General features: G+C 36.8%; 2 protein-coding genes and 2 long non-coding RNA genes across 11 annotated transcripts; 2 read left to right on the top strand and 2 right to left on the bottom strand.

Annotated features, from left to right (window-relative positions):
• The first annotated feature begins 13,446 nt into the window (after window positions 1-13,446).
• Window positions 13,447-16,466, top strand: LOC148816861 (uncharacterized). Its single transcript, XR_016094671.1, has 3 exons — window positions 13,447-13,711; window positions 14,320-14,403; window positions 16,378-16,466. It is a non-coding gene; the product is annotated as an uncharacterized LOC148816861 (long non-coding RNA).
• Window positions 16,467-17,450: 984 nt separating this feature from the next.
• LOC148816862 (uncharacterized) lies at window positions 17,451-21,831 on the bottom strand. Its single transcript, XR_016094699.1, has 6 exons — window positions 21,580-21,831; window positions 21,322-21,393; window positions 19,455-20,992; window positions 19,291-19,351; window positions 18,368-18,475; window positions 17,451-17,587 (listed from the first exon to the last, which is right to left on the bottom strand). It is a non-coding gene; the product is annotated as an uncharacterized LOC148816862 (long non-coding RNA).
• Window positions 21,832-113,580: 91,749 nt separating this feature from the next.
• Window positions 113,581-702,169, top strand: opcml (opioid binding protein/cell adhesion molecule-like). 2 transcript variants are annotated; one of them, XM_088939313.1, is made up of 8 exons: window positions 113,581-113,801; window positions 464,467-464,551; window positions 593,835-594,067; window positions 622,811-622,936; window positions 691,732-691,866; window positions 693,559-693,679; window positions 695,402-695,553; window positions 697,634-702,169. In XM_088939313.1, exons 1-8 carry the CDS (start codon window positions 113,741-113,743, stop codon window positions 697,732-697,734), a joined length of 1,014 nt encoding a protein of 337 aa, XP_088795439.1. In that variant the 5' UTR covers window positions 113,581-113,740; the 3' UTR covers window positions 697,735-702,169. The 2 variants fall into 2 exon arrangements, with proteins under 2 accessions (XP_088795439.1, XP_088795437.1); XM_088939311.1 differs by lacking the exon at window positions 113,581-113,801 and having other exon boundaries at window positions 463,706-464,551.
• A 22,389-nt stretch (window positions 702,170-724,558) lies between these two features.
• ntm (neurotrimin) lies at window positions 724,559-1,080,641 on the bottom strand. Of its 7 annotated transcripts, XM_088939315.1 has the most exons (10): window positions 1,080,589-1,080,641; window positions 870,688-870,775; window positions 798,044-798,276; window positions 771,243-771,368; window positions 741,244-741,375; window positions 740,448-740,568; window positions 738,217-738,368; window positions 735,074-735,109; window positions 728,093-728,120; window positions 724,559-727,654 (listed from the first exon to the last, which is right to left on the bottom strand). In XM_088939315.1, the coding sequence occupies exons 1-10, from the start codon at window positions 1,080,611-1,080,613 to the stop codon at window positions 727,474-727,476; spliced, it is 1,122 nt and encodes a 373-aa protein (XP_088795441.1). In that variant the 5' UTR covers window positions 1,080,614-1,080,641; the 3' UTR covers window positions 724,559-727,473. The 7 variants fall into 7 exon arrangements, with proteins under 7 accessions (XP_088795441.1, XP_088795440.1, XP_088795442.1 ...); XM_088939314.1 differs by lacking the exon at window positions 1,080,589-1,080,641 and having other exon boundaries at window positions 870,688-871,592; XM_088939316.1 differs by lacking the exon at window positions 1,080,589-1,080,641 and having other exon boundaries at window positions 728,093-728,125; window positions 870,688-871,592.
• Between the last annotated feature and the right edge of the window lie 36,746 nt (window positions 1,080,642-1,117,387).

Consider the following 1,117,387-nt stretch of genomic DNA (forward strand, 5'->3'; position numbering starts at 1 on the left):
ATCATGGAAGGATAGATGTCATTTTCAAACACACATTTTTTCTCAAACATTGTCTGCTAGATGTTAAAATTAATTTTGGAGTCAAGGAAATTTTAAAAATGGATCTCCTAAAATACATATGAGAGTATACCATTGGCTATGAGAAGTATTCACTTCCTCTTTGATGTTTTCACATTTTATTGTGTCACAGTATGGAATCATAATGCAGTTAATCGGGATGTCTTAATGTATTTCCCAAGTTCATGTGAGTTTTCTCTGGGTGCTCCAGTCTCCTTCCACAGTCCCACAAAAACGCATACTGGTAGGTTAATCGGCTTTTGGAAACAATGGACCCGTTGTGAGTGTTTGTGTGTGTGCCCTGTCTTGGACTGGCATCCCATCCAGGGTGTAACCTGCCTTGTGCCCTTTGCTTGCCAGGATAGGCTCTGGCTCCCCTGTGACCCTGAATTGGATGAAGTGGTTAGAAAAATGAATGGATGGATGAACTCAGGAAATGGCCTGATTTTATATTCATCACTCTAGTCAAAATCTCACATCCCTGCCAGAAGCACTGTGGACCTGTGATAACCTGTACAAGGTTAGCAAAATAACATTTTTGTCTAAAGCACAAATTCCACCTAACATATAATGACAATGGAAGACATCAGTGTTAGCAACAATAAAGATGATGTATGTAAAAGTCAAAATAGCAGTGAAATCATAGTCATAATAAGAGCAGGCTTAAATTGTCATTATCAGTACAGTTATGAAGTGATATGTACCATTATATGATGAATCAGTCAATTACCAAATAAAATGGCCTTTTTTCCTCTGGTAGATGGTTGGAAGAATTGTAATGCAGCACATTTTTTCTCTAACTACAGTAATTCTCCGTCACTTTAAAGCAAGACTGTCTAAACTAATTATCTCCACCATCCTTTCATTACCTCATAAAGCTCTATTTTTGCATATTTGTATTGAGTGACTAACTGGAAACCACAAAACTACCACATCCAAATACATTTCTTAGGACTGCTACATCTTAGAATTACTGTATTTGGTGTGAATACAGTAGGTTTGCTTCTGAAAAAGAATAGCTTTTAGGAGTTTTTTGCTTTAGGTATTTCTGATGGCCTGAAATTGCCTTTCACAAAATACTTTGCGGCACAATTTTGTTTTAGGCTTTTCAACTCTTCCCTCCAGCTCAGGTTCAAAAGCTACCTGGTGGAGCACTTCTTTAGGCCTTGGCAACACAGTCTCAGAAGTGGCCCAAATGTTTAGCTGAGTGACCCTCCTCTCACTCAGCAGCTCAGAGAAATGGGAAAGCTACATCAGAACAAGTCTGGAAAGGTCTTTCAAATTGTTCCATTCAACCTCCTCATTTCTGTTTTTCAGTTCTCATATTGTGTTTGTCATACAGGGATCATTCAGCTCCCATTTCTTATAACCATGCAAGATCCAGACTTCCTGACAATACACACAAGACAGAAGACATGGGCAGTACCAGGGCACTGTATAAAGTACAGAAAGGAAGACATTAAACACATATGCAAATAACGTAGCCAACACCAATCAGCACCAAGATTCAATTAAAAAGAAAGGCTATGAAGAAAATGGTTTCTCGTTTGGATTAATCACTTTTTGTCATTAAGAAATCCCTGAATAGATTAACATCTCCTTTTAAATCAGATGCCACAACGTTAGGTCAAACTGAAGTCTCTTGAATATAACTGCAATAGGATGTGTTATCTTAAGAGAAAATTAGATTAAATACAATGACAGATACTGTCTCTACTGTTTTTTACATTATTCCCATCACAAAGTACAAGCTCAATTTTTCCCTTTCTGAACCATTGACTTGCTATTGCTATACAATTAAAGACAGTCTTGCAAAGTGGGCAGACCAATTTTAGTGATTAGCTGCACTTCTTATCGGGAAAACTGCACAAAAGGTCAAAATGGGTTAAAAAATAGTTAGAAGCCTCTTTTGTCAAACCTTCAAATTTGCAGTGCACTAGTGAAATTGATCTGCACCTCAACATGTAGTATAAATGGCCCTGAAACCTGCCTTCTGCATTACAAATTAAGTAGAAAGCTGCATTGTTATTTTATGGCTTGTCGATTGTGAGTATTACAGCTATTGTAAAGAATATCCAACATCTGGAATGGGCAAACAGTAATTTGGTTCTGTTCCCAGAAAGACACAGACATCCAAGTATTATGGAATAGTTTCACACTTTTAATATTTTTCTTTTGTCCTCTAAAAAGCCAATGTCACTCAGGTTAGCTATACCCTATTTGACTGTGAACAAGTGAAGCAGAGCAAATTTGCTTCCAGCATTGCTGTTTAACTTGGGTATCTGTCTTCATTTAACAACCCTGAAACACAGAACATGTGCAATGATATTGATTTGTTTTGAAGGGTGATTCTGTACAGAACTCTCTCTTTGCAATATGTGATATCGTTTCCTCTTTATAACCTTATGAGTGTATTTACTGCAGTACTGCAGTGCATGACCATGGTCTGCAGAATTCAGTGCCCTCTCTTTTTCTGGGTTGGCTAACGATTACAGTTATCACTTGGGAGTGGAATCAACAATGGCCCTGCTATTTAATTGTTGCTCAGTATGAAGGCTGCATCTGTCGCTGTGTATTTTATTACTGCTGCCTTCCACACTGAAAAACTAAGCATTCATCTTAATTGTATATTAGAATCCTTCTTGCCCTCTCACTGAGTGTTTACAACAGGAGCAGGGAAAGCATATAGGAACAGTTTTGAGCTTATTTTTTCAACAAAAATAATAAGGAAACATTGCTCTTAGATGTTAGTATTTTGGTTTTGAACTTACAATCGTAGAAACAAAACATTTCTGTCTTGAGCTAAAGACTTAGTGGTGCATGAAAATTCCTCTGCATTATTTTCCTCCACACAGAAACATAGAAACCTCAAATACTATATTCTATATCATTTTAACATGATACAAAAATGTGATTCTTGCTATTTATACATAATTACACTATCCTCCTTGGAATAGTCGATACAACAATATAGAATGGTCTCATTTAGACTGCAAGGACAAGATAGGAAGAAGGAGTGTAGTCAAATTTTGTACTTCAGGGGTTTATAGTTTCTTAAAAAGTAGCTTTCATTCTTCCATTTCAACTCTGTAGTATAGATTAAAGTAAGATTCTCCTTTAATGCTTCAACAAGTTTAAAACCAGAAAGTAAAGTGATTTGCTGTTTTAAGCCTTTCTTTACTGTTAAAAGTGGTTAAACTATGCCTCCCGCTGGACTGTTATGGTGGTGGAGCTGTGCACATAAACATTTACAGGTGCTAAAGCATTTCCTTGAAAGAAGACAGAATACAGCATGATCCACACAGCATTAGGAACAGCACATGAAGAGAATTAAGGTTAAAGAAAAGAATATACTTTTGTGCATTAAAAAAAAGAAGTTTGAATCTTTTTTCCATAAAGTAATGGTTATTCTGCCAGTGCTGTATTGGAGCTGTGGCTCTGTGGCTAAGGATCTACAGTATGCCTGTGACTGGAAGGTTGCTGGTTCAAATCCAGCAGCTGGCAGAGGAATCCTACTGTGTTGGCCCCCTGAGCAAGGCTCTTAACCCCAGCTATGCTAGGGGTGCTGTATAATCTCTGACCCCAAGCTTCTTTCCCTGTGTCTGTGTCTCATGGAGAGCAAGCTGGGGTATATGAAAAGATGAATTCCTAATGTGAGAAATTGTATAGGGCTAATAAAGCAACATTATTATTATTATTTATATTAGCATTTACACTATTGCTATCACGATTTACTTATTAGCACTTTCAAAGTGATAGGATTTCCCCAACATTGATTTTGTGCATGTGCTTGAAAAGATCATAAATACCATTACCAAGGGGTTCATATGCTGAATCGACTCAAAGCAGCTTTTATTGGCCAGGGGTGTTCACAGAGCTGAGTTAGAACCAGAAATGTATAAAATTGAAATCTAACTCCAGAACTTAGGAGTTAGAACTCCTTGCTGCCATGTGATTAGTAGCTTTGAGGTGAGATCCTACTTAATCATTTCAAACAGAACAAAACACAAACTGTAGAAAACTAAATCACATCTAAATACTAAACTAACTGGTAATAGTGGGCACCATATACACTATGAGCAGACAGCCCAAGACTCCCAAGTGCCTCTCATACCTGTGGTGTATGTTCACATCTGAATTCATGTGTACATACAGTATGTCCACGAAACAATGCACCTGAAGCAGTATATACAGTATTGAACAACAAAAGGAAAACAAATGAAATGTATCACTCCATTCATGTTTATATGACTTTTAGAAACATAAAATACAGATTTTGGATACTGATTACGTGATTTAAGAGCATGAATGTGATGGATGTGGTACACTTGAGTGTTGTATAAGCAGTAAATTAACTCTAAATTAAAAACTATACTCCTCATTAGTAAAATAGTTGACAGGGCCTTGGTGATGAGTTGATTTAACCCGTTAAAAGTCAGCCTGGTGAAAGCTGAGAATGAAAATCATTGAAAGGAACCAATATGCCCTACTTATCAAAATACTATATGGGCCTCTTCTGTATCAGCAGAAGTACAATCCTCTGAACTTTCTCTTGTTATTTTTACGTGTCTCTGTAGCAAGTGTGGTTCCCGAAGAGGTGAATTTACAAGGGCATTTTCTGCCATCGGTGCACTGCAAATTCACAAGCAGTGATTTGATTGAGTTAGAAAGACCGGGTTTCTTCATTAGTATTTCTTCCTCCTGTTTGCAGGAAGTAAAGGATTTATTTTCAGTGAGATAAAAGCTCTGGGAATGATTTTGAAAGTTCTGGATTCCTGGGACACACCCCAAACAACTCCTGTTACATTTCCCACCAACGCTCAGGGGCAGGAGTGGACATTAATATTCTTCATATGACATTCTGGGTTTGGGGATCACCTTCTATTACCCTCTGTATTGCCATCTGCCATTAAGGGGCCTCCTTTAGTGCTTGCTAGGAGGCTAGGGGTGACCTACTGTACATCCTCTATCACCAACAATTTCAGCGCACCTGAACGTTTGGTGGTTTAGTGGTGACTAAGGTCCTGGAAGTATACTGGGTGCAGGGATAATGCAATCTGTAGAGCTTAATTTGCTAGTGGTTTTAAAAATCATAGAATCTCGTTTTTGTACTATAGCGAATTACCAGCACTTCCACTGCCTGATGTTTCTTTTCTCTTTCAGTTTTCAGCCTTCATGCATACACCTTTTGAAGAGGAAAACAATACACTTGTGCAAGTGTCATTACTTTCACTTGAAGAATGAGAAGTGAGGGCCCTGTGCTAATAACAGACCTAGAATTATTTTTTTTCACCAGTTGATCTGGGGCAAGTAGTTTGGCGGTGAGCAGGATTTTTTTAAACAAAGTGTTCTGAGGAATAAAGACAATCCATAGTTCCCTCATGTGTCTTCTTGGTTCATGTTTCAACGTTTAATCTGAAGACGTCCATTAGCTAATGGCCTGTAGTTCTCAAGGACCACAACTGGCCATGCCTGACTTTAATGAACCGCTAAACCTTAATGAAAAGCGACACGTGTTCAAAGCACTTTCAGTAACCACTTCACTCAATACAGGGTTACAGTCAAGCAGAGCCTATCCCAGCAGATAACGGGTCCAGGACTTCACACTGGATGGGACACCAGTCCATCTCAGGGCAAATTTAATAAATGTCAGTCAGCCTAGTCTGCATGTAGTGGGGAAGATGACTCTCAGGACATGGGAATATGGACAGTCATCATCTGTATTCTCTGCAGCTCTTGTAGAGGCACTTTAACTCTCTTCCACAACCACCCCAGGCTTCACTTGGAGTGATCGTATCCAGCAAACTGCCTCCAGACTGGAAAGATACATCATGCAAGTTTTCAGCAGCTTATATACATTTCCTGTTTACCAGCAATCCTCCCGAAGCTGCATGACCTAAGGTGGGTAAGGGGATGAGGTCATCTATCAATGTAGTGGGTCTTCTTCCAGGTTCTCCGACCTGACCTCTGACAGTGTCTGTCCAGTGCTTTGACAATGTTGTCTGTCTGGGTCTCTCAGTCCTCCTCTGTCCTGTCTCGGGCCTGTCACCAATTTAATGAAGTCCTGTGCCTGCTCACAGTGTCTCTCAGCCAGGGTGCCTGCAACAAACTCACCTGACTCCAGTGGAGCCACAAGAGGGAAACATGCAGACTTCACACAGAAAGACATCTCCAGGACAGAATTGAACCCTGTACCAGGGAGCAGCAAAGCAGCAGCCCTAACTGCCCCAAGAAAGGTGACACTCTTCACAAACTATTAACACGATTTTAAAGGCCTGCTGGATTATAGCTCTCCAGCTGAAAGGTCTGCTGTCTGTTTCTTATTGAAAAAAGGTACCAAGATTATGAAGCTGTGCATTTGCTCTTTCAAATCTAGGTTTTATAATTGTGTAAAACATTGTTTAATTGGAAGCAATCCAACTGGCATTATGAGTGGAAATATTTTGATAAAAGACTAAGAATATAGCGTGCAACTTTATGAACGCAGCAGTTACCCCTGAATATGTCTGCATATAGCATCATGCTGAAAGAGTGCGATTTACTTTTTACTATATGAGAACATGATGAAACTTAAAATGTTTTTAAACGTTTTGATTTTTTCCTCAGAATTACAACATTTCTTCGTGCTTTGGGGTGTGCTTAAAGCCATCCAGTTTCATAAGGCATTAAGATTAACAGCGATTCAAATGTTTCATTTTAGAAATATGATTCTAAATTTTTTCAAAAAAAATAAATGTCCGACGATAATTCAAATAAGATAAAAATGAGGTCGTGTGCACCGGCCAGGTGGCGTAGCGGGCAAAGTCAGTGTCACAGCTATTGAGAACCAGGCTCTAAGCCCTGTGGCTTAGAGTAGCCTAGAGCCCCCCCGGTACGTCTTCGCTCCGAGCGGGTTCGAATCCAACCCGGGTACGGTCCGATCACGCTCCACCGGCGAAGTGCGTTTTCCAGCTGCCGGGTCTGCACCGGGCCGGTATTTTAGAATAGGGAAAATTGCACGGGATTAAAGTACTAAAAGGGGTTTACAAAAACGGGACGAATGACGTAATTGCAGAAATTAGGGGCGTTTTACGTCACTGCCACCTGGCGTGAATTCCCCACGAGTGTGGCCCTCTTCCCCCTGCACGCGTGGGTCAGATTCAAGATGGCGGCGCCGGCAGTTTGCGAGGTAATGTTTCTCTTTTTAAACAGTTTAAAATATTATTTTTCTACCCCAAACTGGCTAGAATTCAGTGTTTTTGTTTTTGAGGTTTCATTCAGGTACGAGACTTTTCAGAAAGATGTCCTTTTATTGAATGAACAGTGCATTTCTGCGCTGTTTGAACGGGGGTGAAGTTTTCCTCGGCAAGGAAAGGAGTTGAAACCATTTTCTTAGCCAAACCTTGTTGAATACTAATGCATTTTTATTGGTGTTGTTTTGCAGAACTTCTGTCTCCCATCCAGTTGCTGCAACCGAGACCTGAAGCTGTTGGGACCAGTTAATGATTATTTCTTTGGCGTTGTTGGACATTGTTCGGAATTGCCGGCGTGGTGCGATTTTCAAATATAAAATGGTAAGAAAACCTCCGTTTTAGAATCCGCTAAATAAGCTTTATTTTAGCTAACCATTGTGGAATAAAAGGGTGAATATGTTTTATCTAGGGACTTGTCTACCTAGAGATTTTGCAACTCTGTGCTCTTTTCTTGTGCCCCACTTGTTAACTATTCTTATTGTTTCTCGTGTAGATCGAGTGTAGATCAAGTTGTGGGCTTTTTCATTGGATCTGTAGACGTGGTAAGTTATGGTTTTTGATAAACCCCGAATTGCAAGCGTTAGCACTACATAGGAGGAAACACTAGATTATATTTACCACATTGCACCAAAAAGCTTAATTGTAAATAGTACCGAGCATGAAAATGAATAGTGCATAACTGCCGTTTTGCTGCAGGTAGTTGTCGGGAAAATGGCGATTTGTGTAGCTGGTGCGCTGATATTTATTTTATTATAGGTCAATTCTGATTAGTGCTTACTGATGAATGTTTCTCATCAACAGGGGGTCTCCTGTTTTATTTAAGCCATAAGATATCCTACCTCCAAAGGAGGTGAACTGTGCAAATGTAATGAAAGCAGTGGATATAATTATCAGCACATTAGAACATTTTCTGCCAGTCTATACTGCCTTAATTATTGACTTTTACTCTTCTTTATGAGATGTTTAAAGGTCCATTTACAGAGAGGTTTTGCAGAGTCCGCAATTCTCAGTGCACTGACTTGCCTTATTATTCAGCAGACAGTAACCTTAAAGAGCTTCCTACACAATAACCCTTTGATTTCTGTTCCTTTCCCATGTTCCTTCAGCTGCTCTGCAGATAGCTCATGTCCATATAATGAGAATAGAAATGATTGGTGGTAGAAGTGTTGTCTGCCAGGCACACTATCCAAGGCAACGTGCAGTTTAACAAGAATACAAGCTCAGTCACATGACAGGTAGTACAGCTGCTTCCCACCTGCCGGGTCCTAATCTGGATTCCAGCCTGGGGTGCCTTCTGTGTGGAGTTTGCACGTTGTGCCTGCGGTTGCCTGGGTCCTCTCCAAGCCCTCCGGGTTCCTCCCACAGTCCAGACAGGTCAATAGGCATGTCTGAAGTGTCACCAGTATGTAAGCGCGAGGAAATGATGTGGTATGTCCTGTGTTGCACTGGGTTTCAGGGCGTGTTCAAATTTCAGGCACAATGACAATAGTGTGGGGAGTTTGGGGGACCCATCCACTCAGCTAGACCGTAATTCCCTTAGGTAGTCACGCCAGATACTCTGTATATCTATACATATACAGTATACACCAATACTGAAGAAATGGGTAACTACATAAGACTGTTTGCACTTAATGTTACAAAACATATGTAATTGACAAGAATAATTACAAATAATGAGCCGCACGCCTTAGCACTGCAAGGGGCTCTGACTGAGTTCTGGCCCAGGGCTGCTGTCTGCAGCGTGACAGAATGCTCTGTCCCCCTGCTCTCTGAAGCACTCCCACACACAACTACATGCACTTCACAGCTAGGCCACCACTTAAATCCACACACATTTACCTCACTGACTCTTTTCCTGCTTTGTACCTAGTGATTTGTTTCATGGGTGCACTTCTGATTAATGTAATTGATCTATACTAGATACAGTACCCACTATGTGAAAACTAATCCTGCACACATTATGCAGTACATACCCTGATGTGACAAATAAACAGCACCATTTTACATCCCCTACTAGGACAATGGCTTAAGAATTGTGATACATCTTCTGCTTTGTGCTGCACTGATTTTAAATATCACTGAGATGGTGTTTTTGGGTGTTTGTAAGTCCTTTTTGTTTTTAAAATTGCTTTTAAATAAATCATATAAAAATGCTGTCATTGAATACTGCTATTTAACCAGCATTTTCCCCAAAACACATAATAGAGACCCAGTGGCCAGTATTTAAGATTCTGTGCTGCAAGGTCATTTGTGAGGCTTTGAAGAAATTCTCACATCAAGAATTCTTCAGATACTGTAACTGATTGGGGTGCTGATCACTACAGCCAGAGTCTGTCTGGCTTGTCTTCTAGAACATGAAAGAGTTTCTTTGTTTTAACTGTTTCTAGACTTTTATTGCCACCAAGACTTCTCAAAAACCTACAGCGTGTGACAGCAAAAGCTCTTGTAGGAACAGGGCAGATATACAGAAACCCACTTTTCTGCAATCCTGACTAAACTGCAAAAAGTCACTACACCCTACCTGGGGTGCTCACTGTGTGGAGTTTGAATGTTCACCCTAAGGTCACGCGAGTTTCCTCTGGGTGCTCCAGTTTCCTCCTACAGTCCAAAATAAAACACATTCTGGTAGGTTTATAGGCTTTTGGGAAAAGTGGCCCTAGTGCGAGTGTGGGAGTGTTTATGTCTGTGTGGCCCTGTGATGGACTCAACTGTAACCACTTGATTAGTGCAGTTCAACTCCACGCAGGGGAGAAAGGAATATTCAAAGTCAATGCAGAATATTTTTCTTTAAAATACAAAATTCCCTGAATACGTCTATTACTTTAAAATGTGGTTGGATAGTACAAGTATTAGCCATAGAAAACATAATATCTCTCTACGTCGGTGTCTATAGTGTAGGGCTCTGATGTGATAAGGAATTTCTACCAACAAAGCATCAGTGTTCACACTCTTTCTGAATCTTAAGGAGGGAAGTAGTTCCTGGGTCCACCCTTGTGTGCATGCTTACCTGCTGTAATGTGACACTGGTACTGGTAAAAGCTTGATTGTTTACAAATGCAAGGATTTTGTTTTCAAAACTAGAGCAGTTGTGTAAAGAATACATGAGATGTTTTGGAGATTACAACAAATGTTGACAAATTCAGTATGGCTGTTTCCACAATTAATCATTCCATACAAATTCACAGCATTTGTTTTAAAAACTTTAGCAGTCATAAATAAATTCAGTGTTTTTGGGATTACAAACATGGATAAATTCAGGATGTTATGACACTTATTACATACAACAAAGGCATGTTTTTCATGAATTTAAGAAAAGAAAACTAGATTTACAGATTGTGTTTTGGACATATCTTTAAAACATAGCAAGACAAGCAGAATAATGACTTCAAGGGTTGGAGTAATTACATTACAACGTGAAGTAAGTAGAGGGAGTTATTGAACTCAAGCAAAAACAAACCATAATTAATACTTAATTTGCAAGAAAACATTTCGCAGTGAGAGGCATGTCACACACCTGTGTAATACTACCAATGAATGGAGGATTTCACAATGCAACACTATACATCCATGGTACAGCTCACAGAAGTTAAAACTAGATTATACAACATGATTGGATCACTTATACAGTAGAAAATAAGTCAGTTTAATTTAATGCCACTGTTAACGAGGTGGATAAATTGGGAAGCAAGGAATTGTTTTAGCACTTCAAGAAAGCCTTGCAGGTTTTACAGTTCACAATCATTCACACACTTTGTGCAAAACCACCACCAATTATCCAAGTCTCAAAACAAAATGAAACATACTATTCAAAATGGTGCTACCACCTAAATGAAACTGCTCAAAAGACAGCCTCCCCCCTCCACTAAGGACCCAACAGTACATACTGAAACATGGCTGAGATGACTGAAAAACAAATGAAATTACCTTTGCAAGCCTTGCACTTGTCACACTGTTACTGTGAAAGTTGTAACATGGAAACTTGGATAGATGATGGTTCAAATTCCAACATGACCACTAAACAAAAACCAGTAGTAGCACAAGTAGACCCAGGTACCATACAGTACAGAAAAACACTTGCATGGAAGTCTTTCCTGTAAGAAATATACAGTGATAACTTGGGCTTTATTCTGCCTCTGCATCCCGCCTGGGAGTAGGATTAGGCCAGTGGTTTTCATCACAGGCTGGGTCTTGCCTTGTCAGGCAGCAGGGGGAGAGACCCTGGTACTGTATCGGGCTCAAACATTTCCTAAAAGGATAGAGGTATCACATTTAACATTGTTGGATTTGAAGTAGAGCAAAACACCAGTTAATGCTGAAAATCACACTAATAGTACACAGCAGTTTGTCGGGAAACTTACTTGCACATACTGTACTGGCATCACAGTTCTGTCATCTTGAGCGTTTCCTTCAAATGGTACACAAAGGCATCTCATCCACCATCTCTTCATTGGGAGAATTGGCTCAGGGACAGACACTGTCCTGAATGATTGGACCTTGTGCTCAAAGCCACATGGAATCCTTTGCCAGAACCATGATGTTTCTTGCTCTGCAGTAAATAGTTGTGCTCTACCATTAGCTGCTGGTCTCCCAGGTCTACCAAAAAAAAGTTGGGGGGAGATTACCGCAGGCCATGGTAGTTTTACAGTACTAATGTATTCAAGGAACAGTGTCCTGTAACACATTGGTATGGTCCCTCTTGCTCTGCTGTAATGAGCAGTATTCCACAGTATGCAGCAAACAGGAGATAACAGGAGGCTGTAGAACACTGTACTGGTTGTACAATCCCAGTACTGCAGGTTGGACAATTACAGCACAGCATTCAAATGTTCCCAAGATGTAACTTACCCATGTTCATTTCTGGATGTCTGAATACCTGAGGCCACAGTGAAGCAGCTCAAATTTGGCTGGACTGCTGAGCTTTCCTCATAGAAAAATCATGGGCCTCCCTCTCCCTCTCCCTCTCCCTCTCCCTCTCCCTCTCCCTCTCCCTCTCCCAGCATTCCATGCAGCCACTGTTGCAAAAGGCAGGAAAGAGCACCAGCCACCCTTTTATAGTAAAGGTAGGTTTCTGATTGGTGATTATGCAATTAAGGATTCAGTGTTTGCACCTGGAGGAGTGAGTGTTGTTCATCGATGACTGGAGCTCGTTATTGTGAATGTCAGTGCTTTCCACATGTGATTTCACTGATGACAGTGCCTCATGAGAGGACGTGTGTAGTGTTTTGCAAAAAGTTGATCTATAATATTATTTGTGTGGTAAACACGTGAATTGTGCTTATAATTTAGCTGGCATAGTCTTTATTTTGGGACATGTACAGTACGTTCAGTTTTGTAAAATGTGTTTATACAACCAGTATCAGAGTATACATGGAAAAACTGTAAGCTCTAGCTTTTTCAAAAGTTTTATCTTGCTTTGACTCAGATTTTCAAACGACTACATGCTGCTTGAATAAAACCCATATGTTTGAGTCGGACTGCTGGATAGATAACATTAAAGACCTTGAAACGATCAATGCACAGTAAAATTTGGTTTTTCATGCAGGAATAATCATTAGTTTCCTTGCAGGCAAAGTATATACAAGCACGACCCCCAAGAAATGAATCTAAAGGTTTTTTACAGAATTTATATAGAACACTTTATCATCTAAGTAAATAGCAGCTTTCATAAAAAAAAAGTAACATATGGTAGATCACCGTGCAAAGGAATGGGAGTAAATCAGGCTCATTATTCGTAAAAATGCGATTATTTTTTTCAATTATTTGTGCACTAAAGCAAACTATGCATCTGATGGTCTGAAGCACTGTAACGTTTTCTAAACTTTTGCTGCTCACTACTGGAGTTTGCAGTTTGTGACAAGCAAATCACACTGCTTTCTTATTCTTACGCACCCTAATAAACTTTCTGTCTGGATTAAAGCCTTTCATTCATGACATGTCTAATTTGCATGGCATAGAGTAACTTTTCTTATCTTACAGTTTGTTTTTCTCATAACTGCTATGTATATTTCGGGGTTTTAACGACATTTCGGCTCACTATGCAATTAAAATTCAAAGTTACGCACTGCATATGGCATTGCACGGTACAATGTCTCCAAATTGGTTTCGGGCTACTGCACGCAGGAGTGTGGAATTGGTTTTTAGCCGCAGTTCTCGCCATTTACTCGTGGCGGCGCGAGCGCTCATTCCAGCCGGCCGGTGGAGCGCAAGATGGCGGCTGTTCCAAATTCGTAAGGTTGGAGTAGGCCCGAGTTTCTGCAAATCAAACGTTTTTCATTTATGCGTTTTATTCTTATTGCTGTCAAATGGAATTTCCTTATGGGGTTCTGCTGGGTTTTTAAAATCTAAATCAGGCATAGCTTTGTTTTCGGTGGCGTTTTCAGCATTGGATATTATGGAGAAAAGACCCGTTTTTTGTCTTCGGGGTGAGTCGTTTTTTATTGTTACATGCATTAGTTTATTCAAAATGACTTGATGACTCGGTGAATCTATTTTTGAACTGCCTGTTTTGTTAAGATCTTATTTCGTTATCAAATCTTGGGACAATTCTGTTGTTTTCGTCAGCACATTTCATTGAGCAAAATGATTGGTTTTGCAACTGGTTTAGCGCGGTACGCGTTCATGGAGTGCTGTGTTATTTTAAATCAAATGTGTAAGTAAGCATTAACTAATGTAGATCGTATTTTTCTTGGAGGTCCTATATCATAATTGTTTCAACATGTTACCAACACGTGCAAGGCATACGTCTTGTGGATTTGTTAGTAGAAATAACAGTAGCCCTAAAACCTATTTAAAATGATTGATGCATTGTTTATGGGAAATAGAAGGAAAGAAACAGACGCGGAAAGTGATTTTGTAGCCACGTGTTTATTACTTTCACTGTAATGTTTTTAGGTTTTCATTTGTTTACGAAGAAACAATGTTTCCTTGGGTGAGGGCATGAGGACTTGAGCATTAATTCAGCTTGGGAACAAGCAGGTATGACATGGAGGTCATTGGCTAAATTTCACCCTGTTTACTTTTGCCTCTCAAGGTGCCGAAAGTGTTGAGCAGCCCACCCCTGAAGCTTGATTCACCACGAGGAGAAGCAAAGTGTTTCCAGGACCTTCTAAGCCAGGTAAGACATGGGTTTTTGCTGTAACTGTGTGGAATAATGTCGGTATAGTCTTCCTGGGCTGGAAGTTCTCGGTTTGGTTCTGTAGAGAGGCCTCTGTGACAGCTGTCACCCCGCTGTATCGTTCACACGTGTCTGAGGGATTTCCGTGTTGAACCTGGTCAGATTTGCTGGATCTAAGAGGTGCTTTGTTGATCCATATGCAGTGTCTCCAACAGCAACTCACGTAGTCTCTGTGAAACATTTTTTTTTCTTGTGTGAATACGATTGCTGCACAAAAGTATACAGTACATTATTTAACTCATACCTAAGAGCATTCAGATTCTCCTATTGCTTTATGTCACCATAAAATGCCTTATAATCCCAATGTTTTCTTTAGTATGCCCTGTGTTTCTATAGTGCTTGATGCCAAGGTTTTCTTTTTAAAATCTTTCTGCTGGCTGTTACCACTCTCATCACTTTCCAAGACCAAAAAAAAATGAACTCATCTGACGAATTGATGTTCGAGAAAATCTGGCTCCCAGGGATATTTTTTGCTACACACTAGCAACCCAGCCCTGCTTTGTCAACCCTATCCTGATTTATACTGAGATTTTGAAAACCAAATTCTTCAATTACTGTTTCAGTTCTTCAAAATTGAATCACAGGCCCAATGCAGCCAGACTTTGTAGTGCTGACAGTACTACAGTTTGTATTTGAATACCTTACACTTAACATTGCAGTGTAAATTGTTAAAGGGTTATGCAAGATAATTTTTCCAGTCTGATTAAAATCAGCTGTGCAGTGCTTGTGACGTGTGGTTTCTGGATTCTACCACACAGATGTGCAGGAATGTATTGTGCACCTATGTGCACATTGTGAGCTCAGCATACAGTATCTAAAGCACTGGCTGAAATGGCCCAGTGCCTTGAATGTATTGAGCTTAATAGAACGATACAGGAGAAAAAAACTGTGTTCAAAGTTGCTTCCGTGAATACTGAATAAGAGTAAGCAAATGAACAGTCATTCACAAGACTACAAGAAAGTAAGCAATTCAGGAGCTTGCTGATATGGATCAAGGAAGGTCAGAAGCTGTGGACTGTCAGGGTTGTTAGTAGAGGTGGCCCCAGAGGTGGGGTTGTGGGTATTTTGCTTTGTGGGGTTGGTGAGCAATAGACTGTGCAGTGATGGATTCTTATCCAAAGTGAGAGTGCGTTTTTGTTCAAATAGGCCGTCCTAGTCACTTCTGGCTAGCAGAATCTGCACGGATGTGCCCCAGTTCTGTTGTTTCTCATGTCATATGTGTTGTATGCAAATAGGGAGTTTTCGTATAGAAGTGTGGTGCTGTTTTTTTTGCACTGAGCTTATTATTGTATTGATTGTGCAGTTTAGACTCCTGATGGCTGGGAATTACCTGAACATTTAGGTGAGGTCAGTGTTTGACTACACAAAACTTAAAAAACAAAAACTGCCTTTGAGCTGCCACATTGTTTTAACACAGGATGGTTCCCAGCCTTCCTGACTTCATGACGAAGTGCTCTTGGTTGTGGTGGCACTAGTTTTTATGTGCGTTTCCAAACAGCCTGCTTGTTAACAGTTGAGGACTACAGACTCATTTTAAGTGTTTAAGGAAAAGAGCTTTGTGCTTGCCCAGAGTTTTACCTGTGAGGCGAAATGTATTTTGTTGGAAATGAACTGTGCAGTCTTGTTTGGAAATACATATCCAAGATGTGTTATTTAGTCATCTTCTAGCTTGCTAAAGTTTTAAATTGTGCCAGTAATGAATGGGGCTTTTTGAAAAGTGTTGAGTTGCCTGGCGTAGCCATCTGTGCTGGTGAAAAAGCCATTTTTTGACAAGTAAGCAAAATAATTTGACTAGCCGGTTTAAGATTATTAGTCTTCTCCCCTCTTTTGTCAAATGTGTAGTCAACAGGCGTTTTTCACACTTTGTCTTTATGAGGTGTCACTAATGTTAGTCTTTTTCCTGTCTCATTTCAGACGGTGCCAAAGACTCGAGGAGCCTTGTTGCCAGGGGAACACGCCCGAGTCCATCTTTGGTGTTTTAATAAAGAAAAGTGTTTGGCTTCCCTTTGGTGTTACGGATTCCTTATTTCGGTGGCCGCCTCTGGTTGGTGCTCTGGGTCTCGGGGTGAGGCTAGGAATAGACCTGCCAGCCACGTCCACTGTGTTGAGGGAGATAGGTTTTGGAGAAATTTTTTTCCAGCAGGGGAGGGGCTGGGGCTAGGAATAGACCTGCCTGCCACGTCCACTGTGTTGAGGGAGATAGGTTTTGGGGAAATTTTTTTCCAGCAGGGGAGGGGCTGGGGCTAGGAATAGACCTGCCTGCCACGTCCACTGTGTTGAGGGAGATAGGTTTTGGGGAAATTTTTTTCCAGCAGGGGAGGGGCTGGGGCTAGGAATAGACCTACCTGCCACGTCCACTGTGTTGAGGGAGATAGGTTTTGGGGAAATTTTTTTCAGCAGGGAAGCCCCCTCCTCTCCTCTCTCCCCTTATCCCTCTTTTCCCCTCCCCCCCCTCCTCTCCTCTCTCCCCTTATCCCTCTTTTCCACTCCCCCCCCTCCTCTCCTCTCTCCCCTTATCCCTCTTTTCCCCTCCCCCTCCCTCCCCTTATCCCCCTTTTCCACTCCCCCCCCTCCTCTCCTCTCTCCCCTTATCCCTCTTTTCCACTCCCCCCCCTCCTCTCCTCTCTCCCCTTATCCCTCTTTTCCCCTCCCCCTCTCCCCCCTTATCCCCCTTTTCCACTCCGCCGGAAACCAGCTCAAATTTTGTCTATCTCCCTGTTTGGGGAGGAGCCATCCCTCCCCCAGCCCCCGCCCCCTGGAAACCAGCTCAAATTTTGTCTATCTCCCTGTTTGGGGAGGAGCCATACTTTCCCCCCTCAAAACCCTGCCCGCCTTCCCCCAGAAACCAGCTCAAATTTCAAGATTTTCTCCAAAATTATGGTCGTGTTGAGAGGAGCTGTGCCTAAGCCCCACCCCACTTTTCCTGCCTTGGTTCCTTCTCTGCACAAAGAGCAGCAAAGCTTGCAAACAATGAAGAGGCAACAAATGGAGCAAAATGCAGTTTTAGTTTATTGAGCACAGTGCAAAAGGAAAATACAAAGCAACAGGAGCAGAACCATCACTGGGACTTCTGTGGAACGAGGTTTCGGCAGCAGAGCCAGACTTCACAGCAGCCATCGGTGTCCTAGACGAGAAAGAATAAGCGTGTTAACATTGCTCCAGTCAATGCAAAGTTTAAAACACAATTGTGCTCAAAATGTAAAATGTCACTGCAAATAAACTACACTCGGCTAACACCAGTGAATTTTAAGGCAAATACAATCAATACATGCAAAGAGAACGTGGTTTGCATGGCACCAGACAGCAGGTAGTCAGTCAAGCAGCATCTCGTAAAGTATAATGGTTTCAAGAGAAAGGAGTGCACAGCTAGCTCTGCCACTGGTCTGAAAGCAGAAGGAAAAGAAAAGGAGATGCAGATTTCAGTTTGGTGCTGTTCTGCTCAAGCAGCAAGGTTAGCAACCTAAATCACAAACTCGAATCTGAGGCATCCAGACCATGTGGCAAAGCTCCACTGAACACACTGGAGGTGGGAGCAATGGGGTTACTGCCACAGCTTGACATACGACTGGTGATACACACAATAAAATCAAAAGATAAAAATGCAACACCTACATTTCAAGAAGCTAATCTACCGGTAGTGGACAAAACAATGGAAACAACAGGGTAAATGAGGGACGCCAAAAACTCAGGCACGAGTTGATACGACTCTGAAGGAAAAAGGTTTCACATCCCCTCTGTAAAATTGTACATGCTGTCGACTCTATGCCACACTGCATACCGTCCATACGGACTGCACACTTGGGTTTAAAGATTTCTTAAGTAACCTTTTATGTGAGTGTTTCCATTTTTTTGTCCCCTACCTATACAATTTACAGCAAGACAAGAGCACAGTGACAACACTTACCGGCTGTGGAAACAGTGAATCCCGCTGGAGTGAGGCTTCAGCAACAGGCAGGTCGTGGCAAAACCGGACTCGCAGCAGTCGTGTTCACCAAGTACCGGCTCTCTTTGTCTAAGGGAGAAGACAACACATGCCCTTTAGAATGCAAGTCTTTGACAAAACGTTTCAAGAGCTGTTGTCCCCAGTTCATGTGTACTGCTGCAGTCAATAAACATGATGCTTTTCTTCAGTTCTTCCTTCAGAATGTGTCAATGAAGAGCTGCTTCTGAAAATACCAACATGATTTCACATGGACATGAAGCAGTGTCACAAAGTGATGCATTTGGCAGGTAAGAAGAGAAGCAATGGTGCACAGGCAAGTCACCGATTCATGGCAAGATGAGTCCAGACCAATTCAGGTGGCTACAGCCAAGCGTAATATTGAGGATTTTTGCTCATTACTGCCTATGCACACCCGGACCTGGGGTGCTATCTGCATGGAGTTCCTCCCACAGTCCAAAAGCATGCTGGTAGGGTAACTGGCTTCTAGGGAAATATGCCCTACATGTGGCTGTGAGTGCGAATGTGCCCTGCGATGGACTGGAGTCCTGTCCAGGGAGTACCCTGCCTTGAGCCCATTTCTTGCCGATACAGGCTCCAGCAGCTCTACCTCGACCCTGAATTGGATGAAGCGGTAATAACGTGGATGGGGCCTAAACACATCTGTACTCCACTTTGCACTACTGTGGCTGGCCTGAAGTCCCTTTACACCTGGTGTGCCACTCAGTCAAGAATGAAGTTCACAATCTTCACATCAGTGTTCATTATATTTTGTCCAAAAAAGAAACACTATCCATGCTTGATAATGACTAACCATACTGAATAAATTATTTAATATAACCTGATCATTCATGCCTAGAGTGACTGTTGCATGAGCCCTAACTCACCTGTTCAAGAAGAGTACTGGTCAGGTCATGAGGTGGCGATATGGTCTGCTGAATATCAAGCCTAGTGAAGATAAAGGAAAAAAAAGCACAAATGAACCCATATGTCCTCTATATTAAATTAATAACGCTGAGATGAGAAAGTGACAGTCAAAGGCCCTACTCACCAGACTTAGGACGCACTGAACATGTAGGTTTCCGTGAGTAGCGAACAGGCACATGCTGGCCCAGGACCCAGGAGAGAGAAAAGAAACCGTAAGAAGTCCTATAAGACGGCGACTGCAACCTTGAGTTCGGCAGGCATGTCCGATGTGCAGCTCGTACTGTGTTACCACACATGACACTAGCACGCGCCATTCACAGGAGACCCCCTGCTGATGAGAAATATTAATCAGCAAACCAAATTGACATACATGACATTTGTTAAATAAAATGTCAGTGCACCTGCTGCACAGATTGTCATTTTCCTGATAGCTACCTGCAGCAAAGTGACTGACGTTTCTTTCCATACTCAGTCAAGTTACAATTCTCTTTTTTTTGCCATGCTGTAAATATAATGTAGTTTCTCATAAATCATGCTAGAGTAGCATATTCGGGGATTACTGAAAAACAAAACATCCACAGATGCGATGAAAAAGACCACTCCTCCATCAATGCTGGATTCAGATTGGAAAAAATAAGAATAATTAAACAAGTGTGGCACAAAAAATGTGCACCGACTTTCAAAACCACTGATACCCTAGGGAGTATTATTTATTATTTACAAGTGGTGCTGGAGTAGACAATTTGGGGTTTACTGAAAACCAAAACCTAGATCGAACCAAAAAGACCACAGCTCGATCTACACTGGATTCGGACCAGAAACAATAAGAATAAACATGTGGCAAAAAAGAGGATCTCCCCAGGAAGCAAAACCTTTATTTGTATAACTTCTGTGTGGAGTGGACACATTCATACGAACAATGTTTAACAAGTTAAAAAAAATCATCATTATTTCGTTCCAACTTCTTGAGGTCACAGTTCCAGCCACTGTATGGGAGACAGAAGTTCTGCAAAATAATGCCAATAAAAAAGGACATTAATATTCAACATGGTTAACCTATAGAAGATGGTTTCAAATCCTTTCCTTGACGAGGAAAACTGGAAAACAAAAATTACAACAATTTCAATGTTCACATCAAAAGAACACTTCTGTGTGTATCCTTGGCAGGATACTGTTGCTCATTGTCTTGTGCTCTTCAGAAATTTCTAATCTGCCAATACATTACAGGCAAATGAAGTCCACGTGTGACAGCAGCTGCTATCAAACTCCTCTTGTAGTGCTTGATGGCAGCCTGGCTGCACGGTGCTACACTGCCCATGTCCTGGGTCCTCACCACCTGCCCTTCATGCAGACTCATCCTGAAGTGACAACATGCCAGCAGGACAGTGCGTGTTCTCCTGCTGCTCTTGTAAACCCAGCTGACGTGCAGGATGAGAACCAGACAGTCAAAGCCATGAAGGTCCTACTCACCAGACAAAAGCTCCACTGAACATGTACATTTCAGTGACCAGCGAACAGGCACATGCTTATCCGGGATCTGGGGAGAGAACCGAATCCCTCTAGACAGTGACCACACCACGCTGCAAGACAGGCACTGCACATGTGCAGCTTGGAATGTGTGTCCACACACGACACTAGCATGCGCCGTTCAAAGGAGACCCCCTGTTGATGAGAAACATTGAAGAGCAAAATCAATCAACTTTTTTTTCTGGTCCCTTTAATAAAATTTTAGGTCATCTGCTACACAGATCGTCGTTTTCCTAATAACTATCTGCAGCAAAATAACAATTAAGTAATGTTTCTATTGAGGCTCAATATATTTACAATTCTATTTATGAAAGACTAGCAAAATCAGGGTTTATAGAAAACCAGAGTTCATGTCCAGAAAAAAAAACACCATGTCTCGATTTGCACAGGATTCAGAGCCGAAAAAACCAAAAAGTTAAATAAGGGTGGCACATAAAAAGCACACACTTTCGGAAATTACTTACTCTTGGTCTTCTTATGCAGCGAAGCCGTTTTGTTTGTATTATTCGTACAGGGAGTGGAAACAACAATAAAACCTGGAAAAGAAAACATTAAACAGCTTCAAACTATTTGCAACATAAAAGACATTCGCCTTTATTTTCATCCACAACCGTTAAAGTATATTTGATAGCGTTTAATACGGAGATTATCTAAACCATTTTATTTCATTTTCCTTAAAATCGTACCACCACCAAACACACGCCGGGAATTCACTCACACACCTGCAGTAACTCCGTCCCAGACTCCAGGCGTTCACCCCCGTTCAAACAGCGCAGAAATGCACTGTTCGTTCAATAAAAGGACATCTTTCTGAAAAGTCTCGTACCTGAATGAAACCTCAAAAACAAAAACATTACATTGTAGCCCGTTCTGGGTAGAAAAATAACATTTTAAACTGTGTAAAAAGAGAAACGCTGCCCCGCAAACCGCAGGCGCCGCCATCTTGAATCTGACCCACGCGTGGAGGGGGGGGGAGAGAGCCGCACTCGTGGGGAATTTATGTCAGGTGGCAGTGACGTAAAACGCCCCTAAGTTCTGCAATTACGTCATTCGTCCCCTTTTTGTAAACCCCTTTTAGTACTTTAATCTCGTGCAATTTTCCCCATTCTTAGGGGTGTGACCTAGAATGGCCACCCCCCTAAAAATACCGGCCCGGTGCAGACCCGGCAGCTGGAAAACGCACTTCGCCGGTGGAGCGTGATCGGACCGTACCCGGGTTGGATTCGAACCCGCTCGGAGCGAAGACGTACCGGGGGGGCTCTAGGCTACTCTAAGCCACAGGGCTTAGAGCCTGGTTCTCAATAGCTGTGACACTGACTTTGCCCGCTACGCCACCTGGCCGGTGCGCACGACCTCATTTTTATCTTATTTGAATTATAGTCGCACATTTATTTAAAAAAAAAAATTAGAATCATATTTCTAAAATGAAACATTTGAATCGCTGTTAATCTTAATGCCTTATGAAACTGGATGGCTTTAAGCACACCCCAAAGCACGAAGAAATGTTGTAATTATGAGGAAAAAATCAAAACGTTTAAAAACATTTTAAGTTTCATCATGTTCTCATATAGTAAAAAGTAAATCGCACTCTTTCAGCGTGATGCTATATGCAGACATATTCAGGGGTAACTGCTGCGTTCATAAAGTTGCACGCTATATTCTTAGTCTTTTATCAAAATATTTCCACTGATAATGCCAGTTGGATTGCTTCCAATTAAACAATGTTTTACACAATTATAAAACCTAGATTTGAAAGGGCCAATGCACAGCTTCATAATCTTGGTACCTTTTTTCAAATCGTGTTTATAGTTTGTGAAGAGTGTCACCTTTCTTGGGGCAGTTAGCGCTGCTGCTTTGCTGCTCCCTGGTACAGGGTTCAATTCTGTCCTGGAGATGTCTTTCTGTGTGAAGTCTGCATGTTTCCCTCTTGTGGCTCCACTGGAGTCAGGTGAGTTTGTTGCAGGCACCCTGGCTGAGAGACACTGTGAGCAGGCACAGGACTTCATTAAATTGGTGACAGGCCCGAGACAGGACAGAGGAGGACTGAGAGACCCAGACAGACAACATTGTCAAAGCACTGGACAGACACTGTCAGAGGTCAGGTCGGAGAACCTGGAAGAAGACCCACTACATTGATAGATGACCTCATCCCCTTACCCACCTTAGGTCATGCAGCTTCGGGAGGATTGCTGGTAAACAGGAAATGTATATAAGCTGCTGAAAACTTGCATGATGTATCTTTCCAGTCTGGAGGCAGTTTGCTGGATACGATCACTCCAAGTGAAGCCTGGGGTGGTTGTGGAAGAGAGTTAAAGTGCCTCTACAAGAGCTGCAGAGAATACAGATGATGACTGTCCATATTCCCATGTCCTGAGAGTCATCTTCCCCACTACATGCAGACTAGGCTGACTGACATTTATTAAATGTGCCCTGAGATGGACTGGTGTCCCATCCAGTGTGAATCCTGTCCTGGACCCGTTATCTGCTGGGATAGGCTCTGCTTGACTGTAACCCTGTATTAAGTGAAGCGGTTATTGAAAGTGCTTTGAACACGTGTCGCTTTTCATTAAGGTTTAGCGGTTCATTAAAGTCAGGCATGGCCAGTTGTGGTCCTTGAGAACTACAGGCCATTAGCTAATGGACGTCTTCAGATTAAACGTTGAAACATGAACCAAGAAGACACATGAGGGAACTATGGATTGTCTTTATTCCTCAGAACACTTTGTTTAAAAAAATCCTGCTCACCGCCAAACTACTTGCCCCAGATCAACTGGTGAAAAAAAATAATTCTAGGTCTGTTATTAGCACAGGGCCCTCACTTCTCATTCTTCAAGTGAAGGTAATGACACTTGCACAAGTGTATTGTTTTCCTCTTCAAAAGGTGTATGCATGAAGGCTGAAAACTGAAAGAGAAAAGAAACATCAGGCAGTGGAAGTGCTGGTAATTCGCTATAGTACAAAAACGAGATTCTATGATTTTGAAAACCACTAGCAAATTAAGCTCTACAGATTGCATTATCCCTGCACCCAGTATACTTCCAGGACCTTAGTCACCACTAAACCACCAAACGTTCAGGTGCGCTGAAATTGTTGGTGACAGAGGATGTACAGTAGGTCACCCCTAGCCTCCTAGCAAGCACTAAAGGAGGCCCCTAAATGGCAGATGGCAATACAGAGGGTAATAGAAGGTGATCCCCAAACCCAGAATGTCATATGAAGAATATTAATGTCCACTCCTGCCCCTGAGCGTTGGTGGGAAATGTAACAGGAGTTGTTTGGGGTGTGTCCCAGGGATCCAGAACTTTCAAAATCATTCCCAGAGCTTTTATCTCACTGAAAATAAATCCTTTATTTCCTGCAAACAGGAGGAAGAAATACTAATGAAGAAACCCTGTCTTTCTAACTCAATCAAATCACTGCTTGTGAATTTGCAGTGCACCGATGGCAGAAAATGCCCTTGTAAATTCACCTCTTCGGGAACCACACTTGCTACAGAGACACGTAAAAATAACAAGAGAAAGTTCAGAGGATTGTACTTCTGCTGATACAGAAGAGGCTCATATAGTATTTTGATAAGTAGGGCATATTGGTTCCTTTCAATGATTTTCATTCTCAGCTTTCACCAGGCTGACTTTTAACGGGTTAAATCAACTCATCACCAAGGCCCTGTCAACTATTTTACTAATGAGGAGTTTGGTTTTTAGAGTTAATTTACTGCTTATACAACACTCAAGTGTACCACATCCTTTACATTCATCCTATCACTTTGAAAGTGCTAATAATTAAATCGTGATAGCAATACTGTAAGTGCTAATAATAATAATGTTGCTTTATTAGCCCTATAAAATTTCTCACATTAGGAATTCATCTTTTCACATACCCCAGCTTGCTCTCCATGAGACACAGACACAGAAGCTTGGGGTCAGAGATTGTACAGCACCCCTGGAGTACTTGGGGTTAAGAGCCTTGCTCAGGGGGCCAACATAGTAGGATTCCTCTACCAGCTGCTGGATTTGAACCAGCAACCTTCCCGTCCCAGGCATAGATCCTTAGCCACAGAGCCACAGCTCCAATACAGCACTGGCAGAATAACCATTACTTTATGGAAAAAAGATTCGAACTTTTTTTTTTAAATGCACAAAAGTATATTCTTTTCTTTAACCTTAATTCTCTTCATGTGCTGTTCCTAATGCTGTGTGGATCATGCTGTATTCTGTCTTCTTTCAAGGAAATGCTTTAGCACCTGTAAATGTTTATGTGCACAGCTCCACCACCATAACAGTCCAGCGGGAGGCATAGTTTAACCACTTTTAACAGTAAAGAAAGGCTTAAAACAGCAAATCACTTTACTTTCTGGTTTTAAACTTGTTGAAAGGAGAATCTTATTTTAATCTATACTACAGAGTTGAAATGGAAGAATGAAAGCTACTTTTTAATAAACTATAAACTTTGAGTACACTCCTTCTTCCTATCTTGTCCTTTCAGTCTAAATGAGACCATTCTATATTGTTGTATCGACTATTCCAAGGAGGATAGTGTAATTATGTATAAATAGCAAGAATCACATTTTTGTATCATGTTAAAATGATATAGAATATACTATTTGAGGTTTCTATGTTTCTGTGTGGAGGAAAATAATGCAGAAGAATTTTCATGCACCACTAAGTCTTTAGCTCAAGACAGAAATGTTTTGTTTCTACGATTGTAAGTTCAAAACCAAAATACTAACATCTAAGAGCAATGTTTCCTTATTATTTTTGTTGAAAAAATAAGCTCAAAACTGTTCCTATGTGCTTTCCCTGCTCCTGTTGTAAACACTCAGTGAGAGGGCAAGAAGGATTCTAATATACAATTAAGATGAATGCTTAGTTTTTCAGTGTGGAAGGCAGCAGTAATAAAATACACAGCGACAGATGCAGCCTTCATACTGAGCAACAATTAAATAGCAGGGCCATTGTTGATTCCACTCCCAAGTGATAACTGTAATCGTTAGCCAACCCAGAAAAAGAGAGGGCACTGAATTCTGCAGACCATGGTCATGCACTGCAGTACTGCAGTAAATACACTCATAAGGTTATAAAGAGGAAACGATATCACATATTGCAAAGAGAGAGTTCTGTACAGAATCACCCTTCAAAACAAATCAATATCATTGCACATGTTCTGTGTTTCAGGGTTGTTAAATGAAGACAGATACCCAAGTTAAACAGCAATGCTGGAAGCAAATTTGCTCTGCTTCACTTGTTCACAGTCAAATAGGGTATAGCTAACCTGAGTGACATTGGCTTTTTAGAGGACAAAAGAAAAATATTAAAAGTGTGAAACTATTCCATAATACTTGGATGTCTGTGTCTTTCTGGGAACAGAACCAAATTACTGTTTGCCCATTCTAGATGTTGGATATTCTTTACAATAGCTGTAATACTCACAATCGACAAGCCATAAAATAACAATGCAGCTTTCTACTTAATTTGTAATGCAGAAGGCAGGTTTCAGGGCCATTTAAACTACATGTTGGAGGTGCAGATCAATTTCACTAGTGCACTGCAAATTTGAAGGTTTGACAAAAGAGGCTTCTAACTATTTTTTAACCCATTTTGACCTTTTGTGTAGTTTTCCCAATAGAAAGTGCAGCTAATCACTAAAATTGGTCTGCCCACTTTGCAAGATTGTCTTTAATTGCATAGCAATAGCAAGTCAATGGTTCAGAAAGGGAAAAATTGAGCTTGTACTTTGTGATGGGAATAATGTAAAAAACAGTAGAGACAGTATCTGTCATTGTATTTAATCTAATTTTCTCTTAAGATAACACATCCTATTGCAGTTATATTCAAGAGACTTCAGTTTGACCTAACGTTGTGGCATCTGATTTAAAAGGAGATGTTAATCTATTCAGGGATTTCTTAATGACAAAAAGTGATTAATCCAAACGAGAAACCATTTTCTTCATAGCCTTTCTTTTTAATTGAATCTTGGTGCTGATTGGTGTTGGCTACGTTATTTGCATATGTGTTTAATGTCTTCCTTTCTGTACTTTATACAGTGCCCTGGTACTGCCCATGTCTTCTGTCTTGTGTGTATTGTCAGGAAGTCTGGATCTTGCATGGTTATAAGAAATGGGAGCTGAATGATCCCTGTATGACAAACACAATATGAGAACTGAAAAACAGAAATGAGGTTGAATGGAACAATTTGAAAGACCTTTCCAGACTTGTTCTGATGTAGCTTTCCCATTTCTCTGAGCTGCTGAGTGAGAGGAGGGTCACTCAGCTAAACATTTGGGCCACTTCTGAGACTGTGTTGCCAAGGCCTAAAGAAGTGCTCCACCAGGTAGCTTTTGAACCTGAGCTGGAGGGAAGAGTTGAAAAGCCTAAAACAAAATTGTGCCACAAAGTATTTTGTGAAAGGCAATTTCAGGCCATCAGAAATACCTAAAGCAAAAAACTCCTAAAAGCTATTCTTTTTCAGAAGCAAACCTACTGTATTCACACCAAATACAGTAATTCTAAGATGTAGCAGTCATACGAAATGTATTTGGATGTGGTAGTTTTGTGGTTTCCAGTTAGTCACTCAATACAAATATGCAAAAATAGAGCTTTATGAGGTAATGAAAGGATGGTGGAGAGAATTAGTTTAGACGGTCTTGCTTTAAAGTGACGGAGAATTACTGTAGTTAGAGAAAAAATGTGCTGCATTACAATTCTTCCAACCATCTACCAGAGGAAAAAAGGCCATTTTATTTGGTAATTGACTGATTCATCATATAATGGTACATATCACTTCATAACTGTACTGATAATGACAATTTAAGCCTGCTCTTATTATGACTTTTATGACTATGATTTCACTGCTATTTTGACTTTTACATACATCATCTTTATTGTTGCTAACACTGATGTCTTCCATTGTCATTATATGTTAGGTGGAATTTGCGCTTTTAGACAAAAATGTTATTTTGTTAACCTTGCACAGGTTATCACAGGTCCACAGTGCTTCTGGCAGGGATGTGAGATTTTGACTAGAGTGATGAATATAATATCAAGCCATTTCCTGAGTTCATCCATCCATTCATTTTTCTAACCACTTCATCCAATTCAGGGTCACAGGGGAGCCAGAGCCTATCCTGGTTACACCCTGAATGGGATGCCAGTCCATCACAGGGCACACACACAAACACTCACAACGGGTCCATTTTTGCCAGAAGCTGATTAAACTCGGCTTCACGACATTTCACAGCAGATACAGTTGTAATCAAAATGCCACAGGAGAAAAAAAAATAGGCAGCATGGCTCTTCAATACGACAGTCCGCAAGATTGCTGGAATGTAATACGATCTTATAAAAAATAACACAAAGTCTTTCAAAACAACGAACCCTAACCCTAAAACTCAAACACACTAATGTAAATAATTTTACAATTGGTGCTGTATCTCTCCCACATGTGAACCTTTGTACAGTAGAGGGTTTTGCAGCTGTCAGTTTGGTGGACTCTAGTGGCCATTCCCTCAAGAGGGCAGCCTGTCACACTAGGTACTGTATATACTGTACACCTCAGAGTTCTGCAGTTTTTAGTTTCTATTGGAACTATTCTTTTCAACTAATATGCAACAGGAAAATACATTAAAGGCAAAAAAGAGGAATGTCTTGATTTGATAGATATGCTGGTAGTGTTATAATCATGCATAAACGGTGTTCTTTAAAGGACCTGTCGGCGCTTGTTTGATTTGTCTACTAGCAGACCAACAGTGACAGGCATATCTTTTATGTGGCATACCTTGGGGCTTTGAAGGGAGCTGTCATGAGGTCGGTGTGCCCTGAATTCTGAGCAGAGTCTGAATTGAAATCACCTGGAGCAAACCATCCAGCGTTGATTAAGAATGCCCAGGAAACAAACAGTTGTCATTTGTTGTTTTTTTTTTACCTTTGACAGCGTTGATTCCTAGAAATGTTTTCCTATTTATGAGAACAGGCAGATTTGGACAGGTCATATATCAGAAAAAGCAAAGGAACTTTCAAAATGTGAATATAATATATAAGGCCTTTAACACACAAAAAAGCTGTAACATAAACCCGAGGGTTGTGAAAGAAATGCCCTTGGAAAGGACACATTCACTTGAATTTTAATAAGATGCACAAAACTCCATTAACTAAAACTGAGCTAGCGATTTCATCTCTGTTTAGAGACATTTGGTCCTGTTGCAATTTTTCATCTTAGTGATGTATTATTGTTACTCCTGAGGTTCTTTTCAGAGGTAGCTATCATCTTGCTATTAAAATCAAGGCATTTTTCTTGTTTTTTTTCCCCCGTATAGAGACAGGTCTATGCTTCACATACACTGGTAGATAAACTGCCTTCCTTCATCCTGTTTAACAAAGGCCTAGTATTAGCAGGCCTAAATGAAAACTGTCCCAAGCTTGTTCAATTTAATTGATTAATTACATTAGGTGGCAATAGGACAACAAAAACTTTAAATATACACTGTACAATATAGGAAAAAATAATCAAGGTACAAAGTAAAAGATCATTACAGATGTTGTATAACAACATGTAAAAGCAATACAAATTCTATGACTCAGTCTGTAGCCAGTTTTATGTGGGCCTGGATTGTAATGAACGAAATTCCCGCTGTTCTGAAATCAGCAAAGGTAGGTCAATGCAAGTCAAACAGCCAGGTGAGTGACATATTATAAAGATTGTAAGTAACAGAAAGCAGTTTGCACAATTCTGCTTTTTGCAAGTTTATGTGCTCAAACAGAAAGGTGCTCCTACAACTTTGTAGTGCAGTTTGTCCTTTTACAAGTGGGGTCTCTTTTCCTTCAAGCAGTATCACCTTTAAGTAGGTCACCTTACAGATTTAGAATACAGAAGTTAATTACAAATACTAATAATTTGCTCAGCTCCGGCAACTGTGGTCTTTGAGAGCTGAAGGTTATTTTGATTTTTGTTTGAAATTATCTTTAAATTACTTCACTGAACACGTCACCTTCTTAGTCGATCAGAAACCATCCTAAAATCTTCAGAAGTCACTGATTTAATTGACAAATGTGATAAAACTTTCTGGGCATCTCCAGGGCAACTGTTGAAGAGCCTTACCCTAGAAGGATGGTATCAGTGTAACTTGGTACAGCAACATATACTTTTTATTATACAGTACCTTTTAATTTAAAAGGGCTAAATTGTATCTCCAAATATGCATTTACATAGTAATGTATAACATTTAAAGAGTAAATGTGTAACTGCTAAATAATAAGTTGTTGTTAATTCTAAAATGGAATTCTGGTACCCTTGCACACTAAGTGTCGTTATTTGAAATTATTTACATATGAAGAAATCCATTACTGTATATCCTACAGAGCTCACATGAAATATACATGCTCATGACATACAGTATTCATGAGTTCACATTCATCATGAAGGCTTAAAGAACAGCCTCTAATTGTAAAGTGTTACCTGCATTCTACTTTCAAGTTTATTTTTGGTGCACACCAGATGTCACAATATTTATATAACTTGGTATAAGGGTTTAATTGTGTCAGTAGCTGACAAAAATATTGAGCTACATGTATGCATTACATGTAGTTATCATCCAAAGGTTTATCTCCCCTATTATTATTATTATTATAACAGTACAGTTACAATAAAGACACAATTCTGTTTGCAAAGAAAGGGCAAAAAACACAACAATAGCAATAAAAAAACACATCCCTTGTTGTTCATATTGCTGTGCTGTGATGTGTGTCCCGGTCACAATTAAATCCTCTTTGATTGATGGGACGGTATTATCTGTAAGGTTTGCGAGATTTCACCACTATTTTGAAAAACATGAGATAGCCTGGCAGTTCGTTTGGGGCGGATGTCTTGAAACTTATTCCTTTCCATCAGGATGTTAGTGATTATTAAGTAACTTCAAGCCAGCTTTACTTCTAGATATCTGCAGAGTTTCATAAATATAAATTGGACTTGTCGGCCAGAGTTTTAATCCCTGCCTTGTTAAAAATGAGCTAGGTCAAATCACACGATCCCATGACTTGCTGATAAAGTTAGTCTGTTCCCAGTGCATCGTTTCTTTAGCTTTCAAAATTTAAGGTTCCTATTCAGACCTCAAACTTGTCAGAATATAATACTAACAGAACCAACTTCACCGTTGTAGATATGTCTACAATATACAGTAGGTATGGAAAATATTAGACATGATACTAGTACTAAAACAAAACCAGTCTATAGTAGCTTGAATCTACGTGTATTTTTAATCATTTTAATACTAATGATGATGATGAATCACTAACTCACTTCTGTTAGTTCTGCAACACACTTACAGTAACTGCTTCTTAAATGCTACTTTGAAGTACATTTTCAAATAATAGTGTCTGCATCATAAAGTGTTTTATGTGACATTTGATAGTATAATTAGTTGTCACTAAAGTTTTAAAACAATAAATCAAATCCTACTTATTATAAAAATACACTTTTTCTGTCATAGAAGGTGCACGCAATCAAGCTCGCTTTCTGATTAAAATTTGATGCTTCAACAAGATTTGTCTGATACTACTAGTCCTACTTCACTGGTAGGAAAGTCTTAGTTCTGAATGTTAAGCTCTTACTTTTTTTGGTCTTTTCTTTTTTGCAGTAATGTGTGGTGTGGTTTCTGTGTGGTTTTTACTGGTGATGTGTGAGTACAACAAAAAGGAAAAAAACTGCAAGATAAAACAGTAGTTTGAAGGCAATTTCTGCAGTTCACCACCATGGGGTAGTGTTACATCAGTCAAGAATCCTGCAGCACCCATGCAGCATGTACTGACACAGTGAAGGAAGCATACAGAGCAAAGCAGTCTTTTTATGCATGGATATACAGCAACAAAGGGAGGTTAAGGAGGCCATTTTTAGAGGTAATTTTCTTTTTCATGTTTGTATCATCTTCAAAATGTATTCTTGACTTCATTTTTCTTGAATTTACCTTAGCAGCTAAACTAGAACAGTAATGCAAGACTGCAAGGGAATTTCCCCAATTCCCTTATGCTTACAAAAACTATTTACTGTGTGTGCTTCTCTGATACTCCCCAGTAATTACTGATTAATTGCTGCACAGTGGCCAACTGACTCTTTGGGAATTAATAATGCATTAGTAGATATTTAGATGCATATTTTACAGAAATTGATTCCTGTTTATGACTGCAGGGGCATTTGCAGATAGAGTGAAAAGCAATTTATTGGTAGTTTTCAGATAATTTAAATTAAACTTATAAAATCTTTGAATGATTATCAGCACCTGCTGTTAACTTTGTCATGTGCAGATGGCTCTAAGATAGGACTTGTTGTGCAGTTAGTTTTCAGACTCTGAGTCTGCCTGCAGTGACCTGGGCAAAATTATAGCATTGCTCATTATTCTGGCAGATTTAGCGTGGGCTGCTGCCGGCTCATGGTTACTGGTAAAGACAAAAGTAGTTGCCCCGCTGCATAAGCAACTCTTGACAAGGAAAATCCAACAATATGAAGAAAAATATATCAACAGAACAACTTAACAATAAAAGACATAGAACCTAAAATCTTTTTGCAATCTCTAGATTGCACACAAACATATTCACATGATTACATGGCTGACCTCTAAATACAATAATTAAATAAGGTGGAGAAAATTACTGATGTGCATCATCATTTCCTTCTGATGCTACTACTGCCTAGCAGAAACCCAACCCACAGAACAGCAACACTGAAAATCATCAAACCTACACATGTCTTGGATAAGGTGTGAATTTTAAGATGTTTTAGCAAAGGCAGGCAAGATACACATGAAGGCAGATTAGACCACATTAGAGTGACATACAGAATGTCTTCTTTACAATTACACTTCATTGCAGGGTTATTAGAAGTGCATGGAACACCGAATTCCATGCAACATGTTGTTATAGCAATGAACTTGAACTGGACCCAGGGAAGTGAACCCAGGGTGTCAGAGCTGCGAGGCAGCAATGCTAACCATGGTGCTGCCCTCTACACATATACTTCCTATATATAGATTTTAGTACCTATAAACACACTCTTCTTTCTATGTGTTTCAATATCTATTTATAGTATATGCAAACTCCTCCATACACACAGTGTGTGTGAATATATAATGTGTAAAGTTGTTACCACTGTCCTGAAAGTGCCAAGCAAAAGCAATTTTCACAGACTCCTCAATGCAGTACAACAGTGGAACAGATGGGAAGATTGTGTTGGAGAGACTTCTAGTTCTCCATTTTCCTACATTCCTACATGAAAAAATGGAAGTATGCCAGCATATATGGTCTGTACATAATCAGGCAGTGTGCATCTCTCCATGAAGCACAAAAGGGTGGGAGTGTGTTTATGAGCTGGAGGCAGAGAAATCACAGTGCACAGTTTGGGCTTGGCAACTAATAGCGAGACCTATGATTCCTCTCATAACGTACAGCTCATATGTGGATGTCAAAGGCACCGCTTTTCTTGAAAAGAGAAAAAGAGAACAATGTGGACAAATCACTTATCTGGCCTGTTAATTAACCGCTACAAAATTCCTGTTCCACTCTTTACAACATTGTGAAGAAAAAGTATTCATGCTTCTTTTTTCCTTTATCTAAAAATGTACCTAAAAATAGCAAGCTGGCTTTAACTTCCAAAGCTACACTTTTAAATAAGAGCTTGTAAATTCAGAGAAAGGAATCCTTATGGACTGACTTCTGGCACAGAGGAACACAAGTGTGATCAGCAGGAACAAACAGAAGATTGAAAACAGAAGATGAACATTCATGCAAAGGAAGAAATATGTTTTAAATGGTTCTGTACCCAGCAAAGTGGAGAAGTCTGTAATTTAACAATTTGAATTAAACCTTCAAAAAGGCATACAGTAGAAGCAATTCATAACCACATGCTTACCAAGGGATACTTTTGCACATTCGAAGCTAATGCACAGTGTCTCAGTAGAAAAAGAAATGAGCCCCAAAATAACTGTAAAGACTTGAGTGCTTTGCAGAGTTTCCATGCTTTTGAAGAATGAATTATGAAATGGCTGTTGAGATTTTTACAAAAGAAAGGTAGTCAAATACACAGGTCATAAATTCTCCTATCCAAAGTAATGGAAAGCATAAATGGCCCTTAACATATCTTTAACCATTAACACTTCTTTTTGTAGGTTGTCATTTTTTATTACTGTCCTTAATAGGTGGTATTATATTTTTAAGAAACCTCAATTTTCTGATTTGAATAGTTTTAAGTATTTATGCACTATAATGAAAGAGGTTACCATCAGAGGTCTCTGTAGGGGAAAAACATTTTGCTGATTTCCAGTATCAAATACATTAGACATTGCTAAAAGGGAGACTTTTCAATCTGTAGTAAGGCTCCCTTTTAAATCTATGCCGACCTTTAGGTAAAAAAACCCACACAGTTTTGATGTTAAATATAACCTTAAAGAGATCTGGCACCTTTTGGACTCCTAACTTTTTTCATGAGACATCTGTTTTCTCAACTTGGGTAACATATTCTGAGAAGGTGAAGTCATAATCCGAGAACATGAAACAGATGTTAGAATACTGGATAAAATCACTCATTTTGCCGAACTGGAGGTAAGCAGTAATCCTTGAAGTATTTTGAATTATTGCTGAAATATTGACCATTGGTTTTATGTAATAAATGATGGATAGATTGTAGATGGTAGTGAATTTGTACGGCCTTGATTTTGATTTTGATTAAGTACTGCTCTCACACCGCTAAACTATTCCAAGTAACCTAAGCTCTAAGTCTTTTTAAACTCCTACAAAACAGGGACCGGCTGTGTAAGGCTAGAATTCCCACGTGAATCATTCACATACTAGACTGCACACGCGGAAAATTTGGTAGCGCACACCTAATAGTGGCCTCTAGTAGCATAAGGTGGAAGTAACCAGCCACCTAGTCACATTCAAATATTGGAAGGGCGTAGCTGTCTAGATTTACTTAAGAGATGTGCCATCTCAAGCATTATGACATCAGTCTATGATTGTGAGTTCTGAGTGACCACTTGGAAAGAGAGAAAAAAGAAGTGTTGATCCGTTTTTTTAAGACAGTCTCCTTTTCCACTGCCATGATTACTTTTTCACTCCTTGGTGCTCTATTGATGTAAGCTGATTAGACATGATTCCTCCCTCACAGTGTTCGTCGTAGCTGAATTGTGAACATCATATTATCTGTCTCATAAATTCTGTTCATCATCCCTTTGAGCAAAAAAAGGGAAAGTGATTGGCAAACGATAGCAGCTTTTCTTTGCTTATTCTCATTATTCATTTCCCATTCATCTACGGTTTATTTGTGTCTGCACTGAGAAAAAATCTTCAGCTGTCAGCAGGAGCTCCACAGTGGATATACTGTACACCTTCACGTTCTTATTTCACCTTTGGTACTGTACCAACTCCCACATGTAACTCTTAACTGGAAAGAAGTTCTTAGTGTCCACAATCACTCATTTTCTAAGTTCAGTCTACTTTCTATGTCCTATGGAGAAGGCCTTCCCATTTACCTGCTAGTTCACTCATTCCTCTTTTTCCAGGCGGCACTGCAGTAAACGGACAGTAAAAGGAAACACATTTTCAGTGAACCACTAGATTCTATAATTCATGTGACGTCCAGAAATGTCTGCAGTCAAATAGAGTAGAGAGGGAGGTGAGAATTATTGAAACACTTTTTTCTGACTTCTTGTTGTTTATTGACGAATATTATTTTATTTGTTCAGCTATTCTTGACTAAAGGTAAGCCTTTTGATAAGTTATAGATAAATGCCATCGGAAAGGATATCTGATTTTGAAATGTTATAGTATATTCTCCAGCTAAAATAGCTTTAGTAGTAGAGTTTTAATTTATTGTTGGTCAAGAGTCTACACATGCAACACTAAAAAAACACATAGTGACGGGAAGCATATAGAGATTAGGCTGAATTTTCCAGCTGTATCCCCTGTTATTATTTCTTCAAAGGGCAAGTGCTAAAGATGTTGCCATGCTCTGTTGTAGCTGTAATTTTTTTCTGGCTGTTTTGTATCCAAACAATTACAGAAGTGCAGCTTTGCCAGAATTTTTACTACAAATCTCTACCTGAGATGTTACTATAGAAGTTTCTCTTTTAAAATAGGAAACATCCTAAAGCCATTTGCAGTACATGCCTTAGAGACGAGGACTAGTCAGTGTGTCTTTGGCTGAAAAGAGCAAGTTCTGTAGTCTGGTGTGCAACCGTGAAAGTTGTGCATAGCTTTGTGTTTTGCAGTTTGCTTATTTATTCACGTGGACAGATATTCAATTCAGATAATTTGGGTTGTACAGGAATTCATTTTAACAGTGTAAGGAATTGCAATCAAATATTTTTTTCCTTTAAAAGACAGAGTGCAATTGATTTTCATTGAAGTTTCTAATGAAACTCACCTTAATGCAATTAAGCCTGTAATTTCCCTGGGTAGCATCAACATTTAACAATTTATTAGAAAAAAATGTAATAAATAAATAGTTTTTATGAGTTTTTTGTCCTAGAAGAAAAAGGGAGTTCGAGTTCGAAGACTTTTTCATGTGCACATTTAAATGCTAAAGTATAAAGACTAAAGTATACTAATTTGATTAAACATCACTTGAAAAAAGTGGAATCAACTTCAGTTTTTGAATATATGCAAAACTACAGCTTATCTTTGAATTATCGTGACTAGCCTAAATGGGATTTTTGTAAAAGGAAATATACACTGCCATCCTTTAGTAAAACTCTTATTGTACTTTCAGATTCATTCTTGCCATGTTACACCTTTATTAAACCTTTATTTTATTTCTCTATTGTTGTACAACCACTGTTAAAATTAAACCTGAATTAACTTGTTGCCAGTGTTTCTTGATTTAGATAAGAAAGCAAATCCAAATGTGTGTCTATGGTTGTCTTATTTTTATACTTCTTTAGGGTACAGAGCTGTGGGACATTACTTCTTCTCCATATACTTCTTGCCTTTATGAATGTTACACACAAGCATTAGTGTACTGAGTATGAATGAGTAAATAAATGCTGGGATGAAGAACATTCACAAAATAAAATCTTAGAAGCTCAGTAACAAAAATATATCAAGCTGCTATTGATGGTTAAAGCAGCCATACCTAACATTCTCATGTTATTATTATGCTCATAAAGTTTAAAGTAGCGGTTTGGGTCACATTGTGTCATGTCAGTTTAGCAGTTTAGTCAGATGGATCTTCTCTGTGCAGGTCAGGTTAAAATGCATTCTTTCTACACAAACAGTTCTTTAAATTGGTGTGTTGAGATAATATCTTATCAAAAAATTGTAATACTTCATCAAATTCTAAATTACTGCATCTTTTACCACAGAGGCACTCTTCTGGCCAGCTTTGGTGTCTGTAGTGCAGTGGAGATGCAATGCTGTCTAGAATAGATGGGAGTCTCTCTACGTTACAGTACATCTCTCAGCCACTTGACCACAAGCTAAACATTTCTGAGTCACCGTCCAATGGTGAAATGTAACTAAGACAGTCAGGACAACTTAATACAAGACATTGATGTACAATTGCCTTCATGTGCATCCCAAAACTATCCAAACAGAAAACAGAGCAGTCCAGTGGGTTTACTTAATCCTTCTCTGAAAGGAATCCTGTCAAGGAATAGGAAGGTAGGATCTCCAATGCAAATTCTGGTGGACCTTGAGGCTTCTGGTTTTTGTTCAGATTGAGTAGTTAATATGAACTTTTTCCCTTATTTTCTCAGTTAATGGTTACTCAAACCTTTCACTTTATACAAAGGCACATTAATCTATAAAATGACTCAAGGCCTGGTTTGAAATATTGAGATTATGCAGTTAATTAAATAATTAGGTCATGTATGGAGCTGAGAGCGGTAAGCCTTCCAGGAATTGAGTTTGAGACCCCGATCTAACATGTACAGTACTGGCTTATGTGGAGCTGGATTCCAGGACAGGCTGATTTGCTATGCTTGGAAACAGAATAATATGTCTGCATTCTCAAACTGATCAAAAAGTCAGTCACCATCTCTGGGAATCTCACTCTCCAGCCCAGCTGCCTTCACCTGGCACTTGGCCTGCCCTACTTCTCTTTCCTTTGTAAACCTGTACTAGTTGTAGTTATTTTTTAGCTTCATTTATTGCAAACTGCAGGTGAAAGAAACATTCCTGTTGTATTAGCGAACCCTAACAAACAACTAAGTCAGAATATTTTTTTTACAAAGTTTTACAAAGAACCTTTACATAGTTAGTTAGAACATATTGTAAATGACAGGTAATGTGGTTTGTCAGTCAATCTATCCATTCTGAATAAGTGCTTAGTCCAATATGAGGTCAGAGCAAGGAAGAGCCTAACCTAAGAGCCTAAGAGCAGACAATGTGTACAGGACAGCGTACAGTACATGTACGTATGGTTGATAATTTAGAGACGTCGATTAACCTTCTCTTTGTGTTGTTGGAGGAAAATTTAACCTGATGAAACTCCTATACAGATGTAGAGAGAACTTGAAAACTAAACTTAGCAAACTGTCCTGCCCATTATTTGGAAGTCTCATTCAAATTGTATACGTACCCAAGAGAAAACAGTTCAAAAGCCAAAACTTACAAAACAAGTTACTAAATGTGACAGACGCTGCTCCGCAACAGTATTACTATTAAATAATATCATTACTATTATTATTTACTATTATCATTTACATTATTTACATTGTGCATAATACACTATTCCTTGATGTCTGTGTCATCCTTTAGAGTCAATGATGAGGCCCTGACTGGATCACTAACGAGGACTTGTCTTAGATGGAGGGGTTGAGATGCAGGGCAGATTAGGTACACAAGTGTATTAATGATAGAGCTCGAAGGATTTTTATTCTCTTTCTCTCATTACCAACATTTCTCTTTGCCCGAGTACTGCTGATACCACATTGCAAGTCTGCATAGTCAGTATGAGGCTTAATGCCAGACTTTCTGTCTAAATAAAAAATTAAAGTGAACCACTGAGTTTAATACTGGTCTGGTGTTTGGTCTACATTACATAATCTGTTGTCACTGACAATTAAATCTCTCCTTGGCTGCAAATTCTGTACAGTGCAAATCCTCATCTACTTAAATTCTTGATGGCTTGATTGAACATTTTTTCCTTTCAAAGAGACCCACAAAACCTACAGGCCTGCAACCCTCCAGCATCTGGCATAATATATGCTATATATACTATCACCAGCTGAGCTGTTTAAATGTACTGTAATTTATGTAACAAGAGAAGCATTTGTTTGGAAATTCTATGTTTAAAATATACATAGCCTCTCACAAAATATTCTGTTTGCTTCTCAACCTTTACATACATGTATGGTAAGTTTAAAAAGCAAAATGCAAATCAGAAGATTTAACTCTTTTTTGGGTATGCCAAGTCTACCAAGATTTTATCTGATATTGATGTTTTTGGTGTCACCCAGAAACCATCTTCTGTAAAACATGGATATCCATTAATTTACAATGTAAACTGCATGCTTTAAATAGCAGAGCTTTTAAATAAAAATAAAAATAAATAAATTAAAAAACCCAAGTCAAGTCTGAGTCAGCTTTATGTACAATTTACATCTGTAAAACAACAACATATTGTGATACAAAAGTTTCTCTGATGAAACTTTATTACATATTACAATTGCATATATGTATAACTTACAAGAGGAAACAATGATACTCCCTGTAAGCAAAGGCTAGACACAATGATAGATTGTCTTAGAAAGAAGATAATATCACCTACCCCAGAAACTGCAGCACTATAAGATCAAAAAGTTTAGATCTACTTCCCAGCTGGTTCATTGTCACGTTTTTTCAACAGAAGTCAAAATGTGTCTCATACCCCCCTTTCTAAGGTCCTTTTGAAGCAAATGAAATCATATTTAGAAAAGTAATACTTTTACTTTATGTGGAGCAAAAGAATGAAACTTTAAAAATATGTATTTTAAAAAACACTTTATGTTTGTATAATCTTCCCAATGCTTCTATTTATTCCAATAACACTTCCATTAAATATTATTGTATTCCTCCTCCCCAAAAAATACATATAAAAATATAATGTTGTCTGAGAAAGATACTTATCACACATCATCAAACACACCATTTTAACACACAGAAGGGAAGAAGGCAGGCATTCCTCTGCAGTAATACAACAAGCAACTAACACAGGCAGTAGGGCCATTGGTAAAAACAAAGATTTTCTGCCTTTTATTAAGGTACCAGTTTGGGGAGATATATGACTGTGCTCTAACCACTCTACCCTCTCCATTGAAGAACAGCTACAATACCTCAGCTGTATAAATCTACCACACATAGTGCTGTTGATTAGGGCCAAAGGGTAGGCTGTTCATTTTAGCCTTGACATTTGACTCAGTCTCAGTGATCTCTTTTAGGACCTTAGGAATTCTAACAACATGATAAAGACTCCAAGAACCTAACAAGTAAGGCAGTGCCTTCAGATGGCTTTTCATGGATACTAGAAGGAGTAAGCTCCTTAAGATGCATTTAGAGTTCATACTGTAAGTAAGTACTTAAAGCGGTGAATCCAAAATCTAAAGGCAGCAAGAAACGGTAACAAAGAGAGTTCTCCATATCTGACCAGAACCGAACACTAGGAATATGTATTTGCATTACAATAAAGACAGAAAGTAGATCTTATGAAGTACACAGAACGCAACTAAAGAAAGTCTAAAAAGGCAAATGTAAAATGTTCCTATTTGAAATAAATTGAAATGATTTGAAAACAGCAGCCAAAATCATTGTAATAAGTCACTTATGCTGATTTCTTCTTACCTGAAGTAAGAAGGAACATGGATGTATGCACAACATTGAGAAAGCAGGTAAGGCTGTTAAGCCAACACTGAAACACAAGGAGTGGAGTAGCTAAACAGAAATTGCCACACATTAATTGCTTCCACCTCCACTGTACTGCACTCAACTTATTAATTTTGAAGTAATGTTTTCCTGATTTCACAAAAAGTAAAAGCCTTGAATGATACAACAATTTAAGTCTTTGCTTATCCATTCAGACTAAAATAAGAACATGCTTTCTAATTTCAGCTGATTAACCACTTTCTGAATTATCTCTTGATGAATTCTGTTTTTTAAAATCAAAGTCCATCCCTTTCGCTTGGTCTCATTCAATGGCCACAGGTAATACCTAAATGAATCTTCTCTGGTGTACTGTTGATCACAGTTCAGATTTAATCCTTGCCAGCCCTGAAAATGTACATTTCCCCTCACAATTAGGCAAAGACAGGGTAAGGAAATACTGTATTTTAGTGCAGCAAATCATTTTGTGTGTGGAGAATGAATATAGAAATGTGGGGTGCCTTGCATCAGAAATTGCAGGAGCTGTGCGAGTGATTTCTCAGGCTCCTCTTTGACAAAGAAAAGGAACATGATAAATTCATAGCACAGTTGTAATGCATGTAATTTGGGTAAGTCACAGACAGTAGGGTTACCTATTTCTGAATGTCCCTGAGGTCTGATTATTTTTTTAACAGTACCCCAGATTAATTGTTCTGTTGCCTATAAGCCTGTACTCAGTGATCAAGGCAAGATACAAGACTGTAGGTCAATTATCAAACTGAATGTCTCTACTCTAAATTTCTGGCTTCCCACAAGTGGGAATCTCAATTTCTTTTGAGCCATCAGCAAACACTTTGTGGTTTCTCTTGTGATGCACTTCAGGTTAATATTTTTTAAAATCACCACTTATGTTTGTGGCAGACCTCTCAAACTGCTCTCTAAGCGAAGCCACAAGAGATTGCAATGATTCCATTAGTTGACCTACTGTCTTTAAGTCAGTGACATCTTTCTGTAAAACTGTAAAGCTATTTTGAATCTCTGCAAGACAGTTTCCCAGAGCTAAGCCATGCATAAAAGGTTTTCCATTTTATCATGTAGTAAGGAAGCCTCTGTTTCAAGTGATTGATTTGCATCTTCAGGTACATTCTTCATAACCTCTCTGGTTATGAAATTCTGGCAAAGGGCTCTTGTTAAGTAAGCGTGGCAGCTTCACTGTCCAGACTCTTTTTTAAGAGTCAAGAGTGACTGGCCAACAATCTGTAGAAAACCTTTCAACCGATAATTTGATGCAGAACAAAAACTGTTTCTCAATCGGTTCCAATCCTATGACATGTTCAAATACTTTTTCATTAGACTTTGCAAATCTGAAGATGACAGTCAACTGATCAACATGCAAAAAGAGGGAGAAGTCTTTTGCATGTTTCATTTCAGTGGCAATGGAGCATTTACCACCCATCAATTCAATAAATTCTTCACATCATTGAAAGAAAAATAAACCAGAAACAGATCAAACTGGGTGTGACAAGTGCAGCTCACAAATAGCAGGAAAAATGGTTCATCTTGTTTTTCCACTTAATTCTCTGGCAGAGGTAGGGTGCTTCTGGCTTTGGTTTTTGAAAACAAACAACTCCCAAAATGTTCATCAACCATAACCCACAGTCTAGGATCATTGATATGTGGTAAGTAATTGTCGAACTCTCCATCCTCAACAGCTGTTTCATTGTTCCTGTCATTTTCTATTGCAGACTACCATTAACTTTCCTGCTGATCACTGTTCTTGTCTGTCACTTCATCTCTCTCTCCATCTGCCATCAGACTTACTGTCTTATTTGAATAACTGGCGATCACAGGGATATTTTAAAAATGCAGGATTTTTTTGGCCTCCCTCTCCTGCTTAAGTTTACCCCTTAGATACCAATTCAAGCCTCACTGCATGCTTTTGGTAAAAAGGTACTGTAGATGTATTCGTTAGCAACCACAGATTCACTTAAAACACAAGTGAAAATATATTGGTTTTCCAGACAAAGTGATAAGATTCCATACCATCACAGGAAAAGCTGGAACTACAAATATTGGGTAATTGTCTCACACAATTAATGGTGAGTGAAAATGTACATTATTCATCTTGCTACATACAGTATGGTTTATGACACTTTGGTAGTATCATGGATGGTAAAAGGTAGGGCATAGACCCATATGTTAATCCGCCCCTGTGGGTGAAGCATGATGGCCATTATGCACCTGCAGCACCACTACACAGTGTGGGTCTACACAGTAAATCACAGCATTGCCGGTCACCATACTGCAGCATTGCTTTGTAAATTCTGATCTGGGAGAAAGGTGCCATGTATTCATTCATCAGCACCACTTGCAGAAGAAATCTTCCCAAATATGACAAGACTACAAAGGGGATAACACTGCTACCGTGTGTTCCGCATTGCTGCTTGCAGGCTTCAACACTAATGCATTGATTTTTTTACAACCCAAATTTACATTGCAAAACGAAAGAGGGAGCAAGTTTGCCAGTCGCTTCTTTTAGTTCATGTTTTGCAAAGAACTGAAGTTCCAGGCGTGAACAACTTACAAGCATAATTACTATCATATCTGCCAGTTTCCTCTCACTCAAATCTCATTTAACTAATTTACACAGGTGTGTCTCATTCACACTCAGAAAGATGGCTTTCAAACAAAGCCACCTCTTTCATCAACACAAGGTACTTCAGGCATTTGAAGGAATTTTATTACAGCAACTAAAAAAACAGGATTCTGAGTACACATTAGGGTATGATGTCACTCATTTCAAAAGAATAAGGTTTAATTAACAGATAGCAATTCTTTAAGTGGTTTGGCACTAAATTATATGTAATTCAAATGTCACTGGCTTAGCAGATGTTGATATTTCCCCCCAGACCCTAATGTCCTGATTAAAACATAATAATTTAGTCTAACATTTGCTACACCCAGTGTATTCAGTGATTGGCCTGACTTTAGAAGTGTGAAGTGCAGCAATTTTTCAGACCTGTTATAAGTTTGTTTTGGATTATATGCATTATTCAATGAAAGTTTTTACAAAACAATGTGTGCCCTGAGTGGATTTTCACCACTGCACCGGTTAATAAATTACTGCCCTCGAAACCTGTGATAAATATTATGAAGTCATTAATTCTAGCCAGGGGAAAGGAGTTTTATAGATTTTTCAGATGATCAATTACCCCAAGTAATAGGTTATTGTTTAATGGTTCAGTACAAAAAAGCTGGAGCATTAATCTTAATCAATAGCCCATCAGCATGACCTACAGAAATTACCACTGCTTTTGTAACTGAGTAAGTTAATTTCTTTACTTTTCAAGAACCACAGCCCAGGGAGGGTAAAGGTGTGACTGCTCCGATTATATTGATTTATGAGATTTTAATTAATATCCTGCATGCCAAATGCATGATTAATCTTTTTTGTTTACAAACATATTTACTCATTAAAATAATTAAGACAAAAAAAATCACAAACTTTATAGAAGTTACACTCAACTTCAGTCTTAGCAACTATGCTATGTCGATGCAACTGTTAAAGCAACGTGACTCCTTTGCTTGTGGTTTATGTTGACAGACCCATTTTTCAAACTATGACAAAGGTCCTCAATGAAGAAACTGTTCGAACACACTAAAGCAGTGCAAAACGTCACTCCTTGAGGGCTGTAGTGTCTTCGGAATTCATTACACCTCTGACCTTAATGACCTTATCGAAATAATCATTAGCTTAACTGGACAAATTGAACACTTGTCAAAGGTCTACTGTTGTTGATTGACAGATTTAAAAAATCCACTGGATTCTAGCTCCTGAGAAATTTAGCACCCACGCAGTAAGATTTCCACATGAATTTTAAATCACATCAGTACTTTTTCTACATGGATAAATGGACGTGTACTATTAGAGTTGTCATCTTTAAGATGCTTTATTATATTGTGATACATGCCATGAAAAAAATTAACAAATGAAAGTCTTTTATCCTCCATTCTTTCTCATTGCTTAATCTCACTGGCCACCTACTGTTAGATTAGCATTACTCCACTCTGAGTACTGCGTAATCCCATTCTACATTATATAAACCACTAAAGCATGTACCAATCCTCATTTTCAAGTGACAAGCTCTTTATGTTACCTTCATTCTTCATGGTGAAGATAAAAAATATAGGTGTGATTTAGCAGATTTGGCAGTTAAAGTAACTTTTTGAAAAGCAGAAACACTTCCCAAAGTACCGAAGTAGAGCATTAAATGTGTACATTTGACAAGGTGATGGTTTAGTATTTATGGCCATAAATACTAAACAATCACCTTGTCAAATGTACACATTTAATCTCTATATGCACATCCTGACTCTAAATGCCTAAAATACAACTTTTCTGTTTCATTGTTCTAAGAATTTTTCACAATTACTGGTGCTGCATGAAATTATACCACACCTGTAAGACTTACAGAGCCTGCATCTTGCACAGATCCAGAATACTCTGACGATTTAAAGAAAAGAGGTAGCCCTATAACAGTATGAGGTCTGTTGGAAACATTTCCATAAAGTACAATGTATTTTTCATTTCCCAATGTAATTATGAAAGTATATACGTATTTAAAGAAAGGTATGTGAGGCAAAATTTGTATCTTCTTCAAAGCACCTATAAATGTTTGATAATGCATTTCAAGAATCCATAATTTTCCTTTGTAAATATTTCATGAAGCACAGAGAATTGAGTTAGTTCTTTCCCCTTTAATATCCTGTAAAAGCCTTAAGGGTCAAACAAAGCGTAGCAGCATATCTTAGGGGGATTTTTCGACATTACAGTCTAGACCAGGAACCAAGAATCCACATTTAAATCCACCGATGCTTGATATGTAATAGTAGGAATGTGATTTTCTTCTAAACATGTGAGGTGTGTGGGTGAGGGGAATCCTACAATTTAAAAAAAATGTACAGTTACAAACAAGTTCTCATTATAATGGCAGTATTATTCCTTTACTACCTAATCTTTGTGAACCAAACAGCTCCTTGCTCAGGGCTACTGCTGTCCTGAGGACTGATAGGTAAGGGACACTGACAGGCAGAATAAGAAGAGGGGAAGACATTGGACTGGTCCATGGAAAGACATTATCCAGTATATGGCAAAGAATATAGCTCATTCAAAGATTTTGTATCAGAGATATAATAAACTATTGCAAAAAATGCCAAAATGTAAATTTAGCAAATGCTACGAAATGTCTTCATATGTATCTCACAAAGAAATTGGTCTCAATTACATTGCACATTGATATATCATGGACAAATCTGTACTATAAAAGATTACTAAAAAAATACCAAATTGTCAGGTTCAAGTATGTGCATCATCTAGCTCAAAGAAATCATCCACAAACCCCAGCCCACACAAGTTCACACTCCACCTGCAATTTGAATAATTCAATAAAATCCCACATGGTAGAATTTAAGAAAGATTTAAATTGAAATGCACGCACAATATATCCTTAAACCCACATTTCAATAGCTTTCTTAACGTAATTCGGAGTATTTGAGCAGCATATAAAATATATGAGATCATATAAAATATATTGACTAACGTTCTGAAGCATTTTTTCTCCACATTTTTTTCCACAGGTCCTGCAGTTATCCTATAAGTTTCTTTCGGAAGCTTTCTATAATTCTCTCTCTTCCTCTTTCCTTGGCTCTTAGTTAAAAGCACTACATTTCTAGCAGCCAAGTACAATATGTCTGGATATATACGTGCAACGTTTATTTTTACACAATGTGTTCATGCATTTTTAATACAGCTGTTAGCTCTTGAGCTGTAGTTTATTGAAAAATTGTGATCTACTGTAAATGGCTAATTAGTTATTGCTATACTTGGTTTTGCTATCTACATGTCTTTTTTGTCTTTAAAAAATGTTTCTTTTTATTAGTTTCTTACATTTCTACCATCTGGAATGAGCTAGAAAGACATTTTTTTCCAGATTAATAGGCAATGCTTATTGTTAAAGTACTGCATAGTCTACAAATGACAACTTTTAGTTATTTGAGCCATCTGGCTCAGAGGCTTCTTTGAGAACTTTTCTGTGACAAAACCAAAGAATCAAGAAAGGTTGTGATGTCGAAAAAGGCTATTGAGTGTATTAGAACATATCTACTCTTAAAAGAACTGCGCTATTTATAGGGCACATTTCATTCATGCCAGTGAGATGGATAATAAAAATAAGCATGCATGCATTTGATTTAATTTGTTTAGTCAAGATATTATTTATATGTGTGACATTATAGAAAAAGACTCTTTTTTAGCAGAAGGGAGTCAGATATCATTAGTGTCCAGTCCACCAAAGGTTTGGGAAATATTGCTGCAATAGCATCAATCTAATTCTTAACAGGCAACAACCTGTTTTTTCAGCTACTCAATACTGTTAATTTATTATGTATTGAAGTTGTCTTTCAACATCATTGGCAAGAAAAAATGAATGTTCTAATGTATCTGAGTATGTCCTTTTAAACATGAGTATTGACTATGTAACAGCCTGCTTCATTCCATTATTTCTTGTGCAGACTTCATAACTCTCCCTCTCAAATCAACTGTACTATCACACATTTCCTTTGCTAGGTGTTCACTGCATGCCAGCTGAAAAGGTATAAAAATGGCACTTACCAAACAAGCAACATGTACTTATATCTTGATTTGAAAGTCCTCAAAACATATAGAATTCATGCGTTCTAAATTTTGCCTGTGTGCGTTATGTCTGAGGCTCCATTAACCTGTTTTCAGTAGTGAGGAAAGTCTGAAGAATCATACACTGCCCATGCATTAAGAAGCGGATGTCAAGCTACTGTACACAGAAGGCTGCCAAGCTAGGGAGAGGAGTTCCTGTATGCCTGAGCTGTTCCATAGAGAATCGATGCTTGACTACTGTAGCAACAAACTGACCAGGGGTAGATCGAGTGGTGGGAATTCTCCCCAGTGTCCAGGATGACTCTGAAAAACAGACCACAGTGAGAGTGGAATTAAACTGAATACCCTCAGTGATGGAAACGTTTATTTAGATACGAAATTATTGGACACCTGGACTGAATCAGAGCTTTTTATTTGTGGAGAATGTTACTTTATAGAGCCTAGCTTCAACAGTAAGGGTGAAGAGATCAAATACCGTGCTGCAGAGAACTTCATTTTGCCCCAAGCAACTTGCTAAACAACACTCAACAACGGCTTATGAATTTTGAAAGTGTTGATATCCAAGAGAGATATGTCAACTATCAGTGGCCTTTTCATATCTATTCAAAACTATACACTTTTCGCAGTCTACTTTATCACAGGTGTTCTGTTATGGGATACAATAAAGATGTTTGCAAGCAGAAACCTAGAAACAGTGTATGTTGTAAGAGACTGAAAACTGAGACTTCACTTTGCCTGTTATGTGCCCGGTAATTAATATTATTAGGAAAAACAAACAGGATGCAGTGAATTGTAATATATAATATGCTAGGATTAAAGGATTAAATAATCACAATAACAAATAGAAAATGGCCTGAAGATGCATTGCACGGATTAACAAGCCTTTCATTTCCTTACATATTAATCACATCCCATTGCAGACAGGGTAGCATGGTGCTGATTAAATACACGGAAAAGAGTGGCATTCCTGCGGTTAGCTGAAACGCTCTCTTTTAATGATATTTTTTTTAGCAACAAATTAAATTTGTTTGTTCCCAAGCGGCAATATGGCGATGTGACTGCAGAGATAGTCAGTTATGGTACATTAGGCCTTGCACTGCGGGAAATTTCAACAGTTTTCCGGAACACACTGTGAAAAATCTATTAGCAATGCTGATTTATAAAGAGGAACCCCAGCATGAACAAATAAAATGCTTCCTCTTTAATTTTCCATCTTCTATTGTAAATGCAGTTCAGGAGTACTTTTTCAAGCAATTCTAAAAACTATATATATTGTTGTTGTTATTATATCTAATGAGAAAAAGGGAATTCAGATTATTCTTATTAGAAATTCATAATAGCACTCAGTGTAAGATCCATGATTTGATCATGTCACAGAGCGTGGCAAAATAATAGTTCAAGTCATTTTCTGTTTGATTTGTTTCAAAAATTAATAAACATTTGTTAAAGTTCAAGTGATGTCTCTTCACTTTAAGATGCAGTTGCATTCAGTTCATCCTTATTATATTGTTCATTAAAATGTAAATGATTGCGTTAATTGTGCAGTTGGGTTGGTAATTACTGCTATCTTTCAGAGTTGTGTTGGTCTTCACAGACCAGAGCGTTATAACATCTGCTGTTTGCCACAGCCAGCAGAAAACAAGTCTCCCAAGTGACACATATTTGATGGTTTGTGAAGAGAGATCTCTCTTTAAAAAGTTAACTAAACTGAATTCCCTGCCGTGGATTTAGACTATAAGAAAAAAAACATACTGTAGGCAAAAAAGACAAGTTGTACAAGGAGTGTACAACATGTATTGAGGACTAGCTAATCTTGATTTAAATCTAGGAGATGTACTGTGTCTTTACAATTTTATGGATTTGACAACTAGAGATGTAATTGCAACATATTTTTGTGCATAGCAAAGAGTGAAATCTTAATCATTCATTATGTTTTTAAGTTGGCTTTTTACATTACCTGTAGAAAAATCTTCTGTTTTGTTTACAAATAAATAATTTATTTTTTTACAAGCTAAACTGTAACTGCATAAAAATGTGATGATGGCAGGTACAGGCACCTATAAAATCAGAGTGAGATAGACCAGGGATGTTCAGCACTGTTGTGGAGAAAGACTTGCATGCACAGAGGATAATTAAATATTGTAAGCAGTGGTGCAATTTAACATGTTAACTATTTAGGAATTATGCAGGGGTAGGTAGGATATATTTGTCCAACACAACCAATTGTCTTCATTCAGAGTAATCCTACACTAAAGCAAACTATCATTAGTTGATTGCAATCTGAATGATTATAATGGGCTTTCAAGATGCAGTAAGAAACAAAATAGGCAGAAAAATATGCCTCCCAGATCTGACCTGCAATCTTCAGCTGTTTGCAGATTTTGTCAACAGCATTCATGTTGATTTGTTCAAGAGCTATATTGCATAATAGGCTACATTCCAAAGTCAATCAGATCTGCTGTTTGCTAGTTTCTGTGTGGGTGTGAACTCAGGCATGTGCTCAGTGCAACTGGGAAAACATTCAGGGAACACAAATTACAAAACCTTCACAACAGTTACAGCTGCTAGAACAGCCTTACTTTGGAAACTCTTATTACCTTTTGAATGGGACAGACTAACAGGCCAGGACCAAATGAATCAATCAAGAAATGTTCTTGTACCTTTTCAAGGCTTCAGATGAAGTTGTAATGCACAGTAGCAAAATATAGGATTAAAAACCGCATCAGATGATGTCATGGATTCACCAGTTAAGAAGAAAAAAGCTCTGTGGGGTGTGTTACGAAACAAGCTGGAGTGAATCAGTTATCTAAATTTGATATGTGCTGAGCCTGTGTGCTCAAAGGGAGGATTGTATTTGTCTCTTCATTACAGAAAAAGTGTGTGGGGGGATGCAGCACTTTAAAAGACCATATCATGTACCAGTTAGCTTTGTTAACTACAGTCTAGCATTTGCCACTTTCTGGCATCATAATTCACCTTTGACGAGGTGATTCCCAAATTAAAACCACACAAAAATACAGATGCTAAAAGGGGGTTTGTTATGCAGCACCTACAAGTCAGAAATATAAAAGAGGACTGGTTGCAAATGCTAGATAATAACGAGAGAGGGAGGGTGAGAGGGTAGGGAGTGTGGTTCATTGGTAATTTCCTTTTTTCTTAGAGTGGTGAAAAAATCTGTATTCATGAGACTTAAAGAAGCCTAGACTGAGTTTCAGAAATTCCACACAACAGCACGTACCTTTTCTGTTCCCAGAAGAGCACGGGTACAATTTCTAAAAAAAATCTTTCTTCTACTTGTACAGTATAGCAAAAAAAATCTATTCATTGTACACCATGGAGGACATGAATGGAAAAGGGTATACAATTAGAAGGACACAACAGCTGCCACAACTGGGCTCGAGCCATACTTTGGAACCCAATTCACCCTGGCCACGACTTGTTTTCACCCCTGGGTTCTGGTAGGAGGTATCGCAGTATCAGAATACTGACCAAAAGATTCAAAAACAGCTCAAATTAGCACCTGCACTATAAGGTACTGCACTGATTGCACTATGTCCTGTTGGCTGTATTCTAACGTCTACTGTCCATGTCTGTTTGTCATTTGTGCCTATTTTTTCTCTAATGTTACTGGGTACAGCTGATCGAGTAAGCATTCCAATACACTTGTTGTATATGGCAAATAAAGAAATCTTAAATCTTGAATCTTGAACTTTTATGTTACTGTGAGGGCCCACCTGATCGGATAATTATGAATAAAAAGCAGTCTGAGAGAGTCTGAATTCAAGTGCTTCCTAATTTACATTGTCAAGGTGCCCCTCACTACAAAGTGCTGCTTCTCTTTAGAAATCGCAGCCTGTGTGCATTATTCTTGTCCCTGAATACCCCACTTCCAGACCATGCTATTTTACATTATTTTTTAATGTTTGTTACTCTTTTTCTTGGCATTCTGCCTAGGGCCTTTTTGTGCAGTTCTGTCCCGGCAACATTTACCAGCCTCAGATCCATAAAAGTTTCATAAAGGTGTTTCACATGACATTTTATCATAATTACCTTTTACATTAAGATATTCTTGGCAGCAATCTAAATCTTTAAGATTCACAGAGAAAAACAGACTGAAAATGGATAGATGGATGGAAAGATTAATTTTTTTTAAAGCTTCTAACCCATTTAATTCTGTTATACACTAAATCAGGACATACTTATGATGTTATTTGAAATGTCTATGGAAGATGTGTTAATAGCAATGGTTCTTATATAAAAAAAAACTGTCTGGCATATCATAAACAAAACTAGGTCATACATCAACTCAGTCTTAAAATACCATCACAAGTTATACAAAAACATCATTTATAGATGAATACTTCATCATGTTAGCCATGATGCAAAAGTAAAAACATGGCTTAAAGTAATATGGATATTTGCTATTTGTTTTAAATCAGAAAAGGTGAAAGCAGTTCACATGTTCACATGTACAGAGAACAAAATACAGATTTTAAAACACAATCGTTAGCACAATGGTTATACACATGAAAAAATGCACAGACTATATACAGTATCACAGAAAAATCTAATGTGCCTGCTCTTATACAAAACTGCCATTATTAAAAAAAAAGTTAAGTTAGCAGCTGTTATTTCCTCTCTTCAAAGAAAACAATAAGGAAATGAATATTTCAGATTATTAAATCTGGAGGTTATTAAAAATTATGGATGTTTATGCCTTGTACAAAGACTAGATTAGACTACTGTACTATTGTTGTTTACTACTGAAGCACCCCACAGTGAGCTCTCAGTGTCGGGCTCTCTAATCTAGCTCACTTTTTCCTGTTTTCCAATTGCACACAAACACTCATACACTCACCCACTCGCCCACACACAACTTATACAGTATGAATCCACTTTAGAACTGAATGACACAATGAAAAGATTTAACAAAGTACTAATTCCATATTTTCCTCACCATTAGTATTCTCAATGCTTTTGAGATCAATTAGAGTTTATAATGCGATGTCCAGGCTTTGTGACAAGGATTGATGAGTACTAATTTTAGTCAGAAACATTGTGTGACAACAGCAATTTGAGCACATGTAGGCTGTGTAGGCTGCAAAGACTGGAAAAAAACACAAGTTTCTTTAATCCTTCAGTATACATATTTAGTGCGTACTTTTCCTTTTTATTCTTTATAGCGAATTGATGTCAAAAGCCATTTGCAGATATTTTTTTAAAAAAAGCATTTCATACGCATGTAATTGCACTTGTATATCAGCCCAGAATTGCCTACTTAAAAATTTGTCCCCTTCCCCCTAAAGGGAAATAAAGGCATTTCTATTTGCTATACTATAGCAGGTGTTGGCAATTTGAAACTGCATGCCACAGACCATGGAGAAAGGAACTTTAAATGCAAAATGTCCTGTAGAGGGAGGCATTTAAAATGCAATAACCCTCTAACAATATGCTTTACTTTAGTTAATGAGAAGAAATTTGTCTCTTAGAAGAGCAATTATAGTATAACAAGAAAGAAACATAGTACAATCTCAAAATTCAATTAATTAGATAGACAAGGCATAATGTGTCAGCAATCTGATGTGTAAGAAATGTGATCTCAAGACTGGAAAACATGGATCAAGTAACGGAGGTGAGTGACTGGACTTGATGACTGTCCAGAAAAGAATATAAAGTCAATGGCATGAAGAATAGCTTCGGAAATTGAAGTACTGAGTCCAGCCATGGACTAAATTCTTCTCAGTTGTTATTATACGATATAATTGAAACAACCAGAGTTCTCACAATGGGTTGCTACATAAAAAGCCACCTCAACTGCAAACAAACATTCCACTCAAACAACCAATGTCCTAATGCAGTGGTTCCCAATCCAGGTCCTGGTGAGCCACACACCTGTTTTTGTTCCAGCCTAGACTGACTTTATTACTCTATCAATAATTATTAATTATTATTAACAATTTTAATATTAATAATTTTATTATTATTATTATTGACTTAATAATAATGAGATAAATTTGAACTGTTTGCTCTCAGTTCTTATACATCTTGAAGCTTTAACCACTGTATTTTGTACGTGAAATACAATCCCAAAACTGTGACAAGAAACAGAATGCAAATATTGAATTGAAGCAACTTCTTAGATCAAGTGATGCTTCAATTATGGAATTAAGGTCGATGGAATAAAACCCAGCAGATGTGAGAGTCACCAGGACCAGGATTGGGAACTACTGCTTCCCTAATGCTTCCAAGCTTTTAGAATAATGAATCATCTTTATTTAACTAAAAAAAAACTGCACACTTCTTCATGCATGCATGGAAAAAGATTTTTTAGCAGGAAAGAAATTGCCAACAAATCATGCTTTTTGGCTGCTTAGGCTTCAGTATACAATTCAAAATCCCGAACTGTGTTTCTATAACTTCTTGTCGGGGTGCTCACCAAAGCAGATTTGGAGATTTTTAATGGCTGACTTTCTTATTATATTTTCATCCCACTCAATGCAGATGTTGGCTTAAGTCAATTAAACTAGAACTGTTTTTGAAATCAAGGCGCTGAGCCCACTCTGTAGAAAAAGACCCCCCCAGTGACTCGGTCAGTAAAGGTGTTCTTTGAAGTTTAGGTTGTGGACCTGTAATTCCCCAAAGATGTGTTTGAATCTGGGCATGTGCAGCTAACCAGGCTGTCCTTGACCTGCCAGAAGCCTGTAAGCTGTCATGGTTATCAGTGAGAGCTACCTTAGCTCTGCCGTGGCCCGAGGATGTGGCCCTCATCTCTCCTGTGCAAGGAGAACATCAGTATCGCCCAGCCTAGTTTGTTAAAAATAGCAAACATTCCAAACTGTTTTCTTTTCCGAAAAGCAAAACTACAGTACCTACCAAATCCAAAATTAAAGACGGAAATTAAATGTACTCAGCCTAACCAAGGATAAAACAAAAAAGTTGCAGCTTGTCACAGATGGCATCTTTTTTCACCCACATAAGAAACCCAAATGACAAAGCACATTCACGGGAAAGATAAAAACATTTTTACAACCAAATGTGTAAGGCCAAATGTATTTTAGGAGACACTGTAAGAGTGGGGCCAATGTTTAAAAAATAGTCTGTTTTTTTTACTTGGATTGTAAATCCACATTTTTCTCCAAAGTTAAGCACTGCATAGTCTTGTATACAGGCCAATATAAAGCTAACACAGGGATAGAACTGAAATAATTAAATTCCATGGCATTTTGCTTGCAATGTATCTTCAACAACAAAGCCATTTTTTTCTGCAGTGAGAAACGAACACATCAAGCACAATTCTCATGAAAGTAACAAAAAGATGCTCCACTCAACACTTTCCCAGTTTGTGATTACAGTCCTGTTTGTGTGCCAACTAGAACACAGCCTACCAATTGCAATGTTACAAACCAGCACTTTCATTCCTGCTTTGCAGAATAACAGCGCTTAAATTCACAGTGGAATGAGCAAAAGAGCTGCAGCCCCTCCTATACATTCACTGCTTGTGCTTCTTGCTTTTCATTACATTCTCCTTAGCAGCAAAAAAGTAATTTGCAAATACAGCAATATTCCTACGGCACACTTACTTCACCATTGCACCTTCATAAACCCCACTGTGACTGATGCAATTACTATTGAGTGTGTGTGGGAGAGGAGCACAGTTACATTAGGGATCCATTCAACACAGTAACAGGCACTGCACAGCTTATACACTGTCAGGCCCGAAACTGTGTTATATACTGTGCAGTGCCTGCCACAAGAAATATGAAAAATCAAAGACATTTTAAAAGGGAATGCATATCACAATATAATAGGCCCAGAATACATGAAAACATTAATTTATATGTATGTTTTATACTAGAAATATTGTGAAGGCCAGCTTGAAGTGACAGTTCTTTTATGTGTTGCACATCAAGATGACTGATTAATGTCCTCTTCATATGAACATTTATCATGCAAGATAAAATATGGATTTTATTGAAATCAAATGCAACTCAAGCAGAATAGAGGAATATTTTATTTGTATTTGACTTGAAATGAATGCATACAGTAAGGTCATCTATTTTATGGAACTGTTCTAAATGTATCATAGATTAATTTAAATTTGAGTGAGAAAGAACTTATTCTAAGTAATGGTTATGTGACTGATATTTTGTTTTCTCATATCAGAATTTATACCAAAGAATCTTTTACAAGATTACCTAGATTATCCTTACCTACTAAGGCTGGCTTCTACATGAACATGAAAAAGCAAAATGGGCTTTAATAGCTCAGTTTACAAATAATGTTTTCTTTATGACTCACATCAAAACAGAGACAAAACAGACATCAAATAATGAAGACAACATCAATAGACTGCAGCTCTGAAGAGAATATTGCTGATAAGTTCTTATTGCTACTTTAAAAGGGGCTATTAAAAAAACAACATGGAGTTATATGCCATGTATTTCTGTATGGTTCAAGAAAATGGTCTCTGTCAAAATAAAATACGGTCAGTGGCATCTGTGTGGCTTGATTCATTCTTATGTGCAGAGTTTATATTAATGTTTGTTCTTTGCTGAAGGTCATACAGCCCTATAGTGACTATATTAAAGAATTTCATATCACTGGAGGCCATACAGCTGTTTTATTAGAAGAAAGAACCTTAACAAGTCCTGGAATTTGGGAAAGAGCAGGTGTATCTACTTTAAGTGGAAGCCTTTAGATTCCACAGAAGGCATCTTTGTGTAGAAGGAGGAATTTGGATGATCCAGACACCAACTTGGCAAAGTGTATTTCAAAGATTGTGTATCAAATAGAGGTGCACAAAATGCAGAAAATGACAGTGTCTGTGAATCAAACTGTATTGACAATTCACAATTTGCTTAAAAGCCATGACCTTTAATGCACCACCTAGACTGTATTTAATGCATAAAAATACCATCTTAGGAGGTTCACAAGACTTTCTGCTCAATTACACCACATAATTCCACTTTTTCTGCCATCCAGCACCAATGAACACCTGCAGGTCAGATGAAGGTGGAAATCTGACTTTTTACATTTACCATACAATTTGATAATAAGAAAGGAAAGGAATAGGTACTGAAAGACCTATACTGAGTTGCTGTGTTTTAAACAATGTAAATTGATAGATCCTATAAGACACTTTCCATAATATTAACATATAGATGCTTCATTACAGTATAATTTTTTAGTGCCATTTAGACCAGTTAAATTATCCTGTGGTGGAGAAAATGTTACATCACATTGCATGGCACAACAATGATGACGTCCCACAAGAAAATGTGCTATCATGATCCACAGAGCTTCACCTGAGTGATTCTTCTTAGCAATAAAAAACCCTATCTAATACTGTTGTACAACATGGCTTTGTTTAAGTCATTTTTATCTTCATATTTTGCACAAGCATTTTTCCAAATAGCACCAATGTCAAAACTCCAGTGATCTTTCAATCTCATTGTTTTAATTTTAACTTGAATATAATTTGAGCAGCAGTCCCCCCTCTGAAGGTGGCATGCTCTGGAATTGCCTGATTTTAAAATATAATTAAATCATTTTAATTTTAACAGCATTTAACAATTTTAAGAAACTCCCTCAGATTTTCTAGCCTGCTTTATCTGAAGTTCTCAGTACTGCTACTTACAGTGTTTATTTTCCTTCATTGGACCTCAGCATTGAGTTTGTCCACATTAGAACCATACTGTCTCATTAACCATCTCCTGGCAGTTGAAACATTCAGGGTAACATTAAATTGTTTAGCTTCATTTTTAGACTCAAGTCTGGAGTAATTACATTTCCAAAGAAAGCACCATTTATCTTTTAGGTAATAGCTGTTGGTTTAATTATAGACCTGGCTATGCAATGATTTGTATATCACTCTTGCAGAAAGGTTGAGACATCCATCCAGCTCATTTCATAAGACAGGGCAAAATCACTTCATACCTCTATTACCTGAAGCTGTTTGCTTTAAGGCCAAGATGCAGAGCCCAGTATTTCTTTTAAACAAGATCTTCAAAAGGACCCGCCATTTCACAAATATTTTATACACTGTATAAGGTTTCATTTCTATCTGACCTTTCTTTCACAGAGTAAAATGGCATTTCATGGACGTTGATGCCTTTTTCCCTAGTTCCCTAATTTACTTTCTTCTGAAACAAGTTAAAAGGAAGAAGAAGAAACTGTTAACTGTGAATTTAGCCTGCCCACAAGAGAGCAGTAGTTTTAGTTTCTTCTAATATTAAAAACCCTGGCACACAGTTCCATGCACTTTACATTTGCAGCCTAAATTTGTTTTGATGTGTTCCTGATTGGATACAAAATCAATTTTTTCAGAAAGTTATTACTGAGAAGTCACTTCAGGCATTGCAAGGGTTCTATGGGACTGAGCATGATACGAGATATTTAATTTACAGACAGAAACGTGATAAACACCTGCTTTCATTACAACACCATTCCTCAACTCCCTGTGAATAAGCCAAGACACTTTTCACATTTACAGTATATGTTAAAGACAGTGTCTCTATCATTGTCACTAACATAGGGCCGATAAGTAAAATTACAAAAGACATTTGCCAATGATATATCATTAGCATTCTCAGAAGTTTACTAATGTTTCAATAAATGCATTTTAATTTAATTGCTATTTTTTCATTATCTTACCACATGTTTTACAACACAAATAAAAATCTACGTTATCTGTCTGAAAAAGCAAATACTCATATACTCAAATCGACGTTGTGTTCTCCTGTTCTTATCCTTTAGCAAATACAGTATGTTCGTACAAAGGGTTTAGAAATTTCCAGGTCCAAGACATTTTTACTAAATCTATTAATAAAACCAGCAGCTGAATTGATCACTTAAATGTGAAATTGAACAAATCTATATTTCAACTTTCAGCTCACTTTCCAGACTATTATCTGAAGCCTACACAAAATGGATTCTATATTTTAAAATATTATTTTGCATCAAAATATTTGTATTGTAACAGAGCCATGAAATATCCTATAAGATAAATGTTAAAATGTTGTAAGACTTCCTGCATGTTTTGTGGCATGATCGGTCAATTACTTGAAATAGAGACATAATTAGCAGAGCATAGGATTTAACAAAAAATCCCAGTAGAGATATGACACAATGGTAATAACTTACACATACTGTACATTTTTTAAATCTCAGCAGCAATGCTAATACAATGAAGTTGACAGGCACAGTAAAACAAAGAAGGAAACGTTGGACTTGAAACCTTCAATGCAGGAAAAGTCTTTTTATGCTTTTTGCCCATCTAGCTTGATTCCCCCCTGCAGAGACATTTTTTGACACACTGCTAGCTCTGCAGCACCTTATTCAAGAGGTAGCACTGATTGTAGTTGTGGCTTCTCTCCCACTACAAACCTGCAGGTATCTGGCAAGTGATAGGAGTCCCTGCTTGCCGTAAAGCCAAGACGCACTGGCTGAGTAATCCCAATCATACACCAATGGTTCCCTGCAAATTGCACATTGGTGCTTGGGGAATCCAGCTCACAGTTGGCTAGTGACATGACCTGGGCTAGAGCTAGTGACATCTTGATCACAGAGCTCTCCCAGGGCTAAAGGAAGAAAGTTTGCAAATTGCGTCTCTTGCATCAGATTGCTGGACGCCTCTTACTGCATACTGCTTGAATCCTCTCTCTCTTTCACTCACAGGACACACTTCAGAATTGTAAAGGCATGCTTAAGTCGGGTCTGGACATGACAATAGAAAGATCAGCAAAAACTCCTGGGGATGATATCTCAGCAATTCGAGAGCTGCATTCTCATCTAGGTCATATAAAACTGATAAAACTGCTCTTTCTGGTTTGTGTTCTATAGGGAAATCCCAGATATTTTCCTTTTCCATAATTTTATATGTCTGAGAAATGACATACTGTACTCATTGATTACATTAGTCATATCCCTTTCATTGGCTAGTAATTTTCCATTATTGTCCTGAACATATTGTATTTTATGGAATCCTTAATGGTTCTTTTAGTATTGTAGTACTGAAATGAGTTTTTATAATTTATTTTAGCCTCATTTGGAATATTCCTTTCAATTTCTCTCTTGGTCATTCTAACATCTTTTGTAGCTTTGCTTGCAATTCATTGTACTTCTTTTTGCTGACTGAATCCTGTCATTTAACCTTTTTATGAAGAGTTAACATGTATCTTATATTTTTCCTAATAATGGCTATCCATTTCCCACTGATTTCATATATATTTTATCCCATTTCACTTCTATTGAAATTAAAGATTTCTTCCCTTTAAAGTAAAGTTGTCTTCCTCACTCTCAATTGTCTCAAGAGGCAAGAGCTATAGAAGCATTTCCTCATGTACTGTAGGTGCTTCATCATACTGCCTAAGAAAGCAGTCATTACCCATATCTTACCATTTTAGTTTCTGCTGCTGACATTAATATAGGTTTTTCAAAAAAATATGTGTAGAAAGTTGAAGTCCCCCATAAAAATGACTTCTTTTGCAAAAAGATACTTTATTTCATTATACAGAAATATAATTATATTTAACATCTGGATTTATTGGCATATAACAAACTCCTAACACCATAACTGCGGAATGTTTTTTACTGGTCTGACCCATAGAGATTCAGAGACTCTTGATTCCTTTAGCTGTAGTTCCTAATCCTCATTACTCTTTTTGATATATAGCAGTACACCTCCACCTCTTCAGTCTTTTCTGTCTCTCCAGAACATTGCTTTTCCACCAATGTTACATTCATCTCCATTGTTTGCTGTTATCCATGTTTCCAATAACATCACAATTGCCTGCTAATGTGGTAGTTTCTATCTCATGTCATTTGTTTTTTATACTCGTAGCATTCAGGTACTATATAAGCAGTTAATTACTTGGTCCTTTGTTTTGATTTTCCCTTCAGTTTCTTCCCCTGTCTTGGCTCCCAATGTACAGTAACCGCCTGTTAGATCTTTTTGGGTCCCTCCCCTCATCCATTCTACTGGAAATGCTTCTTTCTGGATTTTTGTGCCAAGACTTTTGGAGCATATCTTATTTAGCAGTTGTAATCCATCACATCTGTATAGTTGACCTTTGCCATGGAAAGGTTTCCAGTGGCTGGAAAGCCGAAGCCTTCTTCTGCACACTGTTTCATTATCCATGTTTTGTGTTGATGGATTTAGATTTGTAGTTGTTCTCCTTTATCCAGTTCTGGTATGATTCCAGAGAAAACCACAGACTTAGTCCTGTTCTTCAGTTTGATGCCAAGTTGCCTGAATTTGTTACAGAATGGACAGTGCGCTGTTTACACCAATATTGTATGTGCCTACTTAAATAACAACAGCTAGGTTACTGGCTACCTTAGCTAGATGTCAGTAGTCTGTCGACTGCACGGAAGATATCTCCCATGTGAGCTCCAGAAATATGGCTAAGTGCTGTCCCTAGAGTGCTACTGCTCTCATCGTCACTGGAGAATATTTGATTCCAAGAACTGGAGAAGTGAAAAGAAGTGAAAATTAATTTAGTGAAGTCATGTTGGGAGGTCTTTTTGGGATGGCTTCCTGAAATATGTTTCATTTTACTACTTCTCTCGGCTTATCTGTGTTGTTTTTCTGTGTTTTAAATACCTCCTAGGTTATGGTTAGATGCAGATGACCATTTTAACAACATTTCTTAAGTTTTAAAGTGCTGAATATATATGTGTGGAATACCTTGTGAGAAAAAAAGTGTTTTAATTTGGAGACAAAAAAACAACAAAGGTATTGCCAAATTCATAATCTGCAGAGGCCTTATGTGTGTAATAAGATTCATTCACTAATCACCATGTTAGATGCATCCTGATAAATGTCATTCTGGAGGTGCACTCTGGAGAGAGATCTTATACAATCTGAATCAACCTTGTCTGTGACCCTTCCAAGTAAATGGAGCAATAATATCAGCTTTCTGGATGCAATCTAGGGAATGCAGTCATGGGCACATTCATCCCTGTCGTTTTCCATGTGGGAGAAAAACAGAGCTGCTGATGTGAGTGGGGTAATTCTTGCCATGGCAGGCAAAGTCACTGGTTTTGGAAGCTTTACAGTGTGATCTTCATTTGTCACCATTTCAAGAGATGCTAATGGCACCCAAAAGCAATTTCACTGCCCGTGCCATCTGGATTAAGTCCTGAAGCCGGATAGTTTATCTCCCTGTCCAACTGAGTGTCAGTGTGGCATCCCGAGACAAAGCATGCACCCTTGTAAAAAAATTACACAAACATTCCAGTGCTACTAGTGAGTCATCACTGTTGAATGACCTTGAAACAGCCTGAAATAATTGTGTATTATGGTTCTTTCAATGCATTAAAAAACAGATTCAGATTCTGAGAAGCTAGTTAATTAAATATCATTATTCAAAAATTTTCGTATATTTATACTCATTAACAATATATGCAAAGGGTTGATATAATTCAAATACAACTTAACTCACTAATCGTTAGGTCTGTCCTCTACCAGTGAGTTCCGTTGATGTCAAATGTTACTTTTTAAATTCCTTATCACATTTTATACAATAAATAATTTTACTTAATAATTTATATTGCGGCCATGAGTTTATGACACAAAACAATGTTTTGATTCTGTATAGAAATTTAATGCCTCAGGTCATTATTTGAAAAGTGATATTATATACTATATATGAATTATTAAATAAAGTGTTTGAATATTATTATATTTTTTTTACAGTTATCACTATATTTATTTGGAGAGATATACAAAATGTGGATCCTTAGTGCTGTAAAATACAGTATATTAAAATTGTACATAACAGAGAGGTTATGAAAAACCACAATACTAGCTCTTTGAATAAAATACACACATTACTTACTACAAATATTGCTAAGGTTAAATACAGAAGCTGGTGTAAATGTTAGGCACTCTGTTATTTGTTGGGTCATAAAGAACAGTCCTAATACTCAAGCTAAAATTTTGTTTTTATAGGATCCAAAGAGATCCCTAAAATGGAAATTGACGTGTTATTGATCATTAATTAGCTAGTTACTATGAGAGAAGCTCATGGTTCCTCTAAGCAACCTTTTATTTAGTCATGCCCTCAACATTTCTTCTTATAAAAGAGGGGCTCACAGTAACGGAACTTAGTTTCACAGCTCTGACACTACAATGGTCACTGCTGTCACCTTCAGCAAAGAAGGTGTTTCTTTTGCCATTTTCTATCCACAAATTAATGACTTTGTTTAGAAAAAAAGGAAAAAAAATCAAATTACACTTACAGCAAGTGTAAAAAATGGCCCCCAATTACCGTACTAAAGTTCATGAAGGTTGTTTCCAAAAAGAAACACATCATGTTCAGTGTGGAGCAAGACTTGTACTCATGAAAAATCATCCCGGTATTCCTCACTTTCTGAGGGTGTGCAAAGAACTTCTTGTTCAGTTCTTTTTCTAACATGAATCTTATTTAGAACCACATGAGAGTCCCTGGAATGTGTGAAATAGAAGTAAGAATATAGTCTTTCAAACATTTATCTCTTCAGCAAAATGTACAGCACATAAATCACTCTTTTCCCAACAGAAAAGCATTTTTTCTACTCCTGATGCTCTGTACTGCTAAAATAGATATATACTGTACACATTCTTCTGTGTGGAGTCAGACTCAATCTATGACCTATAAACAATTACTGTAGGTGATGCACTTGCAATTTTTCTGCATCATATCACAAATAAATCACTCTTTTCCCAGTAGATTATCTAGATTTTATTTACGAATCTAGACTGGTTACTAACAGCTACCTTTTTCAAAGAGATTTGCCCCAAATTTGGTCACTACTGACAACTGGAAAGTGCTGTTCTTATAATGACCTTTTGGCCATACTTTTTCAAAGAGTAGATAATTACACTTTTGCATTAATGTATAACACTTGCTGGCGCAGAAGGCCCATTGGTTTCACTCTCTCTAAAAACTCTAGCCAGCTGTTTTCAAAAATCAAAAATGTTCAACTGTTCGTAGCTTACGCTCTACAGGATACTTTATAAAAAGAGCAATTGCATTTATTAAACACCCCGCAAAGTCTCAGTTTTAGTGGTAGGTGAAATGCATTTTTGTTTTCAGACACCTGTAATATCAAAAACACTTTTAGCTACTGCTTTGTGAGTGTAAGCATGAAGCCCTAAAAAGAGCTTCAAAGCCAGTTTTACTTTTTTACATAATTTATTAGAAGGGGTCTAAAAAGTAATAAAAATGCAAAACATCATATAGGCTAATTAATGTGACAAACCCATCTATGATTGATGGAAACTGCTGCCACAAGTCACATTTTTCATATGGCTGCACTCCATATGCTATGAAATGTGAAGCCTTAAATACACAGGGAATGTGTGTATTAAAAAAACCCTGTATATTCATGAAAAGGGCATTTACTGGAAAAGAAAAACAGATCGAATATAACAAATTAATAATGTTGACTCACAGATCAGAAAAAGGCTGAAGTTCTTTTTGTAGCAGAGAGATCAAAAACATTGAGGAGCCACTGTAGGTTTTTGTTAGTATTAAATAACTAAAGTGGAACAGGAATAAGAAATATGCTGAAATGTATTATTATGTCTTGTGTAATTCACACTTACAGTAGTCTATCACTCAAAAGTTACTTTTCTGAAGTAGCTCTCAAATATCATAGGCTTTATGGTTTTATACCTTTAAAGCATATCTTACTGCTACACATATTACTGCTATCAATAATAATTTAGAGCACTCTCATATGAACTGTAGATATACTATTATTTTAAAAGGTTGACCACAGTACTGTTTTCCTCTCCTGTGAAAGGCTTGGTCAGTAACAATTTAAACCTTTCACTTGTTGAGAGCTGTATCCAGTAATAAATCACTGCAGGGCTAGGCTTTAGAAGGCTACCCTGTGGAAGAGTTTGTAAGGTGTAGCCTGTTTCCCTTGTGTTGTTGCTCATGTTGAGTAGCTGGGTCATGATGTGCATGGCTGGCTGTATTAAACACTACTCTTCAGCCGAATGTCTGCCTGGATTATTAATGATCTTGTTTCAGGTTTACGCTCTGGAAGCTAATACACTGCCTGAAGGTGCCTTTTAAACTAAAACCTTTCATCAATCTAAAACTGATTTATGTGGACGTTCCTTGTTTCTATTTGTTTCTGTTTGTGCTGCATGAGATTATGTGTCCACTGGAAAAATAAAACACTAGCCAGATTTTTTTTTGCTGGTTATTCTTGTAGATACCTCAAGTACTCAGTTTCTCAACTAATGATGTTGGTTATCATAATACTGTTATGCTGTATGCTACTTTTAAAAAGTAACTCTGAAGTGCTTAAATAATCTCTCTGAAATCAACATCTGCAAATATAATATGAGCAAAAAAGTATGAAGTGTAAATTTAAAACCAAAGTCATAGGATCCGTATGCTTTCTCTTTTCATTTGGGACAGAGATCAAAAGAATTTCAGTTACGTGTGGCTGTGAGACATCAATAAACTCTCAATCATTTGTTCCCTTCCTTCAAGTGATGTCCTCACAAGACAAGAAGAAAGAACACACTGCAATCTTTTCATTCTTTATAAAAAAAGAAATTTGAATACCCCACATTTAAAGTCAGCAAAAGCTTAAAATCATGATATACTATAATTAGAGCTGTAGCCTAGTGAATGAATGGGATGTGAAATACTGAATTTGGTACTTGTTTGTCAAACATACAATTAATGCAATAATAAAAAACAGATTGGAAGCCAAAGTGTATTAGGTTTATATGTGATGAAACCTGCAGAGGGTAGATAATAGATCTTATTGTCCTTTAGAAGACAGAAGTGATTGAAATAGTGTTGCTGTTCTTCAAAAGGTAAGAAAGCACATTGAAAGAGTATAGAAAATGCAAAAGAAAATGTGATTATGATCATTTACTATGTTAAAAATGAGTACCCGAGAAATGAATGAGAAAACTGAATAACTGTAATGAATTTGGTGAGACTGAGCTCTTTAAGTGTATTTCAAAGAATATAATTTATGGGGCTAACACACAATGAGCTCTCTTTCTGAATGGGTAGTAAACATAACATTCTACTGGAAATGCACAATTATTGTAACTACCATTTTCTACTAAAGTATTCTGATTCTCTTAGCATATTCAAGCTCAATATTCAATTGTTTTATCAAGCTAAATTACTAGATTTCCATATTTCATAAAACATCTGACCCTTTATATACTGTACATACAGTGTACCTAATTAAGTTCATCTAGTGCATATGAATACAGTGCATATGAATACAGTTTATTTTAATACTAAGCTGCAATGCAATTTATTTTGATGTTAAATAAAAAAGACTTGTTATAAAAGTGTATAAAGGAAAGGGTTACATTTCTAATCGTATTAACTGTGAATAAATTCTTAGATATAGTTAATAAGGATTTCATTAAGATGCTCTAGTGAAATGATCTAGCAGACTGTTCATCTTATTTACAGCATAACAATATTCTACGCAAAACCTTTGGTGGCATGTTATATATATATATAAACATATAAACATGTTTATATATATAAAGCCTTGAACCCCTGTTTCTGGAGTAAGTAGAAAATGAACCTGTTATTTAATTATGATTTAGTAAGGAGACTCAATTTGTCTGTGCACTTTTTTTCAGCTGTCATGCAAGCCGGAGCTGTAAGACTGTCTGTGATCGGTTTTACTGCTAAACATCATCTAAAATTAATGCCCTGAGCAAGTGTGAGAATGGAGTCATTACCATCTTGAATGTGTACACTTACAAGGAAGAAAAACAATTATGAATGCAAGTGTTCATGGGAATTTACATGGCGGCATGCTACATTACCGAAGCAGCGTGAGGAAGAATAGTTTGGTAATTGAAATTTGCACACTAAAAAAACTCAGCTGTTTATGATAAGTTGCTTTGTCGTCAAAGGTAATAACATTGAAAATTGGCAAACATAATTGCAAATGCAAGTCATACAAAACTGAAGTACTGTATGTCACATTCAATTATGTTCATGTTTTCTATTTTCAGTGGCTATGTTTAATGAACTGAATGTATATTTTTTTAGAGTTGCAAGGTAGTTTTCTCTCTCCTTTATAAAACCTGGAAACATTACTGTAGGATATGTAAAAACTATGCATGAGGCCATTTTCATATGTAAATACAGTCATGCAAAAGTTTAAGATAATTTATGTTTTTCTACTTCGATGAAATTATTCCAGTAAAACATTTATACTCAATATCCCTTAAAACTAATGGCGAGCATGTCCTTTCATTCAAAACCAATGGAATATTTTTAACAAATTTCATTAGAAAGTCTTGTGGAATGCTGTTCTAACCCTCTTCTAAGATGATGGAATTCTTTTTTATATTTGCTTTGTCAAATAATCCTATACACCTTCAATGTATAGGATTATCTTGCTATAACTAGGGCCAGTTTTCTGAGAAGCCAATTAACCTACCAGTATGTAGGTTACTACGGGAGGAAACCAGAGCACCCAGAAAAAACCCACCTCAACACAGAGAGAATATACCAACTCCATGTACAGTAGATGACAAATGACATTAGACAAACACTCTAGGTCTGCAATTGAACCCAGGGCTGCAGTCCTGTCTGGCAGCATAGCTAACCACTGCTCCAACATGCTGCTCATTTATAAACTATAAAGACTTAAACTGCAATGGTGGATTACAATTTCAACCTTGCTACATTCAAAATGCCATCATTTTCCAGAAGATTTCCAACACCACCCAAGGATATGTACCCCAAAACCTTAATCTAACCTCTTCCACGCTTAAATGTTGGCTTCAAGCAAGGCTCTTTATACTGTAAGTTTCAGTTGCTAGTTGTCTCAGAAACAGAAACTTTGATTTGTGTGTCCAAAGCACCATGTTGTTTCACAGTTCCATTTCTGCATTTCTGGGCATATGTCAGCCTTGTTCTCCTTCCTTAACAGAGGTTAGGTGGCATCATCATGCTCCCATAGTCAAACACAGAAGGAAACACAGCAGTAATGTGCAATAGTAATAGAAGCACTATCAATTTAAGTAAATGACAATGATAACACCCCCCCCCCCCAACCCAGGTTTAATTATTTGACACTTCTGATGTCTGCATGGAAAAAATTAGTAACATGTAATTATGCTCATTTCCACCTTAATTCAATATTAGATTTCTTTATGCTTCGGAATAAGAATCCTGACTTCTTGAAGTCAGTTTGTCAGAGCAGAATACCCAAGGTAGAACACTTTCATTACTTCTGTAATGTGTTTTTCTTCCTCTTGAGATTTGAAAATATTCTTTTTTTGTTTTGATTGAGAAGGTCAGAGGACAGTGTTTGGGATTTTATAGACTTGGGAGACTGGGGGACAGCCCAAAACTATCTTCAATCAGTAGCTTTTGAATGATTGCTTTCCTCCTTTCCTGCTTTCCTTGAACACTGATATAAGCAGTGAAAAGGGTGACTAATATGGGAAATGCCTGTAATTCCTGAAGCTCTTAGTATCCTCAAAACAAGGTTAGAGAAAGGCAAAGGCCATCTACTTGAAATAATGAAGATGGACAGCTGGCAGTAGCAGTATCTGTCCAGACCCCTAGAGACTCCTCTTGCCTGAAAAACCCTTGTCATTCACCGACTACAAACAGCAGACTCTATCAATCGACACATTTGTGACAGAGGTCACAGAAGATGAGTTTCTGTCCAGTTGTGGACAACAACCAAATAAACCAGGAAGTGTCCACAAGGCTGAAGACAGACTGGTTAGTCCCTTATTAAAACTGAGAATCAAAGAATGAAAGATATGGTAAGATATACAGTGTAGTAAAATAGATCTAACGATGGAAACTTTATTTTTGATTAGTGAATGGAATTCTTAACTGCAATTCGGAAGAAAGACCTCTAGCTCCAGCTCATTTGAGGTACAAATATGGAATTTCAGACTTCCCACCATTCTTTGCTTAGACTCCCTTAAACAGCTCCATCAATAACAGAAGTGAAATAAATATTTTCATTTATTTTCAAACATTTTCTACTAAGCATGTTGCTGTTTATTACATTAAAATGCCGTAATAAAAGTTTGCAGATTTAAAAATACATGGAAAATGGAAAAGCTCCACATAGTGTTCAGGTCATGGTAGTTTTAAGAAAGACAACAGAATTTAGTGAACTACTAATGAGATACATGATTTTGGCGGAGAAACAAGTTCATTAACACATACTGCACTGCTAATATACAGGTACTTCTTGCACAGCAGGAAAAAAGTTACAATCTATAGTTGTATCTGCAGAAAATAACACAACATAACCATTCATTTTATATCCCATGTTTCCAAGGGAGTGATAACAAATGAAAAAAAAATTATGTCTTTCCTTCCTAAAAAGGTGTTAAAAATCAGTTTCAAGTAAGCTAAAAAGTGAAAAAGGGTAAAGTATTATGAGTTGGTGAAAGTTAAGTACTTGATTAAGCTACACTGTTCTAACACATGGAAAATGTGTGTGCCTTATGTTTGGGATTGTGCTAAAGCTTAAGATAAAGGTCTGTAGATTATATTTCTGCCAGTGCTGTAAATTTTGTGGAGGTCACACAAGCTGCACTAGTAATTTTAAAAACAGAATATAATTGGATTTTTGTCTTTCACTTACACTTTGTAATATGTTACACCTGAGTTCAGTTTTTATAACTTTTCAAGCAAGCTTGTTCTTCACAAATAGTATGTTTCTGTGTTACAGAGAAACCTTCAGAAATAAGTTCTTGATGCAATACATTACTAACTCTGTAAAAGAATAGTAAAATAGCACTGGAGCTAGTTCCCCCAAGGAGAGGGCTGTACATTTAAGGTGATAAATTCAGGTTAAGGTTTATGAGCAATATACAGAGAATTCAATCACACACCTTTCAGCACGCACGTTTGACAATCCATTGAACAATAGTCTTGATACATTTGAGAACTCATTTTTTCTTCTATCTCGATAAAATGAAAACAAACTGCAAATTTCACTTTTTATAATTACATTTTTGATTCTTCTTTGTCTGGTTGTCCATTTTGACATTAACAGTTCTACTTCACATGAAATACAGTACTGTAACAAGCAATCATCTTTTTAAAGTTGATTGTTTTAAGACACCTTTGACACTTGCTCATTCCTTTAAGGGGCTTACCAAAGGTTTGGAGGGTTGCTCTGTTAACAATCATAACTGTAAATCAAGAATTTATTTCTGTGTATTAATCCTAAAATGAAAGCAGGATAGAATCCGTAAAAGTTGCTTCTGAAGTTTGGGAGGGGTTCAGGAAAAAAAAGACAATTACATCCAGCCGTTATAAATCATAATCATTACCAACATAAGCTATATATTACATCTATACATTATATATTGTCTCATGTATACTTTGTCCACTCCATCTCCACGTTTTCAGCTTAGTTAACTCCTCTCTCTGAATGGAGGTCTGAGCCTCCTCATCCTATGGTCAAGGGGCTGGCCCTTATCCAAGATGGTTAAGCACGTATTATACAATAAACATTCATAGAGCATCTGATTCTTGGATTCATTGCGGTTGTGTCATCATTAAAAGACCAAGAACATTGGTAACTCATATGTTTTTGTTAAAGAGGTCAAACTACTCAAATCAACACAAAGATTTTGGATCGAAAGTGTGTTGTTTTATTTTGGCATGAACTGAATGCAATGATATAGTTTTAGAGAATATACTTGTAGGTTTCTTTCATCTCAATACAAAAGTAATGGTAGACACAAATTGCCACATAGACCTACGTATAGTATGTCGAGGCCAGTTTTTCAAGATGAAATGGAGCTAACATTTATTTTCTCAAATGATGCCATAGACCATACAAATATTTCTTTGCTACCAAACCAGAAAAATAGGTTAAATGACCACTTCTTGTCCATAGCCTTGATTGTGTTATGTTTTTTCTTCGACATATTTTTCATTAGAGACATGACACGTGACCTGCAGCTTTGCAAAAATGTTTGGAAGTGCAAGTGTATGGGTACATTCATATCAGTTTGACTAGCATGGGGACAGAGAAGACCTGCCTGCAATAACACAAATTCTTCTTGCCTTGGTTACATAGCGTTGCCCTAAGAGAGTCTCAGAACCCTGGGCCTCTAGTCTAATGCAGATCAGAGCCCTGCAGTGAAATTACTTATTTTGCTCAGAGGTTAGGGGCTTTCAAGGCTGAGGCAAAGATGGAGCCACTTAAAAGGAAACACAAATCCCTGCTTCGAGCTGATCCCAATCTCTGATCTCTTTCTGCTAATAAATCTCACTTGAGCAAATAAAAGATTTGGTGAGCAGAGCAGTGAGACCATTTGTATCACATGGGATGACCAAGGGCAACTGGCATTAAGTTAAAATATTCTAATAAAACCTGCAGATGCTATGCTAAAGTATTCGGTGACCCCAATACTGTAAATTTGTTTGCTATTTTCATGCCAATATTAAATGTAATCATAAAGAGCTTAAAAGGAATAAACAGAAAAGTGAAAAATTAACTGAATGCAATTACATAGTTTCAGAGAATATACTGTAGGTTTCTTTCAGCTCTACCAAGTTGATAGAGTTACAAAAGAAATGGTAGACACAAATAGCCACGTTGCACTCAGAGTATGACCTAAGTATGTTGAAACCAGTCTTTTGAGATTATTGAAGGCCCAGAAAAATCCTTCTAGTTTTTGTGAAATGTGAAGAAGAATATAATGTATGTCTTATTGTACTTCATTAAAGCAAAAGATGCCTGAGAATACTAAACAGGTTTCACAAGAACAAAGTAGTAAAATATTAACCTATTAACATACCATATTACATAACATGTACACAGAGAGCAAGGATGATACTGCACAGGATTAGGGATTACTGCCACTATCTTAAATTGCAATGAAGATAATCTGACAGAGAGAAGTGAACCTTCTGACCCTGAACAAAAATAGAACAAGGAAAACAAAACAGAATCAGTCTGAAAGACTTTAAGTAACTAAACCCAGTTTCTAATCTCTGCTAAGCAGATGCTGAGTTGATTTTATATGTTCTGAATTACTCAGGGGAGAGATCACCCAAAAACTTTGAGCATTTTCAAATTGCTAGTGGATAAGAATAAATGTCATTTTTTTTAAATACAAGGCAAGTGAGGATAAATATTTTTTTTTCATTAATTGTACTGCATGTAAACCATAACCACTGTAATCTGCATGTGTAAGTATCATATGAATATTTCAGGTTCTGCAGAAATTCATTCCTACAACACGGCCAGGCTGCATAAACGCCAATTAAGCTACAGTGTTTTTGAAGGAGGCCCAGCTTCAGTGAAGTGAAAGCTTGAGTTTTGATAAGAGATCAGAAGGCTGCAGTCACAGAGAGTGTGGGAGTCCATTAGAGAGGCAGCCTAGAGAGTGGACTGAATAAGTCATACCCTCCTGGGAGGACCGAGCCACTACCGTCAAGCAAGAACCCAGAAATGTGTAGGGCTTGGATGTAATGTTTTGATAAATGTTTAAGAATGCTGAAGAAACGACTGGCTGAGATTCAGAGTCTAGACTGCTGCTCTTGGGTAAACTAATTTACAAAGCTTAATGAAAGAATGGTTAACTGTCCTATTTTCAGCCAGAATTGTTACATCTCTTCTCTTGAGTTGCTTGATATCTTTAGAGACAAAAGCATGAAGTCACATTTTCTTATTAATAATCAATTTTTTTCCCTCTCACTTCATATTATTAAACATTTTACATCAGGGTGTGTCTCCCCAATTAGAAAGGCACATCATTTTTACTGGATATTAATCATATATTTCATAGCACTACATTGGTTAAAAATAAAGACGAGCAGGAAAAAGAGATGAGAAATGCTGATCATATTTTAACCCTTTCACATTGATCTAAATGTGGAATATATTGGTGCCTTCAGAGAGCAAGATTCTGCAACTTCTGAATATGTTTGACATTAAAAATAAAAGGAAGACAAAAATGGTTTATCACATTAATTCTGAACCTTAGACTATGGTTTCAGACTAGTGGTCTGTACATCCACATTACCCAGTTTCTGAGAAAAAGCTGCTCTTGTGCTTTCTTTTAGTCCATCCATTGCAATTCACAGCTTAACCACTCTTGAATAGCAGCAATTCAGATTGATTGCATGCGTTTAAGATAAATGAGTCATATCCTTGCTGTCTTTGTGAATGGCTGTTGCATAAGGACCGAATTACTGTACATGTGGAAGCAGACACAATAACAATGGTATAAGGCATAATATTGAGGTAACCAGGAAATAGTTCCATTTCAGGGTTTTGTGACTCCAGAAACCATGCCAGCCATGGCTCAAGTGGTTTATGAAATACCACAGAACTCTAAAATGGAATTGGTTATCTGTGATTATACAAGCTATAACTAATAGGCATAGGCTGTGTTGGGTTCTGTGCATACATTTACTCAGCTGTTTTGTTAAACACAAAGCACAATGGGAACTTGGATAGCTACACAGAATGTGATCTGTAGACTGACTGCTACATAATCTCTCTAAAACAATTTTGTTCATTAATAAAGTTTCCATCAATGAGCCACTGTATTCATTAGAGAAGTTTTCGCTAATGACAGTGTGCCATGTGCAGTCAGATCCCAGATTCATCATGTCCAAGACCTATCTCAAAGGCTCCTGCCATCATTGAAAGCCCTTATAAACGATAGATATATTCAGTACACCAAAAAAGTGGGTCAACTGGAGATCTCTACAGAGCCCAGGGCTGAAGTCACCATATTCTGCATCTTACCACAAGACCGGTTACACTACTGTCACCTGGTGGATGAAAATGATCAAACAATCTGTGTCAAAGTGAGGTGTATTAAGGGGATGTAGTGAATGATTGTATTTACACTGTACGAAGGTCAGGTATTTACAAAGATCAAGTATTAACTGATTAAGACATTTAATCATAGAAATGAATGTTTTCACAATAGTATGACTACGGAACAGATGTTAATTACCGAAAAGTAAAAGGCATAATATTTTAGCTGTGGAGACGTCAGGAGTGTGGGGAATGGGGCGAGGTAAGAAGGATGAAGATGTGAATGATGATGTATTCCAGGACAATTCTGTAAACGATTTAGAGAGAGAGAGAGATTTAAAAAAAATAGTTGATCAAAGAATACCAAATCAAGTTAAAAGAAAATTTCTACTTCTGATGTGTTTCTAGCATAGAAGGCTTTGAACTCCTGTAAAAAAAAACAGATGGGAAGTCAGGATGCGGCTGGGAGAATCACATGGCGAACTGTTGCTGTGGGGAAGGCCTCTGATGCTTTGACACACTCCTGTAACATTGTAATATGCGAGAGCACTTTCTCCGAGTCATGCAAGAAATACAACTGTTGGGAAAACATGGTGCACTTCTGAAAAGGCCTGAGGCACCTGTATGTGTGTGCTGCTGGATTTGGGTTTGCAGGTGATAGAGATCTTTGCTCATAACAGAAGATCTATGCTTCATAATATCTCATTTACAATATTCACTATTTAAGTATGACAAATGTTGGTCACGCATTGACCTGTAAGATCAATGGGTGACCACAGCAAGATCATCGTGCCAAATTCCTTTTGGTCATTTTGTGAGAAAGAACATAAGCCTTACAGTTCATTTAGAGACCAATGCCTAACATTTAACAATTTTTGATTAACATCTCCATCTCAAATAAATATTTAGTGCATAATTAGGGTGCAATTACACATTTTCTGCTAAATATTAATTAAATGTTAAATAATGCTTGCTGACAAAGAATGTATTTAGCTGTCAATAATTAATGTAGCTCGTGTGGTACTTAGTATTCATCACATTTCCGATTAGATTACATCATTAAACTCAATTGCTTGCTGTAAACAGACAAATCCTTAATTACATTTCTAATAAACATTTCCTGTTGAGTCATCTTACAAGCAAAACTAATGGATGCAGCAAAAATCATACAGTTTGTCTTTATTTTGTCACAACATTCCTTTCTAACTTTAATTTTGACTGCCAATTTTAGGACTTCAGGAGTGCTTTTGTGCAGAAAATTTGCTTATTTGGATGGAGACAAAGGACAAAACAGAAAATTGGCTTGTGTTTTGAAATGACCCCATCCCTTCAAAACAATCCAAGCATAAAGTCACTGGTCACAGCAAAGACCTGGTCATCATACAGTGTGTGTTGTTTGTCCTCACCAGTTGGGCATTAATGAATGTAATTACTTTCTCCAGTTTTCACTCAGGTCATTTCTGTAGACATACTGTATTTCTTAGCTCTTTTAAGTCCAAGACAATGCAGTTTTAAAGTTTGTTTTTGCGTGAAACATAAGTAGATTAATGTTGAAAGCTTCTGTTTTGTATTCAATTCATTTTTTGAATGCTTAGTTGGCTTCTTTCTTATCTTTTAATTCAAAAGGTATTGCTTTAGTTCAGGCACACAGTGCCAGTGTTTAAAATAAACTACTTGAGATGCCACTCTATCTAAAATACATTTAAATCCATTATTACTTGGTATTAATACATGACTATTAAACATACTGCAGATACAAAAAGGTTATGATGAAGTTTCAAGAATATACTATATTTTTATATAATTTGAACTGCATAATTGTGAGGAAAAACTTTGAAATTTAAATTAAAGCTACAAGATACTCTTCAGTATATCAACTTTACATATAATTTTAAGTTAATGGCAATTCATAGTATTGGTTATAAGTACTGTTTATAAGTCTCTACAGTATTGTATAGCTAGCCTCTCACAGCACTCAACAATGACAGATTACCCTGCATTGGAGCTCCTCACCAACATCACACTCTCTTTTAACAGCTGTTAATAACAGCATTAAAACACACCTGCTTCCATATTTTATCCTTATACAAATGTCATGCATAAAACCTTCTGATTTTCTAAGAAAAGTGACAAGGATGTTGAAAACGCAAAATCCACGGATACGCTGGAAAATTAAATAAATGTGCCTTGTCACAATATTATCAGGACCATTTATCAAACAATGAAATCTAAGATGACTAACTGCTGACATAAAGACATTCTGTGTTTCCTGAAGGAAATAAAAACACATTTGAAAGTCTAAAATTAACCAAGAAGCAACAGAGAACACACAAAGACTAGACAAAACTGGATTATGAATGCAAGAATTGGATTTTGATTACCTCTGGGAATGTAACATTTTAATTCCTTTAACATTCTCCTGCTATTGCCACAGCACTGCATTAAGAATTGCATGTTCTGCCACTTGGGCTTTTGCTAAATCAATTACTAGTGGTCTTGTTGGTCTTTATGTGCCTTCCATCATTTTAAAAATGGACGGCACTTTCACAACACACCACCATACTGGTAAAATGAAAATCTGCTCCGGCTATTCTGCTTTATTTGCAAGACATTTTATCTAAAAATGCATAAATATGAAAGAGACCATTTTCACTTATACTTAAGACCTCCTACTGTACAAATAATGCAAAATCTAACAAGCTTGAGCTTCATAGATCATAACAAATAATGAACAAATAATGGGAGAGCACTGGTAATGTGAAGTTTCCTTAGCATAATTACTCACTGTAGTCTCCATTTTTACATCTGTCTTAAATCATAATGAGACACAGGCCAGTATAGAGAAGGGCTTTAAAGCATTCCAAAGTCATAATGAAAACAGTGAAAGTACAGGATGCTGCATTACAAGAGACAAATTGAGTCACAAGAGATGAGCCAAAGACCCTAGAGAAACAAATGCTGTGTTTAATTAGTGGGGTCAACAACAGTCCAATGAGGAGCTTGAAAGATGCTGCTGTATGGTTTTTGAAATATTTTTATCATGTTTTTCATTTTATACCCAAACGATTTTGAAATGCCATTTGTTTCTTTGTGCCTGGGCTGGCAGCAGTGGCTCTGGTACGGAGTGTGGAGAATGAAGAGAGCAGACACAGACATGCTGCGCTGCCCCATCTGCTCATGAGAGCCAATCATGGTTTTTGACCCCAGTGCCTGACAGGAGAATTAGCTGTGTGTCACTCTTTGACATTACTGCAAGCTAGCAAGCACCTAAAGCTGAGCCAAATGAGCACTGCCTTTAGTGTGCCACTGGCTGGGGATCATGGCTACTGTTGGCTAGTGACATGACCCAGGCTTGATACGATAGGGAAATTTACAACGTTTGGACAGGATAACAGCCATTGAGTTCTATTGGCCTTAGCTGTATTCAATCATAATCATTCCTGATGTTCTTTCCTCAATCCATCCATTTTCTAACCGCTTTATCCAATACAGAGTGGCAAGGGAGCCGAAGTCTGTCCCGGCAAGAAAAGGGTGCAGGGCAGGGTACACCCTGGACAGGACACCAATCCATTGCAGAGCACACACAGACACAAACACACCCACATTAGGGCCAATTTTCCAAGAAGCCAATTAACCTTCCAGTATGTCTTAGGACTGTGGTAAGAAAACGGGGCACCCAGAGGAAACCCAAGTGAAGAACAGGAAGAACATACAACTCCACACAGATAGCACCCGAGCACGCAGGGCTCCTGGTCAAAACAATAAAATAAATGTAACTCCTCTTCTCCCCTTCACATTCATCCTTTGCTTCCCTCCTCCAACTGATCTCCACCTTTGCAGCGTCCACCTGGTCACCCCTCACTGTGCACGGGGGTCCTAACTTCCTCATCCAATGGCCAGAAGGGTGACTCTCTGCCAACTGGGTTAAGTCAGATTTACTGTGACTAAATACAATTCCAATACAATTCTTGTGTATTATTATTCATTGAAATACAACTGAGATACAGTATGCAGATTGGTGCTGTATTATAGCTTTGATGCTCAGATCTGATGAGCTCAGTGATGAGTGTGGCACACTCTTGTCTGGCATACTCAAACGTCATCCATAATTCTCACATGTAAGGAGGTATTTACTCTTGGTTGGGAAAAATACTTCCAAACTCCATTGTCTACACACTCATACCACTGATAAAATGGAAAACGGCAGTTTTTTTTGTATGATAATGCTGAAGTCACAGATCTCCCTAATTTCATAGATTTTTACTGATCAGAGCACACTGAGTTGGCTGAACTTCAAATGAAGATAGAGTCTTTTATGCTTCACAGCAAGTAATAAGAGTGAAAGGAAAAAAGTACTGGATTTTTGTAAATGAGTTCTGAAACCATGGCAGTTGTTTTCCATAGGGTGGTCATGAAGGTCTCACAGTTTTATATGAAGATATGAATATTTGTTGCTCATAACTAATTTATTGAAGAATTGGATAAAGAATACCTTATCCTGATCAATAATTAGTGAGGTATTTTCTTCCTAGCATTCGTTTGTTCTGAGCATGTATACTACAAAAATATTGAATCGTCCTTTCTAGTGTATTGATTGGACTTTTTATATTGTCCCAGGGGACAGTGTTATTTCTTTATGAACAAAGTATTAAAACTGTTTGAAGACTGGGATGCTCCAATAAGCTGTAGCAAGTTATTTCTTGTAAAGGTTATCCATTTTATCAGTTCTATGTCTGGTTAGTGTGTTGGTTTCTGTAGCAATAGAATTTCATTAAATGCCATGTGTGCTTCCTGCACACATTACCAAGACAGATCTGAAGGGTTTTAATCAAAACGTAGGGGGGATCATTCTTTAGTACCCTTATCTTAACGAGTATTTAATGAGTCACACATAAAAGACAAATAAAAGCAGGATTAAAATAAATCAGCTTGCTCTTTTTTTAGCATCAACTACATTCCATGTTATTTCATTATTTAGCAATTCAATCGGTGGCATTGTCAAATGAATTAGTTGGCTGGGTATAATAGCCAAAATAAATTGCCCATCATGTCGATTTTAAATTAAAATTGCACAGTCACACAATCTTCACATTAAATGCGAGTTCGAGAGAGAAACCACTTGGGACATTGAATGACATCTCCCTTAATTAATTATGACTTAACACCAAAATAATCAGAATTTCCTGAGTGTGTTAATTAGCACCTGTTTGCTGTTCTCCATCGCTTTGTTCTGTCCTTTGATCCCATGGCGAATCATGAAGACAATTTTGTTTTGAATCAGTAGGATACCTGGATATCCCAGTATCCAATTTGTAACAATTACATTTACTATATAAAAATTGACCTAGATTTGTAAGATTTACTTCCAAACATACGGTACATTACAATATAAAAAGATTAAATTAAATTCTTTATTACTACAAAAATGGACACTTTTTAAAAACATGCTGAGCAGCTTTAGTAATGCACTGTATACTTCCTGTACTGTAGTGTTCAACAATACTTTACGTTAAACGTAACGTGAGTGTAATTGCAGTTAAGTATTACTCACAAAATCTTCTAATAGTCTTATGTTGGCAGCGTGATTCTCTTCCTGTCCAGCACTCCAGCCTCTTGTAGGCCTTTCTCATTCTTCTTCTGTCAACCCAGGTATCTTGTGATCACCTGAAAAAAATAAAATATTTGCATACAAACCCTTGTAATGGTCTGAACATGTCCATAGCAGTAACTTTTAGATAGATAGAAGAGTTTATTTAGTATATTAACAGTACAACAGACATTACATTACAAAACAGTAAATAATAAATAGTAACAGTACGTACAGACAATAAATAAACAGAACAATAAATACGTGGTCGCCAAGTAAAAAATGCAGAGTGCAGAGGTCTGTTAAGTTCAACGATTTTTTAAACAAGCCCATAACCAGTCATGTTTCCTGTAAGAACCAAAATGCCAAAGAACAACAACTGGGTACAAAACCGCAAGAAAGTTAACTGAACAGAGAATGTCATGCTGGCTAGTCAAACTGAATGCTGTTTTGCCTGAACTGATGATTGTTTATTAATAAATATGCCTTAAAAGTACCAAAAAAATAAATAAGTAGTTAACCTTGAATGAAATTCAATTCAATTTTCAAATTCAAGTGTATTTAAGTGTATCAGAGATATATACGAGGTATAGTATAAGCATACAGTATAGAGGCATAAACAGTTATTCATATATAGTATCTCTGATGAATTAACTTAAAAAGACCAAATTCTGAGGCTAAAGCAATGGAGTTAATGGGTTACAAACACTTACAAAGTAAAACTAAAAAAAATAAATTTAGGACAAGGACAGCACTATTATATATCAGTTCTTTGCTTTCAGCTTCAAGAGCTTTATGCTCTTGTCCATGATATGGTCCAAACAAGTGTAGTCAATCTTAATCAGTGTTTACTCATCCTGTTGTCTCTTCCCATTTAAGCTACCACTTTTATTTCAATCTGGATAAACAATATAAGCTCCTCTGAAAAAGAATGCTTTAGAATCTCAGGGGATAAGAACATGTACCTAATATACTAGCAGAATCACCCTCTCGCTGTTCAGTACACTGTGGATATTTGATTTATAAATCATTCAGTTCAGGGTACATTTGTCAATCTGACATGTGCCTTTTAAAGTGGAGCTTCGACTCAATTTGTCACAAATATTTGGGGATTAAAGGTGGCACACCAGGCAACAATCTTTCACTGTCAGACTTCCCAATTAGGTGATGACACTGTAACAGTACTCATTGTGACTGGCCGGTGCTTGTGAACTTCATCAGAACTTCAAAGGAGCAGAAGCAAGTCTTAAACTGGTTTGATGTGCAGGGATGTGATAGGGATATAAAGATAGGGAAGTAGACTTAAATACTAGAACCAGCAGGAGAACAGCATGTCTATATGTACACTGCTGTGTATGCGATTTACAGTATGGATTGACAAGACATCTGTAAGACATTTGCACAGAAAAAAGGCTTATGAAAGGGAATCTTTTGGTGTCCTAATTTAGTTTTCTGCCTCATGTTTGAGCAACTAATAGCTCAAAGCACTGCAGCTCTCTTTACTTGTCTTTCAATTCCCATATCATACTATTCTGCATCTCCCTCTGCAACCCAGCATCAGATTGAAGTGTCTGCCACCATCTGGACAGATGCAGATGAGCAAAGTTAGTAAAGAGATCGGAAAGTTTAGAGACCGCAGCGTAGCCCTATCTCTGTTGCACTGGGTTTCAGTGGGTGCGTTTCGGAAAAAAAAGTAGCACAACATTCTGTGCTAAGATTATTATAATTCTATCTAAATACAAGAGAATTACTATCGTTACACTAACAGTATTCATACTATACTTCTTGTTTTATGCATTTATACATTTCATCAAAGGCCTTACTTCCTGTAAATCCAATATTTTCCATTACATCAAAGGCACTGCGTTGTGAAAAAGAAGCACAATGCTGTATGCCCAGTGACACTAACGACAGGTCACCATTGGTTGAACTGCAGCTCCAAAGGAAGTCACCACCAGAAGAGCTCGGGGGCCAAGAGCACAAACAGGTGCTGTCCTCCTAGGTCACTGGCAGTAAACCCGGAGTGGCAGTGCAAGTTAACAGACTCAAAGGACTGACGCTCAGAATCAGGCCAACATCTCCCCTGAGGAGAAAACATCAGACAAGCAATGCAGTGCGCAGCAACTCTGGGAAGATTTGTGAGCCCATCATATCTACTGTGCTGCAGGGATAACTGCCAAATTGGAAAGAAAACTGTTGGTGGGAGGTGATGAGACAAGCCTGCATCATACGAATAAGCTTTAGTGTAAGGGTAATTTACTGTTATTTTTATTTATCTACCTTGCTTAATGGCTTACAATGGATTCTTGTTCTTTTCACATCTTTTGTTCTTTTTTTAGTCCTTTTTATGTCGCTATACAATGCAATAATGTGGGATCTGTTTTTTCATTAAGTTAATGCAAAGGTAAATATGAGCCTGCGTTAATTGTTTATTCATTGCAACTTTGTTAATGATGTGCAGAAACAAAGCAGCAGGTGAGAACAAAGGAGTAAGAGAGAAAGAGGTCTGAGGAGATAAACTGAACTGTTATTTTTATACTGTTTTTAGTCATTAGCGTTTGATCTAGGTGAGCTAATTTTTTTTCCATGTTGTCTTTCTTATCTAAATACATAAAACATAATTCATTTTCCCCTTTGATTAAAGCATATACATAAAACAGTGAAGCAACTCTTGAGTCATGGGTTTGATTTTGGCCAAGGGCACCTTCTGTAGGGAGTTTTCATGTTCTCCCCATGTCTACCTGGGTTTTCTTGGTTCACCTCCTTGTGGGTGCACAGCAGCTCCACCTTGCATCCTGATCCCATAAAGGACCCAAGCAGTTAAATGGATAGATGACTAAAACACAAAATTTAACTATTTTGGTTATTCACTGTGCCACACCAAAAGGGAAATTGAGAATTCCTCTAAAGGCCTAGCATGATTCCATATTGCTGTAGAAAGTGGGACAGACTGTCGGTCTTCAATGGAGAAGCAGTCAATTAAAGCCTTAGCATGTCTCTGCTGCTTGGGTGAGCAGACAGACAAAGGATTAACGAAGGAGTGCTCACCCTTGAGCCTCAGAGGGGCGCTTACCAATGTGGGCAACGTACAAAGCGTCTCAGCAAAGCGTCTTTTATTGGAAACAAAGTACATGGTTTAATGGAAGAGGAGACAGATGCTCTGGGTTTTGTAAATATTTTCTGCAGAAATTCAATATGTCTTCAAATCATTTTACTTTTTAACTCTCATTATTTCTGATCAAGGCTTTCATTCCAAGAAACAATAAGGGTGGTAATGGGCTGTAACATTTCATTAGAAGCTCATGAACATTTCACTGGACATCTGTTCTTGTGCTTGAGGAGACTTGCTACACCGCAGTGGTGAAACCTTATTTTCACATTAGCCAAATGGATGTGTGTACAGCAGTAATGGGGGTCATTTTCAAGACATGATGCTCTGACACACTGTAATATCTCTTCCAAATCATTACTAGTATTCATTCTCACCACTTGTAACAGAATCACCTGTCACTGTCTTACAAATAACCCTGCCTTCCGTGAGAAGGTGATCTAACACAACAGGAGGTAATGCATTAATACCCACGGTTATCGTTATGGTCCAGAAAAGATGCTTTCAAAGCAAATATACTGTAGCTCTGGGGGCATTAGATAAATACTATGCTTTCACTTACCACTTATCTAGCTGTATTGTCAGATATGTATCTATATAATCTAGAAGCAGAATAGCTTCTCAAGGTTGAAGTTCACGAGAGGCTGGTTTGCTAACTGTTCCATCAGCTAGTTTTGTAAATTTGACACTTTGATGGTACTGTACTGTACAGTATATCCTGCAAAACTTTCCATTTGTGATATTTGTAATAATTTTTATTTTGTAAAAAAACTATATAAGTCAAATGTCAATTGAGTGCACTGAATAAAGAAAAAAACAGCATGTATTATAGAATCAAACATTTTTTAATCTGCACATTGAATCTTTTTCGTGGACTCATTCTGGGTGTTCTAGTTTCATTCCACCACACACAGACTAGGCAATTTAACGATCATTGTTCCTGTGTGCATGTGTGTACAGTATGTGTGTGCACCCTGTGATGGACTGGTATCCTATTCAGTTCACAAAAGTCCCAGCTTTTTTTTCCCAGTGCTTCCAGGATAGACCTGTTAGAAGAAGCTGCTTTCTTAGAATGAACAGATGGATAGTCCAAGACAATGAAGAATTATTTTACAAAAAGAATTGAAAGTATGTCCTTTAATTTATGGTAACACTGAACTATCTGTGGTCTGTGGTAAGGTCTTTTGCTTTCTAAATTTCAATGACCATTTCCATAAATGTATGATACTATTAAACAGATTCTGATATACAATAGGCTAGGGATATACAATAAGTCAACCAAGAGTACTTCACAATGTTATGGACTGCCACATAGGGATTCTCAACAATACACTGATGTTTATTATTGTCACTAATATTGACTGCTAAAGAGTCCAGTCTGGTTTCAGTGAAATGTAGTGAAATGTACTGTATATTAAACTATTTTAAGTACAGTGGATAAATAGATTAAACCGGATAGTCACCTGTAACTTAATTTTAACGAGCAGGGGTAACACGAAAGCTATGAAAGAAATAAAGACTGCTTGAATGTTTGAACCAAGAAATGCCATAAATCTGTGATAGGTTATTCTGGGTTCTGGAGAAATTAATGCTTAACCTGTGAGTGTGTATTTTTTAAATGTACTGTATGTGAGAATTTACAGTGGCTATAGAAAGTCTAAACACTCTTTCCAAGTTGTAACACAGTATAATGGCCTGAAATCAAGAATTTATTTAACAGTACCTTCCTTCTATTAAGAGTAATGGGCCAACATTTCCACATCTAGGTGTTTTACATTAGTACAGAACTATCCAAAAAGAGTTATGGCTGACCTCAAGCAACAGTTGCTTCCATTAAGCACTAACACAGGGGTGTGTACACTTGTCCAACTCATTTTTCTAGGTTTTCGTGTGTAATTATTTTTCAGAATGTTTGAGCATTTGTATTAAAGTGTGTAGATAAAGGTAAAATAAACTCTGATTTGATGTGTTCTAATTGCAGGCTGTTATGCTACAAGATAAAATAATTACCAAATTTGGTAAGTCTAACATTCCTTTGATATGTAAATACAAACACATACAGTACACATAGACACAGGATTCACTGTAGTTGTTAATCTGAAGATTCTAATAATCTTTCTATGGTCGTGGATGGACGATACTGGCACAGTTTAGCACCTCTGCATTAAGACTTAGGGATCTGTCTGAATGGGCCCCTTTTGGTCCACTGATGGAGTGTCAAACACTTAGTAGCTCCAATTATGGACACTGCACCTCATGATGTCACAGCCAATCACCAACTGTGATCAATGGGCTTAACAGGTATTGTATGACAATGGAGACTTGCTCATGCCCTCTTAGTTGAAACTTGACAACCTAACTGAATAATTAACCACACAAGTGGGGACCACACTGCAATCTGAGTTACAGGAAATTGAACTTTAATCTAATATACCAGGCTGAGAGAGAGTCCATACATACAGTAAACAGTAAATTCTGACTAGGCCTTTCTCTGCACCTAGAGAATCCTTGCAACTTGTGAACCAATTGTAAATGAATACAATACAACTTTTCAGTAAGTCTGAATTTAAAGTATATTCAGATATAGCAGCTACAGCCAGTGTGGAGCGAACTGAATTTCTCTCCAATTTTCAGAATCCCCTGGCCAGATCTGCATCAGACCTTGTAAAAACAATGATAGTTGAATAACCTTATGTTTTTCCTCCTTTGAGGAGCTGTCTTCAGCATCAAGCTAAGCATCTCTCTCTTTCTCTTTTCGTGCGATGAGCCCCTATCAGCACCGTTTCACCGCAGGACTTTCAAACTCTCTTGGCCAGCATGTTGCCAGATATGTATAAAGTCAATATTTGCATTATAAATCTTGAGAATTAAAACATTACTCCAACAAGTTTAATAAATTAAAGTTCATGACAGTAACTCAATATTCACTTGTTTTTGAGAATTTGATTAATGATATGAGACTGATAATAATTGATGAAGTTGACAACAACGAGTGTTGTAATCAATGAATTTTCACATTGATATTATTAAAATCATTGTAATCCTGGCATGAATAATCAGCCATTTGTCTCATGGCAGACTGATTCACATGTATTATTAACTCCTGTTAATTTGTTATGCAAGTTTCGTTGGTGTATTGCATATGTTGAATCAGCTTGCTGGTATTGCTTTTAATTTTGTCCATTCATTTCTAGTAGACGTACTGTAAAAGAGCTCTTTGAATGTACAGTACTTTTCCAATATCTAAATGTTCCAGGTACTTCTAACTCTCACATCATTACATCACACATGTATTATATGCAGCCTACACTTGATGAACTACAGTATATCTAATTATACACTATAATTTATACTATATACTGTATAAAGTTGATTTAACATGAAAATACATAAGTAAATCTTATGAGTTTTGATATTGTCCTATATACAGTATGTATTGTAAATAACAAAATCATCAAACATAGTTACATGTACTGTATTTCTAAATGCCTGATGTTTAAACATATTCATGCCCCAGAGATCAGCATTCAGTCAACCATGCTTTGGCTTTCATGAACGGAGTGCTTCCTGTAACTTTTTAATACATTCTTAAAGTTTTAGTAAAGAATAGTGAGCACACAGTACATGCAGAAGCTCTCCAGCTCCTCCAGATTGCACAGAATGCATTTTGTGATCTTTAACTCATATCATAGGTGTTCTACTAGAGATTGTGATAACCAATCAAGGATGATGTTATACACTTTTTTAACCATAAAGTCTTTTTGCCCTCGCTTCTAACCAGAACCAAATAAGAGGATAATGCAATACAAGTCTAAAGCAGAAGAGGCTCATTTCTTTTCTGCGCAGGAGGAATGCTATTCTTTTTCAACATGTGCTTCACATGTACTTTATGTATTAATCATACTGCTGGTGAGACTGATCAAAATCTCATTTTATCTTTCATCCAGTCACAGCATCTGGCCCCATCTGGGAGTCAAATATCTATTTGGCAAATACAGTATGTTCTGTATTTACTTTTTTGTCATTCTTGGAGGCATTGTTTCCTAATGATTGCAGAGTCTTCTTAGAAGATTCCCATGTGATGCCTGTGGGTGTGAGATAATCATATTTTGGATGACACATTTGGGTTAGACTTCCTGACGTTATCTTCTTGTTGGGGTATTGACCATCCCATTAGCCTCTTACTTCTTGATGATGGATGACACACAATTAAATGGAGTGTTTTGTGAATTTAACTAGCTGCTCATAGAATGATGAGAAACGAGAATCTTCTGCTTTAGGTCTTTGCATGATTCTCTTACTTTCCACATGATAATGTGATCCTGATAGTTTTGTTTCTAAGGTCAGCCTATCTTTAATATCCACTGGCAATTAAGGTGTCTTCCATAAACATTTATAAACTCTTTCTGCTATTTATAAAGGCTTTGTGCAATTAACAATGACTAAAAAGAACGTTTTCAACATACTGTAGGGTGTGAATACATTTTCACAGTATTTAGAAATCCATTAAATCCATATGATTATTTTTCCTGTCATTAATACTCCATTCATACATTTTTACCTATTTTTAATGCATGATTTAGGAAAATGATGATATTCATATGCATTGCCTTTTCTAAATAGACTTTTAGCTCCAGTTCCAGTTAGGTATGAATTTTTGTGACCTTGGTTCTGAAAAGAGCACTACTACCAACCAGCACTGTGACTTCTATCGAGCAAAACAGCTGATTTCTGGTGGAGGCTGGATCAAATTAAAGTCGTCACAAGATAAGCAGAATTAAGACTTCTTATTTTTAGCCAGATTTAAGGCCAAACTTCCTGACCTAAAATGTATGTTAAATTATACAACTTTTGCTATTGAAGATCATGTTATGTTGAAGTCATGTTATCTATTAAAATAATTGATTAATGTTAGCATTCATTAACTTAAGCAAGGTAAGGTCTGTGTGAGTCCTAAAACCCCAGTATAGTGATGGAGACACTATACTGTAAAAAGACCCCGTCCTTCAGATGAGACGTAAAACCGAGTTCCTGACTCTGTGGTCATTAAAAATCCCAGGGTGTTTCTCGAAAAGAGAAGGAGTGTTACCCTGATGTCCTGGCCAAATTTCCCCCTGGCCCTTACCAATCATGGCCTCCTAATAACCCCCATCTCTGAACTGGCTCCATCACTCTGCTCTCCTCCCCACTGAGAGCTGGTGTGTGGGGAGCGGACTGGTGCTGTCACATCATCTAGGTGGATTCTGCACATTGGTGCTGGTACTGGGATTCCCCATTACCTGTAAAGCACTTTGAGTGGAGTGTCCAGAAAAGCGCTATATAAGTATAAGGAATTGTCTTTGTCTTCTTCTATTTATTATTCTTATTCTTATTCTTATTTTCCCCAAGAAAAGTAGTTTACTAGGTTAGAAAGGGCAGGTGAAAGAAAGCAGGCCTCCTTTCAGGCTACAATTAAGGAAGTGGGTTAATATCCATCATATATAGCCTACAAAGGGAAAGAAAAACTTGTACAGTGAACATTATATTAACATTCATGTCAAGCCAGTTCATCTGTGTCTTTTCTGACAAATAGATAATGTGTTTATTAATGATGACAAATGACAGCAATTTCTCCAAAACATTTTGCTGTATTATGATTTGTTTGGGAAACGCACCTTTAACCTGCACCAAAGAGCTGGGCTGAGAAGAAAAATAATAAAAAAGAGGAGTATTTTTATCATGTTGTCAACACATACCACCGAGGTAATGATGTGGTTGACATGATCTCTTCTCATTGTTTCACCTTAGCAAAACAGCAAGAATCACCCACTATTAATGTGGTTAATAACAAAAATGTTGTATATTGTAACTTACAATAACACTAAAACATTATTTACAGAATATTATCACTACAGTAAGATGGCCTGATTGACACTGGCTCTAGAAATCAGCATTTCTGCAATACAAATAAACAAAACCGTGTGGATGTTCAAGGCTTTCTTTTGCAGCTTAACAAGATAATGTGTTGTTGTAATTGATTGTTTTGTAATGTCCAGTGCTTGATGCCAGTCAAGCATAATCTTAAACACAGATTTAATGGTTGTTCTTTATACTTTACATGCGTTTCCACCGTTTCATTGTTTACTGACCTAACAATCCATTTCATGTGTCAAGCAGAACGTTTGTGGATAAAGCTTATATTTAAAACCGAGAACAGTACACACTTTTTTACACAGAGGGTTGTGGGAGACTAGAATAAGCTATACAGCCATGATGTTGAAATGAAATCCATTGCTTTTTAAAAAAAAACAAGGGTACGAATTAAAAGCTAAACAAGCCAGATCTAATTCTTCTCTCATTCTCTCAAGTAATTGTCATATGAACCACGTGAGGAAAATTGGCTTCAGAGAACATTGCAAGCAAGTGTGTTGGGAAAGTGAATTAACAACACAGTATACTTTGAAACCAACTAGTGAAGAGTAACACATGAAATCCTCTGGAACAGTGGCAGTTTTCTGGAATTATTATTTCAAGGGAACATAGATACTGTAATAAACACAGTAACAAATAAGACACCAGGCTGAAAGAAATGTAACAGAAATACACAGATTTAATATGATCCACCCCTACAAAGAGAGGGAACTCCCACACCCCTCACTGAGCCCCTGCCAGTGTGTTGCAACACAAAATACTCTGACAAAAGCACAGGGGCCAGGCGTGCTCTTCAGGGCTCCTGTCTGAACCATGGGACAGTCTGTGAATTAATGATGAACAGCCTGACCTCTGGATGTACGTTAAACAGAACAAAGTAGAGAGATGTAAACTCCTTCTTCACAACTGTCATTACAATATGCCTACAGCCATTACGAAAGCAGCAGTTCCATTTATAATCTATTCCCCAGAGAACTAACAGCACTATAGAAATCATATCAACCTCCACTGGCGAGAAAGATAACAGTGCGTAGTAAGACAGGCTGAATCAACTCCAAGGTTAATAAGAAGGTCAGCTGCAGTCAGTGGCAGCATTCACATTGGTCTGTTGTGTATTAAAAGGACTCAAGGTTCTCACTGGGATCCTAAAAGGCTGCATCTATTGTGCCATTTGAAAGCCTGCAGATTTAACTACATTTTCTACCTCTTATCTTACACTGTCTCCTCTTGACTAGTTTTAAATGATTAATCTTTCTGTACGGCACGGCAACACTTTATTCGATTTTTATTCTATTCTGTTAAAGTTTTGTTCAAATTAGCAGCTGCATGGACAGCATAAAGTCCAAATGAAACATTTGACATCAATCTCCAAAGCATGGCAAGTGAAGCATTAGTCAAGATCCACTGTCTATCCTTGTGCTTCCACTTGTCCACCCTGATCATCCACAACTAACAGCTTAAAGCTGCGCCACACAATCGACACAATATTTTATTAAGTGTTATTCAATATGAAAGATGTATTTGGATAAAGGGATCCTTTAAACGTTAACCACAATTAATACTAATTTTACTCTCTTTGGAATGAAAACATATGAATATTTTAGAATATTAACCATTACTGTAGACATAAAAGTATGTACTCCTAAATATTTTTTTAAATGTTACATTTCTATGATTTACATTCACTGTAAAGGTACGGACAGTAAGGATTATAAATGGACAAACTAGATTACCATTTTACACAACAGAAGAAATATTTCTCAGGGGAAAAAATAAAAGGCACTACAGTGGACTTTTACAGTTAAGAGTGCTGCACAGTCTTGAGAAAGTTATCTAGGCAGTACAGCGATTATATTAAATGTTAATAGCAGAGGAGATGTTTTTTTTCAATGTTAAAAGTTGTACAATCTACTGCTTTTGAAAGGTAGAGTGCTTGGAGAGACATTTTTTACTTTTATTTCTGTATGTCATATACAGTACATACCTACTACTATGAGGGATTAATGACACTTTCATTTCACCACGCGAGCCATCTTCGCAGTATTTGACACACCAACCCGACCCTCAAACAGGTGGAACATGAGATTCTTTTAACAGAGTGAGACTGTATCTAACACCTCTTCATCTTTACTGCCTTTGAAAAGAAACAAAAAACAGGGAATGCCTTCTTCGTTCACAGTATGGAGCCTGGTGATAAAGCACAATTAACGGCGTTCTAAAATACAATATGTCAGCACAGTGGCTGGCACTCAGATAGCCTTTAATGTCTTTAGATGATAAATTTATACTAGTGTTGGATCTATTCTTAGTATAGCGTCTGTAAACATCAGTGATTCAGAGAACAAGTTTTAAAAGATAATTGAAGGGCTTCTGGAACTGCTTGTTAAACCAAATGTTGTAAACAACAGCCTGATAAGCATAACATCTACCACTGCACTTGTGTAATTGTCACCGGTCATACTGTGCTTCTACCCAATTAGTTGGATAATAAGCAGTCTTGCCTCCTTAAGGAATCCATTGTTGGATAAGGGTAAAGCTGAAAGCAGAGCCAGATCTTAAGCATTTTCCTTTGTATAGAGAAAGACAATTAAAATAATTTTCAAAACAAAGGTTTGCACTGCACCTTTTTAAAATAATATTTCTGATAAAGCAGAACAGAAGACAACATATTAAAAAATTCAAACAGGACTGCAAATCCTGTCTCTAATAAGGACAAAGAATAATGCAGAAGCATTTGTTTCAATGACAGAATGATGCTAGGTCTTTAATGACCACTAATTAACCAGGAGATTGGGGTCATGAGTCTTTGGAGATGTTTGTGTTAAAAACTATGCCATTTGCTTGTCCGTGTCTCTTTATACTCTGTTAAAATAAAAGACCTGGCTTGATGGTGCTCTGAAAGCACAAGCAGACTCAAAATCAGTTTAATTCATTAAGTAATAAAGTAACTTATTGCTATTCTCAAATACTTCAACAATTACTGTGAACATGCTTTTAACAGCAAAAACGTCATGCTTGGACTGTTGTTTTAAGACCGTTACTGAAAGTGTTATAGATTTGGAAGATTGCCCATGTCTGTTATTCTTAATATTACACACTTAGCCAAAGGCCAACACTTGGCTTTGTTTGAAAGATAAATGATGTAACAATTTATAAATGTTTATTTTTAACATAATCTGCTTCAGAACAAAAATCTGTATTGTGTTTAGGTGCAATTCCTCACGTACAGACTGTTAAGAACAGATGTCTAGTTTACATACTACACATTGAAAATGTCTGAGGTAACTGTGAGAATTGATGTCAGGCTCCACAGTCAAAACGCTGCATCTCTTTTCTCTTCATTAAGGATATTTGACTACAATCATGTCAAAAATAAAAAACTTCTGAAATGATAAATGACAACTTTTAGTCAAGAATTTAGAAAAGTCCTTTGTAGTTGTACAGTATTTCAACATTAAATAGCACACTAGAATGGTCTTTGTACCTTATCTTACCTTAGCACCTCAACAACACACTAAAAGTAAGATGAAGATATGAAAAAAGTGTTAAATCAATAATGTGTGTCATGCATTGAACACTGAAAACTTTGCAAAAAGGCTTTTTTATGTGTAAAAGGCAGCTGAGTGTCATATTGATGTTCTGCTTACAGTTTCATTGATTTTTTAATAAACACCCAGGGAATCAGGACACCTCGACTTTCACTTTTGTGTCAATCACTGCATGTTTTCCAGGGGATTTATTTTTGTTAGGCATGGAAACTGAAATTTCTCTTTAAAAAAAAAGTTATAGATGACAGAAACCTACATTTTACCCGAACAAATGCATACTGTACATCCGATGTTACACTTGCAGTTTACTACTGAAAAGTAGAATATTGGGGATTGCCCAGAAAAGAACATATAGTAGCTAAATTGGATGTCTACCTTACAGACTCATCCCTTTTTATATAAGACATTCATTGATCTATAATCATTGAATGTGCAAATAAGTTGCAGCCCTACTGTATGTTTCTATATCTGTTCTTTAATTGCTTGTAGTGTCTTTCTCTTTCACAATGCTAAAGGAAGAGGGAACTCTACATACAAAAGACAGAATTTGATGTCTGGTGCTCCTGCCAGCCTCAGCACAGACGAATGACAAGAGATAAATACATTAATTCCCACGAAATCCTGTATGTATAGAGTACGACCAGTCTTAAATAAGGGATAGCAGACTGGAAAGACTATGCATAATATATTGTGAAGAGAGGGCAACTGGTCCATTACTATTAAAATGATCATTTTTAGTATTGCTATTACTACTACCACTACTAATAATATTAAAATATTAAATCAAAAGGTTGTTACAGTATGTCACACATGTACAATGTATTAGTAAAATCTCATTTAGAATATTGCATTATGGTCAGCATTTTACAAAATGCTTCTGGGCTTACAGGTATGTCTTACAGAACTTAAAACTGCTGATTTTAAATTACAAGCTTAAAGAAAGTTACAAAGGCAACCCAAAGGACTTCTTTGGGATCAATAATGTAACACGAACCAGAGAACACAAGTTGAAAAGATGTTGAAGCCACACCAAGCCCCCAAGAAACAGCTGGAGGAGATAATCGGTTATTTATTAATAATCAAGCAAACAAATGAGTGAAATATCCTTACTGCACCCCCCGGAGCACAACAACAGGAAGTGGAAAAGAAGAAGAGATATCAACAGCCCTGCAGTTTTAAAAGAAAATACGAGTGCTTGGCTCCAGATACTGTAAGTCAAGGCTGGCCTGGGGTGCAATGATGGGGGCCTGTGAAGTGTATTCTGATTAAGGGAAGGCTATCCAAATATACTGTCCACTTTTTTAAGGAGAAACAGGACCTGGAACCACTGGTCTTCAGTAGTACCATTCCTATCTTTTCTACACATGGCTGCAGGGAAGTGTGGAAATCTAATCAATACCTGTACTTGAAAAAGTATTTGTTTTTCCTAAGTAGTTATTTTGGCAGCAGTGAAATCATACTTAACTAAATGACGCATTCTTATTTTACACTAGAGCAGTTGGTATTAAAGAGCTGTGCCACAAAGTATTGCAAAGATACAATGTACTGTATGTAGAATAATTTAAAAATTCAAATAGGTGATAAAAAAATACATTAATTAAAAGTTTTGATCTCATAATATGTATTAAATAGGACTGCGTTAAAGTTATCTTTGATGTGAAACTCTGCAGCATTTTTTCCTCAGAAGGGAATTTAAGGTAAGAATAAGATTATTCTATTTCTTTGGTACCAATTTTTACATAAAAAGCTTACAAAGTGGGAATTTAGTAAAGTAACCAGTAATGTGACATCTTTTTTAGAATTAAGGTCAGATGCTACTAACAAAAAGTCACAGGCAAAAAAAATTATAATTTAAAAAAGGGAAACACAAACAAAAATTGAATTTCTAACATGAGTTTTTCTCTTATGTGCATCTGACCTACAGTAGCTGTCTTAATGTAATGTTACAAATGTAACCATGAGAACAATTCCAATAATGTCACATGTGAGTCAAATGTCAGTGCCACATAATATATGCCACTATGCCAATAGCCTTTTCATGTGTTAAGGAGAAAAAGCAACAGAATAAAAATGACTACTATATTTTAATTGATCACCGAAGAACTGTATTTCACTCATGCCCTGCCTCACAGTATATATCACAGTCTATGATCTTTCATGCTGTCCTGGAGAAACTCACTGCATACAAATTGAACACTCATGTCAACATTTCATGGCAGAGCTGTGTAAAAGCAAGGCAGCTTCAGAAATTGCCTTGACCTTAAAAGACCAGATTACACAAATTGTCTCATCATGACCTTATCTCAAAATATGATCCACCACTGAAGACACTCTGCAACCCCTGGGTGGCATGCCATAAACTGGTTTAGCCTCCTGAATCGTATAGCATCATGTGTATAAATAAAACCGCAAGTGAGAGAGGTGACAGACTAAAAATAAACTGCAAGGGGGGTGTCATGATATTTGATGCCGGTTTAGCATGAATTTATTTGATTAACTTTTTTTACCCATGTTCCAGAAATGACCCTTGCAAACCTGCAGTACATTGTAAGTCATACATTAAGTGAATGAGACCTCAAGGTGCTTTAGTACAGTATTCTCTATTTCTATCCAGAGACACACAGGAAGAAGTTCATATTCTTGGCTTCTGTATATAAGAATGTAATATAATTACTGTACACTACTGCTTTGCTGTACCAGGTAGTCACAAAGCTTCAGTAAATTGAACATGAAAGACTTATTTATCTTAAGAATTAAACATACTGTATCAGAAGGATAGGACCATTGAAGAAACAGTGTTGCTACACAATCTCTCAGCAACTATACAGTATGCAAGTATATACTTTAATTGTTCCATTCACAGACGTTCTGCTTTAGGAGACTGACTAAATATACTGATATACAAAAGAAATGCAAATCATGGGTCAGAGACAAATTTAATTTTAAGCAAAAACAGATGTTGTGAACAAAGAAACAATTAAAAAAACTTAATAGAGTGCCTTGAAAACATATTCACCACTTTCCAATAATTTTGTTGAATTACAAATGAGTATGAATATTTCTTTAAAGTGAATATGTTTAACAAAACTAGCATGATAAAATTGGCTTTTCACTTTAATGGGAGAAAGAAGATAAATGTCAACAAAAACTCACACTGCAAAAAGCTGCTCAAACTGAAATGCAGTATTTTGTGTGGCAAATTATCCCATCAAAGGAATGTTATTTCCATGGGTCTGCCTGAGAGGCACCCTGAAATGGTCTGAAAAAGTAATTAGTACATTTGTCATTAAAGTCACTAACTATATTATTGAATAATTGACTTTAAATTTAGAGTGTGCACATTCTCACAAGGGTTGAATTAATTTATTTTGCATAAAAGGGTGTGTTAGGGAGCACTGTGGACTTAGTCTAGTGTTTGTTTTGCAGCAGGAGCAGGAGCAGGAGCAGGAGCAGGAGCAGGAGCAGGAGCAGGAGCAGGAGCAGGAGCAGGAGCAGGAGCAGGAGCAGGAGCAGGAGCAGGAGCAGGAGCAGGAGCAGGAGCAGCTTACTCCTCTCTTGGCCATGGATTATGGTAACTATATAAAAAAAAAACTTTGGAAAGTTGTTAATTATTTTGAATTTTAAATAAAGGCCAGGATATATTCTGGACTTGTAGTCAGCTGTTTTTTGTTTTATGTACAGTATGAAGGTCCACTGAGCTGTGCTACCGGAAGCTGGAAATCTTCCACAGTTGGTTGCATAAGTATTCATCCCCTGTGAGTCAATACTTGGAGGAAGCACTTCACATCTGTGAGACTTTCTGGATAAGTCTTGGCCATCTTTGCAATCTTGTATGTATTTTTTCTTTTAGAGCTTGAGCAGAGTAAGTTTTGGGGCAGCTGAACACTTTCCAGACAGTCCCTACTGCCAATGTAGTGATACAAATGTTATACTGAGTATTATACTACTATGTTTTTGGGGAGGAAATGCATACTGTATTTGTACATCTTGGCTGGAGACTTCAACCATCTTTACAGATGTTACTCTTTAAACACTTACACAATTTTGAGGCAATCCATAAATGAGTAATACTTGTATATGTGGATGAGAATAATGCTTTCAATTAAAATGACATTTCAATGTTTCTAAAAGTACACTTTTAATGCATAACTATTAAGCAATACAGTATCTAAAATGGTTTTAAGGTATTTGCATAAGGATGTCTACCTTGCATAAAATTGATCAAGTGGAAAAAATAGAATTTAATTTGCATACATAGCAGGGATACTCGTGCACATTACAAATCCACTGTGGATTTAATAGCATAGTTATTAAAGTGGAACGTGAGTGAGACTTCATCGTGGCAGAAGAACATGGAACTAAAGCCCACACAATCGCTAAGGCAAACTACAGTAAAGCCAATATGAACAGTTGTTGCTTCTGTGTAGTTTCATTGTAATTAAATTAAAAATCTTAGCAAGCAATAGTTTCCATCTTTCCTACATGAACGATCCTCCAATGTTATGGATTGAGCCCTGTTTTTTCTTTTGAACTTCATTTGAAACTTTCCCAGTTGATAACCATTTTTTTTATGACAAGAGTAACAATTACTTTTGAAACATAACCAGAGTGTTTTGTAACTTTTTAGCAGTTGGTTTTTGTGGGACACACAAAAACCTATTTCTGTGTCAAAGCTTTTTTTTTTTATTACTGAAAAGTGTTTGGGCATACTTCCTTCTCAGTCTTAATGTTTCTGCTTGCACTACTACATCCCACACAACCTGATTTATGTACTGTAATAAGTGTTAGACATGCAATATGCATATAGAAGGATTTTACAGGCTTGTTTGTGAAACGGTAGAAATGTAAGATTTAACAATGCAAAACTCTCCTTTTCTCACAGCTCCCTTTTAAGCTTTTATTGAAACATAAAATGCAGCAGCGTAATGTACAGTAGATATAAAACAATTAGTAATTAAAATAACGTGGCATTGGGAGATTAAAACAGGTTTAATAAGGTGGAGAACCACAGTGCCTAGGAAATGATACCAACTATGTACACTTTTAGTTTCATAAATGCTTGGCAGTAAGGGGTTCCTTGGGACACAATAGAAACAATCTGAGAATAATTGTTATACAGTAAGTCATGATAAAACCTGAGAATCATTTTGATGTGAACTTGTAAATGGTCTGAAATGGTACATTTACTAAGTTTTCTTCAATTCTTTCTTCCCATTCAATATTTATACTTTGTTTCTGCAACAAGTACTGAACACTCTACACTTGATATTTCATATCTGCCAGATGTTTGCCTTGTTTTGAATTCTAACTAAATATTTCCTTTGCATATTTTCCATTTTCCACAGTGTTTGCTAGTTTTTTCAAATTTGCACACCTAAGTACTGTTAAACATTACCATTTGTGATATTTATAAACACTATTGCTCAATGGGGGGGAAAAAAAGTTGCTGAACTCCACTTAGAATAATTAAACACCAAATGTAGCATGCAGTAAATTGTAAATTAAACATGGGAGAATTACATTTGAATGAATTTATAACTATTGTACTGTACGGTTGATAGCCCCCACACTATACTGTTCAATAATTTACATAAACTACAACACACAGTACATAAACATAAAAAAATCACTTGGGTGATTCCTTGACACAACTACACTGCGGGTTACTCACAATTCACAGCGAACTTTACACACAGCTTATAAAGCCTGTACCTCCTTGTTGAGTGTTTCTCTAAGCCCTCTTTGCACATTCAGTACACACCCTGTAAAGCAAGAGTGGTCTCCTGACACTGTGATAAAGTGGATCAATTCCACTCTGCTGTTTCTGGTGTCTGTGTGGCCTGACCTAAACCCCTGTGCCTTCAGAGTCTTATTTAACCCTGGAGAGGGTTTTTAATTATTTTTTTGTATTTTTATCAAATTTTTAAGTTGCCTTGAGGAACCATCTACAGCAGTTAAGCTTCAGTTATTGCTTCTATAACTTGTAAAGTTATAGAAATAAGGCCTATTTAAACTAAAAGGTTCAGTTTTGTAAACCTTTTTGTGGATGGGTGCTACATCAGCAATTTTTAATTCAACAGGTACAGCCTATGATCTGAGTGACTTCTGAAAATGTATTGCTAATAGCCTATGAGTAACATCTCCTGTTTTCTTAGGTACAATTGGTAGAGTACACCGGGCCCTGCTGCTCTTAAGTGCTTCTAGTACTTGTAATATTTGCATTTCTTCTATAGTACTATAACATAAAACTGCCCTTGCCAGGATAGCACCAGCTCCCCCTGACCCCATGGTTTTAACTGGATAAAGCGGTTCAAGTATAGATGGATCGAACTTTGCCCTTCCTCAGCATGAAGCAGATTTCTTCCTTGGTAAACGCCAGAGCGGAATATTTCTTTATTGTAGTCATTTCTCTTTCATCTAATATTTTCCCTCTGTTATCTATTAGACACATTAGTTTATTATTTAGTGTTCTTTTGTCACTAATACTAAAAAAAAATTATTAAAGCCTTATTTATAATATGCAATTTTTTTATTTCTTATTTTCTTTTGGTCTAATATTTTTTACCTCTGCAGTTTATTAAATTATTTCCTTACATCCTGTTTCTTAAAAATAAATAAAATATTTATATTTTTCTTTATCCTTACTTCTTTTGTAATTGATTTATCATAACACACTCATAAAATATAATGTTTGTTCTCTTCATTTTGATTTGTTGATCTTCAAATACGTCTGGATAAGCAGGATATCTTATTAAGATAAAATCTTCTTTTGTAATTTTAATATCTATCAAGAGACAACTTACAGGCAAAAAAAAAAACATGCCCTCCAAAAATGCTAATGAGCACACAAGATTGGGAGTCACCATGTTTAGTGTTCTGTGTTCCTTGATCAGTTTAATTAGTAACATATTTTCAGCATATTAAATAACAGAAAATCTCTTTTAGGTTGAGTACTATGCAATTAAAAGGAATATTCTCAGAAAAAGCACTTTGTTAGTCCCTAATAAAATACTATACTAGTACTATTGAGTGCAAATCCATAGGGAACCAATGGGCTCAGTCAGACTTCCACTGCAGATACAATAAAAGTGAATCCCTGCCATACAACCAAAGATCGGAGTGGTATTTCAGGCTGTGAAGTATTACGTGAAGGTGTGTACTGTACAATGCTTTAAGAATGTGTGTGAGAAGACGGCACTTTCATGGAAATGAAGAATAATACTAACAATTAATGTAATAAATTAATACTGACAATTTGTTCTAGCATCAGGTTAATGGAGTATTTTGAGTGTCTGAAGCAAAATGTGGGAACAAATAGAATACAAATAAAGCAAAATGGCTTTGTAAATTAAGGTACTGAAACTAGATTATTTCACTAATTTATTTGTCTTCCTTAAATAACAGCTGAGGGTGTTATTAATAAATCTCAGTGTCAATTATAATGCTACTTAAAGGTATTAATATGAATATGTAATCCACATGTATTCATAATTTAATAATATAACAGGAACAAACATCCTATAGCAGAATGAATTCAATAAATTCACTAAAAACTTGAAAAATGTAATTCTGTAATAATAACATAACTGCACAGAGCATTTATTTATCATAAATAAGTAATGGAATTCCAGAAGGGGGTCATATTACTTCATACCTCTAAGTATTTTTTAAAATAACATTTGAACAAAAACAGATCTACAATAACATTCTCCTCTTTGGAAGTGCAATAGAAGCCACAAAAAACTGCATATATTACTTTACAATGTACTGTTAAGAAATTTGGTACAATGGTGACCCTGCTAGGAATACTGTACAGGTGGGATGCAGAAGTGTCTTCTCACCACGGACTGTGAGACAAGTGCATTGGGAAATTAGGTAGAGATCTCCTGTACACACTGGCATCTTCAGGACAGAAAAGAACAATTCTTTTCTTGAGAATTCTCAACAATTCAAGAACAAAAGAAGTCACTTGCATGAATGTGGCATTCACAGCTGGGTTACAAGGAAGAAGCCCTAACCCACAGAAAGATGTGACTCAAACCTGCCAAACATCAAATGAATGACTGAAGCAATGTCTTAAAATTACAGTAGATTAAATGGAAAACGTGAATGCCCACTATAAAATATTGTGGAGGGTGAATTATAGTATATATACATTTTTTTTTTTACATCTATTCATTCCGGAGCCCTTGTCAAGATATTGGAAATCGTGAACTCCAACATTATGCCCGGACATTTTGGACAGACACCTGGTTCTTTTAGCCAAGAAGCTCAAGCCTGGACAAAAATGGGCATTCCAGCATGACAATGATCCAGAGCATAGATCCAAAGTGCTAAAGAATTGCTTAATAGCACACAAAGTAAGTTCTTGACTGGCCATTTCAATCTCCAATTGAACATTGGTGATTCTAACTCAAGATGGCAGTTCACTAATGGAAACCAAGGGTCTGAAAGATTTGGCAGCCATTATACTGTACATAGAGGAATGGTCATACATTTCCTCTCTGAAGAGCCAAAGTGCTCAGTATAATACCCATTAGAGAAGGATTTACAATATACTAACTAATAGGGTTTGAATACAGTAATTGTGAGATTCCTGTTTTCTGGACACAAATTATTACAAAATTGGCTTTGCTCTGCATAGTGCTATTACCTTTGATGTATACTGTATCATTTTAGAGTGTTGTGTCATTTTTAGAATTTCAGCAAGAAACCTGTTATTTGATTTTTATTATTCTTATTTCATTAGGGGTATGAATACATTTGTATTGCTATTGCATTCTTGCTGGATTTTGTTTTTTATGTTACTATTACGTCAGATTAAATAGTCAGTTTTGTACCTCTTGATTGTGATTGGATCTTTTCTGAAACTAGATTAAAATTGAAATGCATCACAAGAAACAGCTCAATTTTTTCCCAGTGTATTTATTTTCAATGCAGTCGTCACTTCAGAATTCTTAACTTGTGAAATCACCCATCCAAAAAGAAAGTTTACAATAAAGCATTTACATATCCCCTTTAAAATCAATCATATCAAAGCATTTTGAATTGCGGTTTATAAATCCTAAGATTACTGTGCTAAAAAGAAATGTAGTCAGTCAGGTGTGCGCTTTCTTTTTTCAAGATCAAACCATTTCATCACCTAAAATATATCATGCCATATACTGCAAGTCAGAGAATTACATCAGGCAGTGATAAACTGCATGTTGCGGAAAGGCAAGAAAAAAGTAAGCAGCAAGCTTTTTAATTAATAATATGCAGAGAAGGGTAAATAAATTGATGCTACAGTTTGTGATGTACTAAATGCAAAATAAAAGGTTTTACCAACAGAGGATTTTTTGTTAGTTTTTCCTGTTTGACTACCAGTAAGCAGGTAGTAGTAGCATACTGTAGATACTCTGCTAAAGGAAACTGAGGACAGACTCTAAAGAGGTTTCCTTAGGCTGAAACTCTTTGAAACTGCCCTTACACGTGGTCGCGGGTAGTTTTGTTTCAGGATTATTATACATTAAAAAAAATAAAAACAGGGTGGTGCCCTGGTTAGCACTGCAGTCTCACAGCTCTTGGGGCCTGCGTTCAATTCAAACTTGGGGTACCTTGTGTGCATTGCATGTTCCCTTCCGCATGCATGGGCTTTCACTGGGTGCTCAGGTTTCTCCCAGAGATGGGCTGGTTAGTCTAATTGGTACAGCATGTCTGTCTCTCTGTATTTGCTTGCTCCGTGTTGAACTGGTATCTCGTCCGGCATGCTGTACTGCATATTCCCAGCTTGTGCTTCTCTAGACTCTGGGATGCCATGACCCTTATTGGGATCACATAGCTTTTCTGATGATGGCTGAGCAATTTACAGTGATGTGGACTCTAATGTCAAACTACTTCTAAAGAGAAGGGTGTCTGCATGTGTGTGCCCTGCGACAGACTGTCATCCCATCCAGGGTATAGTCCCTGCTTGTACCCCAAGATTCCAGGATAGGCTCAGGGGTGCTGTAATCCTTAATTATAAGAGTTTTCTTATTAGAGATTGATGCATGAAAAACATACAGAAGAAAAAAATTTAATATGTTTTTTTATGGGTTTGCAGATTCCCCAGTGAATTATGTGCTCAACTTAAGATGGAACACAGTCAAATTTCTGTCCTACTCTCTTCTACTGTATACATGTATACACAAGCATGCACACTAGATATTAGAAAAGTCAACCTTGTCATACAAAATCAAGCTCCAAGCTGCAATTCGGGCTGTTAACCACTCTGTGAAGGTGTATATTAAGGAAGTGTACAAGCACGTCTATGAGATCAATGCGTATCTATTGTATAGGTTATCAAATGAATGAGAGCTACATACTGCAAAAGAACTTTACGTGGGAACAATGAAATACAAAAATTCAGCCCAAGTAAGGAATATGTCCTCAATGTGCCAATTTTGACAGAGAATGAAGAATATCCCAAAAATTCAATTAATCCTAAATGTTCGTTTCTGTCAGCCTGAACACTGCCATTTATGATGGGGAAAAAACAGCCTTGCTGCTGATAGTTTAGAAATCTCCCAGCTCCAGTCCTCCTCACAATACAATGGCAGCACTCACCAAAGATTTAGCCAGTGTTGTAGCTATCTCAGACTGGTTCCTTATTTAAACTCCAAACCCCCTGATAAAAATAATCCCCAGGTAATTCATCTCTATTGTGCTGGCAATAACCCAAGTCATTATTTTATGCGGCAACTGTCATCATTTACATAATGCTAATCATAATTATTATCACGGACTGCATATTTAAGTTTTGCTAGTTGCTGGGATAATGTTTATTGGCAAAGATCTTGTGCTGTGTACAATACATCAGGCTCCATCAAGTGTTTTGCTTTAATTTGTTTAATCATATGGGAAGGATTTGCAGCTGCAAGAGTTAGTTAATTAGTTGCTATTTGTATTGACACAGCTACTGTGCCATCTGAGATAGGCCCCTCTGCAATCAGAACCTCCCCTACTTGTCCAAGTGCAGACTTTTCTAGCAGTGCTGGGAATAAAATATCCTCCTTTTGCTTTCATAGTTGTTTCTCTGTGGGTGGCTTCAGGGCTACATTGTCCCCAAGTCATTTTTTGTCATCCTGCTAGCAAATCAATTTTTGCTTCTTCTTTTCTATTGAACACTCTTGATTTGGAAGGCTGAATGAAAGTCTTAAAGTGAATACACAAGAAAGCAAACACCTTGGCACCACTACCAAAACAAAAACCTAACAACAAAAATTGCACTTGAATATTCATCTGCTTCAGAAAAAGATCCTGCTCTAATTTTGCTTTTATTAGTACTGTTGATTCTGAATTCAGGCAACTAAAACTATATATAATTCCAAATGTAATTATGCAACCTAATTATAATATATAATCGCATGACTCATGCAAAGCATACACGGATATATCTCAAATTATAGTTTCATTATTTCATTATGATGAAAGTCGACAAACAAATCATTATAATAATTTGAAGTACATTGACTAAAAATTCCCGTTTTAAATAACTCCTTATTTGCAAAAAAATATATAATTTGTGTTGACAACTATTGTTTAAAAAGGCTGCATCTTTTTGGATTTTCTCCATGAGTATCTGTGGATGTTAGGCAATTCCCCTCATCTCTCAGAAAGCAGCACATCACTGACAAGATTGGGTCACTACCGTCTTATACACGACAAACTCAAAACGCTTACGGATACTGACAAATCAGTCTTCAGTTTGAGCTGAAAACAAGCTACACCGCTGTGTTTCTTCTTATGTCTCTTTACTTTTCAGCATTCCTTTTTCTTGTATATGAATATGTAAGTGGCAGAACAACAGTTTGAAGAGTAAAAGTGTAACTAAAAGAAAACTTGATCTTACAAATTTTACAAAATTAAAAGAAGGTTTTTTTTTAATGTATCTTATACAACAAGAACGGTGAGAGATGAAGTATGAATTCAAAAGACCTGATAAATATACAGTACACTACTGGAAAAACTAAAAGATGTGAACTAAAATAATTAAATGCTGCAATTTTTCTATATATTTCTTGTCTGTTCAGTATTGCTGAAAAACCCTCAAGGGTTTTAAAATAAGTATTTTGTAAAACATTGATAAAGCCTTTTCTGTCAGCATTCTCCTGTAAAAAGCAAATATCGTACACAATGTTTTTCATACACAAATGGCACAATAGATATTGATCTTGTTTTGCTTGCAGACTGTAGCAGCCTATGGTCTGTTAGGAGAGGTCAAATTTATTCATCTCCATGATTTGGATATTTGGGGTAGGTAAACAGTTCTGGAATGAGAAAAAAATAAGGAAAATTGTATTTTGATGACTGAATGGACATAATTCATCTCTACTTCAATCTATTCAGTCTATGAATTTGGAACTCAGAAAGCAGGTTTGAATTCTTCTTTCTGAAAATGATAATGTTAAGTCTGTGTACAGTAATCATGAATGCAAAACATTTGGAAAATTACAAAATCATTGGTGAACTCTGTAGGGAACCTAAAGATTTATGTTGATACCCATATTTCAAGTTTAATCTGTTTACAACTTGAAGATACAAACTCCCACACTTATTTATCTGGATCAAAATATAATTGAAACACAAAGTAATTATGAGATTTGGTAATTGCCCCTTGAGAACATCTTTTCCCTGAGAGAAAATACTTCTACACAATACATCACTTTGGTGTGAAATGAACATGAGTCAATATCACAAGCAGTAAACAAAATAGTCTTTGATTTCTCACATCATTGTTGATTAATTGAAAGTTCTTGTTTGTGCCTTAAAAAGTTCAATAGGTGCGTGTGTTTTGAAGTCACATCTTTAAATGCTCAGAGTTCCCAAATATCTATAAAAATAAACTAGAGCAGGTATTCCTGAAAGAAGAATTTATACTTTACTAGACAAAACAAGACACTTTAGTCAGGCAGAAGGATGAACACACCACTGACCTTTGCCATCCGTTCATGCTGGAGCTGACAAGAACAGCAGATAAGCAGCTGTGGAGCATTGCCCATTAAATAGTCATAAAGCAGAGCTGACAAGTGTTGTGGAAGCTTCTGTCAGAGCTCCTTGTACATTTAGAGAGTGTTCTGAGACTATTCCTTTGGTCACCTGTAGTCCAACCATGTTTATTCTTTGGGAGCAAAGCCAGCATTGCCATAGTGGGCAAACACTATAGACACATCTCCATAATCAAATTCAGGGAAAAAGAGACAGGGGCTGTTTGGCTTTTCAATTAACAAAAGTGAAGCTGAGGAATTTTCATTGCTGCATTAAAAGAAAGAAAACAGTAGGGGCTCAATCTGTGAAAGCATCAAAGCCACTGCATAAAAAGCAATAAAGCACAACAATTTAATTTTGATGGATTTTAAACTCTGCTATAGTGGAATCCAGTGTTATAACTGTTCTGATCAGATTCCAAAGATTTTTCTCAACAGCTTTATGTCATTTGCCATTTCACTGCAAATATCACATGGCATTACAACATTGATCACCAAAGCAACATGCTTAAACACAGTTTAATAATTTAGTTTTTTTTTTCTGAGATTTGTGATGGATATCATAACCAACTTTCAGAAAGAAGCAGACCAACAGCTTGGTTTGAGCCTAAAACCGGTATACAGTACTTGTTTTATGTGATTGTTTTAAAATTCATAGCTGCAGTTTCATCTCTGGCCTTTCAAAATAACCTATTTGTATAACAAAGATCTACAGTAATTGTGGAATAATTCATTTACTGTTATAAATACATTTGTATTCACAACAAAGAATTCCCTCTGAACCTCTTGGACAGCAAAAAAACAAAAAACAGATGCAACATCTTGAATGTTAATAACAGTACACTGCAACTATTGTCATACATGTAGTCAAAATGCAAAGTGTTTTTTAGTGCCTAAAACATGATCTGGGGCTGGAACTTGACTACGAATGCAAGTAATACTCACAGCAAAGAAAACATACATGTGACAGTCCATTGCAGGCAGACACACAGACACAAACACAGACACACTCTCACTAGCGACAGTTTTCCCAAAAACCAGTTAACAGTCTTCGGACCCATAAGAACATGGGAAGAACATATAAAATCCACTCAGATAGCACCCAAGGTCAAGAATTTATCTCAGGGACAGCAAGGGATTTTTTTATACAGAAATGTTGAAGAAAAATGCTTTTTTTCCATTGCTGTTATGCACAAGGAACAATTCCTTTTGTATTTTTATACTGCCATTGTTTAATGGACTTTTTAGCTTACTGGTTAAAAGTTCAAAGTTTAAGGATCAGAATGCAAGACAATTAATGCAGGTTTTTTTTTGCTAAGCCCTTAATGAATGTTCATGAGTTGCCTTAAATTATTTTCATGACATAACCCTGTATCTCCCTAAAGCTATTTTTTGCTTCATTTTATAAAAGCAGCCGTGGAAATACCGATAATGCAAAGAATAATAATGAGAATGCAGGAGAAAAGGCCACTGAGAGTGTCCAAAATATTTTCATAAATGAATAGCAGTTTGTACATCTACAGTATGAAATACTTGATAATGTCAGTATTGTTCCACTGTTAGCCAATCAGGATTTAATTGTTGGGTCACCTACAGTATGTCAGAATAGATCGGTGGCCACAGATTTCTCTTTATACATTTTGTTGTTGGCAGATTTCTCTTTATACATTTTGTTGTTGGCATTCTCATTCTGCTGAGAATGCGTAAGGCAGTGGTAAGGCAGTGGTAAAAATGATACAAGACTAATATTCAAAAAAAGTTAAAAGATTTTTCAACACTGCAATGTACAATGTGTTTTTGAAAACCTATATAAAATACAAAGGCCATTTGGCAGTAGCAGAGACCTTTCCATGAACATGAATTCATGAAGTTTCATCATATTGACAAGTTTCATGTTTCATTCTTGAATATTTACCAATGTTAACTTCAATGTCATACCTGCTGCCCTGGTGGAGATGACCCCTGCATTCCCATTTCCTCAAGAGCATTTTGAAATATAAATGGTTTTAGGTCTATGTTAAGGTAACCTTTCATCTTATTGGTTAGACACAGATTATGTCTGGTAGATTAGTCCTTCAGACTGCACAACCACTTGCAGCAGTGCAGTATTTAAAATAGATGCTTCTCCATCTCTCTGAGAGGTAAGAAAGGCAAAACTGAAGGCAAAGTTTTGCCTTCACATAGGCTTAGAAGTCTCACACAGCCTGCCTTGTCACTAGCCTTTTCCCCTCTATCAAAACAATTTAAAGATTTTTGCTTTTTTATTAAAACAAAAATTATTTTTAAAGATCAATTTTTGTATACTTGAAATTTCATAATCGCTGAATTTGACAGGTTGAAATTGAAATGCATACAGAAGAAGTAAATGTGTTTGAACTACAATTTGCATTTATATAGCACCTCACATTGCAATGAGCCCTACACATGTTACCAAGACAGAAAACATAAAGAAAAGGGAAAATAAAAATATTAATATTCATGAAGGTAATGAAACAAAAAGTCCTCATCTGCACTACAAACAAACCCCCTAGTGGGACTGCTTGGTAATATTTTTAGCGTATTATAGTCTTTACAAAGAATGATAAGGATGTGGCAGTTGCTTTCCCAAAAGAATATGTTCTAAGGAGATCAAACTGGTTCAAGATCTAAGTGCAATTCTACCTGGAATAGTCTTTAAATTGTAAGATTTTAATTAGATTAGGTTGGCTTAGTTAGGATGTTATTGGTCTTATCTTCTTCTGTATTAAAGTCTTTCTAAAAGATCTCATCAATGTTGAATCAGTCACAAAAGTGAAAACAAAGAGATTTAACTGACAGTGCATAAAGTCACAAAGAAAAGCATTTTAAATATTTCTCTTTTGCTTTAATGAACATTTGAGGCATTCAGAGAAAGGACACTGTGACCTGCCGATAAGGATTTTGCATATGAGAATGAGGGAACAGGGGCTCTGTGAACTAATTCATTTGCCTTCAAAGAATGTACACACAGGCTCAAAAATAAGTTAAAAAAATCTGTTTGGTCCAGATGACATACTGTAATATACATAAGGTACTGTAGCTGCAAATTGATAACTTTTTAATGGCAAAGGCTATCTGTACAGATGAAATTAATTACACTTAAAAGATATGGGCACCAGCTGTATGTGCACAAGGATTAAAAAATATTATATATATATATTATAAATATATAGAAATATTTAAACTTAAGAGTATCTTATGTATTTGTCTTATACATCTGTTCAGGTTATCTTCTTTATTAAGACTTTCATGAAGATCTATTTATATTTTTGGTTTAAAATATATGAGACAGCAGACCAACCTTGGGGCTTCACAAGGTTTTTCTTGGCACTATATTTCAGAAAAGTATGCAGGCTTAGGAAATAAAGCTAGATGAATAGAGAGTCTCTGAATCTTAAAGGATAGGATTTGGCTTTTTTTTCTAAAGGTGTATTGTTGATAGTATGCTGTAAACCACTGATATTAGTTATAATTGATACTGTATTACACAAAATTTGACTGATTATAATTCGACACTATATGGTAAATTAAGATTGTAAAAGAATGATGAATCATTTTAAAGTTTTTTAGCTTTGAGAAAAACCTATAGGAATGTCAGCATCAGAAACTGACATGGTAGATGTGGTAGTCATTAAATGTTTAATGACTTCTTTCTTACCAGTTGACTACATGAGGTAATGCTTATATTGGATCCATTGCTAACATTGTTCATTATTTTCTTTGCTTTTGTATTCATACCTTTTTAACTTTTAGAGGTTTCTTCTGTGCAATAACTTTGGGCCTAAGGGAATTTAATTCTATAGGGTTTTACAGTTTTGTGATTCCTTTTCGAGACTGAATGAAAATCAGATGCATTATGACTTAAACCTGCCTATGATTTATTTAAAAGTATCAATTAAGGGTTCTTACACACCTGGGGACTGGGCTGCCATAGCAAGCAATCTTTTAAATAGGTGAGTCTACATAGACAAATTGCAACCACAAGGAGCAAAACAGTGCTTTTCATTTACAGTGCAAAGAAAATCATTAAAACCACCACAAACACAAACAGAAACCTAAGTTCCTCTTCGAGCTAGCAGCCAGATTTCTTCAGTTTTCTCACTACACAGCTAAGCAGCTTACCAACTTCCAAACACTTCAGCCTCTCTCTGAGACTCCTAATGGAAACTCACATGTCCAATAGTGAAAGCTTCCAATATCCACCTGTCACATGGTTGGTCGGCCACTTCCCTCTCCCTTGTCCCCTCTGTTGACATTGAGAAACAGAGGATCTGCCCTCTGTCTAATAACAGCAGATCAGACTAACCTAGAGGCCTCAGCTTCCTGGATTTTTAAATTGCTACTTGACCAACTGTCTACCAGTTAGTCAGGTGACTGAGGGTGGCAGCTCATCATCAACAGCAATTTGGGGAATGTGTTTCAGCCATGGATCTTCATTTTGTGTGAAACTACAACCTTTTTACAGGATTTATTATAAAACCAGTCAGTGTATTCATTATAAAATAATCATAGACGTTACCCTGAAGTGCTAATAAACATTTTCGCTGACCTGTTTATACTGATTGCCTTCCAATAAAATAAACCTTTAATTTGTAAAATCCTCTTCTGTAATGTACCGTATATATTGTGAATGCTTACCCACGAACCACAAAATGCAGCTTAAAGTTAGGGTGTCACCTTAATACATTTCCATGTGAAATGTCTCTCACTCTGATGGATGTGTAATCCCCTTTGGAGAAGCCTGCAGAGTCCCCTGTTCAGTTGCTCTTCCTTCAGGGCTTTTAAGTGCAGTAGCACAGTCTCTCTAATTCCTCTTCTACTGTCCAGATCAATTGTTCCTTCCTCAGTCGATCTCTGGAAGGCCGGAACAGGTGAATTCATCTCAACCACTCCATTTCTCTCCCTTACATGAAACACAAACGTGTCCCTTTTCTACTCAGAGACACCCTGGTGCACTTAACCTGGCTTAACCCTTTACACGTAGTCATACAGCTATACTTTAATCAGTACTAATCACCTTCCCTAATGAGACACTGGAGCTTTATAAACTAAACACTGGAATAGTTTACTCAAGTGAATGAGCTACAGATCACTCTGGATCTTTCTTTCAATAATCATCACAAATCCTTAATCTCAATCCTTCCAAATTCTTCACTCACACTCTCACTCCAATTGTTCCTCTATGACAGAGAATGCAAGCCTGTCTGCTGGTGGTAAAGGACAGGAGCCACCTGTGCTACATGGATCTGGACTCATTAATTTTTAAGCTCTCACCTCTTCCATTCCTACAGGAGCCTAGACGCTGACTTCTAGCTCTTGCACTCCTGACTGTTAATCTGCATCAGATTTTTAACCCATAAGAGTGTCCAGTTACTCACAGAGCCAATCATACTGTCAATTTTCATACCCACTGAATGTCAAATAATCAATTACGCTAGGAGTGTCTAATTTTCACTCCAATAGGTGGCTTTAAACCACCAACTTTAATCAGAACAACCCCTCAATAACTACGCTGTATTTTGAATTAAGTGATTGGTATTACCCTATTCTATCTCAATTTGATCATGGCCATTCATTCCATTCAAAGGCATGGAACACTTACCCCCAGACAGAGGTGATTTTCCCAGCTCCAAATGACTACAGAAGGTCTCCTGTCATGTCCCCAGTTTCCAAGGGAGTGGTGTCATTTTCTGTAACAGGCTTTTTGCCAGAGAATTCTGTTACACCTGCATGGTAGTAAAGGTAACTGATGATTTAAGCCAATTTCAGAGTATCTCTGCAGGTGAATTGCCCCCAGCATTGTTATATTGTTTGTATGAGGTTTTTAAAAATTCTAGACCTGTCTTCCTGAAGTCAGTCTATCAGAAAGATATATTATCTGTCTGTTATAATTCTACTTGTTATACAACAGTAAACAGTACATAAACAACACAATTGGTAAGCACTACTAAAGTGGTACTGATTTTATAGGTACAGTATATGTAACAAGAAATCACCCTTCCATTTCTGACCAATGGTCAGAAACTTCCTATATAACCTAGAGTGCGTTTTAATTGGGAGAGGGTCTGTTCAGTTTCTCAAGTTAGATATGTGACCTACTTTGGTAAGAGATTGTTTGGATAATGAAGGTTGTATTCTCAGAAGCATTTCCCCAAGTTTGTTGAAAGTTTGCGTTAGGATCTGCAGTAATAAGGTATTCCAAACACTGTGAAATTACCATAGTGACCTACTTTCTTTAGGGAACAGACAGACCAATGAAACAGTCACATTTTCTTTTACAGCTTTCATTGTGTTTTTGGATGTGACAAAGATGAGGCCAGTGATGAGCCTACTACACACATATTTTATTTCTTTTTAAGGTGTAAACCACAGCATAAAAAAGACTGTCTCTGAAGAATACAGTTGTATTACATGGTAGATAAAAATGAAAACTACTAACGTATATTATTTTGGAAAGGAAAAACATGTAAATGTTAAAAATGTTTCTTATTCTGTATTAATTATAATTTAGTATTTGGACTTAGTGTATCTCTAAATTGAGTCTCTTACAAGACTTTGAGACTTGATAGCACAAAAGAAATCTCTCTTGTTTGTATTCTTACGCATAATGAAAACACAATCAGAATCTTGCATCTTTAGCTTATTGGCCATATTTTATGTACTCTTAATTTTCAATTCTCTTGAAAACCTTGAATGTAAAACACCAGATTATCAGTGTTTGGTATTTAAATTTAGTGAAAACTGAAAACAATGAGTTGATCTGTATAAACAGAGAATTAAATCTTTATCTTTTACAAGCAGCAGACTAAAAAAGTCAGCTCTCTGGTGGGCAGGCCACAAACTGGAAGCAGAGGGTCAAACAGTCCAAGTCCATCACATCTGTCAGATCTAAGAAATTGTTTTCAGACCACAGTAACTAAAGCATGAGAAGTTCCAAAAAGAAACAATCCATAAATCAGCAGAAAGCCTGTAGCCCACCATCTACATGAAAATGATCTGCAAGCTTGGAGGTCATTCAGGTGTAACATGTTGACAGGTGAGTGATGAAATCTCCATCTTTTGTGCACCACAGACCATCTAAAGTGGTGGCAGTGAGAGTGATAAAGTGTTTTATTCACTGATGAATGTTGTTTTGCCCTTGACAGATTTAATGGAAGACAATGAATATGGAAGACATTGTGTTGAGCATTATGCTGACTGTTGCTTTGTTCAAACCAATGTGTGTGGTAGTGGAAGAGTGATGATGTAGGAAAGAATCTCCTATAACACAAGCACCTTTGTTGCAGACTGAGGTCAGACTTACTGCTCAGAAGATTTCTGAATGGTTTTTCTATTGCAGAAAGCCAATTTAGATTTTCTAGCAAAATAATACCACAATAATAAGACCACATAATTGTGGGGTTACAGTACAATGTTGACAAGAAAAACAATGTTGACATCTTAAAAGCCTTTTTATCCCCACAGGACTTTTCCTAGACTAACTGGTCAATGCCATCAACAATGGAAACAGCAAACCTTCTGTCCTGATGCTGATCAGATCGAACAGCCAGGATTGTGTTTGTGTTTATGCTCAGGGAAATCATATCTCATACTGACTCTGTAAAGTCTACATTTTTACTGTGCAACATATTTTATACCAAGAACTTGTCATGATTCTTTGAACTGTTATTTTGCTTATATTGTTTACGATTTCTTTCATATATACCATATGCTGTGTTGCACTTGTTGGGCATCAGTCTATTGTAGCATGACATTATTTTTTAAAGACTCAAACAAACCGGTGTACAAAGAATCAACTTTAGTGCAGTTAACTACATGGGGGCTAAGACCAAATGAACTGAGAACCGAAGTGCAGGCTGACCTTTTTAGAGTCTAGATTAATTCTGGCATGAATGCTTCTCCGCTCCCAGCTCAAGATCTGCCAGAGGGGGTATACCACGAGGTTGCTGAGGACACAAGCAGTTGCACCACTGTTTCCCTCATCTCCCCTCTGGAACTCACCACTGCAGCCCAGGGTTTCTCACTGCCACACGTCCGGTCGGGAGAGCTGACCACTACACTATGTTAATCAGGTATTGCACCCCATCATATTTTGATGATGACATTATCTCAATATGACTATGACCAGCAAAACAGAGTTAGTCCAACACAGAATATAGACTGTAGCCCACCTTATTTTATATTGTAGATCCAATTTATATGCATTCGTCTAGTCTGATTAGCTCTTTTATTACCTTTCATCACAAGGTAATAATATAACAGCAATATTTTAAATTGCTAGCTGAATTTATAAGCACTCAGTACACCAGATTCTTTTCATCTGGATAAGGTGCACCCTATGCCTTCTTACCTTTCATAATCAGACCTGTGTCTTTATTTTATTTTAATTGCCTCATACAAAAGTGTTTATTTTAGTTATGCAAATAAATATTTTGCATTCAAAATGCTGGGCACATAGACCACAGCTCTTATGTGTTAGATTACATACACCATAGACCTCCCAAGGTTTGGACAGTCCTTGTGTGTGTGTGTTGTCTGAGTCTAGTGTTGTTTATTACAAGTGTTGTAGATGCACTGAAGTAGAAATTAGATGTTCAATCCCTGATAAGAAGCATAGAGAGTTTCTTTATACCACAGGTTACCATCGTATTGCATGCATGCATTTACTGTATATTACTTTTATGGATTTGTAAAGAAAGCAAAAACAAAAATATGCTTATACTGTATACAAGGTATAACTCTCACAGTGAATACATATGGTTTGATTTCTATATGCTAAAATTCATTTCATGATAGCATATTTTAGGATTCAACACCAGATTTCACCAGAGTCCATGTTGACATAGTCAGCTTGTCTTTAATATCCTTAGAGACTGTGTGTACACTGCTGAAATTGCTAGTTCCCTTTACTAGCAGCAAATAAGATGTTTAACTTCCAGGCAGATGAAATCTAATGAAGGTTTGTTTAATACAAAACATACAGACAACTAACATTCCAGAAAGGATATTCTCTTTTGCATCCTTAACATGAAAACAAATCACCACTTATCCTGTTTTTTTCCCCTTTATTACAATTGTTTCCCTTCAACCAGTATAATCTCATCGAAGGCTGCCAAAGTGGCACAGCTAGTCTGAACAGCAGAGTGCCTGTTTCCAGCTGACAGCCAGAGCTCTCAGCCAATCACAGGGCAGCAAAGGAGGGCCAGTCTCCCTCCTCTGGATTGCTGAGTGTTCCAGTGTCAGTATGAGAATAATCAATGAGAACTCAGTCTCTCTTCTGCCTCAACTTGCATTGGATTTAAATCACCTTCACACACAATAACACCAGGAGGAAAAACAAGATATTCACAGAGAAAAAAAACAAAAAAATAAAACACCAAGAGAAAAAGAAGAGGAAAAGGGTAACAAAACCCACACAACTGAACATTTTCAAGAATGTATAATTCTGTCTGCTTTCTCATCATCTCCTGGGTATTTGCTCTGCTCCTGTTTCCAGGTAATGTAAATGCTACTTCTTTCTTTGTTAAAACAAATCATAATAAACAAAACTTGTTTCTAAGTGATGGACAGAAATGCTTGGAGTTTGTATTCTATGAAGGCAGGGAATTATTTTGCAACATCCAAATGGGAGATGCTGTACACTGTACTGCACTTATTGCAAGTAATCTGAAAGAATTGTAAGCATCAGTTTTAAAATGTTCACTTGGGTCTTCGCAGAACTGATTTTTGATACAGTAAGATTGAATAAAGGAGAGAAGGATAAACAGACACAGATACATACCTACTGTATGTTATATGTTAATGAAGTCTCAGTCCTGAAGTGGACACCTGAACTACACACTGCTAACATCTCAGAAAGCCTCAGTGCGATGCTGGCTTTTGAAGGTGAAACCCTCCGTGTGTTTCCCTTGGGAATGCTCTTGCGAAGTTCAGCTGGGATTGTGGGATACAATTGAAATTGAAAGGAAAGATATGCAGTGATAGAAAAGGGGAACGAAAGATTTTATTCTGTAGATGTGTGTGTCCCTTGTCTTGTTGAAAGTTTGTATTGTGATATTGAGCATGTGAAGGGGCGATACAGCTGGGTACTGAAGTCAGTGGGCCGTAACGGATGCACTGCTGGAATGAGATAATTAGGCTCATTCTGTTTGAGATCAGCAGGTGAGTGCCAGTATAGCCTGGGAATTGCAAAGAAAAGACTATGAAGATGTTTTTTAATAAGAAATCTTGTTGCCAGGGGGCTGTCATGTGGCATATTAACTCACTATAATGAATATTGATTCTTTGCTTTTCTTGGTGTCTCACATGACACACAGTGTAATCATTAAATCAAGGGTGAATGGGACCATTTTTTATTGATTTCATTTTCAGGTGGTGATATTAGGAGCTGGAGATGCTTGAACTTTTATATTTTGGAAGAGTCTTTCACTTTGTTGTAAAAAGGAAGCACAAAATATTTAATATATAATGTAGTTTACATGGAATAAAGACTGAGTTTTGATACCGTATTATTCTTTTGGTACTATTAGTGCTTGATTCTAAATTCAGAATAAAGATAATGTTTTCTACTGTTTTTTGCAAAATGTCACATACTGTAGCATATTTTAAAATAAAAATACACAAGATTTTTTTTGCTTCAAGCAACATGTGTTTTTGGGAAGTATAAAATACCTTATGTTCCTAGTTCTAGTTCCTAAGTCTTCATAAATGAATAGATAAAGATTACAGTTTTGGGGGTGAAGGTCTTTTTAAATATAGTATGTAGTCTTATCTTAAGGGAAATTCTTTGTTCCCTGGTGTTAATAATATTGGAAGGTCTGCATCATATGTAATAACCAAAGAGGGTCAGAAATAATTTCCCATTAAAAAATCTCTCTATATATAGTTAATTCAGTCCTAGTCATATCATTGCATTCAAGTGGCATTACTATTTTCTGTGATGAGATTCTTATAATTTTTCTATAGTAGAGTTTGTGAAACTACAATACAAGTCAAGGATACGAGACTCTTTCTGTTATGCTGGTATGCATTTTGTCTCAAAAGCTTTCATCCGCACTGATTAAAACTGTGTGAGTTCTTTATGAGGGAGACACATCTCCATCATTTAACTTCATTTCTGCACACCTACAGTATATTAGTTGCCACTCAAAAACAAGGTCAAAAACACTGGCAGTAAAAAAATAAACAACAATTTATGTAAGTCTTACAATCTCTCCTTTAAATTCTTTTTTACCTCCCTTGACTGAACAGCTGCTTAAGTAGAATACAATATTTTTAAAGGGCTAGCCATGTGTTACAAAATCATGTAAGTGTAATTAAATTAGCTGTCTTAAATAAACCCATTTTACACCATTAGGTTTAAATCTATTTTAATTTTGCCACTGCATACTAATGGTCGCCAAAGGGGGAAGAAAGAATTTAAAAAATATTTTTTTTTCTGCTGCATGTGAAGCAACATTCATCTGTAAGGTTCAGATAATTTTCAGATAACCTTCTGAATTGTGGTTCTCTGTTTCACTCACAATTCCATTTCATTGCTCTTCTAATATTACTACTAAAAGTACCCACTGATTATCCAACTAATTAATCTAGTTAACACTGTATAGTATATTAATTTATAAAAATAATAATCTTCTAACAGTAATGTCAGATGTGGACTCAATGAAAAGGATCATTGTGTGTATGCTGACAAGTCTAGGTCATGGGCCTCTAGTCCTGAAAAAACAAAAGGTCTTAAAGTTTTCATTTTAAGAGTGCACATGTATTTATTTTTTTATATGGGGTCCCAGACTGAAAATATCTATAAAACATAAAGGACCAGGTTTCTCCATGATGAAGTGTGGAGACACTTTGCTGTTGACTGGTCAAAGTGGGAAGGCCAACAGACTGAACTATAACACTCCAGTAACACTCATGCACTGGTAGTTTAATCTTCTTCCAACCTCACATATACTGTACATATATGTACATGTTTTTCTGCAATTAGCTTCCCTGTGGATGTTTGGCCATTATGCCTCCCGGCATGCAGGGTAGCAACATCCTGTTGCCGTTACTGTAACATGTTTTTTTACAGGACGGGCTGTTAGCCTTGTGCCCAACCTCCAACATGGAGGACATGGTGTCCGACGTGGGACACGAACTCACTGCCCTGAGATTATGGGTCTCATGCTCTACTAACAGAGCTAGCCGGACACTTAGCTTCCCTGTAGTCCCGGTTAATTGCTGTAGATTCAACTGCTGGCTGCCCCAACAGAGTAGCTACATGCTGTTAAGATACGAGCATGGAGGTTCACATAGTAAAGTACATGTGCACATGGCAGAACATTCTACTAACATGTGGAACATGCATGTCAGTTACCAGTATCACTTAGTTTTCTACCTAATGACATAAGATACCTTTGCAAAGTGAGATGTTAATTATTGGTGGGATAATGCACCAGAATGAATAAAGCAAAACATAATATTTAAATGGTAATTGAAAATTAATTAAGGGAAAGGGTAAAGCACACTTTGCTCTTGCTCTGCATCTATCTTTATAGTTTCACTTAATTTAATTTCCATATAATGTATTTGAGAAAAACAGACTTGTGTCATTTCTCTTTATAAACCTGCTCCCATTTCATGAAAAAATGAATGTGGCTTTCAGCTTTGGATGTAATTGAACTTGTTTGGTAAACTGAAAAGCGACGTCGCTCTGTCCAAGAATGTGATGGTGGAGAACATTCCATGACCTGATTGTAGCACAGATGTCTGACATTGTGTGAAGATGTCCTCAGGCTTAGATAACTTAGATTGACTATGACTTTAAAAAAGAAGCCATTTTTCAGTCAGATCTTGAATACTACCTTGCAGGATGGAGAAAAAGGAAAATTGATGACTGATTATGGTAATCGGTTTAGTGCAACAACAATTTATGCAGACTTTATCCATTCTTATGATAACTTGGGTAAACCTTCCACAGAAAATTTGGGAATTTGCTTTTGACACGCACAACCATTTCCAAACACAAACTTTTTACTGCTTTCATAAACAGGTGCCACGTGAATTTTGACAAGTACAGCGGGACGCTTCTGGAGTAACCCAAACATTGATCTATATTAATGTTATGACAACTGGCAAGCTTCTTCAACTGATGTACATGTTTCCCATGCTTTATATTAGTTACCTGAATGGATATCTATGTAGCAGCTACTGATTAGTGGAAAAACAAAAATAATTCACAAAACATTAGTATAATGATAGAAGTATTTGCACCAGCATCCCAACTATGCTGATGTACTGTATACTGTAAGACTGATAAACTCTACACATAGAGTTTAACACATAGAGCCTTTAGAATATTTGTATTATTTTACATGGTTTTACCTTATACATATAAAAAACCACCAGTGTAATTTTACAATCCAACAGGACAACTAAAATGAGTTACCTCCTAAAGAAGGGTTCAGTGTTTCTCCCAGCATTGTCAACAATGAATAGTTGTTTTCAAAGGCTGGCACTAATCTGCATAACTCACATTCACCCTCCTATACAGCAGCCTGTCATCCTGTTAAACTGACCATGGTCGCACAGGGGTTGGAGCAGTTTAAGCAAGCAACCTACTGTATATCTCAGAATGATATTTTGATAAATATTAAAAATGTTCATAGCATTTCATGTCAGAGAATTAAAGTTATTCTAGAGTTATTCAATACAATGCTTATACAGATAAGCAAGTTCATTTTTTGTTTTAGATTTGCATGTATGAGAACAGCACAGACATTCAATTTAGTGTTTGTGGTGGGATTAAATTTTAATTAAGATGTATTTATCAAAAAAGCCGGCCACAAACGTCAAATAAACATAAATAAACATGAAGGTAATGGAGATATTTTGGACATTTAGAAATGAATGTAAAATACTTCTGCATTAATCTTTATCATATTTTTCTTTCTCATTTGCATAAGAAATACATTGTTGTAATTAAAATTTAATCCTGGTATAGGTTTGAAACCATCTGAAGCTATACAATGAAATGAGTATGATTTGTAGTCAGCAGTCTAGTCACTGGGCACAGCAAATAAAATGCATATAGAAACTGCCTGCTCAGTCTCTCCTGAATCTTTCCAAGTCTGAAGAGGAAACATGCCATTAGGACTTAAAAAAGTGAAGATAGATTTTCAAGGAAAATAAGAATATCTCCCACGCTATATATTTTATGAAATTAGCTGTCAAGTATTTTATTTCTTTCTCCGTACCCTATTATCTTTTAACTCAGTCTGACCCTCTGAAGTTTTACAGATACTTTCAGAAAATCAAATTACTCTCTGGATGCAAAAAGTATTGAAAGCCATGCTGTAAACCTCTGGTTTATTTCTAAAACCTACCTGCTGACTGATTACAGTTTGTTGAACAAAGACACTCGCTCCCCCTGGAAACTTTCCATTAATTTGCGAGATCATCAGTAGAGCCAATGTAATTTGTCTTCTGTGGCACTGCAAACATATTTTGAAATAAAGACCAGGCAGGAGTTAAAGGTGTTAGAGGCAATACCCCAAAACTCAGCAAGAATATGCATGGTACCCCTCACAAAGGGTCAACCCTGTCACTTCCCATAAGAGGGCACTCTATGCACATTCCCTATCTTGCCAGACTTTTCAAAGCACAAAATTGGATATTATAGAGTTTAATTTGGAAGGGAAAGATTCAATTAATACAAAAATACTCTGCTCAAAATACAGTATATTGCACAGTACAGTTAACAAGTACTGAGGACGTTCACTCCAATTTATTCTATTCAATGCTCTTGAGAAGCCAAAGGTAATAGTGAAAAATGCAATTTAAACCTGCGTAGTGTTTGAATTCTTGGCATGATGTATAAATCCCTTAATAGTAATAGTAATCTCTCAGACACAACACGAACTGCTTTTAATGGGAATGCTTTAATCTACGAGCAAACTATACAAGCATGTAGTTGTCTTGCACAGAGCTTGCCAGCTATTCAGAAAGTGCTTATTATATGCAAATAATGTGGGTTGTGAAATAAAGAAATTGCTATTGATTGGCTAAATCCTGTCTGCAGTGAGCAATTGCTGTTTTTTTTTTAGTTTATAAGATGGTAAATTGATAGATTTGAAAGTGGAGAGTACATGTAAAATTGACATCTGAAGCTTTAAGCTCGCATGACTCTTGGTAAGGCACACTGCTTAGATAGTACCATCTAGAAGTGCTCCTGAGAAAAGCCGAAGTGTATTTTTGCATTGGGCTCTTCTCAGAGGTTTTCAGGAGGTAGCAGCTTTATTTGAGTTGTGTACAGTAATTGAATTATTGGTTATTAATGTATGGTTCTTTGGCATTTATTTTCTATAGGGAGTGCACTAAGAAAACAATCTAATAATTAGAGACACAAATACATACAAACAGCTTTGTACAGTATGTTTTGTGTAATTTTGAAACAGATGTTACACAATAGGATGAATGCAGCAATTTCTGTTACCTTTGGAATCTTAGAATTATATATTTTCTGCTGCTGTTATGTAAGTGCTTGAGGGAAAAAGAAAAAAGAAAATAAGATAATTGACTCTCCTTTGCTGTTACCCATTAGTAATAGTGAATAAAAAATGTTCTGTAGATAATACTATGGTTTGCAATATCACTTTAATGCATCCAATTTATGTGAAGTGTTTTTTTCGATACTCAGAGAACAGTAGTGTGGGTGCTATTATTGGTATAATTGCAATCCCCTGTTACATGTAGTGGATTTCATTTCATAAAGAGTCAAGGTATGAGTTCGAATTAGATCTAGTTCTAGTTTCTTCAAACTAGAAACTAGTGTCTCCTAGCTTGTTAATGATTCTAAAATTAGAATCTAAAAAAGTCACATGTTCACAATATATTGAGAGCTTCCTCCACAATTCAGTTATCATAATTGTAGAATTATACTGATGTCTGGAATATCAGAAAGAATTATTCTGAAAAAAAAAACATTCCTCAAAAGTCAAATGTCACTGTTCAGAGTCAGTAGGTGATTACGCGTGATTAACGTTTGAACACTGATTTGACACCAAAGTCAGTGAAGTACTTGTTTTTCTACAGACTACACAACACCATCTTCTTTACAAAACAAAATCACTCCAGTTACAGTCAAACACAAATTCAGCATTCTTTTGGGCTTTGCAGGACTGGCAGAAGTTTGATGTTTTTTTACAGTACAATTTTTATATTACAATATAATTTTTAAAGAAATGTTTAATCTCTTTTTTAACCTCCAAAATTGTTGCAAGAAGGATAAAGAAAACCGTGTGTTACTGTATGTTAAAGTTGCCTGTTAAACTTATTTTGATGAGATAAAAGGCACTCGTTCATACTGTTGTAGAATCTTGACAACTGAAGTGATTTTCATGGCCCTGCTGTATCCTTGTACATTAAGAATTTCTACATTGTTGATAGGATTATTGAGGACTGTTTTACTGTAAAAAGAATAGGTAGGTTAAGTATTATCTTAAAATAAAATTTAATTACAATACAATATTGATATTCCACAGTCTACAGAGATGGTTCAGTTCTTGTTTAGATGAGTAGTAAGGTATTTCGTATTATTTATGATTCAGTGTTTAAAAGTAGTTTACTAATCTACAAACAGGATATTTACATTTACAAATTTACTTGTTTAAAAATCTATAGATACTGTATATATTTCCCTTTGCAGTTAATTATGGATGTCCTACTGTACAAACTGTATTAATACATTGGAGCTGTTAATTTATTAGACTATTGCTTAAAAGTATTAATGAAAAGGCATTACAAAACACACACTCCTACCATTTTAGATATATTTTCATTTCAATGAATTTAGAGACTGTGACCCTGATCTAGACAAGCTGACTGATGAAACAGACAAATAAATTGTAAATGGATGAATGAATTTGGAGTGGACAAACTAGTTGTGGAAGGCATTCATGTTTATCAAGTTCTTCAGTATTTGTTCTGCAATTTTTCATTTTTTATATTTATATGTTGTTCGGTTTATTGGTATATAAAAAGCTATCTAAATAAAACCATGCAAAACACGTCCTTTATACCATTCACATTTCAAGAACTTTTCAAATATACAGTGGTTACGGAAAACTGTCAGTTCATGGCAATTTTTTGGACATAACCATGAAATGATTGCAGAGAGACGCATATAGTTCACTGTTCAATTTGTTTTAAAAATAAAAATGTGTGATCTCATCATTTTCAGTTTGCATGGACACAAAAAATGTAGATGTAGATTCTACAATAACAGCTGCTGGGAGTAATGGTGATTTGTAATTTAAGGTGCACATTCATATTCTGGTGTACAGTACAGTATATGGGAAATCATGTTTTTTTGCTCCGATTGTTGTACAAAACATTAGCATTTATACAGAGTTCTGTTAAGTAAGATCATCTTTTTTCAGTATTAGAATGCTACCATTTCTTGACTTGTAGTATTGTCTGTACAAGAAATAGATTAATGTCATCCCCTGTTATTAAAAAACAGTTTTTCAGAATAACAAAGCATCATGGGCAAAAGACATTCATATCATTTTTGCCATGTGAAAATAACATTACGTGACCATGTTATTTGTGCAAATGTTTTTTCCAGTACGGTCTCTCATCACCTGAGCGTTTATTATTGTTGTGCAAATAAACCAAAAGAGCTCAGCATAAAATGTTAAAATTAAGGGGTGCATAGTAATTGTCAAACTTGAAGAATGCTTAATGATGGCTGAGAACTAACCTGATCTATACAGTTCGCTGATGTCTACTTCACACTGGTCAGTTACCAAAATATTAATTATTCAGCTCAAAAGCTCATTAATTTAGCAACTGTTGCAAAGCTGTTTTGACTAAAAGCTCTGCATAAAATTCTTTGTATGTAGATCACAGAATATTTGATTAACTTAAAAACAACCTATTCAGCTATAAAGAAGAAATGTCTAAACACTTTTAAACACTGATGTCTTAAGTAAAATCTGAGCAAACACTTGAAAGCCACTGCATATTTTATAGTAAACAGGCATTAATGTGTTTGGAAATAATCATCCTCCTTTTAAAAACATGACTAAACAGCTTGTCTATTATGACCAAGGAAAGAGTGTACAGTATTTTAAAAAAACATTTTAAGAAACCATTAAGATTTCAATCATGTATTTTATTATCTTCTTAATAAAAGTTGTGCAAATAGGTTGCAAATGTTAGGAACCAGAATCACCTTAGCATGAGAATGTCCTTCATTAGGAATTTACATGTCTTTACACCTGTGCTAACATTATTTGTGGGTAATTACGTTGTGCACGAATCGTATCAATTTTGAAAAACTGTTCCAAAAACATAATTATAATAGCTGTGACATCAGATACAATGTCTGGGATGATATGAAGGGGTTACTCTGCTTATCTCAGTTATTCTAAATAAATGTCCACAGCACAGCAACAAAGAAAATGATTGTGAGTGATTCTAATAAACATACACACTGCCCTTTAGACTAGATTCTTTCTGTTACCTTCAGATGAGTTGAAGAAGTCTTCTTGACAGAAATTACAAGTGGATAGTTTATTGAATCAATAAAGCTTTGCAAAAATTGCTCTTCTAAAGCCTAAATTAGCTGACAAGAATACTAAGGCCAAAACAGGAGTACACAGCAAAAGAGAAAAAAACAGGCAGCAGAAGAAAAAATGGACCAATGGATTATATGCCTGGGATGCCATAATTCTAAAACGATATTTCAGCACTGTCTCCTTCTAAAAAGCCATGTCAAAAAAAGATTCTTGACATAATTGTTGTAGGCTAGAATTATACATTTTTAAAATACATTCTCTTTCGTGTCCTATACAAGTATATTGATATTCTTCTAATATATACAGTATATGTATTCATAAAGTACTGTATATATTCATCTATTGATTTAAGTGATACAGAAACTACTGTCTTCTACATGAGATAAATGTATGTACAAAGGGGGAGGCACATTGGTGCATTATTTAGAATTCCTGAGGCCCACCGTTTAATTCCCAAAATATTATGGGCGTTGAGTTTGTGCTCTGGACACTCCGATTCTCCTCCAACTGTCCAAATCCATGCTGATAAATTAACTGGCTTCTATGACAATTGGCCCTGGTGTGAGTGTGTGCACGTGTGTGTACAGTATGTGTGTGTCCCATCCAGAATATGTCTTGCCATGTGCCTGCTGCTTGCCAAAGCGCGACCCTTTACTGGATAACATGGTTAGAAATAGATGGATGAATGAACAATACGATGTTCTTCTACTTCTTTATGTTTTAATTTACAAAGTCATATTTGATTGGATTTGAATTTACTTGAAAGACATACAGTACTAATTTTGGGAAAGAGTTATGTTTAAAAACACTGAAGCCTTTCAGCAAAAAAACAAACAGATCAATATACTATCGACAGGCACATGAGAAAAAATGTAATCATGTTTATACCTGTAATAGTGTAGTAAATATCATGATCTGTGGTTACAGAAGTATAATAAAGTCATAAATCGCCCTACTTTCTTGTATTCTAAATGGATGTGCTATGTTATTTGCCTGGGACCAAGATGACAAAGACTACCACAATAATAAAATTGTTAGGAGTGAAAAACGGTGACTTTCAAAATACATTCTTTAGTTTTCTAATATCAGTATCAGTACTTTTATTGACAGTCCTCGGTTTCATTGATTTTATCTTGTTTGTCTTGATTCTAAACCTGCTAGTTTATACTTCTTTGATATATCTATGGAGTGGATATACAACTTCTGCTGCAGTCAGGTTTTCTTCCATTTTAAGCTTGAAGTGTAACATTTGGTTATCTGAGGTTGTTCAAAACATCAGTGGATGTGTTGTTGAAATGGACAGAAATTATTTCAACATGTGTTTTGGCAAGTTCACACATTGCAGCACAAACTCTGTAGTTAGCATGGGGTCAAATCTGTTTACTTTTTTGTGGGGGTGGTGTTTTGCAAAAGGGCCTTCCATAGACTTAAGATGAAAGCAGTGGCATGGCCATTACAGGAGATTTGACCATCATTACTAAAGAAATGGTTGAACAGATTAAAGTTGAAAGAATTTCTGGCACTTGTGTGGATGCATTATGTTTTGCTTTAAATAACAGGATCAGTATCTTTCGACAACATTTTATTAATTCAAAATACTTGAAAGCCTAGCATCAACAATGGACAGAGCATCATTATGTACTTTGAAATCTAAACCATGTTTTCATGTCAGTAATGGACTCCAAGATGTAAAGCTAGTTAATAAATCTTACATACAGTAGGCTTAAGATTTGCATTATGTTTGTTATGTTGTTGGTTAATAATATTGAAGGCCACACTGAAAGAGCCTGAAAGAATTATGAATAATCTTTGTTTTTAGATTACAGATTAGGATCTGTTTTCTGAGACCTTACCTGAACATTAATGTTGACCTTGATCAAAAGAACCGTTAACAAACAAAGCCCTTCAACAATTCAGGAGCTCAAATATATACCCAGTAGACCTGAATATAAAATTGCTTTTGTTTTCTTAAAAGGCAGACTCAGAGTGTGATGTTCAGAGAACATCACTTACTGTACATCTTCCTCACAAATAAGAATTCCAAAGCTACAAACAGTACATTACATCAATATGTAACACCGATGAACACTCTAGTTGAAATTATTAACTGATATTTTATCAAGAACTAATTTCAATAAGACAAGTTTTAAGATCTTTCCTTCCAAACACTTTTATACTGAAAAATAGAATTTCTACATATCCATAGTGGTATGAAGAGCAGAAGCTCAACTCTAATTGTATTTTAAATGTTATAAATTCTGGGTGTGAGTGTGCACCCCACTGATTTATTCAGACCTCTCCATGATTGCACATCACTTTATTGTACACTTAAACTTCTGTAGCTTTAGGTTTAGAGATCCTCTTTGCTGTTCATTACCTTGACATAGAGCAACTCAATATATAGGAGAGACTTTGAAGAGCTTTTGTACAGCACAGCAATTTTTTCAACCCAGGATTTTTATTTCCAGCTACGTTTGTAAACCAATTTCACTTTTTATATGCAGTCACATTTAATGAATCATGTGTTATTCACTAGAAACACAGATCGTTTCTATTACATGATTTTTATTTACACTTCTGGAGATTACACAAAGAGAAAAAGTAAAAGACAGATATAAGATCTAAAAATGCACAGCAACTCAGCTGTGCATTTAATGGGTAAAATTTATATATATTCCAAATAGTTTTGGTTGTAGTCTTTAAAGAGTACTCATAGTCATACCAAATCCCAGAGGCAGTTCTGCATGACCTTGCAATGAGCACAGTTTAAAGTGTTTGACCTAGATGTTAACTACACATGCTGCACTTATCCATATACCGATTTATATGCCTTAAATCACGAACCCCTTGCTGGCCCTATCTATACAGTGAAGGTATATCCTTTAATCATCTGTTCTCTCTGGTAAATTTCAGGTCATGACAACTGGAAATTATTTAACAGTGCAATACGATTTCATTCCAGCCCTGTTTTTACACAGGAAGCTACTGCACAGTTATAGATCTTTGTGGTCTGGTATTAATCCCACATTTAAAACCAATAAACAGCTTTATATCTTTAAAGCAGGCTTACTTCATTTTCAATTGTGTAGACTCATAGTAATTTATAATCAGTGCCAGTTGGAATAAATCATTCAGCCTTCCCACCAATGTGTTGCATAATGTCTTGATATTGTTCAGCCCAACATGCTTTTGGTTTTACTCCTGGATAAAGATTTGACCTATAAATGCAAGACTATTGTTTTCACTCTTTGCATACAGTATTTCAGAGTACCATCTCTTCATTGGCAGTCTTCAAACAGGTGATATACCAAAGGATACTTATTACTTGATTGAGTTCTGCATGACCAACAGTACTGTTATTATTTATTTTCCAGAATGTACAAGGAGACTCATTAAAGTCACTCAAATTAATATTAGTTTCTGACATCACCTAGCACATTTTTATCATTTTTGATATAGATATGCTGACACTGCTGCTAAATAAAATTATTTCCTGGCTTTTTACCAGCATGTCCCTATGCATCTACTGTATAGCACAAACACAGGCATGAGTTAGAACATCATAACCATGACTTCCTATACTTGATAAGTGCTCCAAAGAATAAGCTGAGGTCTCAGTGACAAATAAACAAAATATTTATATTTTAATATTAATCTAAAATATTTATACAAAACTAAATATTTGAACAATTGATAAATAATCAATTTTCATATATTAGTACATATGCCTGTTGCAAAAGTGCAGTTTTTGTACAGTATATTGGGTCACTTGACACCAATCACATTTACAGTTATTGAAATATCATAGCACCTTATTCTACAAGACTTTTAAATATTTAGATAGACATTTAGATATTTAAGCAATACCATACTGTATAACAGATGTTTTTGAGTGCAAGCCTCTGACTCCACAATTGTTTTTAAAAACACGGAATATCAGGGATATTTTTCAATGGTTCTAGCCTCATCTTCTCTGTTGTCATGAGGTTTTAAAACCTCCTTAAAACTTTGTCTGCACAGCTAATAAAAATCCACTTAGAGTATTTAAGTACTTATTAGGCACTAGTGTTAGGGTGTACTATATGTTTTTAAGAATGACTGAACTCTATAATACTTGGGAAAACAAAACAAAATGTTTTATACTGTTTCTGGCTATTATTTTCAGAATATAAATATACTGTACAGTTACAGTACGTGGCACTGATAAATCTTCTTAAATACATGCATATGGTTTGAAAAAAATGTTCATAGTGCTGCAGTGAAAAGGTTCTTTGGAAAAAATCTGTATTCATGTTTTGTTTTATATAAAATAATATACAGTCTGTAGGCTTCCTTGAGGACTACATTTGCTTTACTACTTTCTTAAGTACATGATGTAGTGTTTAAATACAAACATGCTGCTTAAGATAAATAATGCACTCCAAAAAAAGAGAGAATAGTAGAAATAAAAATATTAATATTTTGTTTGTGGCCTATCCAGCTGCTTGTGAAGAAGCCATTTGAAAGGTAATAATGTACAGTACATACTGTGCAGACTGAATGTTTTAATACTTAAAAGATACATAAAGTAACTCGATAGAAAAAAAAATCACTCACATCACTGGAATGAAATTTGTTCCTGCAAACTTTGTATATTAAGGTTTACTAATACTTCCTCAAACATAAACAAACATGATCTACTGTACATGTTTTACTTCAAACAGAAAATTCTTCCAGGCATATACTATTGTACAGTATACTGTCAATTCCTTATAGCCTTTTCTTGAGTCACCTTATTAATTTAAGTGTTTTTTTGTAATTTAAGGATGACAAACAGACTTCCAAATTAATTCATATTGGAAAAACAGCAACTGCCATCATACTCTTCTGAGAAACGACGTTAGGTTCTCTCTATAATCTGAGAAACCTGTTCCAGAAGCAGGTGCCCCTAATACATCAGTAGACATGTATTGTCTGATACAATCATGTTGGAGCATAAATGTCTTCAACACAAACAAGAAGGGTGTCTCTTTATGTGATGTGAGCAAGCATCACCATGACTGATAGCTGAATATGCTAATTGGAGAAAAACAATGGTGAAGGGAACATTTACATTTCTACAAAAACAGAGATGTGTTCAGAATGCTTAATAGTTTCAGGCTCTGGCTGCAGTGTTTTTCTATGTTTCGTTCTTTCTGTTGACCTTGTGAAGGTTGCTGCGAGGTGATTCTGTCAATTTATTGCCTTCCACTGTGATGGCTCTTGATAGTGGAGGACTGGGAAGATGGACAGCTTTCTTTGTTGTGCAGTTAAAAGTAAAGCCTTATAAATTTTGCCATGCATTTGCCTGGAGCCCAAATCATTTGTTTTAAGCAGCAGTACTACAAATCTGAAAGTTAAAAAAAGCAGTGAGTGAAAAGCAAAATAACCCTGCAGATGTGCCCCATATTCATATGAGTTCAAATTTAACATATAGATTAAACATGAATAGTGAAACAGATTCAGAAAGCTTTCTCAAACATGTGTATCTACATACTGTGTTTCCAGTACGGACTAAAGTGCATCTGACAATCCATGTTTACTCCATTATTCTAAAGCAAAATTGACTAACTTAATTTTTGTGATACGAAGTTTGATCCAGTTAAAAAATCTATGTTAAAAAAGTCAGGAAAAGGAAAATTGCAATACTTCTTGTCATTAAAATTAAAAACAGTAAGACAATTTGTTTTGGTTGCTTACCTTCCAGTAGAGAGTATCTGTGAGCAAACAAGTACAGCAAAATCATTTTTTAACTAAAGATTAAGAAACAGCATCAGACTTGCTTTTTTACTCGATGGAAACAACTAAATAGGCTATAAATTGGGTGCCATAATGAGTACCACTCTCATATTCGAGTATCACAACTGAATACCAAACTGAGTTTCCATATTTACAGGCATATTTCACAGTAAGCTGGTCATTTTCTGCCTCCACTGAGGTGGTACAGTATGACAGTGTTATTTTTAAGTGTTCTGTTCCCAAATCCTAATATCTAGCCTGGTAGATTAGTCTGTGTGGCTTCTGCATTTTGCCCAACTAACCTTCCTTCTGTCCTTCATGTACAGAGTTCTCTTATGCAGTTCACTGTTTTCTATAATACTGTATATGTAGTATACTGTATAACAGTATATACCTGTATACAGTAGCTTTCTATACTGCCAATCTAGTCATTTGCCTCCATTCTCGCATGGTGCCCATGCATGACATAGTTACTTCACTACATATAGTTATAGTACTTCACTGATGGAGATTTTATTAGACTATTCAATTCCCATTAATCTGTGTACGTACAGTAGCTGTTTTTTAGGCAGTTAAGCTTTCTGGTATAGTAACAACAAAGGGGATAGGTCTCTAAAAAGTAAAAGAGACAAAAGGACAAAAAGTAGCGCACCAGCTCTCTAAATGTGACATTTTCTGGATACGTTTTTGACCCTCTGTCTTGTTGATAACCTTTTCTATATTGATCAAAAGCTGAGGCAGCAGACCTTAAACATGCTAAAAGTTATTGTCAATGCCAGTGTCATAAGTAACCGTGCTTCCTAGGCAGCAGAATGAATTTAAGATATTTAATTGGTTGCCATTCAGTTTTATTACTGGCGGTGGCAGAGATGGTGGATTTCTGCCAGCAGGTTTCTGGTACAGGACTTCAGTTATCTTTTCATTAAGATAGAGATCAAAATGGGTGCATGGGCAAAGGAATTCAATAAATGCTGTGAGTCATTCTCAGAAAGTGCAATGAATGAGGTATCTTTAGCATAATGTAGGTCCTTTCAGTGTGCTATTGCTTTAAGCTTTAATCCAGCAGAGGTTTAGAAGTTTGTTATCAGATTGTGTTGTAAGGACGACACCTGTAGGGGTAGTAGGTACTGTACAGCACATTGTAGCTTTCCATCCAAGAAGAGAGCAATGCAATGGCAAGAGTACAGCCCTGTTTAACTCTGTAGTGGGCTACAGTGAGTTAGCACTAATACACAGACTTGCATGTCATCATGGAACAACATATTAGATTGATTAGTCTGGCTGGGCAGAAGCCCCTTTGTTGCATAGTGTTGAGTGTTCCACAGAGCTGAACATCTTACTGAAACACTCGAATGCAATGGGCAGGGACACAGAGTAAATATCACTTTGGCAGTGCTGTGTGATAAAGTAAAAATCCCTCTGGGATTCAGAAAGTACTTCATCTGTAATAACCTGGTGCCTTTCCACCAGTTTAACAAATGTCTTACAAATGTAATGGTGAGGAGCAAAATGCCACAATAACAGCTGCAGTCTGTCCTTGCACTCTAAGACTGCCAAAACCTCGTTTTCCAATAAAAAAGCAAACATGGTCAAAACGTGTAGGACTACCATATTTAAACTGCTAATGATTAGAAAACTGCTACCTTTAGATTTTTCATTTTGGTAAACTCATATTCTCCGTGACACTCCTGCCCCTCATTTTATGAAAAATTATTCCCTTTTGTAACTTGTTTGTGATTCGTAAGTGTATTGTTTTTTACAATTGACAACACTAAACGTACATTGCAGCACATGACTACCTAATGATGTTATATTTTTATGAATAAACAGTGACAGTTTATTATTATACAGGTATTCACGACACTGCTATTTTTTCATTCAGTTACACACATTCTCCTGCTGAAAGAATGTGGTACTTTAGTTGAAACACAATGAAAATAAAAAAAGCTTTTTGTTGCTATGCAACTGAACTTTAAAGGTCCTTGTGACAGACTTGAACATACTATTTTTTAATTCCATCATTAAAAGCTCAACATTGTTTCTTTAGAGATGCTTAAATAGAAATAATTATTGAAGTGATTTATATCTAGAATCCTTTCTAGTCAATTAATTATAATTGTCAATAAAGATGAATATACAGATGTAATATGGATGAAAATACTTTAATCTGATGAGTCTAAACATTTTGACCTTTTTGATCTAGTCACTTTAGTGAACCATAAAGAAACATAACAATCCTGGAATGAAGTAAGGATTCTTCATCTCTGTAGGTAAAGCACACAGACTTCTACTACATAAAAGGTAAGAGTCAGTCATTGCACGTCAAAGACAGGTTGGTTACCGTTAAAGGGTGAGAGATGCAGGTATAATTGCCATCTTGCTCATTAAAACATGCTGAATTCCCAGTGGAAATAACATCATGCATCAGAAGTGTGCCATCTTGGTCAGGGGTGGCAGCAATCACTGCAGTCCTTTGCCATCCAAACTTGAGAGCATCATTAAAGTTGCTTTGTCCCTCTTTAAACCTCTTAATTCCATTCATACAGAGTGAACAGGACCATACACTCAACCCACATAAACATTTTTCATCCTTTTGTGAATATTCACTGCCTACTCAGCCTCCATTTTTAGGAACTGAATCACTGCTCTTCACTTGAGCACATTTCCATGCATAACACATGTTTCAACAGGGAAACCGATGCCCTCTTATGAGTAATCCACAACATCACCCATTTTCCTTAAACAATGTTAACCATACTGAAGGAGAACACATAATCTGGGTTGTCTAGATATTCACATTGTAATGATAAAAATCAATGTTCTCGTATTTATGATGTTTTGCATTGGAAGCAGTGAAATAATCACCCAGCCCATATCAGGCCATGTGGATCAGTCTAGACTTTCAAATCTTTTATAAGGTAGCCAATTTTTATAGTCTTTATACTGTATGTGTTCACCAGTTGTTTGATTGTATAGTACTTGGATGGTGTACCATTTAAGATGCCATAAAATAAAGCTTATTATTATTATTGCTAAACTGCTAAACTCACATAAACAAAACTGAAAGCAATGGAATCCCTTCATAGCTACTACACAAGACATAATAATCACTACATTTTGCTTTACGGGGACACGTGCAAATGACATAACTTGCATAAGAGGTCATGACATTTGTTTTAGTATTGCACTGAACCAAGCGCTATGAAAAATAAGTCACATATTCAAGAACCAAAGGATCTTCTGCAGCTTATGTCCACCTCAACACAACCTATCGGAACTCATTGTTTTCTGATTTAAACAAATTTAACTCCCCTTTCACAGGCTTGAAGAATATGACCTACTGTAGGTCTGGACTCATGCAAAACTTTTAATCATGTTCAAACCATAAATTCTCAAATAACATATAATAATGATGGTAGATTCATGTTTGACAATGGCTTGCTGCATCTACACAATGGAAATCAAGTCTTTGGGTTTGAAAATATATTATTAAGGAATATCCAGATTTTTCTTAACTTTGCTCCCATAAACATTTGACTGTGGCCTTTGAAAACCCAAAAAATCCTACTGTAGGACACTGTTCTCAAATTGAGAGGTCTCACGGAGACAATGCTCAATATTCCCAAACCACTGTATCATCAGCCAAAGATCTTATGCCACATAACTGTGGGCTTATTATTATGCCAAAAAAGACACCTTTTTACTATGGAATATAAAGGAAATTAAGTAACCTTTGCATTCAGAACAGCATCTCACAATCCTTAAAAATCATTGCAATTACAACAAATTGCTTGTCACAAGTAGTTAGCAATTAAAATCAGTTTCTTCCAGTGGTTCGTTAATAAAAATGTATATTGTTTAAATCTGAGTAATGTTTAATTTTCTTTCAGCCTTATACTTATTTATTTGTGGTTCAATTAAATGTGTCTGAGCTGATTAGTGCAGAAACTAAATAAGAATGAAGAAATTAATTTATAAAATGTTCATGTTATGTGTTGATTGGAAATGATACACTTCCTGGACAGCACATCATGTACACCTAATGAGATAATAAGGTTGAGATGTAATTGCAGAGTCCATTACAATATAATCTCAGGCTGTAGTTATTAAAGTAATCAGGACAGTAGTGAAGGCGGAAGAAGAAAAGGAAAAAAAATCAGACCATAAAAAGGTGTAATAAGTTTTCATGTAAAAAGACTTTCAGTAAAGATTTATAAGGTTCATTTTTATTCACATAAAAACATATCCAGAGATACAGGCAGCTAGTTGATGTTACTGAAATAAATATAGTACGTGCAACGTCTAGTAGTGTGTCTGCAGCATACGAATCTCATGGCATGCCTGAAAATGTGCAAGAGCAAACCAAGCTTTCTGAATCCAATGTGACTGAGAAAACTAGGCCCTTTATGCAAACCTGGCTATATATCTTTTTGATTGAGCCATCTTTATCATTTTCTTGGCAAAGTCATCTTGTACACAGTAAAGAATCTTTCACATTCTAACTCATTTCTGAAATAAAGAAAGGTCTGTTTGAGGAAATAATTAAACATGCACCAATCTGCCAGTACACTCCATTGTACTGGACAATCTGGCACAATAGATACATTTATCTGACCACAGAATAAATGAGTATAAGTAGAATATACAGTATACAGTACATCTGCATTTTTTTCAAATGGTGTTACGGTGTTTAAACAGACACAAACTATATCTTTTCATATGTCAAAATGACAGAAAAAATCAATTTTAAACTTCTTTTTGTAATACATTTGATACACATTTTAAATTAGAAACAACACAAAGTGCTGTGTTGAAGAAGAATAAAATAATTTTTTATCATTCCGGAAAAAAAAGATAACCAGCTTTCTTTCTTGCACATGGTTCTTGAGTCATGTTTTTATTTTGCCACATTATCTTATTTGCTACACTTTGAGTTTCTTGAAGGATTATATCTTTGCAAACAATATGCAAAGCCTTATGTAAATTGAATTATAACTGTTCATCCTAATCCTGAGATGAAATAAGTCTTTCTTGAGCTATCTGTGTTGTCTAACTTGCAGTAAGTAGGATCGCTATACCTACAAATGGCTGTGGGTGATAATGAACAGTGTGATTTCCGCCCCATGGAGCAAAAGCCAGTATGCCTTGATTTTGGAATGTTCCCAAATGGCAGTGTGCAGCAGATGGCCACAGGAAATTCAAGTCACACAGTCCTTGTAAAATTGTACAGTAATGCTCCTGTGAGGCGTTTCGTCCACGAGATGTCAACTCACTTTCTCAGCTTGAAATAACAGAACCATTAGTCAGGAAGGAACAAGTAATAGGTTTATTCCATGCTGAAAAAAAAAGAAAGAAAACACAACGTTTCGGCCGTAGAGCCTTCTTCACCTGAAAAAGGCTCCACGGCCAAAACGTTGTGTTTTCTTTCTTCTTTATTTCAGCATGGAATAAACCTATTACTTGTTCCTTTGCAGCCTACGCATGCTGATGCAGCTCCCCACCTGAACTACATTAGTCAAGAAGACTTAAGTAAGGCAACGCAGTCAAATATATTCTTCTCAAATAGTTTATCTGATTTTTAATAAAAAAGGGAACTATGGCTCAAAACTTTACAATGTTCTTTAACTGTAAAATGCACATATTTTACTTGCATAGTCAGACTAGCATTATACAGAATGTAGCTGAGGATAACAATCATCAGCATTAACAAGCTTAGGTGTTATGTCTTTGACTTCTATTCCCATTTCATGAAATGCTCTTTTGTGAAACAATAAAGAAAAATATTATACTGTATATGCCAATGAGACCTACTTCATGCTTATTTCACAATTAAAGCTGCTAACTATGTATCTCTGTCTGCTTTTTTTACTGCTTGAGCTGTAATGACACCTAGTTCTGGAAGTGAAAAACATTAGGAGCCAAAAGCAATTTACTATAAAGTAGACCAACAACAAGAACATTTCACAGCTTATCTACTGCTCTGTGCAGTTGTTAAATAAACACACGATATTGACAAGCTTTCCAATAGTTTACCTAGCATGGAAGAGCAATGGCAAACTTCTGAAAGTCAATTATCTGAGGTGGCTTTGTCAACACACAGCATGGGATAAACACACACAAAGTATGATGCTTACTGTAACATTGTTTTGCACGGAATTTCATTTTCATCTTTATTTTGCATTTTGCTCTGCTCTGTGGGAAATGATGCGACCCCAAAAATACATCACTTACAGCTTAAATGAATTACATGGTTGAAATGCTTTGAGACACACTTTTGTTTTCTGTAGGTGATGCTCAGTAGGATCTCTGATGCTCCAGCCTTGTTTGTTATAAAAAGTAGCAAAAAACAATGAACTAAAGAAGAATATAATTGCACTAGTCACAAGGCTTCCAAAATGAAAGAAAAATCTATGTCCTGTAAAACAGAAAGCACTGCAGATTTTTTGCAACTGGAAAAGTATCTTGATCATACTGTTCATTCCATTCACCACTGGACAGCATATAAGACTGATGGCTTGTCTTAAAACTTTATGGTTACTGCCAACATTTAGAAGAGAAGCAGAAAACCTCAGAATAAATGGCAGACACAAGATGAACTGAAGGTCTTTGAATTAATGAGTCTGAGATTAAGTACCCTGCTTAATGTCTGTTTAAGGTTTTACTTACTTCAGGAATAAAAATATTTTTCTTGTTCTGGACGGTATGAGAGGATAAATACTCTTATTTGGGCCCAAGCTTGTTCTACTCATTGGACTAGGTTTTTAAATTCACCAGTAAGCAAGGCAAGAGACAAAGCAACAGTGGGAAATTATGACATGCTGTACAGCTACAGGATACGCATTAGGAAAGTTTAACAAAAAATCACGGTATCTTGCCTCAAACAGAGGTTACGAGTTGTCGAGCTGCTGTAAAGTAAGATACAGTAAGTTTATAATTAATCACAAAAGGCAAGGTTGTTTAAAACAGCTCCATCGTAATGTTTTCCCTTCCCTCTAGTTATGCAAATCTAGCATCTTCTGTATGAAAATGATTGTCAGCCTCAGTTTTGATTTCGAAACAGTTTTGAAGAACTTCAAGCTAAGGCACTGAAATCTCCTAGATCAAATAATATCATTTCCCGTCGATGTACTTTCACACATTGAACAAGACCATTACTACATCACAAGTATGAAGATTGCAAAATGAAACACTCCACCCAAGCCTTCGGAGACATTTGAAGCTTTAGATTCGCTTGCTCCTTTATTAAAGTACATATTTCTTTGCCTATTGAAAGATATTGCATTATTAAATAAGTGCAGTGCAGTTCACTTCATTTTTATATCTTTAAGATATACAATACATTTCGCAAAGTACGATTAGAGTGCACAACTGTTTACAAATCACATGCATTTTTACGTCATAAAAGGTTTTTATTGTCACTTTATGGTGCTGACTTAGACCAAGATCAAGACTGCTATCCTGTCCATCAGTCTTCTCTCCCCCTGGACAGGAAGGAGCAGGAAGAAATGCTGTGCAGTGTTTCATAAACCAATGCATCATGAAAAATGGATCTAAAACACACAGCTCGCTGCAGGACTAGATTTTTCAACAGCTGTTTACAAACTGTGAATGGGTGTTCATAAAATTATAGAAGGTGCCGCTGCAGTCCAAAGTACTTCATCAGACCTCAATTAGCCTAATTACTAGCGGGGCCAGCAATTAACCAGATTTACCTTTTTGGCTTCAAGTTCATGCTGAAGATTAATTTAGGCATTGTGTATTATACTTATATATTCCTTGTGTTTTTTCATTCAGGTTCTTATTAACATTAACAGAAACTAGAATTCTCAAGGGTTCAAGCAATCAAGGAGAGGAAAACACTTTGAATCAGTCTTGCTGTATTTTTAAATTAGCCTCTCCCCCCTCCTCAGCCTCCCCCCTTACCCTTTTGACTTGCAAGACGGGGATAGGGCAGCACAGTGTTTCCCGTCCCACGTCTTAGTACCAAGCCTGGAAGCTATGCATCAACACATTTCTTGAAGGCTGAGGCGATGTATACAATATCAATAACAAAGCGTTAGATGTTCTGACAAACATATATATTATTTATATTGGTTTTCCTGAAAATATAGCACAAGCAGGTGAAAAAGCTATAGAGTAAGCATGTGTAGCAAGGCTCACCTTGCACATGGTCTATGCACATAGTGACATTAGCCCCTTGGAACCTGGATAGCATGGGATTTCCCATGATGAGAGGCATAACATATGTGCATCTGTGATCAAATTCCAACAGAGGCAGAGCTGCACTTGTTACGCTGGCACTATGAACTGGATCACAGGTGATTAATGTCTGTATAGACAGCAACACAATGTTTTGCACTCCTTTCTATATTAAAATATAAACACAGCTGCCATTCACAGTTGCCTTTGTAAGTGTTTCAGATTTTGACAGCACAACAACGAAAAACAGTTTTCCTGAATGCAGCATGTAATCGGAGTGAAGGTTATTGCCTTTAGAGACATAATGCTCCTTGCACAAGGCCCCACTGATTTCTCCAAGGGTGTGCACAACATCTTGGAGTTAAAAACATAATAAAAACTGCACATTAATCTCATTTTTCAATCCAAAATGTCAGACACCATCAAGTTTGCAAAGACGAATTTGTGAAAGTAAAAGTGTGTGTCTGTTGCTGATCATTTATTTTGCACCATCAGAGTTGCTGCCTTCAGAGCAGCTAGAATTATGACAATGCATTTATGGAACTAAAGCATCTCTCTCAATAAATCTAAAAGCTATTGGTAAAACATGGAGATACAGTACCTATGAAAAGTCAATTAACAGGGCATTGCGCAAGCACATGCTGCCAGTGTGTGTCACGGGTGACTGCTTGAATCTGTAATTTTTGCAGGAGGGATGTGGCACCATGTTTCCATGAGAAAGTCAATCAACTCATGCCTGGAAAACGCTGTCTCAAGCTTCTCTCCAAAATATCCCATTAATAGTGACAGACAAGGCCGTGAAATAAGGATAACATAGTCCATGTCCATAGTCAGTTGGCATTGATTATTTTATTAAGCATCATAGACCTTGACTAATGGAATGAGCACATTTAAACCATGCCAGGGAAATGCACCGCACAACATTATGAAACTACCAGAAATTTTCACTGTTGGAACCAGGCACTCAAGGTTGTAGAAAACTTTAGGATGCCACGCATACATTCATCCATTTGTCGAGAACACAGAGAAAGATATTTCATTTGACACATTTACAGTATCTCTCCAGTGCTCAGAAGTCATTACCTACTTATGCTCTTTGCACCACTGGACTCTGCTCTGCCAAATGAGATGAGTAGTTTGTATACTGCAAATTGATTTTGGTCTCCTGCTCTTTGGAGTTCACAGAGGACTTACAATGAAAAGTCCTTCAATGAAGTTTGCAGCTAACTGATTTGCAGTTGATGATTTAATTAATGCATGAGTCACACCTATTTTCAATATATCTGGTTTCCTTTTTTATCCATGTATTTCTATTTTTGTCCACTATATATATGTTAGTAATATGTATGAATACAGTATGTGTATATTCATACATGTGTACTGTAGTTTGGTTGGTATGAATTCTTTTTAGACTTCATTATTTCCTCTAGTGCAAGTTTTCCATGTACAATGAATACGTTTGCCCTTCAAATTATCTTCACAAAACTCTTTTTAATAACTTTCTAAATTCTGTGCCTTGTCTAGGAATCTTAATGCTTTATTTTCTGCACTAAGTTTCTAGATGAGAAAGCGCAGTGCTATTAATATTAATACATCAAGTTTTGATAGGTATCCTTTTGCCCGTTTGATTGTAGAATAATATTCCTAGTGAGGTTTTTCTATCTCTTTGTTATGACTTTAAGGGTCAATTCATAATGTCAACTATTTATCTGAATCAAGAGAGCAATACATTGGAATGGCAATGAAAGGTCTTCTTGTTAAAATTAAAGTATGACCTTCACAGTCACTGGGTATATTCCCGCTAACAAGGGATGGTTCAAACACAGACAATCAACAGCAATGATTACGATTATGAAATACATGACAGGAATGAACTATTGAAAGGTTAACAACTTGTCTGAGTAAGCCTATGAAAAAGGGTGCAAGAATAAATCCAGTTTTATAAGAGACTACACCCTGAGATAAGTACTAAATGCCCACAAAATCTTCAACTCAACTAAAATACAAGGCAATTGGGGTTAAAAAGGTAATCCTAACTTAGTATTTTGTGGGCAGAATACTACATACTGTACTATGCAGTGTTGAAAAATAAATTTCAGTGGCTCAACAGACAACTTTGTTACCTGGGTAAGGGGTAAGACAAAGTTGCTTTTTTTGTATTTATCCTCTGTTTATCAAATTAAAACAGTAGCATTTATTTGAGATTCCAACAAATAAATAAGTTTAATTAGACAAAGAACCCAATGTGTTCAGTAAGTGATTTATTTGTTTATGTGATAAGTGGATATGCTGTTGTGCCTTTATGTCCAGACTTTCCTTTATTGGGCTGCTTTATGATGTGATCATAAAATGAATCATAAAATGGAATGGGACACAAGGTTAATTAGAAATGCTGGATTGCTATGGTTTGCTGTGGCTGGAAAAGCAGTCTAAAAATCCTTACTATATTTCAACAGCTTTTCATATGGCAATATATCACTGGATTGTGTGCTGTGCCACTTCAGAACACTCTCATCCCACGAGGGGCATGTGGACCTGGTGGAACATAGTTCCACACAAACTGATTCAGGAAATTCATTATTAATCACTTCTTTAATTAGTTTGCTTTAGTTAAATGATGAAATATGTTAATCCAACTGATAGAATTGACTTAAAAACCATTTTAATTCATTTTAATGTCATCATTTAATTATGATGACACTACTGTTTATACATACAGCTGTTTGCTCCAAGTTTAAGACTTTCAAGCCAAACCGTTATTATTATGATGTAATTTTCACACCAGTACTTTGGTGAGGGTAACACAGGCCAAAAAGGCAACAGGATAAAGTAAATATCAATTCTAACAAAGGCAAGCATGCAGCGGCACTACAGTGCAAAAACATTTATTTTAGTTCAATAAATAGCAAAAGAAAAACAAAAGACAATTCACATTACAACTTTCTAGAGAGAGTTCAAATACTCGCTCTTCTCTCATCAGGAAAACCCTCTTTAATGGCTCTAGCTCCTCCCCTAACAGCTCAGCATTGAGGTTGGTGCCTCTTTCAATAACTATAAAAATGGCCATTTTGCAGTTGCCTGACTTTTTTACAAAATACCTCAAACATATCGGATTTTTAACATTGTACACATCTTAGCCTACCACTTTAAACATTTATACAAATGCATCATTAACTTTACTATGGATTAGTTGGTCTCTCCGAGCACTGTTTAACTTAAACATCATGATCTTTTAGTTATAACAGATTTCTAAGCTTAAAGCCATACAGTATAATACATATACTGTGCCACTTTACAATATTACTTACTATTAGTATTAGTTGAACTGTTTAATATTTTATAAGGAAATATTTTATCCATTTATATTTGCTATATTTGATTATTTATAAGGAAATAATTATCACTTCTTTAATAGTTACTACCCAATAGATTGGAAGATCTCATTTAGATTTTATCTACCCAAGCTTCATTCTAGAAATCAGCTTGGGCTACAGAAACACTCATTCAGATACATAAATATCAAAAGAAGCAAACTTTACTTTAAATTGCATATTTGATATAGAGGAATCATTAACAATAATTACATTAACAATAATGATGAATGAGGTAACATCTTTTAGCCGTCACTTTTGCCTGGGGTTAGCCAGTAATATCCAAATGCTCTGTGTGAGTTGTTGAGGGATATTTTCAGGACTTCTGGTGACAAAGTGCAGGTACAGTATGTGATTTTAGTCGCAAATGCCTAGTCAAACAATAAAACTGAAAAGAAAAGATGTTTTTTTTTTTACATGTACTGTATGGGCCTTCAACAGCCAAACACCTACAGTATGTGATGACAAAGGTTTTGGAATGTAAACTTTAACGTTAAGTGTAAACTTTAAAATGGACTGCACTGCTTATTAGGAGAACCGTCTTCTTTGTGAGTAGAGCAATGCCACTGGGAATTAGTATGGTGCAGTTTAATATTAGTAGGCCATTTAGGTAACTTGTAGATTATGTGAATGTGTTGAGGTATTTTTCAAGTGTTACTCCTGATAGTGTCTGGAATGAAGGAGGTGAGAACAAGGGTTCCACACACCAATATGTATCTGTTGACAGTTAATCAGCTGAGAGGTCCTGGAATATGCAAAGTACCTTAGTGAATTCAGTCACACTTTACTTCAGGCTGCAAAGTAACACTTTGGATAATAAGTCAGTTGTTAATATGTTTATAAATTATGATAGAAAAAGCTACTGTACCTTATGCAATTGACCCAAGGGGTAGACTTCAGGCTGTGGTCAGAATCAGTCTTTGTTGATAACATGCAGCACTTCTACAGTAGAGTTTTAGTTAATATGGCATTTATACCACTCTATATATTCCACACATAAAATATTTAAAATGGCATTTTCAATCCCTAAATGTGTTACTATAAATTATGAGTACTATGTCTACACACTCTGTATTATCCAGTAAAAGGTAAAAATAAATAGTGCAAAGTTTTCTCAGTCCAATGTTTTATTTTTAAAAACCAAAGAAAAACACTGAAGGTTTTCAGCTAATTTAACATCCCAATAAACTTCTATTCAGTCTGATAAAAACTACCTTTTGTTCTGTATATTTTGTTCTTAAAAAATTCTTGGCACTCTGGTGCAATTGTAGAAAGAAAAGCCTACAATCAAAATGTTTATCAGTCAAAAGTCTGCTTTAAATTATAATAATTTCCAAAGGGGCTGGTGTAGCATAGAGGGTAGAGTAAGTCTCTGGATTGTAAGTTAAAATCCTTGCAGCAGAAGCAGTTATTGTACTATTGAGTAAATTACTTTACCCTAGTAATTCCAGTATATATACTGTATATAACTTGGGTCTGGCGCTGCTGGGAGTAATCTCTGTGATCGACCTGTTTAAGGGACGTACAGTATTCATTTCCAAAGGGTCACTGTTTAAACAGTGACCTACTGAGCCAAATGTGGGTGAATTGAGAAGAACTGTTAGAAAACTAGATCAAACAAAATAACAAAAACCAAATAGCAAAAACCAAATAGTTATTATATCTCTCTGTGCAGAAGTCATATAACAGCGAATAGTTCAGACTGATTGAAAATGAGCAATCGCATTAGTTGAATGCTCAGCACAAACCACCATTTTTGGGCAATTTGAATTTAGACGTGCACTTGTGCTTCAATAAAAAGGTGTAACAAACATGATTGACCTTGCTTTTTGTGCATTTCGGTGGAAAAGCTTAGTAGATATACTACTTCAGGCACTAAAGGTTTATCAGCTTGGGCAAAAATAAATCTAGGTTGTGTATTTAAAAAATGAATACATATATTGAGCAGCAACTTTCATTTTCTGTTTTGAGTCAACCTGTTGATGTTTTGTTTGTGAAAAAATGCTGTACAAAGAGTCTCAACAGAAGCAACAAATGGCATTTTTATAAAGAGAAACTCAAGCTGTCAGAGATATTTACCTAGCAGCCAGTCTGTCCATCTCAGGATGTGGGAGAGAATTAAATGACAAAATTACATTTAAAAGCATGTGGCATACAGTATCTGTAGGAATAAATTACGCAGAGTGATGGCTCAAACAATCAAAAAACACTATATCTACGTATGTGTATGGTGTCAAAAACTTGGAATTTGAAAATTCTAAGCCTTACTTATGAATCCTTTTATAGAACAAAGTTATTGACTTTTACATACTTGAGTTGCAGCTTTCCTGTAAAGTGACATTCATACTTTCCTATGCACATGCAGTCGGTAGAAAAATACATACTGAATTGCATATTTCCCTTATGGAAAACTGTGGGTAAATGGAGTTCCTAATTCATTTATTATGGAGTGAGGTGCTTGCCCGAAGGGAAAACGAGAACCATCTTCAGCTACAGTCCTTGGTTACATAAAGAAAAAGTAATAATGGAAAGTGAACTGTCTTGTGGGAAGCACATGAAATTGGTAAGTGAGCCTGTTTTTTTAGGTATTCAAAAAGGAGATACACTTAATCAATTTTTAGTACAGAGGTATTCATAAATGTATTGGCCTGTGTAATGTCCTCCTATGTAAGCTTGGAGCAGTCCCATCTGTATGTGATTTTACTACACTAATTACCCAGTTTCTTTCATTTAATGACATACTGGCCCCAAACCCAGTTAAGGAAGTTAGGAAACCTCTGGGAGAATGTAAAAGTGCCACACAGGTAGCAGCTTCAGGATACAGCATATTGAAGCACAGTGTTTTGGTAAACATACTTATGAAAAGATTAAGTAACATGTTAACATGCAGGTGAACACTTTATAATTACATACACTTGCTTCTAACTACCAGTTGACTCTAATGTGTCTTTGGTTATCTATTATACTATCTCCAAGTGACATGGACTACATTATTTACCTTAATAAATATTGATTATTGTACATGCTTATGCAGATGTAAGCCAACAGAGAACAGGCTAATTGGCTCAATGCTGTTGTGGTTAAAGACAATGTTAGTTTGTTTATATCTAAAATGTTACAAAGACAGCTCTTTGAGACTGGGATATTTAATAAATCTTTAACAAAAAGCTGATTCTGTATGTTAAAAATAATAGTGTTTGACCACTCCTTTTAATCGAGTGTGAAATTGTTTACACTCAATTATGGAAAAATATATATTTTTTAATATTTCAATTTTAGAAAATGTTGAACAGGATTCATAAAGTGTTCAGATGTCTAATGCTGCCTAATGTGATGCTAAATTGGATAAGTGATATTGGAAGTGTTGTGATGAGGTACCATACTAGCATTGATTCTATATCAGTCCAGCAATTACAAATTACATAGATTTTTTGAGCATGTGATGAACAAGTGCATCTGTTATCCTCAGTAAGATTTAGGACTTTTTATCACTATGTACCATGGTTCTAGGCAAGCACAATATGTGAACTAATTTTGCTATTCTGACCTTGCCTTGGGTGGAAAACTGCCCACATCAAAACATCATTGCACAATTCTGAACATGGTTTGGCACAGCTGTTCAAAATTACTTAGCAAAGCCCAGGACAGATTACTAAGGTATCATTCAGGTCAAAGTAAATAAACACTGCAGAGCAACTGTATGCAAAATACTAATAAAAATACAGGTATTTGCATTTTTCAACTAACTCAAATCACTGAAAAGAAAGACATGCATGCACCATCTCAGATATTTCAAAACGAGGTTCTTTTACCTTATAGAAGATACCAAGAGGACAGCCTACAATACTAAACCAAGGTGTCTCTTTTCAGTTAGCAAAAATGACTTAATCTTTCTGAATTATAATAATAATAATAATAATAATAATAATAATAATAATAATAATAATTACTTACACTTATATAGCACTTTTCTGGACACTCCACTCAAAGCGCTTTACAGGTAGTGGGGACTCCCCTCCACCACCACCAATGTGCAGCATCCACCTATATTATACCTACTCTACTGTAAATACTATTACTGTATATTACAAAACAGAAGCAAAGCACATCCAAATTGACCAAAAAGACTAAAACTAAATTTTACATGACCAGTTTTTGTGAAAATGTAGCTATTTTGTTGATATTCTGTCTCTACAGAAAATAGACAGAAAACTTCAGCACAGGATCTGTATCTGTAGGGTCTTAACTGAGCAATGTTATGCTGGTGGGAAAAAAAATTACAGTATCTCAGTGATAATACTAATAGAATATATTTAATATAAAACAACTTTAAAAAATGTAAAAAAAACAGTAGTATGGAAACGAGAGAAAAAATGCAAACGTAAGAATATGACAGTTAATCAAAATACAATATGCACCTTTAAATCTATTTATCCATTTAGGAAAACTGTTGAATAGTTGAATGTTGAAATGATTCTTGCCAGAAAATAAATTGTAAGCATATAAGTACAGTACAGTTGTATCTGGCTTAGCGTCAGATTCCTTAAAGCCAAAAACCTGTGTCTCCAGTGTCTGTAGCACATGTTCAGAAGGTAAAAATGTAAGTTATATTATCTGCCCTATCAAGAAACATCCCGTTACTGAACTGACCCCCTTAGGGCAGCATCATTTTTCATGAAGAACACCAGTCGTGCTGCATCTTAACTGCAATCACCTCAGCTAGTAGAGAGTTTCTAGACATTTATTATTCTCTAGGTTGGAAGGACCTTCTGTGTTTTCTTTTGTTCAACTTGCATTTATCTCCTCAAGTGTTAGTCACAGGTCTGAGTGTGGAATAGCAGCTCACGTTGACCTAGACTACTTATGATTTTACCAACAGCCCCTTTGTGCCTTTTTGCAAGATGAAAGAATCAGGTTTATTTTTTGTATTCCCTGAACTAATGTGGCTTTTATTCACTGTTCAATAGCTTTTATGGGCTTCATCTGCAATAGGACATGCAGGGCAAAACTGACTCGTTTCAATGTTTGTAGCAGAAAACCTGAGCACAGATAAAAATGATGCTAACTCCTGGACTGCAACTTGTTCCATTGAGTCACATTCTCAGTCAATGAGAGACAGAAACAGTACTGGGCACAAGTTTTATATGTTGAAAATTGTTGCATTTTGAACAATATGTTTAGGCATAATTTAATTTGTGGATCTCAAATTTGAATCTTGAATATTGTCATTTGCTTTTCTCATTGTATGAACAATACTCACATTATTTTATTATTTCTAAAAAAAATCTGAAAAATAAAGGGGATCATGAATACGCTTCTTGTTTCATAAATTTGGAACTGCCATATGTGCCCACCCAATTTGGCACTGCCAGTTACACTGTATAAGGAGTTGGTGGTGGCACACAGCCAGCTCCTGAACTCCTCATGTAGAGAATGAGGACCTCCTCTGACATGGCCAACAGTCAGCGCCATTCATCTTTGATGCACTAGAAGCTCCACTTTACCTTAGAGGAGAGTTTGTACCAGTTGCCCACCCTTCACTGGCATCAGTATGAGATTGCAGGCATGCAAAAAGTCAGAAGAGTCACCATTTGATAGAAAACTGAGACTGTCCTGAGAAGGGCATACTCTACCCTGGGCTTTGGGATAAAAAAACATTTGGAGAAAACTTTTGAAGAGCAGCTTTGCTTTCATCAGTTAATGTAACTTTTTAGCTACATGTCGACTCAATGCGGCCTTTTGTAATGAAAAAAAACTGTTTTTAAAAAGGTCAATGTATAATTATTAAATGCTTTTAAAAAATGAATCAAGCTGTTCTGCTTGGCCTGTATAGGAGGAAAGAAACTTTTCAGTGAGAAAGTGAAGGGTCTTTTGTGTGATACAGGCGAGGCATCATTTTAAACATTTCTCTGCTCAACAGGGTTTTAAAATCAGTCACAGTATAACTGCTGTTTCTCTCCTCGCATCACTGTCGGTTTTCAGCTACTTTGGCAGTGCCACTTCATTGTCATCTTAAGGCTGTGAAGAATGTCCTTGCACATTTTTATATATAAAATGAAAGTTCATGCAGCCCCCGAAAACCAAAACTTAAATTCAAGAACATCAGACATACAGAATAAAAATGTATTTTCTTTTATTAGCATAGTGTCAGCCAGACTAGTGGGAATAATATTTCCCACTTTTTTTCAGAGGGATGAAATGATATGGCTCCTTATGAATTACACTTTGGGGAAAAAAAAATCTTCATGCACGAGAGAAGAGCTGACAGAGCTCAGATGTTTGACGTGAATCAGTAGCGACAGATCAGCCTTAAGTGACTCAGCCTCCCTGTTCTAATTTGAAGTTCAGATCCCTTCAGAGTAGGACTTTTACAGCTTCCAGAGAGGGAAGGTCTATTATCATATATAACCTATATACTGTATATATAATCAAAACCTTCATTTCATATTGTTACTATATTTCTGTTCTATTATTAGCATACAGTAGGTAGCTTTTCCCCAAAGCTAATGATTTGTTTTTGCTGTTAAAAGCAGTGATGGTACTGTACATGGAACCAGATTTACTTCTTTTAACTGATAGCACTAAATGTAAATTAACTCAACCCATGATGATGTAACAATTTGGGCTAGTATTTTAGACCCCTGAAAACCTGACAGCATAGGTTTCTCTTTTGGTGTCAATCAGAGCTAATGAGTTTCTGGGGTTTATGAAGTGCTGGAGATAAATATAGATCTGAATCAGCCTGCCAGCATCTTACAATACAAAGAAGTGACATTTCACGCCCATCTCCAAGGTTATTATGATAAAGGACTTGTGAGCACTGGACTTCAGAGCACAACTAACCCTCCCATTGAAGTGTTGAGCTAATATTCTATTTATGACATACAAAGAAACAAAAATGATTCTCCTTTCACACAAATTGGCCAGGGAAGAATTTTTTGCAAATGAAGGAATATTTAGCTAATACATTCACATACATCAACAAGCCCACTTTCATCTTCAGAATGTCATGTTGACTCTTTAAAAGATTTACATTGATTCAGGCTTTTAAGATTGAATTTGTTTAGTGCAAAATACTCCAGAACAATTTGAGAAAGCACAAGCATCATTAGAGAAAATGTCCTGTTATAGAAAGGATGAAACTGGAATTCTGGAATTCTGTATTCAAATAAAGTAGATATTTTTTGTCTTGCATGAATTTATTCTGGGTTTGGGTTGAGTGAAAAGCATCATGATAGATAAACATTGTTCCAATCGCATAAACCCTTGCTGTTCTTTAAAAAAACCCAAACTTGATTTATAAATACTAAAACCCTTTCAAGGTCTTGGCACACAAACACTTTGAACTTTCAGTACAAAAATCAAGATAAATAAATAAAAACACTCAATGCCTCTGTATCCTCAAAGAAGGTCAAAATGACCTAGAAACACCTGCTTCTTTTCCCTAGTTAGATCCAGAACTGCAGATCTAACAGGTCATTTCCAAGTACAAGCTTTTAGCATCAAGTTGAATATAAAATATTAATCAAATACCATTCTTATTTCCTCAACTACAATGCATTCAATAATCATATTTACTACTGAGTGATGGGAGACTCCTCTTTGCAATGACATGGGAATAACACATTTTTAGCACAAGGATTGTCATTGCTAGAAATGCTTTTTAAGTCCAATCTTATCAAAGCTTTTCTTTGTAAGAGTAAATACAATCGTAGTCACACTGTCAGTTTAGAAGTGGATATTTACCCTAAATAGAAAAATACTTTTTTTCTGTTGTAATACATACTGTAATGTCTTCAAAATTAAAAAAAAAAAAAAACAGGGCATGGTTTGAAAATTATGTATTATATTTAAAACATTTCATTCACATCATCAATAATTTGCTACCATTTCATCACACTTATTAGCCCTGTCTTTAGAGTAAATATAAATTAGCATACTGTACATTTGCTGCAGGAGGCAAAGTACAATTAAATGATAAATCTTCTTAAAAAAAGCTTGTTAGGATACTTCATTACAACCCCCCTCTGGCAATGCCATCTCTTCAAGATGTATCCTGATCCTTTATTTTTTAAAGAGTGTAATTGATATTAAAGCCAGTGTATTCATGAACAGCCCTGCTGTAAAAACCTTCCCACCCTGACTTGGTCCTGCTTCCCTGGATATCCCTTCACACCTCAAGTGAATCTATGGGAATGGATGGAAGCACTTCCAGTGAACCCAGCTTTCTCCTCTTCATCATGGGAGAGCACAACTGCATATCCCTTTTAACCCTGAGGGAAGTATAAACCAGCTTTTCCCTGGTCTAACCAAAGCCCTGAAACAAGTCTGGCTTCACAGCTATCCAATTAGACCGATTTATAGAGAAATAATGGACCACAGCCACAGCAGATTCTACTCTCACTACCTCTTGTGAAAGCTTGCACTTCTTCAACCATACATTTTCTTACCCTTTCATTGAATCCCTGAATAACGGCAGGGGAGCAGGAGCCTGGTGGGATACATGAGGTGGGATACACCCTGGATAGGACACACACAAACACAGACAAGCACACACTCACATCAGGGCCAATTTGCCCAGAAGCCCGTTAAACTAGCAGTATGTCTTTGGGTGGGGGGCGGAAAGTGGAGCGTCCAGAGGAAACCCTTGTGAACACAGGGAGACCAGTGTGGCGAGGCAGCAATGCTAACCACTGCACCACCATGCTGCTCGCTGGCACTTCTGTTTTCTGGAAGTGGTCTCTGTGCCACACAGTCACACCGCAGACTAACTGAGATGGTTCAGAGAAACAGATGTTCTGTTACAGGGCACTGCATCTCAAGGTAACTTATTAAAGTAAATTCTCACTTGGTTTATTTTTCCATGCTAGTCAATTAGTTATTATTAATGAAACAAAATTACAGTCCATCCAGGGTGCATCCTGGGTGTAATTTGAAAATATTTAAAGAGAAAGTGGTTGGGTTCACAAAACATATTTATTAATAATACATGCTGCAGCTTTTGAGGCTTAAACTGCCAAGTGCAATAGTTTTTGGATTTCTGTATGTAACCTCTTTCTTTAACTAGCCTTAAATACAGACTAGCTAAAGAAGGTTATCCATCTTAGCTCTAGACACACATTTTAGCATAGAACTATATATATTAATAACATTTATTAAATTAAACGTAAAACTTATGGCAGCAATATCTTGGAACTACAGTGAACTTAACAGTATATACTGTATTGCACCAGTATCAGTCATTAACATGAAATGAAGAAAAGACAGCACTCTAATGTGACATCAATTCGTAAAATGAATAGCAGTCTATCAGATCTTTTCTTGGAATCAATACATTTGTATGCAAATTAATTTTATTTCCTAATGGGCTTGTAAATGTTATTTGCTGTGTGTGACAGTCACATCAGTTTTCCATTTAATTTGCAATTATGTACTTTAAGGAGATGAAAGGAAAATGCATTTTCATGAGATTGAGATAATCAGATAATCCTAATTTATTGAAGCGAAAAGGAAAGTGAAAGTATTAAGAACACAGGAAAACGAAGAAGATCTCGCACAATATGTTAATAGCAAAAATAAAAAATAAAATGCGTATTGATGGAGGGTAACAGTAAATTTTACAGGATGCATATTCTTGACTGCTGTTTATTGAAGATGTTGAAATTTTGATACAATACTGTACAGTATAGTACACTACCATGGCTTTTGTATGATGAAGGCTTCTGTACACTGGAATGCTGACAACTTCTAAAAAAACAGAAGTACTGTATGTGTCCAGCTCATCTTATTACTTTTATTGAGTTTTGCTGTACAGCACCCTAAAACTTTGGGGGTTTTCTTTTTCTTTAAAATGCCATGGCTCCTGACACTTCAATATACTAATCTAGACAACGCATTAAAGAAGTACTAAAAACAAAACATAGTAAATATAAATGTTAACCTAAAATGCTAACATTCCTGTATCATTAGCAGAAATTTCCTTTGACGTTATTTTACGCTTATTTGAAAGTTGCTAAAAGGATAGAGACACCACAATTAAAAATATAATCAACACTCAGTGAGATGGAAACTAAATGGCCACATTTTTATTCAGAATTGTTTTTTTCTATCCTAACTAAAATTAGTGTGTCAGTCTACAACAATAACAAGCTTATGATTTACAGTATAATATTACAATGAAGCCACAAAAGCTTCTCTAATAGTAACTAAAGCATGATAATAGATTTAAAACAGAACACCATATAAAATGGATCTGTTGTTCCAGAAGAGAAAAAATGTTGTTATTATACTGAATTGCATTTTAATTCTAAACCATTCCTTTTCTTTGTCCAATTGGGACTTCATATACTGTACTTGAATGAACAGTGGTGTTGAAATCCATGGAGCCATGGAGTTTGGAGCACACATTTAATCATAATCTGGCTGTGAGTTCATGATATGTCTCAACATTTCACATTTTAGCAACTAATTAAATTGTTTTTGGAAGCTCCTTGCTGAGCGACATGGTGGCAGAGTAGTTGGCTTCGCTGTTCAATTCCGGACCTGGTGTGCTATCTGCATGGAGTTTGTATGTTCTTCTTGTGTTTGTGTGGGTTTCCTCTGGGTGCTCTGATTTTCTACCACAGTACAAATACATCCTGTTTGTCTGGGTGTGCCCTGTGATGGACTGGTGTCCATCCAGGGTGTATCCTGCCTTGCGCCTCTTGCCGGCCAGGACAGGCTCCAGCTCCTGTATTGGATACAGTAGTTTGAAGATGGATTGATGGGAGTTCCTTTCTTTTGTTTTTATTCAAAAATCTGTATATGCATGCATCTTATACTGTACATATCTCTCTAGACTAACAAAAGACAAAGGATTGTGTATTGAACACAAAGTTCAAATAATTTAAAAAAGAATTTGATAAAGGGTGTTTTGTAACGAGCTGAAGAAGTACTTTTGTCCAAAGCATCCTGTTTTTAATATTTCCTGAACAGTGTCACATTTCAGTTGATCAATGTAATCAATAATCTTATTGTATGTTTAGAAACAAATCAAATCAAATCTCACATGAAGTTAATTACTTTATTGACTGTTGAAACACCATAGTTCAAGGATTCAAATTAAATTTACACAGCCACTAAAATTTGCTTTCTACAGCAGAAAGCGTGGCATTTTTTAAACTAAATAAAAATTTCCCTTGCACGTTTCATGCTTGTGTAAAACAAAAGAGTAGTTTTTTACCTCCTAGAAGAAAATTATTTTATTTGACATCATATTGAAATCTCATGAATAATAAATACATTATAAGGAGTTCATAATAAAGTCTGGGAGCATGTCGTATAGCCTCTGACTCATCTAATCTCCCCATCTGTCCACTATTCCATATAGATTAGGCATGAAGCCATCATTTGCTGCTCAGTAACCCCCCACCACTTCAACCACAAGGTTTGTAGACTTTTATTATTGAACAATTTTTACTTTTTGTTTGTAACCCTTGATATCCAATATACTGTAGTTGAGGAATCTTTGGATCAATAGAAAAAAAGAATAACATGCTTTTGGATTTCTGAATTCAATTTTTGGCAAAATACATATATTTTGTACTGGGGCAGAAAAAAAACCATGGATCCCATAATACATATCTGAGGCAACTTAAGAGGAATAAATAGGCCTTCATTCCTTCAGAAGCAATGGACTTTTAATGAAGCTTAGCCAGGTATGATGTGGATTGATTTTTGTTTCACTTCAGAGGAGATTTCAATCTGTTGGTCCTGAGAATGTCTTGTTTGCAAGCTATTAGATTTTAATTGGATGGCCGGTTTATGTTTTGAAGTTGTTTTAAGTTATAATAAAATGTAAGTAACGTAAGTTTCTGGACAGCAGTTTATAAATCAAACAATGTGCCGGTTTCATACAGTATGTATGACATGGCACAAATATTCAGTGGTAAGTCTTAATAATTATACTCCATACATATGTTCTTTCAGTCCATCCATGACCTTTGACCTACAGACTGATTCATCTGAATTCTTTACTGGATTAAATTGCTCAACTACAGAGCATTTTACTTTCAAAATTTACTATTTTCCATGAAACGTAATATTTAAAGTGCTCTTGAATTCTAGGAGTTGCTCAATGGATTATGATAGGTCATTCGAAAGAAAGACCTGTGCTATAAATCATTTGTTTCTTCTGCAATGTGTCTCCACATTGACAAATGGAACAGTAGAAAGCACATAACAAAAAAAATAATGAAAACACAACCACTTCAGACTCATTAATGCATCCACTGACACAGCACAGTGATGAATCTGCATTGTTTAAAACATACTGTATGTTACGACTGAATAAATATCAATTAATTGGCTAGGATTGTGGCCATGTAAACACTATTATTGGATTTAATGGATTGTGTGAAATTAATACAATGCACTGTTACATGTTTAAAATGGAATCCTTCCAATACACTAAGAAATCTATGTAGTGGAAAAATAGTAGTTTGTACAGTATATTCTACTATGTTTGTGGGGTGTAGTTTTTTTGTTCTCCAATAAAGGATGATAAGTAAAAATAAGCAGTTTGAAAAGGACAAAAGGACATTGCAGACACCAGATTTATGTAATTGAATTGCTTTAACAAGAAGATCAGAGGTCTAATGCCCTACCACTGACAGCGTTTCAAGTGACGCTAATAAGAAGTCGGACCTCATGAGCAAATCCCGTGGCGAAAAATGTCATTATTTTAAGTAGAGGAATCAGCATTTTGTTCAAACAGAAAACTTGTCATCTGCTGCTTAATGAATTATACAAGGACAACGAAATTGCACTATATTGCAAGAATAGACTTAGAAAAACATGTTTCAGGACACCTACTTACACTATTAGTTTACTTTATGCTTTTTCCAAAAGAATTATGTATTTTGTATTTGTATATACTGTATAGATGAATTTGTACAAAAAATATTTGCAAACAATGTACAGCTCATCTTACAAGTATGTACAGTAAGTAATTTATTATAATACATTTATTAATTTACATTAAAGCCTTATTCCATACTGCAGTAAATATAAAAAATATACTGTAAATGGCCCTCTGCAACACAGTTTGCTTTTAGTTTGATTTCCTATAGATTCAATCTTACCCTCAAATAGACAACCGTTTTAGTGACTCTTACACATGGCAAACCATCAGCTTCAGAAACTTTGCCGTTTTTTGCAAAACTGTTTAGTTATCAATGACATTACACTGTAACAGTTTGTATGCTCTTCACTGTGCACAATCAATAATTATAAAAGTTCAAATAAAACTGCTGTCCATTAACTACTGTGTTTAGTTAAAATGGAAACCATCTACCTACCAAAGAACCTTAATAAATTAAAACTGATAAATTATAGTATTTGCTCAAGCCTAGTTTCTAGACATTGCAAAGTTTAGGAGCATGCAAATTGCTTCTGTAATGCATGCTCTTTAACATGTTCTCTTCAGAACTAGACATATAGCAGATTGTTCAGCCTATTAATGTACGAAAGCTTAAGCTGTGTTTGGACATGAGCATTAAATGTTTGAGCTACATTAAAGAACTTTTGAGGTATTTTAGCTGTTGTGATGCTTGTTCATAATTAGCCACTCATTAGCTTAATCTCCCCTTAAAGATAACCTCAAACATTCTCTGAAATTAAAATGAACTTTGATAAAACAGCACTACTGCTGTGTTGCAATCTTGCCTGGAACAGGAAAATGCAATTTCTCTAAAGAATGCTCTGGTGAATGTCAATTCCTTTGCAGTAAGGAGTACAAAACAAGCAGACGTCAGAGAAATACCACCAAGGAGACTTATCGTATGTTAAGAGAGATATCTCAGAGATATACCAACATCAAACACAGTAATTAAAGGCTGTCACTTTAATGAACATATCACACTGCAGCAGAGGTGGTTGCTAAAATTAGTCAGCTAAAGGACTGGCTATTGTACTTAATAGGTGGAAAAATTTATCCTTTACAGAATTATTTTCTGATTCCTGTAACTTCATTTTTTGTTCATATTTGGGTAGCATTTGTATTGCATTTCCAATATTATTGTGCCAGTCTAGTTTTAATGTTTTTAATTTAATTTTAATGTACTTACATATAACCATATCTATTGTTCCTGTATACTTACACTTTATGTAAACTGCATTAGCTTAGTATGTACTGTAAATATAATAACTTTCAAACAACTGCCTTTAAAGTAACTATACAGTATGTGTTTTTCTTCTTTACTGACAGTGATAACCAAAGTCAACAGCACTGTATTCCCATATTGGGGAAGTAAATAACATGTGTACATGTCTTGTCTCTAACATAATATAAGCTTATTTGCTCAGCAATTTAATCAATAGCCTAAAAAAAATACTATACAGTATATTCCTGTTCTTAAGAGGAAGAGGTTCAGTATTCTTTTAATGATTCAAATACTTTATAAAATGTACATACTGTATGTTTACTACTCCCTGGCCAGGTTTCATACAAGATTATACAGTACTTCCTTACTTGCTACTCATGGCACTTACTGCAGGAGAAAAGCACTCTGCAACTCTGACTAAGCACTTAGTTGGTGTTTTCAAATCACTCTGAAATACTCTTTTTCTTTCACTGTTGTTTAATATATACCCTAGGGTTTCACCATCTGGGAATTTACCATTTGTGAATTTGCTTATTTGTGATTTGGTTCAGGTGGGTAGCTGCGTCAGCATGTGTAGGCTGCAAAGGAACAAGTAATAGGTTTATTCCATGGTGAAAAGAGAAAAAAAAAACACAATGTTTCGGCCGTGGAGCCTTCTTCAGGTGTGAATTTGGTCTGATTTGTGATTTGGTGTGGTCGAGGGGGTCTTGGATGGTAGAATAACAGAGTAGGATGAAACCAAGCTCAAGGCTGTTATGCACAACTTTCAATTTAACTTGCCCTGCCCAAGTAACTTAACTTTCACGGCTAAGCAGATGACACACAGCTGTATAAAAACATCAAACCTGACATGTCCGCTGCTATGGGAAATTTAAACAGCTACAGTATATAGAGGAGATCAGAATATGGAAGAGCCACAATTTTCTCATGGTTAATACTACCAAAACAGAGGCCATGCTGATAGGAATATCTAAGAACATTGACACCACTAGTAACTACAGTCCTATCATTGATGTAAATGTTATTCCCCTGTCCTTAGTGGTCAGCGCTTTGGATGTGAAGTTTTGCAGATATTGAAACTTTAATTCATGCCTTTAATGTATTCTCACCTGCACTATTGTGACGTTCACCTTGGTGATCTGGCCTCAAGCACATTAACTAAATTACAACTTCTCCAGAAAGGCACTGTCAGGGTTCTCACCAGAGCAAGGAAGTCAGGCCGTATGACCCCTATCTAGCAAAGCTCCATTGGTTCCCCATCCACCAGAGAGGGTTTTAAAGTAGAGCTTCTGGTTTTTAAGGCTCTAAAAGGCAAAGGTCCCGCCCAATTTACTGACCGTCTTCTTAAAACCCCAGTCTATAAGATCAGGTCAATTTAATCAGCTGCAGGTCCCCAGAACCAAACTGTCACCCGTACTTCTCCATCTGCTCCTTGCTTGTGGAATGGCCTCCCTCTTTATCTCAGACAAGCAGCTTCAATTGAGACTATTAAAAGAGATCATAAAACCCTTCTCTACCAGCAAGCCTATCAACTTTAAACTGTCTGATTTCCTATCTTTTTTTTTCTTAGTAATTTTTAAATTCCTTGACATCTCTTTTAGCATTTTTATGTGAACCTCGTTGAGATTCACTGTAATAGAATGTGCTATGCTGTGTAAATGTTTTATTAACTGTATTAGGACCTCTTTTTATGACACACAACACATCAATACGCGCACTACAATAGGCACAACCTGAGAGGTCTACATGTTCTCTAAAGTAGATCCCACATACTGTACACTACATTTGTGATTACTGTTTTTTCTTGGAGTTGATCAGTGATGCTTTCATTAACATAAAGCCAATGCATTAATACTTTAATAATCATGTAAGGGAGGATTGCTTATGTCTTTTAACTTTACACACTATATACTGTATATAGCAGTATAGGGGTGGACTTGGTTATATATAAATTTGGTTATTCTTGATGGTTCTCTGCACTGAACCATTGCAAATGTCGAGACCCAACTCCATATTTAGTTTACTATGCTGTACAGCCGACATTTCGCTTCTCAATGCAATAATGCAGAGGAGGAAGTTTTACTGGTCCAGTTTTAGTGATAGCTGCAGGAAATGGCATTTTGACTGGCTGCTTTTTTTATAGTGTATGCCGAAGGAAATTCAATTTTTCTCTTTTATTTTGCCCTCCAATAAGTAAACATCCTGAACCCTCAGCCCTAAGGGATGCAGCTGGGTTAGTCTGGAACAGTTTGTTGGGGTCAGTGCTGTAACTCTTGCATAATGCCTGGGTTCATCAAAGCTTTTTTCAGCACAAGGAATAAGTGCCTGAATCATCTGTGACTCTTTCACCAGAGGGCAGCTTGTACTTTTACCACTGGAAAAAAAGAAGCATTGTGATGTCTATATGCACATACACACCTGGTAGTAATAAATAAGCAATTGTAAAATACTGATAAACACTGATTGTTTTTTTTAATTTATGTACAGTAAATGAATGTTACATTAAATATATACATTATTGTGCTGGTATTTAGCTACACTACCAAGTTCATCACAAAAGCCCGGATGTGATTTGGCACAGTGTCTGAAAAACATCCATGTTTGGTCATATATAAAGAAGTGAGATATTAATTTTTTCTGAACTGCTGAATTGAACTACTCTTAACTCACTGCCTAGATACTGTACTCCCATGTGTGTCCATACTGGGACTCTGTGGGCTCCATAGCAGACATTTAATGCACTTTTTCTCTTATAAATTTTGATGTTCTTGGCTGTGAGGCAAGTAGGCTTTCCACTCAAACCTTCTGAAACAAATCTTCCTGAGACTACAATTCAGGTGAAGGTCTACTAAAATGTATTTCTGTGGAATAGAGATGTAACTGGCAACGTTTACACCTGCTGGAGCTGAATTTGTGAAGCTGGAAGTTGCTGGCAAAAATTACAGTCCTTCAGAACTCCACAGGACAATGATGCATTTCAGTTGCCAAATACGCTGCCGTGCTCATGCTGTAGTAAACACAGCTGTGGAATAATTGTACCCCTAATCTTCACCATCGTCCTTAATTGATCCACTGCTGGATAAAGGCCTCCTTAAGCTTGTCTTCACCCATCCTCATCCATCTTGCTCGTACAAACCTGATGCCTTTAGGAAATTCCACAAGAGGTCTTTTTCTTGTTTTTTTATTTTTCCTGTGACCCTGTTCATTATTTACTTGGTCCAGAGATAATCTATTCTTCTTGCTATTTTCCATTCATGTTGGTCCCTTGAGTTTTATAATGATATCACATACTCTTTTTTTCTTTTTCAGCCTATGCTTGTTATTCTGAGCATGCTTCTTCCTAAGCTTCTATGGGTCAGCTTTCGTTTTTTCTTTTTTTTTATTTATGGTGCACATGACACATCCGTACAGTATGTTACCTGAGCAGCAAATATTTGTTGAAAATATTCCTTTAATGGAAATAAAAGACAATTGTTCTCTTTGAAATAATTTCCTTACACAAGCACCCTGGAACATTTTCTTGTTTTTATTTCAGATACAGTACATGGTTCTTGGTTAATGATATTAGAAGTGTAGTTATCGTTGACCCCTGCTTTATGGCATTCACTCCAAATTCTTTAGGAAGATTATATTTTTAAGCATCATTGTAGTTTTCTTTAAATCTATTTACATGACTTGTTTTACATTTACTTGTTTCCTATTTACATGACAAACATAACCTTTTGTGTTTTTTATTTTTACTACAATACCTGTATAATATTCAGCATATGAAAATTAACTGAAGGCTATAATCACTGAAGGCACATAAAACAGAAACAGACTAGCTTTATTAGCTTACTATGTATTGGCTTAGAGACAGCTGAAGGTTAATTTGATTCTTTTCACATTCAGTGAACCCTAAAAGGGTTCTTACACATAGTGTACAATTTTTCTCAAGGAATGATTTCCCAATAACTTAACAACTTAACACTTAACCCTAAATATGTTTTATACTGTATTGATTTGTGCTTCCAGATTTTTAAACTCTTTGCCATCCTAAAAAAGAAACATTGGAAGTTAAAGAAATTGTGATCTACAGAAAGTAGATCTGTGTAAAAGATATCCTGAAGATTGCATGATTAACACTGCAGTTTGTTACAGTTTATTACATATGCAGTAGTTGCTGCCTGGGGATTACTGGAATATTCCAATACATCTGTCATTAAAATTTAAATAAGATTTAAATAACTATTTTTATATAACCTAGTTTGTAATGTCAAAATGCGATAACCCTGTTCCTAAAACTGAAAACTTAGTAAAGAAAGATTACATTTAGGATTAATGCGCCATAGTGCAGGAACAAGTTTACAGATAAAGTTTATCAAAACACAAGACTTTTCTAACCTCTTCTTCCAATTCAGGGAGTTTGGCAAGCAACAGGCACAAAGTGAGATGTGATACCAAACACAAACACAAACACACTCACCTAGGCCCAGTTTTCCCAGAAGCCACTTAATCTACCAGTGTGTTTCTGGACTGTGGGAAGAAACCAGAGCACCTGCTGGAAACCCACACGAACATGGGGGGAACATACAGACTCCGTGCAGACAGCACCCCAGGCCTGGAATCGGACTGAGGTCCTTGCTGCTGCAAGGCTACAATACTAACCACTGCACTTCCCTGACGCTTTTCTTAAATTCGTGACTCATGTTAATGTGCCACATGTCATTTTCTTTCTTATTAGCTTTACAGCTGAATGAAACTATTTTAAGACATTTGTTACAAAATACAACTGTATACATTTGGGGATATGTCTCTGTAGTATCCCTACATATTGTGCTTCTGGAAGACACTGGCAGGGAATTTGCATTTGACATGCAAGTAGTTTGTGAAATATTGGCAACATATTTCTGTGGGCTAATCTGTAAACAAAGGATTATGGCTAAAATAATAATAAGAAGAATGAAAGATGGCTATTAATGCAAAACATAATTCCTATAAAAATCCAATATTTGCAAAGCCAGAATGCAAGCAATTTAATATAGATATTTCATATATTGACTCCTTAAACTCCTTAAATCCTACTTTGCTAATTCAGGAATCATGAGAGACAGTTTATAAATGCCAGTTTTATATCACAATATTGTCCCCAGAATGTGGTAGATAATATCATCCGCTGTTTTATCCTTAAGTTTAGCTTGCTGTTTGTTTTTCAAGAGTAAGTCCAGGATTATATTGATTTTATGATGGCTGCCAAGCTGCTGGTAGAGTTAGCAGAAGGCTATGACAAACTACATATATGAAATGCTAATCTAGTCTCCAGCAGCCTGAGCTTGTGAAGTTTCTATAAAGTTTTTTTTCTCATCTATGAAAAGTGATCAGGGGGATAAAATCCTACAGGACTGTTGGCATTAACAGGGCTTTGGCATCACCACATGTAAACGGATTTAATAGCACGACAGGGTACTTTTCCTCATCTTTCATCTTTTTCATAACATTTGGGTTTCTGTTTGTGCATTAAGAAATATTGTGGTCTATTCAGATTCCAAAAAATGGACGGACAGTATTGCAAAATTTGCATGTAGTCATAATGGCAATTATACCATTCATTATTGCCAGATGGCACAACTCTCACTTCCTGCTTGTTGTTCAGAATTTCTATTGTTTCATATATTTCACATATTATTTCAGAAAATATAATTTCAAGTATCCTTAACAGATTTACTGTGTTAGCAGATGAGGAAATATTGTATATTGTAAGAGGAATTACATGGAGGTATTAAGAAATACTGAAAATAGCTTACTTTAACATCTTTAATTAAACTTAATCAAACTTTATAATTCAAAAATCGATCAATCATTTTACCCTAAATGCTCCATGACCACCTTTTTATAAAGAAAAATTAAGCATTGATGATTAAAACCTGACACCAAATTATGTGTAAAAGAGTAATACAATCATGTCTTTGGCACTATTTTTGGGAATGTTTTAAACACATTGGTGGCTTTTTAAAACTGTAGTTAAGTTTGAACTAACCATAGTCTGTCAAGCACTCATGCATACAATTGCTCAGGCTTGCATAAAACACACTTAAGCTACAATGCTGGCACAACCTGAAGCAGCTTCAATATGCCTTGGAAAAGTTAATTTTGAATGCAATAAATGCTATCCTAACAGTTGGTTTCATTCACTTATCCATCACACAATATGGGCAGAAATAAATAAGATTTAGATATTAAATAGATAAGGTCAGCTTTTTCCTATTTTCTAGCTCTATATTTATTTGCTGTTGCCTCTTTGAAATTATTGTATCGCAGATACTGAGGCTGTATAACAGGATGGTGTGCAATGTTGTGAGGTCTTCTTCATTGATTTAAAATCAACACATTGCAGTTTTCTCTCTCTTAGCAAGAGTCACTTCCAGCATCTGCACACAGTTCTCCTGACCATATCTTACAGCTATTATCATGGACCATTATCTCCAGTCAGTCCACCCCTTTCACTACAACCACGCCAAATTGGGAATTTGCATTGAAATAACACACACTAGGACAGCCTACAAGGACTGTCATCACATGGATTCACTTATCAGGATGCAGGTATAAACTGATCTTTCACCCCCCAATACACATCACATAGCAAGCAGTCACGCTCCCACACTGCTGTTAACTAGACCAAGATTACGACAATTAATTTACAACAATTTGCTGTTACATGCCAAACAGGATCTTTTACACTTTTCTGTTTCTAAAGTCTTTTAACAACAATACCACATCCAAGAAAAACATGACAACCAAGATTCTTCTCCAAAGAGCATACAGAATATAGAATCTTTATGTAATAGGAGCTGCATTTGAAGTTAAAAAATACTAGAGAGAGAGTTCAAAAGAAAAATTAATTAGATGGATTAAAATAATGAGACAAATCAGAAATATAATGTTTAAAGTTGGACAGAATGTGTGATGACTACTGTCTGATCAGATTCCATGCAAATACCTTAGACAGCATTTATGCAAAATGGTAATGAATTCTTGATTCTAACAGTGCTGTGGGTTTCTCATTTTTACGGGAGAGCCAGGCCAATTCCAAATGGGTAAACTATAAACAAAGATGCTGAAAGCTTTTACAGACTGAAAAGAACATACCGGATCTTGCTGGGGTGAAATTCAAGCAGATCATCACTAATTGTGATCATCTGGGTTCACCTTATTCCCTGTGATGATCATATATGAGTGTGAATAATAGTTGACATCTATTTTCAAGGAATCTCTTAACATCTAGCTTTCCTCATACACAAGTATTACATATTAAATCATTGCACAAACACCTATAGCAATATTGTAGAAAATCTAAGAAAATAGTTTTGTAGTTCTACTTTTTATTATTCACATAAACTGATAATTGTACTTATATTATTCTCCTTACATGTCATTCTTCAGCATTATTACAAACTAAAAGCATTCTATCAATAATATGGCTGTTGGGAAACTGTGCTGTGTTGATGAAAATGCTAAATCAATTTAACTATCTGCAATTTGTTGTCTAAGGGAGGAGGAAATAGACAATCAGTTGTCTTCCTCCTTTGCCAATAAAGGCTATTACCTTATCAGCCACAGCTCATTTTCAGCATGTTATCTGTACAGAAAAACATAATATTAGAATTTTAATAAAATATTACTTTTGAACTGCTCAGCTTGCACAGCTGCTGTTATAGGGACTGACAGAATGTCTAGGTCTGGTATTCATGTTTCCCACTTAAACGTTTAATTTAGTGAAGTTGCACATCTTGATTTGTGTTCAAACTAAAACATGGTTAAGCATTACTGAGTAGAAACAAATCACTTTTCTGCTTTTTGTTTCTGTACATTAATAATGGAAACTCTGTTCCGTTTGTACAGTACTGTACCTCCTTAGAATTTCATAAATCAGATGGGATCTGCACTGCTGATTTATTTTTTCCCCTCAATGGCTTGCAGCACAGCAGGCCATCAGCATATACTGTTTTTTTTTTGCCTTACCTCAAAACCCATTAAAATTTAGTTATTTCAGTAAAACAAACGTCCTTTGGAGCTGTAACCTTTTAAAACCAATTGGATTGTTTATTTTTTATTGAGGATGTGGCTTTTATTTGCAGTATTTGTCAAGTCCAATCTCTTTAAATTAGCTAAGAGATACTGGAACAAGTGCTCACCAGGAACGCTGGCGATTCGCAAGCTAACGGCTTTGTGGGTTCAATCAGGACTTTCTTACCAGAACAGTATTGTTATTTCACTTTCTGTCATTATTAAGGTGGGATTAAAGGAGGCAGGTGGCCGCGTATCTGAATAAAACAAAGTCAAGTTGCACTTCCAAAAATCTTTAACATGTGCTCAATACCAACTTGTTCATAAATATTTTACATAGATCTTAAATCTTCCACTCGTATTTCTTGAAGTCCTGATTAAAAACTGTAAATGTACAATTTCATACCCTGATCTTGACAGATATGGAGGTTACTCTGATGGGGATGAAAGGAATGAAACTCTTTGAACAATTGTAATGAGCTTTTAGAAGTAGACAGTAAAACCACAGACAGGCTAAAAACTGTAATTGTGAAAAAACATTAAACATATTATGATACTGTATACTGTACAAAATCATTTCCTTTAAACCAAAAAAGTAATCAGAAAAACTTGAGAACCAGCTTTAATATTAGTTATTAACTTAAAAATAAAAAAATTAAGACCAAAACATTACAACACAACAACATAACTTGATGCCGGCACTGACAGTTTCCAAATATAATGGACTGTTGATATGATTAAAAAAAAACGCAGGATGTAACCAGTTTGATAATGAAGAGTCTCCCCTTCCAGTAAAGTTGTTTATCTACTTTTTATGATAGAATTTATATTAAGTGCCTGGAGAATGCCTTGCATTCTAGGTGTTATACAGTATAGGAATAAAATAGATTGTTTGCCTGATTGACTGCTTGATTGATTAGTAAGAATAAGACAGCTATAACAGAAGCACTACTGTATGTATTAACAATTTGACCAAGGCAGCTGCAGTACTTAAAACCTTGTCTGGTTTCCAGAGCACCATAGATCTGAGCAGTTTAAAATTCCATATAAACGATATCTGGAAAGGACCAATGTTTGCGATCCAAAAATATCAGAGACAACTCCCAGAAAAAAACAAATGTCTGTGGTTAGATCAGCCAAACAATCCATTATTCTGCTGTGAAAGGCAGATTTATCATTTGGCAACCATACATATCCTGTATATGAGGGTGTTTTAATAAGAAACACGTTCAACAGAGGAAAGCAGGTTTTTTCTTCTTTGTCTGACATTCTAAACAGGGACATTTCTTGCTCACCCTCTTTTAGTTTTTAGTTTTCTTCAAGTGTTGAAAAAGCCAATGTAGCAATATATCTCCAAGCAGAAGAAATTGTCTGCGACAAAGAAAAGTTGTAGAAATAATCAGATGAATGTCTTATTAAAACATCCTCATTTAAAGGTCTGTAAAAGGATGAAATGAAACAATAGGAAGCTGGGATGATTAAAAAATGCTTCGGTTGTGCACTGTGTCAGGTCCTGAAGGAATAGGGCACAATCATTTTCATCTGTAGGAGAGTGCTTTTCAATTGATCTGCAGGTCATCTTAAAATAACTTTTTACTTTCTAAAGGTCTTCGAAGCTCCACTGTGAGCTTTCAGATAGAACAACATAAAACAGTGTATCAAAATTAGGTTTGGATGAAAAAATACAAATAAAATGTCACCATTTTTCAAAAAGGTAACACAGGAGATTAAGAAATATATTTCAGGTGACACTTGACCGTTATTTAACTTTTATTGTAATTCTCAAATCTGATTTCTATTAATCATAGATACACAGTAATTAAGTTCACCAATGCATAAATTGTATAAAATAAGTGGTCCAAATGTGATTAATGCAAACTATCCTGTAAAGCATACAGTCCTTGTTAGGACGTGACTGCTCTTAGTGGTGACGCTGTCCCTGAAAGATAGTGCGGAGACTGTCACCCAAAATGATGCACGAGTACCCCACAGAAGAAGTCATTTCCCACAATTAAATGAGTTCAAAAGTGGAACTAAAAATAAAAATAAATTAGCATCCTTTATCGTATACAGACGTGTTTGATGTTAAACACAAAAATATCCCAATTTTTAATTATATCCCAATAATTAAAAATACAAAACTAGTCAAAGCTGAAGATTTGAATGAAAAATAGTTTGCAATTTTTCTTATCCCTACTCAGCAGAAATACTGAAAATAATCAAAGAAATAGAACTTTAGCATAAAAAAAATACTGGCTTAAAGTGTAACATAAACTTTTCTGTCGACGGAGACAATATACTATATCCCATATTGAAACCCTCACCATGAATAAACAAAAGCTTGAACCTCTTGACTCTTAAAAATAAGACATCAAGATCCTTATAGTTTTAATTTACAAAATGTAACGATTTTTTATATATTATCTTTTATTTGACATAAAGTTATATCTCGGAGGCTATTGTGAAAAAATATTTCTGGAATGATTCATGCTGTGTTTTAGACAAGAATACATTTCATAGAAACACAAATGACTCCAGTATAATTAATATTGTAATGAAGCAGTTCAGGGTTTTTCGAGAGTCAACTTGAGAGTATTAGGGTCAGCCTAAAAATATTCATGCTCCAAAAACCAGCCTGTATAGATCTATTTTTATTGGGGCTATGCAACTTGATGTGGGATTTCCTTTGTGATGAAAGCCAGATATGAAAACACCTGCCACCTAGGACTGAGCCTTTATGTCGCCTGTAGCATCGTGAACATGTTCCAAACCCATACAGCTAGACATGTCTTCGTGTCACAAGCATGTTGATCTGGGGACACAGCTATTATAATTTGATAGAAAGAAACAACAAGTAAAAGTAAAACGTAAAAATTCAAACTAAAATCCGCATTACATTTTAAATTCTTCTTTTCTAATCTGCTTCACACTGGGAAATGAATCTAAAGGGAGATTATTTCTGTCTCTCCATCTGTTTTCCCAGTTAGGATAACACCACACTGCTCGTTAGCTGGTTGCTATTTGAAGCTTGCTTCTTAAAGATTATTAGAGAGCAATCCACTGCTTCAGGTAAAGTAAGGTTAGTCTGGTTAAAAATGTATTTTCTGAGATATCTGACATGATTTGGCCCCAACAGGAGCCATGTGTCATATGAGGTAGACAAGATATCGGCCTCTCTGCCCTCAAAAGCTGGGTTTTAGTCACAGGGGGAGGCTAATTTATTCAGCTGACAGGATCCAAAGTCCACAGACCTCTACAAAATATTTAACGTCTAATGGAAGAACAGCATGTTGCTCACCAAGGGACCTTCAGGCTCCTGGGTTCCCAGCATTCCCCAGCATCCACTTACTGCATGCGTACCACTGCTTGGGGAATCTTACTCACAAATGGACAATGACATTACTCCGACAAGTTCGCAAGTTCGCAATGTCCGGGTAACTGGGCTCAGTCTGGGCTCTTCAGTGACACAGCCACTTGGGACATATTTTAACCCTAAACTTTTCCAATAAGTGGTAATACAATGAACACTTGATTTGGCCCCAGCAGGAGCCATTTGTCATGTGACTCATGAAAATGACTGCCAGTTTTTCCCTTGTAAGTCCTAACAGAGCTTCAAAATCAATTCAATTCTTTTGTGTGTTTATTGCATTTTCCAACCTTCTTTTTTGTTCTGTAACCTGTAATAGAAAATTGTGTTGGCAGTCAAGTATTTCCCAAAGGCATCTTTAACTGGTTTACAACCCACTACCCCACACCACCAATCATGGATGGTTTTTACTGCTAATATCCCTGCTCTGTAGAGACAGGAAACGCAAAATTCTGTGTCTGCAATGCTGGAATAAAAAAGATTAATGGTTAAATATGTTGCAATCAGGGTGCTTTCAAAAGCACTTATTGTTCAATGCTAATATCTTAAGAGGTTCTCATGGAAGTAAACGCACATTAAAAGACAGTCATGGAAAAGAACAGCAGTTTGCCAAGGTTACTATAAATGTGAATAATGAGAAGAATTCTACACCACCCCAAAGTCTGGCAGAGTTCTGAACACTTAAACTACAATTCAGAGTGAATGTAAAGAAGACTTGGGTGTAATGTGCAGCAATAAGATTTAAAAAAGAAACATACTGTATTCCCCAGCAGCAAAGCATCATTAATTTGATATATAAGCATACAATTTCTTAATTTCTTTTAAAGGTTATACACAACATCTCTCATAACTGAATGTGCTATAAAAATGGTCCATATTCCAAGTATCTTTTAATATAACATTTAATATAATGTCTTATTATACTGTACATTTTAATATAAAGTCTTAATATAATGTTTAGAGGCAGCACAGGGGCGCTGTGGTTGGCATTGCTTCTTTGGAGTGCTGGGGCTCAATTACGAACCTGGGGTGCTCTATGCGTGGCGTTTCTATGTTCCCCCTGTGTTTGCGCAGGTTTCCTCTAGGTGATCTGCATTTCTCCCACAGTCCAAAGACATGCTGGTAGGTTAACTGGCTTCTGACAATTGGCTTGTTTGCGTTAGTGTGTGCCCTGTGATCAATGACTGTTCAGCACAATAGTCAACAATGCAGCATGTATATGCAAATAATTTTCTTTGGGAGGTGCACATATCAGTGTTGCAACGTGACAAATCCACAAAAATAATTTCCACAGACTTAAGCCACTTTTTGAAAATTCATGTTAATGTTTACAGTATGTCAACCTCACCCTCATTCTATGTCCATATCTACAGTAGCTATGAAAAGTATTCACCCTCCTTGGACTTCTTCACATTTTATTGTGTTACAATAAGGAATCATAATGTATTTAAGTGGGATTTTTGCCATTGATACAATCAAGTCCCACAGTTGATTAGTACAGTTTCCAACAAAGACTGCATCACAAAGACAGAAGATTCAATGCAAATATATGTATGTATACAGTATGTACTGTATGCATATGTACTCTATATACTGTATATGCAGTACTTAATTGCATTCAATATTAATAGAGATGTTTAGAAAAAAGAATAAACCTTCTTTTGTACTAAAAGTATAAAGATATGTATCTATACATAGATTCCTTGTTATGGTGCATTTTTCAAATAATCTCAGCCTACTTATCTCAGCACGCATATGCATAATGTATGTTGCTTTCTTTCTTAGCAGAACTTGGATTCTAGAAAGATGAGCACCCATTGTGAAGAAAATAACACTTATTGACTTCTTGACGCACAATATATTACTGTGTTGCAGTATTATACAATACTGTACTTTCAGAAAGTTTACTTGCATTTCCACAGATAGTGAACATTTTAAAAATCGCATAGTCTAGGCTACGAAGACCTTAATAAAACATTGCATATTTTATGTTATTACATGCTGGAGTTCATCTTGATAAAACAAATTACCTCCTATACCTCCTTACAGTCAATGCTGTGCATTCATTTTTAGCATTTCATATTATTAAGAGACTGGAAAATTGGGCATTTATCAATGTTTACGCTCAATTAACATGTTTTGCAATTGCTTTGTGATGTATTCAGGAAGTACATGTATATATTATAATTCTAAATGTTCACCGGAATTGATCTTTCTTTTTAAAAGCATTTGCTGTTAAAGACTAAATTATCCACACACATTCATTTTGGGGGGAATAAAAAGGTGTTTTTTTTCATTTTGATATATACTTTTGAGAGGTTTTTCCTCATAAGCAATGTATATGGCAAAAACACCTGTATTTTATTTAGACAAAATGTTCTTTGCACACTCTTAATTAATTTATGTATAATTGCAGTAACTAGTACAGTAATTAATATGCAACCTTTGCTTCTGGTTTTTGGTAAATTTTGTGGAGTCTGACTCAAAGGAACAGATTTACTTGCTGAAGGCTAAATGATTTTAAACTGGAAGAAAAAAGACTATAATTCCCATGAAAATTAAGCTACCAGAGGTACAAATATGGGTCTTTAATTGAAATATTTCCCAACATTCATTGCTCTAACACCAATGTGCCAATTTGCCATTGCTGCACAATCAGCTCTTTTCAAAGATATTTGATCAGCTTGTCTTAAAAAATTGGGCAACTGCACTACAAGCTCTTGTTCAGCCACGCTTTGCCTTTCTAGCACTTCCTCATTCCTATCTTTGGACTGCCAAATCCTGGACATGCCACGACCTTCTCGCTACTGCTGTTCGACTGCTAGATTCCATATCCAGCCACTTGGCCTCAGAAAGCAATCAGAAAACTTTGGGTTTCAAGCAGCAGCTACATCTGCTCAAGCAGCACTCCCAAAGCTGTCATCTTTTTAAAAGCCTCACCTCTGCAGTGCATTTAATAAGCAGCGGCACAGCTTTTGAACTCTTTTGGGGGAAACCATTGCCCTGCCAAAGCCCCAGTGCACTGGATCTGCTACTTCAGTGAACATGTCCTTCCCATCCCTGCTTGGGATCTGCTGTCAACACTCAGTTTTTCAAAAGCAGAATCCAGAACTGCAAACTCCCTCAGCACTTCATTTCACCAAAGCTCCAGGATTCCTTTAACCTCTAAACCAGCTTACCAAATTGCTGTTGACTGAATGATTTCTCATTTCTGAAGGCTTTAAAAAGATGGCTTCACATTTTCAGATATGAATTATAATGCAGCTTCATTTAATAAAATATAGAAAATATGTATAAAGGATGATGTTATCATGGGAGATTTTGAATCAAGAGGGATATTACCAGCTGAAACCAAAATAGCAGACATGGTTAATAACAGATTTCTTACTCAGTTTATCAGAACACCTGCTGGAGGGAATGCTTTTATTGATCTAGTCTTTTCAAACTATGAAGACAGAATAAGGAAAACCATTAGGGAACTGTGATCATCATACAGCATGCTTTGAACTATATTATGAAACCGTACAGGTCGTTCAAAACAAATGTTTATAATTTCAGGGAAGCAGATTACAAAAGAATCAGACTGATCTTACCAAAAGTAAAATAGGACAGAATGCATAAGAAATCAATATAGAAAGAACGGCGACATTTAAAGTCTTTGAAGCATAGAAGAGATTTATCCCCTGAAGGAGTTCATCTGCATTCCTCAGATTTACTACTTATGAAAATAATATGCTTTATTATTTTTATCAAAATTATTTAAACTAGTACAGTATGTTTAAAAATGCCATACAAATAGTAAAACCACCTCATCCATATTTGCATGAATGGAAATCAAAACAAAAAACAGAAATGTTGAGCTGGCATGCTTGAAAGATAACTGCCATATGGAAGGCTTTGGTGAATCCTATGATGACAAGAGCAAAAGAAAATATATTTTTTTTGCAAAACATCCGCTGCATTATAGAAACAGAACAACTGACATGACTTGTGGGTTGCTCAAATCTCTGGCTCTGCTGCTTTTTTAAAGATCTTTTCCAACTCCTCAATATTTAAGATGTGCCTACAGTACATTCATTTCTGTATTGTACTGACCCCATCTATTTTGTATCAACAGCAAACTGAGCAACTTTTATTGGACAAAATATTTTTTTGTATCTTCTAGTTTGTGATGTTAAATATACAGTACTGTAGCAGTTTACCGTACACTATGTCTGAAGGGCAGCATGGTGGCACAGTGGTTTGTCTGTTTTCTCTTGTTCGAGTGGGTTTCCTCCAGGCGCTCCGGTTTCCTCCCCCATCCTAAAACATGCCGACAGTCCTATTGACTTCTGGGAAAACTGGCCCTGGTGTGAGTGTTTGTGTTTCTGCGTCTGTGTTTACCAGAGTGTATCCTAGGCAGTGGATGAAGCAGATAGAAGATGGAAGGATGGCTTAAATACATCATGCTGTTAACTTGTCATCGTCTTTATTAGCAAGGCTTGTGAAAAAAGGGAGCCTCTGAGCTTCTTGCTTGATTCTATTTCATAAAGTTCTCTCCAAGGAGATGCTGCAATTGCCAGATACAAAAACAGCAAGACTGATGCAATTAAAATGATAAGTTAAAGTATTTGATTTTTTATGCATACTGTACATAAGTATGTGGATACGTACTGTACAGTGCCTTGTAAATATATTCATCACCTAAAAATGATGTCTCATTTTGCTGATTGATGCACACCTGTTTTTTAAAGAGAATATATTTAAATTAAACCTTGAATGCACAAACTGGATATTGGGTGTTCGCATACAGTTGGTGAAATAAGTCAGAAAAAAATGTAAAGATAAATACAAAACTAAAACATGATGATTGCATAAGTTTTTGGCCCCTTTTATGACAAACCTAAATCGATTACAGTATGTCTACAAGTTACACAATTAGTTAAATGATGTCTGCCTGTGTGCAGCTGCTTGTATATTTCTCATTGCTTCTGTTGAGATCTACCATAAACCTCTTATTTGCTCACCTGGTGTCCCTATCGTCCTGGAAAATAAAAAAAAACCCTGAATCTATGGCTTTCCTCCCGCAGTCCTTCTGCCTTCTGGGAAAATTGGTATTGGCTGTTTGTACGTGTCTTAGCTGTTGTGGATCCACAGTCTACTACTTTTCTGTTTGTTCCACCAAGTCAAGTCAGGGTTACAGAGCCTGGCTCACCCCTGGTTTAAATGGAGGCTTTCCTGCTGATAAAATGAACTGGGGATAGAGTTTAGAGTGTTTAAACTGCACTAATGGTGCAGCAAGTTAGTATTTTCTGAGTATACTATAGTACTCTACTTTAAAGCTTGGAGCTTATTAGCTTGTTTGGAATTACTAGTAGTAATTTCCCTGGAAAACTTCAGATTTCACCCCTGTACTTACCATCAAGTTTTTTTTCCCACAGTGCAATATACAGTATTTGTTAGAAACACTATGAAATAATACCTCAGTCAGGTGGTGAATTTCTAGCAAAGTTGCAACCATGAAACCCAAGGAGCTTTCAGAACAACTCAGTGATAATGCTGTAGAAAGAAACTGATCATGAGAAATGTATAAAAACTTCAAAGACACTGAATATCCCTTTGAGCACTGGATGGGGTAAAAGCAGACATATATTAACCTAATGTGTTCTAAAGATCTAAAACTGAGATGAAAGTTCACCTTTCAGCAGGTGAATGTCTCAAAACTGAAGGCCAGAACTACGCAACAGTGGCTTAATAAGAAAAAAAAATTGAATGTCTTCGAATGGCTCACTCAAGGTCTGACTTGAATCTGGTAGATAAACTATGACAAGACCTGAAATTTACAGTCCTTCAATGATCACCAACCAGCTTGACAGAACTTGAGCAAGTATGCTGGCAGACATTTATTCAAAAAGACCCACAACTGTTGCTGATGAAGGTGCTTGGTTACCAAGTATTCATTCAGAAAAGTGAATACTTACTGTATGCAATCACCACATTCTGGATTTTTATTTTTCTTAGCATTATTTGCTGACCTTTAACTTATTTAACCCAGTTCAGTTTAAGCATTCAACTTCTGAGTAAATCTATTCACTTAAAAACATATGTACTGTATAAAGTACCTCATTTGTGATTCAATAGCATCACTCATGAGCTTCAGTAAGGGGGTGAATACTTTTGTAAGTCACTGTACTTTGGGTCAGATTGGCCTGTGTCTTTATGATCTGTGATTCATATAAAAAAATATATATAGCAGATAACACAATATTGTTTTTATCCTTTTGCCTTAAGGAAAATTCAAATCTAGCTTGCCCTGCAGTGGCAAAAAAAACACTTCAAAAGAAAAAATCTAGGTCCTTAAGCAAATAGAAAATATGTAGTGGAGTATTCAGATATTAAAGCAAATGACTGAGAAAACCTTCATTTTTTGACAGGAGAAGTCATAGGGGACCTCATGTCAGTTGTCATTCTAATGATGTAAAATATGAAGCAAGGACAATTTTTTAAAACATTTAAACAAAAGCTGCATGTTGCTTCCAGCTGAATAACTTCTTCGTATATTGTATGCTAACTATATCCCTGATTTATTTAGAATCCTCCAGCATTTGGACAACAGACAAACAGGAAAGGCTTTGACATTTTGAAAGCAATATGTTGCACACCGATGATTGTTCAAAGTGAGTGAGCTCTGACATTTCATCTGCCAGGAGGAAAAAGCCTCTGATGTACCATTGATTGGTTTTTGGATCATGATTATCCCTTTTAGGTGAAGATTACAAAATTACCTATAGTAGGTGATGGCAAAAATATTGACTGAGACACTGGTCACTTATCCTTTTTTGATATAAAGCCAATAAGTACAACTGACAGGTACCCAATAAAAGCCAACTCATACTACTAAGAATCAAACACAAATTATTTTGAATTTGATTGTTCTGTTCCCTGTTTAAAGATATAAAGCTTTCAGTTGAGGTGGGGCGGCAGGCCTATTAAGATTTTGAGTATTTTTCTTATCAACAAAGAGGCAGGTGTTGTCATGTCTCTTTCTGTTGGTCCCGCTGTCCTGACTCCAGCAAGACATAATTTCATGAAAGTCAGTCTGCATGTTTAATTTGTCTGAGATCAGTTTATACTTTTTTTAACCTTCACAGATATCTTGTTTTTTATAGCTCTTGTCACGGTAAACCTGGCATATACTGTACCCTCAAATGTTTCAAAATACTGTAGTTCCAGAAAAAAGCCCAAATCTACAACTAAATAGATTCATCTGCTCTCTTCTCAGATATCTAGTGCTCAGTGTATGGGTGGATGTTATGGCCCGTTATGCCTGTTTTTTTACAGGACAGGGCTGTTAGCTTTGTGCCCAACCTCCGACATGGAGGAAACAAACCCACTACCCTGAGAGTTTGAGTCTCATGCTCTACCAACAGAGCTAGTCGGGGCCCCTGTCTAGTGTATGTACAGTACAGTACAGCTTTCATCTTATCTTCCCCTGTATAGATTCAACAGCCTGTCGTTAGTTTATTAGGTTAACAACAGCTCCACTTCTCTGCAATTGTTTTTATTTCCTATTTAAACACCGTAGTATATTTCCCTTCAAGGCTACTCAAATACTCAGTATAGGTAGTTCCACAATAAACTGTAATTGTGTACAGCAGTGTCAGAAGCTGCAAAGATGTGATCTCAACAGTTCATCTTTTATTTATGGGCTGTTTTAACTTGCATATTGAAGAAGGGCGTTCTGCTTCATGGCTGCAATGTTAGATAAAGATCAAACACAGAACTCAGTGGTTTATGAAGTTATCTGAAACTCCAAGTAGAAGAATTGTAAAATGCTTAACCACTGATATTTTTATATATGAATCTGATCTATTTTTTAGACCCATTTCTCTTATCGTCAGAAATTCAAATTTCAGGGAGATTGGTACAGTATGTGGTTTATAGTATACAGTATATATATTTATGTAATGAACTGCGTTCTTATTGTCATTAAAAATTACATTTGTCATTTTTGTACCCCTCTATCTGAATTTGACAATTGTTAATTAACAGTGTAAATTGTAATTAAAATTGTAAATTGTAAATTAACAGTGCAAACCTAAGTAATCCTTCCTCTGAAACGTTCACTGTTAGAGCCATTTGGTAATTCCCACACTGCCTACAGATGAGATGAATCGATTAGATCAATGGAAGGCAGATGGTGCTCTCATTGTCAGCCATACAATTGCAAAACAGCTTAGAAGTCAGAGTGGAAGCTTTTGCAGGGCATGCCAACCATACCCTGGTGGGCTCAGATCCACTCATTTCACAACAGCACTTGGAGAATTCTAGTCACAGCTGACTGATGAAGTCAGACGTACCAATGTCTGGGCAATAGGGCTCAACAAGTAGATACTGCAGAACCAGTTCAAATCCCTATTACATGTATTTAATTTTTGTTTCCTGCTGTATTTGTAGTTACCTATCTATGTAGAAACACAAATGCTCATGAATTCACACTGATTTCAACTATATTAAGTTTCTATTCTTTAGTTTATGAAATACATATACTGTATAATAATTTAAAAAGGGTAAATAATATTCAAAAATTAAAATAAAATTTAAAAAAGCTCTTGATATATGACCAATTAAAATCAAGGTTGTGGATTGAAACATTCTTTTAATATTGCTTACTTTCCCTCAAAATAACGTTTATTTATGACATTTGTTTCTTAAAAAGGCATTTGTGGTATTGTACCTAAAGGCACTTTTTGAATATACTCTTTCGGTGATACACTGCTTCTGCATTTTTGTTTATTAGTTGCTCCCATTTGTCTAAAAAACCATTAGCACTATCAAACTGCTTTCTTAATTAAAATGAGAAATGTTTTCATTGTGCAATTTAATGTTGACTAGTTTACATGCAAAGTAATTAAATCATCACTGTTCTTCTGCATTTCATTCACCTTTTCAAGGCTGCCAAAGGAAAGTGCAAACAAAAAAGAGAAATTGCAAATCCTTGATTCTTTTTGAAATGATTAACAAATGTGTACTACAGACATCTAAGTGCTGCGATCCCCACTGAATTGAAAATGACAAAGTAGTCATCGAAAGGAATATTTTTTGCTCCCATCACACTTTTCAGACCTTAATACTCTGTAATCTCACCTATACCTCAGACTGTTTGTGATACTGCTGTACTCCAGAGGTTGTGGAGAGCTACTGTACAGTATGTGAGTATACAAGCTGTAACAGCATAATATACTGTAGGTTAAGAAGGAACAAGTAATGGTTTATTTATTTTATGCTGAAAAGAGAAGAAAAGAAACACAACGTTTCGGCTGTGGAACTTTTTTCGGGTGTGAGAAGAAGAGGTTAAAAAGAAATGTTTTATTTTTATTTTTACAGGCTTAATACTGTATACAGTGTGTGTTATGTAGCATCAAGCCTAATGTTAAATCAATTGTGGATCATTCTGGCTTCAGAGGGAATAATTTCACAATCAAAAAGGAGCTGAATTGTGTAGAAACTCCCCACTGCCAAAAAGTATCCATAACTCCAAATAACTAACATGTTAATAAACTGGACTGTGTTAAATATGCTAAAAAATAATTCTTTAAGTCCTGAACAGATGAAATTGGGAAGGGACATGATACAAGCCTTGATGGTAACAAAATCATTCAAGCACTGACAATATTAATCCAATTGAACGCTTAAAGACAAAAACACATACTGTAGGCAGGGTTTCAAACAAGAAGCTGGCATTCTGTCACGATAGAAGTAGGAGTATCAGTTTTGAAAAAATGGTGGGAAAGAATGTTTCAGACTCCCACAAGCCCTTTGTGTAAAGACGTGCATGCTTTCTCAGGTTTCTCCCTGAAGTTGTCTCCTTGCAGTTGAAGTTTGTGTCATCTAATTAATGGTTCTCTCTTGATTTTGGAGCCCAGTGGGCTGACTTTGGCAGTGCCTTTATCTGAATACTTTAACTGGGTTCATTTATAGTCTTCTCAGTTGAAGATGAAAAGAATTTTAGTCACCAGTATATGGTATTTCTTTTAGCATATCTGGTTACTCTGCTCTGAACCGATTCTTTTGTAATGTGTTTACAAAAAACACATGTGAAAAAGGAACCCAGGAACAAATTAAGAGAATGAGCAATCTGAATTTAAAATGGACGGAATAAAGTCACAGATGTCTGGAACAAACTATTAGAAATTCTTTTAAAAACATTTCCTTGCCCTCCTTCAGAATACAGTTGTAAGAAAATTACACTGTAATAATCCAGTTTTAATCTTTCTTTTGTTCCCAAATTTAGACAGGACATGGTTTATATTGAAATAAAATTAATTCCATATTACTTGAATCTGGCACGTCTAGATCTAATTTTACTTTTATAATACTTGGCTCATGGTATAGTATGTTGTAGTGAATCCAAGTTGTTAATGACTGAAGTGTAATTCTCGTTCCTGGAGATACCCAGCTTGCAGCCTTTCTAACATATGCAACTGCTGTACTGCTGGCTCCTGGGATCAACCAAAGTCTGGGCCTTTGGCACTTCAGCAATCTGGAGTAAACTGAAATATCCTTAGCTGTTTAGATCCAGAGCATCCAAAAAATCTCCTTGTTCTTTTGAGTAGCACAATGACCAACGATGTGCTGCTGACTGTCTGGTGCACTGTGCATACCACCTTGATGGTCATCCACAGAGTGAAACAAAAAAGCTCCTTTCCTTCCAGCCAGACTCTGAAACTGCAGCCGTCATTGTGCATCAGTCAAAGCTATCTGATGCGCGGAACCGCATGAGCCTCCGAGACAAATTTATCACTTGGATCTACAAGGACATGAGTTGTCAATGATACAAGATGAATGCCTGGATCCCCCTCTGGGAAGAGCTGTGCCTCACAGAAAAGTCCAAAGCTTTGAAACCAAGAGAAGCACGCGAGCCAGTGAAGATAAAAATTATTCATAACCTGTTCTATGGAAAAACTCCGCTTGCGTATTTTAAAACCCAAGAGACAGGGATTAGATGTGTGTATATGCATGTACAGTATAGTCAGAAAAAAGAGTTTTATCCTATCTGCAAACCCAGTGCTTTCATCCCATTGCTTGCTGTTTCATTCAGCTCATTGTAAGGTACAGTATCTCATGAATAGTTTGCCAGTGGGCACTGCACTCACTCATATTAAACTAATATAGGGAACAGTGGCAAAATAAACTTTTATTTAAAAAAGAATGAAATATTTTATTACTTTTAAATGAAAGCTGCCCAACTCATAATGGGAAACAAAAATGATGTCAAGTACTGAAAAAATGAAACAGACTAAATTTAATTTAAATTACAAAGAAAACTCCCACTTAATAGTAATGTAACCTATTTCAGGTTTTATTAGCTATACGCTGCTTTATAGTAAAGAACATTATTTTAAAGTAATATTAAATATATTTGCCTAAAGCTCGTCTGTATTATTTGTATTATAACCTCAGGGTTGTGAAACCTAAATGAGCCAAAAGTGTTTGCAACTGAGGTTTTATTTGCTTTCCTGTTGCACAATGTGCTAACATTTTAGAGCTTAACTCAGGTATTCTTAAAATAAAAGGATGAAAAAGACACTCCTGAAATAAATGGATTTTTGAATCCCTCTGTGTCACAGCAGACTTGCTTGTAAGATTTCACATGGCTTAGCGACTTCAATAAAATAAGAGCCTGTTTTAATCCACCAGCTGTTTTAATAGACAGACAAAGAAAGCGTGGTTTTCACAGAAGTAGTCTTAGAGCCAATACAAAAAACATAATTATCCAGTTTCGCTTTCCTCTTATTCTGTGTCAATGGATGTCCTTGAAATCAACAAGTAAAACACACTCAAGAAAAGTCTTCCTACTGTATTTCCCTGTCTCCTGAACATGCACACTGTCACCGAACAGTGACACAGGAGAAAACAAACTTAGGGGCCTCTCATACTGCATGTAAGGTTGCTTTTTGATCACAGATCCTTTCTTATTATAAGCAATGCACTCCAATTACACCCTACTTTAGGTGTTTAACCATTCTCACTGCTTTCATGCCTGTCCTAAGGCCTACAGTATGTTAGCTTTCAATAGGTGGTTTGTGTTAACCTGAAAATCTCAGGATTAAATTTCAATATCAGGATTTTGAACAACTTGGTTCAAATGGAAAAGAAAAAGTCAAATGAAATATGGTTATGCTTCAAAACAACAGCTCAAACAAGTTTATTCCTAAAACTGTGAAGTCTTATTCCACGAAAACATGACCTAAAATGTTTAATGGAGACTGTGTAAAATGGTTCATGATTCAGAAATAAAAAGTATATACAGTAGAGCTACAGGTGCATCTGAAAATGGAATTAGAGTTGTCAAGATGGAAACTGAAAACAATTTTGCCAAAGGGTCAAAAAAGAATGTAAAACATAATGACAGAAAGAAAGTTAGGGAAACCGATTTAGGACAAAATGTCTGGAACAAGATTCCCTGGATGGAATAACATTTCAGATTACCTAAGGTACTAACCTACCAAACAATTAAGATGGGCCGAATACCCCTCTCTTTTAGTCAGATCTTTATAAGAAAATGAAGGCAAAGTGACAATTACCAATTCTAGGATAAAATAAACTTTTGATCTGAACAGTTTAATTCTAATTTAAATGGTATTCATTATATTTTTGTTCAGAGTAGTAGTGATTGAAATAGTAACAGTATGAAGGAAATTACACAAGCAAGCTAGTTGTTAATTATTACAGAAATATAATTTATTTCTAAACAATATTAATTCCTGTCTTGTGCAACCTACTGTACGTTTTCAAGCTCTCTTCAATCATATGAATGTGAAGTTACAAATTTAACAAACCAGAAACTTAAAAATATGTAATTGAAAATTCACACATCAAGCACACAAGCAAAGGACATCTGGAACTCGCTATTCTCCTCCACTATTTTCCAAAACATGCTTGCAATTCAAAATGAAACAGACTTTCAAAATATACAGTAAACCCCAGCAATTACTTAAATATTATTGCTAATCGATGCTACATTGACCAGGCCTATGCTGCATTACAAAAATCTTACAACTTCATCAGTTATGATGCTAAGAAGATTATATCAGCAATTTCTTTCATGTCAGCTTGAAAACAGAATACAATAAAAACAGCAATCCAAGCACCTTTTATTTTTTGTCATAAATTTGACTTATGCAAAATCTGACAATCTTTTAATGAAGTGTAAGCTACTTTTTTGCAATGTGTATCTGAATGCATTAAAGGCTGCAAGCAATAGGAGGCTGTTAAGCACATCTTGATACAGTAGTTTGGTAGCTTAGTAGCTAAGTGAATCTAAAATTTCATCCAGCCAGAGTGTGGGTCTCAACCACCTGGCTAGGAAGCTTGTTCATTAGTTCTCGTTAGGTACTCACAACCCTTTTGGTTTATAACTGTGACCCTATCTATACCACTTGGGGTTTTACTTATTATATTGGATCAAATATGCTCTCAGTCTTCTTTGTTCCAGATGGAAGAGCATCAGTTCCTGTATTCTGTCTGTACATGACAATCACCTGAGAATAAAAAAATCTCATTTTGTAGTACAATTTCCTTTGTTTTGCCTTTAACATTACATTTTTGAAAAATTAACCTTCCTTCTTCTACTGACTGAATCCATCCGCTCCTAGTTTGCCTTATGTAAACTCTGCTTCATTCCTTAATAATCTACTAATAATAGAATTGTAAACCATAATTTTGGAGTTAAAAGTTTGAAATGACAAGTGTATTTGACAAATTACTGTGTATAGATGACAAATTACTGTGGTCATAATCTCCCGTAATTCTATCACATGTATTCACTTAATTTTATTCTAGTTGCTTAAATATAGCATCTGGATAAAGTGGGTTATAAAGCAATCATTAACCATTTCAATTTCAGCTTGTATATTTCTCTTCATGATGTCCTAATTTATGTGCAAAAAAATGACTACCCCGCTATTATAAAATCACCTTTTTGTACACTGAGTGTACTGTATAATATACAATATGAGCCCCTGGAATTTCTTTGGTTCCATGTCTTGCAGGCTATTTTGTAAGCAGTTATTTTTGGACTGTATTCTGATGCACATGTAAACAAAAATTATTTTCAAAATAATAGAGCAAGAAGAGATGCATGCTTACTGTACTGTATGTAAGTATGCATTTTTGTCTTTGAAAACATGTTCTTTTGTATAATTTACTTCAAAATCAAAGGACAAACCTAATTTTAATCTGTGTTACACAGTGATGTGTCCCTTGGAATTGCAACTATGTTTATTCTTCTTATCAGACCCCCGAAAACTATGACATAGCATGGCATTCATGTTTTATGTTTTAAGACTCTTTATTTTATTTTTATTCATAACTTCATAACAGAAAAAAATTCAGCCTCAAGGGATTTTTCCTGCTATTTTAAGAGACAGCAGAGACAGGAAATAAATGGCTGTTTATACTGCACATTTTTTACATTTTCAGAACTCAGCACAAATCTATTAAATTGCTTTTTTAATTCTTCAACTTACATTTCTTCCATAATACATATTGCTTCCTGAACAATAGTGTAATTTGTTAATATCTCACTCATATATTCAATATAATAGTACTGTTAATCTACTGGAATAGTTAATTTTGTGAAACGATAAGTGAGTTTTAAGAAAAGGTTCTTTAATTTGTTGTTTTATCCATTTTTTAAATGATCAAAGATGGCAGAAACTTTTGTTTATATTATTTTGAGTCAGTCAAAACTCTATTTTTGTGAACATTCTCTGACATTGGATAGTGAAGCATGCAAGATTGTTTTTGTTGTATTAACATTTATCTACTATAACGAAAAGGTACACAATGATCTTATACATTCTCAAGAATGATCAAGTTGAGAATGTATAACAATATACCTTATAAACCAAAAGAAAGCCTGAACAATTCGCTGTCTCCTAACTTCTCTAGTAACAGAAAACCTTCAGGTAGTCAGGATACAATTCATTAAGACAACATCAACTGCACCTGCATTCCTTTGTACAGTAAATAACTAGGTCCACTTTTTTCTGATTGATTAAGTGGGGTAAAATTCTACCTTACCATCTGCAGTTCTGATTAAGGTTCATAAGCAAAGGGAAAGGCTCCTCCAGTCAATCATCTGAAGTACACCATATGCACAGTGAAAGTCAGCTAAGACCTAGATTAAATTGAAATGACAGGCAGCAATTCACTACAGGCATGTGGTTCAACCTAGGCATATATACACTGCTGTACCAAAAGTCATCAAACACTGGAGGTTTTATTAAAAGCTTACAAGAAAGAAAATGATGGGCAAATTTCATATCTTACTGGTCTTCAATTTGCAGTACCTGCAGCCTGAATTCCAGCGTTTATTTGGTGTCATTTATTGGACGTGCCTGGTGAATTCTAATCAATTGCTTTTTAGATATGGATTTTCAGTCCTGATGTAAAATGCCGAAAACAGTGCAGAAAAAATACCAAAATCACATTATATTTCATGAGTTATCTATTGCCTTCAACTGAAAATTACCAGACCACTTTCAAAAAAGAAAACAAAATATCAAACCATAACATACTTTGACAACCTTTAGGACTGTAAAAGAGACATACATTGAATGTTTTCTTTAGATTATTTTGGCTTTATCCAGAAACAGCCATCTGCTGAAATCCACAAATCTGCCATCTTAAATGAATTTAATCACTTCAAAATCAGCACCTTAATGTGAAAATAGGTGTTAGAACTGCACATGACTGTTTTGCTTCTGAAACAAGATGCAGTAACACTGTGAGGTCTGTTTCATGAACGCCAGGTTATTAATTTGTTAAGCATACACAAAATTATATTTCATTTTTGCTGCAATCTAAATACAGTAATTATAACAAATGCTTTTTGCATGAATCATCCAGCCTAAATGGTTTCAATAACAACTACTGTATATGTGATTTAAAATGGGAAATGTTGTACAGAAAGAATACCAGATGGTGCTCCTCCACAGGGGGTCCTTAATACCAATTTCACAGAAGTGTAAAACGTGACAGAAGAAAGGTCAAATAATTTCCTAAGATGATTTATGACTTGCATTTAGGCATTCACTGATAAAATTATTTCTGAACTTAGATTACAGTGCAATATTTCAGGGAATGAAACTGCAGAGAAGATGGTAAGGGAATTCACTCAAAAAGGGAAGCATTGTGAACTTCTCAACTGTATAGACACATGACGCTAATGCAAATTTAATCAAGAAAAGGTCAACACTGACACCTGTACTGCTTTTAAGATACAGAAAAAGGGATAGCTGTTTTTTCCATTTTCATGAAATTGCTAAGCACCCTTAAGTGAGCATACTGTACCACCATTAATAATAAGCTTAAAAAGGCAAAAGAAAGCCAAGTATTGTATGCTATGCCTCTACATGTCAGACCACACCAAGAGAGACAGATTTATCTTCAATGCCAAGTGGCTTTTACACATCACTACAGATGGTGCACTACTGATACTGTTAAAAAGGCTGGTAGAGAAAATTGCAACACTCAAACCACAGCTCAGTGGGTTTGCTTCCAACTATTAGAACGAAGAGTGTTGCAGTATTTTACAAGACAAGAGTGACTCTTTTATTCCACAAATTGCCATATCTGCAGTTAAAACCCATCTCTCAGAACACCTTTCCCTGTGACTATTTATTGGAAAAAATTCTGCCAGATGTTATTGTTGGGGGAACCAACTTAAAGCTATGCTATATAGTTTTTAGTAACATTTCTTTTTTGTACTCACTGAAGTTAAAAAATCTCCTTGACTCAACATATGAAGTTAGTTACATTTAAGAATCTCAAACATATATGAGTACCTTTACCTAAAAATACTTTCTCATCTCACATGAAAACAAAAATATATTTGTTTCAACAATCCTGTCACTATCTCAACATGAAGAAAGCATCGTCTACCCATACAGTTCATAGATGCTGCATATCTGGACATAAAATCTGGTTATTCCCCAGAGATTATCCAAGAAAGCAGCTGGAGTCCTCCTTTTCCATCTGCATTGGAAAAAAAACCTATTTTGAAAACTAGATTATTACTAACACTGCCAGACTACAAGTATAGTTATTGCAGCCTACTGCATGAAACTCTGTTGAAATTTGTCAGTGCACAAATTTAGCATGTGATAAATGATGTAGTGATCCTGGGGAGGTAAAAACAAAATCTGAGCTAACCATAACGCATTTTGTTTATTTTAAGTGGAGCATCACATGTTCTGTTTGTTTTTTACTGAAATTCTTAAGGTTTATGGGAAGGGCAAATTCCAATAACTGCCAATCACAAATTTCCTCAAGTATAAACATGGACTTTTAGACCAATCTTTCATTACAGTCATTGCGCTAACACTGATGCAGCAATGACTTACCTCTATTACTCTTGCCTTTCACTTTCAAAAATCTCCATTGATCTTACCTTCTCTATTAGTGTTGCCCTGCTGCCTAAGCCTGTCACTGGTTCCTTAGAGCTGACTTTGGACTGCTAGATCCTGAACTTGCCATCTCCTCCCATCGCTGCTGTTCAACTGCTCAATCTGGATACAGACACGTGCTCTCTGTAATCAATCAAACCATGTACTGTATTGTGTATATTCAGTCTTCTTTACAACCACACTGTTGAATTCATCAGTAAATACTGAATATCATTCCTCTCTAATACAAATATGCTTTAATGTTAATGCTTTTATGTGATTCAATTTATTCAAGGTTAGGGAGTTTGCTTGGTTTGCTGCTTTCATCAAGGAAGTAGCCTTTGATGATGACCTAGAGCTCCCATATAATTTTTAAAAAGTTCTAAGGTAGATTTGATGTACAGGATTGTCTTAATATACCTCTAGAACCCTCTTCTCCCTTTATCATCAATGAACATCTGCTCCCCAAATAAAATGGAAGGAAAGCCCGGAGCCCAGATCATGTTTAATGTGAAATTGTATGCAGATTAGCAGGCACCCATCCTCACTAATGTGTCACTACAACAGTCTAGGTTTTCTGTTGTTTTAAGTGCTGTTATTATCCCAGTGCCAAATAGATGAAATGTAAAATGTTTAAATGATTACAGGCCAGTAGCTCTCACATAGGCTTTTTGAAAATGTTCGAGAAGCTAGTGTGTAAATATCTGTCCAATATCCAGCTAGACCTGCACCAATTTGCGTTTAGAGCTAACAGGACTTTTGGGGACGCAGTTTGTAGATTACAGCTTGGCCTTTAATACAATTGAATACAACTGTTCCCCAGAGGTTTTCCAATTGACATGGGTGTAAATCCATCAATTTGTTTCTGGATTTTAGATTTTTTATCAGTAGGCAGGTTGCCAAAGTCCATCAGTAGCTCTCACAGCCACCATTTTTACAGTACTGTATATACAGTTGCCCCACAAGGCTGCTGTCTGTCACCATGTCTGTACTATTTATACACTAATGACTGTGCATCTACTACTGAATCTGATAAAATTAATCATGTTTGCAGATGATACTACCCAGGCAGGGCTAATAACAAAAAATACATCTCTGTACCGGAAGAAGGCCACTGCTTTGTTGAGCTGGTGGAGTCAAAACAACCTCCAGCTCAATATAAGTTTATCAAACGAGGTACCTTTGATTTCAGATACGAAAGGAATGAAATACAGTACAATCTTTTGTGATTGATGGTCAGATAGTGGAGAAGATTCACCACCAAAAATTCCTAACAACCTGAAGTGCACAGTAGGTTTGGTAATACTGTTGACTTTGAGGGTTTAAAGGCCTCATCCCTATTGCTATCCTGTTGTCCCCCAACCCAATCTGAGAGATCAATAAATGCTCTTTCTTTATTGCAATCTTGTTATTATATGTATCTTATGAAATACAAAATTACAGTGATTGAATTTGGTGCTTTTTGACTCATCAGTGATGATTCGGGAGAAGCTGTAGCTGCTATTTCTCTAGAAATACTGGGGAACTGTTCTAGTCAGGGTGACCATAAAAACAAAACCAGGAAAAAAAAGTGAATGTTGCAATAATGACTTATTATTTGCAAAAATGTCTATACCAAATGCAATATTTGTAGGCACAAAGTGGGAAAAGATTTGTGGAATTCTTGGTAAAAGAAACAGTGTGTTTTTTGGAAAGGTTTGAAAACTATCTTGTGTTCCAATCAAGAGTGCATTGTTGCCTATTCAAAATCTCAAAAACCTAAGAGAAAGCAATATATTGTTTTACTGTTCTTACCATTGTCCTGAATGCAAAGTAGATATTTAATATGAGAAACAAAACACATGCATTCCTTTCAATTGTGCTTTCAAACATGAAACATTCAGCACATTACTCAGAGATCAGCAAATTATACAGCATGTTGGCATTGGTTGTGATGTTATTGTTGCTGAATTTCATGAACCAAAAGCCAAGACAGAAATACAACCTGTAAAATAAACATCAGAGCAGCTTAAAATGATAGTGTACTAAGAAATCACAAGTTACAGTGCAATTATTAATAAAAATGTCAGAGCAAAAAAAAAAAAAGAAAGAAAACACAAAAAACGATAACCAAGATATAAAAATATATGACCACTTTTTAGCCAATAAGTTATAATGGCTTAGAAATGAATGAAGAAGGATATATGAAGTAAAGAGACACCATCTACCTTGTGTAATTACCTAATCACTAAAAACACACTGAGACAGTATAGAGTACTGAACTTCCAGCTAAGATAAACACAGAAAATACAACATACTGCATTTAGACAGTACAATTTAGATTAGTATTCATAAAGGCACAATGGAGCAAGAGAATTTAATCTTATTTATTTTATTATATTGCAAGGAAGTAGTTACACTAAACATCCTGGCTCGTTGCTTGATTGGAAGCTACAGTTCAATGTTACAACCTACAGTAAATGAAGCAAGTGAGTTTATCTGACAGCAGAAAAAATAGTTCACACTTTTCCAGCCAATGAACAAAAACATATGTAACGTTATGCTTATATGTATGTATGTTATATTTATAGTACTTTACTTTACTGCATAACAAGATACAGTACCCTATGATGCTGGATGCCAGTTGGACATAATAAAAACATAGTCCTCCCTGTCAAGAATAATTGACTGAATACAACAAATACTGACTGACCCTCACTTAGATACCACACAAAGTCCTAGACAATGACCTTGGGTATTCTCCACATGTGTCTGTTGTGAGCCTTCAAAGAAGGAGACCTGAAGTTCAAGGCTACAGAACAAAGACACCCGACCAGCATGATGCAGAGGGCTTTGACAATAATGATTTTAGGAAACTAGAACACTTAATCACTTGTAAAGGTTATCAAAATGGATGTCCTTTATCTTTTTATTTGCTATTCTATGTTTTTTTTAAAAATAGAGACAACTACAAGTGCAATTTGGATTTCTCTGATTTACTCATTTATAATAATGGAAGTTAAGCTTATTATTGCAGAATTTCTGAGTGATCCTACTGTATTTTTTGCAATATCCACAAACAGAATCAAAATAAAACCTATGATCTCACTTTTTATGCCTTTTTCTTTGGGAGTTCTGTATCTCTTGAAGAAATGTATAAAGAGGTCAATAAAATTTCAGGATAACATGTTTGAGGGTTTCCTATTTCTGACTGAATTAAGGAAGCATTATGTTCTTTAACTGTGATGTCAAAAAGAAGAAATGGTTTCGAACATTAATGTAATCATAACAATGCTGTTCTATTGAATTTTTAAAGTTTTATAGCTAACTTGCCTCCACTGAAAAAAATATTCTGCACAAAAAATGGTGCAGTACCAATATGTTATGATGTTCTTGACTTGTAAAATAAACTTTCTCAAGTACATTTTTCACTCACTGCTTGTTCAGATAAATGAATTTCCCCAGTGTGGTATAAATGTCAGTCCTTTATAGTGCATGCTTATCTTACTAGCAAAGGGAAATGTCTTTATACATCTTAAAGGTTCATAAGGTTATTGCTACGATAGTTTAAACACCTTATGCACAACAATATTGGGGAACAGACAAGCAGCATATAAATAAAACCCTACGTATCGCCATATAACAAAAAATATAATTCTATATGTTCAAACATTATATCTCTAGGAAGAAATATCAGAATTTAAGCATGCTGTAATGACATAATTTTATTAATAATATAAATTATATTTTTTTAACAATCAAAACACATGAATCCAAGTATTTTTTACCTAAATATGGAGTTTTTAACTGGGGTTTGGGAGGGATATATACAGTGTATACTGTATACTGTATTATACGTAAACTCCTCTCTGCACATTTTGTCTCATGCATTCGTCTTCCCCCTGCCTCAAACCTCTTTACCCAACTGGGTAAAACCTCACTCTGCACAGTCTTCCAGCCAAGCAGGTTAAGCAAAATCTCAAAATGCCTAAATATTTGATAAACAGCTTCAAATGCATCTAATTGGGTGCCACTGTTCTTCATTAAATAAGCCCATCAAGAAAGTTCATGACCCAGAATTGCTCATAAAATAGAAACTGTGTTATACTGTCCAACCAAACTTAAGATGTTAATGGCAATTCTAAAGTTTACTTGTTTAGTAATATTAAAATGGAATATTTTTTATTGTTATAATCCTTGATATGTACAGTAGTACAGTACATATAAATGTTTTCAGCATCATACTTAAAAGCAATTTCGTGAAAGTTTCCAAATGGATTATCACAGTTTCAATAAACAAAGCATTAGTTATAAATTCACTGTCAATGCAAATTCTGGGATATTTTGCATTTCTTTTAGTGTTATTTTTTAGAGGAACCTGACAGCGATTTGCATAGTAGCCACAGTGGAGGACTTATTTTCCCATCCATATTTAAGTATACTATTGGTGACTCACTGAGGCTTATATATTATAGTAGCATACTCATGCACCTTGATGTTGCATTATGACTGAATAACATGGCACAGAATCATAAGCATTGTTCTGTTAAGCTGCATTAATAAACACACTGTTTCAGTACACTCTCAGAGAAATAAAACAGGTCATTTATTTTTTCTTTCACTGTCAGTTTGCATTTCATATAGTTTGCTCCTGAGTTGTGCTGTTTTAGCAAAGAAGAACAGTATGACTTGTGGAGAAGAGATGTTACAGTGCAATCTGCGATGATGATGTCATTTCTGAATAGCCACATCCTCCATAAGTCAATGTCACTGTCAAAGATACATGCCTAAGCAAGAGCTTTATTTACAGAGCTCCATACCTCATCATAGGGTACATATAAAACCTGTATATTATAACACCAAAATGAATCAATTTGGTCAGGCATTACCAAAGTACTACTGTATATCATTATTAATACTTACCTTAATAACTTGTTAACAGATGATTTATACAGTAAGTCTATCTTTGTACTATATATGGCATTTATCTTAATTTACTAAGTAAAGCAAGGATTATTTTTTCTGATATCACAAGGAATCATTATCCCCAACTACATGGACCAAACATTTTACAAAAGCACCATAAAAATGTGTTGAATTGAGGTGCATTATTTATTTGCACACCTTGGGAGAGTGTCCCAATAACACATTCAGTGACATGACAAAATATATTATGCAAGAAAATCTACTGTACTGTATATGTACTGTACTGCACTTGTTTAGATTACTGCAATCTCAGGTTTAGATTTAGGTTTAGAAGACTTTAGATAAAAGATTTTTATAAACATCTGTACAGTACAGGTATGTAAATGGTACAGCTTGAATGTCAGTGTCTTACCTCTTTAAACAAGCAAAGTTATTGACACAGGACACATATACTGTAATAGCATCAAATAAGTGGATATTATTATTGTATTTTACAGAACATTCATTTAAAAAAAAATCTTACATAATATAATAAAATTATGAAACCAACCAGCCCCATTAAGGTATAAACAGACCAAAAAACCAAAGCATTTTCTGCCTTAATTTGCTTTAAACTAATGTACATATGATGCACAAAGTTTTAAAAAGAAAAAATGTTTATACAAAATAAATACTGTATGTTTCTCCTCTACATTGCATTAATCAGGACGAACTACAGGAATATATATTTTGGCAGACATCTATGAAAAAATACAAACAGCAACAGTATATTTATTTATAAATAAAATACTTATTTATGCTTTAAAAACTTCAATGTTTTTGCACAAGTTGAGATCCTTATTTAAAATTTGATTTTCTTCCTATAAAGTGATTTGACATCTTGTGCATAAAACTGCTAAAATGTTTCTAGTTTTGCAAGTCATTTGATTAAGGGCTAAATCAGAATTTCATTTGGTTTCTGATTGTGAATGTGAATGTGTAATTACTGTATACAACTGTCAGATTGCCATCAATAATAAAACAATACCTCTGAGCTCAGAAAATGAAAGGAACTCAAAATAATCATTATTTTTTATTTCTGCTTTGTACATTGCATCTGTGGAGCTCACAGGATTATTTTGCATGAAGTGCCCTTTATTGAAAACAAAAGGAGCATTGCTTGAGTCACCGTTTTACCTCAACTCAGTACAAAATGCATATAATACCATAAGAAACAATTATGCAAAGCCTAAACTACAGTGTGACCTACAGTATGATGCTTGGAATGCTAACTTCATACAATAGCTCAGATCAGACCTACATTTTTTGTCTTCTGTCAATTAAAATAATCCCTAATCAAGCAAGGAACCTCAGAAGACTTTTCCTTTAGTACAGAAAGTAAAACTGATGTTGCTGCGATCATACGAAAATAAATCTTATCACTGAAGCTTAACTTTGAAATAAGTTTACTGCTTTAAAATAACCTAATGTGGAGGATTCAGTGTGGACTGGAAATATTGGTGTCGACACAACTGAGAAGATGGAAATACATTGAACACATTTCCTTTGATTATTATTTCCTTTGTCTTTCTATAAGAAGTGTTCTGAAAGACTCAAGTAAAAATGACTTATTATTTGACACTGCAATAAGACACAGTGTGTAAGAAACTGTAAGTCATAGAATGTAGGTGCTATGGCCCAAATATTGTGCATACTGTACCCTATCCACTGTGGAAACAAGGTAAACAGCACAGAGTGTGAAGAAATACTTCCCAGAAAGCTTTGGGGGAGTGTTCACTGAGCCAGCATTAGAAGACAGATGTTTTGACTTTATTCATGGTCTTCAGGTGAATGAAAAGAGTAGGGGTAGCCTTATGTTAAAACAGAGAAAGGAAAAATACATATTTGTCAGATGTTTATTGTTGGCGCAAGGAAAGTGAATGATATGAATAACAATGGCAAAGGGAAAAAAAGAGAATGTTTACTGGAAAATAAATTCCAGAAGTTGTACCAGAGTGGTAAGGGTTTTCTTCATTTTCAAAATAGTGTATAACATCAAGCAATCTACTGTACTGTATATAACTAAAAATATATACAGTAAAACAGCCATAAACTTGTTCTGAAATTTTTTCTGAAAAAATGTCTGACTCCATCACATACTGTATGTTATAACACTGTGATCCTAAAGTATGACAAAGGTGAAAGTATATTGTTATCCTGACAATGCAAAGAAATGGACATGGAAATACATGAAGTAGGTATATTTTGCCATTCAAACCAATTTCTTAAAAAAACTGAAAGCAAATGTTCACAATTTTTTAGCTGCAAAACCTTTAACATGTAGTACTTAAGTGCCTCAAATATTGTGAGACAGCAGTTCATTTCAACACTGGGTTTTTGAAGAATGCCAAAATAATGTGGTCTGATTTAGATTTTAGAAAACAATAAATATCAATAGCATCATCAGCCTTCTTTGAAGTCTACTTTTTTCAGTTTTCCCATGTGGTACAATGTTATCACAGCAAACAAACATGAATTATATTAATTTCTGCATTTTATATACTTGCAATTTTATAATGCCCAGCCAATAACTACTATAGTAAAGCAGGAGTCATAATGCCAAGTGTTGATTTAATGGCCTTTAGAGCATGCTCTGGAGATTCTCAGGGATAGAGGCAAAGCCCACACTCATCCATAAAGACTGATTCCTCTGAGCTGTGATTCCCTTTATTTGGATCAGACATAGAGAGAAAAGAATTTCATTCCCAATATGGGAATTGGCATTGTTAATGTCAATATCATGTTTTAAGTGGGTAGAATTATACATCCATACAGTATACTGTAGCATAAATACACTACCTACTTTTTGCTTCAGAAGCATCCTTTCCTACTTGGTATCCAGATGTTGTGCTGTATAAAAGTTAAAACATAAAGAAAAAACCGATAAGGTCAAAATCTGTTCATGCAGCAAATACATCTTGTAGCCACACATTGTTCCATCTCAATATCCATGCAGACCCCTATGTGGTTCAATAATTCGTTTTTTAAGTAATACAATTATTTAACTAATAAAGCAATAAATCTACAACGTTTTTGTTGTCACCCGTTATAAACATTTGGAGATAAGGAGATTTCAAGACGTGTGTGTGAAAGAGTAAAATTTTATTCTGAATGTGAGAAACACTGTAAATCTTTAAATGCAAAAAAGTGAGAATTATTGAGCAAGAAAAATACTGACCAAAATTTGCAGTCAGACATACAGGTACAAGGTTTACAATATGTTTCACTGCAAATTTTGTTTTAGACAAAAAGAGAGATAGACTCTTTATGTAAGGTACTGAATGTTCCATCTTTACATTCCCTTCAATACATTTTTGTTTCAATTCCTAAAATTGGTGTTTGGTGATGAATATGAAGATTATTATGCAAAATTTGCATGAAATATCTAACCATAAACAGAAAAGGCAAGATATAAAAGGAATGGTGAATGTTTTAAAACTTCTCTTTAAAATCTTACGTTTTTATGAAGGTAGAACTAACTATAATATCAAAGTCGTCTTGATAAAAACATGTAAACAGAACAGTTTCAGGGAAAAGGCAGTTTAAGATACATAATAATGAACTCTAGTGTGTACTGATCAGTTATCTCTCTCTGCAAGGGCTAGAGATAATGAGATGGTTGATTATTTCAGTCACATTTTGTTGTTGTGGTTTTTCTACCCTTTTCTCCTACAAGTACATTCAATATGCATACTGTAGCTTCAAACTGCATCTTGCAATCTGAGTTGAGCTGTGGTCCCATGGCAGCTTCAAGTGAAGCCTTAATTGAAGTCTGATGTTTTGTATGTCTATCCCCAACCATTCCCCAGAGGCACATTCATCTGAAATATTTTTTTAATTATTTTTGTATTCACAACTTACTAGATCAGCAAACAAATCTAGGAACCCATGCCTCCAAACACTGTAGAAGACACTGCATTCCAAAATAATATATGAATGGGAGAAACATTATTGGAGCACATTCATTCATTAGGTCTTTGTTGCTGCCCTCTGGATAGTCTACATATCACATGGCTAATTCAGATGCCCTTAGACTTCAGGTTAGAAAAGTGACCATGTTCATACTAAAACAGACACCAGCTGAAGGTGAAAACAAAGTAATACATTGTGATGCATATCATGCAGGCTGACAAAATCCATTAAATATTGTTACTTCTATGAATAGGTCATGCATTGGTGATTCCTCTACTAACAATATGGGTTAGCCAATCATCATTCAATCTGGCACATCACTAATGGCAACGGAACTGCACATACTGTACTGTACATTCTCAAATTCTTTTTATATTGATGGCATTAAATACAGTAGGGCATTTGTGTTCAAAGGATGCCAGCCATACTGTAGTTCTCACTGATAGCAGCATAGATTAGCATGTCTGACCAGCAACAGGGACTATTTGTGCATGGTAAATCAAAAATCCAAAGCTCTACTCCTACTCAGCTTCAGTACTGTATGGCCAACTGTGCACAACCCTCACACATGCTGTGTATCTGACCACAGTCAGCAACTGAAAAAACCTGGGAGTAAACTGGCAGTTTTCAGGCTACAGGGCCTGTTCTGCACTCTGAGTTGAGTACAAAGTCATCTTATACAAAGGAACAAGGCACACAGTGTTTTCAGTAGGAGGGTTTCTTAATTGTGAGAAATGAAGCATCAAAATCAGCTCAACGCTAGAATACCATGAGTTTTCTTTTTGTATTACAGCATGAACTGCACATATCTATTTCTGTTTTATCGATTTAGTTAGCTTTTTTGAATATCAGAGAATAGAATATTTAGCACTGGTGCAGTACCTTGGCACAAACTATCATGGAAAAGGAAGACAGATTACAATCAAAGGATGCCTTTGGGCCCATTTTAATTGATCCAGTGGTGAGCAGATTATTGTACATGTTCATGGCATGAGAAACCAGCACATGCATTTTTTATTGCATCTACTGGAGTGGCTATGAGATGACAATTACAGAGGTTTAGAGCAGTGCATGGCTTCAAATGAATCAAGATCTTCCTTGTACAGGATACAAAACAACTCAATCAAGTGTGATAGCCTACTACTGTACATATCACAAACAATGAGCACATCATACACAGAATCAGCCATCTGAAGACTGGAATCTACTGTCCTCTTTTGCACTCTATGCCCACATAATTCACATTCAGTCTCAGCTAAAAAATAACCACTTGTCCTGCTTAAAAATAGGCATACTGAGATCACAAACTAAGAAACTAAGATGAGTATTAAGAGTACTGGATGATATTAATTTAGATACAATGGTTTACAGAAAAAGTATATTTAAATTAGAACTATTGTAATATGGAGGTTGAGTTAATGTGCAAAGCAGAAAAGTAAAATGAGAACTTTACAAATTTATATTGGAGCTTGCCATCTTGTTTTTTTATGATTTTATGATAAATCACAGAAATAATAAAAAATGTCTACATGGCCTCTTTTAGTGATTAATTTTACATTATCAACATTTCCTTTTCATGGTTTGTGGTCTAATGAATGTTTACAAAGGAAACAAAGGATTCTAAGAGTGGACAACATCCCCCAACCTTGTCTGGTTATCAGTCTGACTTATAACCTTTTCAAGACTCATTTTTCATCCCTCCTCTTCGTCCATATTCTCACTCACCAAAGCTCCTCGGTTCACCTTATACAGCTTTGGAGTTTCAATTACCTTGTTCTCAGGGCCAGCCTATTATTCCCTCAGCCAAGCATCGGTCATTGGTCAATTACTCAAAACTACAGTTTTTTTTTGCGCAGCAGGTTAGTATGGAATGAATCATCTTGTTTTAAAACAATGCACCTATGCCGATTTGGTTCCTCTACTTGTTTAATACAGAATACAGATTCAATTCCATCTACAAAAAGATAGCTGGGCTTATATGGGGTGTTTTTTTTTTAATTCGGCATGAGAAAGAAATCTAAACAATGAAAGCTGAATATTTAAGAGAAAAAAATGCCTTGCTTGGAGGACAGTAAGAGATTGAACCTTGAACGCTGGGGTCTTCACACGGAGGGTCATAGATGGTGGAAAAGGACGAAGGTCTAGAGGCTTGGGACAGCATTAAAACAATCCAAACGAAAAGGAAGATGCAATGTTTTTTTTTTCATTAAATAGAGGTAAGCATCTCCAAAACATATCAACCGAAAAAAACAAAAGGTAAAGACAGAAGCGGACATTTAATTTTCTCTTTTTCATTTTCCACTGACATCATTGAATAAAGCTGGTCCTTAAATAACTGTTTCTTTGAGATTTTTCTGTGAGTGCTCTAAAATCCTCTGTGCCAACATGAAAGATGGTTTTCGGCATTTTCAGACACATTCTAGACATTTTTAATTAACATGATTTAAGATTGTCCTTATATATAATAAATTGAATATGGCAGCACCCTCCTGAAAACACACCTTCTGGGAGAAAAAAATACAAAACATGCAGAATTACTGCAAGTTACTCTTATTTATTGATTGTTTTACAGATGAGAATAATGCAAAAATAGCTTTAATTTAAAAATCTTTATGAAATCAGTTATCTACCTTGCACATTTCATTTTTTGCTCTAGAAGTAGTTTGTATTCTGCATTAGTAGACTATTAGCATGTAGAGTGGAGACTCTCCCCTTGAATTTAATATTAGCAGTAGAATGGCATTAGCACATAGTTTGGGTTCTCAGCATGAATTACGCAAAACTGGGCTCAGAAACTAAATAGCTCCATCCACCAGTCCAAGACACAATAAGAGCTGACTTCATTTCTTTTCCAATTTTGAAGTATTAGGCCAACACATCACAACAGCAGAGAACTGGAATGTTTCTCTTGCCAAGTCTGAATGTTAATGATCCTTATTTTACCTCATTTTGAAAGAAAGAAAAGAAATCGCAAGAAATAAATCCAGTATGAAATTGCCTATGTTGATTTAAGTCATAAGTTGGAATGAGCGAAACCACTCCATCACACAAAAGACATCCACTATTGGTTTGGCTAAAATTCAAATTGAGATGGAACAAAACCCCAGATATCCAGCAAAGGCAATATAAGGTAGCAAAATAAAAACAAGAAACAAATGTTCTAAACATAAAGATACTTAAAAGAAAATCAAAACATAAATCTCAACAAATCAACTGATACAACGCTGTTTGTAATATATCAGACAAAAATAAAGAAGATCAAATAAGGTGAGCTGAATTCATCTTTTAAAACTCATGAATACTGATTTGGTGAAATTACTCAGAGCCTTTCCTTCTACTGCCAGAGGACATTCCACATCTCTGGTTAAATTTATAGAGAAAACGTTATTGCATTGTGTGTGTTAGGGCAATATGTTTAAAATACATTTCATGTTTGTTTATAGGACCTGATAGGACTCGCCAAGTTAAAAGATTGTTAGAACTACTAAAAGATATCTAAAAGGCAGGGATAAATCCAGAAGACTATCTAATTTGATTTACACCTGACTTGTGCTTTGTTAAACTAGTGCTTAATTTAGGGCAAGTTCTTAACAGCTAGAGCACTTTAAAAAGCAGCCACTTTTCACACAACTAAGGCAACTTTGTGTTTAGAAGGTTTTGATGTTTATTATTTTCCAGATGATAAAGTTCTACTCAATTAAACAATGTAATTAAAGTCACAAGAGAAAAGCTGCATCCTACTTTGTGTAGAGGCTTATAAAACCAAGCGGAGGTAATCACTTTCACAGACATTCAAAAAGAATGTATTTGTTGAGCAGCATCAAGAATGATTTTTTCTTATTTTTGAGCCCTTTTCACTCTTTTGGCTCTAACAAATGGCCCAAAACACAATTCCTTGTTTAGAAGCAAAATACATTTAAGTCAAAAGCAGCCATTAAAGTGACAAGACATGAAGGAAGCACACAGCAAAAGCCTTCTTCTCCTTGAAGCAAGACAAGATGTTCTTACAGCCAAAACAGCAATATGCCAAAACCACACTGGGGGTAATGAGCTTATCATTCTATTAGGTTATCTGTACATACTGTACTGTTATTTAATAGAAAATAATTATTGAAAGAAATGATGGAAACAAACAAATAGATAGGATAGAAACTGTAAATTAATTATCTAAAATGTTTAGCTGTTGTGTACAGTATAATAGTGTTGTACAGTATATCAACATGTTGTCCAATACAATATTATATTGACATCGTAAAATGCCACTGGATGTAAGGTAATGTATTCGAAAGTCCCATGGCAGCAGAAGGCCTAAATCTGTATAGGCCGTGATATATATATATAGTTTTAAAATGATATGACATGACCATAGAAATCAAATTTTTATAGATTGCAATCCAACTTTGCATTTTGACCAGTATAAGCAACTGGCACTGTTTAAACTGGCAACATCTTCGATAAAATAATTCAAGGAAGAAATGGTGAAGAAACTGATGTGAAGGCCCTCTTTGTAAATTTTCCAGTGGAGATAGTTTTATGATCGAGCAGAGATCTTGAGAATAGTTTTGCTGGGAATACAGGGTTTCTTCAAGAACAGTAAAATACACATCAGCATAGAATGTTCTCTGTAAGCGTGTAGATAATCACACCCCTTTGCTGAGGAAAGGAAAGAAAAACCAAAAGAAAGAATCAATGGTTTCTAAGTAGCTACACTTCCACTGAGACCATTTTGAGACATTTTCTTAGTGTTCTTGAAAACATTTTTTGTACTTAAAAATATATATTTTCAAAGGCCTCAATAGGTTCAAACCTGTGTATGCAAAGATTTTATGTTGACATTCATTTAGGTGATTCTGTTTTCTTTCTCAACCTCTTTGATTATCATCAATACAAGTTTCCCAACCCTTCCCCCCCTCAGAGTTTTACATACAGGACTAAGTGGAAGGTGAATCAGGGTTGTAAATTGTCAATAGGGTTAGCATTTGTGAGACAGTGGTACAGTAGGTTCAGACATGATTGAGACTCGAGACTGATGACACAATGTTATAGTTTTTCTTCAAAAAATTATTTCTGAGATACCTGAAACTTATTTATGGTAGAAAGATGTTGTTAGAAGTTCAAATCACATTACTACAGAACAAGTCCAGATGGCAGTGGATTCAGTGTTTGACTGGGGAACCAACTGTACAAAAGAAAATATTGTAAAACAACATGACTGCACCTGACAGAGACAAGACTTCCATGGTTATGGTAACACATGACAGACCCTCAAGCTCACTTATAGTTTTCAGAAGTGCATTACCATAATGAATATACAGTAACCTCTAAATAAAACACAATCATGATTCTTTTCCATACAGCTGCACTGTTAAGAGCACTTTCTTTTTCACATGAATATAAAAAAAACCTGAAATAATCTTTACCACATAACTGAACAAGTCTCAGTTTTTGAGAGCAGTTGATTGGAATTTGTGAGGTACTTAACAATATTTAAACAATTGTGAATGATGACACAGACATTATTCCAAAAGGTCCAAAGCTGTTGTTAGCAAAGGCAGACAGATTAAATATCAGGAGTTTCAGACACCGCTTTTGTTTGCTGTTTTATTCATATGCACAAAGTTGAAAAAAAAGACTTGAATTTTTATTTTATTAGCTCTCTGCTGTTATAACTTAAACCCTTCCCTAGCATTCCACCTTAGAGCATAAATACAAGTGAATAATTTACTTATAATCTCCGGGTGATTTATGACCCAGTGTTATGTTTAACAAAATAACCAATTAATCACAGCAGATGCTGAAGAATATTTTGCAGTGATGCACATAAACTGGAGACAGTGACGGAAAACAAATCATCAGATGTGAGTGTTGCCCAATACAAAGAGTTACATTGGGATTTTCATTATTTTAACTCCGAAACTATGTCTTATTAATATCTTTAAACATTTACAATGTATTTAATGGATCCCTTAATGATTCTTGCCTTTAAAGGGAAATTATCATCTTAAATATAATCATAGATGATATTTAAGTCATCTTAAATATCAAAAACCCTAAAGAGTAATCAATATTACAGTACATAAAATGAATATCAATTCCTTGATGATCTCCAATAATGCAAGCAGTTTTGGCCAGCAATTAATATGTGATATTCAATTAAAATTTCTGGTTTTTTTAGCACTTAATATGTGAAAAATGGTATGTGGGGCTGTCAATTGTACTGATTTTGATCTTATTATGTAAAGAATTACTGAAGTTTAAATTATTGTATAAGTTTAAGTTAATGTACAAGTGCCCTATAGAAGTGTTTTTGTTGCTGTAATGAAAGCATCCCAGTATAGATATTATTTTATACTTTTATAATTTTGCATTTTACAATTGCATTTACTTTTTTCGACTCCCCTTCACCACCACCACCAATGTGCAGAACCACCTGGATGATGTTCTGGCAGCCACAGTGCGCCAGTATGCTCACCACACACATTCAGAGATGGGGATTATTAGGAGGCCCTGATTGGTAAAGGCCAATGGGAAATTTAGCCAGGACACTAGGATAACACCCCTATTCTTTTCTAAATAGGCCCTGGGATTTTTAATGACCACAGAGAATCAGGACCTCATTCAAAGGACGGCGCCTTTTTATAGTATAGTGTCCCCTATACTGGGGCTTTAGGACCCACACAGACTGCAGGGTGAGCGCCCCCTACTGGCCTCACTAAAACCTCTTCCAGCATCAACCTTAGCTTTCCCAGGTCTCCCATCCAGGTACTGACCAGGATCACACCATGTCAGTCTCAATCAAGAACTGTTTTTGATTTTACTTATAATAAATGTAAATGTTACTAATGATTTGATTTGATGGAGAAAAGTAGTTTTGTTGTAGACTGTTAACAAAACTGTGTGATCTATGCAGTAAAACATGGAGTAAAAAACAATTTAATGATTTTCCTTTGACTCATTAAATAATTTAACAATGTACTGTACTGTACTGTAGAAATTTCAGCACAAAAGGCATTGAGAAACCAATGGCACATAACACATCTTACTGCAATGATATAAGAGTGCATTATGGAAAAATGCACAAAAAATCAAATTATAACGTTAACCTTACAGCAAATACATAGGATCCAAGGACTTGTATGGTAAAAATAGTAAGCTGCAAAAAAGAATTCAAAAGGTAGAAGAACAGCTAGTGGATTATAACAAGCGGTCAAAGCATTTTTACTGAAATCAATACCCGATGAAGACATTACTTTTCAGATATCTGAATGAAGATAGATTGAATATGCTGAAAACAAAAATGATAAAAAAATGCCAATGTGTGATACTTAAGATACAGTACACGAGAGAAGATGGTGCCATACTGTACGTAAGAATGATTAATAAGGTCCTGAAAAGTATAGGGTTACATTCTCCAAGGAATTCCATCTATAGTACGGCTGTTTAAATAATACACCTTATATTACTTGTACAAGTTAAGAATGCTCAAAACATTTTTCACAGGGAAAAGTAAACAGTCCATCTTCAGTTTATCTCTACCTCTGCCTTTGGTATGTCAAGCATATAGTATCACACTTCTCTGTTCTTTAGTGTCTTTTTTACCTCCTGCAGAACACATACAGTATTAAAAGGCCTTGTACTCATGTTTTAAATCTTCAGGATGATTATTTCCCTGTTTTCTACTTCCTCACTTTTCACTACTGTTTCTTATCTGCTGATTTACAGTCAAAAAGATTCATTTCCATACAATAGAAAGCCTGAAAAAACTGCAGTAATTAGTAACCATACCAGTTGAAACAGCGCTATAGCAGAGAACATTAATAATGTCTAAGGCTTGAGTTGAAACTCCTTAAACTACTGCAATAATGCTGTTGACAAAGACAATATATTTCGGTCACAGAAAAAGAAGACAAAGTAATGCACAGTAGGAAGAACTTCTCAGAAAGCACAGCAAGCAATCAATAAAATTTATTTTGTTTATTTTTAAGAAACAAAGTTAAGCTCCTGTAAGTTGAAAAAAACAGCATGCAGCTCTTTAAATGTTTTATTCATTCATTTGCATTAACCCTAATTAAATGAATTTTTTCACAGAGAAACTATCCTCTTTAGAGATTTAGCTGAAGCCTCAGCCTTTGGTTTTCATTTTGTACTTAAAGCAACTGTAATTATCCATTGCCTCATGAAAAAAAAATGAAAAAAAGCAAATTGTAAGAGTTCGTCAGTTCAGCTAGAGCTCTCACCATGGAGATCTTTTGATTCCACTGTGAAGTATAAACAAGCTACATATCAAACCACTTGAGACCTCCAGAAAACAGGTTGGTAAGGCCTGCGTATCAGATGAAATGATGACAATGCATGCAAACACAAACTGCTTAATATGCTTCAATGTGTGCTTATAGCAAATTATTGAAATTAGTATTTTAAAAAATGTAGTGAACTGTGAACTTTTCTGAAGCACTGGTGATGTTGATAGAGCTAATTAGGACTATGATGGCTTTGTTGCCTTTGCTTTTTAATGCACTTTTTTGTGCTTGTCACATTTTTTCTTGCAGTATTCAATTGAATGGACTCTGCTGTTAAGATGTATTCAGTGGCGCTAATAAGTTAATACAGTTCATATTCCCAAATTTTTATGTCTTACAAACAAGCAAAAGAATGCAATAAGAGAACTATATTTTACCTTTTTTCAGTATTCACAGCTGAGCTTTGTATTCGACTAGCTGATGCATACTGTATATTGTCTTTATATAAATGACAAACTCCTTCTACCCTAGAAGTGGTTCTGTTTCTATTTACAGCTGTTGTTTCGTTGTTGGTTTCTGATTAACTGTTTAACTGATTAACTGATCTTTAGTTGTGATGAAAGATTCTGTATCAGAGTATGCTTACCATTTGTTCTTGTGGTTTTAAGTATGAGAGTCTCATGGAACCTACAATATAGTCCTAACATTCCCTAAAACACAAGCATTTACCAAATGCACTTTCAAAACTAAGTTGTACAACCCCCATTTCTAAATACAGTATATTATATTAACTGCAGTTAAATTACATACAGTACATTCAACATCTTGCTATCATACTCAATAAAATGTCCTGATTTATTGGCTCAAACACAAACCTCATTGAAAGTTATGGAAAGTGTCAGACACAGGAAAAATAGCATAAAGCCAGCTAATATTAAAAGCTATTAGAACTGTATGTACTGCATCACAGATAGTTAAAGCTTTAAGTATCAGTGCTATTATACCTTGTAAATCACAGTTGCCCAGGATTCTGTCCTCTGGCATTTTAAAATGTTATTATATCTTAAAGACATGTCTTGGAAACACATTATATAAAAAAGTAAAACAAAGAAAGGATGTATGCACTTTATTAATTTATAAAAATACTGTATATGATCTTTATTTCCAGAGAAAGAGGTATGCAATTAAGGCCTGAGGTATATTTTCTGCCTTTACATCTAAAAACAATTTTGAAATGTTTGCCTACAGTATATCCAAGTACTGTACATGTGGATACAGGATAATTAATGTATTGAAATGCTGGATTTTCAGTGGAGAGTTTAAATTGTTATTGCTGGTTTAAACAAACAAAACCAAGAAGAGTCTTAAATGTAATAACTTACTGTAAGTAAGAGTACGTATACAAGTGAACACAATATCTCAAATACAGACTGAAAAGGGGGTCTGAATCAGGTATTCCCAATCCTAAAAGTCATTAACAAAGTCACCCCAATGGACTTCTTCAGGATTATCAGATAAACACAAAGCAGGGGACATACAGTAAATGGAACCTAAGGGGAAGTGTTTTTAAAATGGAAATCAAGAAGCTCTTTTTGCACAAAGGGTTGTGGGAGTCTGGAACAAGATGCACATCCATGCTGTTGCAGCTTATACACTGACTTCCCTCAGGAAGCAGCTGGATGAGCTCCAGTCAGTGAGCAGCTACTGTAAATGGGCCGAATGACTTCCTCTTGTTTGTAACCTTTCTTCTGTTTCTTATTAAGGCAGAAATAAAAAAAGCTGTGAATGCAGTCTTACTTAGTTCACTTCCTTAGCTGATGGAAATAAAAGTACTGATCTGCAAGCACAGGAAAATAACATTATAGAAAGTGGGCTACCGTATAATTTATATTCCAGCACCAATAGCTTTTTAAATAGCCAGCACTATTGAAATTTTCCTTGGCTTGTTAACTTTTGCTTTTCACACCTCATGCCCATTTAACACATCCCAATGAGACATCTATAAAACCAATGAAGTGAAAGTTTGCTATTGAGTGCTGTTTTCTCTTTCAATATGGAGTCCAAGTCAAGCTCGCCCACATCAGAGCAAGGCACACTGCCACAAAAGCATGACTTTCCTCACTGTGCTATGATCGAAAACACGCTGTACTCCGGGGAATTAAATGTAGGCATTCGCAGAAAAAAAAGTTTTTCAAAAAGTAAAAGGAAGGAAGGAGCAAAGGTACTGTATCAACAACTTGCTATTCACTTCTGGAACATGTGAGATTTATAGTGCAGTTGTGCAGAAGGAGCACCTAAAGTATACCTGCTAGGAATCAGAATCTCCATCTGCAATTACCTACAGTATACGTCACTCAAATTCGCTCTTAAATATTACACTACTAGGAGCATTTTTAGTTTCTTATTTTAAAGACACATTCAAAACATTTTTTCATTTAAAAATATTGTCAACAAAAGAGGAAGCGATAGGCACCTTGCATACCTTTCTCACTGGTATTTCTACAATTTAATTTTTTTTTAATTTTGAATTAAATTGAATTAAAAGGTTTTAAATGATGTGTGGTTTATTTTGTGCTTTTACTGATGAAGAAATAAATGTAGAATTACTATTTCTCTGGTAGGTAATCAAAAAGCCTGACAGCCACAAAAATTAACGTTTTCTAAAGAAAACTGCCAAAATTGTCTATGTTTGCAAATGCTGATCACAGCCAAATGACATGGAGACCTACCTACAGTAGATAGATAGGTTTCTATATTCTAGTCAATAAGTTCTGCGCCCTACTGCCAAATACATACAAACCGAATCACATTGCTAGTCACCGAACACAAGTTTATAATAAATTTGGCTCTCAAGAGCTATGGTAGTTCCATAATTTTTATTCTTGGGAGGTACTTTATAATAGAGTGCTTTCTCTCTTGAGCTGTTGACTGGTGAGGTGAAGAGACAGTTTTGTTTCTAATTCTAATCTCCAATGAGGATATTGGTGATTGGAGCTCATTTGATTGTGTTGTTGGAAATATGAGTCACTGCATTTCAAAAACATGTATCTAAGTTACACACATGCCACACATGGTTAAACACGTAGAGCACCGTAAAATGTATTTTATATTCCATATTAATAATACAGTACATTGCTGCTGTTAATAAAATACTGAAAATCAAAAAATGAAGTTTTTCTATTGAAGATCTGTTATAGAACTGACTTTGTTCTCATCATCTGTTGAGGTATTAATTTCCCCAAAATAAAGTGAATGTGTAATGTATGTACAGTATGCTTATAAAATTAATGTTGGAGTGTTTTGCTTAGGAAGACTTGTTTTTTTCTGTATAACACACTATAATAGAACTTTTATTCTCTGACTGACTTGAGGTTTAATGACCAATATACAGTAATTTGTGAAACAGTATTTGGATGAACTTCTTTTGGATTGGAACCCATCTTCTGAAAAAGAATGAGATAAGATTCTGGAGCCTCATGTGCCATATAGGGTCTCAACTAGAAATCTGCTGCATGGCACTCACTGTCCTGGCCCTGAAATGGAACCATGCTGGGAAATGCTGTTTTCAGCCTCTTCAAAATGATGACAAATAGTGCAGTGTTCGTGAATTTCCAACACTGGATTGTGAACCCTATAGCAATTACAGAAGCAAGCTGAAAAAAGCCAACAGCATTGCTAAAAAATCCCCATATCATCCGGTATTGCAGATGTTCGCCTCCCTTATTTTCTTGGTCAGAAATGACTTTCTTCAAAGCCTGTGTCCTTAAAGCCTGTGTCCCAAGGTGCTCAGAGTTACCTCAGTAGAATTTCAAGCTTCAGTTCAGTAGATGCAGTAAATGGGATATTTCCGTATCGAAGGCATTTCATTATCCCATATTGTTTTTTTACTTTACTTTTCTGTTTCTGTTGCTAGTTTCTGTGTTACAAAACACGGCTACTGTATTTTCCAGAGCCTGTCAAAGAATCCAGACACAGGAGAATGGATGGATTTCACTTTTGATGTGGACTGGTCATTTGAAGCAACAGTTTTGTTAACAATGACAACACAATGTCCAGAAAACATAATCATCTAAAGCCACGGGATGTCAACCAATTCTCTATAGTCTCCGGCTTTCAGAAATCTCCAAAAGTACTGTATTTCTGAAGCAGTACATCAGCCTACACAGAAAGAAAAGTTACAAATTTCATATCAGCACCATGGTTATTATCTGTATTGCATCCGAAAAAAGCAATTCAGGAAAACACCAAGATGTTTAACAAAGAAAATCTGGAGCCAAATATATATTGCTTTGATTGAACGTAGGTCTCAATTCTCTCAATTAAAAAAATGAAATTTTGTCCAAAATTGAAAAAAAAGAATATATGTATTAACAAACAGCCAAAAATAAAAATCAATATGCAAAAGCCCAGTAGTAGTAGACGATGATGATGATAATGATAATATTAACAACAACAACAATACTGATAATAATGATAATAATAATAATAATAATAATAATAATAATAATAATAATAATTTACCATGGGTGTAAACAGAACTTCTAAGATCTGTTATTTTTCTCACGGGCTCACAACATATGCTTTAATTGTAATACATTTAATATGCGATGCAGGAACTAATTTCTTACAAAATTCATTATGTATCTTATGTTGTCAGCATCTTGTTTGGAATAATAACTGGAACACCATGGGCTATTTATACTAGTGTATAACCCAAGGTTTTAAGATTATTTTTCGATTCTCTAATGAGAAACCTAGGTCAAAGTACTTGGAAAAACAACCCATTCGCAATTGCATTATTTTGTGCATTTTAACATTCCATTATTTTTCTTAATTTAAATAACTCATGGGGGAATTCATTGAAAATTGTTTTGCCTGTAGATGTCAGAACAGCACTTTTTCACGATGCAGTTTCTTTCTCTAATTGTAATGCTTTTCTTCTCTTTCTTGTCACTGTTATTTAAGAAATGTCTTGTTCTTGTGTCTTCTGCAAGCAATGACCTACCTAAAAATGTATTTACCTCATGATTAATGTGGTATTTATTTTAAAGTGTTTGGTTTGCCTTCCCTTGTGTATATTTTACATTTACAGAAACGTTAGTCTGTAACTTAAAATACATTAATAATACAATGCAATGCATTAATAATATGAAAAAATTGAGGATGGCAGCCAGACCATTTCACTTTTGTTATCTCACTATTAATTAAAATATATTGAGCTTTTCAGCAGTACTTATTTTTACTGGACAAATGTGTTTTTTTAAATATATATTAAAGCAATTTTGTAAGATGTAGGACCCTTTACAGTCTGTTGAGAAGTACACTGGTTTCACAATTCTTTGACACAAAAAAGTGCCAAACTAGTACAAACTTAAATCTTTATAAGCCAGCTGGTTCTATACTCTCTTTGGCATTTAGCATATACACTGATTCATTAGTCTTTACACAGCCAGAATTAACATAGTCAGAGGTCAAAGACAGAACAGAATGGGCCATGCATATTAATTAGTGAAAACTCCAACTTCAGCTTCACAGCAAGGAGGCCCTGGTTGGGGTTTCAGCTGCACTAATAAAGGTTAGGTTTTCTCATTACCTTCTATGCGCAGCTCAGCTTGGAGTTATTTTTATTTTTCGTGGTTAAGAAATAACATCCTTAATTTTATGGGGATAATCTATATTTTCCACTCTGTGATGTGTGCCTATTAGCCCTGCAAGCATTATGGTGTTTTTGCACAGTGAATATTTAGTCTGAGAGGAATGTGCATGGAATTTTTCCCAGGGATGTTTTCTCTGAAAAGCTGACGTGCAGACAAGTTCTTGTATCACAGACTATGGTTTTGACAACAGGCCCCAAAACATGTAATGCAATCAGGGACTTAAGACATTCACTGCTAATAATGGGAGCACAGCTAAGCTTAACACTTCTGCACAGCTGTAACTTTTTTGTCACCATTTCCTTGTGTAGAACATGCATTACTAAGTCTATACAGTATATCTTTGTCTTCAGCAATAATTGGAGGAACATTTTATACACAGGAAGGAACAACCATATCTTCAAATAATCTGTCAAACAAGCTATATTTCCATGGGAGGTTTCTTTCAGGAGACTGTAAGAGATTTATTTCAGACAATAATTAGAAGAGCTATCCTGAAAAATGCATCTTAATCTAGACAACAGTGATTCAAGAATAATTTTCTTTGATTGTTAATGGAAACATTTATATTTTTAAACTAAATATAAGTCATATGATAAATAAACGTATTTTGTGTAGAATTGTATAGTTATAAAAAATATCATCAGGTAAAGTTTTTTTCACTTGTCCATTTCATTGTCTTGAGATATCTGAAATTGGTGCGCAATAGCAAAGTAAACATTTATATTGTTTTATTAGAGGTTGAAACTATGGATACTTCAACCGACAGAAATGTATGTATTATCGTCTTAAAGCAATTCTCAAGATGTTTTTCTTGAGAAATCAGGTAAGATCAGCAGATGGTGAGAAGGCGGGACAAAGATTGCTGGAATATTTTTAAAGGGCTCTTTGACATTAAGTACAGGAAATAGGAGAGGGTGTTCTTTGTGTAAATGAAAGACTCCGTCTTGTGTTTTATGCAGGAAGATTTTGAGTCAAGAAACTTAACTCTTAATTAGAACAAAACAGTACATTGGTTGGAAGCAGGCAATAATAGAATATTTACACTGCTCAGTGTCAAAACCACTCTGTATACAATTCAAAATAACTGTTGGTTTAATTATTTTTGTAATTCTATTCTCTGAACTAGCTTTTCTATTATTTTTATATTTATTACTATACGGTGTATTTAAATGCAGTATATGGGGCAAAAGGTATGTCCTTATTTTACTTACATGGTCAAACTACTAATATCTATAATTATAGACCCAGACTAGACCAGAATCAATTGGTTTGCATCCCACCTGGCTGGTCTTGGCAGTATTTGGAACTGCTGCAACTAACAAATCACCCAGTGTTATCTTGTCTGAGCAGGTACCTTTATTTTCTTCATCAGGTGTGCGCATGACTATTGCCGATTGGTTCCTGAACTTTCACAAAAAGTGTATTCTGAGTGTCTCCCTGCCTCTGACATGGAGAAAACTGTGACTGGATCAGTCAGGAGATGTCTTTGTTCATGCCAAGGAAAATCAGCTAGAGACTCTTTGTGAGAGAAAGCATTACATCTTTTCAAAAGCATTACCTTGCGATTCAATTTATTTCATTATTTTATTAACCTTGTAAGTATGTCACATTAACTGTAAATTTAAAATCACTGTCACCGTCAAGATTGCTGACAGTAGCCTATTTTCTTGCTTATTCCAACTGATTTTCACTAGCAGTATTACTTTAAATTTTTCTAGGTTGTGCCTATTCAAAGCAGTTCCTGAAATAAAAGTTTAAGAATTACAATAAAAAGAATGTATACTGATATTTATTCTGGTTTTTGAATAACTTACATAAAACTGAGCTGATATTCAGATTCAATGCTGTCTATTTTTTTCAGTTACTGCTCATTCCTAAAATACTGGTTATTTTAACATTTACAACTACAGTAGATACAGCGCAAAGGAACAAGTAATAGGTTTATTCCATGCTGAAAAAAAGAAGAAAGAGAACACAACGTTTCGGCCGTGGAGCCTTCTTCAGGTGTGAGACCTGAAGAAGGCTCCACGGCCGAAACGTTGTGTTCTCTTTCTTCTTTTTTTCAGCATGGAATAAACCTATTACTTGTTCCTTTGCAGCCTACGCATGCTGACGCAGCTACCCACCTGAACTACAGTAGATACAGTACCTGTATACATTCTCATCATTATTATTCATACTAAATTTTTAAGTTTTAAAAACCAACCAAAATTATTTTCTAATTAATTAAATCGCAATAGGTTATTGTAGCAAAGGTAATGCAGTTTCTTTCACCGTTTATTGTCCTTTGTATGCACTTGACAAATGGCAAATTTAAAATCACAGTCAAGAGAAGGGTTCTTACCACTGTGATTTTGAATTTAGTCCTGACAGTCACCACAGACTAATTCCACTATACTGGGTCTGTAATGAAATAATTTTCTAAAACTGTTGAGCATAAAATCAATCACTGGTAATACTGGCAACTAAACTCGATCTCAGTGCTCCACCATCAATCAATCTTTTTTTAACTGACTACTCTCTTATTTTTCTCTTTTTGTTTTTTTCACATAATGTGGATTATCACCATTGGCAAAAACAAAAAGTTACAATTCACCCAGGAGAAACCAAAAGAAAAAAAATGTCTAGGAAAGACTGCCAAACCCTAGGACTTGGATGGCATGGCATTTTTCTGGGTCAAGCCGGTGCTTATTAACTGAAAGGAGGCTGTCTAGAACCTGTCAGAAACAGGATTGGTTTCTTTGTTTAGTATTTTGTTCAATGGGAAAATACCCTCTCTGCAATACAGTACATAAAGAAAAAAATCCCCTTATTTGTTGAACAGTGTACAGATACAGACAGAGCTTGAAGTTGCTAAGGGATATGAGGAGTTCAGAGGAATGTAAAGTAATGCCCTGTAAAGATTAACCTTTCCTTTTTACAGAAGTGAAAGGTTGTTAAGAATATTCCTTGCCAGCTCTGCTCTGAAGTTGCTAGTACTTTAGCCCCGAGACTTTCCTTCTGTTGAACACAGCTCTCCAGAGATTTCTGAATCCCACAAGTCAGAATGAACAGACCATTTGTAAAATAATCAAACAATTCTGTCCATGTTAAGTGTCATTACACAGTCTGTTAACTCCTATACAGATCTCCACATTTGTGTTCTTGGAATATTGTCTCTTCAACAGTGAAATGACAGTATAACTGCTAGTAATGTGGGTCAAATATAAGCAGGTGACCCAGGGATTTGTGGATATACCTGTATGCTTTGAATATGCCCTCACAGAACCTTCATCCAGAAAACGAAGCAATCTAAATGACATGCTTTTTAACTAAACCATAAAGTCTGTCATCTTAGGGAGAAGATCACGATGAGAAATTATAACATATAATTATATACTATAGCTAAATCTGTAATGAACAATTTATATTACAAAGAAAAACACAATTATCATATATTAAGTATGACTGACCCTACAACTGAATTCTCCCTACAGTGTTTAAAAGAAATATGTTTTTAAATACACGTACCTCAATGTCATCAGTTTTATATGGGCACTTATCTCTTGTTTTCTAAAATTGCAAGTGAATTAAAAAAACAAGTCAAAATCGTTGTTCTAAGTACATTAATCCCATTAAAGGATTAACTCCTTGATGTCTATTGCAGTGCAAATGAAATATATACAGTACATTTTACTTTATAACACAAAACATGGTAATGTGCCTATTCTTTTAATTATTAAAAATAGTTCTTTAACATTCTATTGTTTTTAATGTGGTCAGAAAAAGATATATTTCTACAATTATTTAATGCCAGAAGCTAAACTCTCTGAAATTAAATTCTATATTTCATATTCTACATATCAGAAGTTCAGTAATGCATCTGTCTTTCAGTCATGATCACCCTGTGAGCTTCGTGAATTATTTAGTGGTTTCATGCCTTAAGCATTGACCAGTTCATGCAATAGAGGAGCTTTCATTTTAAGAAGGACTGTGTGGTTAGATTTGTGACTACAAAACATGGTTTATTGTAAGTTTTTATCTCTACAAAATAATAAAATATCCCAATAAGATACACCGGTTTATTTATTATTTTCCATATTTAGAGATTAAGAAACACAAAGCCCATTCATTCTGGGTATCTTTGAAGCTCTTTTTCTGAAGACATCCAACTGAAGTTTGATTTTTTTATACGCATAAGTATTTTAATCTGTTAACCTTTAACAGTTTTTAAATAATATAATGGATAAAAAAATGAAAACTGACTTCTGTGATACCTATCACTTTTTAAAATTACATTATATTTATCATAAAACAGATTTCCAAGCATTACATGAACTTCAAGCTCATACTTTTTTTCAAACCAAGAACGGCAATGTTCCTGACTTGAAGTAAAGCAGAAGGTTTAAGTTTAAACTTATTCACACTTTGTACATTACAATAGTGTTTCAGAGACAGTTGACAGTAATTGACTTTTCCTTTGACACGTTTTGTACAGTACATTCTGAGCTATCTTTTTGACTTTTTTTAACTTTTAAAATTAATTGTTAATATATTAAATGAAACAACATTGTTTTTTTTAATTCATTGTGACTATCTCTATAATGATGTTTAAGAGTAGTGTAATCAAGTTGTTAATTATGTGGTCAAGTGTAGACTTAGCTTCCCTATTCTGTGAGCATCCAATAAAAAAGGACATACTGTACTGTACAAGGGAGTTATAGCTCCCTTTTCTTCCAAGCAGTAGTATAAGGAGACTAAATAAAATTCAAATCTTAATTACAAGCTGCCATGATATGATTGTTTTTATACATATTGCATAAGAAAAGAAACTTGTGTGCTATAATTAAATAAAAGATCTTATGTTGGGAGCAGAGACAAAGTACAGTAGAATTGAAAATCAGCACTTGGAAGGCTTAAACAAGAACATTAATTGTTTTAAACGCCATGAATCGTATCAATATGATTATAAAATATGTTAAAAAGAACAGGAATAAAACTTAGTGTATTTCACATCATTTGGTATTTAATCAGTTCTAATGAGATTGAATGTTTGCAAAAATGTTATTCACATAATCATGTTTCTATCTTAGAAAACCAAGTTTCTGAGCCAAGCCAAACAACCGGTGAATAGTATAATGACATTGAGCAGCAAAAATTAACTTTATATTTTGATTAAAACCAACAGGGTAAATGAACTGCTACAGTATATATCATTATTCTGGATACACAGCCTCACTCACGTTGTTGATTCAATGTGTCTGTCTAGCTGGACATGGTCAAGAGAGATGCATTTTGTAAACCATGTACAAATGAAAAGCCCTTGTACTGTAGATATTCTCATGGTTCACCATGAATGACAATGTTTTCAATAATTAATACACCATATATTTTGAAACAGAGTTGCATGAGTAATTTTAATTAGCAAACTGAAATTACTTTTTAGTTATTTTTGTATTGCAGGATAATTATTGTTATTTTGAGGGGGAGTGTGAATGAATAGCTCACTGGAGTTTTTTTCTGGTGAACAAACCCAAGACACCATTTTTAAAAAATATAACTGTTTTCTATTAATATTGATGAAAGGGACAGTTAAATTAGCATTTTTTTCTTTTTTGTCCTCTACTCCTCTTCTAAAAAGCTGTACTCTCCTCCATGAACTTGTTATTGAGCTGTAGTCAAGTAATCTACAAAGCTTTTTTTTCCTGTTACTTTCTTCTCCTGTGTCTAACAGATGAAAGATGGATCTCTCCTCACCATCTCCTCCCCCCTTTTAACTTCATCCTTCATAAATAATAAAGAAGGTGCAGATTTTGTGTCGCTCAGTGTGCTCTATTTCTAATTGTCCACAGACTCAGTTTCACAGAGGGAAATCAGCAGTGTTTGATTGTTCTGATCTGGTTATCTTTGTAGAAGTGTTCAAAAGTTTATATGTAACTTTTACATTCATTGTTGTCTGCAGAAAGAAAAAACTCAAAAACATACAAAGCAGTCTAATATATACTTTCCCCCAAAGTTTCACACGGTCTTTCTCCTCTCAATATTGAACTGATCTATATATAGAGATGTGCCAACTGCAACTTTTCAAGATTCTTTTGAGTTTTTTTTCTTTATATTCTAAGTTCGAAGGAAGTTGTATTCTAAAATATGTTACTGCAAGGCAACCTTCCCATTGTATAAATACACTAAACATACAGAACAACTGTTCTTGTACTTTTGAGCCACTTTGTTAGGTGATAATTTTGTTCCTGCTGTTACAGTACAAGTAAGAGAGATGCACACTAGATGATACACAATTGCAGAAAAGCATGGTAAAGAATTAGGAATTCAATGTCACGATGATAAACATACAGTACTAATATTGATTGGTTATAATTTTGTTCCAAAAAATCAAGCAAACAATCAATAAGCAGACAAGCGTGCTCAGATCTGTGCAGAATGCCAGGATTCCTCTGTACAGTATGTACTTCACCACAAATATACACCATCACCGAAAGCTCATTGAATTCTGAAAAACCACACCTTTCTTTTTTTTTGAGAATCATCAACCATTTTCATACTCCCCTAATCATTAATGCACTTCGCTTGAGTACCTGTCGGACACCATCACAGGAGGGGGGAGCACTAAGGCAGACCGATGTAGATCTCACTGACAACACCGGAAGCTTAGAAAACCTGGCAACTTCAAGCTGTCACTGCTGCACAACAAACTATCAGCACTCTGGCCAACGCAAACCCATCCTATGCTGCTAATGCCTGGTGAATCAAATGCAGCCACTTAAACACCGGTAGACTCCATAGGCCAAAACTAGCAATGCCTGGATCTCAGGCAGGTTGGAACAAGTGCCATAACTTGTTGTTCCACTTGCAAAGCCAAGCAGAATGGCGGTCAAGTTGGTTTGCATTGCTGCCTCACAGCACTGGGGCCTTGGTTTCCATACCAGGGGTACTGTCTGCATCGTCCTTGTAAAGTTTGTACAGTTTGTTCTCCCTGTGCTTGGATGGTTTTCCACAAGGTGCTCCAGTTTACTCCCACAGTGCAAATACTGTACATACTGGTAGGTTAATCTGTTTCTTGGAAAACTGGCTTTAGTGTGAGTGTCTGTGTTTTTCTGTACAGTATCTCTGTAACCTGTGATTGGTGTCCCGTCCTGGGTGTGCTCTGCCTTGTGCCCGTTGCTTGCCTAGACAGTCACTATTAATGCCACCATTAATCACACCTTGAAAGAAGTAAAGATCTATATCCAGGGCTCCCCAGTAGAAAAATTAGCTGCTCTGGTACAAACAAGTTGCAGCTTTAGCTATGGTATTTAAAGACACAAGACCCAGAACTGAACAGATAATTCCAATATGATTTACATAGACTTGTTACATGATATTTCAAAAACAGCTAAAGGTGAGACAAAAATCAGATATTGAGAGCATAGAAGAAGAATGAGGTACTAAAGATTTAAGTATGACAGAAAGAGCAATGCATACGACAGTTTTATTTTGTAAAGAATCAATGGAGTAAGATTTGTTGCCTGAGGGAGAGAGGAATGGGAGTCAGACTAAACAGTAAGTGAAAGGAGCCAGGAGAGGAATAGCCGTGAAGAATGAGAAATCCTTGGCAAGAGGGGGAAGCTGACAAAGAAGGATCAAAGAAAGAGATCTGGGAAATTGCTGGCAGTGTCAAGGAGATTGGGGCAGAGAGTCGTGAACTAAAGCTTGATGTTGGCAGGAGGAATATGGAAATATAGGAGAAATATGAACGTGAAAGAGGAACTATGTAGAACACCAGGGACAGGAGAGAAGGAAGATATGGCAGAATGCCTACTGACTGAGCCAGAGGGAGGTGCCAGATATACTGTACATGGGGCCGGGAAAGTGGCATCAGGGACAGAAGGCCCAGAGGCACAGAACTGAACTGGATAAGATGCCAGCGGCAAATGCAGAAGGATAGCTGGAAGAGACATCAAAATTTAGAATAGAAATGGAGACAAGGCTTTGGGCCAAAGACTCAGGGGGTTGGGGATTTGGTAGACTTGAGGATTTGGGCAGTAAAGGAGATTTACAGGTGTTGGGATAGATGGAGGGGGCAACTGAGTCATGCTGGACAACAGAGGGCAAAGAAGAGGTAGTGGATCCTAGGACATACTGTATGCAGGCTGAGCTGAGGGTAGGGCACTAGACAGACCCGGAGCTGAGGAGGCAGTATCAGGAGCAGCAGGGGCAGACAAGGAAGAAATCAGGGACAAAACCACCAAAACAGATGATTTCTGTCCATGTAGGATGTTGACAACAGGTAAAAGAAAACACAGAAATAAAATCGAGTACCATGGAGGAACGGGATAAACCTAGGGCACGAGACTAAGGTTATGGAAAGGGGGGATACATAAGAGAAGGAAAAAGTGAAGACAGGCCTGTACATGAGAAGAAGACAGGGATCAGCTGGAGGCTCAGAGGCCCTGGTACAGTAGCAGGGTGACAGTGAACTTGGCTACTGTCATCCTTCCCCAACTTTCACCCTGTCTTCCATTTTCTTGATTGTTCCTTTTTTATACCGATTTCTTTTCTGTGCAACAGTTCTGTAAACCTCTTTAAGAAAAATTCTTATTTTGGTGATAATATTATTTCTGTTGCCATGAGAAAAAAAAAACATTAAGAAAGCCTTTCAAAATTTTAGAATATACTAAGACTAAAGTATGGCAAAAATTCCCATCATTAATTGATTAATTATTCAAATTAATTATTACAAATTAATATTATTTGGTCATAGCCAGCTTGTGCTCTGTTAAAGGCATTTTATTTTCCATAACAATTTTATTTTTTGTTGATGTTGACAAAAACAGAGGAATATTTCTGCAATAATCTGATATATTGTGAACCTCCCTGAGCTGAGGTTTTTCCACATTCATTGTTCCACTATCTCAAAAGCACATTGATTTCTCATATTTCAATGTCTAGTTATTGTATTAAGAAAAGAATAGCTCCTATAGTTTGAGCACTGCATAAAAAGTATGATATAAAGTCAATATAAACTAAAGTATTATGTAAGGAGTAAACAGAGCTGCTGCTTTATAGCAGCAGGAAAGTAATCTTCCACACAAATATAAGCAGTACAAGAACACTGGCTGTTTATATCTAACATCCTAAGTCATGTATTGATTTTACTTTTTCTTAACTGTGCTTTTATTCTAGAAGGAAAAGTTCCAATTTGTGCATGGCTAATATATTTTATGTGCCCATTATGTCTTCTACTCTTAATAGTTTTCTACACATGCTAAGAGTTAGACTTCACATTTAGGATTCTTCACAAAATCAGTGGGTAATATACAGTAAGGTAACTTTTACATTAGTGTAAAGTAGCACTTGTCACTAAGTGGTTTGTGTTATTTTAAATATTTGTGGAACAGCTTTTAGGTTAAAGTCAGAAATACATTTATTTCATGTATTTAATGGGAAATAGGTGTGGGTATTTGTAATCAGGTTAAGCATATTTGCAAGCAAGTGCAACAGAACGTTTTGCTGCAACTGCTTCTGGTTAGGTTTTGTTTCAAATGGGAAAAGAACACAAGAGGAATCTCCCAGTTAGAACAGTTTTTTTTGTGAATCTCTAGGTTAAACAAGTCTTGGGGTAGATCATGGTTAGATTATTTTTCGGTTAGGACCGCTTGTTTAGATAGTGAGAGTCGACTTCAATGGGAGTGGAGAATATGTACTCAACTGTCAGTGTTTAGCTCAGTCTCTTGAAGCAGGTTATTATGGAAGGGAAAACAAACTAATGCATTCCAAAGCAAAGGGTCCTATTCATAAGAAATACATATGATTTACTGGAGTCTTGTTACAGTATCTTTTAGCCTTTTTTATTTTTAATTTTTTTTACATTTAGTATGCCTGAATGTGAAACCCATCTCTCACAACAAAAAGGAATACATTTAAGTAAATGGCACTAAATGATGTACTGTATCCACTAGTACATTTTTATGAAAAATAAATGTGATTTTTAAAGACACAGAGGTGGCTCAGGAGAATGGAACTCCAAGGTCCTGGGTTCAATAACAGACTGTGTATGTGACGTTTTCATGTTCTCCTAAGGAGCTCCAAGCTCTCAAAGAGATACGGGCTATGTTTAATTAGGTGTAATAAACTGTCCTTTTCACTGCAGCCCTGAGATGGAGTGGGGGGAGTGCAGTCATGCGCTGCCTTGCACTCTGTAGCTTCTAGGATGGGCTGGGGTATGCTGTGACCCTCATCAGGATAAGTTTCTTACTGCTGGTTGATGGATGAATAGATTAAAGATACATAATAGCGATATTTAAAAGAAGTGAAACTGAGGTCAAACTATAATCTCACACTTCTGCTGTCCTACTGTATATGTAAATACTCGCTGGCTCCCCACAACCCAATTTATTCCTCAAAAGTAAGGGTGTTTGCTAACCTTCAGTCTGCGCTGTCATTTCCTCACCTGGGCATATTAATGGCAAAATATTAAGTGTGTTATTCCTTTATAGCGTCTCGTTTTGTCATTATTAGAATTTGATGACTACTGAATTAAACAATAACCCTTTTCAGCTATTTTGTCCAGCATTTTCCAAAATAAAAAATAACATTGCATAAATACATGATGTTCAGAACAACATTGTTGCCTATTGAAACAGCAGTATCTTACAGTTCTGATGTTTTATTTTTAAAACAGAAGTGTTAAAGTTAAATTAGATCTGACCCATAATCAAAAATTGCCTGATTGAAAGCATGTGCCTAGTGAATACCAGTTTATTTCATGTTTCATGTAAGAAGCAGCTCTATGTAAAAAAAACAATGCAATAGTGATGTACTGGGCAGTTGAAATTGTAGATTTACAACTGGATTAACCTTGTTCTTTTTCTTTCACATGTTTCAGATGAGAGAGGTCACTTGGGTTAGTGATGGAAGTCAGGTGTACACAAAGAACAGTGATTAAGGGAAAGACAGAGACTCAGCTAACACCATTCAGTGGTAGAGAATACCAAACTCAGGCTGGACTGACAAACAAACATCTTTCACAAACTGGAAAGAAATCTCATATATCTCAAGCACTCCCTCTAATGAACACAAAAATATTATTGCTAAAATAAACACCTTTAATAATACATGACGAAATATAAGTCATTCGCGACTGCCTGTAGTATATACCACAGAACATGTATTTTCTGATAGAACAGTGACTCCAGAAAAGTGATAAGGACTAACATCTAAATTTAAAATCTAAAAATATGCTTTAAAGATCCATTTTACTACGGAGCAAGGCAGCTGTTATTAATACACTGTGTATCCTAACAATGGACCAGAAAAGGATGTCTAGTGTCAAAGCAGACTGCCAAGTGTGTTGAGCTCCTGGCTGGGATTTTGACATATATAGTTCTGAACAAGAGATTAGGCATTAAGTGAACTCATGTCTAAATTCCAACCCAGGTCACACAAGTTTGAAAAATTGAAGCTGACAGTTCTGCAGTTTTAAAAATGCTACAGCAGCGTCAACAACAAGGCAATCATCTCTTGTTAATCTCACACAGGATCATGATGTTGGCACATGAAACAACTTTTACACCTTTTACACAGTCTAGTCTTAGAGATTACAGTCCCTGCCAATCTGTTGCAGGAAAACTTTTGATTTGAATGACAGCTACAAAAAGAGAAGAAGAGATAGCTGTGAATTTGTCATGTAACACAGAAGGTGCATTAAGGTATTAGTAATAACACTTAACTTTGTAGTAACTTTTTTTGTTATTTGTCTTTGCAGGTAAGTTTGTTTTATCTTGCTGAGCCCTTTACTTTTGTGGATGTGATGCATGGCACCGGTCTGACAACAAAGAGAAAACCACAACATTTCCAGTACAGTAAGTTTGAAAGTTTAAATTAAGCATCTGGGAAAGGAAGAAAAAAGATTGTTTAAGCTGAAACTAACAGCTTGGAAAAATAGTCTTCAACATGTGTTTTCAGTTTAGAAAATGGGTTTCTCTCACACTGTGATCTCTAAAAGAAAACCTGAATTGCATGGGACAGCTCATATTGTGCTCAAGTTATTATCTGTTTGAATGATGGGGCCTCATCTTTATCGTAAATAATTAATGGATTGGTGACACGGTTATTGCAATATCACTGCTAGAGGTTGGTGAAAATGAATGAAAAAGGAAAAAAGTCATTATGTTTAAACAATAATGAAAGGGTTTGACATTTCTTAATGTGATCCTTGCAATTTTACATATCTCTGAATGCAACATTTTAATACTGTACCTGGAAATCCGACTATGCAATAATGTAAACAGAAAATGATTTGATTAAAAAAATTAAAACACTGCCATATACAGTTTATAAGCACATTCATTTTTAAAATTAACACTTCATTGTGGAAATAAATATTGCCAATTAATTACTTGAATTTCTATGCTTTTGCATTTAGTGTTCAGTGTGAAATTAGAAAACAGCAGAAGAAAAATAAATTGATTGTATAAAGGAATTCAAACTCATCAAAGTAGTCATTAGATAGCTATTAGAAAACATCTTTGTGCTTCAGGCTCTGCAATAAATGCTTAAACAGAGAAGAGAAATTGTTTTTGACAATATGATCCCCCATGTCAATGTGTTGATAAATAAGATAACTTATTATCAACACGGACGATAACACGGACGGCTAGTTTTGAGATCAGTGAAGTAAATCTAAGAAATCAGAAATCAGAAATCTAAGATCACAAAATCGAAGAAGAGAAATACTTATCCTGAGAAGCAAGGCACAAGGTAGTCTTTGTCAGGGTGAAAGTATACTTGGATAACAACAATCTCATGGATAACAGCTACAGTACAGTATGTGCTCTAAACACCAACATGAGGTTTGAGGCATTTCCAGACTTCAGAATATTTCTCTAAATGCTACTTTCGCTGATCTCTCATACCCATCTTAATGTAGCCTAGAAATATGAAATGTTATGCAAACTATTAACTCAAAATAAATTTAAAAAGACAATTAATTAAAATATTACCAGGAATTATCTTAACATGTAAGTACAATATTTTCAATCCAAGTTTCCTTAGATCAAAACACTGAAGCTTTAACTTCAAAAGATGTGTTTTCCTAGAAGAAAGAGAAACATTCATTTTTAAGAAAACGTTTGTGAATTAGTGATCATTGTGAAGTTGCATTAGATCAATTTAGGGAATAGTAGAATCAGGTGATTAAGCAATTAGGTTGATCTTGAGGGCTGAGGTTGGAAGACCCCACACTATATAAAGATCAAAAACATTCTGAGCTTGGTCTTCCATACAGGTATATGGAAACAAGTCATGCCATGATCTTGATCTGATAGGAAGTCTCTGAGCATCTCAGAAAAAGTGTTATTGATGTTCATCAGTCTGGAAAGGGTTATAAAACCTTTTCTAAGGATTTGGGGGCACCACTCATCCATTGTCCCACAGAGAGTCTACAAAAGGAGAAAGTTAAAGACTACAGTTGCTCTACCTAGGAGTGGTCATCCTACCATAATTTTTCCAAGAACAAACTGGAAAACCATCAAGGAATTTACAAAGTAACATCCAAAGAATTACAGATCATTCTCAATTTGGCTAATGTGACTGTTCATGATTCAACAATCAGAAAATGACAGTATGAGAATGGTGCACATCAAGCACATTGCTGTCCATCTGAAGTTCACCAAGGAGCACATATATTATCTACAGGGCTTCTGGAACAATGTTCGCTGCACAGATGAGTCAAAGGTAAAACTCTTTGGGCTCAATGAGAAATTGTGTTTGGAGAAAACCAAACACTGCTTTTGAACAGAAGAACCTCATCCCAGCTGTCAGGCACAGTGGTGGGAGTGTGATTATTTAGGGCAGCTGTGCAGCCTCAGGACCTGGAAGCTTGCCATCACAGACACAATTATGAATTCTGCATTGTCTCAGAAAATTCTACAGAAAATGCAGATCATCAATCCGTGACCGAAAGCTTAACCAAGATAGGGTCTTGAAGCAAAACAATAATCCTAAACATAAGCAAATCAATGAAACAATAGCTGCAGAAGAAGAAATTCTGCATTTTACAATGGCCTAGTCAGGACCTAAACCCCACTGAATCAGGATTACTTTATGAGAGTAACTACTTTAAGATCTAATAAAGTTTTTGATTTCAAATATTAGAAATGGTTGAAAATCCTAAGGGATTCACAAACTTTATCTTGGCTCTATAATGACATTGCACAGTCAAGGTTTAATTCATACTTTTTCCCATAATTACAGTACTTGTATAGCTTTAAACTCCTTCTCTTTACCCTGTATAAATAATCAATTTAGATTAGTGTAATACATGTAGTTGTAAGATCAGACTGTGATTCTGTGAAAATAAATATCATTTATTGACAGAGCATTTATTGACAGAGCATTTAATGCAACCAGAGTAGTAGTCAAATTCATTACTAAATATAATTCACAATTACACATTACTATGCCTTTATTTAAATACATTTTTTGAAAAAGTAATTTAGTTTAATGATCAAGATAATATATTAATTTTTAGTGCTGGATAACACCTTAAGGATGGTCAATGATTTATAGACATAAAAATGTTTCACATACATTATGGATTTCCTGCTTATACTAGTGTGGCTTTGGGGACCTTTTCACATAAACCTCTCAATAGTATGAACACAAAGTCTGAAAGCAGTGCTTGGCTTAATTGTACAACTACAAACAAATAATGCAAAAGATTAATTTATTTTAATTTTCTTGCATTTGGAAAGTGATTTTAATCCCAAAGACTGCCAATGGGCTTAATACTAGATAGAATGGCACCACATAATTCACCATTAAAGCAGCCATTATATTCCAACAGTTCCACTACACAGCAGATAAGTGACAATGTTCTGCATCACTTATAAATTGCCTACTACCAGCTCTGGTCTGTCAGCATTATTCTAGCCTTGCTACTGAACACTACTGAAAACATGGTAGAATACAAATATTTTGTGGCAGCACAGCAGTAATTAGGGTAGGAGTTTCAGGTTGACCTTCCACTAGAGGTTATTAATGTCTCTATTGTTTATACATAGATCTGATTCACCTGTGGTGCATCAACTGTGCAGGGGATGAAAGTCACATTCTTAAACGAGTTTAACTGAGAATACCTTCGGAATATAAAGGGACTGGTGGGTTATTTAGAATAGGCTTGTTTGTGTACTGTATATTGCATAGCTTCATTAGAATACAATCTCCTGACACAGTATTTTGCTTTCCAACATGTGTCTTCCATGTGCTCAGAACTCAAAAGCCACTTGGTGAGAGGTAGGCCTGTCACACTTTTCCTATATATCGATAAAACCACATGTGCAAACCTCAGCATTTCATACAATTATAATTTAGCTTTACAATTAGATATTTATAAGAAACATTAAGAGGAGAATCCATTGTCATTAAAGTCCCTTTCTCTTTAGCTCCACAACGGCAATTCCTCAATATTTAATCCACTGCATTTACTGTATGGTTTATAATACAAAAAGAATATTGTACTGTATACTGTATTTACATAAAAATGTCTACTGTGCAACTACATAGGATACTTCTGATCTCGCAACGTGAGAGATGGAAGCACCAAAAACTGAAATGGAACCCTTTATGCTTTCCTGAATAAAGAGAACTAAATATAACCTTGCCTTGTGGATTACATTGTGTTGAGCAAGCAATTCTAAGTGCACTGAAAGCAAATTCTCAAGGAGAAGTGAACAAGTTATTAGACTGCAGTTAATCTTAACTCAAACCAGCTCATGGAGTAAATTGTTTGTGCTTAGTTCAGTCAAGGAGCGCAAAGATGCAAGGAGTTTGGAATAATTTCTGACAAGTTAGAAGTTAACTGTCTTTGCTTTTGTTCCAGTGGGTGCTGCATGGGACCTCCTTTCTAATGTTAATTCACTACGGGATAACAGCAGGTTTACAAAAATTAATTACTAAATCTTTTTTTCACATTTAATACCAATTTTAAGAAATTTGCTTCCATCAAATACAGAAGTACAAACTGTATATAATAATATATATCATTGCTTATACGTTAAATTCTCTTGAAAGAACTGTTTCATGATATATATATATAAGTTTTCATGAAAGTACAAAATTATAGTATTTCTAGATTAATAATATTATTTACCGTTTATGTACTTTATATATAAAAGATTATACAGGAAAAAAAGAACACTATCATAATGAAATGACATGCGATCAAATCTACCTACAATATACTATAAAAGAGAGGAAGATACAGTCAATACAGGTGATGATATGATACTAATCTACAGTATATACTGTGTACTGTACATATTCTGAATTCTGTTTGTCAATATATAGTTGATAACCATATAGTATTTCTATGAGCTGATTGATGATGCAGCAAAACAACTATTCCCAGGATACAAATTAGTAAAAGGGTCATGCTGTGAGAACTGAGTAATTGATTATTAACACTGAAGTTCCCTGGAGGAGTTAATGATATCGATTTGTGTGATTTAAACATTTAGATGCCAATAAAGCTATTCAGATGGCTCCGACTGCCCTTTATTAAAACAAAAAAGTGTCTCTCCTATTAGAAGATGTCTCGAGTTTCACCAAATAAATCCTGAACTATTTTTTGGGGTCTTAATTAAAGGACAAGCATGTTTTAATTAAAATAGTGCAAAGTTTCAGATGGTTAAACAGCTGAAATAAGATTAGTAGCACTTTAATTAAAATACCTCAACTTACTTTGCAGAGTACTTAGAGGATCTGCTAGTACATAAGAGCGTCTGCATGGGGAAATAATAAAAAGTTAAGCTATAGTTTTATAGATATGGCACTGAAGTCTTAAGTCCTAAAGGCATTAATTAATTCCACCATGGAGGCATACTAGAATAATCACTTTTTGGACCTCAGAACAATGGAAATAGTTACAATTTATAAACACTGCTTCTGAGGTGCATCTGATTGCTGATGCTACAATTAAACACACTTCTATAGTCATGTTTGCTATTAATACAACATCATTTCCAGGATATATTTACATGTACATAATGATAAATGTGATGTTGCAGGAATTGTAACATTTAAAGGATACTTTCAATGCACAGGAAGACATGACATTAAGGTAAAATAAATACTGAAGTTTCATTAAGGGAATAAAATACAAAATCAAAAGTTACCCCTATTAGTAAATATTAGAAAGGTTTTGCAGTTCCCTAACAACCAAGCTGCTTAACTCAACTACAATTCAGAAACGTTCAAAATTAACTGAACTCTGTCCTCCTCAGCTCCACATACTTTAGAACTGAACTGAATTCTTTATCTTAATATTATTGATATATTAATATTAAAGAAGGTGGGCTACACAGACCATCCTTTGTCTTAGTTTTGTTATAAACAGCTTTTTCCACACTCTTGGAGTTTATTTACCCAGAGACAAAAACACACAAAAATTATATTAGGGTTATTTATAATAACACAAAACAAAATAAACCTCCCTTCCCCATGCCTCTCAGATGTACTCACCTCCAGGTTTGTAACTAAGGACCCCTAAACTTTGGTCAAATAGCTACAGTGGAGCATCCATGCAACAAGGTTATATTGTGTCATGGAAATACTATCTTGTTCGGACAGGACTCGGTGATGCCAGGAGAGCGACTGCAATGGTACCCACTGCAGCACCAGCAAAGCTTTAGCTACAGTTAGACTACAGTTAGACCAACCTGCTAAATCTGCTTCTGCTGCTGTGAGAGGCCCTGATTAGTTTCTTCATCTAGCAAGAGTATTAAATGTGAACAGGGAATATTTTTGTATGAAGAATAATGAACAAACAGGAAGATACCATTTTAGAATTTGAAGTGTCAACATGTGTACGCTCACAAAATGTGACAAAAGACCCACAGGACACTTCTAAGAAAGCATATCTATGCAACTAAGAACTATCTTCACAAGATATTGTCTTCAAGTGTCAAATACTCTCTGTGAAAGAACTTTAAGTGGATCATTCAAAAGTTAGGATTTTTGGAGGCAGGCTGTATTGTCCCAAAATTTGTCCTAATCTGCAACATTCAAATTCCTGTTCTATGTAGTAACTTCTTTTCAGGATTTATATAAATCCTATGATAAAAAGTCACAAAGAGAAGAAGCATAGGTGTATAGACAACCTTTCCCACAGGGGATGCTGTAGGAATGAGGAATGCATTGAGAAACAGAGACTAAGTAGAAAGTGTGGTTGTAATCCCTAGAAACAGTGAATGGCACCTACATTAAAAATATCTGTATAAGAATGTTTTTCATTTTGAAAACTGAGTTGTTTGTAAGGAACCTAAGATTATGAAGATTATGAAGGTGAACATGTCCTGTCTTCTGTATGACTTTATACTGTAGGTCTTTCCACTGAAGATCAAGTTAGTCACAAAAACAGTTCCTTTTGCTATATACAGTATACAGTACTAACATTATAAAATAAACAGTTTTTTCAATGACAATTGATTGCAGATTCAAGGCAGGGAGACCAGCAACACGATTCTCACATCCAGCAAATTTGCGTACCCTGTGGTAGTTTTTGCTTCTCGTGTCTACTTGACATAAAGCAAGAATCATGTAGTGATTGTTATTGTTGTAGCGGCGAGGCTTAATAATAAGGCAGAATTAAGTGTTTCTGAGCTTCCCAAATGAGGCCCCATTTCTCTGTTCATCTCTGTGGTGCAGCCACAGAGAAACTATTCATGCAAGATGATTTAAGGTTTCCTAGGACAGCTCCCAAAGGGGGATGCACTTAGCTAAGTCTGGCTATCATGATCAATGGTCATCCACTGGCGCCTATCAGTCTAGGGAGTGCCGGATGGACATCTGGACTGCATTACTAAGTGTCAGGACTAAGTGACTCATATCTCACCTTGATCAACCAATCAGGGACTGGTAGGGCTGAGTAACCCACGTGGGACTCTGATGCCCATGGAACTTTCAGCCAATCAACGAGCTGAAGTTCCTCCAGGTAAAAACAGGCAACACAGAGAGCCTGAGAGATTCAACAAGAGATTCAACAAGATTCAGATTCGGGAGATTCAGTAAGATTCTGGAGAGGATTCTGTGGACTGTTCTAAAGGGAATTCAAAGGAGAATTCCAGGGCAGGACGGCCCAGGAGCAGAAGGCTCCCAAGGGCAGGACATTCTCGCAGCGCGCCTCCTGACCATCCCGAGACTCAGCCCGGACAACCACGGAACGGCCAGTGTGTCCGAGTGCCAGAACTTTCCTTTGTTCTAAGAGTCTAGAGTGGAGGTTGCCAGAGAGTAACCAGCAGCAGGCCTCGTGGACAGGTCAGAACTGTGGACAGCTGAATCACTATTCAGAACTAGCTCTTCATCAGGAACGAACCGGTCCTCTTCCTGACTTGCTGGGATCCACAGTCATCTTTTCTCCTGTGCACAAACTTTGCTAGTTAAAGCCAACACTAACTAGCCGGTCAGTGAGCATCAGCAGCGCACCGTCGCAAGCCGCACAGCACAGCCTGGCACGGAGCCAGAGAGCGCGGATTGGACAGCAACAAGCCTGCAGCTGATTGTTTGTGCCTGCAGGAGATCTGAATCCCCAGAAATTGGATGAGTATTCAACTTCAATGCATTACAGCTCGAGAATTCAATTGCTATCCCAACCAGTTGATATCAATTTAATTCCTAAGAGTTATGTACTTGTTTTGAGTATCTAATGTAGAAGTTGTAACCAAGTTCACTTTACGAAACGGTCTTAATGAATGATATACTGAACGTATGTCCTCTTGATGTGTAACACTTCGTAACTGATTGAATATATACCTTTTGTATTCTGATAACCCTCTCGATAAGATCTGTTAGGTTTATATGCATATTCTATGTATTAATAAATTTATCCTCGTGTATTAGTACCTGTGTGTGCGCGTTGTTTGAGTTATGTCGCGTGGTTGGATTCTAAAGCCATCAAAAGAATCAACTTTGTGATTTACTGCTACAATTGATAATTGTCTCAGTAAATGCCCAAACCCTACAGAACTGGTGCCTTCAGAGAGCCACTATGATTACATATTTGGCGTCCCTGAACGGCTATGAAACACTACATTGTTATCGTGTTATTTTCAAGAATATTATATCATAAACTGTTCTAAGATTTTTCAAACATTTGTTTGTTCCAATTAGGAAATGATATGATGAGGTTCTGTGATGTACTGTATATGGCAGTAAATGCAAGCATTTTCATTTAGCATTTACATTACTAAAAAACTCAAAATGCTTCATTCAATGCAGTACCATTAGACATCAAAGCCATCCAACGTTTCTTACAAATTTTCAAAAAGGTTTTCAACAGCTGCATGTAAACATCAAGCTACAGTAGATACACGTGATAGAATATATACTGTATATATATTTATATTAGCACTTCATCTGCTTGCTGTGTCAGTGTGATTAGAAGTTTCATGTAATCCCTCAGGCTTCCAATATCCAGGCCCTTAGGGAAGGGCTTCTAGATCTGTACTTCTAATAAACACAGAGATTACAAGGAATATAATTTTGCATAAGCGTATAACAAAGATCAGAAATATACATATCTTGTAATTCACCATTAATAAAAAAAAAAGGTTTAACTTTAAATAGCCATTACAACAGACTGAAAGCTGGCATGCAATAATGAACTGAAGCCTGATATTAAATCTGACACAGCTGTGTTCCCAATTCTACAGCTGTTGCATTCTTGTGTGTTTGCATGTGAATGCAGGGGTGACATTCAGTTTCAAAACAGAATGCTACATGCCACCTCAGTTGGTTTTAATGTCGCAGTATTGATTCACCATGCAAGTTCTCAAAGTGTCAGAGTGAGCTGCTGTGACATGGAGGATGTAATTGATCTGCCCCCCTAAGCAGCGAAAGTTTGCGCAGTTTCCTGCACCTTTTGCTGCAGCTCCATTCTTCTAGATACATTGGTAAAGACATTTTTCCAGATGTGGAAAGCTAGGGCTTATTCTACTGTAGGTTCCAGGGTTGACAAAAGGGATTAATGTGGCATAATAGCAAAGCTTTGTCAAGCATGTATCGGTTAAAATCTGTAGTGACGTACAGAGCCCAGTGCTTTTGTTCAGCCCCCTGCAGATATGTAATTTTCCTGGTTCACAGGTGTTTAAGAGTTTTGTATTTTTCACCATGGAAAAGATTATTACACCTAAAGCCTATTATACCTTGAGCTCCCTATTGGGTTTAACAATCTTACTGAATATAGTAGCAGAGCAGGTTGTTCAACCTTGAGATTTGTCCATGACAGCACACTGGATAGGTGCTTAGTCCCAATTTCCAATTAGCATCTCGCACTGAGTTAATTAAACAAGTCCAGGGAAAAAAGCCACTGTTCATTTAATTGGCATATCAATGGTAGGTCAGGCATTTAGGGATGAAATCACTGCACTCCATTTTCACATCCTCAGCGATTAAAAGAACTGTTTTACTCCTCTCAAAATCTCAACACACACAGTCACAGAAGTTTCAACACTGGGTGTAGGCCAACCCTCACAGAAGTACAATAAAAATACATTAAACTGTGATTTACCTCACATTACCATTATGAAAGACTACTTTTTTATTTTAGTACTGTTCAGAACGATAAAGTGGACTTGAGTCAATCAAAAAGCAGTGAAAGCGTATGAACATAAGGTGGAATGATTAGTAATTTTATACAGTCAAATAATTCAAACTAATTTAGAGGAATAGTTTGACTAATCAGCAAGTAGCAAATACTGTACATTATAAGAGGATATCTCCTAAATGCCAGTCTCTTTTCATCCAAAGGTGTGTGGGTACTGACATTTGTTATTTTGAACAGATCAAGATTATTTGAAGAAATGTTCAAAATTCATCAAAGACGACTTTTTTTCTTTCTGACAATTCAATACTGCCAAAAGCAACTGTGCTTTACAATCCAAAAATACACAAAAAATGTGGAAATCACAGAATATATCTCAATAAAAATAATTATTCCTCCAAAATGGTATGATTAATAAAAATGAAATTATGTAATTTTAAGATCATTAGCAATTTGTAAGACATTACTAATGACAGAATAGTTACAGTAGATTATTTTATTTAGGAATCTATGGTAAATATTTTACAGAAAGGCAAACATTGATTGTTACGTTAACCATATGTTAATTATATACAGTATAAAGAAGTTAGTTGCTTTACAAAAAAATTACTCAAACTCATGTTAGACTTTCACTCACAAAGGTATGTACTATACTGTAGGATATGCAAATTTAAGGCTCTTTTTAAAGAAAAAATATTTAAACTAAACTCTGAAAAGTGCACAAATGTAGTCCACTAATATTAAAACAAGGGCACAGTAAAACATAGGCCCAGTTTAAATCCCCCCAGTGTGTTGTGTATGTTGCATTATGTATTTACCTTGTAATTTGCACTATCTGCACTTTGCACTGTGTGTATCCTGTCTACAATGTCTATGTCAGTGTCCTGTCTGTCCTGCCTGTATTTGCACCGTGGACGAGGAGGAGTGATATTTCGTTCCACTGTATACTTGTATATAGCTTGAATGACAAGTAAACTTGAACTTGAAACTTGAACTTAAATTGTGTATAAAAAAAAACTAAATTTCAGCCATATTTTATCAATTTATACCATGTCTTCTCTATAAGATATTTCAAAAATACAAATTTAATAAGATATACATTTTAAATCACCATGTGGCATTTATATTTTCTTGTGAAAAGCAATGCTACAGTAACTTGATTACTAGGGACTGATGTTCTTGCCAGTGGTGTGCAACATGGAAATTATTTTACAAGGTGTCAAAATCAAAGCTTCATAAGCCATTCACAAGAACTATTTGTAATTCAGATATTCAAGTAAAGCAGCAAATATCTGTCACTAAGAAATGTAGCATTTTAATGAATAAAGACCTCAACACTCTGTAGCAAACAGTATTGATCATAACATATTTACACAGAAGCATCCGATTCACCATTCCTTGTGTACCTTTCAGTTGGCATTAGAGTTTACATTAAAGAAAAGAAGTAAATCTGATCTGAGTGGATATGATCTGAATCTACAGTATATACTGCACAGTAGTTCTAGGAAAAAATATTTGAGGATACAGAGATATCATCCTAGTTAAAAATGCTAGACAGGGATTTGCTGTTTGTTATAGTCACATTCCAGACAGCACCAGTTGAATAAAATAAAAATAAGCACAGTATTGCTGAGATTTCTTTGAAGGTACCAGTTGTCTTGGACAGAGTGAACTGGAGATAAGACATTCTTGGAAAACTGTAAAATTAAAAATAGAAACACAATTGAATGTATTTATCTTATTAAACAAATTAGTAAATAAGGTTAATCTGATCATTTCCTGGATATCTGTCAGTCTTTGAAGTGGATGTTTCAAGGATAGATGAGGTGAACAGGATTTTGAAACAAAATCACTGATCAGTTCATATACAGTACTTAGTTTAAAATCAGTGAATAAAATGAAAACCTTTACAATGTTTTCCTTTAAAAATGTTCAGTGTTCATTTTTTTTATTATAATACATGCGTACTATTTATAATAACATTATTACATGAATACATTTATTTTTTAAACATCAGGGAAATTAAATGACTGCATCTTTCCTAAAACCTGCAGAAGCAATTGCTGATATACAGTAGCTGTTTTAATTTTTTTTCTGCATATTTAAAGGTGTCTAAAAAAGCATCTGTGATCTGACCCTGAAGTATTTTGCAATCTATATTTTTTCAGGCAATGCAAAATCATGATTTAAGCAAGCTGCATAGATGCACTGCCCTGCTAGATTATTAAGTTGACCACAAAGCATATTTTAATTATAGTATTTAAGTGTTAAGAGTACAGTTTGTCAAACATTAAAAAGGGTAAGACCTTGAGAGGATAAACATGCAATGGTAACCACAGCCTCACCTTAAATCTTTTTAGCAGCCCTTCAAGGGAAATTTCATAATTCAGCCTTAACTATGTTTTTAAATTGGAACGCGCAGAACAATTCCAAGAGAGAAGGTCAGCCCATCCTACTGCATGCTGTAAGCAAGGCCTCCAGGGTTAACCAAGATTAGCTCCTGAGATGTGATGGCAGGGCACAGAGTATGCAAATAGCCCGTACCGATGCATAGACACTAATGTGATGTAACTCACACCAAGCAGACTGTTTCCTCCATGCATTTCTGTCCATTTTAAATTAAATAATGTGTTGTGTCAGTCTTTATCCTCGCTGCAGGTTCATGGTTGTTTTTCTCTGGTTCAGGACACAATTTCTGTCCCTTGCCCTGTTGTGCTCATCTCTGCTCAATTCTCACTTACAAGCACTGCAGGCAAAATAAAAATAGCATTTTTTGGTTAAGCATGTTGATTTTCTTGCCTGCATTTACACATTTATTGGCAATGAGGTGGCAGTAACTATACTGACAGCACAACCTGGAAGAAACATCTAACATTGCAGATGTATGCCCCATAACTCATTTTTAACATTTTACAATAAAAAGATGCAAATGAGAGTCATTTTCTATAGGGTGATGTAGCGGCGAGGCTTAATAATAAGGCAGAATTAAGTGTTTCTGAGCTTCCCAAATGAGGCCCCATTTCTCTGTTCATCTCTGTGGTGCAGCCACAGAGAAACTATTCATGCAAGATGATTTAAGGTTTCCTAGGACAGCTCCCAAAGGGGGATGCACTTAGCTAAGTCTGGCTATCATGATCAATGGTCATCCACTGGCGCCTATCAGTCTAGGGAGTGCCGGATGGACATCTGGACTGCATTACTAAGTGTCAGGACTAAGTGACTCATATCTCACCTTGATCAACCAATCAGGGACTGGTAGGGCTGAGTAACCCACGTGGGACTCTGATGCCCATGGAACTTTCAGCCAATCAACGAGCTGAAGTTCCTCCAGGTAAAAACAGGCAACACAGAGAGCCTGGGAGATTCAACAAGATTCAGATTCAACAAGATTCAGATTCAACAAGATTCAGATTCGGGAGATTCAGTAAGATTCTGGAGAGGATTCTGTGGACTGTTCTAAAGGGAATTCAAAGGAGAATTCCAGGGCAGGACGGCCCAGGAGCAGAAGGCTCCCAAGGGCAGGACATTCTCGCAGCGCGCCTCCTGACCATCCCGAGACTCAGCCCGGACAACCACGGAACGGCCAGTGTGTCCGAGTGCCAGAACTTTCCTTTGTTCTAAGAGTCTAGAGTGGAGGTTGCCAGAGAGTAACCAGCAGCAGGCCTCGTGGACAGGTCAGAACTGTGGACAGCTGAATCACTATTCAGAACTAGCTCTTCATCAGGAACGAACCGGTCCTCTTCCTGACTTGCTGGGATCCACAGTCATCTTTTCTCCTGTGCACAAACTTTGCTAGTTAAAGCCAACACTAACTAGCCGGTCAGTGAGCATCTGCAGCGCACCGTCGCAAGCCGCACAGCACAGCCTGGCACCGAGCCAGACAGCGCGGATTGGACAGCAACAGCCTGCAACTGTTGCTTTGTGCCCGCAGGAGATCTGAATCCCCAGAAATTGGATGAGTATTCAACTTCAATGCATTACAGCTCGAGAATTCAATTGTTATCCCAACCAGTTGATATCAATTTAATTCCTAAGAGTTATGTACTTGTTTTGAGTATCTAATGTAGAAGTTGTAACCAAGTTCACTTTACGAAACGGTCTTAATGAATGATATACTGAACGTATGTCCTCTTGATATGTGTAACACTTCGTAACTGATTGAATATATATCTTTTGTATTCTGATAACCCTCTCGATAAGATCTGTTAGGTTTAAGGCATACTCTATGTATTAATAAATGTATCCTCGTGTATTAGTACCTGTGTGTGTGCGTTGTTTGAGTTATATCGCATGGTTGGATTCTAAAGCCATCAAAAGAATCAACTTTGTGATTTACTGCTACAATTGAAAATTGTCTCAGTAAATACCCAAACCCTACAGAACTGGTGCCTTCAGAGAGCCACTATGATTACATATTTGGCGTCCCTGAACGGCTATGAAACACTACATTTATTTGGCGTCCCTGGGTGGGCGTGGCAAGACTGAAATGAATCAACCAAGCGGAATAATTCATATAAAACGCCGCGGGTTTCATACACGATAATACAGTGTGTGCTGAAAGCCGAAAGGAAAAAAAAAGTTCCCCTTGCTCTTTAAGCAGTGCTTGAGTGTTTTGTGATCTTTTGCAATCTACCAGGTTGATTGCATACCTGATCTTGTGGTTTTCTGTGGTAAAATTGTGATTTCGTACTTAAAAGTAATACTCTTTAAGTTTAACGATGGTTGCTAAAAGGTCTGAATTCGAGTCCAGTTAAGCACTCTCTCTAGCAGCGACAAGTCTGACCACGATCTCTTCCATATCTCCGTCAGCGGAGAAGCTAGAAGGATAAATCTCCATTCTCTGAGAGAGCTAGCGAAGGACATAGAGAGATTTGACCCCGCAGTGTCAGAGAATAATATCGAGAGTTATATTCAGGACCTCAGGTATACCCTGCAGTACCTGCCAAACGCCACAGAACAGGAGAAAGTGTTTCTGGTCAGGAAAACTACCAGCAGAGCTGTACATGAGTGGATGGCTAGGCAGATGAAAGAAGTCTGTAATGATTTTGAGCAGCTATGTCATGCACTTATCGAAGAATACAGTGCGTTTATTGACCCGACTGCTGCGATAGCCGCCGCTCTTAACATTAAGCACGAGAGAGCAGAGTCCCCTCGCGAATATTACGAGAGACTTAGACGAACTTATTTTGCAGGGCGAAATTATGAGGGTTGCGAAGAGAACACACATTTCAAGGGTTTATTCATTGCGAATCTCCACCCGTCAGTCAGAAAGATGATCTTAATGCATACAGATGCACAGACCATGAAAATGACTGATATTAAGAGATTCGCGCAGAAAGCCTGGGAGTATGATGTCCAAAGTCGCTCTGAGCAAAAAGCTGCTAAAGCGACTGTGTTCGCCGTCAGAGCCAGCAGGGTTAATTCCCCCCTGCTCGAAGGAGCACAGGCTCCTGAGCTGGCTAAGCCCCGTTCCAAAGCACTCACACAGGACCGCACCCAGCGTCCTAAGTGCCATGAGAACACCGGGGAAGGGAAAGGGCTAGAAAAGGCTGAACAAAAGGATTCAGTAGCCACCCGCCTGGCCAGGCTTGAACAAGCTTTATTAGGACAGGGACAACCGCTCCCCAAGGCTGCCGGAAGCGTGAATGAGCTGATACTCTCCACTGGAGGAGGCGGAGACCCGCCCCCTCTCACTCCCTCAGTCTATCTGATTGAGCGGAAGGGTTCCTGCCAGGATGAGGTCAGCCACTCCCAAGCGAGTGCTGACTCCACCCCTGAAGTCACAGAGCAGGCAGTAAAACCGGAGGAAAAGCAGGAAGCTTTTACCTCAAGGCTGCCATGGGAGATGTCTTACCCAGTGAGACACTGATTGACACTGAGGTTGAAAGGTGTTTGATGTCACACGGCAAGCTCAAACGGGTTGAAAAAGAAAAGGGCATGCGACTCAGAGAGGAACCTTTGGTGGATCACCAGAAAGGCAAAGTGTGGAAACAGGTCAAGGCTCCTAAGCCTTCTGTACAGAAGGAAAGGGGGGCCAAGAGGCAGACTGTGCTTACACAGTGCCCACCGAACACAGAAGCCTATGCGGAGATTCCTTCTGTTCCCTCTGGACAAGAAATAAAAATATTTTCTTGTTCCCCGGATATACAGGGAAGTCGTGCCCTGGCCAAGGTCCCAACAGCCTCCATGCCACAGGAGCGGTGCTCCGAGCAGCCGCCTGATCCACCAGGTAAAGCACACACCTTTTACATCCCTAAAGAGGAGCAGATCTCCCCACCTGACGATGAAAAGGAGCTTTCCCTGTGCACCCTGGCACCCAAGAGGGGTCAGGACCACCACCCTGCAGTGGTGGAAGGGATCCAGATGGCAGGAGAGCAGGTTGGTGATGTAGCCCTCGCCCTTAGCCCTGAGAGGTCCTCTATTAGTGAGGATCTGCTTGAGCAGCTGTCACAGGGCCACCGCCAGGTGCCCCTGGTGCAACATTCACAGGTTAGACAGGAGGTCCAGCTGGACGCTGAGACTACTGCGCTGTGGACACACCTGATCCCAGATGCCGATTCCCTCTGCTGTGACCCAGGGAACCTGCAGTCAGGTAACATTATTTCTCACAACTACCAGGTAGTGAGTGAGACTGACCTGATTGTTCCTGCCTCGACAGCAGGGTTGCCAACACACCCAGTCCCCCAGAAGGGACAGGGAATGAAAGCCGAGCCGGTTTTCTTACAGCCACCAGCTCAGTCTGTCAGTCTGAGTCTGACCAACAGTGGTTCACCCAGACTGGAGCTGGATGGTCAAGTCACCCGCCTGCCAGTGCAGGACATCGCAAAGAGGGGTGTCAGAATCCCCGCCTGCACTGACATGGGCCTGGTGGGTGATAGTAAGTTCAAAGACAATGAACTAGCTATCCCAGTGCTGGGGCAGCTCCCTGAACCCCTAGCGAGGGAAGGGGGGAGCGAGCAGGTGTCCTACACCTACCCCCAGCGAACGATTGTAAACATGCCGATAGAGGGATTCCTCAATCAGGAAGGGTGCAGGGTGGACCTGAACAGTGAGAATGGGGTAACAATCCCAGATCACTCAGAGGCTCCAGATGACCACTCAGCCGAGGGTCAGGCATGGTCCACCGCTGCACCGCCCCCTGCAGGGTTCCTAGAGCACAGGCATGAACAAATCGAAAAAGCAGATGCCCTGGAAAAGGAGGAGCAGCATCAGCAGCTGCGTCAGATCTCCTCAGATTTCCAGGATGTTGGTGCCCAAGATGCCACATGGCATACTGAGAAAGACACCATGTACACGCTGCGCCAGCTTAGAAAGGCGACAGTCACTCAGAAGGAGATGACTGGGATCAGCCACCCGAAAAGACTTTTGGGAGGACTGATCGCTGCCGCCACTGTTGCACGTTTGCTTTTTCTGGTAGGTTTGTGTGCTGCTGGCACTCTCATCCTGACTGCCCCAAGAAGGCAGGTGTCAGAGATGCCAGAGGGTAGTGACAGACTGTATCGACAGCAGCAAAAGTTGGAAAGCTTAGGGAAAACCCTACAGGAAACTTCCTATGCAACAGGGTTAAACCTTATTCCCCAACCAGTGGACATGATTGTTGGTGTTATACAGTGGGTTTATGCTTGTGTGCAACAGGCCAGAATGTTGACACAAGACCTGTTAAGGGAGTTTAGTGCCACTGTAGCCAGTCTAACCACGGCACAAATCCCAACCCACTCGATTCCACTCTTCTCAGTAGAGGAGTATGTGACATTAACCCCATCGCTCATAGCTCACCCAGAAGGCAATCCAAGATTGAATTCGGTTCCAAATCTTGAGATGGGTATGGCTACCAAAGCTATCCATTGGCTGTGTCTAAACGATTCACCAATGAAGGGTGTAAAGCTACTAACGAGCAGAGGAAGGTTAATGAACCCCATGAAGAGCAGGTGGGAAGTAAATGGCTGGTCAGCACACCACGTTTAACTGACACTGTGACTTGTGACAGGCATGATGCAGCTACCTAATAAAACAGTTCCTTTAAGTTCCTGAGGAGGCCATAGTACAGCATGGTAACTTAACACTGTACGGTCTAGAACCAGACAACATAAGACCAAACTTGAGGTCATGGATGCCTTCAGGTGCCACACTAAGGAATTGGATAGAAATCCAAGAAACAGTAAGCCCTGAAGAGGTACAGGTAGTTAGTTTGCTTTAATGGAACAAACCTCCAAACCACCCTAGCAGATACCCAACACAGGTGTTGTGGTTTATCGGGGGGCTGGGAACAGGAACTGGTGTTATTGTAACACTGCTGCCGGGTAGCTGGATCATGACTGACAGTGTACTCTGAATGATGTACTCTGTAGCATGAATGAGTCAAAGGTAGCATGCCAAAAGAAAGGAAGTGACTTCTCCCCAAATATCTACCACAGAGGTATCAGATATTGACAGTGAACTTCCTGATGTGTAATTCCTAGACTTAGATAATGTCTCCTACCGTGTTTATACATACTCCAGATGTTATTCATCCTGTTTGTATCCAATGCTGGTTCCGGTATGAATTCTCGAGGAGTAATGTAGACATTTAAGATTAATGTTCTAATGGCAAGGGACATCACTTAACTCTGTTTTGTTTTGAAGGCAACAACGCCTCAGGACCTCGTGACCTTCAAAAAGGGGGGGTATGTAGCGGCGAGGCTTAATAATAAGGCAGAATTAAGTGTTTCTGAGCTTCCCAAATGAGGCCCCATTTCTCTGTTCATCTCTGTGGTGCAGCCACAGAGAAACTATTCATGCAAGATGATTTAAGGTTTCCTAGGACAGCTCCCAAAGGGGGATGCACTTAGCTAAGTCTGGCTATCATGATCAATGGTCATCCACTGGCGCCTATCAGTCTAGGGAGTGCCGGATGGACATCTGGACTGCATTACTAAGTGTCAGGACTAAGTGACTCATATCTCACCTTGATCAACCAATCAGGGACTGGTAGGGCTGAGTAACCCACGTGGGACTCTGATGCCCATGGAACTTTCAGCCAATCAACGAGCTGAAGTTCCTCCAGGTAAAAACAGGCAACACAGAGAGCCTGGGAGATTCAACAAGATTCAGATTCAACAAGATTCAGATTCAACAAGATTCAGATTCGGGAGATTCAGTAAGATTCTGGAGAGGATTCTGTGGACTGTTCTAAAGGGAATTCAAAGGAGAATTCCAGGGCAGGACGGCCCAGGAGCAGAAGGCTCCCAAGGGCAGGACATTCTCGCAGCGCGCCTCCTGACCATCCCGAGACTCAGCCCGGACAACCACGGAACGGCCAGTGTGTCCGAGTGCCAGAACTTTCCTTTGTTCTAAGAGTCTAGAGTGGAGGTTGCCAGAGAGTAACCAGCAGCAGGCCTCGTGGACAGGTCAGAACTGTGGACAGCTGAATCACTATTCAGAACTAGCTCTTCATCAGGAACGAACCGGTCCTCTTCCTGACTTGCTGGGATCCACAGTCATCTTTTCTCCTGTGCACAAACTTTGCTAGTTAAAGCCAACACTAACTAGCCGGTCAGTGAGCATCTGCAGCGCACCGTCGCAAGCCGCACAGCACAGCCTGGCACCGAGCCAGACAGCGCGGATTGGACAGCAACAGCCTGCAACTGTTGCTTTGTGCCCGCAGGAGATCTGAATCCCCAGAAATTGGATGAGTATTCAACTTCAATGCATTACAGCTCGAGAATTCAATTGTTATCCCAACCAGTTGATATCAATTTAATTCCTAAGAGTTATGTACTTGTTTTGAGTATCTAATGTAGAAGTTGTAACCAAGTTCACTTTACGAAACGGTCTTAATGAATGATATACTGAACGTATGTCCTCTTGATATGTGTAACACTTCGTAACTGATTGAATATATATCTTTTGTATTCTGATAACCCTCTCGATAAGATCTGTTAGGTTTAAGGCATACTCTATGTATTAATAAATGTATCCTCGTGTATTAGTACCTGTGTGTGTGCGTTGTTTGAGTTATATCGCATGGTTGGATTCTAAAGCCATCAAAAGAATCAACTTTGTGATTTACTGCTACAATTGAAAATTGTCTCAGTAAATGCCCAAACCCTACAGAACTGGTGCCTTCAGAGAGCCACTATGATTACATATTTGGCGTCCCTGAACGGCTATGAAACACTACAGTGATGTATTACCCTATACTAAGTATTCAAATCCTGTGTGGAGAGGAATGTAAAGACAACAGTTTCATACTGAATCAAACTTTTGTGCTGAAGAACAGCTGTTATGTCTTTATGCTGCAAGTCTCCAAAGATATTTTATTTCACAGGGGAATCAAGTCCAATATTTGATGTTCAGTAAGAATATTCAGCCTCTTCCAGGTTATTTTCTCAAAGACGTTATTGATTAGATCAACTCTTGAAAGAAGAAAGAGAACAGATTTTTCTTTGGCAAACAGTGCATTTGTTTATATGTGATAATCATCTGAGACTTTTTAAAACAACAACAAGACAATTGTAGTATCTCAAGATGTATACAGAAAAAATCTAAGTCTCATTTGTGTGTGTATGTTTACTTCAGTAAGCAAATGTCATGTTTAAAGACTGGAACAAGAAAGTGCATTTGGTTTTTACTAGAAGTTTACTTGCAGTTGGGGAAGTTATTTTCACATTTTAAAAGGCTTTTGTCCTTTCTTTAGATTCCTGCATTCATTGCTAGCCAAACCCACTGAAAACAGTAAATGACTATTTTTGTGAGACACAACTGTGATCATGTTGCTCTCTATTGAAAAAGTATGTGCATGTTTTGTATCAGTTCTTAATTCCAATTTTCTCCTTTCACTGTGTTTCAAGATATTCCAATTATTAAATGTTTCTGAGAATTACCATAACACTCTTTACATACTGTATCTCTATCTGCAGGTACCTCCTGTGGTCTTAAATGAACATGATTTAGGTACAAATCAGATGGGAAGTCATCCACACTGCAATAATTAAAACTTTAAGCTGTTCTGCTCTTTGGCAGCTCTGGTCTTTCATTCTGTGTACCCTGTAACTACAAAGAATTTCAATTAGATTTTAGGTCAGGGCACCACAGTGCAGCACTGTATACCCATATGATTTTAACAGACCAAGCACTGAACAATATTCAAGAATTGTATTACATGTCTTTACTTTCATAACAAATAAAAAAGCTGAAAAGGAGAAAATTCAACCCTAAAAGCATTTTTTTCAATTTAATTTTTTTTAAATGTTGAATTAAAAAATGTATGCTTTACATCATGCGAGACCCTTTTATCACAACAGTAATACCAAACTTTTATTTTTAAAAGAATGTTATTCTTTTAAGGCTTTAAGCATTACAACCTCAAGTCAAGAAACTTATAAACAGGATGAAAGGTCATTATTCTACATATTAACAAGAAGTCCTTAAACTTTATGCAAAGCAAGGACAAGTACTGTAAAAAAAAACACAACATAGAAATCTCTTGTAAAAGCAAAGGACCTGATGTCATTCCAAGTCTATCTGCTATAATATCAGTCAGATGTTGTGTGCAATCAGTATGATCGTACGACACTGTATTAGGGTCCTGTGTCCTGTAATAACAGCATACTGTGTCACACTGCAGACATTGCTAAAGTGTCAAGAGGTGTGAGATATTGTGCCAGTGGGATATCCCCCATTCTATTCCCATTTGAGTCCACAGAATCCTACTGAAATATCAGCAATACAAACCAATCTCATACCATACCTGTGTTATTATCTTTTGCATTAATAATATAAGAGATAATGGATGGGACACCAGCCCATCACAGGGCACAACAAGAAAACCCATATTGTACACTGACATTAGGGGCTAATTTTTCCTAGATCCCAATTATCCTACCCACTTGTCTTTGGACTTTGGGAAGAAACTTGAGGAGCTGGCGGATTCGAACATACAAACTCCATGCAGATAGCACCCCAGCAGGGCCCAGCACTGCAAGGTACCAATGCTAACCACTGCATAACAATGCCAAGCGTACACATGACAGAATGAAAATCATAGTGTTTTGAGGGTTAAACTCAAAATTAATGAAACACCTGTACATTTTCTAAGTACAACATAAATGACATTATTCTGAGTCAGTGAGTTTTCTTTCCCTTCAGTGCACAGCACCTGTAAAAGCATACCCTTTGCTTCATGTTTTCATCAAGGATTTTTATTCTTGATGCTGCACTGGGAATTTGAAATTGCAGTTATTGATCTTGCAAAGGTTGAATGACAGCAGAGACACAGCAGGCTAACAAAAGGGTGACATCCATTCACAAGTAACATCTGCCCTGAATTAAATTATTTTTTGTCTCACTTTTCGTTTTAAAAGTCAAACATTTTTTCAAAGTAGTTTAAAGTTTTGCTACGACTTAAGCAAAACCCACACTATATGATAGAAGCGTGCTTGATAATAAAACCTGCTTCTCAAATCTCGTTTAAAAATCTGGACAAATTACAGTTACTATTATGAAAGGTGTTTAGGTAATATAACAGCAAAAAGACTCCCTGCAGTAATCTTTCAGTGATGGAAAATAAAGCTTTTGTAATATTCATTACCTGAAAAATTGCTAATGTAGCGCCAATCCATAAAATGGTGACAAAACCAAACCAGGGAATTATAGGCCAGTAAATGTTACTTTTGCATGCTTAAGGTTAGGAAAATGATAATTAGAATTAAACTAGAGGATCATTTGCATGGCAATAGGACATTAGAGATAGACAGCATGGATATAGGAAAAAAGTAGGTCTTGCTTATCTAATTTGTTGGAGCTCTATGAGTAAGCAAACAGATGTAATGGATACAGACAAAACATTTAACATGCTATATTTAGAGTTTTAGAAAACCTTTGATAATTCTTAAGTTATAGGTGGGAGGCATGTGTGTATTTGGACTGAGAAGTGCACAATGGATGCAAAGCGGGTAAGTGACGAATATGGGGGTTAGTGATTTTTTTACTACAAGATTCTGTATTAGAACCATTCTTCTTCGTATTTTATGTCAGCAATCTACTAGCTACCTAGTAAACTAGTTTGCCAGTCTGCAGAGTGTTCCAAATTTGTACATGATAACAAAAAAGAGTTATTAGCAAAAAGTGTAGGAGATGCAAAAGGAAATTCAGATTTAGTCAGAATCCAAGACTGGGCAGGCATCTGTCAGATGACATCGCATGTAGAGAACAGTCAAGTGTCCCATATAGGTATGGAAATCAAATTTGAAATATTAGAAAGGAAACACTGAACATGAAGATGCTTAAGAAAAAAAATAGGTGTCTATGTTGACACATCATTTTCATCTTCTAGGAAATGTGCGAGAGCACTGAAATGCTCAAAAAACAGTTTGTTAGGATGCATGAAGCATGGAATTGATACATTTTTAATAGGAAATGTCCAATGAGGCTAAAAGTACTAAATCATTTTAGTCTCAAACAGAGAAGACAAGGAGGGTTGATGAAAATGTCTTCAAAATCCTCAAAGGTGCTAACAAATTCAAGACTACAGACTTCTTAAAGTAAAAAATAAAGAAGTGGAGAGAAATCTGGAGTGAGAGGAAAAGTACAAAGAACAGGAGCACTTCTTTACACAAAGGGTTGTAGGGGTTTGAAATAAGCTACTAGGCTACACTGTTAAATCTAATTACCTGGCTTTTCAAATCATTTAGTTATAATGAACTGAATTTGAGAAGAACTGGCTATCTCTCGCTTATAATGTTTCTTCAATTTTTGGGCAATTATGCAGTAAAATAACTGTTGGGTGGTGTATAATTGATTATTTCTCATGTACAGGTTTATCAATGTAGCAGCACATATTTACAACTGTCTGCTGTGACATACAGTATATATAATTTTTTAAGTACACACTAAAAGTATGTTATCTGGAGCGTTAAAATGTTTCTGACTGAGATTCAGGTTCTGAAATTGAACCATGGTAATTCGTACTAGAACAACTGTAAACAAAATTGTCATGTACAATCTCTGCTTCTGATGAAAGACAATGCAGAAAGGTGCAATGTTGTTGTTGCTACATGTTATGCTAGGCTTAATGTTGTTTTAAATGGGAAAAAGCAAACAATAATAACTTATGTTTATATGGCACTTTCCATCCCAAAGGATCTTCATCCACCTTTGAAATGCGTCACCTAAAGTTTCTGGTTGATGGGCACAAACCCCACTACACAACAGATCAGGAAAGGAAGTGAGAAATGGTTTAAACAATTAAATTAAGGAGAACGTTTAGGAAAGCCAGCCTGTACAAGCCCAGAGTGAAATCTGGCCAAGACACTGGGGTTAACTCCTACTAATTTCACCCCGCAGGTGTTACGGTTGTCTTGTTAGCTAGAAAAATAGCATTGCTTTTTTAACAGATACAAATCATTAATAAACAATTTAATGAGCAAGGCAAAAGTGCACTGAAGAATAGAGTATGGTGCCTGGAAACTAATTAAACAGTTGTTAATTGTACTAAAATAACCATGTTTCTCTTTAATAGTGACAGTGTTATTATGTTATTCATTACTTCACAGTTGTTTATTGGTTGTGTTGGTTTTTCTAACAATACGCTATAAACAAAATCCATATGGTCTCCCAAATAATAGAAAAAGCTCTGGGTACTTAAACAAACAGCTTTAATGTTAATATTAATGAAATGAAATAAGTCATAATAATCCCCACAGATGGACTTGAAGATTACAGTGCAGTTATGTTTAATGAACTTCAGAGTACTGTTAAGAATTACTCTAGACTCAGCTAACTTAATTGTAACAGAACACTGCATGATTAATTTTAAATTCAAAAGATAAAAGGTAATAATGATAAATTATTGCTTGCATTTGTTAAACGCTTTTCATCAGAAAGCATTTCACATTTACGCTGAGACCCACATTTACCACTCTAGCTCAGCACCCACTTGGGCAACACGCACTATTTGGTATACTGTAGGTCTGGCATTGCTTCCCTTGCCTGAGGGAACCAGCTCAAGGTGGAATGAGCTGCTTCAAGCGTGGTGATAGGGAGGCTGAAGGCTAATTGCTGGAGAGTGTGAGCCTGTTACATGTACAGTATCTACAGTATATTTATTCATGTGTGATTCAGGGGGTTGCTCTTGCTCCCGAAACATTCCTTTATAGATGTTGATTAAATAAAATATCAGATGTTTTTGCAAAATACATTAAAATGCAGTAATGATAATGAGATGTATGAAATATACATGTAAACAAAATAATTCATTCATCCATTTTCGAACTGCATATTACAATTCAGGTTCAGTCCATCACATTACAGACACACAGACACAAACACAGACGTGCACACTGTCACCCCAGGGTGAATTTCCACTGAAGCCTATAAAGCGACCAGTACAGGAAAGCGAACCATGAGGAGGAAACCAACGCGACATGGGGAGAACATGTAAACTCCTGATTGCATGTTCCTCAAGGAGTTGAGCCCAGGGCTCTACAAGGCAGGAATGCTAGCCACCTCACTGCTCAGATCTATTCAAATATACAGTACAGTATATTTAGTTATAATCATTCCTATTTTTAAGTGCTCTACACAAAGACAGACATGTTCTGTCAGAGGAAATGTCAGTATTGCCCCTGTGATCAGTAGTATTCTGATGTGTATCCCATTGCTGTGCAAGTATGTACATATTGTTAATCATCATTTGGTTCTGAATGACAGGGTTCTGCATCATGAGAGCTAGGCTTATATTTCTGAAACTAAACCACATTCTGTGATAGAAGAGACATATTTAATACAACTAAAGATAACCTGCTGCAATCAGATTGACAGAATGTTATTAGAAACAGGATGGAACTAGAATAAGTATCTACATATTTTTAATACAGTATGTTTTTTCTTATAAAACTGAAAGAGCATGCTGTGAAACTTCGGAGTCACAAGAAAGCAAACAATAATAAGAAGCCCCACTGCATTTTTCTCCATGGGAGTGTAAGTTCAACACTCTGTGCCTTCTGCTCCATTTTCATTTCAAATTTGTTATATGAATTTATTTAAATATTTACAGTATTTTCTTCCCAACTTGAAAATCTCACTTGAGATGAAATACCCAACCACCCAGTGACGTGAACAACAAACGTGAGCCAGGAACTAAAATGTATTCTCACTAAAACAAAGTGTGAACAGAGAAATTGGCTGATAGGTTGCCATGGGAGCCCGCTGGCCTTCTTCTGCTGCTGACTGCTTGAAGCTGTGAAATGGCTGGTGGTGGTCTATGCTGGGTGTGTAAGAGGATAACTGATGTGACACAATTGCCATGACAACAGTGCACAGCAGCCAAAATAAGTTTGAAAAGCAGTAATTTCTAATGATAACAAAGTTCTCTCTGAAAGCTGAGTGTAAAGAAATGTGAATGAATAACAGCATGAAACTTCCGAGAAGTGATAAAAGTAAATGTTGGAAATTTGAAATGAAAAAGGGCCAAAGAAATGTGAGCCTGGGTTCAAAGCTGTTTTTTAACTTTAAATACAAAAAATAACAGAAAATCCAAGATTTTCCACTTTAAGTTTCAATTATATTATTATATTTTAATAAACCATTGTTGAATTTTGTGAATTTAAGGGCCCCCCATGTTAAAACTCTCTCTCAGCACTTTAAATCCTCTCAGAAAGTAATAGATTTAGGAGATTTTGATTATAAAACCTTTGATTTTTTCAGCTTTGATATCAAACTTATATTGATATTGGTCATAACAAAGATTTTGTTGCAAGAAGAAACTTTGAAGGAGAGGAATTATTTTGAACCTTAGAATTACAGGTTATACAGTAGGTACTTCTCTTTTAAAAAAAGTTACTTATTTTAAATAACAACAAGTTATGTTAAATTGTTAGACAACCACATAGTTAAGAACACACTAATGTTGTGCTTTCTCTCAGATGGCTGTCGTTTTAGATACAGCTGTTGGAGATTTGCACCTCTCATTTGTACAGATGGGCAGTATCCAATTAAAACTACAACTCATTTGAAATATAACTGACATTGTAAAACAGTGGGTTATTTATCTCCATTCTGTTTCACTTTTGTTTTGCTGTAAACAAGAAGTAAAACATTTTAAATGTGTTCTGATAAATGATAGATGTGCAATAAAATACTATTACATCAACGACAACAACCCAAGCAGAAAAAATAGCACTGAAACATTCAGCAGATATGACTTCCATTCAAGCAAATGAAAACAACAAAAACAAAAGTCAATAAATCAGTCAAAACTATGGAGCTTGTTGCGCGGATGTTATCATGTTGCTGAAGTGATTCAATTTCACTGTGTTTATGTTATGTTGGACTTTGGAAGCAATTTCAAACCTTATATTTCAAATTTTAGACGGGGTTGCTGGCCTTTCTATGATTTCATCTTACAATACATGGGTTCAAATTTGTTTCCAGTTATAAGTTCAGTAGCCAGAGGCCTTTAGATCAGAAAACAAAATATTTACGCATTTTGGATTATATGGTATAGCTGAAGACTTATGATACAGTTTCAAAAAATAAGGCTAAAGTCTAGCAAGGGCTCTTACCCCTTAAGGGAAAGTTCAGACCAGGAAGGCAGATTCAGGAATTGTTCCTTAAGGAAAAATTCAGTCCGTGGGAAGGCAGTGGGAGGAAGCTTGGTGCCACAGACAGACGAGGACGTCAGTTAAAAAGCCCTCAGTGATCACTCAGAAATGAACAGCTTAACTGAATTCTGTGTACTTCCATATATATACCATATTCTGGCATCTAGCTGTCCCTTGAAGAACACCGGCATCATCACTGACAACAATCATGAACACACAAAAACAATGTGCTGTATCGCTATAGTGTTGTCATTAAGGAATATTGAAAATTCCAAACTACAGCACTGTATTCAAGGAACTGGAGGGCAGGGGTTTTATGTGAACACAAATGTTGAATTTATGGAAGGAGCAGGTAAAACTTTGTCATTCCTTTGTCACAGGAACATTCCTTAGGCACATAACACATGAAGATAAAGTCTGAAATACTGTACCTGAAGTTTTTTATGCCTGTATTAGGAGCATATGATATGTTTACATATAATACATAACATATATTTTAAGGAAAGGCATGAGTGACAGAGGAGGAGGAGGAATGGCATTGTATATTTAAGAAAACCTACTTACTATAGGTGAGCTCCTAAAGCTTACTTACTTTTACTTTACTTTCCCAGATGGGAACTTTGCCTTGCAGGCAGGTAAAAGACATTACAAACTACTTAATATTTTTAACACAACAGAACCCCATGAACAAATACAAGACATACAGTATATGTACTGTATGATATGAAAGAAAATAAATATATATATTTAAATAATTTAAAATATACAGTCAATTGTCCAAATTAAGCATGTTAATAACTGTGGGAATAAAAGATTACCTGTTGTCTTGAATCTAGGCAGTCTAAACCGATGCCCAGATGGAAAGAGGTCAAATTCACTGTGCAAGCGGTGGTCATGACAGCTTGAAAGCCTAGTGAAGGCATACAGCTATATGGGTCAAACCGATGGGAAAAAAGGTCTGAACACAGAAGTGTGATCACCAGAATCACACAATAAATTTAACAGTCATCGCAATGAAAACTGAAATGTTCATAATGAAGGGGATGCTTCGGTAATGCAAGATTTCAGTTGTACTTCCATCCATGTAAAGTTGACAAGCTCAACCAGGCTTGGAAATGAAGAACAAAACTTATTGAATACAACAACATATTATGTTTCAACATTTTATTAAGTAAATTAATATCTTGTCTTAGTTTCCTGTAATACTCAGGATACACAGTAATCCACAATACTGGTCACTGGAGCCAATTGATCTAAATATGGTCATACTGTATCTGAGTCATCAGAACATGGACTGAACACAGATATAGGCAAATTGGAGAGTAATTATTACATTATTAACAACTATCAAGAAGTCTGAACCTCAGTTTAATGTCTTATCCAAAGGACAACAACTCCTACTGCATGGAGTCTCCAGTCTCTATTCTGTGGGATTAGTGTCATGTTGTCTCCAGCTCATGCATTTCAGGGCAATCTAGTATTTAGACGGTGCTTCTGCGTTTACCCTGCTCAAACCTCTCCTGTTCTGCGTTACAAGTAATTAGTCAACATACATAGGCTGCAAAGGAAGACGTAAAGGTTTATTCCATGCTGGAAAGAGAAGAAAGGAAAACAATGCTTTCTAAACTTTACTTGTCCTACATTACGTCCTGGACTGTGTTTGCCTGTATTCACCTTCGCTGCGCCAGTCTGTCTCCACTGCCAGCTGCAAGAACCCCACTGCCAGATCGTGCTGCTGCTTGCCTGTTTACTGATATTTCTCTGACTGCTCTTTAACGAAAAACAGACCACTGCTAATACTATCTACTGTAGATACATTATAATTATTTATTGGACTACAGAGAATAGTGCCACCTACTGAGACATCAACATACATATTACTGTCCCCAAAAAATAAAGCCAAACCAATAAAGAAAAATAATGTCTCTTAAGGCAAAGTTGACCAGTGTGACAAAGCCAGGGCAATGTTATATGTTATCAAGTAAGGTAGGACAGAAAAGGCTACATTTTCCAGAAGGCTGTTTTATGGAAAATGTCAAATTTACCTGTAACTGTTGTTTGTGAGGTACTGTACAGATGTTTTTAGGTATTTCGTTGCATTTGTTAAACGGTAGGTAAATGGTTAAATCACCAAGCCTTCGAGAATTTCAGAATTTAAAATAAACTTGCAATATAATGCATTACTGTTAAAAGTCCTTCAATAGAAATACGACATCTAAAAAAATATTTTCTTTTCCTCTGCTTTTAAACTAAAGAACAAAGTTAAAAGTATCCTGTCAGCTGTGACCTTGCACTTCAAAGTATCACACTAGGTAGTAAGTAATGTAAAACAAATACATCTCACCATCTAATCTTCTGGACTGATCCTGAGGATAAGTCCTACATGCCTGAAGTACTTCCTACTTATGGTTAGTATGCAGTTTGCTAGTTTGCTGTTCTGAAAGGATATAATTGTAATCCAAGGTGATAGAGTAAATAACCGCAATTTTCAAATTGTACTGTAGGTACAGTAGTTCCTTGCTGAAAAACTCAAATGCTAATTGACGCACTTTATTTTTTTGTTTTATTTCATTTGCCTTTGGAAGTCACTGAAACATCTAACTTAGCTATTTCCTTTTTCACAGCAAAAACATTTTAATTTGCATCTCTTACTTAGCAGTCTCTCAAGTATTCAATTTTTGTTTTATGTGCAAGCTGCCAAGCAAAAACTCCAAATGTAGAATATGAAAAAAACTCCTACTTTGCTCTTGACTCGTAAATAAAAACCTGTGTTTCCAAAAAGTATTGCTGATGAGTACAGCACATGGCTTGTTAAAAAAAACAACACACTAACTGTGAAATAAACAAAACTTCAATTTCTGTTAAGTTTAATATCACCAATTGTCTCTAAACGTGATAAGATTTCTACAATAAGGAAAATGAACAGCTGATTTACAAAGCGACAATGACAAAGTTAAGGATGCCAGGATGCCATCTACTGTATATACAGTAACAAGCTCACTGACCGAAATTAAATTAATTACCTTTTGTAGATAGCTTTCCCCATATTGACATGATTGTGCATGCAGTCAGCAAACAGCATATTCTGCATTGTTATTGCATTTCTAGGGATGGTAAGCCTATGTGCATCAATTGTTAAATACAAATACACTTTTTTTTTAAAAATGTACTTTATTAAAACTTAATGTAACCAGGTCAAATATACAATGTCTTAAAAAAACAGCTGTTTTGTAAGATAGTCAGCAAATTGAATTGGAGAACTATGCAATGGCAATCTTCTTCATAAGGCATAAGAGTATTTGTAAGCTCCTCTGCCTATAAGTTACTACCTGTCCATTACTGTCTCTCAGAGAAAATAAAATAGTTATGTGCAATTTAGTGTTCACTACAGATGCTATTACAGCACTGCCTTCCTTAAAATAATAAATGAATGAAAACACATTAATGTTGTTCTCAAAATTATTTCAATCTCTGATTTTTTTTATAAATCTAAGTGCAAATTCATAATGGATACAAGAAACTGCAGCATATTTTATATCTATTATAAAGCTACAGTTATTCAGATAAACCCAAGATGAAAACAGAAAGTCTAAGAATCCATTTCATAGTAATTTTAATTTAATTCCACTAAAGCAGTCAAAGGAAATCTAACTGTACTGTATGTTATTCATATTTTAAATTCAAATTAATGTAAATAAAAACAGTACACAGATTTTGGATCGTGATTAAATGTTTTGTCAATTCATTGATCACACATGACTGACAGTGATAAACTCAAGTGATTGTTGCTTAAATGCCGAACACTGTGAAAGACAAAGACCAACGTGCATCACTTATCAAGAGAACAATGGATTTGTGCCAGTGGTTTGCCGGCGGCTGGATGCAGTGACCTCAGCAGTGTCAGCAGTGGAGCCAAGTCCTCCTTAGCCAAGAATGGAGGTTCTGTGTAGGCCACATCAGCAAGTGTGTGATGCAGCTGTGGAGGACAATATAAAGTACTAACTGTTGTGCACAGTAGACCAATCGAGGGAAGGTTCAAGAGTTGTGGTCTGGACAGGAGTGTCTAGAAACAGAATTACAGCTGTAGTGACTGATAGCGACCTGATTCCATAGTACAACACTGAATCTTGGGGCCTCATTTGTGGGCCTGTCCTTTCATGACAACATGCAGTAACAGCAGTACAATGTAGCAATGGCTTGCCATGCTTCTAGTATGTACACATTAGTACAGCAACCTTTGACGCGCACAGTAGACCCCCACTGATCAATCTCGTTAATGAAAAATCTTAGTCATCATAATGAATTTCTTATGTCATGTCTGTTCAAGGCTAGACAATAAAAGATTCTCATTTTCATGATAATTATTTTTTTGTGGTTATGAGAGAGGTTTCCCCCAGTGCTCTGCATAATTTCATCAATGGTGTTTGTTTTTGATCCTTAAAAAAGAAAAGAAAACTGAAAGCACCAGCTGTGGGGGTGATGTTACTTTGTTTCCCTTAATAGTTTGTACAGTATATTCAAAACAATCCACAAGAATAAAGAAAAAAGCCCAGAGAGTACTGAAGGTACTCCCGAGGAAACTGCTAGGTTTTATTTTAAATTGTGAATAATTAAGCTAATGGCTTTTTTAGTGTATGCAAAGAATTATGATCTATATGCCATTAGTAATTAATACATTTTTAGGTGACAGCTCTTTTCATAATAACTTAACTTTAAAAAAAAACAACCATTCTTTTCAGAATCTGTTTCATATAAACGTGAGCACAGAAAACACAAAAGGATATATGACACAGTAGGAAGATTGAATATGAAAACTATTAGAGTAGACTGGAATTAGAGACTTCATAATAATGTTAATAACTACCACACAGTAGTAATTAGATTGGACGGTATGAAGTGGGAATGATAAATAAATTGTCAGGCTTGATCTGCTTGTGAGTGATAAATTAAGAGAAACGTTTTGCTGTCAGAATGTACAACACATGCCAGGGACGCATATACAGTACAATATGAAACTCAAGATAAACAGTTAGTCTTTTGGATTTCCATAGGGTTACTTTTTAATTAACTTAAATTGATAAAGATGTTCTTTCCAATGACAGCAGTCTTATCATTCTGGGATGAAGTAAAGCTTCAGAATACCGTGTGATGAAATGTTAGTGAATAATGAAACGTATACTAAGCTGGAGCATTGGTTTTACTGAGGAGGCATTTCTCTCTCTCTTTTGTTTCGGTAAAGTTTTGTTCTCCAAATTTCCTATTCAAAATGCCATGTCAAGACATGATTAGCCTTATGTTTTGACATTACATTTTACAATTAACCATACGATCTTGTAATTAAGATCAACAGAGAAATATGCTAATGATAAATATTTTTAAATCAATAAGATGTCAGAAATCAAAATATATTCTATCATACTTTAAAAACTCCACACCATGTTTAATATTATCTCTTTGACTGTAGCAAACACACTACTCAATGTTTAGGGACCTTAATCACAGATATTACAGACAGGATTATAAGTGTCTCTCTCTCTATACAGGTAAGTATTAGTATGCAAATACAGATAAAAAATCATAAATGGGCATTATTTCAAATGTAATAGAAATCAGATTAAATCCTAGACACTTAAGTGCTATCATTATAAGTAACACCAAATTTTGATTTTAGTATTAAATGCTGTATTAAAATGCTATTAATATGAAAACAAAGTCCCGTGAGATAAGCTCTGGGTGTTAGTACATTCTCTACAAGTGTTAAAAAGGACATTGCTGCCCTGGAATCAATCTAGACCCATTCCTAGGCTTAAAGGAATATCCTACTCTGACGGGCTGAAAGAATTGAATCATTCTGGTCTTTAACATAGAAGACTGGGAATGAAGCTGATTCCAGTATTCAAACTCCTCAAAAGCTTTAAAAATCCATGCATTGGACTTCTTCAGTACCAACAATGAAACATGGATGAGAGGACATAACTGGAAACTAAATGAGGACTGAATGATAACAGAGAATTGGAGGCTTTTTTTGGTTGATATGGTTCTGGAACAAGTTGACAAGCTGTGTTGTTAAAGATGTTATCCAGATTTCCTTAAAGAACCACTTGTAGATTGAGCCCACAGGACCCCTCCATCATATAACCCTTCCTTAAATTACGTGGGTATTAATCCAGTAACATCCCTAACTAGCTCACTTCCCTGATTCCATTTTGAAGCCTTGTTTTGATTTATTGCTGCCTCTTGACAGCTTGGTGAGCAGAAGAACAAGATTCCCCTCCCCATACATCCAAAGGTGCAAATTAACATGTAGCTGCTAACTTCACACATCAACACAAGGAAATAAACAGAACAGCATTAAAACTAAACTTTAAAAAAAAATCTGTGCTATAGTCCTTTACAGGAGCACTATAATAGGGTTCATGTGACAGGTGACCATTTGAGGACTCACATTTTAGTGATAATAATTAATTATAATACTAAATCAATGAATATCTTACATACAAAGAATATAATCAGCCTCCTAAACACTAGACACAAAGTAGTGCGCATTTGGGATTTTTTTGTGACACCTCATGGCAGCTTTTTGAACACAAAATGTACAAGTACATATAAGTTGTGAAACAAAAAGGTACTGTATATAAAAGAAAATTTCATCTATAAAATGTCTTTTATGTTATGTTCTTTTGTGTGTCATGTTAAGAGAAAGGAACTATCTTTGAAGCTTTTGTCTGTTACTGTACAAGACATTTTGAGATACTACGGATATACTTGCCATGGAATATCTAATACAATACTGTATCTTAGGGTAACTCACAAACAGGAGACAAATGATTATAGAAAGGAATGATTTGGAAAGTGCTGTCAGTGTCATACTGTGTGACATATTGTCCTGAATTCCCCTGAACAAAGCTTTAACTGTACAGTACTTCAAAAGGTTTAACTCAAAATACTTAACAATTTGCACAGAACTTTGGCTTAGGAAATGTCATTTTATTCTGCATAATTGAAAAGCACATTTACAGCTACATCCACAGGCTCCTAATTCCCAGATATTGCTCAGCAGCCTTTAAAATACCAAGAGCTCTTATGAGAATTAAGGTAACTCAGCTACTTTGAAATTAAAAGAAAATATGATAAGAAGATACAATATGTTACAAGTTCCTTCTCTCCAAAATGTGGATGTATATGTTTCTGAGAATGCCATTATCCATGGTTTTATCAATAAAGCATCTAAGTGCTTTCAGATGAGAATAGCAACACAATACCTGTGGCACCAGCTGTTTCTGTTGAAACAACTTTTTTTCTATTCAATAAGAGTTGTTTGCATCTCTGATGCATGACAGTAAAACTGCAGAATATATTTGCTCAGCTTGTATAAAAGTTCAAATACATTTCTTGTTTTTTCCTTGTTTTATGTGAAAGATGAATGGTAATTTATAAAGAAATTGAGAAAGGAAACGAACAGGTATGAATAAATGGCTTATTTACCACCCCCATCCCATAGGCTCTGGTAAATATAATTTGCTTTTCATGTACTGTACCAAGATCAGAGTGTGTAAAAGTGTCTTACATTGTATTTCTATATAACAGTCTGTGCTATATGATTTGTTTACATGTGTTCTACTAAATTTACTACATGAGCATATGCAGTACAGTACAGTACTTGGGGATATTACAATTTTTTGTGCTTTTACAGCAACTAATTCAACTGAAACTACTCAAAAAATGCAAAAGCAAACCACCCTATCTCAATCGTACAGTTTCTATATATTCTTCTTTTATACTTTCTTTATAAGAGAGGAATCCGATGTACAAGAATCAAGACCACCACTGGTTTTAAATAAACTATTTTTTTTGTTCAGTGACACAATGTTTTTGTAAAGAAAAGAGTAAAAAGGCAGAGTATAATCAGGTCTGCTTTTTACCCATTATTTTTATTTGATCAATTTCTATTTTATTACCCTGAACCTAAAATGTATCTTTTACCCTGTTGAATATTTACAAAGCCACACATTACAGGGAAGTAACAGCACTGTATATTTCCAGATACTTTCTAATGTAATTTTAAATAGCAAATTAGATGCATTTTCTAAAATGTAAGGGGCATCTGCAACCATGTGCAATGATTGCAAGAACCAACCTGTGCAACAAAACTGTAAAAAACAGGTATAGTAAAATTCCATCAAGCAATCTCAATGCAAAAATTCAAAGCAAAAGAGAACCTGGTTAATTCCGTTGTCTGAACATACAGTACTTGATTATTGGTCAACATGAGGTGAATTTATCCCTGAATGTTGCACCATTCGACTAAATACGCCTAACAAATGAATGTTGATAGATGACTTTGCAATGGCACTGACTGTTAAGGAGTCAAGGCTTATGATAAAAATGCCAAAATGAAATAATATGCCTGTAACCTGTTAAAAAAAATAAAAACCATTGACAAGATTAAAAGTAGAGCTAAACAAGTGAAAATTGCTCTTGATTTCAAAGTTAGCTAGTTGTCACTGCTGTTATCACTAAGCCAGGGTGTAAATTACTTTTAACATATACCTTGTAATATACAGTGAATGCCTATTTGCACTGTACTGTATATATCTATAGCATTAAAGAGATTTAAATGCCTCTTGCAGTTGCACCTATTGAACTTTTTCTATGTACTTTTCTACATCATTAAGATATAACGGGTTCATATTGCACACTGACACTAATGAAATTCAAGAGTTGTTGTATTTGCTAACCTAGTCTTTATTTAGTCTTTATTCTATGGCCCTAACTCTGTTCTGGTCCTTCAAACTGTATATAGAGATTTACTGTATATAGGATATAAATGACATTGGCTATACAGTATAATGAGTGGTTGTCATGTACCTTCTGAAACTGAAGATGTCATCTAAATTCCACTGGGTTTGAGAGTAATACACTGACTTTGAGTTAGTACTTAAAAACAGCACAGTACTTTACATGAGCAATCACTTTGATTAAAGGTTTGGTACATCTGACATCTGCTGAGTCAAAGCTGACTAATCTCTTGATATGATGCAATAATTTGATAGTTTACACACTTCAGGCCTTCCTGTGATAAGTCCACACTTGACCCCATGCCCTTATAAGCCTTTGTCGATATTTTCCAGCACAATCACATTATCAATCACTTGTCCTTTCCACCCACACAAAGAGCCTTCAGGCATGTAATATTAGAAAAAAAACGCAAAATGCGAAGAGTTATTTTCAAATATACTGTTGGACTCCATTAGGGTACCCATATTTGTGGAACAAAAGCTGATACTGTGTAATAAATGTGTGTTTCTCCATGGAAGTAGATTAAATAAAACTAACTAGATATTAGTAAATAGTATGTTCTCAATGAATGGACAGATAAATAAATACATATTGTCTGACCACAACTCCATGTAGCTCCCCTCCCTTAACCCCAACTGAACCCTTGCAGACTTCTCCCTGCTTCATTCCACTTTAGTGCGCTGATCTTTGGCCACACTTGTCATTTCCTCAGCCAAGTGCTGTAAGTTAACACTAAAGTATTAAGTAAACTGTCCCTCATTGGCATGTTTCATCAGTCTTAGAATTTGACCAAAAAACTGTACTTAATTAGAACGGGCGGCACAGTGATGTACAGTAGCGGTTAGCCTTGAGTGGGTTTCCTCTGGGTGCTCCAGTTTCCTCCCACAGTCCAATAACATACTGGTAGGTTAAATGGCGTTAGGAAAAATGACCCTAGGTGTGAGTAAGTGCCCTGTGGTGAACTGGCATCCCACCCAGGATGTACTGTACCCTGCCTTGCACCCACTGCTTGCCAGGTTAGGCACTGGCTCCCCCATGACCCTGAAATGGAAGAAGCCATTTAAAAATGGATGGATAGAATAAATAAGTAGTAGTAGAAATAACTGAAACACAGGAGATATTTTTGCAGACAAAATAAAAACTGACCTTATTAGCCATTCCATTGACTCTACATCAAATATACTATTGAGTATTAAGCAATAGTTCATAGCCCAAGTTAAACAAACAAAACTGAGAAATGAATGCACTTACTGGAGACAGTTCCCTGCCACATAAATATGCAGAAGAAAAATCTATCTTAAAGAAACAACTAGAATGTTCTCAACTGTTTCACCAAATGCAGTTACTGTAGAATTAAAAAAAAAGAAAAACTCCCCATGAACAAATAAAAACAGAATAACAAGTACCAGAAAGAACTGATACTATTCTATGCTGGAACAATAAAAAAACATTTTTTATTCAAAACAGATCATCCTAATTTAATATCATGCAGTCTCCAATTCATAAACAAAAAAATAAACTAAAAGGAATGCTGAAGTTTGACTGCCAGCTTTCAAATTGCATGTCTGCTTCTACACCTCATCCAGACTGGAGGAGAAGCTGAGTTTATGACAGCTCCTGAAGGCAGCCTTCACTAGCTGGAAATTGCTTTTAACAAGATTTGTAGATTTGTATTTTCCTGTGATTTTACAGTTCATCACTACGAACTGTGTATATACACTTCTGTGGCTTTTTAGCCTATGTAATAAACCACAGACCTTCCCAATCAATAGAATCTAAATGCAGATTGTTTGCTTGATATTATTTTTGTTTCTGAAGCTGTCTTGAAATGCATTTCTGATTCTGTTGGAAACACCTGACATCATGGATTTATTATGATTTGAGGGAATAAAACAAAGTAATGGTCACTTAAAAACAAGGCTTCAGAACATTTAATCTTGTGAGTTCTAAAATAATGTATTAAAATCTTTAATATATGGTCTAAAAGTAACATACTTCCATTACAATTATGTGGATTTCTTAAAAGTCCCAAAAGATTACTGCACATTACACTGATGTTTACATTTAAAAAAATTATACAAAATAATTTATTCTGAATTTGTCAGACAATCATTACAGCGGTAAATAATAAACGTGGGTAAAAAAGTTCCTTGTTCATTAGATCTTTGTGACAAATCAAGACCTTGTTTTTAAAGTGGGGAAGATAACGTATTGAACATTCTGGTATCATTCACAGTGTGTAGAAATTATATGATTTATTAAGTCAGATGGATGCTGTTGTGCCACATTTTTCATGACCACGGGTTATTTCATCATCTTTAGACAAGACAGTTTTCATTCATCGATCTCTTCCATTCCCACAGAAAATAGTTATACTTTAAATGGGGAATACAGGTGCCACGTTGAAAGAAATGGGGTGCACAAAGCATGAATATCATCTATATTCACTGCACTACAGTGCCAAAACCACACTACCAGTGCACTGCACTACCAGTTTAAATGCATTCTGTAAACTCAACTAAAACACTTGAGTTAATGCTCATGCTAGGAGAAAATAACAGTAATTGATATATCTAGATGTACATTAGATGTACATTCAACAATAATTCACATGTTTACAGGCTGATAAAACAGTGCATACACTCTCCTTTCAATATTTTCCTATTTACAGCCCACATAATATACCAGCCTTGCAGCGCTTGGGCCTGGGTTCAATTCCTGGGGTGCAATCTCTGTGGAGTTTGTATGTTCTCCCTGTGTTCGCATGTTTCCCCATGGGTTTCCGCCCACAGTCTAAAGACATGCTGGTACAGTACGTTCACTGGATCGTGTAAAAGTGGCCCGGAGGTGAGAATGTGTATCTGGGTGTGACCCGCTTCTGTCCTGCCTTGCACCCGCTGCTTGCTGGGTTAGGCTCCAGTTCCCCCTCAACCTGAAGGGGGTAAAGCTGTTAGAAAATGGATAGACAGACAATACATGCCAATCGGGCAGGTCAGGTTCAGACTCATTTTTATTTTCTGATATTTTTGGCTCAACAAAGCTCTCTCATCAGGTTCTTTAAGCAGCTAAGAAATAATTAGGGTATGAAGATGAAGAGATTGGAGAATTCATACTGTACATTTGGTCTTTTTTACTCAATGTGTTTGTGTTTTTGTTGGAGTAGCAGAAAGAAATAATGAAGGAAAAAATACAAGAAATAAAAGTTTCCAGAAGATAACTTCACATTTTCAAGCAAGGTTCAAGCTATAAAGCCAAAAAGTAATTAGCAGTCTAATTTCATTTAATTGCTTTAATCTCTAGAAGGTTCAGTGAAGTGGTAATTTATATTGGCAATAATGAAAAGTTATCCAGCTGTTTTTCCATTCTTATTTTCACATCAATTATCCAAAAATGTTCTTAATTAGAACCCATCAGGTCCCTAATAATAATAGGCTTTGCAGATAAAAATCTAGATGTGTACTTTGGTAAAGACACCAGCAGTAGCCTGATTCCCTAATAAAAGCCTGTCTAAGATTTACAGTTACTGAGCACAATTGCATTGTCATGCCGCATATTCAGGACTTCAGAAGAAACAACAATAATGTTCAGCTTTTTATCTGAGACAGAACAGAGCTAAGGTTACGAGATGGGATTCAGTTTTGCAAAAATAAATAACAACCTCACTTTATATACTGTATTGGCTTGTGTGGTGAAATTCTTGTGTTTTTTATATGGTATGTTTGCATTACGATATGCCAAATCAAAACTTGGCATTGAAATACAAATCACATCGTCTTACATATACATTGAAATGTTCTGATATATACATATGATGCAAAATGAAAATATTACAGAACATGACAGAGGAAACTCAATAAAATATATTTTTCAGTATCCCATTGTTAAATAACATTTTAACTTACACTGGACTGAATAGTTCTCATATTAAGTGCAAGTATTGATAAATTCTGTTAAACTTTATAAGAGAGTTTTCCATTGTGTTTTTTAAGATTTCATTGTTTTTATGCATGGGCAGTCTAGAGTAATAATCTGAAATGTTCCTTGAATGTCTATCCTTGTATGTGAAGTGTTTTTATTTCACCAAGTAAATTTACTATAAAGAAGCATGATAAACACAAAATCTACATTATTATGTTATGAAAATATATCCTTTTTACTACCTACTGAGTTTTATTTTAGTTGTTGCTATTATTAATTTATTTGGCAGAAGCTTTTTGAAAAAGTGACTTTCAAGGGTAAAACATCAGTGCTCCATCCAGAACGTACTGTATAGAAGACCCACAAGCTTCCTGTTATACAGCCAGAGCCCTGACCATTACTCAACACTGGTGCCTACTGTTGCCAGTTACAGTCCAGGACCAAAATATAGTGTAAATGAATATAGGTGGTAAGTATACATATGTGGGTTTTTTTCTTAGAGCTACATTTTTTAAAGCGTCATTACAGATATACCATAGATAATATTCCAGACTTTGCTTTTCAAAAACGTAAATGTTAAAGACAGTGCTGTAGATTCATGGATGTTTGCTGTAGCCCTTATACACCAAATCACAAGACATCTGTTTTCATCAATAAAAGCTGAGCAGTAATGGCAGAAATAATTGGTTTTAGCATCTATAAATCATATGAAATGGCAGCTCATAGTAACATCATTGTTTCTTAACCTTCACTGAGTATCTGTGAGAAAAAGATGTAATTAATATGTAGTGACTGAGCTGGAAGCTCCACAAAATATTACAATGCAAAGCAATAAACACATTTCAGGAAAGAAAGCTGATTCTTTCACTTCAGAGTAAAGTTAACCTTCCTGTCAGGCCTGAACCACATTACTTAACCTAGAAGTGACTTTTCCATTTGAGATGCCACTTCCCTTGACCCCTCGTCTGTATTGCTTAAGTCTTATATTGAGGACAGCAGGATTCATAATCTTATCTGATTTATCAACCAAGAATAAGACTGGACACAGGATTCACACTTATTACTGTTATCTCAAATGTAATCATGAATAAATTAATAATTATTAGAATATTAATTTCAGATTATGTTCATATTTTGTATCACTGATAACACTGTATAAACAGTTGGAAAATTATATTTTTAAAATAAATAGCAAACAATGGATAAAACCTCACTGTGTGTTCCTTCAAAATATTAATAAAAGGTGAGCTATTGTAAGAAACTGGTTTCACAGGGCTCTGAATTTGGCCAGAAATCTAACGTTTACCCTAATGCAAATGAGATGGACTTGCGTAACGTATGGTTGTTCACTGAAGGACAATGAACTACAAAGTGTATCTCTGACTGGGACAGCTTCTGTAATCAACTTTCCCAGAAATAAGACACTTAATAAAAACTGTAGGGTTCTAAATCCGTCTTAACCTACATCAAATATGTCACCCTTTCGTAGTCACCTGTTGTAATGCCACAGCATGCAATACACGTAGTTCAGCATGTATCACAACAGTGTGCATACAGTTCCGTTGTTGCTTGCTGTGATAAAATATGCAATCGACTCTGGTGCAGTCTGATGATTAAATTCACATGAGTAAACCCCACTTTTCACCTTGGTCTCTGACAGAATGAAGCTTGAAAAGACTCTTCCCTCTTGCATCTTCAATTTGAATTACAGGAGATTTCTTGCACAGTTCAATTAATTTGTTCCCCTCCAGCAATAGGTTGCCTAAAACAATTTTGTAACAAACCTGGAACTTTTAACTTCAAAGGAAAACAGTCAGTCAAGGTTAATGATGTCTTGACTATGGACTTATCTGCCTAATGGTTTCATAGACTTCGATTTTTGCCAGAGGCAATTCTAGTGCTGTGCAGTATAATTTATAGCTATAATAATTTGAGACTGACATTTTAAGACAGAGCTGTTATGAGAAAAATTTCACATGTTTCCTGACAACCCATGAATGTACCTTCCAGCACATTAATCAGGAGCGTAGATATAGATTTAATAAATGGTTCTCCTAAGTGATACTTTATCCTTACATCAGCTTTTTCTTAAAATGGTTTGGATGAACTTTGAACTCTACAGTAAAGGTAGCTTGAGTATCATCTTCTTTCACTTTATTGTGAATATGTATTATTTTCCATCACAATAGGTTTATTATATACATTCAGTATACAGTATACAGCATAAAGATAAAGGTATACATTACTTTCATGATTTACAACCACACTCCCCATAATTTTCAGAAGTGAAATTTCTATAATATCTTCTGCCAGGCTGTTATACAAAATTACTGGAGAAACAAAACTATTAAACAAAATGACTGGGAAAAAATAATTATCAAAATCCAAATTATCATCAAAATGTCTTTCTTCTGTCAATGGCTTGTGAGCCAGGCAATATATTCTTCCACTGAATTTGTAAATACCTGAGAATCCAAACAGAAAACCGCCCAATTCTTTTTATATCTGACAAAACCCTGAATCTTTAGTTCCTATGGAATATCCACCTTGCCCTTGATCATTAGTACTGTGTGGGCTTCTAGAATAATGAGATATTTGGGAATCAGGAATTACACACAGCAAATTAAAAGCAGACTTGATTGAAATGGTAACATGATTGCTACTGTACCTGGTCACAATACTTGTTACTAGGGTTATTTTGTTATTAATAATTTTAATTAATATTGCTGCATAATAATTACAATACCAGTACTAATTAAGCTTGGTGATGACTCTTTACTGTTCTCTTGCATGAAACTTATATTGTGATTAGTTTAAAAATAATTTAATCATTTAATAATGTTTTTCACCTGAATAGAGATTTCTGTAATAATATATCTCAGGTCATAAGTCTAACCTCAGTAGCTTACACTAATTTACTGCAGTATTTAGAAAGACTAATAACTTTGGCTAGGAACTAGCATGTATAATGTGCATGTGCATGTTTGTAAAGTACAATTTTAGTGCTATTTTTAAAACTTCTAAAATAAGTAAAAATATACATTCTAATTAAGAATTTGAATCTGTAAGGGCTTGTTCATTTGAAAGTCATTTCAAATACATACTGTATTAGACAGATGCGAGGTATTTAAAACACACACCTGCACTTTCTACTTTTGTTTAGAGGCAGCAGGAAAATTTTGTCAGGAAAGAAGAGTCAGGAAAATGTGGGTAGCTGAGGGCCTTGGCTCTTTCTGTTATGTTGAAGATGCTTTGTGTTTCCAATTTATTTAATTTGATTGTGCAGATTAAAGAGAGCTCCAGAACCACAGAAACAGAACAGATCTCTGATTTATTTTGTACACAATTCTTCCTTGCTACAGTACCTCCTTTGCTGCTTTTTTGTGACACAGAACAAACTCATGGATTTTGTTTGTGGCAACAATAATGTACATTTAAGAAACAAGGGATACCTGGGCAAACATTAATCAAATACTTTTGCAATCTCTTAACAGTTGTAAAATTGAACCTATTTACTTCTAAAACATTATGTATAGGGCCTACAAAAGTATTCAATCCTTTTATTGCTTTCAAGTTTGCAGTCATGGCACTTTGAAGTTGCAATTAATATTTTTGACTGTACATACACAACCTACCCCACTAGTTTGAAGTAAAACCCATAAATAAGTTTATTAATATGAAAGACAATTACTATGAAAGACAAATGGAAATGACAAATGGAATGACTGCAATACTATTCAAATACTTTACAGTACCTCAACCTGTATTTATGTGCACAAAAATAGCTTATTTGAAAGCTAAACAAGCCTGTTATTTTATACACACAAAATTAAATCTGAACACTCTGTTTGCTGATGCAGGTCAAATGTTCTAGATTACACCTCCATTTTGCCCTTAAACTTTTTTAATTCATACAAAAATAATGAATGTTCATGACCTCTTTGTACATCATATGACTTTTGTACATCATGTACTTTTACAATGTGTATTTGGTATCTTTTGATTTTTTATAACAAAAATACTTTTTGTTACAGTGTCAGTTTTATATGTGGGAGAAATTATTTCCACACTTTGTCATTTTGAAAGCTGTCAGACAATGACTCCCTTTCCAATAGATGCTCCTAGAAATGGCTCTACAGTATTTTGCCTTCATTCAGTGATCACAGTCAGTCAGCAAAAAAGGCTGGTGGCAATGTTGCAGCAGTTTTGAAATACAGCTCATGCATGAGAAGATTTGTGTCAGGGATCTGCGGCAGTCCTCAGCTGTAGTGCTACAGATGACATTTCTAATGCTGTCAATTCCCCCTGGCTGCTTTTTATAACAAGAATGCTGAGGATGTCCATTTACATTTTAAATTCACATCTTATTTCTCATTCCTCAGTATCAAGATAGGCAACTTAAGTCAAGTGTACTGTAAGCTATTGACAAAAACAGAACCCCATGAGGGTGGGGTGAGAAAACAGGTACAAAATTAACACTTTTGAGCTTTGGTGATATCCTACCCTGTGGTATACTGACAAGTGGTGTAAGTACTGTAGAAGCTACTGAGGTGTATTGATTCACTTATATTGCAAATTTTCAATAGGGTCCTGCATTAAAACATTTTTTGACTCATTGAACTTCTAAAATTATACTCAGGAACAAACTAGTTTTTAATCTAGTTTTATTTTTTATTTTGGTACTTTACTTAACAATAGCCTTTTCTCTATCTTGTTGATAAAGTACACAAAGGGAGCATATATTACTTTAAAAAGCTTACTGTTGTCTTATACAATGTTATTCATTTCATGAGTTCAATTACATCGATTCCTTTATTTTCATTTTAATAAGCTTCCCTACAGCTGAGCTTCATGCAGACATGCCAGTCTCTTGGCTAATGGAGCACTTTCAGCTACACAGGACGTAATTCTCCCTTGTCACCAGATAATGCTAAATAGATTCACACTCTGTATAATGTAAAGGTAATGATGCAGAGTACCTTACCAGTGACTTCACAAAGACATCTCCACATAGACTGTTGTCTTGAAATAGGCAACATCCACTGTTTATCAAAAATAATACATTTAACTTGTACTGTAGATAGACCATATTGCAAAAGCACTCATAATGAAGAAACATCTGTGTTTTAATTAAGATACTGAGATGGCTTAACAGATGTCAACTGTAGCTATAAGGCAGGCACACTGGACGGGGAATTATTAGAGTATACTGGAGCATTGGGTAGTTAACTACACTCTATGTCCTAAATTCCATATGTCAATAAATACATCTGTTTAGCAGAAATTACATGTTTTAAAGAGCACATCTGATAACTAATTTGTGTATACTGTAGCTACATACTATAATTTGTAATTGAATACAAATGCATTAATTTAATAAGATATAGTAATTAACATTATTACTTCAGTACTCTTATGATAACTCTGCTAATTTCTGGTTACCGCAAAGGAACCTAAGGCTAAATAATTAAAAATGCAAATGCAAAGTTTGTATTTTGAAACATAAATTACACAGCGATATACTCCAGTAGTGCTTTTTTCTTTAAAAATATAGACACACACACAGTACATACAGTAACTAATTGGATTATTTTAATCTATAGATGTAAAAATATATCACAGTTCCAAACACACTTTTTATTTAGTTTTTTAAAAGATATCTACAAAAATAAAACGAAATATTTAAAATTTGTTTCTTCTGGGTCAACTATAAAACAGGACTTTTGAAGATAGAACCCAAACTCTAATACGAACTAATACGAATTTGTAAAATATTTTTGTATGTTGCTGGAAGACTATTGCAGGGTTGTTTTAGACAAAACTGAACTGTTTAAATTCACTGTGTACAAACTACTTGGGTATGCTTTATGCACATTCGATGAGATGTCACAATATTACAAAATCCCAAACTGAAAAATGATTGTTACAATGGCATTGTGTTAGCATTACATCCTTTAATTAAGCAAAATAATCCAGCCTGGCAAACTGCTAGGGCCTCTAAGGATCCCACTGATCGGCTTTCCTTCAGACAAATTAGAAGTAAATGCTCAGGCCATTAGAAACTACAAAGTGAGCCATTACAGCCATCAATTCCCTAAGCTTTTAAACAATCCTAAGAATATTTGGAAATCAGTTGAATTTATGGAGAACAAACCATTTACCACTTTCAGTTACAAAAATACTGTTACAGATAAAAAAACCTGAAAGTTTAATTTTATGAAATGCATGTTTGATGTTGGTAGATTTTCAATAATATGTTGCTGAAGCTTTTTCAGCAAAAACTGGCACTATAAGACCACTGGTCATGATGGTATCAGACCAATTAAGAAACATCCTGCTCACTCAATAATCACACTGCTGATTTAGTTATTCAATCTCTTTCAAAACAGTTTTATAAAAGTTTTTAAAAGAGACCAGACTGCCCTTATTGGCCCAATCTTCAAAGGGTTCACAAGTCAGATCCTAACTGTTATTGGCTTACAATATATTGTACCTGTTTTTACTTTTCTAACATCATAGAAAGAATTATTAACAAGCAGCAAAAGCAGCTGTTTTTTTATGGAAATTATATTATTTTCTGATATTCAGTCTTTTCTTTCTGAGTGAGGATGTATTATACAAGCTTACAAGCTTTAATTATTTTCAGTCATACAGTATAACAAGTACTCCAGCAAATAGCATTTGTTGTATTTTTAATGCCTTTCAGTATATTACTGTATAATGGCTCTTGAGAAAATGACACAAATGAAGCTTAATAGGCTGTAAATATTTACTTAAGGATTTTGATATTGTGGATCACTTATTTTTAAGGATTGAATTCTATGGAGAAGGTTCTGTAGTGTTCATTACTGATAGAAACTCATGCATGTTTCTTGGATTTTAGAATTATTTAAAAGCAGTGTACGTCTCTTGGCCTGACAGTTATGATAAATTACATGTGTGCTCTATACATTTTATGTTATAACAGACTTATCTAGTTAAATAAAAGATAACATAAAAGTAAAAAAAATACTCTACACAAAATTAACTTGGTTCAGACAATGTTTTGGCAATGAGCACTGGAGTTTACAAAATTACTGTACATGAAGGCAATATGTTTTATATTTTCACACTAATGTGTGACTTTTTCTTAATAAAGTTCCCCCAAATTATTTAAAACAAAATTGCTTTAACAGAAACATATGTCTCTCATGTGGGAGAAACATAACTGATATGCCTGCCTAGAGTGTTCTTACAGTACAGTATGTGAGACCAAGAAATGTAATTGTAATGATTGTAATACTACAAATACCTGTTGCAAAGCTACAATGACTGAAATGTGAGCTGGAAGATCATTTGTCTTTAAGACATGTCAGTCACAAGCAGAGCTTTTAATGAAAAAATGAATGTTAGCAGTTTGTTATCCTGTTACAGAAGGAATTGTACTGCACTTACAGAATAAATAACACCTGGAAGAGTTTATGACAAGGCTCAGGGTAAACAACATCCTTGTTCGATAACACAATCTTTCACTTCTATTCAGCATTTCTTTATTTTTTCAGTATCTCATTCTACATTACAGCACATCCCTACTGTTTCACAAGATACACAAAAACAAGAGACACAATATACAGACGATATACTGTACAGTTGATCTCTGCCAACAACAACAACACACTGTATCAAAATACAGGGCACCATCTATCTACAATCACCAAGTGAGCCTCTGCTAGGGAGGTTCCTTTTCAAACATCATGAGAACAAATCCACGAGGTCCAGGATACAAAATCATTATAGATTATAATGGCTGGTTTGAGTAAGATCTTGCAAATCTTACTACAGGATGTTTTAATTATAAAACAGTGGGGATATTCAGTGTTTCAAGAGTTGCCTCATAATCATATACAGTATATATTGAACATCAAAGGAAACATCATGCATTAATAATGTTATTGATTGAACAATATGTATATGAATTTTGGATATTGATTAAATGTTATTGAAATCATTCTGAATAACTGACCATGACTGATGCATTTCAGTGACTGTGACTGTTGAAGAAGCATTAAATCACATCTTCAGTGAGAATCAAGAAGTAAAAACACACAAAGAAACCAATACAGTACATCTCACTTCATGGTCTTTCTCCAATCAGTATGTTGGAGGCTTAACCAAGACAGCACACTGTCACTTGGCATTTGGTATTTCCACAGTCCACAATCTTTAACCTGGCATTAAATTATAGTCACATACAGTCCATCAATGTCAGGCCATGATCTGAGAGACTATGTGTCAAGACATTTTTCCAAGATCAATGAGGTCCAAGTGTAATGGTCACAGATCTCCACTAAACATGATTGGAGGCATCCTGGCCTTATGGGGCTCTACCAATCAAGTCCTGAAATCTCACTTGTTGCCCCTCATGTTAGATCTTCCTGAAGTGACAACATTCCAGCAAGACAATACTTGTTCTCACATTGCACATATAACAACAGCTGTCTTGCAAAATGAGGATGGGACAGGTAGGCAATGCATGTCCTACTCACCAGATTTGAACCCCGTCATCACTTGTGGGCTAAACTGGGATGATGTGTCACATTGTTCTGAAAATGCTGTGAATTTGTTGTAGTTATAAGCGATACATTTCCTTTGATGCTCAGTATACTTAAGTAGATGCATGTGAAATTTAACCTGTTTCATGTCTTTTATGTAATACAGTAGGTAACTGAAGACATAAAATGAAAGAACATTCAAAACTACAAGGCAAACTGAATGTGAAACACTTTATTCAGGTCTCCAAGGTCTGACAGCTGTGTGAAGAACAGGACAGGTCCCTCTTGCCATTCAGGCTATTTACAGTATGATTAAATTATTCTGACATTATGGTGCTCCAATATTCAATGTAAAGGAAACTGAAATAACTAGAATGGAAAAGCAATGGATCCATATGGGATGAAGTTCATTTCATCTTAGTATTTTAGTACAAGTGCTGCACCAAAAGATACACTGCATTAAAGGGATTACAGAGTGCTGAAAAAAGAAACAACAACAAAATATCCAAAAATAATTTGCTTGCCATTAACACCACCCTGAATAATGTCCCATTAGCATCTACTGAAAGTAGGGCATTGTAGGATTCAAAAATCAAAGCTATCATAATGGAAAAAAACAGCTGTGGAGCCTCATAAAATGTGGCATCTAACAAGTAAGATAATACTGCATATGATATATCATGTTAAGAGACGCATTAAGATTGAAAAATGGAGTCCTGCTATATACAGTAGCATACAACATTGCTTAAGGAAAATGACAATACTGTAGCTACAAAATGACTCACTATTTTCAGTATGGCCAAGCATGTATCTCTTTTCTACATTTTGAATTAAAATCAAATTTTTATCATTTAATCCCTTTTTTAAAACATTTAAAACATTTAGAACCTTTAGAAGGTTTTCACTTAAGTGGCAACCTAGTTGGTATCTAGAAAAAACTAAGCACAACCCATATGTTAAAAGCATTCTCATGTCTCAGAATGATCCTACGGCCAAAAGGTATTGAAATTGTTCTTTAAATGTTACATTTTATAAGCTGTTTTTTTCTGCAAAGTTAATAACCAAGGGTTATTATTGTACTGTACTAAGTGTAGCTGAAGAACTGAACTGAAGAATTTCAGTTTTACAAAGTGGCAGCAGATCCATAAGATCATCATCATCATCATCATCATGCTTTGAGCAAACCAGTCCCTTCTATCTTTAAAAAATCTTCAGTCACATACTTTATTACAGAGGCACTCTAGTCATACACCCTACAATACTGGTAGGTTTATGTGTTGTGTATATTGTTCAACTTACAGTATAATGAAAATATATGAAAAAGGGAAAGACACAGCAACAACTCAAAGCATAAATTCAAAGAGGGCTACTGATATTACTAATACTGATCTATACTGATACTGTATATTCTTTGGGTTCAATGTTTAGAAGAGAAATTAGAATAGCAAAGGGTTTTCTATAACTTTATTTATGGGAGTTACTGTTGTGTCAGAAAAGTGAAAATACATAGATCTATTATCTCTCTCATTATGTATTTGTTCGGATTTAAATTTTATTAGTTTTACCTTCTGAATTTGTCTGCAGGTCAGCAAACACGCTGCACCTTAGTGACCCTGTGAAATAGTAGTACTATATATTTGTCATATACTGTACAGTGAGCAGTGCAGAAAACCTGATTAGGATAAAATTCTTTCATATTTTACAAACCTCTCTTCAGCACATTTTAAACACCCTCTGAACTTGCCCTTTAAATTCCTTCCCAGGATTAAGCCCCTGTTGATTAAAAGCCTTTTTCTCACAATTCCTGTGACAGAATTTGTATACATTTATTTATTATACATTTTTCAATCGGCAAATCACATGCAAGAAATGGAAGTGTGCAAATTCGGAAAAAAGGGAAAAAGAGGACTCATTAAAAAGGTCATGAATATAAGCAAGGTTGCCTGACAACGCTGTCACAGTTTTCAGCAGTGAAATGTAACCTAGCTGTGCATAATAATAGGAGTAATAATTCATTTGATACAGAATCTTTCATGTCAAGACATCTCAAAGCATTTGACAATTAAAAGTAGAACAGGCTAACTTTTAAAAATAGACCAGGTGTGTCATGCAGCCTCATTGAAACCTTTGCACAATAAATAGTGCATAAATTATGAAAGTCCTATTGTCCGATGTTTGAAGTCTATACAGTACAACACAATACAGAATCCAATAAGTGAAGCTGTCACAGTGATGTGTAATATGTCACTATGCCAATGAAATAGCAAAGATCCAGATTATGTAGAGCTTTATAAATGAGGAGAAGAATTATGAATTCTAACCTAAAATATACAGAGTCAATGCAGGTAGGCTAAAACATGCTTAGAGAATTTTACTACGGTGAACAGTATAATAACAAAGACACGAACCAGATAATCTGCATTGAACTGGGATAAGACAGGTAGGAAATGGGTAAAAATAAAGAGGTGAAAAAGAGACTCTTGAAATATCACCAACATGAGTTTCAAATGCTAAATTGGAATCGTTAAGAACACTAAGATGTTACAGTACATCTGGGTAGCTGCCTTTATTTCTAAAGCCATCATGGACTTCAAGTTCTGCAATTGTTCTGGACCCTCAACAGCATGCTTTCTGTCTTGTTACTGTTTATTGCATCTATGTTTTAAGTATAGAGACTCCCAAACCAGAACTATAGCCTGCAAGCACAAGGAAAGAAAACAGCACAGCAGCAATTAACTCTATCATGGTGGATGATCTGGCCAAGTGGCAGCATGTAGATGCTTAAGAAAACAAGTGTTCAACATCAGGAGTAACCAAAGCAAAAATATTGGAGGCCCCATGTCATAGTGTCACAAATTGCTTTTAGGTAAAGATAGGAGCGAAACCAAATGAGAGTAGTAATAGTAGTAAAGTAGCAAATTTGGCATGAGTCAGTGATATACATTGTATTTACTGTACATATATTACATAGACTGTGATAATAAGTGTAATATTGTACTACCGAGAGGTAATGAACATTTTAGTTGACATTTAACAGATGGTCTGAAATGCCTAAATCAAGAACTTCAGGATTAAAACTGACAGGCCACCAGTTATACGATTTATGCTTGTGGCAATGAATCTGAAATGAGAAAATTACCTGTGAAAGTATCCGAAAGGGAATTGACACATATGCTCAAACGGAAAAACACACTGCCTTTAGTTCTGTACATGTCACCCCACCTTGTTTTGTAACTCACCCAGTTATGTATTCCAAAGGCAGGAATCTTTGGTTTTCCTGTTCAAATTACAACAGGAAAAATCATTAATAATGTAAGTCTTAAAGGTCTTAAAGCACTTAACCTAGGAAATGTATATACCATAATGAAAAACACCAGTCCACTCCAGCACCCCGAAGGATTCTTCTCAAAAGCACATATAAGCGTAAGAAACCTAGTTTAACAACAAATAAAAATAACAAATAATTTACAGACTTGATGACAATGGACCTGATGCCCATGCCAATCAAAAATCTATCATCAGGCACCAGGTGGGCAATTTACAATTTCTGGGTGGGTCAAAGTTTTGATTTAATCTGGAATATTGTTGACAAAATTGAAATGGTTCAATACAGCAGGGAAATACTAAATTCTGGCCAATCAGTTCCATTTGTTGACTGTGAAACACAATCAATGAGATCAGGATAAAATAATTATGTCCTTTAGTTCTGGCTTGATAACATGACTGTTTTCTAATGCATGTGATTCCATAGTATTACTAAGCTCAAAATGATACCATAGCAGGACACACTTTTTAAGAGCTATTACTGGATTCCTAAAATAAACTACAGATTACATCAATATTTTCACCTGAACAAGTAAAAACATCAACATAGAGGAGTAACAATACCTTAATTCCTGCAGAATTTCTATAATCCTTGCTGTTCCATTCAGCATACAGTGGTGCTATTATATACATAATTGTACAGTAAATCGTAAATCAGCTATGAATGTAAACTGAGATAAATGTGTATTATACTGTATATAGGAACAATACTCGAATACAATATTTAACAACATTGAAAATATACAAAACAAAGTAATAATTATGAAAGGTAAAATATACTTCATTTACTTCTATAGTTATCATATTAAAAATGAGTCAGTTTTCTAGATAAACTGACATAGTCTAACTGTCACAAAATGTCTTGTAGCAAGAGTGCTAACATGGAATGTTTCATCTGCAGTTGTCTGTTTCATTAAGGTAACCTCACCAAAATCATTACTGTAAATTCCATTGCCTACAACTATGCTTAATATTACAATAATAAGGTTAATTGGCCTACTTAAGTCAAGGAAACTTAAAAACTTGTACAGAACACTTGTAAAGAGATAATTTCTGTCAACCTTAACATGCCTTTTGATGTGATGGATTTACAGTAACATACTGTACCAAGGAACAGTGAATACTTTCTTTTACTCATACACTAGAAAGCATTTATTTCTGCATACCAACACTCAATCCTATTTAATGACAAAAAAGATGCTCTTTATTTTTTTTAGTGGAAAGCATCACATTTTCATACATTTTCTCTCTCTCCAAATACAAGTAAAACATATTTTAAATATGTTGTGCTATATGACCCTCCAGTAAGTAATTAAGACACGTAATAATATACAGTACAGATTTAGATAAGCAACAGTAAATCAACTGAACAAATATTGTTAATCTTTCACGCAACATTGTGGAAGTCCAACCCTTTAAGGGCTTAGCTTTGTGATATGCAACTGGATGACTGAAACTCATTGCAGAATTATAATCTGTATTAGGCATCTAATGGCAGTGCAGGGCGTTGACTCTGTGGCTAAGGATCTGCGCTTGTGGCTGGAAGGTTGCTGGTTGTATCCTATGGCCGGCAGAGGAATCCTAGTCCATTGGGCCCCTAAGCATGGCCCTTAACCCCAACTGTGCCATATAAATGGCTGATCCTGTGCTCTGAGCCCAAGCTTCTCTCTCTGTCTGTGTCTCGTGGAGAGCAAGTTGGGGTATGTGAAAAAAGACAAATTCCTAATACAAGAAATTGTATATGGCCAATAAAGAGACTTTATCTTATCTATTTATTTAATCATACACTGTATGCTTTGCCAGATTTTCCTAGGTTCAAGCAGAACCAGTGACCTAATGACTCCGGATGGTAGCCTGTTCTGGGAATACCTGCATAGATTATGTCACAGTGCAGCCCTATCTGTTCTTTCATATACAGTAAGTAGCATGTCTCAAGGGGCAAAGACTCCATTGATGATAACAGATTTTAACCTCAATACTACATCACCCTTTGAGAGCTCTAAATACATTTATTTCCAAAGCAGAAAAAATTGCTAGGTATCACAAAACACACTACAGTTATCCACATACAGTATATTACTATCCAGTCCCTGGAAAGCATCTTGCTTCTAGTGATGTCTTAATTTCACCATAGAGCTTCTGCCCATCATTTCTTAGTTTATATTTCTGTATTATTTTCTAGAAGGTGTGTAGAACTTCACGCTTCAGTTCAATTCCACTTAAGCATAGATCAAAGATCACTTAATAATTGTGAACGAACCCCTGCAATGCAATGGATGCACTAAGAAGGACTACTCTTGCAATATACAGTAGATCTGAGGTGGAACTACAGATCTGTTGAATATAAAGTATTTATCTATTAAAGACAAAGTGCAGTATATTGGCATGTTGAAGAATCCACAATGCTCCAAATATTTGAAGTCTGTTCTTTCAATGAAAAAATGCTAAGCTTAGTTTGTACAGCACTATTTGCTAAATATTCTGAAATGTGAAGATTTTACTGGACACTTGTGTGTTATACTGCACTTTTATGTAATAAGTCTATTAAAAATTATATAGATTTGGGATTTCAAAGCATGCAAGATAAAGATTCATTTTGACTTACTGTATCATGATACTACTGTCTTGCTAGCAAGATGAAGTTTACTGTTATTACTCAAAGGGAATGCATCTGTTTGAACTCTAAAGAGCTGCAGGACAGTGTCTACCTCCCTGATTTTTCCATTTCCTTCACTTTCGAGGATGAGAGAGGAATTTACTTCATAAACTGCAGGCTTTTTTCCAAATATGTTCACCAATCCTAACCCCGGCTGTGATTTGACAACTCTCCTTGCTATTTGAAAATGAATAAGGTCTGCTATGTGGTCTCTGGTCTACTGTTTGTTGCTCTTTTTTTGGTATGAAGTAATCCAGCTGGTGCTGATTGCAGTCTTGAAGCTTTTCTCAAAAAATACCATATATGTTCCTTCCCCTACACAACTGCAGATTGCATTACAATTGAGTCCAATCAAAAATGTGTAGGACGAAAAAATAAGTAATCACTTGAAATAAATTATGCTTAAAGCAACGATCAAACAAATATTTGTGCCTTTTTACACTGATTTGTCTTGGAACATCCTGTAGCTGTATTGCTGTGTCTGTCCGCTTTCATTGATTAGCAAGTACGCTAATAGAAAAGTAAATATTGATTGGGTTTGTGGTGCAACATGAAAGAAAATGTTCATGCTGACAGTGTGAATGCTGCAGTGCTGTGGAATGTGAAGGTCAAAGTCAGGCCTTTTTTGGTGCAGAAACATCCTTGATAAGGTTCCACAATTCTTCACCTTGGTTGCACAATATACAGTAGGTCGATATAGAATATGTGTATATTACAATTAATTGGATTTACAAATGCTATTTTATAGTCAAACAGAAACAGACCTTTTCCACTTTCAGACAAAATAAGGTGACATTTATATTTATAAAATAAATAAATTAATAAAAATGTTCTCCATTTCCTGTCCCCACATTTTGCCCATCCAAAAGCACGTAAAATATAAATACATAAATATAAAGTATTATGAGGAAATACACTACACACAAAAATTGTCACTTTTAGGTTTAAGAGAATATATCACTTTGTTTAAATCAACATACCAGCCCTACACAGTAGACATACAGTAGATAAGAGATACAAAATGTTCACATACTGTAAAGAAACAAAATCACCATTTTGTGATGATTTCTGAGATCATGATGTAGGTAAAATAAACATTTATTCTTTTGAGTCTGAATATTCTCGAGGTTTGCTAAGACAACACAAAATACATTTCATGCTATATTTCCTTTGTTAAATCTCCCTTAATTTATATGACCTCTAATAAATCATAGTCTTTACTTAAACTGGGTTGGTAACTAATGACAGTAGACGATTTGACCAGAAATGGTTAGGAAAAGCCATAGAGCAGAAATGGCCATTTAACTAACTGCTGAGTTGTTCTTGCACACAGATGATTGCGGAGTAACAACCCTTAACAGATGTGACATTAACTACTTACAAATTATTTTCACCACAAAAACATTTTTTTCCAGTCCTGTGGCTTATAGACTGTTACAGGTTTACAGTGCAAGTAAATTACATTATACATATAACAATGGAACATAAAAATAATGTTGCTACTGGTCTTTCCACTGCCAGTACTACTAATGATCACCATCACCAGACAGTCAAGACAATTTACCTCTTTGTCTTGAAATATTTTAATTTCTTATTTAACCAGACAAGCCACTGCCGAACAAATTCTCATTTACACTGAGGATCTGGAGAGTAACAATTTATACAGCAGGGTAAGTCTGAAATAAAACTTTTCGTCAGTAAGATCAGCTCACAAGCACACTTTGGTGAACCCTTTATTGTGTTGTTCTGGGCCGGACTCTGAGGCCCATGACGACGCTCATTCTAATTTTATCTCATTTAACTGTTCAAATGCATTGTATCATAGATTTTGAAATACAGAGATGCATACAGTGTCTTAAATGTTACTGTTGTATTACTGTGTGCAATATTCCCTTAAACACTCTGTTGAACAAATGTTATCAACTTGTATAATTGCATTCATCAAATACACTGCTAAACAAATTACTACTATTTCTATTACTGTTAGTTTTCTTATAGTAGGTTATTAGTAGTTATGTTTTTATATATATAAACATGAATGCGGTGTTGCCTCAGCCTTAAAGATGATGGAATTATATATTTTTGCTTATTTCAACCTCCATTTCTGTGCTTTCTATTTCCACGCTGTTACCTGACCTTCTAAGGCAATGCTGCCTTCTATGAACCAAACTAATAGATTTGCCAATATAGGAAGGATAACCAAGAGCATTTTCTTATTGACTGATAAGTGCTTTCATGCTTTTATTTGTGGGCAACCTTTTTGTTGTCATAGCAACATGAAATTTACCATGCTGTATGAAAGAAAAAAAAACAAAAAATGTAAAAACTCAACAGCATTCACATGGTAAAAAGATGGTTTGACTGCACTTAATAATTCAACTAGTATTGTAGGAAAACCTTCAAAAATAATAATCATAATAATGATGATCATAGTGTCATACACAAACCGTTATAGACAATAGTACTGGCATGTTTCTTTTGTAACAATTTTATGCACCATATCTTTTCAGTCTAATAAGAACAGTTCATTATGAATATGGCATATTACTGAAGTGGGACAGTGGGAAAGCTGTTAGTGTTGCTGCTTCCAGCTCCTCATTCCTGGTTCCAGTTTCAACGTAGTGGACGTTTTATGTGGAGTCTGCGTGTTCTCCTTGGTCTGTGTGGGCTTTAGCCAGATGGTCCACATTCCCCATATAGTCTACAGACATTGTTACTATGTTAAATGGCATCTCTAGGGTATATAGCCCTGTGTGTGTGCTGTGCACTGAATTGGCATCCCCTCCAGGGTACAGTATATCCTGCCTCACAACTGCTGCATGCCCTGTTGGTCTCAGGCTCACCCTTACCCTATACTGCACAATTGTAATTGTACTGGAGTTTACTGAACAGGAATTCTGTTTTTGTGGACACTGCTGGTACCAGGGACTCCAGGGCCAATTAAAGGCAATACATATACTGTATCTGTAAATCTTCATGTAGACTTAAGATGGAAGCTTACTACGTTTAACTGTAGTGCTCAATTTTATTTATTACAAAAACTAACAATTAGAACAAATGTATTTTCCTTAACAAACAGGAAGATCCAATTCTATCGAATAAAGTAAGGGACTCATTTAATTTTAAGGTCTTCAAATATTGCAAAATAGCATGTTTAGTTTAATGTGCTTTTTTCTGCTCAGCATTGGCTGAAATATTGAAAATGCACTGGATATTTCAGATGGTGGCTGTATAATATAGAGAAAAAACACATAGGCATGACCTTATTTACATTTACAAAATGAAAATGCACAACTGTACTTATATCACAAAGATATTCTAATTATTTAACGCAACTCTATCATAATAAGCCTTTCTGGTAATGCAACATTTTTTTAATGTTATTAATGAAAACAGAAGACTGTAAAGGGGAAATGTTGTAATTATAGGACCACTTTGTGCTACTGTTCTTACAATAGGAGAGGCAGCAGTGAGTAAAAGGCCCTGATCTGCATTGTACTAAGCAAATGTCATACAGTAATGAGGTTGTCATTTCTCCATTGCACTGTTTTTTTATACCTCTGGAGTATGCTCGTCACTACCTAGCTTCGAATGTAGGATGCAATTATGATAACGACTAAATTAGAGCTTATCTGGCCTTGCAGAGAATGGAGGCCAAAAGGAATTAGGCTTCATCATACCTGTGAGGTTTCATTGTCTGTGATGAAACTGATTTTGGCATTACACTTGTGCCACTGCATACAGCAACTGTACTTCGTATTCCCAGGAGTCTAAAACTGCAGGAAATTCATTAACAGTTAACTCTGCTGCTCCACACACATTACTATAATCTCTTTTCAAAAGACATAGCCCCAATTGCAGTGTTATCAGACACAAGTCAGTTTATTTGTCACACGAAATATCTCAATATAGTATGAAAGAAATTACTGTATATATCTTGTGCTAAGCTTCTTATTCTGCCTTGTATCGTGACTTATCTTGTTTATTTTCCATTTACTTACAACAGTGCTTCTTGTGAGAATGGAGAGTGTGATTTATAATATTTTAAATGAAGGAAAAGCTTACAATAAATTATATCATAAGTATGTTACATTTTAAGAAAGGTTAAAAAATGGCCCATCTAGCCCATTTAGCTGCTAGTGGATAAATGATCCAAGGCCCTTATCCAGCCATGTCTTGAAAGACACTAGGGTAGATGCCCCACAAACCTTTGTTCCCTGTTGATTCCTAAGAACTCCAGTTGTTTGAATTTGCTACTGCCTTTCACGATTTTGAGGTTTAGTTATTTTACCCTTTTAGTATAGGGCATTCTTTTAGATCTGGGGATCTTTTTTTTTTACAAGAAGGTGATCGACATTGTACATAATGTTCTAGATTAGATCTTATTAGCATATCATACAAGTTTAACATAACATCCACTAATTTAAACCCCTTGCATTTAACCACTGTATAGTATATGTTCATTGCTTCTCCACATCTAAAAGATGGAAATATCAACCTACTGTAAATACTGTAAAGATTTTTTTATAAATAACTTCTTTTAGCTAATTTTTCACATTTTGTATCTTTATTTCAGGTTTCTACTCCCTGCATGAATAGTAATACTCTGTACTTACAGACAATCCACGTTATTGCTCTATGTGTGTTCATTACTGTTATTGCTGGTGGGAAATCCTGTACTGGCCAGCTCAGTATCCAGAACACCCCATGAAGATATACAAACAATACTGATTTTTACACTCTGTACACAATATTCTCGGTCTCTTAATATCATTCATACTGTACACTATGTATCTCGTGATCACAAATACAAACTGACTGACTGTAAAATCAAGAAAAAATAACACTTTTGACCTTGCTTTTAGAGGGTACGTTTTATTCTGCATGAGACATTAAGGTTACAATTTGTGTGTTTTTATATTCCTCTATATACTGTACATTATTTGATAAGTTGTAATAGCATTGTTAAGCAATGAATTAAAGAGCTAGAATTAAATACAGCTGGCATTTTGCCTTGCCAGTAACAATGCTGAATCACCCTCCCCTTATCTTTTGGATTAACTCTTCTCCTGTTGAGAAGATGTTTTAATCTGTTATGTGTTTAAAAAATACTAATTAAGGTAGAATATATCCACAGAGGGATTTGGAAAATAAAGTGTTCCAGTTTCTATCAGATCAGGGGCAGAATTATTTTATCTGATAAAAAAGTCTTCATTATATATAAAATAATCTGTGTAAATTTTACTTATGCAAGTATGTTTTGAGGCTGATGCACTACACTTTCATATCTCAGCCCAAGGGCTTACCGTACTCAGGTTTGCTACAATGCCAGGGAGAGAGCTATTTTTTACTGTGAGAGCAGAATTCTAATGGATTGATTTAATAACTTTTTAAAGCCAAACAAAAATGTTTTCAAGTGTGACAGGCTTTTTTTTCTTCTTTTTTCTGTTAAAATATCCTTTATATAAAGCTTTTAACTTGTCCAAGCTGTAATGGGCAGGACAAACAAAACCCAGGCTGATTCAAAACATGAAGCTGCTTGCTCTTTAGAAATGATCTCATTTTTCTCAAAAGCTAATGACAGGAAAAAATGCAACCAACTAGTTGTGTAGTGCTATGTGAATGCTGTGTAGCCCAGATAAAAAGGTACTTTTGGCCCAGCTCAAAAAACAACTATGTGCATAAGAGGTCTTCCTTTCAAATGCATTTTCTAATTAAAGAATAAACAAAACTATGAATCAATTAATAGAATAACAAATTCAACCCTGTATGATTTTTTTATCTTTGTAAATTTACACTTTTTTAAATAAAAACTGCGCCCACTGTGTTGCTTTGTGACTATCCTGAATTGCCTGCCAGCTTTTATTAAGAAAGGTGTTTGGGGCTGGTTTTCCATAGCCCTCAAAAAAGCATCTGGATATTCTTTAACTCCACAACAGATGGTTTGGCTTTGACAGAGGTTACAGGATGTGGTTGTTTGTACCTAGCTATATTTTGTAGTTAAATCAACATCTGCTGTTTCGCACCACCTCTCATGGCTCCACCAGATGTATTGTTTTAACAACAGCTTTTAAAAGAATCCTCCACTTTGCACTCCCAAAGGGTGTCACATTTTGTACGGAAGACTTAAAACACCTACTTACTGTCAAAAACTTTAAATCATGGGTCCACAAGGACAGTGACCTTATTGAAGCTGAACCTTAAACTAAAGATGCGTATATTTGTAACCAAATGTGGGAATAAACTGAGAGCTAGCACAAACTGCTTGTGATCTAAGAACCATACTTGTTCCAAGGTGCAGCCATTTTAGGTTTGTAGTTAATAAAACTTATTGTAGCTCATTCCAATTTCTCATGTTATAGCCAACAATTAGCCTTAATTAAAGCCAATTACGGACAATGGCAAAACATGTTACACGTTCTGTGGATGCATTGCCTTGTGTTTTTCTTGTGCTTTTGTATTATTTTGATCTGGAGTTATTGTGGTAAAGTATTGCACTTGAGAAAATTACAGAGCACTTTGGAAGGGAACAGCATACACAATGTTACCTTGTTGTACACATCCTGCTGACAGATGTATACAACATTTCAGCACCCTTAGCTCAGTAGTGGGTCAAATAAGTACAGTACACTGGCCTCCTTTCCTACACCTGTTAATTAGACTCCAACACTGGTGTTTAACAGACTAATTGTTATGGTAAACCACTCTTATCTATTTGAATATACTGTAAGCCCTTCCATCATAACACACAGGATGCTATAAATTTTTCTGCTCTCTATTTTTCCCCATGGTACAGACAAGCTGGATCTTTACTGACAATTTCCCCCAATCTCTGCTTATTCACTGTGATGAGGAGTTTATTTAAGTGATCTACAGTCAAAGACTTCTGCTAAACAACTTTTTAAATTAAAAGGAAAACAATCCTGCAAAGAAAAAATATGACTTGGGTAAATTCATTACATAAAACAAATTCTTTAAATATAATATAAACAAAATGCTGTAATTTGCCAGAAGGAAAACTACTAGCTTTGCCTCTACAGGGGGAAAGAACTAAAAGTACTATCAAATGCTCATTAAGGTCTAGCAACTGTTTCTTATTTAAAGACTATTTGTTTCCAAACCAGATCTTTTTTTAGACTGATAACTGTCTAGTTTTATCAAAAAAGAAAAGTCACAGAACAGGAACATACTGTAACAAGGATTTCCTTTTTATTTCCATCACTAGTGCCTGCCTGCTGTCAACAGACTGTAAAGAGGACATTAATGTTTCCCCTGTTGACTAGACGTCACAATGTGACCATCTGTTCTGCCATCCTAGTTATTAAAAATGAAAAAAATCCCCCCTTGTTTGTTCTTACCGATTCCTCAAGATTAATTTAGTGCAGTCTAGTGTGTTTATCAGTTTATTCAGTTGAGACTCTTCTCCTGTTTGCAGGTTACTCAGTCTCTGTCTCTTGGGTGTCTGGGTTATTTCCATTTAGCCTGGAAAACTAAAATGAGCTGATCCACAAATTCATTTATAAGAGCATAATTATAATCTAAAAGCAAGCCCATTAACCAGGAAAGACCAGGGTCCTAAAAGTAAACTGTGCTCCTTCACATCTTTCATTGCTATTTTAGAGAGAGGCTATTTTAATTATACCCATCACATAATTGTCTCCTAAGGGTGCTCATGAGTAAAAGGTAGCTATGTGAAGAAATGCTTGAAGATTTTTTTTGCATTCAAGTGTGAACTTCCTCTCACATCAATCATTACAACAGAAGAAAATGCACCCTCTACCCAATTTCTTAGAACTGCATGGCCTAGTACACATTTGTATTGAGAAACATCTAAATATTACAATCCAGATGTGTGGAATCAGTAACTATAGTAATGCCTTGTACAATGAAAAGAAAGATTAAGGTTTCTTTATTGTTAATTCTAGATGATGATGATGTTTATAGCCAGCAGCTATATCACCCTGCAGCTCTCAATTGGTTACCCACTGAAGCTAAGCAGGGCTGAGCCTGGTCAGTACCTGGCTGGAGACCTGGGAAAAGCTATGGTTGCTGCTGGAAGTGAAAGAGGTGTCAGTGGGACCAGTGGGGGGCGCCCACCCTGCAGTCTGTGTGGGTCCTAATGCCCCAGTATAGTGGCGGGGAGTGCAGAGTGTACCCTGCCTTGCGCTCATTGCTTGCTGGGTAGGCTCTGGCTTCACCGCGTCCCTCACCAGGAAAAGCGGAAGTGAAAATGGATGGATGATGATTATTTTGTATTTTAGCAGATAATATGTTCTCTGTACTGGAAAAGTGCATACTGTACATATACTGTACTATAGTATACAGTAAACGCAAATCACTTACAGCATTGAACAGGTTGATGATTGTTTAAATTGACAAATGATAACGAAAACATGAGCTCCCTGATAATTTTGTTTCTGAATAAAAAAATATTTAATTTGGAGCAAAAATGTTTTTGTCACATTCCCAAAAAAGTTTGGCATCAAAAAATATTAAAATCTAAACGTTCAGCTTCCTACAGATGGTTTGGGAAGCGTGTACACCTACTATACTGAACTGATTACCTAAAATTTCATTATTCTGTACCTTTGCAGAGAAGAAAATTGAAGTTTCTCTCCTGTACTTTTCTTTCTATTTTTTCCCCATTTCCTGAGTTCAGAAATAAGACACAAAGAAGACAACATGGTCATGGGAGGATGTTTTAATAAGATGCCACATGACATCTGTCACAGGTAAAAGAAAACATGGAAAAAGTAATCTCCACAGTTCCATTTGGAAATTCAATTCCAAGACTCCACTCCAGTCTCTTTTATTGCAGACATACAACCAAGAACACTCAGTGTAACTTTCTAACGGATGATTAAAATCACAGCACTCACAAAATAATAGAAGGATGTCTCTCAACAGCAATAAGAGTTGAGAATGTGCAGGGAGAAGGAATTTGCAGTGAGCTTATATTATTACTTTGATGAAAAGCCCGTCTGACATTTTTGGAAGCTGTAAGATCTAGTCCAGAGAGTCCACTTTGATTAATCAAAACTATATTTTCAGTTGGATTTGCTTCTTGCTTTCATTTAAAAATGTTTCAATATGGTGCTCGTTTACCCTTTAGAACTTGGTGTAGACTGTTAAGAGGTGTACAAAATCATCAGGGCTCACCTTGATCATTTGTAATGAAATCTGTCAGAATTCCATTAATCACATTCTGTCAGTTTTATTAATGATATGAAAAAACAGCCTGTGATAACTTTTCTCACCTTCCTCCTCTTTTCATTGAAACAATTTTACATAAATTATATGCTTTTGAATCAAAGGCATTACTTTACTTTTACAAGAGAGGAAACGTACCTGTTAGTACTACAGACACAAGCTATTACAGTTAAAGATGACTTTAAGCGAACATTCATTTCTGTTTTTTTCAGAGCATCTCTTAATTTAAAGACCATTATTCTGGAATGGAATTAGTTCACTACCACACATCTTTTCTTTATTTTGGAGGCTTTAAAGCTGTTGTCCTTTTTTTTTCCTCTGAAGCCTGTATATTCATAAAACATACTGTTTGCTTTACCATAGCAGTAAAGGCCATTTCAATCACATAACACTTTTTGTTCCAATACAGAAACAGGGCTTACTGGAAAGGTAGTTGCATTTCTGATTAATTTTGATGATAGTAAATGGCTTTTATCGGCAGGGAAATACCACATACCCATCTGGTGGTGGTTTCAGTATAGGCTTGTGAATGGGAAACATTTCTGAACATGCCAGTAGATAAGAGCTTCAGCTCAAAAGACAAAAATGTTTTCAATCATTGGACAAAGAAAGCTGGACAGAGAAACTAAGCAAAACCTGAGGAAATTGTTCTTCTCAAATACTCTTGACACTGAATCATTAAAGAAATCTACAGTACCAGTCACAGACCCCTGTCACCGGCAGCAACATAGCACAGTCACCAGTCATCATCAGTAGCAGAGTCACAAGTATCAGTCATCACTAATAATGGATCACAGACACCGATAATTAGTAGTAACAGACCACAGACACCAGTCATCTGCAGTAACAGACCACAGACACCAGTCATCTGCAGTAACAGACCACAGACACCAGTCATCAGCAGTAACAGACCATAGACCCCAGTCATCAGCAGTAACAGACCACAGACCCCAGTCATCAACTTGTAACAGACCACAGACAACAACAAGAATGTTCATATATTTTATACAAAACCCCCAAAAATTGAATCTATAGTTAAAAATACACCAGACAACATTTCTCAGGACATTGACACAATAGTGTAACTGAAAAGATCTTCTGCCTATATTGTATACTGTATTATGAAACAATCACAATCAAGGTTCACCACTCCTTATTGTATTAAGCTTATACTGTAAGTATTTTGGATTTGTTTGAACACAATTTTTTTAATTCTATGTCATAAACAAAATGTGATGATTACTGTAATTTTCTGTTTGTCCCTACTGTGAACAAGAATAATTATAGAATCTTGATACTAAAACCATTTCTCTTACATTTTTCAAATCATGTGAGAACGGTCATTTGTGACCATCTCAGCAATGATTGTGCAAAATGTGTTTTCTCTATTTTACAGACACTTTAGATAATTTATCTGTCTCTTCCACTAGCTCCTCTCAGAATAATTGCTGTTCTGTCATATTAATTGGAATTTCACAAGTCATTACCCAAGTATACTTTACTGTCTGTTCTATCCCCATTCTTAGATATTTACTGTATTTGTCTACTGACTTTTATTAGTTGATTGAATCTTACCTGCACTATCAAGCCAGTATGACATGACCGTTATGATATTATCCTGACAGTGGATTTATGAATGAGATCAAAAAAGCTGCCGAGTGTTTTAACAAGTTGAGATAGACATGCCATTTTCTATGAATAAGCCCTACAAATGTTTAGTGCAGACTGATTTCTGTGGTATGCATACAATCACTCATAGCCTCATTAAAAAGAATGTCGTAATCAGGCACAGAAAGAACAAGAAGTAATCTTGTTAGCAAACAACAAAACTGATGAAACTCCCAGGTGAAGAGTCAAAAACAAAGCTGGTTCTTATTTTCCCTCCGGGAAACCATGGGCAAATTGCCCACTCCACAGTGAATGAATTACAGGGACATCTGGAAACAGATTAATCAAATACTGCAATATTTCTCAGCTTTTTTTTTTACTATTACAAAGTCAGAATAGATGGCGCTAAATGGCATTTGTATTGTACCTACAGTATGTTATATTGGAATCCTGCAATGACAGGCAATTGAAAATGTTAGAATATTTTACTGAAATATTAGTTCCTACTAATTATTTTGCACGATTAATATTTCAAAGTGGAAAAAGAAACATAGTTTAAGATTATGGATTATAACTCCCCCCCAAAATATTTTTAAATAGAATTTCAGATGATTAAACCTGCACAACAAGTGATAGGAAAATAACTGTATAGAGCTGATGTTTTATATTTCTACCATATTACAGTCAGAAAACAGAATGAATATACAGTACAGTAGCCATACAGTACCCGAAGTTTAAAAAGTTCATTTCAGTTCAAGTTTATCTTTGTGAGAACATATTTTCAAATGCTATGACAACAGAAATGTCCTTCCAAAAATCTGAACCCTGAACTCTCCAGTCTGCAGTCCAGAGGCATTACCACTATTCAATACTGCCCATAATTTGTTGAAACAGAACTTGTAAAAACGTTAGGACTGTAAACAAGTTATACTTTTCACAAAATTAGTTGAGGGTGTCTGGAACAAAATGCCTAGTTATGTTGTTTAAATAGGTTCCTCAAGAAATGACTGGATGAGATTATCAGTGCAATAAGATACTCATAACCAAACAAGTAAGATCTGTAAGTTGCAATGGAACAAGTAAAGGTTTATTCCATTCTGAAAAGAGAAGAAAAGAAACACAATGTTTCAGCTGTGGAGCCTTCTTGACACCCGAAGAAGGCTCCACAGTTGAAACATTGTGTTTCTTTTCTTCTGTTTTCAGCTGGAATAAACCTGTACTTGTTCCTTTTCCAGCCTACGCATGCTGATACAGCTCCCTACTTGAACTACAGTACATCTGTAAGTTGTCTTAATAATTTTAATTACAAAGAGGTTTAAAGGAGCATTGACATAAGTAGCTTAGATGGATGCAGTTTAAAAGCAGAAAAAGAACATTTCATTTAATTGTAATAAAAAATAAAATAAAACTGCACTTCTCAAAAGCTGTCAAAATACACACCAGGGTTTATCTGGTGGGTGGCTACCTGTTTGTGCCCCTTAGGAGGTGAGTAGTTTAGTGGAAAATTTGTGGGTGGCATTGTAGAGGTACTGGAGGTACTGGGGATTCTCTGTGAATTAAAGGAACTGTCTAAAGGCCACAGCACTAAGATAAATAAATCATATACTCAATAATACACGCAAGAGCCTTTAGTTCCACACAGATAAGAATGCTTTTCAATTTTTTGTTAAACCATTAATGTTTTGCTTTTAATCACTTTTTGTTAGAAAAAGCACTCACAAAAAAGCAAACAGGATGCATTTGTGAAATGCAATTGAAATTGGAATTATTGTTTAAACAAGAAAATGTTTAAATAATTTCACATTCTTTGGAGGCACAGGTCTCCTGTCTGATATGAATGGGATGATTTAAGATGCCTGTCATAGCTGACTGAATAGAGACCAAAAAGCTAATATTTTAAGCTGCTTTGTTAGAATTTTTTTCAGAAAAACATATACTGTACACTGAAGCTTTCACCCTTGTAACCTGAATGGTCACTCAACCATGATTCTGACATTTTAAGTTTATTATACAGCATTTTAAAAGCAAAAGACAGTAATGGACTGAATTCTACTTATTGCATGTACAAATTAAAATTCAATCCAATATATATTCTTTATGTTTGCTTATACAGTAGTTACTGTACATGGAGCTTTCATATTGTAAGTAAAAATGTTACTGATCTGATCCCATATTAATTAGTAGTATAGAAACTTGAGGGAAAAGCGGTGACTTCTTTTGTGAGCTACACATGAAGGATTTAGGTTAAAAAGCATAATATTGAAATCCCACTGTTTATCTGAGGTCTCTTTAATGGCATGTACAAAGCACTCTCGTGCACCTTTCTAGTCTTTTTAAAAAAGAACCTCTGTACACTCCAGTAATTGTAATTGTCATTTTCCTGCAAGGGTTTTTGGAAAATCAAATGATTTGCAAACAAGAGGGGGGAAAGAAGAAACAGCTACAGCTACCATATTAAAATCAACACAGTGAATTCAGAGGTCACCATGCCCTTCCCCTTCATCTTGTTTGCTACATATAAAGAACACAACCATAGTTTTCTCAGAAGGAGTTCTGCTCTGATGATGAAGACCTGTGTGTACACGAGTAGCTTTCAGAGTCAGACATGCTAAAAATAATTCAGGGTGTGAATTGCCTAATTAGTCTGTCACGCGTTGTGAATTGGAGACTGCTGCCATATAGGGAACCTCAACCCAGCTGCACAATAATGTTGATTCGAACTACTGTATGCTACTGTATGTATAATAATGTTTGCACCCTTTTGTCAGTCTCAGGGTTTGCATTTAGTGTTTACGAATAAATTCTTTTAAGACCCCAAAGAACTGTCAAATGGTTCTGCTGCAATTACTTTATCTCACATAAAAAACATTTAAGCATAATGCCAGGGTGAAATGTTGTTGATGAGATCATGTTTACAGCTAGACAAATACAAATTGTTGAACTACTGTATATGAATGCCAAATAACACAGGTTCCTAGCTGCATGAAGAACACCAATTCTCCTAGGAATTTGACAGTCTGCCTTGCAGTTCATTTTTTCTGGCAATTTTTAAGCACATTTGAGATGCTGGGATTGAATTAGGATGTTAATGTTTCCTGTCTGCACAAATAAGGAGTAATAATGTGAATAAGGTAAAAATAATCAGCAAGTTAGATGTAGAAGGAATGTCTGCCATTGCCTACTTCATGTCAATCTCTCCTTTCAATTATTTGTATTGATAGGGTACAGTACAGTACTGAAGAGTTATACCTGAAGGAAATACACCATCGCTGCTTTCAAGAAAATGGAAAGTAAGGATGTTTTTTAGGAAAAAAAGGAAACAATGTATATGCATTATAGTATTTTTTTCTGTTTTATGGTGAAGTATATTTATCTGTTTGTGTTACAGTTTCGGCCTATCTTAAAAGTTATAAATGACCTTTTTTATGAATGTGGGGAGTAGGTTGTGTATATACAGTAATAAAAACGGTTTTATCTTTCTACCTTTCAGTGTGGAATTAGCCTATACAGTCAATACATGATGACGCTGCTCCTCACTAAAATCTCTATTGACTGCTTCAAAGTGTCACTGTATGTCTGCATGCTTTAAACCAACAAAAAATGTGAAACATGTGCAAAGATCTAAATACAACTCAAAGAAGGCAATGTTGAAGGAACTTCACCTGCAGAACATGAAGATAAATATTTTTGCAGAGGTAACCATACCTCACATGCCATTTTATTTTTACTACTAGAGGAACAAGTAATAACTCTCAGACCATTACATCTTCAAAAGTCTCATGTATAAGATACAGGAATATACACTGATTAAGCTTCTAACATTACTGTACTAAATAGTGCAGTGAATATTAAGGTGAGTCTTAAGGTGACCAAGGGAAGATATTGACTGTAAAGACACAAGTCTTCCTCCAACAGTACAAAGTACAGAAACCAATTGTCAATGGAATATGTACATACTGAACAAATTATAGTACATCTAATAAATTTTAGTTTTATTTCCCTGTGATTATTTGTAGCATGAGATCTTGAGTGATATCACTTTTTACATGTCAAAATGTTTTGTGAAATACTTTTATAGCCATTTTTAAAAGAATACAGTATGATTCACTTTTGATCACGTGTAGTTTTCACTACACCCCGATACTCTATATTCTAGTATTTATAGGACCCAGGATAATTTTAAATCCTTTTGTACACTGTAAGTATAGCTTACTAAATAGCTTTTCTTTCCTTATGCACATACACAAGCACTATATGAAATATTATAAACAAACATTTTTATTATTTTTGTCTTATTTGTAAATTTGTATTTAACTCCATGGATGTTTCCCATGTATTATATACATGATACCCATCTTTGCAGCTCTATTTTAATATGGAAGAAACAAGAAACAAAACAGCACCCAGAATATAAGAGCAACAGACACATTATAAATTTAGCACCGCTCAGGATGTTTTGTTTGCATGTTACACATCTCCTTGGAAGGTGATTGGTGATGTAATTTGTATGCATGAGGAACACATGCACTGTTCACTATATGTAAATGACTCACACAATAAACCAGGTGGTAGCTGTTCAGCTTGTCAGGGGTGCAGTGTTGCTCTTAGCGAATGTGCGATGTGTACTCAACATGTAGTAAGAGTGCTTGCCACATGCACAACATGTTGCTGATGTTTAGTTAACGAGGCCCAATGTATTATTCATTCTGTGTTGCTATAACCCTGAACTTGCTGTGGTTCTGTGAATACACCACAGTAAATTATATCTCGAATTCTGACAAGGTTACACCATACTACACAGATGACAAACGCTAAAGGAGGTCAGGTGGCAGAGGATTTTACATTTGTTAGCCTGATTGTTAGACCATCTGTGTTGCTCAATGCGACATTTAACTAGCACTGAGGTTCAACAGGCCTGAACAAGCAAAAAGATGCTGCTGGGAGTTTACATAACAATAACTTAAGTCGTTTTGGATTTTAATACTCATCCCTAATGAAAAGTTGCATTTACATGAGTGTTGTACTGTAGAATATAAGTTTGAGAATTTCCCAGAGAAAATAGTTTAACAAATGGTGAATTGTCAAAAAATCACACAAATGTCCAATAAGGTATTTGATAAGCAAGAAAGTAAATTCTGATGATATGAACAATTTTTTTATCCTTAATATGATTTATAAAGAACAATATAAGTGCAATACATGCTTAGAAAAATGGGATGACCTACAGTACTATTACAGTATACATACTGTACAGTAAGTTTTACTGTATACTTTAAATAAACACTTGGCAGTACTGTATAGTACTCCCTTTTGCTGAAGGTTGTCAAAAAGGAGTTTAATTTGTTTAGTTATTATCATCCATCATGCATTTTATTTTCTTGCCTCCATAAATGATTTTCAATTAATATTTTTATGCAAGGACAGATTTCTGTTACCCAACGAACTGTTCAGTGGTTAAGAGTACATATTTAGCTCTACAGTATATTTGGTATAAACTGCTTGAAGAATAGTGGTGAATATTAAAAGAAGGATTAAAGAGGAATTGTTCTGACTGCCTGGATAGGTTTGGAAATATACAACAGATTACTTCTTTCTTCAAAAGGTTTTTTCTTTGACTGTGACAAAGTAAGTAAAAGCATCCAGAGTTAGATACGGAATGCTTTGCATAAAACAGGCTGTGTCCCAAACAGATTAGATATGCAGAATATCATATCACTTTTACATGTGAAGGTAAAAGCAAAAGTCTAATTTCTTGCATGTCACCTTTTAAACCAAAACTAGTATGACCACTAATATCATAAATATATATGTCTTACATGTTTATAAACTATAGATGGAACACTTCCACTTTTTTGAAGAATAGTGAGACAAAACACTTTATACGTTTTGAAAAAATGACTCTTTTAATGAACAAATATGTACTGTGTGTAATAAATATAGGGTTTATAGATTTCATTTATATTCAGTTTATTCAACAAATATTATTTAGCTACTGAAGCATATACAGTACATATTTTTTATTATGCTCTACATGCAGGAGAAGATGCAACAATCCAGCAAAAAAAGGAAGGAAGACCAACTAACGTATATGTTCTTATTATATTAATCCTTTCAAAAACAAAGTACAGCCCTGCAAAGAGTAGATTTGTAGGAAGATGTTACTCAAATTATGCCATCAGCGATGGAGTAATTTAGCTCAGCTGTTTTTTTTCCTCCCTGATGTGTTGCTTGTTTCTTGTGAGTAAATGAAAATACAGTACCTACTGTACACCTTATTGGTTTTTGGTCCCTGCCACTTGCAGGTGCGCTAATTAAGATAGTGTCTCTCTCTTGCTACTGGGGTTAATTTGACAGTGATCAAAATGTTTTCTTCATCACAAATAGGTATCCAAAGGTGACTTCTGATGTAATATTTACCACTGACAACACAATAAATAAATGAAGTAACCAGAAAAGCTTGTATAAGATTGAAAATTAAAGACAGCACTGTGTTGTGCAATAAATATGTAGTTATCTGAGTATGGTTGGTAGAAGAAAAAAATCAAGGAGTGACTTAAACACATCATTGAGCATTTAAAGTGAGGCCATTGTCCTTTGGGGGACAAAGAACTTTCTAAAAAACAACACAGCATTTTAGAGAAGAACTGATAGTAGTGTTGAACAAGAGGGAATTTTGTGTTTCGGGTTAAAAAAATTAATCTTGTTCTATAATTTGTGCATAAAAGACAAAGAGCGGATCCTAAGGATAAGACACTTTGATTGGAAGATTTGTTGGTCTTCTTTGCACAATCCCTCTACATACTGAGCCTGCAGCATGGATTACCTTTCTAGAAAAAAAAAAACTTTAGCTCCATCTTTCATGCTAAAGGTTCAGTTGAGACATTTTTAAAGGGCTGGTGTTTAAAGATGGCTACAGGCTGGCTTCCCACCAGATTGCATTTGTATTAAGTACACTACTGGTATAACCCACAACTGTGCTAATGACCACATTTTTTAACCTCCAAGTTAACATATTATGTAATTGGAGGAAAAACACTCACAGGCATATCAAATCAGACTCTCTTTCTGGATTCACTTTTTCAGTATGAACAGTTCTTTACAGGTGATCACTTTTTGATGAATAGACTCAGGTAGGAATGACAAAGGTACACCTACTGTAATTACCATTCAGCTAACACTGCTGGAAAGGGACATTTTTCACTTTGTCACTTCTTGTAGTAGTCATTATAAATTCAGTATGTTTACATCACATAGTTATATTTCAGAAAAGAAGTTGAAAATATTTTTTGTCAAAAACATGAACACACTTGGTTTCCTTAAATCTGGAACATGCATGGGGAGGCAAAATCAGATGAATCTGAGGGGGCCAGGAATAAGTGTGCAAGGGGTCTATAAGTAACGCATAAAATATATAACACTAAAATAACTTTAAGATTAGGTTTAAACTTTTACATTTAAGACCTAATGACATACAGTATGAATTCTTCAGAATTCTATAAAATGTTTTATAGAATCTTAGCCCCAGACCCTAACCTTAACCCTAACCCCACTCTCCTCTACATAAATATATGTCCTCTATTTTCTTAAATAACCCTAAATCTAATTTTCACTTGCATCTCTAAGTCCTCGTGATATTGGTGATATTGAAGATGTCCTTAACTGCTGTATAGCACTACGTGCCTCATCTCATGTATGTATGCAAAAGACTCCTAGAATGTTTCATAACAAAGCTGGATGACACTCAGGAGAATATTCTCACCTACTTTCCAGAACTTTCTCCTGCATGCCTTACTGAACTGGTATCGCAGATTAAACCAAAATTTTAAGATTTTCAAACTAAGGCAAATGCTTCAAATAATCCCACTGGGAAAATGAGAAATGCCAAAATGACTGCCAAAATGACAAAAAGTGTAAGACCTCCATTATGTAGATTAAGAAAGGAGAGACCCATTTTTTTTTCCTGATCACAATACCAAGAATATAAATATGGTTGTCTAGACCACTAGTAACAAGTATTCATCATGTTAACACCTACCTTCCTCGTTCACATAGCCAGGTAGTCTTTACTCAAACAAAGTGGGTTAAACACAAGATATCAATAGACTCTTTCCACAATCACAACTGAAGATCTGAAACTATTTATAAATATTGTTAAATTAAATAATTAAACCAGGAGAAGGACTGTGAGACTGTTCTGAAGAAATACATATTTATTTATTAAGTATACCCAAGAGTCCGTAACAATATCCCATTAAAATTCACAATACTCTACAGCATTCAAGTAGCTTTGCATGGTGATTTCATTACTTTATGTCTTTATGTCTTCTTTATGTGAAGAAATGTGGAGGCTGGCTTCTTTCAGGGTTATTTCACCATTGCTCAGAGATTTTACTCATGGTGGTAACTCACTAACACTAGTTTACAGAAACTATACACATTCAATAGTAATAGTGCTCCTCTAGGGTATGGTACTATATATAGAGAACAACTCATTTGGAAGGAAGCCTTAGTTATTTCTCAATTACAGTTATTTCTCAATTATACTTATACTTATATATGCAAAACATAAAAAGTATGTGCAATATTTGTTGCTTACTGTAGAAGGAAGCAGCAGCTGTGAGATGTGAGGTAAACCTATGTGCTGGACGAGAGGCAGGTGAGACAGGGAAGCTGAACAACAGCACAAAGACTGGGAGAGTAATCAGGGTCCAGCAAAGTGAGGGTCACATCCAGGAAGCACAGAAGCAAATCACCAGGAAGAATACGAAGGCAATGTCACAGTAAACAAAGTAGCATCCCGTGATGACCTGCCTACTGCAGAGGTAGGACTAGCGGCAGATCTATGAGGTGTAGAGTGAACCCAAGTTCTGGGTGAGATGTCAGCTGAGACAGGGAAACCCACAGGCAGCATGCAGAAAGGGGACTGCATAGGCAGCACACACACTGGGAACTGCACAGGTATATACACATGCAGGAAACTGCACATGCTGTGCTCACATGGAGACTGGGCTGAGTGTGCAGTGGGAACTGTGCAGGCAGCTGTGCTAAGCACACAGGCGGCATGGAGCTTTAGTCAGCTGGAAACTCAGGGAAGTGCTGAAGTGCATAAAGACAGACGGCGTGCTGTGGCTGAATAGGATATCAGAAACACAGTCCAAGATCTTGGTCAAGCAGCCAGGGGTCAAAGTCTATGAAAATGAATCTAAGCACAGTCCAAAGGGAAATCCAGGAGGTGTGGTTAAAGCAAAGCATGTTAGCTCGCCCAGCAGAGTACCTGCAGGGATGAGCATGACAGTACAGTATGTGAAAAAGGAAAGGCAATACCATGTAAACACAAAGATCACATCTGAACTCAGGTGAACCCACTGCAGTATGTCACAGTTCAGTGTACCCAGGGGAAATTAATTTGAATTGTCATGGCCTGTGCTCTTCAAGAAAACCAGCCTGAAAATGTAGCATATACACAGAACATCATAAGACATTCTTTTAAAAAATCAATACACTTGACATCATTTAATAACATATAAATAAGAAAGTATCTTTCATCTTATACAGAAGTAATTGCAAGTTCTCTTTTTGAAAATGGGCAATAGCTCCTTATTTGATGTTTCTTATTTACTGTGATTTGTAGCTCAAACCCACTGCAGCATGGGAAACCACGGACAATGCCCTAATGGCACTGTGAAAAGAATTTTGCACTCTGAGAATCAAATGAGAATCAGAAGAAAACTTACTTATAATAGCTTCATATACTTCACAACATCTATATATACAATACTGTAAATATACAAAATAATCTAGAAAGCAAGGATTACATAAAGAAGAGTTTGTTGCAGTCGCTACATTCATTGGATTAAACACATTTTATCTATGAAAATCTTTATTCAAGTGAAGAAGCAAGAAGAAAGAAACCAATTCCTTAATAACTCACAAAAATTACCAGATAGTATTTTTCCTGTTTTTCTGCATCAATATTAAGCAATAATTTTGTGATCTTTGCATACATGCATTTCTACACTTTGCCTTGTGAACTTAGTATAGACAGGAATTGTAAAAGAAAGGACATTGACAACGGCACTTCCACCAAAAGGACAGTCCTGTTGTCTCTGAACATTCACTGTTTATAAACAGTTGTAATGTATCTGTACTCTGTTACACTTCGATGACCAAGCCAGCAAAATGCCAATACCTCACTCTTACGTGTAGTAGGTTTCAACTTCTCAGATTTGCTGCAAATGCAGAAAGCTAAATCACACTTTACCCTTGTCTGTAAATATTAGCAAGATGTACTGCCTTCACAAGCACTGTATTTCATCCTGCCAGCGGGCTTGTAAACTAGTGACCATGATGAGGCAGTGCATCTTGCCACAACCCAGGAAGGAGGTTAATGCTACATATTCTTTAATAACATAAGTGACTATGCCGTGTGTTGCTCATGCAGCTGCATTAATGCAACCCCTGGGGGATTCTAATCTAAAGTGGTTTACAAGGACAGAGTCACGCATCTCCTTCAAGGTGTTTTAATGCACTGATACTGCAGAAAAACAGCATCCACAAATAAGTGACTGCTTGCTGCTCATCTTCTCATATTAATGGTGCTTATGAAACATGAACGTTTTATGGTTCACAGGCACGTACTTGAAGACTGCAGTCGTGAAGTAGCAGTTAATGCACTATATACACAACCTACTCCACACAATCAAAGCAAAAAAACAAAAGAATGAAGTACAGTACGTAATGTAATGCAAAATGCAAAAGGCATGACTGCATAAGTATTCAAACTCGTTGCTGTAGCAAACCTTATTTAATCTTGGTGCACAAAATTACCGTAATGAGTCAAACAACCAGAGGTCTCTGTCTGTGTACGGTAATGGTTATGGTGATTTCTGAATAAAAACACCTGTCTCTGTGTGTTTCCTTGATCAGGTAGCAAATTTCAAGATTAGCTTTTAAAGTGGATCAGTATTTGACAATATGTTGGCCACCTCACAAAGCTCCCTGTGTGGCGCAGAAGGGAACTCTTCTCGTATCCTGTGGAATTCATGTGGAAGTTGTAACAAAGCCTGTGAATGATCCTTCAACAATGTGATAAAACTTGTTGTGCTCACATGAGAACTAGACTGGAACGTTTTAGTCTAAATGCCAATATAGTAGTTACATTTGGCGCAGACCCAACACAGCACATCACCCAGTCAACGTTATCACTAAATCAAGCATGGTGGTGGCATCATCATGCTGTGTAGATGCTTCTCCTCAGAAGGGATTAGAAATTTGTTAGGACTGAAGAACAAAATGATGAAACAAAGTACAGGCAAATACTAGAAGGAACCAGTTTCAGTCTGCTAAAGACTTAAAACTGAGGCACAAATTCAGCTTTAAGAAGAACAATGACCAAAGTAAAAGATACACTGTAGTGGCTTAAGAATGATTAAAGTAAATGTCCTTGAGTGGTCCAGTCAAAATCCTGACTTCAGTCCTACTGTACCTGGAAACTGCAGACCATAAGCAATCCCCAAGCAACTTGAGGGAGATTGAGCAAAGCTGTCTAAATGAGCCACAATTGTACTGATCTGGTATGCAATGTTGTTAGAGACTTACTCACAAATCTTTCCGGTTGTAATTTATGGCAAAGGTTTTTCCTGTAGATTCTGATTTTCATGGTTCTGAATATTTATAAAATCAATATATTTCTTTTTTTTAGATTTTACTGTAACTTACCTTAAGCCTTCAGTTTAAAAATTTGCATTATGAATAAAATATTATTTAAAATGTTTTTTATGTTTTGTAATTTCATAAAATAAGGCAGGAAGGGTCTGCAAGTTTTTGTAAGGCATAATACAGTATGTATATATACAGTATCACTGAGCATCATCTATATACTTTTGATTTGAAATGATTACAATGAAAAAAATCTTGCCTTTTGTAAGACTAGATCTGAAAAAAATCATTGTTCCTGACAGTATTGTGAAAGAAGGCAAAGAATCGATAAAGCTCTGTGGGATCTACAGCACTATGATTATGGGTCATTATGCAAAGGAACATATTGATTTCAAAATATGATTTTCAGAAAAAGCCAAAATCTAAAAAGAAACAACATAGCCTCACTGAATTTTACACAGACGTTCAAGCTGTTCCATGTTTTTGCAATGCAACCATGAATTGAATTTGTTTCACTACAGTTTTCTATGCAATGCACTACTACAACATGTACTTATTTCTTTGTATTTCCTCTTCATTTGCCAAGACATGCTCAAGCAGACTTTATTAAAAGCCTTACAAATTCATGTCTTGTATTTTTATTTAAGAAGGGAAGGGGTTCCATAGCCTTTGTTTTGTATCACTAATGTCTACTTTAAACTACTTTAAGAAGTGGGAGTTTATACTTTGAAAAAAACAAACAAGAGTCTTAACCTATTTTTGCCTTTCATGATGCTATACCTTTGAGAGACCAGCTCTGACTCTGATTAGACCCTGGACATCCTTTCATGAGGGAGAGCATGTACTTCAAGATTATTGGTTATAAGTGTTTGTAATACCAGCTGGATTTAATGCAGGTATCGTTAATGGATTTAATGGATTTAATTTCGGCATCAGATTCATGGTGAGGAAAAATGTTCCCATTAATTACCAGGTCTTTGTACTAAATTTATGGAATCGCAATTAGACTTATAATGAAGTTCTGTGTGTCATCTGAGGTATCAGAAGAATTGAAAGAATAAAGGATCAAAACACTGATCCTTCCCAAATTTTCATTGCAATTTATATTCCCACTAAAAAGTGAATTCTATGTGTAACTAAATCAATTTATGTTTTGAAATGTTACATCAGATTTAGAATAAATGTTACATTTGTTTTCCTGCTGGTAGGGATTATTTATTTTTTACATTCCTCTTAAAAGTGTGAAACTGGTGCACAAATTTAGCATACCCACCAATTCTCTATTTTTATTTATGGTATGAAAATGTTCACACATTATAAAATATGTGTTAATATTTAAAAGAAGGAACATACAAAAACCAAGAGAGTTACATGCTCTGAAATGCTGCCACATTAGTAAGCCAATGATCTGTAAAGAAGAATGAATTCCTGGTACCTTAGCTCTAGTCTCATAGTAGTCATTCTTTCATCACAGGCTACAAGCTATATTAGCAAGGGTTGGTAAATATACTGTAGAAATGAAGGTGCTTGAATTCACACAATAGAATAGTTAACTATGGGGAGTTTTTTCATAATTTCTCATTCTGAATATTTTTTACATTGTTTTTTTCTAAAATTCAATACCATGGCCCATTACCTTAAAATGGGTGTCTTGCTCTGTGATGTACTCCATTTTAGTTTAATCAGTTTTCTTCATGTTTTTCCGAAAAAAAGCTATTAAATTACATTACCATTGAGGTGTAACCCTCATTTTATTTTACGAAACCCCCAAAATAAATCATAGGGAACAATGAAGCTTCCACAAGAAATCAGATAATTGGATTTGTGTACATATGCAAAGAAATGCTGTACTTCAATATTCACTATAAGGCCAGATGTACCGATATGAAAGAATAATTAAATGTTGTTTTTAAGCATGCTAATTGATATTTGACAAATATTTTAAAATGTAAAATTATGTTTGGTTCACATACTGTAGGTGATATCACTCATGCAGTCTGAAAAGAACAAAAATCTTACAGATCAAATACATCATCTTCAAGCATCAGATTTAATCCTGTAATGGAAGGATTCATACTCTTACAGTATATTGGCATGGGTTGCTACACTCATTACTGCAATGTCTGTTCTTTCAAATTACAGTATCATGTCTAATACTGTCTTATTATTAGGGTTAATAATAATTGAAATACAGTATTTGTTACTAGTTACATACAGTACCACAGCATTCTGCTAAGTTATATTCAGGAGTGCCCCCTCCTGTGTTAACATTTTTCTTTCAATGGCTTGTAACTCCTTGGAATTCTGAAATTCAGCACGCCAGCTACACAGGTCCTCAAAGGAATAGGTTTAGCAAGGGATTAAAAAGTTCTGCCTGTTACATTACTGACATTTAGAGGCAGGCTTTCTATTTTTCTTGACATCAAGAACCACATGGGTCTCCTTCCAAATTTGTTTTTGTTCGTTTTCCAGGCAGTGTATAAAAATAATTAGAAGCCTATGTAGCTCTTGCTGTGAGCCCTTGATTACAGCCTTAGTACTTGTTCTGAACAACTGTCTATACTATACATGGGAATCCAAGTTTGGAAGTAGCTCCTGAGACTTTGACGGGCTAGAACAGACAAACTTATTTTTTTAATACAATAGCTCAGAAGGCATGCACTATTAATTCTTTCAGAATGCTATGTGTATTTTTAAAATAATGAAACACTCTTAAGTGCATTCATGTACAAATATAATTCAACAAATTTAAAGCTTGGGATAAATTATAAGGTATAAGAGCTTCCATTTATTTCACATCTGCTTATGTCTGTCTTTTAATGAACCTGGATTGTGATACAGATGAGACAGGAATAAAGTACTGTGATAGAGTGAGGGGCTTCTGTGGGAAGCCACTATCTTGGCTGAAAAACTCAAGCCTAAGTGTGGTCTAAAGCTAAAATGCCCGCAGAGTGTAGAGTATCTCAGTTGAGTTAGTAAGAGATGGGAGGCTTGAGGTATTTTCTGAGAAAGGTATTGGGCTATTTTAAGAATTAGTGTGTGAGATCTAGGTCTGAGAATAAATAGTAGTGAAATGGGACAATTTCAGTGCCTTCTTCTGGTAAATCTGAAGAGAGAAAGAGGAATTGTGATGGGATGACATGGGAATCAATCTATGAAAGGAGACAAAACTTGGAGGGAAAGAGTAGGAGAGAGAGACTGAGAGCTCTGAGAGAGCAAGGAAGAAAATCTGAAGAAGAATGGCACAGAGCTAGCGTCTCCTCACATCCCATTCATACTTCAACTTTTTTATGCTACAATCTATCTAAATATATATATATAAGACAAGCATATTTTGTTTTAAACAATGTAAGTTAGTTTTGAAATTTTCAATTAAAAAAAAATGATATCGTTTATTCTTCCATTTTATACCTACACAGTATTTGTCAGCTTCGGCTTCGGACTATAACACATGCAGCGCACACAGGGAAAGAAGAGGACCTGTGGACAATCCTTTGACATACCCATCTCTCAGAGCCAATTATCACTTGATATGCTGTGAGCTCCACAGTGCCTTACAGGAGAGTTAGCACTGACTAGAGAAGTGACATCTCTGACAGATATCCCAAGCTTACAGGCACTCAACAGATCCCAGGATTCACTACTACAGCTAAACCTGGGCAGACTAAAGCCCGGCAAATCCTGGTGGCACCCTGCCAACTGTGCTCCAATTTGACTTTCAGATGCGCAAGCTCATACTAATTCTGCTTTATAAAGAACATGGAACAGAAGCATGTTTATAATTACCAAAAACTGCATACTTTACTGAAATATGTTAAATATCAAGTTTTAATTAAAATGATTTATAGCTCTAGTTCAAGCTACCATATAAGGGTTGTGCAATAATCAGAAAGCACAACTTAAATTGTTTTTAAAAATACTTTTATACCTGTATAAATACCTTTATACCTGTACTAAAGCTGTTATCCACACCATTTTGTTTATGCAAAGAAACAATGTTCTAAGTTTAAGAAAACTCAAGGAATAACAGATGTACAGTATGTAGTAAAAGAGTCCTATTTTTGCGAAAATTATTTGCAGGTATGGGTTGCTGTATTTAGTATTTCATGTTACTACAGATGAAAGTGGTATAGTTCACAAACAGAACTGAAGATCCTCAGACGGTAGAAAGAAACTGAATTATTCATTAATATGTAAATACCAAAAAGACAAATCTTGCTACTCAAGGGCTGACAGGAACATTTGCTAGGCACATGAGGATTCAAAGAGCACTGCTAATCTGTCTTTGAAAAGCACAGACTAAAACTCTATGCCATTTTGTACAACAGACTACCAGCATGCAAAACATTTTGAAAATGTACAAATACTAGAGTGAAGGGCTGTCAGCCTACACATACAAACGGATACTTGAAAAAAAAGATTTAAAAAAATAAAATGAAGTGTCTAAATATTGGAGTTTAAATAATATAAAGATTGTTGTAAGATCTGAGATATCTTCTGAGATATTTGCAAAAATGTTATTTCCCTTAAAATAAGATTCAGCAAGAGGAAAATTAAAGCACAGCATAATCTTTCAACTATTAATATGAGGAACATGTAATTGTTCCCCCACTGTTTTTAACATAAAAATCTGATTAGTTTAATGGCTGAACTGCAGAATAATCAGAAGGACATTAGGCAAAAAGTATTTAATCTAAGTAAGAGGAATTGATCTGAAAAAGTGAGATGTGACAAATTTGCTGTGTAAGTATACATTATTGATTTGACTATAAACGATTCAAGTGATGTTGGAACTCATACAACAGCTGTTCTGAATACAATAGCAAGATTAATTGGAAGTGACCCATTAGTAGACAGTGATTTTTTATTTTTATCATTGGACTCTGCAAATGACTTCAACTTTTATAGGACAAGGCTGATCCCAGGTGACTCTAAATGAATGTCTGCAAGAGAACTGAAATAAAAAATAGTTTTCAAAGAATACAATGAAAATTAATTAATTACAGTATAATCAATAATTTTAAACAGGGAAAGGATAGAAAGTCAGAGCACATGCAAATAACCTATGCATATGCTGATAATGGTTGACTTGATACATGTAGATGTCATTTTTAATAATTTTTGTTATTGGGACAAATAATAATAATTAATTTATACTATTGTGAAAACCTTGAACAGGTTGCAAGTAACCAACTTACTCAACTGAAGGGTCAATTAAGCAATTGAGAGTTCAGCTGGAACAAAACCTCTCTGTTGCAGGAGTCTCAAGAACTGCAACCAAAGTCCTGACCCACAGTGAATGAAGCAGAACTTTGTATTACTGAAGTGTCAATTCTCTAGCATGGCAGCGTTTCATTGACTCAGCTAAGCCCTGGTTAAATGTAACTCTTCAGGCCAACTAATCACAAAAGCATATTTTTTCCACCTTATACCCATAATGCAACATAACTAATCAGCGAACTAACTCAGTTTTTGTTTTTTATGACTTGTGGATTTTACTTATTTTCTTTTCTTCTAAAAAAAGTGATTGCAGGAAATTCTTAAATTGTGCAAAACATTTCAAACTCGAAGCCCCTGAAGATTAAAAGTAGGGTTTCCGAAAACAAGCAAAGACACATATTTTTATCTTTAATGATCCAGTACACAGATGCTGTTCAGAATCTTGATAAACATACGGTATATGATAGCTTTGCTCTACACAGAATTAAGTAATTTGTCCTCCTAAAATGCAACATATTGCAGTGTAGACAAGAAAAGAAAGAAGCACTGCCCAAAGAATCCACCTGCTTTATGACACACTGAGAACAGGCCAAAGCATGTTGAGTGTCACAAATCAAGTCAAGTTCTCAGATATACTGTAGCTTAAAAATTACAGTTTTTACCAATAAAGAGCGTGCAGCTGTCTTACATCAATGCCAAGTGGCCAAAGACATTTATCAGTCACACAAAAACACTAGATCAAGCTGTGCTGACCACAGATCTGACAAAGAAGCTCCTAGAGTCCTCGTTAGTAGTTAGTAGTACTACATCTCTCACTTCTGATAAGCTGTATGAGGAAAGCCAAAGAAAGACTTCTTCTTAAAACAGATATCTGAAACTTTTTAGAATACTGCACAAGCTTTTTTTTTCCTCTTTAATGAATTGAAAATACTCTTTGTCCTGTGCGACATTACATTTTGAACATTTAATCCCAGTAATCAAACATAAGAAATAACAAGGTGGCTCCAAATGAATTGAGAAAATCCCAGGAGATAGCTGTTATCAAATGTAACTTTCTAGGCTGCTGTTTAGTGCTTATAAAGACCTCCTAATTTCTAGGTTATTGGTCACAGAGCTAATTATATTTGATTTAAGATGCTAGCACTCCCTTTGTGGAAGATTTCTAGGGACCGTTCAAGTCTTATTATCAGGCAAAACAAAGACATTTGCATTTAAACTGTATGTGACACTACATTTAAAATAATAAACACGTCACTATATCTCATATTACAAAGCAAAAAATAAATTCAGTAAGGGCAGTTTGTATTTTAAGCTCAAGAATGTCAGTTTTATGTGACATTTATTTTTGATTGAATTATTTTTCTCTTCTGTGATGGTTTGTAAAAATCAGAGAAACAAAATAACATGCTGAAATATTATTTTAAGAATGTTTGCTTACTGTATGTAGCACATTGGTGTGACAAAACTACAGTATAACAGGGCTTTAGGTAACACTTAAAATCATTTAATTATGAACTCTGTGCCATGCGTATTGTACTATTTTTCATGCTATGAACGTTAGAAATGACAAAATGAAGTAAAGAATTCAAGACATTATTTTACCTTCTACATATGCTATTGTTAAGAGGAAATGTGCTTTGTGAATGTGATACTATCCAAGTGCTGCTTTTGTCAGTGAAGGCTTGTCAAACAAACTCACTGTATGTTTGAACACCTTTGATATTCTGTGAAAGTTATTTAGTGTGTAATTAAAAAAACTGAAAAAATCAAGGGCTTCAAAGTGTACTGTAGCACTTACCTAAAATTTTTTGATTTGTTGTATACTTCAATTAACCAATTACAAAAGATTCAAGAAAGACAAGATCAGAATCCCAAAACGTTCTCCTTTTCTTCTCTAGAAAGAGAACCTTAAAATACTGTAACTGTTTTAGGATGAAGTTTATGTTGGATGTGGAAACATTATTTTAGTTGTGGATTGCGTCCTTTGTAATTTAAAGATGAGCTGAGCTGTAATTCACAGGTTTACAAGCAGAACACCAGAAAGCCTTTCTTTGGATTAGAAGCAAAGGCTTTGAAATGAAAAGCAGTTTCACTGTGCCATGAAGTTCTATCTCCAATTACAGCATTTAGGACTGCACTAACACTTGTTCAACAAAAAATTGGAAAGGGAAGAGGTTATCTCTCAGGGTGCTGTATGAATGGACACCCATTCTATCTTTCTGATTGCAGATGGTGCTGTTTAACTACAAAATCTCTTCCATAAGTCATGACTGGATGTGAGGGAGCAGCTATCTAAAAGGGAGGCAGGGCTGTCACCTACATGGCTTAACAGCATCAATTACAGTGTCATCCAGCAATGAAGCATTGTGCATCCTGTCATGGTGCTGGGCAGGAAAATGCATGCTTCTGCTCAAGAAGATGCAGCCAGAGGAATACGAACAGCAACAAAAATTCGGTCCAATTGAGAAGATTCATATGTTGTGCATTTTATACATTTCAAACTCTGAATATGAGAATTCATAATTGGTTAAATTAGATTTGGTACTTTATTAAAAGAGTGTGCTTTCACACCACAGTAGTTGCAAATCAAAAGAATTAACATACACATCTCCTTCTGCATTATTGATTCCCTTTGTCATCCTTAATTCAAACCCAATTCCAAACAAAACTAACTTTTTAAAATCCTTTTCTCTTTAACCAAAAGGATCCCCTAATATAAAGATTTTGTTTGACAAGCAGAATCACTGTCCTAATCCATGGACTGGGATATAATACAGGTTTGTATATATACATACAGCATATGTATTCCTTCCAAACTGTGTATAGTATGGATATGATAGATCACCTCGCTGTTTTTTACTTTTAACTGTTTATTAGTGCATTCACTTTCTCACCAGAAATAAAGAGCTGTGATGTTTATAACACGACAGAGCCTGCTTTTATGGGAAAACTGATAATATCCTTCTACTCTAGTCAGTACGTTTAAAGATATCTGGCAAGGTATTCATAAAGATTTTAAAAATTGGAACAATTGTTACGAACATTTTTTGTCAAAAATCAAATCTTCCCATTATCCAATTTCACTTATCCAATCACTTAAATACCCTGCAGCTTCCGAAGTACAGGATCTGACGCCTTAAATATAAAACTAATAAAATGCAGAAGTTATACAATTAATGAAATTATCTTAGCTGTATAGATGAGACAAATGTTTAGCATATGATTGTTGTCAAAGATTTTCTAATTCAGTTACATTCTTTTAAAATTTTACAGTTGTTAGATTTATTGTTCCATCTACTCTGATTTACCAGAAGTGGGTTACGGGGGAGCCGGAGCCTAACACAGCAAGTAATGGGCGGTAGACTGTACACCCATCGCAGGGTACAGATAAACGCAAACAACGACACGCACTCTCACACCACGGCCACGTTTCCCAGAAGCCAATTAGCCTACAGTTTGTGTTTGGACTGCAGAAGGAAAGTGGAAGAACTGGAGGAAACCCACAGGAACACAGGGAGAATATACAAACACCATGCAGAACTGAGAGGCAGCAATACTAACCGCTGCGCCACCATGCCACCAGCTTCATTATTATAAGAAAGAAAATATCATGTTTAATACTGCATGCAATTTAGATGGGAATATTTGAATGTACTTTTAAATATTTGTAGCTAAAGCTAAAAAAAGATTTATTTATCCCACATACCCCAAGCCGTTGCTTTTAAGCATTAAAAAGCTAAATGCTTTCCACATTGAGCAGTGATGTTTAAATTTCAATATTAAAAGAAAACTTTCATTTCAGGGTATATGATACCCTTTCAAGGATATTAAATTTTAGGGGGGGTTAATTCAGCCTCATTGCAAAAGAGTAAATTGTGCAAACTGTGACTATTATAAACAAAAGCAATAGGTTTCAATGAAACTTAATTTGTACAGTTGGCAAAATGCCACTTGATTGTCATCCAAACATAATAAGCATACTTCCCTAAAGAGAGAATTTCACAGGTTTAAATCAGATCTGAAAAGCTACCCTGCAGTGTCTGCAGTAGGAATAAAAACAAAAGGGTGCATGTACGTATACAGCTGAAAAATGTTTTATTAAAATTGTTTTTATTTCTTTGAATGACATCCCTGTAGTTGGATCATAACTTTCTGACACATGTCTAGGATGTTGTGTACAGTATGTGACCTTTGAAGTCACAAAGTGATTAGAATTCCACAGCCATGTTTTGTGAAGGAGCTAGAGCTCAAGACCTGTGGGTTAAGGAGAGTTGGAGGTCTGATGAAGATGAGAAAAGGCCTGCAATTGAAATTGACAGGTGATATATATATATACAGTATGAGGAGCTGACTTAATTAAAATGGATGAGTAACCTAGTGATGAATGGGACAAAGGCATGAGCAAAGACAAGCAATTAAAATTATGGTCAGCTTAATCAGAAAATGAAATGGGAAGGGGTGAAGGGAAAAAAATATGGTTCCATAAGAGGATTATTAAATTTGTGAAAATATTGTATTAATATGCAGAACACATCTGGACCCTTCTTTACTACAATAAGTTTCAATGTACCACAGTATGTATCACTGAAAACAAAATTTCAAAGTGTTCTTTTTATCTCTGACCTTGAATCATAATTATACCAAACATTTCCATCCTTGTCATCTAATCTATTGATTCAGGAGTATTTGGACTGTTTTTGCAAGAAGGCATAGTTAGGGGCACTATGGGTTGGGGAACTTTTGGTATGCCCCTAATGAGGAGAAAGCTTTCAGACATTTCCCACAGATCAATTACATGAGTTATGTCAGGGAGAATCAGAAACACAACCTTCTCTAATAAGTTTATTCATTACATATTGTCCTTTCTACTGAAATATTTTTTTCAGATAAATTGTCCTCTGTATCACTCAAACTTTGTTTCGGATTCCCATGAGATAAGAACATAAGAATGGTTACAAATGAGAGAAGGCCATTCAGCCCATTTGGTAGTTAACAGATAATCCAAGGACCTCATCCAGCTTTTCTTAAGGAAACTAGGGTTCACCTGCTTGTCTGAGTAGCTTGTTCCATATTCCCTTTGCATAAAAATGCACCTCGTGTTCTGAGTCTTACACGCATTTCCACATAGTGTCTTCTGGTTCATGTTTCACGTTTTTTTTCTGAAGAGGTCCACTGCATCGATTTTTGATAATGTCATTGAAGACTGTGCCATGACAGACACAGAGATCATAGGGGCTGTCCTACAAGTAGATGTACTTACTGAAATAATTTGAGATGCCACCTAAACAGGGCTAGTGCTTCTGTTATGAACAAATCCTGCTCTGTGCTGACATTCCATTTCTTCCAGTGCTGTTAAAAGGCCCTTTAGTCAGGATTGCTGAACTGTAAAGGAATATAAATGAGTGCACAACAGAATCAGGCACTGCAGTGTAGTAAAATTCAGTTCATGTTCTGTACAGGGTTTAAGATATTAATGTGCTATGTGTCTTGGAGGAGCACATTCAATTAAAGGGAGATCTTTATATAACTGGGGTTCTCTGGTTCTAATAAATTTTTACGCCTGTGGATACTCCACCACCTATTGCAGATAAATCTCAGTCCATGTTATTAAAGGTGAGAGTAAATCACCTTTACAAATATAAAAACAGCCTTTTTCCCATTGCTCTTGAATACTGATATGACACAAGTACAGTATATGAGATATATATAAAAATCAGAAAACTTACAATACACATTCATATGAAGCCACAATCAGCAAAAAGCCTGAATTTTTCAACACAGCTGCTCAATGCAAACTGGTGTCACAATTATCCTGTATGACCTATGTCTATTAAGATTAAGGAAATACCCCTCTATTGCTTTTGAATTAAAAGCTTTTCATTTTCACACATCCTAATCAAATTACCTTCTCTGGATAATTTATAATAATTAGCATTTTTAATACTAACTAATCCCCAGATCATAAATTTTCTTTGTGTGGCATTTCTTCTTTTATTAGCATGATCTATAAACATACAAAATGGACAGAATTGTAAAAAACATCACAGACACTGAAAGCATAGAATGCATGTCTTCATTTGATTATCATATCTCTTGATAAATAGTTCTACTATATATTTTACAGTGTGGTACATCATTCATTTTTTCACTATTTACTGTAAAGGACTGTTTACTGTATTTTACTGTTTACTGTATTAACTGTAAGGACTGTAAAATATTTGATCATAGCTGATAGTATTTTTCTTATTTTGCTTGCCACGGGTAATTTTTTCCATTGAAATGGTGAATAACTGCAAGGTCTGCAGAAATACATAACTGTGGTCATATAGAAAATATAATGAATGCAATGAATCAGAATAGTTGTGGAAGTGAATCCTCATGTGCTTCCTTTATGGATTTTGTCAGATTTATTAAGAAGGATCTACTTGTGTTGTATTATAAAAGGCTCATTTAGTAAATGACTTGACACATATTAACTAAAGCAGTGCCCCTGAAATGTGTCTGGTTTCAAATGTGTTTTCATGGAAATTAAGTGAGATTACACTAAGAGGCTTTGGATTGCCAAAACTACAAAGTTAATGGCACCAGTGAAATTTGTGAATCATCTTCTTGATAAAGTGTGGCAGCTTTTCACCTCATTCTTAATCATCCTCAATTTCACATATTCAACTACTATATAATCCATCTGACACCCTTTTTTAGAAAAATATACTTAAGGAACATTCCATACAGGTCAAAGATCATCTTGAACTTAAATTATGAAGTGAAAGAGGTCTAGAACTGAATATGCCAACATTCAGCAACCTTGCTCTGAACTGAACAATTCTAACAATAACAATGGAGATCACGTTATTAGTCATGCATTTGTTGTTATTAAAAGCAAAGACAACTGAGGCACACTATAGAATGTTTTGGTGATGCTTGGATTCCCAGACATTTAACATAAAATTAGATATGAAGAAATTAAATCAGTATGTTCAAACCTGCTGGTACTTATTTATATAACACAAAAGGTTAATAACAACTACTGTACCTTTATAAACAAATACACATGACTAAGGGTGACCATGTTTTTATTTAACACAAATATAAGTATACTTTGATGCAAAAAGAATTCTTTTGATCATGATATTATTTGCTACAGAATTGTCTGGCATGCTGTTATAATCTAAGTGAATGCATTCAGGGACTAAAATGGCCTGTACACGTACTTACTGTAAATGTCACATCTAATAAGAACCTTTCTCAGTGTCTATAAAAGCAGAATAGAGTCAGTTGTCATTTGTGTCTATTAATATAATACATTGGAAGCTGCAGAACTGTGCAATAATGTTCTGATATTGCTAAAAATGTGACCCTGCCATTTAGGTAATAATTTCTTATTATTTTAAAAGCTTGTCAAAGGCAATATGTAATGGAATACATTTGCATGTACTTAAAAGGAGATACAGGCTTACATCATTTTTGGTACAATAAGTAAAACCTATTACTTTGGAGAATGACAGTCAATCTTATTAAGGATGTTTGTTAAATATCTACAATGCATGATTTCAAATAATTCTATTCCCCTTTGGATATGTCGTGCACTGAGAAGATCAGAAAGCCATCAGATTACCTGGAAATGAGAGAAATCAGCCCCATTAGATAATAAAATTACGGCAAGTTTTTATTTTCTGCTTTATTATGGGTAGGATTAATGTCCATGCAATAAAAAATGATTTATTTTGCTCATTACTTTAATCTAATGGTTATTTAAAAATTATCTAACTTAGTATGGTCTAATGGCTATGGAAGGTTAAAACACAAGAGCATTTGATCCAATGATTATTTTGCCATCCAATATGATCCTGTCAGAGCTAATTAACATGGCCATATATAACAGTGGTTATCTACAAACCAGAAGCATCAGAAAGATATGCGTAATCCGCCAATGTTCTCTAGTCAGTTTTATCAAAGATGCTTTTTTCTGATATGACAGCCCGGACATTCAGCAAGGACGTCTTATTGTAGTGCTTCTTATGTGTTTCTAAGGCTGTTCATAAATAATATTATTTTTTCCATCAAGAAAAGTGATATACACAAAAGCACAGCCTCTTTGGGATACATGGGAAAATGTCTCCCACTATTCCAGATTCAGCAAGAACAGCTTCAGCTTGGAGAGCAAGCTGGGGTATGCGAAAAGACAAATTCCTAATGCAAGAAATTGTATAGGGCTAATAAAGTAATGTTGATGTTGTTGTTGTTGTTGTTGTTGTTGTTAATTTAGTGTCTAGTTACATATTCTTTTGCAAATAGGATGTTGTGCTGGCAGCCTTGAGACTGCAATGGAATATAGAATTTTTGTTCAAAAAAGCAGAAACAGCAGGAGGCATTTTCATTCACTTTACATGTTCTGAAAGTAGCAAAGAAAGATAACGTTTGAACCAGCAACATAGACAGCTCCTTCAGTACAAGATAAAAATGCAACTGTATAACAGACATACTGTAATACTACAGACATTAAACATGCACAAAAGTTAAAGGAACTATACATTTGTACAACCTACATGAACATTAACACACTACCTGAGTGTGTTAATTTAAACTTGTTACTGTAAATTTTAGGCAGAATCCCACCAAAATATTCAATGTATTGTACAGACTGAAAAGGTAATGCATGTAGTACAGTAACTGTATAAAGGATAAATATCACAGTTGGCACCAAACTGTGTATCTTATGAAACACTGAGGAGTTTATGCTCATCTTTACCATCTAAGCAATTTGCAGAAGTAATGAAGACTAGAAAAAATTGAAAATATATTGTGAAATATGTACAGTAGATCTAGTGAAAATCATTGTAAGAAATGTTAAGATTACACAATTAACTAGTAAGTCCTTATTTAGATCATTAGGTACAGTTGTGGTTTTCACATAATAATAAAGGACACCATTCTCAAGGACCCCAGTCATCCCAGTCACAAACTGTTTTCTCTCCTACCGTCTGGTAAACGGTACCGAAGCATTCGGTCAAAGTCCAACAGATTATGGAACAGCTTCTACCTCCAGGCAATAAGACTGCTAAACAGCCAACCTGCAGCTCCTTTAGCGAATCACCTGTAATGGCTACATGGACATACAGTTGTCATTGTATTCAGCACACTGCACTACTTGGACATAATATATTGCATACACCATGGACACATAGCAGCTCTATTCATATTGACTTTTATTCAATTTTTATTACATTATTATCTATTATTATGTAACCTTATTTTTGTAACCTTAATTTTGTGAGTTTTGTGATTCTTGTGATTTTTGTGAGCTTGCAGAAAAGACATTTCATTGCCAGCAACTACTGCTGCACGCTGTATTGTTGTGCATTTGACAAACTTTGATTTGATTTGTTAACGCATAAATTAACCAGAATAATTCCTCTAAAAGGAATTTGATACAAAGGCAGATTTAAAAAATCTCTTCATTTTGAACAAAAGGCTTGACACACGTATTCAGAATCCTGAAATGTGCTGCTCTTGTCAACCCAGAGGAATACTTCATGCTGAGAAATGAAACAAGGACCCAAGGGCCCAAGTGAAAATTATGAAGAAGAGGGTTTAGACTCAAGAGGAGAAACTTCTATACACCTAGAGTTGTAGGCGTTTGCAACAAACTAAATAACTAAATAATGTTGTTAAAGCCATTTCCTTGAGATTTATCAAGAATCAACTGGTACTTAGAGTGATAAAAACATCCATACAACAAAAACTACTGTAATGAAAAGAGAAATGAATGTTAAATACTTTACACACAATAAAAAAACAAGAAAATTGGACAATCAATGTACAGTACTGTAATTGATGCTAGGCCTGTATTGTCAGATCCAAGCATGCATGATGTTCACTGATGGATATTTTTTAACTGAGCACAAGTGCAGAGCAGTGGGTGGGGTCCTAGACTTGTAACTGGAACTTTTTGCATTCAAATCCCAGATGAGATATTGATGATATACCTTTGAGCAAATCATATCATCTGGGATCCGAATTAAAGTATTTCCAGTAAAATACCAAACTGTATAAAAAGGTACAAATGTATGTTGCATTGCATAAACATGTCAGCCAAATAAATTAATAATTTATATAATCTTGAGATATATAACTAGACTAGATTACTAGACTAGATTAGACGTTGACTAGATTAGGTGTAAAGAAAACAACTAACAGGTAAACAACGACATTGATACAATTCCTCTATGAATTAAAACATATTTTAATATTGATCTCTATGGCAACTTCTCCTATACCCACTAGGAGAGAATGAGAATAAGACAGGTCATAGTCCTGCCATATGCCTACCTGCACTGACAATAAGACACGCAGATGATAAAATCATGATCCATAGAGCAGCAGTGCATTTTGCACTTTATGTCACGTCTTCAGGTGCCTGGTAATTCAAAGGATTCTCTGTTTTCCTGAAGGCCATGAAAGGCCTGGTCAACTCATCTTAGTCCCAAACCTACTGTGGTGGCTATCTGTCATCTGTGCACAGCTGCTTGGGGAATCCCAACCAAATCTGACAACTACAGTGAGTTTTGATTTCTCGAGAAAGTACTGATGGATATTTGAGGTACTTAATGCTGAAACTGGTGTGACCTAGAAAAAAGCTGGATACACTTAAATTTCATTTGAAAGCCCTAGAGGGAACAACAATACAAAATTCTTTTTTCCTTAATTTGACAAGAATGATTTTGTTCACTTGAATTTTAGCATAATACTAAAATTTAATTTATTCTTCCATTCATCATAGCATTGTTCATCTGTAATAGCACTGAGAGACAGCAGTTATATGTGCCGTGGTGCAGCTAAGCAGGTTTACAAAGCAGACTTCTGATTTAATGTTTAAACAGGTTTTTCTTTGTCATGCCTCCCAATAATGAGAAGAAGAATGAAAACCTTAATTCTAACTTTTCCATCTGTATGCAATACTCTATCTGCATAGTGTAAGTAGATCATATACACTTTTGAATAAAAGGAGCAAAACCAATGGGTGTACACAACAAATGAATCCATACATAACCACACACAGCACCCTGCAAAAGTATTCAGACCCTTACAGAGTTTTCACTTCTTTTTGCTTTAAAGCTTATAACAAAAAGACTTTGAAGTAATGATTTCAAACAATACTGTATCTGTTGTGTACATGACCTACTTCACACACTCAAAGTAAAAAAAGAAAATAAGTTAATAGATAATTATTACCAAACAAAAAGAAAATATCAAAATAAATACACCTCAGTCAGGCGGTCTCTTTCAAGTAAAGATTCAACCATGATGACCAAGGAGCTTTCAAAATAACTCTGAGATAAACCTTTGGGATAAAGGCACAGATCAGGAGAAGGGTATAAAACCCTTTCAAAAACTCTTTAAATCTCTTTGAAGATAGTAAAGCTGATCATTAAGAAGTGACTGGTATACAGACATTGATAGACCAGACTGTCCATCTTAACTGAGCAGCTGAGAGGAGGAAACTACTGTAGTGAGGAAACTCACGTCACCATGAGGCCAGCAGCAAAAGACTTTGAAAGACTTACAGAGTTCTGTGGGTTTACACTTGTTTTGAATTTTAATGCATAAAAATACTAAATTGACTGCATAAGTAACAAAATACACTTTCAGAAAATGTAATTTAACTTTAATAGGGTTTGCTTCAAGTCTGATTTGAAATGAAAGCTAACAAAACACTCCTTTTCAGACAAGGCATTGACATTAACAGGCAATGGTGAGGTGCCTGAATTTTAACTGATAAACCACTGCAGACATCGAGGCAAGACTGCCAAATGAGAATTCTGTCTTAAGCAGATTAGGCTGCTGTTAATGACGAGTGATCAACCTGGTCAGCTTAAGTTGATGCAGCTGTGGGTTTGTTAATGAATGAAATTGATCTGAAAGTAGAACACAATCAACAATAAGTGCTATGTAGATTATGCCATGATTGTGGACACTGCCATTTTAAAACAAAGGAAAAAATACAGCTTAATCTTATTTTCCTCCAGTACAAACTCGCAACTGCAGCATCTAGAAGCACTAGATTTTATCAATGTTAAAAAATAATGAAAATGTAATGAAACTAAAAGTATTCAATTTTTCAATTTCCACAACAGGTAACAAAACAGCTTATTCAAGTGCATAGCATTCTATCATACAGTATGACTTTTAAACTCTTTCTCTGTAAGAGTTTATATAACTAAAGAAAGTTCAAAAGTGAACCAGTCTACTGTATATAACCCTTACACTGTAAATGTGACAGTTAAGATTCACAGATGTGATATTTAAAGTAAAGCTTCTAAAAAGGTTTTAAAAATGTTTAATTTTTCTCACTACTATTTAAAATTTCAGAAATAAATTACCAACAATTAAATAAAGCTGGGTCAATTTGTATGCATTGTAGAAAAAGGCAAGTTCGTAACCATACTTTTAGCACTAAAAGATGACTGACTTATGTTTTGTTTCCACAAAGATTATTTGCAGTGTTTTAGTGGCTTTGGGCACATGGTTTTAATCCATATTTGTTATAGACACATCTACCTCCTCTTTGATTCTTGTGGTAGTGGTGGAATCTTCACCGTGAGGCTATCGCATTTTCTCAATCATTCTGGGTGAAGTGCTTTCTCTAGGGTACAACTGTCCCACCTTAGATTCGAACCCACTTTCTGTTTAAACAGAATAATTCTTTCAGCAACTTAGTAGGGTTTCCCTTCCACTTGGAGTAACCTTTATCTTATTGTGTTACATGTGCATCACATTTCTTTGCCTTCTTGCTCACTGCAGCGACATGGCCAGAGAAGTGTTGCATGCCTCATCCATCTCTGTATGCAGCCAAGTACCACTGATGTTCATTTCTGCACACGCATTGTTGTGAAAAACAAAGACATCCTTTCTCCAGCTTCCCTACACAAATTCCGAATGATGACATCAAGCATGGCAACATTTCTAAGAAGCACCTGGTATTTTTTTTCATTGTGTATAAAGTTCAGCTACTGACATGAGATATTTGTACATCACACACTATATTTTTAATTAGAAAAATCCAATATGTATTATTTAGGTAGGTCTAAAATAAATGCATATTGTAACATAGTATTCATACAATTGCAATGGTGATAAGATAAATTTTGCTTATTTTCCAAAATATTCTTTCATCAGAGCTTATCTTTATAGAGAGGTTATAGAATAGTTGCCAGTCCATTTCTCTTCTTCTATGTACATTTGGCAGTGGCTCAGGTATTCTGGCAAATGTTAAAACTCCACAATCATTCACCCAGTGCTCCACATACTGTATTTCCATGTTAACTGTCATATATGTTTGTGCAAGACAGACACTTGACCTCAGTGTCTATATAATTATGATTGTGATCAACTCAACTTTCTCGACAGGCAAATTTGTCTTAAGGAAGTGAAGTTTTTCAGAACAGAATCAAGTTTAAACCAGAGGTAAACTTTTCTTTATTTGTAAACCAGTATTTGCCTTTGTGCATTGTCAGAAGTTCTAAAAATAAGATAAAAAATGATTGTGATCTTGCCTTAGCTGTAGCTAAAGAAATGACAACATTATGCTATGAGGACATTTTAAAATTTTTATACCTCAGTTTTTGTTACATTTCTAAAATATCATTCTCTTTTGTGTTTAAATTTGTATGGTAACAAGAGCAGAAAGACTCTGCTCTTTATTGTAATTGACTGGACAAAATTCAATGTATTTAAAAAACAGCGAGACTATCGATGTACAGCAGTTATACTAACAGATGTAATTACATCGTTTTTCTTTTTTTCACGTTGACTAAAATCTGTATTTTCCCAAAGAGCAGCACTTATTTCCAACTATTTTTGTTTCCCAAACAATAAGAAATGGTTCTCCTTTACAGTGTTGCATCTATTGAAATAACACAGTATTCTAAAAAATAGAGCATAATGCAATACGGGTTATACTAAATAAGATGACATAAAAGAGGGTCATGATAAAAAGACTTTACAGACTATAAACACAATCATTAAAAGAAGACAAGAAAGACTCTGATGAATAGATTTGCAGTTGGAATTTCAAATAATTACAGCACTTGAAATCATCAGGAAACCTACATAAATTGTGTAGCTGGGACAATTCTGTGAATGTATTTGGTCAAACAGAAAAAGAATAAATTAATGACATCAGGAATAGCAGGTTACCAGGCGACAGCAATCTGTCTTAAAATGAGAGATGCAATTGGAAGTGGAGTTACCTAGTTAATATGTAATTAAGGAAGGGTCTGAAATTAGCGAAGCTTTAATGTAACATATTAAGAGTAGTGAGGCAAAATTGGATATTTGCACTCTTAAAATACAGTGCATGTCTGATATAAATATTGAAAACTATGTTTCATTTTTTTTGTAAAAATACTGTAACATAAAACATAAAATCTACTTTATTTTTAGGCTCCTTCATGTAATGAGAACACCAGAAACCATCAATCAGTACAACAGGGCATACAGAGTATGATGAAGAGCTGTTGTACACCCTTATCACATGATCTCTTATAAGTTCTCCAATAACCTTTCTTGTCCATTATTTAATAACCAGTTTTACTTTTTAACACCAGTCTTATTATCACACCAGAGTACAAGGAACTTTGCATTAATGGTTGCTTATTATTGTAAATACTGGTGATTTATTTGATGTGTTAGCTATTTTTAATATCTGTTGTGGATCCAGCTGTCTGTTCCACCATTTGATGTGAGGTTATAGATCCTGCCTGGTTTAAATGGTGGCTTACCCGTACATTAGCAGGAAATGGGGGTGGAGCTTAGGTTATTTAACCTGGTACTGTACTTATAGTGCAACAGTGTCGTCATAAGTGGTGAGCGTTTCTCTGTGCTGTTACACAGCTCACTTGATACTAAGTCAGTATCTTAAAACTGTTGGTAGGGAATTCTGTGGTGAAAATAGCTTATTATTTTTATTAAATGTTTGTCTTTTTCTTTTCCTTGCATATTAAGTAAACAGAGATTTTTGCACCATAGTTACACCTGTTTAACGTTTTTTATTACTTCTGCGAAAGACCCTGGACATCCTGCAAGGTTACCATATTAAATACCACTCTACGTGTCAACACATTATTTTAAAAAACTAAACAGACATTGGATATATATTATATATTTTTCATTTAATTTTGATTAATTGACCATTTGTGACTGTAATACCCTCAAGTGACTTTATTGCACAAGCATTAAAACCCCTGATTAGAGAAAACACGTATTCAACAGAGATGATGAAGTGATTCAATCTACTGAATGTCAAGTTTGATGAAAACTAAGAAAGTAAAATACAGAAAGGAGGTGATATGCCCACTTACGAAGAGAGCAAGGCATTTAATACAATGAAGGTCAGACAAAGTCAAAGCAGTGTTTGCCTGCCATGTGGGGTGTTCATAACCAGGAATATCTAACCTGGCCTGACATGAAAGCCAAACACAGTCCGGCAACATAAGGTCACAAACTGAGAGGCCATGACACTTTACCAAGGGCAAAAGGGAAGTTCAAATGTTATATTTGGAGTGTTTAATTGTACAGAGGTCTACTTCTGAGATTTGACGTACCACTCTTCCTGTGGCCGTATCCTAATGTGACAGCTTTCAAGTAAAACAACAGGTGAGTGTCTTTCGAACAGGGTGATAATGTAACACTTACTCCATGGATAGCCTCTTCGCCAGACTTGAACCCAATTGAACATACTGGGAATGAACTGGAACAATGGGTGGCATCTAAGGCACAGAGACCAGTGAACAACCAAATATTTTTTTCAGGCTCAATGAAAGGTACACCAAAGCATCTGACAAGACAACAATTGCAACTTGGTGTAAAGCATTTCCAAAGCGTTTCCAAAGGTGTTTCTTGCCTGTAACTTCCACAGCACAGCCAAAACTTTTCAGCCGTATTGGTGATAAATCTTTATAAGCATACTGAATTTACTAATGCCGTGTCTGTCTAATAAAATGTCAGTCCCCTTCCTACAAAAAACATTTTCCTTAAAATATTCCCAAAGCCAATACTTGGATAAAAACACAAGGAGCTGTATAAATTTGCATGTAGACATAAACAATTTTGCTTATTTCTTCATAACCTACAGCATATTACTACAGGTTGTCGTAATTGTCCACTACTCAATGCAAATGTTTAGATTTGGTAATTAACTAGATTTTATGTAATTGAGTTATGCACATCACTGTGTCAACACATTAACAAAGTCTCATGCCTGCTTGGATCTGAAATGTTTCACACACCATAATGAAATAGCCCGTAGCACTGCACTGCAGCAAACACTGCTCCCTTGCTTCTTTCTAACACTCAGTCTTTGCTTTGAAACACGTCCTCTGTACTGCAGTCATCCCTGCACATTTGTGCTGTTTGGATTGTGCCTCAGAGCAAAAGAGAAATAAAACGAAGCATTCGCTTTCTTATCTGACTTCCACAACAGGGCAAGACTGAAGCAATAAACCTATCACCGGCTTATTATTGTATGAAACCGGCATAATTAATACAGTAAATAATCAACAAATAAATTACAAACAATTTGCAGTGATGTACTTTAATCTGCATCCTGAAAGCCATGTCCAGATGTCAGTGGGTAATTGCAGTGAGGCTCCTTCTGTTTCCTGGAGGGGTAGCCTCAGCAGGTCATGGAAGGTACTGCAGGTCCCAGAGACAGCCACAGTGCACAACAGCTTGCTGGTTACAGAATGGCTGCACAATACCATAGTCAACAGATGCTTTATATTTTCAAAGTCACAGATTGTCTTTAGGGCAGAATATAACCCACTGTAAACCCAAGCTGTGCAGTCTCACTGATCTGATATTTTCGGTCTCTTTTTTTCCCAGACATGATTTTAGCATGTTTTTCAAGAAATAAATTGTTTGTAAATCTATAAATATTTAATTTGTTTATCTCAGGAACTGGAGTAACGTTATGACAACTGTGCACATTAAATCCCCTGTTTTTCATTTTTGCTCCTCTATACTGGCACAGGTTTTAATGATCTCTAGGTCCCAATATGTCTAATTCAACTGCTAGTAGACATCATTAATTCAGTAAATACAAATACAATAATTAAATTTAAGAAACAACAAACACATTCCATTAAAAGTACAGCCGGTAGAAAACAAATGATAAAATGCTCAAATGATAAAAACAGACAACAGGAGGAACACAGCGTCTGAAGATGACGTTTCAATATCCCATTGCTATCTCTGAAAATTAAAAGGTTAAACAGCCTTTTCTTTTTCCAGTGAAGACATGTCTACTCCTCTGTTTGTTACAAAACACCATATGCAGAGCTGCTCTCCATTTCACGTCAACACAATGTACATGAAAATAACACTGGATAAATGTGTCGCCTAGCTGAGCACAATGTATTAGAATTTCAACAGGAAACACAGTCATTCAGTAGTAAAGAGCTTCAATGATTTTGAAGGAGAGCTCATCTGGAGCACACTTGGAAAACAGAATGAAAAGAAGTTACGCATGGCACCAGCAATAAATAAAGTGAATGCAGTTGTGGTAGCAGCTGCTGATCCTCAGCAATCACATAACTAATAATCTAAAAGAAAATATGGTTCTCAGGGGAGAAGGGACATATATCTGAGTTAGTCAACATATCTAACTGACATGCTTAAGAGTAAGATTTAAATTTAATATAGACCAGTTACCTTTAATAGCACTGAAAATGCAAGTAACTAGGCAAAGGTCAGAGATCAAATTCATGGTGTTCTTTAACAGTGTATCACTAAATACACTGAATAATTTTCTCAAAAATCTATACTATTTTGCATGTAGCCTGAAATGTAATTCAGCTCTAAACAGAAACATTGTTACTGTACTTCCTTAAAGAGTAGCAAGTTGATTTGCCTTCAGTGAAGGATGTATTACACTTAACAGACAGCTTCCTATGCTGATACTATAAAGCTTTAAGTTAAATGGGTATCCATTACTGCACCGCGATGGACTGGCATCCTGTCCAGGGTGCATCCTCTCCAGCCTGTTGCCTGTCGGGATGGGCTCAGGCTCCAGAATGACTCTCTATTGTAGAGGGCAGCTAGAAAATGGATGGATGGGTATCCCTGCACTACAGAAATTGTATGACAACTTAATGGAGCCAGCACAGTTTATTGTTACTTAAAATAATTATTTAAATATTCATTCTATTTTTATTGTAATATTTAAAAAAAAGATTCCTCAAGATCAAAGCAGAAAAAAATCATAATAAGTCATAAAGGTACAGCAGTACTTTTACCTGATTACAGGATAGAAAGTAATAACCATTAAACCTGTTTTAAAAATGCAATCAATTTCAAACCACAGACCGTACGCCTTATAAATTTCTTACAATCCTTATTATAATACAAATTGAGTGGCCCAACAGATTGGCTTATCGTGAAGGACAGAACGGGAAGTTTACGGTATGCAGAACAAAAGAAAGAATGTGAAAATGGGCTGAGGGATGTGAGAAAAAATAGATTTATAAAGACAAGGAAACCTTGAAGACAAACTGCAGGGGGAGAGAGGAAGGCAGAAATCTGTGAATGACTGGTGAGGTTTAAACAAAAATTAGTCTATCTTTAAGAGTTCGGAGAAGGAGAACCTAGGGAAAACCCAGTTTAAAGATAATTTTGGCTTCTGAAGTCTTTTGGGAATAGAAATCTTTGAATCCTTGTGAAAGGACAGACACAAGCTAGAATGTGATAGAAGAAAGTGCCCAGAAATACCAAGAGATTAAAATAGAATAGGAAAACTGTACGTGTTAGGAGAGACCAAGGTGAAACCTAGATTTTTTTTTCTTTTTGTATGTTTTAATAGCATCTACTGTATAGGGTCTACAAATGTATTCTAAGATTCTTTATTGTAAGATTCAAATAAATATAAAGTATACTATTGTTGCTTGGTAATTCCTGATTTCATCTTGTTGTGCTAAAATATTGGCCAATGATATATAACCCTTGTTTCATTTGAGTTGAAACACTCTAAAATTAAAGGTTTTTGGAAAAGAACAAGTATTAATAGTAATAATAACTTTTTCTTTGTTTTTGCTTATGCTCATGTAATTAATGCAATATGTTTTTTTCTTTGCTTGCTTTATTTGGTATTTTTCATCAAACACAAAGCATATATCCTAAATGTGAAACTCCAAACATTACAGCAGAATGAAACTTATTTTTTATGTCAGTCAAAAATCCAAACCTGAGTTGGCTGTAACCTACTAAGGTTAAAAATCATTCTGTTTAAAATGCTGTCAGCACACTGCAGTTCACACTGGCAAGGAGGAAAAAGTAACAACAGTCCACAAACTTATCAGATTCCAACTTTCCAATACAAATTTTCCTCACCCCACGGACTAGCTGCACGATCCTGATGAAATCCGTTATCATGGGGACAGAGATTGAATTCAAAAGGATTGGATAAACTAAAACACAAGAATTGTTATCAGATGAATGGCCAGGGGACCTGCCTAGTTATATGTAGTCTTATTAAAGAAGTGCAGTGATCCAGAGTAGAGACAGCAGGCACTTAGCATGGCAGAACAAAATGGGATACTCTCCTTGCCCTTTCTCATTTTCCATTTTTAAATGAGGAGGCTTAAAACCCTCTCTGATATATTCTGTAAAGCCACTGGGAGTGACTAAATCGCCTCCAAGGTGAAATCAAATTGAGAAGTAAACAAGATAAAGTGAGCCTGATATTTATTTAATCGGACTCACTTTGCACCAATGAGTTTTCACCCAAGAATTCCATCTATCAATTCCTCTGGCTCCTTATTAAGTCCAAAGTTTTCTTCTACATATTTTTTTATTTAGGAAAGAAAATAAAGAAAAATCCTACCTCCTCTGGGTTTTGTGTGAATATGTAAAAGACAACACATGATTTGAAGTCAATATGCAGGTATGCAGTATAATTGTGAAAATCACTATTTATTAGTATTAACCTAAAATACAAAGATTATGTTACACCATTATGCTGTTATAAACCATATGTACTGTATATGTGTATATATAGTTATGAACTGTTATAAACTGTATATTTTAACACAATTTATTTTCATAAACAGAGATGAACCCAATTCTTATTAAACTGATCAAATCATTAATTATTTTTTTAAGCTTAAAGACCTGCGATAAAGTGTTGAATACAACAGGTGAGCTGCCTATGACATTCTATCGCAATGTGCTGTCTTCCTGTAACATTTCGATTCAATTATCACTTCCGTGAGCTCTCTGACAGCTGTTAGCCTAGATTACTGACAGCAATGTCACTGACTGAAATACAGGGCAAACAGTTTAAAATAAACTCATGGACATTACACATTTCTGTCAACAGAAGTGTCAGAGTTTTTTTAACTGTCCCTTCCTGATTTTAATGAAAAATGACACGAGACGGCAGTTTAATAAAGCCGATTCTAATTATATTTATTTTCCCTATTATAGCCTCTTGCTCTGTTGTCCTTTCATACGGTATCTATTTGCATTTTCATCCTGTGAAAAAACAATTTTGCTTAAGATTTAAGCCAAGAAATTTGAATTACTCAAATTTTATGTATCAAAGTTTTGCACATATCTAATATTAAATATCCGAAAATAAATAGAATTGCTTTACAATTGAAGCTGGTCAGCCAGTACAGTTTAAGGCCAAACCAGGTCTCATCGTTTATGAAGGCACAACACAAAATTAGGATGAACACAACTACAATTTACAGGGTATATTTCAAATATCTCTTTCCTTTCAGCAACTACTCTACTCGAGTTCTATAGTTTTATTTACTCACATAATATTTAAGATTAGTCTAAGAAAAAGTGAGGTACATAGAATATGAAAAAACATATTTTGAAATATTACCAAATTAATACAAAAATCTAATCTCTGTCTGTGAGCTATATGATAATATAATAATCTATGGCCACTATATTGTTTCAAAGTACAGTACATGCCAATGACTGAACATTTGTTGATAAGCCTCAATATAACTTATTAAAGTTTGATATTTATAGCAATCTATTCATATTCTGCAAATGCAGGTTGAGGTATTTGAATACTTTTCATTTGACATTTTTCTTATTTTGACTGATTATATGTATTTTATTATTTCACTCTGTGTTTACCAAGTTATTTTAGGCGGCTAAAAAATAAATATACAAAGGAACAAGAAACCAAATAATCAGTCAATCGTTAAATGGATAACTGGGAAGATCATTATTGTTATTTTCATCACTGTTGAATACTAGTTTTGGATTGCACGGGCTGCATTAATTTGATTGTAATGTAATATTAAAGGAAACCAGTTTGACATAACAACTATTTCAGGATAAATATTTTTTTACTGTATGTACAGCATTTTAAGACCACTGAGTTGAAGGAGCTGTTAAAATGTTTAATACTATTACAAAATATCCATTTATTAGATGATAAACTGATGATGATTTTGTAACTCATTCAGCAGCCTCAGAATTGAATCAAAATAGCAACTTTGCACACATACTGTACTGTACTTTTGCTTTACAGCTACTTTCTTTTTAAGTTTTTTACTTCACAGAGTTTATGCATACATTCCTAGCCAATAACAGTAGTCTTAATGGAGCTATGGAAATTAAATTAGCAAATCTAGATTCCTCTAATCACTGAACTCTGGCTAATGAGTCCATCCCCTAGAAATGAATGAAGCAATAAGTGACAGACTATTCTAATGAATTAATACCACAGAATCTCATTAAATCCTATCATCTTAAAACACAAGATTAATGCAATGACTTTAATTACACATTCACAACTTAATTATGCTTTGCTATCCCATCTTCATAGATAATTACTAACTTGTTTTCACTAATGGTTTATTATTATTTAAACTACTGCATGCTTTTCAAAAATACAATTATAGCTTCCCTTCCATGGGGGTACCAGTGGTTGTCACTGATTCTCACCATATGACCAAAGTACAGTATGTGATTTAAGCTGCAGTCTGGCAGGACCATTACCATTCGCTGATGAGCCTCTTCTATGAGGAATATTAATAAGGACTGAGAGGTTGTGGGTATGCTAAACAAACAGCTTTGTGCCTTGATATGCTCTGATTTATGATAATCACTTATACTTGGTGCCATAAAAGGAGAGAAAAACATTCTATTTAGCAAGCTATAATAAAATTTTAATGCAAAAGAAAGTTAATACTGTGGATTCCCCACTCAGTTGCTTAGACAGTGGATATAATTATATTATACACGTTGCTTTCTTAGTGTACTTAGTGTTAGAATACTAACAAACACAAAACAGTATTAGCTTTTATTTAAGGATTTTTTAAATCTATATATAGTAATCAACTATATATTGATTTTGTATCTCACTTTGTATATACAAAGTGAGAAAACAGGTATGCTTTCTTTCATACTCAGTGTCCTGTAGCATTTCAATAAGTTATGCTTGCATTTCTGAAGTCATTTGCCACATTTTACCATTTTCACAAAAAAATATGCATGAAATCCTGCTGCTTCAAATTTATTTGCAATATTTTGAGGAGGAAAAGAAAATGTACAGATAATATAATGGATTCTTTAGTCAAAGGGTCCCCTTTTTGTATTTTATTTGGGTCAGGACTTCAGCTGTAATCTCACTCAGAATTTTGAAGCATCACAGACATGTGATGTCAGGGTCCCAAATGGGAATGTTCAAGTAGTCATTCAAATGCAATAGCTTATGTCATTTGGGAGTCACTTCGTATCAAGTTCACCGTCGATCTATCTGTCTGTCCATTTATCTATTTAATTACACAGCACGGCTTACATTTTGAACTTTTTTCCATAGAGGAACATAATGGTTTTGGAGCATTAGACGAGGCATGACAACATGATTGGTGGGGGCTAAAGCATTAGTGTGACAGTGAGTGAGTGATCTAATGTGCATTTCATTTCCAAGCCAGCTGCGTCCGTATGGTGGCTCTCCACTGCTTGAATTTAAAGAAGGATGCACACAGAGTTCTGTACATCAGTGGAAAGCAAGTCACAATAGCAATAAACTCAATCCAAAACTTTCAAGAATATTTAGGCAGAATGTGTAAGAACTCCAGATGAACTACCTAAATGAGCAAACATTACAGCTTGCACTTGTTAACTCCTCAGAACACACAAAAAGCACTGGGTTTTGTGGTATGTTTTTCAGAAAGACTCCAAAGGCTTAATTACTGAGTATCGAAAGAAGTTAGTTGACTGTGGAAGGCTGTGAAAACCAGAATAACTATAAAATGGGTCCTAAAGCTTTATACACAGAGATCTTACACCCTGCAGGTATACTTTTCTCTTTCAGTATTAAACATTTTTTTCATCATGTTTTTAGTGACCATTTTCAACATTTCACTATTTTGCTTAATTCAGTTCACCATTAGCTGTAGAAAAGCTAAAGAAATAAGAGAGTTCATTCTGTAAGTACAATGAAATGGAGAAAAAATAATTTTCTTGATAGGCATGTATAAGTCCTGTAGAACAAATACATGTTAAAAAGATTCTTAAAAACTACAGAGAAATGCTAGAAATATTCTTACAAATAATTCAAACTAATGCCTTATTTTGCCCATTAAACAAGATAGATATTTTCAGAGGACAACTATATATATTTTCAAATATATTTCCTTGTGATGTTTGTATTGTGGTCTTCTGTGGGTATAAATGAATACCTTACTTCAAATATTAAAAGGAATCTACAGATACATTCAGAATAGATTTCACACATGAGATACACTGCCCTGGACTTAACATTCCGATTTCAGTTTCTAGACATATTTTAGTTTTCAATCTTTGCTAAACTTTAACTATGAATTATAGATGAATTGCAATCATGCTGTCTTTTAGACATAGAAGTATAAATATTAATCATAATTCATTTAACATGGATCACTGAATTTTGTAAGAAGCAAACTTTCTGTGGCTTCAATTGAGAAACCATTATTTTTGTAATAAATTGAAGAATTTTGCTTGCACCCCCATGTCAACCCATTGAGCACCAGCCTGAAAAGCACCCCACTTTATCTTTATCATGTTTTCTTGTTCCGCATCAGCACCCTGTTATCTGCTAGGTCATGGTTCTGAATTCCTGTCCATTTATTCAGTTTCACTCTAAGCCACGTACAATAGTCAATATTACAATTTACAATTATTTTGAACCAGAATATATGCTTCCTTTTACAGTATGAGTATGAGTTTAATACAAAGAATTCTCTGTATTAAAGGTAAAGTTACCTATTAAATACCTTGGAGCCTGGTTAAAAGTACTACTGTTCTGCAGTTAGTTAAATAATTAGGTGTAACAAGTATGTAATTGAGAGACGAGGTGAAACAAGAAAACAGAAGGCCCTAGACCCTCTAGGAATTGAGTCTTAGACCCCTGTATAAAATTGTTTTTATACAACAGTTCAGTGCATTTCTATCTGTTTACCACCACTGTGTACAAGATCCAGCTTGTCATCTTGAATGGCTAACAGTTTTTTTTATTATTTTCCAAATGACTTTGTATCAAACTGAAACATAAGCCACTTATTGTTCAAGCGTTAAAAAACTTTAATATAAAAAGACTAGTACAAAATATATCTTGTTTACAATGTTAAACAACTACCATTCTGTTCTCCATTTTCAATATTTCTCCAGAAATGAAACCAGATATACAGTATATAGAGACTCAATTAGACTCCAAGTGATATTCAAATTTAAAAAATGAGCTACATAATCTGAAAAAATTCTGCAGATAAAACGATGAGCAAATATTAATGGTTTTTACATTTCCCAATATTTTAATCGGCTCCAATATTTACAAGGCCTGCAGCTTTAATCCTCTAATAACTGAATTTTCATTTGCAAGATATTACAATTGATGGCTTTGGATATACCAGCAATGTTGCAGAGTTTGCTTGGAGACGAGTTTTTTCCCATGTTCACCATGCACTCATTGTGCTGTGTTTTCACGGTATGGAAAAATGTATTCAACCCTTTTATGCAAGATATCTCCACAAGACTTCAGTTGAATAAAAGGAATAACCAACAGTCATAACCAATTAATCATTCGGGGCACTTTATGTGCTATGCATTTGCACTATATGACCTCTATCGATACATAATTATAATTTATCCTCTTCTGGAAATATGATTTTGAAGACTGATTCTTTAGTGTACAACCATCATATGCTATTTTACTTTAAATGAACAGTAAGATATTTGTGAAATAACATCTTCCATTCTAACTACAGTATGAAGTACAGATAGTTCTTGTTTCTTTTCCCTGTGTGAGTTAATGAACTATATTTATCAACACTTTAAGATTATGCTTTTTTAAGATACAGCAGCTTTTACACTATGGAGGTGATGGAGATGCCTCAAGCAGTGTACCTCCACCTTATTTTAATTAATTGAAATCATCTACCATTCTTCATATCATCCAATTATCCAAAGTAACCCAGCCCTTTGCAGAGATTACATATGCAGTGTAACACCTGTATGCACACATAAAACATAGAGTAATACTTTAAATTATTAGGCAAGGAATTTAATTGTTCTTTATTAATTGCATCTAATTTGCACTAACTTACAGTACATTAAGGAAGCATTTAGGGACTAATTACAAGATATAGAGTTGGATTCAAAGACCTTGATTACTATTAGTTCTCAACTTGCTTACCTAAACCTTAGGCCAACCAACATTAGTACGAAGCAGGTTGTGTGAAATGACTTTATCAAAGGTAATTTAAATGTTGCTAAGAACTGAGTACTGTACCAGCCTAAAATGCTCTCCACTTTATCAGCTTATTGTTCTTTTTTGTAAGACTCTAATATAAACCTCCAGCCTCTTATATACTATATTTGTCTTGTAAAGAGGTCTTGCCCTCACTTTTCCATTCAGTTCCTCACCAGGTGGCTCCTTCCTTCCATCTCTCACATACTGTAGTGCTATCATTTCACATGCATTGACACACACATCAGTCACACAGAGAATAGAAAGCACAGACATTTATTTGAGCTCTGAGTTACACATGCCTTAAAAATAAATTACTAGCAGTGAAAGGCCTTTAAAACATGATAAATTATTTTAAAGCAATACATGACATCTACACCAATGCAGAATTGAGGTGTAGCACCATTCAGTGGTTGTTAAAATGTCTTCCTTCAATGTATCTGACAGGTAAAAATATCAGTACTGGGATATGCATAAACATGCACATATCTATATCTGTACTTATAGAAGTATTGGGAAGGGGGTCATTTTAATAATACCACAGTTAATATTTTCCACTTCAACAGGAATAAAAGATCTAAAAAATCCAGCTCACTTGAAAGTAATCAGTGATCACACACCAAGAAAGTGCCAATCCATTCCAAGACTTTGAAAATTCCAATAAATTAATTACTTTAATTGATCCCTAACTGCTGAAGATCACTTTGATAATAAAGGATTAGCTGGAGCAAAACAATGCAATGAAATTGAAGTGCCAGGACTAGTCAGACCAAAATATATTACTTTGTATGTATAATCCAGTTAACAGCTTCCAAGACAAATCTTGGAAAAGGTATCAGATTGGAATTTCAAGTATCTTCTTTCTGAAGTAGTCTCTTTGAGGATATTACATTGTTCAAAATTGTTGATATTAAAGTGTTATTTATTTTAATAATATAAAAAATACTACAGTGGAGTGCATCTCTCACTAAGTCATGTAATGGTTTTTAATTGATAGGACATTTATATGACTGTTTAAATGTTTTTTATACCTGCTGGCTATCCCTGTAGGAAGGCCAGGAGAGAACAATGATCTCTCTCAAGGGCCCTGTCCTAGAATGACTTATTTTCTTTAATATAAAAGATATTTCCCTTGATGTTTTAAACATTTAAGAGCACAATTTTCTTCAACAAGGATTGCTCACCCAGGCCTTTCCTATGCAGACTGGTTCACTGTGCAGGTTTGATTTGAAGTTAAAAGCTTTAAAACGTACATTGATTACTAAAAAACTCATGCCTCAAATAGAGTGACGTGTTTAGTAAAAGCCCCCCCTCTCTGAGAGCTGAATGGGTCATAACCTCAGAGATGTTTCTATACCATTATGGAACTGTAAAATATTCCTGCCTGTTCACAGGAACTCCTCAAAAAGAGCAGGTGCTTGGGTTTTTCTTATATTTATACAATTGTAAATATAAATATAAAATTATTGTAAATATATAAATAAAGTATTACAAACATGTGTTTACAGTACTTGTCAGGAACCCCAAATGAATTAAAATTTTCATAATTTTCTAACTATATTTATAAAAGTATCAATTCAAAGACAAAACACACTTGCTCTTCCATCACAGGGATTCACTTCTTAAGTTATACATCACTGAGCTGATGTAATCAATATATGCACACAATACTTTAAAACAATCTACATTCTCAATACCAAAAACAGCAACAAGAGTCTGATCTTTATACATTTTTGGATTGGGTATAATGAAGACTTTTCTGTTTTCTTGTTTAAAGGATTGCTCTCCTGAGCACACATTTCTGGAATAGTTATTAATTTAAATTAAATAATTTGGCAATAAGTAAAGGCATTTAATTGTATTTATTTGATAGGTGTAAATCAACATTTAAAGCCCTGGTAACTCTCTCATGGGGTTAAAGGTGGAAGTGAAGTTTACGCTCCCATAGTGTTAAGCGTTTGGGAGGGAGAAGCACAGATCTTCTATACAGTTGCAGGGGGAAGCGTGGTTCTCATACTGAACTTAAAGGGAAAAACATGGTTTGCTCTCTCATCGCAAAGGTTTACAAAAAATGGGGAATCTCGATAGGCAATATAGATTCCAGACCAAGTAATACCTATCACTAATTTCTAACACCTACCACTGTTAAGTCCATATAGTTTTATTATTCTGCTTATAGCAAGCAGGATATAAGAACCCTATTAACAGGAGGTCAATGTGTGTTTTTCCTACCTATGCATAACTACAGTACATTACAATACTGTAATAACTTAATACCCTACCTTAGTACCTTAATGCTCTAGAAGCTTGAACACAGAGGACACATCTGGCGAACCACTTGATCTGAAAAAGTTTTTTTTTTTTGGAAAGCACCAATAAAGCTACCATCTTTGTCTTTTTTTTAATAAATTACACCAAGCTGTCAAAAACCGAGTGTAAACGAAGGCTGTATACAATAAATTCTCAGAGGATGCTTGAGCAAACTCATTATCTGTGCTGGACTCAGTCTCAGGAATTCAGCATACAATGATTCTGCCAGGCACCTATGTTTTCAGATGAAAAAGTATCCATGATGCATCAGAAAAAATAATAAAACAAAGGCAAATGACAGACTAAGATGTCCCCAAGTACCACATGATATTAACAGGTAATACTCATACAAATATGGCATAGTACCTGTAATACATAATAATTTTGCAGTACAGACATTCTGATTTATATATATACTGTAGTATGTGTATTTGCATTCACAGTGCCCTCCAAATAATTGTGACACCAAAGTCAAAACAGTTTTGCTTTATATCAACCAATTTGTATTATTATAAGGACAATAATATAAATGCTAAACACAATGTAAAACAGATTAATTTTGAGGCAATTACTGTACATGCATATAAACAATACAGTATTTTTTAGATTACTATTGTAGTATTCAGAAAAACTTATTGGGTTTTGGGTTCTGCCCAGATTTTAAGAGGTCCTAAATATTGGTACACATTCACTTTAAATAAGTCTCAAGTGTTACAATCAGACGTTAGCTACTGTATGTATCATGCATGCAGTAATTGCATAATGTTATTCATGACAAAGTATGTTCACCAAATGGTTTTTATAATCATTTGAAGTGTTTGGCCAAGCCCTTGCTGCAGCCACAATTCATCCTTGCCTCTTCTTCTCTTGAGGTGCTCCTGTTCTTTTGCAAGTTCAATTGCATTTTGATCTGGAGACTGACTTGGCAAGTCTAAGATTTTCCATGAACATCTGACAGCTACAGTATAAAAAGCAAAAACTGTTTCTGCACACTTAAGAATCCATTCTGCTGACACCAACGAAATTTCCACCATCCAATAAGAAAAGAAAGGCGGTGCCAGAGGTGGCCATGCCAGTGATAGTAATGCTTTATCAAGGTAATGGAGGGCAGTGACATGCTTTCTTACGCTGAATACTTTAAGTCAAGAACCCTTGTTAATTTTGAAAATTTGGTGCCAGTTCGTAATTCTGCTGTCTCAGTCATCTGCAAACTGAATTTTGATACCTCCACTTTGGAGGTTGTTAGTTTTTTTTCTGACAGTTGTTTTATGGTTTTCAATATCTGTGAGCATTTTCTGTCATCAGCTGCTGATGTTTTTTTTCGCAAATCTTGCCTAGGCTGATTGGCAATTATACCTGTAATTGTACATCCAATTTCTTTACAATGGTTGTGATTGAGTTGCTCTTTTTCTCTCTGCTCCAAAACGTCTGTTTTTCTTTTTAAAAAGTTCTATGGTTTTCATTTTGACTTTCGACTCCAGACTTCTGACACTGTAGCCAAAGGGAGACAGGTTGATAGGATTTCCACAGCTCTTTTATGAGTGCCTAATTACCTGATCGAAAAGAGACACCTGTCAGCCAATTATTCCAGTACCTTTGTTCCTTCAAAATAAACAGGCGCAGCACCATTAATTTGTTCATTGACCTAAGATGGTAGAACTGAATTGACGTTTTAATTTTAATAATACTAGAAGTTGTTCTCATCTGTCATGCTTTTTTTCCATTAGAAGGGCTTAATAAAATACTTAAGGAGGGCACTGTATACAGTATATAAATTACCTATTTTATTAAAGAAATCTTGCAATCTGTAAATTCCTTTCAATGTCCTTGGCTTCATCTACCTGAACATTACTGCTCCATATCATCATCATTTATTCCCTGCAGGTTATTTGCTAATTCATATTTGGTTATGGCATTCAGTTCTGCATCTATCACAACTACAGTATATGCCACAAGTCTACTGTAGAGACTAACTTGCAAACGTGTTTGTTAATCCATTATTTCTTCAGAAGCTAGCCAGCGGGCAGGAATTCGGTATTCTGAGCCATGAATTTCAAATTCAAATTACACTGCTAGACCCTTTTCTCCCAGTCATCATTAGTGTACTGGGTTGGCACAATGTGAGGTAGTGAATTTGACTAACTCTTCAACAGCTCTGCTTTTTGTTTCGCCCCGCAGCCTACAAATACATCGCATGTGACACCTCCTCATTCGGTTCTGTGTGGAATCATAATGTGCATAATATTAAAATGTGTGATGGATGAGCAATAAAACTGTCATTTCCCTTGAAACAAATATTTTCCCTGTCAATCTGGGCTTTAAAAGGGCCATCTGCTGTTTTATTTCAAGTAAATTCTTCTTGTTTGTGTGTTTAATATATTTTAATTATTTTTTTATATAAGAAAACACAATACATTTTAATAATTAAGTACTGTGGAAGCTATCCAAAATTTAAGACAAAATACTTAATATATTTTGACAACTTACTATTGTGGTTACTATTTAAAATGAAAAGCATCAATTACAAAGCTGTAAGCTTCACATTCCTTACACAAAACTGGTTGCAGACTATGCTACTAAATCATTTGTAAACTAGTGGTCTGATACCTATTAAGTCTTATAATTGAATGATGCAGAAGAAATACCGCAGTATTAGTGAATTTCTGCTGCAGGTTATTATCTAACTCCTTCTACAGCCAACCTTCATTTATCAAGATGCTGCTTATCAGAATAATGAGTAAAACTTGAAATTCTGCTAATGGGGGTGCAGAGATAAAGGACTGAAGCTATACCCTGCTTCCTACTAGCAGTAATTACCTTGCAATGCCTAATTTAAAGAACATATCCGTTCAAGCTCAGTGTTCATAAGGACACTGACAATAATAACTGTTCAGTTTGTCTGTTGGTGCTATGGTGCCTGCTGTACATAATCAAATAACACTTCCTTAATATGAGTATGAGAGCACTTTAAATTAGCAAGCTCAGGTTAAAACAGTGCTGAAACATAGAAAAAGAAACAACATGTCAGCAGTTGAAACTGTTTTCAACATACCTGAAGACTCCACATTCAAGAACTTTTTTCTTTTGTTTTGCATTTCAGCATAGTATTACCTTTTACTTGTTACTCTGCTGCTTCCAAGACAACACAGTTGCCCACTTTAACATCTTCTAAATTACCAAGAGAGTGAATGACCATCTACTGTATACAGTATACTATACTATAAAGTGAAGTGCACTATTTAATTCTGCGCAGAGAGAATGAATGTGTTCTCCTCAGTGCTACTGAGGATCATATGTATTTCTAATGGCCCTGATATAACATAATGAGATATACAGTATTATTTTATTTGCCCTTGTGGAAGGGAAGTTAAACCGCAATGCTGCAACAAACATGAATAATCTTCCTCTGACTCCTTATAGAATCATCATATGTAGCTTGTGGGTGTCTAATGTCATTCAAATGAACAGGTGTCAAAGGTATCAATGAAAAGGCCAAAAATGTATGACCATGCAAAAAAAACCAAGTGTTCATTTTAGCAGCAGATGTGTGTAAGTCAGAGCTCTGTCTTTAGGTAGCTTAGAGCTCCTGTTTAACTTAGCATCCTGCCACAGAAGCAGCAAGGTTACCTTAAGATAAAGACCTCAAGCAAAGCAACAACAAGAATTTTTCAACTCGTGAGACATACTTGCTGTCACTCTGTTAGAAAATGTCCTAAATCCACAATAAACTTAAAATCAGAATAGTACTGCCCTTTTTGACCATCTGCCATGGGTTTATTTATCTGGTATTGGATATAAACACAGTCCAATATTGTGCACAGAAATGCCAATGCCTTCTCAACAATGGTCAAGATTAGATGAGATGGATTAGCAATCATCAGAAACTGATTTAGGTAATTGTCAGCATATGATCTACACATAACTAGGCTCTCTATACTAACCACCATATGTGAAAAAGATTAATCTAAGTCAACCACACAACTGTGAGTGTTAATAAAGACCATTTGTTGTAAAAGGAAATAAAAACAAGATATTTCTTTTGAGTATGCTAAATGACTTTGCTGCCAAAAGTCTCACAAAGAATTAATTATACAAGTTAATATAATAAAATGATGGCTACAAACAAGAGGCTCATTTGGTTGCTAGCATCTAATGGATCACCCAGGCATTTCTTGAAAGGTAGCTTTGACAACATGTCTGTGTAGCTTGTTGATCACATAACTCTCTGTGTAAAACCATGTCTTCTGCTCTTGGTTTTAACACACTTCCCTTTATTTTCTATACAGTATGTGTGTCCTCTGGTTCAATGCTTTTGAGAATTTTGATTTACAGTAAGACCAGGAATGTATCTGGTCATTCTTCTCTGTACTGATATAAGAGCACCAATATATACAATTCTGTAATAGTGTTGACCAAGATTATACACTTTATTCTAGAATAATGTTTTTTGTACTACATTGTACAATTTTTATTTTTAAATTTTAAATCTTAATTCACTCTTGACATTCAAGTCCCTACTACAGACCCTGCTGTAGTGCCTTTGAGTGACTTTACCCTAATTGCTCCAGCATACCCAGCTATGTAAATGGGGACCTTTTCCTTTTCCTACCTGTAAGAAATGCTTTGCACTTGTCTACATTAAATATCATCTGTCAGGTTTTTTTTTTGGCTCAGTTTTTACAATTGTCAACATTTATTGTCTGTCTTTATCTAACTCTTTGGATTTCCTTGCCAACTTTTGCACAGTTTGCCAACTATTCTATTTTAGTATCATTTGTAAACTTGAATACAGTCAAGTCAAGCAGAATCTCAATTAACTGTATAAATTAAGAGTGGCAGTCTTAATAAAGATTCTTGTAGCACTCCACTAATGATAGTATCTCAATCTGAGTATTTAGCCCTACTCAACCTATACTCTGTTTTCTATACTCTAGACTGTTCTTAATTCAGAGAAATTCATTACCTTAAAGTATTTTGCCTTTAATTTTAGAGTTAACCTTTTATGAGGAAAATTACCAAAAAATCTTTTGAAAATCTAAGTAGACCATATTACGTTTGTAACACTTGTTTAGCTCTAATTAGTTAAGTTAAACCATTTCTAAAGCCATCGAGAATATTGCCTGAGCATTCTCTTACATGTACATCATAATAGTATGACTAATTAATTTACGTATAATTACTTGATTCAATTTTGTTACAATTTTTATGGATAGGTGTTACATTAGTAATTTTCCAGTCAATGGATATTACCCCTGGCTCAAATGACTGTAGAGAAATTTTGAGTAACAGACTATGAACAGCATTTCTTCATTCCTTAAGCACAACTGGTAGAATACACATCTAATGCTACACTGAAGACAAATTGTAATTGCTGTTTTGTCAATTTGTATTCATTTTTCAGTACTGCATCTGTTGAATGCTCCATCAGTGTTCTCTTGCTGTACCGAAACCAGATTCCACCAACTATTATTAGGTGTCAATAATAAATAAAGAAAAAATAGCAAGAGACAACACAAGCATTCTCTACAGCAGGAGGAGCCAACTAAATCCCCTTGAGTCTTCCTAAGTCTTCCCAAGTCTTGGAGAGCCTCTGTCCAGTAAGACTTAATTCACATTTATATAATCTAATTTGTAAAAAATTGCAGCAAAAGCAAGTTTTGATCAATTTAATTAATTGGTTCAGTTAGCAAACTATGGTCCTTGAGAGCTACAAAGTGTTATTTTCCCTAAAATACTACACTTCCACAACAGAAGAAGAAGCACACGAGTCAAGTCTTTATGCGAATGATAGTAGAAGTAGGAAGCAAGTTACTCAGCCACATTGTTGAAACTGACACACTGGCTTCCTTGAATAATTGGCTGTATAAGATCCTCAAATTAATTAGCTAACAACTTGCAAATGGTCTAGATGGGCCGATGGCTTCCTCATCTGTTACCAGTCTTACAAGATGTTCTGAAATTGAGTTAAGGGTGAACATTGAAACCTGGATTTTAGCCCTCCAGGATAAGGACTGGTAACCTCTGAACTACAAGAAATTTCACTGAAATAAGGTATACTTAAAGTTTTTATGAGACTTGTTGGTCTCTATGAAAACAGGCTATGGTTAAATACATTTATTCTTGATGTCAAGTCACAAGGCTGTACCAACAAAACAAAGACATATTTCATATATTCACATGGGCCACCAACAGCTTCTACTGTATGACCACTCTTGTAATCTGTCAGCTGCTGTGGTTGTTTAAAGCACAATGTCCCCAGTCACTAAGGACATACAATCCACTTGCTTGTCAAAGGAAAATCGCTTACTTTGAAAAGACCAGTACTTATTTGGTCAAATTAGTTTCACTAGATGTGCTGTTCAAATGTGGCTGTGGTAGACCTTGTGTCTTCCATGGTTTAAAACATTTGAAAAAACCAATTGCCTCTTATAAGATCTGAATTATTTTATTGCTGTCTAACCTAGGTTTACATTTTTATTTTTAGAATTCCATTTATTATTGATGAAGATGTACAAACCAAGAAAACAACATAGGAAATACATGAACAACTGTACTGTTTGTAGTTTACCACAAACAAGTAAATTATAGCACAATTCTGCTGGCAGATATTGCATATACACTACTGTAAAGGCTGATGTTAATATTGTTTTTTATTATGGCTATACCTTGTTCAGATTACAAATTTGTTTTTTCTTCATTATACTACTTAAAAATGTACATCAGGAAATAATAAAATCACCTTAAAAAGTCTACCTTGGAAAACGTTCAGAAGTGCCACTGGCTAGGTGGAAATGGGTATTTAATATAGTTTCAGTGCCACATAATTTCAGTTTTGGCTGAAGTTACACTTGGAGCCAAGAGCTATTCTATACTGGCTGACAGCTGTATGATATAAAGTGAGTCTTGCTGCGTCAATAAATAGTAACAGTGAAAGTTGATGGTGCTGTCTGTCTTTGAAAGTAGGCTAATTCTGAAACAACTTATGGAATGCAGCGATATGCACACCTACAATTTCCTAATAATTTAAGGCCACAGCAGTTCTGCCATGGAAATGAAAATCAAACTTTAATTCACTCAATGGTGCTGATGCTTTCTAGATGAATTCCTACATTTCCAAGTACAGTGAAATTCAATATCCCTTGGTTGTAGTGGTAAAATGATAATTAAATTAATTTTCTTCATTAAAGCGTGCTATCCCTGTCTTGACCTAATCAGGATTAGAGGATAGTAATCAGACCTGCATCAATACTGGTGTTGCTGTCTAATACTATCGGGAGTTTCTTTTGGTTCCATATCTGCAAATACATGAAGAGCAGCAGTATGTGTGTACTTAGTACATTTGAGGTCCATTTTTCAATTAATATTTTGAAGTGGCTAAGCTTATATTTTGAGGTAATGGAATTAAAACAAATATATGCATACAATTTTTTAGTTATGTATGTTTTTTTATTTAAAATTTCTCTCATATCAACCTAGCTGTGGATAATTAATTTTTAGTCTGATTATCCAAACCACTGACTCTATGCAACTAGAACACATATCCCTCTGTCAAAAAGCTAATTTTGCAATAGCGGGGTTGCAGTCTCTGTCTTCACGTACAGTATATGTACATGTTATGTGCCTTATTGACCAGCAGGTATCATGTGTTACACACACCCCCCCACTTAGAGACTGCATGGTTCAGCAGCACAATGCAGACTAAGTGCTACATTTAAGGCATGCAGCTGCACCAGGGGTGATCAGAACCAGTAGTTAAGCTCTTGTAAACAACATTGTTATTTTTTGCCCATGATCTGTCTGCAAATTAACAACTTGCTGGTCTACAGATTAACATGGCTTAAAGAAAATTCCTCAACAGTAGCTTAATGCTCAAATGAATATACTCACATACAGTACTGTATATAGAGCACGTGTTTATCCTGACCACAAAGCTCAGTCATAATATAAACATAATGTCGCTGGTTGTTAGTGCAGATCCATTCTTACAAATTAACTGTCTTTAATTTGTTATATTCAGTTAAGTTTAACATCAGAAACCCTAAACACTTAAATGGAAAAGCCAAAATAAAAAGAAAATTCTGTAGTTATGTCATTGTATGATAATTGCATGCTTTAACATTGCCATAGTTCCACACTGCCAATTTAAAAAATTAGACTTCTCAGTGTAGTCTCCGAAACATCAAGTACAAGAAAGACAGGTACAGCACAAGCACTGATGTATTCTGCTACATCAAGCCCACTGCAGCATCTGTGAACACTAAATGTCTGTGTCTGTAAAACCAGATATCTAGAATCAATCAAGATTTAGGCTACAGTACAATTCTAAGAAAGCAGAGAAGAATTGGCACACTTCCAGGGAAGGTGGTTTGTAAATCAATACACTGTGAAATTTCTACATACGCACATGATATGTATGACGAGTTATTAAACACATCATTACTGAAATATATCCAAAATTATTTTGAGTTTAATGTATTAAACTAAAAAATAAACATCAAACAGCATGCCTTTTAAAAAATATTGACTTCATGAAGCTCTAAAATTATTTCACTAGATACATTATCTTTTCACTGTACTGTATTGTTCACGTCAGAAATGAGCACTAATTTCATGGTGGATTATTATCTGTAATTAAATGTAATGTGATCCTATCTGAAAAGATAATGTTAGTCCTTAAATTAGGAATTCCTTCTAAATCTCACTGGAAACATTTAAGCATGAAACAATGACTTCTCATTGCTTTAGTTATTTTAATAAGTCTTAAGCTCTAATGTCCTCTCTAATGGTCTGGAAAATGTGCAAAAGTGCCCAAGCAAGCAAGTGTAATAAAATTATTTTTTCTCATTTTTTGTCCCCAAACCAAAATCGTAGTCTTTTGTGAAACAGACCTGCTGTATCACAGTTACATATAATTTCACAACAGGGCAAGTCAATTTTTATTATTGTAGTATTTCTTGCCATAATCATAAATTAACCCCCACATCTTTTCTTATTATTAAGATTTTAACATCTAAGTTTTGAAAGTGCTATTGGCAGCTATAAACCGTTGCATTTTTTTTCCTATACTAGATTTCTGTGCAAAACTGGTAGGTGGGATGACTTTAGACTTAATCAAAGTACAGTACATCTCACATTAAGTGTGAATCCAACACCACTACAGCTATATATCAGAGCTTTAAAATACATAGAAGAAAAATACACTACATAGAACCTGTCTGCAACAGCAAGGTCATTTCTCCAGATTGTGTTGCCAAGTACTGTACATTGTGCCTGACAAACACATGATTCTTGTTTCACAGAATAATACAGCTCTGTATTCCATTACTTACTAGTGTTTGAAAACTCAAATTGACTTCAATCTTTATCTTGTTTTTTGCCTTTGAACTTCACTGCTCTGCTCCCTAAGTAAAGCTTTGCTGTGAAGATGCAGGAAATAATATAGACTCGTTTAGCATGTTGATGTACTGTAAAATAAAATAAGGAAAACAAATTAATGCAAATGGAAAACTGTTCACATTGATAATGTGTAATATCACTGTTATTTTAACTGACACTTGTCTTCCTTTCTCAAGGATGTGTCAAAGGCAAAATCCGTAACCTCACATTATATCCAGATAAGAGGCTTCATTATCAGCATCCTCTGTCGAAGACAATCTGTAATATATGTCTGTCTGTATTGGGTCAAACCATCTCCACAATCAAAGCAGACATCCATATTTTATTAATTATAGTCTCAAGAAACTTTAAAATGAGGAGAATGTATTCTAGTGGGTGTGGAATTTCTCAAGGTGAATCACTGTATCTTATCAAAATTGTGTTATTTCCTCCTCAAGATTACTTTCACTCTAGTTTAAATGGAAAAAAAAAACTCAGATTATAGCAGTGTGGGTTAAAGATTGCTTTAATGTGTGTGCTGTTTGCATTTAGAATGACAAGCTACTTGAGAGCACTTCTAATTGTGTTTTCCTACATTTAAAAATGAAGTCTAAACGTCTGACCTTTGTGCATTACAGATTTTCCTTAGCTTTCAGAGGCAGGTGGCAGCAGCTTTTTTCTCTCTTTTTTTAGAGTGCACCAGATGGACAGAGTTAATTGGAGCTCAATTACTGAAACCCTGTTCAATGGAATCATTAAGTATCTTCCCAGTGGTGTTAAATATCTTGTTCCTGTGTTCTCCGTCTTTACATAGGAGTTTTTAGGAGCCAGTCTAAAAGAATTTTATTGCCTACACAGAATTGTAAAAAAGGATTTATTTAATAACATATTTTTACTTAGGCCTAAAGGAACTGTTTTTATGTTATATTTCATCACAGGTGGTGCAGAATGGCATGCCGCAGGTTGCCACCTGTCACAGAATTCCTCCCAATGACAGCAAAATAATCTGAAAGCAAAGCTGATTTTTCAACTGTAACAAGGTTTGAATTAGTGTCAAAAATTTATTATGGAGAACTTTTTCTGTCTAATGCGTAATTTAAAACATACTGGATTGTTAATTAGCTGGCATTTGTGTGTGTCTGTGTGTGTGCCCTGCGACGGACAGGCGTCCCTTCCAGGGTGTATCCCGATTTGCACCCGTTGCTTGCTGGGATAGGTTCCAGCAACCCTGTATTGGATAAAGTGATTAAACCTGGAAAGGCTGAATGGATTAATTATCTATTTCCATCTTTGTATTTGTTTTTTGCTTCGAATGCGAGGATTAGGAGTAATATTAATTGTGACTTCAAGGTGTTATGATTGCAAGCTTTAAAGCAACAAAATGTGCAAGCTGTGCAAGGGGTGAATAGTTTTGTAAAGTACTGTATAAACATCTAATGCATGGGGAGATACTTCTCAGTTTGTCTTCATTTAAACCTATTTTGGAAAAATAAGTAGTAATTGGTATTATAGCCACAAGTCCTTTTGAATAAATCTCTTAATAAATTAAAATGGTCCATAAATTACTGAATTAATTAAATTAAGATAACTGAATAATTAATTGGTTAAAATGTGGTACTGTCATACATCAAAGTGACGTTAAGGACTTCTTCTGTTGTTCAATTCTTCCTTGGATGATTTTTAAAATAAAAATAATTAGCAATTTTCTACAATGTCCTATGATGAAATTCAAAATGAAACTAACAAATACAGTATGGTATTAGGAATCACGGGGGAATAATATTTTGATGAATCACAGATCTCACTTACTCTTTCCTCATAATATACACCATTAAACATGCTTTTTCAAAGTTAAAAAAAATGTCAATACAAAAACTTCCATTATTCAACACAACAGTAAAGAACAAATCTATTTTTTAACTTGAACAATATTGTCAGAAACTCCCATCGCTTATCAAGGTGGAATAGCTGGATATTCTCCTAATGGCAAGCAAACCTGAGACACATCTCTTGACAAAGAATGAAACACCGATTTACTCCTTTCATGTATAATAAATACAGCCACGCTCTCATACCTGCAGGCAGAGATAGTAATGTCTTAATTGAGTGCTAGATACTAGAACTTTCATGCACACTGTTCTAATGATGGTCTCATAATATATCACTCTTGTCCCTAGATGGTAATTACATTAATTTACTTTTCCATAAATTAATTAGCTGGCTCCTTTTCCACAATCAAGTTTAGCTGCCAAGGGCCGCAGACACATTTATTGAGTACATTTAAAACCCTCTAATAAAATTCCTTTCACAGGGGCCAACTCTGGAGCTGTCAAGTTTCATCTCTTGAATACAAAGCTTTTGATGTTTTTGTTTGCTGGGGGGTCTGCTCAGTATTTTGGCACCTTGAAGATGCAGAATCACAGTTGTGCCAACCCATCAAGTGACCTATGTTCATGCAACTTCCCCTTGCTTTTTTATCTCTGTAAGCACTTCAAATCATGAGACAAAACCAACATATTTACAGTGGTAGCCAATACACTCTGATACTTGAAGTAAACACCACCTCTTTATAACCATCAGCAGTTTATTTTGATTTATAGTATACTGTACCATACTTTAAGAAGAAAAGCATGATAACTATAATGTTGGTAACACTGGTTTTGCCTTAACTGTCTTTTCAAATGTCAAGAACCAAGGTTAATGCAAGAAAATGTTTGGTTTGTGGGTGATACCTCAAAAGCCCAAAATATAACATTCCCACTTGGAAAGTCCTAGCTTCTTTAAAAACAGACTACTTTCTGAGTTCAGAAATACTCTGCATTTTGTATTGTCATTCTGTGAAGTTTTAATTGAAGGTTGGTTATGCTAGTTACAGATTAGAAAATCTGCATAAAAAACAATGTTCACAAAACATTAATCATCTCAGTTTTGTATGAGAAAAGTAATAAATTTGCAAAATTACAAAGACAATTAGATTCAACAGAAACAACAAAGGAAAACTCAGTCCTAATCAGCAAAACGTATGTTCTGTAAAAGCTCATGTACTTCAATAAGAGACCTCCACAAGACAATCAAAATGTGATCTATGTACATCCCACTAATCACAATACAATACAAATACAGCATCAGTCAGCAGTGAATAATGAATGTAATTGATGGGCTGCCTGATTTTTGTTAAGAATTGAACAGACTGTGGAGGCAGCACTGATCAGGCTGCTGTAGCCCCTTGCACTTCACCAAGAGCACTCAGCAGAGTTCAGGTGAGGGGAATGTCGTCTACTGTCTCAGTTTGAGACAATGAGTGTTAATCTCTGCTTGATGTACAGTAGGTGTAGGTTATCATCAATCAAGACAGCGTATGGGTAACTGTACTGGTTTAAGACCTTGCTGTAGGATGGATGATCTCATCAAAACATCTACCATCAGTAATATATGCCTTTCTCAAAGCTACAAAGCCCACTACAATGGCTCCGGCTCATGCTGTGACTGATTCTCTTTTACATCTACCACAGGCTCCATCACAATGCAGAAACCAGTGTTCACTATGTTTGCAGGTCTCATCTGTCAATTTAATAAAGTTACATTAAGGTTTCCTTAATTGAGAGGACTATGGCAAGAGAAATTAATTTGGCTTACCATATAGGAAAGGTGCCCTATCATTCAAGTCCCAGTAAATACCTTCTCTAGTACATCTTAAATGTGCCCTGAATTGTTGGGGTCTTGGGGTGTTAGGAATAGAAAGATTCAAACTTCTCTTCTCACACAGGTCTACTCAAGCAATTTGTGAACGGTCTGTGTGAACATTCCTACCCTTAATAATACCTTTTAAAGGTCTACGCTTAATAGCTTATAATAAAGGCTTACTTTATGGTGCTTATGTTTCCAAATAATCAATATTTATTTTAAGGACTTTTGGATTACACAGACATCATAAAATCAGTGTTTTATTGGTGCTTTTGCTTTTGACGTTCCTTTTCTAGTAATATTCCAACATTTCTTGAATCCTTTGCCATTTAATAAATCCAAGAATCACTTTCATTTCTATTAAAGACCTTTTTTCTTATTTTGTAATTGGAGATCTTTCTTCTTTGTATTAGTCTTAAATTTGTCATCATTCTTTATGCCTTACAAAAACAGATTTAATCACCCAATTGTATTAATAATGTAAAATACATTTAATATTTTATTTTATGCTAATATCCCCATACAAAGCAGTCAAAATATACAATGTCTATGAATATGAATTTAACATTTGTCTCATGTTTTTAAGATTTGGATGCTTTTAAAGCTGCAGATGTTCAGTAAATTTGGAAGGGTAGATGATTTATCCAGTACAGTGTTTATAATGACTCAGGGGTATTACTCACAAGTACTTTCCCTATTTTATAATATTTACTATAAATGGTGATTACTTTACATCACACAAGCTTGCAAAAAGCCATTAAGAGTGAGTTCAATGACCTTAAGACACATCAAGATACTTTATACAAGTCAGAGAGGTGTTGGCCAGTTGCCTTTAAGTGACACTTTTATGGAAACAGAATAATCCTTTTGGGGTTCTTAGTATTTGTTGGTTCACATTTATTTTTCCAGGAGGCAGTGTTTTTTATGTTTATTAATCAAAATATTGTAAACTCTATAGTACATACAACTCCAACATAATTCAAATTGAATATCACAACATATACTGTACATTCCAAAGGGGTTTTCACTTTTCTACGTATCCCAACATGATTCAGGCTGATAGTACCTACCTGCACAGCATAACCCAGGAGACCAATGCTCACTTTCTCATTACTCAGATGTGCAGGCATTGTCATAGCTTTGTCTTAAAGGAATCATGCTCATGATCATGTGGAAACAGATAGGATTTATTGCTTGCAACTTTGAATTTTGTCAAAATCTGGTAGTTTATTTGTGTCTGATACATCTATCTTCACGCAACATTTTAATATCATTAATCAGGATTTGGCTTTCATAATAGTAATAATAAACATGGTATTTTGTGATATACCGCATTGTCACAAAGCACGACTGAATTATGATTAATAATCATATCAACTATGATAACATCAATTAGGCTATGTGAAAGCAGCTGACAGCTACAACAACAAATGAGTGACATCTGTCCAATTACAGCACACATTTATCTCAATTTATCTAAAGTTTAGGATGTTAAAATACTCATATAGTAATTTTTCATATAAAAGAAAGTTCTGAACTATCAAGAGGTTGTAATTCCCACACCTCTCTGTCTTTCAGATTTTCTAATAGTGTGATGTTGAATCCATTGTCCTGCTGGTACTCATTAGATTGTGCAATCTTTATTGACACTGTGTCAACCTGCAAATCTGGATATAATTATGCCCAAAAGGCCACTGCAGGATTCCTGACTTTTCAGATTTTTTGTTTTTAAGTGCTTATGGGAAATACGAGTATTTCCCCATTATTATGTTACTTAATTATCATAGTCAACGTTTCAAATTAGTGACAAAAAAATAAAATGTTGTGCTTGTCAGCTTTGTTGCAATCTATGCAAACATCTTTTTGTTTGCCTTGATGCAAATCAGAATCAAGAACCAATTTCACTTCCCATCTAACCAGGAATAAGGTGATTATCTGAAAGGCCAAGACTACCTAGCCCTTGCCCTCAGGATTTTGTCTGTCATCAAATACTGAATGATAAGGTATTTTTTATATTTAACTATATTAACTATATAGTTAACTATATTTAACTATGCTCACTACTTCATCTCCTCTACATTCCTCTACAGAAGACAAGCATGGAGTCTATGAATAGTAGCTGACAGAGCTGTGATTGCATTCATTCTTAAAAGGTTATTTAGAATTACATTACAGTACATTCGAATTTATTAAGGATAGTGAAATAGAACTGAGAAGCAGAGTTCCAATTAACAACACATTGGAAGTTCTTTTCTGTTAAAAGTCTTTCAAACAGCTGAAAAGAATCAAAACATGTATTGCATAATGAATAGGAATCATATATTTTAAGGACATTTTATACACAAATAGTCTTGATCCTTATTGGCTGTTTTAAAGATAAATAATAGTTTTACATTTTTCTTCACTGACTGAAAGTGTCTGTAAAGCTATAAGCGCAGGAGTTTTTTTTTCCTTGACTAATGCTGACACCTGCTGGGACCTGTACAGTATATATATCGTAACCTATATTGTTAGAAATGGCTGCAGATTTTCACGGTGTGTCTTATGCGGTTCCCCTAATTGTCTGTTCAACAAACCTCAAAGTCTGTTAGTGGTTCACTGAAGAATTTACATGCGAATAAACATAAGAATACATATTTAAAGCTAGAGTATTGCAAGGCAATAATTTAAATTAAATTGTATTATTATAATAATTGTATTAAGTAGGTTACAGCATAAAATGTATCACTGTGTTCTAAAGCGAGTACCCTATTTTTTAACTTGAAAAAGATGCAGGAATACAAAAAAGCTTGAAAGTAAGAGCAAGTGTAAACTATTCATCAGCTCCATACCTGAAAGAATGTTGATGATTGTATTATTACAAACTTAAACTGTGGACAAATACTAAACAATTGGAAATCTTACCCTTGTTGACCTAAATTATTCAATAACATACAAGTTTGTTTTAGATGTCTTCAAATAATGCTTTGTTCCCCATTTATGCTACAAAATCTTCTTGACATACATAAAACACAATCATAGTATATGATCCTTTATGATTAATGTGTCGTTATGTCAATAAAAGTGTTAGATACAGGTATCTTTAGAAAAACAGTTTCCTGAATCATGCGACTTTCATTAAAAGCTTTCACAATAAATTCCTTCCGATTTTAAATTTAAACTCATCTCACACCTTTTTCAGACTGATGCTTGGCATCATTATGTCCTGTTTACGTTTGGGTGGATAGGAGGAGGACAACATTACAACAGGAAGATCAACCCAGGTTTGGTTTGTGATTCAATGATTACTGATTCTTCGAGTGTAATTTCTGTTCCTTTCTCTCTCTTTGCAGGTAAGAGAAAGACTATTACTGGCCTTTTAAGCAGTGGTTCTTTTCATTTAATTCTCCCTGAAGTGGAGGAGGTGTTTTATTCAGTCAACAATGGCCTCTGCTTCCAGATGGGGTAATACATGTCTTTTTAATTGTAAACTGAAAAGGCTCTAATTCAATGACATGATGTGAATAACCTCAGAAAGGTTTAGGTCAGACTGAATACAATACTATATATTTCTTATTGCCTCTCAAGAGTGCTCTGAAAGAGTCCATGTACTATAGATGCACACAGAGCACAGTAATGTTCAGAAAACCCATCATAGTCATTCAGCTATCTCTGTAAGATGAAATCGTAAAAATATTTAGCTGGTTGTGAACAGTCCTCAATGTGGGAGTATTTCTCTGCATGTAACAGACATTGACATGCTTGTATATAGTTTGCTCAATGATATTTATGTCTCAGTTTCACAGTTTTTTCTTCTTTTCTGGATATTGTACTTCATTGTAAGTAAGAAACAAGGTTGTCATTGGCTCCCATTGGTCCGCATCCAAACTTATTTAAAAACTTTATTATACTTTATTATTTTTAAAAAAATGCTCTCATGATCTCCTTTATTTAAACCAATACAGGAATCAAGGTCATTTAACTCCCTTATGAATATTTTCATTTATTCTAAACTACACTGGTACTTGATTGTCTTTAAATTTCATAAATGTCTATCAGAAAATGTTTGCTTAATGTTTGCAGAGAAGTAATATGCTTAATGTTTTTTGCTACTTTAAAGAGTTGAAGTCTGCTATTTAAAAACATTAAGAAACCAGATCAAAATTGTGTTCCTGCAGTTTGCTAACATTTAGAATACCGATCTCTGTTTGGGGACTGAGCATACTGAAACAGATAAAGGCTTATCTGTTAGATATGCATACAGCTTTATTATTTGTCTTGTGTTTTCTAGTATTGATTCATCATTTCTGTTTGCTGACTCACCAGACAAAATTTGTTTTACACAGCATATCCTAACAGTGCATGTGGATTTTTAATTAAAACCTAAAGATTTAAAAAGTTATTATGAGCAGAGTAGGGGTCCTGATTCACAGTGATTGTCTGAAAAACGTTTTAAATTATTATTCTTACATACTGTGAAACGTTGAAGTATATCTGACAAAATGACTAATTTTTTTCATGTAACTGTGGAAACTATAATTAGATATTTATGATTATGGATAGATTATTGAAAAGTATATGGAGTTACAGCAATGTTTTCAGCCATTTGCTGCTCACATCTGTGACATTTTGCAAAAGTGGTTTTATGTAATGTGAAATTTGAAGGCATACTCTAAAACAATTAAATCATAAATATTACAGGAAACAGAGGACAAGGGGATGTAATGGAACATTATATAAAATCTATAGAATTACATAAAACCTGTGGAATCAAATAATCAAATTCAGCAAATTTGCTCTTCTGAGTCATTTGCTCTGCTTAAAACAATTGAAGCTTCAAGACACAGTTAATGTGCACTTCTGAGTAGCACTTAATGTAACATTGGTGATCAATGCATTTGTAAATTGCCGAGTGAAGGCATCTCATTTAGTACTGCATCATCCATTTTCCATTTTATTAAGCCAAAAATATATTTTTCAGATGACTGCAAAAATGCCTCAGGTTATTTTGTAAACAGATTAGCTGGCTTATTCTTAGTGTATTTTGTTAAGAAATTTCATGGCTACATAACAGTAGTTACACAGCTTTTATACTTTCTACTACTGTTTCGTAGTAGCAACCAATAGACAGGGACAATGTCTGGACATTGGCAGAGCTATATGTATGAACTACTTGACTCCATATCTTTTTAATTTCTATCAAAAAAACTGCCAACCAACTTTCATTTGGAAGTTGTAATCATTTCTGACAAACAACAATCTTCAACAGTAAAATGTTTATAATTTACGTATCAACATTATTATTGTGGATCACTTTAGTGTGAACTCCATCATATTCTGCAAGTTTGAATTAATTAAAAAATGTTAAAACATCCCTACGCATAATCACTACTGAATAACAATAACTATTCAGCAAGGTCACAGTAAAGATGAATAACCTTGTTAAATACATTTAAATAAATAGGTTCTTCTCATCTCCTTCATAAAAACAATCACAAAGAAATATCTGTCAATAAAGTAGCTGGGTTTGTTTTCCAGGTCTCATTTTAATTGAGCATGTGGGTTTGTTATCATTATTTTATAAACAACTAGGCCACAAGAACTTTGACAATTTAGCTGCCCTTTAGATTAGGCACTAAAATGTAATTACCCATAAGAGTGAAGACAAGCATGTACATTACTAAAGACATTGGAAATTGTTCCAGAAATATCAATGTTAAATGGCACTAATCAACACCTAGAGTGTACTTTCAATGTTGTTATTTTTTCTTTTTGATAGAAAAAACTCTTGATATAATCGAGAATAGAACAGCTAATTAATTTGATTGTTTAGTGTGTACACAGGTATAAGTTTAGAAAAAGGTTATACTTTACAAATATACTGTACTGTCTACATACAACAGGTATCCCAGAAGAAACACTGTTAAGATCTGTTAAGATTTTTAGTTCTTTAAGAAGAGGTGGTTCACAGCCTGATAGAAATATTTTAATGCAATGGTAAACCATGAGGTACATGTACGTGATTGGTGTTTTGATCAAACACATAAGAAGCCAGTTGTATCTCAGTTACATATCAAAATATAAGAAGTTTCTTGGGAATATGAGACCAGTAAAAAAAAAATCAATCCATCCATCCATCAATGTATCTTCTGGAGCATTTCACTGTGAATGTCCTACCCTGATTATAAATACAGTTTGCTTTGAAAGAAAGAAGGGTGGTGCTCAATGACTGGAAAAAAAATAAAACATTTCTATTTTAAGGAAAGCTTGTATCTTTCTCAAGACTCGGTCCCTTTGATTAGCGTTCTTTTTCTTTCGACATCTTTGTGTATTCCATTCCCAAACCTGCTGTATTTTTTATTTCTATTCTCCTGGGCTGCTGCCTCATGACAAAAGCCAATGATTGCTAGTGAAGATTGAGTTCTTGGGATCTCTGAGAACAATGAAGCTCTATAGCAGCAGCTGTTTTGGAAAAGGCACGGGCTTTTCATTCCTGTAGGGAACTACAGCAGCTAAAGCTAACACATCAACACCAAGTGAACTGAAAGATTCCTTTGCTCCTGCAATTATTAAAGTATCTTTTCTGTGAAAACTTTACCAACTCTTGAAAAATACTCTAAGGAGGCTCGCAATTATATATAAATTATTGGTCCCAACGTGGTGCAAGTTAATTGGGGTATGACGTGCTTTGCTAGGTAGGAAATGGTATTGATTTGCATCAAGGAGATGCACTGTAAAAGGCAGCTTTTGAGAAATTTAAGAATAGTTCATAATATGCAATTCACATGTGAAGTTGTTGTAGCCAGGTTACATTCCTTGGTTCTAAACTGGATAAAATAAATTGAATCTGCGAAAAATCGTTTGCCTCTTCCCTTTTAGGAAATAGTTCCTAACAGGCCTTGGGCCAAATTTATACATAACACAATACACATATAAAGTACATTTTTATTGCAGTTAAGATAATTTAGCTATTATTTATAGTTCTGCATTTTGAAATGTGCACTAAGAGAACACAGGTTCAAAACTACAGGAGATTCTTTGCCTCATCAAGCTCATTTAGACATAACTAGTTAATTGTTGTAAGGTCTCATCCAACAATATCCTGAAAGAATTCAGGATATCAGCTTTGTCAATGTGGATGAATACCTTGTTCCAGACTCCTATCACTCTTTATTTTTCCGATTTCTAGTGTTCAGCATAGAATTAATTTCTATTTGGTTCTAGATTCTAACTGAGTTAAAAGTCCTGATACAGATCTCTGTTGTACTCCACTAATTATATCATCATGATTGAGCATTCACTTCTTTGTACTTTTCGACCATCTCAGTTTTCTGTTTTATATTAATTTACCAATTTTTTAATCCAAACATACACATTTCAAAATACATGCAATTCACTTAGAATTAACATTTAATAAGTAATAAGACTCCTTTTAGAAAACTAGATATGACACATCATATGCCTCACAGAACACCACATACAGTATCTGCAGAAAATGTTTAATTTAACTGTATGAGCTACAGAGGTTTCATATAATACAATATACTTGCGTGCTTGGTGTTATATTAATAAGAGGATAATTTTGTGGACATAATTAATCTGCATTATCATTATAAGTACGAAAGTGTTAATCACCTACCATGAAGTTTTCTAGACGTATCTGTTACATACTGTATCAGACATACTACTAAAGATGTTGATGGGCTACTTGAAAACGACATAAATAACATTTTTGGTCAGTCAGCAAAGCAGTTGAATCAAGATTTCCACATACTGTATTAAGATATAAGGAAAAATAATACCTGAGCAGGATAGACAATGCTGTTTAGACAATAAAAATGGAATCTTATTTTAGAGAAATGTGTTTATACAATTGTCTTTTTATTGTACTGAAACACTTTAGAAATGCAACATACAGTATTTTCACCTCAAGTAGTATTTATGCTATACTGTACTTAAAAAACAACCTGGTTGCAGAATGACATTTTGCAATTCCATATGTTAGATAAATTTAGAGAGCAAATTCATGTTTTGCTCTTCTCATTGTCTCATGGCTAGAAATGGATTTTAGTATTTGTAAGATTGTGAATGCAAAGGTGATGTGAATGAGCCTATAAGGGCATACGTGTTTGCTACTTTAGCTTTTCTGCAACTGCCATTGGGAGCATCCTTTAGGAATGTTGTAGGCACCAACATGACGCATTCTCAATCTGCCTATCCACCATTATAAGACCTCAGCAGATCATCCAACTAACAGAAAAAAACTCAGATGAAGCCAGATCTAGTGATTTGCACCCAACAGCAGCACAGTCAGATTTATAGGGACCACGAGAGTAGTTGTTTCCATACATCAGCGACTGTAGCTGCCAACTCAGTTGGGCACCTATATACAGTACACAATTACATCACTAGCTAATGATTATTATCATTATCAGAATAATGATTTTCATTATTTCAGTTTGTATAGCAACATAGATATGATGTGAATATTGGAGAATTATATTTGTGATAAATCCTGGTATTGACTTTGATTTGCAGATAGCAGAGCATGTATATCCAAGAGAAATGCATGTAAGGTTCACCGAGTCCTAAGAAAGGGAACAAGATCAGTTTAATGAGGCAGGGTAACTGTGTGCCAGTGGATGGGGAATTTAATAGTAACTCCAAGAAATCTCACCGCACAGCATCATGAGACTTGTGCCCCTTTTGTTATTTCATCAATACCAAGTCAAAATATTCCTCAAACGTTTCTACATAGTAAGGCTTGCCCCCACAAGGTGTCTACATCAAAGCCTCCCATGTTGTTCTGCAGTTCTTAACCAAACCAGTCTGTGAACAGACTGTGGGTACTGTAAATGTACATGTCAGTGCCAGCAGATGCCCAGATATCAGTTGATATGCCAATGACATCACTGGCCTGACAATTGTTTTACAGATCAAATAGAAGAACAACTCTGTAGTCTATGTGTACAGTCAGTTTACACAAACACTTTTGTATGTCTGTGTTTCACCTAGTGGTGGACACACCAAATATTGATCACTTTTGTAGAGGTACTTTAATATACTGTGTCATTTGACCCACATCTCATATGACTTCTGAACTATTCTGTCAGAAACATCTACACAAATGATGCTACAGTCATTTACTTTATCTCATGTTTAGTTTGAATATTAATCCTGAGTGGTATTAGTATAATAGAAAGCATTTCTAATCTTGATTGATTTAAGTGTTTTTGTATTGTTCATATGCCTCATGCTTCAGTCCTTTAGTGATATTATTTACAAAACAATATTACAGTATGACGGTTAAAAATAATAAAAACATAATAAAACTGCTGATATATCAGGTCATCTATCTTCACTCCACTTGAGGGTTACACATCAAGCCATCTTCCCCTACATAGAGACAGTATATCTATCAATCATCCTGTCTCTTATAAAGCAGTTTTCTTTTCAATCACAGACACAAGAATCACATGGAATTGTTTTTAATTTAAAGTGCATGATCCAGCATTACATTAGAGATGGAGCAAAAGAACACTTCATATGGAGTAGTGATGTTTTGAAACAGATGGCCTTTGACACTGGTTTAATTTTATAAAGCTCTATTTGATTGAAAAACAGGTCAGTGTCTGAAAAGAACAGTCCCAGGCATGAGTAAAGATGAACAATAAGACAATTACTTTTTTTTTAGTAGAATGGAATTTTGTCTCAGCGCAGAATGTCTTCTTATTTCATTTACAGTCTGTTTTTTTTCATAGTTGTCTTAAGTTATGACGGTGTGTGACCTTTGATCAGTTTAAACTGCTAGACTATGAGAGACAGACAGGCAGCTATATACAGTATATACTGTAGTTGCAGATCAATGTATTGGCACCCTCCATAGAAAACAATGACAATCCTTAATTAAATTAGATTAAGAAACAGTTCACAAGGAATTACATCAACCAAAAGTAAAATGAATTAAGGGATGTGTATTGAGGAGATAGGCATACGGATCATTAACTTTACCTGTTTGGCTGAGGGCAAACCACCTGACCCTTCGACGAGGAAGTTAGGACCCCCATAAAAAGAGAGAAGGTAACCTAGGGGTAGCTGCAAAGATGGAGCTGGGGTGAAGGAGGGATGCAGAAAGATGAATGCAAGCAAAAGAGACTTACTATGGTATTTATAGCTTTTAAGGACGTGACATCATGGAAAAGTATGAGTTAGAGCAGCAATGATAAGGGAGACCTTGGTTGCTCTCATTCTTAAATTTTTTTTTAAATCTCAATTGCAAGTCAACTAACATTCAAGGAAATATCAGTCTACCACGGTCTGAGGCAATGTACTGCAGATTGATATTATTTATACATATGTTAAAACCTGAAATCACTGCCCCAAAACACAGCACAGAAATAATCTAAAATATGTAACAGTATGTGTTCTAACAAGCAAATGAGAGAAAATCACTGCAAAGATTTTATTTAAATAAGACAGCATTTTATTTTTACAGAAAAAAAGGTTATTTTGTAGGAAATTAAGAAATAGACAATACAAATTAATGGCTTTTTGTATAAAATGAAGTGCAATCATTTACATTAACATTTTACTGATGAATATTCAAATTAGGACAAAACAGTCATCAGTTGTTGATTGACTTTAAATTAAAATTAGGTGCTTAAACACTGCCCTCTAGTGTTTACCCTCGACTGAATCTCTATGATGAAACTTTATCGAAGACATATGCAATGCATTTTCCTTAAGCCAAAGACAGTACTTATCTTTTTATTTATCACTGCAGCTCACATTAAAGCTGGGTCACTTGTCAAAATGTTTCTTTTTTAATTTTTATGGCAATTAAGAGAATTAATAGAAGCAGAGTCCAGAGACTATCTCTACAGGCCTTTATTTAACAATTATTTCTTCCCTTCTTCCTTCTCTTCATTTGCTTATTTGATTGCACACCAAGTATCAGCAATAGAAACTCAAAGCAATTACACTAGTAAAAAGTCTATGGATATAAACAGTACATATTTACTTTGTAGGGACTGTCTTACAGTTTCCTTTTCATAAAGTGATGCAGCTGAAGCTCTGTGTCGATGTTCATGTTTTGATTTCTGTTTCCCATTTTCTTTTTATCACCATTTGATAAGGTCACCTAGCACTGTCACCCATAGTAACAAACTCCATTTACTGTCTGCAGCATAGCTATTATCTACAAAAAATGACGCCGACAGACAGGATTCTTACAGTGCAGCACAGTGCAGCTTTTAAAACTAACATGCTTCTTATGTACCGCTGCAACATATTCTTTTTATGTGGCTGGTTTCAGAACTATGATAAAAGAGAAATCAAACAGATTACCTTGCAGTTTGTGAGATGAAGTTACTGTAACATATGGAATGACTTTCTAAGGTTTTGTTTGTAAAGGTAATTTTTGCACTCCACAAATATTTTCCAGCAACATTTCCAATCTACAGTCAAATGAAGCAATTTAGATGGATATAAAAATATGTTATATGTGTTTGTGTATGGTGTATATATAGAGTATCTTGCAATATTTGCATCATTCTATTGGATGTGACCAATGTGTGTCCTCTGCATCATACAGGTTGTCTATGATGAAGTGAAACTGTAAATTGTCATTCCAGAGTAAACTTTCAGACTGAAGTGCTTCAATGTTCTTTTCTACAGTATATACTATGTGCCATTCCAAGAAAGCTTGTGTTCTTTTCAAAGACTTTGCCAGGAAGAAATAACAAGATAGTGCGTAATCTACTAATCTAATAAGGCTCAAAGAAAAAATCTGTTAGTTTCTCTATCACAGAACTCAATATTATTTCTGTACTTTTAAATTATGTGAACTTGTCAGTACTAGAGGCTCAAAGTCATGCAAAGAAAAGTGTTCTTACATTCAACGTGTCACACTCCTTTCAAACACCACAAATGCATCAGTAATCATTATGCTTCTCAGAGGGGTAATGCATTAGAAACACTTGAAGTTTTCAATTAATCACTAATATACTGTATCAATAATTTATCAAAAATGATTTACATTTATATCCATTTAAACAACTTGGCATTTTACTGGAGGGATTTGAAAAACTCTGTTCAAGTGTAGAAATAGCTGTGTCTCACCTGAGATTTGAACACACGATAGTTTTGTTAATTTACTGCCCTAATCACTACTCCCAGCAGTCTTGCCTTGCTTCAGGAGAAGGAGCTTTTTATTCATTTTACATTTTATACTATTCAGTTGTTTTTGATGGCAGATTGAGAAAAGAGCCTGTGACTTATGTATCTGAACAGTATTTAAACTCTAAAAATGAATGAGTTTACTATATTTAGCCAACATGTAAAACCTGGATGAATACGTTTTACAGGTACATGCACTTCAATGTAGTTTCCCCTTGTGCCCTCTGATTCATGTTTCACTGTTCCTGCCTGACTGATGAAGTCCACTGAGTTGACTTTGTGAAAGAAAGGTGTAAACATTAAGGGAAGCTAGAAAGAAACCACAAAGCTTGGGGTGTCCTTAGAGCCCTTCACGAAGAGAAATGGCACTGTACTAACAGCGAGCCCAAACAATCATCACATAATGAACTGCTATATTACCATCACTGCATGTGCATAATTAAGCCACCAGGGGGACTTGCCACATCCAAGCACAGCTCTGCTGCAGCAACAAAGTTTAACAGAGCAAGTAGAATAGAGAGGGTGACTGACTCAACACTAATACCACTAAACTCTAACATTTATTATGGAAGAAAGATTTTGGAACCACAGTAGCATAATAATACCTCTTAAAGGAAAGGAAGGAAAGCAGTGATAAACTAAATACATTCAACAGGGAAAAGCTTCTTTGATATGAATATACTACTGTAGCAAATCACATTAGTCATATTAAGGTACAATGAGTAATTATATATGTATTATTTTTACAGTTGTTGTTTTTTCTATATACAGTAGCATCTGCAGTGTAGCAGAAGCTTCGTATAAAATAAACTAGGGTTGTTGGTCCTACCTCTTCTGTCCTGACAAAAATAGTGACGGTTATCACTGCTTCTTTCTATTGAGAAAGTTTTCTGCAGATGAGAATGTGTGAGATTCTGGGAATAATCAAAGATATTAATGTAGTCTTCATAATACTCTGCTAGAGCAGAAAAAAATAATATTTTTAATCACTCACAGCAATTATAAATTCATCTGTCCTGAGCACTTGGTATAATTAGAAGATCAAAAAGGCATGAGATGAATATAAACCTCTTAATTCCACACCCCCAAAAAGATGATAGTGCAATATTTCTTAAAACATAAATGAAGAGTAAATTAGGAAACTGCAATCTCATTAGCTTTCAAATAGCCTTCAGGCAATCCAGCTGTGGCAGTAAATGAAGCCATGCTGTGTGAGAAATATTCATCATGGATGTGAGTCATGGATATAAAAATATATTTAAAAAAAATAAAGTAAAAAACCCTCAGAGTGCAAAGATGAAAATATATACCTGATAGTTTAGGGGCAAGTGATTCTGTTCCAAATAAACTATTTCATACTGCATTTTGCAACAGACTGTAATTAGATTTCAAACTAATCTTTGGCCAAAAGAAATGAGTCAGGTGAACAGGCGTCTTGTGGCTGTAACAGGCGTATAGTTTAAAAATCAATGAATGAAGGACCATACACATAAATATTAATTTTGGATCAGCACGAGCGTTCTTGCAGCAGTCTATGTGAATGTCAATTTCTAGTAGTAGCTAGATAGCTTCAATGACAACATGTAAGCCTTGCAATGTACACAGTGCAACCAAAGGGCTTTCCATACATAACCACTTTATGTGAAGATCTATAACAGACAAAAGTCCTTACTTTCTCTTTGGGAAAACTGCCCACATCATATCAAACATATTTGATGTAAAATTTGAAAACTGGGAACGTTTGTCTAAATTATTTTTTTTGCGGCTTTTGGAACAAGCCTTAGATTCTCAGGACCAAATATGTGAAACTTTTAAGACCATGCACAGTTTACACCTGTTCTTTCTTCATGTGAATACAACACATTGAGTTTGTTTAATGTCACATAAATCTTCTGGGATAACACAGCCAAAGATTTCAATTCAATAGACAAGGGTCCTTATTTTCCCTGTTGGCAAACTAACTATGGGCAAACTGCCCAGACTATAGTTGATGAATTAGATGAACAATATGCTCACACTCTGCCCACAGGGAAAATGAGGCCCATTATATTCTAATGGAGAATGTCCATCGTTGAAGGGGTTTTACAAATTCTTTATCAGAGGGAAGCATCATCATCACTATCCTGTATTATGTTCCTGTATGTTTCAGCAGCTACAGTGCCTTTTAGTAAGAAAATGGGTCAGTGTCCAGTCATGTATTGCATTTGACCATGTTCAGAAATATGGGGAGTGAAGAAAACCTGTATGGCAACTTTTACAGAATTATTCAATAATTTTAATTATTAAAATGATTTGAATATTACATTCAATTAATGTTACTTAAACCAGCAGCAAGGACAGACAACAGACCTCCAATACAAAAAGAATATGCAACACAGTACAATTTTAATTCGATGAGACTCTATGCATCTCCCACTATCCTAACAGAATGAAAAATGAAACATACAGCATCCCATGTGAATCACAAGAAAGTGTAAAACCAAGATTTAAATAAGCACTAACAGTTATTTCAGCAACTGCTGTAAGCAAACTGTACCCCAAAGGAAAAACTAATATCTTCTTAAGATGAAAAAGTATACTGTTGTAGCTTTCATGTACAGTATGACTTGTATTGATATGTAATAGCACCTGTCTTCTTTCATGCATAATTAGGAGGTTTACAAACTAAATTTTGAAATGGAACCTACACAAACTGCAGATTTGACTATACAGAACTACATACTTTAAAAAATCAAATAAGCATAAACAGCTTTTGACCACACATTAGATTCTCCTGAACCAAAAAGAACAACTGAACACCTGCAGCTCTGACCTGATTAAGCTCACCGCAGGCCAAAGCCGTGTAAATCATAGAGCGAAGCTACTTTTTCATTACGAAGTGCTGATTATTCTCTAGCTCGTGTGGAAAGGAAATACACATGATCCTTACACCTATCATTTAAATCCACTTTCATCTACTAGTAATGACAGGTTAGAGCTCTTCAATTGTCCCAAACAATGGCTCATTTCAGAACCGGCTCAATTCCTCTTCACCAGTGAATGATAAAGCACATCCTTTAGATGAGACCTGCATTGCAATGGCTATAGCAGAGCCAAAAACAGAAATACTTTCATTTTTATGCATAAACTGAATGACAGCAAAAAAGGTACTGATAGTTGAGCCAGGAAAAAGCGAGGACACAAGAAATATATTTTACAAGCTTCAGTTCTCCCAGAAATGGATGATCCTTTGGGTACTGTATACTCTTTTTTTGTCTGAATGTAGCTGCTTCCTTTTGAAACTGGAGGACTTGTTAAGTAAGTTACCTTCATATCACATAGATAGGAATGAGACAAATGGCTTAAAGTTGTCTTAGGTCTGTACCCTTCACTCATCACACACAGAATGAATAAACAAAAATCTAAAAATATGTTAAATTCTAATATACATATACTGTATTCCCAGCATCTCAGTGGCGTTTTGGACTATTCGGACAGCTGAGACAACACTTCTCTATTAATAATGTTAGAAATGGTTGTCTTTTAGAGTTTCATATATTATTATTATTATTTCATATTATTTGTGTCATACATTTCTGACAAAGCTATAATGATCACAAATTTAGTACTTCAGCTTAGTTTCCATAAGCGCTTGTTTAAACAGCTTAATCCTAATAAGATCTGTGACTATACTCAGAGCTTCCACCTATCACACCAGTAGGTAGAATTAATTTATATGCCACAAGCTTGCTGAGTACCAGCTACCTTTGAAAAACACCATAGGATACCTAGCATAACAAGATTTGATCAATGTGGTTTATTATTGAAAAATGGCACAGCAGATAAATACTATCATTTTCTTTTGACTGCAATCAGAAAATACACCAAATAGCATGCAGGCTATAGTACGTGCTCAGACTAGCGCAGAACTGTTGAGTTCATTACTTTTCGTGATGTGTTTTCAGTGATTAATTGGACTTCAAGTGATAGAACAATAGATTTTTTGACTGAAAAAAAGGAAGATAGTTTATGGTAAGGACTTCAAAGCTTGTGGACGGAGTCTAATGCCCGATTCTAATCAGCTCCATTCTTTTTCACATTTTCTTCTTTTTGAATACCTTTATGTATCTATTCAAGAATTAGAGCACTTGACAAGCTGTTCTGTGCGTTCAACAGATGCAATTTTGTGGGTATCTACTGGTTAATAAACATACCCCATAACCAGAACAGATGTTACTTAATAGATTTTGCTCATTAATTATGAACAAACATTCTTTCCATAAATATGTTACATTAATTTTACTTACTCCCCATAGGAAAGTATGAATCATAATCAAAGTTGTCATGACCTGCCTAATGTTAATTATACTACCCTATATATACAGACTAAATGTTTTAATGCTCACTTTCATGAATATACCAATTTTTCTTCACTGGGATTACAGCTTTTCTCTTGTATTAAGTTCTTAGCAGAAAACTACAGGGGAGCTATGTGTTCCAGGAATTTCAGAAGCAAAGACATGTAGCAAAAATTCAGTACCACAGTTTGTAATCACTCACGAACAAGACACAATACCTATTCTTCACATCTGATTGTGAATGAGATCTTTAATCCTGGCAATGTCATCATCATCATCATTATTATTATTATTAAATGTCTGCTTCTACTAGAAAAAAAGGAAACAGAAAAACAACAGTACAAATAACAGGAGATTTAATAAGCTCTAAGGGCAGGTATATATACTTACATAATCGATATCTCTGATATAATGCAATGTTTTTTTATTACAAAATTAAAATAATAAAAGGTTTTGTAGTACACAAACAATCCACTGGGGGGCGGAGAAGCACTATATATACTTTGATCAAGCTGCAGTGACCTATTTTTTTAAAAGAGGTGTTAAGATATTTATCTTTCTTGGAAATGGTGGATATGCTGCGCAAAAGCTCAAATCTACAAGCACAAAATGAATGTTATATTTTATTAATATCTTATACATAATGCAATACTCACCAAACACCAAACACACTTCAAAACACAATTTCTCTTCAGCTTTTGAACTTGGCATTGCGTACTTTTAAAAACTACTGGGGAGATCAACAGGAGATAATACCTGCACTTGTGGTTCCAGCAATACTGTATATACTGTAATTTGCTTATAATTCAACATTGCCTTTTCAAGGCATAATGTGCCAAAAAACGGATTTTGAGTTGCAGGTTTTATTCTGTGAAAGATAAATTACAATATGATCTGCAAATAAGAGGAAAATCAAACATAAAGTGCAGTGATATCTATTTGCTTTTAAAGCACACTTACATGTTGAACTGGCATATACCGTACTAACCTCAAGAAAAGCAAACAACCACTAAATATATTTGATTCAAAGTGTTATAATTTTCATTCATTAAAGATGAAAATGAAAACTATAATGTACTTCCAATCTTTAGTCAAAGCCAATTCAAGAAGGTTTTGACATCAGAGAAGGATGCTCTTTTGGCTTTAGTGGAGGTGTTTTATAAGAAGTGTTGTTCTGTCATCAGATATTGTTTGTAACTTTGATAAGCCTTCTGAGAAAATCTAAAGCAGTACTGAATGAAATAAAAGGATGGTCTTGAAACAGATAATAATAATCTTGCCTTTGTGTCTATGAGGCAAAAGTAACAGGGAAAGCCAGGGTGGTATTATTTAGCTTTTGCTTGAGATAAAATTGTTACCTATGTTTCAAAAATACGGTACTCTTGGTACAGCAATACTGCAACAGAAACATCTCCATTCAATATAGTTAGGGCACTTACAGTATCTGGTGAGGACTGAAGGTAATTCTGGTAAAGTCCATCTCGAAACACAAAGCTCAAGGATGGATTGAGTGCACACACCTGCACAGGAAGCCAGTCCATCATGAGGCAACATAGAAAGGGATAACTTTGAAATAATGAATCAAATTTGGCCAGCTTGATGTTTTGGAGATGGGAAGAAACTACGAGAGTCTCATGTGAAAACAACATACAGATTCCACACAGGCAAAAGCTTTAATCCAGAATTGAACTCAAGAATCTGGTGCTGTAAAGCAGCAATGCTAACTGCAATGTCACCACGCCACCCAACAACAACAATAGTCACAAAATACTAGAACAGCAAATCATATTCAGTAAGAGGCTTCTGCTCTGGCACTCAGTACTGTATCTTGCAGCAGGCAGCATAAGCGCATTATTGAGTATTGGTACAAATCAAATTCCAGAGCCACAAGCATATTTAATTGCAATTCTCAGTCGGGCGATGATACCAAAGGGTACCATGACAGTGTTCTCTCAGAGCACCGTAACCTTTGCCAACCATGACTGTAAGAGTGTGTGTGTGTTTGGAAATACTGTATAAAGTAATGCTTAATCTGAGCTCACTTAAGCAGTCAGTTTCACTTAGCAAAACATGTTAAGAAATGTTAGGAACTTCCTCTGCCTTCCTTCACATAAAAGCAAAGAAGACAAGATTTTTACAAAACAAATCCATTAACAGGCCCAGAAGCATGAGGTCAAAGCAATTCTTTCCTTAAAATGTGTTCCCTCTCAGGATAAATAAAAAAGAGGTAATGGTGGTGTGTTTGTGTGGTGGTGGGGAAGTGTTAAATGCGGTGATTTTGCAGTGGTTGATGACCAAGCCACTGTAAAGCTAATTAGGTATCTGGAATGAAAACTAATCCTGCCTAAAACAACAGGATGTTGGCAAATTGAAATCTATTGCTAGGCTGCATTGGGAATACAGAGCAAAAAGCCTGCATGGGCAAGTGGTGGAGACAAGAGAATGTTAGAATTAAGTCAGGCACGCACAGGCCACCCAGAGGCTGGCCGGATTAGAGTGAGGAAATTGAAGTCACCCGGGGCATGTTGAAATTAGCTGGAGGTTGGAAGTCATGGTGGTATGAAGGGCACTGAGGGACAGGTTCTATTTAAACTTAGGGGAATGAAAGCCAGAAGTAAATGCACAAATTAATCACTATTTTGATGGAAGCAGAATATCTCCTTCTGTGTGTATTGAGAAAAAAACATTATTCCACTTCGAAGTTTTTAATTACAGTTTAGGAGATAATTTGAATTGTAAGAAATTAATAAAGGACAGAGGTTGATTGTTCATCCAATACCACATATCATGAGCCATTCACAAGCATACAGTTCTTAATATTAATTATAAAACACACTTGGTGATTAAGAATACAATTTACAATTAAACTGTCTGTTGTATTTTTGCTTTGGAGATAAAACAGATGTAAAGGAGTTAATATTTTATTATGCTGATTTATAGTTAATCTTTGATGCAGTTATCTTAATACATCTAAATGAAATGCACAATTTCAAATTTCTATAGGCAAGGTTGATACATATTTTGCTAGAAAAAGATTAAGATAGCTTCAGGTCTAAACTGACTTCAAATTGCATTCATGGACTTGTTCAAGAAAAAGCCTGAGGGACATGTTCATGCAATATTGAATATGAAAGCAACACCAGAAGCATATGTATTACCAACCTATCTGCAACCAGCATAGAACTCCATAAACTTTCTGGAGATGTGTTCATATTTGAAATGACCTGCCCTGTTAATGTTAGCTGACACGGTTGCTAAACTTGATCAGAAATCCTATCAATCTATATTTAAACCAATCTAATACCTATACTATGTATATTTTGGTAACGCAAATTACCACATTTAGGCTAAGATTCAATGTAGTGTGTAGCAACATCATGTACTGTACAGTACATCTGCAAGTAAGACTCAGATACATAGGATGAGACACTGTAACTGTTGTATACAACCAACTAATCAATAGAGAGGTACACGCATGATGTTCAGGCCAGCAGTATCCAGCTGGTAATGGAACTCCTCTTGTAGTCATTGATAGCAATTTGAATATACTGTACGTCTGTATGTTGATCATGCCCTGACTTGCCTGTTGCCGCTCTTCCTGTAGGACATACAATTTCCTTATCCTGCTTGTGTAACAATGGCTTTCTTGTGAAATGAGAATTTGACAGTTACAATATGGATGCCCTACTCACCTGGCTTGAACCCCATTGAAAATCTGACCTGGGATGATGTACAGCGTCTAGGATTTAATGGCCACTTTACAGACAAGAACTTGTCAAGCCTCGACAACAAGAATGGGATGAAATCCCACAAGACAGCATTTGCAACTTGGTGCAATGGATGAGTTGCAGAAGTCATTTTTTGTATTGCTTCTACTGGAATCCATACTCACTACTAACCTGTGACTTTCACATTAGGACCACTGCTGATCATCCCTATTCATGATTAAACAGCATAACGAATCTACATACAGTGTGTTTGTTCCATAAAATGTCACCTCCTACAAAAAAGATTGTCCGATTTTCCTGATTTAGCACATTACAATACACAGAATGTTTCTCAAATGGCACATATAACAACTACAAATACTAGAGGTCAATCCAAAGTTCACAAGCTTATTCTTACAATAAGCAGTGACCTATGCCAATGTTCACACAAATTCCACTTTTTGTTCAAATTAATGATTTTTCCTCTTTGGTTTTCTTCATTTTCAAGCTTATTTCTGTAAATCTGTAAATCTTCAGCTATAATCTTATGGATTTCTCGGTGCAATGGCCCAAAAAACAGTGATGGCTCACGATGAAATGATTCTACAGGTGATGTCCAGAACTTAGCTAGAGTAATTATCTTCTCACCTCATGCAATCTGATGTTGTTTGAACCTGGTACTTCAGAAACAGTAATGTGCATTATGAAACAAATACAGACATTTGGATTAGCTTTTTAACAGATCATACAGTACACCTTTGTTGTTGCTGCAGATATTGTTACTGCTGGAGGCAGTTTTAACAACCTGGGAAATTATACTACAGATGTATTTACATTTTTACTGGTGGTTCATGTTTTAAAAACCTGCGTTTCTATGACAATGTTACAATTTTTAATTGATTAAAAAATGTCCAACTCTGTCCATGGTTTAACTTTTCATGTGTATTCACAATATTGCTTTTGGGGAGAATAATGTTCTTCTAAAAAAGCAAGAATCTCTCATTGGAGCTCTAGACATTTAATTTTTTTCTTCTGTTTTTACATTTTGAGACTCTACAGAAAGGCATTTTATGAAATCATACCTTATATTTCTTAGCTTTCAAACACAGCTTACCATATTTTATGGCATATATAAAATGTCAGCTGCCAGAAATGTCTCCATATTTAAACATCCACCTTATGACAACCAGTGCAAATGAAAATGAGGTGTTTCTGTGTTCCTCTGGTTACCTCCTGTCTGTGTGTCATCTATACTAGGTTGTCAGGTTTTTAAGAAAGTGTCTTCTGGTCTTCTGGACTGCGTTCACGTTTGTCAGCTTTTCATTTCCCTAGTGTCATCTTGTTATTCATTCGTGGAGTACACCTGTTCAAATGCCAGCCCCTTCCAAACAAAAGACATGTCACAGCTCTGCACGCCGTGTAATGGATAGGTGCCATCACTGAAACTAACAAAAGAAAAATATGAGCTATGCAACTGCATTGACATGCTGGATATCACATAAATCAATAGAATACAACATTAATCATCCCTCACTATTACGCTTTACAAAAGGTGCCGGCAAGGAGGCTATTACATTCCAAGTGAAAAAGTCCTTAACTAAAGATTAAGACAAAATATGAAAATTGGACAGCTCAATCTAAAATTATTTATCCATTATCAGTTTGTTTATCTCACTCTATATTTCAGGAATACACATATCATTTGCCATAGCGAAATGCCAAAGTGGCTACAAAATTACACATTTTCAGAATGTGTTGAAACAGTACATGGATTAAGGTAACATCTGCTTTTTAAATCAGTGTTGTCACACAAAAGAAGAGTTTTTTTTTCTACATGTTTCCTAGTGTGTGTTTTGGAACAGGGGCTATAATTGAAGATGGTAGTACTTGCACATTGGAACAGATAAAGGTTTGTTCCACCCTGAAAGGAAAAGAAAACAGACACAGCCCTTTGGCTGTGGAGCCTTCTTCAGGTGTGAGAATCTGCACATGGCCCCCCTCCTTATAGACAGAATCTTTCACAGGAATCAAGCGGAAAAAAACTCAGCTGAAATTTCAAGAAACATGACAGATTGTTTACAATTTCTTTAGGAATAAAAAACAAGTAGAAATCTGCAATTTCCATACATAATGAAAAGAAGCAGGTAACATGAAATAGATCAGCCCTCACCCACACGTAATTAATATTAAGAAATTTGCCACTAATGATTCAGATGTCAATCACCTTTGCCGGGGAATTGTTTTGCATAACACAAAGCTTTCTGCAGTTAACCTAATGAGAAAGGATGACAAGTTGGATACAGACAGTATCAGTAGCAATTGCGTGCTGAGACCATCTTCACACTTAAACAATTATCTTCATCTTTACTCTGCAAGTGTTCGGTAGAGAGGACTCCAGTCTCTCATTGTTGCCAGCAAAGACCCCCTGTTGAGGCAGAGACAACAGCAAGAACATCACAGCTCCTTTGCCTTGACTAACAAATCAATGGCTCTGAAAACACTTGCTCTCTGTGTCGCTCGGTAATTGGTAGAACCTTTCTCAGATTCTTTGGCACTTTTATCGTTTATTTACTTTTGTAAAGTTGTGTTTCAGCTAAAGGGATGCTGCTTCAGTCAATACAAATGTTACCACAAGGTATGTTTTTTAATTATCTGAGTACATTTTAAATTTGTAACAGCGACACAGTGAAATAGACAAATTCCAACACAGTAACAGTCATTCTGTCTTTTGATTAAAGTGAGTTAGAAGGTAGGGAAGCTGATGATGGAAACAAAAGAGCTACACGATTAAATACAAAAGGCAAATGGTAAAGATTTCTTAACTGTAATCTAATTTTGTCACTATACAGCACATTAACACATAGCACACATAGATATTGCATAATTTTAAATATAATCATGAGATAGCAAGAGCAAACAAATTAATGTCTTAGATCCAAAAGATAAAGTAGCAAGGAACAGTATTTTCCATACAAAATGATCTTCCTTATTTAAATTTTAAATAGCTTATTTGTGGTTAGAAATCTATACTGTATATGAAGGTCTGCAAATAATTTTTCTGTCATAAAAAACACTAACATAAAATCCCAACACACAGTACAAACAAATGAAAGAGGTCCCATTTACGGTTACTTCTAATTTTATTTGCACTTTAAATGTTAAATTTGACTTTAAATTGTAAAGTAAAATGATGTACTTTCAATATCCCAAGAAACATGAATATTCCTGAAGGCAATGAGCAAATATGCCAATACCTACAGATTCCATATGCATGAAAAATCAATTTTTCTATTAGTGTAGAGGAGCTATAGGAATCAGAACACAATGGCTTCCATTTTAAGAAATATAAATTAATTAATTTTATTTGTTTAATTTCAAGGATTTCTACCTGTTCTACTCTTGTATTTCAAAGCAGCTTTTTTTTTTATAAAAAGGGTTATTTCATAAAGGAATTTATTCAAGGTTTTCCACCCACCAAGTATAAGCCTTTATACGCAGAACAGTTTGATACTGTTAAAGTGCTGCACGAAGACTATTAATTAATGTATGCTACAGTACCTACATTTTTGCTAGCTCTTTTAGATTTTTAGACTTAATAAATAAACATAGTTCAGAAAATCTTATTATTATAGACTGTTTCACAAATTCATAAAAAAAACACTAATTGTAATTAGTAACTTCATCTAAGGATCTAAACTAGGGTATTGCTCCTTCAACAAACTGGGCTAGCTGAGTAGCTTGTTCCACACCCCCAAAACACTTTTTGTAAAGAAAGGCCTCCCATTCTCATCATCATCGTCATCTCTGTATATGGTCAAAAACATTAATTAAATCACTGATCACTGTCATTAAAGCCTGCTCATGCATAATATATAATAATATAAGACATATTATAGAGAACTATTATTATATAATCTATACAGTATATACTAATAATAATAATAATTATTATTATTATTATTATTATAATTAGCTGGGTATGTATGACTGCAAATGGCCTGGAACAATTATTTATCCTAAAACTATGAATCATTGAATTAATGAGAGAGCAAGTGAAATAACAACTACAGTATGTATTGCTTATCTGGTAATGGAATTTCTCCATTGCGATGCAACACACTATAGGGTTCTTATAGCTGGTCTTGGTACACATGCATGTTTTAATGCATTATAGTAGATTATTTAACTTTATCAATGTGAAATTCCTGTGCGATAGTTCTGAATGTGCCTCTTACTCCTGGGCTCAGTAAAAGGCGAGCTGCTGTCTCAATGAGTAATATCACTGCTTTGCTAGTAAATAAAAACTATGGAAGCTGGCACCCACTGTGCCTGACCTTTGTGTTACAGGGACTCACGTTTAGAGCACAGGATTTTCAAGGGAAGTTAATACAAAGACAAATTTATATCCATAGGTTACGTACTGGAGATTAGTTGACGTAGATAAAAAAAGCTAAACAACATTTTCATCTAGAAATCACAAGTTATTCATAAACATTTATGGGATTTTTAACAATGCCATTATAATTCTATGTCTTATTCAGAAACATTAAAGGTGCTCATAGCTATAGTATATAATTAGATTATGATATCCAGAGTAAATACTTACAACTAAAAATGTTATGAGGTAATACATCAAATCCTTTCCTCTCTCTGGTGAGTTACATCAGTGTCAATCTAGAGCCACTTCTTATCTATAACTGTTTACAGCTTATTAGTTTAGTGCTTGGCAGACATTTGTGAGACTGTTTCCAGAGAAATTAACGTGTTTGCATTGTGGTACTCTTTTTGCAGAGGGCCAAACTGGAATAATGCATCACAAAAAAATTCTTCCTGCTGGCCTTCACTCCAAGGGCCTGGAATGTGCCAGGCAATACCTGATTTTGGACTTGGTGGATTGGGAGTGCACACTTGTAACAGGACTCACACTTGTACATACAGAAGGGCTACAGAAAGGCTGCCATGTCAACTTTCTTGCTATACTGGCTTATTGTCAAGCAATTAAGCAAAAAAAAATGTTTTTTCCTTGAACCCTGACACAAGCTTGTCTTTACTAGAATAGAAAGGTTTGATAAGTACCAAAAAAAGTCCTGCATGTCACTACGATCAAAGAATAACATGATTATTTGCTACACACATCCATGTTTCTGACTCTGGAGCAAGTGGTTTAGGCCATAAACCTAAAAGAAGCTTACTGCTGAGCAGGAGATGTGTCATTTCAGCAAAGTGAAGCTTTTCTTAACTGAAAATGAACATCAGGTGCAGGATGTGTTGCGCATTCTGTCTTTCCAAGCCGGTGAGCTGCTGATGAATCATGTCTCCTTGCTGACCAACACTGACAAAAGCACAATGAAGGCAAAATGATGGGCAATGCGTACAGATACAAAGTGATAGCAATCTACAAATCCTTCGCATAGATTTTTTCAGCATTTTACAAAGTTATAACCAATACTGAACCAGAAAACTCTGGAATTCCTGATATTGTTACACCCGATTGTTATTTTGTCTTAATGCTGGTCCTCATATTCCAATGTTAAATCTAAATCTGGAAACGTGTACAGTTACTGCTCATGACCTTTGTAACAGCTTATCACTGATAAGGATCACATATGACACGCATCAGTTAGGTAAACAAACAATATAAGCACTGAGTTGCTTCAACACACATCAGAAGAGCGGATTGCCTTTATAGCTACTGAATAAAAAATTTAAAAAGATTAAAGATTGATACAGTATGTTTCTTTCAAAACAATATTTTCTAGGGAATTATATACAGTACATCCTAACCATTTTTCTTTAGTTCTAGAATTGCTTTTTTACAAAAACTGAACTATTGAGTGAAATTAATTAATTAGTCATTTTTAGTGTTTTACTTTAATTCTAATGGAGACTACAGTAAACAAAAGTGTTCTTTTCCTTTTCCTATAAAAAACATAAAATACATTTCCACAGCAGTGGACAGTTTGTGCCATTATTTATTTATTGTTGTTCCAAAAACAACATGCAATTGGCAGGGCTTGGCCCATCTTTAATGATGTTTGATCTTTTGGAACTCTGCGGCTGCAGACTGGGATCAAAGTAGGTAGCATCTGCTCTCCATGGCAAAATAGCTTCCTATAGGAGCTCGATATCATCTGGGTTATTTTCCTCTTGACCTTCAGCTTCCTATCACTTAACATGATGTCATGTTCTTGTGGTTAAAGACCTGGAAATAGACCCAAAGTTTGTGGTAACAGATAAACTGTACAAACTGAGAACATCAACATACTGATGTCTGCGTTTCCAACTGCCCCCTTTTCAAATGTATTCTTTATTTTGATCCAAATACCGATTTACTGCAACTGCATAAATATCACTGAAAACATTTTGTCATAAAAGCAGGGACGTCACAGAAATGTTGTTTGTCCGGTAATATTATTTAAAGAATAAGAAGTCATTAGTTCTGAATGTAAGTCAGCGTGCATTATTGCCACCCTAGACATCTGTTTCTGGCTGAGGGTGAAGGGAAAGTCAGGAGATGTCAGATATTTCAGCAGTGGACATCTAGCAGCCACACACTATTTGATGGCTGGAAGAATGAGTTTAGTGTGTACTGCTCCAGCTGTCACATTTGTTTGGATAAATCAAATAGACTGTTGTATTCTGCAGTCGCTAGCAGAGTTACTCCATATTATTGTAGGTTGTGTTTTGTGAAATACAGAGCTCAATTATTTCACACATTTACTGAACTTTTTCAGTAAAAAAAACAACAACACAGAAAACACAGTGTGAGTGTGCTTTACTCCTTCACACAATACATTCTTTAATATATTCTCATTTTTGCCAGACAATATTAATGCAAAGAGGATCTTAATGCCTTCAACTACTATTTTTTTGGTGTAGAAACAATTTAAATAAATTAAATGTTACATCTTAAATCCATTGTCTAAGTATTACTCTGCATGATCTTATACTTGAGTGTTTCCGAAACACATGCCACACATATCGAAAGCATAAAATTATCCTGTTGTGATGCTGCTACTCTAGTGCCATTTTATTACAAACATAATTCCGTTGTTCAAATTGCTCACTGTCATGAAAGTATTGCAAATAGCCAGGTTTACAAACTAGATAAAATGTCAGTTTTTTACCAAACAAAATGCATAGACAATACTGCCAAGTTTTTAGCAAACAGCTGGAGTGTTTTATACTGTTTTGAGAATCTGTGCAATCTTCATATGTCTTGGATTTACACAGTTTCTACATATACAGCTATTAAACCTACAGTATATAGATGTCGAAAGCTTACAGTATATATACAGTATATAAGTATATATACAGTATATATGTTATATGTAACTTTCTGTGCTTAACCAAAACCTGGCACAGACAAAATGATGGTCTCCTGTTCAACTAGCTAGTACCTCCAGAGTATGGGTTGTCTGACCTCCCTCATCACTCAGGCAGAGGTGGGGACATTATTGTTATTTATAATCCCCTTTACAGTTAAAGTCCTATTACTATACCTCTTCTCTCTTCTTTTGACTGTCTTGTTTTACATGTCTCCGTTCCCCATTCTACCATCAATGCCACGGTCTATAGACCTTCCAAACCTACTGAAGCCTTTTTTAGGTGAATTTGCCGATTTACTTTAATTTTTATGCCTTGGATTAAGAGGATCTTTATTCTTGGTGACTTTAATATACAGGTGGGCAGCTGCGTCAGCATGCGTACAGTAAGTAGGCTGCTAAGGAAGAAGGCTCCACAGCTGAAACGTTGTGTTTCCTTTCGACTTTAATATAAATATTGACTCACAGTCTTCCAATTTAGCTAAGGATTTTCTAGCTCTGTTGGGATGCTTTGATCTAACCCAGTTTGTTCTTAGCTCAATACATAACAAAGGACACCCTTGATTTAATCACTGCAAATGACTCTTTTGTTTCTCACTTCTTTTCCCTCGGAATAGGCCTCTCTGACCACTTAGCTATTCTCTTCAATCTGGAATTACCTGTTTCTAACAGATCAGCTGATCGGCCTACTGTAGGTTCAGAAATTCTCTTCTGTCCTCCTCATCTTGTTTCTCTACCTCTGATCCTCTAGAGGGCAAAATAAATTTGTTAATAGCGCTCCTTTGTCTACCCCCGACACCTTCGCTCCTCTAAACACTCGAGCCAGCTTTTGAAACTCTTAACCATGATATCTTACTTTCTCATCTTGAGACTGTGTTTGAGGTTTCTGACACAGCTCTTAAATTGTTCAAATCTTACCTCACTGATTGCTGTCACTTTGTATCTCTTGGCAGATTTAGGCCTGGAATTGGACTCGTTAAGTCTGGTGTTCCTCAGGGCTCGATACTGGGTCCCCTATTTTTCAGCTTTTACATGGAATCAACTATCACTTTTATGCTGATGATACTCAAACCTATATCCATACCAAACTAATGTGGCTGTCTCTATTTTCTCTAATGGCACTACCAACATAAAAACATGGATGACTCAAAATGTCCTTCATCTAAACTGTGACAAAAATAAGTAATGCTTATTGGCATTCCCCATCAACTTTGTAAAGCCTGTGGACGGTATTGTACTTGTGTCTAAACTGAAAAACTTGGGGTGATAATTGATACAGGCTTAATGTTCATCCCACATGTGCAACATATTGTCATTCTTTCACCTCAGAAATATCGCCAGACTACATCCTATGTCATCACTCACTGTTGCTGAAAAGCTGATCAACAAATTTTTCTTTTCCCAAATTGACTACTGTAAAGCTATACTCGCTGGGGTTTCTAAATCCACATTGAACGACATTTAGTATGTCCACAATTCAGCAGCCAGAATCCTGACCAGGTCTAGTGCAAGTGATCACATTACTCCTACCCTGGAGTCCTTGCACTGACTTCCTGTCAGGTTTGGTTTCAACTTCAAAATCCTCATGCTCACCTACAAGGCTCTGCGTGGCTTGGCACCTCAGTACCTGTCAGAGCTACTACTGTCCTGCAACCCACCTGGCAGCCTTCGCTCTTCCAATTCTGGTCTCCTGTCTGTTCCCCAAGCCTGTCTACATTCTATGGATGACAGTCTTCTCCTGTTATGCCCCAAAGCAAAACTCTCTCCCTAAGAGTCACCTTCCCTCAACTCCTTCAAATCTAGACTCAAAACCTTTTTCTTTAGAAGGTCCTTTACTTAACCGATTCTGTTGTTTGCCCCTCTGCTCCGACTGTATTCAGTACCCCCCATCTACTGCCTCCTCTCATTGAGTATTTTCATTGTGCATATCTTGTGTATTTGTTTATTGTTATTGTTGTCATTTTGTAAAGCGCTTTGATAAGCAACCTTTAAAGGCACTATGTAAAATAAAGTTTATTATTATATCCTTAGTCTTACCAAGACATATTATATCCACATAATCCATTGTAATTAGGAAAAGTACCAAATAAATAAAACAATATCAGCTATTAGAATTAATCTTATGATACATGTACCCACAATAACAACGCAATTAATTAAATCCATGGCTGCTTGAACACATATCACTTATAGTTTTCATAACACTGGATATTAAAAATTAAATGGAGACTTGACTTAAATTAAATCAGATCTATTTTCACATCTACTTATGAAGCTTTTCATCATTATTTCAACAAAAATACTGTAAATTTCACATTTCTGATTCCTTACATACCACATACAAAACAATATCAACTTCAAAATCACATATAAAATATTATTTGATGTCAAATTCCATTATAGCCATTCAACCCAATATGTATCAATACTGTGCATTCAGGTCCATTTGTGCATTTTTGTGTGACATCCATACTTGTTTAGACAGACCATTTTATCATTAGTCTGGATTAGTGGACCTGAATGCAATTCTCCACCAGTGGGGAATAGAAAAGGAAATTTCTATAGATACTATCTCGAACTTCAAAAAGCAGTGCAGATATTCATTCCTTCAGTTCTTTCAGGGGGAAAATAAAGTTAAAAAACCTATTAATACAGATATAGCAGTGCTTTCTGAAAAGATTAATAGGGCCATGAAAGGATGAACTGGATTCAAGTGTGGAAGAAGAACAAGTAATTAGGTTTCTTTCTGGTTTGTCCCTCCATATAAAGACACCATTTCCCCTCTCATTCAAGTATTTTCTTTTTTTCAGTCTTTTATCAGATTAGGATGACTATGGCATCACATAGGACATTGTATTCAAAGCAAAAGATACGGTTGTATTGAATTTAAAAAAACGTATTTATAAACTTTAATGTATGATTGGTATTTGAGGGAAAAAACAATATTAATAAAAATCCATTTGCATGTGTATCTACCCATTTTGTTCCAAAAAGATAATAATACAAATGAAACATAAAATACTTCTAAAAATATACTTTTCAAATCATACTGTAACTCCAGTTACAAATAAGTCAAAAGGTTTTAACGTTCCTAACATCCATGATCCATGTTGTAAAATCTTTTTACTGTGAGTGCATTTACAGTATACTGTATAATGCGTTTCATCTGAAAGGACCTCAAAAGCTTCTACATGCATCATATATGATGATATCCTAGTACCCTTGAAAAAACAGCTCAGTGACCTTTGATTCACTTTCTAGCAAACAAATAGGGTGGGCTGGCCAAATGTCTTCTTCTTATGTTTATATACAATATTCACACACAAAACCACAACAAATACAATACAGTAGAAAACTATTTGATTCCAGTGTTTAAACTGATGTTACAATATACATAACAATCCAATTAATTTTGATGTTGAACCATTAAGGGAGTATAAAACTGCAGTTTAAAGGTAAATACAGTTAATCATGTTACTTTATAAATCTACTGACTGTCTTACAACCTGAAGGCAATAAAATTGGTTAATTGTTGAAATGTGAAGTATCTTGTCACTATCCATGAATCATATCACACAAATCCAAATCTTTTAGATGAAAGGTCTGCTTGCAAAACACAAAAATTACTTTCCAGATTTGTAATGTTTTGCAGTAGAAAAAAATTGAACTGTTAAGCCAGCAAAACCTATTAAAAACCCGATTTGCTCTTTTGTGACGAATATCGCCAATGGATTTCTACACAAGAAAGTGAACATGGCATAGATTACTAGAATTGAGTCATTTCAACTGTAAGGAGATACTTCTTGGATGCTTAGGCAGCTGAGCAAGCAAAAAATCTTGTACTATATATAGTTCTTGTAAAGTACCAGGAGCAATGTGCAGTGCAGTTTTTACAATAAAAATGATGACTCGGATAAGTGTGTGTGTTTATCTGATCAGTCATGTGATGTACCTGTAAAAATACAGAATCAAAAAATAGAAATACTGTAAGTAAATAATATTCAAATGTTGAATAAATGTAACGTATCACAAAGGATAGGAAAACTGAATTTAAAGCAAACAAACTTGCATGTCTAGTTTTTTCTTTTTTCTAACATTTGTGGAGAAAATTTAATTGACACAATCTAGAACTGAAGATCCTTCATGATCCTGGTACCAATCTGGCATTGAATATTTTTTTAAAAAAACATTGTCATCCTCAGAGCCTGTCTCCAGTCCACTTGCAGATTAATTTTGCATGACAAGGCCTGCGCTTGCTCCTTCAGCTGGAAGGAAAGGGAAGCAGAGAAGTGCAATCACCCACTGAGCAGGCAAGGCTGTTCCGCATGGCTTAAGAAGTGACACACAGCCCAGATCAGACTCAATGCACAGCCTTGAGGAAGTGTTTGTGTCTTTCAAAGGAAATGAGGACACGTCACAGTAAACTTGACTTGGCGGCTTTCCCCACCCGCTTTCCTTATTCCTTTTTATCCCTCACTGCTGAAATGTCATGTTTTAGACACTGATGGCATGGGGAAGGTCTTTCGCAGTCCTCTAATAAAGGCTAGGTGCCAGCTTCTCCATAAAAAGTCATACACAGGTTGCACACAATCATTCAGATTTGTCGTTCACTCCTGAATACAATGTAAAGCACACAGCATTTCAGGAGCATCCTCTTTCTGAGTACAAAATAAGCAACTAAAAGTGGTACCGGGTTTAAGAGATGGACCAGAGTCCCCTGATCATATAATCATAAGCACATTTTCTTATGCTTCATTAGAGTGATTTTCATATCCAACCATTCACACATTTAATTTAAAAGATTTTAGAGAAAGTAAGACATGTTTTGATGATGGTTTTGACAAAAAGAGAAGAAGACTGTTTTGTTCTGTTTTCTTGCTTTGAATTGGAATAAATTGTTTTGTTTGATTGTTTTGTTTGTTACAACTCCTTGTTAACTGCAGGTAGAAGTAAGAAAAGATGTTAAATGTCAAAACTTTGCCTAGGGCAATGGATGTACTGTTGAGGTATTAAGATGTTAAAGGTCTGAGATAGCTCAGAGGTAAAAATTTTACACAGTATTTAAGCAATAAAGAGCAGAGAAAAAGGCAATAAAGTGACATATTTGGTAAACAGAAAGTGCAATCCAAAGCGTGTTGCCAAAATTTCAATTTTCATCATAGGTTGTTACATAAATTATCATTAAAAGCAAAGATGACAGAAGGTTTTGTAGTTCTACATTTAAGAAATACAAACTACTAAAAGGGTGTATGTGCTCCCAAGGGAGAGAAAACCGACAAGAGTTTGTGTACTGTGCTCTGACTCAGTGGTATTATGGAAATCATCAAGGCTGAAGAAGAAAACTCCAGAATTACATATCAAGAAAATAGGAGTGTAATTTATCTTGTTAAAGCTGTCACTTCTACAGACACATTCTTGTGGCACATCCTTTTTCTCCAGCTAATGTTTTACTTACAAAACATTGATTTACCTGGACACATTTTCCCCACTTCTTTATTGCTTCACCCCAAAAGAGCAGTACAACAAAAACACATGGTGGCGACAATCTGAATGGTACAATTTCATCCATAGGCATTACTGAAATGTCTGTACCATTTCAAGAGGGACAAAATAGAAAGATAATCATAATACAATAACCTGAGACTCACAGTTTAATTAGCATGGGTCTTTCATTCATGTCAATAATGACATCCATATTTTATCAAGAATTTATTAATGCATTCGTCCCAGTGAATTTTGATTAAAAATGTAACACTGCATAATGAAATAATGTGAGATCTCACTGTAGATTCTTAGTCTGGGTTTATGTACAGTAGGTCGTGAGGATATACTATTATTCCATGTGATTTAAAAGAAAAATAAATAATAGAAGGTACAGTAAAGGAGCAAAAAATAAGGTGAGTGCTAAAGTGAAGAAAAGGGGTTTAGTTTTGTTTATGAATTTTCTTTGAAACGTACCGTGCACAAAGGATTTGTATGGGATAAGAGAGGAGAATACCAACGTGTTGAGTTCAGCATGCAGAAAGCCATAAGCCTTTTCACAGTGAAAGAACATTAGTGGTACAAATATATTATGTACTTTAGTAACTTAAACAGCAGACATAAGTCCTAATAACTGCTGTGGATACCAAATCACACAATGACACAAAGATCAAACTGTGTGTGTTCTTCATTCACTTTTTTTCCTCAACCAAATAAACCATCTTCCCGGCTCCGTCGAAATGAAATATAGCTTCATCTGAGACAATGATGTTATCTGCTGCATTGATAGGCTGCTCCCTAAAACACTTCACAGAATCACTTTCAGTATGCCCTATCAGCCAACTGATGAGTGTGGTTGAAGCATATAACAGAAGAATCCTCCATCCTTTGTGCAGATAACGAGATAGTGCTACAGTAGCTACCATAGTGAACATTTAGGATTCAAAACAACAGTTGCCAGAAATGTGGCTTGACTACTGATAGAAGACATGGAACTACCCCTTCCCTTGCCATTTATAAATGCTTTTAGACTAAAGATTGGACTAAATTGCTGTTCAAATTGGCTTATGTAAGATCTTGAAATTGTACCTCTGTGATAGTGTTAAATTAATATAAACGATATGGAAACAGTAGTTTGGTAAGAAGTGAAAGATAACTTTTTTTTTTAATCGGTTGTCTGTTGGTATTGATGTAGCAACGTATTCTGCCCTTTTAAGCATGTGCAAGCCTTCCCTTGCTAACTGGTGCCAACATCTACTTTAGGGTTCTTGTTATAGGATATTTTTCTCTTTGTATTTTCCTCTGTGCACCCTCCAGTTTTCACAGTGCTCCAAAATTGTTGCACAATTTCTAGAGCTCTCATTTTAATTGTATTCTAGATCTTTTTGCTGTGATATTTTGAAGTACCATTTTTTGTCACATAAAAGATTGTTTTCCCCAAGCTACTGCAAGGATTTTGGAGGGCTCTTGAGACTTTACAATATTTAAGCTTTATTTCTGGGTTATTGTGGCTCATATTACTTTTTTGTTGCAGTCATCCACTGCAGTTGAGGACAAATCTGAATATTATGGACACCAAATCAAACAAATGTGTGTACACACACATGAGATCAAAGCAAGAATATGAGAAGTTAAGATTCTTTAAAATATGAGGGTTTCTTATTTTTTAATAAATAAAATATCAACTGTATAGACCATTAGCCTGTTTTCAGATCTGATGCTGTGATCCTCTAACACCTGTTTCTTCAGGGGACTTCAGGCTCAATTGTGTGTTTAAAGGATGCTGGATTTAACTGGAGAAATCCTGGATCTCACAGTTAATATCAACCTTCTGTGAGAGATCACTTCTGAGATATACTGTAGGAAATGCTAAAGGTTCCCCAAAATCTCCATAAATCTGAAATGCTGGAGTTTAGGACTGCCCATTGAGAGCTTTTTAATTGAGGAAAATATAACATGACATTAACAATATACATTACAACAAAGCCAATTTGTAAGTTCTGTACATCTACTGAAATGGTATGCTTATGTTCCACTTCAGTAATTGGTTAACTTGACCCTAAACTATTTTATCACTAAGCTAATGATCTCTCAGATTCTTTCATTTGTAAAATAATTTAATGTTAAATTGAATAACTAGGGGAATACAAAGCTTCTAATAAAGTTTCTCAAAGGTTTTACCTGTATATGAAATTGTTATCAGCAAAAAAGAGTTCAAAAGTATTTGATCATTAAGAATGTCCAAAGCAGTTTTAATGAAACACCTCCAGAGTTTCAGAAATAGCTATATTTTTTCAGAGACTAAATACTATATTTTTTCAATCATATTTTTTTATATTTTTCATGTGACATATTGTACGTTGAAAACAAAGCACAGGAAAAACATTAACTTCATGTACAACAAGGAAAAAAATAGTTTACTATTATGGTTTTAAACCTCAGAGGGTTTTTATGAAATTTCCATGCCAAGCAATGTTTTCTCTCTCATCTTCAAACTGCCCAGAGGGAGTTCAATTTGGCAAAGGCACATTGCAGTAAAGACCCAGCCAAACCTATCTTACTTGCAACATGGCTGTGTAAAATATTGGCTGAGTGACGGGTATTGACACTACACCTGAAACAGCCAGCAGTCGCTCCTGCCAAATTCTAATTGTTCAGACAAAGTTGTATTCTAGCTTCTGACCCTCAAATACACAGATGAAAATAACATTTAGAACACTTCAAGGTTATAGAGGAGAAAAAATTATACTATGGTCCAATTCAATAAAGCCACACTAATGTAGTTAAAGGATTACTGTCGGCAACATTTCTTTAAACCGATATTAGCCATCTCCTACAACAAAGTCGACTGAATGCCTTCAAATAATACACAGCAGATTGGGGATGGGAGGATTTTTACTTTTACTCCTTTTACTCTTCCTCTGACAATACAACTGGAAAATGCTACCACATTGTGCTGGGACATATTAATATAAGCACCAGATGTTGAGCCCTAGGCAGTCAAGCCATGCCTAACTTGTAAGCAAGAAGTCGCCTAATTCATGGGCAACTGGTCAACCTGTCACTTTTAATTTCATGACAGTGCAGTTACCAATACTGGTTGCAAGTAAGTCACTGGCTGTAAGAGACTGATTTTCAGACTTAATTTGAAAACAATATAGAATTATGGACTTCCTCACTCTTGGAATTGTTTTGCCAGTTTCAATTATCATTTTTTATTGCAATCCTCACCAGGAGAAGCAGACTTGAAAATGAATGTATGGATTATTGTTCTTGCTAGATCTGTTCAGGTAATGTGAGCATTTTATTTCCCACGGATAGGGGTGAACATACAAGACAATATGTAACAAATCAGGTGAGCTATAATGATATGTTTGTTTAGCAATGGAATCTAACTATATTAGTTAATATTTGCATTTCCCTTTAAAGGGTTCTAGAACACTGAGCAGTTGAATCAGAATTAATTTTAATTAACGAGCGTAGCAAAGTTTCCCATTTGCAAAGGGATGTATCTAAGCTAGAGAACAACTGAATCACCCAGAGAATATCAGAGAGCAAAGACAAGTAAATAAAGACAGACAAGAACTACAAAGAGGGACTGAAATGACCAGGTTCAGATAAAGGTAAGCAACTGTTTTGTGAGAGTCAGATTACAGAGTAAGAGTTTGATCTCAAGAAAAAAAGTGTTAAGGAGTTCTTTTAGATATTAACATTTCAAGTTGTCAATTAGCTAATGCAGATCTTATTATATTTTTACAGATTACATTCTATTATCTGAGTTTCACTGTGGTGAACTGACAAATGCTTGTGTACTGTATGTGAATTTAGTATTATATATCCTTTGATGAAATAAATGGTATCTGATAAACACCAGATCTAAATATTGATTTAAAAATGAAGAATAAATATATTAAATAAAAGCAGACAATATACTTCAGGTAGAGATTGCATGACATTAATGTAGTCTCTACTTTGTAAGCAAATAGCAATGTGTAATATTACTTTTCTATGATCTACAAAAATGTCAAGACATTGAAAAATAGTTCAATAGCAAATTTCGACATGTGTCAAACTGATATGTCTTCTCATGAGATGTCACTGTTTTCCCTTGGCATTCTTGATTAACATATGTATCATAGTACTAAAGCTTTTTTGGTGGTGGTTTCAGACAAGAAAACATTAACAGATGATCTAATGTCATGTTATTTCTTTACTGAATGAAATGGACTGACATTTCTCATGGAAATTTGTTTCACTTAAGACTTGAACTAAGCCCCTAAACTCCCCCCAACCTCCCCAATGAGCACAAGGTTACCACACATCAATCAGTTTTGTTGAACTAGCTCTCCAATGTGAGAAGTGTCTTATCAGGATCATTAACATTTCTTCATTTTCTCTACCTGATCAATAAAAGAAAGACTGCTCTAAATCCCACCGAAAACAAATCAATGTCTTTTCTTAAACTGTAAGTGAAAGTTCTTGCAAAATTCCACATCAAATCTTGTGCAAAGATTCATATTAAAAGCCTGCATGACAGAAGGGCATTGGGCTTTAACTGCCTTTAAACACACTTGCAAAAGACATGTGTGTGGATTTCTGTTATTAGAGATGTCCCTCTGGAACTCATAGCATAGGTGTATATATTCTGGAATGGTTTACAGTCATTGCTTGATGATAAATAACAAGTGAATGAAAATGAAAACATAGACAGATACAGGTAATAGGCACCAATAAACAAGTCATGTCCCCCCATTGTCAAGGCCCCATTTTTAAATAAATAGCTAAGGTAAACATGTTTATCGCATGTGTGCATTATCATTTCTTTGTCAATTTTTTCAAAAACAAACCAACATTGAAGCATACAGTAATTTTTTGACATGTAGCAGTCACAGCTCAGCTAAACAAACCCACAACAACAGAACTGAAAGAAAAGAAAAGTGCTGGATTTTCTATTGATCATGTGATGCAAGTGGCTTCTTCTTCTTTATCGAAACACAGAGGCTGTACTGTTCTTCAATAACAAACAATGGAAGGTCACTCAAGGCTTTGATCTTAAAGACCAATCAATTTTCCATTAAACAGAATGAAGGCCTTGTTTCTGATGAGCTTTAATGTATAAAGAACACTGCTTTAAAACACTTAACCAGACCTCTAAAAGAAAATACAGCAAGTTTCTCAGACACTCCAAAAGGTACTTTAGATGCTTCTCAACCAATTCTCCCTTGAGTTAATTGATGTGTATTTAATGAACAACCTGAGATATTAATTCCAGAAAAGATTTCCTTTCCAAGAACTTCTTTCAATAAATTACATGGGAGTGTACAACACTGACATTTAAAGAGATTTATTTTGTTTCTGATTAAATAAAATACAACAAAACATAAATAAGATGGTTATTTATGACCATAATACTGTCTGACATTTTTGGTTCTTGGGTCTAGTCAAATTACACAATCAAGGTCTCCATTTCACTGCTAAGCAGAGGGAAAAAAATCAAACAACTTAAACCTCCTATTAAAAAGAAGAGAATAAAAAACTACCTCAACATTTCCTTCCAAGTTCCAGGCCCACACTGTTACTCTGGTGTATCTAGCAATGGAAGTGACATCAACCCCTGGCAGTAAACTCACACGAAAGCCATGCACCTACATTACATGTATCACAAGACAAAATACTAGAGATTGCATCATCTACCAGCTCATGTGGAAGTCTAAAAACATTCAAAATTCAGGTTAATAATTTTACAGAACAATCACATCTTTAGCCAAAGACTAAGATTGAAACTAGGTGCAAAAAATAAGAGATTCTGTATTATTAATCTTTTTTTTCCAGTATGAGATGAAGTTCACCCATTACCCTGTTTTGCCTGATTGATCACAGATGTGAGAAATACATTCTGGTCGTGTGCTCTGGAATGAAAGAGCCTTCAATCTCATCAACAAACCTCAACTCTCTTTGGTAATGGATACCACTATATGCTGGGGACTAGGATGAGGCTGCCTGAATTCATTTCCAAATTCACTCATCAGTTGCACCTCATCTGAAATCTTCAATCTGCATTTTTAAAATATCATTAAAAAAAGGAATGTCTGAAGTAGTCTGAGCTCTATTTTACTTTAGGTCTGTATAGATCTTATGCTGCAAGCAGGATTTCTTGCTCTGTTTATTCTGGTTTGGGGAATTTATGTGTGAATGCCTAGCTGAGTCTCTGAAGTTCAAACATTTTATTTTTCCAGATATTGAATAACCTGATTCCCTTACTATACTCTTTGCTGAAGTTGTCGAACCATGAATAAAATCTGCAAAATGATTGCTGTATCATTAATTTGTTTTTGTTACCAGTACTAGGTGAGACTTATTCTCATTATGTGGTATTTGTTTCACAGATGCCCAAATTAAATTTTAAAAATGCTCATACTGTAGTACACTCCAAAACCCATCACAAAAGCACACTATTTCATTGTATGAAAGATATGAACACAAGTTGACTTCAGCAAATAAAAAAGTTAAATATAGAATACAAAACTGACAACTTCTGACAAGTCTGTCTTTGTCATTAGGTGCTAGAATTACACCTACATGAAACATGTCTAAAAATGAAATAAAAAATAATTTAATGAAAACAACATTTGCACAAAAAGCAATAGCTTCCCTATTTCTCCAGCAATTCCATTTCCAACAGTAACATAAGTACAATACACTATGAAAACTAAGGACAAATATAGACAGCTAAATTTGATGGACGGACAACAGACAACACAAATACTGATTTTTGTGTCTATTACACTGATTGTTCTGAAACAGGCCTGTGTAAATTAATTATTGAAATATTTTATTTTTGTGGTCAGTTGCAATTGATATTGATTTGAGTGGCAAATATTTCCAAGGGTTAAATCAGCTCAATTAATTACCTTTAAAAGATCAATAGATGTTTATAGTGAGACCAAATTGAAATCAATATATTTTTGTTGGTCACAAGGTCCTTGTGTAGATGCACTGATGAAAGCTTACATGAATGAACAAAGCACAGCATGGTTTTAAAATGAGATTGTAATGTTCTACATCTTAAGACACACATTGGTAAAAGAAAAAAATCCAATAAGCTCTCATCATACTGCAACAGCATGTGCTGACTGTTGGCATCAAACCCTTTAAAACAAAACAAAAACCATTACAACAGTTTTTAAAAAGGAGATAATGAAACTGCAGTTCAAAATACAGAAAGAAAGATTTTAACACTAATACACGTGAAAACAAATTCTTAACAAAAATATATGGAAAATATATATTATGTTATTTCACATATTATTTAACATAATCTGAAGCCAAAATCATCTTTTTTTTCTAGACTACTAGGGAACCTTATTATCTCCAAAATATCTGCAATGTTTTATCTTTAATTAGATTGTCTGGCATGCTCAGCAGAATGGCACTGGTGTCAAAAATATTCCTCTGAAATTTAGCTCCTTACAGATCATTGCATTTCATGCAGAAGTAAAAGATCTGAGCTAACACAAAGTCCACATTGCATCAGAGGTGCACACAAGATAGCAAAAAGTTCAGTATCAAATCGGTCCCATCTGTGCCTCCCTGAAAAAAAATCTCTCCTGTTCCATCTCATTTGACAGTTCATCATCTGAAAACAGCTGTGACAGTACTAGCTTTCACTGATTGTGCTGCATCTGACAGATATCCTTCAGAAAACATTGAAAGATCACATCTGTAAGATATTCTTGAAAAAGTAAGAAAAAAGTTCAATGCATCAAAGTGACATTTAAAAAAGAAAACAACCAAAAACACAGCAATATAATGCTGGTTGTCTGTAAAGATCAAGGACTGGAGACAACAACAAAATGCATGAAAGCATTTTTTTGTTAAAAAATCTCCTTTCATAGCAAAGTTTAAAGATATTACTTTGAAGGAAAAAATACTCCAGCAAAAAGCTATACATTTCCATCACGCAGAAGCTTGGCAGATTAAAATGAGGGCCTGTGTCATACATAAAACACAGGACACCTCTCTTGAATGTTGATGTAAGTGTGATATGTTTTACCCATTAAAAAGTATCTGTGTTTCAGAGTATTCTCAGATATTAGGTGAGTAAGCTGTAACGGGAGCAAATTGGGAGATAAAAATATACCCCCACCACACATTTAAACTACTGTGAATATTAGAGGGTGGATAAAGTGCATAGTGGACTTAAAGTGCATAATGCTTTATTTTAGTCTGCCAAGGTGTATGCAACAACAACAACAAAACTACAGTACATTCAATTATTTTCTAAGAGCAGAAAGGCTTAGTTGTGTCTAATTCAAATTCAATCTTAAGTATCACTTGCTTATAGATTTCAGGCTGTTATGCAAAGATGCAAGATTTAGTGGGAAGACGTTGTCAAGTATGCAAAAACCTTCTTTAAGGAGCAAAAAAAATGTAAAAGAAAAATATAATTAAGATGCTTGTAATGATTTAGTAGGGGGAAATGAAAATAACATACACTATTAGAAGAAATAACACCTGAACAAAATTACAGCATCTACAAAAAACAATATTCCTTAACCCTAGATATTTTACTAGATACACAAAAATAATGGTTTAATTTCAGATTTACTACAGAGTTAGACATATTACTGGTCTTTTTTCTTCCCTTCAAGACACTCTTTAATCTTTCTTAGTGATGCTTATGCTTTAAAAAGACACACAAAACACTTGGATCCTGACCGTCTGAGCATTAGCGTAAATAGTTCAATTTATCCCCATTGACACTAGCAGTTTTGTTATAAAACAATGTCAAAGCTTCATATTGCTAGCTCTTAAATGTTATGACAGACTGGTGGTTTTGATTTTTACGGTTGACAAGTGGACTTAATGATCTTCAGAGAAAAATAGATGATATCCGAAACAACTACCCTTTTACGGAAATCTAGTCAAGCCTGAAATGATGGCAGATGCTTCTGTTTTACATGAGTGTTAATATTACAATGCCAGTTATGAAACATTAAATGTATTGTTCTCGTACTGAAACAAGCTGAATCAGCACAAACATAAATAATAAAAGCAGTAAAGATCAATTTGCGAATAGCAAAAGTTGACATTATAAGAGTACAGGGTTTCCTAGAGGCAGATGCATGGCTGCCATGGATATCAGAAATCAAATTAAGGTTGTCAAAATATTGTTAAAGGCATTCTTAAATTCCCATGTTAACACTTCATTTCTACAAACAAAAGAGCTTGTAGGCTTTCCAGACATATTCTGAATAAGATGAATGGTGTGATCACCTCTGCTGTTTCTTTGTAGCCATGTACCTACAAAACTGAGAGACTTTAGCATGACATGACACAAAAACCTCAGCAAAGCATAAAGGGCACCAGTTTATCTAAATGACTATTCCAGGGAACATTTTTAATTATACACACTTTATTATTTGTATGTTCAATTAATAAAAATGCTATTAGCTTCAAAACATACTGTAACAAATCAAATCTATGTACCCCTCAGATTCTACTGATAGTTTACTATTCCTGTTTGTTAAGATCAGGTAAAAAGCTGCAGGCGCTCAATTTAAAGTTAGTGAGGCATGGAGCTGTAATAATAATTGGTTATTGACCAAGTTGTTGTTTTGGGATTTAGGGCACGAACAATCACAGAAAAGACCATATTACTTACATAAAAGGTCCAAGGACTTTAAAATAAGTGATTGACCTTTAAGATAACACTACATTTTAACAACAAGGAATATGTACTAGAGTAATAAACAGAAAACATGAGTGTGACACATACCTAAAGTACACAGAGATGAATCTCCAAATCTATACTCAGACTAATTAAAAATGAAACAAATGAGTACTGAAAGCAATACGCTATTTATTCTGTTTGTAATACCCCTCCCTCAGTACATTTCAATAATCTTTTTATTAGTGACTTTTGCCGATTTCTCTTTAATACTTTCAGTAATATAGACAGATATTTTGAACCTACCAAGTTGTAGTCTGATTTTAGTTATATTTTACTTTAGGATTTCAACACTTTATAATTGTATAAATTATTAACTCAAGTATATCCAATAATGATTTTGATATATGAAACATTGACTTTATTAATAAACATTAAATTAATAAAAAGGTTCCTACCAGATTATTAACACTCTGCTAATGTTACATTAGTATATGAAACATTAACAGAATTAATAAAAATGTGAAAAACAAATCTGAATTTTTACTCATTTTCCTCAGTCTACTTTAGTAAAGATTCATAATTTTTTTTACATTTTTCCCTTGAAATAATTACCACATATGAAACAATTACCACATATGAAACAACCACTACCCTGCAAACCAATAATTTTTCTCAATCCTGAATCTTCTCTAGCAAAAGCACTGAGAAATTAATTCTTTAAGAACATAAATTCTAGTACTCCATACAGTTTGTATTGATATATAATACAAACAAACACAACAAAATACATTAGGGATGCAAAATCTGCTTCTTTATGAAGAATACAATTAGCGTTTTGCCCACTCAGCAGCTCTGTCCCTGCCTTTGAAAGCAGGGATGAAAATGTGAAAATTGGATTGATTTATGCATAACCTCTCACAGGCCCAATAGGCATTTTGCTGGGCAATTTTTGACACCATGCTGGATATAATTATATTAATTTCCCATTTAACTCAAAACTGTACATTATTCATTTAACATTCAGGTGTTACTTGCCTCTTTTTTACATGGTAAGAGCTTTATATTAGTAGTTTATATCTATAGTACATTAACCAACTACAGGTTGCTATACAGTAAGTACTATAATACCTGCTGCAGTTACCAAATAGTAACTAGGCTGCTCTGAATGGAACCATTTGTATAAGTTGTATTAGTCCAATGCTGCTTGTTCAAAATTTCATAGTGTTTGCAGTGGACACAAACTGTCATGTTTAGTTCTTAGATATGACGCTTCATATTTTGTTTTATTTTTGGAGCAAATTCGAAATAGTTTATGACATTACATGCATCACACCTTAAAACAAAGCAAGCCATCCACCAATTTCATCATTTTAAAAGGTTCACAAAAATAAAACACTGGTCAAAACGTGATACCAATGGGAAGTGCTCCTGAGTATGACAGCACTTCACACACTCAGTATGTGAATGAGACTCTGCACACACTGTATAAATGGAGGCCTTATGGAGATTTAAGCACCCACGTGTTTTGAATATACAGTAGTAATGTAACCAAATATATAAGCACATTAGGAAGCTCTATAATTTTGGATCGTCTTTTCCCACACATGTGGCTAATTCACTATCTTCTCTAAGGCTGGGATTAGAGATTTTGCATGTGGGTGAGATTGTTGTCCACTGTCAGCCTAGTGTGAAGGGACAGAAAAATACTGCTTAGATGAGCAATCAATACTGTATTTATGCTTGGTGAGGAAACAGTCATAGCAGAGAATTAGTGGTGTTGTATTCCACTCAAAGGAATTACAAAAATAATATTCCTCTAAGGAACATTTGAGATGTACTCTACATTTAAAAGCAATCAAAAGATTTTGAGGTAATGACAAAAGATGTTTCGGCTGTTTACTTGTGAAAGCCATTACTCGAAAGGGTCAGTGGAAAACAGGTTCCACATTTCTCTAAGGTAAAATATGTTCTAGAATTTTGTGTTCCAGAGAATGAATGTTAGATGGTAAAGTTTATCAATTAAAAAGCAGCTAAGTAGGATTTTGAAATTATATTTCCAGTCAGCTCTACCTATTTTTCATGTAATATGACTGACATTTTGGCCTTTCAAGTGCTACTGTACTTCATATTGCTTTAAATCTGTCAATAGTGCCAGGCATTTTCTGCATTTGATTATGCTATGATGGATCTTTATCCATGTCAGCTACATGTCATCTCACAATTGCCATTTTTTGTATCGTTGGGATACTGTATTTTCCTAAAAGGAATTTAATGCATGCACAAAGGCGTCTGACCATAACAAATAACTGACAAAAAGATACTTCAGATATTTAAATGAGCAAGAAGTATCAGTACTTTCCAAAGTGAATTTATTGCTTTTTTATTTTGCTGATATCAAGGATAGAGTTTACTACATTTTCCATGTTTATTTCTGTTACACATCCCTTTAATCTTTTGCTGGTTCTGTTTTCCACTTACTAAATACTAAATACCAAATACTAAAGCTCTGATAATTCCAAAGCAAGACTGAGGAAGGAGATGTAATTGCCACTGACACACCACTAGAGGCCACTACATGGCCTCTGATCTTTGTAAATAGCCAAAGTAGGGATGAAGTTAATGAAGTTATTAAAATAAGTTTTTGTTTAGTTTGTAAAGACGGTGCACACTAATGATGGTGGTTGGGGCTTTTTGATGCTAACTTTCTGTTTGGCCTGAAAAGGTAAACAATGCAGGCACCTGAATTTCACTTCTGTCAGCTTTTGTGTTTTTGGCTCTCATTAATCACAAGCTCTGTGTTAGTTTTGTGAGTCTTGAACACAGATTACAAGTGAAGCTGATCACTAATCCCCAGAGCCTGTGTAAGTGGCATTTCAGTCCTGTACCAGCAGTATCTACACATACACACCTCTCTCTCAGTTTACAAATGTGATTTCTTCTTCAAAACAGTTTGTAATGTGAAATTTTGTATAGTATGTAGATAATTTAATTCCCATTACTTCATATATAAAAACGTACCACACCTGAAGTCTAGAAAAAGTACTCAGTTTATGTACTTTGAATACTGAATTGTCAAATTAGAACCCAACAAAATGTTTATGTTAGTTAATTAGTCCATTTAATTTAGGACAGCAGTTCACCAAATAAAATGTGTTTAAGAGTTGGTTCCATATAGTTGTGCATTCAGTTCTATCCCTTGTAGAATGACATGTGTTGAAAATATTATTTTCAACAGATTAGAGAAATGCTAAAAACACCATAACATAAACACCAAAAAAAAAAAAAAACTACAAATGAATAATACCACAATATGTAATGGTGGTGCCTTGTATTTTGATGATTTACTACCTGCCTGATGTACATTTAAAAGAAGTTTCTCCATCCATAGCAAATTAAGTTTGACACCCCTACACTAAAATCCAAATCTGTAGTTAGATGATGAAGTTTTCAACTTTTCTCATACTGGTAAATAACCACCAGACAACACTAGTGCAATGCTACGGTACAGAATTTCAGTCGTAACGGTGAACTAAATGCTTTTTAAGGGCTGCCAGCTTTTAAAGATTCTAACAGGCCTGTGTAACCAGCTGGAATGTAACTGTACCTGTAATTTAAATGGTTAATTTTTAAAATTTTTTGCTAATTTGATCTTTTATTTCTTGTACTGTTACCTACTTGGAACTGTATATTCCATACCTTTTTTGAATAATTTTAGAGCTGGCGGTCTAATACAGTACAGCAAGTGCACATTCATTACTGGCTAATATGTCGTTGTTAAACTTTAAGGAAGACCGAGAGACAGGTCATTACTCTGTGACTCCAGGGATGGTTAAACCAAATTTTTAATCATGCTAAAGAACACAACATTTGACTCAGCCAGCTGTCTGAGAGAGAGCCCTAGGATGCTATGCTATGAAACCAGATTAATGATTTCAGTCTCAGATTGTAGCAGGGCCAGTAGATGACATACAGCTATACAAGATAACAACAAGAGGAGGACTAAAAGTGGGACAGCATGATGGCACAGTGGTCTTGCAGTACTGGGGCCCTGGCTTCATTCCAGGCATGGAGTGCTACCTGTGTGGAGTTTGTATGTTCTCTTTGTGTCCTTGTGGGTTTCCTCCAGGTGCTCTGGTTTCCTTCCATAGTCAAAGATATTCTGGTACAGTAGGTTAATTGGTTTCTGTATTGGAAACAAGCTAGAAAAGAGAAAATTACTCAAGTCTCCTCAAGTACAGTCAGTTTACAACTGAGTAGCAAAATGATTATGATGATGTGATTCCCACTTGAACTCAGGGTAACAATTTTATGTACAGAACACTACATATCTACTGTAAGATACATTCACAAAGTTTTTAATATCCTAATCTCAAAGATCCCTGTGGGAAATAGAGGTATTACCAATAACTCTTGATATGATATATTTTGTGTCATGATTGTATATGATCAAACGAGCATAGCACAAACACAGAAGATAACTACTATAAGATGGTGTTTATGCATAAAAATGTTTTAGGAGAGGATTGTAATTAGGTGTATGCAAAGAACAGACACTGCAAAATTGGTGAGCACAGATTTACCAAACAGAAACAAAATACACTTTAATAAATGTCAGCAGACCAACAGCAACTAGCTGATATGTTTACCATTCCTTGTTCTTTAAATGCACCATCCCTGCAATGTTCTTAGCCATGACTAATTTAGCACTCACATCACAAACGCACCAAAATAATTCTTCCTATTTAGTTTTAAACCTATGATGAAAGTCAGTGAACTTCAAGAGTATGTCAAATTATTTCCAATTTCCCCAAATCGAATATAACAGAAAGTCTTCTTCCAAAGGTTTTTTTTATGTTATTGGACTCAATATTTCTGTTTCTTGTAAAATTTAGTTACTGTCCTAATACATTTAGGTCTTAGCCCAATAAACTGTCACAAACAACCAGCAGGTTTGATTTTATGTGTGGATCACAGACAGATAAAACGCTCTATTCTAATGACATTTAAAATATGTCAACAAAGCATAGTTTGTTCAAGCTTTGCTTCATTTAATTGTTATATACTGAGAAACAAAAGAAACTATCACTCAATACTGAATGTACGCTTTCATAGAAATTAAATATAGGGATTTTGGATATTGATTAAATGGTTTTGGTTTCATTTTATTAATTGATCATTCATGACTGACCATGATACACCCTAGTAACTTTTTTGTATAAGCACAAAATCATGTCTTCATTGAGTGAGTTAATAGGGCACAGGTCATGAAGCACCTGTTCAAAGTCAAGACTGGTGAAAATCAAGAAAGGAGCCAATATGTCAAAAGGACAATGCCTTCATGCCATGTTGGAAGCTAGATTAAGTCGGGACAATCGTTCTCACTGCAGAGCACTATCCCCTTTAGTCAAGATTTAAGATTCTCTGCAGAGACCCTAACAGGAATCAGGAAGAGAATGACAAAGATACACAGCAATTAATGTACAGTATTGTACTGTGCATTACTGACTGCTTGATGGGATGGTCTGAACAGGACTGTCAAGCTTTGTGCTCTGTTCTCCTTGCACTGCCCTATGACCCTCATACGTCTGTATATTGAGCAATAAGTTATTCAGCTCATGCTGCATCACTCTCCTTAATGCATTACTTAAATCTGAGCTATTAGTCTTTATACCCTGACATCTTTAAGAAATCTACTCTAGAATCTTAGAAGAAAGTGGAATGATAGAGATAGTTGGCTGAAGATATCACAAGGTCTCTGGCAAGATCTACTTCCCTCTTGTTACTCACATCAATTCACAACTTTGTATCACCTTTAAGCTGTTTAAACCAGTCCCAGGTGTCCATATTTGAATGCATGACCATAGTATCTGTGTTTAGTGCACTGCACTGTGATCAAGAGCTATTCTGAAGGCTGGAGAAAGGAAAAAAACCATATTGGTTCAATTAATAATAATATTGTGAAACCTAGTGTAACATTTATTTTAGTTAACAAAAAATAAGCTGTAATTCACTGGTGAACACATTTTCAGCCAAGAACGCATTATGTATTTTTCTGCCAACCAGAAATTTAAGATATGGTGAAAAGCAGAAGCTATTTTTACACCAATGAGAACATTGAAAATAATATATAAACGTACATGTTATTTTGAAGAAAATACATAAAAACCACCATTTAAACAAACATTAATTTTGAACATCACAGGAACACAAAAAGTATAGAATAACAGCCTAATATGAATTGATCATTGGCTTACTAATAAAATTTGGCTTGGGCTATTAACATAGCTTCTACTAATAATAACTATGAAGTTGAATATTGTTGATGTATGGCATGTTCAGGAATTTCCAGTCTGACTCTCAGTGTCCTTTTGGCTTTATGCTAGTACAGTGTTGATTTTCTTTCAGGTGATTATTTGTAGATATTTCACTTTTTATTCCTTTCAAGCCACAAGTTCACCCATGAGACCCTGTTCTGGTCTGCAGTCCTTGGAATTGTATTCCCTCGGTGCTTGCCACTGAAGCTAAGCAGCGTCATATTAACGTACTGTAGAGCTGTTAACTGAGCTTTGTGTCTGAGGTTAAAACACTGTCACCCCAGCTCTCCAGAGGACAAAAGCGGCCAGCTGTCACTAATAAAAGAGGCCCTGTGTGGGTGGACCAACACCTGTAAATCGTTAACTCCATTAAGGTGCTATACAGTGGTCTAAAGGGTAGTTGTCTGAGAAGAATGAAATGGTGTCTAACACTTAAAGCCATATTGACCGATATTAAGCTAAGGAGTAAAATGATAAAACTGAATCATGTTATTTTGAAACTGTAAAAATAGATTGTACAGGGACAAATGGTATTTTTATAATGCATACAAAGTGAGTTTATTTATTTGTTATGGGTTTCTCCCACTGTGTCAATATTTGTTTTCTGAACTATTTCTCTATGTTCTTATTAGGTATTTTGTGTTCATTAACATTATTGATAAAAACAGTCACATGCTTTAAATATTTAAAAATGTTTTTTAGACTGGTCTAGAATACAAGGGTTTCTCTTTTAGGAAGCGGGGGAAAAGAAAGTGTAATCCTGTTTATTTTCAACGATGAATTCAAAGTTAAATGGAGATGGAGAATATTATGTCAAAGGGAATCCTCAGTTTACAGCTGGAAAGATTTTGAGGTTCCTGCTGTATCCATCCCCTGCCCTGAAATACTATATACTGTATTTCCAGTTCTGTGGCTCGGGCCAATTTAATCAGCAATGTGGGACCACCTTAGACACCAAATGAGAATGTTAATCCGTGAGTGATGGATTTGATTGCATTAAATTGACTCCTCAAGGAGAATGCAACACAGCTCTGCAGTGCAGAGTGTTAACTGCTTTGGTCAGGGCAATATTTTCATCTCAGAATGATCAATAGGTTCACGGATCTTGATAACAGACCTAAAAAGGGAAATTTCAATCCAAAACCCAAAATCGAATGCAAATCATATCAAACTGCAGTTTCGAATGTATTACGTCATTGTTCTGAACATGCTATTACTACACATGTGTGTAATGCTACTCTGCCAATCTCAGGATAGGTCCTCTCGGTTTAACCCCTCAACCAGAAAAAATGTATTTTCCTCTAGTACAAGGAGAGGTACTTGTGGTGATGCATTCTGATGCATCAAGCCTATTGCAGTGTCCGTGGGCACACTCACATGACTGCAAGGAGACATCCAAACCTTTGGTTTGTGATCAAAACAAGGCAAAACCTCTTGTCAACAAGATTACAATATATCATTAAGCATTAAAGATCAATTTAATCTCCATCCTTGTTAAAACTGTATGGCTACCTTTATCCAAGGCACACAGTATATTAGGTATAGTATACATAGGTACAATGTACATAACAATGAATATATAAACCAGATTAACAAAATACCATTAGCATTACATAATATTGTTTGCATTAACAACTTTTTTTTCAAATCTAAGAGTGAAAACACTTTTCATAAAAAGTTATTTTTCATTAATGTGCATTGTCGGAGCAGAAGTGGTGTATAAAGCATAGCCTACACACAAACATCAAGTAGTTTAGTTACTGCAAGTAACATTCTAAAGATTATTAATAATCGAAAAGGACAACTTCAGAGATGAGAAACCTTAGCAATTGAGATATCAAATTAACAATAAAAATCATAGTAATTCCTTCCATTTAGGTTGAAACCTTTGAACACAGATATGTTTAACCGTCCATAATAGAAATCAGAGGTTTCCTATGAGTATTATGGTTTTAAATTTGTTTTAGAATTGGACAGTTAGGTATCTTCCATGTTAGATTTTTGTTTTGGACCAAATTTCTTCTGTTACCTGATTCATAAGAAGTCCATCCATAGTTACCTACAGTATAGGCATTTTGTTTCATGAATATATTTTGTGGAACTTTAAACTCGTTATGCTTCTTTTAAAAATTTTGCTTATCTTGCATACAGTATATTATAGCATAGTATTATTATATAGTATTAACATTTAGTATTGCATATATTAGCACTGTATGTTTGTAATTAAAATCCCTGGAAATATACTACAAAAAATCTCTTCTGGCCTGCCATTCCCCGTGAAACAAATACTGTACACATCAGACTTCCTTAAAATAGTTCCTTAAAATATAATAGACTGTTAGACATGACACAGTGGCTAATACATACCAGAAAGCCTACAGGGACATAGAAACCAAGTCAAAGGGCTGATGTTCTTTTAACAGCACTGGTAGGCAATGTTTCTTTAAAGATAAGATGGCTCTCAAGCTTTACACTGAGTAATTAGTGTTGCTGTCCTCTCCAGCACAATTCCGCAAGTCTAGTCCCTGCAGAGACATTTGTGAATGGCTATTTGTATAATATGATATACTGTAGTATCTTTTCATTTCTCCCTCACATACATTTTATAGAAAACTAATAAACAACAGTAGCATGAAGGCATTTTCAGTTTATTCCCATAAAAATTCCTCTTGTTTTCTCCATTGTCCCCTGTATAAAAAGTGTATGACCAAAACACAAATTTAGAGAACATTTCTACTGCATTTCTACTGTGTATGTTCAACACTTTCACCCACATTTCTCAGTCACATTTTGGTGACTTTTCAACGCTCCTTAAACAATTTAAATGGAGATTAACATATTAAGAGGATTATAATTCTGGATTAAATTTTAATCATTGGATCTGGTTTGCAAATATTAACCTGGAAAACTTTTAAGTTAAAAAAGTTACATTTTGCTAAAGATGTTTTCTTGGAGAACAGATGACAATATCAACCAAATCACTCAAACTATGTAGATTAAAAAATGAAATTGAATGAATTATAAAATTCAGAGCACTCTACTAAACAGCAATGAACTACTGCATAGCAGGACATTTTTTTTAAGAGATTGGTACAGGAAGTTATGGATAACTATTGTTATACTGTAACAATAACTGCATAAAACTTTTGTAACAGTCTATGTCATATGTAAGACTTGAGTCATTTCTTCAGATAAGAAAAAAAGAAACAGCAATGTCTTGCAGGTTTTACTCAGCATGTCTGCAGTCTGAATTACACTGCAGTATGCCAGACTTCAACTCCAGCCTGATTACTGCTGCAGTCAGGGAGCCAGGTCCAATTATCACAGGGAAAGTTTCATTGTGTTAAGGGAGCTGGGTAAGGGGGTATGATCACAGCCATCAAGTACTGGAAATTAACAGTGGGCATTCGATTTGTGACCAAGTGAAAAGTGTGGCTAATGGCACAATCACTTAGTGTCCTTCTGAAATACAAACACTGAGCAATCACTTTATGAAACCCTCTGAAGTACAGTATTAATAAAATTACATGCAGTATTGCAAAGGCTACAAAGGAAGATAGAGTTTGTGCAATGTAAAATTCATCCTGGAGGTTCACTGCACTGACCTTTATATTTTAGTTGTTTCAGCTATGAACTGATTACTTAATGCACAATACAATATGAATAACTGCAGAGGCCTCTTAAATATGATTTTTCTTTTTAATTTGGGCACTAGGATAGAGCAAAGCAACTGCTCTTGCAAAAACATTACTGAATGCTTGAGCGTAGTGGTGTAATGCAGATCCCTCCCAATTGCAGACTAATTTAAAGTCAGAAACAAGCAAATTAAGGAATGATGACCACTTAATTAGTTCTTGATTGTGCACATGTGTGGTGCAAGAAGATGAGGGCTGGACGCGGCTGTCTTTGGAAGGTGGAAGACTCTTCTGCTTACCAAGGAGGGGATGTCAATGTCAGCAATGTCATGCTTTAATTCGCAAATTAATTACACCTGACGATTAAGAAGAAAAAATCTGGGTATGTTTATAAAATGCACTCTTGTGAAAACACCACTAGAATACACTACTCAGCAGACAAAAATGACACCATGCACTATATGAGCTAGCATGCCAAATTACATGCTTCAGCCACAAGACAGCACTGAGGTCTCAGGTCAAGCTCTACTGGTTAAGTGAAGATCATGCAATGATTTTATCTAGTCTGCTTACGCAACAGAAAGGTTATCCTTTTTAATCCACATTCTGCAGCATAGTTAATTTGTAATTTATATTAAGCACTTTGAATCAGAACTCCCCAAAATTACAATTTCTAAAACAAGCTTTTGTGCTTCTCATAATAATCTGAACGGTTAGACTGTGTCATTCCACGTCATCTCTGCTGGATTCCACATTCTGCAGAGCATACTATTTTAAGAAGCAGCATAAATCGCACAAATGTGCATTAACCATCTCTGCTACTATGAAAAAGTAACATGAGATGCTCTAAATGAATTTTCAGCTATTACATTCAACAGCCCAAACTGCATGTGGGTTTTTTTTCACTTCCATTTTTACTGAAGTAAGTAAACTATGATGTGTTATTTCCTACTTTAATATTAATTTGCTATTATATGATAAGAAACAAAATAAGGTAATACACAGCAAAAAAAAATCTAATTTAATAAGGTTAATTGCCTCAGTTCCATTAAGAGCAATGAGCTCTTTTACTGAAAATGGTATTTGGGATGTCCAATTATTTCTTAACGAGGTCTCTAGCTGTCAATCTAATTAACTTGTGGAGGGAAAAAATAATTAGCCTAATTACAATCCTCAATAGAATTTAAGGATATACCAAATCGATGTAATGCTACGACTAACATCGGCTATAATGTCTCAAACCACATTGCGTGAATCCTCTTATTCTGCCATTTAATTTGGAAATGAAACCTCTCAATAAAACATTGAAGTGTTTGGGTCTTAATAATACATTTTAAAAAAGATTACTTACGCACATGCATGCACTCAAGATAGTGACACATTTGCTATTTACATTTTCGCAACAAGCAGAAGTCATGAGCATTGCCTTCAAACGAATGGCAGCGCCATAATGGGAAGGTCAAGTCACTGTCGTTGAGAAGAATCTTTTGATGCTTATAGGTTGTAGGAAACAATGGTCTATGTTGTTTGCATATATACTGTAGCAAATTACAAAAACATTGCCCTAATTAAACTCCCATCAAACATTTTTGCACATACACTTTACAGTGAGATACAACACAACAGATTACTATTAAAAATAACTTTAAATGTTACTGTAGCTGACTTTTCTGTATCACAATCATGAAGAAATTGCTTGCCAAATTTCCCTCAATCTTGTATGATCTAAAAATATTTACCTTTAATGTACGCATATAGCATTACAATAATACCATATTATTACTTAGGAAATAATTTTAGCAGTATTAGAAAGGAGTGTTGTATTGCTGCACTGCAGTTTCCTAAGTGTGAAATCACTCCAGAAAAAGCACACCCTTCCATGAGCAAAATGCATGAAGAAATAAAACTGAACTTTATTTTTTAATAATTAAAAATTGAGTATCAGATAATGAGAAAACATATTAAACATATTAAAAACATATTAAAACCTGTTAGTTATTAATTAATACCTTATGTATCTGTAAGTCAATGGATTTGCTACTGCTATATTATTTATAGGAACGCGTAATCAGTTTCAGCATGGAATGCTGAAAAGAGAAAACACAACGTTTCGGCTGTGGAGCCATCTTTGGGTGTAAGGATTACACCCTTTTCGGCACAGAACAAACCTATTACTTGTTTCTTTGCAGCCTAAGCCTGCTGACGCAGCTACCCACCTGAACTACTTATTATTTATAGGTTCATTATATAATGCTCAGTAGCCCTTTGAAAATAATAATATATACATCTTAGAATACAGCAAAAATTCCCTCCAAGGTATCTTTGCTTGTGCGCTCTGCTCTTCTGAAATTTACTTTAGGCATAAAAAGCAAAGGCCAGCAATGAACCCCCAAAGGCAAACATTCTCAATCTTGTACTAACATTCAGAAAACCCTGAATGGGGATTTGGGAAATTAAAAAGGATTAGAGTTAAACTATAATTACACATTGATATTTTATCAGAGTTTCCCACCAACATATACAGTATGCATATTAGCTCTTTTTCCCCTAACAATGCCCATTCTCATTACCTGGCTATTTCTCAGTGCTTCGCTCCTTATTTTACATTTAGCATTCAACAGTAAGACATTTTCAAACTTTGTAATGGTATTTGTATCGTTAACTATGTGACAAAAAAACATGCATTATTTGAATTGCTGAACAGAAAACTCGATGCCTGGCTGACCTGTTTAAAAGTTGTGCTGAACTTGCCTGATGTCAAAGTGTTAAAAAAATCTATATACACTATCACAATAATCCAAGAGATCAAGTAGCAAACACAGGGTCTGGACCTAACTTAGATTTTTTTGCAGGGTAGCCAATTTCCCGGTGGCCTTTTTTAATAGGAGGCAATGAGTACATTGAATTTTAATTTGGTATTGCTAATGAATCCTAAGTGTGTGAAAGTAAGTACCCGATCGTTCTGGAGTATGTCCAAAAATGTAAATTTAAGAAACGGCACTCTGCTGCTATATTTGTTTTACTGCTAATGGAATAGACAAGATATTAAGGTGGGCAATTACAAAAATGCTGCTGTTTTATAGCCCCCAATGTCTTCTGCAATAAAAACCTTTTTTTATACATTAAACCAAAAGACCAGCAACTGTTTTATTTCACAATGTTGTCATTAGCATAGCTGATTTTTTTCTTCATTTACACCTACAGTAGTATTCTTAAGACCTGTGCTTTGCTCAGGCTCTTCTTGGTTCCAAGAGCTTTCGAATGGATGGCTTTATTTGAACAGCTCTCTGAACAGAACACAAACCACTGATGGAATACACTTATCTCAGTACAGTTATTTATTTAAACAGTTAGTAGAGACATTTACTAATTTTCTAGGAGAATATTGGTTGTTTTCAACCACTGGATTGAAAGATTTGCATCCCAAGCTTTGCATGGTCTCCATTATGAGAGTCAGAATTAGCTGTGAAATGAAATACTATCTGAAGTGTACTTTGGCAATATACAGTACTGTTACATTTTGTTGTACTGTATGTGTGCAATACAATTTTCTCAAAGAATTCACAAGCTCTGTATTATTATTAAGAGGCTTTTTAACAATGCTATGAAGTTTGTGGGGCAGAGAACTAAAATAGAAAACAGTTATAAAATGTCATATATTCTAGGTCTATTATCTCCTATGATCAGTAGGCCATAAGCTGTACTAGGCTCCAGGAGGTCACATTAAAAAAAAGTAAACAGTGCATTTTAAAATGTTTTGGAAACTAAACAACTTTAAATTTTAACATGCTTCTAATAACACTCTATCCCTAATGATGATTTTTATTAATATTAATAATTCCATGTCTAGAGTTCAGTGTTGTGCAGTACACTATTTGTAACTCACTCAAAGTTTTTATGGAAAGTTTTATGGTAACACTACATTTAAATTAACGGAACAAATACTTGCAGCACTTACAGCACTACAATCGCCCTCTTGCCTGACTTACAGACAGAACAGAGTTTGTGGTTACTCAGACATTTTACATTACACATCATGCTGTGTTGAATTACATCTTCCTCAGTCTTCAGTGTGTTTATGTAATTTAAAGGCGCTATCTTACTCTGTGTAATGTGTAATGTGAAATGTGAATCGGTATATACAACAGATATAGTCCCAGACATAGAAAAACATGATCCAACGATTTTTTAGATTTGCTCATTTCTGTACAGAAAACACTACAGTACTTTTATTACACGAAAGTCACATGAAAAAATGTGTTTCACCATGTTCTATTTCCTGTGTGGGAGTTCAGTGTGTGAAGGCCATACCGTGACAACAAATGGTGCTGTTGATAAACTGAAGTTTTTTAAGACTGAACATAACATATAAAAAAGAAATAAAAATACAGTTAAACTACTACTGCATAATAATCAACTAGACTAGTCAGTTCTCTGAACTGTAATTATTTTATTACAAACAGCTTTTGATATTTTGAGATAACAGGAACCATTACTGTGTTGTTTTAATCAATACTGGGCAATAAAGTTAAATTCTAAAATTTTGTCATCTAAATCTGTATGGGGATAATCATTATTACAGTACAGAACTGTACAATCACACTAGAATTAACTATCAAGTGATATTATTTGCACAGCAAGATTCTACTTGTTTGTATATAATTATGGTACTGTATTAAGCACAACAGCTTTTGGAAAATCTACAGGATAACCACATGATTAACCACATCATATGATTATTATTAAAACATACCATGTTTTTAATACAGAATTATAGATGTTGCGTACTTTTACCCACTAAAAAACCTGAGACAATACTGGATCATATGATTGTTGCTACCATAGAAAAAAACTGTACATGGCTCTTTGTTTGTATTGTCTTGAAATTTGAACACATTTAAGTATAATACCTTAATATTTACCAATTAAATGCTTCTTTATTGTAATATGGCATCTACGGTACATATGTTATGCTTTTGTTTTAAGATATTTATTATTGTGTTTTATGCTTTGCTTGTGTTTTAAGACCCAAGATATTTATTGTTGCTAGGAAACCACTGAAAAAGTACCTCTGAAGGGCAGGAAGTAATTTACTCTCTGTAGGACAGCAAGTTTCATTTATGTTTATTGTTTGTTTTTAGAACTGAAATATTCCTTTATAACACAGTCCTGTTGTTCAAGTGTTTCAAAATACTGCTGGTTTTACTGTGGTGTAGCTAGATGACATTAGCAATTCACAACAAATGTTTAGCAAAACTCTGTCTTTCAGTCTTCAGAAGGAGTCTCTGAATATTGTGGCATTCAGCAGCTAAATGCACTCAAGGGGTTTGACTCTGAACTGCTAACATATTTGCCTTCTGAAATACAATTTGTATGATTCAGTTTTTAGAAGACAATGTACAGCATATCTTGCAAATAAAATATGCAAATAAAATTATATCGTAAAAAGCTTCTAGAACAATTTTACCTTTGAAATATACTTTTAAATGTACAGTACTGTAGGTTCTTACCTACTTCCTGTTTGAGAGCAGATGTGTAAGTCAAAAATATATTTTTATTTTCCAGCTATTCAGCAATTAAAAAAAAAAATGAAATACAGGAGAAGAAAACATTTTAGCTAGTTACACTTTATGAATAACACAAAAAAAGCATAGATGAAATCTGAATGACTGAAACCCAATTAAAAATGTGAGCCATTTTACATCTAATCAAGCAGTACTCTGAGATTGATTACACAAGCTTTGAAGAATTAGTGGAAAAAAAATAAAATCTCTTGAATGCAGAATTACACACAGTGCACATCTTCCTTCTTCCTAAATCACCATTTAGAAGCTATGTAATTCACAATGCAGGCTTAAATTCTGTAAGAGCCCAAACTAGACTGTCTTAGTATTTCTATATACCTTCACTTGTGTCCTGATCTTTTCTAAGAGATCCATGCCATACATTTCTCATATTGGGCTATATGTCATCGGGTTGTGATTGTGAATTAGAAAAATGTGGGTTTTTTTTTTGTAGGGGCTTGATTAGTTGTATAATTTATGCTGAACTCCTAAAGTAGATTAATGAAATTAAAACACTCAGTTTAGCTCAGTTTAATCACAGGTTAGTATGAGATGGATAAGTAGTTTATTTTTTAAAATTTGAATTTACTGTATATACGTTTATATAGAGATTGTCAGTTGAAAGGATCCTAAAAGGGTTAACCACATCATCCACCTCTGGATAATGCTTCTCTATACAACAGATCATCAGGAAAGAGATATTGCTTCACTGACTGCATTAAGGGAGACATTTAGGAAGACTAAAGTGGAATTTGTCCAGGACTCTAGGTTTAACATCTGTACTCTTTCGAAAAATGACAAGGGATAAGTAGTCAATACATACAGTAATGTCTAATGTCTCATCTGATGCCAGTTACCATACTGACAAACTGTTCTTGACAACTCTAATATAGATGGAAGAGCACCACCTACTGTTCCTACAACACTGCTTATAATTACAACCTAGATTTCTTTGGAGGTCTCCCTTCCTAGCATTGACCAGGCTTGGCTTTTGTGAGCTAATGATATCAGGCTACAATACAGTAATGCTCCTGTCCATTTTAGTAATGTAAAAAAGCCATTTTAATTTCCATATGATATGCAGATTATATAAAACATATACATTTTTAAATTCTGAACAATAAGGAACAGTTCTCAGCTCATAAAAGACAAGAATAGGTAAAAAGATGACAATAAAAGGCCAACTACAGTATAATGCAGAACGGGTACAGAAACTGAAAAATATCTAATATATTTAAAATACAAAAGGTAGATAAATGCACAGACAGATAAATGGTGCAGATAATATATCTGGAAAGGAATTTGCCCAAAGAAACATCATTAATACTGCAGTTTCATAATGTTGAAAGTTAGAGATTGGTATAGTCTATGTCTCCTAGGATTTTAAAACAACTTTATCCTCTAACCAAAGGCAAGTCAATTCTTCTCCATCCAAGACCAATGCTTAATTGTACGTGAGAGAGTAGGCCCAGGGAATCTAAAACAAAGTGCTTGTTTTTGACTTACGGTTATAGAACAGAGACACTTTGATGAGAAAAGAAGAGACGCCAACCCTCAGAAACCCAACAAAATTTACAATACCACTTCAACCTTGCTTCAATCCCAGCAATACCTCAGAGCAATTTTTCACCAAATTGACAAGAATTTCCATCAGGAACTGACTACCCAAAGAAACCACTATGAAATCAAATCTACTACAAACTATTAAAGTCTGATGTCCCTATTTTTCTGTAGGAAATAGCGGAGATTGTGTTCTGTGATGGGATTTAACTAGTAATTTGCAATCTGAATATAAAAGCGCTTAAAATGAACTGAACAATACCAGAGACAATGCACTGTAGACTCTAGCTATTCATTTCTAATACAGACATACATGTATAATATATATCACATACAAAGCACAAAATCCTTAAAGTTGCATTTTCATTCTGCAATGTGAATCTTCTTCCACATCATCTTTATACTCCAAAAATAAATATTTCAACACATTGGAAATCATAATTCTCTTACACTACTCATACGTTGGAAAACATTGAGAATAATGCAGTCATTCTGCAATCTATAAAAATAATTTGAAAGCTTTAAGAGACAAAGAATGCAATGATAACTGGGGAAGGTGGAGGGAAGTTTTTGTGACAGTGTCTTTCTACTAGCATAGACAATTTTAGACTTTTTACAAAACCCTCTGCTGTGAAAGTAAGCCAGCTGAAGAGAACACACTTTTCACACTGCCTTACTGGCCCATACTATATTTCAATATAATACAATATGGTATTAGATATATGATATACGCTGCACTAAAGGAAAAGCATAATTTGCTTTTGGTGCAACAACAGATCTTTAACATATTCAAAATCAGTGAATTACTAAAGGCATATGATACATTTATTGATGAAATTAAGTGGCTAATATGTAAAACCAGACAGCATTCTCTGCAAAAGAAATATCTGCTGTGAAGAAAAAAAAGGATAACGGTCTATTAAAATATAATTTAGTCTTGTATCATATCAGCTTGTTAAATTCAGTTCAAATAGAGAAAAATGTATTAGAGAGATTACATTATAGTATTGTGTATTTTATTTCCCATAGGACACTGATTGAAACAGACAGACTCTGAATAAGTATCGTAGTCCTGTTCTGTGTACCAAGTCATTTGTTTTCAAATATCTGCAAGGATACAGTCAACAAAACCATATACATTACATAAGACTGTTCATTTGAACTACGGTTGTGAACCAGGGATGTGTATATAATTATAGCAAGCTAGAAGATCCAATGACTTAGAGTAAAACAGTTATATCTCAGAGGATGGCGAACAGCTCAAAGACATGTGAGTCAAACGTTATTTATTGTACTGTTGCAATATTGAAAAATTAAAAAATAATAATCTTGTTCAATTCAGATGTTTGCAAGGCTTCCCTCTTCTTTCCTTTCAGTCCTTTTTATTTTCTCTTTTCTCTTTAGGTTTCTCTTTCACATTTCTGGTTTCCTTTCTTTCTTATCCTTTCTTCTTCTTTTTATATTAATGTTAGTTAGTTATACAGTTAGTTTAGGTAGCAAGCCTGCTACTGTATACCATGATGATTGTTCACATTTGTTTGTTACTGTATGAGGTATCATGTAATATTCCTTTGTCTTCTCTGAAAATCTAATAAACTAATCGAAATAAAATAAATCATTAGATAGGAAACACAAATTAAGTCCAAGTTTCAGGTATATCTTTGCGGGACAGTCCAACGTGTAATTGAAAACAAATGCAAATGTTCCCATTACATTTTCTCAGATGTAGCTAAATCTGGCTCTTATCTGCTCTGTAGTTTGTAAAAAAACTCAATTGCAATAACAGTGATACAACAGCGAAAAAATAATTCTACTGAACATTGGCAATTGATTACAGCTGTCTCACGTACTATGCATACTGTATACAACACATAATGTTGTTTCACACAATCATTGCTTTCTTTTTACATCTTTTTAATCATGTGAGTACGCATTCCTAGCTGAGGATGAAGTTGCCCACACTTAGTCAAGGGTACTGTAAATGCTGAAGAGTTCACCAAAGTCCTACAGAGAAAATTAAAAAAAAATCTATATGAGAACACCTTGGGATGTGTCAAAAGCAACTGCAAGTGTAGATGTAATGAAAACTCCAAAGCTGCAGAGGTCATGCTCATGTGATGTATTTAGCTACATTTCAAGCTACAACTAAGTACATCCCCAAGTTCAGCTATACCTGAGTAAACAGTGGACCAAGGAAGAGCAACCTGATGACATCCTGACACAAGAGTTTTAAGAGCCATAAGTTCAAGTACTTAAGGAAAAATACCACCTTGCTTATTTGCAGATTTATAATCACTGCATTGCATTTTATTGACAGATCTAACAGTTTTGTAGACATAATTATAAAAATCAATTTTAATTTTGTGCATATGTGTAATTTAATGTAAAATGAAGTACACATATCTCATCTATTGGAATAGCAAAGTGGCAGAACTGTACAGACCCAACAGAAAGGCTGAGAAGTAGGAAATAAATGTGGAACGGCAGAAAAGAGAAGATGACTAATAACAGCACTGGACTGCTTGGCAGACAGCAGCTGCAGTTCTTGCAAAAAAAGAAATATGGATGCAAATAAGGCCCTTGTCAGCAGCATTAAAGAAAGTACACTTGTTAGGACTTGTATAATATTGGATATATGTTTATAGAGAGCACTGTGAATCAAGTTTCAAAACTAGCAAACAGACACTGTTTTTTCATTCTACTAATACAATTAGTAAATACAATACAATTTCACTATCAATTTTTGATTCCAAACTTTAACTCACAGAGTCTTGATGTCTTATCCTCAGGGCCAGATATTCTCAGTTAAAAAACTTCAAACTGATTCTGAAATGTGTATTTGATTACTATACACTTGTGCAAAACTAAACCTCCTTAAACAGGCTTTAATAACTGTGATATTTGTGTGGAGGGATTATATAAAGGACATATATATATTTATAATAATGAGCAACTTTCAGGGTTATAGAGTTTTTAACAGTAATCAAAAGTTACTATGAATCATGGAATATTTGACTATTAATTAACTCTGTTTCACGGATCTAGAAAGCAGTACAGTCTAAAAATACTTTTAAATCTGCTTTGCATATATTAGGTCAAAATAAGCTGCCACAGACAGACCCTTATTTAGATATCGTATTAATTATAATGAAGTACCGTATAATGGAATCAGAAACAGTTGGTGTATGACATTTAATGTAGAAACATGCATTCGAAGGAAAATGGGTAGCAAAATCATACTATGGATACAAGATGTAAAACAGTGAGCTTTAATAGGCTATCTAGGAAAAAAGTGACATCATTGTTATCTTGTAGATAATAGAAAGAAATGGTAAAACGATGGACCATTAAAAACGTTAAAATTAAAATAGCATTTTAAATCAAGGTATGCAATGTTAAAATGATACAATGTATTAGAACTAAACTATTATTTTTTATTTAAAAACTGTGTAAAAGTTTTGTAAACACGGCAACAAAAAAAGATATTGCCGCTCTTTTCCCGATACCATACATTCACACTCTTAAAGTAATGTCCTACTTTGATAAGCTAAAAGAACTGAATCTTTTCATTCCTGAGCAACAAAGGACTGATTTGAGTATTTAAAAAATCAACCTATTAAACAGCCTTGGAATCTGTTGTGAAGCACACACCAGAGAAAAAAAGTGAAAACATGGAAGTGCATTTTGAGAACAAGAGCAAGACTGGAAAGATTTTTTTATACAAGGTGTTGTGGGAGTCTGGCACAAGCTATCCAGTCAACATCAGCACCCTGGCTTCTTCAAAGAAGTGGCTGGATGAGACCCTGAGCTCATTTCCCTACTAGACACCAAAATGAGCTACAGCAGATGGACTCAGTGGTCTCTTCACGTTTGTAAACATTATTATGCTCTTATATTACATTAGGGCTGGCATAGATGTACTTTGGCAATGAAATGGGGTTTGTATGAATCTTACAAGAAACACCTTCTGGCGTGCATAAGTTGAATGAATGATGAATTATGGGACATGTGAATATTATTAACTGTGACCGCATGGAGAGACTTTGTACATATTAAGTTTAAGTAAAGCTGGGCCACGCTGATGAGTTCTAATAACAGTGAACTAACTTCAGTCTCTGCTTACTTTGACTTAATATACTGTATGTGAAGAAGAAACAGAAATATCTTAATTTACAGTTTCATGTGGCAGCAATGTGCATATTTCTTGATAAAACATGCTTAATATTGCTATTGACACTATCAATAATAATGATTGCAGTAAAAAAAAAGGTACCCTTTAAAAATGAATTTTAATTTGATTGGTTCTATTATGCCTGAAAAGGAAACTTCTCCCAGGTTTACAATTAAATATTTACTATATCTTAGTTTACTTCTTCTTTCAAGATATTCTCTTATTTTAGTGGGATTCAGCAAGATACTACAGGTTTGTACAGAGATGTTCCATAAAATATTTATACAAACAATTTGCATTTACATTAGAATAGAACCCATTAATTTTTATGCACATTAAAATCACAGCTACTGTACTATAAGCCAAGAACCTTTTCTCCTTATTCCAAGGGACACAAAACCGATGATTTGTATTCCAGGCATTTTTTTTAACTTTACCTGGCTTTAACTGTATCATTTATAATAGTTTCACTGTAAAAAACACTACATTGTCTCTACATTGTTGAAGAAAAAAACAGATTCCATATCTTATAAAATCCCTGAAATGTTATATGGTAAGTTCCAAATGCAAAATTAAAAAAAACCAAAAGCTAAATGTTTAGAAAGTGTTTCATTTCAGCTGTTTTCCAGGGCACCTTTATATGATATCAAGTAATTATGGAATAATGTAGCTTTATATGACTTGATGTTTGTGCAGTTGTTCTAACAGATTTCAGACAGAAAATAATGTAATTTAAACCAGGTTATTTACATTCTATAAAGATTTTGAGCGCTTATCTGTTTAGTTTCCGGGCAAGGTTTCTTTAGGTAAAGATATAATTAAATTATATTTTAGTTTAGATGAAATGACAAGAATTTGGATAAAAGAAAAATGACAGGTTTATTATTTATTATTAACTGCAAATCTATTGTTTTATTCTGAAGGATTATTCATGCCTGCTGTCCAAAGGAAAATATTTTGTTTACACAAAACTCAATAAAATGATATTCAAACAATCAAAGATCAATCTTCATTATTAGCTACCGATGTATTGTTTGAATTATGGTAAGGCAATCAGTATGTTATTTCATATCTATACGCAGATAGTATCAACGTCATCCAAAATAAGACAGACAATTTCTTTCCTTTTAGCAGAGAACATGTACAGTATGCACTACTGCCTTTGGAATGTTCTGCTTTGCAAGTCCTGAAATACAAAGTAACATCAGAAACAAAGAACATCAGGTAGGAAAATAAAAAAAACATTACCAATCAAAATAAATTTAGTTAGCAAATATTTTTTTTCACACAACAGCAATAATTTATTAATTTAATGCCTGGTTCTCTTTCTATTAAAAATACTAGAATTTACTTTCTCATTTACAGAACTGTAGGTACTTTGGAGTTTTTTCAATCAATCCCCAGAGCCAACCAACTGAATATTTTTAAAGGAAGTTGTATTTCTGTGGTTAATCACCGATAAGGGAAGAAGATCAGTTTTCCCTCGTTTAATAATAAGAACATCAGCTCCCATTTTCCCTGGATCTTGCAACCTGTCACTAGACAGAAACATTCCGAATGACAGCTGCTTATCTGAGACTGTCCCCAACCATTATGTCAGGAGAGCACTGTGGAAACATCTACTTTGGTAGCACAGGACAATCTTTAGCATCCTGCATCTTGTCCTTTACAGTTGAAGAAAGCAAATAGAGGGATATTATACTGGTAAGTGCCACCAGATGGAAATTTAGAAGACCAAAAGCCAAGTGTTTGAGTGAATTAAAAAAAATATAGATGGGCAAAACTGTAACAGCTTTATGTTGATTTGTTTCAATTGTGCCAGAGGAAAAAAAAAAACTTTCCCTTTTCACTCTACTCTAAAAGAAACAAAAAGAAAAGTAAGAGATACAAAAGAACTGGATTGAACAGTCATATGCCTTCCCCCCCCTTAGAATATTATGTCAGAATCAGAATGATTGAAAGGACACCTGATTTAACCTATTATTTGTGTATGCTCTAAAGATATTCTTAGTCTATAGAAGCTACATATAGTACAGGCAGATTTCAGATTCATTTTAGATCTCTGTAAGGGAAAATGATGCTATACATCTTGAGCAGCCTCTAAAAATCACAGCAATAAAACAAATGAATAATAATTACTGTTGGCTAGAACGATACCCAATTAACTTCAATGAGGGCTAATTTGACAAGTCAGCATGACAGGGAACTCCATGACTAATGCTTCTCTTCAAGCATGAAGCTTAAATTGAAGAAGAGAGAGAGTGAAAGAGGAAAATTCTTCAGTATTTCCCCCCTCAGTTTTCAAGGTTAAATTAAACATTGATTTTCTTGTCGCATCCTGACCCAGATATATTAAAATTATTCTCGCAGCAGTTTGAAGAATGTTTTATATTCATTTTAAAATTCTTCTGCATGAAATTGTCTTTTCCTCAATTTTCTGCCAAAAAGGGCTGCAAAGCCAGTTGTCAAGTTACAACATTGTCATTCAGCCCCAAAGACCACCAATGATGTGCTAGGATGGTTAACAAACTGATAAACACACCACTTTCAATTGCTTTTCCTAATTCATTTTGAATGGCTTTCTTCTGGCTCTACAGAAGACAAACATAAAGCCTGACAAGGGCTGACCATAATTACAGTTGATTAAAAAGCAAGGAAACAGCATATGGACCAAGCTTTTAAGGCAGCTACAATAAGTCACATTGGCTGAGATACATACAAGAAAGAGTATACCTAATGAAGCATATGTACTGTATATTCCTTGTCACAGACCGTTTATTTGAATTCAGAGCCATCATTTACTTTTCTCCTTCACTATTTTTATTTCATTTTTAATCAGTCTCATTGGTGCCTCTCTTCTAGGAAAGCACAAAGTAAATTGCTTCTATTTCTACTTGTAATCAATCTTTGAGGGAGAATTCAAACACAAAGTATAATATGATGGTTAAAAATATATTTTACAGTAAGCCAGATAAATATTTTAGCATCTTTCAATAAATTATACATTTGTGTGTGGAGGTGGTGGTAGGGGGGGTTAATGCCTATGTATAATTCCCAGTCAATCTCAATAAGGGCTCCGGAGATCACCTAGTTTGAAAGGGGTTAAATTCTAAAAGGGTAAAACTTAGGATGTCTCTCAAATTAATGTCACTTTCATATGGATTACATATGAAAACATTTTAGTTAGATCACTGTCAAAAGATATTTTAACATTTCAGATACTTAAATAAATTGAATTTAATAAAATTAAATGAACACTACTATATATTTTACTATAGTTTATACTAAAGGTATAGTAATATTCTTCTACACTTTTTAAGAATGCAAACTTCGAAAAACAAAACATTATTCATTTTTACAAACACAAAAAACAGGACTGACTTTTACTACTTAATAACCGTTTACCCTGCGTGGATGTACTTGTGACATACAGTATTATACATTTATTCTCTCTGAATGTAAATGGTTTCTAAAATAATAAAATGGGTGCAATAGCTTGCTTCAGTAACATCTATTACTTGCATTGTCTCAGTTGTTCTTTGGTGTCTGCCTACATTAGTCTGTGTGGCACTTACTTTCTCACATCATACAGGGAAACTAATTAACCAATAAAGCACACCTTGACTCCAACTCCCTAATGGAATTACATGCATTACTATTCAGATCTCTTGCCTGCGCTGTAAGGTTATTCAACAGTTTGAGCACCACTGCATTTCATCTAGCACATGTGGCAACCGTACAGTTGATTAAATTCACAATCAAATTAAGGCCTTTATTTAGTGAGAAATTAGTAGATTTCTTCTGAAGACATGCATAATATATGATCTAAAAAAAATGAAGAAAGACACGTCAGCACAACATTGGGATGTGTATCTGGTCAGCTGCTCTTCCTAATATAGTATATACTGTTCTAATGATGTAGATTCTGGTATAGTCAGTAAACTTGAGAAGTTCATAGATGGCACCAAAATAAGAGGCTCAGCAAACAGTGTAAAAGCAGCACAAAAAAAATAATAAGAAAAAAATTACATACAGGTAGCAAAAATAAACAATACAAATATAATAAAGGAAACACAGAGCTTTATGCAAAAGACTTAAGTCTTTATGTTGACACATCATTCACATATCTTACTGTAGATAAGAGATCTACCATATTACAGTCCAAAGTATCAAGATATAGTACATTCATGGGCATAAATGAATGCTCTATGCTAACAGGCTAAATTAACTAAGACTTTTTTTAACTGAAGCTAAATTCATTAAAAATTGTTCAATTTTAATGAATTTTTAATGAATTTAGTTAAATAAAATGTTAAATTTCTTTCACTTCGAGAAAGAAGACATTTCAAATATTCAAAATCTTCAAAGGTATTGACAAAGACAATCCACTTTAGATCTTCAGTATCAACAGTTAAAACATAAACCTAGAAGTGTGTTTAAAACTAAGAACAGTAAACACTTTTTACAAAGGGTTGTGGGAGTCCATAAAAAGCTATACGGTTAAATTAAAGGGGACACAAGTCTTTCAGGAATATTTTTCTTCTTTCAGGAATTTTTTGGATTAGATTCTAGTACCAATTAGCTACTACCAACCCAAAAAAAACTTTAAAAAAATTATGTTACAAAACAAACTATCATGTCTCTAGTATTGAATAATATTTTATACTCCACCAATGATACCAAATTGATTTTGTGAAGCTAGAATATAAATGCTGTTGTTTCTGTAAAGGAAAGATGTGTTTAATCAACACATTTACAGTGTGTGGAAGCCCTAATTAAAGAGTCCATTACATGACTCTTTATTGCTTTCCTTGGGTTCTGGCATTTCCCTGTGATCAACTGGCTAGAAATAAGATAGTCCCCAGGGCTCACTGACACTTGAGACATGATAACTGACTGTGGGAGTGGATATGAATGAACTAAGTGAGCTAACGCAGTCCCAGAACTAAATTCAGAACTGCATGCCACACCTATATACTCTTTCTCCAGGCATCTATTTGTATGATAAAATTTAGAAACAGCTATTTTTTTCTTTTAAATAGAAATGTGGAAGATGTGTAGATAGTTAAAGAATATATAAATAGAATATTTATTTATTCATTGGATGTGTGGGAAGAAATGTTCAATGTACAGGCTGGGCTTCAGCCATCCACATGTTAAGAATAGCTTTCATGTCAAAAGCAAAACAAGATGCATTTAATATTGGTCCTAATGATATAGGTATATTCCTATTCAGTCAACATCTACACATATTAAATATCTAATCTCTTAATTATAGTGACCTGGTCTCTATAATTAATAGTCACTATAATAGGCATCAACTTCAGTGAAGACTCACAGGCCCTAGCTCTTACCTACATACAATATGTGCAATAAAATAAATTCACTACGGTTGTCTTTCATACTGAGCTTTCTAAGAAAACTAAGCTGTTACCCCAAGGGGAAGTGAAAAAATTATGAGTGGGTATTACCCCACACCTTCAGAACTATAAAGACCCCTACAGAAAAAAAGAATTGCAGCTACAGTATGCATATGTATGTAATGTAGAAACTAACTTGGTTTTAAACAGTCCAAGAGACAATTTGAAAGATATAAAGAGGGACTGAAAATTCAGTTGAAAATTCAGCTCCTTTGCCACAGACACCTATACCTATAGTTTTAAGGTGAAAGTCAAAGCCTTACAGTAAGCTAGATCACAAAGAGGAAACCCACAGGACACAATGTCACCAAACCCTGCTACTTGCCCTGGCGTGCTTACACCATTAACACCTTGTATACAGTCCCACTGCAAGCACTCGTAAGCTGCAATAAATACTAGTTTCATAATGACCTATTTTAATGTCTCTATTCACAAGGAGTCTAAATACTAAAAAAGGCTAACATATTATTTACCAAGTACCTTAGTTTTAAACAAAGTGTTTTGTTTTGCCTCATACGACAATCCTATTGCAACTAATCAAAAGATTATGACTTACAAATAGACTGCTTTTTAGCAATCTGTACGGACCGCATGAGTATTGAATACAGTATAATATTTAATGTGGTTAGTTCAAAACTTCACATACATTGCATTGTTTTGCAGTCATAACTTCCTGCCATCATCAAATCCTGTATAAGCACAAGCTACTTTATTATACTTCCACAACAACTACCAGAGACTGTTTTCTACATAAATCAATTAAAATGTCCAAGTACCTACTGTATATTAAACAGCAAGTAACAGAATCCAGCTGGTGAAGAAATGGTTCATTATTCAGCAAAACTGAGTTGTGAACTTTAATGGGTTATTAAAATTTACTAAAGGGTACAGTGCAAAAAAATCATCTATCCTAAAATGCAGTTCAGAAGATTTGATCATTGCACACTACTTGTATTCTCTAAACCATCTCTAAACCGTCATTTAATACACTGTCAATATCAAAATTCATTCCTCAGTGGAGCTTATTAAGTGAGGAGAGATATGAGATATGAACTCAGCCCTTTAGAGCTATGAATGAGTTGGCAATATGTACAGATATGGCTGAAATAGCAGAGAATCCTAACAAAACAGTATTTAACAATCAAGAAAGGAGGATCCAAGCAAGAGTAGGATATGTACACGTACATGTTAATCTTTGTGTTCTTGGAATCCTGCCACACTCTAGTATAGTGACCTCCAACTTTGGTCTTGGAGATGCCCAGTCCAGTAGGTTTCACTGGTCATCTGTAAATCACTCATTTCTAAGGATTAAGAACAATTTCATTGTGTTCGGTTAAGCAGTAATTTAGAGCTAAATTATGACAAAAACCTATATATTCACTTACTTTATATCTTCAAGTGTTGTCAATCTGCAAAAACAGGTGACTTATAAAATTAACTATACAGGTGCTTTCCAGGACTACTGTGGGACACCCCTGCTTTAGCAACTTGCAAGAGACTGCTTCTGTGATATAATGGTGAGGTGTTCATGCATGCTGTTATTATGCAATGACCTAATATAAGTACAGAACTGCAGTTTGGGCAATAATCTATGTTCTTTTCACTCCCTTTTAAAGTTTTACAGTAAGTTCACTCAATGATTTTCATTAAAAACTTCATTAATTTTCATTTTCAAATTTTACATTGCCAGAACAGAGAGCATACCAAAGAGTGGTGTATAGTAGTGTATAGCAGGCACTTTTAGGCAAATGAAATTCCGTTATAAATATTTTTATGTTTCAATCTAAGGAGAGTGCAATTCAGACTTCACACAAAATGAATCACTGAAATTATTGCCAAAACTTGAGTGTTGCAATGAGAAATTTACATTTAAAACTGCTCTGGGTATTGATAGCTGTAGTATGTGAATGTCTTCTGGTAAGCAGATTATAAGGTTGGTCACAATCAACACAAATAGCTAACAAAAAAAGGGCAGTGTTGAAGCTTTATATTTCCATTTTATAATACAGTACATGAAAATGTGGTGGTTGACCCAAGTGTTGTAGAATAAAGTACGTGCTTAGTCAAAAAGATGAGAAAAAACACTCCTCTTCATCTTTAACTGAAGAAGTTAAAGCAACTGTTTGCAATGCAATGATTAGTCGTGTATCTGGATATTTCTTTCCTATAGGTCCCTCATGAGATTTTCCAGACAAAAAATGACTTTTTGTGCAACAATGCCTCAAGTCATTGCATTCAGGAATGATAGTTTAGTCTTTCAATATGACCCATGGATTTTTTTGTGGCTCATTTGAAATAATGTATTGAGATTTCGCTTGACCAATTGCAAAGTGATTTTTATCTTCTTTAAATGCTAAAAATGTAGAAAAGTGATATTGAGCAGTTCCAGTTTTGTTTAAATCCTTATTACAACAGATTAGAAATTAGGATTATATATAATATATTATTTTAAAGATATCTGAATAATTGTTAACATACAATTGACTGTGTTTCGATGTGTTAAAAAAGATCAAACAGCAGAGTGTGCAGCCACCATTGAAGCAATATAACCTTTACATTTGTGACACATGCTTTGAACAAGATCCAGATCCTGTAATAGACCCTCATGTCTTGTAGACCTGGACAAGCATTTGCATATTCAGTAGTCTCTGAGCCCTAGATACTGTATCATACACACTGTATTTAGTGGGGTTCATGTCTGGCTAGGAGGGTATCTACAGCATGAACCTCTATAAATTAACCCATCCATTTTCCAACTGCTTCCTCCAATTCAGGGTGGCAGGGAAGCCAGAGCCTATCCCGGCTAGCAACAGGCGCAAAGCGGGGTACACCCTGGACAAGGCACCATTCAACTGCAGTATTCATAAACCTGAACTTGTATTTCATATGAGCAATCTGAATGAAGGACACGGCTCAAGGATACAACAGCAGTGAGCCACCTGGGCTTTAACCTTCCCAACCTCCTAGTTATGAGTCCAGAGCCCTAACCACTATCACATGTTCACCAATAGCCACATAACTTTCATAATGAAGTGCATCCTTTACGTTTTCACTGGCAATATTTGCACACTCAAACTAACACAGTTGCACAAGAAAATTTTAGATTAAGGATTGATTAATTTTGTTTCCATTTAGTACTGTGTATTTCTTTAAAGATACGTTAAGACTAAAAATCAATTAAATAGAAAGTGACTTGTAATGTTTGAGATTAATACATATGAAGTGGTAAAGCACATTTTCATATATTTTTGTTCAGTCAGTGCCAGAAAACCACTACCTACCACAGCAAAACATTTAAAATTATATACAGCTCTCTAGTGTATAAATCCCGTAAAAGGCTTCGGTTTACCAGTGGCATAAAGTGAAATCAGCTTGTGTCTATTTCCTTTCATTTCTCATATGAAAAAATTAAGATTTCCCTGGTGCACAAAAACCATTTCAAAACCTAATAAAGCATAAATTAAAGGCTGCAGAAATCTCAGTGGTTACTAGATTATTTGACTATGAGACAAATATGATGATCGGATTAAAAAAAGTCACAGTCAGCTTTTATGCCTTGAGGCATTGTTGATCTAATGTTGCGACGCGAAAGCATTTGCAGATAAACTACTAGAATTCCACATCCTGGAGAAGTATTCATAGTGACAGAAGAGGGGATTAGTGTATTCAAAGTTTCTCTGAGGGGCTGTGGAGTTGCCACAGAAACCCTGGAAGGTTTGTTTGTATGTTTTTCTACTCATTATCTTTGCCCACTATCAATACAGAATAAGCCTGTAATCACATTTTCTCATTATGATGTTGTAATTAGTCTGCAATACAGATTAGATGCTGTTATTAGAAAAGATGGAACACCGTCCTTGAGTGAGTACTGAAACTGCTTAGTTTTGTGCAGAATTTAAGAATTAAAAAGACAGAACTTGAAAACAGACCATATTTGCAATATATAATGCTAGTGTATAACAGTATGCACATAAACAATGTACATGTTGCATATGCTGAGCATCAGTAATTAAGAATTGGAACTTATTCACAAATTTGTCAGGAAAATCACAAAATCTTATAGCAGCCACATTTTAACAGATATGAGAAAGTAAATTAGGCATGGTGATGCAGTGGTTAGCATTGCTACATCACAGTGCTGGGGCCCTGGGTTCAATTCCAGGACTGGGGTGCTTTCTATGTGGAGTTTGCCTGTTTTCCCCATGTTCCCGTATGTTTCCCAAGGGTGCTCAAGTTTACTCCCACAGTCCAAACACATGCTGGTAGGTTAATTGGCTTCTGGGAAAACTAGTGGTGTGAGTGCGAGTGCCTGTGTGTCTGCCCTGCCGTGGACTGGGTTGTTGTCCTGCCTTGTACCAGTTCCTTCCTGGGATAGCCTCTGGCTCTCCCATGACCTTGAGCTGAATGAAGCAGTTAGAAAATGGATGGATACAGGTAAATTCAATATGCTGATAACCTGTTCATTTATCTTCAATAGTGCTGATTAACAGATCTGCAAAGAAATTCACAGCAAATAACATGCTGTGGACACTGTTGTATTTCTGACACATGCTTTGCACAGGTTGTAGATGCTGCCCTGTGGTATTCTGTCTGTTTCTTCTTATATAGCCTTAAGACAAGCACAGTATTTGCTTCTCCTCTGGTGTCTGAGTCCTGAATGCCACAGTCTATCACATCCCACAACGTTTAACAGGACTTATGCCATTACAGCATCCATCTTATTTTCATCTAGCTTGAAGCTATTCTTGCATGAGCCCCAGATCCCCTACTTAGTGCTGATTAATGTAGTGCTGTGCAGTCAGGTTTCACTCCTGTCCAGATCATCACACTTGGACTTCCCCATTAGTCTTGGCAAGATGCTGTGACTCATGGTATCCCAGGTTGTGGCCTATCATTGACAATATTTAAACATTCAGGTGGGTAGCTGCGTCAGCATGCGTAGGCTGCAAAGGAACAAGTAATAGGTTTATTCCATGCTGAAAAAAAGAAGAAAGAGAACACAACGTTTCGGCCGTGGAGCACACCTGAAGAAGGCTCCACGGCCGAAACGTTGTGTTCTCTTTCTTCTTTTTTCCAGCATGGAATAAACCTATTACTTGTTCCATTGCAATATTTAAACATGCAGACTGCTCAAACAAAGAGTTAGTTAGAGAATGCTAGGTTCCACAGGAATGACATATTCTATATCGGAATCGCCAAACATATCCCATAACTCCTTAGAACACAGCAGAAGCAGAAACGTGCCAAGCCTTTTCCTTTGTGTTGCACTATGGGAAAGGAAGCTGATGTAAGTCACCTCAAAAGAAGCATGATTGACATTGCACATGTCTCTGATGCACTGCTGCAGATAACAGCAGACCTGACTAATGTCTCAATTCAGACAGCCACAACAGTTTCCTGGTAAATGAATTAAAAATCAGGAAACAATCCAGGCCAAAAGAAGTGACTGAACCAAAGGGATATGTGGCAGAGTTCTTGTAGGAACCATTAAGTGGTCCTACAGTATATCTTCATAGACATCTTTGGACATCAGCTACTGGGACTGATGGCGGTGCTGTGTGTTGGAGCTACAATCACTGCTGGAGAGGGACCAACCTACTATTAGGCAGTAATGTTTTGGAGGACAGTAATTGCAAAATGTGATAAGAGCTTAAAGCCACATAAATCATAAAGAATTTGTCTCAAGAAAAAGGCACCAAGTGAGATTAAATCAGACATTTTTCACAGCACAGATAATTTGAAATCTTTTGGGTGTATTTTGAACATTGATTTTCCTATCTGTGCAGTGTAAACATCATTTATAATAATTCTTCCTATGCCAGTTCATTCTTTTTGAAATTAATTGACAGTTGAAATAAGGTGAACGGCTGTGCTCCTATATAAACAACCAACAGGACTTCATCTTTGGAAATCTGTATTACTCATTTCCCAATACTGTAAATAATACACATAAAATAAATAAAATAAAGTTACCTGTTAAAGAACACAAAAGCACAAAAAGGTTATTTCAAAGTATATCATAATGTATTTAAGTTAAACTTTTTTATATTATTATTTAAACTGCAATAGGTTCTGTGTTTTCTCCTGACAGAGCTTTTCATTGCAGGTGTTGAAAATAAGTAGCATTTTCTAAAGCTAGTAAAAAAATAAAAGCACTATATTTGCCAAATATATGAAAAAGAACATTTGCATAAGGAAATGAAAAAATATATTTTTTAAGACATTCAATTACTCACATGGGCAATTAACACAGGGCAATACAATGCAAGCAGAATTACTTTAGAGCTAAACCAATGTGTAATAACACAAAACATGGAGCAAAGCAATATGTTCTCAGAAACTAGCAAGAACCAAAGTGTAAAGATTAAAAAACAAATGACGGTATATGTGGAGTTCTTCATGGCATAACATTGTAAGAAAGTGGTGAAGAAAGAAACTGACACAGAGAAACCTATGCATTCCCTTTCTTCAGTGACTGAATCACCATTAGTCTCAGTAAAGCTGTATCTAGTGGGTGTTTTTGGAATCTCAAAAAGCCATTTTGAAATATAGTAATAAGGCCCTTGTTATTTCATTATCGAAGAAAATAAAGAAAAACAGTGTTGGGTGATTCAAGAAATGCATGTTATCAAAGGCAATGATAGTCTTATCAGCCCCTCAAGCAGAGGTTACAAGTGATCACTAATCTCAGATCTCCATTAACCAGTATTTCACTATTGCAGTTTTCTAGGTTTCTATTGTATTGTAGCATTCTGCCCCCAGAAACTAGACCACCATTCTATCTTGACCCCCTTTTTTCCACTCCTTACTTAAGTAACGTTTAAGGTCACTATATCAAATGCTGACCAATTTTTGTGCTATTTTAGCCAGGTAACCGACCTTACTAATGGAACAGGGCAGTGGTAGCCCAGAGGAAAGTAGGCTACCTGTATGTAGTGGGTTATGAAAGCACCATAATCACTGAGGGCCTGGCTCAAATCAGTCTGCCTGTCTACCTCTAGAGCACTTTTTGCTTTCTCATATGAACAACTTAATTTTCAGAATCGGTATTGGGCCCAGCAGTGTGCCTCTCTACTTCCTGATGTGCTGAGTGATTGATAATGAGGGAAGCAATGGCCCTATAATTCCAGGTCCTTCCCTGCTTGGTTAGCCACTAATCAGGAGTTAAATCTGACAGGTATAAGCCAGGAGGGATCCTTACAGACACTACAACCCCTCCCTCCATCAAGGGTCAGTGGGGAGTGAAGTGAATTGATGTGATTTCCTTCAAAGCATAAGAAATTATAGGAAAGGCATCAATAGTTCCCAGATTGTGAGCATGCATGTACAGGAACTTTGAAAAAGAGTTTGAAGCTTACTGTAGGTTGCTTAAAACTTCAGAAACACAATGACATCAAAATGCTTACAGCAATCTTTTATAATGAGCACATTCTGCCTTCAGGAAAAACAAGTGTCAAAAAGCCAAAGGTTTGTGCATGGAGCTATAAGACTCGATTTGAAGTAAAAACAGTAATTAAAAATATTGGAGCTAATAATATGATTCATTAAAGACTTGAATTTTAAAATCATTACATGAGGTACAAAACACTGCTGCAAATCTCCTCTGGTATGGTACTGCATTTTCTAATATTAATACATTTTAATTTTTTTAATCTGAATTAGTTTTATAAGAAGACCGTTTTCTTCAACATTCATCATCCATGATGGAGCAAGTTTCCTAAAACTGTATTAGTTCATTCAAGAGGTTTAATCTTTTAGGTTTTTTTTTTATGTTATCACATTTTCACTCATTGAATTTATGAAGAAAGCGAGGAATATTCACTTTGACATTGTGATGTACATGTATTTGGTGGCGTTAATACACAACATGTAGAGGAGTAGTAACACTACTCACAAAATATTGTTAGATTATATAAAGTTGATAAATGGAGATGAAATGTTTACTTAGGAATTTAATTACATTAAGACATCGTCTTTTATATCCTGACATGCACAATAAAATATTGATTTTATTTTAGGCTTAAAGCTTAATTACAGTTGAATAGAGTGTCTCATCTTGAATATTTAGGCTTACTTTTTCTTCTTGCCTTGCAGTGTACAAATGGTTAAATAGCACCAGGCCTATCTTTCAAGGGTACTTAAGGGCAGATCAATTATGGTGTGGAAGTGAGGGGGACAATTCCTAGACCTTCGCCCCTGGAAAAAGAAAAAATACACAATCTCCTCTTCTCCAGAAAGCAAAAAATATGCAAGCCCATCCCCTGCTGAACCAAAAAAAAGTAAATCCTAACACAGTCACCCCGGAGACTTAAATAAGGGAATTTAAACCTGTATGGCAATGGTGTGATGATTATATTCTTTGCAGCATCTGAAATCATTCCATAGCTAAAAGTCAAACATACTATAAATATAAAAAGGGAAACAGAAGGTTTTAAATCAATGGCATGTTGTGCATTGTACAAATCCTGGCCTTCATCCAACTCAAAAAAATCATTAGCACCTTATAGGAAAGAAAATGAAAAACAGTAAACTCCAAGCAGCAGAAGGCCCGGAGAAATTAATTACCTAGATGTGGAATGACAGGCCATCTGATTCCATCAAAACTCTCATATGTTTAACCCCATGGGAATTCCATGGACCAACACAATACACACGGCATGTCATAAATTGTCAGGCTGGAACATAAAAAGGGAGTCCTTGGTAACAAATCACGAACTGCTGACCCAGAAGTAAGGTTTTTAACTAACTAGGCAAATAAATTGGGTAATCTTCACAGTTCAAAATGTTGTGCAGCTGTTCAACCATATCCTTTGTAAGGCTTTAAAAATAAAGGAGGAGCAGCTACATAAAATCCAGAATGAAATGATACCAAGGTATTGCTGTTAAATTGATTAGAACATGTCTTACAACTAAGCTGTTCTACTTCTATCATAAACCCCAAACGCATAGGATGTCGCCAATAAACAGCAATGTGTACGCCTGTTTAATTTGATTAACGAATCTTAGTTTTTGATGGAGCTTAACAAACAAGCTCCTTAAAGACTTTGACTAAGCAGCACTGTGTATTTTGCTTGATTCTTTGCACTGCGTGACTAAACTGTCGACCATGGATTTATTAAAGAAACATCAGGGAAAATAAATATACAAGATTTCCTAAGACAGAAATATTCTAGCTAGAAGTCTATGTCAAGCCTATACATTAGACATTCATTTATTTTTTTCCAAAGCTTTCAAAATCTTTAGACAGTCTTAATAGCTTACTCTGAGTTCTTCTCATAGAGATGATAAATCCACTTGCAAAACAAATACAAGTTATTAAAAAAGTAATAAAAATATTAAATGGACAATATGTGCACAGATGTTTTAAGATAGTAATTCTCCCTATGTTCAAGTCTAAGGACTGTGGGAGGAAACCAAAGCACCTACTGCAGTACTGTAGATTAATTAGATTGTAGTAAAACTGGCCTTGGTACAGGTATGAGTTTGTGTGTTTGTGTCTATGTCTGCCCTGTGATGGACTAGCATCCCATTCAGGGTGTATCCTGCATTGTGTCCGTTGCATGCTGAGTTAGGTTCTGGCTTCACCACCACCCTGAACTGGAAGAAACGATTAGAAAATACAGGTAAATGGATGCTTTAAGATTTGACCTCATTGGGGATTTCGAATTGCCAGAAACTATTTTATCTGGATTTTGGCCAGGGTTGACACAGGGGATAACAACTAAACTATTATTGATTAAATGTCTGAATTATGAAACTTTTTCTAAAACAAATAAAATAGAAATTAAAATGAACAAATAGTAACTAATTAACTTTATAGATGCTCTGTATGAGTATGTCAGTCTTTATTTATTTTACAGGTCATCTGGGCATTTTAGAAAACTATGTTATATTCACAGCTTTGTCAGTTTTTAATATACAGTATCATCTATCCTTTATTATTCTTTATCAGAAAACAGCTGTTCCTCTTGAGTATCATGGCAATCTGATGTCTTTGCCAAAAGAATAGGGCTCAAAGCAAGACTGGGAGCTTGCAACTGTTGTTAATAGTGCTTATTTATACATAGAAATGTAGTCCTAGAGTGGAACAGCTATATAAATAAAAGCAAATACTGAAGTGGCTAAAGTTCTATTATGATTAGCATATTGCATTTTAATTCAGAAGAACCTGAAGTTCCTTTTTTCAGTGGTACAAACTCTGTTTTTTCTCTGTGTCAGCCTGTCCGGTGTTTTTATCTCAGACCCTGGGACTAGGGTGGATGTTTTAATTTATGGGAATGTAGATGAAAAGGCCACATGTCTTTAAAGGTCACATTTTACCAGTCCCTTTGGTGACATTTAGAAAGAGCTTTTACTGCTGTGCTGTAAAAAAGCCACGAAAGAGAAGAAAAGTACTGTAAGTGATTGAATGCAAATCTTGATCTTGTACACACCAAGGATATTTCCTACATGTGCAGTTTTGGATGCTACTGCTGCTCCAGGAAAACTTTGTGACAGTGAAGGATTAGGGGACTGTGTGTCCTTTACTGTGTGACATTTGTCATCATCTCTAGTTCAATCGTTTCAGGGTTAGGGCGCATATTAATCTCAGGTTGTCTGTGGGAGTTGGTGTGAGTGACTGTAGATATTTATAAACAACAGAAACAAATATCCCTGCCGAGGGCAGGCATGCAGGAGCTGCATCAGGTCACTAAGGTTTTCTGTATTATTTAGGTTGCCCAGTTCAAACTATTTTGTACACATAGACCATTAGGTTATGGATATATATTATCATGCAGTGTGGAGGAACATGTATAGGTTAATTTCATGCTGAAAAGTAGAAAGAAAAAGCACAAGGCTCCAGCTTTAGAGCTTTCTTCAGGTATGAGGGAGAGAGAAAAGGTGTGCGGGACATGCTGTATAGAGCAAAGGAGAACAAAGGACAGAGCGTGTGATAATGAGCACAGCAGGTGAGAAAGTACCCAAACAAATGGAAATCTGGATGAGATGTATGAAAAGCTGAAATCTTAAAATGAATGGAGAGGTTCTAAAAAGAAATTAGTCTGTCATTGAAAACTGGTGGAAGGCGTGATCCAGGTTTCAGAAAAATCTTGGTTTCTGATGTCTTTCTGGAATAGGATTCCTGGAATCCCTGTAAAAGGATGCAGATGGAAAGGTCAGTGTAATCATGGCTGGGAGAGGTAAAATTGTGAACCGTTGGCTTGCAGAGATCTTTGATGCTCACTGCTCTGATGTTTTCCTGGAAACGGTCAGCCAAGTTTGTAGTGCGGTCATGTACAGTAAGAAACTTTCAAAGCACTAATTTTACAGAGATTATATTTTTTATTTAATGTTATCAATATATATGTTTTTATATTTTACTGCCTTACAAAAATAATTTGAAATGTTATCATAATCAATTGGGTCATATACAGTATAGTAGCAGAAAGGACCTAGAAGAAAATGTATTAGCATTTACAGTATGTATTATCTTTGCATTTGTTTTAATTTCAGTAATGCTTCATGTTGGTTTTAATTTCAGTAATTTTCAGTAATTACTTTTTAAAAATAAATAAGTGTTATTTTTTAATAAAATAACATGTATTTATTTTGAACAAACTGCAGAGAGCCAGTATGCCATGGAACATAAGAAATGATTTGTGACAAGGACGCAGAGGGTTTTTAGATGCCTGGGAAAAGTACAGAATGTGAATACTGAGGTATTATAATACTCCCCTGCTCTGGTCACTATCCAAAAACAGAAAAACACTGACCTTCATTTTTTACAATAAACCAATTATGAGATCTGGATTGTTATGAAAGATAAAGTCTCTTATCACTTACCTACATTACATTGGATAACCAAAAACACTTAATTATTTTTCTAAATATTAATGGATGGTACTATATAATAGCAAAACCGGAAAAGATGGAATTTTACATACAATATCAGATACTTAAAATGTAAAAACTATCTTAATTACTCCCAAACCATATGAAATGACAGCTGTACACTGAACAAGAGTTTTTCCCCTAAGCTGCAAATAAAAATAAAAAAATCACCCATATGCTGAACACACATCCACCTGTCAATACTCTGCACACTCCACTGATTTTCTTCACAGTACGGCTGTGTTCTGAATGTATGTCAGTCATATCTAACTATACAGCCATCATTCCAGTCAAGCTGTAGCAGCACTTGCTTCTTTTGTCTTGATGATAAGTATTGTGGTCAGAAGATGCCTGTTGTATAAATGTACTGTGTATACCATAGTATGATTTTACTAACTCACTTTGCCAATGTACCTTTTTGAACTAATGCAAAGATTTGGCTCCTGGAACCTGAAAAATTTTGTGTCAAATCAAAATTTTGTGAAATCAATGACGTGTCACCAGCACAACATCAGTAAAAACTAAACAGTAACTAAACTGTTTCTACATATTCATGTCAACTAAAGTACATGTACTGTATGTACTGTAAAACAATTCTCATTTCACATTGCTTAAAATCTAACTGGATGTGTATTTTGGTGGTATATCATAATATTTTCAAAAACTTTTGAAAACTCAGCTTCTTTGTAAATGAGAAAGGAGTGATGCCTTCAAATGTATGAACAATCACGTCTCAATAACTATTTAATGATGATTGTCAGATTTTCTTTAAAACCTTGTGACAGTTTTTATCCATATCTGAGATGCATGGTGACAGTGGCTTGTGGAATCGATATGGAAGAAACCGTTAATATGCAACATGTGCATGAACAGTTAATGTGATTGTATTATGATAAAGTAAAATATTATTCATTCATTTGATCCTGCAAAACAGATTTTTCCAAAAGTTTTTTTTAGTTTAAAAAACAAATACAATATGAAAATATAAACACTATGTAAAAAGAAACTAAAATAAAAAAGTATTCATAAATTGCAGAACAAAAAAAATCTTGTGTTACATTTTTTAAGCAAAAAACTGTTTAATTTGAACTGCAGAGGACGTTATTCTAGTTGAAGCCCTCTCTAATAGTATTCATAAGACTGAGACCTTGGTGCCTTTAACAAGGTAGAGACTAGATCAGCTCAAAGAATCCTATTGTCAAAGTGCAGAGTCTACAAGACTCATACTTTCATAATTATCAAAAGGCTTATTAATGAAAAAAGAATCACTTGGATTGTGCAGAGGACTGAGAGGGTCTTGTGAATAATCCAAATTCAGACTAGAGGTCAACTCAGCTACCAGGCACAACTCACATAGATGGTTCATATCTCACTTCCATAAAATAAGGTCTTTCTGTAAGGGCATACAAATGCTAAATGCCACATAAACGTTTTGAAAAAAGTAATGTAGGTACAATACCTGGAAGTAAATTGTATAATATACTGCACTACGATTCAACCAATAATTTAAATTTGCAACTGTATTTGGTTCGGTGTGAATGAAAAGTTGAATATGCATATAGACCTTTAAACATACATTTCACATATGCATTGTAATTGTTTTATCATATGCCAATCCCAAATCTGCCAGAAAGATTACTGTACACCAGCTTGCCGTGCTACAGTACTTAGCTAAAGTAATGGTATGGAAGCTTGCCAGTTTTCCAGCGGGCTGCACTCAGCGGGAGTCTCTGTTTCATGGCATGACTCTCTCTAGAGAAATATTAGGTGCCTTCCCAGGGCAGAAAATGCTCTCCAGTTTATTTATTGTAGCTTTATGGGACACAGGCATTTTACTGTGTCCCATTGTTATCCAACAAAAACAGGCAATAATGTAAACAAAAAAAGCAGTGGACAGTGACAAAACAGCAGTCAAATTCAACAGCAGTCAAATCACATATTGGTTAGTCACTTTCAATTTTCAATCAGATTAAGAACATCATTTCAAAATCTCCTTTCTGTGATTTGGTATGTTATAGCGTTTCCTTGGAAGTATTAGATTAACCCTGAAACTGGCATCTTTTTCTCCAGGAAATTAAGCAGTTTAATGATATTATGTTATTGGGTCTTGCTAGCAAGGATGAAAAGCAAAGATTGCATTTTTTGAGACTGAAATAATCGATTTTTATGTTTCAGATATTAATAGCAACTCAATTAGGTATTTGAACATTATCCAAGCAGAAGAATAAAAAACTGGTTAAATATTATATCAGCTAGCATTCTGTTTTTGACACAGCATGCACTATAAATAATGAAATAGACAAGCCTGTGGTTTTGTACAGGGGATACTAGAATAACACCAGGTGCAGCGGTGTATAAAGTGATGTTTGCAGCTCAATCGAGTACACTTCTCCTGAGGTCAGATCTCTATCAGTGGAGCATAGCATAAGCCAGGTACTGAATCTTATAGTTCCAAGGCAGAAATACAGTTGCTGTCATTCAAACTGCAGATATGAAATCTGCTTGACAGTACCAAACAAAGTAGGAAGTTCTTTAAATTGGCCAGTGATTATGATTTTTATAATAAAGGTATTTCTTGAAAATTGGGATTAATGGGATCATACCCTGGCTGTCAAATCAAACAATCTTATCATTGTCTCAAATGTCCTAATTTGTATATAATATACAATATATCCACAAAGGTGGACAGATAGCATTTCTTTTTAATTGTGAAGAACATGAATCAAAGTAAAATATATGCAGAATAATAAGTAAATCGAATTAACAATATCCTCTATATATTATATATAAAATGAAATCTAATGGTGAGTAATCATCAACATCAAGCAGCTATTGTCATATAAATTGAAAATGAATGGCTTTCACTATGGGCAAGACATAAATAGAACACATAGCTCAAAAGTCAAGTTATAGAGTTACACAGAGCCAATTTATTCAGTCAGAAGGCAGAGGAACCATTTGTTATAGCTAGAGTTACTGCAACTTTAAATATTTAGAGGTAAAGCAAATGTGCAATTTGAGAACTTACAAAAATATTCTGTAAAAAACAGGAAATTTAAGCAAGGCTTGAAAACCCCAGGTCAAAGATCTGCAAAAGCATATTCTAGAATGAATCTGTAACCTTAGATTATAAACAAATGACACTTGAAGAGAACATCTGAATACCACTGGATATACTGTAGACCAAGCAGCAAGATATTTAGGAAAATACAAAAAAAAAAACAAAGCATTTATGACATTAAAATAAAAACGAAATGCAAATTAAGGGATTCACAGATTGAGGAATAGATTCTCTCTCCCTACCCCTGAAGTTTAGAACCCACCCAGGTGACATGTGGCCCCACTACACAGCAGATCAGGTGGATAGGTTAGTTAGAAATTCCTATATCACTCCCATTTGTACTCAAATGAACCTCATTAGAGCTTGGATCACACAGTACAGTTTGGAGTGTCAAGAACTGAATTGTATCTCAAGCATCACCTGAAGTTCAACTGAAAATGAAAGAGACGCGTAGATTAAAAAGTGTATAAAACTGATGTAATACAGGAGATCCAACTAGCATCACTGTAATGCTGGAAGCATAGAGGCAGAATGTCAAACCCAGGTAGTGGATATCTGAACCTAAAGACAAAGTAGCGATCCGCATTGTTAAAAGGCCTGAGCTGCCTGGCAACATGGCAACTTGTTTTCTTTCTATAGGCAGCGGAGGACACTGGCTTCCAGAAGAAGACATGATCTGATTCATGATCATTAGAGCTGGTGATGGAAGGCCACCACCAGAACACAGTGACCAGGCAATGCTAAGAGCCTAGACACTCAACAGCAGAGTCCCTCACTACGTACAAGCAGTATGGTACATTGTTCTCACCTGTGAACTTTACCCCACAGGAGGCCAATATTTACATTAACTTCTGGTGCAAATATACAGTAATTTAAAGGATAGACATTGCCAAAAGACCCAAACAGCCTGAGAAGGTGACAATTTGCTCCAATTTATTAGCTGTAGTACACACAGACAACCAACAGCTGCTGAGTAAGAGGTACTGAAAACCACAGCCATTCCACTGTGTACACTTGTTACTCAGGTATTTGCATTACTGAAGCATCTTTCAGAGGTGTGATCTCACATAATTGCAGCACGAAGGCTGCAAAATAAAACAGAACTGCTACAGTATGACCGAGAAAACCTGTAAGAGATAGTATAGATTTAACTCTCTACAGTTTCCTCCAAATGTCCAAAGACATCCTGGTAGGTTAACTGGCTTCTGGGAAAAGTGTGTGTTTGGGTTTGTGAGTGCCCCATGATGGACTGGCGTCCGGTCCAGGGTGTATCCCGCCTTGCACCCATTACTCACCGGCTAGGCTCCAGCTCCCCCGTGACACTTTATAGGATGAAAAGCTTAGGAAATGGAAGGAAGCAGAGAAACCTACCTCATAAATCAAACTGTTCACATTATATAATGTTTTAATCTGCTACATATAAAAAATGACAAAACCATACACATGATTCTTTCATGGTACCTACTCTATGCCAGCACTTGATTTTGGGATTTATTATTTTATGATCACAGAGAATGAGTAAGCAGTTCTTTGCTTAGGTGTTTTTTATAACTCAATCCTGGCAAAAGTTATTGTAACCTAAATCACAACAGATTAATAGATTCTGATCTTTTTCTTTCTTGTCCATTAAAATTATAGATTACCATAATTATTGTACAAGGAGCTGTTAATATGGACTGACATTTATACACAGGACATTTTAGTTATTATTGCAAATGTTGCTCTTTGATTTGGCATTTGTGATTACTAATGTCTTAAAATTGTGTCCGGTGGGCTGAATGGGAGTTACTTTGCATTTCAGAATGACAACAATGTGGGTCACACAACCAATCCATCAGTAAAAGTACTAAATGAAACCAACTGTCCAAACCACTAAATCTAAATGTAATACTTAAATTTACTTGAAATATGGCTAGCATTGTCTTTGATTTTATTTATTCTGTTTTGAAATATTACATTTCCCATTTTAAAAAGACTAAATAAGTGTCACTCTGAGTGTACTTTGTCACAGTATGGGGTGTTGTTTTATTCTTGGCTGTAATCAATTAAGGCTGATTTAGTCTGAATTATTTAGAGGAGATTGATGATTTTGCCACTTAAAATAAACAGCAGGTTAGCTTTTTATTGGCATTTTACAGATTGTTCTAATCTTTTGGGGAGTAAATAAGAACCTAATTACCACAAAGAATGAATTTTCAAATCTAGTTAGCATGAGTATTTTCAAACATTTTTTCCAGAGTGCACTTATTAAATGAAATTATCCATGTAGTTAGTCTATGTTACTATTTAGTTATTTAAATGCCAAGTATTTGTAAATTAAATTCTATTTAACAATTTATATCTGTTGATACCTTTTCCTCAAATTTTCAAATAAAATACTTTTAAAAATTATCCTGAGTGCAACTATCCTGTTATCATACTTGATAATTCTTCTGAAACAATGTTTTGGAAAGATCATACCTGCAATAAATGAATTTTGCCAGTTTGACAACATTTAACCCAGACTAACACCCATACTTTAATTAAACAAAATTACCATGGAAAAATATTTTTATAATTTTAGTTTACAATTATTTACACTACTGTCCGGATTTATTCATATCACTGATAATTTTCTGCTGTTATGTCCATTATTAAGACATTTAAGGCTACTCACATAGTGGTCACGCTGTCAGGAAGTGGGCATTCCAGTCAAAGTATACATCACAGCTGACAAAGGAATGGTTAACTGCACAGAAAATAAATGATCTCGACTGGCCATTTCAATTTCCAGACTTCAAGCCCATTGAACACTGCTGATTTTAACTCAAGACTGAAATTCACTTATGGAAACCAAAGAGTCTGAAGGACCTGGAGCATTCTACAGTACTTGCAGACTAATCACATACTGTACATCCCCTCCGAAGTGCCAGAGCCGCATAGCACACTAGAGTGTAATCCCTGCCAGAGGAGTAATTAAAAAATACCAACTAAAGAGTAAAGAATACATGTGACCTTGTGTGTTCTGTATTTAATTTAAGATTACTGTACTGTATATCATTTTTAAAATTAAATTCAAGCAAATAACATTATCCAGTCTGTAAAGCTCTCTGTTATTTGATGTTAATTGTTTTTATTTCATCAGGGGAGTGAATACAGGGCATTGTATATATAGTACTGTGTGTAAGAGCACATGAAGGGGAGATTCATAAGACATGTAATGTTCACAAAATAATTGTGTTTCAACTATTCAAAAAGAAATCAGCATGAATTTATATTTTAATAGTATTTTGTCTCCTACCCCCAGCTACATTTCAATTTGAAGAAGAAAGACTTTCTTAAATTTTATAACACATACTGTACTGTATTTATTTTAGTTTCAGCTGGACAGAAGTAAACAAACGCTATGTACTGTAAGTCCTCTGGCCACAGTGCTTTCTTCAACAAATCATAATTCTGTTCAAGAATGAGATGTTTAAATTGGATAAAACTGCCTCCATGACATTTGCAAGATAAATATCCGTATGGTCAAGTGAGATTTTCATCTCAACCTGTTGTGTTTCTTTCAAATATTCAAAGCCACAGGCAGACTGAAATGAGCAAATCTCATTTCACCAATCCACTTAACGGTTTTCAGGTTGCCCGAACTTCAAAACCACTTACAAGAAAAACACTGATTTTAAAAGTTGTGGTAACGTATTACCTCAATACCTCATATTACATATGCAGTCCACTCAAGCACATAATACTGGTCTGCAAGTGCAGACACAGTCAGATCTGCATCCCAATAGGCCTTCTTCCATATCCTAAATTAGCTAATATCTGCTATGCTTCTTGAGGAGTACATATTTTTTCCTTCTTTGCGCTTAAGGTTTAATTCACTTTTCAAGATTTACCGCATCTAGGTCAATTGCTCACTTGATAGAGCATAGAAAATTCTTAAGGCAGCTCAAAGCTGTTCAATATTGGATTTGGCAAAAAAAAACGATTTGAAAAAAGTTATTTTCACAAAAGCTGCTGTATATCTTTTGTGTGTATTGTCATATTTTACAATTGAGGTGTAAAGTAAAGTACCATAAAGAAGCCTCCAGATGAAGGTAACCTGAAGTCTGGATAAAAAACACAACAGTTTAAGAAAGCAAAATTTGATTATAGTCCAACACCTGCATTGAAGCTGGGAGTTCAATTCATGAGTACATTTAAATATAAAAAGTTGAGATGTCTGCCATTTTCACACACCAATGCAATACAGAAACATCGTGCTATAAATGTTTTTTTTTATATATCAACATTATACCGTATTCATATAACTGTAAGTGTTTCATTAGTGGAAAGCACTTTTACTGTAGAAGCAATAAAAGCAAAACCACCACTATAGTATCTACAGTATATTATTGAAAGGATATAATGTTATACTATCGATCTTACAGTATAAATATAAAAAGACGTCACCATTACATGCAAAGCAGCTCATTTCAAACTTTGGAAACTTGTAGACATCTAAACTAAATTTATTTCCTAAAACCTTCAAATATATTCCATCCATCTGTAAAACATAATTGACCACATCCTCAACTACTGGCATGACTGACATTGATAAAACAATGGTTTCTGAAACATGCCAAGATATGGTAACTGTCATATGAAGAAGAGGAATTCCTTAAGTGGTGCATTTCAATATCCCATCGAAGTGATGAAAAGTCATAGTAATCCAAATGTTCTAGTGAAAAACGCTCCCAAGATGACCCTCTTGTTCTAACCCAGATTATTCTGACCTAGTAGATGAAACAATGTGCATGGGCATTTTAGCACAGGAAAACATTAAATTATTTGATGTCTCATGCGGTGTATTGTTTTCCCATAAGGTTAAAAACACATCACATGCAATTCAAAAGTTTTGTTTAAATGTATAATGCATTTCTTATTAAGTAACACAGTTTTACAACAATCTAAAATCCCAAAACATTTACATTTCCCTGCTCTCTGCTCAAAGCTGAGCTAATTGTGTAAAAAACCTCCAAAATACCTTGCTTTGCTTTACAATGCCGACTCTTTGGAATTACAACACTGACACAGGCTCATTCATTTTTCAAACACACACAGCAGGAAGGAGAATGTATTCCTGAAGTCAACCAGAAACAAAAAACAAAAGAGACAGACTTCTTTCTTCCAGTTCTCTTTGACCTAACGTATGAACGTGTCAAATTTTGACTTTGATTTCTCACTTAGGCTGGTAAGAGGCCCCCTTGGTAAAATATCAACCAATAAAATGTAAAAGGTAGACATGAGGTATTTCTGATTCACTATTAGTTTACATGAAAAGCATTTTCCAGTGTTTAGTTAATATCCTTGGTTATAAAACAAAAACTATTTTATCTCATAGCAAGAAATTAAATTTAAGAATAACTCTGTCAAAAGTTCTATAAAGACATTTCCCAGATGGAAAGTTTTTAAGTATTGCCTATATTAATACAGTTCTAATATATTTTTGAAAAACTATGTGTTGAATTGATGAATGTTCATGTTTTATATTGAACTTATAATTTACCACGCTGCATGAAATGCAACAAACAAATGTTCCAGTTGTAGAGTATGTGAAGGATTGCATATTATTCACAATTTAGGGATGTGTGTTGCTACATTGATGCCAAAGATGTGGCTGTTTTACAGAATTACATGCAAAGCACCATTCATTATTTAATACTTGGTTTGCAATAATCATTTTAGAACAATAAAACAAATATGATGTATTAAAAAGGTTATAGTAGATATTGCAACATTTGGAAGGCATATAAATGTTAGAAGAGTGAAAACAGGAACTGTTATTGGCACACAAAGCAGGAAGTAAAAAAGGAAAAACTTACTTATAAGTCATATTTTGATGAATAATCTAAAGTATAAGAATAAAATGTAAGCAGTGTTTGGAAGAGACCAGAAATGCATGTACTGTATAATACTGAGAAAAACCTTGGCATTACTGAGGAAGTTGACTGATGCTTTTCCAATTCCATTGAAAAAGAAAGAGATGGAACTTACCTTCCTCTTGGTGTTTTGGGGGTTGTTAAACCTTGCTTGTTGCATCCTGCTCCTGCTCCTTTTTGAAGTGTGGAGTCTATTTCTACCTCGGTGTAGACTTGCAACTACTACTGTATCAAAGCGTGGCTTTCAAACGGCAGGATGTTGTCTTAACAGTCCAGGACCCATAATCATGAGACCATTCACTGGCGCTCACTACTCCTATTCCCAGGAATAAGATTATGGCCAATGTAGGAGACAACACATCAGTCTCCAGTCTGTATTTAATGAGGATCCACAGTACCAGTGTGTTGTGGAGAACTTGAAGTAGCCTCAAAGGGTTTGTGTTTGTGCAGGACATCCATTGATTATTACACGGAAACAGAAAGGTCTTTTCCAAGGAAAGCAGAGAGGTTGTACTCAGTCCAGGTAGCATGCAAATAAATGGAGCCTTAGACGTAGGTTATCAAGAACCAGGAGATGTATTATTACTTGTATGCTGACACCTACAATAAGCTGATTTTCTTTGCTTTGTGTCATCATATTAGCCAAAGTTTTTTATTTAAATGCATTCTATAGGGCCACAGCATACTAAAATGCAAAGAACAGATTTTCTAACCAATGCAGAATAAAGACTTTTCTCATTTTTGTGATTTTCAAGCAAGTGAAAGTTCAGTCTGCAGCAGCTGCTCATACTCTTTTCTTTTCATACTGACTGGGAAAGTAAGTGTCCAGATGGCTACACCTTTGTCAAACTAGATCCACTTTTATAATTTAATTTGCAATAAAGTAGTAATTCATGCTACACCAGCTCATGAAAGGTATTTTTCCTGTTGGTGGTGCAAAGGTTCTTCGGGGTGATAGGTGATGGCTGTCCTTATCTTGAAAGTCCTGGGTTTACTGCTCGGGCCTCCCACCACAGATGTTCTTAAAACATAGAAAAAGAAAAAATAGTGAATATTGTTGAAGAATTGATGTACAGTACAGTATGCTATTTGCACCCTATTAGCCCTGTAAAATAACACTCTATCATAAGGGTACTGTCTCTTTTGTACAGATGCAAAAATTGCAATAATTCACACCATCTTTTAAAAAAATAAATATGGTACAGATGAGTAAGAATGTTATTTTTAAGAATGAGTATCTACAGACAGTATATTTTTTTTTCTTTTTTGCATTTTAGTGTTCTTTGGAATTATAGAGAATTCACTAACATGCAAATCTATTAATATTTATATATTATGTTGTAGCTTACAGCTTTTTAGAATTGAAAGTTAAATTAGAGTTAGGGAGCTACAGTTTCATTGCTTGATTCTGGAATATAATAATGTACTTAAAGCTGTAAATGTATTCAAAAGATTAACAGGTTATTTCATGTGGTGCACAGACTTTTTTTAGACATTACCCTCCAGATATTCTATGGAATTTGCTGAACACAGTTTTGTGGGATCTTATTCATTTTCATCCACGTTCCCTGAGCAATTTACATGTCCCCAAAAGATTTAAAGGATTATCCATGAATTCACAAGCTGAAAAACTAGGTAGATTATTTTTTCTCCCTTAAAACTCAAATTATGGTAATATTAGTGTGATAATGTAATGAAAGAAAGAAACTAAACTTTATTATCCAGTTGCAGACACTCTCTACTTAACATTTGTAAAGTAATTAAAAATATAAACTCCATAAATCTGATTTCAAAGAAAACAAAACATTCACCTTTATGTTTAAATAGAATGATATTTTATGTTAAAGTAGAGTGGTTATCACTGTAAGGCCTTCGCTTTTTAATAATTTGATAAAGGTGTAGACTCATGCTGGGTGTTTTACTTATTTGTCTCCCTATCTGTCACCCAGCTATCAGTATGTATTGCCTGTTTTTATTTGATGAATACCCTTTGTTTTCCTATGAAAACATACCGTACAAAAAATACTACATAACAAAAGTGCATAACAAAATGGAAATTAAATTTGGCAAATTTTTCATCCCATCATGGTGAATTTATAAAGTGTTGTGGCTTTTAGAAGATACTGTTACAATTCCATTAGAATGTGCTTTGGTGGATTCATTTTAAAATGAAAAATGTAAAACAAATATACTAGTCTTTTAAAAAATCCTACTAAAGACACTAATTTATTCAAGAGGACAGCAAACTCCTTTATTCTAGTTCTTTCAATACTTAACTTTTGCACTGCTATCCAAGACTGTTGAATATTCAAAGTAATCCAGTTATATAATGTGCTAATAAACTCAATTAGAATTAAGCTTTTATAAATGAAGCATATTACTTTTTGTGCAGAGCTTTTATGTCTTCTTTTGGCAGACATCTAAGTTTATTCAGTCTTTCATTTCATTCATTCACAAAAGCACCTCAATGTCACATTATCTTCAAAAGGGAGCCCTGATCTACCAAATATGACAATGCTTCATCTGTGTAATGCAAAATCTGTTGTACAAGTCAAATATTGTAATAAGGTTAAATAAATAGTCTATTACTACAAGACGCTTTTTGTTCAAAGTTTAAAATGATGAGATATGTTCAGAAATACTGTAAATATTATTTTTAACATGTTCATATTAAATTTATATTACTACTTATATTCTAAACTGAAAATAATTAGATATACTGTAGAAACAAGGACACTGGTCTCTTTTGTACCACATCACAAGTCTATTAGGAACATTATTATTCTCAATAAGTGTAATCAAAATTAAAAATGAAATCTTTACACAAGAAGCAAAGTTCAAAATTCAGCCAAAAAAACTAAAGACATACAGTATGCCAGTAATGAATCTCCGCTAACGTTCTTTAAGCTTATTGACAATAACATATAAATGGCCTTTACTAGCTAGGTTTATTATCTTTGAAATGATAGGTCTGTGTGCCTTCCTGCAGTATTATTTCCGGCACAATTCTGTAAATCTGTCAGCAGCATGAGTAAATTCAAACCTTGCCGAAATCTCATTTGCCTGAGGAGCTCCTGGGTCCAGCTCACACGGCCCGAGAATGAGAGTGGTGAGAGTAAATCCTACCTGTCTGGAATACAGTGCTCTTTCATGCAGAACACCCAGAGATTGGACTGGCCACAAAAAAGAAACACATCTTTGCAAGAAATCCACAGCTCATCAGTGGCATCTTACTCACAAGAAGAGTCGGATTCATAACCAAGTGACAATCTCCAAAGAGCTACTACAAGACAAAAGATTAAACTAGTCTAATGAGGCCTCCAAAATATTGAAATCGATAGAATTCCGATTAAGGAGACATATACGGTAACTATAACACTAATTTTTTTAAATGAGTAGATGCCAGAAAAATAAACCAATATCCTATTTCCGTGTATATTCCCTATACAGTATATATGTTCAGTGAAAATGGAGATTTCAGAACAGTCTAGACTGTAATATTTCAGGTGACCTTCCTACTGTAATGACATTTGGTAACTTTTCATAACTATTAACCCATTTCTAGGCTTAAACATAATTTTCTTTCACTTATCTAACCTAAACTGCTTGCATTTGCCAAATATGTCATTGGCTTTTTATATTTCTAAAATCAGTGACAGCCACCTGGTACAAGAGTGTCAAATCAGTTTATTTCACCTTGCACAGGCAAATGATGCCTATAGCCACGAACATTTTCATCTATTAAGTGTCTTGGTATATTAGTGTGATAAAAAAAAATGTAAGAAGAGCTACCTTACTAATAAACATGCAGTGATTAGATATGATTATAAAGCACAGCCCTACAGTATGTGGACACGATAGAGTTTGTAGGTTAGCTTTGACTGATCATATTTTTAATGATATAAACCAAGCAATTAGTCATAGGATTCTTTGTAAGCATACACCTTATCTAAATAAATTAAAACACAGAAAAGTGAGAAACAGAACAAAATAGGTACTTATCCACAGGTCTGATGGTCTTCATTAATATATTCATGCTGAGAGGTATCATTGTTAACATTATCTCATTAGTGTTGTTTAAAGCAGGCTAATCCCTGAAAAGAGGAAAAACCGTGCAACACAGAACTAACAGACTGAATTAAAAAATCCGTTATTTTCTCTGTCTGCCAGGGCAAAGGTAGCCTCCTATACAGCTCGAAAGACATATCTGTGGCATTGAAATCCTCAAATTATTTGAATCTCACAGATGAGGTAATGCATTTGAGAGAAACTGTGGGATGTGTTTCATGAGTATATCTCATGGTCACGAAAGGTCTTTAGTACTGTCAAAAACTGCAAGGACAGAGAGACACTACTATAAATTTCAGAAAGCCCTGACAGTATTTTAATCTAATAATCGCTTCCTCTGCACGAAGATCCTGAGGCTATGCTCACTACAATATCTAGGAATTCATACTAAAACCAAGGCAAAGTATCAAGGTCACAGAGATGTTGCCAGTAAAGGAACTCATTAACAATCAGTAACGCAGACGTATAAACGTAGATGGGGGACAATCGTCAGGGGCTCCTACAATATGATCTTGCTCGAGTGTAAATGTGTCCTGTTATCCATGTCCGAATGTGGGCTATGTAATTGGCTAGATAAGATTCATAATTCCCCAAGCCTTGTCTTTGCAACAGCAGCTAAGTCTGCTGGAGTAATAATACAGATTCTTCTGAAGGACACCGTGGAGCTTCCAGCATATCATATAATGTGCCTCTTTCACAGTGGGCATAATGACAGTAATTGTTGCCCCTGACAATCTGTGAACAGGTTAAAGGGAAACTCTGTAATCTTGAGAAGAGGTGATTATAATGCAACTTTATAGAGGTATTTAAAATCCTGAATGGTGTGGACCAAGTCAATCCACTGAAAGTGAAACTAGAACCTAAGGACAAAGTGGAAACTAAGGTAAAGTGCATTTAAGACTGAAAGCCAGAAGCATTTATTAATGGAAAGATTTGTTGGGGTCTGGAGCAAGCTGCTGTGCCATGCAGTTGGAACCGATTTCCTGGGATTCAACCAAGAAATGCCAGGACAAAATCTTTAGATCAATGAGCAATCAACTGAGCAAGGTGCACTGAATAATCTCTTTGACCCAAAGATCTCATGCAGATGCTTTCCTGAAACAAGCCAGGGTGTGGGCCTTAACACCACGGCGGTGCACCTTGTTCAATACTCCCACAACCCTTTCGCAAAGAAGTGCTCCCTGTTCTCAGTTTTAATTGTTAATCCATGTAGTTTCCCCTTTCGTCCTCTGGTTTGTCTTTTACTGTTGATTCTGAACAAGTCCACTGGATTGACTTTCTCGGTTCCTGTGGGGATTTTGTGTATTCTGTTCAAGACTGAAAACGTTCTGTTCTTTATGAGTGTAGGATATCACATTCAGTCACGAACAATTAATCAAATAATTTTGATTAAAACATTTTCATTCTAAAATATACATGCATGAACAGAGTGGGAAACCTTTTTAGATGCTCAGAATATAATACTCATTACATACCTGTATACTGTATATATAATTTTTCCAACATAACGCAAATTAAAACGGAGAAAAGACAAGACAACCAAAATTGCTCATGACTTTTACCCCATAGGCTCACCATGTGGTAATTACAACTTAAGAGATCTCAATGACTCCACAACAAGCTTGAGCTTTCTCTCAATTACACCAATGTTAAGGTGCTTTCTGAAACATTTTTTACGTGTGATAGGTGATTATATTGAACCCAATTGAACTACAGGTTCAAAAGCTTGATTAGGCAAATGTAATCATGAGCAATCTCAGGTAAACTGTTACTGGGCAGTTTTTCACCTTTTCATCTCACTCCCTCACCTTCTGCTATTTAATTAGACTTGACAGAATACCTGATTACATTTTTTGTCCTTTTTGGCTTTAGCTTTAGTGTTTGTCTATAGTCTACACACAGTGCAGCCTAGTGTTGCAGTTAAACACTTCTTAGACCATGAATTTTACTCTAGAGTATTTTGAAATTAACAGAAAAGCAATAGCACCCAAAAGGTTTGAATTTTTCACACTATTAGGTAAATGCTTTCGTTATTCAAAAGCTGTTCTCTTCACAAGTTATTTAAAAGCCATGCTTTGCATGCAACCCTATCTGTCTGTGAAACAATGATGATTTTGAAAAGAAAACTTCAAAAGTTAATGACTTATGTAATGAAAGTCATTACGATTCTAATGTTACAGTAGTGAAATATGCTTGTTCTCTTTTGAAAACCTTGTTTGGACCCACAAGCAAAAAAAACTGAAAACACAAAAACCCTTATAGGGGTACAGCAATGATGTGTAAAGGAGTCGGTTTTGGATCTAAAACAATAACATGTCTTACATTTACATTAATCTATCTATATAGGTGTTTGACTAGTATGGTAAAAGGAAAGGAATGATGTGTTTTTATTTTCTCATGGGGGACATTTGGATCATAAATCTTTCTCTTTGGAGTCTGTGCTTGTCTATCACCTCCGGTTTCCTAATTTTTGAGGAAAAGCTAAATTCTTTGAAGAATAAATCTCACTTTAAATCAGTATACTACTCTAAAACCTTGTTCCTTGAGTTTAAACATGGCTGCTATCTCAGAAGATTTGAGCTCTCCTAGAAGCAGATCCAAAGCACTCCTTACTTCAGAGACTATTATGGTAACAAGCATGTAAATATTTGGCAGCTGGCAGGGTTAAGTATATTGGTAATTCACTGTTTGTGAATGGAATTGAGGTCAGGGGCTGAACACCCCGTTTCCTTTTCAGAACATTGAAAGCCTGACAGTTTAGGCTGACAGTGTTATATCGGAGCGATCGTAAGTGTTTAGCATCAAGCATGCCTTCAAACCACTGGCTTTTTAGTGACGTTCAATGTGATACTGTATGTTGAAACTATTGAACACTCTGAGCAATAGCATACTGTATGGGAGAAATCAGGATGTTCTGGATAAGCATTTGCTTAGGCTCATATGAAAGCACATGGAGATTTTTCTAGGTGTTTGCTTGAAGCGTACTTTGTGTCAGTCAATGTGCAATTAACAATCACTTAAGACCTAGGGAAACCATTTAATCTTTATCTAGTCACAGTTTTCTGATTTTATACAGATTATCTCCTCCCTGATTTTCTAAAACACAATATGACAGTTTTAAATTCCAAGCTTATAATCCATTCAAAAGGAAACAATCACTGAAAACTTACAGTTGCTTAAACAAACACAAATGTTACAGCTTGGATTTTTTATCACTACACATCCAAAAATGTTCAAATTGCCATCTTCATACAAATTTAAAAATGCAGCAATTCAAATGTCTGAAATTCCTTTTGTTTTATTAATGAATATTTATAAAGGTATATAAACAGTATATATATTAAGCAGAAATGTGTATGTATATGCTGCATGTATTTTTTCACAGATTCATTTGGTTCTTGTTATTAAAAAACTTCATCATGGGGTATGATTTTTATGTCTATAGAAGTAATGAAAAATAATTACAACTCTTCAAGCATTACTCAATTACTATAAAATATTATCTCAGAATGAAAAATATCAAATCAGCTAGCTGTTACAACATGTTTGCTAATGTGAATTTGAACTTTCAAAAATGTGACTACAGTATAAGGGCTTTGTTCCTCAACAATGGCTTGACCCTGCCAAGAAACAAAAGACCTTAATCCCACATATTTACTTCGATTAATTGTAAGGAGCAAAGCAATTTAAAGTTAATAAACAGGAAAATACCTACAGTAAACATTTATTGGAAAGCATCAAGCTTGTGATAACTTTGAGGTTAAACCATGAAACCTAACCATCGATATAGATTTGAAATTTAAGATTTAATCAGATTTAAAAACCTTTTTCTGACAGAAATCCATCCACCTGTTTTCTAGAAGCTTCTTCCAATTAAGGTGGTGCCGGAGCCTATCCTGGCAAGCAACGGGTGCAAGGCAGGGCACGCTCTGGACAGGACGCCCGTCTATCGCAGGGCAGGCACGCACAGACACAAATACAGACACGCACTCCAACCAGGACCAGTTAACCTCCCAGTATGCCTTTGCAGAAAACCCACATGAACCTGGTGAGAACATGCAAACTCCACACAGACAGCCCCCCCCCCCCCCAGGAATTGATCCAAGAGCCCCAGCGCTGTGAGGCAGCAATGCTCATCACGGCGAAGGAGCAAGTACAGGTTTATTCCCTGCTGAAAAGAGAAGAAAAGAAACTCAACGTTTCAGCTGTGGAGCCTCCTTCGGGTGTCACTCCTTCTTCCACACCCGAAGGAGGCTCCACAGCCGAAACGTTGTGTTTCTTCTCTTCTCTTTTCAGCTGGAATAAACCTGTACTTGCGCCTCTGCAGCCCACGCCTGCTGACGCAGCTCCCACCCCTGTGCCGTGCTGCTCTAATAGAAAAACATGACAAAACTACTGACAGGGTTAGGATTTATTTTAGTCCTTTTTTTTGTTTTTTACTGGTGTCCAGCGGAACATAATAACGGCACAGTGTCCGACACCACGACGCGGTGAAGGAGTTTCAGAGTTTTAATATTAATAATGTGGCCAAATACGTTGCACTTCAGGAATGAAGAGACCTGTCCAGTCAGGCACAACACATATATCTGGAAATTTAAAAAGATAATTAAAGATAAAAGTAATTAAAGGCGTTGTATTTCACCGTAATGCGACACTTGCCATTATATTTACTTTTTAAACTGATTAAAACTGTTCTCATTACTTGCTCATGTAAAAAACCCTCAATTCAAACAAGTTTATCCATTACCGCCACTTTGTTTCTTTTTTAATATCCTCAACTTTGTTTGTTTGTTATTTTTGTGTTCAGCTTTGTTTTTTCTAAATATCCTGTTTTGGTTTATAATTAAAATAGAGACTTAAATTAAGTAAATAAACAAACAACAACAAAAAAAAAGAAACCTTACCAAAGTAAAACTGATATATTTACACAATATATTTGAGATTTAGACGGATAGCTCACCTGCAAATTTAATAATTTGATCATTTCAGCTGCTGCACTGCATCGCGCTGCGACCTTCCAGCCGTTATTTCTGCCTTTTAAACCGACGCCCGCGTGCTCGGGCGGAGAGCCGCCTCGCTCGCGCCACCTGCTGGCCGCTCGGCAAAACAGCAGCAAAGCCGCAGTCGACGCGCACATAACACCCACAATTTAAAACAGATCAACAAATTCATGCAAACTAAACACGACCATTAAAAAAAAAATGGACTTTGGCCGTGTGCATTTCACTCTTCCCCTCAATACAACGCGTCGCCTGACATTTACCAGTCCAGAATTTTCCTATTAGGGATGTTTTTTTTAGACCCTGGCACCTCGACTACGCTTTCCAGCCTGTGTGCTCTTGACACAGTCATTTTCCACTCTCTGTCCGCGTTTTCTCTGAGCTGACATTAATTACACGTTCTCTTCGCACATGCAGTGCGTGCTAACATACTCGCGGTGGCGCTCAGCACTGTAAACAGGTCCCGATGTGGCGGCACATACAAACATTTTGAATGTTCACCGTGTAGCCAAGGTCCCAAGGCTTCCAGAAGCTCTGACGAGGGACACGGGGTTGTTTTGCCCTCTGAACACCTTTTACCTTTAAGGGTCTCGGCTTACAGCAGAGAGTTGGCCCAAGGTTTCATACTGTAGATCACCATACCCGGTGGACACTGTCACTTTGACAGTTCGGCCACAGAGGGGACGCAGACTGTCTCCTTCCCGATCGAGAAGACCAGCTACTTCTCAGTCGGGACACCGCCTAGCGCTTAAAAGTACAGTTTGGCAAGAACGGCAAACGTGGTGGCTTGTTTAAGAATGATGCAGACGAGGGAATTCCTTCCGATGTCACCGGGCAGAAAACACGCCATTTTAAATGTTAACTAGTGCCCCAGGCCTACATTGTAAAACTCAAGCGAGGATTTTCAAATCATTCACTCGGTCCAAGAATGAGATGTTAAAAAAAGGAAAAAACCCGACCTCAGCTTTTAACTGGCGCTTGATATACAGGGCCCAGTTGTGACTTATACTACTCACTGTACCACGTCTGATATTTCTGTGTTATTATCTTAGTAGACACCCCTGTTCACAGTGACTGATCCCTTACAGCTACAACAAACACGCAAGATTATCATCAGGCAAATGACAATCTTTTTAATACAAGGAGCACTGACGTTTTACTGAAAAGACATGAGCTAGGCAAGTAAACTCACTATCCTGATTAACACCGGCTCTCGACAGACATGGTACTGTAAAAGATAAAGGGCAGCAGTGCTTGTGCCCACTGTCCTCTCGCGGTGAGCTCGTGCCTTTTCACTGGTATCTGGGCCCTAGACGCCACAGATCCTCCCAGCTCGTCCCACAGATGCTCAACGGGTCAATTCAGCACCACGCCGTCAATTCAGCACGCGTCACTAGAAGCCTGGGGAATCCCCTGAGAGCTTGACAGTGATCGTGCACCTGTGCCCAGAGCATCATCTCCCAAACAATCGATCTCCTGTAGCATACCATTCTGCTCGTCGGCTCCACACTGCACGGACAGCCATCGGGGCTGTGGACGCAGAGCCCTTCACTCGCCACTGAAGAGCCTGCACCACTGGCAGGTCCACCTGGGGTGTTGCTCATATCAGTGGCACAAAGCCACTGTTTTCCTAATAGGCACAGCACTTGACTCAAGAAGGTACTGTCACCAGATTCGCTTTCATTTCAGTCTGTTTGAGGTCTCTAGTGCAACAATTTAAATTCTTTTTCAAGAGTAAAATTCAAAGGGAGTTTAAATACAGAAAGGGGCATACAATATTAAGTAATATTCAATTTATGACTAATTCTAATAAGAATAAATGCCATAGTAAAAAAAACTGTCTGTCATTAAGGAAATACCAGCACTTGAAGAATGCTTTAACAGTTTGATTAACAGAACAATTATTTTGCACCTTAAAAAACAAAATACTAACTGCTATTTCCAGAAAGCAGTAATGTGCAAACTTCTGGAGCAATTCATTTTATCATCTTGATTAGACGTTTATGCCAGATGGTGCTGCTCAAGAGAGGGTCTGAGTCTTATCACCATTTCAATAAATCTTATGTTATCTCTTGGCGCAGTTTAACAAATCACTTTAAACAAAGATGCTAGCAGCAATATCTTTATGCATATAATTTAACATTTAAAAGTTAAAATGCAATTTTTCCCTCCTAACAGCAGATTTTTATAAGGTTTCTTTTCTAGAAATTGGTTATAATTTGGGTGAATATAAATGTTACTGTGAAAAAAAAGCATCACATCCCTGCATGGTTTTCACATTTTGTTGCTTTAAAACTTGTATTCATGACACTCTGAAGTAGCAATTAATGTATTTATTCACAACCTCCTCAAAACATTCAAAGCAAAAAACAAAAAGGAGTAAACAGATAATTAATATGAATGAAAAAAGGAAAAGTCATGATTGCACATGTATTCATACATTTTCCTGTTGCAAAGCTAAGATAATTTAGGTGCACAAAATTACCTCAATGAGTCACACGGTTCACATGATTTCAGAATAAATACACTTATCACTGAAGGTCCCTTAGTCAGGTAGTGAATTACAAGCACAAACTCAACCATAAAGAAAAAGTGCTTTCAAAACAACTGGGAGATGAAGTTGTATAAAGGTTCTGATTAGGAGAAAGATCAAGCATAAAAACATTTCTCGTTTTCTTTTTGACTATGACAAAATTCATGAGAAAGAAGTGAAGGACACTCAGACTGCCTAGTTCTGGCTGTCTCTCCTAACTGAGCAGCCAGGTGGAAACTGGTTAATGATGGGATTGATAGGCCACTGGTGATTTTGATGAAAGAGTTACAGAGGTGAGCGAGGGAGATGGGAGTCACCGGGAAGGGTCAATCGTATCCCGGTTACTACTAAGGAGGTGTGTATGAAATGGAAAAAGAAAACATCTCAAGTCCCACATCGGATAAGCAAAACCGCAAATGTGTCAAATGTTTCTATGGTAACTTTTTCTTTTACCTAAATGAAAAAATGAAGCACCAGTCAACACTATTCCTACTGTCACACAAGGTTTCAGTTCTGCTTCTCATCAGCAGGGACGGGAAAGCTTTTGTACTGTAGATCAACGTAAACATAGATGGAGCATAGTACTAGCAAATCTTAGATGAAAACCTGATTCAGACCTAAAACTGGCACACAAACTCACATTTCAGCATGACCATGATGCAGAGTATAGAGAGTATACTGGATTGGTGTAAGAACAAGGAAGTGAGTGTCCTTGATGAGCTCCTGACATGAATCCTATCGAGATTCTGTGGAAAGACTGACCACCAAGCAATATACAACCAACACAAGAGGGTTTGAGCAAATCTGCCAAGGAGAATGGGGGAAAAATGCTCCAAGCCAGTGTACAGAATAGGTAAAGACTTAACCAAAAAGACTAGAGCCACAAATTGCTGAATAAAACATCAAGTTTAAAGTAAGTAGATTATTTAGAAAAACGTGCATCATTTCTTTAATTTTACAAAATGAGAAGGGTGTAAACGTTTTTGAAAGGTACTGTGACTTGAATATCCATTCAGTATTTGAAGGCATTTGAATAGGGGTTCAGCATTTGAAACACTTCTTTGACAATAATAAAAAGAAATATTAGTAAGAAGGAAAACATTAACATTAATGGCAAAACCTTAAGAACATATACAATTCTGTCCCATCTAATAAATGAATAAGGCAACATGTTTTTTTCCCCTCTTTTTGCCCCAATTTGGAACTTTTTCAACAATGTATAATACTACACTTCACCGATCCCACATGAAAGCACAAGGGAGACCCCTAATGTGTCAGTGGAGATGTTGGCACACAGACCCCCTGCTTTTAGCACTTCACATACAGAACCGACCAGCCAACACTGGAAAGACCAACCCAGCTGCAGAAGACAATGCAGTGCAGCAGGGGCCCTGCGCAGTGAAGGAACCAGGCAGCTGAGACGCAGCGACCCGTCTTAGCTTTCTGATTATCCCCACCCCACCAGGTCACACCCTGCATCCAGGCTTCCACTTGCCTTCCTATAGATCTCCTGTTGCACTCTGAAGCCCCCAAGAGCCTGTGCTCTTTCATCAGCCCTTCATATATGGTGAAACACACCAATGCTTCTCATTCGCTGCACCTCAAACCTTCAGGCGTCTACTAAAATATAAAATGAACGGCTAGGTTTAAAAAGAAATGAAGTCTCTTAAGTCTAATAATACTACTGTATATAGTATGTAGCAAAATGTCTAAGCTGGATTCTGAAAAAATGTTATGATAAGTAACAATTAATCAAAATGATACCTGAACTGATTACTTTGTTTAAGCAAAGATAATGAAGCCGGAGAAAGTCGATTAGCTTGAAGTATGATTGCTTATCAGAAAGGGTAACAGAAGCTGCAGTCATTTCTGAAGGTGATATGTAGGTAATAGGCCTTCGAAACAATTCAACTGATAAGACAAATGAAGCAGGCTCCTACCATTTTTCTTCCGAAGTTGCACTACTGGCCTTTTCCTTTGCGATATTTTTCTTTTAATGCCGATATGCAATGGTGCCCTCCAGAAAGACTTCCTGCTCTCTGAAAATGCTTCTATCAGGAGGTGAAACCATGAAAGGACAGAATAAATGCAGCATTGCACGGAATATGTCAGAGATCTATAGCATCAACAATATTTTTTCTATTATATACCCTCCCAGTTGGGAACTGCGTCTTGTGTCTTCAGACTTCGTCCCACACCGGCAACCCCACACCCCCATGAGGAGAATCAGGAAACACTGACAGGCTCCTGCAACCTGCACACCGACCGAGTTATTCATCTTTTGAAAAGCTACAAGCTCTGCCCAGAAAAGATGTAAAGGGAGTTCAGCTCCTATCTAAGGAGAGGAACATCCCTCACTTTAGGGTACTGCAGGTCTGCTTTTGTCAGGGAATTTGTAGGGGTTGTAGTTTTTCTGGCAGCCAAGTTGAGCCCTGGACAACTAATTGCAACCCTACCCCCAGCTGTGCTGCTCCTTGGGGAATCCTGATCAATGTCAGTGGCAACATCACCCAGGTCTGAACTTGTGATACCTTTACAGCTTGGTGCATTTTCATCATTGCATTAATAGAACGTTAAGTAGAATGCGAAGGGTAAATTAGTGTTTGGATTGTGTGGATACATTTAGTTTAAAACTTCTTTTATCTTTGCTTTAGTCACATCTGTCTGCTTCTTCGTAAAAACAATGGCCAGGTTTTTTTTTAAACACTTCAAAAAGCACAGGCAGACATCCATTTATGAATAATTGTTATGCAAAAAGGATGAAAAAGTAAAAACTCATGAATGGAAAACAGCACAAAACCATTTTCATTTTAAGAAATCACATCTTATTGTACATATATACAGTTACGGTATTACTCAGGTGTAAATGAGGAAGTTCAAGAGAGAAAAAAAGTGGGCTTATACTATTTGGATAAAGAAACAAAAAGAAAAAATAAGAGTCTCAAAGAAAAGCCACTTTCTTTGGTAATATGAAACCATGCTTTGTAAAACACTAGTCTGTTCCAAATTAAAGTTCTTTTACATTGTATGTGTTGCTTTTATATCTAAGTGTATGCTGCTGTGTTTCCATCTAAGAATAATTCCTTACACTTCTGTAGCGCTTTTCTGGACTCTCCAATCAAAGTGTTTTACAGGTAATAGATGGTCCCCTCCACCATCACCAATGTGCTGCACCACCCTGGATGATAGACATTGCTATTTCTTCATATGGGATCATAAGTACAGCATGCCCCCTTTTGTGTCCTAAGCATTGTGTCCTAAGCATCGGTTACTTTCTTGAAGGCACTTAATTTTTAAAATCTTTCTTATTAAAGATTGAATAGTTCAAGTATAGAAAGATCTCTGTTGCTAAACTGATTCAGCCACAAGTCAAATAGAGGGATTTACTGTTTGGTAAGAAAAAGGTTATAATCAGTTACAACCATGGAAGTACACTATAGTCATAAAAAATGTTCTATAATTTGTGCAATTCTTACATCATTAATAATGATAACAAATACAAGATTGTTATGAATGGTCAATGCAATTTACTATGATCTTTTAAAACCAAGTTATAGTTTGATTCCTTCAGACCTTAAACTATGTCAAGATTATTCTGCCCTGCATTCTAAATGTATAGTTTTTATTTTTGGTTGAAAGTTCACAGACAGCCCATTGACTGCTCATCCAAGCATAAGATTAATCATGGGTGTTGTACAAAGGTTTAAATGTTATTGAAAGAATTGTCACAGTGCAAAAAGTTAGCTTAACCTAGCTGTGACGATCAAGAACGTTCATTGGAGAGAAGGGCAATCATAATAATATAATAATATACCTCATAAGCCTGGTGATATTATGATGAATTAATCAAAAGTGACAAAACTAGAGACAATATTAATAAAAATTAAGTTTGAGGAGTAAGAGATGATTACTCATCACTGCTCTAACCGAAGAGCAATATAACTTAAAATGAAGTCAAAGTCACCAACAGTTTAAATGATAAAGGAAAGTTGAACAAGCACACCCCATTCCATCTCCTAATATGTAATGTTTAGATAGGCTTCCACAGTTCTGGCCACAGTATTCAATCTAATCTGAGCTGCCACCCCACCCCTCTCCTCCCCTCCAAAAAAGTCCACATTTTTCCAAAACCGTGTCAAAAATAATTTGAATTTAATATGCTGTACCAGTTCTCGAGATGGGATTTTAGAGGAGTCTAATACAGACGGGTCACTAGGCTAAGTTAACACGGCTGTTTTATAATAGGGTCCTATCCTGTGCAGAACATCATTAGCCAAAGGTGTATCTAAATGCATGACTTGAGACAGGAGGCACAGAAACGAGGTGATGAATAGGGAGTGCAGGCTGAGGTATGGGAGAAGACATGAGCAAGAAGCTGACTGAGGTACTGTAGGACAGGAATATGGCAGCAACACCCTGTCAAAACCCCACAGCACAGCACACAAGGCTCCTCTGTTAATGTACTCCCTGCCCAAGGAGGACTGTGAATGTGCGTTCCTCATGCGTGTTGGAGTTCAAATAATTATTTATGAGAAATGACTGTGCGCCGTCCAGCGCTATACGATTCTATACGATTGCAGTATAGGATTTTCAGAATTGTTCAAGTCGGGATGCATTATGCAATCTGTAACTCATTCTGTTACACAATGTTTTGTGTTCTTATTTCATCAGGGGTATGAGTAAATCTGGAGGGCGCTGAATGTCATTCAAAGAGAGTCATTAATTATGAAACAAGCCTGGCAACCAGCAGCTATTGCAACACTAATGTTAGATTTACTAAAAATTTCATGATTGTAAGTGAATTATGCATGAGAGTTGCCTTTAAAAAAATGTTTTAAAACTAAGATGTCAATAAAATGTTACAGTACATCTTTATAATCTACACAAGTACTCTCAACAAGGGGGGTTTGAATAAGACGTACAAAGCTGTTTTTTCATGTCTCAAGGTATCTGTCCCATTTGAATATTTTTTGATCGCACTTCCAAACAAGTAGTTGTCAGGAGATACTGCAACTCTCAGGAGAATGACAAATACATATTTATCTTGTGATTCTCATCAAACATTTGAAAGTAGGGCTCAATCATCCAAGGCTTGCCCTCAGAAATCATTGATTAATCATAGAATATTTTTCTCTCAGTACAGACTGCACTTGAGAAAGTACCTCGGCACGATGTATTAATTGGCTGAGTGAAGCTTGGGCATGATTTTTCTGTGAGTGTTTCCTTAATGTGCCTGTCTTGTGTAATACACGTGGCTGTTCAAACCCTGAAATTTAGATCAGATTGGAAACATTCGTTAAATAAGATGCTTGAAGAAAAAACATCCGTCCACCCATCTGTTTTCTAACTGCTTCTTCCAATTTAGGGTCGCAGGGAAGCCGCAGGCTACCCCGGCAAGCAAGGGACACAAGGCAGGGCAGTCCACTGCAGGGCACACACAGACATACATGCAGTACATGCACACACTCACACCAGGGCCAGTTTTTCCGAAGCCAATTAAGCTAGCAGTAGGTCTTTGGACTGTGGAAGGAAAGCAGAGGAAATGGAGTTCACCCAGATGAACATGGCAAAAACATACAAAACCCACACAGACAGCACCCCTGGTGTGGAAATGAACTCAGGGCATCAATGCTGCAAAGCAGCGATGCTGACCACTGTGCCACTAGGCTGCCCTAAATGTGCATCTTGTTCTACATAGTTAGAAAACGTATGTTAAATATGACATGAACATGTTCATGTGTTAATACTGTACGTATCAAAATAATCTCTCTAGAGCTGCTTGACTGGGGTAATTTAAAGGTCACTGCCAGAGTACTCTTGCAAGAGAGTATTATTCTTAACGACTAGACTAGCTTCTCAAAATCGCACAGACTAAATCCAACTTACTGTTGTAAATAAGGGTATTACTCACTGCACTTGAACACAATCAGATACTCTTGTACAACCTGGCAGTTAAGAGTTTCATTAGAGTCCATTTTTTAATTTATTAGAGTGCTATTTCACAGATAATTACCTAAATGCTATTTTAATTGCATTGTCACATGAAGTTCTTTTAAAGTACCAGATCTGCATACCAAGATCCTGCTGTAGTTTTTTTTTTCTACTCTTATTCCTTTGGAGTCATTGGCAATTCTATCAACAGGTTGCCTAAGAGTCATTTCTACATGCGCGGAGTATAATCACTCAGAACTGCTCAGCAGTAAAACCTATAACCGCCCGAATATATACCATGGGCTTAACCATCTCGTATTTATGATCAGCATCCCAATTATCTTTCCTGTCGAACACCTAATGATATAAGATGCATATTCTATATGCTCTCATCCATCTCTTAGAACCTTGTGTTGTGAAATACATTATTTTCTATTGCCAGAACTGCAGCTTCATTAGAAGAATTGAATTCACTGGCTGACAGACTAAGTTAAAGATGGTGCCAGTTAGATGTGTTATCCTCTTTCTTTTTCTGCATGCTCTCAGTATTGTGGTAGTTTGCATGGATAGACAGAGCAGATGCAGCCTTTAAGTGTCATTTTAAATAAAGGAAAGACTTGCCTTTGTAGTTTTTACAAATGCAGCAGCACTCTAGATAATTCTCAAGTATAAATGAAAGACAGTAATGGTGCCATGATCCCGGTAGGTTTTATTTATTTATGGGCTTTTCAGCTTTCATTTCATGACGTGTATAATGCATGTTTCTTTCCTTTTGCTTTTTGACAATTTCGACAAGGGTGGTTTTGATGTAAAATGAGAAGTAGTGCTCTGCAGATTAACTGCATATACCCGTTTCAGTTTTTTTCAAATGTTCAGGTCTGTTCGTATGATGGGTAAAAAAAGCTGTTTCAGATCAAAATAAAGAAAGAAGTGAACGATGTCAGAAGCAAAAAGTCCCAGCAGATGATGAGAAAAATACAATTGTATACCCCAACACTGTTCTTTTAAGCCATGCACAAAATGTTGCTTAAGGTTCCACCGAACTTAGCAGTTCTACAAAACAATAAACAATCAATGACTATTTCATTTGAATGTTCCAATTTATACTGTAGGTCTTCCTTTATCTTAAGCAATTTTTACTCTTTCTAGTTCAATGAAATGAAAACAGGACGCACTTAAATGAAGTTAAGAAAATGAAACACCGCATATTCGCCACTATGGAGCGTCTTCAGAAAAGCTATTCGGGAAGGATGGCGGCCTTAGGGTTTTGTAAAGTGCTCGTCAGGCTTGTAAACACTGAGCCATCACTCTTCGCCTAGGCCAGGCAATGAGATTAAGTCTGCCTGAACTCAAGAAAGATCATCCATTCCAAAGCGAATCAAAGAACCCATCCTTCTATTAAGTACTTCAAGGTTTATGATTCCACTTGTTTTCAGGCGAGCTCATTGTCCTAGCACAGTGATAATGATGGGTAGCATGCATTTAACCTTATTCTGTGCAAAGTCGACTGAAGTGCTGGCGGATAAAATTGAGCAAACCCCGTGTCACACATGCAACAGCGCTTGACTACACGGTGATCATCACGAGTGATGCGACTCCCATTTCATTTTCCTCAGACTGCTGCCTGCTTTGTTGCAGGAAGGCCAGGACGACGATGATTTACTGTTTTTTAACTGGCGGGGACTGTGCCAGAGGAAGACAATTGGAGAGCCTGTGACTTTGCAGCAGGAAATCATTTCTCTATCTCGGTTTTGATGGAATCAAAAAGTAACAAATGTGAGGACCCGAAATAACATAACAGTGAAAGCTATAAATTTGTGGGTTGTAGCTTTTGCCTCCGTGTGTTATATAACAAACCCAGCAGCCTGTGACTGAAAAAATATCTCAAAGCAGACACTGAAAATGATCTCCAACTGAGCTTGCAGTACACTTTCACACTTTCCTGAGATTACCTGCTGCTATAAGACTGATCACTGTAGCAAAAACAATACGTATAGTACATCATCTTTGTCCACCTATACATCATAAAATGCTGCAGGGCTCTTTGTTGTGCATTTTACAATGTCCTTACATGCATACAGATCATGCTGTAGTATCACATTTGCTCTGTACACTATTGCCAAAGCTAATATTTGGCTGCAATAAGAAAAGGATACCCTGTACTTACTACTGTTACCCTATTTTTATAGTATTTTCTGAACTGTCCCCCTGCAGCACAGCCGTCTCTTTGACTTTACCATTCAGCTGTGCTGCACTCTATCACAAGATTTTCACCCTCTGGTAATATAAATAATTGACTTTATTTTTATTTCTTTCATGTAAAGGTCCTGCTCTTTCCCTATACTTGTTTCTATCTCATAAATGCCTCTTTTCGGCGAGTCTCACATGTCATCTTTCCTCTTTATGAATGGATTACCAGATGGTTCTGTTGTTGTCTCCTGATAAGTGTCAGGTTTTAATGACCTTGCTCTGTAGACTTTCACTTTAAAGTGACTATGCTATATATCCACTATTTCTTAAAGTTCTTTTGGTGTTTGTCAGATGATATGCAGCTCTGTGCATGTAGCATGGTTGTTGCAAAAATGGAGTAATGGAGTGCTGCAGTCCCTTTCTTGAAATAAGTAATGCATCAGGCTTTTGTTCCAATTATTGTTTGTTTTTTTCCTGTGGAAATCTGAAGTAATAAATTAGATCTACGTGTCACTTGATATGTAATCCAGAAGCAGCAAAATTATTCACTTAGAATCACTGCCTTTTCTCTTCATTCCAATAGTGCACTTCAATATGAAATATTTAACATTTTATATATATATATCAGTGCCTTATCCTTAATAAAATTCTTGTTGTCCCTTAGGTCTAGTTAGAAAATGACATGATCATAGGGCATGTCAGAGCACAAAGTGAATAATCACAGGGCTTGCTCATTGCAGCTACGCAGATGTTTTTGCACTATGATGGCAGATTTTGTTGCTGGGTGCTGCTGCCAAGAGAAAGAGAAGCAAATCGGAACTGTAGAGCACAGTAAATGCTATATTCCAAAGTTACATCTACCACTGTTAGATGATACACGTCGATCCATCCATTTTCTAACTGCTGTGTGCTGTAATACAGTAGCTGTTACAGTTTTATAATGTGCCGTACTTTGACTGCATGTAACCGAAAAATCAATCACTACATCACTGTAACAACCTGTTGACTGAAGATTACTTTTAAGATAACTTTGTATCTGATGTGAGGTGCTGTACGTCTTCATTTGGCTTTGTTTAAAAACAAGCTTTTCATGTCTTTTTTTCCCCATGAACAAATTACCGTCTCAATATACTGAGCTCTAAGCGGTAACACGTGAAAGCTATTCAGCATTGAACACTTACGCTTGAAAGAATTTAAATGCCAACAGGCTACAAGTATATTTAGCACAAAACCTTGGCATGCCACTCTTGAAATTAACATTTTCTCCCAATCATAAATTACCATAAAAGATATGTATTTCTTCATAACAAAGAAAGCCGCTTGCTTCCAAGGCAGTGTTTAGAAAATACTGAAGGATGAATGTGTTTCAGACGGTGGGTGGACGGCGCTGGGGAGGGTGTTTGTTAGTCGTACAATGTTGGGCAGTCAAGCGTGTACATTGACAGGTCTGCAGAACGGTGCATTGCTAATTTATCATTTCATAGAGCACATTACCATCCGTGAAAGAAAATGCCACTTCTCACAGTGCTGGTAAACAATGTTATGGCTTTAAACATGTCCCCTCTGAATAGCAAACAATTCAAAGGAATGAAGGTTGGGGGGGCGATAAAGATTACAGGCTCTGCGGATTACATTCTTATCATGTTTACCTGAGAATTTCAAGGACCTGAACCTGAGGTTATACCTGTAAATTCCTCCATATTCCCAGCTGATTCTAAAAATCTGCCCCTGCTGTAATTAAAAAATAAATTACCTTGAAGCATCATTAATTCAGGTGGCATTACCATGTTTTCTCCAGAGGTTTACATGACCCAAGCATTCAGTACTATTATATATATATATTATTTTTTAAGCTAAAAAAGAAATACAAAAACATTAGATTTTTTAGGATGATAGCTCAAAGCTGTAAGACCTTCCCTTCACTTCTTTAATTAAGCAGACATCTTTATGTAAGCTCCGGTCAGCTTCAAGAAGATTTTAATTAAAAATGTGAATTAGCATGGCGTATAGAAAGCTCAGGTTGTATCACACGCAGATAGCTATTTTTTTAATTAAGTCTTATCTTAGACCAATTTTTCTGCTCTTGTTCATCATCATAATTCTCACTAATGATGCTAAGTCTAAGATAATTTCATTAAACACTGTGTCCAAATAAACACAGACTGTCGGACACTCTACACAGTGATCTTAGAACTAATAAGCCCTGATTAATAATAATAATAATAATAATAATAATAATAACAACAACAACAATAATTGCTTACATTTATATAGCGCTTTTCTGGACATTCCACTCAAAGTGCTTTACAGGTAATGGGGATCCCCTCCACCACCACCAGTGTGCAGCCCCACCTGGACAATGCGACGGCAGCCATAGTGCGCCAGAACGCTCCCCACACACCAGCTATTAGTGGGGAGGAGAGCAGAGTGATGAAGCTAATTCAGATTTGGGGATTATTAGGAGGCCAAGATTGGTAAAGGCCAGTGGAAAATTTGGCTAGGATGCCGGGATAACACCCCTACTCTTCTCGAGAAATGTCCTGGGATTTTTAATGACCAAAGCGAGTCAGGACCTCTCATCTGAAGGACGGCGCCTTTTTACAGTATAGTGTCCCCATCACTATACTGGGGTATTAGGAGGCACACAGACCACAGGGTGACCTACTGGCCCCACTAACACCTCTTCAATGCGTAAATCATGTACAACTAGCAGTGCAGCCAAAACCTCCGTCACTTTCTTATCGGAAAAACAAAAATGACGGCCTTAGTAACTTGTTAAATACATATGCACAGAATTGGAAAGAATTTACAGAAACTGAAAAGGCGGGCGCATCATGCAAATTGCACTTTATACATTAATAGCTTTTGGATGAAAATTAGATGTTGCCCAAGCTGATATTCTATTGTCGTGTCAGGCAGCCCATTAGAAAGTGCCACAGCGCCGCGAGTATACGAAGTGATACCGCTGGAATGTTTCAAAGCCGTTGCGTTCGCCATATGTGCTGTCATTGCCTGTAGCTGTGCAAGCCTTGAGCTGGTGAAGCACATTCTGAAGGATGGCATTATAATGGCAGTGAAGCACATCAATATAATACAGTATTAGATAACATTTAACAAGGTATCTATAATGCATAATGGAATTTATAAACCACTTCTTCTTTTGGTTTCATTTTTATTTCCAGTAATGTACTACAGTATATCTATACATGTACTGTACATTAATCCTCAACAGATTTATTAGATTAGATTGTTCTATTTAGGTATATACTTTATGCATTACAAATAAGTGTATGGACTTGGAACATTAATTGTATTTAAAAATCAAATAAATGTAAAGATTTTAATGTGTATATTTTTGACATCCTATTAATTAAGCAGCTATTCAGGACTGACCGCAATACAATCTTGAGTGACTGCTGTATAAGCAATGAATCACCTCATTAGGCACAGGTGACGAGATGTTTTAATCTGTTGAATGCCCAGCCTTGTGGAAATCAAGAGAGGAAATCACAAAAAAGGAACTGGTCTATTCCATTTAGCAAGACAACAACGCCTTTGTGCCACTGGTATATAGGAGTCTGTCTGTGCACAGCTGCCTCTGATCTGGGCTGTTTGCAGCCAGCAGTTTCCAAGCTGGCACAACGTTGCAACCAATCACAGTCTGTTTGCCTGTGATTGGTCACGATCTGGGAGTCCGCGAGACGCGTCCTTCTCTTTGCAGCAGGTCGCCACCACCCGCAAACTGGCAGTTCAGCAGTGAGAAGGCAGCAGCATCTGCAGGCCAGATGGGCACACGGGGGCCTGCCTAGTGCTCAATAAAGCTCATCGACCTGGACACCTGCAGACAGAGCTGCCCTGCAGGAGCAGGGCTGCACCCTGATCTAGTCACGACACACGGTACTGTACTGTACCTCCATTCGTACTGATTAAGGGCAACTGGGCTGCACAGCCCCATGCCTGGCACCTCACTAGCCGCCCTTCCTGCAGGCTCATCCCAACGTGACAACATTCCAGCAGGGCAACTCGCATCCTCCTGCTGCCTGTGCACCGGGCGGCTCCCTTGCCAGATGGGAAAGTGAGAGTCGCGGCATGGATATCTCACTTGCCAGACTCAAGCCCCAGTGAACATTTGTCGGATGAGCTGGGGCTCAGAGACCAATGCTCAGGCACATGCTTATCTGGGCAACGGAGAAAAATGCAACAGAATCCCACAAGGCTGCATCTGTAACCTGGCGAGATGCGTTTGTCATAGATATACAACTTTTATTGATTACAGTGGTGGTGACACATGCTGCTAGACACTTTCACAGCAGAACCTCATTGATCAGCCATTCTGATGAAAAACTTTAATCAGCGCAAAGTATTACCTATAAATCATGATATATCTGATACTTTTCTTTTGGTGGTCAGTATTTATGAACAAGCGGTACAGATTTTGCTGAACCAACAGTAGGGGACACGCCCGAGAAAGCTCACATGACAGTGACTCATTATAAACATGTAACGCCCTGCATTTGGATGCTGCAGTTTTCAGTAGTTCAAGCCATGCAGTGTACCCAAGATGAATTTTTTCACTGTCCTAAAGAGCACACCCTGTTCTGAGAGGTTTGTCATTTTAATTGGGAAAATTCAGGTAACTTCAATGTCAAGCAGAACTGCGGTTTTAAAATGCACCTAACCATTTTGGGAGAGGTGATTCGTCCATGCCTGTGCACTCTTTGTTTTTTAAAAAGGTTTAAGCACACAGTTCAGAAGCTCTCATGGGCTGCCAATCTAGAGAAAATCACAACATACAGAAACTCAATGAATCAGTAAGTCAAGAGCTACTCTGTCAAATAAAAATCTCATTAAATAACCCTGAAAACTATTTGTCAAGCTACTGTACTTTCATTACTTAATACTTGACAGTATGAATAAGCTAATAGCTATTCCCTAACACCCTAAAGACATCATCATAAGCAAAAGAGCTTAACTTGGACAAATATATTTAGTCATACCATCAAATTATTTATCTATTTTCACTATAAACTATAGTTTTGCCTATATTCTATCTTATTTTTAACATGTGAAAATAAATAAAAATCTACTGAGCATTTCACCCTGAAAAACACCATCACACACAGCTCCTTTTTTACTTTTTCTTCACCATCTTCATTATTCCAGAAAAGGCTGTATATGTACTCTAGTTTGTAAACTATATGCAAAAATGCAGAATAATGATCAATTCTACTTAAATCTACTTTCATTCAGTATTGCAGCAGTGAAAGATAAATGATGAAAGCCACAGTACTGTACATAAACCTCTGTATGCCCAAACCAAACATTTTAAGAAAAAAAGGAGACTTAAAACCTCTTGTACAGCAGTGTTTTCAACTTATAGCCTGATATTTAATCGCAGATCACCTTATTGCAGATGTCAGACGCTAAGCAAGGTTGTTGCTATACAGTATGTGGTGTTGGTAGGCCAGGAGGTGGCACTCTTTCCTCTGGACCAGAATCTGTTAACCAACGCCCCAGTATTGTGACAGGCGACACAATCTGACATGTGAAGCCAAGGACTTGAATACTTGGTCATGAAAGATCCCTTGACACTGTTTGTAAGACCAGGAGTGTTAACCCCCCTGACCTAGCTACAAGCCACTCTGGATCTGCATAGTCCTACTAGCCTTAATTTCCCCCTAAATTCAATTGGCAAAGACATTTCTACATTTTCTGTCTCTCCTGCCATGTAATGGTGCTGCTGGCACGTAGTGGCCGCCTCTTGTCAGACAGTGGGTTCTGCACTTAATGGGTGGATGAAATGGGTTCCTTTCTGTATGTAAAGAGATTCTCAGTTCTTTTTGGAAGACCTGTTACTGTATGCAAATGCAAACAATTCTTTGGTCCTTTGGTCCAAGCTACTTAACTATCTTAAGACATTAACACAATGTCTGTAAATTCACAGTTCTTAGGATTTAGTTCTTCACATATAATGACTCAGCTTTAAGATACACCAATATATTACAAAGAAACCAAACCTGATTTCTGGCTAGTTGGGCATAAGTACTCGACGGTCCAAAAGATTCAACAAAAACTTTACTGAGTCAGTTTTCATAAAGATGATTTTTTCTGTGACTGTTTAGTAGTAGGTTACATACAGTACTTTACACTACACACTTTGCTTCGAGAGCAGAACGTAAATATGATCTAGTCTATAACAAACAGTACTACATCTAGATGTTAATTGTCAGGCTTTTGTGACCGCTGTTTTCCGTAAAGATGAGGACACTGACATTTTGTGTAATGAGCTGGAAAAACAGGTGCACAAATAAGTGCATGGCTTCGCCTCAAAGAGAGATTCAAGCAACATTTTAACAAATGTTTTCCTAACTCATGTGGTCTGCTATGATACAGCGGACTTTCTTCTAATGGTACAAATTCTGCAGTAGCAGCCAACATACATTTCAGTGTCAGCACATTACACACTTCAATCCCACTGTGCTAAAGAGTCATGCATTCCAAAACATTTAAGGTCATAGATGCAACAAGCCATAAAAAAAATTCCAGAAAAATTGAAAATCAGATGTCTTAAGAGTAATATGGGAATTTTAAAACCACAAAGATTATGCAGGTTTCTGAACATTTTCTGTAGCAATATAAAAACTATTGAGAAGACACAGCTCTCTTTATGCTCTGTGTTTAATACTTGTCATAAAATAAACCTGATACTGTAGGTGTCTATGTTTCGTGTTGTGAAGAGATTTAAACATATTCAGGACAATAATATGTAGAGGTGAATAATTGTTTTTGTTCCAACACTCTAAATGTGGAATTCACTCCGAATTTTGTCAAACGTTTGAAACTTTTGTCAGCAAAAAAACAACACTATGGCACTCAATCAGTTCCTGTTACCAATCATTTGTATGGAAACTTTCTGTTACTGCTACGAGCATTTCGTCCAAACCACTAGTTGCAAAGTTTTCAGGAAATGAACACTAAATACATCTACATACTGTACAATACAACTATCCACTGACCAAAGATCACTCAGAAACTAAGATTCATGTTTTATTAATCATGTCCCATGTTTTACTTTCTTGTTAAAAATACTCTCGCCTTCACGTGTAGGAGAGAAAGACACGTGAAGATCACACAGAGAGAGCACCAGTCTCTGGAGAGACAGTCCTCCTGGAAGAAGGTTAAGTTCTGTCTCCTGGTTGCAGTAGAAGGGTTAAGGTTTAAACACTTCCTGGAAGGCATCCTCTGAGGAGCCGGCTGGCTCTGTTGCGATTAGCACAGGGAAGACCGGCGGGGAAGGTGAAAAGCTTAGCCCTCTCCATTGTTTCAGCTCCAAAGGTTAGGAGCTCAGCTCTTGACCTCAGGTGACTATGGAGATGCTGCTCTCTGGTAGAGTTTTAGTCTGCAATCACTTAGGTGGGCAGCAAAGTTCCCCGTCAGCAACCAAGCAGACTGGGAAGACAGATTTTTCCAGGCGTGTCTTCCAGCTGGGGCTGCAGGATATTTTAGATACAAAACTGGTGACAGCAGTAGACTGTAGTGCAACATTTAGGCTCATAAGCTGACAAAAGCAGATAAGAGCAGACTACGCAGCCTGGAGCAGATGGAAAGTCTTTTCATGGAGAGGTAGTCATGGACAGAGACATGTTCCAATTCACAAAACACTCATTTCCGGGGTATGAATGAATTGGATCATCATGCATTGAGAACGACTTGTAGCAAAGAAATTTTTCATGCGAATCAACTTTTAGTAAAATATACAGCACGAATATTGTAAGATAAGATATGATAATAAGATATGAATAACTTTGGAAAAGATTGGAAGATGAAACTGAGAGGAACATTTAGAATTACTTTAATACTGCATTAATAATTACCATTACATACAGTACAGTAGAAGTGAGCTTTCAGAGATTTACAGTACTTAGGACTCCAGGGACAGACTATAGTTTCTCTTTATGATTCAGAACCGTCTTTGGTTAGTCACCTGTTCTGAGCAGCTGGTCATCACTCTTGCACAATTTGGCTTCTTAAATACTTTGATATAATTCGTAGATTACATCCCTCACTGCTGCTCAGGAGTTTTATCCTAACAAATGGTATGTTTGAGCACAACACTCCTACAATAATGTCAGGTTACACATCGAAACCTATGCCTGAAAGAAAAGAGCAATGGAACTGTCACTCAGGTAGGGACGCCTTTCTTTACATCATGTTACTGATAAACCAATAAAAAAAAAGAAGCTTCTTCACCCCCGCCTGAGGAGAGGTACAATATCCACAAGGCTCTCTCTTCCTCCTTTCTGTCACTTCTCTGATATTGATCCACAATCTCTGTCTCTCTTTCAAAAGCAAACGTCTTTAATAGCTTAAGGCTCTTATTTCTATACAGTATAAGGCAGAGATGTAGCAAGTCTCACTGTGTTTGTTTCCCCCTACAGAATTTGTGGTGATTCCTTCTTCTGGGGGGATGCAAATGCATCACAATGTCTTTTCGAAAAAACATATTTCTTTTCCTCGGGTTCCAAATACCTGCATATTTGTCCTGTAGCAGTTATTGAGGAGACTCGGCCCCTTAATGACTGATGTAGGTCTCAGGCCCTACACTCGACGGCACTGCAGTTCCTTCTATGGGTACAGTGCGCCTGCCAGGGTGTCATTCAATCAAGAGGTCTGCTAGCTAGGGAACACCTCCTTCAGCCTCTCATGGAGGACTTCATCGGGCATGAATTGAGAGTCTCGGAGTCCATTCTTGTCCTCTTTGGTTCTCGATTAAGGGTCGGTGAACTTGTGCGCCACATGGTCGGCTACATGCCTTCCCACTATAGCTCCATGTCTAGCCTTCCTAGCGAAAGTCGGGAAAGCCTGAATAATAGGTGTCTAATGCTAACATATCCTGCTGGGCCAACCATGTGATGGTGATGGCACGCTGTCCCAGAACTTGACATCTAATTGCAGACATCAAAGAGGTTATTATGCTAAACCTGTAACTCTGGTTCCCAGAACGATAAGCACATCGATGCAAGAGGAGAACTTGGAGCCATGTAGTACTATGTCTCCGCGGACTGGGCGATGGGGATGGAGCATCGCGTTCTTTACTGGTGTCGGCACAAAAATTCGGCTGATGTTCCCTTGGCTGGTGGCAGATCTTGAACATGAAAGGGAACCACGTGTAGCCAGCTATCTTTCCACACAACCCCAAAACTGGCACAGCAAAGAGAGACCATGCCTTTTTTCGCTCGTCATTTAAACATTCAAGTCATACTCCACCAATAAACTGAAAATCCCAGGTGTTGTCAATGTGGTGTGATTACCAAATTATGAAAGGCATATGTGTAAACGGCTCAATTACCAAGGAAGCTATTACATTGCATGCATAATATTATACAAAGAGTTCTTTATTCATTAAAACCAGCAATGAACTGCATTTCCCTTATTTACTTTACTTGTACAGTATATCAATATCAATTAAAAATGTAAAAATATGCACTACTTTTTACAAATAATAACTACCTTCTACAAATCTCAAGGGCATTTTGCAACAGTGGACCCATTATTAGTACAAAGAGGTGTGGGCTGTAACTATCTATCCAGTATTGGAAAGTGGTTTATCCCTTTTAATGGTTATGTAAACACGCCAGCACAGAGTGCAGGACAGAACTACACACTGGTTGGGACCTCAGTTCGTCAAGGTGCTCCCACACATACAAGCGAACAGGGACAATTCAGAGACTCCATGTTACCCAGCCAGTATATCTCTGGGAGGTGGTATAAAGCAGGAACTTCAGAGAAGGCCTACAGAGAGACATCAGGAAAACATGCAAATCCCACCCAGGCAGGAATCTATCCCAGGACACGGGAGCTGGGTTCCTATACATACAGTATACAGTATAAGTGATGCTGCAGCATGATCCACCACAAATACTTGGCCACCACCTCAAGACTAGTTTCTCACATTGGCTTCCTTTCCAAAAAGTAGCGCGCACACATTTTTCAGTCACAGCATTAGGAAAACATAGTTTATGTGCACTGCCTAATGATGAATTCAGCTGTGCCACAATACAAACAGTTTTTCTGCTACTCCAAGAACAGCTTTAGAGATTTATCCAGGCACTGAAAGACATTTATACATTACTCAGTCATTAAATAACAACAGATGGATAAAACAGTAACTTTCAAATTCTAAATGTTATGTTATTCTAAGTTGTTCAGTTGTATACAGCTTTTACCACTATTTCAGTAAAATGTCTATATTATATCTGCAAAAACTGGTTTCAGGTTGTCATCTATGACAAATAATAATCAATTTAATAATGATGACAAATTGTAAATTAGGAGAAATACTGTACATATCCAGATATCTCTTTTCTGGAATATCATAGGTTTTGCACATATGTTTATTATCCAAATAAAACAACAAATAATGATAAAACAATTCACCAGTTCAGATAAAGAGCAGAACGAACAGCAAAAAAGGTGGAATATTTGTATAAACATCAAGATATAATAAATCTGTAAAACAGTAAAGTGTCATTTGATTCAGCCTTGCAAGAATGTTAAGTAATAAGACTGAGACTAATCGCAGCATCACATAGTGCACTGTCACCAGGAATGAATCATTGAAATGAAGACCAGATAATGAACTTTTACATCAAAATCTCTACCTACTTTGTAAGTTTCCTCCAAACGCCCTGTATCAGCAACTCAGTGGAATAATTCTACATCTCTTCTAAAAGCACAGTTCATGTTATTTTATTAATTTACACAGATATCTGATATGATTGTAACCGCATGTTCATTACATTGCTGACAAAAACATACTGTACATACATCTCACCACCAGCAGGTACTGTAAGAGTGAATCAGTGATTCATTGAACTTATGGACATTTTTGCACTCCGCAGACTCTCATTTCAAATATTTTCTTTGATTAACAGAAAGGCACAGGGAATTAAAAAAATCTTGAAGCTTTAATATGAAAATTGAAAAAAAATAGATCTGAATCTTTGCTTTTCCTACAGCAAAAAGACGACGAATTAAGACAAACCAACATCTCAAAGTAATAGAAATCATGTGAAGACTGAACAAAAAAAAACTTTTCCACATGCTACACACTTTGCAGAAAGTGGCATTTCATTTTTCAAATTGGATTATCTTATATGACACTAATAAGCACACTGAAACATGAAAAGGCTTACATAACGTACAAAGTGGCAGCACTAATTTGTATGTTCTCTACACCGCAGTCAGTAACAGACAGCCACACAAGTTTGAGAACAAGTCAAATCAGAGACCCCAAGGATTTTGCCTGCAGTTAGCAAATAGTATAGAACAGTACATACAATATTTGCGTGAGCAATGAGCTTTTTCATCATTACAAAAGCAAAAGAAACTTTACCAAAGAGAAGATCCTAACTGTTAGAACTCTACTACAGTACCAGCACAGCAAAGAATGCTGGTACTGTATCTGAACATCTTAGTTCACAACCAACCGTCCAGTTTCCACATTAAATTTATATTATACATGAAATATTTATAACGTGCAGTAGCTGTTCCATAACTTCAAAGTCTAAACAAGTCGTGTACAGTATAGTAAAGTATTGTCTATAGTATAGTATTAGTATTCTATTAGCAGTATACTGTAGTATTCTGCTACAGTATTTTGTTATTTTATTTACAAAAATTGTAACTTGTATCAGGCCTGATTAGCTTTCATCACACGAACCCTTCATTTGAAACACAACCACCTCACGGATCTGGCTAAGGCAAGACCAGTACCGGTAATGCTGTTTAATCTACACAGCTATCAAGTGAAATGGACCTACCCAAAAGCATACATGAAATTCTCCAGCTTAAGCAAATGCTTTATCTTTCCTACAAGCTGAGACAAACGAATGTTAATGTGAAGTTTGTGTAAGGAGAGTTTATGGGGATACAATTTTTTTCTAGCTGTCTGTTCTTTCCCTGCAGCACATTCAATGTTTTCTTTAACAAAGTTTCTTATAATTTCCCTTTAAATACTAGAAGGTGACTTTCCATCTATTCCATCAGATCTGCTGCAAATAGATATAAAAAAGTCCTTTAAAATGTTGCCAAGCACAAGATCAAATTAAATGCTCACCATTATACCTGTGCTAAACAACATCTTATTACTGGCTGCCTATTTACTTGTGTGCATGTGATGCAACTGCATCCTTCATGGATTAAGTACAGCAGCCTCAATCTTTCTTTTCTATGAGCCAGAAGTAAAACTATTACAACATAATAAATAAGTGCCTTCCCTGGCTATAAAATAACTCACTAATCACTCCATAAACTGCTGTTTCAAGTTACCTTAAATCCCTTTTACAGCTCTATTTATCACTTGCAGACAAACCCTTAGTTCACATCCTCTGTTATGCAAACTTACAGTGTGTGTCGGGAAAACAAGTTCAAACAAGAAATATGTTAAAAATAAATGCACAAATACGTAGGAGAAAACTCATGACCTCAATATATCGGGATAATAAAAATGCTTTGGGAATCGTTTGTGTAAAAGAAAAAAAAAGAAGTTTGGGAACACCGCGTATTGATGCGGTGCGCTCATATATTAGTCAATTGCTGCCATGACGACCATCTTAGCCTGCATTTCAGAGATGTTTAGAGCAAGAGGAACAGCTGGGATGCTGAGACGAGTCGGTCAGTCTTACAACCTGAGAGAGAGAGAGCACTGCAGTCAGCCACTCTGCACACGAGAGAAGGATACCCATTTTACAGCATCTTTGCCTCCTCTTACGCACTCTTCCAATCTGTGATAAAGCTGCAGGTCCTCCTTTGGATTTATAAACACAACTAGAAACAATAAATAAATAAAAATCAACCTGGATTTACGTTTCAACTTATTTCCATGACTCTTCTGGTTTACTGATTGCTTTGATTTTTTGTTTGTTTGATCCACCGATTTGATGCGCTTTTTCGAGTCTGTGCAAGAAGACTTATCCTGCGTGTTGGGCGATTTCTCCTGGGGCTATTACAAAAAAGATTTGCCGGGCAGAAGAGACGATCTCACCTAATCATTGTGCAAATACCCCTAAAACAGATTTCTGTTTCCTTTTTTTAAAAAAAAAACTCGGCATCCCGTTTGATCGCCGCTGAACAGCGCTCTTGTGAATTCCAGAAGCCTGCAACTGGAGTTCCGTTTCTCCTCGTACTTTGCGGTGTCTTAAAACTCTCAACAGAAAGGGGAACCACAGCTACAGCTATTGCAGGAGTTCAAATACCGAAAGTTGCGAATTAACTTTAAACTCACCTGCAAAAGGAGTATTCCAGGTTCAATTAAGAGTCTGCCTTGCGTGAACTGGGAGCTGAACTGTGGCTGAAGATGGGTATTTGTGGCTATTTTGTGGTATCCTGGAAATGCCTGGTCGTGATAGCGCTAAGACTGCTATTTCTTGTACCTGCAGGAGTGCCTGCCCGGAGCGGAGAATCGTCTTTTTCCAAACCGATGGACAACGTCACCGTTAGACAAGGGGATAATGCGATCCTAAGGTAGGGTTCTTGATAATATGATTGAATTATTATTTGTTTTAATTGCATATCGCTTCCTTCTTGGAGATCTCACATTTGACCACTAGATGTTACTGTCATTGTGTAGCTGCGCAGTTTTGCGCGTGACAATGTTGTGAGGCACTTAACAGGTTCCAGGTGTGCGTTTTGGTCTGGTGTCGCGACAGCATAGAAATATTGGTTGTGCCGCTGCATGCGCTGCTGGCTTTCCACTCTTGTTAAATGCACAAACGGTTTAGTGAGTTCCTGTACTAAAGAATTAAGCAGACGTGCCATTTGCTTGAGCAAAGGATTCTTTCCCGTGTACGAAACACGTGTGGGAGGTGCTATAAATATTAATAACTGTTTTGTTTTTATGGAAATAAAAGACCCATGCAATACTTTGATGTGGCTGTTGTACTGAAGTCAAGCTGTTTTGTTATTTAAAAAAATCCAGATTCTACGTCTAGCATACTGCACGCGTATGCACGCTTTCTAGTGTGAGCATTCATAGCGTTTGTTTCTGGATTCAAATCATGGTACCCGTGACGAGAATGGGCAAAATGGTGATGTTGCATGCAGGCTGGGTGGAGTGCGCTTGGCAGGGGTAGGATGGAGTCGGTAGGTGTGGGGCGCGTCGGTAAGAAGGAGAAAGTATGCTACTCTACATAGTGTTTCGAGTAATTCAGCTTTTAACTGTCGAGATTCACTGTCGAGATGCAAGTAAGCAAAGTTTTGAGAAGTTCAAGCATGCCTGGACAATGTTCTACGAGTAATATGATGATAACAGTTTTCGTTTTGGATACTGTAGCATTTTCTACGATGGGTACAGTATCACGCAACTAGTGTCTTCTGAGTTGGTGATTTTTTTTTTTTAATTCCTGTTTGGAAGATGTACTGTATATTTTCATACAACACTGCCTTCAAATGCTGTATTAGCAGGAAACATACCCTAGAAGTATGAATGCAATTCCTTTTGCTGTGTGAATCTACATGGTATTGCCAGACCTAAATAATAGAGGGTTTGACAGAGTGTTTATTCAGCCTTTGTGCAACAGTGGGAAAGTGGATCTTATGTCACATCCCAGCCTGGTTTTGCCAAGAGCCTGGCACCAGCCACAGCAGGGTCCTTTTTGTGAGAAATAAAGAGGAGCCTGTGGCTGCACCTCCTGGTACTGTACATGCTGGTCGCACTTGCTGCTGAGGGGAAGTACTGCATTTATACCATAGAGCCACCAATAAGCAGCAGTCTTGGAAATCCTGCCCCAGCGATTGTAATGTGTGCAGTATCCGTGATGATAATGACTATCTTCTTTATTAATGATGCATTTGTTAAAACAGAATCAGTTCAATTCCCCAATAAAGCAGTGTTCCTTGATGCACCTCGAATCCTGCTCCATATTTAGACCTAAACATGACATTCTGTTTTACTGCATATGGCAGACAGCATGGTGTCTTTTGCATGACTCAAACTGTCGTTTCTGTATATAGCAAATATCCTACCAATACTGTACATTTGCTTAGAAGGCAGTACACAGTCAGATATGCTAATGTGTAAGGGATGGACTGCTGTAATGTTCTCTTGACAGTTTTGTTCTGAACTCTGTATAGTGGTGCATTAGATTCACTTTCAATAGAACTGCTATTCGATTGCTTTTAGAGAAAGGTTATAACCTACAATAACCTAGGACTCCACCACTCTTAACACTAAGTCAAGGCAATCAGTAGTGCAGCCACTCCACTGTTATATATAGAGGAAGGTGTATATGTCCTATGGTCATAAGTTGTTTTAAAAACAGTTAATAAATACCAGAACTGGATGCTAGGTGATTATTTTGTATTACACTTTTGATATACAAAAATGATCACTAATTGATTGGGCTGCTTTATGGGCAGTGGCTGTGGGATGATGGGTCATTGCTCACACCTTAATTTTTCTGTCTGGGGAAGCATGTATGTGACATTGCATTACAGAAACTAAAAATGTCTGCCAAGACAGCTGTTTAGCTGCACCTCCTGTATACCAAGCATTGGAGTGACACAACAAGAAACAGGATTCAGAGTGCCCCTAGTGGCTTTTTACTTTTTCTCCCTTTTTTTTTACTTGTTTATTTCTTGACATAAAGTATTTTTCATAGCCAGTGGAAGAGTCCTAAGACGTTCCCAAAACTTGCCATTCAGTTCTAAACAATTGCCATTTTACAGCCTGGGACCAATTGATCGACAAAGCACTTGCAATCCAGTCTAATCCGATCCAATGGGACTTGTTTTCAAAAATAAAATGTTTGTTTTATGGGAGAAGTAGTCTGAATTTAATTACTTGATTTTCAAAGTTAGATGTATTTAAATGAAACCGAGAATTATAAATACTGTAGCAGCAGATGTGTGCTGTGATAGCAGTAATATGTGTGTTCAGGCGGCTGAAGTGAACACCACAGTTCTTTCCAAAGGTTTGTCAAGCAATACAGAACCATTCAGGGTAAAACTCCTTCATGATTCTGCTGTCTGCTTCAATTAGAAAATACCCTGTCATAATACATTTAAAGCTTAGGAATTAATCTGTCATTTTATGTTAAGAGCTGTAAAGCTGGCTTTCACATAGGAATTATAAAGAATGTCACATAAGAATCCAGGTGTTGATTATTATTCAGGTTTAAGAGCAGAAGACCCTGTCCTGCACTTGCTGTGAGGTTGAGCTTAAATCTCTACTCCTCTCTTCATCAGTGTCAGCCATCTACAAATCTACATGATAGAAGACAAATCAGTGATTCTGTGAGAGAGGGGAATCATGTTGTATCCAGGTGGGGGGAAAGGGGGGGAGGGGAATTATCTTTGGTCGAATGAAAAAGGTGAGTAGTTTTTGTTCTTTTGTATTTTTGGATCCCTCATTTCATTTAAGTAATGTTTTTAGATGGTAGTATCTTAATTACTGAGCACTAGAATACATATATATATTTATTGTCATATGTTTTGTAACCAGACTCAGTGCCTGGAGGATCACAAACACCCAAGAGAGCATGCATCCTGCGCTTAGACCTGTGGAAATATAATCAATAAATAGCCTTTGCAATAATGAGATTTAACCAATAGAGGGCATATCAATGCCTGAATTCTCAAAAATGTTATATGTATTTGGTATTTGTATTATTATTCAATATTTCTCATATATTATAACCCAACCTTGAGCTTGTTTCAGGGCTGCTGGACTGGCGAGTGTCTAAGAAGGGCAGGTGTGTAAGATTTTAGAGGAATTATCAGTAATGAATCAGTTTTTGTGATATAACTCTACCATAAGCTTTATTTTAGTTTAGCCAAACATTGTATATCAGACCTGAAGTAACCATATCTAAAATATCAGGCCTACTTAGAGGTGATTCCTTTACACAGCTTTTTAAAATCACAGTTGTTCCAAACCTTTTGAAAAAAACTTTATTCACTTCAGGACTTGCAAGGAAATGACTACAAAAAGGTTATACCAGACTGTGAAAGTGACACGTTTTCACAACATAAATGCAACAGCAGCCTGAGTGTACAGAAAGATACACCTACAGAAGGATTCAAAAAGTGACACAGCAAAAACAATTAAAATAATCATACCCACATTGCAGCCACATGCACATTAATTTGTGATGGTAATAAAAGATGGCAAGCTACAGTAGCATGTGTGAAGTGCTTAAAATCCTGTTATGTCCACTGGTGAATAATTTGTGGATGCTTTTTGTGTGTGGCTATAAAGTGCCACAGTATGACAGATTTACAAGGATATTATGGGTTGAGTACTAGCCATTAGGTAAGCACACATTAGTCCATTACATTAGTGTTTCATTTTGAAGAACTCATGTTTTTTTAGCTTTTCCATTTCTCAGCTGATTTTGTTTACATTGTTTCTGGATTGTGTTTGACACAATGGGTCTCCCTTGCTAAGAAGCTGTATCAATATACTATACACATTTTGTCTGACTAAATTCCCAGAGATGAATTGAATTATTATGTTAATCCCCTGTTCAACAGTGAACTCTATTGGAATGGGAAATTGAAGCACCAGTAGCAGAGGGTAATTTCCATTTTTGGACAGGTAGAGTTGAAAAGAATGATGAGCAATTAATCTTCAGGAAAGAAAAAAAAACACTGATTTCAGCTTTTAAAGGTGAAAAGCTTCAGTCCCATCTGGTCCTAAACCCATGCAACTGAAAGCAGTTGATATACAGCACATTACAAATGTATCATTAGTTATTATACATTAAGCATATGTTTTTTTTAACCAAACAAGGGTAGCACTGAGTCACTGAAAATATTTACTTACATTGCTTTCTCCTTAAGATATTTTTTAATTCTAAACATGGGTTTAAATATTTTATGATTGGCAGCTTCATACAGAAATCAGATATAATGAGTTCCAATTATTGAAGCTATTAACAGAGAATCCTAGTCAGAAATAGACTTGAAATCTAGCCTGTTCCACAACATCACAGCAGAGGTACAGTGGCTGTTAACTGGAGACAGCCATCAGTGTTTCTCCACTGACAGGGTAAAAAAAAAAAAATCGTTGCAACTTATAGTGTATAAATGGAATGAACTTTGAAGCTCAAACTTATTTTTATACTTTTCCTCACATATTTCCATTAATATTTTAGTACCAGTTGTGTACGTACAATATCTGAAATAGGTTTTCTTATGAACTTTAAAGTGTTTCCTCAAGGACTTTGGTAAGCATAAGGAAAGCAATCATTTGATGAAATGACCTGCTCCTGGGGCCTAGTATACTACATACTATGAAGCCACGAGTAGCAGCATAATTTACATGATCCTCTGCTTTCAAGGATATTGAACGCCACAGTATGCCAGATCAGAATAGTTTACACAATGGCTTCTCCTCCAGATTGTTTTTTTTTGGATTATTTTAAAGATGTATCAATATTTAGCCAGATGAAGTCTGCTTCTTAATCTGTTTTCTGCCTGTGTTTCATCTGTGGTCACTGTGTACTTAACACTGTGGTGGTACAGTAAAATATGTAACACTGTGTTTTATTACTCTAGAGATAGCGCTGCTGCCTCATAGCTCTTAGTTTAGATTACAATAATAATTGCTTACACTTATATAGGGCTTTTCTTGATACTCCACTCAAAGCACTTTACAGGTAATGGGGATCCCCTCCACCACCACCAGTGTGCAGCCCCACTTGGATGATGCGACAGCAGCCATAGTGCACCTGTACTCTCCCCACACACCAGCTTTCAGTGGGGAGGAGAGCAGAGAGATGAAGCCAGTTCATAGATGGGGATTATTAGGAGGCCATGATTGGTAAAGGCCAGTGGGAAATTTGGCCAGGATGCCTGGGTAACATTCCTACTCTTCTCAAGATATGCCCTGGGATATTTAATGACCACAGAGAGTCAGGACTTCAGTTTTACATCTCATCCAAAGGAAGGTGCCTGTTTTATAGTATGGTGTCCCCGTCACTATACTGGGGAACTAGACCGCAGGGTGAGCACCCCCTACTGACCCCACTAACATCTCTTCAAGCAGCAACGTAGTCTTTCCCAGGAGGTGTTTCATCCAGGTAGTGACCAGGCTCACACCTACTGAGCTTCAGTGGGCTTCCAGGGTGATATGACTGCTGGCTCCTGGACTAGTGTGAGATTGCATTATCCCTTCATGGTTTTTTTTTTGGGGGGGGAGGGGTTAAAAGGGAGCTTTGGTTTCCTCTCACCTTCCAAAGACACACTGGTTAGGTTAAAGGGTGCTTCAATCATTCGTGTGGTGGACTGGCATCTTTATCAGGGCGTTGTACTGCCTTATACCATGTGGTTTTGGGATAACATCTAGCTGGCTGCAACCTTTACCAGGATGATACAAAGTTATGACGAGGTATGCACACACACATACACATACAGAAGACATATATCAGTAACCAAGGCTTAGCGTATGGCAGTTCAAACCTTCTGTGTAATAGTTTATCTGCAATCATTACAACAGGCATTACCATAATATTGAGATCAGGACATGTGTTAGAGCTCACCCTTAAATGTTTTATTGGTTTAGTTTTATTTTTATCAGCTGTTTTTTCATTTGAATAATTACACTCAAAATCACATATTTCATCATAATGTTCATTAAATGAACATTACTGTACTTCTCAAAATAAGCAGTGTGTGAAGGTCACATTAAAACCAATTCACAATGGAGATAATCGACACAGAATCAGTGGCAGTTCAGCGTTCTATATATGCTACAAACTTTTTTTTAATAAAGACTTACTGAGGCAATTTTCTATTAATACTAGAAGTTACTCTTTCAATGACAAATCATGCAGTTTTCACAAGAAATGACTGTCACGGGACATTTCTGTATAGCACATTAATAGTTCTAAAAGACCAATTTATTAATGCATAAAGAAACATTCCACCTGTGTTAAGTTGCACATTAGTGAAAACTTAATTAGCATTAATTGGCTCTGTGGTAATAACCAAAATAATACATTTGTTTCAACTAGCCCTTCATACATACATTATTACCAATAAAGCACAGCTTATACAAATGACCATTTCCTACTTGTAAACTGAAGCGCTTGTCCACCTAAAATATCGACCTTCAAAGTGTTCTTGTACAGCCACCAACTCATATTCATTCGCATTCATTTCCAGTATCCATCAGAAACTAAACGGGTATGAATGTTTTGAGCTTCTGACTTGCCATTTACCACACCTGCCTGCTTGTTGTAAAAGGAAAAGCATAAACATTTTGTTTGATAATAGTAGAATTGTGGTGTGGTATTTACTGTATGTGGCTAATATGACCAGAGCTTTCTCTTCAGACACTCAGAACTCAAGGGGTAAGTTGCTTCTTACATGGTAGATATCTAGCTTGACCGGATGAAGCATGTAATCCCCTAGGAGAACCTCAATTATGCCCTGGCACAGGAAGAGGTCCACATGGCTTTTCCCGTTGTCTACAAAAAAAAAAAAACAGCCCAACTTTGAAATGTAAATCTCCCTTGATGTAATTCTTCCAGTGTTGTGTATATCGCTTAGAATTAATGCATTTTTAATGATGCTGTGTTCACTCCGTAACTGTTATATAGCAGGTTTAACCTCACGTTTCACATGCTTTAACATCACTGTAACATATGGTAATGATGACATGAATAAATATGTACTCAGTGGCTAAAGGGCTGCCACAGTGTTTGATTACATCATAGATAGCATTCACTTGACAGCAGATGAAATACAAACAAATGCCCAACTTGCTAATGCTAATGTTGTATTACAAGTGTATATTTCCACTAAGCTCTAATGAACCATAAGAGCTGTCATTCTTCACTGGCTAATCTTAGTTTTGCACTGTAATTACAAAGCATACCATACTGCCAATTTTATATTACCCCTTACTCAACTGCCTTTCCCATTGCATGGCAAATGGCCGGCGCACTGTGCTTTAATTTAAATGGAGAGAAGTTAATGTATGGTGATACAAAAAGAAAACACAGCCGTCTTACCTTCCACAAAAATGGCTGATTGCACAAATAATGTAATTTGCATTTTGAACAGTTGGCAGACAATACTGCACTTAAGTTATGTGATTTCATAAAAATGGGAGGTTCTCAGTGTTTTGCATTTGACTTGAGTTAATATGGCTAAAATTAGTTGATTAAGAGTATATTCAGTATATATTAATCTATTCAAATAGCTATTCAAAAACATTTGATTTTAATTAATACAATGAATCCAAGAACAGAGAAAGATATGATAATGCACTTCTTAAATAACACAGATTTTCTGGGTGCAATTGGCATGGCATAAGGTAGTCTACTATGTCTGTGAGAAACGTTGTCCAGGGATTTAGTAAACTAGTCCAGTGAAAACAGGAAAACACCCGTGATGGACAGGCAACATCCTGGAAGTCAAAGGGTTATCAAACCAGCACATTACTATCACATTTGTGTGATCCATCTGCATAAAAGTGTCCAGAATGCAGTGGCTTCAGCACAAGAAATTGCTAAAACAAAATAACCATGAAGCAGAAGAATGATACTTTCCATCTGCATGGAAGTCCTTACGCTTGGAGGCTCTGCTGGGGTAACCTGTTGTCAATGAAGAGGTGAAATTGCTGTCTGCCATGACCCAGGGAAGAAGTGAGGTGGAGCCGGAGAGTCTTATTCACCAGTGAACGGCCTTTTGTTCTTGACACTCCTGAGAGAGGACAATGTGTACAAATGCTGTGGTAAGCAACATAATGGCTGTTGTGTTATTCTAGCCCCTGCTCGTGGGGCAATGGATGTGAATGATATGGGGAGGAATCTCTTTTAATACATGAATGCCTTTGTTGCATATTGAAAACGGCCTTACTGCTCAGAAATATAATGAAATAGCTCGATTCAATACTTCCTGGTCTTGAAATCCAGGAGCATTGACTTTCATATGAACCTAAGAAAGATTACAAAGTAGAAGAAGGCCCATAAGACTCCAAGGATCTCTTTAAAAAAATCTTGATAGAAGATAGAGTATAAGGTTTCGTGCAAGGCCACACAGATTACAGTGGTACAAGTTAGCGTAGTCGGGATCTTGCCTTGGTCTGCTTTTCACGCTTTCCAATGCAATAAACAAGGAAAAACCACAACCGGGCAACCCTTTCCCACTGGCTGTAGCTGCAGCAAGAGAGGAAGAGTGAAGGACCACCCCCAGCAGTCTATCCATACAATAACTAGGTCTATGTATCACCATTGACAGTTGGGAAGTGTTAATGCAGGACAAATCTCATACTAAATATTCTCATGTGGACAGTGTACAATGTTTCATTTTGAAAACCTAACATGATTCTTTGTTCTGTGTTTCTTCACATTTCCTATGTTTTTTATATCTATGAAGAGACTAATTTCCCTGCATGTTTAAAAGCATACCTCCTGCTCTGTGGTTTAGTAGCAAAGAAGTCTTTATTTAAAGTGAATTGGACTATACACAGTAGGTATATAAAAAGCAAAGCTATTTGTATGTTTTTTTTTCTGCTAAGCTTTGAGAAAACAGACTTTTTCCCTGTTTTGCTCTCCAGAGGGCCTTCATAATAAACGTATTTAAAAACTACACAGACCTACACTATACTATGACTTCTTGCATTCTTACCAAAATATTTAATTAAATCCATTAGACCCGAATTTTGCATTATCATTATTATTATTATAATTATGAAAGTTAGAAGTGACTAAGTTCTAGAAGAAGACTAAGTCAAATGTGTTGTAGTTTTTTTAACTTTATTATATACAGTTTATTATTTAACATGAGTCCAGTCACATATCACATCAGGAATATCAAAGCCTTTAATTCCAAAACCCCGTGGCCCATCTTGGATCATTTTTAAGTGATTTATTAATTTTGTTCATGGTTCTTTTTAGTGTGTGTTCACATCACATACACTGTACTGGATCCACAAATGTCTATTAAAATAAATGCTGAATGTTTTCAATAAATCTTGTGAGAGATTTGATGGTGATTTACATGGGGAGTACAGTATATACTTAATAAAGCATAAACACTGCTTAATATAAAAACATTGTCCACATGCATTATTAGATGCACAAATCAGATTACTACCAGCCCAGCACGTCCAACTATACTGAATCCAATAGAATTAGTTCCCCTTCTTTATGCCGGTTGTAAAATATCTGTAGTTTTAAAAATCATTGCCTGTCAAAAATGACTATCTTCATTCACTTAGTGACAGCACAAAACTAATCTAATTGAGTTGATCGGTTCAAGATTTCTGTGCATAAGCTTGAAATAATATTTAGGATTTCAGCTGGAGCAACAGAAGTTGTTTAATTTATTATCTTGGATGAACCATTCATTATCACACATCTGGTTGTTCCTGGTAAGGGGAGTGACCGCCCAGAGCCTATCCCAAAAGCACATAGGGCACAAGGCTGGACTGCAATCTGTATGGCACAGTAGTTTATTGAAGGGAGCACACACACACGATTTTGAGACACTAATTAACCTAGGCTTGATTTATTTAAAAACTGGGAAGAAACCAGAGCACCTGGATATGAGGACATGAAAAGCATGCTAATGCTACACAGCAAGGCATTCCAGTCTGGAATCAAACCCAGGACTCCAGAGCTGTGAAACAGTAGCAGTAATGGCCATAACGTCATGCTGCCCAATCGATGATCATATACAAAAAAAACTTGTAATAAATGCAAGGAAAGAAATAAATGACAAATGTGTAACATTTGATTTGACTATTTGATAAATTACACATAAAGCTTGTATGAGAATGTACAGTACACAGATGATTATTTTAATTTTTTTTGTTAAAAAAATCAGTAAGTCAGCGAACGTCTCAGATGCATTGCAAAGGTGTGATGATGGCAATTTTTCTGTGTGCTTTTCCTTCCACAATGTTAATGACTTTAGAGGTTGTTGTCTCTTCCCACTGCATTGTTGACATGAAGGCACATGTGGTGATATGTATTTTGGCCAGATGGAACAGTTGGTAGTGAAGAACCATGGGCCATCATGATGTGAATTATTCATTTTTTCACATGCATTCTTTACACAGGAGGTTGGTAAAATGGGTACTTAAAGACATTTGTATTGCACGGTTAATGCTGTTCCTGTTGGCTTTCAAGTCATGCAGACAAAAAGAAGCACAACCTAACCTTTGAGCTGATGTAACTGACAATTCTGTGATCTATTAGTGACTCTGTCAGTTATGAGAGTACTACTGAAAAGCAAATAAACTGTGAATAAAATCCTTGATATCCTTGATGTCTCCTCTAATATAAATGAACTATTAAGCTTACTGTTATGCAGATTAAGCCTCAAGGTAACACAAGGTAAAAGATCCACTTCAAAACAGTTTGTTATTGACATGGTGACATCTTTCATTTCATGTTCCAGCAAAAGGAAGTTTGGGTGGACTAGTCTCTAGTCCAGAATTTCCAAACTGATGCCCCAGTACAGTGACAGGGGACAGGGTGCTAAAGGAGTCACCTACTGTAATTTCTCATGAGATGTTAAATCAAGGTCCTGACTACTTGATCAAAATCAACCAAGATCCTACTAGTAGAAGTGTTAACTGTAGTGTCTGGGATTTCTCCGTCTGGCTTACCTACAGTAAATACCCAGCTCATTTTAACCTGGTCTGCATGTAACAGAGTACTGTTGCAGAATGGCTGCCTCACATCATCCATTTGGGAGCTGCACTTCATTGGTTGATTAAGTGAGTCCTCTCCTATATGTGCAGATCCTTTGGGATGCAAAGGGTTACTGCTACTGCACACAAATGCAAAGACTGGCTGGCTTTAATGTAGCTTTCAATATGGAAGTTATGCAGAATTTGTATTATTTCTGTATGCATGTGTTTATTTACTCTTTAAGCCTGGTAAGATATAAGGTTAAGGGTTCTTACCTTGCCTGGTTCAAAGCTCAGAAAGACATACGGCAAGTTTCAGCCACGTTCATGACACTACCTGTCTGCGACCAGGATTCCCCAGATGGCAGTACAAAACTATCAAATGACAATGGAGGGTCTAGGATTAGTCACCTTTTCATGGCTTTTTGGCCAGTGGCAGCTCCTGCCACTTGTCAGGTCCCCGAAGGCTTGGAGTGGCATCAGTAGAGATGCTCTGCTGCTACAGTCAATGTCAAGTCTTCTATCATACTCTGAGGAGCTCGCAGCATGTCAGGAGACTGGTCAGGCAGGTCAGTGGAGCCTGTCCGGCCCTCCTTATTCTGCTCCTAAAGTACAGGATTTGTTGATGTGGACCGAGATGGAAGAGAAACAGTTGGCGTTTCTATGTCGTCTTGTGTGTAAAATGAAAATGAAAGGCAAAAAGGAAAATTTGCTCCAAATAAAAATGAAAAAAAATAACAGTTTGGCTGTAGGATAAACAAGCCAAAAAGGCACTGAAATGAGATGGGATTCCATTTTATGCACAAACTAGTGTTGCTACCACACAATAACAAATGTGTTTCAGCTCTTGCAAATCAGCTAGCCATAAAAAACACAACTAGACTCTTTCATCTTTCAGACAAGGTCCAGCTTCAGCCTAGGACAGTTCAGTTCAGTAAGCCTGTGGCCTTGCCATGCTAACTTGGAATTTTGTTTCCCTCAAACTACTATTACAAAACGCCAGAGAAAATCAAGTCAGGCTTACAGTAAAGGACACCCAAAAAGAATTCTGTTTGAAAGAGGTCATGAGCTGTTTAGCAGTTTTGTATGTGTATTTTATGGTGACTAAATTGTTCATTTTGATATCAAATTTCTTTCACAGCTTTTGTACAGTATTTCCTGAGCTTTTTTAAATGTTGCATTATGAAAATAGAAGTTGCAAAGCAAAGGAATATTTCATAACACAAAATGAATTCTGACATTAAAATATGAAAGGTACATAGCTGATTACATTAAGACTATGTTGAGAGTGGCTGTTAGTATCTGCTCTGATCCCTCACATGTTCTGCATGAAGAACATCAACTCATGCCTTCAACCAGGAGGAGTGGTGTGAAATGAATACAGTATGTATGGGTTGATGTCTGTTATATAAAGTTAGATTGATTTTTAATGAAATATTTACATGTACTGTTTGTATGTTTTGTAAATGTCTCTGTGTGTAAAACAGTTACTTTGACGCAAGACAAATTTCTGAGACATCAGACATTGAAGTATTATTGTACTATATACAGTATAGGTAATTTAATTGTATAACATTAATTTAACATACTGTATATTGTCAGCTGTTTACCATTCATATTTGTAATGTCGGAATTCATTTGGTGTAAAATATTCCTTTGCAACTCCTATTTTCATAATGCAACATTTAAAAAAGCACAGGAAATATGCTGCATTTTAATATTAAAAAAAATACCAACAGATTAATCATATTCCACTCAAATGATGGTGGAAAGGGGTACCATCCATTAAAGTAATGTTTTTGCTTTAAAATGAATACTCTTTTACTTGTTTTGAATTGGAAAAGCTCAGTCCCTACTTCTAAGAAAGCTGTGAACAGCAGGCTGAGCTTTGTATCAGCATGGTGCTACATTTGGCATCTTCTGAGCACCACCAAAGAGGACTCTTCAGACCGTGGACAGACACAAAAATTATGCATCTGCTACTATTTTTCTCTTCTTTTTTTCTACAACCTAACTAAAAACTCATTTGAAGTCTATTGCAATGCATATGTTGTTTCAGTGGCCTTTTGTAGTTGTTCCAAATAAAAGTGTTAAAACAAACCACAAGAGAGAATCGATTCCTATTACTACCATTTGTTTCTTTTACAATTTACAATTCTCCTTTCAACTTGTGTCCCCTTAGTTGTTCTTCTTTGTCCTTGTACTACTCATCCTAATCACTTGATAAGAATGGGTTGTGCTACAAATGAGAGAGCCCTAAAGCCACAATCAGGAAAAAAAAGAGTGGATAATTTTAGCTATCACATTCCACTGCTAAAATATTTATTTTATGAGAAACAAGCACGGAACCTACCACAATTGTGTAATGTCAGGGTTATGAGGGTTTATCTGTCTGAGATCACTTGCAGTTTTTCAGAGGAGATCACATTAATGCTAATGCTTTTTCTCTGAAAGTAATGAAGTAAAAAGCAATAATATATTTTTTTCACTATGTTTTTCATCTGCTCCAAAACATCAGGTGGGATAACTGGGCTTGCTCACTGTATTTATCAACCTTTGTGATGATATATAGTACCATGTCTTTTATCATAAAACCACATTCAGATTTCTGTCTTATTATGGATAAAGGTTGAGGCGCAATTGTAAATTATAATACGACAGAAATTCAGGGGAAGGGTTGGATTGGGGGTGACATGGATGAATTAGGGAATGTGTTGTTTTCTCTTTGGGAGAGGTGTAGTCTTTCAGCAATCTGTGTCATCAAAAGGCTCTTCATGCAAACCTTTTTCCCTGAAAGAGAATGGAAGCCAGTTTCCTATGGATATTCTATTAGGTAAAAAGAATGAGCCTTTATACCAGTACTACCAGTAAACCAACAGATGCCCGTAGGCTGCTCGTCTTGTTGAGGACCAGGCTTGCATGCTTACCATAGACACCAGTGGGTGCTGATGTATGTGTAGCCAAGCAATATTTTAATCGTACTATTGTTACAGCAGGGATTAATGCCTTTTGTTTTGGGAGTTTAGGATTGCACACACACACAATACTATATAAGGATTATGTCTTGTCCTGGATTAATCTGCCTATTAATTAATTATGATTCAAGTCTTTATTAAAATACAAAAGGCATTTCTTACTATTAATACATGGGGGAGGGGGGGTCGATAATTTGTGAATGTTAATACATTTTAAGACAAAGCTGGTATATGTAAACATAGATCTTTAAAAAGGTTATTTTATATTGTGCTGAAGAACACAAAAATGTACAGTATAAATACAGTATAGTTGCTCATAGGTTCCATACACAAGGGCTTGGAGATATCTCTTTGGATACATGATATTCACTGACTTTGAGGGCTGCATATTACACTTGCTATTTAAAACAATATATGTACAACAGTGCAGAAAGCAAATATGTATTGTTAAATGATTCAGTTAAATGGTTAAAAAGAGTTTTGTAACATTCAACAAAATGCCACCGAGGCAATTTCCTGTACAGGCCTTAAAAAGTACAAAATGATAGATCAAAAGATCATTATTTACAAAGCTTAAATCTAGTGCCTAATTGCATTTCCCTTAGAACCGAAAAATAGACCTGCTGGCTTAATCAATGGATCATGAAGTTTCTGATACCCAGCTAACAAATAACAAGACAAGGTTGCCTGCCACCTACTAGACATAAAGTGATTTTATGTCTATGATACAGTATATAATTTAGTTCTTTATACACCACATAATACTCTTCTAATACTACAAAATTTAGTTTGTTTTTGCAGACAATCAGGTTTAGTTCTAAGTTGCTTCTGCAAGGAATACTTTGATAACGCAGAACAGAGTCTCTTCTAACTGCTATTACAACGAGCCCTATTTTACCTACTAAATTGTAGTTAATCAATATTTCTTTTTCCAACACAGAAATGCAGTTTTTTGCTTCAAATAACATTCGTACAGGAGCCATCATTCACTTAGGTAAGACTCTGAGTCTTAACCTTGTCTTTAGCATTAAATGTTAAAATTAAACTTTGGAATATAATATTCAAAACACCATAGATCGATAAATGCATGATCAGATAATTTACATGTAATACATGAATATTTAATACTCAGGTATTTGTGATGTATAAAAATGTATAAGTGATGCTGCAGGTACTGTACTGTATGTTCAAATGAATTTTCATAAAACCAGACAGGTTTTTCTACAGCATGTGTGTGAACGACCAGGCCGTTTTGTGCTGACAGCAGTTTTTGCTCGAGCAAACTCTGAACAGTCAGACATGAGCTGACAGCCTGAAAATACAGACGCAATTCCAACTGAAGAGATAAAAGGCACATTTCACAGTGGACTACACCAGTAACGTCTCAATGGCTTTGATTTTCCATAGTTATCTCATCAGGTGCCACACGACAATGAAGGTTTACCAAACTGATCATGTCTGAGCTGCCTACAGTATGTATGCACAACACCCCTGAAAATTACTGTATGTGTAGCCTTTAGGGACAAACTGAGAAACTTTGATAAAAGGCACTCTTAATGCATTATGAGAATATGACAGACAATGCAACATTTCTGAGCCACACAATGGCAAACCAATTCCTTTTTAAGTCATGCAGGTTTACGCAACAGTTTAAGGCTATACTTTGAGCAAAAAAAAATTTTTTTTTCTTTAAGAAAGACTATACGGTATATGATTCATTAAGAATAACAATATCCAAGAAAGGTTTGTGGAGTGTTTTAGTCCCAGTAAAACTGGCCTTAACCCGCCTGGCTGGGGGCTGACCTCCTGGCTGGGACCCCTGCAGAGTGAGGAGAGACCCAGGGGCAGCTGCAGAGGGGGAGGAGGGCTGCAGGAGATGTATGCAAGGGAGAGAAGGGGATTAGGTTTGGTATTGATGATGTTTTAAGTGAGGAAATGATGGCAGGAGTGATTACGAATTACTGACAGCTGAGGCTGACCGAACTTGGCTGTTTTCATCCCTCCTTATTAAAATTGCATTTTTTTTTTATTACATGCTTTGAACTTCATACTTTCTCCTATACAGTGTTGACATCCATATTCTACTACTTATCCAATATAGGGTTTTGGGGAAGCTGGAGTCTGTCCTGGCAAACAACGGGGACAAGGCGGGATACACCCTGGATGAGACAGCAGTGCAGCGCAGGACAGACACAGACACACACACAGACTCACACAAGGGCCAGTTTTCCCAGAAGTCAGTTAGCCTAGCGGTTTGTCTTTGGAAACCAGAGTACCCAGTGAAAACCCACGTGAACACAGTGAGAACATACAAACTCCAGGACAGACTGACTGAGACGATGCATGTCGATCACGGGGATGTTCACTCATTCAAATAGCAAAGCAAATGCCGAAAACAAGGTACTGTGCATGTCACCTGCGATTCGTTAAAAATTGCGTGGTGCAATACACTGTAGTTGCATGATGCTAATCACAGACTGAAATCAAAATAACTTTTCCTTGAGGGATTAGTTTCGTCGTGCTCAGTGACTCAGAGGTTATACTGCTGTTGGTGCTGTTTTAACAGCAGAAAGATTAGGAGTCACAGAAATTGTCAGAATGACACCTTGCAGTTAAGATAGCTACAGGCAAGTGCGAGTCATCAGAGAAGATGTTCAGTATACAGTTGTGAGACCAGGTGAAGCTCTGCTTAATCAGACGTCACGATGCAGCTCTGAGTCATCTAATGACTGTGATCAGGTGTATGGGTCAGCCTGTGTCAACACTTGTAGATGTTGTACAGTATATAACCAGTCCATCACGTGTTTCCCACCTGCTCCTTATAGGTTCTTCATCAAGTCTGGGTCATGTCAAAGCTTGATAAAGCTGCTTGCACTCATGGAGTCTATTGTGAACTGATAGATGGACCCAGAAGTAATGACTAGCGGTGTGGTGATCTTGCCCATAACATTTCCAGAACGCATTCCCTTATCTTATTCACCTAACCAAGACATCCTCACAGTGTGATGCAAACCAGCACACAAAGATATAAAAATAGCACAATAGATAGCACAGCATAATTATTAACTAGGGATCATTACATATAACAATAGTTCGTGCAAATTGAGGGCATATAATCCCAAACAACACTCTTAGAACATTTCAGTTCTATGACGAAAGTTAAGTTTAGCATCCCTGTCAGAGTTTTTACTGAATGGAAAGCAGGGCTGGAAAATAGACCGTAGAAAAGGTTGAATCTTGTCTGATAATTTTAGCAAGTCATTAAGTGGATGTTCTGAGGATAGGTAAGGGCACTGGAATGTTAATAAAAGGGTGAGCACACAGAATGCTGGATCTGAACCTTCTGATTGCTTGAAAAAAAAAAAGCACCGTAGCACAATCAAGCCAGTTATCACAGCAGCTGCAGAAGATGTTCAGCTGGAATGAAAACGAACCTCATAGACTGTGATATTTTCAACTTTCCCACACTACTTACAGTATGCATTTCTTTAAATGTCTGTCTTCTACAGAGGCATATGTGCAGACAGACTAACATATACTGATGTGTCTGCTCTGCTTTGTTTTATGTTAATGCTGTATTAGAGCTCTGTTTTTACGTACACATTAACTTGTATGTGTGTGAGTTTATTATAGTTTCCTAGGCCTATGTACTAATTCAAAACCTTTTAAAATATTATTTATGAGCTCCAATATACAGCAACTTCAACTTAGTTCTTAATAAGATGCGTACTGATAACATAAACATATTTTAAAAATGTACTTTTTGAAAAAATCTAACCTGCACTGCATTTTTTTAAATGTGTTCTGCCAAAGCTGCATGTATGTACTTTTTAAAATTCACAAAGAAGATAAAGGTTCATGCTGGGAATAATAACAACCAACAAAAAAGTATTCCTCTCCACGTCACAGGTTTAATTTTCTCAATATCCAGCATGGAAAACAGAAGGTAATGAGTAAATAAATAACTGTACAGTAGGTTTCACTTTTAACTTTGCCTAAACCATTCTGCTTAACCTAGTCTCTAGATGATCGTGAGGGTATCACTCAAGACTGAGAAAGTGTTATTTCAGTACACTGCTAATGGAATTAAGAAACGCTGCCTGCTTGAGTGAAGTCACCAAGGAGTAATTCAAGACATTATGCTGACATTCTCGGAGTACAGGGAGTATTCTCTTCCTTTACAGCATCCTCAAGAACGAAACTCAACGCCTGGTTAGCCAAAGAAACTATGCTGATGAAGGGGGTAATATTATTCCCTCTTAAGCATGTAGGCTGATGAAAATACTGAGGAAATGTAAAGGTATTCAGCTTTCCATCCCAAAGGAGGAAAAGCTGAATTTACTGTTTGCTGAATGTACAGTTACACAAGCAGTAAGGGGAAAACAGAAAAACCCTGATGGTGTTTATCTGTGCTTATTAAGAAGATTACAATCACAATCAAAGCACTTGTGCTACATGCAGTCAGTCTGAGCTTCAAAGACATTTACTGTGCATTTTAAACAAGAACAGGCTTGTAAAGCAAAACCAAGAGAAACGGCACTTAGTGACCTTGAAGAAGCAGATTTGCAGGTGAAGGGCACATCTGTATCTTGTACATAAAAGGAACTGGAGAGATTTTCAGGGTGTTAAGCTTTGTTACGGACGGTACCTTATTAATCATCCCTAGTATAGGGATGAGTATGAGGGATAGTATAGTGAGAGCCTCCTCACTTCTTCTCGGGTCTTTACAGAGCCTGCTAGCATCCCACAAGGCCCATCCATGAGACGAGAAGTTCAAAAGGGATGCATGGTCAGTTTTTGTATGATGGCTTTGAAAATTCACCCACAACACCATGTTTTGCTTACTTGTGTTATGTTGTTAAGCTAATTGCTGAATTGGAGGATGGGCAAATGGGAAGTTCAGACATTTGCCTTGTCCTTTTTTAATCATAAAAAAAATGCAAAAATAGAGCTACAGTCATGAAACAGGATGTCTTGTTTGTTTAGGGGTCTTTTGATTTTTATCATGAACTGATTTGGTAACCATGATTGTTTATAGAGGCTCTTTGTCCTTTGAGGGATTCAGTACAGTAGGTGGCATGGTGGTGCAGTGGTGAGCATTGCTTCCTCGCAGAGTTGGGGTCCAGGGTTCAATTCCTGGGGCGCTCTCTGTGTGGAGTTTGTATGTTCTCAGGTGTTTGTGTGGGTTTCCTCTGGGTGCTCCGTTTTCCTCGCAAAGTCTAAAGACATGGATTCATTTTTTATTTGAAAATAAATTGAGATTCGAATTCTGATTGAGATGCCAAGACCTCATTCTTTTCTTGAGCAGTGTACCTTGTTTTTTCCACACAAGCTAGACAGGATTCGAACTTAAAATCTTCTGATCCGAAGTCAGACGCGTTATCCGTTAGACGTATTGGTAGGTTATTTGGCTTCTGGCTTCTGGATGTATCCCCCTTGTGCCCACTGCTTGCCAGTATAGGCTTCAGCAACCCTATACTGGATTAAGCAGTTAGAAAGATGGATGAATGCAAATGTCACAGCACAGTTCAGAGTCATTTTGAAATTTAATAAGAAGGGTCCTTCAGAGAGAAAAAGTTAACTTTTAAGGAGCTTATGAACTGGCATATTTTCAGAATGTTTTTGATAAAGTTTTCCCCAGTAGATTAATTCTCAGAACACGAGCAGCAAGAATTCAGGGAAATGTGTGTTTGGACCAAGAAATGGCTAATGAAAAAAAACAGACAATGCAGTGAATGGTGTGAACTCTCATATGGGCATGATGTAATTAGTGGACAACCACAAGGTTCTGTATTAGGACCACTGCTCTTCTTAATTTATATTAATGATCTAAACTGTGGTAAAGTTAATAAGCTCTAAAAGTCGAATTAGCATATGATACCAAATTTGCAGAACATACTAAAATAGGAACATTGTAGAAGCAATAGATCACATTTATAAAAAACACCAGGCAGATGATGTTTAACGTGGAGAAAAGCGGGGTTTTGTATGAAGGTAGTAAAAACATAAGCAATGCAAATGGGAAACACTAAGACTGACTACTTCCAAAATACCTCCTGACAACACGGGTCTGCCATTCAAAAGATAAACAAAACATTAGGACATACTGCGTAGTTAAACATGTACAGTTTAATTTAAATTGAGCGATGGTATGTTAAAAATGTACATTATCTTACACTGACAGGAACTGAATCGTTAACAGAAAAGATTGCGAAGGGAATTCATACAAGAATTCAAAATCATCAAAGTCATGCCAGTGGATTGTGTCACAGTAAACATTTTGTTAACAGCAATCCCACCACCCCAACATACAGAAATACATTTCACCTTTATGGAGAGTGTCAGGTGGACAGTCATGAATAAATTATAGAAATAAAAAGCAGTTTATGGCACCAAGGAATGCAGTTATGTTTTTACAGCAAGAGCAGCTGTGCAAGGCAATGAGTATTTAAAAAACATTTCAATAAATCTTTTGTTCTAGCACTTATTTACTGTATGTGTTTAAATGAGTTCTAAGACTCCCAGAAAACTCTTGATATGATGTATATATTAATGAATTCATATAATGGATAAATTCATTACTATGTAATGAATCAAATGCAAGGGTCTGTTTCTTTCTATGTAAGTGTAGGTTTAGTGGTTTAATAAAGTACAGTGCAGCAGTAGAAAAAATATATGAAGAATATTCCTTTTTGTTTCCATCTTCCTTTGTGTATCTACAGTATACATTTTGTTTGCATGTAAAACAGCTGCAATGAACTTGTTAGAAGAGTGTGCCATCGAGAACCCGCCATTCACGAAAATGGAATTTCTCTTCGCTCATATTGACGCTATCTAATACGCGTTTCAGTGTAGCGTGTTTCAGTTGAACTCTAAAAGCTGCTTTCTTCCACATTTGCAGTTGAGAAAAAAAAACTGTAAAACTACCTGATTGAACAGTTAAAAGAGGTTTGTGGTATTTTTGTTTAGTTAAGACCATAATGACTATACAAACTGTACTAAGTGAAGCGAAGGGCTTTGATAATAAGGTCTTGGCTTCACACCGTAAAAGCCTTTTTTAGGAACTCAGCTGCTGCTTCAGGCCACCGTGTTCCCAAGGCAGTGTACTCCAGTGTAAAATGGTAAATCTATGTAATCTCATGGAAGGCTCTTTTGAAAGCTCTCTAGCCACCGCAAACTCCTCTAGATTAACTGCTGTGCTAGAGCGTTGCGTTTTTCTGTCAAAATAACTTCCATCCACCAAAATTTGCATAAATATCTTGAGCCCTGAGGAAGGGGGGGTGGGGGGTGGAGGGTGTCAAATTTAGGAATCAAGCAATGGGAAAAAAGTGGTAACTGCAATGGTTATTGTAAGACACTATTTGGAGTGCAAAGGACATCGGCACCACACCACATTAATTAATTTCTCAGTGACACAGCACGGAAAAAGCTTTTTTTTTTTCTTTTCTTTGTGCTCCAGAATACGAGAATGTTGCTCTTTTTTTAATATTCTGATTTAATTCAAAGCAATATTTGGAAGCCTATACTGCCTACATATTTTAGTCAGCACATCTTTGTTGCTTTATCTGTCAGGGATTTTGGTTGCAGAAACGGCACATCAGGCAGTGCACACTATAAAGGGCTAACACATTTTATTATATTTCTATATAAGGCGCTGGTGGGGAAATACATTCATGTTTTAAGCCTCTTTGAAACCAACAGCCATTTTCCTTATGGAGTTATTTCATTCTGTAACACTGTATAGAGCCGAGCACTATGTTAGAGCTGAAGAGGCAATAAACCTCAGATGAACTGCACCGATACAATCTAATGGAGTGGTTGGTCAATTACTTTGTATGTGTTCAATGTTGGAAAATGACCTCGGAATCCTATAAACCTTGATGCACCGCGGCAGCTGATGTTTGTTAAAATGATCCCTTTAACAGAACAGATTGATGAGAATTATAAATTGGGGGTATTAAATGCCTGGGTATATCCAGTTTGGCCTGTTCTCCTGTTACCACCAAGGTAATGGCAGATGGCTCACTGATTATGGCCACCATTATTCAGTTAGATAAATGAAATAATCGTTGTTAAATTGAATAATCTTTGTTCTGCTGCATTGGCAGGAGCAGGCACAGACAAATACTCAACCCTTAGCTGAAATGTCATTGTTATAGTGCAGGAGCTCATGTTCAACAAGCAAATAACCTGTATACTGTTTGTACAGACATTCAGTGGGTTATTAGCATACAAAGGACCTCACTAGATAACTCGTCAACAATGTCCAGTCCAGTTTATCTCAGGAATATTGAGTTTTTAAAATACAGGGTGTACCATAGAGTTATTTTAGTTTTAAAACTAGTTATACTAGTTTTGAGACTGGCACAGGCTGTTTCCCTAAAGGGAGAAAAAAAAACAAATCAGAAGGCTCTCTCTCTCTCTCTCTCTTCAGGACTGGAAAGGTAAATAATTTTCATGTCCCATTCCATTCTCACATATAGGAAGGCAAATTTGAATTGCTTACATAGACAACAGCTGTACAATTTATGTTCTCCATCTGGGAGATGTAAACTTCACTCATGGAAGCTATTTCATCTGAGTCAAACACCCCCCGTGTCAGGTATTTCTTGTTTCAGATTTGCTGGAATTGCACTAAAAAAAACTGATCATTCATTTCTTTTCTTTTACTTCTCTCAGACAGCCCCGCTATCAGAGCCTCGGTGCACATCTGTCACACAGAACTGCTTCACACTGGCATCCATCTTAGATACATTAGGCTTCGGCTTTTGCATGTTGTCGTAAATCACTCGGATAGCGTCATTAATTTTTAATATTCAACATCAAATGCTCTCCCTGCTCCTTCGCCCCAGCTAAGTGCATTCAGCATTCACTACTCCAGTGGGGCTGTCTGGGTGTCATGCTGCACTTTTCCCTCCATTCTCTGGCTCATCAACAGCCTCTGCCACTATTTACAGTATCAGCAAAGTGCCTCCTCCTCTGCTGCTCCCTACTGATGATTTCACTGTGTCTCAGTACTAACGGTTCTCACACTATAAAACTTGGCATTCACATCCAGTGCAGACAGCATTCTCATTCCTTTATTCCACTCGCTGCTCATACCCTCACATTTTCCCCCCTCTCTCTCTTTCTGCCTTTGAACTGTCTATTCTGCATTCGATCTTTTAGAGGCATGTCTTTCGTTTGCTACACAACACGGTCATGACATCAAAACCCGTTTCTATCTCTTTCGCATTTCTTGGGACTTTTGTTAGCCTCCAGTGAAAAAAGGAAAGGGCTGTGCAACCGGTACCCAAGAGTCCTGCGGGAGACGTCCTCAGCTCTGACAACAAAACTCAGGCAGCATTAGGACACAGAGCAAACATGGCCGGATCTCTAGGGAGAGTAAAATGGGATGTACTTTGAAAGGCAATATTTTATAATTTGTTTTCAATTTTCTCGTGACTTCAGCCGTGTCGTGGGCTCTTAACATTCTACCTTGCGGATGTTTCATTTTATCATCTCATCCAAAAGCCATAAGCCCTGATAGCGTGGCGAGTTCTAGCACTAAACTGAATCACTGACACGTATTTTGCGATGCAGAATACTACTTCAGTAACTGACCATCTGGAACCTTCTTTGCCTTTACTAGTCTCCACTGAAGAAGAAATGGGACCAAAGCTTGCTTTCATTTCTGATTAAATTTCTGATCACATAATTTATATTTCACTTGGTCTTTGGGTGATAGCATTTACACAAATATTTGAAAAGAAAAAAAACCAAGCAAAATCATTGCTATGGATTTCTATTTAATACATCTCAATACAGTCTTTTATAATCTAATATAATCTAGTTTGAGTGAGAGTTGAATTTGTATATAGTAGAACATTTCAGAACATACTTGTTAATTGAAATAATCTTATGATGTTTTAATAATAATTTCATGTTTATCATATGCACCTCACAGTAAAATTCTAGTCCGCTAGCAGACTATCTGGGAGTATTTAATTTATTGTTATTATCTTCCAGGCAGTGGGTATCTTTCTAACAGACACCCACTGCTAGTGACTGAGACAAGACAGTTAGTACCTGCAACAATATTGTTTCACACAGTCTTAATTCTAGTAAACCCACAAAATTAAAATACGGTGTCTTCTTATAATATGAATGAGCACACATCAAATAAATTAATACTGCTGTTAGAAATTTTGATTATATCTATGAAACACTGTCAATATTAAACTTAGAAATATAGCTGTAGTATGTTGTAATTGACATTGCTACACTACACCTGGCTACCAGCCAGACAGGTATTGATTTAAAAAAAAACGTGCCTCCCAATCTCACCTTTCTTTCTATTAGAAATATGCAGTATCCAACCTCATCTCTCCAAGGCAGCCTTTATGACTCACACACCTGAGTAACACTGTCCCTCAATCAACAATTTTTATTTAACCTAAGCAGTGTCCTTGAGCTATAAATAACCAAGTACAAATTTACTCTCTATGACAACAGGAAATTTAAAGCAAGAAAAAAAAAACAAATACTGCTTTTTGTAGGAGAACACATCATAGTGGCAGAGTCTCTTTGAGAGATGTTTTATTGCTTTTCATAGTGCTTCTGTGTTTTGCTCTGGTAAGAGGTAATAATTTCTTCCACCTTTCCTTTTAAATTCTGAATTCTATTCTGTCTGGATGCAGCTTCTCAGTGCCTACTGAAACTGTTGGATTGCAATACAAGACAAGGAGCTCAAGACTACATCACTGAGTAGGAGTTGCCCCTTGTTTAGTGACAATGTGACTCTCCATTCTAGATAAAAGAACTCTGGGGACTTTAGTTTCTAACACAAAAAATAGAAAAGGGCAGAAAAGGTTAATAACAAAGATGTTAATTTCATTCTGACATAGTGGAAAATGAGGATGCTTTAAAAAATTAGAGTATTGAATATTACAAGTATGTTTATAGCCAGACAAAGTATTTAGAGTCATCTACTTATTTATGAGCCTACTGAAAATATATTATTTATACTGTATTGTATCTCAGTAATTACATTACCCACTTTTGGTTTATGATATAATCCTAAAGACCTTTTTTGTTTAAAGAGTAATTTAATTTTCTTAGAAGTGAGTCTCATTTAGACATTGCTCAGGACATTTCCTAAAAGTCAAATCTCAGTTTGTCTGAATTTCAGAAGAGACTGTTCTTCCATCAGAAGAACCTAACATAATTACTAAGAGACCAGATAAAGCTACTTTAATTTCCAATAATGCACCACCAGGCAGAATATACAAAACAGAGTGCTACTGATAATCCAGATGCTGTTCGTACTCACACTGTTAGAGATGCCTGATAAAAGTATAAATAAATAAAAGCTGTATAATTATGCTATTAGGGGGAACAGTTTGTGTCACAGCAAATTTACCACACAGAGAGCAAATGTCTCTCCAGTGAAGATAACAGTGGCCATTTTTATCATGTGGTTAAATATGAGATCTGGAGAGGCAGCAGAAAGTGTGAGGGTGCACGGCCTCACTCTATGCTAAATTGAAAACAAAAATGACACTTCATAACTGTGAATCTCTTCAATTGAACACTCCCGAATAATGGCTTAGGGCATGTCATGGCTTGCCATGTTCTGTCGCTTACCCAAAGACAGTCGTACCCTTTTACAGCAATGGTTGATTTTGAATTTCAGTTTTTGTTGTCAGTTTGTTACAGTACAGTGCTGAACTTTCTACAAAATAAGCAACACTGCCACTTAATTGGTCTTAGTCATTTGTTCCAAAAAAAGCATTTAGTGTCAACTCAGTTAGGAACCTTGCTTAATGAGGAATTAATAAATAATCATACTGTAGTACCTGGCTGGCTATTTCAACCATGATGAGAGAAATACACAACTAATATACCTTCCCCACAAAATCTATTTTATGGATACGGGTAACACCTTTTTACTCCATATGAAATGCCTTCCAAATGTATTCAACCCTTGGTGAAAAAGTAACAAAAGACATGAAATAAGAGAGATATTTACAGTTTGGAAAATGAATAATTTAACAGACCTAATATTGGATAAATAAAAATCTTCTGTTCATCTTCTTCATCTTCTGTTGCACAGAGCAAAGCTATATTTATCATAAATAATTCAAATCATCAAAAATCATCATTTCTACCATGTAGAAATGTTCTAAGACCATTGCAGACCCTTTAGTGAGCTGCCATCTTGAGTTAGAATCAGAAATGTTCAGTTGAAAAGTGATTTGGAAAGAGGCTTCTACCTTGCAACCAGGCTATAAATGCCACATTCACAGTGGTAACTTTGAAAGCTGGTTTTCAACACTGTATCCTGAAGTCAGTGCGAATTGCATATCTCCAAATTTCGCCTTTTTTACAATCGCCTCCGAAACTACTAGTTTCACAGCCTGGGGTCGAATGATACTCTTGAGTCCTTTCCCTAGCAGAAAAGCCACTATACTACTAGCCTTATGTCTTAATAATGGACACTACAGGGGAAAGTGGCAGATTCCATTTTTTTTTCTTTCTTTCATAGACATTCCCCGATTTGTGGAGGTCACTGACCATTTCTCAACAGTCTGTAAAGAGCTCTTTGACCTCAATCAAGATGATGCGCGCTACTTCTGAATGTCTTTTGTGTGTCACCTGCTTTCATACCACAGCTAAACAGAAACCTTCAGAGACATTTATATACTGTATAACAGAATGTTACTGTACATTTTTATTTAGGTTTTGTTGATTTTCATTTAAAGGAATGCCTAGACGTGAAAAAAATATGGAATTAAAATATTTTTATGACAAATGTGACTATTATGACTATTAATGTGCTATTATGATTACAGTTTAATATTATTAGACTTTTTTAAATGAGACACAATATCCAATCTGTAACTCATTCAGCTATATAATGTTTTGTTCATATTTCAGCAGGGTACAAATACAATGGAAGGCTACTCTGCTAATAGATATTTCTTTACTTTGACTTCTTCCAGTTTCATATTGTGACATTCTATTTGCCAAAAGTAAATACATGAATAATTTTTTAGCAATTACACATGCATGCTACAGCCTTACTCTGATTTAAAATTCACCTCGTATCTGACCTTTTGGAGAAGGTAATATCTCTAGATATGTTGAGATGATAATTAGCAACTCATCTGGTTTAATTACTTAATGAAAAGCCAAAGATTAACTTGCTAATTAAAAAAAGGATACAAACATTTCACGATTTATTTTGATACATAAATTGATCATAGCGAACTTCTACAGTGCCTTCATAAATTATTTTGATGTAATTAAAATTTTAATATAATTTAAAAAACTATGCCTTCAGTTCATATTATCATGCAGTTGATCTCCCTAGGATGGTCCAGATTCTTGTATATGTTGGGGCTAAAATATAATTAGATTTACATGAAAGTGTTTATAAAAGGAAGATTTTTATAAAGAGTTTATAAAGAGGAAGATTAAATGCTTAAATACAAATACAATAATTAAAGATTATGCCCATTTAAAAGCACAACACAAAGATGCAAGATAAATTTAATTAACAAAATGATCTAACAGTAAATATCCTCATGTGAATAAGTATGTGAACCTTTAGATTCAGTAAATGGTGGTACCTCCTTCAATAACAATGTCTTCAACTAGACATTTCCTGAAATTGTTAATCAGTCTCTCGTATCAGCTTTTGTAATTTGTGGTAGCAAGAAATAGAAATATTATATATAGACAAAAAATAATAATTTGCAAATATTGTGTGAAGCATATGTACAAATGATTATATACATAGAGAAGATATACTGTATACAAGAATATCTCTCCTCAGTTCCTGTAGAGCTGACTCTTTGACATTTTATCAAGTGTCATACAGTACTATATAGTATAGTTTATATACAGTATATATACTGCAATGAAATGGGTACATGTACAAATCCATCCATCCATTTTCCATCCTCTTTATCCAGTTCAAGGCAGGGTACACCATGGAAGGGACACAGACACTCACTCGCACCAGGGCCAGTTTTCCCAGAAGCCAGTATGTTTTTGGACTGTGGGAAGAAACCAGAGCACCAGAAGGAAAACCACATGAACATGAGAAGAATTGAACTCAATGCTAATTGAGAATTGAGCTCAACTGCAAAGCAATTTCAACCACTGTGCCACCCTACTTACTGTATACAATATGTTCTATAAAATATATCATATTTACCAATTTATAGCACCATGACATCTACAGTAACACCAGCCTTCTAGACTGTCCATGACACATGAATATTGAATTTCTTGTATCTGTTATACATGTTTTGACTCTAAATAACGTTTCAGCAAATTCAGAATGTTTTTAATGTATTTTTCTAGAACAATCATATCACATTATCCAATCTGGCAGATGGTGCAACATATAGATAGGAATTTCTAGATGTGGCAGCTATTTTTCTGTCTTGTTGTATAGTAAAATAAATGAACCCAAAACCACTTTAGAAAATGTGCAGTATTCCAGTGGTTTAGTCCAGAATGCAGGTTCAATGCAAAAACTGATTGATTCCTTAACTGAGAAAGATCGATGGTGACTCCTTTTCCACGACAAAAACCATGATGTACAACACCATAAATGTAAGACAAACATGCTGATCTACCAGTGGGTAACAAAGTAAATGAACTTAGGGTTTGCTGTTGTAAAATAGAGAGGCTTCTCTTTAATGAGGTGTATCAGTCTTAATCACTGACAGAAGAATTAAGCTTATGTAGTCGGAGCCAAAAATTCAGGTTTTGCATGGCCCTGCTAGTCAGCTCATTTGATACAAACAGCTTATGCAGTGGATAAAATCAGCAAAAAAAAACTGAGTAGCTGTTTTGAAAATGGCACTGTACTAACCAGTATAATTTGTCTTTTGAAAGTTAATTTGCAACTTGAAATTAGGATGCCTGTTATATTTAAACAGTCCCCACTGGCCATTATAAAACTTCCAATCTAATGCATAGTGTTTGCTCTTTTTTATTAAATATGACACAGTATGAACTTTTTGTGCTCACTAGTAGAGTATACAGTACCTCAAAACAACACTGAATTGCTAAGTTTGTTTTTTAGTCCTTGAAGAAGAAATCAGGCAACAGAAAAGGGAACTGGAGGCATGGAATTCTACATTAGAAAGTTGCCTTGGGATGACAAATGAAAAGCTTCACGCTGGACCCTAACCTTACCAAAAATGAGATTCAATGCTTACTTCATTCCTTTTGTAAATACAGGAGATGGCATTTTGTGCTGCTGTTCAAATTACACATCCATTGAACCCAGGAAAAAAAATCCCATCACCATCTACAGCAGTAGTCAATCATTCCTCTTGTTCTCGGTTTTATCTTCAAATATTTCCAACCCCAAAACTATCATCCAAGACATGCCAGCTCACGTCAGCTCTCTATTTACTTATCAAGATATGGTATATTGTCCCGAAAATCATTTAGTATGTGTCACTGTTGACTTGAAGATGAAGGATATTGAAATGACATCACATCTGTGGGACTAAGGCCTAAAGTGGACTCTTTTCCATAACTCTAGTATGGATCCGAACACGTGAAAGCAAAGGGCAAAAAGAAGTTGCAAAGAAAGAAAAAAGAGTCTTTAACAGAAAAGGATGTTTTCACAGGTAAAGAGAGAGGATTTGGAGTGAAGGCCATTCCCTGGCAGTCGACTATGCCTCTATTAGCTGAAAGCGACTGGAAATTTCTGACCTGCTAAAGGGCCATCATCTCTGCTTGTTGACATTCGAGGAGCTGGCCTAAAGTAGGAGATCCTGAAGCACAAGAGAGAGATTTCCATTTGGCTGGTGGGAGAACTTCTAACATACCATTTCCTGCAAGACAGTTTCTCCCTCCCCTAAGGCTCACTCAGCGATTAAACATTGAAAGTGTTTTGATTAATCCAGTTCCAGCCGAGGGTTTTAACTCAAGCTCCTGTGTTTTTCTGCCTGCGGTTCACTGCTGGAATGGATGAGTTTAAAACAATTGAATTAGCATGATTCTTTGATTTAAACACAAACAGTCAAGGCAGTTAAATAAGGAAAAACCCTCAAGACAGGATATTTTTAATGATCTGCTGCTTAAACAGTTCCCTGACTACACCAGGCATTACTTCTCAGATATGTGCAGTACCAAGTACTCTTGTCCTAAATATGTACTAATTGGCATGCTGTGTATGTTTTAAAAAATATTTCTCAAGATTTTATAAGCACTATTTTTCCAGATCTGGCTCAGATATTTTTTTTTGCTTTTCCTTTGAGTGTGCTGTATTCATATTTATTCGCTCTTCTGAGATTCAGCTCACAACGAAAAAAGTGAGATTGCAGTAATGTAAATGAAAGGTTCTTTCTTTAGACAACATGAATAAATGTGGGAGGCCTTCCAGGGACTATAAGAACCTTTCATTTTCTCCAGTAGCACTCAGCATTCACGTATTGTGAAGTTAGTGCTTCAACTTTCCTTCCTCTGTTCTGTCAGCACGGTGTCTCTTGTTCCCTCTCTTCTGAGCCTCAAAATGCTTGTGCCATGAATAAAAGACATGTTTTTTTCCCCTCAGATGCAGAAAGAGGGAGATAGCATAAAAGGCTATTTTGTCATTCCAGAACAGAGAAGAGGGAAAGTGTTCAGCATGTAGAACAGTGCTGTGTAGCCTCCTTCGCTGTTCCCCATCATCACGGAGCAAAAATGAGCCTCAGTGGTGAGTGAAAGAGCCTGTTAAGCATAAGAAGAAGGTCATTGAGAAGCGAGAACCTGAATGTGATCTTCATGACTTCCCCCTCGGAGAGCAAATGAAGTCTATTTCTTCAGCTGACTGCGCAGCCAGGCCGTTAACTAACTGTGTGCCAGGAAACGAGTTAACTCACCCCAGTTTTGTACAGCTGCAGGGCCCAGGGACGTGTGAACTCAAATGTGTTTCGTGCAGCGGGCTAACCATGTCCCATAATACAATTCTGGACGCGATGTGGCTCTTCGCTATACTGCACAGGTATGGTACAGTATGTCTATACACAAGAATCTGATTTCGATGTCTGCCGCAAAGCAGGAAATGACTTGTGGAGGCATGCTAAAATTTTGGACCAGCTGAGGAATCTTTTGGTCTCCAGGTCTGCCAGCAGTGAGGAACATGCTGAATACGCTGCTTGAGAGCAGGAACTGCTTAAAACCCTATTAGATTGAAGAAGTGCAGTGGCATGGAGGCTTAACTACTGCTGCTCAGCTCCAGGTTAATAGTTTTTTTTTCTAAAGACCACCATCAGTGATTTTATTTTAATTATCTTAACTCTAACTAGAACCGCATTACTGCCCGTTTTGTGATAGGGTATACTGTAATTATTTTTTAAGGGAATAAGGTGTACACATACTGTACATACCTGTAGCTGTTTTATTGAGCCACACAATTCTGTGAATGAGTTTTAAAGGAATATATACATATATAAATCCCCTTTACTAAACCACAATGGAAGAAAATGATGGAATCCTAGACTCATGTTCTTCTTACATGCCACTTGGGGCATGAACTGAGGTGAAAATATTAGCTTTCTTTGGAGTGTAAGGGAGGCAGGAAACTAAACATTCTGACAAGGCCCCTAAATGCACTTTGAAGCCTGATAAGCTCTTCATTAGAAGCTGGAGATGAAATGCAAGCTTACCCACAGAAAGGAAATTGCATTACTTAAGGTGTGCAAATCCATCCGTTGAATTCCATTTCTTGTGAGTGTCATTCTTGTTTGTTTGACAAGGAAGAGGAGAAGCAGTGGTGCACAAAAAGGAATCATAAGTTCATGAAAGAGAGTTAATCAAAAACATTACTTTGTGTGTGTGTGTGTGAGTGCGGGGGGGGGGGGGGGTATAATGACTTTGTAAGTCTTTTATGCTTTATTTTTGGTTCTGCCCCAGATCTTCATCATTTCAAAAATTAGACAGCTCAAATCTTCTGTCAATAAAGGGAATTGCTCCTGTTACCACATAAATCTTTCCTAATCCTCAAGCTTTCTTCTCATATTCTGGATCCCCGTGTTCAAGTCCCTTAACATAGACATGTTACTCTAGCTCTGTGAAGAGCTTATGACTGCAGTGCGGAAGGCTTTGGAGTGGCTGAATTCCTGGGTTCACTCAGTCTCAAGAATATTACAACTATTGTGTATATGCTCTGCAGGGATGTCTCTGTAGTGCGTGATTCACTTGGGAGGTTTAAAGGATTATAATGTCAAATTGGGTTTTCACAATGACCAGAGGCCTGTGTGCCATTTCTTGGATTTCAGTTCTGGCATTGGGAAAGCAGGAGCTGTAAAGTATATGTACAGTATTATCCTGGCTTTTGAATATGGAATAAGAACAGGAACATAAAATTCCATTTTATTTATATTTTTCTCACCAACATATCCCAGAGTTGTAAAGGGAGTGAACAGTGCCACATACTGCATGTATCTGTGGTTTCGCGTTATAGCTGTTGACGTGTTGCGCATCGTGCTGTACTCAATACTCCTCGGTCTTTTTGTAATGGAAAATTCCTTTTCCAAGCTGATTGCCAGGTTTGACACAAAAATGGGAATCAAATCTGGCTTCTAAGCTCTAAAAGAGAGGATCTGAACTGGGGACCTACATTAGAGTTACACCAGCACAGGTCAAAACATCTCTCAACTCTGATGGACGTTTCAGCATTATAATTTAATATACTTCTATACTTTAGAACTGATGGAATCCCCTATTTTCTTCCTGGCAGACAGTCTTTGCCCTAGCACAGTTAGCTAGCACATAATATTCTTATGAAACAGAAGCAAAGAAAAAGCAATAAGAGACTCCTCCACCCAGCCTGTGCAACAGAATTCATATACAGTAAGTCATAGAAGCATACAAACATTGAGATGCTGTAAATTACTTTGTCTTTTATATATTCTTCTCCCTAAGAACTATGGGGGAGAATGAAAATAAATCACCAATTTAATAATACAGATTCATTTTTATACTTCTAAAGTGCAGATTCATGTGTGTTATAAGTATTATCTAGTCCAGGATCCTAAATTTTCTGGGTCATGTTTGTTTTTGTGTTTCTAATAATAAACAGCCATTACTCATTAAGTTCCTTTTTTCTTTTTTAAAGGTTATATAAAATTCCTTATCAGAATTAGCTAATAATTTAGGCTACAAAACACGTTTTTCCCTGAGTCATATTGTTAATACAAAGGGCCCCTTTTATTTTATTGCATTGTGTTTCCAGAATGTTGCTTGCAGCCCACTTATCCCAATTTCAGAAAATAGTCTTTTGAAGTTCTAAACAGCTTTTAAAGCAGCTGCCAATGTAGTCTCTGAAACTGTGTCACAGATGAAGGCAGTCTGCAGGGACCTTCTACATATAAATTGGCAGATATAGGGATCCTAGACTCTTTAGACTTTAAATCCTATAGGAGTTTTGTTCCTCTATAAATAATATATAGGTTAAGTAACATCTTACATAGCTTGGCCTTTTACTGTATAATACAATACAGTAGCAGACGATTTCTCATCCCCATTTTGCTACCATTTACCATTGAAGTTGCACTCTGACTGTCTTGAAAATAAACATTTAAACTGTATTTTATTCTCTTGAAGGGCAGTACAAGCATTCAGTATATACAGTATACAGTATGGATGTGCACTCAACATTCTGTTAGAGAGACACAAGCAAAAGGGCTATACTGTGATTTGTTCAATATTATTATTTCTCTTTTTTAGAAATAATTCAACAGAAAACTTACAGTACATCAGTTGATCATAAAAAGATTAATGTATTTAAAATGAAAAATTTAAAAGAAAAATGGCCAAATTATAGTTACTGTACTTTTGAATTGCTATTTAAAGCTATCAGTGAGGTGTTACAACAACGTTTTCTTCAATCTGTGATTTTAGATTCTGACCATCATGGACCTCTTAAAAAAAGGGTTTGACTGACTTTTCCTCCTAATGTTTCAGGAACACAAAAGTTTTTATTTTCACAGCCATTTCTGATAAGCGATGCTTTGCGAAAAAAACCATGTTAAATGAAATTGAGGCTAATTTATAGAGGGATGTTTGTTACTAAAGTTATTTCTTAATTTTATTTTTATCTGTTTTCCAAATGCATGTGATATGTATGTTTTTGTGTTTCATTCATTTTCACTGCATACAGCAGTTTATATACCTTATTTTATACATTTGAGAGTGTCATTCCTCTTATCCTTTTTTGCTTGCACTCAGTTTAGGATGGTACCCAAAATGTTGAAATGCACAGCATGCTCTTTTACTGTTTATATGTTTACTGATGATACACTGCAAATACATTAGCTTCTGCCCTCTTAAGAGAGCAATCAAGGTCATTTCTCTAACAATATCAAATGCTGGCCTGTCATACAAGGTTAACAAATAACACAATCATCTGTGCCTTTTCATTCCAGGTTTCAGCTATGAGCAGTTTATTTATTGTGAGCTATGTGACTCCTATTTATTGTGACTCTTTGTGTTTAGAAAATAGATATTCACGTAATGATAATGGATGGGTATTGTGACTAGTAGCTATAACTATATATGTGTTTCTTATATCATAACTTGCTGGCTAAATTGACAAAAAAAACAACAATCCAGAGTTGTAGAGCTACTGACTTTCAAAATCTGTGGCTGTTATTTGTGTTTAACTTGAAAGCTGGCCTTCCCTTTACTGCTGTGACATTTCACAAGTAGAGCAGCACAGTAGCATAGTGACTAATACTGTACTTCTGCCTCATCGCTTGTGAGCTGGGTTGAGTTGCAGATGAGTTCTTTCTTGAGTTTGCAAGTTCTCCCTGTTTCAGTGAGGGTTTTTTTTCAGTTTCCTCTCATCTCTAAAAGATATGCTGGTAGGGTTTTTTTTTCTAAAATCGTACATACACATATATATATATATGTCCTGTGATAAATTGACATCAATTCCACTGTGTAATCCTGCTTTGAGCCATGAGCTTATATAATAGGCTCATAATAGGCCAGGAATTAATTATTTTCTGGTAATGGTTGGATCGATCAGTATCTCCAGTCAGCACATTGACTGCAATGCACTTATGAAACCCAAATATGTCACCAGATTCAAAATATCAATACACAGTGGGCAAGAAATGTGTTTCAGGAGTGTGTTAAAATGTTGCACTAATTGCAATGTCAAAAAGAATCAGAAAAGATAACAGAAAGTCCATTGATGCTCTGTGCTGATTATACCCTGATAAGAGAGGATTAAGCATTAACACGCTGTTTCAGACATAAAGTTCCCTTACTCCAGACTAACGCTCAATACAGATAAAAAAAAGTACGAAGTGTAGTGATCAGAAAGGCTACAATAATATGGCATGAAAAATACTTGCAAAAAAAGTGGTTGGAGTTGAGAACAACACTCTGAGTTTCTCACGATTTTCCACCAAGGAGCATTTCCTGTAAGACTGTGTTTTTCAGCCCGTTAGGATAAAGCATATCATAAACATGCAAATAACACTACAACCCAATGTCCTACAACAATATGTTACATTGTTAGACCCGTCAAATAAGATCTATTGCCTACGGAGGTCCCCAGAGTCCCGTGAAGTTCACCGTTATTTCAGAGGAAGCTCTTAACCTGAGTGCCCTTGATATCTCCTTCCAGCATACTGCCAGGCATCTGTTAATTTGTATTTTATAAAGCCGGACGATCAACTCCTCTCCCTTTGTGAACATTAACTTAGAGTAGCATATATTTCCTCTAAATGTTAATGCTGTTTAAATGAGGCTTGCCAACCAGTTATTCCATTTACAAAATATTTAGAGCCTGCCCGTCACTGTTCTCATGTCTGCTTAGGGCTCAGCAGATGGGCCCATCCAGAGCCTGATGGTCTAAATGGGAGCACTGTCCCAGGCCGCAGGTAGACAAGCCTGTTTTCTGTACAGTATGAGCTTTGTCTGTTTCAGCTTGCCAATTCCCTTTATTGCTTATCTGCAGTCTTGAACATTCAAAATCACACCGGACCCAGACCACATACTGTACAGTACAAGAACAAGAGGCTTCCTCTACAAATACATAGTATTAAACAAAAAGTCCCAGAAGCCATCTCAACATGCTGTTAATACCTTTTGCCAAAAATGTGCTAACTCTCCTGTAAAGGGCAGACTGATACACAGTTTATACTGTAGCTAAAGCAGCATTTCTGAAGATAATAAGAGCTTTTATTACCTATTAACTGTTATTCAAATGTGTACAGTATGTATTAACTACTGGTTAAAGTCTTTACTGCTTAAAATAGTAAGAAAAATGCAATTTTACTAAACTAACCATGTGCTGTCTGTTGTGTTTTCTCATTTTTATTTTCCTCTCAAAACATGGCAGATGTTATTTACGGACAGATCTATAGGTTTTATTGACGCTGCAATAGAAAAGCATTTGAGAACAGCTGTCCGTGCACATGTTTCCAATCCCTGATGGACTCCCAGGTGGACTGTTACTGCAGTACATCCTTCCTGAGTACCAAAGGCACCACATGTAAAATAATACCTTGCACGCAAAAGGCATTGCTTTTGCTGGGTCCAGATTTCAAAAGCTGTTTCAAGCATCTACACAGACCTACACCTAGATTCTACTGTACATCTGAAGCATTCGTCAATGTATTCTGTTTTTTCATAATGACATGTCAGTATTACACTGAAAGGTTTTAAGCTACAACAGAAAGAAACACATTTAAATACTGACAATTATCATCTACTGTACGTTCTATTTCTTGAATGCCAAGTAGTAGACCTGTAAATGGACAAACCAAGGCAGAAAGTTTTGTTTTGCTCAGTTTCAGTTTCAAAGGAAACACATGTGAATAAGTTCACATTAAAGTGAACTTATTAATTAGTGTGAATGGCTTTTCCACCTCCTTTGCTGGGTTCTTAACCTGTTTTAACATTTCAAAACTAAAAGGTAGTTTCGGATGGTGTAGACTTGCATGGCAGCGCTATTTGCTAATCTAGGCAGAATAAAATGAAAGGCTCTGTACTATAAAAACAGCATGTGGCTGCTCCTTCCTTCAGAACTGTTGATGAACTATACATCATTAATTATGCTATGCTCTTTTGTGTGTTCTTCTGAATCTTCAGAATTTGTAATTGATTTTATGCATTACAAAAGTGCAGATAGAAGCAAAAGGAATGAAATGAGTGTGTCTGTGTGTGCCAGCATGCCAGCCACACCACTTTCTTTACTTGAAGTTTAGCTACAATACTGTATCTCCATGTCTCCAGTTTTATGTTCTTCTAGCAAAACGACAGCTGTTATCATTTTTACATCTATCTAGTGACATATTTTTTATTGGTGAAATCCTCCAAGGACCATCCCCCTAATTAATTACATCCAAAGTAGGGCAATTTAATTGCCAATTCAAGTATTTTATGTGTTTTTAGCTCATTGTAGTTAACAAACAGCCATTTTTAAAGCACACCTGTGTCATAAACATGACTGTAATTGAAAGAATTAAAAAAATACATTTTAACAATAAATAGGCTCTTTATGTATTTGATGGCACAGCTAAATTTCATCCCTGTTTTCAAAGATAAGTCATTCTTTTACTTTCAATTAAGGAAATCAGGAGGAATGGCACATGAAGTAACATTTTTGACTGAAACATAAATGAAGAAGCATGTGTCATTTTAACAAAAGAGTGGAATGCCTGCCACAATTGAAAATGCATAAGAGGAGCATAAGTGGGAGGTGAGAGTTTACTAAGGAGGACATCATGGCATGACAGTCAAAGGCACTACAAGTACTTTCTCTGCTGATTTGCATTCTGTAATAAATGTAATTGAGGAGTGCACAGCGCACTGAAGACTGGCACCACTACATGAATATTGATGTGTTGTCTCAGTAAATTATTTCTGCCAGATTTCTTGATAGAAAACCAAGAAATGTGAGGGAATCAGTCCAATTCTCTCACAGCAGGAGATTAACACTTGTACCTCATTAATATGGATGAAAATGACAACGGAACTCAATTATCTGGGAAGGTTTTCAAACCACATTAGATAAATAACTGACCATTGTGGCTCCATAAACATAATTGATTTGCCTTATTTTAATTTCCATAGTTGCACTCATGTTCTAAACCTGTACAAAACTTTGAGTTTTTCGAGGGCAGATTCTCTTATTGTGATTGATTAATTTAGTACCATGCTTGACAACCTGACTATCCAAGCGGAGTAATACCTATTATTAGATTCCTACTTCAAGCACATTATCTTGTAGTTAATTAAGGTGAACTACATATTGTGGCATCAGCTTGTTCTGCAGTGGTAACTAGGAAATATCCGGATAAGGAAAGTGGGGGCAGCCACAGACATTCCTTCTTCATGATATGCTCTGGGGGTGTTGGTCACCATGAACTTAAATTAAAATTTTGCTGGTCACAATGCTGTTCCTTGCGAAATTAAAGATCTACAGGTATCATTTTAATGACCAATGTACAACTTTATTTTTACTTTTTTTTACTAATTGCACTTGCAATTTCATACAACGTCTTAATCGGACTATTCAAGATTTCACTCATTTGTTAAAATTTATTTTTTGTTCATGTTACTACACAACAATCACTTTTTCTGACTTTCCATGAATAACCTAATAAACTTAACATCAATAGAGGGGCAGTATTGTATGACATCATTAATAAAAAAATATTTGTTGACTAATAATGGTATTTTGATTCTGAAGCCTAGTTTCAGCTGTGTGCTGCACAAACTGCAGTTGTGGAGGAAATAATGAAGATGCAGGAATTAAAAAAAATCTTTAATGATTGTCCTCATTTACTCTCATAGTTTAAATCAAAATATACAGTACCAAAAGCAGAATGTGCTCATTTCCCTGCCATAGAAAAGCACTTTCAATAGACTTTTTGTGTTTGTTTCTCTCCTTTACAGATACAGTATGACAGGGAAGTGGCTGCTTTGTTCACGTTAAACCTGAAAGTAAAAACCTGCAGCATATTTAAACGGCGGCTCAAACCCGAGGTGCGAGTGGCTTAGCAAAACTGAAAATGAAATCGATCAACACCAGCTGCTGTGTGTGGCGATTTATTCTCATTCGGGATGCTCCTCGTGTGGCATGTGTTTGCCAGTAAAAGCACAAAAAAGGTCTTGTGATTAATAGAAAACTGGTATTGCAAAGAATGTGCATTTCACTGGACAGTACTGGAAGCTATGCAATATACAATGTATACATTTCTACAAAAATTAAAAGAACTTCTGAATTTTGAATAACTTCACAGAAAATCAGGTAGATTTAAAGAATGGCACTGAATTCACACCGTACTGAAAACAAACTCCATGTTTCATGTTTCTATCTAGTTTCTCTTTCTAAACAATGTAATAGCTGAGGCAAGATTTAAACTACCGTTAAAAATATAGCTTTGTCAGAAGTGCTGTGACTAACAGACTAACAGGGTTTTACTGCTAAGGCTTATTAAAGTGAACGTTTTGAAATGTGACAGACTATATTGGTCTATAGCCTTAATGTGACAAAAAAACACATTTTCAGTTTGTTTCAAAATAAGTGATTCTTACAAAAAAAATAGGTGACTTGATTTTAGTCTTCCCTTGACAAAGTTTTTTGTTCACAACCTTCAATGGCATTTTTTGGTACATCGATTACCTGTCTGCTTTACAAGACCTGCTATTAAAAGAAAATACAAAAAATCGTAGATTCATCTGTCATCCAAAGTTTTATTGGCATGTAGTTCACTTTTATTTTCTTTCCTGTTTAAAGATTCTGGCCAAATACCACATTTTCTTTGTAACTGCCTGACTGCCTGGTCTTTTGTTCTTTGCTTGTAGTTGCCACTCCAAAAGAACTTGTAAAATCTGTGTTCTGAGCTCCCACTTTGACATTTTGCTCGCACAGTTGATGTTAGGTCTCTTATTTTGTATGACAGTACTTTGTTGTGCTTGGCAATCATTGTGACACAGAGCTATTTTCTGAGTGCTGATGTGGTGAGCCAGAGCTGTCACATTTGGGGCTCTTCTTCTTTTTGAAACGTCACTAATTTGTGGTTTTGGATATTGAAGCATCTGCCAAGCAAGCGTTTACAATTGGCGGTCTCTTGAGAGTGTCAGATCGGCAGTGTGGCTTCAAGTGTATGAAGCTGGCTCGTGTAACAGAAGGAAAGTTCCTTCACAAATTCCACTCCATACAAATGGAACACTACTGGTTCCTCCAAGCAAATGCCCCTGAAGGGTTTGTGCAAGTCGTGGTGCCGCTGATTGTACATGACTAGTACAGTACATGGCTGATGAAGAGGAGGCACAGAAGACTAATTTAGCACTGTAAAGAGGCTGTATAGAGCCCCAGTACAACAGAAGAGAATACACCTGTATATATGCCATTTCTGCCATGTGTTCCCAGATGAAAAGGCTGTCAGGTGTAATGAACTGCTGCAGATTTTAGTTAAGCCAAAAGCCACTTGTTCTGCTTGGGAAAGCAAGAAGGTTAAAGTGAAAATATTTTTGCCCCATTTCCCTACGTAAGAATTGGACGGCATTTATTTCAACTCCACTTCTGTTCTTTATCTATTTGGAATGAGCCTTTCCCTTTGAAAATTATTCCGCAACGCAACCATTCTCTCAGATCTAAAACACGTCTATGTCAGACTTTGTCAAGTTCATGCTTAGGTGCCTTATACAATGTATTTAATCAGGAAAGGAAATGAATGGAATGCAATGAGGAGGAACTCTGGCACTCAAGGACTGAAATGGCCATTAGGTGAACTAATGTTGGGACCACAAACTGCTGATGTCTGACAAATGAGCATCTGTGATTCTGACCTTTGAAGAAGCAGCCAATTTGGAGTATGTCTATCAGCTTTTACGTTTTTTTCTAGGTCTCAAATCAATGTTGAAATGTGCTTGGATGAGACATCTTTATTGTCCACGTTTTAAAATTATAACAGTTGGTTTTTTTTGTTAAAAAAAGGAACCAATCAAGCACTGGTAATATGTAGGTCTCTTGTGAGCTAATATGTATGAATTTTCTTTTTAAATACATGATTCTAAATATAGAGCTGTGAGATGCACAGCACAATATTTGCATATTTTGTATATGATGTCATCAATTAGCAAAGCCCCCATGATGTTTTGGCTCAATTAAAGGAGTAAACTGCGTAATGTAATGTGCTAAAAAAAGCGATGTAAATACGGCATGTACAGTACAATAATGTTATGTCATGAAATGGGAGTGAAACATTAAAAGAACTTGAGACCTCTGAAACAGCAATGCTGCTGATAAGGCTTGAAATTGTATCCGACATATAATAGCATTCATTTTTATTATTTGTTCAGAATATAAAAATTGACCGCTGTTTTGTGCTCGAGTGGCTCAAAGTTAGCTAGCGCGAAGACAGTATTTTGATATTAACAGTAACGGTTTTCGGCTTGTTAAGTCACTGCAATCTGCATGCTTCACTTCTTCCCCTGCTAAGCATATGCCTGTGTGATGGCAGCATCGTATTTAGTCAAAGAGTGATCCTTGCGTAAGGATGATAAATTGCAATATGGCAAATTATTTCAGTGGAGAAAAACCGTTTTCCTTGATGATCATGTTTCTATACTGACAGTACGTTGGATCGAATGGTGCTCAGTGGTTTTGATAGGAAGCCCTTGGCTTCTGCTTTTGTGTTTGGAGGCTTTCTGAAAATGAAGACACAAGTCTAAAAATAATCCACTTAATGTAATTATTATTCCCATCTGTCATTCCTTTCCCTGCTGTTTGTGCCAGTCTTTCCAATATTAATTATTATTAATATCACCATCATGGGGGGCCTGGTGGCGCATTATTTACTGCCTTGCAGCGCTGGGGCCCTGTGATTCAGTTCCGGACGGGGGTGTATTATGTGTGTGGAGTTTGTATGTTCTCTGCATGCAGGCTAATGGGTTTCTGGGAAGCTTGGCCCCGGTGTGAGCGTGTGTGGTTTTGTCTGTGTGTGCGCACTGCGATGGACTGGCATCCCATCCAGGGTGTATCCTGCCTTGCGCCCTTTGCTTGCCGATATACTGTAGGGTCCGGTTCCCCTGCATTGGATAAAGCCATTAGAAAATGGATGGATTAACATCTTATCGCATTTCCTCTTATTTATTTTTAGCGGTGATATTTTTATATTAAAACCCTATGCTCCTTCACAGGGGATACAAAACTTAACTGTCCACAGGTAAAGAAATACTGTACATGGCAGAAAGCTCTCCTATACCAGATTTTTAGGGTAAACCGAATTCACTGTGCAAATAAACACAACAACCCACCCCCCCCCCCCCATAAAAAACAACAGAACATACTGTATATACAGTACTGCTCAGCTTTCTATAAAAAGGAAAAAAATCTTAAAAGAAGAGCATAAAGCACGCACCTTTAAAGTTGTTGAGAGTAGAAAGAGGTGATGAGCTGGGTGAGATACTGTATGATGGGCTTGTGGGCTTTGAACAGCGTTTCGGATTCTCAAGGCTTCCGAGAACGTTCTATAAATTCTGCGAGTGTTCTAGAAGCTTCCGGAATGCCCGCTGGGCCAGGGACGGAGAAGACCCGGAGCAGGAGGAAGAGGGGGGGGGTATCGGAGAATTCGCGGATCACTCGGAGGTAACGCTAAAACGCCTTGCATTTGACCGTTTTGAAGAAAGGTACACAAATCTTACGTAAAAGTAATCGTTTTTGCGGTTTGTTTATAAAAAAGAAATGCATCCTTGATGTGTTTTGGGTTAATAATTCCACGCAGAGGGTCTCCAATTCAATTCTAATGTCACCCTGCTTCCCAGTCTAATCAATACCATCTCATTCTCAAAAACTGTGCACCTTGGACTTTAGACAGAACCTATTTTTATATTATTTCTTCTCACGATTCCTAGAAAATGTCAGCCTCCTGTGAACACTGCATAAACATTACTGCACAGCACCGCAAGCAAGCCTTTTTTTTATTGTCAGGCACTTCAAGAACTTCTGAAACCGCAGCTTGGTTACTGGTCTATTAACATCCATCCATCCATCTTCTAACCTCCCTGTCCAATACAGGGAACAGAAGCCCCATCCAATATGAACAATTTCTAATCAAAACCTTATAGGCAATGTGGGATGGTGTCCCTAAAGCTGCAATAAAAAAGATCGTTATTAATAACACATGCACCTCGGTTTCTAAATATAAAGCATTAATAATAGTCACACAAGGTGGATTTCACCTCAGTACCCACCCACTGCAGGTGAGATGATAACGTGCATTAGTTAGCTGCCTGGTGCAGTAGGAGCAGCCCCTCGTCACGGGCTCGAGCATCAGCAGGGGCCACAGAGTTAAATCTTGTGTATTCAACACCTGCTACGCCGAGGTAAAGCACTAATGATTCCATCACGGTGACAGAAAATGAGATGGATGTCATCTTTTAAATTCAGTCAAGCCTTGTCCTTTGTGCTCACTTATTAATTAGCGCCACACTGAAGGAGACATTTCACACACAGATTGAGAAACATACATCACAGAGAATGCCGCCTCGGTGTTGTTATTGATTTGTCGCACTGATGTTTTTATCCAAAGTGGGCCACGCGCGGCAGAGTATTCGACAGAGGCAGTCTGAGGGAAGGACCTTGCTCAAGGGGACGCCGGCAGGCGCCCACTAAGGACTTGACCTCAAGCTGTAAGTCCGGAGTCCTAGCCAAAACCCCTTGGTGCCGCCATCGATAGGTTTAGATCTAGACAGAGTGAAGTGAGAATGCTGATGACTAAATAATCAGCAGTAGAAACATCTGTAGAATTCTTTAGGAATATTTGTACTGTGTTTCTGAAGGATTTAACCATTCCTAACAATCACTACTATGGTAGAGGTCAATAAAAAGATAGCTCTCTTTATGGATACTTTTACATCTTATTGTGTTTATCTGCTACATACAGTATGTTCAGATATGTTACTGCAGAGTACCTTCTTGAAAGCTCGTGTAAAGAACACTACACAGGTACACAGTGTCTTCATTGACAGTGTGTCTTAATCTTGCTGGTGATCCTCCTATTTTACATACTGTAGCGGGGGACGTATTTGTGACAGACGTACAGTTTATTATAAAAAATACCCATCCATTCTTAAGCGTTTTAGCATGCTTCAGTAAAAGTGAAACAAAACAACAACACACACACAAAAAAGACACAGAAATGGGGCAGGACAAAAAGAAAAGTGAGGCTAACTAAACAGAGTCTGAAGATGAGCAATGGCGCCTAACCATGTCGCTACACTAGTAAAATGGAAATTCTTCATACTTCTTTCCAATTTTATGAATTGAAAGATAAGTCATAAACACAAATCCAGAATATTTTTGCAGCGCTCAGTCTTGTGACGAACAGGAGCGAGGATAAAATATGAAAGCATGTCGTTAAAATTCATACTTTGCTAGTTCATAAAGAAGCCGGTGTCCCTTCTGTGGCATTGAGAATTATTAGACAGCAATAAACATACAATCTTGACAATGACCCTCTGACTCTATATTAAAATTTATAGCTATCTTCTAGAAAGGTGATACACCCCTTCCTGGAGGTCAAACTACAAACTATGACTGATTCCAAACGTGCTACAGCCATCTTTTGCACAGCAGAAGTGAACTAAAGAAGCCGTCAGGGAAGAGTAAGAGTCCTGCCCACTGTGCTGGGGTGCAGGACAGATCTAACTGATAAGTGCTGCTCTGCACGCTAGAAGTGACAGTAATGGCCAAGGAGAGAGAGCAGGACATGCTAAGAATGTGAAGAGAAAAAAAACCCCACTTGGATAACAGCCATCAGATGAGTTAAGTACTAATTGAGCTTGTGGTAACAGTTGTATTATTAACATATTTGGGGCTTGGAGTAATTGGAAGGGATGCATACTCAAATTAGCGAACGTCGCTGGACCATTAACAAATGGTCATTTATATGAAGACAAAGCTTGCATACAGAGAAACAGATGCTGTTGAGGATCTCTTCATTTTCTGCCCTGCACGCAGCAAGTACTGGCACCAATGTAAAGGCGAGGTTTTAGTGTTTCATAGAGAGCAATCAGTCCTCTTCTACTGCTTCAAATATACAATACAAAATTGCAGTACATTGCATTCAGAGTGGTTTCAGATGACAATCTTCCCATAATTGGGCAGTATTTCAAAATATCTATTTTGTAATCATACAAATTTTGCATATACTGCATATATATACATTACAGTAGTCTTTATGGCTTCAGGATGCTAGAATCCAGAGTATTTATGAAAAATTAAAATTGTTGCACAAATATGTTACATTATGCTACATTAATTTACTTTTATATCTGACGTTAATGAGTCCAAATGTTGTGTTCATAATGAATGATTTTAACTGTATTTAGGAGCATTTAGTCATTCCATGATGGATTTTCCATAGAAAAATCAATTGTTTTGAAAACAGCATTTGTTAAGTAAATAATTCCTTTCTGCATTTATCAAGTTGATTAATCTCTTTGCATTATTAATTCATTCATTAAACTTTCATCCATATTGATCTGTGCATTTGTCTTCTCAGAATAGATTCCCAAAGCCAGAGAAACCCAGCATCATCATTTTCTGATCCCCTTCACATTAAAACATGAAATTAACCTCAGACTACCACTACCTTAAGGGTAAATTTGAATCTGTCTATTTCAATCTAACCATTAATGAAATTGAGGTGCCTTATTGTTTTTTATTTGTTTTTTGTCTGAAATGAGGCTTTAGACATGTGAGGTAATATGATCTAAATAATTGGTAAATCATACTGGCTAAATGCATTTTGAAAATTTCGCCAGTGACTTTTTAAACAGCTCAGTACAACTTAAAATGAACTGATCACAGCTATGTACAAACAGCTAATACATGCTGATAAGTGAAAGACAAAAATCTGATGAACCAGACCAGTCTAATTTTGTCATTTGTGCTACTGAGAGAGGGTACATGTCATTTCATAAACTAATAACTCATTCCTGTTACCGCATGAGTGTTTTCAATATGTGAATATGTGAATGCAGTGAATGAACATTTGGCATGCTTCAGGTATGCTCTCAACCAGCATTTGAGAGAGTGGACAACCTCTTCAACCACACACCCGCCTAAAAATCAACAGAGGTAACAAGAACCACCCCCCAAGGCTGATATTTTCTAGCCTGCTTCATTTCACATCCCTGCCTCCCCAGTCAGAGCTCACCATCCCAACGCCTCACACTCATGGCCAAGCCAAGCTGGTGGGAACTCTCTAAGAGATGAAAGTATGAAGCTCGTAAAATTTGAAAACAAAGAAAAAAAACATCAAGGAGAAAGACTGAGCTTTTGTTTTTAATAAATATGGATTAAAAAGGAAATGAAATCAATTAAAAATGGGTTAAATACTGTATGAGTTATATGGGTTAAATATGGGCTGAAAAGGGAATGAAATATATTAAATATTAATTAAATGCATGGTAATTCTTATCTTGCTCCCCATACATGGACATATTTTATGAACTTTATTCTTGGAATAATTATTGTTTTTTCTGAATGATTGAAAAAAAAATACTAACAACAAAGACAGTTGTGCATGAGGCTTTTCAGCGTTTCCAAGCCCCGGTTGCTCCCTGCACTTCTCTTGTTTGACATTCCCCCAGTACATTAACTGCAACTACGCAGATAGGGTAACAGAAGTGAGCTGTTTTTCTTGGAGCACCACAGAAACAAAAGTCTTCTTTTTTGGGGGGGGGGGGGGGTGTTTCGAACACAGGGGCATCAGTGGTGTGAAACCACAGTGAAGCAGGTAACCATGGCAATCAATACCACACAAAGCCCACTGCTGTGTCTGCTGATCTCAAGCCATCAGTGAGAGGGACACCGCGGTAATAGTTCAGCCCTTTTTTTCCTTAGCTGCACAGAAATGCTGAAATGTGTTTTTAAGCGATACGCCCTTTGTGCCCTTCTCAATTAAAATGTGCGATGCAAAAGAAAAATGCTCAACGCACAGTTTAAATCGTCAGTGAATGGATGGATATCCCTATCTTGAGTGTTTTGCAGTAAAATTGCAGTAAAAATAATAAAAAAGCCCCACAAAAAGCACATTGCTTATGAAAATGGTTGTTTAGAAAGCACTTCAGGTGTGATCCTAATTGTAATCAACCTTTTTTGTTCATTCTTAAATGCCACAGAAACATAAAACAGTATTAGTACTACAGTACTGTATGTACATTTTTCTCCCTCTTCTACTTTAATGGGCAAATATGTTCTGTCTGGTAATTTTAATAAGCTTAAAAGCATACTCATCCAGATAATATTATTAAACTGAAAGATGCTTCATGCTCCTTGCTTGTTTTTGTAATTCCTAAAAACATTTTCTGCTAAAAAGGTTAATTTTTAACAGAAAACAAACTGCAGCACACACCTGCTGCAATGTATTAAACTTGCCAAGGAATGCTAACATGATTAGACATGATGCAGAAAAACCCTTTAGTATCTCACTTCACTTGACATTTAGATTTAAAAAACAACAGCGCTATTTTGTTTCTGGACAATTCAAACCATTTTCAGCTTCAGAAAATTCAGAATCTCTAAAGCACTGTATGTCAGTCAGAATACATTATTCTGGACCAGCTCTAATTCAAAGAAAAAAAGAAAAAAAAAGGCAAGCTACACACAGACAGCAATAAAATATGGTTTATATTTGGGGTCTCTGTTCTGAATAGCAAACGACACAGAAAGATAGACTACACATAGTACAACTCAAGGTCTTTTCTGTGTAGAACCAGGATAATATACACTTAAGTGGCTACCCTAAGCCCTCCATGTCATTTTGAAAAATGATCAAAGCTTTTCCATAAGTGTGATCTTCTACCATCACCAACTGCTACTGTACGTACAGAAACTCAGAAACAAAGCACTTTTTACATCTAATCTATAGACATATACAGGAGCATCTGGAGCATTTCAATGTACAGCAAATTAAGTATTCTTTTGAAATGCACAACTTTGTCCAACACAAGGAATCTATAATGACATTTTATTCCCAGTAGAAAAGGGTAAACCTTAAAAGAGATATTGGTACATTAAGAACCTAAACAACATGAATTCTTAATTAATCCATTGACAGAAGTACGTCTGAAACATGTTGTAAATAAATCAAAGACTGAATTGTCATTGATAGCAGTTAAATGAATAATCAAGTCAGCTGTGTTACAAGTGCAGTCACCTTGCAGCACAGAACCTAACCTGGATGTGAATCTATTGTTCTGTAGGTTGAGGGTCAACACTGTTTTGAGAAGGGTATGTAATTCCTGTGCTTCTCTGAATGAAAGTGTGATTAAGCCTACTTACTCAATCATATTCTTCACAAATACCTCCCTGAGTTTCACAATGGGTTTATTGTTAAGCAAGTGAGCTCAGAGCTTAAGATGACCCTCACTTACCTTCAATAACTCCTCAGAGAGAAATCTGAGAGGTTGGCAATCTAGATGTCCAAGTAATTTTTTTGGTTTTAAAACTATAAAAAAAGTGTTTATTTTACTCCTGCTGAAAATAAACCACATACAGTACAGAAAGTGGCAAGATGATACCCCTAGATTCATCCAAAACTGGCTTCAGAGGTAGCCAAACCCATCCAGTTCTCAGGAGGAACAGATGATATAATACAAGAAAAGCTTGTGAAACACACTACAGATCAGGAATAGAAAACAGGGAAAGATGGATTTTGTTTTGCAAGGCTCATACATCTTATTCTAGTAGTGTTAGTGACTTTAAGACAAAACTTTACTACCATTCATATTTATTTTGCATGAAAACACACTTCAAGGGTAGCATTTAAATGTATATACCTGTACATGTATATATTGTACAAGGGGAAGTGCAGAGGGATGTGACATTTCTAAAACTGTTGCATGACTACAGAAACAAAAAAAAACAAAGTACATTTTTAAATAAACGTCATGTTTCACACTGGCTTTATCTTTCCATTCTTGCTTGTGGAGCTCAGAGATTTTACTTGTAACAATCGAGAAGGAAATATGCAATCCCGAGGGGCAGCAGTATATTAAATGAGGAAATTGGTGTTCCTGAACAATCAAATTCTCTTGAGTCCACATCACTTTCAGTTGGCTATTTAAAGAATGCTGCTTGTAAAAATGTGAAATTGCTCTTTTTTTTTCTGCCTGCCAAACTACACCAGGGATAAGGAGGATGGGGCTCACTTGTGTGTTTTCAGATTCAATACACACAACCTGAAACCATAATCCTGCTCAAAAATGAAGATTATTGCAAGATAACATGAGCATCCTAATTAAGGGCTTCACCGTGTACTTCTGTCAAACAAAGAAAGGTCATTTTCCCTTCTGGAAGGGAGGCCTCAAAGGTTTCTTAGAAAGATACACATCTGAACCTTAAAGATATCATCAGCAATTGTGGGGAGATAATCCCAAAGTCAATAGTGAATTTTGTTCTGTACCACTAAGCATGTAAAAAATATGGCCTTTAAAAGCTTCACTCCTGTTATGTACAACTTGGGTTTCGTAGCATGGGTCTGTTTTGACTTTTGCTGCTGCTATTTTTGTATTATGTTATTTAAAAAGCAATTTTTAAAAAACGATCTCACTGTAATATCCATTACTGAATTTGATTTCAGTAGGAAGAACAAACCAAAGCTTCAGTCCACCTACTAGAAAAGGCACATTCTCAATCTGTCACTTGAAAGTGACTTTCTGTGTGTCTGATTCATCATGCTTACAACGGTAAACTCCAGAGACAAATATTAGTTTGGCAGTTTCTGATTGGTGGGCAGACAAAAGTCTTGATTCAGTGTGGCCTGTATCAGACAAACATTTCTGTTATATCTTGGAAACCTCTGTAGCTCACAATTGTTTTTTTTTTAATTTAACTGCATTGCTCACCTAGTATTTTGTTCTTGATTTTTCATAAATTCAGATTTCAGAAAAAGGGTTTCATTGATTGTGTTTTAATTTTAAAAAAAACTTTCCCTTTTCTTTTCAAAATGTAGAAATAATTTGCTCCCACTGTATTTTTTAATAAACCTGAATAGAACAAGCCTGGTAAGAAGACTAAATCTTATTAATTTCAATATTTTGTTCCAGCTGTGAGAAGTGTCAGGCAGAAAATAATAAAAATCATTATTTCCATCGGCATAGCGCTGATCAAGTTCTTTGATATACATGGGAGCTTTACAAAATTCTCCAATAATCCCATCATATTGTATTAACAAGTCTTCTAAACCAGATGCGTATTTAATCACAGTTTCTTTGGAATAGTATTAACCTCAACATTGTCTTGTTAAAACAAACCTTCACTGTTTCATTACAGAACAAAAGTAAAAAATTCTTTTTTAAACTTTTCCATTCATGTTTCTTGACAAAGCGAATGTGACACATCTGAAAGTCGATGGAAGGAAGTGGAGACAGAGTCCACTTGGATGTGTATAGCATCAGACAGGTATTTTAAGGTACTGTACCCTGCAGTTGTCTGGTGTGCTATCATTCTCCCATTGAAGTATAACAGGCTGGTCTTTCTGCATGTCAGAACAATTTATCACACAGGTAGAACAACAAACAGCCATTCATCGAACTGGTTATGCAACAGATGTGAATGAAGCTCACTGCCTGATTTTCTCTTGACGTGGACTTGAGATTTTCATTTTCCCCTGGTCAGAAAATTGGAATCCTGATTTTAATTTGTATTTGCTTGGCACTGTTACAATGACGTTGTGGTGTCTGTGGATCAGTGTGAACTGCTCCTATCTCAAGGGCCACCATTTGCAAACGAATGCCCTAGGACAGTGATAGTGACAGGGGGACACATGCTTCAGGAGGTGATGTCCTTTGGAAGAGTTAAACCAGCATCCTGACTATTTGGTCATTATGAATCCCAGGTTTCATAATAGAGATAGCTACATTTCACTCTGAATAATCTGGCATAACTAAGGACCCCCCTTAACTCAAATGTGAAGTGATGTCTTACTTTTCTACTGTACCTGGGCTGCGTTGCTGTGGGACTGCATTCATCACCCTGGTGGGTGGATAAAGTGAACCAGATCCTATATGTAAATCACTTTGGAATCATTTGGGATGAAAAGCATAATATAAATGCAGTTGGTTAATTAATTAGTCTAGTTTGTTTTCTTGTTTATTGTCTTTGTTTTCACTCTGTTTCCACAAGGGATGTATGTGCAGTATACCAGATGCTCCTCTTTCAAATAAATAACAACAACAAAAAAAACCTTAACAGTCACATCATGTTCCCATCAGGTTTGACTGTGTCTGTCTTACTGTTCCCCATATTGATTTGCAGCCCTGTATATATAAATTTTAAAGTCTGCTCCAGACACAACTTTGATGAACAGTAGATAAGTCTCATCCATCTAAATGGAGAGCTGTATAGGTGACAGGTAATGAAAACAAGAAAAAAGGAAGCCAGAATGTTCGACAAAGTGTCTCATCTGTCTGTAGTGTTATCTGATATTCAGAAAGAACACTGCAAAGTTTTTCTCTCTTCCTTCCTTTATACACGACAGTGCATGTTTAACAGAAACATTCTTACATACTGTAGTTACATAATCATGTTATTAAATAGTTCTAGCATCTATTTAATTTAAAGACAAGAGGACGTCTAACTGAAAATACATACGGTACTTTGGATGTTGTTTCAGGACGTATTTGGTAGATCGTTTCTGTCACGTTTGAAAGACTTATTCACAGAAACAGTATGGATACAGTATGTGAAAAGATCACTTACACTACATATTACCCAAGGCTGGTTGTAGCAGACAACTGGATAAAACGTAACCTACCATTACTAATTCTGCTATTACAGGTGGTGCTGCTGATTATATTGCTGCACCTACTGTACATCTATGATTGCTTCTACTACAACAATAATAAGAGTTACAATAATAAAAATGTATAATTTTCATGTCATGTGGAGAATCTTTTATAATCAATTTGCTTTCAAACCACACAATTCCAGTCATCTACTGGTGGGTGCAAATTGTGATTAAATAAAATTAATTTTATTTCCAAGTGTGAAGGAGAGAAAAAAATACAGCCATATGGAGAGACCTATTGGGAACCTTGACAGTGCTTCCTCTAGTGCGATCCTGTCAAGAATGTAATAAGTAAATTAGAAACTAACGAGCTCTCGTCTTAAGACAACAGTAGCAAAATTAGAACCTGAGGATGATCAGACTGTGTCTCGGGATAGTGAGATGAAGTAAAAACTGCGAGAACTATTTTATTTGTTTATGAAATCAAATAATGCAGATAAAACTAAATGTCTAAATAATATATCTGATCTTCTATTCATTGTACAGACTTTAATTTCTTTTGCCCCCATTTAGTCCCACTTCCACAATGACTGAAAAATCTAAAATATTCCTACAGCTAAACTCTGATACAATTGGATGCTGTTTCTACCAACCTCCTAAGACATTCTTCTAGGTACAGTACTCTTTTGCTTTTAATGACTGTGCCATCATGTACTGTATACAGTATACTCTACATATACTAACATATACTTTCATGGGTTTAAAATAGACTCATCTGGATCGGCTCTAAAGCAACTCTCTTCAATTTATCCAGTACAGTTAGTCCCTTGTGATCGTGAGTCTATTATGAAAACGTCCTGTTCTTTCAGCACAGGTATGACAGTTATCTAAGTGATCACATCCCTCCTGCACATCTCTCACTCCTCTAGCTCTCGGGGAGCTCTTGGGCTGGCTGCAGCATCTCTAGTCTAGTAAGGGCTCCTTGCCCTTTTCCCTACCCCTCTCCCAAACTGAGTGAACTACAGTTTCCTACACCCCCTCTTATACACGCATATCCTATGATTTAGGGTGATATTGGATTTTTAGGTACATGACTTAATTTGTTGTTGTGCTCCCAGTGTACACAGTACTTTAGGAAACAACTACAAAATCCATAAAGAACAGGGAGTTGGTTTATGAAAGTGGAATTTTGGTGCAGTATATTACAATGCTGTAATGTGATTTAAAACATTACAAAACAGAAAGTAGTTACTGAACTTCCCAACACCTAAAGTACAGCAGGTGAAGGAGAGATACTGAGCCTTGTTGAATAGATCTGTGGTGAAACGTTCATATATCAAATTAGGCAGAGGATAAGTCAGACATATCTATAAAACGAATGCTTATTACAGTGCTGTTTAGTCCTTGCATTGAGCCCATGTTCCAGGAACAAACCATTTTTTTCTTCACTTGGAATCATACCCTAACGGGACTTTTATCAAAGTAAATATGTAGTATAGGAAAATATAATTTTATGGTCACAAACAGAGTTTAAAGGACTGTATTGATCAGCAGTAAAATTCTCTTTATCGAACTGAATTGCAACAAGGATTTTTATGAACTAAGGGTTTTGCCTGTCTGGTCTCTTATTAAAATATATTTGTTTTTTACAAGTTTTCATCCAGCCATCATACATTGTACAGTAATATAAATATAAAATAAGCTATTTTCATTTTACTACTGTTTCTACAGTACTGTATATGATGCAAAGATCTATCTTATATGCTTGTGTGTCTTTATATTATTTACAGTATACACACAAAAATAACTTGACTGCCTTTTGAAGTCTCTGTGTGACCTATTTATTCTGCTGTGCCACAGAGCTGGGGGATGACAGCTATCCGGTTGGGTAAGGCAGGCATAGAGCCTGCAAAGGGAGATAATCGCGAGGGGGCTTCTTTTGAAACATATGTCTTCTCAACTGTTAGAGCTCCTGGTGCCGGAGCAAATATCAGCCACAATTAGGAAGGGAGATATCCCTGTCCTCTGCTGCCGCTCACCACGCTTGAATGCAGTGGGGTCTGTGAATTAGTAATCATGGACCCCAGCAAACAAAGGTCACGGTAGCAGCTACTGTATGCACTTCCTTCATTAAAGAGCAGTTTCTCTCCCTCTCAAATGTGTCAGGCTTTGACTTAAAAAAAGGCGCTTTAGGACGGGTCATTTTACTGGAATTAGGCTTCCCCTTTCCTTAAAGCATCATTGAATGCTGATAGAAACAGTGCTTACAGAAAAAAAATACATATAATTATATTTATAGAGGGTAATGAAAGCTGGACAAATGCTATCCCATGTATTTGAAGTCTGGACCAATGCTGCAAAGATCTATAGATCCTAAAGGTATTTCATTATCAATTAAGTGTTTTTATAACATATACTGTACAGTACAACTCTATATTAATAATATTTCCTTTTAATTTATCAAAAAAATCAAACATGATATAAACACCATTAAAAACCATGAGAAGCAGTATCAGTCATGTCTCTACAACAATTAAGCGTAATACTGTGAGAAAGAATATGGTTAAAGAACAATATTGAACATTATAGAATATTTATTTTGCCTATCCTTCATACAGTATGTTAACTGCCATGTCAGATTAAATATGTAGACAAATTAATTAGGCATTGACTGAACACTTAGATTGACACGCAGTACCGGCTTCAGAAATTCATTAAAAAATGTTATGCACTTGATTTTAATTCCATTATGTATTTGTTTCTCTCGTGACGCTTTGATTAAGCTATAATCGCCTAGCTTCATCATTTTGCAGTGGTGCCCGAAAAAGGCAGTCCATGTGGGATGTTTTTGAGTTTGAACACTCATGTGCATTAGCAGGTCTTGGGGACAAGAGTGAAAGCGCTTTTCAATTTACAGTTTAATTACACTTCAGTCACAGATGAAGAGGGTTACTATCAGAGGTTCACGTTAGCAGACTGTTGCATTGTTATCTACAGAAAATAAACTTTATTATGCAGGCCCACACCTGAGTAGCATTATCTAATAAAAAAAGAGCATGAAGCTGTAAAGAAAAGTTATGTTTCTCCTCATCCTGGCCTTGACGGGAGAAGGTTGTCACTGTCCCCGGATAAGCGCTGAAGGGCATTTCTACAGACATACAGAAAGGAAGCAGCAAGTATTCTTGCTGAAGAGAATGTCCTGGTTCTCATTTATACAGTTCCTAATCGAGAAATGTTCTCACCTGCCACCTCCAGTAATTTATTATTCAGTGACAGGTTTATGATCAAAGGAGATCATCTTATTTTTATCCCGGTGTGTTTATTTACAATTAATGGTGGTGTTCTTGAAGACAGAAATATTTATTTTGTGGGGAGCTGTGTCATATCATGCTTGTTTCCCTACATGCAGTATTTGCTTATGTACTGTATCACACACTTAAGGAAAGCTTCACAGACAATATTTATTGTTGCATTACTACAAAAAACACAATGTGAGCCGGGCATTCCTATTCTCAAATATTAAATGTTTTCAGGATAAAAACTGCAACTTGGCATGCTTATTTAATTGCACTGTGTTCTAATACAATTCTTCTGAGGGCTGATACAGAGAATGTTACACTTACTGTACACATTTGTACAGCATGTTTGAGAAGCTGACCTAATGCAATTCATTTCATTTCCAAACGAAAGGGTGCTTTCAAGACAGAAAGACTTAAGGATGTAAATCAAGTGCTACCAATTGTGATGAATTGTTGGTAAAAGTTCAGAAATATCTATTCAGTGTCTGCTTACTTTATTTATTATAAATGTGATAGATAATGAGCTGCCTTGTTGCTAATTACATATGAATTGCCAACATCTATTATACAGGGTTGTATTTATGCAAGATTTATTCTCTGGCACACATCCATTTAAATTAGTCATCATCATTGCAAGGATATTTTTTACAAATTCTCTACATTTCCAAATGTACTCTGCTCATCTGGCTGTCAGGAGCAAAATAAAAATAATAGAAGCAACAATAAAAAATAACATTAATAATCTGTACCTATTTTAATAAAAAAACATACTTCCTTCAGACATTTAATTTGAATCTAATTAGCTTAGTAAGGATGGAAGCATTATCACAAAGTATTTAAGATTCAGAACTAAAACATAAACAATTGTGTAAAACTGTATTATTTGGAAATCATGTTGTTGTTTGTGTCAATGAATACTCATACATTTGTCACTAAGAAAAACTGAAATTTACAGTTTTAAGAAGTGCTTATTACAATTCATCTTTAAAAAGTATCAGGTGTTATACTAGAGTAAGTTCCATTTTTGTTACATGGAGTTATTGATGTACTATTCATCTGTGATTCTGTATCAAACATTTAGTTGAAGTGTTTGATCTTCATGAAACATGTTCATTAGGCTCCACTTAAGAGATCTAAGGATTGAGCAGGAGCAACTAGCCCCTTTATTGTCATTATCCCTTTGAATATAATGGAAGTCAGCACATGTCTAAGGTGACACATCAGAAAGATCCCATGTCAGCCTGGATGATAACTTACAGTACGCACACCATCTTTAGATATTCATATTTCCCTCTCATTTCAAACAAAGATATTAGTGAAGGTGTTACTAGAAATTACATTCTTCTGTTCTGCGACGTCCAATTACTGTGGCTGGTAACTGCCTGGAATATTGAAGCTAAGCATAAATGACTCTAGTAATATACAGTATGAATATTCAGAAATTACCACATACAATGTTATTATTTTTTATATATTTATATACAGAACCCCTACTAGTAAAAAAGGTTCCTGAGGGGGTTTGATTTCTATTCTTATTTTGATTTAAGTCTACAGAGAGTCTAATTGGCTTAGATGGTGAGAAATTTCAGATAAACAGTATCTTTAGCTTGATTACTTATGAGTACCTGTCTATGTGTGTGTGGCTGATGAAACCCTTAAGTTTGTTGGAATCAGCCAAGGAGCTACTGTAAGAGTTTAAAAATAGCCAGATGGAAGTGTTGCAAAGCAATCAAAAAGGAGAAAGAAATGTTCCTAACTAGCATTTATATTTGGACAAGAATGAGGTGTTGCTCTTGAATTTCAGTTATGAACTCAACTTAATGTTAGAAATGATGCTTATATTTCACAAAACTTACAAAACAGTGTACAGTAGGTAACAACATATAATTGTTTATTTACTTAGTATCCCAATATGGCCAGCAGCCATATCACCCTGCAGCTCACAACTGGTAACCCACTGCAGCTAAGCAGGTGTGAGCCTGGTCAGTACCTGGATGAGAGACTCTCTGGAAAAGCTAAGGTTGCTTCTAGAAGAGGTGTTAGTGGGGCCAGCAGCTCACCCTGTGGTCTGTGTGGGTCCTAATGCCCCAGTATAGTGATGGGACACTATACTGTTGCAACGCTCTGTGGAAAGCCAAGGGCATGACAAGGCACAGAAAGGCGTCAATGTGGAACACGGCCATCCACTGCAACCAAGGGAGTCTCCAGTTGTGACGACTACTCGTACCGCTGGACCCAGCCTCCTGAGGTCGAGAGAGTGGGACTGTCCCAGTGCAACGGCTTTCCCACTTCCAAAAGCTCTCCCGCACAGGTGTCTTCATGCAGCTCATCTTCCAAACTGATGAACTGCACGAAGTACAACCGTCATCGTCGGACACGATGGACAACCATCATCCCAATATGCATTGCAGGATTACTGCCTATACTATATAAACAGTATACAGGTCCTGGCCTATATACATTTTAAAGAAAAACATGATGCTGGACATACTGTATAGTGCTTCTTTCAAAGTTTTAATTAACAAAAGGCAATTAAAAATGTTTACTACTGGGTTACGCTCTGATCATAAAGTACACAGTGTACACAATCACACAATCACTACTACTGTTATTCTGTGCCTAATTATCAGGAACATTACTAGCACAATTCCTTTCAATAATAATAAGAAGAAGAAGAATAGTTACTGGTAATTTGCAATGCAATACACAACCCAAAATAATCTCATTTAAAATTGAAATATGCAGTTAAAATTTCACCATGCATTACATTTTTTCCATGCTCAGAAAAAAACCCCAACATGAGTGCCTTTGATCATTGAACATTTTAGATTGAATAAGGTAGCAGCATAATGCAAGTTCACTCAATCCCTGTTTCTCAAAGCAATTTTGTTTAGCTTTGCTATTCTAAGACCGGTGAATTTGCCTTAGCTTAGCTGTTTCCCAAGTACATGTTTAATCCTCTGAGACATTCTATTTTTTAGCACATATAGTTCCCTCAGTGGGACTGTGTGGTTTTCAGAAGTACAGTTTTAGTTCCCTCACTTAATCTCTGATATAGAAACCTATCTCTCACGTACAGTATGTGTTGCAAATGCCAGACATTAGACTGGGGATACCATTATTATCATTACAACAGAAGCAAATTAAAAGGAACATATTAAACAAGCTCTCAGTACAATAAATTAATGTAGTAATAAGGCAGGAAAGCAAGCCATTCATTTTCTTTGGGGGAGAAGATACTTATTAGGTTTTAAATAAATGGACATATAAGCCATACACATACTCTCACTGTGCTGCTACTGAATAGCAGCGATAAAACTATGATCACACACCTGGATTTTTGTGTTTAGACCCAAGAAGTGCAAGGGTGCTTGCAGGAATCATTATAAGTGAAGCGTGTAAATTAGAATGAAAAACACGACACTCGAAATAATAGGTGAAAGAAAACAGAGCAAATCATTGGACTAATAGTAATTACTTCAGCTCAAGATGTCTGCTGTACAGATAATCATAGTAGTTGGGTGCCATTAAGGACTTCTATTTCAAAGGCATGCCTTATTCATAACATAAGTAATTGCCTAACGAAAGGGCAATAAAAATTCTGGCAACTTTGCAACAGGTAATGGAGTAGCATTTTCCCAATTATTGTAGCCATCACAGTTAATGCATGGAAGAAAACATTACAGAGGCAAAATTGGCATGAGTTGTGTAAGTCAGGCGTCTTTTACGGTCATTAGTCTTAGTCCACTAGACAAATAGTCTTCCTCTTTCAGAGTAAAGGAAGAACTCTTATTCTGTTGAGTATGGCATCTGCCAGTACTAAGCTAGCCAATCGATAGAGATGGTTCACTTCCAGGAGAGCCAGTCTCTAATCTTTCTCAAACACTGCTCCTTATCGCCTGGGTGATCTCTTCAGTCTTAACCTCTCACCTCCCACTGCCTCCTCAGTGGAAAATTTGTGTTCCAGTATAGTCTCATTTCCATTCTACAGTATAGCAGGCCAAGAGTATTTTTAAGTGGTATTATCACTACCACAAAACTGAAGTAAATGTGTATTGATATACACATACAAACCACAAGAATGTTAGACGACTAAGATGCTACACAGAACCTATCAAATGTACTTGTAAGAAGGAAATAAGATAGGTGGGTTCCAGATCTTTTGTCCAACAAAGAGTTATACCGATGATTTACGAAAAGCGACCAGTCTTTGAAATGGAGTTATATTCACAGGAATGAATTATTTCAACGAATAGTGAATTATTCAGCACAGTGCTCTAGCTTTCTTGAGGAAAGGTAATTGATAATATCCTGTTGAAATAATGAAGTGCAGATGGACTGGAATAATAAAGTTCGGAATTTTTTCCCATTATTTAAATACTTCAAAGAGGGGAAGACCCCCTTTGCCAGGCCCTCCATACTGTACATGGCTGAATAGAACAACAATTAAAACTAATATCCCTTCAGAAAACATGCACCTCAATGAGCTTTTCATTTTATTAAGAACTATAGAAATTAATTTGTTTTCTCTTTAATATGTGGCCAATAATCAGAATGTTAGTGTTTAAAGAAAAAAAAAAGATGACTCAGTTAAGCATTTGACTCTATTTTGAATTGCAACTATCAATCATATCTTGATGCAAAGTGATAAATGTTCACAATGATTGTTACCAATAATATTCATGATTATTTTTCTCCTGTGGACGTGAGACCTGGGTGTTTTAAACCAGCGGTAAATCACATGCGACCAAATCCCGACTCATAAAGACTTTGAAGATTTTATCACTCAAAAGAAATTAGAAACAGTGCAAATAAAGAGTAATTTAGCATCTTAACATTCCCCGTGAACCAGAAAATGAAGGGGATCACAGGATAAATGTGTGCTATGGGCGTCGTTTACACTGCAAGTCATCATCACAAAAGGGCTCCCCGGGGCAGTGTCAGGGATTCATAAAGCTTGAAGACTGAGCTATTGTGTTCTTCTGAGTTAGATTCAATGATATTTGACAAGGTATTGTTGGACGTATTAAATCAATTCTAATCATTTGCCTCTACTCTTAATGAAAAAGACAATATCCTATACTGTCACTGCGAGCTGTTTGACTAGCACTGCTAATGTAGCAATACTCAGTGGAAACCACTGAGATACAGACAGTTGTTTGAAGCTACTGTGGGCAGTTTAAATATAAGACCGAACATGCAAAAATGTTACTGCACTGATGAGCTTGTGTTATTAAAGAACCCTGGCTACATACAGCTTTTGTTCTTTCTGGTATAGTAGATGCCAATGTGTGCTGCCTCAGGCATTCATATCTAACACAGAAGTGGTCAATACTTCAAAGAGCGCAGTTTATTCTGGTCGATCCCAAAAGGTTTGATATGCACATCAGTAAGATGAAAAAGGGTGCAAAATGTTAATAAAGTGAGCAGAATATGGTTGAGTTTATTGAACACTACATTAAGCTTTAAAAATCAATACTTGTATAAATTGGTCATCAAACATTCAGAGTAGACCTGTACTCCTTTTTGCACTAAACACAGATTTGTTAAATTGTTCAAAATTGTTCTTCTGCAATTACAAAAACAACATTGTTTTACAAGTTGCAACATTACTTAATCTAAAATGCATGACCACTATCTTTATCATCAATAAGTTAAACTATCTACAGGTCTGCTAACAAAGACATTTTCTTAATGTTAATAAAATTATACTCTGATATACAATACTGTATGATTTTCTGTCACCTTTCTCCCTATACGTTATTAGCTTATATGTGTCTTCTCCTCCAAAGACAAAAAATATAAATATTCCCTCATTCATTTTGTTTTTGAACATATTAATCATTTACATAAACTATAGAAACTGATATGATTTAATTAAATGTGTACCACTAGTCAATCTGAATATTTGAAATTGTACCTAAGCCTTCTTCTAAACTACTCAGGAACACAGAAATGTCAGATTGCTTTTAAAACATTTTAAATACTCATTGTCTTTCTGAAGATCATTAAAAAATTCAGAATACTGCTGCTCACCTTTAAGGGGTTAAGCTGGCTATATTTCTACTGGAGTGATGTCATTAGTGGTGTACCACAGGGATCTGTACTGAAACCACTTGTCATTTACTGTATGTCAATGAATCTGGACTAGTTAATAAACTAGTGAAACCTGCAGATAAGGCCAAAATAGAAAGCTTAGCAAAGTGCACAAGCAGAGAAGAAAATAAACAGATATTTAGATTTAGAATTTAAAACACCTGGCAGGTGACATTTAATAAAGACAAATGCAAAGTATCACATATGCAGGTACATAACAAAACTGTAGATGCACAGTGGGAAACAATGAACTTAGAGAAGCTACTTGCTTCCCACAGTGTGGTGAATCAATAAAACAATAAAACAATGTTAGGATATACAGTTAAAAACATATAATCTAAATCAAGGGATGTTTTGTTATGCAATAATGTGTTCAATCACCATATTACAAATATATATATATATATTCAGTAGCTGCCCTGGAGTCAGTCCAGAGAAGAATAAATAAACACATTTCTGGGCTTAAAGGAATGTTCTGGATGGAGAGGATAAAATAACTAAACCTTTTTAATCTCGAGCAGAGAATACTATGAGGGAACTTGAATATTTAAAATCCACTGGAGGCACTGAGAAAGATAACTCAATGGAATTCTTTAGAAAGAGCTGTGAACCAAGAACAAAAAGACCACAAGTGGAAAGTACTGTAAGTGGATGTGCAAGTAAAACTGAGAACTATGTATGGGGAAGAAGGGATCTTTACACAAAGGGTTGTGGGAGTGTGGAACATGCTACTCAGCCATTTTTTTAAGTTCATGCCCTGGCTTCTTTCAGTAAACAACTGGATGAGGTCCTTGGATCAATTAGCTACTAGCAACAAAATAGACTCTTCTCGTTGTTGTTTTTTTCTGTTCTTTTTTTTTCTCCTGTTCTGGCTACATCAGTGAACAGTTAGCTCCCTATGCACCTAAATGTTATTTGCATTGTCTGGACTCTGGCCTTGATTCAGTTCCCAAAATGAGGCCCCAAATGTTGGGGTGACGATGTTTTCAGTTCTGTTGCTCCAGGGCAGGAAAATAGTCATATTTATATCAATATGTACTGTAATATTTATATCTGCCTATATTAGATCTTTTGAGTCAGTCTCCACTTTTATATCCTTTCTAAAACTCACTTTTATACTCCAGTTTCTGTTTAATTTATTATATTAATGTGTGCCTCTTTTTGTTATATTGTTTTTTTATTGTAAAATGCCTTGAGATGATGTATCATGCAATGCAATAAATAAATATAATATACAGCTTAGAGCTTTGCAAATGACCTTCAGGTTTGCCTCTGTGGATCACAGAGCAGATCAGCTAGTCATGACAAGCACAGAGAATTGCAATGGAATTGAAGCAAGAATGGAATAAAGCTGTTGCCAGTATTTAAATATTTAAGCTTCAGAGTGTAGTCAGAGACAATACATAGAAGATTTACACATTAGCTGTACTACAGATGGGGAACAAATCCTTACTCTTCCTTGATTCACATACATCACTAATTCCATCAATTTGACTCAATTCATAACCATTTTATAAAAATGAAACATGGTTTAGAAAGTTTCTGCGTTCCTGCCTTTTCAAGCAATTTGTGGAATTTTCAATGCCATGTTCTCACTAATGAAACTGATTTTCTAGAACAGCGTGTTAATAGAAATACGGTTGAGGGAAGCAACATTTTTGTCGGGGTGCCAGCACATTTCTTTTTACAATCTGTAATAAAGATTGTTTTTGCTTTGTAGCATTGCAGCTGTGTCCTACTTTCACAGATATGCATACTCCCTTTGAATATGGAAAAAAAAAACAGGAAAAAGGCATTTAAACAGCCACATAAAAGCAAGCGATGTAGTACAGAGAAGGAGACATTCATAATGTAACTGATTCGAAAGAGATGTAAATGTATGTAATTACAACAAACCTCCGTAGAGTTAATATTTGGTACAATATGTAACCTAATTTGAATTTTAAATGTGAAGTTTTATATTTATTTTATGCATATTTTTGTGATATTCTTCATTACACTTAATTAAACAGGAAAGCAAACAGTAACAGTACAAGTTTACTAATCTGTATCATTTATGTTTTGAAATGTAACTCTAATGAAAATATTGATGATGTTGTGGAATTTAAATGGATTTCTCTTGTTATTCAATACAAAATTTATCTCAACCATTCCATATCTTAATTCGAATGAGTCTTTCCTGATGTTCTGTATTCTGTTTCAAAAGAGTGATACTTCTTCAAAGACAGAGGCCCTTTCAGGGCCTTAGTGCTTGTCTACCATAACTTTAGAAACTTAATTTCAATAAGGCATGAATACCTCATCATTTTTATACCTACAGTATGACACTTCTAGTTGAAGAAATTGTAAATCAAATCAATTTTCTTCTTTGCATAAATAAGGTTAATTTTTAAAGTTTTGTAGCATGTTGTCATTACCTGGGTACATCAGTCAATACCTTCATGGGAAATGTGATAATCCCCATACAGTACAGTACGTTTCTTTCCGTTTTTAAAATAATTCTATTCTACTACAAAATCACCCAAGATACAAAGGCATTGGGATCAAAGGAAATATTCACACTGGGTTCATTTCACATTGGCTCAACCAAGTTAAATTCATGGGCTCGACTAAGCTTTCTGTAATGAGTTATTTTGGAAATGGATTGAATGCCATCTTCTCAGTATTCTTCCCTGTTTTTAAGGGACTCTGATATTTTGATTGTGTTCACACTGCAACAATCAAGTTGATAATGAAGTTCATTTGAGTCCTGAAGATTATACACACTTTTTGCACAAATCACATTATGTGTTCATGTATTGGAAGTATCTTCAGATACAGTTTTAATTTTGTTTTTCTTAGCATGTTTTTTTTTATTTACTTTGACAATGCATTGTTAACAGCTTATTGTAATCTGTCTTTTTATCTTCTGAGCTGTTGGTGTTTTTTTTTCAAGCATCATCTGCATTTTATTGTCTGACTATATTTCTAAACAAATTTCCTTCTCCTTTCCCTACTTAGTTCCTTTGGATATTGTTGCATAATGAATCTGCAGTAATATCAAGATTTTTTTTCTGGAGTTGTTATCATAATAATTTGCTGTTTACATTTATTTTGTTCATGTTCAAGTTTATAAAGTACCCTCAGTTCTCTGAGTTTGGTCAATTTGTTTGAAAATCTTTGATGTTCATTCTAATCTCCAAAGTAACCATAATGAGTCTGAAAAAAGCTCCAGTTTGAACAGGCCCCAAAACAGTATGTCTGCTGCAAACTACAAGGATAAACAAATTAATAAATAATATCATACATAAACAGATCAATAACACAATGTTTACTGCAGTATTATATGCCCTATAAATGCTTCTGAGCAGTCTTGTTATCATATGACATCATATTAGGAAAAAATAAAAGCTGAAAAAAAACTTTTTCCCACTTTAAAAACAATTACACTACAGACTGCCTCAATGGCACAAAAGAGGAATTCTAAGCATCATCACTTTCAAATCAGTCAAATAGTCACAGGTGTTCAGAAGTGGAAATGTTCTTCAACTCTAAGAAAAGAAAATAACCAAAAAAGACAAGTTGCTCTGACAGAGCATTTAAGGCAGATTTTGAAACATTTAAAGTTGGCAAATATTGTGATGCATTCCAGCCACATAAGTCCTTTTCTGATTGTAAAATCTTCATGTTTAGAATATGTGTTTTGTCCTTCATTAAAATATAATTGCTGAAGCAAGAGAAGAATTACTTTCAAATTAAATCTAAAAAGCATTTTGTGTAATTAGTCAGCCTTTACTAAATGCTATTTTAACTGTTTATGTTCCGACAGTACAAATTCAATGTGATGATTTCCATGCATCTCAGAACAATCTATCTCTTTTTCCTGGGATTTGGTGTTCATTGGTAAAGTTCAATTAAAACCCCCTTTTAAAAACATATCCTGAAATGTATGGCGATCCATTATATTACAGTTGAACAATCAGTCTTGGCAAACGACTTTTACTGTATGTAAAAGGAGCACATATGAAGTGTAGATATGCTAGAAGACACAGAGCATCAGAATTGTAAAGGTTTTTCCAGGGATCAAAAAGGAATACAAAGATGTATCTTCTGCTGTGTAAAATAAACCCACTTCTTCATATTGTTTTCCGTTTACTATGGGACACTTGTGTCTACCCAGTGGCAATTTGACAACCAGTAAAGGGTTGGTAATTTGCATCTACTGTACCTGTAGGTGCTATGTTTAATCTGGACCTGAGCCAAATTCTCCCAAACGTGCCTTTTAATCTTGATGAAAGATGTTACTTGTCAACCAAAAGGTCTCAGAAAAGAGGAAAAAAGGGAGCTTGCAATCTGTAATAGATTTTCTTTTTCTTGAGATAAATACAGTATTTTATTCTATCAATAAATGGTGCTTGGTTCAAAGTACTTCAAAGAGAAAGGGGTGCTGTCACTTAGTTCCCCTGCCTACTCACATGCTACTGAAGGATAACTCTGAACATCTTTAATTTACTGTACTGTTCCTGTTTTATGTCTAAGAGTTACAGTAGCTATTATGCTGAGCTTATTCGAGCTGCACTTGCAAGCACAGAGTTAAATTAACACATTTTAGAACTAGCTATCATTTCTTTATGAATGCAAAATCATACCGACTAAGCAACAACGATTTAATTCCTAAATTCATTTAATTTAAATTCTAAATTCTAAAAATGTGCACATACTGTACTAAAGCCCCACACCTAATAGCAACAATTATACTAATCAATAATGCATTTATGTGTTGGTTTCCAGCCTCAATGGATCCCACAGCACTTTGCATCACACAAGCGCAGTACCCAGCTGTTTTGTCAAATTGAATTATTTGACAAAGGGTAGCTTTGGGTACTGAAAGTCCAGAGTGAAATTTAACTAGGACACCAAGTTTAATACACCTAACCTTACATTCAGCTTACACTTTACAGGCAGTACCATGGGATCTTTAATGACTCAGAAATCAGGACCCTGGTTTAATGTCTCATTGTATCAACTGGTTTTAGTAATTCTGGTCTAGAAGTAATGTAGCCACCTACTGGTCCACTAACAGCAGTAACTTGGCCCAGCACTGACCAAGCCAGACTGTCTTTAACTTCTGAGATCTCCTAATTATGCAGCTGTCAGCTCTAAACACTACATACTGTAGATCATTAGCTATAGCAAAATGGAAAACATGTAAGCAGAATGCTGATACAGTATAATAAATTAATTGCACCTATTAAGGAATTAGTTGCTGCTTTCACAGAATTAAAAAATATTGGTTATCTATCTGCATGCCTTATTAATCAGTAATCTGCAATATTAAATGCTAATTACAAGTTATTTATTCCAGTATGAGAATAAATAACACTTCTTTTAAAGTGTGGGAATATCAAATTATGTTTGTACTCTTTCGGTAAGACAACAGCATACCAAAATTGGTATACATAACTATTATTGACCGGCTCCAGTAGTTTAACATATCTCCCCACACATAAAACTGCTGCCTTGCAATTGCATTCAGCTGGCATTTAATGACTTTTGGCATTTGATCTAATAAGGGCTTAAGTTGTAATGAAAGAAGTTTTGACACAAACACCCCCCCATGCACACCTTGCTCTTTGGCAGAGGTTACCACAATCAATCTAAGCATGCAGATGTTGTCTTATCCATCTGAACCTCTTGATAACTTTGACGGTGACAACTTACTGATGGAAACAGCAAGGCCCCAAGGTCATGGTGTGAGTGAACGCTCAGGAACAAGACCATTGATGTTCTGTCTCAGATGCAAAGCATTGCTGTTTTTTGTGTTTCTTTACATTGTGCCTAAGTAAGGGTGCAATAAGTACCAAACATCTTATTTTCTGTACGAAAGTCATTAAACTATGATTTGACAATGGCTGCACATTATTTCAGAAGAGGCTGGTGCAAAACCTCATAGAAAATCACTGATCAACATCATTATTGTGACTTTATCATAACTTCTAGGGATGAGGGTTCACTGGAAATATGCTTTTAATAAAATAATTTGGCTAGCATTTTCCCCTATTTTACAATATAATCTCTAGAACACTTCACTGGATGACTTAGAATCTAAGTATAACATGAAATAACTACCAACTGTACTTAAGGAAACAAGAGAAGTTATTTGTAGGCCATTAACACACCTCTTCCAACAGTCTCCTGAGACAAGGGTAATACCTACTGACAAACCAAGTACTTCTATTACATGCACAATAATGGAAACATTAATTAGAGGATCATTTGTATAGCAATATGATACTAAGGGACAGTCAAAATGGACAGTAAAAGTGCTTAACTATCTTGTTATAGTTCTATGAATAAGCACCAGTAGTAATGGATACAATGGATAAAAAATATCTACTGTATGCTCAACAGTTTTTTTTTTTGTGTGTGAGCCTGTTACTGTGACATACTCCTGTACAAGCATAGCGTAGAAGTCTTCTTCCACAGAAGAGGATGTGGTCTTTTCTGGTAGCAGAGTTTGCCACTGTCTATGGAATGGCGCTATGTGTGCTTTGAACCCCAGAGCGACCCAGATCAAATCCCAGCAGTGGCAGAGCAGAGTTACCCCCCTCCCACATGCCCTCGGCTGCCCCTGTGCTCTCCTTTACTCCAGCACCTCCACGCTGCTTGGTGTCCTCCGGTTGCGGAGCTTCATGGCAGCTGCTGCCTCAACCCATAATCCTGCTTCATGACTGGCCACTGCAGACGCAGGCATTTTGCCTTTGCCTTTGTGTGGCACCCAGCGTACAGCACTGCCGCTGGCCACACACTCATTTTCAGAAAGAGGAGTAGCCGCTTCTGAAATAGACAGATCGTCACAAAGGTCTGTGGGTTACTTGGCTGTGCCAATTGTGGGATTTAGAAACTAAAGAGTAAGTGAAAGTAGCGTTAGCCCTATATCGCCTAAAGAACGGGCATGGAGACCTCTAAAAGACCTATCATTTGCATTGGTATACAGTGTATGTCCAGCTCTCTGCCTCTGAGACTCTTTCATGGAAATAGGGTCACAGGAGTAAACGAATAGAAACATACGGAAAGCCTTATTGTCAGGAAAGACACGGATAACTTATTCAAGGTTTAGGGAAGTAGAAAATTTCAAATGTGTTTTGAAGATTTAATTAATATCTTGCACCTTGCAGCAGCTGAAGTTATTTGAAAGGATGCACGGTACTGCAATTAAATTGTAAAATTATGTTTAATTGCAATCGACTTAGTCTTGGGATCGTGCAGATGAAAGATGCATAATAAAAGCCTTTCTGATTACACAGGGCTCTTAAAAATCCTCTTTCAGAAGACAAACAAATCACTTTTATTGCTCTAGAATATTAAACTTTTTGTGACTGCAGTCTCATACAGTACTTAAAGAGGGAAGGCTTTTAGATTTCTTCAATTAACTGAAAAATGGGTAACAGGTAGAGCAGGTATAGAAACTGTTGAAAACAATTTTTCAAAATGGATTACAGTACCTCAGTTCCTATTCCGCTGTACTTATCCACCCATTCCAATTGAGGATTGTGGGGAAGCCGGAGTCTATCCTGGCAAGCAACAGGCACAAGGCAGGGTACGCCCTGAACGGGACACCAGTCCACTGCAGGGCACACACAGACACAAACAGACAGGCACACACTTGCACCAGGGTCAGTTTCCCCAGAAGACAATTAACCTACAGTACCAGTATGCTTTTGGACCCAAGGAGGAAATCGGAACACCAAAAGGAAACCCATGTGAACACAGGGGGAACGTACAGTACAAACAACACACAGACACCACCCCATGTCTTGAATTGAACCCAGGGCCCCAATACTGAGAGCCAGCAATGATAACCACTGTGCCACCATGCCAGTACATTGCTTTCTAATGATTTAATTGAAATGCTGTGGTGTAACATAATTAAAATGTTGGGTACTAGGGGCTTGGAACTCCTCCTTTTTTTATTTAAGGCAGATTAACAGTTTGAGAGCTGAAATTCAACCCTGCTTTATCCTTTAGGGTCTGATAGAACTCTGATCCAAAGGTTGCAGAACAGTAAAAATACATCCTATTCATTTAGCCAATGAATGTTCAACGGACTCTATTATAAAATGTCAAAGTGTCATGGATATAGAATTTTGTATAGAAATCTAATGTTTTTTTTGTAAAGCACTTTAGCAGGAAACTGCTTACATCTTCAGAACTGTTTTGAGTGTCACCTTCCCCATGCCAGCATCTTCTTTGCCTGTAGACAAACAGAAAAATCAATACACTTTCCAGCATGTGTCCTAAGTGGATTGCTCTTAATGAAAAGTCATTCCTTCTCGCCTGTTGATCCTTAGTGTTCCGATATCCTGATTTCTTCCACTCTTACCTATGAACTTTCCAAGAACTCAAACTTGCAGGTTCTGAAAAAAAAATACAAGATTTGTCTGTCCTACTTAAACAATGGTTTGGTGATGTACAGTATGTGTGTATTCTGCCTGTTGTAGAGGATATACTTTTTTTCATTTTTAAGTCTAAAAGGAGTCCATAAAAAAAGTGGTTGCAGGAATTTGGAAATGGAAATAATAGAATCGGTTAAATTTAGAGATTTTGTAAAAAATGTTTCTGTTTTCTACATTTACTATACACATTCATGTTTTGGGGGGAGAAAAGTCCCAATACAATATTTTAATATTTTTAATAATCAAAAAGCATGAGATGCGATCCAGTTACCTCTGTTATATGTTACAACAAACAAGAAGGACAAAAATTCAACACAATGTAATAATCAAATGACATCGGAAGAATACAAACAAGTGATCTAAATACTTTAGCAATGCTCTATCTGTAAACGTGTTATTTTATTATTAAAATGCCCGTGCCTGAGATGTCAAAGTGTATCAGGAGTTTTCATGACTTCTCCCCTTTTAATTATGGTTGCCTTCTACATGTTAGAGGAAGAAATAATATACAGTAGGTCTTAAACATTTCATATACAAGAGTAGCAGAAACAAGTGCAAGGCTTTATTAAATGTACCATCATGCTTGTAGGGGAGTTAGATAATGTTTGCCAGCTCCTGCTGGTGACAGGCACCCCTATAATAAAACAGTCCCTTAAACCTAAAATCCATTTTTTAACTGCTTAATCTAACAAGGCAGACTTATCTCACCTGAGAGTTCAGCAGATGTTTTAAGTCCCCTGATACGGGGAATGGTTTTAAATACCTTCATTCTGATATGTATTTAGAACACAGGAAACCATCTTTTTCAAGCATTGTAACATCTGCCTGTATGGCGTTGCGTTTCCTCAAACAGTTTTGGTGGCAGTCTGGACAGCATCTCTCTAGTGCAAAATAGGTTGTCAACTCTAATGAAGACAGAAGCTCTTACAGTACCATTTTCTTTCCTCATTTTAATATGTTCCTCCCTTTTGGAAGACATTCCTATACCTGTTAAATGGTATACCAGCAATGAGAACTATTATAAAGAACGTGCGGTTCAAATATCCATTCAGACATTTTTTGGTCTTAATACGGCAAAAAGTCCCATCAGCAATTACAGCAGACTGTATAATCCTGATTATTGAAATCTTGCAATTAAAATACCCCAGATAACATTTCCATTGATCCAAATGTCTAATTGTAATCCATTCACTGATGAATCTTTTTTATTTCTTAAGTCATATTTGACAATTTATTAAAACAAAAAATAAGCAAGTAAATCTCATTCATTTCCATTTATAATTCTACTAGTGTCAACATTAGCCCCTAGCTGCTACATAATGGCTTTATCACCAAAAAAAAATGAAAACACTTTAATTTAAATGAACATCATATTTTACTGCCAAGGAAACATATTCTTGCCCACTTCTTGTGTTAATTAAGTTATTGCAGCAGATGGGGAATTCAGTAAGTCCTATAGGATCATATTTAATACTGTGGTTCAGACATTGGATGACAAAGTTAACAAGACGTTTTTCAGTTTCAGTGGTAAGGCAGATGTGAGTAATGAATAATTATGTGTTTAAAATGATATTGGGAATTTAAAAAAATGTAACTGAAAAACAGTTCCCTTCAGTAGGCTTATTTAAAAGATTTGGACTCAATACTGTCACCCTGTTGAACAGAAGTTACTTTTCACCTATGTGTGCAACTACAACATGCAAAGTAATATATACAGTATATATATATATAAATAGGGTTTCTTATAATATTTTGTCAGTTTAGTCAATATACTGTATATGTCCTTTCTTAGCCCAAAGGATCTTCAGTTTTTACATTTGGATGCTGGTGCATACTGTATTACATTGATTCTATTACGTAAATAAGGTTTTTAAATATGGCAATTATTTTTAACTTCCAATGTGCACTAATAAACTTTGTAGAGAAACTAAATAAATTGCTTTATTTCCTTCCCACTATCATTAATCACAAAGCTCTCTGGGAAAGAGGGACATAACTAGGATTTCTTTTTAGCTAAATGGAACACTTTAAATTAATTCGTGATTTTTTCGTAAAGACAGAGAAGGAAGTTAATCCAATCAGCTCAGAAAAGTGAGATTAACCAGGAGTCCATCCAAGAAGTCTTCCCCAAAGACACTTAGAAGGCAGTACAACTGGAAATTTTACCACTGGATTAACACTATTTTAGGGAAATACATCTACTGTATTTCACAGGCAGAGTAAGGTAAAAACTGCAGTCCATTTGGCACTATAGGCTTAAAATGTGGCCAAATTCTGTTTTAAAACAACAGGAGTTCCTTTTATCTGCATAAAACAGGGTTCAACAACAATGATGAAAAGGGAATGATATATATTGTAAAAATATTGTGTCCAAGATTAGCTCTGAGTCTCACAGGAAATGTTTCCAACTTTCTACATGAACCAACAGTAGTATTTTACTGAACATCTCACTTGGGTTAGCTGTCTTGCATTTAAAGTAAAAATGATATGACTGCATATGTTGGTATAAATACACTGTACTGTATATAAATGTATGCGTGGCTCCTACAGTATGTGGGAGATTTTTTTTTAAAGGCTCAGTAAAAAAATCAAGATGCATAATAATGATAATACTAGTGAGAGATGGATGGAACGTGCTGTCACAATTATGGCACTGACAATACATGCTGTCAAACTGTCTTTTTACATCTGACTTTTACAGAAAAAAAATGTCATTGTCTTGGACAAGAGGGACTGACTGGGTAAACAATGGACTCAAATTCTAATCCAGTCTTTCAACAGTTACTTCAGCTGGGTCTCCTGACTGGATTGATAGTGAACTGGGGGTAGATGTTCAAAGATTATTATTGCGCAATGATAAGCTATTACCAGATAGCTGGAGTTCAGTGTCTGGAGAATTTCAAGTTCGGAGTACAACACTGTCTTCAATATGTTGGCTGGACAGCCCATGGGGCACAGAAAATAGCTGTTGTTTTGTCACTGTGAAAATGGCATGGCCTATAATTAAGGTAAAATGAGATCTGCTTCGTGACTCTGACTACTTCAATTTCCAAAGTGCCCAGATGCAGCAAGATAGTTAGAAAGTAGGGGAAGGCAAAACAAGAAGCAGAAGCTTGATTACTTTTTTTCTGATACAAAAGTACAATCAGAAAGCTAATTTAAAAAAATTCAAACAGAAATCCAATGCGTTCATTTTATATGTTTTACAAAACATACGAGCAGCTTGCATTTGTTATTCTGATCCACTCACTTGGCTTTGTGCATGGGGTTTCAGGAAGTAACTAAAGTGTCAAGTGAATGCAAGACAATTTCTCGAGTTAAGAATGCAGAACACTTCATATCCGCTTCACTGTTATCTAACTCCTTGTGAGGTGTCACTCTTAATGTGTTGTGGTTTAACAAGGATGTTAAAAGCTTTGCAGCTGAAGGAGACAAATTTAACACATAAGAAGATTGGTGGGTGTATGAGCATCCTGTTGTTACAAAGTTCTGTTCAGGCAGTAACAACTTAGAATACCATGTACCACACAATTTCACATAGCAATATTCAGGGGAAGGAATGTTAATCGAGGATATATACTCCCTGGGAAGACAGCTTTATTGAAATCAGCCTCGCAGTGTGAGCTTTCAAAAGCTACTTTACACCTGAAAGCTTTGGGATTGCAAGTAGTGCATTGTTGATTATGTTTTAAGTATCATTTGCCATCCACTCTGCTTCCTTGCTGGATGTCCTTTAAAAATCGAATGGAATCTCGAAGGAATATTTTCGGATGGGCTTGCTTGCGCATGTACACATTCGAGGATTGAGAGATACAGAAGCGTATGCCCACATGCAGCAGATTAAGGATCTGAGATTTAGAATTTTTTTTCCTTCCTTCTTCCAGTTAGAAGACTGCAGCTCAGATAGAGTTATGGCTTCCTGGGGTGTTTGACTAAGAGCATACGAGAGCAAACGTTCCCAATTTAAAAATGGTTAAAAAATAAAACCCCCATACAGAAAGTGAACCAGGCTGGGTAAAAATAGTAACCTTCTTTTTTTTTTTGTCATGGAATAGTGATAAAATTGGGAATTTTTCAGGGCAAGAAGCGCTTTTGAATTTATTTCCCATGCTACTGTTGTACTCAATATAAGAAAGACTACAAGTTACTGTATATTCCTGACAGCTAGCATAAACTAGTACTCATGTACAGAATTTAATTAAAAAGTCTCCGAGCTGAAGGTGGTGTTACAGGATATGAGAAACTAGAGAAAGGAACCTGCATTTACATGGTTGCAGATGGCTGCTGAGCAACATTCATTTCTTAGAGATGGCAACATTGCCATCTTGGCCTTATTATAAAAAAGGCACAAATATCGCATGGTTTCCTCCAGGTGTCACCCCATCTCATTAACAATGTCTAATGTAAAACAAGTGCTAGTTGATTAATTTATCCTGATCAAACAAGGCTTGCCAAGAGCTGTCTGGCAGGTGGTAACATGCCATCTTCTACTGTACATATTGTTACCTTGTGCTCTTCTTTTAGATACTGAGAAGGCTTTTGACCATTTGGAGAGGGACTATTTGCTATCGATTTTGTACCATATGGTACTACGGTAAATGTGGCCAGATCCGTTGTCCTTGAGTGCTGAGGTGAAAGGTGATTTAAGGTACAGTATGTGGAGGTAGCAATTATTGTGTACTTGTCTCTTTAGCTGCTGCAAGGTCCTTATTGCACTGGGGGGTGGATAAATAATAAATATTGATGTTAATATTAACAATAACAATCACAAAAGAAACACAAGTCATACGTTCTGTGCTTCCAGCCTCATTCTAGGACAACTGCATTTCAATAATCTTATCTTGAGGTTGCTGATTTAAATACTTCTAGGAATGTTGTATCAAAGCTGGTTATCAAAGAGATGGAATTTACAGAGATTCTTTTGTCTCTGAATCTATATGCCATATGTATGTGATCCATTTATATTCCAGATATACTGTACTGTAAATAAAGCTGATAGTAGATAGATACTGTATATCCATGATCATGTTGGGCTTTTTATTTTTTGGCAATCAATCCCTTTTGAAAACAGAGCACTTTCAGGACATAACAGCAATTCGTAATTAACAATGATTAAAACATGACCGCAAGGAAATGAGTAGTCTGCACTTGAGGCAGCCCAGTTTATTATAGTGAGCCTTTTCTTTCTTCAAGCTTACTACCTTAATTTTTATCTTGTGCAGGTCTGGGTATTTATTTACTGCAGTGCCAGTAGTTAATGTTTTCCAACTATTTAATGCTGTATTTGAAAAAAAAAATGCATTCATCAGACTTGCAGTCAGTTTAAGACAAAACCTCCAAGAAGGGTTAATCCAAATTACTTTGGGAATCACATTAAAAGCAAAAGCACAGTCAAGAGCACCCAGTGAGCATGGATAAAAGGGTTTTTGCTACAAAACAGTAAAGAGTATACAGGGGGCATTTCCACCTGTAGTCAAGGTTATCTTTCTCTTGACTGTGAATTGTTTTTCAACTAAATCTCCTTACAGAAAATGATTTTTTTTTACATCTCAGGGTATTAATTTATTACTAAAGTCCCTCATAAAATTATACGATAGTCTCGTTTAAAGTTACTGTATAAATTACTGTTAATGCATAAAATAAAAAGGTACAGTAAGTACAGTAATCTTACAGCCCCTGAAATTGCAAGATACAAGATACTGTACTAGACATACTGTATATTCATATACAGTATGTGGTAAACTGCTTTCATTTTTTTCTTTGTAAAGTCTAGTTTAAACTTATTTGTAATTATACTGGAGTTCTTACAATAGATCATTGAGTACCAAGACAGTGCTTCATCCATCATAAAAACCTATGGGTTCAGTGGAAGAACTGGAGTCTAGGAAATGGCATTTTCTGTCTAGGGAATCTATATTCAATAAAGTGATATTAAGTTACTTGGAAAAAATACACAGTCAAAACGAAATACCCACCGAGCCATGCAGAAGCATGATAAAATATGAAAAGCTTATTCAGAAACATACGACCATTACAGTCTTTTACAGCTGCAGATGATATGCCATTTAACCCTTCAAGCTTGTTGCTCATATTTCTGAACAGTCTCACAGTTCAAACACTACGCCGGCAGAACAGCAACGTAGATCCATCTAGTGTTCGAGGAATCCAGAGGACCAGGCGAAACGTCATACTCTGGAAGAACGTGCACAGTCCACACAGACAGCTCTCCCAGCTCGCAGTGGAACTCAGAACCTTTGAGAAATAATTGCTAACCACCATGCTACCATATCACCATCATCGCTATGTTCGCTGTGCTGTACGGTACACGATGCATATTAAGAAAAAGTCCTTGTCTGACCTGCTCCCTTGAAGAACCATGAGCCACGACACTTGGGACAAGTCAACTCAGTAATTCATGACCAAAGCATACAAATGCATGGAAGGCCAAATTCACCAAAGCACCACCATATTCAGCTTTATAGTCACAATTTTACACTGAACAGGAGTTAAAAGATACATGCAAAAGTGCACAATGAGGGCAAAAAAAAGCCACCCTATGAAACGCAGATCTCGTAAGAAATCTGTAAATTAATTACGTGTAAAATGATCCAGTAAACAAAGGGCATGTTAATTTTCTTAATTTGTTAACTAAGAAAAGTAAACCATAGATGGTATACTTAAAATGACATATAATTCAAATTTTCACTATTAAATATTTGCTTTATCGGATAACTGCTTCATTCTGTTAAAACTGCAACACGTGCAAAGGAACCCTCACTGTGTTTTTTCTTCCTGTTTCCTCTTTTCAGAGGGCACTCTGGACCTCATACTGTATGTGTGCTTGTGTTGCTCTTAAGTCATATTATTGAGATACAGTATGCTTCTCAACCAGGTACATGATATCATTATGACAAGATATGCTAAATCAAAATGGCACATATCATCTGGGTATTAAACAGGAGATAGGATTGAGGACACAATGGTGAGATATTATAGTTTCAACACTTTTTATGTTTCTCTTACCTCATCAGGAAAATAGCTTTCCCATCTGTCTTTTGTATGCCTTTTAATAAACTCCCTTCTTTGACAACTGTCTTTTATTTTTTTCCCATTCCCTGGTGAGGGAAGGAAATATGACATATTACTTGTCATGTAGCATTTGGCCTTTCGTATCTAATCCCAGCACAAACAGCATGATGAGGGAAGAAACTGACAGGGCTATTCAGGGAAAGCATGGCTTTTCAGTGTCAGAACGGTGACAGTATAATAATTTTGCTCATTGGTCTCACCTTAGTGAAAATCTGTTGAAAAAAGAGCATTATAAGGAGCCATAATTTGGTTTATTATCATTACTTCATTTGCAGATTTAGCTTTTGGAAAATCAAAACACTTGCAAAAATAAATTTAGCAGAACAAAAAAAAATGTAATTTTGAGAATGAACCTCAAAGAGCCTGATGTTGGAAGAGAGGGGCACAAATAAGGATCTGCAGTACTGTATATACTGCATATACTGAGTATATTATGATTTGGATGAATGACGGCTTTCTGTGTTATTCCATGTGAAACCACATAAGATTAACCATGTAATCCACCTAGTCATGTAAAATGAAAAAACAACAACAACTGTTTTAATTCTGCTTATTGGAGGGGCTCAGTGATTACAGTTGGTAGAAGAAGCAATCAAGGATGAAGGGAAATAAGAGGAAGGGATGAGAGGCATATTGGTGTTGAACTGCACACACTGCCTGAAGGACTTTTGAGAAGCTGCAGGTGTAGCCTTCATGGCCATTCAAAAGGTCCTTAATCACAACAGAAAATCCCAGACAAGTCTCTGACACTGAGCACTGTATTTTTTATATAAATATTCATGTTTTAGGAAATGTAATGGACTTATAACATGGTCTGTACAAAGATTCAAAGACCACAGTAGTAAAAAGAGTTTTAATTCTGACAGACCATCAAATGTGAGCTGTAAATCACAGGCGTTTTCCTACTAAAAAAAAAGAATATTCTAATATAAAAAATCAGTATTTTAATCCAAAAAAATATTTTCTGGTAAAGCCTGTAATGTACTGTATACAGTACCTAATGATCAATCCTATTTGTTTCACTTACTTGCAAACAAATGTCTGAGTAAATGTGAATTGATCTGATAAGAGTATTGTGAGCTGTAAACTGATAGTGTTAAACTAGGCTATTATTCTTGTAAGTTAAAAGGCTGTAAACTGACTTTAGCATTGTATTTTATTATGCTGAGCAATGTAAATTGCATATTTGTTTAATGTTCTCTGAGGAAACAGTGTCCAGACAGCACAGAGCTAAGAAAACATTTGTCAGAGTAGGAAATCTTTGTTGAAACAGTCTGCTTTGGTTGAAAGTCAGAGCAGTCAGGCAAAGGAATGGAAATGAAGCAGCGTCTTTGACAGCACGAAACTAGCTTGGAGGAGGCTGCAAGGGCTTTCCTTTCTGTCTGCTGTGTGGACTTGCAAAGGAACAGGGCTTCATTTTGGGAGGATTTGTCTTTCTCCCAGGAGTACTTCTCCACGGGGGAAAGGATATCTGTGGCAGCCAGCAACCTAGTCCAAACACACAGCAATCTGGTTTTCAGATTATTATTTATTAACACCCTAACTCCATGTTAATGTTCTCATTCTGGCACATTGTCTTAGGACACCCATAAGGTAGCAAATGCATCATGTTAATACCCATGTCAAACCAATAGCACCTACACTAGTTCAATTAACTGCCTTGAAGTGCCAATACCCCATCTACTGTCTCCTCTCACTGTGTATTTTCATTATGCATATCTTGTTTTGGCATTACTGTATATAAAGCACATTGAGATGCTACTTTTAAAGACACCATATAAAATAAAATACAAGTAATAGGTTTATTCCATGCTGAAAAAAAGAAGAAAGAGAACAAAACGTTTCGACCGTGGAGCCTTCTTCAGGTGTGAGGCTCCACCTCAGACCTTCCTCACACCTGAAGAAGGCTCCACGGCCGAAACGTTGTGTTCTCTTTCTTCTTTTTTTCAGCATGGAATAAACCTATTACTTGTTCCTTTGCAGCCTACGCATGCTGACGCAGCTACCCACCTGAACTATAAAATAAAATTATTATTATTATTATTATTATTATTAAGAGTTATTCTTCTCTTAGGCCCAACAATAAGTATTACTGCGCAGTTGCATTCGTAAGGCCTAACTCAATAGAAACGCTCCTGAAATGTTTTTGTCTGATCAAGAAACTGTGTAAACCCCACTATTCTTAGAGTCAGACACTTAATATCTGTTTCATGGAGGCATGGCAGCAGACAGTCAAAGTGGCCAAAGAGAAGACAATTTCCACTTTTGATCTGCAGGAGGAAAAACAAGATGTACCCCAGCAATGGTAGAGATGTCTTCAGAATGCCTTTGATGAGCAGATAATCTATTTTCATTTAACTGAAAAAATGTTAGTGAAGTAAAATTTAAAGGAGTTAATTTTTCAATTAAATACAACATTTTCTCTCTTGGAATATCTTTGAGAAACAGAACGAATATATATCTGATTCCCTTTGCTTTTACATCAGACAAAAGAAAGAGGTGTAAGTGCAGATGCTAGTATAGTATGAAACAAAATGTTTTTTTTTAATTATGCTCTCTAATAAGGATGAGATGTCACACTTCAGTGTAGAGTCACGCTCATTAAATAATTTTGTAAACCAACACCCTATTCAATTTGTAACCAACCTGCTTTTTGGAAGTCAGTAATTACATTTTAATTTAAACTGTGTGAGTTCACTAATGAAATAATGCAATTTAATTCTCCAATAATATTGAATTGCTGTGCATCACTTGAAATATTATCACTTTTGATTTCATATAAAATCGCCAGTGTTTCTAATGCTGAAGAGTCTTTAAATGCACCATTAATACATACTGTATGTAAAATATTCAGTAGTAGAAGCTGTGATAATAATACAATTTTATTTATGGGAGCATTTCAAGAAACTTAAAGAATGTACGACAGCACACATATAAAATGCAATAGAAAGAAAAAGAAAATGGGAAGAGAAAAAAAAGTACCGTAAATTGACTTAGTGAAACCAAGAGCAAAAATAAATTATACATTAAAAGCTTTAGTGAAAAGATAGGTCTTTAAGTCGACAGTCGCAAAGTCTCTAATGGGTTTGGGCAATAAGTTCCACAGACGTGATTCTGCACACAAAAAAGGCTCCATCACCCAATGAATGGAGCCTGATCCTGAGCAGAATAAGAAGGCCTGAATCATCAGATCTCAGATTAAATGCTGGACTATTCTTATAAAATAAATCCTTAACTAATCTGGAACGAGATCATTCAGTGTCTTATACAGTACGTGAGTAAAATCATTCTAAAGTCCACTGTAAATCTTACTGATAGACAATAAAATTTCCAGATGCATGTGTCGTGCCAATGCAGATTACTTTTCAATTACACTTGAGCTGCAGATTTATGGATAAATGAGGCCTTTTTAGATCTTTAGTGTTCTCAACATTTTAGGACAAGTTACCTGAGGTTCTCCTAGTTAAAGTGGTCCACAGTAAAATTTAATTTGCATTGTTGCATACTGTAATGTGCGGCACTTTACAAAAGTATTTAAAAAATCACGTTTTTCAGATGTTGCTGCTGTAAAGCTTGACATTATTTGTTATATAAAACAACCTATTACATTCAAACTAAAATAAAGAAAAAAACAATATGAGAGAAAAATTGAAAAGTCGTTATTGTAGAAGTATTCAAACCCCTTGCTATGGCAAACATAAATGAATTTAGGTACACACAATTACCACTGTGATGTCAACAGCAACTCTGAAAAAGCTTCAGTTCAATGGCTGACACAGGAGAAAATGTCCAGGAGTCAAAGCCAGTCTGCATGGCAGAATGGCAAAAAGGAAGCAATTACTGGGGAAAAAAAACAACTTAAAACTTTGCATGGTGTTTGCTACGAAGCATTTAAGCAATATTGCCAACATGTTGGCAAAATCTGTTCACTAGTCACATGAAACAAAATACAGTAGAAACACTTTAGTCTGAATGCAAAATGCCTACTGAAAATAGCACACCACTCAGTCAACACCATCCCTGCTGTAAAGTATGGCCACGGTAGCATTATATTATGGGGCAGCTAAACAACCACAGGGAATGAGAAGCTTGTCAAGACTGAGGTGAAAATGGATGGAGCAAAGTACAGATAAATCTTAGAGGAAAACCTACTTCTGTCTGTTAAAGACCTAAAACTGGGACGGAAATTCACCTTTTGGCAGGAGAATGGCCCAAAGCACAAGGCCAAACCTGCACAGAATTGGCTTAAAAATAAGAAAATAAATGTCCTTGAGTGGCCCAGTCAAAATATTGACTTGAATCCTATTGAGAATCTTTGGAAAGACTTGAAAGCTGTGGTCTTAAGTGATCCCCAAGAAAATTGAGAAAGTGATGAAGAACGGACAGAAATTGCACAAAGCAGGAGTAAGTTGGTTAGCATCTACCGAATAGTACAGTACGTTTATGGGTCAGAATATATACAGTATGCTATCGATATATTGAATTTTTTTCTCTTGACTTTTGACTGACATTCACTGTAACTCATCCTTAGAATTTTTTGGTTTGAGCATTCATATTTGGTCTAAAGTAAAATGTTTATAAAAAAGTGTATTCATCATTTTGTAATTCCACAAAATGGGACATCATAGGAAGAGTTTGAATATTTTTACAAGGCAGAATGGCTGGGTAATCACTAAATTTATTTTAGTCACACTCCTTTTGGGTTTCAAAGGAAAGGGCTATTAATTAGAGATTTAAGGTGTCAACAATATTTGATAAATTGCTCACTAATAATATAATCAAACTATTTATTTGTTCATTGCTGTTCAATAGTCGCATTAGAGTTAAAAAGGTTGCCAGTTTTATTTTCTCAAAACTGTACAACAAAATTACACTTAGATTATATAACATAGTACCTTCAGTCCCTGCTTGTCTCTTCAAAACAAAGTTCACAAATAGAGCAGTGAAAACAAAAACAGTCCAAATAAAACATCTGCTTTATTAGGCATTACATTAATTTTCCTTCATAAGGAACTACTAAGGAACCCAAAATCCCTTCTAAGTTCGAAATGTTCAGATGAATACAGTGTCCTAATGTACAAAATTCCACAGGAAGATAAAGAACACAAATAAAATAGAATTCTGCAAAAGCTTTGGGTGTGAAAATAAACTACCATGGAATAAAAAATAGGATGATAATATCACTCAAAAAAAAAAACACTGGCATATGAGTGATCTGAAGTGCTATCAGAATTCTATCAGCTGATCTGTATGCCATCCACTCACCATGAAAATGTTTTTTCATTCCTTTTCTCTGCCAGTTCTGGCACTTTCACCGCCTCCTTCATGCTCATCAAGAATACATTATCAGCGGCGGGTTGAAAACAGCAAACTCTTGCTGCGCCTGTGCCAAACGCAGATGAAATAATGAGAACGCCAGACTCCACAGACAGAGGAACTGACAAGCCAGGGATGAAGAGATTCTTGAAAAACTTATTCAGAATAAAAACATGTATACATAACTTATAAAAAAAAATATTTGTTTTCAGATTTGAAGGAAGTTTTTTTTCATATTGTTAGGAGAACTGAAAACACCTTACCATTTAGATTTCCAGTTTTAGTATAGCCAACACACAGCGAAAGAGGAATGTTTTTAAATTACTTACAACTACTACAGCAGCTCCAGTCCTATTGCACTCATGAATAACAATAGTCCCACTTTGAACAGTTTTCCAATTATGAATAAGAAACACTTTTACATCATTGCAAATTCAGAAAACAAAGTAATTTAAAAGCTTCTGTCACTATCGTACTTATCACTTAATGCAATATGTTTTCAATGGGGATTAAAATTGTATGGTTTGTAAGTTCCTTACTTTGCCTGAAAGTGTAATTTATAAATTAAAAATAAATAAGTAAATACCTATTTCTAAAAAAAACAGAAAAGACAATAGCCACATACAATACAAAATCTACAGTATGGCAAGAGGAGTTCTTTCTCTAACCCATGCCTTTACAGAATCAGAGCTTTTCTCAAGTTTATTAAAGTAACGGGAGTGTTATCTCTTCCAGCATATTATGTATTAAATGCATTTTCAAAAGCTACATACAGTATACTGTAATTCTCAGATGAAGCAGGGAAAGACTGTAAACGTTTCTCAAAGGATACACATGTGAATAAATATTAAATGCTTTGTTGCAGTGCACTCTGTGTTTCTTGGTTTTAGCTGCCGTCATTTATATTAAGGAGAAAGCTTCCACCCTGAAACTTGACAGGTAAGAGCAGTGACAGCGCTGAAGAGAACAGCATGATGGATGCAGGGACACCATAGTTGGAAGGGTACAGTTTGTCATAAACCCTGTTCAAATTGACTCTTATTTTGCTCAGCTCTGGACTCATACAGAGCGTCATCTGCTCTAGCCTTTTCTTATTTGTTAGTTTTTTTTATTTATTTTGTGTGTTGTTTACGATTTAAAAAAAAGATTCCAGTAAAAAGCAAAAAAAGAGGGCAGAGAAGGGCATGGAGAGCAAAAGGTCAAGCATCCACTACAGGATGAAAAGTCTAACGCCTCGTTGCCTGGTGGGACTAGCAGTAGATCTCTGATGAACCCACGGACTGGACAAAGGGCAGATGAGGCCCAGGGGGGCTGCAGGTGGTGCGCTGATAGGACAGTGGGGCTGGCAGGGGTGTGCTCAGCCCTCAGGTGGACAGGTGGCATAGCCGGCAGGGAATGCTGTTTTAGTGTCCGTGGTCGGGCAGGCAGGAGATGAAAGCCAGAGAAAACCAAATGACACTCATCCAAGGCATAAAGGGGAGTCCAGGAGGCGAGTGCAGTAAAGGTCAGTTCCAGAGGATCACGGCAGCAAGGGGCACAAGGGATTTCCAAGTCACTGTCGTAGAAACTAGCAGGGTCAAAGCCGAGGGCCAAAGGGTCACAGAGTACACTACAGCAAAGCATTTAAACATGGAGGGGTTACAAGCCAAGGGGGATCTGGGAACTTGATTGAGAATGGAAGAAGGGGGTCAGGAATCAAAACAAAGCACAGCTACGGAACTAGCTGGGGACCTGAGAGGCTCGGAGATGATATGCTACAACAGAGTCACTGTAGCCCCTAAATATCCCTGAATCACTTGAAGCTGGCAAGGTAGTACATTTTCTCCAGGTGATTCAGGTCTCCTGTCAGATTGGTTTCCATGGCAACCAGCACTGAGTGACACATGGGTGGAGCAGTGGCTTGCAGCCATGTGAATGCTTGCTCACCCCAAAGAGCAGCAGGGGTGACCATGATACTAAGTATCTCATTTTTAATCAAGTCAAATATGTTGGGTTAAATGAAGCAAACTGATTGGTATTGAACCTCATTGTTTTATAGGATCAAAATAATTGGGACAGATGACACACTTCTCTTGTTGGACAGGTGTTTGTTCTGAGGTAGGCTCTTAAAAAAGCTGTCAAAATACTATCAGTCCCTCCTGCCCTGGCCACAAGTATTGGGACACATTCACTTTAAGTAAATTTCTGAATGTAAAGCAAAACAAATAGTTTGGACTTTGATGTCCCAGTACAGACGTTGTGCACTGCCATTAGAAAAAACAGCCCTTTTGTATTCTCCATGTGGAGAATTATCCATACTTGCCAAATGTATCTGGAACTCCCTGAGTAAAGAGGAGGAGGATCAGGCTCCACTCAATGGGTCACTCTTTGCTAGAAAGCTGCAAAATCCCTAGTTGTCTAATCCCATCCCTACCATTCCTGCCCCATGGTACTCTCCATGAACCAGAAAACAGCAGCTCTTTGCGACTTGCTGGGAGTCTGCCGGATGACAGTAGTAAGAATTAGAGGTCTCCCCCGTGAAACTCTGTGGATCTTTCAACATGTCAACTTTTCTCTTGCACAAGGTTCTGTATTGTTGGCAGCTACAGTACATACTGAGTAAGTTTTGCATTAATGCATTAATGCATTAAGAATGCAGTCTGTAATGTACATATTCTAAAGCATGGATTATGAAGCCAATCGCCGTATAAGTAAACATTAAAAACACACAAATAACCCTTTGCACAGTAGTAGAGAAGCATGCACAGTTTTTATAATATTGAACTTCTGGTTGCATGACTGTTGAACATGCATTAAACTGCTTTATATATTTATAAATACCTCCATTGCTGTACAGTATATGAATATCAGAGTGTTACTACAATTGCAGCAAATTAAATCTGGGCTATAATGGGACATGTTTTTCACATTACTTTTTTAGAACACTGGCTGCTTTTTATTCCCCCAGCTGTCTAATTGGAGTTCTCTCTGATTTTGCATTTGTATCATGGCCTGATCCCACTGATACTCAAATGGATTCCTAACCCCATTACAGAACATGACAGGAATTGTCTACAGGCTGAATTGACTTATTTTATCCCCTGCCTGTGGGAATAATCTCTAGTGCAGTACTGTGAGCCACAGAACTGCAAACTCTGCTTGTCAACGGGTGACTTCCTATTCTAATCTTCTGAGCCAATCAATACAATCTCATCAATGTCATTCAATGTTAACCTCTATTTTATTGTGCTGTGCTATTACTTCTATAGTTTTAATGGAGTAATGTGGTCCCAGGTAGAAGTCATATTCCCCTGCCATCTAACACAGCAATATCATTTTGAACAGATTTATTAGAGTTAAATAATGATCTGAAAATTTAAAAACTTAATTAAAAAAACTCAAAATCACTCTCATCTACAGTAAATGTCTGATCTTACAAAAAAAAGAGAGATATTTGACATATTTTTAAAAAATCCACTGCTCATTAAATATAACCCCTTTTTAACCTGCAATTTTCAAGAGTTGGATTATTTCCAGATAAAACCTCATTGTTAAGAGGCCTCGGGACATACAGTAGATTTAGGTACAATACTGATGAACAATCTCCTTTTAAAAGATTTAATTACACTTCTGCACCCCAAAGCATGATACTCTCAGGTTAAGGTTATTGCTACATGCCCCAAAGGTTCAAACTTGAATCCAAGTCATAGTACTGTATGCAAATCTGGTTCTAAGGGATTTAGAGACTTCGCTATTAATTTATAGGCCGCTCTGTGACAGAGACCTCCATATGATTCCTTGTTCAGTCCACTAAGCCTGGATAATGAAAGTATTAGATTTTAAAGCAAAAGTCATATGTCTACTTGCTATAGCAATGCAAAAAAAAACCAAAGCCACATCTTAAAGTAGAGCAGAAAAACAAGAAAAAGATCTTTATTTAATCAAACAAATTTTTTAATGTACTGTTATTAAAGCATGCATTCCTAAAAAAAGGTCATACAAAGTCCAAGATACTGTATCTCAATAAGCAAAACTCTAAAGTCAAAAAAAGAGCTCAAGGTGTCCTGTCTTACTTGTCTGGTCACTTTACCATTAAAAGCACTTGATAATGACTTATGAAGCAAGCATCTTTGACCTGAGGTCATTCTTTTGGAACACAACTTATAGTATGTTATTTGTAAGTTGTTTGAGGACCATGAGGACCATCTCCCATCACTGAGGTGGTAAATTAAACAAAGCCGTTCGGAAAAGTGGGGTGTCTTATAAGCGTCTAATGTGCAATGCAAATGCTCTGCAAATTTCAGTGACAGGGGTCAGCACTGAAAGGTTTGTATTGAGCTATTATGACAGCTTGCTTTGGAAGTCTCAGTTACAAATCGCAGCAACTCAAATTCATTCAAACCCATTAAACTGTCATAAAGCAGGGAATGAAATGCAGACAGAGGGGAATCCCATTTCTGCAGAGTGATCCTCTCTCAGGGACCTCCTAGTGTTAAGATGCAAGTCCATCCTGGACACATTTGAAGGGATATACAGTAGCTACAACATGTTAACAATCCCCAGCCTCCACCTTATTATTATGGGACAGAATGGCCAAGTACCCATTGTCAGCTTTACAATATAATACCCCAGTGCTACAGAACCACACTTCACACTATTGATCATTGCTACCATTGGAGCACCAGCTGCTCTGCAATGAGATTCTGTAGACACTTCAACATACGTGTATTTACTGTACCGTTAAATCATATGTGTTGTACCTGAGGGTGGAACGGTGGCACAGTGGTTAGCAGTGCTGGGCCCCTGGGTTCAGTTCCGGACCCGGGGTGCTGTCTGCGTGGAGTTTGGATTGCTCTTTCAGTGTTCGCTTGGGTTTCCTCCCACAGTGCAAAAACATTCTGGTAGGTTAATTGGCTTCTGGAGTGAGTGTACTGTATGTGTGACGGTGTCTGTGTGTGCCTTGTGATGGACTGGCGTCCCATCCAGGGTGTATCCTGCCTTGTGCCCTTTGCCTGCCAGGAGAGGCTCGGGTTTGCCCTCAACCCTGAATAGGATGAGGCGGTCAGATGGGAGAATTCTGTAACTGTATTACAGTACATAATTATTATTTAACATACAGTACACGAGATTCAAATATAAAGTCATGTTGTGAAAAAGTTTATTTATGTTGTAATTATTGGTTCAGAAATAGGATTATGTACAACTGCGCGTGTACACATCTAAACTTAAAAGTATTATAATTTGCTAGAGTAATAATTGCTTAATGCATTTACAATGTTGGTCATGCCGTATGTTTGGTATGTAGAGTACAGTAAATGTATTTCAGAGTGTAAACAATCAAAATCTAATTACAGAGTTAATAATGTCAAATAATAACGATGCATATCTGAATTGTTAGTTAGATTTGTTAGTTAACACACATACAGTAGATCTATGTAAAAATTGTAAAGATTTGTGCTCGTAAGAGGTTAGGTATCTTATTTTGATACTTGTATTTGTTCACTGGTACAGCTGTTAGGCTGGGGAGTACTGTGAGCTTAGCTTAGGCAAACAGGATCTTTAGCACTGAAATCTGTAACAGTTAAGTGCAACTCTGCCTGTGGTTGACATGGTATTTAAAGTACTTTTTACCGTGACAAAGCAATTGATCCCCCCTTTATGTCCTGCTGTCTAAAAGCTGTACTTCTCCTTCAGCAAGAGGAATGGGTGTAACATGTGTAAAGTCCTCACTGAACAGAGGTTTTAAAGTACAGGTACTCTAATTTTCAGGTGTGCCTCCACCACTTTTGAGTTTTTTATCACTGCAGTTACAGAAAAACACCCAAAACCTTCCATTCTGAGCATCATCTCAGTTGTCTGAACCATGTTGTTACCGTACATGGCTAGTATTCTGAAATCTCCTGTTGTTTTATTTCTAAAATATACCGTGCAAAGCAAATATCAAGAATCTCTTCCACTGCTTTTCACAAATCAAGCTATTCTGCTTCAATGTATTTGCCTTAATATCAACATTCAGAAGTCTTACACTACTCGAGTTTACAATGTGTTCACATTTGTTCCAGACAATGAAAGCTGAAACTTTTTGATTGAAATCATATCATGTAGAATGCAGCTCAAAAAGCAAGCACCACTTTGCCATTTTAAGAAGAAATTTAATGGATTTAATTCCAAAACAGTCAACAGTAATATCCATTGGCAAGAATCCATCTATTTTGCATGTTAATTGTGTGCACAGTTCTCAAGGAAAATAAAAAATATAAGGCACTTGAGATGGGGAAGGTAACAGCAGCCACACATTGTAAATGTGAATTCAGGGAGGTAATTAAAATGCATAATGCAAATAATATGCAATTTGAGCTCTTAAAGAACAGTAGTAATTAAAAGGGAAACAAAAAAGGTGGAGAGAAAATACTGTTTGGAAGTGAGCCTTTCAAACCTTATCCAGCTAAGGTCCAAAGACAGTCCTACAGAGAATATATATACACATATTTCATACTGTATATCTGTATATATCTATGACATATGAATACAGCATATACAGTAGTCTCTGCTTATGATAACATTCTCTAAATTTAAAAAAAATCTAGTACATGTACATGGACTCGGAGGTCACCAGTGAATTTGTAGATGCCACATACAGGCACATTCATTGCACAGACCTTATAAGTATATTAGTTCACTGTACAGAGCAAACGAGGCATTTGTATCAGAAACTTCCCTACCAGACCAACAAGTTCAATAGGTTTCTTAAATAATGAATGTCTCACCTCTTGAGAGGTGTTGTTAAAGATTGCACCAACATCTAACCCACAGAAAACGCACTGCAGAAGCAGTTGGACTAGAGATCTGAGCTGTTTGACTAAAGCATGCTTTCCAAGTACCAAATCTGTACAGTGTGAACACCACAACACAACATTTCTCTTTCTACAGAGAGTCACAAAGTCCTCTTGACAGTGACAGTCTTTGTCCAGATTTGTCCATTTAAAGTGGGCAGCATCAAAAGCTTTGAGCTTTTACAGTTGATTAGCTCACAGTCATGCACAAAGCGTACTAATTTAATAATAACAAGAAAACAAATCCATCAAGTACTTCTAAAAAGAAAATGGATCTTTGAGAATATGACAAAAAAACAAGAATTACTTCTAAACAAGGAGGTATAATGTCATATTAAGGTCATATTAGATAAATAATATTCATTTTTGAAACTAGTCTGGTATGAACAGACATTACAGAATACAGTATTATCTTCTGTAAATGCCCTCCAAGACGACTTGAAGATACTCAGGTTTTAAGAGTTTGCTGGCGTTTTCACCCTCTTTAGAAAACAAAAAAAATAATGCAATTGCCCTTCCCACAAAAACGGCAACTAATCTTATTTTCTCAGAAAACCTGTTACTCATTTTTCACACCCTGTTAAAGCACTGGAAGCAAAAGTGATCTTGCTCATGCTGGTAAGTGTCCCGCCAAACACGGAGGTTGATGTCACACTGAACGCTGAGGGCACATTAGTTTACTCAGGTCCACCCAGCTCCAGGGACAGTCAATGTCTTGTGTGTAACCCTTGAGAAAAAATAGCCCAACCCACTTTTGAGTTGTCCGGATTGCAGGGTTCAAGCATTGAAAATAAGCATGTTTACTGGAGGAGCCACTCAGCACAGAGTGTTACATAGTGGGTGGAATCTGTACAACCACACTTGTTGAAAAAAATAATCTAAAATGGTATGAGTACTTATGATGTGCACAAAATGATACAGATGATTTGTAAGTAATAAAATTGAAGGGTTTGTGCATCTTACTTAATATTCAAAATGCAAGCTAGTCTCAAATTTCTTTTATGTATATTCCTATGACTTGTCTGGGAAAAAAAGCTAACATTTTTAAAGCAGCATTTGAAATGAAAGGCCATTTGTTATTAACTGTCAAAGTGAAGAATGCTAACATGAATGATATTTAACAGGCCATAATTTCACCGCATTCAAAACATTGTTTTAATAGTAAGAGATAAAACCTTGTAGTCAAACTGAAATGTTAACCACAGCTCTAAAACATACTTAATGGTATGTTCTTTTCCTGATAACATGTCTGTTCAATCCTGTCACATCATTTTATTATTTTTGAGTTTATAGACAATTGTTTTTTCTGTTGACATCCAGAGAACAGATTTTAGTGCTACCTGGAACCCTGTTGCTTATTATCATTACTTTCACTTTTGTTCTTTTCTCAGATTAAATTGATATGGACGAATGTATCTTTTTTAGCTGCTGTATATTCTGCTACAAACAGGACTATATATATATAAGTATGGCTATTGTGTGCTGATAGCCAATATTGAAAGATGAAAACAATGATTCTCATTGAAATGTTTGTGAATCATGGACATAACTATATACAATGAAGGTTATCTGTTCTGATGTTTGTAGAAAACAGAATAAAAATGACATCCTAAAATAGCTGCCGATGTAATTATTGTGTAGGTTGTGTAGATTTACAGATGTACTGTAAGCCTGTAATTAAAAAAACAACATACTGACTACAAAATAATTGTCCAAACCGAAGTACTTTTAGTACAATTTTCAAAAAAAGGTAACATGTCATCCCTGCCTGGGGTCCTGTTCATAAGAAAGAAAAGTCAGAAGAAAAGTCTAAATTGGTTTGGTTCTATATTTTTAGTGAAACCCCATGTTTTTTGCATTACAAATACCGTATGCTTATACATGTATTTAACAGTTTCAAAGATGGATTGAGGCTGTGCTATACTGTAGCTCTAAATATGAGATTGCAGGAAAAAAGGTGTTCTTCACCTACTGTAGATTAGAACAGCACAAGTTTGTTTTTCGCCCAAATACCTTCTCATCACCTTGACAAAGCAAAAAGTATCTGTATTGTACTGTATACTGTATGTCCACTGAGGTCTCTGGCTTTCTCTACTTGAATGCCAGTTTTCAGTTCAGCTGAGGGGATTATTCTGTGGTAAAATATACAGTTCAATCACATACTGTATATGATGTGTTAAAAAAGGCCTCATTGCCCATTAAATTATGATTTTAACAGATTCTGCTGTAACTGACAGTATATTTATCTCAATATTTTCAGTGCAGGTTGAACTGAAGATCACAGAGAAATCACAACAGAAAAGTTGTTGTACTGTATAAAAAATTTAAACTATTTGTTTCAGGACCTTTTGGACAAACATCTCCCTTCAGACATGAAAAAAAAGAAATGTAACCACAGAACAGTAAACTTCAAAACTTCTTTGTATGATGTTGTTATGGTATCAGAATAAAAGGATAATTTAAAGCAGTTCCAAAGTTCCCAGTATGAAAATCATTTCTTGTATTATTTGCTAGAGGCATGTGCTCCATAACACTTATTCATTCCCCAGATGGTGCTGTCTTCAGCAGTGTGATTTTCGCTACTGAAGTGTCAGGCAACTGGAAATGCTGCTGTATTAATTTAAATTTTTCATAGCCATTTTAAAGAGAGGTGACTTAATTGTCTTTTTGCCATCTACAATGTATGGCTGGTTGCATTTTTTTTCAGGTACTGAAACTGCTCCTTTCAATACGTACGTGTAAGGACCTAAAGAAATCTGACACGATCACATTAAGTGCTGAAATTTGAACAACCATTCTATTACTTTATTTATTTATTTCTTTTGCAGCAGTTGACAAAGAATGTTTGTCCAAACTGTCCCGAAACACATGTTTTTTTAATTATTCAAGCTACACTATGTAGACAACACTAAATGTTTTCTATCAAGTGAGCTAAAAAATGGAGCAGCCTCCTGGGGGTAATGGAAATTTTAAAATCCCTTAAAGAAATGCAGTGATAAGAAAGATATCTGCAGCTGTAGTGTTTCAAGTGCTCTGTAATGAACATGCATAAGTGCACACCTCTGCTTTCATGATTTTAATGAGACAATGGATTTATATCTGGTAAAAAATAGACCAATAATGCAGTTAACAGCAGGGGGTACTTAATTTGGGAAGATATAGTATAATTGTGAAACCCAGGAGTTTTCTTCATTTTTGGCTTAAAATTGCTTTCTACTTCTTGAAGCAGGCAAAGTTAACAACTTCTGAAGTATTCTGATGGTCTTCAAAATAGCCCAAGGGTGAAATTAAATATTCAAATGAATTAAATTTTTCAGCATTAAGAGCCCTATTACAGCCAAATTATTATCTCATACACTGCATTTATCTGTGACTGATGGCCAAATTTAAGAAATTAGAGTCACAAAATTAAAAGAGCACCTACTTCTCAGTTGCAAACAACATCTGCATGTCTGCATTTATTGTGTTTTGATTTAATTCTTTTGTCAGGACTACAGAATTCTGATTGTTCTTTTTATGGTGAAAAAATAAGGTGAAAAGATTAAGATCAAAAGTGTAAAGATTAAAATTCATATAAGTTGGATAAAAAGGATTTTTATAATTCAATGTACAGTATATTGAAAATAAATCATTATTCATTTATTCATTAAAAAGTATCTATTGATTCTTTGTATCGTATTCAACCTTGTTGAAACTTGCAATTAATAAGCAACCATTATCAAAAAATTAAAATATCTGAATGTGCAGTATTTTTATGCTTCTTTACGTCATTGAAAATCGTATTTCCCACAATATTCTAGAAAACATCGACATGACTGCTGTCAAAAAAGTCACTATTATTAGTGAGGGTAAATAACATCTTTCAGGCTTATGTTTTTGTTACTTTTACTTTTATTATTATACCTTTATAATTATCGGTCTCCAATAAAGGCTAAGTTATTAAACTTTTTTGAAGAAAAACATTTAAGTTTTTTTTTATCTTAAACACCAAGGTGCCAACAGGAAAGCACACAGCAAAAACAGCTGCCAACCACAGTGACCAAAACTGAGTAAACAAAATCTCCCCATGCAGTGAGCTCAGGAAAAAGCAACCAGACTTTCCAGTTATTAACATTCTTTAAGGGTACAGCTGTTAGATCCTTTTTGCAAGGTGGGTATTTCAATAAAGAAATGCTTAATAAAATATTTCACTTTTTTTTCTTGTTTTTATTTCTCTAAATTTGAGATTTTCAGCCTCTTGAAGCTACTGAAGTGACTCACTCTCATAATAATTCCTTGAAGGAATTTAACTCAAATTCCATCCGGGCTCCTATGTGTGGCTGGGTTTTATCAGAGCGTGTGTCATTATGAACTTAGAAGAGTTAACACCATTAAACCTGACCTTGCTTTTCCCTACTTTATAAAGCTACATACAGTACTGTACATGCATACAGATGATGATGCTATAAGAAATTTCTATTTACAATTGTGCCCTCTTTATGTTAAATTTGAGGACAAATTTTGCTTGTTCACAAAATTATCATGTAACAATCTTTGAATACAGTAAAAGATGACTGCATTTCTAAAAAAGTACAAAACCTTCGGTATTCACTGAATAAATCTGACATACTAGCACTCTTTACTGTTGCCTTGTAATCCCCTTATACTATTTGACAATCTACAACAAGGGGAACCATATCCCCAAAATTTTGGTAGTTTTGTGCCTATTATTGCCTTTGTTGAAACGGGATTACTGAAATTTTATACTGTAGTAGCTGAACAAAACAAGCTGTTAGTGGAGGACAGGTGACATTCAACACCAGTCTATAAATGGGTATAATCTCTTACATTTGCAATCAAAAATAAAAAGGCATCACATTCACTGTCTGTTACTTCACACTATGAACTCAGAATCTCAGAGTATAAAGTGCAGAAAGATGTGCCAAATAGAGTTGAAGTAAAATTACCTTTCAGTTCACTCAGACTTCATCATTTTATGAAAATCAATAAAAACTGAATGCAGAAACTGAAATGTTTTCTTGTATTTAAAAAGGCTCCTGCTTTAGTTCAGCATAGGTGCTGTAGTAGTGGAAAAATAGAAAATTTTCATTGACACTCTCAAAAGAAATCGGTCTACAGATGTAACTCACAGTACCTGTTCCCACCATCAAAGCCTGATATGCCAATTCAGCATCACTGTGAAGAATGTTATCTGGTCCGTGTATGAAGTGCAAAGCTAGTTACTGTGGTAACAGGAGAATAAATAAATAAACACTTGAGGATGTTATTACTTTTAAGATATATGAAGTGGCCTCCAATTTTATGGGTATTGCGGTAAAAAAATGAGATCCTTTATATTGGAGCAGTGAAGTATTGACCTGTGTCAAAGCTGTAATAGTACAAAATATCAAATGCTTACTGTTATAAATGTTTAGATGGAAAGCCCTATTGTGAATCCTTCAGTGCACTAAAATAAATGAAAAAAAAGAGTCATTTGTATACAGTATATACCTCAGAAAGAAACAGATCGCCTGTTTATGTTCAAAATATAAGGCAATCGCTGCAGTGGTACAACAAGAACATTAACTATACCTGGCATTACTCACATCCTTTGGCAAACAGATTATTTTTTCCATGGAAAAAAGTAAAACCGTGGTCTCAAATTCATTCAAGGGCACTTAAACACCACTAATGTAAGTACACATCTAAAAAGATCAGAAGTATAAGTATACACAGTATGTGCACTTCTGGACAAAGGCCTCCCTGGCCTCCACATATCCTAACTTCAGTGGATCAGAGGATACCATTATTTTGTTGATCACCATTTTGGAATTTTTGCAAATCATAACTGCCAAGTCTAGTTCCGATTGATGTCAAAGTGCATAAAGAATAGTTGTTGCACATGATACATTATATGGCCAATAAAGTGATCTTATCTTATGATCTTAATCATGTTTAATGTTTTATAACCTTGCAAGACAGCATTTATCAAACATGCAAAAAATGTTTTGTCAGGGTACATTGTAATAAAGAAATACATTGTTGTACTGTAATTTAGACATACTGTAGGATTTGTATGCAATTTTTTACCATTGTGAACTATATATATATACAGTATAAGGTATGGTACGGTATCGCTTAACTGCAAATAGAAGAATACTAAAAGGAGACTGTAAATTGGAGTGCCTTAATTGCCTCAGTGTGTTTCAACAAAGTTTTGCAAATTATGTATTTGCAGGTATATACAGTAATTCAAAATCAATACTTACCTGCTATACTACATAGGGACAAGAAGAGAAGAGCTTTTCAATATTTTCATAAACTAAATTAAAAACTCAAACATTTCCATGACTGTTATTAGCGACTGTAAAATAACAGTGAGAGGTTACTTAGTTTCAGCGTCTCTGTTGCCCCTTATTTATTTAAATGAGAGTGTGACAATGTAACAAACGTAAATGTTGCATTATTCTGTTCTTGTTAAAATACTGTACCTTACTTGTCTGCGTTTACATATATTCTCTGTGCTGTTGAAACTCTGGCCTGTAGTTTTGTTATAATAGAGAACTAGACCATTGATATGCATGAAAGCTGATGTCAAAGACACCAAGATTAACATTAGTAGGTGTATAAAAATGATGGTCTGCTTTGAACAGACTGTAAATCCATGGAAGTCTGGAGCCATAGACAAGTAAAGGAGCTTTCATTTAAGTAAAAGCATACAGTATAAACTTTTTTCAGTTGAACTTTTCTGTGTGTAAGGGTTACACACAAATGCAGACAACAGTAGAGCTGACCTGCCTAGCCACCGTCATTCTCTAACAGTCTTGAAGTTAGTTATTACAAAACAAAAGAGTAGTCGGGTCAGAAAATTATATTAAAAGGAGGAAATTTCGAGCAGGTCAGACTGCCAATTAGGCAAACAGCACTCTAGTAATTAGAGTGCTTCCAGGAAGTGCAGTACGTGTCCCCTGTCACAAAAGCTTTCAATAGTTAACTAGGCAGAAAAACCACATTGTAATCTGTACAGTATAGAAAGGTACTAAGTGCTAAGAAATAAAATACTGTATGGACCCGATTTGGTCAGACTATACATCCCCTTTCATTTCTTTTTAAAGCCCAGACCTTTATGATCCACTTCTCTCTCACAAAACATTCTTGAAGAGATCATCATACAAAAGCCCAACACATAACGTACGCAATAAGACTACCTATTGATAAACTTCTGTGCAACCAAGTTCCAATAAAGAGAAGAACAGCGCTTTAGTAAAACATCACTGACTCATATATTTTAGTCCAATGCAACTAAGTGAAAACCATTTGGTGCCTTAAAGGGCCTTAAATTATTATGTACAGTATATTCATAGTATAAAACTAAATAAACAACAGTTACCCTTCAGAGCAACAAGATAAATGAGTGTTCTGTGAATGAGATTTCTGCAACTTTTTTGTGAAATTTTGAATCTCTGAAATTTAATTTACGTCACTCACTTTCGTGAACACTTTAGTTCAATGAAATTGCACCTTCTTATGCTTACAAATGCATGGTGAGGTGTCACAGTCACCATTTACTGGGTGTGATGTGCAAGAGAAACTGCCGTAATCGAGTAGGTATTCTTATGAATAAGCTGCTTCTGAATATATTCTCACTTCTTCACAAGTATGCTAAACATTTTAAACGTTTTAATTGTTTTGATTTTTAATTTGTTTTATTTTCTTACCTAAATTTTAAGTGTTGTTTTAAAACATAATGTATGTTAAATAAGATCATATGTTTGGTTCCCAATTTAATGGACCTAGTCAAGCAGTTTAATAGTTTTCATAAGTCATACAGTATCTCTGGATGGTCAGACTGGTGAAATCACCTTCTACTTTATAAAGTAGGTTCATCTACCGTATCACCTTGACTTTGATCTGCTCATGTCTTCTTTCTCTTTAACATGTAGAACAACAAAAATATGGACAGTTTTAAACACAGGTATGTGCAGACTTAAGTAATATCACTTTCTTTTTTGCATAAATATACAGAAGTAAAAACTGGTGAATACAGTACATGAATGTGAACATTTTCAATATTGGAATTTTATGTTTGACTACATTTTGTTCACGCAGATTACAGAGAATCAGTGCTAGTACTTAACAGACAACTGACTGATACTGACATCTTACCAAATAATAATAATCATGTGTTTTTAGCTATATAATGCGTTCAATGAAGTTTAACATTATGCATTCCATATTTATTAGTTAAAAATTGCATACAGTATGTATCTTTTTCTGCTCTTTAACCCTCACCTCAACACTAAGGAGTTGACATTTTTTCATGGGGTTTTGGTCAATCAAAGTGCAGTGACCTATCGATCTGGCACACAGATGAGCTCAGTGATGTACATACTGCTCTTAAATTATAAGGCAGGCTAAATGTCATCTTCACCATGCAGAGAATCACAAACAGACAAAATCACTCAGTTTAAACAAAGCCCTGCTGATTGCGTTAGTAAACAGGGATACTGTGTACAATCTAGCAAAATTAGTTTAATTCTAATGATTACATTGAAATGAGACACTATGAGGAGGCAAAGCACTTATACTGGATCGAGACTTTGAAACCTTCACTGTGTCATCTGTCTCCATTTCAACCTACAGTAAATGGTACCAGTTTGGATTAGGGAGTTTGTAAGGGGTTCAATACATTTGCAACATGGGTGACACTGGGAAGAAATATATACTCAGATGAGTATATACTCAGGTGAAGGTACAGTATATCGTAAACCATAATACAAGCCATAGCAACTCATTGTAAAAATGTACTGTTCATACTGCAGTACATACGATATCACAGCACATCATGGGAAAGTGGCAAAGGTAAAGTGCCAGTTTACCCTAATCAGCATTCAGAAGGCTTTATAGAATGTTTGCAAGAAGTTATCTTTGAAATTGTTAAACGCATAAATTGAGTAACTCTCAATTATGGTCATTTGTTTGTGTTCCTTTTGGATTTTTCTCATAGTAACTCATAAAAAAAAAGAATGCCTCCTAAAAAGACAGTATAATACACTCCTGATAATAATTACTTGTACCCTGGTACTGCAGGTGGTGCACAACTGCAGCTGTGGAACCTAAATACAAACGAGAAAGACGGAATCTTGGATGTTTAATGTATTTTGAATGATTTGGGCATTTAAATAAGTTTTCATTATTTATGCAACACACATAAAAGCTATGAAATGTATGAAAAAGAAAAATGGGGTACTCTGCATTATTTATGTTCTGCAAACAACAAGACAGTTACTGAAGCACTGCAAAACTCCAAGAGTTCTGCACATGGTGGGGTGAGAATGCAAACATTTAAACAAACATTACACACATAGTATTTTCTAAAGCAGACTGCCTCAATAAAGAGGCATGGGGGGCTTTAAAGTTCACAGGAAAACAACTGTCAAAAATCACCTGCTAATATCAAAACACACCTAGAAGAATCATATCTTATGTTCCAAGCTGCCATCTGTATTGTTTAAAAAAAAGTGGGGTAAAAAATCAAATTTATCTAAAATAAGACCCACAGAGACATGGATTTAAAATCACCAAGATGCTACTTGCATTCAAGCCCCTTGTGTTTTTGATGCATTTAGGCTCCAGGCAGCAACTACATGTATAATTCAGGCACCCTGTTGCAAATGTGTACACAATACATACATTCACTAGGAGATATACATTAAAAGGGCATCTTACTGAGGGGAGCTATGATAGCAGTGCCTTCAGCTGAATTCTACAACTTGAAAGGCTCTCTGTTCTTGTTACCCTTGACTTGCCAACTTAGTTATTAATGCATACTGTACTATACCATTGGAAATGCAACTGTCACACTTGTCTCTTCTGTAGATGGTGGGGATATTTATATGATGATAGTGTTGACTAAGAAAGGTTCATCCCATAGGGACTTCAATCACAGCCTTTTACAACCTTGCTGAACTCTAGCAAGTTCAGAAAATGTGCAGCAAACAGTGGGCTATTAATCTAGTTTCTAGTTCTATAAAATCTGATTCGAAAAACAGCAACAACCTCTAAGTAGAAAAATAATTACCTTTCTCAGATCTTTACAGTTTTAAGATTATCTCCATCCAAAATAGACACAATGAATAATGAGCTACAGTATCACTGACAACCATGATCAGTGATGTTGGAGCTCACTGGCAAAGCCTAGCCTGAACAATGGGAATGACTAATTGTGGAAGATGGAGATCTGCATGTTTATAGAGTTACTCACACTGATTCAAACAGCAGGAGATCCATCTGTGCACATATTTGCTGTTAATTACGCTTTTCATTTCATTAATTATTCATTGTTGGGATTTTTAAATTTTTTATTCATAGTTTGTTGCAAAAGTTTTACTGTTGAAACAAAAAAGTACAATCTTAGGCAGGATGCTCACAAAAAATGGTCTACAATATGTGAGAGCAACTGTGATTTAATAAATATGCATTAGTGCTGAGTAATGCCAGCTGGCTGTTTAAACTGGTACTGAAATTATACTTATCTTCTACTGCAGAATGATCATGAGATGTATTCAAACAGGTAATTGCTATAATTAGGCTAATTAAAGGTCAGTTATTTGAAATAGACTAACCATCTCATTTATTTTTTCTACAATAACAACAGTTGTCCATTAGAAACCTAGTAAAAGAAAAACTGGGCAATTATTCTGATCTTTACTGTACGTCTAATAAGTTTGTAAGTTGGGAAGCGCAATAAACTTTATTTCCAGATGATTTATTCAAAAGAATATTACTGCATCTCCCGATGAAATGTTTACATCAAACATAGGAAGTGTTTTTAGATAAACAGACAGTCTCTTACAAAAAGAGGTTAATTTGGAATTGTCAAGCATGCGGCATGCAATAATTAGTATGGTTATCAAAAAAACTCAGAAATATTAATTTTATAAAACATTATTTTTTGTGTTTGGCCATAGTAGCTTTCTTTCATCTAGAAAATTGATTGGGAGTCAAACACTGTGTGAGTCTGTGACTAGAAAACGTAGCCAGGAGGTTACAGCGCCACAGACCTCAGTTAATTTAAGGGAAAAAAAAAATGCATGGTGGACTACAATTATTGCACAACATAACCTTTATAGCGAGACGCCTGCTCTGCAATTCCTACTGTATGTCCTTGTTACTGCCATGTAGAATATTAATGTCCTGGAAGAGAACACAAGAACGCTGTCAATGTCTGCTGCACACTGATAGCGCAGGCCAATGCCTAGAGTTGCCGCAGTCGGTCTCCAGACTGCGGGCACAAGGCAGGTACGCTTTTTTTCTTACATCAGAACTTTTTTAATGAAAATTATAAAAAGTAGGGATTTGGATGTGCAAGGGGACAAAACGACTGTGGCTGTGAGGTGAAATAAAAGCCAACGTTGACCACTGCACAAAGCTTACATTCTGCAGCTTGTTGTTTTTTTTTAAATATGACTATGCACATACTGTACCTACATACACAAACACTCTCCACTAACTGGTACAAATATCAGTTGATCACATTTTCACTGCTAACTATGATCACCATGAGATAATATCTTCAAGGGCTGCACCTACTGTACCTTGCGTTAGAAATTTGAGTGACGGATTGAATGTGTGGGGATGAGGGGTAGTTTGTACAGGTGGTACAAAGTAGAAAAGAAAATAGCCGTCAGTAAGAATTTCCCCAAACATCTCGGTGTGGAGTTCCAGAGAAAGAAAACAGCAGTTTCTTGTACGTTCCACTCTGTCATGGTAATAGTAGAGTTGGAGCTCAAAAGGTTAGATAAATGACAGTCATCCAAAATCTGTTTTATTTTACCATATTAGAAAACTCACCATCGCTCTCCTTTAAATGCCTTCAACTACCTTGGTAAAAAGGTGATTTAAAAAAAAATGTCAGTTCTTTCTGGCATGAGCTTGTTTTCTCAGTGATGCAGTCAAGCTGTCAATCAGTCATGGTGAATTGAATATTAAAGGCTACATGAATGTAAAAAAAAAACAGAGCTGAATTTCTAAAAGCTTTGGCACTTAAGGAGCTTCACAGGAAGAAATCTTACAGGGTTATAGACTGGTTTTAGCACTTTTATTTAATGCCTTACATGCCCGATCACTCTGTAGGCGTGATTGCTGTAACTCCGCCAAGAGAACTGGGATTCTCCTGAAATTTTACAGATTTTGCCAACCGTTAAGACTGTTTCATCTTATCCCCTTCCAGGCTGACACCTGAAGTAAAGCCTGCAAAGCATTACAGATTCAGTATGTGTCACACCCACCAATGCTGCTGAAACTACACAGTTTCCTTGAATCCTCTCTACTCATAGCTTTTGAGCTGTGGCTTCTATAAAAAAAGGACCAGAGCTGCAATGAAAGCCTTTCCTTTAGCTTCCAATCTAAAAAAAATGAACAAAACTGTAATAAGCTTACTGCCGTACAGTACCGTATATGGCTTATGACTCTGAATTATGTAAGCATAAATAATTAAAAATACAATTTGGGAGCAATTACAGTATATTAACAATGAATTATAGAAATACATCTATGACAGTTGGGAAACATACTGCATGTCATCCACTTGTAAAAAGCTGTATAACAGCAGATTAGCAATAAATAACTTAATGACATGAAGGTTAAACATTCCTCTCTTAGACAAAGTCTCCTTGACTACATTATGCCACTTATACTTATCTTCCACCTCTTGTTCCTGAAAAGCACAGCTCTTCTGCCCTAGAGATACTCACAAACAAAGCATAGTGCTGCTAAAGCAAAGATGCAAAGCAGCATCTTTTTACTTTTTCATCAATAGACTCACGAAAACATTGACCATATGTACCAAATTTAAATACTCTTCCACTGAACTAATTTAGTTCAGCCTACATGGCTGTTTTTAATTTGTCTAATACATTTATTTTCAATTTTTTGTGCTGTGTTAGTTAATCAAAGCTTTTACTGCTATTTCTTTTTACATTTGACATCTAATTAATATTTCCTACTAGTAAAAGGCTGCCAGTGCAAAACTGTAAACAAAAGCTTTTAACTATTAATAGTTTCACGTTTTTGAACAATCAGCAAAAAACAAAATGGCAACAGTGGCACCTGTTTAATGCTGAGAAGGTCAAATGGATCGGCAGCATAATGATATATTATTCTGAAATATTTAACAGTTCTGAATAGTTCTGAAGGCTTGATCAGGAGCTAGGTCATGTAGTTTACTCAGCTGATAGATATTATGGAAGTGTCAGGTCATACTGCAGGTTTCTTGGTTTAAGAGTGAAAATGAAAAAGGAGAGGACCTACTCGTAATGTAATTTAATCTTTGCCACAGTAATAAGCACATCCTTCACCACCACACTCAAGTATGTTGGTTCTCACTATGCTTGCAGTGAAGTGAAGTGAAGGTCTCTTGTCTTGTGAGAATGTCTTGTCTCGGTCTAGTGAGTATTAAGTCTATATTATTATTAGCAATAACAATAATTATCGGCGATACTCACACCAAAGCATTCCAAAGCACTTTATATACAAAGCAGTTCAGGTAGATAAATGAGAAATTACTCCACCAATTAAATTAAGGGGGATCTTTAAGGACAAATTAAAAATAAAACCACCATAGTGGAATTCACTGCTTCAGGGTAGGCATTCCCTACACTGTTCATGCATTTAAAGCAAGAGATCAACAACCCTACTTTTACACGACAGTCTTTGGACTTTTAATGTCTTCATTAACGAAATAGTAAAGACCTCGGACAAACATCTCATACTTGACATAGCATAACGTTCCTAATTGCTATACTAGGGCAATGTGGGAAAATTCTGGTCCAGAGGGATGAGCACCGCCTACTGGTTTAGCCACCACTTGCAGCCACAGCAGCAGTAGCCTGGTCTCCCTGGAGGAATTACAGTATGATATTCAGTATTATAGTACCGAATAGTACTGTTCTGGCAAAACACTGCTTAGCTTCAGACATACAGTATGGCAAGATCAGGCTAGAAGGTGGTAACACTTCCATTATTATGTTAAGAAAGAAAATCCAAGTTACAATTGTTACAATTTCTCTGACCACTGTATTTTCAACATGTTTCTCTTTGTCGTTTTTATACTTTTTTTTCCCCAAATATTGCATACTATACCTTACTGAAGTGTTTCAATGGGAGAAGGCCTTTCTATAGGCCTTTTTTAAATACTCAGGGCGAAAAAAAGTGCATCAGATGAGTGAAGAACAATCTAATGCTCTATCTGACATTAATGTGGCCTTAACTTTACAGAATATCTCCTGCTGGGAGTACAAACTACTCCACTCAAACCAGTGCCAATTTCTGGAGTCCTCTGTCAATCTCCACTTCTAACAGTGGTTCAAAATTTTCAGCTTCATTTCCTCTCTCTTTTGGTTCAATGAATATATGCTCTTATCAAATTATTTCTGCCACTCAATTTTTTCCCTTTCTTCAGCCCCTTTACAAGAAATTCCAAAGACTGTTTTCAACTCCATGCCGTACTAAACCCTCTGCAAGGAGGAATAATAATTACCGGGTAAATGATCCAAGCAGATCACATTGGGTTGATTTTACTGTGAAGCAGACATTGTTATTAATTGTGGCTTTCATTACAATTGCTTACAAACTATAAAGGCTATAATATCCTCATGTCAGTATAAATATTCAGCCCAATTTAGTCTTTTCATTATAAGAAATGATGCTTTTCACCAGCATAATTTTCTGTAATGTACAGTTAGCAGGCAGCCCTAAGTGCAGAGCTACAGTACTATATACTGTATGGTGGAAGGTGAAAAAATACTCAGCAATGAGCAGCAGGTGAGGAGCTACAGTACAGTATATTGTGCTTAACTGTGTTTTCCACAGGAAAGCATTTGTACTGATTGGTGTGCCCCTCAGAACAGTCAGGCAACAGGGAAGTGCGCTGCCCTAAAACAGCACTGCCTGCAGAAATAGAAAAATCTTCTCCATGGATTGGAAAATGCACATGATTTATATCTGTTCCCACCAGTTAGAATCTGCGTTATTTTTTTACATGGGCAGCCAAGGCATGCGTACCCAATTACCAACACAAAGTTCCTGTACCTTGAACCGAGAAAAGATTTTTACTTTGCTTTTTCTTTTCAAAGAAGTATGTCTAAGTCTAAGTACAGTGGTGTGAAAAAGTGTTTGCCCCCTTCCTGATTTCTTATTTTTTTGCATGTTTGTCACACTGAAATGTTTCAGATCATCAAACAAATTGAAATATTAGACAAAGATAACACAAGTAAACACAAAATGCAGTTTTTAAATGAAGGTGTTTATTATTAAGGGGAAAAAAAAATCCAAACCTACATGGCCCTGTGTGAAAAAGTGATTGCCCCCTAAACCTAATAACTGGTTGGGCCACCCTTAGCAGCAACAACTGCAATCAAGCATTTGCGATAACTGGCAATGAGTCTTTTACAGCGCTGTGGAGAAATTTTGGCCCACTCATCTTTGCAGAATTGTTGTAATTCAGCCACATTGGAGGGTTTTCGAGCCTTAACCGCTTTTTTAAGGTCATGCCACAACATCTCAATCGGATTCAGGTCAGGACTTTGACTAGGCCACTCCAAAGTCTTCATTTTGTTTTTCTTAAGCCATTCAGAGGTGGACTTGCTGGTGTGTTTTGGATCATTGTCCTGCTGCAGAACCCAAGTGCGCTTCAGCTTGAGGTCATGAACAGATGGCCGGACATTCTCCTTCAGGATTTTTTGGTAGACAGCAGAATTCATGGTTCCATTTACCACAGCAAGTCTTCCAGGTCCTGAAGCAGCAAACCAGCCCCAGACCATCACACTACCACCACCATATTTTACTGTTGGTATGATGTTCCTTTTCTGAAATGCTGTGTTACTTTTACGCCAGATCACCACTGTTCCATGTTTTGGCCATTTGTGGATAATGGCTCTCACTGTGGTTCGCTGGAGTCCCAAAGCTTTAGAAATGGCTTTATAACCTTTTCCAGACTGATAAATCTCAGTTACTCTGTTTCTCATTTGTTTCTGAATTTCTTTGGATCGCAGCATGATGTCTAGCTTTTGAGGATCTTTTGGTCTACTTCACTTTGTCAGGCAGGTCCTATTTAAGTGATTTCTTGATTGAGAACAGGTGTGGCAGTAATCAGGCCTGGGTGTGGCTAAAGATGTGATAAACCACAGTTGATTTATGTTTTAACAGGGTGGGGGGGCAATCACAAGGCCATGTAGGTTTGGATTTTTTTTTCCCCTTAATAATAAAAACCTTCATTTAAAAATGCATTTTGTGTTTACTTGTGTTATCTTTGTCTAATATTTCAATTTGTTTGATGATCTGAAACATTTCAGTGTGACAAACATGCAAAAAAATAAGAAATCAGGAAGGGGGCAAACACTTTTTCACACCACTGTATGTTGGAGTTTGTAGCTGGAAACTGTGCTCAGTTTTTTTCTTTCTTAAACTACGTCACAAGGATCTGAAAATACCGTATCACAGCGCAGCTGATGTACAAATTGAAAAGCACACAGCGCATGTAATACGAGATTCTGAATCATGACCATGGTGAGTTTTGTTCGTATCCAGTGCAGTCGATCAGAATTCATTAGTTGATTTCTTTGAATTTTAGAAAATTAATAGATGAAAAGAGTGTTATTTAAGGAATAAAACAAGAAGCGAGTCATATGGAATCTTACAGATATTGTTCAGACACAGCAAAAGCAGATATGTTTAGACATTCATTTTTTAAGATACAGTATTTATTCAAGCTTAAGGCTCAAAGAATTCAGAATGCAGAGTGAAATTTCCCAGTTACTACGTGATACAGTATGTGGCACAAGTATGAGAAGAGGATTTTGGGGCCAAATACTGTACTTCTGAGGAACATTTCTAAAATCACAAAAGTTATGCACAGATGCTTTTATTTAGCAAGCAAAGTCTTTTGGACTAAGACAAATGACATTTAATTAATTTCATTCCAAGTTTTACCTCTCCCAAGCACTCATGGCATGTTCTTTGTTTTATTTCTGGGTTTTAACTGTTAATTTTAAAAGCTTTGAGGTTGCCAGAATGAAGGAGATCCCATACCACTGTGAACTGTATAGCACAAGCATTTTTAAACAAAGAAATAGATTTAAAAAGAATCGTGGTGATGCTGCAAAACTAATTTCCCAACTCTAGTTAGCTCAAACAATTCTACTGTTGTGCTGTAAAACAGCACATTTATTATCTTGGTTCCTATTCAATTATTACAAAGTGTCTCAGACCATATTGTATTGTTAGGCATTTCATAAAACTTGAAAGGATGTGTTTTTCTGAATTGATTATAATAACTTTATTGGCAGCTTTCCTTAAGAGTAAGAAAACTGTGATGGAATCCATTTTAAGTTTAAGAGCATTTGAAAATCTGGCATAGCAGGTTAATTATTTTGGCATGACTGGCAAATGTACAGGCAATGCTGAAAGGATAAAAAAGCTAAAAAATGACTGAAAGGAGTGATACAGTATTTTCAGATTTGGAGTAAGGCCCTTTTTCATAGCTATGACTGGAATCCTTAAGAAGTCCTTCTTTCTCCGACTGCAGAATATTTTCCAAGAGTTTCCATATCATCTATAGAGCTGAAACTGTGTACACTGGTTAATCCAATGATTAATTCATACAATGCATAAGAACATAAGAATGGCCTTCTCATATCTGTAACCTTTAACCTTTCAGTGCGTCTAGCTTGTTTGCTTGCCAGTTGCCAGTAGCCAGGCATCTCACTCATCGGCTTCTTTGAGTTACAGTAATAACAATTGATATACTGAATAAGAACAACAGCAGAGTCTCACTAGTAAAGCTACAGTACTCCTTCATATCAGACTCTAAAAAGACTAATCTCACAAGCATACATTTCTTAAATAATAAAGCTCAAATACTGTATGTGTGTGGTACTATTAAGCATAATTTTTACTGTGATCACCATCCTGTTAATGTCCTACAGAATCTTAAAACCTTTACTTGGTGAATTTATTGTATCTGCTCTGGGCTGTTTCTTAAAATAAAATAAAAAATTGAGAAGATTTGACGAGTTGGTGTCTTATTTTACTAAAAATGTTCAGTTAAAAAAAATCAATGTAGACCAACTATATACTGTAACTAGAACTACTGTATATACCTGGGGTATTTAGTTACCCCAGTGTCAGTACTCCCCAAAAAGTTTGGAACAGCACAGTCAAAACTTAGTATAGCTATGCAATCAAGCACTGTACATTAGTGGACATGTCATTTCATATTAATAAGCACACTTGATCATACTGTATTACAAAAACATACTATTTGTTCAACCTGATTTTAAGTCACCAAAAGTGCGGAGGCACTATAAACAAATTTCAGAGTGTGAAAGTATTTGGCTGCATATCCCATTAAGGGCAATAACCGCTTGAAGCCTGTGCCCCATTGAGCTCACCAGAGATTTATGGAATAATCTGAGACACTTTGCCAGGCCTGTGCTGCTGCCACTTTGTGTTCTTGCCTGTGCTTGAGGTGTTCTGACTTCAATTTTTTCAGTAAAAGGCTCAGTGGGTTTGAATCAGGAGATTTTGCTAGTGTATGATTTTCTACTCTTTTTCTCTTGATCAATGCCTTTCTTGCACTGGCTGTATGCTTTGGGTCACTGTCACGTCGCATGGTGAAGCGCTGCCTCATAAATACCCATACAAACTGGTTCGTCAACCAGTTACATCATCAGTAACGACAAATGACCTAGTTCCAGAAGTGGCCATGCTTGCCAAGGTAATAGCATTACCTTAACCGTGTTTCACTGATGAGTGAAGCCCAAGAATCACCTGCAGTTCCTTTTTATTCACAATTTAACCTTTCACTTCAGTAAAGTTTTACCTTGGTCTCATCAGTCCATAAAACATTGTACCACAACTCTCCATGCTCTTCCTGCTAGTTCCAAGCAAATTCTAATCAGTCATTTAGGTTCTTTATACTTATGAGAGGTATAACCTTTGTGATTCTTCCATCTCATTATTCTACAAACTGTGAACTTCAATACATTCACCTCTGTGTTACAGAAGTTATCTGTGATTTTCACTGACAATAGCTTTTTTTGGAGTTACTGTTCCAGGGGAAAGAATGCCATCTATTGACTCACCAACACCACTTGCACCAGTCTGTTTCTAGTATCTAGTTTTTCATGGAGGTCTCCCATCTCTGACCAAGCCTAGCCTTGCTTAGTTTGTGAGTTCTGACGACATCAGGCAACAAGGAAGTAGCACTGCTGCTATCAAAAACAGGCTAGCTAGGTGCCAGTGAGTGACTGGTAACATGTCCAAGCTGCAGTTGCTCATTTTATGATAACATTTACCAGGAATAAGAGGATTTCTGATAGTGCATAGATGAATAGAGTTCTAAGATTACACAAGTGGAAGTTTAAATGCAATCCAGTATGTATGCATTTGTATTTGATTACCATGGGATTGAAAATATCCTTGAATAAGCACTGAATAACTTATTGCTCCTAGATGTGGCCCATTTATTTTCCATCCAGAAGACACCCCTTCTAAATAAATATATGATAAATAAATTCAGCCAAATGGCCTTGCTGTACTAGCCAAAGCAAAGAGAACACTTGCTAATTTGTACACAGGGGAGTAATGATCTTGTTATTCCATCATACAGACTGTTTCACCCCTCATTTTCAAACATCCATTCAAAGCGCAATCCCAAACAATTTGCTTCTGGGAATTTCCCAAAATACCAGCATATTCTACCAGACACTGCCTTCAAAGTCTGTAGACTAAACCTAGGGAAGAGTGTATTGCCTTATGTTATCTGCTTCAAATAGGTTATGAATTTTCTTCTGTTTGCTGAAGGCATTTGTCACATCCTTCCATTAACACTAGAAGCCATGATGGATTATATCAAAGCTTGTAAGATACATGGGGTTCTCAAACCATTTAAATTAGTAAATCAATATATGTTTCTCCAGATAGTGAAGCTTTTTCTTTCAGATTTCTAAAAGAATAGGAATCCTGCATATCTTCTCTGCATTCAATTAAATTGGATATCTTTAGGCTAATAATAGAAATAGTCAGAGATCTGCTGCCACTACATTTATCAGGCAATGAAGTGTCATCAAATAAAGTTTTGCTACTGTTTTCTTTCTCTCTGTAATATTTGCTATCTTGTGAAAATTAATGAACATTTCCATAGGCTTGAAAAAAATGGGTAAGTCAGACTGAAATAAATTTTAAATTCATAACACTTATTTAAAAGACTGCATTATAATCTACATTATTTGTACTGTAAACATACATATATCTCAATCAAAAATTGTTAGGCTAAGAGTGTTCCCAAGCCTTCAAACACATTCCATGACTGCAAAAGAATGCTATAGGCTACAGAGCAATGAGCAAGGCATTTGTCTTAACTGCTTTATTGAGTACCTGACAGTATGGAAAGCTGCCTTAATAGCCATCCCTGATATATGATGTTTTCAGTTTACAAATTAAAGCACATATCCACATGGGGAATCACTTATGTCTCACCAGTTCTCACCCCAAATGTAGTTTCATTGGCAAAACTGTAATTTAGCTGTCCTTCTGGAATTCTTTAGAAAACAAGGCTTTCAACTTGAAGCTGTTTGCTCCCAAGAAGAAGCCACCCTCACATTTCGCAGTCATCACACTTAAACATTCAGGTTTCACAGCTGCTTTCTTCTTAGTAGTTTTTCAAAAGGATTTCGTTCTCGCTTGTCAGTATAATGGGACACCGTAGTTTACTGCAAACCCAGTTCAAAAAAAGTCAGCTGTTATTCCATTATTTCACTCTCTTGACCGTTCTAGCAAACTAATGTAGGTTTTCAATTTTTTTCCGAAACCAAGGACCTATTCCCTGGTTGATTAAAGGTTTTTCATTGATTGCTTGAAACAGTAATGAGGAAGGAGATCAATGGTAACTCTGTGATCTACAAATTATTAGCGGTAGCAGTATGAATAGCAGTAGGTTTAGCAGTAGTAGGAGGAGGAGTTGTAAGAAAGATGTGTGGCTCAAAGACCCTGGGGAGTCTTTGATGGCATGGAATTGTTTTTTCTCCAAAGAGAAGAAACTGGGAATTGCCTTAATTTTTGAAGGCCGGGCATCTTTGATCTCTGGGAAATGTGAAAGGTTTGCCATTCCCCTTGGGCAAGAGCAGGTACTGTATATCTTACCACATGCTTTTAAGGGACAGTAGGCAGGTCCATGTTCACCACCTCTTCAACAGAAAATTGGGTTCTGCTGAAGATATCACAGAATAACATCCTTATATACACCTTGTTGGGCAGACATTTCAGATATGTGAGCCTGACCTCGCCTTCCAAGTCCGTTTGTTTGGCAACTGTGGTCAGAGCCACTGGTCTGGATTCAAGCCAGTTCAATTCAATGCTTTACGTCAGTTAAAACTTTAGAGTCAGTGGGGACTGCTTTCTTTATTTCCTTTGCTCTTTTACACCTGAAGTTCTGGTAACATGTCTTGCTGATGTGCTGTTAGAAAAAGATCAAATGGGAAGCAGCTATGAAGAAGGCAACGTCATCGTAGTAAAAATACCTTTGTACAGCAAAAAAATAGAGGTATTAAAATACATCCTTCATGGTAGCACAAATCAATATATACATTATATCAAGCGTTTGTTTAGTGAGGTGTGGGTATGCATAGTTACTGTTTTGTTTCCACCAGTTGTTGAACAAAGTGTTCAAAATGAAACAATACTGTTTTAAACAAAACAGAGATTCCGGGTGATTTAGGTAGTGTACAAATATCTCAACTAGGATACTCTAAAAATGGTTTTGGTAGCTCACTCCAAATCTAATTATAATGACACAAAATGATGACTATAATACTCAATACTTTGGCTTTAACTATCCTGGCTGAGGAAATGACAGCCCTAGCCAAAGATAAGAAATGTCACAGTCCCCTCTCACCTATGAGGAACGAGCCAGGGAGGCAGCAGCAACAATGAAGCTGGGGTGCAGGTTGTGGTGCTAGAAGTGCATTGAGCTGTGGGCTGCTAAAGAGTATTTACTATACATAGGAGAGCAATTGAAGTGATTAGAATTTGTCCTCCTCTCAAACTTCTATCAGACAACATTATTAATAATGCTAAAAACATCCCATACTTGGAGGGCAATGCTTTTTTTTTAAATGGCAATGACTGAAAAGTATTCTTTTATAAAAAATAAACACCAAAAATGCAAAATGCTACACAATCAATAGTGCTATGTTTATAGTATTTCAATAATTTATGGTATGTATGGCCTTCTTGAAGTTCATTTAAATAAAATCTAGCCCACCCTTTTAATATCTTATTCTATTCTGCATGATTTGATAGAAAAGACTTATATCTAAAAATAGAAGTTTAAATATGGCAACAAATGAGCTACAGTACTAAGCATCTTTGCTACCTGTATATCTCTGTTTCAGTTTGAGAAATTACACATAAATGAGTCAGAAGCACGTACTGTAATTATCTGACATACATGACCACCCGGTTTAGCATAAAATTACATCATAAGAGGAAATTATCCAACTGAAAGTTCTGCTGTACATACTTTACAGATCCTACAACAGTTCATTTACTTTCCTGCTTCGTTTAAAAGCGTGAATGTGGAACTGGTAATTAGAGCCCTGCCACTTCCTTTGTTGAAAAGACTGTTTTGTGTTGAGAATAAGATTTTTGTCATTTCTTGTAGCTTATGATCATCACATATTGCAGTTCAGTCCTGTCACACTTGCTGAGGAAGCAGAGAGCTAACAAATTATGAATGGAATGATTTATGAGCTATTAAACATATACTGAACTTTTTAAAAGGGAAAGTTTTTAAAAGACAGCCTGTTTTTCCCTAAAGAAACAAAGAAAATATCAATGACACTGCTTTACTCTCATCACCATCCTTTCATGAGCGAAAGTATGATTGTTATTAACCCCTCTAATAAGAACCTTGCTGTTGTTAAAATATAAAATCTGATTTGGAGAGAGATTTTCAGAGAGCTTGTTATAATCACTGGGCAAAAACTGTTCTGATATACAGTAGCATACTTGCTTATATGTTATATAAGCATATATAACAGAAAAATGAAAGTTTTCTGTCCTCACTCAATGTCAAAGCACAGCTAAACTAAATTAGACTAAAGAGTCTATTAAAAAAATTGCGATGCACTTAATGTTAAGTTTTTGTACTACTCGTATTTCAAGGTCATTGAGCAATAAGCAAAGTTTACAACTATCCTTAAGAGCAAAAAATATCTGGTATAAATATGGATGATATTTTTTCAATATCTGGGTCGAGAATATGGAGGAGACTATGCAGAGGCTGATACCGTTCATGTTAGAAATCACAGTCTTTTCTCAAAACAGATATACAGTAAGAATCAAACTAAATAGGAGGACCTGTTGTCTACAATTGCTTCAAGAGGCGATCTTTACTGTACTCAGCTGAACAGATTGAATTAAAAAATAAATTTGCCACTAACATTAAACTACAGTACGTAAATGATGTCAAAATACGTATTTAGAAATGTTACAGTATAAAAATACTAGTTGTAGTGTTTGGCTAAGAAATGAATTGTGCTACTTAGACCACGATTAAACACAGCTTTCCTTCATAACCTAAAAAAATAAACAGTACTTAGGTCAGAAATAATTCAACCTCGCGCTGATGTAAAATGAATAATCACTGATCACGCATAGTGATGGATCTCTCCCTGCAAACAATTAAACTGACAGGGAGCATCATATTTGTATCAGCACAAGAGGCTTGACAGAGCGGCACAGTACAAGACAACCAGCCAAGCGTCCATTTGCATCAGCTTCAAATTTGGCAAAGCACTGAGATTGCCGTTTCATGCTGGAGAACTGAGGCATGTTGTTTATCATTACAGGCATTTTGGCAACATGCATTATCTCACCTTCTGGCAGTCTTTGCTAATCTATATTGGCTATGGATGACAGGAAATGTTGTTTTTTTAAAAAGGAAACAGTAGAAGGTGATGTATTTTATGCTGTTTTGTGTGTTTCATGACCCAGAAGGCAAGTAGACAACGCATTTGTTTCATACTGCATTAAAAGTTCACAGATGTCTCTGTACTTCACTTGAAGTTGTAAAGCTTCTTCAGTAGACTTATTTAAACTTAATGCCAGATTTTAAAACAGTACTCGATCTCTTAATTTTTTCATTATGTCAAAGCTGCAACAGAGATGCAATGATTTCTTTTTCTATTTTAGGCAGCGTTCAACCTGAGACTTTTTGAAATCGTATTTCCAAAGACATTCCAATGATTTGAATTATAAAGCCAATTTAGTTTATGCTTTTTCGATTTTTGCATGTTTTCCTTCTGCTTCTTTCTACAAAAGGAAACACAATAAATCAAGCTATCCAGAAAGCTGCTTCTTGCTGGTAAGGTTAGCTGCAACCTGAACTCCCTGCTTTTGAACCCAGGACCCATGAAATGTGTGGCATTTGTACTAATCTCGTGCCACCTGAGCCAGCACCGCATGCCGTATGCTATATACAGAGAATAATTAAATCTTGATTTCATGAGGCAAAGTGCATATTCTAAAACACTTTCATTTCAAGTCCTGTTAAGGAGAAACACAAGACTGCATTCCAAAACTTGAAAGGGGGTTGATGAAGTTATCGCAAATGATTACTTCTAGCACAGAAATTAATATGGAAACAAAAATAAAAAAAATAAAAGCACACGCAGGTTCAGAGCTTAAAATAGATACCAGTTCTATGTACAAAGGGCTGAGGATTGAATAGAACAAAGAACCATATCTTGCTATGGATGTGGACTCTCTCAGAGTGTTTTAGAAACCACATCTGTGAAATGAGCCAAATTACATAATATTATTTTTTACATATTCTCATCTTATTAAACTGCAGCGCTGTATGAATGTACTCTTTAAAAAAAAAACATGACTGAATCTGAAAGTTAAGTGTTCCATACAGAATATTTATTGTATATAACATTGTTTAGCAGAAACTATCATTTCTATATTGTATTTAATAGATTCACCCAGTGCCGGATTTCCCATTAGACACTGTAGGCACAGTGCCTTGGGCTTACAAAATTTTTAGGGCCAACAAAGCAGGGAAACACTAGTGACGAACGAAAAACGAGCTGAAACAACGTGCTTGTGATCGACTCTAGGTGCTCCAAATCAATAATCATCCGCTATCTAGCGGCTGTTCTAAAAATTAGAAGCTCGACTCGCTCCATCAATCACATGGTTTAGCATCAGAACAGTTTAAAGTACATCATGTCAATCGACATTCAATTGGAATTAACCCCTCTTTTTGCACATTTTGGAGTGAAAGTGACTAGGGCCTACGAACACCAAAATCCGGCCCTGGATCACCACATTTATTTTTCCTTCCATCCATTTTCTAACTGCTTCTTCCAATTCAGGGTCACAGGGAAGCCAAAGCCTATTCTGACAAATATCCTGGGTGGGACACCAGTCCATCGCAGGGCTGACAGACACAAACATAGACACTCACAAACACAGGAGGTTGTTTAGCTTTCTGTATTTGATTAACAGAAGGATTTTTTTTTTTAATCTTCCTGCCATGTCCTTTATAGAAATTCTAAGATGACAATACTGAGTGACTCTGGACTGCTGCTGAGAGACAGTAACTGCAGTCAATAATATTTCTGGTTAAATAAATCCCCATCAATACATTTCCACAGTTGCACTAATAATCATCAGACAGTCATTAAGCAAGTGTGTGAATTAAACCTCATTGAAAGCTTTGTGTTTTACGACTGCTGACATCCCGAAACTGACATATAAATTCATGCTTTCTGCAAAAAATATAAAGATAAATTGGTTCAAATTTTAGTACTGTGGGTAAAGATAATATCCTCAGAATTAAAAACTCAAATAGTACACCAGACCTGAAACAAACTATTCCCTTTTGTTTTCAAAATACTGCACAAATTTCAATATCTTCTTCATTTATTGCAGAAATGGAAAAAAATACCATTAGGGGCCAAACTTACCCCAAATCTGTATACAGCTCTTCTTCTTACAAAATAATAACAATATATATTATAATTTTGTGTGCTTATATTTATTTTTCTGCAAGAGCACCCATGTGTGGAAATTCAAAGGAATAACAGCTGATAATGTTTTTTTCAATTACTTATACCCAGACCTTTTCTTATACTGTAGGACGGGGGATTTTAGGTCTCGGTAAGGCGTAAGGTCTTGCTATGGCTTTATGCTTTCTATTTGCTGCTCTTATTGTATGTACAGTATGCAAAAATCTAGTCTGAGCTGCAATGCACAAACAAAGGAAAAAAACTAATGTTCTCCTAACAAACAGTAGGCTAATGTGACAAGTAATAGGTTTATTCCATGCTGAAAAAAAAGAAGAAAGAAAACACAATGTTTCGGCCGTGGTTAATGTGGCTGTTTCTGCTGCTGCTTCGTAGGTCTTGTTTTATCGGCTCCAGTTCCCGTATGGGACTCCTTTTGTGGGAAGTTCCCGTGTTCGCCTGGGCTGCATGGGTTATCTCCACATGGATACTCCAGTATCCTCCCACTGTCTAGCATAACCACCATTTTTAAATTTAACCCTGAATGTGCGGTATGCCCTGTGATAGAGATTATCCTGCTGTGTGGCCAGATTAAGTGGTTATTGAAAATGGATGGATGTTCTCTGAATGGAACAGGTGCTATTATTTGGTAATGGAGATCCCTCTCAACATTTTCCACAGGTGACTGCCATTTCATTTCTAAGTATGACACAATGAAAGAAGTAATTGTGCTGTGAAGTGTCGCTTTAAAACAAAGGCAGGTTTGGGAGCTTTCACAAAACAAGTGCTGTGTGGAGAGACTACAGCACACCTGTCCCAGGATTGCATTTTTTTCCTGCTTTTAGAAGTCTAGGCAATTCCCCTTGAAAGCTTATACAACACAAAAGATTAATCACACACTCACAGGTGGGTCAATAAATCTGATGGAAGCCCGCTTATTCGAAAGATAATTTATTGTAATCCAGACATGTCCTGGGCTAAAATGTAAATTTGTTCATCTTTTTTTTGTTGTACAATATGTTGGCAAACAGTGCAAAAGACAGCTTGGTTTGGTTATGTTTGGTCAAAGATTGTTTCTCAGGAGACCCTTGCCTTTAGAAATTTAGAAATAGTAAAATTTATTCCTGTCAGAAAATTTGCCTTCTTTTCAATATAGCTCAGAAGAGAAAAGAACATACAGTAGGATTGCATCGGTGAAAGAAGAATCCAGAAATCTAAGTAACCCCTTTATAATCTGTGTTCAATTATTAGCTCCTTTGTGATCTAAAGCATGGAAAAAAAACATTCAAAGTCTTTACTTATCCCTCAGAAAGGTGGAGAACTGAATAGATTTAATATCTACAGGTACTGTATATATAATGTGACAGAGAAAATGGCTTTGCCAGTTCTAAGTACGGTCAATACACAGGCACTTATGAAAACAAGTAGGCTGTGGGGTCAGCAAGCAAACAGTTTTTTTTGTAAGATCGTTACGACATTCTGACAGGAGACACAGAGGTGTTGGTCTCCACATTGTCGGATTTTATTTACCGTTCCATGTAGATATGATTAATACCCCTAACCTGCACAATTCACTTGCATCTCTCACATCTGCAATGTGGGGCCAGCATGGAGCAGCTCAAGCCGTGTCTGGTCAGCTACTGTCAGTTACTGGAGGCCTAGAGACCCTGGGAGAACAATGGCAAGTAGCCAATCAAATCTCACCCGTGTGGCGGTGGGAAGCAGGAGAGACTCGGATGCCTGGAGAAAACCCATGGGAACATGGAAAGAGGGTGCAAATGTCTAACAGAAGGCTCCTCAGCCCAGAACTGAACCCGGAACCCTGGAGCTGCTAGTCAGCGGGACTAATCACCACTCCACAATTAGCATTAGAGTTCTCTTAATTTTCACACTGCTGGAATCTATTTTAGCAAACAAAATTAGTAGTTCAGTCTGGCATGACCATGACAATCAATTATTTGATGATGTTCATGAAAGGATTATAGATCTCATGCTCTGGGTGAATAGTATTTCAAGTTTAAATGCCGACTGAAACATCTGTAGAGGAAAAGTCAATAGTCCTATTACCTCTGGAGAGTTCTCTTTCTATTGTAGCAAAGGTAAATTCTTAGGCTTCCATAGTTACACAGCCGCAACATTAATACAAAAGATATTTTTTTTATATTGTACAAAGTGCTCCAAGGATTTTCAGAAAGAACCATCATAGTTTTCTTTTTTCTTGACGTGGTGAAAATTGATGCGTTGGTTTGTTTTGTTCCATGTCCAGAGCACTTTAATACTTTAACACTATACAGTAGCTGTCATAAGGATCTGCTTCAAAAAACCCATCTTTATGTTTTAGCTACTTCAAGCTAAAGACCGCCACTTGATATCTGTACTGTACCTACCTCTGTCATGCTCATAGCTGCATATGCTTTGAAATGCTCTCCTTGCTGCCTACAGTAGATGCTTAAAATATTTTTGTTTCAGTCTTTTTTGAGAGACCCATATATAACAGTATAAATATATACAATCTTACTTTGTGCGACTGTTATGGCAGGTTGTGAAAGCTATCAAAGTGATTCCTGAACCTGAAACATTATCTTTGTATTTTTTACATTTACCTGATTCATTAATTTTTTGTTTCAAATTAAAGTACAGGAAAATGCCTTGAACGGTAGGTAGTGGACCTGGGTTGATCTTGTTTTATTCTTAATGAATACACTTTTACTGCATTACACTAGCTTTTATCCACTCTTCTTGCACCAAAGAAAAATGCATTGTTTTGTGATGGTCTCCATGTTTTGTATGGTACAGTACGTATTAAAGTAAAATCTGTAAAAATTCAAGATACATTTCTTTTTTTAAAGAAGTCTTTTTTAATTCAAGTCTGTTTTTCATACTGATAGATAATATTATAACTGCTGCTCTGTTCACAGCTCTTTCAAGCTTTAACTTTAGTTCCATTCTTAAGATCCTTGAGAAGCACTCTGATTGCTCCAGTTTCAGTGCAAACTTACAGTAATTTCTTACAGGGCCTATTTCTTTATGCTGAAGTCCAATATGTCCTATTTTAGAATCTACTTGCATCTTCTAACAATAAAATTAGTTTACAAATGACAGCTTTTTTATGGACTTTCCTTGCTTTTGAACTGAAGATTACCTCTCGGAAAAAGAGACATTGAAGGGGCAGTGCAAGCAGGTTACATTCCCATCCTCTGAAACGAATAAACATTTTGTGATCATGCTCTGCTTTTAAAAACAATTGCAATCATATACTGTAAGTTATGTCCTTAAAAACGTAGGGCTGTAGGTCCGTGGCTGGCTGTTGCAGGGCTGACACTCTCTTGACTGATTTGTTTTATGTTTGTAGTGCTGTTGAATGCTGGGCAGGAAAATAATTACTCTTAAAATATAGGTCACTTTCCTCAAGTGTGTTTGTAAATGCAAAACATTAAATGTTGCAAATGTTGCTGAATACCAAACTAATTAATTCCCCCTGTGATTAGTAGTAACCATCCTCTGAAATTCATTTAGTGTAACAATCTTTATCGATGGTACAGTATAAAATATCTGGGGCACAAAAGAAAGTACAAAACCATTTCTTTCTCGTATTTTGCATTTTTACTGTACTTTGCTTTTTGTCAGGTCTATTTTTAGGAAATCCAGGGGTGGCTGTGTGGAGGTGGAGGCATTTTTAAATCGGCAGCTTTAGGCAGCCTGTTCCGACTGGTAACCACCTTTTCTATTCAAAAGGCAATTCTGAAAATTTGGAGCTGCCCTGAGGAACATTTTACACCCCTGCTTCAGATGCCATCCTCAATAAACACTGGCATTGCATCAAGACTCTTAACTGCCACATGGGCAGAGACAGAAGAAGCCTTTTGTCACAATTTAATTGACAGTCCAAAAAAAAGAGTAAATCGGTAACAAAAAAGCAGGCTAGAAATGCACAACTGCTCATTTTTAATCTTTAGTCTTTTAATGTTTAAATATCTTGTCATATACCACACATATACCTTTGGCAGCTCTTTTGGTCTTTGAAGGGAAGGTTGCTGACACATACTGTATATAAAGCAGAAACATACATACAACACTGCATTGCTTACAGGCTCCAGTTGTGTTTATTCTTTGACCAATGATCCCATTGAAAAATAATCCGTTTATGCATTGGTTTACTTGTGCTAGGTTTTAAAATAAATGCTACAGAGCTGTTATTGTAAAATTGGCTTTGAATTAATTAATGCTAATTCTGAGGTAGAGCATTTGTCCAGGACAGGGGACAGGATGTAAAGAATAAAGAAAGCTCAAGAAGTCAGTGCCAATGCAAGTGCCTTACATAATCTTAGTGTTACTGCCCAATCTTTTCCAAAACCAGCATATTGTTAATTGTATAGCAAGAGTTACCATGAATGTTTGCCAGCCTAAACAGGCTATTACCCCCCGTCTCAAAACCCAGCAAAAGGACAGATATTGAGTTGTAGAAACCACAAGTCTCAAAGCCATCTTGAAGAAAAACAAATATCTGTAATTTGATAAATAGTAGAATACTGGTATGGTACACTATATGTTAATAAAACAAGCACAACATACAGTATGTCTCAGCACCACTGTTAGCACTTACTCCCATCAGGAACGCATTATGAAACATGAGACCCACAACAAACTGCTCAAACATTGCTAAAGGCAGACCTTTGATTCTGAATTAAATAATTACCCTAACTGCATTTTAGTTTAACTTAATTATTTTTTGTCTAATACTTTCATTAAATCATCATTGTACATGCTACATTTCCCTGTGTGCCGAAAAACTCAAGTTCTCCTGATTGCCTAACCTGTACTTTGGAAAATATACATTCCTGTGCAGTGTGGGAAAGGTCATTAATCCGTCTCTACTATCAAACAAATATGTTGTTTTCTTTACATCTGTTGTCTATAATGTACAACTGGAATTTAGCAGTTTAAAAATAAAAAAGGCACTGCACTCTGATAATAAGTCAGAAAAGCTTGGAAGCTCCACTTACAAAATAAGATCTACATCTTACAGAACTGTTCCTTCCTATCTGATAAAGGCGCACTGCTTTCTGTGGACCAGATTAGATGTTAAAGCAACAGAGTGACTAGTGCAAGACAGTTTCAGTAGTTGAGGTAAAAGGCAAAGATGCAATCTGGAATGCTTAGTTACTGATAAAAGCAAAAAGAAAGAAAGAAAAAAAATTCTTTGAGTACTAACCGTGGCATACAGCAGCAAAATACAGTAGCTAAGATAACTATGTGTTGTTATTTTAGGAGACACTGCAGAATATCTTTGTCATCCAAATGACACTAGTTTTAATCAGAAACTCATTCTGAGTTTAATGTACAGAATGAATAGCTTTCTCCATTAACATGGTAACTGTCACAAAATGTAAATATGGAGACCTGTATAGAAGGATAGGTAGCAAGTTGTTAAATTTGCTTAATTTTGATTTTGACTTTTAATTTGTTGCTGCCTGTCTTGGCAGAGAATGAAAGGAGGCTGCATGGTAGCACAGCTTCTTAGCATTTCTAACACAGGGGCACAAAGGAAACAGTATGCCAGTTGCAATTGGAAATGATGGGTAAATTCAATTAAAATCCATGCAGAAAGGCATGAAATTGGAGAGTATAATGGGCTGGAAGTTTCCACTGTTTCCATAAAGGTTAATTGAACAGCCACCATTTCCAGCCACATTTACAAAACAAAGGCAATTATTTGTTCTGTCACTCTTTGAGAGGTTAATTACTTTTATTATATCTGCCCTAAAATTAAATAATAATAATACTAATAATCACACGCTTACGATGATCAGATTATGCAATTTCTTGTACTTATATGTGACTTCAGCAAATTAAATCTCTAATCAAATGAACATGATCAATTACAAAAAACACTGGTAGTGACTAGTAACAGGAAATTAGAAATGTAATCATCCTAACAGGTTTTCTGTGTAAAAAAAAGCTAACTTCATGATATGTGCAAGACCAAAAGCTGTTAGAATCTAAAACTAAATCTGGAGAAATAACTTTGAGCAGTGTGGCTTTGAAGGAAGACTGATCATAAGATGATAGAGGAAAATAAAGTTTAGCATGCCCCTGTGCAAAATATGTAACTCAAAAATACAGACAACATACATCTGCCTATGTCAGAATAAAAATAACGTACTCATATATTTATACTATAACCTAAATACAGTAGATGTAGCTGAGATGACTTTTGTATTCTATTAACAAATCATCAATTTATTTTAAAACTTGGTAATTAAATTATACTAAAAATGTGACAAGCAGTGTACTGTTTATTGAGAATAAAAACTAAACATTAAATTATAAGCACAAAATAAATGTTTCAGCAAAAATATTCTGGAACTAGAAGTAATCATGTCTACTTATTTACTGTACATCTGTTTTTCTACAAGACAGGCCAAGATTTTCTAGATGTGAGTTTAACAAGGTAAAAATATTTAAATTATGCGGTAGGCTGATTTTTCATAAATCCCCCAGTTTCTCTTAATGTCGCAATTCATTCAAAATATAACTGCAATATCTATAATAAGAACAGACTAAGAACTTAAGTTAGGCATCTGACACAAAGAAAATGACGAGAGGGATAACTTTCAGTGTGAAGGTTTCAGCTTAATCCTGAATGAATTATGAATGCATATTGCATATGTCAGAAAAAAATCCACAACTTTATTAAGTGATGATATTGACACAATCTGGATGTGCTGTTAACACACCCTGTCTTCGGGATGACATCTTTAACTAGAAGACTAAATCGAACCAATAGATTTTAAACAAAACTTATGAAAAATAAATAGTGCATTTATTTGTGTATGCGTATGCTTTTTATAACCAAAAATAAATTGTGTTCAGATTTTGAATGACTAGTACATTATAGATTTTGACAGTTTCAGCCTGAAAGTAAGATGTATCATTTACAGTTATTGTGCAGTCTTTATCAATCTTGAGATTTTTTATTACCTGGATACAAAAATTACTGGATGAATGTTAGTCAAGTGCAGGGACTATACAGTCACTGAGCTTCTTAGTTGGCAATGAAATGTGTTATATGTTTCAGGAGGCTCAGACTGAAGCTTAGGTTTAGCATATTGAGGCAATTGGAGATTTGGGGAATAAGGTTCTGCTTCTTACATGCTGACAGTGTGTTCAACAGCTCGCTCACCTTCTAGGCTATCAAGACAATAACTCTCTTAAAGCTCACCGCATCTCCAGACCCAAGGGTAGCTCAAAGCAAAGAAAGGTTGAGGAAAAGCTTCAGTTGATTTTAGAAACATTTAGTAGCTGCTTACCACCAAATGCTATTTTCCGTCCATTCTCTAGCTGCCTTATCCTATACAGGGTTTTTAGAAGAGCCAGAGCCTATCATTGCAAGCCACAGGTGCGGGGCAGGATACAAGGTGGACAGGATTAAAATCCATCACTGGGCACACAGAGACACACACACTCACCTCACACTGGCACCAGGGATAATTGTTCCAGAAACCAACTAAACTACCAGTATGGCTTGGACTGAGGGAGGAAACCGGAGAACCCATGCAAACTGAGGGTAAGCATACAAACTCCACACAGATGGCACCCCAGGAATTCAACCCAGGACCCCAGAGCTACGAGGCAGGAATGCTATTGTTACTACTACACCACATTGCTGGCCCCAGATTATTTTCTGCTTGTCTACTGTTGCATAGAAGGCGAAATTATTAAAAGCAGATGGGCTTTTGCTGTATACAGTACAGTACTAATTCCTTCCAATTCTGTAACAGAAACGGTTTATCAGGTATATTCAGATGTTCAGAAGCTGGAGGCCAATGAATTATAAATGAAGATTAAAATGTACACCCTTAGACATGGTAAAATCATACAACTTTTGCAAAACAACTCTGATCCCTGCATCAGGCCCTGGTTCACAAGTTCAGGCTGCAAGATAGTGTCATTTTTTTTGTATTGGGAGTTGAGTCATACAGTATGCTTGCTGCCTTCATACTTCTCTACTGTATGTAGGTACAGTATCACTGGCTAGTGAAGACAATTCACCTGAAAAGCAGGTGAAGCTCTAGCTTCCTGAATTTTTGAGTCTGAGGCTGGCTCTCACCAGGATTTTTCAAGGACACGGTAAAGCAGGTTCGCTAGCAACACTGCTAGGATTAGATGACCTCAAAGCTCTCAGCAGAACAGAGACTCCTGCAAGTTCCTGGGGACATGTAGGAGGGCGGTGATGTCTGTTCCAGTCAGCATTAACTCTCCTGTAAGAGACAGTGGTGCTTGCAGGGTGTGCATGGCTCATAAAGTAAGGGGATCACAGGAATACTGTATGTCTGCCCATTTTCATTTTCCCCATTAAATACAAGAGTCATTGCTGTGAGCTGAGATCTGAAGAAACAACTGGCAAACGCAACAGGTATACAAAGGAACATACAAAAGAATGTGAAATGTAATAACCTTAGACCATTTCTGTTAAATTAAAAGTTTTTTTATTTTCTTGTGATACAGCATGTACTCAATCTACATCCTATTGTGTATCCTGTAAGTCACTAAGGTTGTCTTAAATATTTACGATTGGGAAATTTCTTATTTAGTTCTTCAATTAGCACGTGCACTGAAATATGCACACTTAAGTTTCATATTTGTGAAAAAGGAGATACAGTATATCAGTAGTTTGTAATTAATATGTTCTTGACTAAACAATGTCACATTCTTCACATCAAATTGGCTTTAAGTATTAAAACAAAGCTCATGTATTTAATGTATTTAGTACAATTTAAGTATTGAAAACCAAACTGAAGAACATTTGATAGTTACATAAAATGGCTGTTAGCCTGAGAAATGACAAACAATCATTTACAGTACTTGATAAAGTATACTTAAGTTGTGGTGAGGCTACAGATAACAGCTTCAGAAATAGCACCCTTTATTTAATTAATAGGAGGAGGAATTATAAATGTTATGATATAAATGAGATTTTAATTAAAAATGAGAAGGCTTTTTGATATCAGTCCTGAAAAGATAGAATAATGTTTATGCAGTTTTTTCTCCTTCTCCTGTTGAAATAGCCAACTGTTCCTGCTATTAGCAATATTAATAATTTCATTACTATTTAAAATATAGAGTGGATACTGATTTGAAATAAATTGGATTGCTGTCTGTGTCAAGGTGATAAGGAATGCATGGGCAAGACACTTATTTTTCAAATTAATGCTCCCCGACAAAGGTGGCTGATGTTGTTGCCATTAAACTGGTATGCACAGTAGCAGTCTGACAGTACCATTAATAGCTAGAGCCAGTGAAGAACCCATAGAGTAAATGTAGATGGAAGCTACATTAATAGGACCCCAGAGCACCAGAAACAGATTTTGTTGCTGAATGAAACAACATTTTTTTTTCTGAAAGGTCAGAATTCAGTCATTTGAGGAATAAATATAGTAATTATTTGAATTTCACAGACAGCCAGATTGGATTTATACACTGTTCCCCCATGCCTAAATAGATTTTTTTTCTGCTATATAATTTTTCCATTTAAAATCTCTATTAAATCTTTGAAACCATTTCTGTTCAGTGTATAGAAATGCGTTTGGCAAAACAGAACAGCTGGGGCCGCACTATCTGTAACAATTCCTATTCTGTTCCCAGGACACCTTAACCCTTGTACCTGGGTGTCAAACTCCTCTTGATTGAAGGTGCCACAGACAAAAGGGATAACACCAGAAGGGGCCGGATGGGTTCATAGAAACTAAAATATTCAGGGTGAAAGAGGAAATAATGGTTAATAAGAGACATGTCCTATGCCTATGATACAAACATCCCTTTTCCACCTAGCATTTGAGTTGCAGTCCGCATCCCCTCTTGCCCTACGTTTACATGTACAGCATGTGCTGGCATTTTGGAGGGCTTATAAAATAACGCAGTTCGCTTTCCTTACACACCTTGTGTGCAAGATGGCTGCAGGCATGGAGTCCAACCACTCAGCTCCATGAGTTATCCTGCATGGATATCTGGAGAAAATCACAAGCAGGTGTGGATCTACAGGAGATAAACATGTAGCTTATCTAATAAATAAATTGTCAGCGTTTCAAGGTGTGAGGAGCTTGGAGGATTATTCTGCAGATGCTGGTGCTGTGCAGCAGACTCAGCTCCTGCACTAATTTCCCTGAAATGTCAAGTACAATTCACTGCTGCCGTGGAACAATGAGACAAGCGGACAAGGCAGATGAACTGAAAGGTCCCCTCCTCCTCTTTTAAACTTTCTGATGTTCTCATGATACTAAAGGATCTGGGAAAGAGGAAAGAGGAGCACTCCAGTGGCAAGCACTCGGTAAAACAACAAATGCAGTAAGATTTCCAACCCAAGAAGAATCCTCTATTTGTATCAACACAAACCATCTAGTTCTTTGAGTCAGTTTTGAAGCATTTCAGCATTTCCATTTTATAGAACTTGTGTTTATGCCTTATTGAATATTACAGTTTATCAGAAAGAGGTATCCTGGAGAATAAATTTGATGAAAAGTGTGATATAAATGTAAGGAAATATTTGTATGTGTTCCTAAGGCTTATGTTTTCCGAGAAGATTTTTGCAAGTCATCTGAAAACACTTAATCACCTTTAATAGCACAAGTGAACTGTACCTTAAGCATTCTTCTCTTTCTTCTAAATTACAACCAAGGCAATTATTGTGACCAAACCAAATAATGAGCTGCTGTCTTAGTCAGAAGATCTAGAGCAGTGGGAATTCAATTTATTAAACATACAGACGCCAAGAATCAGACTTCAAGCTGTGACACCAAATAATGGCATCTTGCAGTAAAATTGTTTTCAACAACTAAACACCTTCAGTTATGTAACAATGACTACACATCAATAAATCTAGTTTCAAGGTTGCTTTTGCCTTTCTTTTTTTAAGGGTTCATTTTTAAACTTTTATAAGGAACTCAGCCTCTAAATATTTAATTTCACTGTACAAAAAAGCAACATACTTGAAACGCAAGATTTGCTAATCAGCTGAAAAGATTATTTCCTTTCTCCCTTTCAGTTCTGTTGCTGTTAATTAAAGTATATCTCAGCAATGCAAATTTTTTTATATAAGTCAGCAGTTGGGGAACAGATCCATTTGATCTTTTCTGGTACCTTTAGTGATAATGGTGAGGAGGCTTCAGCAGACATCAGCTGTTTAGGCTGGGAACCCTGCTGTCTTTAAGTGGCACCTACCAGGGAAAAACACCCTCCACTTTTCCTTTTCTGCCAAACCATAACCTCAGAGGAAGATGCTGAGCAGAGCAGCTCCTTTGTCAGCTGTGCGGACGCTCTAGAACAGGCAGCAGAAATCATAACCATTTATTTCTAGCTTACCCAGTGTCAGAGAGGGTCATGGTTTTGATCATTGTGCTATATGTCTTTTCAGTCCTCCCTGGTGTTTTATTTGGTGCTTTGGCCTTTTACTTTTCACCATGCAATGTGCTTGTCAAGTGCCCTCCAGTGATTAAAACAGTATCTGTGTTTTGTCTTCTGCCTTGCAGCACAGAGCTGGAAAAGAGGATTTTTTTTTTTTATCTGACTTGGTAAATCTGAATTTGTTTGTGTAGATTTATATCTGTATGTACTTTAGAATTAAAAACTCATTTCACAAGCAGATGTCTATTAACAAAAAACAGTAATAGCATGTTGTGCGCAAGATAATTATGTTTACTGCACATTATAATAGCATACTGTACAAAATGTGCTGTAATTTGGGATATTTTTGGTTAAACCTTAAGTGTTTGTGTGTATGCAAATTCCAGCATTGCTAACCTTTCAATAGTGCAGACAGGTCAAAGAGTTCAGCTTTGGAACTTGTGGTTTGAAAATTTCCTGGAGAAAACTACTGCAAGAATGTGTTTCAGAAGCCAATTTTGCAGGCATTTAAAAAACAACAGAAATATACTGAATACTTTAAATGGTACTTCAAAAATCATTCGAAATGTTTCTTTGGAAATTATTCCATTCAGAACTAGCCTTGCTCCTGAAAACCTCTACATACAACGGATTTTCATTTCTACATTTAAATGAAGGGAACTATAGGATTTATTTTTTATTTGTAGAGAATTGTGGGAACAAAACTAAGTATTCTATTAACACTGAGGATCTTCAGCGGAAGCCATCAAGGAAGAATTTTAATTTATAAGCGGAGGAAGGGCAAAAAGACAGTTATATACAGTACACTGCAGGGATAATGAACAAGGTTCAAACAGGGAATGAAGAGCACTGAGTTTTTTTTATATTATTAAATTCTTAGTGTGGTAGATACCTGCCTTTTCAATTTGGGAACACAACTTCAAAGCATGGGTAACAGATATTAGAGTTAGACTTTGTAACTTGCATCAGAATAAAACAGTAAGAAGTGAAGTAAGCCTAATTGCGAGAGCAGTTAAGTACCCAGGCAAATTACTTAGCGCACATTAACAAGGCACCCAAAAGGTATTACACACGCACAGAGAATAAAAATTATATATCCGTCCCACTGACAGACCATGCTTTAGTAAAATATCTCTTCTTGTGACAGGAGACTGTGAAGGAATGTTAATTGCTTCCTCTCCCCTTCAGCTGAAGGAATATACACTAAAACAGGAGTCTGATTGACTTGCCATTATTCCCCAGCACTGAGCCCTGTCTTGCAACCAATGAACTTATCATGCAGTGCCTTGTTTGCATTATTTCAACAGGTAGGCTCTGAAGGGGGAGGTCCGCGGAGGCAAAGCATTAGTATTATACATCATACTCTGTCCTGTGGGCCACAACAGCAAGCAGGAAGGCTGAAAGCCAAAAGGAAAGGGAGTGGTGGTGTTTGTTTTGGTAGAGCAGAGGTCATTCCCCCAGCACTACATGTGTCATCCTCGAGCAACAACTACTTCTGCCTAGAAAACGAATGGGAATGCAAATGTTGCTCCATCTCCTGTGGCAGTTTTATGTGATCTCCATCTCCTGTGGCAGTTTTATGTGATAAAAGTGGCAAGACACGTCATATTATTTTTATATATATATACGCCTACACTTAATGACCTGTACTTACAGTTAATAATTTTGGGATCATATAAGTACCAAAAAAATAATACTCTTTGAGGCTTTTGAGGCACAATTTTAAAGTATTACATTTGAAAGTCATTTGAGCATTGTTAATACCCTCTTTCCATCGCATAAAAAAAACAGAGGAGAATTGAATGAAACTGTAATGCACCATTTTCAAATTTCCAACTATTCTTAGATATTTTATCTCATTTTGCATTATACAATATATAGCCTTCTGTGCCCCAGATATTTGTACAGAGGCTGCAGTAATAACATTTGACTGTATTATAATTTTTTTTATTGAAGCATGATCGAATGAAGAAAAAACGAAGGGTCAGTATCCATGTTCTGCCTAGAATATCAATCACTACTAGTTTATTAGAAAATTCTCTCCCGAGAAACTTGGAAGAGATCTCCACTATTCCCATCACGGTATAAATGTTTTTTAAAGTTCTGATGTCTGTGTGGAATTTTCAGGTTTGATTGATTGCAATGATGTTGTCCTGGCTTTTTTTATTTTGCTTTTCATGAAGAAATTGTTTTAGGGGCAACCATAGTGCATTCATCCACTGTTTAATTTAAGGATTGTATGCATTGCTCTTATATGAAAAGAGTCAGCAAGACCCGGGTGGTCACTAGGAGGAATATTTCACTCTGAGCAGCGGTGGCAGTAATGGTTTGACACAACTGAGGCTGGCTTTCTTAAAACAAATACTTGGAGAAAGGAGCCCGAGGTCAGATGTGAAAAAGTTCAAGCATCTAGTTACAATCCACAGCTTGTATGGTAAATGGCAGTTAAGTACAATAAATGGGACAATAATCAACAGTAACTGTCATTAGTTTAATCCAGCAAATCTTATTTTTCTGTCATTCAAATAAACACAAATAATAAGGAGACTCTTACCAGCATGTGCCTTACAGAGCAGGACTTTATTGCCACAGAAGGGCAAAACAGTGAGGCAACAAGAAAGAGCTCCCAAATGGGCCTAATGACTGGCAGCCGAGCACAGGCTGAGATCTATGAAATCTATGATCTGAGATCTATGAGATTATAGATCTATGAGATCTATGATCTGAGATCTATGACCCAGGTGCCACGAGCTGACTGTGACAGGCGGTGCTCCCCAACGGTTTTTCCTAAGTGTGTCATAAATCAGCACCACCTGTCGTCGTGGCCTTCCGTTTAAATAAGGCAACAACCGCTGCTGTGCAGCGCTTACTAAGCAACGATCCCCTGTCCCAGGGTCAAGCATGTCCCTTCCTCTTTCCTTGCAGGTGTACCCTGGACAACAGAGTGACAAGGGTGGCTTGGCTGAACCGCTCCACGATACTGTTTGCAGGGGTGGACAAGTGGTCCACAGACCCCCGCGTGGTTCTGCTGAACAACACCTTGACCGAGTACAGCATCAAGATCAAAGACGTGGACGTGTACGACGAAGGGCCTTACGTGTGCACCATTCTGACCAACAACAAACCCAAGGCATCAAGAGTCCACCTAATCGTACAAGGTACTACTGCATATTCACTAAAGCGTTCGTGCATTGACTTAGTGTTAGCAGGCTTAGGGGTCCTAAGGGATGATTCGATCTCGTCATGGCGTAACTCTCGCTTCAGTATTCAGTACAGGCCACATATTTTGCTGTGTGCGATGAGCTCCGTGCCCGCGCAGAAGGAACCTCAAGGCTTTCGCCACAAATCAGATAGCGCGAGTGAACCAAAGAGCTAAGCTACACAACATGCAATCTTAACGTACATGTTGCGGATCCGTCATAAGAAGAAAAGACACGTAGAGGAAGGGGAGGAAAATATTTATAGACTAATAGCGGAGCTGCAAGTGGTTGAGCTCATGCAGTTGCACCCGGGCCGTTCTTCTTCTTACAGGGCCCCTCCAGTATGTTTCATACTTGTCCAAGTATGGCTCCACTTTTTAACTCACCATACAACACGTAGCGAGTTAAACACTTGAGGTCTTAGAAAATCAGTTTCTGTTCCATTATTATTTGTACAGTAATTCACTAGTACTTCTACCACTAGCACTGAAAATCTCAGTTGTGTTAGACCTAGGGTTGGGTGCTTGCATACAGTATATACCTGAATTGAACTTGCTTATCTAATTTATCAAATCACCAAGACTAAAGATCAGTGGAAAATAAATAAGGGGGGAAAAACAGGAAGAACAAAAATGTTCGGTCGGTGTAAACTAGTCAGTAAAGTAGTCAGGTGATGTTTTTTCAACTGGCATTATGTACAGCATAAGGTCAATAAAAGAGATACTACAGTGAATTCTTGTGGTGACAATATACAGTAAATCAGATATTGTTTGGTTCAGGACACTCCACAACAAATTATTATTAATGCAACAAAATCCTGCTTTTTTAATTGTATGGACCTGAATACCTAAACTTTTCTAGCTATGGAGTTTGTACTTAAAGTTTCAAAATATTTCTCCAGTTACTTTCAGATGGAGCAACACAACCAAGCTGGGCATTACTTTTCTGGGTGACTTTCAGTGTTACTCTGAGGTAGATAAAGATAATGGAACAATCCTAATGCTCTTTGGTTAGAGTAATCTAATTAAGTGAGAAACTCTCCAAACGTGACACTGAGTGCTAAAATTGGGATTTAATCTCGGTTTAATTTCAAATCGTTGATAGTTATTGATCTGGAAACATGCTGAGCTGAAAAAAGCCTTGGCGTTCATTCAGGATAAGGCCTCGCTAAATCAGCTGTCAATAGGGAGACTTTGGTTATCATTTACAATGAAATCAATTCCTTTTGCATTTATTTTCCAATAGCAATTACACTTTTGCCTTTATTTTCCTTTTGCAGCCAAGAGTAAACAGGCAAACCATTAATGCCAACAAAAATAGTTGTGCAATTAAATACCAATAATTGTAGCCTGTTAAACCTTTTTCTCAAAATCATTCACCATTGCATTGCAAAAATATATTAAATCTACTCTTTAAGTTGTCAGTTACTGTATGTTTATGCTATCCAACACAACAAATGGAATAAGTCACTTTCTGTAAGTTACTGTACGGTATATTACAGATGTTTCTCTATCGGTGCCTTGGGTAATGCTACACTTTGAATGAATCAGTTAGTGGTATTCTCAGTTTGTTCCATGAAATGCCTAAGGAGGCTGTCACAAATAAGGGATGAGACATTTACTATAGGGTCAGAATACATTGAGCTCACTATCAATTCTATAAATATACTGTATATAGTACTTCAATCTTCAAATTGAATTTCAAATTTAAGGGAAAATTTTGTTTTTAAAAGCAAGACATGATGCAGCTTGAAAACCTGAAATAAAAAATAAAGATAAAACCTGCTGCATATTAGAGAGCAATTATTAAGATTTTTTTCAGGACTTCTCCATGTCATCATGATCAAAGCATTGAATTTGTTTGGAAATAATTGACAAACCTCACCCTTGTTGTAAAGCCTGATTAATAAGTCCACAGTTAAATAATATCAACACTTTGTTGCTCATTATCCTTTTGTTAGTTTTTTTCTTTCTTTCTGTTGTTGTTTCATGACATCAATTACAGAAATAGGAAATAATTGAGTATATCATTACTTAAGGAAAAGATTCGATTTCTGTTAATTAGCTTGTGGAATTTCAAGAAAATACTGATGATAACACTTATTAAACGAGGACCTTATGCTTTGCTGTAAACTCATAATTAATTGCATCATTAATGGGATTATTAGTAACTAGGTAGGCTTTGTTTTTGGACTTTGCAATTTATTGGCAATGTTTCTGCCAGTGACATAAGACTCTGATACTGTGAGTTCTATGTAACCAATAAGCTGTTGAGGCCGAAAAAGGGAGAAAAAAATGTTACATCTTGTTTCTGGCTTTATTATATGAAGCAATTTACATGGTGCCGTGAAACATTACTCCGCTCATCTGTGCCTCATTATTGTCAGATATAGAGACTGTGGCTTCTAGTACATGTCACTGCATTCCCAGAGGTAGAGTCGCAGAGTGCAATTGAAGGAAATGCAGGCTGCTTTTCTGTCAGTGAAAGTCGATCTGACCCAGAGCTAAAGGAGGGAGCAAATCTACAAAACTACAGTACAATCACCAGCCATTCCCTGCACGCCCTCCATCTCCCAGGCCTGAATATTTCATCTTGTGTAGGAAAATGAAAACACCTTTAACAAAAGGCTTTAACACATTGCTCTTGCCCACACATACTGTACAGTACAACCGTGCAGGATCAGGTCATTTAACTCAAGCTATTTATACAACAAATGGAGTGGTGAGCCTAAAGATATTTTGTTACTTAAGTCCTGAAGTGAGTTAAAAAAAAACTTGTTGTGTATTCAAAGCAGGTGTTGTTGAATTTACAGCAATGCCTTTTGTGCACCACCATGGCTTAATGTTTTGGTTCTCTGTTTTCATTGTCAGCCTCTCCCACAATTACACTAATACTAATACACTTAACCCTTCGTAGAACTAAATATGGAAATGTGCATGACAGGACAAAATAATCAGAGAATATATTTTTAGTGATCTGTAAAAAGTCAGATTTGTTATTGACTGACAAAATGTATTCATTCTTAAATCAGAAGTCTCCTGTATATAATTCAGAGCAAAATATTCGCTGTGCAGAATAACAATAAATAGATCTCTATACTGTATATTTCCATTCTTGCCAACCTATCTACAAAGGTTGATCTATGCAATAAGGAGACACAACGCTTGCATCTATTTTGGGAGAGAATGATGTCAACTGAGAGGCAATATCTTCCCATAAGCTCCCCATTCAAACTTTATCCTCTTGAATATCAATCTCTGAGATCGATCTTTAGTAATTTGAGAGGCATTATACAACCTGGAGCCCAGACAGAAACCTGAAACCAGCATTCTGCTCCATGCCTGCTGTACTTCCAAGCATTGCAGACTGGAATAAATAAAATGATTTTAACAAAGTTAATACAAAAGATGAACAGATAACGGTTATTTTTATGAGTGGCAAAAAATGTTTCTTTCAGGAATGTAACAGGCTTGAAAAATAAAAAAATGAAGGCAAACTGTTATATTAGGCAAAAAGAAGTGAAAATATGGTGAATGTTTAAGCAACTGCTGTATTTCTAAAACTAAAGATCTGAGCTAATATAACAAGAAAATCAGGTCAACCAGGATATATAGTATATTGTATACTGTATATAGTATACACTGTATTGGTTTACAGATTTCAGAGTTGTTTTCATTATTCTGCTCCACGCCTGCTGTACTTCCAAGCTTAGACTTAGAGTAGATCTAATATACTTTTGCAATGCGATAGTGAAGGATTTTTTTTAAAGTTTAACAGGCTACAATTATTGATATTTATTTGCACAAATATTTTTGTTGTCATTAATGGTTGTCCAAGCATTGCAGATTGGAATGAATAAATGATTTTAACAAAGTTAATACAAAAGATAAACAGATAACGGTGGTAAAAAGATGCTTCTTTTAGGAACAGAAGGAATGCAACAGGCTGATTGAAAAATAAAAAAATGAAGGCAAATGGTTATATTAGGCAAAAAGAAAAAATGGCCAAGGTTTAAGGAACTACTGTATAGTATTTCTATAATTATATTAGCTTAGGTCTTTAACAAGAAAATCCCGTCAACCAGCATCATGTACTGTATAGTATAGTAACCTGTACTGGTTTAGAGATTGCAAAATCAGTTTTTAGCAATATATTTCATTTTGCAGTTGCAGGGAAAAAATATACATTTTTGTTAGAGAAACAATATTTTAAAGAATAATACTGTGCCTGAGTGATCTACTAGAGTACCGTATTTTTCTGTGCATGTATAACAAAAAAAGCATGCAAGCATTTTTCTGTACACTATGAACTCCGAAATATGTTTTAATTAAAAGGGGATGTCAAGTTATTGTATGTGGTAGCAATTGCATTTAAACTGTGAATGACACACACAATCCAAATAACCACAAGAGGGCAGCCCAATAATTAATTGAACCACTAAGAAACAGGTGGCACACAGTCAAGAGTGACAAAAAGTATGAGTGCAGAAACCGTTTCTGACAACCTACATAATTTCATCCAACAGAAACCCTTCCATAGTCCATGCCACAAAACGTGTAATTAAATCAAGGCAAAAGCAATTATTTCCCTGTCACCCCTGTCTAAATAATAACTCCAGCCACATGCTAGCCACGGTGTTTCCGAAGAATGAATGAATCTTTGAGGAGATTATCAATTTTACGTCTGGAACAGGGAAACGGCACAGGCCATGGTCTGTGTGGCTTTATGGTGTAAATGATGTGCTAATAAACTGGCTCCTACACCTGATTGGTTTTGTTGCTGCAAAATTCAACATGTGGTTCACAAAAGGCAAGAAATTCTTCACAGCACAGCGTATGGAAGGATCAATCCCTGAAAGATGGTAAAGTCAATTTATCGCCTGTACAAAAGACAACAACCATAATAATCACTATCAGCAGGTTCTTTTTTACATGAACCTGAAATATTAATAAATTACTGCTTAACCTCTGTACTATTTAGTATACATTGTAACGGCCTATACAGTACTTTATATAGTATTATCTCTTTATTACCTCACGTAACCACAAAATACACATACATTTTACAATAATTTTCCCAAAAGTTCTTAAAGAACAGTGGTGGGTTAAAGAACTACATGATCTTAAAAGGTATTTTAAAAACTTATCATAACTACTGCAAACCTTTCAGGTTCAGCAAGATGAAAAAGTGACAAAATAGCAGAATATCCCAGATAATTTACAGATAATGTCAGATAGTGGGTGGTTTCATATATTGCCAGATGTTCCCTTATTGCTATCTTTTATAAGGAAAGATAAAAAAATTAAACTAGTGAATACAGAAAATATAAACAGGATCTACACACTACACCATGGGGGAATGGGGGGGTCGAGGGCCACCATTTTTTCTTGACCATTGGACACGGGAGGTGGAGGTGATGCGGTCAGCATCACACTCCAGCTGGCCTCTAACCCCCGGAAGGATTAACCCCCTGTACTCACTTGGAAAGCAGGCTGAGTGGACCTGGGAGCCGTCTGGAAGGAATTAGAGCAAGCTATATTGCTTGCCTCTACCTGGGATTGAACCCGGGACCTTCTGGTCAGGAGCTAGATGTCCTTGCCGTCTGAGCTACCACAGCTCAGAAACAATATTACCATAGAAAAAAATTATCTTCTCTTTTTTTGTCTTTAAGTTTATTTCATAGTACTGTATACTGTATGTCGTGCACTGTTCTAACTGCACAGTACTCTGTGTTGTTGTGTGTTGAACATCTTTGGATTTCAAACACCTTCCTGGAAAAAAATATTTAAAGTCAAATGGGATGGGACCTTCCACATTTTGGATACGATGCTGGAGTGCCTCATAGTCAGTCACAAAGACTGCAGGTTTTCGCCAATGGCTTTGTCACACAGACTAAGGTGAAGAAAGTCGCTTCTTGCAAAACAGTGGGGTATGATATCTAAAGACAATTAGATGCTACATGGCTTTCAGTTAGGCTCCTATGGTGTGCTGTTTGAAATTTTAATTACTTCAAATACAGAAAAGAACAGTGACTTAACATCACAGCCAGCTTTCCTGATTATGACTGAATAAATATTTTGTCTAATTTGTGAATGAAAAAACAGGCCTTCTAGGCTTTTTCCACCCCCCCAAACCCCAACTGTATAAGAAGTGAAAATTTCGATAAAAGGACTGGTGTGATACAGTATATAAACTTCAGCTTTGGGTCCACCATATAAGTGAATGCTCAGTTGAAAGTCATGAAACAGAAGCACACCACAAGAAACTTCCAGAGAAAGCTGAAAAACCCTGCGATATAATTTTTTGCTCTATGAACATTTTTTGCTGAATTGCCTTTTTTTAAAGAAATATTAGATTGTGTCTGATACAGAAAGTGTTCATCATGGAATACAGTAAGTGAGCTTTATGTTCTGTTTGCAATGCAGGTTAGGACAGGAAGTATCGGAAAGATAAAGATTTAACTTAATAGCTCTTCAATAATACATGAATTGTGTGAATAATGTGATAACCCAAAGACATTATGGGTATTTTAAGGCAATAAGCAGTGAGTTTTTGGTTCTTAAATACTGTGCCACATTTCAAACTCATTTACAAATGTATAAATTCATAGTCCTCTTAGCAGACACTTAACATTCTGGAGAAAAAGCCCATTTAATCATGTATTGGAAAATATACAAAACCAAACTCATTATCCATTAAGTAGCCACTGCCAGTGTTGTGTTCAATAGGATATAACAAACCCATTTCATCACCGCCTGTTTAATAACATAGGGCTGCAGTTAGGAGAAGGGTCATTAGCTCCATGGTAACAGGTTTAATAGCACAGAATGCACATCACTGGATACTCTTGCAAGACGGTGCAGATTCCAGATCTTCTGGGAGTCAGATGCACCATGGAAAGCGATGTACTGTGAAGGTTACTTTTTTTCCCCAACCAAACAGATAGCCATTTTTCATAAACCTCACTAAAAAGAGAAATGAGAACTTTCAATTGAAAGTTAACATCGTCACATGAAGCAGCATCAATGTGTAAAACAGCTCCTGTAGGGGAGCTTGTTCATCCCTAGGAAAGGGGATGAAAAATGTGTTCTCATTTCGTTCAACAGCAATGTTTGGGTGGAACAACCAAATTGTCCGCAACCTCAACTACTCATAAGATTTCATTAGGTGCCAATGGTGGGCTATCACGGCTGTCCATGATACTCTCTTTATTGATCATTGAGAAAAAATGTTTTTAACCTTTCATTCATTATACCAGCTATGAAATAAATGTGCGGTGTTTTTATTTTTTTCCTCTCTAGTACCATTTAAGTTAATAAATTTTAATATATTTTTGTAAAATATGAATCGAGAAAAAAATCTGATGCTGTCCCACTCAATTGATAATTACTCAACTATTTAGTGACTGGATCTGTACCATTCCAGTCGCTGTGGTGACTGTATAAATACCGTAGATAATGTAAAGCTGTATAGCAGGATGACTAGCAGGAAAAGATCTAAATTTCATAGTATCAAGCTAAACAGTTACAGTAGCTCTTTTCAAGGGCTCTTGGAACTGTATTTAGTAAATGGAAATGTGATTATACAGTAATTATAACATTGGTTTGTAGCCTTCCAAATACAAGTTCAGAAAAAAAAGTTTTTTTTCCTCCCAAAGTAAAAAAAAAAAAACTGTTTCTCATTAATGGGCTCTCAGTATTCAACTGTACAAATCTCAACATGCAAAATTTCTCTTGAAGTGTTATTACAGCATTTGTTGCATTATCAGAAAATGTTGTACAAACAGTATTACATTAGTCTACCTAGAGTATTGTAAAGTGAATTACCTCGAGTTTGCACAGCTTTTTTTTTTAATATGGTGTTCTAGTTCCCAAGTGAAAAAAGTTTATTGTTTGTAGTTTAAAGCACTCCATTTGCAATTATCTATCTAAAGGTGGCAATGCCCTTTTTGTAAAGATTGAAACACTTTCACTTACAGTATAAAAAACCCTAAAATAAATGAATACCATAAAATTGCAAAAATCGTAGAGAATAGATTCTGCATGTATTGCTGGATAATTCAGGTTTGAACTAATATGCATGGGGAAAAAATATTTTAATCTCGCATGTGAATAAATATTTCAGATTCTACTGCATCTGTCTCTGTAAATCTAAGCAGTCAGGTTTATATTTTTTTCCCATTTTGAATTATTTAGAATTTTAGTTGTTTTAGGAATACATTTAAACAATCTCTTACTAGATACAAAATGCTAATTTTTTATTTTTGTTCAACAAGTACAATGGAGTTAAAAACAGTCAAAAAGTTTTGTTTATGAATTCTAATTCAGGGATTGTCTAGGAAGCCAATGCAGTGCAGAGCATCTATTGAACTTTTTTACTGCAAGAGCAGTCAAGAAAACTCAGTAATCTGGTCAAGAATATACTGTAACTGCTACACTGTATGTCACAAAAAATATAAAATGGGAGTGAAGTTTATATATTGATACCCCTGCAGCCCATTTATTGTGACCGAAACAAAATGCCCACAGTTCAAAATTCTATATAACATAGGAGATGGTGTATTTTTCTTTACTTGGACCACTGATGCTTTTTTAGAGTTTGGTTTCTACGAGTTGGACGTTATTGATGGATTAGTGGCTAGGACTCTACAAATTCCTGTATAATATGACCACAGAGAAAAAACCTTCAAAATGGTCACACTGCCCTGGAATTTACAGAAAGCTTTATACAGTACATGCCACAGAAAACAGCATCAATACTCAAGATATGGGTCTTTAGTTACAGTGCATCCAGTAGGAAAAAGGTTTCCAAAGATCCGCTGCCATGTTTCTTGCAGTACAAACTGTAGATTGAAATACAACTCTAATATTACTTGTTCATCTTATCTACAACTTTTCCCAGCATTTACATGAATTCAAATCACAGATCTACAAAACCTGAACTGAGATACAGTACACAGATATAGATATTATAGAACATATTTCACAATACATCTCAGTTGTGTGCAAGGACCACACATTCTTGGGTATTTAGGGGAAGCTGTGTGATTTTTAAAGGGAATGTTGGAATATTGGTTACATCACTTTTCAAAGCCTTAATATATTTCTTTGTGAAAAGCTGGTGTTTGTTTTGTGTTTTTGATTCCTTGGCTTTCAAAACCTTTTGAAATTTCAAATGCAAAGGAATTTTGATTTTTGGAAGATACTGCACTGTATAATATGAAGGTGAAGTCGATAGCAATAAAATTACAGTAAGGATGTCATATCTCCGTCTTTATTTTGTTGTAAGAAAATGGTATTGTACATGTAACAAACTGTGGCTATCTCTCAAAAAGAAATGTGTATGTTATGCATACTATCATGAGCAATTAACATGTTAATAACATAACTCTCTGATGATTCATTCCCAAGCGTCAGTGACATTTTAAAAGGGTAGCTGAAAAAGTAAATGTGAATCCTGGGATCACATGAATTTATATTAGAAGGAAAGACATAAATGTCTGGAGATTTAGAGACTGCTGACCATCAGGACAATTCTAAAATGTGTTTGCATAAATCAAAATGGACAATACATTTGATGCCTTTCCTGTGCATTCCACCATGTGTTGTTTAGTTTCAGACACTTAATCCCTAAACAAATTACCAGATGTGGACTCTGCTTTTTCAATGCACTCAATTACTTCAAGTTTGGCACAAATATTATGTTGCAGTCCCCTCAAACTGATGATGAAAAATTGATGGAGATGGCCAACTGTCATTCTGTCAGTTTCTCAAATCATACAACTTTCCATAGATACAGTATTACAATTTAGTCAATGCAACTAAACTGTTCAGCAAGCAGATAATAAGATAACCCACAACTGTTTCAATTTTGGAAGCAGTTTTGTTTATTGTGAAACCCCTGTGTACAGCTAACTACAAAGAGCACTCCACCTCTTTAATTAAGTTTACCAAACACAATTCTAAAATGATTTGATAGCAGCTCTTACTTGAACAGCAACACTTACACACTTAAGTTTAATCAAAGAAAAATTCCTGCAGAGAAAACGTAGTGATTTTTTAAAGCACAAATACATAGGTCATTTCAATATCTGAGCCACATGTGCTCATCAGGCCCGGGCTTATCTTGGTTTCTGTAGCGTGAAATAGACGAGGAAGAGACGAGAGCACAGACTCCGTCTCTCCACCCCAGACTGGACGCCAATCCATTGCAAGGATTACACCCAGGCAACACTGATCTCCATTTGTACCGTATCAGGTTAACAGGTTAAAGCACCGTACCTTTCTCGGGCTACAACTGCAGGGTCTGCAGCAGGAAGTTTCACCTACCAAAAATGCTATGCCAACTCCACTAATATGTAATAACAAAAATGTGCTATGTTTACACTATGACTATACAGTGCAGATCTAGCAATCAAACCATATACCTGTATACACAGAGAATTATATTGCCAAATTGTACTACACATTTCCTTTCTTACATAGTTTGGAAAGTAGTGTGAATACTGTACATTTGTAGGTATTCAAACAATTTCACATCTGCATAAAATACTTTGTATCTGTATGTGAAATATATTGTTCTTTATGTTCTTTATTATCCCATCACATAATACCAATCAGCCTTTTCTTAAAAGATAGTTGTATCATTCCCTTTTATGTGAGGTTATTATTGTGGAGAAGCACAATGTCCTTAATGGTCTGAATTCGAACAGTATTAATGAGCAGTGTTAATGGATTAGAATGAGGACATTAGCAGAAATTTTGCCTAGAGATATACAATTGTTAGTCAAATTGGAGATGCACTTCATGAATTCTGTGCAGTGTAAAGGTATGTACTGTAGATGTCTTCAGATGGACAAGCAAGACTTCTAAAACTGCTTCTACCAACACACATTCCAAAATGAGGTCAGAAAGTTCAGTCAGGTTAAGACCGCAAATCTCACGCAACCACGAAGCAGCATTAATCACGAGGTAATACAGTACATGTACTGTAACAATTATGACTCAAGACTTCAGCCACCTCCAATGTGGTAAAACCAAATAACCCTTTTCTGTGTGTGACGCAGAAATTCACATCTACAAGGAAATGGAAGTACTGTTCAGTACATTGATTTTATGTTACCACTTATGGCTAAAATACACTGCAGGAATTTAGTAAACTAAAATCACAATAGAATCAGATTGTGAACATTGAACTAAGTGGTTTCTTGCATATGCTTTGTAATTGTGTACATATGTCAGCATTTTTTTTCTTGAACAAATTATAGTTAACATAGTCCCGGGCACCTATAAACATGTTCAGTACGCAAAGCAGGGGATAATCCATTTAGACTACATTGTTGAGAGCTGCAATTAATGCTAGCAACCACTCTCGAGGATTGTGGCAGTAAGCCGGATTCTCTGTGGTTCTTGAAGCTGATCTTGGCACCATTTTCTGTCGAAGGATCCTGTGATTCAGGCTGCCTGACGCTGCCACTCTGATGTTCTTCATTAGACCTAAATAATACAGAAAACTGCACGGTGAAGGGAAACTGGGGTAATTCAATTTCATAATAAACTATTGTAATGGAATTTTGGATTAGTCTTGTTTTGATTCTTCATGTGTAATGATGTGTGTCTGTGTTTTTCAGACAAGACTTGTCCAAAAAATTCATCCCTTTTCAATTGCCTAAGTAACAAGCAGCGGGACTTATTACAAGATTACGAAACAGTTCCTCCCCTGTTTCCCAGTTCGAGTAATGAGGCATTTGAAATATTCAGCATTAACGGTACAGAAATAGGAGCTGGAGTGCAGAAAAAAAACAGAATGTGTTAGAAGCCACTTCATTAGTGTATTTTTTTTGTTCTTTTGTAGGCAGAACTGAACATCACATTACAATTGCACTCACACAACCTAAAAGGTGAAAGGTAAAGATTAAATGAAAATTTAGTAGGTACTGTAGTCCTTCCTAATGTGGACTTCTGGCCGAGTAGGGACTTATTTTATTGTACTGTTACTTATTCCTGAGGTATTGTGATTTAATCAGCTGTGTCCCTGTTATACTAATTTCCTCAGGATGTGTCACTTTAGAAAGACTCACCTTCAACGTACAGTATATTGATACAGGGTGCAGCTTATTTTAAATACCTTTAATAGTTGAAGTAGATCTTGGAAGAAATTGAGTTATAATCATTAGCTTTGCGTAGAGGTACTATGAAGTTGTTTCTGGAGGAGTACATCCAGATACTGTAAGTGTTCTGTACTGTCTGTCAGGGAGGAGATCAGAAGTTCTGTTTGGTGATGCACGGAGATAGTATTTTGATTAGGTATCTAACATTTCATTAATATTGGCAATGTGTTCAAGCATAGTTTAGGCCAAGTTTTTGTTTCCAATGACAACAGTTCTTAATGTACTGGACATCTGGAACTTCTCCCGAGTTATAAAAGGGTAGGCCATTTGTTAAAGAATAGAGCAGGGAGTTGTTTTATTTCTATGAGATTCAATGTTGCAAGCTACTGACACAGTTAGTATCAGTCAGCACAAACACAGGACACCCTAAAGAACTTTAGCAGGAAAAAGAGTGCCCACCAAAACGTGTGCCAGCACATGTGAGTAAATTTGCCTGGCTTCCTTCATTCCTAGAGCAGTTGCTGTATGGCTTGATCAAAGATCTGTAATCCCCTTGGAACGAGTTCTATACAATTCAGATAATCTAAACTGTAATTAATGCATGGTGAAAAGATCCGAGGTAAACCATCTAACACACACAATAGCCCCAAGTCACATCACACAAACTATAATCACAGCAGATTTAATTGAAAAGCACTTTGAAGAAAGTGAGTCATAATCTTTACCTTTCTCCCTGATTGCATTATCAAATATTTTAATATAAAAACGCCTTCTTAAGTTATGCAAAATTCAATCACCAATGGATTTTTTTATCCGTGTTAAATTTGTTATGAAATCTCAGAAGAGGCGTACACAAGTCATCCTCGCTAAGCTCTGTCTTTAGAGTGTCTGAAACAAAACTGGAAAATCAAGACTCCACAGAAAAAAAATGTCAAAAAAGAAAGCATGCAAGTATGAAATTCACTAAGTGAATAAAGTTATTCATTTGCATGGTACATTAACAGTAGGTTAGTCTAATATTTTGGAAGAGATTATGTGAGATGCTCTAAAGAAACCAAGTGGTGTATTATTCAGAAGCAGGGAAATATCAAAAAATGTTAAATGACACAGAGGGCTTTCATAAATATAAAGACAGTGGCTAGGGATTCTAAATATCCTTTATTTTACTTCTGTCAACAACATTTTAATTTTTCTGATATTTTTTAATTATTCTTAGTTGTAGTATTAATAATAATAACAGCAACACGGCAGACTTTTTTCTTCTCAAGGAGAGAAACCCATTGTCTATATTTGTGATAAAAAGATCAAAACAGATGAGAGTACGGGGTACAGTAAGTTTAACAGATGACAAATTACAACTTCAGATACAAATGGTGTCCCTCTAAGTAAAGAAAGAGACAGTGAAATAAAAAAGAACACTCCCCAACCATCAAAGAAACATATGTGCTCACAGCTTGTTTTCACCAAATTGTCCTTGCTCTGGTAAATCATACTCCTCTCTCTATTAAACTGCAACAGCCTTGTAAGCACTCCCTTTTCACAACATACATTCCTTTTCTTTAGGATTTTTTTTCTATTAGTGACATTTTCAAACAACAAAAGGAAAAGCACCACTCTAAGCTCAAAAGGAAGCTAATAAAAATATCAAACCTTCTCTGGCAATAACAGAGTTCAGTTTACACTTGCTTTACCTTCTGCTCTCCTTGGAAAGATGAATCCTGCCGAGGATAATAATAAAGCTTTGAAGGAGAACATGTCAGGAGGAAGTCAAAGATAATATATCTTGTTCAAATGCATCATCGATACAGTTTGAAAGCTTCCCAAGTTTCCAGAAAGAAGATGCCTGCTTGCATCCAAACTCTCTGCATTTCTCAAAGGAAAAAACAAGGTTTCTAACGGAAGCTAAGATGTTTGACCTGGGGGGGGGGGGGGTAATATGAAGATATGACCATGAATATGAAGCATCTAAGTCTGTCACCACATACTGTAGATCTCGAATGGGGCAGCACGGTGGAGCAGAGGTCAGCATTGCTGCCAAGCAGCGCTGGGTCCCTGGGTTCAATTCTGGACCTGGGGTACTGTCTGTGTGGAGCTTGTCGGTTCTGCCTGGGTTTGCATGCGTTTTCTCTTGGTGCTCCCCCAGTGCTTCCTCCCCCAGTCCAAAGACTGGTCATTTTCTTGGCTTCTGGGAAAGAAATGGCCCTGATGTGAGTGTGTGCGTGTTTTGTGTTTGTGTCTCAGTGTGCGCCCCATGTTAGACTGGCTTCTTGTAAAGGGTGAACCTAGTCTCGCGCCTAGTGCTCGCTGGGACAGGCTCTGAATCTCCCACAACAGTGTATTGGATAAAGCAACCAGAAGATGGGTGGATGTCAGAGAATGATAAAAAGAAGAAAATTAGCAAAAATAATACATACAAGTCTTTTGTTTGTAGTGTTTTTTTTTTGCCAGTGAAAAGCTGAAACTGGCTCAGTATGCACTAGGGCCTTGAAGGTGATGCAACTGTCTTCTCAATGTGAAATAGTATTAGAGGAGTGGGAAGGAAAAAAATACTATTCAAATGAATATTCTGTACTATCAGCGTGTTTCATACAAACAACTTATTTACCTTCTTTCCCCTGGAGGCAACAGTCAAGCAATTATAATAAATGCACCCAATAAATCCATATACAGTATATGTGAAGATATAATGATACATCAGTGTGGAAGGCTGGTTAAATCTAAGCCCTAGGGGTGTAGCCACAGTCTCTGCGGAACAGTTTGACATTCCCTGACATTCACCAGCCACTCCAGAGCATTGGAGCTTCCTTAAAAGCAAAAGTTTTCCCAACTCTTCTGACTTTTTCAGATTCAATGACAAGGTTATGTCGCTCTTTACTGTATCTATGCTTTCTATTAAGTAGAATTTGATCTCCTGCTGCAGCGTTCTTCTGATTTTGCCTCTGCTTCCCAAGGTGTATGGATATTTTTTTTAATTAGAATTGCAAATTATTTTTTTATGTATCAACCCAATTATGTAATTATGTAATCACCCATTGTTTCTTTACATCTCAGCATGGAGCAAGCACGCCTTTACCGCACAGGAAGAACAAAACTTCAGACAAGCTCCTGTGACACATCTACCCATTCACTCATTAATCTTCAAACGTACTGTACCACAAGCCCCAAAGTAGCTTACAGTGGGGCTAGTGCTGATTGGTGAAGTACTGCCACCTTCACTGACATTAACGCAAGCCTGCAGTGGTTACTACAGGAGTCAATGTTTCACCTAGTGAGCTCTGACCAATTAATAGAGCTCTACTCTCATCAGTGATCTACCATCTGAGCGCCACTGCTTGGGGAATTGTATTCTCATTCGACTAGTAACAGGATCAAGGCTTGACCTTTACACGTGCAAAACTGAATAACTAGCATTTTTCCACTGCCCAAATCATTTTACCAGTCTAGGCCTTTTCTCTTTAGTGTTCAGATACTTTTCTGAGTTTCGGCACTGCATTAAAACAGGTATTCCCTTCTATATATACAGTGCAAACGGTTTGACTAAGATGCCATCAAGACCCCCAGTTACTACATCACTTTTATCCAAAAAAAGAAAAAGAATGGAAGGACGGATGTACAGAGGCTGCATTTTCACACAGTTCTTGTGTGTTGCAGTATATAATAAAAAATGATACTTCTATCATAATCATTCAAAATGTCAAAGTTCACACCAACACAATGACTGGAATATTTCTTTGCAGAAAACTTGGATCGGTGACCTTATCTGTAATTTGGGGAGTCTGGCCAAAACAATGATACTTTGATTAAGGTCAAGGTTAAGCATTTCTAATTCACAGACAGCTGCAGCTGCACTAGGCTTTTAATTGTGTGGCAGCTGTGAATAGACTACAAACTGACAAACAAAATGCCTCACTTAGATATACAGTGTATCTTGCAAAACCTAAGTCTTCCCAAGGTGTTTATTAAGATCATAAAGGCAATAAGCGCATAATTAAACATTGGGCATTATCACCAATATAATTGACCAGTTGTGACAGCTGAGTCTCAAGCCAAATGGTTTGGGACTTTTAATTAAAGCCAAGGTCAAATGGTATCAATGCAATGTCCACTAAACCGGCATAATGAACACACTCAAGTTCCAAGGCTTGAGTTACTCTTGAAAAGTAACTCACGATGCCTAGCTGGGAGTCTGGCAGTGACCATATGAGACTGAAGATGAACAGCATTCAGTACTGGTACAAGACAATAAAATATGATACCATGCGTCTAAGAAAGCCATAGAAGCCGGTATAATGATTCTGTGGTGGTGGGTGATGTAAGCTTCCTGACCTTGAGAAGAATTTTAAGATGGCAAGTTTTATACCAGACAGGGAGGAAGAGTTCATACCACACAAGTTCAAACAAACATGTTGACAACCAGGGGAACTTCTGGTTTAGATTTGTTTTAAACAGAATCTCCAAGGATCAGAGAAATGTCTTCTTGTTATTTCCAAATGTATTTGTTTCCAAAACCTTTTCCCCCCCATTATTATGTGTCACGTTCAAAACAGTTAAGTTTAGCATTCGACATTGTATAACTGTGAGTTCCCACCTCAGGACGCCACTGGGGACTTGTGCCTATGAAATACTCAGACACAAAATGTAATAAAATGTGAAAAGCAGATCCCTGGCTTTATTGTGCAGGATCAAACACATTTAAGTTACAGAAAACACAGGAGCCCCCCTCCCTTTGAGCTCTAAACACACAGAGAAAATCCTCACTGCAGGTCATGGCAACTAAGATGTTAATCTGATATATACCCATACAGTATGGAACGGAATTAACCATTTTTACTAGTGATGTGGCTGCTACTACCCATCATGTCCATTTGACCATTGTCTACTAATCAGTCCCCAGCTCACGATCACTGTGACACAAAGACACACCTTACACTCAGGAGTAGTCTCCTGGCTACTCTAGCTGTCTGTACTTTTTCACTAATTAACACCCATGTGAAAACCCAATATTCCAAACATTCAAGCGAAAGTAGACCATCAGTGAATACTGTTTACATTTTTTTTTTTGCTGCAGGATTGTTGGTGCTAGTGGCAATCCAACTGTCATTGCCTCCCACAAGTCCACCTAGCCGGGGCTCTGCATCACAATCCCATTTTTCACAGCAGCAGTAATAATAATTTTCGACACTTCCTCTTAAAAGTAAAAAGCTTTGCCAAAGCTCTGTACAGCACATACAAAAGCACACACTGTATCGATGAAAATGTAATAAAAAATTACTGAAATGCAGTGCAACAAAGCAAGCACAGGAAATAAAACAATCACAAAAGCCCAATGGAACAGGTTTTCAGATTTGATCTAAAAATACTAAACGAGGCTGCGTTCTTGATGTCTTTTGGAATGGGGTTCCAGAGCTCTGGGCTACAGCCACAAAAGGCCTGGTCATCCACAGAGTATATACAGTATGAACGGAGGGTACACACACAGAACTGTAGTAAACCAGACTCAGCTGAGCTAAGGCCGCACAGAAGAGATAGGAAGTTGGTGCAAGAATTAAAAAAATCTGAGTGATGTGATCACTTACATGTGACAGTCAGGATCTGAGCTGTCGAATTCTGAAAAGAGCGTAACCTCTTAAACACAGTTTTAGAGACTCCTACAAGTAAGGTATTAAAATAATTTAATCCTTAATCCTTGAAAATGTATGTATGATCAGTTTTTCCACCATAAATGCTGACAGCATTGGATGCAGCCTGGGTAAATATCTAAGTCAGGAAAAAAGTATATTTACAATACTCTGCAGAAGAGATTCAAAAGTCAATTCTGGATCAGAAATCGCCCCTGTAATTCTGTAATGAAATGAAAAGCACAGTCCCATCAACTGACAAGGTTATAGCACTGATTTTATGTGACAGATGGGAGGAACCTTATAACTTGACCTCAGACGTAATTACAATGCAAAACAAATTCTGTCAGCAAAACTTTGATATCAGAAATCTAAAAGTACTGAATGAGCTATGTCAGTATTAGTTTAAAACGCTTGATTCCATATTCATCTACTGAGTATTTTCTCACATATATGAAAATGGTGGGTAATACAGCATTTTCTTTCCAGTGAAAAGTTTGCACTTGCTCTTGAGGTTAGGAAGGGCAGTAACCGAGCTCATGGAAACTTGCAATGGCTGGAAATACAAGAAGTTGATGGTGTAATAAGAGCTCATTACAGAAGAAATCAGATTGTTAAAGTTCATAAGATCATAATCGGGTGCTCCCAGATACTTGAATCTAAGTATAATTAATTTAGACTGCTGGTTTATGATAAAGATGTAATTCTTCCTTTGTCTTTCACTAAACACAAACTGATTTCTTTCCATACAATACTGCTCTAGTTGTGAGTAAGCAGTAGTCTCCTAAAGTGTGTGAATAATTAAAGTTGCATATTTTATAAATGTGTACTTTATTATTAATTATAAATATTCAATATTGTGAAGTATGCACCTCTTTGCAGAAAGTAAGCAGGAATAATGTGATTGACTTTTGAAGTTTTCAAAATTGAACTTTCAATCCTCAGAAAAGCAGATGCCTGCAAGTAAAAACAATGGCTTAACATCCCTTTCATTGCTTTACTTTGTAACAGTAACACAGTGTATAATAATATGCCAGTAATAGGAACATTCCAGTTTTTGAAAGGTTTCTGTAAGTTTCCTGACCCAAGGTGTGTCTCAGAAGCCAATGGTCTTGTTCCAGGAAAGATGCGTCTCTACTCTTCTATAATCTATTATAAAACATCTTGAAATTTCACACTTTCAAAGTCATACATTACAGTACTGTAATGTTGCAAAAGCTAAGGTGATCACACTATTACCAGATAAGCAAACCTGATTTAAATTCCTGCATATGAATAATAAGCAAAGGGGCTTAAGTGAATGTTATCATGTCTGAGCATTTTGTCTCATTAATCATGCAGCTCGATTTGATTTAAATGTTGTACCTGCATAAATGTATCCATATATCCATTTCCTATAATAACCCTTACTGATTGTAAGGTAGGAGATGTACTGTAGATCTAAAATGTAAGAATCTATATAAAAATGTACTGGAAGTTGCACGATGGAAACATTACATTACATAAACGTAGTTACTTATCTCTTGAAAACAACAGAAACATAACTGATTACAGAATGATTATTATTAGATTTTTCTATGCTGAAGTGCTAAAGACCTGATAAGTGTAAACTCTTCCTCATTACTAAAGCAAGAATAAATAAACACTTTGAAAAGATACCTTGTTTCCTACTCCATATGGTACATTATCTACACAAAGTGTCTGTGTGGAGTGTATACAATACCTATATAAAGAGAAAGGACGTTCTCTTTTTAGAATGTAATAGAAGCTGGGTTTTTTTTTTGGTTCTCCACAGCAGTAGCATAAAGTGGTTGAGTGATTTAACTGCCCTCCCGGATTGCTCCCTGCAGCCTGTTTTTGCCTTTGCTCTCAAAATTTCCTTCATCATTCATGTCTGATGTAGGAACCAGGAATACATTAGTGATGTCTGCACATGTTGGGTTTCAGGGGACATTAATGATTGATGGTTTCACTGCTGTCTTTTAAACTGGCTTAGCTTTCTGATCTCATCCAGGCAGATCTGATCCATTGGTAAGAGTCAGAAGGCAAGCGGCTGGTACAGGGCAGAATCTTACAAGTATGCAATTTGTGAATTAGACTTTAAAAGCTATGAATTGTATTATTATGCATCACTTTGCCGACAAGAAGAGTAAAATTAGAATTCTCTCGCCACTGGACAAAATGAGGGACTGTACTCCACATTCCACTGAAATGAAAAAAAAATGGAAGGTACTGTAAGAAATGCAACTGTTAAAAGCTGTTGTGGCTTTACTACTGAAGTTGCACAGCGAGCTGAGCTGGAGTATACCATGTCTGGAAACCTTCTGATGTATTTAGATTTGTTCTGACAGTTTCATGAAGAAGCTGGAAGAAATACAAAGCCAAAGCTGGCTTCTGCACATCGGGACTCGTGTGATACTGTATGACTTAAGTAACCCAGTATGGCTCTTATGAATTAAATAACACAGGCTACACAGCCCCTTTTGATGTGGGCAGATGAAACCGGTCACTCAGAATTGTCAAAACCGCACACATGTACTGTACATCATGAATCCAATTCTGTCAGCTACAAATTAATCAAGACAGGTTGGCATGGCACCTCACGCGTGTTGGAAAGGCTCATTGAGTTTAAATGCCGAAATATAAGCATTAATACATTAGAAGGGAGTAGGATGGACACACAACTTTATGATTGATTGATATGATTTTCAATGCTGTCTATGCAAACGCTCTTTTCTGAAACTGTGTTGAGGTTGCTGGGGAGAGGAAGTGTGGAAGAGTCTTTCACCCCCTCCATAAGTGGAAAGAGCCAGTTGGTGTTCCTTTCATCTTTGAATTCCTTTTTTTCTTCACGGCATCTTATGGAATTTAGAACTAAATACCTGCCACAGCACTTTACTTATTTACCTAATAGTAAGTCCGGCATTCAATAGGTCTTTATTCCGAGACTCTTGTTTCATAATCATATCATCCTCTGCGAGCTTTCTGTGACCCACTACTGTCCCCGAGAATCTCAAAGCCATGGTGGTCTACCACGCCTCTGAAGATTTATGATCAAGGTAAGTGAAAATCAATGGTCTGAAAGCGATAAATAATTTAAGTATTTTTAGCAATGATATTCTGGTGTTTGGCATCTTTCCCCCCCCCCCCACCTCTAGCGATGGATAAGTGTAGAGGTCAGGCTAGCAGTTAACCCAGTTACTCTAAAGAATGCTGGAATAAAAAGTAATTTGAGAATGAATATTTTCAGAGCTGTATGCATGTACAGTACAAAAGTGAAATGTTTTGCACTCATCATCAATTGACAACACAGAGAAACAGAAATGTTATTTACAAAGAAGTTAGTGTTGAGAGTGTCTAGTCAATTTGTTTGGGAGAAGAAACAAATGCTAATTTCACACAAGGTTTTGGAGGAACTTGAGATTTCCCTCTTGCGGCTTTGTTTACATTTTTATTATACTGTGCTTGAAAATATTGGAAATGTATTTAAAACGAGTACTGCAAACTGAACATGGTTTCAGAGCCCATGTGATGATTTACCAGGATTTGTAGGGACATCGGCTGTGGAGAAAGACATGATTTAACTCAATACAGAATCAAGTCTGAAAGAGAAAACATGCCTTTTGGGCTTCGATTTTCATTTACTTGCATCAAATCTCCACACTCTAATGGTGTGAAGCATTTATGTTCACAACCTTCTATCTAATTTTGCTTCTTGAAGAAAGATTAGCAGCAAGTCTGCAGAATGTTAAATAGGCGTTAAGATTATTATGAAGGAGGAACAGCAAACTCCCATTTACTGTTAGTATAGGTACTGTACATCTGGAAGAAAGCTGTTACAAGTTTTAGTGGACGTTATCAGACACTGTATTTAACAAATTTTATAACTATTTCAGAAACTGACGAAAAAATATTACTCCCATGAAAAGCTTTGGACTTGGAAATAATGTCAATGCTATGGCTTTGAAATGATCAGAAGATTGAATGGGAGATGGACAACAACCTGGATGCTACGATAATAAGCTATAATTGATGCCATTTAATATAGTATTGTTTATTTACATTCATCTTTGTCATACAACTACTGTACAATTTGATATTTTGAACAGCACTGTAACAATAAAAGTCAAGACTGAACATTGTGCGATTGTTTTATATTAATTGAAAAGACCAATCAACCTGTACGTACAGTATAAGTACTGATAACTGGTTAAGCTACCTAAATGACTAGCTAATGTAATTAGAGCTCAATTAGAAGAACGTAGAAAAACAAGGGCAAGGGGACACAAAAAATCATGTTTAACTTGCTAGCATTATTTGAGCAAGCAACAAGGACATTAGGTGACACTAAAGCATATGATGTAATTAGATTTCCAGAAAGCATATAAGGCCCCTCATATGATAAGGTCCCTCATATAGAGTTGATTATCAAATTCAAAGCCATGGAAATCCAAGGTAGCATGGATCGAAAACTGGGTAACAAAAAGGAAACAGCATGCTACAGTATCTTAAGTGCCATAACCTCTAACTAGGCAGATGTGATGGTGTACCACAGGGAATGGCTAGTACAGAAATAGTGACAGGAGAATTACCAAAAGACAAAATCATTAGGGATTTAATTTCCAAAGGCATTTGGAAAATTATGTGCAAAGTGATCCACACTGCTAGTAGGAACATACATTATACAGTACTGTACAGTACATATCTTGCAGTACATATCTTGCATATCTATAGTTGTTCATAGTTCCAGGAAGTCATTCACAAAAAGGATCTGAATAATTATATTTAAGATAAGATCACTTTATTGGCCATATACAATTTCTTGTACTAGGAATTTGTCTTTTTGCATGCCCCAACTTGCTCTCCATAAGACACACTGACACAGACAGATAATTATCATTATAATTCTCTGTCTTCATCAGGAAAATATGGGGAAGCAATAAAAAAATGCAAAGAGAAGTCTTGGACATGAAGCAAAAAGTGTATAATCAAATCCAGGAAAGTTATGCTTAACCTTTACAATGCACTAGTAAAGACTTAGAATATTGTGCCCTGTCTTGGTCACCATGCCAGAGAAAGAAACCTTTTAATCATCATTAATAGTTTTAAGCAGTGCAACAAAAATATTGCTGTTCTAAGAGGAGTGTTGTCTATGAACAAGTACTCTTCAGTCTAGAGTACAGGTTTTTTCCAAGAATATAAAATTGTGTATTCTAGTTCTATAGGTGAAAATTAGGGGACTTTTTTAACCCTTGGTAGTGAAATGCAGACATAAGATCACAACAGGAAACATAAAGGAAATTAATTTTGTACAGAAAACAGAAGTCATTTCTTCATACATAGGGGGATAATCTGGAACAGGCATCCCAGCCATGAGGTTGATGCCCAAACTGACCACCTTTAAGAAGTGACTTAGACATATTTCAGATTCACTTACTGTAGCTACAGGACTAAACTACCAAGCTAGCAAGATGAACCAAATGGTCTCTTGTTGTTGGCTGACCCTTCTCATTTTTTTAAAATTGTTGTGGGTCTTAAAAGATTAGTTTTGTAAACACTAATAAAATCATCAATCCTAGATGTGCACATACTGTACTATAAAATAACAACACAAAGCAGGCTGATTATTACCCAGCTGGATTTTTAAAAAACATACCATTACATACAAGCTGCATATGCTGACACAGACAGACAGACAATGTTCACTTAGACTTGCCTGTTCAGTAGTGAAGAGCTCCCTGCATCAGCATATGTTCTTAGCCACAGAAGTATTTTTTTAACTTTACAATCAAACAATTTAATTAACCTAAATCTAACCCCCTAATTCTGCTGAATCATTATTATTTGTGAGCAATACACAAAGCTACTCTACTTGGCTAAACTATCAACCATATCCTGGGTGTTGACATCTTTTACCAATAGTGTCCATGATGTGCTGCTGACCATCAACTTCATGTTTAACACATTTGCATGAAAGTAATGTTGAATAACTCATGTGAATAGTGTGAATTCATTTTTTTTCAGCAACTACTTCATCCATCACAGTGCCATTTAACAACAAAGACAGCTTTGGATTTGGGAGACATAATGTCTCCATCATTGATAGTGACATCCAATCCAAATTGCTTTAATGGCAATTTTTTTATGTAGGAGTGGTGGCAAGGACAGCTTTTATTTCATCTGATCTCTTTACTGTTTGAATTTTTGAAATCGCTACAGCTTATCCTCCTTGTAGCAGACAACGTCTATCATGTTATCATTTTAGCAACCAGCTTTGGGCTTTCCTGGAATCATATCATTTTTATTAGATTTGACATTTAAAAAAGTTACCACAGTGCATGCAAAATGTTAAAAAGATAATCTTAGCATTTAAAAAATATTTTTTTGATTTATAGTACTGTTTACCAGTACTATAATTTAATTTCAGTTATTTTAAAATATCCAAAAAAAGAAGCTTCATGGGCAAGTTTAAATTATCTCTACATTACAGTAAATGCAAAATGAACAAACAAATACCAAACAAACTTGTCTGTGTCTTGTGTTCGTTTGTTTCATGTAGACATTTAACAATTTGAGAATTGGAGAAGCTATTTAATTTTAATTCTATTTTTTTAGTATGTAATGTTTTGATACTTTTTTTGCTTTTAATTGGGAAAACAACATCATAAAATCATGCAAAAGTCTTGCACTCTAGCAATCCACAGTCGAAAGAGAATTCATGAATACTCTGAAAAAAGAACATTTTTTCTGTGCATTTTTCCACATACAGGGTATCCTCCATTAGTCATTTCTCCAGATTGTTAATAGCCGACCGCTCTAAGAGATTTACAGTATTGTACAAAGCAGATAGCTGGAAGCACGTCTTTTACAACTACTAAAATAAGCATATTGTAAGGAGAATCGTTAATGTACAATGTCTCTTTCCTCTGAAGTGTAGTTTCAGTAAAGGATGCACAAATGACCATTAAAATAATGGGAAAAGGCCGTCAAAATAATAGGAACACACAAGCAAGAAACATTTTGTTGTCCTCCAGTGAAAACTGATTTTTTTGGGTTAAATGAAAGTACAAAACCATAGAATAAGGACAACGGAATGTGTATTAAATTATATTTTCCCTCTAGGGCAGACATAACCTCCCATTAAAATCTCTATTTTTGTCCACTTCATAGATTGAATTTCAACCTATGTTGCTGTACTGGCCCCATTAGACTGACTGAAGAGGAGTTCATCCAGCTCTCCATCACAGGCCTTCAGGCTACTGAACTCTTTTATATCTTGGTCCAAAACTGAAGAATTTGAGTTCATTGCACACTACTGCTTAACAAACACCTTCAATGTGCCTGTAAAGGTTATTTGAACTGAGCACTGCAGATGCGTCCGTGGGTTCATTTCACACAAGAGGATTTGACTGCTTCAAATAGCCACGTTGTCATGTCCCTTAGCTCTGCATGTTCAAGACAAAAAATGTTCGAGTTTCGCAGTCCTTTTCCAAGATTCCCTGTTATTTCCCTCTAAATACTTTGATTTTTAAACTTTTTCAATTTAACTAGTCAATCGTACATTATAGGAGAAGGTTTGGAAGGATGACTGATCCTGTGAGTGTCCTGTGCACTAAGAGTTCCTATAGTATAACCTGATTGTACGTTAAAGTGACATTCCCTCCTGTGTACAGTATATGCAACACAATGGATTGCAATTAAATGTAGATAATGGATTATAAAGCTACTGTAGATGAAAGCTATCATATTTTCAAAACAAGTAGGAATGCAGGTCTGTTTACTACAGTCCTCAGAAATAATACACATAAGAGATATTTCTTTAAATGAGGCCTCAGTGCTGAAAACATTTAAATTCAAACAGGATTTTAAATTTAGGGTTCAGTAATTTTAATTAAGAGCTCAGCTGGAACAAAACACAGAAGACACAGAACTCCTTGAGGACCAGGATTGGGGAAACAACTCTATTCCCTTTGCACAGCCACTCGATCCTGGGATTTCTGTGTTCCCGGAAATAAACAATATGGCATGCATCACCTCCAATCTATCAACATCTTTATTAAACAATTGTCATCTACTGTTTTTTTTTGTATGCTAGATATCAGGATTTGTTACACATTAAAAATGCAAATCAACGCATGCTTTAATCCAGCTCACTTCCTTCATCCCTTGTGCTCCTTATTTGCAGCGCATCTCCCACTGGCATAGAAACATTCACTTTTATTCGTATCAATTTAACAAACTACTGGGCAGCATTTGGCAGACAGGGTTTACATTCAGATACTGTAGGTAGGTATAGAGAATTACAGAACAGCCTAACTCAGGGGAATTTGTCAATGGATGCTTCCCATATTGCGTGCTGTTCATTCGACTGCCACTCATATCGTGAAATAGGCTTTTTAAAATGACTTAAAACAAGGCACACTTGAGCTAGCCCCTATTAATAAAAGGTCACCTTGTCCTTGTTTATTTTCTGCACAATAATCTGTAATGCTACATTATTAAAATGAAAAACTGTCAAACAGATGGATGACCAAATTCAGTGGCAGCTAACTCAATGCTTCAAGGTGTTAAATATTTTATTGCTTGTGTACTGTTGGTAAAATGAAAATCAAAGATTTTATTTCAGAGAGCCTATGTTTAACTAGCCACAGAACCTGCTTATTTTTCTCTTTTTGAAGAATGTTTTAATATTCATTTTTCTCAATAATTTAGCATTTAGAGTATCAGATGTCACCAGCTGTGATCTACTGGTGTCAACAGGTGGCAACTAATGGCAAACGATCCAATAAAATATACAATTTGAATATACAAATCACAGCAGGATGTTCTTAGCATTCAGATTTAAATGCACACACAGACAGGGCCTTTCTATATTATAGAAGTAAGCTTTCCTTCCCCTTCCCTTTAACAGCTATCCCCCCCCCCTCACAATTCCAGTCCCTTGCTTTGTTTTAATGAAAGGCACCTCAGGTAGTGTAGCTCCCTCACTGTCATCTCTCTCCTTAAGGAAGAGACTCAAAATTACTTGGCAACCAGAAAAACAGCTCTTGGAATGACTTCCTCATTACAACATACCTTCAGATAGTAACAGCCTCAGCAGAATGAATTGCAAAAAAGCCCATTTATTTTAGATTTGGAAAGCTTAAAAATGTCTCAGACCTAGAGACACAGAAACAACTATAAGTTGTTGCACTTGGGGTGTTGATTTGTCACGTCTTATACAAACACTTGCAAAACACACTGCAAACAAAAATGTGTCTTTATATGAGCTGCACAAGACAGGGATGTGGTGTTTAATAACACAGGTCTGCCAGTCTCCCTGTTCATCTATCCTGTATTGATTTCTGATTTCAAGAAGGCAGGCAACTGCTGTCTGGTAAAACTCATTCCGCAGGCTCTGACTTTTTTCAATTTTTCCGAATCAACACAATGGTCTTTTCAACAGGAGCTGCCAGTATAAAAGAAATGGTCAATGTCACAGAACCACTTAACTTTCCTGTGAAGAATAAAGTCAATAGATCCCTTTCAGCCCCGCTCATTTAATTTGGCTTTTGCAAAGATAAATCATATGCGTTAAGAGTTAAATGTTACTCAAGGTTTGGAAAAATTCTCATTACTTTTTAAGATATCGCAAAGAAAGGCATTTCATAATGTGCCATTATTCATCTAATTCACCAAAAGAAATATAAAAGAAAGCACTAAAATCTGCAATACCCCATACTTCCCAGGATACTAAAAAAAGAAAACATACTGTAAATAAGAGCACTTACTCTTAATCTTAACTGTACTTTGCAGAGCTGTAACTATTGTATCTATTATTTGAATTGTAACTATTGCTTGTTCACACCACATACAGTATGACATCTGAAAACAAATCTGTTGCCTCATAACTGATATTTAATTGCTGCACTGTATGTATAAATAACCAAAACTTAAAGTTGCGTGATGTGTAGGCAGTTTAAATCTACCTCTTTTTCGGACATCTTTCTAAATAACCACTTCAAGTCACAATTTCTGTAACACAGCTGAGAAAAAAGATGGGAAAAGTGGAATTTCAATTCACACAGATAGCCTTTTAAATTGAAATTTGTCATATACACTGCTGTATACGTAATTAATGTCATTTTTATGTAACTTAAAAGTTCAACATCGTCATATGGAGCTCAAGGACATCCGACAGCAAGGAGCAGCTGCAGGACATATTAAACTTTATCAAGTCAGTTCAGAAGTACAGAAATACATGGTTTTCAGGTCACTCAAAGACTTCAGACTGTCACACTCAGTAGTATTTATATTTAATAATGCAAGTCTGTTACCCCAGTATCAAACAATAAGCACAACGGATCAAATCGGGATAGTTCTAATTTCACTGCTATACCTTAAATTCAAATACGTATATTTCGCATCTTTGTCTAGAAATTCTTCTTAATTTAATGTCCTCCACTTTGGCTTTATCCTTTCAAAGAACATCTCTAAGTTCTCAATTCCTGTGTCTGGAAAACAACATGACTGACTTTCCTTTTTGTAGTTTAGAAAAATGTGATCTACAGTACAGTACAATATTGCTGTTCAGAAATTAGAAATAATAAAACTGGTCTTTGAAAGGTGGGAGCTGCTTTTCCAACTTGGCAGTAATTCCCTGAGAAGCACGATCTGCATTTGATCCCAAATGACCATGGCAACAATTTATTTATTATTAGCAAATTTGCCAAATTTAATGCTCTAGCCTAGGGAGCTGGAAGGCTTTAGAGAAATGTTGCAGGTTCCACGGGATGTAATGCAAATTGTGTAATACATTTTGCATGTATCCCCCAAAGACTTTATGATAGATAAATTACGCTTTCATCTGCAGAGTTCAAACACTGGAAGCTTGACAAAACATTTCCCTCTTAAAGAATGGATCATGAATAGTCAATAAATCACTCCGTTCTGTTCATGTGAATAACACATGTGTTTCTTTCTGTTGTCCTGTAGTGCCCCCGAAGATTGTAAACATTTCCAGTGACATCACAGTGAATGAAGGTAGCACCATCACTCTCATGTGTCTTGCGATTGGAAGGCCGGAGCCGACAGTCATGTGGAAACATCTTTCAATGAGAGGTAGGACTTGTGTGTCTTTTCTCTGGCCTTTAACAGAGGTGAAAAAATACAGATCATTTAAGAGATGGCTAAAAATGTTACAGATGTTCGGGATACACTGCTCAGGTGATTGTTTAGACAGGGCTTCCTAGAAAGTGTTGGGTAGCTTTGGAAGTCTTTTTGGGTTACTATATACTGTACAGTAATAATGCCAATTCTTAAATATCATTGTCATAATTATGGTTTATACATGGTCGTAACATTTGTTGTTTTGTTAAAATAATTTGTCATGTTTTTTATGGAAACCTACAGTATACTGTGATTCAACGGAGGGAAAAAAAGTTCAACATAATATCTTTGCAATTAAGGAGGTGTTTTTTTAACGTCAGATTGTTGAAATTAAGACTTTAGGTGACAAAGGTTGTAGCTTGATGACTGGCCTCAAAGACCTTAAAGAAAAACTGGAGATATATTATAGTATATTTCAGATACTGGAGCTTATGAACAGTGTCTAAATTGAAGTTCAAGCACCAGATTTTGATTTTTAAATACCTGAGCATCAGTTATATCAAACATCCAGTACAGCTATGGTTTATGCACAGAGCTTGCTAATAAACTCTCTGCAAGCCAATTTGAACTGATATTCAGCTTCAGTATGAGTCATTCCCTGCTGGAAAAGAGGTCCTTTATTATTAGCAAGGTCTTTAAATGTGAGTTTACATGCTCACATAGGTAGGAATGCTAGGGAGTCATTCAACTAATTCTACATTTGCCCTTTTCATTTGTTATAGAAATAAATCCTTTAACAACGCATAATAAACCAGCAATTTTTGTTGTCTTTACTGTATCATTGTTTCAGTATAGAAAACCAGTGTTGTTTTTTTAATGTAGAACAAGCATAATATAATTAAAAATAGAAATCCATGAATATGTAAAGGAACGTTTTAAAGTACTTTCAAGACTAAATATAAAAACAAAACAAAGCAGGGTAAATTATAAAGGAGTAATAATGAGTTTCAGTATAAAGATCTTATGTGTTTGCTTATGAAGCTGCAGTCTGTTTCTGTAACATACTGTACTATTGTGAAGCAGCTGCAAATGAGTTGCTATGCTCATCAAAGGCACTTGCAATGGGACAGATATCATTTGGTGGTCATAATTACAAGCATGATACGATATGTGGACATTGCCCCAGCACCATAAACCTTTCACTTGAAGCAAAGAACGGAAATCACAAATATTTAGTGGTGGAATCACTTCTGAGAAAACAAACAATACGTGGGCTCTGGCTGGGTTTTCATTGTCTGTTAAATACTGCTGGCCTTAGAGTGAGTGTGTTATCTCGCTTGACATTTATGCATGAGCCTTAATGAAAAGCACTAACACAGAGGAGGCAGCTTTGAGTCTCACAAAAACCTCTCTCAGCTACTGTTATGCATTATGACTCTTTCTACTGTGACATTTTCTAAATATCTCTTCACTTTCCACCTGGACTAACAATGTTTTAAACAAAGGCAAACAATATCCATGTCAAAGCAAACATATCGTTGTCAAAGGCAGGTGTTTAAGATGAATTATTTTAAGGTAGAACAGGATCACATATTACATCGTTTGTTCAGTTAATTACAGGAGTTTTTCTTTATATGTGCACGGCTGATTATGACATGACATTTAATTATATCCTTTATTCTTCATTACCAAAAACTTTCAGGTTTTCCTTGGTTAAAGTAAAATAACACTGTGACTTCAAATAGACTGTGACATCTTGACAATTAATCACCATGTAGTGTCAGTGGGTAATGAGTCCGTAATATCAGGCCACCAGAGAAGAGCAGTTATTAATGCAAGCCTTCTCATAGAAGAGGCCTGGCCGTGTGATGATGTAATGTGACAGGACACAGCCAAAACCGTGCATGGTATGAAATAAATTACAGTTCAAGACATTAATCTTGACATTTTCCATTTCAGGTGTACAGTAAGAGATGAAACATTTTCAATTTGTAAGAATGGTTTATGCTGGGAATCTACACTTATTTAATTTGTGCATGCAATCAATTTTAGTTTGAGCTTGATTAAATACAATCTCATATCTTTTTGTACAATCATGAATCTCCTTTTCCATTATCCTTCGGTTTGAGGTGAACCTTTAAGTCCTCAATGGCCATTTGGTCTCAATACCCATCTTATCAAAGTTTATTTAAAGATACATGTTAAACTAAAGCCTGACAGAATGTATGCATTCATAGGAATAAGGAAATGATCGCCTACATACAGTGCTCCAGATTTATCCAAATCTCTGATGAAACAGCTAAAAAAAATAAAACAACATATAGCATGATTGAATAACTCATCTCACTTACAAAACTGAATGTTATAAAGTAATCACAATACAGTAGCATCACATGGGGCAAAGTCATATGTGTCAAATAACTGAGTTCCAGAAAACAAAAGGGTCACATTTTGTCAAATCCCAAGTATTCCTTTCATTAAAAAAAATAGAATATGGAAAACAAATGTAGAGTCACATTCTGCTCTATGGGAGTGCAATAAAAACAGTTGGTGCCCCCAGAGGTTTCCCGTCTCCCAAGGGGAATACACAGAAGACGTTCAGCAACAGCAGCATGGATCAGCATGGCTGAGTTCAGAGAGCTCTCTGATGACTGCGGGCAAACGGACATTGACTTCCATGTGGTGGCAGATGGGTATAAAATAAAACCCCACAGTACCCTGAATGTTCCACCATCCACCGTCCATTATTAAGATGTTTAAGGCTGCTGGAATAGCCGTCACCCTGCCAGGAAGAAGAAGTGCATCATGTCACCTCAGGCTGTGAAATAAGTGGCGTGGGCATAAATCAAAAGGCAGCAGCTGGAGATCTCAAACACACTTCACGATATGGAGTGTCAAAAACTGCCATGGAAAGTCGCCTGCATGAATGTGGTATTCGTAACCGGATTCTGAGGAAGAATCTTTTTCTTTGGAGGGAATCGCAGAAACGAGAATCTCTAACCCGAATACATTTGGAGGGCACTGCACAGGGAACTCCACCACTCTTCCTCTTATCAAAGGAAATGTCTTTTAATTTGTAAATTCACGCTGGCTGATATTTAGCGGAAGTAATTGTACTTAACAAAAACAATAAATGATTTATTATGCAGGATGCGAGAAAAACACAAAAAAATTACCTGACCTGGAAAATGAAATTAATAATTAGCCGAGGTACCATAAGAAACGGACAAGTAAATTTTTAAATTCTTAAGGCATTTGTCAGTTCAAAAATTAAATATTAAATTTCATGTTAATATGTGATGACAATTGTATACATGCATAGTAGTCATTTGAGATCATTTGTGTTTATAAATACTAACGATATTAAAGTAGTTTAGATCATACTGTAGATAGGCTCCCATTACACTAGTTTAGATAACATTATAATGCTTTGAATACAAAAGGACAATTACCCATTGTACTGTGAGTGGCACACTTCTGCACTGCAGGCACCTAGTTAAAAGGATCCTTCACTTCTTAGGCTTTGGAAGAGAACACAAGAGTTTTCAACACAGGTAATCACTCTGTGGTTTGTGTCTATGGTTCCATGCCAGTTATAAACTGCTGCTATTTGCTTCCCCCCTCTAAAAAAGGCAGCAAATTCCCTTCAATAAGTCTGAGGCCAATTTCAGCGAATTCAACCACCATAATAATGTGCCGGACAATCTTGCAGCACTTTGTTCAGGGCAGACAATGGGAAAGCTTAGGGTGGCAGTTCAAGTGATGAGCTGCAATCAGACTATTTAGAGACATGTACTGTATGGCATGAGGTGTTTGCTGAGATATTTGTGTCAGCAAGAACAAAGCAAAGCTGCTTCATAGCATTTATGGTCAATCGAACGACACTGCATGCACCTAAAAACAAGAGGGCTGTATGTAGAATTCATGCCTCCTTTAATTAAATCAATACTCAATGAGACAAAAGCACACTGTCCAAAATAATACTACAAAACAGCACTACCCCCCCCCCCCCAAAAAAAGACAAAAAAAGATTAATAAGATTCAAATATTCCTTTTAGAGGAAAGAGGTTATAGTATGAGCCTTTGCTTTGCAGAAGCATTCTTATTTCACAAAGGCTCTTGAGCTACTGTAGAGCAGTTTTTTTAGGACAAACGGACACAAATTAGATTTCTAATTAAGACAGATAAAAAAAAGAAAATGCTGTAATGTTAAATGAATTAGGAGATTTCTAGGAGGTTATATACTGTATACAGTATATACTACTGCAACTTCACATGATCATGCATGAATTTTCAAGACATGGGTGGGATAAGCAGCAAAAAGGAAGGAATCCCCCCCACCCCAACTCTGTTGTTGAGAAAATGTCTGACTGCACATTATGATGCTGGTCTGTTTTAATTTTCAAAACATCAGCATCACAGAAATAACTGCATGACTAATGTACTTAAATAATTAAACCCTGTAAAATCCTAGGGAATCTGTCAAGTGATACAGGGAATAAGATCCTCAGATCACAGGATAAAAGATTACGACATTGTCTAGTTTTATCCTTGCTTTCTTTAAAAATTATAACTATTGGCCCTGTTTTCTCTGTCTCTGGCTCAAGTTTTCAACAGCTTCTGCAAAGTTCAACACAGTGGGGAGCTGGGGTTCCAGCAATGTTTTAATTATATTATGTAAATTAAGCCTAGAAGTCGGCTTCTACTCCAATTTGCTCTTTTTTCCTATTTATTTAAGTGCAGGAAAAAATAATGAGAATCGGAACTAATTGACTAATTAAACACAAGTTGTAAAAATGGAAAGATCCCCACTTCAGTGTTTCCCCTCCAGGATATTGTTACAAAAAAGGAAAAAAATGTTTCTTAATATTTTTTAATCAGTTGTTTTAAGGCTTTTCACCCCAGAATATTGTAATAAAGTGAAATACAGTAAAATAATCAAGTAAAACAATAAAGTAAACATGATTGCTAAAATCCAAATTGCCATACAACTAATTGGAAAAACTATAAGAAGAAATACCTCTTAGAATTCTTATGGTGAAAACCTGTCATATGACTTTAATATCTTTGCCATGTGAGTAAAAGTTTTATATAACATGTATATTAACAATATTTTTATAATTACTTTTACTGCAGAATCTTTGCCAATGACCTTTTAAATATGCTAAATTTTAGGTCTCCTCTGAGCACATCAAGCTGTAGTTTTCTGTGTTCCTCAAGATGGACCGATACAGGTTACAATATTGTTTTCAGCTGTTCCCAGATTTGCATTTGTTGTGAAAATGTTAGTCTTCTTGAGAAAGATCATTGATTTTTCACACCTTTGAGATTTTCCTTGAAAGCTATTTGTACTATCATTTTGTTCCTTTAGAAATTATGCGCCTTCTACAGTACCTCATAAAATCTTCAAGGGTTGCCATATCATACATATTTTTCACACTTTGTACCATAACACCTTTCCATAATATATAACCTACAGCTATCACATATCCATATATGTATACTATACATATAAAGTTGATGCTGTGTGTACAATGCCTTGTGAAATCTTTCCCCCCCTCTCCTAATGTCTCATTTTATTGAATGCAAATGATGCATTCACATTTTCTAAAGTTAATTTTTTAAAATCAGAACTTGAAAGCCCCCACCATTCTGAATTAATTTAAATGTCAGCAAAAACTATGAAGAAAAATATAAAAAAGATGTCTTGATTGCATCAGTATCCACCCCACTTTGCTATAAGACTAATGATATGATAAATGATCGAGCAAAGCAAGTCTTTGGGCAAAACCTGTTGTAGTTTTCTTTTGCAATAATTTGGAAAGGAATATAATATATATATATAATCAGATGTGCAAAATAACATCCCATCTTGTATACAGAATGTTGTTGAAAAAAAATGGCTTTTGATGTGTATTACAGTATTTTTGTAAATGGATCAAATGTTCTACACTTTCAATCATCATTTGCAAAAATGTAGTTAATGCTGCATTTAAAAAATGGTAATTTAGTATCACAATGTATTAAAAAGTACCACTAGTATTTTAAGGTGGATATTTAGTACAGGACATTTACTACACAACAAGAATTAAATTTGTGAATTCTTCCAAGTGTAATGCATACTCATTTATTTTCATGTAGATATACTTTTATGAATATATACAGTATACAGTATATATACAGTACAGTATATAAATATAATAAGCTGTATATGAGAATATTAAAGGTGCTTGTATAATAATTAACCTTGTTTAAATGCTCTATATCTTTCTTTCTGAGCAATGTCAATGGGATATTCATGATTTTTGGTCTGGTTTTCTAGGTCTTTTTGTCTGAAATGCAGCTGCTATATTGCTTTAACAAGACTGAAATAACTGCACTTATCTTTAGAAAATAGAAAACAAGATTGTAACGCTCGGGCGGTGTTGATATCGTTCATGGAAAGTTTTAAGAGGATTAAGATGATCGATTAACAATAAGAAAAAAACCCATCAGCCTTGACTAGAAATGATATGAGAATTACTGAAAGGTGTGTTAGAAGGAATATAGAGTTTATTCATGCCTACTGTATAAGAAGGTTTATATTAACATATCGCTTGAGGATTAAATAAATCTAGTTGTGTAAAAAAATCTTTCTATCTTAAAAGTTTTAAGAACTATACATTTTTCAGATTTTTTCTTACTTTTACACTATTTACTACATACTGTACCTTTGATATCAGTAATATATAGTCAAGAACAGGAAAAGGCACAGAGTTACAGTTTCACAGTTGAGGTCAAATGATATTAATTAAACCCAATGGAACCTAATGTTTCACCTTCATGCTAATTGGCTGTATTAAAAATGGAATGCAGATGATCAGGGCAGCAGGATAACAAAGCAGGTCCCACAGAAAATTATATCTAAGACCGCAAGCCAATCAAATTGTTCTTTATAACAGGATAGATGTCCCTGATATTTCACCAGTGACCTCTGCTTTTACCCATTTTGCTGTGAGAACAATGCTGAAGAGAATGTACTGTACCCATGTGGCTACAACTCAATTAATGCATGTGCTGTTGTATGGAAGGCAATGGAAAAATTAATACAGAAATCTCCAGATTTTCAGATACATAAACATGATCTGATTTCCTAATATCAGGCGCTCTGAGGTTAAGATTTTCTTTTATCCCCTACAAGAGGGTGAACAACCTGATTGTATATGGCTATATTTGCACAGGTAATGGAGACAAGTAGATTATCTTTAGCTCTTTCAATCTCTTACAGATGTCTTTGTTAGGATTGATAACAGCGTGAATACTATGCCAAGTACATCTTCTTTTAATACGAAGAAGGAAAGGCATGTACCACAGACCCTCATGCTTCTGCACCAAAACTGTAAATGCTGGAAAACAGACCTAGCTGCTACAAATACCTATTTCATTTCTAGCACTCAACCTTCCAGGTAGACAGGTTTCAGGTAAGGCTCTAGTTTTCCTCAGCTGGAGAGTGATGTTTTAAACTCTGAGCAGACAAAATAACACTGATACCTCAATTAAAGACTCACATATGCTCTTCTGAAAACAGTCACAATTCGTACCATTTATTTCATGTGTGCCAAAAGCTTACATTTATTGCATCTTTACATCCAAAAAGGCACTAACTTTGGCACATCTAAAGAACTCCATCTAAAAAATTTCCTTTTATAGTGTACTCTACCACCACCTTTTCATCTCTATACCATTTCATTCGACACAAATGCTTTGTGTAACAATGAGTCTTCTAATTCAAAGTGTCTAGATCAAAGAGAGAATAGAGTTCACTGAGGAATTAAAGAAAGATATGCAATGTCTAATTCAGTGTCACATCTGTGGCATCGTTCTGAACGTCTCTGAACATTTCTCCAGAAGGAATACCTGCAGGTGGCTTCTGTAATGATTTCCCTTCTCTTTTTTTCCCCACTTCACAATAAGACAGCCATTCACCTTAATTGAGTTTCTGGTTACTTCCTGCTGCACTTAACTTTCAACACAGATTGTATATCTTTTTCCCTAGTTCTCCCACTGATTGCATGCTGAAAACCTATCTGGCCAAGCTAACTGTTTTGTACCACTGGCGTTTTGAAAATTCTTTTAATAAGCTGAAGTCGTTCAGATTTCAAAAGCCTGAACTTTAGAACAAAATCTCATGAACATGTTTGACAGACCCTACACTTCTTAGACACAAAAAGCTCATGATGAGAGTTGAAATAGACTACTGGAGGCCTCATTGTACACCTTGGAGGGTTCATTTCAAGGATTACAGCAGCCTCTTCTTGACTGTTAATAAAAGCTAGCACCTTTTTAAACTCCACACCCTAATAAAACCCTAATATTTCTACCAATCACCAGAAATCTAATAATTAAATAACTGACACCCGGTGAGGCTATTTACAGAAATCAGAAGCACTTTGACAGCCTCTGATTGTCAGTCTGCTGTAATTGCAGTCCCTTGTTAGGCCGGCCTGTCCCAGTGTTACATCAGTATTAGGATCCTGCAGTAGCTCTGGCTAGGTCTAGCACAAACCTATATTTGTAATATTCATGCAGACTTGCTACTTCATGTGACTTAAAAACGTTCTAGTGTTTCAGCCTAGATTGTGGAATGATCTTCCCAAGGACATAAGGGATGGTGACACTGTTAGGACATTTATAACTCAAAAAACATTTAAAGTTCTTTTTTTTATTATTTAGCTTTTTTTATGTGTATATTTTTATACTGTAATTGACTCTTTTAAACCCATGAAGCATTTTGAAATGCAATTGCATGAAAGCTACTTAACGAACAGGTTATGATTATTCAGGTACAGTAAGAGAAAAAAAGGTTTTATTAAGTAACTACACAAACAAAAAGTGACCCAAATATATTGTTTCCCAAGAGTCTGACGTACAGTACAGTACATATACTGTCTATACATTAAAAGTTATTTCTTTATATTGTACATCACGGTGTTGACCTCAATGACTCGTTTGCATCAAATGTGGTACTATACTGTATAACTGTTCATACTTCCCTGTTGAAGACACTCTTTTACTATTATATGTCTCATGTCCTGTCACTTTAAGTGTCTTTTTCTTACTCTCACTTGAGTATAAACATTCATACAAGCACTATTTTAGATTTTAGGTTAAAAATATGCCTTAATTGTTAAGTACGTAATTCTTAGAATAGTATAGTTACAGTTACTCCTTACTCTCAACTGTGCACTTACTGCTTGTTTCTTGGTTGGGATGATCAGTTCACAATAAAATGTAGGTGCCAGAAAGAAATGGGATCAAACACGTTTTGACTTATGAAAGATGTCCAGCAAAGTCAAACCCATATTTCCATGTAATTCTTTAACTGGGGACAGGTGTGAATGTATTGCCAAGTGAGCTCTAAGGTGGTGATCATAAATCATGGAGAACTCAGCTAATTAAACTTGAACTTTGATCATTAATAATAAAAATATAGGGAGATCTGCTGTCTGCATCTGTTTGCTTTGGTGGGGGGTGCTGGAAAGAAGCATTATTTCTCTTGACATGATTAGTTCACTTGAGGTTTCTGCTTGGCAATCATTAAAGATGCTTCAAATAGTCTTCTAAGCGAAGACCCAACATGTCAGTACTTAAAGTGGTTCTTCCCTGCAACTTGCTACTGCCATCTGATGTTATTGCTTTGAGTGAAGCTCAAAAAGAATCTTTAATAGTAGCCAATTTATCAATGCATGTCTCTTCTAATCCATAACTGCAATGATGCTGCAGCCTTTGGTTTTATATCCCCGTTATGTAATGAGAAAACAATTGGATTATGCTGGTAACACATACAGTCTTGGGCAATCAAGTATGTCACAATGATGGTTAAATGTAAATGTCAGAAAGATATAATGAATAGTTTTTGATGTATTCATGTTGGTAACTGAATTCTATTAACTCAAACAACATAATGTAGTATGTACTGTATATATTAAATTTAATCGTTTACATTATCTGACTTAAAATGAAACAGTGGAATAATGATAAAAAGATCCATGCCAAATTAAATACCTTTTCTTCATTAGTGGCAATCTGTAAGCAAGTGCAACTGTGATCATTTAAAAATAATAGTTTCTGCCATGTAGGAGAAAAACAAACAAATGTGCAGCAACTTCTGCACAATGTTCTTGTCTTTAAAAATTAAATGACTCTCTTTAAAGAAGAATCAATCTTGATGGTTTTATCAAGTTATCCTTTCTTAATGCAATTCACACATCACATTAAGAAGTATGAACACATGATGCTAGCTGGAATTTTCAATTCTTAATGAAAGTATTATTACATTACTACTGTACATTACAGATCAATAACTGATATTATACAACTCAAAAACATTACATCTGGTAGTCAAAGAGTCAACAAATTGCACAGTATATTTAACATTTCTTTAAAAAAATATTCTCCATGCTTATGTTTTGGTGATTGAATGGCAAAGATTTGCAATCAGAAGCTTGAAGCATAAAAAATACTTGCCCTGTAAAGACCAATTTTTTCAGCCTTGGGTAAAAAGAGAATACCCTCTGTTCTATGCAGTAGTGTCACTTCCAAGCTTGAAATTCTAAGGTCACACAAAACAGACCGAGAGCCTTATTTCCAATTTATGCAGATGCTACATGCAGCATTAAATCTGAACTGAAGTCCTTGAGAAAAATCTACTGTCTTGTGTGCGCTCTTTGCATCTTTGCCAAGTAAAAGATGTGTCCTATAATCTAGTGACACCTCCTGTTTGCAGAACAGAAGAGTATGAGTAAGAATATTAATGTCACTAAACATGATACCTCCACCTACTGAACACAAATCCCTAGGGTGTACATAATGACAGATCCTGTTTTATCCACTGGGGGTAGGTTTACTAGGAGTTTCCTTAATCCAGTAATGTGTACATATTGTAATTCACCATTGGGTACCTTCCAAGTGCTGTGAGAATACGATTATACACTGTGGCGCTCCATCTGGTCTGTGGACCAAAAATACAGTATTTCTTTGTTCATGTTTCCAATGACAGCCTGAAACAGAAGCCTATAGCTGCTTGCAGGAATACCAAGAATACAGTATGATTTCATTTGATTATATGAGCCTTACTTTGTCCTACTGTACCTGCATTCCATTTCTTAATTGGTCCTTGCTACTTTAGATGGCATATCAATTATGTCGAAGCAGCAGAAACTAAAAACAAAAGATTTTAATCTCCAGATGTATTCATAGTGTTCTATTAATAAACAAACATCCTTTGGAAGTACAACTGAAGCTTTAGGAACTACTGTATCAGACTGAAGATTCTGTTTCAGTGTATCATCATGAGAGCAAGTTGAAAACTTCACCAATTAAAGGAAAACTACTTCCTGTAGATGTATATCCACTGGGAAGGTAGAAATTGAAATGTACCATTTATTAACAAACTATTACTATTAGTAATGATGTCAGAACATTTTAAAGCTCTATGCTGCAGCAGTAGTTCTTCACTCAGCCTTTCATTTTGGTGCAATGGCTGAGAATATGGAATCAGAACTGAGAATATATTATTAGTTACCAGACCTGGAACCATGTGCAAGTAAATGTACTCAATTGCAAGTACAAGAATGCCAATGAAAGGTGAGTACAAGCACAGTTATGAGTACTGTTATAATCAATGTACTCAAGCAGAACTACAAGTACTTTCAACAGCACTCAAGTACAGATTAAGAACTTTTCTTTCTTTTAGTGGCAAACTGGAGATGATCCCTGAACAACCATATAAGCCATATAAAATGAACAAGTTATACTTTGTGAACACTTTTCATATCTTTATTACAAATTACAAATAACGTAAAGACATTCTGCCTTTGTCATAAATTGACATGATACTGTACATATAATATGCAGACACTGACACCCATTATTTCAACATTATTCTGCACTAGAAATTTAGTGCCTTAAACTTTCTTGACTAAATATGCAGTATGCAGTACACAATACTCTCATGTCACAAAACCTATATCCCCTTGTGTCTGATAAACCCCAGTGTCTCCCAAGCAGTGTCCTTCATAGAATTCAGGGCAGAACTATTTTCTAGGAACTCTGAAGAGCCTTTTCGTCAAAGCTGAGGAGGCTAGTGCACTGCTATTTAGAGCCAAGAGCTGAGAAGCACCGGCGGCTGTGATGTTGCACCTTGAAGTTGCACAGTAGGTTCCTGTGGATTTTGATACAAAGATGTGAGAGGTATTCTACCAACTTAGTGAGCACAGCAGATGTTGATGCATTAGCTGGATAAATGGGCTTATTGGTGAAGCCAAAGAGGTTATCCACTTACTGTACTCACTGACGTTTTGCTGATAGTGCCGCCAAATTCTTCCACAGGCTCAGTAAAATGTTAGGCTTGGCCCATCGCTGTTCATCTTAAAAGTGGAAAGTTTTTAGAACAGAAGCTCAAAGACAACCTGCTCAGAGACAGTAAATTCATTATTTCCTGATGAAATTTCTATATCATGAAGACTACAGTACCTACAGTACTGTAGTACAGTGATTAACACCAGGTATCCAAAATAACTCAGAAGGTATTTGGAGTGGTATTATACATTGCTCATGCAGTATATGAATATTGTGTGCTTGACATACAGTACTGTTACTAGAAAAACTTCAATACTCGATTACATGAGTACATCAGGTCTAGAAATGCCCAATACATTTTCTTCATAACTATCATTCTAACCAGTGCTGTAAACACCGAACAATGAATGAACAGAAGGACAATGACCAACAGAAGCGATATGTCAAATAAACTATTACAGATCTTCAGTTACATTGTAAATGAATTTTAAAACTCCAGTTCAATGAAACAGTAGTGATTAGTATTGGTTATGATTCTGGACCTCAGAATCGTGGGTTCAAATCGTAGGACACTGCTGACTGGAATCCACATTCTTGTACAGGAGTTAGAATCCTAACCACTGCTGCCCCATATCAATCACTTTTTAGTGTTAGTCACTTCTTTTTCCGACTTGCCATTCAGGACATTATGGCCTCTGGCAAAATATGCACAGAAAATTTTGTAAGTAACTTGTTCTTTTTTTTAATTTATAGCAATAATTGTTTTTTAAAGAGATGTTCTTAGGTTTGCCAGGATATAAATTGCAATACCAAGCTACTGTATCAGCTACATACTGTAGAAGGCACAGAAAAGATTAAGCTGAGCAACTACTGTACACGCCTGTACACAGAAATGGTGGACCTGTAGCAAAACCCCATCCCTACCCCCTTTGAAACTGTATCCAGTTGTAGAATCAACAATGTTGTTAGTACCTTTCTGGTGTCCTTGTATGTTTCCTTTTTTTATGTAAAAATCTCTCATTTTCATATGTTTTTATGTCTAAACTGCAACTTTGAATGAACTACTGTATAAGCACTATTATTTCTGAACAGAGCAGTTTATTGAACAGTTTTATTTGCCTTCATGGAAAAAAAACACATTTCTTTTGTGTGTTTGAGGCACAGCAGTGCATTACAGAATTCGGGGGATACTCCATATGTAAATATACGCTCCACCCTCTTTGTAAAATGCTGCTTAAATTATTTATGTCTATGTACCATGTATTGGATTAAGAAAATATTGGCTAGCTAAATGTTATGTACAGTACACCCCATTAAAGTATCAAGAAAAACAGAAATTAGGCTAGGCTCCCAGATCTATAGTTAACAGATAATTAGGCAGCTTACACACTGACAATAATAAAAATGCATTTTATACTCCATGCAGGACAGGTACTAATCAGAGTTCACCATTTGATTGGGCAAACCACCCATTGATTAACCATTGATTTTGGAAAGGTCATCCGTCTAAATTAATGAGGCTGCGAGGCCATCCAGAAAGTTTTCAGATTAAATGATGACATTAAGGCTTGAAGTAACTTCAGATCCTTGCACTAGAGTGACAGTACAATCAATTTGTTTAGTGTGAACCAGACTGTATGAGATCTGAAGCACTGAACATTAATATGCATTGTCAAATTTCTTCTGCATCATGTATTCCCTTGAGTCAAACACGTAACTTTAACTTTGGGTTCTAATTAACTGTCCCTGGATTTACTCTTCCAGCTCTAAAAGTAGATGTTGACATAATAATGGACCTAAATAACTGTGCAAAATACCACAAAAACATATTTCCAGTCATATTTTCAGTACCTGAGTACAATTAGGAGATTTCTAGATCAAGAACCAAAGAGTATGGCAAAGTTCTGCAATATTTGGCCTTACTAAAAATGAAGTAACATATAAAGATATACAGTATTTACCATACAATAGAAATAAAGAAATATATAGTGTATAGATTTACACAGCATGTTCTCTTGACTGTTTATTGTGTAAGAGTTCAATGTATTAGAGAATGAACTATAGGAATGCTATTTATAAGAAGTGGAAAGGAAGGAACTGAAAGCTTATATTATAAAAGATTAGACTGTTGTGTATACTTGTGATATAAAAATGCATTAAATGCATATTTGTTTTTATCACTCTTTTTATCACTCTTTTAACCCCATAGAAATACGATAGTTTGCAAAACGTATATGCAGTAACTCTTAAAGTTTCTGAGTACTTGCTCATTAACAAATTACACAGAGTTTAGTGAAAGTAATCAAAAGGAATATGAATACACTGTACTGTATGGTTCGATGAACAATGCCAGCCTCAAGTTTGCAGAAAAAAATATTAATATAGATGTACTTCCAGATATTTACAGATATTGTCACAGAAATTACATGCAGCATAGAAACTGAAGAGCAATGTCATGTCCCACTGAAATGACAGTCAGATGGAAAGTCTACAGTGGTGAACATCTTAGATTTTTACTTAAAGCTGGCCACAGAGAAAAAAAAACACTTAATATTTGAAGATATCTTTTTGCTCAACCAGTTGAAACCTCTGCCAATAAAGCAGGGAAAGACAAGCATGTCACATTAATGATCACAGTACTTTAATCTGAACCATCAGACTTAAACGTTAACCCTGGAAATTTTAAAATATTCATTCGTTAATTACACCTTCATTGTCCCAATCAATTTTAAAACAATATCAATGATTGACACCACATGCAATTTACTTGTGTGTGGGCTGTGCCTTAACCTATTACCTGATGCTTAAAAAAGTAAGCTTAGGCATTTTAGTCATGTACTGCAACTGCACTACTTTCCCTGACTAAATATGCATCACTTTTCCTGGCATTTATCATGTCGACAGCAGACGCCACATGCAATCGAGAAGCCCTGCCAATGCCTGTCTGTACAAACGCATCTGGTTGGCAAGAGTGACGGGCAATAAAGGCATCTAAAACGTCAAACCCAGCTGATATTGGAAGTGTCAAGAATGTCAAATACTGTGAGGTCGATGAGTAATAATGAGATTTTGGTATGCAAATATCTCTGGAAACCAGCAGGCAAAAAAGTCGAATTAACAGGAGGAAAATGGAACTTTCTAGCTCAGCTTGTTTGAAAGTTAGAAGTCTCTTCACCATATGCTACCTAATTGCTACTTCTGGGGACACTGCATGTGGCAGCACATTATTAAACCTCACAAGTAAAACAATGCTGATTTCCAAAGGGAGTACCCTATAAATAACGAGAAAAAATAAAGAAAATAAGATTTGACAGCCCGCTGCCAATGGGAAAATGATGAAATCAAAACAAGACATGGTAGGTTGTAATTATTAGGAATTGAATAAATATTACTTATGGTAATTATAATTATCATCATTATTCATAAACTGTCAATCTAGACAGATGTTTCAGAAGAGATTTTTGGTGACAACATTCTATTGCATCTGTAAACAGCTGACCTTTTTGATAGAATCCTGGAAAAACGTGGGAAAGATGATTTTTTGCAAGACAAGCCAATTTCCCAAAGCTTCTAAATTTCCTTTTTTCTTTGCCAGCAAATATTTTCAGTTTTACAGAATACGATACCAAACAACAAAAGAGTTCCAAGGTTAAACACACTGAAGCAGGAAATAAGTTTGAGAAAGGCTTACAATTTAAACAACCTTTATGGCAGGATTACTGGATTCCTGGAAGTCTAAACCTGGGAAATGTCATTGCTAGGGCAACCTCTGCTCAAATGACATAAAAGAAAGTAACCAGAATTTATTATAAAGCTGATCCACATCCTCAGCAGTGTAATAATAAAGTCTGACGGAAGGACCTACAATTAGGTTCTCTGAACTCTCAATTGCTTAAAATTTGTATTTTACAGAGCTGAAAAACAACTACACAAAGAAGCACTAGACCAAGAAATGAATACCAGAAAAAAAACAACTTTAATAAAAAAAAAGGATAGGCGTTAGCGTCAGAGGTAGTGCATAGCATCTACTTCCCTTTGACCTTCAGGCTTGGTAGATCCAATTCTAATAAGATGCCTTTGATTCCAGTCACAGCAAATGAACCTGAGTCTGCATGTTGGCAAATCAATGCTTTGAAACCCCAAGACAGCTCATGCACTGTGACCATATTGAAATCGATTTAAATTGTTCAGGTGAAGAAAAAGAGATTTCCACTTTTCCCAAGACTGAAATTTTATGACTTCTGAGATTACATTTGTCTGTGTACTGTCAAGGACTGTATGTGTGTATGTCTATACAGTATATTGTATCTGTGCAACCTCCCAGCCCATCTTAAAAATAGGCATCATGGAGAGTGTAAAGAAAAAAAATCAAGGATTTTTGTTTTGTTTTGTCCCATCTGTGTATATTGGCCTTAGTAAATTAAACATATTGATTCATTTCTGTGAATTATTTTGTGTAACAACACAAGATGCCTTTTGATATAGGCTTACCATCAAGGTTATAAACAGAAGGAGCTGGAGGAAGTACAGTACTGTAGAATCTTTCAATTTGTGTTCTTGTACCCTGCATAGGTATTGCATACCTGTTTTATTTGGTACAGACCATAAATCTAAATCACAGGACAGCAAGACCTATTTATCTTAATGAATTATTTAAGTATTATCTTTTCATCAGAAACAGTCACAATATTGACTTTGTTCAACTAAACTGTGTATTCTATGCGAAATAATAAACTCAAATTTATCAAATAGAACACTCAAATAAAAAAAAACATATACAGTAGGAGATACATTTATAAAGTACAGTCAAATGGCTCAATCAGTAAAGATGCTTACTCAGATCACAACAGCAATCCCCAAGACATGTCGAATGGCTCTGAGCTTACAAGGCAGTCAGGGAGAGCTGTATCACTCCTCAATACTAACTCCGCTCTATCTGAAAAAATGTCAGATGGCTCAGACAATGCATATTTCGAGGAAAGGGGTGCACGGTTCTCATCTCTGCCAAGCTAGTAGCTGTAATGTCAAGATTGATTAACAACTGATGCTACAAAACTGACATTGTGAACAAACCGCCCTTTGAACCACTACCACCTACCACCTACCTCAAGTGTTTTCCAAATCCATCAATTTCACACAGTCTTTGAAGTCACAGATTTACCAGTGATCCCAAAGTCTAACAGTTGGTGAAATTCCCATTTAAAGACCCAAAGCTTGCATCCTTGTACCAAATTCATGGTGTGCCTTTTGAAATCATGAAGCAATGGTAGCACAGTACTGAATTGTTTATTACTGAAACACCTTCATATACTGTATAAAAAGACTTATATTCCAAATTTATTACAGTATACTGTAAAATGTTTTATAAGCTTTTTTCTTTACCCTCTGCTGCAATTGCATAATTTTATCATATCGAAGGAAAATGCCCTCATTCTGTCAATATCTAGACAACTAAGTCAAGAAAGAGAAACCACTTAAAAAGAAGCCCTAATGTTTTTTTTCCCAAGCGATGTGGGTCACCCTGCTTAATGCAACTAAGGAAAACTGCACAGTCGCATGTAAAATGACAGATTTATCATTCAACTGAAACACACAGTATAAAAACAAAGGACCCTTAAATCTCTGAACAATTTCACACACTTTAATTACAAGTCAGCCAATCACCAGTATAGCACCAAAGCAAAAGAGAAATAATACAAATGCACATGAAAAAGGATGTAACAGGCTCAGGTGAGGATCAGGTGGTGAATACCAGAGATTGATTCCTCATTGTTAAGTTCTGCATGTCTTTCAGTGGGGGCTCATGGGTTTGTCATGTGAGTGAGCAAGGCAGTCTATTAAGCATGCTGCAGAATTGTAATGGGTCAACAGGCTTTGCCATGTGCAAATTTGGTGCAGGCAGTTACCTAATCAAGCGGCATTGGCCTATAAAAGCAGCAGATGTTGGCTTCACTGCAGTTCTGTGCCGACGTGTTGAAATAGAGCCCTGTTTTGCTATAAAGACTACTGTTGGAGAATTTGATTTTCTTTTGATTGCTGTCCATGGTCCTAAAATTCATGTGCCGCTTAATGCAAGGTGCACATAGAAAAAGCAAATATCTTTTCGAATTGCGAACTGTTTCATTCGTGTACAAACAAAGGTGTTACTTCAATTGGAATGAATACATGCCAGTGCTGAACTAATTAAAAAAAAGTCTTAAATGTTTCTATAACTCTCTCATACAATGCCATATAAGGGCTCAAATTGAGCTGTTAAAATACGACATGGGCTTTTTAACCTCATAAAACCATCGTCAGGATAAATAATGGTCATGTCATACTGGCATGTTAAAAATGACAGAATATACCTGGCAAGTGTCAAGCCACCAATAAAAGTTAGTGTGCAAAATGAAAATGTCCAAATCTGACAATGGAGCTGAAGGTAACGCATAATGTGGTAATGGCTTGGGGAATTCAAATTAATGTGACAGAAAGAAGAAAAAAAATCTCTACTTTATTGTAAGAAAGGAGCTTATGGGAAAGACAAATTAGCTGAAACATCTATAAAAGAGAAAAACCTACACTAACTGTCACAATCAATGTTCAGATGGTATCTTCACATGATTTGAAAAATGTGAGTGAAACGGTTTTGATACCAAGGATCTATAATTATCCTCCTTCACTGTAAGGACATATAAGAAATTACGATAATTTTTACATTCTGTTTACAGGATACACAGGTACAAAAGTGTGATAAAATCACAAATAAGCACATTATATAATGCAGTGCTACACCCTGATCATTATTGTTTTATAATACAGAGGCAGGGGTACTTTTCACTTACAATATTGTTTTGAGCTCTTGAATTACAGTATGACTTTAGTTTTGAACCATAGACTTAAATTTGTTGTTTTATGTTGTGAAAAAAGACATGAGAATATTCTCTAAAAATCCTGCATTTCAAATTAGAACATGAGGAAGGTTAAAAACTATATGCGGCCACTAGAAACATCTTGGTTTCTGAATGCTAATTGTTCCCAGGATCTCTTTCTGCCATTTCTTGAAAGAAGCAAAAGTATTAGCCTTGGTGACCTGGGTTGGTAACTTGTTCCAGATACCCTTTGGGTAAAGAAGAACCAACCAGTCAGAGCAGAAACCAAAATCTATACCATTAGGTTTTAATGGTCTTAACATCTGTTAAGAAGTACACCGAAACATGGCTATTCAGGATCTGGATGCCTTTCAGTCCCATGAAGGTATAAAAAAGAAAACCACTGTCACTGAAAAGGAGCCTAAAGGCAACAAGGCAGGTAAAATACCAGAAAGATAGGTAATCCTCTTTTGAAAACAAAATTGCTTTATACCTATTGAGAGGTAAACAAACAGAGCACTCTCATACAATCAGTTGTCAATATTACAAAACTAATAAAATGGAAAAGGCAGTAATATCTAAATCATTGATAGATGAATAGATGCAATGGCAAACACAGTCACTAAAAGTAACCAAATTGTGAATTCTTTTATAAAATATAGGCAATTGGCTTATCCCACAATTCCTCTCTCTCTGTAATGATCCATTAGCAAGGAAGTGCATGATGGATCTAGAAGTACAAGAACTGCCCAGTTCCACAAGGTTTTATTTTTTTTTAATTCTCTCTTCCTGCAGCTCCTGAAGAAGATTTACAGTTATTTTGCCTGTTGTGGGGAAGACTGCATCTCAATTCATGGAAACTAAATCTGTATTTAAAGGTACAGGAGAGGACAAATAGATGAAAGATGTAGTAAATTCCCTTTCTCCTGAAAACAATATTAACTACCTCATTCAAAGTGATTTGTGCCAACATTACAATCAGACATGAAAACTGCTCTGTTTTCTCTACCATACTTTACTGACACAGTAGCACATAGAGTAAGTCTATATACCTTAAATTAACATTGAAACAACATCGATAAAATCATCATGTCGGACACTGACACATTAGTCACATGAAAATGGAATAAAGCATTAAACATTTTCCATAAATAAGCTGTATAAGGTATTTTCCATGTCTATAAAAGCTGTTTACCATCATTGATTTTTTATGAATCACTTTTAGTTCATGCAGTTGAGTGGAAATTGTGTGTTTTGATTGTATTGCCTTTCATGATGAAAATGCAATGACTGTGCCAGTAAACCTTACTTACTGTACAACCAGAAAAAGCTAAACTGAAAACAGTAAATTTTATGAATAACCCCCATAGTCATAGACTTATACACAGAGGAGATTAACCCCAAAGGTCAATACTTGTACATTAATCATTTCTTTGCAGAGTTTGCCCTCCTATTTCACATCTTGTGGACATTTGCTATATATTAAAAAAGAAGCCACGCTAATTGTTTAACTGTCTTGGAACATACCGCTAGGAATCTCCAGAAATCATGCTAGTTTTCTCAAGTTAAACATGGGGTTCAAATTTCTTATGCAAATCAAAATTAATATTCACAGTTGGATCTGCCCCTGATGGTTTAAGAGATTCTCCTTACAAGCAGTTTCATTAGTTAAAAAGTTAGTAAAAATATCATTTGTTTGCCTCAATACATACAAATATATTTCCAAGTTAATCCTTTTTTGAAGGAATCAAATCTAAGAAATATTGTATTGCACACAGTATTTGATTTCATGTATGTACAGTACTGTTCAGATTTACTGAAAACTGATCTCTGTAATAGAGACAGACCCCCAAATTGACCACATGACCTGAGAGCAAAATGTCTTGAGAAATTCTATTTTATTAACATTTCGTCTGTTTAATTTGGCCTTTGATACCAAATCCAGAAGATCAGCCCATAAATATATCAGAATAAAATTTGATATGTTTTTCATAATTCAGACTGGAGATCAAAATTAAAATAATAAAATATACATAAATTAAACCTCAGTCACAATAATTTAGGGAAGTGAAATCATATGGTATTCAGATGTTTAATTTAAATAATTTCAGGGTCAGAATGTGCCCCACAGTATAGTATCTTCAAAGTCTACTCTTACAGTATCTAAACAGGTAAACATCAGAATACAGTATATTCTAGAGATATTAGATAACCACTCCACATCCAAATATGTCTGTGCTATTTGCAGAATTACCCTACAGCAAATAGTTGCTGTTTTACATTTAAGGAAGACTGAGCTATTATTTTAATCTCCAATGCAATAGTACGTGACAATACCTGCTTTGGGTCTTTGTTTAACAAATTTCTTCCTTCTGAAGTTTGATGACAGCGTTTGTGTTTTGCCAGTAATGTTTTTTTAAATCACCCTGCATTACGCAAATCTGTCTTTGTCTGTCAGCCATTTTTTTCTCCTTTGAGACATTTTTAAAAACTTTTCATTTAAAAAAAAATAGAAAGTGTTGTTTGATCTTCTCAAGATGTAAAGCACAGAAACGTTATTTTTACATTCTGAACTGCAAGTTTCTTGTTACCAAAAACTGAGGGCATGAATTTTCCACAAAATGACACCAATGGCTACGAGAACTGTGAAAGAATCCTTCCAGAAATAACAGAAGTTTCTGCTACGACCCTTATGAGGAATAAGTCTCATAAGGAGTCGATGGAAGATTGAGTTGTTTTGAAACAGAAAATGCCAAATGGTAGAATCTGTATGCCACAATATAACACCTGTGATTTATTTTTAGTTACTCATTCATATTCATGTACCCTGTAATTAAGAAAAAATACATTTTTACAAAATAATTTATGAAATTTAGTCACTAGTTAAGCAATCTTGTTCTGTGCTAATTTGACCTTATGCATTTAGCCCAAATGAAAGCAAATGTCAAGCAGTATAAGGCACAGATTAATTTAAAAAATGTGATCCAAAATCCAAAATGCAAATCCATACCCAAAATTTGATTACAGCTATGTATTTACAGTAGTTAGATTAAACAAACCCCCTGGACAAATAAATCTGGCATTACATTTGATTAAATGCAAGGCAGTTGTTTTCACTTACTTCTGGCACATATTTTTACATTCAGCATTTAATACGCTGCTTGTATTAAAAGAGTTAAATGGAGAATAAAATGAGCTGAGATTTGCAAAGTTAATCAACCATCTTTCCCATGGCCTATAGCTGATTTAGCACTATGTCTTGCCGTACTTATTAGTACAGAGGAACAAATCATCTCATACAGTATACTGTACATGCAGATATAAACAAAATAAGCATATTAAACCAAAAAGGTAATTGCCTTCCGAGAAATATTAATGGTAAAGTAATTGCCAAAATCTTAAGTGTAAAAATTAAGGTTACAAAGGAACAAGTAAATGTTTTAAGCCATGCTGAAAAGAGAAGAAAGAAAACACAACGTTTCAGCTGTAGAGCCTTCTTAGGGTGGGACCTAAATTAATTAACCTAAATTAAGGTTAGTCTAGTCAGAATGTTTGCATTCCTTCCTTTAAAGTGGGATCCCTCCTCATTCTCTTACTGACGTCTTATAATTGTCTAAAATCAGTCAAAAAGATATTCTAAAATATAAGGTATACATAAATGAAATTGAGGAAGTTTTCAGATGGTTTAATCAATGCTACTTTCAACAGATCTGACTTACAATAACTCGTACAGGTAGTGGGCAAAAAAGGTTTTAACCCCAGACAAAACAATTGAAAAATGAGAGACACCAAATGAGCCCTTGAAAGCAAGGGCTTCTACACAGGTGCGGCTCATGTGTTAATTAAGCAAATAACATCACAGCTTTCTTCGGGTGATGCATAAAAATATGTGTTGGCCCCGCTTCCTGTAATTCTGGCTATCATGGCTTCAAGAGGAGACCTTCCTGACTCAGTGAGGAGATTTTTGGGTCATATGCTGTATAGCAGGAGCTTCAGTGATCACAACAGCTCAACTTGTTGATGTGATGCTTCATGAGCTTGGGTGTCCAAGGTGATGTCAGCACAGACCTCTGAGGGAAAGAAAAAAAGTTGCAAGGGCAGCAGTGCACACTCCGGGATGGTGCATTAATTTGAAGTACAAGACAAACATCAACAGCAAATTGACTGACTGCAAATTTCAACCTGGGGTTCAAGTTTAATCAAATGTACCGTGGTATACTGTAGTTGGGTTGCAGCTTACAAAACACCTGTCAATGCCCATGTGCCAAGACCAAAAAGCACAGGCATAGGACTGTGAAGTGATCAGATGAAATCATTCTTGTCTGCTTGTCAAGAATATGGTCAAGTGCACACAAATCTAAAGAACCTCCAGCCCAGAGTTCTTGGCTCCAACAGCAAAGGGTTCTGGTTTGAGTGCACACATCTCCTTACAAGGGAAGGAGTCATTTCTAATCACTACTTAACAGGACTGAGTGATCATCTTCACCCCATTTTGCAGCATTTCTTTCCTGTCAGGAGGGGTGTATGCCAGGATGACAGAGCCCCCATCCACAGAACATGTGTGGTCACCTAGTGGTTTGATAAGTATGACATTGAATTTATCCATTTGTCATGGATAAGTCTCACTTAGTAGGTCTAAGTCCAATTGAGAATTTTTAGGTTATTATGGAATGACACCTGTGAAAGTGTTTTCCATCTCCGTTTCCATACTGCGTTTCAATATTTTCTCTACTACCCAAAATAATATTTTTTGGAAAAATAGTTTTAGATTTGTCTTTTCAATAGATTTAGCGCTGTGTATATCTAAGAGCATTTTTATAAACGTTAATATAGAGTTGCATTGAAAGATGTGAAATCTGATTTTCGGCATTCAGACTTTAGATTTACAAGTCAGCCTTTTCACAGGAGGTGACAAAGCAGTGTTCGCCTTAATAATGAAACACTTATATACATTCCGACAGCAGATTTCAACCTTCATCTCCCACAAGGAGTGAATACTAACCCCACTAATGTAAAAGTGTGACCCAGATGTTACAAAGTACAATGCATGCTGCAGAAACCTGACAAATCTTTTGTTTGGATCAATACTGCCTTTCACAATAGAGCATACAATTCACAACTTACTGTTGTACAGAGTCACAATATAATGATGCTAACAAGGAGAATAGTGTCTGTCTTAACAAGACAACAAATTTAGCCTGGGGAAGATGCAAGTGATATGTTTGAGAGAATAAAAAAAGACAACGAGTGTTAGTGTCTCACTATATGTTCCATTAATTTGCTTTTCTGTTACTTGATATGAATTGAATTATGTTATCCTATAATGTGGCAGCACAGTGGTTAGCATTGCCTGTCTCACAGTGCTGGAGCCCCGGGTTCAATTCCAGACCAGGGGTGCAGTTCGCATGTTCTCCCCGGGTTCAATTCCAGACCAGGGGTTCAGTTCGCATGTTCTCCCCGGGTTCAATTCCAGACCAGGGGTGCAGTTCGCATGTTCTCCCATTGCACGTGTTGGTTTCCTCTGGGTGCTCCAGTTTCCCACAATCCAAAGACATGTCGGTACAGTAAAAGGCCCCTGGATAAATTGGCCCTGGTGTGAGTGTGTCTGTGTCTGTGTGCTTCGCAATGGCCTGGTGTCCCGTTCAGGGTGAACCCTCTCTTGTACCTCTAGCTTGCTGGGACAGACTCTGGCTCCCCCGCGGCCCTAAACTGTATAAAGCAGTTAGGAAACAGGCGGATGGATGCTCTAGGTTTTTAAACATTTTACAGTTCCATCTGGTTATTATTTTTCCTTAAATTCATGAGTGATGTGTTACTGTAGTACACGTCAAGGTCTGTAATCTAGTGAAGTTACTAGATTATATCAAAATAGAAGGATCTGCAAGCAAACTAAAGGAAATTCAATAATTTCGGTAGAAACCACGACGGAGAAAACGCTGGGATACATAATGTTTAAAGTGGACCAGTGCAGAGTTTTGCCTGTCTGTTTTTCCCTACCTGCTCTTGGGTTCATTTGATAAAAACATGCCACTGCTTCACTATCTCCAGCAGTGACGCATCACAATAACTAATAGCTAACACGCCATGATAAAATATACCTTCAAAATGTAATACTGGAATTGCAATTGGTGGATTCATTTTCTAGAATATCAATGAGATAGTCAAAGTTTAAACAGGCAGTCGATGAAAATGTAGACACCAAATGGAACAGGATATTAGGAATTTGTCATCACTGAACTGAACGACAGCCCTTGAAATCCTGGAGGTCTTTACTTGGTGCATACTGTATCACGCACTACCTTGACAAACCTTGTTTACCACGGCAATTAAGATAAGCAGTAAAATATATAATTAATAAACTACGTGATAGCATTTCCTTTCATTTCAGATGTGTTCTCCAGGGTTGGCTGTTACAGCTGTCAGAGCTTTCTGAGATGTGAAGTACTGTAGTACTTGTTGTCAGCATCTTGCCATGGAATTCAATTCCCTGCACCCCTACTAAATCAAGGCCAGTTTATGTGGCTACTCTGGCAGGTGTCAGTGTCTGCCCTTCCAAAGGTGACAGAACTGCCAACGAGGCAGCTGATGACATACAGTATGAAAAGGTAACACCGAATAAGGTTAAATTTTGTACATCGAAAGAAGCGATTTAACACGGATTGAATAGGAAGGCACGTTGCGCTTGTGCATAAACCACATACAGTTTGTTGCCGGGTTCGAAAACCTTGCTGAGCAGGGGCTCATTCGTTCTGGGGTTGAAAAACGCATTAAAATAATTCCAAGATTAAAATCTTAATTAAGGTCTATAGTTGAGATGATTGGCATTTCACACTAATTAAAGACCAAAATGATCACCAATCCCTGTGCTGGCACCGCTTTTAATCCTGTCACGCTTTAGATGCCAGATAAGACTGAACCTGGGTAGTGGTAGGACATTTGACTTTCAAGGAAATTATACACAGTACAGAAGTGCCGGCGAGAACATTTTCTTTACACAGAAGGAAACAGATATTTAGACTTTAGAAAATGATACAATTTGGTCTACTGTTTTTACATTCTTATTGAAGTCCAGACCAATTAAATATTTGTTCAGTCTGGGTTTTCTAGAAACAGCTTGCAGGTTTGTTCAGGAAAGACATTTCGACTGCTTGATCATCAAGGATCTAGTGGTATTAGTAGAAGTTCTGGTGTTTACCGCAGTGTCCTGGCTAAACTGCACTTGTACCAGTTGGCCTCCCTACAGCTTCCCCTTAATGCATCTGGTGAATGACTTTCTCACTTCTCCACCTGACCTCTTGAGTAGTGGGACTGCTGCTGCAGAATAGCTGTCACATGTCATCCAGGTAGGTGCAGCATTTCAGTGGTGAATGATACATCACCCTTCTCTCTGGAAAGCACTTAGAGATCCTTTGGGATAAAAACCACTATACAAAATGCAAGGGATTTATTAATTGGTTCTAATCACTTTCCTGCTGACTTGTTTGACCGTACTTTTCATTTCGAGCTTCACCTCTGCACCTGTGGTGGGTTTCAACTGTTGTTATAAAATGTTACTGAATATCTAGTAGGAATCTTCCTGTACTGTACATTTTTACCACGTCCTAAAAGAAAATCTCAAAATATGATTTTTTCACAACTAAGAGAAAAAAAGATATGCCTAAATCATGTTTTTGTTTTCAAAAAAGTACAAAGGCTTTATTTACAGTGCTCAGTAAAGAATCAAAAATGTCTGCAAAGAATATCATCAAGCCATTCTTGCTATTTAATAGCTAGGACTCATTTACAAAAAAACTTGTAGGTTGCAAACCTGCTTTCTTTGAAATCCCCTCTACAAAATAAAACTTCAATACCTGCATTCATGTTTATTCTGAGAAATCTAAACTAGGAATTTTCTGTACAACATGGAAGGATCACAAATATAATTTACATATAGTTAAATAAATATTCTTTCTTTCTTTCTTTCTTTCTTTCATTTTTCTGCCTGAATTGTCACAATGCACTTTCCAAGCAGAGAGAAAATGTCCATAAACTTTCAGGAAAATATATTCCTCCTTTGTTATTTTGCTGTCAGAAGTGCCACCTAACTTCTGTCTTCAATGTCAGGGTTATTCCATCAAGTTTGAAGGGCCGTACAACTGTCTGGTACACAAAAGGAGTCATCAATGAAAAGATTGTTTGTGCTGTCACAAATGACTAGATAAGTCAGCCCAGCTTGGAAAGCTGAATAGCAATGGAGCATGGTGCTCCATCCCTACACAACATGATGTCTTTTTGACTTTCATGTTCCAGCTAAGCATTGAGATATACCTGTGTATGTTTATGCACACAGAGAACTGCACATATGTATCCCTGTATCTTATAACTATTTATTATAGTACATGTACAGTACCCGCATTTAATCAACAACCAAGTAAAACGTACAATTTACAGTACTACAGTGATACTGTCATACAGTTTATCCCCTCACAGCTCCATCAGAATTAGTTGCCTTTTGTATATACAATAAACCGATTAAGTCAAAAGTTTAGGTTTTTTATGAAAAAATAAGCAATGAGAATTCTAAGAAATCTTAACCGTTGAAGACAAATCATTATGTATCACCTCATATACTGTATTAATTGGAAGAATTAAAACAAAATACAGTATACCTTATCCTTGTGACATCAACCATTTTCAGTTGACAAGTATTCTTGGTGTAAAGAGGTTTAATGCACAATAAATCTATAATGCAACTAACTCGTAGAATGGTCTAACAAAAGGAGATCTTCCAGGTTCCTTATGTGATCACTTAGCCATAATTCTTAGAGGACTTAAAAACAAAGTGAAGTCCCCCAGTGGATATCTATCTATGATAACAAAGACAGTTGTCTGTACAATTACTTACTGGTTTAATGGACTGTACAATCCAAAAGCTTTCGGAACATAAATGCAATTTCCTGCAGTTTGAATAGTAGGATTGAAGTTTTTTATTTTCAGAAAATTACAATCAATTCATTCACATAGAAAGTTAATTTCTCTTGATCCTATTCGACTTCTATTTCCTTGCAAAGATGTTACAACATAAAATCCCTATGAATCTTTATAAGGGAATGTCATGTCTATTTTCAAGACATTACAAAAACAAACCTTTAAAAAACTCATTTTCATAGTGTATTATTCGGGTTTTATACAACAGAGATTGTCATTTACAGAATCATTATTACAAGAAACAGGAGTGGCACAACTTGAACAAAACCAATGTATCAAACTATTTCATCCAAGATTTCTGTGAATCGTAGTTGGACAATTTAAGCACTGCACCTGTGGCTCTGTGAGAGCACAGTCTCAGAAGAATTCAATCTAAATAAGTTGCTCCATCTGGTCTTGTGTAAATAACTACATCTGAGAGCAAAGCAAAATAGTATCAAATAGAATATGAATGGGATGTGGAAGAAATGTCCAAAGAGTTGTATAATACAAATGTAATGCCATTTTGGTGTACAGTAACTTAGAAAGTTTCCCTCTGTCTCAGAGAGGGTGTGCATTTCTATCTCCATAATTTTGCACATCGGTACAGCAAAGAGCCTCAACCAATGCAGAACGAAATGAATTTCTGACTGCAGATATGAATTGAATAGATATAAGCATGATAGGAGGAGAATTGCTGCATTTGCCCCTGCTGCTATCGATCAGCTCTGGCCTTTGGGTCTATGTGACACATCCAAGAGAACTCTGGAATAAGTTGTCACGAGTGCAAAGGATTTCTGTATATTTTTTAACCTGCAGCTTTTGGGATTGGGCTCACTTCATACATATTCTAACAATTTAAAGTCCCCATGCTTCATGAAAGACAAGGTACAGGTACTCATTTTATAAAAAAAAGTGAAAGGTTCCATTATTCTTCTAATACTTAAATCCTATAACTGTAATTTATATGACCTTTAGCAACAGGAGGCACTTTGAAGTAAGATGACTAATAGTGTGGTAGTTAGCAATGCTCTGTGAGCCCTGAGCCGATTATGCACTAGTTATATAATCAGAGATTATTACAGATGTCTTCTATGTGCATGTTCTCTCTGCATTTGCATGGCCTTTTGCCTGTGGACCTTGTGTTTCCAAAGACATGCTGGCTGGGTTCACTGATGCCTCTCAATCGCCCCCATTATCTTATGCGTCTTTGCTTTTTGATGTCCACCAGGGCATACAGTAGTCTTGCCATTTGTTCTATGCGTCTGTAATAGGATTCTGCAATATTTCCAAAAAAGCCATTTTCTGATAATGGATGAATAACTGCAAGTTAATCAAAAAAGGAAAGCACCTAAAATCATACATTTTTTATCGCAAATTGGAAACTATTAGAAGTGGAATAAGTGTCTAAGAAATGGCACTTCTTTTCAATTAATAATAGCAATGTACAATACTTCACATTAGTAGATCTGTGTATAATAAAGTATTTTTACACATGAAAAAGTAAAATAAAAGTAAAGTATTTTTCCATGTGAAAACATTTCATTGATAGCTCAGATATTTCGGATTCACAGATTTATTTTCTGGTACAAAGGAACAAGTAAAGGTTTATTCGACTGTGATGCCTTCTTCAGGTGTTATTTCTGTGTCTCACCTGAAGAAGCCTCCACAGCCGAAACGTTGCATCTCTTTTCAACCTTTACTTGTTCCTTTGCAGCCAACGCATGCTGACGGAGCTACCCACTTGAACTTCTTTATTTTCTGGTGTTGTTTTTCTTTAAACTCTAAAAATATGATGTGTTTAATTAAGCGCATATAAAATACCAGTAAAATCCATTCTCAAATACAGCAATAACATTAGAATAACAATTTACCCGTCAAGGAACATTTCCATTTGCCACAGCTTATAAATGTGAAAAGGTTGGAATGGCTTGGTTTCAAGTACTGTTCAGCTAACAGTTCTGTCACTTTGCTAGCAATATCCACACTTACAGTACCTACTTGGGACTGTAACAGTTTTTGCAGCAACAAAAAAAAACCTTCTCTTTAAAATAAAGCTCTGAAATAAGAGTCTGAACTGGTACCAAAAATGTCTGAGAATCTTTCTGAGAAGGTACTGAATTCAAGAAAGCAGATAAAATGTCCTATTTTGGGACTGTCTTTTTCAGGATATGTATGTAGGGGAGGACCCTTTTCCTCCTTTATTCAGAAAAGATTGCATTGAGTGTGACAGGTGACATCACTTAGAGATTAAGGAATGATGAAAAGCTATTTTTATCCCCACTAAAAAAAAAATACAAAACCCCATGTAATCCCAGTTCCATTTACAAACATCATTACATGCATGTATGAGAGAGCAAAAACGACTCTGAACACATTTAAATCAGGAGACATGAGAGAGCTGCTGTGATTGCTGCTAATGATTCCAACAGTTTGTACCGTAACTCACTCGACAAGCACACATCAGAAAAGAACATACAGCAAACAGTCCTGTGCATGTGCAGATGAAGTTAGCATACTGCTACAAGCCCTCCAAGCTGATGCACATTTCATATTGGAGGGAGATAAAATAAAGAAAAAATAAAAAAAAACCTGACAATTCCAAATAGAAAACCAAGGACACTTGCTGTATTTTTAAACTGGTAAGATCAAACTCAATAGCACGCGCACAGTTTAATCGCACAGACTACAGACAAGTTCGAGGTAAAGGGCTTTGTCAAGCTTTTGTAATGATTTCATCATCTTTTTATTGACAAAAATGCAAACTTCTGCATGTGAAGTTTTTCTTTTTCTCCCTTCCTTCATATTGATACGGACATCATTCATTCCCTAATTAATGTTATCATTAATCACCCCCTCATCAAAACCCGGAACAAAATCTTGATTTAATAATAAAAAAATCACTGAACCTACATTCACACCAAGACTGTTATACTCCTACACTTTGACAAAGTGTGAAGGCCTTATCTGCTAAAGATACTTATTTTCATGAAATATTTCTCAAAATTCTTGTCCTGACTATGTTTAAAAGCTTTTCTTCCTTTCTAATAAACACTTTTTTAACTGCAATTAATATCCTGATTTTAAAGCATCAGCATTCTAGTGTGCATCGCTGTTTAAATTCAGACCAACTATTCTTTGCATTTACAAGAACACTGTAGAGAGGGTAAGTCATTTTAATTGACACCGTACTGACTGTGGGGACTGTGTTAACACTTGCTGTCAGATTAATTACTTTAGACTTAGCACTTCGACTATTTTATCCTGACCTTCTCAGTGCTCCCAAACAGACTGGCACGTGCTTCTGTGTCTTTCAAGTGCGTTTATATCTTAGTTTCTTCTCCTTGGTTTGGCTTTAGAGGGGTACGTTATAGATGTGTATGTTGGAGAATGTACTTTTATAATGTAACACTTGGTAGAGTCGCCCTGAAACACAAGGCAAGTCCAATAAATCCAAAATCCTCATCAAAGGTAGCTTTCAGCTACTCTCACCAGAGTGCAGATCTTAAACGGCAAAAAAAAACTCAAGATCCTTCATCAGCATGGGCATGAAATCATAGTATGGCATTCTTATACAATCTTAATTTTGTGGAATTCAGTGGCACTTTGTAAAATACAAAACGGTGTGAAGAAGAATCTAATCCATTCTAACATTTTGTGAAAAGATACTGTGACCACTTTCCAAATCAAGAGTATGTTCATTCCGAGTTAATATTACCAAACAACTGAAAGAAACACAGGGTATTATACCTATTTTATTAGATTAGGGTTGAAAAGTGGATTAAGGACTGCAATCTGGTAAGAGTAAAATATAAACGAACTGACAAATTGTCTGAAAGCTTAAAATGTGCAGATAGAGCCGGTCTAATCTCGCACTGCCCTTTAGAATTAGCAAGGAAAATAACTACTTGGATTCTCACTCTGGTTTTCGCTTAGTCAAGGACGGCCTGGCTCGTACGTTAGTTATTACAGAGGTTCATTTTGCCAGCACTGTAGAGTGAAACTGAACCATGTAATTGCACTGTTGTAAAACTGATGACTGCTAAGGAGGAGAATCAATCAGCTCTAATGCAACAGTATAACTACTGCTGGATAAAGGTTATTGTAGTCCCACAACTCCAATTGCCAGTTTAGGTCAATTTACTCATTACTGAACAAAAAAATTAAAATGCTAGCCGTGAAACAAAAACCATTTGTTTAGGTGTCAAATTGCCTGAGGGGAAGCAGCACACCTCCCATTGAGCAGTCTTCTGTCTTGAATCATAACTCTGGCCTGTGTCTTTTGGCCTAGTGCATAAACTGCAGCTGCGTGGTCATTGTTTGTTCACTATTCTTTTTTTTCAGGCATTTTAAGTGCAGTTTACATACAGTAAAGCAGGCATATGAGAAAAAGAAAGAAAAACTCCAAGGACTGTTTAGCTCATTCCATTTCCCTGAAATAATACGGAAAAAGTTTTTGTACGGCAAATATTCATCTTACTTTTTTCAATATTGCCTGGCCTTGGAATTTTCATCTCTAAATCCCTTAGAAATATTTCATTTAAACCCAGTTTAAAACCGGAAGGACAGGATTTATTATATGAACAACCTGCACCCTCTTCACCGCAGTTCGCTGGTGAAATCCAGTTAATAAAATCTACTGATGTCAATAAGACTTTTTCCACCAGAGCAGTTCTGTCTTGGCTGATCTGTATTCCCTCTCCCTAAATCCTTCATTATTAATCCCTGCTTATTTGTTTCACACACAATCGCTCTTTTCTCCATTTTATTGAACCAGCTGCAGCCCTGATGAAGACTGAATAGAACACATATTCCCAACGCTGATAATTCTCTCCTTATCTCTCCGTTACCTGCTCTTAAGTGTGTGACATGTGTTTCCATTTGGGCTTTTTCACACTTACTGACATTTCCCCGAGCAGAATTCTACTAAAAGGATCCAGCTACCTCTATGATTTAAAAAGTGGCTCAGTTGCAGTAAGGTAAATCATTAACATCATCTGTTTTCATCACTCAGGATGGAATTAATAATACCTAAAATATTTACTGTATATAGCTATGCTATGAATACTTCCTCACTCTCTTGGGCCAAAGAAATGCAACAAATGTGACAAATTGGAAAGAACCAACAACAGTTTTAAGACCTTTAATGTTAAAATTGTATTTAGTTTTCAAAATTATTCAATGACCTCCCACTGATCATTGCATCAGTTTTGAAATATAGATATGTTACAGTAAAAACATGAAACCAGGGATTTCTAGGTATTTATCCAATTTAAGAAATCTCCGAAATACATTCAGGAAATTTGTGTATAAAAAATGTTTGAACTTTGACTTGGCAGAGGGAAATCAGGAAAATCACCCTTGAAAAATTAGATTCTATCATCATGTTTAGTACCTCATTTAACTAAAAAAAGAATTCAAGAGCAGCAAATTCATTTTTTAAAATTGCTAGTCATAGGGCAGGTGTCAAGTGTTTAAAATAACCCAAAAGACAGCCCTTCAGGTCCTCAAATATTAACTTTGCTGTAGGAATCATAAGAGAAGCAGTTCTGGCTTCCAAGTCCTCCCTCTGGTCACTGGAGCAGTTTTAAAATACAACAAACTGACACAAAAATGTCATCTTGGCAAACAGATGAATGATGTTTAGAAATCTTGTCATGATCTCTAGAGCCTTTAACACCTCAAGCACCTAAAGTAAGTTCAGCCTGGGGTAATTTTACAATTCAAGGTCATTTGTTCCCTTAAGGTGGGTCTTTCCCAAGTTCCTGCTCAAAAGGGAGCATTTTAAAAAAATGACTGACATTTCAGTACACAACTAGTCTGAGAACCCCACATGTTTGTATTCTAGCTCAGTTCAAGACGGGCTATGGCTCTGGTTGAACTTCTAAGGAATAACCCCATTCTAACGTACTGTATAGTATTTGATTGATATATTTTTTTTACATGGCAAAATATAAATATGACAGTGTGCAGAATTTTAACTGGCAGAATTATGTACAGCCCCTAATTATCAGAGTTTCCTATACTTGGTTATATAGTTGGGATATACAGTAGTTTGACCAGAACCACTTCTAATTCTAAACCAGTTTTCAAACGGCAGATTATTCCTTCACACTTGCTAAGCCAGTATACTCCCTCTCGTGCAGCAGCTCCTTCCAACCACCTGCTTCCCTGTTGGCTAACATTGCTTGTGTTTGTAGCCATAATGCCTACATGTATACCTAAGAGACAGCGCCTTCTGTCTCCCATGAAATGTCCAGAGTCTTTATTTTTGTGATCCTGGAAGTCATGCCACTACTATGACAGCTCTTTCAAAGTCATTCAGATCACAAGGTTTTCATATTAAGGAATAAATCAGTCCTGGTTTACTGTGTTCTTCAGATGCATTATTGGAAACATTCACCTTGCATTTCCACGTGACTCCTACTGCGTTTACATTGCCAGTGCCTGAGGTTGACAGGTACAGTAGGTCTGTTCCTAGTATTTTGAAGTGGAATGTACAGCAAAGGACACTACACCAGTTTTGAACTCCACAAACCTGGGTTATTTTTGCACATTATATATAGTGGAATTAAGAAATGATGTTCCTTGTTCCAAAATATCCCCTCTCAATATCACTGGAAGTGCAGCAGATGCAATAAAAACGTTAAAGAGTACAGTACAGTCCTGTTGATGTGCATCCCAAGCAACTTGCTGCTTCCATGTTTAGTACACTGCTGGACTACAAAGGAAGAGACAGATATGCCAGGTGGGGAAGCTGAGGTATAACACCATTATTTTTAAAGAAGAAAAAAAAAGCTGCTCAGTCTAGGAACTAAATGGAGAAATTTGCAGAAAATCTTCCCAGTGTCATGTGTAGGCTCTCCACAGAACAAAGAGGTACAGTTTTACAGTACCAAGCTAAAGGCCTCTAGTGAGCAGAGAACTTGCCCCTTGCTATGGGACTGACTGACTGATTCGTTAAAGAGGCAGGAGCAGACTAAAGTTCTAGAGTAAAAGCTGACTGATACCGAGTTCAAAAGATACCTGAAAACACAATTGCATTGAACTGTTCTATCTTAATTTTGATAATTGTCTGGCCATGTTAATAGATGTTCAATTAAGCACAAATGACAGCTTGCTTATTGTGCTGTAAATACTGTTGCTATAGCTTTCATCATCTATAATACCTTCTACTCCAATAGAGTATAATGGCCTTAATAAAACTCTGAATAGTTTATTTTGTTCATGTATGGTAATTTAAAAGGAGGCAAACTGCATCAGTTCATGTGACATGCACATCTTCCATGAAGTCAAAGCCAGAATCAGGCACTTAGTCTCTCTGTGTGGCTTTCTAATATTAATGACATTATTCTACAGATCCACAATTCCTGTGTTCAAATTGGAGAAATAGAAGACTAGACATCAATAAAAACGAACAACTGCCCACATATCATATGGGAAAAGGAAAAATACCTTTTTCAGGGCACACATGTAACTGGAGCACTTGACCTCTCGGAAAGTGCGAAGCTCTCGGCCATTTACAGTAAGGCTCCATGAAACCTGATGGATAGTAACTATGAAGGTTCAAAATACATCTAAACATGTCTGAAGTTTACTGGTTCACCTTACGGTATATGTGCTAGTGGGTATGCAATCTACAGTAAATTATTTTCTCAGCACTGAAAAAAAAATGGTAAAGAAACAGATCTGCTCTATAAAAAATATGGTTTATTCCTTAGTTGATAATCCATTGACAGGATTTATGCAATATCGCTGAATGAAGAATGATCTTTCTAACCCAGAGTGCTCAAACTGCAGGTGATGGAAAACACATTTATTCAGTGAGCCCTGTTTAGGTAGTTGGTCTTTATTGGCAATTGATGAGAAACTCCAGTGCCCTTAGAGTTAAAAATATCCCCTTGGATATCGACGTGAATTCATACAAACTACAGTGCGACTGCCAGGACTGAGACTTAATCCCACAACTAATAATTTTCTAAAATGAAGCTCTAGCACAAGGTTGCAGCCCTAGAACATTTCTCTGATATCATTTATATATGACAGAAATGAAGACAGATTACTATCCGATTTTTTCTTCACATTTTCTTTTCTTTTAACTGCACTGAAGGCATTCCGTATTCTACAAAAAATGTTTATGCGAACAAGCAACCAGGCCTATTATAAATAAATATACCCTTTAGTTTAAAATAGACCTTTTAGTTTAAAATTCAATTGGATAAGTATTTGCCAGATAGTGATTTTGTACTTTAAAAGTCAGTCAGCAGTGGCAATTATTGGCTTCCATTATTCATAACAACAGCGCTTAAAAAAGGCGCTTGATCAAAAGCACATTTGTCTCATCCCAAAGGGTCTGTCTACACTAAGTAAATACCCCCAAACAATACTGGGTGGAAACTCTGAGAAGTTTTCATTCTACACAGTACTAAAAACATGAAAGGACAAGAGCTGTGTATTCCTACAGTACATTCTGTGACCTTATTGTTTTGACTGGAATTACAGTATATCGATGTATCTGATGGGTGGTTTGACATGCAGAATGCTAACTAAAAGCTGAAGTAAAAAAAAAACATTATGCATTCCCATGTAGCGTACTGTATATTGGGAATGCATAACGCTTTGAATGGAGTGTCCAGAAATGCGCTATAAGTGTAAACCATTATTATGATGTATACAGGAAAGTCCATCCCATTGTGTCTTTGAACCACACAGCGATTTCAATGGTATTTCTTTCTGCGCCCTGTCAATATGCTGTAGAAACACAGTAACACTCTGCTCAGCTTACTTGAGGCACAGGCTGACCGCAGGGATCCCTGCAACACAAATCCATTAAATCCACACCCCTGGGAGCCAGTTGCCAATTCGTCAACCAAACCCAACCAGTGGAAACCCCGCCTGTCAATCACAGCCCTGCACTGGGTGCAGGTGAGGCACTTCCCAGCCCACAGACATGGGCTATCAGTGGGCCTGTGAGTGAGGCACCACCCCAGTGAGCAGACACCTAGACAAGCCGCCCATGTACCCTAGGGGGCTGGCTGAACGCTGCCTAAACAACGATGCTGATAAATGCATTGATAGATAGATAAATTGTGGCAATGCAACAGTTTTGATTCAGCCACTTTTTATACATCACTGCAAAGAGAAAAGAGAACACCCTGGATATGCCCCTCTCACAGGTCACTGCGATTCAGCAGCATCACCTTGTGTGTTTTTCTGTCTTGCAGACATAACCCCTAGACAATGTCTCCAGACAGACATCCTTGTAAAATTATAATCACTCTTTGGCCCCTTCGGGGAGTAGGACAAAATTAGAATAATTGATTGGCAGACAGTAATCAAAGACACTCTGTAATTATACTCTAGATACCTTCACTTAGGCTGCTCTAATGAAGATATACAGTATATTAACTGATTTATTTTCAGCAGTGCTTTTACAGTTCAGGAAAGAGAGAAAGGGGCTGGAGACTTTTGGTGATGATAAGTTTGCTGAATGAGGTAACCATGGTGACTTGTTACTTATCAGAGTTCAGATGAGTCTGGGGCATTTAGACACTGTAGTGCAAAACAACACAGCTTTGCTCCGACCTCATTTCAACAAGCTGCTCAGATAGCCACTCAACAGCCAATAAAACCATTAATCTCTTGATGTTGACGATGTCCGCTTGGGTTCAAGAATATTCTTTTCTCTAAAGAAAATATGCCTGTTAGCGGTGCAATCTATAATTCTGAAGGGTGGATGACACTCTTTGTAGACAAATGCAGTTAATGGTAAGTACAGTTTAGTGATTGTGTTCTAATGTCAAAACCCCATTTATTCTCTTTGTTCTCTCAAAATGCCAAACTCATTCATTTCTGTATTGCTCAATCACACTCAAAGTAATGAGCAACAAAACAAGAAATCCTACCCATTTAAGTACAGCTACTTTTTTCAACCCACCTGTCACCTACGATCTAAAACCACACATACAAGTGGCTCAAAAGGTCCGCCATTATGTATTACTGCAGATTTATTTCTAAACTAAATTAGCTAGAACTAAACTCTTACAAAGTGAGTGATAAGGAAACTAATGTCTCCGGGCTGGATTGTCTAGCAGAAAACATTAAAAGATTTTTCCATTATTCGTCATCACGGTCAGTGTATTATCAGGGCCATAGGCCTTGCATTGCTGATAAGATTATTTCAGGATTTCAGGTATCAGCTTTCCAAATACAATTACTCATATTCATTTTTCCAACTTAAAATAAAATCTTGAAACAAAAACAGCCTCCCCGCCCTGTAATTTTGCATGTAATGCTACAAATAATAATCAATCATTTTCTGGCCAATGTGAGATCATGATATTTATCATTTTAGAATATGCTGCAGTACCTCAGACATACAGTTTACAGGGGTGATTTCTGCTCTTTGCATCCAGCATACCTGTACAGAAATCTATTCAATCTTTTACTTGGATGTTTTTTTTTTCTACAATTACTATTCATGAGTGCCAATTCTTTTTCTGTAAATGTCAGATGGAGACCTTTGGGCATTTTCAACCTAAGGAGTGTCAAATGTTTGCATATCAGCCGGCAGCAAACTCCTCTAGCATCTCCTCCCTATCTGCCCAATCATAACAATGGGAAAACATTTTAGTGGTATTTTAGATAGAACCTGTGACAAAGTCTCTCCCCTTCCCCTTAGACCAGCCAGCTATTTTTAAATGTGTTTTTTTTACTCGCCCATTCTCTGGCGCAATGGATTTTACTTATCAAGACAAACCAAACATGCAAGATTAGCCAAATGGCCCTCACTTGCCTTTAGCATATGTATTCATTGCTTGTGCTATTACAGGTATGTGCTATTATGAATCTCAGGAATGATTACATTGAATAACACAAGTATCCATACACAAGCAGATCAAAGTAGTTTTAAATACAGTGAAAGTGAGCCAAGTATGCAGTAGTGGAAGGATAATATTCTTTGAAGTATACTGTACTCTACTGTACATTACCCCAGTATATACACCATGCTTATACTGTAAGACAGAAGTACCCATATTTACATACTGTATTCAGAATATAAGAAAGACAGAATTAATATTCCAAGTGTATCCGGATTCTATTATTCTGTTTTTACAGCCAACCCCTGTCCTTGTAAAGCCAGTCTGCTGGTTTTCGTTCCACCTTCTGCACTAAAAGTGTTTTCTTGATTGATAACTTATGGGATCTGAATATTTTTAAATTGCCAGAGCTAAAAACACATACTGTACATGTATATTTAGCAAGTTAAATTAATCAGGGATCAATTAACTAATCAATGTCTCAGTAGGAATGAAAACTAGCAGACCCTGCTTTCACGAGGACTTGGATTGGGAAGCCCTGGGTTATATGACGAAGAGAATTAAGCTACTAAGCTGCTACAGCTTGCTTCCCTATGCAGACCAGACAGTGAGTTTGTGAATTAGGGATATTCCACCTCTGGCATGCCAGCTATTCAGAGATAAATATTCCCTTTTGAATTATATATATATGTAGTTTTCATATACTGTATATACAGTATGCACATACTGTACATATACAGTCTATGTGCGCTGTGGTTTTGTCAGCTTGTTACCGTCACCCCTAGCCCATTTCGCTCTTCAGTTTCGCCTTCAGGAGTGGAGGCCGCCACCACCACGACAGTACTCCTTTGGTCATGCTCCACAGCCGTTCCACAGATCCCACCTTTGGTCCCCCGACTTGTCGACATTTTAATGGCCATGGTAGTGATCTATTCAACTTGTGTTTAATGTGTCCAGCACCTTGTTGTCTGTTTGTTTCCTCACTCTTCCATGCGTGTCACTACCTTTTATCTAGTTTTTTTTTTCTTTTGCACTGCATTATTCTTAGCACTCAACTTTCAGGTTGCTTTTAGCTTTTGACTCTTTCTTGGCTTTAAATCGATTTCTAGGTACAGCAAGCACATTATACTAAGATTCCTTCTGACTTATCAGAACTGCAGTCAATCACCTGACAGCATGCATTTGACACACTGTTTTGTACATCTAGATGGCACTATACAGTATACAAGACTTGTGACTTGCAGCTTATTCCACTAACATTAATCTTTGCAGAGTAAGCACATGTATGAGATACTGTCATTTTGCTAAAGGAACAAGTAGACGTAAATTCCAAACGTCTTCAGCTGAAACTTTGCATTTTTTCTTTTTACATTTCAAGTTGGAATTTGTTCTTTTCCTTAACAGCTAACATAATGATCCAACTTCCCACTCAAGCCTAGCTAAATCTTTTCACAATCCAATGCTAGCTGTGATCAGCTCTTGTTCTTTCTCAATACTAAGTGGATTCTTTACAATTTGGTATGAGCAGCACAGCTCAAAAATTGCAAGTATTGATAATTAATCAGGCAAACTCATCTTTAGTTTGAGATCGTTTTTAATTCAACAACTCAAAATACTGTAGATATGTATTTTGCCCTTTGGGCCTGTATTTAGAGTACAGTACAACTCAAATAAAACTGATATAATTCTAAACCCAGTTGTATAGTCTAATATTAAACATTGCTTTCTTTAGCTTATTTCAAATTACAGGAGACCATCTGTGCAAACAAAGAACTCTTAACTAATGTTTATAGTATAAAACTGTAAAAAACACTAAAATGTTTTGTACACCTTGAATTTGTCGTAAAAACATATGGAGACAGCTTTAATTATATGATAATTCATAATTAAAAGTAAACCAGTGTTGCCAGAATCAATTAAAATAACTCCACAATGCAAAAATCCACAGAATATATAACTTAATGAGTGTCAAAAGTCTTCCATAGCACGTCTTCTGTGGCAAAAAATAAAATACTCAATATAGTTTAGAAGAAATGTACTTGTGTCCTTAGGGTGTCAAGCCTAACGTGGAGTACAATAGTAAACAATTAGCACATTGTTCCATGTTCATGTCATTTACACAACAGTGTCCATTATAATGACTGCTTTTGCATCATCCAACCCCACCAAAAGAGATGTGTAACACAAAAGAAATTAACTAAAGAGTGTGAAATCTATTGTCTTTTGTGTAGTGTGTAGTGAGATGGTATGACGTCACAGAACAGGAAAGCAAAGTACCCGTGACGTCTGTAATTGTTTTGGTCTATAGAGTTGCTGTTATATGGTATATTTTGCACTTCTAAAAAAAAGAGCAGAATAATAGAGGAATGAGCTCAGGGAAAATATATCAGCACAAGAAGACACTATGGTCTAACTCTGTACAGTACATTACAGATCAAAGAGTGGAAATATTCATGAAAAATAAGTTACTGTATTTTATACAAAACATTCTGATGGTTAGTATATTTTATAGCCTAATGCATAAATGAAGAAGAGGTACATACAGTACAGTATGATCTACAGTATACTGAAGTTGTGTGTAATACAAAAATGATTTTGTAAATCAGTCCAGCAAATAAATGAAGTCTTCGGGTGCAGTGAAAAAGCATTCAAAACATTTAAAGAGATTTTTTTCCCAAAATGTTTTAAAATGCTATAAATAATGGCTTGATAAATTAAAGTGCTACAAGGTGATCAGAGGGAAATAAAGCTGTTCAACAAAAAATTACTGAATTGTAATGAGCCCCTAAAGACAGAAGAGCGGACTGCAGTCTGGGATCAAATGAATCTCATTACCACAAGATCATAATGGGAGTCCAGGCTGTGAACAAGCTCTTCTTTAAATCCTATCACCTTATGCATGCATGCATTGGAACACTCAAAGTATATTCTGATATTGATTAAATATTTTGGCATCATTGTGATTAACTGATCATTAATAACTGCGACACACTTCAGTGACTGAGTAAATCACCTCATTAGCGAGAGAATTGATAGAGTACAGGTGTTGACGTGACTGAAACTACTGAATGTGAAGAGAGGAAATCTAGTCTGCTTGTTCAACATCTGCTTATCAAAAGAAAGATGCCTTTATGCCATCAGAATGCCAGAGGCTAGACTACAGTAAGTCAGTTCAGATACATTCGGACCCAAGTCTTCTATGGCAATGAGTGAATCCAAGTTTTGCGAAGACCAAAATCATTACAGACATCATGGGTACTTTGCTTTCCCGTTCTGTGACACCATACCCCTCTAAGCGTATGGCAAGATTCCAGCAGGGCAACAAACAACCTAATAACGCCAACATCATCAGCTTTCATGTGAGACGGGAACATGACTTTTATGCCTTGGATGCACCGTTTACCAGACTTGAGCCCTCTGAAAACTTCTGGAATGATTGTGTTTTGCCATCTATGACTCAAAGACCAACGAACAGCCCCCCGTACATCCAGGTACGATAAAAACAACAGGATAGAATCCCATGAGACAGCATCTGCAACCCCGTGCAAAGGCATGTGTCACAGATGTACAACATCCATTGCTCCTAATGGTGGCAATATGCTGCACTAACCTAAGACTTAAGCAGCAGATCCCTGTTGACGTGCCGATGACAAATATTAATCAGCTTAAAGAGTCATGTCATGTTCAATGTAATGTCAGGATGCTTGCAAAAAATGTATTTTTGCTGATAATAACTTTGGCACCTGTAACTAAACAATTCACAAATTCCTAATGACATTCAGTCATATGTTAACGAAAAGATGCTCCTCAGTTTCCTGTATAAAATCAGCATATTTTTTGTTTCAAGTTATTGTATATAATACAATAACACCAGTAAAATAATATTTTACTAATTATTTATAGTATATAAATGCAGCAGTTCTGCTTCTTGTTAAAACGTGCTCAGTTCCTGACATGGTAATAGTGTTTTGTAAACACAGCACTCTTTTATATGTTTATAGGTAAAAAAAGTGACAAAATATAATAATAATATATTAATAATAATATAAATAATTTGCACTTATTGTAGATCTTCTGTTTTTCTACTTTTATATTTGAAAACATTGCTTTGTGGGTTTATTTTGGATCCTTTCAAGTCTCAGATCTTCCATGTTTTCCCTTTCATATTAACCTGTAATAATAAGTGAGTCAAGAATATTTTTATTACAGGTAATACACTTCTTTTTTTAGATTTGAAGTGTATTTCTCTCAGCTTCATTAGCAGATGGTATAAGACATAAAGCATAAATACAATTAAAGATACAATATTTAAATTTTAATTGTCCTTCATTCAAATGGGCCTACACAGTGTAGTCAGAAGTACAATATTTATAAATACAGTGAGTTTATCAGTAAAGCCCAAATATCAGAAGCCCTGGTCATACTGTTCACTTCAGGAAGTGTTCACAGGGAATTCAGTGATTGGTAAAACTACATAAGAATTTTGAAGCTAACCATAAGTCTTGTGCAACTGTTAGTAAACCTACAATTTACAAACACTTACTCAGATTACTCTGATTTTTATCCTTGCTGTGAATTCCAGTTGCACCTCCGATATGTTCTGTCCTTTACTGCACAAAAGCGCATAACTTCCTTTTTTTGTTTAAACTTAATATTGGCATTCAAAACCCTATTTAAAACACAGCTGTGAAACTCTCCGCCATCAAACAATAGGATTTCGCACTCAGCCACGCTCACCATTGCTATTTTGGATTAATCTTTTAAAGCCCACGTCAATATTCTGTCGTTTTTTCTACATGTGGCGCAGGTAATTCTCTGGAGACACGACGACTTTTGCACAATCTAATCCCGGTAGGCCACAAGGGTCACAGGTGAAGACAGCCATTATATATTTTTATGTCCCTGTCAGGACTGATACGCTTCAGCAGATAAAAATCTAAAAAATAAAAAATGTCCCTGCCAAGTGGAATGTAAAGTCTTTGATATTCTGAATGTTCTACTTTACATTTCACAATCTATTTTCTCAATGTGCCCACAGGTGCACAGGTCAGCACTTTCGTCTGAAGGTCACCTAACGTAACAAGTGTTGAGGGGTTAAAAGCTATAGAGGGTAAAAAGCACAGCTGTACTTTTTAAGTAACGTTAGCCTAAGGAAGTTCAGTGACAACCAGCTCTCTCATCAGAGGGTAGTTTTATTAAACCTTTAAAGACTGCTGCCTCCTCTATCGAAGTGGTATTTACTTAGACACCACCTGTTATGGCAACTTTTCATTGTCTTGTGCATTTAGAGTAACAAAAATCACACAAGACATGAATTGATCTGTGAAATAAACCTTCCATACTTAAGAATTTTCCATGCAAAACAGGCTGGTCTGGGCAGTACTCTTGGGTTCACAGATTCTCTTGAAGTGTCTGTTGTGAGATTCTGTTTATTCTACACTGAATAATTTAATTGCCTGAAAGCTAGCCCCTTGTGAACCATAAGTGAATTAATCATAAAAACTACAATGAAGTAAAAACTAAGTTTGAACAAATGCTGAAGCAAGCATTGTGCATGGTTCCTTCAACGATGGCTTACAAAACAAAAAGAGACAGGACATGAAGAATAAGATCAAGGCATGATAAATTGTAAGTACAAACACATGCAGATCATTAAAAATGGAGGATCTGATCACATACTGTAGGTAACATGACATAAAATGCTTGTGTTGTAGTATGTATGGTTTATTTTTTCTAGGGCACTTACAATTGTTTTTTTAGGCCAGTTGAGTGAAGCCTCTATAATTCAGTATACTATATTGGGGTCGTAATGTACTGTACTGTATCAATACTCTACTGAGAGGAATAAAAAGTGAGTCAATTACAGTATATCCAGGAAAAGCACAACTAATTAAATGCTACAAACAATCAACAAATGTGTAAAAGGTAATTAAAATGGGCCTTTGAAACCTTAATTAAGAAAATACTGGCTAGTGACAGTATACTAAAAATGCCCCAAAGATGTGGATCTACTGTTATTGATGAATAGATCAATAAAAGCTGCCAAGTTGATTTTTTTTCTTGTTACTTTGGTAACATTGTTCGATTTTCCACTAAACTAAGTTTTGGTATTCTAATGGCATTTTGAAATGTAAAACTGTAAAATTACTCTAGAATGCTCAGATAAACATAGAAAACCTACAGTACATCAGGATGTCCTGGAGGGAGAGTATGCCTGCAGGTTTCTAGTCCAGTTTAGGTTTTAACAGTGTAAATTAGCTAATTATTTGATTAATTGGACCGATTTAACAATTTCCTTTTTTTTCCATTTGCCAATCTCTTTAAAGAGATTCAGAAAACCTGCAGATGCACCAGGCCCTCCAGGAGTGGCACTGGACAATCAGGAGTTTAATCTCTGTTTAGCACATTACAATTTTCTCAGCAGATGCCTCTTTCTTTATATCCTGTATTTTTTCCTGTGCATTTCTTCATGTATATTTAAGTCACATATTCCCATCACATGAGATTGCTTTTTTATGTATGGCTAAGTAGATAAAAAGTGCATTTACTGGCTATTTATGTCACTGTACTTTTTTCCTTCACAACCCTTGCAAATTACAGTTATTTTTTTGTTGTCCTAAGGCTCTTCAGAAGATGCACAATATCTCTGGGGAGATACAGCTTTATGGCTCATGAGCACTGGCTTGAAAGTTATATAATACTGTCCTTCTCCATATGCTGTACGAAATATAAGGGGGTATCACATTTTTTCTCATAACCTTCACATCCAGTTCCTTTGTCTCTTATAGAGGTTACAGAACACAGTCTCTTCTTTTCTAAAAAAAAGTGCTTTACCCTGAAGGCCTATACTTGTATAATGAAAGCCATTTACACAATATAGAACACAGACCTTAAATCTCAAAGGTTAACTCCAATAAGACAGTTTCTATAGTCCGTTAGACCTTTGGGAGATCACATCTTTAACAATCAGACTACACTGACATAAGAAGAAGTCAACACACCAGTGTAAAACAATACACCTTTAGCCTTCCTTTTGCCTCTGATAGTAGTTAATCAGTCCCTTAAATATCCAAGGTGAAATAAAGACATGGATTATATTATGTAAACTTATTTCCCCACTTTACATCACTTAATGGGAATTCATGTATCATGTTATCGTGCAGTTTCCACGTCCTTACCTGGCACATGAATATCAGCGGTCCTCATAAGATGAGCTTGCAGAACAGACGCCGAGCACCTCAACGCTGTAATTATGAACACCTTCTCTCCCATCATTAGGCCTGGCTGTTCACTCCATGTTAGCTCCCTAAGGAAATGAGTTTTTTCAGTTCAGGGTTCTGCCACAAGAGTTCATTACTCAGATCTCAATACCACCTAATTCGGGTTTGACTATCTTTTTAGATGTAAATCCCAGGATAAACTAAGGTCAGGGCTGACTTTGTGTCATCTAAATATGAAATGAATTGTGCTTTGAAGCTTATCTCCTTTAAAAAGAGATCGTATAATATTAAAGTCAATACTGAAACTACTTTTAGGAAATACAGTATCTGGATGAGATCATTGGACAATTAACAGTGTGGTGAAAAAAGTGCACCCCTTAAGATTTTATGGTTTAACATATTTAGACATATCTGACCTTGACCTAGTCCTCAGTAAGTCACCTACCTTAACACTGACAGTTTATAAAAAAAGCTAATTTAAGAAAATTCTACTTTGCCATTATTTGTTAAAGAAACAGCATGTAATATCACTATGTCATAAAGTAAGTGATTTAGTGCCTGAGGCAACACCTTTAGCAGCAGTTACTTCAACTAAACGTTTCCTGTAACAGTGGTTATGTCTCTCACATCGCCTGGGAGGAATTCTGGCCCACTGTGCCGTATAGACCTGGAGATAAACTAATTGTTCACCACATTGTAGCCAATAACAAATGGTCCCCTCTTCTATGGAATTTTTTTATGCTCTTATGTTTGTTATAGATACTGTAGGTAAATATGAACCTGTAACTTCTGAGCTGAGGGGAAAAAAAAACTTTCCTAAAAAGCAATTCATTATTCAACAAATACAAAACATTTCAGCACAGTATGCTTAGCTCTTGATTTTTTCCCAGAAGGATACTTTTATCTGCAGTGTTTTGGATAGTGGCTTTAAAGGGTTTTAATTAACACACAAGAATGCTGTCATCAAACTCAGAAAAGCAACTGAAAAGGACATTTCAGCGTGCTTGGGATGGGATATAGAAATGAAAGGTGATGATGGTCATTATTTTCATGGTACATGTCAAAGGAAAAAAAGAAAACCTAACTATCTAAGCAATAGGTACTGTATGTACTATTTGCCATTGGCAAGGTACAGTACAATGTATATACAAATATACAGTATTTGTCTAACATGGTAAAGTACATCTAAAGTAACCCACACTGGATGAGCCAACAATTTACCGGTAGAACATACAGTATTGAAGATCAAGAACTTCTGCTTATTACTTACAGCTACCAAATGGACCTTAATTCTTCCCAGTTTAAGACAGATGGTACTTTCACACCAGCCAGAAGTACAATCTATTTTGCAAGGAAAGCACTTAGCTTCATTGTTTACTGTACATGGACCTGCATTCATTTAAAAATATTTTCCTACAAAGTAAGGGCTCTGGATTCTATTCCTGGGGTGATATTTTTGTGGAGTTTGTATGTTCTCTGTGTTAAGGGTGGGTTTCCTCCCACAGTCCAATGACATTCTGGTTAACTGGCTTTTGGGAAAACTGGCCCTGGTGTGAGTGTATTTGTCCGTGTTTGCCCTGCGGTGGACTAGTGGCCCACATAGGGTTTATCCTGCCTAGTGCATGTTGCTTGCTGGGTTAATCTCCTGTATAATCCTGTATGCAATCCCTGTATTAGATAAAGCAGTTAGAAAATGGTTGAATGTTTTATAGTTGTAATTCTAACAACAACTACCAACAACATGTGTGCCTGCAGCAAATGACAGGTGACATTCCTATTAGACATCTACGTATTGCAAGGCACTCTCAACTGATAATGTGAATCGGCTGTCACAGTTCATCTTATTAGTCACTATTCTGTGGTAAGAGTGGTGGAGCACCCTGGAATCAAGACTGCTCCAGGCAGCGCAAAAGCACAAAAGGAAGCAAAATTATTTCTCATATTCAGGTGTCTGAAGGATAGATGGCTAGCAAGCTCAGGAAGAATAGAACCTGCCACTCACGATTTTACAGCACATGGCAAACAGCACAGTGAAAATAATTTGACTTGTCAGATAGACAGACTTTTTTATCCACATCACAAGGACAGGGATGGAGTTCTACGAGTTCTGACAATCAAAACAGTACCCATATCTCATCTGTACAAACCTGCAAGTACCTCGTTCTAGTGGTTCCCTTCACCCCCTCTATCTCATTTACCTACATTCAGTGGCATTTCCATAGCAACCAAGTGCTATAGCTTCTACAGGTCAGTGCTGAGGAAAGAGCAGTGAATGGAAATGACCTTGGCTGCTGCAAAAAGGCCACATTTTAAAAGCTTAAATTGACTAACAATGAGACAAATTGTCCTCCGGATGCATCCAATTTTCACAAACTAACTTTGCAAAAATGCATTTTAACCCAAAGAAAGCAGGAGGAGGTTTGCTTTTTTTTCTCCCAAGAAGTCTCAAAAATGTCATAAAATATCTTCCCTTGTGAAGGCTTAATTTGCTCTTATGTTTTATAAAATTAGATGAGTCTTGATATTTTTAGAAGAGACACAAGTCCTTATAGAGCTGAAGCTTAACTCGGCAGGCAAGAGGGGTACAGCAACACAGCATGCATATCCTGGACAGTATTTCATCACATGACTCACTCACTGATGGAAGACAATTCAGAAATGTCAATTAACCTATCCGCCTATCTTTAGGCTGTGAGAGGAACTCGGAGCCCCCTGTGAAACTCCAAGCAGACATAGGGAGAACATACAAATGCCACACAGAAGGCACTCCAGGAACAATGTGGATAATACTATATGTGCATTGTTAACAAAGAAACTGAAAATAAATACTCCACTGCATTGCTGCACACAACAAAAAGTGGAGAGGTATCTCTTTATAGACTGATTCTACTGGAATCACTCATGGTGTTATGGACACTCATGGTGTTATGAGGTGGCTTGCTGAGAGAGACAGCCGCATCCCAGGTTCAGGCTGGGAACCCAAGTGCAAGAGCTCGGCAAGGCTCGGTGTTGTGCGGAAGCGGGCGAAGATGGTCATGGCAGGACGGAGAGTGATGGAGACTGAGGAAGGGAGATGGAGTTCGTGATCAGGACTGGATGGAAAGCGAGCGCAGCCTTCAGGCTGATCATGAACAGCAGGAGTTAAAGGGGGGAGGAGTGAGGCAGAGAGATTGAAGCCAGTAGTCCAGTGCTGGGCAGGACACCGGTTACTGACAGGCGAATCAGGTTCAGGATAGACTTGGAGTCTTTTGGGCCGGATTCAGACAGAGTATATTTTGGTGACGCGTTAAGCGCACTACTGTGGTCTCTGAAGTACTCCATGACACAGCACCGGATCGGATCAGTGGCATAACAGGGTTTATATTGCTGGGCTGAGCACCTGTTTGTTGGTCAAAGAGGGCTGGGAAACCTGGCCTGAGCGAGTCCGAGTAGGCCAGGGTGGAATGTGGATCCTCATGGGAATGCACTCAGTTTCCAAGGAAACCAAGAACTGCGAACTTCCACTCACCCGGATATAATACACGGAAATCACACGACGACTGTAGATTGATCTCATAGTCTAAAGTTGCCTAGGTAATTACTGATATGCTGTTGATGTGCCCAGACAGGATGCATAATACTGATAACCACTCAAATGATTTTGTTTTACTGTATGTGGGGGAATTATACTAATAATTTCATTTTATCTTGTCTTTCCACCCATCCTTATTCAATGTTAAGCAGATATTTTTAAAGGTTCTAAGTACCAATTATGATAAAACAACTACATCTCTAAAACACACCTGAACACCTGCTTTTTCCACATCATACTAATTTATCTCTTTGTATTATAACTACAAGCTCTCTTTTAGGACATGATCACCTGAACCAAAAAAAAACAGCTTAAGGAAAAAAAAGCTTTAGAAAAACAATGCTGTGCAAGTCATCAAACACAAAACACATGAAATAGAAAATTATAATTTAATTTTTTAATTGTATTGAAAGGACTTGCTTGTCAAAATGCATTTTGTAAAACCAAATACTGTAACAAACGTTTCATAAAATTTGTGCAAACTGCACAAACACTGAATAAAATCAAATATTTTACAAGATTAAGAAAAAATTATTCTCATTTTAAACTACTGGAAAAAGATACAACACACCTACAATATCTTTCGAACAGGATTCCAGAATCTAATTGACTTGTATGATCTTTCAGTTATATGATACTAATTAAAAAGTCATTATCATAAGGATCATAAGTGTTTTATTCCTTTTTTTATTTTTTAAATTTAAAGCGTCTTAATGCTAATGGTAAAGGTCAATGTAATATTTTAAATGAAATAGTCGCATTATCAGGAACCTCATTAAAATCATTATTAGCGGATTCCTGCTTAATTTCAGGAAGAGTCTTAAGGTACTTATCATGCTGGTCCGCCATTCTCTTCGCTAAGAGTGGGTTTTTACAGTCTATATGGAAGTGTTAATGAGCAAGGTAACGATACCCAAACAGAAGCTGAAGAAATATATTAAAAGAAGAGAAAGACTGCTATGAAGTTCAATGAAGTGTAAAAGAATGATCTTCTCTCAGACGTAAAGTACCTGGCCTTTCCAAATGGGCAAATAATCCAAAGAAACCAACAGACAAGAAAACAAAAAAAACAGCCTTTTTCCTGTTTTCTGCCATGTCTGAAAAACTATGATTGATGCACACCTGCCCCTCACCTCTGTGATACAATGAAAACTGCTGTTTCTGGTCGTGTAGATCCTAATCTGCCTAATGTACCAGCTGCACCTTATCTCAGATGGCCTGCAGCAAGGAAATAGCACTATTATTAACGTATTTCTCTCCTCACATTCTTCCAGTCATTTTTCCTTCCATTCCAATCACCCTTCCAAGAGATCTAACCATGGATAGACAGCCGTATAATGACACCAGGATTATTAGGTTGTTATAGGGACTGTGGAGTGTGATTGCCTGAGTCTTATATTTCTGTTTATTTATCCTATTCCACATCTTCATACAAACGTCTCCACAGTTCCATCAGTGTCTCTCCAGTAGTAATAACCTAAAAGAATGAAGACACCTGTCTGAACCTAGTTTTCTATTTCTCTATTTTTCCTGTTTATGTTGTAAATATTACAGTGCTGTGCTGTAGGGTTCTTTTATTTTGCTGCGTTGATGGATCTGCAATTTAGTATGCTGAAAGCTATTAAGTCGAGGTACAAATTAGTCTTAGACATCAAAGGACGTGAGGGTTTCATATACTTCACTAGTTTATCAGAGTAACACAAATCACCCAGCTAGAGGATTAATGTAGACGTTTGCTGTACAGATATAGAAAATTTGCTAAAACACTTTCTTTCTTCACTAATTTGCATTTAAATGGAGCTCTTGTTACAGGGGGCATTTGAATATTTCCTTTATAGTTATGCTTTCCTTTCAAGACAGAACATTTAAAAACCAGTTCACAACAATGTGAAAAGAAGAGTATCGGTAATTGAATATTGAAAGATCAATAGATTGTAGCTGGATGGATCAGCTTTGCCGTTAAAGAGACATACAGCACAGACCCATGCTGTTCCATTAAATAATTGCCCCCCTTATGATTTAATTACTGCATGCTTTAAAAACAGGCGTTAATTGATGCCTGTGTTATCCCCCCATTTCTATAGTATGTCATTGTGATTCATTGTAAAAGAAGGAAATCTTGATTTTACCAATTATAAAGAAACGATAATCCTCATTTCCTTTTAAATTTTACAAGGGCTCATATCAAGGACACTATAAAAGTCACATCAGAAAATATGTCTTTAAGTTTTAAATTCCTCACTTATCTTTAAAGCAATAAATCAGCTTAAAAAAACACCCTTTGTACTGAAGCACAAGGCAAATTCAATGCATTAACATTTAGTGTTTTATGCAGTACAACTACATATTTATGTACTGTGCTGGATTTTTCCTATATCAAATAATTTAAGCATAAATGGAGCAAAAATGACTTTCCTAGAAGCGCTTAAATCTCCTTAAGTCTCATTTCTGTTCCTTTAATGATTTTTAAGTCATTTATTAACATATTTAATAAGTCTTTAACATACTATGTCAACATACAGTACTGGCTGGCTCAGCAACATCAGTACCATTAACAGGGATAGTTAAATCTGAAGAAATGTTACTTAACTAGCTTAACAACAGAGTTCTTTGAACATGCAAGAGAAGAAACAGATACAAGCAAAGCATACTGTAATATAGTTGTTGTAACCCCTGCCTTTGGTGGAACAGTGGTCTGCTGTTTAAGAGATAAATGTAGTAGCAGGCAAGGAGAGAGGCAGAGCACCAAGGAGGCCAGCAAGGTAAACAAGCAGGCAAACATAAAGAAACAAAGCAAAATCGTAGCCAGCAGTAAATACAGTAGAAAGGCCTGAGGGAGTCCGAAAAGCATAGTCAAGAATGAAGCGCAGACAGCAATCCAACAGAAGCACAAGGTCGGGAACACAGGAACTAGAGACAAAAACACCTGAGAGGCTCCAAGCCAACACTAAACCAGAGCGCACAGTCAGACTGGACCTTAAATAACCTGAACTACAGTACCTGAGCCAGGTGTTGGTGAAAATTGATCCCAGATGGTACAAGTCTCCTGTCTGATTACATATCTATGGTAACTGGCACTAGCTGACAGGTGAGAGGAGGTGTGGCTGGCTGCTATAGTAATGCCAACTTGCTCTATAGTTCTGCAGCGGGGGCAAGCATGACAACAGCATGCTTAGATTTTCATTAAAAAAGTATTTCTCGAACTGTAGGAATTAGGCATTCGAGCATGTATTTCGACTGAAATGTACCATACCATGGTTCTAGCAGACCTGCTGCTTGGTCCTGTAAGAAGCAGAAAAAAGGAAGAGGAGAGGAAGAGAAATATTTAAAAGTTCACAGCACTTCCAGGCAAAATCCAAGGCATGCTGGTATAGTGTTGTTTGTACTGGTCTCTCAATTGATTTCAGTCTGCAAATAGTACTAGAGAAGGGCACTTCCTAACATTTTCAGGATTTATCACTGCTTTAGAATATTCACATTTTGGATATTCAAGTGAAAATTCTTAGTACTTAGGTAATATACGCCCTATTGCTATTAATAGAATTTTATAATTAAGTTAAGACTCAACAACAGCCTAATTAAACAAACAAGATTACAAGATTCTACAGGGAAACTGCATTTAAAAATATCTGCGCAAACATTCCCCAGAAACGACAGGATTAGGTCATCTTAGTTACAGTGCCAATATGTAAACCCATTTTGATTTGTTTGCTAGGTGTTTCATAGACCTTGTGATGAGCTCAATATAAAGTAATGTAGAACTTTTATATTGTTCTTTTCTTCTATATGCATTCAATTAAACTACTGTATGTTGCTGGTCATGGCCATTCTCCCATAGATTGGCAGACACCATGTTTCTAATTTAAGACAAAAAGTTCTCTGCTTAATTAAATCTACTGACTAATTAACAATGCACTGTTCAGAATTCAGAAGTTTTAATTAAAACACAAAAAAATGTGTGGATCGTCTGTTGTCATTGATATAATCAAAACATTTTGTCTTCCATTATCAAAATATCTTTTTAAAGTTTCAGAGAAAATGAAAACTCATGCCGTGATATTTTCAAGCACTGAAATCCTCAAAATGCCCTTCAGTTGCTTAATCTTGATTAGTAAAATGACAACAGATGGCACAATGTGACCATAGAGTCATATTGTACAAGTAGTCTACTGAGCAATGCTGATACATACAGTAGTTTGTCTCATAACAGATGAATATTCTTGTTCAATAAAAGTACAACTTTTAACATCACATACTGTACCGTGACTTAAGATCTCAACAGTCTATTGCTAAATCTAGGTACACTTTTAAAGATACAGAAAAAAATATTTACAGTAAATGTTAAGCAAGTGTATAATCTAAGATTAAATCCATGGCCTGTATAGCAACACTATATCTACTTTATTATACATTAAACCATGGATCTTTCCTCATAATTTATTAAAATCCGTATTTAACGATTCAATGTTTCTCCATCTCCTGGCCTCATTATGTTGGAACAGCGTAAGACTTTATAGATAAAGTGCATTACATTTAAATGAGTGTCTGTTACTGTAGCCTTTAATCTGGAGGTGATAAATCGTCCTTGTTCAAGTGATTATTTACACAATACCCAGATATTGAAAATAACAGATCAGCAAATGTGTATGCAAAAGCTATGGATTTCTTTTCACTTTTCAAAAGGTCGACTAATTATTTATCACTTGTTAGAAGTAGCACATACTGCTTCCTTTCTATTCTGTCAGAGGACAAGTAAAACATTTTAAATAGATTTTGTCTCATCCTTCTGAGTTTCAACTTCCAATTGGCAATGCATGTTTTAATAGTTTTATTTGTAGTATAACCAGTCAGATACTGGATATGTTCTCCTAAAGCTTACAGTACTTCCTTTCCTCAAATCTCAGAAAATAGTTATTTACACATTCACCCTTCTAATGAATTTATCATTCCCTCACTGTTGTAAACAGATTACCTCGAGTGGAAACAAAACCACTGCTATAAACAAGTGTACAGACTGAGGAACATGCACAAGGTTGTCTTCAGTGTGTTAGGGCACTGAGTTGATACAAAGACCGACTTTCATGTCTGTAGAGGGGGTCGATTTAAAACTGGGGGGAAAAAGTATACAGTAGTTAAAGCATGAAGACATACCAGCCTACTTATTTCCTAAATTGGTAAGATGAGCTTCATAAATAAAAAAAAAAACATTTTGTCAGCCTCTGAAAACTTCTCAAGGGATTTTATGTAAGGTGTGCATGGGCACACAGAAGAGATGATACAATTGGGTGTCTACAACTCACTAGTAGGGTGGCCTACTTAATATCTGCATATATCTGCACACCGAAGAAACTTATTTTCTCCAGCCTTAGACTAACAAACATCCATAGTCTCTTATTTAACGCTATTTCTAAGTTTTTGAGTATTTTATCTTTAAAATTAAAAAGGGCCACTTCTGTGTTCAGTACAGCCCCATGCCAGTATACGGGATTAATATTGTACAAATCATTCAGGTATGGTTCATAGTTAAATAGAATCTACTTGTACATAAAAAAAGAGTTTAGAAATATCTGCAACATTATTTAAGTGCAAAACCTTGCAGTGCCTGTTGTCCGACAGACCGTTGTCTGCAAACATTGTTGAATTTTAAACACCGTATTTTACAATTTAGCGGAAAAAACATGTTCTACATTGTTTCAGAATAGCGTACTGTGACTAGCGACATCCTTATTATTATTTTTTTTTAAATAACAGCGTTTGCATACAGATGTTTGAAAACAATTTTAAGTAGCGTGTTACAGTATCCTGTATCCTGTATCCAGTATCATTTTTTTTAAATCACTAAAATGTTCCTTTTTTTTCAAAAAAAAAAAGAAACTCACGTCTGCTGCTCCGCTATACTGTACTTTACTAGAAATGGTGGCTCGCTGCGATAAAAGCTGCATAAAACGGGTTTTTTTTTAATTGCCTAAAACCTTTGACTTTCCAGCCGCAGAAAACTCGACGTTGGGAGAAATTTTCAAATTGCGCACGTGTCGGGATCCCACGTGCCTTCCACCCCAAAGTTCAATAAGTAGGAAAAAGCAGCCCTATTTTTCACTTAAGCCTCTCGTTTTCATTTTATTTCACTTTTAGGTGCAAAAACACCTCAACTCATCCTGAAAAAAATAAATTGCTCCTGCTTAATTGTTTTGTTTTTTTAAAAAAAAATATATATATATATGAGTTGTTTCCCCAGAGGAAAGCGAAAATGTAATATACACCAAGTTAATGCTCCAGTTTTCGGTCTGCTTGCACTAAAACGAGAATCCTAGGGTTGTTGTTTTTTTTTTTAAATGAAACTGGGTCGTTTTACCTTGCTTGTTTTTACCTTTATAAAAAATAAATTCATGCATAAATGAATTTGGACATCATCTTATTTTGTTTTGTTCCTCGGTTTTGGAGAAATTACTGAAAAATGATCCACTTGTTTACCACGAAAAGTTGCTTGGTCTTCTCTTAACAAAAAAAAAAACATGCATTCATCTTCAGTCAAATGTACAGATAACTCATCGGTGCTTGAAACAGAGTTCCTGAAAAGAGTGATGAACTTGAGCTAAAATCCAGTTTATTAGAGAAGTTAAATTAAACTACTATTTTTTTTTTCGGCAAGCAAAAGCAAAGTGTGGTTTGTCATATACAGTTACTGGATATAGGATGGCCTTCATACATATAGAAGTGAATAAATATTAATGTACAGTAAATACAAACCTAAAAATCTAAATTCTTAAAGATCAATTCCAAATCAGAAACTGCTGTTGGGAATAGGGAAAGTATGCTTTCACAGTATGCTATCAAGTATGCTATAGTGGACTTTCGTAGACACAGGCCGCACACTCTCAGCCCACTCAGTATTGATGGAACGGAGGTGGAAACAGTCACCAGCTTTAGGTTTTTGGGAATTCACATCTCTAAAGATCTAACCTGGACTGTGAACACTGACTCTATCATGAAGAAGGCTCAGCAGCGCCTCTATTTCCTGAGGTGCCTCAAGCGATGGGGGATGCCAGCACCTGTGTTGGTGAACTTCTACTGCTGCACCATCGAGAGCATCCTCACCAACAGGATCACCGTGTGGTATGGCAACACCTCTTCTCAAGAGAGAGAAAGGCACTGCAGAGAATGGTCAATATGGCCCAGAAGATCATCGGCTGTGGTCTCACCGAGATTAAACAGCTCTATGAGGACTGCTGCCGTGGTCGAATTCTGGCCATCACAGAGGACAGTCACCACCCCGGGCATGAGCTCTTCACCCCACTGCCCTCAGGCAAGAGATACAAGAGCATACGGACACTCACCTCCAGATTCTTCAATAGCTTCTACCCACAAGCAGGGCGACTGGCGAACACATTTAGCCATCCCCCTCGGACCACACCTACTGTACACCATCTACCTCATTATGATTTCTTATTTATTTATTGCACATCTCCAGTCGTTGTTTACATGTCTGCATTGTTTACATTCAGACTGTTTACTTGTTTACTTGTACATGGTTTACTGTTTGTTTGTATATTGTCTTGATGCACTGTCTGCACTTTGTGTTTTTACACTTGTTTTAACAATCGAGAGACTTTCTGTTAGTAAGAATTCCATTGTACCAGTACAGGTACTGGTTACATATGGCAAGAAAGCTCAAGTTCAAGTTCACAGGTTAAATATGTGGGAGATACCTCAGAGGAACTGTGAAAATCCTATTTCATGAAGCAGATGGAAGTTTTTTAAACAAAATAAAGGCATAGATCAGTTCAACCTCCATTAAGAAGTTCTGATTCCTATTTTTTCTTGCACACATTTTCTCAGTCTCAGAGTCCGACTGAATGCTTACCATCCATTACCAAGGTCCTGGTCCTGTACAAGAGACGCAGACTAAAGAAACATCTGTATCTAAAGAAACAGTCATTCACAAAATTAATCTTCCTGAAAATCGTGATCATTTTTACTATTGACATTTTGTTGAACAGACCTACAGTGGGTAAATCCATGCCTTTATGTGGAATAACATTTATCAACATAGCTGATCAACGAGTTCTGCTGTTAAAGCCACAGGCTTCTCATTTTTGTGCTAACTGCTGGAAGGAAAACAAGCTGTCAGTGTGTGATGCTCATTTTGCGCAAAGCTGCATTTAATCAAATCGATGCCAAACACAGTTAATAAATATCCAAAACTTGAATACTTTATTTTTCTAAAAACATACATGCATAAATAGAGCGATCAAAGTTTCCTTTGATGTGCAGTATACTTCAGCTCTAGGTCTTCACGAACTATTTGAATACGTAAGGAAAAAAAAAAGGGCTTCAGTGCTCATAACTGGGAAATGTACGGTAGAAGCTGCCTAATAATTTCACATTAGTACTGCTCCCTGTTTATGTTTCTAAGCCTCAGATTCCATTTGTTTCTTCTGACACTAATATTTGACAAGTAAAACCCCTGTGCCGGCTGTGTGTTTCCCAGTTCACCAGTCACTTCTCCTCTCTACACTTAAAAAGACAAATCTGAGAAGCTGCCTCCTGAAGGGTGCAGCACAGGGATTTGTGGGACGAACAAGTGACACGCAGCTTTTTAACACAGACGCAGGGTGGCTTCAAAAATCGTGCTCTGCAAAAAGTGCTCTCGCTTTTCTAAATGTAAGAGGTTTTGTTTAGAGGTGTCGAATTGACAAGAGACAGAAATGCATGTGGAAAATGTTCCTCTTGAGCAGATTTTCATTTTTAATCTCATTTAGCAAGCAAATATCTTAGCAACCATGAGAATGTTTAGTACATCCCATTATGACATTGTGACATTAATAATAACATAATTTTCTTACATTTGCTTTGCCTTTCTCATACTAGATTCAAAACCTCTTTACAGTACGTAGTGAAGTGCTGCACCAGCAGGTCATGTGATGATGTGAGAATTTACTCGGCCAGTTGAGATCAGGGAGAAGTTTAGTTAGGCTGGATCGCAGGAGCCTAAACCTGAACTTAGCAGGGATACTGGGATTTAAAACCCCTCCTCTCACAAGCAGTGCTGTGGGATTCAGTGGGACCATTAAACAGCAAATTCTCGAGGCTTCTCATTAACCTCTCAACCGAAGCATAGTTTTCCCGATCTCCATATTGGAGCATCCGTTTGGAAATTGTGGCCCAGAGGGAAGAGTGCGTACGAGCACAATCGATGGCAACCTGATTTCCTCTGAGGTTTTCCATCCCAGTATTAACCAGATTCAGTTTTGCATCGCTGTTAGAACAATCTTGTGCACATGGCACATGACAGAGAAACGCAGTGTAACTGAAATATACAGCACAGTATATTGCCTGGGCAGGTTTTGATTTTTATACGGTACATTTACACTTGACACAATGTCGTTTTCAGTTTTAGTCCAGGAGTTGGGTAGCCACTGTGAAGACCAGGGTTCAAGCATGATTCATGTCACATAATATACAGAAGCAGCACAGGGGTCTCAAGTTAACCTCCAGTGCATAAGCAGATGGTCACAAAATACAATGTAGGGAAGCCCAATTCAATAGTTTTCTTTGTAGGAATCCTAACGAATATAAACTGTTGCCAACGAGACTCAATGAGGCCTTTTACTTTGTATTTATTTTTGTTTAGCTCCAGAAGTTCAGTCAGCTGCTGCAATTATAACCATTACAAAACAAAGGACACTTACTGTACATCTGAAGGTTTTCTTAACATTGAGAAAACGCATGCATACATAAAGAAGAACACTGAAAATTCTGGATTTTTTCATGTAAGTCTCTTGTCTTTTTTAATGCTTTGGCTGTATGCTGATGCCGAATGTTCTGTGTAATTGTTAGGCTGAATTTGTTCCAGTCCATTTATTTTGGTGACATAGTGAGTTATCACCCTATGTGCAGAGGTACAATCCCTTACTGGAGCTGCTGAGTGAGCAATCCTACTTTGGGGAATATCTCTCGGAAGACAGCCCTACCAGTCCACCTGCTTCCCATACTGCCAAACACAGCACACAATCATTCCTCTGCTATCTCAACACTTCCCTGCCCTTATCTCTTTGGAAAAGGATTGTTTTTCCCTTTAAGAACTTAACCGCAGCAAAAGCAATTACCTAGGAAATGTCTTTACAACTTTTCATTGTGTTACAGATTAGATTAAATGCATGAAAATAGAATGTATATAGATATAGACATGTAGAAAGAGAGAAGTATTTGACACAAAGACAGATCTGCGGGGATATGAAGAGGACAGGGCAGTCATACAATAAACATGTAAATACTAAGCTTAAGAAGGCTGGAAATGTGCAGTCATGAGCACTATTGTGCATTATCTACAGTGTTGTGTACAATGAAAAATCTGCAAGAATTAAGCTATTGTTCACACAATCATTACCTGCAATGTAGCAGAGATCAATCTACTACCCTTGGATCTGTCATATCCCCCTTCACCCAATGAGTTTTTGACATCTCTGAGATTACAGTGGTATGTGAATGTGCCTGCAGCCAGCTTATGCATTTTCAGACTTGTCAAGTGACAACACGTGCTGTGTTGTCTTTTGTGGCGTGAAATAGTGGTGATCTGAAAGGCTGAAAAGAAAAATCTGGGTACCTTTTACACCTACGCCCTGTAGTACTGGCTGAAGAAAAACTGAGGATTAGAAAACGTTTCAGAGCAGAATGATTCTGCTTTGACCTGGCTAGTCACCATGCTTGAACCCTGCTGAGAATGTGGTGAGACTGTGGTTTGTTCTTAACCAACCCCTGTGAAATCACGGTATACAAGTGTGCTGACACTTTCTTGGGAAAACACAAGGTTTGCTAATATTGTGAAACAACAGGTGAAGACATTCCTGCCTTTACAACAAAGTATTATTGCCACACATACTTGCCAATTACTCTCCATATTAATTAGCTTTGTACCTATTTTATAGATAGCCATCTGTTCATTTGATCTGAATGGTGCTATACAGTACCATTATACGAATGTACTGTATGTACTTCAGACATTCACACTGCAAAATTGTCCTTTTCTGAAACAATATGAAAAGTGCAACACTGAGTAAAAATATTTAATGGTGTTTTTTTATACTGCGTAGGTTTGATGACAGTTGAGTTTAACATTTTTCTAGTCATACACTGATGCAACTTTAAAGGAATCAAATTTGTAGCTTAATACTGTATGTATACAGAGATAAAGCATTAACATGTTTCTTTCAAGTAGCTTTTTATGTGCATACAGTTAATTTAACAAGTATTGTACTAATTAGTCATTTAAATAAAAATAATAATATTTATTTGTATTATTTTTGCTTTGTATCGAAAAACAACAAAAAACACTTTAGAGGTCTGTTCAACTTGCAAAATTAGTAACCAACAATTGTATAAGATTGTCTAGCTAATGCACAGTGAAATAATGATGTGTGATTTCAATGCTCTAGCCAGTTTAACAAACAATGATTTCACCTCCAATTACACCATTAAATATGCTTAATGAAAGCTTGCATTTCTTAATGGATGACACTTTTTACTAGTTAAACTTCGCATTAACAAAAAGATAGATGCTGCTGCATTTCCATCACATAACCTTTAAAATTAATCATTTGACAGCAACAGACAAAAGCTAGGAACCTACCGTTTGTAAGTCTAATGAGATAATGCTAATGAAACAGTGTTGTTCCTGCATTTGACATTTCCACTGATTAGAAATTGGAAATCTCTCACCGAATGTGTTATTCCATCCCAGGTCTTCAGAGAAATTACTGGAATTGATGCACATGTGTTTGTGTGTGTGTTTGTGAGAAAGAGCAGTTTGTGTGAGAACACTTTATATAAATGCCAGTGTTATATTGTAAAATGCTTCACCACATAAGTGTGGTACTGTATGCGTAGAAGGACTTTTCTGTTGCAAATGTATTAAACAATTCAAAACTGCTGACACTCATATACTGGAATACCTCAAATGTGATCTCAACAGCCATGTGATTAATGCATGTGTGGTAATATTGAACTCTAAACTTCAGATTTTTAATTGGGGTGCTTCCAGGAAGACTATATGAAAAAGGTAATCAAGTCTTTTGGGGAAAATAAAGTAAAAAAAAAAATCAGTAATTGCATTGAGATTTGAAAATTCACACAGTAAAAAATGTTATGAGAGTAAACAAGAATAAAAAATAGAAATGCAACATCAAGCATTTTAGTCTTTTAGTTGTCACAAGTTACAAGTTTATGCATGTCATGAAAATTTATCTGTACTTCTGCATTTCTCCCAATACCCTGTCAGGCTTTTTTATGGTGTGAATGTTATTCACACAGTTGGTTCAACTCAACAATGAACCATGCCGTACAACATTATGTAAAAACAAACTTTAACAAGTAAAAACAAATGTTTTGCAAGATAAAACATACCATATACTGTACCATTAAATAGCAAGTATACTATAATGAAGCATTTTGAACAATACTGAAATATACCATCGATTGATAAATACCACTGAGTAAAGACAATTTTGTTCAGGAAATATGTACTATCCAAATGAAGGTTTCTGTATATTTGTTCAGCATTACACACGAAGCTCACAAGCACATACAAAAGAGCCTTACATTTCGACCAAAACCTATAAATGAAAGAATATGTAATACTACAAATATGTGCAGTATGCTATTATTAAATGTATCCACAGATTTCTTCTATAGCAAACCAAATAAAAAATGAACAAGTTTGTTTTTATCAGCCTCCTCCAAGTGAGTGCTTAAAATGCACTTTTCTAAGGAAAAAATTATTTCCAGTATGACATGAATTACATTTTAAAACCTTTATAAAATATGCAAACTCCATAAAACAAAATACTTGAGGAGAAAACTGGATTTAAAATTGTTTTTCACTGTATACCAATAGTAATCCATCTTTAAGAGTGAAAACATTTTCATTTTTCAAATACAAAAAACAGAACAGTTGAGAATCCAAGGTCATTCTGTTTAATAATTCATACTCTGCACGACCACTGAGATTAGGCATGGTGTGCGACACTAAAATGAGTGTTAGGCTAAGCAATTTCAGTGCTTTATAACAGAAGCCTAATGTTGATTAAAACACATCAAATATAAAGGAGCATTGTATTGGTTTTCTGTATGCCTTATACCATTTTAATGTAAGATTTACACATGTAATTCAGGTATACGTCTTGTGATAAAGCTCTGTTATATTGCAGAAACAGAGTGATCATTCACAGATGAAGAAATAAGACTCTAACTCCTGGGCTTAATCTCAGTCTCATATTCTCTCCCATTTATAATGTTTCATTAACCCCACTTCTGTTCATACATCTAAACCCCTTTCAGTTGAACTTTTCTCCCCACCCCCCCCCCCCCCCCCACCATTTACAAAGAACAATTAAACCTATAAAAGTGACTTTTCTTAGTTATTTTATTATTTAGACTTAGAATTGGCAGTTGTGCATTTTCAAGTGTTTTAACTTGAAAGATGAAGAATAAAGAAATGTTGACAGACCTTTCCAATCCGCTGGGTTCTCGCTGACAGGGCTCCGTATCTGAAGGCACTAAGGAAGTCACAAGGTTTGTGGTGTCGCTAGGATCCCATAGACCCCCTGCTGAATAATTTCCACCTTATTTTGTCAGTGCTCAGCTGGTTGCTACTTTGGATATTCTGGACAGGTGTACCTAGTGACATAACCCTAACTCAAACCCAAGACACCTGGATCATAGAGGTCCTAGCATCTTATCAGTTGATCTTCATTTGTGGCTCACCATTACATCAATCCCCCCAGTGGATCCATAGTCCAATCCCTATTTTTTTTACATGAAAAATTGCAGATTCCCCTTTCCTAACTATTGTTGTCAGATTTCACTCCAGCTACTCGGTTGAAATTCAAGTCAGGGAAGCAAATAACGCCTCGTCATTTTGTTAGAGGCTTAAAGCATAAGCAATTTGAACAGAATCCACTCATCCGAAATTAATTCTGAAACACGGACCATAGGAAGTCAATATCCGAGGTCGTAGGAAGTCAAATGAAAGATGCACATCTTTCTCCAAGTTCCGCTAGATTTAAACAAATCATGTTATCTAAAACTTTGATTGGTTATAGTTAAAACTATTAGATATTTTGATCTGCTCTTTGCATTTTTTTTTGTTTTAATTTGGCCATTGAGGTTAAGGGAAAGAAAGTTGAATGGCAGCCAGAGAAATGTCTTGGCATAATGTGCCTATGAAGTAGGCCAAAATGGCCTCATTCATTTCATAACATCCAAGGCGTGTGTGCACTGCTCTTGCTCTAGCCAAGGTCTTCTCGTATACAGTGTGTCCATCTGCTTGCTGGTAATCAACAGTCTGCACGCTTTTTAGATGTTTTTTAGTCTCCTTAACAGGCTCTCTCGGATTAATCCTTGCCACACACAAATCCATTTGCCAGCCATGTTTTTCAGTCTTCTCGCCCCACAGAAGCATCTACAGTATGACTTTGTTTCACTGCAAATGTTGCTCTTGGCCCTCAGGCTTACCCCGGTGTTTAAAAGGAGCTGTGAAAGGGGTTGCCTTGGGGAATGTCCCAGTGGGGAATGCTTTTCTGTACATATATTGTAGGTATAGGTTCTAAGCTGCTGGACCACCATCTTGTTAACTTGTCTGGCTGAAAAAAATGACATTGCTGACCAACGATTTCTGTTGTCAACACCCCCCCCCCCCCTTCACCTACAAGGAATGAACCAGGGAGGCAGCTGCAAGTGTGCATGGCTGCAGATCTGTGGGCAGCCAATGAGTATTTATACGGTACATGGAAGAGAGAGAGAGTGAAATCAGAATTTAACTGCTCCTGAACATCTGTTAAATAACATCAAGGCGACACCGTCTCTCCAGCCCTGATCCCGCAGAGCCTTGCTCTTTCAGGTGTTATTAGTATATTCTGTCAATGGCTAGAAATCAATCTCAAAGATATATCTATTATCAAAAGCATGATGTTGATTTGGTAAAATAATTGAGTCCTGGAACAGAAATGAAAAACACAAGGTCCTATGACTTTTCAGGACAGGGCTGGAGGCCCATGTGGAGTTAGATCAGAACTGGCCAGCCTTTGGCCAGAGTGACCTACTGCATGGTAGTCATAAAGTGGGAATCCCTGTGGTAGAATTAAGTCCTCAAGGGCCACTGGCCAGCAGGGTTTAAGGGTCTTGTTAAGTCTCAAGCTTCTGAAGACCAAGCTTAGACATGTCCAACTAAGCAAACAATTATTTTAGTTTGATAAGGACTCAGGTAAGAGAACTGGAAACTGTAACTCTCAGGACTGCACTCCTGCTTTGGAATTTTATTCCTATGAGTGTCAGTTAAAGTTCTAATATCCACAATATGACTATAATAATATAAAAAAACATAATATAACTACAGATGGTTTTCGCTGACAATTTACAGCATTAACAATGAACAAAAGTTATTCTTTTCTCCCCCCGACATAACGGTACCCTTACGTGGTCATGTTTAAAACCCATAGTACAGCTGTCAGGCAAAGGCTTATGTCTAATATAACTAATTACTTAACTAGAACAAATTAACATTTGTGCTGCAGCTCTTCAGCTATTGCCAAGTCACAATCACAGACTATCTCCTGGACATTGCCACGTTCAGCGGCAGAGTTGTCAACCTCTATGTTCGTGAAAGTCTTGCTCCAAAATGCAAAAACTTGGCAGGATTTTGATTTTTTGACGAGTACTATATTCCGCAACCCAATTTAAAAGACCCCAAGCTAGGATTAGTTCAGGAGGGAATAAAAAGGGAAGTACAGCATTCAGAGTCTTTGATTTATCATTAAAAAGCATTGAGAAATGGGGCCAGGCATTTAAAATTACAGATAAGGAATTCACATCCAATGGTAATGCACGTGTAACATGCACCACAGAAAAAAAAAGCTGTCAAATAAGTAGGGTAGGTCCTAAAAAGAACAGATAAAAGTTAGGGAAACCTATATACTGAATTTCTAGGAGCTATTACAGTAAATGCAAAGCTGCCTAGTAATGAATTCATTACTTTGAATGATAAATATTGGGTGCTTTTAGCAAAGGAAAGTGTAATGTGTGATAGATCAATCCATAACAGGTTCCCAGACGCAGCCCATTTATTCATGCAATTGACAATAATCTTGCACTGAACTACAGTAAATTGTTCTTCAGCTGCAATGAGTTACATTTACAGGGACAGACATACAACAGGTTAATTTTGTGCCTAAGGGATGGCTACAGCTGTCATTTCCCTGTCTTTTTCTAAAGTTACACTTCAGTTTGAATGTCTGCTGATTAATGCCTTTCCTGGAAGTAGAGATCATACGGTAAATCAAAACCATACTAGTGCACTCAAGTGCACCATACTGTACAGTATGTATAGATTGCTATGCATTTTGACCATGCTTTTCATCAATGTTTGTACATGATGAATTTGTTAAAGAATATATTTTAACAGGCGCTGGCCAACAACATAATAGTATTGGTTATAATCATTAAGAGGCGCTTGTCACGGCCACGTTTAATCAGACACAAGCCTCTAATTCCTGCAAACGCAGACTCATTAGTTGATCATCCAATCGGTCACCACAGTACTTAAGAGTTCTTTCCCATCATCCTGGTGCTCAGTATTGGGTATCCCACTGGAGCGCCTAATCTTTGTGTTTTCTTGGTACCTGTGTGCTGTCCGTTTCCTGAACCTCCGGCTTATCGACTTGCGCTAGCAACGACTTCAGATACGGTGTATTGGTTAAGTACACCTGGCTCTCACGGAACCTGTGATTCAGGTTATATCATTCCCTGGATAGGGTCCAGCTTTAATCTTGGCTGCTGCGCTGTCACAGCACTTTGTTTTCTGGAGTCTCTAATTGTCAATGTTCTTGAATTAAGATTTGCAAATATACAGTAGTTCAATATTCTATTGGTTTGCCATTAGGAACATGTATCAGCCATTTCCATTTAAAAGGTGTGAATACAGGGGCTGTAAAAGTCTGCAGTTCTCACCTTAGATACCCGAGAAAGATCTACAGGATAAAGGTGCCCTCTTTTGAAATGTGTGGACTAACCATAAAATAAGTAAAGGCAGGCTGACCAATTTTTTCCACTCTAAGGAATTCGCACATCTTCAAAAGATGATTAACCACTAAAAATGTGAACTGCTGAAATTGTCATGACGATAATCACAATATTCAGGGAGCTCCATCCAATATTATAAAGCCATATATTTGTGGTAAGAGTTGTTGTGACCCATGACCTATCCCAAAAGCACACTGTAAGGCAGTCTACTGCAGGACAAAGACAATTTATAGTCACCAATTAATTAAGAGAACTAACTAGCATATCTTTGAAAGGTGGCAGGGAACCATAGCACCCATAAAAAAACACACTCAGACCTGGAGATAACCTACAGTACAAAACAGAAGGTGTCCCAATCTAAATACTGTTCATCCAGGATCCAACCTGTGCAGCCCTCAATGAAATTTAAAAAAGAACAAAGTAACAACTATTGCATTTTATACTATGGATATAATGAAGATGAAATACACAGGTACAGTGCATGAGAATGCATAGATTTTAGTTTATTTTATATCATGGGAAACCTTTCACTTTGGTAGTGTTTGCTCTTTAGTTAGCAGACTACTTTTTCACTTGCGTTTGTTTTTTCATGCTATGCAAATAAGTTCATCTTGGGCATGGAAGATCATGTCCTTCTCCATCGTTTTTGTTTTGGACATCATGACCAAACATGCGATGTCTTGTAGCAAAAAAGTCAAAGAATGACAGATTTGTGATTAATTCTCATGTGCAGGGACTCATACTGCATTTGAATACCTACCGTGTAACATTTCCCAATGTAAAAGATGAAAAAAATAACACAGCAAAAGAAGTCAGTGTTTCGATTTTGTATCAAATTCCCAAAGCTTCCAGAATCTATAGATTCTTACTCATTAAAAATATTGTTTTCCAGAATAGCAATATACTCAACAGCATATAAGTCCTTTTTTTCAACTGGTGCAAAGTTTTTTGATAACATCTTGATAAATTCACTAAGATGCGTGTTAGATTCAGCCCGTTGAGATTTCAAATTCCAATATTTTGTTTTTGTTCTTCAAGTTCAGGTTTCAGATCTTGTGCACCTCTTTAAATTCAAGCTCTGCAATGAGAGGACCGCTCGGTTTGAGAACTATAATGATAGTGTGTTAGAGTGTGATGACTCAGGCTGTTCGACAATCCTCGATTAAAATAATGGAGAGTTTGCATTAACTGGCACCTCACACTGGTCGGTCATCTCGGGACGAAAAAACGCAACTTCCTGTCAAGCTTAGAAGGTCCCATCTGTGAGGCGTCACTCCGTCTGGGTCAGATATGACATTGGTTAGCAAGAAAAAGCAGCTTTATTGTCGGTTTAGGAGGTTTAAGGAGCTTTATGACATGTTGTGCTGAATTTTAATATTCCCTTTGCCTGAAGGTAGGGGATTAGTATTTCTTGGGCACTGTTTCATTTTTATAGCCTGTCTCAGTTCATATCCCTCCACCTCATTAAAAGCCAATGGAAAGAAGGAGTTGCTATGGCAATGCTTCATTTGGTGATACACAAATGTTCAATCAGCTTTTGTTGGCAAATGGAGTACAATGCCTTTTCATTTACTAGGAACTTCAACTAGTTTCTACAACTTATGTCAGAGCGTTTTTCACAATATTGATTTAACCTAAAAATCTCTCAAACTTTCCTTTCTGCTTTCTATTATGAGACTCATTACTGCAAAAATTACCGTGGTCTTCAAACGGCTCTCTATGGGCACCTCTTCTTGGTATGTAAGGAGAAAGGAATCCTTAACAGAGATGTGGTTAACTTTTTCATAAAAAGACTGGGATTTTGAGAGTGCCTATTTTAATCTATTATCTATGACTTTTCAAATTTGATTCCAATATAGTTTTACACCAGAGTTCACAGCACCTTATCCAGCCATTCATCTGTAAAATCCTTCGTTTCTTTGTTGAAGGAAGGTGAGAGGAGGTGTACGATTCTGCATGATTCTGATCTTTTCCTCTTTTTTGGTTCCAGGCCAGAGATTTGTCAATGAGGGAGAATACCTGGAGATCACGGACATTTCCAAAGACCAGTCTGGTGTATACGAATGCAGCTCGTCCAATGATGTTTCAGCTCCAGACATCAGGACAGTACGCGTGACAGTAAACTGTAAGTTAAATAAAATCTCTCCAGCAAGCATTTTTGTAGATATTTAGTAAGCCTTGATTCATACTTTATCCTGTACAGACCACAATTAAGGTACATGAGATAACATGCAAATACAGTATAAGTGATCTGAGGATGTTATCCAGCTGTGAGGGTACTGGCTTTGACAAAATAGTGTATTCCATACTTCCACAGCCTTTAAACGGCTGTAAAGACGTGCTTCTTGCTCTTAGATTTAAATTAAACTCAATTTTTTTCCATTTGCGGCTTCTGGTTCATGTTTCAATGTATCTAAAGAATCCATCAGGTTGACTTGGTCAGTGCCTTTGTGGATTACAAATACTGTATGTGAATCAGGTCCCCTCAAAGGTTTTCTCTGTTTAAGACCTAAAGAAGACTCACTTCATTTAGTCTGTCCGTGTAGGGCATTCCTTTGAGCCTGGGGATGCATCTAGTCAATTGTCTTTTGACTGATTCTAGAGCAGCGATCTATTTTTTTAATTTGATATCCAAAATGATAACCTTACTAAGAGTCCTTACTAGTGAATTGCATAGTAGTACAGTAGCATATTTTCATTTATAAACTTTAAGTACCTTTGTTTATATAATCACTTTGCCTACAGTATGTCATCCCCCTGCATCCAGCATAAAACAAATATTATTCCTGGCATGCCTGTGTGAACTGATTTCTGTACACAATGAATAAATAAGTTTGCAGACTCCAATAATCAACCCAGTTATCCAGATCACGTTCCGGTTAAAAATTGATTGGAATGTGGCCTTATGCCACCTGAATAAAACCTGCATATACAGTAGGTGATGTGATGCTACAACTGTCATACTCATTTATAATTACAGTTCCAACATACAGTAACAGTTACATACTCTAAGTACCATGAGGTTTGTCTTTTACTGCACGTCTGAAGGTAGAGGCAGGTGGTGTTAAGGACAGTATTGGAACTGGGCTTAAGAACATTCTAACATTCCTGCTGTCTCTTTTGAAAATTACTGTAGTACCAGTAATAAAATCTAGTCTAGCATAGTGTGTAGCCTACTGTACATGAAGGTCTTAGGCTGACTGACATGAGGCTCCTTATAAATGAAGCATGACCCATGACTATGGAGTTAAATCCAATTTTCAGCTTCTGAGTGGCTGAACCGGTAAAGGTTGAACACTAGGATCCAAGGCGCTGGATCAACACTCGGCTGAACGTTAGGATTGAACCTGCATGACGTTACTAGTGGCTATAACCAGGCATCAGCAAGCCGCATACAATTGGCTGATCACTGCCTGGGGCGGGGATTGGGGGATTGGTCAGCTAGGGGTATCTCAGCACCCAGCGATGCAGTGAACCCCAAGTCTTCCCAGGCACGTTGCAGGCTTGCATTGCTCTGGTTGAGGGACATGCGCCCCTTTCCCATTTTCGCCTGTGCGTGGTTGCAGGGCTTGAAGCCGTGAACTTAGATGAGTAAAGGGCACACAGCCAGCAGTTCCAAGTTGGAGGTGTACAATATATAATCAAAACTAACTGGTAGTTGCTAAAGGCTCCAATTTTATTCTCATTTATCTTTAACACGGGTACTGTAATTATTGGTCACTAGTAGCACTAGCAGTAACACTGCCTGCAGTAGTAGCAGTAGTTATCACCAGCATCATCATCACCGTGTGTTATGTGAATTGGACATGTCTTACAGATCCACCTTACATTTTTCATGCCAGAAGCAGAGGAGCCCCTCTGGGTCAGAAAGGGGTTCTTGAGTGTGAAGCTTCAGCTGTCCCTGTGGCTGATTTTGAATGGTATAAAGAAGACCGAAGGCAAGTACAGAGTCATAGAGAAGTATAGCCTGGTTATCCTCATTTGCACATTTGTCAAATCAGCATACAGTAGTCTTCTGCATCATATTATGACTGTAAAAAATATCCCTAAATGTCCTTATGTATTTTGTTCAGCAAATCAATCAGCATCTTATTTACAGTATAGCTGCACAAACAGTGAAAAGAAAAATCAAGCATTATCTCTTAAAGAAAGAGTAAAGTGGATCTTATTGTGAGGACAGTTTATAAGTCTTGGAAGGCAGAAAGTGGCCATTTACAGGTATTAGCATTTGAATTGTATCCATCAGCTAAAAAAAGTGGGTTACGCATAAAAACTAAGTAATGGTATTTTAAATATTCGGAAATTAAACCTTTATGAATAGCACTGCAATTATCAAGGAAAATAATAAAAGTTGCAAATAGCTGGTTTGATAGACCACTGAGTTTATATACAATAAAAATCCACCTTCATTCTAGGCTTAGCAATCGATAACATTAAATTGTAGGAAACATCCAAAATCCAATTTGAAAAATTGCCCTTTCCATATAAAAAGCATGAGCAAACAGCCATTCCAATTACATTTTCACACGTTAGAAGCACAAGAATTTTCTCCTTGTACTGCACTGCAATTAGAAAAAGAATACAGGTGCATATTTCCATAAAAAATATTTCCGCTCTTTCCCCACGAGCATCTTCATATGTCCAAAGTAGCTCAATTAGACAATAGATTACCCAATTCATTTTCCACAAGTGTGTCAAAACACCTTCAGGTGCAAAACAAAAATTCACACATAACACAGCAAAAATAAGCTGTGATGAAGTATGAAGACCAACAAAGTTAAGGAAATAAACACTGAGCACAAAACCTGCACCAGATATCTCACTTAACCTGCAAAGTTCTTGAAATGCAAAGAGTATAAAATACACCACAGATGTTCACACATTAAAAAAGGTTTACTTCAGGGCATACTCAACATTTAATCAATTCCAGTCATCACACATAATTAGATTTAATTCAAATAATCCAAAATGTAAAGCACTGAGACCAACCATCCCTTCCACATACTGTTTTTAATTATTCATTCCCTAGTTGTTTTTATCCTCAGTGAAGAAATTCCAAGTATACATGTTTAGTATTTTCTTACATTGTCTTTTCCAACATGCCCCCGGCGTCTGACATGAATGCTGTTTCAGTTCGGACAGGCAGAGGTTAATATACGGCAGCAGCGAAAAGTAAGCAAAACAATGTTTCACCAGTGGAACATTCTTCAATTTCAAATTCCAGTCGAAGGTAGAAAAAGCAGTGAGAAGGCCTGAGGGTGTAGGTGATGAGGGGAATAAAGAAATGGAAATCTTGAATTTGCCTCTGGGAATCCCATCTCTATCCCCTTATTTTCACCGGTCCCCCTCCCCTCCCATTCTCATCTCTCCCCGTGTTTTCCCACCTGTTCAGTCTTCCCCGTTCACCTCCACGCGCCAGAGAAAGTTTCTGCTGCCAAAGCATCATACGCTGTCTACCTGCTTTTCGGTGTGGAATTAACCTCTGCTCTTCCCAGTGCAACTCGCACACTGACGCCACTCCCCCCTCATTCTATAAACCATTTCTGTCTGGGTTTTGCCGAGATGACCGGAAAGGACCGCACGCCTGCCGAAACCTACTGTGTTTAAAAAGTGCTGGTTCTGAACTGCCTTGGCGTTACAACGGTGTGTCGTTATTCCAGGCTCTCCAACGGACTGAACGGGGTTAAAATTGAGAACAAGGGCAGACAATCCATGCTAATTTTCTTCAACGTGTCTGAAGAAGACTACGGAAACTACACCTGCGTGGCAATGAACATGATGGGAATCACAAATGCAAGCATCATTTTGTATGGTAAGAGTATTGTACTGTACGCAACTTATACATGTATTTTAAAACAGGACAGATGTTACAGGGCTTGTTGGTACTTAAGCCTGTTAGAGATAGTAATGTCACCCTCTTGGAGTCGGAGTAGCACTGAATGCTCCCATGGTTGAAGACCCAGGCTCGCGTCATAGTCGAGCTCACTGGTACCAGGGGGAACCGTTACAGTTGCAGCTCCGATTTCAGTTGCGGTTTCTGAAAGGAGCTGCTCTTCCCACATACAGTACACTATCAATCACTTTTTACATCTGAACAAAATGTAAAAAAAAAAAAAACTCAAACAGGAAAGGAACCTGAATTACCTTCAACTCTGAACATCGATTTAAGAACTGAAGAAAAATGAAAAGTGTGAGTTGAAATTCCCTCCAGTTGACAAGCGCGTGGGCCTGGCCTTCACCCAAGGAGCGGTATTTTGCTAATGAAAGGCGCGTATTAGAAAGTGACTCAGCGCTGAACTCCTTTCTAATTGGCTGGCAGAAATGTCTTCCTTGAGCAATGTGTTGGAATAGATGCAGCTGTCTTCGAAGAAGGAAACTGGCAGGAGGTCCAGAATGTCATTATCACCACTATCCAAGATCTGCGCACTGAGGCAGCAGGGTAGCGCCCTGAAACAATTCTTGACTGGAACGCAAAGTCCCCTTTTAATGTAAGAGTTCTGAAAGGGTCTCCTGCGTGGCTGAAATACAGGTTTTAGGTTATCAAGCCCACAGCGGCAGTCCTTTTTGACATGAGGACAACTTAGCAGCACCAGCTTAAGCTCCACACCTCGCTCCTGCCCACAGCAGAAAGACAAAACCAACGCAAACTAAACAAATAATTTTAAACACGAGGGGTAAAATGATTCACCGCATGTCATGTCTCATGAAAAAAACAACTAAAGGGGATAAAATAACTGATTTTGTGACACGCAGTAACTTAGCAACTAATGAATGCAATTTGGACTCAAATTTGCCTTCAAAAGGAAACAATAGCAGAGAATTCTGAAGCGTTTACTGTGGCAAAGCCATGTCAAGGTGCCGTTCAGTAGAAAAATGAACCCTTGAAAAAGTCTGACAGACTTAACTGCTTGTGATTAAAACAGTCAATCAAAAACCCTGCGCATTCATTCCTGCAAACAATATCGTGACACAGGCTCCTTTTTTGTGGATAATTGCCCAGACAGTACTTTTTTTTTCTTAAAATGAGGTTATAAAGCCCTGCACCTCAGAAGGGCATTTGCGAAGGAGTCACCCGACGGTTACAATTACAATACCCCGGAGTGACCAACTGAAAGCAGAAGGCCTTGCTCTGCCCACTAAAAGACCATCCGTCAAACTGTCACTGACCGTGCCTCTTGTTCTGGGGGAAAAAAAAAAGAAAAAGTTGGTTTTGAGAAGTAAACTTTTACACTGGAAAAGCTCAGTGTTGAGAGAAAGGCATTGTAACAGCAGACTGATCAATGAGAAGCACAACGAGAAGACAGTGAACAAAGGATTTCTCACCTAGCTTTTCAAGAGACATAATCATGTTGAGGAGGAGAAACACTGGCAGGTTTTAAATATGCCAGAGAACGGGTCCGAACAAGATGGGAGCAACTGGCAAAGTGCAGCAGATAAATGAACAAACATACAGTACCAACAGGTTTCGACAGCACAATGTGGGTGTGCAGAGGGCGGGAGATCATGAAGACTGCCAGCTCCAGAAAGTTTTCAGGGCCGCGATAGAAACGCTCAAAGTGTTGACCTATCAGACAGGATGAAAATGCAAGGTGATCCGATTGAACACTCGACTAATTCTATGAAGTGGATGGGAGCTGACTGCCAGGTTTCCTGGTAAAAACGACTGCATTTCTTGGCTGAAATAGGAAGAACGATTTATTTGGGAGTGGGGAAAGGGAAGGAGGTTACATAACCACCAATGAAGTAAGAATGAGGTGAAGGAATAAGGAATGGGTGCTGAAATGGAGCGCTGTACAGATTGTGCAGCATACAGCAGATTTATGTGGTCTGTGTTCTCCTCTCATTTCATAGCTCAGAGGTTAATTGCTTTTCTTTTTCTTCAACACCTGCAGGACCAGGAGCAGTTCATGATGTGAACAGCGCAGCACTTTCTCCACACAACTTGCTCAGCCTACTCTTGACTATCATTTTGCAGTACTTTCTCAAGTTTTGATGCAGCAGTGACAGTATCCAGCCTCTTCAGCATTACAGTACGACAGACTTTTAGTTCCAAACGAGCAGTGGAAACCCACCAAAAAGAGATGTTTTGCAATTTTTTTAGTATTCAGCCCCACAGTATAATTGGCAGTGTTTTGGTTCAGTGTTTCTTTTATTTTTTTGAGGGGTGGTGGGAGGGGTTACCGACTTTAGGCATAACTATAGAATGTGTGGCTCTCCAATCTAATTTTTTAAGGAAAACAGAAATGCAAAACGAAACAAATCTTGAGCCTCATGTTCATTATTTTGTCAAATGGTTTTGCTTAATATTGCAGTTTTATTCAGATCAGCAATGTGTCCTGTCCTGTTTTCTCTCTGTAAAATAAAGTAAATATAATCCAAATTTAAATAATAAAAAGGGTGAGTACTAGAGCGGAAACATCTGTTTAACCCATCTGAAACTTGTACACCAACTGTATCAAAACACACAAAAGCCTAATAAAATAATCAACAAAAAACACCTTACATATAATGAAATCCGCTTCATTTTCATCATTTGAAACGTTTTCTTTGCCGGTTGTATGTAGCAAAACATTAACATGATCCTGATATCAATGCCTAACAATTCCATGCATAACCTGTGACAATTCATTAAAAAAAACGTTCTAAAATGAATAGCAGTGTCAAATACCATTCAGAATTAAATGCAACAATATACAATAAAATAATAATGCACTATATAATGTATCCATCCATAACTTAAAAGTGTTATCATGGGAGAAGTTATTTTAAACTGCTTTTGTCTAAAGTCATTTGTCAGCTCTGCTAAGTTTACTTGCTGATAGAGGTGTTCCAGACAAAGGCTGCGCTTCTCTTATCGAATACAGGTTGAAGCAGAAGATACAGTATGTGAGAGTTACAGAGGTCACAAGCAAGGTGTTACCCAACTTGCAGGGCTGTGGTTTGCTTCTAGGCTCTTGATCTCCTTTTCTTTTAATCGAGGTAATATATGATCATAATTTGGAAGCTGGTGAAAAGAAAATCGAAAAAAAAAATTAGAAAGCCGAATAGTGAATGAACGCAGAATGTGGCAGAAATGGTTGTGCTTGTGCTGGTAACTTGTTTTAGTGTGAGCACAAAGTTTAACTGTAATGTACAGCAGATCACATTAAGGAAGTGCTTTGACATGGGCAGTACTACATGGATATAATATGTGGTTTTAAGTGTTTTTTTTATTCATATAAAGGCAAAAAATAAGTATTCGTCAGTGTTTGCCCTTCATACCCACAATTCCATTCCTACAGTAACTGCAAATTAAGTGGGTACTTATTGTATTCTGTTAGGGTGCTCACTCTTAATAGTCTGAATAATATTGTAAGAACGAAAAATGGAAATAAATTACAAAAAAATGTCTGGAATGTAATGTAAAGTCTAATGGTAGCTTATTGTGTGTTAATATTTTGTATATACAGTAAATGGAAAATTAAGATGAAGGTGCAGTGTCTTTGTATTTAATTTCAGCAGTTTCTGCCATTAGCATTTTAGTCCACAAGTCTCCTTTTACGAGCAGTCACTGAGCTCAGCTTGAACTGTGTCCGGGGGGGTTATCTCATGACACACAAAACTTCACCACCTCCCAGTTTCACAACGGACGCCAGTGCCACACAGCCAAACGGTATTGTAAAGGGGGCATCTGTTGCTCGACAGTAAGCTCTCTTTGGAATAATTCTATGGTATCTGCTGCCATTCTGTACATATAATGAGAGACTGCACCTTTAATATCCTTATTTATATAAAATTAATCAAAATCATTCACTGGTACAGCTGATCGCCCTTACAAAGCCTTACTAGAATAAAAATCAACACCTTTCTGATGAATTTGGGTTCCTTCCAGAAAGCACTGATAAAAGCCATGAGCAGCACTCAAACAAACACAAAAGAAGAGACAAGGCCGTTTTATGGAGCGTGAAGACTGGAATTAGGCTTCATATCTTGGGAGCGCATTGCCCTCCGTAAGCACTGGCAACTGTAGCAAAGACTAATGCACAGGGCAACTGGGCCAAGGATGCGTCTGAAAAGATCCTACTCCATTGAGCAGGAAAAGCTAATGCTTCAAAAGTGTCAAGAGCTATTGGCCCAAAGTTAGCAGTTGTCGACTCCGTTTTGGTAAGGCCTTGGGCGATAAAAACATTTTAAAAAACTTGCTTTTCTGAAATTCAATATAAAAAACATTTCATGACATTATGTCAAGACAGTATGTCAGCATTAGTCAAACAATAGATCTTCCTATCCACTCTAGTGTAAATCTTTGATACAACCCGTTTTAAAGATTGAATTAATTTGGATGTTAAACATACAGTAAATTCTGTATCGGACACGCAAGATCCAATATTTGATTGCACTTGCTGTAAGATGTCACTGACCACAGCAGCTATAACATCGATCCCTATCGATGCTAGCAGGCAAGACCTTCCCATACTGTACTTGCACAGCCAACTTGAATCAAGTCATGAAATTCTACATTTGTGAATTTGGCTACTGAAGCCACATTTGTTTTTGCTTAGACTCTTGTGGCTGAAAGTCCCTTAAAGGAATGCTTGACTTTACTAGCATGCTACAGAGAACAATACCTCTCAAACATTTTGTTTACCACTCATTCCAACCTGGAAGTAAGGGGGGTGGTTAGATAGTGAGGGAGAGTGTTTATTTGGAATACAAAGCAGGACCTTTTGACTTACTGAATTTGCTAGATCATAACTAATTTTTTACCTTTGCAGTTAGACTCACTGCTCTTGGTGTGTAATGTTATTATATTGCAGAATGGTTCTCAAAAACACGGTATGTAGATTTGTTTTTCAGAAACATAAAAATTTCTACCTAATATAGTACTGTATATGAGTTTTTAATACAGGCACTAGCCTTACATACTCGTTCCCCCTAATCCCAAGCAGCACTAATAAGTTGCTGTTCTGAAAAGACATCAAGCACGTGAGAAAAACAGATTTATTTTAATATACAACAAGTCCTAATGGCCAGACTGCAAAGATACAGTACGAGGTTTGCTCCTTGCTGGTCACAATTCACCTACAACCAGACCAGCGTTGTGAGTTATGACTTTCTTTTGTTGCGGAGCATGATTAACTATTATTGGGCACAAAGAATAAAAACTGTACGTGCATAGTTGAAATAAATCCTTTAGGTTGCATTGCAACTGACAGGCTTGTCTAACTGACTTAGACAACACATCTGTGATGTGTAATCTGCATGTTATACAGTTTGTACTGTACATTTACTTTTTAAGAAACATTTTTATGGTTATTCCATCAGTTCTATTATGTATTTAGTATTGAGATCTAGATCAAGAGTTTCAGTAATGAACAACGGAGCCATGTTATAAAAATTATACAACATTCTTTATCATGCTAGCAAAGCTAAGTGTGCCTTAATTTCATGTGTTTATTTAAAATGAAGTAGTACAGAAAGACAATGTAATGATCCAATGTATACTAGAGTAAGTCAACAACAATGGTAAAACTTATAAGCATTAAGATAGAATACTAAGTTTTGTATGAAAATTATGCATCTTTGTCATGTTGTGAATTCTAACTCTATTATGAAGGCTCTATTTCTTGTTTTGGAAAAGTTCCGGTATATGTATGGTTAGGTCCTCAAACCCAGAAATATCTTGTGGAGTTCCATCATCCTGTTTTGCTCACACACCAATGTGAATAATGTCTCCATAAACTTTGCTTTTGTCTCAGACCATTCAGGTATGAGAAATGGTTCCAAAAAGTCATAACGTTATCAAAGCTGTAAAAAGAAAAATGACCACTGTTATGTATGGTTTCTGTAAAAAACAAGCCTCTTGAACTGACATTGGTTAATTCTTTTGGGTTATAACACAGAATGAAGTAAAACCCCTATCATCTACAGCACGTAAATCACACATACAGTATTACTCTCCATCACTCTCACGGAATTCTGTCTAGTCCCTTTGCCTATAGCTCTGACATGATGTTGGTCACAGCTCAACAAAAGCTGCTCTTATCTAAATGACAACTGTGTGGGTGTCCGTTCGTGCCCTGTTAAAGGACTTTGATGAAAGGGTGTTTGTCCAGAAGACTCTATAAAAGAGAAAGAGAACATATCATTCTCCTTAAGAAATGCCTTGTTTCAGAACAGACTACATTCATTCTCAATGATACATGCATTACAAATGGATTATAAAAAATATATATATATACAATATTTCATACAGTATTTTGTTCTGGTAAGGCTGTGTAGAGTATTTAAATAAATTGTAAATGTTTCATGACTCTTCTTGGCAAATGCCAAAAATGAACATACTAACTTAATTTTGTGCATGTTATGGCATAGTTGTATCTTTTCTATTTGAGAATGAGTAAGAGATGGTTGTAACTGTGCAGTGTAATAAAGTTTAATGAACTTTTTTAAATGCTACTGACTTTCTTATTACACAGATGATTTCATGCGAGGCATTCTGGTCAGTGGATTCAGATGACAATCCATACAGAAAGTTATTTTCAGGTTATTTTTATTTGCACAAACATCAAAAAAATCTGAAGAATACCAAATGAAAATGTAAAGACACATTTAAGTATTCAAACACATCACATACAGAACAACAAAATATTTTCAATAATTTATACAATGAATAAATCAAAATCTGCAGAAAGGTACACATCCTAAATTTGACATGAACCAGTATATAAGAAATGCAAGCTTGACGAGGAAAAAAAAGTATTGAAATTTAGTTAAATGTTAATGACATCAGCATACTGTATTTGCTCAGATTCCAATGACAAATATACAGTAGACCACTGTGCTGAAGAGCTCCCATTCAATTTCTTCACTCTGCAGGACAGAGGTCCAATTTGGAACCATTGAATAGAAGCTTTTAAATTTGTCCAGCTACACCTGGTCATGTTAAAGCACTTGTAATTTAGGACCCAGGTATAAATATTCACTTGCATCTTGCAACAAATGTCTGGACAATCTGGTTGTTCACCACATGCTCTTATTATTGGACCTCTGACTTTCCAAGTTCCAGCGTGAATTAAAATTTTAACAAAAGCCTTTGCTACCTGGTTGCACATACTGTACACTTTGTGAAAAGCCCATTCATGCATTATTCAGACATTTATAGAAATTATATCATGGACAGGCCATTTCACTAGATTACTTCATGCTATATACTTAAAGTTAAGGGAAATTACTCTAATTTCTCTCAATTGGATTCTAATATTACAATTTTTAAACTCCTGTAGCTTTTAACAATAAATATATGTTGCTTAAAGGATATGTTCTTTCATAATATACTGTAGCTCCTAGATTTTACATCCTAAGCTTTCTGAATCACAGACCAAAACTGCTCTATCTTACCTTTTTCCATGTAAGGACTCTCACCACTGCAGAAATACACCCGCTGGTTACAAGAGAAAACATAAAGAACAAAGAAAAAAAGTACAGAACTCGAAAACATATATTGTGTGACTGTTCACTGGCTTTCATCAAAGGCAGAGACGTGTATAAAATGACATGTTCATGGCACAAATAGATTCATCGTTGAAAAAAAGTTTCAATTGTATGCATTTCTTTCTAGATGCAAAATGTTATGAAAATGTCACTTTTAAATAAGTACTTGCAATGAGTAAAATGTTTAAAGGATGGACTATTATACTGTTCACTTTTACTCAAAATCTGGGATTTGGGTGTAGACTGAATTGTTTTTATCTCAGAACGATTAAAAGGGAAAATTTATAATTGAGCCAGAAAGAAGCTCATTGCTGTTAAGACATGTACAGTAAGCAGGGGTATCAGCCCAGCTGCAGGAAAAGTTGTGTGTTTCTTCCCAAATTGAGCCTGTAATTAGACGAGTTAATTGAGGGCTTAACTGGAATCAAATGAACATTTTTTTTGGCAAGCCATTTACAGAAGATATAAGCTACGCACTTGATTTGAGGTACATTAGCTACACAGCATTGTCAGGCCTGGATGGAAGAACTAAAATTTTCTTGTCCAATAATTAAAACTAATTAAATAGGTCAAGGCGTATAAGAGCTGTACAAATTGAAATTGAAACTGCTAAGGTACGACATTCTTTTTTTTTTACAAATGAATCCAACTTTGGGAATGTGGACCTGCAGACAAGCCCCGCTGAAATACCCATCTGTTAAAGTGACTCATTTCTTACACAGTTCACGTGCCTCTGGGTCTTAGAGGGACGTTAGCACTGATTAGAGGAGCGGCACGTCCCTCGTTGAATCACTGTCAGCCCACAGATGCCAGACAAGTGACAGGAGGTGCCATTTTCACTTAACGTCAGAATGACCCTGGCCAGCACACACCTGGGAATCAGAGACATTGACCAGGCCCAAACCGATGATGCCCAGGCCTTAGAACTGCACCCTTACTCCGCGCCTGTACCGCCTCATTTGAGTGTCTTGACTGACTCCTCAGCTGGATTCTTAAGGTACAGTACAGTAGTCTGGAAGGTTAAAGAGCACCTAAGTTCACAAAGTAAATGGAATCAACTCTCCATTCACAGTGGAGTTTAGAAGCCAGCTTATTCATCTAGACACTCTTTATACCCGTAATCCGTTTTGAATGACCAGCTGCTCGACCACTGCCGTTCTCATGCTCTTCTCTGTCGAGAATTGTTCCCCCCTCTGTAGGAGACTTGCCGCATTGTACCATCGCGTCAGTCGGGTTTTCTCTCCCGCCTGCCTGCACACACCTCAATTCGGAGCCCACCCCTTTGTGGGCTGTCCGAGGCGAAGAGGTGCGCCGACGTGGGTGACAAGGTGAGAGAGACGCGGCTCCGGAACGCAGCCCTACAGTAAAATCAATATGATCCCCGGCTCTCATGGAGCCCGCTAAGTGGCAACAAGTTCATGCATTTCAGCAATTACGCTTAAGGTAATGTTCTGAGGCAGCACACAGAAGAAACGCTTCTATTGCAATTGTTCCCTTTAGATCCTTAGATTCCAGCTGGAATCTGGGGCTGCATACAGGCTGAGCTGTCAAAGAAGGGAGATGTGTAATCTAGATATTCGGCAATGATATGGCCCACCAGTGCTCAGCATTTTGTAAAAGACTTGGCTGGCACACAGGCAGCGTTTCACCTTTTCCAGCATCTAGGGCTTGTAGCTAATCAGTACAAGTTGATGATCAGGTGGAAAATGACTAGAGACGCACATATTATGCAAATCTCTCATAATATCCCAGCTGTTGGGTACCTTCGTCCTTCAGGTCTTAGTTTCAGCAAGCTCCCATTTGAATTCATCAAGGGAGAAAAGCTGCAGGGATGAGGGCAGGAGTTTAAAATACCATTGGATGCCACACTTAAAATGCAGTTAAGAAGAAAGCATTTCAGGAAAGACACATTGACTGACTGGGAAAGTAGACCAAACGTATCCTCCAAGAGACATGGGAACCAGCTCCCCAGGGACTCTTTCAGCCCTATTGGTTAGCTACTGTACTGCATGTAAGGTTAACAGGCAGTCACTCAGCTTGAAGAGAGACATATCCTCAGAAGGCAAAGCTACTGGATATACCCAGGCAATTTTGCTTCACTTCCAATGTTTAGTCATGTCAATGGATATGATGGACGTGCTTTTGGCAGTTTACCAAAGCAAAAGCAAATATTCTATTGGTGCAGTTTATCTCTGTGTAATATACCACACATACAGTATACAGTATATACTGTAGGAACAGTATGTGTATATAGGTAATTTAAATTGTGATTAAAATGTAACTTTCATTTAAATCCTCTTATAACCAGTTTTGCACATGAAATGTTCTGCTCAGAATCATGACATGTCCAAAACATTTCATTTTTTTTTAGATGCTAGCGTATCTTCAAAAACAGCAGCATAAAAATCTTTCCCAGGTCCCTAAAACGAAGACAACTTATCCCTTTAAGGCATTGAAAACAATATATACTGTACTTTTTGTAATGGTGGCGCTACGCAGTTATTTGCCCATTATAATTTAAAACAGGGTTTTCCGGTTGCATTTACCTACAAATATCAATAGATTACTTCGACTGAAACAATGCAAAAAGCCTAACTGGCAGTCTTATTACTGTACTTCACAAAGACCACGGCTAGGACACTCTGACCTCTGCTTAAGGTCACTGTACATGGCAGTGAAGACATCTGCAGCTTAAAGCCATCATGGAATCTCTTATTTCTGCTGCATCCTTAAATGCGTATTACTCTGTAAAAATAACTATTATTATAATTATTATTAATTTTAAATTAACTGAAAAAAACATGGCAACATGTACAGTAGTTACTTACCCTTTCTGTCATCTTCAAAAAGCCAAACTTCCTTTTTCCTGTCTTTTCATCCACATAGCAGCTTCCCTCTGTAAACACGAGCTTCTCTGAAGGCGACGCGTGGTTAATCACTGCCAGTGAGGTAAGGGTTGATGTGCTGATACCCAAGACAAACTGAGCTGAACAGCATGAACTTCTGAACTCTAAAAGCTCAGCCTGCACAGGTGCTCAATCAGGGAGAGAAGAGTAATTAACAGATTCAAAGCAACAGGTGTTCAGCTGAATGATTCACAACACTTTGGGTCCTACAATACAACCCAAAACACTCACAGTACATCTCTCTTGCTTTCTGTGCTTCTAGTTTTAGGCGGTGGTAAGATATTTTTTTATTTCTATAACATAATTGTAATAGACATCCAGTGACTAAAAAGCCTAGTCTATTTCTTTATAATAATCCCAATTAAGATCTGTACATATAATTTCCTATTTACTCCCTGAATGGCAATTGAAAGCATTTATCCATGGCACCTTACATATTGATTGTATAATTACCCTTACTGAGCACAAATTAACTTTGAACAAATAAATATTTTATTGTGTCCCCCAGGCGGAGGATTGAGCTCAATCTAGCTTGTTGTTTTAAATTCAACGTGGGTACAATCAAATAAAAAATAGATCAGCTTTAAACATAAAGCTTTTTAACATAAAAATAATGAAAAACACATTGTTTTAAAATCGAAGCTTTCATCTATGCTAGTAATTTTTGGCAGCAATTTTTGGTAGGGGTGTAACGGGTGAGATTGTGTTTAAGACCACTTGAATATTTGGCTTTTAAAATACAAACAAATAATAAAAATACATTATATTTTTTAAGAATATATATATATTTAATTTTCAAGAGTACAATGATAATAAAAGATTTCATTTCACTGAGGATTTTAATCCCTAATTCCTTAAATGATTGAAGGTCTAAATCTGAACTATTTATATTAAATATTCAATTTATAAACATTTTCATGCCCTGTAAACACCAGATTTTGAACTTTGCTTTGACAAGTTTGCAGGCTTTGACTGGGATTCCCCCCACAAAAGAGCCCTTTCATTAACTGTAAACATATTCCTTCTTTTGTTTGTTTACTTGTTCAGTCTTATTAAAGAAACCAGCTCCCTGCGCGTTTTATGTTCCAAAACGATGATCCTGTTGAGGTAGATAAAGAGGTCTTTGAGGATTAGAATGAATGAAATGGACATAATGGGCATTTGTTTTGCCTGGAATGTTCATCGCATAATTTTCATGCTAAAATAGATGCAGCATTCATAACATAAAGGATATCTCCCAGCAATTGTTTTCCCGAGCCAAACATCACATAGGTAGCCCTTCAACAAAAGAGCACAGCAGGCGTGCGGTGAAAGATGACCATTGTCTCATTAATCGATGATTGATTTTTTTCCTTCCCATTTGAAATCTCCTTTCTTAATGGTTGAGCCCTGCCACGGTTTCAAAGTATTTTATTTCTCCATCATTGTCTGGTTGTATACAAATCCGGCAGCAAATTGAAAATTACAAAAATCAAGTAATGCTTTTCTTAAAATGTCAATAGCGCACTACCTAGAGCATGCATTTTAGCATGCTTTTCAGTTAAATGATTCTTTTGTCCATTACTTTTATGACCTGTGCTCTATTACTGCTTAATACAGACCAGCTTAAATTGCAGTTTAGGGGTACGGACAAATCATTCTGCTCAGCAAAGATATATATTTTTTTTACTCAAGTTATATTTACCGTTCTCTACATTGCCATAAGCTACAGTACTTCTCCCATTAAAATAAAAAATAAAGAATATATCATTTTGATTTTCCGTGTACTAATACAGACAACTAAAATAAAAAAAAATACTACGTTTGAAAGACCATTAACTATGAACCAATACTCTGTCTTCTCACTGCTGTTTTGTTTTTTTGTAGCTACTGTACAGTAGGTGGTGATCCAATAATGGTCTATTTGCTGCTTTTGAAATAAAAAGGAAACCACCATACATCCATTACAATGAAAGGGTTCATTCACAATTCCACTGATCATCGATTTTGACGCGGGTCTACGTCTATCAATAACCTCAATAAGGAACAGTGTACGATATAAGCAGTAAAAAAAATTGAAATTCATTAGACTTCAAATTAAATTTCTGCCGCCTGTAATGCAAAGCTTTCAGCGGGCCATTTAAATACATCAATTTAAAAATAAAAAAAATCACATCTAAGAATGCTGCTGGTCTTTAATCTTGTGGAAAATGTTGCACCTTCATCTCTTAGTTCTGCACAGATGGCATTCAATTTGGTTTTAAATTATCCCCACAGCTTGACTATCATCCTTTGTTCTCCGCAGTGCACACTACGAGGCTATGAGAGAACATTTGCCTATATGCCCCGAAATATTTTCATTAAAGTTTGATTTTCTGCTGATGTAGCTGACGTATCTATCTCAAGAACTGGTTACAATGAAAGAACAAGGGAGAAAAAAGTAGCACCAATTATTAAAATAAGCATTACCATAAAACTGTGTATTTCTGTAAGGTTTATAGCAAGCTGGTGCCTATCTGAGAAGCAGAGGGGACAAGGTAGGGCTACACTCTGGACAGGACACAGTCCATCACAGAGTAAGTACTGTTCATGCACACAAGTTCAGAACACTTTTTGGAACAATTTAGAGAGGAATAGTAACCCAGCCTGGATGATGCCGTGAGACCAGATGACCTGGACAAAACCCTTATGTACAGTACATTGTGAGAACACGCACACTCCACACAGAAAGTGCACCAGGCTGGAACAGGAACCAGCCTAGATCTGTGAGTTAGCAATGCTAACTGCCCTGTTGGCATTAATGGAAACAGTTATAAATACTGTTATGCTATTTATAAGAAAATCCAGTATTGCACATCAGCATTTCTATTCTTTTCAGGGCATTTCACATGTGCCTCCACTGATCGTAGACAAAGTGACAGGCGCTGTGGCTATTTCCAGTCTGCTAGAGTTACTCTGGAGGGTTTGTGTGTTCCCAACTGGAAATGAGAAACTCTGTCTGATCACAATGGGTTCATCTGAAGGGCCAGTACATGCCACATCACTTGGAATGAAACACATACAGTAGCATCGGCTATTTTAAATTTAGTTTGAAATGGACAGCGGCTACCTGTATTTGGATTCAGAGTCTGTTTCAACATGCATGGCAGGAGGTCATTCGTGTAATCGTGTGTCCAGGGATCTGTACATTGTGTGCATTACAAATTTGGTCTGGGGTCCAGCAGTGTCAATCTTCTGAATCTTATGAGTGCAGGAAGCAGCATGGGTCAAGTTAAGTGGTTTCATCACTAAAAGAAAAAAAAAAATACTTTGAAAAGCTACAAACTGAGCAACAAGGTTGGTGGGGTGGTTAGCATGAGCGTCTGGCAGTGTGAGTGCTCTGGGTCCAATTCCTGGTACAGCTGGGGCTGAAAATATTGGCACCTGTGCACAATTTTTCAAATAAATGCAGCATTTCACCCAGAAAACTGTTGAAATTAAAAAAATATATATATATTGGTATCCACATATGTATTTCCCCACTGTGCCCCTGAATGGGATAAAGTGGTAGGAGTACAGATGAAGTTACAAATTCATTTCTAAATGTCCCCAGAGACAAGAGACCCATAGTCCCCAAAGGACCATAAAGGATTTATTATGTTTCACCACGAAGTGCTGTATGAATAGATTTTCCTCTTTAACGTTAGAATTTATATCAGCTGCGAGGGGGTGTGAGCGATGTCCAGATTTCAGCTGCTGGCCTGGCATGAAAGCCATCATGTGAGATCTTAACAGCACTTCCTTCGGGCTGCCAGACTGACCTGGGATTTAGCTGTTATAAGTAAGTAATTGCAAAGAGCCCGTCCAGCCCCCGCCCAGCACCCAGATAATGACTGACCACATTCTGCCAACAGATTCTTCAGGGCCCCAGAACAAATGATCGGGTCATGTGTGCTTGAAGTGCACCGATCAATTGCTTGCTTACACGTGATGGAGTTTCGAGAAAATCATTTTCTATTTACATATACTCTATAGTCCCCCTCTTGCCTTAATGACCCGTTGCCGCACAATTGTGTTTTAATAATTTAATGCGTTTTACTACTAGCATCAGGGAGTCAGCCTTGCAGAAAGCTGAAAAATGTCCTCATCCCTTTTTCAGCAGATGAGGCCAGCACAGGCAAAAAAAAAAAGAAAAGATCCCTTTGTCGCAGGCTTGTAAAGAGGCCGTGGTTTATCATTTCCAATTATTTTTGTGTTTAAACTGATATAATAAAAGCCGCAAAAAAAAACCCACTGAAAAGAGCACACCCTCACTTTTTTCAAGTTGTGAAAAATTATTTTTGTGTGTTAAGCCACAACAATGAAAATCTGAAATATTGAAAAAAAAATCAGTTAAAAAAACAGTGTAAATGTGACAATTGCAGGTTTTAAGGTTTCAAGATGTGTCAAAATATTTTATGCTGCTGTCTGCAACTGTAAATACGGCGCTGTATGACACAAGAAAATGGATATTGCTTTTCTGTAGATAAAATGATGTGTGATCTGTATTATTATGGCTCCAAATGGGTAATATCTACGAAGTGTTCTTTACAAGTCTCTACAAATTGATGATCATAATTTATTCAAGATGTTCATTTTATTTTTTCTCAAAATTTTATAACATACCTGATTATTAACTTACTGATGAGGAATTCATCCATGCAACTTACCATTAAGACAAACAATACAACTTCAGTATTTTACAGAATTTTATTGCCTCTTCAAAGTGTATACATTATGGTTGTCATACAGTAATATATTAAACATAAAAGCACAAGTATACAGTTTTGTCAACAGTCAAAATGGACAGAAATTATTTAAACTGAGATGCAGAAAATGGAGTCTTACACTCTATTGTTCTTTTCCACTCAAACTATCTGTAGTTTAAATTTGAATTTCATCTACTATACGTGATAAAAACTTCAGTCATATGTTTTGGATAATGTGTTTTAATTGAGCATTGTGACTTCATTTTTATTGAGAGCATCACTCACAGAATAGAGACTAAAACCTGTTTTATACCTACTTTGTAATGTCACCATCAGGAATAAGCTAAAGGATACTGTCAAGCAGGTGTTAGAACAAAAGGTTTTCCATTGTGATGTCATTTCCAATTCCGCAGTCACACAGTAAAATTCACCTGTCATACTGTACCAGGCTTCTAGCTGTTGTGATTGTTGCTTCCTGGGACTGGATCTGTGGGGTGCAGTGACAACCAGGCAGCCACTAGAGCCCGCCAGTAAATACTTTGCTTCTCTACAATGGTTCACCGACTGCACATAATTAAATGCTTAAATTAAATAGATGTCTTGGTGGCACGGCGATACGGTGGTCAGCACTGCTGTCTTGTAGCCCTGGGGCCCTGGGTTCAATTCCAGACCTGGGGTGCTGTCTGTGTGGAGTTTGTATGTTCTCCTCATGTGCACATGGGTTTCTTCCAGCTGCTCTGCTTTCCTCCTTAGTCCCAACACATGCTGGTAGGTTAATTGCCTGCTGGAAAAATTGGCTGTGGTGTGAGTGTGGATCTGTGGCCTGGGATGGTCTGTTCCCTGTCTAGGGTGTACTGTATATTGCCCTTTGCCAATTGCTTGCCAGGATGGGCTCCAGCTTCCCTGTGACCCTGAACTGGAAGAAGTGGTTAAATGGAAGGATGTATTAATTGGATGTCTGATACACATTCCCATTCCTGAATTTGCAAGTGGGGGGCTAGGTAGACTTGTCTCTTACTAGGGGCTGATGCCAACAGACTACAGAGGTGAAGATTCCACTTTGGAATCATAAAACCATTATTCAGAGACTACGTTTACATCTATTGCAGTTTGTTAAAATCTGATCCATAAATTTGAATTCATAATTTCCTAATAAAGGCATCAAAATATGCCAGGTGGTGTCGGATAGGCAAGATTCAAACGTGAACATAGTAGAACAAAAGATTGAAAAAAAAAAACTGAGCAAAAAAAGTACTGGATAGTTATCATATGCGCCCTGAAAACAAATAATTTAAATATTGCACACTGACCTAATTTGTAAGCAGGAACATGACTTTTTCTATTGTATTTAATGCTAATGAGAAGACAAAGCTGACTTTTATCAAAGGAATGCTAAATGGAAATGGTAAACAAGTTTCCCTTACTAATTGCAAATACCCTTCTGCGGCTCTTTCAACTCTCTGATTCTTCTGCTTCTGCTCACTGCAGCTTATTGTGGAATTAAATTAAAACAAGAGCACAAGCCTTTAAAAGAGTCATTTAGCCATCCACAATACCCTATTACTTTTCTTTTAATTTGCTGCAATGTACTGTGATGTGTTTTGAGTAATTCCATGTTTCATTGCCGAATGAATTGCTCCACTTGTGATTGCTCATCAGTAATTTGGACACGGCTTCTGAAAAACACTGTCAAAGCCTACTGCCAGGAGTATTTAGCTGTACACCATGCTGTGTAAGACTAATACAGTATATGTCCCCATTTCATCCTCACTCTGAAAAACACTGAGAAGTTTTTCTTTTTTCAAAAGAACGTCAGAGTAGTTTAGATTAGTTCTGTCTGATATCTTCAACATACCCTTTTAAGTAATACAATTAGAGCCAACACAATAATCACAGCAGTTATTTCTTCACAGGGAAATTCTAAACCAGTTCTGCGTTATACAATCACTGCTATAAACCGGCTATCATTAGACAGGTTCAATCCTTTCTAAATGATAGTAAAAGAACAAAACACCCAAAATAAGGCACTGTGTTCAGGAGACACACATAGAGCTGAAAATGCTCTGGCTCCCAACACAGTTTGCTGGTAGGACCAGGGCTGTTGAATACATTTTTGAATTAATAATCAAACCTCTAAGAGCTATCTCTGTCAAAATTATTCTGAAGAAAAAAATGCCAAGAAGCAGTGTCCTGCTACAGTATGTCTGGTGTAGAGCAAAGAGAGAGACCTACTGTACGGTATGTGCCCTTATTCTTGCATGTTGTTTTTTGCCTATTTTAAAAGGAAAGGAAGATTTAATTAAATGTACAGGTATTTCCAACATGATTCAACACTTCCCAGCTATGAGAAAGTGAAAAAAATCAATTTCTGCTTTCCATGAAGGACAGAGATACAGCAAAATCTAATTAAGGATCCTGATATTGAACAACCTGCTAAGCCTTGAAATCATCGATTCCACCGCAAATGGTCTTTCGATGGCTCTAAACAGCTTTCTGAACTTCGGCAAAAAGAGAATTCCTCTGTAAAAATGTCCACATGGCTTTTAAATATGGAATAAAAATGATTATCTTCAGTTTCTAAAAACTTAAATTTAAGTGCATGTTCACACCAATCCCAGGAGCATATTTTTCAATATAGTGGGATAAAGGTACATATTTGCTAATTACTTTTGTAACACTATAATAAACTCTCTTGCTCTCTCTCTCCTTGGCTTTTTTAATGTATTTTTATATAATAAAATTGTTGGGGGGACAGAAAACAGATGTCTCCTGTGTCACTGCAGGTTTGCTGAAAGACACGACAGTTCCCACAGCCCTCTTCCATTAAAAAACACAACTACTGAGGTGGAGGATCACATGTAGAGTGTAAACAAGATAGGAAATACAGCTCATGGCTGTGTCAGGGCTACAGCCGGTGCCTGTAGATGGAGAGTCCAGTTGAATGCAGTGATAAGTGCCTGATACATGCTGAAAGCTGTTTGGTTAGGTTTGCGGAAGGAGCAGAAAGGGTTTAACTAGAGCTTGAAAACAGTTAGGCTGGTGCTGCTCCTTTGAAACATATACAGTAAATAAGGGACTGTACTTATTGTCAGTGCCTAGTGAATAGGCATTTTGTATTTTCATTCTAGACAGATATTTCTGTTGAATATCATGTCTTCTCAATAAAGGGTTTACATTATTATGCAATTTAACCAAATTGAATAATAATAAAAACCTGCAGTTTCCTAAAAGCATTTTGCTTATCAATGTGGCACATTTTCTTAAAACACAAGGCTGCATTCCATTTTTCCTGGTTACATACTGTAACGTCTTTGCTAAGGTCAATGTATTTGAGATATTTTCTAAACTAAACAATACAAAAGCCTGTCACAATAGTTCTGTGTGCTTCACTTACAATGACCCCTTTGTTGACTTTGTTAATGTACCCCAACGACATTCTAATGAGCACAAAGGTACAGTAGCTAAGCAACCAGGAGCTTATGTGGCTCCATACACTTTGAGATAATCCACTCATTTCAGGTGCAAGCAACAGTAATTGACAAGGTGTAAAGACCATATAAGTTTGTGTTTAACCGTCATGAATACCCTTCATGTTATTAATATTACTACATGGAGGAGTAGCCTTCACAATTATGTACCCAGAGATTTCCAAAAAACTTGCAAAGCAAACTATCAGATCAGTAGCAAGCGATTAAAAGGGATTTTGGATGCTTGTGCAAATATATAGCATTTAACATTAAAATACATTGATAGCAAAGCAATTTATTTTTATTAAATAAATATCCAAGTGGAATCAGCAAATATTCTTTGCTATTACTGACAGTGGTATTTGGGGAAAAAAAGGGCTTTGCCAGTTTCAGAAACGTCAGTTTCAGTTACGATACACTTCTCATCTTCCTGGATGTCAAGAAACTGTCGAACTGTTTCAACAGCCTTCAGAAGGGACTTGCTTGAAACAGAAATATTCTTAAATTGAACAATATAAGGCTAAAGAAAAAGAAAAGAGGAGCTTATGAATTACAATTCTTGCCAGCTACCTCAGTAGAAATTTTGCACAGGAACGTGCCCAGGACCTGACCAATATCCTACACACGAATCTTGTGAACATCGTGCACACAAATAGTCTATATGCTAAAGAGTTGGATTCCACAGACTACAAGGAATCTGATCCAATTTAGCATCTTGTTACAACCCTCTATGTAGCCCATAAATCTTTTTTAGGGAATTTCAGGCTGCTGTTTATAACTAAACAGTAAAAAATAAGATACTTAAAGCTAAGAATTAGAGAAATACTGTACTGTAACTGTATTTTGGAAAACTAAAATTCAGTCAGTTTAAACATTGCATTATGCATTTGCTTAGCAGAGTCATTTGTCCATCGGCATAGAAGTAATATACAGTAAAAAATGCAACCATATGGTTTCATGTCCTGTAATTGCTTCTGTCACTTCTGCACATTGTTGGCACCGGTAGCATTGACATTTTGACTAAATTCATTATGATTCCAGCACTGACCTGTACTTGTGAAAGTTGGCTTTTCCTATGTGAAGAAAAAGACCTGAAATTGAAAACTAGTGTTTTGTTTTTGTCCGCCTGATGCCTCAGTGTTTTCATAAGCAACCACATGCAGCCCCTCACCTGATGGATTGTGGGATTTTGCTGAGCAAACACACAGATGAAATCTGTTTGGATAAAGGCACCTGTGACAACACCAGGCCCCACAAAGCTATTATTTTAAATACCTGTTTACAGCAGCATTTTAATATATAGCGTGGAAATATTTAGACCATTGCTTAGTTTCATATTTTGTTGCTTTAAACCTCGCTGTCATAACATGAAGTAGCAATTAATATTTGTTAAATGCACAACCTACCCCACACATTCACAGCAGAAAAAAAAAAATAAGTAAATACATTTTATGGAACAAAAATGGAAAATTCACGATTGCATAGGGATTCAAACCCTTTGCTGGGGCAAACCTAGATTAGTTTTAGATTAGTTTAGATTAATTTATTTTAGGTGTGTAAAATTACCTTAATGACCCACACAATTAGATGAGTGGACACTGTCATGTGTGATCATGGTGGCTCACATGATTTTAGAATCAATACACCTGACTGCCTCAGACTGACCAAAGAGCCTTCAAAACAACTGAAGGATAGACAGGCACAGACCGGGAGAAGGGTATAAAAACATTTCACAGACTCTTAATATGTCTTTGAGTTACATAGTTCAGTGGCAGAGATCAGGAAAATATCTATAGGCCAGCAATATCTCCATCAGTCCATAAAGGGAGTCTGTATGGAACTGAAAACAAGATTTCAAATCTCATACAGGGTTTTTAACAAATCAAAGAAATGCTGAAAACATGTGGCTATCAAGACGTTTTGTCTTGTCTGTGGTCAGACTTTTGCGTTTAAATGTAGACTGTTACTGTACAGTAGATCTGAAGCAAGCCCAGCACGCTGTAGTGCGTCAGCCAGCATCAGCCCTGCTGTCAAGGGTGGTGACGGCAGCATTATGTTAGATGAAATTTGAGAGAGATTAAAAAAATGTGCCATGAAGAATGATAGAAATGGACACAAAAATTCTTCTGGCTGACAAAGCTGCTTCCATTACATAGCAAGTGCCTGGATCTGAATACTTCTGCCATCAGCATATTTCAAGTTTTTTTTTTTTGCTGACTTTTACTGTAGCCTTTCTACCCTTAGATGTCTTCAGGTTGAGCATTCAGGCTTTGAACAAAATACAGTAAGTTAATAAACAAAAATTAACTTTAGAAAACATGTATTTAATGTGTAAAACAATGGGTGACTGTATATAATATAATCAACATCCGTTTAATATGATGCAATAGAGTAGTGCAAAACATCCAATTTAATTTTTTGACAAATTTTTGTCAGACAAATTTCATTTCACTTAACACAAAAAGTCTTGCAAACATTGTGTTTTTTTCTGTGTGGTATTACCAAGGCATTATTTTATCATATTCCAGATCAATGTTAACTCTTTCACGAGAGCAGTTAGGCCATTCAGCAGGGTATTGCAGTAGTTCCTGAAAAGAATCTTGTGCACATCACAAATTTTGAAACATCACACTGATTCTGAACAGAAATGTGAAGACTTGTACAATATCCAAGCTCCTGAGCAGAATCCAGCAGAAGGGACTCTGTAATATTATGACTTCAGGTATTTACTGTACAAGCATCTTGCCAGGGTTTTACATGATCCTAAAACTTCTTACATCTTGCAAAAGCTTTGAAGGGATCCCACTGGACCTTACTGGCTCCTGCAGCTTATTCTAATTTATCAATTTCCCTAAGGGATTAATAAAGTATTATCTATCTAATACAGGATCTCATTCAATATTTCTACCAGTTTAAAAATGGTCATTTTAATTACTATTCATCTTGCCTCATGAATATCGGTGTTATCAGATGTGAAGCAACAAGTGTTTTTTTTTAATCTGAGCATATCACAAAAAGTATATCTGTTAAAACTAACCAATTAAACGATTGAACATGGATGTAATTACAGAAGAAAATAGTATTATTTTCATCCCACTCATGGGAAACATTTTAAATTACAATGTTATTATGGGCAAGTCCTTCTTGTGAAAGCCCCTTCCTAACCTTCCAGATTCAGATTCTAAGCGATAAGGATGCTCAATGTATTGTCAGGTTTACCAATCATCCTTCTGTGTTTTTGTTTAACTGTTATAAATTAGGATTTTCAATTCAGGACCCACAATTCCCAGGAGTTTCAGAATCTGTTGTTTGCAAGATAAATGATTCCCAGTACAATTTTAAACATATGAGCCATTACATCAAATGTTCTCTATTTACTACTGTACTTTCTTGCATTGCACAAAGCAGATGTTTGCATGAATAATATATTTGTTAGTAGATGACAAAGAACAGCATGAAGGCAGAGGTTGATCCCTTCCGGAATATTAAAAAGCTGCAGTGTACGCTATCACAAACACACTGGAAATCCTTGGCAAAGAAATTAACAGCCTGCTTCATACAGTAGTCACAATCTGTCAATTTCTAAGCTGGGCTTTCTGGGTTCTTCAATGTAGTAATCTCCAAGCATGCGAGCACAATGACACCCATATTCAAATAAACACTATTGCCATGCACCAAAAATGTGAAAAACGCAGAAAGACCTCTCAATATTCCTATTAAAATTGGAAAAAAGAAATCCTTTATGTGGTGTATTTGTATGCATACTTGAATACTCGTGTATTTGCATCATAACTGGCCTAATTCGTCTAGGCTTTTCAGGGACATCAGCAGAAACACTGCACAGCTTCTCCAACGCCCAAGGAGAGAATACTAGTTACAGATGACTTGCCTGACAAAAATATCTACCGAGCGAGCGAGGACAAGCATAAACAGCCACACTGACCCTCCTTCTGGAATCTGCAATTAGAAAAGAGAAGCTGATTAAAGCACGGGACCCCCAGAGGCCCCTCTTTGATAACCAGCTTGTGGCCGTCTTCCGTCGGCTTTGTCGGCTATATTTTGGTTTTACATATTTAGCGAGCTCTATGACTTTGTCTATCGAAGTGGAAAAAACACAGCGACCTTGCAAAGACTTACAGTAAAGGCAGCTCTGGATTCCTAGGCAGCCCACTCTGCCATTTCCTCCACTCATCCGTGCACTAGGGAGGTGACCATGACGTATTCGACAGGATCATAAGACAATTGACCGACTTTTACAACGTCATATATTCGTACAGTATCTGCCAAGTGTCCTCCCGTTTCCCTTGGCTTTTGACTGAATAACTTTGAGGACGGCTCAAAATCCAGTAAATCTGTTTTTTTTTCTGTGTTCTGAAGATAGCAGTGGAAAGTAACAGAGTGCAAATATGTGATTAAACACCTACTAAACCTCTGAATTACGGGGGAGGTGTTGTCAAATATTTAATATCTCTTTGTAGCAAGTGCGCTGACATTTTATTGAGCAGGCATGACAAGTACAGTACATTCGTTCTGCTTGATATCTGTGATCAGCAGGACTTATCAACAAGGGTCTATTGCAAAAGTTACAGACTAGTAGAGTGTGTGACCACCTTTCGAAGAAATACACACTGTACATCTGCCATGTACTGTAAGCTTTGCACCAATTGCTGTTTTGGATAGTCAAACAGGTCAAAATAAGCAATTTTAATACAACTGCTTTACATTAAATACCCAGTGCTTTACTGTACCATTTTATGCACAGCAAACATACAAATGTCAAACATAAGCAAGCCTAATTATACTGTACTCTTAAATAGCCAGTCAAACTCGGTCCTGGCATCTAGAGTACATTTCAGTAGCGGAAAGCAGAACATGAATGCAGCATATTGTTAATATTGTCTTTACACTTTCCTTTGCTAATGAGTATGAATACTCAGAAGACATTTCTTTGAATAATTCGACTCATCTTTGTGTTTTGTTTTTTGTAGTCACTTATTGCATGGATTCAATTACTTAGATTTAATACTGTTGTACAGGAGAATATACAATAGCTTATAAACATTTCCAAATGTCAAAAGATGCAATCCTACAGTACTTTCATCTAGTTTAATTAAAATCACTGTGACTTTACAAAAAAAAAAACATTTACAAAAAATGTAATTCCTTATAAGTAAAATATTCTTTTAAAAAACTAAAACGTAACTAATCTAAAAAAAGTACAAGTAGCAAAAAGTAAAAAGTAGCAGCTCAAAAGCCTGCCCTAGATTCAGTGGTATACTGTACAGGACAGTATGACATTTTTCTTTTCTAAAAACCTGAGGGGGGCTTTTGACCTGAAATGCCCTAATACAAATTGTGTTTTAATCTTTTCTTTTAATAATTCTGACAAAAGAGCAACACTTTCGAAACAGTTTTGCTCATCCTAGTAAAATATGAAGCTTTACTGCACCGTAGTGCATTAAATATGTGACCAGGACAATCTCTTAAAAAGTTCAAACGTGATGGCAATGCATATCGAGTACTGTACGGTATATCAGAAAGAGCAAGGATTGCCACATTCAAGACAGAGACCCTCTCACAGCGTCGTCAGCACAGCTCACTCCACCATTATGCTTGAAGAATGTCAAAGGCAAAGACGAGGAGCTGCAGGAGGAGCTGGATCACGCACATCAAAGGCCTGAAAAATCAATTCTCTTTAATGGCCAGCATGAGAGAGTGGCATCCGATGGACTGCTGTAAGTGTGGTTTGTCGGAAGCAAATCACATGATGAATAGATTTGTGTTGTTTCACATGCAAGCTGAGAGATCACAGACTTGGCACACTTGTGATTACACGACCACTTGAAGAAATTCAATATCTCAAGTCAATACTTCACCCAATGTCTTAGGCAGAAGTTATAAACACACTCATCTCAGGAAAACATGACCCCTCCGTACACCATTTTCTAGAGGGACAAAGATCTGAGACTAAAGACGGAAGAGGCTTACAAATCAAATGAGCACAATGTACAGCTACTTAGAAATAGAATTATATATATAAAAAAGCTTAAATACGACACAATTAGCTGCAATATGCTGTCTGATGTCAACACAAGGCTAAAGACCCTGGGAAATGGCTTTGGTAGCCTAACCTGTATCTCACAGAAACCTTGGAGAAAAAAGAAGAAAAATCACAGACTAGCATAATGAAAGATAATGAAACCAAACCTAAAGCATCTGTTCTCCCAAACAGAGGGAAGAAAGAGATGTGATTCTGAATTCTGTTTAAAGAAACTTTCTCTGGTACACTTGTAGTATATTCAAAATACTGTACATGTACGTATGTACAGTACATCAAAACATAAACAGTACAGTATATTGGACTACAGTCCTTGAGAGGATCTCTGTTTGAATGTGTTTGTGTTTGAATACCTACTGGAGGCAGCTATGAATACACCTTCAATTATAACAGGAATAATAATAATAATAATAATAATAATAATAATAATACAAAGATAATGTATTGCGTATTGACCTTTAACATTCTGCTATATGAATCTAAAGACAATTTAATGAACATCCATGCTTGCTTATCAGCAATAGCAATGACTGACATCTCTAGATTTGCAAGGCTGCAGTGAGCCATTAAAATAAACCGCAGGCTCCATTTAGGATACATTCCATTTGGGAAGACATACAGTGCTTTAATATTCATAGTGGGTAATTTGTTACTAACATGAAATGCACAGATCTACCATTCATTCAGTCAGCATGCCTTGAGACAACCAGGCTGGTAGGTAACAAATCATTTAGTTTTTTCTTTTTACTGAACTGTTCATTTAGGGAGGTATATATTATATTATATAAGGGAAAATACAGCCATTAAACTGGATTTTCTTTTTCACAGGGAAATTTATTGTAAAATGCCACTGTTTTTGAAATTGCGCTGTGGAAATCCATTTAAGTGCCAAGGAAGGTACTGTATGCCTTCAGGACAATAACATGTGCTCTTATTCATTGGTTTCTGCCTTAGATAAATATAACATAAACACTGTAATGACATGACATATTAAAATAGGTTTCTTTTTGTTTCAAATAAGTAAGAATGCGGAAGACTTCATTTAAATCTCCCTAACAGGCAGATAAAAGGCATTCTCCACCAGTAAACAGCAAGAGCAGCAAGAACAGCAAGAGCCTTCTACTGAAGAACTAGATAAAATAAAATGGAAATTTAGAACGACACAGAAATAAATAAGAACTGTGAAAAAATGTAACTAAAATAAAGGAAAAGTTGCAAAATACCACTAATGAATTTTAGATGGATTTGAATAATAAAAACACTTATTCAATTCCATTCAGGTGTGAAGCAAGAGGGGCTTTTTTTCCCAATGTTGCCATCTTATGAAGAAGCAAAAACTTTACGCAATTTCAATATTTCATATTCTTATTACTTTTTGAACAGCAATGGTAAACATACTGACTTTGTATAGTGAAGCTAATGCTTTTTTTTAGATTTTCTTTCCTTTGTGGATTTATAGAACTTTTCACTTTTCCCAGCTTTCTCTACTGACTTCCCTGCTGGACTGTAGGCCAGTCCCCTTCTGTCTTGCCAACCTTGTGACTGACTGCGTTACTGTATACCCACCCCTTGATACAGGATGTTTGTGTTAAGTTAGTACTATATACGGCTGGTTTCTCTTCAGCTTCAAATACTAAACACAATGAATTGTACTATCTACTGTATAAAGCTATGGCTCACCTTTCCTTACAGTATCACAAACATATGCTGTTAATATTGTAACCTTTTGCATTATTATGTTTTATATTTATCCCTCCCTCTTAATAATTTTACCACATGAAGGCTCCTCGGAAGAAGGGGAGTTGTGGGCGCTGCTCTCATGTCTATTAGCTGTACAGTACAGTACATCTCTTTAAGGAGGTTTACAGCTGTGTGTGTGACTGAAAGCAGTCTTCTAAGATGGCGCCCTTCAGGACATTTCTTCATGGGAAGAGTAAAAGACATTGCAATCACTTTCCTTGAACCCTGGTTATAAAACAGGGTGTTACTGCACATTACATACCAACCTTCCAAGCCTACTGTATACTACACTGGTGATATACAGTAATTTGACGATAAACACACATAGCATTGTATATTATCTCTAACCCATAGAAAACAAATAGTCCTGTTGCTCTACTATTGTTTTTACTACCACTAGCGCTTAAAAATAAGAATCCAATGCATTACATGGCACTATTCATCTCAAACTGTTGCTCAGCATGCTGTACATACTCACATTATCTGCCACTGAAGAGCAGCATTCACCTGGGTGAAGAGCAGAAGACATCACGTACAGTACTGGCAGCCACATGACACAGGAGGTCAGGTGGAGGTGTGTCCTCACTCATTTTAAGGAGGACAAATTGTATAAAACCACACTGGAACCCTGCCAAGACATCAGGGTTAACATCCACACACGTTTCAATGCCATGGGATGGTGAAGCAGTCAGGAATATGGCTTAATACCTCATATGAAGTACAGTAGCTCCTATAGCAGTGTTAGCAGTATATGCATATGTTTGGAAATTCAGGTGCAAAATAAAGAGGGCCACCTACCTGTCGAGCAAATAAACGCAACAAACAACAACTTCAGGAACATCAGGAGGACCACGGACACAAGCAAGACGTTTGGTCCATCAACAGACCTGGTTTCATTTCTTGGTACTACGTTTCATTATAATCTACAACAAAGTATTCAGAACTGTTGGCCAGTACTGGTTGAACTGACAACAACTCTATTCCCCCAAACATGAAATCCTTTTGAATTCCCCCATGTCACCATCCCATAAAGAGATAACTCTTGGGTACCCAGATACATACCATACAGAACATAAGGCTTATTATGGATCAGAACTCCAACATGTAATACACTCATCCTGTAAACCAACATTTCCAAAGACACCCCATGTTCAGGAGGTACCCAATATACAGTATTAAAGATAAGCATTATGCTCATTACACATGCAGACAATATACAGTATATGGTCCGTTTTTTCATATTTATAATTTCAAGACTGTGCAACCCATCATGTACTATATAGCACAGCAACTGTTGCCTGACTTGAAAACTGACTGTGGACTGGTTCCACTTTATGGGTTTTGGAACAACAATGAGATCACTAAGATTTATTCACAGTACGTATCTCTGTAAGGGCTTCACAATGACAATCATGTTTTTCTCTTGCTTTCTGGATTTTACACATCATGGATTTGGATGTTCTCAATCAATGGACTTTTGCACCAGGTAATTAAAACATTTCCCTCTCAGCAGGGTGATTAGTATGTACTGTATATGTAATCATAATTATTAATAAAAACATCATTAAAGGTATTTGATCCAGCCAGCAGTTCAATTCTTTTGACAGTGAAATGTATTCTAATTAACCGAGCCAGTTTTGATCGTATGTAGATCAATCTACCTGTCTGCAACTGTTAAAATCTGATATATATCATGAGATTTATGTTTTTTATTTGCCCTGGAAACTTGAGAGCGTCTGAAAATTTCATTTAATGGGTGAGCGCTTAACAATATATTCCACTTCATAGGCTATAACCACTTACTGTATGCAAGTAGTCTAAGGGCTAAAAAATGAGAAATTCTAATTTTTCCATGACCTCTTTAAGCCGTTTATGGAAATCGTGTATGGGCTACATACAGTATTTTCTCTAAGTAAAAATGATGAATTCATTTTAAAAACATATGTTAAAGTAGGAAAAATGTTAATAGGTGTACATGTAAATTAAATACATTTGATGTACTGTATTTTCTTTAAGAAATTATGGAGCGGGATGTTATATTTTAAATCTTTTTTCTACATTAATTAAAGAATAACTGAATGCAACTAAGAAGTCAGCGTAATCGGTGTACTTCAGAATACAGTGTACACCATTAACACCCTTTTCATGTAATCAGCCATACAAGGTAAGCTACTATACCTAGGCATCTGTAAGCAATCGTCTTTTTCAGGTCAATTTGTGTCATTCTGCAATAAGAATGTAAACAAAAAAAAAAACAATGTTCAGGCAGAGGTTAATTCCACACTGAAAAACATAAAGAAAAAAACCCTACACTCAGGGGATCACATCTAAGGAAGTTTCCACAGGCACAGTGTTGTTTCTCTTTCTAGTTTCTCACACGGAATTAGCCTCTGCTCATTCCTGCGCAGCTCACGCGCTGACAGAGCTCCCCACTCAAACACCAAATAAAGTTGTCTGACCACCCTGCTTTGACACAACATTTTATTTTTGTCAGTTTTTAAATATGGACACAATCTTCGTGAAGAAAAATACATAATGTATGAACCAACAATCCTTTACATTACATGGAGTCTTTTCTCATTCTCAGATTGAATGCACTGAAAGGAATAACACCGTATCTGTTTCAATGCATAGTGTAAAAGGGGGGCTGTGTAGTAGGTCTGGATTAGGGGCTACTGTGCAAATACCTTTTTTTGTCTTTAATTGTATTAATTTGACTTTATTTACAGAAGATAATGCACAAGGTGATCCTTCACTTCCTGGTATCTCTTCTAGTCCGTTCAGATCCAAGCTGAGGAGATGCTGCACAGCTTTTACAAACACTGTCACAACACATCACATACAGTACAAGGGGCAGATGCAATATAAGTTTCATTTCTGCCACAGCAAAACAAGATATCATAGAAAACATACTACAAATTTACAAATTTTTAGTGTTGTTTTTTTATTCCCCCATCACATTCTTTTTCCAAAAAATAACTATGGAGAGCCTGAGACTTTTATTGAATCTACCCTAAGTAATACTGCAAATGATTTGAGAGCAATTTCACTTTGCACAATTTTAACAGAGAGTAGCCGTCTGCTCATGCCAATAAAATTCACTTTTGCAGTGAATCGCGCTGTGCTCTGTGTCCTTGTGAGTCCCAATCCACAATTTCTTTGATTTTAAGACCTCAAACAACAATGTTGAGGACAGAGATTTCTATTCAAAAAGACACAAAAGAAAATGTTGACCCCATAACAGCAACAGAAAATGACAAAAAGAGTCACATCTTCTTGTGATGGAATGGAAATCTTGCGAATAACATGATATACAGTTCTTAAAATACATTCTGTTTAGGTAAAAAGCTGCAAATGACTACTTAATTGCTCTCCACTACTGTATTGTGTGTATCTTTGCTGTGTTTTCAGTATGGCTTGAACAATCTGCTCATACACATTATTTTATAGACTCAATGATACTCGCACATAGTTTGGAAGTATACTATCCAGTACATTTTATCTATTTACTTGTAATTATTTCTTAGTCTCTGTAACATAAAACATTATCTCACCATAAACTTGGCCCTTAGGCTGACATCAGAATGGCAAATAATGTGAAAGAAGACCTTCATCTGCAACTCACAAAATGAAACACAACTTTCATTTTTAAGGTGAACCTGGAGTGCATCTTTTCAGGAAACATGAGCTTTTGGACAGTACATACAGTAAGAAAAATGTCTTTTCTGGACTCAGTTCTTTTATGCACAGATCCAAAAAGTCTAGTGGTGCTTCTCACACACGAGACCCTCAGTCGCTAATTGTCCACTGTTTTACCACACTTGTGCAGCTCTGTTCAGAAAAAAAAACACACAGAAATGCACACACTTTTCCAAACAGAACGCCATACTTTGTAGCTCTCGGAAAAAAAATATTCTTGCCAAAATGGTTCATCTCACTCCCTGTGCTGGAGTGACACCTTGAAATGATGGCAGAAAAAGCCACTGAAGCACAATTCCGAGCAGATCACAGAATGCTCAGTGGATTTGAAAAAAACAAACACTTCAGCACGGCTAGAGGAATTTGGAAAGCCATTTGAACCTTTTTACTCTTGCAATGTGGTCTTGCTTTGATTGTAATCAAATAATGTTACTTTCTTTTAAACTACACTTTAATTATGCCACATACAGTACATAGGTCTGTGGTTTACATAATAAAGGCTGGTCAGACAATTAGATAAAAGGACTGGTTAGAGCTCTTTCCTAAGACATATACAATGGTTACAAATGTAATATTTGCACAAGGTTAGCTGAATGATAGTATGCTACTGTAGAGCTCTTTCTGACTGCTTCGCTGCCTTGTGCTACTGTAGGTGTTCCATGCTATGGAATTAGGTCATCCCACGTCAACGAAACCGAACACAGAGCACATGACACGGTCTTAGTAAATGTAAGCATTTTCAGAGTGGTGCAATTTTCAATGTCACGATATGACCAGAAATATACCTGATAATTTAATTAAAAAACTACCCTGTTCATTAAAGGAATAGAAGATGGGTTGGCATGGTTTCTTGTAGAGTACTCATTTGTTTTTTGTTTTTTGTCTTGGATTACATATACATATTTGTTGAAGTACTGCCTGCTGCCCTACTGTACAGTATGTACCTCCCCCCAGAAAACTCCACAATATGGAAGAGTTACAGTAATTTACTTCATGACTGGTTATAATAACTAGAATTATTTGAGACAACAACAATAAAAAAGACTGTACAATATCCTATCCTACCAGCATTTCTTTGGGCTCTATATAGAGGAGCCAGGAATTATGCATCCTGGTTATAAAGAAAAAAACAAGCTGCTATTGGAGATGAATATTGGATCTGACCCCTAAGCCCTGAGTTGCCAGCACTGGTTAGTTTATGTGTACTGTTGTGCCAGTAGTGGACTGGAAGAAACCAGACACTACGCCTTTTTCATTTGCTAGTAAAATTGAAATTGATTTAGTAGCAATAATATTCATATAATTACATATACAATATCTATACTCTCTGAAAATATCTCATCATTATGACTAAAAAGAAATATACTGTAGCACGCACCACTTAAAAAATACCACCATTTATAATGTGGAGGAGAAAACTCAACTTTCTTGTTTCCTCCCCCTGCACTAAATACTCTGCTTGCATCAGAGGGTTTATCAGAAAATAAAAACTATAATTACAAAATAACAGAAGAAATAAAAGACAAACATCACAACCTTTTGCAGACCGGGTTAGAATGGGGCATTAGGTTGCCACAGCGAAGATTTTGTGTTTAAACCTCCAAACAGCCAAAAAGGAAAGCGTTATTTCTTTGCAATTGTTTTGACCTGGGAACTGGAGACTGGAACGGGAGACTTGCTAGCCTATGCCCGCTTGGTGCAAAAGTCTGTGGTCTTGGGGAAAAAAAAACCCATCGGCACTGCCCCTCGGAGACAGTTCTGCATCAAAGCCCCAGCAGTAGCTGCGCACACAGAATGATCAGTAGACAGGATGAGGTGTGAATTCCCAGAGTGCCGCTGTTCCCATCCTGCACTGCTCCAGGCCCTGTCGAAGGAGAAGGGAGGATTAGACCTTCATGTTTAAAACTCGCCTTTTAACCTTTAACCTCAGTCTGCTGATAACTTTTCACTCTCAGCTAAAACTCCAGATGCACACCACTGGACAATGGAATGCATATCCTGGCAGACAAGGTATAGCATGAGTTAAAAACAGTATATAACTTTCTGTGGAAAGACAGCCCATGCAATAGCCTTTCTTCTAAAGAATATGCAGCGATGCTACTTTGCCAAGTAAGTGAAAGGGTTTCAGGACATGCCTTGTTAGTTAAGGAGAGCCTCATTAAACCTCTATTAAGAATTCAGAATAATAGCTGCTAATAGATTAGATTTTATATCATCTGTATTAGTTATGATTTGTTTTTACTGAGTATTGTCATTAGTTGTATAGATATTCATTTATTACTTCTTTTCATTCATTACCAACCTTTCAATATTGGACAATCTGTAGGTGTCTGTTCTACAAGAGATGAAATGATATTAACCTTAAGACACTTAGTAATATGGAATTTATTTTAGGAGATATGAAGTGATCTGGCGAACACTTAACTTGCCTTAAGCACTGCCAAGGACTGTGACCACCGAAAAGCTACAACTATTTGTTTTACATTAACTGTAGCTGAAATAAAAAGGAAAGCAGAACTCTGAACAATTTAAAAAATAAAATGTAGTGCTAACCATTAAATCTCTGTTATATAAAAATAAACTTGCAACAGATGGCATACAGAATCTAAACCACCTACACCTCCACTTTTTGGGTTATTTTAATATTTTTCTATCAGAGTTCCTATGTTAAAATTCTATTACATTTTCAGTTCATTCCTCTTTTGTCATGTTTGTTGAGTAGCAAAAAAAAAAAGAAATTCATCAAGCAGCAATGTCTTGTTCTTGCACTCTAATGAAAGGCAGATGATAATAACCAGTCATTTGGTAGACACATTTATTCGAAGTGACTTAAAGAGACTTGAGTCTGAGCTATATGTACAGTACATGATTCTGCAGTTCCACTTGGTTTTAAATTGTTTCCAAAGGGCAGAATATACAGTAACAAGGCTATATTGCTGAAGACACCACGGTTTGTTTGAGACTGAGTTGGAGCTGAAAAGGGGCTCAGCTAATAACCCCTTTTAACCGATAATAACCCCTTTTCCTCAGCAGTTGAACCTCCAATCCTCAGAACCGGATGTGAAGTTGAAAATCTTTTATTCTACCCCCAGCCTCAGTCAGAGTGAGATGTGGGTTTCGTCAGGAGTGTGTAACTTTTTTTTCTTTGGAGGGCTAATTTCATCTTCGAGTTTCGTTACCTTTAATGCAAAATCCACAGTGAGCAAATATAATCTGTTCTCTCCTCCTTCCCTCGCTGAATTTCTCTTAAAAAAAACGTATCGTCTAACCCACCCAAGCTACAAAAGTTTAAGAGGTGGCATTCTGGCACTTTATACTGTGTTATGCACTTTGGAACAGCTGCTCCATTGTTTCATTCTGAATGCATCCCACGGGGTTGTTTCTTATCCTCATCATCTTACTGTAGAAAAAATCCTCGACCAGTGAACCACATAGGTCAGCCTTAATTACCGCTTGCTGCATACAAGCTAATCAACTACTGTCCAGATGGCAAGCTGCTGTAATAATCGTTTGGTGATCGGCAATACCACCCTGGGACTTAGCCACAGTATGAGCTGATTCAAAATCTTCTAACATCATCACACTCCTATGTTTGAATGCTGACTAGAATTATTATGACAGCATGTTCTTGCCCTACAGGCCAGTATTCGCTCTGAGTTTCTTACAGCCTATGAGAGAGTACACTACCTCATCATCTTGACCAGCAGTATAACCACTGGTCTCTTGTGGTGAAGAACACCTTTTGATCGGTTAAACGAGCAATACAGTATATCCAATCTCACACCTGAAGAAGGCTCCACGGCCGAAACATTGTGTTCTCTTTCTTCTTTTTTTCAGCATGGAATAAACCTATTACTTGTTCCTTTGCAGCCTACGCATGCTGACGCAGCTACCCACCTGAACGTATATCCAATTAGGTCATTCAGAGCTTTTTTTAAAGAATGAGGATCTGGACATCCTGCCACTCTCCAGGACAGAAATTTTTCACCCCCTTTTACCTTTATTGTTGACCTTTATTACTTTTATTTAACAACTTTAAGAATTAGCAAACTAGTTTTAAAAAATACACTTTAGACAAAACGTGTCCCTCTATAACAGGTTGGCCACATTTGATCTAAGCAATAGATGTACTGAGATTGTGGAGTCAAACATATGAGCACTCTTTGAAATATTTCAGTCTACAGTCTTCTACAGAACAAGAATTATGTGGACTCTGGAAAAATGTGTGTCCTCTGGAAGCTGTCATTGACTTTTGGAAAACATTCATGCAGTATCTTCATGAATACAGGTAATGCTGTAGCACACTCAAGGTTTTAATGAAGCAATCCATTTGTCTCTGTATTACTGCAGCTCATTAAAATGGATAACATGAACTAGGCTGATGGTCTACATGAACTTGAAAGCATTCTAATTAATACCAAATGATCCTTTTGGCATGTATTGTCAAAGGGACATAATGAATGATTAAAGTGGTAAATGGGTCTCATCATGAACCAATAAAGGAGGGGTTTGAAGTTGAGCACTCTAATCAAAAATGCACTTTGTTTGATAACTTTCAGAGGTAATCTTGATGGTATTACAGTATCACAGCACATTCAGTCAACTAAATACTGTATCTCATGCTTTTTCAAATTGCAATGTACTATTCACTTGTAGAAAATACTTCCAAAGTGAGATAATATACAGTGCCATGTGAAAGTATTCAGAACTTTCCTATTGTGTTCCATTTTCAGAAATGGGGCAATTCTTCATAGTAAACTTGCTCTATGTCTCTTAATTTGCACACAACATTATGCTGGCACCCCCATGCCTGATAACTGGGGTGGAGCTGTCGGAGTGATGCACTGTGTGGGGTTTGTGTGAACACTTTGCATTCAGGCCAAACAGCTCCAAATTGTGCAGTCTGACCACAAAAGCTATTGTGCTTCCAACACAATGTTTGCAGTATCATTTACTGTACGTGTTTGTGACAAACCTATGCAAGATGCAAGATGTTGGTTTTGTTTTTTTCAGATCCAAGACCTGTCTGTGGAGTAGCTGGGATATTGTTGACAATCTTCTCCCATGTCAGCCACTGAAAGCAAATGAATACTTTCAAAGTTGCTGTTGGTATCCTTAACCAGTTTGCTCCTTGCCCAGCTGCTCAGTATGGCAAAACAGCCTCATCTAGTCAGTGTCTGGGAGTCTTAACGATTGACCTGACCATCAAAGAGATATTAAGAGTCTTTGAAATGTTTTTGTATACTTCTTTATATCCTTTTACCTTCCTGATTCAACTGTAATCCTGAATTGTCTTGAAAACTCCCTCGGCCTTCAAGGTTGAATCTTCGCTTTACATTCACTACCTGACTGAGAGAATGTGTGGAGTAGGTTGTGTATACAGTAACAAATATTAATGGTTACTTCAAAGTCAACCTGTGCAAGGGCTGGGATACTTTTGGAAGGCACTGTGTATTACAACATACAGTACTGTAGCTTGAGTGACACATACCGTAAACTGTCAAAAAAAACTGAACTGTTGTTTGTGCAAGAAAACACTGCAATGTATATTTTTATTTAACATGAATACTTCCAATGGGTCTTAAAATGTCACAGGTCAGATGGCTCTGAAGTACAGTACAGTACCTCAAGTGGCAACATCTCTAGCTCTCAACACAGGGTGCCACTAGTATCACTAGTATCTCCTACTGCAGTTCCCCAAGGGGTGGCACACAATAGACTCAGTGCCACTAGGGTTAGGTATTAGCTGATCCAGGGCTCTCTTGCCTGTCAGAGAGACACCCTTCCAGGGATGCTGCATGCTTTGCAGTAATATCCACGAGTGATGCACACTTCTCCCAATGGGTGTTGAACCTACTGTAGTGTAACTCACTAGGGAGCTTGTAATGTGCCATGACATGGGTGGGAGGGTGTGATGTGTGCCAGAAAATACAGACATAATATGTTCTTTTAAACTGGGTGGGTCTATTAAAAACATGACAGCCCTAACTTTACAAAAAACTTGCAGAAACCAATTTTCATCATTTTGATCTGTGAACATGGAGATAGAGGTTTATTTCATGCTGAAAGGAAAAGACAAGAGGCTGGATATTTTGGCCACGGAGCCACAGCTGAAACATGTCACTTTTTTTTTCCTTTCAGCATGGAATAAACCTTTACCTGTTCCTTTGCAGTCTACATAGCTTGCTACTTGAACTTAAACACAGAATTTCCAAACAAAGAAAAGGTGTAGAAAATAAACTGCTATCAATGAAGTTTAACACTTCAGTCAGTTTCATAACAATTATGACATTTCAGTCAACAGCACTGACTGTTTTCAGGTGTAAAGTTTACTCAGAAGCACACAGAAACTAAGGGCAGTCAAAAGCAAAACAATTACGCATTTTGAATGCATGCTAAAAATGAATACCTCCTCAGCAAACTAACACATGTGCAACAGGAATTCTGTCACATGTGTATTGATTGCCAGACGCAGTCAAAGACACTGCATTATGTGCATTTGTGGGAAATTCAACATTTTAGAACAATGCAATACATAAAATGCCAGTTGCTGTTAGGTAAATTTATCACAAAGTCTGACTTGTTTTTCAGAAGGCAACATGACAACATATTGTATGAGGCTTTCATAAATTTACTTTCTGTAACACGTTCCCCAGAGAAATAAAAGATGAAATGCTTTATATTAAGTTTAAATCTTCAAACACATCATGTCAAATTACAGTACAGTATGTCCTAATACTTTGTTAAAACATGTATCTGTATCCTAAGGCAAGCAAAAATATATCCTTAATGTGCACTGTAATACTTTAAAGAGAAAAGTCTATACTGTAAATACTTAATTCAGCATGACTTGCATTTTGTTTTACGCTGTTGGATTAGAAGTGCATAAACACCTCATTTTAACTAATTAACATGCAGTTGTACTACTTCACTCTCAGATCACTCTCTTAATTTCCTTTCGAGAAAATACCTGACTCATTACGCTATGTTCCTGACTGTCCTGAACTAACAAAGGCTCAAATGAAAGATTTCATGATCCCAGCTAAATTAAAATTAAGCGCTTGCTGTAACTCATGTCTCGTGTTGTTTATTCATTGCACAGATTCGTGCACAGATGTGTAGTTGGGTAGTGCCTCCTCCAACACACATTTTTGTCCTTCTGTTTCACACACAAGGCAACTTCAAGGGATTGACATCGTTTGAAACACCATTTGTTTTCTATTAAACTGCATCTTACAAAATTGTCCTTTCAATGACACTCATTCACTTTCAGACCAAGGCATCTGAGTGATTGCTTTGGAACCTAAAAAAAATCTATAACTATTTTTTCAGTCCAGTTGGTCTGTGGTAAATTATATTCCTCTAACTAGTACTTAGTGAAAGCAATTGTCCTTATTGTATACAGTAGTTACTGAATATTTCCAAATACATCATTTTCACTCATAACCATACACCATAAAACGATTCCTAAAAAGACTGAAATAACTTCATATGAATATGACATATGAATACGTATATTCTATTGTCATTGCTGTTAAAGCACAACGTTATCAAAATGTGATATCTATGGTTGCGTTCATTAACAAAGATCAGATTATACAGAGAATATGATCAAATTCTTTGAGCAATTAATGCTCAGTTTGCTGTAATTTGACACATCTCAGAAAATGACAGAAAAGTAATTATTGCTCACAAGACTTCACAAAAAAAGGGGTGCCAAGCATGTTCTGCTCTTCAGTAGGAAATAACGAAAAAAACATAACTGTATTTATGAGTCAGTTTATGTCTGAAATTTATGAGGATGATTGTTAGTAGCTACAGATCTTACTCCCAGCTAAATGAATACTTCAACAGAGTGAGAGACCTTTCAAAAATTAAACTACAGTTTACTGGAAGTTTTACAGCAATGGGTATTACACTATAACTTTAAATTTCCCTTGGATTTTCCTCAGTGCACTTCAAGTTTCTTTTGGGAGAACTATCCAATTATTCTGACGCAGAAGATTATACTAAACCCTGCAACAGGATAATTTAAATAATAGCTGTTTCTCACATTCAAAATTAAAGCAATTAATTAACCTCGAGGGAGGACACAGTTAATGCACACTCTTTTACTTATTTGGAAGCTTTTGTGTAATTAATATATTCAAAACTTAATTAATAATGTAAAACTTCAACATAAATTCCACTTGTACAGAAACAACATTAGCTCACATGACAGCCAGAAGTCATCTAGTCATCTTTAACTCCAGAGTTGTGCAAACAATATTGAAAAAGTCCAGTACAATGGTTGTACAGTACATCTGGATGTTGTCTATATTAAAAAATATACTATTATTTTAACAAATTGTTGTAAAAGCACACCCTTATAAATTTAATAGTGTTGTATTTGCAAACTGCATTATTTACATGTATCTTTTGCAATTACAGAATCTAGTTTAAAACGGTACAAACGTCAAACACACACATGCATGCTTATATATTTTAAAGAGAAACATTGTAAGAAACATCTGAGATACATGTAAATACAGCTTTGAGATACATGTAAATAGAGCATTGAAACAATTACTTACATGCCAAATATCAAAGCACGCAAAAGCAAAATGAAGCCAGGCCACGTGGAGCGATGACAAAGTTATGAAGAAAGAATAAACAAAATGTTAGTAACGAGACAGAAATAAGAATAACACTAGTCACCATTTCCACATTGTAACTGTTCTGCATCACCATTTTAATTTGTGGGGTGAGAGGAGACGGTTTGATGGTAATTGCAAAAATCACTGGAGCAGATATACTTTAATGCATTTTTCTTGGTATTTTAATAATGTGTTTCAAACACATTAAAACATAATTTGTTTATTAATATTATGAAATGGCATTTTGAGCTAATTATATTTTAATTCTATTGCACAAGAGCCCAATTACCATCTCTAATCTTATTTTAGCTGACCTTCTATTCAATAGGCGATTTAAGCTCTAAATACTGCTTGTGACCCATTAGAAGAGGTGTTTCCACTGCTGGTAGTTGTTAGTAATTGCATTAGCCTTTTAAAAACAAAATATTTTCCAATAAACCAGTATTGCCATCCTAAATATTTCCAGCTTTAAGAACAACCAGAAAGTGATTTGAGCATTTGGTGTATAATCTTACCTACTACTTCTGACATCTGCGTTATATCAATGTGAAAATGGCACGGTTCACTCATGCATATCAGAACCAACGTACTGTACTGTAGTAACAAGGAGGTGAGAAACGAACAACATGCTCATGCTCAGTACTAACCTTGCAACAGAGTTGAGCTAGTGGGCTCACTTATTTCTACACCAGGAAAATTAAAAAGGAAACATAAAGAACAAAATAAAAATTGGAAACTCAATCACAGCACTAGTTTGTGCACAACAAAAGAGCGTTGCGAAAAACATCTCTGAAAAGCTCAGCTCGAAGCAGAGCTGTGGTAACGTCTTAACTGTGATTGCCAAGTGCCAATTAAGTAATGTTCTGAAAGAGTAATGAATCACATTTGTATTATATTCTCCTCATGCTTGTCAGGCTCTTTTCAGCCTCCTAGATGAGGAGAACATTTTCTTTCAAACAAAATCGAGTAAGCAGAACAAATACTTAAATATAAATAAGAACACCCTGAATTATTGGAAATACATTGTTAGCAACAGTTCACGCTCATTTCAAGATAGCGAGGCAACTCTGCAGGTTGTTTAGCTCTTATTATTGGTACTCACTAAGATCGGATTTATTATTTTCCTTTGCAGTGGGCATATATAACGTTCTTAAATATTTTAATATTTATTTCACGCTGTGGAAATAAGAAACAATAATGTTATTATAGCCTGTGAGGAAGATGAGGCAACAACACCCTTGTATAGGAACATTTAACGTTTATGAAATCCAAAATAAAGAAAAACTGGATCGTAGAATAACATAACCAGAAGGCTGGTGTATTCTAAAATTCACCTTCATTTTTATATACTATGTATTTAATGTATAAAAACCTCTTTGTTAGAATAATGAGAATTATCTTAGAAAGCATTTCTTAAAAAAACCTTTTTACATAATCTATGATGGCGAAAGTTTCCTGGCTGCAAAGTGTAAAAGAAATAGATTCACAATTATGTTAAATATAATACTTTAGTAAGATTAACTACAGTATGTACTGTACTTTCCTTCGATACCCTAGTAATTGAAGTTTGCAAATCATAGAAGGAAATAATTCTTTGAAAGCAAACCTGAAAAAAATTGCAAAACTTAACACGCTTCCCTGACCAGTTTTAGATATTTGCCTCTTAAGCCTGTGATTGACACAATTCTGACAAAAATGAATAACAAATAGATTTTGAAACATGGTATATATTGACCCTCTCATTTAAAGGAGTGGTAAAACTACATTTGCAAAGCAATCAAATCACGAAACATTTGAGAAGTATAGAAACAAAATGTTAAGTGTACAGTGGGTTTTGTGTGTACAGAATATGTACAGTAATGGTGTATATACAGTATACAGGATTTACTTAAAATGTTTATAGATATTAGAAAAAAAGATGGACTGAAACAAGTCTTTGCTCATTTTCAGAGAAAATGCAAAGGCATTGGAGAAAGAGAAGAAACAGACAGATTCTGTTGGAAACATCTCTGAACATGTGTCTCTTTTAGTATCACAAACAGTCATCATATTAGCTGCTTCTGACAAAATAAGGACGGTACCGCCCATTACTGCAGGCAGATACTGGCGGACACATGGAAAAATTACTGCACGATGCCTGTTGCACAAACGGCAACTTCCACTAATTCCTCTCACAGGTCCATGGCTAGCATTGCAGGTTACTGGAGCTTCAGCGAATGACGCAGGGGAATGTGTTTTCCTCTCCCACCAGCGTCAAGGGCAGAGCTGAACCAGGCAGGGTTTTGATCAGAGCTCTGGGTTCCCTAGCGCCATCATTGCAATTGATTGCGTGTCTGCAGATACAAGAATCAATTCAGAGCAGCTGCTTTTCCATTAACTGTAAGGGCTTGCACTCTCACTCATGTGCTCATTGCTAGGGAATTAGTGTTACTTTAAATAAAGCCAGGCAGCTTTCAACACTAAACAATGGCCATTTAAATACTGCAACCTACACAGTTCTCCAATTCACTTTTTGATGTGATTTTAAGTAAAATACTTAGTAAGGACATAAACGTAGTTGATATAGCGAAGATCCTAACAGTGAAGACACCTTAAATCGATTTGCTATTGTTTGTTACTTCTTACATCTTACAGGACACTAAAGAAGGACTTTTGCTAAATTCCCCTGCCCATGAGGAGCAAAAGCAGGGACACTTCTTCACCTAATCACAGTCAGGACCAGCTCTGTTACAATGTCAATCCCAGTGCAACTGGGATAAAGCTCAGGTGAAGAAGGAGGTCAAAACCTCTGCATTACACACAAATGTGGCAGGTACAGTACCAGTGATAAACTCAGGGGACAGAAGAGTGCTTGGAGAGGTTCTGAAAATATTCAGGTACTTTTGGGGTTTGCTAGTCACTTGGGATTCACCAGTCAATTTGCATTCCCACTCTGCAGTGAATGGGTTACCAGTGGACTAGTTTGCTACATACTGATCGTGCTCAGCACTGCTTTTGCTCAGAACTACTCACAAGCCACTCCCTCCGGCATTAAGGCAATAAGTGTTTGATTATAGCATGATTATAACTTTACATTCACCGTGCACTCAGAGAGATTAATTCTGAAGTGTTTTTGTTATTGTTTTACAATTACACCGAGGAAAGTTTTTTATCATCTCCAAACAATATTAATTATAAGGGTAGGGCTCAATTATAAAGCTCAAGATCAAGATAATGCAACTGTTTGTGAAGGTTTTCAGCACTGTCACTAGTTAAGGAGTCAGCGGAGATTCTGGGATGTGGTTAATACTAAAAGTTCCATGTGAAGTGAAGTGACTTTGGTGATGATGCAAAACGTGTTAGTGTCTGGCACGTGCAATTTAAACATGCTGTGTAGTCAGAGTGGTCTTCTTCTCAGGACAGTCTGCAGGGGAAACAATTCTGCACATGAAAAGATGGGGGTGTCAGAAAAGGAGCCTGAATATTCGGAATCAAGACCACATCATGAAGCGAACATCATGAGTAAAGTACAGGAAAAAAACGGTAAGTGTAGGTAGTGTGTGCACATGCAATGTAATATATATATATTATATATAGCGGATATTTCAAATGTTGATAGATTTTAATGTCCTCACCATTGAAACCTCATTATCAAAATCTCCTAAGTGTCTGAAAGTACTGTGCAGTATTAAAACATCACCATCATGGTTCCACTGAGAGAGATTCATTCTCACGTATTTTTGGTTCATGTTGTACAATTACAATCGGGGAAGTTTATACTGTCTCTAAACATTGTTCATTATATACTCACCATACAGAATTATGTTGATGTATGCGCTTCCGAGTTTGTTAGTGGCAACACAAGTGTAGTTGCCATAGTTTTCCTGAGAAACATTTCTGAACGTGAGGAAGGACAGTCTGCCTCTGTTCTCAATGTCTGTGCCATTAAGTCCGTTAAGGATCCTGAAAAACAGTTTCATGGATGTGAGATGGAATACCTGTGGGCTTTCATTCTTCTTCAGACAAGTACTGCCTAATATGTGCTACAGTATAAATTAGTGCAATGATATAATAAATTATCTGTGTTTTACGCTCACCCTACAGTATCTAAGCACACCACAACAGTGATAAAAACAAAATAATTAAAAATAACATTCTAAACTGTACACGTTATGGAGTAAGTCAGCCATTTTGTGCAAAAGGTAAGAAAGCTCATTGACTTCCCATGGACATTCATAAAATGTATTTAAAGGCATTATAAAAATTATGTATTCTTATCACAAATGTACTCAAAATGTCAGTAATGGGAGGAATTTAATATTGGAACATGACCTTTTCTGGGCTTTCAAGTCACAGACTTTTGACATTTAGCAAACAGTGTAATGGCTTTTTCAGAATCTCCAGTAATCAGGAAGATTAACCTGTTCGTACTGTATTTAGTATACTGTATTTGGAACATTGAAGAGTGACTTGACTTCATTTTCTTATTGGTAATGAGCTAAAATGTTGCACAAGCTATATTACTGTTTATGCAATAACTTGCTAACACCAAGTGACATTCACGATACTGGTGCTGTTTTACCATTTTTTAATTCGACTGTTGCTATTTTTGCATGGGGCAGTTTAGCTAAGGCTGTAAGTATGAGTAAGTACAAACCTGTCAGCGATTTCTAGGTCTGTCAGTGTGATAGACAGTGTGAGCGATTAAGCAGGTAAAATCTCTCCTGCTCCTAAGAAGGCCCACAAACTTAGAAAAAAGTGAGAAAATTGAATCTGACTGGTTAGCTGTCGCAGAAAGTGAGCAGAATTATATTCATATAATTTAAATATAATTTATCAAATGAGTCTTTCATAAATGTAATCTTTTGGGATTCCATATTCAAACAGTTGAATTTCATTTGGCCCCTCAGTGTTTTGATGATAGGACCCCTGTGCTGTATTTATCCTTCATCTCTCTGTGTATATTTAAAGATCAGTATCTCTGAAGTCTCTAATCACACAGGAACTCTTTTAAGTCATTACCATGCAATATTTTGGAAACACTTTATTTCAGTGTTATAACAAGACATCATAATCACATGTATAATACATGTATAATACATGGGATATATGCACAAAGGACACAATATCTGCATAAGACATGGCATTCATTTAATTTCCCGTACTTGGTATGATCCAAATAAAAACTGTGCTAAAACAAATCTCATGACTTCTTCTACACAGGTTACAGTATGTCATGTCCCTATAAAGTATTATAAATGTTATTACAACATCTTATGTAGCAGTTATGAAGGGATTGTGAAGCCATTATACAGAAACATTCAAACAAGGTGTTTCCAATATTTTTTTCGAGAGAATATTAAGAATCTAAATGGCATGTGAAATGCGGTTATTTTAAGGATATGAAAGTTTGTCAAAACATCTCTTGTGTGCAAAAAAATAGCAATGCTAACCCGAGATTATTGGATGAACAGTTAATATTCCATTTATGAATTAGAAACAAGGTGAAACCTTGGTGCACCATCAGACAAAAACTGGTTTTGTTTTGTAAGTAAGTTGTATGTAAGCATTTCTTTTTTCTGTTGAATGAAGAAAAGGTTTTGCTAAAAATATATTGTGATGGATGTAATTTTACAGAAAGTAAACCCTGGTAAATCTTTATTCTTTGTAAGCAGATGCACACAAATATAAAATATAACGTTTTTTCAAATGTACTATCGAATAAATTGTGAAGGAATGTACTTTAACAGCACTTCATAGAATAGCTGATGACAGAAGTTAAATATTTTTGACAGAACTTATTAATTCAAATGTACAGAACACCAACCGTGTAACCCTGTCTCTACATCTGTAGACATCTGTAGATCAACAAATTGGAAACATTTCAATTTCCACTTGGGTTATTGATTTCCGTACAATACTGTTTTTTTACTTCATATCACAATCCAATGACTTCTTTCACAATCTGTTACCACTTCAGTTATAAGAACGAACATGTTAAAATTAAATTAAGTTGGGTGATTAATAATATAGGATTGTTACCTTCTATCATCTCTGTACCACTCAAAGACTGCTGAAGGCACAGCATCTGCTTCACAACGTAGAATTGCCTTCTGCCCCAGTGGGACTCCTATGTCTTTAGCTTCTGAGATAGCTGGAGGAACTACAGACACACAATGGGCAAATTACTTATAAATGCAAGCCTGTGCGTGCAAACAAACAATATATATATACATACAGTATATATATATGGCATTACTGAATAGAAAACACTGCAAGATTATTAAATTCTATTGTTAATAATGCATCAAAATGGAACAGGGAAGAAAATGCAGTCGGAGAAGGAAAAGGAAGTTGCTTTTGAAAAAAAAATCACAGTGAGACTCTGTGAAACCCGAGCCTTTCTCTCAGCTTGGGGAAAAAAAATCAATAAGAGTAGAGCGTCTTTCCCATTCCACACACCAGATGATTTCTGAATTTCTTGATGTTAAGGCCAGACCAGACACCTCAACAAGACACCAAATCCATTTCCGGGACAGAGTACACAATCTTTATCCCCAATGCTGTGCCGTCTCTCTGATGAAGCCAACAGAAGATCTCAACATCTGTGACTTTATAGTCTTGCTGTGGATATAAACGATTTAAAAAAAAAACTCAAAGATGGAAAATGGTACTCTCAACAGTCCTGTAAGTGAAAAAACTGTCTTCACACAATAATTTGAAGTTGTGCACAGTATGCTGCATTTTTTAAACGGCCAGAGAATCATTATTTGTTGATACTGTACTGTACTGTACATCGGTCACAGAGAAAAATGGAGAAGAATGCAGATCAGCTTACAGTTCACTGTTATTTTTACTTTTTGTACATCAACCGAAGCCTCATTTGATGCGCTGCACTCATATATCCCCTCTTTCTGCCTGGTGATGGCCGGGATTTCCAAATACTCCTCCTCTGAAACAGGACCCTGAGCTGAAAGAGAGGAAAACACCACATGACTTTAAAGCTGCATCCCAGAAACACGAGAAGTGGGGGAAAAACTTCATTTGGAAATGGTAACTTTTCCATGGAATATGACCTTGTGAATTTGATCAATGACCGCTCCACAAAGAATTTAAATTCCATTGCCATTTCCTTGCTCAGCTCTCATAAGTCATCACATATGAGAGATCCATCACAAAGAATTTACTTTCTCATTCCAACATAAAATTCACTTGGCAAAAAGCCAGAGTACCTTGGCTACTTTTTCTGAGATCCTTTTCATGCTTAGTATCAGTCCAACCATTCTAATATCCACGCTGGCCCGACTGAACTTTTTTTTTTTAATAGTTTTTGACGATTTATGGGGTGGTGTGTTTTTATAAGACACGCAGAGGTACCATTAAATCTTTTAAAGCTGCTTTAGATACTGTAACGTCAAAATGCAATAAATCGCCAATCTCAGGGGTGGGAATCGTGTGAGGTTTTGACAAAGTTTTTTATTTTAACAAGATTATATTTAGGCAATGACATTAACAACCAAGTGTTAAGTGCCCAAAGGTTTCAGAGGTCTACGTTGATGCTCTGACATGATCATTCTCTTAAACTAGTGTGACAGAATGTAGTTTCTATCTGCAGATCCATTAAGCAGCCTGTTTAGAAGAGATCAATAACAAACTCAAACACACTTGGAATCTAGGTTTAGCTTTGACCTAAAATCTTAACTGCTGTACGGGGCAGTGCCATTTATCCCGATTACCCATATTTAGTCACTTAGGCTTTTTCATAACAAGGGACTTAATTGACAGAAACGTCTCCCAACCCTACCTTCCCCCTTTTAACAGTTACAGCAGGCAACCAGGAAGGACTGAAATGGCATCTTAGAGGTTTAAGACTGTAAAACCATAAATGATAACAATAACAGGACGCTATTCTTCAGATTATCTAGCTCATTTGAGTCGTCGTGACTTACTGATCTTTTACAACATGGCTGTATAGACTGTTTGAGATTCCCATAGCCTTCTATATGAAAAGTGTCTGCTGTTCTTTTCTAAATGTACTGTATTTGCCCATACTTTCCACGGGTGTCTCCTAGTTTGTGTCTCACTACTGATTCTGGAATAGCGTATTGGGCTGACAATATCTTTGATGATTTTGAAATGTTCAGCCAGGACCTCTCGAACTCTTCTGTGTTCACTTTTTAATTATTTTAGCATATCAGTGTAGGATATTCTGGAAAATTATATACTGTATACAGTGTACACAAACATCTAGATATCTTCCCCAAGTTCAGTGTTTCATGTAGAGTTAATGGTTTTAATGTGCTGAATAATGAAACTTTGGAATTCACCGAAAACAAAATTATCTTTTAAACATGGGATGCACTATTTATCTTGCTTTTAAAATCCACTCTGACATCAATCGGATTTGCATGTACAGTATAAGACCAGCATTTGTACGTTGTAATGGGATTCCTGGTCATGTTAGAAGCCTTTTGATACATTTTGAGTCATCCCTGGTTAGTTTGCACTCTTTTAAATGTACAATACAATGTGGTCTAGTATTTTTTAAAATATCCTCTTACTTAAGTTAAGGCCTGATGAAATCTGACCGAAATATAAACCAATTCCTGAATGGAACACATTTTAGTCGGGAGCAATTGATCTTCAGCGAGAAAACTATTATCTGCAGTACTGATGACCTCGCAGAACATGGTTAAGTACTCGAAGCAACATTTTTAAAATGCTGTAATAGTGGATTGTACAGTAGCCATATTTTATATAAGGTTTTGTTCCAGCACACGTACTCTACCTGACACAAAAAGTGAAGAGGTATTATCAAAAACTTGTAATTAAATCGCCTTCCTTATTACAGCATATATCGATGCGTCTATGAGACTTGCATTTGTGCTGCTCAGTTTTAAATGACAATTGTTTAACAATTAAAGTGCAACAGAAAAAAAAACATCTACTCATTCAGCTCTACACTGACATTTAATGCCTTTGTTTTCTGACTTTCACGGCAAGGCTGGAGTTTGTCAAGTCATTTCACAACATCATAAATTCTACTTTAGCAATGATCTCTTCTGTAACTTATCACCTTGTTGTCAGCCTGACTGTAAAGAAAATATATTTTTCCTTACATGATCATACAGTATAAAGTGATTTTCGTTTGTACACTCTTTTACAGGGTCTTGTACAGTACAACAAGAGTGCCCATTTCTCAGTCTGCCTCTCCTAGTCTGGAGTCCTAATCTCTACTCCATACAGTACATACACATGGGAGACAGAGTTTTGGTAGAATAACTTTCCCAAAATGTACAGTTGACCTACTTTTTCCTAGAGTAATTTCAGCTTATATAAAACAGGTCACACATGTTTAATAACACACTAAAGCTATTTGTTTTGACCACCAATAGTCACTGCAATCGGAAATTCCCAAAGACAGAAACTGATGGTTTGCACTGTCTTCTTTCTATCGATATGTCCTTTATGATTAAATACTACTTGAAAGCTTGTCGAAATAAAGTGCATTAAATTCATGAGGTTACCTAGCTTAATTCCTTGCCCCGGATCTCTGATAATGGTAGCTTATCATCTTCAAAGCTCCATTTGTAGTTAAGCAAATCTTTAGAATTCATTGTTCCCTAAAAGCCAATACTCCTGATGATCACTTTGTAGCTGTAAGTAGCTCCATATATTCTATTGCCCTCATTTGTTTGTGAGTGAGCTTTGGGATTTATGTCTGAACCTCTGAAAGACATCATGAATGCTAAGTGAGTGACAATAGAGAAAAATGTCGCTAGGGGTCGACATACTTCCTAGACTGGAGATCTGATAACTGTACAGTAGTTTTATGCTTTGCCTGTGTTTTTTCTGAAAACTCACATTTTATGTACTTGCTAAAACAACAGATAAAGGCACACTCAAAGCGAGGGTAATTTAAAACTGGTAATAAAGTTTGGGATCTATTATATTAAATGCCATTATATTATTCCATTATATTATATTGCTCAGTCTGAATTCATTAATATACTGTAGAACTGTAAGACAACATTGTAGTACTCCCAATTTAAAAAAAATATGAGTAAAAAAATGTGCTTACTAAACTTCCTAAAAGACGGCAAGTGATACCAAGTACTTTTCTTCAATATTCCCAAGTGTTTGAGAATGACAGCAATCAAAGGTGCGCACAATAACATAAATGAGTCTGAAAAGGCAAATCACTCACACCAGAGATCGTTAGAATTGCTAGAGGACTCTGCTTACCTGACAAGGAATGCCAAGAGAACTGCAACAGAGCCTTCAAGTGTTAAAATACTTATTTTCTCATATTTAACCACTGAATCACCATTAGTCCCACACAAAACCTTCCTACTTATTTATCATGTTCACACACTAAACCAGAGCCAACATAGCAAATAAAACTAATTTATTAGCTTATTAGGAATCACAACAACCGTGCAATTACTGTACATACGGTACTTACATATACAGTATCAAGTTGCAGAAAAGTGCAACATTGTGCAACATTGTGCAACGTGGAATATAACAATAACAGAAATCATTATCATTGTCCTTAGTTTGTCCCACTAGGAGTATGAGAGAGATCTCCCCTGCACAGTGTGGTTATACAAGGCTGCAGCTTTCTTACAGTCTGTTTGTACAATAAGGTAAGATCTGTGACCAACTTAAAGAAATGGATAAGATTGAAACTGGGCAGATACAGTGCAGTAGCTTGGAACCACTGAAAACCCTCTTTCTTTTGAAGGGACCAGTCACAACCTCTTTCTTTTTTTCTTGCAGCACAGCTGGGCAGAAAAAAAAAGTACTAGGATGTGAGAAGCACTGTTTCTATCTTAGACGCTAGTTGAAAAGAATGTATATTCACCTACTGTAGGAGAAGAAAACAACAGGGAAAACTCAGGACATCTCTAAACCCACCTCAAAACACAACCGATCACCAGCAATTTAAAGTGTACTGTACAGTACTTACCACTTCGCAGTCTTACCCTTGAGCTTCACTGTTCACCTCTATCAACCTTTGTTTCTGCTTACTCAGTTTAGTATTAACCCTGCCTAAAACAAGGTCATGTAAACATAAACTTAAAATCACTAGTTAATTCACCAGAGTTTAAAGATTTTCATTTTTATGAACATTGTCACATTTCATACATCTGTAAGCTCTGATGTATGTAAATCACTTACTTTACAAAGAATTCCTAATGAAAAATATAAATGGTGAAAAAAAAATTCATGGACAGTTTATCATGATCTCTCTCATAGGTGAGACAGTACTTTTAACAGGAAACTCTCTGAGAAAGGCCTTTCATTCAGTCAAGAAATGAATTTTAGATGCTGGTTAACCTGGAGTCAAAAGCTGTTGAGAAAAATGACAATTTCTGAGTACATACTGCTTACCCTTCATGGCAGGGATCTCTGAATTCCTCAAATCAACAAATAAAAGGTTGTAGACCGTTCTATGTTGCAAACTGAAGTGATAATTTACTCCATCACGCTAATAGATATAATGACTTTAGTTTTATAGAAAACTCAGACTTTTTTACACTTCACTTCTGAAAAACCAACACTTGAGCAAGAAATGAATAAAACAGTAGGCCTGCGAGAGTTTCCATTATTTATGAAGATACCTTAGAATTATTAGTATTTTTTCAGCGAAACATATTTGTGCTTACTCAAAAAAATAGCTCAGATAATTAGGTCTGTTTGAAACATGTTACTTTTGCTGACCGGTTCATTCATTGAGGGAAGGCTGTTAGTTACTCCCTTAGTGATGCACCAGATGTTTGTTAAACTAATATTTTAAACGGAATACACAGGACACGGTGAACAGATCAGAACATCTGATCTGTTTTGCGTCCAAGGTGCTCATGGGTGTAAGCTCATTTTTCACGAGCGTGCACAAGCAGGAATGAAAATCAGACTCGAATGCCATAGGGAGGGCTTGCTATTTTCAATCACAAAGTGGAAAGGTAGATTGCTGTCCTGTACAAAAGGCAGACAAATTCTCCCTCTATGTACAGTACACCTGGGAAAAGAAAAAAATAATGCATACTGTAGGTCCCTGCAATATTTTAAGACGTTAAAAAGAGCTGGCTTCCCCAATTACAGACTTGTCAAAGAAAGTCTTGCAACAGCAATAATCCCATGCCCATTACCAGCCTGCCTTCCCATTTCTGATCTCTCCAAAAAGACTGGGGTAGAGAGAGGATAGCCGCAACAGCCCTGACACTGAAACACATAAATAATAGCATTCCCCTCCCCCTCCCACCAGTGCAGCATGGATGAGCCATGGCTGGTACATTAGGTAGATTATCATCTACAAGAAACAGAGGAAAATAGACCGATTGCAAGGCTGAGGGAGAAACAGCTCCTCATCCATCACCCCTCTGGTAAAGAAAAAAAAATAATGTTGTATCGTGACAAAGAAAGAAAGCAGAAACCTGTTATCTGATGCCCTTCACTAAAACATCCATCTAAAAAAAAAGTGATAAATTTGTGAATGATAAGGGGAAAAACCCAGAGCAAGATGATCTTCTTGAAATTTCTTGACCACCCCGATGGGAGACACAGGTTGGAACACTGAAACTTTTAGCTTTGCACTTCTGTTGTTTTTTCATTGATATGTTTTAAAATTAAATCTACTGCATTTAATGTCACCAGATATAATGTAGCTTGTAAAAGGACTACATTAATATCAGTGATAACAGTTGTGAAAATACTGCCTAATATTGCTTTAATGTTGCTCAGAGTCATCAGATGAGCCAGGCTGCAATCGGGTGCAACCAAAAGTGTAAGACTTTTCCCTGAAAGTACATTTCATGATCTTTTGTTATTTTATAAAACAACTGATTCTAATTGATTTTAGCTATTGATTCCACACAAAAAAACACATAATGCAAAAGCAGCTGTCATATGGCAATGAGTCACATACAGTACATTCACCTTCAAAAGAACCCCCAAAAATATACAGAAAAGGCTTATTCTATGGAGAGCTTTAAAATGTGGTTAACCTGAGGTCTTCTTCTGATTTCAGTTGTTATATGATATTGAGATCTGTTAGTGTTTCACTGGTGTAATAAGGTCTTTGACTGAGGTTCGCAAGGTAATGGCAATACTTTCTGGAAATGGTCACTATACAAGTGAGACCAACATGAAAAACCAGCTACTCCCGTTACCCTGTTCTGAATTAAACTCAACTAAGAGAGCAAATAAGGAACAAGTTAAAGGTTTATTTCCATGCTGGAAAGAGAAGAAAGGAAACACAACGTTTCGGCAGTGGAGCCGTCTTCGGGTGTGAGCTAGTGAGAAGGCTCCACAGCCGAAACGTTGTGTTTCCTTTCTTCTCTTTCCAGCGTGGAAATAAACCTTTAACTTGTTCCTTTGCAGCCTACTGTACGCATGCTGAGGCAGCTGCCTACTTGAACTACTAAGAGAGCAACATGTTGTTACATCCTCTGTCATTCCTTGTAGATTTAAAGCAAATCCAAGAAAGCAGAATGCTGACTGGATTCAACCCATCCATATAATGCTAATAAAATGAGGCAGTTATACTCCCCATGTACCACAGGAGGGAACAAGCCCCAGAGGACAGTGCCGTTTCTTAAAGTGAACAGGCGGTGTTTTGTTTTCCTTATCTCCCCTTAGATCACATTCCTGGACAGCTTGTCTTTGACTCAGTTCATCAGAAGCTACGGCTCATTTGTTTGGCTACAGAGAATAACAGAAAGCACAATATGGAAATAAAATCTGTTAGCACTGTTGCAAAATACAGTTCTTGCCACTTTTATGATCATGGGCTTTATCCATTGCGCAAAAAAAGAAGAAGGGAAAGAACATAAAAAAACAGACTTACAATTTTGCCAAACCTGTTCCTAAAACGACAGAGAACTTTTTTTAGGACAAGCAAAGCTGGTTTCAATTTCCCTGCGTTTTTTTGTACCAAATGCATTTTTCATTTACTGAACTAAAAGACATTTTATACTGTTTCGACTCTTTTCTGCTATTTTCTTTAAAAAGAGGTCATATGAATCGAGATGATAGTTTTCAGTAAATTATCTCAAGCTATTCTATGTTGTACCCATCAATCATCTCTACCACTTCAGTGGTAAGAAACAACGCTTCTTCATGATTTAATTACAAGGGGCAAGAACTCTACACGTATCTTTGTTGAAAGGGAAATAAATATATATTTTCTTTAATTCTGCAATGGTTTTAACCCTTTTCTTTCACATAAACATTAAGTGTAAAAACAGGTTTTCAAATAATTAATAATAGAATCATTGACTTCATGATACATTCTCCACAGGTGGCAAGAATGCAGTGGGGAATAGGTTAAAAGTGGTGCAGCGACTTCTGGCATAATTATTCTGGCACTCAATTTATTCTGCTACAAAACAAAGCCAACATAAAGTCACATGTTTCAAATTTGTGATTGTCTGGGTGTGTAAAAGATTTAACCTGAAACAGAACACATTTTTTATTTATGTCAGGCACCACAAAGAACACCAATAGCTACTTTAAAAAATGTGATTTAACTTAAAACATCATCCCACAGTACAGTATAAGGCACTCAAAGATGTATTTTAGCTCAGCTGTTACTGTATATACAGTAGGCAGACCTTTGTACACACAGTGAAACCCTGTTTTGTTGAAGAAACTCAAGCACGGTTAGTATTGTATTATGGAGTTCAAGGTCAGCAATATGTGACTTTTACTTCTGCTGCAGTATTGCCTTAGTGTGCAGCTTTGCACATTGTTTTCATCACAGTACTGTAAAAGTAGTGACTGCAATCAGCAAAGTACCAGGTTTTGTTGACAAGGTTTTGCAGTTTTCCTGGGAACTAACTGACCTGCACAGTCTGTAAATTGTGACATAATTGCTCTGACTAATTAAGTTCAGGGTACAATCAAGTATTCATGTATTCATGCCATAGTACTGTACTTGACCACAGGATCACGATCACACTCAGTTTCAGTATTACAAATATTTCCACAAGAGCGACACTGCAACCTCAACCACACAACAGATGATGAAAGAGAGGTGTGAAGTTTCTACATCTGTTGATTTGAGGGTTAGCTTTGGGAAAGCCATATTGCAGTGGCCTCAAGTGTAATTTTGCCAGGACATCAGGGTCAACACCCTTAATCTACTACAATACTGTACCTACCGTAGACTGCTATTTTCTGTCAGATAGGCTGGTAAAAATACAATGGAAGATCTCATAATTACTGCAGCCACAGACCTCCAAAGATGCTGAGAAAGTGCAAAACTTCATGCCAAACATCTTGTATGAAAAGGTTTCAGAGATGCTGACTTTCAGAAGCTAAGATTACCACAAACACAGAAGCTGAACTTTTCCTTACCCCACCAAAAATAGACCATTCCCCAAAGGCACAGCTACTGTACTTGCTCTGCAGCCTGGGGAAGCACACATTAACATTTCTAAAGCAGTCCTGTTCTCCCTAGAAACAAAGAGATCCTGATGTTTCATTTCCACTGGTGGCCAAATATCTGATTTTAATCTAATCTACTGTAAGTCAATAAAATCGATATTAATAAAATAGTCACCATAATAAGTGGAGAGAGAATATTCCAGCTTTCAAACTTTTGAGGTGTTTTGTAAAGCAATGTGGGGTATTTTTTTGTAAACAGCTAAGGTTTACCTGTCAAACCTGTATCCCGTCCTTGAAATGTAGATAAGGAGACTATCACAGTGACAAGCCAAATAGTTTTCATCAGACACTCTCTGATCCGTTATAACAATACTGAGTGGCAGGTTCTATTCTATTGAAGCCCACAAGCCATCTATCCATCATAAACCTGAATATAACAATCAGCCCTCTATCTGCTGTGCTTGTGCCCTGACTTTTTATGAGAGACCCAGCCAGAGGTAGAATATTGTGTTTTTTTCCACATTTATTTTATAATTTGTCAGCAGCTTGCATCTGCTGAACTGATAGACCAGTCCTCCTTAGTTATGGCACCTTTCTTGGTGAAAGCAGTTTGATGTACAGTATATGCGATAGAAGACGCAGCTTTTAATGCATCGTCTCGACCTTCCATCTGCACATTTCTGTGCATATGAAGGAACACGTTTACGCGAGCGATTGACATAGACGAATGACAAAAACATTTTTTTTAAAAAGTACAAGAAACTGCTGAGGATCCAAACTCTTGAGAATGAGAAACAGAAAAAATAGAAAATGAATAATTTGGACATACTGCACATTCATCAAAGGCGTCTCACATTAATGTTAACTTTTAAAATACTTTCACTAACGTGCGCAGGTCTCTTAAAAGGCTTAGCATTGATGCTGTTTGAAATGTAATTAAACACGGCCATTCTAGAATGCGTATTGCCGTTTGCAGCTTTGCCTCACATGATAAAATCTAGGTGGACAGATATTTATATTTGCCGTACACCAGTTATAAAAGTAATGTGGCTAAATTGAACATGTCCTTAGTAGCAATAAAATTCTAGTAAAACAAAATCCATCTCGACAGAACCCTCAGGCTAACAAAGCAACATGCACCTTAATCTGTCTATACCTTTCTTTTCTTTAAAGTCATGTGCCCATTGCGCTCTCCTCTTTATTAAATTGTTTCACTTGCACGATTTTGCTTAAAGGTAAAATACATTTCCACTTTGTGTGTCACAACAGATGTTGTAGCTTTAGATATTAGCATTCTTATTCTTTCCCAGGCGGACAAAATTGCTCAAATTGTGTATTGCTTCTTGAGTCTAGAAACTTATACATTACTTGGTTTGAGATTCCCAACTGGAAATTACAAAGCCATACACACACCAAAATAGAAGCCTGTGTAAAGTGCTGTTACATACAGTAGTTACATACAGTACTACTACCATTGTCGCTACTGACAAAAGTTGCAAACCAAAATTCCAAAATGGAAAATAAAACACAATAATGAACTTCTACTGCAAGATAACATGAAATAGTATACAGGGCACAGAAGAAGTGTTTCAACCAGCTGAGTAATATAGACCTCTGCATTGTAAAGTAAAGATCAGGTCTGCCTGGCTCAGGCTCATGGTGTGGCGATTATTTTGTCTAGAAAGACAGGGATCGGAACTATAACATGTACATTTAAAACCCAAGAGTCAAACCCCTCTCCTGTTGCCTATCCTGACCTTCTACATAATAAACCCATCACTTCCAGTGAAATGCTATTGCTAATCATGGGATTTAGCTCAAAGAAAAAAAAAATTCTAGCTGTCATTATATAATGATCATGCCAAAAGTTTCACTTTAAAAGAACAAATGATTTTCCTGCTGTTCACGTTTCGCAAGACCATATGTGTTTCCCAGACGTCAATAAACAGCCCATGATACATCTGAAATAAACACACTGCAGTATCAATTGCATTAGTCCGAATTTCAAGCACCAAAGATTTACAAAGTTCCCAAAGAATCCACGTCCAAAACAAAGACTTCAGGAAGGAAAACATTTTAAAATTGCTGTCACGCTAAAAGCAATTATTGTAGCTGATAACAGTGAGAAGTCCCGTTTAAATTATCAATTCTAGACAGAGCTAGTAATAGAAAGCTTTTTTTTTTACAAAAACATCTGCAAAGGAAAGGATATAACTCTTTTTTTTTTTCCTTAGCAAAAAAAAGAACAAATTTAATTCCCAGAACTCTGAATTCATCTCAGAATCAGAGTTCATTCTCCTGTAAAGGTTTAAAAGCTAATGAACCACTATTCTACATTTTTCTCTGTCTCTAGTATACTCCCAGTACGCTTCTCCATTCTGATGGAGCTTCTCTGTTCTTTAAGCAGTGAACCACAGCTAAACAGTTTTTAAAGGCAACAATGGAAGCAGAACTAGAATGGGACTTATGGAAGACAACAGGCATGTTGAGAGGATTCAGAGTTTTTCCATTGACATTGCTTCCACTGAAACGCAAAATAATAATAATAATAAATAAAATAAAACAGAAATATATCTTTCAAATGATATAAGGCATGTGGGTGTGCATACAGTATATTTAACATACTACATTGAATGCTTTAGATTTGAGTTCATGTGAACCTCAAACCAGCTGCCTAAACTATACTACAGTTCAGTACACAAGGAGAAATACCATACCTGCAATATTCAGGTTTATAATCGAATTATTATTTTTTTCTTAATAATAGCATTGGTAATAACAAAGCAGAACTAAATTGAAAAATATACAACATAATACTTAGATAAACAACAGCTCTTTCTCCTGAGAATTTACAACAATTATGATCCAGTGTTTACATACTAAAACCTACTAAAAAAAGGATGATTCGCTGAAAGCAATGCCTATTGTTTATGCACTGATGAAGCATTCACAAAACGGAAATAGAGGTTTAGTAAATTAGAACACAATTTGAAAAAAGAAAAAACGTTACATTATTAAATTACAAAAGTTAAATCAGCTGAGAAGGAAACTTATTTGTCATAAGAAAACTGAGAAAAAAAACTTATTTTCATCAGCTATTACTAAATTAATTTAATTATTCAATCAGAACCGAGACAGAGATGGGCCTTTTATGCAAACATAAGATGTTTTATTACAAGTCGTTCCACACAAACATTCCCTTCATGAAATTGTGATTAAACTGGTCAACAGAATAAGCAGATTTCACTAATTAGTGTGAGATGCAATCTTTTTATCTACTCAGCTGGAACTTAACTCACTGTCATACAAATGCAGATCACTATTTTTCATGGACATTTTTTTACTTCAATTAAAAAAAAAACATGGTTTAATTTTCTCCTGAGAGAGAGAAACATAAATCTTATTAAAAGAATTTTAGCTCCTATAACCACAATTTCAAGTTACAGGAAATCCAGAGCTGTTAATTTATATTTCTGAAGTTGTTCCTGATGATTGCACTGATTGTTAATAAATTGGCAATCATTTTGGCATGTTATTAATACAATGACTTAAAAACATGTATTAATAGCATTGTCTACATCGAAACTTCATACTTATAGGCTATTTAGTTATATGCCCAAGAAAAGACACGTAGCATGCTATCCAGAAGTATCAATAATAACTGAGGCCTTACTTTGTGATTATAGTGGATTATGACAACTAATCTATTTCTGTTTCAGAACTAATGAAAAAATCCAAAGTAAAAGCAAATTAATATTTTTATTACATGCATTTTTCAATCCTCCTGACTCTATGTTGCTCATGACTAATACAGTAAGTACAGCTGTTAAAGGGCTGAGTATTACTGTACATTACTCTCGCTTTGAAGTCTCATTCCTGAACACATACACCTCCTGCCACTCAGGCTGGGGCATCTTTCATGAAATACAGCTAACATTTGCTGAATTGCATGCATGTCTTAGAGTTTAGACAGTATACTGTATATCCAACACAGGCAAAATTAAATCCAGCAGACAGGTTTCACTTGAGCTGGATTAAAAGGTGAGACTCTTGAAAGGCTACTGAAATAGCTCACTGCAAAATGATCACCTTTTCAGCTAAAGCTAAACATTTTGTCAAAGCGTACATCAATAGCAACTTGTCACAGGTACAGATCCATACACATTCTAAAATGTTTCCAGGAGATTTTCAGTATCAGTCTAGTATATGTCAGCCAAACAGACAGGTTTTTATATTAGTTTTAGATTTAGATAAGAGGTCTAATACTTGTAATGTGTCTTGGAAAGGGCAGAAGCAAATAAGGCCAAGTTTGAAAAGTGGAATTGGAGAGAGAGAGAGAAGTTCTGTTTTAAAAGAACCCGAGGATCTGACTGGGCTACAGACATTAAAAGGAGAATGCAGAGATATATACAGTACCTTGCTACGAAAATAAAATAAAAGTCCAAAAATATGAGATTAAACAAAAACACTTTTTACAAGAGTGACATACAGTTAAAAAGAAGAACAGAAGAACAAACAAAGAATTTTTATAACTATCCATAAACTTTAAAATAGGCCGTATGCAAATGTATTTCAGTAATATAATTCCACATTGCACTCTATGCTATGTTTCAGAATTGCGTTCACTCAGAATAAAAATAAGGCACATGTTGCTTTTCTATTTAATCGTCAACTTTGTGCACCCGCAGACCACTACATGGGCACGCGGACACATCTCCTTTTTAGTTTTCCATGACGCAGATGGACACAAATACAGGTTTCACAGTGTTACACACATCCTTTCAGCTCTTAAATCTGGCCCCTTCCTCCTCTGCTCTGCCCACAAAAGGAGGGCAGGCTCAGCGCTGTAAGGCTGCTGAGAGCTTTATCTTCCATTGTAGCATGAGCTGAAAACCTCGCTCTTCTCTCCAATTAACCAGTATATGTGATGACTAGGAAGCGAGGGTTAAAAGTTTACAGTAAATAATATATGTAGTGTGTCCTACAAAATGCGGCAAACTGAATATTTTTCTATCATCGTTTTTTGTTGCGGATTGTGATCTAGTTTCCCTAGTCAGCCCCCCTCAGATTCTCTGAAAATCGAACAAAGAGCAGTTTGAGCAGCCACCCAAAAAGACATCACTACTTATTTAGGTCACATCAGGATGGATTCTCTTGGGTGTTAAGACTTTTAAGATTAAAATACCTAATGATCGCTTGTGTTTCAGTTCATCTTACCAGCCTTATAGTCAGCCTAGACACTTCCAGTACTGTATGTGCTTCATATGGTAAATTAGCAGATGTGCAAATGATGTGCATGTGTAAATTAGCAGAATAAAATTAGGAGACCTAGGGCCCTTAAGGACTACAGTTTTACATCACAATGAAGGTAGATCAGGTGTTCTTTTATTTGATTATTTAGCTATTGAATTTATTAGCTGTAAAACAAAAAGGAAAACATCCTTAACATGCGGGTGCTTAGTAAATAAAAACATCCGGGCCACAACTCAAGAACAACAGAAACTGTTAAGGTGCAAATATCCTCCAGGAGCAATGTCCTTCGTCTGTTTCCAACTAGGTTAACCAGGAAAGTGGAATAAATTAAGGAGTCAAATTTAGGGTGCTTTTCAAAAGAAAGAGGATCGACTATATACAGTATAACTTTGTTAAAGAGCTGTAATAAGTTTCACTCAGAAGCGCTGCACTATTTAATTACATCCACTGAAAACGATTAAAAAAAAATTATAAACAGGAGCTCCTCATAAATTAATTTCTTTACAACCCAGTTTAAAATAAATCCAAAACAAACCATTCTATCGAGGTATGTCTGTAAATAATCAGATCCATCTAAGGAGACAAAACGTCTAAAAATAACCAGATTGGGTTTGCATCTTCTTAGGTTTTTCATGTAGAATGTAATGGCTTTCAAAAGCCAAGTGCACAAGGACTTGGAAACAATCTTTCTCTATCTCTCTTTTCGAACAAATAAAATGCATGAAAATGCAGGTGTCGAAGGTGATAGCTGTGAAAGGGAGAAGACTCCGAGCCCTTAGGTTCTAACTGCTCACCAACTTTGCCTTCCAAATGACAAAGCCCATCCTTGGCAATAAGGGCCTATTAAGTGCAATAGAGAAGTGTAATCATAATAATAATGTTCCAGACCCATGCTAAATGTAAATTAGGTTAGACTCTGATTGAGGGATCATGCGTTGAGGAGCTCTTCACTAACCCCAGTAAAAGCTGTTTCATTTGAGGTTTCTTAACCTACCACCACTTAAAATGGAGTGTTGTTCCATTATCACCCACTTGTGCAGTACAGGACTCAATTAGCAGGTTTTTCTTTCCCATTTTTTGTTTATTTTATGATTCCAAACTACATACACTGAGAAACCATGCTTGTTACTCGTTTTACTGTCCTAATGAACACCACTGAGCCCTAATCTCTCAGCATTTTCTTAATGCACTCATACAGTATAGCACAAATGGTAACATCTACAGTACCATATGAAATCAAAGTGAATTTCTAACTAAACGTGTACAATCTATAAGCAAACATATATGGAACTACAGAGAAGACAAAAAAAGACATGCTACAACTTTCAAGATTATGTCCCAATGGTATTATGAAATGAGTTCAAGTAATATTCTATTTTCAGTATGACCTACTGTAGATTATTCAATATGACCATGAATACATATTATAAATATTACTACTCTCACTTAAATAGTGGGATGTAGGCAAGGCCTGTATGGGCGATGGCCAGTTTGCACTGATCTCCACCAATCAGAGCCCAGAGAATGCAAAGAGTGTGTTATGAACAGTAACTGCACTGCAGCCAATCAGCAGGTGTATTTGCAATCATACAGTAGGTTCCTTTGGCCACTTGGCTAATCAATGAACACCCTAAGTAGGCCTGAAAAAAAACCCAGGTCCCTCTCATCGAACACAGAAAGCTTGAAGGTTGGGTTAGGGGCATGTAGGATTACTGAGGCTTTTTTTTGTTTTGTTTTGTGATTTTATTACTTTTTTTTTTCAGTAAAGGTAACGTGGCCCATTTTTACACATCGTGCTGTCATACTTAGCTAATAATGTTTTGAATGCTGTTCTTCTCTCTGCTTTACTGAAAATGTGCCTCATTTTTAAAGTTTCACAACAGCCGCAATGTTCAAGAGTGGAGTTCTGGGTTAAATTAATCTTATATCCAACTCCAGTTTGATTCTCACCTTCACACTTCTGAACTATGAAGCTTTTGTTCTCTTCTGGAAAAGCGTCTCTCAAATCTGCAGAATAACAGGCACTGTGGTGATATCAGAATCCACTGGTAAGGAGGCGGTGTGTGTTTACTGTACCTGTTCCATTTCCTGTCCAAACCATCCCATATTTACCATAAGTAAAAGTGTTCTTTTAAAAATAGAATGTTTGAGTTCCAGCAGATTAGCCAGTTTCTTTTTCCTTTTTTATTTTCCACATATGAAAATTTTAATCAACACGACTCACAGCTATGACCCCCGTACTGGTACTGGAAAGACGATAGCAGTGTTTCTTCCAGAACACGCATTGTCAGAGCCACCCACCAGTTTTCACACTGTGAGCCAGGGCCCAGAGACTGGAGGAGTAAGACAGATCCACACTGACAACACTCAGCTCCCAGTGCTTTAGTAACTCAGAGGAGATATTGGAGTCTGGCAAGCTGGGGAGAATCTAACTGAATAAAACTAACCCTGTCTCTGGCAGGGCTCAACCATTAAGATACAAGAGAATATGATATTAAAAAAACAATAATGAATCAAGATCAGATCCGCAAAAAGGGCTGGTTTTTTTATTTGCTTACAGTGTGCAATAACAACACAGTCTACCCAAGACATGGGAAGGTGTTGCCACAGAATGTTAGAAAAACATACTTGTGAAAAAAAAGACAATTCGTTTTGGTTGAAACCGAATTATGTGTTGTATCGTGGTTCTCCGGTTTTCTTGCCCAAATAAAATGGCTCTGAGCATCCCAAGTACGCAAGTTATAGGTTTTAACATTTGATAACATCGTTAAGAGCGTGCTCTGGACATTCATTACCCAAAAAGCCCCAGACTGTAAAAGATTATAAGAGTTTGACCAATACAATAAAATTATTGCAACCAAATTTAACCAAGTAAACACAAACTCATCTTTATAAATCATTCTCTCTCACATGAAGATCACACTCATTTTTAAATTATATTATGGTTAAACCTGTGAATGAATCTCCCAAGTTCAGACAAGTAGCTCAGTTATGATTAACCTTGAATATTTTCAGTAAATCAAATTGTCCGAGAGTACTGTACATGAAGAATAGAAGGTCACTCTTGTGCATTTTCTGTTAAAATGCACTTGTCCTCCTGCATTATTACAATCATTCTAATTACTCCACAGTTTCCTCCTGGACGCTTAATAAGCAACTTGTAATTAGAAGCCATTCTAATATCTTTTGGCCTCAAGAGACCTAATTAGTAGCCAAGAGCCAGAAGATAGCCACAGCCCTTTTATCATTTTGGGCCCAATTAACTTAGTTTCTGTAAACAATTCCACAAACACTCAGTGTCACATTGTCCCCAACACCATCTGTGACTTCAGCCCTACTGTTTCAGAATCTATTACTGTGCCAAAGCAGGCTTTCCAATTTATTATTCTCAGTCAGAACTCTTTTCTCCCAGTATGGTTTAGTACTCAGGATGGACCTGGGGCAGCAAGAGCACAGACACCCTTAGCACACCCCTGGTGTCACATGTCAGTCTTTTCTTCTTGCCCTGACCACAATGGCCAAGAAGTTAAAATGTTCACTTCGCTCTTCCCATTTAAGATGGAAAAATGGATCTGGAGTTACAGCACATCATTTACATTAAGTGTAAAGTAACATCAGACATCTGCTGTTCCAGTCAGTGGATATTTCTGTGGTGTCTGCTTACTGTTTAAGATAAAGGTATCTACTGTAAGCCTTCATACACAATAAGGTCTTTGAAGTTAAGTATTCATGTATGTAGTACTTGTATTACAGTATTTCTGCATTACATATGGACGTCTTCAGCCCATTCATCAACCAGTGTGATTATGGGATGGAACAAGCAATAGTACGTGTTGCCTTGCCAACAGGGCAGCTCCACGCACAGAAGAAAAGCACATTAAATTAATAATAAGACAAATCATTGTTCCTTCCTCATTCTTTATCTCCAAAAGCATGCCTCACTGTGTTTTCCAAGGTCAAGCTGAAATATCTATTATTTATATTTATGTTCATATGATCCGTTTTCCTTACTGCAGTGTACACCATTATACTTTTTGTGTCATAAAAAGATGCATTTAATGAAAACTTTCTGAAATTGCTGCTTGTGATACAGTGATACAGTACCTACTGTTCATTGAGACAGAAAAGAAACATTTCTGATTTGATGTCGGAGAGGAAACAATCCTTTGTTTTATTAAATTTAATTTTAAACTGTACAGACTTCAATCACATACTGTCAAAGACAGAATGAACTTTGCAGTGGCATGGTAACTAGTGCCACTAATTAGAGTCCTGACTTTAATTTTGGGCTAGCTTGTTCTGTCTGGAGTTTGCACGAGAGCAGGAGCATCGAGGTTGTGGAATGTGAGGAGCTATTCTCCCCAGATTCAGGAGTTTTCTCGAAGTGCACCAGTTTCCTCCCACATCCAGAAGAAAGCTGAAACTTGGTTGAATAGTTCATCCCATGCAAAGCAAGAGGTTGGGGGGAGGGGCTTAATCTGGAATCTGTCCCGTCTGTCCAACCCCCAAATAATCGGGATTCGATTCAGGTGAAGAAGACTGTGTAAAACAGAATAACATTTTTCATAAAAAAGATTCTGTTATCTTAAAATATCTTAGTTCCTATTTATTTACTAGCTCAGAAAATCCTTATGCAAAACCAAATAAATGTACTGCACGCCCTAATGTACAGTACCTCAATCAACAGACAGCAGGTTTAGAGAAATTGTCAATAAGTAAAATGGCCTATTCTTATTCATCTACACAGAATATACTTTAGTAATATTTTATGTCTCATAAACATTATACACATTTTAACAAAATAATAGTCTAATCCCATCTGGCTTCTGGGAAATTAAAATAAATGGTAAATACAAAAATTGCTTGCCTGTCTCAATTCATTTTGTAGATTTCCACAAAGAATTACCAATGTATTGAGAAAAGGGGAAAAATACCTTTATGATATATTCACATTAGATACAGTAGCCTCTGGCAGTCCAGTCATCCCTGAATTTCATTTTCAACTTACATTACTCGAAAATTAGCAATTATCATTGTACTAGGGCAAAGGTACATTGAGAGATTGCACACAGATCACAGAATTTCCTTTACCAATTAAAAGACTTGTCTCAAAAAGGGAAATTAATTTAAAACAAACAATATCTCCTTTCTGCTCTTTTTCATGTTAAAAGAAAACGATAACAGAAACTAATGGATAACAGTTCTAAGAAACTTACTGCAAGAGCCCAAGACAGTTAGTTTGGTGCTAGGTGTAAAACAGAACAGAATTAAACACAAAGCAAGGACTTCTGAGGTGTATATTTATGTTTTAACAAGTAATTAATACTAATCTTGTCATGTGGGCTACTGATAAGACAGTGAAGCAGAAAATGAAATCCAGCATAGTAACAAAGTATCAGTATAGGTTACTCTCTCCTGTGCTTTGTTCTACAGATGTGATGTTAAGTGAATAACATACTGCTAAGTGACTGGGAGCATAGTCTCTGGATTGGATAACAGTACATTTTATTATGTTTCAAACAAAAATACAAAGAAGAAGACTATAAAATATTATTGGAACTCAATGAAGCAGCTTCTAAAAACTCACTCTGCACTATTTCCTTTTTCAACAAATAAATGGTTAGCATATAAAACAGAGATTGCCACTATACAGTACATGAACACTGTGTGTTTGTGTCAAAAAAGGGAAGCATATTTTTCTATTCTGATGATTAAAGAAACTATTCCGCCTCTTCCCCTTTTTAGTTTCAAAACCAGTAACTTTTGGAGGCTGGTCCTGTCACTAGGTGGCCTGTTTTTTTTCAGTTTGAGGTACGTTTATCAGACACAAACATACATCGAATGTTCAGGTCAAGTCGAAACCTCAGCTGAACACCTTTCCTAGTTTAATTTACAGTTAAGCTCGGGAGCCTTTCTGAAAGAAAGGGATGTGATACTAGAGCATGTAATAATGAAGGTTCCAATGTGCATTGTCCAGCAATCCATGCCTCTCTTCTGACTTTCTTCATGCGCCAATCTTAACTTTAATCGATGAGTACATGACTTTGTAGAAAACAAATATAGCACTGCCTTTGTAATAAAATATCTATATCAAATCAATTTTGCTATTGATTACGGGTAGCCATAGTTAGAGCTCTGGACTCGTAACGGGAAGGTTGTGGGTTCAAAGCCCAGGTCAGAGAGTGCTGTTGTACCCTTGAGCAAGATGCAGTGTGTCGAAACTCGTGTCTGTGGTACCGAATTATGGCTCAGAATGCCAAATTTAGCTTTTCACTACCTCACCAGGATTGGTTGGTGGCACTTGTGGTGGGTTAGATGTTAGTGAAATACTTCCAGTAAAATACCCAGCTGTATAAACAAGCAAAACTTTAAGTCACTTAGAACAAAAGCACCAAGCAAACAAATAAGGAATTAACTTAGGTTTCACTGGCATTGTTGTAGTCCTTTGACTTCATAACATCCTTGAAAAAACAATTGTTAGAAAAAAATAAAACTAGAACGTTTAAGAACATAAGAAAGGTTACAAACTAGAATAGGCAATTTGACCTACGTATCGAGTTCATTTGATAGTTAGTAGCTAATTGATCTAAGTAGCTAATTAGTTTTCGATAAAACATGCAGTATATTTGGCAGAAACACAAGAGTCCTACCCAACATTGATTAGAACAGTAAATATTACCCTTTCTACTTGTGCTGTAGAGCAAGAGAAATCTCATGTAGAACATGCGGAAAACCTGAGTCAAAACTGTCATTAAAACATAACTTACAGTAGTACTGTACAGTATATTGGTGGTTCGCTTAAAAATAAAATGAGACACTTTGGAAACCCCTGTTTAACTACTGTACGTTTCTATGTTGCGTTAGTTCATGAAACACCAAAGAAATCTTTTTTGTACTGTTCAGTACTATAAAAATAGGACATGTCAAACAACAAATATGAAATTACCATTATTTAATTTCCCTAAAATACTGGTGACTCCAGGTGGATTTCCATTCCCTCACACTCCTTTTCTTAAAGTTTTGGAAACAAGAAGTAATTAACATGACATCAGCCCCTTCACAGTGCTTGAAAACCTTTGATCGCAATGATTCTTCTCCCAGAGGTTCCCATGTGTGGTGGAGTGACGGAAGAAAAACCCTGAAGTTTGCTTTAGGAAGGCAGTGTTTTTTTTTCATTACCTGCTGTTTGGGGACAGAAAAAGCAGTGCTTGAAGAGACGTAGCAGCAACCATGACAGATAGACGCCACTGACAGCTGAAGTGGAGGAAATGAAAATGAGGAGTGGGAAGTCTTTTGCTCTTAATTCACATGCTTGTGACGAGAAGAGAAGACAATCTTGCAAGTATTTACAAATCCATGAACATTCAACCAAATTAATCCCTTGAACTGCAACACAATGAAAATATATAGAACTACAGTAGATGAGTAGTCTTTCTAATATATTTAAAGTATATACAGTAAATATATAAAGTTTGAATATTGAGGTTTTATATATTTCTAGCCAACCAAATCCAATCCAATTCTTCTTGTATTATCACCATCAGGTGTGATTAATGTGAACACTATGGTGTGTTATTGAACTGCAGGTTTCACCAGATTTACCAGGGAAGGTTACAGAAGTCTGTGTCATGGCCTTGCCTAACACTGAGAGAGCATGGATTTGAGTTCTACATTCCTAACATCTCTGCCAGTGAATATGCTGTACATATTCAGCATATATGGAATGACTTACAATTATAAGAAAAGATATACAGTACACCTTATAATTACAGAAATCAAAGGGTAAATGATTAGGAAAACATCGACTCACTATTAAGTACAATAGGGTCTCGACAGTCGCATGGGTTTTAGTGCAGAGAAGCGTTGCAAATACCCAAATTCACATACTGTATAACCAAACCCATCACTATACCATCACATAATCTATTAAATCGTATAGTACGTATGGCTAAAAGACATCAATAACACTCTCTTATAAGATAATCAAAGTACTAATGCACTGGCTTTGATTTCATTTCAAAACATTGATCAACTCAAACAAACTTATAGCGCTAAAATAAACATGAATCACTCCTCTGTGTCCAGCGGATACCTGCACTTCCCCTCTCTGCCTCCGTGATTAGCACACCCCACCATAATGAAAAGTTATAAAACTGTCAGAGAGCCTGTAAATATGTCTCCAGCCTGTCATTCCCCAAACCGCCCACACAACCAGCAGCGTCCGTTACCATACAAAAACAAGAGCACGCTGAGACGCGGATGCGAGGCAGTGGTTACTTGGCAGAGAGGCAGGCGCGGAGGCTCGCTCGCTCGATTTGTCTCGCGCCCCTCGTCTGTTGTACCGTTAATCTGAATGCTTTTCATCACAGCCCTCAACTCGGTTTCATCCCACTCTGCTCTTTTTCAACATCAGCCTCCATCAACCAGACCGAGTCGCAAAAGAGCAAATTTGTGAATGTGACATTTGCAGATGTTGAGATCCTACTGCACTGCATTTCAATTTTGAAAATTGTTATATACTGTATGCAGTGCCCTCCACATTTATTTCTACTCCAGGTGAAACAGGAACAAAAGACACCACACACTGCAGAATGAGCTGTGGATAATGTCTCACTTTAAAAAAAGTCTAACGATAACTTTATATTGAAAGCATAATAAAATTGCACAGGGCAAAATCATAATTTTCATAATTAATCGGATTCCAGAGAGAAAGAGGGTTACATTTATTCAGATCTACTATGACATTCTGTTTTTTGGAAGTACTATGGAAGCCTCCAAGACTAGTTTGAGGCCTCTGAAGGTTTCCTGTTTCCCTGGGGTATAAAGGCAGCTAACACATGGAAAACATAAAAGGATGTGAATAAATGTGACTGTTGTGTTTTTTGACCTTACGTTATGTACAGTATAACAAACACACTGTTGCTCTGTGCAATGCTTTTAAAATCAGCATACACTGCACAGGAATACATTTAGATTTTTTAAGCAAGGATCCAATCTGTGAATCGTTCTGTTATTTGATGTTAATTGTTTCTATTTCATCAAGGGCATGACTATATTTAGAAGGAAGTGTATATTGCATTAAGTGTACAGTATTGAATATGCCTGGCAGAGTGCGTGCAGTACTGTTCACAACTGGAATGTTATTTTTCATTTGTATTCCCAAGCCTACACATACTGTAGGCTGCAGGGTGACAGTCATCTTATAATAATTCGGCAACCCAACCTTGTGTCAAGGTTACAAAGGAGCTGCATGATGAATGTCGCTCTGAGGGTTGAATGAATACAGTAGATAATACCACAAATGCAGCAGTGTCTTCAAGTAAGAATATATATTATATGTAGGTTAATTTCTTAGGAGAGTGACAACAGTATTTTTAAGTTGTGAATGTTTATTTGAAAGCTCCCTGGTTTTGACTATGTGTGTGTCTTTTAAAGGTACAGTGTCGTTTCATGATAGTAACCTCACCGGAGATAGCTGCTAGGGTCTTATCAAATGTCAGACAATGTAGCATAAAGGCTATTGAATTGTAATTCCTAATTTTGTTGTACAACTATTTTAAAGGCATCTGCTCTTCTGGAAGGAAAGGACAATGAATGGGACAGCAGCAGAAGATACAATCATGTAGTTTGAATGAACAAATTATTAATATTTAGATATAGTAGTAAGACTGTAGCGTGCTTTGTTAAGGTAATGACTTGCTGATAGTTGCCGTCTCTGTCCCTTGACATTTTTCTCCTACTAAACGTATCACTACTGAACGAACAGGGGGCATCATTTTATTAAATATTTTATTAAATATATCAGTTATATTTATCATACTTAACTGATTTTGGAATCACCAGTTTTCTTTTTCTCTCACAAGAGAGAATTGGGAAGAGTAGGCAGACCCCTCTGACCCTTTAATGTTTTTAGCAGCTCGTCACTTCAAATGTCATAAGGCACTACAACATACAGTATGCCAGTTGGTTTGGATTGGAGGACAGACGCACCCCTCACTGAGAGCACTGCAAACTTGCAAACACCTGGGAGGCTCCAAGGGTTGCTGGTCTGCCAAGGGCTGAAAGAGCCCTGGGCAACTATTCAAACCCTAACCTCAGTGTGGCTCAGCGAGCTGTGCAGTGTTGCTTAGGGAATCCCATTCACAATCCATTAGTCGCATTCCCCAGGCTCAGACCTACATCAAATGATTCACAGAGCTCAACCTCCACTTGAGTGAGTGTCTGCACCATTTGAGCCCATTGGGAAGCCCATCAAGAGCAGCCTTTGTGGCTGGCAACAAGTTGTTTCTGTGTTTTTATCAGTAAAGCGATATTTCAAGCAGATGTGGAGCTGTGAGGCACACTGTTTCAAACTAGTATGGATGTCCGGGGGTGTACAGGTGTGGAGGCAGGGGGGATGTTAGCTTCAAGTGTCAGAAACCAGGAATGACCCCAGCCTGCAGAGCCTCTAGTCTCAAATATGGACAGTCGGTATATGTGTGCACATTCCATTCTGCATTTTTCTTAATGGTGAAGGATGGTCATCACCATTCACTTCTTTAGGAACCAACTAGAACCATTAGCACCATATTCAATCTCAATATTGCTTTAAGCAGGGGTTCTAAATTGTTATCTAATGTGAACACATTTCCAATGAGCCTCAGACATATTTTCTTAGCAAATGACCTTTTAAGAACTTGTGCTGGAAATAAGCACTGAAAATGAAAATGAACAGACCACTGCAAGCTACGAATGCATTTCAATTCCATAATTCATGAGTCAGTCAAATAATTTTACTAGGATTAAAAAAATCGAAATCTGAATTCTTTGTAAATTCATACTAAAATACTGTTAGTGGTAGTGTGAAAAATTTAAAAAAAGCAGCAGTGATAGAATATCTTTTACATATCTACTGTATCACTAGCAGAAATATTTAGCAGAAATGTAATGATGTAGAAAATATCATACATCCATTGTGTATATACTGTATGCTGTACAAGTATATATATAAAATCTCAAAATATCGCCATTGCATTAAACACAATTTCCTGTTGATGCATGCTTATATAAATGCAAATTGTGGTTTGTGAATCACAAATAATGGCAACTCAAAATAAATGTGCCTGTATAAAAATATACAAATCTACTCATTTGAGAAATACTTCAAAATTAAATTAACAATTATTAAGTAAAATTACATTAGACCCCAGTCCTGCTGATCAATATTAGAATTTTAGATGACTAGGCTGGATTTGACATCCTCACACAATGGCTTGTGCTGCTGATGTGGAAGCAGACAGCTTTTAAGGCAAGAATGGCAGGTCGTAAAAATGCAGAGGCACAGATGTCTGTGCCATTTTCTAAATAATACACAACATCCTTTTTGGGATATGACACGGACATCTGTATCATAGTCTCTGCGTTTTACAAGCTGTCTTTCTCGATCCTGTAATTGCATCTTTCAGACCTTTTCTTTTCCTAATTTTCTTAGAAGAGCAACTAATGTATTCCATAATATTTCAGTATCAGGCACACTGTCTTTCCTTGACAGTAGATTGCAGTACCTTACTAATTTTGACAAAGGTTATGATAGCACAGGAAAAAGATATAATGCCATACTAAGCAGTGATGGAGAGCAAATGCGCAGTGCATTTTGTGCACGCCCTCCTGGTTTTCTATCCTAAAACACAGATCAAAGCAATGTTTTCATCACTGACCTATTTTTACACTTCAGTTAAAAAAAAAAGAACTAAACTGAACCTCATACTGCTATTGTTAACACAGCAAAGAAGCAGCTGGATTTCACACTAATAAATCTGCAGCAATTGCAGGAGTGATGGAACATCTTTACATTACGATTGTAAAACGTCATGGGTGACCTAAGGCTTTCAGGATTCAAAAAGCACAGACGCGAACAAAATCACATTCTGCCATTTTTGTCCTTGCTATTGGGGAAACATTAGGTAATTATTCGGAAAGGATGGCGGAAAGTGGCTGTAAGGGCACTAGCAGACCCAACAGGGTGAGACTTCAGCATCGCCCCTCCCAGACAATGGGAGTTCTGGGAGAAAACCAGGCGATCTTTTTCTCAGGATCAGACGAAGCTGAATATTGAGAGATGGGGTTTTCGGTGATGGTGTGTACAAACTGGGCGTGTAGGAAGTGTTTGGATCCGGCTCATGAAGAGGAAAATTGCCTAAATTGTAGGGTATACAATTCACGGGGAGAAACATCTCTGGTTAGAACATGTTGCTTTAAAGCCTTTGTGAATAAGAGTGAGAAATGCTGAATGGTAAGCAGATACTGTATGTGGGAGAAAGAGGAATCAAGAACAGAATGAAGCAGACAAATCATAAGGCTGGAGCAGGGGAACTGTAGGTTGGGATGAGAAGGTGGAAAAAGATGGAGGGGAGTAGGTGGAGAGTGCATCAGATGACCCTCTGTGAGGGGGAGAAACTGGACGGGAAACAGAGATTGAAAAAAATAGTGAGTAGAATTGGGTAACTGGAGAACAGAGCCCAGGGATCAAACTCTTTTTCTGAAGATGGGGTAGAGATGGGAGTAGATAGTGAGCCACAGTGGGAATGGTGTAGACACTGTGGCAGATGGTTAAGGAGTTTGGGGGGAAAGAAACAGAGGCAAGAGGGAGGAAGGGTGAGGTTTTACACCCAGCAATCTGGAGCACAGAGTTTGAAATCGGGTTCATCATCAGGTGCACTAGAGGTGGGGAGAGACAGTGAGAGAACAGGGGAAAAGAAAGACTTCAAAGGAGAGGGTGAGCGGAAGGTGGTAAAATAAGACAAGGTGTTTTTTTTTCTTGTATGGAATGAAACTGGCAGCCTTCCTGTAGTTTCTAATGTCTCCTCCTGGCCTTACGCGTAATGCAGAAGGGGGTCAATCACAAAAGAGAGCTCAGATGTTATCTTCCTTTTAAAGGAGAGTGTAGAGAAGAGTTCACATAGGGACCGTCCTTTCAGAGTGTTTCAAATTAAAACAAACCCGTTGGAGGTGTGATGTTAAAGAATAATGAAGCTGAGGTTAACAAGAGAACAGCAGTAAGGAGTGGGAGAATCCTGCAACTAGTTGTGGTCTCTTTGGAGTCAGAGTTCACCATAATGAATGCTGACTGTATGGTCCTCCGGAAGTTAATGGAAATCTGGGAGGTTACTGGGGAATAGAGTGAAAATGTTGTTGGGTGAAGGGTGGAGGGGGCAGGATTTTACTTGCTTCCAATAAAAAAAAAACATGCAGTAGAACAAAACAGATGGGATAAGTCTGCTGTTCTTTTGAAAAACAATTTATAGCATTTTAGATTAGTAGAGTCTTTTAGGGTGGTTTGACCGAAGGGAAAGGCTTTATACAGGTATGGGTGAAAGTTCGAGCAAGCCTCAAGAACTGATTCTAATTTTTGTAAGAGTTTAGAAGGTACAGAAAGAATATTGATCCCAGATTATTTTCATTTACTGTTACAACCTTTTTTTTTTTAATGTAGGGGCAAAAGTTAAGTGTGGGAGAGGACGTTGAAAGTTTTTAGTGGAAGAGAAAGAAAAACCAGTTCCCAGAAGCACCGTACACGGACTGGCTGATGTTAAGTTTTTTTTTTTCATTCATAAGCCTCATGGTAATAATGGCTGAAAAATAAGATATGACATTTTTTTTTTTCAGAATGTGGGGAAGCGGAAGAGGGACAAAGAACTGAGAACGACAGATAGTCTGTGAAAAAAAAAAGACTACAAAGATATTTTGAATCACAGGATTCGGGATGGGATTTTAGTCAGAAAATAAGGGCAGCAAGTACTAAAGAAAGTAGACGAAAACAGAAAAGATGATGATGTTCCTTTACTAGGAAAAGGTGTAAGAACTGGAAGAGATTTTTAAGGAAATACTAGGGAACAAAAACGGGTTGAAGAGTCTCGGGAGAGAAGATGGCTCAGAAGCAAATACGACAGGGCTGTTACAAATAGTTGAAGATTTGTAAACTGAATTGTATGGATACAAAAGCATAGATCCTACAGATGGATCAATCATTGGTTGATTTAACTGCTAGGGTAAAATTGGACAAAAGATTGTAAGTTGGAAGTATTAGATAAGGTTTCGGGGGCTTCTAAATTGAGGAATGCTCCAGGGAGTAATGGGCTCTCCCTAGAATTTTATAGAATAATTCTGGGATTTAGCAGGAGAGGATATACTGTATACTGTATCAAACATCTGTGTTCTGTGGTGTAGAAGTAGGAGAACCATTGAAAACCATCTATATACAGTACCTGCGTACATTTTATATATTTACTGATTCCACATGACTGGGTGAATTTTTGTCAATTTTGATGAGCTGGACTGCAAACAGCGGTGTGTGTTGGGGAAACAGTAGCTCATTACCGAAAAGGTTGTTCATTTCCTGCTTTCAGCCTAGACTCCCACACCATGTCTAAAAGAGTAAGGCCACCAGTGTACTTTCCACTTATCTTCTGAGAACAGGGCAGCCACATCCTTGTCAAATTAACATTTCAATTCCAAGATCCTTGTAAAGACACAAAGGAAAGTCAAAAAGTCCTGGTGCACACAATGCCATCTTCTGACTGCAGCATTTTAAAACCCAGGAACGGGCATTTCAGTCTGAAGAAGTAGAGAATATATCAACAATTCACTGAAAAAAAGCTGCAGCAAAATGAAAGACATCACTAATAACATTAATAACAGTAAGTTTCCTTTCAGTGTGTACAGATATAATGATTAAATGTCATTCTGTAGGTTTGTACCAGAATCTGAATTCACTCTTATGAGCCTGACAATCAATACAAGTATTACAATTTACAAATTGTAATTACAGATACAGTACATGTGCCTATAATACAGTAATTTGAATTTTGAGTACTTTTTTACCTATAGTCATATAATATTAATACTGAATCCATTAATTAACACTGCAAATTTAAGCATCCATCAAGAGCAAAAAGGTGTGCATTTTTCTTTCATCCTGAATTATGAAATTAAAAGTTCATAGCTGTGGTCTGCATCAGGCTGCAAATTGTGCAAGTCGAGGTTCATTCTACTTTGCAAAGTTAAAAAAGTGTAACAGGGTTCGGGCTGTGTAGTCTTTGTCAGGTACAGTATGTAAGGAGATAGAGGGTAAAGGTATTTCTTTGCCACGGTATATCTCTACTGTATATCTCTCTCTCTCCTACAGCCAAACTATTGTGTTTCACTCTTTCCTCCTGCTTTCCAGTGTGTAATTAACTTCTGTTGCTTTCTAAACAGTTTAATGTTATGGGATTTACATACTGCAGTTAATTATCTAATTATATGAAAAACAACAGATAAAAAAAACCTTGGAGACTTACTGTCTCTTAAACCTTTAAATTCCTGAATTCTGCTGCTAGCCATTTTTAGTTGCTGTACTGTACATGGTATATTACCTAAATATGAACCCAAATTAAGTTATGAGCACAACAGATCGTCTTCAGTGGCCCACTGCTCTACAGATCATTGTTTAATCATTAGTGGGCAAACATGGTCTGTGAGGATCACTGTCCTGTGTGCTTTGTTGTTTTCTGTAATCCAGCCCTTGTTTAAAACTCAAAATGAAGTTTAATTTGCTTAATTGTAACAAATAGCTGCTTTAATTAGGTAACCAAAAGCTCAAATTCAATCAAACAAGGAGACCAGAATAATGGTTGCCTGTCGCTTGCGTAAATTATGATTTGTAAGTAGGTTTTTTCATGAAAATGTTTGCCTTCATTAAAAAAAAAAAGTTTAGTTATTTATGCAGGTATTCAGAACGCAACTGTATCAAAATCAGGCACTATTTCAGGATTTATTCAAGCTTTAATGGGAACGTAAATCATGATACATAATTCTGAGGCATAACAATACACTCTCTGGGGAAAATGTTTGCCCTGTCTGAAAATGTAGCCCATTCTTGGTAGGGACAACAGGTAAGCGAATGAGTTGGACCTGGGACCTGCCTCACTTTTGAGCTTTTAGTGATATCAGTGACTAGTGATTGCATTAAACAATCACTAATCACTGATTAGTGATTGTTTAGACACACCTCTGTGTCAGAGGTGTATGTGCACAAGTTCCCAGTCCTTCCATATGGTACTGGGTTTGCGACAGAAAATCAGATTGATAAGTAAAGAGCAACTCCATCTTGTGTGAAAAAAACAAACAGAACAATATTTGTTGGTGATCAATCGCGTAACAAAAAACACCTACCTATTGGTGAGATATGTCTCCAGGTTATTGTGGGCTCTGGCTTTCCAGCTGCAATGCACACGAGGGTCACATTGGCACCTTCATTCACAGATATGTTCTCTGATATAGTTGTGATTTTAGGAGGTACTGAGGAAGGAAAATATAAAAGGAAAATTACAATCTAAAAAAAAAACAACAACCAACAACAAACCTTAAATAAAGCCAACAGAGTGTGTTGGGACTGGGACAACCAACAGTTCAGGACAGTCAAGTAACCTGGCCAAACTGAGAGCTGCAACTGCAAAACAAAGAACGAGTGAAGAATCAGCAGTAAAAAGCCTTCAGTAGTTTCAGAAGCATTAAACAATCATCAGACGATACAACTAGAATAACACACGCCAACCAAATAGGATGTATTTCCTTAATAATAATGGAAACAAGGGATGTGCAGTTCAACCACATCTTTTACTGAAGCACTCATCCAGGGACAGTCCCTTGAGGTACTGTAGGTGCCTTTTCAAAATGTTTCACTGAGGCTGCTTCATTGCTGCTTTCACAGTGAAGCTGATCCGAGGTAACACATACAAATACATGCGCACACACAAACATCTGCGGAATTCTTTGCATTTCCCCAAAGATACTGTTAAGTGGAATTGAAAATGAAGGAAAGAAACTGAAGGAAAGAGGGCACTGGAGAGAAAATTAACAGAAACATACAAGTGTCTCTGGTGAAAACTGTTTGTTAGCAGCTTGGAGTCCTGTGGACATTCGTGGAGCCTCTGTAAAGTTCAAAGTGCTTTACAACATTTGAGAACTATGGAGACTATTCTCTAAATCAAAAACCTTAACAATGTATTGAATTTGTTCCAGGGCAACCAAGTGTCAGCAGTGCATTGCAAAGGTTTTGCTTGAAAGCAAGCTTTTGTATTAGGTATTCACTAGGCTTGAATATCTTTAAAATGCATCTCATTAACAACTTAGAAATAATACATTAGTAAAAGTAAACAATGAGTCTGTTTACTACTACACTACTATACATTATAGATGATAGATAAAAAGAGAGACTGGAGAATCTCTCATGATACGGTACATTGTTTTCCCTTCTACATGGTAAATGACAATATTAGAATTATTAATGGGTAGCAAGCATTCTTGCAGATCTGAATCTCTTCTTTTCCTTTCGATTCCCAGATATGCAGTGTTTCTTTTGGAATCAGAAAATCAGATCCCAAGCAAGAAGTCTGATTTCAACTTTTTTATCACCCAGCAAGTTATGAGAGCAAAGAACAAATCACAGGTACCAGAGGTTTCATCTCATCTGCAATGAATGGACTCTATCCATCAAACGGCTTTCATCTCTCACTGTTTATATACAGTGCTTTTTAGTGTTGGCACCAACAGCACTTGGGCCTTAACAGCATTTTCTAATTTAGCTAAAATGCTGAAGGACCTCCTTTCTGACTGATGGCATGGCGATTTGCTGTAATTGATTGTGCTTTAAAAGTGTTCTTTTTTAGTTATGAGGCCTCTTCTTAGCTCATTACACAACTATTAAATATGTTTAGTGAACCCTCCAAAGATTTTCACTCATGCTCTGTTCATTAACGTTTTACAGATAAAACATACATTTTCCAAAGTAAATACAGACTGGGGCACACTCTGGGGCTGGACTTGGGAATACAGACAAACATGCAGCTGTAAGATAAAAAAATGTGCTCTTTATTAATGCAGTTAATTTCAAAACTTCCAACAAACAAAATGAAAACCTAGCTCTGTCTCTCCACTAACTACACTTCTCCTTATCCCTCTCTAAATTCAACCAGACAGCAAGGCAGGTGTCTCCACTTATTGTACCTTCCTCTTACATACCTTCCCTCTCATGAGGGAGATATCGGCCTAACGTACTGTAGATCAACCTGAAACATACAGTACATCTGCCTTGAAACATGCTGTAGATCATGCCTTGAGTGGTAGCAGGGGAGACTCAGGGGAGACCTCTCTGGCCCGTGGTGTTCTTCCTCAAGCTTTTGGCAGTAGGGGAGACTCATCATCTCGCTCCTCTTCTGGAAGATCAGTCCAAGACTCCTGGGACAGAGGCTGCTCCTCCTCCCTCAGCTCCAGGGACACTTGGGACTTGAGCAGCTCTTTATCCTTTTTCTCTGGGGGTATGTAGGTTGTGGACAGTGGCTCCATTGTGCACCAGGGGTAAGGGAGATCTACCTACTTGTTAATCAGGCATCACTTCACACACTGCTTGTCCTTTGTCTCATTAGTATCCACTTCTGACATGCAGAGACTGGATCACTCCCTTCTCCTGGACCAGCTGCTGTTGGGTGTCCTTCAGGTGAGACTACTATAATTATAATTTCATCATTCTCAGGATCTTGAAGCTGCCTCTCCAACCTGTATCTGCTCCTTCAAACTGATCAAAGCCAGCTCCTCTTTTCTCAGAAGGTCTTTCAGCATGCTTTAATTTTCAGCCAAGAAGAGTCTGTTCTGAGACTCTTCTGCCTCTTTTAGACATACAGTAATCCCTGGACCTGAAGAGAGACTCTAGCTGGGAACCTTTTGTCGTTCTTTGCTGGGATTCCTGCTATCAGTCCTTCTGTCACATTGAGGGATCACTCTTTTCTTTTCAGTGCCTACCACCCTCTTACAAGACTTACTGTACAGACAATGTAGGAAGAATGAAAGATGAAATCAATAGACAAAATATAAAACAAACACAAAACTTTTCATACCAAAGTTCTGTATTTGAATGCATAATTTCAATCTGTTGTCAATGCAGATGATGATCTCTATGTCACTACATACGTTTCACTAGACAAACATCATTATCTCGTCTTTTTTTCAGCACAAGATTTATTATAAATCTTATTATTATAAAGTTCCTTTTTTTTAGTTTTCATCATTCCTCTGTACTAGTATGTGTTTACGGGCACAAACAAAGCCTCCGTCTGACTTTGTGGTCAGCGTGTAGCACACAGATCATAAATGAAAGCATAATAAAGGAATGCAGAGACTTCAAAACAACATACCCTTTCACATATAATAATATGCGCAAGTTGATTTTAAGTTTCTGTGCTCTCTGCCACCCCCGCACTCTTATTGTAATTCAAAAGCAAAGCGCCAAGTATTGAAATTCTTCGCAGCTGGATATGGTGAAATATTCTTAAAATGAGTACTATTTCTGTGAGCTGAACTTTCAAGTCCTTGACCTGCCATTGAGTCAAAAGAGGAAGCTGTGCTCTGATTGCACTAGTGTAGGAAATGGCATGATGGGAAGTAGGTTTGCTTTTTAATAACAAAACTTTCTACCCTCTCTGTATGCATAGTATGAACCGTATAAGAATGAATATATTTGTCTTTACTTATGTGCTGTTCTGAAGGCTATTTCCACTTTATTCCAATAGGTCAAAGGAAATTCTTTAATATAAATGAAGTCTTGCAATGAAATTTCACCATTTAGGCCTTAGAGTTTGAGCTGGCAAATACATAAAGAAAGAGCCAATCAACAATGGCAAGAAAGCATGAGATTTAACTGGATTTAACTTCATGTCTTCTGTTTAATTCTGAATCAAAAAGGTAATGAAAAAACCACACGGGTATATTTTCAGGCAAAGCTGATATTCAATTCATAGAAGCATACAATCACTGGAACATTTTTTAATCATTTATTTAACCAGACAACTGAACTGAGAACAAATTGTTTTACAATGCCAGAGTGGAGATGTACCCATGATACAAGAGGGTATTGTCTGAAGCAAGTTTAGAGTAGGGTTTATTGTCATGTGCACAAGTGCAATTAAATGCTTATTAGCATGTCTGCTCCTATACAGAGACATCAAGGAAACACCAAAAACACAGAACAGCGGCAGCAACAACAAGTTAAATAACATACAACTTAGAGGAATAAAAACCCATCGGTGTGAGCCGGTGGTAGGGGTGGAGTTCAGGTTCCAAACAGGATATACAGTATCAGCGTTTAACTCAGCAATTCTCGAACCCGTGTCCATAAGCACCTGTCGGTCATAAATAACTGTTGAAGAGACTGACTGGACGCAGAAAGCCCACAATACGAAACAGACCAAAACGAACAGATGAGGAGCCCACACGCGACACATCGCCACTCTCCGGCGCCATGTTGGCTATATTTAGAGAGATACTTTGCCCATGGATGGAATAACAGAGTCCAGTTGGGATTTGAAAGCCAGATTCCTCTGTTCTTTGCCTTTACTTGTGCTCAATTTGTAATTGCCAAAGAGCCTCCCCTACAAGTCACTTAGGAAACCTGAACTGAGGCACCTGAAGACACAATCATTCTGGGCAAGGACATGCACAGGCCAGCAGGATCCCAACAGGCTTGAGGTGACAGCTACCATCTATACCCTCATGAGCTCTGGCTGTGCTTGGTTTGTGCAGAAGAGGGACAGAATCTGCTTGATTCAATTTGAATGACCTGCACTTGTGATCTTACCACAAAGCGTCTACTAGAGACTGTGATAAGCAATGAGGGATATTCATTTTATGTTCTTCTAACCATCTAGTCACTGAGTTTGATGCTTGCTTTGCACTGCTTTACTATTGTGAAGATCATTTGTTAGTGTAAAGACTCACTTTTTTGTCTAAAATATCCTGGTAAAACATGTCATTCATCTGTTTCTCATTTCTACCTAGGATGCTAGGATCAGAGTATGGAAACCCAACCTAAAGCAGAACAGACACATTTCTATTTTTCACAGCAGGTGCGACTCTTTTTCAAAACGTGTCTAACATTTCTTTTCTAATCACATTCCTGGGAAGACTGTCCAAAAGCTCAAATTGTGTTTCATCGAACCACATCATCTGGTCCCACTTGACTTGGGAGTCAATTACTGCAGTTGCTTCTTGGCAGATATTAATTTTCTTTTTCCCCGTTGTCATGGAAGTGTTCCACAGATTTCAGATTCATGAGGTTCACTGTGAATGGTAGTTTTGGAGACAATATATGCCAGAAGTTTTCCAGATTCCCAATTGTACTTTTGGGTGTGAGGTATATCTAAACCTCTTTACTTTTTTACATATTTATATAAACATAATTATTTTTTCTTCTGGCAGCGTAGCATTAATCTTGAATACTTGTTGATGATGGACAGTCCAAACAGGGATGTCCCACATATTTTAATATCCAGCACAAGAGGTCAAGAGGTCTCAAATCTTTAAACGTAAGACAATTCTCTGACTTTCCGCATGATGGTGTGGTTTTGACATGCACAGTACGTGGTTCTGATTCTGTCTCCCTTAACTCCTGATGCCAAATGTTGTGAATCTTAGTAAAGCTCTCAGAATGCAAAATGTATTAGAGAATGAGACATTTACACCATTTATTTTCAAGCGTATCTAATCATTTTATATATACTATTATTTTCAGTATTGATTTTTAAGAAAATCTTGCCCACTTTTATTTACAAATGTTGAAACATCTTGATGTAAATCTCTACTGCCTTTGCTAAATAAAAAAAAACCTTTAGTTATAGTTCACGAAGCAGATAAATGTGGAGGCTAATGTACAGTACATATTTTTTGGAGACTTTTAGCCTGTAGATGCTGTAAAGATTATTCAAGTTAAGAGAGCTGGGGTGTTACGCAGAAATGCTCTGTCATTGGGCAGGTACTGTAGTTCTTGGCTTCACCCTCCTTAAAATAATTGCAAAGTAATTGTCAGCTTGTGGAGAAAGCAAAAAATTTTAAAGGGGAACAACATCCTAGTTCTTTTAGCAATGGGAATGTCTCTATATACAAAGGGGACCACATGTCAGAACAAGGAAAATGTTTCGTTGTTCATTCATTGCCCCAGAATATTGATAGTACTGAAGTACAAAGGTAATTTGAAGGAACCATTCTTAAATCAAATCCTTCTATTTTGAATATTTTGAATGGCAGCGTGACCTTCAACTTTTTTTTTTACTGTAAAAGTAACTTCTCCCTGATTCTGTAGAACGCGATTCAAGTTGGAAGATCCTGGTTTTTGAAAGTTGCATCTGAAGACATTATGCAGTATGCAAGATTCTCATTCATCTGTAATCACATCAGACCCTTTCAAAGGTAAGCAAAAAAGAACATGTGCCTTCTTAGAAGTGAAAGAGATTAAATAGTGTACTGTACTGTATATAATACGGTTGATAAACATGTTGCCTGCTTTTAATTGAAACATTTAGTCATTAATCCCCATTTCCGTCTTTCATTTCTATTAATGCACCTGCATTTTTTGTATGTTGGCCGGGGTGCCCCTTCAGTGCATAAATGGAAAAAAGAAATCAAGAGGACTGCTCAACAGCGCTGTAATCAGGTTTAATACACAGCAGAAAAATGTGAGCCGGACATATTCCGCTGCTGACTGATTTATTGATTGCCTCTGCATTTTGTGGAACAGCAGCCAATGATAAAAATTGTATAACTAATCCATACACTTACAGGGAAAGTAAAAAAAAGAAGTACTCAGTGGGAATATAGATGTTACAAATATCTTATTTAGTCAGCAGATGGGGAAATAATAGCAAGTGCTCTATTTACAGTCTTATTTCCCTGAACACATGGAGAAATGATGAAGAGATCTTTAGGAACAGCTATTTAACCACACAGAGTATAAATATCATTCGCCTTTATAATCAAACCCAATTTTATATCTGAGACACACAAAGTTGTTTTTTTTATTATTCATGAATTCCAACAGGAACAATAGCTACTTCCTATTAATTTAAGTGACAGGGGTAATGGTTTGCCTGTTATATTTGCAATAATGATCTAGGTTACTAAATTCTCAGACTAATCAATACAACAGGCAATGATTTATGTAGGACTCCTTGCATGTACTAAACAAGATGAGTAATCTCCTACCTTCAAGCTGTGACAAAGTTATTAATAGCAGCAGCCAAGTTGGCAATTTAACTTATAAAACATTATATCCTACAATAAGGATACAACGATTCTAAGGAGTTCCTAAGGGATCACTTTCATGATCAGAACAAGCACTGCTGTTTTAAATGTCACTGGGACACACTCTCAGAAAGATTATTAATTAATTAAAAAGTTAGGCTGATTTATGTGTTGGGACACATAAAATCTTTAATTACTGTAATAAATTAGAATAGAATGTCACACACGAAAAATAGCTGAATAACAATGAACATGGAAAACCTAGAATTCTGGAATCGCTCCACTTTGTAAGAATGTTTTTTTTAACATATACTGTATAAGTATGCTATAACCTGTACACCTAATCAATATGTACTGGAACTCATGAAAAGGGTAACTACATATAATTGCCACTGATATAATAAAGCACTCTTTCATGAAGACAGATTCTAACATTTACTTGCTGAAATAATTTAATGTTTCTAGATATAATACATCACAAAGCCAAATAAGCCAAATAACAAACACAGAGTCCCAGCAATGCTATCATTACACAGTTTTATGCTTATACGATGTTTGAAAAAAGAAGAAAATAACTCCCATGCATAGTTGGGTTATTACTCCTCATTACACCTCTATTTTACAGCCCCCATAACTTAAATTAAACCGGCTGAACTCTTCATATCCTGCAGCCTTCCCATTCAGTGTTTCCGCTTGGGCAATGTTTAACAAACTTTTTTATGGGTTGCAGAAAATCTGCCGACAAAATCATTTGCTCGCGTATCACTGGGACTTGTATCTCGAAGGCATGGCAGGCTGAATGCACTGAATACGGCAACACGCCTCAGAAGGTGTCATTGTATACCTTGATCATGTAACTGACACAGTCTGGGCCACACCCAGTCCCGTTTGAAAATACGCTCCAAATACATTTAAACACTGTATCACTGTGTCCTGTATCACTGCGGAATAATTCACAGAGTGACGAGTAACAGCAGCTGCTACAGTACATTGTCACTTCACCAGTTCTTGACTGGCCCTGCAGAATAAAACGTGCAAAGCACAGTGGTCTTTGATAAATGCAAATTCATCCTCTTGATCAGTACTTTAATTTTGCCTCCCTGCAAATCAACAGCCTGTGATAAATGCTCCTTTCTTAGTCTGACTTATTGTAGGAATTGCCCCACACTTTATCACTTGTACTGTAAAAAATGCAGGACTCCTTGGATGATCAATATTTTCTGGGGGAACATCAAATCATACATTACAGCATGCTGGCGTTCCAAACCTCCTTTCCTTGCATTTGTTTATAGAAGACTCCCCCTCACTAGGGTTAGCTGTTAGCATTTCATTTTGTGTATTCAAGTGATTTTAAATACCGGCCTTTGTACAGTATACAGTACATTGTTATTGGACCCGTTCTGAAACAGGGACTGTCAGCATGATCTTTCATGTTTGAAAAAATATGTTAAAAAAAAATGGCTAAAAAAACCCAAAACATTTTGCACCTTTTAAGTGCTCTGAAATGAACGATTAATACAGTGGCAAAAAAAAAAATCCTTTCCTGCAGGTTTGCTGCTTCATATTTTAATATACGACTTTGAAATTTCCAAATTGCTGATTTTAATTAAAAGTAGCACTATAGGAATGTTCAAATAAAAAATAAAGTGGGCTTTTTAATTCAGGTCTACGTCTTCGTCGAAAGCAACAGGAACTCCCATCAGTACTGAAGGGAAGCTCTCTCTGGTAGCTGGGTAATTGCAACCCCACTCTGTGAGGTAAACAAGACACAGCATGACAGTCATGAAGCAGAAAGACTTGAGCCTCTTATTAAAAAGCTAAAAAAGAAAAAAAAAGGCGAATAAAACAAATTCTAAGCAACGGAAATCAAACAACAGCCTTTTGTGGATCGTTTTTCACATGACATTTTATGTTGAAATTAAAGGCAGGTCCGTGCTTCACGGCAGAGAATGTGGACGTATGACAGTAAACAATTTCATGGGCTTCAGTCTTTGGCAGCTGAAAATGCTGCCTTTCCCTTGAAAAATATAATGAAACTGAATTTTAGAACAAATGGCCTTTTGAAAGAAAGGAACAGCAACAAAATCACTTTTATAGAGTGAAAAACCTTCACTTTTCCAATACAGGTTAACAATACAACATTTAGTGGAAATGCTGCATACAGTACACGTGGTTTATTCATTTTAAGAAAATACTGCTTTTAAATCATTGAAAATGCATGGAACATACGTCTTATTATGACAGTTCTTAAAAAGTGCTAAATTTAACACAGGACCACCATCTGAATGAGCTGTCAAACTATAACGCAGGTGGTCTTGCTTTCCCACATTTTGTTTGCCAAAAAATGTCTAATGTTCATGTCAAGATAATCCTGCTGTACCTAGTCTCAGTGCCATTAAAAACTACAGAGACAACATATGTGCAGATATTCCTTTTTTAAATGGATTTTTTAAATGAATGGGGATACGTGCTACTAATGATACAGCAATCTATTAAATGATGCCACTTTTTCACACTTTTCTGACCAATTCTTTCTGCATCTTTGTCACACATCACCTTGGGTACACCCTCCGACGTTGTGATGCCAAATCATCCTGCACGGTCTTTTTTTTTCTTCTTTTAATTCACAAGCAGCACCCTAAATCTCGGTTCCCTGACAGAATTTGTGCTGTCTCTGCCCCGTTTCTGCACAGCTCTTGAAAGCATCTAGATTTGAATTAAAGAGTGGCAGTGCAGGATCTGATTCATGCCATAGTTCCCGAGAATTTAATAAGCAAAAGCAAAGAGATTTTCAGCCCTGGGTTCCCACCTGTAAGCACACTGAGGCCGTCCTAGTGTGTATGGAATGTTGCGCTCGTCTGCACTTGAAATGCTCCAAGCAGACACTCCATAGTTAGCCTCCCCCATGGGGACTGCATATCTAAATGCTGTCTTCCTTTCCCTCTACTTCCCCATACAGCTTCACGCTTCAAGTATTTTATCCCTTTAACCGCTTCTCCCTCCCTTTGCTGACTGATTCACACACTGTTTCATTCTTTGTTTTAGTATTTCATCTCTGAAGCACACAGAATTGAAGTAAAAGCCTTAAATCGTTCTGGCAACGGGGGGGAAAAAAAACGGACACAGGTGCAGGATTATTGTTTGAAGAGAAATGTGTTTTTTGAGTTACAGGATAATCTATGCATAATCGTGCCTAATGAAACTGATATGTGTGCCCAGAGGCTGTTCAGCGACAACATTTTAAAGGCTGAGAGCTGAAAACACCATCCTCTGTGAGCCAGAGAGAACCTGAGGAGGCAACAGTGGAGTGCTCTATTTACCAATGATTGGCACTTTGCCTTACAGAGATCTGATGGATGACAAAAAGTATTGAGACATCGTGATAAGTATTATACCACTGTAATTGTAAAGTTCAAGATAACCATTGGCAGTGTGAAGTAGGAGGCCTGAATCTCCTTTATCAAAAGAACGCCCTTGATGGGACTTCCCAGCAAAGCATAAACCAGCATGAGCACTTCTCTGTTCTGTCCGCAGGGTGAACTCTCTCATTCAGCAGTCAGGGGTTCAAGCCTGGGTCACGTCACCAGGCGACTGTGATCCAGATTCAGGGTGCAATTGGCTGAATGCTGTCGAGGAAGAGCTGTGTCTCGGGAAACACAGCAGCCTATTTTACAGGTGAGGGATCTGTCTCTTCCCTCTCCGGCTCGGAGCCTTCAGCTCAAAACAGACCGGGTCTGTCTGCACTGCCCATTTCCAGTCCGAGGCTGCGAGAGTTTGTAGCCATGAGCCAAGATGGGAAAAGCACACAACTGACCGTTCCCAAACTGGATAAATATAAATAATTGACTCCCGTAAATAGAAAGAATAATAATGTCTTTGGTGCAGATTGAGGGCAAGTTTACTAAAGTAGCTCAAGTAGGGAGTCGCGTCAGCATGCGTAGGCTGCAAAGGAAGAAGTAAAGGTTTATTCTACCTGAAAAGAGAAGAGAAGAAACGCACCGACACCCGAAGAAGACTCCACAGCAGAAACGTTGTTTCTTCTCTTCTCTTTCAGCATGGGCTAAACCTTGCTCCCCTGAAGAAGTTTAGTTACTGTAGGCGCTTGAAGAAGACGGCGGTTTTTGTTTTGTTTATGGTGCTTTCGTTTAGGTCTTTTTTTTGCCTTGTGGCTGCACTCACGCCAGTCTTCCTGCGACCCGGCTAGAAACGATCCATCTCTACATCGTGGCACTAAGTTAGGCAATGAAGCAAAAACACACATCAAAACTGAACATACTGTTAGGTACATGAATACAATGTATCATACTTTGGCACAGGGCAAAAAGTAAAAAAAAGTGCAACAAAGGTGCTTGATCCTCTGAAATCAGTGAGGTCAAGAAGTGTATTGCTGTTGCTAATAGTTTTTTGACTTACAAACAGAGTGACATTCTATGGGCATTCTACAGTCTGTACAGGCAGGTTCAAAGTGGCAACAGAGGGTTATAGGAGGCAATTCTGATGTTCACAGGATACAGAAGAAAAAGGTTTTCCACCACAGGGGAGTCTGTGCGCATGTGCATGTGTTTGTGTGTGTGGTAAAAGGGTGTTTTGGTGGTAGAAATGTGGATAGAAAATGAATCGAAAGAACTAAAGGTAGATTTGACCATTTACGTTTGGAAAACGAGCCCCTATAGCCTCATTACAACCAGACTGGTACTGTTGATGCATTAATGACACAATACGTTAGGGTAGCTGACCCTGCGAAATAAAGATGAAAAAAGCGGCATATTGCCAGATCATAAATAACACTGTGTAAAACAATGTCCGCAGCTTGAGTATGATCGTTTCTGACAAATAAAAAAAAATAATCATATTCATTTTCCAATTAGAAAGATATGTTGCAAAATAAACGTAATAATGTGGATGTGCAGAAAAAATGAGCTGCCACTTTCCCTGCTGGGCTGTTTCGACAACGGGCGATCGCTTGATCAGTATTGAGACTTTTTTTTTATCATAAAACTATCAAGTTGAGAGGAAAAATGGAAAGGTAATTGTTGCTCTAGGGGAAAGTGAAATTGACACAATGACAGTGGCTCTAATTTGGGAGGTCTCTGATAATAATGTGGGAGGCCAGAGCCATGACAGGATCGGACATTCAGCTTTTGTAATACGGCAGCGATTAAACAATTAGGTTTCTTCCTGTTTGATAAAATGCCTATTTGTCCTACTACTACTCCAAAATGACTATTTGTCCTACTAACTACTAATGTTATTTTATTGTCATATTTTATGGGGTGGGAAAACAGCAAATGTACTGTAGTTTACTGGTAAATGATCACACAAAATTCATCTCAGCATGGCAGGACATTTGTGAAGCAGCAACAGTGATAAAGTGGGAACAACAACATACTACTGTGTCATAACAATTATAACTATTCCATCATAAAGGACACTGCTCTAAGAGCGGAGCACCGCAGGCATACTACAGACTGTCGAAACACATATTAATTCCTGTGTTCTGCACTGATTGAAGTTTTGCAATGTCTGTAGCTTGTTAGTTGTGTAGTAAAAATAATCGAGACAAGAAATAATTTTTTCCTTGACTTGCATCATTAAAGTATACGTATGCCACTTAACTTCCCTTTCTTCATACACTGTTAAGTAATTAGCCCTCCTTCATTAATCAATGAACCAGCGCATCCCCTATTTGAGATGGAAGGGATGTGGAAGTTTAGATCTGATCTCCCTTTCCAGCCTCCAACTGTTCTCTTGGCCCTGACCAAAGAGATTTCTGCTGGCCAGGCATTAAGTCATGGGGCCTAATGACCAGTAATTAACTAACCTACCTGATGCTTCATCAACATTTACAGTGCATTCATATGTTTTCCTAATTGACAATATACAGTATAAGTCTCAGCGTTAGCCATTCCACGGCATCAGAACTATTACAGATGGACAGTCAGGTTTTGGACACTGGATTTTGTATTATGTTTTGCACTTCACAAGTCATATATCATATTATCTGTACAATGGTTGGCAAAATCTACCATAATGCAGTGCAATGAATCACATATTTTTTTTTTAATGACAATGACCGGAACACCTCCTGTATAGCGTTATCTTTTTATTGTGCAACCTGTCATTTGGTCAATAAAGAAACGTTTCTGTTTATTTTGCCACCTGATAGGTGTTCTTTAGCCTCAATATCCGATAAACCATGTTAAATGACATTTTAATAGATTTTTGCCTTTCTCATACTTTTATATAAGGATTTCAAAGCTTCAAAGGGTTTACAAGTCAATAGGCTACAATATTGAGTTTTAAGCATTTGCTCTATAGCTGCCTTTGACTGGATTGAACCTAAAGTCTCCACTGCTTCCAAGCAGTAATTTCATACCAATTGAGTTGTTTTTTTTTACACCAAGACAGATAATTGAGACTGTGACCTTTATTCTCCATATTTTTTAAGTTTTTGTGAGCGTGGAGGCTTCAGACCTTTAGATATTCAGCAGCACTAGCATATAGAATTGTTTCAAGTCTTTATTATAATAATATAATATAAATTAGTCTTTACTTATTTATTTTACAATTTTTTACTCTTTTAAGGATTCTGCATTCTCTCAGCTTCAAGATGCAATTAAGAGGGCACTGACTAGTCACAATCTGGAATTAAACAGCATTATTCAAGTTCCCTGAAACCAAGTTAGTGTTAAAAGAGCTGTAAAACTCTACATGAAGTTGACATCAACCACTAATATAATAATGACTCCTTAGAATCAGAGCCTTTATGACTTGGCATTCTGTTTCATGTCCATACAGTCCTGCGTTTATTGTTTCCAACCACCCATTCTTTTATTGCATCTTGGTGTTAGATGAGGACACCTATACAAAAAGTCACCTTCCATTTCAGTTACCTTTCAATCTGTTGCTAGGGAAATAATCCTCCATCATTCCCTCATTCCTCACAACGCGGCTGTGCACGCAACTTGCATTTTGATTGCTGGATACTGGGCATCAACTTCTCTTTCGAGGCTTGTGGAAGGAGGAGGGAATCACGGTGGCTATCTGGTCTACAGACGCCACAGCATGGTGAAGTCCCAGGAAAGCTTTATTTTTGCTGTGAATAATTTTAAAACCTTCATAGTGTACAAAAGGATGGCATACAGTACACAAAAGCAAAAACAAAAACGCATTTGCCTGATAAGCAAAAAGATCAGCGCTCACAGAATAATTTCACAGCTTCAGTGTCCTCGGTCTCAGTTTGAAGCGCTGTGTCTGTTTGCACTGTGCTCGCTTGCAGGACATGCAATGGGCCTTGTAGTGTTCTGACACAAAGAAGACACCTGCTGAGGCTTCTGGAACCTCATAGTAGGCAAACAACAAATGTGGCGAAGAGTTTACCAGTCGCTGTCACGTGCCTTGGTACTGTATGTTCTTGAGTGTCTGGTGGAAACAGTCACCAGTCTGGCGATGTGAGCATGCCGGGGAGTGCGCTAATAAGAGGTAGAGGTGGCACAGAGTTCACACCTTTGTCAGTTATAAGCTCCAGTGGAATTCCTACACACATGAAATGATTTGCCAAAAACAAAGAGCTGCATATTTTGCCAACTGTGCGTGAATTTTTATCCGGAATGCCTACTGGTAATGGGATCCATAGTCAAAGCTGTAAAAAGTTGTTTGATTGTGCATCTTTGGCCTTACCACTGGGGAATCCCAATCTCAGGGTTTTTATACAAATCCGAAATACCACCGCCACCAAATGTGATGGCGATAATTGAAAAAATAACCGCAATGAGTGCCACCAAATATAGTGAAATGACTAAGAGAGGTTTCTCCAGAAACTCCTTTAAGTAACTCCTACCATTATTATTCTCCCAACAATTACACACAGGAAACAGACTTACAATTCAAAACAACACCCACGTGATCAGTTTATGGTGACCAACTCAATTGTTGCTACTCAAACCTGATGTAAGAAGAGGACAACACATAGACTAACAACATTCATGCCAATCGTAAAAACCGCACTTTGTTGTAGACAGCCCCACCCCAGCTGTCTCACGTACGGGTGGACCGGCATGTTCTGGGGATGCTTCTCATCAGCAAGCATTGGGCAGCTTATCAAAAAGCAGAGAAACAAGGGAAAAAAGGAAAGTGCAAAGTACAGGCGAATCCTGGAGAAACACCTGCCTGCCCCATCCTCTACCATGAACAAACATCAGTCTACTCAACAACTCAAGTAATTTTGCAAGGAGGAACAGACAAAATTACACCACCCCACTGTGCAAAACTAGTAGAGACTTATCAAGAAATACTCAGCAGTGATTGCTGCCAAAGGTGCATCCACCAAGTACTTACTTAGGGTAGTTGAATACTCATGCAATCAGAAAATTTCACTTTGTATGTCTTTGCAGGTTTTGCTGACATTCAACCTACTTCACATACTGTATAGCAATGCTCAGTTTGATCATTACGGTTTAAATAAAAAAAAAGTTCATTTGACAAATGCATTACACTGAATTAATCAACATGTGACAGTATTGGCAGGGGGTAAGTACTCTTTTAAGGCTCTGTATAAGAGTGTGTAAATGAGAGAAAAATGGATGGATTGGTAAATAGATTTTGATGATATATGATTACAGTTCTGGCCTTCACAAATGCAATAGGTGACAATTCAATGCAATACTTCTCAAGGGCATAATGTACCGCTAAAATCTGAACATATAGTTGAGAAATATCAGTGCATGAAAGAAAAAAAAGTACCTGGAATTTCTGGAACAGAGCACTTTATGAGTTTGTCATCTTGTAGGTCTCCAGGAAATAATTAAATACACTTTTGTTTTTGTTTTACCTGAAACTGTCATTGGTAAAGCTACTGTACTATACGTGGATTTATATTTCATATTATTTTCTTTTAAAAAGATATTACAACTTTCAAAATACATAGATCAGGACATGTTCACCATTCAGTTTGGCATGCTATCCCAAACTTTCACTGTAGTTAGTGCACGTCACATTCCCGTCCCTGCGCCCAGCCACAAGGCAAACAGATTAACTGTCTGAGAAAAAATTCTACAATGAGGGCTCTGCAATAATGAGCACATTTGTTCAGTGAAAAATGCGAAGCACGACCCAATCCTGAAACGTTTGAGTGAGAAATACAGTATACACGATGGCTGTGTTGCACGCTATAATTTTAAAATCTGGGAATACCCTCAACGCTGTTAATGGTAATGTCAAAAGTTTGAGTTCTTAAGAAAGACTGGTCATATCAGGGCTGCATATACTGCAGGTACTCCTCTCACTGTTCTCTATTATTTTAAATAGAAGCTCTTTTTCATATGGCACTGCTTGTCATTGGCTTTCCCTACATTGGCTGTTATGTAAAAGCACTGTGGTCTTGGAGTTATTTCTAGTGGAGAAGGCAGGAAGGAAAGTCTCAAATCACCCCCTTTCATTTTGGATGAGTACAGGGATACTAATTTGTCTAAGGTTTGAGGATATTTTCAATTTTGCTGGAATCAGCAATGTTTTTTAGGCTTTTCCAAACATAAAATAAGTCACTTGAATAATATGTGGCCTGGGAGCTGATTCCTTGAGTAGACAGTAAAGTATGAATGCAGGAGAATACATTGTAACTTGCTAAGGGCAATGAAAGACCAGTTGGTCTGAATGATCATTTTGCTTCTTTTAAATACATCTGCAATAAGCTGCAGTCCTTTGTCCAGTAAAGTCTAGCTTATTGTACTTTAAGGCTTCATAATGTGCAGTAAGAACAGTTGATGAATTATTTCACAATGACGTATGTTCTAATGTTGTCCAATGCATTAATAAGATCCCATTTAGAACACTGTGTGTTTTGGTCACCACATTACAATGAAATTATTCCTGTATTCAAAATGAGTGTACTCTTGACTTGTTCTAAGCTAAAAAAAATAAATCTAAGTACTGAACAGAGAAGGCTAAAGAGCAAGTATTTGTAATCCTCAAAAAAGCTGACAATGTAAACACAAAGCCATTCTTCTGGATCGACAGTGAAACACAAACCACAAGAAAAAAGTGGAAACTATGCCAAGTACATTTTAGACCTGAGGACAGGAAAGGTCACGTTTTTAAACAACAGGTTATGGGAGTATCGAAGAAGCCTTATTTTCAAAACTGATACCCTGGCTTCTTTTCAAGAAATGGCTGGATGAGCAGCTTGATCAACTAATGGGAACACAAGAGCTAAATGGGCCAAACAACCACTTTGCATTTCTAATCTTCCTCATGCCTTCCTGGTCTAAATCCCTGCATGTGTAGTTTGCTAATGCACACAACATCTTTTACAGATCACGTTTTATGCTGCTGAACTCAAATAGCAGAAAAATAAAACGAGAAAGAAGGAGTGACTTTTTATGCTAATGAAAGATGGTTCTCTGTAAAAAGGTTTTTTTTTTAGCACATTTAAATCAGCACTAGCCAAGATATGTAATGTTTTCAGAACTCTTAAAACAACCTGACTGTGATTTTCATCATGGTGAGCAGAATGAAAACGGATGGGTAGATGGATATATAAACCCACAGAAACATATTGGTTCTGTAAACATCCAGTCCATGCATGGTGTTTTTATTGCTAAATGGAGAAGAGCAGTTTATACATCACTGCTCACAGGTTTTATACATTTTTATGATATGATGAGGGGAAAAATAAAAGCAGACTGTTACTTTGAGCTTTCAGTCACACTTTCAGTTCAGTTACTTATTTCCTGTCAGGTGTAAGAAAATTGTCTTAAGGGTCATGGAGACATTTTGTTAATATATTTTTTGTATATATCTAGCACGTTTTAATTATCATTAGCAGTTGCTATATAACTCATTATTATTACTATTTAAATACTGTAATCAGTACTTTAGGTTACTGTTAAAAACTTTAGGCAATATCAGCTTTTATTTTTTTTAAATGAGAAGATCTGTCTGTAGTTGACCTAATATACAGTATATACAGTACAGTAATCCACACATACACATCTATCTTTATATTTCAAATATTAATAACAGCCTATGGAAAACAGAAGCAAGGTGTCACCAAGATGACGTGTACACCCAGTGAAAAACAAAGCAATATGTCTCTAACTCTCATCACCTGGCCTGATCTTCCTCTTCGCCTGGAAAATCTTTTAGGTTTTTCAGCTTGCAAGCTCTAAGACAGGGGATCAGCTGTCACCAATCCCTCCTAAACCGTGTTGGACTTCTGCTCTGATTTGCTCTGGTGGTTGAAGTGAAATTGTGTGAGCAGCAGGCCTAAGCATGGAGCACTGGAGCGGGCTCTGGACTCACAACTAGAAAGACACTGCTGTTGTCCCTGTGTGCAACGCACTTCACCCGAACCGTCCTATTAGACTACCCAGCTGTGCAAACAGGTGCAAAATCAAGCTGTTTTGGATAAAAGCAGCAGTCGATCAAATTATATATTAAAAAATAATAAAAGTTTTTGAATGACATCTTCAACAAACCCCAAAGCTTGGAATAAAAGATCTAACGTTTCTCTGGGACTCAACATTTGTATTTTAATACCTACAGTATAATGTCACCAAAATCTCAAATGTAATCACCCGGGGATTGGTCTGTAAAAAATATCAAAAGTCATCCTTCAAATCTCATTAGCAATTTCTATAACAGACACTTATTTTTCCAGAAACAGCAGGGGTGTGGTTTATCAAAGTTCTTTTACACAGCTTTTGAAAGGATCTTTGAAACCATCATTATCTGGATTGTTCAACAATACCCAACAGTGTATTCTCACCTGGGATTTGTTAATGTTACCGCTAGAAAGATACTACAAGCCCCAACATAAGCCTTTGTTCAATTTGATTAAAGTTTCAGACCCCTAAAGTTCAATCGTGTTTGGAAAAGAGCAAGAAACCATAAATGAAGTGATCTTCAACATGTGAAACAGATTAATCTTCCCAGGTTCCTTTCTCCCTTTTCTGTACCTTTAATGCAGCAGAATATTTTAAATGGCTCATTAATCTCAGAAGACCCAGTGCTGAAGAACTGAATCTTGATCAGTTTAATGAGGCTTTTGCCTTCCCATACTTGAATATATTGAAATCTGAGATCTGATCCTTTATCACCAACTCTATTATACACATTAAATACAACTCTGTCAGTCAAACAAGAAGTATGACTGATGTGATGCTTAATCTTGATATAACAAAATAAAATAAAGGTTAAATAAATCACATGAAGAACCTTTCCTTTAAAAAGATGCTGATGAAGATAACATTATTTCACTTACATTTGTAAAATAAAAGAGTGCATCTGAACATAAAAGTTTTCATTATGAATATTAAAAACATCATGATCACAACTACAATAAGCTGTATACTTCTGCTTAGCTTAAGGTCAGTATTTGTTTTTTGTTATTTGCCATTCCTTTTTTGAAATACTGAAGTAACACAAAACAATTACAAACCTTGATCTACTGGCATTTTCAAATGCAGTCTTTTCTTGTTTTTGTTAGCGAAATACACAATGCCGAATGTGATATCACTGGATCCAATAATTCAAACACTCACATCATTTCACCTTGGAAGTATTAAGTCTTCAAAACAATACCATAAGCAATAAATTTCATGGTAATGAAATCGAATGCGAGCATTCAATAGGGTTGAAATTGTTGACTAATGCATTTGCACACACATACAGCATATACAGTACAAACTAAGAAAGTATACTGGTTATTGTTAACGTTTCAGCAAACATTTGTGTAGACGTTGTTAGGGATGTTTTTATTCAAATTAAATAACAAATGCTGATTTTTAAATAGAAATTTACTTTGTTTAGCAACATAAGAATTCTAGAAGGAATGGAGTTAACTAAATGCCAAAAAACTCGCATTCGGTAACTTTTTGAGACATGATACTCAGCTTCAAAAACCACCCAAGCCTGGGATGTACCATTCTACAGTACAGTATGTTGGTATCACATACAGGTAGCCTAAAGGGTTATATTTTTATGTGCTGCCTCAAAATATAGGCAAAGCTTACTTAGGTACTTACTTAGTTACTTAGGTGCATGCAAGGTTTAGATGAAATCTCACATTATGTAAAAAGAATGAAAACAATTAATTATTGTAGCGACACTTGAATATGTTTAAAGGAAAAGGGAATCCTCAAAAATACTCAAATGTGCTAAATTTGTATGAGAGTAATCATTAACATTTCCCTTTTTAATGCACGACTGAAGATCAATGGGAGGTTTTTTACGCCCTCTGAAAAAACATTAAATGAGCTCAGAAGAAGATTACAAATCATAGCTGTAGCACATAACCACTGAAAGATATGGAGAATTTAGAGGCTCAGAAACACTGCTTAGTATGTCAGTGTTATGAAGAATTTAGGCTGAGAATGTACAGTATGACAGTGAAGACAGGCGAATGCTGACCCATGAAGGGCTTGATACAAGGGTGAACACGATTAACCCAAAGGACTACTTCAAGCTCAACAATAAAAGAAAGAATTTGGGATCATAAGTGAATTAGCACCAGAGCTTTCTACTGAAATTAGGAGTCGGAGTCATTTCCTTCAGAAACGTTACAATGAAGGTGGTTGGATCCGGAATGCGAACAACTGTCTCATACACACACCCACGTACAGTATATACAGTAGCCTGTACAGCCCAAGTAAACAAACTCACTATGTCGAAAAACGAAAAGTGTCTGAACAATCGTATCTGAAATCGCATTGCTTTCAACGGCATCCCTTCTCATTGTCTGGAATGCTCTGATATACTGTATCAATACGGTAGCAGGACCTGCCACTGTCGTGCATTTGCTGCATCCATAACATAAGCCGCAGTACCCATCGCTTTTCTACACAGTGGATTCCAAAGGGTAATGTACTATGCCAACAACACCTTACAGCAGACCCCTCATCCACGCTCCCGGAGCCGAGACTGAGCGGGCTGCTACACTATGGCTTCAGTCGCAATTCATCTACTGGACAGGGACTTCTTTCAGAGACGGAAGAGATAGAAATCACTGAGCGTCAGGTCACGGCTTATAATGTGGCTGGTCCACCACCTTCCTCCAATCCACACTCAGGGGCGCAATTGGTGCCATGCAGCCTGGCATAAGCATCCGGCTTGCTGCTTTTGTCCGACACAGCCAGGCGTGTTGCAGAAGCCTGTCGTCCTGTTGCAAATATGCAACCACATTATGGTCCAGCCGTTCCCGTTTTCAGCGTTTCCCATCTTTAAACTGATACTTGGCGTGACCTCGGACAGGTGGTGATGAATCAGTGACAGTGCCCTGCCTGCTAACTCTGCTGCAGCCATGACTGTCTCCATATTTACTGAAACCTGCTCTTAGACACTGTACCGTGCACAGGTACCTGTACAGTACTCACCTCCTTCCAATGACTTTCCATTGTGCTGCATTACAAATGATACAATAAATTCCCATACAAAAAGAAACTGTTCAAATGGCTGACATAAAAATGACATACAGTACTGCAACTTGGGTATCAAAGAGACTTTGAAATCACTGGATCATGGGCTGCAAAAAAGAAAGATAACAGGAAGAATGGTCCTTGTTAAAGAGGAAGAATGTATCAAGAGATCTCCTCTTCTCCCAGTAAATTCTTCTTATTAAGAGGTTTATTTTCATCCGTTCTGACTTCTGTGAGGACTTCTTCATGTGTATGGCCTGCCTATTAAAATTCTTTAACCTGTCAGTTCCTAACAAACTTGAAAATGATATTAAACGTGGATTTGTGTTATCGAGCACAACATTAGAAAATGTCTGTTTCACAGATAATGAATCTGGTTGGGAAACTGATGTTAGTGACCAGTGGAATGCTAAGAAGCTTCAACACACACGTATACTGTACTACACACGTGTCTGACTGAACAGACTAAATAAGGACCCTTTATTGCATGGCCCTAAGTCTAAGCCATAATGAAGAAGCCACAAATTTAATGTGATTTCTTTAAAAATTGGCCTAGGAGTATTTGTTTTTACGGTACAGAATGAGAACTTGTATCCTACCTTTAGAAAACTAGTGCATGGAATAAAAGATGTAATAACACTAAGTCAGTAAAGAGGCTAACAATGCATTTATATTTGTATGCCAATAGCCTTTAATAAAAAAAGCAGGATTTTGACTGCAATAGATATTAATGGTTCTCACATAAGGTTGACATTATTATTTTTTGAAAACCATTTTTTTTTACTGATACTGATTTAAAATTCAATTAATTTTTAACCTGTTTAACATTGTTAAAGTGTCCCAGAGCTTTTTCAATCAAACCTTCCATCTGTTTCTACGTTGCCAAGGCAACGTAGAGAAGTGCTTTTCTTTTTGTGGACTATTTGACTAATGCCAGAGCAGTTGTTAAGCAGTTAAGCTAAAAGCCTGATGTCCACAAGATGACAGAGCTAAATTCTGAATGAAAGGGAAAAAAGGCACACCCTTACCCAGGCTGATTACCCAGGCTTTCATGTCCAACTGAAATCTTTAGTGGTCTGTCATCACTGCTTGCACTGTGGCTTTGATGTAAAAGCTTCTCCTGTTTTCAATGGAGAATTTCCTACATCTCAAATATCTGAATTTCCTTTGAATACAAATTATCTTGATCTCTTTCAAGAGTTACCGCATTTCAAATACCATTTGAAAAACAATACCGTTACTTTCCTGACATGGTTTCTACTGTGGTTGATTCACATCACATACAGTAGCTTAAGAAAACATACTGAACCTGCTCTAAGTTAATTGCTTTACCTGTGTTGTCCAGTTAATTTTGCTCTGCCAGTTACGGGACATATTTTGAGAGTGTTTTGTGCTGCTACATGACCCAAAACAAAAGTCCGTTAAAAAACGTTTGCTAAGAAGAAGGAGGATGATGGTGGTGTGAACAGACTTTGGAATTACTCATTATTCTGGTTATAATGCTTCTGAGGGATATGTATAATTATGCATAACATGTAAAATGATGCTGGTTAACACAGGATCACTTGGGAAGGAAGCAGGATATATATTACACGAATTTAGCAAATAGAAGAATTTTACTGCTTTTCAGGAATGCTTTACTGTCTGTAATATTTTAAGATCCTAACATGTAGCTTCAGAATGAGCTACTGTAAATTAATTCCCTGCTTTCTTTTTTAAAACTTCAAAAAATAAGTATATGATAACAATATTCTTCCAACTGTGACAGTCCAGCCTAGACTGAAAACAGATGACTGGATACCTGACGAGCCCTGTGTCAAATGATTAGTACCTAATTGTTCCATGGATTTCTTTCAGCCATTTCAGTTTTAATACTCCCACAACCTTGTGGATGAAGAAATGTCCCAGTTCTTGGTTTTTAATTAACTTCCACATACTGTAGTTTCTACTTATGCCTTCTGGTCTGTGTTTCACTGTTTATTCTGAAGATGTTTGCTGGGATGACTTTGTCAGTGAGGGTTTTGGATGCTTGTGTCAGGCCCACTCTCTGTTTGAGCCCCTGGAATCTGACCGGTCTTTTCGGGACTGAATCCAGCGGAGCAATATCTTCTCCCTAACATGGTGACCAAACTTGTGTTTAATATTCTAAGTGAGGCCTTCAGACAATTGCATTGTGCATTGTGTAGTACACAACCCAATTTTAACGCAATATCCCTTGATTTAAATTACTGTACATACTTTTTAACTAAATACACTAAGATTATGTCTGCCTTAGCGCTATGAGTCTCGTCAACCCAAGAGGATTTGTTCTGTCCATTTTTATGTCTGGGGAACAGGCTCAATGTTGTCTATATTTTCTTGTCGCATGTTTGCTTAATTCTTCTTTTATAAATAAACTAATGCAGTCAAAGAATTTGTTTGAACGTCCAAATGATGAAGACCTGTGCCATGAAATTAATTTCTCTCAGGTTTTGTGAGGTGAAATGTATGAAAGACTAGTGGATTAATAGTCTTGGCACCCTACTGATGGTTCAGCGTTTGAACTTCTCATTTTGAAAGAGAAGTAGTTCTGCTTCCCTTTTTTTCCTTCATTCAATCGTAGCTCTGGCGCTACCTCTTGATCTTTCACTTAATTAGATCTCTGACATAACAGAAGATGAAAAATTCATAAAATAATCGCAGGTCTCCATAAAATCAAGGCTGAATATTTAACAAAAGTGAATGCTTTCAGAAAAATTAAACTTTGATTTTATACTGGGCTTTGGAAAAATCAAAGAGGGAATCAACCAGAGAAACTGCTTGTTCAGAGCGCAGGTCTACAGTCTAGCTACCTTTGGTTTGAGTCTGGACTATGTCATCGTCCAGGTTTTCCTTAGCCTGCTACACAACTATGACTCCGGTGCCTCTCAACTTCAAAAGTGACCAAAATGTTTTTCCAAAATTGGAGATCTGTGTCACTTCTCCAGTTCATGGTAACGTGTTTAGGGCACACACACGACGAATGAGTAGCAGACAAGACGGACGGCTCTTATTTCTGCGAAAGGCATGCATTATCCACACCTGTACTGGAACGTGGGGCTGTAGCAGAGTTCATTAATGGCTGGAGATGTGTTGTTTTTTTTAAATAAAAAAATTAAATAAAAGTTACAAAAGACTAGCTTTATAAAGAAGATTCTTTCTGAAAAATTGAGGCATTTTACTCCCCTATTAAAAAGAAAAACAACAGCGCAGGCCTTTGAAAGAAAGTACAGAGCCACTTGCTCCTCTTTCATGTGATACTGTACTTGAGCTGCAGTTCTGTTACAAGTAGGCACCAGTCCCCACGGACAAAACATTGTAACTTATTGCTTAATTCACATCATCGCCAGCTGGTTTTGAACTACAAAAAGTTGAGATGCAATTTATTCACATCATGCTGTTTTATCAATACATAAGCAAAATGATTACTTTTAACTGAGACTCGTATTTTCATCTAAACATTTCTAACAATCAAGCACCAAGCCACCGGAAGTGTGTTTTGGTGTTTCACGATGTGACTTTCATGAGGGCAGCTGGAACGTTTTGCTGACAGTCACTTTTAAGATCCCAAGTGATCCAAAGTTTAACACTCCTACATAATTGCACTCTACACCAAAAATTTTTGCTCAAGTGCCATCTGGGCTGAATTATAACGCACAGCAGAGAGTAATCACTTCATGCAGACACAAGCCAAGTCAAACAACCCCCTGTAACACTTTAGAGGGAACATCAAGAATACAATTTTCAATGAGGGGAGTTGGACAACAAGCTTAAAGCGGTAAATAACACATAAAATATGCAAATAATATTTATGTAACCAAACCATCAGACATACTGCATTTGTCTCGGATTCTTCTGTTGTAAGTGCAATTTAATCAATACCAGTTGCACATACTCCCCCTTCACCCTCTCTGTGTTTCTGCATTTTTCTAGCTACTCCTCAATGCACCAGTGCTCAGACTTGACATTCCCATCAATCACTTTGCAGAGAATTCCACTGATTAACAAAAAAGTGCTTCTCCAAGGTACAATACTGTTATATCAGCTCTAATTATACAATTACGCGCTTCATTAAAACATATGGCACTAAATCTACGAACAGTGGATTAAGGGAGCTTTTTTTTCATAGTTGTTTGTACCAAATACTTTGGATCAGGAGTTTGCTTATTTGTATACGGATAAATAACATGAAGATTTTAAAAATCACACAATACAAGGCTTCTGTAAGTATTTGCCCATCTGGCTGCTGTAAAACCAGTCACCCAGTGCAAGGCTATAATAATTGTCATTATTACACTGGAAAACACTCCAATAAACTTCCAGAAAGTTTTACTGTTGTTAACTATCCAACGCACCCTGTTTCACACCTAAACTCCTGTGGAATGATGAAAATGAGGTTTAGAAGGAATAATAGTTTAGAAGCAATTTTCTGGAAATTTGCCAGCAGGGCACTGCAATTAAAATCTCTCCTCCATGAACTGCGCAAAGATGAAATATTCTCACATTAAAGCCACAGGATAACAAAAAAGTGCTGTACAGTAACACTAAAAGCATAAAATGCATCATTCAAAACTCACCATTTTTTACACATACATTCATAAACTCTAAAATAGATCTGATGTTCACTGGTGGCGTTAATTACAATGTGCAAATCTTTTTCAGAGCTTTAGGTTATTTGTCACCATCTGTCCTGGGAATATTCTCACCCTTCTGCAATGCCAGGGACTTTGATTTCAGTTCTGGATTTCCTCACAGTCCTCAGCAGAAATCTCTACATACTCCCGTAATATGTCTCTAGGATTAATTTCAGGTCATGATAAATACCAGTCTAGCATTTTGATCCTTTTTGCTCGAGAGAAATGTTGTTGGTAACCTGGCTCTTTGCTTCAGGATATAATGTGAAGCTGATCTGATGGGCATTCAATCACCTAGGAAGGTTTTAGTCAGTTCAATGTCTTAATGTTTCGCTGCTTATAAATCACATCACTTCATATGAAAACTGTCCTTTCGACAGAAGAGTAGACAGTGGAGACGTTTGCATTATAGGCCTCACTTCTCCCACCTGAAATATGCTCTCTACTTGGAAATAAAGCTACATCCAAACACTCTAACAATTTGGTGCTGGTTTGTCTATGCAAATTTTCTTCTGCAAGTTTTTGAGCACCTTACCTCCAAATCTGAGCAATCTCAGATAAGGCCTGTACTGTATCTGACTGAATTTATTGCCAGTTTAACAATTGTTTCATCTTGCCAGCTTCAGAGGTGGTACACTGTTCAGTACATCGGGTATTCTCTTGTACTTTTATTATTTTTTTGCATATAAGGTATTGGCCACCAGATTCCTGACTTGCTGCCTTCACAAACACACAGAAACTCACACGATAACCACAGTGGAGACTACAATAAACACTCGCAATGTAAGGGACACCAGGGAAAATGCAGTCAATAGCAAGGGGAAGGAAAGAGCTTCTACAGTACCTTGGACTATAACGTGGACAGATGTTGTTCTGGGCCTGCTTCGGGTCTGCACAGCACACGTGTACTGTCCTTCATCGGTGACCTCCACCCTGTCGATCTTGATGGTGTATTCTTTTTTATCTAGAGTCACCAGGCTCACCCGCGGATCAACCGACCACTTGTCTTCTCCAGCATACAATATACTTGAACGGTTCAGCCAGGCTGTGTGTGTCACTCCATTGTCCTGTGCGCACCTAAAAAGTAAAAACAAACAAACAAAGAGACACCAAAAAGTAGGTTAATGGCTGCCAGATAGATGGTTCAATATGTTCTTTTTTTATTTCTGCAGACGTTGGCTCATCTGGGTATTTTAAGCATTTCCCCTAAAGGGTAATATTTTGATGACAGAGCAATAGGAAGTACAGGTGTGGGCACACAACGCAGGATTGTATTTAAAGTACATTATGGATGCCATTATCTGGCAGAACCGACTGTGCCGAAGCTTCATCCAGCTGGGCTGGGGGCTTTTAAAATCCGCAAGCCATTGTGAAATTCAATATAAATAGGCCGTGCCAAAAAGGACAAAAAAGCACCAGTACAGCACACGCTCATTATCCAGATGTGTGGACACTTTTTGCCTGACAATACAGTATACCTGAAGCAACATAAATGAGAAGAAACCGAACCAGTAGTTGATTTAGAACATACAGTGCCTGCATCAAGACTTATCAACATTTATCAAGGAAAATGTGATAAACAATAGGAAAAGGAAGATAGCACTGCATCTATCAATAGTATAACTGAAAAAAAAAAAATTATCAACTTTATCCAAGCCTTGCAAAAAGATTAAAAGCAAATTCTATCATTTTAACCCTCTGATGCTTTCTAGTCATCTTTTAAGATTAAACATCCTCAGAAGGTTCCTAGGAGTCCTGTTGATTCCTACTGCATGTCGAAGAGAGTCTGAAATCACTTTTGACAGGACAACGATACCGTACATAGCCACACCTAAAAACACTATCAATTATAATAGCTCTTAAAGGTTCTTCTGGGTCTGAAAACTTATGCAAACAACCTTTTTTTCTTTTTAGTTCCACTGACATTTACTGTAACATATCTTGCCCTTCAATTTTTTCACGTTAAACATTCAGGGTTTGAATACAACATTAAATTTTAAAAAGTGCATGCATCACTTTGAAATTTCACAAATTGTGACACCATAGTAAGGGTCTGAATACTTTTGCAAGACACTGTATGCTCTTTTTGTTATAGAGGAAACATACTTAAATAACTGTAGTAAAAAAAATAGAAAAACATTTTTTTTAAATAAACCTGACACTTTTATTTTCCAAATGTTATGAATATTAACATTATACTCAAAGTCACAACTGGGAGTAGCATGTATAGAAAAGACAGTGTTTTCAGGATAGAAACCTGACATTATTCCTTGTTTGGAAATTGAAGGTACTGTAAACTCACAGATGCCAGACTTGTATTTATGCCAGTAAATATTCATCATGGAATAGCCTACAATGTTGAGACACAGTTCAGACAATACAATATGCTACAGCGGTTTCTTCAATATAACGTGGAACTCAGAACAAACCTTTGCCAATGTTCCTCAGCCAGCAATTAACAAATTATGTATAAATGACAGCCACAGGTTCTACCTCTCTTAAGAGGCAGATACTGTAGATGTCTAAAGGAAAATGAATGTTAAGACATTTTTCACACGCACCGTACTATTTAGATCACAAAGTAAATCACTTGATTATTAGATACGTTCAGTGTCCTTTTTAAGCACTTTATATTGGTGTGCCTTGTACAAACAGCACTTCTGGATCGTCAGTGTAATTAGTTACACCTCTACCCACTCAAAACAAGCATCTGCAGCAATCACTTCCTCCAGAATACAAGTCCCTTGCAGAGTGTCCATGCTGACAACTGACTACTTATGTAACTGCCAATGTACTGTACATCAAACTAACTCTCCCAGCCTTTGTTCTCCCTCTACATTACCTTTGCTTAGTGCCCTGTCTTTCTCACACCTGAAGAAGGCTCCATGGCTGAAACGTTGTGTTTCCTTTCTTCTTTTTTTCAGCATGGAATAAACGTATTACTTGTTCCTTTGCAGCCTACGCATGCTGACGCAGCTACCCACCTGATATATAAGACACTGTTTATAAGGAAGTATAGTCTGTATTGTGTTGTAATTCATGTGTATTTACTTCTCCATTTTTAAATCTTTTTTCTTAACCTCTTATTTGTAGCACTCACAACACATTGCCAGTCACTGTCAGCAGCCTTTGGAAATGCAGGGACTAGATCAAATACTTAGTAATAAGCTTTACTCTAGACAGCAATTAGGATTGCTGAAAAAGCTGGAAAGGCTGGTTCTGACACTGGATAATACCCATTATATAGACTCAGGATTGTGTGTGACTGAACATACATTTTCAGCATGCATGGCTCTTTTTTCAATATTTAGAGTTTGAAGTGCACACAAATTTCCACAATATATATATATATCTGGAACAGTTCAATTATAATTGAAATATAGTATTGTTTGTTAACACATCAATTAAAGTACTTCATTTCCAACTCTCTTTGCTCCCATGGATTAGGTGATAGCAAATTATAATTGTAAAAATGCTTGAATTCAATACCCACCTATTCAATTTCCTTTTTATTACTAATGAAAGTGAAAATATAAAAGATGGCTACAATGCATCTCTATTTTGTTAAAAGTAATGAGAAACCATGAAGGATTTGAAGGATTAAAATATTGTAGAAAAATAACAAATTAATTAAAGTTATCACAGTAAACACAAATTCAGTCCCCAGACAGACTGAAAATATACTTAAAAGCAAATGTGACTAGCAGTATAACCATAAATATGATTTAAACTATGTGCTTCCAATTAAACAATTCCACAAGTAAACATTGAAAAGAATGTCTGGTTATACCAAAAAAGTCTATATCATATCATTTTTTTTTATTTGGAAAACAATCTTTTTCTTTGAAAAGAGCCAGCAGTGTTCCCCATCACCGGATTAAGCAGTCCTTGTTGTAAATGAACTCATCTGGTTTAAGAACACATCTGATGCAATGTGTCACTAAAGGAAAATTGTCAGTAATTAGGTAATTAACTGAGATGATTACACTGTTTATGTAAAAAGCTAAGGTGAAAGGTTTAGGTTAATAGAATGACAAAGAATAAAGTGGAAACTTGTAACCTTTCTTTTATTCCCATTAAATCTCAGAAGAGGTAAAACAGTCTAAAAAGATTCAACAGCAAGTTCACAAATGGCATTACACTCCAACCTTTATTTAATATTAAATGCAAAGCTCACACTTAACACAAAACTACCACCATCTCCAATAATCCCCAATAATGAGTTTCTATTCATAAAACATGTTTTTTCCTGTAAAAAAAATGTAAAAATGCAAGTTCACTATGCAAAGCACATTGAATTGCTCCCCCACATGTTTTATTAATGACACCTGCAGCACTAACTACACAGAATGAAGTTGTCAGTCAAACCTGAGGCTGATCATCCTGATGAACACAAAATCCACAAAGTTTCAAGTTTATTTTTCCTGTGTAACTCTTTCAGATTTCACATCATGTATTTATGTGCTCCATTACATTTTAGTGTTAATGGAATTGCAAATCTAATCTTTCTTTTTTACATAAGACTTTCTTTTCCTGAAGATAGTCAGTTTTTAGTCACCACTGTGACAGTATGAATCAGAGAAGTAAAACTGAGAACTATGACATGATGTAATAAAAAATAATCACTGTATATTTTAAGGGTTGACACACCACACAAGTGTTAACTCCTGAAAATTTGCTTTTTGATTTTAATTTGGAGGAGAAATAGTTCAATAATACATTCGCCCTGAAATACTGCCTTCTATGAGGTCCATTAAAAGAAGTGTCAGTAAAAGACCTTCCATCCAAGTGTGCTTTTTATAAAATGCCCAGTTATCTCCAATGCTGCTGCAGGTTTAAATTATGAGAGAATGCGTTTTCATAATTCACTAACTCATGATGGCCAGGTAAGATTATAAGCCCCTTGTAGCATTATGTTAAAATAGTCTATACTATTGATTTTCAGGATCAATATTGATCAATAATCAATAATTACAATTAATCAATTAGTACACAGCATGGGTGTATTACTTAAGTACAGTATGCCAAGCAAATACACCTACGTGCCCAGTTATACTGAACATGTAGCCTCCATCTCAAAGAATTGATTCATTTTAATGAATATTGATCCTGTACTTATTTAATTAATAGTGTAGACTATTTTATTTAGCCTAAGAAGTCCATTTCCAGTGAAAAATATAAGACTTAAGGCGTAAACATTTATTTCTTCACTCTTTAAGTGTTTGCAAACCTGGAATATATTTTTTCAATGATATCTTTATTGATGAAATTTTAGCTTTGTTTAGAACTATCGTTCGGTCGTTAACAATATCAGATTCAGGTGTTAGATCTCAGAAGGTATGAGAGCAGAGAACACAGTCAATTAAATACAATTTAAATTCCATCAGGTGTTCATCTAGATGTCTCCCTTTAAATAGCAGTTACAATTCGAGCTGCAGCAACATGGACACTAGTCTTTATGGACAGTCTAGTCCATAGTCTGTATGGACAGGAATATCACAACTGGAGACTACTGGAGAAGTACAAATTCCTGATGATTTTGTAAAACGTGAGCAGCCCTCAGCCCTAAAAAATGATATAACATTACATGCAAAGAAAAGATGCTTCTGCTCATAATGCTGCCACACTCTCCTAACACAGTCCATCTTACAAATATCATGTAAAATAGAAAAAGCTGGTACATAACTAGGACCTGATTGTCTTTTATTAAAGCAACAGTATTTTAAAAAGACAAACATTTAGTGAGAGATCTAATAAAAAGTTGCAAACCATGGTTCTGCAACTCACACAGAATGCACCACAGTGGTATATCCTGGTCCTGTTTGCACAAAATACTGTGCAATAGATTTGCCATTCACACTGGCTCACAACAGATGCCTGAGATCTCTCACATAAGTGCAAAACTAAATCCTCATTCTAATTAGCGAAGTAAATTGTCTACCCATTTAAATTCAATAATATTCTTGAGCTGTTAACATGAGCCCTGGAAAAGAATCTGTCGCTCGTCTCTCAAGGAAGACTGATTTGTGATTTCTGCCTCCAGGTCTGCTCAGCCCTGAGCAAGTACCATGTACTGTAGATTTGAGACCAATGTTTTACGGGCTGGCTCCGGCTCATCTTAACTTTTGGTTCTGGAAAATGTGCTTCATAACAGGAAGCACTGCTTTTCACTGCTATTAGCACTGCTAGATCTTGCATATGATCTGCATTTTAAACAAGCACACTGAACACAAACATCAACCAGCTTATAATACTTATTGTGCAGGGCTGAAACTCCCTTCTCAGTTCCAAATCTTTGATTGAATTGCCTCAAAAGCACTGCACATTCATGACGTGGAACTGAAGTTTTTAGATCCATCTGCACAATAACAAGTGGTGTTCCTCAATTTACATCCTTATTCACAGTGAACGTGGATGTTGTCTGCAGGCTTAACAATGGCGCAGAAACAGTACATACTGTATTACTGGTTGTGCAGTGCTTTGAAGCAGTACTGGCTTGTGTGGTTTCAAAAAGTGGCAAAGTTTTGTAGTCAGTAATCCTCTGGGTTGTGGGTCCCAGGCCCTGATGCAGATATGAACAAAGATCTGTACCCTAATTGCTCCAGTCTATCAGTGTGAATGGGGACCAGCATTTACTGAGGTTATGCTGTGCAATGGACACAGGGGGAGGGTGGGGTGGTGGGGGGGTCATTTACTCTCTGTTTGCTTAACACCATGGAAACCAGGATAAGCTCTGGCCCAGTGAGCTGCTGTGGCTTGAATACAGAAATTACCTACTGCCTGTTTCAAAGACCTAGTTATTATATCATCATGGTGGGTGGAAAAGCATTTAAATTTGTGAATTGATATCACATCTTCTCCACCTCCTCCATCCTGACTCCTTTTCAAACTGCGCAAGCCCCCAATCTTGTAAAACCTGCCCTGATTCTCCCAGCTGGCTTACTAACATTTCCTCTAAAGCTTGAAGGCTCTTTTCCTTTCTCCGGCTCCAGCACATCACTGGCAAGTCAAGTGCCTTCTCTTTAGGGGCTGGTGAACTGAGGCAGAAGCCAGTCTTACAGAAGCCCATTCCAGAATGAGCTATCTTCAGGGACAATAATAGGAGCATGAGATCAAAGTTTACACTTATTTTTCTTGTCAGGACTTGTTCTTCCTGGAAGAATCCAGATATAACACCAAACTCCCAGCAGGAAGCTTGGACTGGAACGCCGGCTGCGATATCACAGTCTTACTGCCACCTGCTGCTTGTGTTCTGAACTGCATTCCTCCCACAAGACGAAAGGAGGCTTCAGGTGAAAAAGAGGAGGCTAGCTGTGCAACACATTTACGTGTGAACAATAAAAAAGGGGCTGAAGGTTGCCTGAATTTCAATTTTTCAATAGATCTGTGAAAAACAAAAGGTTCAATCATAATCCTGCTGCAATTTAACACAGATGTCCCCCACCCCCTGCCTGAAGTTTTTCAATGCACTGCGGTAAAATGTGAAGTCTCCTTTCAGTGACAGTTGGATGGTACATTAATTTGTGTAGGTGCTCTTCTTCAGTAATGCTTGAATTCTCAAAGTAAGATGAGATAAATGCTTCTGACGAAACAAACAAAAGCTACACAGCAAATAAAAGCTGTGAAAGTCAAAACAGGACTGCTCTGAAAACCCACTTCATCCTTTGTTTTATGAAAAGAAACCTTGCACTACAATTCTTACCAAGGTTATATGGAAATACGTTTTTCCATACCATAAATATCTAGCAAAAAAAGCCTTCTGCAATGCTGCATAGCCCTTTCGGCTGCTCCTTCTTGATAAAAGAGTTCCAACTTTCTAACACCCTCCAAGCTCCAATTTGTTTGTCTGGGGGTAGAACTCTAGTCAAAACTGCATTTTATAAAGCTCAGTCGAGATCAGGATACCTTTAAATCCCACTTGTTTGCAATCTTTTGTTCAAGAAAAAAAAGCACAGCTGGATGACATTTTTTGTCGCGGTCTGTTGTTTTAAAAAAGAAAAATGTGTTTTTATAACAAACCCCCGTAGAGCAACAAAGGAAGATATGTAATTGATTTGATTGCCATAACTATTTTTACAATAATGACTTTAATTATGTGGGAGGCAGGGTGGAGCAGTGGTCAACATTGCTGCCTCGCAGCGCTGGGGGCCTGGGTTCGAAACCTGGGGTGCTGTCTGCGCGGAGTTTGTACAGTTATGTTCTTCTTGTGTTCGTGTGGGTTTCCTCCGGGTGCTCCAGGTTACTAATACAGTCCAACACCATGCTGGTAGGTTAATTAGCTTCTTGGAAAAGGGCCCTGGTGTGAGTGTGTGCGTGTATTTAACCTTGTGCGCCCTGTGATGGACTGGCGTCTTGTGCCCAGTGTCTCCCAGGACACCCTGACCCTGAACTGCGTAATTGCTGAACACAACGTGATGATGACTTTAATGACGTCTGGTGTTTCCGGGTTCAGTATGCACTCCCTGCCTTTCTGAAATATCTGAATTTCTCCTTTTCCTGTTGGGCTGATCCTGTTGCTCATGGGAGGCTCTTAATCTCATTCTTACCGACAGGCTGGAGAAGAGTAACTCATTATGTTCAACTCCTGCCTGAACTTTCGCAGGGCACAGGGCAATCTCCAGACCCTCTGGGGCTCACGGAATTAAATGAAGTTCAGTTCCCTTTTCATAACCAGGTAAGACCAGCCAAGGACAGGTATTGTCTGGGGGAAAGGAAGAGCTTGATACAGCTGGAACCAGCTGTACTGTAGATGCTGACATCTGTGATAGCAACACCCGAGATAAACTAGTCGGGATTTAAAAAATCAGAATTTCTTAGTATTAAATTATATTTTAAAATTATAAAGACACCAAGATGAAAAAAGCAACAAAAAATACTTCCATAATATATACAGATAATGTATTAAAATTACATGATTGACAATTTAATATTCTCCAAAATGATCATTTCTTACAATTCTGATCTATCTCCTACTAAACCTGTAATTAAAACAGTTAAACTATGTCCGTTAATTTAAAACAATGGAAGTCTAAAGAGGAGAAAAGAAAGTTTAATTAATTTTTCTAGTTGCTAGAATTAAACTTTTCTGTCACTTATATAAGTTGTTTAAAAAAATCTGCTAATGTACTGTATCATACACCAAGAAGTAATGGAGATTGCTACAAAAATACCCTTTGCATCCAAAAAAGAGAACAACTGACATTGCAGGACTACTGTTGCAAAGAGGGGGAATGAACTGCATTTCCCACAAACCGTGCTATTGGAATTTGCCGGTCACCTGCAAATTAGAAATGCTGCTTTATTTCATTTCAGAAGGTGAATGGCTGTCTTGGCCAACTTTGTTGAGAGCTGCCCAACAGGATCTTGCCCTAACAATGCTAAATACGTGCTGAAAGGTGCCGTGCTGAATGTCTACCAAAGGGATCTCAGCAGTTGGCTCTTCAAAGAAAATTGAATTTTTCTTAGAAAACAGGTGAAGGGTTTAGAATTCAAGAAATGCAAGGATAATCATCTTTTCAAGGAAAAGTAAACACAGCAGTATTGTGCTACTGTAGCTACACGTGTATTCCGACTGTCAAGCCATCCGAAGTGTTGCTTCTCACAAAACTAAGACAGTCACTATTGTTGAAGAAGGCCGGAAGAGCACAATGTGTACTCAAATGCATATTTTACTCCCTATGACTTCCAAAAGCATGTAAAGACTGAACAATTAAATCAAAAGCAGCTATTCTGTTCTGATATATACCACCTTTGAACTGCATTACAAGCAAATTACATGCCAGCTGATAAAAAGCTAAACATTTACAAACAGCACTTTGGTCACTCTTGGCTCTGAACATACAATGACATGTTGCCATGGTAGCACTTAGAAGCGGTCAGGAATGCTCCTGTAACTGGACTACTGTAAATGAAAATTACAGCAACCTTAATATAAAGCCTTCACTACAAGCAAAATAAATAACAGCGTTATTCTTTTTTTCTTATCACCATTTTGCAGACAGCAAACCAATTTAATCCAAATAAGTGTCTATACCCCTTCAAAAAAATGATCTTAGAAAGACCTGCAGAAAATTATGTCTTGGAGAATAAACCACTTCAGCCCATCAGCAGTTTAAACTCAGACACATAAATGTCTAATTGTTATTAAAAATACATGACAATTTTTCCTTATAATTAGAATGCAGTTTGTCTTTTGAAGACAACTTTCATCACATTGTAGATCTTCGGATTTAAAATATTAATGTTTTGCCATCAGTGACTAGTTCTAAGGGACTAAAATATATATTTTAAAACATGAAAAATGATGCATATTAATTTTACATGAAATAAGAAAAAACTTTCGGCTTTTTATAAAGGCGTACAAACACCGTGTACTGTATAAACACACATCTGTCACTCTGACAGATGCTAAAAGAAAGTTTGTTTCCTGATTTACTTTATAAATATTTTAAACAGTTGTATTTACAGAAGGAAAAACCTACAGGCCTTTAAAATATAATTATTTTGTGAGAAAAAGTCAAGAAAATATTCAGCAAAAGGCACTTACTGCTTTTACAGATTTTTAACTTATTTCTGCTTACTAATAAATAAACTACATGAACACACTCCAGATGCATTGGCATAACCTACTTTCCTCAAAAAGATAACATATAATTTTCATATTGCAGCCTTGAAGATTCTGTTACAGTACATATTGAATGGTTTTAACATAACAATTCACTGAAAACTAATTATTGTGTCAGGTTTAAGTTTTAGTTGACTCTGTTGCACCGTACTGTATATGAAGATGACGTGTTTCAGAAAATAATTCGTTTTTATTTGAAACAACAAAAGACAGACAATAAAAAAGACATCTTACAAGCTATGTGTGAAAAAAACAGACCTGTCACTATATTCCTTTTGAGTACCTTTTGAGGACATGATGAAAAAAATAATAATCAAGAGTTCGTACGTTGTCGAGATCAGTAGGTAGGTAGTGTACAGTATCTGATCTTAAGATGATAAATTCTTATTTCAAGAAAGAGTTTCAAACCCCCCCAAAAAATTAACCTTATTCCTCAAAGAGAATTCCAATTTCACCATCTGCCCTTGCTCAGGATGTTGTTCGCATGGGAACATCATGTCACCTGTCGCTGGGACTCAATCAGCATATGTCAGGAGCCTTTCCTTCCTCAAGCTCCTCTCCCAACAGCAGTAAATTCCACTATGCCAAAAAGGCTGCCCACCTACTGTACAGTGTTAGAATTCAATGTCACTGGGTGTCACAGGGGGAGTTTGTCACCCCAACAGCCTCACGTTTCTGTCTCGGCCTTTTCGGTTGCTGCTGGCCCGCACGTTTTCATGTGGTGAAAAGCTAAAGAAAGGCTGGTCTTCGTGTATACGCACATCTGTAACACATGTGCTGTATAATATCTGTGTCTTCTGTTTGAGCTCCTCTAGATTTCTTTATCTCCCTATCCAAGACTACTATTAAGTGTAAGCTGCTGAAACAATGCACCTTTCTTGCTTTTAAATGAACTTTAATATCTTGGCGGTTTTTTGGCACCATTTTCAAGGCAGTAAAGATGTGGGAGACAGGCAACCATGCTCAGTATAAACCATTGAAATCAGTCACTTTTGTGATGCATTTACTGCAGATGTGCATGTCCACAATTTTTTCCCAAAAAGACAATAAAAGTTAATTTTATCTGTTTCACTTATACTGTATATAGTATATTAACATCCCATTGTTACTGTATGTTTTTACTAGTTTAAGGTAAGCTTTAAAATAATTCAAAAGCTAAACGTTGCTAAACATCATGAGTTACAAAACCATGGCACAAGATTAGACTTTCTGCAGTTTCAGCTTTTCAGTCTGTGTTTAACTTTGCAGAGCAAGCTCTAAAAAACAGCTCTCTACAGTGAACCAAAGTAGTGAATGCTTTATCAGAACTGCCCCATGAAAATTAAGAAAATGACAGAATATCATTACACATACATTGCACACAGATTATCAAATTGCAATGCATGAACATGAACAACAGGAGAAGAAGAGGCCGCAGATTTGCAAATAAGCCTACACTGTTTACTCATGAAGAATAACAGCAGAAGCAAAGAGACTGTGAGAGGACTCTTATAACCCTACCAGTGTGCATGAGGGTCTTATTGTCCAAGACTCAAACACATGCGTTTGTCATTGTTTAGAACAGCTGGTTTGAAAACCTGTTTTGATGAAATGTTGTGTTGCAGAACCACTTGCTCACGTGCATCCCAACAGACCTGCCTCTATATTTCCTAATGCCTATTAAACAGCTGGGGGACACTATTAATCTGGAAGTTTACAGACAGCCTCCAGGATGCACCACTTAAATGGCAGATACTGTAGCTTGCAAGCTGAGAATGGAAAAGATCTGTTTACCTTGAGCTTTAAATGCTAAACGTGTCCATTTTGCTGATTATTTTTTCTGCATTTTTAAGAGATACAAATCCTTGCTATCTGTCGGCAGGGAATCTATAACCATCTTTTCATCTTTCAGGGGCACACTGCTTGCAGGCAGCTGGTAGGCTATTGAATTGCAGGCAAGTCATTGGATTGACTAATATTTATTTTTCCCAGTACTGTTTTGATGTCAGACTAAACCCCTCGTTCTGTCCCCGCAGTGCTGTGACTGTGTCCCCCGGTAGAGGAGAGAAGTTCCTGATGAGAATGTGGAACTTAATCACATTTGTTCGGCGGTTGTCAATTCTCGGCAACGGCGAAAACGTTCTCCCTCTAGGCAGAATTTGAAATGCCGCTTCCAAGTGGCAGACTTGTTAGCACATAATCATAAACTAAGCCCTGCATTACCATTCCAAACAAAAGAAGGACTGCAGAAAAGCACAGAAGCAGAGCAGAAATGGAAATGAGATTCCTACACACAATATTACCGTAAAGCAGAGTTTGAAAATAGCATACTCAGGACCGACAGATAAAAATAAAGTAGAATAATCCTTTAATAGCCTGTCTTAACAAAAGAGAAGGACTGTAAAAAAAAACAAAAACAAATAATACTTTAAAAATAATAAGTGGTTTCAACCTACAGATACAGCACTCAAACACATGTTCAAGTTGCCAGTAAGAAGCATCCCAAAGCCAAACCAATAAAGACCATCTCCCAGGGCAACTGACTAGAGGAGTTGGAGCAATCTTCAGCTGATATACTTTTTTTTGGATGGCACAGGTGTGAAGGAGTCATTTATCAGGACCTCCCAGTTGTGCACGTCCCAATTTTCTTCCGCAACGTGGCAGCTGAAGAAAGATGCAGCTTATGCAGGTGTCTGATTCCAGGCGGCATTATGGCGCAGCGGTTAGCTTTGCTGCCTCAAAGCGGCTGGGCCAGGGTTCAATTCCTAGGTTGCTCTATCCCTGGAATTTGTATGTTTTCCCCATTTTTGCGTGGAATTCCTCCAGGTGCTCAGGTTTTCCTCACACATTCCACAGACACCCCAATTGTGATTTACAGTACAGTACAAGAATTCCACACTTATCTGATGTTGCTATAAACTGTAAAAAAAACTGCAAAAATACCACAAGGAATGCTGTACCAAACAGTGGCTGTGGGTCCGTCACATTTAACAGTAAAAACTGGTATAGTAACTGCTGCTTTAGAACCGAAAAAAAGGATGTATTCCTTTTTTTATCTCAGACAATCCTTGCAGAGGACGACACATGAGCTTAGACACTCTGCTGGACTTCTAACGACACTATGGTATTTGACTGCACTCAAGTGTGTCGCAGAACACCTTTGGACAAAGGGTATTTTTTCATATTTCAAATATTTGACCATCCTCCTTATTTATTATTTATTGCTCTGAGGGGTGACACATCCTGGCTCTGCTGACTTCAGTCATCTAAAAAAAAAAAATTTTATTGCTTTCTTGTGTCACATCCAAGGCAAAATCAGACTGTTACCATTCGGTGGCATTTGACTACAGTGTACACTTGAGGATGATATATCTGAGCACCTTCAAACCTTGAAAACATTCCCTTCCAGATGACACTACCAAATCAAAATCAATGTTTCACCGCTGACAGTGCACAGAAATCTTGTCTGGAAGAACATTACCAAGATCTGTCAAAGATAAAAGATATTCCTCACAGTAAACCCATGGTTAGTTATGAGTCAGTGTTCAAATGTGCATCAACTACTGTATACTTTTCAAACAATAAGATATGGAGGTGTTGGATATTCTTATGGACTTTAGAAAAAAATATTTTAACATACAGTATACTTTGTATAGACATGTTTAATACAGTACATGCATTGTGACGTGCTAATTATGTTCTGATCAATGAAGAACGACTGAATTACAATGTGCTCAAAGCAAATAAAGGAAAATCTAGAGTACTTTCTTCTGTCAGTCTGAGTAAAAAAAGGTTTTGTACAGCGATACAATAAATGAAAAAGATAAAACCAAAGTGGCCATAATGCTTTACAAAGAACGAAGGAAGGTTGTGATTTAGTCTGGAATTGTATAAAAAATTTAATGCAATGTGCATTTGTCTCTATGTAGTTATGGGGGTGGGAAAATTAATTCAACAGTATCAATCTGTCCACAAAGAAGAAGAGGCAATTGATCAAAGCTGGATCTATTCCAAACTACTTTGTTCTTCACAAAAATCATCAAGATGACTCCTCCAGGTCCCACAAGACCTAGGCCCTATATACTGTAACAAACAGTACTTCTGAAAAAGTTCTTTCTGGTTTCTGGTTTAAGCAGATGCTCTTCTCTGAGTATTGGAATCAAATATTTGCCTTGATTTTGTGTTTGCAAAGGATCAACCTAACTAAAAATAAGTGAAAACAAAATCTGACAAACGAAGGAATCTGGCTTGTACAAGCCAATCTTTCCATTACTGGTGATTATCATTTATATTTAATGATGACAGCAAAGCTATTCCCCAAGAGTGTCATTTCAAAGCAGAGCAGAAGGCTCTCTACTTCTGGCTCTTTAAACAACTTCTGGTGTTATTACATTTTGATCTGTGTGATATCTTTATCTTAATAACATTTTTAGAACAATATAAGTGATGCTGTCAGCCAAGGTATATTCATTTGACATATAAACATGAGCATTTCAGGAGAAGATAAAAAAAATCAACTTTAACTGTTACTGGATTCAGCCATAATCTAAATACCTTTTTGCTTCCCCTCGAGCCAACTATCTGTAAACCACAAAAGACAACTTTCATTTTGAATAAAGTGACAAGAAGATGTGAATTTGGTTTATTCATCAAATACACTTCTCCTGGCCTCCCATGAGGTAAAGTCTTGCATGAAAGACAATGTGGTTTCTGTACCTGTCAGCTGCTAAAAATGCATATTGTCCTGAATGTAAACATGTTTCGAATCCATCTTTGGATCTTTCATTCCCTTGAATGATTAAAATATTCTGGCTCCTCTTCTCCCCAGTCGCTGATCTGACTGAGTTCTCAAACTCAAAGGAACTTGTATGCTTAATGTTACTATGGTGATTGTATTGTTTTCACTCAACGGGTAACATTGACAAGCTGACCGCAAAAGTGTGCTGCTGCTGTACAGATTATCTTATCTTCACTGTTTCTATTATCTCAAGATAATATTTCCCATGTAAGATATGAGTTCATCAACTAAAGCTAAATTAGGTTGCGTCCTAAAAAAAATAAAACAAAAAACACATTTTAGGCTTTATCTCAGTCTAAAATCCAGCAATACCTTAAAATAGTCATTGATTGAAAAAATCTTTTTTGTTTCTTGGTGATATCTATAGCAGTTATTTTACTATTTCATTCAGAACTGGACAACTCTGGAGATACAGTTGGTCATTAGTCACCGAAGGTTCATGCTGATATTTTTGTTTGCATGCTGCTGACTTGTATTTAAGTTGTATGTTATTTAACTGTTGTTCTTGCTGCTGCTGCTGCTGCTGCTTCTGTGTTTATGTTTTGGTGTCTCTGTATCTTTGTATTACAGTACATGCAAATAAGCATATCATTGCACTGGTGCATATGGCAAAGAAACAGAACTGAATTTGGACAGCTCTGAGCACATGTTATCTGTTTAATTATGATATGCAACAAAGGTATGCATCCAATTATGTTCTTTTTAAGATTGTCTATTGAATATCTTTGGAAGCAGGTCTAACAATACACCCAGAACAAAGTATTGAGTCAAAGACATTTGCATGTGATGCATATGGATGTTAATATATTGTGTTAATATAGATTATTCATGTTTTGAAGTCAGAAGGCCAAATAATATTAAATACAAACTACATGCTTTAACTACTATACTTTTACAAAGTACTGCAAAGGCTTAGAGTCACAAAAGAAAAAATTGCTCTGTAAAAAAAACAAAACAAATAAACACAAAACAGGCTGACCAAAAAATGTTCCCTTTCATTTTTTTCAGTACAGTTCTAATGTCATAATAGGTGCAAAAAATGTGCAAAGTGTCAGGAAATAGGAGGAAGAAGCCTAGATTTCACTTAAAAAATGATCACAGCAAAATAAAATTAAAATACTGCTGGTAAATTAGATACTGTATCTACTGTAGGTGTGACATGAGAGAACACTAAGACAGAAGTTCTTGGACTTCTAATATTTTCTCTCTTTTGAAAGGCACCCAGGTCCAACAAGTTTGTGTTCGATCATATTTCACTGTCGCATTCTCATTGTAAAAGTTATGGTAAGGGCATGAAACAGCCCCGGCTGGCGTGTGAGAGCTTGTTTGTCCTCGCGAAGCCCAAAGAGAGGAGCTTGAACATCTGATTTGGGAATTTGAGACTCGGCACAGGAGCTTCCAGCTCATCCTGGGTTGGCTCCAGGGGTTCAGCACAATCTGCAAGGTTACATGCCCAGCAGATGAAGCCCCGTTCTCCAGCTGTGCTTCGTATTGATAGATCAGCTCAGCAGTACCTCGTGCCCTGGACACACCGATACACCCTGGGAAGGACTCAGGAACAATCTAGCGGAGATGAAAGTCAGTCTCTAGTGTGAAGTACAACATGCTGTGCTTGAATTAAGAACAGGTAGTGATTTAGCTGTGAATCTGAACGGGTCAATGATAGTTGAAGAAGAAATACAGATATTAAATTACAATGTCTGAAACCAAGCGACCTTCATGCTCTTTTTCGGTGTGCTATTTATTGTGTTGTACAAAGATATATACTGGCATTGCTTTAAGCCTCCTGAACATCTTGTCTCTTTTTATCTGTTTTTAGATCTTTTTCTGCTTTGTGTCTTTCATGCAATATCATCAAGTACAGTATATACAGTAGGTAAGTTTCCACTTAGAAACACAGCTATAAAAACTCCAAAAAAGATTGCAGAATTCAGGCTTTTGTTCATTGAAGTTTGGCTTCTGTCACCAGAAAAAAGACCAAAAAAAAGAGTAAAAAAAAACAATGACAACAATATTATGTTAGAAAACAAACCCCACAGGACTGCTGACACTACTGATAACTGATCTTGGCAAACCAGACACAGCAAGACTGGTTTAAATAACTCTAGAAGCCCCCTCCTTAGACTCTCAGCTCTGCTCAGTCTGTTTAATAAAATTTAAACCCAGGGCTATGAGCTCACATAATGTTTTTTTCTCTAGTGCCACAACAAATATGATACAGCTGTTTGTTATATCATGTCAACATACTGTACTGCGCATGTGACCAAGATAACCAGGAACACTGTTTCATGTTGCTGAACACTTCACACATAGATTATGGTACACTTTAAAAGCATGGTAAATGATACAGAGCACAGAAAAAAAAAACGTTTTTGCATAATCATCACTAGATCTTTTGAAATGACTAATTGAATACATTAAATCCTCACTCACTTGAGTTCTTGGACTGTAAATGGGCCTTATTTTTCACAGATATACTTAAAACTAATTGGAGTTTCTGAAATAAGCATTAATAATAAACTCTTAGACTGGTTCTTTAAATGTAGCACCTGTTCGTAGCACTCATTTGTTTGGTTTTAATTAATGATCCAAAACCTCCACTAAGATTCTAAATAGTATAATTTTCACTCTACTTTTTTTCCTTTTTTTGTACAAAGTATTAATTACCACCAAGTAATGTGGGAACATCTGTTTACAAATGAACAACCTGTAATTGTGTTGTAATTACACATAATGAAAGCATGAAAGTCACCCTATATTAATTCCTAGAAAGGGTAACATAGAAAAAAAACATTGTATAATTAATCATCAATTAAGGAATCATTTTGATTTGCTTTGCCTTAGCTGAAGTCTGACCAGTTCATCAACAGCACATCTAAACTGATTTAAAGCCAAGTACAGATTATCACCAGATTGGCCCTCTGTGAAAAACACCTTCACTTCTGAAAAACAGACACACAAATGTAGGTACCCTTTGAAAGCAATGCTGTCTTAAATTCAAATCACCTTGAATCTCATACTGAGAAGGTCCTGGTTTATTCAGTGCTTGTGCTAAATCTTCAAAGAGACCCAAAGTACTCAAGTATATGAGGTCTGTCTTTGGGGGATTAATTTCAATTACCAAACAATAACTGTCTATGTAGAAGTCGTGTTACTGTATGAAGCCTTTAGAAATTAATCATTTCTAAAGTTCTAATATTTATATTACCATTAAAAGGAGCAAACAGCTTAGGAACATCTACACTCAAAAAACATATGTTATACAGTATATAGAGAATCCCTTAACAACTACAAAGATTTAAAAAACAGTACAATCAAATAAGACAAAATAAAAAAATATATAATGAACAAACATACAGTATCACATCTCATCATCATCTCAACATATCACAACCACGTTAAAAATCAATTATTTTGAATAATGACAGAAATCATTATCATCATCATCATCATTATTATTATTATTATTATTATTATTATTATTATTATTATTATTACATCTTTATAGGACTGTAAAACCGGAACATACACATTACATTCAAGAAGGCAAAGCTCTGAAGAATACTCAGGATGTCTTCTGATTTGGAAGGAACAAACCAGATTTGCCTAAGAAAGACTCTCAATCTTGGATTTTTATGCAGAGCCTAAATATCCTAATACAGCCAGTCAATAATGAGTCTACTCATCTGCCAGTCCAAGGCACATTTTTTCCTAAAAAATGCATTTTGGATGAATGCCTGCTATACTGAAGTGCAAGAAACCATTGGAAACTAACTCACATATTAGACCAATCCAACAAAGTAATGGCAGAATCCCATTGGGTTGATATAAGAAGCTTCTGGCGAGGTTTAAGTTGATATAAATTAATGTTTTCACATTGCACCGAAGAGGAAAAAAACGCACACTGAATGTTGTACCCAAGACACCGAGCAAACCTTATCTTGTGTGAAAGGCACAGCAGCACCTTAAGATGCCAGTTTCAGTTTACATTGAGGAAATCATCATTCAGGATAAATGCTTTAGGATCCCTGCTTGGCAACTGAGGTCTTTAAAATGCAATGCCACAGCTCGCAACCACACAGTCATCTTTCATTTCAGCTATATTTACAGAAAGCACACAACATCCCAAAACATTATTTTCTAAACTCATTAAATACAAAAAAAATAGGCACAGACGAACACCTATGGGAACAATTATGTTTTTAAACACATACATAGGCATGAACTATTAAAGAGGGCCGGTAATTTTTTTATGCACTTTCAGTATTTTACGCTCTTTTAAACACACTTGAAGAAAACACTCCAGAAACTCTTCATTTTTCCTCATGCTGCTCTTCCCCTGATTGGATTCTGAAACTGAAGATGAAAGATTTGACAATCCCCACTTATTTGGACATGGAATTAAGACCGAAAAGATGTACAGTACAAAATGTTTACTAGAATTAACTAGAACTGCAAAAACATGTTTCTATAGATTTCTGTGTTCCTCTGTTTTGCTTTGATGAAGTAAATATTTAAATGAAATGTGAATAAAATGAAATGAAATAAAACCTTAAGTAGTTCTGTGGGCCAGTTTAAATATCATTAATGCCTTTGTCCCGATTTGCTTGTTGTTTACTAAATCTCTTTAACTAGATCACGTTATTATACAGTATGCAGTTTCAAAACACTTTGTAATATTTATGTCAATCTTCTTTTAATGATTAGCACATTGGGTTTCTTAAAAAGTTCTCACAGTTAGATAATTTATCATTTTGAATACTGTTACAATATTATTACAATATTCAAAAGTACTTAAGAGCACCTCAGGATGCACCAAACCACAGTCTACAAGTGCATCTTTTTCCTTCCAGCAGTAGACTCTTACAGGTTCAAGATGTTTTGCATTTTTTCTTTATTTTGGTAACTTTAAATTCTGAAATTTCTTTAACAATTTACTAGAATCCTCAAACTGTGAACTGTGAAGATATATGCTTTTTTCCCCCAAATAATTTATGCATCTATTAATATAATTAACATTATTTAAAACAGTAATAAAATCCTGAAGCTGATGTACATCAAATTTTGAGCAATACCATTTCTAAGTATCAAAAGCATACAGTTTCTCTACCATCCCTAAGCTGGTATAGGGCAAGTTGTGATGGCAGAGGGTAAGCTGTTGGTTGTGTCTAATCGCCCTCTGGTGCTATAAATAACAGCCATCAATTTCCTCTCCATCGATCATGGCCTCACAGTGTGTTGCCAGGGTCTAAACTGACCTGACTCCATGCCTGACTGGTTCTCTTGCACTGTGCATGATCTATCCAACATCCTGAAAACTGAAAAATGAAGAGCTTCTTGACACAGTTTAATTGGCTGCAGTGAGAGGTCTATCAGTGTCCTGGGACAGGCGATTATTCAGCTTACTTCTGGACAAGGTTAACTAACCTGTCTGCTTAGGACAAAAAGAATTGTCAATGTGTTTCTTTTTGTAGTTTATTTTATTTTGCATTTCATCTAAAAATGCTATAAGGCAAGCACGGAACAGGACGAGACCAGTGTGGCTTTCAGCTCATGTGGATTTTACAGTGCTTTCTTAATTTTATGTTATTTTTTAAATTTTGGAACTGAGTCTTTTTCTGTTCTACTGTATATCCATTGTGAGTTGATATCTGCTACAGTCATCTACAGAGGTTGATCAGTCTTAAAATTATAACACCTGGACTACAGATCAGAATCTGTGCTGGCGGAGCCACTCAGAACCTCAGCACAGCGGCTTCTTCCAAAGAAGTCCTGAGTGTTCTGCATCGACTGCAACATTCGTCAGGAAATGGCATACTTTTTACCCATCCCTCTTTGCTCACTATCTTTAATATCGCAAACACCACAGCATTGTTAATAGCAGCACTAAAGCTCCCCTTTGGGGACTGACAGAGGATTGTTGTTTTATATTTTTTTCCTGAAGAGCCCTATCATTTCCATCCTGCAAACAATTAGAAGTGCTACTTTCACTTAATGAAACAGTCGTGACAAATATTCTTTACAATATACAGCGCATTATGTTTTATTATTATTATTATTATCATCATCACTGAATGACACATAAAATGTATTTATTAAACTTACTGTACTGTCCTATTGCTCATCCGGGTGGGGCTGCACACTGGTGGTGGTGGAGGGGATCCCCATTACCTGTAAAGCGCTTTGAGTGGAGTGTGAAGTGTGTACGGTATACAGTAACTGTGGACTTGTGCATGTTCTCTGTGTGAAATGTACATGTATTATTGGATTGTTTCTATCTACAGTATGCTTTTGCACCAAAACACCAGATAAAATTCCTTGTGCACGTAACGTACTGTTCAGTACTTGGCAAACAAAGTGATTCTGATTATACTGTAACTACTGTACATTATCCAGCTGACACAGGTAACCAGCAGAAGGACATTTTACTGGAGAAAACAGAGTGAAATGCCTAGAGGCAAGGTGAGGATACAACAGCAGTGGCATACCTGGGTTATGAACCCACAGGCTTCCAGTTTGAGGCCAGTTGAAGGAACTACTCCATAACGGCTACTGGCACTTTTAGCTGAGAAGAATAATTGTCCTGTTAAAGGGGTAAAAAACAAAACAAAAACAGGACCTAATAAAAAAGTACAACACAATCAAGAATCTACAACTTCGCAGCTCTCTGCAAATCAACAGATAAAGCACACATACTGTACCTCACAGAATAAGCTTTAGCTGAAACTCTCCATTCCATCAGGGAAAAAGAATCGTTATCCATAATTAATTTTGTGGATAGGACATACAAATATCTACAGCTAATGAGGTGAGTATAAAGAGATCAAGCCTGATAAGAAAAAAGAGGACAAATAAAGAAGCACAAAAACATGAGTAATACAATAGACAGATATTATAATATATTGTAATTTGTGGACTCTGCGCATGAGTCAGCCTTATCAACTGCAAATTATTACCCTATTCTAACCTGCACTTACTATGTCGCTCACAAATGTATTACCATCTAAAGGGTTTAATTGTAAACAGCTGGAAGTGACAAGATTTAAACCTCCTTAGAGGCACAAAAACCGTAGAAATCAACCCCCTCCTATGTACAGTGGTTATCTCCCAGTAAAAGTGATTTTAATTTGCAAGTATGAAAAGTTTATTACAAAATATCCATACCCCGACATACTGTACATTTAAAAAAATTAAAATGGCGGTGTACTTAAACTAAAAAAAAAGAATAACATCCTTAAATGAAAGTTCTTAATGTACAAGGAACATATGAATAGGTTATTAGCTCTGCATGATGATCCCTGATCTCTAAGTACACAGCAAAAGAGTTTTGCACAACCCTGCTATTATTACCCATGATTCCAGGGTAAAGCAGAACTTTGAGGCATCATTCTACATGTACTTTAAAGAGAAAAACAAGCAAAAAAAAATTATGCAAAAGCAGTCCTTTATCCAATATATTCACCCCACCATGGGACGTTGTAGCATTGCTAGTAAGCACACAGAAACATCTCGCATAATTTAATTTTTTTCTTATCAGCAAGAGCTATAGACACCAAAAGACTACAGTATAATTATATTGTAACCTTACTGTATATTTCCATGCTATAAATTTAATACAGTACTTACTGTACCTGTACTACCACAGTAATACAGGCAAACTGGCAAATCAGTTGTTCTATTCAATTAACCTTATCAAAATTCCTGAATGATGTCATTCCGAACACGTACAGTTACAAATCGGACCATGTTGAAATGGTGACAAGTCCCAACCAGAAGAGGAATGCACTTGAACAATAACAAGGCTCACACTGAGACATGATAGCCATCTGTTGTGTGCACTGTTAGGAGAACGTACAACATTTCCCAAGATTCCATCGCTATGTGTAAAAATTGTAAATTTTCCATGATGCAGTTTGGACCACACAGTCATATGCATGCATTAAGCCAATTACTCTTATAAATGAGAAGTATCTTCTTCTCTAATCTTCGTCTCTAATGAGACTGGCAGAAACCCTGGGTAGAACACATCTAGGATTCTTCCAAGTGTGCGTCCTCTCATCTTAATACGATATCTGTTGCTTGTTTGCAATGGTAACTGCACCAGATTTTTTTTTTATAAAGAGCATAAGAACAAGGATAATAACCAATAATAATGACTCTGGCCACATAAAAATGGGCTACTTGCTCAATTAAAATTGAGCACACAAATCAATGTCAGTAAAAAAACAATTCGGCCAACAGAGTTTCAAATACTGTGATTTCTTTTAACAAGGTTTCGTCATTCTTGATTTACAGAAAAAAAAAAAGCATTTGAAATTGCTGGTTTGTTTTCTAGGCATAGGATTCTAAGCCGTAATGTCTTTAAACACATTTCAAACATTCTGAAAAAAATGCTTGAGGCTCCCATGTCTGGCAGTGAAATTCATAATGGTATTAAAATCAAAGCAGAATCTGTGGATTTCCTTCACACAAACATGTACCGCATTTCAGCAAGCATTTGTCATTTCTTCAGGCACCATCAAATACCTAAAATGTCAGCCTTTCATTATATTAAACTTTGCGGAAAAACTCTCTAAGCAGTTTGTTATGTAATCTTCTATTTCTGGACACGGCCAATACTTCAGGATATATCATTGCATCCCTCCAAAATCAATCCACAATCTGTCAGTGTCACTGATATCATACCCTAATATTACCAATGATATCATAAACCTAATATTATTCCAACCCCGCAGAAAACTTTTCACCAAATTAAAAAAAAGCCTCAAAGGAAAAAAAGTTAAACTGTTGTTTTACTTCTCGGTTTCACGTAGCGGTTATTCTGCAAGTTTCTGTCTACCTGACACTGCCTCCAGCTTAAGAAAAAAAACACCTAGACAAGTGCCCAACTCCTTTTCAAAAATGGAGAACACAAAAAGGTGTTGTTTGCTCCATAAAAAATCATTTAGCTTTACATGCTGACAGTCCTTGAGGAATAAATTGGAGAATTATTTCGGAATATTTTGGCAAAGGTCTTCGGTAGGTTTTGATAGCTAATAAATCATGTCCCTCCTTCACTCTCCCCCTGTCAGTGGAGATGTCAGTTTCCTCTGCGATCCTGACTCCTTCACAGCGAAAATACTTTCACCATATGGGGAGAGAGAACTTGAGGAGGAACCTTTCCAGATGTGTAAATTGGAAAAGACAGGGGGTCTTGATGTCCTCAGCAGCTCCAACAGATGCCCATTCTAAGGTACCTGTATTAATAATGCACTGATACCACTTTTCAAAATACAAGTTTCTTCAGACTACACGTGCTCTTATCTCACATGTTCCCTGTTTTCACAAACGAACTACAAAACTCTGGCAAATATGTACATTAGCAAAACCAGCCTCTTGTCTCGGTAAGAATGATGCAGATGACCTTTTCTAAAGCATCTATTCCAAGGAGACTTGTTCATGATCATTGCTTGAAAGAAAAATGGAACATATATACAGTATATATATATTAAATTCCCAGCGGCATAATTACTAATATTCAAGTTCGTTTGTTTAAATAATATTTTTTTTTAGTAAATTCAATATGTTAAATTTACTAAAATCAAAAGCTCAGCTTATTCTTAAACAAAGTTTCAGGATCTTAAGGGATCAAAATCTTTTTGAAGGTTTAAAGGTTTTTCTTATATCATGCTACCGGGGACATTTATACAAGCACTAATTAAATAGTAATATAACTGCATTGCGGAATATAGTGTAAATGATACACATTCTCGCTGATGTAAGGAAACTGAGACCATCAACTTGTGAATGGAGGTTTGTCTCCCATTCTAAATTGACACATTTATTGTTAGTGAATGTCTGATTACTGAAATCAAGATACATTATACATCAAACTTCAGTTGGCTTACAGAAAGATCAACGCCTGAAGGAAACATTTTGTCTGGACTGAGAAAAGAAAGTTCGTTATCTCGCTGACACTTTTTCTATTACATTTGACTTACACAGGGAAAAATGGTTTCCTTTAAACCCACTGAATTATATACTGTACGGTCCTCACCTTAATCCCCATGCATGACTTATTAGAAAGAACGATTGTCTGTCTTATGTTTGGGTCTGTGTGGAAGACCGAGTCAAAAGGTCAGTGACTGTGCGCGGGAAAGGTTTTCTGTTCGCACCTAAGACCACTGTCTTAGGTGCAAACTAAAGCCTGTGATTCCTCACACCCATTCAACCAGAGAGAAATGAAACAGAGTGTAGGATGCCAAATGGCATCTTCCTGTCCTGTTTGTTTGACTTTTGACACTGCCCCTTTCCCTGTATGTTCCTCTGATATGTTAAAGTCTTGCCTACTTTTAATGTATAAAAAGGAAAGTATAACTTCAGTACAGGGAGCATGTCTTGAGTGCTAGGGGAAACCCTATCTCCCCTTCAGCTGATTGAATTAAAGATCTCTATTTGACAATCTCCTAACCTGAGTGAAGACTGAGTTTTCTTCGACATCTGTAACTGCTTGACTGGAAACTAATTTGATTTTGGGACAGGACTGCTCGTCAGCAGTTAGAACACATCAGCTATTCTATAGTACTCAAGAGTGTGAATTCTAATTGAGATTGAAACCAAGCTCTGTGAAACAGGAGGTCAAAGAAGCACCTGATCCATGCTGTGCATTATTATGCTTCCACACTACATCAACAGGAAAAAAAGACGCTTTTTGCAAGCAAGCCTTCTCAACCTCTAAGGGAGTATCAATAGTTTAACACGATTTCTCTCTTAACCTTTTCTAACTAATGACAGAAGAAATATAATTCACTTGATGGAGTGCTAATCACTGCCAGTGTCATCTTGCAACAGTACAGCGAAGAGAAAGAAATGATGAACACAAAAACATTAAAAACTAGATTCTGTTAATTAATGAGTTTGTTAAGAAGAAGAGAAACTGGGTTTCCATCAACAGAAGAAGTTCTGAAGGTTTATTTAATAAGATTAACTATTTTAACCACTCGAACAGATGTACCTGTAACATGCTGTTGCTAATATTCCGGTGGATTCCTGCATGTTTTTCAAAGCAGGAGATCTTTAACTCTGGCTTTATCTCTGCTCCCCTGTGCCACAAGTCAGCATATTATTACATCACACTTGCACAGAGAGTGTAAGTGTTATTCTTCCAGTTACTTTCACCAGAGTCAACATCAATCACAATCCCTACCTGCCAGACACATTGCACAAAGAGCCCCCACAGGGGGAGGTGACATGCTGTTGTAAATAAAAATTCATCTAACATAACAGAGTTGCAGCTATCACATCTCTTGAAAAAACACATCACATATACTGAATATTGAAATTTCCTCTCCAAATGTTCTTAGTTGTGCATACAAGAAACAGAAAAATGATTCCATCAGAAATCTATTACTGTACATTTAAAATGACATCGATATTAAAGGATCTAGATTTCTAAGCTTGTATAAATTCAAAACATACTTTAAGAAAGTACTTTAACTTCATACCTCATACAATGCCTGGTTTTATTTTATTTTATATATGTTACATTATTTTACAGTTGATGTAGAGTATAATGTAACTCCCTACATGTCTGATAATGCCCCAAATTGGAAAACAGCATGTTAAAATTCAATATGACAAATCCAATAATTTAAGGTCTTTTTCTGAAGAAAAAAAAATTCCGCTGTGCCATCAAATCAAATGCCTTCAATTTCTTTTCCAGTGACAACATGTCCAAAATGCTAATGGCAGCAAATTCCATTTTTGGTTTACCAGGTGTTATGTTTCTTTACAAATCCAGTAAGTTATTGCTGTTCTTATATGCTGACTCCAGAATGTGACAACCTTCTTTGACCTACCCATAATTCAGTGCTTCGCCCTTCCATCTCATAATCAGTAAAGGATAATGGAACAGTCTGTGGAGTGAGTTGGAAAGGGTATTAAGAAAATACACTGTAGCCCAGGTAATCACACAGTAGGATAAAAAAAGACAAGGCTTCAGTTGTTCTTTAAAGCCTTTAATTGGGATAAAAAGGTAGTGGAATTGCTCTCTCTGGAAATGGCAATGATCAATCTAAATAACTTTTTTTGGGGGTAGTGAAGAGCATTAGCCCATATCATCATTCAACAGCTGTTAATGTGGTAAACAGTAGAAACTGTCATAGAGCAGCTAACTTTTCACAGTTTATGTAATAGAAAATTAGCCAAAAGCACTTGAGTCTCCTGGCGTCTTGGTGTGAAAACTGTCTGTGTCACCTTGCTGAGCTGGAGGAAATGCAGAACCTTAGTGCAGCTGTGAGGTACTGAAAAATTATGGAGACTGAGAGCTGGGAGGGTTTGAGTTCTAAATGCTATGATGAATGATCTCCAAAGACTCACAAGAGACTTTGTTTTATTAACGTTTCTATTGTTCCTTATTTTATATTTTAGCTCCTGATTCATCGGTTTTAAAAGTTTAGTCACTAGTTTTATTTTAAGCATTTTTTTATACTGTAGTGTAAATCATCCGTTTTGATATCATACAGTAACACTTCTTTTAGAATATAATTTGATTCAAAGGAACAGGTAGCGGGTTTATTCTATGCTGAACAGAAAACAAAGGAGAAACAATGTTTCGGCTGTGGAGCCCTCCTCAGGTTTGGATAATTGAATGATTCTTCAATTATTAATTATAATTTAATTCATCGTGTTGTGGAAATTTTACTCACTGTAATTTGCTGCCTTAGATAAAACTGGACGATGATGAGGAAGAAGAGGAAGAAATACTTAAAATACATAAAATATACTGAAAATATCATTTTCTGTATTGTAGTGCAAAAAATATCCGTGTATAAATTATGAGAACATTCCTAATGTCCTGATATCTGTTTTGTCCTTTTCTGCTAACAAGCAGAAGCATCAGCGATGTTTCACACTCGTGACCCAGGCAATAGCGCACAGCCCACTGCCGGACCGACGTCACTGGTAGACACTGGCAGTTCTGTAAGTAACTAGAATTAGACAGCCTCTGAAAATCAATACCATAGAGTACGCATACGCCCTGCTCTCTATCCCATCCTGCTCATCTCCATTGATTTGAATCCTCCTTCCAATCGTGACCCACAGGACAAACTGTGGGCTGCCTCTTAGGCTTGAAAAAAAATCCCATCTCGAAAGAAGAAGGATCCGGCCCCATTTTTATTAAAAGCTTTGCCCACTGTGGATGGGACACCAGCACCTCGCACCACACACTCATGCGCTCATATACAGCAACAGAGACATTCCACAATTCACCAGGAGCCAAGTGGAGTCCCAAAAGAGAAACCCAAGACACCAAGACAAACACGGGGAGAACACCCGATCTCCATACAGACAGAGCCATGGCAGAACCCAAGACCCCGGAGCTTTATAGCGACAGCAACTGCACCCCCTCCGCACGCATGCCATACCCAAATGTGTAACAAGGAGGAAAAGGCTTTCAGATCATGCAAAAGAAATAACTGAAGCCTCAGAAGTTAATGAGGGGCTTGCTATTCCCCTATACATCCTACGCAATAATTCTATCAAGATGTCAAGATGCATTTTAAAAGAGCTCAGTGCATCAGCTTCCACAGGAAGTCTTGGGAAATTACTCCATGCATGAATAATCCTCTATACGAAGAAAAAAAAATGTTTTTTTTAGTAACAGAATGGAGTCATTATTTAGTGTTTATTCATTATGTGGTCTGACACGAGACGATACAGTACTGATAACTGAATCACAGCAGGTACAGGTATGTCTAATGTGTCAAAATAACAGAGGAAAACAGCTATTTCATTATTAGGGTGATGATGTTAATGGATTTCCCATTTCCAGCGCTGATCCCTGAATATAACAGATCAGGAAATAAAAAAGTCTTAATGGATGTATTTTATACACACATTTATGGTTCTATGAACATAATGTAGATATAAAACACAAAAAAAACAAAACAAAACAAAACAAAACAAAACAGTGTCATGCATAAGGTACTGTATTCATTCATAATAATTGCCTGCTGAATTTTAGCATGGTACCCTGGTTAATCTTTTCTTCTTCCACAGACTGATTACTGTATGTTCTGTTAAAATACAAACACTTCTTTCAGCATCCACAGAACTGGTAAGAAATGGCATTTGATTCCGTCTTTTTTTTGGCAAAAGGGGAAAAAGGTCTCACTTCTTTCTGGAGTTTTCCAAAATTCCTTCAAAACAGTTGCACCGCTGTTTACTTAACCTTTCATGTCTTGTTTACAAGTATCAAGCCCTGGTATAGGATCTATCACACAGAGATAATGCCAAAAGGCAAAAAAAAAACAGTTTCATCAGACCTGTAAATGTGTGTTGGGGGCTGTAAACTGTTTTCTACTAAAACAGCCCATCACACTCAACGACAGAACAGAAGACAAGCAGAATTACAGAAGAACCAGTAAAGGTTTATTCCAGGCTGAAAAGAGAAGAAAGGAAACACACATTTTCAGCGGTGGAAAAAGTGGATCCGAAGTGAAGAGGTGAGACACTTAATTAACTCATTAGATGAGTATTTTTCCGAACTGTGCAAACTAAGTACCTTACCTTTAAAAAACAAGTTGAGTTGGGCAAAACATGAGACCTCAGTTATACAGATACTGTGTACAGATAGACCAGGGGTGGTCTGAAGAGCAGGTACAGTATCTGCTGGTGTTCAACTCGGCTCTTAATGACCCACAGTAAATCAGTTCATTACTGAAATCGACTGTGATTATGACTTTTGAAACTTGTTAAGACAAACCAGAAGTGTTATTTTAAAAGTCTTGTCAATAGTGAACTGACATTGTCAATAGTGTACTGACACTGTGTGCTTTTAAAGGGATAATTAATATATACAGAGGACTTGGAAATCTTTTAAACCTCTTTTCAAGACTTCAGTATTAACCTTTAATCCTGCTTAAAACAGCCTTCTAGTAATTACCCACATGTATGACAGATTTTTGGTGCCCTATATTTATGTTGAACAACAGCAGAAACTATAATGCTTCACTTCATCGCTGAAAAAAAAAACTTTCTGTGTTATAAAAATAAAATTTAGTTTTTCACATTTCGGGTGGTGAGGGCATCAGTGTGCCTTTAGGCAATTGTGGAAAAAAAAATGGCCTGGGGGTGCTCTAGTCAATTCTTTGACCCAAACTTAAGTATTGCACTCAAAATCAAAGTAAACTAAGTCAGAAAGTATGATGCATATTCGTGTACCATGCAAGGTTTAAGATATTTGTATGCATTCTGACATTTTGATCAGTGATGTTTTGGGTCTGACCAACACTTCAGACCACCGACCAAATCAAAATGCCAAGTGCTGCTTAATAGTGGGTTTGTGGGTTTCCCAGCTGCTTCCTGTATCTACCTAAATTCAAATAGCAATCATGCACATGATTCGGGAATTCATATTTGAAGGGCTAGTCAATATGACAAATTATTCAATTTAATCTGGTCCTTGGTCTTTGATCTTGTTTATGGCACCAGAAGTTGGCAGCTTTCTCTGGCAGGGCATGCCAGGTATCTAAGGCCCCGTGACACAGACTGGTTTTGTTAATGACAAGATTCCCTTCATCAGTCTTTAAGACTGTATGATAGGTACTAAAAGCCCCTCTTTCAGCTTCTGTCAGCCCTAAGGAAGAATGAAGTACTGCGTGCAGTAAAGACTCTAAAAGCGAGTGCATTTGTTTCTGCTAGGCTAAAAATGTCAACACTGGTCCTTTACAGTACAGAAAGATTAAGGTTACAGGTTAAGGTTAATAATGATATGCAAGATTACAGGTGCATATCATTATTACTTCTGCAAAAAGTATGGTTTCATTTAAAAAGTAAAATAAAATTAAGCCAGAAGCAATATCCTTATATTACTCATGATACTCCTGACCTGAGACAGACTCTATTACCTTTTTGCCATTTTTAATTTCAGAAATGCACAGTTCTCTTATTCATAGTCACTACTTTCTTTATTAGCACTTCAGAGATTTGACTACCACTGGAATTGTGCCCTACTGAATAGAATCAAAGGGAGCTCATTCCACACCTGACCAGTTAATTTGAGAGCTCTTTTGATCTGGCAATTTCATTTATTTTATTACTCTGCCTCTTAAAGGGATATTGGCAGGGAGAGGATGAGGAGTGTCATCCTGGCTTCTGTAATTTGATGTGAAATGTAACTTGCTTTCCATTTGTTTACAGTAATTCACAACCACAAATCAATAAACACCGACAGCAACTTGAATCTATTCACTCATGTCCAAATCTTGGTCAAATATCTGGCAAACAGCAGTGGATTCTCATAACTCATGTTTTTAATTGATTCTTTACTCAGGAATTATATTGTAATACACTTGAATTATCTCTCAAGGGCTCATTTCCTAGCTATGTCTTAGCAAAACAGGACAAAGCTAATTACCCTTCAATCCTGTCTTTAGACTTACAGTATCTGACCATCTACTGTGTGAGCCAAAAAGGCACTTATTCCTGGTTGGCAATGTCAAACAGGATGGGATGCCAATCCATTGCAAGGGCACACACACAGAAGCACAAGTAACTTTACACAGCATTTTAAGGACATCAATAAACCTTGACAGCACATTTTTCTGGAAGAAGGAAGAAAACCAGAGGAAGCCAGCACACCCTGCAAAACTTCAAGCATACAAAAAAAATTGTCAGCAGTACTTCCAGTACTTCCCTGCCACCTTAATGAAAAACTTTCCCCCCACATTTACTATCAAATGTCTCACTAGAAGTCAGTTATTGGACAACAACACTCACTCTCAATATCACAAAGCCAAAATGAGAAGCACAACAGTTATAACAAGTGATGAAAACCAAAGTACTGTATGAAATCAAAGCAAATTACAGTAATAAAATGATCATTGATTTCAAATATAAATAATTGAAATTTAAAGTCAGTTTTCTTTTGTTGGCACAGTGAAGACACTGTATAGCTGAATGAAGGATTTATAAAAAAATGAATCTTCCAGCAAGCAACATTATAAGTTGCTCAAAGCTCATACTTCATAACATTTATAAAGCTTGAAAGTTCAAGTCTGCAAGCTCTGAGGCTTTGGAAACGTACTGAGTATGTAATTAAGCTTGCAAGACAGTAAGATACTGACATTTACTTGGCAGGAAAAGACTTTGAATGACACTTTGTAATTCTTAATGCAAAGTATAATAAACAGATTGTAGCAAATAACATACAAGATACAAGATAAGTTATCAGCTATGGTTGGCTCACACTTTCAACTTAAGAAAAGACTCAGACTAGTTCAAAAACCCGGTGTTGCAGCTAAAATACGTCTGGATCTACTGTTTAATATTGTGACAGATACTTGACTACTTCAGCAATATTTTTGGTTATTTGTCACAATCAGATTATGTCTTGAGCACTGAAAATGTATTTGTTTTTCTGTATAATGAAATCGAAAAGGAAGATGTTACTTTGAGTATCAGATAAACATGATTTTGGCAGATACAGTAGATAAGGCTGCATTCTGTTGGAGAAACACTCCTGTACTCTAAAATATTTCACAATGAGTGACAGCTCAGATTATAACACAACTCATGAGATTCCTCACTAGATAATTAGAAAGTTATAACATGTGTTTCATTTCAGATTCAGCTATTAGATAAAAAGATAAGTGTGAGCCCTTATCATACCAATTTTCCTTAGTTTTGCACACATTTCACATTTGTCCGAGACAGCCAAAAGGAAATTCGAATCACTATCAAGTTCAATCAATCGGTGCCCAATCATGAATGACCCAAGAGTTGTTTAATGAAAACTTTAAAACACTGCAACCATTGCACACTCTCAAACATCAGAGTAAACATCACAAGTACTGCATTTCATAAAACAACTGTTACTGCCTGACTAACATGATCTGCCATCTGCTCAAAACACAGTTTATACAGTACGTACATTTTTATCATCTTATTTCCTGTGATTGTAATACACTTCATCCTTCCATCACCCTGAAACAAATGATGAGAAATCCCTTCAGATAGCCAACCCTGCTTGAAAATGGTACCTTAAGCAGAAATAAAAAAACAGGTAAACAGAAGATCAAGATGCAGAACAGAGAGACACCCTAATAACAGGTAAATGTACAGTAGATGAACCCCCCCCATTTAAAAAACAAAAAAGTATACCTAAAATAATTATGAGTCCTTCCTTGTTAATTGGCATCATTCTGAGGAGATCAGCTGTACAGCCAAGGAAGATTAAAAAAAAAGCGATTTGCCTGAATATAGTGTACTGGTTCATAAGTATAATTGCATCCGCCTTACACAGATCTATTCTAAACCATTACTGATGAAATACACTCACTTGACATTTGGAATAATATCTAGATGCACTGTACTGCCAGTCTTTTTTCTAACATGCCAAGGGTCTTTTATCAAGTCTACTAATTGGATTGGATTGTCTCACTCTCCATGTTCTAAACAGGGTTATTATTAGTCCGACATTAACACTGGGGGAATAAGACTTGGCCTTTGTTTTGAGACAAACAGTCTTTTCGGCTGCATTCATGCAGACTGATAAAGACACTCTAATACAAATCAATACACTTCCTACCTCCTTCTGACCAGTAGTTCATTTTAGTGCATGAATAATGTAAACAGCACATCAATCCTACATTTAATGAAGGAAAATATCCATCTCCAGTTGTCTCCTTTAAACTGTTATAACATTTAATTATCTTACTTCATATCTGTTGCTAATATTTAAATATTAAAATAAACTATTAAATAGCTTTACAGTATATAGAAAGAGATTTCAATGGGTTTACATTTATGCAGACCTTATTTATTTATGGTAAATCCGAGAATAGAAGACACTTCTTTATTCAATGGTTTGTGGAACACACAGTAACTGTCCTTATAGTATGTTCTTGTGAATCAACAAAGACTGATCCTTTTAAACTGGCACACATACAATACTGTATAGAAATAATACAGTACATTACATAAAGTCCAAAAAAGGGTGTTGCACAGAAGAGAAAAAAAAATGAAAATGACATCTTTCCTACTCACGGTTGTAAGCAAAGAAATTTGGTAAACAAGAATCGATGGGGTAAATCACTGTTAAGATACAGTGTGGTAGCTAAACATGTATGAATGGCAGCTCACACTGGCCAAATGAAAAACAATATTACTGCTAATATTAATGAAAACCTTGTCCATATTGGATCCTTGAAAGACAGTGTTTAAAAAGTTTTCTCTCTGGAAGTAATTTCCTTGAGGTATTTAATTCAGAGATACAGATTTATGCCTTGTATGCTGTGTTCTTTGCATACCATTGTTCCTACAGTAGTTCTGCGCTGCCCAATTTGTTGCGAGCTGCAAACTCACCAGGGTGCAAGAGGAATTGGAGACTGTTTTGCACTGCTCTCAGTGGGATAGATGAACAGGCAATTATCTGCGCATTATTCAGAATTGGTTCACAAGCTGATAAAACTTGGTAAAAAAAAGAATGCTTAAATCTTGTGCTGCATGTTGATTTGGTAATACTTTACCCTAGGTGTCTGGGGAATCAAACTAGCAAATTAAAGGCTTTAATATCAGGGCAGGATTTTACTACACATTGTTTGAAGGCAACCAATTAAGAAGTCAAATTAAAAACTCGAGCCCAAACTTTTTCTTTACTTCTGCAGGAAAAAAACAACATGTAAATAAAATCAGGCTATGTTTGTTATAAGGGGAAAAAAAATGCATTGTTTTTCTACAAGGCAAGTCATGTGATTATTACACAGTGCACTAGTAAGATCTCATTTACAAACTTACATTACTGGTCACCATGTTTCAATAAGGACTCTGTTACTCTGAAATCAAGCAGTCAGTTAATGATTAATTCCTTGCCTTAAAAGAAAGTCTTACAGGTTGACAACTATGCTAGGACTTGTTTCAATCATTTAGAGTCCTCAAAGGTCAAACCAAACACTTTGTGAAGTGAAACACAACCCAGGAAGAAACTCCTGGGAGTGTTTCCCTGGGAAACTCCAGGGAGTGTTCAGTAATGATTTCAAGAGGCATTTCTTTACACAATAAGCAGTGGGAGTCTTGCATAAGCCACCCAACCATATTCTCATGGCAAGAAAAAGCTGTACAAGATCCTTAGGATCCTGTGATCTTACAGATGGATCTTAGATCTAAGAGATCCTTTTACCTCACCTACAAGCAGCCAAATAAGCTCTGAGGTCTGAATGACATCATCTTCCCTGACATCTTTACTGACATCATCTTCGCTGAGTACAGGCCAAATGTTTGAAAGTAAAATAAATACAAAAAATTATATCTTGAACTCAAATGAAAGGGTTCAGATTTTCTCTATATGTATTTATTATTACATATTATTATGTCTTCATCGTATCTCAGCAAGGTGCCGTTGATTTCAGCTCTTTATTAAAACGCTTCAAAACACTCCCGATGTCGTAATGAAGCACTCATTAAAATGAAAATTAAATGTTATCTAGTACAATCAAAGAGCCTGAAGAAAGGTTTTTAGTAAGCTATAAAGATGTTTTAATACGAATTCTATTGTATAATTAATCATACCTGTACAAAGCTGCGAGGCACGCATTGACAAAATTATATCTTACATTGCTAAAAATTCTAAGTACTTTTTAAAGAAATCTTTAAATGTCAGTTCCCAAGGGCTAAGATATTTTTTTTCCTTTAGATGAATTTTAGATTTCAATAATCCAGGCAAATTTAATTTGATATAAAAATTTCAATTAATTCTTAAACCATAAAGCCTCTTAATACACTTCTTTACAAGACACCTATTTATTTGCATGGAACAAGAATGCTAGCAAAGGAAACTAAATGAAAATACATCAAAGCACAACTACAGTATCAATTACATGTTAATTATATAGATAAAAAATACAGTACATTAACAGCTGCATCTAATCTCATAGTACAGTAGGGTCTTAACATTTGCGAGGGTTCAATGCAGAGAACAACTGTAAAATTAACATACTGTATAACAAAGTCCTCCCCTATACCATTGCATAATATACTGTAGTATGTGTGGTTAAAAGAGTAATAATGCATTGGCTTTAATTTAATTTAAATAACAATGATCAACTCAAACAAACAACAGTAACAAACTTATAGCAGCTAAAATAAACATGAATCACTCCTGTGCGTCCAGCGGATACCTGCACTTCCCCTCTCTGTCTCCATGATGCGCACACTCCACTGTTATGAAACGGAGCCTGTGAAGTCAGGCTTGTCACTCCCCACACCGCTGACACAGAACCTGGTGCCTTCGGTCCGACATAATAACAAGACCATATCGAGCTGCTGGTGCTGGGTAGTGGTTACTGGGGCAGGGAGATGCTCACTCACTAGTTAGATCCATCTCGTGATCCTCCTCTGTTGCATCTCTAATTCAAAAGTTGCGCTTCACAGCCTTTAGCTTGGTTTCATCCCACTCTGCTAGCTTTTCAACCAAGACACTGTTGGCCAGACAGAATTGTGAGTAAGATTTTGAGAGCTTAGTGTATATTCTTAGAGTAGGGGTGTTACCCCAGCATCCTGCCCAAATTCCCATTGGCCTTTACCAGTCATGGCCTCCTAATCCCCATCTCTGAACTGGCTTCCTCACTCTGCTCTCCTCCCCACTGAGAGCTGGTGTGTGAGGAGCATACTGGTGCACTATGGCTGCCGTCACATCATCCAGGTGGGGCTGCGCATTGGTGGTGGTGGAGGGGATCCCTATTATTATTATTATTATTATTATTATTATTATTATTATTATTATTATTATTATTATTATTCAGAGCTACAGAAAACAAAATATATTGCAAAGAAGTACTGCTTTTTGTGTATGCAGTACATGTACTGTACCTTTTTAATGTTTTAATGATTTTAAAGAAAACTCAACCATCCCCTTGGCATTAATTACAGAATGAGTGGAATTGTGTTCAGACAAACCATACCATACACTGTACAGGTGTAATCATAATACATTTTTTACCAAGTTTGGAGCAACTCTGAGTAAAAAGAGCAAAATGTTTTTGTTTCCAGTATTCTGCACAGGACTGCATCCCCTCCTACACCCACTGCCTCCTGGGATAGGTTCTGACTCAGTGAGTCTCTGTACTGGGTTAATTAAAGATGGATGGGACAGAATCTTACAGTTCCAACGGCCCCACTGGACAACTACACACATTTCAGTTCTCTGCCTTTTGCGCTGAATGAAGCTACTACTTTGTTTGAATAATGTCAATGTACCTATTTGAGAATCAGTTCACTTGTCCCCTTGAATCTGTACATATGACTACATTTCTGCACTCTCTATGAACTACAGCACATTGCTTGCCATTTGTGTGGATAAATCCAAGGCACTAAATCTGAGTTTGGAACATTCACCACCATAAGAGAAACATATCCTTTTAATTATTTTGCTTTTTGTAGGTTGATGAAACCTCAGGCTGTTTATTTTTTTTTTCCTAGGGAGTCACCTTTCTCCAATAATGAGCCTGTGCCAACCATTATCAAACACAGTGGCGAAATCTCATCAGATCTCCTCCCAGGCAGTAAACAAGTAAACAAAGCTATGACAAATTGGTTGAAAATAATTCTTTAAGACTGTTTCAGCTGTCCCTGTTCTGTTTAATTTCACAGAAGATCATGTCTACAAATGCTAATTTTACCCTTTAATTTTTGCAGAGTTCTTTATATCCCCTGTTAATAAGCTTGAAATTGAAAAGACTGCACATATTGGACTCATCTCAGAAGAAGCGATAAGTTCCAAAGAAATACATAAAGGGGGAATAGTGATGATAACAGTAACTGACAGAAGAGTTTAAATGGTAGAGAGGTGATCTCTGGCCTAGGGCTGTGATACTTTTACACAATTCTTTCAGAAACATAAAATACTACAGTGTATAAGAAGGTTATCGTTGAGAGAAGCCCATTTTGCCCATTTACAGCAGCTAGTTTGCTTGCTATTAACTAATTGACCCTTTTCTTGAAAGAAGCCATGGTATAAGCATTAACATCATGTCTGTTAGCCTGTCCCACACTCCTACCACCCTTTGTATAAAGACATTCCTTCCTTCACTTTCTTTGTTTCACCTTAAATAAACAATCTTCTCAAAGGCTGTATTCAGACTTTCAAACACTAAACATTATCACGGGATCTGCATTCAACATGCTGTCCTTCAACACTATCAATAAATACACCTTCATATTCAGCTTTGTCATCTCCTAACAACACCAAAACTGGTGAGCATTTAGCCATCTGTTAAAATAATAATCAAACTCTCACAAATCATTTTTCATATATATGCATCTCTCAGTCTTGTATTCCAGGTGAGAAATAAAATAAGAGCCTTGAAATTAAATATTTGACATTAATATATTTTTTACAGGGAATTGGGGAAGGCTAATTAAGCTATTTTAAATTTAGAATCTATCATCATTCAGTCGGATGATGTGAAGACAAAAGCACTGTGATATTAGGAATGTTAAAATAAATATATTAACTGTGAAGGTAAGGATTTTTTCTTTTTAATAAGCCTTACAGATGTAAATTAAACCCCAGTGGCCTGTGCTGATGTTCCCATAATTCATTAAGGAGATGCATTAAAATGTAAGCATAACCAACTCCATTTTGTCCCCTGCTTTGTTAGATCTATAGTAGTCACATACTGTACTGATTAAATTAAAACATCATTTTTTTACAGGACCTGCCATTCCAAATTTGTTTGCCATTCGTGTCTGGTTTTTGCATTTAATAAGTAAATAAATGTCACGAACTTTGATTGGCACGTCACAGATCATGTCCAATATTTTGGAACATACCCCAGAGGTCCTTCAGAGTATCAGCTGAAAACAAAACGACTAAAGGTTTTAGTTTTGTTCCTGTGCATTGCAACAGAAAGAAATGGCGGACAGGAGGTACAATGTAGGGAAGTTTTAAGACAACGTCAAGATAAACCCTTATCAACAGTTCACTGGTTTGAAGTCAGAAGGGTATTGGCAATCCTATAGTGAATATGCTGCAAAAGAACAACGAATTTATCTTTAACCCTTGAGCACGGTTTACGAAGACAAAACAGGAATCCTAAAAATGTGCCTTTCTGCACGACAACTAAATTAAGAGTCAACAATATTAACAATGATTCATTTGAGATGGATGGTAACTGGTCTTAACTTTTATAATATAATAATAAAGCAAGTTTTAATTTCCCACGTGGCATGGAGTTAACAGAACTGGGACTACAGTCCACATCACTCAGATACATTAAGTAGTGCAACAATGTGGTCATACAGTAGTTAGTGAGAGGGAATTTCTTTACACATTTCACAGACGCAAGCTATTGATGTCAAAAATGCAAATAAATAAAAAAAGTAACAAAAATGTTCCCTGTACAAACGTTTAGTAGTCAAATAAGGATGAATTGAAACGAATAAGAATAAATCTATACCCTTTTCTTCCTTTTTTATTTTCATCCCCTTTCTATTTTAAAATACTTATATTTCTTTTCCAAACATTGTTTTAATTTATCGTTTTCTCTCTTTAGTCTGTCCAATACAATCTCACAGAATTAATAGCCAATAAAAAGCAGAATATGAACAAAGAAAGAAATTCCAGCCAGAGGACAAGGGAATGTGTCTCTACAAGTGGCTGGTGCTCGAAAGAAATTCTGGAAAGCATATCAATCATCTAGGGTGACAATCAAAACATGTCTCCATTTCTGACAACTCTCACTTACCAAGACTCCCCATGCTGAGTAGGCAGAACTATCTACAGTATTACTATAAATTCTGTAGAATACACTATTATTTGGGGAGGAATGCTACACTAGAGAAGGTCCTGTAGCATACAATTATTTTGGGAGGGTTGGAACCATGCAATAATGTAATGGCTCTAAATGACACAACTATTTACATGCACAGTATCGTCCCAGGACAACAAATCATACTCACTCACTCGAATACCCATCGTACTCTCGTACCCAAGAAGATAAGACTATTGTTAATTTCCTTCGCAGTACACAGCAGACACACTCTCTCATTAGTCTGCCAGGTAATTTAGAAAATATAGAAATTCACTTAATTGCTGAAAAGTTTATTTTTTCATTCATAAACTTAAGCCATACATATCTTTTGCTGCACATCATACAATACTGTGCAGTACGTAGGCACACCTGCTTTAATTAGGATGAAAAAAGTATCCTGACGAAAAATAATAAGGCTGCTTTTTGTGAGAAATCGCTTTCTTTGTTCAAGCTGTCAGCTGTGTCTGCAGTTGAAAATCCTAACGCTTTCTTTCAGAGTTTGCAATACATACACAGAGTGTCTTCTATCAGAAGGGATTCGCCCTTGCTCAATATATTTTGACAGCGTTTCTTCTCTTCTTTTCTTTCCTAAATACCAAACCAGTGGTTTTATTTTTAACATGCCTATTTTAAAACGCTGTTTGTCTCTTTATCCTTCCCACCTTTGGCAAGAACCGCGTTTGGATGTGTCGCAGTGGGTTTGATCTGGTGCCCAGGGGCACCTCCCACTGAGACACACTTCCGTGCTTCCTCTTGAACCCCAGAGTAATGCGAGCTGCCACTGACGCCAAGGGGAGTGCACTCAGCCGTGCTAAAGGAGCTCTGCTGGAGACCCTAAAATGTTACACGAAAATAGTGCCACTTCATTCCTGGTAGGGGAACCACTGTAATAGCTGGCATTGCGATGTGAAGGTTTACAAATGGCACACATTGACAGAGAGCTGCTTTCAGAGTAATGTACTGTACTGCACACCTGAGTACAAGAGAACATGCACACCGCAGGTATCATGCAGCTGAGTAAATGCTGAGTGAACACCATAATCTTCTATAATTCAAGAACAGTGGATGGGGGTAAGAACAAAGCAAAATATGCTCTTCAGTAGCCAAATTCTCTTCTACATTTTGAACAAATGGCATGGTTGCAACAGTGACAATGAACAATTTTCCTCTTTTCAAAATTCAATTTTTAAAAACTGGTTAGCTTAAGCAGAGATTTGTATTTTTACCCGAAGCGATATTCTTGCGCACACCCTTTTTGGCAGAGGTAAATTAAAAGTTGTAACGGGCAACTTCTGTAAGTGAGCACATGGCCTGAGAAGCTACCAGAAGTAATAATTGCTGACTGAATTAATTTTTGATGCTGAAAAAATAAAAGCAAGTAAAGTATTTATTAAAACAAAGCCTCATAAATTATAAAGTTCAGTGAAGTATTACTGGTACGCATTCAAAATGTAACAAATGCAAGCAGCAGAAGAAACAAATGCGCTGGTAAATCACAATACTGTCATCACTTTTTATGTTCAAAATGAAAACTGTCTGATGTCTGTTTGCCACAGATTATTCTTTAAAGGTTTCACTACATGTGTCAGGCAGCATTGATTTCTGTAGTTCCATTATTTTTCCAGCTGTATCATGAAACCAATGGGTACAACATCCACTCATCTCAGTATCCACTGTATGTAAATCTTGTTTTTTTGAATGTATGTTTGACTCACGGCAAAAACAAAATGCAGGACTAACTGAGACAGCGGCAGCCTTCTTTAGAATAAAAGACACGTTTCCTGTCCTTGAAAATGATTTGCCACATTGACACAAAGATAAACACAATAACACTCTCCAGTGGGGTTTATGCATTTGATTTTGTTTTCCACAGGGAACCACTCTTGAGATTCAAGATTTCAATAGAAAAGATTCCCCAGGGCTAGCCACATAAGGTTTATTCTTCTTACATCTATAACACACAAGATTCTGTGATCACAACAAATGGTATATACTCATTTATTATTTAATAATGGCACGGTTTTCTTCAAGTGCAGAATGTTTACCATGCAACATGTGCAGGCGTTCAAGCTCCGCGAGGCAGATTTTCAAATTGGGTGGATCATTAATTAATTAGTTATACAGGGCATGAAATGCCAAAATACCATCCCCAGTAATGCAAGTGGGGTACCGTAGACATGAATTATTGAATAGAAGCTCAAGGGCATACTAACCTTCTCTAAAAGAAGAAAGTATACTGGAAAAATAACAAAATCCAGATAAATTATGCGAGTCAACTTTAAATGAGAAATAATTTGGTATAGCAAGTAGAAGACGAGGGAAAAAAAAACATCTAATTGCATAAATGCTTAATTACTTTGAGCCACCTCACATTTCTGAAGTATTAACAAGACCAGGCAAGATCTGGAAATAACATTTTGCCTTTATCGCTGTTAAACACACTAGAACTACTCTAATCACATGGTAGCTTACACTGCAAAAGTACTAAATAAAGACAAAGCCAAGGATTTGTGTGAGACACACTTCTGAGGGGGCAGATCCAAGTGTTTTGAAGGATTATAAAGGAAACCGTGGCAACATCTGCTTGAAAATAGAACATCCCACTCGTTTCAGAGATTACAGATGAGTAAGTCACAATGGAGCTGAGTGTCAGACTATCAGTTTACTACAATGCATGTAAAAAAATGATACAAACTGATATGTGAATAAGCTGATAAGCTGTACAAATGTCCTAAAGAAAATCAATGTTTCCTCTTTAGGAACTGCATTACCTTTCATGACATTGTATAAATGAAGGATGGTACAGTATATCTGCGTCTTGGAGATCAGTATGACTTTCTGTTTTGCTTTTAATAGGGTCCTTAATAAATGCACTTTAAACTAGATTGCTAAAATGACAATAGCACAAAGGAGATTAGTCATAAAAATAAACATTCATACGTTCATACTGTTAAAATGCTTTGACTGTTTTTTTTTAGTACATCATTCATAAAACCACTAGTAACAGTCAGCAGGCAGGTAAAGAACTGAAAGCAAACATTTCACCACTCAACAAAATTATTCTGAAAAATACTATCTTAAAGTTTCTCTGAAAAAGAAAACATCTTAGCAAAATCAATACTAAAATGGTCACAACTTCATCTGATGTGAAGAATTTGAGTGAGACTGTAGGTAAAAGTACAGCATCTTCACATTATGTTTGTGGCAAACAAGTACAGTATGCACAAAAAAAAATACGCTTTTCAGCAAACATTACAAGGAAGTAATGGTTGTTTCATAATAAAGAGGTTTTTCATTTATCTTACTGCTTTTTATGTGTATGTCCTCCCAAAAATGAAATCGGTGTTTCAAACCTGTGTTTCTATAAATCAGAATCTAAAAAGACAAGCCATGAAGAAATTTCAGCACATATTGAATATTTCACTTAGAACATAAAAACATGTTCTAATTAAAAGTTGCACATTCCAGTAATGGCTGCAGCTGAAACTGGAAATATAAAATCTTAATATAAACACTAGTAATAGTGCTTATGCCAGACTTCTCCAATAATGCAGTGGAAACAAAATTCGGCACATAAACTCGGGAACTGTACAATTCTACCAATGTCTTACTCTTTACTTTTCTGTTCAGCTCCTGAAAATGAGTCAAACAACGAAGTCAACAACAGCAGTCATTCTGCACATCTGACTCATTGGATTTTTAGTACCTACAGTAAGTGATGTTATCCGGTCATTTTTCAAAAGAAGAAGTGGGCTTGACTTCGACAAAATGGCTGGACAGCTTATTTTAGACTCTTCAGACACTTGTGCACAAAAGTGCCGACTTATCTCAGTTTTAAAACTTATTTAATGTCTTTGAGGGATGTGAATACTTGAATCAGGTCTCCCTGCAGTCTTTTCTTTTCAGAATTATTTTAGCCTGTCAGAGCAGGATATCCTTTGAGCCTGGGGCTTCCTTTGAGCTAGTGGATCATTTAATTTGTTCTGTTTGATGAGCTCAAGCCTTTGTCTTGTGTCACGTGTTGAAACAGAGAAATCCGTGCAAATGGAATCAAGCCACATTAAACTTTTCCCAGTGACGAGCCTGTGCTGTGAGTGTCGGCACGCGAGCGTGTGCTAGAGTATTTTACACGCCGGCGGTCTTCACCACCACCACGACAAACTGATGGAAGGCTTCAAGAACACGCCGCAGAGCTTCCTGTGAAATGTGTCGAGGCAAAAGTCTGTTTGCACTTCGCGGTGACGGGATGTATGTGGAGGGTCTACATACAGGGACATTTTTTGTTGAGATTGCACACTGCACCATGTGCAGCATATTCATCACTTCCAAACACCTGCTGTGACGAGTTGCCAGTTTGGACATGGAGCCTGCTGAGTGCTGTGCGTGCATCCTTGCTTCCCCGAGGACAGGTGGAAGGGAATGAAAAGGCAGTCTCGGGCAGCTACAGCACTTCGAGTTCTGTATATTTAAACCTGGAACGTGAAGGAAACCACGTGAAACCTGAGCCTTGAACTCCTTAGTTCTGCCGACTGATTTATATGGTAAATCTCTGTCACGCTGAGAAAGCCACTCCAGTGACTAAATGACTAATTGACGTTAAATTACTTGACGGTGACTAAATGATCATCTGGCTCATGTGCCGGTGTAAAACCACTTAAAAATGGCAACGGAACTGGGATGCTGAATGGTGAATCATGCAACATGACAATATCGTCAGGCTTAGATCATGGGCACCGTCCATTTTCAGCTGTTAACAGGCCAGCTATTCTGCCTGCAAAGTGAAACACATCAGCTTTGGATTACTACCCATTAACCTGCAGATAACGCCCAGAAGGGACCAATAAAAAGACAAGCAGCATTTCCAGGCTAACATCCTTTCAAAAGTAGATACTGTATCTTATTGATATTTAAACACAGGCAAGGCAATATGGATAAGAGGTGAAAAGCAGAATCCTCAAGTGGAACAGCTAATGCAATGACGTAATGTAAACTATGCTTTGTCCAGATTTAAAAGAAAATAATGAGGAGTCCATTCAGCTGAAATGCTGTGACACGACAATGAAAGGTACATGGTTAAGGTACAGCTGCTGGGTAATCTAAAATCACGGTTGACAACTGTAAGGGAGCTTTTTGTGAGACTGGCCAAGTTACCCTGCAGACACTGTCCAGAAAATGTTAATGATACTGTAATTCAGAAAGGCAAACGCACAAATGCAAATAGAACACAAGGGCACTTCCAGAATGGAATTTAAACCCATCAGTGTTTGTCTCACTGTTGCTCTGAGATCACAGAACATCTCCTTTTTTTGTCAACCTGTTAGGAGTCAGTGCACTCAATTAGTTTTATGTGTTCATCATCACCCGACATTGTTAAGAGTCTTTTATAAATTAATATTCCACACATCATATGAATGAGTTAATCAAACCCGGCAACGAATAAAGTTCTAACAACTTTAATTGCTCCTAAAGGACAGCAATTTGTTGGTGCTTCTTTATTCTGGTCAGTTATCTCACAATTGAGATAAAACCTGCAGTTTTACACTGATCCATGCAGCACTCTGGATGGTGAAAATTCTAGTCATTGTTGCAAATGTTCAACAGGCTTATTAAAAGGAAATAAGACCGGCTTCCTAATGTAAACACTGTGGCTGGGCTACATGCTGGAAGCTGTTTTTGTTTCTAATGTTGTTTCTAATTTCTAATGTTGAATAATGTAAAATGAAACGAGAATTACAATGTAATCAATGAATAATTCATAACATCTCATATATATTTGAGAATAAAGAACCTTTTATCACCAGAGAATTGTCACTAATCAAGTGTAGCTGCTATTTAAGAACTGAAGTAAAAGAAATCAGATGTACCGTATATTATAATCCATTACACAGAAGGTGCCAACATCAATAACTGTGCATCTAGCACATTCCTTGTCTGATTAACTATATTTGCAAACATGAGAAAATCTAATGTAATCTCATAAAGTAAAATAAGTACTACAAATCTCACTTTTTTTCTATTTTCTGTCAGTATAAAAAGATCATGCCTATGGCATGAGGTGCTCTAAAGCTCCATTAATAAAGAAAATATATATAAAGACCATTTGAAATAAGTTTGATTTAATCTTTCCCTTTTTAAAACATATATTTCCTCAATGCTTTAGCTTTACAAGTATTTTATCAGTTGCATCCAATAAAATGAAAATGATGCTACAATCAACACCTGTTCCGTGGTTTGTGTACTTGTATACTGTAACTTATCAATATCTGTTAATCTGGAACATTAAAATGATTTAATACCTTAAAATCTAAATAAACCAATTCTTAATTTAAGGCTTTTACAAATGTTAAATAATGCCTGCAGAGGTAATCACTAGAAATATCTGAATATATACGCATCAAAAACAGAAATGTAAGTTCAGTAGTAATGCATGTAATTATCGTGCTTCAGAAATATCAGTGTTTTTATACTGCATTTTATGACTGAAGTTTTTTTTCATGAGAATACACAAGCACAAGCAAGACCTGCGGCACTTGGGAAATAATAATCCCCGCTTGGGGAATCATTAGTGCAGCGTTCAGCAATGCTGGCTCACTCTTCCTGTAGGTCCTGGATTTACAGTAATTCTGGCCTAGGGTGCCTTGAAGACTTTGCCTAATCTCCTTATAGTTAGCATGATCTCCTGGACATGCTGTCTAGGTCAAGTGATGGTTGAATGCAATTATCACTCGCCTGCACATGTGCACTGTGATTGACCAGTATCCTGTCGAGGGTGTAGTCTTGAGCACACATTGTGTCTGTCTGGGTTAGACTCTGGTTCACTGAAACCCTCCCTTGGATTAAGCAGTTATTAAAAATGGATGCAGATGCATCTTTTTGTTCTATTTTTGCATTCAAGCACACAGTGAAAGAACTAATCAATAAAATAAGAAGTCTGACTGACCGTTGCTATCAAGCACCCCACCTACTAATGTACTACTCTCGAAGAATTACTACAATAATTGCCGTAATTTTGACAATTTACATCGATTTACAGTCAGTACGAATCAATAAGGCAGATACTTTCAGCAGTCCTCAAGCACTAATGCAAGTTTTGTTTTTAAATAAATAAAATGGCAAACAATTACAGGACAGTCAAACATTGGGCTGTACAATTAGAAGCCACTTAACATAAACAACGGTATAACATCTAAAATAAACTCTGTATACAGACTGAAAACAGCAGCATCCAAAGAAGGATACTTTTTTTACAACTAATTTATATAGACTTTAGCACATATTATTCAAAAATAAAGCACATATTATTTAAAGGGAAAAGTGCACAAAACGTTCTTTCATTCTCTTCCTAAAATGTTTAGTGTCTTAATTCATTGAGAATCGTTGAGTAAGATTCTCTCACGTCCTTTAAAAAAAACAAATTTTCTGGACAACCAAACAGCCAGACATATATCATACCTTAACTCTTTTTTAATGAATAAATTTGAAATCTGCACAACACAGAACTTCCAACATTTCTGCATGACAGCTGATCAACAGACATGCATAGTATATTAAAAAGACACATTTATTTGCTCCTGCCTTTAGGAAAATCCACAACTGACCACAGTCAGCATTGGCTTCTAATCAAGAACAGATTACACTATGTTTAAGAGCTAATACTGTATGTGCAGCAGTTGTTACATTTTAACAGTCTGTCCATTTTACTTACTTGTGTTTTATTACCTCCTTTACTAGGAAAACCCTTTTGTGTTGGTTTAATTGGTTTTGTGGTGATTTTCCTCAGCTGTGTTTTGCTACTGGAGCCCATTGCTGCTTATGCTGCGCTTTAACCATGATGCAAAGTTCTGCCTGAAAAGAGAATACTTGTGCGAAACAGTGATGTGCAGAGATTAAATGGAAGTAGTTGAACAATCCTTTTTACCTGCGTCTTTCAGTCGGCTACAACACACAATTATAATGGTACTAAAATGATGTTGATGAAGTGCCGAGGTAACTTCATCCTTCATTTTTAAGCAATAATATATTCAAAAACGCTGCAGAATCTGCAGAAATACACCAGTGTATAACTACACATAATTAATCACAAACACAAAGGCTTCCAGGCCATAACACAAGAGCTGAGAGTTTGCACAATAGACTGTGATGCAGTAGGGTGCTCATTTCTGTATACTAATGCAAGAGAAAACTGATTGTTGAAGATTACACCCCTTTTCTTAAACTCCTGGAAACATCAATTCATATATTGCTTCAGAAATACCTCTATGTACCTGCAGGAACAATGCCTCCTTTGTGTTTTCCATTGCTAGGAAACAATTACAGGCAATGTACCCAAACAGGAGGGTTGAGAAAAATACTAGCTAATATAGTCTCCCTTAAAACACATAGCAGTGCGCACCAAAAAAGTGCAATTTTCCTGGTCTTGAAACTGCACAATTGTTACACTGCCAGTTTGATTAGTGGCCAATGTTTTGATGACCTTTTTTATGTCATGCAGCATTACTGTACTATATGTTGTGTTTCTGAAGAAAATACATTACAGCTACTCCCCTCAAACCCAACTAAAATAGGATGAGAAATAAAATACTTTGCACATCTTTTCATGTATAAGAAGTCCAAGTGCATTTTTTTCTGGAGGGAGGGGCAGTTCACAGAAAAATAAAAAAGTATTAATTTCCAGTTAATAAAAAAGACACAGGTCAAACTATTTAAAACCCATTCTGCAGTGAAAGGAATTCTAATTTCATAGTGGAAACTAATTCTCTTCTATAGACCCAATTTACAATGAAACAGAATTGAAGATAACGAGGGTACTAACGTGTCAAAAATATAATTAGATCTCTGACTGCACTAAGTAAGGTAGCTGTCTCATGATTAATGCAAAATTACATGTTAATTAAATAATTTAAATACATGCTATTAGAATGTTATAGACACCACTTCAAACACTGTTCATCAGCAACCTGTGTGACAAAAAACAGCTCTTCCATAATGAGAACTCTTTCCAGGGCCAGGCCGATAAGTGAATAATTTACAATGATTTACAACTAAAAAGAGCACATCTGAATCTAAGTCATTAACTATTAATAACAGGAAAACAGTACAATAATTTCTGGATATACACCTTGATCTAGTTTTACTCTCTGTAAAATGTAGTAACACCAAGTTGCTTCTACATAAAATTATGAACAAACAAAACTGAGTTCATATAACAAAACTGTATAAGTAGGTTATTTCTGTTGCCATTTGATAGCAATGAATTTCTAGATCACACTGTATTGAGCATTGTTATATAAGTTGGGGCATATGCACAAATGCTGTGGATTCACACATGCCAGAGTATTTAACAATGAAAAATAATTTAATTCATATAAAAGTTAATTTATTGTTAAAAGCAAATATACTGATTAATTTCACACAAAAAGCAGTCATGACAAGAGACAGAATTTTGTGCGTAATCTTTGGTCTTGTTAAATAAGTGTAGCTGAGTAGAATCCCTTATAATTAACACATTTTATTATTTGACTTTGGACCTTATGGCATTTTACTGTTCCTATCATTGATTAGTGTTAATTTGAATCATCGTGGTGTTTAATTGATTGAAAGTGCAAAACACCCCTTTAGCCTCCTCAGAGAGAGCGAAATAAAATATAGGGGGTCATTCTTCTAGGATCTCAGCTAATTAAAGAAGCCCAGCTGAAGAATGTCTTCGGCATGTTTGTTTTCCTGCAGCCCTTGCAGAGCCCTATGAAGCGGTAATTCCTGATTGATTCATAGGTTGTCAAAACTCATTTACTTGCTTCCCTGAGACTTCAAAGGATGTCAATACACAGGGAAGAGTTAGGGCCCAATTCGCTCAGAAAACTGTGGGGGTTCGCATAACCAAGCGCAATCGCAATTTGCAATGCCAAGTAATTTTCCATAAACCCAACCCTGCTGTGCACACTGGCAGCCTCCACATTAGAGTCCTCTCATCTGTGGACTGAGATGAGCAGCATGACAAACAAGTCACCGGCAGGCTTTGCCCGTGCAGATCGCAGGTCGCAACGCACAGGAGTCTGGAGGGGGCGGAAAAGTTTTGATCGGAGATCTTTATTAGGCTAGGCCGCAGTTCAGCCTTTTTCACGATTTTAGACTGGGTCTAAAAAAACTTAAGTCTAAGAAAAGATATCGTTGCACAGCTGTCCTCAGTGCTTTGTCACCTGCTAAATTTGCACGACGCCTTTACCGGAACAGAACAGCACGCTTCCAGCAACCCTCTGATAATGGTGAAGCAGTATTGTGCGCCACTGCTACTACATCTTTATGTAATGCGCAAATGGATCTTCAATGGAACAACGTGACCACCTGACCCACCTGTCTATTAAAAAAGCCAGCAGTTGTTGGTAGAAATAGAGAATGGCAAAAAATGAAATAAGTCACTAACAGTTTGAGGTTTATGTGATGTAATAAAACTGTATGGCAAATGTGGAAAACCACTGAGAGTTCAATGCCGTTCCCTCAAGGCTGTCAAGGAAAGGTGCCCGGGGATGAAAGGGGAGAGAAAAAAACAGCAAACAAAGAGTTATGGAGGTTGTCAGCCAAAAGACTGAGAGCTAGGAAAAGGAGTCAAGGTGAAGGTAAAACAGGCACTCACAAAGTCATGTGAGTCCTGAGTGTTTATTTAGTCCACGAGGCAGCGCGTCAGCTTACAGTAACCTTTGGAAATCACACACGAATCAAGGTGTCACAGAATCACTCAGAACACAGAGTCAGAGAATGTACAGTAGATGGTGGAACACAGAACAGATGGTTAGGCTTTCACATGAGGTGGTAGCGGAGAGGAGAATGCTGACCAAGCTCACAGCCATCATGAAGAACGCCTCTCCTCTGCTACATGGGACTGTTATTAGACAGCGGAGCCCCTTTAGGAACAGGCTTCTCCAACTACGGTGTTCAAGGGAACGTTTTTGCAGGTCCTTCCTCCCGGCAGCTGTCAGGGTGTATAGCACTGCCCTAGGCTAGGCCTGCTAGCCCTTCATCTGCTCATCTATGGACAGCATGTTGCACTCATGTACAGTACTTTTTGGACACTGCATTAATATACTGTCTATACTGTGGTATTTTCAATCTGTATATACAGTACCTATGCGCATTTTGAACATATTTTATTGTTTTAAAGTGACTATTAGCATATTTTGCACACGCCTATTTTTTCCAAACTCTTGCTATAAAATATCTCTATTTTATTTGTGTATTCTATGTACTTTTTAATTGCTCTAATGCTGAAGTTATTTTAATTTTAGTCTCTTCTGACGTCCGGCTTGCTTGTCTCGGGCTGGGCTGCAGTAACGCCTCGATTTCCCTTCGGGATCAATAAAGTCTGACCTTATCTTATCTCAATACCCCCGCTTCAGAAGGGACAGGGTGTATGGGCACAGGCCTGACCTTACCCCCCTTGAGAAGAAACGACTGGAGCCGGAGCCGCTTCCTGCTAGCCAAGATGGTGAGGATACCTCCGTAGACCTCCTGGGTCCCTGGGGTGTGGTGTTTGACTGATTCAGGCCCGCAGACATGCGTAAATACAATGTTCAAACAAGAAAGCCATTTTGCCGCCCGATGAGCTTCCTTCGGGGGTTCGGCCTGTAGACCTGGTCTCAAATCCCAGCCTCCCAGGAGTCTGCTCTGAAAACAGAGGCCGGGCTCCCAGAGGCACTGCAGGACGTCTCTTCTCAAGGAACCATGCAGTGTTGTCAGTGTCAGAAACTCGGTTGTACTGCCTGACACCATCCTTATACTGGGAAAGATGAACTGTGCTCACGCATGACGATGCCCATGATGAAGACGGCATGGCAGTTTACAGCAGACAGAGGAAAGCACTTACCTCCTCCAGATGAAACCAGAGACAAAGCATCACAGACTCAGGAGACCGAGTTGTGGAAGGTAAACAAGTGTAGTCTTGAGACTACACCGAGAAAATGAATTATGTATTTTTCAAACTACAGTGAGACATTTACTGAACAAATACAGTGAAGTTAAACAGGACAGGAAATTATTGAAAGATAAATAAAAGTAAAAAAAAAGCATGCACTACAAAATATTTAATTGCTTTGAATCAAACTGTAGAAATCAGGGTACAACAGGAGCAAAGGCAAACAAAAATAGAGCTTCCACAGCTTGTCTTTCATTAAGATCTCTACGATTACATGGACCACTACTCATTAATGTTTTTTATTTACTTAGGCATGTGTCATTTTATTTACATTTTCCACACAACATTACGTAGACATTTCCTTTTACTTTGCTTGCTATCAAACATCAATCAAAATGCACTGAATCATTTTTCCTTTTATCTCCATTTTACAATACATTACACTCGACGCGCAATTAAATACTTCACTAAAGTGAAGTAATCGGTCTTTTATTCCACAGAACTTTCCAACACACGTCTCAGCTCTCTAGCGCCACAGCCACTTGCCATTTGGGGAGAGATAATGTAGCTTTAATACCATCTGATGCCTTCTTATCCTAAAACAGATCGCAAACATTCCCTCTTCTGTGCAGTTAATGGAAGAGGAAACTCCCAGGAGGAAGAGAGGTGAAGCACTGGAACTCTTTTTGCAAATTGCCTTGCATTGGGAAGCAATTCTTACTGTACCCTGTGCTAGATAGATAGATAAAGAATGTATTCACTTGCGAGCCCTGGAGGACTCACACAGAGCTAATAAAGGGGGAAGCAAGACAAGTCGTAGCAAAGCTTTCTTTTCTGTACCATCAAGGCATGGATTTTTAATAACCAGCAAGTCATGGGCATACAATGATGTAAAGCATGCGCAACCATATATGAACTTTTGGAGATTATAAGCATAACTATATGATTTAAGTAATAACAATAAAATATGTTAATAATAATATAATTTTACGTACTAGTGTTTAAGAAACTCATAATTGCTGGAAAATGGCATTCGTGTAACATGCGTTGCAGAAAAAAAAAATGCAGACTATAACCCAATAAAACCCCAAGTAAATCTAATTGACACTAAAGATCCATCAGAGTCTCTTACGGATTTGTGCAACGTGCCCCACAGATGTGGAGCAGCACATCGAGAGGAAGCTCTAACTCCTGTTGTGTGCAGCCTGGTCTTCAGCTCAGTCAGGAGGCCTGACTGTGCAGACCCCAGAGCAGGAGTCGGATTATACTCGCACACCAAGTCCTTCAAACGACCTGAAGCGAGACTGCTTGATGCCTCATGCTGTGCATGTGAGCGTGAGAACCCGAGGAGGCCACTGCACTTTCCAAGGCATGGGAGTTGTGTGCTGATGCAGAATAATTTTAATTAGCACTCGTCCCAGAATTGTGGACATAGGGAAGCGCACCTGAGAAGATACTCAATTAGACATTACAGTCGTTTAATTTTGATTAAAATGGAAAAATTAATGTTTCCATTTTTTTTCTTACACCTCATAACCAGAGTCTTAACTGAGCGAAATTGACACAGATGGAAGAACAGTACCCTTGTGACAACCTGCATTTCAAACTGACAACACAGGAGCAGATTTAACATTGTACAAACTTCAGTCAAGGTTTTGATTCCAGTACTGTCAACAGCAATAAAGTAAAAAATTCTGCAAAGCTCATTTTGGGAGCCTATGAGCATAACCTCTGTCCTGTCAATGTTTAGCTTAAGAAAGATCTGTTGCATATACAGCTGGTAACTAGAGTAATCCTGAGTGTTATCAACACAGTAGTGAAGCCCAAGCCCTTGAGTCAAAATGGAAATAGGAATCGGTAAAGGCAGCTGCACAAACCCATTTAGAGTATCCTGGGTACATGGGGCAACATCCAATTTAAAACAGGCAAACCAGCTCCAGGTAGCCCAAGAGAAATTAATCCAAGGGTCATACCCACAATCTATAGATACTTTACCTTGTGATCCACTAGGATGCTGTGATTGACAGCATCAAAATCAATAGCATTTTATTGCACACTGTAAATAAATACGCGCCTTTCACTTTGCCCTACGTCTGCTTTGTGTGCCTGTGTTGCCCTGGCCGGCCTGGAACATACTGTACTGTATGACGGCAGCAGTGGAGAGCGCCTCCTTCTGGACGTTCAACTTCACCAAGAGATGCAACCATAACAGGTGCAACATACTGCAAGGCCCTGCTGACTCGCGTGAGGAAGACGCTCCAAGTTCTCCGACGCCAGCAGCACCACTGGCGTTAAAGAAACCCAGAGCGGAGGAACACGTGAGAGGGCAGGTCTACGATGTCTGAACTTACTGCTCTCTCACATACAGTACTTTTTACTGATACCCATATTTCATAATTACACATGGACATGGGTGGCATGGTGGCACAGTGGTCAGCATTGTTTCCTCACTGGGCTCAGGTCCTGGGCTGCTTCCCGTGTGACGACTGGACGTTCTCCCTGCGTTTGCGTGGGTCTTCGCTGGGTTCTCAGCTTTCCTCCTTCTGTCCCAAAGCTTACAGGTCGGTGAACGGGCTCCAGGGAAAAGTAGCCCTTGTGCAAGGGTGTGTTTGTGTCTGTGTGTACCCCGCTCCACTACAAAGATCTACAGCAGCACTTTCAACAGGTGGATTCGTTCCGTGGCTTGCACCGCATGCCCTGAAACACCTGTACCCAAATACCAGCGCAATCTCATGGAAAGCTATCACTTTAATCTCGGAATTGCTTTATCCCAAAGTTTGTTTTCCAAAGGAAAAAGTAAAAAAAAAAAAAATTGAAGAGGGCTAATTTCAAGTCACTGTACTTCTGTACTGCACCAATAAAATGATAACCATTTCATTTCTGAAGTATGTCCCTTCCTGCTTCCTAGAAGTGTTGTTAATTGATGCTGTCAGTGAAAGCCCTACAGTCATCTTAGGCTTGCAATTAAAGCTGTTAAACGAAAGACAGAACTTTTACATCAAGTCTCTCAAGGCTATATTTAACTCCCTGAAGCGAAGACCTGTTAACTCATACTCGAAATACACATCACAAAGCTTCAGACTTCAAACTGGGCCCTTTCACTACTGATGACTGTCATGAACACATACTGTACAATACGTAAAGGTAATTTTACTGTATGTAATGACACGCAACTATTATCTTTCAACATGAAAGTTTTAACAGCCATTGCTAGCACCAAACAAGAAGCAACGAGAAACTCTTCCTCGAAGATATTTTTCAAACAGGAATACGAAATTATCCACAATGAATTTTAAAGAGCCGGATATCCCAAAGGATAAGAGATTCGGGGCATCACTTAAATGATGAGATGCTTCCTTTTTTCAGAATAAGTCGTATCTTGCTCATCTATAATTAGTTTAAACTGTGTTCCTTCATCTTCATTTAAATTTTTAATGTTTCCTTTTCACATATACTCCTTAAATGGAGATGTGAAATAATCACCAATTGGATGAAGATAAAAGCCTTTAGCATATTACCCAGTGCATCATTTGCTTCTGAATTACAGCCTAGAAAATGTCCTTCAAACTTCAGTGTGCAAGACGATATCTTGTGGCAACTGGTGCAGTAATTAAAAAAGACCAATTAATCACTTATGCAATATGTCCTGTGTGAACAAAAACATTTTATCTTGTGAAGCATTTGTTTATTCAATGAATATCACCAATGCTCTAAGGCCACAAAAACATAAAGGTTTTCCATTGGTCAGTTTCAGGTTATTTATAAATAATATAAATAAGACATAATTTGAAAAAAAATGATATGACATGTTAGTTTTACAGTAGGCATCCTGAAAAATCCAAAGTTTGGAGCTTATCACATCTCAGCACCATCACATTTTACTTCACCTTAAAAGTTTTGAGAAGTCAAAATATAAGATCACTCTTATTTCCACAAAAAAGAGATAAAACAATCAACTCAGTCAACTTTGTGCACAAACATTTCAATCAGTGATAAATTAATCACAGATTCTTTTAAACGCCTACAGGCCAATCTTCTTGCATGCTTTTTATTTGTAAGATTAGCTTTCGCGTGTAATTAAACCTGAATAACCAAATTTATCCTTTTCCTTCACACATTTGTTAGCGGGCATAATCCTCATCTCATCCTTGAAAAATTCAGCTAAATGAAAACCAAACACCGTTCAGGAGGAGAAGACAGCGAAGATCAGAAAAAAGGGATATGGAATTTGGGGTTACTGTATGCTTATACTAATACACTGGACAGAGTTGTGTTTAACAAATGCTATAGAAGAATGGCCTCTCATTCAAAGTGAAAAGAAAAACTTCATAAACAATTTAGTATACAGTATTTTATTAATCCCTAGTGTTGTTTGTCACTTGCTGTGTCTTAATACCTAGTGCTTCTTTTTTGTTTTAGTACATTTAAAATGAGCAACTTTTAATTTTATGGAATACAATACAAGAAACATTTGTTTTTCTTTTCTAAGGAAAATGTCGAACCAGTCAGACCTTTGTGTTTGAGATAGGGTGGACTCTTTCACTACAACAGATCCATAACAAATTCGCATGGGCATAAAATTGCCTCACACCATGCTTGAGGGAAGATCATTAACAGTTTTGATTGCAAAATAAACAAACAAATACAGAGTAATTGCTTAGACTAAGGCAGTCACAACTATCTCTAAATGAATACAGATATAAATTAAAATTTCTCACTTTTTCAGACTCAATAAACATCTAAATATTTTCAGACACTACTGCGCCAACCCTTTCCTTAAATACAGTATAAAAGGATGGTACAACATGCTTCAAAAAGAAATATATATTATTTTAAAATTGCATGGAACTGTTCATACAGTTTTGGATATTTCAAATATTTGGGTATATTTTTCTTCCTATAAGGTAAAAAAATGCAAATCTTCAGTTCAACTCTTTAGTTTTCCATTGCATGTTAATTTCACCTTAAATTATTTTCAGTGTTAGATAATTCCTAACTAAAATGAATTTGTTTTAAATTAAGGAATATAAACAATATGACTGATCTTCTTCCACAATCCAATTTATTTTAATTAACTTTTATGCTGTGAAAGTCTTAACACAATCTACTACCTCCAACGCAAATCTGACATTTAATAAAGTAATAGTTTTTTTTTTATTATTTCAGTATTATTATTTCTGCTGTTGTGTGGATCTGGTCCTGAGAATAATAAAACATTATCATTGTACTGTATATGGATACTGTACTGTATACTGTATATGGATACAGTACAAGATACAGTATAAGATATTAAATGTATATTAAACCACAGAAATATACAGTACATTTTTTCTGCAGCAAAATGTGTACTATGTTTAAGTGTACTGTATGCTTCCTGTAACCAAAGAAGCAGCTATCAGGTTGGGTTTGAGAAGAAATTTCATAAGACTCTATATGTCCTCATAGGCTACAAAAGAGAAATGCAGCAGCTAATTTACTCACATTATTTTTAATTGGACTGGGATCCACAGCAGCGATGCAGTGATTTTCTGAGTGCAGCAAACTGGGGAAATTCAGCACTCCCTGGCAAGCTCAACATTTGGCGCAGACCAAAAGCACACATCAAAGAACATTTCCTGCAAATATGAGATGGTCTGATCGTCTTAAGAAAAGTTGGTGGCCAAGCAGTTATTAGTCTGGCACGGGGCGAAGGAATGCAGAGGCATTTCTCTTTTTCCAGAGGAGCCCGAGAAACAAGCCCGAGCAAGCGTTCAGCTGTGATGAGACTGGCTTCTTTTCAAAAGGGAAGGTGACCAGGACCATTATCCTGCGGTACCTGGCTTTAAAGTCGCAAAAGACAAGCGTCAAAGCCGCATGAGACTATGCAGTGAAACTGCCGCTGGCGTACCTTTCGTTTAACCCTTGTGTTTTAATAGGAAAAAAACAAAGAAGCAGTGTTTATTACCAGTCTATAGAATTAAAAGCCATGAGCTACCTTGCCGGTATTCTTTGACTTGTTCATGCATGAGGCTGAATGCTAGTTATGGCCCAAAAACAGGAAGACGTGCAGTCCTTCTTATCCCCGATAAAGACCCAAAACATCCAGAAAACCTCCAGTTGGCACATACAAATCCACTTAGCATGACTGGGGAAAAATACAACAGAGCAAGCTGAATAACAAGCAACTGCAAGGAGATGCACATTGAAGTAAGGCATTTACTGTTAATGCCTACTGGGACAGACTGTGAAAACAAGCTGTAAAGAACTTCTATAATTTCCCCCCTGTCCCTGAGGATCTGAGGAAATAAGAGGTGATGAAACTGCACTGTGAAGGGCACCGTCAGAAGAGGAGTTTTAGCAGTTCATGGCACCAAGCAAGAGTGAGGATGAGGAGCATGAGGAAGTGGAGATGTGACCTCAGTTTACTGCCAAGTCATGCGTTGATGGCCCTAATAAATGAATCATTCGTGAAAATAATCTTTTTATGGGGAGAAACATGAAATTCCAGCAGGATCTAGAGGCTGTCAAAGCTACAGTTTTTACAGCTAAATTCACAAAGGGCCTGCAAAATGGAATCAGCACAAGGCGTGTTTCTGCAGTTCCCACTGTAAATCCAATGACCTCTAACAAGGCTGTCAACACAATAACTCCCTACAACAACCTTTCATCATCATTACTACCTCGTCATCTTCATTGTCATCTGTGTCCGAGATGATGGCGCCATCAGCTACCATCTTATTGTTGGATCAGGTCTGTCATCATTATTATGAAAAGTATGTGAAATACTGTACAGTATATGTCAATTTGGTGCTTTATTTATCCTTATTCAAAAATCACTATTGTATATTACAAATAAATATAGCACAAAATTATACACAAACCTTCTCACCACACAGTTCAGTAAGGAAAAGATCTAACAAATTTCAGAAATCCAGCAAATTGAAGAAGTTGAAGAAGGATTACTGTTTAAAGCCTCTTACCCAGGGTTTAAAAGTAGCAATGATAAAGCAGAGGTAAAACTACACTATCCTGGCAACAGCCCACTGCTTTTTTGGGTGTCCCTCTGCAGAAGGCAGGATGAATTGGATGCCACTCAATAAGATCAAGCCAGATCAATTAAGTGGATTCATTTGTCTAATGGAGTCTTGAAATCCTTTTAATGTTTATTGAGTTTGGTTCCACTTTTCATCCATGTTAATACGGTGCTATGAAAATAACCTAGGACAAAGAAACAGGGCAAGCTAATCCTGTTCCTGCTTTTAGAATGAGAAGACAGGTAAGCACAATATTCAACGCATCAATATTCATGCCATATGCAAGCTTAAAAATCAACAATGACATCAGCCGTTAGGCAAACAGAAGCATGGGCAAGGCAATGCCTCTCATGTACTGCTGATCTGGAATCAAAATGTCACTCACCCAAGTCTTCTATATTACAAAAACTAAAGATGCCAAGGTGAGAATTTGATAAATAATTAACTCCTGATCGAAAAGGCAGGCTTGAGCTAGGATTAGAAATCAAACATTGTTACACAACTCAGAGCTCTAAAACAGATAGTAACCGGGTTAATAATTAACAGGACATATGCAGTTCCAGAATTACTAGTATTTCAATAATCAATGAAAATCAAATCTATTTTATCACGTGTGAAGATGACCTTTCTATGAGGGAAGAACTCTAGATTAGAATTATTTTACCTTTGGGCTTGACATCCTGATCACAACTGGCAGCGACGACTGTGTTACTGTCTCAGTCATGCTAGCCTCAGTTTATTTTACCTTTGCAGTGCATCTGCTGGAGTGGGAGGTAAATGAAGACTTTACAGATTACAGTAAGGCAGGTTATACAGTAAGGTTTCTTTCCTTGTGATCAGGCAACATCAGAGACAAATGAACCTCAGATCAAAAGATTCTCGAGAGCTTACTCAAAGAGTATGATTCGGCTGTTCTGTCGAAGGGATGCCTAGCCCCTGGAGTAAGGTGGAACCCAGGGTCTCCTGAAGTTGCACTGAGATAGGGAGGGTTGCTGAGCAGTGATTGCAGGGGAGCAAAGTTGTAATCATGTGGTGAGAGGTGATTGTTAGGAAAAGGGAGCTTCCTAATAAATGTTTGTTATTACCTCTCTGAGAGAGTGGTAGGTTCGCATAAGACGGAGTTTCGACCAGCCTCTCACCACCTCCTTTAAGGCTATTCAACAACTGTGAAGGAAACAGCAGATTGCTGGTATTATAATACAAACCTAAGGCTTTGCAGATGCAAAAAATTTAAGGGAGTTCATATTAATGTCAGAGTCACATCACTAAAAGGACAACTGTGAAATGAGGAAATGACCTTGACACAGGTAAGGTATGACAACTGTTGAATGAAAATGATTCAGTGAAACAGAAACTGTGAAAGAACATACTTAAGCTCTGTCGTATTTTTCTGCAAGTCTGGATAGGAAGAAAGCAAAAGGCAACTGAAATGTCTGTCTTTTATGGTGATTTTCTTATCCTGCAAGACAGGAATAGTGGAAAAAAAAGGTTTCATAAACTGCTACACATAAACAGTCATTATTTCAGATCACCAACTCCTATTCTCTCTCAGAAGACAAGATACTGTACTTAAACTTTATTCTGGCCATGACAATATGTCACTCTAGTACACTAAAAGATCAGGATCAGACTGACAGTGTACACATACAGCTTCAAAGCCTACTTTACAACAGCTAAAAACAGCTCTTCTATTGAACTTTAAAATCGATCCTGAGTATCATGACTCATCCCTTCATAAATGATAAATATATACATACACAAAAACATATATTACTTTCTTGGTTTTAACAAACAAATCATGCTTTATGCTTTACTGATTGCATAACAGACTTATTAAAAGTCCTGTACTGACACACATTCAGTACAAGGATGTTCACTGTTCTTCTTGAGAAGGTACTGTACAGTGTTATCTTCTGCCAGGGTATTCATTCTCCCTTGGACAGCTAGGCACCAGAGACAAACTCCACTGAGCACGGGTGTATGTTCAACCAGACCACACTTCTGTTTACTGGCTATGTGATTCATTGCTCACTGGGATATTTTAAGCCAAGAGAGAATTGTAAAATTGCCCTTTGCTAAACTCAGTATTGTTGCTTAATTGCCCCACAGAGTAACAGCAATAGTGAGAAAAAAAACAGCTAAAATGAATATTTTGTAATATAAATATTTGTATGTTATAAAGGAAAGTATTAAGCTTTAGTTTTGAGAATCGGGAAACTAATTTGCCATGTTTCTCCCTAGCTGGCCAATAACATTGACTCAGTCTTAGTGATGGTAGGAACAGTAAACACCAACAGCAGGCAGAGGTACAAGTTTACAAAGCACCATTACTAAGCACAAATGCACATCTCGGCAAAGATGTGCTTAATCACACATTAGATTCTTAAGTAATTCTAGAACAAAAACGAATGTTCTTCCTGAAAGTGCCAGAGTATAAATGAAGTCACGTGATCACCACTGTCATATACTGTACTGTTAGAAAAGGGCTCTGATTCATTTAAATGGTCAACAACAATGCTGCTTATTTCATCCTTCTTTAACAGAGTTTTAGTTTTAGTAAAAAAAAACATTTTTAGTTTGTACAATGTAATACAGAGAGAAATGGATTACATTTATAAATTGGGATGGGAATTGGGATGATCTATTCAATAAACAATGCAAATAAAGTAATAAGATTATCGATTGCTAATTGGCTTGTTTACTGTGGTGTTTCTCTTTGCTGAAATCACTTGACTGGTGAATCAAACGACGGGCTAAACTTGTAAATGTGGAAAAAAACCTCAAAATTGGGAATAAAGAGGAATAATGCAATTTAGAAACTTGAAAAGCAACTCGAAACTTGGGTAATATGAAAATGCAAAGTGGAATCTGAAGTATGATTATTTATATCTTTCCCTGAAGAACTACCTTCAGCAAAAATGAGCCTGTTTGATCAATTTATTGCTATACTACTTGTCAATGCCATTAGTCTAAACCAAAGAGATCTAAAACACATTCAGGACAAGCAAAAAGTTTCTATTAGCAAATGTACATTAAATACCATAAAAATAATCAAAGTAACTAGGCTTTAACCAAAAAAAAAAATGCCTTTATTTTTTAACAATGTGACTATCTTAAGTAACAGAATCTGAAATAATATACTCCACCGTTTTAAAAATTCATTGAGGGCTCATTTTAAAAGAAAAGGCGACAGCAAAAATCAATACTGCACATCCAAGTTATGATGCAGAAGGCAGTAGTTTTTAAAATCCTCAGCCAGTCGTGAAATTGCAGAGGCTTGCCTTCCTGCATGTTTACTATTGATTTATGTTAACAACCCTGTTAGAAAAATAAAATATATGAAAATTAAATCATAGTTTAATAATACTCCACAGGCATAAAAAGTTCTATTCACTGAATGATGAGGACTGTATTATATGGCACACATGGCACTTTGATAATACCCATCTCTTTTTCATCTCCTTTCATTCTGATATTATGTTTTGTGATACAGTATGTGTGCATCAAAGAAAGCCATACAAGACACACATACACTGTATAAACAAATATAAAATATAAACCCTTATTCTGTTAATAAAGTGTCAATTTCCTGCCATTTCCTAAGGTCATTATGAAAAAGCAGCCACTCCTGGCATTTAAAATAGAAAATCAGATCACTTAATCCCCGGTAATCTCATTCGTTCTCTGCCACACTGTGAAGCTGGCTTCAAAACTTGCTGTCTCCTTGGGAGTCACATGGTCTGGTTACTGCTGATTTATTTGTTTATTGCTGTCACAGCTTCTGCTACCTCTTGAATCATCAAGGCCATTTTTAAGTATATATCTGTGTAGACACTTGCTCAAGCTTGAAATGATCTGAAAAGCAATTGCTTTACAATACTGTATGTATTTCCACTTGAGACTGTGAAAACTACCAGAGCTATCAAGACATGCTGGTTTTCTATATATACAGTAAGAGGACACAATTTATTTAATTTTTTATCCTTCAGCCATTCCTTTTTTTTGTTGATAAAAGACCAAATAACTCTGCCCTAATCACACTCAATACTTAGACAAGAAGTGGGAAATGTTATTTTGGAAAATCATTATGCTGCGATTGCAGCATGGTGGCGCAGTGGTTAGCACTCCCGCCCTGCGGTGTTGGGACCCCGGGTTCAATTCCACACCTGGGGTGCTGCCTGTGTGGAATCCGTACAGTATGTTCTCCCAGTGTTTGTGTTGGTTTCCTCTCACAGTCCAAGAACAAGCTTGGCAGGCTTCTGAGAAAACTGGCCCTGGTGGCAGCGTGCGTGTTTGTGTCTCTGTGTGTCCTGCGATGGACTGGCGTCCGCCCCCCCCCCCCCCACCTGGTTCTGAACCGGATGAAGTTGTTAGATAATGAATGGATGTACTCCGATCACAAATTCTTACCACAAAACTCGACTAAATTTACATTGATTTCCACAACATCCCTTCCTGGGGCATGTTGCCAGGAAACCGGCACCTGAAATCAAACAACATGACACCAACACAGCAAGGTCTATCACAAAACCCCGTTAAGGTGTCTTTCTTATGTACACACCACTTGTTCCTTCTTTTTTAAAAAACAAAAAAGCTACACACGATGTGACTGTTTCAGTTCTTTCGCAACATAATATCTATGGGAAATGTTTCCATGAGTGATCAGTATGTTCTGGAAAATAACTAAGACAATCAACATAACAAACTTATAATACAGTCTATAATTTTTTTTTATGCTTACAACAAACCTAATTTACATTAAACAAACGGAATGCATATGTTATGTACACAAGGGTTTTTTATAATTGTCATTAGTATAAATATTTATTCTTTGCTACTAGTAGGATGACAGATGTTAAGGTTTTCCCCCAATGGGTTTTTATTTATATAATGTCCAATTGTATTCAGTGTGAGCCTTCATAACATTTCACACAAACATTCCTCGTGAGTAACCAATTATGTAACCATTAAGATTTCATTTCTCGAACAGCTTAAATGGCAAAGCACAACCCTTCCGTAAGTATTTACAAACAATTATAACATGCAGTACCAATTCTTGGATAGCAGCCTCCAGGTCGATGTCAGATGTGCATGAGAAGCAGGCTTGGAGCACATCCAATTAATGTAAGTAACAAGAAACAAATTAAAAATGTAAAATGTTCATGCTCATCCACATTGTCAAGTTTCAGAAGAGATGACACAGTGAAAGAAAACACAGCTTTTTATGGAAATGGATTACAACAAAGTTGTGCCTTATGCTCCTGAGCATATGGATAGTGGAAGTAGGAATCACAACTGGAAAGATTTAAGCACAACAGACCTGAACAAAGCCTGAGATACTTATAGGGGGAGGAAAAGATGACTTTCTGCATATTCCAGCAAGTTATTGTGTCTTTAACCACAGAATAATCACTTGATCACTTGTATATTTATCGAAAACCCAAGGTAAAAAAACTGGCAGAAATCACACAGAGTCTGCCACCAAAATCTTTAAGTAAATTGTTGCAACGAAATGAACCGAGTCTGTTTTAATCAGGGCCAAACATTGCGACTGCCCATGACATCTCTTCAAATACAATACTGTGCAGGTATAAGCAACATGCAAGCACATAATACTACAGTGGAGCAAATCTGTCAATGGTAAAAATCCCTACAGACAGGAAGGGGTACAGCATCAGTTTTAATGATTCTAGTATGGTCCCATGGGAGGACTGTTAACATTTAACAAGCAATTGGACCCTACCCTCCTCTATGAACAGTGTCCTTGAACCACAGAGGGAGACCGTCAAATCTGTTACCATTTGCAGACAAGACTGCTGCAGCGTATTGAAAAAAGACGGTATATCAAAAGCACACTTTATTCTGGTAAATGAGCCATGGGTTAGCTTCAGTCGATAAAATCATTGCACGCATTAGCATTAAAGCTTGAGACAGCTTGCCCTGACAAACCATTGTGTCTGTTGCACTGTTAGCATCCTTGTTCAGTGGAGCCAGTTACAAATGCTACGCCAATACCTGTAATCCTGAGGAACCTGACAGCAATCAGATACTCCTGGTCAGCTACGCCACTATTGAAGAATTTGTGTTTTTTGACATAGTATTGCAAAACAGTACATAGAGTGAATCTAAGCCTGGATAAATAAGACCTTTAGCATATTGCAGGTTATTATCCAATGGATTGTCATAAAGCCTAACATGGGTCAAATAAGCTTAATCTATTATTTCTGCCATTTCAAATCTGTAATAAGGCAAAAATGACCATGTGGGGGAAAAATGCATCTTGCCCACTGTGTTTAAAATTAATAAAATTGTTTATTGATTTTATCACAATAACAACTCACAAACCTTTACTAAATCACACTGAACCAATTATGCAGTGGCAGAGTTTTGTTATTCAGAAACAAAGCCTCTTAGCACTGTACCTCTTAAAAATCATATGAACTAAAGTTAACCGCACAACAATTAAGCGTGTGCCAGTTATAGATTATTCCAACTGTTCTTACAAGTCTTATCTTACAATGTACAGGATGTCAGGTGTGTATTAGTAATTAACTGCCCTTAGAATTGGTACGTCTACCTTGTAAGTCAAATGATATCCATGATACTCAAGCCTCTCAGCCTCAAAACTTCTGAAAAACAAGCCACTTGATATGCAGATAAGATTTATTTAGTGCACTGCTCATCATTATAGGTTTGAAATGATCTTACTCTTTCTTCTTATACCTATTATTTTTCTTTACCATAATGGCACAAGGTGACTCTAAACACTCCTCACATCTCCTGTCCCTGAAGTTCAGTATTTGATCTCTCATTTACTGATTTACTGTAGTTAGTCACTTAATTGCATATAAGTTATTCTAATTCAAGAGAGGTATGTGTAGGGGGTGGTATTCTATTAAATGTATCCTTGAAGCTGACAGCTTATAAAAGACCATATTTGAAAACATCGCAGTTAAACACGTTTTAATATCAACGATGATTGCTGAAGGAGATTCGAACATTCACAGCCTCTGAAACAACAATGCCGGCATAATTCCAAATTAATATATTTTACACAATAACTGTCAGCAAAAATGAAAACTAACAGGCGCCAAGGATTTTCATATGCACAGCATACATAGAAACATTGCATTACTGTAATAATATCAGCATGAATGAAAGCAATTTACATTGAAATTATAGTTGGTAAACTGTTGCCCACAACAGCGAAACACAGTAAGCAAGAAAAAATCAACTTGTAGCTAAGGGTTTCCAGGATTTAGTGTCTCAGTGACATACACTGTATGACAAATCTTCCTTAAAATATAAGATAAAGGATATTTTTAAGATGTATATGACAGAAAAGATATGAATTTCTCCATTAAAAATGAGGATACAAGGATACAAAAACCGAGAAAGCCTGTTCCATCCATTGTAATGGAAAGAATATACTTATCAAAACAAAAATGAAAGACCAAAACAAGAATCCTGCACAAACACAAAGTTAATGAGGTGCTGACAGACACATAAAGTACTGTATTCTCAACTGCTTAATAACTTATTAAACTCTGTCCAACAAACTCATAACCCAAGGGCAGCTTATTCCATTTTTAGTACATTGCAAAATAAGCCAACGCTTATACAAAATCTTACTGCCATCTTAAGATGATTCACTTAATATTGCGTATAAAAGAATCAGTTTTCATTGTACAGTATGTTACGTTTGTAAAAGTACTGCTGATGCTGATTTCTGATAATTGCTTTGATATGCTAATCAAGCAGTTCTAATTTGAATGCACTGTGAGTGAGTTAAGACCTGTGTGTCCTGCTTTTTAACTGTTTCTGATCAAAATGACTAGTCGGAATGAGCACATGACAAAGTTAGACGCAAAGTGTGTTAGTGTTCATGAACACACTGCTCTCAGCGTCTCAGCCGGCTGCTGCAAGATGAGCCGCTGCAGTCCGCTGAGGCAGCTGCCTGGTCACCGCTATCTCCTGTTCTCGGCGATGATGGGTTCAGTCCCGCCGACAGCCATTCGAACTCAGGGCAGAAGACAAACGTGGCCCCGTCGCTGTTATCCTGAGGCTGCGCCACTGTCCTGTATGGAATCCGAGTAGGCGCCCCAGCGTTGCCGTGCGGCAAAATGAGCATTTCGGGATTGGCTTGCAGAAATGGACATCTGCCGGGTCGAAGACTTTGCCAAGATCTTGAAGAACAATGAGGGTGCACTCTGGCTGTGCACGGAAGGCACTCACGTGTTAAAGCACTTTAAATCATCCACCCCCCCCCCCCCCCGTTAGACTGGGAAAGGGAAGGACCAGCACTATACTCGCTGCTAAAGCTCCGCATAACCTCGGGTCACTTCAAGTCGTTAGTGTTCGTTAGTGAATGAGACGCACAACCCCTCGGTCTGCCTCCATCTCTGATGTTCCCTGGCCCATAGCAGGCCGTGACTTCAGTGCTCAGGTGTTAGCTAACCCTGAGTAGACTCCAAGCAGGTCATTTACCTACTGATGCAGGCGTTATTTCTCCCACCCGGAAACAATTACACAGCTGGATCAGACAGATGTGATGTCTCAGGGCTGGTGAGGTGACCCTCTGATGCTCAGGACAGGCCCGACACCTCACAGAGGCAGGTTCCCGGCTTCTTTACACTTGTCTGCTTTTTGCTGAAGCATAACCACTCATTCTCCAGGCACCTTTTTCACACAGATAGGGCGCCTTCAGTCAAGTGAACAGCAGCCAGGTGATTTTTACAAAGGACAAAATGCTTGTAACTTTCGTTGGTCTTGCATTTTCAAAGGCTATTTTTAAAGATTCTTATACAGTATATCTCACTTTGGTCATTTTAAACTCAACTCAGATGCTCCAGATGCAGAGTGTGTGTTTTGAAATGAGCTCAGTAGTTTGTTATTCTAAGGAATGATAATTCTTAAACAATCAACAAACCTCTTTACTTCCTATTTAAAATGTAAATAACACTATGAATGTTATGTGTCCATTAAGCTAGTGATGTAAGACTGCTGTTTTCATTGTGCTTCAGCATAATAATACAATATGTGTATTGTATATAAAATACACTTTTCAGAGCAAGTTAAGGAGAAACTAAGTGGCAACAAACTACTGATTCTTAAGTGAAATAACAATAATGCCATTTCTCATACGTGTCACTCATACTTCAATAAATCCTCTTGCACAAAGACTAAACCATTAATTCTTAGGAAACTAGACTTCAACTTCTGAATAACAAAGTACAATTAGATCAATACTATAAAAAGGAATAAAACAGCCTTGATACTGTACGTACAATTAACAAGAAATGTTAAATTGTACAATCCCTTATAATTTGTGCAGTCTAAAGGGTGCTTAAATGCTTTGTTTTACTAATTTGTTAAGTTGAAGTAGCGCACTCCTTAAAAGGTTTTTTTGCAACACATAATTCAAACTGTAACCTTTTTGAACATTTGAATATTTTACATTCTGTAGATATATTTGAATAAACTAACATTTAAAAACAGGTTTGAGGTCAAAGCCAGCGAAATCTTGCAAATGATAAAGGACTATTTTAATGTGTTTGGGTTTCAATAACATTATCCAATATGTTATTTATTCAGAATTTTGCAATGGCATTTTTGTCTTTGATACTTATTTCCTCAAGAAAAAAATACATTTAAAATAATTTGTTTCATCTACCTGTCTGTCTGAAAAAGATGTTTTGATTCCACGCAGCATTTCTGACTCATTCTTCTGAATGCATATTAAAACTTGTTATTCAGGCAAAGTCATTTTTTGTAGGAAGTGTAGCATCTGTTAGCCCAAAACTGTGTGACTACAGCTCTGTGCAGACATGTGTGTCTGAGATAAAATCTCAATTTCTAAGAGGAAGATAAAAACAACATATGGACTCAATACTGCAAGGTGCAGCAAAAATGAAACCACTAAAAAATGGAAACCTGGACCTTAAAGATAGTTATAGATGAGTATTCTTCACACCAACTAGAACATCAATGATTTATCTAAAAATCTTATTATTGCTTGACACAGAAATTTGTCTGGGATGTAGAAAACGGACTAGAAATCAAGGCACGAGGTAGAAAAGGAAAGGGGGAGGTCGGCCCTCGGGATCTCCCTTTCAAGCCCGCGCAGACAGGATCCTCTCTTGGGAGAGTGGTCACAGTCCATCTTCGGAGTTCTTACTACCTTTTCAACAATGTACTATACACAGTTCTTGTTTTTTGTATCTTTTCTTCCCTTAAAATTATTAACACATTTTACTACTCATGTAGGTTTGTTCCTATTATTGTGCATTTTAAGTGTAAACAGTTTGGGGCAACATGACAGTGTAAGAACTGCACATCCTAAAGAAGGACTTCTTTCTCAATTTGTTTAAGGCAAGACAGTAATAGGTCACTTGTTTGTATGCAGTAATCAATGACTAATGTGATGTACAGCGTAACACATTGCAAAAGTATTCAGACCCATGTTCAAAGCAAAAAAAAAAGAATAATTAATATGTAAGGAAAATTGAAAAGCCATGATCTTATGAATTTCAAAACCCTTTTAGCCAACCTAATTTAAAGTGCACAGAAGAACTTAAAAAAAACTCTTAACACAGTTCATTGAGGGATCTCTTTCTGTGAACAATAACAGTGGTTCACATGAGTACCAAATACAGTACATACACTTATCTCTGTAAAGTCCCACTGTCAGATAGTGAATTCCAAGCAATTTCAATCCAAAATCAAACTATGAAGACCTAGGAGCTTTCAAAACATCTCAGGGATAAAGTTGTATTAAAGCCCAGATCAGGAGAAGGATATAAAACCATTTCAAAATCTTTTAATATCTCTTTCACCTACATCAGGCTGTTCCTCCAAACTGAGCGGTCAAGCACAGAGGAAACTGGTCTAAGATGCCTCCTTGAGGCCAACTTCATCTTTGGAGGAGTTACAGAGGAAGAAAACTTCCATGGGTCAGCAATATCACTCCACAAACGGGGATTCTATGGAACTGAAAAACAATGATCTCACCATCCACATGGGGTTTGCAACAGAACACCTAAGTGATACTGCAAACATTCTCATGGTCAGACAAGACAAAATTGGAACTCTGGTCTAAATGCAAAGTGTTACATCTGATGTACAACCAGCACAGTGCATCTCTCAGACAACACCATCCCACCTGTGAGGCATGCTGGCGGCAGCTTCATGTTATAATTCTGCTTCTTGTCAGCAGATGACAGGATGATCAGAAAGACAGATGGGAACAGCGATGGAGAAAGGTACTGGCCAATCTTAGAGGAGAACCTGCTTCAATCCACTAAAGACCTCAGACTAGGACAGAAATTCACCTTCCTCCAAGAGAACCATCCAAAGTACAAGGCCAAAACTTCGGATCTCAAGAGTAGGCAAATGAATCCCCTTGAGTGGCCCGGTCAGAGTCTTAGCTTCAATCTTATTGAGAATGTGGGGAAAGATTTGAAAACTGTTGTCCATAAGAAATCCCTAAAAAACGTGAAAGAGCTTGAGCAAAAACTCCCAGAAGAATGGACAAAAAAAACCTGCACCAAGCTGATATGCAAAGATTTAGCTAAAAACACTTGTAGCACTATGTAATTGCTACCAAAGATCTTTCCACCAAATATTCATTCATGGTTCATGGGTTTCAGTATGTATGCAATCAACATAATATTTCATTTTTCTCTTTTGCTGACATTAACTCTAACATACAGTATCTTACCCTTAGACACCTTCTATTTGAGCATTTAGGTGTTGAATAAAAGTTTAAAAATAGGAAGCCTATGAATATGTATGCAAAGTATATAAAGAGAAAGTAAAGCTTGGATACTGTACATTGTGGTTTGTTAAAAACAACAGGTCATACACAGTTAAATACTCCATTTGTTTTATGATTAAGTATTAACATTAAAAAATACCTTAATTTTAATATAGGCATGTCCTTTAAAATCTCTTTTAATACAATCTCCTTCATTTGTATAGAATAATTATTAATTATCACAGACTAATACCCCAGTGTCTAAAAATACCTGCACTCATTTGTCCTTTACAGGAAATTAATAAGTCTGAAATTAAGCAATTAGGGCATCCGGTGACTTCTAATTAGTATTTAGGATCTCAACTTAATTACCTAAATGATAGCTGCTCTCCAGGCAATAGAACCTTCTCCTCTAAGGAGTGGATATCTTTCACTTGTGAGGTGTTCAAAATGGAACCTCTCTCATTCTACTAGGCCACTTTACTGAGCCAAATGACAAAATCTTTCCAAGCCTCAAACACAGAACTCTATCACAAGCATGACATACAGCAACCCAAAGCACAGGCAGACTTCAGGACTGTAGGAGTTACTATTTGGTTTGAGTTCTGCTTTTCTGATGTGCTGCTCACCTGCCTCCCCCACCCTCTCCACTTGATACACAAGCAAAAAGTTCAATCAGAGAATTACATCACAGGTCCATGGGTCACATTTAGGCCACTCGGTGGGCAAAGTCTGGGATATCTGGACAACATCTGTGCATTCTAAACTTGACCTCTGTTGGGTTTTTTGTGTTGTTTTTTTTTTACCTGGGGTCAAGCAATTCTCAATGTTAACATTGTTCTGGCAAAATTCTGAAACCCCCAGGGTGGCAAGATAGCGTAGATCCATTAGATGACTAGCAAATGACAGTTCGTGCCGAAATGTGGGGTCAAATCACCAGTTTCAGTTCTCAGCAGTAAAAGCCCACTCTGCTCCCGCACTGTGATAAAAAAAAATCTTAAGTGCTAATTGTAAATGTCACCGCAGTTCACTTTGAAGTCTGCATTTGAATGTCTTGGAAATTGAGCTTTCAGACTGAACTCCTGCCTCCTACCAAATGACATTTAAAAATGTACTTTTTATCTATTATTAAAATTTGTTTGGACCCATTACTACATTTCACATAGGAAAACAATAAATTGCTGACATGTTGATTGGCATTGCTATGAAAATGACGTGGAGATAATGTATGTGTTCAGTTTCCCCCGTGTTTGGAGGGCCTCCTAGCACTGCCCATTAACCAAGCACTTGCTTGTCTTGTGTGTGCATGAGATTGTGTTTTGAAGTACCATACATGAAAACACAATTTAAATCTCTCACACCCGCTCCACACTTGGTAGAGCTGGTGCTAACTCTCCCTCCACCTCAAAGCTAACAACAAATAAATGCCCTGCTTTTTGAAAGCACTGGCTGTATGAAATGAGAAATGCTAGCAAATGGAAAATACAGTAAGGCTGTGGACTTGGACTCAAATGGGAAGGTTGTGGGCCTAACTCCTGGGTTGGACACTGCTGTTGTAGCCTTGAGCAAGGTGCTTCACTCAGACTGCGTCCTGAAGATTGTGTAAAAAAAACTTTAGGACCAGCTATAAACGTAAGTCACATTGAACAGCATCATGCAAATACATTAACAATACTGCGCTGGCACAGTGTCAGTCAATTTAATTTCTCCTCTCCTAGACAACTTGCCAAACCTCATGCAGCCTCTGGGTTCGATGTATTAACTCAAAGAGGACTATGTGACCACAGGTGCAAAGAGAGAGGCCCAAGCCAAGCTGCAGTGCTCAGTCGTATTTAGGATAGCAACAGCATCTGGCCAGTAAAATAGCTGAGTGGAGTGGTTTAAAACTGGAGGGATGCATAAAATGCTAACTACAGTATAATCAAATAATCGGGTGAAATATTGCTATGTGTTTTGACATATTGTATTCTATTTTATTATTACATAATACAGCTTTGGGTTTCTACTGCTGACAAATCAGTAAGGCTGCACCGCAATAATCCCTTCACGGGAAATATTGGTTTTATATCTCAAATTACGCAGTATCGTGTGGGGAACATCACCCACTGCTTATACTGTTTCCGATCCCTATAAGCTTTGCTGATGGCCCTTTACAGTACATATCAGAAAATGGTTTAGATCACCTGCCAATATCATCGGTTCACACTACCAACCACCGCGAGCTACAGCACAATCTTCAAAAACTGAACAACTCAGGATGAAGGAGAACATCCGACAAAATTAACTCGAATTACTTACAAACAAAGCATGCCACAGCAGACTGATATTAATAGTAACAGAACAATGTTAACTTTAGAAATCAGTCGTGCACTTTCAATAAAAAGACGAGTAAAAAGGCTAATTCGAACAAGGAACAGGGAAAGCACCAGCAGACAGATATTACAGTATTCTGTACATTATTTAATTACCTTATATTTGCAACAACAAAATAACTGTATCCATAATAATAAAAAAAAGTTTGTGAAGCTTCAAAGACAAAATATCGGTGCAGGAACTTGGGAGGTAAAAATGTAGCAAGAACATGAACACTTAGTAATTGTACTGATAACGTCACGCTCCTTACCTTAGGAAAACGGGCTCCCCTTGCCTGACGGTAATATTGTCCATCACTCTGTTATCAGATTGGGATTCTCCGCTCCGGACTGGTACTCCTGCCGGTACAAGAAACAGCAGTCTGAGAGACATCACAACCAGGCACTTCCAAGACACCGCGAAGTAGCCAAAAACACTCATCTTCAGTTCAAACAGGACTCCACTCTGCACACGGGATAAGTGGGAATTCCGTCAGGTCAGTGCAGATGCATACAGCAGGTTTACAACTCCAACCGGGGGCAAAAACACTTAATCCAGCTCCTCACTCCGGATAAAGCATCGGGATAAAAATAACCCGTTATTTTGTGCTGCGCAACTGAATTTTTCAGCAATTGGCGTTGCTTCTGGAGCTTCCTGCGCACTGATTAAAACCACCACCACCACCACAAAGCGGAAAAAAATCACATTAAATTACTGCATCAACAACAAAAGCTGTCTTCGCGAAATCACCACAGTCTTTTCTTTACGCTACGGATTTAGCAAGTTGGATGGATTTAAATCAAGTGTATTTGAAATGCAACTTCAGCACGGGAAAAGGCAGATAGCTCGGCGAACGGACACAGAAATCCCGAGTTAATCAATTTGAGGAGAACTTTAATAGCAGATCCGAAAAAGCACTGCATACACACACAAAAAAAAAAACGCGAAATGATTAAAACCCCAAATTCTCAGCTGGGTGCAAAGGCTGCTTTGATTGGTTGTGCGTTATTGAGCGAAGATGAACGACATTCCCCTGGGATAAATTTTGAAGTGCTTTATATATATACACACTTATTTTCCTTGTGGGATTGTAATTGCAGTTGGTGAAAGCAGTGGAGTGACTGCAAGCAGTTCGACTGCAGCACAGAGCTACAGTACCCAGAGTAAGGAACTGAGCTTTTTCGCCTTCTTGCTCTGGTCTGTACTGTAGATTGTGAGTTCTCTCAATACCCTCCCCAACATCGCTCTATCACAGACTTAGAAAGTGTTGTCATGGCAGCAAGAACACTCCTAAGTAGCAGTATAGATACAAGGCAAAGAACATTATAGCTAAAACACAGTTCTGCTATACAGCCAGTGTAAATATAGCTAAATCCCCTCTACTGGTAGCGCAGCCAATGTAAAGGAAACATGTTTGTTTGGTACAAACAGTCAGGAGCCAACTTTAAGACAACGAGGAGGGCTTATAAAAACCTGCATTAACCTGTAAACAGCATAAAAGCAATACTCGGATTGATTACCTGTGCAAACATTAAAAGCTGATAAAAGTAAGCTGTGGAAGTGATGCAATTTAAATCTCTTTGGAACAGGTACTGTTAGTGGACTGCTGCTGAAACAGATGTAATATTTCGATATTGGTTTCTTAATGCCCATGCCGTATACAGACTCAGTTGAATCTGAGGAGGATCTAGAAATTCCCATGAATATTCTGACAACATGAAGAATATAATATCACCCATTATAAAACACGGAGACTGCACAGTATATATCTGTCCAGCGCAGTTACATTTCTTAATACTGTACATCATGCAGAGGAGTAAAGATTTCTGCATAAAGAGAAACTCTGAAAATGTCATGTGTGTTCCAGCAGTCTGAGACACTCACCCAAGTAGATGGCTTGCATTCTGAGTTATAACAGAGGAAAATTAAACATGACTATCTAGGACAGCTCCAGCGGTAGACATATGAGCAACACAATTACAGTACTGTATGTGTTTCAGAAATGGCAGCTTTGTGAAAAAGCCCACATTTGTGAGTATATGAAAGGTGGTTATATGTTTGTATAGGAATAATTAAATATAGTGTATTTCATTCAAACGTGGGGGTACAGTATGTATTCTGCATTATTGTCATAAATACAGTATATTAGGAAAATTCAGTATTTCAGGAATTTTGTATTTTATGGTAGCCCAGACAATTAAGTATTGCACTCCATTGGCCTTCCCTGAGAAAGTACAGTATGGCAATTGTACAGTATATACTGCAAATATACCAGCCTTTACTGCAGATATTTACAGTATTGTTGTTTCCTGTGTCCTATATTTTGGATAATCACAGCCGAACTTACCAAGGGCACTCAAAGGCGAACTCTAGTAGCTGTTGTTCCCAAGCAGCACAAAATAACAGCGCTAGGCCACTGCAAAGTGGTAATCATGTCAATAAAGCTGACGTGGTAATTAAAACATTTCCCATAGAAATCACAGCCATGCATGCCTCTAAGACATCGTGGCGTAAGTTGTGCCCTTTAACAGTACTGGGAAGAACAAAGTCTGTTCAGTAGGAATTCTGAGGACTTGGGATGAGTCAAAGGTCACATACTGTATAATCAAGCCAGTCATCAGTTAAACATTTCAGTCTTTTATGCTACAAAAGAGGGACAAGCTTGCAATGAAATGGAATCAGTGGCTTCATCACAGCTATTAGAAACAGCTGATAACTACAGAATATGGAAGATCGTTGTATCACAGCTCTAGATCCTTACAGATCTGTGCAGAGTAATTCAGCCTTTCCTGATTCTTGTAAGGATGGATTTGCAATAGATGTGCTGTAGCTGACTGCCTTGATTGGCAGAACAGAAGTTTAACAATTCCATAAATGTCATCTGAACACAGCACAAAAGGTAAAATATGGCAAATGACTTCAAATGTTAAAACATTCATACAGTATGTGCTTACTGTACATGTATTGCAGAAACAAACGTGTTGCTTTGCATTGTATGCTATTTTTCTTTGAGATTTAGTACTATTTGACATGAAAATTCTGTTGGTGTTCTCTGCTCTAGGCTCTGTGCCAAAACCCATAATAAGTACTATTACACAGCATTTATATGTTATCTCTATCAAGCTTTGCAGATAAAGAGAAGAAAATTACAAATTAAATCTGTAAAAAAAGTGAATAGGAGAAAATTGTGCTATTTTTTGGGAAACATTTTCCAAAAACAAATGTTTTTTTCCCCAACTATTCACAAAATTACACATTCTCTTAACAACTTTGCACATCACCTTGACAACATTTCAGCCTTTACCTATCACCGAATCAAAAAACAATTTCTGACATCTAATAAAGACGAGAAGGCAAGTAGTATCCTCTTTAGAGAACAGATGGCAACATTGATCACAACAGGTTTCTGTCTTATATTAAACCCATTTTATGGCAGCTTGCAATTGGTTTACAAAATAAGGCGATCACTCGAGTCATTCAGAATTACCCTTGCGATCTAAGCAAGGGAGGAAGGCATTAATTGAATTGGGCCACGTCTTGCACAAGTAATCTTTGACCTCAGACCTGCTTCGCCAAAAGGCCTGGTCCTGACCTCAGTGAGCAGTAATGGGCAGTGACAGTTGTTCCCTCCCTTCCAGCACTGTGTTAAATTTCATTTAAATGAAAGGAGTAAGCCGCCTGGGCACAGGTGGGAAAGATTAAAGGTTAAAAATGAAAAAGTGACAACAATCCAAGGCAGCTGGGACAGACTCATATCCGACTGATTTATGACAAGACTGATATGTGTGTGATACATCCTCACTCATGTTCAATTTGCTAGATTCTGTTTTTCTACGAAGGCACATCAAAGACGCGCTGCTCTTGTTGTTCATTCTAGCCTGATCTAACACCAGCTTGGGTATGACTCCGGCTCAGGTCACGTGTGAAATGTGTTTTGGCCAGGTTCACTTCCTCCCCACTGGGTACGTGGAGTGACAAAACAATTTAGTGCGCGTTGCCAATGGCATGTGTGTTGTGCTTATGGAATCAACAATGACGAACAGCCGAATAAATAAAACAACACTGATGTGACAAATAACTACAGTGTTAAGCCCTCCTTATCGCATTATATCTGCTAGGAGGCTGTCCTCCCCTCGAGACGGATAGACAAATAGATTTGTACTAGTCCACGGATCTAACTGGGGCTGACACCGTTTGAGTTCAAAACACAGTGAATCTGGGTCTGCTGCCAACACTGGCTTTGGGCTGTTTTCGGCTCATTCCCAGGTGTATGCAGAAAGATCGTTTAAATGGCAGGTGATAGCGCATTCACATCAGGACTAAGGTGACTCACAATGCAAAGTGAGGAGGACCCCATGATGTCTGTCGATGCAGCTGATTATAGCTAGAGGCATTATATCATATGAGGACAGCACTAGCACTGTAAACGAAAGCAGAAAAGAAACTAATAGTGCCATTTTTTTTCTTAGAATCTAATGATAAGCTGCAGATGCAATTTTACAGTATGGATTTATCTTCATTTGTGATATACTATTTTCAGTTTTCTCCCTGCTCTCTACTCCAATGGAAACTACAGTACCTAACCAACACATTTCCTGCTAATTGCCACTCCCACACTTATTACAGGACAATGAGAAAGCAAATAGGTTGCTCTGTTTTTTAGAGAGAGCTTTATACAGCTTTCAGAACTTCCTCGTTCATCTGAACCACAATTGGTATATTGCTTCATTGCACAAAGAAACAGATAAAGGAATTCTGAATAAAATACAGATAACCACTAAAGAGAATATTAAAACTGGAAGTTTTGTTTCCATAGTTCTTTGTTCTGTGGAGTGTAAGATGTTAATAAGATTCACATTGTGCTTTTATTACATTGGCACAGTCAGCCTTGCCTGTGTACTGTAGTGGTCAGTTAAAATCAATTTTTTTCATTATGTGTGTTAAGAAAGTGATTTGTGCAGAAACAAATACACTAGTTCCCACTGATTTATTTAAAATTGAGCTGGCTGGTTATGCTGTGGCAATTCATGTCAGTGTGTTGTTCTGCTGCATTATAGAAACCCATTATAGAATCACATAAGAACAGCATCTCAATATAATGATGTTCCCATCCAGAAAAGTCCCATAAATCCTTCTGTTACAGTCTCATATCTTTGAGCTCATTATCGTCTCGTTTTCATAAACGTACTAACTTCTATTTACAGCTGTAACAAAAAAGCTGCTGCCAGCACCAAGATTCACACAAACCAATTAAAACTGCAAAGTGAAAGCCTTCTCTTCCAGATCTGCATTTGGTGATCCGACTGAGCTTTGAGCAAAGGGCTCATAAGGCAGTATAGCAGGTCCCGCTGCGGGACTGTTCAAGCACAGTCCCAGAAGTGAAATTGTCTTCCACAGAGAACTCCTGGCACTTTTTTTAGCGCGTTTATTTGTATTCTATTGACTGGGAATGAGCTGAATAAAGCTGTACGTCCGCGAGCTGCTGCCTGTAGTGGCAGAGGGCTGACTCAGTGAAGTGTGAGAGTACAGCCAGTCCCCAGAGAATGTTGCCAAGGTTTACAGTACCTGTTCTCCTCTTCCAGTCAAAACGGATGAGTTTTCACATTTGAAACTACAACCTTGCAAGAATCAATTTGAGAGCCATTTAGTCAATCCTTCCACAGGCGTAAAAGGACCTTCACTCATTTTTAAGATACAGGTGCGATAAAACATTAGGCATTTGCATTTCCCTCAATAACTTACTTAGGTTTTTTTTTATGTCTATGACTGTTTGGATCCTTCACAAAAAAAAAACTCCACTGAAGACATACAGTTTCAGGACGGTTTTTCTGGCTTTATCAGGCTTGAAACCAATTAAAACCTTTGAGCTCATAACACCGAGACAGTACCCTGTTCACACCACACCTACAGTGCATGGAACATATAAATTACCGCTTGATCAACTGAATGGCAAAGTGATGTGTAATCCCACATGTCATTCAATGACACAAAATTATTTGAACAATTTCTACAGGTTACAGGTGAACAGTATGTAACGGTTTACAAACAATCTATAGTGGCAGCCCCCTTGGTCGTTAGAAATCCCCCATCCAAGGCGAAGGAGGGTTTCTTCCACAGTACAGCATGTATTTTTTATTCACTGATGTTGATACAAGCTTTGTCCTTATCTGCATGTGTGTCTGTGCACTAGGTGAGGGGCCTTTTCAGGGTGTACTGTAGTTAAGCCCTTTGGCTTTTGGGATACTCTCCAACTATGAAGGATCTTCCTTAGGATGAAGCTTCTGTGGATATCACGATGGCTGTACGTCGACTTTTGTCCTTCCCGATTGAATGCGCTCATGGAGGTTTTTTTTTATTTTAAAATAAAATAAAAGTGAGCTCAAAGATTGCTCAGATAAACTTGCTTTGTAACTGAAAGAGCAATTCGCCGCACCACAGGTGTCTGATAACAGAGGATGCAGCAGCAGGCGAAGGCCCAGTGAGGTGAACCTCGATGCTCAAGACCTGCAGAACCGGGGCAGCACAGTTCAGACGCGACAGAAGTTGTGTCCTTGCTGCCCTCTGTTAGCCCCCCACCAACTCCAGCCCAGACATCTCCTTGAAGTACAAAATGGTGCCGAAATTAAAGGAGAAACTGTGTTTTTAAAAGCTAGTAAACTGTCATTGGATCATAAAGCAATCTAGACACCACTTTCATGGATCATTAGAGATGCACTTAAACACTTTTGTGACAATACATACAGTACTCCTCTCACATTATACCCTGATCCAGCAAAATTAGCAGGTCAGCTAATTTCATACTAAACACAAGAGTAGCTAGAAAAGACCAAAATACAGTAATACTACAATAATCCATGAGCCTGGTAAATGAATGTTAGGTATAATACAGTACATGAAGAAAATGTCACTGACATTTTGACAAGATCTAGTTCTACTGATGAACACTAAATGAGGCATTTTCAGCAAGTGCTAAAGATGAGGCTAGATCTTTCAACCGATTATACAGTGCAGATTATTCTAATATGTTCCACATGATCTAGCCCATCTTTGAGATCCATGTTTGCCCAAAATGAAAAATGGAAATAAGACCTTGGTCAGCATGTTAAACATGTTCTTTTTTAAATAAACAAAAATAATATTTATTTTTATTTAATTTATTACATACATTTATTTTAAATAAACTGCTTTGAAAGACCATCCAGTTTCTTGTCGTTGTAAAAAAAATTAGCTGCGTGAGTTTCTTACATTTGTAGAGCAAAAATAATCATCCCGAGTAGCTTTTCTTTTCCATTGTTTCTTCCAGTGAGAACTCAACAAAGTGATCACTAAATATTAAAACTTCTGAAACTCCGGCACTCTCTACTAGTGCTGTAATAGTGGTGTGGGTTAAAGGTAAGTACAGTATAATTAGATCCCCTGAGAATTTAGAAAAAAGGTACCCTTCTGCCTTCAGTGTATTTTGCTACCATTGAAAATGCCAGCCATATCATTTCAAAAGTTCATTCCACAGCTCTCCACAATTGATAAGCAGTGCTACTTTTAGTTTTTTGCTTCATTAGTATGGTATAACATAGTCACCTGAACTGACAACTGCATTTCAATTGAAAACCAATAACCTTGGCTTACTGTACTGTAACTACATTGACATAGCATAGAACTACAGTATATGTACTCATAAAATAGCTGAAGTCCCGATGCGAGTCCACAAACTGAGGAGATAAATGATGGGAAAACATATTATACACAGCAGACAACTGAGAGCAAACATGGGATATCACAGCCTTGAGTTTGGTAAATGAAGCATTCTGCGGTCTAAAAGAGCTTTACTATAAATAATCCGAAGAGTCTAGTTATGGTTTTATAAAGTTATCTCAGTGGCAGAGATTGGAATGTGACCATAAACCGTAAAAGAGGGAAGCAGAACCATTCAGATCTCTATCTCAGATGGCCCTCAACACACAGGTTATTTAAGAAATCCGTGCAGCTTTTAGCTGGCAAGCAGTAGAGACTTGGAACTGGAAGTCACCATTACTTACTGATATCAAGACTGATGCTGGAGGAGCACACTTTATCACAGGTTCTTAATGACTTTCTGCAGCAGGTGATGTGTGGTTCAGTGTGACAAGCATTATCTGCCACTGCTTTGGTGAAATCTGGCAGCAGTGGGTCACCTTATTGAAGACGGCAAAATCCATTTTATCTCTCGGCCCTTCCATATAAATATGGGCTGATATTTACAGTAGCTGTTGAAATTTAATGAGTTTCTGTTCTGTAAGTTTTATAGTCCTTTTATAATAACATTGTAAGAAATAGGGAACTGCTCTATGGCTTCTCTAATCTCTCAGAATGGAAATAGATTCTGTAATAGCAGAGTGCTTGTGGCAGCGATGTATAATAATCTCCATAGCTAGAAGTTAAGGAAAATCTCTTATTCAGGTAGCATCTGAAATGGTTTACCGTTTGTTTAAAACCAGTCAAAGTGCTTGAACTGAAAGTTTCAAATGGCAGTTTACTAATATTAATCTTAAATCTTTATGAAAAAGAAACTGTTAGGACCCTCTGAACACTCTTTCCTTTTAAATGGGATTTATTGCTTTGTCTGGGTTTTGCAATAAACTGCAGACAAACGTTATTTTTTCTGTTGTAAAAGGTGAAAGGGCTCAGAATTATAGAACTGCAATCTATTAAAGTTGCATGCTCTTGCATCCAATCCTAGAGGTGACATGAATAGCTATATTTTTCTGTACAACACAAAATCTTTGTAAATGCCTCAATGTGTTACACATTCAGGAAACACACAGCATACGTTATTGGAAGGTTCTAATTTGCTCATTGCTTAATTCTTTTTTTTAAAGAGGAAAGAGTAGAAATAATTTGAAACTTTGATCCACATGTGATTCACCCACTACCCAAAATAATAATTATTTCTTGTGATCTCAGGCAATCAGTCTGTTTGCAAATTTTCTTTCCTTTTTTATATAAGTATCTTTCATTTGGTGAAAGTTAAAGCCTTTATGAGATAATATTAATTTTATGCATCTTATACAGAAATATCAAGAGCTTTAAGCACACATTAGCAAAGATGATCTTGAAGCTTTTAAATATCTCAACTAAATGCATGCTCTAATTGCATGTCATATGTAGTTCACTACAAATTTTTAATGAACTGTAACTAAAAGCTGATCTAGCAAATTTCAAGTATACTGTACATTTAGATTTTTCAGCAAGAATTAAAAGTGTGATACAAAATGATAAAAATACTGTATGAAAATGACACTACTGTATTTATAGATCAGTAGAAACTATAATATTATGTTTCCAAATACACAATGTTCACATTTATCCATACTCTGTAATCATGTTGACAATAAGTGCTTACTGTTGAAATGCTGTAAATTTAATCCTTCATAGTTTTAGTCACCTGGTTGTTTCACAGAGCCTCAGAAAGTGTATTGAAATTTCTAGATTCAAGTCTGAACATAAAAGCAAAATACTCCGTATCGCCTCATCTTGGGGAAAGTCAGAGAACTGCCAGAGTGTCAAAAGCAAAAGTCAATCAACCTCAACAACTCTAATATCCATCATCAAGAAATTCAAGGCAAATGTTATACTTGCTACCCCACCAGGAGGAGAACATTATGAAATTTTACTGAAATGTGTGGTCTGAGAGGCTAACTCACACACAAGGGCAGCTCTTGTGAACCGTCAGAAAACTGGAATTAGCAGGATCCAGTGTTTGCAAGATTATGGTTTGTGGCTGACCTCATTAATCTGGTGTCTGCTGCAGAGATCCACAGCAACACAAACCCCCCCCAAAAAATATATTAGATTGCCTAATACCAACTAATTGACTCCCAGGAGAATGGGAATAAACTGATTGTTAGTTACTGTAGGTTTGACACACACTAAGTTGTTGGACAGTCTCAAGCAGTATGATTAACACAGAAAGGTAAAACAAGCATGTGTTAAAAATGACTGTCACCCCTTATGTAAATAACAGAAAAGGGTCTTTTTTGCTTTAGGATTGTTTTGCATCCTGTGGTCTTGGTATTCTAGTTAGGTTCTGGGCAGATTTCAATGTCTACCAAGGTAATTCAGAACACCACTACGTTCTGTCAAGAAACTCAAGATTTGTTGCTAATTGACTCTACAACAAGACCAAAATGCAAAACCTCAGTCAAGCTCAATGACCACTGGTTAAAAGTACATACTGTGAGTGTGATTAGCCACGACAGCCTCTAGCACAGCATTTATGTTCTCAGCTGAAGAAAGCAGATCAGAGGTGCAGTCCGCATAACCCAGCAGGGCAAGAGAGATTCTGCACAGCACCACATTGAGCTTATCAAAGCCCAAGGAAGGTACAGAAAATACAGATTGCCAGTATTCATGAACAAAGCAGGACGTCACACATTTAGAAATACACACCCATTACCTGAAAGCCAATTATACCTGGTGAGGGTCTTTGACAACCCTAAGCAAATGTCAGAAGCTTATGGCGCCAGGCAGGGCTACACTCTGGATGCGTTGTACTCAGCAGAAGCCCAGGCTAAAACAGGGAGAACACGCAAGCTCCACACAGAAGATCCCCAGGAACCAAACACTATGTGAGGAAGCATAGTACCTGTCACAAAACCCCAGTCAGAAATATATATCAGATTTTCACACAATCCATTTTTGGTTTTAAGTTTAGTTTGTATATCTAAATTCTCATGATCACTCGGCTTTTAGTTACAGTTCATCAAGGGATAAAAACATTTGGAAGCTACTCTACCTGTGATGCAAACGGCATCCAAATTGATTTGTAAATAATTACTTGATTTCTTCATCAATACTCAGCTGAGTCTGGGTAATGAAATTCATCCTAATCCTTATAAAAAATGTATTATTACTGTAGGCTTAGTAGCTGATGTTGTGATAACGGACAACTGCCTACCTGTGTAGAAATGTTTTATTGATGATTTTGGTGACATATTTTCTGTACTCGTGTGATATGTGCTTGTACATATTGATTAAAGGAACCTTTGAACTAACATTCAGGAGAATTTCCCTGCTGTTTTGAGATTCCCGCACATCCACGGTTATATAAAGAAGCTAAAAAGAAGCTTGGAAGAGCTCAAAAAGATCTGGACATTAGAAAATCTTCTCATTCTCTCCCTTAAGATATGGTTGCAGAAGGATGATAAAAAAAACGTGAGACTATCAACACATCTTTAATAAAGCAGAAAAAAACACAGGAAGAGAGATTGCCAGCAGCCAGTTTTCATAAGAAAAAGCTTGGATTAATGGAAATTATAAGAGCAGAAATGTGGCTACTTGTAAGACGTACAGTAGGATATGTGACATTGCACTTCGGCACTTACAGCACTAATAGATACCTTGATATTCAGCTCATATTGAAGTCCCCATTCTATATGACTTCAAAGGTTATTATTTCCCTTTCTAATCAGTTTAATAACATATTTACTGCTTTCAGATATCGTACAGTAAACCATAATGATGAAAGCAACCAGAGCTGTCACTCTCCTCGTCCCAGCACCTCATGTAATAAAGATCGTCTGAGATTCCAAAACATTTCCAAATGCCAACAGTGTTATTCTGTTAGATGAATATCTTTATCAGATATACTGTACATATGCAGAAAAATGTTGATCTGCTTGGAAAACATTTAGAGAATAATAACTGTTCTTTAATTGGTAAAATTGGTAAATGACTGCGATAAGATTGGTAATCTTATCTCAGACTTTAAGAACCCAGAACATATGAATGAGAATAAAAATAATAAATAATTAACAAACTATCGTTTTTGAGTTGCTAAATTCTAATATTTGATGCAAACATTTCTCTCCTTGAAACAGTTTCAATGTAAAAAAGTTATCGTCAGGGAAATATAATATGATTTGTAAAACATGAAGCAAATCGATATTAAATGTAAGTGTTTCTGTGGGTGCGATGCAATCTAATTTATTCAACTGCTAAACAGAATTAGTGCTATCCATGAAAGTGTTTTGCAAGATGTAGAGCAAAACGTGTCACTTATGGTAAAAAAAAAAAATGAAACTGAAGTGACAATGTAAAATGTTTTTTTTTTAAATTTTACACTTACTAACTTAATTCGTTACTTGGAACAAAGTACTAAGCAACAGACCAGCTCATCGGCCTGGCGTTATTCAGCTGAAGCCAGGAGAACCCGGCTTATATGTAATCCAGCCCCAGCTGGATCTGAAATGAAATGGTGCAGTCTGAAAAAAGAAGATAAAGATATATTGTGAAATTCTCTGTGCTTTTCACCAAAGTCACAAAACAAATGGGGGGTCTGTGAGTAACAGGATGTTCCAGAGCTATCCAGAGACAGCGATTACCACACATAATAGACCCGTTCTCCCCCTGTCATAAGGCTTACTGTACGTAGGCTGAACCTCGTTTTTATTAAATGAAAACTTCCCTCCTCTCATCTTTCTGGCGATCCTGGATCGTAATATGGTCAGTGAATTTTCAAAATGCATTCCGATACCTGTCTTCTACCTGTTCACCGATACATCAGGAGAAGCACAGTTAACCTGCTGTCCAAATTGGTCCATCAGTTAAACATATTACAGTACATAACACTGAAACCAGTTTCTCCATCAGACTGCTTACTCGCTACTCTCAAAAGCTTCTCATACATTCATGTTCTTATATTTCACAACACAGTAACCCATGGCATTTGTGTCTAAAGTTATAGCAGGCCTTTCTGGCAAACAGTAGTCCACTGCAACTTTTTCACAGTTCAGGAGTCGCCACTTAATCTGCAATAATCTTCTTGTGATTCATTTCACTGAAAATCTGCTCCACCATTTTTAACCGTGCTTTATTCAATAATTATACATATGAATATTTGTCATTTTCGTAAAAGTATAAAGACTGTTGAAAGAATGTCAAAACATCTCAGCCTCCATGTACATATTTGATAGGTCTCCATGGTTGCGAATTCTAATGTATTATGCATTGAGTAGTAATGGTGATTGCTTAAAAGATGGAAACTGAAATTCCCCTGCATAAATATTTGAGTCGCTTTATGATGTGCTGTGAAATTAATCACATACAATTCAGCATGTTGCTTTTATAGATGCCAGTTAAAGTGCTGACTTCATTTTCATTTTCAGTAATCATAAAGGGATGTAAACTGGAAAAATGGTTATAAAATCAAAAAGAAACAAATGCTGCCAACACAAAGTGAACTTCAATAATTAAGGCTTTTAACTTATATCGTGCAGCAATAGAGTTAATATTAGGTGCTCGTTATACTTTAATTCAGCAGAATCCTGTAATTGGGCAATTTATATAAAATGACGTGAAATGTAAGGATTTAGATTATAAAATGACATGTTTATACACAATTTGATCCCAGCTAGCATTTTATAAATTAATATTCTTGAAATAGCTGACAATCTGGATATAATGTAATAACACATGGAATAATAAAGATAATAACAATTGTAATACAATGCTTAAAATAATTGTTACCATAATAATCATCATAATTCCTTTGTTTTGGGCAGCATGGTGGTACAGTGGTTAGCATTGCTGCCTTGCAGAATTGGGTTCAGTTCCAGACTTGGGGTGCTATCTGTGTATCTCCATATTTTTAATGCAAGACTAACTTAGTTACATGTAAACAAAAGTGCTGTGATTTCAAAACAATGAAAAGGCTTAAATGCTGAATTGTAAAGAAACCCTTTATCATACCCTTTATATTTCCATTTTCAGATTTCCTTTTCACAGTTAATAGGCTAAACCTGCTGAACTTACATTTTGAAAGCAACTGAATAAGACACTGCCATCTGGCTCAGTATGTGTGCACAATAAAAATTGCAATTGTAATTAATTGCTGATTTGTATTTTGCAATCTGTGAATCACATTCGCAGTACTTCCAGGATATTTATTAGGAGTGTGTTAGAAAGAGGATAAATAATATAAAATGAACAAATGTGACAGCTGGGGGTATTTAGAAAAATGCATCCAAATAGGAAAAAAGGTTGACCTTTATTTCCTGTAGTTTCGAATATACCACAAAGAGTAAAAAATAAATGGACTAAGTCCTAACTTTTTCTTGCTGGCCCCTACAACAAATAATGAGAAAGCTGAAGAAGCAGGAGAGAGATTATTCCCTCTCTTCTCATTTCTTGTACCGACATAGAAGAAACTGAACTTGAATTCCTAAACTTCTTTTGAAAAGCAAACAAACAAACAAACAAACAAAAACAAATTAAAAGAAATGTCAGGGAACCAGAAAGCGAAAAAAGTCTAAAAATTTAAGTTATAATAAACATTGGAAGTACGGAATTTAAATTTGCATGTACGAAACGAACTTATATTTGCTTTAAAAATGTGATATTCTGTGGCTGCTCTTTATGTTAATCCCCATGAAGACACAATAAAGAGGAAATGTTGTGCGCCGAGCAGTAATGAGCTGGCTGCTGGCGGAGTCAAGGCATGCAGTTAAATAGACGAGACGTCATGCCAGATATCCTTGCAGACAAATTAAAAACCAAACACATTGCTTCTTCGTGTCTTAACACAGAAGTAATTGCTCCTTATTCATACCCCTTTCTGCAAGTGTTACTAAATAAATTTAGCTTGCTCTTTCATACCTAATTGAAGAAGCAGGCTAAATCACTAAAATCAATGAAATGTCCACACTGTGGAGCTCTAATTAGTTAAAAGATTTCATAGCGCAGCATTCTGTGAGCAAAACACATCACATATTCATTTGTACCTGCATCCTAACAACATAATTCTGGACACAATTTTAATTATAGCTCCAGCTATTTTTAATAATGCAACGTGGCCCAGCAATCAGCTAGTGATAAGGTCTGCTACTCTTTTATTTATTTTTTTCTGGGTTAGACTCTGAAAGAAGCACTTCGGCTACAAAGCCATGGTCTGATTTTTTTTTAACTCAGCGATAGCCGGTAAACAAAACCCACACAGTGGCCCCCTAATGGGGATCTGAAAACAGTTCCTATAACTTAGGAGTAAGGCACTCTAATAGACGCCCTAGAGCTATATTCAGCCAAAAAGGCTTTCTCCTCTTCAAGTTACAAATAAAATAAGGAAACCAGTGGAAAACTCCATCTATATAAGTGCCCCGGTGATTTACAGTAGAAGATAGCACATGAAATTCAGGGCTTGATCAAATAGTGAGTCTAGACCCAAAGGAGCTTCAGAAATAATCATTGGTGGGGGATGGGGGCTTAGCCTACCCTGAGTGGAATGAAACAAAAAAATAAAAATAAAATAATAATAATAATAAAGTCGTGGGCACCCAATTAATCCTTTTCATGATGCTCCGAAAGTTTTCTGATTTATCTGAGAGCAATGACATCTTACCTTTCCAACCACCACCGTCACCAGCTTAGACCTGGCCTGGTGCCACACTGGAGAACTCTCCCAGCGTCTGCTGAAGCTGAGCGTCTTCACACGCAAGACGTTTCCGAATTAGTCATTTAGAAATGGAACATCTGAAGTAACCCTGCAGGAATGGTTCACTATTCTGCATTAGAGATGGGTGGCCATAAATATTAAGTTAGTAATGTGTGTGTGTGTGAGTACTGTACTGTATGTGTGTACGTTAGCACTGCAAAACCCACAGATATTTATGTAAATGTATCTCACGATAGCACAAGGACTTTTAGTACCGTGTTTAATTTATTTTGCAGTTGCAAAATAAAGATAAGGACTCCATTAGACCTTTAAAACATTCCCAGATAATGGATTTTTTTGTGGTTGATGGAGCACCTCATGTGAGACAGGTGGGATTTACTCTCCAGCTCAGCCACAGCATTCGCCGCAAGAGAAGTCGCCAGTATTTGATGCTCCATTGGAACCACAGGCAAATGAGATTACAACGGGAATGGAATTTACTCACTCGCTGACAGATTTACAGATCCCTGCTGGATATAATACAGGGGAGAGGCTGTAAAACCTATCATCTGTGAGGTGAATTACACACAGCTTGGAACAACTTGTTTAGTTTACGAAATTCAAGCAAGTTCTTTGATTTACCCTTTTTTTTCCCCTCCTTCCTCCCCGGCCCTCTCTCTCCCTCCAAGGGCAAACTGCAAAGTGAGCTTGTGACAGAGCTGTGATTCAGGCTCTTGCTCCCTTTGCCTACTGTTAGCTATGTGCTGTTTACTTATCTGATTGTTGCCGGATAAATTATCATAGAATCTGTTGCGCTGCTCACTTTGGACTCTAAAAAAAATGCAAAGGTACAGATATATAACAGTAATGATATTTAAAAAAAAAGAAAAAAAATGAATGGGTAATCCTATCATAAATAGATTCTGTCCCCCATTAACCTGTCTGTCAGAGTGCAGAAGCCACATTAGTGCTTTATCAGGAAGCTACCAGTGAAGATGACTTACTGGATGCCTAGCCTAACTGCAGAAATAAGCAAGATTAAGACAACGCTGAAACACCACTAGTACCTCTGCTGCTCTGTAATGAAGGACAATGACAAAAGACTCCCTGAGTCATAGAAATGTGAACTCCTTAAACCTACAATATTCTACTGCACACAAGTTACTCCTAAAAATCCTACAGATACACAAGAAAACCACTGGGAGCTTTCTTTCAATTCTAATTTGTATAAAATGCCATACCAGTCAGTTCTGTGAGTAAAAGAAAAAAAAACTTCATACCCATCAAAGAGGTACAGAGAATTGTGACTTTGAAATTGTAGTGACTGTCTATTGTCACTAAAAACAATTTTATTCAGAACATTTGAAATATGTGCCTACTGTATCTCCGTTCTTAATAATATAATACACTGTCTTTATTCATTTGATTCACACTGGTAATGAAGACACACTTGGATGAACATATTCTAAACCTAAAATCCTTACACAGGCTATAAAGAGCAATTCAGCTACGACAGGCTTTTATAAGTACTGATCAAAATAGCAGACAAAGACCCAGGAAATTCAGCATGAATTTCATATTCATCATATTAATTTCCCTTGCAGTGTCAAAACTAGCAAAACATGCAGTGCTATTCTAACAGTTCTTAAAAGGAAAGGTGCAATATGGTTGATCTTACTAAATAAACTTGTTCCAATAGTTCCAGTCTAAACTACAAGAGGAGAGAAAAGTATTTTTCAGTAAAAAAATAGTTTAAACGTGACACATTTGATATATTTAAAGATGTAAGCTAACTCTTCTGGTCCAGTATGATGTGCTATCATCTTGAAATCCTTTCACATTTTTAGTATAATACAGCTTTAATTAAATTTTCATTCAATAATCTTGGCAGCCTAATCACTAAGATAACTTTGTTAATACTTAAGCATGATTAACATGTTAAATTACATTAGCTTAACTGATATCAGATTTTTAAAAAAAATAAAATTTACTTGTGATCAGTTCATTGTGCTTTCAATGTAATCCTGCAAAAATAAAGAAGAACCTGAGGCTAATATTACTGCACACATATCATATTGCGATAGCTTTGACAAAAACTGACATTTGAAATAAAGCCAGGGAGTCTGGCTGTGGGTTAACCCATTGATCTGAGAAAGGGGAGATGCTACTCATAAAATGCACAAACCACCATTGATCTTTAGTTTCTGTTCAGCTTCTGAAATCTGACCGTTGATCTGGTCAGATGTCAGAAACTAAACGAGGCCGGGCTTGGTCAGTACTGAGATGGAAGGCCTCCAAGAACATCTCCGTTGGTGCTGGTAGCCCGCTTGACTCTGGATCACAGTTTCCAAACCAACAGCCCAGTATGGGGACTCGGAAGGTTATTCTGCAGGGAGTGACAACTTCTATTTATGCACGGCAAAGTAAAATGGGACTAATTATTGCCTTTGTGTACTATGACTAAGTTTTTCATAACCAAAAAAACCCCACAAAATAATTAACAGTATAGGATGCCAGAATACAGGGCTGTCAAGCTTAGAACAAGGGAAACCTCACTGTAGATTTTAGTTTTTGTCCTACTGTATGTGCCGTGAATCCTGAAAAAACATGAGAGGCACTTTTAGAAGTCTTGTCCCTTGACAATCCTGCCTAAGGCATCTACAGCATGCCTCGTGGTCGAAGATGTTGCCCCCCGTGGTTGCTGTAAGTAATGTTCTTATGCACTTTTGTAAAACACCACTGTTCTAATTATTTCTAGATACACTACAGAAACACCCTGCCAGGGCGAAAAGGAATTGATTGTTAAACCCTGTTCACGTGAATGGAGTGGGAGTTTAGTATCCCTTATATCCTGACGGACAATAAGTTTGTAATAATACCATAAGTTCATTGCATTTTTTATCCCAAATTATTATGTTTGCTAGACGTTAACCTCCTTTCAGTCCCAATGCCCTACAGAATAATTACGCTGTACATTATAATGGTAAATACTGTACGTACGTACACACACTGCTGCAAAACTTGAAACTTCCTCACTCCTGTGGAAATTGTCCAAATTAAGAAAGAAAAACGTAGAAATGTCAATTTTGAGTCATTCAGATTTTGAATAGCACCATAATATGAAATGTATGGAGATTTCAGGAGACGCTGATTGTTAAGATGTTAACCATAGTATCAAGCAATGCACTAGATCTCAGACTCTGACATAATTATACGAGCTTTGATCTCCACTATAGTGTGCAACGCCCTGAATGAACAAGATGCCAAGCACAATGAGTGAAGGGGGAACTACTTGCCCATTATAATCAGCTGAAGTAAAACTCACAGTAATTGAGACATATTTATGCCGCTCTTAGTGTAAGTACTATTGATGCTCAGTTCATTTTATTCTGCCCTGCTTACAAGCCTCAAGTGATTCTGTATTTCAAAAACAAAATGGTTAAAAGTGTGTTATATACAGTATACCAATCGACAAATTCAGGTTGTCTGCAAGTGGCAATAAGCTTTTAATACTTTTTTTTTTGCTCATAGATGTGGGCTCTGAGAACAATGTGGATCCATCACCTAAACAAAATCGCAGATCTACACATACACTAAGGGCATTCAGACAAAGTGAAAGGTAATGTAGTTACTAGGAAATTTTACATACTTGCATTATTAGTTTCCAAATGCAGGAATATGCCTTTAATTGGAGTACATCTGGTATTCCATATTTAATGGGTATACTAGAGAACTACTGTAGCATTATTTATATGAGAAAAAGCAGAAATGGCATTTCACACAGCCACTTCCAAAAACGTTTTTTAAAAAAATTAGAAAGCCTAAGGGGAATTATCCTCTGTATTATTTACAAAGTTGCAGGCATGCCTCTTTCGAATTCACATCTTTGAATGCATATTTCCCATGCATAGATTATATAAAGAATGAAAATTAACTGCACATACTGTACTCCCTGAGCAACTGCTAAACAGACAACATATCATGTGGAGCTTTGAACCACAGAAGAGAATTGGAAATCTCACCTGCGTGTTGCTGTCTCTGTCCTCTTTGCAACCTATAAAACACTTTTTGTTTTTCTTTCTGAACCAAAATAGAAGCCTCTGAAAAGCCCAAGATATTGGGAATATTTTTAAAACTCAGACAGTCTTCTTTAGCTGGCTTATTAGACCTACTGTGTAAATTCCTCACTTTATCAATAATAACACACTATATTCAAAATCTCAGCTTTCATCTATTTTCACTGCTTCTCTCAGGGAAAAAGGAAAACAGATTTAACTCTTTGATGCTCATTTTGAAGCACACAATATCAATATAATTACGGACATCAAGGACCTCAGGAACAATACCCTCCCTGTTACATTTTGAAGTGTAATTCTTAAGACTGGGGATATGAAATGTAAAAGAGAAATCCTTATTTTAGAAAGACTGATCATGTGTTGCATACAACATAGTTAAGGCCTTGATTTGTTAAAAAATTCCAGTCCATTGTCCTTGCAATAGTAATTCATTTGCAATTTGCATTGTATTATTTGCAGTGACAGATATTGCAGCGCCTTCATATCATGCAATATTCTTTTCACCAATCATTAAACATTTTTCTTCACTCAGAGTAAAATAAGTACATTATTTCCATTCCACAGGGTTTCTGAACTTAACAGAAATAATGTGATGTGTCTTGTTATAAAATCAGTCTAATTCCATTGTTATTATTCCTTTTACTGTTTAGATAAGCATGCCCTGGTGCAATTCAAGAGTATAGCTCTGGTTCACAGAAATATGATTTCTGCTTTAGGTATTTATGTAAGTGATGTTTCAATTGAACACTTCCCGAGACAAGCCCTGTGCAGATTAAAAGATGTTGCTCTGAAACAGAAATATCAGAAATTGCTTTTGAGAACTTGCCCAAGAATAATTTTCTTCTCTCCAAGTTAAGAGAAGTCCATGATAGGAAAATAATGGTGTTAAACTGTAAGGAATTGCACTACTTCCATCCTAAAGCTTTTCAGTTTTACAACATATGAGTAATAGGCATATTGTAGAAGCTCTGAGAGATAAGAAATCCTTGGTGAACAACAGCAATCTGTATTATTAAGGATTTTGGTGGTAAAATTTTAATAGCAAAACAAGATATTTTAACTACTGTACATGATAATATTTAAATCCCTCACTAGTACATTAAAATAGTAAAGAATGCATGTCATTTATATCATTATAATAGGCTGCTTCTTTTATTCATTGCTTAACACTTTTACTCATATACATATGCACAGCTGGGCATCCTCCCGGAGCAATTTGAAGACCTTGCCCAAGAACACAAGCAGTGCCCCATTCAGTGATAGCCATCAGCCTTACAGTCCAGATCCCCAGTCCCTTCTCCACATTATCACCTGCTCCACAGCCAGAGGGAGGTCCCCAAATGGTATCAGGCACATCCGGTCCAAAAAGCTTTCTCATTTAGCTTGCGAGCCTCTCTGCACAATGGCGTGCACTTGTCTCAATAACCCGATCTCTTTCGGTTCGATCTCAAGGCCTTTTATCGATCTCCTAATCCGTTTAACACTTTTCCAAGGGCACCTGCCTTATCCAGTTCCATCGATCAGCCTCACTTGCCAATAAGTAAGACAAAATAACAGAAAACAAGGCAAAGAGCAAAACAAAACAAAAGACCCAACTTCCGCCTCTAAAACAATTAGCATATGGTTAACATAAACTATCGTCACTAGAAGCCTTTCATCTACTGGGACCCAAGGTGAATTCCTTCTACAGCTACATGTCTAAAGAAATACAGTATGAACAGTAAAAATTGTTAACACTGTACAATAGGTGACAGGCCATTTTTGGCTGATGGGGAACAGGGAAGCCACTTTAAGAGACCGCTACAACTAGGGTCAATAGCCACACCTTCATGTATCCACTTTCTAACTGCTTCTTTCAATTCAGGGTCACAGGAGAGCCAGAGCCTCCAATAGCCACTGTGACCCATTATATTAATAACATTATGATTCATAATATCTAATTTATCATGTACTTCGTATATAAAATATATCCTATGTTTACTCCATAGTTAATTAAGTATTACTTCACATGTAATTGCATCATACAGGTAACACAGGTAACAGGGACACTTACTGTAAAAAATAAATCTAACATGATACCATACATCTGCAAGCTTTGCTTACTGTTTGTTCAGAAATGAACGGTGCAATTGTAATATGACTGTGTGCAGTACTGTATCTCTCGGTAGACAATCGTTTTAGATTAATTAATACAATTTGTATGTTACTGCTACATTATTTTGGCAAGCAATTCGTGTCTGTACCCAACTGAAAGTTAGTTTTACAGTTTGATCTGCTGCCGGCCTCAGAGTGCACTGCAAACAGCTGGGTGACCCTGAATATTCTTCAGCCAGCGATAACCTCTTTCAACCTTCACATGAGGAATATGTAGAACATCTACTAGTCTCAGAAGCTGGCTGCAGCTGAGTGGCATATTTAATATGTTTCAAGGTTCAAGGCAAGTGACTGCACATTATCCAGTGTTAACCTTGTGCAGGCGTTGGGTTTCACTGTGCTGGCAGCACAGAAAATGTGCTAATAATGAAGACAGGGTTGACAGTTCAAATATCCTGCCAGCAAGAGGAGCACAGGAGAGCTAGACCTCTTTTTCTTTGATATTTTTATAATCCATTTGGATGCCATAATGCACCTAGCGCCACTTCAGTATTCCGCATGCACCGTGGACAGCTTTCGGATGTAAAAACTCACAACCGCACCCATTATAAATCAGGGAATTTGGAAGCTGGTGTTTTCAGGCAGTGTGATCCTAAAGATGACTGTATTTTTCTATTGGATGTACAGTAAATGACTTTAAATTTGTGAGAAACGTGGGGCCAGAATCTTCAATATACTGTACTGTACTATTTACAGTACTTCATCATAAAGACTAAGCAAACATGTGTACAAAAACGAGGCATTTTACATCACCGAGCTGCTACACATGCTAAAGTAGTGTACAGTACTTTTCTTTTTGGTGGTCACTGTTCAGATACCCTGTATCAGTTCTGTGTGCTCCCTTTCAAAATGGCAGCTTCCAATTGTGCAGGAAGTGTGCAACTGAGGCTGCTGTCTGTTTCAGCTGCTAGAGAAGTGCCTTTGCCCAAGCCTAGATATGATGAAAGAAAGGGCTTTTAGCTGGTGTTCCATTATGATAAAAAAAAACAGCCATGAGAATGAACTTTTGCAGCCTGAATCCTAGCTTTTCGCAAGCACCTTGAGGAGCACTGATTAACATCTGAAAAAAAATTAAGGAGGGGAACTACAGAAAGACCATTTAAAACCATAGTTTCACAGCATGGAGAGAAGTAAAACAATGTAAATTTTTCAGAATAGCGGTGCCTCATCTTGTAGTTATTTCTGACAATCCTGTCAGCTCTTTCTATTCCAAAGTTTGATTAGATCATCTTTACTCCATGTAATCAATACGTTTCTGATTCAGTGACACTCATGTATCATTGTTGCTATAGAAAAGCAGTCTTGTTAGTTTCACTCACGAGGAAGACAGAAATAAAATAAACATGGATAAAAACAACAAAAAGAAAGCAGAGATTAATATAAGTGGGCTTCACAGAGGCTTGGAAGCAAATGCTCTGTTCATGTGAAGCCTCGTGCGATTTTTGAACACAGCTTCAAATGTCGTCTCTTGGCTAAAACATGCCTGACATTCAGAGTGAAGCCAAGCTCCTGACCTTTGAAATAGTTCAGTTCCTTTAGAATAAACACACTTGCATTAATCTTCAAAAATACAAAAAAAATCTTCATAAGCAAAACTTGAAAATATCAGCAGGCACATTGGGGAGTCCTCGTGTCCTGGTTTATTTGTATGAATAAAAACCAACCTGACATATCCCAGCTGAGCAAGAATGTGTTTTTCTAAAGGTTCCTAACTATGAAGGTTGAGACAGGGTCACAATGAGTCGTGTGCATGTTATCAAACTGTCTTAAATACTTGAGGGGAAACAATTGTTTGCGCATTGAGTATTGCTCAAAAGTAATAAAACTCATTTCGGAAGGAGGCCAGCTTTGGAATTTGTCACTACAGGCAACACTAATGTAATTAAAAATAATTAAAATGAAACAGTTTCAAACGGAATCATTCTTAAAAGTTAAAATGTAATTATTCTTAAAATACATGCAACTCAATTATAGTAGGCTATCCCAATCATTCTAATGTTGAGGAAATTGGTATTGGTATTGTATTGGTAACTAATACATTGTATATGCATTGTGCTGTTTTCCTTGTGCATATATTCACAATGGATAACCTGAATAACAATAATAATATACAAGTTTGTGGAGCATTTTAGGCAGAATAATAAATCTTTGCTTTAAATCCTGATTACACAGCTAAAATGTCATGGCACCACTTTTGTGACCGAGTATTTAACAATCCAGTGTCGTTATATTTCTCTTTGATAGAGCAGCAATCATGAATAATAAGGACTTCATGTAGATCATCATTGACCCTGGGAGACGTCTGTTTGAAAGAGAGACATAAAACACTTTCAGTAATATGAAAACCCAGCAGGGTTTGAAAGGCGATGCTTTAGTTATGATCCTGGCATAAAGAAAATTAAATTTTGTATCACTAAGAAAATAAAATAAGACAAATATCTGTGGTGATACAATAAAATAAAAACAGAAGAGAAGGCTGCCTTTTTTAACGTCTGAAGGAGAAGGAAAGTTTTATATTCAAAGTATAAAATACTTATATTTCTTTAACTATCCCAATGGAATGAATCCAGTTTCAGTCTCTGACAAGCACTGTAGTGATATTTGCTCGGGGTGAGTTTGTCAACTAATTATAGCTTTTTCACAAGTCTCTTCTGTTCCAAAGTTAAAATAATCTATTACATTGTAGACAAAGGCCTAAAAGCCATTTCTTTCTTTTTTTTTTGTCAAATTTAACTAGATTTTGTTTTTGTGTTTCAATGGCTGTTTCAAAGATTTCTTAAAAGCTTTTGGACAGCTTAATTAAGGTTTAGAAAGACAAGTTAAAAAATGAGCATTATACAGTAGTTCTCTACAGCCAATATTAAGCACTCAGTGGGTCAAGACTGAATGCAAGATTCATTGTGCACTTAATAGAACAGAACTGGTATTTAAACACATAAACACACATCACATCATGTTTTCATATGCCTATGAATAAGCATGCAAAAAACAACTATCCTCATGATCTGTGGATGTGTAGAATATTATGAATTATGCTTTTCACTAAAGACACCACATCGTCATTTTAATTCTGATAATTACAAACAGGACAGAAATTTTCAGCTTACACTGTCAAACTGATCTCGGATTAATCACGCCTTAATTCAGACTTTCTCATTAAATGCAGACATTTTAGTTCAATACCCTTGAAAAATTATCACTGAAAAGAATCTCACTGTCTGAAACATAACATCCCAGGATGGCTATTGCAGTAAAATAAATAAAAACAAGAAGCCTCTCCCTACAGTATCTCCCACAACCTTCCTCATGAAGAGTGCCTCCTCATTTACGGTTATATGCACTTTGCTTTAGTGTCCAGTTGTATGCTCTGATTTGTGTTTAACTGTTGAAAAAGACCACTGGGATGACTTTGTGCACCCACTTAGATTTTGAGTATTTAACCAAACTCCCCTCATAGACTACTTTAAGGCCAGTAAAACTAACCCTATAGAGCTACTTTATATTGATTCTCGAGTATGAATGTCAGTTTTGAAATGCTGTGACGAAAACCATACACTGTACTCTAAATGAGGGCAATGAATTGTATACTTGTACTGTAGCAACTTGCTTTGACTTAAATTTTATGTTTCATAATATATCCTACCATTTTGTTAGCTGTTTTATACAGCAGCTTCACCACACTGTCTGGATGACGACACTGAGTAGTCTTCAAAAACACCTAAATCCTTTATCAAAAGATATTCCCTCAATTTTGTATGTATTATGCATATTCTTTCAGTCAGCATTTGATTTATTTGTCCACAATAAATCTAATTTTCAAGTTTGTGCCCAGTATTAAATGGTATATATGCTATTTTGTAATGTCCTGGCTCCTAATTACTTCCCCCATTAAAGGTTTTGTTCAGGTGAACACATTATTTGGGGAGAAAATAAACTGCAAGAAACACAAGCCCTGAATACTTAATATATTAGCATGACTGCCTCAGCTATTAAGCAGAATAAATATATTGAAATTCATATTTTATAAGAGCACATCACATGAATTAACCTTTGTTTTTTGTACAGCATTTAACATGTACTGCACTTTCCTGTAGGAATCTGTCAAATTGACTTCATGAAATACAGTACTGTCATGCGTGGGGCTGTGCTGATGATCTTCCATTGGGAATACTCAGTAATGTGACCTTGAATGCACAGGCAGATTAAAACAAAATTGGATATTCATTGTGTGTCCCCTTCAATCAATGTCCTGTCAGACATAAAAACACATAAGGTGCTGCTAGCAAAGCCATAAATTACTTCAAATGAACTTAATAGGCTGATATGAATCAAGAACATGTTACAATCTAACATCCTATTCACCATGTTATTTATCAGAAAAAAGGGGGTTTCAGTTATTGAAAAGGCACTTGATATACAGTAGCTGACACACAATGTCTTCAGAGTGTTAATCTGATGTAAAAGTGCACAATGAGTGCAGTGCCTCGGGACTTTCAGTTTTGTTTGTATTAGCTTTGCATACCACACATTGGTCATTAACAAGAACAAACATAAAAACTTCATAGACTCTTCCAGAAAAGCCCCCGGACAAGCCGAGCCAAGGCTACCCTTCCAGTGATGCTGAAATGACACCTCGATGAAGGAAAATAAAATGTGGATTTTACCTTTTTCATTTTCAGAGAAAAGAAAGGAAATGGCAAATAATGCCAAGGAAGCTGGAGGGAGGCGATATTTCTAAATTCTGCTCTTCAGCTGTAATGCAGTTCAAATCAAATAAGACTGGCTAATAAAAATCTGGAAAGGCTTAAATGTGTCATCTTAGTCCTAAGGTCCTCTGGGACACAAACATAGGAACAGAAGTCCTCAACAATTATTACACAGGGAATATTCAGTTACTGTAAATTAATTCACTGGAATACTGCACTCACAAATAAATAATTTTTTTTTTACTTGCAGTACTGCACATCACATATTTCACCAAGATTTGTTTTTGCTTTGATTTAAAACAGTGTTATGTCAGCTACCTTTGCAGGTTAAATTATGCATAGAGGACACACAAAGTGCAACCACTAAATGATAATACCACATTTTTTTTTCATATTATGTAAGTTAGTGGGTGGCAAAGTGGTTAACATTGCTGCCTCGCAAAGCAGAGGTCTTGCGTTCAATTCCTGAGGTGCTACTTGCACGGAGTTCGTATGTTTTACCTGTTTTCTTCTGGACTCCTCCTCACAGTCCAAAGACATGTGAAAGACGGACTGGCCCTGGCGTGAGTGTGTGCGTGATTGTGTCTGTGTGTACCCTGCGATGGCCCAGTGTCCTGTCCAGTGTGTATACTGTACCACCTTGCATGCAATGTTTCCCAGGATAGGCTACAATCCTAACCCTAACCCTAAATTGGATAAGCAGTTAATGAAAGTGCTGTGATGATGTGATGTAAGTACAGTAGTTTTATTTTATGTTGTTCTCTGGGAAATAGCAAGGCACGACTGCGAGAAAGCTTTACAAAAAAAGAGAAATGCTCCGTTAAGCTCACCAGGCAAGTTACTGGTAGCTGTAGGATATTTCTTTGGTTTGATTGAACTGTCCTGATAAAAAAGGATTTCTCTAAGAAGTAAGGAATTAGAAGATAAAAGCTAGAACTTCCATTAAATTAAAGTGCTTTCACTCTATCCTTTACAGAACAATCTTTGTTAAAGATAAATTATCTAAGAGCTGCATAGATTTTATCTGATTTTCACATTTAAAGAAGAGTGCATAATATTATTGTGAAAATGTTAAAAAAATCTATCCAATCAATAAAATTAAACTTGTTTAGAATTATCTTTTGTTTGAAACATACAGCTGATTGTACAGCACCTGAAAGGCGTTTTTGCCACAGCTGCTACTAATATGAATTTCATTCCAGTTCATTCCTTTCTTTTAATTTATTATTTTTGAGACCTCAAGGAATTTTCCAAGCACAGCAGGGTTTTTCTGCTGGTTGTCAGAGGGCACTACATACAGTAGTCAAAGACAAAAAGCCCTGACTCTCCTGAACGATATACCTTATAACATATTATATAGCCATATTACTCCTGAAGGTTAGTTCATGTTTTTTTTAGAACAATCAAAAGCTAAAGGAGGATGTGTGGTCTTCACTGATATAATGGTGTCATTCAGGCAATGGCTTGACTTCAAAAGGTATTGGATATCTCACGTGCTACTGTTGTATCTGAAATGGCAATATAAATGAAACAGAATGTTAATTTCTTCCCCTGTATTCCAACAATGTCATTGAGCTTCACCAAAGCATCATCATCCCTTGTCAACTTGTATCCTCTGGTTTGTTCTCTCCTTTAAAGAAGACCATCGGGTTGGTTGGCATTGTTCTCACCTTTGTGGATTTTGAATTGTGGGTTTTGTGGTTTTTTGTCATTTGCCGCCATTATGTACTGTACCACAATTTCTGTAGCTTTAATAAAAAATATCCCTTTTTCTCAAAAAGCTACATTCTCCCTGATCCTCACCCTATTCAAAACAGCCTGGACACTGCAAGCAAAGAATCGTAATACAGCAACTAAATGGATGTAAATGGATGGAAATCAGAAAATAGAGATTAAAAAGATGACCTTACTAAGCTAAAATTACTCATTACTAAACTCTAACGAGGTTAGAAACCATCCCACATTAATTAAATATGCCTTTCCCACGTGGTCTTAATATTATCTTTTGTGGGTGGTACTGTATAATGGCTTAAAAAAACAAATCTAGTAGTTTTTCAGAAATAATAATAAAGGAAGGTTTGTAAAATCTGAGAACCAAACTGCACAGATATGAAAAGCATCCTGACAAAACGGCCAGCTGCTATACAGCCGAGGAAGAGCCAGATTCCAGAGTGTCCAGTTTGGTTTTTTTCAGCGTTTCCTTTCCCTGGGTTCTGACATTTCTATCGTGTTGCAATCCTGCCCGTTCTGGCACCAGCGGCAGAGCCAGGAACAGCAACTGGTGACCCCCATGTTGGGATTTGATCCTATATTGACTTTTTTTAGCGGCTGAAGCAAAGGGCTCAGTCTCGACATAGATTATAATGGCATTTGTATGGACCCAGGGAACAATGTCACACACTTGCAATGTGTTTGAGACAGATGATGAAGCATTACACATAAAACAGAATTCACAATGGTATAGGTTTATTTACCTTCATCACTCTTTCCCTGTCAATTCCAGTGCACTCTCTGTGTTTTTAAAGGGGACTTCTTCTTTGCCACCAAGCTTCTGTGATATCTTTGTTTTATACTCTGTAAGTGTTGTCCAATAAAGACTTTGAAAGGTACCATCTCTCCAGAGATATGTTGCCTTTAATACTGAGATGAACCAGGCTGTTGAACACTTCAGTATATTGCAATTCTCATTTTCTGCTAGCTGAAAAAATGATATTTTGATTTATCTTGACAGCATCCCCCCAAAAGAAAAATGGTTGTAAAAAGAAAATCCATAGACTGCAAAATGTTCACATTTACTTGGTCACCATAAACGACCATGTGATTTGCTCATGTGAAAACGTCATGCTGGTATTCTGCTAGAAAGCAAAAGGACGCTGGATGGTACTGGCAAATTCACAAGGGGGCACAAAATAGTCACAGCTTTCAATATCTGTGCTCTCAAGAGAGATTCACTCATTGTTCCTGGGAAATATACATTTGGTGAACAAAAATAAGACAAAGGAGCAGGTAAAGGTTTATTCATGCTGAAAAAGGAAGAAACACAATGTTTCAGCTGCGGAGCTGTCTTCAGGTGTGTGAAAAATGGTGTACTTATTTCTTCGTCACCTGAAGAAGGCTCCACAGCCAAAACGTTGTATTTATTTTCTTTTTCAGCCTGTTCCTTTGCAGCCTACGCATGCTGACGCAGCTACAGTACCTACACAAAAGACAAATTCAACTATGATGGATCTCATATAGTAAATAAAACACAGCAAATACATTAGTAGCCCAATTTCAAGGATGCTTTTAAACGCATTTAAAGATGGGGTTTATTTAATTGGGATATGATAACCTATTTAAAGAACATCAATGACATGAAGGCACAAAACACAGATTAAGTTATTTACATATAAACCTCCATTATGCTAAGCAAACAGAACCACATTTGGTTCACAGAGCACTAGGATTCACAGCTACTCTAACAGAACAGCCAAAGTCAATTGTGTGAACCTACAAGAACACGTTTTTTCCAATTGAATTATTTCATTACACGTTGTGAAACTGCCACTTTCTGCACATCATAAATCATGTAGAAGGCTTTCTATCTCATTTGGGATTCATTACCCAAAAAAGTCATTAAAAAGAAACAAATGTTATTTTAACTCATTTTAAAAGGATAAGCATGGACATAAATTTTTCTCACATAAAGTCTACAGAAAATCCCGAGACCATCTATTTAATAAAACTGTAAGGGAAATATAATTGTATGATTTACAATGTTTCTAGCATATTTTCCCATCAAAACTGCTTAGGCAGATCTGAAAAAAAAAACAGTTTCACTGAACTCATGCGCGTCACCTCAAAATGCTCATTCCTGATCTGAGTGAATAACACTGCGATGAGTAATAGTGGTTGCACTAATGTGTTCTTCTGCGAGCGCTGATATATAATTTATGAGGCACACATTTGTTAATAAAAAACTCTTTTGGCCTCTGTTTCGCCCTAAATCAAGGTTAGAGCTAAGGTTCCAAATGATTTAACTAGTTTCACAACTGGACATACAGTACAGTATTTCTTAATCCCAGCATCAGCACATGTACTATATACAGTATGTGATGTGAGAAATTAATGGATACTTACAGTACTTAATAAAATGTCTCTTCACTTTAAAGACTGTAAGCCAGAATTTTCAGTATTTCATAGTACAACGTGCTAGCCAGGTTTACCATATATACAGAATACAGTACACAGTTTATGTGTATATACAGTAAGCACCATACAGAGTCTACATAGACTAAAGTAGCTGTCCGTTCCCTTCTGGAAAGTACAAAGAAAAAAAACTGCTTCAAAAGTGTGTAAGTGAAAAATAATAGAACGCATATTTACAAAAAGCATACAGCATATATAATTCTGTACAGAATATAAACTGAGTTTATATATATGTTACATTTGAATGTGGTGTCTTGCAGTACGTTTTAGATTTAGTATTATACAGTACATACTGTATCAAGAAGACAAATTAAACCACACAACCTACAACACCTTTAAAGACTGTAACCTCACTGTGATGTATTTAAGCAGTATATTTCTGTAATTTGAGAACATTTCTGGTAAAACAATGAAAAAAGAAAGCGAAACAAAGATAACGAATGTGAAATTGTGAAAATCGAAGAAAGCATACAGTAAGATGCATCACTTGTGTGGACATACTAGTTAAAAATACATGTGACAAAAACAAATCGACCGAAGAGCTTCCCAATACAACAGGATTCACATGATTAGTTGGTGTCATGGCAGGGATTGGTATTTGTCTGGAAGTAATGAACACACTACTGTAAGGCATTTTCCTGCACTACAACCTCTCATGCTGTATGAAAACTACAGTATCTGTTCGCACCTTCTCTCATAATACTCACATACTGCAAGCACTAAAAACCCACTCTTAAAAGAACTTCAATGCAGACATTTGCAGGCCTTCAATTCTTTGAAGAATTGTCTAAGTTAACTGATAACTAGCCATTTCAGCTGTCCAATATTGCAATTGCTCCCTGCTTGACATGATTACAGAAGCACAATAAGAAATCCAATTTAGGTGAATCATAATGTCTTTCTTTTATTACACACAATAACTGCCAGAGACGGTCACTTGCCCTCAATATCCCCAGTGTGTTAACCATGCATGGCTGCTTGCAAATCTTACCCATGAGGCTATACAGTATACTGTATATATTATATGCAGGATATATAATATACATACCGTTTATACACAACATACACAAAGATTTTTCACTTGCCTGCTGTCTTTTCTCCTTTAACATAGATCTGGTCATGAGCAATTAAAAATGAATAGATCAATTTTTGAACCCAAGTATTTCATAACATTAAGGATACAGTACGTCAAAATAAGACAAGGAAAACTGCACCGCACAAAATTCATGCAGCAAACATCTTGCTCCATTATCACCATTGTTTCTTACGCAAAGTGCTGAGGTCCAGAAACAGATTTGTTAACAAATGTATTAATTGACTCACATGACAGAAATCCAGTTCATTATGATAAAAATATTAAGATACATAATCACGCATTATTATTGCTGGAACATTCTCATCAGTAATCTTCACATATGCATTATGAGGCCTTGTAGAGTTGGAACAACATTAAAATATTTTGGTGGCTATATTGGCTATATATTTTTACAGCATTTTGGACACTTTCTCAAAGCCTTGTTCACGTAAAAGAAAAGTTCACAGAGATATGAAGTGAGGGCTACTGGCTAGCCTCTGCCTTTGATTGGTTTTTATTTTTTTTCTATACAAGGAGATTGGTTGCATGGTTTGATAGCCTTGTTGGATTTATCAAAATATTCAAATATTTCCTATTCTGAGACCGCCACGCTGAATAAAGCCGGACCTGGTACACACAACCTGTAAAATGTTATGTATAGAGATACGGCTGTCTCTCAACCTTGTTCAAGACCAGCAGCTAGGATGAACACCACCAAAAGCCAATCAAATTTCAGTTATGATCAAAACGTACAACTTTGTATGTTCTGTAGATTTTATTTGTGTTTAAATGAAGCGAATTCATTAATTCTTCTTTCAACACTAGAAGCGTATCTGATGTATTCCTCACAAATGAATTCATCTGACCTTAAAAAGTCTCCTTAAGGTGAAATTCAAAATTGTCACGTCATTGGAGGTTATCATACTGTTTGAGAACCCATGTACACTATACTACATGAAAACAATATCAAATATAAGATGCGTTAATTTAATTAAGTGAATTAACATTTTAGTTTACAAAGATTGCAACGACAAAATTTTGGGGGCACACAACCAGTTCCCCACTTTCTGGGAAGCAGATCTTGCCAGTTGTCCTAGGACTCCCTCAAATGAGGTCCAATCCACATCCTCTGGCTACCAGGCAAAATAAATGTTATCATCCATCACGTTTTGAATACTACTGATTAAGGACTTTAAGTACACTTTCCGAATCCTCTCATTTTTACAGAACAGAAGTACAGTAGCACCTTTAGGATATCAGCCTTCTCTGAAACTCACAGGGTCCTTAGAGACAGGTGGATGGATCTCACACCTTGCACAAAAGCACTTCTGAAACCAGACAGCTCTGCAAACAACTTAAGCAGTTTTAAAAAATGCAAAGGTCAAAATTAGAGAAAAAGGCAAAAGCAACTCCCTGAAGAAAGATTGAGTTGAGTATTCATAAATGCAAAAACCTCGAAAAACCTCTCTTGTTCATCATCACCTTTCAGTAATTTGCAAAATGAGAAGGTTTTTCTCTTAGGCCATTGAGGCTTTAAAATCATTCCCAAAAATGATATAACAAACATCTTACAGTATGTCTTAAAACCAATCTAGATTTCAGACCTATTCTGAAAGATAAAAAAAAGAAAACTGTTCTAAAAAAGAACAGATAAATCCAGTTAGTGAACTGTTCATTAGGATAGAATACATATTAATTTAAGTATTTTAATTAATAGTTATGTTGAACACTTATGTTTAATGGTTTAAGTCACCCAGAATGTCTATGATACCGCTCTCAGTAAAATGGTGCCATTGCCATTAGGAGATTTGTGCCTTTTACATGTACATTGAGACTTGGTGAGGGATTAACGGCAGCTCCATCATTACCCGCTGGTAACATCTAAGATAAACAGATTTCTCGGCATGAATGACTTAAAAGAATGTGTTGAGCACTACATATGTGTTTGAGTTATTACAGTAAATATGGAAAAGTAGAGAGAGAGGATATTGGATAACAGTTTCGTAGGGTGACAGTGCTACAGGGCGTTCAGTACTTCACTCCCAACACCTACCTGTACAGCAACCCTTGGAATCTCTATAAAAAAAAAGTCCTTGTCTGTGACCTCTGAAGATCCCTAAATGACATATATCTCTTTGATCTCACCTTAATGCCTCATGCCAGACTATCTTAGAACTCATTAAAGACAGCAGATATGGAAAGGACAATTGTGGAACACCTACAGAAACCATTACATCGTCTATCAAAAAATGTCCTTGGATGTGAACTCTGATACCTTGTAAAACTCATGCATAACCGACTTCTAAATTCTTGGATAGTGAAAATGGTGTCATGGTCTGTGAGGGAGCACGTACTGTACAGGATTCCATACACTACATGCTCTATTCATCAAACAAAATGTCTTTGACCCTGCCCTTTGACCTTTGCAACAGGTCCACTGCAAAACTGGCTTGTAAATCTTTAGATTTAGAACACACAAAAAACATACGGAAGAAATTTGTTCCAGCTGTAAGCCAAAAGCCATTGTTCACTAGGTTTCATGTACAGGGTTTGTTAAAAAAAATGAAAACACCTTCTTGAATGAAACTGTTATGTTGAATGATGATAAACTTTGCAAACATGACGCCGCTTCAGAAAAACTTACGTTACTTTAAGTCAATCAAGTTTCATATACCGATTTTATGCATCATTTATACATGATCAATTTCTGCATGCTATAGCTGTACACTGCTGTACTGAGATGTCATTCCAGCTGGCGGAACGAATTCTGCTGTTAGTGTTAATATTATTATGTACAGTAGGTGATGCTACTGTACTGTACATATACAAAATTCAGGAAATTTCTTTAACACATTTAAGTGAACAAAGTTCTGAAAGCTAAAAGTGTTTTTTGATGAAAGAAGAAAAAAAATTGGATCCTGTGAGGTGCAGCCTGCAAACCATCAAAAACGTGAACCTTAATAGGAAGACCAGGGGGCGTCAAAATCAAAACCATAACAGCTTCGCAAAAACGCAATTACGTGGGTTTAAATTAGGAAAAGGGCTCCTGATGAAATCACTGATTTTCAGTGAGAAATCAAAGTAAATTATCCCTTCCTTTTAGGACTGTTTACATTTTGTGAAACATATTTCACAGATCTAAGAGGAAAGTTGAAAAGCAATCCAACATTGTATAAGTTTGGGACACAGCACATAACTGTGCACAACATAACACCTGCTGTGCTCGTGTTGTTAAACAGTTTAGGAAAGAACAAATTCAACCACTAACACAAATGCCAATTTCTAAAGCCAGCTGCAATGTACAGAATACAGTGACATCCTATTAATATCAATATTAATGTAAAATTTGAATCTTCAGCCATCCTGATAAGTTTCCTGATGCAACAATTACAGTCATTTTATGTTCATCTCATTTTATAATTTTATCGTTCATCTCATTTTCAATGTGGTGCAACATACAGTAACTAGGTTGTTAGCCTAACCGTGCAATTACTGTACCTGATACCATGCATGCAGGTGATTTTGTCTAAAGTTGACAGGCACTTAACAGATGCCGCATTGATTTCTTTAATTAATGACATGTTGCTCTCTCTGAAGTGCAGTTATGTTAATAAAGTATTTTCAGTGAGATTTGTTCAAATCTCCAAACCCTGTCACTTGTGCAGATTTTACATTTCATTAATTTCTTCGAGGGCTTTAGTTCTCTGTATCTCTCATTCATTAAGAGGCACATCCCAAGCAACAAAGCCAATCCCTTCTGGATTACTGCTAACACCCACCAGAGTCACAGCTATGACAAACTTGATGTTACAAGAAATTACTTTTTCACGGTTGCGCCTACGATTTGCGATGATGTCATGTGAGGAGCCAGCAGATTGAGAGGTAAAGGAAACTATCTTCGCTGTATACACAGACAAGGGAAAATACATTTTGTTGACTTTCCGAGTTCACCTTGAGATGCATAGCCTATGGAATAATTGCCGGATTGAAGTTACGGTTGGTTAATGCATTTTTTATCAAGTTTTCAGGAACGTAATCTTTTTATCTTTTTTTCCAAACCTCAGAAAGATCTTGAAGAAATTCATTTATTTTTTTTCCCCCATGGCTTGACAGTAGATCTTTTCAAAACAATTTATTGAAACTACCACTTTGATATACGACATCAAAGACCAACATTAAGGGTTTTGCATTTTTAGTCAGTTTGAATTAGAATAGTCACTTCTGTTTGGACTTTTGCTGTTTCCTTTTCCAAATCAATACAATACTCAGTCATGCTAACCATTAAAACTATATATATTTCTTAAATGAGCATAGCTCTCTACTATGTACTGTACATTGATCTGACTTTTGAGATACCTCACTGTTGTTAAGTGCCTATGGTAGGGAAAATGTCCTGAATATAATTAAGGTATTTTCTTTCAATTTGTCAGGAAATTACAGAGAATCAGCTGGTTAGATTTTAATATGGGCAGCAAACTCAAAGACAGAAAATGTTCTTAATGATTAGACATGCTTAAACAGACAAAGGCAGATATAGAGCACCGCTCCAATATTGATCCCAAAACAAAACATCAATTTGAGGAACAGATGACAATAAATAGTTGTATTCGTCATGCTCGCCCCTGCTGGAGCAGAGAAGGCTAGCATTCTATGGCAGCTGACCCCGCCCCTACTCACCTGTCTGTCAGTCAGTTGCCATGGCTACATGATCAGACTGGAAGTTTGTTTCAGCTGTATCTAGACCTCCCCTGCTAAGGGGTAAGAGACTACTTAAGGTTTACCCTGACAGTTCTCTGGGCTTTGTTACACTTCATAGTTTTGCTTTGAGCCACTGCCACAATGTCTAGCTTTGTTTTCCTTGCTTGTGTTTCTCTTAGGACTCTGAACCCTACGTCGTTCTGAGGATTCCTTTGTGTGCTCCACCTCATGTTGGGTTGACCTTTTGTACTGTGTCTCCCAGCTTCGTCCCTTCAGTTTACTGACCACGAGTCCCGACTGTGTTTATCTGTGCTCTCTTGAAGTCCATCTGCCGCCTGGCTACGAGTCCTGCAATATTATGGGACCGCAACCTTCGCTGCCTGCACCTGGCTTCTTCCCTCGAACCTCGAACCTCAGACCTCAACCACTGGAATATTGTCTTCAAATATATATCTATAGGTCAGTACCTCGGACTCGAGTCTGGTTTTTAGACTAGTTTAAATCTGGGCTCCAATTACTTAGCCAACTTTGCTGTTGTGCAACTGTGACACACTACTGTACAATGCCATTTTGTGTTGAGAAATGTTAAACTTCTCTTGGCCTAATGCAATCCTCACTTCACATTCCTTCTGTCACTTCCAAACCGACATCCTAAATAAGCCACAAGCTATGAAGACTAGTTAATAAAGTTCAGTGTCACTTTATGGAGCTGTGGTAACTGGAGACTTCCGTCCATCCATCCCTTCTCACTGCTCAATCCAGTTCAGGGCTGTGGAGGAGCTGGAGCCTTTCCCGGAGCACAGCAGGTGCAAGGAAGGGTACACCCTGGACTGGACACCGATCCGTCATAGGGAAGACACAGACACAAACGTAGGCACGCACACACTCGCACCGGGGTCCATTTCCCAGAACCCAGTTAACCCGCAAGGGGATCTTGGGACTGTGGGAGAAAGCCAGAGCACCCGGAGGAGAGCCAAGTTAAGAACATACAGACTCCAGGCAGACAGCACCCCAGGTCTGGAATTAGCAATGCTGACCAGTGCACCGTTGTGGAGACCTTGAAGTGCAAAATGAGGGTGGAGTCACATGGCCGAAGGAAAGACGCCACCCCCCCAACATACTGTATTATTCCCATTTTCAAAGGAGGAGTATGACATCATTAGTGCCCATGAGTCACTGCATATCTCTTGCTAAGTCTGACCCTTCTGACCCACTGCAACAAACTTGACTCATCCTATCTCCTTCCTTTTCACATTTAATGTTACTTTGGCACCAGTGAAAGATTTCACTAATGCAGTCCCTTTTTCCTCTCCTTTCCACATTTCACAGTCTTATTCAAAGAATGTATTTTAGTGACCCTTGTTTAGTCATTAAGCCCAGTTATTAGCAAAATGAAGGTGAACACAAGTAATTTCTTCCACGTACGTATAAAAGATTTAACATATCCACAGAAAGCTGCAAACAGTGCTCTCTTTGAAAGTGCTTACCAGTGGATACTCAGGTGGAAAACAGAAATAATGTTTATTTCTTAACAAATGACTGGCTGTGATGATTAACACTCAGGTGAGTGCTGTACAGAAAAAAAAAATCTCTGTACACATTAACAAAAGCACATTATCATATTAAATGCTATAATGAACTATTATGTTAATCTGGAATCATTCTCAACACCATTCAAAATGTAACAAGGAGCTGTTTTTCATTTACATGCAATATGCCGGAAATTCGGGTCTATTTATACAAAGCAGTCATTAAGCAAGGAGGGCGGGCAAAAGCCAGTAAGGTCAAAAAACTATAGTATCCCTTTGTACATTCACATAGTGTTTCATAGTTGCATTCTACATTGGAACAACTCATTTTGAAGTGATTCATTTTGAAACAGGCTACTATTTATAATGTTGATTGAATCGTTTCTCAGATTTGCAGTACGTCCCTGTAACAATAGCCCAGACCCTTCTTTGTGCGTAATGAATGTTTTCGGTTGTTATGACAGAGCTGATGTCTAATGTTAAACATGCGACAAATTTTGCATCTACGGTATGTTGCTGAACCTGGAACGTTAATCAAACCCGATTCACTGTGTACCCCAGAAATGAGCATGCTGGTGTGATCATTAACAAATAGACTGAAAAGCTTTACTTAAAAGGCAATATTTCCCTTCAACACCCGATATTCCACCCCCCTTCACAAAGGTTATTAATCGGAAACCTTTTTCACTCATTTACCAGCATTACTGTGCTGTCTTCATAACTGATTTAATGGTAATGGATATAAACCTCTCTAACATATGTCACTGCATCTATTATGGGATGTAACTAATATCTACAGTAGTTAACTAATAGCTTCAATGCATTTAATTGAATGACTACTCAGTGAAGGATTCTAGCACTCAAAGAGCAATAACAAAAGCAATCCGATAATGGCACTGGCAGTTTGTCATTCTGCCACTAAATGCTAAGGTACCTACAATCCTCAGGTGCAGTATCTACAGTATAAGCAGTGAGCTATAGATGTGAAAATGTATATTTTATAGAAGATTTTAAAAGAATAGTTCACTTGCATATCGTAATTTGACTTCTATAAACTGGAGCGCACTTCAGCTTTGATCCCACTGTTTGTGCACTCAAGCCAGCTAAAATCAATCAATATAAATAGCTAGATTTATTAAGAGAGATGCAGAACATTTGCTGCTATGTTAATTGAACAATCAGTATTGTAAGTTACCAAAATATAATGGGAATCCATGGCTAATTGTGAAGTTGTTTAGCTTCTTTATTAATAGGCTATCCATTTGCATGCACTTATTTAAAAAAAAAAAGGTCTGTGACTTTATAGGCCTGTGCTGTGAGTAATAGGGGGCTCTTGCTGCTGCTCTTGCCTTCATTGCCAAAACAGCACGCAGGTCAATAACCCATCATTATAACAGCTTCACACTTCGCCGCTTTCAAATTGACTGCCTGAAGGTCCATTTGAGGGATTAAGGTAAAAGAAGTAATGCCATTTCAGGAGATGAGACAACACTGCTGATCCTCTCTACCTACCAAAACACAGGTATGAATTCTGAATGAAATCTCTCTTTCCATACTAACCAAACGCAGCACTGACAAAATATAATCCTGTCGCCAGGAGCACTCAAGAATGACTGCATGATGACATCCGTCTACAAGGAACAGAGAAAAACCTTCACGAGGAGCTCATTTTTTTATCAAGTAGGGAGTTATTTCTCCTAAAATGATACACAGACATGTAGACTTACGCAAATGCTACACTGCACATAAAAGAACACAAATTACATTAAAAGTGCATGCATCATGTTTTCGTTTAATAATACCCTTTAAATCATTAAGCAAAAGTGAAAATTTAAACTGTTACTGAATAACGCCCCGCAGAAACACTGTCAGTGCATTTGTTTTAATCTGCCTCCGTGTCCATCAGGCTAATTTCAGTAAACTTCTTTGACCACAATTTTAAATCTTCTTGGAGACAGGCAGTTACCACGTAATTCTAACAGCAATATGAATACAGGAACAGATGGCTACTACCACAAATCTGCAGATAACTCTGGATTTAGCAGAATTACACAAGCCTGCCTGAAAAGCTTAAAAAATGAGAGACACCACAGTGTTCTGTCATCTTAGCATGAGTCTGCCCAGTTCGTGTTTTCAGAGAGGTCAATCCTAATCCCGGACCATTGGTTTAGAACAAGACACTGCATTAGCCTTGCTGTTCGATTTGAAATTATACTTTTCATTTTGTCAAGAAAATGTTTTCTCATATAATATTTCCGTTGTTTATTTTATTAAAAACACTGTTGGATCATGAGGTATGGGTACAGTAATTCTATTTTCATGGATGTTATTATCTGATTACATTTCTTTTATTTTGCTAATGAATATAAAAGCATCATGAACAACAAATGATTGAACAATACTACCTTAATCAGCTTAACCTTAAAAGCCTTTTACTCCTGACATTAATCACTAGATTGTACCTTTTGCCTTTAAATAAAGGCCATGTTGTAACTATTACTAATTATGTCCAGCTCAAACATAGTCATGACCATTGGTATTGTTTTGTATAAACAATTAAATAAAAACTGTAAACTTTGAGTAGAAAACGTTTTACAGGAAGCCTAAGAGAACTGATCTGAAATTTGAATTGACTGAAAAATCATTCAATATTTGTGTTTTGTTTCTTAAATATTTGATACAAGTTGATTGTGTTTGTACTGTTGACATGAATAATCCAAGACATTGCATACTTTATAAGAGACGATAATGATTGTTTTTCATTTCATCACAAATATACACTGTTACTGTATGTCACTCTAAATGGCTGTGACATTTCCAGTACCAGAAGAAAATACGTACAGTAGTGCAAAAAAATGGAAGAAAGACATTTTGTAGTGCTTATGGCAGGGGGAATTGTCAAGCACTGTCACCCAAGTTTATTCTTAAGTAAGCTAAGAAAACTCCTAAAAACAAACAGTTGGCAAAAAGGAAGATAAGATTTAAGTGCATGTTGTAAAGGAAAACAATACATCGCATGGGTACTGGTACAATTTTCCACCTAGGCGGCTTGACTATCTTAGATGAACACTATCTGCTCATCCTTCTGCTTCTCGGAAATGGAAACTTGGATCGGCCTACTCATTTAATTTTATTCTCACGCTTCTCCAGGAAAAAAAAACAGATGAGCTAGATTCAGCTAAGAAAAGAATAGGGTGAAAGAGAAGAAAAGGGACAATATTTCAATCAAGGGTGACCCCCAAAGAATAGAAAAAGAAAAATAATGTCAATCAATCCAAGTATAATACTGTAGCACATCCCAAGAGAGTTAGTCCTGTTATGCTGATAGAATTTTATTATCTATCTGAGCCCGATACGTGTAGCTGGCCGGCTGACAGTATTAATAAAATTCCAACACGGGATTTTCATCTCTGGGTTCTTGATGAGTTTCTGACAGGTTTTGAAGGATTGGTGGAGATGCCAGTGCCGTCACAGTTGTGTTCCGCTGGTGAATTGTTAAATGAGACAGAAACAGAAAAGTTGTGGGCAGCCAGGACCTCGTGATCTCTGCAAATGTGGCTGGCTTCTTGCTGGAAGAAGGACGGCTACAACCTGGAACACAGATCCCCCTTGCATGATTATACTGCTACGGTTATGGACAATGGGGATGGATTACCATAACGGTATAAAAAAACAAAGCCTGAAAAGCCTTAGTTTTCATTTGTTGTGCTTTTGCTTGCTATAAAAATGACCCAGGACCAAAACGGTGCATGATCTTCTAAGTGGTGGGCCTGATTTGTTGTTTTTTTTTACTTTCAACATTCAGTAACTTTAGCACTTTAGCTGGGTTAATTTCTCTTTCTTTTGAATTACAATTGAAATCTTCTTAATAAAGGGATGCCCAAAGGGGCGTGACAGTGAGCTGTTCGGTTGCAACTGATGAAGCCTTGCTGACAAAATTGTGATGCTTAAATTTTACATCACGTATCTGTTAAGGCATCCTCATTTTCATGTCTTGTGGGATGGTACAGGGCCACAAGGCATCACATCAGTGTTGATCACACAATCATACAGGATTAAAGACAAAGTAGAATCAACCTTTTATTTTACTAAGCTTTAACCTGTCCTAATCAGCCATGCTTTACAGTATGTGTAGTTCTAAGTTTTATTATTACAGAATGGACACCCATATATACTGTAGGATAAGCATGTGAATTACTTCTTTCTTTCTTCTTTGATTGAACTCATTAATTGATGCATGTTAAATTCATGCACAGAGCATATGCATTCCCTTACCAATGCTCAGATGAAGATTTCCTGTGATCCCCTTTACAATAGATGTCTCCTGGGACAGACCAGTATGTTTCTGTAGGCGTTTCAGGAATGCCATATTGTCAGGAGCTTGTGCAGATGCCTATCCGCTGTTTTGCCTGTTTTTGTTATTGGCACTGATCTTCCTCTAAGCCCATAAGTTATATTACTTTGATCACGACATACAGTAGCTAGGTTTGCCATTGTACTGGCTGAATTAACACCAGCCAAAAAAGCAATCCTGCAGAGTGAGTAAAGACTAACCAGCTCTTAGTCCACATCTGGTTTTACCCTTTTCTGAGCATTATACGTCTGGAGATGAGCACTGCCAATTTACATGGTGCTAATGCCAGCACCATATGTGCCCAGATGGCAGTACCTTTTCATCTTATTGTGAAATGTTTTTCATGTTAAAAATTTTGTTTTATCTAAATCTTGAATCCACCTCCAAAGTTTTGGTATGTTTTTCAAAGTTTAATGATAAAACGTTCCAGAAAAAGAAACTGCTTTTCACATTTCCATCTCAAAGCAAAGTTTTATAATGGCCGACTCAGAAATCCCTTACATAACGCACGGCTCTGCGGTCTTCAAAGAATACCGCACCTATTTTTATCATTGTTAAAGCAGTCCTTGAAATGGTGATCATTTCCCTGTCATTTTAAACCACCTGTGCTCAGCATTACTAATAGTAATTAAGTATAATATGTTAAATAAGTGTACAAACAAAAGCAAGGCATCACTACCTATAGATACTGCAATGGATATGTATAGTAACAGATGGGATCTTAAAAATGATGTTTATTTTGATATAGTTCTCCTGGTCTGTGGGTCCCTGTGACAGCAGGTCCAGTGCACCTGTCCTGGACTGGGATGAGCTTGCAGCAGGCATAGGGGTGGGGGTAGAATGGGGGGATAATGTACAGTAAGTGGGGTGGACCCTTGTAGTGTACTGCATGTGGGTGGGCTTCCACTGGGTGTATGTCCACCTCAGGAGCTGTTTATTCTCCCCCTGTAGTGTTACAATAAAGATGGCACTTTGTTTTATTTTTTCTTGAGACCAGACCTGGGCCTTTAATGTAACAGTGGCTCTTAAAACCCACTGAAACTGTTGGTTTCATCACAACATACTGTATATCATACTCTGGGTCCGTACCCACTAAAGGTCAACTCATCAAAGCATTGTAATTGGGAGAATTAAATATCAAGGCATTCATATTTACAGCTTATTGATTATATAAGAAAATTAAACGTTGTGCTGCAGAGACTCAAATACAAACGATCCAGCCTATAAATGAGTAATTATTAAATGCCATCTCCAGGGAGTTGTGTTTTCACCTCGCAGAAGAATATATCTAAGAACCGAAAGACATATCTCTCGTAAGCAGGATTTAAAAAATAAACCCATTGGTGTAAGTCATTTGAAGATTGCAAGCCAACAGAGAATTCACTTGTTATAAATGCAAATTCTCTGGTCATAATCATAAAAAGGCATCCTTTAATAGTTTGACCATATTCCCTTTATTAGCTGCCCAGAACAGATGGTGGTGAGCACATTCCAGTCCTGTGTCTGGATAATTTCAATCTAAAGGACTGGGATCAATGGCAAAAAGCAGGAGCTAAACATGTCAGGCATACAGTGCCTGTGGATAACATAATGGGATTAATTTAGTATAATAAGGCCTCAGAGATGGCTATACGTTTTTCTCTGTGCCAAACCCCCCCCAAATCATTACCCCAAATCCTTTGTGTACAATGCTTTGAATTATTCTTAGGATAGTTTTCAACCACATGTATTTGAACTTTGATGTATATGTGCTGGAGGAAGATCAGATTAAAAAGCTTTATTGTTTTACTTATTTTGAAGTTTTTGAAGATTGGCTTTTGGGTTTCAATCCCCATTACAGCTCAGTGAAAATAACCACCCATTCCTTATCAGAAATGGACCTAATCCTGATAAATGTTGTGATGCCTGATCTTGAAGAACAGTGTGTAAATGAGATGACAGTCATAGGGAACACACACACCAACACACAGGGACACCCCAATTAATTGAACTAGTATGCTTTGGGAGGGAGGAGGAAACCAGAGCACACAGAGAGAACCTACATAGAGACAGGGAGAACATGCAAACTCCACACGGAAGGCTCCCCAGTCCTGAACCAGGACCCAAGAGCGATGAGTTCTACTTACGAGGCCACAGTGTTGCCCTGTCATTTTTTTTAAGTACAGTAGGTATATAATTACACAGTCTGCAAAATATAGCCACAGAAATACATTACATCTTGTTTGTGCTCTAAAGACAGAAAGCAGGAGTAGATTTCCCCAACACAGACGACACAGAATAAAAAATAAAACTGTAGTTTCTTCCTTCTTAATGGTATGAACATGAATAAAAGGTACGTATTGTATGTAACCAATAAAAGCTAAAAATCTCCCGGTGCTGCGTGAGTGTGCATCAGATGTGTGGACCTCCAGCCCTCTGGAGACCAGATATGAAAGCATCCATCTGTACATATTCACCTTCTCTCACCTCAGCTAAACTTTCACAAAGGAGTTCCGTCCAGGTCACCTGTACAAATCACACTAACTATGTAGACAAGACAGGAAAATGAGGGCAGACCATGACCGATTATTCTCAAATGGTAAAGAAGCCTTAAAGAAGGAATAAGGAAAACTCTGCTTAGATCTCGATATGAATGCTCTTTTAGAGTAGGGAAGTTATTTATTGACACTGTTTAACCAGTGCAATGTGTAAAGTGAATGCACCTCAACCAGTAATACAGTACATTTTGTTCGAAGGCTCTTCACTGGAATGACGGATAATGAAAAACATGATCAAGGAAACAAACAGCATAGTTCTGAATACAAAGAAGTCATACAAAAAGAACTGAGACCTTGGTCTTAAAAAAGAAAAGAAAAAACATAAAAAGCTTGAGTTGTTGTTGTTCTGCTAATTTACATATTCTTATTGGGTTATTGTTTTGTTTGCATTCTAGCACACAGTTAAAATTCCGTAGTTGGACACAAGACTGTCAGTGATTTCAATGTGAACACTACTTCTTTCTGAACACTTAAAAAAAACTACGCCTACACTGCCATTCCCCGGCAAACCTGCATTTCCAACTGGATGTGACTGCGGGTTATTTTATCCATCTTTATTTGGAAGATTTGTTTAAGTTAACAGTTCTCTAGTATTAAGAAAAAGCAAAGCAATCTTGAAAGTCGCATTTTCCCCCATCTTAATACTTGTGGGGCACAGAACTGAAAGAGCAGAGGATGTACTAATGATCATTTACAAACAAATACGAACATTAGATTTTCTGATGCATCACTAACTTCAGTCAGTTCTGACCCCAGAATGCCTTTTTAATAATTGACCACAGTACAAGTGTCGCTTGTTCATTGCACTTGTTCTTATCTATTATCTCTAAACATGACCCATTACCACTAGGTTATTGCAGTGAATAACAAGCCAACAAATACCGAAACCACTTATATCAAAGCTCACAGTAATTTCTCCACTGAACAAGGCTTTTAGCCTCTGTTAGGAGAAATTTCAAATGATCAAAGCAGATTATTAACTAACACGTTCTGACGCTTGGTGAAGGGTGGATTTTAAGTGCAAATTCATCCAATGCAAAAATGACTGCATAACTCAGAAGTGCGCATGGTAAGTAAATCAGAGGAAAATGGGAAGCACTTCAAACAGCATCAATACCGCAGAGCAGTTATTTAATTTGCTTAGAAATGGCAAAGAGAAACCTGAACTATGGTTGTGACAGAGTATATTTACAAGCACACTGTGATGCCATTTGTCTTCCTGGCTGGTTGTTTTAGTACGGCTAAGTTGTTCCGAATTTGAGGTTAAGTATCATAAAAGAGATTAACCAACTATGTATATCTGCACCCGGGTTGACACAAAGCTGATTAGAACCTTAAGGTTTATCTTTTTCAACTGCACCTAGTAACTCATTTTGGTATTTCAAGCTGCCTGTACCATTGTAAAATCTCTAACTCAATCTTTGTAACTCTTTCTGCAACTTAAATTGAACACGCGGGCACTGCAGCATTAATATAAGCTTCTCTGTATTCATCTGCCAATGCCTTGGGCCAATGGAAACAGTCCCTACACAATCCTTTAACGAAGACCTAGGTACTTCATTCACCCGAGAGAACTTTCTCTTGGTAAACAGTATACACATTTGTGTAAACCTGCACTCATAAATTCAAAGTCGGCTGATTATAAGCTGAGATATAACTAATCTCAGTGCTGAGCTCTAAATGTACAGCACTGTGGCTAAAACTTACAATGGGTGAGAATTCCACCCCAGTGGGAGCAATTAAAAACTATGATGCATAATCTGTCAGAGCAGGATAAACCCAACACATTCCCTAAGAAGAGAAAAAAGCTTCCCATTGACCTTTTGACAAAACAATCTGCATATATGTCACCTTAATTGAATCCTTAGCAGAGCTAAACATGCAACCACTGCTGAAAAAAATCACAATGTAGCAAATGCATACTTATCTACTGTATAGTTTTACGTGTATGGTTGTTTGAGAATTAGTAACTAACATATTCCTGTACAGCATAATTGTATTAAATTAAAATTAGATTAAAATGTCCCCCATTCATTTTAGCAGCTATACTGATGATGTTGAATCTATTGCATTATACTGTTGTGAGGTGAAATAAGAACAACCTGTCTCACTTTCTGAAACCCTTTTCCTTTGATCAAGCTCACGAAACTGCTGAAGCTTCTAGGAGCCGGAGCAGTTTCTGAAAATCCTCCAGGCTGTTTACGACTGGCCTCAGCACACTTGATCCTGACTGTCTTACACAACACCTTGTCCAAGGGATGAGAGCTGGCTTCCTGTGCACATCATCTCACCATCCAAACTGATCCATGGGAAAAATATATACCAGCTTACTTCAAGAAAGGCCTTTTGAGGTTAATTCTGAAGCTTACAAACCTGCACATAACATATAGTAAAACTGCTGTAAAGGTTTGACTATAGCTCCAAGGATGCTGTCTTTTATAGCCAGGATTCGATATAGTAGATTAGTGTATATACTGTACATTTCATACTCTGTAAAATTCAGACATGATAATTCTTCTATATACACCATGTAACATAAAAGCATATGGTAACAAGGTAATCAAAGTATTTTTGTTTTTGAACAGAACTAAAACATGAGTGATGCAGAGATTAGGCTGAAATTCATTTAAAATGCTATGCATACCCGAGAGAAATTCCTGAGGAAAAGCTTGAGCTCAATTTTTACCTATCTTAGAAGAAACACTTAGTAGGTCAGCCCGTGAAAGGCACTGCATAATTTATTTTTCATCTTCTCTGCAGTTTCTACAACACGATAACACAAAGAGTGGAAAGTTTTCTGGGTGAAATGTGAAGCGGTACTGTCTGAGGACGCTTTGATTGGATGATTTTCTGTTAGTTGGGCTATACAATGACAGATGCCAATGTTAAGCTTACTAGTCACAACCCACTACTCCACATAAAGCAGCCTTTTGGAGGAACTGAAGCATTGTGTTGCTACAGGCTCAATGGGCAACTGTAGGGATGATGCCTTGCAACTTTATCTGCAATTAATTTCACCAGATGATGTACTCTAAGTGCAGAAACTAAGCATCAAGCAAAGTCATACTGTTCAGCCAAGAGAATTCAAAGGATGTAGAAAAACTTGCTTTCTTCTCCTATCAAACAATTATTGAAATGCTTCAGATAACATTTTAGATACTGGTTACCACCTATGTTGATTTTAGAATTAGCATGTAAAGGATCTTCTATTTGTAGGATTTTGGGTGTGTTCTGCATGCATTCCAGGGGTGCTGCGAGAATGGAAAACAAAGCACAGCTGGCTCATTGCGTGTCACATCCTCGATTTCTTGAAATCATGGGAAATGTAACAGTCTTGTTACCAGCACTGAGAGCATGAAAAAGGCAGGATAACCTTGTTGCTAGTTCCTTACAGATACAGGCAGGTGTGAATTTAAACCACAAAAAAACAACAAAAAAGGTTGCAGAGCTCCCATATTTTTCTAACACACAATGGAAACCAACTCAACCAACTTCTAAAACAGCTGTTCAGTTTGACAAGAGTACAAATAATTTATCCCGTAATCTCGAAAGTATATTTAAACGACATTCTTTACTATTTTCTTTGATTTATCTCCTTTAAGTTTCTTAATCTATTTAATTGTATCTTTTCCAAGAACAACAAAAATGTAATTTAACAAAACCTGAATGTTCTGAAGCTATGCACATCTCTCAGACAAAACAGACTAAAACTATCTCTCAAAAATCACAAAACAGAAGAAACAATACATGCAAATTAATTTCTGCAACAGTAGACCATTAACAATGGATTAATTAGTCACATTACTACATCTTGAAACATGAGATTTTTTTCTACTCTGTAACACACATTGAAGTGACAAAACATTTAATTGTCACTGCCTTCTGAAATCCTTTCTCTTCCTCTAGTATTACTTTATTGTTTTGTGCCGTTGCTTGCGTTTTGAAGGATTATTCACTTCAATAGGCCAATTTTCCTTTGAAAATGGCTTTTGAAATCGGTCTGCTATTGCTAAAAATGTTTACAAAACGTTTGCTAAATAAATGCCACAACGGACGCATCTGAAATGTAAACCTACATTATCCATCTGTTTGTGGCAAATATGTGATATAAGCATATTTCTGGAAGACATAGAACCTGATTAAAAAAAACAGAAGCGAAAATAAAATAATTTTCTGAATGATAAGAGTGCCATCTGCTGATCACAAGAAATAAATACAGCATTGTCATGTAATGTGAATGGTTCTGTGAGTTGAGTTCAGATTAATCAAATGATCTGGGCTCTATAAATTAGTGCATCTAATCCTTCTCACTACCACTATCAGCAGATCACACAAAGAAATGGGCGAATCATCCAGATGAAAGAAAAAAGGCAAAAGCTTTCTGAACATCAACCACTGTAGTGCTCTAAGGAACAGATACTTATAAAATTCAGAATCAGCCTGAGTCTTTAACCCTGGAACTAAGTGATAAAAGCAACATTGGAAAATAAGGATATTGATATATACTACTGTATATACATAATTATAAACAGAGAATACACTGAATAACCAGTGCCAAAACAAGACAAAATGATTTCATTTGTAACTGATGTTTGTTATTTGAACTCTCCTGTCATAAATCATAAAACACAAAATATGTATGCATCGTATAGATAAAGGTGATTTACATTCAAGAGTTTCAAACAACTAAAACTTATGGATTTGCTAGAAAATGTGTACTAGCAATGAAACATTATAGTATTTGTTGGATATTTCATAGGTTTTATTATCACATTTTAATATTTAACATTTTTCCCCACCCGAAATTCTCTATGAATACCCTTGACCACATGTAATTATCTTCGACAAATGCAATAAAATGTCATCTTTAATGGTATAATTTGATGAATGGCAATTCAAACGGTCCCTGACAGTTCTCCTGCCATAATGACTTATGGCAGCTGTCTGGAAATCTTTACACAACCTGGCATCTTCCGGTGGCAGCTGTTTCTGTGGAAGGATCGCACTTCGGGTCACAAGTGTAGTGACCAGGCTTTACTAAAAGGCCTGCATTCTAAAGCAGGTTTCAGTCCGATAAACACAACACTGAAACTGATCTCACAAACTGTTATACAGCAGCTCCAACAAGTGAAAAAGTACACCCCCTTAAGATGGTCTTCCATATTTCTATGTATTTGACCATCACCTAGTCCTCACCAAATCAACAAGATAAAACTAACCCCATTTGACAGATAACACACAAAAATAATGCTTTTTTTTTTTAAATCAGCCAGCGATCAATGCCTTTGTGTGAAAAAATAAATGCACCCCTTGATTCAGTAACCTGTGGCCCCCTCAGCATCAATATCTCAAATTAAATGCTTCCTGTCCGGTAGGTCAATCTCTCACATCGCCTGGAAGGAATTCTGTACTATACCACACTGTGCGTGAACCCCTGAGGTACAAATCACACCAAAAGAAGAACATGGTGATTTGTAGACATGTCTTCCTGTGACTCAGCAAACAAATATGAAGCTACAGGCCTGCCTATTGGCTTGTCTGATAAAATCGAAAGTAAAGGAGAAGATATGTGATAGTGAAAGACTAAAGAACAGCAAGTAAACCAAACAGTTATTCGTGAGAATAATAACCCCTGTTATCATCGATAATCTTAGGGGAATGTTTCAAAGCCAAAGTGTCAGGTGTTACCAGGACACAACAATGCAATCATGTAAGTGTTCCCGTGAAGTAAGTTCTTGAAGGGCTGAAAGACAAGATGTTGTCGTGAATAAGAAAAGAGAGAAAAGAGCACTACTGGATGTGTAACTTTATTTTCCTTTGCCCTTTGGGATTAAAGTAGCGTATTCTACACACAAAAAGAGCTACTCCCTCATCAATAAATGCAAAAAAAAGTTGGGAATTCTGCTATGCAAGCACAATAGGAAATAATAAGTCATGCACAGCATTTGCTTCAAATCCCTGTGTGGTACACCCAGGAGACTGGAAGATTCAAGACATCCTGCCTTAGCTAAAGCACTTTCATTCTGATGATAAAGATCCTAAAGATCATGCCCCTTTCCTCATGTACAGTTGGTGAAATCTTCAGCTTACCGTATGTTTCTTGAAAGTGTTTCTCACTTTTCAAATAAGGGCATCTTCCCATCACCTCAGCAACATTATGTTCCCTCGTTTCCTCCCCCTCCAATTTAAACCTGAACCCAAAATATCCACTCACAGGAGGTAACGCAGGGGACAGGACCGTCTTCCAAGTATTTGTGTGAAATGAACAAGTAGTTCATGTTGTAACACCAGGAATCCCAAATCTCTTTCAAAAGTTTCCTCTTGTGTAATGTCCTCTGTGAACTGTAAATATTCCCTGACTGTCAAATAATCCAGGATTTTGCGACCAGGGGACCTGCAGAGTGACAGAAGCACTGACTCACTCGGACAGCTTTCAGTCGTGATAAATCTGTATTACTCCAACAGTTGATCGTTCAGCTTGTAGCATGCTTAATTGTACAAAGCAATGACACCAGTGCATGTCATAGACTTTATACCCTTCCCTCACCATTATAAATAATCCAGTGTTTGTGATCAGGCACCCCGCAGAGTGACAGACCCACTGACCCACTCGGACAGCTTTCAGTCATGATAAATCTGTACTACTCCAACTGGTAAACTTTCAGTTTGCACATTTGGAATGGTCTTCGATCAACTTAAAATGCTTAACTTCCTTTTTAGACACAAGTAAAAATGTGAACATTTCCAAAGGGGAAAACCTGAGTTGGCTTGAACATACTGCACACGTAAAAGAGCTCAAGCACGACCCCAACACTGATCTACTGCGCTACTAAAAATGGTAGAGACTCTTATCATTTAGGTAACTTCTCAGGTAAACCAGCACTGAAGGCATTCAGCACCAACTAGAGACTGCCTCTCTAACTTGAACTGGGGTTACAAACTCATTACATGCCAATGAGCTCAATGACTGTAGCGTTGCACTCTCACCTATAAGCAGATTTGAGTATGTGACTCCGTGGAAGAGATTATTTGAATGATGTTAGAAGTCTTTTAAGAGTCCCTGGGTTTCCACATTACCAAACCTATTTCTAGGTCATGACAGTTTTAATGCAAGTGGTACATTTTCCTTGTGCAATATCCTTGTATCAGGATCACTGGGTAAAACAACTGTACTCTCAAATCCCAGAAAGGTACTTAATCCATAGCTCTCCTGTTGGGGCTGGAAAGCCTCTGGAGGTGAAGATTAAAGTAGACACTAAAATTATTGAATTAACCAGCACAATGCATGATGACTGAAACAAAGCCTTTCTTAATTTTACAAAATAATGGTAACAGTACATAAAAGTCATAGACTTTATACCCTTGTTTCACCATTGCTTAGAATAATCAGGAAGGAATGTTAAGTTTTGAAGGTTCACAACCATTTTCATTTTCCATTTCTCAATTTTATTTTAGCATTTATTTGTAGAACTGTTCCTCTAAGAAGATGGGAAGCGAAAGCAAAAAAGTAAGCAAAATTATCTTTGTTGACTAAAGGTAATTAGAATAATGTTTGATTGCTGTTGAATTTCTTTTGTTTTCTGTATTTGAAAAGCATACAGAAGGTCACGCACCCATAAAAAGTAAAATTATTTGTCAGAAATAGTGGTATAAATATATGAGTTACTGTTTCGATGTAAGGATGTAAAAACGTGTATGTGGGAAATTCACTGTAACCTGGCAACCAACATTTTAACCTCTTTGTTAATGTCACATTTAGTTTGTCACTACCAGTGTTTTTGAATGATTCATGACCAGACACTAGAGGTAACGCAATTTAATGAACTTTAATGTTACTGTAATGACATCGGTGGCCTCGAAACACACTGACATCAATTTCTGTGAAACTGGGAATACAACAGCCCTGCCAATCAATTCTAAACAACGAAAACGGAAGGACAAATCAGCCGGTGGGATATTTTTTCAACCCTGCATTATTAGGAAGGTGTTTCACCTGGCAGGGCCAGTGAGAGCTTGTCCTGGAGCCCTAAGAACATCAGGAAGGTTACAACCTGTTAGAAGAGCTGTTAGCTCACTGATCTGAGGATCGCATCCTGCGGTCTCCCGAGAGAAGCCAGGGCACCATCAGCTTTAACAACGTGCTACTTGATCAGATTGGTAGCTGGTACCCCACTGCCACAACCCTTTGGGTAAAGGCACGTCTCCCATTCTTAGTTTTCACTGCCCTTCCATATAGTTTTTGCATGTGCCCTCTGGTCCCTGTGAATTCTGGACAGTGTGGGTAAGGTGGCATTAACGAATCCCTGGACAGGACACATTGCTGGGTAATGAGGAGAGGGCCGATCAGACCTACCCAGCGTGTGGTAGGGAGGTCAGAAGAAAGCAGAACGCCCAGTGAAAATCAACTTTAACACCGAGAGGACATGCGGCTGCGGCACGGACAAGACAGGACCCCAGGCTTGAATCCTACCCAGGAAGATGGAAGTGTGAGGCAGTAGGATTTTGAAAGATCAAGGGCTCATTTGAAGTCAAAACTACAACACACCCAACAGAAGAAACTGCAAACTTGCAATGTGTCTCTTAAAATAGTCCTATTGTTTGTGTTTTATTTTTTACACAATAGAAAGACTGAGCAATTTAGATTGGCAGACAGGTGTGTGAGTATATTAAGTACATAAAACTTGTTTTAAAGAGAATAAGGGTCTCACACAGCTGGTCTGTTTGTAAAACTAATCATATTTGGTTCATTCACAAGACAAGGTTCTATGTTTTGTACTGCGGTTAGAAATAAACTTTTAAATATCTTTTAATTGTGTAATAAATTAAGAGTAGAATTAATAAAATACAACTAACACAAAAATATCATTATAACACTTTCTTAAAAGATAAAATGCTGATATTTCTTTAACAACTGAACATTCCATCCCCTTTCACCCAGAAAATATTATCAGAACACACAGAGCTGTTTTTAAATTAAATAATATTAAGCAGTCAAACATATCATAATCGCCACGAGTGCACAGTGCTTTATTAATCCGTCATGTAAGAACAATTTGTGACAGCAACAAAGCCTGCACTTTTTTTAGTGCACTTTTCACATTCAAGACTGACCAACTGCCCATGCTGTTGTTTTCCACGATGAGTTGTTTACAAAGCATTTTTTCCTTACGAGCGTACTGAGTGTGCCCAGTGGATGGATGGCGCCGTTTAATCAACGACTAAATACAAATAAATAGCCACCTGCGTGCAAACACGTTCTGTTCTAATTCTCGGCTTCTGCAGCAAAGGGGAAATAATAAATAGGTAATGATGCAGAAAATAAGATAAAACCCTGAAATTCGTTCTTTTTCCCTACCCTTTTTTTCATCAGGCTGTGAGAGGATTCCTTCCCAGTCTGGATAACCGTGCCAGAAATGATAAAAGTATTGAGAGCATCTTCAGTGGAGAGGGCAAAGAGTCCGGAGGTACAATACCGCAGAGAGCCTAGGAGGTGAGTCATGGCTCCAACAAATCAAGAGAAGGAGGCAGGTGAGGCCCAAGCACTTCATGCCTTTGGTGTTTTGGACGGACCCTGTGTCCGACCCGCGACTTATTAAAAGGATTAGGAATTCTGCTGCCTGGGAACGTCTGGAATCCACAGCCGTGGGAAGGCAGATGTCTGGCCTGCCCTCCTCGTTATGCTGCCAGTACAACCCTCACCAGGAGAAAAGGTGTTTTTTTTATTAAAAATGGAAGAAGGGACAATGAAATTACGGGTCTTTTTTTTTGCAATCATGTCTGCTGCCATCAGCTGCTGTCTATGACAAAATGTTCAGATTTTTTTTTATTATACTGGATGTGCGTCAAGAATCTTCACGGTCACCAACCAGACAGGGCTGGATGGACCAAACAGCCATTTGTCATTTGAGATTCTTCTTACGTTCTGAAGGTGAGTAAGATGAAAGGGCCTCAATTCATACAATACATTAAATTGGTAAAAAAAAAAATGAAACTAACAAGCTAGAAGAATAATTTGAAATGCGCACACGCAGGATGTTTCTGAAGCTAACAGGTCGCTTTCCCTTAGGGAGAGGCCAGAGCTACTGTACTAGACACAAAATAAACTAGAGGGTCTGAGTGCCCTCCTTACATTCTAGAATAAATCTGAAACAGCAAAAAGTAAAACAGTGTACAGACTGTGTGGATACAGGGAGGTAAAGTATTTGCACAGTACGTACAGTATGCATTCCACAGTATGTTTAAATCGAATCAGTCCAATTTTTTTAAATGACACTGCCAAGTTTGTAATGGAGAGCTGACAAATCACAGCTGTTCTGACCAGAGGACAGCAGGTGCCCCAGGGTCGCGACTGAGCGGTGCAGCGTTCTGTGGGTGCGTGGCAGAATGGCGCAAGAGCAGGAGAGACAGGAGACTGAGAAGAGCAAACCACGACGCAAAACACAGGCAGGAAGCGACTGCCTTTTCTGCTTGAGTGACAGAAGACAACCGGCTTTCTGGATTAAGATGCGTTTTCAGTCTAGTTCATATAATTCTGCCCCGCATCGCTCACTGCTGGAGGAAAAGGTGATCGCTGATCCGACTCGCAATGAAGCACTGGATTTTTCCCAACTTTTCGTGTCCGTCTATGGAGCAGCTGATTTGCATCAGTTTCCAGTATGTACAGTACACTTTCTTACTTGGACCAGTGATTATAAAACACAATGCACTATTCCTGTTCCACCGCCCTCTGTGGTGGAAATGACACTTAAAGACCTACAGGTGAATACTGGACGTCAAGAGATATTCTACAATGCAAATCATGTTGCAGATGATTAAGGAAAAAGCACAGTGTTAAAAGCATAGGCTATGTTATTTAGTAGATCTCTCCTGCCATCCAGTGGGAAAAGAGAAGAACACATTTTGTTACTAAGTCTAAAAAAAGTTCATTTTCGTTCCTTTTTCCCTCAAATTGCTGTTCCCCTCTGTATGTTATATTGTACAGAGCAATAAGCAATAATAATAAACATAAGCTGGTGGAATTGTCCCTTTCCCAGCTTCAGCAAGGCCCTCTGTGTCCATTCCTCATAAGGGAAGGCTACCATAATTTTTGCACTTTTTCATATATGCATTATAAATGACTTAATACTTGGGGGAAAAACTTCAAAATGTGAAGGGAAAAAAAAGTGTGTATTTACCATTTTAAAACTGGTATATTTTGTAGGTCTCAGGAATAACTGTGACATAAGTCACTTGATCTCAGTAATTACTTTTGCCAGCATTGCAGTGGGGTTTTAAAACAGGCGTAATATGGCAAATAAGCAACAAGCGAAACTCATAGGCTTCAAACATGAGGTTTCTGAAACTTATGAAGATTAAATACCATAAGAAAATTGCTTAATTCATTTTAGAGTATAGCTCTCTATATGGCTTTTGTGTCACATTTTCTTAGCTTCATGAAACTTTAATGCTTCAAGGAGGCAGAGTTCAGAAGACACCCTTACTTTTATTAATGTTTCCCTGAGGCATCTTTAACAAAGCTTTACTCTCCATGAAACTATCTCCAATAAATATGTTAAGTGAAGTCTGATAAGCAAGATGAAGCATACCTTTGGCATATCTTCATTTTTTTCTCTCTGTTCATTGTTGTGGAATGACCCTTTGAAATGAGTTTGGTACTGTATTAACTCAAAGTAAAGTAAAAATAAAATGAAAAACAAAGACATCTGATAACACCCAATGTGATGAAACCATTTTGAAAGAATACTAGCACTGGATTGTGTTTATTGCTTTACTGATTTAGCAAACACATGCAATATGTTATGCTTGTATGCTTAATAGCTCATTTAGATTTTACCCATGAGCCTAGACCTGTACTGATACCAAATTATATTTTTTGGGCTTTATCCTGCGAGTAAAGTAGAAAAAAACATTAAATTTAAGTTTAAGTTAATTTTCTAATAATAGCAATGAAGCATAATGGAAAGAGGTTGCATTACAACCTGCAGTAAAACAGGTTACTTTTATTGCTTATTTTTTGTCATCAAGATGATTGTCCTTTGGTGTTTTGGCTGCTTTTTTTAATATTTATCCTTAAAACATTCAGGACTTTGTCTAAGTGATTACTAAAGTGTTAAAAGTTTAGTAGAAGAGTCCTGCTCTCTTCTCTCTAGGGAGAGGGAGTTTAATCATGTCAGAGACAATCCACAGTTCCAAAGTACAGTAGGTGCTACAAATACACTGCACTGCTAACTACACAATCACTGTAAAGTGTGAGACAAAATCTCTCAAACTCTGTCACTACATATTTTTAAATATCACCCCTGTCTTAACACATGAACATACTGAGCAGGCTGTGACCTCATCAAAACTTTGTAAAGTGACAGGATCAAAATGTAACACTGGCATCACTATAAGCTATAAAATCCTTTTTTTCACAAATTGTCCTTTCCTATATTTGTTAAGTGTGTACACTTGATAAATAGTGCTAAAGGCGTTTACTATAATGTTACTCTACAGACATTTCTCTTAATCATATAACTAACTGTAGCAAGATCACTCATTGTGCATGTAAAATTTACTGAGCCAGCCCAAACATCAGCTGACACCTCATGGTATAACATACAGTACAGTAAGAATACTGTACATTTAATAACGAATTGTAGAAACACGAGAAATGCAATTTGATTTGCCAACAAAAATCTTCTCTTAGCTGGATGGTAATTCCAGCACAATAGCAGAAAGTCGAAAGTACAGCAAAATGTGTTTACAGCACCAGATGTGACCGGTGGTATGATTGATTCACTTGCTCAGTTCTTGACATACTGTAAGAACCAATTGATAAGAAAATTCCTACAAACAATATAAAACTTTAACTAGAAAAAATTCTGGGTTCTATAAGAGTAGAAAGCCTTGTATATACTGTGGCAAGTGACTGCGGGTACATACAGGTTTGGAACTCATTTTAACGAATACAGAAGACGAAACCATGAAAATGTCCAAAAAAGACAGAAAAAAGGGGCTAATTCTTTTGCCACTTGGAGGGAAAAATTGAGGTCAAGAGAAAAAAGAAGCTATTGTGTCGATAGGCCCTAATACTTTTAACTGCATTGAACAGCACCGCATACTCTATTTCTCCAGCGTTCTCTCCATTTATAAATGACACGTTTGTGGTTAAGCACTACAGATTCTTTAGAAAGCACTTTAGCATTCTTTCATGTCCTCAAGTACCACACAAAATACACTGCCATCCTGTTTTCCTTCACATTTTCTCTTTTTCTTGTGCAATGGCTGCTACAGTTTTCAAATTGTTTTTATTTTGCCTTTATTACTGCCAAACGGCCTTGCAGAAGAGCTCTTGCACAGATATTAGAAGATGGCATTAGAGGAGAGGTTCAGCCACCAGGGGGTACCACTGGCATTGGAATTTCTATTTCTTGCAGGAGAGCAAGTGTGCTACAATTACATTGAACACATTTTGTGGGCTGAGAAAGGCCACTTCCATAATCATGCTCAAGGGAATTATCCATTCTTGCAAGTTTTTATGAATGGAAAGCTATGGTGTTAAGCTGAGCTGTGTATTCTGTTTTTAGCAGGTGCTGGTTTGTGAGCTGTTACAGTCCCTATTTTCACACATGAGGGAGGTTCCATGATAAAAAAGTTGTGTTTGTTCTTCTTTTTATCTACTTCTCAGGGCGAAACCTGTGTTTGTTCCTCTGGAGCTCCCCAGTCAGACCACAGTCCTTGTCAAGTTCAATTCAATTCAATTTATTTTTATATAGCGCCTTTCACATCAAGGTTGCCCCAAGGCACTTAACAAAGCTGTGTGACAGTACATGACATTACTATACAGATAAATGCAAAGAGTGCAGAGTGTACAAGTGGAAACTATGAAGACGTTCATTGAATGCAGAGGTAAGGAGGGTTTCCTTTACCCAAAAGGTTATAGGAAGATGCTAACCACCTATGTTGTTGAAGCCTGTGTCCTGACTTCTATCAAGGAATGACTGGGTGAGAGGCTTGGATCAATTAACTACTATCTACCAAATGGGATAGATGTTCTGAATGGGGAAGCGCATATGCTTTTATGTTCTTAAGTGCCTTTTACCAGCTTTGTGGGGAAATAGCTATGCAGTGCTTGAGGCAATCATCCCATCAACCACATTGTCAATAACCAGCTGTCAGTCTTAAAGGTGCTACAGTACATTCCTGCCTTTCCCAGAAATCAGCTCTGAACAGCTGTTTATGATCTACTACTACATATGGAAGCTGTTACCGAAAATGGTGACAGAGACTGTGAAAAAATATTGCAATGAATTATCCATTCATCTGTCATTCATACCCATCCATTCATCTGTCCTTTTTCTAACCACTTTATCCAATTCAGGGTTGTTGGGAAGCCAGGGCCTGTCCCAGCAAGCAACAGGAGGAAGGCAGGATGCACGCTACATGGCACACACAGACACACACACACTTGCACCTGGGCCAGTGTTCATCTACTGTACCAGCGCACATCTTCAGACAGTGGGAGGAAACCAGAGCACCCGAAAAAAACCCCACACGGATACAGGGAGACCAGCCTGTGGAACATCAGGAAAATTGGAGCATTGCCTACTGGATTTTCTTCAGTTCCTAAAGATTTGATTTACAGAACATACAGTGTTCTCTCACCTGGTGGATTTGGAGCTGTTTTTCACAAAGCTAATTGAAGTTGTTCATTTTGAAATAAGGACCGCCCTAGAAGGGAGTTTTTTTTTTCGCAAGGGCCAATGCAACATAAAAAATCTGACTGGTTTCCTAGAAATACTGTAGAGCAAAAACATAGAGCCTAGAATTTAAACGTATCCCTACTTAATGATCAGTACTTATCAAGGAAATATGTTATTACTCACATATTCATAAGTGAATATTAATCTGTGTGACCATGTTGAGGGCGAATATTGAGGTTTCGCCCCCTAATTATAGTTCTGTCCAGAAAATACGTTCAATAAAGGAAAGTGGTGTTCCAGCTTAGTGACTTCAAAGGTAAATGGATAAGTGTTAAGGAGATTTCTTTTTTGATTTATCTTTGATGTCATACAGTATATTTAATGCCAGCTCTTATTGTAATAGTTTAGAACTTACCCATTTTCCTTAATACATATTGCTGAATACATTTCTGTTTTATCTTTTGATGAAGATGTATCGTATTCTTTTACATGGAAATTTTATCTCACACATTGGTGTTGAAACTGACCCGGTTTTCAGAACCTGTGGATCTTGTTCAGCACATCAATGGGCATTCTTGTAATCAAGGACATATTCTAAATTATTAGAGGTTCAGATTTCATGTGTAGGTGATATCAATGTCTCTGACCACTTTTGTATTTTGAGATATTCTACATGCCACATATAAAGGAAGGTGCCTTAGTGTATTAAAAGACATGTAATTAATCATCCAACAGTTAGCTCAACTTCCTTAACACCAGCACAATCACCTACTGATGAGTTAGTTGACAGCTATAATCTACTTCTGATGCTATTTCCCTACATAATCCAAGATAAGCATTACGAAAACATGAGGCGTCTTGCACAGCTATATGGTTTAAGGATGCATTATTTTTTTAGTTCACATTATGGAAAATAGTAGTTCTAGAGTGCTCAGATAAAGGACACTGAAACATCATCAAAGAAATCTGAAGAACTTCATAAGTGCATCCTAACTAAAATAGGATCATTAATGTACTAATTCAAATCCCTGGCCCTGACATAAATATTCCAGATATAACTGATAAAAAGAACTATGTTTAGTTATAAAAGCTAGATATGACCTGGATATCAGAATTTCAATCTTAATCGAGCAGTTTCAAGCTCAGAAACTGCCTTTGTAACAGTAACTAACAGTAAGCTAATGTACTGATAAAGTCAGCTTGTACTGTCTGCATCCCAGAGCTGCCTTTGATACAGTGAATCACAATATTTACTGTAAATCAATTAAATTAATAATACTTTTAAATGTATCGATTTTTTAAAAAAATGTAGTGTTAAACCAATCACTAAAAAATATGTTGGTCTTTCAGAAAAATGTGCTGATATGATCTAAAGCACATCTGACAAATCTCTCTCCTCTTCCTTGGAGTTGTCTGTATCATTGTCCTTACTGGAGTACTGCAATGTTCTTTTTACTAGTTCTATGAGTGAAACCACACACTGTCTGACAGCTCAGGGCACTGCTGGAAGAGCTCTTGTAAAAACAACAAAAAAAATACATACAGTAGTTCACTCCTGTGCTGACATCTTTGTACAGGCTGCCAGAGAAATCCAGTTCTGACCCATAGGACTTGACAGGACAATCCAGTAGGGATTATCGCCATAATCTTGAGGTGGGGTCTTGAGGGAGCTGACATGTCTTTGGGGTTTGAAGTGGTCACATTCCATCATCAGTGTTTAGTTAAGGAGCCCACAACATCCCAGAAGGCTCAGCAGTGGGGCTAGTGTCCCTGAACCACACACCTCTGTTCTGCCTGGCCTTTTTGTAGCTCACCTGGGACTCCAGCAGGGGTCTCTTCTCTTCAGCCAGAGCCACTGGCTACAGCACCTCTCTCTGCAGCTTCAGAAACAGCCCTGATACTTAGACTTAAGGATCTTCCAAGCTCCTTCGTCAGCCTGGTGGTAGACGTTGCCACAAATCCACGGCCCCCAGCCTCTTTTGATAATTGCACTGACTACACACAATCCAACTCATGGAGTAAAGCCCTATCATGAACATACTGTTCTCCTGTGAGCCTCGGCATGCTCCTACATCAGCCAATAATGCATTCTTCACATTACAGGAGTGAGATAATAGAGGAGGTCTCTCCTCTTCTGGCTGTATTTAAGTCTAAGCTTAAGAATTACTTTCAGAACTTTTTAATTAAATGATACAATTACTTTATTATAACTTTTTTATTATGATTTTTTATCATTTCATTTCGCTCTTCTGAATGTACAGGTAAGTATGGTATATTTTTGTCTACCTTTTCTGTATTTTAGCTCATGCTATGGTTTTCTTTTGGGTTGTTCTTAGCTTTTCTGTAAAGCACTTTGGACTGAAAAAACGCTCAAGAAACAAATATTTACAATTATTATCACTTTTTCCTAAAATGCTTGCAATTTAATTAAATTGCAGGGGTTGCACCTATTTCTTTACCTACAGTATGCAGTTCATCATCCGTGAAAGAGCGGGCTAGCTTCGACTCTTAATTTAAGGCTTCCTTTGCAATAGAATACTGTAAGTCAATCAAAATCTTGAGTTCAAACACTTCACACCACTAATTGAGCCATCAATCCACTAACACATATTTGGATCATTTTTTCATATAATTTTTTTATGATGTCGTCTGCTTGAAAAAGAGTGAAAATGGAACAGCTCCCCAGTAATGCTGGATGACTCTTCCACCCCTACATAAAATTTAAATTAGGAGGTGTTGCCAACATGTCATCAATATCTCATCATCAACTGCACCACAGAGATTCATGTTTGAATAGTTCCCCGTCTTTCTCTGGGAAACATGCACTTTCCTTACAAGATCAGTTACTTGCCAGATGAACCACCCCAAGCACTGAACAGGTTTTCAACCACAAACGGAACCTAGGATCCATCCACCTGTCTCTTTCAACAACATGCTGTGAAGTGCCTGTTCTGCTAGCCCTCTCACTTCGCTTGCTTAATTACTTGGAATAGTGTGCTCCCATAAATAAGAAAAAAAATATCCTTAGCACTGCAAAGCTAAAGCCCGTACATTCTTTCACTCGAGCCAGTGAACTACATTTTTTAATTTAGTAGAAGTAATAGGTTTACTGCATCATTTAGCAAAATCCCGAAGAATGAGGGCAAGAGTGCCTCACACTCCATCTTCACGACAATCCATTACTGTCTTCAAGCACTCAGTCCTGCAGCAGCAGCCATAGTACATGTGCTACATCCAGTGTGGGTTATTCACACTGCTCTGTCAAACCAGCACTCAGCACACATTTGACTGTCTGACCCCAACATTTGTCAAGCGGGATTCAGCCTGCACTCTGATCAATACCCAATTAAATATAAAATAACTCTGGATATGCAAAATAGTCTTACTTTGGGGATAGATTAAACAGTTTCAAAAGACAGGACTCTTTGTGGCAAAAATAAAGGAACAAGACGCTGGCTTGGACTGTTGAGAAAGTGGACTCAAAATAATGGATCAATCTGTAACCTTGAAAGCAGCATTTATTTCAACACCTGTGCAAATGGTTTTCAACAGATTTAGTGAAACTTTTTTCCTCTTTGATTTTTTTCTTATTCAAGCAAATAAGTCACTATTCATTCTATTCATTTTTAAGTAGATGATGTGAGACCTAAAACTTTTGGGGGGAAAAACAATTATGTTATATGGTTTTAAAAGCATTTCAAAACCTAGCTTACAAGTTACATTTGTTTTCTTATACGGCACAACTACTAAATATATAAGATGTATATTTCTTGTAGAAAATATTTTTTTAATTCAAGAAGATATTATAATTGTGCTTAGGTTGAACATACAATATTACACAAGATGTACAATAATCCAAGGTGCTCATGAATACCACAGTTTCCAACAGATTGCCCACAGGACCAAAAGAGTTCATTTGGAAACTCTGAACACATCTCCAAGTAACGGAGTAGGACTGAGCAGTTTTTAAATCAATTAGCTTGCATTCTGATATCCAATCCCCCTTCCAATTAGATGTAGGATGTAAATTTAAATGAATTCTTTGTTAGTTCTAATATGCTGCACAGAGAACAAGGCTACTTGCTTGATGTGACTTGAACCTCAATATCTAAAGTTATGTGAGGACATATCGGACTAGAGGCAGACAACATACCAGATACCAAATGCAACAGAGACCTACTAATTGAAAGAGGGCGAGAGGCTTATCTCTCACCTTTTCTGGAATGCTTTTGTCTTTGGACCCAATTTCTGTCTACCTGACTTGCTAATTAACCAGACCATTTGTAGAAAAGGACAGTCTTACTGTAACCTCACCTTCACTTACATTCCTATGCATTAAGTCTTTGCCCGTGCTAGACACAAGCAATTATCTATTGAACACACCCTTTTTTAACTATCTTAAGTAAAAAAGCAAAGCAAGTCACACAGTGAAGAATCACCACTTCCATTAACCTTGCACTCGATCTTGATTAAAATATCAACCTGGCGTTGCTAGGTTACACTTTGGGATGTCACTCAATGTACCTGAATGGAATTAAACTATTATATACTGCACCAGATGTACAGTATATATATATAGGTAAGGTTCTTTAGTAATTTAAGAGTACTTGAAAAGTAACCAGTTTGTAAGTGTATTTTCTCAGTAATTTATGCAATATTAAATGTGCTTTTTTTCCCCGATATCCCCTTCAATATTTAAACCCCTATAGGCTTTGCTCTGAATCCAAGGAAACAAGCGGCTCTGAATTATAAATGGTACAATAGACTAACTCCTATTGAATTATTTGTAAAATTGACTAACTGCATTCAATGGTGCCATAAATAAAGCAGGTCACAGGATCATACACAAGCCTGTCGGTATTCACAGCAGACATACAGCGAACTTCCTTTAGAAAGTTCCTTTCCTGAAGGAAAGCCAAGTGCAAGACATAGAAAACTCAACAACAAACTCACCAACAGAACAGACACAACGACCACTGGTAGAGAGCATGGAGTGAGCAAATCCACCGCTCGTTTTAATGCTAAATAATGAAAAAGAAACACAAGGCAAGACACCCACTCCAACTGTATCTTCTGAACTTGCATGCCATCGAAACCCACATGCGATATGGCAGGGAGCCTTTATGAACATTTTCGTGAAGCTGAAGATTGCGCTTAAAGACCAGATTTTTGGACTGTATACAGTACATTTCTCTTAAATTTTGGTTACGTTTTTGATGACGTTTTTAAAGTTTTGAGGTGCTCCTCCAACTTTATTTCCTTCAATTGCATACACCGTATGGTAACACAGATGATAAATGGAAATCTAACTTGAAGAATGAACAAAGACATGATTCTAAAATGTTTTCTCTTTTAAAATGGCTTATCCACACTGTCTTAGCAACCACAACAGACCTATAATAATTAAAACCTGACAATGGGCATCAATGCACAATATAATAAAGCTGTCACAGAAAACAAGCCGAAACTTAAACAGGCATTAAAATAGCATCAGTTCAAGAGAGGCATACAATATTGGTTAATTAAAGCATGACATGCCGCGCAAGGAGAAAAAAAAGCTTTTATTAAAATACTTTTCAAGGAAACAGAAGAATAAGCTGGAAGATGTAAAGAACAGGTGAAGTGACCTGCAGAGAGAGCCCCGAAGTGTGGATAAAAAATCATAGTTCTTTCCCCACAAGACAGCTGCGATTCCAGGCTTTCCACATGGCTGGTGAACCTTCCTGCACAGTTCCAAGAAAAGATTAATACGGGTGCCTGTGTTACCTCTGAAGAAGCACTACAAAACAGTGGTGGAGGCTCCTGAAAACTCAGAAGGTATCTAAGGTGATACAGGTGGGGAACTGAAAAAAGAGTAGGAAACGGCCAACAGTGTGCTACTGCAGCGCACCTGGAGCTGAATGGCGGAGGCAGATACGTGCTGGGCTTGTAAAAGCACCTCGTTTTTCCACAGAAGAAACACAGCTCAAGGGGCAAGCAAAAGAGCAAAATGAAAGCTGTAGAACCTCAGACATGCAAGCAACATCCAGGAGGAAATGAAACTGTAAATTAAGAAAGAGTGCAGACCTTAAATTTCAGCCAGATCTGCATGTCCCATTTATGAGGGTACACAAGGAAGAAACTATCACAGAAACGATATTTTCTGGTTCGCTCTTTGGCAATCGACGACAATTACTAATTTAAAATATAGAACAATACATTGATAAATCATTACCAGTTAGCACTGCATGTCACAATGTTATGACCTCATTCAGAGTAATTCAAGTGGACATTGGCAGGTCAAACTCACTTAGGTTAAAAGGTTTACATCATTAAATCTTTTCCCAGGCAAAAAAAAAAACTATTGGGTCAAAAGGTCTGCATGAAATTAGACATTACAAGAGTGGGTCACCTACTACCTACACAGTATTACATCCTGGTAAAAATAGCTATTAATTTACTGTATATAAATGGAAAAATTATTATGTATTCCTGATGAATAAAACACATTACAGAAAACAAAACCTCACATTTCTGCTCTTCTTTAGAAGACAACTACTAATTGGTGGCTACCACATAAAAACAAAAACACGGATTGGCCTCCACACTCTCTCCCGGATTCCTAACACCCAGATAATCTTGCACAATTTATGAAGCTTTCTATGCATTCTGTACAGTACATGTGCCTTTGTAGTTTATTTTTTTCTTGTAGGACTTGAAGTACAACGTGACTGGCAAACTACAACTATTGTGCATTTGTGGGTTGAATGCATAACTGTAAAACTAGCAGGCATCCTTGTAACACATTTTACTTGACTGTCAGATATCTTAAGAAAGTTCAGGAAAATGTAGACATGGCACATCAGATTCTTGGCACAGCTTCTGGTGTTAGATTTACCCCCATGTGCTGTTTTGGTTTTGTGATGCACCTTTCTACTGATGAATTTTTTCAATTCATAGTTTTTAGACACGGTTCACACAAAAACACCGATACGAACCATTTCCCCAAGTGGTATAATTAAGCTAATGATATGGCTGTAAAAGCAGCAGTTCATTATTCATTGGCTGCACAGCTGAAGCACTGTCATCGTCTCATTTTTTAAACCATGGCACATATTAATTTAGGAGGGAGCATCTAATTTCATTGTGTTGCGTGGGTGTTTATCAAAATAATTTAAAATAATAATTATGAAGGATCCGACGCAAAGCGTTACAAGGAAGGATGCATTTAAATTCAGTTCGCTGTGAATACTCCTTAGAAATGAGCCAAACACACTGGTGTATTAATTCTACTGTAGTTTCCAGAAGAATAAATGGACAAAGCTAATTCATGAGTGGCAAACCTGTAGTTCATGCTCATGATTCACCTTTCTCCACAGAAATCCTTGAAATACTTCCGATAAGCTACTATCATACAAAAATTAAAAACAACAACATTAAAAGCCTTCAGTTTTTCTAGGTTTTATATTCTTTCAAACCATGCAAAATATGTTAACTTTCTCCAAAGGTGTTTGATATGAAAGGTATAGAAATCCTATCTGTCATACTACACTGGCTTAATTGCAGACTGCAAAAGGTGTGACAATTGAGCTGTCTTATGCAGACTGGAAAACTGTTGACATCTCAAGGTTCTATTTGGTGAAAGTGGTAATAATATATAATTTGTACAAGAAATATGGGACTGGTGGGGGTCACAAGATTGAGATGTTGAGCTTTAAATGGCTAAAGCAGGTTTGACACTTCACTTTCTGCTATTAATGTTTCATGTGTGGGTGTGTTATGGCCATCACACAACAGATCTGACTCATCATTCGAATTCTTTGCATTGCAATGCCACGAGGGGCGTCCCACAACAGGGGCACAGGTTCTAGGTGGGGCCCTGAGCACAGACTGACACCCTACACAACATATAAAGTGAAATAATAGTTTATTAACTGATTATTATAATAACCTCACTCTGTGGCAGTAAATGACTCTTCCAGTTTGAGAGCTGGGGAGACAAATAGCCTGATCCAGTGACTGCTGGTGAGATTTTAGACCACAGGGAAAACCACATTTCTCAAAGCACATCTCTGTACGGCATCACAACATGTAATTATTGTATAACAAAGAAAATACCTTAAGACGGAGTTTGGAATCGTCATACAACAGAGATCTGTTAATTTTTAAATTAGAACAAGGCTTGTTTTATCTGATTTGATGTAAGATAAAAATTACTTTTGTTTTTTTCTTTTCTCATGTTTCCTAGGCGAAATACACATAATGTGCAGCTAACAACACGGTCAGGAAGCATATAATAAAACATAATTTTAATGATATGTCAAATGTTAATCAGTATCACACAGAAACAGTTACTACCTGAGAAATTCAGTCAGAAATCTAAACTAAAAAAGTTGCCTGCAGATTTACTGATTTCTCTCAGTCGAATTTTATATAATTTGCACATTATCCTGGGATACCAGCTTGGACGAATCAGATCTGTGACTGAACAAAATGAGCACAAACTGGAGAGGATCATGTCCTGTTCCTGTATATGTGAAATTTCTATAAAACACAGGAATAAAGGGGGATTTGAACCAGGTGCATTTCTCATGAAAAAAGAAATAGCTGCATGTTAAACAGCTTTGGGAACATACTATATATGGGAACAAGGAATGTGACTCAGACCTTGATGGTCTTGCACTTCTGCGTTTTCAGCCCTTATTTGATGCTTCTGGGTTTCTTTCATTGAAAAAGGTCATGAAAGTAATTAGTAGAGATATAATTCAGTTCTAACAATATATGCCATCCCACCAATGACATTTAAAGGACAATTTGTGCAGGTGCTGTAAAAAACATTTTTAAAAAAAAAGACCAGACAAAGAAAGACTTAAATTCACAGCCTTCCTGTGTCAGCCTGGCGTGTTTTAAACAGGTGCTGGCAAACTGCCACATCATGCAACACGCAGTTCGGAAGATTCTCTCATGTGCCGGCTTGTTGTTCACAGAAACGTCATGTTTTCCTTTTTAAGGGAAAACAGCACAAGACTCTATTCTAGTGCTCATCTTATCCACCACTTTTTCCTCTTATTTGCTGGTGGACAGAGGATGGGTGTGGAGGGGTTCGGGTTTTTAAGTTTTATGTTCTTTCTCTATGAACAGTGTACTTGAGATTGGAAAGGTGCTGATAAAGAAAAGTTATGATTGTGAGAAAAATGAATTTAATCCAACAGAAACCCCACATGGCACATCACCCACATGGAAACACACCTAGAAATGTCCCCACTGTTGTACATGAAAGTGAGTCCGAAGAAACCAAATACACAAAGATCAGGATGTCACTGGATTCAGTGTCATTACATTAAGTCAGTTTGAACAGAACAGAAACCAAATCATCTATCCTTTATCAGAAAGCTGCGGATTCCGAGATCTTGGATAGTATCCCAGCCAGCAACACTGGGAGGTGGGAGGAAATCCAGAGACAACCCACATGAACATACAAACAACGTGCAAACTCCACATGGAAGTGCATCCACCCTGTTCAGGATTCAAACTGTGGCCCAAAAGCTTAACACTAACTGCCATATCAACATGCATCCACGAAAAAACGAAACTTAGGTACAGTACACAGTATATACTATTTAATACATTTTATTTTATACAGTGTACATATTCGTGTATATAATAGTTTATTCTAGAGTATACAAAATACCCACATATCACAGCTTGTTAGCGGTAATTTGACCTTTCTTACGGAGTCTAACAAATACAAAATGAACTTTTAAGTAAATTTATAGCTCACAGGTTTTTTTTATGCGTTGTATTATTGTTGCGTATAAAAATGATTTTAAAATATTGCAATGGATTACAGAGTGCTGTTCAAATGTCTGAAAAATGTTTGCATTTACTGCACAATCTGAGGAAGCTCTTTTTTCTATTAGACCTTTCAAATTAGAATGTTTAACTTTCACGCTTAATTTAAATATAATAATATAGTATTAATATAATACTTTTGCGCTCCCAAAGATAATTTTCCGTAAAACTCTGTTATTAAACATGTTACAATAGTTAATTCATGTGGAAAAACATTATCCTCTGAAGGGCAAGAATCTCCAGAAAACTAATGCATTAGGAATTCTTTTACATCATTATTTTTTTCAGTTGACTGGTTTGTAAAATGTGATTCCAAGATGAGGCTTTGTTACTGCTGCAATTGCAAAAAAAACTCATATTATTCACAATATGTTAAGAGTTAAACCCGTTTTTTGTTTTTAAAAAAGTATTATTTCACAGGCTGAAACAAAATGGGACTCGGCTGTAGAGCATTTGCAATTCAGTTCTTAAACACTTTCATGTTTTACTCAATTAAACAGTGTATTCTTTGGAAGAAAACGGCCTGCAGCAATGCTCTCCTTGGTACAGTAAGATGGGCTCCAGGTGACTAGACGGGCTCAATTCTGCTGTATCTGATAGAAATGCAAACTAACTCTCCAAAGAGACAATTCTGAGATAAGCTGTAGCGCAATGGAGAACTGATTGACAATAACCTGAACACACAAACCCAAAATGTTTGCTTCTGCTTTATCTCAATATAGTCTTCTATAGCCAGCAAAACACCAGCAAAACACCTCCAAAGAGGTTATATACTGTAACCATCCATAATCCTGCTGTACTATTTTTCTGAAAGACACACAGTAATAAGAACATAAGGATTTGTGATGACCTAGCCTAAACTGTGATCCTAACGACTGCATGATTACACATTCAATGTAATCCTTACATACTACAAGCCATCTGTCTGTTGGGACAAATTTATACATCCTTTAGAAAACACGTGTGCCTACTATGTCATGTTATCATGACATTCCATGCAGCCTCAGTGAAGGTGTTATACTGGCAACAGAAAACTGCATTCAAACATAGTGTGATCAACTGTTACCCCAAGGAGAGGTTGTGAGGAATGACAGGGACGTTTCCGATGTGTCGAGAAGATCGAACAGCTGGGGTTGAAACATTCTGACATATTTCTGATGCCAGATTCTGACTTACTCTACCAGCCAAGCAAAGCCTAGCGTTGAATTAAAATCAAGCAAGAGCCACAGAGACTTGTAAATCAACAGGCAAACAAGACTATGACAAAGACGACCCACACGAGCAATGACATTGTGCCTGATTCCTCTTTGTACATGTCTCTAATGTTTTATTCATTGTTATGTTACTAAAGTGATGATGCAATCGTTTACATGAATTTACATTACAAAAATACCTGAGCTGAATGCACGATTTTAGATTAACAGGTATGGTTGAATTGAGATTATTGTATATACAGTAGATATTAAAGATACCTTTAGCACAATTCTCCTGCAGGTCTTCATGGCTTTCAATTTTCTTCACAGTGTTATCAAAACTATGTAATTACAGAGGAACACTAATAAAAAATAGAACCCACTTGGGTTTGAAACATGTCTCTGGCTCTGAAACATGTCAACAAGTAAAGGAGCTCATGTGGTTGCACTCTGAGGAGATAATTCAGAACATCACAAACAACAAATGTAAACACGACTGTGTTTGCTCAGTGAAATTCTTGCTTTACTTGATGTCTGGAGTCATTCAAAGATGAAATGGATCTAGATAAAACTTAGTAAATTTGTCCAAAGCATTAAAAAGGTCATGAAATGTCATTTCATCCCACCCATTAACACATACTTGCAGTATTATGGATTTACTTCATTCCTCATTTTAACCTCCAACCTTCATATTGCCTTTTTTATGAACTGTTAAAGTGAGATACTAATTTTACACCTTTCTGGATATATACTGTACACATAAAACATCAATGCTGAAATCAAATGCAAATGCAAGATAGGTACAATTGGCAATTGGACAAGTATGTTGGAACATTGACATTAAGCCACAGGTAAAAATATAATATATACAATTTCTTTAAGAAGATAAGGTGCTTCTCACAAGGAAATATGTTTTAAAATTAGGACTTTTAAATACAGTTCTACTGTATGCCAGTCTGAACCTCACAGAATCAGTGTGATACAGTATGTGTTGTGTGGCTTGTCATTAATATCTGTGTATTTAGACACATTTAAATGTAGGATCATGAAAAAAACTGATTCATTTGATATTTGATTATCATGCTTAGTTTATCTATTTCAATGCCTGTTACAAATGAAAATGCCTTCTGTGTAAATTAAATGTTACACATTCCAATTTTACAGCTGTTACTGACAGGCCTTCCTTCAGAATTATCAAGGAAAAGGCTGAAGAGAATTTGCTTTACTTTAATTGTTTTCCTTTTTCATTACAGAGAGTTGCCACGACAAAGAAAATTGACTCTTTTCTATCAAACCACCATGCCTGTTAATGATCCTGAGCTTCTCAGTTTTCAATTAGTGTTTTTAAATAGCAACTGACGGTATTTTTACAGAACAGTAATTTCCAAGCTTAATGTAAAGTCAGCACAGTCTCCCTCTTGAATAAATAACAGCTCAGGAGTTGAATTGTTTTAATCTGCTTCAGCAAAGAGCAAAGACAAATACTCTTTGCTTGCGAGAATGTGTCTGAGAATCAGGAAGAATGCATCTAGACTGGCTTCCACACTTTCTCAACCTGAAGTGCTTAAAGAGATATTGTGGTAAAGAGCACGACTGCAACAAGGCCATAAATAATGGAAAAATTGTCAATGTGCAAAAACGTGCCGAAAGTATGGTTAACTTGGTGCAACAGAGTGATTCATAACACTACATTTTTATGATAAAGCACCTTTTTTCAACCAAACCTCCATGAAGCCAACAGATTTCATAAAAAAGGAAAAGAAAGAGAAGGTGGCAATAGAGCTATGTGCAATAATGCAGTATTTTAAAAATACGAAAGGTTTCACATAGCCTTTAGCCTGAAATAAACAAGGAATCTTTCCTTCCCCCTCTTTATTCGAAATGTCATTAATTTCCCGGTTTTTAAACAGTAGCTGCTCGTTATTACTGAAACTGATTTACAACAGATTGTTACCGATACAGTTCTATGAGTTTATACACACTGTACAAATGGGATTGAGAAACAGATTTTTATTGCTTAATTAATACACGATTGACATCTAAGGGGCAGCATAAAACCATATTATTAGCAGATCTCTTAGTGCAGAGACCAGGAGGTTTCACCTCAGGGAAAAGGTACTGTGCAAATGATGTCCCAGTGGATGGATGCAGGTTGTTACAAGGCGATACAGACATTGACTATAACCACTCAAAGCGGTTTTATGCTTCCCAAATGCTTAAACCTCCAGCATATGTTAAGGAGCACGATTATGTCAAGCCAAGTGCGCTGCTCCAGCCAAGAAAGTCATTGCGCAATCTAGTCGGCCCCATGGGACCTTGAACTTGGATTTTAAATATTTCATGATGTCTGTTCCACTAGGTCGCTGCTGCCAGGTAGCAGAGATACTACCAACAATGAAAACTGAACTTCAGTGAATAAATCACGCCTCTTATCATGATCCTGGTTTGTTGTATACCTGCATTTACATGAGAAAAAATGTGACCCTTTATCACACATTCTTTTGATTCACAATCCAGTTCAGAATACATGCGAGGTGTAATAAAAAAAAACATTTGAACATGAAAAGATGCCTCTTGTTGCCATCAAGATAAGACCAAAACATGTTTCACTGAGTGCTGCGGATTTCTGTTTCAATTTGTATACAGTATGTGTGAAATCTTATTTGATGAATATGAAAACACCAAGCAAGATCCTTATACATACACCAACAGAATTCACGCACAAATGGGAAACACAGCCAATCCAAATCATAACTAAATTGTTGAAAGTGGAGTGATGCCATACAATCAGTATAAGCTATCATATGTAAATATATACTGTATATTGAATTTACCATGGTTCATATTAGCAGCTCAGTAACACAAGAACACTCACAGTTACATTACTGTATGAAAGAGAAGACCAAAGAAAATGTTCATAGATATTTAAAGGCCTGACTGGAAATAAGACCCTAGAATTAGTTCCGAAGTACAGGAGGTCTGATTTGTAAAGAATGAACAACAGATGTGTTTTATATTGCTGACTGCTCAATAGACTTCACATACAGTATCATATGAAGATTGGTAATTGAACTGATGTAGCAGTGTGTATAAAATAACTACATTTCCTTAAGAAATGAAGTATCATGACTATATATAATGTATATAATTGTTTTTTATCTTTTGAACTCTGACTTTTTGCAAAACTAGTATTTTAATAAAATCTGTATCCTTTAGTCTGTACTGTAATCCTGCACTACACAAAACCTTTTTGTGGCGTTGGAATGTCTTTGGTTTTCATCTTGAACAGTTGTTAAAATGTTAAAATATATATCAAGGAAAAACAAACTTGAATTTTAGGATGATATGAACATTTAACTAGTCTGTCAGAACTATAAGTGTAAGGTCTACACAATATTTTAATTTTAAATTTCATATGAATATACTTTATACCCATGCAGAAAATCAATTTTGTGGTTTCATATTATATTATTCGTTTTAGCAGCTAAAAGTTAGTTTAGCTCCTAACACAGAAATTTAAAGCTTTTAAATTTACCGAAAGCAACAATGAAATGATGCATTCCACTGTTTTGTTGTCTGAAAACTCATCACCTGTCATTCCTGAATCTAACTCCAACCCTTACCCTAAATAACTCAAGAAACAAATTATTAGCAGATGGCAAAATATAAACAATAATATACAAATATGTTATAATATACAGTAGGATGTACACATCTGATCAGAAACTGGCTACAAATACTAGTGTGATGTCAATATTCAATAATAGCATGTTTATTTGTTATTTGTTCCAAGAGAAAAGTTGAACAGAAGTTTGATAAAGTATGCCTTTTGCATATTTTGATTTTCATTATTAGAAAATCAGAATCATCCACTGTGCAGCTCAATAATATATTCTGTAACTCTACTTGAATTACAAAAATATAGGAGGATGCTACTTTGCAAGTAAAATTTAATCTTGCAAATTTTAATAAGCTTTAATCTATAAAACTCATCTTCGAAAACAACATACAGATATGCAAATCAATGTGCATTGCTGTTTTGGGAAGATATGAAGGCAGATTTCAGCCAATTAGGAAACATTAGTTTCTTTAGTTATAATTATCCAAATCATATTTTGTAATTAAACTGAATTAGTAGCAACACAAGACTGTGCCTTTGTTCTTCCAAGTAAGCTGCTCTGTCCATATCAAATAGAAAATTCCACCTAAAAAACAGATAATTTGCAATGCCCTTGTCTTCACTGACTCTTTATAACTATTAGAAATTGTACAAAATTTAACCCTGATGACACAAAGTGGATTTTTAATTTAAATTTGCAAAAAAAATTCACAAAATTCACAAAGGTTTCCTGCAAAATAATGTACAGTATGATGCTTAGACCATTTATATTCCTTGTCAGGGCTTGAAGCACAACAAAAGAGCGCAGGTGCATGCCTGAACTCCCAGTACTTTAAAATTAACATAAAGAAGCACCTTTTACACCATCTAGTATTTATCTGCCACAGAGAGGAGGAAGGGTCCACTGCGTTTACTTGTGTTCCTGATACAGGAAATCCACACCGGTTTTCACATGGAAGTGTGCGTGATCTCCTGCTATGCTTGTGCTGGGAGCTTGAATGCAGGATCTCTGCCTCTTTTCACGCTAACGAATATTATTTGCTGGAAATGTTGCATTTCATAGGCCTGCCTCAGGGTTAAGGTAATATTTGTTTTTGTGTTCAACAGGTTGTTCCCTTAATTAGTGGAGATGCTATGTGCTTCTGACGATGTATGCCACCCCTCAGAAAGACACAGAAAAGAACAATCTGGGTAAAATTGTAAAGGATCAGGCTTGACAGATCTATAGCCCCCTGCTTTATTACACCAGCCTACTGATTGTAATGCAATGAGTTTTACTCAGGCAAGGTGTCACTCACAGGTGTCATTCTCACACGCACACATTCTCCGCTTTGCAGTGGAGAACTAGGAGGCGTCTACACTTGCAAATTGCATTTGACTTGCATGTCTGTCCAACCTTTCCTCTGATTTTTCTGTCAGGTGGAAAGAGGTCAAATGAAGTGATTCAATTGAGGGTACAACACACTGAGGGTACAAGGCAATTTCTAATTTTTCTTGGACAATGTGCCTCCACTTAAACTAAAATATATATGGAAAGGTGTCAGCTGTGGAGAAACGTTGTGTTTCTTTTCTTCTCTTTTAAGCATGGAATAAACCTTAACTTGTTCCTCTATATGGAATATACTGTGTATAAGGAAAAATGCAAAAGACTGACAACTTTTATAGAAAATGGAGCTCTCGGCAGAGCTCTGATTTTGTTGTGTTTGACCACAAAACGGGAGTCTTTTCTGTAAAATTAACTGATATACAGTAGAGGAAACGAGAGATGGTTCATGTCCATTTTTCATTTCTCTTGGACAATGTGCCTCTAGTAAAATTAAAAAAAAATTGTATATGGAAACTCCATATTTAAACATATGTGGAAAATGTTTGCCATGTGTTTGCAATATCACACTGAGATGGGTCTGCTACTCTGCCTTAAATGCCAGCTTTGTAAATAAGAAGTTTCCATTGGGTTCATGGTGGTATCTTTTAATGGCCTAATCTAGGCAGCATATACAGTGGGCAGTACAATACACCTTCCACTTCTTCATGAAAATTTCTTGCCATGCTCAGCATATTATTCGATGTCTTTAAATTTTCTTACACATTTTCTGTCATTGTATGGTTTTAGCCCTGAGGTTTTCTGAAAAATCCATAGTCTTCATGGGTAATTGTTGCTTTACCTTTACTGACTGAGGGACCTTCAGCAATGTTTCAGTAATTCTGAAATTCTGAAATCATGTCACCCACTACTGTCGCACACAGACAGAGGCAACTCAATTGACTTTTCTCTATGTACAGCCGAATTAATTTAGAGTTTCCTAGCAAATGCACCTGGAGGACTCCTATGCAAACACGCGGAGAACATACAAACCCAACAGACAGCACCCCAGGCTGGGAATTGAACCCAGGGCCCCAGTGCTGCCAGCTACTGTGACACCATGCCAAAAAAAACAACATTTTCACACATCTTGGCATGATAAGGGCACATATTTTTGGTGTTTTGTCAAGAAAAATGAACGTCTGAAGTTTTAAAAAAAAATTAAATGAATTGCATCCTCTTACAATACAAAGTCAGCATGTCCTGATCGCTATAAACTCCACACAGATAGCACCACTCGGAAACTGAACCTAGAACTACAAGTTACCAGTGTTAAGTTTAATTAAAAACAGATAAAAGCACCTTGAAAATATTTATATTTTACTGTTAAATCAACAAAAAGGGACATCATTTTGTAAAGCATTGCATCTATTATGGTGCTGCAGTAGCCCAGAAGCCTGTTAGGAGCCCTCCTGAAAGCTGTCACTAAGCCCGTCTGGCAACAGGGATCGGTCAGGAGGCAGTTTCTAAACAGGAAGTGTAAGACTTCCTGGAGAGGACAAGCATCTGCCATCTGAGAGAGCGCAGGTCTTCACAGAGTACGCTGCACCCTAAAAAAGAGCGAGAGATGAGGGAAAGGTAAAGATTTTGGGATGTGCTATTTGCACTGGTGCATTTGGTTTATTTTGTTATACTGGTAAGCCGCTTAACTTACACGCTGTGTAATCGGGGACTTGGAAGATGTTAGCTAGAGCTCAGAAAAGAAGTAGGCGTTGTTTCATGTTCTGCACCGATTAATACAAATCATGGCCTTCATTGATGCCCTCGCGTGACTTGTCTATTGAGGATCCACTGGTACAGCTTCATGAGCCACAGGCGGGGCCTGCAGCTGGTGTACGTGCCTCCCCATCTCTCTTCGCTTGTACTCGTTTTGTCCAGTTAGTCAGAAGGGTCAGAACGGCAGAGCAGGAAATATGCCTCCAGCTTGCTCTGTCCAGTGTCCTCCCATTTGAAAGGTCTTGAAAATGTTCCTGGGGGGGGGGGGGGGTCTACCCAGTGATCTCTACTCACGTTTTAGTTGGTTATTCTGGGGTCTTCCATCCTCACCACACTGTGCTTTCACAGAGTATGCAAATATACAGTACATACAGCATATACTGTACATACATTTCTTACACTGAAAACAATAATAATGCAACAAATGATGATGGAAACATTGCTGTTTATAACACCTGCATACTTTTAACATAGGGACACACAGATAACTACTGTATGCTAAACAGTAGACAAATGTGATATATACAGTAGGTACATAAATATTGTACATAATACATTTGCACAATAAAAAAAAGTATACCAAGTCACTCAAGAATGTCAAAAAGGGAAATTATTTTCACTTTAGCCTCAAATTTACTTTCTCCTTTGTGCCCTTATTGTCCAGTAGGTTGCAAAGACTGACATTTTCAGGTGTAATTTCCTGAGTGGCTGCTTTTCCATGACTCATATTTTTGGAGCACATTTTTTCTGCTGGGATGTGCTGTAACCTTCAGAACCAGCCATTATTTGACCAAGGGTGAATGCAAATTGCACCTAAACAGTGACAATGGGTGCACCTGAGTTTCATTCATCACTTCGGATTCAGACTCATGCTTCATCTGCTGTGATGGCACTTATTTCTAAACAATGTATTTTAGGATATGTGCTGGAAAGGCGGTTATACATAGTATCAAAATGCTACTGGCAATAAAATTTGATAAATTTCCGCCAAGATGAGATTATCAAACTGCATGTATAATTAGAGGAGTATCATTAATCATGTGTTTCAGGGTTGTTTAGAGTAATGAGATTCCGAAAGTATAATTTATTAAGCCAGTGTGGCACTAAGCACTCTGTTTATTACACAGAAACGTTCACATTATTCAGATCCCACTGACTACTGTGCAGCTCTCTGATCTTGATTTATTTTGCACCCATGCCGAAAGTACAATTATCAATTTTTTTTTCCATTTCTAAAAAAAAATAAATTGCACACATTAAGGGATATTAAATATTTGACTTCTTATACTTAAATTGACTGCTTATACTTAAATAAGCATCTATTGAACATTTGCTTACACACTACACCTGAAGCATGTCAATACCGTATACCATAAGGAAAATCTTAATGAATTAAACCAATTGTACCTTTGTAGTGAATGAGGAGCACTACTTTAGGTAATGACTGCTAAACAAATACATGCCTGTTTTTTTTTACAGTTTTGTGTCAACATGAATGACTATAAAATACTGTTCAAAAAGCCTCGTTATTAATAATAACAACACAAAGGGGTGGACAGTGCAGAACAAGATGCAGCTGTAGACCTTTAAAGCACAACTGTTACAGTATAACATGAAGAAAGTGTGTGAGTTGGGACTTTTAATGGCAGACTGGACAGAATTTAGGAGAATAAAATGCATTTAGGCAATACTACATTTTCTAACCACTTCATCCAAAACAGGGCTGCAGGGCAGCCAGCTAGCGAAGGGCTCGAGGCAGGGTGAAACCCCGGGGCCAGGTTTCCCAGAAGTCTTTGGACTGCAGCAGTAAACAGAACAATCTGGAGGAAACCCACGCATACACAGGGACAGACAGCACCCCAGGAAGTGAACCTGGGACCCAGCACTGTGAGGCAACAACGGCAACCACTGCAACAGCAGGCTGCCCTCAATGCTAGATTATAATATATCTAAAAAACATGTGGATACATTGAGTTATATGAAAAATAAATGTTTTTTTATCTTTTGTTTTGTAACACACTCTAGCAAGTACAATACATTACATCCTATTCTATTTCAATATCACAGTCAGGGTTATGTCTCTACACATTAAGTTTGGAACTACAAGATAGCCACAGGTATATGTTATATCTGTAATAATCTCAATTCTTCACTTCCCCTGTATTGCCTTAATATGGCCAAGCTTTCAAAAAAACCGAACAGTGTCTGTTTTGAAATCAAACCTGTTGACTCTTCTTGCAGTCATTAGTAGTTCACTATTACCAATTTAATGTTTATTTATGAACACAATCAGCTATAATTTTATCAGAATGCTATCCCACGCATTTTCATTAGTAACGTCTTAATGGAACTGTTTCAGTTCAGTTCCACTCCAGAATTGTTGTGCTTGTTGTTTATTGTTGTGTAAGAACGTGGTTCAGATACTAACATGCACAGTTCATAATATACCTCATTATCTTACTGTGTGCATGGGGCAACCAGACATTCCAATAAACATTTACAATAATAATAAAAATTATTTGTAGTATTCTAGGTGTGGGTCACAATCCACATTGCCACAATTCATACAGTATTTCCATCATACTGACGGAGCTGAATTTAATTACAAAAGTACCAGGAGGCACAGAAATGTATTCCTTTGGAAAACAACATCTAATACGATTTAGATACAACATGTTTTACTCAGTTTAATAAACAGGAGAGCAGATGGGTTGAAAATGTATACTGTACTTACAGTGATACAGCAGGGAGCGGTATCAGAGTTGACAGCTGTTTCTCTGTACAAATCTCTTTTCTCTTGACTTAACATTGCAGTTTGCCACTGTACTGCAGTTTTAACCTCAGCCCTGTCAGAAGACTAACTTTCTCTGACAGCTCTTATGCAATGCAGACTATGAAGTTAACCTTATAAAGGATTGCCGAGCACCTGTTCAACTTACCAGAAACATTTTCTTAAAGTCTGCTGAAATGAGGCCCTTTATTGACTAGTGAGGATATTCAGTGGTCACTTTGCGAGTGCCTGAACACAGAAAAAAAAATATTGGCCTCACAATTCAGGACTCACAGCCAATGAGTTTTGGAGCAACACACAATACAATGTGTACTTGTAATATCATAACAAGCCAAGTCATTTAGTGTAATACCGATATCCATTACAATGCAACTTGTTGTTATTGAAATACAGTAATTAAAAAAAACAGTTGATTTTGGTAGTGATGCTCAGTATGTATTAAAGCTCTACAGTTCTTAAAAGAATACTACATTGTAAAATGTAAAACAACTAAAAGTGATTGAATGATGTAAATATCAGGGATTATTTAATACAGAGAATTCAACAGACTGCTTATTTTCATTAAAGATGGCAGCAAAAGCTCTTTGTGTGACACATCAGTGGACATGTATGTCTGAATGCAGTCGTCATAACTTGTTACTAAATAATGAGAAATAATGAAAACAATTTCAGCCTCTATTGCAAGTGACATTCATAGCACTTAATCTTCAGTTACAATTACAAGGACAAGAAAATACATTTAAACGTGGGAATCCATTTGTGACTTCGAGAACTTCGTAAATGTAATCAGAAGATGCTGGCAGAGAGAGTGATGAAATTTAAATAATAATGCAAATATCAAGGGAGACAAAAGCATTTTTCTAATGGAAAAAGGAGAAGTTACCGAGGGAAATGATAATAAATGTTGTATCATAATATGTCCTTGAAGATCGTATTGTGTTAATGTTAAAAACACTAATAAAAAACGTGTTACTTATTGATTGAATATGACGTGCTACAGAAGACAGGCATATCACCACACAGAAAGGATCAAGTGAAATTGAAATCAGTTATGCAGATATTTATTTATTATTTCTTTTTGCATACAATGTAAGTGTATTTTAAGGGATACAGATGAGATTCGATATCAATCGTGAAAATGTGATAACCGACTTTCATAATATTATCATAAATCACTGGGGGAACTTCTATTTGGTCATTTTGTAGATACTGTACAGTATTTTCAAAAATCACTGAAAGAGGTTTGGAGAAACTTGACACTGTAGTGTTTTGTTTCAGTTACGTATGTCGTAAATTATATTTGGTTCCATTTCAGTCACAGGGCCTTGGCCATCTCTGCTGCCAGCCTTTACTTGAAAGTATACAGAACTGCAAAAGGTGAGGGTTTTACAAGGAGAAAAAAATTTAGATGTCACCAGACTTCTCAATCTTTCCAGAAATCATTGAGAGTGTGGTGTTAAAATCCATGTTCACTGCTTTTTGTTGCATTTTCCAGTCACCGGTCTTCAAAGCAGGTGCTCAGAGAGTGGCTGGCAGCCACGTCTCCCCACTTCCTTATCTCCCTGAGCACCTTCTGACCCTGTTTCAAAGGCAGCTTCTGCTTTATAATCAGTCTTATTGACAATGCCCGCCAGCCAGGACCCTGCTACGCACTTTAGTGTACTTCACACTTATCTACGTTCAAACTGTACCAGTAATGAGATCTCTCTACGGTTTGGATGGCAAAATTCAAACTTTTAAACATTCCTTATTATAAAATAGATTGACCTGCCTGGAAAACACAATTTCACCAATAGTGCAAGAAATAGATACTGAAATTGTAACCTATTAGTTCCCCATATATATATATATCTCTCCCTATATTTGCATAGAGGTACTTTACATATTTATCAAGGATTAATAAAATTGTTTTCTAGTTACATACTTTAAATGTTAAATAGGAATCTAGAGAACAAGTTAAAACACTAATGCTAATACTGACATGCCATGTACTGTACATGTCAGAGGGGTTTTATAACCCAAGTTCAGGAGGGACACGAGGTTCGACTGTAATCTTGCACACTTCTTCTGGTTACACGTGTATTGCAAGTCTCGCACCGAGGACTTTTCTTTGCGTATCTCTCTGCACCCCCCCTGCCTCCCCACCACCCTGCTACAGCACCCTAGCTCATTCCTCACAATAGTGAGGGGGAGCTGGGCAGTCAATCATGGTTAGAAAAGACTAGACATGGTCCCCCAGTTAGACCTCATACAGTATATGTTCTATATATTTTGTCCTTCTATCACATTTTACTGAACTACTGGAACACAGAAAATCTGTAAAGGGATTCACTGACAACTTTACAAGCCAGGACAAGAGTGAAGGAAAATATCCTATGGACATATCGGAAGTGATGTACTTGATACTAGAGTGCATCAGTATTTATAAAAGCTTTCAAAATGCATTACACTACAACCTACAAAACAGTATTCTATGAAAAGGGCAGAAAGGGAAGGTGCACTCTAGAACCCGTACAAAGGAAATGAAAAAAATTACTTTCCGCACAGCGTGGTGAAGCAGTTTCCCAAGACCTAAAACCAAGCAATGTTTAAAATTCTGATAGACAAACAAGTGTGCAGGTGTGTCTAAGTTCAAAATGTGAGCAAAAGTGCTGACTGTGCTGCTTAAGGCACAGCTTTCAACAGACCGGAAACAAACAATTTTCAGGGCTAATCAGCGTGTTCACTACTTACTGTGTGAAACTGCGTTCACATAATATGACCTCAACAGCCACAGAACCGTATTAAAAACTGAGTGACTTACTGGGATTTCTGTTGCTGAAAAATTAATTCGCTTCCTCAGTCTTCTATCTGTCTTGCTTTCACACCTCATGCATTAATTACTACAGTACGTAGATGGTATAGATGCCAAAGTCATAATACTCCCAGTTAGGCGAACTTTTATCTCCTAGAACAGTTCAGGGAAGAAATTAATTCAGGTTTTAAGTGAGCTAAGAAGAGATGAGCTTTATTTTGATTCATAATTGATGATGTTTTAATTAAAAACCATGACACTGTTTACAAAACTTTGGATCTGAATGATGTTTCATTGGGCACTTAAATAAGTCTAGAGGGGATGCACTGACAGTTTAACAGAAATTAAATTTATGGCCTCAGATTGAATTAAGATGGAATTTAAGTGGAAGATATAAAGCTGTTATATCTGAAAAATCACCACTAAAGAGAAAATGTATTAAGGCTGCAGTGTATAAAAATAATTGATGCATTTAAATGGATCTCATAATAAAAAACAATTTTTCTCAGGATTAAATTACCTAATATTTTGTTGCCAGAACAGGCATATTCAGATAATCTTTTATTGGGCTTCTATTCCCTCTAGCTACAAATGGTAATAAAGTGTCTTGCAAAAGTATTCAGACTCTTGGTGTGGTCTATAAAGATGCATACGCATGGTTGATATTGTAAAGCTGATATTGTATTCAAAACCTGAATGCTCAAATTGAAGACTTCGAAGTTGAGTATTTATGAAGTCATAAGTATTTTTTATTTCAGATTAGTTAACTATTTTTGTTTTTTGGGGCTTTGAATGTGTGGCTGTGTATATAACAAATATTAATTGCTGCTTCAATGTATCATGAATGCAAGCTTTAAAGCCAAACATAGTATATGGGTCAAAGTACTTTAGAAAGGTGGCATATGGCAAACTAATAGGAAACTAATTGGTCGTTTTATAATGACAGCATCCACATTTTTAATAATCTCTGGCCTCAGTATTCACCCTACTGTATATCGTAACGTTTCGGCGTGGACAGATGTCAATTTATACACTCCAATTCCATGGTATTAGTTCCTTGAGAAAATATCTGCACAATTTATAAAATAAAATAAAATAAAATCTTACTGCTCCCTGAAAGCACATACATATGTACTGTATAATGGCTTGCCCAGATCTTTTATGTCTTTCATCTAGTCTTAGAAGGATCAATACACAATACTGCTCATAAATGTGCAGTACTTGTAACACCCAAATAGCAATGATCATCATAACATTCATCCAGCATTTTTTAACCGTCTCTTCCAATTCAGTGCTGCGAGACAGGGAATACCTTGGATGGGACACCAGTCCACTGCAGGGCAGAAAAACACAGTGCAAAAAATCAGCCTGGAGAGGGAATCAGAAGACCCGGAGGAAACCCTTGCGAACACAGGGAGAGCGTACAAACTTCACGTTGTCAGAGCACCAGGTCCCTAACCGAACCCCAGCTGGGCCCTAGCACTGCAAGGCAAGCAAAGCTAACCACTGCGTCACCATTCTGCTCCAATAATCATAACATCCTGAGAAACAAATTTTTTTTTTTTATCCATGCGGTAACAAGTCGTTATGTTTTAACACCATAAGTGTAAAGTGAGTGATTGAGGGTGCTGAATTCCAGTCCTGCATGCGCACTCTGTGTAGAGTTAATACAGGGCAATAATTGACTCATCCACACTTGGAAAATAGGTGTTGCCTGCAAGATGCAGATATGCAATTGACTGTATTACTAAAGTAAATTATTGCCTGTTAATAAGAAACAGTATTGTTGTCATTGCTGAAAATCAGAAGATGCCTGATAATCACAATCTGACATCTGAACTCCCAAACCAGGCATTTTGAGGTTAACTGTCAACATTATGCATTTGATACGGATGTATTGGCACTTGCTGAATCCCTTATCTACAAGAATTATAAAGACTGATGTTTAAGCTCTTCATTTAAATCTCTCTTAATAACCTACAGTGTAGGAAGAAACCAAAGGAGCAGGTTTTATGAGAGTCGGTTACCTATGCAGAATATAAATGAAGGGGAGCTATTGAGCTGCTTCATGCATCACATTACACTCCAAATTCAGAGGGATGGCAGAATTAAGAGGGCAAGCTCAGAGGGGCCAAACCAAAAGCATTCTCCAAAGGTTTTGCCAACAGAAGGCACAACCTTATTCATTGCACTGAGATGGAGAGACACAAAAAACTGGAAACTGGTGTTGCAATTCTTTGTTTCTACTGTATTCATTCATTTTAATACACAAAGCTCAGCTGCTTTTTTCCCTTTGATTCAGCTTCTGCATGAATCTTACATTCTATAACACCATAAGATGAGAGTAATCTAAATTATAAAGCACAATGTCTCTTCTTTCTTCGTCACAAAACTTTACAATATATCTTTTTATGACTTTGTATGTATTTATGTGCTGAATAGCAAATGGTGGAGACATTCATTTTTCTTGACCTTTTAGTTTTTCACGTCAACACATTTTTCTTTCCCCCTGAAATATCTTTCATTATTAATTATTTTTATCATTATTTTAGCCGGACGCATTTCTGAACAACGTTGATTGTAAGGCATTTCAGGAAACGCTGAACAAAAATCTAGAATAAAGCAGTTTCGACATCAGTTTGACGAACCAGAGCAATAAAGTTAAATGGGATGAAGTCATATCTAAAGCGATAATTGGGTTTCTCGGGATTTGCAGCACAAACTTCCACATCTTCCCCCTCAATTAACACTACAAATAGCTGTTTGCAGGGTTTGCTATTGAACTTGCTTTTAACCAAGACCTTATGAGACCATTTTTTGTAGTTCTAAAACTGCTGTAGCTCATTATTAATCCAGTCCTGTTACTGCAAACCTCATTTCACTTGATGCTTCACATCTCCCTGGCACCCCAGTAGACAGAACTGGGCTCAACAGGGAAGGCACTTCATGAGCTTGGATTCAAGGGAAGATTCTCAAACCAAAGGATTTTAGATCAGAAGTAGAATAATACATATGTATTAGGGGCAAATCCCTTTTCATAGGGCAGGATTACTTTTTCTCACTGAAATACAAAGTCTTACTTCCCCCACTTCGCCGTGGCACGGACATATTTGATAATGATAATGTGATAATGTTAATGATAATGATAATGTTTCTTTATTAGCCCTATACAATTTCTTGCATTAGGAATTCGTCTTTTCGCATACCCCAGCTTTTCTCCATGAGACACAGACACACAGACAGGGAGAGAAGCTTGGGGTCAGAGCGCAGGGTCAGCCATTGTACGGCGCCCCTGGAGCAGTTGGGGTTAAGGGCCTTGCTCAGGGGCCCAACGGAGTAGGATTCCTCTGCCGGCTGCAGGATTTGAACCGGCAACCTTCCAGGCACAGGCGCAGATCCTTAGCCACAGAGCTACCGCTCCGCCCCTTGCAGTTCCACACTGCAATTTGAAATGGAACATTCATTGTAATAGAAATTTTAGAGCTGGGTCAAATTACAATTAAGAAATAAGTACAGCCTAAGCTCTGTTGAGATTCATGTTGGGTGTACTGTATGTGGGTAGAATCTGCCGGTTTGAGATTTGTGAAACGACAGTACACTGTCCATATATGCGGTGGACTGCTCTGTCACCGTTACTGTGCAGATACAGATGTTGTGAGTTATGAAATGCTGCAACTCTTAAGTCTTGGTAGAGGTGTTTTCACTCCCCATAGCAATTGGTATGAAAGTGCCTAATTACCTGTTCCATTATGCTAACGTTTTCGGTCAATAGCACTTCTTGACCTGTTTTGCATAATGGAGCATAATCTTTTAAAGGAGAATGGTTATTATTATGCAGTTCCACACTGCAATTTGAAATGGAACATTCATTGTAATAGAAAGCCATGTGCTGATTATCCAAAGTACCACACAGGGCAACAATCAGTTTTAAACTGCACTGAACTTAGGGAGGTAACTGATTGGCAAGACTCTACTGTATATAAAAGATATAGGTCTCCAGCAGTCCCTCCCTTCCCCAACACAAACACAAAATGGCAAAATAAATTCAGAACTAGGCAACAGAAGAGATCATATGAAGCCGGCAATTTAAGAATAAGAGATGGGAGCAATTACATGACAGTCTGAGGATTACAGCTGTGTTGTGTTAATGAAGAATAGATGTCAAAAGCAGTGAGTGCTAAGGATGTGCAATGTAATTATGCTCAGATAGGAGCATTAACAACCACTCCTCGGGCTTCTGAGCCTCCCTGTCCCTTACCACCCGGCTCCTGTTCTGGATCAGCAGCTTTCCCTAATGTACAGTAGCCCAGCACTGCACAGCCCGTGCGCGCGCTCATCTGTGTGAGCGCGATCAGTGCCCCTTGTCTCAGCCTGTACAGAGCTTCGCAGTTCAATCTGAAAGCGGCATTATCGCATTCCACTGGGATCCCGGAGCGGGCGCGTGGAGTGAGACATCCTGACTTTGTGACTCGGAGATATCGACTGCCGATACCGCGATTGAGTTGCATTACCGCCGCTGGCTCGTTTTTTTTTCCCAGAGCTGATAAGCATACTCCGAAAAAAACCCCAGCTAAAGACCTGACTACAACGACCTTGAAGGGAGGACACGCTTACCTAAGGCCGCTGGCTTGGCTGTGCATCTTTAATGCATTTGTTGTCTCGCAGGTGGCAAAGTGTCAGCGGTGATTGCCGGTGTCAGGCAGGCGCTCCAGGCACGGAGCCTGTGTTCTGAATTAATCTCAGCTAACCAACTCACTTTTATTTAATGTAGTTTGATGACAGTTTATTAGACAAACCGAGGTGCTAATTCACTGGTTTTCAACAGGCTGCTTTAAGCGGTCTTAGTGGCTCAGGTCAAGGAATACTATTTGGTAGGTAGAGCATATCCTTACACGGTACATTACGCCTGCTGCAGGGATAGGAGTAAATCTAAGCCTACGCCAATGGGCTAGTGGGTTCAGCTTGATGCCCTTGACTGATAAGAAAAATTCAGGCAGTGGTCAAGTCCCGAGGTGAAGTAAAAGCTCCATGCACCACCTTTGCAGCAAAATCCAAGTTACTGTTTATTTAATGCACTGAGGTGCTATCAACCATACAAAGAACTTGCAGCAGTCAGCTTTGGTGAGCATATAGCAGTGAGTAAATGTATTATGGTCTAGCTTTGATTTGTTAAGCATATACTAGGGCTGAAAGCCCTGCAAAACATTTACAAATTCAAAAGGGCAAATCATTGTCATTTGTTACTGATGACTTACTGTACATCTACCGTAATTAAAATGGTACAAGGAAAGCACAGTCAGAAATGGTAGGCTGTATCGAACTGTCTTGATCATGTTCAATAAATGCAAATATAAATCAGTTTAAAACCTTAATGTTTTCAGGCAACCTGCTTATTTACTGTATCTGCCTTAAAAAAAATCCCTAGAAAATAAACTCTTATCGCTCCAATCTCTCAGTTAGTACTCAGTGACCCTAACCATGCTATTACAGGGAAAGGCCTAGAGTGATCATCTTACACAGTATGGACTCTCTCTTCTGTTTTCATTACTGTATATACTACACCCACTAGTTTGGAATCATCAATTTCATTAAGATTCAGTTGTTTTAAACTGGTTCAAGATGCGTAGCTATAGCTCATGTGCTTCACAGGAAGAATAAGAACCTGCAGACAAGCTTATCCCACACGTCCATCATTCAGAGTCTTTCATCTCTTGACAGACACACCATGAGCTGCACCGAGTCTAAGAAGAGAGTCAGCAGGGAATGGAGGACTGGCCTGTCACTCACTGACATCACAGCAGGTGCCTGACAGGTCGCAGTCGTTGCCATTGTGCGGAGTAGACACTGGCTGAGTAATGCCTCATCTGTCTCATGCGCTGCCCTGCTTGGGGAATCCCAGCCACTGTGAGTTAATCACTTGACCAAGGCTCAGACCAGTGACACCTGCACTGCAGGACTCAGGCTGTGCTCTGAGCTTGCTGGCTGTTTCACATGGCAGACTTGATCAAGTCTGGCTTAATTACAAACTGCAGTCATATTATGAGTGATATAAAGATGTATGTTTGCAGTACATAACCTACTATTATCATATATACATACTTAAATGGTAAATTAGGTGGATTTAAATTGGAAATGCTGCTAAAAAAATACTTAGTATTGTACAAGAACCAATCCATTTATATGTCTGAACAAGTTGAAGGGGTTCACACATGTAGATGATTAGTGAAATATAACACTGTCCCCCATTCATAACTTGATGTACAGTATATAAAATAAACTCACTAATCCTGTAGACCTTGAACTTTCTGGCAAAAATTACCATTAGAAACTGGCACACTGAAGTAAAAACAGGAATGCCTGCATGTGCTTTAGTAAGTTGGCATTACAAGTTATGTGTGACAGCATCAATAAACTAAGCATCAGCGGAGGGCATGTGTTTTTAAGCACAACAGAACAAATCCCACACTAAAACAAGCTTAATCAGTTAGGGGAAATCTGTAAACCTAACGTATGGTATTTCTCCTAATCTGAACTAGGACTTGGAAATCCCACCCATCCTTTCTCGATAGCTGACACAGTGAAAACACGACATACTGTAGCGTTCCACATCCATTCAGGCCACACAAAAAACAAAAATAACAATTGCAGATTTAAAGGTGCTTCTAGGGACAGCAGTTTCTGCTCGGCTGCTAGCATGGTTTTTTGCTTGTTTGTTTGAAGATGTTCTCTCCGATCGAAAATATCCTGCCTCCAAGCCATTTAGAAAGTTAATTAGTACCCAACCTCTGCGATTCATCCATCCCTGCTATTTAACAACCAACTGACCTCTATAAATACCATAATTAAATCATTTTGGCTTTGTCACTACTGTTATATTACAATAAATCAAAGAAAGGCGAGTAGCTGAAACAGTCCATTTCATTGAAACTGTTACAAATGTCTAGTGCTTCTCAATTGGAATTGACTTCAAGGAAAACAGCCCATGTAGCAATCTGTTCTGCTTAAAAATAACATTGTTGCATGTCCACTAAATCAGAAGTGGAGATCTTCCGAAACGCATGGCACTTTTGCTCTTCTAAGAGAAACCAACCCCTTTATTAATCCTGCATTGTTACTTGACGGGCGGCTGATAGGCAATTTACTTGCAATTACATTCAAGTGGGAGATAGATCAAAGAAAAATGCACAACACTATGAGTTTCAACAGTTGCCTCCTCCAAACAACAGTTTATCATACTGATGAGATATCAACCTCTCAAACAAACGTCAATACAAGAGGCCGCAGGCTGCCGCAGAGCTGCAGGGATTTGTTTCTGCTCAAACATCATTAACACTGATGGATCGACCCAAACGCTCTTTAAAACTTTCAGCATCTTTCCAGCACAGATGTCCCTAGAAGTAATGCTGCAATAATATAATTCCACTGTTACAATTATGTCATAATTATCATTAAAATCCTTAGAGTTATATCAATTCCAGCTGCTACTGATAATTCGTATTATTGTAATGATATGAGTACTATAGAGCAGAATTTTAAAAAGTTATATATATAGCATCTTTGACAATACTCGAGAAAGGTCATAAAATCTGTGTAGATTTCTTTATTTCTCAGGTGTCTGATATTTCATAGATAGCTACTACTTTTATTAATCTCGGTGCACTATTGGAAAATAAGAGGATTGCAGTACACAGTTGTAGTGAGGAAACACATTTACATGCGCAACTGGAATTCCAGACCAGAAAGTAATTAACAAGCGTTTGATTTCAATAAAGAAACATTTCCACGGAGCCCAACAATGCTGTTCACAATATCAAACTCTGAAAGAGATACTTCTCTGCTGTTGAAGTTAATAGGTGCTGTGAATCCTGTTGCCTTCCTCTAATTCAGATAGACCAGTGCCTGAGATTTATCTTACCTGAAAAAGAAAACAGGGAACAAAGGTATTAGATTTGATCTATAATTTGTGTAAATATATCTTCTTGTTACTTAGTGGACCTCGGGATCCCCAGGTATCTCTGCCAGGGGAGATGCTATGTCCTTTCTGGAGATTAAGCACCACAGTCCAGACATCTTCTCTTGTGTGATCAAGGTCATTAGCTGACTATGACTGAGATTCCCTTAGCTGTGTTATACAATGGGCAGAGCTGCTGAGTGAAGCCCAGAGAAGTTCAGTGTAACCCAGGGCTTGGCTAAAGGCAGAACACACCCTGGATAGGACGCCTGCCCATTGCATTCCATGGACACAGACCCACACGTGCACTAGGGACAGTTTAGAGACAGAGAAAAGGCACATGGCCACAACTGGAACATACAAACACCACACAGAAGGTGCCTCAGGCTGTAATCGGATCCAGGACACAAGAGCTGTGAGGCCGGAAAGAAAATTGCCAAAAACAAATATAATCAGTACAGGGGAACTGCAGCCTCAATTTCTCAGACAGGTTATTAAATCTCGGTCACAAAATAAATTTATTGACACTCCAGAAGCAGATTGCAAATTTCAAATCAAGCACCAATCGTGAACTCTGTAAAAAGTACTGTAAGTCACCATGTTGTCGCAAACTCACAAGTTCCCGAGAACGGTGACGTGGTCAGGCCCTTCCTGCTCACTAGTCTCTGTAATGAATAAGCTGAGTTAACAAATAAGCGGTGTTTGTCGGCTAAACCATGTTGACACCAAAAGCAGTATTTCTGTTGGACTAAAAGAGCCTGCTCGTTCACAAAGTCTTAAGGCCGCAGCACGTCACCGAATGTTCTGTTGCCGCGTTCTCCCGCTGACGCTGCACATACTAACACATTTCTTTCTAACCCCCAAATCTAAAATATAAAAATAGCATTACAGTCCCCCTCTAATTCTAAACGTGTATATTAGAATGCAAAAACATTTTTTCTGCAACCTTCATAATTTTATTACCTTCATTGTACTCGTACACCACCAGTCTTCATAAAGAACATTGGATCATGCTTTCTGTTGAGCATGTTGTATAGTAATCCTGTAGTTTACTGACTGTGGATGCTAATGTATCATGCACTTTAGTTCACCTCATTCATCATGTGGTGCAGGCTAAATCTGAGTCAATTAATTAAAATTATATTATATAACTTTTTTTTTTTTACAACTATCTAGTCTCCATTTTGAGCAATTCTGAGTCATTTTTGAGCAAAGTAACCACTCCACAGTAAATAAATTACATGGGCAATTTCCCTAAAGTCATTCCACGGGGAATATAATGCTTTATGATTTTGTAATATACCATTATATATAAAACAATTACAGTGTATTAATGAACTCACGTTGCCTTAAAAGTGGTGTTAAATAAACAGAAGAGCACCGTTCAGGCTCTTTTCAACTTGATTTGAAACACAGAAGCAGTTTAAACCCTGCTACAGTAGGTGGATATATTTATTGTCCACAAAAGTGGAAAATAACTACCACAAAACTAATACTTAACTCTACGTCTGGAGTTCTTGCTTTTAAGCCTCTCACAACTATCCATCAATCACTCTGCTTCTGACTTAGAAACATGAGCAACATCTACAGTATTCTCTCAGTCGTGTTTCAACCTAACAGTCATCTTGTCTTGTCTTCGTCATCTCCTGAAAGAAAATCTGGACTTTCTATATCTTTTCCTTAACCTGTTCCTCTTCCTCAGTGCTATTCATCTGACTGTCCTCAAGTCTGTGCAGTCTTGGTAAAGCAATGGGCTACAGACACCTTTCTGCATGATACGGCTCAGCTGACATCAGACATCCGCCCTCATTGTGCTGTCACCTAGAGGAGTGGAATTGTGGGAACTGTAGTCCTCTCATGGCCCTCCTATGTCTGCTCAGGCACCTCTGTCCCTCAAAAAGCCACAGCAGACAGATTGATAGAGGTCTTCCAAAAAAGTCTGATCTGCATAGATAAAATACCCATCTGCAAATTCAATCGTTTTTTACACAATTGCAGTGCCAGTGATGCAACAGGAGCGACAGAGACCGAGGTAAGTCATCTCTCTTGTAGAGGAGTAACGGCAAACAGTAACACATTCCAAGAGGACTGTTCAGAAACGCAGGAATAATTAAAGGCGATGCATTGCAAACCTTCAGAGGGTCGACAGCATCGCTTCGGCATCTGTGAGGCCATAAAAGGAGGGACAGGCAGAGTCAGAGGAAGGAATGTTAAAAGAAAAAAGACATTAACGAAGAGCAGAAGAGGTAACTTTTGGAGGAGCAAGGTCTTCTATGAACAATTAAATGGCACAGCATGGCTGAGAATATGGGTCTATAATTAAAAAAAGAGTGTTCAAAGGCTGGAGCTGAGTTTCCTTTCAAACAGTAAAAATCTGAACCATCTTTCTCCAACTTTAGCAAAAACACTGCAGTCAAATACTGTACGTCTGATGATCTTGACAAGAAACGCCTGTGATTGAGATAGCTTTCCCAACTTTTTTTTCCCAACTGCAGATTTAATGGACTATATAAAGGTTCAGCAAACTAGAAGATCTGAAGTATATGTCGACTTTATTATGCTCTACTGTAATCATAAGAATTGTATCAATTTCTGATTCAATTTCAAATGATGCATACTGTAGGTCTTAAAAATAATTCTACCATCTAGAGAATGTTTATCTGTGTATACAGTATATAAAATAAGTTTATGTTCCAAACAGGACAAGATGAAATATTTTTTGTCAGTCTACACTTTATTTCCTAAAATCAGCATGTGGTTGGTATATAGAGTGCATCACTGTCACTGTCCTACGCACTATCATCATTTTTTTGTGAAGCAGAAAATTATCTGGGCTAAATATTTAGGACTTCAGGGACAATTTCGAGCTGAAAATTAAGGAGCGAGAAAAATAGGAGACTATCAAGGATCCTAGGCCCTTTCCTGAGTCCTGGTGCATTGTTGGTGTTATTTGCAGGCTAATATATTTATTTTAAATTTGGCCTCCTTTAATTCCGATTTCACATGGCTATTTATTTTACAAGCCATCTGTGTAAAATGGTGTGAGTCTCTGAGCAGATGGGGATCCATATGGACAGAGCTTGGTCTGCTCTTTGAAGTTATTAATATTCCGACGGTACAGTGGATTTCAACTACCTGAGAAATTCTTCATTCCACGCTACACTACTCCACTCCAGCTCCGACTGCTCCTTGACACTCCCATATGACTTGGGAATTATTTAAGCATGTACTTTGAAGAGTTCAGTAATAAAAAAGACAAAGCTATTTTGTCTTGGAATATTAATTTTCTATTGAGTAAAATAGCTCTGCGTATTATTCACCAAGAGAAAAAAGTAATTATTTTTTTATACTCTTCCATCTTTGGTTTTGAGCAAAATTCAAGATCTTGAAAATCTCCTCAGTAGAAAAATGCTAATAGAATAGAACACTTTAAAAGTCAAAATAATATTAGATATAATTATATATAGTAAGTCATTGTGGTGGTGTAGTGGTTCAATTCTTCACAATACTGGGGCCCTGGATTCAGTTCCTGGGATGCTGTCTGCATGGAAGTTCTCCTTGTGTTTCCTCTAGGTGCTTTCTTCTCCCACAGTCCAAAGACATACTGGTAGGTTAACTGGTTTCTGGAAAACTGGCCCTGGTGTAAGTGGGTGTGTGTGTTTGCCCTGTGATGGACTGCATGTCAAGCATGTATCCTGCCTTGCACTCATTGCATGCTGGGATAGGTTACGGCTCCCCTGCAACCTTCAATTGGAGGAACAGGGTAGAAAATGAATGAATCAGAATTTGCACGCCAGCCAGGCCCTCCTACACATACAGTAACTTAGTATACAGGTACCTATCCAATGCAACCACACAAACAGCTTAACACAAGCACAAGCGTAACACGAGCAATACACACACAGTCCCTAACAGCGAGGCTCTTTCATTCAATCATTCAATCCACAAAGAAACTACCAGGTGTTATATGGCAACAGTTCCCATTGTAGTATATATAGGCCCAGCTCATCCCACAGGTGCTCCTTGGAATTAGGAGCAAGTAATGCTGTGGCCCAGTGTGGCACTGGTCCCAAGTTTGATACAGTAGCTCTTGAGAAACACCTAAGATGTATTTTGCCTAAGTTGTACTTATTGGTGAGCCATGGCCTGAACATAAGATGGATGAGGCTGCCCCCCCCCAACAATTGCTAGGGCCTTCCTAATAGCTCATAACAATTCTGGCAACTGTACTAAGAGAAAAGCCATCACATCATTCTCCTCCTTGCTTTACTCCTTTATTTGTCTCAGTGGCCACCTTGGCTAACACTCCCAGTGTGCACGAACGTGTATTCAGCACAATACCAGGCACGGGGATCACGGATACCAACAGCAGTACTGGCAACTTACACAAACATGAACATGTGCTGCCGTCACCAGGTGAGTCACAAAACAGAGACATGAGCCACCTTTTGGTTTGTGGTTTCCATCCATGTTAATGCACAAACTGCAGGGGCTGCCCAGATGAGTCATTGTGCTTCCATTAAAGGGTGGCCTGATAACTGTTAGCAGATTCTTCTATGATGGCCAGTTCTATCATGGCAGCAGTTATTTCCCAGAAAACATAATTCTTCAGGTTGATCATGAATACTAAAATCCTGTTAGCAGAGCTTCCAGCACGTAGTGATGGTAGGTGGATGGGTTTTGGAATGGCTTCATGGTGCAATACTATGTACACCAACGTTACTGAAGGATTTTTGTGCCTCAAACCAAAAATTAGTTCAGTCCTAGTTATTATTAGTTCAATAATAAATGAGAAAGACTCGTGTGACGCGTGTTTGGAATTGAGCGATAGAAGTTACAAGCAGATGGCTTGACTACAAGCTACTCACACAGAGAAAGCAGAGTAACAAACACACTACTTTATTATTATTTTTTTCTCAGAAAAACAAGTTAAACAGAAAAACAGAAGAAAACAAGCATATACCAGGTTGACACTTGTCACTTGTCAATCAAGCAAGGCTCTGAGGATTTCGAAAAACCTAACCCAAATCCTCTCAGTTTTCTATATTCAAGACTGACTGGGTAAGTTTTATTTTGGTACCTGTATTACTGCTTTTTTGCTTTTTTATTATTGTTATTTCCTTGGGCTTTACAATATGAGTGCTTAAAAAAAATGAAATGAGCAGATAAAAAAAAAATCTTTTGAGTGGGGTGAAAGTTTTTGTTGAAATATGACCATCTGAGCGGATTCACAATTATCTTGTAAACAGTATTGTTTCTGGAACGCGTCTTGTTAAAGAACCATTGTGTCTTCAGCTTATCTATGGGTAATTAAACCTCCGAAGAGAGCATAAGGGATTTTCAATTTCACGCAAACTAACAAGACCACTGTGCCAGTTCTGCAACACTTCAAGGAAATCATTTTTATCTATTTGCCTTATTGTGCCATATTGAAATACTTTCATTTCAGTAAGACCAGTAAACTGTTGAAAACTCTAAAGCAAATAATTCAGTAGAAGCAACAGCAGTAAAGGTGGTGATGGAGGAGCCTGGAGATCTTGTACTTAGACAAGATAAATTTACACTGCTGTGCATACATCTTCGAAATCCTAGACTTAATCAGGAGTTACAATTTACTGTTCCTCGCATGAATGATTTAGTTTAAATATCTCTGCCTGTGTTTTCTATTATTGTAAGGACTCAAGACAGTTATCAATACAGCTTAGTTTGGGAGAGAAGAAACAAAGCTGATCATCTTTTACCAACATCAGAATCACAAGATCCCGTGGCCAGTAGGACTTGTTGGCAGTCTGGAATTACTGGATATCCCTCGTCTCCAGTCACCCCCTTTTCTTGTTTTTGTATATCACCGATTATTTGTGTTAGTGGACCGTCAGAGACGGCATGGATGAAGAAAAACTAACACTGCTCCACAAACCAGGGTTCATGTGATGATGCCTGTATCATATTGGGTCCAATTTTGTCTATTATACATGATTGTTATTAAAGATACTTCTATACTTCTACTGTATTTGCTTCAATACTAAACAAACCTCATCTTGGTAAACTCTGAATTGAAAGTCAGTCTGTCTTTTCTTGAACATGCTCGATAATTCACATATTGTGATGCACTGTATTTGCAATGGTATTTTCCAAATCTTTAGAAAACAATAAACTTGTGGCTGAGACAGTGTACCAAATTCCTCATCTATGTAGATCACGGCAGAATTATTATTTTAATAGAAGCTGTCTCGGCCATTTGAGCTTCCCCCAGTCTCTTGCCTGAAGAGGAAGCTACAGTGGGGCAGCTGTGTCCGTGTTAAAGGAGGTGACTCAGGACAAGGCAAAGGTTAAATCTCACACCATTGATGACATTCCTCTTGAATGTTATGTGACTGGTGAGCCACAGTTCGTTAATTACCCATCTGCTGAAAATAATACATACTGCCATTCAGAAATGGTCATTTTGGAGAGATGTTAGTACCACCTTTCTATCCTTGTCAGAACAAAAAAGTCAAAGATCCGTCACTCTGTGTGTGTATCTTTGATCTGATCTGATGTCAAGCTGCATGCTAGGGTGACAAGGCACCATCTGGAAACCCATACAACAGAATTAGTAAGCCACAAACAGACATCTTATTAAAGGGCACCTTGTGTTTGATAAATTCTGTCGCCACATTATACAGTGCCACTGTACAGCTACCTTCATAGTCACTGAGAGGACAGTTTAAGTAGGAATATCTCAAAGGAGTGTAAGATCATAGCAGTTTGAGTGAAGTTGTCTTGAAGGTGGTTAAATTAATGGTATTACCAGGTAACAGGTGTTAGTCCTGATGTGCTATCACTAGGGGGTTCTCATCGTGGATACTCCATTCCATCTTTACTTTCAGTCGTCTCATGGGGAAAAAAAAACTGTCCATTTATCTATTTCTACCCCCTATCACCGTTAACAATATTCAACATTGCTCACCTCATGGTGCTAATGATATGCTGAATGACAGGCTGTGCTCCTGTGACAGCATGACATGCTTCCAAGCTAAACTGAAGGAGCTATACAGTGGCTCTTCCTTTTTTTTTCCACTTGCATCTTCATTCTGCAATACTTGCCTACGGCAGCCTCTAGGCACTGAGATTTGCCAGTCTTGAGGAAAAACAAAGGAACTGGCCTCCTCTATGGCCTCATAGAACCCTTTATGCGATATAGTGACACGAATGTTGCAGTGGCAGGAATTGCCTGGATAAGTACTGTATACATTTGACTTCCAAGAGCCGCAATCACAAAATGTTTTATTTAAATGTTCTTCATACTGTATGAGGCTTGCCCTCGAGTCTCTTCTGCTGGAGGGTGTTCACACGTTTTTGTCCTGAAATGATAACACTTCAGCGACAGGTTTCAATGTGCATTATTTTAAAAAAGGATATTCCTTGCCTAGTACAGTACATCTGCTAAATAATTGCTCTTGTCTTGGCTCCTTGCAGCTGCAGATATGGATTGTGTTGACTGGGGAATATTGTTCTATCGCTTTGTTCTGTGTTTTGTTCCGTCTTAAAAAATAATGAAAAATGGTTTTAAAAAAATGAACACAAAAAAGTAAAGTATAAACAATACGAAGCAGTTAATGCATTTTTGTACAAATATTATCATTTGTACCTCTCTATACATGCAAAAGACTAAAGGGACATCTCTCTGATGAGCATAATTATAGATCAGGACTATTAAAACAAAAAGACTGTAACTTAAGCAGGACAGTAACGTAAACTGTACCTTTAAAATAGAGAGAGCAGAACCATACAAAATGCCCCAAGCTTTCCCCCAGCAGTGCATACTTGAAGGGATACTCCCTTGAATGGATAATAAAATTCTTCTTACAATGAGGACCACTGCAGATGTCACCCTACAATTAATTATAAGTTGTTGTTTTTTTTAGTTTGCCTGGCTGGGGATCATCATTGCAGGCATTTGCAACGGTTAACAACTGTTAAAATTGTAGCCCACTTATCAAGCTCCCGTCTTTCTGCTGATTATCTCCAAAAGGTGTGAGAGAAGACAACAAGGTTATAAAGTGTGGGTGAAAATGATATAATCATTTTATCTGTTAAAATATTATTATAATCTATCATTTGACGCCACACCACGTTGCTTTATATATTGCTTAATTAGATAATAGTACTTTCCAATGCACAATTCATCATTGAAGCTGGCCAGGAATCTGTAGGGTTCAATTTATCATTTGAGAGTCTCATAAGGTTCGCAGGCTCCGACATCACGAATTACAGGTATATCTAATGAGTCCAATTATGAAAGAACAGCCTCTGGCTTCCCAAACACGTTGCATGAAGAAGCACATGAGCCTGGCCTGCCGACATCAATAGTTAACACTGCCTTCTTAGTGATCCAGGTGCCTACAAGGGATTGGTAGCTCGAGTCCTATTCATGATAACTTGCTAATCTGTGCCAGTCTCCTAAAACACTTTTGACAACCCATCAAGAAAAGGGGGGAATAAAAGGACTTGTTTGAATCCGTTTCTAGAATCGTAGCAATTGTAACCTGCAGATACTCAGCCGGAGCAGATAAAACCTGAGTCCACTGAGCCTCCCTTTCTGCAGGATCAAGCACCAGCTTTGCATGCTGGGAATATACTAATACCAGCAGTCTGCCTTTGTGGGCAATGGTGGGCTGCAGGTAGAAAGCAGAATTTAAACTGGAGAACCTACTGTAACCTGGGTGGCACAAAAACAAATATGCAGAATGCACCAAATAACAGCAGGAGCAGCAGCAATAATAATAAAAATTTAAAAATACACGAGCAAGAACCTTCACAGCAGGTGTCAGGTTTCAGTAATGTGCACTGACACCCTTTCTCTCATCATCTGACGTGCTATTGCTTGCAGTAGCAGAAATGGAGATACGGTTTACCCCGATTCTAATCACTGAGTCACACAGCCGCATGGTAGGTCTTCATTTTCTCAGGTCTTCCATGGATTCTCTGCTGCTTCGCTAATTGCATTCTTTCACTGCAGCCCGTTTATCAAGGCTAATAGTATGGCAGGCCTGCACACTGTGGGTTATACACAGTTAATAGGCACAGAATTTAATTTACAAAAACCGGATGCAATTTCAGAGAGGTAACATTAGGACCACAAGGTAAAGAATGGATGCTTCTCCCTATTAATCGGAATGCAGCGGCTTTTTATGCATTTATAAAGCAAAACTGCTTTTGTTCCCGTTCACCTTGCAACAACCTGCAACGATTTCGGTTACTTGTGCCTTAGCGCAGAAAAAGAACGGAACCACTGCAAAACTGGGTGCATCTCAACCGAACGACTGAACAACATTTAAAATGGCGAGACATTAATGAAAGGGCTCACACTCCTCAACAGTAATTTTTCTGACAGATCAAAAATGGTAATGATAGTGGTAGCAAAGGTACAGCATGTCACTGAACTGGCTGAATTCATACACTACTTTAGAAAAATATCACTCTTTTAAAACGATGCTCATGCTCATTAGTATTCTGTTGTGTTCACATTCGTGAATGTGCCCTTGACAGAACAAAAAATTCCATTTTCAAAGAATTGTGTTACAGTAAATGCATATTCAAGCCCTGCAAATGGTAAGCGTAATTAAGTGCAATAACAGATGGGTTTCAGAGAAACTGCCATAGTTTCCAAACAATACGCATTAGAGTCACCCCTAATTAGCCAGTCTTTTGTGTTTCAGTTGTATGTTTTGAACTCAGAATTATGTGCCTTCAGGTTTATTTCTGTGTTGCAGTACTGCTCTCCTGCTCTGCAGGCTGTAATTCAATGTTTAATCTATAGTATAATCCTAAAGTTACCCTGGAAAAAAACAAAATATCCATCATTTAAAATATAGTATGCTTTAAAACGAAATGTTCGAAAACTAGCAGAGCAGAAACTACTAGATAGCGTGACTTTTGACAGGATGTCCTGTTACCTGCCTTTATCAGTAGTAAACATATTAGGACACTGTAAAAGACAGTGATCCCAGTGACTAAAGACTATAGCAGGCAAGAACGGAAATCTCAATATATGCCAAAAATATGTGGGAACATTTGTCCCTAAAAACATTAAACTTACTTGTCACTTACAAAGCCTAAAAGTTTTAGGGCCAAAAACTTGCATACGGAATTCAGAAAACTTGAAATACTTCACTGAATAAACTGTGAAGCCATTTTTTTACATTTTGAAGGTCAGAAAATGCTGGACAGGAATGTGGAAGTGCAAACCCTAGAAACTCCATCAAAGACCTGAAGAATTTGACTCAAACCCATACTGTACTGTATGTATACGAGAACCACACAAATTGTTGTTTTGAGATTTCTAAATGCAGCAGCCTGTGAGTATTTCCACATATACATGGTTTAGTCTGGGTTGTAATGTTTATTCATGTAACTCAGTAATGCAGAAAATCAGTGCTTGCTTTAGCTCAAGAACAAATGCTTTTGTGTCCTCTGCCCCATGGATCTCCTCAAATTACTTTTATAATTGCACTGCTGCAATGACGTTTGCTTACCCAGCGACATTGTTTGCTTGGACTTCATGCTAGGAAACACATTAAGAACAAAAACATAAAGATGTATTTTGAAGAAAAGGTTTAAAAGGACTTCCTGGTTGCACACATTTTCTTTTTAAATAACTCTACAGCGATGTTAATTCTTTGTAATTTGAGGGACTGCTATAAAATGCAATTACATGACATGGCTCCAAAAAAGCACATTTTTGCTTAGTTCTTTTTCTTAAAGGCTTACATTAATAATAATTGCTTACACTTATATAGCTCTTTTCTAGAAATTCCACTCAAAGCGCTTTACAGGTAATGGGGATCCCCTCCACCACCACCAGTGTGCAGCCCCACCTGGATGATGCGACGGCAGCCATAGTGCGCCAGTATGCTCCTCACACTCCAGCTCTCAGTGGGGAGGAGAGCAGAGTGATGAAGCCAATTCATAGACGGGGATTATGAGGAGGCCATGAGTGGTAAAGGCCAATGGGAAATTTGGCTAGGACGCCAGGGATACACCCCTACTCTTTTACTCTTACCCCTTTTTTATTACTTATTATTACCCCTTCCTGTTCACGATGAAGGTTAAAAATGTCTGCTGTCTTTTAATAGGCTTCTTTTTAGGAAGACATAAAGCAAGCATACAAAGCATTTTTTTTTTGCAGGGGCAAGAAATATCTACAGTATCCACAAAAAAACAGAAAAAGGACCTTAATCTGTGACAGACCTCACCTTTCTGAACACTTTCTGTGCACGCAAAACTCTCTCACAATCATTGTTAAAGCTCGTAGAGTAAAAGTCCAGGAAACGTTCTTGCAAACTTTTTCAAAGTTTACAACAAAAGGATATTCAACCCCCCCTCCCCCCCTTAACCACCGCCAGCACTGTGTATACCCTCATTATTCCACTCACATTCGCATCACCAATCATCTAACAAATTAACACCCAGTGAGTCTATTTACAATCCCTTCATCTATCTCCCTGCCACATCGTCTCCTCCTCAACTTGAACCAATAGGTAGAGAGCAAACCTGCTGCAGACATGAGCAGGCTGGGGGGGGGGGGGGGGGTAACAGGTTGCCGCAACTCTCTCAACTCCAGGGACTCCAGCACAACTTCATTCAGTCATTCAGCTTCTGTGTTGCGATCTGGGATATTTTCAGCAGGCTGAGGCTTCTGTCCATCTTGGTTCTCTGGACAAGCTACTGTACTCCTTGCGCCACGCTTCTCTGAAAATGTCAGCATGCCTTCGATTATTCAATTTCTTCTTTTGGCGAGAGAGTCTCTGCTTTCCCTTCTACGCCCCCTAGCTAGTTTCCAGCAGGTGTGATGTTTTTCAGCTTTCTCCTTTCAGCCAAGACCTGGCTGAGCAGAGACCACAGACTTCCCACCAGTGAGCCCTCTGCTTTCACTTCCACCTCAGCACTCGTCTCCCTGGACTCAAAGAGCTCAAAGAGTGTGGGCAGCTCCTGCTGGGCTTTTTCCAGCTCTGCCTGGAGGCTGCGGCTGATAGTTGTTTTTCCTCTCCTTTACAATTGAGAAGGGAGACGCACTAAAAGAAAGCTTGATCTTCCCTCAGAGGAAATCTATACAGTAGATTCTCAGTTTCCAGGGGTAACATGCTATCACTCATTGTTTTTCCAGTAAAAACCAGTGGCAGGATCAACCGCTTTCCACATGCCGAAACAAAACTGTTCCAAGGAAGAACAAGAAAAGCCTCATGACCTCTCATCACTACACGCCAAGAACATTTTGTACTTCACACTGATATATTATGTACACATTTTTTGGAACCAGAAATGTCAAAAGGAATATTTTTTAGCACGATAAATAAATTAAAACCTTTTAAAGATTTATCTGAACGAGCCAGAAGTAATGAACATTACATGTGTAGCTGGATAACAGACTGACAATAGTCTGATCTAAAACTATAAACTACATATTTTTCTTTTCAAAATGGTATTCTCAGATTCTGTTTTTTATTTACTATAATTAATCACTGTTAATGGTGATTGGTATCAAGTGTCACAGATTTACTTTACTGCACTTTCAGATCAATTTTTTTTTAACAACAAGGTTATTATAGCAGTGCTTCTCCGCCACCCTCTCAACAATTACTGTATTACTAGTTTGCAAAAACCAGCTGGCACTATGACTAATTTAATTGCACTCCACAGTTTTAAATGCAATGTACTTTGATTAGAAGCTATTAAAAAGTTAATTTATATTTCAATAATATAAAATTAATTGTAATTAAAAACAAGATAAGACTTTATAGAGCAGCCTGACATAATGAATTGCCACAATAAAATGAACTTAAGATTAAAGATTTTTAATGCTATTTTTCCAGATATTTCCATTACTGTTCAATACAAGGTAACCAGATTTCTTATATCTATAATTAAAATGGAGCTAAACTCTCATTCTAATTAAATGTTATCTATTATATTTTAATGGAAACTTAGGAACTGTTTGCTTAAAGATTTACCTTTTTTTGTGTGTACTGCCCTTGGAGACATATCCAAAAAACATGTCCTGTTCAAGGTGATATGTTTTCATGGTTAACAAAAAAGCAGTTAACTTCAAACCGAAAGCATTCTTGGCACAATATCATTTCAACGCTGTCAAATTAATTTAATTTCCCTTCAGAATAACACTTAAGCAGAAATGCACACTATGGTGGGATGACACTGAGGTATATAAATAGCAATTAAAGGAAAGCAAACAAAACAGCTACCATCCTCAGTAATATACTTGAGACAACATTGGCTCAAAAACAGCATCGCACACTTTCATTCCTCGTGAGAATAAAAATACAGTGCAACTAATGTATTTTGATAGACTTGTATCCGAGGCCTTTTTTTGATTTCATGTGAAATCTTTATTGACGACTTTTCTCAGTTTTTGTCTCTTTCCCAGTAGTAGGTAGAGGGAAATAGCACCATCGCTCAAACTCCCTCTGTTTTGTGTCCAACTGTGCCTGTCAATTAGAGAGAGTACAGATCTCTCCTCAGAGCACCTGTAAGTGTGGGACTTTCGTTTTGTGCAACTGTTTTTTTTCCTCCCCCCCAGTGAAATATGTCAGGGATGCATGTTTAAGGGCAGCTGCAAAGTTAACATCTTTCATGACATCATGAACAGACACTGCTTTAAAAATTAAATTCGTAAAGCAGACAACACAATCTCCCTTGGAAGCCATGTTTTATAAATATTTAATATCCAATTAAAGGAAAAAAAGGAGGATTATGATCCCCGTCGCCATTTTTACACTCAGCTTACCCTCACGGGTGAAAGCATCTGCTTTTTCACAATAAAAGCCCTGTAAGTAATAATCAATACATTTTTTAGGAACTTAATGTTTGAACAATGCTTCCCCTTTGCATGCAGATAACATACACAGTATGTGACCTTCAATCTGGCTTGGCGATGATGAATTTTTCAATAACCTTTTCAATTATTCATAATGTTTTATTCCGCAACATTTCCATCACAGTTTTATACATGAAGAATATGCTTGGGAGGCAGTTTATGAACTTCTTGTATTATTCATTAGAATGAGGAAGATGTCCCCATCCGGAGAACGTGATGTTATACATTAGAAGGGTATAATTACATTATTGAAGGCATTAATATGCACTGGGTATAAAAAACCGAGTTCTCTTAAGGACACCTCCAGACAACTTGGGCAAACAAACAAAGCACATGCACTCCAAGATCAACTAAAAATGTACTGAACATTCAATAACGCATGTCCAAAAATACGTTTGCTAGGCATATCTGCATATTTTGTCAGTTAGAAAAGAAGAGCAAACATTAACATCTTGATTATACACTGAAAAAATCATCCGTAAACTTAATAAAATCAAATTGGTCCAGTAGTAATAGCCAAAAAAACTGAAATGAGTTAATTTTGTTAATTTTTCCTTTTATTTGACAAAATTCCTTACTTATTTTAACACTCAGATTTTTATCAGTTCTGTTACCTGAAAGATGACAAAGGTTTTCAGATGAGGTTTATTTTACAAACTTCCAAAAGACTAAAGACTAAAGATAAAAATCCTCTTGGCTTTGTTTGACCTCGCCTTTATTCTTATCCTCACTTGTTTCAGAATTGAAATAAAAGTGATTTTTAGGGAATCCACCTTGTGCACTTTGTATTTATTGCGCTTCCATAACCAGGGAACTATCGATCATGAAAATTCTACCTGGCTCCCAAAATGCTGTTATCAAGAAAACTGTTTTCAGTGTTATTTCACCTCCTCGCAGGTCACACTGAAAGGCAGCTTTTCTACGTCAAGAAAAGCGTTTTTTTCCTTCACACTCCTTTTAGAAAGGAAAATGAAAAGACAAAAAGAAGAATATAGAAATCAGCTGACATGAGCTGTGTGGTACAGTCCTGATGAACACAACAACGCCAAGTGAGGGTGAGCAGCTCTGTATGGTCAAGGTAAAGTGCTGCGTCATTGCGAATGTTTACCATGTGCCCCTACTCCTCAAAGGCTGGTAAACCTGACACAAAGAGAAGACATTTTAAGCTTTCCTGCTCTTCTACTATGAGTAAAAAAAAAAAAAGCCTTTTCTTATTGGAGGTCATGTAAAAGGGCTTCATTCCTTTTAGGGCAAAAATAATTAGTTCTTATCACAGAGGGATTTTGATAAAAAATGTCTGGATGCAGGCGTTTCTATTAATGTTTGGCAGCAAATGTAAAAGTACAGTGTTCATCAGCAAAGCTCTGACAAATTTAAGGGGTTGAGTGATGTGTGCTGATAAACTGCTCAGTTTATGTGCCCATTTCTAGTTCAAGAGGAGAGAGTGTCCTTAAGCTCTTCCAGAAGAGAAAAAGTACCAGAAGAGCCAACTGCCCAGATAGCCCTAATTAATGTAATTATATTATACAAACCGAGTTACACGTCTGTCCATTAATACAGAGGCATATTTGGCTAAAACAATTTGAGTGAAGTACCTTACTTAAGGATACTGAACCCAGATCTCTCCAGTTGCTAGTCCAGAGCCCCTGGGACTACCCTACACTGCTACTCTGCTGCTCACACACACACACACAAAACTGTCACTAGCGATCTTAGGGCAGCCCCCAAGGCCAAGCTGTGCAGATGCATGGAACTTTGCAGGCGCAGAAATAACCAGTGGGCTTTATATTTACAGTATGTGTGGGATAGGTCTGGTTCTTTTCTGAAAATGTTTTCATTTTTTTAAACAGGGAAGTGAAGTCATTCTTGACTGACAGATTGTCTTTCACTCTCTAGTAATGAAAAGTTCAAGTTGATGGCTTTAGCAGAAGCAGTGAGGAACACATCACACTGGCTCAATCATACAGCAGCTATACACCATATAAAGAGTATGCCATTCTGTGCTCTTCCAGTGTGTCAGTACTAGTGTCTCCAGAGTGCAATCTGATTTTCACTGCAAGGTGCAGTCAGAAATTAGGCAGAACAGGGCTGACGCTGCATTCAGGTTTCCCACACCACATCACTTTAAAGATGTAAAAACTGTGGTTGAGACAAAATTGAATCCTTTTGTTTCAATCTTGAGTAGAATTAGGCTGCCTGAATGTGAGCTTTGTCAATGTATCCGTAAAAGATACAGATTATACAAAGACTATGTTCCAGGCTATGAACGGCTATAATCATTAAGACATACGAAAGGCTGGAAACAAGAGAAGATCACTTAACCCATTGTGCTCCCTGGCAGTTTAGAAGTCAAGTGAATCTGAAATGTCATCTAGCCACACACTGAAGAAGGCCAGAGTTTCATCTCCAAACAGCTGGCTGTGATCCCTGTTCCAGACACCCACAACTCTTTGTATAAAGAAGTGTTTTACATTCTCAATTTTATCTAAATTCCCTTTTAATTTCCATTTATGACCTGTATCGCAATCATGAATCAAATCACATCTCAGTCTTTGAGGCTGAATATATTAATATTTTATCTTATAATAGAATTATAACTCAGGTCTCGGTAACTGTGCATTAAAGAGTATGAATTGTAGATTTATATTCAATGCAAACAGCCTGCATGGTACCAAATTCCAGGTTTTGCAGACAAATTCTCAGATATCTGAATATCAAATAATATTCCTTGATTTTAATTAAGAATACTATTTTTTTACAAAAACATGCTGAATCAATTAGAGATGCTTCATATTTTCCCCAGTGGGATTTCTATAAGGAATTACAGAATGCAGTACGTAGACTGTAATGTATGAAATGAATTTAAATTAGTTCTATCAGTAACACATCTCTAACTTTCTGCAGCATGGCACAATATGCAAATTTATAGCAATTCACCAGGAATAACATCACCCAATAGGAAAATGCATTTAGGAATGCTTATTGAGCAGTTAAAAAAGAAACTTTAGCTTAACTGGCTTGGCTAAGAGCCAAACACCTGGCCAGAGGATGAAAAGGTAAGGAACCCCAAAGCAGAAAGAGAAGTTAACCAAGGGATAAGGGCAAAAGTAGAGGAAGCAGAAAGACAAATACGGGCAAAAAGAGAGGGTTACTATGGTGTTTACAGTGCTTTAGGAAGCGACAACATGGAAAAGTTCGAGTGGAGAAGCAGAGCTTAAGGAGACCTGATTGCCGTCATCGCTGCCGAACTTTCATTAAGAATTCTTCTTAGTTTATTTAAAAGCTTATTTAACCAAATCGTATGAGCAAAAAAAAAAGCTCTAAAGTATAAACCTGCCTTCTTTTATGGTACATTACTTCATATGATCTCACATTTATCACCGCGGACACTTACGGTGGGCACATGGTATCCCAGATCACTCGTACATAATGGTTACAGGCCTTCAGGGCCAGGAGTGATGTCTCAGTAGCTGACTACCTTCATGTATTGACACCTCATTGGCTTCAGTCCTCAGATGTGCAGTACTTCACCGCCACCATGCCACAAAAAAATGCTGAACGTTTTCACAGATATTTTGCATAAGTAATAATTCCATAGGCTATACAAGCTTGCCTCGTCAAACCACTGACAGCTGGGTGGCCAGGTATCTAGTGGTAATCCATTAAAAACGTACAGAACCAAGTCTTCATGTTGCCACCCAGGGTGTATTGGGTTATTCTGAATCTATGATTTGATGCCTCTACAGACTGGGCACGCAATTAGGCTAAAATAGAGGCAGAATGAAGCCATTTCTGTACAAAACATACTAAATAAGATACTGATATCCTATGATGTTGAAGTCATCACTCACCAGTTCTGGAAGGCAGTTAAGTCTCTATTGCGTTATTTATATAATTTATGCATACTCATGCCATACAATATTTTTCTACATACACAGACTCAGACACAATGGGGAATTTGCTAAGCTTTTTACACGAGGGTCATTAGCATATTTAATAAGACAGTTTTAATAATAAGTGTTACAGAAGCAGAAATAAACAACTTGAGAAGACATAAGAATCTTTGAATTAAACAGCATGCTCTTTTGCCGAACATCAATTCATCTTTTATTCTATTCCAAAATTATGTATATTTAATGCTGATATTGCTTTGTACCAGATGCCTTTTTAAATTTCTCCTATTTCTTCATTTATCAGTAGAATGTGACTTATCATTCAAGGATGTACTGCAGAAAGCTGTTACTGACAAACCAGTTCAAACCATTCACGAACTCCTACAGTATACTGTATATGTATGACCTATTGTATAATTTCTGACCTCTAATGTACGCCTAAGTCACATATTGCATAGTTGGTTATTAAAGAATATGCAGACAGCACAAGTCAAATTAAATTCTCTTACTCTAATCTGAAAGTATGCATTTGTATACGTAAATGCTTAAACAGACATAGAACTACAGCATGTCACAACATCCTGCATATGTCTGCATACTGTATGTATTGTAAAACATTTCCCAGGTTGTCCACAAGGACAGGACTTTACTCAGTCACACACTGGGGGTGTGCAGCTCTGTAGTTGCAGGTGAGCTTACTGTGCACGTCTGGTATGGCTTGGGGCTCATGCAGTTCTTCACTACACAAGGGCTGGGTTGAACCTAGAGTACAGAGAGGGTTTTGGAGAGATGAGAGACTATGTTTCTACTGTCTATCTTATTTGAGAGACTATATTGGATAACATAAAGAGGATTTGGTTGGGTTTCTTGTGTAAAAGACTGGATTATGAGACTTGGATTCGGGACATTCCATTCATTTCAAACGCAATTTGTTTTGGAATGCCGCACAAAGACTTTACAATCAAGACTGTAACTGTTTTATCAAACGGTTGTGTGCCCTGTCTTTGGCATCAGACTCATATCTGAAGCAATTTCGCTGACACTATATATAATAAGAAAATCATAAAGGGCAGGTTTACCTAGTTTAGCACAGAGCTCTTTCCCAGATTGTGCCACATGTGTTTTAATGGAAAGGGATTTCATTTTGACCACTGTTTACAGAAGCATTGCACTGGTGAAATAATAATGATGCGAGATGAATAGATTTTCTTAACCATCATAACAAAATTACCTGCATCTGGCCCAAAATGAAAAACATAATACTAATAGAATGAGTGTCATAACAGGAAACCATTACTGAACATGAAAGATGGTCAGCAAGCCAAGAATGACACAGTGGCACAACTCGGAGAAGAATACGAAAGAAATATAGGAAAAAAACAAAAGCAATACTGTAAACACAATATATATACAGTGAACATACTGCAAATATAAGACAATATGATGCTAAACCCATTGATTAAAATATTAGACAGCAAAACTGTAAGCAAAATTAGAAGTGTGGTTCTAAGGTTCTAAATATCATCTTCCTAGATTCTAAAATGATGAACTGGGAACAAGATAGGATTTCAGCTACAGCGTTAAAACGTATTGGTAAAAAGTTGAGTGATTCCATGCATTTGGTCTAACAGCTTAATTGCATTCGTAAAGCAAAAGTCCCCTCCACAATAAGCACCATACACTGCCAAACTCCCCATCAGATAATACACAAATAAGCAAAGGCTCCGTTTCAAATATTTCATTAGTTTCTTCCAGATAAAGCAACGATTACCACGGGCTCTCTCACAATGATGAAATTAATGCAAAATCCATGAGATAAAATAAGTTGCCAGGTTTATTCTGACAGGTAAGGGAGAAAGAAGAAGCATTTTACATCCATTCTCTGAAAAGAACACTGCTGTATAACTTGCCGTAGTTTTTCCAATGAGTGACAAAATGTAGGCATGTGTGACTTATGACTGTGACCCATCACAAAACCTCTTTGCACTCAAGAATGATAGGAAAAATTCTGACAGGAGTTATTCTGACCAAAAAAGCCCACCCTGTTTGCAAACAAAAATCCTATGCAAAGACAAAATAGGAGAAAAATTAAGTGTTGTTCATTTCTAAAGATGAGGCTTTAACATCTTCTAAGATCTGTAAGGTTAGGCAACATAAAAAGAGGAGAAATGAAAGAAAGTCTGAAAAGGCCATTTAATTTCAGTGTCCTTTAAAGAATCTTATCTTAAAGCTAGGTCTAATTTAAGGTTAAAAAAATCTTTATATATACTGTAATTAAATGTAAGGTTAAAGGCCTCTAAATACTTTGAGACTCCACACTCCAGTAAAAAGGATAACTTGAAAAAGCAATTCTTTTTCAAAAGCTTCAAACTAAAAAGGTCCTGTAGATCTGTACAGGAGGCAATGATTTAAAAACAGAAAAGAAACTCTGCCCCACTTGAAAGACATGATCACGGCTGTGTGATGACAGTGTCCTACTTACAGCTTTTCACTTCCCTTTGTTGTATTTTTTAAAGGCATTTTAATTATTCTGAAGTGCATCTCATCCACATTGCTATTCAGTGCAATTATTTGAAAATAATGCCCACAGCATATTTTCAATTCATATCAAAGAGTTAAAAAAGAAATCCCTCTGTGTTCAGAAAGCAGAAAGACCCCTTTCTTTTTATACCAAGTTTAGTGGTCATCTTTGAATACGTACTGTATAATGCAAACCTTGAGATGTAAGTAGATGTGGAGAGGAGTAATGTGAATTATGCATCTGTCTGCAACATGAATGCATGGTTGCAGTCAGCTTTCAATCATCATCGCTGGACATTGGCAGTATGCATGCGTCATCCTTTTTCACTATTTGGGGGTCTGCATTGCGGTTGAGCTGTTCAAGGCCAGATGAATAAGGAAGGAGCCCACTCCTGCCCCTCATGGTAAATGGGCAATTTAGAAATGCCATTCAACCATGCAGCATGCCTCGGAGAGGTGGGAGTCAACCGGAATACCTAGGGGAGTGAAAACGTAGATATTGGGAGAGCGTGTACTGTGAACCCCACAGAAAAGAGAGTCAGCTGTTGAAGGCAGGTAACCTGAAAGATGAAGCAGTCATGCTAACTGCCTCACAGTCACATCGACCATCGACTTTGTCCATAGAAAGTGAATAAAACACTTTTGCTATAATACCAAAGTTAACAACATTGGCCAAAGCGATTTATGATTTTCGGCCAAGAGAGCGAGAGACCCACCTTCTGCTGGGCGATTCCCAATTCACACACGTCAATGCCTGACTGCTTTTGGAAATGCCTGTATCCAATTACAGCTGTCATGGCTGAAATGCAAGGATCCCTTGGGCGTTTACTCTCCACAGGACTGATGCACTGTAGATCATTATTGATGGCGGATTTCAGAGCTGGAGTCTAGGTTAACATAGATATGAGGCAGCAGTGGGAAGGATGCGGACTCCTTATTGGAAAGATATGGGTCTAAAATCACGGCTGACGCACTGCAGTTTTCAACACGCACAAGGTACAGTAGCTCAATATACTGTCCACCAAAGGGTACAAAGACAATGTGCAAGTTAATAATAACATCTAAACTTATGAGCTAATGTCTATCCAGCACTTATAAACAAAGTAATTACGACAACACTTCAGCTTGTATGTTGACCAAAACCGCATTGCAAAGCAAGCTTGCATGAATTTCTCACATTTAATATCTTCACCAGCATACTGCTCCAGAAATGTCCAACATAACGTAATGAAATTGAGTGGGCTGTTAAAAATAGGGAGATTAGTAAATCAATATACTGTACAATACAGTAATTATCTGATTCTGACATCAGCTTTCTAAGGCAAGCATAATAAATATAGATAAAGACTAATAAAGATGATTAATTTCAGCATTTCAAGTCAGGGATTATCAATCTCTACAGAGCAAGTGTGTTATTTTATTTTTTGGGACTGCCTGATAAAAGAGCAATAACCAGACCAAAACTTAGGCCTGATAATCAACTATACAACACAAACTATATATGGATATTTACAATCAGTAGGTTTGGCATAAAACTTACTGTACTTCCAACTGCTGCTATAATCTAAATTCATCACAAAATACCTTAACAGGCCAATGGGATAAAACCCCCATCCTGATAATAATGGACCCTACCAGGGCTAAATCTTCCAATCTGAAACAAAGATCTCACTACTGAATGGTAACCAATTTCCTTATTCCAATAACAATGCAGCACTAAAATAAGAGAGAAGTTTTTAGCCTAAGGATTGCACAATATAGGAAGTCCCTAAACTAAACAAGATCCTCTTAGAATAACATGCAGAGCCATACGTTTTTATAGTGTTCAGATTAACTGGAAAGAGCCTGGTTCCAAGTCCGTTTAGAAAAAGGATCTCTCTCATGGCATTACTTGGGAGATGATGATTAATTCAGTCTGTTCTCTCTTCCCCTCTTCTTCTCTTTTGTATTTATGATGTGGTCTAGTGCTATGATGACTGGCTTAATGACCTCACTCGGAACAGCCCGATCTGAATATTTATTTAGTATGGCAGTCTTAATAATTTACAGTGAAGTTAATTAACCCGAGTAAATTATTAGGAACATCCTCTGATTATCTGCATGTTCTTCCTCTTCGCTAACCAAGGACATGTAGTGCAGGTAAAATACTGCCTAACAATATCCATTGGTCCAAACCTTGTGAGGAAAGAAATTAATATGTAAAGTGCAAATATTGCTCACCTTGCTGAAACTCATCTGTCTCCTCCACTCCCTCCCCAAAACAATAATAACTAAAGATGAGTATAAGTGGCTTTAAATGCGTCATGAAAACAAAAAGGAAGAGCAATGGCAGATTAGGACATTTTGTAGCAAACACGCAGGAGCAGAATAACATACTACACTACAAATATCTAGGTTAATACAAGGTAAGAAAACTGATTTTCTGCTTACTAAAGCCAAACATGGAACTTGATTCTTTATCTCGTCTGCTGTTGTTATACAGGTATCTTCAAGGTATACACATTATTCACAACCTCTTCTAGATTACATTAGATTTGCTCTGTGAAGAAAAAAATCGATTGAGCCATTTCTCAGTCTGCAAATGCATTCGAATTTGTATGAAGCATTTTTCCCTCATTGTGTGTGGGACTATACTATCTAGAAGCTTTAACATTGTTTATTAAATTAATGGAAAGCATATTGACCTGGGAGTTGAAAGTGCGTGCGTCTGTAGTTGCAAAAGTTATTAATATTAATGATACCAGTTGCAGCTAAAACAACTTCAAACTAGGAATAAGCAGGGGCTTTTACTCACCAGCCACTAAAACTTTGCCAGTGTGAGGATAAATGTATACGCTCACAAGTACTTTATAATCGTGAAAATGTCACCTCCAGACCTTTTGCAAATTTACTACTAAAATTTTCAAAAGCAACTTTTGTAACACACCAGGAGGCAAGAGGATTTTGAGAATTAAAAAAAAGGTCTATGGGTGATGATTTTTCCTCTCTCTCAAAACAGACTTGCTAATATATGACATGTTGTGCTCTTTGGACGATTGTAATTGTTAACGAGCCTGGACAACATCAATTACAAGTCTTTTAAAACACACTGCAGTTTGGGTGACAGTAGAGATCCAAGAGTCTGCAGTATTTAATCACTAATGACATGTTTCACCTAAACCACTTGAAAGGGACTACATTTGCCATGATTAAAAAGAAACGAGACACCCCATCAGAAAGTCAGTGTCTGGGCATGCTTTGTACTTTGAATACAACTATAGCTGTCAGGACTGATAAAAACTATAAGAGACGTCAGAAGCTGAAAAAATGGCTGACATACAGGTACCTAACCTAGAAAGCATCCACAAGAGGTGCTCTCTCAGCCAGTTTGTTAGGGCACCTACGAGAATGCCTCAACTTCTCAAACAGGGGTACAGTAAGGCAATCCGAGGTGCAGGAAGCAGTAGTAAAATCTAATCAAAATGTAGGAAGCTTTGGAGTACACCTTGCTGCACAGAGCCTAAAACAAAGTTTTACAGCTTTCATAAAGAAATCTAGGAAGGAATAAGAGATGTAAAAGGGTATGGGATAGAATAGTAGTGTAGGAATGGAATTTAATGTTAGTGTCTGAAGTCCAGAAGAGTTTCTTCCCAAAAGGAGTATGGAAAGCAGAGGCTAAATGGTTTACTACATCAATTAAGAATAAAGGCTTTATAAAATGATAAAGGATGCAGTTAAAGAAAAGGAGTACAATGAATTTCAAGAACAGGAAAAAAAAGGATATTAGAGAGGGGCCGTGAGAGATAGGAGAGAATATTGCAATGGTGGATAAAATAAATAGTAAATTGTTTCCCCCCCCCCCCCCAATCATACAGTACAACAGCAAAATAACAGAAAAACACGAAGAGTCTAAGAGGTAATGATAAGAAAATTGAAAGATAAAAGGCAAATGGGTAGTGTATTAAATTAACATTTCAACCAGGTGTTTATCAAGGAAAAACCTGGCTACAAGCCTCAAGCTGAGGAAACAGACCTCTACATTAAATAGCATTAGCATACAAAAAGGCAGAGGTGTTGCAGATACTAAAAGCACTTAAGATAAACAAATCATTAGGGCCTGATGGTATTCTACCAATTGAACTAGAGGAAATGGGGAAATTTATTTATAGACCAATCACTGAAGACAGGGATGATACCCAATGCCTGGAACATTTAAAATAAAATCTAATTAACCACCCATCCACATAAGGGTGAAAATAGCCAAACACTAGCTTTAGACATATTTGTATTACTTTTATTGTAAGTAATTGTGGAGATATCAATTAGAATAAAACTAGAGCATCATCTAAAATGGGTCTTGCTTAACTAACTAGTTTTTTAACAAATAGCAGCTGTAAATGATACAAACACAGCTTTCTTTATGTACTGGATAGACATTTCAAATACATCTGATAAAAGCTCCTGAGATTTAAATTATTACAAATTTAATATTTATTTTAAATTTATAGAAGTTCATAGAGTGTCTGTATACTATAGAGGTTATCATTCATAATTAAACTTATTAAAAAAAACCTTTGACAGTACAAGAGTAACATGTTGCTACATTTAGAAGGATATTTTTAGACTGGTATTGGTTTCACCTAAAATGATTAGGAGTCTGCTAAAATTTGCAGTGGTATTTGTTCTGAATTATTAAGTGGGAATTACTTTTCCCACTAGTTTAATTCTTGTTTTTCCAGGAGAAAAAGTATTGGCAGGCTTGTGACCTAATGCAGAATCCTGACGTATGAAACATGTACGTCAACACTTTTCTGTGTATTTGCTAGACCTACTGTGATATGTGCAAACACAGTACTACAACAATGGCTACACAAGTTGAAGGGTAATTGTATTTAGAATGCTCAGAAGGGTCTCTCAGTCATATTCAGTCACTTAGTGTGAGTGCTTCAGCAGAGCAATTTAAAATGGCCAGCTCTAATTCAATACATTTCCAGCAGCGGACCCGACTGTGACCTCATTTACAAAAGGGGTCCTGGAGAATGAAGAACACCAGGCGGAGCAAATAGAAAACACAAGATGGCCACTGGAGCATGATCAATTCTACAGTACTCCACTATGCTGACATTAATGCCTTACAGCCGCACAGTGCACAGAGCCGGCTTTGAAATTAGCGAGGCTAGCATTCGGAACACTGACTGATTAAAAGTATTATGCTAAGACCAGATGTGAGCAAACTGAATGCCTGAGCCCTCCTGAAACTGCCAGCAACATCAGGATCGGGTTGAGCATATCGCCAATCCTCAATTCAAGCTGTAAGGAGTTTAACACTTACTGTATTAGAAGAACTACAGTCCAGTCTTATCTGATATCATGCATGTAAAGAGCAGAACAATTTTTTCCCCCACAATCAAGATTATTAACCTTTGCAAAATATTCACCACTTCAATCAGATGTCCACGACACAACCACACCCACACTACAGAAGTGGTGCCGCTTTCACCATGTGCACGATAAATGTCCCACCTGCTTTTGTTTAATGGTAGGCAACCAAACGAGATGCTTTTTACGCATAAAGTGAATGGAGGCAATCAACGGGATTAACAGTCAGTGGATCTCAGCACTGTTGGGCAATTCAAATAGATTGCTTATGCAAACACACAGAAGAAAGCTGTAGGATTTGCAGTGGAAGACAAGGTCTGCCACCTGTCGAACAGAAGCCACTTACAGTAACTGCTGCATGAATCAATTTGTAATGCTCCTATTTTAATTTGATTGTGATGATTGCAACAGAGCTCAATTCAGCCACCCATCCTTACAACACCAGGCCTAATTGCATTTCACCCGAGATGAACTGACTGCAAGTGTGCATGACCAAGCTGGAAAAATGGTCAACTGTTTCTGGAATCTGATTTAGAAAAGAAAACACAAGTGCATGTTGTTCTGTTTGCAATCTCCTTTGTCAACTGATCGAAGCCGACATCGCCCCTGAAAGGCCTGCAGATCAATAATTGAAACAGATATAAGCCCAATTCAGAGACTTCAACATCTTACCCCATCTTACTCTTAGAAGAAAGCAAGCCAAAAAATAAATAATTGCCTGCTCTTACAGAACCTTTTAGTCACAATTCTCGAGCAATACTCAGAATACAGAAACAAAGAAAAGAAGCTTTTCTTGAAGAATATTCCAGGACTGACAATTTGAAGCAGTCTACAAACATTTCAATTAAAGACACAATAGAAAATCTGTTCAAGAGGCAGGCCAGGATGTCTATGAATACTGTTTTCCTGCAAACCAAAGAAGAATGACTTTGTTCACATCTGCTGCAGAACACAATGCAAATGGAGACAAAGGTACTTGTCACCAAACATATTTCACCAGTGAATTGCTTTAAAAAAAGAACATAATAAAATATCATACATTTCCACATGGAGCACGTAGGCAAGCAAACCCTTCTGGCACAGCTTAAATTATCCATTGCTTCTGCTCTGGTCTGAGCAGAAGAGGCTTAACATTAAGAAGGGAGTAAAGTGCCATATTCTTGCTTCAAGATCTGTAGCTTATGGGATATATCACACTGGATTTTGCAGCTACTGGTAATCCAACAGAAAAGGGTGCATAAGTTAAAACTGTTGTGATGACTATGTGCTAGCCCTCGCGGGAGAGTCTAGATAATGCGATATAAATGCTATTAACTACACATGCAAATGGGTTCCATCCATGTAAAGCGGTAAAAGACTCATGCCTGAAGTAGGAAAAGTTGCAGGTTCTCAGCAGGCGTGTCCTGGTTTTATGACTTGCCCTTAGGAGTAAATTATGAGAACATGACACATTGAATCACAAGTAAATCACGGAGAAAAGAAAACAACATTAACTCTCTTTCCACTGTGTTAACTCCACAAAGCATGTCTTAATCGAGAAATAAAAAAGGGAAAATCTAAGAAACAAAAAATATCCAGGGGGTGTTTTTTTTTTACTCAGCTGAGGGGAAAGTGCCGGTGCTGATGGAGTAAAAATATGTCTGAATCTTTCATTTCTCTGGAGGAACCTCAAATATGGATGCTGATCATTCAAAGCATGCGAGTCTAATTGGAAGATTGTTTCAAATTAATTTTGGATGAGAGGTATGCATGTAATTCTTGGAGGTCTTCCGTTTCCTAAGTGAACGGTACAAAACACACAAACAGCGCCATGACCTTTTCTCATTACTGCTAGAAATGAATTAAACGGGTTTGAAGGCACCACTCTCTTAGGTAACATTTCGTTGCTTGGCATTATTGCACCACCTGGTCTCTCTTTCCTGAGAAGAAAGCTCAGTGCCAGTTAACCCAAACTGCATTTCACTTTTGTACTTGGTCACAATGGGGGAAAAAAAATCCAACTCCGTAAATCTCTCAAATTCCAGGACTGAGAAACAAGCACTATCAGCCATTCCACTGACACATTTTCCTATAAAGTTGCTTCAAATGTGTTTATAGTTCCAGTTCATTCTGCAGAGTACCTGTCTACAGCTGCAGCTTATAAAGTTAGCTGGCCTGTTTACAAGTGTGTGATGAAAGCTTGGTAAACATACAAACATAGTAGGGCCTCTGGGAACATCCTTTCAGGCTAGAAGGCACCAAAACACTGGGGGGTCCACAAGAAGATTGCAGGCAAGCCATCATGGATATAATCTGTGCTCACACTGAGCCAATATAACACTCTTTGGTAGGTGTACTACTGCTGGCAACAGATATGCTGTATGTACTGTACCACAGATTTCTGATCCTCTACTGTCCACAGGTTTTACAACAGAGCCCTTGAGTATTCCAGATAACTGTATATACAGTACACCCTGCATGTAAAAATTCTAGTACAGATTACATTTCTTCCATCTGGATTACAATTTTAAGGGTGAGGATATAATGAAAAATAGGTAAGTAAACATCTCTATTTGGAAATAAATGAATGAAAAGCTTGCAAACTGCTTTCTTCTGGATTAGCTTGATACAAAACCTTAAGATTTCCCTTGATACTTGTTTAAAAGGTTCAATGACTTTTTTTTTTACTCTGTGAAAAGTATTTAATTTTCCCCTTTAAAGTATCAATTATAACTCAGAGCTACAGTGCACATTTTAATAAATTACCATGCTTTCTGCCCAGTCAATATTTTCTCCTTTTATATTTCATCATATTCTTGTGTTAAACATGAGAACACATCTGTTGCTCAATGAACATCTGTGCTCATTTGCATATTAATTAATAATTATGTTAATTTGCTGCTGCCAGTTGCTGTTCTATTCCAATGGGCTCTAGATATCCCCACACATGACTAGCTGGTATAGATTTCTTGGTTTTCTCTGTAATTTCAAAGTATACTATTAGACTAGTGTGTAGTGAGAAAAAGCATAAAGCAGACAAACCACATTTTATGCCACCTTGCGTTCTGTGCATAACTTAACTTGGTGTTAAACTCTCAAGTCTCAAAAGTGATGTATTGCGCAATGTCTCATTATGGGCTTTTTTATATTTACTGGTGAGATTACAAGAATTCTGACTTTTATACCTACTGTATTGATATAACAGTATTTGAGCAGATTCAATAACAATCACTGAGGAATTCTTCATAATGTACGTGGCATTCCAGACTTCAAGTCAGGCAGACTCAAGGCAAAGGATCTCTGATTGCTCACTTTTCTATAAAACAGTTTCTGTAATGGAAAATTGTCCGAATTGAGCTTATGGGTTTATCACAGAAATCTATTAGACAACGAAAATAATTTGAATCTGAACACAGCAGATGCATTAAAACAATCTGCATTTTAAACACTTGAAATTAATTCTTATGGTGCTGATCATTAATTCAGAATAATGCATTTGTACTTTAACGAGCAAATTGTGCATTTGCGGTGCAATTTAATCTGCCAGCTCACAAGTCAGAGATTTAGATGACTTGTATTTTCTCTGATGTGTTCAATTTGCTTTCCGAACTCACCTAGGCTTCAAAGCGAAAAGCCTAAGGAGATGCAAAAGGAGATCAATACTCAGTGTATTTCTTGAAATCATGTGAATCTCTTTAGAGTACACCATTTCAGCAGTTCTCGTCTGAAAGACTTTCTTTTCCTTTAAATCTGTTAGCATACGTTCAAAAGGCACAGGTAAGAGGTCTTCAGATCTTCAAGGTAAGAAAGGTTTATGCATTTACAAGGCATGTATCATGTGCACTAACAAATAAAGATTCCAAGGCAAATTAAGCAATGTTTCAGCATTGTGAAGTACAGGGATATCCTTATATACGAAGCTGAAAAAAGAGTATTATAATATAAGAGATCTAAAGTGTTTTCAATCATTAGATATACAAAATATTAAGGTTGTAAAGGACATTGAATCTTCAAAGTCAAGTATTACTGTACATCATCTAAGGATCAAAACATTTTTAAAGTACGCACCTCTAAAGACTTAAAAATTAACTGTCTGTGGCATACAATTTTCCTTTTTGTACGTTTATCTAATCACCAACATGTACAAATGAGATAAATTTAAAAAACAGCTGTAATTATATACTATAAAAATGGATTAAATTGTTCTACGGATGATAACTAAATCAGGTCTGTGAATTTTCCCATAGACAACAGGTCTGTTTTCCTCCCCATTTCTGAAAGAATTACATCCTAAAGTATTTCACTGAAAATTGCCTCGGGGCAAATTTAAAGGTCGCCTTTCCTTCAAGATTAGTGTAATTCCGCAGAAAAAAAATAGGAAATAAATCCATGCGTTTGGTGAGTTTCCAAAATCAAAGATTTTCCTGGTTGTGAAACTGCCTGTATTCTATCTCCCAGAGCAGAACTGAATCCCAATTTTAAAAAACGATAATCTGTGTAATCACAAATATAACTCCTTATTCTTAAAACACTTTTCTCAGGTAATCTTTCTAAGTAATCTTTTCTCCTAGGAATGCCCAGTGTAACTATTACACACTTTATCTCCAGATACAATTTCTTTCCAAGGTCTAGTATCCTGAATACCAATTTACCTTTGCCTCTGGTAACAAACATGCCTAGTGCTTGCTCTAATTTCAACTTTCATAACTTCAATACATGTAGAAAACATTTTAAAAAAAACTATGGATCAGTCTAAAATTTCTACTGAACTTACAGTAATTCACTGTTCATAGAAAACGTAATTGTTTGTAATAGTTTCATTGTTCAAATAAACTCATGCCTCCACCTAATGCTAATATTTCAATATCCTAGTGTTCTAAGATTCCACACTATTAGGCCTACTGTGTACCGTGTCCTGCGTACAAACAAAGAAGAATATAGATAGTTCCTGAATATATTTGTTACACTCTGAAATGTGTGTGGCTAGTCTTCTCTTCTTTGTTGTGCTTAAAAATAAGAGATCCAGATCGCTTCAGAACATGAGAAATGTCATGAGTCAGAGGAGTATGATATCTACTGTCCCGATTGTACTGGTACCAAACAAGTCTCCCAAGTAGGAAATCCCCACAAAGATAAAATATCGAGTAGCCAATCAACCCTGATATGCATGCTTTGTTGACATGAGAGAACACCAAAGCAGATGGGAGAAACATCCCAAGAGTAGGGAGAGCAAACTCCACCCAGACAGCCACCACAGCAATCAAAGCAGGGCCGAGAACTAGGAACCAGTAGCGCTAGCCACCATTCTGTTTGGATAAAGACAGCTAGGGAAGACAGCAAGCCTTTCAAGTGAAAAGGCCAGGTTTATCAACAGCAGAAGTATCTTTAAAAAAAAGAGAAATACCAGCTGTACAGCACTTGTGTTTCTAACAACCGAAGGTATCAGAAAATTACTGTACACCATCTCAAACAATCCTGCACCTCTGTCAATATTTCATTAATAATTGTAAATACTCCAGCTTTATTAAACAGATTCAACATTACAAGAACTCTAATTACTTACAGGCTTTCTTGAAGTCAGCTGCCATTTATGAAAAATGAACTCCCATTTCTTCATAACACCAGACTTTGAACAAATTTGCCCTATTGTGTATGCTTTCAAGTGGTTTGGATATGAATAAGGATGTGTGTCAGTATCCTTGGTTGGTTATGACAAAAGAAATCAAAAACAATTCAAACAAAAAGACCTTTTCTGAGTCTAGTACATGTTATTACTCATAGAGGTACAAAAAAAATCCAATAATGAATTAAACAAAAGGCAGAGTTAACAGAGCTCTCAGAAAGCATTCACATATAGATGTGCTGGCAAATAGATATTTAATTTGTTCAGAGCTTCATTTGAGTTTTTCTTTCGCCTCACTTAGGAATTTACTTGATTCAATAGTGTGACATGCTTGACAGCAAATTGTCTGTGATCTTGCTTTCTAACTAAAGTCTCTTTCCAGTCATCTCAAGTGGTAGATGTGGTATAGGCACAATACAGAGGACTGGAGTATTCTAACATTGTGTGTACCATCATCTTATATCACTATATCACGTTCTCCCCTACTTAACGTTACAGAAATATATTTAGCTGATCTGTGATAGTATACGACTGCCAAACTGGTCTGTACTACACAAGTACATGAATATATTTCATATACAAACAGTAATACACCTGAGCATTACTTAGCTCTTACTTACAGGGCCAGAACAGCACCCTTATTAAGCCCTTGGTCTCATAAGTGACAGGCTGTGGGGTTGAAAGTCCTTGCTGCAGTCACTGCTGTTTCACCTTGAGGGAGGTACAGTACATAACCAAGGTTCCTCCATCCACCCAGGTGTAGAAATGTGGACCAGCAATACTGGGGGGTAAAACCTGTAATGAACCAGCAGCCTGTCCAGTGGTGGAATCAAGTGCTCTCTAGTCTGATTAACACCATGGGAACCAGGATAAACTACGGCCCAACGAGCTGGTGTGGCTTGGTAAGGACTTGACCTTTTTATCTAACCCTAATCTAACATTAGGCATCAAAGTCAAAATAAAATAAGAAACACTGATCCGTGTTTCTTACAGATCCATATTGAGCCCATTTCACACATCCACAGCTAGCTGTTTCGCAGTGTTATTATGATTAGTAACAGGAGTAATTTGATCAATCTAAATTTGTGGCTGCATGTGTGTCGTGGAAGATGAGACCTTGCCTACCAAGTTGTGCACCCTGTGTTGTGGCAAGTCAGCTGACGGGCACCGAGTTCAAATCTCAACATCCTTCAGCATTAGGACAAGACACACTTGAGCGCAACGCAAACCACTGAAGTCATGAGGAAAATCTGATTGATTTTCCACGTCGATAGTCTGTGTTTGGTGACAATCAATGTCCAGCACTCTGCTTCATAAACTCATTTTTAAATTACCTGAAGCGAATGTAAATCTAAAGCCTTCTACTTTTAACTTGCTCTTTAGTCGTCAGAAATCAAGTAAGAAGAGACCGTAAAAATCAGAATTGCAGATTCATCGAGCTGATCTGATGGAGGGGTTGAATTTTTTTTACAATCAGTGCATCGAGCATCACCCCCAAATAAAGCTGATGCATTGATTAATGCTGGAAAAGGTTAAGGAACAAACAGCATAACTGGCACTGGACTGAAATAATTAAAATTTGCTCATTCACACTGATGTTTGCACACAGCAGCCCACTTAATAGGCTTATTCTCTAGGGGAGAAAGAGGCATTGAGTCAGACTGCAAGGTAGCGAAGAAGCTCTTTATAAAGACAAAACTCTGCTGACTTCACACCCTCACACAGAAAACAAAATACCCACAGTAATGACCATCAATAGGGATCAAATGATACAATATATTGTACAATATATTGACAAACCAATACATAGCCTCAGCTCCAGAAGATGTCACAAACAAGGGTCTTACAGAGAGGTTATGCCATTTATTTTACTGTTTTTTTTAATTAAAAACTTCATTAGTACTAACAGTTGTTGTTCTTTAAACTTTACTAAATATACTCAAATGTATTAGCAAGAACATTTATTTTGTTCTTTAGCCATTAAAAAGTCCTAAATTGTTTTAATTTTTCATTTATCTAATGCTCAGAAATACAGTTTTCCATCTTACAACACGGAAGTTTTTTTTCTTGAAATAATATCAAATAATTTTGATATCTGACTTTCAAAAATTCAGAAATAGGTCATTTCTGCATGTGGCAACCAGACGTTCTCTTACTTAATGCCCACATTTAAATTGACAAATCTTCAACCCATACATTTCTGCATTATTCACATACTTTTTGTGTTTGAAACGCCCTAACAATACCAGTACCATTACCACTATTAGTGGAATTATCTCCAAACCCCAGAGAGTGGTATTAACCTTACTAATGGATACAGCGATTGGTTTTTTTTATTATTGTTAAATTTTGCTTAGGGGCAAGCATTAACTTTGTCATAAAAGTTCCTTATTAAACAAAAAATCAGAAAGTAATTAGAAAGTGCTTCACCTTCTCCATTAAACTGACCACAGACTGAATGAAACAACGCTGACAGACGAAGGCCAAGAGATGCTGTCTTTAGCCCAGTTACTTGTGTGGCCCGTGGCAGGAGGCATGCCAGATAAGATAGACTTCTCTTCCTCTCGGGTAGCAGAGGCTTCAAAAGCTGAGACAGGTAATTCAGAACAGGCAGGAAAGTCAATCCTATTCACACGATGTGAGCTGGCAAGGAGTTTTTAATTTAAGATGTCCTTAGGAGGAATGCCAATCTTATATTTTATCACAGCAGCTTGATACTTCACACAAAATGTGCCTTTTGCCCCTTGAATTCCAAGTAGAAGCAAAATTTTCAGGGGAAGATGTGATATATTTTTAAAAATAGGAAGAAATTGAGATCTTCTGAATTTTTTCCTCACTCACATGTTTATATAAGTACCTATGATTCTATTATTACCTTATTGTAAATGTCAATAATTGCACCCTCCGGCTGCTGCATACATTTGTACTTACAGTACAGCTTACACATACTTTCAGAAGCTGCTCTGCATAATTCAGTATATTTCAAGAAATGAACCATAAATACATATATAAAGCTACAACACCGTATCACTAACACTTTCTAAAGCACTGCTACCACATTCCTTCCAGTAACATTTTGAAAAGGTTGCTTATCTTATTTTATTTACATTCCATTTGATAAAATCAGAACTGTCCTTTGGGCTTTCCTTGAAATGACCTCTCTGTATCAGTAAAGTACTTTGTGATGATGATAATATTCTTCTCCTTATTTTTCCAGTGCTATTACAGTTATTCAAACAAAGGTAACATAAGATTGCAGAAATTTCCTTTGTATCTTATCTCATACTAGTGAGTAATGAGAAGCACGTTCAATCTGAAGTGATTGATTAATGACTCGGGACACGTTAACACAAATATCAAAGCAACAGGGATGCAGATGGAACAGAAAATGTTTAGATACTGTAAACACTGTACATTATATGAGACAGATACATAAAAGCCTTTTCCTGTAACTGTCATCAATAACTATAACTGCAGTGTCATTTAATAAAGACAATATAAAATATGCAATTTCACTTTCATACAACTTTATAAAAATATTTCCAAATAAGCCTGTACCTATTTACTTCAATTATTATTCTGGGTTATTAGAGGATGTGGAAAATGAGAGATAAGTACATGTACTTTTTAAATCCAGCTGTAAGGTAATTTTTCCTCTATCCTTTCCTTAAAAATGTCATCTCAAGTGGCAGGGACTAAACCTATCCGTCCATCCATTATCAGTAAGCTACTTATCCTGGTGACAGTTACAGCACAGCAGAGACTATTCTGTAAACACCAAGCACAAGGCAGGTCTAAAAGCACTAAACTGCTCTACCACAGGGCAGCAAAGAAAATAGAATACCATATCAAACCTTCCAGCTTGCGTCAGGCTCAGGCTTGTTCCAGCTGCTGGGCGTGGCAACCGCCATGTGCTCCACCCACCTGTCACTCAGTGCTGGTTGCCATAGACACCAATTAACAGGAGACCAGGATCACCTGGAGGCCATAACCATGTCTGGGCTCCAGGTGATGCAGTGTACTCGGGTATAGAGTTCAGCTCTGCCCCTAGCTCCGCTTGCTTGCTGTGTTCCTGAACTCTCACCTGGTTCTCTCCTTGGAGTCTTGACCCTAGATTCACCCCGACTCTGGACTCACCTCTTCATGCTTTGGACCCGTGTTTCCCAGCTTTGACCCACGCTTGCTTCTGACCTTGGATTTGGACTGTTTGTCTACACTACACTATGCCTGTCTCTCAGTGAGCATCCAGCACTGTATCAACTCTCTCTCTCCCAACGCAAGACTTTATTTTATGTCTCAGGGCTGATGCATTGGTCCACCTTAAGCAGTGGATATTGCAGCTTGTCTTCGGGAGGAGAGAGGAAACTGGGACAAAAATTAACATGCAAACTCCACACACACAGCTTTCCAGAACCAGAATTCAGTCCAGTAACCTGGAACTGGTAGGCAGGAACTGGATATCCTTACTAAACAGTCAAATAGATTTTCTTTTTTATTCTTTTTCATTCAGAAGTATAGATTACAGCTAAAATACACTGAGCATCAAAAGAAACGTCTGACTTACAACTCGAAAAGACACACAAGGTGAATATAAGTAAAATGACAAAATCCTACTTGCAGCTGGTAACATTTTATGGAATACACATAGCGTTGGCAAATTCCTTATAGCCTCAAGAATCATGTACATAGCCACTGGTCTCTAAACCCTAAATGCCATATCATACCAGCTTATTCCCCATGTTCAATTGGGTTCTGTGAGAATGTCTGGTGAGAATATTGTCCCCCATATAACTGCCACTATCTCATCTTTCAAGAAAGCTGATGTTACATGACCAGCTTGAGGACAGGCACCCTGCAAAACTTGTGCCACACCAGAAAATCTGTTTGACAAAAAATTATATCTGACAAAAAATTGATTGCTTATGTAATGTGAAATTAAGGAAGCAGTCAATTGTTTTGTGCTGAGACTGTACAAGCTGGTGGACTGCTGTAATGCTGTCACTTCAGGATGAAACTGCTGCAAAGGCAGTAAGTTAAGTCCTAGGATTTGATCAATGTACCGCTGTGCAGTCAAATTAGCATCAATCACTGAAAAGTGGAGATCTGTAGCAATGCAAGTCCTGAAGTGACACTCCTGCCCACCACCAATCTTCCCATCGATTGGTCTGTTGTACAGAATAATTAACATAGTGTCATGCACTACTGCAGACCACATGTTGACATCCATCCATCATGGCGGTCTACACAAAACCTTGCCTCACTGCTGTTGAGGACTTACGATGTTGTTCATCCCAACCCACTCTGCTGCGTCGAAGAGCGACAGTAAGTGTATCACAATCCATCACAAATTATTAACTAATCTTAACCATGTCAAAAACATGGAATCAATATTCAAATATGTATTTTTTTCGACAAACATGCATGCAAAAAACGAAGCTTCTTCCAATATTCCAATAACCCTTAGAAACATTCAATATGCCATATTATTAAAACACACACACATTACAATAGTAGGGGACATAATGAAAATTAATGTTACTTTTTTACACATTGAAACGCAAGTGAACACTCAACTTCATTTAATGATTCCGTAAATACTGTATTTGAAAAGACTTTGTTCTATTCTTTCTCTTAGTTAGACAGGCACTCTGCAAATTATGTACAACTCCAGAAAATCTATCTTGTTTGACATAAAAATTGATTTGCTTATATAATGTGAAATTAAAGAAGTAGTCAATTGTTTTGTGCTGAGAAGAAGGACTGTACAATTTGGTAGACAGCGTAATGTATTTAAAGATTTATAGCATAGATAATTTAGAGTTGAGAGGTAGTAATGGGAAATTTTTGCTTGTTAGGCTGAAAGCTTTAATTATTAACTTTACTTTGATCTTAAGTTTCAAGGAAGGATCTTGCGTTTCAGCTGAGTTTGCTATGAAAATTGAAAAAAATGCTTGCTTCATATTGCACATCCATATGAAGAAAGAAATAGAAAGTAAAATATCTTTCGATTTTGATTTTAATATCTTAAACATCCGTGTCTGTGATTCTGTAATCTAAAATAGTGCTTAACTAAATCTTAGCTGCAAACCTAACTGATGTTGCATATGTTGTGTCACCATCTGGGTGTCAAAACAACATGTGATAGAAAAATGACAAAAGAAAACCTCGTATGGTATAATTATTGCTAATAAATGTCCATCCATCCATTTTCTAACTGGCACATTAACATCCTGGCAAGCAATGGGCACACCATCCATCACAGGCCAGACACACACACTCACATTAGAAGCCAATTAACCTACCAGCATGCTTTCAGACTGTGGGAGGAAATTGGAGGAAGACTACATGGACATGCAGAGAACACACAAACTCTATGCAGACAGCACCCCAGGAATTCTACCCTGGGCCCTAGCAATGCTAACCACTGTGCCACCATGCCACCCCTGATAATTGTTATTCACAATTCCAGTTGTGTAGTGTTTCTAATTCCAAAAGGTCCTAAAGCACTTTACATTTAGGAGGGAACCCATGGCACCTACAGTAGGCGAGTGATGTGTGGCAACTATTACTCCAGAGGCCCTAGCAAACAGAAGAAACTTAGGAAAGAAATAGCGTAGGTAGGGCAGATTGTGCAAGCCCAAAGTGTTATGTAGAACGCCAGGGTTACCACTTCTGCAAGAAGATGGGAAGTCCCTGTACATACAGTACAGTATAGGAATACAAACCTGTGTGCTGGTAGATGTCAGAGTCTGAGAAACTCATCCCCCAAATGTGCCACTTGCGCTGTACTGAACATCTATTTATTATTTGATTTAGACAGAACTCTTGAGACCATGTTTTATTTCCAAGGCCCCTTGCAACACAGAGCACACAGGAAGCATGCACTGTGACTTCAGATAATACCGGATTTTCGGGAGTTGAAGAGAATCAGCAAAGTGCACGCTGATTGCACCTGGTTCTTTATGTGCATAATCAAGAACGCCTTCAAAATCCTAAACAAATCTTGCTTATCAGTCGTTAAAGGTCTGAAGCATGATAAAGAGTGTTCATTCTGCTGGAATCAATGCTGATCAAGCAACATGAAAAAATATTCAGAAATATTCTTTCTGCAGTGTCTGTCAGGGATTAAATATTTCATTTTCAAAGATAGTAACTGACTATTCTTAATAATTCTCTCAGGGTGTAAACATGTGTTTTTCCCTTGCACGGCAATGACGATTCACAAGTAGTTCAGCTGAAACCCTAAATCCCTTGCATTCGTCAGTTAGAATTATGAGAAACCCTTTTAGAACTCCTGGTCTTTTCTTGTGTTCATTACATCTTTAAGATGATTAAGAATGAATATTCACTTTACAATATAATGACTGCTTTCCTGGAATTCAGTGTTGGCACAGAAATAATTACATTTGGATTACCGACACTCATAGTCCCACCATATGATCTGAATTGCTGGCATGGTTGAAATATATTCCTTTTTCACTAATTTAGTTTGCCCACATGAAACACTCGTTGACTTATTTTAAAAATGGTACCATATTGAATTCAGCGATAAGAAACAACCGATTGAACTTATTTGCTGATAGTACGTAACTCAATATGATTGAACATCTTTAATTTTGCCCCTGCTGTGCTGAATTTAACGTATACAGTACCTGGTTCTCTCTTCCTTTATTCAATACCTTTCTAATTGGCTGTCTCCTGGCATGATTATCACACGGCAAGCTTTAGATTCTTAGGCTCCATTCATACTTATTAGCCTAGCTTGGGGCGAACCCTAAACCACTTCAAATTTAGGCCATGATTTTTTCAACTCCCTTATTCACACTTGTAGTTTAAGGTAATCCTGCATATTCCAAACTGTGGCTGAACATTTGGGCAAACTACTTCTGGAAATACAAACATGACTTAAATATCAGAACACTTAAACAGGTGAAAGCACCTGTACAAACATCTAAATCATTAATTCAATGTTATTATCTCTATACTTCATATTATACTGCTAGTTTCTTATTTCATCTGCATGAGTGATGTTTTAGACAGCTGTTGAGTCTCATTTACACACAGCAAAGCTTACAAGAAAACTGTCCTTTTACCTGAGGAAAGATTCCTAAACCAGAAAGAAACTGTCAGGTTGTTGTGTTTTGCAGCAAATTGTTTATACACATTCACAACAGAAGCCTGGCAGTGGAACCTTAGTTTGAGCAAGGAGGAGTTTGGGTTTTTGTGTGAAAAAGTTTATCCCAATCTTCAAACAAATGGCTCTCAGTCTGGGTCTGACATCAGTATGATGTTGATATTAGCAAGGACTCTGTGGTAGACTTGTAGTTCAGGATCACACGCTGTTAATTAGCATCACCACAAGCCCTGCAAGTACTATTATGAGGGACAGACGTGAGGCAACTGCATGTTCTGTTTGCCAACCCATCTAAATAGAAGTCTGTTCTAAAAAAACATTTCAGTGAAGCAGAGAATTAATTTTAGCAGCTTCCATTACACATATACACAGGAGTAGTCAGTGCAACACATTCCAATAATTTTACAGAAAACCATCCATTAGGACATGTCAGGAAGAGAACAAGAGGAGAGAAAACCTAATTGTTCAACAGGACAATTGCGGGATCACCAATTATTATTAATTAAGAATAGTCAGTTTTTAGGAAGACAGTTTCTCACTGTCATTTTGGGGTAATTTTTAAATCTACCCTTCGATAGGATTTAGAGTACTCCAAAAGTGAAAAATAAATCCTGTTCTTAAATTTGGATTTCCAACAACAGTATCCAAATACTCTCCAAGCAGTATTTTAAATTACATCATTCCAAAATAAATGTAATGAGAACCTGTTCTCTAAACAGAGGCAGCCTTTTCTCTCAAGAGATAAATACATTAAACTGATGTTGATGAAATTGTCAGTCCAAAGCAATGCTTTTGCCTTTGTTATTTTATTACACACAGTTGAATGTAGTATGGGCTTATTATATTAATGGTAATATGACACAAAAAGGAGGCTCTAACAGGCAACCTCAATTCAACCTGGCCTAAGTCAACCTACAATGTAAGTCTGAAAGTTGTCCTATTTAGATATCTAACATGGGCAATCCATATCATTCAAATTCTGTTTCTTTTTAATGCTCCATTTTTAATAATTTGATGATTGATTTCAAGGTTTACCAGAAACTTGGGTCGAGCAGTTATAAATCGTCTAGGTTATTCACTGCACAAGTGAATGACATGAGTTTAAAGAGGCTTTAAGAATTCTAAGAACCAGCAAAAGCTTTGACAATCAGATCAACATATACAGTACATGACAAAATGAGTCACCAGAGGTGAATGGGTACACTGTACCAGCTGTTCCCCCATATATACTTTGTAATAAAGGAGTTTAAATGTCTGTATGAGTTCGATTTTTGTTTGATACAACTTTCCAGTACTTGGTTCCAATGTGAAACCTCAGAGATTTAAATTAAACTGTACATGAGACCTTTGCTAGCTGGGCCCTACAATCATAGCCTCTGCCAGCCTTCGTCTTCATTTCCAGATTCCTGCTGAGCTCGATTTTTTTCAGCAGAAATTGCTTCAGCTAAAGGCATAGTTCACTGAACTGGGGGAAAATGCTTCAGGCAACTGCATATTTTAGAAACGCATACATCTGATAAAAAAAACAAGTTCAATTCCGGTTACTCTTTTTTTAAGTATTAGAAATACGTATGTATCACACCAAAACTATTTAAAATAACATTGCATTTGCACTTGCTGTGCTAGCCTGCTGTTTACCCTCAAACAGCTTCTACCATTTTCAAGTTCCTGCTTGTTTGCTACAAAAAAAAAGGTGACAATCGCTGCATATTTGGAAGGAAAAAACCTGAATAACTGAAGTCAGAGGCACAAAAACTTTAAACCTACTGTTCCAGCATAACACAGAAAATATATTTTCCGATATGTAATAATACAAAATTGTTTAAACGGTTTTCAGTGGAGAATGTATATCATGGTAATTAACTTTTTTTGGCTGATTTTGCATTCTTCTTGAATGTCAGTGTACAGTATCTTCAATGTGCATATTAATATTAAGCTTGAATCTGCTGCCCCCTTGATGACTTATATCAAAAAGTTCAGATATGGTTGCAGATATCCACATTTGAAGCTTGTTCCTTAAAGGCGATATTTACTGTTTTATTTAATGTAAAAACTATGGTTTATTAACCTACGCGTATTTGCTAGTGAAATCTATGTTAGGTTTATTTTATAAGTTGACTTCCTCATTCTCCTGTGTGAGGTAACTGGATTTGTTGCTGTCAACCAAGAACACACACAATTGGCAATTCCAAAGTTCATCAAAATAACAGTTGCACCTGGGGACAAACAGTGTCATTACTTTTTAAAAAACATGTATAGTTTAACAGTATTGATCACAAGCAGTGAATAAACTAGCCTCAACTATATGAATAAATCAGCAATTGTTGTTTCTTAAACCTGATGAACGTTTTGTAAAATACATTTATATCTAGCAGATACAATAAAGAGAAAGACATTTTTGTAACTCTTGTTCATTTTTTTGTCTTGCGCTCAAAACATAAAAGCACAACTGATGATTAAATCATTAACGACTAATATAAATTCTTGTGCTGTGCAGTGGTAAATAAACTTTAGCACTTATGTGCTTATAGTTAGCAGAGGAAGACAGCTTCAGCTGGCATACTGTGCCAGGTTAGGGAATTTTCTATTTTGTAATATAAATCAGAGTGGATGGATGAAGCAGAAGATGAATCACATCATACTAGCTATAAATCACAAACTAATTCAATCCCAAGAGATGTCACATCTTGATTAATTTTTATCAGACAGTTTTATTCTTCCTACCTATGCCTCAGACACTTTTTTTTCCTCTTTGTCCACACAATAAAATCTGAACAATACCAAAACAAATGCAATGACATTGGCCAAGTTTTAAATTACTCCTTCTGATTTCAAGAACTCTCTGTAATGCTTTATTTAAATGTTACTGCATAAAGGCCTCTAAATCTCTTCATAAGTGCTATACAAGATGCTATGATCATGAGCATAATGTTTTACAGGGACATACACAAATGACATAACATGCATAATTATTCATTATTCATCATTTGTTTCAGCATTACATCATACCAAGAGCTATACATAATATTAAAATAAATGTCCTTGTATGCCATTATACAGTACAGCAACATTAAAATAAAGCATTGCCTTTCTTTCAATAAAAAAAAACAAAACAATGATCACTTTCTTGACCTCACTGGTAGCACAACTTTGAGGAAACAGAAAAAATGGCACAAAACTGATGTTTGACTATAAGTAAAATTATGACTCAATAACTGAGGAAATCGCTATTAATAGCTTAACAATTCTTCAATGATGCGGGTGTAAATGTTAAAAACCAAATCACCACAAAAGGATGAGAAATCAACCATTTTAATCCACATACCATCTGCTTGATATAGTAACAAATATTGCCACATCATAACATTTAAAATACTTACAGATTCCAAGAGTTAAACAAATGGAAAAAATGTACCTGGTTACTCATATGCACAATTGTACAAAGTGTACTTAGCCTTTTCACCATAAAACTGATGCCATGAGTCCTGTGATTGATATCTAGAACTGATAAACAAAGAGAACACTTCTCTGATTTAACAATGGACACTTCAATTGTATTGATAAACCCCACCCTACAGACACTCTCTCTGTTCTCTGTGAGACCTCGTACTTACATCCATTGGGAGTTCTACTCTATATTTGTATCTCAGCTTTTTAGAGAAAGATACTATATTTACATTTTTGAAACCTCTTATATAAAATGCAGTTTGAAACTGTCCAATCCTTTTGTGCACTTAAAAAAACAGACTAAAGGGAAACATTTTAGCAAAATAACAATAATTGTTGCAGAAACATTTCCAATTTAAGCCTGCAAGACTGAAAACAGTGGCAAGTTTTTATTGCTTGCATAAAATCTGCTACAATCCGTTTTATGCACTGTTAAGGGGATAAGTGTTTTAATGTAATACTGGCTGGCAAGCCTCTCTTTAGAAAATATGAATTGCTGAAAAAAAACATCTTTTTGAATTTTGTAGTTGTATAATGAAGTGTTAGCCTGAAATGTGATGGGTTTGCACACAATACAGGCATATTCAGAGCTGCTGAGCACATACTGCACCATACATGAATACAGTGTATATGTTTTTCTTAAAAATGCATTTTAATTACTATTGATCTATTGATCATGATTGACCTGATACTATACCAAAGCAATATATGAAATGTTGTAAGACCTTAAGTACTTGTAAGAAAGGTTTCAAATGGATCTCACTCAGCCATATCTTGAAAGCAGCCAGGGTCTCAGCTTTGACAGCACTTGTGTGTACTGTAGCTTGTTCATACCCCACAACCCTTTGTGTAAAGAGATACCTCCTGCTCTCAATTTTAAACACACTTGTTCATAGCCTTCATTGCTGCCCTCTTGTTTCCTATTTCACTCCAGATTCTGTAGAGGTCCACTCTGTTGAAAAGAGGTGAGCCTGCCAGGAGTCAAACCTAGAAACTTCAAAGTCCATAATTAACAAAATAATTGGTTATGATGTATACACTCAACATTTTCATGCTGTTCTTCCCCGTACACAGGCTAGCAAAAAGATACTTAGTCTAGTTCTTAGACATGAACCAAGGAGAGTCTATTTGACTTTAAATCAGCAGAATGATTCTTGTGAAATGAAAACACAAATTTCTGTACTATACAAGGAATATGCAATAAGGTAGACCAGTTGCAAAAGTGACAGTTTAACTGCAACATTGTACTGCTAATGCTCTCTATTTCAGATAAACGTCTTCCAGGCATTTAATATTAGGTATTGCTCTGAATAAAATAGGAAAAATATCAGCCTCCCGGGGATGAATTTGTAAACTTTTCTAAAATGGTGTGAGGGAAATTTACTGATTAGTTTACTTATGGCACCAGAAGTACAGGTGATGGATTGTTCAATCACAGTAATACAGGTCCGGGAGGGGAAAAAATGATTCTATGCACTGAAGTTGGATGGTTTTTTCATTCATTGAATGAACTCAGCAGGCACCTTGAGGAAACTTTCAGAAATGACATATTGCCCGACGTAAAAAAAAAACATGCAATCAGTGAGGATTCCTCATATCTAAAACGGCAGGAACAAAAAAAAAGGGTGAAAGGGTGGCATGCAAGCAACATTTCTGCCTCTGCTGAAGTCTAATTCTGTAGTGAGGATTTCAGAACTGCAGTCTGGAGGTACTGTATAAAACAAGGAATGTTTGTCCACAGCACACTCCAAGAATCCTTATTAAGTTCGTCCTATAACGTACAGTAAGAGGAAGAAACCATTTTAATGAATTTGTTCAACTGCCAATGGTTTGCCCCATGTAAGAAATTAGCTGTTACTATGAACAGTCTGTCTTTTAAAAACTCATAACTCTGAAAAGGGTTGTAAACAGGTCTTAGTTTTAAATAAAAAAAAACGGAAGACAGGCATGCTGCATGAGTCTCTGATTATTAAATGCTAGAATTCTGGCAGTTATTAATCCTTGAGGCGGTAAATTGAAAGCACAGTTATGGAAGGTGTGTGCGTGTGTTTATTTTTTTTTTCCTTGCATGAAAAGTATGATAATAAACTGATTACATAAAACACAGCTCCCAAGACACAGATGTATGCGTTCCTTTACTGACTGAAGTATGCGGAAGATGAACAGAAAAGGCACATCTGAATTGTCAAGCGTTTTGCATAACAAAAGCAAGTTTCTTGCATTTATGTAGACCTTTTCATCCCAAATAACTGTATAAATTTGGAAGGCACCCACCCAGGTGAAGCACAACAGTCAGAATTTGTCGTCGAGCCCACCGTACAGCAGAGCTGGTGGAGAAGACAGAAACCACTCCATGAACGGGATCATGTGAGGGTTTTAAGCAGGCCAGACCATGTAAGCACAAAGCTGAATTTCGCCAAGACACAGGGGTTAACATCTTTGGAAACTTTAACAAATAAGCAGACAGGACGTCAGTTAAAGTTCACATCCAATAAATGGCACCTACACAGAACAGTGTCCCCTGTCACCACGCTGGGGCACTGATTTGGGAGACCTGAACCAGCCAGTAGAGTGCCAGTCACTTGTCTGCTAGTACATTCATAATTAACTGAAGGTGCGATGCCTGAAAATATGTGACAGTGAATTTTCAATAGGGGGTGAATGCTTTTTCAACCCTCAGAATCACTTTATCGAATAACCATTAAAAAAAAAACACAACTGAGACAAATGAAAGTATTCTTTTGAATGGCACAGAAGACAAAGCAAGACCACAGCTGCCCTGTATCTGATGAAGAATCCTGCTTTGACAATAAACAGTGCCACTGTGAAAACAGCTTTGTTTTTCTTATCTGCGGTATTGTAGCCTCTTGCTTTTTTTTTGGGAATTGTCTGTACAATCAAAAAAGGAGCCAGTGTGCTTTTGTCTCAGACAAACAATATGTTTTATAATCTGTGTTGATTCACTGTCATCAGAAAACAAAGAACAGTGCTTTTTACATTTGAGGTGGAAAGGAAAACCATGTTTCTTTCTAAATGATCCCTAAAGTGACTGTCCCTGCAATCTCTAGCAAAAGCAGATGGACATGTTGCTCATCCTTGTAAGAACCTTGAGTTTTGTGCCAGGCACACCTACAGTATATTAACTGCTGCCTAATGAATCAACTACAAACATTGAGAAAAAATAAAATGATATTCTATTGTTTTCATTGATTACTTGTTAGAAAACACTCTGGAGAATTCTTGCTCTGTCCTTAAACATGCCGATCAATTCCTGCTGCTTTGAAAACTACAAAACATCTAGCAGCACCATCATTGTGAGAATCAAATCATTTTATTTTCTACATCCAAAAACAAAAACATAGTGTCACAGACTGGGTGGAAGGATGCACGTCAGGGCATCTTTGAAACGCAAATGTCTATGCATGACAAGACCCAAAGTAATACAAAATAAACCAAATACAACAGTAACTTTAAATTACCCAAAGTAATGAGAAATACGATGGGTTCTTCAGCACTTTATTAACTGTAACAAAAATACTGGTATGACTCACAAGCCAAAAACCTAACTCTATAGAGCTCTAAATAATGTTATTTGTTTCATCTGAGTGTAGACAGATAAGGTGTTTACCAGCATTCATAAGCAAAGTAAAAAAAAACACACAAAAGTAATTCTTCAAAATACCTGAGCAAATTCTATCCGATTTTGTTGCTGGAACATTTTTATCCGTGCTGATCATTTCTGCAGAGCAGTGTTCCCGCTAGGGCTCATTTGGTCTTTCTGCTTGTAGTTCTCAGGCCTTAAATTTAAGTCAAAAAACAGTAATAGTACAAAACTAACATGTGAAAGATTAAAGTTGGACAATTTCTATATTTAATCTAAAATGGAGAGTAAGAATTTAACAGGCATAAACCTGTTAAGTCTAAGCCCTTTGGATTTCTCCTAACTCAAAAAGCATGGTGAACAAAGACATTTACTGGGAGGACGTGACTGGATTGGTGCAGGTACTGTACTTTGAGGTACAGTATTGGCACTCATCTACGATATGAAAACACAGAGCTGCTCCATACAAATGTGGTAACAAAAAAGGTGACTTGTCAAACAATGTTAGAATTTTTTTACTCACATACTATATGAAGGGAATCTTATTTGAAATCTAATAAAACCTAGAAATGTGAATTAAAAAATGGACATTTCCAGGACATTAGGCTGTGGACCTTTTGCCAAGGTTTCAGATCTATTCATGATTATTTGTATTGTTTTCTGTGCTTCAAAAAAGCATTTTCTCTTCAATATTATAAAAATCAGACATACGGTGTGTAGGTTTTACAGTTCTCTTCACGCACAGAAAGAATACATTTTTTTTTACCTTGTGAAAAAGTACTCAATAAATATATGGTACTATAGTTCACCGATTTTAAAAGGTTTTACAAAGCAGGAAGATAAGTTTTATGTCATTAGGCATTTGTAAAATGACAGCATTAGCAAATACATTTTTTTTTGGTCTGGTAAAACTGACATCTGCAAAGGTCAGCTGAAAACTTGATTGCACATAAATATATATTAGAAAGGTTGAGGTCTTCTTCCAAAAAAGGTCTTTCTATAATGCAGAATAATTGACCAAGAGGTGGGAACACAGATTCTTCTTGAGTGTAATCAATTAAACCCTTTGTTTTTCTGCTCAAATGGGTTTTTTTGAGTCACTATTCTCCCAACATTACTGATTTATATAGTGTACAGTATATATATTGAGATGCATTAAAAACAAAATGATCGTGATTCCAAAAGTTATTTGTTGGTAGAGATTCCAAAAATTGTTTGTTTGATATGCTCTCAGTATATACAGGTTTTTAATATAAATAGGATGGTTATGTCTATGAATATGTTTAATAATTTTTCTGCAAATGGGTGGGGCAGTGGTGCCTGACAGATCTTGGAATCCATAAAGAAAAATATCCATGTCGCCTGTATATAAGGGCAGCACTGTCGCCTCACAGCCCTGGGTTCAATTCCAGACCTGGGGCGCTGTCTGTGTGGAGTCTGCATGTTCCCCCTGGTTTCGTCTGGTTCTCCTTGGTTTCCTTTCGGTGCTCCGGTTTCCTCTCAAAGACCTGGTGGGTTAAATCGCTTCTAGGGAAACTGGCCCTAGTGCAAGTGTGTGCCTGTCTATGTTTATGTCTGTGTATATAGTACAGCTCCCCTCTGCAAGTGAAGAATACTGATATTGAACACTGTCTTGAATCAGGATAAATCCCACATTTTCTTTTTCTTTACTCTTTTCTGGATTAGATGACTCGATTGATCATACTGCTTTCATGAACAGGTTGTACGACAGCTTGCAAAAGAAAAATGTAAAAAATACTTTCAGCCATTTCTAAAATGACACTAACCAGCTTCCTTTAAAGCACCAGAGCCCATAACCGGTTGTTTATGCAGGGCAGTCGGGAGGGAGGGGGGAAGAAAGTCTGCTCAGGTTTAAAACACTTCCCAGATAAGCTGTGCAGTGATAAATGAAATGCGACAAATACAGGAAGAGCAGAAAGAACCTGCAGCGATGCATATGTGGGCTGCAAGATCTTCCTCTGAATAAATTACTCAGCCCAATACAGTATCCCTGCACTTGATGTACCATCGACACTCATACACAGAGCATAACTACCACATTTGTTCTACACTGACTTTATCTCTGGTCACTGCTGTTTGAAGTCGAAAATGTGAGAAGAATGCTAGTAAGTTTTTTTTTCCCCCATACAGAAGAGGCCTTGAAACAGAAAACAAAAGATCTGCTTTACATTATTATCAAATGCACCATTACTTGATCAATCTGTGACCCTAATGGTGAATCTACTTAAAAAGCCACAGAAGTCACCTTGTCTTTTTACAACGTTATTTTATGTTAAATACAAAAAGGGCTAGTGGTTTTCTATTGGATTGAAAAGTGCTAAAAACAAAAGTGATGGTCACATTTTTCTATCTAATGCAATTTTACAAAGCACATAATATTGTGCAGAGTATAATGTTTTGAATAAAATGGAAGATGCTGCTTGAAAAGTTTGTGCCTTTCCTTCGTGCTATTGTATGCAGAAACAGTTTCTGAACACGTTTTCTTTTATTTTTCTTTCAAAAATGCATTTGTTTAACACCAGCTGCTGAGTTATTACAGTGATATGCTAGAATCCAAAAGGCCTGATTTCTATTTACATTTGTGTCGTTTGTCTAATTGCCTTACAGTCAGTGCAAGAACATCTTTGTCCTATGGAATTATTAAAAGGCGTTAAGATCGGTTGGGGGATAGGTTTACTGAGATGAGCAAATAGTGACTTTGTTAAAACATTACTCATTAATTCACTCTCAGAAATCACTTGATTATTTCCACATTAATTATGAGTCTCATTTTATAAAAGCAGCAGAATTCAAGTGGTTATTCATAATGCAGTGCAGTTTACCGAGCACACAAGGAGAAAAAACAAAGCCCAACAAAAATAGTTAGGAAAAGCTTAACAATTGCTTGACCCTACACAGTTTATATTAAAAAAATAATGATTGGTCTCGACTTAATTTAAAACATCCATGAAAAGAAAAGGCTCTAGCAAAGACATCTTATACAACCTGTTTAGGCAAACTTACCCTGTCTACAGTATGATTCCCTTCGAAGTGCAGTTGAGACCCTTTCAAATTCTTATTATGATATAATCAATCTTGTTGGTGACAGAACTGTCCTCCTGGCCACAAAGAATGTTGCCTCCTGTTTTGTATTCAGTTGTGTGTCAGCAGAACCTGCCTCATGTCAATGTGATTGATGGCTGTCCCTCTGTCCTTTTGTTAGTTTTTGATTTAGGTCTACTCTGCATCTTTCAGTCTCCAAAGATGTAGAAAACATTTCATGTCGACCATCATGAACACCAGGACAAATCAAGTTAAATGAATCGAGTGACTTCTTTTGTGGTTCAACGCGTAATACTGCAAGATTAGGGAGGGTTGACAAACTGATCGTGACTAAGATGTTTTGACCTTAGCCAAACATTAGTGGACAAATTACTGATATGTATTAATGTTAATACCTATACCCCCCTTTTTAAAAAAACATTAGGCATGCTAAAATTGTCTTTAAAATCTAAGGGCCTCATTCACAAAACGAAAGAACACATTTGAAAAAGACATGTCTAGAGTGCCTTGCAGAAATGAATCACATTTTGAAATGAATATTTTATTCAAAACCTGAATGTTCAAACTGAAGACCTCTAAAGGTAAGATACGTTACAGTAAATGTCAGCAAAAACTAAAGAGCAAAAACAGCAATATGCAGATTGAATAAGTATTCAGACCAGTGAATTCGATTTCTGCTGGAAGCACCTTTGGCAGCAATTACAGCTATAAGTCTTTAAAGTAGGTTTCTATCAATTTGTCCACTGGCTTGCTCTATTTTGCTGTCTATTCTTCTCAGAAGATTTGCTCAAACTCTCTGACGGTGATTGAGAATTGCTTATGGACAGCAGCTTTCAAGTCTTTCCACAAATTCTCAATAGGACGGGCGTCAGGACTTTGACCGGGCCACTCAAGGACATTCATTTACTTTTTGTTTAGCCACATCAGTGGCTTAAAAAAATATTGCTATTTGTTTGCAGTATCACTTAAATGTTTGGTTGTAAACTCCACACAGGAATTAAGATGTATTTTTTCGGTGCTTTGATTCTTTTAAATCATACAGTCCTGCCTTGACTTCCTTCTCAGCCTTTGAACTCTGGAGCATTTTCAAGTTTCTGGGGCCTCATGGTGACAACCATTACCAGTTTACTTTTTTTTTCCCAGCATTGCAGTTTGGAGACACAGTCTGTTCAATACACTACCCAATACACTACCCAAAAACTGCCTTGGTCAGTGGGAAATTCAGTATCCTCTGTCTTGGTCTCTGCATTTCCACAACTTTATCCCTGAGATCTTTTTAAAGTTCCTTAGTCTCCATGGTTGCATCTTTGCTTGAAAATTACTACGTGACGTGCTACAGTACAGGTGTACCCACTGAACTCTGTGGCACACTTAAATTAATCTAGGTTTGCCACAGCAATGGTTTGAATACTCATGCAATTATGGTTTTTCAATTTTTTTCACATCAATTATCTATTTACTTCTTTCTTTTTATTTTTTGCTTTGAATGTGTGGAGTGGGTTGTGTATATAACAAATATTAAATTGCTACATCAAAGCATGACTGCAAGCTTTAAAACAAGACGTGCATTGGTGTTAATAGTTTTGCCAGGCACTGCAAGCAGTAAAGCACTAAGAAGACCAGAGGTAAGTTTGTCTTTGCAGAGAGGAGTTCTCCTAATTCAATGGAAATCGCTAATCATTTTCATCCACTTTAGGTAGAACCGCTATATACTGCATGCCTAAGTAACTTCAGTACAGACCACGGAAGACCTTGTTTTTCAGTTTTTCAGAGCCTTAACATTTTCCTCACAGGGCCAGGTCCCCGTGTCCCATTTTTAACACAAACGTCCAGCTGGCTACAGATCATTATCAACGTCGGATCCATAAAATATAGACCTCTCTTGCTTTAAGATTAGGGTTTTGGAGACGAGCTTTTTCCTCGTTCTGTTTTAACAACGATATGCTTCTTTTCATGGCTTGTGGAGACGGGACCTTTTATGACCTTAACTGTAGCTTAGTCTTCTAAGAGCATCCGAACATGTCCTGAATGACAGCCCGAAACAGCCTTGACCCTTTACTGCCCAGTGTTTAGACAACAAAGGGACAGAAGCGAATGTGGAGCCAGTTGCCCTGGAGTGGTAGGAAAGGGGTGTTTCCCTTGCAGAAGCTGTAATGACAGATTAGTCTGTACTAACTTAAATCATTAGGAAACAAGACAGTTATGGACCAACTCAAGTGATAAATACAGCACCAAATGCGTTTAACAACTAGCACAATTTGTTTCAGTCTGTGAAGAGGAAAATGCAAATTTCTCTTGAGTGATTCTGATCTATTGCACCATTAATACTTTACAGACAAGAAAGAGGAAGTGAAAGAAAAAAATAAGTAAGGCTTCTACCTAACCTAGTAAATGGACTCTTCTGCTATCACTTTATAGTGTTTATTTTTTCTAGCAAGTTTGAGATATTCGCTAGAAGGTGTAAGCTAGGGGCCAGGAAAGAGCAAGCTTGAACACATCTTCACTCCAGAAAATCCTGAACAAGCTGTGAGGTTCTTTGCAGTTATCTCCCAGGAAAACATTTTTTTCTTTCTGCACTGCTGAAAATCGTTGGTGATACACCAACAACGAGCGCCTCTCAGAATCCCATTGGGGAAAAAAGGCCTTTGCACTTCTCATTCTTAACATATTAAAGCACAGCAATGTCATTACAGCTGCTGACTCTGCCAAATTGCAGAAGAGATGATACCCTGGCCAAGGTAAACAGCCAATATCTTCTTAACCTTCAAAGGTTTTAATCATACGAATGGTCACACATTTATCTGAAGGTGGCTCGGGAAGTTTTAGACTATATGAGGTATTATAATTTTTCTACACACATTACAGCATAACTAACAAAAGCAGCATGACAAGGAAATGCAGCAAAAGATTATGAGCATAACTGTTGACCTCAATTACTTAGTTTTACAAGTGTTTGTTTTTACTCTAGGAGGAAACAGCACATTTATTTTATCTAATTTACGATGACCGGCAATGTTTTTCCTTGGCAAACTACTGTATGTCGTGTCAACTCATCATTAGGAAAAATTATTTGCTCCAAATACTGATTGATTCCAGTTTTAGTGCCAACAAGTGTTTATAACCACAATTCAGATACAAAATTGCATTCTGCAGTGATTATGCTAGGCTTTGGACACAACCAGCATGGCTCAAACACAAAATAAAACAGTACTAATACATCACTCTCTTTGTACGTTTCCATTACCTTAATGATGCATGTGATCAATACCATGCAAAACCCCAATGTGTTGTTAATCAATTTTTATCGAATGTTGTCTTTGCCATCAGTATTTTAGGAGAAAGTTTAAACATTTGCCAGAAATTCAGATTTATTTTTAAGTTTAAATTTCTATTGCATAAAAACACAACAAAATAACAGCTATCCACTGTTAAAGATTTGGGATTCAGGCTGGTATCTGAGGGTGGTCTATCCATGAATTCATAAGCCATATTAACACAAATTTATTCTGAAGCTAATGTTTTTTTTTAATACAAGAGCTCCCTAAAGGCTCCAATAACTCATCTCTGAAGTACCAGAAATACAAACTACATGAATAACTTTTCTACATGCTTTGAGTTCAATTGTCAGCTCTTAGCTGTCTGAAGTACTCAGTACCACAATCTTGGTATTTTTAGCATTTCATTTCACAAAATATATTGTCGCCCTGGCCCTCACCAGGACAAGAGCAATGAAAATGGATAGATGCTTGGGAAACATGTTGTCCTCTTTTGAAAAAAGCGATCTCATATGAAGCTTCAGTCAGATTAATTATAGCAGACGTATGCAAAATCCTGTAATGAGTGCATTTCAGAGTTTGATAAGTACCATTCTCAGTGGCAGTATGAATCAGAATGATACCCCAATCCTTAATTGCTTCCATTACTACAGATTGAAAAGAACAAGAAGATATTTTTTTCCCCAAGCAGAATGCTTTGGTTGTTTTGTTTTGAAGAGAAGTATTCATTTTGCTGGTGAGAAGTGCCAGTTCTTCTTATTTTACAAACAACAAAAGGAAATTATAAAAAATACATAGCTGTGGTAATTATAAGCAATTGAAATGAACACCCACAGAAAATCCCTTGTGGAAAGTGTTTTCATTTTCAGCATTTGGCAAGTTGCTCAGTTTGTGGAACATAACTTGCATGTGTTCCAGTATTTAGCAAATGTGCAGTACTGTATTTGATTTGGGGATTAGTTTGAATTTCTAACAAAACTATCACATATGATCAAATGAAAACAATGTAACACATCCTTTTAATTAATTTCATAATCAAAAACTGAGTAAAAATGTAGATATTTCTTTTTTTTTCTGTAACTCATGTCTGAATTTGTTTCTGCAATCCATCTTCCAACTCACCAGCTGAGATGAATTTGAATGCTGGAAGCTAAATGTCACATTTCTAAAAAGTCTTCTGTCAAAACTTTTCTAACCTGTAATTCTTCTGTCAGCTTGCAAGAAAGCAATTTTCTATGCTTAGTTTTCGTTCTGCTTCAGAAATCACCCATTTGTGGTAGTTTTTCAAGCTGAGAAACATTCCACTTAAATGCACCCAATATTAAGCTGAAGCTTTTAAGTTAATTTCATCGGCGCAACCCTCATCCAGATTCAGAAAAGACTACTTTACCAACCTCCCAGTATTTGATCTAATACCTGTAAACTCAACAGTATAAGCCACAGAAACAAAACAGATGGAAAACAAATGAGGAACACCGTACAAATCTGCCTAAACAGCTCACAATATGACTGTTATTCCCAAACACTTCATTAAATACACACCACAAACGATTTTAGTTTTAAAAAGGCAATGAAAAGAAAACTAAAATGTTGAAGTAGAATAAAAGGTAAAGGTTAATCCCACAGATTCACTACTTTTGTACCTTCTACTGAAAAGTAGCAGGAAGCAACGGTTTTTTGGCTGTTGAGTCTTCTTCAGTTCAAACACCGGAAGTCAGAATTAACCTTTACTTGTTCCTTCGCAGGCAGCGCACACTGAAGCTTAGAAACGCTGCTCCAGTGATGAACAGACCTTGAGGTGCTCATCATTGCTCGGCTCACTAAGTATGGGCCTTGTCACAGCACACACTCTTTAGCATTTACTTCCAGAGTTAAACCATAAAATGATCTTCCTTGGCAGCAGTCACTCTGCTGCAAACACAAGTTGCTGCTGAAGACTGCATTTTCTCTGTGCTCCACGAAAACGGGGACATTCTTAGCTCGCAGTTTGGCTGGTTTTGGGAGAAGATTTTCATCTTGACAAGTACAGGTAACGTGACATTTGAGGCCACTGAATTGTTTTTAACTATCTATACAGCGCCTTGAGAAAGTATTTAGACCCTTGCACAAGTTATTGCATTTTGTTGTTTTAAAGCTTGCAGTCCTTACCCTTCAGAGTAGTGATTGATATCGGTTATATACAGTACACTACATAACTTACTCCACACATTCAAAGCAAAGAACAGAAAGAAAAATTGAAAGGTCTTATGATTTCATAATAAATTTACCTCTGTAGGTCTCTCAGTCAGCTAATGAATTTTAAGGAAGGTTTCTAAACGTCTCGGGGATAAAGGCACATACAGCATGAGGAGAAGGGTATAAAAACATTTCACAGACCCTTAATATCTTTGGTATGGTGAAGTCAATTATTAAGAAGTGGTGCATGCCCAAACACTGTCGACTGTATATAAGGCTGTCCCTCCTCATTAATTGAGCAACCAGGAAGGAGGAAAGAGATTACATAAGTCTCACTCATTTCCCACATCGAGTTTGAAACAAAGCACCCGAGAAAAAAATGCAAAAATGTGGCAAAAAGATTTGCACTCAGACAAGGCAAAAACTGAAACATTCTGGTCTAAATTCAATTTACATTACATCTGATACAAACCCATCCTAGTGTATCACTCAGTCAGCACTGTCCCCAGGCATGGTGGTAGTACCATGTTATAGTTCTGCAGGGACTGGGCAGCTTCTCAAGCCAAAGGAGAACACTGAGCAAAGCAGGGGCAAATCATAGAGGAAAACTTGTTTCAGCTCACAAATCAAGAGAAAAAAAACACTTTTCAGCAGGACAGTGATCCAAAAAAATAGTCTAAACCCACTCTGGAGTGCCTTAAGTATAAATCTCTGCCAAGATACAGTACATGGGCAAAAACTGTGTCAAACCAGTGTACAAAGTTGGTAGAGACTTGGGGGTTGCTCCCAAAACTGTTATTTTAGAAGTAAATAAAAACAAAAGAACCCCTTACTAGTTTTTAGTTTGAGCATCCAGGTATGGAACAAAAGATTGCTCAGACAATGTGCATGTAAAGAGAGAATGTGTCAATCATGTTGTGTATTAGTAAAATGTCACCTGAAAAATTATACTGTTTAAAACGGACACACTGCTGCCTCGTAGTGCTGGGGCCCCGGGTTCACTTCTGGGCCTGGGGTGCTGTCTGTGTGGAGTTTGCATGTTCTCCTTATGTTCGCATGGGTTTCCTCCCTGTGCTCTGGTTTCCTCCCACAATCCAAAGCCGTGCTGGTAGGTGCATGAACTTCTGAGAAAAGTGTCCCTGGTGTGAGTGTGTGTTTGCATCCGTCTCTCTGTCCCTGCCTCACTCACATTCCTTGTTGGGATCAGCCCCCTGCGACCCCACGGCCGTTGGCCGTTGTCAGTTGGATGAAGCAGATAGGAAATGGATGCATGAAAATGAAAACGGATGGGAAAGTGGATGGACAGTTTAAAATGACTTACTACAGTGCAACAGGAAACAAAGGGAAAAACCTAAGTTTCTCTGAGGTGGAGAGTCAATTACTTATGGAAAATTAGAGGCGAGATGGATGGGTTGCACAGAGAGAGTTCTCTGGGAGCTGATATATATTCTGAGCCACATTCGCTGCTGATGTTAAAGACTTGATTCATCTCTCCAGGGAAAAGATTAGTCGGAGTGTCTAGGGGCGTTTTATGATTTTTTTTTTCCAACAGGCAAGACAGACAATATTCCCAATGGAATTCAGCTTTGTTGAAGAGAATGTTTAGTTCAAGGTATATGGAATAAATGGAAAAGACACAAAGGTGATGGAGGGAAAGGTCAGTGAACAGTCACACACTCAAACTATTAACGAGGACACCTTCTGTAGACATTCAACTCCGCAGCGACTCATGGTGCATTTTAATAGTTTAACCTAGGGAGGCAACAGTGGTGCTAAAGTTCAGAAAGGGAAAATGAAAAAAACAAACCAGACTTTAAGGAAACAAATCTTTTTTTAAAATCATCTTGATCACTTACAATATACACCTTTGGTATATGCTGGTCGTAATGATGAATGTGAAAAGTGTTCTGTAAAAAGACACTGTTAATTCTTTGTCCGCAACAATTGCTTGGGTTAAGATTCATGGTGATGTTTTTAAATTTCCAAATCCAAACACAACATCTTCATGTTCCATACTCCTTTTTAATAAAACATTCTGCCTCATCCTTAACGTGTACTGCTTTGGAAATACAGTATGAGGGCCGACTCCCAGTGTCACTGGAGATGTGTGTGCAAAACAAACAAGATGATAAGCAGCAGTGTAAAAAAGTAGGAAAATACAAGAGACAAATAAACCAAAACCTTACTCCTTCTTGCAGTGTCTAAATGTTTTTTCAAATATTTTCATAAATCTATACAAGGAGAGTCACATTTTTTCACTTTTATTGTATTTGTGAATTAAATACAGTATAATACCACGGTAACATTAAACAGCAACAGGATTTGCTAAATGGCTTGCTAGCTGTAGGGATCTACAGAACAAGGCTAATCAAGCTGAATTTAGTACATTTTAAATCACCTAATATTGTGCAATATTGTGTGAAAAATCTCATAATCCTGGCCTACAAATAAGTCATGCTAAGTAAAGGTTAAATATAAGCCAACTAAGAGTTAAGTTATTAACATGTACAGTAAATACTGTATACTGTATCCTTTAAAATGACAATTCCTATTAAAAATACTAGGGTTATGGTTTAAAATGAATATCTACAGTATATGGCTTATTAATATCTATACAACACATAATAATCTCTCTATATATATTACAGTACATAAATATGATATAATAACTGTATTGCTTCACTGGAGACTAAACTAAACAGACCAGCAATGAGCAATGAAAACCTGTGGCTTTAACCTGTTCAATCTTTTTGTTCAGCTTATGTAATTGTTACACTTCGGACACATTGTGTAATTGAATTCAAATGGACTTCAATAGGTACTACACAAGCACATACCCACTGTATTTAATATACCGGTTTGATCACCTCTCGGAGCCTTGACTACCTCTTCAAATTCTGTGTTGCACAATTGAAGTTTAGCATTTGAAATTGTGTTGAGCAACCTGAATCCTTGACCGTTTCAATCAGAAGAATATAAATGTTATGGATGGGTATACATGTAAATAAGGTCTAAATAGCATTCCTTAGAAGTCTAATGGGAACGCTCATTGGTGAATTTCACTCAAAAACGTTCACTGACGCACATCAACAAATTACTATAAATTATGAAAGTCTATGGATAATGCACAGTGAGAGATTACTACTTGATTCTTTGTCATTGTGGTGTACGCCATCACACCTTAACATGAGTTACTCTTCTGGGCATTGGAAGACTTGAAAATGAAATAGTTTTCTATATAATATTATGTAATTTAATTAATCTATTAACCACATCTTGGATTCACTCCTGTAGTGAGGCTGTCTAAAGATTCTGGTCTGGTAGGATAATGTACTTTTCAACCTAAATGTAATTTTTGCACAACCACCAATTACTCAGTTCAGAGATCACGGGATTCTATAGGCAGATTGAGAGTATTTACATGAAATTACATGGAAGTTAAATTGCTAAACCCAGTTGATACCACCTGAGACCGTACAGGATGTATTGTAGTTGATCTAGAAATTGATCGTGAAGCTTTTGCAAATGCATCTCCTTCTTAAATCTATTCACATTTTAATGAAACTGTGTTAAGAGTCTTCTTTTATTATTGGTTGCATTTTTATGTTTTTATTTGATAGTGTTTCTGCTTTGAAATAGACCTGCATATGGATCAACAAATCACCACTCTTGGGCAGGCCTTTAACGTTCACAGCTGAACTCCAAAGAACTTAGGTTTCCAGAAACATTATATAGTGCTGAAGGGTGCCATCTCGATGCTCTGAGCACGAGCTTTTCTTCCACAAACAGTCTCGCTCAATATCATTTTGGATATTAAAAACCAATTAAAATTCTCATTACAGTCTCATTTGAAATAATAAGCACACAACCCCCCAACCTATACCCGCTGAAGCTGTCAAGTGGCCTCATTAGAACTAATTTGTGGATGTCCTAGATACAGTTCTAAAAAATAGAATTAAACTTAACTGATAACAGTGTGAATTCAGTCATGGACAAAAAAAAAAGACTTTAGCATTTAATCCATCACAGATAATGCACAAAAAACAGGAGGTGAATCTCAATTTTTCCACATATTGCCCATATGGCACCCTATCGGCACACTGCACTGGGCATGTACCACTCCACTCAAGCGCGGACGAACTGGAGTGTTAATCAAGCTTGGCTAGAATATATAACTGCTGCATGTTCGTGCCAACTGACCACTAACACAGCAGAAAGCTACGGGCAATTCATACACAAGATCACAACAAAGCTGGATGCTGGAAAAAGTTATATTAAGAATAAAATAAAAATTATTTTCTGTACAAGTGCTAGGCCATTTTTCATAAAAGCACTTCTGACTGGCTAATGTTTATTTCTACAAAGAGCCTTCAACCTCCAAAGTACAAGTAAGTGACTATTGAAACTATACCAAATATCTAAGGCAATACAATATGTGTGATATTATTATTATTTGTTATAGTAGTAACAGTAGAAGGAATAACAGAAATAGTGGTGGTAAGTAAGTAATAAGAATGCCTTGCATTTGTATCATATTTTTTATCCTGAAGAATACCAAAGAGCTTTACAATGAGAAGGAAAACCACTTCATCTATTACTGAAGTGATGTACGATAGCCAATAAGTGCTGGCATCCCCACCGCACAGGAGATTATGTAGAGGAGTGATAAATCATTTCACCCACTGAATTACAGGGGAAATTTAGGTAGGACTAATTGTGCAAATCCAAAGAGTGCTTTTACCGGGACTCTGGGGTTAACACCACAACTCGGACAAACGGTGCCGTAAGATCTTTAATGGTCAGGACCTCAATTTTACATCTCACCAGAAGGATTTCACCTGCCACAGCACAGCACAGCGTTTCCCTGTCACCACACAGGGGAACTGAAACAGAACTCTGCTTGAGAAGGAAGATTCACCAGTAACATGCGGGCTTACCTGCGCAGCCCCTCACCTCTCATATCTGCACAGGACCAGCCTTGTGTACCTTCGGTGGTCTGACAGGATCAGAATACAAGGTGGCAACGCTGCTGCCAGGGTTCAATAGCTGCAGCAACACTGATAGGCCAATGATACTGATTGAAGCAGCACCCAAAACAAAGCTAGCACTATGGAGAAAGTGCACCAGTACAAAATGGAGCAGACACAAAAGCAGGGGCTGGCACACCAGGTCGAGCAAAAGGCTGGATATCTATAACCTTGTTCATTGTGACATTGCCAAGGGTGCGGTGCAGTTTCGGGGATCTTTTAATAGGCAGGTCGCTGGAAAATAGGCACGGAAAGGTAGCCAAAGGGTAAAAATAATAGAGGTTTTTAATTTACAGTGTAATTTATTTCCTTCAAAGTTTAAAAGCCTAGATCTACCTATGCTCTAACGACACTTCTAAAAAATCCTCTCTTTTAACAACTGGGTAGCTCTTCTGCTTGCCAGTACCAAAACCTCATTCGGCGTTTCACTCCAAAACCCAAAAGGCCACATTTTCCCAGGACTCCGTGGATCCCAAGGGAGAAGCACATAACAGAGGCTCTGCTCTCTTCCTTGGCAGCAGAGGAAGGCAGGGCATCTTGTCTCCACCTACCGCCGTCTTACAACTGTGGGATAAGTTTAGCAGTAGTTCTGTTGACTGTAAATCATACTGTCTAACTTACTAAACCCTAGTGAGCAAATCTCTCATTCAGTAAGTGCAATGAGATTGATTTCGGATCTGTTCTTCAGCTATGTGCATTTGTTCAAGTGACAGCTGTAATTTGTATCTGGCATCAGGTTGCCGTTTTGCATTTAAATTCATCATTACCACCCATGTTTTCCCTAAATTTCCCCAGGTTACCAGCATCAAGGATATAGTGTTTAGCTGCAGCTAGCCATTCTATGATTCACTTAAGGATTCCAGGTTGTAATGAAGGAAATGTGCAGTATATGCCATTCTAAATTTCCCAGAGCTCAAGAGGAGTAGTTCATGGAAAGCTGGCTGTTGGAGAGTGGGAGGCCATTCTAATATTTCATACTTCTGTGGAAAATGGCTATGAAGCAAAGCAAGCCTCATTTTTGTAAGAACATGAGAAGAATCAGTACAATCACAATCTTCGGGTGAACTGTGGATTGCTCTTCCTCACAAAAGCTTTGGTGACCTAACTTCATCTCGCATGAAAATGTCATCCTCAGACATACTGGTTAAGTTAAAGGTGGCCTAATGGTTTCAGAACGATAAAAAAGTTTAATGTTTGGGAAAACCTTTCATGCCTGTGAGGTTGGGTACATTAAAAATAGCAACCAGGGCCTCAAATGTACAGTACATATTATTGCAGCTTGTTAGCTAATTTCCACCCACCCTGTCGTCCTCAGACTTTGCCTTTCATACAGCTGTGCATGACAGGGATTTGTCATGTGAAACAGGTAATTTGCAGCAATATCAGAATCTTATATGCAAGGAGCATCTTCTCATCACAACCAAAAATGCACATCCCCCGTCGGTAATCCAGTAGTGAGCCAAGAGCCTTCTGGAGTACTCATGATTAATCCCAGCACTGCCTCTGAAGAGAGGTGATGATATGATCAATCTATATCTCGGCGTATTAAGACCCCTCAGCAATTTATTGAAGTATTTAGCAGTGTTGTGGAAATGCCACTGGGTGAATCTCATGGGGAAAAAAAAAACGCTGTTCAGGGACAGCCAAACCAGAGACGGCCAGTTGGATTGTGCCTTAATGAAACCCCAATAAAGCCTGACCCCGAGCCAAAAGGCATATATATTAAATCAACGCCAAACCCTTGTGCACAACCAAAAGGAAACCTATTAAACGCCTGAACGGAAATAATAATTGCATGATTCATTCGTTTGACACGCCACAATAAGGCTGTTGTTGTGTGAGGAGGGGATGTTTCATTTTCCATATATTTTGCTCTATTAAAAGTCCCATTTACTCCGTTACTACAGTGAGCTCACCCAGACATAAATAAAATGCAATTTTGGGGGGAGAAAAAACAACCACCAAAGCTGACGAGTCAGAGCCCAACTACGGCTTGCTCTTAGCCTTTTAGTGTTTTAGTTAGTGAAGACATAAGCCTCCTGAGTTTGTCTACACTAATCTTAAGTTAGACGTTGGAATAATATTTAATCAAAAGCAGGAAACTGTTCCAGAAATACATCTGAAGCAATGCGACTAATGGGCTATATCCAAGCTGTCTTTCAGAATATGGGTATCACTTCACATTTATCTTCCTAAATAAAATCCAGGCAAGAACAACAGCCATTTCATCACAAAGGCAGAGACCATCTCATATTACTGCACACAAAACAAACATTTTGTGCTGAATATTACATACCAGAAGCCCAAAATACGGAAACATTTTTGCAATATTTCTGAAATACACCTGGGAAGGAACAAACGGACATAAATTATTGATGGGCTTAAAATATGAAACTCTGCTGACCTTCTCAAAATAAAAAAAAAATATTGAAGATGTTCAAAAATGAATTTTAATAATAAGTTGAGAATATAAATATAAACAATAGCATTATGTTGAAATTAATCTCAGGTTCTAGATTGTTCTCTGGAATCACTGCATCGCCTTGTTGTTCAATCGCAGGTTAATTGGTTTGGCTTTAGCCCACATTAATTCTGACTATGTCATACGGATCAAATGAACTAATTACTTAGCTACATCATTCAAATAAAGCATGACAGGAACAGCTTTCACAGAGCAAGAAATAAAAAATACACTTTTTTTTTTGTTTATGATACACAAAATATTGGATTATGAAACCTGGACTCTCCTTATCTTCTTCACCTTGCGTTAAGGATGAGAAACTGCGGAAATCAACAGCCGCCTCAGGCAGGTTATCGGCACTAAATTAAAAGATAAACACATAATTACCGAGAGAAGTAAACATATTCGGGGGGGGGGGAAAATCTTTGTATGCTCCTATTGTAACAAGAACACTTCATAAAAAAAAAAGGGAAAGCACATTATCTTGGAACAGCAACAGTTCTTACATCGAACGCTCAACCCCTACAATGATCCCCAAAGAAGGGAAGAAGCTGCTGCTTCATTGATTTGAAAGACTTTGCTCCTGTCCATATATCTTAGTAACTGCAGAAGTCGCGGTGTAAAGCTTCCACTCACTGCTGTGTTAGAGTTCCATTAGCAGTGTCATCGAGGGAGTAAATCAGCATTTTAAAGTCAATTACACTATCACGAGTTAAAACAGCCTTTCTGTTGGGCCCAAGTAGAGCAGCCACCACCACATGTCACTATCGTTTTAACCCTTCAAATAAACTTGGACCCGCTAATCAATTATGCTAGGTCATAACAAGTTCTCTTATTTTAGACGCATTATATGTAAAAAATACCAGTTGCACTGAAACTGAACGAATTGCTGTTAGCAAGCAATTTACTGACAATAAGAGATAAAAAAGCAAATATATTAATGAAACACTATATACATATTGTAACAAGCAACCTGCGATATTCAGGCAACAACCATATGACAGTCAAATAAACCTTATGTCTATATTACAAACACTATTTATCAGGTGTACTGAATACAACTAATTAGTTCTAAAATTGTCTCTAGAGTTCTAAGTAAATGCTATAAATGATCACACCACAGGACTGATTCCAGGCTCTGCGCCATCTGTGCCATTCTTTGCTATAGTTTGGAGTGTCCATTCGCTCTGAGTAGATCTGAGTGTTACTGGGCACTAGAGATGGTGGGGCCATCCAGTTATCCAAATTAAACATCACTAGACATTAGCTTCTGGACTACGTGTGAGGCCATCACATCCCACAATATTCCACTCAAGCGTAGACAGTTCTGTTACAGCTCAATATGAAAAGAAATGTGTGCTTTCACACAATTTACAATGACACATTTATTTTTAGTTCTCTCAGGTACACTTTCCCAGGAAAGTGTGGCACTAAAGTAAGCTGAATGACAACTAGCAAAGCATGGCCAATGGTGAAACAAACTTCCTAGGATCTGTATTTTTCATGGACAACGGGAAATGCTTTTCTTTACACTGAGGGTTGCGGGTGTATGGAACAAGCTGCCCAGCAATGCTGTTGAGTATTCACAGGGATTCTGGAGGGGCAATATGCTCGATTTGTTAAGCAACGAGTCAAGCAAGATGAGCCACTTTCCTTTTACCTTTTTATGTTCTAATGCAGTACAATTGCATTAATTTAATGAATTTGTGGAAACATTGGAGAAAAACTACCAAAGCATTCTTTGCAAAATTCAGTATTAACTATGTATTATATTACACTCATGCATATCTTACTACATTCTGGGAGACCTTGTTTTTTTAAAGTTACACACCAAAAAAAAATGAATAGCTCCTGCTGTGCTACTGCTAAGGTGGAAATTGAAGCTGTATGCAAGTGTGATGTATTCTCAGTGGACTTCTTTGAGAGAAATGTGCAGCACATTTAACAGAGCCAGGCTTTGGATACTGCATGTCAAAAAGCTCAAAGAGAATGTCACTGCACCGTAACTTGTGTACTGAATGCATCGTTAGACAGAACACAACCTGCCTGCCGGTCTTGTTCTATGTCATCAAGGTATTTTTCAGTAATAAAGGGAAAGAAGCATTGCTATATCACTTAATTTCCAATATCCTCAATGCATGTTGGGTATTAACTGCTGCTGACAGTGGCAGAAGAAAGCAAACTGAAAAAACTGTGTGTTTTAAAAGACAGGAAAAGGCTTTAAGGGAGCTTAAGCTGTCAAAACAGGCATAACTTAGAAACGTTATAAAAACCCACTGAGACAAAGGGAAGCTGTTCCATTCTATTACTAAAAGACTGTATTAGTATTGACCTTTTAATAGGCACTGAGAAGTACCTAGTAAGGCCTTTTTTACTTTGCAGTTTTACTTATTGGTCCCTGTAAAAGAGAGTGACCTTTGGTCACTTTACAAGTGTTTGTCAACTTGTAACCTAAGAGACAGCTAGTGGTCTACATTACACAACAGCTTCTGAACTGGTGTAACTGGCATTGCATTTGTTTATCTCATGCTCCAATTTTCCTTGCTTAGATTAATATTATCTAATTAACAAGGTGGTCCACATTAAAGAAAAAATATATTATCGAATATTTAGTAATAGGGCAGCATATTGATGCAGTGGTTAGCATTGCTGCCTCATGTTGCTGAGACCTTGGGTTCAATTCCTGGGTTACTGTCTGCGTGGAGTTTGCATGTTCCCCCACCCCCATGTTCACATGACTTTCCTTCAGGTGCTCCGGCTTCCTCCCACAGTACAAAGAAAAAATGGTAGGTCTGGGGAAACTGCTCTGGGCGCGACTGTGTGTGTTCATGTCTGCCTTGAGCCCTCCGCTTGCCGGGACAGGCTCGGTCTCCCTCGCGACTCGGTATCGGACGGTGGATATCTGGCCAGATGCACACCCCTTGTGTCACATGGTGTGATGAAAACCCTCTGTAAACCCAGTGTTTTCTTCTCTGCTCAGACTATGAAATGGCGTGTCATACGGCTCTTTTATGCCCCGGGGTGGTAGATCAGCGGGGTGTTGCTTAATCCATGGCAAAGCACAAAGTGGACATGGATACTGTCCTACTTCCACTTCCTATGATTAGCAGACTCACAAAACCACACCCTTTGCCGTTTTTTAACCCTTCTTAATGTCCTGTTTTACCGGAACTGAAAGTGGCTTCTGAGCATCAGACACATTTGCTTAAGAAGAATACCGGCCATCATCTGTGACTGTCATCACTTTTCACAGAATACCAGAATACCTTAAGTGCTGCTTTGAGAGGTCCTGTGGAGATAAATACTGTATCGACAGGAATTAAAACCCTGCTATCCCCTGTATATAAATTACTGAATAGCCGTCGGAAAACGTGATGCCACACCACAAGTGACAAACCCTTTACCATAAAAACAGGGAAAAACACCCAAAGTTACTTTCATTATAAAAGTTGCCTGCGGTATAGTTTTTCAGACGAGTGCTGGGCAGGACTGATTATTGGGACTGTGAATCATAAAGTGAACACAAAAATATGAAAAACAAATACACACCATGTCTGGTTAACTAAACCGGGTGTTTTATGAAAATTATTTTCTACGGCTTGCTCAGTATTACATTAAAATGTAGTATATTCTTTCATAAAATGAATACGGTATGGAAATAAATGGTGAAAACACTTTTTAGCCCTCGAAAGGTTTAAAATAGATGTTTTAGCTTTGCTAAAAAAAACTTCTCTGTAATTCTCATTTCATCTACAAATTAGAAAGCAACAAGATTATTAAGGGTTAAATTCAGATTATATTAACATAGTAAGCTCTCTGTCCCTCCACCAATGATGGATATCTGTAGTTCAGACACTAATGACCCCTCAAATATTCAATCATTAATATTTAAAATAGAAAGGTGTCAGGAGTCTAAGCTTTTCTGCCCAATATCACCAGCTTCACCCACTATATACTGTAGTAAAAAAGAAAGATCAAAACTCGCATGCACTATGTCTGCATCATTGTGGAATGGGGAATCTTTATTTTGTAAAGATAATTAGTTTAGATTAAAGAAATGCATTAGTGAGCCTAGAGACTTCAAATTTACTTTAAAAGGATACTGCCTACTGAGAAAGCTATTATCCCCACAATAAGCATGATGTATTTAAAATCTTCTGGGACAGTATGGCTATTCTAATACAACATCTGCAGGGAAAGGAGATCAGCTAATTGCAATGACAACAGAAACCAACAGATATTTAAAAAGGACCATGTTTCCACACAAGACAAGTCGATGCTTTTAGTTGCACACATAAATTGCACTTTGTGGATTTAGAGCACACTAAGGGTGATGAAGAGTTTCATTGACCAGTCAGCACTCTGCTGCCTGGGAAGAATTTCCATCATTATATAATCACAGATAATTCTGGGTTAAGTCAAACGAATCTCTTAATCTCTGCCGGGACCTAAACCAAAACCACAAAACCCATTTCCTGTATGTCAAAAATGACATTTGAGCCCAATTTGTTAGACATGAGAAAAGCAAAAGGTCCACAGGTCATCCAGGCCCGATTATCAAGTCCAGATTCCCTCACCGGTTAAGGCACACTTTTTGGGTGGCTAGCCAATACTCCCTCTAGTTCCGCAGGGATCTAGTTTTGATCTGCTCCTCTGAAACATAGTTACTCACTTTCCCTTTTTTCAGAAGCCTAATTAAACTCCAAAGAAAGCTATTAATGATGACACAAATTAAATTGTTTTCATTCATGCAGTGTGAACGGGCTTTGGACTAAGTGGTGAAAACCAATTAGTTATGCTAGATTCCGTTTAGAAAAGCAAAGCAACTTCCATGTACTGTACTTGTAAATATTGCTTCAAATTTCTTTTAACAACTGAACGCTGTTATCTCCAGATAGACATTTGCGGATCAAGTACTACACAGCACAAACAACAAGAAGAAAACAATAAGCCCTTTACATCTAAATGGTGCTTTAATTAGGGAACAGAAGAACTTGTACACGAAGATCAATCAGAGTTATAAACTGAAAATCAAAAGCCCAACTGTTAAATGAATGCCCATGGGATGGAGAAAAACTTAACTAAAATGAAAATTACAATAAATGTTGTCAGTATTTCATGAACATTTTGGTTAAAGAACTACCAAACTAAAAGAGAAAAACCCGATGCAAAAGACTCCTGCAAAAAGTTTTTATAAAAACAAATTAACTTTAAACATCTAAGCAATTATTTTAGACAAGAAAATTCCTATGCATGAGGTTGTATTGTGCTGTTTTTTATTATATTATTGAATTGAATTGAATATTATTGTTTTGCAACTGTTGTAAAAAAGCAATACATACAGTACAGTCACGAAAAGCCATCACACATTCTGTTAAAACACTGAAACTGGATTAAATGCAACTTTAATGTCTGAATTAAACAAAAAGTTTCATCAAATTTACTTTGGTTTTGTGACACTTGCATGTTCAACATCTTTTCCCTTTTGGAAAGTAGAGGCATGTTAAAAAAAATGAACTTTGTATAGATTAGCATAACAGAGGTTGGCGCATATTTTGTGTCATGGAAAAGAAAAAAATAGCAGCTACTTTAGTATTTTTTTTCTACGGTCTTAAACAATGTGTTGGGTTAGTTGTGAGTAACAAAACCAAACAATAAAAAAATCTCTTCCAGAATTAATGAGCTTGTCAGGGTGCGGGATGCTGTCATTTTCTTCACCTACAAATGTATTTCTTCGGAAGCAGAGGGCTTTAATTCCATGTTTCCCCCTCGAATATCAGAATATAATTTCCTTTCTAAATGCTGATAAAACATTTCTCTTACGGACTGGCTGCTTTTGTAGGTAACAAAGCTAAACACGAGCTTCGCCACTTTATCATCACCCAGGCGCTTTTTCGTGACAATGCAGACCGCAGTGGGAGATGTAATTTCAACCTCCAAGATACTTTCATGCGCTGCTGCTATCAAAGCAAACAAAGTGTAATAATTTGCAGAAGAATCAATGGTAATCAGGGTGTCTGGAGCTTTTTCATCCATTAGGGATTCTTGCAATAAGACCACTGAACTGACAGCCCTAGAAACGATTGCGTGGCACCATAGCGTGCATGCTAATACTTAGAGCCCCACTTCTTATAGATAATTCCATTCCAGTAGCACTTTAATTACCACACTACTTCAGAGGCCTCGGTTTTAGCATAACTCTAGCACATAAACCCTAAGGTCAAAACTGGACTGTTCAACTTTTCTTTTGTTGATCCTGCCATTACTCATGTGTTAGGGTTTTTGACACCTACTTCATCACCGTCTAATGACTTTCTACTGCAGCTTAGCTATCTACCTTACATTGGATAAACCGGTCCTTCATGAGTTCATTTCATGACTCAGGGTTATGGGAGTGTTATATGTTTGCACTTATCAAAATGTAATTGCTAATGACTCCGATAATTGAACTGTTCTTTTCACTAACGCGACTACACTTTTGACTTGGAGTGGTTAGCATTACTGTATCACAGCGCTGGGGCCCTGGGTTCAATTCCTGGTGTGCTACCTGTGTGAACACACTGTATAACCTACAGTACTGTATGTATATAACGCATATAACCTAATATTAAACACTACTGTATGCCAAGGCCTTAGTGAGGAGTAATAAGAAAAGATGTTATAAAATTAATGAGCATACATACTTGAAAAACTAAAAAAGTAAGCACTGCAGCCAAACATGTCACTTGAAAAAGCAAATCTCAAAATTCTTCAACGCACTCTCTTAGGGAAGTCCCGTTCAGTGAACCATTTCATTTCTAATCTTTCAAAGCAAATCATATTTTGAATAAAGCTTGTGCAGCAAGACTGGAGCTGTAAGCAATTATTCTCTCTAATCCACCGTTTCATCCTAAATACCAAAAGCATCTTTGGGGACGCAATAATCAAGGTACCAAAGAAGTATGTGTGCTTCCTTTGAGGAAATTTATACTCTTTTGGATTAACAGAAATGTCTGAAGTAAAAAAGAATCCTCAGAAACTAAATGCTTTAAAAAATAAGAACCTTACCCTCCACATCCAATAGTTCAGTTTCAGCTTTACTTCCGCATGATTTCAAAATAAAGCAGACACAGCTGAACTTTTGAAGATTAAAATTTAGTGCCATTTCACATCCTGGCTGAGTTTTAAGTCCTGGGCAGAAAACCTAACCAGAAACTCACCATACTGTACCTGAAGCAAAGGAAACAAAAAGAAAACACTTTTTAGAAACTGACAAATTCCTGGCAGAATGAATCATACTGAATTTAATTTTTTAAAAAGTATCAGGTATTAGTTGTGTATTGATTGTGGTAATGAATCTGACAAGATTGTAGTGCATGTCTGCATTATTTATTGTTCTGAACTGACGGGCGAAATGCAATAACGACAGTGAAATGATGCAAAGAGGCAAATAAAACAACTATGCACAACAGGGTAGAAAAAGGAAACCAAAACTTTTCCATGAAGAAAATAAGCTCTAGCAAGAGAATATGAAATCCTGCCGCAATCTATCCCTTCATATCCTCCTATAAATCAATGTCTTCTGGTAGCTATAGTTTGAGGTCACAGTTTTACATTAATGGGAAAGTTTTATTGCTACACAAAGAAGCAGCAGAGCATAAGACCTCTCTGAACTAGTTAAATAAGGTGTTATAAAGACCTTTAATAAATTAGTTGGCTTCATCCTATGATCATCATTCTGTCATTAACATTTTTAATTAACATTTGCCTAATTTGGCGCCAATTAAGCTTGGATCTCTCTTTTAGAGAGTTTTTCCAGAGCAGCCAACCACTTTATTTTTGGTATATTTATATTAAAATACAGCTTTTGTATCTGAAAATAACCAATCAAATACAGAACAGCCTGCAAAATCCCCATACCGTGTAACAGAGGAAGCCAATCCCTTTGTTCTGTCATTGAAATCCAACAGATTGTGTGCTGGGTGTGTAGACATCGCCCCCCACTAGTCTTGTACAGCAAGTAAATGTGCAGATAAAAATTTAAAGAAGAGCCAGGTAGCTCATATGGAGATTAAAAGTTCTGGAATGAGCAAAGACTCTTCTCATTAAACTTGAACATTTTAGTATGCAGTCTATTCCAATTACTGTACCTACTGGGAAATGAAGAGGAATCACAGAACTGAAGAAATCCAAGAGAGAAACTCCATTCCTTTCTATTATGGAGACGCAAGCTTAAAGACAATTGGAAAAATACGACCATTTGTTGAAGGCAACAAACTACATTAAAACCATTATTAAAGTGGTTGTGATAGAGTGAAAATAAAAGCAGATTATAATCCCAAGGTTTTTGAAACATTTAACCAGCTACAATCAGAAGCTGGTTATATTTCTCAATTGCAAAATTTAATAGCAGTAATGCATACTAATTAACTATACCCTGACAGAGAACTGTAATCTTTAAAATGGTCAGCAAATTATATATATATAGGGTTATATATACTGTAGGGAGACACTATTTATAGTAAACTATATTATTGGTGTTTCAAATAAGCATAAGGGTCCCAAATAATGAAAACATCTGTTTTTCCTTTTACAGTAAAGGAAGCTGTTAACAGCACATTCAATAGGAGAATTGGAGTACACACAGCACACACTCCAGATTGAAACAGACATATGTCCCAAAATAGAAACATTAGTCAGTATTAGTCAGGTATTAGAAACCATACCCAATGTGAAAGAGGAAAAGTGTCTGGAGTGAATAAAGCATACATAGCCAGTAGAAAGCAAAAAAAAAAGACAGAACAAACATAAAAATGAAATCCTTAACTCGTCACCTTAACACCTTAAATATCACAACCACCATCCACACCCTCCCACATGCAAAACTAAAATATTTAGTCAGAAACACAATGTGATGCATTCAAACATTGTTGTGTGGTACCATGCAAAGAGGTCTCTGTATACTATATATATATAACGTTATGAACACAACATTTAAAAAAAAAACAGTTGTACATTGACTTGAACACATCTTAAAGAACAAGGTATTAAAGGTAAATAAGTGTAAGGTAATTCTAAATGTCAGACTACGGCATGTCATGTTACATGTTACACTATGTCATGTTACAGAATTTATAAGATTTTTACTCTATGCCTGCAGAGCTCAAAATACACCAATAGTTCTAGGACACTGCTTTGTAAAGCATTTATTTTTGCCTACTGCAATGCTGAAACAATATCATCAGTGCCAACGTATGGCCATGCCATGAAAGAAAAGCACTTCTGCAACCTTCTGATAAGACTTAGATAGCCATCAATGCCTTACAGGTACTTTCTTTCCCATCTCAAGAACGGGTATACCACTAAATTAGATAAAAAGAAAAACAATCCAGGTTGCCGATAATATTATTTCTCATTAGTTAAAGCAAACTTAAAAAATCATTTTTTGCTCAAGACGAGTTCTGTTAAGCAAGGCATTTTGTTTTCTTTCCACTGTTTGTAATATTAGACAGTTTATTCCGTCAAATCTTTTTTCTTGGTTTTGGGGCCCAATTGTTGATGCCCACATTACTGCATTATTGCCAGTTCCTGCATGATTACAAGGGAATCTCGTCATGCTCTCATCCTGCCAGAAGACTCCCGAAAACATCAAACAGCCGATAGGTGCCAATAGGTACAGTATGTGATGAAATACTAGATTAGATAGCCATCCGTCCATTATCATCAAGGGTTTTACCCCGACAAGAGTCGAACCTCATCAGGAGGGAAGCATGGGCTGGCTGCCCTCTCCCGCGACCGGACACCAGCTCTTCAGGGAGGACAGCGAGACACCTGGCACAAAAGAGTAAGCTCCATACACACAAACAGCCGCCTGAAGCCAAGATCAAACCCAGGAGCAGTGAGGTTGTAGTGTTAACCGCCACACCACCGCAGAGAAAATATTCGAAATGTTTAGTTATGTAAGAAGGCGGGTGTTTGATTCCCGTTTACCGCGGCGTGTGCTGGTGAGATAGTGGGAACAGCTCATTTTCTGTGGCTGCAGGCAAGTCGGACACTTTTCAAAGGCTGTTGCAGGGACCAGCCTTTGCCATCATACCAAAATCTCCCAAGAGCACACGCACATACTACAGAGCAGTCCGGAGAAGAAAGACTCTCCTCCTCGCACACTGAAATGCAAGCTTAAACAAACGGGCACACTATGAAACAGTAAAACTCTTAAAAGGCTGCAAGAAGAATTTGTAAACTTTTGCCAGGCAGACAGACAAGACTAACATCTGTGATGGCTGCAAAATGTGCTTTGCATATTAATGACTAAGAGTTCAGGCTGGAAACAGCACAGCTGCAAGCATCCATTGATGCAAGGGGAAAAAAAGGAAAAAGTAGTTACACTGAAGCCTTGTGATTTACACACACAGACGGATAAACACGCACAGACAAAAATAGCCTCCCTTCTTTTAAGACGACAGTGATCACTGATTAAGTTTAATAAATTTCATCTAGACTTATTTATTAACACTGGTATTTAGGAGCTGAGAAGACTGTTCATTGGTCCATTCAAGTGAGCGACGGAGAATATTGCAATAATTGTGGAACTCCTTTAATTTACCTTGAATTTTCATTTCAATGTGCTTGTGGGGAATGGGCTCTATTAACTTTGAAAAGGCATCACTAATATGGTAATACTTTTCATTTAAAATAATACTAGCTAATTTGCATACATCTACAAACGTACACTGCACATACGTAAAGAATGTAGTTTCAGTTAAAAAGGCATGTAGTGTTGCATGAAAAAAGAGCTACATATGTTAGAACTGTATTTTTATATTGTTTTCACTTTAACAAAAATGAAAAAAAGAATCACACTAGAAACAAAGTCTTCTGAACAAAAGCAGCTGGTGAACTGGGATCCCTTTGTGAAATTCAATCATTATTTGTTAAAGAATTCTGTATTGGTTTAAATTAGTGTTCCAGATCCCCCACTACCAACGATGGTGCTTGCTTATCCAAAATTGATCATAGTGTTGCAAAATATGTGTAAGCTTAGGACTCGGTGGAATCAGAGCTCCCCATACTGTGAAATCACTCACCAGCCCTGAAACTGCAGCTAGGCTTTGCAGCCCTTATGAATTCTTACTATGGTATACAATGATACAATCTGACTATAATTGCAGTAAATCACTGTGGGATCTTGTTAAAATATTATAAAACCTTACCTTATACCTTACCTCCAAAATTGCACGTAATATTTAAGCAAAACATCATAAGATCATAATGAATTTGCTACGTAAAACATTCAAAAGTGTTTTTATTTATGCATTCATGAAGTGTCTAAGATTCCTTTTCATAGCCAATAAAAATGCTAATCATTTTTCCTTTTCTAAAAAAAAACATCTTTGTGAGGGGAAAAAAAAAATGTTGAAATCCTCACATTCTTTTCCTCAACATTGCCTGCTTGTTTGCTTGTTTATGCTGCTTACTTTACAGAAAAGCGGTCACCAAAACACTGGTGAATATCAAGCACCCTTTCTGTGGCTCTGAATCATTATGACAGAGAATAATTTCATTTATGCGGGACTTTAAGGGCTCACCACGCCATATGACACTAGCAAAAGGGAAAGGATTAGGAGCTGACAGGTTCTAAAATGCTGGCTGAAATGTATTCATTGAAAAGTTCTACAAGTAATAATCAAGATCATATCCTGCAAAATAGCTGTAATGAAAAACAGATGAGCAAAGCAACCCAAGACCTGCCTTTACTGCTTCTGCATTTCAGAAACATAACAGATGATTGCCTAAAACATCAACACAAAGCACACATGTGGGAAAAAAAATATCAAGAAATATCTAACATATGCCAGATAGTCAGACCTTCGAAAAATGGGTCTGATTGGGTATTTTGCATATTTCATCACACTCTTCTCCATTTGCCAGCACTGAGAATGAAACCTGATTCTAGGATTCCTGCATTGCTTGTGAGATGAGCTTTTGGAGAGAGCTCTCCTCCCACTGATATAATTATGTTTTTCTGGGACACTGATGTGTCATTTGTCAAGAAGCACAGGCGGTTTCCTCATAAAGAGGAAGATAAGATACTGGGTAAAGGTAGCAGATTCACTTATCTTGTTCGCATTGCTCTACAAGATTCTGTGTCCAAACAAGGTCAGACTCTCTCTTATTTTAGCAAAGCTGATCATTCAAGTTCTAATCCTTCCTCCCCAATGAGTTTTGAGGTGATTGGCACTGATTTGTGTAGTGACAAAATGAGATATCTCAATCGCCCTCTTGTACAGTGAAGGTTAGTTCTTTATTAATAATGCTTTCCTATAAATGCACTGGAGAGGTTGTGGGAGACAGGTGTGCAAACAATCCAGTTCTTCACTATTATTATTACAGATTATGGAAAATAACGTGGTGTGTGGAGCCTGCACTGTGAAGCACAACTACATGACTGCAATATTCTGCAACTGCAGTCCCATGACAATTATGAAGACCATTGTGTGTTGAACTTAAATAACATGCATCTTTCTTTACTTGGAGAAAAACAATAAGAAGCAGAACCATATGTGCACACATGAATATCGTCTTTCAAAAACTAGAAGAAATAGGAGTTTCTTAAATCTTACTCAAAATCTTGTGCACCATACAGCGGGACTCAGTCAGAAAAATGCAAGGGATTTGCTTTCTGAGTCATTTCTTTACTCCGAATGGCAGACACTGGGCATCGGCAAAACTTATAAAATAAGTCATAAATAGGTGAAGTGAGATGCAGTACTACTGCCGTCTTGGCTATTTAAAGTGTCAATGCTTGTCCAAACAAATTAAGGACATGTCTCCTGAACAAGTGGTTCTAATCATTTGCTTTTTACTTAATAAATAAGCTGAAAAAAAGATTTAGATAACTACAGTGCTTATAGAAAATGTTCTATATACTGTAAATACACATTTAATATTCAGTTTGTTACCTTCTATTTTTCAACAAATTTCACTGATTGCACTCCAGCGCTGAAACAGAAAAAAAACAATCTAAATTAAGAGCTAAAAGGCTTTATGGCCTGATGTCCTAAATTACAAAATGCAGATCAATACTTCATTTAATCGTGACATTTAAGAAATGTCTGAGTATCAATACGTGTAAGTACTCTTTCGGGGTTTTCACAGCCTGATTTGTTCGAAGAAAATGAATCAAAAATGGTGAAGCCTGCTTCTTAAAATAATAAAGGTAACAGGGCATTTAGATAAAAAATGTTTAAATAAAATGTCAGATACAAAGACCTGCACATTAATTCCCTCATGCAAAACCTGTTCTAACCAGAGTTGTTCATATCTTTTGGACAGGAAGACATCTTGTGCAAAATTAAGAAAACAAAGACCAAAGTAATTCTAAGCACACAGAAGAAGTGTTCATATCTGCTTGTTAGTTGAAGAATCCAAATGGCATTATGTAATTTGCTAATTACAAGGTCAATCAAAAATAATTTTCCATACAGCAGCTTTTTTCAACTTTTTACATTTATTGCCTTGGAGTTCTCTGTAAACTAGGCATGCTCATCAGCCAGTTTGAAGTGAAATAACACTTCTGCTATTCTGAGATGTGCTTACTCATTTGTTGACAATTTGTCTCTCTCAGGACTGCTTTGTGGTATTGAGGTACTTGCTGATAATGCATCACAATTCAGTCCAGCTTCCCACTTATAGCGCATCATAAACAGTATATTTATGGGACCAGATACTTGGTAAAGACAGTGACCAATGTAGCATTGCAACTTGTTATCTGACAGATGCCCATGTGACACCGGAGGGAATGAAAAGGACTGCTGCAGGCTTTCAGATCAATTGCTATCATGCGATCTTGGAAGCACATTAAAACTGCAACCTGGTTTCTTTGAAGAAGACTATATAAGTGGACTGCCCAGAGTTATCACATGTATGCAAGCAGCATGCAAGAAGCACAATGGAGCCAAGTGCAGCTGTGGTCCTTCTATTAGTAGGAACCTCTACATGATGTTAGAGAACGTGCTAATGGACAGGCCTATCTCAATAATGTGTCAAGGATTACCAAGGCATCAGTCCCATATCATCCTGTTCTGCACTTCCTACAAGACAACGCACATCACAGCAGACATGTCGCCCTGCAACTCAGAACTGGCAGCCCACTGAAACTCAGCAGGTCAGTACCTGGATAGGAGACCTTCTGGGAAAGCTAAGGTTGCTGCTGAAAGAGGTGTTAGTGAGGCCAGTAGGTCACCCTGTGGTCTGTGTGGCTCCTAATACCCCAGTATAGTGATGGGGACACTATACTGTAAAAAGGCTCCATCCTTTGGATGAGACAAACCAAAGCCCTGACTGTCTGTGGTTATTAAAAATCCCAAGGCATTTTTCGAAAAGAGTAGGGGTGTTACTCCGGCGTCCTGGCCAAATTTCCCATTGGCCTTTACCAGCCATGGCCCTACTAATAATCCCCATCTCTGAACTGGCTTCATCCCTCTGCTCTCCTCCCCACTGAGAGCTGGTGTGTGGGGAGCGTTCTGGCGCACTATGGCTGCCGTCGCATCATCCAGATTGGGGCTGCACATTGCTCTGCAAAGTGCTTTGAGTGAAGCATCCAGAAAAAGTGCTATGTAATTGTAAGGAATTCTCCTTCTTCTTATTATTATTATTATAATATCCAGGAACAAAACATTTTGCTGCCTCCTTGACAAGCCTTGTTGCTTCATCTGAAATGAACGACACCGTGCACTGTTATTTTCTCAACACCCCCCAGATATATATGAACTTCCCAGAACAACCTTGTTACCAAGAAACTAAATAGGCGCTATGGCCAAAAAGAGCGAACCTTTTCTTTCTTTCGGCAATGGCAGAATTCCCACATTCGTCAGAAGGGGTGTGACAGCTAGACTCACTGTGCTGGTTAGGCTCCCAGTAAGCTTTCCCCAGTGAATTGGTTTTCAGGACCTGTTTAGTATGCACCGCAGAGTGACACCGATCTTTTATTTAATATCAGAGTTTGACTGACTGTGGCATCTAAGTGTACCCCCCCCCCCATCAGCGGTGATTACACAAAAAAGGGCTTCCGGGTGAAAACCATTTTTTGAGGAGAAAAAGAAAAGCTCATCATAGGCAGTGAGCAAACAAATTCAGTGGAGGCAAAATACAACTTTGTAAACTAAACGTGAGCAGGAAGGAAGAGTCAACATCAATTCCCCTTTTCTCTCACCAGTTTGGGTTTGCATAAAGCTGCAGAAACAGATTCCCCAGAAAGAAAATAAACTCACCTAATATTAAAACCTAGCCTCTCTCATATAGTACCTTAATACATGTACTTTTTATCATTTGTGTTCGCACTGAACAGAAAACATTATTACCTCGCCGTCTTCAATTAACACTAAAGCATTTCTAGTAACAAATTACAATACGATTTCAATATTCATGCACACAGTTTATCTTCTTGTTAATTTGCATCACAGTTAAGGGTTCTGAGGATAACCTTTACATTCATCATGCAATAATTCAATGTTATATTGCTCTGTGTATTTAGGCACTCAGTTTTATGATTCAATTAATTCAAAGAAGACCTGCACACTTTTTAACAAAGAAATTGATTCCTTGTATCAAAAAACACATTAATTCCAAATTGGCTCAAGATGTGAAAATGCTGCTGTGCTCTTCCAAAACTAAGAGAAAAAGGCATCTTAGATCACAAATGATACTGTAGTCTAATAGCACAACATACAGTAAAATGGCATGCAAAGCACAGAGAGGCGTTTTGTCAATAGAAATGGCCAATACCACACAATTCTTTTATTTTTTTATAGTGTTTATATTTTCTTATAAAGTATGCTTGAACATGTTTGTCAGCATGAAAGCATGGAAGATTGATCATCCATTCACTCGTGGGCACCAATATATTAAAAGGAAGTAAATTGAAGCAAAGTACACTGCGACAGTCATGTATTTACATTTGGTAAGCCTCATTTCCCAATGCAAATATTAAGAAGCCTATTCCTGAATGTACGGGTTTCTCAAGCGAAAAGAGACCAAGCTCTACACGATCCTCCCCCTCCACCTGTGCCTGATGCCATCTCTTCACTTCTCATTACAAGGAACAAAAGGGAGAGGGAGTGCTTCTGTTCCAACATTTATATTTATCAGTCTCTGGCTCAAGGTCGAGTTCGCCTGGGCTTGGAAGTGCCAATTCATAATACAGGTGACCCTAATCTGCTTACTAAGGTACTCGAGGAGATTAGTTTTAACTCTGCTCTTGCCACTTCAGAGCACCGTTCAGGACACACACCTAAAATTCAATATCTTGCATTCTCAGCAACCCGTAGGGAAAGTCACTGAGAGTAGTTATGTTCTCTATCCATCAATAGAGAAGCCATTGTCCCAGTTTTATTTAAAGGTGTGATTATATCCTTGACATTTTTGGTGTTCATCAACATGCTGATTTATATATAAACCTAAGTGCCTCTTACCACGCCCAAGACTAAACAGAGTAATCATTTCAGTTTTAATGCTAACCACAAAACACCTCAACAGAAACCAGAAGTTTTTCTACAGATGCTGCCACTTAGAATGAGTGTTAAATCCCCATAACTCGTTATTGGGGCTGCTCTTGACCGCGGCAGGCGATTCGCTGGCCAAAGATGATCGACAGGTGGCACTTGTGGTGCATGAGATGTTAATTAAACGGTTGCTTCATTTAAGCTCTCAACTGTGCGCGTTTAAATCTGTGAATAAAATATTTGAGGAGCCGTGAATAAAAATAACAGGAGCATAATGTTTCTGAACCTCATAAACGATATTAATTGAGGAATATGAATATATTATACATACTGTATATGGCTGGTAGTGGTAGCTAAAATAAAAAATACACAACAGTATTCCACTTTCTTCATAAACATTTTATGAATCAAAGACTTCAACTCGGTCACTTACTGTGGTGATTTTGGAAAAGTTTTGATGTGCTCTTTCTGTCTAAATTAAGTTTACAGTATTGTATCCAGTCCGAGTCTCACAAAATTCCACTTCAGTGATCAACTGCAGATTCTGGAACTCAGCGGAATCGGGTCGCTCTTGGGATCCTGTATCAGATCGATATAAGAAGGTCAACAGCACAGGACAGCGCTGAGATTCTATGGTGCAAAGCGTGAAGAATTAATGGGCAACATACCCATTAATCTTTCTACAGAAAGGATTTTTTTTTTCAACCAACAAAATAATGAAACACTATCCCTGTGTGCCAGCCCCTTCCCCATCCCTTCCCTTGCCTGTTCCTAGGCTCGGAGACAGTGCCCCTGCTGTTATCCTTGGCTTTGCCTTTGCTCCGTTTTCCCTCTGAAATAACTTCGACGGCAGCGTTTCAAGACGGATGTCGGAGCTCCGCTTCTCCATCCTTATCCGATCGTTCTGGAGCGCTCGTCGGCAGCGACGCCAAATACCTGTAGCTCATCATACTGAACCGAGGGCAGAATCCGCAAACATCTGGTTCAAACTGGTCATTTCGTTTGCTTAATACGGCAGTTCTGGAAGAGTTAATGCCTTTATCAACCCTGAACTGAACCCTGTTGCCTCAGTGTACCAGACCCCTGTAGAATAAGGATCCCTAAGCCGCAGGCAGGCTTGTGCAGCTCTGAGGGGGATGGAAATGGTTCTCTGGTGCTTGCCTCTTATCCATGGCTTCTGTGTGACTCTTATTATTCGAGGGCAAGACTCCCCAGAATAAAAGTCATTTTTAGAGGGGTTTAACCCCAAGCTCTTTCATTCCTGCTGCATGTTTTTAACACATCTCGTGATTCCTCTACGCAAAAAGAACGACGATGGTCAAACCAGCAACGTACTGTATTCACAAGGCCCAAGAAATTGTTTTTCTGAGATATATATTATAATTGGGCAGGATGAAGCTGGCATTTCATAAAATAAAATATTACTCTTGAGTCGACGCAATGCGAGTTTAGAGCTCAAAACCTCATCCCCAAAAGAGTTACAACCGGTCTCAGAAAGTATTATATATTGTCTAACTACTCATCAAGTTTAAAACTGCGGTAAAAAATATTTTAAATAACATTAATGAAATCACTGAGGGATACCACGTGCATTAAGAAAGTGATGATTTCACTTTAATTTTGCGATAGCAAAGGAACAGGCAAATTTAATGGCAGTACTAAAAAATTTCCTCAGTGAGACTTGTGAGGTCATATTTTTGTGATAAAAAACAAAAGCTGTAATATCAATTGGACACAAGGCTGGTATTAATTGTGCATCCTAACGAAATATCAGACAGTCTCAGAAATAATTGGTGTTAAATGTGGTATAACAAAAATGAATGGAGATATTACGTGACTCGCACATTATGTGGGCAGGAAAACACATCAAATGTCAGCAAAAATTTATAAAGATATAAAATATTTCATGAATAATGTTTAAGTTACAGCTTTTTTGAAAGATGTATACCAGAATTAAACTAGGCCATCACATTAAAAACGCCTATGTGCAATGAGATCCTATTTACCAGCTGTCATCAGTTCTAGAAGGCTGTTTAAGGATGAATATTTCACAAACACTGCTGTTACTAGTGTCAGCCCCATTGCACTGAAAGAAAAAAAATCAGGGAAAATGCAAGCATTATTGTATAAAGCCAAGGTAAATTACTTGGACAGAAACTATTTATTGTACTCTGGCAAAACACAAAGGGATAATTAATCCTTTTTGCAGTTTGATTACATATGCATAGATAAAACATTTATTCTCCAGAATCACAAGACATATCCAGAATCAATGTTTCTTTTTTTGTTCACAAGAATGCCGTCCCCAAGAAAAAAATATTAAAATATTTTTTCCATTACAATTCCATTGACCTATTAAGGATATTCTGGTTTTAGTCCAATTAATTTCTATTTAAGTGCTGTGGTCTAACAGCGCAGCCACTATCAAAGTCTTAAAACCCAAATGCTGCAGTGAAATGGAAGTCTTTAAAATGCCTGGCATGTACTTTTCAGTAGTCAGTGTTCCAGCCTCTCTAATGATAGAAAATTCGGTGAATTTGTGCTGCTGCCGAGCTGTCTAAATTGAAGCAGCTACTTTATCAGTAAAAATTAAAGCTTTACTCCAACAAGGCATTTTACATTTACTTAACTTCCAACCACCTCCAGAGAAAAAAAAAAGTTAAGTACTTAAAAAAAAAAATCACACACTGCCTTTATATTTTATAACGTTAAAAAACAATAATAACATAAACGGAGTCAAGAATCTCCACATTATGAGCCTGTTTGAATATAGTGGGGTGTCCTATAATTAATATTTTAATAATAGTTTATCTTTCAAAGACTTCAAAGTCTAGAAATTATATGGGTGAATTCTCTACTAGTTTTCAGATATCCTGAAACTGATACTGACACCTCATTTTGCCAACATTTAAAATGTGAAGCACTACGTGTTACAGATTTGTAGACGGAAACAAAGCAGGGTTCGAAGCCAGGCTGTCACCGAGATGGAGAGCAACAGGGAAGCCCACGAACAGGGGTGGAGGCAAGCAGACAAAGTTGGCTGCCAAGTCAACTACAGTTCAGAAGCACAAGGGAAAACCCAGGAGATGAGATCAAGATGGAGCAGGGTTGAGAATCCAGTAAAGCTATACCAGCAGAAAGCTCAAGACTGGAGAACAAAACTAGGGCAAGGCATCAGTCGGGCAAGTTGAGACTCCACCAGTCGCCGCAGTAACGCTAGCTCATTTTATGTAGCTCCAGCTGGGGAAAGCATGACGCTAGAAGCACGTGAAGATGATTAAATCCCCAGGACCTAATAGTATCTTAGCAATTGTACTCAAGGAAATTTGAGACGTTATTCAGAAAGAAGCCATTGACACAACTCTTCCAGCAGGACAGCACCCAGGGACTGGAGAATTGCAAACGAAGCACCCTTCCATTTAAAATGGCGAGTACTGAATCAAACCTAATAAATCAGACCCAATAAATCTGGCATCTATTGCATGTAAGATAATGCAAACTATAAGAACTAAACTACAAGATCACCTGGTGTAGTATATATATACCAAGAAATAACAAGGATTTAGAAAGTAAAGGAAAAGACTTTTGTCTTGCCTAACCAACTTGTTAGAGTTCTTTGAACAAGAAACAACAGTAACAGATACAAAAAGGGCATGAAATATAGTGATTTTAGATTTTTGGAAGGCTTTTGATGAAGTTTTTCATGAAAGATCAATTTGTAGGCAGTAGACTTCAGGAAAACGTGAGTATTTGGATTGAGAATTCATTCTCAAATGATAAGAGGTGAACATTCAAGAGGCTACTGATTATTGCTAGGATATACAGTATACATAAAAGGCCTCATTTTGAATACGTGTTACAATTTTGGTCACCATGTTATAGAAGAGATGCGGCAGCTCTGGAAGGAAGCCGAGAGAAGAGCAGTCAGACAGTATAATCCAGGCCCACTTGCTTCCAGGGCTGTGTGTTTAGGTCTTTGTCAGATGCATGGTGAAGCACTGATCGATAAGTATGGAAGTGTTCACTTCCGCATAAGCAGATAAAATGTACCTGTACAATTCAGAGTTTATTCTGCTGTTGCCATAATTAGACACATCATTAATAAAGGCGAACTTCACAGCTTTTACATCACCTTGATACAGTTTCAGTTACAGTTCTCTGTCTCACTGTCTTCTTGTTCCAACCCTCACCTGCATCATCTTTGGACAGTACGTCTAAGCAGACTCTTGCCTATTCTTTCTGCTAGTCTGAAGTAAAAGCTAGACTGGCTGACAGGAACTTTACAGCAGTTTTACGGTGCCTAGACCCAAGAGGATAGAAATGAAGAGCACTCACTGTATATCCTGAGCATCAGAAGACACCTCTCACTCTGTTTATGTATGTATACTTTTAGAAAAAAAAACATTTTGGATTTTTGTTACGGATACTATGTTTTGGTGCCCTTATGATTAACTGATTATTCATGACTGGCCATGACACACTCAAGGGACTTTAACTGTTGCATAAGCACCACGTCACCCCATTAATCAAGGCTGATTGTGCCCAGGTTTCGAGAAGATTTGACCTGCAATGTCGATTGTAGCGTGAATCAAGAAAGGAACACAAAGAAAGCGACCAATAAGCTCCTTTATTCATTGTTCAAGAGAACAACATCTCTGTGCTATCGGCAAGGTGGACTCTTGAGCAGTAGAGCCGAGTCTTCTCCAGCTATGAATCAATGTGCTGTTGACCCACTGAACAATATGCTAATTGTTCTGTACAACAGTTCAATTGATGGGGAGGTCCGAGTGTGATCTGGGCAGGACTGTCGTGTCGCCACAGAGCTTGCGGTGTTTGATGGCAGACTGACTGCATGTCACTACGTTGATCAAGCCCTGGGACCCTTCTGGTCCCTCCTCCTGGTTCATCCAGAACTGCCAAAACTGAGGCAGGAAGGCGCGTGTTTTTATGCTACTCGCCACACCTAAAACCCCACTCAACATCTGTGGGATGATCCAAGACATCCTGTGGCATCTACAGTATTACTTGGAGACCAGTGAACAAGCTCCACAACAGGCTTGGGGCAGAATTTAAGAACCCAGCTTCTGTAACCAGGTGCAAAGCAGGAATCGCAGTTGTGTAGCTCGTATTGCTTCCAAAAGTGACCACACAAACTACAAACCATTGTAGCCTTCTCATCAATTATTTTTGATGGCAAACGTTAATGCAATAATTAACTTATTTTTACACTGATTCAGCAAAGTCAGTTTTCAAGAATTACATTGTGAAAGAATTGTCATTTAGCTGATGACATCATCCGAAGACAAAAAAAGGTCAATTTTCTGATACTGCCTATATTATACTACTGTATTTAAAAATACAAGAACAAGAATGACAAATACAATAAAAAGTTATGTATCACCTCATTTTCATGGCTTGGGCAATATAAAATATACATAGATCTCATTTTTTTAAACAGGCACCCACTTTTTAAAGAAAATTGGGTTTTGCTGAAAGATTTCATTGTACAAGCAAAATATGACTGGAGACAACACTTTGCGACACTGAGCTTTTCCTTCGATTGCAAAGCAGCAACCAGTCATTCTTAGTGTGGATGAACTCTGCAATTCTGATTTCACAGCAGAACTGTATTCCAGAGAGCTCTCCAGTCAAGGAAACTCATACACATTTAGTACAATTTGTGTCTGTTGTACGACCAGGACAACATGGTTCCTGATCTTTTTTGCAGACTGAGGCACTATACTCGATTTAAAAAAAAAAGTCATTGGATGGACTATTATGATGGTTTTAAGTTCTTATGGTTATCATGTCTCTGGAGTGCCGTGCTCGAATGTGATCGGAAGGTCTGTTTATGCACATTATATCTTTTTATCTAACAAATGCTGAACACCTATGCAATCTGCTCTGTTCAGTTATTGGAAAGCAAATTAAGAATGACGGCTAAAAACGGCTCCAGCTTACACAGGATCTAAAGAACTCAGTTATTAACTTCTGTATCCACAGCCAAAGCCATTAATACTCTTATACTACATGCCTCAAGGAGAAGTAAATCACAGCCATTAATCCACTTTCCCATATTCTGTACGTTAGGTGCACACAAGCGTAAGGAGGAGAGAAAAGGCAGTTCACTCCTGGAGCAATTAATAAAAATACACAAGAAGCACAAAAGCACAGGGGAGGGTGGGGTCAACGAGCAGCGTTTGCTCTTTACAAGGTTCTTTTTTTCTTTCTTCGGGCTCCTGTTGAGCAGCTTTCCGTGATCGAGAGTGGCGACATGTTGCATAGAGTTAGTTTAGAGGAAACCAAAAAACAAAAACAAAGGAGTTTCGCATTTGCGCCCGATTTAAAAATACATGCAATAGCTGTGAAGTGGATCCCAGCCTGCCTGGGCAACTTCTGAAAACACGGCACTCTGACTGCAGCCTATGAAGCAGAATACTGAGCGTTTGATGTCATTAACCACTTCTGATGTGCCAAATGTGGTAAAATGTTAAAATCTTCCTAAAATAATCAAGCTGCATTAAGAAAAGGGATATGTTTTCACGTATTACCCAGATGGATAGGTAACCCTTGCAGTCAGGTTTCTGTTCCTAGATATCGCATTTCACCAGCACAGCAGCTGTCAAAGGGATTTCCTGCAGCTACAAATAAAGTATATTCAAGGCTCCAGGCTCTGTTACTCACAATCCATACACAGCAGGCAGTTTAACTAAGAATGCAATCTTTGCATCTTTTTAAAAACCGGGAGTTATTTTTTTTAAATCATACCCCAGACAAGAAAACTAAATCTATGATTAATTAACAGAAGACTGTTAAAGACTGTTAAAACCCGATACCTGAAGCTGAGAAGTCGTCATTTACACACTCAAGCAAAGTCTTTTCCACGGTGGTGCTAGATTAACCACACCGAAAATAACAATTTTAGCTCCTTCAAAGCTCATCTTAACCCATCCATCCATTTTCTAACCACTTCTTCCAATTCAGGGACGCGGGGAGCTGAAGCCTATCCTTGCACCCAGAGTAAACCCCCACAAACATGGGGGAGAACATACAAACTCCACACAGACAGCACCCCAGATCCAGAATCAAACCCAGGGCCCCAGCGCTGTGAGGCAGCGATGTTGACCACTGTGCCCACCATGCTGCCCTCATCTTAACCCGTTTCCATAAACCAAATTAAATATTCTGTTAGGTATTTAAATGTTGTGAAAGAGGGCCATTTCAGAGTCCATAATGTATTAAAAGGGAAGGGACATAAAATAAACAGATGTGGTCTACAAGTGCAGCTGACCATCCATTTTACGATAATGCTTTCTTAAACATTACCGAACAACCATTTCATGTTCTTTGCACCAATCGTCAAGCCAGTAAGTAAATTTCAGGTTGCCAACACCCAATCATCTTGCATATTGAGCATCAGAAGAACCGTATCACACATTACTGCAACAGCTTTACAGTCCAGAGTCACCAAGCTGCTGTAACTCGAGATTCTGTCCCCTGTCCAGTGGGACAAGCTTGTGCCTGTCCAGGTGTTACTTGCCCTAGATGACGCGTGTCATCCCTGCTTATTCCACAGATGTCCGATGGGAGTCGCCTGACGAGTAGAACATCCTCCTCATGTCCTCCTTCCTTCGTCGCATTCTTCTCTTACAAGAAAGTCGTTGTTACTTGGGCACCATGACAACATGGGTGGTACTGCTGGCATGCTGACATGTCAGGATGAGCCTGCAGTGTTTCAGTGAAGCACCACGGACTCAGGTTGCTATGAAACACTACAGGTAGAGTGACTAGTCCTGCAGGACTATGTATGCTACCTGCTGATACACAACTGCGAGTAATTGACATTAACTTGTTTCATTGCTAAATGACTTGACTGAGGAGTCCATCCGATGCGTTTTTCCAACTTGCAACATACCAATGGCACAAAGGCGATGTTCTGTTGATAAATTAAGCATAAAAGAATGGAGCCAATATGCCGCTCTTTCTTGATTTTCACCAAGCGTTAACATTAAACATGCTAAAACACCTAATCATCTAAGTACTAATGAGATGACTTATTGGTTCTGCGAGAGTTGCTCATATGTGTCACTCTTTGGTGTCACCAAAAACTTTTAATCAATATCTAAACCCTATATACAATACTTTAGGTTTTAAAACATAAACAGGATACATTGCCTTCAAAAGAGCAACCTTTTGATGAATTGTGTATATTAAACTTCATAATAATGTTTTCAAATCTTTAATGGAAAACTGTTGTTTCCACTTGCACTTGTAAATTATGTTTACATACAAGTTCAATTTTAAGTAGTGCATTACTTGTACAAGTAAATTCTAACTAACTAACTGATATTATTGCACTTAAAGGAACTTTATTTCAAAATGCTTTAACAGAAACAGCATTGGTAAAAGCGTTTTTGTTTTCCCCAAAAATGCAACATTTTTAAAATCATAGCCCCCAATACTTTTCTTGGAAAAAAAACAAAAGCATTAACGATGTTACTGGAATATTACATGACACAGAACACAAATTTTTCCTTTTTTTAGAAGCACAGTGAATTGAAAACAAGAATGACTCAACCAGCTTGACACTAATACCTTAGCAGCTAGCATTCCTCTGTCATCAAACTTTTCCTGGCTTTCAACATCCATTAGCTAAACCCAAGAGGAGCAACATCAGGCATTTAAAAGGGCTCAGACACCAAACACTGTGACAACATAATGCTCTTTAAAGAAAACCGCCCTATCTTTTGACATTTTAGTGGCCATCGTGGATAAATGCTTGTGACATTCTGGTGTTCAGAAAATGAAAAGGACAAGAAAACTCTTGTTTTGCAATTTAAGGCATTGTGATCAAAAGGATATTGTCAGTTAATTTTCCCAGTTGATCCCGTCTGTTGCTTTAAAGCACCGTCTTGTCTTGAATGCTCCACTTCAAAGCACAGTCATGCAAGCATCAAAACATGGATTCTGTCCTCTATGCAGAAAGTCTTAGACCAAAAACAATGCATTTGTAAAAGCACAGCCTCCTGGCTGTCCGTAAGACTGAAAGATACACGGTGTGTACAGATAAGATGATTGAGTTGTCAAACTACAAGGAATATTTATTAATGTCACATTATACCAGTCAAGAAAGAGTGTACAGCATATCCAGTGGACATGTATAAATTGTAATACAAATGCACTCAGCTAAAAAGCTCTCAAATCTTAGATGTTTTTTTCTCTCAGTACTTACAATAGCTACTTTGCATTTCAACACCAATTAATTTTAAGTGACTGCTGCAGTTCCTGAAAGCATTATGATGGACATTGTTGGCAAAATTTTCTCAGAAGCTGAATGGGTTAAGAGAGAAAGACAGTGAGACACAAAGAACAGATTTCTAAGAAGGACTTTAGCTGCCAACCGCCCGAAAGATCATAACAGGTCTAGTTAATTTCGCCATGATTATTTTCAATTTGGAGGTAAATGGGATCTTCACCACACTTAAGTGATAACAGTCCTGCATTTTTCTATGTTATTGTCATTAGCTTCCTGCAACCTCAAAATCTCCATCTGAAAGGGAAATGTTACCTTTCTGCTTTTTTTGCTGCCATATCAAACAGGAAAGGATATAGCGACCCTCTTTAACCTTTTTCCTTAATAACAGCCTGTCAGAATGGCTGTCGAATAAGCAATCAGCAAAGGAAAGTGGGTGAGATTACTGTACCTTTCCCTGTTGATGAAGTGAGAGGACTTTAGGGAGAAAATTATCTTTTGTCAAAGAAGCTCCTCATGCAGTGTAATCCAAAGGACAGCGGTGAAGGGTACACAAACAATATAAAAAACACCGGAGAGAAAGAAGAGGCTGGTGGGCACTCATGACATTTGACTCATACCTTCCTGTGCATTCTGTATGACTGTCCCTGCCGGGGTCCCCACAGAGGTATAGTTAAACTTCCGTAACCGAAACATTTTCATTTCATTCAATACAATCACACTAGGGTGGCATGGAGGTGCAGTGGTGAGCGCTGCTACCTCACAGAGCTGGGGCCCTGGGTTCGATTCCTGGGGTGCCGTCTGTGTGTTCTCCTCATGTTCACATGGGTTTCCTCTGGGTGCTCGAGACACTGTACCTCCCACAGTCCAAAGACATACTGGAACATTAATTGGCTTGTGGAACACTGGCCCTGGTGGGAGTGTGTGTATGTCTGTGTGGGTCCTGCAATGGGCTTTTGTCCCTCCCAGGATGCATCCTGCCTTGCACCAGTTGCTTGCTGGGATAGGCTCCAGCTCCACTTGAATGATATGATTAGAAAATTAATGGATGGACTATCACACTAGTGGGCAAGACTATATTGACTGAAAAAGGAGAAACACAAATACTACTGCAAAAAAAAGTACAGAAAACGCATTTACTCTTTCAGATCATGACATTCTTGCTTTAACTGCGTAAAATTCACATTTACATTGACACTGAACTGAACACAGAACTGGCCTAGTCATGTAAAAGCGTTAAATATTTGCATTAGAGATGTACAAATGAGGATGGAAAACTTGGCAAATCCTTCTTCTCCTCCACCTCCCTCCTTTGATAAACCCACATGCCCCTAGTGAGATAATTGTTGGATTTTTTTTCCCCATCATTTTAATTTGGAATTGGTGGTGATTACTTTTTATGCCTTCAAAATTGGAATTGTCAGTTGGCAATTGACTCTGCTCAGAGCTGCAATCTTCATATTAGCAGACGAGGGAGAGAAATCATCAGGAACACTCTGAAGACATCTGCTTTATCTCCGTATCGCAAGCTCACAGCACGAGCAGCGGAGCTGACACATCACATGGAGGACCTGACTCAGCCCTCACGGGTTCCACTGCAAACGTGCAGGTGCCCCACCAGCTACACAAGAGTAGCTTCTGTCGGGGGAAGAGTTGAAACACCAGGCAAATTGTGAAAAAACATAACTTCCCTGGTGCTGAACATGTCTTGTCAGAGTGGTCAAGTTTGTACCAGTGGTCCCTGGGTACACGGCTCAAAGCTCCACTGTGTGCACCTCCTGTGCCACAGACAAGAACTAGAGCCGACATCTGCGCCAACACATCAGTCCAAATCACAGGGACATGGCCGTACAGAAGCATGCATTTTTAATATTTCTAGATGGTGACATGGCAGAAGGAGTAGAGTAAAGAGGGCAGACCTGAGGGCAGAAGTTCACACTGCATCCCCTAGAAGGCTGTGAGGAAAGAGGGAGTTTTATTTTTCCAAGACCCTATCTGATTAAAAGATCCCTGAAGTTCAGCTGCTCTGAATAGGATCACTATATACTGTTTATATTCACAAAAACAGAATACGATGTATTTACCAAGTAAAGTAGCGCCTTTAAATACGTTTAACTCTTATGGTGGGAGAGTTACAAGGATTTGTAAGGCAGAATACAGAGATGACAAAAGTCCTGTATTGCCTAAGATCCACTGTTAAACAAGAAATCCACACAGACATTGTCTCCAAGGAAATGACTCAAAGTAGTCAAGCAGTCGATATTTTCAGCTGTGTTATCCTAAGATGAGCACTGCTAGGCATTCATTTTTATTTCTGGTCTATTCTTAACCGAGCCACATCAACACTTATGACAACTTCTATTCTAGCCTAAAAAAGTTAATCTTGCTTCGTACCTCACAGTTGAACCCAAGCTTTCTGCACAATCTCTTCAAACATCACTCAGTGAGCAGCCAATTCTACCCATAATGTACTAAGAGAGAAACTGCTAGTTATTTATGAAAAGTTATATAGATAAAACAATGTCTCCTACCTCCAAAAGGAGCTACCCGTGTACTTGCTGACAAAGTATGTTGTCTTGTCCTTATACAATTCCGATGAAAGTCATCTTGGATACCATATATGTTTATTACATTACTTTTCACCTTCACTTTTGTCATTCTGTCATTTACTGAAAATCCATTTGATGGGTCTCTGGGAGCTGATAAAAGCAAACTCCACCCTCCTCGTACAATCTGCCTGAGGAGCAAATGACTCAGTCTGCTGCAAATGACTTTGTTTGTTCTGATAAAACAATATTATTTTTGGAACTATTACTGTGACATCCAAATAAATGCAGCCACACTACCTAAAAATACAGATTTCACAAGATAGACTAACACCTCTGTGAGAAAACTTATTAGGGAGAGCATATACTCAGCAACTATTTATATGAAGTAAAGCGATACGGAAAACCAAAGACAACTAGTACAAAGCCTTTCAAAAATTAAACATTTTATCGAGAGATATTAATGAAGGAGAGAGCACACAACTTGTACAATATTGAACATAAAATTGTTCACTTGTGTAATGCAATTCAATCACTCCATGCAATGGACATCTACTGCTGCTAATTTCGTAAAACTTCAATAAAAAAAAGGCTTCCTGTCTAATCAGTAATGTTTTGACAGCACTTTTCAAGAAGCAAGTATTAACACATCTTCAAAACAGTGCTACTTGCCAAGATGAAATCCATCATACATATAACAGCATTTCTGATGACTGGGAAGTATGCTCTTCATGCTGCTGATTTGCTTATTAATTCCAAGTGATCACTAAGCAATATATTAAATTAATGTGTAAAACCAAGAAAGCAAGGATGTAATCAAGCTTACTGCTGAATTTGTAAACCTTTCTGCATTTTGACCATAAAAAACTAGCGTTTATACTGTATATGGATATTAAACAGAAGTAAAGCAGAAAACCTTTGAAGATATGAAAGTTTCCCAAAAAGAAGCATTATAAATGCAACCAAAATCAAATGAGTTCCTTCGGATAAAGCCCTGCCATATTCAAAATGTCCATCTTCAACACAAAGGCGATATTTATGCGACACAAAAATCAAGCAATGAAACAGAACGAAAGAAACAAAATGTTGGTCTTCTTAACCAAAAATGAAGACATTCAGAAGGTTAATACACCACAAAGCTACACGTGATCAGGGAAAACTGCACTGGAACGAACAGACCTCCGATTTTTAAAGTTTGCTTTATTCCTTATGCTATGATTTATTGTGCATTTTAAAATACCCACCAATTGCTGATATATCATTAAGAAATACATTTTTTAAATTTCTTTAGGTTTTCAGATGTAGAGAACCTGTAATAAAGAACTGAAACTCTCTCTCACTGGAAGGTATGCCGTGCAGAACAGAACCATTTCCAGGTTAAACCCACTGTTCGGCTCAAAACACCGAAATAAACCTGCTTCATTTTCTTCTTTAAAATTGAACGTGGACTACCCTGAAATGCATTGTGGCAGTCACCTGTCATCCTGACATGTAAGATACGAGTCAAACGTGCAAGTGCGATCACTCAGGAAAGTAAGAAAGTGGACACAGGATCTATGGATCCAAAGTTTACTGTCCTAGATCATTACAATAACCACCGCAGATTCTGTGCTGCGTAACCTTCCACTTGGTTTAAAAGTTGTCGGACATGCTTGTACAAGCTGCCGATATTACAATGGGGGGCAGACAACAGAATTGCTAGAATCTTTAAACATGGGGGCACAAAAACTCATGCTACCATGTTGAGGCGAGCTGAAATTGGTGTGTCCGTTAGCACGCAGCAGTCTTCTCTCATTACTTCATTAATGGACCAGACCATTGCTGAATACAAATCAGACTAACCTCCAAGCCAAGGAAAACCATCTCCTGCAGATTCAATCTTGTGATTTAAACATGTACTTTACATTTTTGTTCACTGCAAACGAAATAAAATATCGAATGGCCTGAGTTAAATGACTGTGATGTGACAAACCTACATTTTAGATTAAAAGTATACAATCATCGTATTCCTTTCAACCTTCAATTGTTACCTTGGTCTCTGCTGATGAGTCACTGCATTTCAAACCAAAGTTGCCGAGATGCTCACAGCAGTTTTAAAATTGAGCTGAAGATATTATCCAAAAACTGGAAAGCAACGTGCTCAACAAATCCATAGCTTTTTGTTTGTGTGTATAACACATAAATGTGCACACATATACAAGTGTACCTATAATATTTTCTAAAATATAATTTCACCAATGGAAGTTGTGATGTTGTAAAGCATCAAAGTATATGTGAAAGAATTCAGAAGAGGAATAATTTTGCACTCATGTTTTGTTAGAATTTTAAGTACAGATAAACCACCTACTTTACTACATTTACAAGTTATTTATAGAGCGCAAAGATACATCTGATTCATTTCGACAGACGTATGAAATATTAAATACGCTAGAAATCTGCAGCTTTCAAAAGGATACCACAGACTGTGCCAGGTTTGTACTCACTGTCAAGCTGAATCTCTTTGCCTTAAATGGAAAAGATTGTGTGGGGATTTGATTCCAGTATTCAAAACCCCTTAAAGCACTAAAAATCAAGCCTAAAGGATGATGATGAAACAAAAGGAAATTTAAACTAAGTGCATTTGCAGCTGCAAAAAGGAAGCACCTCTTCACACATGTTCATGGATATCTGGAAATCAATCAAGGGATGCCGTTGAAACTGTCCTGAGAAACTTGATTTTCTAAATTCCTTAAAAATCACAAAGGAATGACGATGACATTGTCAGTGTCACCTGAGAGGGAAGGGGGATCTCACTTGAAGTCCTCATCAGTCCAAAGAGGGGGCTACGACGAGCTTTAAGAAACTTTTGAAGGTAAAAGGGAACAATATCTTCATATTTCTAATATAATGCAGCTGTTTACACAGGGAAATACTTATTTTAAGAAGGAGAATGTTATCCCCGCCCCCCTCCACCACCATGTTCCTGCTCAATTTCAGCACAGCCTTTGGCTGGACTCTGGAATTTCATCCAACGAACAAGACAGACCAAATGGCCTCCAAATCCTTCTTATGTTCTAGTATTCTCAGGGCAAAATAGAACCTACTTCACTGACATCGGAAACCAGGACTGAAACATGTGGCGTCGAGGAGGCATTCTGCATCAGTTTTTAAAAAAAAAAGAAGTGTCTATTCGCCAATAATGTCAAATGCCGAAATAATAATGCCGAGAACGTGCTTGGAGGTCACAGCACACCATGAACAGAATTCAGTAGTACTGCGTGCAGGAGGACAAGGAACACACAGCCGACACCAACACAGCGCATCAAAGACCAGACACCTCACTCACTGAGGTTAGAATGCAGAGCACTCCCAACCTCCCTTGAAATTCCTCAAGGAACGTGCTGCTCTTACATGCAGCTCGCCGAGTTTACAACGAACACTGTTTATCAGTCTATCAATGTGGTGCTTAAAAGATGCAAGATCAATCCACATGCTCAGCTGAATTAATGGGCCACTCTTAATTCAGAAAGAGTCCAAAAGAGAGGAGAGGCTAGGCCAAGGCCCCGTTTCACCAAGTGTCCAGGTCTGCAGTAACTGCAAAGAGGATTTTATCCGTTTCTTTAATCGTGTTTGTTTTGAATGGAAAATAAAAAAGGACAAAAAGTGCAAGGTAGCAGAGAACTAAGTTTTCCACATCTGTACAGGTAATACCTGTGATGCACATGGTAATCTACATTAGCAAGTTCTTAAAAATACATACTTATAATATACAGCAAACCATTATGATATATTTTCATTTAAAAAAAAAGCACCCAATTTTTTTGAATGACCAAAGTCTTCAGAAACAATCGGCAAACACTTTTTGCAATATTTCATACCCTTGCTTTTACCCATTAATCACAATCCCAACTACACATGGCACTGTATTGGTATCATACATCTGACTTTAGATCATTCATGTGTTCCTGGAATCAAGACTGGAACTAAAATTAGAATGCGAGGAGATTTGCGTAACTGGCCCAATAGTTCTCCAGAAATTAGAGACTTTCTGATCAAGACTTTAATGGGTTTTAACAAGAAATGCAACACAGCAGCAGGTTGAGAAAGCCCATTCTATCTTGTTTTCATCCCTAAAAAAATGTATATTGTGTATGTCCTCTGTGTGTGGATTTAGAAATGAACCCGTTACTCAGAATTACTACTTACTTTTTTAATTGGAAGAGAGCTAAACTTTATCTGGCTGAAAAATACACTGCTAAGCCTAGTGCAATCAGATCACATGGTATACGTACTGTATATCCCAATACACTGTGACTTGATCACATTTTCCATCCATTTTTAAAAGTCAGAAATTCAAATTAAAGCACGGTTAAAAATTACAGCACCCTGAGATACAGAGTGTCCTTCAAGTCTGAACAAAGCTCTGCCTTTAAAACTGTGGAGGCTGAATTTCTACTAAAATGATTTGTACTGCAGACCAGATCTGAGGAAATGAAACAGACCAGGGTTTATTGAGAACTGCTTGAGGTCTTGAAATTGGAGGTCAGAAGTAATACGTTAGGATCACCAACCAACAGAAAGACATGCAAGTGCTGGCTTTGAGCTGTAATGGTACATTTTTTTTTACTTTTGAATTGTTTTCTTAATCTGCAATATCTATGGAGAACATACAGTACATCAATTCTGTGGATGAAGACAGATAAAGTTGTTTTTGCAGCATCACACAATGCAAATCAAAGCTATTCTCTTGTGGTCTTTGTAGTTCTGGATTAACTGAAATGTAAAACCACATCTCTCTGCAGAATCATAGGTTCATATTGTAACCTCAAAGTCATGAAAACCCTGCCTCTATACGAGCCGTCTTAAATATTTCTTAATGTGGAAAATCGGATCTTGGATCTACACCCAAGACTTTATCTCTATCTGAAAAATGCAGCACATGGCACACTGCTGTGCTCGTAGACATTTCAATTTCCAATCACTGGGTAACTTTAAAGGCACATTTCATCACAAATAATATTGCCTTGAGATTGGACTTTAAAGACACTGAATTGCAAAATTGCATTTTTTTTTCAAAAAGTCTATCTTAGATTTTATGCATGCATTTCATGCAGTGTATTTCCACTAATCCATGCATCCAAACAGGTAAAACCACAAATAAGTAACGCAAATTCTATCTACTGTATGGCTTTAAACATGTTTAAGATTTGACCATGATAACTGTAATAAACGTACTGTATGGATTAAAACCCACACCCATGATTTAATGCTGTGTTCTGTACCGTAAATAAAGATTAATCCATTCTGAAAGATGCATATGGAGTCCCAGCTAACTGCATCTTCCTTGCACTACTGTTAACAGCACCAGTCTCTGTATTTATACATTTATCTACCCAAACACTAGAACATTTAATCTTCTGCACAACAAACAGCAAAAAAGCTAATATTTTCAATTCACTTTTCAAGACCCTCGTTTATCATAAAAAAGTCGAACGGGTGATTAAATGTTTTTGAATTGAAATTGCTTTCTTAAAAAATTGTTTTATCAGTTTTGATGCTCAGTAGCTACTGTACTTGGTAGCCAGATATACAGAAACATTAACATACCAGAGCTGGATGCAATGTCGGTCAGGTTTTTCAGACTTACCCTCTGAAAAGATCAATTTCCAGCATGTCAAATGATGTAAAAAAATGAGTCAAAGATATGGTTACAGTATTACAAGAAAGAAAGAGAGCGATCTTTCTTCTCATAAAAGCAATTAGTAAACACTCATGCCCAAAAGGCCTGTATTAAGTCTGTATCAGTGTATGTTCACAGTTACTCCAAATGCATTCTTTGCATAGGGATTCACAGAATTATGGTATAAGCCCAAAATGACTTTTTTCAAAATTGCACTGCTCATAATTTTAATACTTTCCATTATTCGTAGAAGGAAATATGACTAACTATAACTAATCAAATTGAAAACAGTTTATCTGGATTACTTTTTCCCTGCCTTTAACCAACAGTATATATTGATTTTATTCCCATTTCCCTTTGCATTGTCACCACTCTGGCTGGTGCTTTTATACGTGACTAAATTCTGCCTTTGCAGCTTGTGCCACAGATCTTCTGCCAGCTGTCTCGAGGCGATGCCCAGCCAGACCCACGCTAATCCTCTGCAGAGGAACCACCTCAGCCAGCACACAGCACACTCCAACCAACCCACTGTCACAAGGGACGGAAAGCTGAGACAGAGACAAACTGTTACAATAATTTCTAAGACTGTAGGCGATGGACTTCCCTCCTTTAACAGAATCAGGCTTCTTTAATTATTTTACTCAAGTATAACAGTTTATGGATGGATAGTGTAATTACTGTATTGGAAAATTGATAATAGTGTTCATTATAGCTCTCTTTTGGTCTTGCTGGAGGCCAGATTGGCTGCGCTGTTAAAACTATAAGAGCAACCTACCGTCGGGACATCTAGTGGTTAGTTCACCAGATAGCATTCTCAGAGGGACCTGCTTCTCTGCCCCCATGTCCTAAGGACATTTGAGCCGCTGAATGCATCAAGACCAAATCTTCAACAATAAAAAACCCAGAGATTAAAGCTACTTCTTGCTATTCTGTTTTTTAAATGCTGTAGACAATCCCTGTTTAAGCTAAAAAAAAATGCACAGAAAAACTGCTTACTCTAACAGCACAACAGATTAAATTTGCCACCAGAAGCCTGCACATCTCTGTGTCCTGTAATAGGATTAGGCTGCTGGCTCCCACCGTAGATGAAAGCTCTAGTGGTTTGTGAAGCTAATTTCAAATCTGACACAGGAAGGCTAGTTATTTGTTGATATGGAGGAACTTTAACCTCGGATGTCAGCGCATTTTCAAATCTGTCAGGATGAATGATTGTCCCACAAGAAAGAATGGGGAAATAAACTGCATTTTACTCCTCCTTCATACATGCTAAAATAAATATTGGCTTCTAATAGCTATGGAAATATAAACATTTAAAGGAGACACTTCTATTCCATGGTGAGAATATGACTTCAGCAACACCTTTAACGCCACAATGGCACTGGGATGGGTTATTAAGTGTGGACTACTGGCAAACCAGTAAAAGAAGGACATTTCACCTGAACCGTAGCCTTTTGCCTCACGCCATTCGTACTTTTACTTTCAGAGTACATATCGGCTAGTTTTGCACCCCTTAATGTAATCCTGCTATTTTCTGTTTTCATTTTTCGCTTTGCCGTAAACGTGTGATTAATTTAATACACAAACGCAGCCTCTCGCTCGGAACCCTGCTGCAGGAAGAGCGACGACGGGATGACCGTGAAGCGAGAGGGAGGTCTGGAATGGAATACACTGCATTATTAAAGAATGAATGAACAGATTACTGCTTTCATTGGGAAGAGATTCACTGGGGAAAGACAACCTTTTTGCCGATGTGTAATATCCATACTCAGATCCACCAGAAAATATGGGTACAGTGCAAGGAATGCATTTGAAATATACCCGTTTCATTGGTCACGAACACCAATTCATCATCAGAAAAGAACATGTTATGCGATACTTAGCCCAGTTAATACAAATTTGCATTCCTGAATCACGAGCCTGATTAGCTTTCAATTAATTTAATCCTAACTAGATGAATTAATCACTGTTTTCTCTACCATGCATATAAACAATACATCAAACCAAACCACAAATAAGGAAGTAATGCATTTAAACTTCATTTCAGTCTAACTAGAATATGAACAAAATCATACACTAGTCAAATTCTGGAGCAGGAATCAATCAGATTCTCCTCGTTCCATCTAACCTGCATCTTTTATCAGCACATCAATTTACTACGAAAGTCTTTTTCTCCTTAAATATAATTTTCCACAGGCTTCTGGGTGCAATGCTGCCATAGTTCAAACAGAATGTACCACATACTGTATGCCATTTCTTTTATCACAGCACTGTATCTCCTAGGAGAGGGTAAAGCCCTCCAGAAAGGTTTAGAAATTCACAAAGCATCCTTACATGGATTTATATTTTATTCTGGATGAATTTTTCTCCCCCAATGTCTGCTCTTTCTTCCCAAGTCCAACTAATTCCGAACATCTCAGTCTGACTCTGACTGTTTCAGGACAGACCCTGTTGTATTCCCCCAAAGAAATTTCATTCTCCTTCAGTTATGAAAATGACATGGGGGGGGGAATGATGAGAAATGGAATAATGTAATCTCGACAAAGCGTCGCTGCTTAGGTCAGAGGTACCTCTAGGCCGATGCTTGCAGTTATTTCTTGAAATTATGTAACAGCATCTAGGTTTTGCATCCGATAAGACACTGCACTCGTTTGTCTGTTCTTGTGGCTTTTCAGATGAAGGCTATTACTGCACAACATTCCCCCAGTGCCTTCACTGACTGCTCCAGCCTTACTCTCATTAAGCCAAACCTAGTCGCTCCCATCAAGCACTTAATCACAGGAGTTGCCAGAATGGGCTGACACCATCAATGGAGACGGTCCTCTGCTAATGTGAAGGGTCTGAGAAATGTTCTCTAAAAAAGGGGAGGGAGGGGGGGACAGGCATGATCTCACAGACAACTTTACTGATCACTCAATGTGGTGTACTCAGGCACTTCAGACACCACCAAAGAATAAAACAGAATCAAGAAAGAAATAAATCTGGTTCCTTACAGCAACCAGGGCTCTAGCACCTTCAGAAAGAGATTTTTTTTTACTTGCAAGCCCATTAAAACAAAGCAATCTACTATGTGTCTGGGCAGGGGCAACACTGACCTGTTTTTGGACTAAACATGAACTTTCTGTCTAAAGCTGATGTGCAATATATGCTGGGGATCTGTGCTATATATTTATAATGTGCAATACATCTTCTTGTGTGCTGTACATTCTGGTTTGTTTGTATCTTCTGTACTGTGTGCAATTCTGTAAACTTTTTTTTTACTTTTTTATTGCACTTCTCACTGTATTGTATTGTTGTATTATTGTATCATTTCGTTACACTGTACTGTGTTGACTGTGCCTGGCTGCTGTTGCACTGCAATTTCCCTCACAGGATTAATAACGTATCTATTAATCCGAGAGGTCCTTTATCTCTTGGTCTGCTACAACAACATTTAAAAACTATGAAGCCACATTATGGGAACGTCAACAAAGAATCAGAGGAAAAATCTTGATTTTTAAATACCTCTTAGCTTGTAGAAAGCAGGCACATTCAGTATGTAGAACATGATCAGATTCTAGGAATTTTTGGGGGGGATGTATGTGAACATCACTCATTCATTCTGAATGTCAGCAAGGAAGTGTCACTTGCATTTAGCACAGGTTTAAGGGCATTCCCACAGTCCAATTGGTTAAATATGAAGGTGTCTGAGTGACTGAAGAGCAGAGGTAGGCCTTCAGACGTTATAAACAAGATACCATACATCACTGACTGCAAACTAACCCTGAAGGCAGAGAGATGACACATTACTTCTGCTTCTGTTTGGACTGAAAAACCCAGCAACCCATTTCAGATTTTGTGTTGAAATTTTTAAGGTCAGATTAAATTAAAAGATGCTGGGTGAATGAAAAGGAGATGTATGCTTAGTTTTTCACAGTATTAATATTTTCTTTTATAGTTCTGACCTTTTCTTACTTCCTAATTTCACCTTTTGCAGAGCAATTTCAAATGTCATCTTACTGCAAATCTACCTTAAATGCTCTGTTACGTACATGAAAAATTAAAGTACACAGAGCTTGATATATCACAAGCAAGACTCCTGTTTCTTGGCTTAAGTTGCCAGCACTGCAGACTGACCTATGCAATATCTCTTATTCTATTAGTTTAAAAAATTGCTTCCCTTATTCTTTTGCTTTCGGCAGCAGAGGGGAAATGGAGCACTGTGCTGTGCCTTGCCCAGTACAGAATTCCTCCACATGAACAATGCATTCCTCTGACTGGAACCAATTTTGACTTATTTGAGTAATTTCATCCTCCAAGGTTCAAGAAAAAGAATTCATTCATCTCTTGATTAGATGCTAAAACATATAGTAACTTCATCTGCGAGACTTACAGAGGGATATCTCTGTGGGCACGATGCTGGTAAGAAAACAAATCAGATAATATCCATGGCTTAGCTGTTTTTTTTAACATTGGAACAGGTTTATTTATGTGGATGCTCACGGGGAATATACAGGAGCTATACCACACTGATGAGCCCTAAGGAAGACAAACCAGTGGTCTCCACTTGTGTAGTATTAACTAATCGTACTCAAAGTAGAATTAAAAGACTCCCTGAATGTTCAGCTTTTTAACTAAACCCAGTCAAAAGTAATATGCTTTAATTCAGACTAAATCACCGCAATATCTACAAACTCGCAACTGTGTTTCTTACTAGACAGATACTTCATATGCACCTTCCTATGAGCAGTTCACTGAGGTGTTGCCATCAAATGGTGGCAAAAACACAAACTGCATGACTCTGGATAGTCAGCCAGAATTATTATACTCTAAGCCGCAACGTGCCACTATTTGAAGATACTGCTTGGCGTGCAAAAAAAGGTATGTTCAGGACGGATGGACGAAATGTTGTTGTTTCCAGTGTTATGAAGAGCAGAAGGAGTAGCCAGTGAATTAACATCAGTAATAATTACTGAAAATGGAAACGATGGAAGAAATGAACAGCAGCAAGCCGGAAGATAAAGTCGACAGAAAATCAATGCTCATTATTTACTTGGTTTGTTGCAAAACAAACAAGTTAGATGATTGTAAAGTTTGGAGAGGTCATTTTTTTTGCCTCGAGTCACCAGCGCATCAATCCAGAATCGCCAGCTCGTAAGCCCCGAAGGAGCTTTCACAAAGGTTTTGTGGTCGATTATTTATTTGCCAAACGAATATGCCTCCAGGTGCGTGGAGTTTGTATGTTCTCCCCATGTTCGTGAGGGTTTCCCCCGTGTTTATGTCGGTGTCTGTGTGCGCCCTGCAACGGGCTGGCGTGCTGTCCAGGGTGAACCCCACCTCGTGCCTACTGTTTGCTAGGATAGGCACCAGCTCCCCTGCCATGCTGTGTTGGATGAAAGAGTGAGAAAAGGGCTGGCTGGATGTGCCCCCAAAGGTTTTGTAATTTGATTTTGTTAGATTATCTGTTTTATTAATGCCTTTTATTGCATATACTCATTTTTAAACATCACCACTTTATAATGCTGTGTGCATACTCCAAACCGGCTCTGTGTTGTGTCCTACAGTGTGGGCAGGTGGCTAAATTTGAATGAGCCAATGACCCATTTCTCCTGCTCAAATCATGCATTTCTGATTCAAACATTACTGTAACCTCCAGGCCCCTCTCCATATGGTAATAACGCAGGATATTAATTTTCTATTATAGGCAGTTCATAGTAAGTGGACCTCACATATAAAACAATTTACAGGCAATACACAGCAACTCTGCTAAGACATTAACCACGATTGTAAATATATCAATCTACTCTCTATTAATACTTTCATGCTTTTCTAGCTGGAACCAATGAAAATAAAATCGGAGCTTGTCCCACAGGTGCATGAGGTCCCAAGTGCAATGAAGTGCATTTCAGTATCTAGTCTGAACCACCGGCTCTCTGCTTCAATGATCTTAAGCTTGTTTTATTCCATGCAATGTAATTTATTTACATCTAACCTTTTTTTTTGCTATCTGATTAAAAGAGGCTGTTTGCAGTCCTAAATGCAGTAATAAAGAGGCCTTTCCCTTTACATTGGGACAAGGTGGCATCTCGGTTCCCTTGTGTAATCTCCTACAAAAGTTCTAGGTGTTACATATCGATCCACGAGAGACTTCTAGGGAAGCAAACTTTTTTTCCTCTTAGGAAATGTATTGTCGAACATGATTTTTGAAATGACATCACCTGACTGCTCTCTCAAGTTATAAAACGCATTTCCCTTAAGGCTGGCTTCAGGCATGCTCCCAGGGGACGTTTCCCATTACCCAGGCTTGGAACATCAACACATTTTATTTCTGAAAATAATACTTACAATTAAAACAATTGTGTACGAATTACTAAGCTTAATTGACTCCTTTGCGATCAAATCCTGCACAAAAAGAAATCTTTACAGTGACAGATTTATTACAGATCTGATGTAAAATAAAAAAATTCTCTGTGGACAAATGAATGGTGGTTTTGCATCAAAGTGTGGCTCCAGGACTCGCTGGAACAAAAGGCAGAGGTAAGTAATAATTTCAAACACAGGAAAGAGATTTATTGCTGATGACTGCATTTTAACTGCCATGATCTGCAAGATGCCTACAGTACATCTACGACTGCTTCCACCCAGGACACAGAGCTAAGAAAAGGTAAGCACTTTAAAAAGTACAGTATAAATTTACTGAAGTGAATTAGCAAGTCTATATGTCCTTTATTTTTCCATTCACTCTCATAAACTCTCTTTAGTTTAGAAAAAGGCATCACAAAAGAGACTGCAGCCTCCTAAAAACCCAGCAACTGGTTAAAATGCCATCACAAATAATCAATAGACTTACTGTACCACAAGAGTTTTCCTTCATTGCATTGGAAAATGGATTTTCAATATGGTTATAGACATGCCTTGGGTGTTACAGCACCCAGGGTGCAATAAGCCTGTTAGCAACAACCTTTCCAGGCCCTGCATTTTCTAAAAGGTCTCACAGAGCAAGTTAACCTTAGGATAACTTCTAGGGTGTAGGGTGACTGCTAAGGGCATTCAAACCTTTATCTTCCAGCAGCCCAGTCTTTTACCACAGTGGGCTATGCAGGCTGGACTCCCTGAACTGCCCGAAAGATTCAAAGAACCAGTCAGTCAGATTCACGGCTCAACGTCCACGCGGACAGCTTAAGCGAGTTTAGGCTAAAAATATTATATACTCTAGATACACACATTGCATCTCACAGTACCTATCCACCATGTTATTCAACCACATTTCAATCAAAGAGTTCTCAAAAATGATATGTACACACCATGTACAGTGTAATTAGAATACCACTGTACATACTAAAGAGTTCTGAGATTTGCAATAAGGCAGGGAATATTCTCTCATTATGTAATAAGTCTAATTGAAAGACTATCAAGGTAATGATGTGTGTAAGTCTTGTACTTTCTATATAAACTCCACAGATACCAAAATTAGATACTTGTTAAATTCAGTCACCAGGAAAGTAACATGGGAGTAATATGGGTGACTTATTTTTTACATATCCCATCTTACTCTTACTTTACATTACATTAGTGATATAATGATATATGATGAGAGTGTGCTATACATACAGTATATATTATATATTTAATTCACTTAATTTTAAAGGTTTTAAATTTTTTCATAGGTTTTAAACTGGAATCACAAAACCCAAAGACATGGTAGTGTTTTGATGGTTCAAATTCACAGAAATAATTAGGGTATACACATAATAAATACTGTACACACATGGATGCCAAGAATATATATTACAATATTATTGAAACATTAAAAATGTAAAAGAATATCTACCAACAGTGATACAAATGGATAACCAATTATTCAGGGATTACACAAGATATTAATCAATACAGGTTAGAAATACGTTGTCATGATACTCATTATAATGGCAATCTTTAATTTTATTAGTCTCATACCAGTACTTTAAAATCTATAGACAGGTAAATATTTGACAACTTCCTTAAATTAAACATGCTTGGAATAAAAGTTTAATACTCAGGTGTTCAGGTGCAAATGTTGCATGTATATTCGCTCAAACTAGAACTCTTGGCCAGGATGCCCTTATGTGCTTTTACTCGAAATTTGTGAAGGTCCACAAGTCAAAATTTAAATGAGCAAAAACTTCAGAATGTCTGATTACCTGGATGTTGCAGCTGCTATGCTGAATATTTGCTGGTATTCAGTGGTGTTGCCATACAAGTCCAACTTATTATTTCACTGACTACGTAAAACTAAAACTGGGAGCTAGTCAAGTCATTTCTCTTGTGGCAGAATTCTGCTTCAGGTAAGTTTCACAACCCAGCAAATAAATTCAATGAAGTTTCCGTGGCTGGTCAGAGTTCTGCTGTCAAGCTCAGGTGCTATGCACAGCTTTTTAAGTCACGTCACCGTGGGTAGCAATTTGTCATGATGTTGGAGTATCGATCACATCCCGAGGTGGGCATTCCCCTCATAGGAGAATCACTCTGGCCCTGTCAGAGGAGTTATACCAGGTCAGTACCAACTGGGGTTCAAGTGCAGATGTTTACCCTTGTGGGAGTTGCAGATGTCTTGGGCATCCATGTGGGCAGTTCATTACTGAAGGGGTCATGAGGGGTCCAAATTATAATGTTTTGATTTGTGTTAATGAGCCAACCTACTGTATTCTAATTATCAATCTCCCATCTCCTCAGCATTCCTAAGAAACTAACTCAAAGATTTAAGCAGTGCCACAGTCATTTTCAAGCAAGCATTTTCAAGGCAAGAGAAATGTTATTATACAGTACCCTGTTTTTCAAACACTTAAATAAGAGCCCTCCAGCTACACCATCTTAACTCAACTCTAAACAAAATAAATGCATCAACATTTTATTTTCAATCTAAAAAAAACCCACAAAAGACAAAAAAGCACTTCAGAATATTCTGGACAAAGAATCCTCTGCTTCATTATGCATGCACTGCACTCTTTGAAGACAAGCTGTGCCCGTTTTGCCAAGATGCAACATCGCAGTTCATCCTATAGGTCTATAATTGGATTGAGATGTATTGATTGGAAAGGCTTAGGAAGAACTGTGAAGTCCCTTATTACAAGACTCCTGATCCCTCAGAATCAATGAACAGGGGAACTGTCATCATGGTCACCTTGTTAATGCCAAAACCTTCCAGGTAAAATAGTGGACTATAATGAAAAGTGTTTTTAGTAGAAAGAACCTAAGAGTGACTGCATGCATGTGTATGGACCCTGCAAGGGACTGGCTCCTCAGGCAGGGTACAAACCCACCTTGTACCCAGTGCCTGCCAGGGGAGAGTTCCAGGGATAAAGAATCCATAAAAATAGATGGATGGATGAACGGAACAATCTAAAATCTGCTTTCAATCGCATCTTTTCCAGGAATGCCTTAAGCCAAGAGGATACACAAAGCACCACCACCAAAAGGGAAATTCATGGCAAGCTTCAGTTCTGTTTTTTCTCCCCTGTGCGAAACATGAAAGCACCTTGGATTTAGCCTTACCTAAGACATAATAAGATGTTACATCTAATGAACAGCCTTCCAGGACATCTAAAGATTTCAAAATGTTAACCTCTTGACTTCTGTCAGTCTTTACTTCCAATTCCCACTGGCCTAGGCCTTTTACCATTCTCAAGTACTGCATTCAAGTATAAATTAGAAAAGGTCCCATAGCATACCTGACCAGGAGTGAGTGGAATCGACTTTGAGCGGGCTCAAACATGCGCATTTTTAAAATCCAACAAGCCACTTAGAAAACACAATAAATACGCATTTAAAATGCCACGTAAATGTATTAAACATTTTGCACTACACCGAGCGTGCTATTCCTAAATTGTTTGTGTGACTCATTTTATTTCTGACAAGTTTATAATGCAAGAAAATCCAGGCACCTAAAATGACAAATGCATAGAGAATTGTCTCAACCTTAAGAACAAGAATCAGCCCTTCGAGGTGCTCAACAGGAAAATACTTACGCCTTTCTACACAACACATTATGTAACGCAGTTAAAACAGTCCAGAAAGACTTCAAAAGTTTCAAATCAATAACTTCAGTGCTTCCAAACCAGTTTAATTGAGCACAAACACAGAAAGAACACAGAACAGCTCACACAGTTAATTAATATGAAACCAAGAGATATAGTCTTCCATTTTATCTTTTTACTGATGCATAAAAGGAGCATGCCCATTTTTTTCAAATTATCTTCAGTGCCCACTTCACTGTTTTACTTTCCTAACAAAATTGTCAATAGTATAAATCCATTAATACATTTTAATAATTTGCCAAAGCCAATATTGCACTTATACACATGCATGTTAGCCATTCATGCTCATGACCATTAATTAAGGTTATCATTGTCTGCAAAGGCACTTCTACATTATTAGACATTCAGAAACATAACCACTCACAAAACCACAAAACCACAAAACAAAAATATTAGCGGTGAAATGACGTTGTTTCCTACCTTCTACCACAATAGTATTCTGTTTAAACAGCCAGAAGAATGGAAACTAGAAAATGCTGTTCCCATCAAAAGCATTTCTGTTTGAATTAAATACAAAAAAAGGTTTAGAGTCTTATGATGATAAATGACCTCATCTCAAATTCTAAGTGCTCACAAGCATTCAGCATCAAAACTGCACATTAAAATTCTTCTGACTACTTCCTGAAGAAAAAAAATGGTTTTGAAAACAAAGTGCTAACATTCTGGAAAATTTAATACTTTCAAATTGATAACATACAGTGCCTTGCAAAAGTATTCATATCCTTGCACAGTATTTGCATGTTCACGTCATGACCCTTTTAAATAGCAATTAATCTGTTATATAAACATCCTACTCCATACACTTGAAGAAAAAGTAAATAGATCATATATGAAAGAAAAGATTAAAAAATGTGATTTAATTAGTATTCAAACCCTTTGTTGTAGCAAAGCTAATTAAGAAATTAGTTGAGTGTCTGTGTGCTCTAATAATGGTTTTTATGATTTCAGAATAATAACACCTGTCGAAGGAGGCTTCCTGGTCAGGTAGAGAATTTCAAGGTTCCAACATGAAGCCTGAGGAGCTTTCAAAGCAAAAGAAAGATGAAGCCACTGAAGAGCAGTGGTTATATAGCACAAATTTGAAAATTGTGTTGTCATTTAATCTGGTGTAAGCCCAACATCACTGAGTCAAGACCATCCCTACTGGCAAGCATGGTAGTGGCAACACTGGGCTGTAGTCTTGCATCAGCAGAAACTGCAAAGCTTGTCAAGACTAATAGGGAAGACAGATGGACTTAAAGTACTGCAAATCTAAGAGGAAAACCTGATTCAGACAAACTACTGAGACAAACATTACCCTTTCAGCGGGACAATGACCCAAAGCACAGGGCCAAAGATACACGGAAGTGGCTCAAGCACAAGAAAGAAATGTACTTGAGGGACCCAACCAAAGCTCTGATTTGAAGCGAATGGTGAACCTACGGAAAGACTTGAACATGTCTGTCCATAAGCAATCCCAAAGCAACTTCAGAGAGCAAATCTGCCGAGAAGAAGAGAGAAAAAATGTACCATAGACTTACTTTACAAAACTGGCAGCAATTACAGCCGCAAAAGATACTTCCAACAAATATTTAATCCACCGACTGAATAAGTATTCACATCATCATATAGCAGTTTCTATATATTGATCTATATTTTTTGTTGACATTTTCTTTAACCTCTCTCGTCCTTAGAGGTCTTCAGTTTGAGCATTCAGGTTTCGAATAAAACATTACAGTAAGTTTAAGTAATTAAACAAATGGGGATTCAAGAGAAAGGGTCTGAAAACGTTTGCCAGGCTCTGTATGTGTATTTTTTTTAGAAGAAGTTGATGTGAAGATCTGCATCAGTGTGCAGGCCGCAGGAAATCCGGCAGAGGTTAATGTCAGGATGAAAACTAGAAGGAAAAAAAGCTGCTGGGGCTGCTGGGCCTTCCTTCTTCAGGTGTGACAGGGAAAGAGAAAGCGTGCTGGGATTTGAAGAAAAGGAGAACAAAAGATCATAGGAGAATAGGCACAGCATACGAGAGTGTCAAAAGTATTGTAAACAAGGGGAAAAAAACCTACATTTATAAATGCCTGGAGATAACTGAAAACAAATTAGTCCTTCATGGAGAGCTGGTGGAAAGTATTGTCCTTGTTTTACCAGATCAGGGCAAACAAGGGTAAGAAGGGTAAAGTGGGGGAACTAATGGCTTTGAGAGATCTTTGATCCTCACTGATCTGATGCGAGTGCAGAAACAGACGGGCAACTATCTACCTCTTTCACCAATATACTGTACATAACAGGGCACAGGAAAGCAACAGATGAGACTGCTGGATACACAGGATCTCAGGGTCATGCATATTTGTGTAACTGAATATATATTTGCAAGTAATGCAGCAAACGGTGCCTGATGTGGATGGTGGCTGTGGTAGGTTTATATGAATTCTGGACAAGAGGACTATGTACATAAGTGGCATGAAATAAATATATTATGTTTCTTGCAATACATCAAACACACTTACTTATTAAATATAGAAAGTAATCCAGATGCTCACATGAACAATATGATTGTCAGATGCTGTAGATGACACAATATGTTTTTTTAATCTATATGATATTGACATATACAGTATTTACTGCTGGTTAGTTGTTTCATAGGTCTCGCAGGTCTTGGATTACCTACTGTTATTTCTATTAATAGAACCCATCTTGGTCTGCAAAACATGTGCCATTTGTGTTTAGACTGATGCATCCGAAAAAAACTAAAATAAAAACATTAACATATACTGGAGTTTTTTTCTCACAAAAGGCACAACTTGAATTCACAAGAAAGAGTGTGAAGGAACACATTTCACAAGCTGTGATGGATTGCCAACAGAGCAGACCACATCGCGTCAAAACAAAGCGCTCCTACTTTACTAGAAGGGGCTGTGTACACATTCACTCCAACTGCTGAAGCGGAACGAAAGATCTTTCTGCAAGTAGGAGAATTAAAATATTTGAGCATGTACAGTATGACTTGTTTTAGTTGCCCCAGACTGGCAAAGCTCTGATTTGAATATGCTTCATATGCTGAAGCAAATTGAGAAATAAAACTGAAAAAATTCTGCTGCTCAAATGAAAGGGATTCAAACACTTGCTCCCGACTACATCAGTGAAAAGCTGAGGTGTCAACTCCCTACACTGACTTGAGTTCCCAAAAAGAGCCGCTCCGATCCTGGGAGACTGTGCTTGCTTTTGTTCCTCCGAGACAGTGGAGTGATCTCCCAGCCGGATCAGAACTTGCAATCAGTCAGCACTTTCAAATCCTGTGCCAACTAACTCATCTCACATTTAAATTGTAACTTTATTATTAATGTATTAAATTAATTTGTGCATGGCCATCTTTTTTGTAAGGTGCCCTAGATGTACCACTAATGGTGCCACACAAAATGCAGTCTATTGTAAACCTTACTGTACTGAATCATTAGAAATGACACATCCGGACAAAAAAAACAGAAAGCTTTTTGCGTTACATTAAAAAAAAGTTTTAAAAGGCAGTCCTTACTCTCTGTGGACAGAAACATCTTGGCTTTGGCTGAACTGCTTCGACTGTCACGGTAAATGGAAAATGTTGTGTGGGCTCAGCCATTAGACCCAAACGACTGGAATGCACTGTTAAAAGTCTTTCAGACATAATCAATACAAGAGGGCTGCCCAGGAGGCAGTGTACCACCTTTCTTCTTACTCGTATTTGATGACCAATTGTTGCCATAGTCTGTAGGAATATTTCAGACCTCCGCATCAATAAGATGGACAGTTCAATCATACAGCCCCGAGCATTCCATTATTTTGCTGTGAGAATTATTGTTTTCTTAAACTATAGGGCACTACTACCTACTAAAACCTAATAAGTCTGTTATGAGCATCAACAATCTACTCAAAGCTTCTACTAATCGTTTCTGCTATTGTTACAGTTAGGACTGCTATTAAATTTAGCTATCTTTAAGAAAAAAAAACCTTATCATTAAGAAATCTTTAAATCATGCTGAGCAGAACTTCAAAGACCTGATCACAAAAAAGGTAAAAGGTGTATCATATTTACTAAATGAATCAAATCTGATTCCTGCTTCTTTTCTTTAATATAATTTTTTCCTCTATGCATGCCTATAAAGTTAAAATGTTAGATTTTATATTACAAAATATAAATCTATCAGATTCAACTGTTATCTTCAAGGCAAATGATTCAAACATCAGTTAATCAATACAATGCTTTTGCAAAAAGAACGAAAGTCTTTTTTCCTCAACAACAACATGTCATGACGGCCACAAATATCCTAACATAATGCAGCATAGCTACCTTAGCATTCTAATAAAGTATGGAATTATGCATGTTCCTTTCCAGCTTACTTTAGAAATGCTGAATCTCATCAAGCTGTTTACAAAGAAAATTCCAGAGAACCAGATCTTCGTTACATAATATTTTGCTAGCAATTTGTCGAGTGAATATGCACACCATTCATTCTTTCTAAACAAATATAAGACAATGTTAATACTGTTTTAATTAAAACTGTTCCTAAAAGGCATTTAAAAACAACAAAGTGAAAAAAAACATTGGAATTTTAAAACAGGACGTATACACCCTAAAATCACGGTCTGAATGAATGATAACCAATTTCTTATTTTTGTAAAAACTAGTCAAGAATCACAATGGAACACCATGATTAATGAGAAATATTAAGTTTTATATTGACCTAGAAGTACCATTAAGATCGCTACTCAGGCGTTGAACATTAATTATGAAGATCCCCATAAGCTTTAATGGTATTTAGTAAGCACTGCAGTATCTGCAATGAAGCAGTCCACAGATTTGCAAATAAATTTTGAGAATGTCAAATTACTGAACATTTTATTCCACTAGGAGCCATTTATGTGTTTATCAATAGTGCAACAGAAGGAAAGAAACAATTTTAATATAAGACAATTTATTTCAGTCCCTCAATACTATGCTCTTCTTGTGCATTGCTACTAAAAGGCATCAAATATTTCTATTGATTGAAGCCAAATCATTCTAAAATGAAGAAACTACAGTGGAGAAAATACTATTTGTATTTTAAGGAGTAAATTACTCAGGCAAACTGTGTTATCACATTTAAACATTGGCTGTCCCTCATAGTTGAGGATAATTATCTCCTATAACCTATATAGGATCTGCACACTCTGGTATGACAAGCAAGTGTTGTTGGTAGATATCTGATCAAGTATATGTAATCCCCTCAAGGTGAACTCTACTCGATTCTCATTCTCACACCTTTAGGGCTCACAGTGCAGAGCTCCATCCTAGATATTCTTTCTCTGTCCGGCTTGGTCAAACACCATAATCTCCCAGAAGCTGATATCAATGTTGCGTTTCTTTTTTTTTTGCTTTCAATGGATGCTTCTTCGACCTACCTCAGCAGAATCGATTTTGATTGATTTGGAAGTTGGGAGAAGAGATCCTTCTCTGGGAGCCTGGAGTCTGACATCCACATAAGACCAAACCCTAAAACTCACGGCAGACAGTCATATCTCAACGTGTGCTTGATTGGGTGAGGCAGGACATCAATTTGGTTTCAGTTTTGATGGTTTGATCCTCAAACAGCACAACCTTCTCAGGCGGTCAATGAACATGCTGTTGAATATCTCTACCAGCTCTGGGAGTCCACAAAGAATTTGGCCAAGTTTGGCATAAAAACCTTCCTTGGTTCCATTGTCTGAATATAGATATGAAATATCGACTGAAAGTGCCCAGAAAAAGTCTTTTCTTGAAAGATGTCAAACATGCAAGTCAGTTCTTGGCTTCATCCTACTGTATTTCTAAAACTTTTACAAGATCATTACTTCTGAAAAAGAACAAGAGTTTCATGCCAGGAGCTCAGTTTACAAATTCAACTACTCACTTCCAGCCTAGGTTAGAGACCAAAGGAAGGAAACAACCTCCTACGAAAATGAACCTTATTTGGACAGTTTTTTGCTTTTTGTTATAGGTGTATAGAAGTATTGTCGATATTTTTCTAAGGGTAAAGGATAAATCTTCCTACGGCAAGCAACTTAAAAGAAATTTCCAATAAAAATGTTTACCAAAGAAATGATCAAAAAGTAAAAGAATTTCTTAAGTATTTATTTGGTGCAGATATCCTCCCTGGCAGGTAAATTACAGACGTCAGAACATTTTCATAAATGTTTTCATTCCGGGTATAACATATCATTACAATATTTTATCAAGCGTAGTAAGGAAAGGTATTAATAGGTGCCTCACTTTTATCTTCTACACAAGCCGAAAGAAAAAAAAAATCTACTAAAATATGGTCGAATTCCTATCCTGTTAATTGAGGCTCAAAAAAGAATCTAGGCATAATTAACCTGCATGAAACTCTAAAAAATTGTCTCTTAGCAAGGTTATGACTCCTCTCAAATGAAGCCTATTTGACATGAAATCAAAGCAAAAAAATCCAGCCTAGGTCTCTACCGAGCTGGAAATCTCAATTAAAAGCATTTGCTGCAAGTTAAGGGGACATTCAAGCCCCAAGATAAGAACAAATAATAAAGGAAGGGAAGAAGATATATGTATTTCAGCATGCTGAAGCCGGACTTCATATACATTCCATCAATAACCTTATTTGTTAATGCCAGGAAAACTAATCTCTTTTGTTGCAGCTTGTGACAGATGCTGATAAATGACATTAAGATGAAAAAGCATTATCGGTTTAACAACACCATTTGCCTCTGCAAAACTGCAACATCGCCCATTTTAGCAGCTCGGATGAGGCAATTTTGTGCTCTCCTGTGTTGTTGTGATAAATCCCTGGGGAAAACCTTCCACTCGATCATGCCTTCATTTGGCTTTTTTTTTATACGTATGTAGGAGCAGAAAGAAAAAAAGATGCGTGTCAGTGTCACCACAATGCATATTCATGTATCACTACCAGACACTCAGAATAATAATTGTTAGACATGGTGATAAGCTTATAACAATGTCGGCTTTGTCTGACACCCAGAGAATAACTACAGTGGCAGAACATTATTTTTGACTACAAAGCCGTTGTACTTTAACACTGTACGTAATCTCTATTTGCATACTTTTTTTTTTCCTCACTAGCGCCAATAATAAAGTCTTCCAAGTCAGTGTTTCTTTGGCGGTGACATTATTAGTTATCAACCTTTAATCCTGCTCACAATATTGACAAGACTCTTCTCACTCCCAAGACATTTTGATTTCGGTCCACCTTGTCCAGTTCTGTTTGATGGCCACGAGCGAGTGACAGTAGTATTTTTAGGGAGATGTGCGGCCGGTAGAAAATATGCATAACCTGTCTATACCTAGAGAAGTATTTGTCTGTTCTTTGAAGTAAGAAATTCAGTAACAAAATAAATCTCTAACGCTTTCTTCTCAAGTAGAAAATTCATAACAGTTCCAAAGACTCAAGTAGTAATTCCTCCTCTTTTTGTCTAATTTGTTACTTGGCATGTGTTCTGCTATGATAAGTGATAGTGTTAATTGAAATTCTAAGCCCTCTGCCCCGCCTCAGACAAATAACCACCCAGCCACATGGTAATCACAGACAGAAGGATTAAGGCCCCAGACTCCTGGTGCAAAGCAGCTCACAAGAACTACTCCACCATCTGCTTGGTAATCTCCCTCATTATGATCACCATCCTTTCCCAGTTCAAACTCCTGAATCTGGACTGCATTCGCCAGGATTTTAATCAAACATCCGAAGTCTTCATACCGTAAAACTACTGAGCTTCCACTGGGCCGCAGGTGAATGTGCAGTAAGAATATGATCAACTCCACTATCAGTGTGGACAAAACACTCCCCTGCTACTGAAACAGCCAACGGCTCTGGTGGGGCGGTCTCCTTCACATTCTTGCTCGGTGGTGGTCCACTAAGCACTGCACTCAGCCTAGGCCTGAAAGCCTGCAGCAGCAGCAGTTCTCCCAGGCAGGGAGGAAAAGGGTTGTCCACCATCTCTGACGAAGGGAGAAACTAAGCGCCTGTCAAGTTTATTTCTTTGGTGGCCATCCATCCCTTTGCTTTTATAAGTCGGACACCAAGAAATCTCTCCAACTACATGAAAACATATTTTTAATGCATCAAATGATGATGTCATTACCTGCTCAGCGGGCCAAGCCTCACGCACTGTATTGTGTCAAGAGCCATGCAGTTTCTCCTGACGTAGCTGTAGAGCACTGAGATGTTATTTTCCTGCTGCTTCAATATGAGCAGACAGTAACAGTTTCATTAGTAAAAACATCTTTTAATAAGCCACTTGTTCATCAAAGGGATTAGTTACAGGCATAAACAATCTTTGTGACATTAATATCATCTAAATAATTAGTGTTATTGTGACTTGTTTTTCTTAATGTGACAGGATAAAGACATTCAAATTCAAATAAAGCTTGAACCTACTGTACATCATAAATTGTTTGCACAAAATGCTGTAATTTAATAAAAGTATTTTGTGAAGGATCACATACTGTAATCTTTATCTTGGACTTTTAAGCAAATGTCTCTACCACTATTTTTTAAAAAATGTACAGTAATAAAAGCAAAAACCCTTGATCTTACTACATTTTACGTCAGCAATTAAAGCAAACAATTGCAGCATGACATTGTACTTCGCTTCTTTTTATGGAGCTATTCATACACAAAAAATAAAACAAGAAATTTGCCTCATAAAAACTGAAATGGCTGATTTAACTATGATTGTCTATGAAGATCAGAATAAGACCTGAACAGAAAAAGAGAAGTCTGTAAAAAGGTTTGTTTTAACTAAGCCAACTTCAGCCTTGTAGCTTGCTCTCAACAACATATTTGTCATGCCATGCTACGCTTGATGGTTAATGTCCTAAATGCAGCAACTAAAATCAATATTTATCAGATTGTAACACATGAGTATACGACAGCTGGTGATTTCAATTACAAATATTACCTGACACCTTGAAAAAAAAAAAAAAAGACAGGAAAGCACCTTTCCCAAGTTTCACAAAGCAGAGCGATCCGTGTCGATAACCACACACACAGACAGAAGCCAGCATTTTCTGCCTACACACTATGATGCAGCAGTGCAAACTCCCTTGCGAAAGGTGACACTTTCATAAGTGAGAAAGCAGGCTTCTGAAAATAAATTTGCTAATGCCTCCAGGTTTTTAAAAGATGTAAATTATTCAGAGTACTTTGCAGCAGATCTGGAATTCGTTTCACTCAACTTCCAGTCACTTTGATGCCGTTATGATTATTGTGCCTCTTTTATTTCCTCTGCCGGCTTCAAAATAAAGAGTTGCTTCAAAGTAACAGCAGGCAAACAGATGAGCCGTGCTCTGCTCTTCAGTGCGAGACAGAGGAAGGCGTTGCAGAAGCCGGGCTACGTGCCCTCATGAAGAGGACGGCCGCCGATGGCAACCAAGGGGGCAGCTTCCTTGTACTGCGCTGTGCTTCCAGATTCAAAAAGAAATCTTTAAATTGCGGCACCCACCACACCATCACAGCGAGGATAAAATGAGTTGTTTGTCATTGATGGTGAAGGTCAGTTTAAAAAAAAAAAACACTGTAAAAAGGTGGAAACGTATTTAGAATAGATTCGCCGTCCAGAACGCTCCACATGCAGAACATCAAATTGACGTCCAATTGCATAACTGGGAGGGGACAACTAAGCACCAGGCTATTTATATCATTAACTCTCTCAGGCAGCAGGGCAGAATGTTTTATTCGTGTCATTAGAATAAAGTTGCATTCCAGCTTGGGAAACAGTGGGTTTACAAGTGTTTAATACCCATTTTACAGCAAGAAGAAAAAGTCCGTCAACAGCAACAGTATTCCTCTTCACAGTTACTGGACAGTCTATACCCTGGGCAGCCTCTCAAGTCATTTATATGCATTTCTACGTGAAAGTCTCCTCCCATGACCATTTCAAAACCCCATAACACTCGTATCCATTTCCTCTGGCTTATTCTGTTGTATCATGGGATTCTGCAGACACTCTGCACACTGCATACGTGCTGCTCTAGTAAAACTGTGAACAATCAACAGATACTGTGAACATACCAACAGATAAATCTCTCACTGGATCACAAAAATGCCAGAAAATGTCAAACTCGAAATGGAGCCTCTTTAACCTCTGCAAACCCAGAACGCTAAGTGTCGTTTATTTTTGAGTAATTAAGAGAGACAAAAGGCGTGCCTCAGGAAAGCAAAGAGGCAGAAAAGAACTGGTGGAGTAAGAGTGACTGGAGATTCTCTTCATAAAAGAAAAATAACTACATGTCAGAATAAAAACAATTCACATTTATTTTACATTGTGCCAGGCTACCAGCAGAATCCAGAGTCTACATGTCTTACCAAACTCTTACAGAACACAAGTGCAACTTTCAAGCTAAAGACAGGAAGCTAGAGGCACCATAAAAAAGTCTCGTACTGGAGTTTTATGAATAAATTATCCGTATATATACTGTACACATCCCTGACTTGTTTTCTCAAAAGAATAACTATATGAAATGCAGAAATGTAACAATTTACAACTATGTAACCCACTTCTGATTTATAAATGAAGTCTGTAGGTCATCTCCCACGATGATTACGACAGCAATCTCCTACCCATGACCCAAAATAAAAATCCAAGGATGTCACCTGTGCTCCAAATGTCCTTAATTTCTCGTGGGGAAATTCTAGGCGTGCGTCTCTTTGAGAAAAAAAACACAGCCTCGTTTTAAAATCTCCCATATTACAGTGACGTCTCGCAACAAGCATGTTGGAACTAAAAATCCAGTTCTACTTCAAGACGAACAATAAAAACGGGGCAAAATGAGCAGAGCTGGCTGACCACCTGTCTGACTCCATTATAACCAGGACGCTGAAAGCAGGACCACAGCCGTGTGATGTCTGTGTACAGCCTTGCTCTTTTCACAGTCACAGCAGAATTTGCACTTTGCCTCATTTTAAATGTGTGGGGTGCATCTGAACATCACCATTTTTGATGTCTGACATCTCAATTAGTCCTTTCTAGCTGAGCTGTTGTGACCGAACGGGGAGAGATTTTAACAAAGCTGTGCTTTGATCTCCACATCTCCAACAGAAAGCTGAATGCACAAGGCTGAGAACCATTTTCCTCTCTCTTCAAGCCTTTATGACAATTGCTATTCCGTTTTTTGTTTTAATTCCCCAAGAACTAGCAACCTTACAAGGGAATAGATGCAATGAGCGTGGCCTGCATGGGTCATCTGATTGCCATTGGGACAATTCCTTTCCAGAAATCGCACTGCATTCTGGTCAAACTCTCTTAGAATCGTGCCACACTTGCCCCGAGAGCACAGCAGAAAATAAAGAAGAAAAATCATCAATTCTTTCACAATGAGAATACCTGGCCATTCACTGCACTGTGTACAACAAGAGAGAGTCCTTGGCCCAGAACTAAGGAATGTGTCCATTTTTTATTGTTAAAACTTAGCAGCTCCCCTTTGTTATCCGCCAGTGATGGCTTTTCCCATTAAACTGTAATGCAGGCACATTTTTTGCTTTACCCCCTTTCCAGTCAGTTTTAAATCCGTAGTGGAGCAAAGAAATGTTTATACCAGGGTGAGTGCTTCCTTATTAATCTGACGAACCCATCTGGCTGACATTCTCTCCAAACTGACTTACAGGTGTTCGAATTATCAACTGTTGCGCACACAAATGTCGGCACTGCTGTATACAGCTGGGTCACTTCGAGTTTGAATCCTATGGATCCTTCACTGTTACTTGACACAGATTCCACATCTATTTTGCTGTATACGGTACACATGAGTGCACAAGACAGAGAAGACCTATATATTTACAGAATGTAGTTCAGATCAGATTGCCCAGTGATAATGGCACATACAAATGACCCATTAAGGAGTGGTAACTTCACGGGAAAACAGCTTCATTTTTAATGTATTTTCATTACTGGCTGCTGGCTCTTCCTACGCAGGATCAGAAACACAGAAACAAAAAGAGTATTTAATGAGTCCCATTAAGGACTGCATTATTGAATATGGCTTGGATCCATGTTGCATCTGTGTTCAAATTTATTTGAAATATGTCAGCTTTCTGTGCATCAACAAACAGTTTTGTACTGAGGATATTTTTAGTGTTGTGCTCATGAAGCAATAAACGCACAAAATAACATGAGTAAATCAAATTTAATAATATAAGATCATGTTAAGCCTGTATGTTCAAACATACATAATCCAACGAGGAAAACAATTGAAAACTAGTTTCACTGCCGTTTCCATTGTGCTGTGTACTTCTGCAACACCTGAGGCTTTTGAAAGCGCTAAACTGTATCCTTATTTATAGAGAAATAGGGTTCTCTATCTTTAATCGCTAGAATCTGCTGCTAGGTTCATTTAGATTAAGTTTTGTGACCTGAACACGCTGTCAGTAGGGATTAAGAGCCAAAGCTTAATCAACTTTATGTAATGACCTTCCAGACAGAGTAAACGACACTTCAGACCGCGTCTGTAGCAGAACTAAAAAAAAGGTTACATTAGCAAAGAGGGCAAGAATTAATTCGCTTTCGAGATGCTGTTGCGAGCAAGAACTTCATGAAATGGCAACAGACAATTTTAAGCGCAAAACCAATGCTGCTCATCCATCATGATTACAGTCCGCAGTTTTAGTCTTTAAAACTGCGAGTCACCTGTTAATAAAAGTTTACTCGGAAAAGAAAAAAAAATGCTGCCCAAATATAGAAATAATGAAATACACAGTACAGCAAATATCTCAATCACATGTGCAATATTTAGAGTGTGTGTGTATATATAGAACAAATACCTTGTTGGGTTTTTCAGCCTTCAGGGGTGATGGAACGCGTCTTAACAGCCGAGATATCTTCACTGCTCAGTCATGTCAAAGTAATCACTCTGTTTTACCTGTCATTCACTGTATAACAGCACTTCAAACGCATCACTTAAGCGGCAGTGCAACCTGAAAGTATCAAACAGCAAACAACACCCACATTTACCAACGCAATTAACTGCCGTTGTTGAGACTTCGAATTGATCAACTGCAGAGCGCGGTGTTGGGCTTAATTTTCAATTGGGCCACAGGTGAGGCACATTCCATGCAAAACTGGGAAAAGGAAAAAAAAATACCTTGATGAAGCACTAGAAGTGTCATTCCTGTCAGGACAAACCAGTACACGGGATTGTTCATGGCGCTTCAAGGAGTAGTTTTCTACTAGCAGTAAGACTCCGCGATGTGTTACAGAAGGAAGGTGATTTAAAAATCCAGTTAAAAGTAAACGATAGCAAAGCGCTCAGTTCCCGCTGATAATTCTCAATCAAACTGACTGCGAAACAGTCTACAACACAGGCAGCAGAATGTCCCTCCTTCATACAGGAGCTATTGGTTAAGCTGTGTGAAAGATCTTGCAGCCTCGGTCTGCGATAGGCTTTCTCTCAGATTTTACTGGCAGCTGTGCAAGAGCTGGTTATGTATTATTTCTTTTAAAACCCATTAAAATCAACTTTTGGAGCTGTTTTTTTGGTCCTTTCAATTTCCTTTTTTTTTAGATTTTGTATGATAATTTTTCGTATAAGTTATATACAGTACGATCAGTGGGGACAAGAGAAAAGAGGATGTCTTTCGTTCATTTCAAATGAGATGTAAGAAAATGTAATGTACCCTCAGGGAAACACACACACACTTAAAGCCCGTCCAGTGAAGTCGTCTTGATTTGCTATAATAATCCTCATTTGCATGCATCCCACAAAGATCAGCACTTGTACATTGTGTCTGGAATGAAATACTAACATAATGTATATACCTCTACTGTACACAAACATATACGCATGTATCACATAGTGTAGAAGTTCTACGTTTCAGTACTTTCACCTTTTTGTTTACATTATGAAGCTTTATATTTGCTATGTAAATATATATCTTGACTTAAATATGTTTAAATAACTTTACAGTAAGTGGAAATGGATGTTTTGTCTGGTTAATCAGTATTTTCCTATCTTTTCCTTTTTTTCTGTACATTTCTTATTTTGCATCTACCATTTACATTTTTACTACAGTTCCCCATATTGTATACCGCACGATCAATACAGAAAGATGTGCAATTATTTAAGAAGGCAGCGCTGTTTTGATGGTGGTAGTTAAAGGCGGTGGTGGGAAGGCATTAATAAATTGTTAAAGAATCAGCTTGTTGTTGTCAGTGGGGATCGCTGGGATCCTTGTGAGAACTCTACCTTTCCCCACCCATTGTCCCAGCACCAAACGTAAACCCCCTAATCTTTGAAAGAAAAAAAGCCTGTCCCACTATCACAGCGAAGGACACTCGAGACTTTCTGCCTCGGTATTGGTGCAGCTCCAGGCTTAACCAAAGGAGGTCCCTGCCGGGCTCACACACACAGCGCCTTCAGCCACAGCCCAGTAAAATCACGGATCAGCCACTTGCCTTTGAGACAGAGTGGGGGGCTGCCTTGTGGCCATCGCGCACGTCTCCACCCACCTACAGCACGACTGTGGCCTGCTTGTGTCACTGTCGGTGTAGGGCACTCCCCTCACATTAGGAGTGCACCACAGGGCCCATACTGAGTGTGACGTTTCGTGCACAGATGGAAACATGAGTGAATCTAGTGATTACAGCGCTGATTACTGGTGCCTGGGCCTCTCTTTCCATCGAGTTTCCAAACTTTTGGAGTGGTATCATCCACACACTATGGGGTCACGGGGTGTCAGCGCCTATCCCGGCAGGCAATGGGCTCAACCCAGAATGCACCCGGGACAGGACGCCAGTCCATCGCAGGGCACACAGACACACACACCCACTCACACCAGGCCCAGTTTTCCCAGAAGCCACTTAACCTACAGTACCAGCATGTCTTTGAACTGCAGGAGGAAGCCAGAGCAGCTGGAGGAAACCCGTATTAAATATAAATATAAATATTAACAGGCGTAAAGTTGCACCCCAGTGGGACCAGAATCCAGGCAGATTGTGAAAAGGCAGATAATTGTCTTTTGTGTTACATACAGTATACAGGTGTCTTTTAACTTTGAACACAGGCTCACAATAACACCCTTGTAACAGAACTGAAACACTTTTAGAAAGCCATCTGCTTAGAGCCCCAGCAGTCCTGCGTAATCGTATAATCGCACCGTTCAGTAATCGCAAAGACAGCTCTGTGTGCTACACACGGAGAAGGAGGCCAAAAACCAACTACTGTCCATTTACGCAAAGTAAACAAAGTACTAAGACTGAACAGGACTTGAAAGCCTAGTAGTGTTTAAGTTAAATACAGTCTAACTTAACTGACATGGTGGCAAAAATAAGTCTTCACCTTGTGTTTTTTGTTTATAGTTCTTCTGTTTTCTTCCATTGTTCCAAAAGGCATTTAACTTTAGTGTTGCGCTTTCAGAACCCGATGAGTTCAAGGCAGATAAGATGGTGAAGAGCTGTACAAATGATAGAAGATGCCTTCTAGTGGTAAGAGCTTTACGTGGGCAATGGATTTGACGCTCTTTATTAAGAACACAATAGCAGAAGTGGAGTCCTGTGCCCGTCTCACTGTGCTGGCAGGAACACTTGACAAAGCACACAGTGTGCAGGGGGGCTCTCTTCTCATTTCAGGCTCTCGGGGTGAATTAAAGGGGCAAGTCTACACTTGCATGCAAACCAGAAAACCCAGCAAAGAGCTATTTCACAATTCCTGACATCCCAAGTGACACCACTACACCCAGTCTAAAAATCTGATACCCATCCACAGCCGGCTGCACCAGATCATTTGTGCACGGATCTCTGAACTCTGTTTCATTCTTCACCTCTGCTTTCCTTCAAAGCCTGCAGCCGTGCTTCAGTCCACCACCTCACAGACACCCCCCATCTCCTTTCTCAGCCCTGCAGCTGCACAGTGCCGAGGTTGGCACATGGGTCCAGTGAGCCAGAGATGGATCCTTTGCCGTGTGTTTTCGAAGGCCAGAGTGTTAGTTCACTGTCAGGCTCAGATCACACGACTCCTGTCACGCGATCAAGACAAAACCAATCATCATCAATGCTCAGTGCCCTCTAGTGGAGCAGCGAGTCACTGAGCACCACTGAATGAACAACAGCAATGCTCAAGGCAAAGAAAGAGGGTAAGAGAAAAACTCACTTTGGAGTTGAACCGAAACCCCCCTAAATAATACTAAATTGAAACCTGAGCACATACAGAAAGTCATATGCACACAGGGAGGACATGTGAATTCCACACAGAAGTTATTACAAGTGGATTTTAATTTTCTGTATCTCAGTTTTTAAGATCTGTCTGAATACTGAAAAAGGCACTTTATGTTACCTTAAGATGAACTGGAGAAACATTCAAATGAAACACATTAAAATATATCGTACTGTATATCTTACTTTGACTGCATGATCACATTTTAAATATATCCCTACATGATGTAAATGTGAATTCAATGATTTACAATTATCTTCAAATCTTTGAAATTACACCCATTTAATTGATATCTTAAAAATATTTAAATCTGTTTGTAAATGACAATTCTATCTTTGAATGATCATTTATCTAGTTGTACATAAGCACTCACTAAGCTGTTTGTGATGTTTTTGTACAGTAGTTAACTTAAAAATCAACCAGACATTTGCCTGCATCACAATTGTGCTGAATTCTTAGCAATAATGCTTCCATTAAATTGACTAAGCAAGTGTATGAAAAATTGGGTTACTATAGGTATTTCTAAACCTGTCACAAATTGACACCTATCCTATCTCCACACTCTTTTTTCCACCTAATTATACCCACATCTTCACAGTAATGGACAGGTAATCTTTAAAATATGTCTAGTTTTTTTTTAGCTTGCACTAATACAACAGAATTACACATTAAACTAGAGCTCAATGTTGAAAAGAAATGAGGATGTAGACAATTTGGCATCCAATAACTAGAGGAGAGAACATCTCATGCCTTTTACATTTCTTTGTATCATTACAATAAAGTCATGTTTATTATTTTTAGACAAAAGCATAAACAGTACAGGGTAATAAATAATTTAGCTAATGCAATGAGCTTCTGTAGAGGCCAAAAGGCTATGCTGAAGCAAAGTTCTCTAAAGGGAAGTCCATAGTGTGTTACAAAACATAAAATAAATCAATAAATACTTCAGCTCTTCACAAGCTAATAAAAATGAACACCTAAGCAGTTTTTTTAAGATACCACATAATACTACAGGGGGATTTTTAATAAACCACTTACCACCATTTTAAGCTCATACTTTTTTGCCCTAACAAGAGAGCAACACAATTGAGTTATAAAATGTCGCATTAAACCTTTCAGTGAGCACATTTTAGAGTCCCCATTGGTAAGTTAACCTTTTCTTTCTGAATCTGTGAAATTATGTCTTTTTTTTTCCTTTGTGACAGAAAGTGAGGTAAAATAATGTTCAAACCATTCCCTGCTTTCCTGTGGAAATATTAGCAAGAGGGAATCTCACATGGTGAATTCCATGCTAAACATGTGCTGGGTTGAAGATGTAGGCAATTGGCATTTTTAAAGCAGTTGAACATTTCCAAGCAGTCTCTGCTGTGACCTGCTTTTCCTCATCAAACATATTTCATTAATTCTAAGGTTTTGATATCAGGGCACCCCAGGGGGTCTCCTCTCCTAAAAGCACGTGTGCCTACTCTTTTTAATGCTGAGCAGACAAATCTGGGAGTGGAGCGCATTCCACTGTCAGATGTTTATCCCAAGAATGTGGTGTGAGAACGTCCCAGTGTGAAGTTCACTGTGTGTAATCATTTGGGGGAAAAAAAAAACTATATGCTAATTTATTTTAACTGATATCATACTCCAGCAGTTTATGCTCGGGGTGGTAAAAAGTATCTGTTGGGTGCAAGCCATGCGGATCCATTTTCAGGGTAAAAACCTTACCGTTCGTGGGATCCGCCGTGGCTGCATTCGAGAGACGCAGAGAACGAAAAACAAAAACAGCGAAACGCCGATGAGCTCTTCGAACGGCTGTTCTCTGGGAGGGTGTGGGCGGTGCAGTGCTCACACGGGGAGGGGCAGGTGGTAGTGATAGCCAACACAGTCAGAGAGTTTCCGTCTGCATGGAAATAGACTGTGCTGGACTACACCTGGCGTGAGTTGACTTGCTTCAGGGGCATATTTATAGAGGAGCCCTTCCTGAGCTCAAGGAGTCAGTTTTGTGACTGTCTAAGGGCCCTGCTGTTGTTGTACCTGCTGTTATGATACTGTTCAGGCTGTAAAATCCCCTTGGTTGTTCTGGTAAATAAAGAGCACACACTGTGCTTCACACTGTAGCGTCTGCTCTAAGTTTCTTTATTTTCAGAATCCACATCAGACACAAGCCAGTGTTGCAATATTCACCATACTTCAAAACCCATAATATCTGACGCCTTCAAAAGCAGTATTGACTCATTTTGGAGACACCTTTGTCAAACGCAGCTTTAAGTTCTTGTGACCTTTTTTTTAACAATGGGGCCTTCTAAAAGGGCAACTAAAAGCAAGTTGCATGGGGAAATTCTTAGTAGAGTAATTGAACAAAAATGAGAGAAAGCAAATTATTGTGAATTTGCAAAAAGGGAAAGGCAGTTATTGTGCAGAGCTTTGATATCCCCGTTTAAGGGATTTGCTCCGTATATTTATTTGCGGAGATCCTTCCCAAAACAGTACTTTAAGGAGTGCTTCATCCCATCAGACTTTCCCTGTTTTGTGCATTGCTTGCTCTGTTCCTCTGTATACAGATATGTGTCCTATGAGTGTGGCCACAGTGGATTCTGCTAACAATAGTCTATTTCCCTAGATCCATTAATGTATTCCACCTAAAAGGTTTTCTGAACAAACTACTCCATGATGACTAGGAGGAAGTCTTGGAAACAAATCAGTGTTGCGCTGTGCTACATACTGTAGTAAACTCCCAGTAAAGCCTTTGCTGCTACTTGGAGTTTTTGCCATAATAGTGAGTTAAAATGTTTTTAAAAAGATTAACAGAAATGTTTATGCATCACAGATCAAGAAATATGATGGCTACTGAATAAAAGCAAACTAAAAAGGAGAAAACAGCTGATAAGAAATTTGTGTATGTAATTAAACTAACATTGGCAAATTGGTAATTACAGGGTAGTACCATTTTTGTTTCTTTTATTCCTTTGCTTACTGGTCTTTACCTTTTACTAAGTATCCTCTCAGAAACTGATAACTGCCTGTAAAGAGCTTTCTCTATAAAACATTTATGAGCAATTTGTTAAATAAAACTCAGCGTTCATCAAATTCCTTTCGGAAATTTCCCAAAAGAAACATTTTAAAGTGAGGAAAGAGATCCAGAGTTATAAACACACAGCATGATAAATGCCAGTGCTGACAAATTCCATGTTTCTGAATATGGACGGATATTTCAGTTTGCACTGCTAAGGTTGCAAAGCTTCGGGGTATTAAAAAGGGACAAATCAAGAAAAGATTTCCATGTTTTATCAGTGCCAAAAATGAAAGTTTTAGCAGTCATTGATTTTTGCTTTATTTAATAAAAGCAATAGAACACAGAAATAAAAAAATGCACTGTTCGATTAAGAGCTAGATCGGTCCAAACATTGCAGGCACAATGATAAAATTACTTAACCCCGTGATGATAGTCAGTGTAGAAAATCTGCAGCAAGACCAGCTTTTAAACCTGGTAAACTTGTAAAATGGTTCAGTGAAAACAAGTGGCAATCTTGCTAACAGCCTCTTTAAGGCACAGCAAAATAAATATAGAAGTTGAACATGTCAAGTGACTGTCTTGTTACCTTTTTCTGATACAAATATGTTGGGTTTTTTCTTGGAGGAGTAAGAAAGAAACCCACGCATTAGTCAGTCTCTCAAGCAAAGGAAAACCCTGCACAAATCGCTCTTGAAACAAAGAATGTTATATGACGTACTCCAGGAAGCAGAGAAGGAACAGAAGTTTATTCCCTTAGAGACAGATTAACCCAATCAGTGGCTGTTACACAATGTGCCTAATAATGTCTCATCTGCTTCACATAGTCATCCTGCTTCATACTGTAGTACCTCAGCTTGTACTGCATTCTGCCTACAAACAACAGAGACAGTGGTATTCTTAGTTCAGAGCTGATCTCCAAGTAGACATGTTCTTCAGTTCCAGGTAAAGTTTTTAGTCCTGTTGAGAAAAACCTTGCCAGATACACATTTGAATACATATAGTTTTCAGAGGAAACAACATTCGATAAATTTAAAGGTGACTCTTGAGGAAATATTCAGAGATCCTTTTTTTTTCTTTTCTGGTGAACCTGAATTTGAAAAAAAGAACCTGGAACACTTCCTGTTTTCACATGGACAGAGAAAGGTGTATAATGAGAGATACTTTCAAAGCAAGAGTGGCATCGCTCTGAATTTAAGAGCAATTTCAGAAACAGGCAATAAAAAAGCAGGCCTATATCGTCAAAGAAAGAAAAACTTAATCAATTTCAGACTTGAAAGATGAATTTGCACGTCTACAGAGAGCTACAAAAATAGCTTGACACTTGCCTTTCTATCATACATTAATAAACATATCCATCCAAATTGGCTAGTTCGAATGAATAAATCTGATTTATCAATTCCATCAGTGGGCCAGGTCCAACAAAAACATACTTTTGAATCCTCTGAGAAGAGTCCCATGGCTTCGTATTTACAGTAACTAACACAGGCTTTTGGTCTTTGAAATAAAATTGACTGAACCAACATTTCCAAGATTTGAGCTCTTTTGATTTTAGAATTATTATTTCCAGTGAGAACACGGTCAGAACAATGGTTTTAAAATCTACCCATGACGATATAACTAACAAGCCACAGCTTTCCAAATCCTAAAAGAGCAGTTGGACACAATCAAAACGAAAAAAAAAAACTATTCAACGCTGAATTTATCAGACCTTTAACTTTAAAGGCTTAGTGAGTAAATGATGACTGCTTCCAGACACGCTGAAGTGTAAGACGTGGCTATTTTCATCATCTGAATTGTTCAAAACCTTTAATATCCATCCCACCCGTTTTCAGTCAACCTGTCCTTGTTGTGAGGATTGAGTTCCTCTGCGCACTGCGCTGGTGTCAAGGTCTTTGTCAAGAGGGACTTTACAGGTAGAGCTATAACAGTAGTGTCCTTCTTTGATTGAAGAGTAAATCAAGAGCTTCAGTCGTGAAGCACACCTATCCGCTGGCTGACCTCATGTTCCCACTCGCCACCACACACAGAAAAAACCCCAGTGTAATCAGCATCCTCCACGAAAGGCAAGTGCTTCTGGCATCACTTGGAGTGAGCAATCTACTTTATAAAGGCGAGCTCGGTGGTGCTTATCCCAGATTTAACACTCAGAGATCACAATCAGACGAAGCAGGAAACATAACATCATCTTCAAAGTGAAAGCTTGCCAACTCTTAGCTGGAGACTCTCCATCCCTTGGCTGCAAGCTGAAATCTCCCTCCACCCTCCTTGATAATCACAAATAGGAATTTTAAAGTTCCACCAATGTACCAGCAGGAGCCCTGTCTGTAATCAAATGGAGCCTTGAGCTCAGAAATATTGAAACGAACTGGGGTAATGACGCACCTTGTTTGACTCTTGTTGATACTTCAAAGGGCTCTGTGATGGATCTATTACTAAGGATTGCTGCACACATGTCATGGTGAAGCTGGAAAAAGAAGCTAATGAATTCAGAAGGAGGATTTCCAGAGTGCCTCAGACTAACTCTCAGAGTAAACACCTTTGTCAAGTCAAAGCATGCTGAGCACAGGGACTGGTATTGTTCCTGGCATTTTTCCTGCAACTGACAGACTTTAAAATGTCTGGCATGCCTTGTGAGAGTGGAAGAAACTCTTCAGCAAGAGATATGAGATGGTGCAGGAGAATTCGTGTCATTATCTTCATCATCTGTCCACGATGGACAACAGAGAGATTCCTCTTTAATTTCCATTGTTAGAAATTACACAATTATTGAACCTTTGTAATTATTTGGTATAACGTCTTCATTCTATATCTGTAGGATGAGAATGTGGAGGAACAGTGTTAGTTTCTATCCACTGTGATTAAAAAAATCCTTCTGCTGTTTGTTTCATTTGTATGATAGCTTTTATCACTTCATTAAGAGTTGGCTGAGTTCCAGGCTAGTCTCGAAATGGATGTTATGAGATGGAAGTTGTTGACCAGTGGATTTTTGAATGGATACATCTTTAAAGTGCTCATTCCAACAGGCATTGACTGTCTCATGTTGTTTGAGCAGGTCTCCCCATTATTTATGTCTCAAAGCCACTGGTCCTTGGATACTGAGGTTGTCAACAGTCCTTTTGGCAGTGAAGTGATTAAAGCTATTGTTTATGTCCGTAAGATGTTGATTTTACTTTACCTTGTCTGTCAAACACGTATTCTTCATTTTACGAGTTGTTCTTTAAACCTCTGCCTTTCTTTAATGGGAGATCAGCTTCATCCATGTGAAAGTTTGCATTGCTCTACCATGCACAGAAAGCCTTACACTTGTGCTCAATAAGACCATAGATCAACTGTTGATTTTTATCAATGATTATTTATGATTATGGCAGTGCAGGTATTACCTGATATAAACAAAGTGTCTCTTTGCAGGCATTGATGATATCTGTCTTGATCGATTTCTGATTCCTCCATTTCCTGTTGTTGGGTGAAACCTGAGAGATTTTGCTGGATGCATTCCTGAAAATATTTTATTTCAGTGCTTGGGGGTTGCTTTTCTGTGAACATTGCTTTTGCAGCTGACGATGGTGGGGAGCCAGCTTTTATAGACATAATTGAGCAGTTAAGATCTAGCTGTCACTAGCTCCTGTCATTGCTCTGGTGATGTGGATATCTTTGTGATTTCAAGCTCAGGCAAAGACAAAGTCAATCAGGTCTAGTGTTTGCACTGTGGAGGTTGCCTGAATGTTTTATCTCAGGTTTTCTGGGTATTGCTGGATGACAGTTCCACGCTCTGTGCATTTGAGAAGAAGAATGCCATTGGAGTTGACATTTCCAACAGATTCCTTGCTTCTACCTCCAGCACTGAAAACTCCAGGTAGAATAACTCTGTCCTCTTTAGAGATTCCATGAAGTATAGAGTCGAGGTTGGCACAGAAATGCTCTTCAATTTCAGCATCTGTTCCTCGAGGTGGGGCAAATATGGAAGTCACCATCTGATTAAGATGGTTGATGATTGCATTCTTTATGGCAAATTCAACATCATTCCACAGATTTTCCCTTCCAGGAGAAAGCATACCGGCCTCCGGTTCCTTCTCCAACTCGTATGGTTTCACTCAGGGTAGCAATGTTGATGTCACAACTGTGAACCTTCTCAGCCACTAATGCTGTGTGATATTCTGGACAGTAATTATCAGGACAGTCCATGAGAGGTCTCTTTTGTGTTGTTTGACTGTGAAAATTCCTTTATTCACAGCTATCCTGTCAGGAACATTGAGGCAGAATATGCTCAGAGTCTTCCAAAATACAAGCTGCTCAGTTATGGTTACAGCAGCCAAAATGCACTCCTGCCTCAACCCAAGTGCTCAACAACCCACTTGTAACAGCAGCTTCTGTGCCAGATCATGACTAGGAAATTCCAGATATCACTTTCCTGTTTTCATTGCCAATAGCCTGTCACTAAAGGACCTAGAGAACGTGCTGTGAATAAAAGACGCTTGCGTGTAACATCATTTATTGTAGAGAAATCATTGTTTTGCTCATTCTGCTCATAACAGAACATGATCTTGGTCCAATTGCATGGAGACTCAGACAATTGGAGGTTTCATTCTGCTACAGCCTTTGTCTGCTAGAACAGGTACCGAGATATTCCAGGCGGTACATCTTCTTCAGAGTTGCAGTGTTTAATGAATACAGAGAATGCAAGGCTCTGAACAGGCCTACATTAATTCAGTCCAGTGGCTGCTGGGCTGAATTAATCTTACTTCACACTGTCGATACAGTTCCTGCGTTACTCAGTCTCCAGGTTCCATGGTCGAGGACAAGAGGGCGGGCTTTGAAATGCATCTTATTTGACATATATACAGTAATACAAAACATAATAATTTCCCACCCATTGGGACATTTTGAATATTTGCAAGCTACAGAAATATACTATCTATCTATATGTGTAAATTCTTATAATTAATGAAATTTTCTAAGTGCTGTATTGCACATTAGCGCAGATAAGTAGTTTATCCATACAATTGTAAAGGATCTTCTGCAGAATTTTTATTATTTGCTGGCTCGTAACAACAAAAACAAAATGGCAAGAAAAAAAGCGCAATTAGATTTGTGAAAGGAGCCAAACTGTAAACGTTCGTTTGTCACTTTTATAACGAGAATGAGACAGAAGGACAACAGGGAGCAGTTTTTAATGTGGCTTAGTTCTCATGAATAAAACATGCTCAAAAAGCATTTGGGATCCCAAAGAATTCGATTTAATTCCACAGCATATTTGTTTACTGACATTTGGTTTGTCTAAATAATTCTCTTTCCTTCTGATTCCTCTGTAAACTCCAAAATTTCCTTCTGAGTCAGTTCACAGTGTTTTTGGCAAACCATAAAAATAATCACCCACTGCTGATCGTCAGCATACATCCTTTCTAGAGGCTGGGAGCCTGCTTTCATTCCTTGTAATTAAGCTGTTTCATGAAAGTGTGACATTATGGCATCACAATGCTACAATTAATCTTCCATTGAAATAATTAGAAAAGTTTCGATTAAAGGCTGCAGACCAAAGAACAGAACCTCTTTTTTTGCTCCAGGAAGATATCAGTATATTTTCTACAGACGACAGCTCAATGACATACCCTGTAATAGATATGACAGGGGGCTAAATCAAGAGATCTGTGTTTGATTGTTCTCCCTTCTTTCAGATTTACCCAAAATATGAATATATCTGCAATGAAAACAGAGCAGTATTTTGTGTTGTCCCATGAATGTCACAAGCGAAAAACAAAAATAAAATACTGAGACGAAATATCCCCAAATATATCTACTGGGCATCAGTCTGCATGGAGAACGTGGGGATCAGGGTGTGAGCAGTGTCACGTCGTGAATGTGATACAATCAGTTTAGGAAGGAGTCATTTTTTTATTTGATGTTGAGAAGTCGTCATTCCTCATTCCTGTGTTCAGGAGCTGTTCTTTGCTTATAGCTCCAGTTCTGAAACCATAAGTCGCAGGTAGACAGGTAGATACAGATCAATTGTGCTGGTTGACTATATAATATCAAGGAGAATGTACTGTTTTGCAGGCTTTATGACAGCGTTATTTATCATTAGACTGGTGCCTCCTCACATCTGCTCGAGGTGCTGTACTTGATTGTTATATTATTTTCATTACAGATTATGACTGCCCCGACTTTCATCGTAGACTTTCAGTTCCGCAAGTTTGTGTTTTTCATTCACATCAGCACAGTCTTGAGTGTGCAGAAGAGATCCCCAAAACGTCTTAAAGAATGGATCAGCTATTATTGGAGGAATGAGAGACATCTTTTCAAGTGTGCTACTAATGTAATGTGTTTATAAGTCTATTAATAGCCTTTAGGGTGTATCACAAAACCTCATGTTTGAGTGTCAACTATAACTAACGTATTTGCCTTCTTATCAATATCCATTGCAAAAGATAGAGCACTGCCATGTTAAATGTATACAACCAGAAAAAAGCAAGAAGACAATAATTCCATTTTAAATAATCAATCAATAAATTCAAAGGACCTTGTTCCTTTACAGAAAGAGTGCATAGATTTAGACTTTATTGCTGATGAGTAACTAATACGCTCAATGCATTTAAGGAAGGGACAGTATTGTACTATAGCATATGTTGTATTTTCCCACTATATTGGAAAGGATCGAATGATGTGTGGCTTACTGCATTTTGTACACATGTTCTCACTTGACTTGAGCCCTATGCCATTAAATAATTCAATTCATGGTTTACTGTATCAAATGGCAAAGTAAAATTGTGTTGTTGTCTTGCATACTAATATTGAATAATAACACTTAACATAAAAAATACACTTGAAATTCATTTGATTAAAATGCTAATCCAGTATGCAACATGTATACCACAATTTGCTTGCTTGTAGGTTTTTTTATAGAGCATATTTTTGTACAGGAATAATGTATTCGTTATACCTTACTTTGTTCCTAGATGAATATGCTGGAAAAGAATTCATTTCCCTCAACTAGTTCTGTTAAGCTTGTTCCATCCTCTGATGCTAAGATACTGGCACCCCCTGCTGTTCAAACTGTCTTGGCAAACAGAGCTATGCTAATAACAGTGCCATGACTGCAGAACGATAACTACAGTATGGATCCCTTTCAAGATTATTGTGAAGCTCAGATTGTCTCAGCCCTGCTCAGGTTTTCTTCTCAATGCTGATACTGTATGTAGAGAGAAGGGTTACATCTGGGATATGGAAAGATGGTGAGGATGCGAATAAAAAAGCGTATCTGCTGTCATGTCGCATTCAGAATTAACCTGTATCGACCGAATGAGTCAGAATGTGTTCTTTTCCCCTGTTGTTTGAATCCTCCTACTTTTCCTTTAGTTCAGTGTTCTGAAATTTGACGAATGAAAAAGCGTGAGGCAGCGACTGAGAATCCTGTTTTTCCAGAGGGACTTCACTGCTCTCTAGTGGAAAGCTCTGGGAATTGTGCTTCAGTCAGAAATGACCATCCTCATATTCTGACTGTTAATCTGTCCATTTAAAACTAGTGTGTCTGATTATCCATAACTACTGGAGCCTGTACAGACCTACTATGATTCCTGATTAGGGTTAGGTTTGGTTGATTAGGTTTTGAATGAGATCTGGAAATAGAATGCAGTTGATTGAAGTTGAATACTCGGTGAAAAATTTTGTAAATAGAACAAGAACGCACCATATCCACTAATCAAGGGTTTTCAGAAGACATGCAATGTTCTGGTCCTGAAAATAAATTATATTCGGAATATTTTTGTAGTATTCATGGACTGAGCAGGAAACTGTGGCGGGAGCTACAGACGACCTCTGCTGTGGTGGATGGGACCTGGTGGTTCAGGGGAGGACTGGCAAAGCTCTACACCTGAGATGGGAGTCACTTCCCATACTGTACATCTGCTATATCACAAGCCTGGGCTTTGTGGGAAAGTGACAAGAAAAATTAGTTACTTAAGAATCATTTTAAGTCTCATATGACATACAGTATACTGCAGACACATGGCAGAAGGTTGTCAGACAACCTTTAGCTGCTATCATTCAACCTTTTTCACGTACAGCTGCGTTCGATTTAATCAGAACAGTGTTGAATCAAACAGTTAACTTAAAAAAATTACTTGAAGTTAACCAAACTGAGATATTATCAATTGGGGGTAAGCAGTGTTTTATACAGAATCCATTGAAACTATGATTAGTTAAATTACGAATCTGTTAAAAACAAACATGAAAAATCACAAACCGTCAAACACAATAATGCATGCAATACTTTCAGTAATATCTAAAGTACTATGAACTGTGAATACAATATCTGGATTTCACATTTGTTAAATCTCAGAGCCCGAACAAAAGCACAATGTCTTTTTTTTTTTTGCTTATAAATATGTGTTGTTTCATGTTAGAAAACCTCGTGCTTTTTGTAGCTTTAAGATTGCAGAGGTCTGAGAGATTGCAATCTTAAGAACAGTTAAGGGAGACTCTGGAAAGGAACACCATGAAGCTAAACCAGCTGGGGGTGAGCATTTCTTCTCTTGTCGTTTTGGAGAATTCTATCTAACAAGGACTTTAAGGAGTTTAAAGCACATATTTCCGAGCCATCCTGCTGTGGTCCATCTTGCACTGTCAGTGGGACATCAGCAGAGAACCACTGAGGCAGAAACGACTGCAAGCAGGCATTCCAGCCTCACGGAGACTAGCACAAGAGGTGCCTTTTCATGGTGTCTAATTCAATTTAGGAAAAAAAGATATATTTGCTTTGTTATGATCATGTTCCAAACAATAAAAAGGGACAATTGTTTTCAGCTGCGGTGCTCAGTAATTTCCAGTGAATATTGCCGAGTTTCAGATACATTCAGATTTTCTCTCCTTAGATGTATGATTACAGCAGAGGTAAGTAATCAGTAGCAATGTAAAGTAATCAGATAATCAAGTGTGCCTTTCTATATAAAGTTACAGCTAACACTAGTTTCAATTAAGTTTGATGTAAAGCGTGATGCTTCGACATAAATTAACCTCATAACCCAGGGGAGCCCTTTTAAACTTGTGACTTTTTGTTAGTTTTATCCTCTCACGAGGACAAAAAAAAAGTCTCAGAGACTCTGTCTGGAGTCTCCTGGACCTTTCACCTCCCGTTTCTACTCTTTTAATGTGTGTACATGTGTGCGTTTTGTATCTGAATTTTCCAGAAGCTTTTGGGAACAGGCCTCATCACCCATCGGCGCTGCTTCACTAATCTGGAATTAATGGTCAGACTCCAAAGAGAACAGAAGATGTTATTGTAGGGGCCTCAGGCAGGTGCTCTGAGCTGACTGCAGGGAAAGAAAGGGGCTACAGGGTAAATCACCACAGATTTGTTCCTTTTTCTTTCAACTCTTACGAAGATTAGTGACATGTGGTCTAATGGTTTTTCTTGGGAACAAGTGCAAAGACAATAGGCTTGACAGAGATAACCGAGGGGAAAAAAGGGGGGGAATTAGCTTATGGCCTCAGGTAGTTTAAACAAGCCCATTGCAAACACAGACAAATTAGGGCTTCAAGTCACACAGTACCGCACTGAAACTTCTTTGCGTTTAGTTTATTGAAGCGCACTTGCAGAAGTATCCTTGCTCTCTCGTTTCTCAGACCTATATTATTCAAAGTGTTTTCATAATAAAACAAAGATCCAATCTTGAAAAAATGAATAAATGAAATTGATTTAATTCAAGCAAAGGGTCTTGTTTGCATGTAGCCACATAGCAATGGTGCCGGGGAAATTCATTAACTAAACCAACACAAACAGTAACAGTAACCGTGATTTAATCTCTGGGAAACTTTTTCTGAAATACTTTCACTTTCAATATATTTATTTCTTTTTGATGTTTTTGAGGTTTTATACAGTGAAAAGCTATTGGATCTTTTTACATTTCAAATTGCGCCTTCTATTTAAATAACTGAATATTGAACACAAAGGGTGTAGCAGACAATATACAGTAATCACTTCACTGGCACTATATGTAGTTTACATGCATTGCTTATAAAACAATTTTATATGATCCCTTTTGACTTTTTCAGAATTATAAGCTTTCAAGCAATACATTAATGAAGTATTATTATTACAGACAAGTGTCACTAGCTGTACTCTGTACTTTTTTCATGTTATGGCATTTGTTTTCCACTTGAGGTCAGTGTTTTCCCCTTGTCTTGAGATCTGGCTTGGCAGAAACCTCCCGGCAAATCACAACTAACTTGACAACATGGCACTGCTTCAACACCGGGCACTAATAAAAGCAGCAGAGGTTGAAAAAAATAGTAGCATAGTGTAGCACAAAACGTCAAAAATGCTCACTTATCAAAACAAAAAAAGAGTTCATATGAAATGCACATTTTTTAAAGAGTTTCAACTCAGCTAAGTGACAAAATATTTTCAGGAAATAATAACCCCTCCATCCTTTTTCTAACTTGTTTTGCTTTATCCAACACAGGTCTCAGGGAAGCCAGAGTCTGTCCCAGCAAGCGAAGGGCTCAAGGCAGAGTACACCCTGGACAGGACGCCAGTCACAGATGGGCACTCACAGACACGCTGGCCAGGCTTCTCAGAAGCCAGTTAACCTCCCACTATGTCTCTGGACTGTGGGAAACCCATGGGGGAGAACATCCAGACTCCACACAGGCAGCAGTCTAGGTCCAGAACTGGACCCAGGGCCCCAGCACTGCAAGGTAGCAGTGCTAACCCCTGTACCACCCCAATGTCCAAAACAGTCACTCCAGTACAAAGATCCAATTGGACAGGTAAGTAAAACAGTGTTGTTCCACTGCACTTTCTAGTCACAAGGGTGTGCTCCAGACAAGCAGATTGATGCAAGTAACTGCTCAGACGACAGACCATGGCTCGCTCATTAGATACTGTCAAAGGGAAGGAAGATCAAAGGCTAAAATCAGCACCTTACTCAGTCCAGAATAACTGTGAAGACTAATGAAGGCCATAGCTAGTATCTGCTTTTCTTAAACCACCTGCACGATGCACGATTAGAAAAAATAAATAAAACCTTTCATGTCAATACAACTGTATATGTGTATATTTTATATAGCAATTTGCAAGGTGGTACAATGTGCACAATTCCAGACCTGGGGTGCTATATGTGTGGAGTTTGTATGCTCTCCCTGTGTTTTTGTGGGTTTTCTCCAGGTGCTCTGGTTTCCTCCCACAATCCAAAAACATCCTGGTAGGTTAATTGGCTCCTGTGAAAGTTAAAAGACAGGATGTGCCCTCTGAAAAGGATGCCCTTCATTAGAAATGGTAAGAAAACAGAACAGAGCTGGCAAATATGCTCTGTTTGTTTTGTTTTTTTAAATAAGGATTATTTATCTATATTCATACTGTTCATGTTCTGACATACCCCAAATCTTTACTCGCATTTTATCTTTTTTGTTTTTGGCTACGAGTTTACCTCTCCGATTGATGGCAATGCCGATCACCGGGAGAAAACGCTTGGTCGGCCACAGCCCAGCCTTTCGTAAACAGAAGCTCGTGTCACGATCCCACCACACTCTGCAGCACAATGAGCCAGAGGTCTGAGCCCAGCAGAAGAGGGAGACGGGAGGGAGCTCTGAGGGCCTCAGCTCAAGACAGGGTACATTAGTGGAGCTGCTACGTTCAGAAAGCACTTAACTCGCTAAAATTTAAAGAAGAAAAGGGGGAATAAAAAGCCAATAAAGCAAAGTGAAAATAATAAGCATTTATTTTTGCTGTTATTTCCCACATTAAAATCCATACTGTACTTTCTTTTGTGCTCAGTGGCATTGTGTTAAAATAATCCACCTTCAACAGGACCCATATGGCTTGGCTATTTACTGAGCAGATTGCATGCTGCAATAGCATAAAAAAGTTTAGAAAAAAAAAAGAAAGTGGAGTACTAATCCCCAGCTTTTTAAGGCGCGCATGGAGGAGAGACTCTATTAGGAGAAATGCACTGTGTTCAGATGGGATGCAGTCTCCTCAGCTGTGACAAAAGTCTTCTTGACGACCTGCGTCTCCATGGAGGTCACGTGGCCACCCTTTTATTGATTCTCCTCCGATGCCTAATTCTATTAATCAGACCCATTTCCCAGTGGGCAGTGGTTTATTTCTGTCATCAAATGCCTGATGAAATCTTTAGACACAATGTATTAAGCCCAATCACAACAAATAGCTGATAGTGTTAACATGTCACAAGCTGCGAGGAGGCAGCAATATTCTCTAATTTGAAAGCAAGTGAAGTGATAATGCAGTGTGTCATCCTTTTGTGAGCTCGCATTAATGCCTCTGCCCGAGATGGCAATTGACAGCAAATCGACTCTTTCTAATGGTGTGGGAAGAAGATGAAATTGGGGTTATGCAGAAAATAAAGAACATTGACTGGCAAACTATAGAGCAACAGCAGCCTTTAATCCATTATTGTTCTTGATGGGGAAGGCTTAATGCAACTTCATTGTAAATGTATTTGCATTTTGTCTCTCTCTCCTGGTACCTGCTGCGAGTCAGTCTGAGAGTGGCTCAACATTAAGCGCGCGGTCTTAACTGATGCTGCCTATTGATTTTTGTTCAGTTCACCCTGTTTTTCACTCATAAGTGGTTAAATAGAGCTCCGTAAGTTTGATGTGCTGAAAGCAAGTAAAACCAATTCCGTTTAGTTTTACTAAATGAGACCCAAAAAAAGAGAGAGAACTGGAATGATCATCCTAAAGTGTCTTTTGAAGAAAAGGACATTTGCAAGATAATACATTCACGTGGTCCTGACCTCTGACCTTTGAACCGCCATTTACAGGTCAAAAACTATAATCACAGCTGATTTGCGACTACTAATTAGAAAAGCCCAGAGATAGTGCTAGGTTGAAATGTCTCCACAGTGTACAGGCAAGCAGTTTACTTACAGAGGAACTAGACCTGTGATCGTACCTGTGATTTTCTTCATTCATGCCTCTTTTATCATAAATATCAAAGGGCCCATGCAGAGCTAGAATGTTCTACCTAACACTTTAACTGGAGAGTCTTCACTCAAGGTTAATAGCACTCTTCCATGCTTGCCACTTTCTAGGAAAGCAGAGCAACAAGTCTTCATATCTGACAAACACACATGGAGGAAACTGTGATCTCTTTCTCTTGCCTATCTCAATCTATCATATAGTATATCAAGCTGGATATTTTTGACAATCTGAATAATAAAGGTTATTATTATGATGATGAGTACTAAAATACTACAATATTTAACTATATAATAAAACCCCATACTTGACAATTCTTTATTAGAAAACAGATTTTGATTTGTTTCAACACTAGTGTGTTTTTCAAGACATGCCTGAAGTGCCAAAAAAACAATCTAGATAAAACTGAACCAGGAATATTAAATGTAAACAAATGTAAAAAAATAAAGTCAATACAAGACCTTACATTCTTACTATGCTACCAGAACACCAATTAAAAAGTAGGACTGATGGGCACATCCAGGTAAGCATCAATGAAAACAGTGACAGTGACATTCATCAACAGTTCGGCACTAACATACAAACCAGTGCTTATGAAATTATTGCACTGCATCAGATAAAAGGAGTGCTTTAATACATTAAGAAAATGATGGTTAATAAGCAGTTGACAGAAAAAGCACTCACATCTGAGATACTGGGTCTGTGGATTTTCAGCTCATACCTTTATTCACTGTGGGAGAAGAAGGGTCACATCTATTGTATAATTCTGAGTTAGGTGTACCTTGCAATCAACCAGGAGCTCTACAGGTGCGAGAGAGAGACAATAAAGCACAACACTTCAGCACAATGCAGCATATTTAGCACTCTAAAGTTTCTGGGAATTTCGAAATGATAAAGCTAAATAAATATGCATGGGTCATATTTCTAATTTGAAAGTACTTAGTCTTGCATTTGGGCAAATTGCCTGTTTTCCGGTGTCATTCTCCTGCTGTATTCCCAGCCGTCAGGCAACAGCTGTTCATTTTGTGCTGCTCCAACCTCTGTTGACCCCATTCTCCTTCGCTCAGTGACAGAGATGGAGCAGGAATTAGTTTTATTACTTGCTCCTGCTGCAGTCTGTCTATTTGTGATTTCAGCGATATTTCCTCCATTACGATGCCCCCATCTCTTATTAGCTTCAACACACTTACTAACATGCCAAATCACTGCTTCATTTGGACTGCAAGAACTCCAGATTGCAGTACTGAAAAACAGAAACCCTATAAATGCAAACTACTTATTATGTGAAGGAGGGGGTTATGGATATCCTTTATTCTTTCATGTTTTTTTCAGATACGTATTATTAGTATTTTTATTTATTTATTAGCCCATAACAGGGTCACAAATGAGAGGTCGAACTGATCTTAGCAATAGCAACAGAGAACAACAATCAGTTTGGGGAAAACAAGACACTTGTTCGTTTTCTTAACTATGAGGATAGAATGTTTCGTTATTTGTTTGACTGAAACAATAATCTGGAAAATGTATTTCGTTTTCTCCTGGGATACCACCTAATTACTGTATGTATTTCCAAACTTTGCATTGCCATTTGAAAGCAATGCTCAGAATACCACACAGCATTTCTCAAATTAATCTCAAAGTCAGAGGGCCTGTGCTTTAAAATCTACAAAGCAAGCACACAACTACATGTGTCCATGAAGAATAGGAAGGTTAGCACTGGTAAATATACTGTACATTTCAGGAGCATTTAATTCTGAGCCGCGCCTTCAGACACCAAAATTAACCTCTTCTAGTGACTCCTTGGAAAACATTCTAGTTTTATTCTAGTATGTCCCCTGAAAAGCGAAAACAATGACAGTAAAAGGAATGGAAAATTGAAAACTTCAATTAACTTAATCCTCTATTAACTTAATCTGCCTAAATTTGTAGTAACCTTTATGTGTACAAGTATACTGCAGTATTATTCATGAAATTAAGTGGATTAAACAGGCACACCAGCACAAAATGAACTGCCAAACATACTGTTCTTGGTTGGTACGGCAGAATTTTTTTAATGCCTCCAAAATGAACTTTTGCTCTTGCCTGATATAATACCAGTGTTGATTAAATTAGAATCTTTTCTAAGTGTTACAAACATAAATGAATATAAATGGACAAGCTTTTAAAAGCAGGTTAGGGGAAAAAACTCAGGTGTTAAAGTACATTTAAGACTAACAAATGCAAGACGGACTGTATGCTGACGTGAGATTCCATTATCGATAGTTTTGAGTTTTACATTATTAAAAACAAAAATTAAAAACCACACACCAGGAAACTAACCAGCAATATAACAACGGTACAGTTCTCTGGCGAACTGTGGTGTTAATAATTTGACAGATGAAACAATGTGCTAACATCAACAACTAAAATTGTATGCTTATACAGTACGCAATACTAGAGATGCGCAGCAGTAAAAGCTAAAAGATCAATGAAACAATAGTTTAGAGGGAATTCTAAAACAAACATGCATACATGATGCACTGCAGACTTCATTCAAACATAATGTTCACTTTAGATTTAGATGTACAGCAAGTAAAACACAGCAATCCGTTTCTAACTGTGCTACAGTGAAATTCACAACCTGAATCGCACACGTTTATCTTCGGATTTTTGTATGACTAATTCACTTTGTGTGTTACTTAATTTGTCTATGCTTTGAAATCTTTCATGATTACATCTATTAAATACAGATCAAAGCTCCAGTGTAAATAAAGCTGATGTATTCATACGTTTTAGATTGCTGGTTATTTGATTGCTGCATCTTGATCTTTAAACAATGCTAATTTGTTTTTTTATATGTAAAAATCATTTTCTGAGCAATAAAGCTATACATTTTACTGTACAATAGGTGTCACGCAAGCTGTGACAATTACATATTTTAAAAACTTCTTCAGTACATGAATAATACACATCTTAATCCTGGCAAGAAGGTCATCAAAATTGCTCAATTATCTATAATATCATTTCAGTCATTTTAGTTTATGACATAAATGACATGTCATAAAATGGTGGTACGTGTGTTCAAAAAAGGATTAGAGAGGAAACAAGAAGACAAGGGTTTGCAATGGGAAATTAAGAGCATAATGAAAAATAAAATTGGTATTCCTGTCATTTAATACAGTTTTTCACTTTTTTCACTTTCATGACACTTCAATACAGCAGACAAAACATTCCATTTCCATTATTATGTAGTAATCAGAGATTTCAACAATGAATTCTTTACTTAAAAAAGATTAATATTGACAAAGTACATCAAATTATATATTTATTTTTAACCAAAAGTGGTGTTTTTACCAACATTCTTTCATTTTTAAATAGCCGTTCAAATACAATAGTTGCCTAAGTCTTATTGATTTTTGTGCTGTTTTAAAAGTACCTGAAACAGTATGGCACTAATCTTGTAGGTCTTTTAAAAATCACCTGGTCAGACAAATGGTTCCTTTTAAACAGAGTATAATGTGTTTTTAAATTATTTTATTGATGGGAAGTGAAATGTCCTCCACAGGTACCCGTACAAACTAGCTTCACATGCTGAGAAAGGGTCAATTTGTGCTCCATTTTCCATTTCTTCATTATTTGCATTTAAAGCCACGCTGGGTGGCTCAATGGGGTTTCAAAGAAACTTACATCTGCCTGCATTAAACATTTCTTAAGTCTTTATTGTGGGGACTTTTAAATGTTTTAATTGCTGGGAAGGTTTTTTTTTTGTTTCTCTTTGAGATTCCTGGTAAAACCTATGTTAAAACCTTTTTCAGATAAGATTTAAATTACAGAAAATCATCTCCGGACATGATCTGCAATACATTCTCACTGAAGATTTGGATGAATCCATAATTGAAACTGTATGTGGTGTTATCTTCCCCTATTAATGAAAATCTTCGGATTAATGTATTACATAGAATGAATAGTCAGTGTTTTTTTTCTTTTCATGCTTTATATTTTTAATGAGTCAAGTGGGCAGTATTTAAAATGGGGGAAAAAGCACAATTTAGTCACCACACAGATGATTTTCAGAGAAACACCACCGGCAGCTCCTGGGTTCAACTGCATAAATGAGCACAGCCTTTCTTAATTTTCTCAGCCACAAACAGTGCTGACATATTTTTAAACCTCATAGCAGCCCCAAGGGTAATGTACCTATGAACCTCTATGGATATGTATCACAGTAATGCATTCCAATTCAATTTTTAGTTGGTTTTAGTTTAAGTATCCCTATGTGAATAGAAAAAAAACTAGAAAAAATGGCAACATATATGGGATAAACTGCTACACTAAAAAATCTCCTGAGTGTTGACCACAAAATAAAAGTTATTAAAGAATAAGTTTATTTACATACTCATGCATAAGATGAAAAGAAGTCAAACAATCTTTGGTTCTGTTCATTTTACTGGGTCTGTTAACAGCAGCGTTATTTACCTGAAACCCAGTAAAAACAAGCTCAGAGAGAAAGGTTGATAACAGGAGCAGACCAAGGGGGAAAAAAGTGTTGCACTAAACAAGCGCCTGTAGTACAGGCTGTAAAGTTCTGAAATTAAAGGTTTTTTGCTTTTGCATGCTTTGGTTCTGTTATTTTACATCTAAACTGGTATGAAGACACTGTGGCTATTAATAGCAACCTTATTTATCTTAAACCCCATACAATTAAAGAGCACAGAGACAGTCTGAAAACAGATGCAGACCAGCATTTAAGCTACACCCTGTAAGGTATTAAACACATTGGAAACCCACTTTAATTTGATCTGCTCCACATTTTTTTAGCTTGTAAAAAGGGACCTGGTATCCACTTTGGAATGAAAGCCACGCTGTGGTGTCCTGACACACAAAGCCATGTACACAGAACATCATGAACAGAGATGACATGTTTCCTTTACAGCCAACAGCTACGCTCAGTGAGGTGCATTCTGCATCAATTAGATCTGCTTTAAAGGCACAGCTCTGTAGGTACAACCGTGGCAAATGCTAAACAATGCAATGCAAAACATGCATGCAAAATGTATTTTAAATCATTAGCACTTATTGAAAGTGATTATATGCATTCATGCCTTTATGGACCCTGGTTAGGTGCACAAAAGAAGAATTTGAGGTAAACCGTGTTTTCAGGTAAATTGAAACGAGCAGTAAAGCACTCAAAATTAATATTGTGGTATGCATTCACAAGCATTTCCTGTTTTTACATCCATTAGGAAGTTCAGTAAAAGAACATGTAGCCACACAATTCAGAGTCAACAGGCATGTAATCAGGAAGTCCAGATTGTGTAGTCAGGACTGGAGGGGATAATTGAAAGGATTGCCTCATAAACACACTAATTACTGACTGTTGGCCCTGATTATTTGTGGAGTGGCACATTTGTGCTTTAGCTTCAGCCTTGACACAATTGAAAGAAGAACAAGTTTCATGTAAAATTTAAATACACCTCCAATTATGTACTAACAGCAGGTTAGAGTTACTAACAGCCAATGTGAAACAAAATGTTAATTGATGTCTGATTACCACTTTATTATGTGTCAGGGTCCAATAACCATTAAGTATCATCTAACAGGGTTTTAAAAGGAGAAACTAAAGCAACAGCTTTCACTAAGTGCAAAGGAAATTCTTAAACTAAGCACACAAAAGCACACAGTCACAAAAGGTCAGGTAGGTAAATTTGGAGAAACAGGCCATGGAACTGAACTTCTGACTTATTGATATTGCTTTAATGAAGGTTTATTAGCTTGTGCAGACACATTACAGCTGTGTGCTATTGACAATCTGACATCTGAAAATTAAAAGCTGACATTTCCCACATTTATTTGGAAGCATTGATCTACTTGGATTTCACACAGTACAGGAAACATTTAGAACACAGTTGCGCAATGCTTGATGAAGTTCAGATCTCGATGCTGAATCTTCCAACCATGCCTTGGCCTTCACAAACGTACCTTTATCGCAGCCTGTGCTCCCTGAAAATGACCGTGCTTACCGTAGACATCAGTACAGACGGAAGAAAGAATCCAGACGCAAATATTGCAACCAGTAGCCCTGGAACAAGTGAAGACCATCCTTACTAAAAATAGCCATAAACAAGAGAAAAAAAGCAGCTTTCCTGTAATCATACCTGAAGTTTCTCTCTCATTACTGTAATATATATTATAATATGTAAGCTTAAAATACCTTTTTCAAAGTGTAATGGGCTTGATAGGTGTTTTTATTAGGACGATAGCAGTATTGCACAGCTATATATTTTGTCTTCCTGCAGATCATTTTTGTTTTAGAAATTAATTTACAAAAAATGTACGCTGTTCAGTCATTTTGCTAACACAGAGTTTTTTTAGGCTCCTATGTCCTAATTCATCAAATGCAGTGCTATCATGTGTTGACGAGACAGATTTCTGAAGAATAAATCTGCTTGAGACTGTCTATCACCTATGCATGTGTATTTGTGATATTATTAAAACAAATAAACCGATATAGAAGTGCATCAAACAGACACAGGTTTCAGTTTGTCCAATATTGTCAGCGGCCACATTTTGCTTGTTGTCACCCACTGGACTTTTTGAAGAAGAGCGTTTGGTATGTTTCACAGGTGCAACAGCTTCTACTTTTTGGACAGCTGAGGACCAGCGTTTGTGACTTTCTCATCACGACTGCGTGCTAGCTTCACGTCCCTTTTAAGTCTCATTGTGCTGACCCGCATTACAATATTCTTAAATCCAGTTCTGATTAGGAGGAGGGAAGTAGCAGGAGGACAGGAAGGAGTGACGCTACACGATTGTCCCACTGCTACCATTTAATCCTCACAACATGAAGCTATACAACAATGCGCTATACACATTCTGGCAAAGTGCAAAGACCCCTCTGGAAGGACCCTTGCTACCCCAGCAGAAAATAAGCATTTAACCAAATCTGTCTCCCTTGACTGAAAAGGACCTCTCGCTTATTCATCTGAGGAGCGCTGAACTTCTGTGCTGTCATGTGAAAGCCCTGCCTACCCTTTGGCACAGCACAGTGATCATGCAAGATAAGATAAAAAGTTAGCTTACTGAACTTCTTAAATTTGGATTAATAGTTGCAATAGGGGTAGTGCAATTAGTAGTGTTGTAGTAGTATAATTGGCCCTGGTGATAATTTAATACATGCGCAGTATCATCAATCCAAAATCAGAAAGTCCTTATTTTTTTAGAAAGGGTCACAGCAAACTGGACTTTATCCCAGAAGCACAGGACACAAATATACAAGCACACAGGCACAATTTAAAGGCAACAGTTAACATTGCAAGCGCATCTTTCAGAAAGTGGAAGAAAACTGGATCACCAGGAGAAAATCGGTGTGAACAAGAAAAAAAAACTCACAACAGACACCCAGACCCTGTAAAACAGATCTCTCGTCACCCAATAAAGCAGGTAGTGGATATCGTTGCCTGTGCTCCTATAACATAACTGTGAGGAACTGTATTTTATATACATATAACGCTGTTGCTATTCCATAAGTTTAGCTTCCGTACAGGAGCAGAGGGCTGAATTTCCACCTGACTGATTAGATCGTTGCCACTTCCAACAGCATATAACCACACTAGACTCTAAGGCTTTTTTTCGAGAAGTGGATCTCATAAACGGCTGACTATTTTCAGACGTCACGTTAGTCATCACCGGCTTACGTGAGGTGTCACTCATATTTATTTCTGAATGACAGCTTATGTTTTGGAAATGTCAGCACAAACTCCTTGTATTCTGCTAGAAAACTACTCCCAAGCCCAGATATCTGCGACTCCTACTTTTCCAGTTTCCCCATGGATTCCACTGCTCATTTGCAGTGCTGATGACCATTTTATTTCCGCCTGCCTTGGGAGAGGAGACTCTAAGCAGTTATTTTTCTTGCTCACTTAGGGGTGTAAAATTACCAGCAAGGACTCAATTAGTATCATGTCTGCTGGACTACTGGCAGGGCAAGGACTGGTTAAGTTTGCATCCTCGCACTGTGACATGACACAAAGTGGCATCTGCCTTCTCCAGATTTGCTTGATTGATTTTGACTCACCCGTTTTATGAGCTGACAATGAGGTTTTCTTTTCATCCTGTGCAGGACAAAGCTCTGCAGCCACTGCTCTCCGAATCTGTTTCTTTTGTCAGGCGCGAGACGTGATCCAGCAGTGGACATCTCACAAGTAGTGGGTATTGACCCCTTGTTGGGGGCCCTAGGAGGCCACAACACTAACAATAGTGTAATTAAGAGTGGGACCCCCTGAGCAGGGGATCAGCACTCAGGAAAAATAGTACACAGCCAATTCTAATTTAGTGTGCACAAGGGCATCAGCTGAAACCTTAATGTGTTTTTGGTGTTTAAAAATCAGTTAAATTCCCCATCACAAGTATTTAAATTCTTCTTAATATTTATTGTGTTATTAACATTTTTTTCACAAAATCTAACATTTTTTACATAGAACTACTGTAATTTCAAAGGTTTGTATTATGAAGGGCCAAAGATATCTAAATATGGAAACGACAAGTGCACAACGTTTCAGCCTGGTATTTTGGATATTACGGTTTTCTGAGTATCTTTCGTTTTTTTAGTCGTTTCTGATTGAGGATGACACTATTTAAAGTTCAGCATAAAGTTTCAGACGTACAGAACAGGTCTATATATAAAAATGAATTTTTAAAGCAAAGCCTCCTTGTAACCATTTGGATAAAATTGAACATCCTTAAAAAAAAAGACAGGCATACAGGAAATAAAAAAATGTGTCAAAAGATTCATATTCTTTTGAGAATTAAGGAAAACACTTTTACATTCAGAGCAGAGAAAGAGCATGGTCGATAACCTTGATGAACCCAACCTACTGTCATTAACAGTAATTTAACAAGATGTTACCTCTGAGCAATGTTTTCTCAAAGGTCTCTCAGGGTCTGTAGATAGTGAGAAAATATGGCTTCATTCTGTTGGCTGCATTTGATTTGACTGTACTCTGAATGTTGTGAAGTCCAGCCATAGATAAAACTTACATATTTATCCATCCATCATTATTAAGCATAATAATGTTTCCAATTTGACACTCCAAAATCAGTCACAGTAAATATCTACAGTGCTAAGGAACATAAAAAGAGAGATAGGTTTGCACTGATATAATTTGTACCACAGAATTACAAAATAGAGACAGGAATAATACACAAGTCAAGTTTAGAGAAAGAGAAAATGGAAAAATTTAGGGCTGTGAGCCTCCTTAATGGATATCTTTGCAGCTGGTTGAAAATGGGACACAAGAAGCTGTTCCTAATGTGTGCTAGCAGTGTTACAAAGAGAAGAGATGTATTGGGGGAAAAAATATCTCCCATCATTTCTCCAAGCAATCACTTAATGGGAGCAGTAAATTTCAGAGAAATGGACAAGTACTGATCTATTTCTGGGGCTGACTGATAGAATGAATCTCTGATGCTTTCAAGACAAAACAAAAAAAAAAGGAGAAAAAAACAAATCTTCAGTGCAAACAATGTTTGTGTGCCTCTAAAGTGCAGACACTGACAGGAATTTCAATTATTTCATTATGGAGGAAATGAAAGGACTTAAGTGTTGTGATTTCAGCAGTCTTTTCATAGATCAATCTAATGTATGCTCACATTGGAAATCAAGCAAAATGGAGGGGAAAAAATTAAGCAGCGTCTACTTAAATCATACAATTAAAATGGCAAATTAGTTTCTTGATATATTCATTTAAGTGGTTAAGTGGAAGGGTTTTTTCTCCACAAAGATAGTGCTGCCAGACAGGGAAGAAAAAAAATCATCTGCATGCTATTTTGATTAAGGCTACCTGTTAAATGCTAAGGAAATGCTGAAAGTGCTTGCAGCACAAATTAGTCATCCGAGGACTCCAGAATGAAATTCTAAAGAGTTGATTTAAGCATTTAAGGGCAATCTGACTGCTGATTTTAAAAGAGTCAGGAATGCTTTACAGCCATTATTTGGCGTTTTTTAAGATTTCATTACCGGATGCCCAGTTCTGTGTGGTGTGAGACAGGTCAGTGTGGACCACAAAGGCAGGACATCCAATGTCTTCTTTGAAGGGAATGAACAGATTAGGTAGATGAAGCTGAAGATTACAATGAAATAACAAAAATGCTATTTATCAGCATATGAATTACACAAAATGTCATTACCACAGCTTGTTAATATTTATGTTTGGTAAATGTGTAGTTAACAAGAGTTAAAAAAATGTTAAGATATTACGATCCTTTAACATATTGTGTGAAAAAAGAGTCCGTTGCTTATGAAATCATTGTACATCTGTCCTTGGGGTCATATTTAAAGAGCATCATTCTAAAACTAATGAAATTAGAATTAATTCATGACACAGTATGTGGTAGACAGGAACCATAAGCTGCACATAATATAATTGTTCAATGAACCAACGTGGCCCTATGTCCAAAAACAATAAGAAATTAATTTAATTACACCGCCTTACAGAACAGAATAATGGGGATCTTTTTAACATGTACATCCATTTACACTATAATTTTTTCCCCTAAGATTTCCGAAAATACTTCATGTTTACATATATAGCCCATACCTTCTACAGCCAATTGCAATAAGTACAAATCCAAGTATCAGATGCTTCTACGGGTGTAACTATAGTTGGCAGTAATTAAAATGAGGTATGATTCTTATACAATAGTAATTTTCAGCTATGTAGACATGAAGGGGAACTCCTTTAGAGGCTAGATCTTATAAACTGATCTTACAGCTCTGCTTATATTAAAATAGAGTATTACCAGTTGATATTTTTTCCACCTAGAATGAGAATCACCTAGTGTTTTGTAGAGTACATTACATATAAACAATGAAGAGAAAAGCTTACTGTAATGATTCCTTGCAGAACAGTTGTATTCTAGATTTTGTGGGATTTTTTGTCAAAAATTGTCGCAGTCTGTTTATTCATTAAATGAAATAAAAACACTGTATCTTCATCAGTTCGGTGTGGTTGGTCCAAGGCGGCAAAAAGCATCAAGCCACATGATGACAAGGTGTAAAGCCCTTCATTAAAATGATTATGTACCCTAGTTTTCGGCTTGCCAACAGGAAGATTGGGCATCTTTTCATATCTGTAGGATGAGAAGAGGCTGTTAAAGCCGAGGATTTAAGTAATTGAGGAAAGGGGAGCTGGGAGAGAGAAACTGAACCTAGCAGAGCTGTTGGATGATTAATGTAAGAGCCGGAAATGTGATATGAAAAAGGTTCCTCTGGGCTGCACAGGCAGGAGATGAACTAAAAAATGGAGACAGGAAGGAGGAGGAGGTGAGGACATAAAACAACGGGTGTTTTAGGAGGTACAACAGCTGATTTTACCCCTTAAAGGTTCAGAGGCAGATACAAGCAGCAAATTTAGAACTGGGTCACGGTGACCTGCGATAATGTGTGTATCATGAATATATAAACATTGTAGACTTTATATATAATGTATCATGCATCAATTTGTTGAATCTTCTTGATGTGGTTCAGTTACATTAAGCAACAAAAAAAAGTCGGGCCCAGTTCTAATTTTGCTCACTTCTGAAAGAAAGCTTACTGTGAAATGTTGTTATTTTCGTTGAATTCGAATTTGAAACAACTTTTGCATTGACTGTTGAATTTTACTGTGACATCAAAAGCTTAATGTGCCCCAATAATAATAGTAATTATGATCATTTTACTGTATATATACAGTTTCTTCTAGAGAAACCGAATCAAATTGCTCAACCAGTGGCTCAACCAGTTAAGCTGATCACTCACAGCGATGAACCCCACCACTGCCCACCTTCAAGCTATTCATTTTTAACTTCTCAAAGGCAACAAAGCCACCACAGCACTGCATATCTGCACAAGGCTGTTCAAGCAGTGACGCGCCATGATCCAGGCTCGAACCCTGATGATCCAAAACAACACTCAACAACATTGCTCAGTCAGAACTCAGTCCAGGATTTTAAGACTTAAAACAGCCAATTTGCCGGTAAAGGATAACAATAATAATAAAAGGATCCCTACCCCCAAACAATCTTTCATTGTTCAACAACTGAATGCTTTTAGATATAAATGAAGTAAACACTCTCTCTTCATACAGGGGATCAGGTACCCCATCCAGGGAGAGCGGATGAGAGGGGTCATCTTTAACTGTATGTGCAAGATAAATAATATGTTGCTCTGTTGGACGTGTCCAAGGATAATTTATGTACTAATCTGTTCCACCTTACATACATTTTTAAAATTATATAGCCGTCAGGTCTGATGAGTACAAAATATCTTGTACAGGTGTAACGTACCGTCACTAAAGCAAAACATGGCACAAGAAAACAGGAGATCTCATACAATATAAAAATACATAAACTAATTTTCTGATATTGCGACTTTGAACTTTGATTCTCCTTTATTAATCTAATTGTTTGATTTCCCTCCTCCCCCTCGCGACGTATCTGGACTCCCTCTCCTTGAACACATACAAATGCTTTCTTTCCATAACAGAATTCATCTTTGAAAAACCTTTATCACCAGATGCATTTGATCCAGAATTGCTTTTCCATTGCTGAAACATATTGTCCACTTTGTGGGCGCCGGATGATATAAAATGCCCTCATACCGGCTAAGTTGAAATAGAACAAAATAGGCAGCAGTCTATAAAAATGAAGTTAGGAGTAAAGTGTGCCACTCACATCTTTGAAAAATCCATTCTTGCTGTATTCCGTAGTCATCAATTGGTCTGAGCAACTCTCTCTAATGCATGTAATGGAGCTACACTCTTCCTTTCATCTTTTAGAAGGTTAGCTACAAGGAGAAACATCTGGGATGACGAAGAATGCGTGGCAGACATGAAAGAAATGAATGTCCGTCTTAAACTTGTAAGGGATAAATTCGCATTTGGCTAACTCAAATTAAGCAAATACTTACATTGAATGCATTTTAATGGAATCAGCGGCAGTCGTGATTCACCCAGCATGCTCGGGTTCTTGCAATTCATGCCGTAATTCACTTTGATTATTTAAGTCAGTTGATTTCTGAATAATAATGGAAAATGTAAGAACAAACATGTTTGCACAAACCAGTTGGAATCAAAACTGGCCAGAGCTGAAAGCGTAATTGAACAAGAGAGGAGTACGTTCATTTAAAAAATTCACACACGTTTCCCAGGCATGGTTAAATCCTGAAAACACTCTGACGCAAACACCCAAAACAGTCTTTAGTGACTCCGTGCTCCTCTTTCAAAGTATACGTTGTCCATCAAAGGGTTAAAGAAGAATCAAAAGCACGTTAATTTATCAAAACGCAAAAGGAAGGGGAGCAGGTGTCTGACTAATCTCACCACAGTGATCTAATTATGATGCTCATAACAGGTAAGAACACAACACTAACACTTTTTTACATATCTAACAGACAAATACACATACAGTCCATACAAAAATAACATAAGTGGTTCTGGAACATCACTTTCTGGCTTCTTAACTAGGAGTTCTAGTGGGAGACAGATTAAGAGATCCATAGACAGCAATATTCATCCCTGGATCGGCCAGGAGTGTCTAGAAATTAATGATGTCCTTTTCCATAAACTGTCCCGAAGAAACCCTGTCCTCAAACATGAGCAGCTCACAAAATCCATCAGATATATTGTGTAGTTTTCTACTGACACACTGAGCTGTGAACATGCCCTCCAGTCAACAGGTCCTTCCTGGTGCCTTAGAAGAGTATTTTCTAATCCACTGCCATGAACGTCAGGCTTGTACTACCAAACAACATAATAACTTTCATATGGTCACCATTAACAGAGGAAAAGGACAGTTATTTTGCTATTTTAGAGCTGAAACACATCAGCCTTTTCTCTTGCTTGGACAACAATAATGAAATAGTTTGGTAATATGCATGATAAAAAGCATATTGGAAATACCTACATTAAGTGTCACACAGCCATAAGAATTGTACTTCATACTTCTAGGCATGAATATACTTTAAAGAATTTGCCTAATGCACATCATGTAATGCTTATTTTCATCTGTTTTATAGATTAATAGAATAAACAGAATGGAGAGATATGCGTACTGCTTGCTTTTTAAGGCAATATGTCTTTTAAAAATCCAAGGACCTGAAGAAACCGCTCTTTTTATGCATACTGTATGCATAGGTCTGTTTTTACAGAAGTATAGGAATTATGGAATTAACTAAATCCTCCTGAAGATCCTGTGATTAATTAGAACTGACAAATGGGATGCATCTGAGTGACTATGCCTGTCGCATATGCACTAACGCACGACATTAGTGAGAGAATTAATTGGGCATACTGACAAGGCAATGAGGTGATTTAGCTTGTTGAATGTCCCGCCGGGTAAAAATCCAGGAAGAATTTCCAATTGGAACAAATATGCACCATTTATCAAGAGAACTGCACCTTCATGTCATCGGTAGGCCACTGTGTGGACCAAATCACGTCAGGGGGACTTGGCAGCAGTACAGCCACATCCTCTGTAACAACAGCCTAATTGACAGGGAGGGCCAAGCGTGACAGTCTGGGCGGGAGTGTCTCCTCACTTCAGAACTGGAAGTGATCGGTGCCGACCACACTGCATGGCGCTGTTGATCACATCTCGGGTCCTCACGGGCTGCCCTGTGTGCTGCCTCATCCGGACTCAGCTTTCTTGCAAGATAAGAACCGAACTGGCCAGAAGGGAGCCCCGTTGAACATCTGTATGACGGACTGCTAGGCTGTGTGGCTTCTAGGGCTCAGAAACCTGTGAGCAGACATGTGCTTCTCCAGGATCTGCAGGAGGAATGGCACAGGATCAGCAGAGAACATCTGCAGCAGGAGCAAAGGAGGCATCACAGATGTGCTGCTTGAAACGCCTCCAACACACAGTGGCAGCACATGCTCCTAGCCAGTGACTTTCACAGTACTCCTCCTGTTGAGGACAAATGTTCATCAGCATAATTAATTTATGTAATCTCTGTTCAATAAAATGTCTGTGCACCTGCTAACTTTGTGAATGTATTGCAGTTGTAAGGTTCTTTAGACACTCAGCAATTACACAGTTATTTCCCACAGCCATTATATCCCCTCCTCCAGTGTTTTTTAAATCTTTACTTCATAATAAAGTCTTAATTTAAAAAATGAAGGACATCGCATGTAAGTCTGTAAAGGGCTAAGTATTGCTGTTTTTACAGAGAAGAAAAAGGGAAGAAACTAAGATACTAAATTTTAAATGTGTTGTAGAACCAATAAAAATAACGTAAAGCATGGAAAATTCACTTAGACCAGCTTGATTTTACTGCAGAACACAAATGGAGAGTTCTGAAACCTTCCTTTGAAATTTGAAGAAGCTCTAAGTGTGATATACAAGTTCATAGAAAACCAGACTGCTTTACTATAAATATAGTAAGCACCTAGTAGTTCATTCTTCATTTGCATTTTTTTCTAGTAAGCAGTTCATTTTAGTTTAGACTCTAAGACATCTGCTTTCAATTATGGGTGTTATCAAAACACAGCAAAGTGCACATAATCTAACTAATTTGTTGCTAATTTATACAATTAATGGCAGGTCCTTATTATGGGTTGTATGCAGGCAAATCCATTCTCTCTGTCTTCGGGCAGTTAATATTTATTCATGCGTACAATTTTGAAATTAAAAGAAGGATAGTAAATTACCAATATCATTAGCATTTATTGCATGAAAGTGCTGTTTACAATGTTAAAATATATTTTAAAACAGATAATCAGAAACCATTTTATCTCCTGTTTGTAGTGATGATTTCTATTGCACGTTTGACTAAAACAAATGTTATTGCTATTTTTTCCTCCCCATATTCTTTATTTAGATACTTCTGTGGCAAGTAATTCCACCTGCAAACTACAGCTACTGTATTCTTTAGGGTCTTTTTGCTTAACATTCAGAATACAGGATTCAGAATTTTTTTTTAAACAAGCAGAACAATGGTTCCTCTCTTTGGGTCTCACTGTTGCTCTGTTTTGCTCATCATCTATCCGCTTCAGATTATACTATTTAATTTAACTACTGTATTTTCATGCGACAGAAAAGCTAAAAAGTATCCATTCACTTTACCACTTGGCAAAGGGTTTTTTTTGTTTTTACTCGGCTGTTTTTACTTCTGACTACTTTAGACTTCAAGCCTCCCTCCGGAATGCCTCCCCGCTATTCTCCGCAAGAATTATTCACTGCGAAGAAAAGGAGAAAACCGAGTCACTCTCCAGTCTTTTAAGAGTTTCATTTGAAGCTACTGTACACACTGCCATTACAGAAGATATCCACCCACCCATTTTCGAACTGCTTCTTCCAATTCAGGGTCCCAGGAGAGCCGGAGTCTATCCCAGCAAGCAACAGGCTCAAGGTGGGATACACCCTGGATGGGACGCCAGTCCATCACAGGGCACACAGACACGCACACACTCACATCTGGACCAATTTTCACAAATGCCAATTAACCTACCAGTATGTCTGTGGACTGTGGGAGGAAACCAGATCACCTGGAAGAAATTCACATGAACACGGGGAGAACATACAAACTCCATGCAGACAGCACCCCAGGTCTGAAACTGAACAAAGGGCCCCATTTATAAAAGTATATGATATATACAGAATAAAGTGTGGTGTTTTTATATAGGTGACAAAGTGATATTGTACCTGCTTAGTACTGAGTACTAAAAAGGTGCCATGGTCTACTATTAATTGTGCTTACTGTACATTGCGTATTTTTCATTTGGGATAAGGTGCTAAATTTACCTCAAACAATCAGGATATGGAACTTAAAACAGCTGAGCCTGATATTGTTATTGCGTTGTTTAAACAGAAATAAGAGCAGGCGATGCAAAAACCGGACAACATTTTGAACTGTTCCAAAAAAACTGAAGAGAGAAAAAGATGAACAATTCTGTATTTTGGATTCCCAGTAACTTAACATTAAAACCTCACCAGCTCCAGCAGAGGCTCCAATTTGACGCATCGCCTGACCTGACTAAAGAGATGTTGGTACTGATCTGAATCAAAGTGCCCCGTCATCACTTTGCTCAAACTTGCAAGCTCTAAATATTTTTGTTTTTTCAGCAGATTCCCAAACTACAACACTAGTGCAACCTGATTGGTTGCCACTCTCTCTCTGCCATTGTCTCTCTCCTGCGCTCGCTCTTTCTGTGTCTCGTGCAACACACACCACTGGCCGTAGTTGCTGGAATCTGCCTTTATTGGCATTATAAGGACATTGTGTATTTTATTGGGCCATTTTAATACGGAATTATTTAATCTTCCTAGAAGGGATCAGAAAAGGTATGTTGTGCTTAATTTGAACTCTCTGATACACCTGTTTTAATTTAAATATACTATGATAAATCAGCAGGAACTAAAAGTTTTTAAAGCCTTTTTGGTGAAATCTATAATAGGCGGATTTGCATCATCAAGTGTCAGTACTTTTATTTGCAGCAAACCTTTTTTTTAATTGCATTTATTAAAGCAATTTGACAGCACTTAAACTGTCTGCAAAGAATGTTATCATCTTTTTTGTTAAGTTCTAATAGCTAACTAAATATAAAATATGATTCAATATAATTTAAAGTTTCTTTATATGTGTGTAAGTGTTCTCCCCATCTTACCTGACGAAAAGAGTTTCATGGAAAAATACACTTGTCCATCTAAAATGTATTTTACACTGAAATACACTTATCAGATTTTAGATTTTATTCGATTTTACATCTAAATACACTTATCAGTCTAAAGATAGATTCATCAACATCTATCTTTACTTGTTTGTTTGCTTCTTAAGATATGCGAATA

The sequence above is a fragment of the Atractosteus spatula genome, chromosome 22 (assembly GCF_055471065.1).
Source record: "Atractosteus spatula isolate fAtrSpa1 chromosome 22, fAtrSpa1.hap1, whole genome shotgun sequence".
NCBI lineage: Eukaryota > Metazoa > Chordata > Actinopteri > Semionotiformes > Lepisosteidae > Atractosteus > Atractosteus spatula.

Bases quoted from the DNA above. Each gene is read 5' to 3' on its own strand.
- opcml (XM_088939311.1), top strand. From the start codon at position 464,385: ATGGGTATTTGTGGCTATTTTGTGGTATCCTGGAAATGCCTGGTCGTG. The intron at 622,937-691,731 runs GTAGGACTTGTG...TTTTGGTTCCAG, and splicing joins GAAACATCTTTCAATGAGAG to GCCAGAGATTTGTCAATGAG. The intron at 693,680-695,401 runs GCAAGTACAGAG...TCGTTATTCCAG, and splicing joins TGGTATAAAGAAGACCGAAG to GCTCTCCAACGGACTGAACG.
- ntm (XM_088939314.1), bottom strand. From the start codon at position 870,857: ATGAGTGTTTTTGGCTACTTCGCGGTGTCTTGGAAGTGCCTGGTTGTG. The intron at 740,569-741,243 runs GTAAGCTGATCT...GTGTGTCTGTAG, and splicing joins AGTAAAAATAACAGTGAACT to TTCCTCCAGCTATCTCAGAA. The intron at 727,655-728,092 runs GTTGGTAATGAA...CTCCTTCGACAG, and splicing joins AGATTGTCCAATATTGAAAG to GGCCTGGAGCAGTGCAGGAT.